Below are 852,227 nucleotides of genomic sequence, written 5' to 3' on the forward strand. Positions count from 1 at the left end.
TGTCTTGCAATTTCATATTGAATGCCAGACATCAGCTATTGAAGAACAGTGAAGACTCAGGTTGATAATATTTCTACTTAGACAAGGGTATGCCTCTTCCTTTTTAAGGAAGTTAGTCTAGGAAATTGAGTCACTCTACTCAGTAGCTGTCCTGGGCTTTGGTTTTGTTCTTGCTATCATCACAGATGATATGTACATTCTGTATACCACAGACTCTAAATTTCCCCAGTGGTGGGATATTGAGTCATATTTAGTATGGGGTCTGGTATGGTGGTGATTCTCATTATTCTTGTTCAAACCTCAACTTTCAAGATGCATTCTCCAGAGATATGGTCTCTATGTATATTTTTCTACCATCTGGGTAATTGTAAGTACTGTTGCTTGATACTCTGTACTAGGTTTGTGGTGGTGGTAGAATGTGGGCTGTCAGTTCTCCTGGCCCATCCTCAGTCCGAGGAAATCCTTAGTACCTGGGATTCATGTTTGGACCCTGCACTAAGTTCTTCCAAACCCGTTCCATGGTTTATTGCAATTGTTCTTATTTCTATTTTAGAGTGGCTGTGATAAAAACACTCACACAAACAAACAAACAAACAAACAAAAACTGTGGTGGGGAAGGTGAGACATAAAGTGAAGTTTACTGTATACATGGGGACATGAGAAAAATAGAAGCATTTAACAAGAGTCATAAGTGGACTCTTGTGAATGAATTTAAGTCATGCTTAAGAATCTCAAGTACTTTTGAAACATTAGTATTTTGTTGTCTCAAAATATATTAATAAAATTATCAAAAGAACAGGATGTTTCAGGGATAGCAGTACTGTACTTATGAAAGCAACAGAATCCCAAGATGAATCTCTTGGTTGGAGAGAATTTTTAAGATTGTGGGTGGCTATAACCCTCAGAAAGTCATGTGTGGGAAGTGTTTGTGAGCTATGACATTAGAAACAAACAACAGAAAGGAGGGATGGATAAATTAATCCAAATCTCAAAGACAGCTATTTTATTATATTAAAGTAAGATTGGCTGTTCCTTTAATTTGGCCCTCCCATTGTTTGTTGTATGCATATCTGGGCCTTGGCATGTGCATTTCAGTCTCTCAAATTCTTTTTCTTTGTCCATGAACTAAAAGCACACCTACCTTGAATCGAGGCATAAGGGGAAAACCTTGGAATATCATTATTATAAATATTGGCTTCTCTGCCATAAATATATGTTTAAGTTATTTATCACAATGTAAAAATATTACCCCAGAACTTACTGGCTTAAAAAAAAACTTACGTGTTATTTCTCAAGATTTTGTATTCTGGAATTCAGGGAGATTCTTCTATTCCATGTGGCACTGGCTCAGATCACTCAATCACCTACATTTACTGTGTACCGAAAAGTGTAAAAAAAGCTTTACTGACATGTTTGGCTGCTCATTTTCGCTCCACTTGGGCTTTCTTTTCATCTGTTTTCTTCTCATTTAGTAACACAGTACAATTTTCTTTATAGCATAATGGTTGGCTTCTCTAGAGAGAGACAGCAGAACTTGTCAAACCTCTTATGGGCTATGCCTGGAAGAGGCACAGCAACATTTTTGCTATAGTCTACTAATAAAGTTACAAGGACAATCCAGATGCAAGGGGAGGGGAAGTAGACTCTGCATCAGGCATTTGATGGGTATAACAGTATGTGTGTTGAGGAGAGAAAGAATTAATGGCAGCTATCTTTTAAGACCATACACTAGAAAGAGAAAGTAACTCTGACAAAAATAAAATTGGCTCACACCGCAGGTGAGCAGGTCCTTGGAAGAACCTCAGTCTTTACTCCCCAAATTGCTTCAGGGAACATTCTAGAGTTCTCCTTAATTGAGGAAGGGATGAGCAAAGGAATCAATGAGTTACAACTGTAGCAGAAGAATAGACACTGTTATATTCAGTAGTTTTGTGTAGAATATTATCATATAGGCCCATTTAGCAGTCTGAGAGTTCTCAGTAGCCTATTTGCATATAATTCATAACCTACTGTGATGGTTAATTTTATGTGTCAACTTGACTGGGCTAAGGGGTGCCCAGATAGCTGGTAAACCTTTATTACTTGATGTGTCTGTGAGGCTCTTTCCAGAAGAGATTAGCATTTGAATTGGTAGACTGCCCAAATCAGATGTCCCTCTCCAGTATGGATGGGAATCATCCAATCCACTGTAGGCCTGAACAGGAAAAAAAGAAAGGGTGAATTCACTCCTGCAGTTTAAGGGGGGACATCCATCTTCTCTTGCCATTGGACATTGGCAATCCTGGTTCTCATGTCTTCGGACTCAGACTGAATCACACTACTGGTTTTACTGGTTCTTCAGCTTGCAGACAGCACATCATGGGAATTCTGGGCCTCCATAATTGCATGAGCCAATACTTATGTCTCTATCATTGCCTCTGTGTCTGTCTCTTTCTCTCTCTCTGTCTGCATGTATACACACACACCACACACATCCTATTGATTCTGTTTCCCTGGAGAAACTTGACGAATACACCTGCTTACCAACCAATTCTTCTTTTATTAAGGACTGATTAAAAAGCTTTTACCATATTGTATGGGCTTTTAAATCTATTCTAGACATTAGATTGCAGTTTAACACTAAAGTTTAACACATAATTTCATGATTCACTCCTTAATTTTTATACATCTTCTGTATAGGCTGTCACCCTGGCATGCTAAGAAATATGAAGTGAAACAATACCCAGGTGCTGATTTATTCAGTGTCGCTTGTCCTATCTACATATGAGACAGAGTTCATCGTTATCAACATGTATCTTGTTTTGTGTGTTTGTTTCTCCACTGTGTCCAGAACAGTTGCTAATCATTTGTTCTCAGATGGATTTACACCAGTGTTGCTAGGTAATGTAGCAGATGTTTCAGGAATAGTCCTTGAAACTAGAGATTCACTTAAATTGGAGTATGTGGTGATGATGATAGAACATGTAATTTTACTTGCAATAGGACTAGAAAAATTAAAATGTAGAATAAAAAGTTTCTCTGTAAGAGAAACTTTTGAATTTAAGAGACTAAGTGTAATGTCTCTCAAAAGGCAATTATTCCTTCAATCTATTAATTGACTTTTAGTGATTGTTTAGGCTATGACAATAAATCCCCAGATTATACTGGGGATAACATAAAATTTCTTTTGTTTCATTTGATTTTGTTAGTATTTAAGCCTTGTACCACCTAAATTTGATCAAGTTGGTTCAAATTGTACCTTCAGTAGAAAAGATAATTGGGTGAAATGCTATGCTTGCTGGTGGATTTTGACACTTTAAAAGGACATAAAATGATGCCTGTCTGAGAATTGAGTACATGACCTAACAGATATCCCTTTTGATTATACATGTGTTTTTTTTTTCCTTTTGTTAAGCGCCTGTTTTGATATTTAACAGTGTCTTGAAAATAATACATATTCTTTAAATATCTATGGAGTGATTACTTAAGAAACAGAATATCAATTTCTTTGTATCGTGTGTTATATAAAAAAATGAGATGATAATACCTCTGGGGGAAGATTATAGAAATCCATTAGAAAATAACCATCTCATATCAGGGAATCTTTTTAGATTTACCATTACAGCAACCTCACAATAACTGTGAGAAAGAATTTTGAAAAACATTGCTGATGGTTTTGTAACCAAAGGTAACCTCTTTTGCTGACTGTGTTGCCCTTTAGCAGAGGTTGGAAAGGTGGGGTAAGGGAAGGGTGGTAAGAGAAAGGGCGCTGGAAATTACTGAGAAATTATAACTCTAAGATTCTACAATTCTAAAATATTTAAAACAAAACAAACAAAAAATTATTAACGGGTCTCTCAGATGAGTACTATTAATATCAACTAATTATATTTTATTTGTTTACATTTTAAAATAAAACATTTTAAGTTAATGTTCATCCCCCAAGTTTATGTTTTTAAAGTTACCATGCTGTATTATTTTGAAAGATTTGATGTTGGATTTAAATTTAAGAGAACCATACATGCTACTGTAGATTGCTTTAAAAACTGAAGCATAATTGAATTTGATATGGAAAAGAGATGAAGACTTTATTTTCTAGCTAACATCTAGTTGATTGCATATAGGTGTTTTCTAAAACAGTTTTTCTCCCCCTGAAATTGCAGGAGGTGAAAAGTAGGGTCTGTCATATTTTATCTAGAAATACTGGAAGAAGGAAATTGGCTGATCTATGAAAAAAATGTTTGTCACTAGATCATTTTATTGAAATGCCATTTCAGGGATCAGATACTTGATCTTTAGTCCTGTTTTTATCCACATATATATGCAAATGAAAAGAACATGAAACCTTTTCACTTACTGTTTTCCAACATCTAAATGCAAACTGTTTCTTTGAGTCCATCCGCTTTTCTTTTCCAGCTGCCTTAATCTTTCATGAAATTTAAATGGAAAAAGCTTCATCTTGAATAGCAGAGTGTGAGTTTGCACTATTCACAGTTAATTTATATTTCAAAAATTTCTATACATAAGTTGGTGCCTGAATTTTTCATAGAAAGTTAACTTTTAAAAAGTAAAGAGTAGGCTTAATTTGAATCGCCAGATATGGTTTGGAAACAAGTGTACATGCAGGAGATATACAGTAAAAAGGACTCCTATTATTCTATCTCATGCCTGAAAATCACAGTTTGCTATATAAGTCAGATGGCATTGAATTTATAAACAGCATTGAGGAAGATGCAGAGGGTAGGCTGGGATATTGCTGTGCATGTAATTAGGCCACCCTAACCTGGGGGCACAAAGGATATTATTACAACTAGACACAAATAAGCACATCTCTAATTTTGACTTGGCTATCCCCAAAACTGCCCTCTCAAAGCATATTTCCAATATGATTTGGAACTTTGTCATCTGGGAATTAACGTGGTGTCTATAATTTTCCTGCTTTCTTGACCTGGCTATCTACCTATGCACTCTGAAAAAGTTACCAGTGTTGGCTGCTGGAGACCACTGTTTTTGGTTTCTAATCATGGTTGCTAATACCTGATGCAGTGCCTGCTAATATATGGGCCAACAGGGCTACATGGTGGCTCTCACTGTTGAGAGGAACAACAGTACCCAGTGTTGAGAGATTTTTGTTTCATTGCTGAAGTGACAGATACTTAATACTGCTGTCAGCTTGGCTTTTCAAATTCCCAATTTATTTAATTTGGGCAAACTCTTTTATCATAGGTCCCTTGCCTGAGTACTCTTTCACATAGCCTCTGTTTCCTATGGTGATTCATTCTCCAGGACCTCTTCAAGTAATCTCACTCTGTAGTAGGATATTTGAGTTTTATTACAACATAGTAGCTGAGGTCCAAGGAAGGGGAAAGCTAAAGGTCCCTTAAAGGCTAGACCCAGAACTGCCACTGTGTCACTTCCATCCCATTCTATCGGTCAAAGTACATCACATGTTCAATTCATATTCAAGGGGAGGAGAAATAGACTCCATCTATTCATGGGAAGAGCAGAGTGTTCACCAAAGGGGGAGTGGTTGGGATCCATTTTTAGAGAATATCTACCTCAAATATTCTGTTTTATGTTTTCCTTTTTAACCTTGAAATTTCAGTATAGTAAATGGACGTTATGAAGATTTTTGTTGGCTGTGCTTTGATGAATTCTGGATGTAAGGAGAAAGAGGAAAATGGCCATAGTTATGGTTGCAGGCAGCAAGAGGGTACCTTCAGGAAATGGAAAGTCTACTTGAGGGAAAATATTTGGCAAAGGTCATAAGTGGAAAGCATGATAGGTTTATGGAGCATGATAGTATTTTGTAGGAACTCTTAGAAAAACTAAAGGAGAGCTCAATAAAAGACTTTCCTCAATAATTTGGAATTGAATTCCACACTAAGTGGGTGTATTAAATTGGAAGAATGACTCCTTAAGATGGGAGAATGTAAAATTATACATTACACAAGGACAGCAAACAAACTATTGAAACCTACTTCAGCTGGAGATAGGAGAAGTAAGCAACCACCAAAATAAAGAACTCTCCATGAGAATAATCATGATACCTCTCATCATTATTCAGAGGATGCTGTACATTGAATGAACAGCAGTTGTTTCTATGATTCCATTGACAAGATACAACAAAGGTTTTACTTTGAATGTTATGGTAGTAGAGCCAGAGTATCATGAGTGGGATATTTATTCTAGAGAGGCAATATAAATGGATGTTAGGGACTGGAAATTGAGAACAAAAATTATTTATTTGTGCTTTTATATTTCCTGGACACTCATCCTAATTAAGACAAAGGACAAATAGCAGTTATTCCTGATTTCTACCTTAATTCATATTGACCCATCACATGGACTGCATTCTTCTCTTTATTTCAGTTGTTAGAATCCTGCCTCTCCTGAAGAGCCCAGTTAAGATTTTACTTCCTGATACATTCTCCTTAAAGCATATAGCCCTCATACCATACTCACAAAGAACTTGTCCTTGAAGAACATTGAAATAAACTTCCCAAATATAAAACATAGTGATATTTTAAGAGGGAATTATGATCAAGAAGAAATTTTTAGGTTAACTATTTTTGGTCGTAATCATATTATTGTCCTTCATTCATAGCATTTTCATTATCACACAAGAAAATTCTTTTAATTACTTCTGATTATATGTTTCTAGATCAGTTACTACTTATAAAAATATTTTCACGTTTGCTCTGGTCTGCTTTTGTTATTGAAAAAAAAAGAGTGGCTATTATTGGAGCTAAGATAAATTAATACAATGATATTTTAGAGATATCTGAACCCAATATGCAAACAAAACAGTACATGAATGGTAAATTAATAATTTATGTAATATAATTTGGCTTTGTATGTAATCATTTAATTGTCACTAATGTCTGAGAGGCAGAGAAAGAAATTCCTGTCATTTGGTGTTAAAAGTAACACAGTGTCATCACCCATATATAATAAGCAAAATTACTATGCTTATAATGAAAAATAATATACATTTATGTATATATTAAAAGCTAGAAAAAGATATGAGCTGTTTATTAGAAATACAAATTTTTCTTATTAGGAAAGGATTATGTGGTAATTTTTTACTTTGAAAATAGAAATTCTGAAATGGCCTCTACAGAAGAGAAAACTATCTCCTGGATTCAAGTTACATAAAACATTCATCAGTGGTAAAATTCATCACTATGGGGTGAGCACAGCCCATCAGAACAGACAGTGGCCATAGGCTTGGACAAGGACCTGGTAATCCCTTTTTGTGTAGTATTACCCTTTTAATTGATGGATGAAGGGGAGATTTCCAGGATGGTGAGAGAGAACTTGGAAATTGGGGGTGGAATGTGGGGAAGTGATTATTTATCAACTAGAATGGAGATTTTTACATGTCTTAATGATCTGTGTGCTTATATATGACAGAGAAATATTTGAATTCCAGTTCTGACCTTGTTTTTTCTTCTATTTAATACTCTATTCTTTGAGCACTTAGATTGTAGTTTAGTAGGAAAGAATAATATCTAGTTTCTGGTTTCTAAAAAAAGCTAATATCTAGCTGGAGGAAATATTCTTAAAAAACATAGAGAGCCAAATAAATTTTATATTTAAATACAATTTGTTTGGAGCAGATTAAAAGCATTATGGAAATAAAAGAAGAGAGAGATCTCTGTGGCCTGGAGTAATCGGGGAATAGGGAAGTTACCGTGAAGGAACTGAAACTTGAGCTTCAATTTCAGAAGTGGGCAGGGTATAAAATCCTGGACACAGAAAAGGATGGAGATGGAGGTAGAACACTCTGGTAAGGAGAACAGATCAGTAATATAATAGGATGCTTATGCCTTCAGTGAGTACAGGGCAGTCTGTAGAATGCTCTGTGTAGGGTACTAGTGTCTCATTGTCTGCCATGTTAATTCATTATATTGATGTCAGGAACATTTTGACAATTATGGATGGCAAATAAATGCACTTTAACATTTATTCATTTTTATTATCAAGTAATATGTGACAGATTTGATCATTCTCACTCTAAATAGGAGCCACATTCCTTCCGGTTTCAAATTCCCTTATGAAAATACCTGCTTGGTTAAAACAACCTACTGAAAATGGCTACCAGAGCTCAAATCTTAAGAACAAAACAAAACAAACAAACAAACAAACAAAAACAAACCCCGTGGATTCTATAACTAGACAGATTTACTTGAAAGGCTGAAGTTAATGAGTTAGGCCTAGAGTTCATTTTTGAAATCCATTCCTGGGTCAAATGCAGTACCTCTTCAGAAAGGCAGCACCAGAAGAAGCTATCTATTTGTACTTTTCTTTCTATTCCTTTAGGGGAGATAGGAATACATGTAAAGCAAAATCAAGCAAGCAAACAGAGTAAACCAGTCTTAATTATTTTGTCCAAGCCTCTAACTTGCAATTACCAACTACTGAGGTGTGTTCCTCTGAACAAGCAATGTTATACCCTGTTTCCCTGAAAATAAAATCTAGCCAGACAATCAGCTCTAATATATCTTTTGGAGCAAAAATTAATATAAGACCCGGTCTTATTTTACTATAATTATAGTAAATATACTTATATTTACTATAATTATAGTAAAATAAGACTGGGTATAATATAATATAATATAATATAATATAATATAATATAATATAATACAATATAATATAAAACACCGGGTCTTATATTAATTTTTGCTCCAAAAGACGCATTAGAGCTGATTGTCCAGCTAGGTCTTATTTTTTGGGAAACACAGTAATGTATTTTTGAGATAAAAAAAATATACTAATTATAAAAGGTAGATAAAAATAGGTGAAAATATACAGATTTTCCTTCAGCTTTTAACAACATCATACCTATGATAATCTAAATTAAAATAGAGGTAATATGCTCTTAAGAATTTTATGTTTATCCTTTCCATATTTTTAATGTTTATGCAGTAGATGAGTCAATCTTATGACTTACGGCTACATTGACCCTTAGGTGTATAATTTTTTTAGTACAGGCAGATACTATCAGAGATGTTAAAATATACAGAAGACAAGTTCAAGTTATTCCTAACTCATTGTACCTATACTGCTGACCCTTATTGCTAGCCGTATATAAGTTTCAAGGATGATAAGAAAATTGTTTAACAAATCATGGGTACCTAACCAATCAGAAGAAATCCAGTATAAAAAAGAGTGTAACTACACTGGTACAAAATACCTGACTATCAGTCTTTTTAAATTTTTTCTCAAAATAATATGTGAAAATAATCACACAGAATAAACTATTCATGGTGCGATGTCTTTATCAGATTAATATCATGTACAATTCTTGAGAAAACATTTATTATCATTGAAGATTAATTTATAAAAATCAAGGAAATACCAGAATTTTCCTATTTCTGTTTTTCTTCCTTCTTTCTTTCCTCCCTTACCTCCCTTCCTTTCTTTCTTTTAGTTTTAAGGTCTGGAAATCATCTTTATAATCATTCAGTGCTGTCATTTTCACACTTTTTTTTTTCATTCTCAGAAATTTTGTTCAAGTGAAATCTTCTACCAAAGTCCAGTATATAAAAGAAAGGAGTCAAAGTTGTTCTGATTAAAGAAGGTAAGCCTTGGAGTTCCTGAGGCTTCATTCATTATACCTCCCACTCCTATGTTGTGGGTGAATGAGAGCCTCAAAACTCCTTTGGAATATTACACAATCTCCTCATTTTATATATGAGGAAATGGAGGCCCAGAGAAATGGAATGACTTTCTCAAGTATAACATTAAATATTACTGTTTTGTGTAATGTATTGAATTGTGCTGTAGGAAAAAAGGAATTAAGTTTATCAGTAAATATTTGATGTGTTTTAGTTAGAGATTTTATCAGTTTATATAGGTTTGTATATTTGGAAATCTTATGTGTATTAAAATAGTAAAAATAGAAGCATTAAGTCAGTGTGAGAACAATACTTTTTAAGATATATAAAGATACAGATGAGATAAGGAGAAAATTATAAAACATTCAGGTTCTGACAACCACAATAGTGGTATGAGCCATACATTGAGCTAGAGTTTGATCTAATGGAGCAGAGTCCAGGTTTCCCAACCATAATGGCCTTCTTGGTAATGACAACTGTAGTAAACTTGAATGTAATGCAATGCAATGCAAATGAAAGAAATACTAATAACTGAGAAAATAAACATGGTCTTCTGAAATTCAATTTGATCTTCTGACAGTTGGGGTGAAGTTTAGGAAGTGCTTGAGTGGCAGGCAAAAGTTAAGACCTGGAGAAAACGGTGTGTAGAGGAAATAAAACCAATGTGTTGAGCTTGGGTGCTTGACAGTTTCTTGGACAAAGAAACAGTTAGTGCTCTCTCTCACTGCTGTGGTCCTGAATATTTAACTACCTACTTCTGTTTACTTTCCTGGGAATAAATGAGCATTTGGACCTCAACATTATTTCTGGAAAAATTCCTGAAATTAGTGAAAATTTGAACCTACATCTTCTTCCTGGGAAAATTGTTCCAGGATAGTCAGCACTAAAACTTAGTCTAGTAAAAGTTTGGGGCTGTAAAGGAAATGGAGGGAAAAAGGCTTTTAGGCATAGAATAGGAAATATCAAGTCACATTCAAAGGAGAAGAAAAATACTGAAGTCAGGCTTTTTGACAACAATTTTATGGTATAAGACAAAGAACTAATATTGTATTGTTAACTGCAGGCCCTATGCGAGTATGTAGGGTACTCAAAGAAAGAAAATGTGAGCTAAGTATTTTATATTCAGATAAAATAACCTGCAATATTAAAGACATACGCTAATGATCACGAACATACAAGAACCCAGGTGATATTATTCCCAGGGAATCGATAAAAAACTGTGTTTTATGAGTAGATAACCAAAGTCACTGAAGAGTGATTGCTATTATTACTGGTGGTGAGCACTGAATATATACTTGACTAGACGCAGCACAGAGGGGTACATATAAGAGAGACAGTAGAGTATATGATAGTTATATCCTCTGAAGATTTAGAATTGGGGGTGGGGAGAGAAATCTTCCTAACTACAGAAAAAAAAAACCAAAAATGGGAAAGACAAACCAAACAGATGATATTGTGAAATGGTTGAAGAGAAAACTATTTCGTATGACAGAGGCCTAACTTATCAATCATGCCCAAGGCCCAAATAGCGTAATTTGTCAAAGTAAAGCAAATAACTTTCAGATTTGCTAATAAAACAAAATCTAGTAGCCTGAGTTATAATAGACCAACTAAACACAAAGTGACTCAGAGAAATGGAAAAAAAAAAATGTGGATCCAGTTATATTAGACAGAAGAAAGTAAGGCATGAGATATAGACTCTAGATGACTTACAAGGTTTGAGTCAAATAAAAAGCAGTAAGGGAAGCAATGGATAACAATCACATTGCTAAAGCCTTAAATTCATAATGACGATAAAACATAGAGACAACTTTTATAAAATAAAAACCGTAGGTACTGCAAGGAGAAATATGAACTGTCTCAGATTGGGTTGAAGAAGAAACAAACTCTTAGGCAATAATTTGAGTCAATTAGTTGGGAGATGACCCCGAAAAAGCACCCACAGAACAGTGTGTAAGTGATATAGAAAAAGTAAGGAAAGCCATATGTATGTAGTCAGTGATTGTTATGTGGATGACTGGAGCTTATCCCTGCTGAGATTCTGGAAGACTGTGAAACAACTCAGGCCACAATGAGGGTAGGATACCTGAGGCAGTTTTCCTCCAACTCACATTTGGCACTGCCCTGAGGGCTGCCCTTGTGATATTAAGTCTCTGCTCAAGGCTGAAATGCTTTGGGTAGAAAGTCATAAGAATGCCATAACTAGAAGAGTGCTTGTTCAAAGGACGTGGTCAGAATAACAATACTAATAATAGAACACCTATCTCTGTCCAAGATATATCAAATGGACAAAAGAGTATATAGAATATGATTTAAATGTGTCATAAAATATATCTGTATATATAAATATGTACAGATTATCATCTGTCTTTAAATATAAAACTGGAGGCTGAAACTAATATACAGTAATATTGAATGTCAACTGTAACTGAAAAAAAATAATTTTTTAAAAAAGAAAAATAAATTGGTCACATTTGAAGGAGAGAGATAATGATGTGTATATTTTGAAATTTAATTTCTGAATGGGGGCATCATCAATTACAGAAAAACAAAACAAAGAAAAGATGGTAGGGAGATTTAAGGTATCCTTAAGTATGTGACTATTCATGACCTGTTGACTCTCAAACACATGCACTCAAAAGGGGTTTCAATATTGGTATGACAAAAAAAATAAAAATAAAAAAATTAGAACTTCTATCACATTTATTTTGTCTCGTTCTATTATTTTTTCCATTATTATCCACATGTAATATGTATATCAATTATTAACATAGTACAGGTATAGAATTTATAAATAAACAACTAAACATATATTTAAATGTAAGTTAATTTTTAGCCATTAAAGTTATAAAGTTAGGAGATCACTGCCCTAGAAAATCCCCTTTACATACCACCCAGGGCACAGAAAATTCAAGGGAATTCTAAAAATATGTTAGTTGTGCAGGAATTAAACTAAATTTAATCAATAAAAATGAAAGCTAGATCATCTACCTTTGTAGAGAAAAAAGGGGAGATGCACATTTCTTTAATTTTATTTTTTTAAATGAAATCATAAGTATGATTTCATAATATATGATTTCATAAATTATCTATCATAAACAGGATTTCATGATATATAAAAGCACATCCTGATAGCCATGAAAAGGTTGAATAAATATATAATAAGATTAAATATATATAGATTAGAAGCTAAGGTAACTGGCCATATGATATTTAGGCCACAAAGAGACCTTCAATAAATCTAAATCCAAAAATTAATATAAATAAATTTGAAAACCAAGGACTCTATTAATTTCACTGTATCAAAGAGCATAAAACAATATTTGGACAAATGAAAAACATGGTTATAAATTGAAAGATTTAATATCATAACAAATTTAGTTATTCTCTAAACTTAATGTAATACCAGAACAATCCCAATGGAACTTTTTTTTACTTGTTCAGAATCATTTTCAGTAGTACATGGTATATGGTTATATTAAAAATCTTTTAATAGCAAGAACATATAAAAAGTGTGTCAGTCTGAAAATGTATGGAAATGTCTCTGCTATCAAAGAGAGTACCCCACTAATTTAGAATATACACAAGTGTCAGTGATATAGAATAGATAGCACAGAAATAGATTCCAATAAATTTGAGAATTTAGAATTTAATATATTCATATATTTACATTTAAGAATACATGTAATGATTTAAAATTTAACATATGAGAAAAGTAGCATTTCAATTCAATGGATATTAATTTATTTAATAAGTGTTTCTGGCACAACTTCATCTAAAAGAAAATACAACTTCCATCTAATTACACATATTAGTTTGTTAGGGATACCATAACCAAGTACCACGAACTAGATAGCTTAAACAAAATAAATGTATTGTTATAATTTTGAAGGCTAGAAGTCTGAGATAAGTGCTAGCAGGAATGATTTCTTCTGAGGGCTATGAGGAAGAATCTGTTCCATACCACACTCCTAGCTTCTGGTGGTTTGCTGCCAATCTTGGATGTTCCTTGGCTTGTAGATGTGTCACCCTGATCTCTGTATGTTCACATGGCATTCTCACTGCGTGCATGTCTGTCTTTTCACATAGCATTCTTTTATAAGGACACAAGTCCTACTGGATTAGAGATCTACTCTACTCAAAGATGACCTCATATTAACCTAACTAATTACAACTGCAATGAATCTATTTCCAAACAGGGTTTCTAGGGGTTAAGACTAGAAGGTATGCGTTTTGTGGGGATATAATTCAACCCATAACATTGCATATCTGAAATAAATTTTAAATGTATTAAATGGAACTAACCCAATGGAAAATAAACACACATTTTGAAAAGAAAACTCTTAAAAGAGCAAATCCAAATTGCCAATAAATATATGAATAAGGCCTATCCTTTTTAGTAATCAGAAAAAGGGTCGTTAATGTAACATTTTTGACATTTGTGTTACACTTATTTAACTGATAAAATGAAAAAAAAAATGTTGCCAACTTTGGCAAGGATGTAGGAAAAGGGGTATTCTCAAATACAATTAAGGAAAAATTGGTGATTATAACATTAAAAACATCACCTAATGACTTTCACCATAATTTTAAGTGCACATCTTTCTGACTATGTCATCCTTGGGAATCTGCTTCTAGGAAGAAAACACTAACATATATCAACATATGCAGTTGGATATTGATGTTTTAGTACTGTTTGTAGTGACCCAAAAAAAGAGAAAAAAAGCAAAGTAGCTATTTTGTAATAAGAGTGTTATTGAATATTTTGTAGTCTATTCATGCCATGGTATATTGAGGTCAATGATATAGATCAATAGTAGCTGGCTTGGAGTTAAGGAAAAAAAGCAAGATGCACGGAACTACAATATAAACTAATTACAATTATATGAAACAAATAAAAATATAACTTTTACATTTATATGCACATTTATATTTTACATGTTGGTACTATATATCATATTTAAATCTGTAATTTCTTTATAAGAATACAGAGAAACATATAAACTAAAGCATGCCAACTTGTGAATATTTTATACGTAAGGTGGATAGGGATAGAAGAGTCACAGGTAAAAGTGGGAGAGAGAGCTAAGAAGAGCTAAGAGATAAAGGTGAAGAGGGGAAAAAATGAGATCTAATGTTATAGATGAGTTTTATAACCAAATAACTTAAAAGCTATGAATTCAACAGTAAAGATTTTGAAGTTAGAAACAGACACCCAAGTAGAATGGGATCTAAAACTCTACAAAAATATTTCCCTTAGTTACACTTCCTAAGAATTTTTTTACCCAATACCTTAGAGAAGAATAACTGAAAACAGATATAATGATAGCTTTCATATAATTTATTTTAAATGACTGTCTTGGACCTTGCTGTCAGCCAGGCACCACCCCACTATGCTGAACTAAGGCTGTGAACTGTCTTTCCTACTTGATGATACAAATTTATCAACAAGAGGAATTGCATGGGAGTTGAAGCCAAAAGAAGTGGAGTCATTGCTCTCAGCAGGCTATGTGCATCAAGCACAGTGGCTTCATCAGTCACTGTGGCCTCCCTGAGAGATCGATCACTCCATCAGCTCTTTGTAATCATATGTGTCTTTTCAGACTCTCCTCCGAGCTCGATTCCTCCACCCCCATTCTGGTATTCTGGCAGTGATCTTCACACTTGAAGCCCTTCGAGCCGGCTTTCCTAACCTTTGTTGCTGGTAACTTTCCTCACTCTCTCAATTCTTCCTATAGTTGTGTAAGCCCCTAATTCTGTGTTAAACCCAAGTTCATAAAGTGACTTCTCTTTTCCTGATAGAGCCCTGGATGACAGAATTACATATGAATACTATGGAAAAATATGGAGAATTCTCATTAAAAAAAGAGACTGAAATTAAAACTGTAATCATAATAGAAGAATTAGCCAGTGGTGTACTTAAGGTCAGAGTGATGGGGACAGCCATCGCACAGTGAGGCAATAAGAGTGTATTGCACTGTCAGTAAAGAATTGAAAAACAATGATAAAACCAGCTAGATTTCATTCTGTTTTTTATTATCATGAGCCCCATGATTCTAAACTGTGTCAGTGATAACCCTCCCCCCCAAAAAAACCCTCCTCTCTATATGGTGGGTCTTTCCCAAACCTCTCTTCCCTCTTGCTCTTCACTGGAATAATATATATATATCTCAAAGCACATATATATATATACAAATTACCCCCAAAATATAGAAGCTCCTTGTCAAATAGAACTTGACTGTAAATTGTTTAAATGAATTATGATGTCTACATAAAACACGCATCGACTGAAAGTGGTTATTAGGGATTGTCAGGCAGGAAACTTGGAAAAACACTACATATAAAATTAAACAATATTTATGTTCAGAGGAATCCTAGTCATTGAATTTATTATTTTTATAAGAAGTTCAAACTTAGTGAGAGAGTAGATTCATAGGATTTTAGTAGATGAAGTTAAGTACTTCATCTTGAGTGACAAAATTATCCAGATTGTGAGAGGAATAATGAAGTCATTTTAGCATAATGTCAATATATGTTCCATTTATATTGCTCCTTACCTTATTTCCCTGAAAATAAGACCTAGCAGGACCATCAGCTCTAATGCGTCTTTTGGAGCAAAAATTAATATAAGACCCAGTCTTATTTTAATATAATATAAGACCAAGTCTTATTTATATAACATAATATAAGACTGGGTCTTTAATATAATATAATATAATATAATATAATATAATATAATATAATATAATATAATATAATGTAATACCAGGGGTCATATTAATTTTTGCTCCAAAAGATGCATTAGAGCTGATGGTTTGGCTAGGTCTTATTTTCAGGGAAACACGGTATTTCATGCTCAGTAAGAAATCTACTGATTATAATTTACCTAACCAAATATATTTGCCTAACTGTTGAAAAATCACTAATCATACAGACTTAGAATATTATGGATTTGAGTAAATAATTTCTCATTGTAAATATAAAATTTGCACTCTTTGTTTTATGTTATTTAGTAATCATTCACATAAACTGAATATCCCTGGAAATTTGAGAGTAACGGTATGGACATTTACAATATAGCCTTACTTTTAAAACTGTTTCTGCTAGTTTTTGCAGAATACTATCCAAGCTAGAACTTGGGTTTGCCAGGTACTAATTCTATACACTTTCTAGTACACTGTGTTGCTATATATCATCCTGACACGTTCTGTGGAACAAAAGTGTTATTGCTAATTTATATCTTAAAATGCACGTTTGCCAAATAATATAAAAAAATGACCAGGTATGTATTTTAAGGAGAGAAAAAAGCAGTCATTATGTAAGTTCAATCATTATTTTAGATTATTTTAAATGAAAAGTCATATCTGATTTATTTAGCAAATTTAGCCATCTTTTGAGCCAAGCACTACACTAGCTTCTGTTTCCAGTGAAGGAGGAAATATAAGTGCATAGGAAAATACCTTTTCTTATCTTTGATCACCTTTGAATGCTGAAGACTTCCTTTAGGGACACCAAATTTTAAGATCTAAATAGAGTCTGTTTTGTTCAAGGAATGCTTTTTATCAGGCTTCTCTTGTATAGATTTTTGAATACTACATATCCTTGAATCTTAAAACGGTCGCTCTCCTTTTTTTATTTTTATTTTTCCTAATATCTTTGCTCTGGCACATAATATATGCTACACTTAATGGCTGGTATTCTGGAAAACAGCCCTGATACCTATTTCAACACTGCTTATGAAATATCCTATTTATTTTATTTAGTTAGGATTCTACCTGTGGCAATAAAAATAAGACCATCCAAATGAGCTAGTCAGGTGGTGTTTATCCGAAGAATACAGGAGGGATCCTCAGGACTCCTCAAATGCGAAGTTCAGTGAGACAGGACTCACTGGAAATGGAACTTCCTTAGTGTTTCCTCTATTCCTCCGATCTCTGTTCTCTAATGACTGGCTTCCTTTCTCTGACTTTAGGAGATACTAAGTTGGTACAAAAGTAATTGCGGTTTTTGCAATTATTTTTAACCTGTTGAACCGCAATTACTTTTGCACCAACCTAATAGCATGGGCTCTAAAGCTATTAGATGAAATCATATAAAACACTCCTTTAATGTAAAAATGAAAAAAAGTGAAGTGAAGTCACTGACCATCATTTGTACCATTCGCCAGTAAGGGTCAAGGTGAAATAAAAGAGGTGACATGAGTCATACAATACCCAGGATTATCACCTAGGTAGGTTATATGGGTGGGCAGTTTCACTATATTCAGTAAAAATATATTTCAAAAACAATCAAGCACTATCAATAACAAATAAGATATCAGATATAATAGAGGACATCAAACAATGATAAGAGACCGCTAACAGAGAAAAACCAAACACTATAATTCAGGTTTGTATATGAGTATACAGGAAAAATATAGTTCAAAAGTAAAGGCAAAGCCAATATATTTACAAATAATTCAAAGATAAATTTTGTTGACAAAATTTGTGTTTGGACCTGAATTAATAATAAAAAAAAATTCACTAGATGTATTTACTCATAAATTCTATTGAACATTTGATGATGAAATAATACCAAAATTGCACAAATCTTTCAGGAAACAAAGGAGGAAACATTCCTTAGCAGGTTGCATTATGCTACTATAACCCTAATATCAAAACTGACATCGTAATTCTGATATACAAAACTTGGTGACCAAAAACCATTTAAAAAATACAGACACATAAGGGCAAAAATCCACAACAAATAGCAAATTGATTTCAGTAACATATAGAAGGATAATATATCACGTTCAAGTAGAGTCTATTTCAGAAATCCAAGGTTAATTAATAACTAGAAAACCTTCAATGCAGTTGAACACATTGACAGAATAAAGAGATAAACTTTGGACGTTACAATAGAGGGAGAAAATAAATACTCAATATCAATTTATGATATACATTTCAGCAAAATAGGAATAGAAGGGAATTTTCTCAACCTGATATGAACATTCATTCAAACAGAAAGAAATGTGAGTTATAAAACATGAAAATATCTTCACCTTCTTCCATAATCAAAACAATGGCAGTGTAAAGCATAGCGAACTACTGATTTTCAACTCTCAGAAGTCAACATTGAGCATGTATCTTTTAACTGTACATTAAACATAATGTTTTATGTCACATAATGTTAAACATACAAAAATTGTTGCCACCTGAAACCATTTTACACTTAAAGTAATTTAAATGTTTCCTCTGTCTCTCTTATCTGAAGACTATTGATTTTGTGAAATCACATGGTGTTGTTTTACTATGGTGCTAATTTATTTTAATGAAAATGAATGGTAGTGTTCACTTTTCAATCTTCCCGCATCACATATGTGTGTGTGTGTGTGTGTGTGTATGTGTGTGTGTATATATATATACATATATATATATATATATATTTTTTTTTTTTTCTCATACAGATATTTCGAGACATAAGTAATTTGGAGTGCAAAATAAGCATTGATGCATCGAGGTACAATCGTGGCTGTCCAGAAAATCATAGTAAATGAAAACTCTGTCTGGCATGAGACTTCTAGGGTTAGTGCTGCTCTTTTTTATAAGCAACAAATCAAGCCAAACATAATCTTGAGAGACAAAGTGAAAATAGTGCCTTCAGAGAGCAGCTGCATCTGTCAAGAATTATGTTTGGTTTCTTCACCTGTGATCTTTATTTCTCAAAATATCTATGAATTACAGAGATTAATATCCCATTTCACAAATAATGGAATTGAACATTAGAGAAGAAAAATGACTTACTCAAAGTTGTTTAGTTACTGAAGGGCAGAATCTCAAATCAGTTCAGGTCTTAATCATTCTCCTACTACGAAATACGTTATTCTGTATGTCCAAATATATCTTTAGCAAGAACTAAATACAAAAATACAATTACTGGGGCTTGCAGCATCTTATAAAATGGACAACTATATTATACATGTCCATGAAATACATATGTTAAACTTCCCAAGCCTTAACGGTGGGAATGGGAAACGTTCAAGGATCTATCATCAAACTGTCCTTAGGATCTCATGATTTGTTCAACTTTCCATGAACAACTTCTTTCTACCAGTTTCTTTCTTCTTATTGAGGTATTTCCCTAAAGGCCTGAAAACTGATGTTCATTGGGGTTCTCTCAGCCTGTGAGAGTAGATTAGAGTTACCTGAACAGGAAATGTAGACAGAGTTCAGCTTTGTATCCAATACCAGCCAAGGGGCTTTTTAGCTGCGATGTAAGTCAGCTGATTAATATACAAATTCTGGAAAAGCCTGGTTCTTTTTCTAGTGCCTCCACTAGCTGATTTCTATTGTATATGCATAATGAAAAGTTACAACATATTGTTATAAATGTAAAAATTTTGCATTCTTGGTTAGGAATGTCAAAATGGACAAATTTTTGTTTTATTTTGGGCATTGTGTTTGTAAATTGAAGGACAGTGATATTAAGGAAATTGAATAGCTTTAACATTATTAGTGCATTTAAATTATTGGAGGAATAAAGATGTCAGTTGATACACAGTGGTCATTATATAACCACTGTTTAATTGGATCGTGACTTTTGTGTGGAACACTTGCTTGTCAGCCTAAGCAGGCAAAGTCAGCCCTTGAATAGTTTCTCTTTTTTTTAACTATACTTTTGAGTTTTACAATCTATGGTTAGGACCTATTAAATATAGGGAATAAAACCTCTTAATGACAAATTAGGAGACCTATATTAATTTATTTTATGTCTAGCTAATTTGATTTTAGACAGGTCACTTGATGATTGGCCTTCAGTTTTCTTAATTACAATGGTCTGTATAACCTGCACACTCCTTACCTTTCAAATATCTCCAGCCCGTCTCTCTGTGACTCTCCAATCCCATAGAAATATTTACAGCTTCAAGAACATCCCAAACTTCTTCCTGTCTAAAGCTTTTACACACCTTGTTTATGTGTATGTTTAAAATGTTTTTGTCCTGACTTCTTTACGTTACTAGTCCCTCCTTTTAATAATTTCTGCTAAATGTAATCTCTTCAGATAGGTCTGTGACAACTCATCTATGCAGGTCTCTCCCTTCTACCCTGTCCCAAGAATTCTCTATCACAAAACTTTGCAAGCTGTTTCTCTATTTTTAAATTATATATATATAATATATAATATAATATAATACACACACACACACACGTACACACACAGAGGGTGCCAAAATATGTATACACATATTAAGAAAGGAAAAGTCTGTATTAAAATTGTAGTACTCAATTTGGTAGTAGTACAACAGAAGATGAGTACAAGTCACGTTTGACTTCTGCAATTATAAGAGGTGCTCAAAGTGGTTACCATCAGTGTAACTTTAATTCAGTTTTTTTTCCTTTCTTAAAATGTGTATACATCTCTCTCTCTCTCTCTCTCTCCATATATATATATATATATCTGCATATCTATATGTCTCTATATAGATAGATGTGTATATATATATATATTCTATTAATCACTTTCTCCTCCAACAAAACTAATTTCCACAAGGACAGAATCTAGGGTCTCATGTGTGTTGACTCACCTACTCTGCTCCATCTAGAATTTCTTTTTCTGGAGCATTGGCTTCAGACAGGGCTATTCAGGCAATGTGAATGTAGAACTCAAATCCAACCCTCTTAGGATCACATTGTTGTCTACCATTTAATATTTGTACTAAAATTGCATGACCCTGAATTCTAATTAATTTATTTGTGTATGGTATATTTTTTACTACAGTTTATTGTAATTGTAGAAGGAAGTCTGGGGTCAGAGAAAACAAGAAAAGTATTTGGACATTTGAATATTTTTTGTTCCATTTGTTTGAACGTCTTTTGTTCCATTTGTTTGAAGTAATTTATTCTGTAGCTATGATAATAAGAAGCGAAATGTGCTTTGATTTCCTTGTAGTTTATTTATTAATTTCTTTACTTGTTTATACATTTATTTATTTTGTCTTTCCCACAATATTTTGCCAACTTAAGCAGTTTTCCCTGAATTCATTGAGTTCACTAGTTTTACTGCTATGAATAAACCCTGATCCTCATTTGTCTTCAATACAATACTTTGCCCTGTGAGCAATGATATCTAAAATACTACTCATCACTAGAAAGTATTTGTTGAATGAGTACCTAAGTGAAAGAATGTGAGGAGATTCTTCCTGTCATCCAATTTAACTTCTAATTCTGTTTTTTGTTTGTTTATTCTTTTTTATTTATCAATTAATAGTTATAAAAGAAGAGAAATGAGAAATACTTAATAATCTCTTTGTTTATTACTACTCACACCAGGAATACTTATCTCCTTAGTTGTCTGTCTTTTACATCAATGAAACTGGTACATTTAACCTGCCAGGTTTATTAGTATCCATCAACTCACCTATTCCCATTTGGCTAAAGGATATTTACTTTTTAATCAGTTTGGAACTATAAGACCTGCTATGACTTGATAGTCTGCCCTTCAGTAACTAAAACACATTGAATAAGTTGTTTTTCTTCTCAAAGCTTCAATTCCATTATCTATAACATATGATATTAAACTCTTCACATCATGGCTATTTTGAGGTTTGAATAACAGAGCACAAGTAAGAAATCTGACACTGCTTAACACATAGTGTCATAATCACTATTTTAGTTTTCTGTATTCTAAATTTCTTCTTTTTCATAAACAATGCTTTTTCATCTCTTTAGGCTTCCCCTCTGAGGTTTTATTTTCATTCCTATGTACACCATCTTTAAATATAACTTTTATTTTCTCCATCTTTTTTTCCCTTTATGTTGTTATCCTAGTAGAGACCAGATTATATAGCATAGCTTATAAAATAGAGCTTTTCTTTTAATTCAAGTTTATTGGGGTGATAATTGTTAGTAAAGTTACATAGATTTCAGGTGTACATTTCTGTAATGCATCATCTATATATCATATTGTGTGTTCATCACCCAGTCAGTTCTCTTTCCATCACTATGTATTTGATCCCCTTTACCCTCATCTGCCATCCCCTCCCCCCTTGCTAAAGTAGAGCTTTAAAACCATTTGTATTTTATATTTCTTTTTTTCTGGATAACTTCATCATCCTAGTGATACTAAAATGGAAGATCTTATTTACCTCTAGCCGATTCGGTGTTTGTTCTTTTGTTCATAGATTTTGGTGAAAAATAAGCAGGATGGAAATAGACAAACAACAGAACAAGTGCCGACAACAGAACTATTTTGAGGGTGCTAGTGAATCAGAAAAAAATTATGTACTTTCAAATAAACTCTCCCTGTGTTCTCATTCCTTAGTGAACCACTTCTTGATAAGCCAACCCACTCTGTGACAATCTTCATATTAATCTAATTATACTTCATTTAAAACATTTGATCTGTAAAATTGGTGAATCATAAGCAAGGATTCTTCTGTATCAGAATGTATTTTTTGGTATTCCTAATATTAATCCAGTTGTTTATAAAATCGATTCTTCTACTATCCATCAAAATACCACTCTGTACTTTCTAAGGTGTGAAACAATAATTTTATACTTTGAAACAAAGCATGATTTTATCCTCCAAACTGATGAAATGGATCACGGAAGAGTTCTTTTTAACAACCTGCTGCATTTTTTCATGTTTATGTAGGTAGCTATTTTTACCATTCAGAAAAAAAGTGCAAGCTCAAAGATCAGCTGCTTAAGAAGTAACACCTATTGCGTGTAAACTAAAATCAAATGAGGATTGGAAATGGAGGAATTATTTATTTTTTTATTCTGACAAATGCCAATTTTTAAAAAATATAATCATCAGTAGTAGATTCTGTTACAAATCTTTTCCTCTCAAATAGTTTGGAAAACAGAAGCTAATTTTCACAATTACAAGGATGTTGTTTTTTAGCAAAGCTATGCCGTTCCTACTAATGTTAATAGAAGCTATAACTAGGACATCAGAACTTTACATTTACATATGATAATAATCACACATGAGTTTTTAGCCTAATTTTGGGGAAAACAGGTGAAATTCAATTGTGATCCACAATGTGATCTTTATATAAAATGATTTATCTGTTTATATCCCATCTAATGTTCAGACTCTGCAATACTTGATTTACAAATTAAAACTCTTTAAAAAATTTATTCTGCAGCTACATTTAAGAAACAATAATGATTTTATTTCTTTCTGGGATGATTAAATGTAATTTCTTTAAAAACTGTTGACATTTTCACCATAGACACTTACATAATGTATTATAATTTATTTTCATTTTTTTTCAACAGTTGTGCATGTCTAAGAAATAGGGAATTTGTAAAGCTGGCTCAGACAAAAGTAGTGTGTACTTGTTACAAATAATGAGGATTTTTTTTATATTAATAGGGGGTTATGTTGAATTTATTGTTTAGTTAACATTTTAAGTTTGTGAAGATTGACCACATTCTGTCAACAGAAATAAAGTTATTTGGTTGAAAATTAATTTACTCAGATATACTGTAGGGTAAGATCAAGTTCCACTAGTATTTAATTTTTAAAACACATTTGAGGAAATAATTCTATTAGATCATTTGCACTTATTTTTTAAAAAATGTTTATTATAAATTGGTTATGGTAAAGCAAATGCTCTTAAGACATTTGGAAAAGGGAGAAGGGTTACAATTTTAATTAAAGAATAATCTTTAGTATTGTAGGCAAAACAATTTTTGGAGAGACATTAAGGTTGGGAATAAAGCTGTTGAATGTGAGTCAGTGATTGAGTTGTCAAGGTAACACTCCAGATTGAAAAAGAGCCCACTAATGTGACATACAAGTAGAAACACAACGATTGCTCTGTACATCCTAGAAATATGGTTTAGAGTTTGCAAGTTGAATTTGCAGGTGATGAAACTCTTAACTTCTAATTAGGATTTATAATTTAGAATGAAAAGGCTTATCTTTAAGTTTAAGGCATATGTTTACTTTATTTAATCCTGAAGTATCAGCTTTTATTATTTAAATCAAGGGCAAAATAATTCATTTATGTGCATAAGGGTATTTTTTGGCGGGGAGGTGGGGGGTAGGTTGGACATAAGCATAAATGAAAAAAAACAGTTTTCCTTAAGGACGATAATTCTTGCACTCCATCAATCCATGAAGCAGTAAAGGACAAATGTTGAAATTTAGTGTGTGTGTATGTGTGGGCATACATACATGTATGTATTTATTTATGTGTATATACATGTATATATATTTCATTATGTGTATGTGGTCTGACAATTAAGTTTGAGAACTTGTTGCAGCAATGTTGCTAACTTTTTTTGATATCAGAGGGATTATTCATTATGAATTTGTACCAACCACACATACAGTTAACCAAGTTTACTATCTGGAAGTGCTGAAAAGGCTGCGTGAAAAAGTTAGACAAAACGACCTGAACTTTTCGCCAACAATTCATGTCTCTTGCATCATGACAATGCACCAGATCACACGGCACTGTCTGTGAGGGAGTTTTTAACTACTCTCAAATAACTGTTCCAAATAACTGTATTGTAACACCTTCCCTACTCATTTGATCTGGCCCCCAATGACTTCTTTCTTTACCTGAAGATAAAGGAAATTTTGAAAGACAGACATTTTGATGACATTTAGGACATCAAGGAAATACGATGACAGCTTTGATGGCCATTCCAGAAAAAGAGTTCCAAAATTGCTTTGAAGGGTGGACTAGGTGCTGGCATCGGTGTATAGCTTCCCAAGGGGAGTACTTTGAAGGTGACTGTAGTGATATTCAGCAATGAGGTATGTCGCACTTTTTTCTAGGATGAGTTCACGAACTTAATTGTCAGAACTTGTATACACATATATACATATATATTTAACAATAAGTCCTTTATTTTCAATATTAGAGTAATTTATCAGAGTAATGAAGAAATATACAATGAACACTTAAGTTCCTTTCATTGCTCTGAAGAAGTAGGTCATTACTAGGGTCACTGCAACTGCTTCTGTGCCGTTTCTTTTTCCCTCATGGAGATGACTAATATTGAAACTTTTCTTTGTTTTTATTCCCTTTATTTTTCTAATGTTTTCCTTCATATGTTTAATTTAATATATGTACTGTGCGTAATATGCTCTATGATTTACTTTTATGCTTTTAAACTTTATCTAAATGGTATTATCCAAAAATTACTTTTTTGCTCAATATTATATTTCTGAGATACATCTAAGTTGATTCTATAATTGTAAATTCAGTGCATGCATTTATTTCTGAATAATAGGAGAGTCTTTTAATATTTTTATTTTGAGACTATGGTGGTGTAAAATAATATTCTTTGTTTTATTATACTGTTTTCTGAATTCTGCTGTTTGAATATCTGTTCATTTGTTTATTGATCGTTCCTCTTTCTTCTATGAAAAGCCTGTTCTTATTTTTAACCCATTTGTCTAATGGATTGCTTTTTTATTTTGACTTCAATAGTTTTTATATATTCTAGAATCTCAATCACAATTTGCTTATATTACTCTTTTTACATTTTTTCTTTTACGTCGTGTGTTTATATGTTAGTTTTCAAGTGTTTAATCAACCTTACAGTGTCAGTTTATGCCATGTTTGGCCATGATTTACCTATCTTTATATTCAATTTGATTTGCTAAAATTTTTTTGAGAATTTTTATATCCTGTTTTATGAGGGATATTATCCTGTACTCTTTTTCCTTATAATATTTTTACCTGTTTTTGCCATCAGGGTAATAATCCTAACTTCATAGAATGACTTGGAAGTATTTCTTTGCTTTTAAATTTTCTGGAAGCATTTGTATTATTTCTTCCATAACTTTTGAGTAGAATTCTCCACTAAAGCCTTCTGAGATTACAATTTTCTTTGTGGGAAGAATGCGATATATTTAATAGATATTGGGCTAGTCAGTTTATCTTTTTCTTCTCGAATGATCTTTGATAGTTTGTAGCTCTCAAAGTATTTGCCCATTTCATATAAGCTGCCAAACTTATTGGCGTAAATTTATTTATAACATTTCCATATTATCCTTTTAATAATCTATAGAACCTATAGTGATATCATTTTTCTCATTCCTGCATGTATGCTCTGTTCCATCTGAATGAGGAAATTATTCCATTAGTATCTCTTAATTTGCAATGCCATCAGAATGAAATTGGATAGTACACATTGCTCAAGATTTGGCGGCTGGAACCATGGCTGAGAAGAGTGAAGCCTGCACAAAGAATATTATAGATTGGAGAAAAGATCCAGTCAAATTTTTTCCCCCTAGAAATTTTGTTTACCAGTGAAATCTGTCCCAAGCAAATCCAAAGCTTATGTAGGTAGGAAACAAACAAGAAGGACCATAATCTTGTGTGTGTATATATATATACATATATATATATATATATATATATATATATATATATATATATGTATATATATATACACACTTTTCTTAAGAATCTTTAATCAAGACACATTAATGGACTATGATCAGGTGTGTGTGGGGGAGGGAGGTGTTTAATAACTTACTGACTGAAACTATAACATCAACTAAAATAAATTCTTTGGATTCTAGCATTTGGTGTCTGTACTCATTTGGGACCACAGATCTGTGTCACCATTAGTGTGTCTGCCTACTTTTATATAGGAGTAGGGCTGATATTTCTGTAGAGAAACAGAATTGCACATCAACAATTATTCTCAGTTCAGGAGGGAGATGCACACTAGACTGCAGCATACTCGAAGTAAAATAAATAGCTCAACTCACTTTGGCTGAAATGAGTGATAAGCATTTAGCCTCAGAGCATTTGATGGAGTGATGAAACATACTGAGTCTCAAGCCTACAGTGAACTGCAATATTTTGTCCCCTTGTCATTGGTGGATAGCTGAAGGAAAAAGACAGCAAAATTATCATGTGTGTATTGTCAACATAGAGCACATTATACTATAATCACGTAGTTTAACTAGAATGTTGGCACTGAGTAACCCTTTTTCTCCTGCCCTTGTGTTGTCAGATTCTGCTCAGTATTTTATTTTATTGAAGTATTGTTAGAAAAGGGCTTTATAAAAACCAAGTCCTTTGGAGTGTGCAGAAATGATCAATCTTGATTTCTGTTTAACCCTACAGCCTATTGTCTATTGTCTGTAATTAGTTAGTATAACATTTTATTTTCCTGCTTAGTAGATTTGTTATTAACTTTCTTCTAGTTTCCCCTTCCTTCCTTCCTTCCTTCCTTCCTTCCTTCCTTCCTTCCTTCCTTCCTTCCTTCCTTCCTTCCTTCCTTCCTTCCTTCCTTTTAGCAAAGTTAATAGCTACCATTGCCTAATACATAGACAGGAAGAGAGACATGATAAAATGGCTAGTAGGTTTTAGAACTTACGTCCTATTTGACACATCAATACAGTATTAGGGTACATACTTTGATGTAAGTAATGCCTGGCTGTATACCTGTAATATCTGACATTATCACCCATTTTATACATAACTTAGATATTGCTGTCCTGTCTGTATCCATTTGCTTCTTGATCACCTCTGATATTTACCTCATATCTCCCCCTGTATTTTCTCCACTGTTTCCATCTCATGAACTGTTAGCAATATTCTCCTTACTCATCTTATATCTTCCAATGTATCCCTCCTTCTAAAACAGCCTGTAATTTATCAAAATTTACGGATGTAATCATATCACTTTCCGTCTCCAATCATCTTCAACTATTCCTTTTCCTATAGATCAAATTCCTCTTGGTCTGTAATGATCTCTATAGCACTGTGCAGGTCTCCCTTTCCAGTTTCATCTCCAGACTTTTAGCTTTCTGTACCTTTAGTCATGTCATTTCTCTACCTTCCCTGTCATTTTCATTTTTAACTTCTGAAAATCTTCTTTTATAACCATATTTATACACTATGTTACTTAAGACTTTTATATTTCATTTTTATATTTTATTTAATTTTGCCATTTCGGTCACTTATGAGTATTCAATTCAGTGGCATTAATTACATTCACAATGTTGTACAGCTGACCAAACTTTTCATCATTCCAAACAGAAACTCTGTCACTACTAAGTGATAACTCCCCACTCCCACATCTCCCATGGCCAACTCTAATCTATTTTCTGTCTTTATAAATGTGTATATTCTAGATTTTTCACATAAGTGGAACCATACGATATTTATCCTTTTTGTCTGGTTTATTTCATTTATCATGATATTTTCAAGGCTCATCTATGGTGTGGCATGTGTCATAAATTCATTTGTTTTTGTAGCATACTGACATTCCATTGTATATACATATCAGATTTTATTTCTGCATTGTTGATGACTCTTGGGTCTCCACAGTTTGGCTCTTTTGAATAATTTTGCAATGAATATTAGTGTACAAGTATCTATTTAGTCCCAGCTTTCAATCCTTTTTAGTATGTAACTAGAAGTAAAATTGATGGGTGATAGGACAGTTTTATGTTTAGCTTTCTGAGGAATTGCCAAACTGTTTTCCACAGCATTTGTACCATTTTACATTTCCACCAGCTTTAAGATGGCTGCCACACCAGGGGAGGGGTTGAGGAAAGGATAAGTGCAATCCAAAACTCTCCTAGCATTTTCAAATGGTCCTTTTTCACTGCACGCTTGGTTTCCATAAGCCTTTGACTGTTTTACAGAGTCTGCCAAACTTGGTGCTAACAGTTTCTGCTTGCTTTTCAATTTTTCAATGTGGAAACAAGAGCTTGGAGTTGCCTACTCCACCATTGTGCTGGTGTCACTCTCAACTTCCTTCTTTAACTTGAGACATTTAAGACTCCCTTTCTCCATTTAGGATGACTTACTCTGCTTTCTCTGTTCCCTTGCTATATCTTTTATACATGTACACGTTATGTATTGAGACTTCATCATGCATTGAATTTCCCTATAAGATTATGAGCTCTGTGGGGCCAAGGATTGTAGTTTACTCTTATGCTTGTTTGAAATTTGTTTAATTGAATATATCAAGCTTTCATTTAATTTCTCAATAAATGAATTGGAGGAAAATATTTGGGTCCTAATAGGAACCATCTTAGACTTAAGTAATTATCTTTGGCTAGTTTCTGAAGTATAGTTCAAGGGGAAGAAAATTACTGCCAATTAGAAAAGTCATGTTTTAGGTGTGACTTTAGAACATTAACAAATAATTGCTAAGGAGAGACAGTTCAGTCATTACGGAAAGGGAACTGAGTTTGTTGTTTAGAAACCTGGTTCTACTTTTATCTCTAAGAGCCCTTGACCTCTGGTCCTCTGTGTTTGTGTTTGTTTTGTTTTGTTTGTTTATTTGTTTTTACCTCAACATTAAGAGAGATTGTGGTAGAAATTTCTGTGATATATAGATGATGTATTACAGAACGGTACACCTGAAATCTATGTAACTTTACTAACCATTGTCACCCCAATAAACTTCAATTAAAAAAATCAAATGAAATGATAGTAATTAACCTAATAGTTAATTACAACTCTTGTTAAAGTAAATGGCATTATTTCATGAATGTGTCCTCATATATATATATTTAATTTTGAATTAAAATTTAACTACAGAAATGTTTTAAAAAAAAGCTGTTTGGAAAAAAAGAACTATTTCAAAAGTTCTGTTGTAAGGTGAAAATTTTAGTTTTTGCAGCATAGTATTTTTTTTTTAAACATAAACAACATATCCATCTTATAGAAGACTTTCTAAAGATCACAGTCAAACTTGTACTTAAGCGACACTTGCATAGCTGTGTCTTAAGTACATTGAAAATTGTGTTTTTTGATTATCAAGGATCTTTTCCTTTTTCTAAGAAAGTAAATTTTATTTTCACTTGCAGTTCATTTCCCCCAAATTTCCCTTTATCACAGACATAATCAATGATGATTTCCACAATTTGCTGTGATATTAGCCCTGAAAGCGTGCATACGTTCCAGGAAACGATAAATCAGTGGTTTGATTCTTCTAGGTGATATAGTTTTCCTGCAGCAGTGCCAAAGACAGAGTCTTCAAAATTGATCTGACAAACAAACAAATAAGCAAACATACTTTGAACTATGCCTTTAGAGTGGATTCCCTAGCAGCTCTGAGGAAAAACTGCAATAATTTTTTTCAAAAGATTCTGTCAGTTACCATTGCTTCCACATTACTTACTCAGTGTATAAAATATGCTTTATTATTCCATTATTAAAACTTGATGATATGTCCCTGTCTTGGGCTAGAATTCCCTCTTACTAATTAGGGGGTTGGTTATGTCATTACCATGATCCTATTTAATGTACTATAATTATTTTGTTACTTTTCTCATTTTATTTTATTATTTATAATACCTCATAATTTACAGAAGACTTTTAATAAGACAGTTTATCCAAAATCACTGGTTAGCAATACTAATAAGGCAAAGTTTATAAAACTTTTTATCTTAAGAGGCTTGGAGTACAGCAAACCCAAGATCAAGAGACTGAATTTGAAGCAGACATACCCACTGCTTGATTCCCTTTAAAGCAGAGTAGTGAACTTGGGTCAGGTGGGCCACATCTATGTATTATTTGGTCTTCCGTGTTTAAACATTTGGAGATTTTGCATAAATATCTACATTAAAAATGCAACTTGGAGCTCATATTCTTGCGTGGCAAAAATTAGCTGGAGCTAGGGATCAAGTGCATTTTGGTGAAACTCTCACTAATTCTGCACAGTTTGCATCATTCTCTACTGGGGCTTTTTCACAGCCACTCTACCTACTAGTATCCTGTCCTCCACAATTCTAGGCTTGCAAGCCTCTTTTAAAGGCATGCAACTGGATTGGAGAAATCAAATGAGCAGTTTGCAGTATCCCATTCCTTTTATCTATGTGAGATAGAGAAGATCAATGTATTTCAAAACTACCTTTTTAATGTATTTTCTGCTGCTTAGAAAAAAATTGTTGCCCTGTATTACTATTGAAGAATTAATAACTAAATACAGACATATTTTCTATTGTCCTATGTGTGTGCACGCATAGCCCTGGTAAAAGTCAAAAGATGAAAACAAATAAAATCCTAATATTATAGGAAGTTATCAGTTCAAATCTCATGATGAATTTTTCAAGACAGGATTTCAGTATTTGCTTACAAATTCATGTTACAAATACAGTATACAAAGAACTATATTGCAGAAAATACTCCACTTTGGAAAGATGATGAGCCTTACTGAGTGGCTGAAATTAATTTTTTGTTCAATTTATCTGCTTAAAGCAGTTATGAAATTGCTTACAGCAATCAAGATCCTGGTGGTTTGCCAGTTTTCAACAAATAAGCTGTTTTTGAAATAATTATTTTCTAATGTCATTGAAATTGAACACATTTTGGTTCCCCTATTTTTTTAACATAGCTTTTAATTAAAGATGTATCTTTTTTCCTTTTAAAAATTTGTATTGAATAGGCAAGGGATATGGAATCTGAATATTAACTCTGATTCTTTTGAAATGTTCACTTGAGGGATCAGAAATAGACAAAATTTGTCAAAGGTCTCATTTTAGACAGAATAATTTTAAATAGGTCCAAATCATGTAATCCGTTATTAAAGAGCTTATATTTCATTTAAGACATGCATATTCATATTGATATTTCAGGACACCATTGATAAAAATATATGTAATTTACATATTAGATAATTTATTATTTTTACCTATTTAAATACATTCTAAATATGAATAATTTATTCATAGCTTAAGGACATATAAGGTCTGCAAAGTGCCAAGCTTAAGTGCAGAACATAAAATGTTTTCTAAAAAATATGGATTGAACCTACAAATGTTCTCTTTTTCTTTTCTTTTCTTTTTATTAGGAGGCAAGCTCCATAAGAAATATATCTCTCTTCTTTGCCAGTTTTTCCCCCCACTGCCTAACACATAGTACTTGCTTAATAAATATTTATAAATACCTATTCATATGAAATAAATCAATATTTTAAAAGATATGCTTTTTTTCCTAGTTAGTTGTCTTTTTAATTTGTTTTTCATGTATTTAACTTTTAAAAAAAATTTAATTACAGTTGACATACAATATTACATTAGTTTCAGGTACAATATAGTGCTTAGATATTTATACAACTTTACAAAGTGATTATGCCAATAAATCCAGTATGCAGCAGACACCATACGTAATTATTATAATACTGCTGACTATATTCCCCATGATATACTCTACATCCCCATGACTATTTTGTAACTACCAATTTGTACCTCTTAATCCCCTTTCCCCTATTCACTCATGCACCCAACACCCTCCATCAAGCAACCATCAAAATGTTCCCTGTATCTATGAGTTTGTTTCTGTTTTGTTTGTTCATTTATTCTGTTCTCTAGATTCCACCTATAAGTGAAATCATATGACATTTGATTTTTTCTGTCTGACTTATCTACTCAGCACATGCCCTCTAGGTCCATCCATGTTGTTGCAGATGACGAGATTTAATTTTTAATGGTTGAATAATATTCCATTGTATGTATGTACCACTTCTTATTCCATTCATCCATTGTTGGACGCCCAGGTTGCCTCCATATATTGGCTATTGTAAATAATGCTGCAATGAACATATGGATACACATGTCCCATTGAAGTAGTGTTTTGGGTTTCTTCCAAAAATATCCAGAAGGGGGATTACTGGGTCCATCTTTGTCTCTTGTTATAGCTTTTATTTTATAGTCATTTCTTTTGGTATAAGTTTTGCTACTTCAACTTTTTGTTTTTATTTCCATATTCATGAAGAAATCTTTTTCTATCCCATTACTTTCAGTCTCTGTGTGTCTTTCAATCTGAAGTGAATACTATTTTGTAGGCAGCATATTGTAAGGGTTTTGTTTTCTTATCCATGCAGCCAACATATGTCTTTTGATTGGAGTATTTAATCCATTTACATTTAAACTAATTATTGATAGATACAAAGTTATTGCCATTTTATTATACATATTTTTGTCTTCTCCTTCTCCTTCTCCTCCTCCTCCTCCTCTTTCTCCTCTTCCTCCTCCTCCTCTTCCTCTTCCTCCTCCTCCTCCTCCTCTTCCTCTTCCTCCTCCTCCTCCTCCTCCTCTTCCTCCTCTTTCTCCTCCTCCTTCTTGTTCTTCTTCTTTCTTGTCCCTGTTACATTTCTTGTATTACTGGTTTGGTGGTCATGAACTCCTTTAGCTTTTTCTTGTCTGGGAAGCGCCTTATCTGTCCTTCGATTCTAAAAGATAGCTCTGCTGGATAGAGTAACCTTGGTTGTAGGTCCTTGCTTTTTATCACTTTGAGTATTTTGTGCTAGTCCCTTCTGGCTTGCAAAATTTCTGTTGAGAAATCAACTGATGTTCTTATGGGCATTCCTTTGTAGGTAACTAACTGCTTTTTCCCTGCTATTTTTAAGATTCTCTCTTTGCCTTTAAACTTTGGCATTTTAATTATGATTTTTCTTGGTGCGAGCCTCTTTGGGTTCACCTTATTTGGGACTCTGCAGTTCCTGGGCTTGCATATCTAATTCCTTCTCCAGGTTAAGGAAGTTCTCTGTCATTATTTCTTCAACTAAGTTTTCAATTCCTTGGTCTCTCTCATCTCCTTCACATTCTCCTATGATACAAATGTTGTTATGCTTGATGTTGTCCCCAAGTCCCCTTAAATTATCCTCATATTTTGGACTTTTTTTTTTTGTTTTTCTAATTGGATGTTTTTTGTTTCCTTATCTTACAAATCATGGAGTCAATCCTATGCCTCATCTAATCTACTATTGATTTGCTCTAATGGATTCTTTATTTCAGTTATTGTATTCTTCATTTCTGACCGTTAATTATTTTATGTTTCTATTTCTATTTTTATGTTTCTTATCTCTTTGTTGAAGTTCTCTCTGAGATCATTGAATATCCCTATAACCAGTGTTTAGAACTCTGCATCTGGTAGATTACTTGTCTCCATTTTTTAAAGATCTTTTTCTGGAGCTTTGTTCTGTTCTTTCATTTGGGACATTTTTCTTTGTCTCCCCATTTTGACTTCCTTCCTCTGTTCGTGTAAACATATTAGGTAGCGATGCATAGTCTCTCAGTCTTAGTAGTATGGCTCATGTAGTAGGTGTCCTTTGGTGCCCAGTGGTGCAGTCTCTCTGGTCACCTGAACCAGGTGCTCCAGGTGTGTCCCTGGTGTGGGTGGTGTGTGCCCTCCTATAGTAGTTGAGCCTGTTGGTGTTTGCACATCAGCGTGAGAGATCAACCCTGTGGCTGACTTGTGAGGACTGGCTGTGATTACAGTGGAGGAGCTGTTGTGTAGGGGCTGACCCTATGGAATAGAATTTGCTTTAACAGGGCTCAGGTGACTGCCCAGTCTGCCCTTTGGGTATGTCATTTGAGGAGGTGTTTGAGTGGTTCTCTGGTGTGGTCTGAAGCTGCCCACCAGATGTGTTGTTTCTGCTTCCTTTTGGGAAGGGATCTGTTGCAAGCCAAGGTCAGCCGCTGCCTGCTCCCTGCCTGGGACCACTAGGTATGAGCTCCAAAGTGAACTGCAGATGGTTGCCACTTGTACTGTACTTGCTGGTGCCTGAGAAAAACTAAGCTGCAATCTAAGGCTGGCTGCCACTAGTGCTGAGCTTGGTGCTTCTTAGCAAGGGGGACAGCACAAGTCAAAGCCAGATACTGTTTGGGGTTTATGAACCTTTGAGAGATATTAGGAAAGTCTGCAGCATGTGCCAAGATAGGCCATTTGTTTAAAAAAGCAACTGGAATTGGCTTGGGTGTCCACACAAGGTGGGTGGGATGTTGTCTCCAGGAATCACCAGAGTAGGGCAAATGGTGTTAGGCAGATTGGTGGAGACTCAAATATGACAGCCACCTAAGTCTGCACACTGGGAGAAGGGAGGGCTCAACAAAGGAACAGTGACATCTGTCAGCACTTCTGTCTGGAAGTAAGTGCCCCTGCTGCCCTCGCCCTGCAGCCAGGCAATTCATTTACTCCCTGTATGTCCCTGGAGACTTTCAAGCTGCTGCCCCAGAGCTGGAGTTTACAGCAAGTGAGTCTGTCAGTGAGTAAGTCCATGCGTGGACTCTTTAAGAGAAATGCCTAGGTCTCTAGCACCCTTCAGTCTCACTCAGCCTCCATTGATTTTCACAGCCAACAGTTCTGGGGACTTCTTTCCCCAGGACTGGAAACCTGGCCTGGCAGGCTTGGTGTGGGGCTGGAACCCCTCACTCCTCCAGGGGATTTCAATAGCCAAGATATCCATTCCAATTTTTAACTGCCACAAGAAGATATGGGATCAGCCTGTTTCATGTTTCTTTCCCTGCTACCAGTTTTGACGTGGCTTCTTCTGTATGTCCTGAGTTATAGGACTTCTGTTGATCTAGACATCAGGTGATTCTCAATGATGGTTGTTCTGTAGTTTATTTGTAATTTTGATGTTGTTGTGAGTGGATGGAAGTATAGCACTTACATACCCCACTATCTTGACCAGAATTTGTCTTTTGTGTTTATAGGTGATTTTTTCAGAGCCAATTTAATATATTTTCATTTCAAATAGCAAACTGAGAAAATATAACTAATTTATATATCAAAGAGTAAATGTACCAAATATATTGCAAGAATTCTTATGAGTCAGTTAAATAAAAAAATACAGAAGTATGAAATAGACATGACAAGATAGGCCAAAAAAGAAAAAAAAAAGAAAAGAAAAAGAATCATAAATATATCATGCCTCACTAGGTGACCTTCTAGTTAGGCATGTATAAAGCTCTTTATCAGTTATAAGATTTTATTAATGTTGCCCCTGGGAGCATAGTTTGCTAAAACATGTCTGAACTGAAATGACAAAATAAAATAACTACTCTTCTGGAAATTCTCAGAGAATGTAACCCCCATCTCCCTGCTAGGTAATATGTATCAAAATTTGGTTTGACAGAAATAATATATGGGGGATTTCCTGAATCATAAGCACTTTTGTCTATACGACTCTCTTTTTCTTCCATTAAATATTAAATTCATACCATCCATTCAACAAATATTTATTAAATATTAAACATCTATTAAATGCCATATAAGTAAAACAGATTAGTCAACCTTAAATATTTTAGGGACATTCAGACAAAGCACTATAATTGAGCAAGTTTAGGGTTTTATGGAAAAATATATGCTCAATTAAACTAAAATATATGCTCAACTACCCACAAACTGGGGTTTCAGATAAAACACCTCTGGAAATGTGTTGTCTGAAAGAATAAATCACCAAGCAAGGATAGTAAAAAGGCTCTAGGAAAGAGAATAACCTCAACAGACCCTGGATGTGAGGATGGGAATAAATGCATTGCATGTGCGATAAACAGAAAGTGCTTCAGTAATGCTATCTTTTTATTTTCTCTATAATTAGAAATCACTTATTTCATGAGCATTACATTTTCCATGTTCCACCAATATTAAATAATATATACAGACAAAAATCAAATAAGCCACTAAGTCAAGTATGTAAGTGTTAATGTTTTGGTGAATAAATATGTAATAACAGGATTATACATAGGCTGGGAAATATTTTTTACATCCAGATAATATTTTTCACATAAATTCATTCATCTACACAAATAGTAAATGTTAAGTGCATACATTTTCTTTTATTCCTCTTTTATTATATATTTAATCAATCCCTTATTGTACATATATTATGTAATTTTAAGAAAATATTATTAACTATCACTTCTGGCTATGATGGAATACCTTGTATAAGATTGACATCTGTGTGTATAACAACTGGAAAGTGGATATACAATTAACAAACAAAGCAGAGAACACCATTTTTGATGGCATCAGAGAACTGCTGAGGTTTCTGTGTCTTGAGGGGCCAGATTCCGGAGAGAAAGGATGTACACTAAGATTAAGGTCGCCAGATTTAGCAAATAAAATTATTCGATGCCTCATTAAATTTGATTTTCAAGTAAACAATGAACAATTCCTAAGGATAAGTATGTCCCAAATGTTGCAGGGATTCTGAGTTTTATCTGACAATCCCAACTGTGATAGATCTAATGTTCTGAATGGGGTTGTTCTCTCAGGGCATTTGCCAATTCATGGCAAAAGTCAAAAGGCTGAGAACATGATCAGAGGCAAGAACTTAAGGATCAGAAAAGCCAGAAGAGCTTTCAATAATATCATAGCCCAAGAGAATAAAATATGCATATTTGGGATTGCTGAAGGATCCAAGACTTAAGGGGCCAATATCTTGGAGGGAAAGCAGGTACAGAGAGAACTCAACACTTTTCCTTCTACATATTTGTTGATATAGAAAGGCAGAGCAAGGGACCATAACGTCAAACAGAAAGACAATGAAAAGCCGAACATAATTGTATACACTCTCAGAGAGTTTGGAAGACAAGTATTGAAGGGCAGGAATGCCAAAGTCTAGGATATACTCAGTTGGGAATCTGGAGAGTTACATACAAGAAGTGGGGCAATCAGAGTGCTACCAAGAGTAACACTCCAAACCCAGCCTCAAATTTGCTCAGTCATTCATAGAATTGAAAGGATCCATCCCTCTTCTGCTTCTTAGAGGGTAAGGCAAACCTTTTATGGAAAAACATTTCATTCCCTCAGATCTTTACAATTTTTCAAGCAAACATTTAGAGTTTGGCAAAAATCTACGACATACCAAAAAAAAAAAAAAAAAAAAAAAGGCACCAATAGAAAATAAAACAGAAGATAGAAATAGATCTGCAAAAGATTTAGACATTAAAGTTTTTAGATACACATTTTAAAATAATTATGACCAATATATTCAAGAAAATAGATAATGTGATTGGCAAGTATTCTTTGCAATGGCTACACAGGTATGTATAATTGAAAGGATTCACAAAACTCCATTAAGCTCACTCATCGAAGGCAAAAATACAATAGGGTCAGAGAAAAATGTGCAGGTAAATATGAGGGCCTCACGAGACTTCGAGATATAGTTTCCCAGGGTCATTTGTTAGTTACAAAGCATGCATTTTTCCTTCAGATTATGAACCTCCAAGATGTGTGTAAATAATCTTGGTTGCAGGATTGCTAAGGCCAAGTCAGGCTGTTTCAGCAGTTACACCAGGTGTAATTCATCAATAAACAAGCTGGTCCTGAGTGTAGACTGGGTAGTTTCAAACTTTAAATAATCATCATTAATCATTAGCCCATACATTCTCGGCCAAGCATCACTACCAAACTTCCCGTGTCCCTGGAGGTAAGCATAAAGCTTTCTTAGTCTTCTGTCACACATGTTGTCTTATACTTCTCACAACTAAAACCAAGGTCAAGAAATTGCACTTTTACAAAGCAGCATGGCAGGTCCTCAGAAAAATTAGACATTGAATTACCATGTGATACAGGAATTGCACTTCTGGGTATGTATCCTCAAGAATTAAAAAGAGGGGCTTGAACAGATATTTAGACCCAATGTTCATAGCAGCATTATTCACAATAGCTAAAAGGTGGAAGCAACCCAAATGTCCATCAACAGATTACTAAACCAACAAAATGTGGTCTATACATACAATGGAATATTGTTTAGTCTTTAAAAGAATGTGTTATGATACACACTACAACATGGATGAACTTTGAAGACATTATGCTTAACGAAATGCCAGACACAAAAGGGCAAATAATGTATGATTCCACTTCTATGAGGTGCTTATATGAAGTATAAAGTCAAATTCATAGAGATATAGAAAGTACAATCATGGTTATCTGGGGCTGAGAGAAGGAAGCATGGAAAGTTACTGTTTAATGGGTACAGAGTTTCTTTGGAATGATAAGTTCTAAAGATGGATAGTGATGAATATATTTGGTGTGAAGTTTCAATAGTGTGAATATACTTGATGCTACTGAACTATATGCTTAAAAGTAGTTTACGTGATACATTTTATGTTATATATGTATTTACCAAAAAAAAATAGCACTTTTTCAGTCACTCTAGAAGTCCTTTTATATACTATAACCCACTTGCAAACCCTGTCCCCTCTAAAATTAACCATAAGTCTGACATTTATAGTAACCAATAACAGCATTTCTTGATAGCTTTATCAATAAAGTATGCATTCCCCAGACTCTACTTTAGTCTTGACCATTTTTTCAAAATCAATGTCTATTAATTATTTTTCAATATATAACTCTTTATTTTCCTTATGATGTGTTTGTTGAAGAACCAAGGGTATTTGACCTATGGAGTTTCCTTCAGTCTGAAATTTTCTGTTTGAAAATTACGATTTGTCACTTTTTTTCCCTAGGAACTTGATAAACATAGAATAATTGTATATTAGCAACATTATTTATGTTCAAAATGACCACAGATTAGCAAATAGCATTTGTATTAAGAGAATCTATTAATGAACCATAAATTACTGATAAGGGCATTCTACTTTTGGGCTTCCCTACGAGTGGTGATTCTTGTAACTGGACATGTGCTTCCAGAGTCTCTATAACTTTTGCCTATAAGTTGTTACAGGAGATTTTGTTTCCTGTGGGGAGTGAGACTTTTAAGTCAGGCTGCCTCTTGCTCTTGACTGTGTTGAGCCTTTCCTCCCACATCTTACTGTCACCTGTGGGGGCTGTGGGGGCTGCAGTGTGGATTGCTGTGAGGAATATTGTCATTGGTGTAGAATGTTTGACATTGCCCTGCTGACATGCTGTGTTTCCTGTGCCGCATCTTTTTAAGTGAACCTGATGCCAAGTGTGACTGACTGTTAAATTGGACATAAAGATATTCCCTGGTCTGAATTGCACCCAGACTGTTTTGAAATTGATTGAAAATTCTTGTGTGTAGCTATATATAACATTTGAAATTGTAAAAATCAGAGCCTGATATTATCACATTTTTAATTTCTAGGCTATATATTTTTTTACTTTTGTTTTTAGTACACATACAATTACTAAATCAACAAAATGCTGTCTATATGTACAATGGAATATTGTTTAGTCTTTAAAAGAATGTATTATGATACACACTAACAACATGGATGAACTTTGAAGACATTATGCTTAATGAAATGGCCAGACACAAAAGGACAAATAATGTATGATTCTACTTCTATGAGGTGCTCATGTGAGGTATAAAGTCAAATTCACAGAGATATAGAAAGTACAATCATGGTTATCTGGGTTATCTGATATTAATAGAGGGCTTTTTAGAATAATATCTAATAAAACAGTATTATTCAAAATATAGTGACATACTGAATATAGCTTATAATATCAAGGTAATTGGTATTTATATGGATATGATCCTAAGGTGGCGTCTAAAGATTTTTAGGGAAAAATCTCTTATTCTTAGCATGTACAGTAATATACTTAAAATATTTCTTTGAATAATTAGAAAGGGTTCAGATTTTCTCTAGAAAATGAGTTTATTGAAAGGTGATCACATTATTCATTAAACAGAATATATGTGGCTTTTAGAAAGTAAATATGAATATGCCTTTTATACATTAATAAACATTTATGGAACCTTCATCTCCAACGTCAGTTGTGGCATATACTATAAGTATGAAGTGGCTTCAGTCTAAAGTACATTTTTATCTACAGTATAAAATATTATTAAATATGAAGTACAGGGCATGTAGAAGATTAATTACAGTGACTTTGTTTCAGATTTGTGACAATACAAGAATGTGTAGATATTAAATTCAATTAAAATTGTAAGTAGAGTTTACTTTGTTTTCATAATTTATTAAGATAGTACGAGTTTTATTTAACTCTCCCCTTCAGTGTTTTTCTTGATATGAAACTGTTTGGATGTTGCTATGTCTTTCGACAAGTGTCATCTTCTGGGGCCTACTGGAAAATAAACTTGTTTGTTAGAATAGCAGGATGGCAGACGTAAGGGAAGTCATAGCAGTTTCTATTGGTTCAGTAATGCTAACCAGATTATTTTTATTACCTACATTGGTTAGGGGGTAATTGGAGCAGGAAACCCTTATAAAAAGACAGCAAATACAGTAAGTGACAACTGCTATTTTACAAATTGTGCTGTGAAAGTGATCTAACAGCATCGATCATCCCGGTGTAGAAATGGCTATACAGTGGACCCTAAAGAAAAGTGGGGCATATTAAAGCACTAGGCTTTCAGGTTTGGGCAGCGCTGATATTGTGCAGAGGTCTGTATTAAATACTTGAAAAGAAAGGACAATGTTTTTATCAGAAGGGAGTTTGCATCTTGTGATGTTTAGAGTTACTACTCATTCAGTGTAATTTTTTAGGCACTGATACTACATGCAGAGTTAGGTACTGAGGCTACTATGGAGATGAATTATTTTCCAGAATGGCTGTACCAATGTACATTCCCATCAGCAGTGTACTGTACTGAATTCTGGAAATTTGCTAAGTGGGTAGATTTCAGGTGCTCTCATTACATACATACACACACACACACACACACACACACACACACACTCACACTCACACACATGCACACGGTAGCTATGTGGGGAGAAGATATGTCAATTAGCTCCACTGTGGTAATCATTTCACTGTGCATATGTATATACAATTATCATATTGTACCCCTTAAATACATACAATTTTTATTTTAAAAACAGAAGATCTCATTGGAGAAATAAAGATGAATTGGACATAAACCTTACCACTGAGAGGTTTACTATTGAAGGAGACACAAATGAACACAGCTCAGGAATCTGTTAATTCAGTTTAATATGAAGTCTTCTGAGAGGAGGTACCATTTGGACTCATTAATGAAGGCTCAGGTAAAGAATGCACATTGATTCTATGCATTATTTTCAAACATCTCTGAAAAACTAATACAGATGTATGTAGAGATTTTTGTAAACGAAGGAGCTCCTTTAGGTATTAGGTATTCATTTTTCAACAAATGCTTCATTGAACACCAAATATGTGCCAGGCACGATTATAGTACTGGAGATACAACTGGGAACATTATAAACACTGATCTCATGAAACTTATATTCTAGTGGGAGAGACAAATAATCAACCAAAAGGAAAATGCATCATAATATAATTCAGATTCTGATAAATACTACAAGTAAAGGGCTGTGGTCTACTTTAGCTAGAATGATCAGGGAAGAAAAACCTAAATGGTAAGGAAACAGATAAGTGAGGATGTGGGAGAGAGTATTCCACACAGTGCATACCACACATTAGAGGGCGCAGCTACATTGTCTTACTTTATACTTTTGTGCTGATTTTGTTGAACTTTTCACTTTGGAAGTCAATTAACCTTAAAACTTTAGCTCCTAGCTCCTTCAAAAAAGTTTTCTCCTATGTCTTCTTTTTCTGAACTGGCAGCTCTTATACAAAGGCAATTCTCTTTTAGACTAATTACTCTCTGTCTCTTAATCACTGACTAATTACCTCTATTTGAAACAGAATTTTTCAGTGTTCGAGTAGAAGTCAGTAGGAGTGCTGTATGAATTATAGCTGCTGTTTTTTAGTGCATAATATGCAACAGAAGAACTCAAGAAATGTCTGCCTTTCTTTTGTCCAAACTCAAGTATTTTGACAATTTTGCATTTTATTATTCATTTTGACTGATTCTATACTGAAACCATTAGAATAATTACATAATTCACCTTAATTTAGAGCATGGGAGTCTAACATTGTATTTAAAGTTAATGGTGACTATTTGTAATTTTCACAAGTTAAAAACAAAAACAAAAACAGCTGCCTGGGGAATGGAAAAATCTGATCCACTGTATAAAACAATTTTTTTTTTTAAAAGGGACTTTGTGAGGGTTTTATTTTTTTTCCTTCAATTGTAGAGGGAGGACGTATTGGAAGTTGAAAGCAGTTTTTTTGTTTAAATATTGTTTATGTTTAATCATAACTTTTTCATTTCCAAAGTAAAGATATGAATGTTCTGGATAAACAGATACCTTGCCTATAAATAGAATATTAAGTGCAGTGAGATATAAGCAAACACATGGCCATCATCCAAATCATAAAATTATGAAATAATGGAAATCCATTAATGGAAAATGTGTGAAATCATATCATAAAAACATGTTTCGAATAATGAGTTTATTGGCCTTTCCACCATCTCACTTGTCCTAGAAGACTTTTTGATGCAATAACATTAGGCAAGATAAACACTGAAATTCTGATAGGCTAATCTGTGGGAGTTATTTTAAACCATCTCTAACTCATTTTTGTTTTCTATGAGACGGGCCAAAAATGCTACCTTAGAAACTTAGAAAATTGCATACAGTAGATAAGATGGAAGGTTCAGGAGTCCTTAAAACATCTATCCTGTTACATTCCCAAGAATCTAATATGTTTCTTGTATGTTGTTCATATTTGTGATTCATTTATAAAAATCTATTTTTGATGGAAGGGAGATGCCAGAAGAGAACGTTTGTTAGAGGGACGACTGGGATTTAAAAGCAAATTGCCTCAAGTAAGGAAACTAGTGTGGCAGATGGGGTCAGGCTCAGCTCATGGCCTGCAGTGTTCCCTGGAAATAAACTGGTAAGCGGTGCTTAACTATACCTTGGCCACTCTTGTGACCATATGATTTAATTAGCTCCTGACCACACGTAGTCCACTTCTATTTTGGGGAAAGGAGAGGTTTCTGGTATAAAGGCACACATGCTGTCGTTAAATTCTCTGCCTTTAGAAATGTTCTTGGCAGTGAAGAATAGAAAAATCTGACAAACAAAAAAGGGGTTATTGGCCCCACGCATTGACTAGTCTAGGGTTATATAGTCCAAGACTGCAACAGTGGCTTATTGATGTATTTAGGGACCCAGGATCTTTCCATCTTTCTGCTCCTCCATTCTAGGGAGTAAAACATGCTAACATTGGATTGAGAGACTGTGGAAATTTGCCATGAGCATTCTTGGGATTTTTGAGAATATTGTTAGAAGATAACAGGCGGAGATTCTGGAGAAACAATTGTTTTCCTGCTAGTTGAGTTCAAGATGGCTTGTTGCTTTGGTATCTGAGGTATTACTTGAAATGTGGCTTATTTGTACTCATAGGTAGGTAGATCCTGGGGCATTATATTTCATGTGTGCGTTTTATTTCTTTTTAAAATTAGTGCTATTTTATACCTAACAAAAGGGGAAAATTAAAAAGAGGGTAAGAAACAATTTCAGTGGGTAGATTTTAACATGCAAAATGTCCCTAGGGTTTCTTCTTTGCTTGCTTTCTTCCTCCATACCCCATCCCCTCCCCTCCGCTTTGTGTAAAATTTGAAAATAGAAAGCAAAAAACTCTCACCTGTTGTAAATCATGCAATTAAAATTGATTGCTTATAAATATGAACTTTAGACCACTGTGTAGACTGTTAAATTTGATTTCTTATTACCTATTATTAAACTGTGTGAGACAGAAAACATATGAGGTTTTTTACTTAACCTGTCTATTTTTTTACTTAACCTGTCTATTTTTTTACTTAACCTGTCTATTCTTTATTTAACACTAATTATTCCTTCATATCAAAGATATTGGCATTTTTCATATGTAATGGTTATGTTCCTAGAGAAGTAGAGAAGTGCTTTAATATCATTTCAAAAGAGGTAAAGACTAAGTACGGTGCTGTTAATATTAGCTAATATCCATTGAGCAATTATTATATTCCACATATTATAGTAAACACATGACATGTGTTTGCTTTCCTGTGATCCTAGCAGCAATAATAAAGTAGATATTATCTTTAACTTTAACGTTGCTTTACAGATAAGGAAAGATAGGGGTTGAGAAACAATGTAATGTGCCTTAATTATCAAATAGTCAAGATATCGACCTATGTTTGAAACCAAACGTTTGGCCACAGAGTTCTGCTTCCTGATGTGGGTGGTTAGCTGTGTGATTGTAGTAGATTGTTTCCCCGCCTGCTAATACCAGTGCCTCATCTCCAGCAATTTGTTAACATGGGTTGTTTTATTCTAATTCTTTGCAGTTCTCTAAGCTAGAGTAACTATTAGAGTATCCATTTCCATAGTATCTTATTTCTCCTCAACAGCTTATTAGTTATTTAAAATTTTTATTAACTTGGTTAATACAACATTGAGTCATCTCAGTTCTTGTGTTTTATAGCTAGAATGGTGGATCAGAAGAGCTATGCCTAGGTTAAAAATATTTGCTGAGATTTAAGGTCAGTGATATACTGCAACAGTACAATACACATACACACATACACAGACACTGTTATGGGCTTCCATTGCAATTGCGTTTTCAGGGTTTTCTTCATTTTCTTTTTTTAGGAATATAATCAGAACAAACATAGAGGGCTTTTAAGTGCTGTCCCAATGTAACTTTGTTATTGGCATGTTAGTTGTATTAGTTCCTGCTGCTATAACAAATTACCATAAACTGGTTGGGTTAATCGACAAATATTTATTTCTTATGGTTCTGGAAGCTGGGTAGTCCAATATCAAGGAACCAGCAGATTGGGTGTCAACTAAGAGCCTGCTTCTTGGTTCAGAGATGGAGTATGTCCTCACATGGCACAAAGAAGGCTAGAGAGCTCTCTGGAGTACCTTTTTATAAGGCACTAAGCTCATTTATTAAGATGGAGCCTTCATGACTTAATTACCTCTCAAAGACCTTATCTTCTATATCTTCACATTGTGGGTTACGATTTCAACATATGAAAGGGGGGATGGTCACAAACATTTAGTTTATAACCTTAATCTTAGGATTTCTTTAGATGATATGGGTATTTTTTTTCTTTTTCTAAAATATTTTTGTTATTTTTCAATTACCTTTGATATACAATATTATATTATCTCAGGTGTACAACAACAGCAATTAGACATCCATAAAATTAGCAAAAGTGATCACCCAAATAAATCTTTTACCCATCTGACACCATACATAGCAATCACAATATTATTGGCTATATTCCTTATGCTATACTTTATATTCCCATGACTATTCTGTAACTGTCAATTTGTACTTCTTAATCCTTTCTCCTTTTTCACACCTCCCCTGAACCACCCTCCCATCTGGCAACCATCAAAATGTTCTCTATATCTATGAGTTTGTTTCTGTTTTGTTTGTTTGTTTTGTTCTTTAAATTCCATATATAACTGTAATCATATGGCATTTGTCTTTCTCTGTCTGACTGATTCCACTCAGCACAATGCACTCTAGGTCCTTCCATGTCGTTGCAGATGGCAATATTTCATTCTTTCTTATGGCTGAGTAATATTCCATTGTATGTATATGTACCACCTTTTTATCTATTCATCTACTGATGGACACCCAGTTTGCTTCCATATATTGGCTATTGTAAGTAATGATACAATGAATGCATGTATGCACATATCCCTTCAAAGTATTGTGTAGGGTTTCTACAAATAAATACCCAGAAGTGGGAACGCTCTCTCTTATACTCTCATGATGTCTTCTTTCTGCACATCTATGTCTGGTTCATTCTTCTTCCCTAGCAGACTGGCTTTCTCTGTCTGGAGTCCCATGATGGAGGGTAGGTGAGTAAGCATGGTTCTTAAGTTTACATGATTTACTGAGGACCATGGTGTAATAGTAATTCTATCTCTTGCCTTAATACCAGACTCCCAGAGGAGGCACTCTATTTGGCACAACTTGGTCAGGAGCCCAATCAGCTCGGTCAGGAGTCAGACTCACACTGCAGAAAAAGATGCTTAAAAACTATGCTTATAGAATTCTGAGGGAGGGTAAAGTTAAGGTAAAGTTTGAGCTTAGCTGATAACATAGAAGTGTGCTACTACATATGTACAATAAAGTATAAAAGATTTATCACCACAATCTGATAGAAATAGCGAATAGAGCTTATTATGAAGTGGTGGGAAAGCATAAATAGGTTAAAAACATATAAAATAGTCTGAGTCAGTCTGAATTTTTTTTTTAGATTTCCTCAGTTTTGCTTATCTCAGTTACCTTAAGTTCTTTTTATATTGTTCTATGTCATTAAGAAAAAAAGAAAGAAAAAAGAAAAAAAAAAAAACGAGCCCATGGTACTATTTGCAGAAAATTCCTATGTTTTTGTATACGTGATTGTTCAAAGTTTATTTTCCCTGGAATGATCCTATAACTTCAGGAGGTATGCAGTTGGCAGAGGAGAGATACCCCACACTGTGTGCTCTTCCCCAGCCACATAACTCTGTCACTGTCTTTCTAATCTGAAGGCTCTATGACTGTGCTCTCTCTGCTGTCGCACTAACTTCGCTCAGTCACCATCCTTTGCTGAGGTAATAGAAGGGTTATTGGAAATTCTCTTGTTTCTCCTTGGTGGGAAGATTCAGTTTCTTTTTGGAGTTTAAGCTGGAAACAGATCTGCATTCTGCAACACTGTGGCACTTTCTGAGTAATGCAGAGGGGTAGGGCCATTGCTATTTAATCAGTTCAAGCCCATAGTGTTTGTATGTGACACTATTAAACATGCATTTCCTGCTCTTTCCACCTTATCTATTAAGCAGCTCAGGGGAAGCCCTCTTTAATCATTGTTATGCTGAATATTGGGAGAGCTATGTAAGCATGTTCAGCAGAGCTTTTCCCTGCTACATTCAGATTGATCAAGTGATATACTTCTAGATGTGTCCTTGTGTTCATTGCTTTAGTTTATAATTGGAATGTGACCTTCAGTTATGGACATATGATCACTTTAAGAATCATTTCAGGGGGTCTCATTTGAGGGTGGATGGTTGGAAATTTGTAGGAATTATGAATTGCATATTCTACTCTATAGTCTTTTGTTCTTTTGTTATTGATTAGTGGCAACTGACTTTCTATTGTTTGGAGAAATTCATGCTGCTTGCTGGCTTTGTTTTCTTTAGAAGAAAGTGAGCACTCTTCATGAGTCTGCAGCTCAATTTTTCATGGGCTATTCGTCATGTAAATTGTTTCAGGTTATTTCCTATGACAGGCACATTTAGTGAATTAATCACGTACAAAGGAAAGAAGTGACCTGCAATATTTTTCATGAATATATATATATATATATATATATATATATATATATATATATATGATAAAACAGAGAGAATCAGGCTGGTAAATATGAGTTAAATCAGTAGTATTAAAATCCTACGTTGGTACATTCCCAGTAATAAGAAGGTCCATTATTTTTAAACATACCACACAGTTTTTAAAAACTTTAACACTTAGTTATATTTGCATCATGTGTTTTTCCTTAAAATTCGTTGTAGTTATCTGTGCGCTCTTCTCAATCCCATTCTTCTTCCTGCTTACGAGTGATTATGAACCCACAACATGCACACATTTTCATGCATGGTATCTTTTATACTTTTACAGTTTGGGAAAGTGATGTCATACTCAATGTATTCCCTACAGGTTGTCTTTCTTCCCTCCCTCCCTCCCTCCCTCCCTCCCTCCCTCCCTTCCTTTTTTCCTTCATTTCTTCCTTCTTTCCTACCTACCTTCCTTCCTTCCTTCCTTTGCTTCCCTCTCTTTTTCTCTTTCCCTCCCTCCTTCCCTCCTTCTTTCCCTCCCTTCCTTCCCTTCTGTTTTCCTTCTTAGATCAATAGTATACTTTTGAGATCAATCTATGTTCATACATTTAGCTCTAGTTCAAGCATTTTGATTGCTGTATAGTTTTCAGTTGTATCATTGTATCACAATTTATCCATTCTCTAATTAAAGACATTAGGGTTGTTTTTGGTCAGTTTATATCTTCTTTTTAAAAACTGAGTATTAAAATAAGCTTCGACAATTGTGTAACAAACAACCCATGTAATTATCACCCAGGTCAAGAATTAGAACATTTCTAATGTCCCAGAGGATCCCCACATGTGTTTTCCTGGTCAATACTCCCCTCCCCTTTACACCGTACCCCTGCCTGCAGACCAACCACTTTCTGATTTCTATCACTATGTGTGCGTGTGTGCGTGTGTGTGTGTGTGTGTGTGTGCATTTTTTTCTATTGTAGGAATTTGTATAAGTGAATTATACAGTGCATATACTCTGGTGCCTGCTCCTTTTACTGTGGATGTTTTGGAGATTCATCTGTGTCATCATGTGGTATCAGTCTACTGGTAAACTTCATGGCTGAAAGCTTTACTAAAATAAGGGGTTTATTGAGCCATACACTTCCCAGTGAAAGAACCAGGTCCTGAGTCATACAGTCTAAACCACCAACAGCTGGACTAGATGGAAAAGACAGTATGTCCACTGTCCTGGAGCTGACAGGCTCTTTTATACATTAAGTTTGGGGAAAAAAGATCTAAGTTGTTTTGAGAGAGTACATTGGTTATAGATAAAGAGCGTGGGAGAAGATGTGGCAGGCCTAATTCTTGGATACGTGCATAATCTGTAAGGAAGCCATGTTTGCTCTTCTGGATTGGTTGTGGGCAACAGTCCAGAAAGTTCCTGTGTAAGCAAGTGCAGTGGCAGATCTGGTGGTCAGCTATTTGGCTATTATCTCTAGATGATTGCAGAAATAGTCACATAAAAGTTTATTCAAAGTCTCAACATAAATTCAGAACTGTAAGCAGTCTTCTGTTGTTTTTGGCCCACAATTGATACCTGATTAACCTCTCTTGTCCCTTCCTTCCACCCCTGCCTGGCTATAATTGAATTTGGGATATCTCAGAATATTTTTCTTGTCACTAGCACACTTTCATTATCCCCACTCACCTACTGATGGATATTTGGACTGTTGCCAATTCAGAGCTAGTGAGTCCATATTTATTTTATTATTAGTATGCTTGTTCTTGGTTTTTAATAGTTATGAATATATTCTGAATACAACTGCTTTCTCACATGTGTGAGAGCAATATTTTTCCACTATGTAGTTTCCACATATTTTCTAATGTGGTTTCTTGATAAGCAGATTTTTTATAAAGTTCTCTCTCTCTCTCTTTCTCTCTAAATATATATATATTCTGATTAATGCTTTCTGCGTTTGTTCTAAGAAATCTTTGTTAATATCAGAGTACTTTATTGTCCTCATAAAGTCTGTAGAATTCATAGTCAGTTGCAGTATTTTATTCCTGATAGCTGGAGTTTTTTTCTTTTTTTAGCTTGTTATATCTAGATAGAGCTTTATAAATGTTATAATTTTTATCAAAACACTACCATTGGTTTAATTGACTTATATCCATTGTTTGTCTGTTTTGTTGATTAACAAATTAATTCATTTCCTCTTTCACTATTTCCTTTATCCTATTTCCTTTGGTTTGGTTTGTTTTTCTCTAGTTTCTTAGAGTAGAGCTCAGACAGTAAGTTTTTACCTCTTTAGTCTTTTATAAATTTTTAAAATATAGGTGTTTTTTAAATTATGCATTTTGCTTTAAGAACTTCTTTAGCTGCATTCTGCAGTTTATGTTGCAGTTTGCTGTTATTTAATTTAAAATATTTAAAAAAATTTCTATATGTGTTCTTTTATCCGTGACTTACTTAGAACACTGTGGTTTAATTTCTAAATATTTTGGTTTGTTTGAATATCTTATTGTTAGTATTTTCTAAGTTAATACAGTTGGGAACAGAACATATACATTTTATGATGTCAACTTCTTGAAATTATTGACACTTTTTATAGTTGAATGTATGTTTTACCTTGGTGAATGTTCATCTGCACTTTGAAGAAGTATGCATTCTGCAGTGGGTCGTTTATAGTGATCTATAAAAGACAATTAGCTTTAGTTACTGATAATATTGTTTGACTCTTATTCTTACGGACTTTTTGTAGTTGCTTGTATATTTAAGTTAAAACAAACTATCATTAAGTAGTTAAGAAAAAAACCTACTGAATGCAGTTTAGAACCTTATATTAGCATAATTTCATTCTCTTTCCCTTATTGCTTCTTACATAAATGGGTTTCCATCTTGTATTATTTATCTCCAGGCTTAAGTTCTATTTTTTTTTTTTTTTAGCATTTCTTTATAATATGTCTAACCAACGTGAATTCTCTTGAGTTTTTAAAATTCTGAGATTTTCATTATTTTGCTATAATTTTTGAACAATATATTCAATGGGTATAAAATTTGAGATTGACATTTTCTTTCTTGTCCACTTTGAAAATTTATTTCCATTGCTTTATGTTCTTGCCTCCATTATTTTGGATAAATAAGTTACCATTTATACTATTTTCCCCTGTAGATAATGTGACGATTTCTTCTGAGTGCTTTTTTTGTCTACATTTTATCTTTGTTTTTTGGCATTTTCATTATGATGCGCTTAAGTGTAGTTTTCTTTTTATTTGCTCTGATTGGGGTTTGCTGAGATTCTTGTATTTGAGAGTTGATATTATTAATCAGCTTATTAAAGTTGATGGACATGTAGTTCGTCAAATATTTCTTCTACTACATTCTCTCTTTTCCTATGGTATTTTAATTAAAAATATGTCATTAAATTCCTTGACTTTATACTATAGGCCTCAAATCTGCATTTGATACCACAAAAATAAGATGACAATAGAGACTGAAATGAATTTTATTTACTTCTAGAAAGAAATGCATTCTTTTTATGTCAGATTGCTAAACTGAAGGATAAAAAAAGATTTGTAGCTTAGCAGGTTGTTTTCAAGTTTTAGTTTGATTTATTTCAACATTGGCTTCAATGTTTTGAGAGTGGGATCAGCACTTTCCCAAACAGAAGCTTTAGGTTCTAAACACTGCTAAGATTCCAGAAACCTTCTAGTGCTTCACAGAGAAGCTACTGATTTTGGGAACTATGAAAGATCTCTCCGTGTATTCTAACCCAGCTGCCAGGTTGTTCATTTGCTAGGGCATATTCTCTGCTCCCCTTTCATTTCCCCTACTTTCTGTATTCAGGTGTCTGTTTCTTTAGCACTAATGCTACTCCCTTTACATTAAGCAGGGGTTGCTCCTGTAGTTTACAAAAACCTCAAATGCCTAACAAATGTTTTTCTTGGCTCACTTGCCTAGAGCTCAGTCTTTTATGGCTGAAACCCTGGAATTTTCAGAGTTTCTCTCATATGTTTTACCTTCTCTGGGCCTCTCAAAATGGAATGTTCAGGATGAATTTCTTTAACTCTACTATGTCTTCCTGCTTCTGAGGGACACTTGTACTTGGCAGAGGCTTCACATACATCAGGGGGAATGTCTCTCAATTTCCCGTATCTGCCCCACTTTTTTTTTTCTAGTTTATTTATTTTTTCCAGTCACAGTTGACATTCAGTACTATTTTATATTAGCATAGTGGTTAGACATTTATTTGATTTATGCCGTGATCCCCCTGATTAGTCTGGTGCCAACCTGGCACTATACATAGTTATTGCAACATTATTGACTAGTCTGTATGCTGTACTTTACCTCCCTGTGGCTATCTTGTAACTACTAATTTGTATTTGCTAATCTCTTCACCTTTTCCACCCAGTGCATCAATCCCCTTCACCTCTGGCAACCATCAGTTTGTTGTCTGTATCTATGAGTCTATTTCTGTTTTGTTTGTTCATTTAATTCTGTTCTGTAGATTCCATATATAAGTGAGATCATATGGTATTTGTCTTTCTCAGTCTAACTTATTTCATTTAGCATAATTCTCTCTAGGTCCATCCATGTTGTTGCAAATGGTAAGATTTCATTCTTTTTTATGGCCAAGTAATATTCCACTGTATACATACCACATCTTGTTTATCCAATTGTCTATTGATGGGCACTTGTGTTGTTTCCCTATCTTGCCTATTGTAAATATTGCTGTAACAAATACAGGGCTGCATATATCCTTTTGAATTAGTGTTTTGGATTTCTTTGGATAATTACCCAGAAATGGAAATGCTGGGTCATTAGGTAGTTCTATTTTTAATTTTTTGAGGAAACTCCCAACCATTTCCCACGGTGGCTGCACCAATTTGCAATAGTGCACAGTGTTCCCTTTTCTCCACATCCTTGCCAACATATTGTTTGTTGATGGCTGTTCCGACAGTGGTGAAGTGATATCTCATTGCAGTTTTAATTTTCATTTCTCTGATGATTAGTGATGTTGAGCATCTTTTCTTATGTCTAATGGCCGTCTGTGTGTCCTCTTTGGAAAAAGTATATTCAGGCCTTCTGCCCACTTTTTAATTGGATTTTTTTTTTTTTTTTTTTTGGTGTTGGGTTATATGAGTTCTTTATAAATTCTGGATATTAACCCCTTACCAGATGTATCATTGGTGAATATCTTCTTGCATTCAGTAGGTTGTCTTTTTTTATTGTGCATAGTTTCTTTTGCTGTGAAAATTTTTTTAGTTTGATGTAGTGGTGGTGGGAATGGACAGAATGGGATACTCTCAGCAAAGTTAAAAAAAGATATTAATAGTACTTGATAGCTAATTTGATGTTTGCCTATGTGCTGAGAGGAGGAGGTGACAGAAGAGAAGCAAAATTCCTCAAGCTACCACTTTGGTGCAGTTCAGGTTAGACAACATAGGACTGAATGGTGAGGATTTGGGGTTTGGAAATCAGGGTTGTGGCAAGACTGAAATGTAAATTGCTTTTTGTTGTAGAAACAGTAAATTAACCTATTGGATTTGATTTTACTTTAATTAGAGCTTATTTGGGGGAAGATTGATCTTTAAAATGCTAAATCTGTTTCCAGTGTGTGTGTGTGTGTGTGTGTGTGTGTGTGTGTTTGCATTGCCCCTAATAAATATCCAAATTATTCACGCAATATTTTCTCAGTCTTAATTTTAGAGTTGGAACTCACACTATAAATATTGATTAACTGAAAAAATCTTAATATGACTGGAATTATATATGGCATTAGTGATCATTTTCACTCTAATTGAGTTGTTTAAAAGAAGTATCTTAGCTTAAGGCCAAAAATTCTGACTACTATCTTAAATAGATGGATTCCTAATGGTAAAGTCTGTCTTTGCTTTCTTCAGTTAGGTAACTGGGAGAATAAATGGGAAACTTGTGAGTTAAATTGAAGATACTCATCTGACATATTAATGGATTATGTGTTATTTTATGAATTAACTAAATTTCAGTATAACACATTCTGCATTTTAATGTAAATTTCTAAATGATACCCTACAACTTTAAGGAAAAACTTCTTTATTCTATATAACTCCACCCTGACTAACGGAGAAAGATATTTTGTAATTCTAGACCTGGCTGGCTATCCTCCACTGGGCTTTGATCTACATTCTGCACCCCAGGAAGCTGATCCAAACAGAGAGCTGCTCTTGCTTCCAAATGAGATGTGTGTCCCAGATGTTTATGCCACATTTACAGTCTCTATATAAGGAGCAAAAAGAAGAAAGAAGAGAAAAGCTTTCACATGTGCAATCTACTAGAGAAAGTACTTCTGAACCAGGTAAGAGGTTGTGAGGGCCACTAGCCTGGTGCGGGAGATTCGATCTACATGTTAATAAGGCTCCTGTTGGTGTCAGTAAGTTAAGGGATGTGGAAAAGCCTTGCTACTTTAAAATGCAAATGCAGATTGTTGCAGAGGAGGACCCCTAATTCAATTACTGTATCACTGATATAAACATCTGTGGTTTTTTAAAATCTGTTATAATGTTAATGGCCTCTGTGAAGAGCTGTGTGGGGATTGGAATTGACAATAGTAAATTGATATAGCTTAACAGTCACACAGGCAAACACAAAGCAGGACTCGCTATATTTAATACTGAGGATATCCTATCAACCATTATTCTGCGAATCGCTAAGATTACTTGGTTATTTTTGTGATAATATATTTTTTACTGAATTCTTCAACATTGTGTCAAAATCTGTGTTTTTTTTTTTTTTTTTTAGTCCTTTCCTCAGCCCCTTATTAAAGCCGCCTCATGTTTTGTCATTTTTAAATATAAATCATTCTCCCTAGCCTTGGCTACCATTATTCTTTACCTAGACTACACTAGTAACTTCCAACACATCCACTCTTGACTGCCTTCTATCAGTTTCCATACTATAGAGTATCCCCTTTAAAGAAAAAATTAGAGCATGTTACCGTTCTTATCTTTATTTCATAGATTCCCATTGCTCTTTGGATGAAAACAAAAAAATATTATATTTTCCTACAAGGAACTTCGTGAATTTCCTCTGAATACTGTTGCGTATTATACCAAACTTGCGCTCACTGTCCATTCCTGGGCAAGGTCAGCAGTGCTTGATGGAAGCCTAATGCTTTCTCTGCCCCATGATCTATGTACATGCAATATGGCCTGGAATCCTGCAGTTTTCTTTCAGACTTCAACCCACTTTCATCCCCTAAAACATACACATGCACGCGTGCGCGCGCGCACACACACACACACATACACACACATACACACACCTCTAGTTCAACACCGTCCATACATGTCTTATGGATCAGGTAGAAAGCCCCTATCACAAGTTACCTTCACCAATTCTTCTGTACTAGTTTCCATGTTTTTATAGTACCCTGTCTTCTGAGTGTTATCATAGTTTTTAATTACATATTTTCTTGCCTCATTATTTGATTTTGTCTACTCTGCTATTAGACGGTATATTGCCGAAGATGGAGAATATGCCTGCTTTTCTTAATAGTTTATTAGTAGCATGTAACACAGGATCTGACATAATTAATAGTTAACAGATGAATAGATAATAATTAATTTTGGAAATGGATTACTTTTCAGTGATACAAATAAGACTTGTCTCAATAAAACAAAATGTATACTATTTTCAATCAATGATAGATATATACATTATAAATATAGATAGTATAATGTCCTACATTTTAGTTCTTAGTATATCTTTACCTATCTATGAATTAATTAATTCTTTGTGTACTTTATTCCAAAATGAGATGAAATAGCTACATTTCTTTTTCCAAAGTTTCTTATTTGTATCACAGTACACTAGATTTATTCAACTTTCTATAAGAAATGTGAGAGCATGAATTTTTCATCTTTTGCTGTAGCCCTAATACTCTTGGGAGTAGCTGTTCTGCAAAAAGATAAAGAAGAAAATATAATTGTGGAAACAGAAAAAAAAAAAAAAAGAGAAAGTAGGTGAGAAATAGTAGTCTCCATTGCATTTCCTAGGAATAAGGTGGTAGCAGCATTTAGGGAAACTCAGAATTAGTCTATAGCAACCGCCTCATTTTACAGATGAAATTTTGAAGTAGAAATATTAAGTGACAAATTGGCAAAGTGATCTAGTGCAGAAACTAACTTCCAGGTTTAATGCTTTTTCCAGGTTACCAATTTAACAAGCTGAAAAAATTGGTAACAACATAAAAGTAACAAAGATCTAATCCATTTATGAAGTCCTTTATGGGAACAAAACAATAATGAATTCCTGAGGAACTGGGAACTGCCAGCTTCACATCTCTGGAACCAGTCTGGTTTACTGGGCTAAGTAAAAACATTATTTAATGAGTTAATAATAAATAAAAAAGAGAGGTAATAAAAATGTTAATATCAAAGAGTTAATCATAGGATTTAATTTCTCACATGCTTTTAAATAAGCCATTATAAGTTCATTATACTTCACCCTTTTTTCCAAACATTTGGGGTTAATGAATGAACATCAACTAATATTCTGTTCACTACTGGTCTTGTTTAAGGAAAACTCCTGAGACCTTCTCCCTACATTATCAATGAGTGTTGGGTTAGAAGTTAGCAGAGCCCGTCATTCTTTACTTTAAAATAAAGATTAAGGAAGAAAATGGCACGCACAATTTTTTTTTTACCAAGACTTATAATTAGCACTAGGAGAAAAGTTATGTCCATGAGATACAGGGGGAATGCCAGGCCACCTCTCATTTTGGTAGGAGCCTTGATTTCTGCATTATTATTGATCCTAGAAGGATGCTCTTATATGTGATTCAGAGCCATAACTACAGACGCATGTTAGATATAAAGTATTTTCAGTTATTTACATACACTCCTGTTATGCCTAAGACACAGCCAGTTTCATCCAACATTCATTAAGTAAAATGTCCCCTGTAACCACAATTGTAAATAAGACTTGTGGAAAGAAAACTGTGAAAGACTTGTAAAAACAGAACCTTGTCTATGATACATTAAGTTTTACATGTTTTCAGCTATTAACATCGTTACCTGGTTACACCAGAAATCAGTCTCCGAAGTTATAACTAGAATGGGGTGCAGATTGTGCATGAATTATTGCAAACCTATTTTTTATGTTTGGAAAAAATTCAATTATCGAAAGTGCACAGCTTCATATAAAGGAAACCACGTGATGCACCATCACATTATGGATAAGGATAATTGGTTATAATACTTAAGTTAGATTACGATAAGAGGAAACCTTTAAAAACAGCAGAGTAAAGAAACTGATCACCGTAGAATTCATCTAGGGGTTAGCTGCCCAAGTCAGCTTTAATTATTTTATTCCTCTGGTCAAATGTAGGCTTATATAATTAACTTCATTGAGACAGTGTTTCACTCTTAATTGTCTATGTACCCATGTACTGAGACAATTATTTCTGGTGATCTGACATCTTGACTTGGCATTTTCTTTACTAAGGCCTTATTTGAATTAAATCTGTCCAGACAGATTGTTCTCCTGTGGATTATTTCTCTAGAATTTTTTTTTTCTTTCAAATGGGCTATTTGGATATACCCTGTGTTATCCTTAAGTATAAGACGAGACAGTGGCACCACATTTACTACACCAGGAGTTGCCCATACTACAGGTTTTGTTGACTGTCCAGAAACAGATGGATAAGCACCAGGTACTTTTAATCAAGTGCATGTGTATTTAATATGGAAAATAATGAAAACCATTAAGAACCTCTAATTAACTTTCAGGTAAAGACTGCTTTAGTTCTCTTTAGAAAACATACTCTGATAATGTCAAGTGACAACATACTAGTTTGAATTGAGAAATCACTCTTTATATTGATTTCAGGAGTTACTGTTGACAGGCTGCACAGCTCTCACTTCCTTCTAATTTACTGCCATCTTTGAGTAGAATATTTTGCCCTGTGCTGAAAGGTATGATTTCCATATCATTTCAGCTATTGGCATAAAATATATTTACATTGGAGGCATTAGGGTATTAAGTTATGTAATGAAAAGTGTTCTGATTCTATAAGCAAACTTCTGCTTTCTGAAGACCTTTTGAAATACCACCTTGATTACCTCAGGAGGGAAAAGCTTTTCCTGTTGTATCTCACCAGTAGGACAGTATTATTTGTCCAAAATGTCTCATGTTTGGGCAAATGTGAGCCATGCTCTTCAGGGTTTCTAGCTTAAGAACAAATACCAGGAAGCAAAGACAAATAAACAAATGAAAACAAATACGTAATTTCTATAAACAAAGCTGCCTCAACTTCATTAACACAGCTGAATATAAAATGGAATACAGGAAAGGCAGCTAAGGCACCTGTCAACATAGATTTAGCATCTGATCTCAACTGTTTAGTTGTTTGTACTTCAGAGAGTAAATAAACCATTCTCTTATATACTCTACTTTGAGCTCTTATGCTAGGGACTTCACTGAATTATTAAAGACAGACTCTAAAGTACATACCATGAACACACAAAGACTTAGGTTCATACTTTTCAGGTTAATGATGTTTATATAAAATTGTCTTTGAGAAAGCAAGAGAAACTTTCCTAAGTATTGATGGATTAATTTACCATCCTTGATGTGTTTACAAATAAAAATAATAACTGTTATTGAATGCATATTACCAGGCACTGCAGAAAGCACCCCTTTAATACTTACCATAAGATTACATGGTGATAAATGCTGTGATTTTTCCACTTTATAATGAAGAAACTGTATAGATAGCAGAATTCTTGGGTGGATCCAACTGTACCTGCCCCATGCCATAAACAGCCTGTGTATTTTTGGGGACTGTGGATGCAATGAATTTTACTTCTGCGATTAGGTTACATTACATGGCATTATTGACTTTAAGAAAAGGAGATCATCTAAGTTCCGTCAACGATTGCTTTTATGAAAAAGTTTCTGTTATTACCATTACTTTGTAAGCATTTAGATTCTTTTACTTCCATTTATTGAGAACCTACTATGTGTCAGGACATATACACAATAAAATGATCACAGAAGGGTGCTCAGGGCAGAGCCATAGTATTGCACTATGACACTTAATGCAAACAAATAATCTAATGCGTTGAGACTCTTCAGGAAGCCTGCATCATTTTACTAGTATCTCAACATTTTCTTTCTGAACTTTGTTCTTCCCTGCCTAGAAATGTAATCATTATAGTAGAGATATTTTTAATGATTAAGTCCTCTAGTGTGATTGCTGCTTTCTACATTTTTGATCAGAGAGAAATGTCTCTTAAGGGGCAAGTAGATCAATGGTGTTGCCTTGGATTATTGGTGAAATTACTTGAGAAGAAATAATTATGAATATTACCACATGGATGTGAGAAACCTAAGGAAGACAAAACAAAATATTTGTATATCGAAGAATGGTCTCTATCAAAAGATAAGGAGAACAAAGCACAATAAAAATAGATGATTATAATTAACAACTTTGAAATTTTTACTCTGCAGAAGAGAGAGAGTCTGGTTTCTAAATGAGGAGATTCACAAAGACAATATTAAAATGAAGGATTCTTAACTTTTTATATCTTCTTAGGAAAACAACATGACCAAGAGTAATCTGTATAATTAAAATATAATAAAAAACATTGCCAGCTGTCTATTATAACAAATAGGCTAAAGAATACTTGGAAGATTTATGTATACACAAACTCAAAAGTTAGAGTATTCATAGGAGGAAAACTGCAGTGAATTGATTTAATCATTTGTAATTGCCTTTGAAAGGTCATAGGAGACTAAAGAGCTAGTACAACCTTGAGAGAAAGTATATCACTGATTCCCATGAAAGGTGCAAAATAAGCAAAATTATCCTGTTTTTCTGCTAGCAAAATGATAATTAAATAAACTTTATGAAAAAGTACTATTTGAAATTATAGTAGAAAACTTTGTAAACATTGTATAGGATTGTTTAAAGTATATATACATTTTATAAATTAATTATCTCACATTTGATTTTTAACTTCTTACTCCATTCGGAGGACATAATTTGGCTCATGATGCAATTGATAAATTAATTAAATAAAATTGCAATGTGATTATCATCATGTCAATAACTTAATGACTATTTGAATCACCTTTTAAATTTTCTCATTACTTAAATCTTAGCTAAATTATTTAAAATACTTTAATTTCTTATATTTGTTCAATAATTGTTTTCATCATTAAAAGATTACTATCGGAAATTAAAATAAATATTTTCTTTGATGTTAGCTATCTGGGACTCAGGCCTTAAATAGTGACTCATCATATATTTGAGTTTGGCTAGTGTTTGAGCAGAGTAAAATATACTTATTCAAATATTTTAACAATTACTGATCATGAAAAGCAAATCTAGTAATGTTTTTAAATTCTGGTTTCCCAGTATCTTGGATTTTCCTTAGGATTGTGGAGGATGCCTCCAGGAAAAAAAGAAAAAAAATCTGCATAGGTTCTTGGTACTAGGTAACATGCCTCCCTCCCTCCTTCCCTCCCTTCCTTTCTTCTTTCCTTCCTTCTTTCCCTCCCTCCCTTCAAGTGATACTAGATCACTTGGAGTTGTCCCATATCTTACTGATACACTTTTCATTTTTTTAAATTCTTTTTTTCTCTGTGTGTTTCATTGTGGATAATCTTTATTGCTATGTCTTCAAATTTGCTAGCCTTTATTCTGCAATGTCTAATATGTTGTTAATCTTATACAGCATATTGTTCATCTTACATACTAGATATTTCATTCCTAAAAATCTGATTGGGTCTTTTCTTTAAATATTTTCCATGTCTACACTTAAATTTTTAAACATATGAAATATAGTTATAATAACTGTTCAATGTTTTTATCTGCTAACTCTAACGCCTAATTTCAGATCTGGAATGGTTTCAGTTGATATGTCTCAGAATTATGATACCTGGGCATCTTTGATTGGATGCTAGATGTGAATTTGACCTTGTTAGGTGCTAAATATTCTTATATTCCTCCAAATGATTTTGATCTTTCTTTTTAGATGGAACTAAGTTCCTTAGCAACTGTTTGATCCTTTTGGATCTTACTTTTTAGATTTCTTGGGCAGGACTTGAGCAGCATTTAGTCTAGAATGAAATATTCCCCACTGCTAAGGCAAGATCCCTATGGGTGTTTTTCTAATGCTCCATAAATCATGTGGTCTTGTAGTCTGGCTGGGAGAAAAGACACTAGTCCTAGCCCTGTGTGAGTGCTGAGAACTCTTTAATCTTCTCAGCTCGTTCTTTTTCTGGACTTGAGTAGTTTCCTCACAAGTATGTATGATAAGTACTCTGCTACACGCTCAAGCAAAACCTTTTGTATATTTCTGGGGTTCTCTCTGTGTACTTCTCTCCATTGTACTCTGTCCTAAGAATTTTTAACTTGCTTTGTCTCCAGAGACACTCAGCTTCATTTTCTCAGCACAATAATCTTAAAGATTCTCCTCCTGAGAATCTTATTGTGCTGTGGCCTGGAAACAATCTCTGGAGAGTAAGCTGGGACAATCACCTCATTTCTTTATCACAAATGGGGGTGTCATTCTTTGTTGACTGACCTCTAGGTATCTTCTAAATCATTGTTTTAGGCATTCTCCCTCTTTTCCCCCCTTCCTCCCTCCTTTCCTCCCTGCCTTCTCATTTTTGGGGAGCAGGCAGGTAGGTAAATCCAATTCTGTTCCTCTATCTTTGCCTACAAGTAGTACTAGTCATATACGTATATATATGTATATATATATATATATATATATATATATATATATACATATATATACACACATATGTGTATATATATGTATATTTGTATATATGTACATATATACGTATATATTCATATATATGTACATATATACATATATATGCGTATATACATATATATGTATATATATATGTGTGTGTGTGTGTGTGTGTGTGTGTGTGAGTGTGTGTAAAATGATGATCTTATAGAGGGGGTGGTCATTGGGATTTTTCTAGTCTTTTTAAAAATTAAAGTATCACATGCTGAAAGTTTCCAAAAAGGACATTATGATTATTTTGCTGTGACAATGGGATTAAAAATGGCAAGGTATGGCAAAGATGATATAATGCAGAGAAAGGTAAGCTTCAGGGAAATTCAGCTTAAGACATATAATAAGTTTTTATCCTTTTTGGTGATGAGCACCATCAGGTCAATAGAATACCTTAAAGTTTTGTGAGTCACACTAGCCTTAACTTTCTTCCTATCATATCCCAACCCCATAAGGTATTAGAGGCACACAAAGTAAGGTACCCAATCTAGCTTGCAAGTATAGAAGGCAAGATAGATGGGCAGGTACCATTATACCTGTATAGTCACCATCCCACTCTTTCTGTAGGGTATTTATATTACACAAGCTGCAAAGGATTATGCAGATGCTTTGCAATTTATTCCCTAGAAGTTTGAATATACACTCCCTCTTCTACTCACTAGAACTTTTGAGGGAACTTGTGTAAAGCAAAACTTGGGTAATATATTTTGGGTGCAGAATAAGTGCCAAGAATAGAGGTAGAAAGAAGGAGGGAAATACAAAACTTGTTTTGCTACACCTCAGTCTCAGTACTTCTGCAACAGTATCAGTATAAGTAATAAAGTATAGAAATGCAAAGTAACCAATTTTTGTTTATGCTTCTCTGTAAGAGCAGAAGGAGCTCCCATTAAAAATACATGAAGCTTTTGAATTAATGAATTATCATGAGAAAATAGAAGGACGCTTCGTAATATGGGAAGGCTGTTTACTATGTGACTTAGAGTAAAAATCGAAGGTATCTTAGGCCAATGCCTTGATATGGGCGCTAAAGCCACGTGTAAAAGCCCAATGGGTTTATGTATATTTTTGACTGAGTTTGGGCTCAGTTTACTTATCTATGAGTTAAGTGGACCAAATCAAGTCAAACAGTCTCCCTTCCTTCTTCCTTTCCCTTCCCTCCCTTGCTTCCTTCCATTTTTAATAGCTATGCACATTTAACACTTCTAACTAGATTAAAGAATAATCACAGAACTCTGCGGATGGTGAGAAAGAACATGTTCTATGACACAAAAATGAGCGTTATCCATAATTTTTATAACTAAAGCAAATGAATGGATTCCTCCTCCTACTTTGTGTATTTCTAGAAGGCACTGTTAGTTTCCATTCATATATTTCCTTTCTTGGCAAGAGAACTTAAGGGACTTCTGCTCCAACATTTCTAAAAGGGATGATAAAAAAAAAAAAAAAACCAAAAAACAAACACAAATGCAAAGGAAACATTTTTGAGAGTAGTTCCCAGATATGATCAGGGCATAATAAAAACTACCTTAGTCAAACTTTTCAGTGACTATACTCTTTAACATTTTTTTTCTTTTTTTCTTTTTTCTTTTCCTTTTTTCTCTTTTAAATTTTGAACCACAATATGGACTCCTAGATGCAATTGTTTTACTGTGTTTGTTATCTTTTCTTGTCTCTCTAAAAAAATCTTTTAGTGTAATAGCTATATAATAATCAACTAAAATTTGACAAACAATTATAAAAACTTCAGCATCATAAGAGTGAAAAAATAAAACAACTATATATCCAACAAAAGAGGAACTTAAAAAGCTATGTTGTAATCAATTAAAAGAACACACAATCATTAAAAATCATTTTGTGGAACACTTGAAACTATATTAACAGTTTATTGCTGTAAGAAAAGTATATCACAAAACAAATATACTATTATATATGCATATGTAACTATAATGAAAAGTATATGTTGCTAAAAGATGATTCAAACAAAATCTAAGAAAGGCATGTATAAAAAAAATAAAAATTCACAAGTCCAAAAAATTATACATAGCAAAAGAAAATGTGGAAAAATTGAGATAGAAATTTTGGCCTTCATTTTAAGTCGATTATCTCTAACTTAATTTTCTTACTTTTGTGTTTCCAAATTTTCTAAGGTCCGTAAGCAAATAATTATTCATATTGAAAGAAAAAATAAGAGATAAAAAATTAAGGAATTATTTATTAATTTAGTAAGTAAATCAAAGTGTCCAATTTATTAAAAGGAAGAGCATAAAATAATTATCATTTAGTAACTCATAGCTCAATCAAAATACAGATTAGTACTGTTTTCCTTCCTGACTCTAAATATTTACCAATGTTTCATAAGTTTGACTTAACTTTTGAGCAGTTGACTCAAGGTATCATTTATACAGAACTTTTTAAAAATTACCAAACGTCCTAATATTTTTTCTCATAATACATTTTTATAATTACAATTTTTCCTATTTTATTAACATAATTTGCATGTAATAAAATTTCTCCTTTTTAGTATACAGTCCTGTGAGTTTGATAACTGTATACTGCCATGTAACCAGCACCATGATTAAGATACAGAACAATTTCATCACTTCCCTAAATTCCTCCATATCTCTTTGAAGTGAGCCCCTTCCCCCATGCCCAATCCCTGTCAATCACTGATCTGATTTATGTTTCTATAGTTTTGCCTTTTCCAGAATTTCATATAAATGCAGTTATAGAGTATGTAGCATTTTGGTCTTCTTTCATTAAATATAATTTTGGAGTCAGTCTATGTTGTTGCCTATATTAGTACTCCATTCCATTTTATTTCAGTGCAGTGCTCCACCGTATGAATTTCCTGTTTGTTTATGTATTCCCAGACTGTAGGACATTTAGTTTATAGTCTTTTGTGATTATGAATAAGGTCAGTATATATATTTGTGTACAGATTTGTGTGTGAACTTTGGCTTTCATTTCACTTGAGTAAATATCCAGGATTGAGAGTGTAAATCATTGGGTAAATGTATGCTAAACTTTATAAGAAAATTACAAACTGTTTTCTAAAATTGCTATACCATCTTTGTGTGTGTGTGTGTGTGTGCCAAAAAATGTGTGAGAGTTCCAATTGCTCTACTTCCTTGCCAGCTCTTCGTATTATCAGTTAATTATTTGTCTTAATATAAGCCATTCTAATAGGCATACAGAATATCTTATTGTGGTTTTAATTTACTCCCCTAATAACTAACAATATTGATCATGACACTGATGTTTAAAGCCTAAATGAAAATATTTTGAAGGTGGTATTGATTTTCACTTTAGGTATTAATTTCTTTCTGCATCTTCCCTTCCATTTCTTCCCACTCAAGAAGATGGTTTTTGCAACAGCTACGTATAGTACCAGTTGGGTACTAGACTAATTGGGGAATAACTGCATAAATTATGTAACTGTCTAAACACTGTGCTATACACTTGAAACTAATATGACGTAATATTGAATGTTAACTGTAACTGAAAAAAAATTTAAAAAATGACAAATATAATCTCACTTATATGTGGAATCTAAAGAATAAAATATATGAACAAACAAATCTAAAACAGACTCATAGATGCAGGGAACATGCTGATCATTGCCAGATGGGAGATGGGTTGTGGGCGGGGTAAAAAGGTGAAGGGATTAAGAAGTACAAATTGGTAGTTATGAAATAGTCATAGGGATTTAAAGTAAAGCATAGAAAATATAGCCATTAATGTTGTATTGACTATGTATGGTGCCAGGTGGGTACTAGACTAGTAGGGGCGGAGGGGGTCACTGTAAATTCCGTAAATGTCTAACCACTATGCTGTATACCTGAAACAAATGTAATGTTGAATCTCAACTATAATTGAAAAATAAAAATGTATAAACCCAAATAAATATATAATAAAAATCAAACAATAAAGGAAGTAAATTCTGAAAAAAAAAGGCCAAAATAAAATATAAAATAATAGTATAGAAACAAGCCTAAATATGTTTATAATTAATGTATACATGTAAAGTAACCATCGGTGTTTATTAAAATAAACTCCTATTGAATATAAAAACAAAATCTAGGTGTATGCTGTTTACAACAGAAACACCTAAAACATAATCATACAAAAAACCTAACAATAATGAGGTAGAAAAAATACAGTAGGCAATTATATGGTGATATTAGTATCAGACAAAGAGAATTCATGGTGAAAATTATTTATATAAGTTAAAAGGAAATGATTTCATAATCTTTTACCAGCCACCACAAAGGTATAACAATCATGAACTTGTATGTACCTCATAATATCAACTTAATATAATACATATAAAACAATAATTGACCAAATTACAAGGAGAAATCAACAAATTCACATCCATAGTGAGACATTTTAACACTGATAGAACAAAGCACACAAATAAGTAGTAAAGGTGTAAAAAATTTGGACAAGTTAAAAAATTTTTATATCCTCTATAGGGTACCGATTATTTTGGGTTGACCCTCTACTTAGCAACCTTGATTAACTCTCTTATATTTTTATTTTATTTTATTAGTTTATCTATAGATTATCTTTGTTATCTGGAAAAGGATATAATACACAAATTACTACTATTTTCTCTCTTTCACTCCTTTTACCTTTGGTTTCTATTTTTTTATTTTACTGTATTGACCATTATTTGCATCCAATACAATGTCAAATTGTAGTCGGTTAAGTGGGCATCCTTGGCATATTCCCATCCATAAAGAGAACACTACTAAAAGTGTTATCATTCAGTAAAATGCTTAAAACAAATTTTTTTATTTTTTTTTTAATGGTGGGAGAGATACCTCTCCTCAATTTAGAGAAGATCCTTTCTACACTACTTAACTAAGTGTTAAAATCTGGAATGAGTGCTAAATTTTATTGACTATCTTTTCTGAATTATATATATATTTTTTCTATATGACATTTATTTTTTAATTTTTTCTATCCTATGGACAATCAGCAAACTTAATGTAAGGGACATATAGGTAAACTACTCCCAACAGCTATAGAATACACATTAGTATATGAATATATATTCATCCGTCCAAACTCCACCAAAGTAACATAAAGGAATAAAACAAGGATAAACCTGTTTTAAGGAAAAAGAGATAAGGATTAGAGATGCGTAGCATGGGGTCGTCACTAAATTATTACTTTTAAGCTCTAAAGCAAATATAAAATGTTTAGATATGACTATGCTGGGTTGCAAGTACATGGGTGTCCGTTATCTTTTCCTTCATAATTTTTAGTTAGGATGAAATATTTCTTAATGTTAAAATGCACAGAAATAAAGAAGTTAGTTTCAGAAAGTGATATGTGTTCTAAAACCACTTCTCAGTTTTAATAACCTGAGGGATTCTTACGGCAAGGCAGATTCTGAATCATTAGGTCCAGAGTGGGGCCTGAGAGCATACATTTCTTCCTTTTTTTTTTTTTATAATTTATTTTTTTAAATTTATAGGGGTGACAATTGTTAGTAAAATTACATAGATTTCAGGTGTACAATTCTGTATTACATCATCTATAAATCCCATTGTGTGTTCACCACCGAGTCAGTTCTCCTTCCGTCACCATATATTTGATCTCCTTTACCCTCATCTCCCACCCCCCACCCTCCTTACCCTCTGGTAACCACTAAACTATACATTTCTTATAAGCGTCCAGGTGATGCCAATGCTGATGATCCCTGGACCACACTTTAAGGAGCAAGATTTTAAGGGAAATAAAACAAGGCCATTTCATAGAGAATGACAGGAATAGGGGTGACTTCTTTAGATAAGGTGTACTGGAAAAGCTTCTCCAAGCAAGTGATAGCTGAGTCATTAAAAAATCTTCAGGAAAGATGTTCCAGGCAGAGGGGAAAGCACATGCAAAGGTGCAGGGAGGAATGAGTTCTGGTATTTTCTAGAACAGATAAGAGGACTGTGGTCTCCTTGAAGTACTCAAGTGTTTCTTCCACATTTCAGGTGTAATTAAATGAAAAAAGCACTGTGTTTGGAGTCATAAAATCTAGGTTTGGTTTTCATCCATTTGCTCTGTGACGTCTGTCAAGTCACAACTTGCCTCAGCCTTTTTCCTCATAAATATGGGAATATTAACAAATAATGTGCAATCTCCGCGGTTTAAGTATTAAATGATGTATGAAAAAGCACTTTGTAAATTACAAAATACTATAGACATATATAGGTATAATTATTGTTTAAATAAAATGCTGTCATGTGATCTGTATCTGGAGAAAATAAAAAAAAGAAAAGATGGGTTTTGCGCTTTATTATTATTTCAAGAAAGTTATTTGAGCTTAAGGACAAATACACTTTCAAAACTTACTGGCTTTCTTGCCCCAAACTTAAGCCTCTTGAGAAGAACAGGTTTTGAGAAGAAAAATGTTGCTTTCTTTCACTTTAGAGGATATCCCCAGGATAGAGAGAACAGAGTTATGTGATATCCTGAACAATGAGAACTGTACCACTTTCCTAGAAGATGCTTGGCTTGAAAGAGGATTGTTTCTGTGATGATAAGAGGTGGTTCTGTAATCACCAGGCTTTTCAGTCTTGTTACAGATCCCAGTTTCCCCAGTGTGGCATAAAGCTTCTGAACTGCTGGATTTGAAGGCACTGATATTAAGTTGGACCAGTATTTTTTAGCAGTACCGTGGTAACATGTATGCGTGGATGACTAGGGACAAAAAGAGGCTTCTTATCAATATTCTATGAGATTCCAGAATTTTGACAAGACCCAGTGGATATAGGTGTGGGTGTGCTCCATGAAAGAAATCTAGTTGAATTTTCCACTGACCTGGAGATAAAAAAAAATAAGTTTATTTATAGAAAATAAAACATGTTATATTTTTTCTATCTTAAGTTTTATATTGCAATTATGAACTCGAAACGTGTATCAATGACTAAGTTATTCTTAGTGTAGCCAATCATCTTAATTTCTTTCTCAAACAGAAATTTGAGGATAAATTAATTATATTTTATACTTTGATGAAGTGGCAACTATAATCACAACAATATAATCTGCTCATGCGTGAATTTTTTGAGCACTATGCTTAGCATTTGTTTATTTACCATCATCTTAACTATGCTTTCCTCTCCCTGTGTCAGATTTGAAGCAGTCAGAAATATTCATAAGAAGTGAGGGCCAAAAGCTTAAAGTACAGTCATGCCCCACTTAAACGACGTGGATACGTTTGGAGAAATGTGTCATTAGGAGGTTTTGTCATTGTGTAGACATCACAGCGTGCACTTACATAAACCTAGCTGGTACAGCCTACTATAACCTAGGCTACATGGTATAGCCTAGTGCTCCTAGGCTGCAAACCTGCACAGCGTGTTTCTGTGCAAAACAACACAAGGTTAAAACAAGAACAAGAAAAAAATGATGCAATTAAGGCATGCCATCCTCAAGCTAGGAAGAGAATACTCACCAGAAACAAATGAGCCAGACCTTGGTCTTGGACTTTCCAGCCTTCAGAACTGTAAGAAAAGAAATTCCTTGTGTTTAAGCCACCCAGCCTTTGTCTTTTGTTATGGCAGCTGGAGCTGAGTAATACAACCCCCATAAATCAAGTGTTACTCCTTTCATACACTCTTCATATATTAACCCTTAGCAGTAATTCCTTCCAAAGAATGCAATAAAATTACTCTGGCCAGTCAACAAATAATTATATTACATTAGTGCAAAAATAATTGCAGTTTAAAAGGTTAAAAAAAAAAAAAAAAAAAAAATTGCGAAAACCGCAATTACTTTTGCACCAACCTAATAGTTTCTGAGAAGCATAACATTTATGTTTGGTTGACTCCCTTTGTCTTCTTCATTATGTTTTTTCCAATTAACCCTCACTTTGTTTCTTTCTTTTGCTGTGTCAGAAGATCTAAGGGTGATGAGGCCTGTAGGAATTGCCTCAAAGTCATACAGAAGGAAATTGAGACATTCGGGAAATTTTTTATTGGTGAAGGAATTGACAGATTCTGAGGTGATATAAATGACACATAATGTCATCTTATACCCAAATAATTAACTATTTGAACCAAAAATTTGATTTCAGCAAATCTCTTGGGAAAATGATAATGTAAATATGGGATCAAATTCTATTGTGTGAAGAACTGGAAAGAAAATAACAGAGAGTGATTTACCATAAATAGAATTAAAACAAATCCAAAGTCCTGCTACAAGACTAAAAATGAACCTTTAAAATGCTGTGCTTATTTTTATGTTAGTAATTCATTAGCAATGTACAATATTTTTTTGTATTTTTATAATATTTTAATAGAACAATAATTGATCTCCTTAATCTGTTAACACACAATCAAACAATTGCTTAATTCATATTTGTAAACTTATTTTTTTAAAAATGATAATAACAAATCACAGAATGATTAAAAAACTCACAATAATATGCTTTATGAAAATTAAAAACATGATATCTTGGAGGGAAAATTTAAAGAGAATAAATCCTGGTGCTTTTATCTTATTTCAGATATATATATATTGCAGAAGTCATACAGATTATTTTAGTGATGGTTTTAGAGTATTTATTTGCCTCCAGAGAACTTCAATTGTGAATCTGCTATTCTTCAAACAGTGCTGCATTGAAAAATATTTTATTTTTGAAGAAAATTTGGAAGTATTGATTGAAAACTTATTATCTGCTTCAGGAGAATCTACGAGACTGAAATAATACCACTGACTAATGGTGAAAGAAAAATAAGACAATTGAATATTTTCCCTTTTTTTCTAGATCAAACATCAAATCTCTCAAAGGCAAAACATTATTCATTCAAAGATGTTACTTGACAAACCATTAAAATGTGTCTTTGATGGTATTTAGTTTTTTTAAGCTATTTTTATATGTTGAAACAAATGTATGCTCATGAATCTTAATGTTGCAGATTTATTTCTGTAACAGAAAGGCTTATGATTGAAAGATAATAGTTTTCAGAAACAAGGGCTTTGGATTAGAGCTGAGATCAAATTTTGTCTGACCACTCATTAGCTTGAATCTAATGGTAACTCCTATAATCTTCCCTCACCTTACATTATCCTTAAATCACAGTGTTGTAAAAATGGTATTGAGTAATGCATTAAAGCGTTTAGCATAATATTTTATGAATAATAAACATTAGTTGCTATTAGAATAGTTAGTACTAGTTATTTTCATTAGACAATTTTGTTTTTCATGTCAGAAGAAAATTGTATTTCCATACAACAACAACAAAAACTTTGATGGGCAGAAACCACATTTGATATATACCAGGGGTGCCAAAAAAAATGCATACACATTTTAAGCGATGTTAACATTTTGGTCAATGTTGCTCAAACAGCAGTTCGCTGTAATCAGAAGTGTCTGGACACTGATGGTAACCACTTTGAGCAATTTTTGTAATTGTAGAAGTCAAACATGACTTGTATTCATCTTTTGTTATAAGTATATATTGAGTATTGCAGTTAATAGTTTTTTCTTTTATTAAAATGTGTATACATTTTGTTGGTACCCTCTGTATAGTGCTTTAAGAGTTTCCCTTAAAAGAGGTAGGGCCCTATGGAAAGTGGAGGTGGGAAGAGAAAACTTTGGGGAGGATCCTCAGTGCAGATCTTCCTTCTGTCACTGACCTCCCCTAGTCATCCCACCTTCTTTCCTGTGCCATTACCATGGATGCCTTCTCAAATCAATATGTCAAAAGCAGAAATATGGGAGTTTGAACACATACCTGGTATATTTTTAAATTTGTCAACTTAACATGGACGTAACAGTCTCTGCCCTCTTATAAAAATAAATTCAAAAACCTGTCCTAAGTCAGTGGCTATTCGCTTATTTTCCAGGGGCTGTGGGAGATATTTTAAGAACTTCACAAAAGAAAATGAATAACAAAATGCTCATGTTTACATGACATGCATTGATAACCTCTTTACTAAGATAATTGAGACAGTTACGTGTTTGTAGGTCTGATATATTCATTGTATTTTAGTTCACAGCAATTTATTATCATTTGTTCTCTGGTATTTTTCACTCATGAGCTAATGTTTTGACTAGTGAGGTTTAAAACATTTTATGTAGATATCAATAAATTGAAAATTTATTTCTGATATTAGTTATAGACTTGGTGCATTTTATTGCTCTTGCAATCATTTTTACTATTACTCTAAGTAACCATAACATTTTTGTCTGTAATTTTTCCTGCAGTAGTTGTATGATCCATGCTGTAAGCAGTTTGCTTCAATAGGTTGGTGATTCTTCTACTTCAGGAACTTATTTTCACACAGACACAAACTTGGTGACATAATAATGAATTTGCTAGTTAGCCGTCAACATTTCTAATGATGGATTTAATAGAGCATGAAGTGCCCGTCTGAAATTTTCTTTTCAAATACATAATTTTGTTTCTGTATAATGTGTATACTTACATGCTAGGTCCTAATTTCTTCTTATATATTGGAATTAGGTGATTTACTTAACCTCTCTAAATTTCAGATTTTCTACTTGTAATAAAGGCCAATAATAGTGCCTATCATCTAGGGTTTTTATGGGATTCAATGAGATAATGAATAGTACTTATAACATTTTGCACAATGCTAAGCATATAGAAAACTCAGTAAGCACACAGATGATTAATTATTACTACCATTATTTTAGTGTTAAGCAACAATATCTGGATGGCACTGACACAATGTTCAAATAGGTTAAGTTCTTAGGATCCTTGTCTGTCAATTCCAACATTTGAGTCATCTTAGAGTCTAGTTTTGTTGACCACTTTCTCCGTGAACATGAATCACATTTTCCTATTTATTTTCATGTCCAGCAATTTTTTACTGTACACTGGACATTGTGTGGTCTGTTGTAGGGAGTCTGGATTAGGTTATTGTTCCACCAATAGTATTGAGTTATATTCTGGCAGATAGTTAGTTTATTGACAAATCCTTTTGGTCTTGTTAGGCTTAGTTTTATTTATTTATTTATTTATTTATTTATTTATTTATTTATTTATTTATTGTTAAAGTGGGTCTGTTTTGGTTTTGAATTTGTTCTTAGAGTGCATCCATACCCTAGCATACTCCAGAATTCTAAAATAGTTACGTCAGGCAGATTTTGTCAGTATACTTGTTGTCTAGGTGCAAACAGATTCCTAGTGCTTCCTACTCTGCCATCTTCTCAGACTCCTCTCTTTTTTGTCGCTTTAATAATTAATAATTAAAAGCAAACACCATGCTTTCAAGCCATTGAAATGAGTAAATCTGAGTTTGATGTTTTGTTTTCCTTTTGAAACATTTTTGTCTGATGATCTATTTAATTATCCCAAATTTACATTGATTGTGGTATGTCTTTCCTAAACAATGCTTTGACGTCCAAAATAATTCAATTGCTTTACTGATTATAAAGGAGATTTGTAATCCTTCAGAGTTTGAAGAATTCATATGTATGTAAATCTCTCAGGGGTGATTCTAAAAAGGCTATTTTTAAGAAAGTGGACATGCATTATTTTATTTCACTAAAAATTAAGTTAGTGATTTTGGAGTTGTAATTTCATTTATAATAGGCTTCAATATATGAACAACGTTAAATGTAACATGTAAGAGTGGCACTGATTTCCAATAAAATGTTTTAGTGCCTCATATTTTTATTTTCTTTTGCATCTTTTAGAATTTCAGCTGTATTGAAGTATAATTGGCACATAAAATTGAAAGTTATTTATGTTATTCATCATGGTGATTTGAAGTATATATACATTGTGAAAGGATTCCTCCCATCTAGTTAATTAATGCATTCATGTCCTCACATATTTACCTTTTGTTGGTGGGAACATTTAAGTTCTGCTTCCTTAGAAAATTTCATTATACAATACAGTGTTATTAACTATAATCACCATGTTACACATTAGATCCTAAGACCTTATTCGTCTCATAGCTGAATGTTTGTATCCTTTGACCAATCTCTCTCTATGTCCCTCTATTTTCTTACTTTTTGATGCCTTTTGACAACCACTGGCCACATTTTATGGTGTTTGAAGTAGTCAGAAAATGCTCCATGGAGTTGGATACTCATTTACACTTTTTGCATAAAGATAAGTATTTTATGTATATAGATAAGTTTTTTTTTTTCTAGCAGTAATTCTGAACATAAACTTGGACATGAATTTACTTAACATTTGTTTGACATCCTTATTATTATCCCTAAGTTGGATAGCAATCCCCCAAATTCATGTGAATTTTCTGTCTTATTACCAAAATAGGTTATGTTCTCCTAATCTTGAGCGTGGCAATTTTTAAAAGTATTCTATTGTTAACATTTGGAATTGGCCTAAAAGAATTGGTAGGCTCTAATATTTATTTCAGGAAATATTTCCCAATGACAAAATACTATTATGAAACTAATTTAAAAAGAAAGAAAAAAACCCAACAACAACAAAAAAACATTGCTGCTCCTTCTGTTGAATTACTACTATTTATAAAGTTAATACTGATTTATGATTTTCTAACATAGTCAAGCCTGAGTTTTCTGGTACTTAAATGTAGGGATTTTTGTTACCTGGAATCACAAATAGAAAGAAATACTAGTAGGAGAAATTTATAGCAGGGAAATAAACTGGACTATCTAACGAAAATTACATATGGCACATATAATCACATCCATGCACAATCTACTATTTGATATTAGTGTTTTTCTTTTTCTTTTTTTTTTTTTCAGTTTTGTCAACAATTACTACAAAGTTGTGTTTGCCATTGTTATTGATTAAATAATATTTCAAACATTTTTTAAACAATAAGAAAATGATATTTTGATAGAGCGAAAGATAGTAAAGGTATGCTTCTTTTCTAAACTCTGCCAGTTAGACAAGTTTATGTATAGGACTTAATCTTAAAATTATTCTATTTACTAGAAAAGTGCAATACACTTTCATATATTTGGTATGGGTTAGAGATAAATTCATGAAACTGAGGTTGGGGTTTATGTAACGTAAGCTCATGGAATTTTAGAACTTTAGAATTTTAAAGAAAACATTCTGAGGTTTAGAGAGCTGCAAAGAATTCTTCATTTATATTCAAGGTTAGACAGTTTAAGGGTAAAGCTGGGTCTCAGAGAAGAACAGGATTTAATGAGATTGGGTAAAAAAAGGACATTTCAGAGACCTGAGCCTCTGAAGCCTGTGAGCAAACGCCAGTGAGTATAATGTTTCCATTGGTGCCAATGTGTAAAGTTTATAAGTAAGAAGAGACTTGGAATGTAAGCCAGAGAATTTATATAATTGCAGAACACACAACAAACATTATAAATTGATGAAGTGTTGACAAACATCATTTGGTTCCCCTTCCCCTTGAGATCTAGATAAAATTGCCTACAAATGCTCCCCTCTCCACTTTAGTGTCATGGGGAAACCAAGAGTCAACCTTAAGATTTCTGCACATTCCTTGAAGGCTGAATTTCACATAATTATCCTTGACTCTGTACTCTGGATTCCCATTGAATTAGTGTGGGTTGTGGGTGGCCTTGCCATCTCAGTGTACTGTCTCTGTGTATTGTTGTTTCCTCAATTTCCACATATCCACAGATACACACTCACACATACATGCATATTGGTAACCTCAATTCCCTGCACCCCTAGTCTTTCCCCAAAGGAAACTGTTTCTTCAAGAGCAAAATTTTTCACATGTATGTCAATTTAGGTAGTATTTTATTTTTATTTACTCAAAAGGGATCAGGCTTTCTACAAAATTCTGCATCTTGCGACTTTCCCTCAATAACATACAGGGAAGTATTTTGTTGTCAGTATACACCAAGCAACTTTAAAATAAATATTTTGCATATTACTTTATCTTGTGTATATAGGTCAAATTTCTTTACTGGGATTATGTTGTTGGGCAAGAGCTTTTCTGTGTGTTTGTGGATATGAATCCAAATACACCTTGAATATTTTTCTTAGCAAATTTTTGTTATTATAGTTTTAGGGTCAATTCTTAGCATGTTCAAAGAGACGCGTATATTTTTGCATGTATTGTCATTAATTCTTGAAAATTTGCATTGGTTTTTGACTCTACTAAATGTATACGAGTGCAAGATTACATACTTCATTGATGGAATAATTTATCTAATCTCTTAGGTGATAAATAATATCAACTGTTTGGCCGTTTGTATTTCTTTTTCTATACACTATGCCTTGTTCCTATTTTTTGCCTTTTCCTAATTTGTTTATATTTTTCTAATTCATCTGGTTAAGCATTTTGTAAATTAAGGATGTAATTGTATTTCTGACATATCTTTAAAAAAATATTTCCCAGTCTAGCTCTTACATTTAGATCTTTGATCTATTTTAAGTTAATTTTTGTATATGGTGTGATCCTTATTTATTTTTAACATGCTTATTTCTCATGAGCTGACAGTTATAATGTACATTTCCTATTTTATTGTTATATTCAGTTTGTCTTGCATTTCTGTCATTTATGCTTTATGAATTTTATTGATTAAATATTATGAGTTTATGCATTTATGACAGTTATGCACAGTCAGGATTGAATCCTTTACTGCTTTAAAGTGAATCTTTGTGTCTTTTAACATTTTACATAAGTTAAAATTTGATATTAATATCATAATTTTTTCTAAAATCTGTTAATATTTACATATTTGCCTGGCAAGTCTGTTTCCCTTATATTCTTTTTATTTTTTCTCAGTCATCTGCTTTATACATATCTCTTTTATGAAATAAGTTCAGTTTTTTTTTCCTGTCTTTGTTTCTTGTTTTTATTTTTGTGACTCTCTGTGACTTTCTTTAAGTAGGTGAGAACACTTAATAATTGTTTATTGTTGCCATAGTCAAGCAGGAAAACAGAATCAATAGGAAATAGATATAAATGTAGATATATAGATATCACAGATATAGATATCACACACATTTATTATGGAAATTGACTCACATGATTAGGGAGGTCGAGAAGTCTCACAGTCTGCTTTCTGCAAGCTGGAGAACCAGGAAAGCTGGTAATATAATTCAGTCTGAGTCCAAAGGCCTGAGAACCAGGAGTGCTGATGTCCAAGGGCAGAACATGGATGTCTCAGTTCAAGCAGAGAGGAAACTTGCTCTTCCTCTGTCTTTTATTCTATTCAGGCCCTCAATGGATTGGATGATGCCCATCTAAATTGGTGAGGATGATCTTTTTTACTCAGTCTACTGATTTGCATGCTAATTTCTTCTGGAGACATTTTCACAGACATACCCAGGAATAATGTTTTATCGGCTATCTGGGCATCCCCTAATCCAGTGAAGTTGGCATATAAAATTAACCATCACATTGGGTGTTAATTCTGACACCATATACATATTTATTCTTTTAAAATTTCTTTTTTTAAAAAAATTAATTTTGATTATACTTTTGATTCCTTGAATTGTTTATGTGTTTACATTCTGGTAATATAGATTGGTCTCTTTTAATTATTTTAATTTTTATCTTTTTAAATTTTATAAAAATTAACCTTATATTTCACTTAACCCAGTTGAGCATCTTTAGTTGATACCAATTTATTTGCAACTTTGAAAAATAAAAAATGTTAAAGCACTAGTAGTTCTTATTACTTCCATTTCTTCCTCAACCTTCTATTTTTGTTAGTTATTTTCTTCCTACTTGGTTAGTATGCTTATGACTTTAAATCATATATACTTAAATCTGTTTCTTGGTTTACTGCCTTATTCATCCTTATCTCTTGAAACTGTTTATTTCCTTTTTGGTATCCATTACACATTCTCTATTACCTTTCCTCTTCTGCTTTCTTGACAAATGTCTGTTTTGTACAAGTGTATATCCTTGCCCCTTACAGCAATATGGCAGAGGGGATGCTGTAAGGTATTAAACATTCTTAATCTGTATATGCCAATTAGCAAATGCGTTTCCCTTTGATGGCAGTTATTAGTCCAATAGTGAGCAGATGAGTTATATCATCCAATCTCATGGGGGGAAAAAAAGAATTCATATTCCATGATTGTGGGAAAGATTTGCTGACTCTACTATCAAATGTGGTTATGGGGGGCATGAGGAAGCATAGACTTAGATGACTCCTACAAGGTTACTTATGATGATAAACTGAAGTAGACTTAGAATTAAGCCAATGCTGAAGACTGTAAAATAAACAGACAAAAAGATCCTGGGTCTTCGATGACATTTTTGAGGTGTGGATGGTACCATGTTTGGAGGTTTCACTAACTCTAGAATTCTAGGTATGTGAGATAACTAATATCCTCATTTTTTAACACAATTTAGATAAGACTTTGTGAAAGTCATTACAAGTATATTAGAATCAATATTTATTCATATTCTTCACCTTTGCTTCTTAATTTATATTATATATTTTCATTATTTACATTATCAATATTTCAAACTTCAAATCTATCATTATATTTCTCACTTTTTGAATTTTTGCCACCTTTATATTTGAATAAAATAATTGTTGGAAATATGTTTTTTCCTTAACACTATAGTCATTGCTTCATATCATTGGGCTCCAAATGGCTTTTCAAATACAGTGATGCCCCTCAAGGAGATGCCACTTAATTTGAGTTCTCATCCTCCTTCTTCTGTTCCAGGGGGAGCTTGTACTTTCTAAAAGAAGAAGAAGGAAATGTGCATGACTGTGCACAAGTCATGTTGGTACCTATGTAAAGAGCTGACTGGGAAGGGATGTTCCTCGGGAACGCCGAGCATACCTCTTTGTTCACCTCCTGCTTGCTTCAGTCATTTTCTCATTTGTTTTCTGTGACTATATTTCTATTTAATATTGGAGATAATGAGCTCCCAGCATTAACGGTCCTTCTGCTTTTCATCTCTTGCTTTCCTCTAAGGAGGGGATTCCCAATATGTCAAATACCACCATTTTATTATTATTATTTTTCACAGTGGGGCTTCTTCCATTAAAATTTCAGTGTGTTTTCCTAGGGTTGCTCTTTGTATGATGCTTTGAGAAAAAACTTATTGGTCAATTTTTCAGGATTTGTTTATTTTACTTTTTAGTGTCCTTGTCAAGAATGTATATAATAGTGCTGTATGGAGCTATGTGAAGTAGAATCTGCCAAGCCACACAAAGTCTCAGAAAATTATTTTATTCGTTTATTGCCAGTTACCTTTTACTTTTGATCTTGGTGTTTATGTCTTAATCATGTCAGTTATTAGGCTCCGAAGAGTGTTATTGGGACCTGGTTCCACTCTGCCATCTCAAATAACATCAGGATTTTGTAGGGACAAAAATGTTTTGTTGAAATGATTATTTCAAATCTGTGGAAAGAGAAAAGTACGTATAATGTGTGCCATTGTGCTAAAGGGTGTGAAATGAATTCTAATGTAAATGTTTTGCTCATTTTCTCTAAGAAATTTGTGAAAATTCTGAGCTGAAATGGCTGAGGAAATAGTAATTATTCTTAGCTTGTCTGCATTTTATTTCTTTTTATGTTGTTTTAGAAAGGAGAAATCTTAAATATATAGTATGTTCTTTTTTCTTTGCTGGCTTTTTAGGGTTATCTACCTCTTTCCCTTTATTTTTTTGTCATTAATGTCACAGTAAATTTGAAAAGAATCAAAATAATGAAGCACTATGTGTAAAGTATCTAGATTGTTTAGATAATCACAGCCATAACAGCTAAATTTTTAGTGCTTAATATTTGCTAGATAGTATGTTTACTGATTTGCCTATATTGTATCATTTAGTCTTCACAAAAACTATAATTTACAAATATTGATGTTTCTATACTATTATGCAGACCAAAGATTAGGAGGTTGAGACCTTGTCTAAGGCAAACAAATATAATTTAATGGGAGAGTCATGATTTGACATTAAGACTGTATGGTTGACCTCAAACAAACAAAAATCAAAATACCTGGGTTTATCTTGTTTGGGACTCTCGGTGCTTTCTGGGCTTGTATGTCTATTTCCTCCACCAGGTTAGGGAAGTTTTCTGTCATTATTTCTTCAAATCTGAAACAAACAAACAAACAAACAAAAACTAAAACAATGTAATAAAATATTAAAATTCGACAAACCTGGGGGGAAAGAAGACCTGGGGAGTACTTTAGGGGAGAATATGAAAAAATAGCTATTGTCAACAAAAGAATTAAATTCTCTTTTCCCATTAACGTTTCATAGGTCTGAATACTGTGTTTGCCTCAGCTAGAGAGTAAGTTATGAAATCCAAAAGCTCATCTGGGAAACTTGGAGTGGCCCATGGGACTTTAGGAAGAGGGATGGGATATGACTGAATATGACTGGGTGGGGCTGAGAGGATTTTTCTCCCCCATCACCAAGACCAAGTTCAAGTTTTTCTTAGCATCAACCTAGGGGAAGGTACAAGCTTGTGACACTAATGAAATTTTGTGTGGGTATAGGGCCAGATGGGCATTAGCTGGTGCGATGGGGTTCTGAGAAACCTTGGTGATTGTATAAACAAATGAGAACATCCAAAAGACTCAAAAGCAAGCTCCCAAAGGAATGAAGCATCTGTGTTTGGGTGATGCTAAAGGGTTATGTGGCTCAAGCTTCCACCTCACTATGCATTCTATACACTCAACATTTAATATTTGTGTTACTAATTTTTTTAGGTTCATTAAATTTCTAAATGTAATTTTATAGAAAATTTTCCGTAAATCAGATATTTAATTTGTAAGTGCTATGGTGGAAATATACCATACATTATTAATTCACAAAACCAATTACCTGGACAAATTCTTATAAACGAATTCATTCAGCTAAGTGTTCTGTAAGTATTAGTAAAAAAGCATTTAGTTTTTGCCTCTTCAAATGCCACTGCTCCCCACTTGAAATACAGAAATAACCAACACATTTTAAAGGACTCTGCCTCTTTCTAATATGTTTGACGTGTGCTAGTTGCTTGTATTACTTATGTTTCCAGGAAAGCTTATGCCTTACACTTAGATATTGCATTAACCATATTTCAAGCTTCTGTAAATTTGATGTTTTAACATCTGCCCTACATGTATATGCTGGACAGTCTTGGTTCTGGACAACCTGATAGTTTAACTGAGTCACCTTGCCTGGGCCTCTTGCCTCCCTCATCACCCTCCTGATGTGTGCTCTTTAAATACAAAGCAGTTCAAAGCTCACACACCAACCATTTCCTTTATTGGGCTCTCATTGGACCACTACCCACCTGCCCTAATGACCCTAGAGCCAGGTACCAGACAGCTAGGGACAGCTGCTTTGTCCCAGAGCGCACTGGAATTATTCAACCAAGCCAGTCAATAACCTACTTAACCTGCCTTGCCTGTTTCTTCCCAAGGAAGCTACAGTGAAGTTTCTTGTCAAAGTCTCCTCCCACCCCCAAATTTCCCTCTCCTTCTGATGGATCTTGATGCTTCTTAGTGTGTCTCTACACCCCCACCCATACCCTGGTTCTCCTTCTTTTGGGGAACTGTAACAAACTATCTTTCACTGGAAGTGATTCCTGATCTGTTGTCCTTACTATTACATTTTCTATTAATATACTATATTTTAAGACAGCCATGTAAGTAGCTTTTTCCTCTAGACTCTCAGACTTTTTTTCTTTTTTTAACCTTTATTTGTTTTCAGTGTGTTTTTCCAGGATCCATCAGCTTCAAGTCAAGTAATTGTTTCAATCTAGTTGTGGAGGGCGCAGCTCACAATGGCCTATATGGAGATCCAACCTGTAACGTTGTTGTTAAGAGCACCGCGCTCTAACCAACTGAGCTAACTGGCATTTTTTTGATGTATCTCTGACTTCTCTGTCTCATCAGCATTTTCTCTGATACATTGTGGTAAAAGGTAGGGCATGTGGACTTCATTTTGGGGCATAACTCACATTTTTAATTGAAGCTTTTATTCATTGTAAGTTTACGTGAAGTTATGAAGAATAATACAGAGAGATTCCTGATATTTACTGAAGTAGAAGAAAACTCCATTTAATATCCAAACTATACTCAGACTTCAATGCTAAAAACAAATTCCCCCTTCCTTAGGGGGTTTCCAGTCTTGTACCATTTGTTTTCAGTCTTGTACCCTTAGGCTTTGTTCTTCTTTTCCTTCTGACTACTCACTCACACTGTGTTGGCATATTTGCTATTAAAAAAATTAGAAAAATAGAACAACCTCCATTTTACATTGTTTTACCTTTGGTTTGATGTAAGATGTAACAGTATAACTAAAATGGAAAAAGTTGACATTTCCTCATGTTATCGGTGTTTGAACATTATTTATTTAAATGTGTTTTCTTTGCTTTATATGACACTAACACAGGATAATTAACACTAGCAATACTTTACTTCCAAAAGCTGTTATAATTGTCTGTTTTTGCTATACTAAATGACAAATGACAAGCTATATAATGTGTTTTTTTTCCCCTTATGGATTTCTGAGCATCTGCTCTTAAATGTACTAAAAACATAAATTGAATATATATGATTTTGCTGAGCTGAAAATATATTTTGGTCGTCTGATATACTTATAATTCTGCTCAATAGCAAGATCAAAGGTTTCCTTTTTTACATATTACTTTTGAACAGAATTGGTTATTAGCATTGTTTGATGTAAAAGAAATAGTATCTTTGAGAGAAACAAGTCAAGACAAGTAGCTTACATTATTCGTTTTTCAAAGTAAATAAGAAAAAAAAAGAATCTTGGGAAACATTCTCTTCCTAGAAAGCTTTAAAATCAGAAAGGGTCAGGTTTTAGGTGGCTGCTTCCTCTGAGTCCGACCTATGGTCACATTACAGTTTCCTAGTTTTGTTATTTGTGTCTTAACTTCTTTTGGGGATTGATAGAAACAACATCTATAGAACCTACACATCCAAAGCCATGCCTACTGGTAACATGCCTTATGGAAATTACTCCTTACTCACCTGCATTCCCCTACAAAGTACAAACCTGACAAGGGTATGTTGAATTTAGCACCTCATAGCAATTCAATGAAAATGTTTTCTTAGATACATTAAGTTTTTGCGAAATTTTACATTACATCTATGTTTCAACTTTTTACAGTTCATTTCTGATGTATGTACTTTCCTTTTGCTGATAAAATTATTTCTCAGTTAGATGTTTAGAGTAATGTGTTCTATTCATTTTTATAAAAATTAAAAAAAAAAAAAAAAAAAAAGAATATCTACTGACTACTCAGGAACTTCCTAACTGCTATTCTAGACTTCTATATGATGGGCATGTCTTTGGAAGTTAATGAACTCCTATGTAATAGTAGTTAGCTAAATTTTTTTCCATGTTTAGAGTATTTTGTGTAGCACTGAAAATGCTATTAAGCTACTTAGTATTTTAAATGGAGTCATCTTAATGGATGTCTTTCAAAATATTAAAACAATTTTCCTGCTTTTATAAAAGCCTGTGTGGGGGAGCAAAATTGAATTGAGTTGTTGAGTCATTTTAAAAGTCATTGAACATGTATCATTTTAGCAGAAAGGACAGTTTGAACTGATGCAAAATAAATCCGTTACTTGAAAACAAGATGTTTAGTAAGTATGAGAGAAATCATTTGTCCTAGATAAAAAGAAAGCTATATCCACCATTGAAAGTGTGCTTTCCATTTAGTTCCTTTCAAAAAGGGCTAAATGGATTTAAATAGCCCAAAGTATTGACTACTTTTAGAGAAGACTGTAGAGATCATGCTGATCTAATTAGCAAATTGCATGCTTTTTATATGCCATTTTCCTTTTTATTCGTCAATTGGAAATAATATATTATCAAAGGGAAACTCACTTTTCTTTTTTAATGTGGTACTCTTGCCTCATGTTCAGTAGCTCTGCTGCCACAGTTCTATAATAAGCTTTTTGAATATGAACAAGTCCCTTAATTCTTTGCTCCAGTTCACTTCCCTGGGTAAGGGAGATAGCACCCCACCATACTATTTAGTAAATTACTACTCTAACAAACTGAATGCCACCCTGGAGCATTAAACATCAAAGACTTAATGCACTTTCAAAGAACTAACAGTTATTTGCACACTAGATACTTTAGGCAAGCTTAGAAAAAACCAACTGATGAAAGTGTTCCTATAGTGCTTACCTTATAAAGTACCAGGATTCTTTCATGCAATATTGAATGATACCACACTCAGAGTGTTTTGGGTAATTTTACTTAAATAGGAAATTTTAAACAGTTATTCAAATGTGTTTAATTTGACCCTTGCTCTGGGACACTGCTTAGCACTATTGATGAGCCATCGTGTAATAAGCTCGGTAGAACCACTGCAAGTCATGCTGATCAGACTCAAGTGCTCCCTGGTGCCCTCCGGCTTTGCCTTTTTCGTCTCATGAACAAGTCCATTTTCAAAATTTTCATATTGACTGTGCTACAACTCCTCTTATTCTTATTCTGTTCCCAAGTCACATTTATCAGATAACAAGCTTACTACCAGCTCTACCTAACTTAGAAGCATCAGTGATAACCTATTTCATGTATCCCCTCCTTTCTTATAAAAGTTTCTGTAGGTTCTCACACATCCTTTCTTACTTTTTTCGTCTCTTAAAAAAAAAGGTGTCCTGCCTTCTTTTGAAGACTAAACCCCCTCCCCCACCTTCTCTTGGCAATGTCCCCTCTGGTCTTCACTAGGCTCTTACTCTAGCCAATATCCACTTTAAACAATACGTCTCCTATGGATTTTTCTCTTGTATATACTAGGGGTGCCAAAAAAATGTGTACAAGTGGACAGTTTGGTCAACGTTGCTCAAGCAATAGATTGCCGTAATCAGAATTGTCTGGACGCTGACGGTAACCACTGTGAGCACCTCTTATAATTGCAGAAGTCAAACGTGACTTGTATTCATCTTTTATTATTGGTATATATTGAGTATTACAATTTTAATACAGTTTTCCTTTCTTAAAATGTGTATACATTTTTTTTTTTGCATCCTCTGTATAATACTCTCACTAAATCATTCCTGAAAATCACTTCTTCATTCTGACTGTCCTCCTTACTGCTCAGTCAGAGTTACTGCTTTCATTATGTCACTAGTTAACTGACAAATGACATAATCAATATGGAAGTTCAGTAGCAGGTTTCCGGTACATGTACAATCTTAATAGTGACTTAGCCTGATCCATAAATGTCATCCTTCTCATTTAGATGACATGGAGCTAGGGAAATTTCCCATGGCTAAATCTTATGAGCCAGGTGTTATTGAATAGATGAATAAATTAACAAAAATAAACAGGATATAGTTTCATAAGATTAGGTCTCTCAAAAGTAGGGAGAAACTTTTAGCATATGTGCTAAGCCAGAAGAAGCTAGATGCAGGGAGGTATTTTTATTTATCACATTTTGCTATACAACTTGCTCATAATGATGTAGAAAAGAAATTTGGTGGATTTATTACTCAATCATTGCAAAAGTTTCCAGGTATCACTGTAGAGTTTTCCTAACAGAGCTTATCTTATCACTAGCTCATTAACACACACACGCACACACACAGAATTATTTTAAATAAATAAATTGAATGTGCCATTTTAAAGTCTTGAAACATAAATAGGAATTATTTCTAATGGAATGCGTTTTTTGTTTGAACTATTACAAAGCAGAAATATTTTCATAATTTTGGAATTATTTTATGAGTGTATTCCTCCATGAATAAAGGAGACCTAGGAATGAGGGAGATGTGAAACATGCTATGTGCCTCTCAAAAATACTTGAGATCCTATATCTGGGAGGCTATATTTTAAATCAGCTTTGCCCCATGTACTATTTTTAGAACACCTTTGCCTCAAATGCAGTCATCCTCTGAATTCTGTCCTCTAGTTCTGCTAATTGTAGGCTTGTAGAACTACATGGCCAGGAAGGAGAACTTTAAAATTCACTCATTTTGGTATATTGATTCCAAAAATGTCCCCAGATCTTCACCTCTTCCTCTGTCAGGACCCTTTCCAAATTTCAGATGCTCCCATCAAGAGGACTTGTTTGACCAAAGGAAATAACATCTGGTTGAAGTGGCAATATGCTAGTTCTGGAATTGCCTCAAAAATCCTTACTTTTTTGCTCATTTTCTCAGAACCATACCATTGTCATGTGAACAATTCCAGCTTGCCAGGGCCATTCTAGATGAGACTATAGACTATGGATTCTGTGGATGATTCTTCCTTTCAATAAATCCTTATGCTGCTTAGTTTTTATCATCTCTAAAATTGTTGTAATAATCTTAAAAGATTTCTCTGATGATTAAAAAAATATATAACACATATAAGCACCAGCTACCTAGTAAGCATTCAACAATACTTTGTGTTATGTTATTTTCCATTCCTCTCTGAATATTTGACTATTGTTAAACATTGTTAAACAATATTGTTTAATATTGTTCCTAGTCCATTATTCAGTTCTGCTAAATTCAGCAGAACATAGATATCATTGAATGTCATTGTCTAGCTCTGGGCTGAGTTCTGAGATTCCAAAGATAAATAATACACAAAACTCATGCTCAAGAATATTACAATCTTTATCACAGACTATTAATTAAGCTATTAAACAGACAACTTCATCAGAAGTCTATCAGTTTCCTTTCATTACCAACTCTCCAGTTTTTTTTTATATTGTTATGAAACTATTTTATCAAAAGACAAAACTGACCCAATCACTCCTCTATTTAATAACGATAAAATAACAAAGAAAATACTAATCTCTGATTTGTTTCGTGTTTCTAAAGATTAGTCTCCAAAGTTCTTATAGAACAGAGTCTTTATTTTTGTTTTTTTACTTTTTATTTAATTAAAATTTATTGGGATGACAATAAAGTTAAATAGATTTCAAGTGTAAAATTCTGTAGTACATCATCTAGATATCACATTGTGTGTTCACCACTCAGAGTCAGTTCTCCTTCCATCACCATATATTTGATCCTGTTTACTCTCATCTACCATCCCCCTTCCCGCTTACTCTCTGGTAACCACTAAACTGTTGTCTATGTCTATCAGTTTTTATTTCTCTGTCTGTCTTGTTCCTTTGCTGCTTTCAATTTTATATCCCACATATCAGTGAAATCATATGGTTCTCGACTTTTTCTGGTATATACATACAATGGAATAATATTCTACTGTAAGAAAAGATGGAATAGTGCTATTTGCAATGACATGGATGGATTCTTGAGATTATTATGCTAAGCGAAATAAGTCAGACAGAACAGTCTTTCGTAGTCTTAAATTATCCTATATCATTTCTAAAACTTGGGTTCCTTATCAGTAAAACAGACATAAAATCTATTTCATACATTTGATTATTAAATGTGATAAAGCATTGAAATAACTTAGAATGCCTTATATAAGTGCTCAATGAAAGGTAGCTATTTCTGTTGTTTCTATTCTATAAAAATATTATTCTATTTGTACTGTTTTTGCTCTGTTCACCACTGCTTCAGCTGACTCTATCTCTGTTATTTGTTATCAAGGTCTTCCTTCTTCTATAAAAGAGAACTCTCCATAATCTTGTCAAATTATGATCTTTAATTCTATTTAAAATTTTTTCACATACTATTTCGTCTGAAAATGCTTTACAACTCTCTTCCCATCAGTGTTTTCTTTTCGTCTTCATGAATCAGTTCAAATATTACTTCCTTGGTGAAGTGTTACCTTATTCCTTGAGGCAGAGATAGTCTATTCTTTTATGAACCCACAGTTATTTTATCTCTAAAATGTCACTTACCAGGCTATACTGCGATTTGTGTGTTTTCATGTATTGGTTTGTGTATATTTTAAGGACATGTACCTTTTCTTAAAAATTTTATTTCCCTAAGGACTAGGGCATAATATTTGTTCAACAGACATAACGATAATTAATGAATATGCACACTTGAAGATTATGCTAAAAAACAGTGATGTTCTTATACTAGTACTTTAATTTAGTCTTAATATTTTAAAATTTACACAGCATTTTTCACATTTCTTCCATTCTTAAGTCTCCTCTATTTGAAGGAGGAACATACTCATAAAAGAATTCCAAAATTGTACAAATATTTCTGCTTTGTAATAGTTCAAAAAACAAGACACATTCCATTAAAAATAATTCCTATTTATGTTTTAAGACTGCAAAGTGGCACATTCAATTTATTTCTTTAAAATATTTTTTGTTGTTGTTGTTAATGGACTGGTATTCATTTATTACCATGACTCTAAAACTTCTAGATTTTTAATGTGGGGATAAACAAATATGATTAATATATGTGACAAATTCTACTGAGATAAATATAAGGTTTGATTTTGACTAAGAGTTTTTTACAAGTATTGACCAAGATGGCTGGAATGTTCCTCTCAGCTTGACTAAATTTCAGATGGCTTCTTTCTGATTGTAGGTCACTGACCTCTTTATTCTGAGAGCATTTACTTTAGAACTCTAGCAATTTTAAATTCTTTCTCTGCCCCTTTGAGATTTAAATCTTCCTCTAGCCTCTTACCAAGATTACAACCAAGGAATGTCTTTCTCAGGTGTCACTCGGCCATCATTTTGAAATGTAATCAACAAGAAAGATAGAGCTGTTACCTCTCAGTGTCTCTCAGTAAACACAGGTGACCAGCTCCCCATAATACTTTTCCACTAGCTCATCCCAGTGCTTAAAAACTCTCCACCCTTTTGTTTTCGTGTAATTGAGTGTAATTTAGTGTATTTCTTTGCCTATTATAATAGCTTGGACTACTATTGCAATAGTCTTTAATTAATTCGTGCTTAATTATTTAATTTGTCTGGTGCAGTTTTTCTTTGGTAGCATTTTCCATACATTATAAACATGGAAACTTTAGATTTTTATTTCACAATGTAGATGTACTGGTTTCCTATTGTTGCTGTAATAAATTGCCACAAACTTAATTGGCTTAAAACAACACAAATTTATTCTCTTATAGTTCTGGAGGTCAGCAGTCTGAAATCCGTTTCACTGGGCTAAAATCAAGGTGTTGGCAAGGATCATTTCTTCTGGAGGATCCGTGAAGAGTATTCTTTTCATTTCCTTTTCCAGCTTCTAGAGCTGCTTTCCCTACATTTCTTGGTTTATGGCCCATTCCTCCATCTTCAAAACCAGCAGCATAGTATCTGCAAATCTCATTCCATCATTACATTGCCTCTTCTCTAATCTCTTTCCTGGATCCACCTGCAAAATGCAGCATAATCTTCCATTCTCAAGATTTTTAACTCAGTCACACCTCTACAGTTCCTTCTATCACATAAACTAAGAGGATTTTTTTTTTTTTAAGTTTAGCATAGTGGGCTAAAAAGTCCTTTAGCCTATAAACAAAAACTATTTTTTTGTGTGTTTTTTTTTTGTTTTGTTTTTTGGCCTGGGAACTATTTCATGCCTACTTTTACCAAAATAATAAAATTTTAGTTATATGTATTCTGAGTATTCCTGGAAAACCTCATTATATAAGTGAGAAGACCAATGGGTGATATTAAGAATTCAAACTTTCCTTTGCTTTAGATATTGGACAAACACTTGCACCTCTACCTAGAAGACACATGTACAGATGTAAATCTCTTTCATATTACTTAGGATTTTGTAATTTAGAAAATTTTCTATGCTGTTTACCATCTGGACTTGTGAGGGTTTTAGGAAAAGATTACTTTTTTTATATGACATTGTTTAGAAATATTGATAAAAATGGTTGCAGAAATGCAGAACTACATAATAGTTTTAATTGTTCCCATTGCAATACTGGCTGAGTGTCTGACTGTTACTGTAATGGAGGTTGCACCTGATAGAGCTCAGAGTTTGAATTATAACCACATTTATGAGGTCAGATGATTAAGTTCATGAACTCATCTTAGAAAAAATGCTACATACCTCGTTGCTGAATATCACTATGGTCACCTTCAAAATACTCCTCGTGGGAAGCTATGCACCAATGCCAGCCCCTAGTCCGCCTTTCAAAGCAATTTTGGAACTCTTCTTCTGGAGTGGCCATTATAGCTGTCATCGTATTACTCTTGATGTCCTGAATGTCATCAAAATGTCTTCCTTTCAATATATATTTTTTAAAGCTTTATTTATTTTAAGTGTGTTTTTCCAGGATCCATCAGCTCCAAGTCAAGTAGTTGTTTCAATCTAGTTGTGGAGGGTGCAGCTCACAGTGGCCATGTGGGGATTGAACCAGCAACCTTGTTAAGAGCATTGCACTCTAACCAACTGAGCTAACTGGCCACCCCTCTTCCTTTCAGTATTTCCTTTTTCACTGGGTAAAGAAAGAAGTCATTGGGGGCCAGATCAGGTGAGTAAGGAAGATGTTCCTTACTCTTCCAAATTGTTATTTGTTTACCGGCTAAAAGCTCCCTCACAGACAGTGCCGTGTTTTGTCCTGATGCAAGAGCCATGAATTGTTAGCAAAAAGTTCAGGTCATCTAACTTCCAAATAGTAAACTTGGTTAACTGCTTGTCCAGTTGGTACAAATTCATAATGGATAATCCCTCTGATATCAAAAAAGGTTAGCAACATCGTTGCAAAAAGTTCGCGAACTTAATTGTCAGACCTCGTGTAACTTCTTGCTAAAATAAAAGCAGTCTTTCTAAAGGCAAAGGGACTTTATAAAGCAATCTGTCATAATGTAAGTGCAGGAATATATGAGTCTTATACTAAAACACTACAGGAGCTCCTCATAAAACTCAGGATAAAAGGCAGAAGTCCGAAAAATAGCCTATAAGTGCTTATGTGACCTACGCACTGGCTGTGCCCAGCCACACCTGTCTTCTTGCTGTTCCTCTCACATGCCAATCACACTCCTGCCTTGGGATTTTTGTTCTTGCTTTTTTTACCAGAACACTTTTCCCACATAGCCTCCTGGCTATGTCTTTTGCAAAAGTTGTTTTTTAAGTGAGGTCTCCCCAACCAGACCACATTATTTAAAATTTCACCAACTCCTATGTTATTTATTTGTTTATTTACTTACATATTTACTTACATACATCTTTATTTGTTTATTTAAATGAAGTAAAGGTTCACATTGTGAAATGCACGCATTTTAAATATTCTTCAGTGAAAGTACAGAATATTTCCATCACCTGGAAATGCCCTTGTTCCTTCTACCAATCAATGGCTCCACCTCTGTACACAAACAGTGTTCTCATTTCAATCACCACAGATTAATTTCCCCTGTTCTTGAACTTCGTAAAATAGGATCTACAGAATGTATTCTTTTGGGTTTGGATTTTTTAATTCAGTGTAATAATTTTGTAATTCATCCATGTCATCTCACATATCATTAGTTAGTTCATTAGAAGTATTGTATTGCTTAATTATATCACAGTTTAGTTATCCATTCTCTTGTTGATGGAGTTATGGATTGTTTCTTATTTGGGACTATTTTTAATAAAGCTGCTAAAAACAGTTCTGTGTAGTCTTTTTGTTTACATCGGTTTTCATTTTTCTTGGGCAAATATCTGTATTAGTCACAGTTCTCCAGAGAAATAGAACCAACAAGATGTGTGCACATGTGTATAAATATATATGGAGAGAGAGAGAGAGAGAGAGAGAGAGAGAGAGAGAGAGAGAGAGAGAGAGAGAGAGAGAGAACAGCAGGCTGGAGACTGAAAAATTGAAGTTCAAGTCCAAAATTATTTTGCTGGCAGAATTCCTTCTTGCTCAGGAGAGATCGGTCTTTGTTCTGTTAAGGGCTTACACTGATTAGATGAGGCTTCCAGTTACATTATAAAAGGTAACTGGCTTTACTCAGAGTCTACCAATTTAAATGTTTATCACATCCGAAAAAACACTTTCACAGAAATATTTAGTATATTATTTGACTAAACATCTGGGCACTGTGGCACATCCAAATTGACAGAATTATCCATCACAAGTAGTTTTATTTTTTTTCCAATCTTTATAATTTTTATTTTATTTTTTGTTTCCTAACTGCATTAAATAGGGCCATCAGGCTAATATTGAATGAAAGAAGTGAAATCAGACATCCATGCTCCATTCTCTATCTTAGGGAAAGTTGTCAATATTTTGCCATTATTTATTATATTAACAATATTCTTTTAGTAGATACCCTTTATCATATTGCACATATATTCCTAATTTGCTGAGAATACTTTTGAAAATAAAAAAAAAATGAGTATTAAATTTTGCCAAATGCTTTTTCCCACCATCTATTGAGATGGTTGTATAATTTTCTTCTACATTCTGTTAATGTTACGAATTACACTGATTGATTCCAAATGTTAAAACATTTTTACATTCCTGAGGTAAACCTGGAATATTTTATCTTATCTTTTGTTGATGCTTTGTTTTGCTATTTATTTTAAAATTAAAGACATTACTCTGCAATTTTGTTTTTTGTTTCTTTGAGTTAGATAGTATTTTCCCCTCCTTTATTTTTTCAGAAATGAGTCCTTTGTGATCCTGTGTACCCCTCAGAATCCTCCACTCTAGGTTAAGGAATTGAGTCGATATAGGAAAATTGTATCTGCTCCCTAGAAATATGAAATTGGGCCTCAGAGAACAGAGAATACTGTAAGGTTCCTCAATAAGTGTGGGGGAACATAAGGAATCTGGATTAGGACAATTGGGGGACCCAGCAATCAGAAATGCAGACAGAAGTAGAGATAAATGACCCTGAAGCGGGGAGAGAGAGAGATTGTGATACTTTCCAGTTCCAAAGTACAGTTCCTCCTGAGAAATAGTACTTTCTGTCCTTGGATTTTATAAAATTCCCCTAAAAATTAGGATAATCTCTCTTTTATGGGAAGTAGGGGTGGGGGAACATTACCAAATGATCTTTGGTTGATATTTACATATTTCTTTATATAGCTTTTTAAAAATTGGGCTTGATATTGGAAAATAGAATTTGAAGAGTGATAATTTCTGAGAGGAGAGTTTGGAACTAGAAATAGTGAGGCTGATAACCATTTTGGCAGCTTATAGTAATTTATTAATATTCCATTTTTATATCAAATAACTGACTGATTTGAAATTATTAGGAAAGTTTGGTTAAATTTTATTTACATCACTATATTATGTGCAGAGTTTGCTTGATTATGTAATATATACAAATTAAATATGTAACCTTTGTGTTTCATAAGTATATTTTTGTCCCTAATAGAATATTGTAACAAAATGCTTTAAGGAGCTCTGGGACTTCTGGTTACTCAAACAGCTTTAAATTTAAATTAACTTAGTAATTGATTTCCTCTTCAAGCAGTGTTTTACTAAATGCAAAAGTATAGATTGGACCACTTTTTCAAGAGAGAATCTTCAAATTGATGGGTCTAAATTTTGTCCTTGAACATCATATCAATTTACACTGTTTCTCCATGTAAAGCTCCACAGCACCTAATTTAGTGGCAAATATAATTACCTACATCCCTAGGGGAATTTTTTTCTCCAACTGCAGGCAAGTTGTGAAAACTGCCTCTTCCTCTGGTAGTTGTTTTCCAGCCCCATCATCTGGAATGGCCAAGGATTTGGTAAAAGAATAAAGATTGTTTCTTTTATATCACAAGAGAGAACCCTGAGAGAAGAATTTGGAAAAAAAAAAACAACTAAATTTGGGCTCTTTATATCTTTGAATCATAGTGCGTCTGTTCATCATTCATTTGTGATTTCATAAATAATGACATCTCAGGTTTGGGTTGATTCAGCAGAAACCTTATTCCAGGTCTACTCCCTTTATTGTTCTATACAATGTTTCTAGATAGTTTTATATTCTTCCATAGCTTTAGTGGCCTCTATCATCAGGACTATTGGACTGATTAGTTTTGGAATTTTATATGTATATTAGATTTTCTTTTAAAATCTCTTTGGAAGCTAGTACTTTTTATACTTAACTATTTTCAAACTTTTCACATATTGGTGTAAAAGTATGTAGAAAATGATTTTCAACTATCTTTTTAGGATGTACTTTCTAGAAAAAATATGGATTTATAAAATAGTTGCCAATGAATGTTCCCTAAAGGAATAATCATTCAATCCATTTTCACTATTTAGATGTACACTGGATATTATTTTTTAAAAATCTTTTGTTTTTCCTTAAAATATTTTCTACTCCACATTTGGAAGAGGGGCTTGTTAGCAGGAGTTTGAATGGAAGGGCAGATTGGTTTCAGGACTGCAATTTCTTCTCTCATTTCAAACTCAAGCAAGAAGTCCTCTGTCTTATTCTCTCTTTTCAGAATGAGAATGGGAAGTGGGAGGTGGCATGTACTTTTTACCGGAGCCTCTGACACCAGAGTGTGTGTCATATCTAATAAAAGGAAAAATCTACACCCTCTTGTCAATTTATGGGTAGGCCAATTAGGCTGAGCTTGGGAATGTTTTTGGCTATGGTGTCTGGTAAGCTTAGACACTGATGAGGTGTAGCTTATGCAGGGATCTTTGGTAGTAGGGAAGCACAGCAGAACAGTAGGAAAACATGTAACTGTTCTTTATTTGAACTATGGTCCATTTCTTCCCCAGAAGGAATTTAAATTCTGCCCAGGTTTCTACTTCATCATGAGATGAAAAAATGTGAGCCCTATAAGGGGTTAGAAAACAGAGATACCATATATAGAAATTTTTAATTCTTTCATCAGATAATTTTATCTTTAAAACAAGTCCCAGTGAAATATATCAGTTAAAAAGTATAGATTTCAGTTCTCCAAGACCACACAAATCTTCCATACCAATTTGTCCATTTTTTTGAAAATCTTTTTTTGAACTAATTTTAAACTCACGGAAAAGTAGCGAACATTATACAGAGAGTTGCCATTTACTGCTCTCCCAGAATCCATTAATGTTAACATATCTTACATAACAGACTATTGACAAGCCAGGAAATTAGCATTCCATATTTAAATTTTACCAGTTTTGCTACTGTTTTTTTTTCTGTTTCTGGAACCTATGTAAGATACTGTATTATATTTAGTGTTTTTTACCCCCCGCCCCATTAACAAACTTTGTTTTTTAGAACTGTTTTATGTTCACAGCCAAATTGTATAGAAACTACAGAGTTCTCCTATATCCCTAGTCCCTACATGTACATGTAGTTGATTGTTTGGCTAGGTCTTATTTTCTGGGAAACATGGTACATTATACAACTTTTTCACGTTGGCTTCTTTCACTTAGTAATATACATTTAAGTTTCTTCCATGCCTTTTCATAATACAATAGCTCATTTCTTTTTAGTGCTGAATAACATTCCATGTTTTGGATGTACCACAGTTTATTAATTTATTCACCCACTGAAGTTTGTCTTTGTTACTTCCATGTTTTGGCAATTATGAATGAAGCGGATATAAACATCTGCATTTATGTTTTTATGTAGCCATAAGTTTTCAATTCAATTGGATAAATACCAAGGAGTGTGATTGCTGGATCTTATCATAAGAGTATGTTCAGTTTTGTAAGAAATTGCAAAACTGACTTCCAAAGTGGCCGAACCATTTTGCATTCTCACTAACAATGAATGAGAGTTCTTGTTGCTCCACATCGTTGTCAGCATTTGTTATTGTCTTTGTTCAGGATTTTGGCCACTTTAATACATATGTAGTGTTAATTTAGTTTTTATTTCTTCTTAGAGTTCTCCAGTTGTCAACAGTGCCTCATTTTTTCCTTTTCTGTCATAATCTTGAAACTATTGGAGAATTATCAGTTATTTTGTTGAATGTCCCTCAGTTTGGATTTCTCTGATGTTTACTCATGACTGGAATGAGATGAATTTATGTCATTTTGACAAGAATACCACAAAAACAAATGTGCATCCATTTTAGTGAATTTCATCAAAGAGTTCATAAGGTTGATATAGTAATCTTTTTACTTGGGATATTAAACTTGATCAATTGGTTATGATGGTGATTGTTGAGTTTCTTGAATATAAATTACTAAAATAATTTTTGTAGTAAAGAAATGTATCTTAAGGAAATACTTTGAGGCTATTCAAATCATGTTTTTCTTCAAACTTCTACCTAATTGACTTGTATGGGTGGATCTATATGTTAAAACCCAGTATTATCAGTATTTATTTTGTTGATCAAATTCTTTAAGCTTTGACCCATGGTGAACTCCTTCAGATTAGTTCCTGTGTTATTTTAGCACCCGACTCAATATCCCAACCCCCCTTTATAAATCACATTTATTTTTTGGTTGCACAGCTTGTTATGGGTTTATCTTATTTTAATCATCCATCTTCCCTTATTGGTAAGGATATGGAAGATAATTTGTACTCAGAGATGACAACTCTGTTTTTGTCCTGAGCAATTGTGTGAATCTGTAGGTCTTTTTATTTTTTACCTTACTCCTTTCATTGTTTTTTTTTGCCTCCCATGGGGGAGATGTGAGTGTAAAAAAGATTGAAAATTGGGAATTCATGTTTGGACATTGGGTACGCTTAATTTTAGTTTACATTGAATAGTCAAGTGGAATAGTTCAGCAGGGAGTACATTATTAATCAAAATTTCAAGATGTCAGGGCTGCAGATAAACCTTGGCGTTGTTAGCATATAAAGGACTAGGTGACATTCCATACGGAGGGAGTATTCTAAGAAAAAATAAATGAATTGTGGATTAGGCAAATGAAATATATAGGAACTAGGTAGAGGAAGAGAAGGAGATAGCAAACGATGATGAGAAGGAGTTACAAGTGAAGTGGGACTAAAATGAAGTGTTTTTGATGTACCAGAGCAAAAGGAAGAAAGGATTTCAATAGAGATTGATTAGGCTATTTTGTCAAATTCAGTGGAAATGCCCAGCAAAATGAAAATCAAGAACAGACCACTGGATTTAGCAAGGTGGTATTCATATAACTAAGGTAATATACTGCAGAGCTGATTCCAATTTAGTTTTTCCTCTTTATGCTATTACTCTAATGTCCTGTACTTGCAAAGAAAGCACATCATTGTGTTTTCACTTTTAGCTCACTTTCTCTGCCATTTCTTAGTTTCAAATAGACTCAGGGATATGGTGATAAGAAATTGACATCCATACCTCATGCAATGGTAGACTTTGCCCTTGTGGAAAGTACCCTCTACTTTTGGCAAATATGTGTTTCCTGAAACCTTGCAAAGCATAGATCTTCTCTTGAATATCTACATAAACTAGGTCCAATTTTCCTATATTGGACAGCCTTTTTTCATAGATTGTTCTATATGCTTGTTTCTATATCCTAGTTTCATTGAAGATTCAGTTTGCTTTTCTGTTTATTTTTCTTTACTTTTTTTTTTCTTTCTTAATAGGTCTCAAAGAAAATACAGTGGCTGAGTTTTTATAATGTACCTAAGGAAAGATAAAGGAACCAAGAAAATTGCTTATAGAAACTTATCATCCTCAACTGAATAGTTTTTAAAAGTTCTACACTATCTATAGCCACCTGACATACCACTGATGTGACAGGTCAGATCATTTAGTGGTTACATAACACATTTTATTTATAAGAACATTATGATATATTTTAATATCTGTGAAGAGCACCCATTTCTCCTTTCTATTTTGTTTTTCTCAAATTAGTTGATATTTATTTTTCCAGAAAAATGTTAAAGCAAACTTTTCAGCATCAAAGTAAAAGATATTAGGAGGTGTTGGGATTTAATGAAGCACCATAAATATCAGCACCGATGGGGAAAACACATTAAGCAAATAAAGTTAAAAATACCATCTTTATAGGTAAAGATTAGATACAAAGATATGGCTTAGCTGTTAAAAATAACTAAATGCAGGTCCCAGAAATAGACTTGGCCTCGTCAGTCATTGATGGTGCTGAAAAACTACAGGTATCCCAAACAAAATATGCTGTTTAGCTTATTGCAAATAACATATCAGTTAGCATACTAATTTTTTTATTTAAAGTTTATTGGGGTGACAATTGTTAGCAAAATTACATAGATTTAAGGTGTACAATTCTGTAATGCATCAACTATATATCACATTGTGTGTTCATGACCCAGAGTCAGTTGTCCTTCCATCACAGTATTTGATCCCTTTTACCCTCATCTACCACCCCTTTACCCTCTGGTAACCACTAAACTATTGTCTGTGTCTATGAGTTTTGTTTCTTCATTTGTTTTTGTTGTTTTCAGTTTTACATACCACATATCAGTGAAATCATATGGTTCTCGACTTTTTCTGTCGGACTTATTTCGCTTAGCATTATAATCTCAACATCCCTCCATGTTGTCCCTAATGGCACTATTTCATCTTTTCTTATGGCAGCATAGTATTCCATTCTGTATATATACCACAACTTCTTTATCCAATCATCTATTGAAGGACACTTTGGTTGTTTCCGTTTTGGCCACTGTAAATAAAACTGCAATGAACATCGGAGATCATATATCTTTACGGATAAATGTTTTCAGATTTTTTGGGTAGATACCCAAGAGACAGATCATATGGTAATTCCATTTTTAATTTTTTGAGGAATCTCCACACTGCTATCATAGCGTCTGCACCAATCTGCCTTCCCACCAACAGTGTATCATGGTTCCTTTTTCTCCATAGCCTCTCTAACACTTGTTATTATTTGTCTTGTTAATGATAGCCATTCTAACTGGTGTGTGGTGGTATCTCATTGTGGTTTTTATTTGCATTTCTCTGATGATTAGTGATGTTGAGCATTTTTTCATATGTCTATTGGCCATTTGTATGTCCTCTTTGGAGAAATGTCTCTTCAGGTCCTCTGACCTTTTAAAAATTGGATTGTTTGTTTTTTTGTTGTTGAGTTGTATGAGTTCCTTATATATTTTGGATATTAGCCCCTTATTGGAGACATTATTTGCAAAAATCTTCTCCCATTTGGTTGGTTGCCTCTTTATTTTGTCGATGGTTTCTTTTTCTGTGTAGCATCTTTTGGTTTTATATAGTCCCATTCATTTATTTTAGATTTTACTTCCCTTGTCTTTGAAGTCAAATTCATAAAATGCTCTTTGAACCCAAGGTCCATTAGTTTAGTACCTACATTTTCTTCTATGCAGTTTATTGTTTCAAGTCTTATGTTTAGGTCTTTGATCCATTTGGAATTAATTTGGTACATAGTGACAGATAGCAGTCCAGTTTCATTCTTTTATGCATGGCTTTTCAATTCTCCCAGCACCATTTATTGAAAAGGCTGTCTTTTCTCCATTATATGTTTTTGGCTTCTTTGTAGAAAATTATCTGTTCATATTTATTTATGTGTGTTTATTTGTGGATTCTTGATTCTATTCCATTGGTCTGTGTGTCTGTTTTTCTGCCAATACCACACTGTTTTGATTATTGTTGCCCTGTAGTACTAGCTGAAGTCAGGGAGTGTGATACCTCCAGCATTGTTCTTTTTTCTTAGGATTGCTTTGGCTATTCGGGGTCTTTTGTGGTTCCATACAAATCTGATGATTTTTGTTTGTTTGTTTTATTTCTTTTAAAAATGCCATTGGGATTTTCATGGGGATTGCATTAAATCTGTATATTGCTTTGGGTAATATGACCATTTTAACTATGTTGATTCTTCCACTCAATAAATATGGAATGTCTTTCCATTTCATTGTGTCTTCTTCAATTTCTTTTAAAAATGTCTTACAGTTGTCAGTGTATAGGTCTTTCACATCCTTGGTTAAGCTTATTCCTAGGTATTTTATTCTTTTTGTTGCAATTGCAAAAGGAATTATTTTTATTTCTTTTTCTGAGGTTTCATTGTTAGTATATAGGAATGCAATGGATTTCTTATGTTGATTTTGTATTTGGCAATTTTACTGTATTCATTTATTGTTTCTAATAGCTTTTTGATGGAGTCTGTAGTGTTTTCTATATATAGCATCATGTCATCTGCAAAGAGTGACAATTTAACTTCTTCCTTCCCTATTTGGATGCCTTGTATTCCTTTCTCTTGCCTGATTGCTCTGGCTAGGGCTTCTTATACTATGTTGAAAAGCAGAGGTGAAAGGGGATAGCCTTGTCGTGTTCCTGAATATAGAGCAAAGGGTTTCAGTTTTTCAGTGTTAATTATGATATTAGCTGAGGGTTTGTCATATATGGCCTTTAATATGTTAAGATATTTTCCTTCTATACCCATTTTATTAAGTGTTTCAATCATAAATGGATGTTGTATCTTGTCAAACGCTTTTTCTGAATCTATTAATATAATCAGATGATTTTCATCCTTTATTTTGTTTATGTGGTGTATTACATTGATCCATTTGCATTTGTTGAGCCATCCTTGTGCCTCTGGGATGAACCCCGCTTGGTTGTGGTATATCATTTTTTTAATGCATTGTTGCATTCGATTTGCTAGAATTTTGTTTAGGAGTTTTGCATCTGTATTCATCAGAGATATTGGTCTGTAATTTTCCTTTTTGTGTTATCCTTACCAGGTTTTGGTATCAAGGTAATGCTGGCCTGATAAAATGATTTAGGGAGTATTGTCTCTGTTTCAATTTTTTGGAAGAGTTTGAGTAGGACAGGTATCAGATCTCCTTTTTGGTAGAATTCTCTAGTGAAGCCATCTGGTCCTGGACTGTCACTGTTGAGAAGGTTTCAGATGACTGATACAATTTCCTTACTGTTGGATTGGTCTATATAGATTTTCTAATTCTTTGTGATTCAGTCTAGGAAGGGTATATGTTTCTAAGAACATGTCCATTTCTTCTAGGTTATTGAATTTGGTGGCATATAGCCCTTCATAGTATTCTTGGATAATCCTTTGTATTTCTGTGGCATCCGTGGTAACTTCCCCTCTTTCATGGTGATTTTCTTTGTGTCTGTTTTCTTTTTAACTTAGTGAGTCTAACTAAGGGTTTGTACATTTATTAATCTTTTCAAAGAACTAGTTCTTTGTTGCATTGTTTTTTCCTATTGTCTTTTGTTCTCTATTACATTTAGTTCTGCTCTGATTTTTATTATTTCCTCCCGTCTGCTGTTTTTAGATTTCATTTGTTCTTCTTTTTGTAGTTCTTTAAGGTGTAATGTGAGGTTATTTATTTGGGATTTTTCTTGTTTCTTGAGATAGGCCTGTAATGATATAAATTTCCCTCTTAAAACTGCTTTCCCGACATCCCAAAAATTTTGGTAGGATGTATTTTCATTCTCATCTGTTTCTACCGTGTTTCCCTGAAAATAAGACATAGCCAAGCAGTCAGCTTTAATGTGTCTTTTGGAGCAAAAATTAATATAAGACCCAGTCTCATATCATATATCGTATCATATCATATATCATATCATATCATATCATATCATATCATATCATATCATATCAGACCCAGTCTTACATTATAGTAAAATAAGACTGGATCTTATATTAATTTTTTCTCCAAAAGATGCATTAGAGCTGATTGTCTGGCTAGGTCTTATTTTTGAGGAAGCATGGTATGTATTTTTGATCTCTCCTCTTATTTCTTCTTTGACCCAGTAATTCTTTAAAAGTAAGTTGTTTAATCTCCACATTTTTGTGGTTTTTATTCCTGTTTTCTTTTTGCAGTTGATATCCAGTTTCAAAGCCTTGTTATTAGAGAATATACTTGGTATGATTTCAATCTTCTTAAATTTGCTGAGTCTAATTTTGTGTCCCAATATATGGTCTATTCTTGAGAATGTTCCATGTACACTAGGAAAGAATGTAGTCTGATGTTCTAGGATGAAGTGGTCTGTAAGTGTCAATTATGACCATTTCATATATTGTGTCATTTAGGGCTGATATTTCTTTCTTTTCTGTTTGGATGATCTATCCATAGCTGTCAATGATGTATTTAGGTCCCCTAGTATAATTGTGTTTTGGTGAATTTCTCCCTTTGTTCTATTAGTAGTTGCTTTGTATATTCTGGTCCTCCCTGATTGGGGGCATAAATATTGATGACTGCTATGTCTTCTTATTTTATAGACCCTTTATCATTAAGAATTGTCCATCTTTGTCTCTTGTTACCTTTTTTATCTTGAAGTCTGTTTCATCTGATATCAGTATGACTACACCTGCTTTTCTCTGAATACCATTTTCTTGGAGTGTCATTTTCCACCCTTTCAGTTTGACTCTATATTTGTTCTTGTAGCTGAAATGTATCTCTTGGAGGCAGCATATGGCTGGGTTTAGTTTTTGATCCAATGTGCTACTCTGCTTTTTATTGATGAGTTCAGTTCATTTACATTTAGGGTCATTATTGATATATGAGGATTTTCTATCATTCTATATTTGGTTTTCTGGTAAGACTGTGTCTCCATTGTTTCTTTGCCTTTTTGTTTTCTATTATTTCTGTGTGGTGGTATTCTATGATTTTTCTCTCTGCTCCTTCTTTTAATACGTTATATATTTCAATTCTGGATTTTTTCTGAGTGATTACCATTAAGTTTATGTGAAAGAAAGTTTCATATTTAGCGTATTCCTTTTTTTTTTCAGCATGCTTTTTTCTCCATTCCGTTGTGCAGGTTCAGACCTTTACTTTCTCCCCTTTTATGTTTTTGTTGTCACAAATTATCAGTATTTATACTGTGAGTTGATTTCTTCACTGCAGTAGCAAGTTCTCTTTTTCCTCTTTTTTTCCCCCTTCTTTACCCTGTATGTTATGTTTAAGTGTATGGTGTCTTATTTGGTGTAGGGGTTGCCATTTCCTGCTTCTGTCTGTCTGTTTATAATACTATTCATGATTTTGTGCTTTTTCTGCTTTTTTATTTCAGGTTGAATAGCCTCCTTCAGCATTTCTTGTAGTGCAGGTTGTGTTTTAGAAAATTCCCTCAGCTTCTGTATGTCTGGAAACGTCTTTATTCCTCCTTCATATATAAAGGATATCTTTGCTAGATATACCATATTTCCCTGAAAATAAGAAGTAGCCAGACCGTCAGCTCTAATGCGTCTTTTGGAGCAAAAATTAATATAAGACACAGTCTTATATTATATTTTATAAGACCGGGTCTTACATTATATAAGACATAGTTTTATATTATATTATATTTTATAAGACTAGGCATTATATTATATTATATTATATTATATTATATTATATTAATTATTATATTATATTATATTATATTATATTATATTATATTATATTATATTATATTATATCAGATTATATAAGACCCGGTCTTATATTAAAATAAGACCGGGTCTTATATTAATTTTTGCTACAAAAGATGCATTAGAGCTGATGGTCTGGCTAGGTCTTATTTTTGGAGAAACACTGTATTATTCTTGGCTCATAATTTCTCTCTTTCAATAGTTTGAATATTTGATTCCACTCCCTTCTGGCTTGTAGAGTTTCTGCTGAAAAATATGATGATAAGCAAATGGGCTTTCCTTTGTAGGTAACTGGCCTCTTTTCCCTGGCTGCCTTGAGGATTCTCTTTGTTGTTAATTTTTGACAACTTTAATATAATGTGCCATGGAGAAGGCCTGTTGGGATTGATGTAATTAGGTGTTCTATTTGCTTCTTGGATTTGAGGATCCAGTTATTTCCACAAGTTTGGGAAGTTCTCCTTGACTGTTTGTTTGAATATACTCTTTGTTTCCCTTCTTCTCCTTCTGATATGCCCATTGTTCTTATGTAGCTTTTTCTGATGGATTCAGAAAGTTCTTGTAGAGTTCTTTTATTTTTATTAACTCTCAAGTCTCTCTCTTCTTCCATCTGTGTCATTTCCAAATTTCTATCTTCAATGTCACTGATTCTTTCCTTTATCTGGTCAGTTCTATTATCTAAGCTGGCTATTTCATTCTTAATTTCTTTTATTGAGTTCTTAATCTACAGAAATTCTATTTGGTTCTTTGTTAAAATTTCAATCTCTTTGATAAAATGTTCAATTTTGTTCTTTGATTGTGTTTCTGAGTTCTTTAAGCTGCTTCTCTGTGTTTTCTTGCATCTTGTTGAGTTTTTTCAGAACTACAGTCTTGAATTCTTTGTCATTTAAGTCACATATTTCCATGTTTTAAGTTCATTTTCTGGAGACTTTTCATTTTCTTTCTGAGCTGCCTTGTTACCTTGGTTATTCATGGCAATTAATGAATTATTATTTCTCTTCCTAGGCATCTACAGAAATGTGTTCTTCAACAGGTTGGTAGGATGAGGTCTTTCTTTTGCTTTCCAGTAGGTGTTGGCAGAATGCTTTATTTTCTCTCTGACTGCAGCCTCTTATTCTCTCTCACGTTGTAGTGTTATATTTTTCTCTGCACTGCTCCAGCTTCTCACACGAGGGGGGGATTCCCTGGAAGGTAGGCTTCTCTGTGAGCAGGTCACCTTGGTATCAGGGCACCTCCTCTATTGGGGGATGTGGAGAGCTCCTACAGTTCCGAAATTCTTCCTGCACCAGATTCAGGGCCTGTGTATTTCCGCAGCTCTGTTTACCCCTGCAGGGATCCGCCCAGATAGGTGGGGACAAGGACTGGGTGAGTTGTGAAAGATGGTTCTGAGCAGTGGCGGCTACCACCACAATAGCCAATCCTACACCCAAGGATCCCTCCCCTTCGTGGGAACAGGTTGGGCTGTGAGTTCGTAGCTACGGACTGCGGGCTGCAGTTCTCAGAATTGCAAATATTCTGTCCTTTTGATCTGACACTGCTACTGTTCAGCTTCTAGCACTGGGAGGGTGGGAGGGGTTGGCTCTGCTCCTTGCGTAAGCCTTCAGTTCTCTGCTCTGCATTGAGGGCTTAAACTGCAATTTTCACCCTTCTTCCTTCAGACTTTGCACCGAGGTCTCTGCTGTGAGCGTTGGGTTCAGCCGTGTTATATGCTGATCTCTCAGGCCAGACTGTGCCATAAGCAGAACCCTAGCAGTCCTAATTCTTCCCTCTCCTATGACTACGGTTGCTCCAGAATGCAGGGAGCTCAGAGCTCTGAGCTCTGGTGCACGCCTGTGTCTCCACATTTCCCCTTTCCCAGCACCCCCACTCCCAATTTGCCCACCTTTAGATGATTTCAGTTGCGCGCCTCTTAGTCTTGCCTTTCTGCTGTCAGGAAGTCCTTTGTGGAATTATAGTTGTTCAATTTGTTGTAAATGCCAGGTAAGATTTTGAAGAGGCTCACCTCACACTGCCATTTCTATCTGCATACTCTTTAGAAAATTAGGTTCCTAAGAAAGAGAAGGAGAATATGAGGGGGCTATTCATACCTATTTGCTTAGCCTAAATTCACTCAACAGAAAATGTACTCCTTGTTCCATGGGCAAGTGAAGTGGCAAATTTAGTAAGCATGTTAAACTAGCATATTCCCTTTACATTGGAAGGCAAAGGAGCAGGAACTATGGTTTCTCTTCCAATATTGAAATAAAAAAGAGATATATGTTGTATTTATGTTAATTGGGGATGACTTTACATTTTTCTATCTTGTTTTCTTGTCTGAAAAAAAAATTATCTCTTAATCAAGTTCTGTGACCTTAAAAATGAACTAGAACATTTTTAACCATTTGGGCCTGCCACCTATTTTGTTTCACTTTTTGACAAATTGTAATTTTTCTTTTTATGATTAGTAATATTTTTTCTCTAAATTATTTATAATTTATGTTTTTCTAGATATTTCTATTCCATCTTGATGTTAAAATTTGTTGGCATAGAGTTGTACATAATATTTTCCATAAATCCTTTAAACTCTTCCATATCTAGATGCCATTTACTTTATTCAATTTGATTTCCCAGTGCTTAGACACTGGAACATGGTAGGAAATTAATAAGTATATATTGAATATATTTGCTTTCACAGCTGTATCCCTGCATCATTTAAAGGGAATGACACAAATTTGATCTATATGCTTTGGCATTGGCATAGTTCTCTTAAGGAAACATAAGGTTTCACACTGGTTATTTATCCTACAATGTATACCTGCCAAGTACTATTGTTAAAGGCAAAACTAATTTTAATAACAGGGATAGTATATGAGAAAATGGAGTTTAATAATAAAGTATTTATGAAACCAATACAATTGTGACAATACGAATAATTTGTTTTGCTGTCTGCTTTATGTATTGGAGAAAAGTATTGAAGATAGAGCCTGGATACATGTGGCACATTTTTCTACCTTCCTTTAAGAATGTTAAAATTCACCTAATGTTTAATCTCAAATACACAAGTTTTGTGGAATTATAAAGTCTGAACTTATTAGGTGGAAAATATTTTTTCACATTTCCTCTTTTTTCTTTTTTCTTTTTGTTTTATTATCCACTCCTTATAAACCATAAATTTGTATGCTGGGTGGTAAAAAAAATCAAGATAGGAAAGAATGTAGTTACGGTATTAGAGGAATAAAAAGTAGTGATAGAGAAAGAAAGTGGAAAAGAAAAATTTAGTTTAAAAAAAATCCCAGGTCTGGGTGGCTGGTTAGTTCTGTTGGTTAGAGCACAGTACTCTTAACAACAAGGTTGCCGGTTCAATCCCCACATGGGCCACTGTGAGCTGTACCCTCCACAACTAGATTGAAACAACTACTTGACTTAGAGCTAATGGGTCCTGGAAAAACACACTTAAATAAATAAAAGTTTAAGAAAAAGAAAATGAAGAAAGTAAAAAATTCCATATCACTCATATTTAAGCACAAAGTTTCTCCTGTAGACATCTGGGTGTGTGAAGGGCCCATCATAAAATACTATAGACCTGGGAATGCAGATGATTCCCATAATTAATTTTCACATGGTGCCAGTTATTAAAGTTTTATTTCACCTCCAGACTCACCTTCTAGTCTCTGCTTTCTGAGGTTGAAGCTGGGGCTCTTCAGTATACTTTTCTTCATTACTTAGTGGCTCTAGGTACGGCTAAACTAATGACAGTCAGACCACTGCAAGGCTGAAAGAGGACATGGGATTTGCTTCTTCCTGTTTGTTTCCTATGGGATTCCTGTTTGTAATTCTAGTGAATGTCACACATAAGAAGTGTTTGTTCATTGCAGCAACAATAGATCCTTCCCGTAGCAGTAGGTGAATCCAGTTTGCAGTTTTCCTAACATTCTCAAAACCAGCCTCATTGTTCTCCACTCCATAGAAACCAGCACCAACCAAATAATACCTTCTCTTCAGAGGTCTGAGTTTCAGCTGTATGAGATCCCCTTTCTACATTATGATAATTCCAGTCTCTTCTCTTTGTTCCCTCCCTGTGTGCCCTGGACCGTAGGATTTGTTACTGCTTCCTGCAGTTGCTGCCTCCTTGATAGCTTGCATTTCTCTTTTTACCCTTTCAGTTACATAAGCAACATTATATGCAGTTAATATATTTTTATTATAAGTTCTCCACGTTCATATGACTACTATGATTTCTATTTTCTTACTAGAAGATAATAGAAACACTGATCCAGTTGTCAAGAGAATTTCTCACTTTATTTGCCTTAATCATACAATGAGCCATCTCATGTGGAGAGTATGTGAATTTCAGAGTCATATAAACAATGGTCCCAACCAGGCCCTACCACCTTGTGACTTATTGGGGATTCGAGACTTGTGGAATTTTGGGAGAGTTACCATATTTTACCATGTATAATGTACTCTTGTACATTATACAATGTACAAGATTGTGGATATAATGTGCATCCACATTTTTGGCCCAAACTTTCAGGGGAAAAAAACCAAACTTTCATTTTAATTCAATTTTTTATTTGTTTATATTTAGGTACTTGTTTTTTGTGTTATAAAAAAATTTTAGCATTTTTAACATATTATGGTACGAGAAATTTTATGTAACAAATAATTACAAAACACAAGAACAGATACAAGGTACAAGAAATTTTATGTACCAGTAACAAATTTACGATATTTATGCATCATAGAAGGCCAAGAACTCTTTGTCGTTACAAGTTCATTGTAAATTCAACAAAACCGATTATCATATTCCAGGGTATTATTTTGCATACAGATATCGTTATTGATTTCTAGAGTTACACTTTTAACTCATAAGCATAAAAGAATGAAAACATTTACATAGATATGGAATTAGTATGACCCATGTATAATGAACATCCTTATTTTTCCCTCACAAATTTGGGCAAAATAGTACACATTATACATGGGTAAAATATGGGTTTTTAACCTTTCTGAACTTCAGTCTCCTAAACTGAAAATACCTACTCATAGGTTTGAAGGATTAAAGAAGATAAGGTTTGCAAATCATGTTAGATATGCCCAATAAATGATACAGATAATGATTATGAAGAAAATTGTGATAAAGGCACAATATAAGTTTCAATTAGTAAGAAGTAAAACATTTATACTTAGTTTACCTGCCTTATTTCGGTACCTAAAATTCTAAAATCTAGACTTAGCAAGTGATATGTCAAACTTATAAAAGTAGTAACAAATCCTGGACTTCTGTTCATACCTAGAGACTTTGAACATGCACATCCACTATAGATTGTCCAAAACAATATGTCATTTCATTTAAGTTTATTCTGTGGTGGAATCCTGACAGATGACACTGAGTTAAATATTGACTGACTTAAAATTAGCCAAGGGGAGATTTGCATTCATCTATAGTGTGCAGATCATTCCTTCTTCAGAGGAGCAGCAGGGTGTGTTGTTTAGATCATGGACTTGACATCAGATGGCCTGGGCTCAAATCTAGACAATACCTTGCTAGCTCTGTGAACTTGGACAATTTAGCTGACTGCATTGTGTCTCAGTTTACTTATAAAATGAGGATAATAATTCCTCACAATAGGTTTAAATAAACTATTACTAATAAAGCACCTCGAGCATTGCTTTTCACGTTGAAAAAAAAAAGTTTGCACTATATCAGATATAACATTCATATAACAGTGAGTCAGTAGAAAAAATTCAAGTTCTTGCCCTTTTTGTGTGTGTCATAAAAAATGTACCTTTAGTTTACAAGGAACTTCAAATAGTTACTTTGACTACATGCAATTTATAAAACACAAAACTACCACTTGAAAGGCAATTGCCACATTCCTACCATCTCCTCGCATCAAACTGTAATAATTGTGAATTATATGGGATTGTAATTTTATGTGAAGTTTTCATCAGTAGCTAAATTTGTGCTGTAATTAAAACAGATATTCAGGCTGAATTAGAGTGTCAGGAATTGGCTGGTCCATTAACTTGGCCCGGTGCAAATTATGTCTTATCCCTTTTCCTTGTAATTTTCTATGTGATGATCTTTGACTGTCATCATCCTTCATAAAGAAGATATTGATTACAAATATATTCCAAATGTGAAGAAAAAATTATGAATGAAAACTTAGTAAATAGTGCACTACATCATATGGAAAATGCATCCAATTGCCTTGCTCACCAAAAATGAATTTGAACTGAATACTGACTTTTCTTTGGAAAGATGGTTGGTCTTTGCTTAATCACAAAAAGGAAGACAGTGATAAAAGAGGGGGGATAAAAAGAGCTGACATGAATTTTCCCAAAGCGCAGAAGTCGGTTGACTTGATTGATAGCTTGTGTTACTCTCAGTGTAAGGCTCCATCAATATAATTAAATTAAAAGTGAAGAGTTGGTTTGGAATTTTCTCATCACTCTTCAAAATTACAAGGGAGTCTGCTTTCTAACACAAAACGAAGTTCAAGGGAATTGAAACAAATAAGGCCAGAATCATGAGACTATCTGGCTCTTTTGTCTTCGTTGTATTTCATCAAGTCTCTGATAGAAAGCATGTGAGTAACAATCAAAAGGCCACATTTCACATAAGTAAGAACTCTCAGAATTTTTATTTGATAACAAAATAAATTTACATATCAGTTAGAAATTAAACTCCCTGTATTCAGTCAAAAAATATCCATTGAGCACTTACTATGTTCTAGCCTAGGAGCTATGGGGAGAGAATAAAACAAGACCTTTAGAAAACCTATACATTTTTAAATGAGACATCCAGTTGGAATTTCTTAGAAATATGTGAGTTTCTGCCCCTGAGCACAATAAAATTATCTGTAGAAGAACAGAATAAGAGAACAAAGCAAAAATAACAATATATGAAAAAAACATAGGTATTCACTGATTATCACTAGTGTTAGTCAATGGTGGGGTGAAAGTTTCAAAAAAGTCATGTGATTTTAGGATAAGTAAAATGTCAAATGTCAAGAGCATATGGATAATTGTCATTTCACTGTACACTATGCACCAGGAGCATAATCATGTTATCTATTCAATTCCATGATTCATCCTTTAAGGGGGACACCATCAATATACAATGTATATTATTGCAACCATCATAAATGAGCAAAAGTTAAGAGTCTAGTGAATGATAAAAATGTGTGCTCTAATATTCTTGACCTGTATGGAAGGAGGGATTGAACTGTTTAATTGGATCTTGAAGGCAGACAAGGAACAATGGGGGGATGTTATAAGTAGTAGTAAATGTTAATCTTAGGTACCCTCTTCAGAATTGAGACAATACTGCAGCTGCTGGGAGTAATGATGGCTCCTGGATAATTGCCCTGAACTGAAGAGAGCCTTCTCATGCATGGGCAGGTGCCCTACTTCAGGACAACGCGAATCTAATCAAGGCAGGGCAACTTCAACGGGCCAGCTCCGACCTCCACAAGGAATCAACTGAGGCCTTATGCAACCACAGTTAAACTCCCCTCTCTGCCCAGTCTTACTTCTTTCACTTTCCCAGAGGTGTTGATTTAGGGGGCATCATGCTATAAATCTGTAAACAAATTTCCATCTCATAGTGTATTTCTGGGAATCCAGCTTAAGGCACAGAGAAATTTATGTTAAACATTACGGAAAGCTTTCTCATGAGTAGAATTACCTTAAAATAGTATATGATTTTTAAAAACTGCCTTTAACACTTATTGCATAATATGATTCTAAAATTAAAGAGCCACTCTGTTAATATAATAAATCTATGTCAATGGTATTTCTTTCACCTATTAGGAAAGATGACTTTTTACATATCTAGGGTTCCTACTTGATTCCTGGAAAATATATGTTTATAGGTCAACCCAAGTTTCCCTAAACCCACAATACTACAGAAAGATTAATTAAAAGTATAAGGGAAAAACTCAACAATATGAAAACAACCTGATTAAAAATGGACCAAAGACCTTAACTGACTCCTCACCAAAGAAGATATACAGATGGCAATTAAGCATATGAAAAGGTGCTCCCCATTAAATATCATCAGAGTAATGCAAATTAAAACAACAGTGAGATACCACTGCACACCTGTTTAGAATGAACAAAATTCAGAACACTGACACATGCTGGTGAGGATGTGAAACCACAGGGACTCTCATTCATTGCTAGTGGGCATGCCAAATCGTACAAAATACATGGAGGCACTGTAAATTCATATTACTCAGTGAAATCAGTCAATCTAAAATGGCTACATACTGTATAACTCCAATTATGTGACATTCTGGAAAGGGCAAAACTATGGAGACAGTAAAACGATCAGTGATTGCCAGGGGAAGGATGGATAGGCGAAGCACAGAGATTTTTAAGGGCAGGATGTAACATATACTGTATGTTATTATAATAGTGGATACATGTCATTATATAATTGTCATAGCTCATAGAATGTACAATACCAAAAGTGAACTCTAACGTAAAGTATGGGCTTTGGATGGTAATAATATATCCATGTAGGTTTATCAAATCGAACAAGTGTACCACTCTGGTGAGAGATGTTGATAACGGAGGGGGAGGGGGTAATATTTATATGTCTGGGCAGGGGATGTATGGGAATTGTCTGTATGTTCTGCTCAACATTGCTGTGACTGTAAAATAGCTCTGAAAAATAAATGTCTATTAAAAACAAATATATATGACGAATATTTGGTTATCCTAATACTTTGAATTATATTCAAGGTTGTAAATAATCAACAACATTAGAAGGCCCATAAAGAACTCTTGTATTTGACTCTAGACCAAGTTTACTGCTTCAAGCTCACCTTTCATGGGGGATTCTCTAATGGACATTTTACTTTCCTTTTGCTGCCCAGAATCTAATCCCCTTCTCATGTACAGTCTTGCTTACTTACAAAACAGAGCTTGACTCCCATCTTTGAAAAAGAAAATGCCATATACTTGCTTTCTCAACCTCCCTTGAAGTGAGAGTACAATCACTTGGCCCAGACACCACCAGTCAGATTCATCAACCCCAGATTTTGATCCAAACTGTGATCTAAAACACCAGGAATAGCCAGTCAACATGCCTATGGAAAACAGCCCCATGGAAAATCTAATTGTCCCCAGCTCTACCTTAATCCCTCTTGCTGTCTCCTGACCTGGAAGTGGAAACCAATCTAAGATCCAAGTATATCCCAAGAATGTACTTATATAAGCAAATCTAGGAAGAATAGATCTCCCTCATTCCCAGTAAAAGATCTTGCTAATTTAAAACATGGAAAAACCTGGAGAATACTTGTATGAATGGATTTTAGGCTAGACCAAAGAAGTAGCAAAGTGAAAAGAGAGTGCATTTATCAGAAATTTTGCATTCGGTATGCTAGCTCACATATCTACAAATGGTTCTTATATTCTCAGTTGTTTTTTCAAAAATATGGACACAATGGTGCCCATGAAAAATAAATTAAAAATTTTTAAGAAAAATCCTAACATCGTGTTGAAGGCCCATCCTTCACTGATCATATTAATTAGCTGGTGTTTCCAGTTGAAGCTTCTCATCAAAGTGGGGATTTAGATACCTGATAACATACATACATTCCATGAAATCAGAAGTAAATTTTCAGAGATTCTATTACCTTAATGAGAATTCTGGAGTTCAGATGAATGTTAATATGTCTCATCCAAAGCAAAGTTTACGTTGTAGTACGTTATATCTGCTAATGATATATAGCCATCTTCCTTAGTACATTCCTTGGATTTCAGAAGCACCACATATCACATTAGTAGCTTTGACCCCATCAATTGACCTGAATGCCTGAACAGGGCCTAGCAAAAGAATATTCTACAGGCGGTCTAGTATATAGGCCAAGTTTCTCTGCTGCTTGTCTTTTTGGATACAATTCAATGGCAGTCACAATATCTGTGGTAGATCTGGATTCTGTACGGTGTCCTGTTGCAGAATCATAGCAGTGGCCTCCAGAAATGTAGAGATGTCATAATCACATTCTTATCACACACTGTTTTTTTATTTTATTTTTTTATTAATTGTTGTTGCTATTGCTCCTGTTAGACTTAAGATTTGATTATGTGATGCAGTTCCATAGATAACATTGATATATTCTATTTGCCCCACTAATCCCTACAGATGAGCATTCCCAGACAGATCCATCATCAAGTGCCAGAGGTCTTTAGGCCACGAAGCCCCTGTATTGTCCTGAAGGCACAAGAACAGGTGCAAAAACAGGTGGTTCATACTCCTGACACATTTATGTCTGACCTACACTGGAAGTCCCAGGAGTTCCCTCTGACTCATTGTCTGAAGTGTTGAAACCTCATTTCACACATCTCTCTATAACATTTTGGCACCCGCCCAGGAAGACAGGAGAGAAACATTTCAGCCCCACACAGTGGTGATCCTACATTTCTCCTTTCCTAATTGTAATCATACCTTATTTTTAAAATTTTCTGTCTATATCTATGAGAATGCCTACTACATGAGGACAGGAATCTTATTTGTGGTTTTTTTCAGAGGCTAAAGCAAGGTCTTGAACAGAATAGGTATGAAATAAATTGCTGTCGAGTAAATGAAGAAATGAGTGCATATTAGAATTAATGCATCTCTGTTAAAGTAAAATACATCAAATAGGATGAGGATGGAAATAATGATGTGATGAGTTAAAAAAATAAATGATGAGAAAAATATAGTAGAGAAAAATATAGCAGGGTATAAAAAACACTCTTGAAATATATACCAGATGTTATAGGGGCTAGTGCTATGGACTATATATTCTCTATTCCAGCGTCTGTCTGCCCTTGAAATAACTTCTAGTCTAGCACTGAGTGGATAGAAAAAGTAGCTGTACCGGTTTCTGTAGGATATAAATTGTTTTCATATATAACTCCGATAATGAAAAAATGTATAATGATTTATGCAAAAATAGATTTAGTTGGTTATGAAATGACATGCTATCTTGTCTTTACTCCATACTGTAGATGGACTGCATTTAAGAAATGTAATTACCAGAGAGTGATGTTACTTCCTTTTTGTTTAGCGTTGCCTGTGAAGATATGTATGAGTTGCTAATAAATGACTGACTCTAGACCTGAACAGTGAAAGCCAGAGAATGAACGACATACCCAAGCAAGTCACACTGATCAGGTACAGTGATTCCATTCTGTCTTGATCACGCTATGTATAATTAATGAATAGGGTTCTTGAAGCATGGAGCACAATAATGGAAGATATTTTACATGTATTCTAGCTTTACATAGTTTGTCCCTTGTCATTAAAATCAAGATAAAAAAATGCCCCCATGTATATTCCTTAATTTATTTAAAGCAATAGAATTGATGTGTGTTTTTTTTTCAGAAAAATCTCATTTTATTCTATAATAGACTATGATTTATCAAATGGCTAAAGCTTTCACATTTCTCAGGTGATTATTAAAAATGGGTGTGTGGCTGCCATACTAATTACTATATAAAGGAAAGGACAAAGCAAAGAATAGTGATGGGAACAATAATATCCAGCAATTTCTTCCACCTCTTCATCCAGAGTGCTTCCTGTGGCTAGATACTCAAATCCAAGGAGGGTATTTACAGAGCACTTTTTATGCATCCAGCTGTATGTGATATTTTAAAGCTTTGAAAATTATATCTGCCACCCACTCAATGACCCTAATATTGTTGATAAATGCAGAAGGCTGATCTTCTAGCTCTAATAAGTCTTTGTCACATTTCTGCATTCAGTGCCATATTTGAAATACCAAACTTCAAAATAATTATAGAGATAATTGGAGAAACATGTACTGATTTTTAGGATCACCAGTAGACAAATATATTTATATATTTTCCAATTTAGAGAAAAATGAGATAACATTTGAATTTATCAGAACAAAGTCTTTAAATTATTTCTGTAGGTATTTTTAGTTCTTAAATAAGCAAAAGACACTGTGCTTTTTACTTGAGTAGACCAACTCGATGAGGAAGACTTGACATGCCCTCTCTTTTCTTAGAGGCAATGTTTACAGTACTATTTATGAAGATGAAGTCATGCATGTTAATTTCTATTTGAAAATCTGCTTGAATTGAAAGTACAGAGAAGTAAAAGCTTTTTTCAGTGTTTCTCAATGATAGGATATCAAAGTTTTCTTATTTTAGTTTCTGAGATTGAGATATGTCTTTCAATCAGTGTATACACTGAATGTGGTAGAGGTGGCTTGTCTCTAAAAATTATTATTAAATCAATAGTGTATTTTATAATTGAAGGTGTTTTAGAATCAAAGAAATGTGGTATCAAGATAGAAACCAAAAAGGTACTTTATATAATTGAATGATTAACCTAAAATGTCCTTTCATTCATTTAACTACTTTTAGTTCTGTGTTAAAGATCGATATTAAATATGAAAGGCATATAGGGCAGTCAGAAAAATCTCTGAGAATTTCATTGACTGTCCTGATGGGGGACAAGGCTGGCCCATTAATGTTTGTGCCAGTATTCCAAAAAATGACTCCGTCTGCATTAATTCCGACTTTATTATTGATCTTTATTATGACCTTGCCCTCCTTCATGTTGCATAAATTCATGACTTTGTAATATGAATATTAAGTGCCTCTGACTTCAGAATTACTGATATATATATATATATATATATATATATATATATATATATATATATATCCCTGGCATATATAATCTCCCTGGCATATATAATCTCCCTGGCATATATAATCTCCCTGGCATATATAATCTCCCTGGCATATATAATCTCCCTGGCATATGGACACCAGCTTTTCCAAAGAACCATTAGTTTCGACATATCTGTAAATTTTCAAAATCTGCAATTGGGCTGGGTAGGAATGGCTCGTTCCTAGCTTCAGTCTCTTACGGTGCAATCATTAGCCTGTTATCTTAAGGCAAGCCCCAGTCTTTCTCGGGCTTAGTGTGATATAAACAAGTGTTTAAATAAGAGTTTGATAATAAATATTGAATGCCCACTATTGTATTTTCCTACTAGAATCCGAAAGGCTAGCAGCCAAATACCTACCTCTCTCTACCCTTCCTCAAGCAGAAGTTTAGATATATCTCCTTTTGAGAATCTGACCAATCCTCTAAAAAATACACAGGGATAGTGACATTGGGGATTTCTTAATGAGATAGACCAGTCAGGTCCTGTTAGAATGATGGTCACAGCTATAAAAGAAAACTATTCAAACTTAAATATGAATAGATAGCCAATGATTGCTGATTTGAGGAAAACATCTAAAATAAATATCAAAAGATCTAAGCATGTAAAGAGAAAAAATCAGTTGAAAGAAAAAGAGACTATAGAGAAAGAAGAAAATTTAAAATACACCATCACTAATATCATCAGAAAAATTAAGGATTTTATCAGATCCATGAAATTATAACAAAATGCTAGGAAAAAAGGAGCATCCTGGAAACAAACAAATAAAAAAGCTGTTGGAAATTAAATACACAAGGACAGAAAATAAAAGCTCAATATTAAAAAGAAAGGTGAAGATATAGCCTCAGATAAAAAATAAGGAATAGGAAACAGAAGAGGGAAAATGGGAAAATTAGAGGACCTGTAGGGGAGATTCAACTTCAAAATAATAATTCTAAAAAGGGTAATGGAATAAAGATATTATCCAACTATTAATTAAAAGAAATTTACCAAGAACAATTTCCAAATTGAGAAAGTTCATTTCAGTGCCCTGCAAAATGGGTTAACATAGATCTACAACATGCATTTATTCATGAAATTTCAAAGACTGAAAAAAGAACTGCCTAAAATTTCTGAAAAAAGAAAGTGAAATGTTTAAAACTGGAAACCAGAAATCAATAAAAAATGTTTTCAAAATTTTAAGAGAACCTCATTTCTAATTGAAATGTTTACCCAGTCACTTTTTAAAAAGTAAATTAAACATGAGATAGAAGGAAGATCATTTTTAGACATGCAAGATCTGAAGAAATTTACCTCTTACATACCATCCTCAGGAAGCAAATGAGGAATATTCCTTATCAAATGTTGCAATGACCCAGACAGAGAGACTCAAGCAGTTCAGGAGCTAGTGGTCAGCACTAGAAAGAAGTGAGGTGACATATATGCAGCCCAAGGTACAATGTCATTAGCCTGCCTCCAGAGAATCTTGGCCAGATTGGAACGAGTGAAGAAGCTCCACTGGAGATTTCATCAATAAATATGGAATATTTTGAAGAGAATGAATTTGACAACATTGAGAAATATCATAGCACTGAAGGGACATCGGTGTGGAATTGATACTACGTTCATGGAAAACAAAACAAACGTATGAGAAAGGAAAGTTACTACTTTTAGGGAAAACAAAATGTGAAAGGAAGGAAAAGCAATCATAATATAATGCGTTACTACATGGCTTGGACGTGGCTAGCACTGACATAGCCATATTAATGCGCCATTGACTACTGATCTAACCTCTTAACATATTTTGAAGTGTACACTACTATATTGTTAACTATACACACTATGTTGTACAACAGATCTCTAGAACTTGTTCATCTAGCATAATTGGGATTTTATATAATTGAACAACTCCTCACTTCCTCCACTCCCAAGCCTCTGGACCACTATTAGATTCTCGGCTTCTCTGAGTTTGACTGTTTTAAATACCTCACATAAATGAAGTTACGTAGTATTTGTGTTTCTGTGATTGATTTAGTTTACTTAGCATGATGTTTTCCAGGTCCATGCGTGTTGTCACAAGTGGCAAAATTTACTTGTTTTTAAAGGTTAACTGATATTTCATTGTTGGTATATACCGCATTTTTAAAATAAGTATCTGTTGTTTACATATCTGGGCAATTGTGACTAATACTGCAGTGAACATGGCCACACAGATATCTTGTCAAGATCCTGATTTCAGTAATTTTGGTTATATGCCCAGAAGTGGCATTGATGGATCATATGGTAGTTTTATTTTTAATTTTTTTAGGAGTCATCATATTATTTTCAGTAACACTTGCATCATTTTACACCCCCATCAACAATGTACAGTGGTTCCAAATTCTCCACATCTTCACTAACACTTGTTATTAGTTTTATTTATAATTGCCATCTTAACATGTGTGAGATGACATCTCATTGTTTTGATTTGCATTTCCCTTAAAATTAATAATGAGCATATTTTCATATACCTATTGTGGCCTTTTTATTTTTATTTTTTTGCTATTGAGTTGTGGAAGTTCCTTGTGTATTTTGGAAACTAACCCCTTATCAGATATATGGTTTTCAAATGTTTTCTCCCATTCCACAGGTTGCCTTTTAATTCTGTTGATTGTTTCCTTTGCTGTACAGAGTTCTTTAGTTTGATGTAGTCCCTCTTAGCTACTTTTGCCTTTGTTTCCTATGCTTTGGTATACTATCTAAGACATCATTGCCAAGACCAATGTCTTTTCCCTTACGTTCATACATAGAAAAAAGCCTGTTAGAACTAATAAGCAAATTCAGTAAAGTTGTTGAATACAGAATAAGCAAAGAAAAATCAGTTGTGTCTCTATATACTAACAACAAACCATCTGAAAAGGAAATTAAGAAAAAAATCCCAATTACAACAGCATCAAAAATAATAAAATAGTCAGGAATAAACTTAACTAGTGAAGTAGTAGACTTATATACTAAAAACTACAGAACATTGAAGAAGAAAATTTAAAAAGACACAAGTAAATGAAAAGACATCCAGTGTTCATGGATTGGAAGGTTTAATATTATTAAGATAGCAATAATATTTAAAGCAGTCTGATTTTGAGAGCTATTACCATCAAAATCCTGATGGCATTTTTTTTTTTTTTTTTACTGAAATAGGTAAAAACCCAAAACAATGCCAAAGTTCATATTGAACTACAAAATGTCCAGAATAGCCCAAATAATCTTGAGAAAGAAAAATAAAGCTGGAAGCTGATTTTAAACTATACTACAAGGCTATATCAATTGAAACAGTATGGTGTTGGCATAAAGATAACCGTATAGACCAGTGGAACTGAATAGACTGCCAGAAATAACCCACACATATATAGACAAATGATGTTTGACAAAACCAATGTTTGATGTGCCAAGAATATACAATGGGAAAGATAATCTCTTCAACAAACGGTGCTGGAAAAAACTAGATATCCATATGCAAAAAATTAAAACTGAACCCTTACCATATACCATACACAAAAATTTACTCAAAATGAATTGATGTTGTTCAATGATAGAAAATCGTTTTTAAAAATCTAATGTTCAGTTGAGGCACTATCACCTCACTTATCCTCTGATAACTAGATAATGAAATAAATTGTGATAAAAGCATATTTCAAAAGTCAAATATTAAAATAATCCCTCTAGAACACTTCCAAAGTCAAAGTACAAAGCCAGCATTTCCCTGATACCAAAATCAGGTAAGAATACCTATCCCAAGGGGGAAAAAGAAACAAACTGTAGACTAATATCCCTGATGAATAAATGATGCAAAAATTCTCAACAAAATATTAGCAAACCAAATTCAAGAACACATTAAAAGGATTATAAACACTGACTATATGGGATTTATCCTTCGGATGCCACATACATAAATCAATAAATGTAATTTATTGTATCAATGAAATGATCATCTCAATAGACTTAGAAAAACACTTGATAAAATACAACATCCTTTCATGATAACAAATCTTAACAGATTGGGTAAAGAAGAGACATACCTCAATATAATAAAGGCCATATATACAACAAACTCACAGCTAACATACTCAATGGAGAAAAACTGGAAGGGTTTCCAATTGTTCCTCTCAGAACAAGACAAGGTGCCCACTCTCACCACTCCAATTCAATATAGTGTTCAAGTTCCTTGATAGAAAAATTAGGTAGTATAAATAATTAAAATGCATCCACATTGGGAAGAAAGACGTCAAATTGTTGCTAGTTGCTAAGGAAAAGATTGTAGATATATCATATATATATAATTTCATAAAGTCATTCAAAAAACTGTTGGAATTCATCAATGATTTTAGTACAGTGACCAGTTACAAAATCAACTTAAAGAAATCAGTTCTTTTATGCTATGATGAAGGATCAGAAAAAGAAATAAAGAAAACTATTCCAATCACAATAGCATCAGAAACAATAAAATATTTAGAAATAAATTTAACTGAAGAACTGAAAGATCCATACAATGAAAACTACAAGACTTTGCTAAAAGAAATCAAAGAAGATACAAATAAAAAGACATTTCATGTTCATGGATCAGAAAAATGAATATTGTTAAACACTTTAACAATATGCATTCTCCCAAAGCCATCTATAGATTCAATACAATCCTTATCAAAATACCAAAGCATTCGTCAAAGAAATAGAAGAAACAATCTTAAAAGTTGTGTGGAACCACAGAAGACCCTGATTATCCAAAGCAATTCTGAGAAAAAAAAAGAACAAAGCCAGAGATAGTAGACTTTTCTTATTTCAAACTATAATATAAAGCCAAAGAAATAAAACCACATGGCACTGGCACAAAAATAGAAACAGACCAGTGGAACAGACTTAAATCCTGGCCTATCTGATCAACAAATATTTGACAAGGGAGTCAAGAACTCTCAATGAGGAAAGAATAGTCTCTTCAACAAATGGTGCAGGAAAGCTGGAAAAACGTCTGCAGAACAATGAAATTGGACCCTTATACCACTCACAAAATTAACTTGAAATGGATTAAGGAGTAAACATAAAGACTGACAACATTAAACACCTAGAAGCAAACATAAGGAAGAAGCTCATTGATATTGGTCTTGGCAATGATTTTTTAGACATGATGCCAAAAGCGCAAACAACAAAAACAAAAATCAAAACATGGGAGTATATCAAGCTCAAGATCTTCTGTAAAGCCAAAGAAACAATGAAATAAAACAAAAGCATTCAGAATGGGAGAAAATACTTACAAACCATATATTGGATAAGGGATTAATATCCAAAATATATAAAGAAATAACTTAGTACCAACAACAGCAACAACAAAACCCCGATCAATCTGATTTAAAAATTGGGCTGAACAACTACACTAATGCAAGTGCTGTTCAACTTGCCCGGTGAGTTACATGGGACATTAACTGCATTTTAGCCCTGCACAGTAGGAGCAGGAGACATGTGATGTGAGGTTAGTTTGCCAAGAATAATTCAACAAAAATTAGAAAAAAAGATGTGGCTATTTATTTTAAAAATCACTCAAACATTTTTCATCATTTTAAATTTAGTTTACTATTATTGGATATTAAGGAAACAAATTTTAATCCCAATTTGCAGATTTACAAGAATTCTTTGTCAAGAAATGACACATCTTTTTTTTCTATAGTAGCATATCAAACGGTAAGAATGGAAGTTATTTCAAGGAATAAAGAAGAAATTTTAACCCTAATTTACACATGGTAAGAGAAGATTCAGAGGATGTTTTTAGTCAAGAAATGACACACTTTTTCTTTCAGTAGTATATTAAATAGTGATAATGGAAGTTGCTTCATAGAAATGAAAACCAAAAGAGGTCAAACTAGTTTTACTCAGAACTATTATCCGTTGTATATTAAATTTATTTTGTAATTCTAATTAGTGATGAAATGATAAAAAAGTGTATTATTTGCTGAGATGAATTAGCTACTGAAGCAATTAACCCATCAAAACCTAAGATGCATTTACACACACAGTATAAAAAATACAACTCAAACCACAAGAAGTCTTTGAAAGAAAGGGTATTGAAATAAAAATCTGACAGTAGCGGATGGATGTTCAATATTTTACATATAAACATTACTGCTTTGCAGGCTTTGTATAACGTGGCACTTTGGTTTCCTAAGAATAAAAACACCATATACAATTACTGCGAAACTAGTATCAAAGATAGTAAAAAAGAACAAATATATTAAAGAAAATATTTCTATGCAAAACAGGTGACCCAAATAGCCCTTTCCAGCACAACTGTATATTGTATATTGACATATTCAAGAGCTGAGTGATATAGCCAACCTATAGAAAAAACATAAAGCTAGCAAACAATGGGGTTATTACAACTTGATGAATTCATAGCATAACATGGTAATTCTTTTATAATTTATGCAATTTAAACATTATGGTGATATGATTGAAGGACTATTTTCAGATTATTTGCTAAGAAACATAACTAGCCCCAAATTGTGTAAAACTATGAAAGACAACACTGTTGACAAATATGGTTTGGAATTTAAGTTTTGCATAGGTGTATGTTCTGTGGGTTACACAGAACGAGAAGCTTGTGACAGAATGTAAATTGATGCACCAGCTTTTCACGGAGAAAATATTGTCAAGAGGACAACAGCAACAAAAACAAGTCAACCGTCAACTATAGAGTCTATACAGTTTGTTAGATGTGAATTTTGCAAAAGCTATGCATTATATTTTAAAATATTTTCCAATTATGTGATAATATGGAATATGATCATAAATGACTGGTATTGCATGTGGAAATATGCTGGTTAACTGAGGAAAATGTTTAGTTGAGAGTACTTGAAATATGGAACAAACTAAATTCTCAAGATAAACTGGTTTTGTCACAGCTTTTTAAGGAAGTGAACTGGACAGCCAGACTTGCTAATCAGTCTGATATATTTGGTGCTTTTCATTATTTATTACCTTGTGCAATTAAAAAACAAATTAATATATTCCCAACGACCTAAAATCAAGAACACATACAAAAGCTTAAAGTTTAGAATAATGTTTATAGATTGTCATAACACATGCCATAATCTAACAACAGTTATAAATGAGGTAGGTGATGATCTTGACATTGGACATTTGCAAAAAGGTTGTCAGTGAACACCTTGATCATGTGATATGTTATTTTGATTTTATTTTCCATCTAAAGGAAATCCATACATAGGAAACTCATGGATCCAGATTTCATTTCTTTCATTGGAAGGTGATTTAAATTTAACTATAAGTTTTATAAGACAAATTGGTGAAACTGACTACTGATGAGAATTGAAGATGATTATGAAAATACAATATCACTTGCATCATTTTGGGTGAAAGTTAAAGGAGAACATACTGAACTTGCTGAAAGTTTTTTGTTTTTTAAGTCTTCTATTTCTATTAACGTACTTCGGTGACACTGGTTACTAAGAGCATCATTGAAATAAAATATAGATATATTTAAATATATATTATCCTATGCAAACAATGTCATCATCAATCCAACCTAAATTAAGTAAATTAACATTTAGAAATCCAGATCCTTTGTTACATTAAAAACTTTAAATGTTAGCATACACATTGTTTATTCAAAATGGAATATTGTTTATGCAGAATATATATATATATATTAAGTATGAGAAATTACTCTTAATTCAAAACTTTTTGTTTACTTATGATAGAAGAACAACAAAAATTGTGTATGTAATAGTAACTATTCATCACCTATATACACACCGTCAATAAACATTATATGCAATATTTATAATTATTTTCTTTGTTTTGGTGGTATTGGCTACATTTAATATAACTAATTTTATTATTACTGAATCTAATAAAAGCAATATTAGATATAATATTGTTATATATGCATTAACATGTATTTATTAATCTAATAAAAACAATATTAGATATAATAAAAACAATCTAATAAAACAATCTAATAAAAACAATATTTTAATATCTAATAAAAACATGAGCATATATTTTGTAAGATTTTATTTCTATTCAGTTTTTATGGTAATCTCTATTTTATAAATGTATTGGTACCTATTGAATTGGAAGTAAAAATAACTGACCAATAATTTGAGAAGCACTGGGCTACATTAATAAACTTTTCTCAGCTTCCATTTTCTCATTTATATAGGGACTATAACAATGCCTGATTTTCAAGATGATAATTCTGACTAATAAGAGGAGACATAGAATAAACTAAAGAATTTTAAGGCTGCTTGTTTTTTTCATTTGTTGGTTTTTCTTTTCACATTCCAGTCCCTCTAATGCAGACAATCCTTTTCTCTCACAAATCTTTACAGTTGGGTCACGCAGATTCTATTATCAATGGCTTTCCCTTGACCAGCTTCCCATATACATGCAAAATAACTGAGTTGCTTTTTCATTGATATTCTACACATATTTTTTTCATATTCAATGAAAGTAATAATTACTATTTCCAACATATTCTAAATACTGTGTTAAATTTTTCGTGTATAATCTCATTTAATTCTTACCATATTTCAATGAAATGCACATATTGTAAAATCATTTTGTAGACAAAGAACTGAGAATAAGAGAGATTAAGCAGCTTGTCCAAAGTTGTACAACTAGAGGGAAAAAAAAGAAGAAAAAAATTAAAATTGGATCCACTTTGATCTGAATCTAAAATTTTTATGTTGTTTCAATATATTCTTCAGCTTATCTTTAACATGTGACATAGTGACCGGTACATTTTAAAGGGGTTCTTATGGAATGAATCGCTCAATAAATGCGGGGATTAATACATATGATTTGAAATAGTAGGAATTTTTGCGTTGTTTACGCATAACCATTTCAGTTAAAATTGATGTTTTCAATGTTTTCTCAAAATTAGTTTTGTTTTCTTCAGGTATTATGAACACAGAAAACTATTTTATCAACTTGAGATGAAGACTCAGTCAGTTGAGCAGTCAGTCTTGTTTAAGTTCATTACTACATGCTAAGATATTTGGATAAAGAAAAATGAGTTTTGTGGGGTGAAAATAAAGTTTTCACAATCTTTTTTAGGAGACTTTGATCTTATAAGTTGGAGATAGATAGTGAACATGATAATTCTGGTCCCAATTCAGATACCTTGTCTATAAATGTCTTGACGACATACACTTTATCTTTTTCATTGCACTATCTTAGACAGTGTCTTGTTTAAGGATAAAATACAAGTTAAAAGTAAGAGGCTTTATTTTCTGTGTTGAAAATAAGAGAAGAGACTGCTCCTCTCTCCCTTTTCTTGAAGCACACTGGCTCTGTGCCCCAAAATCAAAGAACTGACCTAGAACCACACAATCAAAAACAAATATAATACACATGCAAACAAAATACTCTTTCTTCTTACAACCTAAAATCTTTGTTCTAATGCTGCTTTTAATAATTTAACTTTTCAAACCATTGCTGATTTCCTAAGCTTCCAACCCTTCACCTTATTTTCTAATATATGGCCTCAGAATAGACACCCAATTCTGTCCCTATAGTGTTGGCTTTTGCATCTCCCAGAATAGTAGTCACACTAGCTCTTTGGGTTATTTCTGTTTTCACTGTAATGCCACGTACCCTCTGCAGTGAAGATCTTTTTAAAGCTCCAGAATGTCGGATTCCAAACTAGAAGCCAAAGAGTATTTTCAATTTTTATAATTATTTATTAAGAAGTAAGAAAATTGAGACTTAAATTTAAAGTCTCCCTGTTCTTGAGCAGCAAAACCATAGGTAGAGAGCAGACTTTTCACAAGCACACTCAATTCTTTAATTCATTTGCTTTTCAGTTTTTAACTGGAAGCCATATGTGGTTTGCAGAAGCAGATAAATATTTAGATTAAATATATATATGCCCTTATAAATAGAACCAGGGCCAACAATCCCCTAATGTATAGGCTTATTTTCACTTAAAAATCCTGTCAAGTTCTTAATAACAAAATTGAACAAAATAAAATAAAATCACCTCTAGGCACAAGTAGAAAATCAAAACATTAGTTAAAGAGAAAACAACAAAATAAACATTAATTGAAAATAGTCTTTTATGGCTTTTTCCCTCCCTCAAAGGATTTATTGTTAGCTTTGGAATATTTTGTTTCTACTGTTCATAGAAAACAGGCCTCAGCTTATCAATGGACCTTAACTACTATTATCCCCAAGGTTTAGATTTCCTGGAGAAGAAATTTTTTAAAAAAAGGTAATTGACATAGAAAGAGCCTATTAATTGATTTTTGCTAAATGAAGGTGTTCAAAATAGATATTAAAAAACATGTCTTCTATCGTATTTTTGAGACACTTCTACCAAACCAAAAAGAAACAAACAAACCCCCCAAAAACAAAAGAAACATAGTTTTAAGATGTAGCAGTTATGTTGAATTTAGTTAAATTTAACTACATTAAAATTAATTATATTGTCCTTGTTTTTGATTTTTAAATTCATGTTTTTTCAGGTGAATGAGAAATTCAACATGGACTCTAAACCACCAAAACAGGTAACTGTCACTTCTTTCCTAATCCACTCGAGTTCCTTTTCAATGATTTCCTTGTTGTCACTCTTCATCCCTGCTCTAAGTTGTCCATTGAGATAGCTTTAAAAAATAAATAAGCGAGATTATCTATTTTCAATTTATAATATTAAGAAAAAGACACTAATGAAATGTTTTAGGGACATGTTAAGGAAAAAAGGTAAATCATCCCATTTCCGCAGACTGTATGAACATAAAATGAGTAGTGAGAAATATAGCTACGAAGAGCCTGGATCAGAATTTGTCTAGAGTCAACAGGAAATAATACAAGTTTTGGAACATAACATACAGAAAGAGCTGGAACAACAAACAAGATATACAACAGAACATAGGAAGTAGGAGGGCTATGGTAAACATTTGTCATTTCTGACTGTCCAAAATCTAAACCCCTTCTGCTCACTTTGGAAGTATATCCTTCTGTGGGGACAGAGTCAGGAGTGCAGTTTCCAGGCTCTCAGCCTCACGTGGAAAGGCGCTCACTCGGGTAGTAAATGGCCATCAACTGTGATTGGATGGCCATCAGCTGTGGCTAGTCGGCTGTCAGCTGTAACCAGTGAGCCACTGGCCACTAATATAACTGCTGTGGTTACGCTAGCAGCAAATGAGGGCTAGCAAGAAGATGGTGGCTGAGCTAGCAAGCGCGGATTGCAAGCCACACGGCGGACTGCAGCTAGCAAGTGGGGTTGGTTGGTTGGCAGAAAAGCAGACGGCAGGTTGCAGATCCTGTAGCTCCTGCTTCCTGTGTCTCCAACGCAGCTGCCAGCGTGAGTATAGTGGTATGACTCCTTTATCTATGGCTCCGTGGGTGTTCCTTTTTGGCCTCACCGTATCCTGCGTTCTTATGTGGGGAACGGGAGCTGAGACCCCGCATGACACCCTGCATGATACCATCCTTCTTTTATTTTGAAGAGGCCAGCTTCTCTTTGGTCTTCCTGCTCTGCCAGTTATTTCTTGGCTACATAACATAACTTTGTCATATCCCAGACCAAACTTCCACTCCTGAACAAGCTCTCAAAGACAAAAGGATTATTATCATTACTCAGTAGAATAACTTTACAGGTTCTAACCACAATATCGGATGGAGTTATGCAAAATTATATCAATGTGAAAGTTCCTTAGAGATAAGAAGACAGTCAAATGTATACAAATACAACTGGAGTAGTGAATGAAATTAGGGAAAACTTGACTATAGTTTGAAAATTTATGTGACTTTAACCCAAGGATATAGATTCAATGCTTATCCCCTTTAAAGAGGTGGTATTTCTTTTTTTATGATGTTTATAATAGGATTTAGTGTAGTCCTTTTTGAAGAGGGCAATATCTAAAATAGTGTCATAGCTGGGTTTTTCTAATTGTTATTAAACCAATGCAATGGATGGAAATATTAATTTGTTTAACATGAGAAGACAAAGTTTTATTTTTCCTTAGTAGTAAATATATGTTAACCATAAGGAATACAAAATCATTGTTAAAATGATGAGCTGAATCCAAATTATAGCATTATTTATTGTATTAAGGTATAATCTGTATATATTTGATATTTTAAATACTTATAATGATGAAGAAAATTTATCATGTCGTGTCTAGAAAACATCTCTGATTTTAACTTAAAATCAATAACCGAATGATTTAAACTTGCTGTTTTACACATAAATTGTTCTAAATTTATAAAGTGTTGAAACATTTTAAGAAAACCTAATCAGCATATTTATAAGTTTAATGTAATCAAATTATAAGATTTACTTTAGTGCTTTAGAAGATTTAGTTTGGTAGTCAAATAACTGAAATAATTTTTAAAAATCTAATATATTAAATTTATAAAAACATTTAAAAATGTTAATTGGGTTTACTTTATTAAGTTTCACAATGAGACCAGACATACATTAATCAAAATCTCTTTAAAATTGTATATTAAAATTCCCTTGATTTTTAAGTAGAATTATTCAATTTTTAAGCTAAACTTGTTATACAGAAAAAAACTAGATTCAAATTTTAACTTAAAATGGAATTATGTTTTAACATAGGTCTAACTGTTTTTTCTGTGCACAAAACCCAACTTTGAGTACATCAGACAGCACACATTGTGGACGTCATTCACAGCAGCTGTGGTAGCTGTCTTTGTCCCATGTTGTCTCAAACCAAGGCACATCATTTTGCCTTCAATCTTTTCCAGAAGAAATCCAGTCAAATTTAACAGCTAGTGATTTTTTAAAAACAGAAATGGAGAGGTCATATTGTTCACTGTACTACCTTCTATCTTTCTGGCTCTACTCGTCTTGGTTTTATGGTCTTTATTTTATACTCTGGCTTTTGCTATAGCCCACACTCTGCCATAGCACCTTTTTGCCGTATATATGAATGTTGACATTAGCTCTGTGGTGTTAAAATGATTGCTTACTTGTATCCTACAGTGAATATTATTGCACTGGTATTGCTTGTGGTGGCTCACTGCATGAATCACTAAAGATGCTAGTAATTTGATGACTCAGAATATTTCATTTTATTTTGGGAGCACAGGATCAGACATTTGAGTTAATTATACTTTTTACTTCAAGGCAAATTATCATCACTGGCCCATGCGTTGTCCTTTCTTGGTTTGGTTTGTTGGTGTTAACAAAAAAAACATACAGCCTAAGAAAAAAAGCTTGTAAGAGTTTATTTGAGTCAAACTGACAATTGCCGGGAAGCAAAGTATCAATGAATTGAGCGAATGCTCCAGAAAATGGTGGCTTTGAAATTTATTTTATACATTAGAATCAAAAGAGGAGGGTTACATGAAATCCACTGGTTGTAAATTAAGGGAGGGAGCAAGAAAAGCAGGGAAATCTCTGGGATTGGATAAAAAGTAAAATGGAGAGACACACACTTCTTTTACATTGGTGGGTACAGGATAGTTAATAGCATTTTACAGCACATAGAGATAATAGCATTTGGGGAACAAGATTAAACAGTGAGGGATTTTGCAGTTTCCTGCTCTGGTTTGGTGGGTTGTGCCCCCTGAGGGGTCTGGAAAAAGAGATTACTCTGACATTCCAAGGGTATGTTATCTTAGATGCAAAAAGACCCCAGATAGGCTCACTTAAGGTAAAGATTGACCTTTGTCAGGGAAGCTACAGGCCAAGGATGTAACTACCTTCCATGACTCACTTTTAGTTAGAGATTTTTATGTTCAGACCATCTTATGTGGTTATTTTCAGTCTCCTGAGCTTGTCAGGTTTAACCTGTGGCTCCTTTTCCATCCTCATTGGTTTGGTTTTCTTTTATTCATTCATTCTGTTTTATAGCTATATTCTACTCTCTTTTCCCCATCCTAGTTACAGACAAATATTATATATTCTAAGGTGTCTTGTATTGTTTGTTAATGCTATTGTAAAATTTATATTGCTATTATGAATGCCTACTATATATATATATATATATATATATATATATACATACACATATATATACATATATATGTATATATATATATATACACTCGCACACATCACATTTTTACTATTATACTCTCACTATACACAGTGAAACATTGTGACAGATATATGCATGTGTATGTACACATATATAGTGATGTATCATTATATTTCTTACTTCTTTACTAAGCTTTACATTTTGAAGTCCAGACATATTATTATTTGTTATGTGTATAATTGATGCTTCTCATTATTACATAATATTTCAACATGTGCATGCAGCCCGTTTTGTTTGTCTCTTCTTTTAGTGATAGAAACAAATTGCCTCCAACTTTCATTTGGACAAATACTTCAATAAGAACCATCTTCACATATGTCCTCTATGAATTTTACTGAGCATTTATTTAGGCTATATACCTTGGAGCAGAATTGCTCAGCCATAGAAGTGCATATAATTAACTTGACCAAGTATGTCAAATTGCTATCCAGAATGGCTCAACCAGTCCACATTCCCAAAAAAGTGCCAGAGCATGAGGGTTCCTATACTAGTAAATATCCACTAACATCCTGAAGTATCCAGTTTTCTTTTTAATTTCTGGACAGATAGGCACAAATAGGTATAAAGTGATATCTCAGTAATTTAATTTGAATTTTACCGTTTACTACTTATTTTGAGCATTTCTTCATGTAATCAAAATTTTTTTGTTTCTTCTTTTGGAAATTAATAGTTCATGAAAGTTTTAATACTTTCTCATTCAATCATTTATCTTTTAAGGGCACCTTTCCTTTAACTGATGACATTATTTTTCTTAATTAAATTTATTGGGGTGACACCGGTGTATAAAATGATATAGATTTCAAGTGTACAATTCTATAATACATCATATGTATATTGCATTGTGTGTTCACCACCCAAAGTCAAATCTCCTTCCATCATCATATATATGACCCCCCCTTACCCTCTTCCCCTTTTTCCTCTGGTAAGCGCTCAACTATTGTTTGTGTCCATGAGTTTTTGTCTGTTTGTTTTGTTCATTTGTCCCTTTCTGTTTTACATCCTACATATGAGTGAAATCACATAGTTCTCAACTTTTTCTGTCTGACGTTTTTCATTTAGCATGGTAATCTCAAGATCCATCCATGTTGTCGCAAATGGCAGTGTTTCATCTTTTCTCATGGTTGAGTAATATTCCATTGTATATACGTATCACATCTTCTTTTTCCCATCTATTAAATGACACTTCAATTATTTCTATTTCTTGGCTACTGTGAATAATGCTTCTATGAACATAGAGGTACATATATCTTTACAGATAAATATTTTCAAATTTGGAGGTTAGATTCCCAGAAAGGGGATTGCTGCGTTGTATGCTAATTCTGTTTTTAATTTTTTGAGGAACCTCCATACTGTTATCCATAGTGGCTGTGCAAGTTCACATTCCTACCAAGAGTGTATGAGAGTTCCTTTTTCTCCACAACCTCTCCAACATTTGTTTTTACCTGTTTTGTAGATCATAACCATTCTAACAGGTGTGAGGTGGTAGCTCATTATGGTTTTGATTTGTATCTCCCTAATAGCTAGTGAAGTTGAACATTTTTTCATATATTTGTTGGCTGTATGTATGTCTTCTTGGGGATCGTGTCTTTGATGTCATATGTTGTCAGACTGATGTGGCTTTTTCCTTTCTAAGTAATCTGTCACTGTAGTGATTACATACTGACTTAGCAATGTGGCCTTGGAATGCTAAGCAAAATATGGATGTACTGGCTGTAAATTTATATATATTGTACAGTATGTTTATATATACACTTGAGGCTCCAATTAGAGAAAGAGATCTGTAAATTGCTTGTTCTATATAGATATTAAAAATAAAAAAAATAGATTATTTTACATGATCTGATTCATCAAAATTACTTAGAATTCATGCTTTTAATGTTTTGTTTAAGAATCTCTTTTCTTCATCTGGATTAAAAAGTTCTGTTATTTTTGCTATTAACTATTCATCTTTCATATTTTTTCATTAACTAGATTTTAACATTTTTATATAAAAATATCTACCTTATTTTATTTATTAAATTAAGCAAGTTTTTCAACACTATTTATACAAAATATATCATTTCCATTGATACCTGATACAGATTTTTTTCATATATTAAATCCTGTGTATAGTTGATTCTGTTTCTGATCTCTCAACTTTGTTGGCCTAATTTTTTAAATTTTCTTGTGGCAATTCCCAATTATTTCTTATTGCTACAGTTTTGTTGTAGAGTGTCATAGTATTCAAAAGAGCTATACTCCCTCATTACTATTCTTTTCTAAGCTTGACTTAGCTGCTTGTGAAATTTTTCTGCACATAAATTTAGAGTATGTTAGAGTTCTTCAAAAAATCAAACTAACGTGTTTTTGGTTTTTATTTAGTGTTTTTAGATGTGTTGCTAATGTGAATGATATCTTATTTTAAAATATATATTCTAGATGGATTATTGCTGGTATAAGGAAATGAAATAGAGTTTTTAATTCTCTCGTGAAACTAGCAAAATTGTAAATCTTTTATTTCATTATGTCTATCTGGTGATTCTGTTGGCTTTTCTATTAAATTTTTAGATTTAATGATGTGTAAATAATGATGTATTTATCTTTTTTCCCTTGCTTCACTTTTTTTCTTATTGTGTTGGCCTGGGTGAACTACATTTATAGATATACAGACAGTAAAGAACTATATTAAACTATAGCAACCTTATCTAGCTCCAGTCTTAAAAAGAATGCATATAATGTTTCCAGTGTGAGATTATGAACAAGGTTTCCAGTGAAAGAATATGGGAAACTCGAACAGATACTAGGTGATGCCCATGAAGAGAAAGCTGGGGCTGAAGGTGGGAAGTATTGTTAAATTTCAAAGAATAGAGTAGTTTGCATTCATTTGTAAAAGTACGTTGTTCTCTTAAAACATTGATGGGACAAAAGAATGCCACTGATACTAGATGCTCCTTGACATGTAGGGTTAAAGTGATAGTCTTGTTTTAGTGCTCAGGTAGATCTTTTCTGGACTTGTACTACTTTGTTGAGTATTAACTCAGAATTTTAAAGTATTGATTTAATGACATCTTAGACTATTTAGCTAGCTGATTTTTAACAACATGTGTGATGTTAATTTGATTATAAAAACTTAAATGTGCTATAGAACAATTAGAAAATAAAGAAATATACATATATATTTCAAATCTCCATAATCTTGTCACTTAAAGAGATTCATGTCACTCAGAAATTTTCTAGTTACAGATGACAAAAACCTATCCTCAAAAAGTTGAAAATAAAAATATATATTTTATAAATTTAATATATATTTAATTTAATATGATATATATTTTATATGTTTCATAAATTTAATGTATATTTGAATTTAATGTAATATGTTTTTATGTAATTGTTTGTGTGTGTGTGTTTGTGTGTGTGTATAAAACTTGACGCATTGTTTATAATCTAAGTCTTTAAGTCTCTTTTTCTCCATTTCTAACCTCTGATTCCCTCAGTGTGTGTTTCTTTCTTGCATGCTCTTTATGTGTCGTGAGCCATAAGTATATTGTAGCTCTCAGTTTGCATACCCACAGAATGCGTCATTGGCGAATATCTTTTCCCATTCAGTAGGTTGTCTTATTGTTTTGTTGATGGTTTTCTTTGCTGTGCAAAAAATTTTAGTTTGATGTAGTCCCATTTGTTTTTTGTTTTTTGTTTTTGTCTTTCTTTTGTTTCCCTTGTCTGAGGAGGAATGTCAGAAAAAAAATATTACTAAGAGCAATGTCAGAGAGTTTACTGCCTGCTTTCTTCTGGGAGTCTTAGGGTTTCAAATCTTACCTTTAAGTCCCTAATCTATTTTGAGTTTATACTTATATATGATGTAAGAATTTCTTTTTTATTTTTTTGCATGTATCTGTCCAGTTTCACAAGAATTTTTCTGTTTTATTTTATTTTTTTTTGCATGTATCTGTCCAGTTTCACAACACCATTTATTGAATAGATTGTCTTTACCCATTATATAATCTTGCCTCTTTTGTCATAGATTAAATGACCATAGATTATTGTGGGTTTGTTTTTGGGCTTTCTATTCTGTTCCAATGATCTACTCATATGTGTCTGTTTTTATGCCAGTACTGTGCTGTTTTGATTACTATCCTTGTAGTATAGTTTGAAATCAGGTAGCATGATACCCCCAATTTTGTTCTTCTTTCTCAAGATTGTTGTTGTTATTTGCAGTCTGTTGTGGTTCTACATAAATTTTAAGATTATTTTTTCTAGTTCTGTGAAAAATATCATTGGTATTTTGACAGGGATTGCATTGAATCTGTAGATTGCTTTGGGTAGTATGGACATTTTAACTATGTTAATTCTTCTATCCATAAGCACAGTATATGCTTTCCGTTATTTGTGTCTTCTTCAAATTTTTTTTTTTCAGTGTTTTATAGTTTTCCAAATACAGGTCTTCTACCTCCTTGGTTAAATTTATTCCTAGATTTGTTGGTTTTTTTTTTTTTTTGGTTTTTTTTTTAATGCAATTGTAAATGGGATTGTTTTCCTAATTTCTTTTTCTGATTGTTACTGGTATATAAAAGTACAACCAATTTCTCAATATTAATGTTGTGTTCTGCTCTTTTACTAAATTCATTTATCAGTTCTAATAGTTTTGTAGTGGAATCTTTGGGTTTCTCTCTATATAGTATCATATCATCTGCAAATAATGACAATTTTACTTCCTCCTTTCCAATTTGGAAGCCTTTTATTTATTCTTCTTGTGTGATTGCTGTGATTAGTACTTCCAGTACAATGTTAAATAAAAGTGATGAAAGTGGCATCCTTGTCTTGTTCTTGATCTTAAGAAGAACACATAGCTTTCTCTCATAGACTATGATGTTAGCTGAGGATTTGTCTTATGTGTCCTTTATTATGTTGAGGTATGTTCCCTCTATTCCCATTTTGCTGAGAGTTTTTATCATACATGGATGCTGGATTTTGTCCAACACTTTTTCTGAATCTATTAATGTAATCATATGACTTTTATCTTTTGTTTTGTATATGTGGGGTATCACGTTAGTTGATTTGCAGATATTGAACCACCTTGCATCCCAGGAATAAACCCCAGTTGATTGTGGTGTATGATCTTGTTAATTTGGCTTGATAATATTTTGGTGAGGATTGTTTCATCTATGTTCATCAGGGATATCAGCCTATAATATACCTGTTATGTAGTATCTTTGTCTGGTTTTGGAATCAGAATAATAGTGGCCTTGTGAAATGAGCTTGGGAGCTTTCCCTTCTCTTGAATTTTTTTGAATAGTCTGAAAAGGATAGGTGTTAATTCTTTTTTGAATGTTTGGTAGAGTTTACCTGAGAAGCCATCTGGTCTAAGACTTGTTTGTTGGGAGTTTTTTGATTACCGATTTGATTGTTTTTGGTAGTAATTTCTGTTCAGAGATTCTATTTCTTCTTGATTCAGTCTTGGAAGATTGTATGTTTCTGGGAATTTATTCATTTCTTTCAGATAGTCCAATTTGTTGACATATAAATTGTTCATAATATTTCCTTATAATCCTTTATTTTTCTATGATGACAGTTGTCACTTCTCCTTCATTTCTGATTTTATTTGGGTCCCCTCTCTATTTTTCTTGATGAGTCTGGTTAAAGCTTTGTCACTTTTGTTTATCTTTTCAAAGAACCAACTCTTGGTTTCAATAATCTCGTGTTTTTTTGTTTTGTTTTTTAAGACTATTTTGTTCATTTCTGCTCTGATCTTCATTTCTTTCCTTCTACTCACTTTGGGCTTTGTTTGTGATTGCTTTTCTACTTCCTTTAAGTGTAAGTTTAGCTTATTTGAGATATTTCTTGATTCTTGAGGTAGGCCTCTATTGATTGCTTTAAGTTTTCCTCTTAGGACTGCTTTTGCTGTGTCCCATCAATTTTGGGTTGTCCTGTTTTCATTTTTATTTGTCTTAAGATATCTTTTGATTTCCTCTTTGATCTCGTTGTTGACCCATTTATTATTTAGTAGCATGTTATTTAGCTTCCATGTGTTTGTATGTTCTTCAGTTTCTTTCTTTTAATTGTAATTGATTTCTAGTTTCATATCATTGTGGTCAGAGAAGATGCTTCATATGATTTTAATCTTGAACTTATTGAGACTTGTTTTGTGGGCTAACGTGTGGTCTATCTTGGAAGATATTATATATATATATATATATATATATATTTGGAAAAAACTGTATATTTTGCTGCTTCAGAGTGAAATGCTCTAAAAATATTAAATCTATCTAGTCTAGTGTGTCATTTAAGGCTGCTCTTTCCTTCTTGATTTTTTTGTCTGGAAGATTGGTCAAAAGGTGTTAATGACATGTTAAATTACCCTATTACGCTTGTGTTACTGTTGTTTGCTCCCTTTATTTCCATCAATATTTGCTTTATATATTTATGTGCTCCTATGTAAGGTGCATACATGTTTACAAGGTTTATATCCTCTTATTTGATTGATCCCTTTATCATTATGTAATGTCCCTCTTTCTCTCTTATGACAGCCTGTTTTTTAGTCTATCTTGTGTGATATCGTACTGCTACTCCAGTACCCCTTTGCCCCCATTCCCATGAAGTATATTTTTCCATTCCTTTACTTTCATTCTTTGTGTGTCTTTTGATCTGAAGTGGGTCTCTTGTATGCAGCATATGCATAGGTCTTATTTTCTTACACATTTTCTACCCTATGTCTTTTGATTGGAGCATTTAATCCATTTAGATTTAAAGTGATTTTTGATAAGTACATAGTTATTGTCATTTTATTATTCATATTAATGTTCCCCCTCCCCCCGCCCCCCTTCTTCTTAAAGACTCATTAGCATTTCTTGTAATACTGGTTTGGTGGTGATAAACTCTTAGCATTTTCTTTTCTGAGAAGCTCTTAATTTCTCCTTCAATTTTAAATGATTGCCTTGTTGTGTAGAGTAGTCTTGGTTGTAGGTCTTTGCTTTTAATCACTTTAATTATTTTATACCAATCGCTTCTTGCCTGCAAAGTTTCTGTTGAGAAATCGGCTGACATACTTATGGAAGCTCCTTTGTAAATAACTAGTTGCCTTTCTCTTGCTGCTTTTAGGATTTTCTCTTTGCATTTAACCTTTACCATTTTAATTATGATGTGTCTTGGTGTGGGCCTGTTTGGGTTCATCTTGTTTGGCACTCTGCACTTCCTGGGGTTGTATATCCATTTCCTTCACCAGGTTAGACAAGTTTTCAGTGATCATTTCTTCAAATAGGTTCTCAATCCCTTCTTCTCTCTCTTCTCTTTCTGGTATCCCTATGATATGAATGTTTTTAAACTTGATGTTGTCCCAGAAGTCTCTTAAACTATCCTCATTTCATTTTTTAATTCTTTTGCTCTTCTGATTGGGTGTCTTCTACTACCTTATTTTCCAAATCACTATTTCAATTCTCTGCTTCATCTACTCCACTGGTGATTCCATCTACTGTATTCTTCTTTCAGTTATTGTATTCTTTATCTCTGACTGGTTCTTTTTAAATATTTTCTGTCTCTATTTTTATGTTTCCTATCTTTTTGTTGAAGTTCTTCCTGAGATCACTGAGCATCCTTATAACCAGTGTTTTGAACTCTGTGTCTTATAAATTGCATGTCTCAATTTTGTTTAATTCCTTTTCTGAAGTTATATTCTTTCATTTGGGATGTATTTCTTTGTCTCCTCATTTTGACTGCCTTTCTGGTTTGTTTCTATATATTAGGTAGATTTGCTAGGTCTCCCAATTTGGCTAGGTGGCCTTATGTAGTAGCTGCCAGTGGGGCCCAGTAGCACGTTCTCCCTGGTCAACTGCACTGGGTGCTTCAATAGTGTCCCTTGTGTGTGTTGTGTGTGCCCTGCTGTTGTAGTTGAGCCTTGATTGCTGTTGGTATGTCGATAGGTGGAATTGAGTCTCAGGCTGACTGGCTATGGATTTGGCCATGTCCAGTGTTTATGGGCTGCTATACAGGGGTGCTTATCTTGAAGAGTAGGATTTTCCTCAGTGGACTCTGGTGCCTACTGAGACCACCCTTTGGGTGTGCTACTATGGGGATAATTGGGTGGTACTCTGTAGTGGTCTGAAGCCAACTTTTGGGTATGTTGTTTCTGGAGCCTCTTTGGAGGGTCCAGTGCAGGCCCAGGTCAGCTGCTGCTTGTGACTGGTACAGTACTACCTGGTAGGGGCTACATGGTTGGTTTCTGCCTTTGCTGGAACTGGAGGTACATGGGAGAGGCCACTCAGTGAACTGAGGATAGCTGTCATCAGTACTAGAACTAGGTTAGCTCTGCAAAAAGTCTAGAGTACCCTGAGGCCTGCTGCCACCTCTCAGCTGACAGTAAGTCTCAGTGGCTAATAGAGCATTGTTCATTATACGAGTTGGTTGGGGCCGGCTCTCAGGGAGCCACCATTTTGGGGTGAGTGTTCACCAAGTTAACGTGAACTTGGTTTGGTTCCCATGATGAGCATGCAGTTCCTCAGCAAAAGACTCAGAGTACACCGAGGTCAGATGCCTCTGTCTGGGACCCACTGAACCCCAAGAGTTGTCAAAAAAAGATTGTAGTGTGGGCTGGGGCTGGCTGTAGTCTGTGAAGGTGCCTCTGGTGGCATGCAAGTTAAGGCCAGTTGTTTGCTGCTCTTATAGCCTCCTGGGGTGTGTGAGGTAAGGCTGGCTTCCCATTGCAGAAAGTGCCTCCACTGGCGTGTGAGTTGGGTGGAGCAGTGTCCCTGAATGTCACCTGGTTGGAGCAAGTGGAGTTCACCAGGCCAGTGTGGATTCAGATTTGGCTGTATGGGGTAGGGATCAACAAAAGAAAAATGGTGCCCACCCACTGGCTGCTCTGTAGAAGGATTCTACACAGGGAAAATGGTGACTGTGTTTCCAGTTCTCACCCTGGAGCCACACAACTCAGTATCTGCTTATATGTCTTGGCAGTTCCTGAGTCACTTTTCCTCCATCAGAGCCCAGGGTTCATGCCCACTAGCAAGTGAGTCTGTGTGTTCAGTCTTTAATAGGACACCTGGTTGTTCAACAACTTTCTGTCTCACCAGATGGTTGGAGTCCCCATTTTTCACAGCCAGTTGTTGTGGGGGCTCCTCTTCCTGCACCGATACTCCAACTGGAGAGCCCAGTGTGGGTCTGGGATCCCTCATTCCTCTGGGGGAAGCCTCCACTGCTGAGATATTCCCCACATACACAGGTCTGGGCTGGCCTGTTTCACATTTATGCCACTCCTACCACTCTCACTGTGGCTTCTTTATATCCTAGTCATAGGATTTATGTTCAGCTAGTCTTTGGGTAGTTTTCCAGGTTGATTTTTGTATAATTTACTGGTAATTTTAATGTGGTCATGGTAGGAAGCAACACAGAGTTTACCCCATCATCTTGCCCCCTGTGCCATATTAGTGCATGTTTCACTGCATTTTTCCATCATTAAATGTCAACATCAAGTGTGTGCTATTTGATAGTCAAAAGCATTTAAATTATTTGAATTTAAATATTTACATTTTGATACTTCTGTTTTTGATTTCTTTATACTTTCTATATATTTCTGAATATTTTAATTCTCTATTCATTGACTTACATGCATACTTTCTAAGATTTGTCCTGTTAAATCTTACTCAGATATCTGAAAGGGTGCTTAAAAATGGGTTTATTCATGTCTTTCTTTCAAAAACCACCTTTTATTATAAACTTCACAGGCAAAAGAGATTGCACATGCTGATGATCTTGAAATACAGATTCAAGGATCAATATTCACCAAATACTTTATATTATCTTGATTTATGCTTGGTGAACATGCTTTGACTCTACCATAGTCCTCACAAAGTCTTAAAAATATCTTTCTAAATATCCCTAATGCAATCTCCTTGTCTTTTTTTTTTTTTTTTGAGGTTTTTGTTGTTGTTGTTGTTTGTTTGTGGGTTTTTTTTTTTTTTTTTTTGGCTTTTTAAAGAGGGCACAGCTCACAGCACTCCATGCGGGAATTGAGCTGGCAACCTTGGTGTTATCAGCACCACGCTCTAACCAACTGAGCTAACCGGTCACCCCTAATCTCTTTGTCTTTGTAGTGCAAAATTTAAACTTGATTATTGCTCAGGATTATGATTATTTGCTGATTAAATCTATATTTAAGGTTGATGCTGTAACTGCCTGGCTATACAAATCTTATCGTAGCCTGAATAGATTCCAAGTATTCGTAATAGATTGAAAGAGCATTTATAAAATTTAGAAAATATTAGGCAATTTAAATGTCATTAATTTTCAATGAGAATTTTTATGTTATAATAAAACTCAATCTCATTGAAATAACTTGGCTACTCTCTACAGTCTTAGAGCTCAAATTTCAACCAGGTTATTAAATAATTAAAATACATACATAGATAGGAATAATATTCCCAAAGGTACGTAGAATATTATATTTGTGCTAATATTTAATAAGACCTTTTGTTTCTATTTGCTGTGTCATGTAATTACATTTATGATTCTGAGGGTAAAATACAGGTGTAGAAATGGAAAATAGTAGAGTCATATGCCATCTTTGAAAACTATGAGTGCATTTTAAAGCTGAGATGGAAATTTCAAAAATGTGAAATCCTCTTGTAATTTTGCTTTTAGTTCTGATTTCACCTTAAATTGCTATCATTAAGTTACTTGAATCACCAAACCACTGACCCTGGTTGAAATAAGGATGTAGTACATTTAAAGAGCTTATATTATTATTTCATCAGAAATATGCATAGATAAAGAAAATTATAAAGTATATTTTGACTTTTTCTTCTCCAGGTTACAGACTTTCATGTGTTACCAATATTTGCAATCACTGATATATTGAGTACTGATTAGGTGTATTCTGTAAATATGTTATTGGCCATGCAGTTAATTGGAGGGCTTTATTTTGGGGGAATTCACTACTCTTTTCTTTTCTTTTTTTTTTTTAAAGTAAATTGATGGCTTAAGTATTCATTTTATCATCTAGACCACCTGTTAGGTTTTAGCTTCATATTTCTCACAAAAATCTTAGGATTCTAACCAGTAATAATTAGATCCTACAATATCAATGAAAGTTGCCTATGTCTTCATTTCCATTCTATACTGAATGATTAATTGGAATGTTTTAGAAAGCTGAATGTACTGTGAACAAATAGTCCTATATTTATCTCTTAAAAATGTATAGGTCCAATCCCAAGTAATTTAAATCCATGTAAATACTTGCTTAGTGATTTTATTGTTCTTACTGAGGTGTGTTCACATATTTCATTGTTCTCTGTTTTCTACTGTACTCTAAAAATGGGACACATTTATTTTTTTTCACTATAAAGTTTTATAGAGAAGCATTGATAATAACTTGTGATTTTTCAAAAGGAAGCTATAAAATACACAGTAGTAGTATAGTTAGTTTTTGAAATATTAATAAAGAAAAGAGAATTATGACGCAATAATGAGTAGCATTTGTAAATTACAGTTTTCAAAACATTTTACATATATCAATAAATACTTTAAAGGAGCATTGTGGTCACACAGCAGCGTAGCTGTTTGTCCCCTCCAATCTTTCCTTAGGGAAAGAAAACTTTACGGGACTGTCCCTCTTTGGGGTTGAGTTCATTTATCCTGTCTCTCTATTTGGTCCTTGTAAGCTGGGTCTGCAGTCAAAGACGAGTAATGATTCCTCATGGGAGGAACGACTTAAGCCAGACGGGACCCCATTGGGACCCCCATGAGTTAACATAATAAAAGTCAGGAGGTAGCCATACCCCTCATCCTCACCATTATGGGAAGCTGCTAATGCATGCCCCAATTGTCCTGCACTCTGCTATGCAAAGGACTTCTTAGAGTGATAAGATATCGCTCTTCCTGCTTAGCTCTTGGGATGGTTTTACCTTGTGCGACTTGCTCCCCCAGGGGGTTGAACACACCCACCTTAGTTGCCTGGGGACAATGAGCATCGGTTGCTTTGGGACAGATATCTGGGAATTGGAAGAATTTTTATGGTGTGGTGTGAGAATTTCGGACCCTGCCTTTAATCTTGTGATGCTTATTGTAAGAAATCAGTAAATACCCACGACGACCGGATTCGGGGCTCCAGTCCCTTGAGGCTGCGAGTCCCTAGGTCCTCTGATTTAACTGTATTTGAGTCTCTGTCTCTTTATGATAGTTTAACCCTCGCCGCCTCCCTCGCCTTCCCACGGCTTGTGTTGTGCAGCTCGCAACAGAGCATATATATTATAAATGTGAAATAAAATTATTTCAAATGTAAGTAAAAAAATCCAAATCATATAGGCATGAATAAGAAAGGGGAATTATTGCAAGGATACTGGATTAGCTCTCAGGAGAGAAGGAAAACTTCAGAAACTAAGGCATTTCTGGGGATTACAGCACCAAGAAACAGATACTTAATTATTGTTAGAACTATCTTTCTGTGACATGTCCTGCCTGTGGTTAATTTATATCTTCCTATGATTATTGTCTCTCAGATTTCTTTATTTGCTACATCTTCCCCTCTTCACATTAGTTGACAGAGTCTCTGTGATCATTGATGGAAAATGCAACGATTTGAATCTATAGTTGAGTGAACTAATTTAGAACTTACCTTATATAATCTTTAATTTTGATTTTCCTATTATGCAAGGCACAATAATAGCATAAAAAGCCTCAAAATGTAGCTTAAGAATTTTATAATTTTAGTATTAGTAACTCCAAACCTGCAAATTAATTAATTGGTTGCCAAAAACATAACAATAAAAATAAAAGATCAGGTCAAGCTGTAGTAAGTTAAAAGTCGTCTTTATTGTTATTTGTAACTATGTGCAGAACTAGCATGTGAGGCCAAGCATTTCTCTCTCTGAACACATCATACTATCCTTTGTACAATCTAAGACCCTCTTTCTTTGTTGTCTCAATACTTGTTCTTAGATATGTTCTTAAAAGAAAATGTGTTAATGAAACCCAATTTGGTTTATAGTTATATTCATTGAGTTCTACTGAATATTATATTTGCTAAATTAAATTCTTTTCTTACCTCATATTCAATTTATCACAATTTCTTTTCACAATTGAATTAAAGTTTACGATGGTGATAAATATGAATATTGGTGGTACAAAGGATGATGAGCTTTGTTTAGACTGAAGAAGTTTCCAGAAGGTGAAGAGATCTCATAAGTTATATTAAGATAAGCTGGAGAAAATGTATATTTTGTTTCTTTTTCTTTTGGTTTTCCTTGATTTGGGGGGGAGTTCTGAAACCTTATCCTATATCACTGTGCTAAGAGGATAAAAATGAAAAAAGACATTAAGACATCATCTTTAAATTAAAAGAAAAAAAAAGGACCCAAGTTTTGGGAGGGGTTATACACAGTGTTGTGGTAGACATGGAAATCAATGTAAGAGAAATCCAAGGAGAAAGGGGAAACTAGAGGGATTTGAAACCATAAATAAACCTGCTTCCCTCTCACCAGTCTTTCTGAGGAAAGTTCTTGTCTTGTCTAGAATCTCCTTATTATTTATTTTCCTATCTGATTTATGCTTCTACTTGGTAGGTATTAGTAACTCTTAAATACTCCATAATAGTGATTTATTTTGTTTACTTAAGATCATTTGCTATCTTTCTCTGCCATATTCAACATTGGTTAGCCATGGGTCCTTCAGGTCTTACAACTGGGTGATCCTTTGACTTTTAAAGGCTTTTATTCCTCTTTTCAATTTTCTGTGGATTATTATGATGTTTACTGGTTGGGGAGCGAGGGATGCATGAGGGTCAAGGACATGGTTTACAATCACAAACACAGTACTCTACAATGATTCATTTTACTTCATTATTTATTACTAAATCTTCTTTGAAGTATTATAAAGGAGAGATGGGGTTTTTGAAGAAAAATATATATAATAGTTGAGGGGAACTTTAGTGACCAGCTAAAGTCCATCCAGGCTACATTATGGATGACAAGTATGAGGCTCAGGGAGGCTCAATCCGTTTGTCAAAGATCATAAAATAAAGTAGGACAAGAGCCGGATTATTCACAATTAATTAATTCTCAGATCTCCTAATTCCTCATTCAGGATTCTTATTCTCTCTCTCTCTCTCTCTCTCTCTCTCTTCCTTCCCCTCCCTCCCTCCCTCCTTGTTAGTGTTACAAGTAAAATCAGAATTGAGGGATGGGGATTTACTTCCTAGAGTGAGCAATAAACTTGAGCAAAGTTGTGCAGGAGAGGACAGGAATTTTGAGACAGATTTTCTTGTCTAAAATTACCCATAGCTTTTATTTAGATTCTTGGTAGCATTTTTCCCAAAGGCACATTACTTAAAAGGAGCAGGGCTATTGTTCAAATGACCTTTGCTCATTGCAGGTGAGGCAATGACTTTACCACAAATTTGATTTTTACATCCTTTTAGGTATTTAGGAATGAGAAGAAACATTTGAAAATTATTGGAAAGAGTGAATAGGGTTCATTATATTATTATTTTTCTGTAAATTGTCAAACACAGTACACCTTTGCCTATCCTAGCAGCCTTATTTTGAGAATAGTCCATACCATTTTGAGTGCACTGGAAGAAAAGGCAAGCAAAAGATCCTGCAAAAATCAATAGTTTCTTTTTTGTGTCATCTTATTTATGAGTGAGATGCACATGGGAGGTCACCAAAGCAGAAGTAAGATCAATAAGTTTGCAAATTTTAATTGGTTCTTCTTTGGCTACTGCCAAAGAATTCTGTGTGTTCAATTCTCCTGAAGTTAAATGAATAAGCTGAACACTTTTAGGAAAGTAGTAACTTGCCTTTCCTTATAATTGCTTTTCCCTGTTGCGTCCAGAACGACACGAGCTGTGGAAAGCGAAAAGGGCGGTGCAGGGCTAAGAAAAGACAGTAGTCAAGAATAGGGTGCAAGCGGGCCAAGGGACTCAAGCCTCAAGGACTGAGCCCCGAATCGGGCCAACGCATAGCTTTTATTGGTTAACTTCTAAGGAGGTAAAAGATTGTTAATCTCAAAATCTGTGTGTTACATAGCCTGCTAGCTGTCTTTCTGAATGTTCCCATTGTGTTCCATCTTGTACTTTGCCTTCACTCACATGCACAACTCCAAGGAATCCATCGAAGGGGAGGGACCAATATGATTCCATTGGGTCTCAGTTTGCTGAGACTTCCCTTCAAAGGAGCTTTTCCGATATCTCTCCATCGGGCCTCAGTTTGCTGAGGCACTCCTTTGTGAAACCCTGGGGAGAGCGTGGGGGAACAAACGGTTTGGCAGCTGTAAGGCAACATTTCCCCAAGTATTTTTTAACCTATTGAGTTTAATAGTGTAATAATGTAGAATTATCTCTAACTGGAGTAACTATTTATGCTTTTGGTTAGCTCTCATTTCTCTTTAGAAGGAAAAGAAATGAGCAGATTCTTTCATTAAAGATGGCTAACCCAATCTCACCAATATTTTCTTTCTTTTTTTCTACTAAGGATGCCAAAAATATGTACAAATTTTAAGAGCTTTTATCTATGTATTACTTTTCAAAGTTGAATTGAATTATAGTAGCAATGTGTAGTATGGCATCGGAAGATGGCATTGATTAAATAAATGCTAGCATCATTCATTGTATTACAATTTTAATATAGTTCTTTCCTTTCTTAAAATGTGCATACATTTTTTTGTCACCCTCTGTATATTTTTTGCTATTTCATATCACTTCTACTCTGTGATTATAAATATATTTATCTCATTTATTGGCATCCTGCCCTTTTGATCTTTATCCAAGTTCAAAATATTGACTTAGACAGAATTTTGGAGGTTCGAGTTGGGCAATTATGAAGACATTATTTTTTTGAAGCAACTAGATCGACTACGAATTCCCACAGTCTTTATATTATTTAATTATATTTACATTATTTAATTATTTCAACTGATTTTCAAAAACAAAAAAAACAAACAAAAAGCCAACTCACTTGAAACGTAGTTTTACTAACCAATGCCACCCCAATAAATGTAATAAAGATTAAAAAATACTGAAAAAAAATTGCGTCTCTGAGAGGTACCTAGCTTTATTTGTTGGTATTTTATAAATGATGGCACATGGGGAATAAGAGACTGTGCTGGCATTTGAATACACACATGTGTGATAATGAGGCCTATCATCTTTGTATTTTAGTAGAATTATCTGAAGTGTATTACCTAATATGTTAATAATTTGACATGAAAAATGGGTTTCCATGTTCCCATAAGATTTGGAATAACCAAAGATACAGCAGTATTTTTACTGCCGGCCTTCTCAGAGCATTTACTATATTTTTGGTCAAAGCAAGTGTATTGTCAGGGTCCAGGTGTGCACTATTTCCCAAATTTACTTGACCCCCGGAACTCTAGAAGAGAATTTCTTATGTGTTGTCATTCCTACTATACTTTGAAAACTACACAAGAGGAAGTGTACAAGGGAGCCTGTGGCACCGTGATTATGCTCCTCCAGTCATGATAAGTGTCCTCAATAGACATTGAACAATGAGAGTTTTCTGAGTGATTTTTTAGTACTCACCAGCAAATTGCATGTATTGTGCATATATAAATATAATATTTGTCATGGAATACTCCTCCTAAAGGACTTGTTTACTGGCTATTAGGAAAAGTTGTGCTAATCCCACTAGTTTGCTTCTTAGATATCCTCTGAGATATTATGAGCTGTATTTGACAGAATTGGCCCAAAAGGAAGTAAAAATCCTGAAATCATTGGCCAGGGTCACGATATTATGCTTTAACTTAAACTAGGGTAATAAACTTGTACCAAATGTCATAACTCTTGCTAATATGTTGCTGCAAACGAACCCATAATTTCAAAATCTAAATTATGAAAGTGTCAACCTTGACAAGAAATAATCATTAGAAAAAATATCTCCACTCAGTGTGCTCCATGGTGTCACCTTGTATGAATTCAGAAATAGATCCTCCATGTTCTTCCACTAAAAGTGGCTTATCGCGCAACCAAACTGCTGCCTCTGCTGCCGATTTCTCATGACGCTGCTTCTCTGATGGGCAGGCCCTCTTCTCCTCCGGCAGGTGCTGATGCTCCAATACTTCCTCAGAATCCTTTCCAGGCTAAGTCTCTGGATAACTCAGACTAGCTCAATGGGAGAAGACAGCTGACCAACAGGTTGCTTGAATTCTTTCCACATTTAAAAATCAGGACAAATCAAGTCTCAGAGAGGGATAGGTATCCCATTTTTGCCCGCAGCCCTCATTTTCTACCTTCATTATGCTCTTCCCAGGATGACTGACTGTGAAAACCTATCTTCATTTAAAATTGGGGTATGGTCTCACTCTATGAACCCACCAAGGCAATCAAATTAGACCAGTTTCTGTACCTCTTCTACAGTCAGGTCACTTAGGCTTACCATCATATGTAGGACATTTGCAATGTGGTTCAGATAAGAAAACACCAACACCACTACAAAGTGATTTTGCTTTTTTAATGGTTTCTCTTCCATTACGAACAGAAGTAATCCCTTGTATATCACTTTCCTCCCCTTTTAATTGTGTCCATAAACTCCTGTGTGGAAAAGTGTAAATAAACTGCTAAAATAATGGCATGCAAATATAGAAAAAGTTTCTTACAACTCCTCAAGAAGTAGCTGTAACATAGCACAGAGATATCTTAAACTATACATAGAAGAAAAAAAGTCCCAAAAACTGAGTTGATTGAATGCACACTCATGTCCTTATGAACCACCTATCCGTTTTATTGGAAAAAAAAAAAAAGTAAGTTCCCGGGTTCTACATACAGAGATTCTGATTTAGTATGCATGAAGTGGGCTTAGGAATCTGAATTTTCAAGTATAGCTAAGCGACTTTGAAACTGGAAATCTAGAAATTAAGTTTTAGAAAATGTAATCTGTAAAAATAAAGTCAATTTCTGGAATGCTGAAATAAGTACTCAAATAGAAGTAACATTATTAAGGACATCATAAAACTTTTTAATTTGAAGCATCTCTATTCAGATTACTTCACTACCTTTAGAAGTTCTCCACAATGTATTGGTACTTGTTTTGCATAGGCATAATCTGAAGTGCCTCTTTTGCTGCTTCTAGAAATTTTCCAGTTTCAAAAATTAATGAAAAAAATGCTCTCCTATCAAGCAAAAACAAAGCATTCTTAGAAAAATAAATATGGTGTTATAATTAGACCACTGTAATAGTGTCTTAGTTGCTATGCCAACCTCCGTTCTCTTTCTCATATAGTCTATACTAAACTCATTGGTGCCAGTTCCCCATTTCAGTACTTAGTCTCTTTGTTGGCATTCTCTACCTCTCAAATATTCTTAATAAAGCTGTGCTCCAGCATTAAAAGCTCTCTTTATTGTACCCAACATTATTTTTTTACTTCTCTTTTGTAAGCAATTCACTTTAGCCAGACTATTCTATTAATTTCTCTTTAATGTTTCATACGCATTTCTAACTATGACTTTTCTCTTGTAATTTTCTGCCTGAAAGGGACTCCTTCCTTTATCTAAGTCCAGCTCATCATTCAGAAGCCATTAAAAGTCCAATATATGTATAAACACTCCATCTTTCACTGTTCATTCTCTCATGAATTCCTAGTAGAATTTTTTATATCAGATATTTAGGATGTAGCTGATACCACTTATTATATAAAAACATAAGTATATGCATTCTAAGTATACGTAGTCTCTTCTTATTCATATTCAGTCTATTTATTTGAGGATAGTCATGATGACAAACTTTTTATCGCGTTTTCTTACTCAATTTTGTACCCCAAGTACCTTTTGCAGAGTAGACAAACACTATGTGTATTGAAAACAAAATAAATAAATTAGTTATAATGATTAAATTAAGGGGTATATTTTCTTTTAAATTTAATACTTTGATAATATAACTTTCTTTATGGAAAAATAACAGTTTTACTTGGATGAGCCACAAATGATGATCATTCCTAAAATCAACAGAATTGTCAGTGTTTTCACAGCCCAGTTGGAGATTTATAAAGGAACTATTTGTTTCAACAGCAAATGTTTTGCATTTGAGAAGTGTTAGCAGATCCTGAGGCATAAACATACACATTGGAGCATGAAAGAAGTTTTGTCTGCAGTTTGTGTGTTACAGTTGTGGGAGTTGTTATGGCAGATGAAATTTTGCTTAACAAAAGCTGTTAAATTTGCTTGGATTTACTGCAAAATTTGAATATGTATGAAATTCATTTTTATTCATATGGGGCTATTTGGTACATTTGAGAGAAATCTTGAACCACTGTAGCTCACATTCAACCAGATCTATGAACTTTTAAAATATTTTGGAATATACCGAATTGGTTTCCAAAAAGATCTGATTGACGTTCATTGAGCTATAGCCATCGAAGGAGTTCTAGAGTTTGGAATTCTATTAGGAAGAATACCAACATGGTTATTCACACAGAAATTACAGTATGGTGAGATGAACACTGGTAGAAATATAAGAAAACATTTGTTTTCTATCTATCTGATAGATCGATCAAGAATTTGTTATATGCTACTAGAGGCACAGAGAACAGAAGAATTATTCTTTAAATCACCTTGGGACAATTTATTAGCAATGTTGAGGAGAAATATATTTTAAAGTACAAGCTACATTTTAAATGGTTAGTGTGTATGTATGTATGTGTGTGTAAAACTATTGAAAAATTCTGATATGGAAATGACTTTTTGTGAAAATTCGAAAGGATAACTTCTTCCTAAATTCCAAAGAGGTGAAAAACCAAAAAATAAGATATTTGACTAAGTTAAAATAATTTTTGAAGGTTAAAAAATAATAAATGCAAGTTACAAATATGTGCAGCAAATATTTACTCTTTTTGTGTAAGAGTTTTATTTAAGTCTTTAAGCACTTAAGACCTACATATTTAAATGAATATAAAAACCATACTATGGCTTCTCTTTAAGAAAATTTCAAAAATCCCATATTTGATTCTTCCTCAGGAAAAGGAATTGCATTAGATTCAAAGAAAAGTGTGAAGCAAATCTCTTGGACTCAAAGTTTATGTCTTACACTAGTTTGTAAATTATTTATTTTTGCTACTAAAGGAATATTAGGGGAATATATAGCGTCCAGCATACTAAACAAAGAAACTGTTTTTTTAAAAAACGCGTTAAATAGGTCCTTAAATAAAACCATACATAAATATTTAAATATGATGGTATATAGCTTTCTAAACACTTAATACAAGATGTATATATAAACAAGGTATGTGTTTGCATTGAAGAGAAAACACAATTCTTAAATATAAAATTTACCGTTTGTTCCATTATAACCTTCATATTTTCTCTCTAATATTTTTCTCAACTTTAGTGTTAACACTGTAAGGATTGACATGCTGTGAAATTCTACATCTAAAATGTAAACCTTTACTATTTCAGATTCAGGAAATATGTTTAGATGATCATGTGATGCCATAAAGCATGGCTAATATAGAAGTTTATGTTATAAAAATCTTTTTTATTCAAATGTTTTAGTTTACTGTCTACCTCAACTATAAAACCGAGATTATAATTCTCAGTATTTGAAATAATAGCTGTCTGTGGTTAACTTGCATAGAAATTTAAAAATAATCTCAATTATTTCGGACAGTTTCTAAAATCTAAATATTACTTAGATTTTCATTTACATATTAACATGAACAAAGGTTATAAACCTAGGTTTCAGGAAAGAGGAATTACACCTAGCACAAGCATGTGGAAAATGTTGAACTATATTTGTTACTGGAAAAGTCCAAATTATATAAATTGCAAAATAGTAAACTTTTTAAAAACTAATAATTAACATAGAAAGAGTTCAATTAAGTAGAATTGAGCATTTTCTATATTTTTATTAAATAATGCTGTTTTAGAAAATTTAGAAACATGCCCAAGAAATGCCCATCATTAATGGCAATAAATACATTTCACATGCTGATGTATAGGTTTCTAACACAATGCATTGTTATATGACTAGTGTGTGTGTGTGTGTGGTATGTGAGGTGAATTGGTTTACAACAACAGCAAACAAAACAGTATTAAAGCATAGGAAAAGCATAATGTTTATTTAACCAGGAGTCTGTAGATAGAGAGTTCCAGTTTGGGATAAGCAGGTTTATGAAGTCAGTGTTTATGATTTTCCTGAACTTTCTGTGATTTCAAATGGTTTGGTTCAACTTCAATATCATATCCTTGGGGTTCAACTAAAGGTGAGAAGCCAGCAGATAGCCAATATTGTGAGTGAGCTTTCTTCCTTTACTCTTAAGAGACCATAAAATGATTTCTCAGAGGCTCCAATTATCCTTCTCTTCAAGTCTATATTCCAGAACTAGGTCATAAAGACACACTGTTTTATAGGAAAGCCAGGGAGGCTAAATCTCTGAACTTTTTAACCTTTATAAGGTGGGAAGGCAAGGAAATAAAGGAAGATCTTGGGAATGGCTTTGGGGGAGCCATATGGCACTATCTGCCACAGTGGGTGTTTATGTGCAAACCTAGATCCTTTTCTTCATATTTGAGTATTAACCTGCATGTTTTACCTAAAACTAAGTGAAGATCATTCTAGTAATTCATATTTCAATATGAATATTAATGTTCACTAATATTTATTTTAAGTATGCACTATTATTTATTTAAAACATTCCCTATGGGATTATTTTCTTTTTCTTTATTACAAACATTTTGGAAGTAAATATTTTTTTTTGTTAGTTTCAGGTAGACAAAGCAATGTAATAGATGTTTATACCCCTCAAAAAGTGATAGCCCCCGTCCCCCAATCTACTACCCCTCTGACATTGTATATAGCTGTTACAGTTCCACTGACTCTACTCCTTATGCTGTACTCCACATTCTGTGACTATATGTGTGTGTGTGTGTGTGTGTGTGTGTGTGTATACAATTTTAGTTGCTTCAACTTCAGGTGTACACTGCAGTGATCAGGCTCCTATACCATCCATTATGTGGTCTCCCCAGTAAGACAAATGTCCATTAAATACCCTACAAAATCTTTACAACATTATTGATTATATTCCCCAAATTGTCTTTCATATCCCCTTGGCCATTTTGTGGTTACTGCTTGTGCTTTCTAATCTCCTCACCTCCTCCCTCATCCCCACCCCACTCCCATCTCACAACCCTCAGTTTTTCCTCTCCTTTCCTCTGAGACTTTCTGATTAGTTTGTTCATTTATTCTATTCTTTAGATTCCACATATAAGTAAGATCATATGGTATTTGTCTTTCTCCATCTGACTTATTTCACTTAGCATAATGTTCTATAGGTTCATCCATATCATTGCAAATGGTAAGATTTCATTCTTCTTTATGGCCGAGTAATACTCCATTTTATAAATGTACCAGAGTTTCTTAATCCAGTCATCTACCAATGGGTATTTTTGTTGTTTCCATGTCTTGGCTATTGTGAATAATGCTGAAATAAACATAGAGGTGCATACATTTTTTTTTGAGTTGGTGTTTTGGATTTCTCTGGCTAGATATCTAAGAGTGAAATTTCTGGGACATACGGTAGCTCCATTTCCAGTTTTTTTGATACCTCCATACTAATTTCCATAGTGGCTGCAATCACACGAGCAGTGCATGAGGGAGCCCTTTTCTCCACATCCTTGCCAGCACTTGTTGTATGTTGTTTTATTGGTGATAGGCATTCTGACTGGGGTGAGGTGGTATCTCATTGTGGTTTTTATTTGCATTTCTCTAATGATTAGTGAGGTTGAGCATTTTTTCTTATGTCTGTTTGCCATCTGTATGTCCTCTTTAGAAAAATATCTCTTCATGTCTTCTGTGGAAGTAAATCTTGATCCATAGCTATAGACATCCTTAATTCCTCAAGGATGAATTTCTACAAATTACATTCAATTTCAATACGAACAGGTGAAAAGTAACATAATAATAATAAAAAAAGCATCTACCATGTAATAAGTAAGCATAAAAGTCTGGAGGAGCTATAATAATATTAAACAAAATACACTGAAAGACAGTAAGTATTTCCAGAAAAAAAATGATGCACAGTAAAAATACGACTCAATTCTTCAAGAAGAATTAACAGTCATTCATGTGTATATATCTAATAACAGAAGTTCAAAATACGTAAAGTGAAACTCAGAAAACCCTGCAACCAAAGTAAACACCTAAATCAAGCTGTGACAATCCTATTCTCTCTCCCAACAATTCAAAGTTAGTGCTCAACAATGCAATTTAGAACAGGGGGCAATGTTTTCCATTATGTACATCATGAAGAGAAAGAAAATAAGTTTGTACAGAAAAATTGATAAGGCAAAGGTAAAAGAGATGCAGAGACTAGTAGTCCAAGGCAAATGAAGGAATCAGCTTGGTTGTAAGGTCTGTGTAGCCACCAGAAATTAAGCTTAGATCAAGTCAAATGTGTCCTAATAGGAGCTTATATTGATGAGTCTTCATAGTCAGATTTCAAGCTATGCTAGTTTAGCAATAGCCTGGAGCTCCCAGAAGCTAGTTATATGACCATGCCGCATTTCTACAGTCTGGCAATTCACCTGCACATACTAATTGGTTCTATAATTAGTTTTGCCAATTCTCCCTAGAGAGAAATTGTTCTACTATTATATCTATTTCAAATTATCCAGTTTCACTGAATTTCCAATTAGCATTAGTTAAAGGAGTCTTTTTTTGAAGAACAAATTTGATTGACATTTTTATACTCAACCACTTTTAAAAATGTGTAGACTATAAAAATAAGTGCTTTTGTTTGAGCCCAAATGAAAAAATAATGAAAGTTATACTGTTTAGATCATGAGTATTTCTTTTAAAGAAGAAATAGTATGACTTGGTACCTAATTATTGAAGGTGATTATTTCCACAAAGAGCTTTTACTTGAGTTACTTATAATTTCCTATAGTGCGTGTATACATGTGTGTGCTTTTACATCACAAAATGACATATGGCACTAAATAAGTCACTTAGATCAACTTGTTGTCTTATAACAAGTCAATATTTCTGTAAGTCATAGTGAATATATAATTATATAAATAACAAATATGTGTCTAGAATTAATTTCCCCAAGTTTTTGTAAACAAATTCTTGTTTAAGTAATTTAGAAGGGAAATATATATTTCCATATTTACAATGTGTATTTTTCCATATTGGGGTTTTAAAAGAAAACATTAGATACAGGAGTCATGTAGAAAATCTAAACATTCATTAGTTTTAGTGTGATAAATCTGAATTGGAGAATCTGGCTTAGAATCGTAGCCAGAAGCATTCTTTCTATGCTGCCATATATATTCAACCAAGTCTATAGCCTGGGATCTGCCCATGAGGAAGATTGTATTTACAGAGCTGACAACACCTACCTGACTTTATCAAATGGGATATATTGTGTTTCTCCTATGATAACACAGAGATAAGACAAAGAAATGAGTCTTACAGATGCATTCTAAGAAGGCATATCTGCAGTTCAGCATAGGGGTGTTTATTTCTTTGAATTGGGCTTGTTAAGGTATCCAATTTTCAGCTACCCAAAAAAAGGAAGAAAAGGGCCGGGCACCTGGGAATAGTAATACTGTAACACTTTAACTCTTAAAGAGGGCAACACTAACCAATGCATTTTAGATTATTATCATTCCACTAAGAATTAATTTATACATGGGGAAAAGCGTGTAAGGGATGAAAAGAAAGATTGGAGGTATTTCTCATTCAGGAAACAGGGAGACAGTTGAACAGGTAATCCTCAAATAAAAATGAACTGAATTATCAAAACTGTTTCCTCTTCCTTAATAACTTAATTTAAATCCAAGGAAAGCTAATGTCAAATAATGACTCACTAGGTGGAGCTGTTGTTAATTGTAACCGAAGTTAAACCATGGCTTTCTTAGTACAATTATTAGGATCAGCAAATGACATATAATGTTATTAACAAGGCCACTAACATAATATTGCCTTTTAAAGGAGATGTCTTATTAAATGAACCTAATTACTAAGGGTGAGATGAAAATCCTGGAAAGTCTATTGGATGAACAAAAATAGTTTTAGCATTCATCTGAACCAAATTTGTGTGCATAGGCACATGGGTGTGTCTGTTATGTGTGCATAAACTAAGACCCAGAAACTGTATCACTGAATTAGTGTCAGAATCAGGTTGGAAACCAGTGCCTATAGGCTGGAGTTCACTTTCAATATACTACACTATATCAAGAGTATGTTCCTAATTCAAATTGTTATTGTTTCAACACATTCAGAGCTTGGACAGTTTGAAAAAGTTAATGCCTGTTCTAAAGTTGTCTGTTAAAATTGCCTAGATGATATGAGAAACTGGATCCTCATAATAAAATACGTGACTTACTTAGGTGCTGTTATAGGGAATTTATTCCTTGTTAGAAATATGCAGGGATCTTGAGCCTTTTTGTCACCAATTCATCTGAAAACAATATGAGTACTTTTGGAGAAGTTTGATTTCACTATAAATTCAATGAAGACTGAAGTCAGTCTGTGGGACTGACATGTTAAAATACGTACTTTTATTTCATATACTGAACTTTGTTATTATAACATACTACATCCAATAACAGAATATGAATGTGGGATTGAGGTTACAAGTTATGTTTTAGAATTATTTCTTTGGTTTTGCCACACTTCAAGAAAAAAATAAAAGAAAAAAAATATCCATACTTACATGGGAGGAAAAAAGTTAAAATGAATGGAATTTGTTGGGTACCTTTTTATGTTTAATTCTTGGGGAGTTCTTTCTTCATCACCATTTAGAAATGGGTTGGGCTTTTGTTTTTGTGTGAAAATTTTATTTCAAGACTTATCATTAAGTTTATTACAATGCTTACAGTGATTGTCAGAAAATGGTAAGGGTCTCTGTAGAACAAATAAACAAAAAATATTCTCTATTTCACTCATTCTGTTCCCAGATTGGCCTTCATAAACTCTCTGTTGGTGATGACAGTAGATTTTGGTGTGGTGGATATCATCTCGGTAAACATATAACCTCCAGCAGGTTGTTTTAGCCTATAGCATAGGTATCGGTAGTTAAAATAATTATTGTCATTGCTTATGTCACAAAGACTCCAAGTAGAAAACTGATTTTAAAGAAAATTAGCATGACATTTTTTATTGGACAGATGAGGACTGAATTTCTTGTTCTCATTTTATACATTTGTTTATTATTAATTAATCCTTTATCCAGGTAATAATTTTATCAGACTTCTACTACGAACAAATGAAAGAAAAAGTGCAAACAGAGGAAAGATAAAAAAGAAAGTGCAGGACATAGACCTAGAGGAATTTATTTAGGTTCCTTGAGAGTGTATGTATTATGCTCCACATGTGAAAGAGAACCCACAATAATGGAAAATTCATTGGACATATTCCAGTGCCAGAGAAGCAGAGCCAGAGGGAAAATTAAAGAATATATTAACTTATTTAATGAAAACATTAATAGAAAGAGGTCCACTCGTTTCAGCTCCATATGGAAATAACTTAGAGTTGGCATATCTATCCTTACAATATGGAAAATCTAAACAAATTGAAAATCAACAACTTTTCTTGTATTTAACAGAGATGAAATTTCAGGGCAAACTGCCATTCTGAAATCGGAGCAGAAGTCACTGGGAACATAAATTGGTTGGAATATTTAAATGGTAATTTTGACCACTTCTTAGAGGCTGAGTGTAGACAAGCATGAGAGTGAGAAACTCACGGGAGTTTCAGTCTTATGGGGGACTCATACTTTTTGGGGTTTTACTCACAGAAGCCCCACCAAATTCTCATGGGAAAGATTCCAGAAAAATCTTTTTAGGGCTTTGACAGGAAAAGAAGAAGAGTAATCATTGTGAACTATGGCCACAGAGTTCTCTGAAACAATGGCCTACTCCCCCAGGAAAACATGTTAGTAGACTACAAACTATATGATTCCAATTATAAGACATTTTGGAAGGACAAAACTATAGCAGTGATATAGTTGCATATATATATATATATAGCAATGATCAGTAGTTGCTAGGTTTTGGAGGGTGATATAAGAGTTGAATAGGTGAAGCATAGGGCAATTTCCAGGGTGGTGAAACTATTCTGTATGATAGTGTAAATGTGGTTTCATGACATTATGTATTTGTTAAAACTCATAGAACTTTGCAGCACTAAGGGTCAATCTCACTTATGAAAATTTAAACAAAAGATTTAGGAAATCAGAGGATCCAGGAATGTAGACTGTAAGAGAATATAACTATTATGAATGTATAAAATAACCCCACTGAAGGAGAATGGAAGACAAATGTAGACCTAAGTAACTTTAGAAATGAGCAGAATTTATAAGACTAAAGGCAAGAGACACTGTACATAAGTAATGTATTCTGTTTGATAATGTTATTTCCCTAGGGTGTACAGAATAATAATTTTGATACCATTATACATGTTAATGGGAACTGAAAAGTAAATATATGGCAAATTGTGAGAGCTAGATTTCTCACTGTTAGAGTGGAAAGATACAGATAGGGAAACTGCATACAGATAGGGAGGAGGCTACAATTGTCCATGCAGTAATGGATGAATTGGAGACATTCGTATGAAATCATATTTTAGCTGTATATTGATACAGATATTTACATATATAAATATAAATGTGTGTGTATACACTCACACACATTAATAGGTGAACATATATTTTCTTGCTTTGTCTGCTAAGACGACCTAAAAGCAGGGACCCTCTACCTAGTAAAAAGATTCCACCAAATGCCAGATCTTAGTTTCTAATTTCATTCAGAAATAAAAGTATCAAGGGATTCTTGTATAAATGGCTGATTCTAGGACTGGAGTGGGAAATACACAAAATGAGTATGAAGCATAGTGTGGTACTTGAAAGTCCAGAAATGTTTAAAAAATCATAATGATGGGGTATGTCAAAGAAATCAAGGAAAAAAGCATCTAATGCCTGGAGATGGAACAATTTAAGCAACAACATAAAGTAGTATTGGATTATGACCCAATGTATAAAATAAATATTTACAAATCCATACAAATATAAACAAATTAATAAATAAAGAAGTGGGGAGAAAAGACAAATCTCCTGTGTAGAACAACTCCAAATAATTTATGCAGACGCTCCTCCTTCAAAGAGGTAGAGCATAACACTTCACTCTGTATCAGTAGACTGTACATGGTTACTTTCTTCCAAAGAGTACAGAGTGGAAAGCAGGGAGGAAAGTCATATTACCATGCAGAAACCTAAATAAACATTAGCACAGCCAGGTGATCAAGGTCAACATCAACAGTGATGTCATGTTGGCATCATGTGATGAAAATGGCACTTTACCTTTATGATCTTTCTCTCAACACTATGTACTCCTAGTCTAGTCATGAGAAAAACATCAGAAAAATCTGTTGATAGACATTTTATAAAGGAGCTGACCAGTACTCCTCAAAACTGTCAGGTCTTCAAAATCAAGGAAAGTCCAAGAAACTATCATAGTCAAGATGAGACATGACAATAAATATGATGTGGTTACCCGACTGAGATGCTGGACCAAAAAAATGGATTTTTGGGAAAAAGGAAGGAAATCTGAATAAACTATGGGTTTAGTTAATAACAATGTATTACTTTGGTTCATTAATTGTAGCATATATACCATATTAATATAAGGTGTTAATAATAGGAAAAATGAAGTATAGTCTGTATGGGAACACTCTGTACTATCTTCTTAAGTTTTCAGTAAATCTAAAACTGTTCTAAGATAAAAAGTATATTTAAAAATTTAAGTGCAACATAAGGATGATTCCAAAAGTGCAGAGATTTGGAATACTATAGACAAGCCAAATAGCTGATGGAGGGTTTCCCACGTTGTTTATTTTTGTCCCAGATATTCATTTCAGTTTTTATCGTATAGAGGCAGCCTTTGTTATTTTTACAGTGGTGTAGCAAGGTGAATTTATTCTCCTAATACTGTATCTCTTTTCACAAATCATTACCAGGTTTTCCAATGTTTCAATTTGTTATTTCAAACATAATCAACATTACCATGAAGTTATTCCCTGTCTATTGTTCTGTCTTATACTATCTCTATTTCCACTACATTCTAGTAGTGTTGAATTCTTTATCTAAAACATGCCAAGGTTATTTGTTTCTTGGGGCAGTTCCATTTGCTGTTCCTTTTGTTCTGAATGCTTTTCCACAGATTTTGCTTGTTTGGCACTTTCTTACAAGCCAGGTCTCAGCTCAAGTGTTTTCTTTGCAGAAAGGCTTTTAATCTAATCAACTACTCAAAATAGCAACCTTCTTTAGTCACTTGCTGAATTCTATCAGTCTGTTTAATTTTTTCATAACATTTGCCAGTGTCTGCAATTAATTTATCTGTTCCTTCATGCATATTTTGTTTACCAGTAAAATGTTTGCTCCATGAATATAAGAATTGTGTTATCTAGTTTATGTATGTGCTCAATGGATATTGTGTCAACTGCATAAAGGAATGTCATTGTCCTGGGGGATAAGGACATATCTGTAAACTTCAGTCTCATCTTCAGAGAGAATATAACTGAAAAAAAAATGCATGCAAACCACAAAGGGGAATCTGGCCTGCTGTCCATTTAGAAATTGTATGAACCTCAGAATGACTTTTTGAGACAGATGAGATAGCTGATATTGTCTCCATTAGAATCTCATATTTGAATATAAGGATAACATAGGAAAGATGGAGAGACTCTCTTTTCTCATGAGCAAAAACAGCAGAGTGATGGAGAGAAACAATTCAATAAGTTTAAGACCAATAGACCAGTTCCCTAGGAAGGATATCTATAACTTTCATGCTTAGGTGATTTCAATAGTTTTGGTGAAAGCTCTACCATTCCTCCCTGAACTGGGCTCACACCCTAATTATCACACTATTTTGGGAGCCCATAGATCGTCCACTAGCTTCTAAAGTCTGTTCACACCTTTCCATGTGCCCTAAGGCACTACATTTGGAGAGCAGATCTCTACACAGTCAAGGAGGAGAGGGAGCCATGGGTGCTAAGAGACAAAATGGTAGCGTTTACCATTTCTTGAGCAGATAGGCAATTTCTGTGAGAATTTGCAGATGTTGAGTCTCCAAAGTGAAAGTGCTCAGAATTCCTGTTTTCTTGGCACTACACACAAATAGAATTATATGCCGTCATTTTAGTATGTCTGGAAAATGGGTTTTGTAAAGCAAGATTGCTCAGATTTCTGTGTTTATGTTCTGGGCATGTATTTAATTGTTGATATATTTGTGAAATATAATTCTTGGTTAATTAAAGCTCTTAACATACTTTTACAGCAAGAATCTTTCCCGTAATTTTAAGATATTCCCAGGAGGGAAATAAAGAGGGAGTTGGCAATGGGATTTTTTTTTTCTCCCTAATGGCATTCTATTTAAGTACAGGAAATCAAAATGATTACACAGATTATGATGCTGCTGATAAAAAGAGTTCTGCATCTTAGGAATTTCCCTCATCCCCGGGGCTCAGTTTTTAGCTGCTTTAGACCAAATCAATAAAACACGTTTATTTTCCTGATTACCTGTGGATGTAGCGTTGCTTGAAAAGCAAAACTGCTGTTTAAATTGTGAAAAATAGCCCATGATTATACCACTTTGAAACACAAGAAAGAAATAAAGAAAACGTTTTACTCCACATTCATGTTCTGATTATTTCTTTTCTCACCATGTACATATAAATTTCTCAAAAGAGTCTGATACATACACTTTCTGCATTTTCCTTCCATTTTTCTTTAATCCACTGTAATCAGGATTTTGTCCCAGATACTCCTCTGAAATAGCATTGGCAAAATAACCACATGGTTTCAAACTACCAAATCCAGTGTTGGATCATCCTGCTACTGTCAAATTAATGCTGCATAACACACAATCTCAGACTCTCAGTGGCTGACAAAACAAAACTTACTCTCATGCTTGTGTGCTACAGGTTGACCACAGTTGGACTAATCTAGGATGGGCATGGATGGGTAGCTCTGCTTTACGTTGATCATTATTTGGGTTACATAGAAACTTGCCACTACATTTCTCTCACTCTTCCTGGCCTAGTTGTTATCCAGAGCATATTTCTCTCATGGTAAATGTTGAGAAGTTATTGTCAGGTTAGGTAGCAGGAACAAGAGCAATAGAGTTACATTGTGCATTCTTTATGACAGTTTGAATTTGCTATTTTATTTCTCTAATCTGTCCAACAACTATTAGTTTCAGCCCTATCAGTCCACAGCTTTGATATTTTCCATGTCCTACATATTTTCTTATATTAGTGGCAATTCCCTCGCATCTATCCTCAGAGCTTGATCTTCATAGTTCATTATAGATACTTTTATTAACTGTTTCCTCTTACAAGTCATAGGATGCCAAATCATTTTCTTAATACTACCTAGACTTTGCTTTTCATTCTCACGTAGGCCAGTTTCCAATCCTAGGTTTCAAGTCTGTTGCCTACAATCCACTCTGACTTAATGTTTTTGGGTTCATGGTTTTTGAGGCAAAGGAGAATAACCAACTCTCATTTATTTAAACAGATAAGGAGTGTATTTCAAAAATGTTAGATTTCTCAAAGTGAGGGAGCTGGGTGAAAAAGATTAAGGGATTAAGAAATACAAATTGGTATTTACAAAATAGTCACACGATATAAAGTACAGCATAGAGAATATAGTCAGTGATGTTGCAACAACTACTAGTATGTATAGAGCCAGGTATACACAAGACTAATTGGGGGAATCACTGCATAAATTATATAAATGTCTAACCACTACACTGTGCTTCTGAAACTAATATAAAATAATATTGAATGTCAACTGTTATTGAAAAATAATGATTGAAAAATTTGGGGGGGGATGAGTGAGGTTCGTTAAAAAAGGAGATAATGGAGACTAAGTGGTCAGGACTATAATTAAAATCATGCTTTGAATCCAAATAATGGAAGGTTTCCCAAACATGTGAGTTTCAGATTCAGGGCATGCAAAAATTGTGAATTGTTTATTGTTCCAATTGTTTTTTCTCTCCTCCCCTCTTCCTAATCAATTATGTATCCATATTATAAAACTGACATGAGTGTCACTTTTTTGTTTGTTTATGGAAAGCAAAGCTGAATGCGTTGTTATTTAAATTCTCTGAATTTTTCACAAGTTAGTACAATATCAGGAACCTTGAAACATCAACATTCTGGGAATTATAATGGCAAGTCTAATTTTTTGGTGTTTAGCGATTTCTCACAGACTACAGAAATGTTAGGAAATCAGCTTCTGAAAATTATACCACAGCTTAGTAACTTTCCTAACCATTTTGCTCACTTTCAATTGCATTTCTCATTTTGAGACATATGTACATACCGTCCTAAAGGATATTCACAATTTTTAAAATAAAATTGTTAATTAACATTATTCTTTCCTAAATATTCCAATGTTTTTGTTTTCATCAGTGTTTCCTTTCTATTAAAAAATAAATACATAAATAAATAAATAAATAAATAAATAAATAAATAAATAAATAAATACAACTCTCTCCTGAAATACATATCTTAAACTTCATAAATGGCACTGACATTTTGCAGTAAGAAAAGCATTGTGTTTCTGCTCAGAGTTAATAGTACTAACATTTCTCTTACTTATGGAGGAAAGAAAAGACAGCCCTGCCATATGCTTTAATCATTTACTGAGTTAACACAAATTTGAAAGGCCTTCAGGCTCAGTAAGTATTTGTTGTTGAGCATTCAACTTCAATTGCATCCTTCCTAACTGAGCTGTAAACAGTCTACCTGGAAATTTCCATTTCAATTTCTGAAACTTGATAACTTAAGAGTTACATTTTGAGTAATTCTCTAGCAGGGCAAAGGAGATGGGTATTCTAGAAATACTAGTGATTTAGTTTGAAAGTCAAGTTGACATTTACTTAATGATATTTGAGAAACATTTCACCTAGAAATAGCATGCCTAATATAACTAAAGCATTGGGTATATTTTTTTTCTCAGACTGTGTGTACATGGAAAAGTAAACCAATAAATTAATCATCCTGGTTATTTATATTGAATAAGCATTTTTGTTTGATTTGGACCATTGGAACAGTTTTTTTAAGTTTTAAATATAATGCTTTGTTTTCTACCTTATTTTTTGAATAACTTTTTACCAAGAGATCCCATAAACCTTAATAGATTGACCAATGTGCTATATAATCTGTTAATGCAGAGGCTGAAGTCAATGACATTGAATTGAAACAATTGGTAGTCAAGGTATAAAACTGGTTTCATATATCCTGCTGTTATTTTAGATGGTTTTTGTGAATTTGGTTAAATAATCAGATATTGTTGTTTTAAGGGGTGTTATTATTGTATGTCAAATTTAACACATAAAGATATAAATACTTTCTTTTTAAAAATAATGCTGCATGAAGTCACCACTCTAACTCTGAGTGTATGTCTTTTTTACATACATGCATCTCTAATTGTGTGTACATAAAACACAGTGACAATAATATATACTAGCATTTTCCCTCTACATTACTTATATATTAAATATTTTCTCTTTGAACAATATGTTTATAGTTACTATTTTAATGTCACCTAATAATCCTGATGATAAATTATCACTTAAACCATTTCTCCAAAATTGCTTTTAGTTAGACAAAATAGTTTATTATTAATGTAGGGCATTGTGTTGAATGATTTCCTTATGGTGATTTCTTAGGTGTGGAATCATTAGTATATCGTGACATTTTCCTCACCCTTTCTGTGCATCATCACTGCATTTCGTACATGCTTTACCATTTCACCTAAGCAGGATGTAATGCAGCATTGGGTTCTATCATTTAAAAATGATATTAGTTATGAGGTTATTTGTCGAGTGGACGTTTTCATCTCTTCCTCAAACCTAGCCCCACTTTGATTATCTTCTTCTATGTGAAGAGAATTTTCTAATTGAATAGTGGCATAGCTAATAGGGAACAGGGTTATTGTGTATTAAAGTTAAGACGATATCTTCTGTCCTACTATTCTTTTCTCTATGTTTCATCATGGCTTTCTCTATTCTAAATGCATACAGATGGAGTGTGTGGACTCAGAGTGCCACTTGAGAACCAGCTACCTTTTTATTTTCTCTCTGCTGCATACATAAGCATTCCATTCCAAATATTTAAATTGTACTGGAGAAGGAAAGAAAAGAAAGCTTGTCTTAGGACTTGATTCAAAGTCGTGTGTTTCAATTCTACCTTTCACCATGAATTTAGTGAATCAGTATTTGACTATATGAATGAATGAATAGATAAAGAAAAATGCATGTGTTAACTAATGCATTAATTTAGTTCAACCCATGGCAATATAAAGATCTCATTTGCTTGTATTTTATTAGGAAACCATAATCCCAGGTTTATGGATTGTAATAGTAATAGCCATGGGCTATTAACAACTGTCCATATCCATGTTCTTGGAAAGAGGTCTTTTTACATTTGGCATGACCATGTGACTTGCTTTGGACGATAGGACAACAGCTTTTGCGTCACAAGGAGGGACTTGAAACGTGCTTATGCTTTGGCACTTGCCTTACTTTATGGTTCCTGGGAAAACTGTGACCACCACCATGGGAACAAGCCCAGGCTAGCCTACTGGGTCATAACCCCAGGTGATGGCTGTCACTAACTCCAGACCTGTGACTTAGTTTACTCTAGACAAATCAGCCCCTAGCTGACTGTTGGTGAATGTGTAAGCCCAAACAATATCAAGAAAAAAACCACCCAACTGCTTCAGCCCTATACTTAAAACCCACACAATTGTGAGCTAATAAATATTTTCAGCCATTGACTTTTGGCATGGTTTGTTACATAGCTAAAGCTAACAGTAGCATCTAGCTGTAAGTCGTTTGTTACCATAATACTACAGTATCAGACGAGTGTTAGGATTACCAGCTATTATAAAATATTTATTCAATAGTGGCTAGTGGTACTAAAGTTCAGCCTCCTTATATTTCTTTTTTATAGCCCTGCTTTTACGGAACTCTTGGAAAAAAAATCCCCAAATCACTGGCAGGAGTAAGATACTTTTATATAAGAAATATATTTGCTATGGTCTCATGGTTCTGTTGTCTCTAGTGAACCAATGTGTTAGCTAACATAAAACATTGAAAACTATACTAGAATAAGTGAGTGCTCTACAAATTATATATAGTATCAGCAGGATGTTATTCTGTGCAGGTGTTTCTGTGATTGTGATAAATTAGGAACCTTACAGTATTTAATGGAGCTGAAGCTTGGACTCGCTATTTTATATTTATGTAGATTTTACATGTCAGAATGCAGAAATGATCAGTATTTGATCTAAAGTATATCAAATTTCTCCTAGATTTTTTAAACCTTTTTTTTAAAATAATTTCAGTTAAAAATTTAAAGTCAATCAATAACCTTTTTTTCTTTTTTTTTTTTTTTTTTGGAATTTATTCTGTAAGTTAAATCAGTTATAGAAGCATCTCTTAGGTATTCACAAGTGCATAAAATAGTCATCCACAGAAGAACTCCCTCATAGTCTATAACTCTCTACCACAATAAAATAAGGCCATGTAAAAATTCACTCGTGTGAAGAAATATTTCCTTAGGGAATTGTTGCAACTATGATTTTTTTGAATAGTTGAATATAGCATTCAATCTTAACTAGAAACAAATGTAGTATTTATAGATAAATTCTCAATTTGACATGCTAAATGGATTCTGAAGTTTTGAAGTTTGTTTCCAGTCTGTCAACATGCCTGCTGTGCATGGAACACCACGCTGGGAATGGTGAATGGGAGTATCTATCACCCCGTTTCATGATAAGAATGTTAGAATATAACTGTTTCCCATGTGCTTTTACATTTCTTTTAATCACTTCATATGCTTCTGGTTCTAACTTATCCTTCTAGACTTTTCCTTGTTTGTTTCTAAATACCCCAAGGTGTCACTAAACATTTCTTCTAATGAATGGTAGCTCAATTACAGATGTATCTAGCCCATTGACTCTATGTCCTGCTTTAGCAATCTGTTAAATCAGTTAAAATGATGCAAGATAGATTGTGCTTATAAAGATGAAAGCAATCCAGAAGATACCAGATGGCTGAAATTCTTCAAAATACATGGTATAGAAGTGAAATCAGGAGTACCCCACATCACACAGAAAACAATTTCCCCATTATTTTATTTACCATATATCTTAGGGGCGTTCATTAATTTCCCCATGAATTACATATATGATATGGCAAGATCACTCTTTGATACACCCTTACCTCTGTATGGTGGTCCCACCTCCTTTACACAGGGACTCAGGAAGGTTTGCTACTCAGTCCAGGTTTTACAATCCTACTGAGACAAGAGTCATTGCCATAGCGTAATCTTAAGAGGAAATGCTTTGTATCTCTACAATCCCATTCATACTTTTCTTCATGAAATTGAAAGGTTGATGTTACCATTAACATTCCTTTCATAACAACTTGCATGGCTTTATAAAAATGATATTTATCAGGTATTTTACTAATTTTTTTAAAAACCATCAATAATTTAAAATATGTATTTTACAAAAAGAAACCAATAGAATTATTAAACTTTTTCCATATTCAAAGTGGCTGCTGTCTGGCCCCTGCGTCAATTATGCCTTGTTTGAAGATCAAGGGCGTGTTTATCGAAAGAAAACATTAATAATTTCTACTGCTTCAAAGAGTCACAATGTTTTCCTAAATTTAGCTTCAATTTTCATGTGTATTCAATGATTAGAAATCCTCTTAATTTGTTTTGGATAATATTGTGTTATTAAATTTGTTGTCAAATATTCTCATATTGTGACAAATTCACATTTCTAATTCAGATGTTTTCAGGGTTTAAATAATGTAATTAAAATTCTGGATCTAAAAAATATCAAGGTACTTTTTCTTAGTCTCCTTACATTAAAAGTATATTAGCAATCATTTCAATAATTTATTCGCACCTACTATATTTAGTATAATAGAACCTATTCCTGGATTTAAAATATTTATACATCAAGATATTGGAAATAACTGAAAAATAAATTTATTTCTTTATTTCTTTATTTATTTAATAAATATTTGTTCAGAGTCTACTACAAATCCAATACTATTCACCCTCCCCTGCAATGCTATTGCTTTCCCTTCTCCTTCTCCTCCTCCTCCTCCTCCTCCTCCTCCTCCTCCTCCTCCTCCTCCTCCTCCTCCTCCTCTTCCTCCTTCTTCTTCTTAATCAGGAATACATATGACTAACACTGATAATTCAAAACCACATGGAACTGCATTTTTCAAAGTAGGCTATTTATGGAACAAAAATTCAGGAAACTTTTTCTAGAATGAGCAGTCTCACACTTTTATAAAACTGTGTTTACAAGGTATAGGCATTTTATTAAAAAACTGTGTTTACAAGGTATAGGCATTTTATTAAAAAATAGAAATGAGTACTTTCACCTTTTTCGGGTCAATACATTGAAGTGAGGATAAAGATATTATATATAGCCTTAGAGTTTCACTTGGTTTGGCTATGGATGATACATAAGCATAATAGTGTAAGTGTAGCTAATGGGTTTCAGTTTTATAATCTATAGAAGAATCAATATTTGAAACACTTAGTTATGGTTGCAATAAAGAAAGTAAATGTGAAATGCCTTAGTGATTTAAAATGTGAATGACATAAATGAGAAGAGGGGAGGAAGACATAAAGAGCAGAAATAACTCATACAGAAGTATTAAAACCCTAATTTTCCAATATCAGGATGTGGTTAGTTAAGAGATACTATCATAAGTTAATGGGACAATTAATGTAATAAAATGCTTATATTATTATATTTATTATATTTTTCTCAAGATTCAAAAGTAACCTACATAAAACTAAACTAAACATAGTATAACTATTGACTATGAGCAGATGTCAGGGGAAATTAGGGGTCAACTTGGGGTCAGGTGTTTCTTTCTCTTTAATTGTTGTTATAGTTGAAAAATTTAGAAATAGAGATGTTAACATAGGATGTAGAGTTAAGGGAACACCAGAAATATTAAAGTTACAAATATTGAAGGAGTTTCCACTGGGGAGTGGAATTGGAGGTGCTTTGAGATAGACCGTGATATTTGATTTGATACCATCTGTATTTATTACTTTTCATATCACATCTATTTAAAGCAAAAAATCCTCCAAAACAATAAATATTAGTATTTAAGTATATTTTCATACTTTTACTTTTCTTAAATCCTTTCTTTTCTCAAATTTATCCAGACTTTTCTCCCCAGCAACATAAACATGGAATACAAATCTGTCAAATGATTGTTAAAAATATTATTGACAAACTTTGAAGCATCATTCAAATTTTCACTTATTCTAACTAAAGTAAATAGTTAAATTTATTTGAACTGGTTATAATAGTTTTTCTAGGAAAGAAAAGAATGATCTACCTTAATTATAGGGCAGCATTTTATTTAAGTGTTTGCTAACACTCTCTCCTGAATAATTATCCTTTCCGCAAGCACACTCTAACTCAAGCAGTTTCAAAATAAGATTTGACTGTCCAAAAAAGTATTAGGAGATATCTCCAAAAGACTAAGAGTCAAGTGATTTGCACTACATTTGTATATGACAAGCTCACTAATAAAACTTTCTTTATTGGAACTAATTCATAATCAATTATAAGGTGTACTAGGCAAGAAAAAAAAAACACTAAGAAAGATAAAAGGTCCCTCCAAAAAACTATGATTGCTACTAATTGTGAGATATCACTACTTAAGAATATAAAAGTTAAAAATGTGGATCTTAGCATATAGTACTACAAAATACCATATGTTTTTCACAGACATTTTAATAGAGCTTTACTCAATAGAAATAGAAAACAGCCCAAAATGGTACCACTATGGAATTTTAAATTTCCTAGTAGCCACTTTTTAAAAAAATAGGAAGAAATGGGTGAAATTAATTTTAATAATATATTTTATTTAACCCAATGTATCCAAAATATTATCATCTCAACATGCATTCCATGTAAAAACAATAATGAGCTATTTTACATCTTAATTTTTGCACTAACTTTTGAAACATGACGTGTAGTTTAATTACAGTGTATCCAATTGGGAGTAGCCATATTTCAAGTGTTTTATAGCCATGTTCGACTAGTAGCTAACCTATTGGCCAGCACAAATATAGGCAATTTCTATCATCAAAGAATGTTCTACTGAACAGTGCTGGTAAAGATGATAAAATGCAAATAAGTTAGACATTTGTAATAAAATATGATAAATGGTGCGCAAAGTAGAGGCGACAAAGGCAGCCTTGGGTGTTTGAGAATATTTCTAGACGTGACATACCCCTATTCTCCATACATAGGATATCACTGATTAATTTGGGATTTTACTATTTATGTTCATTGCTATAGAAATTATTTCTTCAACTGATTTACAATGACAATGAATATTTATGAATTTAATTAATTTCCTCATATAAATCAGTTTTGCCAAATCAAGCACTAAGTAAGGCACCAGAAAAGCAAGTAATATATGAGCAAAACTTATGTCAATGCTTCAAACATCATTTCATTCAAAATGTGTAAATTCAGTTCTGATATGATTGTAATTACTATCAGTCTGACATATTATGTGAAAATTAATATAATATTTATGACATCTCATAAGTTTGTGAATGTGTGTGCATGCATGCGTATGTATATGTGAGTGTGTGTGTGTGTGTGTGTGTGTGTGTGTGTGTGTGTGTGTGTTTAAGCTCTAACAAATTGATTCAAGAAACCAGTTTTAGCAGAAAAGATAAAATGTGGACTTGGCAATAAATGATCTGGTTATTGTGATTCATACAGACCACCAAATGGAACAATGTTGGCAAAACCAGTTTCTGTGGGGTCTGTTTAGTGCCTATTAAAAGTGTACTTGTCTAGATGACTTAGATGATTGATAATCTATTTTCTTGTTCTTTGTTAAATCAATATGATTAAATAGAGGCTGACATATCTCTCTTATTTTCCTTCTCCAAGAAAATTACCATTATAACACAAGACAATGAAAAAAAAATTACTGATTTTTATCTTCTCTTTCAAATTATATCTGTCTCTGAATTTCAGAAACAAAATAGATAATTTTACTTTCACAATTCATATGGTATTTTGAGATAACAGGAGCAGAATTGCAAAGTAACTATCAAGTAATACTTCCCTCTGGCTGGAGAGTTCTCCCCTTCCCCTGCTCCCAACAGTATGAATGAAAAAAGGAAGGAATGGATAAAGAAGATTAGGAGAGAAGGTGAGGTGAGAAGAAAGAAAAGTGTGTGTGTGTGTGTGTGTGTGTGTGTGTGTGTTGGAGAGAGAGAGAGAGAGAGAGAGAGAGAGAGAGAGAGAGAGAGAGAGAGAGAGAGAGTTGTATATCGATACTTATTTTGAATTTAGTGGCCTTGCGATTGTAGTTTAAGTGCATCTTGGTTTCCTTAATTACTCCCGTCCTCAAAGCCTTTGCAGTTCCAGCAGTATGACTGGCCTCTTATAATTAGGATATACCCGAAAAACACATTCAAGGAAGGATTTTATGGCTTTAGACTGTGAGTAAAAGGAATGCTGCTGTCAGTTTTCTTTTCAGCACTGTTTTTAACCTTTTACTCAATAATTCGTTACCTTAGTCATTAATCTCTCATGTGTAACATAGCTATTTGCCTGGAGAAAAATACAGAGGTAATACATCATTGAAGTTCTATCATATATTATAGATGTAATATTTTCAAATAATTTCAGAAGGCTAGTTAAACACGACCTCCCTTAACTGAACCAGCAGTGAGTATTTATCATGACATTTCTCTTCCCATGTAGAGTTTCTACACGTCCCTTTATTACCTTCCAGTTGATTCCCTACTCCTCTAATAAAATTTACTCACGTTTTAAAATAAAATTAATTAGCAGAGGTTGATGAAGGAAAACATGCAAATATGAAGGAAATGAGACGTTGACAGTATTTTTAAACCCCTTTTATACTGAATTAAAAATGTAGTAAATTATAGAAAATCTAAATTCACAGCTACAAAAAAATATTTTATAGTGAGGATCCCTAAAACCACGTTCAGCATCAAGATATAAAATTTGATATGTACCCTGAAAATCCTATCTCAATCACAAACGGCTTCTTTTTTTTCTTCCTAAAAGCAGCCATTATCCTCAACTTAAAGGTAATCAACCCCTTATTTTCCTTGTAGTGTCACTACTTAAGAATATATATATCTACCTAAATGAAATAGTTTGGTTTTGTCTATTTTTGAGCATTATGTGAATGGAACTACACATTATATATCATTTAGGTCTGGCGTCTCTTGCTTAATATTATACTTAAGAGATTAATTCACATTATTTTGTGTAGCCGTAGTTCCAATTTTTTGTGATTGTTGTAAAGTATTTCAGTATGTGAGTATACTACAATTTATACACCAGTTTTCCTTCTAGTGGGCATATGGATAGCTTCCACTTTAAGGCATTCATGATCAGTGCTGCTAGGAACATTCTTGCACATATCTCTGAGTTCATATATGAATACATTCTCACACACACACACACACACACACACACACACACACACACACACACACCTAGGAGGAGAATTGTTGAGTTTTGTATATTTTTAAATTACTAGATAATATTAAACTGCTTACCAAAGCAATTTCATGAATTTATAATCCCTCAGAGTAATGGTATGAGTTTCTTTGCATTTACACAAACACCCGGAGTTTAATTTTATGCCTTCTTTTGAGTGCAATTCGTTGGTCTTTTGAGTTGCTTTTTCTTGATGACTAATGAAACAGAACAAGTTTTCAATTATTGATTAGACATTGAATTTCCTCTTTATTTAAATCTCTTGCCTTTTGGGAGTATTTGTTTATATTTTTCTTATTGCTTTGTAGTTCTTTATATTTTCTGGTTATAAGTCTTTTGTTTGTTATAACTTTCAAATGTGATTTCTGACTTTATATAATTGTTTTATGACCAACTATTAATTTTGATGACTTTATGATTAATGCTTTTTTGTGTTCTGTTTAAATTATTTATATACCTTGAATTTATAAATATATAAATCCATATTAACTTTGGGATCTCTTAATTTTTTCATATTTTTTTCTATATCTACATGGACATATTTTTGAGTCTTCTAGTTTGGGTTCAATTTTCCTTTTTTGTGTTTTTTTTCAGGTAAGGTTACTCAACTTTCTCATTGCAATTTACTAAAAAGATTATACTTTCCACTTCTTGGTAATGCTCCTATTATCTTACAGTAGATGTCTATGTATGCATGGTCTCTTTTGGGTATCTGAATTTAATTCTATTGGATTGTTTTTCTGTCTTTGCAACAATACAATACTGTGCTAAATAAATACAGCTCTATATTAATTGTATCTGTAGAACAAGTCTTGTCACATTGTTCTTCCTTAAGGGAATCTTGGCTAATTTTAGCTTCAGTTTTTATAAATTAAATAATCTTGTCAAAAGATTAAAAAAAATAAATCTTGATTTGAAAATATATATTATAATTTTGAACTACATATTAATTTGGGTGAATTTGATATCTTCTACAAATGAGACTTCCAAACCTGACCACAACATAGCTCTCATTAATTTATATATTTTAAATTTCTCTAAATAATATTTCATAGTTTGTCCGAATTGGTGGTATGTTAATTTTGTTTTATTACTAGATATATTATAACCAATGACATTTTAAATAGTATTTTTAGTATGTAATTTTCAACTGTTTGTTATTGTAATAGACTAATGGTGATCTCAGTCATATTCATTTGAAAATTATTATGTACAAAGTCAATCATATTATTTTGCAAAAGTAAAATTTTGTTTCTTCCATTTTTAATATCTATAGCTCTTCCACATTACTTACTCCATATCTAGGACCCCCAACAATATATGGAAAATATGAAACTGAAATATTAGCACAGTATTGAAGACTCCATTCTATAAGTACAGGCTCAGGATTCAAAATTTGCATTAGTCTCAATTTATGTGTTGTTACTTTTCTCTAATTCACTTGAAATTCCCCTGCAATACGAGCAAGTGGAAATATGTGACTGATCACATGTTGAGGATTTATAGAAAAGGGCTAATGAATTAAAGACACTGTCAGTGGAGTACTTTGGATGGTCATTCGTGGAATGCTGGCTCCACAGGAAAGCAAGAGTTCTTATTCTGGAGAACACTAGCTGGTTAAGAGGAAGGGAAGATGCAGGTGAGGTCTTGGTGGTGATGAATAGGCTGATGTTAGTTCTACATTGAAAAAATTTGAAGGACATGTGTTGTGTTCAGAAAGCGATATTATTGAATATGAATTAAGAAGTAGAGTACTTCTGAATTATTTATGACTAAGATTCAAATATAAATCAAATATGAATCAAATTCTAGTTCCCTATGTAAAATAAAATAATTGAGTCAATAAACAATTTAAGAATTCAATTCTTATTACTTAGAGTAAAGAATATTTTTGCTTTTTGTGAAGAGTAGCTTTCTGTAGACCAATGTTCCACCAGGAATAACTAGAAAGCCAGGTAATATTTTAAACAACACAAATTTATTTAAATGCAACAAATAAGTAATATGGGAAACAGGGCTTGAAAAATCATGATACCGGAGTAGGACACTTTTGAAAATATGAAACAGCTTTCAGGTATATTTTTTTCTCAGGGTACTTGCCAATGCTTGTTACAGGTAAAGGACTGAGATTCTAGGTAATTAGCATAGATGGAAGGTCACAGATGTAGGTAGGAGATAGAATAATTTTAAAAAAACAAAAAATACAAAAAGTGGTAGGATCAGAAGACAGTACCGACACTGTTCTGGTTGCTATTTTTGCATAATGAATATCTCCCAAGCTTAAAACCTTCAAGTAAGGAATCATTATATTTTTCTCCTAATATTACATATTTGGATTTCAAGATAGCTTCAACTGGGCAGCTCCTGCTTAGAATAACTAACGTGCTTGCAGTCAGTTTTTACCTGAGCTGCAGTCATCTGCTATTTGGAGTAGACTAGGCATCTAGTATGGCTCATTCTAATATGGTTATTAATGCTGCCTGTCACCTGTGAACTTAGTTGGATCTAATCTCCAAAGAATTTACACAAGTCCTCTCTAGCATTGTAGCCTTGGAGTAGTCAGATTTCTTCCCAGAAGAACCAGAGTTGCAAGGTGCTGCATGACCTACCATCAGTCATGTAGTATCACTTCTGCTATACACACTATTGGTTGAAGCTGCCACCAAGATTCAAAAGGATAATGGAATGAGTGCCTTATCTTACTTCTCAACAGAATAATTATCAAAACATTGCAGACATGTCATTAACAACCATAAACACTATATCTTATTTATGTTTAAGATATTTGCTGAATTGCGAAGTTGTGCCAGGTAGCAAGCTCACAAGATATGCATCTGCAAAACATAAGATTGGACATCTCTTTAAGTTGAGGAGAGGCGCCTCAGTGAGCAATCTGAGATCTTCTTAGGAATTACTGCAGAGCTAACCTGCTAAATTCAGGGGGAAAAATAAAAATAAAACAAAAGCAGACCGTTATCAAAGAATATACCATGATAACGTGGCATTCATCTTTGGGATGTAAGGATGGTTCAACACATGTAAATTAATAAGTGTGATATACCACATTGCCAGAATGAAGAATAATAAATAAATTATTATCTCAATAGATGTAGAAAAAGCATTTAACAGCATTCAACATCATTTTACGATAAAAAAATCTCAAAAAACATTGTTATAGAAGGAATGTATCTCAACATAATAAAGGCCATGTATGACAAGCCCACAGCTAACATCATATTCAACAGAGAAATGGTGAAATTTTTTCTTTTAAGATCATCAAAAAATAAGTTTGTCCTAGCTTGTCACTTTTATTCAACTGGAATTCCTAGCCACAGCAATTAGGCAAGAAAAAGAAATCAATGGCATCTATATTAGAAAGGAAGAAATGAAATTATTTCAGATTGCATATGACATAATCCTATATAGAGAAAAAACTTGAAGACTCTGCAAAAAAACTGTTAGAACTAATTAAGTGAATTTAGTGATGTTGCAGGATACCAAATCAATGAACAAAAATCAGTTACATTTCTATACACTAACAACAAACTATCCAACAAAATTAAGAAAAACATCCCATTTATAATAGCAACAACAAAAAAATAAAATACTTAGGGTTAAATTTAATTGAAAGGGATCTGTTCACTGAAAAGTATAAGATATTGATGAAAGAAATTAAAGAAGACACAAATAAATGGGAAGATATCCTATGTTCATGAACTGGAAGGATTAATATTGTTAAAATGTACATACTACCCAAGCCATCTATAGATTCAGTGCTATCTCTATCAAAATTTGAATTGAATTTTTCACAGAATTAGAAAAACAATGCTAAAATTCACGGGGAACCACTAAGGACCCCAAATAGCCAAAGCTATCCTGTGTACGAAGAATAAAGCTGGAGACATTACACATTGTGATTTCACAACATATTAAAAAGCTAAGGTAATCAAAACAGGCAATGGTACAGGCATTAAAACAGACATATAGAGTGACAGAGTGATAGAACAGAATAGAGAGCCCAGAAATAAATTCACATGTTATGGTCAACTGATCTTCAACAAGAGTATCAAGGACACACAATGTGGAAAGTATAACATCTTCTTCAATAAATGGTGTTAGGAAAACTGGATATCCACATACAAAAAAATGAAATCGGGCCCTTATCAACTCAAAATGGGTTAAAGACTTGAATGCAAGACCTGGAACTGTAAAACTACTGGAAAAATGCATAGGAAAAAGGCTTTTTGACATTGGTTTGGGCAATGATTTTATTTTCTATGATCCCAAAAACCAATGATTTTTTTTTCCTATGATCCCAAAAGCACAGGCAACTAAAGCAAAAGTAGACAAGTAGCTTGTCACCAAACTGAAAACTTCTGCCCTGCAAAGGAAATAATGAACAGAATAAAGATACAACCTATGGAATGGTAGAAAATATTCACAAACCATCCAGTTAATAAATAGTTAATATCCAAAACATATAAAGAATTCAAACAATTCAATAGAAAAGAACAAATAACCCAATTAAAAAATGTGCAAAGGAATTTAATAGAAATGTCCAGCAGTTATATGAAAAGGTTCCCAACATCATTAATCTCCAAGGAAATGCAAATGAAAACCACTTTGAGATATTACCTGATACCTGTTAGAGTGGCTATTATAAAAAAGATGAGATAAGAAGTGATGAGGAGGATGTAGAGAAAGGGGAATCATTGTTTACTGTTGATGAGAATGTAAATTGGTTTGACCATTATAGAAAAAAAGATGGAACTTCCTGAAAATTAAAAATAACTGTCATATGAGCCAGGATTTCACTTCTGGGTATATATCCAAAGGAAATGAAATCAATATCTATAAGAGATATCTACAGTCTCATGTTTATTGTAGCATTATTCACAATAGCCAAGAAATGGACACAACCTAAGTGTTTATCAATGCATGAATGTATAAAGAAAATGTGATATATCTATATCTCATCTATCTATCTATCTATCATCTATCTATCAATCTATTTAAACACATGTATATTTATATATGTATGTATGTATGTATCTATCTATCATCTATATATGTATATGTAATGGAGCATTATTCAGTCATGAGAAAAAAATGAATTCCTGCCATTTATGACAACATAGATAATCAAGGAACACATGCCTAGTGAAATAAGCCAGATATAGAAAGACAAATACTGCCATCATCTAACTTATATGGGAAATCTAAAAAAGTCAAACACTTAGAAGCAGAGTGCCAAAGGCTGATTGCCAGTGGTGATTGCCAAAGGCTGTTTGCCAAAGGGGAGATGTTGGTCAAAGGTTACAAAGTTTCATTTATACAAGATGAGTAAGTTCTGGAGATGTGATGTAAAGCATGGTGATTATAGTGCATAGTATTGTAATGCATGCTTGAAATTTGCTAAGACAATTGATGTGTTCTCACACCCACAAAAATGGTAACTATGTAAAATGATGGATAGGTTAATTAGCTTGCTTGTGGTAATCATTTCACAATGTATACATGTATGTAAACATCATATGTATACCTTAAATACACACAATTTTTATTTGTCAATTATATCTCAATAAAGCTGGTGGGGGAGGGGGGTAAATCCCAGCAATCCAAATAAATAGACATAGGAAAATAACTTGATTGTACTAAACCCTCTTATTCTATCTGCTTAACCGAGGACAGAGTGGACTCTCTTTGTAAGGGAAAATAACATTATCTTAAACTTTTATAATTTTCCATACACCATGTCCAGAATTCCATAAAAGTTAACAACAGTGACGTGAAAACATCCTTTTAAAATGAAGGTGAAATAAATTTTCAGATAAACAAAAACAGATTTGTAACCAAGAACGGCACATAAGAAGAAATAAAAGAATATTATTCAGGCCAAGGGACATAATCTCATATAGAAAAAACTGGAAATTCAGGGAGAATAAAGTATAATGGAAAAGTAAATAACTAGAAAAATAATAAATACATGCTAAATATTCACTATTGAAATGATAATAATGTGTTTAAGATTTAAAGTATGAACAGAAGGGAATGTATATCAACAATAACATAAAAGGTGAGATGTAAACTATTTTAGAGTTGATATTGAAATTAAATAGTAAAGATTCTATATTAAACTGTAAAAATATAAGGGTTATTCTGTAATCTCTAGGAGAGATACTGAAAGAATAATAAAATATATGCCACCTAAAATTTAATAAAGCAACAAAGGGAGGATAATAAAATATGTTTGGGTAATCCACAAGATGGATTTCACAGTTGAAGAAACTGAGTTACAAATTAACAAAACTCATTAATTGCAAAGCTGTATTTGAATCCAGGCAGTCTGCCCTTAGACTTCAAAACTTTAGCATTATGTTATACTGCTGTATGTACACTTTGGACTAATTAGGACAGGTTGGAAACCAGATACTTATAGTCATTGAGGTTTAGAGAAAGTGGATAATATTTTGCCCAATTTACAGATAAGGAAACTGAAGACCAGACTGTTTCAATGACTTTAAGAGATCGTACAAAAAATAAAGAATGAGATCAGGACAAGAATCCAGGTTTTCAGATGGGTCCATAGCTCTCTATATGATCCATAACATAAATCTAGAGAAATTATTTCAAACTACTGAAAAAAGTTAGGTGAAGTTTGAAGCATTCCACAAAGATCTGATCTTGGGGACATAGAAGCATTCTGGACCTGACTTCATTCCCTTGTTTTCACTACCCCACCTCTGAAAATGGTTGGGACCCCTGAAAGCTATTTAGTAAGTGTAACATCTGCTTATTTCTCTTCCTATCTATCACCATCCCAAATTGACTTTCTTTTTCTGCTTTATACTTGTGATTTAAGATGTAAAGGCATTTCTTATACTTGTAAGAAAGATTAACTGACTTATGAGGAAGACAGTGGAAGTAAGGACTCTGCCCGTTTGCCCCTGCCCATGAGTAAGAAGATGTCCCCTGGAGCAGCCCATGCATCCTTGCCACACCACTCTCCTCTTGCCATCGCTAAGGTCAGGGTGGTAAGTCTGAACTTCATCTTCTGTGCTGAGGTAAACACATACTTGCTTATTACAGCAGTGAGAGGAGCCCTGTGGGTGCTGTAAATGTCTTCATACATTTTTCTTGAGTATAGAACGTTATTCAGAATGGATGCTCTTGGTGCATGTAGCATGACTGACATTTTTATGCTCATCTCTTTATGGGTCCATAAAATCATATATATAAATAATCCTATTAACTACCAGGAATTCCTTGGTGACTACCGGGTATGGTTCTATGGGTCTTTGCAAGTTCCTCCACAACTATATAAGACAGCTATTTATTTTGGAATCATTTAGACAGAGGGCAGAGTAACCCTAATATGCTCTTTTTAAACACTTCATTTGTTTTCTGTTCCTTTATCTTCTTTCTTTCCTCCCTGTATTTCTTTCTTTCTGTAGTTTACTGCTATTGAAACATTATGCATGAAGCTAAAACATACCTTTATTAATTTATGTTTTTTAGTTTTTATTAAATTTACTGGGGTGACAATGGTTAGTAAAATTATAAAAGTTTCAAGTGTACTATTCTATAATACATCATATATATATATATATATATATATATATATATATATATATATATATATATATATATATCACATTGTGTGCTCACTGCCCAGAGTCAGTTCTCCTCTCATCACCTTATATTTGACCCCCTTTACCCTCTTCGTCCACCTTCCCACCCTCTTAACCTCTGGTAACCACTAAACTGTTGTCTGTGTCTATGAGTTTTTGTTTGTTTGCTTGTCTTGTTCGTTTGTTGCTTTAAGTTTTATATCCCGTGTATAAGTGAATTCATATGGTTCTTGACTTTTTCTGTATGACTTATTTTGCTTAGCATGATAATCTTAAAATCCATCCATATATCATGCTAAAACATGGATGGATCTTAAAACACATCTTTTAAATATGAAGTACGGATGTGAAGATTCTTTTACCTACCAAAAAAGCAACTATAATGAAAATGCTCAAGAAATAAAACTAAAGACACAAACTTAACCAACAAAGTCTTAAAATAGAAACAAAAATAAGCTAATTTTTTAGACTTAAACATTTTATAGTTTTTACATAACTTACAGGTGAAATTTTTCTGGAATATGTCTCATTAACATTTTTACTGGTTGCCATATTTTAAAATAATATTTGTATGTACCATTGGATCATCCTAAGTCAGGGACAGTTTGCTGTAACTAGGATTTTCAATTCTTTAATGACTTTTTCTCTGCTATGAAAAGAAAAAGCTTCTATATTAAAATGATATATGGGAGCAAAAGGAAATTTATGATCTAAACTTGCTGCAAATCATTTGTATTGATCTGTTTTGTTTCCATTCTGCTGAAGCTAATGGGAATCATTTGTCACCTGACTTGTCTCAGCTGATTTGAAAAAAGCACTGTACCATTTATCAGACCAACTGAAAGTCTGGTACAAGTGTACTTATGTTTGTAATCACTGAGACACATTTAATTTTTTGGGAAGTTGTGAATATTAGGTTATATTGCTCATACCTTAAACAAATAAATGAAATATTGATATGATCATATACATAATACATTATTCCAATAAAACAGTAAACATGGAATATGTTCGGCCAGTAGAATACTTATAAATAATATTTTCATAATTTTTACATTTCAAAAACTAAAATTAAAATATAACTATGTGATATCAATTATGATAACATTATATATGTGGAAATAAATGTTAAAGTACCACTAAAGAAATGCATTTAAGGAAATAAGCTTCTTTTCCTGACTCATAAATTTTGAGTTTGACTCTTCCATTTGAAAAACGTTTTTGGTGACCCAAACCTTAACCTTTAATTCTTACAATTTTGTAAATACAATTTATTTCAAATTTATTTACATAAAACTTACAATATGCATTTGTTTGTTTTTAAAACAAGAGATAGATAAAAGTTGGACTTGAGGAGCTGTTGTATTTATATATTTTTCAAATTCTCATAGGATGTGCTATTCCTTCACCCCAGCCCATACAATTTAGCTCAAGGTGGGAGGAGAATTAGTCTCACAAATCTTTTTTGACATCCTTACAAGCTGTTGAAGAGCAGACATCATGATATAAAAGGTTATTTAAATTTTATCATTATGGTATTTTCTGGTACCAAATTATTTTACATTAGGGCAAATTTACCTATGAGATAAATTCACATATAGAACAGCATCATAATGCCCAGGCAAAGAGTGAGCAAGTTTCCAGAGTTTCACTGTCTCTTTAATACATGTAATACACATTCCTATTTATTTTTGATGCACTACTTCTTTCTATATCTCCTCCATTCCTTCCCTCCTTGTTGAGTGGTATAATTTGAGCACAGAGTTACGGAATAGGCATTTATGTCCTAAAATGTTTGATGAGAGTATGATTCATTCACTCATTCATTCTTTATTCTTTCAATAAATGTTTATCAGCTACTTCTAGGAACCAGGAACTCTGACAGGTTTGGGGATTCAATACTGTAGAAAAAGGAGACACTGCCAACATTCCTTAATAATTTAAATTTGAGTAGGGTAAGTGGATATAATTCATTCTAGAGATTTTTCTTGTCTAATGACAAGTTCATGACATAAGGCAATTTGATAAGAAATAGGAACAATGAGCTAGCTCAGGCTGATCTTGAAATTTGACCCTTTTAATCATCTAATTATTTAATAACACATTAGGGTAAAAATTGTTGTACAGGCCGATTATATTTTTCTGAGCATCTAGACAATTGTGAGCCCTTGATGTCAAATGTTTTAAGTTTTTCATCTTTTTTATCTGTTAGAGTTTTAATTCATATTCATTGAACACATAAATGAATGAATTAGGGAATGCTGTCATTTCCCCCCCTCATGGTGTAGCATTTTCTTTGCATTTTAAAATTATAGGGAACTAAACTCTACTAGTGATATTTACAAAATTGTCCAGTTGTGCTAAATAAAATTTTAAAATTCATATTCATTATTCATGCCATATTTCAGTACTAACTCTTTATTTCTCATCGCTGTAGTCCAACCTGTAGACTTCAGATTAAAATTACTAGTGTCCTGGTCTGATCTAATGCATTCATTTATTTACTTGTTTAACATTCATTGACCATTTACTAGCAGTTGAGTATGAGTACACAGATGCTGATACAGAGAAGAGTTATAGAAGGACCTGACCCAGTACTTAGTGTACTGGAAGACACAGTCATGCATGGGAAACATATGTAGATGATAGATCGATAGATCGATCGATCGATCGATCGATAGATAGATAGATAGATAGATAGATAGATAGATGATAGATAGATGAGACAGATAATATGTGATCTAATAAAGATATAAACAAAATTCTGTGAGTATAGAAAAGAGGAAGCACATAAGTGTTTGTAAAACCCCAGAAAAACTTCTCAGAGAGAAAAGAGATAAACTCTTAGAAAAAAAGACATAGAAGTTTACAGAGACATAGACAGCTTGGTGAGAGATTCAGGTCAATGTGAAAAATGCAATGTGGGTGAAGAAGTATTTTGTGGTTACATGGTGAAGGACATTTTAAAAATTCTATGCTAAAAAAAAAGGCTCGCATTTTTTACTCAAGGAAATAGGAGATCAATAGAAGGTTTGAGGATGAAGAGAAGAAAAAGCCATTTTTTAATTTGAAAAATGAAGTCATATGCTTAATTTATAAGTTTAGAAAATGGAGGAAAACACAAAAGAAAATGAAAGAAAACACGAAAATATAAAATGTACACATTCTAACAGCCTATATAACCTAGAGATTTCTCTGTGCTAACATTTAGGGTATACGAGTATGTTACTGAAGAATGTATTTTTAACATTCAATTCCAATATGTCACTCTTGGTGTTGCATTACGAAATATAAATGCTCTTGTATTCTGTGTCAGCAATTGATGATGTTTTCTGTATTTATTGACTTGGAAAGATGCCCTTAATGCCAATAAATATTAAATGTGAAAAGTGGGTTTTACATGTAAAATTTTAAATGATTAGGAGATATAACCCCAATATAATAAAGTCATAGTAAATAAGTCTGTGGAATTAAACCAAGTTGACAGATCAATTATATAAAACTGAGAATCAATAAATGAACCCAAATATAAATACATGGCATTGAATGGAGAGTTGGGAGTAGATTATTCAGAAATGTTTCTGAGACAACAGGGTACTGATTAGAAAAATAGGAAAAGTTTATATATACCTTACTCTTTACACAAAAATACCTCCAGATGGATCAGAATTGTAAACAGTGAAACAAAAGCAGCTCTACGGGTTTTAGATAAATACACAGGAGCTTTTAATTCTGTATATCATGATTTTAGATGGAAAAGTCTTTCCAAGTATGACAAAAAACTGGGAAATCAGAAAATAAAACACTGATTAATTTCTTGCATCGTAAAAAAAATATATACTTGGAGAATGCATTAAAACCAAACATACAACCAAACAAAAATCCTGAAAGTGCTGTAAGACAATGCACAAATGTATAACTAATGTCCTCAATATGATGCATTCATCAAATAATTTATATATTTTTATATATTTAAATATTTAATAATTATTTTATTAGAACACACTATGCATAGAAACCAGGAAGCCTAGTTTTAAAGATGATATCTATGAAAACTGATTTACTCAGTTGATTGTTCTCATGATTGTATTTCTTGGAAATGAATGGGATATACGAGTCAAAAAAAAATAACAAATGTTTTTTCATGAATTGCAGAATTGTACACCTGAAACCTATGTAACTTTACTAACAATTGTCACCCCAATAAAGTTTAATTAAAAAAAAAGAATTCAGAGAGTAAGGGGGGTGGGGGGTGGGAGATGAGGGTAAGGTGGATCAAATATATGGTGATGAAAGGAGAACTGACTCTGGGTGGTGAATACACATTGAGATTTATAGATGATGTAATACAGAATTGTACACCTGAAATCTACGTAATTTTACTAACAATTGTCACCCCAATAAATTTAAAAGAAAAAGAAAAAAATGAACAATAATTTCTCAATAAACGTTACTTGTTACTATTAAACAAACAAAACAAAAAAATCATATCTGAGAACATGTTTATTTAGGGTTGTTGAAACACTGTAAACTATGTTATTTTGGGAATATTAACCACTTAACAGACATTGAAAAAGCAGTCAATTTAATTTTCTGATTTACCTGACAGTTACTAAAATATCTAGACCTCTATTTAATTCCACACTTAGATGTCTTCTTTACTTCCTAAAGTCCTAGAGGAAATGCAGGTATGGAAGTTGTCAATAGAATCACTTTGTCTTTTTAGTAGCTTCTCCATTATGCTTCTGATATGAATTACTTAAATTTCTTTAGTGTGGTCACAGTCACATCATTCAACTCCAGAAATAGTTCTGGAAACGATTTCAATTTGGGGATAACTTTATTTCTGATGGTGTCAGGGTTTTCCTTATGTATGTATGCATGTATATATGTATGTATGTATGTATGTATGTATGTATTTATTTATTTATTGTTTTCTTGTTTGTTTTATGTGTAAAACTAGAAACATCATTTTAAAACCACTGAATTTATAATTTATTATATATTAACAACTTTCTCACTTTTTCCTTAGAAGAAAATTGATGTGTTATCTTTTGACTATTTAATGATTTTCCCCACTTAAAAGCAATAATATATATTTTTTTATTTTCTATTACTAAGGAGATTTTTTTCTAACACTAGAACTGGGTGCCTTTTTTTTCACTTGCTATAACTATATATGAATGACAGGTTTGTTTTTTGTTTTTGCTTTTGTTTTGAATGACAGATTTGCTACAATTTTACTTTACATAAAATGAGATATCCTCATCTTGAAAAGATTGCTTTTTTTAAAATATGATTTTGCAACACATGAACCTTATGCAATGATTTTTTTTCTAAAAATAGCAATAACTGAGCTTTGAGGCTGAGTGCTTGACTATGAGACAGCATCAGCTTGGGGTAAAGGTTCCTAAATACATTAGCTTCAGCTTCCCTACCTGCCATGTAATAGGATCTTACTCTATGCCTCTCTATGAGACTCTAATAGCCTTTTCTTGCTTTTTCTCTCTGTGAAACTCTAAGAGCCTTTTCTTATAACACATTTTCAAGCTTACAAAAAATTTCTTATTAAAGTGTATCATGCCTATAAAAAGTCTATACATCATAGATGTATGGTTCAATAAATTTTCTCAAATGTAACCCCTTGAATAATCAGCACACAGGTGATATGTAACATTATCAGTATTCTAGAAGTTTCCTTTATGCCCCCTTCCTGACACTACATTTCCCAATAGTAACTACTATTCTAATTTGTTCAGTATAAGTTAATACTGTTTTTTCTTTATATAAGAAGAATCATACATATGTACAATTTTTGTCTGACTTCTGCTTTATAAATGTGATATTCATCCATATTGTTGTGAGTAGTTGTAAATTATTCATTGTAATTTTTGAATAGTATTTCACTGTGTGATGACCACAGAATTAATATATTCATTCTCTTGTTAATATTTAATGCTCTACCACTCCTATTTACTCCTTTAATGTCATTTTTTTGCTGTCCATCAAGCAGCATTACTTTTCAGATGCATTAAGGTAATTCCCATCAAAGCTTCATTGTTTAGAATTCCTTATCTTTTGCCTGATGATCTCCTAACATCACTTCTTCTGCAGAGAGAATATACTTTCTTATTCTAGTATTTCTTTCTGGCAGCTGGATCACGAGTACAATAGCTGAGGCTCCCGGAAATATCAGCCTTTCAAATTTAACACACTCTTTCTTAGTCATCAGGTGCTCAAAAATAGAGTGTTAAAGCTATGTTGAGGTGGGTTCAAGCAGAACTTACGTATCCGGAAAAGCCACTCCCTTGCAACATTCAGATTCTACTACTCAGTCCATGCTATCTTTCTAGACCTAGTACATTTTTTAGATTATGTAAAACCTCCATGCAGCATATTCTCCTCCATCCCACCCCAAAACACTTGATTACTTTTTATCCAGGACAGAATAAGAAAGAAAGTTTGTTGGGGCGCAAGCATTTTCAGAGCTATTATAAAGCTGATATATCCTCACTGGACCCCTGGTTGAAGGATGAAGGAACTCTGTTTCCTAGGAGCTGTGAACGAAAAAGATTCTGCCATAGGGGTGTTCTAGAAATTGTTTGAGATTTGCACCAGGACAGAGACAGAGATGTCCATTGTCTCTAGAGTCTTAGAAGTTCCCCTATACTCTTTCTAGTTATAAAAAACTATTATAATCATTCTGCTTCAAAAGTTGTAGTGCTCCCAATTTTGTACAAATTCTCTAAGGAGGCCCCTTATTTCATTTTGAAATTCATCAATACGTTTAATCATTTTGATGACTCTAAATAAATTATATGTTCTTGTAGTAACATTCTGGCTCATTTGTTTTGTCAATTGTATTTTTTCAGTTTAGAATGGAAACTCAATTGTGAAAAAATAAGCCAGTTCAGATTACTTATGTGGAAATGGACAGAACTGCCATGAAAAGGTGCTGTTCATGAGAGATATGCTAGGTAGTAATTACTCTTAGCGTATTTGAGACATACATTTGTTTTGGATAAGAAAATACTGACTTTTTTTCTACCTAGTACTTTGTGCAAAACATTGCTTAAAATGTTTGTCTTTCTGCATAGAGTCCTCATAAGAAATTAACTTTGAGTGTCTTTGAAAATAATATTAAATCCAGTATTTCTTCCTATGAGTATATTTTTACCCTTAAGAGTCTTGTGATCATAATGTCTTCAATGCTTAGTGGACAACCACATTCAAGGTACTGCCTTTCAATGACTTTGTTTATATCAGTAAGCAGGTAACATTGTCAGTGGATACTAATTATGGCATACTGTCTTTTAAGTCCTACAGCTCTGCTTGGCTATGTGAAATCATTTCAGTATCATATGCCCCTGAAAGAATGTCAGAGATATAACAGTGATGATCTCTCAGTTCTTTGGTTCTAACAGTGAAGCACAACATTTGATGTGCCACTTTTATCTTTGTGTCAGCTTTTTTTTTTTTTTTTTTTGATGCTCTTTCAAAGGCCTCATTCAATAATATTTAAATTTCATCAGATGAGTTTAAAAGGGTGTTTTGAGAAACTATTTCAAAATGTTAATTTCATTTTATACCATTCAAGTTTACTAGTGATCTCTGAATATCTAGTATCAGTATTGATATTTGTCTGGACGTAGTTCATGTTTTAATTCCAGTACACTTGCTGTTTCTATTATTCTATGTGGTGCTATACTTTGAAGACAGGAAAAAATGTGCTCTTCAAACAGTAATCACAAATTCACTGTGCTTCATTTTCTAGGGATAGCCAGAAAGATTTCTTGGAGAGTCCATTTTAATTAACTTATTAATGAGCTTGATGTTGATATAATACTTAGCAATTTTATTCAACTACACTCTAACTCAGTATTGGTGGATAATTACAAATATATCTATCCTCTGGCAGAAAATAACTGAATTAATTGATCATTAAATAATTTCCTTAGTAAACCAAATTTTGTGAAGCAATTCATTGTTAACTAGATATACAGCAATGTTCGTCACATCTGTGATAATGTTGTGTTTGGAAAGAATTTCTTGTCCTTACTTTAAGGTTCAGTAATGCATGGCAATCTTCTTGGGGATAAAAATTCTTCTTCCTCCTACTCCCCCTTTTTCCTTTTCTTCTTCGATATTTCTGTCAAGTCATCATTCTCCTCTGGAAGATGCATTTGAATGATGACTGCGACATCCCCTCTTCTAGGGCAATCCCTCATCTAAATGATGTCTATGTCCTCTGAGTCATTTCTCAAATCATATGTTGAAACTAGTCACTCGCACAGAATTGTGGCATGCAATTATGAAGGCAGTTCCCCGAACAAATTCAAGGAGAATTTTCACATAGGCTAAGATGGCGTTTGACAATGTTATGGCTCCACAGTAATTTCTCGGGCTCTGCTATAAAAATACTTTACAATAATTGGTTGATAGTTTTGTGAAATGCTAAATCTGATGTTCCTTCTTGGCATCTCACAGATCACATTACAAACTACAAGATCTGAGAAAGCCTACTTAGTGATTGAGCTTTTTAGATCCTTTATTTGGTTAAAATAAACCTATTTAACACAGGTTTTATTCAAAAATTTTTTGGGGGGAACAACTTTGAATATATCATGGAAGGCAATTTGGAAAATGCTAGCTTCAGGTTATAATGATACACATATCAGAAATTGCTAAAAAGAAATTGAATACCTCTTTTGGGATAGCCATTATGTTAAGTGTTTCATATTGATTATGAAATTTAATTTTCTTATGGAACTATAAAATCAGTTCTGTTATTATCACCATCTTACAGATGAGGAAACTGACAATTAAATATATTGCCCAGGATCATTCAGCTAGCTAAAAGGCAGTGCCTGTATATGAAACTGAGAAAGTTTTAGATGATAGCATGCTTTTTAAATATATATATATATATATATATATATATATATATATATATATATATATATATATATATAATTTGCTACTTGAAGTGTGGTTCATGGACCATATCTGTGAGCTTGTTAGATATGTGCTATAAGTGGTGAGTTGTCATAGTTTGTGTCAATATTGTGGAGGCAAAGGTCCTTAAGAGATGGCTTCCTTTACAGCACACAGAAAGATGTGTCTGGGGAAAGTCCTTTACCTGCTGTATTTCTCCTTTTACTTTTTTCTCTTTACCCTGTCTGGAGCATATACTTGAAGTCTGATGGTTTTGCAGCCATCCTGAAATCATAAGGCAGCAATCAGAAGGAAAAAAGCCAATAAATTAAGGATTGTGGAAAGAAAAGACTGAAGGATCGTAAGATACTGATGCCATTAATACATAATTCCTATCCTGAGTTGTTGACCTATAGCACTGTTATAATGTAAGGAAAAGAAACCCCTATCTCATTAATTTACTATTCTCAAGTTTACACTGCCGAATTCATTTCTCAGTGTTAAGAATAACGTGAATTTGGCTCTCAAGTGATTTATATCGTAGCTCAGGAGATTAGACAAACACTAATGAGTAACTTTGAAACAAAGTTGAACATGTAAAATGAATTAATTAATTGTATAATATGGAGTATATTTGTCCATATCAGAATATTATCAGTAATTCTTAGAATAGTCAGAAAGGTCTTCAGAGAAAAGATGGATATCTGGCTAAACTTTGCATGATGGGTTTACTGTGGGCAGGTTATGGAGAGAAGAAGTGGCCTTCTGTGATTTGGGAACACCATCAATAAAGGATGGCATGTGGGAATGGGAGTGACTTTTTGTGTGTGTGCGAAACTGATCCTAGTATTATACTGCAGAATAGGTTGAAATAAAGTTTTGAGGTGATGGGAGGTGAGATGGAACCACACAATGGATAACTTTGAGATCCAGCTATAGGAATTTAACATCATAATCTTACTGGACATTTTAGTGCTGCCATAAATGAAATGAAGTAATCTGCTATAATGTTCATTTAAATTTTTGTGTTAAAGCAATTTTCCCCAATAAAATTTTATTGTGTGAAACTTGATGGCAAACAGTATAATAATCATTCTTATTTAGATAGAGCGTCATTATTGATTCTAGTAAACTTGATAGTAGTTTATAGTGGTAACCATTTTACCAAAAATTGCTAATGTTGTCTTTTTGTCATTTTGGACCATTTGTTAAATACCTGGTCCATTCACTGCCTTAGCCTAAGCGATTAAAGAATACACAAGAAAAGAAAAAAGTTATATATGGTATGTAACGATAAATATAACTGTTTTTAGTCAATACATGATGTGTTCTTTTTTTTAATTAAAGTTTATTGGGGTGACAATGGTTCGTAAAGTTACATAGGTTGCAGGTGTGTAATTCTGTATTACATCATATATAAATCACACTGTGTATTCACCCCCTAGTGTCAGTTCTCCTTCCCTCACTATATATTTGATCCCATTTGCCCTCTTCTACCACCCACCACCCCTTAACCTCTGGTAACCACTGAACTATTGACTGCGTCCATGACTTTTTTTTTGTTTGTTTGTTTGTCTTGCTCCTTTGTTGTTTTCAGTTTTATATCCCACATATCAGTGAAATCATATAGTTCTCAACTTTTTCTATCTGACTTATTTCACTTAGCATAATTATCTCAAGATCTATCCATGAAATAAACCCACATAAATATGGACAGAAAACTTTGACAAAGGAGCCAAAAATATAAAATGAAGAAAAGACAGCCTGTTCAATAAGTGGTGCTAGAAGAACTGGAAAGCCACGAGCAAAACAATGAAACTAAAGTGCTATCTGTCACAGTGTACCAAAATTAACTCAAAATGGGTCAAAGACTTAAACATAAGACCTGAAACAATAAACTACATTGAAGAAAACATAGGTAGTAAACTTAAGGACCTTGGTTTCAAAGAGGATTTTATGAATTTGACCGTAAAGGCAAGGGAAATAAAAGCTAAAATAAATGAATGGGCCTATATCAAACTAAAAAGCTTCTGCATGACAAAAGAAACCAAAATAAAGTGGCAACCAACTCAACGGGAGAAGATTTTTGCAAACAATGCCTCTGATAAGGGGTTAATATCCAAAATACATGAGGAACTCATAATGTGTTCTAATTGTTCAAGAAAGATAAGGGATGTAAGAGACCAAAAAAAATATCTGTCTAGGGGTCTTGACACATATTTAAAGAAACTGAGAGCAGTTAAATTGGCTTAGTTGAATAAATAGAAGTTGAGCCAGTGTTGATTGAGTCTATAAAAACAAAAATTAACACACACTATGTCTTAGGCACTCACTCAGTGCTAGGGAATAAAAGCTAAATAAAATGTACACCTGTGGCTTTAACTATTACATTCATTGCTTTGCACACCTGAAACTGAAAAAAAAAAAAAAAAAAAAAAAAAAAAAAAAAAAAAAAAAACAGAAACAATAATAATAAAATGAAACGTATACCTTGCTTTCAAAAATGTGTATTGTATTAGAGTCAATCAGACAGTAAACAAATACCCAGAGATGATGATAAATATTATGAACAAAATTAAAGGAGTAACATATGATACAGACTAATGCATCTCGAATGGTGTTGTTTTGTGTGTGTGTGTGTGAAGAGAAGGTAGTATATGGACAGTGATCTGAAAGATAAAAGGAGAGAGCCATTTAGATACTTGGGGAAAAACATTATTAGGAACAGCATAAATAAATCAAGCATGAGGAGGATTGTAAGAAGTGAGGTCGGAGAGTTAGCCACGTGTGGAACTTGTACAGTCAGTGGTACAGAACTTGCTCAGATAATGGTATGAATTTGGATGGAGCAAAGTGCAGATAAATTGGGTGGTTTTCAATCAAGAAGTGACATAAATTGATTTGTGTTTTAAGATGTTCACTGTGTGAAGACTAGGGCATGTAAGGGGGGGTAAGAATGGAATTTGGGGTCTGTTATGATGCAATAACGTGGATAGCTCTGGTGGTTGGTTTGGACTTGAATGTTAGGGTGGTGAAAAGTAATCATATTTTGGATATCTTTCCCAGGCAAAGCTTATAGGAGTGTTAATGGATTTTATGTAGATGGAGATAGAAACAAGATATCAAATATAAATATTGTGACACCAGGGGATATGTTGAATAGGCAACTTAGATATATGTCTGGTATGCAAAGGTAAAGTAAGGATTGGGGATATAAAATGAGGTATCTCCAGCATTGAACTGGTATTAAAATCTATGAGACTACATGAACTCATTTAGGGAGTGAAGTAGATACTGAAAACAAGGCTAAGAACTAAGCCTTGAGACTTACTCATAATTTGAGGTTGGTCAAATTCAGAAGAAGCCTAAAATACTAAGGAAAACTGTATGTAAAATATGAGAACGAGGCACAATGTTTGCTAAGAGGTACTAATAGAGGCTAAAAGGGAACTAATGATCAACTGGATCAAATAATGCTAATTGTTCAAGTAAGATAAGACTGAGAATGAACAACTGTGGTGTGGTGACGTGGAGATAAAAATGACCTTGATAAGGTGGTCCATGCTGTTCAGATGCCACCTTATCGGACAGTGCTTCTTCACCTTTCAGGTCGCCCTCATCCAACCTCCATCTGTGAAAGTCTTATAATGTGAAGTTACTGCTTACGAAGTGTTATCACCACCAGTCATGCTACCCATGTCGTTGTGTGCTGTTAAGTGATTCACTTCCAGTGTCTCATCTGAAGAATTGCTTTTATAAGTTACACTAGCACCAACTGTCTTAGTCTGTGCTTTACCCCAGAAATTAGAGACTGAGATAAAGGGTTTACAGTGGGAAAGTGATTCCAGGGAACAGGAGGGAATGATCAGTGAGAAAACCGATACATAGATTTGTGTATCTGTTCACTGCTTTGGGAACAAGCCTTTTTCCCCTCCCCACCAGGAGCAAGCCCTCACAATTATCTGTTTCTGAATAATTGGAGGAGAACTGGCTGATGATTTTCTTATGAAGCATGAACTCTCTCACATTCTAGGTTATACTTATGTGGTTGCAGAGTGTCTCCAGTAGCATCCCACATTATGTTTCCAGGGAAGTGAAACTTTTAGCATAAATATGTATGGTCTAAATCTGGTTGGAGGTAAGGCCAAGAAGGTGTGAGTGGGTTGCCAAGAAGTCTCTGGTATCTTCCCTGAGGAACTGATGATTTAGATATGATATGAAGAACATCAAAGACAATTTTCAGGAGTGCACTGGTGGGCACATAAGTGTGTGTGTCTGTGTGTGTGTGTGTCCGTGTGTGTTTGGATTCAGGAATAGAGAATTAGAATGCTAAGAAGATGGAAGCATATGTGAAGACCATAAAGGAGAAGGGGATGCATACTCTTGAGGACTTGAAAGAAAGCCAGGGTGGTTAAGATGCATAGTCCCCGGGAAAAAAATAAAACTAAAAGAGGCCAGAAATATAGGAAGAAGATAAATTCCACAGAATCTTCTAGGCCATGTTAATGATTTGGGTCTTTGTTCTAACAGCAGTGGAAATGCAACAGTAGGTGTTACAAAGGAAGAATATATAATTAGATTTTCTTTTGAAAGATAGCTATAGCTGCAATGTGGAAATACATTAAAGAAGGCTAATACCAAATGCAGTAAAACACATATGGAGATATTTCAGTAATCTCAGCTAAAAATGATGGTGGTTTGTACTGACATTTTGTAGCTAAGAAATGAAGGAAAATAAATGGATTCAAGAGATATTTTAGAGCTAAAGAGAACTTGGTCATAGATGGGATATATGGAGGGAAAAAGAGAGACATGAAAGATATCTCCTGAAAACATTTAGTGTCATTTACTGAGATATGGAACAATGGAGGCCGCCTCAGTTTAGGTTGGGATATGTAGTTCATTAGTTTAGCTTTCAACATGTTGAATTTGTTGAACCTGTGGCATTTGAGTAGAAATGTATAAACATTGCTGTGTACGAGAAACTGAAAATGACCTATGAGGCACCGGAGATGATCTAGTTTTAGATAATTGCTTTATAAATCATTTCCTGAGCTTTATATTGTTTTTTAACTGTCAATAGCATTACTTATAAACAAAACAACACACACACACACACCTAAACAAAACAAAACAAGACTACTAAACTTGAAAATTTAACAGGCCACAATCACTTGTAGTAGATGCTGTTTGCTGTTTGTGCCTCTCATATTCCTTTCCCACCTTTAACAGGTAGTGAGTATTGGCCCTTTATTATTTCCAGCTCCACCGTTCTCCAGAGAATTGCCTAGACGACATTCATAGAGAGGCCTGAAAGGGCCACATGCCCCATTTTCTCTCCACCACAAATTATAGATCCCTTTGCAGGATCAGGCTGAGTCTACACTTCTTCATTTTCAAAGGGCATCTTTATTTAACTTTTTGCCCCACTCTGTCCTGTTGCCCTTACTTCTTTATAGAGCACTTGGACAAGAATCCCCATATCAGGTTCAGATTCTAGGAAATCCAACCTAAGATACATTCAATCAATTCTCCCGCCCAGTCCTGCCTCACAAATTTAAGCAATTCAAAGCCTCATTTTGATTTTTTAAAAAACATTCTTTTTAACAGAACTTTGTGGTTCCACTCTAGGTAAATACAAATTGGCCTTACATTTGAGTTAAAATCCAGTTCTTAATTTCCCTGATAATGTGATGTATCTCATATATATGTTGTACAAAGCTTTTTAATCACTTTGAAAAACAACCAACTGATGGACATCCATCAAACGACTATGAAATGACAGCCAGTCATATGGTCAGATGTTTTACCGACTTTATTTGGGCACATACTCGTTATCAATCCTGCCACATCAGGAAATTATAAAATATGTTCTCTGAAATATTATTTAAACACTAAATCACTTGTTCAGTACATGTTATTTAAAAAGTGAGTTCTAAGATTACAGAACTTTAACAAATGCAAAGTTCACAAATATAATGAGATTTTTTTTGTAGCCAGATTCTTAATGTACTAATATGAATTATGAAAATTTAGATAATCAGATAGCATGTGATGATTCCCAACAGTATTGAAGTAAAAAACACTTTTATCACAGAGCATCTTTGTGATTTAATGCCCCGAGAAATAACTTTTGGAAACAATTTAGAGCGCCCTTCATAGTACTCTCTAATGTTCTGTTTACTAGCATCACCAGAGTTTTATATACCCAGTGTAACCACTCACTATGCCCAGTGCCTTGAAGGTTTATAATTAAATGCCATTTTATTAGTGTTTATGGGTGTTCATATGAGATATTGTTTTGAAAGTGCTTTTTTTATTTCCACTGAAAACTCAGTTGAAAATGTCTATCACATTTACTTACATCTTCTTATATCAAAACGCATACAGCAATTACTTCTCAAAATTGATATTAGAAAAATGTTTATGCTCATAAGATGTGCTCCTTTTTGACTTAGCTATGAGTAAATTCAGTGCTAAGTGCTAGGTTAAATTGTAGTTACAAGCTCATTTGAGGTGTGTCATAACATAGGAATATTTAATTAGTTTTGCCCTTTTTAAATATTTACTTGTTCTGATTTATACTGTATTTGAGAAACTACTTCTTTACTTTAAAAAAAAGATACAGTCTTTATTAATTTTTAAGGGATGGTAATAAAAAAGTGTAAACTTTAAATAAATATCTTTAAATACATAAGGTGAACAATAAAATGGCACAACCAAGGGCTTCTTGTGATTTTATTGGATTCTGCAGACTATTAAATAAACAAAACTATTTTTTTATTTTTTAAGTTTAGCAGTATAAAGAGCCTTTATTTTTTTTTTAAGTGAAATCCAACTGCCCTGTAGCTTCCTTACCTTTGAGGGGAAACAAATCTGAGATGAATTTTCATTAGACAAATGTTATGATGCAAAATATGTTTTGCTGTGACTGCAGGGATGTGATTCATTGTGTTTTCCTATTTTGAAATCACAGGGGAATGTTGAACATCTTTGAATATAAACATGGAAAACTTCCATAACATCTGCTGCTAATTTCTGCCAGCTGAAAAGTGATAATGATGATGAATATTTTTGTTGATGATGCGGATACATTGGTCTAACTAAATTAACTTGCAAACTATGGGTATCTAATTGAAAACACATGATTTGTAATATCACCTGGTTGGCTTTATGTTTAGTTACATTTTAAATTGTCCCAATATGTTTAATTTTTATGACATATTTTTAAAGTTAATAAAACACTACAAGTAGGAAATATGTTAAAGTATGTCATGCTGATGGTTACATTCATTTATTCAGTCACCAGCATATATTGTAAAAGCAAAATTTGACTCAGCTGCACAGTTAGGGCTTAACGCAACAGCTATTGAAGGTGGGGAAAAAGTTAAAAGTCATTCAAACGAAAGACCCCTCAAAATGCTATTTAATAAGTCACTATTTTATTCAGATCAAATGAACATATCTTGAGAGTAGGTCTGTATAAGTAACATCTTAAAGGGGCTAAAATTAAAAGCCTTTGTACAATAAATTGAATATATCTAAATGTATACTTTTTATATATAGGATTTCTATGACCCAATAAACTCATAGTAGTTTAGTGTGTCTAGGCTGATAATTGATCCCTTAATCTTTGGAATTTACTGCAACAATCACTGTAACATTTTATGCTTAGTTTTGTACCAACAAACTAGAAAAAAAAAGGGCTACCTTTGCAAGTACCTTTTTAATTTGAGAAACCTGGCAAAAAATTTATATTTTTTTAACTAGAATAAATTGGATGATGATATGTTTGTCTAATAGGTTTTTGCAAATCCTCAGGACTGGAATATTAATCCATTTTAAGGGGTCATAATGGACTTGCTTCATAAAAGGCTTTGGTCAAAGTCCTTGTGATTTATTATTTAACCAACATGCAATTCTTATTAAATCTCAATTAACTGCATATTTGGGCTTATTTTGCAGTTTTTGCCTAACAAATTGAGACAGACATTAGTATCCACAACAAATGTTTTATGTCTAATTTTGCAAAATTAATATAAATGAAGAGGTACTTATGGCAAAGTAACAGATGGCAAATGGTAAACTTTGAAAGGTGATGTTTCTGTTTTTTAACAAAAAATTTTAAATGGCTTTATTAAACCTCCAGATAATTTCCTTAGGTAATTATTCAAGTGGAAGCAGTAACAATTTTCTATTCTCCCTGATCTATTTTGAACATGAAACCTGACTAGTTCTTTTTACTATTCACCAATAGAAAAGTAAAGTTACAAGATGTCAATATTGTGTACACCTGAAGAGAGTCGTTCTGCCAGTGATCCTTTAAAAAATTCTTAATTAGTCTGTGGCCTGCTGTTCTGCAAGTTCCTAGGTCATGAGAGCTACTTCTGAGTCATCTCACATTATTTTCCAGCATACGCCCTTTTGTGATGATGGAGGGAATCTTTGGGCATTTCCAAACCCAAATTGCTGGATCCCACCTTGATGACTTTTCTCAGGCCCCGTTTCACTCCATCAGCGTTCTTTTTCTTCAATGTTGCATGCTCACTGCTTTCTTCCTGACATACTCTGGAACTCAGTAATTTCTCAAATATATACATGTTGATTAGCCTCACTCATTTTTCACTGTTTTTTTTCTGCTTATCCTTCTTTAGTCTCTTTAGTGCTTATGTGTTCAGCCTATACTTTTATTATTTTATCCTTATTCATAGAGTGTTAAGTAGTCTATCATCCCTTTTCACATGCTCTAGGTATTCAAGTGAGGCTTCTCAAAAGAGCTTGCTATATTTTCTTCAGGCTCAGTCAGATTAGATTTAAATCTTCGTTCAAAAGTTTATTTGCTGTGGGAACTTGTTTAACTTATTTATCTTCTATGAGATTAGGAATTTCATCAGTAATAAAGGTTTTGATTACTATCTCTCAATTTTTCTCTATTCCTTGCCCATACATTTGCAGATAACGCCTATACTAAAACCTCCCCAAATAAACCTAATTTCGTCGCGCCCTCTATTTTCTCCTGAGACCCTGATCTTCATGCTCTCCTATGTAATTAAGAGCATCAATACTCAAAAGTGTGGTCAAAAGGCCTATATATTCAAATTACTCATTGCTGTCTGTAAAGATATACGTGTCCGAAGGGAAAGTATTTAGAAACTGTTATAACAAGTTGCCATTGTCATGACACTCGTACGTGTCATTATTCTTCAAGTAATTGTTTTTCATTGTGTCAATCCATGACAGTTAAGAAATTATAAAAATAAATAAATAAATAAACCAAAACTAGTTCTTTTAAAGGTAATTTGTGAAGGCTGAACAGAGTGAGTCCACAGTTATTGAAGTGACCAGGTGATTCTTCACCATCCTGTGTTTCGGTGGGTTTGCTCAATCACTAGGGACAATTGTGAAAATATCCTGAGGAAGTAACTTGGTGCTATATCCTAACTATGGGATGAGCACATTTAGTGAAAGCACAGTTTTAGGTATTATTGATAGACACAGAAATCCAGGATCTGGTCATATGTGCATCACTTTTAAAGAAATAAAGAAGACCAAGAACGTAGAAAGCCTTGAATAGAAATCCAAGCTCACTAAAATAAGTACTAATTTTATAACCTCAGCTTTGCAAACTTTTCCACGTTTATTCATAGTTACTAATTTAAAAATGCTTTTGAACAACAAATGTTTATTAAGTTGTTAAAACATGCAAGATACTTTGCTAAGCCATAGTGATATAGCAGTAAATAAGTATGATGGTGTATTTTGTATGTCTACTTGACTGGCCACAGGGTACCCAGATTAAACATTTTTACTGGCTCTGTGGATTTAGTAAAGTAAATTGCCGTCTCCAATGTGAGTGGGTATCGTTGAGCACACTGAGAGCCTGAGTAGAGCAAAAGGCAGCGGAAGGAGAAATTTCCCCATTTGCTTCCCACCTGTCTGGTTGAGTTGGGACATTTTACCTCTTTTCTGGCCCTTGGACCAGGATTTAAACCATCTGCTCCCAGGATTATCAGGCCTATTGACTCAGACTGGGTTATACCATTGGTTTTCTGAGTCTCCAGCTTGCAGAAGGCAGACTGTGGAAATACTTAGCCTCCTCAATCATGGGAGACCACTGCTGGATACAATAAGAAAGATAAAATCATATACTTCTCCATTAGTTTTAATGACTGACCGTAAACTAAATGATAGATAAACAAGGCTTTATTTTGGAGAATGTGTGTGTGCATGTAAGAGGAAAGAGGGAGGGATGGGGAAAGAGAGATAACCAATGCTTTGGCAGTAAAGTCCTAGAGAGATGTTTATCTGTATGCTGTCGTCTAACAGAGGATAGCTCAAAATGTTCAAGTAACATTTTCCTTCTCACCAGTATTTTCTCCATTTAATATTTGGTTATAGAAAAGGAATGCAATAATAAAATATTAGCAAGAAGACAACTGTGAACATGTTGTGTATATTTCTGTATCTTTCCATGTAGGAAAGATACATTTCTGTATCTTTCCATGTAGTGTGTATTAAGGATGGAATTGCTGGGTCATAGATTTTGAGAACATTTGTATTTAAGAGATATTATCTGCAGCGTATGAGAGTTTTACTTGCTACACATCTTTGCCCAAACCTTGAGTTTTCTCTTTTCTTTTATTCAATCTGGTAAGAGTTATAGAGGTGTATCAGTGAAGTTTAAATTTTTCTCTGATAACTAATGATGGTGAACACCTTATACCTCATTGATCATTTACGCATCTTAGTTTGTTAAATGTCTTTCCAAGATTTAACCCATTTTTACTAGGTTATCTTATTGATTTGTAACATTTCTTGGAGTCCAGATGTACTTCTTCTGTCTAATGTCAGTATTACAAAGAACTTGTCCTGGATTTTGGCTTGCGTTCTAACTCGGTTAATCATGTCTTTTGATGAAAGGTTTTTCTGTTTGTTTGTTTGTTTTTTCATCATTATTATTAAGACTACTTTATCAATATTTCTTTTATAGTTACTACATTTTAGTCTTTTTTAAATAAGAATTGCCTATTCAAGAGTCAAATATATTTTCTTATATTTTCACTGGGAGGCTTTATTGTTTTATATTTCACACATTATCCACAACCCCTCCTGTGTTGGTTTTTGTGTGAGGTTTGAGGCAGGTGATTGACTTAATTTGGACAGTATTGATATTTATTCTATCATTAACCTGTTTGGCATTACAAACTTTTTTCTTTAAGCATTGTTCAATTTGTCTGATTTGGTACCTCTCATTATTTTTATTCTATTATTTTATAATTCTTGGTTATCTGCATACTGTTTTAAAGTGATAATTATAATTTACATATCAGTTCAATCTGTAGTGAAGTAAAAACAGCAGTAAGATATGCTACATGATTTAAATTTCAGTTTTTAGATGATTGTCTTTTCAGGGTGGTTGTTACCTACTTAGCAGGTATTGGAGACACTCTCTTGATTCTATTGTTCCAATTTCCACACTAATTGCTTAACCTCTGGGTTAATAACATTTTTACTCATTGCTTAGCACAAATCCAGGAGAGGGTAAGGTCAACCGGTTTGTTCTTCCAAATGGGCCCTCTGCCACTTCTTTTATGAATTGGGCCAGACTTCCATCTTGCTTAAGCACTTAGAAGCTTATCCTCAATGCATTTAATTCTCAATACATTTATCCTTAATGCATGTGTGCCCTTATATCTTTCACTATTTGAATATCTGAATATCTGATCCAATTCCCTTTCTATTTTCTTTTTATTTTTGCAATGATACTATTTATGTTTTCCTGTGCCTGTTTTAAATGTATTTTTCTCTTTTACATTTGTTCTCTTTTACACGTATTCTGTTATGGAATGGAATTTTAGGTGAAAGTTACCATGGCACTGTTTCTTGGTCTCTACTTAACCCAAACTTTTGTGATCATTTATGCTTATATTTTTGATTTTCTATTTGAACAAACATATACACAAACACAAACACACACACACACATACACACAAACACACACACACCACAGAAAATATACTTACTAGTCCGCCTTTATTCAGTTTTGCTATCCAAATTTCAATTACCTGCAGTCAACTGCAGTCTGAAAATATTAAATGGAAAATTTCAAAACTAAGCAATTCATCTTTTAAGTTGTGTGCTGTTCTGAGTACTGTGATGAAATCTCCCACTCTCCCTCTCCATCCCACCCAGGACGTAAATCATTCCTTTGTCCAGCATATCCATGTTTTATATGTTATCCATGTTCTAGTAGCTATCCGGTTGTAAGATTGACTCTCAGGTATCACAGTGATTATGTTCAAGTAGCCCTTCTAGTAGCTTCCTGCTATGTGACAATGCCTATGCCATTCACCTCACTTCACCTCATCACGTAGGAATGGTGTCATCTCACATCACAAGAAAAGCGTCAATTCAGTACAATAAGATATTTTGATAGAGACCACTTCACATACATTTGTTACAGTATATTGTAACTATTCTATTTATTTTTAGTTACTGCTGTTCATCTTTTAATTTGCCTAATTTTGTAAGTTAAACTTTATCATAAGTATGTACATATAGGAAAAAATATAGTATATATATGGTTCAATACTATCCTCTGTTTCAGACATCCACTGGAGGTCTTGGAATGCATTTCCCATGGATAAGGGGGAAATAATATATTTGAATATATATGAACTATAGATGTACACTCCCATATATTGTATTTATGTACATGTACGTGTGTATATACACTTATGCACACATATATACATTTGTACACACAGGCATACATATGGGTATAAATAGATATGTTTAAATTTACATTTTAGAAAACAATGTATAGTAAGTTAATTCATTTTGTCAACTAGATTTTTAAAATGTTGTCTTCAAATAAACTACGTAGTTCTTTATTCCCTCAGTTTTTAAAAATAGTACTATCTGACTGAATATTTGACATTCTGTCACTAATTGGTTGAGTAAATTCTTAACACAAATCTAAAATTGATTTTAGAGTCAAAAGAAAAGTGAAAAGTAGCACATTGGCTAGTCTGTCTTTCCATATAGATACACCCATTCTGCAGTACTTTGCTATTTCTAATAATTGACATAGTTGATATGAGTATGCTATTAATGAGAACAATGTTAGATTAGATTTAATTACTAATATGTAACACATATCATAGGTGTAGGATGACTTTGCTGCTTTTGATGATTAATTTTTAAATTGTGTGGGAATGAGTAGCTGTTATTAGGACAGCTGCAGCTAATTCATCAGTGTTAGATATAATCATTCAAAACCTCTCTGAGGTCAATAGAATCATTCACCTAACCAGTTCTTTATAGGATAGTTCACACCAATATAAGAGTAACAATTTTTAAAAATGTCTTTTCAAATACTGTAATTCAAAGTAATGATGTGCTGCATGTTAAAATCTTCAACATTTTTTTAAAATCTAGTGATGTGCAACTGAAAATCAGCAGATTCATTAAAATTAATTTATCTAATTTCTTATTAGTGCTATTATCAGGAAAGCAACTTATTAAATATTGAATATGCAGTGTTATTAAAAACAAATTTAAGTCTTTATTAACAAATAGAATCTTTTCTACTTCTCTTTTTTATTTACCATTGATCAACTTTCTCATAATGTGATGAATTTTTAAACTGACTATGGAGAACATAATATTACCATTCAATGTCTATATTTATTATCAATATCTAATGACTTACTGTTTTTGATTGATATAAATAAGTAGACTTGAAGGTAGTATTCTAATATGATAAATACAATATGGTGATGAAAAAGCAGTAGTGATATAAAATTAATATATAATATTCTGATCATCTTTTTAGAACACTATGTTTTATGATACAAAGGACAGTTTGAATGAGGCATACGAGTATAGCTAATACAAAGAAATAAACTGTGTGTCATCTGTGAATTAAATGAATTCTGAGCACCTGGCAAATTTCATTAACAAATCAAATCATTTAAATCACCTGGTAACATACTCATGAAGGTCTGTAATTCTTGAAGGGAAAGCAAAGAGATCATATGTATTGAATTAAGGTACCGACCTAAATGATCAATGGAATGATCTTCCAATATTTTTATAGAATAAAATAGACATATTAAAGTAATTTAGAAAATATCTATGTGGTAGAGACTAGTAGAAACTATTGAACTCACTTCCTGCTGTACTGCACACCAACAAATCAAATGTCTCACCCCACTTGCCATATTGATTAGTTCTTTTCAATGGAAAGTGGGCAAAAGCGATTTATCATTTCCTGAGTTAAAAGGCTAAAAAGCCACTATTCTCATTCTCTCTCTCTCTCCTCTATCTCTCTCCCTCCCTCCCTCCTTTCCTTCTTTCTTCCCTCCCTCCCCCCTCTCACTCTCTCTCTCTCTCTTTGGTTACTGGCTGGACACAGTTGATCCAAAGAGGCCATTAAACAGAAAGGGTCTGTGTTACTGACTGAGTACAGCAAAGCTCCTCAACCACGACTGAGTTTAGGCTCGTTGTTGTCAGCTGATGACCTACTTTGATGAAGCAGGGAAGTTACATCATTCAATTTATAATTTCAAATGGCAATAATCTTCTAACTAGTCTTTTTTTTTTCTCTCTTGACTTTTTTAGACAATAGAGAGAGTGACCTTTTTAAAAGTAGAAATCAAATCATGTAACTTCCCTGCTTAAGAATCCTCAGGTGATTCTCACTGTGTTCTCATAAAATCTAAATTCATACCATGAATATATCTTCACATTATAACACTGACATACAAACTGGTGCAAAGCTGTGAAAGATTGTCATAACCATTAGATGAAATAATTAAACTTTAATATGCTTTCAGAAGTCTAGAATAATGGCTCATAGTTTATCAACTATATGGAATTTAATAAAAAATTTTGAGTTAAATAATAAACCAATTAATACTTCTGTTTTCTAGATTTGTGTAACCTGTAAATTTGAAATACATTCTTTCTGTATGCACACTAATGTATAACCTATAAATTTGAAATATATTCTTTCTATATTTACATTGATTACTTACATATTAGTTCTTATCTTTATGTTTTTTGATAGACTTACTATTTCTCCATGGAATATAACAATTATCTTCTATGTGAATTCCCTGCTTCCACTCTTGTCTTATAAGGCTTTTTCTGCACAGAAGCTAGAGTGTCCTCTCAAAATTATAAATCAGATCATGTCACTTCCCTGCTTAGAACTTTTAAAAGGCTTCTCATTGTCCTTGAGGAAAAACAAAACAAAACAAACAAACCATCTTTACTGTGGCCTAAAAGGCACTATTTGATTTGATTTCTGCTTACTTCTCTGACTTCTTTTCACCTCTTTCTCTCTCTCTCTCTCTCTCTCTCTCTCTCTCTCTCTCTCTCTCTCTCTCTCTCTCTCTCTCTCTCTCTCTCTCTCTCTCTCTCTCTCTCTCTCTCTCTCATTCTTGTTCAATAGGCTCCATCCACACTGTCATCATGGTTTGTGGGCTATGTCAGACTCTTTTTTGGATTTTATTTTATGAGATTCTTCCTACCACTAAGAAATAATTCCCCTTACATACACAGCTTACTTCTCATTCTGGTTTCTGTTCAGAGAGGACCTTGAAAAATAGCTTTTCCTCAGCATTCTATGAAAAGTAACCCTCTATCCCATCAGTTTCTATAACATTTCCTATATAACTTAGAATCTGAAATCACTGTGTTCTCACTTATTTGTGCTCTCGTTTTATGCATTTGGATTAAATCCACTGAAATTTAAGCTCATGTTCATTGTGGTACCTCCTAGCTCCTGCAAGAAGTTCCCACATATAGCAATTAATAATAATAATAATAATAATAATAATTATTATTATTATTATATATATATATATTCAATAGCGTTATCTAGGTAGAGCATACATATAGCAAATATTTTGTTATACTGTACACAGGATTTTATGAAAAGTTAACTTTAGAAAATGATGGGGTTTATTTATTTATTTATTTATTTATTTTAAAGCCCAGCCTTTATTGATTAATCCAAAAACCAAACAAACAATGCCTTGGCTTAATTTGGGATTAAAATGTCCATTTCCATTCCTATGTCATTGCAGAATATTTTTAAAACTATATGTAGTAGGAGATGATTATTGGAACCATTTTTATAAAGAGGAAGCTGTTTTAGAGAGGTGAATTGACTCTGTCAATGGAAGCACTAAGACCACTGGGACACAAATTCAGTTTATCTGAATACGAATTCCATAGTTTTAAACTACAGCAAGCTTTCTTATATTTATTTTGCCCTAGGTAATAATTCCAATCCTTCTGAATTCCAATTCCACAATTTAGATTATTTTATAATTGTGTCTATAGCTAATAAACAATATTAATCACTAACAATTAGGGTAGTTTTCATGATGGAGAAATGTTTACAAACAAGTATCCCCTTCATAACAGATCTAATTCCAATTGTATAGTAGAGATGTGTAAGTCCTCAAGCAGTGGATTCTACATTTAGAACCACATTATCTGTGGAAGGTATTTGATATTATTTGATATTCTATCTGATGGAAGGGTTGAATTTCCCATTTTTCAAAGAAAATATTTCAAAATAAATTGCCTGAAAATTATAATAAATAAATAAATGTGAGATGACAGTAAATATTTTGAGGAGTCTGTTTGTGTGGAGAACATGGTGGTGCCTGATTTTAACAAATAGAAGCAGCTTATTCCTTGGAAAGGCATAAACATGGTGCACTTGAAACACAAGAAACTTAGTTTGGCAGCATCTATAGTCACATTGCAGATGGCACTCCAAAGAAGAGACTGGACCTTAAGAGAAAACACTCTATGCTTTTAGTTCTCATGAAATTAAATCTTGAAGATATCACCAATTACCAATACCCTTTTTAGCCCTTCTCTTTAAAAAGTAGAATAAATTTTTGTAATATTCCAAAAATGCTAACCAAATTAATGGAGACAGAAAAATGAGATTTCTTATAATTATAGCTTGCCCTTTATATTTCTAGGTCAAGTATTGATGAAACAATAGGCATATATGTTGCAAAAGCTTTTCATTAATGTTTAATACTGAATATTATGACAATATTAAAATACATATGGAACTGTAACCAAATAAATGTAACATCTAGAATGAGAGTGATTTGAGTTAGTCTCAATGCAAATTCTCATTGACACATTAAATATAGAAGTTATTGAAATTAAGTTTATGGCAAACATATTGTTTGTTTTTAAAAGTTTTACTTCCATGTCTAATCTCCCTGTGTTTTATTTTTGTTTCCAAGTTGTACTGTAGTTATATTTGTTGTCAAGGCTAAAAAGGAACCACTTGTTCAATTTTTTCAATGAGACTATCCAAAATTCTCTTGGGCAGATAACTTGTGATAATTAGAGTTAGTCTACTATTTTTATCTCCGTTTTCAAAAATGGATAATATTTTAAATAATCAGAATCTTTTCAAGTACCATCTGGAAGTTATTTGTGGATGTTGAGTGGGGATTTGAAAAATATTACTCTGCCATTTACTGAATACTTCACTGTTTCTCCCTTTCTGATCAAAATATATTAAATTATACCAGGAATTAGCAAAATCTATCCCACCACCTGTTTTTTCAAATGAAGTTTTATTGGAATACAGCCATGCTTATTTGTTTATATATCGTGTATGGCTGTTTTTATGCTACAAAGTGGCATTGAGTAGTTGTGACAAAAACTGAATGTCTGTAAAGACTAAAATACTTATTATTTAGCCCTTTTTCTGACCCCTGAATAATATACATGGGGAGAGAGAAAGGAAGTAAGGCTGAAAGGGAGAGACAGTTATGATATTGATGTCAGACATACACAAAACCACATTTATATGGATTATTTCTTACCATCTATTCTATTTATTTAGAATATGTTTGGAAATATGTAGGTCAAATCTTATTTGCTTATTTTTAGCTTCTCCTCAACATGATTATATTATGAAGTGTTAATTTATATACTTTCTAAATTATTCTTCTCCTTTGTTCTCTCATTAGTTCTTCCATTAGTGCTAATTTTACTTCACAACACAACACAAAGTGAAATAAAAGGCTAAAGAAAACACCAGCTTTAGCATGAGTTAGAAATATTTGGATTCATGCCTTCAGCTAGTTTGTCTATTTTCCAAAGTAGAGAACAGAGGCTTGAAGTGAAGAAGATAGAGAGGAAATAATCCTTAGTTAGGAAAGGGAAGAAAGACAGGTCACAGAGTCTCAGCTTCTAGCTCTTCTAATATATGAACATAAACACACACACACAAACACTAATTATTCTCTGAGTACAACTCAACTAATAGTCCTGGATTCTTGGATGTAGGGAAGGCTGCTGATTCTACAGGGAGTGTGAAACCTGGACACCGTTAGTGAAGATATAGACTTTGGGGGAAAATCTCTCCCCAGATCAAGATAATGCTGAACAAAACCTGAAAAGTATTTCCCAACATGCTTGGATACCTCTGGGCACATGAACAGAATAACAAATATCTTCAGTTTTATTATGTAATTTAAAATAAAATTTAATTGTGTTATTTTACACATTAATAAAATGATAATAAGTTATACAAAATTATTATTTTAAAGTAATTATTTAAAAAATTCCTTCCCCATACCTTATGAAAACTATATGAAACCTTCAAATTTAAAACTTTGAATATATGCTTCTCTCCAGAAAAGTATATTATATGCTTCTATGTCATTGTCTCTCAGGATTCTCAAAATTCTGTGTGTCCCAGAATCATTTGTGGAGCATGTCAACATCCCAAGAGATTCTTAGTCAATATTTTGTGATTTTAGGGGTCCGGTGAGTAACATTCCTTTCTTACCTCCCAAGTTCAAACATGCCTGAGATACATGTAGGAGTTAAGCCAACGGGGATAAAAATCTCATTTTTAACTGACAATAGTATTAAGAATGCAGCTTTTGGTTTACAGCTAAGTAGATTTACTCAGACGCCACTCCTGAACTGGACACTCAGCCCACATCAGTCACTCAGTTACCTGAAATGCGGACAGTCCCAGGGATCTGCTGGATAGGAAGCTTCTCACCAGATTCATTCATCTTATAAACAGGCTGACTCCAAATGAAAAGGCAGTGAGCTCATCAGTACCAGTTCCTTGTGCCAAAATAAAAATTAAATAAATTTCTCCTCCCCACAAGAAGAGGAATAAATAAGGAGAGACCAGTAATGCTACTTTATCTTAAACACTTCATGTGCAAGGATTGGGAGGTAGGAAAAGAAAACACCTCCATTGCCACAGTATTGCTTAGTGGGTTTTATACCTACTCTGAAATTTGAGTGAGTAGTAATCGCTGATATAAAAAGAGCTTGCACATATTCATATTTTCCTGTGAAAATGTTGCACTACATACTTGTGATTATAAAAGTCTTGACCTTGACTAACTATTGTGCTAAAGCAGAATGCATGTTTGTCTAAACTAAATCAGGGAGACTATACTGGGTTGTTTTTAATTGGGGTATTTTGTTTGTTTATTATATCTTAATTCCTTTGAAAAGAAATCAACATTAGGCATACAATTTTTCAGCAATCAGAAGAGAAAGCCGGAGAAAAATCGGCGAAAAATGTTATTTTTTAGAAAGCAATTTATTATCAAATAAACAGAACTTCAAAAGTTATATGAATTTCTTTGGATTTCCCTAGATGCAGACTGAGACAAGGATTCTAGAGTAAATAGTTTATTAGGGGAATAAAAAAAAGAAGGAAAGGGAAGACAGACAATACAGGATTCCAGCATCTGTTGTGGGCTGCTACAACTTTTTCACTGGAGAGAAAGTAGGAACTAGTATAGGTCATGCACCTCACAATTATCCCACCCCAGTCAGGGTGTATTTGGTGGGATATGTGTGTCTGAACTCCTGTCAGCAGTGTGAATTACTCCTAGGGTCATTCATTCATTGGCACATCTACCTGCCACAGAGGCATCAAAGCTAGTTCCAGCAGTAGGAGAAAGCCCTCAGGCAACAGAATGAAGATTCCGAGAGCAGAAAATCAACCTGGTTTTACCTGACCTGGTAAAATACCAGAGCTTAGAAAACTTTCTATTCCACCAGAGAGTGTTTGCTCTATAGTTTGTGAAAACATGCTTTATTAGATCAAGAAAATGTCTTTCTGTTCCTTGTTTTGTGTCATTGCAAGTGGATCTTGGGTTTTATCAACCATTTTATTTGCATCTAATACAAATTTTATATGATTTTTCTTCTTTAATCTATTGATGGGGCAAAATATAATGAGTGATTTTTATGGAAATATAGCTAACATAAAATACTGTGTTAGTTTCAGGTGTACACCATAGTTGTTCAACATTTATATAGCTAAAGAAGCGATCATCCTGTGTCCAGCAGCCAGCTGACACTGTGCTACGCTATCACAAAACAATCAACTATATTCCTTATGCTGTATATTATATCTGCATGACTTACGTGTAGCAGCCCACGACAGTTCTGTTTATTTGATAATAGCCTGGATATTTGGACTCCTTCATAAACTTTTTATCCCTCTTTTGAACTTTTCAATTACAGTTGACATTCAATATTATTTTATATTAACTTCAGGTGTACTGCATAGCAGTTAGAAATGTAATTTAAGAAGTGATCCCCCTGACTCGTCTAGTATCACCTGGCATTATACAGTTATTACCATATTATTGACTATATTCCATATGCTTTACTTTACATCCCTGTAACTGTTCTGTAATTACCAATTTGTACTTCTTAATACCTTCACCTTTTTCATCCTGCCCCCCATCATCCACTGTCATCTATTACCCCAATAAATCAAGTATACCTCTGACATCATACATAGTTATTCCAATATTTTTTTACTATATTCCTTATGCTATGCCCTACATCCTCATGACTACTTTGTAACAACCAGTTTGTACTTCTTAATCCCTTTCCCCTTTTCACCCACTACCAACCCCCCTGGCATATGGTAACCATCAAAATGGTTTCAGTATCCCTGAGTGTGTTTCTGTTGTGTTGTGTGTTTATTTTTTTGCTTTAGATTCCACATACAAGTGAAATCACATTGCACTGTCTTTCCCTGTCTGACATATCTCATTCAGCATAGTGCCCTCCAGTTCCATCCATGATGCCACAGATGGCAAGAGCCCATCCCCTTTCATGGCTGAGTAATATTCTATTGTATACATGTACCACCTATTCTTTATCCATCGACAGACACACAGGCTTCCTCCAAATGTTGGGCATTGGAAACAAGGCTGTAATGAACATGTGGATGCACATGTCTGCTCAAAATAGCATTTTGGGTTTCTTCAGATAATTACCCAGAAATAGCATTACTGGGTCCTTCTTTGTTTCTTGTGATAGGTTTTGTTTTAAAGTCTGTTTTGTCTGTTATAAGTATTGCTATCCCAGCTTTATTTGCTTTTTTTCGTTTCCATTTTCATAAAATAACTTTTTCCACCCCTTTACTTTCATTTAGTATGTCTTTTGACCTGAAGCGAGTCTCTTGTAGGCAACATAAGTAAGGGTCTTGTTTTCTTATCCATTCGGCCAATCTATCGTTTGATTGGAGCATTTTATCTATTTACATTTAAAATAATTGTTGATAGGTGTGTAATTATTGTATTTTATTATTCATGTTATATTTTTTAATTTATTTTTTTGTCTTAAATAAGTCCCTTTAACATTCCTTGTAATACTGGTTTTGTGGTGATGGACTCCTTTACCTTTCTTTTGTCTGGGATACTCTTTATTTGTCCTTCGATTCTAAATGATGGCTTTGCTGGGTAGAGTAATCAGGTTGTAGGTCCTGGCTTTTCATCACTATGAATATTTCCTGCCAATCCCTCTGGACTGCAAAATTTCTGTTGGGAAATCAGCTGACAATCTTATGGGAGCTACCTTGTAGGTAACTAATTGCTTTTGTCTTGCTGTTTTTAAGATTCTCTCTTTGTCTTTAAGCTTTGACATTTTAACTATAATGTGTCTTGGTGTGAGCCTATTTGGGTTCATCTTGTTTGGGACTCTGCACTTCCTGAGCTTGTATATCTATTTCCTTCACCGGGCTAGGGAAGTTTTAAGTCATTATTTCTTCAAATAGGTTTTCAATTCCTTGCTCTCTCTCTTCTCTTTTTGGTACCCCTATGATGTGAATGTGGTACGCTCGATGTTGCCCCAGAGACCACTTAAATTTTCCTCATTATTTGGATTCTTTTCTCTCTTTGCTGTTCTGATTGGTTTTTTTTCTGCCATCTTATCTTCTAAATCTCTGATTTGATCCTCTGCTTCATTTAATCTACTGTTGATTCTCTCTAATGTATTCTTCATTTTAGTTATTGTAGTTTCTATTTCTGACTAATTCTTGTTTATGTTTTCTATCTCCATTTTATGTTTCCTATTTCAGTGTTGAAATTCTCCTGAGATCATTGAGAATCCTTATAAGCAGTGTTTTGAACTCTGTGTCTTGTAGATTGCTTGTTTCCATTTTGTTTAGTTCTTTTCCTGGGCCTTTATTTAGTTCTTTTATCTGGAAAATGGTTCTTTGATTCCCCATTTTGGCTGCCTCCCTGTGTTTATTTCTATATATATAGGGCTGCTATATCTCCTGGTCTTAGTAGAGTGGCCTTTTAAGGTGGGTGTCCTGTGGGACCCAGAGCAGGGTGCTTGAGGTGTGTCCCTTGTGTGTGTTGTATATGCTCTCCTATAGTAGTTGAGATTTGATTGCTGTTTACACGTCAATCAGAGGGATTGACCCTCAGGCTGATTTGTTATGAGGCCTGGCTGTGACTACAGTGGAAGAGCTGTTGTACAGGGGCTGACACTATAGAGCCGGATTCACTTTAGTGAGGCTCTGGTGCCTGCCCAGCCTGACCTTTGGTTGTGTTATCTTTGGAGGTGGCTGGGTGAGCTCCAACTCAGTCCAAAGCAGGCTACTGGGCCTGCTAGCCCTAGGGCCTGCTGGAAGGGGCCGTGCTGCAGGCCTGGTTCAGCCACAATCTGTCCTGCCTGGGGCCACCTGACATGAGCCACAAAGCAATCCAGAGTTGGCTGCCATTCGTGTTATTCTTGGAGGTGCCTTGAGAGGGCAAACCTCGAACTAAAGCCGGCTGTCCCTAGTGCCAGGCTTAGGGCTGCTCAGCTAGAGGTATGAGACGTGCCGAAACCCTATGCTGCTTGTTTGGGTTTTGTGAACCTTTGAGAGATTTTTAGGAAAGTCCACATCATGAGCCAAGGCTGCCCATTTATATGGAAAAGCCACTGGAAGTAGCTTAGGTGTGCCAGAAAGTTGTGTGGGCGTGGTCCCCGGAAATTACTAGAGCGGGGCAGATGAAAAGTGTTAGCCAGTTTGATTAGACTCAGGTTGGTGATTGCCTGCATCTGCACGTAGGGAAGGGGAGGGCCCAACAAAAAGTGATGGCTTCTGCCAATCCTCACTCAGAAAGCTGCCTCTCTAGCCCTAACCCTGCAGCTAGCCAACTCAGTTCCTCTCCATATGTCCCGGGTGCCTTTTGAGCAGCTGCCCCAGCCCTGGAGCTCAGAACAAGAGTCAGTGAGTCTGTCAGCGAGTCTGTCAGCAAGTAAGTTTGTGTGTGGTCCCTTTCAGAGGAGCACCTGGGAGTGTAGCTGCCCTCTCTCTCACACTGCCATAATCTCTGCTGTTTGTCACAGCTAGAAGCTATAAGGACTTCTCTTCTGGCACTGAAACCCTGGGCTGAGAAGGGGCTGGGATTCCTCGCTTCTCAGGGAAAGCTGAGATATCCCTCAATTTTTAATGGAACCCCCAAGCTGACATATCCCTCAGTTTTTAATGGTCACCCGTGGGTGTGGGACCACCCAGTTCTGCATCTCTGCCCATTCTACTAGTCTGGAGTTGGCTTCTTCTTGAGGTACCGTACGTAGTTGCAGGGCTTTTGTTCAGCTAGACTTCAGGTAATTCTCAGTTATGGTTGTTCTGTGGTTTAGTTGTAATTGATGTGATCCTAACGGGAGGTTAGCACAGTGTTTACGTACTCTGCCATCTTCCATAACGATTGATTTTTGAAAGTTAAAAAAATCCCATATTCCTAGAATAAATCAAACATGTTGTTCATTTATTATTTAATATCCTATTGAATTTAAGAATTTTGCTTCAATATTCATTATGAGAAAGATGAGTAATTTCCCATTGTCTTACTACTCGAACTATTTTGCATAATGTTTATGCAGAAATCATAATATGAGTTGGTCTCTCTTGCCAAATTTTCAATTCTCTGGAAAATATCTTGTAAGATAGAATGTAAGTCTTTCCTAAATAACTGATATTATTTCTCAGTAAAGCATTTGGAGAACTTTGACATTATGTATTCAACATTTAAAATACCGTGTTTCCCCGAAAGTAAGATCTAGCCTGACAATCAGCTCTAACGCATCTTTTGGAGTGAAAATTAACATAAACCAGGTCTTATATAATATAAAGTAAAATAAGACCGGGTCTAGTAAATAAGACCTATTATAGTAAAATAAGACCGGGTCTTATATTAATCTTTTCTCCAAAAGACATAGTAGAGCTGATTGTCTGGCTAGGTCTTATTTTCGGGGAAACACAGTGAGATACTGTGCTCAGGAGTTTCTGCTTCATGTGTTATATTTTCTAGGTTGCATTTTATTAGGAAATCATCCATTTAATCCAAGTTATCTAAATTTGTTGGCATTTTAAATAATTTTATTTTTTGTAATATGTGCAGAATCTGTTACATTGCCACTATTTATTCTTGACATTGATTTTAACAATTTGCAGCTTTTTTACATTTGATTCATCAATCTCACTAGAAACATCAATTTGATTAGATTTCTCAAAAGTAAATTTTATTTTTTATTCTTTTTGTTGTATGCTTCTATTTTATTTTATTAATTTCTAATCTACAGAGGGTGTCAAAAAATATATACACATTTTAAGAAAGGAAAAAACTGTATTAAAGTTGTAATACTCAATATATACTGATAGCAAAGGTTGAATACAAGTCATGTGTATACATATTTTTTTGGCACCCCCAGTATATCCCTTTAATTCTTTTTATTTTCTTTGGAGTTTGTTTGGTATTCTTTTTCTAATCTTTAATACAGTTGTTAACTCTTTGATTTATATATTTTCCTTTCTTATATATGAACTTTGTGCTATATTATTTCTTCTGGCACTGCTTTAGCTGTTTCAGACACATTTTTTAAGATTTATATACATAAGTTTCAATACATACAAAGTAAAGAAAATACTAAAATTATACCCTTCCCCCCAGGTAAACAAACTGCAGCATAAATCACTGTCAATTTATGACTAATCTTATATCTATCCTCCTTCTTTCCTCATTTAACATTTTAGGGAATTTTCATATATCATATAATTTTATCCATAGAAATATACAGTATTTATCACTGAAACGGCATTTCTCAAAGTACGATAATAAATTATTACCATCTAATATTTTTAATAATAAATTTTTAATATCCTCAAATCTCTAGTCCGTGTTCAAACATTAAATGTTCATTTTTCTTTTTATAGATAATTTGGTCAAATCAGAGCGTAAAGAAAATGTCTACACTTTGCATTGGATTTTTATGTATTTCAATGTCTTTTAAGCTCCAATATTTACTTCTCAGTTTACCCTCTTATATAATCTATTTGTTGAATATATTATGTCATTGATTCTTTAATTTTGAAATGTGCTCACCTCTGCAAACCAGGAAGAGGGGTCTCCCTAGAGCCAGACAATTCTGACCCTTGATCTCAAAATTCTCAGTCTCCAGAACTGTTGAAAATTATTTTCTGTGGTTTAGGCTACCTACTCGGTGATAACAGTGGAATAAAATTAGTTACATATTACATTGTGTGTCAAGTTAACTCCTCCTGTTCTTCCAAAGAGTCTTCTACATTCATCTGTGTCATATAAGAACGATGTGATCATTGGAAAGTTACTTTACAAGTGTCACTTTTTAAATTTATATGCGCAAGATGAGAGCAGTATCTATTTTATATACAGTTGTGAGGATTAAAGGGAACAAAGTATCTAAAATGTGAACTGATATAATTTATTGAAAAAGACTAGCATAGTACCTGCTAAATAGAAGTATTCAGTAAATGAAATGGTGGGAGCTTTTTATGTTACTCCTTTTGTTATAATTTTTTTTTTCTGTGTATAGGGAGTTTGAAAGAACTTTAAAAAAATTATTTCTCTGTGATGAAAAATTGTTCAGTAAATGCCACCTAGAGCAACATAAAACCATGTTTTGTACTATTAAATCAGAATTCACATTATCATTCCTGACATGTATATAATACGAACATTTCTGAAGAAATTTCTAAAATGATTGACATAACCTCTGTCCTACATTTTACATAGTGTTAGCTAATGCATTTACTCGCAGCATCAACTTACAAACAGAGCCAACAGTGATCCATTTTCAACAAGGAGAATGTAGATACTATGAAGGAGATTGACTACTCCAATTTATCTTTCTAAGGGAACTTGATCTGTAAAGTCTAAACTATTTTTTCTGCTGGTTGTTTCTTTGTATGTTTTAATCATGAGCAATATCTGTGTTTTGAGTAAAGGCTATTTTGAATGAATAGCATATGATGTAAAGAAAAGTAAGATAAAAGTCAATTAAAAAAACAAATGGTTACATTATATGAGAATTTAAGTACCTCTGAAAGAAAAGAAATACTTTAGATGAACTAAATTGCTTATTTTTGAGTGATTAAAAGTATAATTTATTTGAAATTTATTTATTTGAAATATTTCTGAGTTCATCAGAGTTTATTCCTAAGGTACACTGTCAATGATAGCATTATATCTCATTCTCTTTTGCATTCAATTGAAAATTTTGATTATGATGATATTTTAAACAATGAATCATGGATGATTCTGTACTTAAAGTCGCTTACACATTGAAGCAAATCAAAAGTAATGTAGAAAGTAAAGAAAATGAGCAAACACTAAATAATTCCTCTCTTCTGCTTCTTTATCAATATGTTTTTTCAGCGAGTTCCTCTATTACTGATGATGATTCATCCAACTTTCTCCAGTCTGTTTTGTTGCTCTTTTATTACCACATCCTCTTTCTATTACCAAATGTTAAATAGAGAAAAATATGTATTAGGAAAAAGTCACTTGAATTTTGGGGATTTTCAGTTATCTTACTTCTAGAATGTCACTATATAATTGGCTCCCTTTCTATGAAACAATGGTTAGAAAGAACTCTAAAATTCTGCACCAAATACCAATATGTGTATGTTGGGTGGGGGTTGGTTTCCACACCATGAACAACTCAAATTGATTCAGTTCTGCCACTATTCTGACTTGGAGATAGGTTCAGATTGTACAGGTTAAGGGCTCAGTTTTACAAGATAACCACCCCCCCCCCTCGTAACCTGTTCCATTGCCCTGGCCCACCTCAGATACCAGTTGCAAGTCCGTGTTGTCATTTGTGCTTCTGGCAGACTGGCTATAGATTACAGATTCCAACAAATTTCTCCCATTTTGTATTTGATAAATTTGCCAGGGCAGCTCGCAGAACTCTGATAAACATTTGATAAACATTTTACTTATTAGATTACAGGTTTATTACAAAAGGCTATAACTCAGGAACTGCCAGATGGCAGAGATGCTTAGGGCAAGGTTTGGGGAAAGGGCGCAGGGCTTCCATGCTCCATCCTGGATCTCCACTCTCCCCATGAGTCTCTAAGTGTTGATCAACATGGAAGTTCTCCAAACCCTGTATTTTTGGGTTTTATGGAGGCTTAATACGTAGGCATCATTGATTAAATCATTGGCCATTGGCCACTGAACTGAATCTCCAAACCGTCTCCCCAACCTGGAGGTTTAGGATTAGACTGAAAGTTCCAATCTTCTAATCACATGATTGGCTCTCCTGGCAATCAGCCCCCATCCTTTTGTGCATTCTAAAAGCTACTTCATTAACATAACAAAAGACACCTTATCACTCTCATCACTTAGGAAAGTCTAATGATTTTAGGAGCACTGTGTCAGGAAACCATGGAGATCAAATATATATTTCTTATAAATCACAGTATCATAAGCTCTCTATTTGTGTATCTATCTACTCTTATAGGCACATCCAGTTCAAAATAATGGCTTGTTAACATATATATCTTTTTTTCCCTAATCATACAGAATGGTAGAGAATTATATGAATTTTTTGTCTTAGTCACTGCTTATCATGATGGCTTGGCACAGTACCTTTTATTCATGAATAAAAATATGGATGAATAAATGAAAACGGACAGATGAGAAAATTTGTACATCAGATATTATAAAATGAATACTCTACTCAGCTTCGCTTGGGTTGCTGAGTAGAGTTTCTCTTTCCCTTATGGTCACACTGCTCTGCAGTGGGGTTTCTCAGTTTTGGCACTATTGAAAACTTGAGCTGGATGATTCTTTGCTGGGGGATTGATGAGGAAGCTTTCCTGTGCATTGTAGGATGGTTAGAAGCATCCTTGGCTTCTTACCCACAAGCTGCCAGTAGCCCCATTCCAGTATCACAATAAAAAATATCTCCAAATATTGGCAAATGTTTCCTGGAATGCAAAATCACCCTTGGTTGAGAACCATGGCTCAAAGAGCAAGCCACAAATGATCTAATTAGGGTCTGAGTTTCTGCAGTTTACCAGTAATACCTAGAAGCCTGCTAAAATAAGTTTCATCCTTGCATTTCTGAGGTAGTATGCCCCAACTAAGGTGAACAAATATACTGAAAGATAAGATGTGGAAATATCAAATGTCACTTTGAGAACTGTGGACTGACTCATTATATTAGTGCTTCTCAAACTCTCTGTGGTGAAAGACCTTTTTGGTTTATCCAATTCATAGTGGGATGACACTCAAAACATACTAAAATAAATAAATGAATTACCAAAAAAAAGAAAAAAAGAAAAAAGAGCACATGGTCATGGGTTTTACTTGCCTATTGCAACAAGGTCAAATTCCTATAAAAAATGAATAATTTGGTCCAAGTCAATTTGGATAAAATGTTTTTAACTTTGGGTAAAGATTTCTTATTGTTGGGCTGTTTTTGTATTATTAAGTAAGAAAGAGAATAGAATCAGTGTTTCTTTTGTTCTATAAGAAAACATAAGCAAGAATCTTTTCTTCTATTCTTCAGTCTCATTGAGGTATAATTAACAACAAAGATACATGTAAAGTGTATAAGGTGATGATTTGATCTATGTATACATTATGAAATATTTACTACAATCAAGTTAACACATTCATCACCTCATATCTTTGACAACTCACATTCTAAGTTTCTGAGTTAAACTTAAAATTTAAAAAATTCCACATACAAATGTTTTCCTTTTCTGGTGCAGAAGCTTCTTAGTTTGATGCAGTCCCAGTTATTAATTTCTGTTTTGTTTCCTGAGGTTTGGATGTCACATTAAAAAAAAAAAAAAAAAAAATCATTGCCAAAACTAATGTCACAGAATTTTCCCTGTTTTTATTTTCTACACATTTTACAGTTTCAGGTCTTACACTTAAGTCTTAAATTGATTTCGACTTAATTTCTGTGAGTGGTGTAAGATAAGAATTCAATTTTATTCATCTAGTCTACATGTGGATATCTAGTTTTTCCAACATCATTTATTAACAGATTACCTTTCCCCACTGTGTGCTATTGGTACCCTGTTGAAAATTCGTTGACTGTAAATGTGTGGTTCATTTTGGGGCTCTGTATTTGATTCATTGGTCTATATGTCTGTGTTTATGCCAGGACCATACTGTTTTGATTGTTATAGCTTTGTAATATATTAATAGTTTGAAAAATCAGGAAGTGTGATTATTCAGCTTTGTTTTTCTTTCTCAAGATTGTTTTGGCTACTTGAGTTCTTTTGTGGTTGCAGACAAAGTTTAGGATTTTTTTTTCTATTTTTATGAAAAAGGACATTGGAATTGAAAGGAATTGCATTGACATGTAGATCACTTTGAGTAGTATGGATACTTCAACTATTTTAATTTTTTCAATCCATGACAGGGAATATCTTTCCATTTATTTGCGTCTTTTTCAATTTCTTTTATTAATGTCTTATAGTTTCAGTGTAAACATCTTTCACCTCCTTGGTTAAATTTATTCCTAATTATTTTTGTTTTTAGTCTATTATAAATGAGATTATTTTCTTTTATTCCAGATCGCTTATTGTTAATGCCTAGAAATGCAATTGATTTTTGTATATTGATTGTGTACCCTGCAACTTTAGTGAATATGCGTAGTCTAAATTTCTTTGGTGGAGACTTTAGGGGTTTCTTTATATAAAATCATGTCATCTGCAAACAGAGAAGACTTTACTTCTTCCTTTCCATTTCAGATGTATTTTATATCTTTTTGTTGACTGATTTTTCAAACTGGATTTTCAATGCTATGTAGAATAGAAGCATCATGAATGGGCATCTTATCTTGTTCTTGACTTTAGAAAAAAAGTGTTTGGCTTTTCATTGTTGACTATGATGTTAGCTGTGTGCTTGCCATCTATACCCTTCATTATGTTGAGGTGCATTCCTTCTATACCTAAATTTTTGGCAGTTTTTATCATGAAAAGTTGTTGAATTTTTCCAAATGCTTTTATGGCATTTTTTGAGATGATCATATTTTTATCCTTCACTCTTTTGATGTAGTATGTCACACTTATTGGTTTGCGTATGCTGAATTATCCTTGCATCCCAAAGGTAAGCTCCACTTGATCATGGTGTGTGGCCCTCTAATGTGTTGTTGAATCATTTTGCTAATATTTTATTGAGAATTTTTGCATCTGTGTTCATAGGATATTGGTTTGTAATTTTCTTGTGTCTTTGTTTTACTTTGGTGTCAGTGTAATGCTGGGCTTGTAAAATGATTTTGGAAATAGTCCCTCCTCTTACATTTTTTTGGAAGAATTTAAGAAGGATTCCTGTTAATTATTTGGTAGAATTCACCAGTGAAGCCACCTTGTCTGGGCCTTTTTGGGGGGACATTTTTGATTACTGATTCAATCTCCTTAATATAACTAGGTCTATTCAGACCTTTTATTTCTTTATGACTTAGTCTTTGTAGGTTTTATACTCCTAGGAATTTATTTATTTCTTCTAGGTTACCAATTTGTTGATGTATAAATTTTCATAGAAGTCTCTATTATCCTTTGTAATTCCACAGTATAAGTTTTAATGTCTCCTCCTTAATTTCTAGTTTTATTTGAGTCTTCATTCTTTTTTTATTAATTTGTCTAAAATTTTTTATTAGTTTGTCCTCCTTAATTTCTAGTTTTATTTGAATCTTCATTCTTTTTTTTTATTAATTTGTCTAAAATGGTTTGTCAATTTTGTTTATCTTTTCAAAAAGACAGCTCTTAGATTCATTGATTATTTCTATTGTTTTTCTAATCTCTATCCCATTTATTTTTCTGCTCTGATCTTTGTTCTTTCTTCTACTAAATTTGACCTTAATTTTTTTTTTCTAGTTCCTTGTAAAGTTTAGGTTATTTAAAATCTTTCTTTATTCTTAATCTTGGCATTTATCTCTATAAAGTTCCATCTTAGAATTCCTTTAGCTGCGTACCGTAAGTTTTGGTCTATTGTGTTTCCGTTTTCCTTCACCTCTAGATATTTTTACATTTTTCTTCTGGTTTCTTCTTTGATTATTTTAGTAGTCTGTTGTTTAATTTCCACATATTGTGAAGATTTCACCTTTCCTCTGGTTAACCATTTCTAGTTTTATGCCATCGTGATTGGAAACGATATGTGATAAGATTTCAGTCTTTTTAATGATCAAAATTTTACACCCTGCCTTCCTTTCAGACAGGGACTGAGAGAAGGATATGCTGTCAAATTAGTAGAGTGATGTCAGCAAAATGCCAGACTAGGAATTCTTTAGTATCATCCCTTCACAGAACATCAGTTTGGGCAGTCACCCATGGATGAAAGTACTCATGTGGGACTCTGGGAGCCTAGTGAAGAAATCCCAGTGCTCTATTGGAACAAACAAATGAACAAAAATAATCAAAGAATAGACACATTGAATAGGGTAAGAGTAAGAGTTTTACTTTACTCATATCACCTCTCTCCATAGAGGAGCCACGGGAAACCCTTATGGCTTATGACTTATCCTATAGGAGAAGTGAGGTAGTGGGAGTGACCATGCAGATTCCCCAGCCATGAAGTATGCTGTCAAGGGGTGCACATCTTTTTTGTCTCCCCCAGATTACCTAGGTGACTTGTAAATTTTAGCGATTGTAAGTGGCTGGGAGAACTGCAGCCAGGGCTCAGACTTCATCAAAAGGATACTACTAACACCTTCTCAGTTCTTCCTACTAATCAATTTATAGTTAGATTCCATCAGGAAGCCTTCCCCTAACTGGCTCATGGCCACCCCTAAACCTCTGCATGCCTCATCAAAACTCTGCTACCTCTCTCGTAACCAGCTCGTTGTGCCCTCCCACAGCTCCTTGTGAGAGTAAAGCTTTGCAGGTGGCTATTGAGCAAGTGAGAAAGCTAATCTGGCTGTGTGGGTTTGGATGAAGGTTTACAAACTTGAGCCTTTCAAGGCAGGAGCCAAAACAGACAGGAGGCTCTCAGCACCTGAAATGACTTTGCAGGTTTGAGTGTAGGCATACAATCTTAAGAATCTTCCCCCATCCCCGGGAGGGAACAAGAAGTATACAATGGCTGAATCCATAGAAAAAAATATGAGAAAGCCTCTGAATCCCTAGCCAGATTGACAGGTAAAAGTATCTCTCTTCCAAAGCCAGCCAGTAAAGAATGGAGGACGTAAATGTTTCTTCAAATGCAGAGACAGTGGTGCAAGTATTCAAGGCACATGAAAAATCAAAGATACATGACACCACCAAATAAATACAATATTTTTTCAGTAATTGACTTGAAACAAATACAGATCTTTGACTGTTTGACAAATAATTCAAAAATAATTGTTTTAAGGAAGCTTACCAAGCTACAAGAGAATACACATAAAAAAGTAAATGAAATGAGGAAATCTACACATGAACAAAATGAGAGTTGATAGAGTCCTAAAATTCACAAAAGAAAACCAAACAGAAATTCAAATGCAAGGAAAAAAAATGCAATAAACAGCATCAGCGCATACTGATCAAGCAGAAGAAAGAATCTTTGAACTCTAAAACAAGTCATTTGAAATTAGTCAAAAGAGAACAAAAGAAAAAAACAAAGAGTAAAGAAAGCTCACATGAACTGCAAGACATCATCAACTGAAACAAAATTCACATTTTAGAAGGAGGAGAAAAGAAATAGACATGGGCAGAAATCTTATTTACAGAAACAGTGGCTGAAAACTTCCCAAATCTGAGAAAAGATAGGGACATCTACTTACATAAAGCTTAGAAGTCCCCATGCAGATTCAACTCAGAGAAGACTTCACGGAGACACATTATAATAAAATTGTCAAAAATCAAGCACAAAGAAATAATTTTGAAAGCAGCAAGAAAATTGAAAAAACAACAACAACAACAACAACAACAAAAAACAGAAAAAAAACTCATTTCATACCAGGGAAACCCCATAAGGCTATAAGCAGATTTCTCAGCAGAAACCTTAGTTTGCTTGAGTAGCTACTTTGGATCTTTTATTTCACAAACTGTTATAGTCCTAAAAAAATTCATAAGCTATTTCCATAAGAAAGAAATAAACACGTGATATGTATATTTATCTGTCCATTTGTTCTTAAGTTGGAGACTTTTTTTTTTGGTAATTTTTAATTAAATTTATTGGGGTAACATTGGTTTATAAAATTATGTAAGTTTCAAGTATACAATTCTATAGCACATCATCTGTATATCACATTGTATGTTGACCACCGAAAGTCAAATCCCCTTCTGTCACCATGTATTTGACCCCCTTCACCCTTTTTTACAATCCCTCCTCCCACCTTACTTACCCTTTGGTAACCACTGAACTGTTGTCTGTGTCTATGAGTTTTTGTTTGTCTGTCTTGTTCATTTGTTGCTTTCAGTTTTATACCTCAACATCAAGAACAAATGGACAAATATGCATATTATATATAACCTTTAAAATTATTAATTTGTAATTTTGTTATAAAATTCCTGAGAATTGTCTATCAGACATTGATTTGGTTGTTGTCTGCCTTATTTTCCCCATTGTGTGTATTCATTTTTCTTTGAAGGAAAAGTTGTTTTATATTAATGAGAGGTATAGCTTTTTTAATGATTGTACAATACATAGTTATGTGAGTATAAAATATAAAACATTCTAAAATTGGAGGAAATTTTAAAAAAGTATATAATTGATAAATTATATGATATTCTACTATAATAGTTTTGAAATGTTTTATTAACTATCTAGTTTAAATTTAAATGTAAAATATATTTAGTTGCATATTTATTAACACCTAGTTTGGTATTATAAAGTAATTCTCAAAATAAATGATAAGTCTCATTTTTTAAATTACCAAGTATAATATTTTATAAATTTCTTAACATTTGTGAAGGGAGATGATTAATTTTTCTGCTATTTACACATATGAGCTTTGAAGTTTGTAATTATTACTGAATTATAGCGTACAGTTGGTACTTTAGAGTTACATAAATTTGGGAATAACCAAATTCCAACTCTACTCTCCAAATGTTCATTAAATCACAATTTTGCCATTAGGTAATTTGGTCAGGCATATGTGCCATCTGTTGTGCTGACTACAAGCTACATAATCTTCTTGAACCATCTTTTTGTTGTTTATAGTTTACCTCAGTTATTTAATTACTACATGCTTCCAGATTTTGTGGTTTGCAATATGTTCTGTCAATGAAGTTCTGTCCATATTGCATTCCTAGTCACTGAGTAACAACTAACATTTCTTGTTGATTAACAGTCGGTTTAGCTTATCATTAGATACACAATAAAAGCACTGAATTATTTTTTTGCAAACTTTATTGTGTTTATTGTCCATTAGAAATATATGTATTTCACTAAATTGTACAAAGTTTTCCTTCTTTCTTTGTTCAGAAAATTGGCACATTCTATGAATATTACCATAGTTTTTATTTATTTTCTTGTTAATTTTCTGGGAATTTTTAAAATTGGAAATGTTAGACAAAACGGAATTCTCTCTCTTATTAGAAGTTATGTCTACTCTGATATTTGACAATTATTACAAATTGTACCTGATTTTCATCTTTATCATTTTTTTACAGAGTGTTGGCAAGTATTTTATATTCATTATCAGGGACACATTTCAGATAATCTCTCTGATATATATTGATTCCTATTTGCTAGTTTTCCATGAAGAGTTGGGATTATATGTCCTTGCCTTTTTCAATTGAATAGATTTATGTAATGTGGAAAATGAACCAGCATAATTTCTGTTATATGGTATCAGTATATTTTTTTCCTAAAAGTTCTATAAATTAAAGTATTTCACATTTCATGACTTAAATAAATTTTAAAAATTGTTCAGTTATTGTTTAGTTGTCCCAATTTATATAATACAATAAACTATTCTTATGTTTTTAATTTCTTCTGAAACCATCAAAATCTCTGTATGGCATTGCATGTACAGGAGCACTTCTCAATCATAGAATTTCTTTGATTTAGTGTACCATACTGCTTAAATTTGAATATGTGTTTAAATAATTAGGTGGGTGCAAAAGTAACTGTGGTTTTTAGGATTATTTTTAACCTTTTAAACTGTAATTACTTTTGCACCCACTTGTAACTGGACTGGGCATTTAACATTTTGCCCATGGCAAACCAAACTACCGATTAATTTTATAATTTTTGTTTGCTTCTATATAATTAATTGGCATAATTGTAGCATGTCAGGAATTCATTTAATATTCAGTGTTAAATTTGAATCAATCATCTTCACTTTCAATTCTTAAAACATCAATAAGGCACCTTTACTGCTGCAGAGCAGTACTTCCACCAACAAAAATTATAGTTGCTGAACAAAAAAGTAGTTTAACAAAACAGCTGGTTGTGAGGTGATATCTCATTTTGTTTTTTATTTGCATTTCTTTGATGATTAGTGATGTTGAGCATTTTTTCATATGTCTATTTGCCATTTGTATGTCCTCTTTGGAAAAATGTCTTTTCAGGTCCCCTGCCCATTTTACAATTGGGTTCTTTGTTTTTTTGTTATTGAGTTGTACGAGTTCCTTGTGTATTTTGGATAGTAGCCCCTTATCCAAGGCACTGTTTGCAAAAATCTTCTCTCATTCAGTTGGTTGCCTCTTTATTTTGTCAATAGTTTCTTTTGCTGTGCAGAAGCTTTTAAGTTTGATATAGTCCCATTCATTTTAGCTTTTGCTTCCCTTGACTTTGGAGTCAAATTCATAAAATCCTCTTTGAACCCAAGATCCATAAGTTTAGTACCTATGTTTTCTTCTATGCAGTTTATTGTTTCAAGTCTTATGCTTAAGTCTTTGATCCATTTTGAATTAATTTTGGTACATGGTGACAGATAGTGGTCCAGTATCACTCTTTTGCACGTGGCTTTCCAATTCTGCCAGCACTATTTATTGAAGAGGCTGTCTTTTCTCCATTGCATGTTTTTTGCTTCTTTGTCAAAAATTATCTGTCCATATTTATGTGGTTTTATTTCTGAGTTCTCAATTCTATTCCATTGGTCTATGTGTGTTTTTCTGCCAATACCATGCTGTTTTGATTATTGATGCCCTGTATTACAAGCTGAAGTCAGGGAGTGTGATACCTCCAGCATTGTTCTTTTTTCTTAAGATTGCTTTGGCTATTCGGGGTCTTTTGTGGTTCCAAACAAATTTGATGATTTTTTTGTTCTATTTCCTTAAAAAATGCCATTGGGATTTTGATGGGGATTGCATTAATTCTGTATATTGCTTTGGGTAACATGGCCATTTTAACTATGTTGATTCTTCCAATCCATGAGCAAGGAATATCTTTCCATTTCTTTGTGTCTTCCTCAATTTCTTTTAAAAATGTCTCACAGTTTTCAGCATATAGGTCTTTCACATCCTTGGTTAACTTTGTTCCTAGGTATTTTATTTTTTTGCTGCGATTGCAAAAGGAATTGCTTTTTTAAAATTTCTGTTTCTGAGATTTCATTGTTAGTATGTAGGAATACAGTGGACTTTTGTACATTGATTTTGTAGCCAGCAACTTTGCTGTATTCGTTTATTGTTTCTAATAGCTTTTTGCTGGAGTCTTTAGGGTTTTCTATGTGTAGCATCATGTCATCTGCAAAGAGTGACAATTTAACTTCTTCATTCCCAATTTGGATGCCTTTTATTTCTTTCTCTTGCCTGATTGCTCTGGCGAAGACTTCCAACACTATGTTGAAAAGCAGAGACGATAAGGAACAGCCCTGTCGTGTTTCTGAATGTAGAGCAAAGGGCTTCAGTTCTGCACCGTTAATTATGAAATTAGCTGAGTGTTTGTCATATATATGTTCATGTGATATATCACATATATCGATTTTCCATCTATATCTATTTTATTAAGTGTTTTAATAAAAAATGGATGTTGTATCTTGTCAAATGCTTTTTCTGCATCAATTGATATAATTATATGAGTTTTGTCTTTTATTTCGTTCATGTGGTCTATCACATTCATGGATTTGAGTATGTTGAACCAGTCTTGTGCCAATGGTACAAACCCCACTTGGTCATGATGAATAATCTTTTTAATGTATTGCTGTGTTCTATTTGCTAGAATTTTGTTTAGGATTTTTGCATCTGTATTTATCAGAGATATGGGTCTGTAGTTTTCTTTGCTTGTGTTATCCTTACCAGGTTTTGGTATCAGGATAATGTTGGCCTCATAAAATGAGTTGGGGAGTACAGTCTCTCTTCAATTTTTTGGAAAAGTTTGAGCAGGACTGGTATTAGATACTCTTTGAATGTTTGGGCGAATTCACTAGGGAAGCCATCTGGTCCCAGACTTTTGCTTTTGGGAAGGTTTTGAATGACTGATTCAATTTTGTTATTGGTGATCGGTCTGTTTAGATTTTCCAATTCTTCATTGTTCAGCCTAGGAAGACTATATGTTTCTAAGAACATGTTCATTTCTTCTAGGCTATTGAATTTGGTGGCATATAGTCCTTCATACTATTCTTGGATGATTCTTTGTATTTCTGTGACATCCGTGATAACTTCCCCTTTTTTATTTCTGAGTTTGTTTATTAGTGTCTCTTCTCTTTTTATCCTAGTGAGTCTAGCCAAGGGTTTGTCAATTTTATTAATCTTTTCAAAGAACCAGCTCTTTGTCACATTAATTTTTTCTATTGTCTTTTTGTTCTCTATTTCATTTAGTTCTGCTCTCATTTTTATTATTTCCTTTCTTCTACTGACCTTGGGTTTCATTTGTTCTTCTTTTTCTAGTTCTTTAAGGTATAACATGAGGTTATTTATTTGGGATTTTTCTTGTTTCTTGAGATAGGCCTGTAATGACATAAATGTTCCTCTTAAAACTGCTTTTGTTGCATCCAAAAATTTTGGTAGGATGTATTTTTATTCTCATTTGTTACTATGTATCTTTTGATCTCTCCTCTAATTTCTTCTTTGACCCAGTTGTTCTTTAAAAGTATGTTGTTGAATCTCCATTGATTTGTGGTTTTCCTGCTTTCTTTTGCAGTTGATATCCAATTTCAAAGCCTTGTGATCAGAGAATACGCTTGGTATGATTTCAATCTTCTTAAATTTTCTGAGGCTAGTTTTATGTCCCTATATATGGTCTACCCTTGAGAATGTTCCATGTACACTAGAAAAGAATGTATAGTGTGATGTTTAGGAGTTTATGCTTGTCCTTGTAGCTGAGATGCATCTCTTGGAGACAGCATATGGTTGGGTTTAGTTTTTTGATCCAGTCTGCTACTCTGTGCCTTTTTATTGGTGATTTCAGTCCATTTACTTTTAGGGTGATTATTGATATGTGAGGACTACCTATCATTCTATCTTTAGTTTTCTGGTAAGACTGTGTTTCCATTGTTTCTTTGCCTTTTTATTGTTGTCTATTATTTCTGTGTGGTTGTAGTCTCTGATTTTTCCCTCTGTTTCTTCTTTTATGACAGTATATATTTCAGTTCTGGATTTTTTTTTTTTTGAGGGTTACCATTAAGTTTATGTAAAAGAAAGTTTGATGTTTAGAGTGTTCCATTTTCCTCAGCATGCTTACTTTGTCTATTCCCATATTCCGGTTCAGGCCTTTACTCTCCCCCTTTTTATGTTTTGGTTGCCACAAATTGTCCCTATTGATGGTGGTCAAATAGCCTGCCTTAGTTTTTCTTGTAGTGCATGTCGTGTATTAGAAAATTCCTTCAGCTTCTGTATGTCTGGAAAGGTCTTTATTCCTCCTTCATATCTAAAGGATATCTTTGCTGGGTATATTATTCTTGGCCCATAATTTCTCTCTTTCAATAGTATGAATATTTGGTTCCACTCCCTCCTGGCTTGTAGAGTTTCTGCTGAAAAATCTGATGATAATCTAATGGGCTTTCCTTTGTAGGTTACTGTCTTCTTTTCCCTGGCTTCCTTGAGGATTCTTTCTTTGTTGTTGATATTTGAAGCTTTAATACAATGTGCCTTGGAGAAGGCCTGTTGTGGTTGAGGTAATTAGGTGTTCTATTTGCTTCTTGGATTCAAGGATCCAGTTATTTCCACAGGTTTGGGAAGTTCTCATTGACTATTTGTTTGAATATATTCTCTGTTCCCTTCTCTCTTTCTTCTCCTTCTGGAATGTCCATTATTCTTGTATTGCTCTTTCTGATAGAGTCACAAAGTTCTTGTAGAGTTCTTTCATTTATTTTAAAACTCAAGTCTCTTTCTTCTTCCATTTGTGTCATTTCCAGGTTTCTATCTTCGATGTCACTGATTCTTTTCCTGCAGCTTGTCTACTCTACTACCTAAGCTGGCTAAGTCATATATTTCCATAACTTTAAGTTCATTTTCTGGAGACTTTTCACTTTCTTTCTGAGCTGTCTTGTTGCCTTGGCTGTTCATGGCAATTAATGATTTATTATTTCTCTTCCTAGACATCTACAGGAGTGGGTTCTGTAAACAAGTTGCTAGGAAGAGGTCTTTCTTTTGTTTTCCAGTACGTGTTGGTTGAATGTTTTATTTTCTCTCTGACTGCAGCTATTTTTTCTCTCTGACACTGTAGTTTTATGTTTTTTCTGCACTATTCCTGCTTCTCACACAGAGGGAGGATTCCCTGGAAGGTGGGCTTCTCCTCTGTTAATAGTTTGCCTGGGTCATGGGGCGCCGTGTCTGTGTGGGGATGTGGAGAGCTTTTGAAGTTCTGAAGCTCTTCCTGCATCAGATTCAGAGCCCATGTGTTTCAGCAGTTCTGTTTACTCCTTCAGGAATCTGCTCAGATAGGAGGGGACAGGGGGAGGTGTGGGTTGTGAGAGGTGGCCCAGAGCAATGGCGGTGACCACCATCATAGCCAGTCCTGCTTCCACAGCTCCCTCCCCTTTGCTGGAACCTGTTGGGTTGTGAATTTGTGTCTGCGGACAACAGTTTTCAGAACTGCAAATATTCTGTTCTTTTGATCTGACACTGCTACTGTTCCGCTTCTAGCACTGGGCAGGTGGGGGTGGGGCGAGCTCTGGGAGGGTGTGGAGGGGGTGGCTAGTCTCAGTGCCTAAGGCTTCCATTCTCTGTGGCAGTGAGGGCTTAAACCACCATTTTCAGCCTTCTTCTCTCAGTGTTTGCCATGAGGTCTCTGCCATGAGTGTTGGGTTCAGCCGTGTTACATGCTGCCCCCTCAGCCCTGTGGGTCATAAGCGGAGCCCTAGCAGTCCGAGTTTTTCCCTCTCCTTCAACTGTGGTAGTTTCGGGATGCAGCGAGCTTGGAGCACTGAGTTAGGTCTGTGTCCTGTGCCCATGTGGCCCTGTCTCAGCACTTCTCCTTTCCCTCCTCTCCCGCTCACGCAATTTGCCCCCTTAGGTTATTTCTGTAGTGTGCCTCTTAGTCTTGCCTGTCTGCTGCTCAGGGAGTCCTTTGTGGAGTTATAGTTGTTCAATTTGTCGTAAGTTCCAGGGGAGATTTCAAGAGGCTCACCTCATGCTGCCATTTTTATGACTCTTGGCCATTTTACAGCTTTAAGAAATAACTGTTAATGAAAATGAAACTACTTTCTTAAAGGAGCATTTTTTTTTTTGGCCTGACAGTGTATCTAGACACAAAGTAGATATGATGTAGCATAAATCCCACAAACCTGTATAAAAAAGATGTTGCAATATGCACATCCATCTGTAATTATTAATAAATTGACTTGAGTTTATGTTTGTCTTTTATGGATTATGTAGTTATGTAGTCTTGGTCAAATTATCCAACTTGAATCATTATGAAATGAGGTTGATAATAACATCCTACTAACATCCTCTGTCTGATAAATATAAAGTATTCAATAAATATTAATACTTTGTATCACAAAAATTATATTTTTCTTAATCAGTTATTTTAGACACTATATTAGAAGTATGGAAAATTAATAAGTTTAAAATAGTGTAGTCTTTAAGCATTAAGTGAGTATTTTTAAAAAATAATTGACCTTTTTTCAACATTCAACTAATATTTCATATGGGAAACATATATTTTAGATTTATAAACAATTTACACCCTAGAAAGGAATATAGATACCTTACAATCCCTCTCATTTTAAAGAAAACGTAAGTGAGATGCATAGACATTAAGTGTATTTTCCAGAATTACCAAGACTATTACTGATGAGTCTAACATTAAACATCACATTACCTTGTTTCTGCTCTGCTTTGTTTTGGCTTTATAGATGGCTGTCTCTTAATTTATTCTGACCACTAGGAAAGGAATTGAGGTAAAACTTTGAGACTAATATTGCTGTAATATTCACTCTAAATAAGTTTCTGTTATGCTATAAACTCTCTACCTTCATTCTAGTTTTAAATCTTTTTTTAAACATCATTTTTAGGTTTTATTGACAATGTCCAATATATCTGTTTATTAATTCATGTTGTATCTGCTTAAGATTTATTTAAACTGGGAGATATATATATCTATATATATATATATCTATATATATATATATAGATATATATATATAGATATATATATATATTTCTTTTAAAGAACTGGTCAATATTGAGGTATTTAGAGATGAGCACTCAAAGACTGAAATGCTGTTGCACATTGGCTGTTTCATCAAAACATCCAACAATTGATCATTCATAAAAGAAAAAGGGTAGCCTCATATTAATAGCAATTAAAATGACCATCATTAAAAACTTATTGTATAATCACTGTTGCCCAATCAGCTACTTCAGTTTGGATTGATCATGTCCACAGACAATCTTGATCTATCCCCTAACTCAGGATGAATAATGGTCAGATATGAGAACTGAGTTTGTGCATATGCTTTTGGTCCAGAGAAGTCTTGACTAAGAAGGCAAGAATAATTCTATAAACCTTCACTGCACTGCACTGTTTTAATAAAGTGATTTACCCAAATCGTTTGCTTATCTGAACAATTAGATATTAAGCACAAAACTTACTTCCAAGAGTTACTTTCAAGGCCTATGTCTTGCTGTGTCCAACAATCCTAAATTATTCCATCATACCCTTTACCCAATCTCAACAAGTCCCTTAAAAGATAACTTGTGCTCATACTCCAAAACCATATGAACATTCATCCATAATTTCCCCCTCCCCTCATAAACCTCTGTCAAAGTAGTGTTCTCCTTTACTGTAACATTTTTAATAAACTTTGCATTGTCAGGAGATTAGTACACTGGTATTTTGGGAGAGTTGGCTTTCAACAGAGATTTCTTTTACCAAATCTCTCAGCTGCTTATAAAGTCAGAGTCCAAACATATCCGAGATGCAATCCAGACGTTTAGTTTCTCTTGATAATAATTTGTTTTTTATTAGTTTCAGGTGTACAAAACAATGTAATAGTTAGACATGTCACCCCTCACAAAGTGATACCTCACCTTGATAATAATTTTTAATTCGCAGGAAACCTTAGTACAGAAATGGTGTTAGTCATCTTTGATTATAGGTACAATTTATTTGATTTGTTTACACTGGGTCTCAGTTTCAGTTCCTCATTTTAGTGTTCTTCAAGGTTCTTTCTTCATGAAAAGAATGTGGGTGTGACTATTTAGCCTTTGGCCAATAATTCTCATGATTTTCTGGAAATGTTATGTATTAGCAACTCTGGATCTGATATCAAAAAGACGTTTGTTTTATTCATGTCTATGGAAAGCCTGAACAGTGCCTAGTATGTTGTTGGACTCCATACTATTTGTCGAATTAATGAAAATATTCACTGATTAATGGCTTTTAGCTTTCCCTTCTCTTCTGGCACCCGTGGATTTAATTAAATTTCTTCCAGGTAAATATCCCGTCAATATAAACTATATTTTATGTATTATATTTTATCCACTATGTCTAGATTTTTACAGGATTTATATTCTTATCTTTATGGGTTTTCTCAAATTCGCAAACACTAGCTCACCGAATGAATCCAGTCAAAATCTGGAAACGAATCAGGTCAGAAGAGAGAACAATCTAAAGGAATGATTTAAACCTAAAAAAAACCAAAAAAACAAAAAACGATTTCAGTTTCTAAATGGTACTAAACTTTAGCCCTGGTTTTATTAAATTTAGATCTTCTATTTGTTTTCAAGCAGAAGGTGAAGCTTAAGAAGATAAAATCAGCTATAGAGAAATAAAGGAGTTACATTTCCTTTATACACCCCAATAAATTAATTACTACCACTATAGGTCTTACTCAGACTTTCCCAGACTGGTTTTTGTGCATTAGAAATCTTGATATGAGATAAATACTTATTTATAGTATTTATTCATTTTATATGTTCTGTGATTAGGGATTCTTTATAAACTTCTTAGAAATGAATCTGGCCTAGAATAATGGTCGAAGAGTTTTCAAGTTTTCCCTAAGATATGAGAATGGAACTGAGATGAATATGATGAACAGGGGTTGATCTGTGTGTGTAAAGAGCAAGTATATATGCAAGATATACACAGGGAGCACCTTAACATACATATGTGATAAAAATGCACATACATATTAGCTGCTGTTATTATTAGGTATTTTATACCAGTTATAGGTAAAATATGTTTGTTTTATATGCTTACAGTCTTTTGTAAATATTTTTTAAATTGTGGAAGAATCATCTTATGAGGCAGGGAGTGAAATGAATTCTCTGAATTAATAATCACGTAGCAATGTGGCAATATACTGAATTCCAGTTTCATAAAAAACACACACACAACTAAGGCTTATATTTAATAACTGTGCTCAAGCCTTGGTCAAATATAAAATGAAATACATTATTGGTGCAGTGTGTTAACCACTATGGGTTTTTAAATTGATTTCAATAATCCATACTTTGATTTTTAGTAAAAATTATTTCTTGCTCTCAATGAAATATCATTAATAAATATTTCAGAAAAGCTTATTTTTATGTGAAAAATTATACTTCAACTTTCATTTATAGTTTTTATTTAATTTTATTTTTGCTATGTATGTCATTGTATGAGGAACTGATCAAGTTAAACTACAGCGGGCACCAAAAAAAAGTATATATATATTTTAAGAAAGGAAAACACTGTATTAAAATTGTAATACTTAATATATACTGACAACAAAAGATGAATACAAGTCATGTGTATACATTTTTTTTGGCACCCCCAGTATTTAAGAGAAATTTCTTTTTTTAGATTCGATTTTGAAAGTTCCCACCAAAGCACAGACAAATATTCCAGGAAAGGAAAGTTAGTTATAAAGTAAAAAACAAAACAAAACTGGAAATTGTTGGTGTGACTTTGAGTGAGCTTAAGAAAAATGGAGGAATATTGTTAGAAGACAAATTACTTCATAATTGCATCTAGAAGTAATTTTTTTAATGTAGTACACAAATGCCATTTTGGCTAGACATCAGAAAACAGTTTTAAACAGAATAAATAAAATAAAAGGAAAGAGTTGATATGCTTAAGAAAACTAAGAGATGACTGAGCCTTCCTCTAAAACCATTTTTAAAAATAAGTGAAAATAAGGCAACTGGAATTTCCCAGTTTAGGAGGAATGTCTTAGTGCTGCTTGAATACCACCATGGAACAGCCCATTCTGTCTCTAAATAGATCCTTCCAGACATTATCTCAGAGTTAGGATTTATAAAATGATGTTACACATGATCTGTATGATAACTGAAGCTGGTTGTCTAATTTTAAATAGAGCCTCATTTTGTTTTACTCAAACAGAGTAATTTGATCACCCAGTGTTACAATCTACCACTTCCCATATGAGTTGCAAACTGGTCAATTGCATATACTCATGGAATATACTGTTCCTAGTAAGTCCCTGTTTTCTTCTTTTATTTGCTTACACTGAATCTCACTTGGATTTTTCTCTTTCCTTCTGTCTTCCCAGTTTATCCTATGGGTCCCTTGACTCTAAGCTCAAATCCTATCTCATTTATGATTCCTTCCTAAAACTGCAGGTTACACACAGCTTTTTTCCATCTCTAAGACCAAAGAACGTATTATGTATACTCTTCATTGGACAGAAAACTTTGTATGTTTGACATTGCTTGTGTTTTTTAAAATTATTTAACTCATTTCAGATTATCTTTTGTCTAACTTGACTGTAGGCATTTCGAGGACAGAAACCATGATTTTGTTATACAGATGATGGAATTAGCAAAGGGCCATCCCCATAGTAGATACTTGTTCAAAAGTCATACTGTGAGTACTTAATATGTGCCAGGCTTTATGCTAAATACTGTTGTTAAAACAAGAGTTTGGATCTAAAGAAGTCTGTAGATTTTCCTGGCAGAAAGAAAAGGTTTGTATAAATAATACCAAGTGATACCTTACAGAAGAGCTCACAAAGTAGGTCTCGTGAGGTTGATGTTGTGGGGAAGGAGATTAATTACATAAATTTAGGTCTAAATTGATACTTTAGCAGGCATTAGCAAAAGAAAGTGTAAAAAGATGGATATTCTAGCAGAGGGATTCCTTGAGAAAAAAATTTCTGGTTAGGGTGAAATTAATTAGTTTACAGGACTTAACGCTGTGTTGAGAAAAACATGTTAAGCTGGGGGTAAGTGAAGAGTGATGAGTTGATTTGCTTTCAGGATGTTAATCTATTAATCAAGACCCAGGACTGACTTCTAATTGTTTGTCATAAAGCCTAAAGTCTGACATCTGATATTCAAGTCCTCCCATAGATTGAATTTAAATTGTTGTTCTATCCACCATAATCCACAATGGCCTCTTCTGTTTTTAGAGCAATACATACACCATCTCCAGATTTGATACATTTTTAATCCTCTCTTCCTTTCTATAATGTTCTTCTCAGAAATTTGCTTATTTAGATACTATTTGTTTTCAAAACTAAAATATTCTCAAAGAAATTTTGAATGTCAGCGCACACTGTTTTGTACCGTTTTATTCAATAACTATTTAATCATTCACTGCTGTTTATTGATCACCAGTTATGTGCAGATAAGTATGTTGGGCATTACAGAGCAAACAATTAAATAGGACATAGACCCTGCTAATCAAAATACGTATTTATTCTTCAGAATACAAGTATCACATGGTCATAAATAAGCACAAAGGAAGGTAGATCATGATAAATGTATAAAAGTAGTATAGATGCTTTGAGAGCTCTGAGGAGGCAGGCATTTTTGCAGACTTAAAAGTACAGGAAGACTTTACAGGAATTACAGTGTTTGATAAACCCATTTGTGATTGAAGAATAACATGAATTTTCAATCCCTTGGGAAACATTACAACAGGAAGACTGATCAAGTGAAAACTACCCAATAAACTGTTCATGGACTTAAAAATCAGTCTTGGGGCATGAATTTTCTGAATAAATATTAAAAGTGTGTATATACATGCATTTAATTAGTTTGGGCCATAAATATTAAAGCTGGTTGGTCTTTCCTTTTTAATGTTAGTATTTTCTACCTCATCTTCTAAAGAGGGATATTTCTCATTCCTTTTATCTTGATTTATGACAGTGTAGAGTCTAGGGCTGGTCATAAAGTAGCAGATTAATAAATATTTTCTGACTGGTTTATCTGTGAATCAGATTTAGATAAATAAATATTAAAAAGAAGAAAGCATAACTGTGATAATACCACATGGTCTTGGAAATTTGCATTATTCTTCAGTTTAGTGGGCTATTGAGATAAATTGTACTGTCTCTTTCCCCATGTTAAATATTACCAACTTAATAACTTGATAAAGAGTGATGCCATTGGGGAAGTGCAGGATTTAAAAACAGTAATATTGCAAAAGAAAAAACAGTGGACAGTTTGTACAAATTTTTGATTTTGTTTCTTCCTGATGTAGAATAAAGAAAAATAATAGAAAATATTCCCAGCAGTTTTTTGTTTAATGGAGCATACACTATACATTCTTACTTTATTTACAACAGCTTTTTTTCACTGGAGTTTCTGCTAGAATAGCAGAGAAACAACAATTTAATAACAAGTCTGTGAAAGTAAGAGAAACAACAATTTAATAACAAGTCTGTGAAAGTAGCTATAAAGGGTAATCGTCAGTTCCCAACTATTATAATGCAAGTAGACCTATTTGGGATTGAAATAACAACATGAAGTTTGAATCCCCTGGGAAAAAATTACACCAGGCAGACTGATTGAGTGGAAACTATCCAATAAACTGTTCATGGACTTTACAATCAGTGAACTGTATAAAAGAGACTCAATTTCCTGAATTGCATGTCAAGAAATAAATTTACGTGACCTATCCACTTGAAGTAAACATAACTAAGCATGCTGGTACATGATCTCCTTGGGGACAAATAGTATCACTGAGCTACTGCCTGACCTCCCAGCCAGAGTATTTTATGTGACTGTGAAAGAATATTATTGCTTGGTGAAAAAAATGCATAATGTTAGTTACACAATTATTGTCTTTCATTAACAAAAATGTAATAGTTTCACTGTTGCTAGCTGTACCATCTGTACAATAAAACTTCTGGGAAACAGAAATAACAGTTCTCCAATAATGGAAGTCTAAGTAAATCAGATCAGCTGCACCTCAGAAGATAACTAGAAAAGCTAGATAAGACATCAACTTAAAAGCAATGGAGTACTTATAAATTAATAAAGAATGACCAGGTGTGGTAGATTAATTGTAATATCTGTACACTTTACAAGATGATTCTTTGGTTCCTTCCAACAGAAGGTAGAATCTTCTCTGCTCCTTAAATCTGTGCTGGCCTTGACACTTGGCTTTAGCCAAAGTAATTTGATAGAAGTGGCAGTTTGCCAGTTCTGAGCCTAGGTTTAGAAAGAGATTTCAAGCTTCCGTTCTCTCTCTCTTTCTCTCTCTCTTGCTCTCACTCTTTCTCTCTCTCTCTCTCAGCCCTGCTAGCATGATTAGAACAAGCCCAGGATATCCTCCTTGAGGATGAGATAACACATGGGGCAGAACTGAGCCATCTTAGGCAAAGATATCCTAGACCAGCCATTCCCCAGTCAACCCACCACCCATCCATAAACCATGGGCATGCCCAGCCAAGAACAGCCACACTTGGCCCAGATAAGAACCGCTCAGGTAATCCATTCATTTGTGAGAAATAATACATAAGAATTGTTTTAACCACAAAATGACTTAAAATGCCACTATAGTTACCTTATACACCAGGTCGGAAACCAGGTTCATGATGTTCAGAGAAGTGAGTCTAATGTTTGGGGCCAATTTTCCTTTAACTTTGTTTACTGATTCCTAATTTGAAAGCTTGAAACAAGAGCAATGACACAAAACTGTTGACTTGCAATTCCACAGAAAGAGTCTCCATACACGAAGAAAAAAAAAAAAAAAGCCATTTTCAGACAAAAACTAAAAAAAAAAAAAAAAAATTACAAAAGGAGGTACTAAAGGATATTCTCTTGGCAGAATGAAAATGCATGAATTGAATGTTGGAAATGGAGGAGAAATATGAGGAGGACATAAATGGACCTTGATCTTTCTAAAGTCCTTACATTTTTTTTTTCTTTTTTCGTAGAGGAGTAAAAACGTGGTTTGATATTTAGAGGTCAATACGTTGGGAATCATTGTGAAATCTCTATGGGAATCACTAATGATAGTAGTAGAGTATGTAAATTTCAACCTAACAGAGCATAAAATACAGAAGGATAAAATAATAATCAAAGGCAAGGTAAGAAATGAAGGAAATAAGAGTCATCAAAATAAAGCATTCCAAAAGAAGTTTAATTATCATCAAATATATTTGATTTAAAAATTAATGTAAATGGACCAGAATCCAATCATAAGTCAAAGATTATCCCATTAAAAAAGACACAAAACTTTACTTTTCATAAGAAGCGTTTCTAAAATATAAGAATACAGGAAGTTTATATATATATACGTATACATATGTGTGTATATATATACACACACATATATACATATATACATATATATGTGTGTATATATATATATATATATATATACACACATATATATATCTCCAAAAAATATATACACATTTTAAGAATTGAAAAAAGCTGTATTAAATTTGTAATACTCAATATGTACCAATAACAAAAGATGAATACAAGTCATGTGTATATATTTGTTTGGCATCCCCGAATGTGTGTATATATACACACACACACACACACACACACACACATATATATATAATGAAAATGCCAATCTATAGAAAGTTGATGTAGTTATATTTATACTGCTAAATCAGACTTTAAGGCAAAAAGCATTAATAAAGTTAAAAGGGTATATTTTATAATGATAAAATTTTAATTCACCTGGAAAATATATGTGTATGCACCTCATAATAGCGTCAAAGTATATACAGCAAACAGTGCAGATCTGTGAGGAAAATGGATATGTCTGAAATTCAGGTGGATGATATTTTTACAAACCCGTCCCAGTACCTGCTAAAATTAGCCTAAAAATAACGTGGTATGGGTAAGACTGGTTTTAATATGGTTAATTACCCTGACTTATGGAATGTAAATCACTATATCCCCAAACTGCATAATATATACTCTTAAACAAACAGGCAATATATCCAACAACTGACCATAAAACATAAAAACAAGCAGAGATAAAATAGATGAAACTCGTCTGTAATATCATATGAACATACTTCACCCTTCCCATAGAACTCCACACCCATGCATCAAAATCTAGGTACCTATTATGTGCCCAAGTAATTGAATGTTACTGAATGTACAGGATTTATATATTTTACAAATAAATTTCTTTTATACTTTCATTCATTAATGAAGTTATTGTAGATAATTTAGAGTGTGCAGCCTCATTCTTTCTCTAGTTCTTACGTCAGATAACAAATAACCATGAAAGGTACTCTGATTCACCCAAGTTTGGGCCCGTGCTCAGCCTAAGTCCAATTTACCATGAGGAAGGAAACAGGGTTATTTTTTACAAAATATCTACTCAATTGCAGTTTCTGTGGGGGTGGTGAGGTGAATGAAGGACAGCTATACACGCAGAGCATCCAGTGACTTTGTGGTGCTGCTATAAAAATTAAGTGTATTTAAATGTGGTAATCACTGGTAATTATTATGATGATTAGAAGCATTCAGATTCAACTACTGATTCTATTTTGGTATGTTTACTTAAATCATTTCACTTCTTCTATAAATGTGCATATATAACTAAATCATATACATATGTGTGTATATATATGTATATATACTTAAATATGTATACATGCCATTTAAATAAGATTATGCAATAAGTAAAAGCATACAAATTTAAACGATTCATTTTCACTATGTTCTAAACTTGTATGGGCTATATTAAGTTCTGTATAAAGTGTTTTTCATTGGCTGTGGTCTTATTCTTAATACACTAGTGCTATAATTGTTTGTTTTACCTAAATTAACCTTCATCTTCAAGATGAATTGGCAAGTTGGCCTGAACAGATTGAAAAGAGTGGCAGTAATATTCTAAAATGGGTTTGTGCAATTTATTCCATTTTCAGGCAATGATAATACGTTTTTGATGTCAGATAAAATGCACAGAAGAGAATTAACAGATATGCATATGAGCATATCCTTCATAAACACAATATACCAAATTTCAAATTCTGTTACCACTAATTGTTAGTAACATCATTTGACAACTGATCAAGCCTTGTGACATTTATGTTCTGTGATATTTCTTGCACTGTATAATTTTTGTGTTTCTTTTTTTTTTTTTTTTTTTTTTTGAGGAATCTCAATAAAGAGAAAATAAACAAATTTTCAAAAGGTTTTTCTTCTTCATTATAGGGCTTTGGAGTGAAATTGGCTCTGGTAAATATATCTTGCTTATAGGCCAGATATACTATTGGAAGCAAGAAATGATTGATTACTATTTGATATTAGTTGTATAATTATTTTTCTTAAAATTATTTCACTGAGCTATTCATTTTTCAATATTTTAATGGTTTTGTCCTTTAAACGTAGTACACAGTTGGTTTGAAAGGAGGTAATTGAGTTTGCTTTGCTAGTTTTGGGGTAACATATATTGGGTTCTTACTTTAGGTTCTTCTTTTTATAGTTCATTCTGAGAAATCCTGTTCTCTCCTTATCTATGAAATCAGTGCCTGCACTTGCTATATTGTCTCAGTATGGTCAAGCCAACTCAGTCTCCCCATAACTTATCATCACACTTTGTAATGTTGGTGGCTGGGAATTAGTTTATGATTCTGTACCCTAATAGCTCTGATATTTGGAAGGGGAAGGAGGAGAAGCGAAAAACGTGATGCCTCTCTATGGTGGTTTCTATAGCAACAGTGCAATTTTCCTTGTTAAATTATGACTTGGCTCAAGCTGATTGCTTGAGATTATCTTTTCCTTGAGAAATGTGGAGTAAGCTATATTAGATGGAGCTACATGAACGCGATTATCTCATTCTTGATAGATAACTTTTGTATTGGTTGACAAGATCTGTATTTAACTGGAAACTCATTTGTGGATGACAAGGTAAAATCCATGTGGTGTCTTGTCTTGGAATAAATTCCATGCTCCATTGTCTAGTCTTGGAATAAATGATTGGGGATATATTATTAGCAATCACACAGAGACCTGGCAGTAATTAAAAGGAGATCTCAGAAGGTAGCCAAGTCTGATTTGTTTCCTACTAAATAGCATTTTTTTAACACATCATTTGAAATTCCGGACATATATCGGTTTTTTGTTTTGTTTTTTTCAAAATTATTTTAATACCACATTAACTAAATTATAATCATTTTAAGGTCAAGGATCTATTTACTTAGGGGTAATTTTTGCCCCTGTTTAATAAACATAGTTTAGATTTTTTTAATATACAACTTGGATTGCCTAACGATTCTTTATTTAATGTATCCTACGTTTATTATATGATTATAAAGTGTGCTTATTCATTTTTTAAGAGCTGATTAGACTCACAGCAAACTGAGAGGAAAGTACAGAAATTCCCTATATGGCCCTATCCCCACAGATGCAAAACTCCTCCATTGTTAACATCCCCACCATAGTGGTACATTTGTAACAATGGATAACTACCTTAACACATCATAATCAGTAAAGTCCATAACTTACCTTCTTTTCAAGAACTATTTTGTGTAGAAAAGAAGACAGAAAATAAATGGGGAAGATGGAAATAAAAATATCTAATATTGTTCCTAGAAGATGATGAACAAGGATATGACAGGGAAAATACGGAGATTCATAGAGCTCTGGACAAGATGGAAAAACGTAGGAGTGGTGAGTCAAGACCAAGAAAATTGATGTTATAAAATCTTTGTGAAAAAATGATTCTGTGTTGAGAAAAGTGGGGCATCTGCTTGATGCCTATATTATAGGCGAGGGACATCTATTAACATATATCATCTCCAAAGATTTTGTCTGATTTATGTTATGTCAAGATACTAAAAGAGTCATGAGATGGAAGTGGGTTTTGTAATGCTAAAAGTTGGGTTCCAAAAAAAGTGAATGACTCTATGTCTATGTCTAATAAATGTCGCTGCATCTTTTTGTTTTTAATTTATGGGGGTGACAATTGTTAGTAAAATTACATAGATTTCAGGTGTACAATTCTGTATTACATCATCTATAAATCCCATTGTGTGTTCACCACCCAGAGTCAGTTCTCCTTCCATCACCATATATTTGATCCCCCTTACCCTCATCTCCCACCCCCCACCCCACTTACCCTCTGGTAACCACTGAACTATTGTCTGTGTCTATGGGTTTTTGTTTCTCATTTGTTTGTCTTGTTTTGTTTATTTTGGTTTATATACCACATATCAGTGAAATAATGTGGTTCTCTGCTTTTTCTGTCTGACTTATTTCACTTAGCATTATACTTTCAAGATCCATCCATGTTGTCACAAATGTTCCTATATTATCTTTTCTTACCGCCGAATAGTATTCCATTGTGTATAAATACCACAACTTCTTGATCCATTCCTCTATCGAAGAACATTTTGGTTGTTTCCATGTGTTGGCCACCATAAACAAAGCGGCAATGAACATTGGAGCACACGTGTCTTTATGGACAAATGCTTTCAGATTTTTGGGGTGGATACCCAGGAGAGGGATTGTTGGGTCATACGGTAATTCTATTCGTAATTTTTTGAGGAACCTCCACACTGCCTTCCATAACGGCTGCACCAGTCTGCATTCCCACCAACAGTGCATGAGGGTTCCTTTTTCTCCACAGCCTCTCCAACACTTGTTACTCTTTGTCTTGATGATAGCCATTCTGACTGGGGTGAGGTTATATCTCATTGTGGTTTTTATTTGCATTTCTCTGATGATTGGTGATGTTGAGCATTTTTTCATATGTCTATTTGCCATTTGTATGTCCTCTTTGGAGAAATGTCTCTTCAGGTCCTCTGCCCATTTTTCAATTGGGTTGTTTGTTTTTCTGTTGTTGAGTTGCATGAGTTCCTTGTATATTCTGGATATTAGCCCCTTATCGGAGGCAATGTTTACAGAAATCTTCTCCCATTGATTTGGTTGCCTCTTTATTTTATCGATGGTTTCTTTTGCTGTGCAGAAGCTTTTAAGTTTCATATAGTCCCATTCGTTTATTTTAGCTTTTACTTCCATTGTCTTTGGAGTCAAATTCATAAAATGCTCTTTGAACCCAAAGTCCATAAGTTTAGTACCTATGTTTTCTTCTATGCAGTTTATTGTGTCAGGTCTTATGCTTAAGTCTTTGATCCATTTTGAATGAATTTTGGTACATGGTGACAGATAGCATTCCAGTTTCATTCTTTTGCACGTGGCTATCCAATTCTCCCAGCACCATTTATTGAAGAGGCTGTGTTTTCTTCATTGCATGTTTTTAGCTTCTTTGTCAAAAATTATCTGTCCATATTTATGTGGTTTTATTTCTGCGTTCTCAATTCTATTCCATTGGTCTATGTGTCTGTTTTTCTGTCAATATCATGCTGTTTTGATTATTGTTGCTCTGTAGTACAAGCTAAAGCCAGGGAGTGTGATACCTCCAGTATTTTTTTTTTTAGTTAAGATTGTTTGGCTATTCGGGGTCTTTTGTGGTTCCAAACAAATCTGATGATTTTTTGTTCTATTTGTTTAAAAAATGGCATTAGGATTTTGATGGGGATTGCATTAAATCTGTATATTGCTTTGGGTAATACGGCCATTTTAACTATGTTGATTCTTCCAATCCATGGGCACAGAATGTCTTTCCATTTCTTTGTGTCTTCTTCAATTTCTTTTAAAAATATCTTATAGTTTTCAGCATATAGGTCTTTCACATCCTTGGTTAAGTTTATTCCTAGATATTTTATTCTTTTTGCAACAATTGCAAAAGGAATTGTTTTTTGTATTTCTTTTTCTGAGATTTCATTGTTAGTATATAGGAATGCAATGGACTTTTGTACGTTGCTTTTGTAGCCGGCAGCTTTACTGTATTCGTTGATTGTTTCTAATAGCTTTTTGCTGGAGTCTTTAGGGTTTTCTACATATAGCATCATGTCATCTGCAAAGAGTGACAGTTTAACTTCTTCATTCCCAATTTGGATGCCTTTTATTTCTTTCTCTTGCATGAATGCTCTGGCGAGGACTTCCAACACGATGTTGAAAAGCAGAGGTGATAGGGGACAGCCCTGTCATGTTCCTGAATGTAGAACAAAGGGCTTCAGTTTTTCACCATTAATTATGAGATTAGCTGAGGGTTTATCATCTATGGCCTTTATTATGTTAAGGTATTTTCCTTCTATACCTATTTTATTAAGTGTTTTAATCATAAATGGATGTTGTATCTTGTCAAATGCTTTTTCTGCATCAATTGATATAATCATATGATTTTTGTCCTTTATTTTCTACATTTTATTCTTTAATCTATCTTTCACCTATCTTTAGAACTAAATATTTTTTATCACAGCTACATGATGATGTAAGAGAATTCCAGCCACTAAATGTTTATTAAACACCTTTGTGTTAGTGCGACAAGGAATGCAAAGGTGACGAACAGAAATATTCTCCCTCAGAAAGCACTTAACTTAGCAGTCCAAATAAGTAAAATGTCAAACTGTGGGCTAGAGGAGACTATCAGAAAAGCTATTTTAACTTCTACTAAGTATAATTTTAAATATTGGTTTAATTTTTCTTTCACATAAATCTCACATTATAATTTAATTAAACATAAAATTATTTTTAAAAACCTTTTGAAAGATCTATTTTTTTCTGTAATTAAGTAAGGTCCACGTATATTATTAGTGATAGTTAACATTAGGTGGCACTGTTTTCCTTTTGCAAAGAAAAACAAACTGCACTTGTGTTGTAAGTCAGCCCATAATAAAATCTTAAAGTATTTACACAGAGGTAATTTAATTAAAACATGACAGATGTTTCAGAAATGTATTGCCCACCAAAAATTTTACACACTAGGTGTTCTATTCACAGTAATGTAATATGTTACAAAGGGAAGAGTAAGAATACATGTAATCGGTTATGAGTCAATATCCAATGGGTATACTTTAAATTATGTTTCCATCTGCTTATTCTGACTTGTGTTTACAAGGTTTTACATAGTTCACAGTACCTTGCAATCTAAAGTTCTAGTGGTCGGGGGCGGGGGGAAATTTACATATCAACAGATATAAAATTTAAGTTAGGATGACATTGTTTATATTCTTATCTTTGTTAGTAATTATTGTGTTTGCTTCAGCATCTAAAATAAGAATTTTTGTCCACTTTATATTGCTCTATGAAAGTTTTTAAGTTTCTTCAAATTTAATTTAAGATAATAACCTATACATGACATCTAAATATTTGCATTTTGATATGCACAAATCCTTTTCTAAGATCTTAAATGCATACCAGCAACAAATGATTGGGGAAACACACACACACACACACACACACACACACACACACACACACAAATCACACAATCTCATTAACCACATATTTAAAGACAAATCTAAGTTTTTGCTACACTTTCAATGTTTACTACCTCTTACCAGTACTATTGTAATTACTTTTTAAACGATCTTACTTCCGTGTTTTCAAATCAGCCTCTACCCTAATGCCATGGTATTTCTTCTAAAACACAAATCTTCAAAGACTTCTTTTCACTATGAATATAATATATAATTACTTCTTTTGTCACTTGACCTATCTGTCGCTAAGTGTTTTTCCAAATGTATTTCCATCATTTTCTGTGTAACATGGTATTTACAGTTCCTGAGCAAGTGTCTAACTAACTCTTCCTCATTCCTACCTTTGCACATACCAAGCATCCTCTACTCCAAATAGTTTATCCCTCTTTTTCATTCTGTCAAATTCATGTTTGTGCATCAAAAACATCAACTAAGCTGTCAATCATGCACTGAAAGTACTTTCCTTTCTTTCCTATTTTTGTATTTAATGGTGCTCATACCACATTGTTCTGGAATTGTGCATGTATCTTCTCCCCACTGGATTTCAAGGACCTTGAAGCCAGGGGCCATGTGCCCGTGAGGCTCAGCACATAAAGAGGCAGCACAGTGTAATTATGAAGAGTCCAGTCTGGCATCAGATGCCTGCTTTTAGCTCAGAACTTATTAACTGTGGGATCTCAAACGAATCATTTAACTTTTCGAGCACACGTTTCTCATCTGTAAAATGGGAATAATAATAAGACTTCACTAATAGAATTGGTATAAAATGAGCTAATAGTCAGGCCTGGAACATTATAATTATTCAATAAGTATTTATGGTTATTATTATAATAGATAGCCTCAAGAATAGTGATTGCACGAATAAGTTAATTTTGATGTTGTACTCCCCTGAAATCACAAGCATTCTGAGGAATGTTAATACAGCAGAAATGTGTGTAACAGTTTGCAAAATGGCTACCTATAATACGTTATATTCAAAGAGTTTGCATGAGCATCAGGATTTTCCATTTTTGTTTAAACTCAGAAAATCTGGCCACTTTTGACCTTCTTCCTAGTTGACAAAAATAAGCTTGAACAGAAAGAATTACAGCATCTCCCTTAACATAGGAAACATACCCCCAACTTTCCTGTGGTGTCCACCCTTCCCAGCACTGTGTCTATCATGTGTCATTAGCACTTGGATGTTATTTTTAAAGAGGTTTACCAATATATACTTCGCCCATTTAAAGTCTACAATTAAATGGCTCTTAGTGTCTTCATAGAGCAGTGCACTCATCATCACAATCGATTTTAGAACATGTCCTTTACCCTCAAAAAACACACACACATATATCTTGCTTCTCAACCCCAGTTTTGCTGTCCCTAGTCCTAGACAACTACTAATTTACTTTCTTTCCTTATAGATTTTCTTATTCTGGATATCTCATATAATGGACTTCTACAAAAGTGGTCTTTCATAAGAGGCTTCTTTCACTTACCATCATATTTTCAAGGTTAACCCAAGTTATAGCGTGTGTCAGTACTTAATTTACCTGTATTGAAGAATAACATTCCACTGCTTGTATGTAACAACTTTTGTTTATCCCTTTTTCAGTTGATGGCCATTTGGAATGTTTTCATTTTTTGGCTGTTATGGATGAGGCTGCTATGAACGTGAGTGTAAAAGTTTTTGCGTGTACATATGTTTTCATGCCTGTTAGATATATTAGTATGCTTAGGAGTAGAATTTCTGGATCATATGGTAACACTATGTTTAACCCTTAAGGAACCACTAGTCTATATTTCCAAGCATCTACATCATTTTACATTCCAACCATTTGTATAAGGGTTCCAATTTGTCCATATCTTTGCCAACACTGTTATTACCTGTCTTTTTTGTTCCATCCAAATAGTGGGTATGAAGTGGTATCTCATTGTGGTTTTGATTTGCATGTCCCTAATGACTAATGTAATGAGCATTGCTTCGTATGCTTATTAGCCATTTGCTTGTCTTCTTTGGAGAAATGTCTATTCAGATCCTTTATACATTTTTAATTGGTTTATTTGTCTCTTTATTATTGAGTTGCAATGGTTCTTTATAGATGCTAGATAGGCTATATGATTTACAAAAATATTCACCCATTCTGTGGATTATCTTTTGACTTTTTTGATGGTTTTATTAGAAGCTCAAAAGTTTTTAATGTTGATAATGTGTATTTTATCTCATTTTTCTTTTTCTTATTTATGCTTTTGGTATCATATTTAGGAAACCATTACCTAGTCTGAGATCATAGAGATTTACACCCTCTGTGTTTTCTTCTAACGGTGTTATTGTTAGCCTCCTACATTAAAGTCTTTGATACATTTTTTAGTTAAGTTTTTTATGTGGTATGAGATAGGGGTTCAACGTCCTTCTGGTCATGTGGTTTTCTTATTGTCCCAGAAACATGGTTGAAGAGAACATTCTTTCCCTATTGAACTGTCATGGAACCTTTGTTGAAAATCAGTTGACAAAAAAATGAGGGTTTAATTCTAGATACTCAATCTTATCCATTGACCTATATGTTTATCCTATGCCAGCTTTACACTGTCTTGATTAGTACATCTTTGTAGTAAGTTTTGAAATTGGGAAGTGTTCGTTGTTCTTCTTTTTCCTTCTTTTGGCTATTTTGAATCCCTTGAATTTCCATATGGATTTTAGTATTAGCTTGTTAATTTCTGCAAAGAAATCAGCTGGGGTTTTGATGAGGTTTTCACTGAATCTGTATTATCAGTGTGTAGAGTATTGCTGTCTTCATAAAATTGCCTTCTAATCCATGAATATGAAGTAACCTTCATTTATTTAGATATCCTTTAATTCCTTTCCACAGTATTATGCAGTTTTCAAAGTGTACATTTTACATGTTTTTTGTTAAACTTATTCCTAAGCATTTTATTTTTAGGATTCTATTGTGAATGGAATTGCTTTCTTAATTTTGTTTTCAGTTTGCTCGTTGCTAATATATAGAAACACAATTGATTGCTGTATATTGAAAATGTGTTCTGCAGCCTTGCTTAACTCTTGATTAGTTCTAATAATTTTTGTGGATTATCTATATACAAGATTATGTCATCTGCAAATGCAGTTTTATTTCTTCTTTTCCAAATACACCTTTTATTTCATTTTCTTACCTAATCACTTGACTAGAACCTTAAGAACAATATTGAATAGAAAAATAGGGAGGTGATAACTTTATCTTATGCCTGATTTTAGAGGAAAAGGATTCAGTCTTTCATTATTAAAAATTATATTAGCTGTAGGGTTTTTTAATTAATTATTTATTTATTTTTTAGTTACAGTTGACATTCAATATTATTTTGTATTAGTTTCAGATGTATAGCATAGTGGGTAGAGATTTATATAATTTATGCAGTGATCACCTCGATTAGCATAATACTCAGCTGGCACTATACATAGTTATTGCAACATTGTTGACTATATTCTCTATGCTGTGCTTTACATGCCCATAACTAGGTTTTATTTATAGATGTTCTTTATGAAATTGAGGAAGTTCCCATATATTCCTAGCTTATGGAGTGTTTTTACCATTAAGAAGTGTTAAATTCTGTCAAATTCTTTCCTTATGTCTGTTGAGATATTCATGTAACTCTTGTCGTTTATTCTATTGATGTGGTATATTACATCAATTGATTTTGAATATCATTTTTATAGAAAGTTCAGAGGGAAGTGAAATATTTATTAGATCCATATTTCAATCAAAGTAGAAAAAATTGTTTCCCACGTTAGTACATATTTATTAGGAAATGAGAATAAATTGTAAAATGAGACATCTGTCTAATTCGAAAGTCAATTATCTTAATCCTTTGAAGAAAAGCTAGTGAGAGTTCACAATGGACCCTTCATTTCACACTACATTGATTTCTTTTAGTATCATGATTGGAATTCATAGACAGTATTAAAAGTATGAATGGTATGTCTGGATTTTAGCAATAAATATGTCATAGTATTATACTATACTTTTAAACAAAGGAGAGATATAGACCAGAGGCTTCATGAGGATTATCAGCAATACAACTGGCCATGTCAAAAGATTTCCAATAAAATGAACACATCTTAAAAGATTCACTAAGATTATGTCTTCAGCTCATCTTTCCCAAGTTTTGAACAATGACTTAGATTACTATGTATCTTTCTGCATTTTTGATAGTTGTGGCAGCATATTAGTGCCCAGTGGGATATAATTTTGCTATGATAAAGATGTAAATCCTGCCATTTGCAACAACATGAGTGAAATTGGAGGACACTACGCTAAGTGAAATTAGCCAGAAAGAGAAAGACCAATACTGTATTAATCACTTATATGTGTAATCTAAACAAAAAAACGTCAAATCGAGAGTAAAATATTGGGTACCAGGAGCTAGGAGGTGGGGAAGATGGGGAGATGCTGGACAAAAGTACAAATTGTCCTGTATAAGATGCATGAGTTCTGATGATTTAAGGTACAGCATGGTGACTTTTGTTAATAACACTGTATTGAATACTTGAAATTTGCTAAATCTTAAATGTTCTCACCACCAAAATAAGAGAGGTAACTATAATAAGCGAGGTAATGGTTGTGTTAATTAACCTCATGGGGGAATCACTGCACAAAGTATGCGTATATCAAATCATCATGTTGTACACTTTAAATATATACAGTTTTGTCAGTTATGCTTAAATAAATCTCAGAAAAAAAGAAATCTACCCTTGAGAGTTAATTAGTTAGCACAAATAGATTTTACAAGTAAATGTGTCACTGGTGAAATGAGTTTTCAGAAACTGAGCCTTTTGAACCACTACTGCCCTAGATGGGTACAGTATCAGATGAGATTAGGTTCCAGAGCCTCACATTTTACAAGCAATGCTGCATGTCTGCTGATCTGTAGGCTTCAGGCCCATCTTTCATGGGGGTCTCTGTTTCCTGATACTATGTAGGGCTGGCTGGTTCTGCAGTCATAGTAGTGTTTTATATGCCTCAAGTACACCATTCATATAAGAAACCATTGGTGTCACCTGAGGACAGAGAGAACTACCCCAGGTTTATTAGAATAGGCTGTGTGATATTTTTATTCCTATTTGCTAATAAATGTAGTTTGTCAGAAAAAAGAAATGACAAAAGTTTTATGTTTTTATTTTTTACCATTTTATTGGACTTTAATTTTTAATCATGTAATATTGGTTTTGTTATCATATTGACTTTAGTTATCATGTACTTTGCTCTGTGATTTTATTGCCTGTGTTTTGGAGAGATTCCTGTTGGGGGATCCATTCATTCAAGGTAAATAGTTCATCACTGAAAATTTTCTCATTCATTTATATTTTATAATACTAGATTTACACAAAGTTACAAAACTAATATGTAGATTTCAAATATGCCCTTTATTAGCTTCCCTAATGTTAGCATCTTGCATAACCTTACTGCAGATCTTAAAACTAAGAAATTAATGTTATTATAGTAGACCTCTCAGAAGATAAGCTTTTCTATAGTATCCTTTGTCTTTCATATTATGTTATCTATTTAAAATATTGTTTTTCAATGAAACGGGTTAAATTTTTACATCCTCACTGCCTTCAGTGTGGTTAGAATTGAAATATTATAAAATAGTTATTTTTATAGTTTGTGTTCCATTTAAATACCCTCCAATATCCTGGATGTTTATTTTTTTAAAATTGCATATAGTAAAACTCTATCTTTAGGGTTTACAAACTTATAACTTTTGACATGTACAGAGAGTCATAAATCTACATGCCATCAGGATACAGAACAGTTTCATCACCACCAGAATTCTCTTGTGCATCTTTTTTGTAGTCAACAATTCCTTCCATGCTCAGTCTATGAAAACCACTAATTTCTTTGCCATCTCTATAATACTGTCTTTTTCAGAATGTCTCATAGATGTAAACATACAATATGCTACCTCTTGTGTTTGGCCTCTTTCATTTAGCAAAATTAATTTATGTTTTTTTTATTTTAAGCATTTTAATAAGTATGTAGAAACATCTCATTTGATTTTAATTTGTATTTGTCGAATAATTAATCATGTCAGCATCTTTTCTTATGTTTCCTTGCCATCCATATGTCTTATTTGGTAATATGTTTACTTAGCTCTTTTGACCAACTTATTATTTTTTCTACTGTTTAGTTTTGAAGGTTCTTTATATCTTGGATATAATTTTTCAGAAATGTGATTTTATAATATTTTTATCCCTGTGTCTTTTTTTTTTCATTATCTTAACAATATTTTTCACAGAGCAAAATATTTAAATATTTATAAAGTACAATGTGTCATTTATTTTCTTTTATGGGTTAGGCTTTAGTGTCATATTTCAAAAATCCTTGCCTAACTCAAGGTCACACATATTTTCCCTGTGTTTTCTTTTAGAAGATTTATAGTTTTATATTTTGTACTTACGATTTTTTTTGAGAGATACTTCTCTCTCTCTCATATTTCTACCCATCTTATCCATTGAGCAAAGGTACTAACTGCCACTAAGGATGTAACAACTTAAAAATGTGGATGACATAGTGAGTAAAATTGAAGGACCATGTGAATAGCCATGTCTTTTTTTGTCCCACATCCCATGCTTCAGAGGAAAAAAGATATAGGGCACTGAAAAAAACACCTTAGTCAGAAGCAAGAAAGGGAGAATTATGGAAGAGAAAATATAGTGGAAACAATGAAGAAAAGTTTCCCTCAGATTGCAAAATGAGAATGAAATATCTTATGCTCAGCATTGCAGTGAAACTTCCTGTTGGGACAATCAGGAAATTGGCAAAAACTGAAGAGAAAAGGGTTGTGTGGTATGGTAATAACCTCTCAGGACAATCTGTGGTCCCTCAAAAATGCTAATGACCCTAGTATGGGTGATACAGAAAAACTAGAGTGCTAGGCATGCTAAAGTGCCCAACTGAATGGAAAGACGAACACCACACCATGCCTCCCATTGGTGCCCAGGAAAATATAAGATTCTGGAATGATGGCATAATTTTATACTGTGGATTTGTGGTGTCTAGAACAATGACTTAAACATTCCCAAACATAGTAGAAGTGAACTGAAGTATAAAAAGTACAGGAAAATTAATATCTTGACATGGAGTTTATGATTGAGCTTCATACCTGCTCTAATTGCTCAATGAACTTAGTACATTGCATTATAAAGTGGTGCATTCTCTGTGTCTCCCTTTCTCTACAGTCTCCCCCAAAGTTGTCTTTTCTTGAAGAATGAGCTATGTCTTACTGCTTCTTATTTAACACCCGAGGCTTTACCTTACTCATATTAGACCCTGAAATAATGTTAGTGAATGAATGAATAAACAATGTTTATGAAAGTGTTTCTAAACTAAAATAGCTAAAAGTCATTATTTTAACATTTGAGGAAAAAGCTGTTGTCTCATAATTATATTCTGGTCAATAGCTTAGGCTAATCTACTATTAATTTCAAATGGATGATTAGAGATCGGTTTTTGAAAATACACAACTTTTACAGAAATATTTTCTTAAAACAAGTTTTAATGTTCAAGAGAATTTGGGAGCCATTCAAATGTGAAAAAAAAATATTTATCCTTCCCATAGTTATCCAAAGGAAAGTTGCTAATATATTCAATTGTTATGCAAAAATATTTTGCCATTACTCTATTTTCCACAATAGGAAATGAAATTTGTTCTACCTATTGTATGGACTATTCATTTAATGAATTTTCTTTTCCTTTACCACTTAGCACATGAATTGGGGTTTATGCGGCTTCTTCTTTTCCTGAGAAGGACAGCAACTGAAATAGTATAATACCTCATATTATGCAACAGAGAATGTCTGATAAACTGCATGTAAATTAATCTTGATGAACAAATTATATTTCCCCTTTGAAAAGTATTCATCATAAATTGATAAAAGACTACTGTACTGGATTTATCCCGTTGGTTTTACCTTTTCCACATAGCCACTAACTTTAAATCATCTCTCCCTATTTTGTGAGTCTGGGCTGATACTCAGATTATATCTGTAGGCACCCTTGCAGGCCCCAAACTAGAGTTTGGCAAAGACCCAGTGGATGCTTTGTTTCACTTGAAAATGTTGCTGTTTACATATGAATATTTTCCTTCCTAGGGGATTTCATGATGTTGTATACAATATGTTGCTTCTTCTCTCTTTAATGCATCCTTTTAATTCCTTTATGATTTCCTTAAGATTTCCTTAAAAGCTATTAGTACCAGCTTCAGGTTTAAATTTAATTATAGGAGAACTGACTCTGGGTGGTGAATACACAATGGGATTTATAGATGATGTAATACAGAATTGTACACGTGAAATCTATGTAATTTTACTAACAATTGTCACCCCAATAAATTAAAAAACAAATAACAGCAACATTATTCATTATAATGATTTTAATTTACATAAACATATATGACCATCCATGGACTAGGGACGCCTTCAGCGTATAGTCAGAAGACCTGAACTCACGAAGCTTCCTTCAACCCAGAGCTGCAGCTTCTTCATTTTGTAAAATGTGGTGATATTCCCCACCCCAGCGAACTCGGTCTGAGGTTGGTTGAAGAAATAAAGTATGTGCCAGTTCTAAACTATAAAGGGCCACCTGAATATAAAGCTATTCCTATAATCTGTACATCAGGGATAACTACTTTTCTAATTAAATTCAGTCATCTAGGATTTATCTATTAGTTAAACAAATGTCAACTGAAGTTCTACTATGAGCCAGTTACTGTGCCACATCCTGGTGATGCAAGAAGTGACACAGACGTTATCTCTACCTCCAAGGTCCATTATGGAGCCATTTCTGAAACACCAAGACGTGATGTTGGAAACTAACAGAACTAATTCTAATTAGAGCCCGTAAAGGTGTTAGAACTCAATCCAGGTACTTAACCTATCTAAACTACCATTTCTTTATGTGTCAAATGGGGTGATAACTCCCATTTCAAAAACCTGTTCTAAAGATTAAGCCATGATGCAAAAGTGTTTGGCATGGGACCTGGCACATAGTAGGACCTCAATAAACCTCGCTATCACCATTTCCATTATGAATCCCATTGTTTGCTGATTTAATCACCAATATATCCTCAGTAAATTTTTCTTCAAGTCATTTGATAGCATTTTTTTTTTCACCAGGCACATTTCAATTTCAATCAACACCACATCTTTCACTATGTAGGAAATACATTAAAAAAAAAAAAAAGTGGAAAAAAAAAAGATGTTTCTCTATAGATTGAAATTCTATTTCCATAAGAAGCTAATTAATATGAACTATTTTAAAAAAGTATTTCCTAAAATCTATAATATTTGTACATATGCATATATATATATATATAGTAGCACATATACAGTATGATGCATGTATAATGTTTATATATATTTAACAAAGTAAATAACTTGGCCTTTTAATAAAAATGAATGTAGAGTATAAGCTTGTTAAAACATTAGGAACGTATTTTTTTTTCCAAAAGCGTCTCCCATTTAACAACGGGCTCGATTATTTCCTTTGAGTTTTGTTTTGAAGATTTCATGCAGAATTAGAAATTAAATGTCATGATGAAATAGTGGTATTTCCCAACTGTTACTCTGTACAGTCACAGCTTTTTAAATACTGCTTTGAAAAAATTAGCTATATGATACCTGGACCTGAATTCAGATCCTTACCAGAGTTTTTGTTTGTTTGTTTGTTTTCCTTAGATATTGTATGTTTCTTTTTGTGTGTATTTGTTTCAGTTCATTTTCTTTTTAAGTTTATTGGGGTGACAATTGTTGATAAAGTTGCATAGATTTCAGATGTACAATTCTGTAATATATCATCTGTATATATCCCATTGTGTGTTTGCCACCCAGAGTTTTAATATGGTAGGGACTGATAAAATCCTGATGCTCACTGTAGCACTGTGGAGGAAGGTACTCAGCTGGAAGGATTTAAATTAGTGATGGCCAATCTAAGCCTATAAAATATTTCTTGGAAGATGTGACCTCCTGTTCTGAACACAGCCAAGCTAAATGAAAGCACATTCTATGGATAGCCTCTGGTTCTGAAGTATGTCAAGCTCAACTTAATAAATAAACCTGATTTATGGGCATTAAATATAAAGTTTATTCACAGCTGTATAATGGATGTTTTGCAGAGACCATTTTTACATAAGCAATATTTCATTTTCCAGAGTGAAAAGAGTGAGCGCTTCATGGAAAGGAGGGTGCTCTATTTTATATGTGCTTTTTTGCACTTTCAATTTTGAGTTTGAAATACTATTTTTCTTCATTAATCTTGATGCTTTAAGTGAAGAGAAAGATGCTGAAATAAAATGGAGAAGGGCATATTTGTCAGCTCCACAAATTTTCCAGAGTGAGCTTAAGAATAATTATATTAATACATACTATTTGTGGATTATAATTATATAATTACATTATATATATAAAGATCATGTACATAAACATACAGAGATGAGTATATTACACACGCACATGCACACACACACACAGACACACACACATACACACACAGAACACATTCAAAAAGTGTTTTGTTTTTCAGTTAGCATCTCGAACTTTAGCACTTTTCTGTATTTTATTATTAAATATTTGATGCATACAAAATAGTATATGTAAAATATACACAAAGTATAAACATACAGCATAATAATCTCCAATATACCTACTACCCAAATTAAGAAATAGAATATTATTAATATCTGCATGTGTCTCTCTATGAAGATTTTCTTTATTATTTGTGTGTGTGTGTGTTAGTACATATGCATCTAAATACAATATGATGACAATTGTTTTTTATTATCTATTTGCTTTTAATTATGTATGCATATGTAAGCGTGTTCATATATTTAATTAGACATTTTATTAGTAATTCTTTTTATAATCATTATTATGTTTTTAAGACGCATGTTTGATGCAGCTCTTGTCCTTTCGTTTCCACTGCTATATAACATTTCATTTTGTGAATATACCACGAAAATTAAACTATTTTTGGATTGCTTTGCACAATAATGAAGACTGCTGATATTAAAATTATTGAACACGTATCGAGCATTAGTTTCTGGGTCTTTGAGTGAAAGCATGTTTATTCTTACTAGATAATGTCAAATATTTTTCAACATTTGTTTACAAATATATACTCTTAATAGCCCTGTAGGATAGAAATGTTTCCCTTGGTTATATCTCAACTACTTGATATTGTCAAACTTTTACATTTTGCCATTTTTTAATGGAGAAAACATTAATTTGCATTTCTCTATATTATGAGGTTGATCTTCTATTTGCTAATCTTCTGTTCTGGACCATTGTACTTCCTTCTCTATGAAATGCCTGTTTATACTTTGCCCATTTTCTTGTTTGTAAATTTGTCTTTTCCTCATTGAATTTTAGAAATTGTTGCTTATTTTTTATAATAGTATACTGTCCATTTTACATGCTGCAAATATTTTCTCCCAGTTTATGGCCTGTATTTATCACTTAGTTTATGGTGTTTTTGGACCCTTTAGCTGCACCTCTCATTGGCTCCTGGCAAGACAAGAGAGTATAAGGACTTATTTATACTTCCAAAGTTGTAGAATAGACAGGGCCTGAGCATGGAAATAAATATTCTAACATTTGTATGCCTTCCAGTCTCCTCTTGGCACCTCTCATTTGTTGCATCCAATGGGATAACAGAAGGCCAAAAAGTGGGTCATGGCACTCATAGGGATTAGACCCTGACAGTGGAGAACAGAGAATGAATCGGGGGATCACATATGGGAGTAACAACACAGCTTATTATAATTTATTTCTGCCAAGTAAATTGTAATAGTTTTAGGTTTAATTTTTCCCTCTTTGTGAAGTCAATTTTATTTCCGAGGAAATAAAATTATAAGAACAGATTGACAGCTATGGATAGATCATCCAAACAGAAAATAAATAAAGAAATAGCAGCCCTAAATGACACATTAGATGAAATAGACATAATTGACATTTATAGAGCACTTCATCCTAGAACATCAGACTATACATTCTTTTTAGTACACATGAAACATTCTCAAGAATATATCACATATTGGGACATAAAACTAGCCTCAGCAAATTTAAGAAAATTGAAATCATACCAAGCATATTGTTTGATCGCAAGGCTTTAAAATTGGATATCAACTGCATAAAGAAAGCAGGAAATCCCAGAAATATGTGGAAATTAAAGAACATACTTTTAAGAACAACTGGGTCGAAGAAGAAATAAGAGGAGGGATCAAAAGATCCATAGAAACAAACGAGAATGAAAATACATCCTACCAAAATTTTTGGGATGCAGCAAAAGCAGTTTTAAGAGGGAAATTGATATCATTACAGGTCTATCTCAGGAAACAGATAAAATTCCAGATAAATAACCTCACGTTACACCTTAAAGAACTTGAAAAAGAAGAACAAATGAAACACAAGGTCAGCAGAAGAAAGGAAATAATAAAAATGAGAGCAGAACTAAATGAAATAGAGAACAAAAAGGTAATAGAAAAAAATTAATGTGACAAAGAGCTGGTTCTTTGGAAAGATTAACAAAACTGACAAGCCTTTGGCTAGACTCACTAAGATAAAAAGAGAAAAGACACTAATAAACAAAATCAGAAATGAAAGGGGGAAGTTACCACAGAAATACAAAGGATTATCCAAGAATACTATGAAGGACTATATGCCACCAAATTCAGTAACCTAGAAGAAATGGACAAGGTCTTAGAAACATATAACCTTCCTAGGCTGAATCAGGAAGAATTGGAAAATCTAAATAGACCGATCAACAGTAAGGAAATTGAATCAGTCATGTGACACCTTCCCAAAAGCAAAAGTCCAGGACTAGATGGCTTCACTAGTGAATTCTACCAAACAATCAAAGAGGGTCTAATACCAGTCCTGCTCAAACTCTTTTAAAAAATTGAAGAAGAGACAATACTCCCTAACTCACTTTATGAAGCCAACATTACCCTGATACCAAAACCTGGTAAGAATAACACAAGAAAAGAAAATTACAGACCAATATCTCTGATGAATACAGATGCAAAAATCCTAAACATAATTCTAGCAAATCCAGTGCAACAATGCATTAAAAAAAATTATACACCACGACCAAGTGGGGTTCATCCCAACAGTACAAAGATGGTGCAACATATGCAAATTGACCAATGTGATATACCACATAAACAAAATAAAAGATGAAAATCATCTGATTATATCAGTAGATGCAGAAAAAGCAAGGCTTTAAAATTGGATATCAACTGCATAAAGAAAGCAACTGCATAAAGAAAGATACAACATCCATTTACGATTAAAACAATAAAATGGGTATAGAAGGAAAATATCTTAACATAATAAAGGCCATATATAACAAACTCTCAGCTAACATAACATAATTATCAGTGAAAAACTGAAGCCCTTTGATCTATGTTCAGAAACAAAACAGGGCTATCCCCTATCACCTATGCTTTTCAGCATCATATTGGAAGTCCTAGCCGAGCAATCAGGCAAGAGAAAGAAATAAAAGGCATCCAAATTGGGAATGAAGAAGTTAAATTGTCACTTTTTGCAGATGACATGATGCTATACATAGAAAACCCTAAAGACTCCACCAAAAAGCTATTAGAAACAATAAACAAATACAGTAAATTTGCTGGCTATAAAATCAATGTACAAAAGGTCCTTGCATTCTTATATACTAACAATGAAATCTCAGAAAAAGAAATAAAAAAATAATTCCTTTTGCAATTGCAACAGAAAGAATAAAATACCTAGGAATAAACTTAACGAAGGATGTGAAAGACCTATATGCTGAAAACTATAAGACATTTTAAAAATAAATTGAAAAGGACACAAAGAAATGGAAAGACATTTCATGTTCATTGATTAGAAGAATCAACATAGTTAAAATGGCCATTTACCCAAAGCAATATACAGATTTAATGCGATCCCCATCAAAATCCCAATGGCGTTTTTTAAAAGAAATAGTACAAAACAATCATCAGATTTGTATGGAACCATTAAAGACCCTGAATAGCCAAAGCAATCCTAAGAAAAAAAGAACAATGCTGAAGGTATCACACTCCCTGACTTCAGCTTGTACTACAGGATAACTATAATCAAAACAATATGGTATTGGCAGAAAAACAGACACACAGACCAATCGTATAGAATAGAGAATCAAGAAGTAAACACACATAAATAAATATGAACAGATAATTTTCTACAAAGAAGCCAAAAATATATAATGGAGAAAAGACAGCCTTTTCAATAAATGTTGCTAGGAGAATTGGAAAGCCACATGCAAAAGAATGATCTGTCACCGTGTACCAAAATTAATTCAAAATGGATCACAGATCGAAACATAAGACCTGAAACAATAAACTGCATAGAAGAAAATATAGGTAATAAACTTATGGACCTTGGGTTCAAAGAGGATTTTATGAATTTGACTGCAAAGACAAGGAAAGTAAAAGCTAAAATAAATGAATGGGACTATATCAAACTAAAAAGCTTCTGCATAGCAAAAGAAACCATCGACAAAATAAAGAGGCAACCAATAGAATGGGAGAAGATTTTTGCAAACAACACCTCCAATAAGAGATTAATATCCAAAATATATAAGGAACTCATACAACTCAAAAACAAAAAAGCATACAATCAAATTTACAAAAGGGCACAGGACCTGAAGAAACATTTCTCCCAAGAGGACATACAAATGGCCAATAGACATATGAAAAAATGCTCAACATCACTAATCATTAGAGAAATACAAATAAACATCACAATGAGATGTCACCTCACACAAGTTAGAATGGCTATCATCAACAAGACAAATAACAAGTTTTGGAGAGGCTGTGGAGAAAAAGGAACCCTCATACAGTGTTGGTGGGAATGCAGATTGGTGCAGCCATTATGGAAGGCAGTGTGGAGGTTTCTCAAAAAATTAAGAATAGAATTACCATATGACTCAGCAATCCCTCTCCTGGGTATCTACCCAAAAAATCTGAAAACATTTATCCATAAAGACGTATGTGCTCCCATGTTCATTGCAGCTTTATTTACGGTGACCAAGACATGGAAACAACCAAAGTTTCCTTCGATAGATGAATGGATAAAGAAATTATGGTATATATACACAATGGAATACTATTTTGCCATAAGAAAATATTAGATAGTCCCATTTGCAACAACATGGATAGATCTTGAGATATAATGCTAAGCGAAATAATGCAGACAGAAAAAGTCAAGAACCATATGATTTCACTGATATGTGGTATATAAAACTGAAAACCGCAAAAGAACAAGACAAGCTTATGAAGAAACAAAAACTCATAGACACAGACAACAGTTTAGTGGTTACCAAATGGTAAGGGAGATGGGGGGTGGTAGATGAGGGTAAAGGGGATCAAATATATGGTGATGGAAAGAGAACTGACTCTGGGTGATGAACACACAATGTGATATCTAGATGATGTATTACAGAATTGTACACCTGAATTCTATGTAACTTCACTAACAATTGTCACCCTAATAAACTTTAATTAAAAAAAAAACAGAAGTGATATAGTCATTGATTAAATCTATAGCTATTTTAAATAGTAAAAAGAGTAGAAAAATATTAGATCAGAAACTAATGGATATAAATATGAAACACTGAATTTGTAGTTAATTTGATTATAAGTTTTCGCTGCAGTATTTTTAGAAAATCTATAAACATTTTTTTGAAGAATACAAAATGAAAAATGAAGGACAGATATATAATAAAATAATACATTGGAAAAAGATATATGTATGTATATAGATATAGATATACATAGACATATACGTTTCAAAGCCCAATACTGGGCACCAATCTTGAGTCTTCTCTTGCACTGCCTCCACTGTGATCAATCACCACAGTCTCTGAATTGAACCTTTCGGTTTTCCTTTTTTACTATCTCCATATTATTCCATCCCATTTCAAAATTCTACCAACCTTCCTAGATTACTTACAATAAGCTCATGATTTGTCTCTTGCCTTTACTAACACCTCTTTCAATTCTTTCTTCAGCTGAAGATAGAATAATCTCTCTTAGAATCAAATACTGTCTTTTTTGTGGTTGAAGTGCATTCTTTACTATAAATGTATGTTTGGAAAGCCAATATTTATAACTTTTTATTATTATTAATTACCTTTCTTTCTGTAGTGTAAAACTGTACTCCAGTTTTACAGATTTCTCTCTTGTTCATCACTTTATATCCAGTATTTTGTACATGTGCAAGATATATGGTACACAGTAGTATATAGTAATAATATATATGGTCTATAGCATATGGCCAGTAAATATTCATTGCCTTGATTCCAGGCTGGAGTGGCCTTATCATAGGCTCATTCCATCCCTATAGTCTTAATGGCTGCATGTTCCTATTGTTCCACTGCTGCCCCTGCTGCCATCTCATGCAGATGCCACCTGGCAAGGAGAGACTATTGCACTTGTACTTTGGCTAGCATGAATACACAGATGTCCTGGTTGTCCAACAAGGTGCCAGTAAAGGCTAAATTAGCAACACGGAATCACAGGAAAGTTGGCACCTACGAGAAGGATTTGGATTTGACCAACGTAAGAAAAGCAATAGGAGAAATCCGGCAGATAAATTGTTTGACCTTCCTCCCCACAGGGGATCATTTCAAGATACACTACTTTCATATATGCCTTCTCTGAAGATATTGACCATGACTGAACAAGCTGCTGTGTTGGTTGTGAAGATTTGGCGAGCTCAGTATTATTTCCTTTGAATTGGCGACCCCTTCATCCATTCTTGTCTCCTCCCCATCCTTGCAAAATGTTAACATGTAATTTTTTCTTGAGGCCTTTTTATTTCTTCCTCTAGGAAAATACAGACTAGAACTCTAGTTACAGCCTTGGAAAAAACTGTATTGAAATTGGAATACTCAATATATACCAATAAAAGCTGAATACAAGTCATGTGTATACATTTTTTGGCACCCCTGGTATATAGACAGGCATCTTGATCATCTTAACAATTGGGAGAATATCATACTGGTCCTTTAGATTGGTGATATTATGCAAATGGAACTAGCTGAGCAAAAACTCAAGTAACCTAAATGTGCTAATAAGATAATTGCATGCCAGAAGGTGAAAAATAAACCTTATGAAATTTAGATTCCTGCCAAGCCAAAGTGTTTGGGTTTCAGTGGTCCCAGGCATTTTGTTATCTCCTCTAAAGCGAAGATAAAAATGGTATCACACATAACATCTTAGGGAGATGCACAGCACTCCGTTGTCCTTTTTGGATTTGAGAGGCACATGCAGTGATCTTAGGAATGCTACTCTGACTCATTTGTCAGGTTACTTGCAAGGCTGCTACCTTCGAGTAGGGCCTGGAACAAGAAAGGGCTTTGCAAAAACTCCAGGCTCAAGGGCAAGCTTTCCTGCAACTTGGGCCATAGGACCCACCATGGTTCTGGAGGTATCTTAGGCAGATAAATATGCCTTGTGGGCATGTCTGGTTTACCTCAGTAGGGGAGTCTCAGCACAGACGCATACATTTTTGGAGCAAATCTATGGTATGGAACTACTTTATTTTTGAAAAATAGCTCCTGGTACTGTTTTGGAATGAAAAAAAATACTGCTTCTACTAATAAGAACCTGACTACGAACACTAATTGTCTGTGACCTGATCATCTCATGACCAGAGCGCTAATAAATACAGTACATCAAAAAGCTACACAAGCACAGCAACAATCCATTTCAGATTGAAAGTGACACATTCAGGATTAGGCTTGAGTGGCATGTCTAAAAGGTATAAGGAAATTACACGAACAAGTCACCCACTTCCAGACCTCTGGTGCCTCTCCTTCAACAGACCCATCAAGGCTTGGCAAATTCCCTTTGAGAACAGAGGAATAAAAGTCTCAAACCTTGTCCATGGATGAGCCAGTACAATGTATTGATGCTAGATGTAGCATTAAAGATCCATTATGGATAGCCCTGAACGACACTGGTGAAAGAACATCTTCCCATTGTTGTAAACAGTATATTTGTTCTTCTCCTTTGCATGGAAGGAGAAATATTCTGAAGGATGAATTTACTCTGATTCCCTTTAGAGGCCAGCAAGAAACAAGAGTAGAATTTCTGTGTCAAGGTAGTCCTAGGATGAGGTATGTGAATTCATTTAAGGGAGTGAGTAAAAGGATGTGCATTTTTGTATCTCATGTTAAAGTCCATCAGAAAACACCTACTTAAGAAGAGGTTCTCAGTAATCATATAGACAGGTTGATACCACACATGCACTTCAACCAGCTTCACTTTCTCAACTACCCTCAGTATAAGAGCAGTGCACTCACGATAGATGGCAGGGATGATGACCATGGCTAACTCTTTCTTATCAAGGCTGGTCCAGTGAAGGCCATCATGGACCCAATCTTCCAGAGCAGAAACTGATGCTAATCCCTCGATGAGCAACATTTTTCTGGCTCATCAATTAATTTCTTGGATCCCTTTGATCCTATTGGGGTATCAATACATCTGTAAGGGACTATATATAAATACACACACACGTTCATATATGATATTGTCTTCTCTGCCTTTAGTACCTCGACCAGCACCTCCACTTAAGACAACTTACAGAATGCTTAATATGTTGAAATGCCGTCACATAACATTGACTTGGCCCAAAGGACAGACAAGTCTTTTGACAAAGCAATTATAGTAATGACCACAAGATTCACTGTTTTTGTTTGTTTGCTTGGTTGATGTGCTTTAGTTTTTAATGATTTACTCCTCCAAATGTGAGACAGCCACTGTAGTATAAAGTTGAATAGCCCATGGATTTGTTAACTAAGGTGCCAGCTCATTGCACATGTTCTGAGAAATTGGTGCACTATATTCCAACAAAAGCATATGAACATAACCAATGCCTGATATCTGAGCTGTACCCCAAAGAGCTGGAATATACTTGTCTGGGAAACTGTATTCAAGCAGAATTTGCCCTTTTCACCATCACTTCTGGTATCCACATGTAATTTATGCACAGTTGAATTGCTTTGGCCCATGTTATGTTTTTGTTACTTCAAAAAATTGTGTACAAATTTGACTGTTTTAACTAGCAATTTGGATATTTCAATCTTTTTATTACATTTTCTTGATTTCATTAAAATTACCACATTTAAATCATTCATATATGTATAGAATAAGGGACATATTTTTATTATGCCAGTTATTAAATAAATGTACTTGGACACGTAACCTCTAATAGAAGAAATTATTAAAGTGCTTGTTAATTATGGATGATTGATACTGAAAGAAAAATAAGGTTCTAATTGAAGATAAAGTAGACTTGACATAAATTCAATTGAAGGTGAAAGAAAAAAATGGAACAGTTGGGAAGGTAGGAAAAATAAAGGCTATTTCTGATGGATAAAAAGACAAGTTAAAAAGTGTTTTTTCCTGTTGCTTATGTATAGATGATGAATTTTACAAATAGAATTCCAGTTTTTCTGCATTAATCAACTTTTCTACACAAATTCTTTGCAATATTCCACCTTGATATAAAATGACTATCAAATAGAATATCATTTATGGAGCAACAATGGATCCAATAGATTTTTTTCTTCTCTAAATAGCCTGAGAGCTCAAGCAGCTCTATTGTAATGCAAATTCTAGTATTACAGTAATTTTGGATGAATATTTTCAAAATCAGTTATTGCCTGTCAATAATGTTTATGATTACCCCAGATGCTTTAATGGCTCTCTTGAGATGCCAAATGCAAGGACAAGTAAACAGTTTTCTGAATAGACATTAATGGAGGCAAATAAAATCCTGTTAGTAGCTTGCTTTTTATAAGTTCTTTAACTTTTTTAAAAATTCCTCTGGATCAAGAAAAGTAGTATATATTACTGATGTTATTTTCAAAAATCCTTCCGTACTTTTCTTTGATCCTGACTTATTTGGGGAAGAGAATTATTAAATCTTTTTTAAGGCAACACCTTGAGTAGGAAGTAGAAAACATGTTAGTAGTTACTATTGATGATATTGGGTGACAATATCATTACCATTATAAATGAGAAAATCTACATAATATACTTGCATAATTTAACATGGATGCCCAAAATATTTGTCAGAATTAAACAGAGGTGAAATTTAGTGGCTATTGGCAATTCAAATAAAACATATAAACTTTTTATAATTAGCTTAAATATAACAAAGAGACACAAAAATGGTTTATGTTTAATGGTTTTGTAAAACACATTTATAAAGTAATTTATTGCAACACATCTTCATTTATAAACTCGCTGAAAAATAAGTAGCCTTCATGAATTAGTAAACTATTTTAAGAACGTATTATTCAACTCATCAAACAAACTGTAGCAATTAAACAATAATAATATATATGCATAGTGCTTTATATATTTAAAAGTATTTTACATACTGCATGTAACTTCACTGTTATAATAAGCCTATACTTTATTTTATTTTCATTTAACATACGCAAAATATTTTAATATGATTATTTAAATCACTATTGAATTCCCTAATATATGTGTGATCTTATTTCTAGCATGCTATTTTATACTTTCTCTTTTTAAACATTTCTTCATGTGCTTTTTGGGGGTGGGGAGGAGTGGACATTTTCTGTAGTGAATTCTCAAATTTATGTATTACTATAAACTACCTAGACTTTTGCTTTTTTATAGGTTACATTTTTACTAGGTATTGTAAATAAAGACATTAAATTGATAATTGAGTAATTCATGCATAAAATAAGCAGATCTTAAAATAATTGCATTGTAAATTCCTTTGTTAAAAAAGTATTATAAATCAAGTAGCAATATCTTACTAATGAAAATTTATAAGATACATACCTAAAATAAAGATGTGGCAAATAAATATGAAAAACTGAAACCAAGAATCATGCCTATAAACTGACATTTTAAAATGAGAAACAGTAAAATTTACACTTATAATTTTTAAAATGTATTGCAGTAATTATCTTTGCATTAAGAAGAATATAGTAAAAGTTCTTAATATATAAACTTGGGAAAATGCTTTATTTAGTTTTATTAGTTATATTTTAATAGCTCAATTAAGTAAAATAATATGAGCGGATATTAAAATATAAATTTTAAAATCACTGTAGATTCTTAAACAATGTCAATCAGATTTATTAACCTTTCATAAATATATATGTTAAACTAACAGATGCTGTTTACAAAACTAATTTCATACAAGGTCACAAAGAAAAAAATCTGTTTCTAAAAGGGAAATTGTACATGAATCAATCTATGACAACAATAAAACTTAGGAAGTAGTTATGAAAATTAATAAAAATAAAAATTAAAACTGAAGAGACAAAAATATACAAAAAAGGAACATATGTCTGTATCTTATTTTTGTTGGCTAAAGAGGAGATCAAATTAGATATGTGCTTCCATCACTGGGAAGAATTATATAAGGTCAGGGGACCTGATTTAATCAAGTAGATAGAGCATTTGTTGAGATATTGCTATTATTGCACACACACAAATAAAGGGGCACAGAGAGAGACAAAGTGTTAATGTTTCAAGGATGTATGTCCATAAAGAAGAATTTCTGTTTATTTAGTTGTTTACTTACAGTCAGAAATTTTTAGGGTTCTTACTGATGGGATCATTGGAAGGCACACTTATGTATGTCCTGAAGTGATTCAATAGGTTTAAGATGGAACACTTATATGCACACCTGAACAGTAAAATGCATATTTATTTTGAGAAAAAGGAATAAAAATAAATTTTATATAAATGTGTTATGATATATATGTATATATATGATGTATAAATCTATAGCTATCTTATCAAAATATCCATCTATATGTAACGTCTGATTTATGCATTTGTATACATATATGTATAGATTTTCCTTCCTTCTTCTCTCTTTTCTTTCCTTCCTTTCTTTTTTCTACACACACACACACACACACACACACACACATACACACTCAAAAACTCTTAAGAGTCTCTTATTAGAGTTAAATGATAATATGAGGAAATAACAGTTGTAGAATATTGACAATCTCAGGTAATTTTTAAAAACAACTTAGCAAAATGTATATCTTATGTCTCAAAAAGCTTTAAAAAATGGTGAAATTAAAAACAAACAAAGAAAAAGCAGGGGTTTTACTATATGTTTCTTACTGCCATTCTTTTCCATCGTCCTATTCCACATCCTAGGGGAGAGGACAAAAGTGGTTAGGAACCAGCTGCACCGTGCAGCATAATTGACTTAGGTGAATTCTCGAAGGAAATCTATCCTGTGGAAAAATTGGACTGAGACAGAGCATTGACACAACAGTCTTTTGTCGTTTCATCACCTGGTGGCTTGTTGCTCTGTGGTATTGCATGAGTAGAACTTATATTTAGTTTTAAATGGAAATTTCTCCTTCTGCTTATAGCCATGGGAGATGTGCTCAGGATGTTTTTATACTACCAGAATATTATTAGTTCTCTCTCTTAGCCAGGACATAGTTTCAAAATAGGGACATTTTCTTTTTCAGCCATCACTCTTCTTAGTAGTATTTGTCCTGTACCTCCCTTCCTTTTCTCAATATTTCCACAACCTCAATAGAAACAAAACAAAACAATAAGCAGATAAGAGTGAATTAGAAAAACATTTTATTTTAGGTTTACCTGAATTTTCTCTCTATGTGTATGTATTTGTGTGTTCTGTGCAAATATTATGTAAGGCAAGCATATGGCTTCATATTGCACTTAGAATAAAATATAAACAATGCCTAAAAATTAAAGAATGTTGTTGACTACCATGGCTTGATCATATGGTTCCTGCCCACCTTTCCAAATGTGTCATCTCATGCAATTCTCATCCTTACTTCTGTTATGTTTGTGTTCTATGAACTTTGTACGAATTCCTAGTAAATAATAAGGTCTGTTCCCTCCCCCCATTTTGATTGATGGCCCCTTATTATTTATCAGATCTTCTTCTAAATATCACCAGTAAGGCCAATTTCAACCACCAAATCTAAAGTTCTTCTTGCTAGTCTCAATACCAGTGTCCTGCATTTCTTTACTTCTTTGTCTTCCTTAAGAAAATTCTATATACCCTGTAATATTTTTGTCTATTTGTTTTTACTTGTCTTCCTTCACTATAATGCAAGTGCTATGACAACAGAGATTTGTTCATTTTGGACACAATTTTAAGTTAGCACATAACATTATGCCTAATGCTTAGTAGGCCCTAATGAAGCTTTATTGAATAATAAATGAAAACTTAAAATATGGAATTTTCAGGAATTATGGTAAAAACACTATTGAGTTGCATATTCATTTATCCTAACTCTTTTCAAGTTACACTAAAAAAAATAGTGTACTCAAAAAATGTGCACTGTCTACTCAAAATGTCAGCTCTTTATAATTAAAATTGTTTTAGTACAGGGGGATAACAAAGGAAAAAACTGGAAAGGAGTAAAATCATTCCTATTCACAAGACCCCCAAAATGGAAATGCTGTTGCCACCATTTAAGCATTTGCAAAGTTTTATACATAATTCCTGAACAAAATAATCTCTTAAGACCTAAATAAATTTATTAATCCAAAATAAATTTCAATGTAGATAAATATTATTAAAAGTATCACAGTTATTTCTAAAAATAAAAAAATAAGTTAAAATTTCCTAATGTGGATGATAATGCCTTAGTTTTTAATTACAGAATCATATTTCCCAAATTTGGGCCTGCTCCAATTTGCTATTTATCTAGAAACAAATGATTAATAGCTTCAGAATGAATTCTGCAACAAACACTCCAAGCAAATAAAGTGCTACCTTTATGTACTTTTGTCAAGAAGGTGTACAAAATGATTGTACACATAGACTAGAATAATAGTTTTAGGTAGTCATCTGGAGAATTTATGCCATAATTTTAAAGTTTTCCTTCCTTCCATAAATTAAAAAAAAAAAAAAAAGGAATCAACATTCCCATAAAGGGAGAATTATTCAATTGACTTGGTATAGTATTCAGACTAACTAAAAATTTCAGAAGAAAAAAATCATTTTAGAATATTACTGAATGTGCAAGCCATCCCATTCATGTCTGAAAATATATTCAACCTCTTGCTACTAACTCTAACCATATAGGTCAGAGACGAACATAGATATTTGTCACCTAGTATATACAACATTAGCTAACTAAACCAATGAGTGTGTAAATACAGAAAATTGAAGCTTTAATTACATTGTTGTGGTACTTGAACAGAATTTAGCTGTAACCTAAAAAACAACTGACGTTTAGATAAGAGCAATAATAAACTCTACAATGTAAGAAATAACTGGTGTAAAATTCACTTTAAGAAGAAGAAAAAGAGCAAAAACATATAGACAGAAATTATAAATTGAACACAAAATAAACAACCTCTGATTTCATGTGTGGGAGAGAGAGGATGGATGTTAAAAATTAAATTTTCAAAGAAATCTATATGTATTAAGGATTTTTAAACAATAGTTTACATTTTGTCCAAACTATTCCTTCTTGGTTAGGAAAGAAAATAAACTATGGTACATGTCTTATACAGGGAATTGTTTTTCATTCTCAACTCAAGCTGTTACTAGCCTTTTTACTTTGTAGTTATTAAATATATTTTTTAAAATATCAGTTTTCTCCTATATAAAATATGAAAAATAATATATACTTGGAAATGTTTCTGGGAAGATTATATGGGAACGTGTTTAAAAATTTTTGCACACTTTTTTCAAAGTATAAAAGTTATTAAAATATTTTAGCACAATTACAGTGTTAAAATATTTTATTAATGTTTTCAACTTTCTTCCTGAAATATCATTAACATGTGCATATATATTTGTCGTATCTAGGAAAAGTTAGATTCTGGGATTGCATATATTAAGGACCTGTGGAGAAACTCTTGTTGATTTCTTCATCTTAGTTCCAAGGATTTGACTTTTTCATTCTACTCATGCCCTTTCTTATATGACCCCTGGTATCTTAAAGGGCATTCTTACTGTGATTTTAGTTAAATTTTCTACATTGACATTGCAAAGATAAACTTTCTTTTTTTAATTTCCAATATATCAATTTTGTCTATGACTTTCTTTGGAAGGAATAAACATATAACACAATATAAGATGAAATGATGGATATATAGTGGGTATCTGGATATGTAGCTAGAAACCAGTATGGTAAAATGTTAATTATGAAATATACGTGGTGGGTATATGGATTTTCATGCTAAAAGTTTCTCAATTTTTCTGTATATTTGAACATTTTCATAATAAAATGTTAAGTGAAAAATTTACCTTTTAATGCTTCCTACAATTTATGAATTTACCCCATGTGTTTGTCCAACCTGACTATTTTCCAGTCACTTTATTTGTTTTTTTCCCTTGAAATTGAATAGGAAAGTAAATGGTAATAAATATTGTAAGAAATAGAACCAGTATAATTCCTGTCACTGTGCACTACCCTGTCCCTATATTAAACTATATTTAATCCCAGCAATAACCTAGATTCTTGCTCTAGGAAAAATCTGCCCTGAAAGGTAAGATTGCAAACAATCTAAATATATTACTTATCAACATTAAAGCTTACTAATAAAAACTTGCTTAAAGACCTTTCACTTTCTCTGCCTACCAATTCAAAGCAAATATTGTCATAAACTCTGTCCAATCTCATCCAGTTTACTACCTTCTAAAAACTGCTTTAAAATTACCTCACCCATATCCTAAATTTCTATAAATCCTTTCTTAATTTCCCCACATTTGAGACACCACCTAACATTCTGTTAAAGTGGATTCCTCCCTTGTTTCCATAACTCTTATAAACTAAGATTTACATGATCAATAGTTTTCTTATCTTAGTTGTCTTCTGATGTGTCAATACTGGAAAATAGAATTTTAAATGATGAGTTCAGTGAGAGAATTATTAAATTTATCCTATTTTAAGCATTTACTCAGCAATGTACCTGAAACTCTTTCAAGTTCAAGGAGCTGATAGAAACTCTAGAAAATCTGATTCTTTGATATTTTCTTTGTAAACACTAGAATCAGGCATATATTTTGAGTTTTAGAAATAATCATACCATTGTGTAAGTCTAGGCTTTAATAAACATTAGTAATAATCTTCAACAATTCTCTAATCTCTCTAGGAGATAGAAATAATAATGTCTACTGCACTAAGGCTGGTATAGGTAGGGATATATATATATATATATATATATATTCTGATATGTATTATATATATATAACTTCATTCATTGTAGATGCTCAAATAATAACTTTTATGACAAATATTTTTTTCATGTGTTGATATTAGTAAAATAGATATATATGAGGTCTGACAATTACGTTCATGAACTTGCCCCCATACACTTACAGTGGCAACACTGTACAAACAGCTCGGTAAGGTTTCATAAGCTTGGTATATCAGTTTCTCACAGCTGTGTTCATGTTGATGTGTAGCTGAGTGGCGTTCATTAGTGTTGTGTGTTTTTGTGTGCCTTCGTGAGAATGTCTGAGCTTGAATTAGAGCAACAAACCAACATTACATTTCTTGTTAAACTTGGCAAGAGTGGAAGTAAAATCAGGGACATGTTAGTCCAAGTTTATGGAGATAATGCCATGAAGAAAACGGCAGTGTACAAATGGATTAAATGTTTTCTGAGGGGAGAGAATGTGTCACTGATGAAGAGAGATCAGGGTGGCCAGTAACGAACAGAACTGATGAAAACATTGCAAAAATTCTTCAGTTGTGCATTAAAATCATTAGTTGACTATGAGAAGCATAGCAGACTGAGTAAACATCAATAGAGAAACAGTTAGGAAAATCTTAACTGAAAATCTTGGCATGAGAAAGGTGTATGCAAAAATAGTCCTGAAGGAGCTCACCGATGAACAAAAGCAAAGGAAGTTTGCCAAGACCTTTTGGAGAGGCAAGACGATGTTTTGGGCCATGTTATCACTGGTGATGAAACATGGGTGCACCCATATGACCTTGAAACAAAGCGTCAAAGTGCACAATGAAAGTCAGCTAATTTTCCAAGACCAAAACGTTCTGTCAGTCCAAATCAAGAGTCAAAACGATGTTGCTAAACTTTTTCGTTATCAAAGGGATTATTCATTATGAATTTGTACCAACTGGACAAACAGTTAACCAACTTTACTATTTGGAAGGGCTGAAAAGGCTGTGTGAAAAAGTTAGACAAAAACGACATGATCTTTTCGCCAACAATTCATGGCTCTTGCATCATGACTATGCACCAGCTCACACAGCACTGTCTGTGAAGGAGTTTTTAGCCAGTAAACAAATAACTGTATTGGAACACCATCCCTATGCACCTGATCTGGCCCCCAGTGACTTCTTTCTTTACCCAAACACAAAGGAAATATTGAAAGGAAGACATTTTGATGATATTCAGGGTAATAGGATGGGAGCTCTGGTGGCCATTCCATAAAGAGTTCCACAGTTGCTTTGAAGGGTGGACTAGGCACTGGCGTGGGTGCATATCTTCCCAAGGGGAGTACTTCGAAGGTGACCAGAATAATATTCAGCAATGAGGATTCAGCATTAATATTCAGCAATTCAGCAATCCTTTTTCTAGGATGAGTTCGTGAACTTAATTGATGGACCTTGTATTTACTGGCGATAAAACTAGTATGAGTTCACTGAAAGCTTTCTTCATCATTATCTAACTTTGTTACAGTCAGATGAATAATCCATATTATGATGATCACTATAGAGAACACATTTTTGGATGAATATTAATTCTCAAGGTCATATTTTATTTAAGCAATTAGTAACATACTGTTTTTCCCTGAAAATAAGACCTAGCCGGACAATCAGCTCTAATGCATCTTTTGGAACAAAATTTAGTATAAGACCTGGTCTTATATAAGACCTGGTATTCTATTCTATTCTATTCTATTCTATTCTATTCTATTCTATTCTATTCTATTCTATTCTATTCTATTCTATTCTACCCGGTCTTATAGTAAAATTAAACCAGGACTTATATTAATTTTTGCTCCAAAAGATGTATTAGAGCTGATTGTCAGGCTAGGTCTTATTTTGGGGGAACTACGGTAGTGTCATTAACTTAAAAAAAATCTAAAGTCCTTCATTTATTTAGATTTCCTTTTTTTTTTTTTCAACCTAAATTTTCTTTTGTGCCCGTCAGAGCACTCCACATTTTCATCCAGTAGAGAGCTTCACATTTAGTTGTCAGGTTTCCTTAGGCTCCTTTTGGGTGTGACAGTTTCTCAAACTTTTCTTGTTTTTGATGACCTTGATATTTATAGGTTTTCTGGTCACTTACTTTGTAGGATGCCACCCTATTTAAATATGTCTGTTCTTTTCCTCATTATTAGACTAGGTTTATACGTTTTCAGGAGGAAGACCACACAGTTAAGATGCCATTTATATCACTTCATATCAGGTGTACCAACCATCAACATGTTTGTCACTAATGATATTGACCTTGGTCACCTGATGGTGCAATACTAGTCAGATTTCTACACTTTAAAATTATTATTGTTTTCCCTTTCCATACTGTACTGTTTAGAAGGAAGTAATTAGGTACAGCTTATATTTAAATAGTAGTAAGTTAGGTTACTCCTCTTTGAGGGTGGAGCATGAATTCAAATTTTTTGTGCATACTAACCTGTATATATCCATATCTACAGATATTTCAATATGTAACCATCTTTATCTATATTAAGCTAAACATGAGTTCATATTGATGTCACCAACTCTAATCTGTTACCATATGGATCATCCCAGACTCATGCCCTCGCTTAACTGGAAACTCCCACTCTAACAATGAGAAAATCAACATTCACTATCCAATTATCGATTTACTTAATTGTATAATTCTAGTACACATGTATAGTAGTATCAGAATTGTTAACTTATACTTCCATGGGAAATAAAATATTTTATCAACTAGACTACAAGTTTATGTACAGTGTTTTTACCTTTAGTCTTAAAGATCCCACTAATTATGGAAGTTACTTGGTGAGCAACCTTTATCCCCACCTCCTTCACTAAGGATGTTACATGCATTTGTAATACAGTTAGATTATCTTGTCATACTCTGCATTTCTTCCAGGGGTTTCTCAAACTTCTAAATGATTTTTTAAAATTTGCATACAGTAAGGTTGACTCTTTGTGCTGCAGAGTTCTGAGCTTTGCCAAAAGTATAACATTATGTATCCACCATTACAGTATGTATTCAGAATAGTTTCATGGCCGTTGACCATTCATTCCTGTGATTCACCTATTAAGAATTCCTATACTCCCTCCAAACCCCTAGCAACCACTGGTCTCTTTTACTGTCTTTATAGTTTTGCCTTTTCCACAATGTCATATGATTGGAAACATATAGCCTTTTCAGACTGGCTTTTTCATGTAGCAATATGCTTTTAAGTTTCACTCCTGTCTTTTCTTGATAGCTCATTTCATTTTATCATTGAGCAATATTCCATAGTATCTGTGTACCACCGTTTGATAATGCATTACCTATTGAGGGCATTGTGGTTTCTCCTCAATTTGGGCATTTATAAATAAAGTTGCTGTAAACATTTGTGTTCAGGTGTTTTAACTCCTTTGGGTAAATACCAAGGAACATTATTGCTGAATCATATGGAAAGACTATTTGTCCCTGTAAGAAATTGCCAAAGTATCTTCCAAAGTGGCTGTGTAATTTTATATTTCCAACAGCAATGAATAAGAGTTTCTGTTGCATCAGCAGTTGCTTTTGTCAGTTTTTTGTTTGTTTGTTTGTTTAGCCATTTTAATAAGTGTATAATGATATCTCAATTTTGTTTGTATGTCTAATGTCAAATGATTTTGAGGAACTTTCCACGTGCTTATTTACAGTCTGTATATATTCTTTGGTAAGGTCGCTATTTTGATCTTTTGTCTGTTTTTTAAAATTGGGTCTTTTGTTTTCTTATTATTGAGTTATATAAGTTATTTTATATTTTAGATATGAATCCTTATCAGATATATGATTGAAAATATATTTCCCTAGATTTGTTTTTTCATTCTCTTACCAAGGTCTACTATAAAGTAATAAAATAAATGAAATTTTAATAAAACCAACTTGTCATTTTTTTCTTCCAAGGACTGTGCTTTAGTTGTTGTGGTTAAAAACCCCAATTCCAAACAATAAGGTCACTTAAATCTTAAGTTTTATTCTAGAAGTTTTATACTTTGGTGTTTTACAGTTGTTAAATCTGTGTTCTATTTTGAGGCTTTTTGTTGTTGTTGTTTTTGTTATAATGTAAAGCCTGTGTTTAGGTTTTCGTTTTTTTTGCCCCCCATGGGTGTTCAATTACTACAGCACCATTTGTTGAAAAAGACTATCCTTTCTCCATTTACTTTTTGTGAGTTGATTTCTGAGCTCCCTATTAGGTTCTATTGATTTATATGTCTTTTTGTTTGTTTGTTTTTCATTCTATGTTGCTTCATTACTGTAGCTACAGCAAGACTTAAAACCTGGTAATGTAAGTCCTCAAATTTTGTGTGTTTTTCAGTATTGTGTTGGCGACTCTTGGTCTTCTTCCTTTTTGTATAAACTTTAGGATCATTTCATTGATAACTATGAAAGAGCTGTTGGAATTTTAATTGGGATTGAATTGAATTGATAGAACGAGTTTGGAAGAATTCACATCTTAACAATATTGAATCTTTATATCCATACACATGGATTAAGCCATCTACTTACTTAGATCTTCTTTTATGTCTTTTATCAGAGTGTCAAAGTTTGTCACATATAGGCCCTGCATTTTGTTAAAATTATATCTAAATATTTATTTATTTTTATTTGGTGCTATTATAAATGGTATTGTGTTTTTAATTGCAAATGCCAATTGTTCATTGCTGTTACATAGGAAAGCATTTCACTTTTGTATATTAACTTTGTATCCTGAAAATTTTTGTCTGTTCTCTGAGATTTTCTAGGTAAACAATCATGTCATCTTCAAGCAAAGAAAATTTTCTTCCTTCCTTTCCAATCTGTGCACATTTTATTTCTTTGTATTGCCTTAGTAGCTAGGATTCTTTCATTACAATATTGAATAGGAATGATGAAAGGTGACATCCATGACTTGTTTTCTATTACAGACAAAAAGTATCCTGTTTCTCATCATTATTATAGTAGATACAGAGTTTTTTGTAGATGTTCTTTATTTTGCAGTTGTCTTTATCAAGTTGAGTAAGTTTTCCAGTATTCGTAGTTGGCTGAGAGTTTTTATCATAAATTGGTGTTGCATATTTTTCCAAAAACTTTTTTTGTGCAATTGATATGATGGTATGATTTTTCTTTGTTGGCCTGGTTATGTGGAGTGTTACTTTATTTGATTTTCAAATATTGTACCAGCTTTACATACCTGGAACAAATCTCAGATGGCTATAGAGTATATTTACTTTTATACATTGTTGTGCTTTGTTAATATTTTGTGACAATATTTACATTATTTTCCTGAAAGATAGTGATCTGCAGTTTTCTTTTATGTAATAGCTTTATCTGGTTTTGGTAATAGAGTCATTCTGGCCTCATAAAATGAGCTATGAGATGTTTACTCTGCTTCTGTTCTTTGGAAGAAATTTTAGAAAATTAATATTATTTCTTCTCGATCTGATGATTTCTAATTTGGAAGTTATTAATTACTGATTCAATTTTTTGACAGATATAGGCCTATTCAGATTATTTATTTTCCTTGTGTGAGTTTTGGTAGTTTGTTTCTTTCAGTTGTTCCACAGATGATAGGTAGGTAGGTAGGTAGGTAGGTAGATAGAATGATAGATAGATAGATGATAGATAGATAGATAGATAGATAGATAGATAGATATAGATGTAACATTAAAATACTCTAGCAAAGCTGTTTTGCATGTAAAATATATTAATTTAGAACTAGTTACAATGATCTGTAAATCTTATAAAGTTTGGAATATAAATAGAGTTGATAACCTTCCAGGGAATTTAATAATTGTATAATTATTGAGAGATTTAATACTAATAAGATAATAATAAGCTCTTGGTTTAAATATCACAATTATCAAATAGCTTTGCATGAAAAATAAAAAAAAAGAAAGAAAAGAATCCCATAGGTATAAAATACCCTTCAAATCTTTTCAGCTGAAAGCTGCATTGTTTAGATCACAAATTACTGATTATCTGATTCTGATTCTGTGGAGGTTCTGTACTTTTCCTGTGTTTTAACCTTCTTGGACTGATGGGGTGTCTTAGCAGAAATATATTTTCTCACAGTCCTGGAGCCTAGACTTAAGACCAAGTTTCCAGCTGATTTAGTTTCTTATGAGAACTTTCTGGCTTGCAGATGACCTCCTTCTTGTTTTATCTTTGCATGGTCTTTTCTCTGTACATGTACATGGACAGAGAGAGAGAGAGAGAGAGAGAGAGAGAGAGAGAGAGAGAGAGAGAGAGAGAGAGAGAGAGAGAGACACTGGGACCCACACATATGGCCTCATTTAACCTTAACTAGTTATCTTTATTGGCTCTTGATATCTTGGTGTATTTATTTTCTTATACTGACTAAATGTAATTAAAATATTTTTCTATGACTTTACCAATTTGAGCAGGTATGAATATTTGACTCTTTGGTTATTTGAAATTTGAGGACAGACATTGACAAGTCTCAACCTATGGTATCACAGAACACTTTCCAACTAAGTAAAATTTATCTGTATGAGAAACATTAGCTTATTAAGGCATATTAAATAGCCTCAGGGTGCATGTATCTGAAGTTAAAGCATAAGGCATTGTTCATCCCTCGTGTTTTAGCAGCAGTTTAATGAAAAGTGCCAGCTTAGTGTGTAGTTAATCTATCTGATAATTAATACAATAGCAGCCTGGAACCAATGTGGATATAACTCCAAAGTCCTTGTTCATTTGCAAATTAATGCAGAGACTTGCTTTTATAGCCAGTTTGTTACTTGGGAAGAAGACAGGGGTATTTAAAATTCTTAATTTCAAAGCTTCTATTTGATCACATTTCATTTGTACACACTACATAAAACAGAATTTCAAGGGATAATGCTTAACAGCCTAGTATAGAAAATTAATCTCGTTATGGTTATAGAAGTACACATGTACCTCTCAAGGCTAAATGGAGGCCAATGTGTTTTTCACGCACAAAAGAGGCTAATTTGAGAGCAAATCCCTTTCTAATGCCCCTAATAATATGAACTTCCTTAATTTACCTCTCTATAATTTAGCCAAATGTGATCAAATATAAGAAAAAAAAGAAAAAAAAAACTTATGTCAAATTGACTGCTGGAAATTTTTAGAATTCTAATTTAAAGATGTTTGTAATCAATTAACTTCATGGATATAAGCAGTGTAAGATTCTGAGATACCTTTTTGGAAGTCAATTATTAGAAGGAAACATTACCCTCAAAAGCATAAAATAATGAAAATTGTGAAGGGTAAGTTGGTTTGAGTCAAGGAATATTTTAAGATTATAGTTGCAATTATGATTAATAAACAAGTGTTGCTGGGAATAAGTATGAATAAGTCCTAGTCCCTGTATTCAAGGACACCATTTTAAATCATTGATTAATTATATAATTATAGATTATGATCACTCTTGTGAAAATATATTGTACCTATGAGAAGAGTTTGCTCCTAAAAATGTCAAAAGGATACCATATGATGCAGAAATTCCATTCCCAAAAGAAATGGAAATATGTGTTCACATAAAATCTTGTACACAAATGTTCATAGCCAAATTATTCATAATAGCCCCAAAGTGGAGACAACTCAAATGTCCATTGATTGATATGTGGATGATGGACTACAATATTATTCAGCAATAAAAAGAAATGAAGTACTGAAACATGCTACAACATAGATAAAACTAGAAAATATGCTAAGTGAAATTGGATTAGTGGTTGCCTAGGGCTATGGAGAGAGTTTGGAGGGGGAGGAATAGAAATAGGAAGTTAATGTTAATGGTATGAGTTCTTTTTAGGATGATGACAATATCCTAAAATTAGATTGTAATGATGGTTGCACAACTCTGGAGTATATTAAAAACCACTGAATTGTATACTTTTAATGGTTGATTTGTTTGGTATGTAAATTTATCTCAATAAAGCTGTCAAAAACGGACATAGAGCTAACCTGAATAATTCCATTTATATAATGCTTATATATACAAATCTTAAGTGCTCTCCAATGTAAAAACACATTCTAATTCGGGAGAGTATTGTTGTTTTAGACAATAATAATTTCCTAGAAAAATATTTATTCTAAAAATAAATTCCAAATAGACTTAAGATTTTAAAAAATATTTTTATAAGAAATCAGATTTTCTTTTCATTTTTAGATTTGAAAAAAGTGATTTCAATAAAAACAAAAAAACAAACAAACAAAAAAAAAACATAACATGGGAACATAACCAGAAATGAAACTATACACACACAAGTTAGACAATGGACAGTAAAGACAGAAAATGTGTTCTGAGGTCAGCCAATCACCTCTTGCAAATGGCTTGAGGAAAGAGCTGTCTATATTCAGCTATAGATGGTAATGATTGAGGTGAAAACCTACCTAAAATGGTATGGATTGTTAAAGAAATGTAAGGAACATAAATGACATAAATGACATATGTGACATAAATGACAGGAGATTATGGTAAACATTTTCATGAATATACACACAAATAAACCATTTGAATAAACCTTATATTGCTTTGCTTTGGGTATATATAAAATATTTTCATTAAAGAAATGAACTAAAATTAAATCTCGTAGTATTTTTAGTTATTTATTTTTATTTCTCCCAATTCTTATTTTTAAAATTTCCAAATTTACATTAAATCTGTAAAAATAATACAATAAACACCCATATTTTGCTAATATTTTACCATAATGGTTTCAAATATATTTATTTTTCCTGAACTATTTCAGTTAGTTATTTTAAGAACAAAGGCATTCTTCCACATAAGTATAATAAATTAGAAAACTCTAGAAAACTTAACATTCACTAACTATTATCAAATATGTAGTCCTAATTCAAATTTCCACAATTGCTCCTATAATATGATACTTAAGCATATAATAGTATGTATTTTATTGAAAAACCATCAGCTTGGATCTTCAATTTATCTCTGGTTCAAAATTAATTTTCTAGTAATTTTTTGTTGTAATAGTCAATCATCTATTATGTATCATTAAGCAGAATGAAATATGTTAGTCTTGAAATATACTCATTAAACCTCAGATGAAATATTTTTGTTGTCTTTTGGTTTAATATTTATAAACTGAGAGACATTAATGGTGAAATAACTGAGAGAATAAAAAGATATCTGTAAATTAAAAATGTCCATTGTGTATTAAAACAAAAGCTAAACTACAACCATAACTCTAAATGGCAGTCAAATAATTCTTTCACTCTATATTATTTTGGGGATAAAATACGTGAGGAAAAGGAAGAAATGAAGTGTGATAAAAGTTAATAGGCTGACCAACAAAAATATACCTTTAATAATATGACTTCTGTTTTCTTTATACTCTTTGTTATGCAAATTATATTCAAGTAGGTGGACTTATTGATGTTTAAAAAAATATATTAAACAATGTTTTGCCTCCATGATTTGATACATGCCCCCTTTCCCTATAGTTGTATTCTTATGAGAATAATCAGTGAGAAAACAAAAACTGATAATGTGGGAGAGAAGTAGAAATTCTAGAATAATAACTTGAGTAGATGAGAAGTTTTAAGTTCCACTCCACAGACAAGAAGAGTAAGATCAGTTTATCTACAGCAATGGGAGGGAAAGTGCAGTATAAATGTAGAGATACAGTTAGATAAGTAAAAATGTCTATTAGATTGTGAGGACATTCTTTAGATTGTGTCTATTTTCTAGGAGAAATAGGAACTCAAGTTATCAGCTAAGAATGAGGAGGATGGAAGTTGCATTAAAGTCTGAGAAGTGATTAGAAATTTTGACGTAGGAATACATCCGAAATCCCAGTATAAGAAAGTTATCAGAATGCAGGAAAACGGGAAGATTGAGAGATAGCACTGTGGGTCTACCTGAAATTAGAGATGATTAATTAAGGCCAATTGGATAAGTTGAGTTTTTCTTCAATTATGTTCAACTGAAGGAGCACAACTGTGAAGCAGAAAAGTGTTGGATTTAACTGGACTTCAGGTTTTTTCACTTCTATGTATTTATAATATCTTCTTCTCATTGTGACTTGTGTCTTCACCTGCATAGTTTAAGATGAGTTGTCACTTACAGAAATTTGCTTTAATTTTAAATTATAATACAGTCTTATTTACATTGAAGAACCATCATAGTGAGGTTGATAAGAATTGAACTCTGGACCCAAAGTGTTAGGTTTGATCCACTCTACTTTCTAGCTGTAAAACTTTTTTTGTATATCTTAACCTCTCTATGCCCGTTTCCTCATTTGTACAAAATATGATAATAATAAGACCTCATAGAGTTGGTAGTTATCAAAAGTAATATATTTAACCTAATAGCAGTGGATACAATGTCAATTTAGCTGTAATTATATTTGCCATTTTCCTCATCATTTGTGCTTTTTATGACATTTTTGCCTTTGCTGGACAACCAGAAGACCAGCTTTTTTTTTTTTTTTTTTTTCTGTCAATCTCTTGGTTTATCATTTGGATGTTGCTGCACCTTTGTGAAGTGCAAGATTTGCGTTGATTATATTAATCTTTAAAAAAAAATCTAAAATGTGGGGTAGACAAAATTCATGATGGCTTCCGTGGCAGGTAGGTAGAGTTCAGGATGTGCTGTTCACTGAAGGGATGCACCAGGTTGCACCCTTTGTGCAGCAGCCTCATTTCCCACCCTTATCTGCAGGGACCCAAAACTGTATCTCCAGTATTAAGACACCAGCCTGTAACCTATGGGGCATGCTGCACTCCTCCAAGTTACCTTTATTTCTGGCGCCTGGAGAATTTCCTTTCATTCTTTATAGTCCCTGTATATATTTAATCTTCTCCAATAATTTGATTTTATTTAGAGTTTTAGTGTCAGAAATGGAGGGCGGAGGAATAAAAGGAATTCTATCACCTTAGTCTGCCATGTTGTGGAAAACAGACATCTCTTCTTTATTCCGTTTGCCTCTTCTCACTTTCTCCATTATACTCAAAAGTATTTTTCTTTTAAAATAACAGCTAGTTGTATTTTGTTGGAAACATAAAAATCAGAAACCTTGATAAATGAATTGATTTTTTAGTGCCAAAGTCATCATGGGTCAGACTCAACTGAACTTCATGAAATTGTCATTTTTGTAAGTAAAACAAAACAAAACAAAAAACACTTAAAATGCGACAATTTCGTAGGGTTCATCATAATATTATTATAACAGTATAATAATCATTAAGAATTTTGGGGGTGATTATTTTTTCACCAAAATAAATTTATTTGACAGGTATCATTTAGCCAATTATGAGAAGTTGGTAATTAATATAACTGATTGCACTTTCCTGGTATTCTGCTCAGTTAAGGGATCTTTATTCTGCAAGTCATCCAGACTCCACATGCTGCACAAATGAATTTTCCTACAGAAAACTCTGACCCATTCACCCACTCATCAGTAATTTCTAATGGCTATCTATTGCTCACAATTTAGTCTAAACTCCTCATAATGTTACTCCAATCTCTCTGTGACTTTTGTCAAATCAAGTCTATTCTTAAATCTCATTCCTTATTAATCATATTTCAAGTCTCAAAAAAGCACTTGGAGTGCCTTGAGTAACAGTGGTCGTTTCCTACCTTCTGAGATTTGTTCAATACAGCCCTTCTCCGTTATATGCTTCTTCATCTTTCCCTGTATCCCTATGAAACTCCTCCCCAAATTTTGAGGCCCAGCTCAATTGCATTTATTCTAGAAAGTTTTGTTTATTTCCTTGAGCATCAGTGACTTTTTTCTTCTGTGTTCCTACAGCTCATTTATTTACCATTTCACACTATGTTCTTGCATATTTATCTGTGATAATGAGTATCTTAGCTTCTTGAATGCAAGGATCATGTTTTCCTTCATGCCTTTGCACACAGTAGGCACTTAATAAATGTTGCAAAATTGGTTGGGCTATGAAGCACAATTTAAACATTGCATATCTTTGAGGAAATATTAAAATATTTTCCAATTATGAAATTTAAAAGGCAGTTAACTTGTTAAAATATAACTTAGGTTATTTTTTGAAAAATAATCAGATTATAATGATGGAGTGATCTAATCCAAATAACGTGTTTCCCCGAAAATAAGACCTAGCCAAACTATAATCTCTAATGCGTCTTTTGGAGCAAAAATTAATATAAGACTTGATATGATATGATATGATATGATATGATATGATATGATATGATATGATATGATAAGATATGACATTATACCTGGTCTTATATTATATTAAAATAAGACTGGGTCTTATATTAATTTTTGCTCCAAAAGATGCATTAGAGCTGATGGTCCAGCTAGGTCTTATTTTCCGTGAAACACGGTAATGTGTTATTTTTCTTTTTTTAATTGCATCTTCTCCATTTTAATTTTTTAAGAAAGTTTGAAGTACTTTAGAAAGTTGATTTGTTTAACCCAGGTAAGATTCACAGAAAACAACTGTTTTTTTTTTTTTTAACAAAGCCGTGCATTGCTTTTTGACCACCTATCCAATCTCATATATTGTAAATAATTAATTACTTGCTCCCCTTTGTTCTTGAATTTCGTAGAGCAGTGCATTGAAAACAGTTTGTTTCAAATGAATAGCCACAAATTATCAAAATCACTAGGTCTCTACAAGCTTTTTTTTTTTTTTTTTTAATATCCTTGAATTTATATTGCACTTTTAGAAACCACACAGTGGTTTCTTGACATTTCTAAACTAATCCCTAATTATAGAATTATAAGCACATTGAGAGCTCAGGCAAAGTACATTCTTCTTTTCTAACAATGGGAATTAAATTGTATCCTTATATCGCCTCTGTAAACTGGGCCATAGCTGTTGTTACTGACTCCAGCCTTTAAACACACACCTCGATGTCACAGGTCTTTTCACTGCATATTTGCACCTCTGGTTTTAGAAGTCAACTTCATGGTTTGGCCTTTCTTTGTAATGAAATTCTGAATATGTTCACTGCAGATTAATCCACTATTTTTTATACTCAGGGAGAAAATGCAAATGTCAGCCTGTTAGTTCTCTCTGTAATGTTTGAAAAACTGTATGTGTGGAAAGCACTTCACTCTGCTGGCTCCAAGTTTTATGCTAATATTTCTTTTGTGAATTATGCTCTGTAGGCTGTGAACTCTTGGATTAGTTTTGGTTTCTAGCATTTTTTTCCCCTTCTTTTCTGTAAAGTAGATGTTGTCAACATAAAAACCTGAATGCTTTATTATAAAATTCACTTTGGTGAGAGCAGTTTTTTGACAATAGGGTGTATTTTCTCTCATGGTAAGTTTGTTTTTCCATTAGCTATTACTGTTTTGCTCTTTCTTCTTGCTACTGCCAACCCTTCAATGTCATTCATTAATCTTGACAGTATAATTTTTGCATAGCCTACAGAATAATTCAGACCAAAAATATATGATAAATTCATAACTATGTTTCTAGCGTTGAATTTCTAGCATCCTAAGACTTAAAAAATCCTCCTCATGCTAAACCATGCTGGCTTATTTTTTTGGTGGTTGTGAGCATGCTTGGAATAGTTTTTCCTATTCTCTACTCCATTCTCACCTACCCATCTGACTCAACCAGGTGGCAACACCTCCTGAAAACTTTGTGGCAAATCCTGCTTCTAAGATAGACTACGTAGCTTTTCCCTTTTCTGGGTTCTCATAATACCTTATCTACAGATCTATAATTGCAATGTCTAAGTGTTTTATTGAACTCTAAACTCCTTTAAGATTCTGATATTGTCTTAATTATCTTAGCTCCCTAGATTGTGGCCCAGTATTGGGTGATAGCAGAATAAATAAATTTCTACAAAACATTGCATTCTGTACAACCATGAATTATAAAAAAGAAAAATAGAGTTAATGGGGGAATGAGGTTTGGGTAGGCCACTCAACATCAATGTGGATTTGTAATCAAAGCACTAACAGAAAACAAAATTGTATGGGTTTGTAAAGGTCTGGTGATTAAGTTTTGCTTCTAAAACATTGAAAAATATTAAATTCATACACATACAATAGGCCATTGTAAAGAATGCACTTTAAAAATAAATGCTAAAATTAGCTTGATAGAGTGAGTAAAAAGTGGATTTGAGGCATGAAGGTAAGAGAGGTCACAAAGAGCATGGAGAACAGAACAGGCCAATAAATATTTCCAAGACTGAGCACATGGCGAAATATTGCAAAGATGAAAAATGTGGGATGAATTGTCATTGAGTGCAAGATTGTATTGCTTCATTCAATGCTCAGCTGTGTTGGTATTCATACGGACTCTCAATAATATCAGAAGTGAACCAATCTGATGTCTGCTTAATACTGATATATTTTTATTCATTAATTATGTGTAAAGCAACTTGTATTACATAAATATGCTTCAGAATATATTTGACAAAGAGAATTCAGTACATGGAGTATTTTCATTAAAAATCCTCAAACTTCTTAATTATGAAGTTTCCAATAATTTAATAAAAAATTTTTTAAGAACCATGGAAAATGTACTTCCTGTACTTTTGAGTATTTACCTTAGCTGCTATGCACTCTTCCTGAGATTAACAAAAATTTGGAACCCTTCTTTAGGAAATGGTATACAGTCCCCCTTAGGAAAATCAGATACAAGTATTTCAGAAGTAATTCCCGAATAATTTAGTACAGTGTTTGATAGTATTTGGTCCACTATTCTAGTTGTAATACATATTGGTATATTGGAAATCTTTAATTTGATTTGGTGGCAACCTTTTACATGGTGAACCCAAGATCAGAATTATTAGCATACTGTATATCCCAGTTTATTTGAGTTTGGTAGAATTTTTCTTCTAGTGCTTTTGGGTCTATTTCATTTTTCATTGGCTCAGAAGTAAGTTCAGTAGATAGGAAAGACATCTGTCAAAGGGTGAGAAAACCTGCACAGCTGTCAGAAAATATGACAAAATCCTGAATCTGACAACTGGTAAGTACCCTAGCAATTCAAATTTAGGCAATTTCATTCAACAAGCATTTTTTGCATACTTACCGTATGCGAGGTACTATGAAATACTGAGCAGAAAGATGATGAGTTGAGATTCTCTCCTCACAGATCTCACAAGGAAAGTGCCTAGCCCAATCTTTTCATTCATTGTGTACATGGACACGGTTCTCATTCTCTTAAAAAAGGACTTTTTACTTTTGCACTATGCTGAGTGAAAGTAAATGCCCACATGGTTTTAGTATAAATATAACTATGCTTATTTGCTTTTCTTGTGTCTTTGGGAATGCAGCCAGGCAGAGTTGATGTCGTTTGAGCAAAGGGACTCTTGTCATAGTCTCTGATTGAAGTATGCCTGTACCTGTGATCTCAGGCAATTAGCTTCCATTTCAAATCTCTCATTTTCTCACTTTATAAAATGAGGACTTGAACCAGGTTGCCACTATGCTTCCTTTCAGTATAAGAAGGTAGGCCTCTGTTAAGTTCATTAAAGAAACAACTTGAATCAGTGTCTGGAAATTAAATGCCACAAGATCATAGGTCTTCAATTGGTATTGTTTTGAAAATGAACAGTTTAGTCAAATGCTTGAGATTGAAGAATGAGGGATTATAATGTCAGCAAGGGGATATAGTTTTATAATATGAATATAATGATGCAGTGTACAGGAGGCTGTGTGCATGGTTACCGCCCAGCTGGATTTCACATTGGCTAATTTTGTTACAAGGACCGTATTATAGGTACATAATTTCAATACTTAAATTCATACCATGGAGCTTTTTCCAGTTTCTGAGCCAGCATCGTACCTATTTAAGGACTCTAATTATATTATTTGAAAGAGTCACAACTATTAACCTTTGTTCTCAAAGTTCAGAAAAAAAACAAAAAAAAAACCCCCAAAAATGATAAAGCAATTGTTCACCAAACTGAATGAGAACTTTAAATTGCTTCTAATACCAACGTACTACACTGATTCATTTTTAACAAAATCAGCTGTCACTAACTTAAATAGATCCCATAATGGTCACACTAACTCATTTTTTGGTCACTTTTTCTTTTAATCTGAAAATAATAAAATTTAGGCTGTGTTAACTCTAGATTAATACAATTAATATACACAATTGCTATATGCATAGATACGAGTATGTAAGGCTGAGCTTGGCTGTGGAGCCATACGTAAGTTGAATTCCAACGATTCCAGTTTGTGAAACACGGTTTAAAAAAAAAAAAATGTTTCAATGATATCACCATTTTCATGTGTATTTAAGTTATTTACCAACATGCAAGTCCACATATGTAGTTATAAACATATATACACAAAATACAAGTCTGTGCTTACCTTCTTCCACACATTAAAATACTTCAGTGAATGAGCTTATTTTATATTCACAACCAATCTAAGATAACTGTTATTATTACTACCTTTATACCATTTTGTAGATGAGGACACTGACAATTAAAAATTTAAAGTAATATGCCTAAATTCACAGTGCTTGGATTTGCACCCAGGCAATCTAAATCTACGGCCTGTGCACTCACTAACATCTATAATATGTCTGACACAGAGTAGGTAATCACATGAAGGCTATTACTTATTAGTATTATTCTAGTCTTCCATAAATGTTGCTGATACTAAAACAATGTGCAATTATACCTATGATGAAGTGAGGTGCAATACCTGTGCAAACACACTTTATGTATCTACTAATTAGGTTAAGTCACAAGTCAGATGGGGCATCTTCAGGCTGTAGATGGTTTTGCACCGAGTACTAGAAGCAGGAAGACCATGATGCATTGCTTATGCATATGTATGGAAGCCTGACAGGAATCAGTAGACCTAGGTGATGCTGTGTTCAGCTTTGATCAATGGCAGATGTTCTCAAGCAATCTTAACTGACTGCCCTTGTATATATAAAGCTGACTTGGGATGCCCTAGGTACCCAAAGAGCAAAATCCTTAGCTTCAAGCTAAGAGTAAAAACAAATATCAATGTGGGAAAACAACACAATTGTTGGAAAATACAGATATGCAAAAAATATTTAAAATTTAAATAAAAGTTTCAGGTAATAATACAGGTTGTTTTACAGTCCAGTTCACAAGTAACTGCTCGATTTGTCCAGTTAGAGAATCTCAAAGTACGGAGAGATTACCTTAGTGAGGTGTTCAGGCAAAATTTATATAGGTGGTAAAAATGAAGTCTAGGTTAGATTTCTATAGGGAATAAGTAAGATTTGTACACTAAAAGCAATTGCATTTCATTTTTAATGTTTTAAATCATTATTGTAAATACCACACTCATTATTTCAAAATAATGTACATAATGACATAATTAGTGGTTCTGTTGAAATGAAGGCACAGACTAATTTTATGGTACAATTATATACCGTGTATTTTATACATATTTATTTTGTTTCTGATCTCGGCTATGCTGGCTACGCATGTGCAAAAACAAAACTAATCATCTTTGATGTATTACTAATTTTGATTCACTTTTTGTGATTATTACTAAGATATATTTTTATATAAGGAAAGAAAATATAAATTTTATTTAAAACTTTCTTATTTGATTTATAATTTTAAGAATTAACATATGGTATGTGTTCACCATCTGTTCTCTTGCTTTGGGCCCTTCAAACATTAGGAGTAGATCTGGACAATTATCCATTACAATTGTATCACCATGTTCCTATGGTTACTGATGTGTCTGGAGACCTTATGCTTTATGACAATAAAAAACTATTATAAGGGTAAACTTTATGGTAATTTGTCAGGACAGTAAGTGAATAGTCTGGGGAATGACTGTCTTTCACAAGTTCTTTTTAAGTCTTACAGATCTCTGTTAACTGTGTTTTTAACTGAGATTTGACCTAAAATTTCACAATATAGTAGACCATGATTGTTTGTCTTCAAATGTCTCACAATTGGGGGTATTAGAGTATTTTTCATTCTCTCTTGGATGATACTATTTTTTTACTGTCTAAATATGAGGATGTGCAAAAGCCACAAAGTAAGGGCCTCCTCAGTTAATCAAAAGCTGTATGCCATAAAGCTGAAGTACGCCATACATTTTTGCCTTTTTATTTTTAGATCCACTTCCACTCTTCCTGTGCTCTATCCATTTCTCAGGGAGAAGTCTCATTCAAACTACATTTTGAAAGTATCTTAGTTCACGGTCTCCCTTGCCCACTTGTTTCCTTAACTACCGTACTGGATTGGATTTGTCCTATATGGGATATGGCACAAATAGATAGGGTAGGAGGATTGAAGAAGCCATTATTAATCTCTCCTTGTGCTTCTGGAAAGTCTATGTAATTATAGGACCTGCTAGGAGGCCCAGCCACCATGTTGCCAGTCCTCATCTGGCAGTTTTTATCTTAATTCTTGCTCCAGGACTCAAATAAGACCACTGTTTCTTCCTTCCAACTGTATAAGCATTTGCTGTTTCCATTTGTGCTAATTCCTCAAGTGTTGGGATTATTAAATTCCTTTATTGAACCACCTATCTTAGGCTTTCTTTTTCAGCTAGATTCTACTAGAGGTACCCCAATCTAGTTCTTTAATGACTTCTGGTTCAGGAAGTACAGTCAACCATAGGAATTGCTACAATTCTGCAGGTGTCATATCTAATAAAAATTAAAAGAGATGACATACTTTTGGGGCATCTCATAGACTAGAGTGCTGAACAATTAAAGTTGTTCAGAAAATCATTTTAAATTAATTAATTTAGATTATGAGTGGCTCTTTTTCTGAGACTTGCTGTGATACATTTTATAGGATCATTGGATCTATTTAACTCAAGATCTTTGCTGAATAATAAGATAAAAACACAATAGTAAGATAACCAATTGAGTGAAGATCTACTAAAATTAATTTTCTCTATAAAAGGTAACCATTCTGCTTGGAATGCTATCCAAAACTAACTGCTTATTTGTAATTGTTGAAAGAAAACTATTATAAATTCAAAAATTCAAGTAAAATTACAGATTAGTTCTCTCTCTCTCTCTCTCTCTCTCTCTCTCTCTCTCTCTCTCTCTCTCAAGCTCTGAAATAATTACAATTATAGGATTCAATAAAAATCCCTAGAAATAGAAGGTAAACTATAGCAAAGATGATGATTGGACTTTTCCCTTTCTCGTGAGATATCTATAACCTTTAGCATGACTTATATATTCAATGTGGAACCTAAGAAATTTCCAAGAAAAACCAGTCAATGCAATGTCCTTTCCCTGCACATACATTACTTCCATTTTCAAATTAGTGATATTAGTGACACAGAATGTACCTGAATTAGTTTTATAATTGGATCTGTTGTTTCATGAGAAAGTCAGCTCCTAAGTCTTGTGATAGATTTCATTATTGTTCTGAATATTTACTGCCCCTCATTTGAAGATGAATATAAACTCCCACCCTGTTAGTCTCTGGAGTTGCCATGTAACTTGTTTGGCTACTAAATGTGACTGGAAATGACATGTGTCATTTTGAGCAGAAACTTTGCAAACCACCTTCATTGTTAATTGCCACTGAGAATTTAGGTTTGTTTGTTCATGCAGCACATTCTACTCTATCCTTATTGATATAGTAATTCACACAAAACTGTGTTGTATGAGTCAGAAAACTATCTTTAGATTTAGATCAGACCCTAAGTTTACTCAGTGCAGTTGGGCAATTTACTTGGGCTTCCTACCTCAAATGCAATAGAGCTGGTTTTTAGAACTGGAAGTTCTTTTATTTCTGAAGTGATGTAATTTTATTTCTACAGAGAGTCTGTGAAGAGGCTTATGAATAAAACTAGAGAATAATTTTACAAACAGCTGGGATTAAGAAATTGTCTCTTTTAAAAAATGATTTTAGTAAGATTGTTCTATTATAATTGACATTACTTAGAATTTAGGTTTGTCTTTATGAGCAGCACCAAATCGTTGTAATAGCCATTAAAAAATTGTCTTTTTGGCTGACGTATATTTCAGAGGGCCTGTTTTGACATCTAACTGGTAAGAAATATACCACTTGTTTAGAACATGTGCATTGAATAAGAACTGACTCCAGATATATATGCCTATGAATATACCTCATTCAGCAGTATTGCTTCTAAAATTCATATGAATTCTACATTTTAACAGATTATATCTATTTAAATAAAACAAGTACTAAGTTTTATACATAATTAATATGTAACGAGATTATATTTTCTATAGAGCTGGCCTGCTTTTTACAATTCTGATATAGAGTAGGTACTCATTAAAAATATGATGATGAATAACTTTATGAGGCCATATTCTGAAATTAAAAATAACCTTTTTTTTGTGCACAATTATGTTCCTTTGAGCCCAGAAAAATCCAAAACTGACTGTTATGTCAGGCATGATGAGTTAAAATATCATCTTTGTGCTTCTAGCATTAATTCATAAATTAAATTAATTCATTTATTTATCCACATATTTATTTATTCACTTGACAATTATATATTGAACCTCCTATTGCTAATCAATGCATTAAGTACTTTGGATACAAAAAATGAAAATCGGAAAAAAATTACATTTGGAAAGGATTATTGGAAATTTTGAAGTGTTATGTTATTTAGCTAATAAATATAACTTGTGGAAAGCATTATACAACCAAAGTACTAATAGTTACATACATATAATAGAGCATGTTTTGACATGCTCTTATTAATGGTTGCTTCACATGATATAATTAAGTGGCCTCAAACTCTGTACACGAATTGCTTAATTAAAACATGTTAATGCCTAAAGAATAAGAAATCAATTATTTCATTACTAACATACTTTCCATAATAACCATAACGTGAGCTCTTACAATGGCTTTCTCCTTGTATCCCAAGACTCAAGCTCATGTGATATATGGAATTCCATTTTTCTTAATGATGGAGAAGAAATGTAGATCTTAGGTTAAAAATAATCATTTATAAAAATAGCAATCAAATAACAGGAGCTGATACAAAATAAAGGTAAATGGTAGTTTGAAGAAGTATTTGAGATTAGATTTATAATTATTGATCCATCTGTACAGTTACTGATCTATGTATCTAACACATGAATACACTGACTTGATATTACTATAATTCTTTAAATTAATATATTCATTACAATAATTTCATTACAAATTAAATAAAACATGATAAACAACTCAGACTGTGCACTTTCATATCTTTTTCTATTCTTCATGGTTTTCTTTTCTCTATCTTCAACAATACTCTACAAACCCTTTTCTCTCGTGAATGCCATCTAAATCATTCACAACACAGTTGATTAGTTATCTCCTTTGTGTGACCTCCTTGACTCTTCTTCCTCCATTTTCACACAGGCAAGTAGAGGTATTTCTTCCTTTTTACTTAAAATTGCTGATTTCCCCCCCAAATTCTAGGTATAGCATATCACATTTGGTTGTACATATTTGTGACTTCTTTATCTTTTCTACTCTATCAATCTTTTATAACAAGAAATACTTCCTGGTATGCTTATGGACCCAGAAGACAAAACAAGACAGATGGTACACACTCAAATATTAGTCGTATAAAAAAATTCAACAACATTTTAGGTGAAATACCATGTTTTGATAATAATTCTTAAAAAGATAAGTTCCATTTACATACCTCTAGTCAGCAATCTGCATTTCCTAATGTCTCCTGAAAATTTGCATTGTATTACCTCAAAACAAATATGAAAAAAATTACAAGTCCCTCCTACTTTCTCATCTTTTCTCCTGAGCTTGAGAACTTTTATTATGTGGATATTTATTAGTTTTGTTCATGATACTATTAACATTTTTGTTTTTCAATTAAGCTATGTGGGTTTTCCTCAGCTTCTCACTTCATTTCTCTCAGGTTAAATTCAATATATCTACTAAATAATGGGTTTCTCAATTCCATCATGTCTAGAATTTCTAAAATATATGTCCTACATATAGCTGCCGGCTTAAAGAACTTACCTCTAAACTAAAACTTCGATTTTTGGAGTAGTCTTCAAAGTGGTTTTCCTATTGTCATTTCACATTTCTTTGTTTTTTTCCCCCAATACAATAAAATGACTTTCATCTAAAACACAAAGTAATAATATTAATATTTTGCATTAATCCTGTCATTTATTCTTTATTTATTTCTTTATTGTTTCTTATTATTTACTACTTATAAAATAGAGTAAAATTGACTGTGCCTGATATATATGACTTTAGCAATAGCTCCAGTGCCATCCATCATCCAGGCCTTCACCAAATGTTCCACACATATCTTGACAAATCAAGTTTCCTGAAAGGTTTATGCTATGTCATGCCTAGACATTGTGAATTTCTTCTGCATTTGTGCCATTTGTTCACTATTAAAGTGGATGTTTACTTTTATTATAATATGCATCACAAATATTTGTTTCTACTTCTGTCTTCCAAAAAAGACAGTGAGCTTGCTAAATATAAGGATTATATTTTATTAATTTTTGTATCCCCAGTACCTAAAGCAGGGTCTGGTATATGAGAGGCACAATATTATTGAATAACTGAATAGACAGGTATGTGTGTGTGTTTGTGTCTGTGTGTATGTACACATATCCATTTACACATATGTTTACGTACATATAGTTTATATGTATACATATCTAATATGCTTAATAACTGATTGAATAAATGCATGGATTATCATGTTTTGTATATTTATGAGTATCTACCTTAACTTTTAAAATCATAAGTAAAAATTAATTTTTCCTCAAAAAGGAGAAAAGTTTTCAAATGTAGTCTTCTAGAACATTAACTAACTATATTGTTTCAAAAGACTATAACCAAGTTGCAAAGTATAGATAGCTAGTCATTTTTCCTGACATTTAAACTTACTCTTGTAGATGGAAACTGCTTAAAGAAAGTTAGCAATATAATTACGGCACATTTCTTTTCTCTACTTCTGACACTTTGTGAGTTTTCTCATCTGTAATAAAATCTTCAATTACAGATTTCACTTAATGCCATATATTTGCATGTTGATTAGAAATGACATTATCAAATACACCAAACCTTTATAGAATACATACTTGAATAACTGTCAACAATAAAAGAGGTCATCAAAATGTAACCTTATTAAGGTGCTTTTGATTTCATTAATAACTGATTAAATTCCATCAACCTTTCACACAAGATTATCTAATATAGCATGCAGTATGGTAAATTATTCCCATGAATTTTTATTTATCTTCGTTATTACTGTTATAGAAGGAAGTGAAAAGATACACAGTGTAAAGGCTGACTAATGAATTCCATTTGCCCTTTCTCCTGATTAATCATACTTGAAATATTTCAAAGTAAAAAGTTCCATGCAGTCAGTATCAACTTGTCTTGTAAGGAAAGTTATTCTTGTATATTTTCCTTTTCCTTTTTAAATATTAAAGTTTTAAAGTGGTTTTCAAAAAATAGCAATGTAAACCAAAGGTTCCTATGGTAATCGTGGATCATAAGGATTTCTTGAGCCCAATGAAATTATGTGAACAATTTTATGTACATTTGAGAAGACATATACATAGTTTTTAAATATTCAAAGGAACCTATGACTTGAAGTTTAACAATCACAGATTTATGTTAACAAATGTTATACGTTTAACTGTTTCCTTGACTATATAGAGTTTCCACTTTTAAATTTAGTAGAACTCGGTAGCTGGGCAGTTGCTCTAGGGGGCTTTGAGTATCCTATTTAAATGTGCTTTACTTCACTTAAGGCATTTTTGTATTTTTCTACTGACTTGAGAGGAAGTCATTCCCAAGAAAACTTGGAAGTGAGATTTTAAGAGGAAAAAAAAAATGAGAGAAATTTCTATTGAAAAACATCTTCTATTGGTGAAGCATTGTTTTAAGTGCTTTATCATTTTATTCTGTCAAAGATAAACAAAGCTGACACTAACGTTGGTAAGGACAGGTTATATTCAGCAATAATATCACAATAGGGAAGAGAATCTAGAGTGATCAGAAATTAATTTTAAAACAGAAATCTGGAGACTGTTTGAAGCTGGGGTATACTAAGGGAGAGGCAGTGAGGGGTTTGAAGTCCACTTGAATATGTTAATTGAGAGGAGAAATAAACTTCTATTTTTATAACAGAAGGCGATGGTGGAAGTTGAAGCAAGGCATCCCTGGAAGTTGGCACTTATCCCCTGGTGGAGGGACTGGTAGAGAGAGGGAGTGTTGTCTCCCTGAACAGTGTCATTTCAAAGAAAGAGCTCTTAGGTCCCTTAGAAAAGATTTTGGGGTGGTAGTTTTACATCTAAGGACAGAGAAAGGATTTTTAATTTCAAGCTTTCTAAAGTAACTGCTGAGAGGGGGTTCTGGGACTATCTGACTATCACCAGATTTTGGCAGAACAAACAGTACATGTTCCTGGCAGCCCTGAGATTTGTCAGTCAAACATTTTAAGGAGGGGCGAGGGTCATCCTACAGACATGGACTTAAGCTTCTAGAAGCCATGAAATTACTTGGTCATTTCTTAGTGAGCAAGTTTGGAGTTGTTATGTCCTGACAGTTCTGAAGTCCTCAATTCCCATAACATTTTGGAGAACTAAGGCCAAGGGACTATTTATTTTTCTGAGACTTTGCTGTTAGAAATGCTGAAAATTGTCAAGTGGATTTTCAAACCTAGGTATGTCTAGTTACAAAACCTGTGCATTCTTTCTGCTATACCACATCACCTCCATTTAAAGTTAAAATCAATATTTTCCTCCAATTCCAGCATTGAAACTGAGATCTTTAGAGTAGTTTCACTGTAAAATACAGATCTAATGAATTGAACACAAGTGTTCATCATATACTCTAAGAAACAGATGTTTAGCACTTTAGAAGCTCAGTCGGTTCCGTCTTCTACCACAGCCTTGTCCCTGTACCCCAAAGGGAACTACATCATAGTACTGTATTATTCATTTTCTAAGCTTTCTTATATATTTTGTCATTTTTATTCTTATATAGGTATACTTTGTTTTATTGTGCTTCACAGATGTGATTTTTAGAAACTGAAGACAAGACCCTCCACCAACAAAAAGATTCTGACTCCCTTTACCTGTGCTACTTGCTTTATTGCAGTGGTCTGGAACCAAACCCGCGATATTTCCGAGGTAGGCCTGTATACTATATCCCTAACCCATATACTGATGCTTTTAAACTTACAATGGTGTTATGTGCAGATAAACCTATCGTAAGTTGAAAAGATCATGTCAAAATGCATTTAATACACCTAAATTACTAAACATCAAAGCTAAGTATAGCCTATCTCAAAGGTGCTAAGAAAACTTACATTAGCCTATACTTGGGCAAAAGCATCTAACACAAAGTCTATTTTATAATAAAGTGTTGAATAGCTCAGGTAATTTATTATGTATATCAGTTACTCACCATCCTAAAGTTGAAAAATCTCAGTTGGACCATCCTAAGTCGAGGACTATCTATATGTCTAATATTTTTTATATATTTACATAAAGTGTCTTATATACATAGACTTCTGTTATTTTATTGTTCAATATCAGGCTTTTTCTAGTCATATGTATGTTGATACCTTTAATTAAATATCATTCATTATCATTGTACACAATATACGTGTATATCTATTGTCTTGGCTGTGTATATTTGTGGTGTTTTCAGGTGATTCCCATTACAGAACTGCTACAATGTTTCCTGATATACATGTGTAAGAGTGTATCTTGAGCATATAGCTATGGGTATAATTTCTGGATTTTAAGGAGTGTATACCTTCAATCTCAGTAAGTAAATGAAAACTAGATTTCATAAATATAAGTGATGCCTAAGTTGAGAATTTCCAAAGCTCTAGCTCCTCTAAGAAATTTCATGGTATCTTTATTTTTTCTTTTAGCCGCTTGGCATGATGATACTTCAGTGCAATTTTTAGATCGCATATCCCTGATTGCTAATGAACCTGAAGCATATTTCCATGTGTATATGTTATTTTATGAAATATCTGCCCATGTCTTCAGCACTTTTCTTCTGAATAAATTATTTATCTTTTTCCTAACTAAATTTTAGGATTTCTTTTCTATATTCTGAATTGGATTAATATGTGTTGCAAACAAATTCTCTCTGTGCCTTATTTTTTCATTTTTATACTGTCTTTTGATTAACATAAACTCTAACTTCAACATAATTGAGTCTATTAATCTTTCTCTTATGGTTTGCATGTATCAAATCTTGTTTAAGAAATCTCCCTCATTCTTCAAATCACAGAGCTTTTCTTAAAAAAAATATTTTTGCCCTTCCAATTTAAATTTAAAGTCTATGTGAAGGTAATATCTTATAATTTGAGGTTAACTTTTCTTTTCTCTATGTAGAAGTAGTTATTTCAGTACCATTATTAAGTAGCCCATCCTTTTCAAATTATTTTGCAATTCTTAAATAAAATAAACAATAGTTAGCCATTATAGACATAGATAAAATTTCCATACTTGTGTTAGCCTGTCAACTCTCTATACTGTTGCACCTGTCCACTTGTATATTTGTGTATCATGTGATAAGTAGTGTAGTCATCTACTCAAATTGTTGTTTAGGAATTATGGACTATTCTTGGACTTTGTAGTCCCAAATAAGTTTTAGAGTCAGTTTGTCAAACAGGATCTTTTTGCCTTTACTGCCAACAAATGATTTTATAGCTATTTTGCTTCTAGTTGTATCATTCAACTTCTCACCCTATCTGCTTCCTTTTCTGTGAAATTGCATATGGGCTTTATTTACTTCACAAGTCTATTGTGAGAATCAAGCAGAGTAATATACGTATGTGAAAACTCCAATGTATAGAATACATAAAGCATCATGCAACGCTGTTGATGAAAGAATAGCATATTTTTAATTTGAGGGGAATGTACCGCTCATCTTCCCACTCTTTCCTTACCTGACCAACCTATACACAGCTATCACTATTTTAATATCAATGGAAAGCCTGACAGAGCTTATTTGTAGCTTTACAAATTTACATAACTTTCCCCATTTGTTTAATAAGAAACTACCTTTTCAGTTCATAGATTTAAACTAATCTTCAAATTTAAAAAGTAGTCTGAAGAACTCTTAGTTATTGGTTCAAGGGTCAAGAGAACAATTGGTTTATTTAAGAATGAGGCCTTTAATTAACATAGCGGTTTGGTGATGACACAAGCTCAGACTTCAGGATGAATTAATTGCTTAGCTTTGGCAAATTTATTTAATTTTTTGAGTGTCATTTTCCTAATATATTAAAACAAGAATTGGAATAATATTGACCTCATGATGTCGTTCTGAGAGGTGCATGGGAGGTGAAAAAAGTGCTTGTATTCTATAGTGTGCTATTTAAATCATACTGTGATTATTAAATTGTAGATGTAAACTTGCCATATTGTATGAGTCAAAACAAATTTTAAGTGTCTTAATGGCAATTTGCTTTTGAAAGATATCTGGCAAATCTCTTTATAGAACAAATAATCATTTTGTAATCCAGATAAACCCACACAATTTGAATATATAAACTGAAATTGTTGAATAACTATTTCCTTCAGTTATTTACTCATTCTGAAACAGTTTTAATCTACATAAATGGGAAACATTTCTGTTACTGCATATAGCAGGAAAAATAAATGAAGAATCAATTGAAGCATTAAAAGAATATCCTGAGACCATGAGGCAAACATATTATTGGGTACTCATCTGTAAAACCACTCATGTGCTATGTGTATTAAGATTTGTTATACTTTGAATTAGAAATTAAATTTTCTACTTTAATTTGAGGTTGACTGATCACTATAAAATTTTTTCACTTTAAGAGGCAAAAGAGGTCAGTGCTTAATGTACAAATTGATAAATGTTTTCTATTTAATATAAGAATAGTGGAGGAGAGATATAAGAAAGTGTAAAATTATTAATTTTCCTGTCTTCCAAAAGAGCACATCAATCAATATTGTCTAAAAAATTGAAAAATTGATTTTTAAAAGAATTTCAACTTTTTAATGTTTTTCATAATCATTTTTACTTATACTAGAGGAACAGGTTAGGGTACTATATTTTTGTGATAAAGAATCATTATTTGAAAGTATATGAATTTTTTGGGATTCTTTTGTTTCTTTTAGACATTACTTTAAAGTTTAATGAAATCTATACATTAAAAGAGAGCACAGATTTACTTTTTTGACATTAATAATATCTAATCATACGGGATCAAGTCACACATGTTTAGCAACAACAATAGAAACATACATTTTCCTTAAAGTCATAGAATTCTGCTACAGAGAGAATAAGATAAAAAATATTAATTTTGTATATTTCTATTTTTTTGTTTTGAAAACTAAGTGCTCTAGTGAAGCTGAACTACATTGTGACAATAATACTTCTAATTACTTTGGCTGCCAAATGATTAATGCCTTGAAACATGTAGAACAGTACTTAGGATTGAGTAAGGGCTACATAAATATTAGCCACTATTATTACACATTATATTACACTGTAACTTCTAGGTGAAGTACAATCTTTTGTGAAATATATAGAACAACTTGAACAAAAATAAGGTTAGTTCATGAAAAATTAACACTATTGTTTTTCTAACTTAGTGACTTAATAACCTAGTAAGCAAAGAGTGTTCAAGAGTGGGAATCCTCAGGAGAAATTAAATTTGAAGGTATGGACTTTGGATTTGTTCCTTGGAATAACTGGAATAAAAATTAGGCATTTCAGAAATGGAGAGTAAAATAGTGAACTTGTAAGAAATATTGTTGGAGGTAGGACATTTAACCTGTATAAACCAGAAAACTTATTTTTCTTTTAATGATATTATTTTCTGCCTTTTTCTCTAATGTTTACTTTTCGTGAAATAAATTGAAGGTGTGTCTTACCACAAGTACAACTGATAAAGCATCTGTAGGTCCCACGTTGCTCATTGCCTATTTTAATAAATTTTATTAAGGTATAATTTACCTATAAGAACCATTAGATTATTTTCATGAATTTTGACAAATACACATTTTAGTAACAACAATCATAATCAAAGTAAAAAATATTGCTATCATCCCTTTCCCAGTCAAATCCCCTCTACCCACATCACCATTGATCTGTTTTCTATAACTATAGATTTAATCTGACTTTTCTAAGATTTCATGTAAATTGAATCAGTTTGTACTCTTAAGACTAATACATTTTAGTCTACATATAGAAAAATATATGTATATATATATTTTTTTTTTTGATTCATCCATGTTGTTGCACATATTGGTTTGTCTTTTGTGCTATTGATGCCTTTGCATAGAATTACACCACATATACCACATACCATCCTATAAACCAAACTTATATTATCTAATGACACGGTAACAGATATTTGTCTCATTTTTAGCTTTGGGCTATTATATATAAAGCTGTTCTGAACTTTTGTGTGTACATCTCTGTGAGGACATGCACTTTGTTGATTTTAAAATTTTATTGTTTTCTTAGTATATACGATATCGTTTCATTGTCTTCTAGACTATATAGGTTCTGGTAAATCTTTTGTCATCATTACCTTTGTTCTCCTGAAAATAATGTGCTTTGGAAATGTGCTCAATTAAGATTTTAAAAAATCACTGGTTTTCAGAAATTTGATTTTGATGTGCCTATGTTAATTTCTTTCGTTCTCATGTTGAGTTTGTTTATTTTTATATATTTAGTTTTTTGAGCTTCTTGGATTATGAGTTTATACTTTATTATATCTGGAAATTTTTATCTATTGTTTTCTCAAATATTTTTTTCGTGCATCTTTTTTTCCCCCTCCAATTGCTTGTATGTTACATTGACTGATATTATACCATACATCTTGTGTTTCTGTTCCTTTTATTTCAGTCTTTTATATTTCTTCACTTAAAAAATATATATATTTTGCTGTTTTATCAAGGTCACTGATATTTTATCCTCCAGTCTCCAGTGCATTATTAATCTAATTCATGAAAATATTTATTCCAAATATTACATATATTTATATATTTTTAAGTTTGTTCTTATTTTATTTCCTTTCCACCTACTTTCAAAAGGCTTTGAGACAACTTACAATAGAAGCACAAGAACAATAAGACCAACTATCAACAACACAGGATAAAAGGCAAAATTTTAGTAGGAAGGGGGGGAATGGAGGAGTGAATAGAGTGGGGCAAACTATATTAAGAAGCCCTATTTGAGAAAAGCCACAGCAATTAAGCATGAGTATTTAGCTCCATGTTCACTAGGAATCAAAGTAAAGAGTAAAATGGAATGAATGAAACAGTCCCACTGTCTGGAAGTAAATAGACTACCTTTTTAGAAGGCATACTGATTCTTGGGGACCTGAACTCTGGAGACACTTAATGTAATCTAGCATGAGACTCTTCATGTTAGAATATGATGAGGCGAATGATGAGGAGAATAAAAGCAATAGTAACCCTGATGAAGGAGTTTCACAAGTTATCTTATTTTACATTTGCGAAAATGGAGGCTACCAGAGGATAAATAGATTGCCCAAGATTATGTATTTGTAAATCTCTCTGACTTCAAAGTATGTGTCTTAATACTTTGCTAATCTGTCAAGGTCTTCACATTAAATCACATTTTTTTAACAAAATTCTTCAGGGGTCAGCATGCAAGTGTGCAAAGAGGCAACTCTAATATACAGTCGATTAGACCACCACTTAGAGCAGTGGTTCTCCACTCTAGCACACCCAATGCCCCCTTTTTATAATAACTATTTTGTATTTCCCCGCTTTCCTGAAATTAAACTCATAAGTAATATCACCTCCCTCTAAAGATCAAATATTATATTTTTTACATTTAAGAGTTGTAGTTAGAATTTCTTTTTATATCTATGTCTTCCTTCGCTATATTTATTATATTTATGTTGAGCTAAATACTTAGGCATTGAGCATATTTATACTAGCTTTTATAATACCTTTGCTTACTAATTTTATTTCCGTTTTTAATTTCTTTCATTTCTGTTTATGCTTTTATTGACCAATTTTTTCCTGGTTATGGGTAATATTTTCATACTTTTTCACAGATCTGTTAAATTTTTATTCGAGGCTGGCAATTAGAAATTTCACACTTTTTGCTATTTTTCTCTACTCCTATTTTTCTCTACTCCTTTTCTCTACTCCAAAAGTGTTAAGTTTTGTCTGTGAAGACAGTTAAGTCATTTTTGGATCACTGTTTCTTTAATTGTTTCTTCTTCTTCTTTTTCCTCTTCCTCTTCCTCTTCCTGTTCCCCTTCTCCTTCCCCTTTCCCTTCCCCTTCCCCTTCCCCATCTCCTCCTCCTCCTCCTCCTCTTCCTCCTCCTCCTCCTCCCTCCTCCTTTTCTTCCTCCTCCGCCTTCTTCTTTTTCTTCTTCTTTTTTAAATATATCATTTGAGGCACTGATTTTCTGGTGCTTTCTGAGAGAAGAGGGGACAGGTATAGAGGACTTTTTATTCCAGGACTAGTTTAGGTCCATTAGTAAGCTATAATGCTTCTGGGATTGCTCTTTAAATACCCATGTATTTATCATGGTCTCTCCACTCTGTCTGGTGGGAATTTAAATGATTTCCTCTCATTTATGTGCTTTGGGAATGTTTTAGATTGCAACTACCCAGTGATGTTTTTTCTTTCCTAAAATTCTTCTTTGCTAGGACTTGTAGATTTTTACCATACCCATGCATAAACTGATACTCAGCCAAAGATTTATGATACCCCCTACATCAGTTTCTGGAGTTTTCTTTTTTTTTTCTCTGTATAGTTCCACAACTCTGTTATTTTGCCCTGCATATTCTAGCCATCTTGTCCTCCCCAAACTCAAATTCTATTTGGCTTCCTTATTCTTAAGAAGTAGTATGGAAATTGCCTCATACAGAGGCTGGTGAAGGCAGGGATCACCTTGTTTGTTTTTTTATACCTATAATTGTAGTCCTATACTATATGTTGTTCAAAATATAAAAACAGTATTTCATATTTCTTCTTTCCAAATTGGTTCCTGTTATTCACTCATAGTTAGGGGAAGTGTACCTCTGCATTGTAGAATTCATCAGGCTGAGATGTAGACACCGGGAAAGGACCCAAACCATTGGCAACTGAGCTTTTAAATTGCATAATTTGGGAAGTACCAGGCCTCCCTTTCCTCCTTGCCTTCTTGCCTTTATCAGAGTCCAGAATGCAAAACATGGCAAAGCCTGGGTTCTCTTTGTATCCTATCAGCTGAGTTATAAGGAATAACTCTCTTTCAGAGTCAGAGGGAAGCCAAAGCTGTATAAATTCAGTTTATAATGTGGCAAGTCAGTGTCAGAATTGACCATGTCAGCATTTATTCTGGTAAAACAACAGCTCTTCCCAGGTATGATCAAGGGCTAGAGTTTAAGGATAGTGAATGACTGAGAATCGATCGCATTAATCACTGGGTTTTAGCTGTTTTCCCTGAGGCTTTTCAAGAGACCCACTTCTCATCAAAAGTCAAGCTTGTAGGAGATTAGCTATGGACAAATGACCTTGTCCTACATAAACTTTTTAACTTCTTTAGAACTAGATTGAGAGAATTTTAAGAACCCTAACATAGACTGTTATCTATAAGGGAGTATAAAAATATCCTGGTATTTGAGAATTAAACTATTGCTGAATTATACTTTAAGAATTATGCTACTTAAGAATTACACTAGAGTTCCATTTAAGAATTAAAATTTTTTGTTTGTTTCTCAATAACCATTTTATTTTCTGTTACTGCATAACATTTAAACCCAAAATTAATAGCCTAAAACACTTATTATCTGTTTCTAAGGGTCCCAAAACACTTTAGCTCAGTGGTTTTTGGCTCAGGGTTTCTCATGAGGTTTAAGTCAAGTATGTTGGTGAGGTTTTGGTCATTTGAAAGCTGGACTTGTGGCTGTTAGCAACAAATTTTAGTTCCTCATCAAATGGGTTTGATCACAAGATGGTAGACACCTATCTTCTCACTGTTCTAACATGGTACAAGGATGCTTTTGGGGTCTCTTTTATAAAAGCACTAAACTGATTTATGAAGGCTCCAACTTCATGACCTAATCGCCTCCCAATGGCCCCATCTCCAAATGCCATCCCATTGCAAATTAGGTTTCAACACAGGAATTTTTGGGAGGGGGGGAAGAAGCTCAATGTTTAACATTCCACCTCAGGCCCCACCAAATTCATTCCTTTTTACATGAAAATACATTCATTCCATCCCTGTAATAACCTCCAAAGTCTTAACTCATTCCAGCATTAACTTAAAAGTCTTATACAAACATCATCTAAATCAAATATGGGTGAGACCCAAGGTCTGAGTCATGCTGAGGCAAACTCCTGTCTAGCTGTGAACCTGTAAAACCTAGCATGTCATGTGCTTGTCAGACACTGAGACAATCATAGGATAGAGATTCCCATTCCAAAGGGGAGATGCAGGAATGATATGTATTAAATAAGTTCAAAACCTAATGGGACAAATTCCATTAGACCTTAAGGTTTGAGAATAATTTTCTTTGACTTACTGCTTTGTCTTCTAGGCCCAATGGGGTAGTAACTCAACCCCATGGCTCAGTGGGACAATCCTAATATTGCTCTTTGCTGGAGCCCTGCTCCTGCTGCAGTTCTCTGCCGGCCTGTGGCTCTCCCAGGCTGTGGTACCACTCCTGCAGCTCTGCCAAGCATCCCTGTCCTTTGATACCCAGGTGAAGACTGCCATGCCCCCCAGGCCCATTCACACTGGACCTGTGTTTGCAGTGGCAACTCTAATGATCTTTGAATCACCTTTGGGGTCATTCTTCCATTGTCTTGAACTGTAGCTTCTGATTTCTGTTTGGATGTGGCTGATTCATACTGATTTTCTTATCAGATGGTCACTTGGCCATACCCTTAGTGTCATTTTTTTGCAATATGGATAGGCTGAAGATTTTCCAAGTCTTTAAGTTCTGCTTCTTTTTCACTTAACAAGTCCTTCTTAAAGTAATGTCTTTCTTCCACATTTTAATATAAGCAGTCAGGAGAAGCCAGGCTACACCTTCAGCACTCAGCCTAGAAATATCATGCAAATACAGCATACTTCCATGTATATGAATTATCTAAAGTAATCAAACTCATAGAAACAAAAAGTAGAATGGGGAGATGAAAGAGGGGAAAAAGGGGTTGCTGTTCAATGAGTATAGTTTGTCAAGCAAGATGAGAAAGTTCCTGAAATTTGATATATCATGCTTATTTTTAACAATGTATTATGTGTTTTTTTCCACAGTTAAAAAAATATCTAGTACATTGAATTTACTAATATAGGATAGGACTCGGATTCAACTATGTGGTTTTTGATTGCAAGAACACTGCTCTTTCAATGTAATCATTGCTACTTCAAATGACATTTTGTCTAATCCTAATTATTTATTACTATAATATAGTAAGTTTTCAAAATAAACATTATTACCATTTCACAAGAATATCAATTAACATATTAAATTAAGACTAAAGAAAATAGGGAGAGTCACATATTGTTTTACAATAGTAGAGATGTTAAAATGAAAACTAGCAATTAGAATCAATTTTAGTAGTTTTAATATTTTATCTTAAAATAATCACCAAATGCACATATTTGCTTAGGTACAGTTTGGAAACTAAATATGCCTACCACGAAGAAAATTATGTTAGGCAAATTAAGAAGGCAAATGTTGTTTGCCTGTTCCTTAAATACACTATAACGTTAGATAATTATACCAGACATGCAAACATTGAAAAGATTGAACTGAGTTTTGGTGAAGGTTTAAGAATATATTTTGCTAATAGAACAATGTAAGTTTAATTAGATTATGTGCTTCTTTTATAGCAACACAGAATATAACCAATAAGAAAATTATTTAAGACTTGGTTTTATGCCATAAAAGGCAAAAAAAAATTGTTATGGGATGTAAAAATCCAAAATCAATGACTTAATTTTTGTACTAATTTACAAAAGATTTATTATTTATTTTATATGTAGTTAGCCTTGTGTGTGGCTGCCATATATGTAAATCTCCCTCTATATGTAGATATATAGATATATAGATATATAGATATAGATATAAATCTATTTCTAGATCTAGATATGTTGCTACTTCACATGACATATCTAGATATATATCTAGATATAAATCTTAATAATATTGCCTTTTCTACCTAATATTGCTATTATTACCTAATTTTACCTAATTTCTTAAGTACATATATTTAAGATGATATTCTGGGTATTAACTAGTATGGAAAATTTGATACTTAACTCTCTGCATTCTCTCTCAGAATTTTATTCATTAAAGACAAAACATTGAAAATATACCTTTTTTTTTTTTTACTTTTGTATCCTGAATGTCTGTAATAGTCTTTGGAATATAATAGGTTCTCAGTAAATATCATTTGAATAAATAAATGAGTCCTCTGTTAGTCAGCTCTGGTTGCCATAACAAATACTACAGACTGGATTACAATGTGTTTCTCACCATTCTAGAGGCTGGAAATCCAAGATCAAACTGGTTGGGTTTTGGAGAGGACTTTGTTCTTGTCTTGCAGCACCACCTTTTCTCTCACTGTTGTTCTGTCATGGTGGAGTGAGAAAGAACTCATCTCTTCCTTTCCTTCTAAGAACATTAATCTCATATAAATTCTAGGAAGAGTTTACTAAATTCAATGACAAGTTCCTGTTGGGATTTGGATTGGAATTACATTAAATCTATAGAACAATTTTTGTCTCAATAATATTGGGTTTAGTGTAGTGTACATATGGTATATCCTTTTGTTTATTTAGATCTTCTTTAACTTCTCTCAGTAAAATTTTATAGTTTTTATTGTAGATGTCTTGCATAACTGTCATTAGTTCTAATTCTAGATAATGGTTGTTGTGTGTTATTATATAGTGCAAGATATTTTAAAATTTCACATCTCAATTATTTTCTGCCTACATATAGGAATATGATTTATTTTTGTATATTGGTCTTATAAACAACACGCTTGCTAAACTCATATGTTAATTTTAGTTTTTGCCTAGATTTTCTAGTTGTATAATCATGTCAGAAATGAATATTGTTAGTTTTAATTCTTTCTTTCAACTCCTTATGCCCTAATTTTATGTTATATGCCTTATTGCACTGACTAGAACCTTCAGTATGAAGGAGTTCAGAATATGTCTCCCCAAAGTCTACATATTATTTTAGCAGATTAATTATTTTGAATTAAAAGTACTTAAGAAACAGCCCATACAAGAAGGACATTCTGACCTTCTTTTGCCCTCTTGAAAGCAGAAGATAAAATCTCCTATGTGAAAAAAAGGTATTTTCCCTCTACCAGGAGGATGAAAGACTTTCTTAGTACCCATGATAGAAAATTTAAGGCTGAGAAGGCTGCATAAACAAACCTTGTTAAACTAACCTTTGTCTTCCTAGTTACTTCTTCACTATTTATTACTCATAGGACAAATCCTTTTGTCTTATCCATTTTTCATCAAGATCTGTTGTTTCTTTGTTCAAAATATATAAACGTTTCCTGTTCTGGTCACATCTTTGGGTTTTCATTCCCTTGTGATAGCTCCCACATACATTTAAAAATTTAATAAAACGTTTATGCTTTTTTTCTGTGACCTGTCTTATGTCAGTTGAATTCTTAGAATCAGCCAGAGATCCAAAGAGGATAGAGAAATATTCTTCCCCTACAAGTACAATGTTAACTTGAAGTGAGTGATAGTAGAACTCCTGTTTTATTCCTGACCTCAGAGGGAAAGTGTTTAAAACGTTACAATTATATTTGATGTTAACTGGAGGGTTTTTTGGTGATCTTAAATCAAGAAACTTAAGAAATTTTATTTATTGTTACAATTTTCTCAGAATTTTAAAAGTAAACAACTGCTCAAATTTTCAAAATTTAGTTTTACATGTACTGAGATGATCATGAATTTTCTACTTCATTCTGTTAATGTTGTGGGATTAAATATTTCTTTTGTATTCTATTCTATTTCTTCCATTTTTTTTTTCTTCTTTATGCTTCACTCTGGATATTTCTTAGTGCCCTATCTTTGAGTTTGCTCAAGCTATCATTTTGTGTGTATCCTCTCGGCTGTTAAACTCATTCAATGAGTTTTCAATATCAAAAACTTTATAAATTTCTGTTGAAATTCTTCACATTTTATCCACTTTTATATTTTTCTCCATCCTCTTTAACGTATATTATATTTTAATACTCACATTTTCCTCTTTCCATTTTTATTAACATTTAATTGCATCTCAGATATACTTTTTGTACATAGAAATTATAAAACAGGATAATTTAATCTTCTAGTCAATAGAGGTGGGTTTTTGTTTGTTTGTTTGTTTTTCTTGATAAGCAGATGTCTAGATAGAGTAAGACTCCAATCTTCTAAATTCTAGGAGCAAATAGGTCAGTTGAGGGCTATGCGACAGGTTTGATGAGATTCTGCCTGCCTCTATTTTTTGTTTTGTGAGTATGTGTACGTATGTATGTAACGTAGGCTTTCCATTGAGAGCCTGGCAGCTCCCCATGTATCTTTAGCCCAGTCAGCCCTTCAGAGATTTGGATCTTTACTCATTGGTCTCCCACTTCACTGTGCTTCTAAATTCAGTAATGGCTTGAGGGAGAGGTCATGGTACATTTGTTACAGAAGATTTCAAAAGAATAAATGCAGCATGGGGAAATAGGCCTTATATATCAAACTTTTTTATGTTTCCAAGTTGTGCCAACTCGCATGGTCAGAGCCCAATATGCAGTCCGTATCTAGAATTAGCAAGTGACCCCAGGAAAGAGAGTAGCTATTGACATATTGTTCATTTAAGAAAGGCTATTCTTTCTATAAAATTTGGTTCATGTAACCCTGTTTTCCTCCATAGTTCTATTCAATGTCTTTAAAAATATGACTTGCAATATCTGTGGAATTTTGTAGTTGATTCAGTAGGAGAATGGTCTGTTATTACTTTTTACATCATAATTAGAATCAGATTCTTTTTTGGTGATTTATTCTAATACATTGGTTTTGCTTAAATATGTATAACCATAGACATTAATTTGGCATTGAGATGAACCCCAAATTAAGCAGTCTTGAGTAATTATTTCCAATTCATTTTATTGTTGTTTTAAAATAACATTTTCTCACCATGATAATGTGTGAGCACACAGATATAAAAATGTAGACTGGCTGATTCTGAAATTGTCAACTCCTACAGCCACAGCAGCTATTTTGAACATGATATGTATTTATATTTTAGTGTAAAATTTCAGTTAATATCTTACCAGAAGTATAGGAAATATTTTTACCCATTTTTAAATAATTTACAGAAAAATTTGTCTAGCAACAGCACAAAAACTAGCATCCTCCAAAATTATAAAAATCCCCAAGTTTAAAGGACCCCAACATATTCTAAGGTTAAAGGAGAGTAACTTCAACATATGTAATAGAGGTATTGTCTACTTAAGCATGTGGTAGTTAAATTTTTAAAAGGTATAACTTAGTAAAGTAAACATAAAATATTGAAGCAAATGAAAATAGTAGTAGGTCAGGTAACCACCAAGTAAAGAAAAACATTTTGATATATTTTATGTGGAATGTGCACAATTTAGTGAGATGCAACATGAAAATGTTAAGTAATACAGCAGTTCTCTTTAAGTTTTCTTTTTCTAAGATAAGGAAAATAGGTTTTTTTAAAAGACATGTGATTTAAACAAATTTTATATGGGATTGACTAAGGTGAACAGAGATAAAGGCAAATCCTTGTCTGTGGGCTTAAGGTCAAAAAAGCAATGCTATTCTTCCAAATCAAACCTTTTGACATCTCTTCAGGTAATATATTTATTAGTATTAATTGGATTAGTAATTATTTCTGCTGGTTGGGGTAAATTTACTTCTTCTTAGCCCAAGAATTTTGCTCATCCTGGGAAACAGACAGTAAAAATTGGACATTAAAAGGCAAATTATTTTCTTTTTTCTTCTTACCATGTTTCATTTTTCTAATCAATTTATCTATGTATTTCATCTTTCCTTGGATGCTATAGATTCCTTCACCATTTTAGGTAATGGTTTGATAGAAATGAAACTTTCTGTGATCTTTTTGTATTAGCAGTGGCTTCTAGAATTCAATCATTCATAAAAGACAAACAAATAAAGTATCTTTAAACCCACATATTATCAAGACATGAAAATACTTGGTAAAATAGAAAGTAAACTCAAACTAAATAAAAAGCATTATTTTCAGGTAATTCAACATTTGTGAGGTGTTTAGATTTACCAATGAGTTTATCAAGTGCCAAAGGCTCATCTTTACCCTTTATAAAGGTACTTCTGATGAAATTAGCTAAGTAAATTTTAGGTTATTCCTTCCTTATAAGGTTCATCCATTCCTGAAAAACTGGAAGTCATAATGGGAAAACATTTTCAGCATTTCTGATCTCAAATATTCATATAGCAACTACTATATGCCAGGTCTTTTTCTAGGCACCTAGCATTTATTGGTGAAATAAAGAAAATAATTATTTTTGCTATTCTAATAGCTGTGTAGTGGTATCTCATTATTTCAATTTGCATTTCTATTATGACATATGAAGTCAGACACTTAAGTTCGCGAACTCATCCTAGAAAAAAGTCCTACATACCTCATTGTTGAATATTACTAAGGTCTCCTTTGAAGTACTCCCCTTGGGAAGCTATGCACTGATGCCAGTGCCTACTCCACCCTTCAGAGCAATTTTGGAACTCTTTTTCTGGAATGGCCATCGGAGCTGTCGTTGTATTACACTTGATGCCCTGAATGTCATAAAAATGTCTTCCTTTCAATATTTTCTTTATCTTCAGGTAAAGAAAGAAGTCATTGGGGGCCAGATCAGGTGAGTAGGGAGGGTGTTCCAATACAGTTATTTGTCTACTGGCTAAAAACTCCCTCACAGACAGTGCCGTGTGAGCTGGTGCATTGTTGTGAAGCAACAGCCATGAATTGTTGGCAAAAAAGTTCAGGTCATTTTCGTCTAACTTTTGCAGCATTTCAGCACTTCCAAATAGTAAACTTGTTTAACTGTTTGTCCAGTTAGTACAAATTCTTAATGAATAATCCCACTGACATCAAAAAAGGTTAGCAACATCGTTACAAGTTCTTAAACTTAATTGGCAGACCTTCGTGTATGTATTTTCCCCTTTGCATTTAGTTTTATTAAAGTCAGCTCATTATTCTAGCTGATAAAGACAGGTTAGTTCCTACTTCAGGCCTTTAACTGATTACTTCTGGTTTTGTATATTTTGAAGATTTGATGAGCATTGCAGCAATGCCATTGATATCTATGTTGAATTATGTAAGAACAAGGACAGCACATCACTAGAGATTTGCCTCCAGTCAATACTGTGATATGTTCACTTAAAACCGTTTAACTAAATGTTGTTCTACTATTCTGATTGAATGTCTTTCTAAGTATTTTTGCAATGAAAGTTCGAGGATTTGAAAAGGAAGGGATACAAGTCTTATTTAAAACTATTTGTCCTTCTTCTAGATAAACTATTTCCAGACCAACTTATTTAAGTCAATGTTCATACAGCACTGTTCATGCTGAAAGCCGCTTAGAGGTATGCAGAGGAGGTGAACGGAGATGTAATTTCAATTCCTTATTTTTTTTTCTTTTTATAAGTACAGAGCATCTAATATCCCTAGGGTTATTCTGTCTAATTTAAAGGAAGGATCTAACATTTGACTTGCTCATTTTACCTCAGCAATCTTAAATGAGAAATTGGTTCTCATTTCATATAAATAAAGGACGTCATCACAAATGCGAATACTGGGGACATTTGTACCTGTCCAGTGCTGAGAAACTTTGACTACAGCCAAGGCCAACAAGAAACAAGTTCAGGAACAACACTACTGGGGATTTCTGTTCAGCAATTTGTTGTCAAACGCATAGATGTGAGGCCCCAAAAGACTCCCAAACTGTTTGCTCCAATGACAAGAGCAACAAAATGCTCATTTCCAATTATCAAGGGGTTTTAAAGTGTAAACTCTATTCCTCTTCTGTCAGCTGCTCAGAACCCTGAAAACAGAAATCAGCAACATTTCAACACTAAATTGCTCAAACTGTTGCATATGTTTATGAAGCATTCTGGCCAGTGTACATTTGGTGAATAAAATGTTAATGTAGCGTGTTTGAGATATTGTTTCCTGTGGGATAGATTTTGTTTAGAACAATAAAATTGTCTTTTTCTCAAATCAGACATTTCATTTAGAGAAAGTGTTCAAGTGTTATATAAGCAATACTCTCCTCACTTTTAAAATTGTGATAAAGGCACTTTTAATATAATCTTGTTGGTAAAAAGGAAACGACTTCTTACAATTATAAATCACATATAGAAAAATAACAAACATAAACACTTTAATTTGGTGACCTGAGAGTTAATTTTGGTCTCAGACTTTTATTTTTTAGTAGTAGTTTTTATTTTATTTTACGTTATTTTTTTTTTTTTTTTTTTTTTTTTTTTACTTTAAGGTGTAGTGCAAGCTTGATTAGAAATAGTTGACAGGATTGAAAAAAATGTTTAAGTTTTATGTGAAGACACTTGGTAACCCACTTTCTCTGGATAATTTTCCATATATACTCTCATCTGCTATCCAGATTTCTATGGCTCACCATTTCCTATTGATTTCCTCTCCTTCAGACAGTACCTCATTTAAATTATTGGCCCAATCTCTAAAGCATTTGAATCAGTAACCCTAATACCATCTTCTTTAGTTCTTCAAACTAAATTTTGAATTTCTATTCATCCTATCTAACGGATGTCAAAGTATAAAGAATAACTAATATCATGACTCGTACTAACAGAAAAATTCACATGGGAAAGATTTTCTTTATTTCACTAATTAATGAATAAAGCAGTAAGGTGTAATGACTGAATAACATTTTAGAAGCTTAGGGGTGTGTGTGTCGTGTGTGTGTGTGTGTGTGTGTGTGTAATGATTGCTAGATTTTATATAGAGCAGGTTAATGTTCATTTGGGACATAAAATTATATATCCACTTAACAGCAATTATTTTTATCTCCAACAGGCAAAATCAACCAGCATGCAATTTACTAAACGTGGGATCTTTAGTCAAGAGTTAGCAGTTTTCACTTGTTTTGAGTTATTTTTTTTAATTTTCATTTTGATTTCTTCTTTGACTCATTGCTCATAACAGGAGATTGGGGGTGGAAGACTTGGGGAGATGTTGGTAAAAGGATACAAACTTCCTGTTAGAAGATGAATAAATTCCAGCGATCTAATGTATAGCATTGTGACTATAGTTATTACTGTATTGTATACTGTATTGTATACTTGAAAACTGCTAAGAGAATAGATTTTAAATGTTCTCACCTCAAAAAAGAAAAGGTAATTATGAGATGATGGAATTGTTAGCTAAGGCTACAGTGGTAATCACATTGTAATATATAAGTATATCAAATTAACATGTTGTATACTGTAAATGTACACAGTGTTATGTGCCAATTATATTGCTGTGAGGTTGAAAAAGATAAAGTTAATAGTGAACTTCACAAAAAATATACACCTAGAATCATATACAATCTTGAGTGCTGTATTTCTCATATGATATTGAAGGGACAGAGCAAGGAAATATGTGAGCCCACCTTTTGCCTCAATTCTAAGATCTGCATTTTGTAAAATTTGACACAGGTGAGGAACTGAATGTAAGAGAAGACAGTATCCAGCAAGAGGGAAAGCACTCTAATTAAAATTTACATTTTCTGGCTTGAATTTTTGTGACCTTCCCAGTACATAACTGAATACTAAGCTACTTCTCCATGAAAAATAAATATTTGAGTAGTTTTTCTAAATTGAGGAGAAATGTTTGTAAATTAATTTCTTAAAAATTTAGCCCTTACTATTATGACTATTTTTCCTTTATGAAATGACGTATTTCTTATCCAGTTCCAGGATCTCCTCAAGGATACTACATTCCTACCATTTAGTAGTCATGTCTCCTTGAGCTCCTCTTGGCTGTGAGATTTACTGACTTTCTTGATTTGCATAACTTTGGCAGTTTTAAAATTACTGGTCAAGTACTTTGTAGACTGTCCTATTGAGATGTATCTGATGTTTTTCTCATGATTAATTTGGGGTTATGGTTGTGGGGAGGAAGATCACAAAGATGAAGTGTCATTCTCATGAAATCATAGCAAAGGTATAGAGGGGGTGCCAAAAAATGTATACACATTTTAAGAAAGGAAAAAAAAAAACTGTATTAAAATGGTAATACTCAATACATACCCATAACAAAAGATGAATACAAGTCAAGCATATACATTTTTTTGGCACCCCTGGTATACTAGCTATATGACTCATCACCACTCCTGTTGACCTTGGCTGAGGTAGTGCATATCAGGCTACTCTTTAAAGTTACTCTTTTGTTCCCTTTTTCTATACTGTATTGTTTGGAAGGGAAGTCACTATTCTCAGCCAACACTTAAGGAGTGGGGAGTGATGCTCCACCTCATTGAGCAGACTATCGCTATAATTTATTTGAAATTATTTTGCATGGGAGATTTGTCTACTGTGTCACATTTACCTATTCAGTAGTTTATTTATATCAGAATGGACTTGTGGATACTTATTTTGTACTTTGGGTTATAGCCTAATACTGATGTATATATTTTGTCACTCAAATTGTTCTAGCTTTGGCCATTGCGAGCTCTTTGAATTGACTTCTCTGTCCCTTTGACATATTCTCACCTGTTGATTGTTTGTATGAACATGTAGTTACTTCTTAGCACTACAGGATGTTCTACACTCATCTTGTATATTTCTTGCCCCACACCCTGGATTCAGCCATTTCTCCAAGGAGCTCTGGCTACTTTTCTTAGAGAATACTCTTAGAAGCCATGATCATGGTGCTGGGTGTACTTGTTGCTACACGGGTGCTATTTCCTTTAGACCTTCTTAGCTAACAAAGCAAGGCAATCCATTTGTGCATATGAATAATTTATATAGGCACATCTACAAATATTTCATATGTAGCCACTTGTATCTATAGCAAGCTAAATATGAGTTTATTTGTATTAATATCTCCAACACTAATCTATTACCTGAAGGATCATTCTACCTTCCTCCTTGTGTTTATTGATAAATTCCCATGGCAACAAGGATAATGAATCTGACCACCACTATTTGTCATACGTTCATTTATTTGTTGTATCCAGTGTGCATGAAGGGCAGTATCAGAATTGCTCACCCCTTATCTTCTTGGGACAAAACTTTATCTCTTACAGTGCAATGCTTGTGTGCAGCTATGCTTTTATGTCTTTAATCTTATAAATTCTACTCATTTCCAGTTACTTTTTTAAAGTTTTCTTTGGTGTCCTACACTTTCAATATAATATTCGTTGGTGTGCTATCTTTTTGTTGTTATTTATCCTGCTTGGTGTTTGTTCTCTTAACTCTTGGCTCGGAGATTTGTTGTGTGCCATTATTTTAGAAAAGTGCTCAATGATTATTATACTAAATATTCATTCTATTCTATTCTTTCTCTTTTCTCCTTCTTGTTTTCCAGTTTTGCATATTATACCATGTCACATTGTCCCACAATTTTTGAATGTTCTGTGTTGTTGTTTTCTTTCTTTTTTTGCTTTGCCTTTTAATTTGGGAAGATTGTTTACCGATCTTCAACCTCACTGTGTTTTTTTCCTTGTCTGTGTTGAATTTACAGATAAGACAATAGAAGGCATCCTTCATTTCTGTATTGGTGTTTTGTTTTGTTTCATTTCTAGCATTTCCTTTTGATTTTTTCTTAGGTTCCGTCTTTCTGCTCACATTCCCATCTGTTCTTGAATATTTTTACATTATTATTACAGCAATTTACATATATATATATTCACACACATATATGTATATATATACACATATATATGTATATATATGTACATATATATATATACACATTATGTACATATATATATATACATATATATGTGTGTGTGTGTATATATATATATATATATGTAACATTTGAATCCTTTTCTGACTCCCGCATTTGTGTTTTACCTCATTCTGGTTCTAATGTTTGTTTTCTCCCTTCAGAATATGGGGATAGTGTGCGTGTGTTTGTGTATTTGTGTGTTTGTGTGTGTGTGTGTGTCTGTGTGTGTGGAGGGGGTTCCTTATGACTTTTTTGTTGAAAGCCAGAGATGTTTGTATTGGGTAATAAGAACTCAAGTAAATAGTGTAAGAATTTATGTTAATGTACTTAGAAGTTAGGCTGTCTTTAATGTTATCTAATGCTACCAAAGTCTTCCAATTCTTCTAGTGTCTTTTTCTTTTTTTTTTTTTTAATTATCGGGGTGACAATTGTTAGTAAAATTACATAGATTTCAGGTGTACAATTCTGTATTACATCATCTATAAATCCCATTGTGTGTTCACCACCCAGAGTCAGTTCTCCTTCCATCACCACATATTTGATCCCCCTTACCCTCATCTCCCACCCCCCACCCACCCTTACCCTCTGGTAACCACTAAACTATTGTCTGTGTCTATGAGTTTCTGTTTCTCATTTGTTTGTCTTGTTCTTTTGTTGTTTTTGGTTTATATACTACATATCAGTGAAATCATATGGTTCTCTGCTTTTTCTGTCTGACTTATTTCGCTCAGCATTACACTCTCAAGATCCATCCATGTTGTCACAAATGTTCCTATATCATCTTTTCTTACCGCCGAATAGTATTCCATTGTGTATATATACCACAACTTCTTCATCCATTCATCTATCGAAGGACATTTTGGTTGTTTCCATGTCTTGGCCACCGTAAACAAAGCTGCAATGAACATTGGAGCACACGTGTCTTTATCTCTAAATGTTTTCAGATTTTATGGGTAGATACCCAGGAGAGGGATTGCTGGGTCATATGGCAATTCTATTCGTAATTTTTTGAGGAACCTCCACACTGCCTTCCATAATGGCTGCACCAGTCTGCATTCCCACCAACAGTGTATGAGGGTTCCTTTTTCTCCATAGACTCTCCAACACTTGTTACTATTTGTCTTGTTGATGATAGCCATTCTGACTGGGGTGAGGTGATATCGCATTGTGGTTTTTATTTGCATTTCTCTGATGATTAGTGACGTTGAACATTTTTTCATATGTCTATTTGCCATTTGTATGTCCTCTTTGGAGAAATGGCTCTTCAGGTTGTCTGCCCATTTTTCAATTGGGTTATTTGTTTTTTTGTTGTTGAGTTGCATGAGTTCCTTGTATATTTTGGATATTAGCCCCTTATCAGAGGCACTATTTGCAAAAATCTTCTCCCATTCAGTTGATTGCCTCTTTGTTTTGTCGATGGTTTCTTTTGCTGTGCAGAGCCTTTTAAGTTTCATATATTCCCATTTGTTTATTTTAGCTTTTACTTAGCTTGCCATTGGAGTCAAATTCATAAAATGCTCTTTGAACCCAAGATTCGTAATGTTGTACCTATGTTTTCTTCTATGCAGTTTATTGTGTCAGGTCTTATGCTTAAGTCTTTGATCCATTTTGAATAAATTTTGGTACATGGTGACAGATAGCAGTCTAGTTTCATTCTTTTGCAAGTGGCTTTCCAATTCTGCCAGCACCATTTATTGAAGAGACTGTCTTTTCTCCATTGCATGTTTTTTGCTTCTTTGTCAAAAGTTATCTGTCCATATTTATGTGGTTTTATTTCTGGGTTCTGAACTCTATTCCATTGGTCTATGTACCTGTTTTTCTACCAATACCATGCTGTTTTGATTATTATTGCCCTGTAGTACAAGCTGAAGTCAGGAATGTGATACCTCCAGCATTGTTCTTTTTTCTTAGGATTGCTTTGGCTATTCGGGGTCTTTTGTGGTTCCATACAAATCTGATGATTTTTTTTGGTTTTATTTCTTTTAAAAAATGCCATTGGGATTTTGATGGGGATTGCATTAAACCTGTATATTGCTTTGGTAATATGGCCATTTTAACTATGTTGATTCTTCCAATCCATGAGCGCAGAATGTCTTTCCATTTCTTTGTGTCTTCCTCAATTTCTTTTAAAAATGTCTTATAGTTTTCAGCATATAGGTCTTTCATATCCTTGGTTAAGATTATTCCTGGGTATTTTATTCTTTTTGCTGCAATTGCAAAAGGAATTGTTTTTTTGCATTTATTTTTCTGAGATTTCATTGTTAGTATATAGGAATGCAATGGACTTTTGTACGTTCATTTTGTAGCCAGCAACTTTACTGTATTCGTTGATTGTTTCTAATAGCTTTTTGGTAGAGTCTTTAGGCTTTTCTATGTATAGCATCATGTCATCTGCAAAGAGTGACAGTTTAACTTCTTCATTTCCAATTTGTATGCCTTTTATTTCTTTCTCTTGCCTGATTGCTCTGGCAAGGAATTCCAACACTATGTTGAAAAGCAGAGGTGAAATGGGACAGACCTGTCGTGTTCCTGAATGTAGAGCAAAGGGCTTCAGTTTTTCACCATTAATTATGAGATTAGCTGAGGGTTTATCATCTATGGCCTTTATTATGTTAAGGTATTTTCCTTCTATACCTATTTTATCAAGTGTTTTAATCATAAATGGATGTTGTATCTTGTCAAATGCTTTTTCTGCATCAATTGATATAATCATATGATTTTTGTCCTTTATTTATTTTTTTACGTGATGTATCACATTGATGGATTTGCAGATGTTGAACCATCCTCGTGCCCCGGGGATGAAACACACTTGGTTGTAATGAATAATCTTTTTAATGCATTGTTGTATTTGATTTGCTAGAATTTTGTTTAGAATTTTTGCATCTGTATTCATCAGAGATATTGGTCTGTAGTTTTCTTTTTTTGTGTGTTGTCCTTACCAGGTTTTGGTATCAAGGCCTCATAAAATGATTTAGGGAGTACTGTCTCTTCTTCAATTTTTGGAAGAGTTTGAGCAGGATTGGTATTAGATCCTCTTTGAAGGTTTGGTAGAATTTACTAGTGAAGCCATCTGGTCCAGGACTTTTGCTTTTGGGAAGGTTTTGGATGACTGATTCAATTTTGATACTGGTGATCGGTCTGTTTAGATTTTCCAGTACTTCATGGTTCAGCCTTGGAAGGCTATATGTTTCTAAGAACTTGTCCATTTCTTCTAGGTTATTGAATTTGGTGGCATATAGTCCTTCATAGGATTCTTGGACGATCCTTTGTATTTCTCGGTGTCTGTGATAACTTCCCCTTTTTCGTTTCTGATTTTGTTAATTAGTGTCTTCTCACTTTTTATCTTAGTGAGTTTAGGCAAGGTTTTGTCAATTTTGTAAATCTTTTCAAAGAACCAGCTCTTTGTCACATTAATTTTTTCTATTGTCTTTTTGTTCTCCATTTCATTTAGTTCTTCTCTGATTTTTATTATTTCCTTTCTTCTGCTGACCTTGGGTTTCATTTGTTCTTCTTTTTCTAGTTCTTAAAGGTGTAACATGAGGCTATTTATTTTGGATTTTTCTTGTTTCTTCAAATAGGCATGTAATGATATAAATTTCCCTCTTAAAACTGCTTTCACTGCATCCCAAAAATTTTGGTAGAATTTATTTTCATTGTCATTTGTTTCTATGTATCTTGTTCTCTCTTCTAATTTCTTCTTTGACTCGCTCAATCTTTAATAGTATGTTGTTTAATCTCCATTTATTTGTGTTTTTTCTGGCTTCCTTTTTGCAGTTGATATCCAATTTCAAAGCCTTGTGTTCAGAGAATATGCTTGGTATGATTTCAATCTTCTTAAATTTGCTGACGCTGATTTTATGTCCCAACATATGGTCTATCCTTGAGAATGTTCTATGTACACTAGAAAAAAATACATAGTCTGATGTTTTAGGATGAAGTGCTCTATATATGCCAATTATGTCCATTTCATCTAATGTGTCATTTAGGGCTGCTATTTCATTATTTATTTTCTGTTTGGATGATCTATCTGTAGCTGTCAATTATGTATTTAAATCCCCTAGTATAATTGTGCTTTCGTCAATTTCTCCCTTTAGTTCTGTTAGTAGTTGCTTGGTTGGTATATTTCGGTGCTCCCTAACTGGAGGCATAAATATTGATGACTGTTATGTCTTTGTCCATCTTTGTCTCTTGTTACCTTTTTCACCCTGATGTCTGTTTCATCTGACATCTGTATGGCTACACATGATTTTTTCTGGATAGCATTTGCTTGGAGTGTCAATTTCCACCCTTTCACTTTGAGTCTATGCTTGTCCTTGTAGCTGAGATGTGTCTCTTGGAGACAGCATATGGTTGGGTTTAGTTTATCGATCCAATCTGCTACTCTGTGCCTTTTTATTGGTGAGTTCAGTCCATTTGCATTTAGGGTGATTATTGATATGTGAGGATTTCCTATCATTCTATCTTTAGTTTTCTGCTAAGACTGTGTCTCCATTGTTTCTTTGCCTTTTTGTTGTTGTCTATTATTTCTGTGTGGTGGTATTCTATGCTGTTTCCCTCTGTTTCTTCTTTTATTACAGTATATATTTCAGTTCTGGATTTTTGTGTGTGTGTGGTTACCCTTAAGTTTATGTAAAAGAAAGTTTGATATTTAGAGTATTCCATTTTATTCAGCGTGCTTACTTTCTCCATTCCCATATTCTGGTTCAGGCCTTTACTCTCCTTTTTATGTTTTGATTGTCACAAATTGTCTCTGTTGATGGTGGTCGAATAGCCTCCTTTAGTATTTCTCGTAGTACAGGTCGTGTATTAGAAAATTCCCTCAGCTTCTGTATGTCTGGAAAGGTCTTTATTCCTCCTTTATATAAAGGGTATCTTTGCTGGGTATATTATTCTTGGCTCATAATTTCTCTCTTTCAATAGTTTGAATATTTGGTTCTACTCCCTCCTGGGTTGTAGAGTTTCTGCTGAAAAATCTGATGATAATCTAATGGGATTTCCTATGGAGGTTACCGTCTTCTTTTCCCTAGCTGCCTTGAGGATTTTTTCTTTTTCGTTGATTTTAGACAGCTTCAATACAATGTGCCTTGGAGAAGACCTGTTGGGATTGAGGCAATTAGGTGTACTATTTGCTTCTTGGATTCGACGGTCCAGTTCTGTCCACAAGTTTGGGAAGTTCTCACCGATGATTTGTTTGAATATATTCTCTGTTCCCTTCTCTCTTTCTTCTCCTTCTGGTATGCCCATTATTCTTATATTGCTCTTTCTGATGGAGTAACAAAGTTCTTGTAGAGTTCTTTCATTTCTTTGAAGTCTCAAGTCTCTTTCTTCTTCCATCTGTGTAATATCCAGGTTTCTATCTTCGATGTCACTGATTCTTTCCTCCATCTGGTCAACTCTACTACCTAAGGTGGTTATTTCGTTCTTAATTTCTTCTATTGAGTTCTTAATCTCCAGAAATCCTATTTGGTTCTTTTTTTAAAATTTTCATCTCTTTTGTAAAATGCTCATGTTGTTCTTTGATTGTGTTTCTGAGTTCATTAAATTGCCTTTCTGTGTTTTCTTGCATCTCATTGAGTTTTTTCAGAACTGCAATCTTGAATTCTCTGTCATTTAAGTCACATATTTCCATATCTTTAAGTTCCTTTTTTGGAGACTTTTCACTTTCTTTCTGAGCTGTCTTGTTGCCTTGGTTATTCATGGCAATTATTGATTTATTATTTCTCTTCCTAGACATCTACAGAAGTGGCTTCTGCAACAGGTTGATAGGAAGAGGTCTTTCTTTTGTTTTCCAGTCCTTGTTGGTGGAATGTTTTATTTTCTCTCCAACTGCAGCCTTTTTTATTTCTCTCACATGGTAGTGCTATGTTTTCTCTGCACTATTCCAGCTTCTCACACAATGGGGGGATTCCCGGGGAGATGGGTTTCTCCTCTATTAATAGTTTGCCTGGGTCACAGGGCGCAGTGTCCATGTGGGTATGCGGAGAGCTTTGGACGTTTCAAAGCTCTTCCTGCACCAGATTCAGAGCCCGTATGTTTCAGCAGTTCTGTTTACTCCTGCAGGGATCCTCCCAGATAGGTGGGGCCAGGGGCAGGGTGAGTTGTGAGAGGTGGCCCAGAGCAATGGCAGCAACCACCATCACAGCTGGTCCTGCTTCCACAGCTCCCTACCCTTTGCAGGAAATAGTTGGGCTGCAAATCTGTGTCTGCGATCCACAGTTCTCAGAACACCAAATATTCTTTTCTTTTGATCTGACACTGCTACTGTTCCCCTTCTAGCACCAAGCAGGTGGGTGTGGGGCGAGCTCTGGGAGGGTAGGGAGGGGGTACTAGGCTCATTGCCTAAGGCTTCTGTTCTCTGCTCGGCAGTGAGGGCTTAAACCACTGTTTTCAGCCTTATTCCCTCAGTCTTTTCTACGAGGTCTCTGCCGTGAGTGTTGGTTCAGCTGTGTTATATGCTGTCGCCTCAGCCCTGTGGGCCACAAACAGATCCCTAGCAGTCCGAGTTCTTCCCTCTCCCACAGCTGTGGTAGTTCCGGAATGCAGCGAGCTCGGAGCACTGAGCTAGGTCTGCATCCTGCCCCCGAGCAGCGCTGTCTCCACACTTCTCCCTTCCCTCCTCCCCTGCTCGCGCAATTCACCACTTTTAGGTAAATTCAATAGTGAGCCTCTTTGTCTTGCCTGTCTGCTGTGCAGGGAGTCCTTTGTGGAGTTAGAGTTGTTCGATTAGTTGTAAATTCCAGGAAAGATTTATAGAGGCTCACCTCATGCTGCCATTTTGATGACGTCTCGTCTAGTGTCTTTTTCTTTTTCTCTCCTTCTACTTTGGGGTTCCCTTAGAAATTCTCCTCACAAAGACTATGTGTCTTACATCTCTTTCAGCTGTACTCTCTTCTAGTTATGATACTATAGTCTTGTTGATGTGGTGGTGAGGTGTGTGACATACAGGGAGAGTTCTTTAATTTTTCAGTTTAATTTCAGTCTTTTCTGTGGCCTTGTGTGTTTGGGCTCATGACCTTCATAAGTGTTCCTTGAGTGGTATAACTTTTTCCTTTTACCCTTACACCCATCCCTGGCTGTAGTATGCCTCATTTATTTTCTTGATGTCCTGACTTCTGGTGACAATGCCGACAGGAAGATGAAATGAGCAGGAATTAGTAGAACGCCCTTCCCACAAGGATATGGCTCTGGCAACATCTTTTCCTCTGGAGAAGAGGTCTTCATTACGGGGAAGTCTCTGGGGGTATTTCACATGATTAGTCTTCTCTTCCTTCTACTAGAGTCACAAGGACATAAGGACATCATTCTCAGATGTTCACTGTGAGACCATGGTCAGTTTACTGAAGATAAAGCCCACAAATGTGTTGGTTCCCCTAAGACTGCAGACCCATAAGAATTTCTCACTCTCCTGCTGGTTCACACTCAGCCGCCAGCAATTCATCAAAATTACCATTTGATTTTAGCTCTTTCTCTGTATTCATCTGTCTTTCTGAATTTTGGAGTTATGCTTCGGCAAAGTACACACCACAATGTATGCAGATTTTTTTCACATCTTGTTGCTTTGCCATTTCTAACAAACTGCCATTTTCATCAACCTTATTTCCTTGAGGTTATTAAGTTGATCTCCAGTTCACCTTACATCCTTATACTTTATTATTAAAACAAACTTAAAAATTTAAAAACAGCTTTTCTTTTTACTTCTTTTAGAAATGAAGAAAGCATTCCCCAAAGCCTCCCTTCCTCAGAATTCTTCCTTTCTTGGTTTATTGACCAGAATTACTTCATATTCTCCTCTTTACACCCTCCATAAGGAAATTACTATCTTTGATCCACAGTGGAATTCAGGAAACTACTACCCATGGGCCAAATGTAACCTACTGCCATTTTTACATAGCCTGAAAGTTAAAAATAGTCTTAACAATTTAAATGGTTGAAAAAAAAATCACTATAGTATTTCATGACATAGGAAAATTATGGAAATTCAAATTTGAATATCTGTTATGGCTTGAATTGTATCCTCCAAGAGATACGTTAAGTCCAAGCCCCTATACTATGAATGTAACCTTATTTGGAACTAGTGTCTTGACAGATGTAATTAGTTAAAAAGAGACATAACAAATTAGTGTGGGTCTTAAATTCAGTAACTCATGTCCTTGTAAAGAGAATGACATTTGGAGACACAGGCACACACAGACAGAAGAGAGCAATGTGAAGATGAAGATAGAAATTGGAGTGATGCAGTTACAAATGAAAGAACACCAAGGATTGCAAGACACCACAAAAAGCTGGAAGATAGTCAAGGAACGATTCTTACCTAGAGCTTTCTGAAGAAGCATGGAATTTCTGGCACTTGGAACTCAAACTTATAGCCTCAATAACTGTAGAATACATTTCTGTTGTTTTAGTCCACTCGGTTTGTGGTAGCTATTGAGGCATCCTCAGAAAATACAGTATCCATAAATAAAGTCTTATTGGACTTACTCATTTACACATTGCACATGGATATTTTCACACCTTAGTGGCGATTTTACTAATCATGACAGAGACAGTCTGGCCTGTAAAGCCAAAAATATTTACTTTCTGATCCTTCCAGAAAGATTCTGCCAACCTCTGGTTTAGAGTTTAGCATAATGATTCATCCCATGAATCTGGGGTCTACCTTTCCTGAAGCACATGACACATTGTGTGTGTTGTATTAGGTATAGAAGGCTGGTCGAGATATTAGTGTACGTGTATATACAAATAGCAGAGTGCTTCATAAAGAACAAGTATGATATGTGTTTCTACTGCTACGAAATTACCTCTTGACCAAAAAATTATATGTTTCTCAGAGTTCTTCCTACTTTTACAGCTATAAATTATTATTTATAGTATCATATTATATATATATATATATATATATATATATATATATATATATATATATATATGTGTGTGTGTGTGTGTTTCCCTTTGGCCCATATTGGAAATTGTGAAAAAGTGGAAATTTGAATAAGCTTGATTCTAGTTATACACGAGGTCCAAGATCCTGATTCTTGAGTCATGTCATTTCCAATCATTTCACAGAGGCCTGGTAGCCATAGCACAGATTCTGAAATATAATATCAATTACCTGGAGAATGAAATACCACTGGTATTTGCCTCAGGCACTTACTCCAGAACTGACCAATAATTGGGAATATAATAGAGATAGGCAGACTGCCAAGCCCAGGGATCACCTCAAGCTAGTTCCAAATAGTTCAGTGCTCAGAGTGATTATCCACTCTCAATTATAGGCAATGTGACATGGAGCACAGCTCCTAGGGGCTCTTTCAACCATTAGTGCCCTTCAATTAAAACAACTAGCAAATGCAGTAAAATTGTACTGATAAATTTATCCACCAATTTTGAAAGAAATCATGTTCTTGAAAGGCAGTAATATGGAAAGACAAATAGGCCTCTAAAAATGGACTATTATTGTGAGTCAGTTCCATGATTCTTTGGCATTTCTACATGTCCAGGTATTAAGAAACACTGTGCTCTAGAAGGATCTTTTCAGGAACATTTATAGTGACATATGGCTCTGGCAATATAGGTGTAGTGTATTCTGAACAAAATTGTGTACATTGCTGGATAAATAAAGGTAAACTCAGTGGCTTTCTCTAGATAGATTTCAAGGCATCCCTCCCTTAGAGACATATGCTTATATTCCAGGGCAATAAAAATAATCTCTTTTTCTCTGGAGAAGAGAATGGTTAGGTGTGGACAGGTTTGTCAGTAGTCCCTATTTAAGGTCAGAGTCTACAAAACTTGGGGTCCTCTCCTATAACTCCCTGTCCCTGTGTGTGCCGTTACAACCAGATTCTCACCATGACACACTATGGAAACGGGTTCAGGAAATGAACACTACAATGCTACCGTGGCTGCCTTTTCCACTGCAAGTAATAAACTCTTTGTCTCTGGCTCAAAGGCCTCCGATTTTATATATAAGCACACAACTTGTGGTAGGCTGACTTATTAGATTACAAATAGTGTACGATTGTGGACCTTTCACAGTACCTGACTTTATATTAAAAATCATATTTTCTGATTAAAAATATAATATATGTCCACTCAAAATTTAAAAAATTAAAAATGTACAAATGTAAAATTTAAAAAAATAATTCAAAACCTTTTTTCTTCTTTTCTACTATGCGTTTTTGTTGTAGAGTTTTTTATTCACCATGGTTTATAAAATTTACAATTTTTATAACTGTAATTTCCACAGCAGCTTAACGTGAAACTCTTATTTAAATAGATTCATTAGTTGTCAGGCATATGGATGCTTATTTTTTCTGTTCATTTCTTAGTCATCTGGATACAATTTTTAGAATAGTGTTTGTTAATTTGAAAATATTATCTTTATATTCCAATGTCATATTTGCAGATTATAATATCCTGGATCACAAATTTTTCCCTGAAGCCTTACAGGAATAATTTTACTGTCTCCTGGAAAAAAATGGTGTGCAAGATCCTATAGTCAGCCTGATTTTTTATCTTTTGCTTAGATGACAATTGATTATTTCTTTTCCTTTGTCCTCCAGGATTTTAACTAGGATGGATCTCATTGTTAATAATTCTGTAAACTTATCCATAGACACCATGCAATGTTTCAATATTTGTGTTCATTATTTTTCTGAAGTTTTTTTTTTAACATATGTATAATTTTCTTTTTTTATTTTCCCATTTCTCTTCATCAGAAACACTAATCAAGAAGTGTTGATTCTCAAACATCACATGTAATAGCCTGGTTTTCTCTATAAGCCTCTCTAACAATATGATCATTTCCAAAACATTTTGCTCACTTTATAAAATCTATCTTTCCACTTTTGTTATTGTTTTTCAGCATTATTTAGTCTCTTTAAGTTGCTTCCTGTGTGGAACATGTCTGTGATAATTGATCTAACTTCTTTTCCTGAACACTGCCAGTTCTTGTTCCACCTCTGTAGTTGCCTAAGCTCTTCTCCTCAGTACTGAAATATATGTCTCTTCATTGAGCTACTTCATGCATAGTGACATGTTTAGTCCCACTTTTCATTTGCTTTATTTAGTTGCAATTTTTTTTTGGGGGGTGGAGTGGGGGTGGGGGCAATTGATCATTTGATTTATTTATTTTTTCCTGATTCTTTCACCTTTGTTCTTTTCGCATGTTATTCCATGATGCCAAGTGAGGTTCAGGGAAGTACCATCACCAACTAGAATTGCTGGCCCTATTGTGCCAACAAGGAGTGGTTTGATTTATCTTTTAGGCTGCACCACCTTTTTTTGTAAAACTGATCTGCCAATGCTCTTTCAGTTCAGTAGTCATCAATCTTTATTCTTCATGCTTTGCTATATCAAGACTCGATGTAAATTGCATTTAATAATACTTGTAATTAAGGATTAGAGATTATATTTACATTCTGATTTTATATTGTTTTTGTTGTTTGGAGGTAATTTTAAGGGAACAAGAAAAGTAAGTCTTTTTCTGTCATCTAAGAACCATTTATATTTTAATTGGCTCCCTAGAAGAGTTCTTTTTCTTAGCCTAATGATTTTTCCATTTATTATCTTTACTTTTCCTAGTAGGCAATTATCTGAAAATAATGAAGCATTTGGTATCCCTTTTACAAAGTTATACTACATAGTATCTCTAAAATGCATACAAAAAATGATTAATATTTTATCTTCAATTTATGATGCAGTTTCCAGGAATTTTTAGACTCTAAATTCATGGTCTGCCTAAGTATTTTTGTACATCAAAGCTTCTATATTATTAATCCAGTGGGACTTTCAACTTGTGTTTATGTTTATTCTTGTCTAGAAAATATATGCTTCCGACAAAGAGTTCATTTTATATATGTTCAATCATAATAATTAGACGTTCACCATTAATAATTCATGCATGTGCAAATTAGTATGATACGATTCTGACATTTACTATCTAAACTTACTGTGTTTGGAAATGTTTCGCATTACGTTGAGCACTATGACCCAATGATTTCACTAGAAGAGAAAAAAGGATAAAAGCTTTTAGTTTTTTAAACTCTTGTTACATATGGATAGTTAGATAACTTAGAAAATATGACATGGCAATGTTTTTTAATGCTAGGGATTCTAATATCCTTCACAAATTAAAAATGTTATGTCTGGCTTACAGTGCTGACATTTGTATTGCAGGACACACTAGCCCACTTAACATGATATAGTAGAGTTATATTTTCTATAAAAGTCACTCCATTATCAGCCTGTTAAAAACATCCATTGGCAGTCGTAATTTAGTTGTTTGAATAAAGTGAATTTGTTCAATCAATCACTTTTTCCCTTAATGACATCTGAGTTTCAGTTTACTTTTTATTTATATGTCTCTCAATGTTTTTATACTATCTATTGCATACAGTATATCCAGCTAATGTTTGCTGTAAATGCATCTCACTTTTTTCTAATAAATTTTCTTATCATAAAGGAATTTAATTATAAATCAGCCAATCTAAATTTTTTTTCTTTTTTATTTCTTAGAATAATTCTGGCTATAAATCTACAACTACTTTGAATCTACGTCTTTCTACTTTGAATCTACAGCATTCAAGTAAGAAAATCTAGTATTTATCCTCTTAAAATGTCCCATTTTAGAAATGTTTGCATTAATTGTTTGCATTTTCTGATGATGCATCATTTTATATTTTGTGAATTGAAATAATTGTGTGTAGTCAAACAACCATCAGAATTTCATTTACTTTGAGAAGCCATAATGTTACTTAAGTGTTTGGTAAACCTCAGCAGCTGCAATTTAGACCATTTAGGAAATATACTCTTTATACTATATATTCTGTCATACATGCAACTAAAGACTCATAGAAGGTATTATTTGGGTGGGCGGGGAAGAGTCCTTAGAAAAACATTAATTGAAAAATTATTTTACACATTGAAAGACCCTTTTGGTTGTGGAGTGATAGGAAATGTAAAATTGTGAAATATAATTATGAGAAAAATATGCATAATTTATATGTATATATATCACTTGGGCTTGATGTTTGGCATTTAATTATGGAAAATTTTAAATATTCATAAAAATTGAAATAATTTTATACTGAACATCCATATACCTACACATAGATTCTATAATTAATGTTTTTTAATACTTGCTTTATCATATCTATGTATTATCTATCTTTTTTCATTTATCAATCCATTTTTATATGGTTTTAAACAAACTATTGGTAATAGTAAACTTCCACCAAAATACGTCTACACCCATATCATTAACTAGTGTTCTATATTTGTTTAAGATTTCTTTTCTGTTTCTTTTTAGATAAAGTTTACATACAATGAAATATCTAAATCTTAAGTGTATAATTTGATTTCTGGAAAATCACATACCCTGTATAACTCCAAAATCTATCAAGTTAGAAACTTACCCTCACCTGACAGAGTTCCTTCATACCTTTTTCCATTAAATTCCTGCCTCCAACTTCCAAAGGCAAACTGTTTTGGTTTTTTCAACTATATTAATTTTGTTTATTCTAGAAATCCATATAATCATATAGAATATAAAGTGTTCTGTAAGCTTTCTTTGACTTAGCATATTTCATATTTTTTTCTTTAAGATTCATCTGTATTTTTCTCCATACTTTGAACTTGATAAGAAGTATTCTTTTGTATAAATATACCAACATCATTTAGCCATTTACTATTTGATAGGCATTTGCATTCTTTCCAGTTTGGATTATTATGTATACAGTTGAAAGTATTTTTGTTCAAGTCCTTTTGGTCATATTCTAAAATTACAAGTGTATTGATGCTGTTAATATCTAGGAGTATTTTATAAGAACGTATCCAAAGTTTACCACAGTGATTGTACAACTACACACTCTTGTATACAATGTGTAAGAATTCTAGATCTTCACTACATATGGCTATCTAAATTTAAATTGAATGAAATTAAATAATATCAAGTTTTGTCCTGCAGTTATACTAGACGTATTTCAAGCCCCGAATGACCACATGTGGCTAATGGCTACTCTACTAGACAGCATATATATAGACATTTTTATCATTGTAGAAAATACTATTGAGCAGGACTATTCCACATATTTGTCAATGTTTTGTATTGTAACTTTTTAGTATAAGTCATTCCATTATTCTCGTATGTGTAATGGCATTTCATTGTAGTTTTAATTGGCATTTTCCTCATGAGAAATGGTATTTAACACTTTTTCATTGCTTATTGGCAATTTATATAACTTCCTCTGTGAAGCTCTTGTTCAGTTATTTAATCTCTTTGTTTTTGGAGGGGGATGTTGTCTTTTTATTATTGAATTGAGTTATTTTTAGATCCCAGATACAATTTCTTGGTAGGAATATATATTGCCAACATTTCCTCTTATATATGGCTCTCTGCTAATTTTATTGTTACATCTTAATGAACATACTTTTAAAATTTTCATTAAGTATAATTAAGCATTTAAAAACTTTATAGTTATTGCTTTCTGTGACATATTGAAGAAAACATTGCCAACCCTCATGTCCCAAAAACATTTATCAATATTTTTCTAGAGGCTTTATAGTTTCAACTTTTATAATTTAGGCCACCAATGCATCTCTAATTATCTTTTGTGTATGGCGTGAGATACATAGCATGTTTCATTTTTGGTCCATATAAACATCTAGGTTTTCCAGCACCATTTGTTGAAAGTACTTTCCTTTACCCGTAGGGTTGATTTGGATCTATTTAAAATATCAAAAACTCTAAATGTGTAAACCTACATTTGGGGTCTCTATTCTCTTTAATTCTTCTAAGTATCTGTAATTGTGCCATTACACAAAAAAATTTCAAAACTGTAGTTCTATAATAACTCTTTAAGTCATGGGATATAAGTTTTTCATAGTTGTTGAATTTTCTAAAATGATTTTTAGGTATCTATTTTGATGAACATATTTTCTCTCCATTCATTAATACAGTGATTTTTATTGTTTGTCAAATGATAAACCAATCTCACATTACTGTTATAAACACCACTTGGTTACAATGCATTATCATGTATTTATTAATAGATTTGATTTGCTTATACTTGATTAAAATACCTGTTTTCAATGAGGATATTCATCCTTAATATTCTATTCTTTTTTGTTTGTTTGTTTTCGATTTTGTCAGTTTTTGGTATTATGATTATGCTAGATGCATAAAACAAGTTAGGAAATATTCCCGATACTATACTCTATTTTCTTGAAGAGTTTATATCAGATTGGTGTTAGTTTTGTTTTAATTGTATGACAAATTGTATAAGAAAAACCATCTCCATCTGAAATTTCATTGTGGGGAGGTTTTTAAAAATAATACTAAATTCAATTTTTTAGATACATATAAGAGTGTTGCATCTTGGGTTCTCTGGAAAGCAAATTCTTAGACTTATTGTACAGAGTGTTTACGTGTATTTGTGAGAGTCCTTAGCAGCAATGCCTGTAGAAGGGAGCAGTAAAAAAAACAGTTTTGAGTAGAGAAGAAGTCAAGAACAGACCTCAACCCAAGCTCACACACAGAGAGTTCTGTAGTTAAAATAACTTATTAGAATTGCCCAACATTGGACCAATATGGCAGTCGTTATACACCTCTTCCCTCACCAATATTTAATCACTGGATGAAGGTCTTTGAGGAAAGGCCTCAACCTTGAGTGAAATGACTCTCTGAAGCTGAAACAACTCTTAGAGATCTGACAGACAAAGTTACCTGATGACAGCATTTTTAGCAGCTGCAAAAAAAAAATAATAAAAAAAATCAACCTTTGGAAAAAATCAGTCTGGGGAATGCATTTCTGTTTATATCACAAAGCCTATTTATAGTTTCTATTTCTTCTTGCTTCTTAGTAAGTAATGTTTTCAGGGCCCTTGTTTTACCAAGTATTTGTAAGGGTATGGAGGAAAATGAACACTTTTACAGTTTTGGTGATATTGTAAATCTGTCAAGCTTCCGTGGTGGGGAATTTGACTATATCTACAAATTTTTCTGTGTGCATGTGATATGATGCTTTTTTGGAAGAGGAGAAAACTGAAAGGAGTCATAAGGTTCAGTTAATTGCCTCTAACAATTATTGTGGGTTTTTTCCTTTCTTATATTATAGTGAATCTTAACTCTTTGAAATTTCTTATATATTTAGCTTGTTCTGAACTAAATTGGTAAACTATTCAATCAGTGCTGTAATTTGTTCTTCACTCCACTTTCATTTTGTGGTTCCCTTTATAGAGTAAATAAAATATGGGATGTCCCCACTAAATATTGATTAGAAAGCCAGTCTTATGCTTCATAATTCTTTTAAATAAATAATTAATACTGTTCTTATCCATCAGTACCAAATTGTTATCGCTTACTATTTATTCTGGCAAGTAAAAAATGCCAAATGTTGGTATTTATTCAAAATTGTTCACATACAAATTCCTTCCCTCACTAACATCTCCTCCCTTTCCAAGACTGTTGCCAAGTTTGCGTTATTTAGGATCATTAATAACATAATACTCATACAGAATGTGTGTGTTTTCATTTGGGCTGCCAGAGGTATTATCTAGTAACTAATAAAATTTCACAGTAGCAGAAGAGCCATCAGATACCTTTCTGAAATATAAGGCCTGATTTATGATTTATTAGCTTCTAAGCTTAAAATATTTGCTCAATGGTCCTTCTTTGGGTTCCAGTATCCAAGGCTGCTGAGGTAATTCATCCATGTCCTGTTAGTAAACATTTCTAAGTGACAATAAAGTATATAATTAATATATTACATGCTGGGGCTTCAACTGGTGATATCTGAAATTGTTACTAAAATAATTTCCAATATTTCATCCAATTTATTTTAGGCTTTTCACTGTGGGCCAGAAGAAGAATCAAGGGACCCATTAAATATTGTCTTGTAAATCTGTATCTTGTGTTTAGACTTTCTGCAAGGAAAATTTTTTTCCCCTTCTTCCTGGATTGCTCATGGTTTAAGATGTGGGAATTGAATTTTTTTTTTTTTTTCTGTTCTTGTTCTGAAGGTAGATTTTAGGATCTAATTTACCAAAATGCCAATTCTGTGTTATTTCTGAATAGTTGGTTTAAACAATATTCTTATCAATAGTAACTTTTAATACAGAATAACCTATTCTATCAGTTTCTTGCTTTTAGGCCAACATAGCACTTTCAGAGGGACTCTGGAAAGCATTATAAATGGGCAATATAATAAGAAATGGAAAATTCCAGAAATGTTAGCAGATGAATATATCAAAGATCAAGGTCTATTATTGACCATTTGGATTGCAGGGCAGGGGGGAGGTGGCGGGGGAAGGGGGTGTGGGGAACAATAACATCGAAAAGTAGCTTCAATATCTTGGGAGGTGTCTGATCATTGGAACCTGGCAACAGTGGAAAGGTCATAACGTTTTCAGGAATAGAGGCAGAAACAAGTAACCCATAGAAGTTTTCCTCATATGGATTTCTAAGGTGAAATTCAATCATGTTTCTTATTTTTATGTATGAAAATGCATCTGAATTTAATAACCATTCATAAAGAGCAGTGTTGCATGGTTGTTCAAATGTGAAACAAATTTTGATATAAGCCCCACTGTGCCATTCATCTGGCTATTAACTTCAGTTTTTATAAGCTACTTTGTCTAAACTTCAGTTTTCTCATCTTTAAAATTGCAAAGAAAAAAATACCCAAAAACAAAACAAACAAACAAAAACAAAGAAAAAAAACATATACCTCATGAGTTGATGAAATAATTGTGCAATAGAAATAATAATATTTTGGAAACTTAAGTCAAATGACCAAAGTAAGTAAAGTGTACTACAGTTGGACATTTGTTTGTTGAAACAGACCATGCTGCACAGGTGGGTTCTAATCAGACAAGACAGTAAACTGTGACTGTCACCATCTCGGACAAAAATGTAGCCTCTGAAATTATAACATTAAATTTTGATGAAGCATTTTACAAAGTAAACTACTTAATTAAGACCTCTTTCTGGATTTTCTCCACATTATCTTGTAGCTGAAATGATTTTTGCTTCCTATGCTGTGTATCTATTACAGAGCTAGGAACAGCACGTCTAGATATACATTAGAAAAACAGTCTCTCAAAATTGCATTGAACTCTGCTTAACCTATTTTATTTATGCCTATTGATTACATCCTGATTTATTAATGTAATAGTGTGAGAAAATAAAAATAGGATGTTCTTTGGTAAGGCCAAGATAAACTTGATTTATGTCAAACAACCCTACATTATTATAGGGCCATGTATCGTATTCAGATAAGTGAAATAGAGATTTTGTCCACATTTCAACAGTGGTTAAAAAATTCATTTGCCAGATAATTTTATAGTCCAGTTAAGTTCATTTTCACTGACTAGGATTGTGTAATCAACTACCCCATCCAAGAGTTTCGTGACAACTCAACTTTCTCAGTTTCCATTAATTAAAGCATATCATTACCTAATTCCATATACAAGAGAAGAAGTGAAATTGTACCTTCATTTTTGTTTTCTGTGCTCAGTTTAATTTTTCAGAAATGTTAATGTTTAACATTTGATATTCAGCTAGATCTACTAATCATTCTCTAAACATTTACAAAGCATCAACAGTTCTATTCAAATATACTTGGATATCACCTGGCAAACCAGAACTGACCTGTAATCACAAAATTTTATTGAGAAGTTTTATAGTTTTAGCTTGAATTTAGATTATGATCTATTTTTAGTAATTTTTGCACATATTTTAAGGTAAGGAGCTAAGTTTATTTTTTTCTGCACATGGTTATTCAGTTACCCCAGAACCATTTTATGTAAAATTTATCCTTTCACCATTTAATTTCCTTGACATTTTTTAAAAAATCGATTGAAGAAAAAAATAGTAAGGATTAATGTATGGAGGTTTTATTCTGCTCCATTGATTTAAATATGTCTTTCCCTACACTAAGACCACAGTCTCTAGATTGTGGTCTCTTTATACTGAGTTTCAAAGTATATCTGAAGTTAGGTAGTGAGTCATTCAACTTGGTTTTTCCTTTTCTAAATTGCTTTGTTTAATCTTGGTCATTTTCATTTCCATATTAATTTTATGATCAGCTTTTCATTTTCAATAAGAAAAACCCTGACCGTTTGAATTTAGTTAAGAATTTTATTGACTTTATGGATCATTTTGGGAATAATTGCCATCTTAATTTATTGAATTTTTCTATACATTAACAAAAACAAGTCTTCTTTTTAATCTAGACATTCTTTAATTTTTCTCCGCAATATTTTGGAGATTTTAGTTAACAAGTTTTACATTTCTTGTGTCCAGTTTACTTATTAGTATTTTATTTTTTTAATGTTATTTTAATTTAATTATTTTCTTAATTTTATTTTTGGATTGATCATAAAAATACAACTGTTTCTAAATGTTGAATATTTAAAGCCTGCTAAGTTTATTAGTTCTAAATGTTATTATCTAGACTCCTTAGGACTTTGTACATAAAGATTCATGTGGTCTATAGTTCAAGGGAAATTTTATTCTTTTTAATTATTTTTATTTTTTTTATTTTGTTTGCTTTTTTATTTTGTTTTTGTTTTGTGTTTTTTGTTTTTTTGTTGTTGTTGTTGTTTTTGGATTCTTTATTTCTATCCAGATTCCTTCAATTAATTTTCTGGTGTTATTGCATTGACCAAGCAAAATGGAAAAATAACTGATGAGTATGGAAATATTTGTTATGTTCTAAGCTCAAAGTAAAATATTCCAGTTTTTTACCAATAAGCATGATGTGAGCTATAGGGTTTGCATATCTGTCATTTATCATGGTAAGAAATTTTCCCTCACTTCCTAATTAATTAATTAATTATTTTTTTCATCTGCTGAGATGATTGTGTTGTTTTGTCCTTAATTCTGTTAATATGGTGTATTATATAAATTGTTTTTAGTCTGTTCAACCTATCTGGTATTCCTGCAATGTATCCCACTTGGTCATGGTTGTGTGATCCTTCTGCTTTTTTCCCCCCAAAATTGGATTTGCCAATTATTAAGGATTATGCATCTGTGTTCATGAAGTTGTTGGCCTATATTTACTGGCTTTGTTACCAGGGTAATGTTGGCTTCGTAGTATCAGTTGGGAAATGTTCCCTAGTTCTTTATTTTTTGAACGTATGTAGAATTGGTGCTGCTTGTTCTTCAAATATTTGATAGAGCTGACCGCTAACATCATCTGGGTCTGGTTTTTCAACGTTGGAATTTTGTTTTAATTACAAACTCAGCAAATTTAGTTTTTATACATCTATTAATATTCCTTAATTCTTTTTGAGTCATTTATATTAATTTTTGTCCTTACTGGACTTTGTTCATTTTATTGTAGTTGTACTATTTGTTGGCAAAATGTTTTTCATAGTATTATCTCATAATATCTTTAATTTCTGTATGTGTCCCATCCATTTAACTCCTGATTTTTTTAATTTGCATGTTTTAAACATAAAATTTATTTTTAACTGTTGGTTACTACTTTATAGAAATACATTTATATATATATATATATATATATATATATATATATGCTTAGACCCTCAAGTACAATGTTACATAGAAGTGCAAAAGCACATTTTTAATTTTTTTCTGATCTCAAGAGGGAAGTGTTCATTATCTCATCTTTATATATAATATTAACTATAATTTTTGTTGTTTGTTTTAAGTGCCTTTTATCATACTAAGATTATGTGCTTTATTCTCAGTTTGCTGAAACATTTTAACATAGTTTTATGTTCCATTTTGGCAAGTAATGAGCTGATCAGATGTTGCAGTGTTTCTCATTTAGTCTGTTAACACAATGTTGAGTTTTCCAGTGTTGGGTCAAATTAAGATGTAGGCTTCACTCCTGGTGGTACCCTTCCATCAGTGTCTTTAGGTTTCAGTTTTTCAAGGATATTCACAGAACCCAAAGGCTGATTTCCCAGAAGCTACCAGGAGAGTCATGGAAATCATGCCACTGCATTGCCAGTTGCCAGTGTTTATGGTTGGAACTACTACTGTATCTGATAGTTTCAGAATGCTAACTTTCATTCTTGATTAATCAAAGCAATCTTGGCAACAGCTCTTGCTCCGTTCTGGTTTATGCTGGTGTAAGATTTTTACCTCCAGCACCACAATTTGAATGCCCCCACCTCCTTCCGGCAATCCCTCTTAATCACAGACTCTGTTCCAAAAACCAACAAAATAGAACTGCATACCTATTCCATTAGTCCTAACTGTGGTATTAGCTGTCTCTGGCTTGCTTACATTGATTGACTTTCACATGTTGAGCCAACCATAGATGCCTGAGTTAAGCCACACATTTATTTTTTTACTATGCTTATTTATATAGTAATGTAATGTGTTGGTCACTCCCCAGAACCTTCAAACTGTTGTATTTTATATATTCTTACCTGCAGTTTATCATTGCTATCAGGTAAGAGGGTTAGTTTACCCAAGCTACTCAGTAACTAGATGCTGTACCACTAGTAGGCTTAATTTTACCAAAACTTCAGTGAAAAACTATTGATGCACATTCAGTAGTGACATGATTTGTTACCATAGTGCAATTTAAAAATCATTGAGGTTTGATAAACAAGTCCTTAATCTTCTTAAAGTTTATGTTTTAAGAAAAATTTAAATAATATTTAGTATTTAGAAATAGTAAATTTTTAAACCTTAATGACATAAATAAAGCACTTTGCAAAAAAATACATTTCATGTCCTCAATTTTATATAATTATTCAAGTTACAAGTATGTATAAATGAAAATGTATTATCTTAATAACTTCAACTAAGTGGAAAACTGAACTCTTGCTATTTGGATTCTCATGTTCTATTTTGGGTTTTTAAGATATTCATTCTATTCTACTTACGGAAGATATTCTATACTAATAGTATTTTTATTGATTTGAATTTTCATATACATAAATTAACAGAAAGTACCCATTTTAGTTACTGTCTATAAAGAAGCAGAAAAAATCCTCTAACTGTAGCCTTATAATTTCACAAAAAATGCCATTTATCTTAAATCAATTTTTATTGTTTACAGAAGATATTCTAATATGCTTCCATAAGTTTTGATGTTATTTTATTGCTCTCAGACTTTTGGGATTTAGTAGTTAAAGTAATCTACATTTTGAAGAGACTATTACTTTAAAGTATATAAAGTAGGCTTAAGAATATGATATAACATAAAAAAATGAAATGCATTTGGTTATAAATATAATAAGATTCTCCACAAACATAACTCTATTCTCATTATCAGCAATCACACAATCTTCCCTATTCAAAATATACCATAAAGAAGAAAGCATTTCAAATGAGAGTAGTATAGTATGATCATTTCTTGTAATATCAATTTTAAATTCATTGTAAATCCATGTAGAAGAAAGGACAGTCTTTTCAAAAAATGATGCTTGGAAAACTCACTATCTACATGAAAAATAATGTAGTTGGACTTGTACGCCATATACAAGAATATGTTTTACTCAAAAATAAATTAACTCTAAATAAATCACACCTAAATATAATACCTAAAATTTTAAATTTTAGAAGAAAACCTAGAGGGTAAATCTTCATGATATTGGATTTGGCAATTATTTCTTAGATGTGACTCCAAAAGCACAGATATCAAAAATGAAAAAGAAAAAAAAAAAAGATAAATTACACTAATTAAAATTAGAAACTGTTGTGCATGAAAGCATAATGGCAACTGAGTGGGAAAAAACACACACCCATATAACCTTGAACATCTTTAAAACCATTGTTTTGAACTCTATATCTGGTAGGTTGCTTGTCTCCATTTTGTTTAGTGCTGATTCTGGAGTTTTCTCCTGTTCTTTCATTTGGGATGTATTGCTTTGATTCCTCATTTTGGCTGTCTCTCTGTCTGTTTCTATGTATTAGGTAGATCTATGTCTCCCAGTTTTGGCTGGGTGGCGTTATATAGGTGCCCTGTGGGGCCCTGGCACAGTCTACCTGATGACCTGCTCCGGGTGCTCCAGGAGTGTCCCTTGTGTGGGTTGTCTCTGCCCTCCTGTTATAGTTGAGTCTTAATTGACATTATTATATCAGTGGGTGGGATTGACCATCAAGCTGACTGGCTGTGGGGTTTGGCCACATCCACAACTTACAGGCTGCTCTGTGGGGGACTTACTCCACTGAGTAGGATTTGCCCCAACAGTCTCTGGTGTCTGTCAAGACCATCCTCTGGGTGTGACACTTGTGGGGCAAATTGGGCAGTGCATTGCTGTGGTCTGAAGTCAACCTCCAAGTGTATTGGTTCTTGGGCTTGTTGTAAGGGGCTCTGGGGCAGACCCAGCTCACTACTGCCTGTGACCAGCTGGAGACTACCTGGTAGGAGCTACAAAGTAATTCACAGTTGCTTGCTGCCTGTGCTAACCCTGGAGGTGCTTGGGAGAGTCCATACTGCAAATGGAGGATATCTGCCACCAGTATTGGGCCTGGGGTAGCTCCACAAAAAGCCAGGACACCCCAAGGCCTGCTGCCACCTGCCAGATCCCTTACGGTTCAGCCACTGATAAAGCCTCATGTGGTACATAAATTGAGTGACGAAGGGTCTTGGGGAGTCACTAAAGTGAGACTAATTGTGGTCAGCAGGTTCAGGTAGACACTGGTTTGGTGCCAGTGCTGAGCCTGGAACTACTCAGCAAAAGTCTCAGAACACATCACGGCCAGCTGCTGCCTGCCTGGGTCCTGCAGACTCTGATAGTTTTTCAAGAAAGAGTGCCAACGAGCAGGCTTGGCTGCTCTTGGGGAAAGTGCCTCTGGTGTTAGGCAAGTTGGGTGGAGTGGGGTCTCAAGGAGTCAGCAGGGTTCAGCAGCAGAGCTAACCAGACCAATCAGATTCAGATTTGGCCTGAGGTGGAGGGCTCAACACAGAAAAGATGGCGCCTGCCTGCTGGATGAATGAGAGAAAGATACCACACAGGGAAAATGGTGACTGTCTTCCAAACCTCACTTCGAAGCCACACACCTCAGCCTGTGCCTTTTATGCCTTCAGTGCCGCTCATTACTGTCCCTCTGCTGGACCCCAAAGTGAGTGCCTGGGAGTGGGTGAGTCTGTGCATGGGCTGTTTAATAGGATGTGTGGGTTTCCTGCAGCCTTCTAACCCACTCAGATTGTTAGAATTCCCACTGTTTCTCACAGCCAGATGTTGTGGGGACTCCTCTTTCATCACCAGTACTCTAGGTTGGGGAGGCTGGTGTGGGGTTGAGGTCTCGGGTCTCTTACTCCTCCAGGAGGAAGAGCTATCTCCATGGTCAAGTTATCCCTCCCATTCTCAATTGCCTCACGGAGGTTTAGGGCCAGCCTGTTTCACATCTCCACCCCTCCTACAAGTCTCAACATGGCTTCTTCTTTATATCCTTAGTTATAAAACTTCTGCTCAGCCAGACTTCAGGTGGTTCTCTTGGTTAATTGTTCTATAATTTTGTTGTAATTTTAATGTGTTTACTGAAGGAAGCAGTTTACTGATGAAGCAGTTTATCAAATCCGTCATCTTGGATCTCTCTCTATGGTGCAACTCTTTATGTTGTACATTCTGTGGCTGTGGATAGATAATATACCAATGTGTATTCATTATTATGGTATAATATAGAGTATTTTCTCTGCTTATTCTTCTATCCCAATCATCCACCTCACCTGACAATCACTGATCTTTTTGCTATCTCCATAGTTTTGAATTGTCCAGAATACCATATATTTGGAATCATAAAGTATGCTTTCTTCTCAGATTGACTTTTTATCATTTACTAACATGCCTTTAATGTTTCTCCATGTCATTTCATGTCTTGATGCTGATTAATTTTTAGTGCTGAGTAATATTCCATTGTCTGGATAGACCAAAATGTAGTTGTTCATTTACCAACTGAAGGATATCTTAGTTGCTTCCAACTTGTCTGTTAAAAGTCTTTGGCTTGTTTTTTTTTTTTTGTTTTTGTTTTTTTTTAATTGAGTTATTTGTTTTCCTATTGCCTAGTTTTAAGAATTATTTATATAATTTGAATAACAGTGCTTTATCAGATGTGTTTATGCTAATATTTTCTTCTAGTTTGTGACTTATATTCTCATTCTCTTGACAATGTCTTTTACACAGCAGACACTTTTAATTTTAGTAAAGTTTATTTTATCAGTTATTCCTTTCTTGAATCTAATCTTTGTTGTTGTATCTAAAAAGGCATCACCATACTCAAAGTCATCTAGGTTTCCTCCTGTGTTATCTTCTTAACATTTTATAGCTTTGCATGTTACATTTAAATCTGTGATTCATTTTGAGTTAGTGTGGGTGAAGGGTATAAGGTCTGTCTCTAGTTTCATTGTTTTGTATTTGGATGTCCAGTTATTCCAGAGCTATTTTTTGAAGAGACCATCTTAGCTCCAGTGAGTTTCCTTTGCTCCTTTGTCAAATCACAGTTGACTATATTAATGAAAATCTATCTCTGGGCTGTCTATTCTGTTCCATTGATCTATTTGTCTCTTTTGCAAATACCACACTGTTTTGATTACTACTACTTTACAGTAAGTCTTGAAGTTGGGGGGTATCCATCTTCTAAATTTGTTCTTTCCTTTCAATATTGTGTTGTCTATGCTGGGTCTTTTGCCTCGTCATATAAACTTTGAATCAATTTATAGTTATGCACAAAATAACTTGCTTGGTTTTGTTTGGAGTTGCATAGACAAGTTGGGAAAAACTGACATCTTGACAATGTTGAGTCTTCTTATCACTGAACATAGAATATTTCCTAATTTATTTAGTTCTTTGATTTTTTTCATCAGAACTTTGTAGATGTTCTATATACTAATTATATATAATCTGTTAGCTTTATATGTTCATTTTTTGATGCTAATGCAAATAGTATTATGTTTTTAATTTCAAATTTCGTTTGTTCATTGTTGGTATATAAGAAATAAGTTAATTCTGTTTATTAAACTTTTAGCCTGCAGCCTTGCTATAATTGATTATTAGTTCCAGGAGGTTCTTTTTTTTTTTTTTTTCCTTTTCTTTTGTTTTCCTTCTTCTTTTATGTCCTTAAACTCCCATGGAACTTTATCCAGTTACGTTACATATTTCATCATGATAAGTACATTCTAATGAAGACAGGATTAGCATTATCACATGCATTATGTAATGAAATATATTAAGGTCTAATTAAAAGTCACAAAGCTAGTTCGTGTCAGATTTTGTAAGCGAAATCATATATTATGACTTCTGGTTCTATGTTGTACTATTATTCTCAAGAAAAGTATGTTAAATAAATAATTTGCTCACTAAAGTTCCAGGATCTCTACCACCCACCAGAATTAGTCAATAGTATCAAAGACTACTTGGGTTAAGGATGAAACATGGGTCATAGAGTGAATCACAGCTGGAGTACATTATGAGCTGAAGGAACATATTGAGGATCAAGGATGGGCTGAGATTCAAGGATGAATTGGAGGTGTGGATTACTTGAAAATTAATACTGAGATGGCCAAAAGAGTCAGAGATAAAGTAAAGAGATGATTGCATGCATTAATATGTATAGTGTCGGAATATTCCTGTGGCCAAGTCAAAAAGGCTACTTGTTTGTCAATTCAACAAACCCTACTGAATACCTACTATGTGCCATAGCACTTGTAATATAGGTATAAATAAGAAAAATTTGTATCTTCCTAGAATTTCTCATAAATATTATATTTAAAGTTTTTATGCTGAGAATGACATATTGATTCATTTCTAGTATACATATTATACTATAGTTTGATTTTCTCACATAAGATTACCAAAGAATGATAGTGATAGAAAAGGACTTACTCCTGGAAATGATGCAAAATCCAGATAGATATGGAGTGATGGTGAGCCTAGTGAATCTTTATAAATGTAAAGAATATGGAAGAGAAAATGAACTTGTAAACTGTCTGCCACAGATAAACATTTAGAAATAAATCATACAAAAGAAAAGTCTGCAAAAGATCAATTACTTATGTTTTTCAAACCACATATATGTAGAGACACTGCTGGGTTTATTTCTTATATTTGGTTGTCCAGGTCTACCTTTACTCTCCAATCATAAAATGATTTATATGAGGCTAAATTTGAAGCAGTAATGAAATTTCTCAACCATGACAATCATGACTGTTGATTTTCACTTATTAAAGTGTTCACATTAAATAAATTTTGTAAGGGACATTTTATCCCCTCTCACTAGAAAAACAAAATTGATAAGATAATTAGTAAAAGTATATTACCCAAAAGCCTTTTAATTTTTCTCTAATCCAGACTCATAACTTTCCCAGGAGTGAACTAATATATTTTAAACCAATAAGCTAAATAAGCTAGAATATGCATCCCTCAGGAAGTTCTTGCGAGTTGAACTTAATTAGACCTGGATTAATCAGTACAATCATTCATTCCCCAACTTTGTTTTTAAAGCATTGTGCCTATGCTGGGTATTATGCTAGATCCTGATGAAGATAAAGTGAATAGGACTAGTTTTCTTTTTCTTTTTTTAATTGTCCAAGGCTTACAATCTAGTGGCACATATTAGCAAATAAAAGCAAAAAGTATTTGCAATGTAGGATATTTAACACTATGCACATAATACAGAACATTCATCACTATGTAAACACAGAATAGGATACCTTACACATATTAGGCAAGAATGAAAATATTCACCATAGAATGATACAGCACTGCTCAATTTTGGAATAGAAATCAGAATAAGCCAGGAAAAAAAGTACAACATATACATGGGACATTTTAAGCATAGGAAAAGCATGAAAATAATGAGTTTAAAGTTGTTCAGTTTCCTAAAAAGTGTACTGTGGCTGTTTCATAGAATTTATAAAACAAAACATTGGCTGGAGAGGAAAGCGAGGACTGTGCTATAGAGGAAAATATACACGAGGCTGTAGAGATATGAGTTTGTCCTGGTAGCTAATGTAAGGAGTTTTAAGAAAGTTCACAGTATGATGAGATGCATGTTTTTACTAAGAAATTTTTAAAAATTTAAATAGTGTTCATTGCATGCTTCTAGTGGCACAGTATAGGTTTCAACATAACATTTTGGGTTGCCTTCTCCACTGTTAGATTTTTCAATAAGCTTGTTAAGTTTATCTTAAAAAAAAGTTAAAATTGAAAAAAAATCTTGATATTAGATATTAGATACTAGGCCAGAATGGCTTGCAACTCTGAGTTTTACCCAGTATTGCAATAGTGGTTCTTCATACAACAACATTCAATGTAATGCACTATATCAACAGATGATGAAGTATCATAGGTGATAAACCAAGTAATTTTCCCCTAAGGTCAGGAACATGACAAGTAAATCACTTTCATTGATCTTATAAACCATGTCCATGGAAGTCTTAGTGACTGCACTAATTCAAAACAAAGTGATGTAATTGCATTCATAGACTACATGGTGGTCTATATATATAAAAAAACACACAAAATAAAACAAAACAAAAAAAAATGCACCAAAAAAACCACAAGAATCCAAAAAACATGCTACAGTAACTAATAAGTACTTTTAGGATGTTTTAGGATATAATGTCAACATACAAAAAATATTGTCAATATACACTTGGAAACTGAAGCTAAAACAAAACAACAACAACAAAATCACAACAAAATCCATAAGCAATGAAAAGCCTACAATCCCAATATATAAATTTAACAAGTTATGTAGATGCCTTTTATGGTTAGAATTATGAAAAAAATAAAAAAGAAAGAAAAGAAAGAAAGATATTAAAGATGATCTAAATAAATGGAAGGATATTCCATGTTCATGTATTGGAAGGCTGATATTGTTAAGACACTAATTGTCCCCAAAATGATCTATAGGTTAAATAGAATCCAAATTAAAATATTTATTAGAAATCAACAAAATTAGTCTACATTTTAAATAAAAAGGCAAAATAATTAGAAAATGCAAAACTAATTTTTAAAAAAGGAAAGTCAAAGAACTTAAACTGGTTTTGAGATTTATAAGTTATAGTAATTAGGACTTGTGGTAACAATATAAAGACAAGACATATAAATCACACAAAAGAATAGAAAGTTCAGGAATAGACTCCTGCATATATATATATATATATATATATATAGTGAATTGTTTTTCAATCAAAATACAAAGGCAATTCAACATATGAAGAACAATATTTTTAACAAATGATGCTGACACAGTTGAATAATTATGCCAAAAAATCTCAACTAATATAGCACATCATATACAAAATGAATTCAAATTATATCTTAGAGTGAAATGTAAAATCTAAAACTGTAAAATATCTATAGGAAAATAAAACCAACAACATAAGAGGCAATCTTAGTGAACTTGTGTTATTCAAGATTTCTTAGCCATGACACCAAAATAGGATCCATAAAAGAAACAATTAATAAATTGAACTTCAAGTAAATTAAAATTTTTGCTTTTCCAAAGACAATGTTAATAATAGGAAAATAAAAGAAAGACACTGGAAGAAAATATTTTCAATATAAATTTGGTATATAGGATGTATAAAGAACCCTCAGACCTCAATAAGAAAAAAAAAAGAAAACCCTATAAAAATGTTAATTATAGTTGAATAGACTTTTCACCTAAGTAGACATATAGGTGGCAAGTAAACATATGAAAATTTGCTGAACATAATAATTAGGAAAATACAAATTCAAATAACAATGAAATGCCACTATATACCTGTTAGAATGGCTAAAATTAAAAAATAATAATAATAATAATAACAGCTAACAATATCAAGTGCTGGTGACAATGTGGAAATACTGGAACTCATGCAATGATGGTGGGAATAAAAATAGCGCATCACTTTGGAAAACAGTTTGGAAGTTTATCATAAAAAAATGAACATATTTTAAGATTATCTGACAAAGATTTTAAAAAGAATCATCATAAAAATGATTTCAACTATGAACATGCTTTAACCAAATAAGCAAGTGCAAATCCTCAGCAATAAATAAATAAATAAATAAATAAATAAATAAATAAATAAATGATATAAAGGAACAAATGGAAGTTTTGGAATTGAAAGATATTTTGAAAAATATAAACATGATACACAACATTAATAGAGTAAAAGTTAAAAATCATATGATCATCTCAATCAATTAGAAAAACATTTGTTAAAATTCAACATGCTTTCGTGATAAAAATACTAAAAACTTAGGTGTAAAAGGAACACATCTCAAAATAATGAAGGCCATATATGATAAACTCACAGCTAACATCATATTTAATAATGAAAAGCTGACATGTTTTCCTCTAAATTCAGAAAGAAGACAAAGGTGCCCACTCTTACCACTCTCATTCAACACAGTACTGGAAGTCCTAGCTAGAACAGACAAGAAAAATAAAATGCATCCACATAGGAAACGAAGAGTTAAAATTGTCTGTTTGCAGATGATATATTATACATAGAAGACCCTAAAGACTCCACTAACACTGTTAGAAATAATAAATCAATTCAATGAAGTTGCAGGATGCAAACACCAACATATGACATTTTCTTTTGTATTTTTATACACTAACAATGATATACTTAAAAAATAAGAAAACTAATCCCTTTTATAATACTGTCTAATGCAATACAGTACTTAATAATACATATAACTAAGGAGGTGAAAGATCTGTACACTAAAACTATAAGACATTGATGAAAGAAATAGAAGATACAAATAAATGGAAAGATATGTTCATAGATCTGTTTACACAATTTACATAGACATGTAAAATACTTTAAAAAGCCAAAATAACTTCATAAAGGAAACAGAATTGTAGTCTTTACTCTATCTGATTTCAAAACTTAAAATGGATTTTAGCATAAGAGTAGACAAGTTGATCTCTAAACAGAATAGAATCTAAATATAGATCTAAGACATCCAAGCATTCCAATGAAGAAAAGTAAGCCTTTTGAACAAATTATACTAAAGAGCTAGATATCTGTAGCCAATGAATATAAAACTTTGATTCCTATATCACATTATGCACAAAAAATAATTTGAGATTAATCATGGCCCTATATGTAAAAGTTTAAAATATGAGATTTCTAGAATTAAACTAAGGGAAATAGTTTTTGATGTTAGGTTGGGTAAGTAGATTTCAGGACACAAAATAAAAAAAAAAGTGGTAAAATTACAGTTTAGGACATATATGTGTATTTGAAAAAGGACTTGCCCATACTCAATAAAAATCTCCTACAACATAATAATGGGAAGATAGTCCAATAAAAGTGGGCAAAATATTTGCACAGATATTTCATTTTACAAAATATGTGAAGAGCCACTAAACACATGAAAACATGTTCAGCATAATTAATCATCAGGATATACAAAGTGAAAGCATAATCAGAAACCATTACGTATATAACAGAATGCCTAAAATTTAAAAATCTGATGGCATCAAACAATGGTTATGTTATAGATCAACCAGAAGTCTCATGCATTACTGGTGGTAATGTAAAACAATAAAACCACTTTGGAATATTTTTTATTGGTTTCTTATAAAATTTAACATATATTCACCATATGACTCAGATATCCCCATCTAGATACTTAACCAAAAGAAAAAAAAAAATGTCTGTACACACACACACACACACACACACACACACACACCTTTTACAAGCAAGACCACAGCAGCATTATTTATAATAGACCCAAATGGAAAATAATCCATGTGTTTTTTGACAGGTGAATGGGTAAAGAAATCATAGCATAATTAGCGAATGGAAATCTATTCAGCATTAGAAAACAAACGACTGAAATTTGAAACATGGATCAATCTCCAAAAGATTATGCTAGGTGAAAAAGCCAGACACATGAAAAAAATAACACCAAGTTATTCAATACATATGAAGTTCCAGTAGGCAATACTGAACTAATTTAACAGAAATCAGAACAGTGGTCACGGGGTCCAGGGTTGGTAGTGGTGGGAGTGGGATGAGTGCATAGGAGAGGGCGGCTTGAATACAAAAAGGCAAAGGAACTTTGTGGGGTAATGGGAATATCCCATATGTTTTATTGTGATGGTGGTTAAACAAATATATATACATATATATATATATATATATATATATATATATATGTTAAATTTTTCATTCCACTTATAATCTGTGCATTTCATTGTATGTAAATAATTTCTCAATTTTTAAAAAAATGCATTGAGATTTAATATCTTTGGATATAACATACATTCTATATACCTTTAATATTTGCCCTTAAATTTTTCCATGGATGAAAACTGTGGAGTAAACTAATCACTTAACAATGGTATATTATAGTAATAGCTTTCAAAAATTATACTTTTTCCTCCCTGTTGATAAATTTAAATACTATATAAGATAGTGATTATTTATAATCAATGGCATTCTTTCCATCTCTAAGCCTATGATATTTGCACTGATTAATGTTCAAAAATATTTGGATGACTTTGGATCGACCCTAGTCTATCAGTGGTGATATCCAGTGATCAGCATCATTTCTCAACCTATAATCCATCACCTTGAAATACATAGTATATGATGCAAAGCTGATTTACTGTAGCAGCCTCTTCAGCACTTCCTATTATCACCTAAGGGAACATTCTTAAAGATTGATGGAATAAAGAAGGTTGGAGCACAATCTCACTAAATAATTATTTTTAAAAAGAGAAGTTAACCACATTTTCCGTTTTAAATGAAAAGGCCTAATGGACTTTTCTTGGCCATCATCGCAATTTGTTTATATATTTCTCATAGACATTACTCATTTTTTTCTTCTGCATCTACATATTCATGAAAAATATATATACATACGTATATATGTATATATATACGTATGTATATATATATATATATACACACATATATACGTATATGTATATACGTATATATGTATATATACATATGTATATATGTGTAAGTGTGTATATATATAGCATATATTTATATATGCTATATATATATATATACACACATATATACAGCTAAACTGGCCTGAGTGGAAACTAATAAAAATGTTTAAATGCTTTCTTCTGCAAAACTTACATGCAGAGACAGTATAGCATAATGTTTAAGTGTATAGGATTTAGCATAGGATTGCTCAGCCATACCACTTTGTGATATGTATGTTATTCGTTAACTTACAGTTCTGAACTAATTTCCACCCATTTAAAAGATTATAAGTGACTACTCCATAAGCTCGTTGGGAGAAATAAATGAGGAAATACGTGCCTGTCAACTCCAGTTTCTGACAGATTTTAAGCACATAATAAATGCTAATGTTTATTCTTTTCTGTATCTTTTGTTTATTTGTTTTCAGGTTTTCAAGAGGCCCCTCTGTCACTTTAGAACCCCAGTCAGAATCACAGACTTACTGAGAATGTTGATAAATTAGAGTCTTCGCACAAAAAGTAGATAAAATAGTTTTGCTAAGGCAGGCAAAGACTTAAATGAAACTCAGTGGAATGAGTATTTGCCATAAATTGCCTGGACCACACCAATCACTTTTGTTTTGTTTGAAAATCCAGAATCTATATTTTATTTTATTTTTCATCTTTTTATTTTGAAATAATTTTAGATTTACAGAAAAGTTGTAAAGATAGTCCAGAGAGTTCCCATTTCACCTGTCTTCACCCAATGTTAAAAATATATATAACCACGATACATATATCAACACTAAGAATGAACATTGCTAAAGTACTATTAACTAAACTGTGTACTTTATTTATATTTCATCAGTTTTTCCACTAAGGTCCTTTTTCTGTCCAAGGATCCAATCCAGGATATTATGTTGCATTTAAGTCTTCAAGTATCTTTAATCTCCTGTTATCTGTGACAGTTACTTGGTTTTTCCTTGCCTTTCATGACCTTGACAGTATTGAAAAGAACTGGGGAGATGTTTTGTAGAATTGGACTTGTCTAATATTTTCTCATGATTAGACTGGGATTATAGGTTTTGGACAAAATACCAGACTTGAAGTGTCTTTCTCATCACATATCATATCAGAGAGTACAGGATATCAACATGATATTCACTTGTATTACTTGTTGAATGTGTCTATTTGTTAAAACGAGTCACTAAGTCTAAGGAAAAGGGAATTATGTTCCACCCATTGGTGTAAGAAACATCAAAGTACCTGTAGACATGTTAAAACCACCACAGAAATTAAGAAGTTTTTAAGGAAAGGTACTTTGATGGTATGCAACTAGACTGCTCATTAAAGTTTTGTCCACTGATTTTAGCATTCATCAGTGGATCCTGCAACACATATTTCTGTGGTGTTGTAATGATGTTTTTCAATATTCCTCTTTTGCATTTATGTTTGGAATTCTTTTGTAAAGAAGATTTATCCCTTCATCATTTATTATATCAGTCACTCATCTATAGCAGTGTAGATTCATCAATATTTATTTCAGTCTTGAGGTCACAATATAATCCATGTTATTTATTTTGTAAAAATTTTTCTTACTTGTGCCATTGGGATCTTTTCCAGATTGGCTCATGTGTCTTTTCAACATGCTCCTGTCCTTTCGTTTTTTGAGCACTTTGTAAAGACCTTCCTTCTAGCACTGTAATATGACCCAGATATATATACGTGTATACACACACACACACATACACTCACATATATTTCCTCTTGCCCCCTTTGCCTAAAACCAGCCATTCTTCCAATGAGCTCTGACTCTTTCCTGAAAAAATAGTATTTAGAAACCAAAATGACGAGTTCATACTAACATCTCCTCCTCTAACCTAGTGCCCGTGGGTTTATTATAGCATTCCTTCATGGATTATTTGCAGCTTCTTTCTCTGACAATGATTAACCGGTACTGGTTGTCTACACAGTTTACTTTTTCTTTCATTCCTGGTATACATGTAAAGTAGTAGAATTCACACTCTGTAAATGTGTGAGAAATACATTTACTATCTAGAGTAGTCTTTGTCTAGAGTTCTTTTTATAGTTAGCCTTAGAGTATCAAGTCAAACATTTTCCAAAGTCACTTAGTCCCATTCCTTTCACTGAGGTTATGTCATACATTTACAATACAGCTAGCTAGATAAATTTGTCACAGTTCACATTCCATCCTGGGTTTCTCAAACTTTCTGGTTGAGTTTCTGTAAAAAAAAATGTATATGGTGAGGTATGATCTTTATTGGGTACACATCTATGGATTTTGGTAAATGTATAAAGCTATGTAAATACGTGGTATCCACTAGAGTACTTTACAGTACAGTTCTATTACCCGAAAATTTTCTATATGTCATCTTTGTAAGTAAAATCTTTCCCTTGTCCAATGCCTGGCAACTACTGATCTTTTTTGCTATCTCTATAGTTTTGGTTTTTCCAGAATGCCATATAAATAGAATTTTTAAATATATGGCTTTTTCAGTCCAGTTTCTTTTATATACCAAAATGCATTTAAGTGTTATCCATTTTGTGCTTGAATCATTAATTTGTTCCCTTTTATTGCTAACTATATGCCATTCCATTTTACGGATGTGCTCCAGTTTGCTTATCTACACACCTGTTCAAAGATATTTGGACCACTTTTAGTTTTTAATGAGTGTGAACAAAGTTGTGAAAACATTCATGGAGATCTTTTTAAAAGAGCTATATTAAGATGTAATTCACAAATTAAAAATTCAGTCAAAGTATATAATTTAATAGTTTTTAAAATTTATTCAGAGCTGTGCAACATTTACCACAGTCCATTTTAGAACATTTCTGTCATGACAAAAAGAAGCACCATACCCATTAACAGTCACTCCTATTCACTCTCCATACTCCTGCCCAAGGCAACCACTAATTTGCATTTCTGTAGATTTTTCAATTCTGGAAATTTTATGTAATGTATGGTCTTGTAACTGGCTTATTTCCCTTAGTATAATATTTTCAAGGATTATCCATTTGTCACGTTTATCAGTACTTCATTCCTTTTTATTGCAATAGACTATTCCATTTTATAGTTATATAACATTTTATTTATCTATTACCAGCTGATGAGCATTGTGTTCTTTCCACTTTGGGGCTATTATGCTGTGATAAACATCCTTGTACAAATTTTTATATGGACATGTGTTTTTATTTCTTTTTTAATGGATTATAGTATATTTTGTAAACTCATTTGTATTTGGACAAAAAAAAGATTTCCTAGTGTGCTGGAAGCTATTATGCAGCCTTAATTCTAGTTGCTGTTTATTTCTCTTTTACCAACATTAGGTAGGCTTTTGTTTTGTTATCAATAAAAATAGAGACATCTGAATTAACTATTAATTAGATAAACTTTTTTGATTTATGTCATGGATATACTCATAATTTAAACAATATCAGACTATCACAAAATCAGGTAAGATTTTACATTTTAAATAATTAAATAAAATAAATCATATAACATGTTGTTTTATTGTCATACAAATTGTTTCAGTTATTTTTGTTGTTGTTTATATTTACCACGTAGAATAACTTTATTTCTGGAAGTGGACCATAGTCCTGATATTATCTCCGCTGGAATTGTTTTAAAGAAATGGCAGACATACATTTTAGCTTTTGATAGATTCACCTATCAAAGATAGAAAGTCTGGGAATGTCCAGCAAGACATTTCTGAGTAACAGATGCTCTGTAACACAGTGCAGAAATATTCCTAGACAAGAAATAGGCACAAAAGAAACCCATTGCTGTTGTTGAGACTTAAAAAGTCATTTTGTTCATTTAGTATATTTTCTGCATGATTTTATGTAGTAAATATTTTACTAAGAAATGATACCATGTAAACAAAGTTTTACAGCTTATTTTATTCATATAAAAGTTATTTCAAACTATAAATTTACAAATTAAATTTATTAAAAAAAATTAGGATGGTCTCTTGTCTTAGAAGTCAGATACTCCTAATCAATTCGGAAATCAAAATCTCCTGCAAGTTTAAAATTACTTTTTTTATAAAACATAAATGTATATATTGATATATACTTACATATATAATGTATATGAAACAGGCACACATATATACATTTATTCAGTAGAGTAAAGATAACATTTTTGGCAATAATTTATACATTTCCCAGTACCTGAGTCTGTGTGTGTGTGTATTTGTACGTACACACACATGTGTTGCCCACATATATGTTCAATTGGGTTTGTGTTGGGAAATATAATTACTTAGATTGATGTTTTTCAGTTACTGAATTAATGGAATAAGTTTTAAGAAAATTTGTAATTTTTCCTCTAATGACATAGTCAGAGTTGTGCCTGATATGATGTGCTAAATACACACGTGGAAACAAAATTCAGGCAATAATTTCGATGAACTGTTCTCTCTACAAATTTTCAAACATTTAGATAATGTCGTACCAGATAGGGTAGTATTACATATATTAAAAAAAAAAAAAAAAATCATTATCCAAGTTTACCCTAAGGTAAAAATTTACCCTTTTTCCATTTGATGAATGGGGAGATATATACCTATAATCTTTCTCATAAAAACATATTTGTTTTTATGAGAAAAAGTGTGCTGCATTTATTGGGTGCTTTGTTTTTCTCTGTCTGGTTTCCTTAAACTCTCTCAGCTTACCAGATAAATATTTTACTTATAGATAAACTAGTGCTATATTAATTACTTCACATTAATGAAAAATAACTTGGTTACTGAAAACGTTTTAGCTAACACATGTGAATTTATTTTGTCACATCTATAATCTTTTGACACTTACCTTTTATGTTACTGTTCAATAGTTGACAATCTTTAACCATATATTACTTAAAGAAGAACATCTTTGCTCTCTCTAACTATACTGTAATATCCTTGAGGACAGAATCTGCCAACTCTCTATCTCTGGAAGGCTCAACAAGGTTAAAGATGTGTGACATTGTTTGTTAATGTCCCTACTGCATGGGGCAGCTACTGTCTGCCATATTGTTAAAAAAAAAAAAAAATCATGTGCATACACAAGAAAAATATAGTATGATGTAACTTCAAAACCTGTATCGCTTACATTGATTATATAATATGAGTGTCAACAGGTTTTCTCAGCCTTATCTGTCACCCAGACACGTGACTACTTAGCCCACCTCAGCCATTGCTCTGCACCCCTGGTGTCCAGCATTGTTCCTCCAGAGGTCAACCAGGGAGCTGGGGTCTCTCCTGCTACTACCACTTTCGTGAAGTGGTGTCTGCCCAGTAACCACCAAAGAGGATGGGTGAGACAAACTGAAAGATGAATAGATATCCATGTGGCAAATTTTGACTAACAGGAAGTAGGAGACAGGGTACGGGGTTACTGGAATATACTCTCTCTATTCTTCCAGGGTCACCTTGCTGCTTGTCTTGAAGTAGTGGCTACAACGACAATTAGTCACCTTCTTTGGCTTCAATAATTTCCACATTCTCACTTTCTTGAAAAATTATTCCATCTGGTAAAACATCAGCACTTAACACCTTTTTAAAGAATGTTTCTTATGGAAGGTGGACTAAGATATCTTAAAGTCTGTTGTAAGGGCTGTCCACAGTCCTATATTTGCATATGTTTTTTTTTCTTCTATTGAGTTATCAGCTCAGGCTCTGTCTGCAGAGGTAAACGATGTACTGTTTTGACTAGTTGTTTAATTATTAAGGCACATAAATATTTTAATACACTAATTTTCATTCAATATATTCACTCGAATAGGCAAATAATAATAATTGACCTATTATTTTTCCTCCACTGATGATATTACCCAATTATAAAGAAACAAGTGCTCACTTCTGATTTATCAGGTGCTCATAGACATATTTTGTAATAGCAATAGGAAGCCTTGACTCTAAATTTAGAATGTAATAATAGTTGCCACAGGAAAAAATATATGTATGTTTTTCTAATTCCCCATGAGTTTTGGAAGAGAGTTTGTATTTTGTGACTACAGGAGTCTTGCTTCTGTGTTTGAGATGTGAGTAATGGTGACATTTTTTAAATTTTAGCAGTTTTTTTTTGTAATCTTAGAAGTCAACCTCAGTAAAGTAATGACAAAAGGCAGAATAGTAAATAAAAGTCTCCAATTCATTTTAAGACTTTGTAGGTCTTACACGTTTAAAATTTTTCCTTTTACATCATAGAAAATATATTAAAATATACCCTCCTAGATATGTTTTTTGCTGGAGAAAATGCAATTAATTTTACAACTTGGTCTTTAAGATTATTTTAATTTGTGTGTAGCTAATTTTTTCAATTATTTATAAGCCAATAAATTATTTTTTTACTAAATGCTTTAAAAAATGTATTGGGGCGAACATGGTCAACAAAACTACATAGGTTTCAAGTGTACACTTCTATAATACATCATCTGTATATTTCATCATGTGTTCACAGCAAAGAAATTCTTGATAAGCAAAGAAAATCTAACAAACATTTTGGCAGTCATGGTAACACATTTATGAACATTAATCATTAATGATGTTGCCATAATATGAAAATCATTAAAATTAATGTAGATTGTTAAATGTTCTTTTAGTATTCTGGAATAAACATATGTTTTATGTCAATTATTTAGTTAAGACCCTGGAATGCTCACTGGTTTTAGGCAGTATTCTTATAGTGCCAAGTAGATACAAATCATTGCCTCATTTTTATCGTGGATAAAAGTCTAAAACCAGAGAGTAAATAGATTTTAATATTTAGATTACAATTTGAACAGCATTTACTTAGTGTTTTGTCTATTTGTACATTTGAGGATTCACAAAGGGATAAGAAAGACCAGGTTCATACACTCTAGAAAGTTATAATTAAGGATAGGAACTTAAATACTATATTATCTTTGTAAAGTAAAAATAAAATATTGTATACATTAAATAAAACTAAAAGAGAATATATAGAATTTTATTGCCTAAGTATTTTCCTGCTAAAGCCAAGAATTCATTTGTAGTTAATTCTGTATTATAATAGTTAGCAAGAAAGGTAAATAGAACACGTTTTCATTAATTTCATAGAATATTATAATTTCACATGTTCTGGGAATGAGTTCATGAAAATATGACTTTGGTTGATTAAAGCATAACTATTATATATGACTTGTCATTTGAAAATATTTAAGGCTGATAGCCATTGAGAGTCTATAATGATATATTCTAAGTTTTACGTTTTTTGATAGAAAATCTTTACAAACCTTGTAAGGTTTTTTTGTTTTTGTTTTTGTTTTTTAAAGTTGAAAAATGGGAATAGCCTTATTACTGGTTTTTGTTTGTTTGTTTGTTTTGTTTTGTTTTTAACTTTTATTTATTTTAAGTGTGTTTTTCCAGAATCCATCAGCTCCAAGTCAAGTAGTTGTTTCAATCTAGTTATGCAGGGCACAGCTCACCGTGGCCCATGTAGGGATTTAACTGGCAACCTTGTTGTTAAGAGCACACGCTCTAACCAACTAAGCTAACCGGCTACCCCAAATCTTGTAAGGTTTGAAAACCAACCAAATCCAATGAATTCACTGCTAATTGTTCTCACTTTATCTCTTAGTACTAGTATGTCCTTCACTCAGGTCCTCCAAAGTAGAGTCACATAGGCTGCGTATGCTGCATAAGCCTGGCTTCATGTGCTGAGGCCATTCTTATGATGACTCAGCCCCACGTTCAGCAGGTAAAGTTCAAAGTATGACTTACTTGTGGGGCAAGAGTGTGTGAATTGAATGGGATCAACCCAAGATTTCTGGTCCTCAACACTAGTAACACTGTCAGCCAAATAATTCTGTGTGTGTGTGTGTGGGGGGGGGGGCTGTTCTGTGCATTGCAGGTTATTATAATAGCCTCTATGCAGTACATGCCAGTAGCACCTTCCCTTCAAGCTGTATCAACCAAAAATATCTCCAAACACTGTCAAATGTTCCCAGGAGTGAAGATAAAATTGGAACTGGATGAGAAGCACTGAATTTGCCCTGTCATGTAGCGCATGGCTATCAGCCACTCTGTTGTTCCAGAGAGTCTGCCCTCCCCCTTGAATTATACTAGCACTTCAGCTTCCCACTGAGACTGGAGTTGCCTAAGAACCCCTGTCTGTGATCCTGGAAAGCAATGTGTTGGAGCAGTTAAGGATATGAGTTCTAGAATCAAAGAGACTTAAACTTTATTTCTAGCAACTGCACTTACTATTTTATGACTGCTGTGGACTGAATTGTGCACTCCACTCCCACACACACACACTCCCCACCCCGCCAATTCATATACTGATTAACTATTATAATACAGAATTAACACTAATTCCCAATGTGACTGTATTTGGAGAAAGGGTCTTTGGGAGTTAATTAGATTAAATGGGGTTATAAAGCCTTGATCCAATAGGATTAGAAATAGGGACTAGAATGTGCATTCTCTTTCTCTCTATGAACCATAAAGAGAGCTCTCACCAGAAATCAACCATGTTGCCATCTTGATTACAGAATTCTAGCCTCCCTAACTGGGAGAAAACTGTTTTTGTTGCTTAAGCCATGGTCTGTGGCATTTTGTTATGGCACCCCAAACAGACCGAGACAGTAACTTTGGACAAACTTCTTATCTCTCGATTTCAGAGCCCTAACTAGTTACATAAAGGAAAATAATAAAAATGTTCCTCATGTGATTATTATAGTGATAAAACGAGATAATACAGATAAGGAGCATAATATAGTATCTGCATAGAATTTGCACTCACTAAATATTATCTTGGCCCCCTTCTTAGAATAAGAATTATATTTTAAAGTTTTTATTCAGGGTCTAGTTCAGAGAAATCAATTTTTGTTTTTTTTTTCCCTGTTCAGTGTCAGAGTGACTGGATCTTGCCACATATCCCATAGGCATCAGCTGAAATCATTTCTTTGAGTGGGATCTAGAACTAAGATGATTTCAAAGACTTCCCAATAATTTCCTGCTGCATTTTTTCCTATGTTTGTAACTCACTCATTGATTTAAGACATTCTCACATAACTCATGAACCACATTCAAGTTTGCTGAATAAATGTGTACACTGTGCCAGACATACATTTGTGCCCTCATGAGTACGCCAGCAACAGTGTCTGCTTCTGCAATCCAGCTTCATCCACATTACTGAAACCTAGCATGTCTCATGAAAGTGCTTAACTGACATATCTAGTTTTGAAATGTAATGCCCCAAACTGCGTGTTTGTGTTTGACCATTATAACAGTGTCCCACTACTCCCTTCCTCAGGTTCATAATAATGTTTTAAAGTGCATAAAACATAATACATAGATCAGAAAAAAACACAATCTTAAAGTTATTATATTTTAATATGTAATATGATAATATGCTTGCTACTTTATTAACTCATTAAATAACAAGATCTAATTGAGTGTGTAATCACTGATATAGTTGCCTAGTAATATTTCAAAATACTTTCCACAAAATTTGGAAATATCTGTGATTTTGGCTGGTGAAAACTAACACATATTAACACTACAGCAGTTTGTTGTCAACATTCATAATGGAAAGAAATGCTAAACTTACCCAAAGATTAGTGAAAACATAAACTATTTTTTAAAAAATACAAGTTCACCCAGAACTTTAAATTGTTGTGATTCTGTCCATAGATTTTTGGGCTCCAGGATATGATCCATAGCGCTAAAAGTACTTGACGTTGCTCACATGGCACTTAAATCACAGGTATATGCTTTAAATGTAGTCATCTCTCTACTCACTGGTCACTTAGAGCTTGTTCTCAAACATTTCAGTCAGTCTTACTCAATCCTCACAGCTGAGATGCAAGTTTCATTTATTCCCATTTCAACTCTCAAATAGATAAATAAAACTAATGTAGATAGGGGTGTTCAGATTCAGACCGACTTATTCTCTGAACACTCCTGAGAGGAACAATTTCCTTTCTCAGTGGAGTGAGTCTGTGTCCTCTGGTTGATTGAAAGCTCTATGGACAGACTCCTTTTGATGTATTGCCTGTTCTGTAACCAGTACTTAAAAGCTGGAAATGAAGTCCCGCAGCAGTTATTCCAGTTTGTTTGTAGTAAAACCATAGTAAAAGAAAGAACATCAAAAGTGAAAATGGGAACAAAGAAAAAGGGGTGAAACGGTAGTCCACTGTCTTTTATCTATTGATGGGAATGGCCATTGTGTATTGGAGGTTTGACTCCAAATGTTTGAAACCACAAAATTGAATACTTTCCAAATTCAATACTTGAAGTCCTACCTTTTGTACCTTTGGAACTATATTCTTGTCAGTCTTCCCTGCACTTGCAAGTAAATTTGGAGGCTTTCCAGAAGTCTGAGATGAGACTTAAAAGTACTTAGTCTTTCTTTTGCTTTAAAAATGTAGGACTTTGAAAAAGTTGCTTAGTATTTCTGGGCCTCTGATGCTGCCTGCATAACATGAGGGATGGAGAGAGGTGAACCTTGGATTTCTTGTTAGTGCTGAGACTCAGTTTGTTACTGATTTACTTGCCTGCATCCTAAAAACAGAAGCAGAACTTAAAGACCCTTGAACAATGAAAGGGAAAACACTGAAGGTGTTAGAGACACGAGAAGGAGAAAGGTCCAAAATGACAGGTAACAAACATGAAAATTTGGTAGACTAGGTATGTTTTAAGAGGTGTAATTGTTAGGCTTGAGTGAAAACCTGTGCTCTCCAGACACAGAAGAAATACTTGCATATCGATCAGGTCAGGACTCTGGTTAGTTTTCCCTCTTACAGGGAGTCCCCATGTTCTCCTTATCATTGAATCCATTCTTAGGTTCCTCTGTCCTAGATCCTTAAGGAGGGTAACTATGTCTTATTATTTTTGCCTCCCTACCTTATACATCATCTGGCATGTAATAGGAGTTCAGCTAAATATTTGTTGAATTAAACTGACAAACTTTTTTTATCTCCTATTATGTAGTAATACACTACGTGCTGCAAATTATTGATTCCAATTCTCAAAAATGCTTAATATTCTTTCTGTATCACTTTGGCATTCCTTTCAAAATATATATGATTTAATAGATATAAAATTGGGTCCTAAAAATGTGCTAAAAAAATAATGGAAAAATAATGTTCCTTGTGTAATGTAGACATTGTACGCATTGCTTAGCATATGGCTTGTGGGTTTTGGAATGCCCATAATACAAACAATTACAGAGAAGTTTCTTCAGCACAAAAGTTAACTTATTTATTAATTGTTTCAAGAGTCATAATTTAAAATTCATGTCTGTTTTTTGGGACGTAAATTTTACTTAGACAGAAAGTGCAGAGAGAGCACACAGGTACTGAGTACAAGATAGAAAGCTGATTTACCGTTGTAGCTTCATTCTCTAGAATTTCTTCTATGCTGTATGACAGTGCAAGTATTTAATTAAAAATGAATTCCTTAATTGCTAAGGAGCATGTTTAAGAGTTGTCAATCTGGATAGAGCAGGGTTGCCCAATATAATCCCAGGAGTATCTGCTTATTTTTACTCTGATTTTTGGGCCCAAATTTCTTTGAATTGAAAAGTATTTCTGCCCTGTTTCCATATGTCCCCAGCTTATATCTACTATGTATGTAAGCTGCTATGTTTCAATAAATAAATAAACTTTATTGGGATACACTTTTAGGAACCCAAAATCTTATTACTGATCTTACCATGTGGTACTCTCTGTATTAAAATATATATATATATATATATATATATATATATATATATATATATATATATATAGAGAGAGAGAGAGAGAGAGAGAGAGAGAGAGAGAAAGAGAGAGATCTATATATATTGAGATATCTAGATAGATAGATAGATAGATACATAGATAGATAGATACATAGATAGATAGATAGTAGATATCTGGTTTAAATGAAACATTACAATTTACCATTTGCTAAAGTATACAATACTTTTCACCAATCAGATACTTGGCAGACATTCTTAGAGTCTTCATTTCCCCACAGATAGCCCCTTTGACACTCCACTTGACAGTAGTTGTTTGAATTACCTGGACTGCCATATAGTATCTTCTAGTAACAAGAAATTCCAGTTGCAGCTCTGACTCCCCATGTTGTCAGCTGTGGTCCCTCTGTTCAGCCCTGTTTAGTTGCTGCGCTATGTAATCAGGTGGTTCTTCCTACCAGCCACATGCATAGTGCTGGTTGTTAGCATGACTCATTGACCTAACTTTCATCTGAACTGGGCTTTATTTAGTTATTTTGGAGAAATGAACCTATTCCATTCTTTAGAGTATTAGTTTTTTTTGCCAGGGAAGGGACAGGTTCACATGGGGATCAAGTAACCAATGTGTATTGAATTAAAAAAAAGGCTGGTAAATTAAATACATCATATATTTACATTATATATATATATATATATATATATATATATATATATATATATGTATGTGTATATATATATATATATATGTATGTATATATATTTATATTTAAATTTACATATGTATTTGCATTTAAACATATATATTCTTGTTAATTCATTTTGAATTTGTAAATAGACTGCATTTGCTGTTAAGTAAGTCATCATAAAGTGCAGACATGCATAAATCAAACAGACATAGTCAAGCAAAGAACCTTTGTATGTTTTAAATATCTAAGTGTATTTTTCATTCCTTGAGAGCCTCTATTGAAGTGGGATTTAGTGGATATAGTAAAAAAGAACACAATATCAGGAAAACAATTCTAGTCTTAAAATAAATTACAGACATAGGAAATCTATTGATATGAAAGGGAAAATTGATTAATATGGGGTTTGTGTATGTCAAAATAATTTCAGATTATATATGTGAATAATTACCGTGTTTCCCCCAAAAATAGACCTAGCCAGACAATCAGCTCTAATGTGTCTTTTGGAGCAAAAATTAGTATAAGACCTGATATTATATTGTTATATGATATTGTATTGTATTATATTATACTATATTATATTAAAGACCTGGTCTTATTAATTTTTGCTGCAAAAGACGCATTAGAGCTGATTGTCCGGCTAGGTCTTATTTTTGGGGAAATATAGTATATACAATAGAATGTTATTCAGCCACAAAAAAACAAAACAAAAAACAAACAAACAAACAAAAAACACGTGTAATCTTGCCATTTGCAACAACATACATAGACTTAGAGGGTATTGTGCTGAGTGGAGTAAGTCAGAAAAAGAAAAATGCCATACAATTTCACTTATATGTGGAATTTAGACAACAAAATAAAGGAACAAACAAAACAGAAAGAAACTCATAGATACAAAGAACATTTTAATGGTTGCCAGATGGGAGGGGTGTTTGGGTGAAAAGGGGAAGAGATGAAGTACAAATTAGTAGTTACAAAATAGTCACGGGGATGTAACATATAACGTATGTAATATAGTCAACAATATTGTAATAACTATGGTGTCTGATGGGTAGTAGATTTGTCGGGGTGCTCACTTTGAAAGTTATATAAATGTCTAATTACTATGTTGTACACCTGAACCTAATATAATATTGTATGTCAACTGTAATTGAAAAATAACAGATATTTGAAAGAAAGCAAGAAGGGAAGAAAAGAAGGAAGGAAAGAAGCAAGGAAGGAAGGAAAGAAAGGAGGGAGGGAAGGAAAGAAGGAAAGCAGAAAGGGGGAAGTAGAGAGAGAGAGGGAAGGAATATGATAATTATGTGAGATTATGGATATGAGGTTGGACAATTAAGATCACAAACTTATTGCAACGATGTTGCTGATCTTGTTTGATATCAGAGGATTCATTATGAATTTGTACCAACTAGACAAACAGTTAACCAAGTTTACTCTTTGGAAGTGCTGCAAAGGCTGTGTGAAAAAAGTTAGACGACCTGAGCTTTTCGCCAACAATTCATGGCTCTTGCATCATGACAATGCACCAGCTCACATGGCACTGTCTGTGAGGGAGGTTTTAGCCAGTAAACAAATTATTGTATTGGAGCACCCTCCGTACTTACCTGATCTGGCCCCAATAATTTTTTTTTATTTACCCAAAACATAAATGAAATATTGAAAGGAAGACATTTTGATGACATTTAGGACATCAAGGGTAATATGATGACAGCTCTTATGACCATTCCAGAAAAAGAGTTCTAAAATTGCTTTGATGGGTAGACTAGGTGCTGGTGTCGATGCATAGCTTCCCAAGGGGTGTATTTCAGAGGTGACCATAGTGCTTATTTAGCAATGAGGTCTGTAGCACTTTTCTAGGATGAAATCACAAACTTAATTGTCAGACCTTGTATATCGAATAATGTGTATGTGTTAATGAAACTACAGTGAATGAACTATCTTATATCCCCCAAACTTTTGTGGCAGGTAAGGTCAGGAATTAGAATATATTTAGACAGTTGATTTCTGTAGTGAAGCATCCCTGGCCACAGTTTCAAGGCAGGAGTCAGACATTTTACATCAAAGGAAGTAAGTAAGTGTTCCTAGCAGTGAAGTGAAGCAACAGAGACCCAGAGAAATGCTGCCCTGGGGCCTTTAATTCTATTAGACCACCAACCCTTAAGTATGTCACAGTCTAGGCCTTCACACTGAGTGTGAGGTTTCAGGAGGAACACCATACCTGGTAGTATTAATCTTTACTACTCTCCCAGTACTGAGGTCCTCAATCCCGGACTACTCCTTCAAACCCACCTGTCTATTAACCTGCTATTGATCTTATAGTGAAACTACATAACACATTACAATTCTGTATGATTCGGAGCACTGGATTTTAGCCCATACAACTATGACTGTAGACCACGCTACTCTACTTTCAGCCATGTAAGTTTCATAAATTAAATTAAATTACATTGAAAACTTAAATTCCCGAGTTGCAATTATTTCAGATTCCTAAAGAATGGTAGTGTAATTATTTAATAATTATTCACTATCTACCAGACATATATTAATTGCTTTCCATCATGTATCTCACAGCCGTATTATCTCACTTATTAAACAGAAGAATAGAAGATCAGAAAGGTAGTGACTTATCAGGAAGGTAAGCAGAATATCGACTTTATGAATAGTTTTGCAATCAGAATGCCTAGGTGCAAAATCAGCTCAACAAATAAAGACCAAGTGAATTAGAGAAAGTTCATAATATCTCTGTGTCTCATTTTCCTTATTAAAAAAATGGTTTGAAAATAATAATGCCGACTTCACTGATTTGGAATTAAGTGAGTAAGTACATATGTAGGATTTACAAAAGTACCAGCCATTTATTAAACAGTCAAGAAATATTAGTCATTATTATTACCTAAGATCATATAGCTAGGTGATGACAGAGTAGGGACTTAAACCTCAGTCTGAGAACAAGGAAAAGAGAGGTGTCAGGTCACCTAGGGATACATAAATGTCACTGTCTCCTCTAACTCCCATATAATCAGAAGGATAACATATGTCAAGATTTTGTAAATTGTAAAGCCATGTGCACATATAACATGATACTCCTAATTGTGTACAAACGTGGAAGATCATCTATATAATTAAATTATACTTAAATTATTTATTTATTCTTATTATCTTTAAATCTTTTCTAACTGCTTTTAATGAACTGCTGGCAGGACGTAAACTGTCACCTGTTTTGAAATGAACAATTTAACTTGTTCTCATTTTCCGCTGCTCATTTTGTGAGTGAGAGACTTTCCCCAGCATAGAGTTCAAGTATTACCATCTATGCCAGATCACTGCTTCATAAACTGCCCTGCTGAGAATATGTAGGTTTCAGCCATGGTGGTTTAGGCTCTGTCACATTAAGTTCTATATGGTACTTTCTCGAAGAGCCAAGAAGGTTCTTTGGGATCTGTGGAATGAAAGGACTGTGATGAGGGAGGGTAAAGGAGGTAGAGAAAAAACCTGGGGAACCTGAGAAACAAAAAAGAAGGGGGAACTTAGCCCAGATGCCAAAAGCACTGAGCAGCCAACCCCTCACACAACCAAATGCATCTTCAGAAAATTTATGCTGTTTGGAAAGCTATCTTTTCTTCTTCTGCCCTAGAAGAGCCCTTCCCAGATAAGTGCTAAGGGACTCGTAGCAGCACCAGCCCACTTCCAGTTTCCCACGTCCAGTTTCCATCAGTGTTCTCATCACTGTGCCCTCTGCAGGCAAGTGAGAAAATAAGTCAACATAATTATTCAATTTCAGGACATTGACAAAATGTGCATTTCATTCACTTTTTCTCATTTCAAATAAAGTCATCTTATTTCTTCATCTAAAGAATCAGAAACTACGTTGAGAACTAAACATATTTTTAAAGAAAACCCTGAATTAATTATTTATTGTCTTTAATTTATATACTCTTGTTCATTTTCTTCACCAAAACTAAAATTCAATGCCAGACTACTCTTTTAAATTCTTATTTTCTTCATTATAAATAACAGTTAAAAATAGGGTCCACTAATGATCATTATAAGCTTTAGATAACATACAGGGTATGTTGTAGATTTTTTATTTTTTGTTAGTTTTCCTTGTATAATTTATCCATATTTTCCCGTTTACAAATAATTCCTCCCAGCTGAGCATTTTCCTCATTTAAAATCGTCTTTGAAATGAATGTATTTCTAATGCATTAAACTCATTTTTGCCTCTTTTCAAATTCTTTGTAATTACACCTGCCTTCCCCACAAAAAATACTATTTATTTTCTGCTTTGCTCATCATTACATTTTCATGTCTGTGAAAGGATCTTGATATCCTTTTCTCTTATAACTGTTTACCTGTGTCTTCATGCTATTGAACATTGCAATTTTGTCTGTAATATTGTTATGCCATTGTTTAGTGTAACATATTTACTGCTGCACCTATGACTCTAGCCTTTTCTACTGATGGGTATTATTTTATAATGACTTTGAAAAACTAATATGAGATATCTTTACTTCCTTTCAAACTTGTGATCTCCTTTTATTTTCCAAAATATTTGAAATTATTGTCCTCTAAATCTCTTTCTTCATTGTGTTCTTATGTTATTCGTGTATCACTTTATGCTTTGTGTTCATCTTCATATTAGAAATCTGCCATTTTTCACCATTTTAGCATCCTTTTTATAATGAGATCTTTGTCAATAGTCCCAGTTAAATTACTTTTACAGTCCCTTTATCAAGAAACCTGATTTTTAGTAATCTTTATCTTGTGTTGACTCAGTCTCGTTGTTTTTATTTAAAATCCTTGTTTATCTTCTCTTTATGTTATAACTATCTTATATGGTTCACATTCATTTGTGTTTATAGTGCTTTTATTGATACAATATTACTTTATAAATCTCTGCATTCAACTTCATTTCATTTTGAAGTGTGCATATGTTTGTGTAGATTGGATATATATGAATATAAAATCATACTAAATTTAAAGTGTGTTTAGAATACACATCATATATATATAATTTCTATTTGGGGATTACCTCTTTGAAAAGACACTTTCTGTTCAGCTATCTTTGGAAGCAACCTGATAATCTCAGCAGGCACCGTTGTATCCAGATTTTACATATCAAAATAAATTCAGTGACAAAATTTATTATAGAAGACATTTGGCTAGCAATTTACCATTCATCAAAGACATATCTACTATTACATATATGTATATATAGATATGTATTGTATAAGATATATAGCCATAAAATATATCTAATATTTTATAAGTGTCTTTAAAAGATCCCGCCAAAAGTTGGGATCTCCAGATATATAGGATGGATTAACCGAGGTCACCATTCATTGGGAATCCACAGGTAAGTGTTATTGAGAGAGCCCCATTCTTTCACAGTAACGGAAAGGACAGAATTCTCTGCTCAGGAGGTTTTCGAGACAAATTTCATTGCTGCTCTGAAAAATTAAAAGATGTAGAAAAACTAGAGCAAAGTTCACAAGCTCAAAGAATTTTAGAAATCAGATATGCAATATGAATGCATGGGACACACAAGGTAAGAGAAAACTAGTGTTGAGCTGTTTGTATTTGTATCAAGCCCCAAAACATGACATTCCATATCATTGTTCTAATTTTTTTTATTGTAACACGAATCCCAGACCCAGAAAGCCATGCAAAAAGAGGCTATAGTTTAAGAATTATTAACCACAAGGATGTCAAAAAATATATAACATTGTCAGTCACTCCAGAAGCCCCTCCATGTGCCCCCATCATAATCAAAGCCCCTCCTTTTCTCCACAAGTAACTACCGTATTGGTTTTCAGAAAAGCAACTTTCTTAGTGTATTTATAGTTTTATCATCCAAACATGGATTCCTGGACACCGTACTTTAGTCTCACCCATTGTTTTTGAACTTCATATCTCTTACATTTCTTTAACCTATAGGTTCTCCCTCCAACTCTTTCTTATATCTATAATTTATCTGTTGAAGATCCAAGGCTTTGTGACCTGTAGGTTTTTCCCACAGTCTAAATTTTGCTGATTACATATTCATGAAATAATTTGCCATGTTTCTCTGTCTTCTGTGTTTCCTATAAACAGACAGCTGGGTCAAGATAGTTGATCAGAATCAGATTTAATCATGGTGGCAAGATTATAGCTGATGTTGCATCTTTTATCACAGGCACACGATGTCTGGTTCACACTACTGAAACATTTATTTGAAACCATTGATGCTTAAAGTCTAAATCCATTAATTCATTTGGGAATAGCAAAATGATGATATTTAACTCTATCACTAAATCTAAATTATTAGTTGGACTAATTTCACAAGGAGTTATTTTTCTTCCTGTAATACTGAATAACCCAGTAGTAGTACTTACAGAGGAAGTTCAGGATAAATGCTCTTTTGCTTTGCTTATCCAATTTTCAAGATAATTTGTTGTTTCCATCATACTCAGAAGATGACCAATTAGTTTAATTTGTCTTCTTAATGTCATTATGACTTCATGGATTTAAAAATATTTAGTAGTTTCAATAAATCACAATTGTTAACCTCATTGAAGCTTAAATTTTGCTATCATGTTAAATGGGACCTTCTTCAGTTTGGCTCTGTCTTTTCTGGCCTATATCAACAACCTCATATTACACATAAACAGTCTTATCTAATGATACTGTGACCACTAATTATGATTACTAAAAACAGTTAAGTTTTGTACTTTAAATATGCTATCTTCATTTCCCCCGTTTTATATGTCCCTATACAACATTATATATAAACTTTCCCTTTTAACCCTCATTTAGTGTTAAGTTCTACATGTAACTGTGTATTCTCATTACCAATGCTTATGCTGAGGTCTTTGTAGTTATTTTATTGTCTGCAGCTCATTATTTAGTAGATTTCTTAAGAAGGGCTCATGGGAACAAAATTATCTGAGATTGTGCATGCTTGTACCCTTTATACTTAAATGCCAATTTTTCTGGATACAAAATTGTTTTCTTACTTTTTTTTTTTTTAGTGTTTTAAATATTTTTTTCCATAACTTTTCTGGCATAAACCATTTCTGTGGAAAATCTGATCAGACTCTATTGTCCTCCTGCACAAATTTTAAATTCTGTATTCTTTTTGTGAGATGACCAAGGGATTTTAAAAAATTCTTTCTTTAAAGTCCAACAGTTTTACTAGAGTATGTCTTGGTCCTAGTCATTTGGGAATGATATGTTTAGATTTATGTAGTGTTCTTTAACACCTAACTTAAATATTAATTAGTATTACTATTACTTAAGGAAAGTTTTCTTAATTTATGTGTTTTATTACTTGTTCTAATCACTGGTTTTCGTTTCCTACTTTAGGGATTTCCGTTATCTGTGTGTTGTTGCATGTTTGTTGCTTATCTTCATTATTTGTGAGACTCTTGAATTTCTTTTTTAAGATCTCTTCTTATATTTTATTTTGATTTTTAAAAAAATTACTTTGTCTCATCCCATTTATTTTCCCATAGAATTTATACAAACCTACATTTTTCTTTTATTAATGTATTTTCCTTTAAAATGTAATATCTTCCATATCCCCACTTACTGAAACACTTAACACTCATTTATTAAGTGAATGAATAAATAAATGAGTTTGAATCAATGACCTTTTTGTTCATACATGTAAACCTTATCATAAAGTTTGAATATATTTTTTATTACAATTGGAAATACCCTTAAGTTAATCTTGCTAATTTATTATGATAGACCAGTATTACTTTAAAATAGGAAATCTTTGTTTTTATTTCTATATTTTTATTACATAACATACCAGTACATATCTATATATCTATAATATATCTATATTTATATCTATATCTATATCATCTGTATCTCTATGTGTGTGTATATATACAGTGGGGGGAGAATGTGTAAGAATGTATTTGAAAATTCAATAAGACGAGAATCTGTGGAGGTTTTGGCTCGAATAAGTTGTTTTCCCTTTTACCACTTTTCTGCTTTGGTCTTTCTCCCACAGATCAGTCACTGATGTCTGTAGAAGCCTATTGGCAGGTGAGTTAAATGTAGCCAAAGCCTTCGTGTCAGTTTGAGTCCTGGCAAAAGATGCTAGTGCAGGTTTCTCTCCCTGTTGGGTTGTTGAATGAGAATCATAGGCATCTGGTGGTGTAAATGTGTGAAACACACACACTCACATGCATATATGTGTGTGTGTGTGTTATTTTATGTCAGAATATTATAATTATAATATGTCTGTGCAAACAGGTTCTGGCAAAATCATGTTTGATGTTTAGCACACTCCTTAAAGCCAGGTGCTAGATTTTATAACCCAGATCAGCTGATGACCATGTGCATGACTTTAAACAAGTGACCGATTTAATAAAGTCTCAGTTTCTGTATTCGTTTCTTGCTGTTGTAACAAATCGTCACACGTTTAGTTGCCTAAAGCAGCACACATTTAGCATACTTTAATTCTGAGGTCAGAGGTCCTGAAGTCAAGATCTCAGCAGGGCTGAGTTTCTTCTGGAGGCTTTAGGGGAGAATCCATTTACTTGCTGTTTCCGGCTTCCATCTTGTAGAGTTCACCTGCATACTTTGCTCCCCCTATTTTCAAGGCATGCTGTGTAGCCTCTTCACTCTCTCTCTGACTTCTGCCTCTGTCTTTACATTCACTTCTCTGACTCAGATCCTCCTTCTTCTCACATAAAGGATTCCTGTGATTGCATCAGGACCACTTGGGTGATCCAAAATAATTTCCCTGTATCCAGATCCCTAACATTCACAAAGTCTCTTTTGCTATTTGGGCATCATAGCCACAGTTCCAGATTTGGAGGAAGACATCTTTGGGAGGCCATTATTTTGACTACAACAGCCTTTTATTCATTAAATTGGGATAGTGATTGTATTTTTTTTCATACAATGGTTGTGAGATCCCAGTGATACTACATGTAAAACACTTAGAATAATATCTGACTCATAGTAATGGTATTAGTGATAATTTGTGAAATGTTTGGGTTTGTGAGTGTTGCATATGCGTGTAACTGTACAACTATATACATCACATATAGGATTGAGGCATTGCATGTAGATTCAGTATGAGCATTTGTGTGTAGAAGTGTGTGGTGTGTGTGTGTGTGTGTGTGTGTGTGTGTGTGTATGTAGGTGTGTGCATGGATGTTTCCATTTGAAGATGTAGGTTTTAATTTGTCAGGAGGCATTCTATTCAAGTGAGCTGGTTGGCCCCTGCTTTTGCTTTTGTGTGAGGAGGCCAGGGAATAAGGAATTTTCAAAATTTGCCTCAGGAGTATATGGGCAGCTGTAACTTCCACACGACAATCTCAGATTAAGAGTAACCACTTTGCTTTCCATCTTTGGTAAGAGGTAGGGTATTCCAGCAACCTGACCTGACCTCCAAACAGCAGAGACCCATTAAATATTATTTCTGAATACTGAAAGAAAAACTTACATGATCATGAATTTTTTTTTTAATTTTATTTTATTAAATTTAGTGATCACGAATTTTTAAAAATCAGTTGTTTATTAATCCAAGATGCACTTACTAATGGAATGAAGTTTATAATAATGTGATGATCTAAGAGTCTATGAGTGACTGGCTGGTGGTGTCACTGTGACCTGATCTAATGGAAAGGGTGGTACCCATTCTAAGGGACACTCACAGTGATCTGATGACAGTAATTATAAGTTTCTGTTCTTTACACGTTTGGGTGAGTAACAAGTTGTTCATTAAATTCAATTGTGGAAATATAAAACATGCCTCATTAATTATGACAGATAATGGGAATAAAATAACCAAAATAATGCATCTCAAAAAAGATGAGGTTAAATTGTTCTTTTTGCAATCATTAAACTTTTTTAGAATTAGGATAGCGAAACTAGAACTACTGTTAACCTGGAACAGCTCACACCCCAGAGAAGAGATCTCCTCTATTTCTTGGAGTCAATTAGGCTGCAATAGAAGTTAACATTCCATTTAAATCCCTGGACAGTAAATTTGTCAGTTTCCATATGCTAAACACCATCCTAGAATGTGATTCATTTGGATTCTACTATTGTAAATTGTTACAAAAATCCAGAAAGCTTAGGCTATAATTTCCCATTGCTCTTGCCATAGAAATCCCACTTTTTTTCTTAAGCAAACAAAATAAACAAGTTTACATATAGAGATGTTTAACCCACTTAAGCTGAAATAAAAACTGTGCAAATACTTTTTTTATAAAGAAGATTCTCTACAGAATTCTCTTAACAGTAATTTATTAGCTTAGTACAAGTTTCTGAATACACTTGAAAGAAAAAAGATTGATTTATATTGTTAATTTATGCTTTTCATTCTTTCAGATTGGTTTTCTTCCAATCATCATAAATTAAATATATTTTTAAATTATTGGAGAATCTTTGTGATTAGTATTGCTGAACAAATATTACATTTAGGAAAACAATTTAAAAGATATGTAAATGTATCCCTTAGCACATATTTTTATATAGAAATGATCCACACACTACAATTTTTCTGTCTCTTCTAAAATAATTTGTATATATTATTTAGTAATAACAATTTGCATAGTTTCCTTTCACAATTCTTTTTTAAAAAAGCAATTCAATCAGAATATTCTGGTTAATAATATAAGAAAGTTTTTTGACTGTTATATACAAATGGTTACTTTAAAAAATAAACCTTTAACAAGAGTATTGCCCAAATTAGATCTTATTTTTGTTTGTCTGCTTTCTGAGTCTCAGTTTTCTTGGTAGGACTGAGAGACAAGGTTGCTGTGAGGATCAAAAGAGATAGTACATGTGAAAACCCTCTGTGCAAATCATTATAGCAGCCTAATGTGTCATGTTGTCTAGGAATTTTGTGACAATGGATTTTGGATGACTGTAAAACAGCCAAATAAATGGGAAAAAAAAAATGCTTATACTATAATCTTTTAAAATCTCATGTTGAAAATTGCACCAAATTTTTCTGGAGTCCAGGATGTTTCCCTGTTGATTGCTTTGTCATAACAACTGCAACCAATGGGAACAGGATCACATGATAACTCAGACTACAAATACTTAGCAACAGTAGAACTATCTGACTCAAAATTCAGCCTATGATGATTCTAGACCTGAAGGACCAATTCAAGAAGGAAACCAAGTTTTAATTATGATGTGATCTCAAGTCTCTTCCCATGTTGAGGGTGGTAGAGCTGCCGTCCAGCCTCTGTCGTCCAGTTTCATTCTATTATTATTCCTTAAGCTTTTATGGTTAATTGCATTGACCTCCCTAAAATATCACCAATGTGCGAATAAAACAAAAGAATGGTTATCCTCACTCATTGCAATGAGGAAAGATAGCAATTTTAGATTGCCACAGTTTCTTTAAAGAGGGAAATCACAGGTTGGGTCATTAGTGAATATCTTATTTTTATTTTTTTTTTTATTTTTTTTTTTTTTTTTATTCCTGCTTCTTTTTTTTTTTTTTTTTTTTTTTTTTTTTTTTTTTATTAATTAGTTTCAGGTGCACAAGACAAAGCAAAACTTAGACATTCTTATTTTTAAATTATGGTTTAGTTGTTAAAATTAAAAACATAATTTTGGAGATTTAAAAGTACATATATGGTGTAATTCAATTGGTATATAGTTTTACTTTTTATATTTTCTTTGTCAATTAAAATTTTTAATTCTAATTTTGAAATTTAACTCTTCAGCATAAATAGCATATTTAATTAAGTTTTTACAGTTATTACAAAATTCTATATACTAATAATTAATATAAGATTTATGAAAGCTTATTGGTGTCTGTACCTCTTCTCAATTTTATTAAAGCTAAGAATTCTCTCCCCAGAGAAATGCATATGCATGAAAAATACTAGAAAAAATTCCATGGAATCAAGGTGTTCCTGAAGGTCATTCATGAAAATTTGGGGGATGATTTTATATAAGGATAAAACACTAGAGAAAGAATAATTAAAAACAGAGAGAGAATTATGTCACTTAACACTATTATTACTTTTTTTTTTCAAAAGTTTCCAATAGTAAGAAGTTAAGCAAGCAGAAAAGGCATAATAATTAGAGGGAGATAAAATTATAACTTTTCAGGCATTGTTTTTATGAACTCAATCCCAAGAGAATCTTGAATTCTGAAAAAAACTACAATTGCAATTAATGAATTCAGCTAAGCATCTAGGTACAAGTAATATATGCAAAAATTAATAGCTTTCTTATTTCTCAGTAATAATTAGGTCAAATATAAAATAGCAAATAGATAATATTCCATTCAAAATATTAATGAAAAAATTTGTGAATACCCAGGAGTATGCAATAAGAAATGTGCAAGAATTATATAAAGAAAGCTACAAAGTTTACTAAGAGATGGAAAAGTAGATTTTAATAAATAAAGTGGCATAGTATACTTCTGTAAAAGAAAACAAAATAGTATAAAGATAGCAATCGAATCAAAGCTTAATACAATTTAAACTAAAACACTGATGACTTCTTGTTGGAACTCAAAAGCATGTTTTTAAATTAATATGAAATTAAAAACAAACTGGAAAAGCTATGAACAAGTTGAAACATTACATTAAAGATTGCAGATAACCTGTCTAACATAATGCAATATTTTATACACCTGTAACAATTAAAACAGAATGAATAAAGTGATACAAAATAATGCATAGACAAATCAATGAAATTGAATATTGACTCATGAAATAAAACATACAACATTATTAATATGTTCTTTGAGAGTTTATTAGGTAAACCTTTTCTTTTATTGTATTTTTGAAGGTGGGTTGAATTGGGGAAGAGTCTAAATCTAAGTGAGTTTGGAATACTCTGGATAAACATAATTGAAATGCTTTATGTTTTCAAATATAGAACTATAGAATTATGTAATATAAATCTCTAAGAGGGAACTACAATGAACACTTTTTAGCTAATGGATATATTATTTATAAGGAATATTCCAAGATGTCCACTTCAAGACTTAAAATAATGAATACCCATAAAAGTCACAAATATCATTTAAAAGCTCAGGGATAAAAATCAGAATAAATATTAAAAACACAGGGTTAACATCCATAATTAAAAAATCCAACTAGTAATAGTGCATATAAATCCATCCTTATGTACTTATTTAAATAAAGCAATAATCCCAAATGGGAAAAATTAAAAAATAATAAAATTTAAAAATTTTTATTTAACCATCTTAAAAGCCAAATTAAAAATAACTGGTAAAAAAAGCAAAACAACAACAATGCAGCTAGAAAGGTAGAACAGCTTACGTTGGTGGTCAAATAGTGTCAAATGCTAACCCTAATATTGCATTGGTTGTCTAGGGACATTGTCAAATTTTGAGATTGTCAGTGTCCTTTAAAAACCCAATATCAGTTTAAATTTTAGAAAGAATAATACTTGGTAAATCTTTTGGTCCTAGGAAATTTGGGGGACAAAATAGCAAACTAGCATATAATACTGACTTTTTATGCCCAGATAGTATGCTAAACAATTTTAATATTATATTCTGTCTTCATTAAGGACAATTTGCAGTTTTTTTTTAAAGCTTTCTCTCCCTACCTGTAAATATCAACAAAAAATTTAATACTAACCGTATGGAAACATGGCCTTTATGATCTTAAACATCTCACTATGTTATGCTCTTTTGCATGTTCTTCATAACACATGTTCTTGTGGAATTTACTGGAGTTTTTGAGGTTTCATCTTACACATTCCCCTACTTTTTAATATCTGGGAAAAATATCATTTGAAACCTGGTAAAGATTCTAGAGGTAATATCTCAAACACATACAAATTTGAAATGTAAGCAATCTAGGTTATCAAACTTTTAATGACAGTCACAGGAAGTTCATAAATTCTCGATAAGACTATGTCTGCAAACAACAACAGAATTTTTATAATATAGAAATTGGTCCTAGATAAATGACCCAAAACCCTTATTAAGTTTAAGTGGCATAGCAATGGTAATTAAAAATGTATGATTTTATTAAACTATAATCACTGTGATAAAAAAAGAAAATCATTGTAAGACCAAAGTAGCCCTGGTAATTGAACAGGAAACTGATTGTCAAGAATTGGTGGGGTCATGTTTGCTAGCACCATAGTATTACAGGAAAAATGTTAGTATTGGAAATGTAACACTAACAACTCTCTTTAATACATGTAATTTCCAATAAAAAGTTGTAGTTTCTTTGATACTTCTGAATTTTCAGAGCACTGAGAATACCTAACATATAAGTGACTTTTTTATTACTTTTTAAAATTAATTTCAGGTGAACAAAACAATGTAATAGTTAGACATTTATCATTTATATCTCTCACACAGTGATAAACCCCCTTCCCCCATCAACGATCCCTCTGACATTGCACACAGCCATTACATTTCCACTGTCTCTATTTCTAATGCTGTACTCTGCTTCTTGTAATATATATATATATATATATATATATATATATATATATATATATATATATATATATATTTGTAGTTGACATTCATTATTGTTCAGCTTCAGCTTCAGGTGTACAGTGCAGTGATCAGGCATCTACATCATCCCTGAGGTGGTCTCTTTAATGAGACAAGTGTCCATCGGATACCCTACAAAATCTTTACAACATTATTGATTACATTCCCCAAATTGACTTTTGTATCCCCGTGGCAATCTTGTGGTTACCAACTGTCCTTTCTAATCCCCTCACCTTCCCCCTTATCCTAATCCCCCCTCCCAATCTAGCAACCCTCAGTTTTTCCTCTATGTGGTTCATTTTCAAGCTCTCCTTGCCTAAGAGTTGCTATAGTGGGGAGTTGTCTCTTCACTCTTCTCTGAGAAGGGCTCTTCAGCTTTACTCAAATTGTTCCTTATACATGCACTCAGCTGTTGATCTGTGTAGAAAAATGTCCATGTCCATGCTTCAATGATGCCAGAATGATTAATGAAAATAAAAGTAGGAATAGATGAAACATGAGATAACTTTTATATTGAAAGTTATTAGTAGCTATATAGGGAGTTCTGAAGAGCCCATTAAAACAGATTATTCTAACAAGGCAAACTAATGGTTTCTTCACAGTTTAGAAAATAAACTTGATTACTTATATGAGAAATGCATTACCAAAAATCATTTTTCATATCTAAGTAATAAATTATAGGCTATGTACAACTAATTTAGATCTATTTTTGCTTGACATATTTGACCTGCCTTTGTGTATGGAATAAATGCAGCTGCTAAATGTGTTTATATAATAACTAATTAATGTTTGGGGGTCCATCAACTTGATCTATGAACATTGTTGTAAAGAAAGCAAATAAAAACTACTAAATTGCACGCCATTCCCTGACATAGCCAAGGTTCTTCTGGGGAAAAAAAAAAACTTTGAAATAATTTTTTAGCAGCGTATATTTTATTTTCTTGCACAATAATATGCAGATTAACTACATCACTTCAGAAGTGTTGTTTTTCCCATAAGTAAATTTATTATCAATAGAATCCTTACACATCTTTTTCTGTTTTAAAGTAATACATATTTATTTCAAAACATCACTTTAAAAATAATATATTTGACAAATATATATTTAGGGGCATGTGAAGTTAATAAAAACTTTGTTTGTAATATTGGAATATTTTATACATCTATTAGATTTATGCTTGTTGACTTTTTTCAATTCAAAATGAAAAATATAAAAACTAACTTTAAATTTTCTATTTAAAGTAAGGCCAGAGAGTAGGCATTTGTTTTTTCTCTCCATTTTCATTCAGTGAAAATAAAAAAGCATAATCCTATAAAACTAAACATAAGGTATATGATGTGGTTTTTGGCATATGAGAATTCTAAATAAATATCTGAAAAACAGAATATGTAAATTGATGTATGAAATGAGAAAAGTAGGCCACTGCCCAGGACACACACACACACACACACACACACACACACACACACACACACAGCTTAAGTGAACATGCTTGGAGACTTCAGGTCCAAAAAAATGGGAGGACAGAGGGGGCTAAAAAAATGAAAGGCTGAACCTCTGTTTAACTATGGAACAACTAGGCAATTCAATAATCCTACATACCTTCCTTAATATGAGAGCAGAACAGCTAGTTTTTCACTCTCTGGTAAAATAGATAAATAAATAAAAGGATTTTCTCCAAAGAAGTTCAGTGAATTGTTTGGTTCCTAGTAGTGGAGATAACATACTGAGATGCGTGCTCTTCACTCTGGCATCGCCTGCATAATGGGAGAGGAAACCAAAATTAGTTAGTATGAAACACATCAACTGGATCCTCCATTTTAGCTATGAACACTCAAATCAATTAAAACCAGCAGCATGAGAGTGAAAATTAAAAAACAAACAAAACAAAAAACTAAAAAATGTTAATTTTATAATGGAGAAAAATAATATGAAATACAGAACAATATCAACAAAATAAAATAAAATTTAAAAGTAAAAAAATAGCAAGATTTAATTAGATTTAAAATATAATAGGAAACTAGAAGACGATATTTTTTTGGGGCGGGGGGATTTCTTCTTGAGAACAAAGGAGAAAAATAAAACAGAAAATAATTTGGGATGCAAGAAGGAAATTGTAAATTGAAGATAGGAGTACGATTAAATATAATCTTAGGATGACAGCTGTGCTCCAGGCCCAGAATGAAAACAGATCTCAGTAGAGAAGGGGTTTGAAAAGTCTGGGAGGGCATGTCTCTGGGAAAAGGAGTGGAAGACTGCATTAAATTCTAAATAAGGTAGACATATTGTGGATATCATGAGCTTTCATTATTCTTTTGTCAATAGAAAAGAAAGGCAATGAAATGCCCAAGAAACAAAATGTGCACAAGAACATTATCTTCTACATATAATACACAAATTAAATGTGATTAGAATTTAAACAAATGGTGGCGAGTAAGACAAATATTGATTTTGCTCTGATACAAGAAACGTTTTCTTTAAGTGGACAAGAGTCATGACATCGGGTCTAAAGAGAAGGAAAATAATTTTAATACACTAGTTAGTTCTGCTGTCTAAAAATTCAAATAATAATTTATAAATAAATTAATATTATATAATTATAATATAATTACATGACATAATTAATATATTATGTTTAACGTCATATATATTTTGTATTATAATATTTATAATATATTATAATATAATTTATAGTATACAGTATATCATATATAGTATGTAGTATATTATATATAGTACATAGTATACATATATGTATAATTTTTTAGATTTGATAATATAAACTATAGAGAAAACCAAAAGACAGACATTTCATCACAGAACAGAATGTAAACAGTAACAAGTAAAGGTACAGACAACAAATGCATCAAGGATAAATAGTGGAAGGAATTTGTAGGAAAGGTAGGTGCTCTTTAATTTTCATCTTAAATAGTGGAACATTTACAGAAAAATGTCTAAAATAGGTTGGGTAAGGAACAGAGGTTTAAGCATTTCTTTATATTTGTGGTATCTCAGAAAAGCATAAAATAAAAAATGCACTGCACAGTCATCACCACTAGTGCAGGATAATATTCCATCATGTGGATGCACCACAGTTTATTTATCTATTTACCTACTGAAGATATCTTGGTTGCTCCCAAGTTTGCCAATTATGAATAAAGCTGCTATAAACATCTGCGTGCAGGCATCTGTGTAGACTTAAGTTTTCATATCATTCTTGTAAATACCAAGGAGTGCAATTGCTGGATTGTATGGTAAGCCTCTGTTTTGTTTTGTAAAAAACTGCCAAACTATCTTCCAAAGTGGCTTTACAATGTTACATTCCCATCAGCAATCAATAAGTCGGCCTGTTGCTCCACATCTTTGTCAGCATTTGATGTTGTCAGTGTTTTGGATTTGGTCTATTTTAATTGTTGAGGCGTAGTAGTTCTTTGTTGTTTTTAATTTTCATTTCCCTGATGATGCATGACCTTGATCATCTTTTCATGTTTATTTGCAATCTGTATATATTCTTGGTGAGGTATCTTCAGATATTTTGCCCATTTTTTAAGTCAAGTTGTTTTGAGTTCTTTGTTGGTTTTTGATAATAGTATTTTATCAGATATGCATTTTGCAAATATTGTCTCCTAGTCAGTGGCTTGACTTTTCATTCCATTTACAGAGCAGAAGTGTTAAATTTTAATGAAGTCCAGCTTATCAATTATTTCTTTCATGGATTGTGTCTTTGTTGTTGTATTTAAAAATAAACATATATTTTTTTTATCCTATGTTATCTTCTAAAAGTTTTATAATTTTTCATTTTATAATTAGGTCTATCATCTATTTTGAGTTAATTTTTGTAAAAGGCGTAAGGTCTGTATCTAGATTCACTAAATGTCCAGTTGTTCCATCACTGTTTTATGGGACAGCCTGTCTTAAAATATAATCAAAATTATGCATGTAATATTCCTTTTAAGCCTTTCAGGGCACTTTAGGAAACAGGTTGTTACTCTCCAGGGCGACAGAAACTAGGGATAATGAGAAGCCCATGTGATGCAGATCAGGAGAAATTCTGTGACTTCTGACATTGTAAAGAGTGGTTTCAGATTGAAATCCAAATCCTAAGTAAAAAAGGTAGACAAAACATTGAAGGTATTGATTGGCTGAGGGGATGCTTGTCTTTTGAGTAATGCCACTACAGGGAAAGTGGCATCAGAGCTTTATTTGTTTATTGAAGCATGAGGATTCTCAGAGTTCTTTGAGATAGGCCAGGTTGGTATTCTGAATATATGGAAGCACGTGGCTTTAGCACATTAACAGTGTCTTGAATAGATCACTGCATCATAAACATCCATTTTTGTCCCGTTTCTAGGCTCCTATTCTAAATAATTTTGTTTGAGTATCAATAAGATTTTACAACCTAAGTTTAATGATTTATAAGCCACTGTATTTCTAGTCAACCATATGGAATACCAGCACTAACCCTCACAACCCCCACAAAGTCACAATCCCCACTGCTTTGGTCAATTAATCAATTAGCGGCATTTATATTTACATTTATTATGAGATTTGTGTTAATATGTTCAGAATCCCAATTTCTAAAATGTTGTTGATAATGCTTTTTAGAAGAGTTTAATTATGGTGAGAAAAGTCATTTCTATGTTGAATTATTTACTTCTTTTTTGCAAATATATTCTCAACATTTTTGTAATTTAAATCCTTCTATACAAATTTGAAGGAGCATTTTAACTTTTTACTATAAATTCCCCATAATTTCTAAGGATCATATTTTCAAATAAATATTTTAAAGTATTTCTAGAAAGTTAATGATTCTAACGCACAGATGGATAAATATTTAAATAAAAAATAGAAGGATATCTATATTTACTTATTTAGTTCATTCAATGTTAAAAACAATGATATCATGGGAAGTTACAAGAATGAGTCTTTTATTTTCATGTAAACATTTGGTGAATAAAAAAAATCTTTAGAAAACTACAGTTATAGTTTATAAGAATTAACTTTAAATATGTTATTGAAAATTTCAACCTGTGATACATTATGGATAAATTCGAAAATAGCAATAAACAATGCATACAAATATTCAATCAATTAATACCTAAATAAAGATCTGTTTCCAAATATATGTTTCTCAGTAATGGAAACTTTCAACTTGTATTACAACTTAAGGAAAGAAAACTTAGATATATTCAGTATGACTTCACAGTATAGACTTGTGCCCAAATAATTGAGTGTTTACCAAAATTTTTAAATTGAATTTGGTAATAATTATTATGTGCCCACAAAATCAAATGGATTATTTATGTGCAAAGCTAGAAAATCATCTGTATCCCAGAAAAATGCATCTCATTTTGCATATTTCTTCATTAAGTGAGGTTTGGAGACTTATGACTATTAAGATCCTTTCTGACATCTGAGATGCTCTGATTGTATTTCCCCTCCTCATTCACACAAACCTCCTGTAAAAGTACAACTTTGCTAACTATGGGTTTATAAAGTAAAGACATCTTTTGGATTTATTCTGTGGATTTTATGTACCAAGAGGAATTTTTCCTGATATTGAGTCACAGTTCCGTGTGTGTAGTCTATCATAGCTCAGTTACATTTTGTTGCTCAGCTTAATATTTATTTGGCAAACTAAATATTTATTTGGTTTTCAGGATTCTATATCGATTATGACCATCTCTCTGCAACTTTTCTTGACACCCTTCCATTTCAACCAAGTCCAATCAGCCTTTGTTTGTTTGTACTTTTATTGCATCTTCAACAATTTTTTTGTTTTAGTCATAAATCTATAGTCCATGATTTTTTACAAATCGCTTTTCTTTTGATAAATATAAGCTATACAAGGACAATATCTTCTTTAAAGTTTAGCATAAAATCTGGGACCTAGTATATCTTCATAAATTATTTTGAAAAACTTGATCAAATTAATGTGTGTATGAGTAATTCAGAGATGGCTGCCATAAATTTTCTTTGTTTACCAGATTCTTTAAATCTGTGAGATTAAAATTAGAAAATATATGTTTTCCTCTTTTAAAAAAAAAAAAATGATCTCCACGATAAAATAATTCAATGGCATACTATTTGGATAGCATGCTGTTTATATTAAATGTCAACAAGGAAAGCTTATCTATAACTAAGCTTTTCAATTATTTTATTCAATCATTGAATATCAATCATCTTTAAAAGCTGCTATTTATAAACCTATACAAAATCCACTTCAAATTTTAAATAACCTAGTAAAAGAAGAGCAAATGAAATCACTGACCAGGAGTTGGATGACAATAATATCATCAGAGAGGTGTGCTCGGTACCTGCTTCCATTTACTACCATATTTAAGACAGTTCATCTCACTTGATAGGTCGCTTCTGAGAGACTGAAAATAAAAGCTTTTTGTAGCCTGCTTTTTTCTACCTGTTTTTGCAAAAGTATATCCTAGGAAATACACAGGGTATTCTTTAAAATCCAATGTAAAATGTTTTGATGTCCATTATCAATAATAATGTGAAATATAAATCATATGTCATTCTACATGTTTTTGGTAGTTATTGTATGTATCATTCATTTTGATATTTTAAAATGGTGACTTTTTTTTCCTGTGGAAACCATCTATTAGACTTCTTAAATTGCTTCAGATGTTTCTTAATCATAAAAAATTTAATGACATATATATTTTTAAAGTGCATCCTCTGTTTCCATATCTGACTGCTCTGAAATGTGCCAGTTAATTTGGGCAGTGGGAATCAGAAGCAAGTTTATATATAAGGTTCACTGCACATAAGTAGAGGTGAGAGACCATAGTGAGCATCACAGTGGCTTTGACTGACTATCCACCTCATTTTAGCAGAGAACTTTCAAATGCTCTGTTACGTAATTTCCTCATTCCCAAAATGGCAATGATAATAATGCTTACTTGATGGATTTTTTAAGGATTACATTCATTCATACATATAAAATATTTAGACTCCAATACGAGGCACATAGTGCTTAATGAATGTAAACTATTATTTCATAAAGTTAGTGAATCATCCCTTCGATAGATATAAAATGATTTATATGCTGATTTTTATCCTGTCACAATTAATTCGATCCTACTGTTTAGTTCAACAGATTCCCAGTATTTCCTTATTGTTACATTCAGAATTCCTTGCAGTCAGTTCTTAGTCTGCAAAACATGAATGCCTGGAAATACCCTTTCCTGGTCAATCCAGACCTTCATTTACCAGCTGGCCCTACATCTACATCAATCCTGGATCTATCCTGCACTCTTCGTGTGTTTGTGCCAGCAAAACTCATGGCACAGGCTGCCCCTTTTGTACACAACAGCAAGTCCTATTTGCTTTAGATCCTCACAATGCTTTAGGGAGAAGCTTCTACAGGAAAACATCATTCAGCATGCCCCACTGGTGAGAAGAAAGCAGAGAGTCTGTTACAAGAGACAGAGAAGCACTACTGGGAAGTTGGAATTATTGGTGGCACTGGAAGAAGTGGTCAGAATCAGGAAAATATGTATGTGTTTTTTTCTGCAATATACGCATTTTGGGGTCTGTAGAAAATGAATGCTATTTAAAGTTACAGGACTCAATGAGATCTTCGGGGGTCAAGGTAGTGGGAAGCTCTTCATTTCATCCATCTATCTATTCATCTATCCATCCATACATACATACATACATACATCTGTTCATGTATTGACCTATCTGTTTCTATATACACAGATACATCTAGAAAAACTTTCTGCCATTTAGTTAGATTTTAAATATTTTTTTGTTTTGTTTTTGCACCTCTTCAGTCTTATTTGATGAAAAAAAATATGTGTGTGTGTTTGTGTGTGTGTGTGTGTGTGTGTGAGTCATTTTTATGGAAACACAGACCTCAGTTATGAAAAAAAAAAAAAGAGTGAGCAACAAGAAAGCATACTGACCATTAAAAATTGATGAATTAGTGTGTCCTGGAATAATGTAGGTAATTTCATCTAAATGCTTTTAGTGACAAAACCGAAGACTTAAGTACTGTCTCATAAAATGAAACTACTGAATGCAAACATATGTCACTATCTGGACATCTGTGTTTAGTGTTTGCCATTCAGCATCTACAGAAAGAACAAGAAGAAATAGGAAATAGCAACCAATATATGGTGGAAATTAGAGGAGTAAATTATCAGTTTGAGAAATGTAATTGTTAACAGTTAAATTTTATTTTATAGGAGTATTGCCAAATAGTAGATTGAGTAGGGGCTTATTCAAAATTTCTTGAATAAAACTTTTGTTTGTTTTAAAAACAACACGTTGCTAATTAAATATGCAAATGAACTATGCTGCATATTTAGAGGGGAAATGTTGATGAACAGTTTTGTCAGATTTTGACAGATTTAGGTTGAGAAATTTGGAATTTAATTCTAACATGAAATAAATTCACAACACCAAGTTAATTAGACCTGGGTTTTGTCACAGCTCTGTAAATACCTAAACTAGGGAACAGATCAAATGACATATTTAAAAAAATAAATAAACAAATAATACAACCAGCTTGAAATGTGTCACAGGGATCTGTGGAATTAAAATGAAAAAAAATGTACATGACAACATTTTGAAAATAATTAGTCCTATAACTATGACAGTTATTATATAAATAATAAGTTACATTTCTTTCTCCTGTTTTCATTCTAAAAATAAAAGTACCTCACAACTTCTCTGATCCTGTTCTCTATGTTCAATGAAGTACTCTATTTGTCATCAAGCCAAGTTACTCTAAATATCATCATATGTATATGAAAATAGATGTTTGCACTTTTTAAATTATATTGCCTTCTCTTTTTCTACTCCCTTTATCAATATTTTATATATAACTGTTACTGAAAGTACAACTAATTAGTCCTCATTATAAAGAATCTGGGTCTCCATATAAGGTAATTAGCTATTTAAACTCAAGGGGGTATTGGAAGCATAGTTAAATATTCCAATTAAGTGTCCTAGTTAAAGTTGCTACTGCTGAACACTACGGAAGTAACACTTCACAGTGAGAGAAAATATCATTTAATTAGAAGAGCTAAATTGACCAAAATATGCCAACAGAGACAGGGACTTTTATTTCTAAAACTGGGCTAAAATCATTATGTTCAAGTGTATTTTCAGTTCCAAAATTTATGTTGTAATATTCCCCAAACATTATAAACCAAATTCAAATCCATTTTCATCTTTGAACCTTTGCAAAAAGTATTAGATACTGGGACAAAGATTGTCATGTTCATTAAAAATAGTAACAGCTAATATTTGTTTGTTTGTTTATTTATTTATTTATTTATTTATTTATTTATTTATTTATATTTCTTTTTTTCAGATTTCATTGTTAGTATATAGGAATGCATTCGACGTTTGTATGTTGATTTTGTAGCCGGGAACTTTACTATAGTCCTTTATGGTTTCTAATAGCTTTGTGGTGGAGTCTTTAGGGTTTTCTACATATAGCATCATATTATATGCAAAAAGCAACAATTTAACTTCTTCATTCCCTATCTGGATGTCTTTTATTTCTTTCTCTTGCCTGATTGCTCTGGCGAGGACTTCCAACAGTGTGCTTAAAAGCGGAGGTGATAGAGGACAGCCCTGTCCTGTTCCTGATCATAGAGCAAAGGGCTTCAGTTTTTCACTGTATATTGTGATATTAGCTGAGGGTTTGTCATATATGGCCTTTATTATGTTAAGGTATTTTCCTTCTATACCCACTTAATTAAGTGTTTTAATCATAAATGGATGTTGTATCTTGTCAAACACTTTTTCTGCATCTACTGATATAATCATATGATTTTTGTCCTTTATTTTGTTTATGTGGTATATCACATTGATCGATTTGCATATGTTGAACCATCCTTGTACCTCTGGGATGAGCCCCACTTAGTCGTGATGTATAATTTTTTTAATGCGTTGTTGCATTCGATTTGCTAGAATTTTGTTTAGGATTTTTGTATCTGTATTCATCAGAGATATTGATCTGTGCTTTTCTTTTTTTGTGTGTTATCCTTACCAGGTTTTGGTATTAGGGTAATGTTGGCCTCATAAAATGAGTTAGGGAGCATTGTCTCTTCTTCAATTTTTTGGTATTAGATCCTCTTTGAATGTTTGGTAGAATTCACTAGTGAAGCTGTCTGGACCTGGACTTTTGCTTTGGGGACGGTTTCAGATGACTGATTCAATTTCCTTACTGTTGATCGATCTATTTAGATTTTACAATTCTTCGTGATTCGGCCTAGGAAGGCTATATGTTTCTAAGAACATGTTCATTTCTTCTAGGTTATTGAATTTGATGGCATATAGTCCTTCATACTATTCTTGGATGATCCTTTGTATTTCTGTGGCATCCATGATTACTTCCCTTCTTTCATTTCTGATTTTGTTTATTTGTGTCTTTTCTCTTTGTAGCTTAGTGAGCCTAGCCAAGGGTTTGTCAATTTTATTAATCTTTTCAAATAACCAGCTCTTTGTCACATTAATTTTTTCTATTGTCTTTTTGTTCTCTATTTCATTTAGCTCTACTACATAGCTAATATTTATTGAGTGCAACTTACAAGGCACCAGACTGGGTACCTCCAACACATCATTTCATTTAATTCTCAGACCCATCCACAAGAAAGAAACTATTGCTTACTATTTAAGAAATACAGTTATGAAGGATTAAATATAAATTGCCGAACAGCTACTAAGACTCAGGACCACTGAAATGGTCTTAATTACTACATGAGAATGCCTTCCAAATGAGGACACTGGAAATCCAAGAGCTAATAGCAGGTAGCAAAGCCAGATACAGAATCCAAATTTCTAATTGCTAATCAAACAAAATTTTAGCCCCACTTCCCAAACCATATTTTTCTTGTTTGTATGTAATAGATTCTCCAGCACTTGCACAGACTGCTACCATCAGCCCTCTCATTTCAGAGGGTACATAATATGTTTGTTCAGGCATAAATACCACATTGCTGATGGCTGCGTGCCATATAAGCTGCTTATCATCCTCATTCCGTCATAAATAGGAGCATACTTTGTTTTATTGTGCTTCACTTTATTGTGCTCTGCAGATATCACATTTTTTACCAATTGTAGGTTTGTGGCAACCCTGCGTTGAGCAAGTCTATTTTTCCAATGATATCTGCTCACTTTTTGTCTCTGTGTCACATTTTGGTAATTTTTAGAATGTTTCCAGTGTTTTATATATTTGCTATGGTGATCTGTGATCAGTAATTTGTTGTTGTTGTTGTTGTTACTATTTTAATTGTTTTGGGGTTCCATGAACCATACCCATATAAGACAGCAAACGTAATCTATAAATTTTATATGTCTTTTGACCGCTCCATTAAATGATTGTTCCCCCATCTCTTTCTCTGTCCTCAGGCCTCCTTATTTCCTGAGACACCATAATATTGAAATTAGGCCAATTAAAATGTACAAGTGAAAGGAAGAATCACATATCTCTCACTTTAAGTCAAAAGAGTAATTAAGCTTAGTGAGAAGTGCATGTTGAAAGTCCAGATAGTCCAAAGCTAGGCCTCTTGCATCGGTTAGCCAAGTTGCGAATGCAATGGAAAAGGAAGGAAATTAAAAGTGCTATTCTCGTGGACACATGAATAAGAAAGCAAAACAGGCTTATTACTTAGATGGAGAAAGTTTTAGTCTTTTAGATCTGGATAGAAGATCAAACTAACCACAACATTTCATTAAGTCAAACCCTAATCCAGAGAAAGGACCTAATTCTCCTCAATTCTATAAAAGCTGAGAGATGTGAGGATACTGCAGAAGGAAAGTTTGAATCTAGCAGAGGTTGGTTCTCAAGGTTTAAGGAAAGAAGTCATCTCCATAACATAAAAGTGCAGGGTGAAACAGCAAGTGCGGATATAGAAGCTGCAGCAAGTTATCCAGAAGATCTAGTTAAGACCATTAATGATGATGGCTACACTATACAACAGATTTTCAAAGTAGACAAAGCCTTATGTTAGAACGAGATGACATCTAGGACTTACATAGTTAGAAAGAAGGCAATGCCTGGCTTCAAAGCTTCAAAGGACAGGCTGACTCTCTTGTTAGACGCTAATTCAGCTGGTTACTTTCAATTGAGGCCAATTCTCATTTACATTCCAAAATTCCTAGGGCCTGTAAGAATTATGCTAGCTCTATTCTGCCTATGCTCTATAAATGGAACAACAAAGCTTGGGTGAAAGCACATCTATTTACAACATGGTTTACTGATACTTTAAGCCCAACGTTGAGACCTGCTACTGAGGGGAAAAAAAAAAACAAAAAAAAAAAACCCAAAACATTTCACAGTATGACTGCTCATTGACAATGCTCCTGGTCATCCAAGAGCTCTGATGGAGTTGTTCAATGAGATTAATGTTGGTTTTATGCCTGCTAATATAGTGGCCATTCTGCAGCCCACAGATCAAGTAGTAATTCTGACTTTATAGTCTTATTGTTTAAGAAATACATTCTGTTAAGCTACATTTAGTATAGATAGCAATTCCTCTGACGGACCTGGGCAAAGTAAATTGAAAACCTTCTGTAGAGGCTTCATCATTATGGATGTCATTAAGAACATTTGTGATTTGTGAGGAGAAGTCAAAATATCAACATTAACATGAGTTTAGAAGAAGTTGATTTCAACCCTCATGGATGAATTTGAGTGGTCAAAAACATCAGGGGAGGAAGTAACTACAGATGTGGTGGCAATAGCAAGAGGACTAGAATTAGAAGTGGAGCCTGAAGATGTGACTGAATTGCTGCGATCTCATTACAAAACTTTAACATGTGAGGAATTACTTCTCATTGATGAGCAAAGAAAGTGGTTTATCAAGATGCAATCTATTCCTGGTGAAGATGCCACGAAGATGGTTGAAATGACAACAGGGATTCAGAATATTACTTAAATTTAGTTGGCAAATAAGTGAGAAGGTTTGAGAGGATTGACTCCAATTTTGAAAGAAGTTCTACAGTAACTAAAATACTATCAAATGGAATTGCATACTACCGAGAAATCCTTCATGAAAGGAAGAGTCAATCAATGCAGGAAACTTCATTGTCTTATTTTAAGAAATTGCCACCACCCTGATTAATCAACAGTCATCAAAATCTAGGGAGACCCTTCACTAGCAAAACGATTATAACTCACTGAAGGCTCAGATGATGGTTAGCCTGTTTTAGCAATAAAGTAATTTTAATTAAGTTATCTACATAGTTTTTTTTTAGACATAATGATATTGCACACTTAATAGACTACAATATAGTAAGTATAACATAACTTTTACATGCACTGGGAAACCAAAATATTCACATGATTTGCTTTATTGAAATATTCACTTTATTGTGGTAGTATGGAACCGAACCCATAATATCTTTGAAGTATGCCTATAACTCCAAAATAGTTACTTTGCTGAATATTGGTTTATCAAACAACTCTTGAGTATTCCTTAATACCTAATAATCTCTAAGAAGTTACTCTGTATTTACCCACAGACCTTTCCAATGTGTCTGTATCGATCAACAAGAGAACAAATATTTACAATTCTGCAATTTAGAGAGCCAGGACTTGTTTTGTTTGTGGAAAAAAGACTCGTGGTTCTGAAGTAATTTTAAACACAGTTTTGGACTTGATACCGGTAAAAGAAAGGAATATCAATAGCAGTTGTGAGTCTTACTTGAACTATGTCTATAGCATTAGCATAAAAAGTTAGATTATCTGGGTTATATGCTAATTGCACCACCATCCTGCATATCTTCCTGAAGTGATCTAAATGTTAGTGTTTTAAAATTAAGATTTATGATTTTCATTTACATCAAATAAGATAAGGTCCTACTGCCCACTTTTAATAAAGCAGTGACATTCAAGTGTAATTTTCAATTTGTCCTCAATTTTCTTATTCATTAAGTAAAAAGTAGAATTTAATTATTTTTAAAAGTTATAAAGGTAAACATCAGACTGTCCTTTGAGACAAATAATGCATTCAGAATTTAAAAAGCATGGCTTAATTTAATTCACAGAATTTAGATGTGTTTTGTCATTAGGCTAAGGTATATGTTTAAAATATCAATGGGGAAATCGGTTGTTACCGAAGAAAGAAGTTGGAGTCTGGAGCCAGGGTATCGTATAATAAAAAGTACTGACAAACAGAAAAAAACAAAACAAAACAAAAACAACGTTACTGACAAAGAGTGAAATAATTCTTTGTACTACATTTGTATCATTGGACAACTTTTAATTTTTCATCTGTAAATCTGGGATAATATTTATTATAACAATTGACACACTGCTGGTATACCTTTATTGTAGCAATGTACCATAGAAAGTACTTAAAATGTGATAACTGCCTTTAACAGTATTTCCTAATGTCAAATACCCAAATAAATTTCCCCAGATATTATGTGACCAAATTAAATGTAAATTTTATATATATTGTTTATAACTACAAATTATTTATCAGAATACGGTGAGTACTTACCCAGTTTTTATTTAAGTTCACAAGAGAAATTGTAATATTACACATTTTGTACTATTGTAAACCTATAGTTAATACTATACTGACTATAAGTGAATAATATACTCAACATCTCAAAGCTTGTACAAACCTTAAAATTTTCCATATTTTCTTTACACTTTTAATTGAAGGTTGAAAATAAAGATGAAGTCCCTAGAGAATCCTTCTTCAATCCCACAACCAAGAAGGCCTCAATGTTCCCTGTAACATGACAATATTTTAAACAGGCATCTTCCTGACTCTTGGCCCCTAATCTTCCTTTTCTTAGAGCATTCACTTTAGAAAACTTTTACAATCTGGGAATGTCTTTCTCAAGGAACTAGAAACTATCTTTTTGAAATATAATTACCAAAGGAGATAGCACCCCTATCTCCTAGTTTCTGTGGAAGAGCAGGAGTCTAACTTGTATGTATGTCTTGTTCCAAGTTACAATACTACTTCCTATTATAAAGATAAAACCAATTAGCAAATTAGCTTCCTCCACCTCTTAAAACCCTACAGCTGCTTCAGTGGAGTTACATCCAGATTTAGTTCTGGCCTTTCTCACCTATTGCAATAGTCTTGAATAAAGTCTCTCTTACCAGTTTAACATTGTCAGTGAAATTTTGCTTTGTGCCTTATCTTCTGTCTCCAATTCTATTGACAAAATCTGGTAGTATTTACACAAAACCAGAAATGAAAACCAAAAAAAAAAAAAAATTACCATACATACTTAAAAACAAAACAAGCAAAGACTCACAAAAAATACACTAAATGAATTGGTAGTTTCCTCAGACACAAGTGTAATCCCCTGTTTTTTAAAGCAGGGTTCAAATTTTCAGTTATCATTTCTAACATATTTCTAAGAGTGTAAGATTTTTTCCAACATATTTACCATATTTTATTTGCCTAGTATCTACTATGATTAGGGACATTGTGGGGACAGAGCCAGGAGTGCAATTTCCAGGCTCTCGGCCTCACATGGAAAGGTGCTGGCTCAGGTAGTAAATGGCCATCAACTGTTATTGTATGGCCATCAGCTATGGCTAGTTGGCCTTCAGGTGTAACCAGTGAGCCACTGGCCCCTAATATAACTGCCGTGGCTATGCTAGCAAAAAATGGGGGTTACCAAGAAGATGGTGGCTGAGTTAGCAAGAGCGGATTGCAGTTAGCACGTGAGGTTGGTTGACAGAGAAGAAGGCAGGTTGCGGATAGTGTGGTTCCTGCCTCCTGTGTCTCCAACCCAGCTGCCAGCGAGAATATAGTGGTATGACTCCCCTATCTATGGTTCCGTGGGTGTTCCTGTTTGGCCTCACCATATCCTGTGTTCTTGTATGGGGAGCGGGAGCTGAGACCCCGCATGACACCCAGCACGACATACGTATTTACAAATTTGGCACATATATGTTTTAATCTCCAAGCTTTTTTGTTCTATTGTTATAGGTTTTAAGATGGAGCAAGGAAAGACATAAAAACTCCAATTAACAGGCCTTGAGATTTGGCTTTGAAAATCTGGGACCCAAACAAAACAAGATCATGTTTTGACAAGTTGTCCTGCTGAACCTTACTTACCACCTAGTGTGTCTTCCCTATAAATGAGCTTTTTTTAAAAAGACTACATGATGGAACATCTATTCATTCAGCATCTTTAAATGACTCACTAGGACTGCTTCATTTACAATGAGAAGAGCTTAGAGAGCTAATTACCAAACTAAGCAAGAAACAGCAGGAAACAGTAATTATTAGTCACACCTTTTACCACACCTGGTCGAATACATTTAGAAAAAAACAGCTTTTGCTTTCTATTATTATTCGGTAAGAAGTTAGGTGAAATTCTTGACACAAATTATTGGTGAACTAATGTTCTCTCTAATTAAAGACAAGGTAATTTCAACAGAAATTTTATGAAAAGGAAATAAAGAAGCTAAAGGAGATGATTAGTGCAAGTGTTGATGGACTAAGCAGGAAAAGTCAATGCTTTCTTTCCTTTTCAGTCTCTGTCTTGGCTATGTTTTGAATAAATGAAGGAATATTAGCACAAATGGCTTTTCTAATGAATAAAAAATTGCATATTTTGCCTATCTTTGTGACATAACAACTAAATTTATATTCATTATCGGTCATTTACAAGATACCACTTTTTTTTTAACTCTGCAAAATGCTTTTAGGATTAATCCTAAAATATAATAAGATTGTTTTTCTTCATAATTTTAAGTGTAAAATTTAAATTTTAAATATAACTTATGAATGATTGATTTAAAAAAAAAAAGCTCACCATTTTTACAAAGGGACAGAGATCTCCATCAGACAGCTCAACAAGAAATACCATGTTTCGCCAAAAATAAGACCAGGTCTTCTATGAAGTTTTGCTCCAAGAGACGCATTAGGACTTATGTTCAGGGAATGTGATCCTGAAAAATCATGCTAGGGCTTATTTTCCAGTTAGGTTTTATTTTCGGGGAAACGCGGTAGGGATAGCTATTTGATATTGCTGCCTCTGCCAGCCATTTGCTGTACCACTCAATGTGCCGTTGTCTTTGTTAGAAACTGTAAGACAGGGAGCTGCTCATTGCTACCTGGTAGCCTCAATGGGAAATGTAAAAAATTATGTTATATTCTTATGAAACATGGAATGAGCAAGTTCAACTTAAATTTTATTTATCTTGTTGGGTAATTGTTGTTTTTAATTTTTGTGATAAAATCTTTTGCTAGGAATAAGTTCAAAAAAATGAAACTAACTACATGCTTAATGAAAACGTAAGTAATTTTCCTCTTTCACTATTTAGGTTTTTCATTTAGATCAAATGGCTGTTGTTCCAACTTAATTTTATTCATTTTTAATTTCAGGTTTGTTCATGCACTTATAAAACATGAAGCAATAATTACTATAGTTTTGTACCATTGGCAAAAGTTTTGCAGATACTTAAATAATACCATTCTTGTATCAGTGTTGTATTTGTCTGGGTTCTCCAGAAAAAAACAGAACCAACAGGAGATACACATGTGCGCGCGCGCGCGCACACACACACACACACACACACACACACACACACACACACAGATTTTTTTTTATGAGGAATTGATTAGGGAGGCTGAGAAATTCAAGATCTGCAGTCAGCAACCTGGCGTCCCAGGAGATTCAATCATATAAATTACAATCTGAGTCTGAGTCTGAAGGTAGGGGAAGTCAACTGCCCCAACCTGAAGACAGTCAAGCTGGGAGAAAGAATTTCTTCCTACTTGACTTTTTATTCTAGTTACAGACTACAAAGATTTGGAAGAGAGCAAAGTGCTTTCACAAATTATTTTCTAGCTATTAGATTATACTAGACTTTAATTTTGTTCTTTATATATTTATGTATGTTTTAAAATTTAACAAGAAAGTTGTATATTTTTCTCATCAAAAAAATGATTTGGCATAAAGTAGAATTACTTAAGGATAGAATTTAAAATCATGAAGTATTTTTATTTCATATTTTAGATAATTTGAATTTTACTTAGCTTTTGGTTTGGCTGAGGTAATATAAGGACACAATGATGAGTTAATTTCATAGTATTTGTTCTCTTAATTTGATTATATAAAATACTCAGCCATCAATGAACACATTGCTGAATTCTGATTAATATCATGTCATTGAAAATTCATCTAAGATGTTTTACTCAAAAAAATCTCAAAAACTGATGAGTTTAACCAGATCCCAACTGTACCTCTTATTATTTGAGGGTTTATTAGTTATCTATTTTATTATCTAACAGTTTCTGAGGGTTAAGAATCCAGAAGTATCTTAGCAAGTTGTTTCTTGTTCAAGGTGCCCCATGAGGGTCATTTAAACTATAGGCAGATGCTATGGTCTCTTGAAAACTTGACTGGGGCTGGAGGATCTGATTCCAAGTACACATATGTGTTTATTGGCTGGAAGCTTCAGTTTCTTGTCACATGAGCCCTCCATAAGGTTGCTCGTGATATGATGTAACAGAATGGTCTCCCAAAGATGCCCGTACCTTAATCACTAGAATCTATTGATTAAGGTATGGGGATCTTTGGGAGACTATTCTGTTACATCACATCACGAGCAACATTGTAGATTCTAGTATAGATTATTTTATAAACTAATTTTGGAGGGGATATACCATCACTTCTGCTATACAGTAACCTCCTCTTATCTGCAGAGGATATATTGCAAGACCCCATGGCACCAAGCCCTATATATATGCCATGTTTTTTTCCTATGCATATGTACCTGTTCACTTAAGCATGTTGTGGCTTCTCATTGGCATATCCCATTTGCTTGCATCACTACTCTTATATGTTGGGGCCATTATTAAGTAAAATAAGGGTTACTTGAACACTCATGGCAGTAGATCTAATAAACACAATCTCCACTAAGTGACTAATGGGCAGGTGGCATATAGAGCAGGGATACACTCGTCAAAGGGATGATTCACGTCCCAGGTGGTGCAGAGTGGAACAATGGAAGATCTTATTCTGCTACCCAGAATGGTAGAAAATTTTAAATTTGTTAATTGTTTATTTCTGGAATTTTTCATTTAATATTTTCTGACTGCTGTTGACTGAGTGTAACTGAAGTCAAGGAAAGTGAAACTGTGCATAAGGGGCCTACTATATTCTGTTGTTAACACAGACTAATTAACACCAATGCAATGTGGGATTACACCAAGGAGCAGGGATGTGGGGTGGGGAGTTTTAAGCCTGTCTACACCATGAGATATCCCTAAAGTTACAAAGTCATTTAAAATCATTGTTTACTATGGCAATTACAGAAATATGCTTCCAAAATATATTTGCACAATCATGATGTCAGTGTTTTAGGAACAGAGGCTTCTACACATGCCTAATGTAGAGTCTTTTCAATATTAAATAAGAGTTTGATTCTGGGGCTTTTTAAAAATTATTATTTCCCAATCTGAAAAAAGTACTTATGTCACACATGGTACATAATGAGATAATTCATGCACAGTTTCTCCAGCCTTGAAACCGTAACACAAAATACTTTTCCAAATAAAAGTCTGTTTAGCATTATTCCAGAAATTTGAGTCTACTATCACATGGCTTCCTGCTAACTTGTATTAGATATGGAAAATAGATACTATATGTTTTTATTTGTTTATAAGAATAAGACTGAAAATATAATATGTATATTCAAACCAAACTCTGTCAATGATATTATGGAGATTAATCAATGCTTACCCTCTGGTGGAGATAACAAAATACTCAAAATTATAAATAAAATATTAGATATGCCATTGATTGCTTAACAGTTTGTTAAAAAACCTATAACTGCTACAGGGGTTAACCAACAGGGTATCAATGACCTATTTTTCCCAAGGGAAAAATATGAGTTCATAAAACTAGAACTAAAAAAATTTCAAAAATTTTGAGGATTGCATTTGCATAATGAAGCCAGAGGACAATTATGGACAAACTTGAAAGCTTAGCACATATATTTAAATTGATTTAGTATAAATAGAGAGTAATCATTGAGGTTGACCAATACAGTAAGATAGTAAAATCACCATAGTTTACAGTAGGACTAAGTATTTTTGTAAACACTTATATTCAGACCAAAAATTCAAGTAAGTAACAACAGCTTACTATGGAATGATTCTCGAAACTGTGTTGGAAGAAACAAGCTGATAAGACTCTGTCATTATTCTATGCATGCATTTATTTTTAATTCAATATAAATGAATGACTATTGTGCTAAAAATGTGGGAAGCATCAGTAAAGACTCGCTGCCTCTGTTCCCAGAGCATATAAAGTGCAGTGAGAAATACAGAGAAAAAGATTTGCCATTCTGTAAATTAAGTGCTATATTAGATCAAGTCACAGATTGTTATTGAGGAATATAAGTAAAAGATAATCTAGAGTGAAGGGTGAGTTACCACAGGGAATGTATTGAAAGTTGGGACATATGGATTGAGCCCTCAAGAGTGAATAGAAATAGGCCTAGTAAAAAGGCGTGTGTGTGGTGGGGGGATGGGGACAGATTAATGATGTGTTATTGGCTTAAAACAACACAAAATTATTATCTGACAGTTTTGAAGGCCAGATGTATAATACAGATCTCCCTGGGTTAAATCAAGGATTCTGCAGGGCTGTGTTTCTTTCATGATGCTCTGGGGAAGAATGGATTTCCTTTTTATCTGGGTTATTAGCAAAATCCATCCCTCGCAGATAGATAAATGACCATAACTTCATTTTCCTGCTAGCTGTCAGTGAGGGTTGTGCCCATCTTCTGGCATATTCCTTCTTCCATCTTCAAAGCCTAAATATTAGTTTTCTATTGATGCTGTAATACATTATCATAAACTTGGTGGCTTAAAACAATACCAATTTATTCTCTAAAATCAGAAATGTTGGCAGGGTGGCATTCCTTCTAGAAGCTTAATGGGGGAATCTCTTTCCTTGCTTTGTCAGCTTCTGAGGCTGCCTGCATTTCTCTGCTTCTAGCTCTACTTCCACCTTCAAAGTACATCCATCTTACAAGAACCGTTGATATCACTTTGGGTTTACCTGTATAATCCAGGATAATCTCCCCATCTCAAGATGCTTAATTTAATCATAACTGCCAAGTACGTTTTCTTTTTTCCATTTAAGTAACATTCACAAGTTCCAGGGATCAGAAAGAAATCATATTTAGAGGGGGCCATTATCTATCTTACCACCTCCAGCAATGATGGGTCAAGTGCCTCTTACTTTGTAGTTGTTTCTTCTATTCTTCTGTCTTTTGAGGATTTGAAATTAGACCAGGCTCACCTGGACAATCCAATATATGCTCAAAGTCTGTACCCTTAACTATAGTTGGAGTGGGCAGGCCGCTCTAAAATATGCTACTGTGGCATATTGATTATTTTGAATTAAAGTGACTTAAATAGCCAGTGCAACAAGGACACTCTGACCCTCTTCTCTGTCACCCTAAAATCAGGAAATAAATCTCCCATGTGAAAGGTGCCTCCCTGCACCAGGAGATAATGAGACACCCGATGGTCAGAGATAGAGAATTCAGGGCCCAGAAGGCTGTATAAACAAACTCTGCTTAATTTTTTCACTAATCAGTACCCAATCTAACTTCCTTTGTCTTGTCAGTTATTCACAAAATTATTGTTTCTCTGTTTAACGGTTATAAAAGATGATTGCTTCAGTTATTTCTTTGAGTCTCATAACTCTATAAACTCCAAAAGTACAAAATTAAAACTTGATTTTCTCCTGTTAATTTCTATTATGTCAATTAATTATTAGACCAGCCAGAAAACCTAGAAAGTTAGAGGGGAACAAAAAATTTCCTCCCCAACAAATACACCTGCAAGATACCATTTGCCATTCCAGGAATTAAAACATAGATATATTTGGTGGCGAGGTGGGGAGGGGGAGTAGGTATTAGTCTGCCTACCACAGATAACTATTAAGCTTTCCATAGAAAAAGAAAGCATGGTAACTGGAAAAAATAAAGTGCATGCTGCTAAAATGTACATGTAGTCCCAGAGGGCTGAAATGTACAGTGCAAGGCAAAGAAAATGTATAAGAAATGATATAAAATGTTAGCAATGTTAAAGAATCTGCTCTTTTTATTCCTTAAAGAATAGGAGCTACTGAAAAACAAAATGAAGAGAAGTGACTCTTCTAAATCTACAATTGTAAATAGATTATTTTGGCAGCATAATTGTGGGACACAATATAGCAAGCACATCAGCAGCATAATGTAAAGTTCATTATGGAAATAATTTTTCTCTTTTTTTAACTGCTGTATCCCAGCATCTAGACTAACGACTGGTGTGTAGTTGATGTTTAATAAACATTTCACCAATTGCTGAATGAATAGTTTGACAGTTGAGACACCAAGTTGTGACAGAGATATAGACATAAAGTGTGAGTATAATAATTAAATTATGGAATATAGAAGGATACAAAAAGACAAACTAACTGAATTGACCAAACTGAGCCTTTGATTTTGGATGGGGGGAATAAGAGAGATACATAATTTAGGTTGGCTACTTATTTTCCTGTTTAGAAGCATTATGGTAAATTTATAGAGATAAGAATCACAGGAGGAAAAAAGTAACTTTATAGTGAAGCAGAACTCTGGTTTGCATATGAGTATATCCAGAGGACATATCAGACAAATGGACATCCAGGTGTAGAACTCAGTCAGGAGAGAAACAATGTTGATGCAAAAGTATTTATGTCCATTAAAGTATATATTTTACTGGCTTTTCTTGGAAAAACTAAGTCTGTAGAAAATATAATTTCATTCAAACTGTAGCAGTTTTTTAATTAGATATGAATTTAATATTTTATGGAATGAGCTTAATGTGTTATAGTCAGTAACTTATTTGTTTACATTTAAAGTATGGATTTTTCCTAATACTTTTGAAATCAGAGAAAGAACAACTAAAGTATTTGATAATATAACAGACATGAAAGGTAAGTGTAAAGAGTTTAAACAATTCTGCAATTACTCTTTAGGAACACAGGTTTATGAAGTGTGTAATGTTAACTTTTTCCAGAAAGAATAAACCAGAAAATGGAAAGTATTTTATGGAAGATAAATAAACCTTATTTATTTGATTCTGAACAAATGTTTCTTTTATTTAGCACTGGAAACTGAACAGTTGTCTATATTGATTGAATTTTAAAATAATTTTCCATACTGTACTAGACAAAGTTTTACCTTTATTTGGAATCAATAAGAGTCTAGGTTATGGACAGATTTCCTAGATTTATGAGTAAAAAGTCATTGTTTCTTGTGGTTTTGCAATTCCCATTACCTGCTATAAAAAGAGAAAGTTATTACTTATGTACCTATTCTTATGGATACAATATCTTTAGGGATTAAAATATTGTATCAATAAACCATATTAAATTGATATTTTTGTGCAACTTTCAAACTTAAAACATTGTAAAAGATACCTACTCTATTACTCTATTATTTTGTTATACTACAGTGGTTTTAAGTACATAGGAGTTTAGCTAAAAGTGAAGTGCCCTAAAAAAAAAAAAAAAAAAAAAAAAAATCTCTTGCTTCCTTAAAATCAGAGTTAAATATGAAAAAGAAAGAATTTCTTATAAGCATGAATGATAGTTCATGAATGATAGTTTTGCCCATTCTGTAGTTTGTCGTCTTATTCTCAGCATTGCCTTTGTAGAACACAGAAAAGGTGATGGACATATCCAATACCTCCCAGAGTTTCCTTGTACTCTTCTGGGTGTTTTGGTGTTTTGTTTGTTTGTTTGTTGTTTTTATGGAACACTTGACATGATATTCATCCTCTTAATAAGTTTTGAAATGCACAATACCATATTGATAAAGTTTCATTTACAATAGATGAATGAGTATTAGAGATCATTATCATATTTGATACTCTAATTGCCTCATTTTTTTCCTGGTGGGAGACTTTTCAAATTGCTTACTTGTCCCTGAAGATATGACGTCATTAGTGCTCTGACTTTCAAGCCAAACAGAATGTTTTTGCTTCATATTGTGCATGTCTTGCTCAAACAAAAACAGCTCATTCTTCAAAGGGTGTTCGTTTCTTTTAGTGAGAATCGGTGTTTAGAGACTACAGTCTGATGTAGGGTTGCTCATTACTGTTGTTTTTGTCCACTGAGAAAGGAACTATGATGTTTTAGAAACAGAGAAATCACATGTTCATGCTGATATTTTCAGTTCACTGTTTATAGATTTTAAAATATTTTTGGTTTAATATTTATCTCTACGTTATGCTGAAAATCTTTATATATAAAAACAGAAACATGATATATAGAGATATTACATACCAGCATTACTAACAACATGTTTTATGAAAGTAATAATGTAGTTTTAAATTTCCATTGTTATTACCATTATTATGTCACTATTTGTAAATTATATGGAAAAGCAAACTGCTGTTGCAGTTACTTGACAGCTTTTTTCTGCATGACTTTACCACTAACTTGACATAGTTAAACTCATTATTTTATTTTTTTTAAAAAATTACTAATTTTTAAAATGTCAAATTTGAACTTTCATTATGTAAAATACTTACATAGCTACAAATTACAACACCACATTATATGTATTGTGATAGGCCTCATTCTCTCTCTTTGACATAGCCATTGTTATTCAATTTTTGTTATTATCTTTTTAAAAATATAAAAACAATAATACGTATTCCACCCGTTTCCCTATACGTTTTCTACTGTTATCTGACAAAACTAATATAACTTAGTAATGAGTTTCGTGTCCTTTATTCAAGGGAAAGCAGTCCATGTGTTGGGGGAGTACAGGACCACGCAAGCAGTGGAGAGCTCTTTCCTGAGATTTTGGGCAGCGCGGAGTTTTATAGAACATTAGAAGAGGCAACCTGGAAATAGGGCACTAGTGGCTAGGAGAATGGGGATTTTCTTATAAGGCTAACAGGTCCTATTCTCTAGGATAAGCTAAGTTAGTTAAAGCTGAGTTGAGGGGGCTGTGATTGGTGTGTGTTAGGATTCTATGTGTATAGGTTGACTTAGATTTAAATTTGTGACATGGGCTCGGCCATTATGGTGGCCTCCATTTTGTAGGTCCTGAAATCACTATGAAGTGAAACAGAATTTACCACTTCAAAATATGTTACCCAGGCATGAGTGTTATTTTAAGGTGAAGGCAATCAAAATCCAACAGAATTAGCAAAGCTCTTTACCACTTCCTCAGCTGCCTAAATTTACATTGGAAATGGGGCTTGTACCAGAAAAAGAGCTGTTACCAAAGATACCCTTTTACCTATGAAACTCATATGCATACCTGGCAACTTTGGTTTTTTAAACATCTCTCAGTATGAATGGCTTTACTTCCCTTTGTATCCCCCAACTCCCACCTCTTTCTTTATCTCAGGGTGTTATATAAACCTCAATTACCTGCTTGCCTTTTCAGTCTCATGTTTTGTATGAAGTTAAATTTGTTTTCCTCTTGTTAATTTGTTGTATGTCAACTTCATTAGACCAGCGAAAAGAACCTAGAAGTGTAGAAGAAAACACTTTCTGCCTCTTCAACTAAAAAATTGTAGAATTCTGTGTTTCTCTTCTGTGTCTCCCTTTTCTTATTTAAGAATATATACAAAGTAGAATGTAGAGGTGATCTCTTTTTATAGCTGTGAACTGCCTCATTATACGCAATGCGTGCACCATAGTTTTTCAACCGGTAATCTGTTGAAAGATGTGTGAGGTACATTCTGCTTTTGCCTCTTATTAACATGCTGCAATGGTAAAAATGACTTTGCGCCAAAATCATTTTTTGTTTTTGCCATTGTATCTTTTGGGATAGATATCAGTCTGTTACTGACAAGAAGAAAATTCTGAGATGTCCTAAATTAAATTACAGCAGGCCAGAGGGTGGAATGATGAGAAAAAAGGGGTTCATCAATTAACAACTGCAGTGCAGAACCGACAAAAGACTGCTCACACTCCTTAGTGTATGTTGGAATTATTAAATTACCTTCCAGATGACTATTTCCAATATTACCTAAAAAGAGAGAATAGCCAAGAGTGTCTCTGCTTCTTGTTTATACATGTGCTTTACAGACTCTGCTGTGACCTTTGCTGGAATCTCTGCTGCATCTATGCCAGAATTACCTATTTCAGTTTCTCCCATCCCCTTTGTCTATAGTTAATGTAAATTCTTTCAGAATGACTTGTATCTTTCTCTTCCTACTTGATATATAAAAATGCTTGCATAACTCTGGGACTACAGACGTGTTTTGCCAATCTAACCATGCTGCTCTGGTTTAGACTGCATGCCCTGAGGTGGTCTTTTTTTTGCTAACAATGGCCTAATAAACTCTTTCTTTTAAAAAGACTTTCAGCCACCTCGAGTTGTCTGAGCAATGGTGTGTGCTGTTTGCCATTAAAGAAATAGTTCACTTAGAGAGATAATTTGCTTTTTGTTCTGTTCCCAGTACTACAAATTGAGGAAACTCATGGCACTAACTGGCCAAGAAAGAGATTGCTATTTTATGTTCTTGCCTTATTGGGCTTTTCAGGATTCAGGCTTTCTATGATGTCCCTCCCTCTGCCAGAAGAGGTCAGGTGATGGAACACAAAAGGGTAGGAAATTTAATGAAAAATTGGAGATGAAAGGAACTTATAAGTAAATTATTTCCTTTCTCTTCTTCCAGATGGAATATTTCCAAGTGCAGTATTTCATTTGTTTTCTCTAAACCATACTTTGAGACTGAATCAGTTTGAAGATGTGGTTTATCAGTAAAAAAAAATCCTCAAATAGGAACTTTCATCTTTGCTGCCTCACTTACCTTTTCCTTCACTTGTCTCCTTAAGTTTACATTTGCAAATAAATCCTTAGCTGTAAGCTTTTGCCTTTTTAGTTGGCAACTGAGCTGAAAAAATATTGCAATCACAAACTATTTTAATTATAAAAGCTCTATATTATTTAATATTTATCAAAAATGGACTAATAATGTTCCCCTCGGTTTGACTAAACGTTAGACAGGCTTTTTCCTTACTGTAGGCTACTGATCTCCCTTTCCTTAGGGCCCTTACTTTAGAATACTATTTGTAATTATAATTTCTGTTTCCGCCCCTTTGAGATTTAAATGTTTTATAAAGCTTCTTGCCAGTTTTACAACCCAGGAATGTATTTCTCAAGGGTCTGGGAACCATCTCTTTGAAATATAATCATCAAGGAAGGCAGAGGCCTTGTCTCCCAGTTTCTGTTGGAGAGTATGGACTTTATTCCAAGTTGTAGGACTTCCTCTGGTAGTGAAGATACAGGAAAGTTTAATTGTCCTGTGAAGATACAGGGAAGTTTGCTAATTGTCCAATTAGCAAACACAGATCGCCATGATTCCCCTACCCTAACTCTTCAAAACTCACCAGCCCTTTGATTCAGTGGAGTTTAGCGGACTGAGTTCTGGCCTCTTTCCTCTCTTGTGATATCCTCGAATAAATCCTTTACATTTTGTTCATGAAATTTTTGCTTTGGTAATATCCAAGAAGGACAGGACCATCCATATATTTTTAAGGTTTTTCTTAGATATTCTATGTGCATATTCTTCCTGATAATGTTATAGTCAGCCTATCTCACGCCAGGGGGAAAAAAGATTCTTCTATTAAAATTACTCTAAATTTATAAGTCAATTTAGGGAGAACAATTTATTATGTTGAGTCTTCAAAAATACAGTTCTTTTTCACATTTCTTGTTAAATTTTTGTATACAACTTTGCATGAGTAATATTTTTATAATGAAAACTATAAATTTTGTTACGCTACATTATTATCTTGATATATTACTGAAGTAGTACTTTGTCAATAATCATTCTAGCTTTTAAAGATATAGCTATAATATCTTCTTTAGATCTCATTTTTCTGTGCATAGAAGTTGCTTCTTTTTGAAGTAAAACTACATGTGATTGTACTGTTCCACTGAAATGTGTTTGTATTAACCAAAGAGTAAAATAATATATGATTAGCTAAAGGACAAAATTAACCTTAAACAATTGAAAGGAGGTCAAATTTTCACCTAAAATGCCTCAGATACAGTGCTAGCATTTTGATAAAACACAATGTTACATAGTCAGTAAAGCAACCTTTTACTGTAGTAAGCATGAGAAAACTAAACTCAAGTAAATAATCTAAAATATATATGGTCGTACATCCAATGAATGGTGCAATTGCATTTTACACCTAGATCCATTCAATTTCAAATCACAATTTGCTTCTACCACAGTGAATTATGTTCCTTTTCATACATGTCTGACTTAGATACGAGAAGATGTATATTTTGAAATCACTGGCATTTTGGTCACAAGAAGTCTTTAAATCCAGAGGACATTAGAATCTGGAAAATACTAATTTCAGGCATATTTCCTAGAAACCAGTTGTGACCAAAATAGAAAGTGAAGAGGTGCACTTTACCTCATAGGCCATAGGCCTCTGCCCTTCAGTTTGATTTTAATAATGAGGTTTATAAATCATCAACCTATTAAACCCAATCATGATCCAAATCATTGCCATTGTATCAGTGAAGACTAATTGGTTGCAAATGACTGGAAGCCCAACTTCCTATGGCTTAAGTAAAATTACAATTTATTAATTAGTAAATCGATCAGAGTCAATTTGAATTGTTATAACAAATTACCATAGACTGGGTGATGTAGGGTTTCAGAACTAGTCACCCTAACATATGCCTCAGTAGTAAGGGGATTATTTTGCTCTAAAGGCAATCAAGATCCTGCAGGCTGATGAAAAACTTTTACCTCTCTCTTAAATAATTTAAATAAGAGGACTTGCCCATAATAAGAGTTATTACCAGAAATCACTTTGTATGACCTATCTATAGGGCAGGGAAAACTTCTAATTTCTGTACACCTGCTTCTCTTATCCTGCAATTGCCATCCCACCCTCTGGAGAACCAAGGTGCTTTACCTCATCCTTAGCTCAGAATGTCATATATACTTCATTTTCTCTTTCTGTCATGTATGTGAGGTCTCTGACTCCCTCATGTATGTGGGGTTTCTATATAAATATGTGCAATTAAGTTTGGTTATTTTCTATTGTTTAATCTATTTTATGTAGATTTAATTATTAGACCAGCCAGAAACACCTTGAAGGGTATAGTTCTTACTCCTTGACAATGGCTTAAACAACAAACATTTGTTTCTTACAGTCCTGGAGGCTAGATGTCAGAGATCAGGTTGGCAGCCTAGTTGGATTCATGTTGTGTGCCCTTCTTCTGAATTACAGAGGGCTGGCTTCTCACTATGACCTCCTATGGCAGAAAGAGCTAGCTAGCTCTGTGGTCTCTTCTTATAAGGGCCTTTACCCTATTCATTAGAACTCCACTCTTATGACCTCATTACCTCCCAAAGGCCTCATGTCCAAACACTATCACATCGGGATTAAAGTTTCAACAAATGAATTGGAAAGAGGAGGAAACAAATACTCAGTCTATTGCAATACTTGAATAGCTCAGAAATGAGTCTAACTTTAGTCATGGCTTGATTCAATGGCTTCAAAAATGTCACTAAGGCTTATTCTATCTCCTTTTATTTCATCTCTATATCTCCTGTATTCACTTATTCACTTTCTTTGAACTGGCTTTAGTAAAAAAAAAAACAAAAAAAAAAAATCTCCCTGAGGAGGCAAGATGTCTACAGCAACCCTTAACTCCACATTCCTTAGATTCAACTCCAGTTGGGAATATCTCTGATTCTAGCACTCAGAGTAAATGTCCCGTGGCTTCTGTTTAGGGCATTGGTCCATCCCAGGACTATTCACTATAATCAGGGCAGCATAGTAATCGAATTGACTTTGGCACACTTTGACTTTGACACAGTTAGCTAAAGATAAAGCTTTACCTAATTGAAGTACATGTGCTGATATTGGGCAAGGAGGTAGGTATCTACAAATTTGGTGAGCGTTACTGTAAGACAGAGAGTAGTTCTTAAGGGAGAAAACAAATGCTATTTGCAATTCTTATTTTGCTTCCCTGAATCTCAAGACTTTCTCACAGTGATAAAATCCTTTCTTCAGTCATACCAACTACACTGCATGATAGGACATCCAAGTGCTGATAGACTCATACTTACCCATCCACTCCCCTTTGCGGTCAGTGGCATTATCTGGCAAAAACCTTAGTAGGGAGCCTTTAATGAACATAACAGAGTTTAAAACTAGATTATTTGAATAAAGAATGAAATCCTTGACATTTGTCTCATATCCCAAAACCAATCATGCCACAAGGCATATTATTACTAGCATGCAAATATAATTTCACCCAGATTTCAGTATGTAGGACAACTTCCACTTGTTTGTAGCAGAATCAAAGATGATTAATTCACACCATGCACAGAGGAACTGAAGAGTTGGGCAAGATCACCTTTACCCATCGCAGATGACAGAGAGAAATGCATTTGAAAAAAAGGGGGGGATCAAAGACATGTTTATATGCTATGTTAGAATGTCAAAATGATGAAATATTGTATAGTGTTAGTAAGGTACATGGTGCTTGAAAGAAAAGTGAAATTATGCTCTGCCATAGTCGATAATTTCTCAGAAAAAAAAAAAAAATGTCTGTGGTGGGTATCTGCAATGGAAAAAAAAATCTCAAGAACCATAGAAAAATCTAAAGGCCATGTACTAATGCAGACTCTTCAAGGACACATTGTGTGATAGCACCATCTGCAAAACAGTAATTGTTATAACCATGTATTGAAATCAAGAACTATATTATAAAGGGGTGATGACAGTAACTTCGCAGAACAGTATGAGGGACATAACTAAGGAAGTTTAAATAGGCTATACTGATGACTTTCTGTAGAATGAATTTTGAGTCAATTTCACATTGGCTGATTTTTTTCTTTAATAACGTTTTTCAATAGGTTTGAGTTTGAAACAGTTTTTTTTTTTTAAATAAATAAACAAATAAATAAATATATATATATATATATATATATATATATATATTAAATAAATAAATAAAAGTATTCAGTGTCCTGGAGCTCTTTGACGAGGATTGGGGAAGGGAGTGCTGTTGTAGTCATCATCATCATAATTAAAGGAATGGCTAACATATATTGATTTGCTTACTGAAAACTAGACTTTGCCAAGTGCTTTGTAAATATTATCTCTTTAAGTCTCAGAGCACCCCTAAATGTTAGATATTGTTGCCTCACCCATATCTGAGATGAATAAACTGAGAGCCAATTAACATATAGTCCGACTCCAGGTAACAAGCTTTTAGAAACATTTACTTTTGTATTATCAACTGGTAGATAAAACTAGTGGGAAGGAATAGAAAACACACACACACACACACACACACACACACATACATTTTTTCATAAACTGCCATTGTACTTTCTGGAATAAGATTGAAACCAGAGTTTTCGAAAGATTGGTGTAATAATTAAGATCTACACATTCTTAATTTGAAAACTGTTTGAGGCCACAAATGTGTAGTCAGGTTTCCAACCTCTGGTTTTCATTGTGCCAGAGTAATTAATTGTATTGGTTTAATCCATTGTTTATATAATCTAGGATCCATAGGATATTTGTCTTTAACAAGGTAATATCTCCACCCCCTACTCCCACCACCATTGCCAAGTTGTGCTTTCTGAGACATTCTTTCTCAAGCTTGACTAAACCGAACTATCACTTTTTAAAAATTGATTTCATTTTTGGTTTGAAGATCTGTCACTTTAACAAAGAATTCATTATCAACACATGTAAATACATCTAAAATATTATGAAACATTCCCACAAAAATTCATTGTTTGAAGGAAATCTCCAATCACTGGAAAAAGGAAGACTATGCAGAGGCTCACATATTTACCACAGTTGCTTTAATTGGGCTCCTTTGTGATATAAAATTTATATCATGTGCTAGTTTTATTACTTTTGAAATGCATGTATATTGATTTAAATTTTGATTAGGCTTCTCTTCATGATTTTTAAATATTTCCTCACCAGTTACCAAATTTAATTTATGTCTACCTGGCTTTCAAATTGAAAAGTAAACTGACAAAGATGAATAGTAAGTAATAGTTTAAAACTAGTGTTTTATGCTAATTTTGAATGAGATTCATTACGTGTAATTTCCAGAATCACAATAATGAGAATGTTAAGTTCCACAGTTTGCAGTAAAAATGCTATGCTAACCATCAATGAAATATTTATTTGCGTTAATCCCTATTTCTCTTTAAAGTGACTTCAAACTAGCTCTTTTGAAAGACTTAAATGGCAAACAAAGTAGTTAACATTTCCTAAAATTTCTGTGAGATTTTATATACTCCAGCTTCACTCACAAAATATAATAGGTTATTTTCAGTATAGTTTATAATATTTATGGAATATATCACAAAACTCCTAACATTTATGATAAGTCTCCAGTTCTTAAATATGTATTTTGCATTAGGCTACCTAAGACTTCTCTTAATCATACCTGATTAATCTTTTCGGGGGGATGGTGGTTATAAACCCTTACTTTCAAAGCTGTGTTTGCAGATTTTTCAGTAGAATGTAGTGTAGAAAGGGAAGAACTGAATATGTTCAAGCAAATATTGTCTATGCAGTTGCTACTGAGAGCTAAATTAAGAGAGTAAGGAAACACAAATCAAAGTTGCTCTCCTGTGTTAATCAATTCAGTGAGGTTCTGTCTTGAAACTGACACGTTACTTTCTTCATTAACCCTCTGTACAGAGTATCTAAAAGGTAAAGAACGAAGTACAATAAAGAATTATTTTAGCAAAATAAAGGCCAGTGAAGTTAAAGTGGTGATGGTTCTTCCACATATTCAATATATATATGTGTATATATATATATATATATATATATATATATATATATGGCATGCATTTTATGTCAAACGCTATTTTAAGAATTTATATCAATCTATGAGTGAGAAAATCACCAGCCCTCATGGAGCTTTCCTTTTAGTAGGAAAACAGAATTTAATAGCAACAAAAATAAAGAAATTGTAGTGTATTAGATATTTGTAAAATATATTTCATAATTAAGATGTTTTTAATGGAGAATTTTAATGAAGAATTATTTAGGTGTAGCATATGTACATACATATTTGCCTCAAATATTTTTCTATTTTATAATATTTACAGGTTTATTTAGGTCGATCTTGAGAAACAAACAATAATATTAGATCAGCTGTAAAAAGTAGTTATTTTATCTGTAACTATTTCATTGTATCCCCATCACGAAATTTAAAATTTTATATCATATTATGTATTACAGAATATTTACTTCCAGAATATCCCTTACTCATTTAACAGTTTTTTATCAAATACTTATAGAGTACTGAAGGTTATTACATAAAGACAGAAGTCCTATCATTATATATTAATACACACTAGCAGAGAAAATAACATTCACACAGACTCATTATGCCAAGCAAAATAGAAGAGTTACACCAGAGGAGACAGCTCCATAGACTAAATTCTTATAGAAATTTTAAGGACAGAAAGGGTCCTTCTGACTGGGATATTCAACAGTGCTTCATAAAAGTAGAATTTAGTTCTGGGGGAAGAACAGAGGTGTAAAATTAACTGAAGGAATGCAGGAGTGTAAAGATTAAAAGTGTCCAGAGTCCAGTTTGAGTGGAGCGTCTGATGGGTAAGGAGAGTAAGATGTAATAGTTAAGCTAGATCTGGGGGGCCAAGGGCCAGATCGTGCTGTGCTAAGCATTCCAGGCTGCACTTGAAAGCTGATGTATAGGCGTGGATAGACACATGCAATCTGTCTGGATAGCGTATAACAGAGAATTATAGTAAGTTTATTTCCTATAACAGATTTAAAGCCTTTATATCTTCTAAGTTTACTCCCCTAACTGGCTAAGACACAACTCCCGCATGAGGTCAAAAATGGCTGTGGTATAATTGCAACAGTCACTATGCAATGAGAAGAACCTTGACCTCACCCCCGCAAAAAAATGGACACTATTCCTCATTTCAATTTATTACCCAAAGGTATGTTCAATTCCTGGTGCTCCAGTTTCTTTAGCTGTAAAAGAAATAGTGACGATTTCTGCTAACATAGGTCAGGGGTCTGAAGTCCAAGGAATTCACTAAACATGTACTGATGAAACCGAGGAATGAAATCATTCTCTGTCACAAATGTTATTTTAAATATAGCAAAGAATTTCTAGCAAGTCACCTTAACTCATTCTAATCCAAATTAGTAAATCTTGCCTGAGAATATGAATAAAGTATTACTCATGTAAACCAGATAAAATGTTAAGTGTGTTTAAACATGAGATCTATAATCTGTGCCCCCCAACCCCCGTTTTTTCTTTTTGCTGCACTGATATTCAGGTGAATCTCCACTGCATTTATGAAGTATTTACTATAACACTACTAAATTCTCCAACTACTTCCACTCCCAACTCATGCAACCTTAAGTGAATACCCCTTGAGGCTGCACAGTCTTCAAAAGTCTTCCTTTTTTTAAACCCCTTTTGATCTTTCCTAAGCCTCTTGTAAGAGGGGGAACGAGGCTCACCTTTTATTGTGTATTTTGATGTGACAGACTCACCCTCTAGAAATAAAACGACAGTGACTCCCTCTGAAGCTCTCCTAGTCTCTTTCATTTAGTTCTCGCAAAAAATTATGTCTGCTGGGATGTTGTAATACTAATATCCTGTTTTTTTGTTTGTGTGTGTGTGTGTGTGTGTGTGTGTGTGTGTGTGTGTGTGTGATTGTTCTGTTTTGATTGTTTTGCTTGCGTATTTGTCTCAGGTCTTTTCCAGCTTCTTGGCCTGAATAGAGACTCCACAAAATGTGTGATATTGAATGACATCTGGGACTCAGATTGTAACAATAACTCCCACAAAAGTCAATTTATTATATTTGCAATGCTGTGATACAGAACTTGAATGGTCACTCTGACACAGACCTTACGCTAGTGACTAGGTATGGCCAGAGCAGTAAACTCCTTTGTTCAAGTTAGAAATTAACATTAGGCAATGTGGGAGTAAGGGGGTGAGGGTCCCTGGGGCTCTATGAGAAAACTTTTAACTCAGCTTTAGATTACTGTGGAAGACAGAAAAGTCTGATAGAATTGAAGAAATGATTTTAGATTTAAAAAATGAAGGCATAAACTGATATTTGACTTTTACTTTTGCTTCTTACTATTACAATATCTTTTTTTTTTTCTCACTTTTGCACAACGCTTCTGGGAAATAGCTTTTATATTTAGTGATTTTTCCAAAGAAGGGCAAACCAAGCCAGAGCCAAAACTTCACAGCTCGGACAATTGTAACTGACAAATATTCTACTTCTGAAATTTTCATTAAGAGCATTAATTTTACACATCACCTACAGATATTGGTATGCCAAGATTTTTATGTAAAATTTTGTTACTATTGCTCATGGAGTGAATAATTTTGGGCAGAAAACACCTGTAAGTATTCTGGAGGCCTGCCAGAGAGGAGTTGAGCTTCAGTACAAATATCATCTCCTGCGACTTTCTTCAAATCACTGCAAAGGATCATTTGACTGAAGCTGTACTTCACCCAGTCAGTCATCAGTCATTCACCCTATTGATATTAACATGGTCTCTCTGGATGTTAAACTAATATTTATTCAGTATAAATATTGAATGAAATATAGAATATTGAATAAAATGTTTCTTACAAAAGGGAATTATAAATCTGCACTGGATGTAGGTGGAAATGCTAAATGTGAACAAAGAAAAGAGGAGAAAAGACTATTCAAGACATCATCATTGAATTAGGAGAAAACCAACTGCTTTGACAGGGTTGATTCTCAAGTAATTTGAAGGGCACTGCAAAGTATGTGCAACTTTCTACAGGAGTATAGCAAAAAGCTTTCCTTCGTCCATGGATAAGTAAATAAATAATGTTATAATTGTTATATACAGAATACATCAAAACAGATTTATTAGAACCATGAGTGAATGTCGAACACTCAAAAATGTAGTAAGAATACAGCAATTCCAAAGCTGGTAAAAATGTTTGAGGCGCATGTTCACATTAGTTACCTAATATGTTCTGCCTAGAGAAAAATGAGGAAGGGCTCTCTGCTCTTAGAAATGACACCAGCATAAAAAAGGCCACGACTGGGAAACTACACAGCAGAGTCAGATGAAACCTCAACTAGCTGTTAATCATCTTATATCTCAGATATGTCTCCCTGTCCCACTGGCATTTTAATTCTATTGTTATTCATTTAGAAATAAAAAATGCAAAAGAATAAAAAATAACAATTACACATCAAAATACAACCATTAATAACCTATTGCTATGATATTATTAAGCATATTTTAGGAGCATTTGTGTTTCATATTCATCGTAAATATATATAATTTTAAATAGTTCAAAATTTAAAATACTTATTTGTAATAGTTTTTTGTAACTATCATTATTAATTGCTAAAAATTACTTAATCTAATAGATTTGATATAAGTCTATGCAGTAATAATATACTTAAATACATTCATTTACCCAAAAGTTCATAGAATATACTGCACAGGGAAGCAGCTTTCATTAAAAAAACACCATGTAAGCATTTTGGGGAGTAATTATATTTACAGAGACCCAGTCTGATTTTCCTGAACTTATTGGTCTTCCCTAATTTCTAATAATTCAGTCCATTTCATTTCATTTGATGAAATAATTTTGCAATTTATACCCATATGTAATGTTATTTTCCAAAATTTAAATATTTCTTATAATACATAGGTCATAGGTTTACTAGGTCATCAAGTATAAAATATTTAAGGCTTTTGAGTTACTATCATTCTACAAAGCGTTGTATCAATTGCATTGATACTCTTTCAGATAACAATATGGCTCTTTCTTTATGAATTGCTGTGAATATCAGCAATTCACAGATATTCACCTTGTTCTTGCCCATATTAATGTTTTAAAATAATCATCGTCAAGTACATTATATTTCAGTGTATTTATTATTAATTATAAGTTTTCCAAATTTACAAAATTTTGTATTTCTTGATTTATGGATTTTCTGTTCACAACATTCTTTTTTTTATCTTCATCTATATATTTTTTCAATATTTTAGTGTAATTCCCTTGAAGACGGCTATATTATCTCCATATTAAAGAATACACTATGACAAAAAAGAAAAAAAGAAACCTATACCTTAAAATATACTCTACAAAATCTAGTGATTTAGAAAGGCTATAATCTCTTTCATAAATGAAAAAGTATATTTATCATAGAGTAGAATTATTTAACATTAAAGCAAATGGCAATTTTCAAAGAGAGTAGAATACACTAATAAGCATACAGCTGGACTGTAATCCTTCTAGATATAGTAAATATTTAGAATATTATGAACCTACCATTTGTATATGGCACCATTCTGTAAACTAAACTGTATCTGTTACAAATAAAATGAAAAGTCCCAAATATATTGAATAATGGGAAAGGGTGAAGTGGTCAGTAATATTAATTCATAATCATTTTGTAGTATTTGACAATTTGATCATTTAATTTAAAAAAATTGTAAACCCATGATAGAGTTAGGCATCCAGAAACCCATGAGCTACTTTTTCCTTCCTTCAAGAAGCTCAGAGTAAGTTCTGGGTAAAAACAGAGCCACAGACAAATTATTCTGGGCAGCTGTTAGTTTTCATACAAAAATGATAGCAGAGGCAACAGGGAATATGTAATTATGAGAGGAAATTATATGTGTAAACAAATATAAGCAATAATTAAAAAATAACCTTTTCTCGGTGAAATATTTTTTTAAAATCACCACAAATGCTATTTATTATTAAAGAAACTCATAGTAATTTTTTAATTAAAAATGAATTGAAGATATATTTCTTGACTCTTTAGTTTTCTGGAAAAAAATTGAAGATAAATGAGACTTTCTTAGATAAATATCTGGAGAAAATAACCTACTTCCGAACAAATGGTGAGTAAGTAAAACTAATAAATAATGACTTAACTACTTAAACAAAAGAATTCTAGCAAAATTCTATTATATATATTTAATAATATACATTGAATAGAATTTTGTTTGTGGTCTTCTGTATGTTTATTTGTATGTTTAGAAATTCATTGAGAGGAAAAACAAGGTGACATGAAGTCTGTCAATTTAAAGGAATTATGAAAATTCTAAGAGATTGTGACAAGATTACACTAAGAGGTCTATAAATAGCTCAAGGAAGCACTTCATCCATAACACAGGACCCACAGTTCTATATTGTAATAACCTGCCAATATTGTTAATATGTCACTCTCACCCACTATACTGTGAACTTCTTGATGGCAGGATCTAAGTCTTGACCTGATCTGCCTGTACTTTCCTAGTAATGGGCACTCAAACAGATGTGTGGGTGATAGGAAGGCAGGTAGACAGGAAAGATTAATTATAGGACATGAATAGATCAGATATGTGCAAAAACACAAATCTTTTTAATTTTCTGCTGTAATTTATTTACTTTTGCAAGCCCCCACTTGGCTGTGGCACTTCATTATTTCTCTGTCATTCTTCTTCCGTGATGCAACAATACCAAACGTATCTGCAGTCTTTGCTTATTAGAAACCTCCAGCTAAGGTTAGCTCGATTACTTATTGCAAGGCTCTTCTACATACATGCCTTCCCTTTGATATTTGATTCCTTGTAGCCATTTATCCATATAAGTCTGATCATGTCACTTCTCATCTTAAAAAACTCCCACAACTCCCCATTCAGAGTAAAAGCCAGAAACATACTATGTCCTGTACTAACTTTCTGTTCTCCTTTCCTATCCCTCCTTCCCCGCATCTTCTGCCACTCCCTGTGGTATCTCTGGTTGCTCTAGCCCAGTCTCCTCACCATTCATGGAACTTGATCCAACAGCAGGGACACTGCCCTTGCTCTTCTCTTTGCCCAAAATACTCTCTCAAATAACAATATGGCTCTTTCCTCATTTGTATTTAGGGCTCTGCTCAAAAATAAACTACTTTATGGGTTGCCTGATGATTATAAACTAGAAGCCCACTCGATCACTAGCTCACTGTGTCCACTATACCTTGCTTTATTTTTTTCCATGTACCTAATATTTCTCATCTCCTGATAGGGTCTGAATTTTTTTATTTTTTTATTATTTGTTTATTGTTGGTACCCTTCTGGTAGTGTAAGCTCGATGAAATCAAGAATTTTATTTTAACTGCTGTATCCTTGCTGTTTAGAATAGTATCTCTCATACAGTAGGTAAATTTGAATGAATGAATGAATGAACAAGAAAAGAAGACTTGCTTTTTATGTTGAGAATCAGTCACAAATTTCAAAGTAGCTTTGCTTGGATTCCTTTTGTCCCTAGTACATATGCTTTAAAAACAACAACAACAACACTCGTTATAATTTCAAGCTTCTTTAAAATCTTGTTTTAGTCCATTCTAGCTGCTTTATTAGAAATATCATAAATTGGGTGGCTTAATTAACAAACATTTCTCACAGTGTGGAGTCTCTGAAGTCCAAGATCAAGGCCCCAGTAGATTCGGGATATGGTGAGGACTTGCTTCATGGTTTATAGACTGCCATCTTCTCACCATGTCTTCACACAGCAGAAGGGTTGAGAGAGTTCTCTGGGGGCTCTTTTATAAGGGCACTAATCCCATTCATGAAGGCTATACCCACATGATCTAATTATCTCCTAAAGACCCTAACCATTGCATTGGTGGGGGAGGGGGGGAGGCAGTTTAGGATTTCAACATATAAATTTGGGAGGGGACAAAAACATTCAGTTCATAACACATATGCTTCCATTGTAAAAGCTGAAAACTCATTCCTGCTTCATCGATGTTGATTTGGATCAGGAGTATTTGTTACCTGTGAGAAAATACCATCAACAGCTTCATAACTACCACAGCCAACCGCAGCTAACACTTGAATAGTGCTATATAGCTGGCACTGTTCCAATTGCTCTTCATATATTAACTCATCTTGTCTTCATGAGAATGTGTTAATTAGGTACTGTTATCAGCTCTGTATTACAGATGAAGAAACAGGAACACAATATAGGACACATTTCTTATGGTCACACAACTATTAAGCGGTAGAGAGGGTTTGGGGCACAAGCAGAGCTCATTAGAGTGCCTGTGCACCTAACAATATGTCACACTCCCTCAGGGTAGAGTCCCCGTAAAATTTAGTCCTTTGGGATTTTGTAAGCTTTGTTCTCAGCTTTGAGTTGATAATTCCACAAAAAATCATACACTACCAGCGGAGGAGCAAATGATGGGAAATATTCTTGCTGTTAGCAAGAAAAAACATTTTATTTATATTTCTTATCACTATGTGATGGAAGGAAGAAAAGTTGTTACAAAAATCATCTTTAACTGTAGTCATAGCCTCTGAATGAACATTGGCTTTGTTTGTTTAGACTTTGCATGAAAGCCTAAATTGTTGATACACTTAAAATAATTTTGTTGAATAAAATTATACTGAGTAAACTGTTGCTATGCATACAACTATTGATACCTGCAAAATAATTATGTTGAATAAACGAAGCCAGACAAAGAGATGAACAAGTGTTTGATTTAATTTATGCAAATCAAATACATAGAAAATTTTGGAAAAGTAAAATTAATCTATAGTGACAGGAAGCAAATCAGTGGCTGCCTGGTTACAGAGGGACTGGGGAATAGGGAGGGAATGTGGGAAAATAATTACAACACAAAGAAACGTTTTGTCATGATATATATATGTTAATTATCTTGAGTAGATATGAACATGCCAAACTTATAAAGTGGTACACTTTAAATATGTGAAATTTGTTGTATATAAATTATATACATCAATAAATATGTTTTAAAAATAATTTATTTTCAGTGTCTTCCAGGTTCCCTTTCCCGTGGTTAAAATATGCCTGTCCATAATATCATTCCATATGGATTCTCATCTAAACTAGAGAAATGACAAACTGATTTTATCTTGGCCAGGGGAATTACTTAGCATTATATTGTCAGGGTTTATTTAGGTAGATGGTCATTTCACGTTAAAGTAGATTGATATTTTTTTCTTGTCCTCAAATTAACATACATAATTTGTGAACATTTAAGAGATTCATACTGCATTGACCAACTGGAAAATTAGAAAGTCATTGCAGTCATAATATTTTAAGATCAAAATTTTTAAAATTATGTGAATTATAAAAAATAATTACCAAGTTTGTAATTGATATCTTTATAATAAAACAACTAAAGTCTAATATTATGTATTATGCACAATAATTGATTTGGGACTTTTCTGATATTTGAATTTCATAAGAGATTCTGGACTACCACTCCCATTTAGGAGTCTTAAAATACTACTATCTCACTGCTTGAAAAATCACATTTTTTTCTGAGCATTTATTGGCCCTCCATTGTTTTTCAAGATTTACTTAAAGACCCAGAGTTTTATCATTAAAGTGTAAATCAAAAAATTCACAAAAATTTTCTTATCTCTTGTATTTATGTGTGTGTGTGTGTGAATAGCCCAATTAGAAACATTTTTCTATTTCTAACATTTTCATTTTTCTAACGAGGACTTCTCTAATAATTCTGGTTTCTTCATCTCTTCTGAAAAAATGGCACTGTAAGGGGAGATTTGCCTATGTACCGGGTAATAAACGTAGTATGAGGTAATAAACGTAGTATGAGGTAATAAACGTAGTGAAACTTCCCCACTTCCTCCTGGAGACGTTTAACTACATTCCATTATGAAAGGATAATGTCTGCCTCTGAGACTGGGCAGATTTGCTAGCAGCTTCCTTATATGATTAGGAGAATCCTTGGCTCAGTGTTCCTTGGTTGTGACACTAACTAACTTATGTGTCAAGCATCCACCTAGGCAGGCACTGCATCATTCTCCATGGAACAGGGTGAAGGACAGGGAGAACCAATGTAATTAACTTTTTGAATAACAAATTGTCTAAATCAACTTGGGTTTGATCACCTGACTTGACTGTGGTGGGCCATATTTGGTCCAGAGACTATGGTTCATTGACTCCTTCTCTAGATGATTATGATTCTTTACAATATCTACCTGTTTCCAGTTCCAAGTGTCTAATTCTGGGGCTTTTCTCCCATGTGATAAACAAATGACTATACTAGGAACAGAAAACTGGATAAGCAGCCACGTGATTTAATATTTGATACTGATTCAGTTTTAATCGTTGAGAAGAGAACACAACAGTATGTCATTATCATCTCTATCCTTACTCAAGTTAAATATTTTATAGTTTATTGTGGTTAGAGAATTGTGCTAAGTTCTTAATTACTTCATAATGTACTATGACACAGGGAAAGATGACATTTGCTAAATGTTTTAATTGGATTACTTGTTTTTTATTTCACTTTTTAAAATTTATTTTTAATTATAGTTGACATACAATATTATATTAGTTTCAGGTGTTCAGCATAGTGATTCAACATTTAGGTACCTTACAAAATTATCACCATGATAAGTCTAAAATAAGTTCAGTAATGATCTGTCACCATACATCATTATTACAATATTAGTAATTATAGCCACCTTCACCTTTTTCACCCATTCCCCTGACCTTTTCCCTCTGGCAACCATCAGTTTAAACTCTGTTTCTATGAGTCTGTTTTTGTTTTGTTTTGTTTGTGTCACCAAACCAGGGATAGATAATTAGGATGAATTGAAATCTCTGAGTTTCTACCTATTTGGCTCTTCCGATTTGATTCTTTCTTCCTGCTTAGGTCTGTAGAGCTCATGGAAATGTTTTTCTATTTTTGACAAAAGGTTGGTAAAGATTTCTGTGATGCTGTTTTAATGCTAAGCTTATTTTGATTTCCCTTCACAATTATGTTAATGTGGAAAGAGTACTCTAACTCATCTTGTGCTCTAAAGTTCAATTAAATTTATATATAAATAAATATATAATATATAAATATGTACATAAATAAATATAAATATAAATTTATATAAATTCCTATATATACACATATGTATATGTGTGTATATATGTATTATGCGTATATATACATGTGTGTGCATGTGTGTGTGTTTGTGTATATATACATACTGGGGGTGCCAAAAATGTATATATTATATATATGATATATATGATATATATGACATATGTGATATATATCATATATATCATATATATGTATATATGTAGTTTCTTGTTATAATGTTTGTGCAACCCATATGTTAAAATTTAGAATGAATGAATACAAAAGTAAAATCCATTTTGGGACAGATTAGGAACTTGGGTTTGCAAATTGTACCTGGATTGCAAATTGTAACTAAAATTATAAACTAAATTTAAAATAAAAACCTAAAACCAAAATATAAAAGGTATAGAAATTCATTTGAAGGACAACATGTAATTAAATCCATTGATGAAATATAAATATCTACTCTAGAAATGGCATGTCATATCAGTGGGTTCTTAAGTGGTAACAAAAGGCACCTGGATCTCCACCATATATTTCCAAAAGTATAAAGCATGTCTGGAGATGTTTGCAGGGAAGAGCTAATGGATTTTGATAGATTCAACTCACAGAGTAAGAAATGCTAATTTAAAAGATCTTTTCTTTTTTTAGGAGAAATAATAAATAAATTAACCAATTCCAAGAGTGTAGATATACTCACAGCCTTCAAAAAAATTCAGTCTATATATCTGCAAATAGTTTGTCCATGGAAAGTAAAGAAATACTATCTAAAAGTTTAGAGTTAAGTGTGACATTTGGAAAGCTTTGAATCTCAATGAAGAGTCCGTCTATTAAACTAATGACTCCTTGCTCATTTTAATAGAAGATTGGAAGAGCTATTAGGTGAGTTTTCCCTTTCTTTGGCAAATTGAAAGCCATCTATCCATATTGCTATGTTCTAGTCCATACAAAACAAAAATAAGAAATACTTGTACTACAACGTGTACTATGTACTCTGTGTATTTAAATGTGGCTTATCTGGGTTTATTTGATTAAGGGTGTTTTAATGTGCGTGTTTCTAATTATACTCAGAAATAATGCTGGATGTGATTCTTAACACAGTTATTTCTTGTAAGGGAACATACTCTTTACGTGGGCATCTGGATATATATGTATCCCCACACATATATGAAGAGTTTCAGATACCTATGTCATAAGAAACTCAAACATTTATATGCATATTTAAATATATATGTATATGTATACAACTACGTGAATTTAAATAAATACATACATGTGCATACATACATGTAGTCTTAAGTTTATATATATGTGTATGTATATAAAATGTCAATGCATTTTTGTGTATTCTATCTAATTTACAGTAGATCAATCTGTTCTTAGAAAATCATTTAGCCAAGTTCTACCAGGTGCTACTTGGAAAATTTTGAATGTGATCAAGTTTCCAGTTCATCAATCTTTACAGAGTTATGTATTATCTGAATCAAAAAGTCTTGCTATGTTTACTTAAGGAAAAAACCTAGTAGTACTAGATTTTATCATGAGAGATAAACCTGAGTAAATCATATTCACATTTTACTTTGAGTGAACACATTCTACTTAGTTTATTCTCTTATAACAACTTCAGGAATATATTCTGGACAGGCTAATCACCCACCAATCCTGCTCTACTTGCATTGTCGGTTTCATATTTCTTTGCACTCACAGTAAGCCTGGGGTACTTATTAGAAGATAAAGGAGGGGAAATATTCAATCTTGGTAGGTCTTCTATAGATTTCTAAGGATCTCTTTTCATTGGCATCAGTATCAGAAAGAGGCCTGTTTCTTCTGCAAATCTAGCTTATCATTCATTAGCTTGTGAACAAAGTAAAGCCACAGATACTCATGATTTTTCTCTGTATATCAACTGTGGGGATAATCAAGAAGTTAATTTATGAAACCTATCTAGCAATGTTTAAAAACATGAATTCTGAGTTCTGATGCTACTTTTGGCTTTATCTTGTTTTTCCTATCTGTAGCTTGATTCTGCCTCAATTTATTACCTTCTTTTGGAAAGTTAGCTTATTCTTGCTGGAATATGATGTGAAAGTTAACTATATAACTACATAAATTAAGTGTAGGTGGGATATTATCAAGTTGTCTGGGACAATTTTGACCAAATTATTAGTATCTTTCTTTTTTTTTAATTTTATGGCAATATTAAAAACTGTTAACTTTTATGTTCATACACTTACTCTTGTATTCTCATGAGAGTTGGTCATTTTCATTCCTTTACTTCTGATTTTAAATTGCATTTATTGGCAAACAAATCATTCCCCAACTTATTTTTTATTATAGACTGTGAAATCAACTCATAGCTATTATAGCCATCTTTATACTGTTGCCATTATCTAAGTAATAAAAAACCCATAGTATCATTACAATAACTACATGCCATCTCATATTCTTATCAAAAATGAAGAGTTATTACTCTGCTGAGGCAGCCATATTCTTTGATTAAAAGCTCTAGAAATTGTTAGCTTGTATCTCTCCCTTTTTCAGGAGGAAATTTTCTTAGCACTCTTTCCAATAATATAGTAGCTTCAACAAATAATTAAAAGATAACCACCTAACTCTAAAGAACCATAGCAATTTCAAAAAGGAAAATGAGTTCCCTCTGTAAATCAATAGTCCATGGTTAAGATGGCCATGCATCCAAGTTGCCAGAACAATCCTGATTTATACCTGATGTCTAGACATTGAGTCTGGTTAAAGCTCTGTTACATTCATTTTTAAATAAAATATCTGTTTTTTAATAATAGTTCATTAAACTAAGCCAGATCTCCATTTGTACTTTTAGCTTCTGCTATTTTCTCGTTGAATAGTTTTTGAAATGCATGTGCAGTAAACAGATTTCCCATGTTAAATGTGGTGAAATCTGAAAGATAACCAGCAACAATCTGATGCTTTCTAGAAGCAGCACTACCAATACTTCCTTTCAAGGACAGTAAGAAGGGCTTTTGCTGATAAAATGAAATGCTCTGGGACACCAACGGTTACGGACAGCTAACTCTGCTCTCAGTGGTAATGAATATATGATGATGCTACCCCTGCTGACTACTCAGGATACCAGCCAGTGAGCTCATATGATCTGTGTGTGACCTGGAGAATGTACTATCTTCCAGGCGGCGGATAGGTTAGGTTGGTGGGAAAGTGGGGAATTTAGCTTAGGTTCAGAGAAATCAGCATGGAAAATAGATATTGAACTGTCTGGCTTTGAGCTACAGAGAGGGATACTGCATGGAGATTTTATTGTATTGTAATGCTTTCTTCGTTTAGAAATAAAACCGTGTAAAGGAATAAAATATTGAAAGTGCATTTTAATTAAAAACTAGAGACAAATTGATGTTTCTCAAAAAGTTGATAAACATGTAACTTAAACAAAATGGTGTTGACATTTATCATCCACCATGGGGACAATATTGATTTCACTAATGCATGAAAAGCAGAAGACACAAATTTGCTGAAGAAATCTCTGCATCTATTTCACATGTAAGTACGTTTTCAAAGAAGACTGAAACTGAAAATTATAATTTAACACTTGTAGTTGTAGAAGATGAGTGTATGTTTCATTCCAAGAAGCATGACCTTTTATACTTTAAAAAATAATTCACCTAATTTTCTTTCTTGTTTGAATCCAAGGGTATTTTTGTACACAAATAAAAAGTGATTTAATAGCTCTTCAAGTGTTAACCTCAGCAACAGATGTATATCAGAGTCATCAGAAACTTTAAAAATTATTTACTTCTAACAAATGATGGCTTTTTAAAAAATTCAATTTAAAATATCAATTTTTTTTTTTTTTTGCAAATTCCTTTTATCAAACCTGAAACATCTTACATTATTGTCAATACTGTTGTAAATTCAGATAAAATGTCCAACATTAGAAATGAAATGATTTGCCTATGTGGTGATAACACATATATACAAATTTTTATGGAGCATTGTGTTGAGTTAAAAACAATGTTCTTAGGAAATTAAAAAAACCTAGGACACAGAACTGTGTTTGGACTTGTTTGAACTGCACACATAACATAAAATTGATTATAGTCAAGTAATAAAATTATACCAATCCAAGTAGAAATTTAAGTTTTCAAAATACGTAAGTGTTTTTATAAATACATAGAGTAACTGGACTATAAAATATTTCTGGCAAAGCTGATGTTGAACAGAAAAAATGTTTCAGCAAGACAGCAAACTCTTACGCTGCTGCCTGTTATTAATTGCATTTTAGAAATGTGGGATCCTTTGAAATACTCTTGTAAATCAAACTAAATGATTTGCAATCCCATTAAACTTTTGTTAATGGGTTTTCAAATATTTGCTTGCATTTTGTTCTCAATCTTTGGAAATATTTGAACTTATTTTCCCCCTCAATGAATAAAGAACGAAAGCCTTCAGCTTTTGAAGCTTTAACAAGTTCCAATTAAAAATAATATATGTGTTTCCCTTGCCCTTGAAGCCAAATTCATAAAATCCTCTTGAATCCAAGATCCATAAGTTTAGTGCTTATGTTTTCTTCTATGCAGTTTATTGTTTCAGGTCTTATGTTTAGGTCTTTGATCCATTTTGAGTTAAATGATTGGATAAAGAAGTTGTGGTATATATACACAATGGAATATTATTCTGCCATAAGAAAAGATGAAATAGTGCCATTTGCAACAACATGGATGGATCTTGAGATTATAATGCTAAGCGAAATAAATCAGACTTTTCTGAAAGTTGAGAACTTTCAGAAGTTTTAGAACTTTTTCTAAAGTTGAGAGCCATATGACTTCACTGATATGTGGCATATAAAACTGAAAACAACAAAGGAACAAGACAAACAAATGCAGAAACAAAAGCTCATAGACACAGACAATAGCTTAGTGGTTCCCAAAGGGTAGCAGGGGAGAGAGGGGGTAGATGAGGGTAAAATGGATCAAATATATGGTCATGGAAGGAGAACTGACTCTGTGGTGAAGAGCCAATGTGATGTGTAGATGATGTGTTGCAGAATTGTGCATCTGAAACCTATGTAACTTTACTAACAACTGTCATCCCAATAAAATTTAATTAAAAAAAATATGCTTGTAACCAAGAAGGCATTGAAATGTATTTCTATAAAAGCAAGAGAGAAATGTCACAAATGGCATGATGCACATGTTATACATTTAAAATTCTATATTTGTTTTGCAATATTTCAGCCTATGAAAGACTTTTTTGATAAAGCTCCAATTTTTTATTGCATAAATTTATATTCTGTAGCAGAATGGAAATAAATTTCAAAGACAATACAATTTTGTAGCATCTAAATCAGTTAAAATTTCAAAAATTCTAAACACTCGAGAAGTTTTAATTCTTGTATGAATAAATGCCAAGGTAGGTGCTGAGAATTAAAGGAGAAAGAATTACCTATGTAAACATTTCAGATGTGAGCTTAACTATTCGTAGATTTTAATATAAAGACATAGAACCCATTTAGCAGAATTTTCTCCGAACTTTCCAGATATTTCAGCACTGATATTTTCTCATTTGAAAGTATTATGATTGACAGAGAACAGTCAATTGAGGTTGTAAACAATTTTAGAGTTACTAATCCTAAATAAAAGTTTAAAGAAGATTGCAGCCAATTAGGTGGAAAAATTAAAATGAATCCATATTGAAATATATTCTTCAATAAATAAAGTAAAATAAAACCGGTGGCATTAAACTTGAGGGAAATATGACTAGAAAAGAGACTACTGTGTGTAAATGTTACTTTTAATATTCAGATATTTAATAGTCAATGCAAAGTAGAAACTCTAATGTACAGGACAAAATAATGTTGAAATTATTTATAGACCTATCAATACAATTAAAGCAAATTTTCTCTTAATAAATATTTGAAAGTGCATAATTTTAACTGTTTTAGCACTTTCTTTTACTCTCAAAAATTTCAGTTTAGTTGATAAATTATATGGTTATTCTATTCATTGCATGTTACATTAGAAAACAACTATATTGATATCCTAGTTAAAATCTCTCACGTTAGAAATGGGAACATATACTGGAAAATGATTATATAACAGATTCAATGCCTCTCAAACAGTTTAAAAGCCAGTACAAAACATTTTCTCCCTTCATTTCAAGTTCAGTATTTTTTTAATTTGTTTGCTTCTTTCTTTTTTTAAATTTATTTATTTGTTTATTTTATTAGTTTCAGGTGTACAAAACAATGTAATAGACATTTATCATTTATATCCCTCACACAGTGATAAACCCCCTTCCCCCATCCAGCGACCCCTCTGACATCTCATACAGCCATTACATTTCCACTGTCTCTATTCCTAATGCTGTACTCCACTTCTTGTAACCATATATATATATATAATTATAGTTGACATTCATTATTGTTCAGTTTCCGCTTCAGGTGTACAGCGTAGTGATCAGGCATCTACACCATCCCTGAAGTGGTCTCCCTAATAAGACAAGTGTCCATCAGATACCCCACAAAATCTTTACAACATTGTTGATTATATTCCCCAAATTGACTTTTGTATCCCTGTGGCAATCTTGTGGTTATCGATTATGCTTTCTAATCTCCTCACCTTCTCCCTTATCTCCACCCCCCCTCCCATCTAGCAACTCTCAGTTTTTCCTCTATATCTTTGAGACTGTTTCTGATTAGTTCATTCATTTATTCTTTTCTTTAGATTCCACACATAAATGAGATCATATGGTCTTTCTCTGTCTGATTTATTTCACTTAGCATAATGTTCTCTAGGTCCATCCATATTGTTGCAAATGGTAAGATTTCATTCTTCTTTAAGGCTGCATAATACTCCATTGTATAACTGTACCACAGTTTCTTAATCCAGTTGTCTACCGATGGGCATTTTGTTTGTTTCCATGTCTTGGCTATTGTGTATAGCACTGCAATAAACCTAGGGGTTCATACATTTTTTTGAATTAGAGTTTTGGATTTCTCTGGATAGATACCTAGGAGTAGAATTGCTGGATCATAAGGTAGTTTCATTTTCAGTTTTTTGAGTGATGTCCATACTGTTTTCCACAGTGGCTGCACCAATTTGCAATCTCACAAACAGTGCATGAGGGTTCCCTTTTCTCCACATCCTCACCAGCACTTGTTGTTTGTTGATTTATTGATGATAGCCATTTTGACTGGGGTGAGGTGGTATTTCATTGTGGATTTTATTTGCATTTCTGTCATGATTAGTGAGGTTGAGCATTTTTTCATATGTCTGTTTGCCATCTGTGTGTCCTTTTTAGAAAAATGTCTCTTAATGTTCTCTGCCCATTTTTTAATTGGGTTGTTTGCTTTTTTGGAGTTGAGTTGAGTGAGTTTTTTTTTAATAAATTTTGGATATTAACCCCTTATCAGATATGTCATTGGCAAATATGTTGTCCCACTTGGTAGGATCACTTTTTGTTTTATTGATGGTTTTCTTTGCTGTGAAAAAATGTTTTAGTTTGATGTAATCCCACATGTTTATTTTTTCTCTTACTTCCCTTGCCCAAGGGGATATATCAGTAAAAATCTTACTCCAGGTAATGTCTGTAAACTCGCGTCCTATATTTTCTTCTAGGAGTTTTATGGTTTCAGATCTTACTTTTAAGTCTTTAATCCATTTTTAATTTATTCTTGTATATGGTGTAAGGAAGTTGTCCAGCTTCATTTTTTTGCATGTGTCTGTCCAGGTTTCCCAGCACCATTTATTGAATAGACTGTCTTTAACCCACCATAAATTCTTGCTTCTATTGTTGTACATTAAGTGACAATAAAGGCATGGATTTTTTTCTGGCTCTCTATTCTGTTTCATTGATCTATGTGTCTGTTTTTATGCCAGTACCATGCTGTTTTGATTACTGTAGCCTTGTAGTATAATTTGATGTCAGGTATTGTTATACCTCCCACTTTGTTCTTATTTCTCAGATTGCCAAGGCAATCTGGGTTCTTTTATGGTTCTGGATAAATTTTAGGATTATGTGTTCTATTTCTATGAAAATGTCCTTGGTAGATTGATAGGAATTGCATTGAATCTAATTTGTTTGTTTCTGATTATTATTATTATTATTATTATTATTATTATTATTATTATACAGCCTAGGATATAGATAGTTTGTTTTCAACCTAGGTAAAACAATGTGATTTTCATTCCACAAAAGGAGGTATGAAGGAGTATCATTTATGAAAGTTTTTCAGTAAAATAAAATTGAATGTTGAGTCCTCATCACAACAGACTGGCAGAAAACTAAATATCAGTCATTATTGGAGTTTCCTGTCTATTCATATTTCTGAGCCTCATCAAAGCATTTCATTTCATTTGTGAAAGCACACCCCTGTTCCACATCATTCCATATGGGCTACTATTGAGATGCTCTTGAACCAAGTCCACATGATTTTTTTTTCCAAGTTCCAATGGTTCTGTGGCTTTTACATTACCCAGAGAATATTTTCAAATTGCTCTATGCCTCTAAGCTACATTCTTGAACATAGGTCCCACATCTTGAAGAATATGTGTATTTCAAATCCCTCTTGAGACTTGGAGAAAATTCTCTCACTTTCTCTATCCCTATCTATATATTTTCAAAGACCCTCAGTTTCCCCACCTTTTCTTCACTAAGTGTCATTCATTCAGCTTGTATAGTCATAATGACAGAAAGGGGGGTTGCCCTCAGTTCTCTGTGGTAGCTTTACGATTTACCTAGAGGCTAAAGAACAAATATGCCCTGACAATCTCATTCACTTTATTAGTAGGAATAGCAGAGCAACAGTGATGTCGATGCATTTTCCTACCACAATTGTGTATGGCTTCCTCTACCATTTACTGAGGGCTGACGTGGTTTTCTTTATCTATTGCTCCCTGAGGAGAATCTGCTTCTCCTGCTGATTGGGATCACATAATAGAATTGTTAGGTAGGGAGCAAGGTGTAGAGGAAAACAACACAAGGTGTTAAATTATATGCACTATATGTTTGAATGTTCAGCTTTTGCATCTGTTAGCTGTGTGATCCTTGATAAAATACTTCAGTGAGTCTTAGTTCTCTCTCGTAGAACAATGACGACAATTCTAGAAATATAGCTTTTGGTGAGAACCTTATTAGCCATTCAGTATTTTCTGTCTGCTCTATTTTTATCCCATATACCTGAAATTTGAGGTAGTTTGATAGCATTGGATAAAGGATAATAGATTAGGACAAAATGCATTTGTAATTTATTACTATTGTTGTTGCTTTATTGTTATTTTGCTCCAAATATCTTTGGTGTTAAATCTCCTGCTTAAAAACAACAATGAGATTAACAGCAACAAAATGATGAAATCTGGGATCTTGCTTAGTTAACAAAAAATTAAAGGTCACAGTGTCCTAGGTGCTAATGCCCCAGGTGTTGCTTAAGCCAAGTTTGAGAGATGTCAATCTTATCTTTTAAGTTACAATAAAGGTATTTCAGTTTGATAGCAAGCAAGCTTCTTCAGGCTTAGGCCAGAATTTCACTGAAATAAAATGCAAACATAACTGTATTTTCCCACTCTTCTCAGTAAACCATTATAGCTGTGTTTTGGCTATTTTGTAGAATTTATGTGTTTCTTACAATTCCCTACACATTTATTTTAAGACTACAAGGTCAAGGATGCCCGTTTACAGTGGGCCTTCCTCGATCTATATTACCAACCCAAGGGATAGGAAAAAAATCTTCCCATTATTTTCTTAATTGGGCTTTATCCAAATTTCCCAAAAACATATTTCTTTGCATCAGTTTCTACAAAGAAAGCAGTTCTACCTCATTCAATTTTCTCTGCTCAAAGTGTAGGCTCATCCTCGTACATTTCATAGTCTCATTTGGAGTATTACAACAGTGCGTCCATCTTTCTGAAATGTCTGCACTCATTTAACTCATTGATGATATTTCAACAACATCATTACTTAGAAATGCTAAGGCATTGGGAAAAATAGAACAGATGCTGTGTGTATTATCACCGGAAAGCAGAGAGGAGAACTGATAGCAGATAGTAACCCTCAATGGGGTAATTGAGCTGTCTATGGTGGATCTGCTGGAATGTATTATTTTCCTAACTACAGATAGATGGTATTTACTCTGGGCCTTCAGTGCTTGAATGGTTGCATTGTTATCCTGAGATTAAGTCCAGTGTTACTAATGATTGGACCTTTGATTATAGACCTCCCTTTAAAACACAGGCCTGAGACAAAGATTTAATTTGAGATGACTCAGAGGGTGATGTTCCTTTTTCTGAAAAATATTTCAGTAGCAGCTGTGTTTGCTGGCAGTAATCCTACCCAAATTCTGACCTAGGTTGACTTGGTGGTCCTTTTCTGAAAAGTTATTTTGGAGAAAGTTTTCTTATTAGCAAATGAACTTTATTAAGATCCAGTAAGATATTTCCATATATTAGTAAAATTTTACTGTTTTACAACACTCTATTTTTTTAACTTTCATTCATTTAATCACAAAAGTGAGATTATCTATATTGTAATAGGTAAACAATTAATAAATGAAAGTGTGATTATAGCCAAGATTGATGTTTAGTTTTTATATATATTAATGGTCGTATTTATTGATTTTGAAAATATTAAAGTATTTCATATTTTTTGTCAAATCCTCAAATGTTCCAAGTGCCCTCCACTCTACCTACTATCCCCAACTCTATCTACTACTGCCCCACCTACCTTCACAATTTCCCTAGAATCCCTGGACCTGCACACAGAGGCCTATAGGATGCCAGTCCAACTACGTCTACTGTTGTTTTAGCTCTTTCTCACCATTTTTCCATGCCTGTGAGTCAATCAAGTCACCATGGCTCTTAAACACCTGTTTTCATTTATATCCATGCTCCCTATACAAGTAAAGAAGGTGTCTTCTATAATGGTGATGGCAACACCTCAGAGAACAAATTTTTAATCCCCTTTTGCATGCTCCACAGATTATAGCTATGAGCCATTAGATAGCTTTTCTTCACAGTTATTCTTTTATTACCTTTAATACAAACTGCAACCTATATAGGACTTGCCTAAGCAGAGCCAGGAAGACTAAGAATTAAAACCATAGTCAGTAATGAAAGAAAAATCAAGCTTTGGCTGGGTACAAGGGATCTTGCAAAGAGAGCTTGTAATCAACAGAAAAGAAGTGTGAGTCGCAGACAAAAGATTTTGAGTAGTTGTGAGCTGGGGAACATGCAAGTGTGAATACCTCTTTTTACCATGAAAGTTAAATTTTATTACCATTTAATAGGATAGCTTAATAAAATCAACTGAATCCCCATACATACTAGATGTTGCAACATAATTATTAAAAAAATAATAAAAATAAAAGATAATGATTATGTAGTGTTCAATCCATGCTGCACACAATTCTAAACATGTCTTTAACCACATTAATAGTAGAATTATCACTATTCTCTTCATTGTACTGATGAGAAACTAATGCCTAAGGGGTTATTTAAAATTTAAGTGAGCAGTATTGTTTAAATCATCTCCTAACCACTCTGTTGGAGAGGAAGGAATTCCCACCCTAGGATTATGGCAGTGAAGAAACATAATATTTGATATTGAACAGATGGGATTGGTAGAAGTTTATTTGTAACATACTCGTATACTCAAAGTCCAGTGAAGAAGGACACCATACAGTACCCAGGGACAGAAAAGGGTTGTAATCAGAAGCAGAGTGAAAAAACAGAGCTTTGGGAGGGAAGTTTTATAGTATCAAGAGGACGAGGTGCCCCCTAGTTCACGCACAAGGATGTGATTGAATGCTATGTAAAATTCTTCTGGCTGGCAGGGAACTGAAACTACTGTTCAGCGATAAATGGGAACTGCCTTGTTTCTCTAGAGGGCCTTATCATGAAAACTGAGTGGGGAACTTGTCGTTGGGCCATCAAGGCCCTCTGGGTATCAGCAGTTGTTGAGGAAGCAGATAATATTGGACCTTTAATTTTAGACCTTACACTTGAAGTATCATGGTTCACGTTTCAGGAAGCCCAGTAAATTTTTGTGATGTAATGTGAAGTTGAAAGTAGAGATTTTGAACTTAGGAAATCACATGCAATATATAAGGGCAAGACAAGTTTAATGCAGTTCCTGTTAGACCTGCTGAAACTGAGAATAGATAGAGTAGTAGAATGACGTCAGCAAGATGGCCAAATGAGGGGTTCCAGCCTTTACATCCTCACAATAATTTAGCAACCATCCATAGATGAAAACACCTTCATGAGAGTTCAGAATCCAGGTGATAGGTTACAGTACCCCAATGGAGCACAGAAGAAAGAAAGATGCATTGGAAAAGGCTTAAGAACAGTTCCTCTTCATCTGCATCACCCCACCCCAAGCTGGTGCAGCTCCTTGGCATGTGAGTTCTCTTCTGGAAGAATAAGAGAATGAAGTGAGTGTTCAACTTCCACAGTCTTTTAAGGCACCAACAAGATGACTGCTTTTATTGTTCCTCCCTCAAAACACTGAGGAAATTGGTATAGCTATATTGCTTGGAGGCAGTTAAAAAAGAAACAAACAAAAAAAAGGGGCAACGGCTTTCAATAAGCAGCATGGAGATCTCAACAGCTGTCTCATTGCCCTTGAAAGATAGCTTTCTCATGGACCCAGGCAGTTCACAGACCCCACCAACCAGCCCAACTAGAATCTCTGACCAGGCTTACTGATGAAGAACTTTCATTGCCAAAACCAGTCTGTAAATACTGGCAGAGGTGTTTGTTTTTTCAAATGCATAGACCCCAACACAAGGCTACAAGGATCATGAAGACTCAAGGAAATATGACACCACCAAAGTAAGGAAATAATGCTCCAGCAATTTATCCTAAAGAAATGGAGATCTACAATAGCCAAGATATGTAATCAACCTAAATATAAAAATATTATATATATATATATATATATATATACACACACACACACACACACACACACACACACACACACACATAGAGATATATGGGTATATATATATATATACATATATAACATACATACATATGTTATATATGTATATATGTGTGTGTATATATATATACCCATGTATGTATGTGTGTGTATATATGTATATAATATTTTTATACTTAGGTTGATATATACATATATGTATACATGTATATATGTGTGTATGTACATATATATATGTATGAGTGTGTGTGGGGATATATATATACGTGTGTGTGTATATATATATATATATATACACATATATATATGTATATATATATATATATGTATATATATATATATATATCAGTCCTAAAAAGAAGGAAGTCTTGTTTGCTACAACATGAATGAAACTAGAAGGCCTTCTATTAAGTGAAATAAACCAGGCACAGAAAGACACATATTGTATAATCTCATTTGTATATGTAATCTAAAAGAGTTGAACTTATAGAAGCAGAGAGTGGAATGGTGGGGCTGGGGGTGGGGTGGCATGGGAAATGGGGAGATATTCAAAGGGGGAAAATTGCAGTTATGTAAGATGGATAAATCCAGGGATATAATGTATAGCATGATGACTATAGTTAATAGTACTGTATTGAATACTGGAAATATACTAACAGAGTAGATTTCAGGGTCTTTCATCACACAAAAATATAGTAACTATGAGAAAATGATAGTTAATTAGCTTGATTGTAGGAATCATTTTACTATGTACAGTGGATCTTTAAACAATATGGGGTTTAAGGGTGCCAACCTCCTGTGAAGTTAAAAATCTGCATATAACTTCTGCCTTCCTCAAAATTTAACCACAGTCATCTCTTGGTATCCACTAGGGATTGGTTCTAGGACCTCCATTACCAAAATCTGTAATGCTCAACTGCCTCCTATAAAATGGCATAGAACAATACACACAGTTGGTCATCTGCATTCGTATATTCCCAACCACAGATGCAAAACTTGGGGATAGAAAGGCACAACTGTGTATTTATTGAAAAAAATCTGCATGTATTTGGATGCATACAGCTGAACGTGTGCTGTTTAAGGGTCAACTGTATGTGTATATCAAATCATCATGGTTACACTTTAAATGTATACAGTAGTTATTGAAAAAAAAGAAAAATTGAGATCTAGGAACTTTTTGACAAAGAACCAAAGATTATCTTGAAATTTAGTTAGCTACAAGAGAACAAAGGTAGACAAATAAAACAAATAAGGAAAACAATGAACAAAATGAGAAGTTCAACAAAAAGAAACTAAAAAAGAACCCAACAGAAATTTCAGAGCTAAAGAATATAATAATTGAATGAAAATTTTAATAGAGAGCTCAACGTCACTCAGTTAAGCAGCAGAAAGAATGGGTGAACTCACTAGGTCATTTGAGATTATACAGCCAGAGAAACAACAACTAAAAAGATATTGTATAATAAACAATATTGTCATTATTAAGATGATATTCTATATTTTGTAAATGTAAGTTGTACAATGATTGTCAGTTTAATGGAGAAGTCTTTTAAAAACCTTAATGTAGTTCCATATATTAAAACATGGTTCAAACAGAGTATTATTTGGATATTGATAGCTGTGTCCACAAATATCACACAATTGATGAAAATTAACAAGTTATAGACATAACTTATAAAGCATGCAGTCTGTGTAGAGGTTATAAAGAGCTTAGGCCAAAAACAAAGAGGGAAGACTGCCCAGAATTGCCCTCATATGACCACGGCAAATTCAGATGGTTTCCAAAACCACTCTAAATTATGATAATTCATCAGAGACTTATAGAACTCATTGAGAGTTTTTATAGTCACTGCTAAAGTTTATTACAGGCAAAGGATATGGATTAAGATCAGCCAAAGTAAGAGATCCATATATCAGAATGTAGGAGTGTTCAAACATGGACCTGTTATTCTCTCACCCTGGAGTCAGGATGCACTACTCTTCCAGGATTGATGTGTAATATGTGGATTATAGACAATCAGAGAAGCTTAGAGAAGCTCAGCCAAGCTTCAGGGTCCAGAGTTTTTATTAAGGTTCCATTATGTAGGCATCATTGATTGATGGTCTGCGTGGCTTTCAGTCTCCAGGTTCATTCATACTACATGAACTAAAGCCCTTACCTATAGTAAAATGAAGACTATCTAGTATAACCCAAAGCTCTCAAGTAAACCAAGACATGCCTATCATCCATAACATTTTAGGGTCCCAGAGAGTGGAAGGTGAGGGCAAAGACTAGAACTCTCTTTGGACAGTGTCAAACTCTTCATTATGCAAATAATACACAATTTTAAATATTTGAATTATATTAACTCACTAGTTATTAATATATTTGATACCACTTCTGTTTACATCCATGTAAAATAAAAGATTATGGGTTTTAATTTTATCCTGTGTAGTATTCTCCTAAGTTTCTAGTGTGTCATATTTATCATTTATAATTAAAAGTAAAATATGTATACATAATATTGTCAGAATATTTTATTCTTCCTACTAAAGCAAAATATATCACGGATAATCTAAATCCTCTACCTCTTTATAATAGTTACTCCTTTGATAGATTTTTTTTTGTATGACAAGTATGATATATTTTGGTAAAAATATAGCTGTATTTTATTTAAAATTCTTTATTATTAATCCTATGGTGTTAGAAATTGAATTTCCTTTTATTATAAATTGCTGAGATTTAATTATAGCATTATAGTTTTTCTTTTGTTCTCTTTTGTTTTGCTTTGTTTTGGTTATAGATTAAAAATTGTTTTCAATAAGATGTAAAGGCATCTTCTGTTTTTGTTTTTGTTTTCATGATTCAGAATTCTGGAATATTCTTTTATTAAACTACTAAATTATAAATTACAGTTTTTATTCTTTATGAAATAAGTTCTTCTTACATTTGTCTTTTTCTTTGTATAGCACCTCTGACATGACACAAATTTTAGAGGTGGAGGTTGAAATAGTCAACCATAAAATCTTGTTTTTCTTTTTTGCAGTTCTGAGAAGAAAATAATGGATGGTGTTCTGTGACATTTGCTATCAATTAAAATGGTTAGGTTTAAAAATCTTGACTGCTTGGGCATTTGTTCAGTTTTTCCAAGTTAATTTTTCCTAAAATCAGTTTATTTTGTTACCAGCTAAGAGAGTCTTCCTTATAAAAAAAATTCTCATAATGAAAAGAGCAAAACTGCTGCTCTGATGTAGCTATGAAAGTGAAATTATTATGATATCTCCATTGAAATTTTCTTTTTTTAAATTAAAGTTTATTGTGGTGACAATTATTAGTCATCTATAACATTTTTCTAGTTTCACTAGCATGCAAATTACTTAAGCAAGTCAGATATAAATTCATATTTCTGTTTTTAAATCAGAAAATTCCTATGGCCCCTTGCATGGTAAGACTCTTCTGCAGTCCTACCACAGAAGCAGCATTACATAAGGTTGGGTGCTGGGTTTTCCTCCCTTTGTGTTTTTCAAGGTAAAACTATGGCTGTTACTGAAATATCCTTGCATAGGTCTTCATTTCCTGAGGATTTAAATGCTATGATCTTCTAGTTTTCATTAATAGAGTCTTATAAAGCAACTGAGACTTGATGGATTCTAATGAGGGCAAGATATTATTACTGTCCTTATTAATGCTTTGTAACTGATTTGAACTAAACTGCAATGTACACTTCCTAAATTAATTATTTCAATCTAGTAAGAAATGACTCTTCTAAGGTCAGTCATTAAAGTCAGCGATTCATTAAAATGATGCCTATTATTAGGACAGACGAGTTTGTAGAAGGCAAAAGAGAATGGATGTCAGTGGCTTGCTGCCAAGTGACAGGGCCCACATTCAATTATTTATGCTTTTTAATATTAAAAAATAAAATTTAAGGTAAAGGTAACATCAGAAATTTTATTGAATTTATTTTGAAACACCTGAAAAATTTAAGAAGTTAATCCATATAGTGAGTTGATGAGTTTTTTTCTAAAGAAAAAGCAATTTATTCACAGCAAGGTGATGATCATTTTAGTTTAGCTTGCAGATACAGTTCTTCATCAAGTCCCTATTTTACTCCTCAGCAAAAAATGGTGCTTGATCAGTTTGATTGCGATTTCATACTTCCTACCCTGAAGTACATTCACCTGTCGGCAAAACCCATTTCATAATTGGTTGTATGTTCACTAGCACTTCTGACATGCACAAGTCTCCACTAATTGTTTGGTCTCTGACTGGTTCACTTTAGGCACTGAAAATACAAGGTCTCCACCTGTTAGTCTTCTATGTACCCTGACAATTCCACCTTTGGCAAACAGAACATGGAAATGTAAGCATGAGTGTCTACATTTAAACATATTCATAAAACTTCATTAAGTCCTTCTGCAAAAGCAGAGGCAGACATCAAAATTATAAAGATTAGAGTCAATTATGGAAAATCAACCATTCTGCTGTTGATGCTGTGTGACAATTTCCAGAGCAGATGTTCTAGTATCTGGTGACCAGCAGAACGTGAAGACAGGAAGAATGTAAACTTTCCAACTTGACCATTTTAATGACTGTCTTAGAGATCTTCTTTTAAAGAGGTCTCTCTAAAGTGATAATAATGCCTGCACTATATGGTATAAAACACTTAACTTTAATTTTTTTTTTTAATTTTATTTTATTAAATTTATTGGGGTGACAATTGTTAGTAAAATTACATAGATTTCAGGTGTACAATTCTGTATTACATCATCTATAAATCCCATTGTGTGTTCATCACCCAGAGTCAGTTCTCCTTCCATCACCATATATGCGATCCTCCTTACCCTCATCTCCCACCCCCCACCCACCACCCCCCTTACCCTCAGGCAACCACTAAACTATTGTCTGTGTCTATGAGTTTCTGTTTCTCATTTGTTTGTCTTGTTCTTTTGTTGTTTTTGGTTTATATACCACACATCAGTGAAATCACATGGTTCTCTGCTTTTTCTCTCTGACTTATTTCACTCAGCATTACTCTCTCAAGATCCATCCATGTTGTCACAAATGTTCCTGTATCATCTTTTCTTACCGCCGAATAGTATTCCATTGTGTATATATACCACAACTTCTTTATCCATTCATCTATCGAAGGACATTTTGGTTGTTTCCATGTCTTGGCCACCATAAACAAAGCTGCAATGAACATTGGAGCACACGTGTCTTTATCTCTAAATGTTTTCAGATTTTTTGGGTAGATACCCAGGAGAGGGATTGCTGGGTCATATGGCAATTCTATTTGTAATTTTTTGAGGAACCTCCACACTGCCCTCCACAACGGCTGCACCAGTCTGCATTCCCACCAACAGTGTATGAGGGTTCCTTTTTCTCCACAGCCTCTCCAACATTTGTTACTATTTGTCTTGTTGATGATAGCCATTCTGACTGGGGTGAGGTGATATCTCATTGTGGTTTTGATTTGCATTTCTCTGATGTATAGTGATGTTATGATGACTACAAAATCGAGAAGCACAAGGAAAAATTCACAATAAGAACAAAATCAAGACTATATTATTTTTTACATTCAGCTTACATTGAATTATTTTGTTATTCCAAACTGAATCTGAAAGCTTTTGGAAATAATTTACCTGTTGATCGGGAATGGCGATATTGCTTTCAAACACAGGGATAAGGGGAGCGACTCTAATTATAGCAAATATATCCTAGAGGTTAAATATTTAATGAAATCATTATCTATAATTATCAGGCATCCATGGGAACAAGGGACTAGGGGCATGAAGAAATTCCAACATCATGTAACATCATTTAAATTGACTACCTAGAACTCTTATGAGTTGACACCTGTCATATTTAGTGCCAGACACTACTGAGTATTTTATGAACAGAATCTTGATTTAATAAGTACAGAGACTGGATCAATTTCTCAAAGATAAAGTCTAAATAACACAGTTTACAAATACATAGGAGTAAATTAGAAATCCAATTAATTACCCAAATTAACTGACAAAAATATGCAAAGATAAATCATGAGTATGTGTATATGCATATGCTAATACATGTATGCATACATTAATAAATTGGTGTATATATGCACTATGTATATGTATAAAGCATGTATATATAAAATCACTTTCCCATATATGTATGTATGTACACATATGTGCATATATCTTCTTTTGCTACAAAATGGCTACATGTGATATAAACTTATAATTAGTTGGCTTCTTAGTGAGTTTTAGAGTAAACTGTTCAGTTTGTGTAACAAGGGGTCCTGGGCTAGACGGTGAATAAATTATAGTTAGCATGTACTATTAAACACATGCTTTGAAAGATTTTGCTCTTCCTATATTAGTAAAATATAAGGAAAACAAGCAAGTAGGAAGAAATGTCATAACATTTTCTACAGATATCATAATAATTTTACAAACTCTCTTCAACTATCTTTCCCATGAAAAATAAACAAGAGTAACCAGGGCAGAGATCAGGATTACTGTGCCTACAGGTCTTACTTGACCTGTCTTCCTTGAGGACATATTCAGGCAAGTAGCCTTCACAGCAAAGAACTCAATGGGTGTATATTGAGACTGAATAAAGAAGCTCTGTCATTTGGAACCATTTGTTTTTTCCCTAAGATAGTGGCTTCCATTGCATTCTAATAAAGTCTTTATTTTATTTTTCAAAATTAAAGCATCCTGGATCTCATTTCACTGAATCCAAGCTGTGAGCGCCTCAGCTGGGCTTGATCGGTCAGCTGCTGAGTACTGCCCTAGAGCAGCAGTTAATGCCACAGCAGCAATTGTCTCACAAGCTACTGTACTGATTATCTATTGCTACATGGCAAACTACTCTAAAACTTAGAGCTGTAAACAATAACCGTTTTATTGTACTTATGAATTCTGAGGGTCAGGACTTAGGACAGATCCCAGCAGGAATGACTTCTGTCCCAGATTGTATTTTCCAGAAATAACTGGACTGTACCTCCCATTTACATGCTTTTCTGCAAGGTGACCTTGCTATATTTCCATCAAGTATGGAGCTTAATTCTCATCACATGCATCTGGGCTGATCTTAGGACTCAAAAGTAGAAGTGATGCTGTGTACCTTCGAAGCTAGATCAATGAAGGCCATACCTCTTCTGTCTGGTGGTCATGGAGGCTTTGTTGTGTGAACATTCTCTCTTGGAAGGCTTCCTCTCAGGACCTGTTTTCTATGCTGTGGGAAGTCCAAACCACGTGGAGAAGCCACATGTCACATTTCTGTTTGATAGTCACCTTTTGACACCTACCATTTCTTCTTCTGTCTTATATTTCTGGTTAAAGGCAAATTTAGTTATAGGAGAAAAGCTGTATGAGCACAGCACCATTTGTTACCATAGTGAAGATTTTGTAATGTAATTCAAACAAGGATCAGGAGAAATGCTCTTTTTATCAAATGAAGTCAGGGTCACTCTTTTGTCAGCAGTGGGATCAGCATTATGTTAATAGGAGAGATTTCTCACCTAGATCAATAAGAAAGGTGTTTGAAAGGAAAATTAATCCTCAGAGAATGAGGTCTGTTTTAAAATTGCAGTTACTGTAAGATTAACCCAACCACACATCAAAGAAGAGACCCTAGCCTTCCCACCATGTCTGGCCTTGACCCTTGTTCTTCTGTTGGATAAAGTTCCAGGAAAGCCAACACTGGATGGAGACACTAGCCTTCATCACATCAAAGCTGAAAATAGAAGCAGACTCAAGAGACATGTGTAAGAATAGGAAGGGCCTAAAGGAAACACAGATACAATTTTTCTACAGAAGGGATTAGAGGAATCCAGGACAGGTGGCAGTTGGTGTGGGGGTGGAGCATGGGACAAAGATGGAAGGCTGTAGTAGGAAAGAGCCATGAGAAGTGAGCAGGGACTGAGTTGGGAAAGAAGACAATAAGCACAAGTGAGCACTTTTCAGGCCTGAAAATGGGGTGTAGTTCCTAGGAAAGTAGATAAACCAGAGCACAGGGCTAATTCCTCAGACCACAACAATCCCAGCAATTGTCACTTCCAACTTTTTATAGAATTGGGAATATTAATTTCATAAACAAACAATAAATACAAACAATAAATACAACTGTTTTACATTCTTCAGGTTTTTGTTTGTTTGTTTATTTATTTATTTTATAAAGGAATGTTAAGTAAACCATTATCTGAAATAGGTATAGATCAAACTCCGCCCCAACAGACATGGAGATTTCACTAGCACCTCTTTGCTTACTAGAATAGAAAAATCTATCACCAGATAACAATCTACCTGTAGAAGCAGCTAGATGGATTGCAGGTATGACTGCCCTAGTCCCAGAGTATAACTATAAGCAAATATGTTACCTATGTTAGAAATTTTTCATGGTATGATGACAACAATAAAGACTAAGAATGTCATTATAACTATGTGCTTTACAGATAAAAAAGGGATAGGAATTGAAAACTGGGTAGAAGTGGACTGATAAAATGTTTCTAATTATACCTTTTTCCCCCTATATCCCATCACTAATGAAATTAATTGAAGCTGTTCTGTGTCTTTAAGTCGACTCTGTATCTCTGAGTTTATCTACATGTTGATTTTACAGGTTAATCTGATATAGATTTTATGTTTAAATTCCATCTTGGTTTGCTGGAGTGGAAGTAATGGAATTTCAAATTCACATTTACAAATCAAATCTTTTTGTGTGATAGAGGGAAGAAGTATGTAATTGTGTAACAGTCAGAACAAGGAAAAGGTAAAGAGATCAAGCAGATAATGGAGGCAGGTCAGACCATAGACTAGGATCATGTGTTTAATCTGAAATCTTATACAAAAAACAAATAGTAGGGCAAGGAGTTGGTCAGAAGCCAGAGAGTAAGAAAAAAAAGAAAGAGGACTCAGAGACAGAGAAATAGTATGGCATTCTAGTCATACACGTATATAAAATGGAAAGGATACAGTCATAGCAGGTCCAAGGTCCCAGGGACAAAGAAACCAACATTGTTTATATGCCTCCTGGGGGAGCTGAGCTGACCTCCATGAATACATGAGAACACCTCCTGCTACAGGTCGTGAATGTAGCTGCCAAGTATCAAAAGTATCTAATTTATCAGCATTTTCATTGCTATTTCTATCTACTCTATAACCAGAAAAAACAGGCCTCCCAATGGGTACTTAAAAATAAATTCTGATGAACAGTATTCAGTCTCTAATGCTCATTTTCAGTCTGTGTGTGTCTTTTGATCATTCAAACCACAGATGAATGCAACAAGTATTCATCTATGTGACTTGGTGAATGACAAATGCCTTGTAAACCTCAGACCCAAATATCGTCAAGGTCTTGGGCCAGTGGGACAGCACGGATTTGCAATTCCTCTGTAATGTATTAAAACATATACCATTATGTTTTTAAAATATTTAAGATTATATTAAATCATAAATACGAGTATGATATTTCATTAAGGAAGATCGACATAATTTTTCATTTACTGTTTATGCTCTGATGATTTCTGAAAGGTTATCTATCTTAAAGCATTTTATGTTTTTTTGTGTGTTTTTTTTAAATAACATCTACAAGTGAAAGTTGAGCTAGACTTTAAAACTACAAGAATTAGTGGTATGTCTTTTATGATCCCAATAACTTTTTTGGCAATAAAGAAATTGTTAATCATATTAAGCATTCTTTTATTTATAGATTTTTAATGCAATCATATATTATAAATTTAGTTGATTTCATAAACCCATGTTGAATTGAGTTGTTTATTTTTATTATTTACACTGCTATTTTTATAATTCACATTTGTACTCTGTTTTGAACATTCTTCTGTTTTATCTGAATGTTTAATTATGATGTTAAACATCCAATATTTAATTCTCATGCACACTCTATCTTCAAGTAGTAAGTACACTTTATTTTCTGTAGTGATTGAAATTGTAAACTCTTATGCATGGGTTAAACTCAATGACACATAAATTACCAGCTACGAGATTTATGGCAAGTTATCCTTGCTGAGTCATATTTTTTTTTTTTTAATTTTTGACATTCAATATTATTTTATATTAATTTCAGGTGTACAGAATAGTGGTTAGACATTTATGTAATTTAGGAAGTGATCTCCTGACTCTACTCGCCTGGCACTATACATAGTTATTATCATACTATTGACTATATTTCTTATGCTTTACTTTACATCCCCATGACTATTTTAAAACTACCAATTTGAATTTCTTAATCCCTTCACTTTTTCATCCTGCTCCTAACCATCTTCTATCAATCACCCTGAAAGATGTAGTGTCCTTCTGACACCATACATAGTTATTATAATATTATTGACTATATTCCTTAGGCTATACCCTACATCCCCATGACTATTACTATGTAAGAACAAATTTGTACTTCTTAATCCCTTCCCTATTTCACCCACACCAAACCCCTCCCATCTGGAAACCATCAAATTGTTCTTTGTATCTATGAGTCTCTTTCTGTTTTTTTGTTTTGTTTTTTACATTCCACAATTAAGTGAAATCATATGACATTTGTATTTTGCTGTCTGACATACTCCACTCAGCACAATACTCTCTAGGTTCATCTATGTTGTTGCAGATGGCAAGATTTCATTCTTTATTTATGGCTGAGTAATATTCCACTGTATATATGTACCACCTCTTCTTTATCCACACATCCATTCAGAGACACCCAGGTTGCCTTCATATCTTGGCTATTATAAATAATGCTGCAATGAACGTATGAATGCACATGTCTCCTTGAAGTAGCATTTTGGGTTTCTTCAGATAAATACCCAGAATTGGGATTACTAGATCCTTCTTTGTCTGAAGTTGTAGCATTTGTTTTAAGGTGTATGTTGTCTAGTATAAGTATTTCTCCCCCAGATTTTGTTTGTTTGCTTGTTTGCATTTTCATGAAATATCGTTTTTCCATCCCTTTATTTTCAGTCTTTGTGTATCTTTTGATCTGAAGTGGATCTCTTGTAGGTAGCATATGTAAGGGTTCTGTTTTCGTATCCCTTCAGGAAGTCCATCTTTGATTGAACTGTTTAATCCATTTACATTTAAAGTAATTGTTGGTAGATATGTAGTTATTGCGATTTTATTATTCATATATATCATTTTATTAACTTCATCTTAAAGAAGTTCCTCTCAGATTCCTTGTAATACTGGTTTGGTTGTTTTGAACTCCTTTAGCTTTTTCTTGTCAGGGAAGCTCTTTATCTGTCCTTTAGCTTTAAATGATAGCTTTGCTGGGGAATCTTGGTTGAAGGTCCTTGCTTTTCATCACATTATTAAATGTTTTGTGCCAATCCCTTTTGGCCTACAAAGTTTCTGTTGAAAAATCAGCTGACAGTCTTATGGGAATTCCCCTGTAGGTAACTAACTGCTTTTCTCTTGCTACTTTTAAGATTCTCTCTTTGTGTTTAACATTGGCATTTTCATTATGATGTATCTTGGTGTGGGCCTCTTTGGGTTCATCTTGTTTGGGACTCTCTGCACTTGCTGGGCTTGTATATCTATTTCTTTCACCAGGTTAGGGAAGTTTTCTGTCATTATTTCTTCAAATAGGTTTTCAATCTCTTGCTCTCTTTTCTTTTCATACCCCTATGATGCTGAGAATGTTGGTATGATTGATGCTGTTCCAAAGGCCCCTTAAACTCTCCTCATATTTTTTGTTTGTTTGTTTTTGTTTTTGTTTTGCTGTTCTGATTTGATGTTTTCTGCTACCTTAATTTCTAAATCGCTGATTCAATCCTCTGTTTTGTCTAATCTACTGCTGATTTCCCATAATGTAATCTTCATTTTCCTTATTGTATTCTTTATTTCTGACTGGTTCTTTTTACGTTTTCTACATCCATTTTTAAGTTTTCTATTTATTTGTTGAACTTCTACCTGAGATCATTGAGCATCCTTATAACCAGTGTTTGGAACTGTGTGTCTGGTAGATTTCTTGTCTCCATTTTGTTTAGTTATTTTCCTGGATCTTTCTTCTTTTCTTTTATTTGGGACATGTTTCATGGTCTCACCATTTTGACTGCTTTCCTGTGTTTGCTTTGCTGCATTAGGTACGGCTGCTATGCCTCCCAGTCTTAGTAGAGTGGGTTTATGTAGGAGGTGTGCTGTGGGGCTCAGTTGCACAGTCTTCCTGATTACCAGAGCCATGCACTCCAGGTGTGTCCCTTGTGTGGATTGGGTGTGCCCTCCTGTTGTAGCTGAGCCTCGGTTGCTGTTCGCACATCAATGGGAGGGATTGATCCTCGGGCTCATTTGTTGTGAGGACTGGCCATGGCTGCAGTGGAGAAATTGTGTTGCAGGGGCTGACCTTAAGAGCAGAATCTGCCTCAGCAGGGCTCTGGTGCCTGCCCAATCCTCCCAGAGGGTGTATCATCCATGGAGGAAACTGAATGTTGTCCCAACTTGTTTTGAAGCTAGACACTGGGCGTGCCAGACACTGGTAGCTGGGACGGGACCTACTGCAAGCCAAGTTCTGCCGCAACCCATGCTCCACCCAGGGCTGCTTGGCAGGAGCCGCAAAGTAATTTGCAGATGGCTGCCATCCATGCTGTCCTTGGAAGTGTCTGGAGAGGCCAAGCTTCAAACCAAGGCTGGCTGCCACTGCTATCAGGCTTAGGGCTGCTTCAGCAAGAGGGTATAGAGCATGGTGAAGCCAGATGATACTTCTCTGGGATCTGTGAACCTTTGAGAGACCCTAGGAAAGCCTATAGCATGAGCCAAGGTAAATAGTGATAGGAAAAAGCCACTGTAAGTGGCTTATGTGCCTGAAAGTTGGGTGGAGTGGGATCTCAGAATCACCAGGGTGCAACAAACAAATGGCTGTGTTAGCCACCTTGATGGAGACTCAGATATGGTGGTTTCCTATGCCTGCATGCTGGGAAGGAGGCAGTCTCAACAAAGAAACAATGGCTTCTGCCAGTCGTCTGTCCAGAAGAAAGCTGCCCCTCCAGCCCTCGCCCTGAGTCCAGACAACTCAGTTCCCCTATGTATTTCCCTGCTACCTCTCTAGCCACTGCCCCAGTGCTGGAGGTCAGAGCCACTGATTCTGTCAGTGAGTGAGTACATGTGCGGTCTTTTTAAAAGGAGTGCCTGGTACTCCAGCCACCCTCGACCTCACTCAGTCACAATCTATGCTTGTTTTCATAACCTGAAATTATGGGAACTTCTCTCCTTGGCACTGGAACCCTGGTCTTGGGAGCCTCTTGTGGTGCTGGGACCCCTTATTCCTTCTGGGGAGACCTCTGCAGTCGAGATATCCCTTTTGATAGTTATGGTCACATGTAGGGGTGGGACCAGCCCGTTACATGTCTCTGGCCCTCCTACCAGTCTCAAGCAGCTTCTTCTGTATGTCCTTATTCATAGGGCTTCGGTTCAGCAATATTTCAGGTGATTCTCAATGATTGTTTTATAATTTAGTTGTAATTTTGATGTGGCCATGAGAGAAGATAAGCACAGCATTTACCTACTGTGCCATCTTGACCAGAACTCTCCCTTGGACTCAATTTCTTAATCTGTAAAATGAGAATAATAATCACAAAAACTCTCAGTGTTATTTGTGAATGAAATTTAATAAACCATGTAAAACTCTTAACATAGTACATGACAAATTGCAGGCACTCATGAAATATATTTGACAATTAATAGTTGATTTTTGTAAAAGTGGAAACCACTGTGGTAGGGAAGATGTGGATATACAAAGTTTGGAGTTGTCAAAGAAAATGTGGAAGGAGAAAGTAGAATGCTTGGGTAAAAGGAGAATGGTAACATTATCACAGATAGGAGAGACCTAAGGGAAATACATGCCAACTTAAATACCTAGTACATGGTGCAGCACGAAGCCCTTTGAGAGCTTAAGCAAGAATATGTCAAGATCAGATTTTATTTGAGGTGGCTAAATATTATAACATAATGGAAGCCAGTTTACCTTCAGACTACAGAAAATGAGATAAGCTAGGATCTTAATATTAGAATCCAAGTAGAAGATGATGAAACATATAAGGTAATGGTAAAGGGGATAGGCAAGTAAGTAGTTAAGAAGAAAGAAATAGAGTTTGAGACTTAAAAGGTAAAAGTAATGAGATAAAATGGGCAGTTGTGAATCATTTTAAAGGATCCAGTTTAAGTGATGATGTCAGAAAGAATGGTGACCTAAAATAATAAAAGAATGGGCTTAAAATGTTACTCTATGATTTAGAAGACAATTTCCTTGGGCAATCTTCTTAACTTATCAGAATTTCCACAGACACATCACAGAGTGGATGACATTAATGAGAAAAGTTTTTTGTTGTTGTTGTTGTTGTTTTGTTTGTTTGTTTGTTTTTAAATTTTATTTTATTAAATTTATTGGGGTGACAATTGTTAGTAAAATTACATAGATTTCAGGTGCACAATTCTGTATTACATCATCTATAAATCCTATTGTGTGTTCATCACCCAGAGTCAGTTCTCCTTCCATCACCATATATTCGATCCCCCTTACCCTCATCTCCCACCCCCGACCCCCACCCCCCTTACCCTCTGGCAATCACTAAACTATTGTCTGTGTCTATGAGTTTCTGTTTCTCATTTGTTTGTCTTGTTCTTTTGTTGTTTTTGGTTTATATACCACATATCAGTGAAATCACATGGTTCTCTGCTTTTTCTGTCTGACTTATTTCGCTCAGCATTACTCTCTCAAGATCCATCCATGTTGTCACAAATGTTCCTATATCATCTTTTCTTACCGCCGAATAGTATTCCATTGTGTATATATACCACAACTTCTTTATCCATTCATCTATCGAAGGACATTTTGGTTGTTTCCATGTCTTGGCCACCATAAACAAAGCTGCAATGAACATTGGAGCACACGTGTCTTTATCTCTAAATGTTTTCAGATTTTTTGGGTAGATACCCAGGAGAGGGATTGCTGGGTCATATGGCAATTCTATTTGTAATTTTTTGAGGAACCTCCACACTGCTTTCCATAATGGCTGCACCAGTCTGCATTCCCACCAACAGTGTATGAGGGTTCCTTTTTCTCCACAGCCTCTCCAACATTTGTTACTATTTGTCTTGTTGATGATAGCCATTCTGACCGGGGTGAGGTGATATCTCATTGTGGTTTTGATTTGCATTTCTCTGATGATTAGTGATGTTGAGCATTTTTTCATATGTCTATTTGCCATTTGTATGTTCTCTTTGGAGAAATGTCTCTTCAAGTCCTCTGCCCATTTTTCAATTGGGTTGTTTGTTTTTTTGTTGTTGAGTTGCATGAGTTCCTTGTATATTCTGGATACTAGCCCCTTATCCGAGGCACTGTTTGCAAAAATCTTCTCCCATTCAGTTGGTGGCCTCTTTATTTTGTCAATGGTTTCTTTCGCTGTGCAGAAGCTTTTAAGTTTCATATAGTCCCATTCGTTTATTTTAGCTTTTACTTCCATTGCCTTTGGAGTCAAGTTCATAAAATGCTCTTTGAACCCAAGGTCCATAAGTTTAGTACCTATGTTTTCTTCTATGCAGTTTATTGTATCAGGTCTTATACGAGAAAAGTTAAAGGCGAAACAACACATTGCCATAAACAGCAATTAATGAAAATTTTAATATACCTTTTCATTGACTGAGGGAAATAATGCATTATAATATATAAGGGAATAAAAAAGAAGAAATAACATTTTGGGGAAAAAATGAACAGTACAGTTCTGGGTATTTTAAATTTGAATAATTTGTCTAAAAACTGCACAGACAGGAGGGTTGTGTTGGAAATTTCATGACATGAAACTCAGAACAGGATTCGTTCTGAACTTATATTCTGAAGTATATTCATTTGGGACTCATAGAAGCTGGAAATAGAATCATGGGTTTGCATTCATTTAAACAATTGAAAAACAATGCAACATTCTGGATATTCAAAAAGAGCTTGAAAAACAATGCAATATCAAGGATCTTAAAGTTAGTCAAATTTTACCTTAGAACTAAATAATAAACCAATATATAAATTATATAATCAAGACACTGCAAAAATTACCCTGAAAAGATTCCAAGTCTCCCAGCTCTTCCTAAAGAAAAAGAGAGGTGGTGTATTTGTGAACAACTGGAAATACAGATAAAAGGGAGTGGGACTAAGCAGCTCTCAACGAATCATTATCCAGAAAAGATACATCTTGGTCCAAATACTTGTTTCTGGCTGGTGTATCTCTATTGCATAGACAAATGTAACAGGCTATCCTTAGCTGGTGGCATTAAACATTAAAATGAAAATGAATTCTTCTGCATGTTGGCTCACTAAGAAGTTTGCCTATTAAATTTTTATCTCCCATCTATCTATCTACAGGGAGAGAATACACTGCTTAGAGAACGCCAGCATCCACCCCCTCTTTGGAATTTATAATTCTCAATGTAAATTAACATATTCATATTCTAGCCTTTGTACTTTAGTTACTGTGAGAGAAGTTAATATGTCTGCTATTCAGCAAATTTAGGTCCTTCTGGAGTGATGACAAATCAGATTACTTAACCTGCAGACTGCATGGCATGAGGTTGAACTATAGTAAATTCACCTGGGAACTGCTACCCTATGGAATTTTCTTTGGGAGCCAGTCAGTCTTATCTAGGCATCACCGGAATATGATCCACATCTTTTATGATCAATCTTGTATGGGGTTCTTATGACATTTTTAAGATTTTTTAAAGTTTGATGAAATATGTTAATTTCCTATGCGTATGACTGTAGGTTAGTTCGAACATCTGGTGTTTATACCTGTAATTATATCAATGGTAACACTGTTTAGTTCATACTGGAAGGAAACTAATATAATTATTGTTGATATCACAGGATGATTGACAAGTATTTGACAACCTAGGCATGAACACAAACCCGCTGATTAAATATTACCTAAATAAGGTTGTGTTGTATATGAACAATCATAGACATAAATTCAGAATGACACAGAGTGAAAATATCATGTAGCACTTAAGCATATTGTAATTCTGGCCATACTACTAACTTATGTGTTTCCATTATAGTTTTACTATTACATGCATGTTTATGTCCATGGAGAAAATTCGGAAATTCAACAAGAAAAATGGAAGCGCCAAATTCTTTGATGATTTAATGAATAAGTTTGCAAATTCAGCATATTCACAAATAATCTTTCCTCTATGAAACAGGTTGAGAACCACTGAAACATCTTAGAATGGGGAGATCTCTGTTTAATTTCCCTGTGGAAGGAGAAGAGCTTGAAAATGCTGCTATTTAATAAAAAGGGGAAACCAGCACAGAGTATAAGTGAATAGAGAGTTTTAAGAACAAGGATATGTTCAACAGAGTCAAAATAAGATGAGAATTTAAATACTAAAGTGTAGCACATTTGGAAAGTTGTATGGCACTGCTGATATTAATTATGATGTTGTTGTAAACATATTTCAGAAAGTGGGAATAATTAATAAATATTGAAAAAAAAGCATGGTTCTTGCTCTCAAGGAATTCCAACCATCTAGTAAAAATCCTCTTCTCTTTGTAAGAGTTAATCAAAGCTGATGTATGTTTAATCATGTCTAATAAAAGAATTAGTGCCTTTAGAAGTAGGGGAAACTTGTGCTCACTTATCTATAAACAGTAAAAACACAATTGGATGAAAACAGCTTGGAGAAAAATAGTACAATATATTTGGAAACCTTATCTGATGTAGACAAAAATTGTGTCTATTGCTATGGGGGAGGATTAAAAGAAAACACTTGGCCAAGTTTCTTATCTTTTGCTAAGAGTGAGTTGTACTGACAAAAGTTCACTACACTCCCAGTAGATTCAGAGCTAGCAAAACATTTCAGTATTTACTTAAAAAATGCTTTTTATTATATGAATATAATATAAGCCTGATGAAGATTGTTCTAAAATGGAAGAAGCTGTGAGCTTTCGTGTCAAGAATAAAAAGATTATATTTTATTCCAGAAATTGATCTTAAATCAGTGTTTGGCTCTTTCACAATGACCAGAAAAGTTTCCGTATGGGAATTCCACTTTGATGGTGTTTATATCCTAAAACTTAATAATTATTTTAAGATTATTACATTTTGTCACTCTCACCAATTTACATAATTTTATTATTATTGGATTACCTATTCTGAGCCTACCTTTCTTTTTGAGCCTACCTTTAATAAGTAGTATCTGATAACAAATCAAGTGGGTTAGACTTTTTATATCTCTGTGTGGTTCTGTGTATGTAGATTTGCTTAGACTTATTCAGCTGTTCTCCATAGTTAACACAAATACTTTATGTTTATTTTTACAATGGGATATATTATAGATTGCCTGAATATTGAAGACTTTTATGACCCAGTTGCCTAAATTGGTGGCTACCTGTACTAATAATTACATTGCATAGTTTTACTTATTTAGCTCTGATGTAGGTTTAGAAAAAATAAGACCACCGCCACCACCTTTAGTCATTCAGAAGACATTTACGTAAAAATGATTTACATAGTGTATTAGTTACGGTCTCCAGAACAGAACCAATAGGATGTATAGATATATAGAAAGATATTTGTGTTAAGGAATTGGCTCACATGGTTATGGAGGCTGGCAAGTCCCAAGATATTCAGAGTGAGTTGACAAGTTGAAGATCCAGGAGAGCTGATGGTGTAGTTCTAGTCTAAATGTTGGAAGGCTCAAAACCCCGAAAAAGCCAATGTTTCCATTTGAGACCCGAGGCAGGAAAACAAACAAACAATAAACAAACAAAACTGATGTCCCAGTTCAAGGCAGTCAAGCAGGAGGAATTTCTTCTTACCCATGAGAGGATCATCCTCTTTTGTTCAATTGAGGCCCAAGTGTTGGAGGAACTCCAACACTTTAGGGATGGTGACCTACTTTATTTAATCTACCAACTCAAATGTTAATCTCATTTTTAAACATCCTCACAGGCATATCCAGAAAAATGTTTGATCAAATATCTGTATACCCAACAACCCAGTCATAAAACTAACCATCATAGATCATCTCTTCGTTATTTCTGAAGTAGCATATGTCAGTTTAGAAATGAAAAAGACTATGAATGATTTTTTTTTAAAGCTGACTGGTATTAGATTACCAAACCATGTGCTGCCTTTGACTTGTGATAATTGAATGACATCCTGCTAAAAAGTCATCATAATGACATCATAATTTCAAATTATTTTCATGAAAATGACAGCAATGCTTTTTTTTTTTTCCTTCAAAATTACAATGGTTTATGAAGTGTTTACATGTATCAAAGAAATAGGTTTGTTTTATAGTATTTGTTCCAGAAGGAAGACATACAACTTTACAGACAGAATTTATTAGGGGGATGATTTTAGCTCAGTGTAAACAACTACTATTTAAAAACTAGATGTGAGAAACAATGGGATACCTTACTCAAGAAAACAAGAACCCTGGTCATGGTCCTTAATTGTACACTTGGTATCACACCCCAATGTCTGTATATGGAATAGATTCTAGGGCCAGGGAGGATGTTTTAGAGCACGGGATCACTTTATAGTCCTCTAATAACTGTAAGATTGAATTATTCAAAGAGATTTCTAGTATCTGACCTCAAATTAAAAAAAAAAAAAAATCCTAGATTATGAACAGGAGAGCAAATCAAATATTAAGTAAATTATTTTTAAGATGACAAACTGGAATTTGGTGTGCCATTACAACAGCAACAATGGCAATGGGCATTTCCCTGAGTGTCCTCGTGTGGCAGTGTCTCTCTGAAGCATTTTATGTACTCCTCCTCAGCTAAACTTTGCAATATTTCTTTGAAATGTGGATTACTAACCCCATTTTGAAATGGGTAAACCAATGTTCACAGAAATTATGTGACTTATCCAAAGTCACAAATTAATAAAGGTAAAACTTCTCATTAGTGATGTGGTATTGTCTTTATAAAATTAGACAAACCTCTTACCAATTTGGGGAGAAAATTATTTTATAATGAGTTATTAACTTTAGAGTTATAAAGGACTTCAGGCATTATTTGTGCAGATCCTTACAGAAATAGCTTTAGATTTTTATCAATAAACTAGAGTTTTGTTAACCTCTCTGAAATCTTTTGAACAATATTTTTTTATGTGTGCGTTTGTGCTTCTATGACGAGAGATTACGTATATTTTAGTAGATTTATCCTAAAGGCCTATGAACTAATCAAGATTGAAGACCACTGAATTTTATTGGAATATGTTCATTTAACAGAGGAGGTAATGAAGATATAAAGTGGTTAAATGATTGAACAATATTTAAAAAACAGAGCTGGATCTAGGAGAAATGGCTGATACTAGGATTGGAGTTGGATAAATACAAGGTGAGCCAGAAAGTAAGAAGTAGTAAGAAGTCTTAAAAAATAGGGGTTATGTGAAGGGACATAGGAACCAACCGGAAAGAGCTCCCAATGGCCCAAACTAGAACAACCCAGAATAAATACCACAATGTTGCTTTATAGTGTAAAGTATGGAATACCTATTTGTGGGTCCATATTGATATAAATGTATAATTCAATCAGTTAGTGAGTGAGGGAGAACAGGCAAATCTTCCTTAAAGAAGAATTTCAAATAATATATAGAGAAACTCCCTCCTTCTGAGGTGGTATATAATTCCTTTCCCCTTGAGTACAGGCTAAATTTAATTACCCACTTTGAAAGAATACAGTAGAGGAAGGGAAAATAGTGACTTTGGAATAGAGAAACCAGGCAACACTATCTTAATCACATAATCAAGGTTAAAATCACCATGTATAATTTATAGTGATATCATGTACCTTCTATCCTGTTTCCCTGAAAATAAGACCTAGCCGGACAATCAGTTCTAATGCGTCTTTTGGAGCAAAAATTAATATAAGACCCGGTATTATGTTATGCTATGTTATGTTATGTTATGTTATGTTATGTTATGTTATGTTATGTTATGTTATATTATATTATATTAAAGACCCAGTTTTGAATTATAGTAAAATAAGACTGGGTCTTATGTTAATATTTGCTCCGAAAGACACATTAGAGCTGATTATCCGGCTAGGTCTTATTTTTTGGGAAACATGGTAGTACAACGGGATGAGATGGGCATATTGTCTCTCTAGTAATTTTTCCCCAAAATCTATAACCCCAGTGTAATTAGACAAAAAATATTAGACACACATAAATTGAAGAACATTCTACAAAATACCTAGTCAGTACTCTGCAAACTCACCAGCTTGTGAGAAACAAAAAAAGACTGAGAAACTGTAATAGGTCCAAGGAGACTAGGATACTAAATGCAATGTGAATCCTATCCTGGATGTTGGAAAAGAAACAAAAAGACATTAGTGGAAGCATTGGAGAAATCTGTATCAGGTCAGTAGAATAGTTAATAATAATATGCCCATGTTAATTTCTTAATTTTGACAAGTATGCTGTAATTATTTAAGACATTATATAATGGGATATTGAGTTAAGGTTATATGAGAATTATCTTTGCCACTATCTTTGCCACTTTTCCATTAATCTGAAAATTTTCTAAAGAGAAAACAAAAAAATATAAAGCCAGAAGTTGAACCCATATTTATTGTCTTGTACTTCTATATTCCACCTGCCAAAGAAAATTGAATTTATTAAAGTACATAACATGAATAAACGTACTTAAAAATGCGTGCCTATTTTCAGCTTGTCTCTGAGTTCATAAAGCAACCTCAGAAGTACTATTGGCAGAAATGATCACGGGTATAATAAAATACATTCTTTGTTTACCACCTAAATCTCCTGACGTTTTCAAACCAAATTTAAAGCTTTTCACCAACACTACTAAGTAATAGTAAAAGGATATCTGCAGAAAAATCTCTTTGATAAATTCTGTTTCAGTTCTTTTTTCCTTTTATATCATAGATTTTTTATGATGATAGCTTATTTATGTCATAAAAAAACATTGTTTGCATTACCTAAATAATAATGACATAAATAAATGAAGTTTACTTCTTAAGATTTTCATTTGGTAGATATTAGAATTGGCATATCCAGAGAATATCATCTGGTGGTAATTGAGGGCATGAGTAGGAGAATAGTTGGCTTTTACTTGGAGCCCACAGATAAAACTGGCTACTCTGAGTAAGTCACCAGTAACATTTTTGAAGCACGGAGAGGTGGTAAAATGAGTTATGGTTCATTAAACATTGGAAGATAAATAAATTGAAAAGTACACATAAGAAAATTGCAGAGTTAGTATAAAAGGTTTCAAAACATGATTAATATTGTGTATTAATTAACTCAAACTCCATAAACTTTACGTGATATCATGAAAATTTGAAATTTATCCATGTATTGTTTTTAATTATTTAAAACTTTACAGATAAGAGCTAAAACAATTTCAGATATAGAAATTTTAGCACTTATCATACATGCAGAAGTAAAGCAGTGTTTCTATCCAATACTTTTTGTGCACAGAAAGGACAGGAAAATCCTATTACCTTTTTGGTTAAATACAGTTTTGTTTTTGTTTTTTCGTTTTGTCCCTGAATTTAGGATGACCATTGAGAAGTTAGGTTATATAAACCTGTTAAGAGAGCAATATTTTTTGGTATACATCGTTATCTTTTGCTATAAGATTTACAGCTGTTCTTTCAAATTGTATTCGGCAATAGTCTCAGACCATTTTTCAAATGGAGAAAGAAGCCATTAAATAAGGATACTATCTACAAGTACATCAGTAATCTAGAAATGTAAAGAAATTATGAATTTTTTCATATTAATTAAAGAAAACAGGTATAATAATTGTATTGGCACATTACTAAAAATAAAAATATTGAACGTTTTTCCATTGAAGAAGAGAAAACATTATTAATATTTTAATTATATTAATTTTTATATTAGAGCTTTGTTAGTATTTGCCTGGGATACTTGATTTTATGTGTTTCTGTTGGTTTCTTCTGTTCCATTCTTCCATTCTGTCTCTGCCATCCTATAAAACTAGTTCAGCTGTACCTTTCTCCTAACATTGTTAACCTTTATCTTACCATACATATTTTAAAAGCTATCCTATAAAAGGTTTGGGGGAACTAGTTTTATAGGTATTTGCATAATTGGTTTAGATATCTAACAATTAATGGGCAGCCTAGATTATGAAAAGAGATCTGGCCTAGCTTCAAATTTCTAGGCAAAATAGTACCTAAATGTTTTAGGACAGATGGTTGTTTTCCTATGTCTTAGGTAATCTTCATTTTCACATATTTGATTACTTAACACATATTGTGAACTGCCAAGAATAGTCATCTTTCATGACCAGAATACTTTATAGCATAACAAAATTAAAAATTTAAGAACCATTCTGGTCTGTATCAATAGCATTTGTAAAGAGCTATTTCCCATTACTTCCACTGTTGGAATTGCAATTTTGAATCAGAACTTTTTGTCATGAGAAAACTATTTACCTAATTCAAGTTATCCACAGTCCAAGTTACTATATATGAAGTAATTCATATTTCAAGGTACTCTAATAGCTAACTAATTAGGGCATGCAATAAAGCTTAATAATCAGCAAAAGGGAAAACTGGGAATCTTGGTTTCTACTGTATAATGTGATCATATAAAATCCATAAAGAACTATGAGATCAATTTTTATGGGCTTAGGAATTCCATTTTTTTAAAAATAAATGTTCAGAATACAGAATTCCCATTCCCCCCTTGATAACTAGTTAAGTGGTCCTCTTTTCAAAGTGTTTTAGATGTCAATAATGACTTTAAAAGATAATTGATGTTCTCAATTAGGGAGCTACATTAGGACCAGTTATATTTTGTCTATATGGAAAATGAATAAAACATTTCTGTCAGTGTTTATTGGTAAATATTTCTGAATGCCTTTGAAATGTAAAGCATCTATAATATGCTCTACTGGTAAAAATAGTGGATAAAGCCCAAACCATGGGCTTTATGCTTGAAGCCTTTACAATGTAATGAAAAGGATTCATGAAACATGCATAAATAACTAATATAAGTAAATGGTACAAAATATGCAGTGTTTTTAAAAAACTCTATAGAGGCTCAAATAAAGTAGAAGTTGTTTGTGGGAAATATAATCAGAAAGAGATAAAATGAAAACATTCTTTAGAATTGGATCTTGTAAGGTGGATATAAATTTTTCAAATAATGGTTAAAAGAAGAGCCTTTTAGGCAAGCTGAAAAACAAGCATAAAGAAGTGTGACAGCAGTATTTAGGTTGTGATAACTTAAGACAAGTAGGCCAGTTAGAAAGTTATTATGGTTCTATATGTTGGAAATAATCAAAGTCTTGAAAAAGATAAGTGCAACTAGAAATGGATAGGCGGGTACAGATAGTACAGATATTACAAAAGAAGACTATTTCTAATTTCAAGAAAAAATATAGAAAAGGAAGTACATTTTGTTCAAATTTTGTTAGCAGAATAGGACAGAAAATTACATTATCTTCAATATATACTTATGACTTCCAAGTCTATATAGATAACCTTAATCTAGACATTTTTCTTGGCCTTGGAAACAATTTTGCTTGAATGTTCATAGATACTTCAAACTAAATATGATTAAAGCTTAACTCTATCACCTTATTTCTACACCTCCACCCTATGTCTCTGTTTATTATTTTTATTTATTTATTTTCTTATTTATTTATTTATTTATTTATAAGCTGTACTATCTATCCAGTTTTTGAAGCTAAAACCCTGGAAATCTTTTAGTAACACACATGTTTCCAAACTTGACATTCAATCATTCTCTAATTTCTAGAGAAATTTAGAACAGCCTGCTAAATCTGTTTGAAACTTGTGCCCACTACTCCATCCGTCCTATACAAACTTAACTCGGGTCTCATTCCTCACCTGAACTGCAGTAGCAGCCTTCTAAATGGACCCCCTATCTCCAGTCTCACATTTCTCCAATCAGTTCTCCCCACTGCCTCTAGAACGTTTGGAAATGTGAATTGTATCAATAATCTTGCTTATCAAAGATCCAATTTCCTTCATTGCCTTCAAGTAAAGTAAAAACTTTGAGAATGTCACTTAAGATTCTTTCTGATAGGACTTTATTTCTCACCCCTTGCCTATCTACACAGAGTACTTTATCCGTTCTAAACAAACTGTGGGTCACAAAATGCCAAACATTTTGGTAAAACTGAAGTGGCAGACAGCAGATCAGTGTTTGCTAGAGAACAGAACTGAGGAGGAGATTTTTTCAAAAGTGCATGAGGAAACTTTTTGAGGTGACAGCTATGTTCATTCATGATTTTGTCGGTTGTTACATGACTATACATTTATAAAACTCACCAAAAAATATGTTTAATGTTGCTGAATTTCATTGTACTTATTTATGCTTCCAGAAAGCTGATAATAAAATGACAATAGAATGTATAACTGAAATTCCAAAATGAGTATAAAGAAAGTAATCAATGTTAAAATAATATGCATTGCTATACGTAAATTCTCAGGCATATATCTCTATCAGAAGACTTAAATGTTTCTACAAATATTTAAAATTACCCCTAGGGGACAATATCACCCCCTCTAAGATCTAATGGAATAAATCATTTACTGTATGGATAAATTTGAGGAAAGAATCCAGTTTTGAATGTCAGTGAGAAGGCAGAGAGGGCAATGATAATGGTCTGAACTGTATTATATTTTTGGAGATGGAGAAAAGAGCTTATACAGAACATAAAGCTCATAACCATAACATCTTTGGTATTAAGTATACATCACAAAATCAGTTCTCTATAAAGCAATGATAACATGTTTCTAAATGCATTTACCATTGTAATATAGTGACTAAGCATACGTAAAATGCAGGCAGATATCAATACATTGTGAGCTGTAAAATTGCTCCTTATCTCTCTAATGATATGTTATTTCACTCACTACATTCATAAATTCATGTTTATATGTCACTAAAATACTTTTATATAAATATATATAAATTATATATATAACCAAAAGGCATAAATTAATGTTTTATATCTATATATCTATCTATCTCTATATATCCATATATGTATATTTATCACCAAATGTCAAGAATCATCTGCTGCAACATAGATAACATGTATATTTTTTATTAAAATGACATACTTATCAGATTAAAAGATATTAGTCTGTCTTCACTATCAGCTTCATATATTTGCCTCATATATGATCTCCAAGATACTATATTTTACAAATTCATGTTAGAATACATTTACCAAAAATATAGAAAAGTTTTGGGAAATTTACATCAATAAGAGTTAAAACCAGATATTTACATTTTAATGTTTTTAAAATTACTACTGTTTACTAAACTGTAAAAGTATAGTAAATAGTGTTTATATAAACTGTTTTTGCAAATATCATCATGATTCCAGTAAATGTCTAACCTCCAAATTAATTTTAGAAGTTTAACAAATAGATCGAACAACGTATCACAGTGCTAAAGAGATACTCACAGGTTCAAATGGTATCACTTGTGCTAAAACTTAGATTAAATACCTGACCTAACTGCTGTTTCAAACTCTTCCAGAAATATAATCCAAATCAACCACTTTGACATTTTTTTTGTCAACATCAATTAGGTAATGTCACATGGGCCTTCTCCATCTTCCACAGCAAAAAGAGGCAATCTGCATGACAAAAACTTTGCCATTCCCCCCACCCCCACCACCAAAATAAGGTATTCTGGTCTGAAAAAAAGAGGGGGGGATTATATATATATATATAACCTTTTATTAATAGTTCCTTTGCCCACCTTTCTTTCTATAAAAATCCTTCCATTTTGTACAACACTTCGGAGTATACTTTTACCTGCTAGATGTGATACTGCCCGATTCATGAATTGCTCAATAATGCCAATTAGATCTTCAAACTCAGTTGAATTTTGTTCTTGAACAAGAGATAATATTTGAGTTGATATTCTCAATTGATTGTTAGTAAAGATGACTACAGCAATTCCTCCTACCCTGCAATCACTTCTGCAATGTGTGCAATGTGAGTGTAATTCTTCTTCCATCTAGAAATAGAGTCTATTTCCTTAACCTTGAATCTAGGCTGGCTGTTTAACTTGCTTCAGAAAGTAGAATGCAGGGGAGTTGTGCTGTGGGGTTTAAAGACTAGAATGAGAACTTGCAGCTTCCAGTTTTTCCCTGTAAGAATCATGAGCCTACCACATAGAGAAAGTCTGTCTAAACTCTTGGAGAATGAAGGGCCATGTGAAGAAAAATCAACATGCTCTAGCAGAGAGCAAACACATAAAGCCAGACAGGTACATGAGACCTTTAACCTTTCAGTCCAGACCACCCTCCAACTGAATGCAGCCACATGAGGGAGTCCAGGAAAAATCAGCAAAGAAACCATCAGAGCATCTGCAGAATTACGAAAAATCATTAACTCTTGTTGTTCTAAGCAGATTTTGAATGGTTTATCACATTGAAATAGACAACTGGAACATTCTAAATCGGGCTTAGGTTACTGCCATTACAAAACCCTAAAATATGCGGCATTGGGCAGGAATGCAGACAGCAGGGTGGCAAGAAGATGGTTACTGGAGGCTGGAAGGAGAGTGAGAAAGATGCTATTGGAGGCAATAGAAAAGAAGACCCAAACCATGTAGAGGCAGAAAAATGGTAAACATGTCACCAGTGGTAAGTAGAATTATAAAATGTATATTAGGAACTTGTATATTTAATTAAAGGGAATTTCAGGTAGACTGTTGATAGTGTCAACTCTTTGTGGTTTTGTTTTCCTTTTAAAGCTGCATATTACAAGTTATGGAAAAAGAGTGATGAACTAACAAAGAAAATGTTTAGTTTACAAGTTTAAAAAGATATATGGAAGGTATGAGTCCAAGGCAGAATTGTGAGAAGTAAGAAATTGTTATTTAAACCAGTATGTTTTGGAGTGTTACACAAAAAAGAAAACTGCCACAGCATCTATCACTGGTTATAACAACAGAAGACAAAATGCATTTGTCCTTAAATTAAATCATAAACTTAAGATTTTTTGCAAAATTGAGTAAAATGTTTTATTTGCATGAGCTGGAACCATATGAACTTCCATATAATCAACCATTTTGTCCCACAAAATGGCAAATTCATCTGGTTTAACCTGAAAGTATTCCTTACTTTCTTCAGCAATCTATATTATGCTACTCTTCCTTCTTTCTTCCTTTCACTCACATAACAAATATTTAGTCAGCACCTAAAGTGAAAAGTACTGTGATAATATAAAAATGCATTACCTCGAAGTTCCCCTAACGATATTTGCAATACAGTAAGATATAATAGTTTAATGATAGTATCTGTTAAAACTGCATATTGCATAGTATACAAAGCATTTATTAATTGTTTTCCAGTGATGATTTTACATTTCACTATGAAGTAGATGAGGAAAACAAAGCACAATGTTTCACAGCACTTCTGATCAAAGTTACATTAGAAAATATAAGTAAATGCACAATTCATTGAGTTCTTTTTCCTCCTCTGAAATTTATATTTTCTCCACGTAAAAATGGAAATAACATTTCCTTTTCAAACATTGTAAGGATTTATGAAAATAATGCATATAAAAACTTACCTTAGAGCCTAGCCCATGTTAATTCCTCAAAATGTTAGACAGACCAAAATTTCTGCCAATTATTATTATTAGCATATTAGTATTATTATTTCATTTTTATCACCATTTCACTGACAAGGAAAGCAGAATCCAGTGTTTACTTGAAAGTCAGATAGTAGCAAATCCAGCTTCAAAAACCAAATCTTTTGACTACCAACCCAGTCTTTCCTTCTTTCATGAGAAACACCCTGGCCTTTGACAACTTTAGTTAAATATTGTGCTTAGGTGTATTTCTAAAAGGCAGTCTTTAAATGTGCCTGTATGTGTCAGAATCTCTACTATTTACCTCCCTCATTTTAAAATATAATACATTTAGCGCAAGAAAAACCTGAAGATGAGTTTATCTTTGATGGACTTTTAAATTAGTGGAAAATCACTAATTCTGATTTTATAGGGTTTTTGAACACTATTTGAGAATAAGAGATGAATAATGAGTTTAGACATAGCATTTTTTCCATAATCATTTTATGTGAGAGTAGTTGTCTTATAGTATCTGGCTTCTGTCAAGTACAAGACATATCCTCGAAGACTGATCTGATATTATGAGATCACATTCATATTATTGTGCATCTGACTTGAGACAAGTTGAGAACATAATTGGTCTCATAACAGATAACAGCTCTGATTTTATAGATTATCCTACTAAAACATTTACAAATAAATGCTTAGCATACATTTACTGAGATAAATCTGATATTTTAGCATATGAGTACTAGAGGCACCACAGCATTTTTTTTTTTTCTGGTTTATTATAAAGCACTAAACCCAACAAAAAATATATGGCAATAATCTATCAAAATTCTAGATAACGCATTGGTTTGCCATAATTCTGCTCCAAAGCATAAAAACCAGACAAGGAGAGTCTGTCTCTTTTACAGTATCTTCCTCACAGCTGTTTTCTCTCTTTGCAATTTCACTTCTATCCAATTTACACTAATACTTCAATCTTCCTGTATGTTGGATTAATTACCTTTGAATTATTCTTTACCCTAAAATTTGGTAAATTCTCTGACATTATGACTTTTTTCCTCTCCCTTACTCCAAAACACTTTAGTGGTTTCCTAATCTTAACTGCTTTAAATTTAATCTTCTCTCACTGACTTTCAAAGCCACCCATGTGTATTCCACTTTTACCTAATTGATTTTATTTTTAACTCCTCCAAAGTGTACCATATGCTTGGATATTGTCAGTGTCATTCTGTTGCATAATAGCTTACCATTTTCATCTTAGTCCTGGATGGTGAGCCTTCAGTCACATTTCCTTCCCCTCAAATCCCTTCTACTAAGAGACACATTCCAAATAGTGTTCTACATCCTCCTTACTGATATTTGTCTTATTAATTATTATTTAATGTTTCCTAAGACTTTGATTTCACAATCTCTCTACATATACGTTTTCTTCAGTGGGAATAGTGGTGAAATGGAATGCAATGTCTGACCATAAAGCAAGAGTCATTGCAAATACAATCTTGGGAATCCATCCAGTTAATTGAACTGTATTATTGACTATATTCCCCATGCTGTATGTTACGTCCCATGATTTGTCTTATACCTAGAAATGTGAACCTCATTCCCCCCTTTTTAATTTTCCATAACAATTAATATTTATATTATTTTATATTAATTTCAGGTGTACAGAATAGTGGTTAGACATTTATTAATAGATAATTTAGGAAGTGATCCCCCTGACTAGTCTAGTACCCACCTGGCCCTATACATAGTTACTACCATATTATTGACTATATTCCCTGTGCTTTATTTTACAACCCCATGACTATTTTGTAACTACCAATTTGTACTTCTTAAGGCCTTCACCTTTTTCACCCTATCCTCCAATCACACTCCCATCTGTCACCCCGATATATCTAGTACCCATCAGACACCGTATGTAATTATTAGAAGATTATTGACTATATTCCTGTGCTATACCCTAGATCACCATAAGTACTTTGTAACAACAATTCAGCCACCCGATGTTTTTGATCGGAGCTTTCATCTATTTACATTGAAAGTAATTGTTGATAACACATATCAGTGAAATCACATGGTTCTCTATACTTTTTGTGTCTGATTTACTTTGCTTAGTATAATAATCTCAAGATCCATCCATGTTGTCACAAATGGTATTATTTCGTCTTCTGTCACCCCAATAAACTTTAATTTAAAAATAAAAAAAGAGAGTAATTGTTGATAAATATGTAGTTATTTCACTTTTATTATTCAGATTTTTTTTTCTTTTTTTTTTTTTTTTTGTCTTAATGAAGTCCCTCAAGGAATGAAGTCCATACATTCCTTATAATACTGGTTTTGTGTTGGCAAACTCCTTTAGCTTTTTCTTGTTTGGGAAGCTCTTTATCTGTACTTCAATTTTAAATTATACTCTTGCTGGGTAGAGTAGTTGTGGTTGTAGATCCTTGATTTTCATCTCTTTGAATATTTCCTGCCAATCCCTTCTGGCCTGCAAAGTTTCTGTTGAGAAATCAACCAGCAATCTTATGGAAGCTCCCTTATAAGTTACTAGTTGCCTTTCTCTTGCTGCTTTTAGGATTCTCTCTTTGTCTTTAAACTTTGTCATTCTAATTATAATGTGTCTTGGTGTGGGCCTGTTTGGGTTCATCTTATTTGGGACTCTCTGCATTTCCTGGATTTGCATGGCTATTTTCTTCACCAGGTTAGGAAAGTTTTCAGTCGTTATTTCTTCAAATAAGTTTTCAATCTCTTGCTTTCTCTCTTCTCCTGGTACCCTCTATGATGCAAATGTTCTTATGCGTGATATTGTCCCAGAGGTCTCTTAAACTATCATCATTTTTATTTATTTTTTTCTTTTGTTGTTCTCATAGCATGTCTTCTTCTACCTTATCTTCCAAGGTTGCTGATTTGATCTTCTGCTTCATCTAGTAAGCTAGTGATTGCTTCAAGTGCATTTTATTTCAGTTATTGTATTCTTCACTTCTGACTGGTTCTCTTTTATGGTTTCTATGTCCTTTTTTTATGCTTGCTATATCTTTGTTGAAGTTCTAACTAAGTTCCTTGAGCTTCCTTATAACCAGTGCTTTAAACTCTGTTTCTGGTAGGTTGCTCACCTCCATTTCATTTAGCTCTGTTTCTGGAGTTTTTTCCTGTTCTTTCATTTGGGATGCATTTCTTTGTTTCCTCATTTTGGCTGCCTCTGTGTGTTTGTTTCTATGTATTAGGAAGAATTGCTATGTCTCTAGGTCTTGCCACGTGGCCTTATATAGTTGGTACCCTGTGGGTCCCTGGTATAGTCTCCCTGGTCACCTGCACTGGGTGCTCCAGAAGTGTCCTTTCTGTGGATTGTGTTTGTACTTCTGTTATATTTTAGCCTTGATTGCTGTAGGCCTGTCAGTGGGTGGGATTGACCCTCAGGCTGACTGGCTGTTGGGTTTGGCCACATCCACGACTTATGGGTTGCTGCCCAGGGGGGCTTACCACACAGAGTGGGATTTGCCCCACTGGGCTCTGGTGCCTGTTGAGAATTCCCTTTGTTTGTGCCACTTGTGGATCTAATTGTGTAGTGGTCTGTTGTGGTCTGAAGTCGCCCTACAAGAATGTTGTTTCTGGGGCCTCTTAGGAGGGGCTCTAATGCAGGCCCAGGTCAGCCACAACCTGTGATCAGCTGGGGACTATTTGGTAGTAGCTACAAAATGATCCCTGATTAGTTGCTGCCTCTGCTGAACCTGGAGGGATGTGGGAGAGGTCATACAGTGAACCGAGGATGGCTGCTACTAGTGCAAGGTCTGGTGTATCTCCACAAAAAGCCAGAACACTCTGAGTCCTGCTGCTGGTTGCCAGCTGCCATAGCTTCTGTGGCCCATAAAGCCTCCTGCAGGATGGTGTTGGATACGGCGGCATCTCAATGAGCTGGCAGATTGGCGCTCACCAGACCAATCAGATTTAGATTTGGCCGTAAGAGTAGGGGGAGGGCTCAAGACAGGAAAGATGGTGCCTGCCTGCCTGCCGGCTACAGGAAAGGAGAACCAACTCTTGGAAAATGGTGATTGTCTGCCAGCCTTCACATCAAGTCACACAACTCAGTCTGTTCCCCGTATGCCTCCAATGCCCCCCAAGTCACTGTCCCTCCGCTGGAGCCCAAGGTGAGTGCATGTGAGCGTGGGCCGTTTAAGAGGACACCTGTGTTTCCCACTGCCTTCCATCTCATCAAGGTGTTCAGAATTCCCACTGTTTTTCACAGCCAAATATTGCGGGGGCTCCTGTGACCAGCACCAGTACACTGGGCTGGGACACCTGGTGTGGATCCGGGGTCCTTTGCTCCCCCATGGGGAACCTCCTTGGCTGAGATATCCCTCCCAGTTTTCATCTGCCGCAGGGAAGTTTTGGAGTAGCTTATTTTGTATCTCCACCCCTCCTGCCAGTCTTGACGAGGCTTCTCTTTTATATCCTTAGCTGTAAAACCTGTTCAGCTAGACTTCACATGGTTCTCCAGGTTGATTATTCTATAATATATTTGTAACTTTGATGTGTTCATGGGATGAGGCAAGCACAGCGTTTATCTACTCCGCCATCTTGGATCGTTATCTCTGTTGCCAGAAATTTTACATTTGACTTTGGACTTCTTAATTTGAGATGCACCTTTGTGAATAACTAATGTTTCCATTTCTAAAATAGTGCCTAAGAACATTCAATTAAGTATGTTATCAGAAACCGTATCTACCCACCCACACATGTGCATTTTAGGGATTACAATAGGCTTGGGTGGAAATCAAGTTTAAAAACAATCTTACTCATCTCACACCACCTTTTTATCATAGTGATGTTGCATGCATTTACTTTTTTATCACATTCCCTAGGGCTTTTATTCCTTACTGTTTTTATTCTTCTCACATATCCCACTTGTCTCCATCTGTTTCATATGACTTTTCTTCTAATTTCATGAAGACAATAGAGCCTTTCAGTTATTAACACTCTTATGTTATACATGTTTGCCTTCCATTTTGTCTTTATCTTCAACCACCCTAACATCTATCCAAGTCAGAAAGTGATATTAAGTCTTATATCAAATACTTATTCTTTGATTTTCATGTTATTCTTTCCCCCAATATTCAGTGTTCTTATTTTATTAAATATCCTCTAATATCTTTCTCTACATTTGTTTCTTCCTCTCTTCATATAAATATATTTAAAATTCTTCCTTCCACAAAACATGGCATTTTGATATTAAATTCCTTCTAATGCCATCACATATTTCTCCAAAAAAATTTTAAAATTGTGAATGAAAAACCTACATTGTGAGTCCCCAAATCAGTATCTTGCTATTCACTTAGAGATTTATTTTAATCCAAATTTTTGTATATTTCTTTTTCTTTTTTTTCAGTGATAATTTTTTTTTATTAGTTTCAGGTGTACAAAACAATGTGGACTCTAAAGAATAGAATAAATGAGCAAACTAATCAGAAACAGTCTCAGAGATATAGAGCAAAAACTGAGGGTTGCTAGATGGGAGGGGCTGGGGATGAGGGAGAAGATAAAGGGATTAGAAAGCACAAGTTGGTAACCACTAGATTACCATGGGAATAGAAAAGACGGTTTGGGGAATATAATCAATAATGTGTAAAGATTTTGTAGGGTATCCGATGCACACTTATTTTATTAGGGAGTCCACTTCATGGATGGCGTAGATGCCTGACCACTGCAGTGTATACCTGAAGCTGAAACTGAATAATAATGAATATCTGTCAACTATAATTTAATATATGTGTATATATATACATATATATACACATATATATACACACATATGTATATATGTATATGTCAACTATAATTTAATATTTATATATGTATACATATATATTAAATTATAGTTGATTTAAAACTGCTACACATCCTGTGACTGTGTATAGTTTAATCTGAATTTTGACCTCATCACCTCACTGAAAATATTCTTGGCTAAATATCTGCTATAGATATCCAACGAGCATTTTTCAGATTTCTGTTTTCCTAATTCCATGGCTAAACTTGTTGCTGCCAACCAGTTTCTCCTACTTCAAACATTTTTTCCCTCCCTTGATTTTTGGGATAACTTTTCATTTCAATGTGCTTTATGTACCTCTGGTTACGTCGTCGCGTTCTGCTCTGTGAATTCCTTGTTTGCTATGCATCACATAAGCGTTAACATCCTGAAGGATTCTATATTTTACATCCTTATCACCCTATATTCTACCTGGAAATTAATCAATGTACAATTATCAACTGCATTCTATATTTATAATAGGCAAATAAATTTCATTGCAAACACTAATTGTTCTGATAGATTTTAATTCAGTTACCTTACAAATCAATATATGACCGAAATCTTTAATCTCTGTTCAATGTCAGGTCCTATTTAGTATTGACTGCAGCAGTTTAGATGTACAACTATATCATTGGAAACTTTTTAGTAGTCTTTTCATCATGCTCTTTACTTCTCTAGTATCATCTCCCTTCTATCTACTCTACTCTGCCATGAGTGTCGGGTGCTTTTTGCACCCAAAAATGGTCTTGTTTTCTCCTCGGAGTGCTTCAGTTTCTCCCCTTTCCCTTCAGGTGAAAATCTAAATTATTGTGTTTGGCATTGAAAGCTTTTCAAATTCTGATCCCTGTGTCTCACCAGCTCAATCTTTTATGGCTTCCCAACGTCACATTTTATACATTGTATACCCCAACTATACTTTGCTCTCTTATGTTTCTGTGCTTTTCCTGAAATGCTCTCCATTCTCTTTGGTGAAGCTGTCCCTGAGACTCCCTAACTGTTCCTTCTCCTCTATCACCCTACTCTTCACTCTTAGCCCTTAAAGCCACACTATATTGTAATGTTATAAGATTATAATATTTTTATATACTTATGTTCATATATCTTTATCATAAAATGTACTCTTTGTATTCAAGTCTTGACCCTTAGTTCCTAAGTGTGAAATAATATTATAAAGGATATTGTATATACTGACAGTTTTAATCAGCAAATACTAAAAGTACAATTATTATTATGAAGAGTGGTCTCTATATTCTTTAATTCTAAAAATTAATCCCATGAAATGCTCAAAATGTTTGAGATGCAAGCATGTTAGAAGAAATAAGTCATAGTTGAGAAACAGAAAACTTGGGTTAGTCTTGTCTTGCCCTATTAATTTACCACCCGACTTTTAGAAAATCAGTTATTCTCTCTTAACCTCCATTTCCTCCTCTGAGAAATGATGGATATGTACTAAATGGCCAAGAATAACTTTTTTCATTTAAAATGAGAGCACATTTGTGCATAATTATCATTTTTAACCAAAAATGTTCATTTATAAAGAACCTTAATACATATTCTCAACAGTTCTCAATTTTCATTTTTCTAATATTTTTCATTTTGTGAGAATTATGGATATTTTTAATGAAAGAGAACAATCTCTCTTTGGTTGTACATATGATTCTATCCACAATGTTTTTTTTTTATATATATATAGAAATATAAAGGCATGAGATAACAGATTCCTTGGATGACATATATTCCATTTTAGATCAAATAAAACATTCCGGACTGACTTTATTTTCTGTGGTTGTACAAAGGTCAAAATATTCAGAATCATCTTTAATATTTTTCTAACCCGATATCATCTATTTTCATATGTCATGCAGCTGTGTACCCATGAAGTGATATAATCGATCCAAGGTAGTATGATAAAGGACTCACATTTTATTAATCATCGAGATTCCATTTGATTGCTGTTTTGTGATTTCTGTGTTCCTCACATTTCAACAAATGTGAATCATGAGTCTAATGACAGAATTAAAAGTATGATAGAATAACAAAAGTCATATGGACTAAGTGTATTCGGTTTAAGTAATAATTATTTTGTGACTTATATTTTTGTTACAATATTTTTCTAGTAGTTACTGGGATACCTCTTGTTATATACATATACTCAATCTAATATCAGATAGAAACGTGCAGTATTTTTTTTTAAACTAACACCTAATGCAATTGAAAACTATATTTTGCTTCAAATACTTAAAAATATATCAATCAGATATGTCTTCTATCTGGCTGTGCTCTGTGTCACCCAACACTGCTAGTTTGCCTTCTTTAAGGGGTAGTCAAGATAAATATTTGTCTCAATTATTAATAAAAACAGCAAACAACAGAGAGTAGTACTGATACAAAATAATAATTTGCAGGAGATGTAATGAGACAGGAGTTTTAGTTGTCAAGAACAGACATTTATTATATTAAGGATTCTTCAGTAAGGAGTCTAGACCAAGCTCTGAGTACAGATGTTTAGAAGAAATAATCCTGAGTTGAAAAAAAAACACAGTGTAAATGTCTGTTATATTGTTTTTTATACCTGAAACTAATAATATAAAAGAAAAAAAAAAAAGGAAAAAAAGGGGACTTGGGTTAATCATATCTTTCCATGACTGTGCAACTTCTAGAAAACCATGTATCCTTTCTCAACCTTGGTTCGCACCTCCAAGAAATTGTAGTCCAAGGTGGCAGTCAATAGATAGAGGTATAGGGAAAGAAAAGAAATACAAAATGAAACATTCAACTGAAACATTCATAGTGTTTATATAATATTTATGTTATATCTTTCAGAAACAAGGAGACATATGTCAATGAGGTAGGAACAAGGAAAACAGCAATGATCCTCAGATCCAAATAGGAGAACATATTAAGTCTTTCTAGATAAATTTAGGCTGCATTCATGGTAGAAATGATACATAGGAAATTTTTAACTATAGAGAAGGTAATAGTAATGTTCCAGATACCTGGGACACATTGTGAAGCACCCAGTAAAGAAAAAGGATTTATAGAATGACGTGTTGACTGACTGAAATGAGTGAAATAGATTTCATGATTATGATATTGTTTCATAGGTATTTTAACAATTTCACTTTCAAAACTCATAGTCTTAAAATTTAGTATAGTTACTAAGTAAGTTAAACCATCTTCCTGTGGAGAGGTCTGAATCACAATAGAGGCAGGTAAGAGTAGAAACTGAAATGAGATCCAGAGACGGTGAAGACGGAGTCTGTTCTTGTGTCTGTATTCAAGTTTCCATAGAGAAAGATTGTATGTCCAATGCCTGGTATAATGCTTGCTCACTCTTGGCTGTTAATGTAAACATTTTTGCTCCAGAGTACTATAAGGACTAAATAACCTCAATATTTCATGGACTCTGACTAATTGTGTAGGGCTCTTTAAAACTGAGACTGTACAAGTGGAATTTATGTATGTTTCGTTTTGCAGCCAGTACTGGTTGCGGTAAACTGAATGTATTTGGGTGAGAGTAGAAGGACAATTTGTGAGATATTAATCATGACTGCCTCGCAGAATCAACGACTTTTAATGTTTTTAATTGTTTTACTTTATGGTACTCATCATTTTGTTTCTTAAGGAGCTCCTTATATATGTTGCTTTATTTGTTAGTACTAGTTTCTAGATAGTGAACATTTTCACCATGAAAGATCAAAATTGTGTTCTTTTATAATTATTATTTTTATTATACCTTTAGATCTATTTTTAATGATTACATTTTATTGACATAGTACAGACAAGTTCTATAGTACTATATGCACACCACTTCTTGGAGTTAATAATGCTCATTTTTGATTTGATAATTTTTTATTCTCCAAAAATATAAATTTCCTCTCAATTATATATATATATATATATATATATAATTTGTTTTCCTCAACAACATTTCTCCTGGGGCTTCTTCCTTAAATGATTTTTCTCTAAGCCTGCTACACAGTTGCTGCTCTGTAGTCTGTTTTCATTAGCCTGTAACATCCTTTAGGTATTTTTGTTGGTGCTGGGTTCCATTTCCAGATTCCTTTGACTCCTTCTTTCTCGATAACTTCTCTTGCTTGGTAGCGCATCCTTTCAGCAGTTTCTGAGGAATGAGTGCATGCTTGGTGAAATTTTTGAAAGCTTGAATCTATGAGAATGTCTTTGGCTACCCTTAGTTTTGATTGTTTGGTCAAGTATGGAATTCTACATGAAAAGTTATTTCCATTAAATTTGCAGGCATTGCTTCATGGTCCTAGAGCTACCATCTTGTTTGTTTGAGAAAATCGATGATATTTTAAAGCCTGATTTTGTCTTTATAATACATTATTTTTACCTCTCCTCTCTGGAAATATTTAGGATCTCCCCTTACACATAAGAGTTCTGAAATTTCATAATAATTTACCCTGGTATAGCTCTTTTTCATCCGTTTTACTACGCAGTATATGGACACTTTCAGTGTGGATGCTCAACACAGTTTATTTTCATATAGTATATCCGAATTGTTTTGTTAACTATTATTTGCCTTCATTCCCTCTGTTCTCTCTTCCTGGTAATTTAATTATTTGGTTATTAGGTTTCCTAGATAGTCCTTTAATTTTTTCTGTTCTCTCTCATTCTATCTTTTTGTTTTTATGTTCTCTTTCTAACAGATTTCCTTCCTCCATTTTACCTTTTATTGAGGTTTTTATTTCTTCAATTGCATTTTAATTTTAAAGATATAAATTTATTATCTAAATGACATTTTAAAGACTTGTTTTCATTTCATGGTTGCAGTATTTTACCTAAGCTATTTGATGCCATTGATTTCCATTTTTAAAGTTTTCTTTCATTCAAACCATTGCCATTATTTTAAATTCTTTATGCCACATTCACATTTTTTTTCTTCTATCTTCTTTCATATGACTATCTTTTTTATTTTTCAAAAATAAGACACTTAAAAACTTGCTGGACATATTCACTATTTGCATGGATTCCTGAACTTCAGTAAAGAGTTGAGTGGCTTGGCAATTGTGGGCAGGAGGTCCCACCTCTCAGTTTTAGAAGGTCTTTGTCTTTGATGACTCAGTTTCCCCAGAGAAGATAAAGCAATCTCCTGCCTGGCAGTGAAGGCAATAAGTAAATCTGGCTGCCAACTTTCTTAACACCAAATGGAAAAAGGCAGTTGAATTTTTGCCAGTTAGTACATATATAGATGTCTAAAAATTAGCAAATTAAGCAATTTAAAATAAATCATTCGTGTTATTTATGCAGATTTTCATGATTTTCCTCCTTATTTGTTGTTTTGTTAAAATAAACAACCAATTGATGGTGCCAATCACAAGGATAAGAAAAATGCTGCAGAATTTGTGTGTGTATGTATGTACCGTGTTTCCCTGAAAATAAGACCGGGTCTTATATTAATTTTTACTCCAAAAGATGCATTAGGGCATATTTTCAGGGGATGTCTTTTTTTTCATGTACAACAATTTACATTTATTCAAATACGTCATGTCATCTTCTTCTGGAACATCGTCATAACGTACTAAATTCATCCATCTGGCTGATGATCTTAATTGGGGCTTATTTTCAGGATAGGTCTTAATTTTGGAGAAGTACCGTATGTATGCATGTGTATATGTGTGTATGTATGTATGTATGTATAATATATCCAAGGACATATTTAACATTGATAATATTTACAGAGTTTCACATTGAAAACATAACAAAATTTCTCGTAGGGACCATCTGCAAGATCCACCTGCAAGTAGAATATGATTTACACAAACAAAACCAAGGATGGTTATTCCAGAGATAGGCAAAGTAGAGTTTTAACTGACTAAGTAGGGTATGTGACCTCTGTAACCTTACAGAACAATACCTCTCTATAAGGGCAAAGTTTTTAGTATGTTGTTTATAGAATTTGGATAATATTAGCAATGATATTCAAATATATTTGACTATGCTTCCTCTTTCATCTGTGTGTGTGTGTGTGTGTGTGTGAGAGAGAGAGAGAGAGAGAGAGATTTGGATGTGATAATTGTGATAATTATAAAACATACAAATAAACAAGAAAAGATGGATGTATTAGTCAAGGTCCTTGCTGGAAAGAGATGATATTGGAGCTTTGAAAACAATAAAGATATTGTTTACAGAGCTGTCAGTAAGGTTAAAGGAATCAGCAAGGATTGTTAATGTAAACATGGACTTGTCACACCAGAAAATGGTACCACCCCTATCCCTGAAGGGACCATGGAATGAATTAATATTACTAACACCAGGAGGGAGCAGGGACGTTGGAAGAGTAGCTGCCCAGTAGCATCTATGACTGTAGAGGAGAGCAGCCACTTCTGTGATCCTGGCACCCAAGCAGAGAAGAAATAGGAGCCAGGAGAGAAATGCCTTAACCTCATCTTCTGATGTCCATTTAGTCCCTTCTGTTGGCTACACTCAATCAGAATCCATTGGGCAATGAGTTCAGATGATTGTGCCCTTGGGGAAAGCTGACAGCTTACCTGCATCACAGAGCAGAGCGTAAAATGGTGGATTATGGATCTTGTGGAACAAAGAGAGAATGACCATTTTAGTAGCATTTTTAAAATAATATATAAATGAAGTTCTGGTATTTTATTCTAATAGCAAGGAAGACTGGTTACTCTAAGCATCCTACATTGTAAACATTGTTTTAGAACCCAAGAAGCAAAGTTCAATATGAAAGTGAGCAGAGGTCATTGTGGAAAATCTCCTTCCCCCCCAAACTTTCTTAATGAGAAGTGTTTGTTACATTTTAATGTGAATCATGAGGGAGTAACTAAATTTAAGGAATAGGTAGGTATTTTACTAAACTGTACATTGTGATTCAGTAAATCTGAAGTGGTGACTCAAATTCTGCCTCTCTAACCAGCTTCCAAGTGATACCAATGTTTCTGGTCATAGGATTACACTTTGAATAGCAACTTCCAATAGGATTAGGAACAGAGGCCATCCATGACTGCCTTATCTATTACTTAAAAAAAAAAAAAAAAAAAAAAAAAATTATGCCCTGGGCAAGAAATTTATGCCTCAAAGTCTGCAGCTTTTCCTGTGAAATAAGAAGTTGAACTGATAATTTCCTATAGTTTCTAAGAATAAGATATGTGATTCTGTGAAGTATACAAGTATTTTTTATACTTTATGATGTAAATCACAAATTATTAGTGAGATTCCCATGTTGTGTATTCTTTTTAAATAATTCAAGGCACAAGTTAACAGAGATGGAACAATTTTAGTGAAATCATTTGGAAGATAGACCTTGTAGCTAAGAATAAATACAATATGAAGGGTGGGAAAGAAATACGTTATTTTCCTTCATATATTTGCCATGTTAAGGTTATGTATAGTTAACGATTCCATTGCTCTTTTGCATATTGATATGCAGTTTAGAGCAATGAAGTTATTAATACAGTATATACATAATGAAAATACTGTTTGTCTAAAGTATGATTGCCATAGTAATATCAACATGACCATAATTATGGTTATGGCTAAAACTCTATGAGCTTTCATTCTCTAGATTCCAAATCTGTCCGTAGACCAATTCACACCTCTTATGAAACATGTAATTTGAAAATGAAATCTCTCTATTGTTACTGATTTAGGAAGATTCAGATATTACTTATTTCATTAAGTGCAAAGTTAAAATATCTGGCCCATGATAAAAATTTTTACAAATAAATAAATGGGTGTTTCTCTAATGGAAATTGAGACTTAGGTGTAATAGTTACTCTTAATGCTGTGTTAGACTATTGACTGTAGTAGAAACAAAAAAGCAAAAACAAAACAAAGACCCTTGCTAAGTAAGCACTTTAGAGTTGAGCATTATATCATTTGATATCATCCACAGGATCAACTCAAGGAGATCTTATTCTATTTATGATTTATTTAACTGTTTTCTTCAGAATATTATGTGTGATATTGATTTGGGAAGAAATCATAAAATGCATTTATTATATTATCCTACATAGATTTGTACTTGGATAAATCTATAATCTCCTTCTTTACTGATGTTTCCCTCCCTCTTCTAACATGGTGAGCCTTTAGCGTCCTGGAATAGCATAAATCACAAGTTCACATCTGTCTAACTCGAGATATATTTGGATATTTTAATATCTTATATGACCTTGTGAAGAATTCAGGAAAGAGGAGTAATTATGGGAACTTTAATTATATCATCTCCATTGTCCCCTTTGTTCCATAACCATAAGAATTCACACCCCATACCACATGACAAGGCCTTTTTAAGCAAAGATGGTTTATGTCAGACAATGTGAACTTTGTCTCCAACTTTGTCTTATAGACTAATATTATCTTCTTGGGCTTTTGTGACTTTTTAAAACCCATAGTATTTGCCTTTGACCACATAAGGTTAATTTTGAATTAAGTGTTTTCACTTCATCGTTCATCAAAGGTTTTACATGGGTCTTCTCCATATACATCATCATCAATAGATAGTAAACAGAATGAAAGCTTGATATAGATCCTACTCATGAATTTGGGGAAATGTAAAAATTTAAATTAAGCAAAATGATAGTGTTGATTTTCTAGAGTGAACTTTTTTATTGCTAAGGAATCCCAAGTTGATTAACAAAATCATACCAATTTTCTGGAAAAAGAGATAATAGACACCTTTAATTTCAGCACAGTTCAGAAGAGCATTTCTGATTCTGATCAAAGCCCATTCATACCCATTGTATCCCTAACTTTGCACCTTAATGTCCTCGTTTGTAATATTAGAGAATCAAATAAGAAACTAAGCATCTTTCCTTCTCTGAAACGTATATAAGCTTTTCATAAATCTCTAAATGTGTGCTTCTCTTACTTATCAGTTAAAAATGAAACATTAGCATATTCAAAAGGAACAAAGACATTTAAAAATAGTCACTCTTTGATCTGACCTGATCTCCTTAATCACCCTTTTCACTCATCCAAAAATCTACTGACTTGCAGTTTTAGCTTCCTTTGTTTTTCTTAGGACCATTATACACACACGTATTTTTTCCCTCCAGCAGTAAGGATTTTTTTTAATGCAGGTGTAAATTAATCCACTACTTAAGCACATTTGGAATTTCTCATTATAGTGTTTCGAATCACTGTTAATTTGCATAGGGAATAGTCTGCATTTCAGAATATCGTTTTGCTATTAGCAATAAAGAAAGGTGCATACTACATATTCTGAATTCAAATAAAATTTTCCTGAGCCAAATTGAATCTTAAAATTCTCATGTGCCTTTTATAGATAAACCATTGCTAGGAGAAGAAATGACTTGCCTAAAGTCACAGAGTTTGTTAGTAATCATTTCTAGATTAGGACTCAGGTGTCTTGACTCACTATCTGGTGCACTTGTAATTGCCCAATATGTCTACTCAATTTTAGATTGCCATCTGTAAGCATACAGTAGGCATGCATACACATGGAATTTGTGGCAAAAATAAAACCAGTAAATTTTGAACATCTGTTCTCAAGCTAGTGTGGGGGAAAATTACTACTTAAATTGTAGTGTTAATACTTAACATATGCTTCTGTTTGCCACTTAGTGAAAATATTCCTTATCCTTTGAATTCTAGTTCCTGGACTTAATATATCAGTGCCCTAGTTATGAACTGGCATCTGTGATTTGACTGAAATGATAGAATATAGAATTTGGTTCAGAATGTATAAAATACTTTGGATGGCCAGCTTAGATTCTTATTATTTGGTTAAGCACCTAGTTCCCAGCTGTTGCAATGCTATATTCCTCAGAGGCTTCAGGATAGCTGATGAAAACTCCCAATGGGAGATGCCTGAGATGTGCCCTCCCCCCACTGGGTGTCCTTTAGCCAATCACAGACTTGGGTCGGGGTATAATCACTTGGCAGCCTTGTCTCCGGGTGAGACAACACTTATCTTTCAACTAACTCCAGATTCTCCCATAGGACCATACTTAGGCTAATTTTTCTTGCAACCATGCCTTATTTACCTCTTCTCTAACATTAGTCTGCTTTACTCACTTTCTTCGAGAGAACTCTTCAGTAAATCATCTGTTTAAGAATCCCTAAGATGTGTCATCTCTAGTTTTAAGTAGCCTGCGTCTCAGATGGTAACATGTGACATCAACCCACTGTTGGAGGAACATAGCTTTGATGCATTAAAAATGACTCTAGAAACCACAAAACCTAAATTGCAAGTCTGAATCAACTAATCCATATTAATAGCCTGGCAGAAGTAGGTGTATATCCATTTCTAGCTGTAAACTATCTACTTTATTTTCTACTGTTCTATATGCGATAACTGGCATTCAATTAAATAAATAAATAAATAAATAAATAAATAAATAAATAAATAAACAAACAAAACAAACAACAAAAAAAATGAGAAACCCAAAAAGCAAGGGGAAGAAAACAAAAACAAAAACAAAAAACGGAATCAGACTCAGAGATAACAGATATTGGAGCTATCAGACAGGAATAGTAAAATAACTATTACTAATATGTTAAAGGGTTTACTGAAAAACCCTTGAACAGTTAGGGCATTTGATTAAAGAGATGGAAATTATTAATTAGGGTCACATAAAAATTGTAGGGGGAAAAAACACTGTCAGAGATAAATAATAACTAATAATCATGAACCACAGAGGGAAGGAAAAAGTGAACTTGAAATAGGTAAACAGGAATCATCTAACTGTAATACAAAGAGGAAAAAGAGGAAAATAAAATAAAAAATAAAAAAGTAAAAAGAAAGAATAGTGCATCCAAGAGCTATGGGACAATATCAAACAGTATAGCATTTGTGCAGGTTAAGTTCCAGAAAGACAGAAAAGGAGAGAAAGAGAGAGAGACGGGAGAGAGAGAGAGAGAGAGAGAGAGAGAGAGAGAGAGAGAGAGAAGGAAGGAGGGAAAGAAAGAAACAGAAGCTCTAAGAAGAAAGAATTTCAGGCAAGATTAAAGAAAAAAAGGCAAACTCTGTGCACTGAGTCGTAGTGTTGAGATGTTCTACTCTCCACTTTGTGTCTGTGGTGGTCCTGAGTGGGAGATGTTTTTCCACCCATGCCCAGGTGGTAGCAGACCTCCTCAGTCTAACAGGTTTTCTTACCCCTTGCCTACCTTCTCCTCAGAAGCAATGGCTCTTTTCTTAGACCCTCAGAACCATGCTGTTTCCTGCTTTTACCCCCAAAGTTGAAGACTTTCATCTGAAAGGAGGGTCTCTAGATGTTGGTAGTATTTTTTTCTGGTTTCCAAGAACAATCAATAACCTCTTACATACCTGTGCCACTCTCTCTAGCTTCCTGTTCCCCCACATCCCAACTCTATTGTGAGCATGTAGGGGAAGCCCTTGGTAAGGAGTTTGCGAGTGACTGAAGTTCCCTTGTGTCTGAGGTTCACAGTTTCTTGTCTAAACTGATGTGCTAGTCCAATTTTAGCATTTAATGATTTATGGTCATTTTAGCTGAATTCTTCTTACCTGCTTATATGGTAACCACTTCTTCCATACTTTGGCAAATGTGAAACCATTTGATGGTCTCATCTTCTCTTGAAGAAGTTTGTCACTATTCATAATTCAGTTAACCTGGATGACTTGGATCCTTGGCTCTCTAATGGACTCACAAAAAGTCAGGATTTGGGGTTTTTTTTTCCCAAGTTTTATTTCTTGTAGGGTACATGTGACATTTTATTATGGCTTTCTACATCTTAGGTGAAAACAGAATTCACAATATGCACTCTGAATAATAAAATAGGCTTATTTCCTAGGATACTGGCGTGCTGAATGCTCAACTACTTGATCTTCTAACACTTTGGGAAGAGAGCTTCTCTTACACATTCCTATGCAGGTCCCCTCTGCTCTGTACGGTCTATAGGGAAGTGATTGAGGACAATGGGTATTAGGCATATCTTGTATTTATTGATACTTGTCTTCCCCTGGAATATAAGAAATTGAAATTGTATGAGTGTGTATGTGTGTGAATAGGACAAATGCATGTTGGAGAAAGATGGAGTGTACTTTTGGGGTGAGATTGGTAAATTGAACGATTGTCATATTAAATAGGACAAAAGATAAATAACACTTTAAAATAGTGTGTAAAATTGGAAGGAGAACTATGAAGATATTCTGGAGATTTGAATCTTTAAATTCCTGCTTTGGAATCTGGGAAGCTCACAAAATTTCTATGTCATATCTACATCTACATATTTTTCAGGGTCATATACTAATCATGTCGGCTAACGTTTGTCATACCGTGTTTCCCTGAAAATAAGACCTAGCTGGACAATCAGCTCTAATGTGTCTTTTAGAGCAAAAATTAATATAAGACCCAGTCTTATTGTACTATAATATAAGACCAGGTCTATAATATAATATAATATAATATAATATAATATAATATAATATAATATAAATATAATAATATAATATAATAGCAGGTCTTATATTAATTTTTGCTCTGAAAGTTGCATTAGAGCTGATTGTTCAGCTAGGTCTTCTTTTTTGGGAAACACGGTAATTATTGTTTTCTTCCCTATGCTTAGAGCATGGCTAGTGACATTAACAAGGAGTAAACATGCTGTTTTTAAAAATGGGTTTTATGTTTAGGTGTGAATAATTTTTAAATTGCTGAATATTTAAAACTATTTATTGTAATAAAATCCACTATGTCTGTAGGAAAACTCATTGATGACTTCATTTGCAGTTAGGATCAAATAGGAAATATAAAGTGAAATAAAAATAGTTATTTATGCTATGCAATTAAAAGTTTATAATCTGTACAATGATTCAATTTTTTGCTCAGCTTGTCTTCCATTCTGCATAATAGGATTTTAATAGGTGCTTTCGGCCAAGTATCTAAATGGCAAGGAAAATAAAGATATCAGTTAACACTGAATCATTCGTTATCAAAAATATCAAACAAAGAATGGCACATAAATAAGATGCAGTTTAAACTAACATGTTACAATTATATTTAATTGATTAACCACCTATTTGATTCTTCAGTGAGGTGAGGGGTTTTATGTAGTGGCAGGCAGGGAAAACATTATCTTCTCTTGGAAATAAACTTGAAAGGTATGAGAAACCCTGAAATGCTAGATTTCTATAAACTTCACAATGGCTTTCACTAAGTACCCCCGGAAGAATTCTGGGAACCTACTCTAGAAAAGGGGTAGCCAACACCCATCTGATTCAGGGGAAAGCTGGGGATCTCCTCAGCTTCCAGCCCAGGGTTCTGGCCCCACGCCTGCCCCTCTGTCCCTCAATGCTCTGATGGGAGGATAAGTTAAAACTCTCTGTCTCTCAAAAAACAGGTCCAGAATTTTTTCCAACACAGAGAAGACCTGAGGTATAATACAATAGACCTATTTGAGGAGATAGACGAATCCACCAGATATAAAGAAGTGTTTGTTGGCAAACAAGGAGAATGGCAGGGTGAATGTCTCTGACCCAGGGTCTGGGCTCTCAAGGGCTACCTCAGACTGAGATTCCATCACTATCTGGTACCCAGCAGGAAGCTATAGCTCAGGGAGGGGCAAGAGTGTAGGAAGAAACCTCTCTGTGACTAGCATAGGCTCGCAGGGACTCCTGAAAGCTAAGAGTAGAATAGAAACATCATAACCTTTCATATAGCAGGCACCATCTTAAGTGCAACGGAAGAACAGCCCAGTCCACAGACATTAGTGGAATAGTACAGCAATCCAAGAAGTAGAACCACAGAAATATGTAAACTGATTTGTGATGTAGATGCATAGGGACCATTTTCTTTTTAGTTTATTAAACAAAAGACAGTTTTTTCAACAAATGGTACGGAAACAATTGGATGTCCTTATGAAAAATAAAAACTTTGATACATGCTTCACAGGTACAAATTTTAGCATAAGCTGGGCCATGAGCCTAAATATAAAAGGCAAAACCACAAAATGTCTTTGGGAACATACAATGGGAAATTTACATGACATTGGCTTCAACACAGGTTTTTTTTAGATAAAACACCAAAAGCACAATCCATAAATGAAAAGTATTAATAAATAAATTGGACTTTATAAAAACTAAATACTTTTTCTCTGCAAAAGATACTTCAAAAAAAACAACAGGCTACAAGTGAGAGAAAAACTTCCAAATACAACTCAAAAGAAAACTCATAAGAAAACAACCCAATAAAACATAGACAAAATACCTATACAGACATTATCTATACCAAAGAAGATATACAAATTACATATCAGGCATTCAAAATTGTTAGTCTTTAGACAAATACAAATTGAACCACTACACAAATATTAGAATGCCAAAATGTTTTTTAAAAATGGAAAAATATAAAATTCTGGCAGAAATGAGGGGCACAAAAAAATTATCGGTGGGGATGGAAAGTGGTACAGTCAGTTTGAAATACAGTATAGTAACTTCTTATAAATTTAAACATACATTTACCACACATCACTTACCATACAGCATAGCAATTTCACTCCTAGGTATTAATGAAATGAATGGGAAACTTAGGTTTACATAAAAAGTTCTAAATGAATGTTTATGATGGCTCTATTCATTGGTACTTAATCTGGAAACTTCCAGGTTGTCCCTCAATATGTGAATGAATAAATAAACTGTGGTTCATCAATACAGTGAACTACTACTCAATAATTTTTAAAAAACAAAGAAAAAACCCAAACTGCCACAACAACAAATCTTGAAGTATTAATTCACTCAACTATGTGGATTAATTTTGAATGCATTTTGCTTAGTGAAAGAAATCAGACTCAAAAGTCTACGTGTCATTAATTTCCACTGTGAAGAAAACAAAATAATGGTTACCAGAGTTTGGAAGAGATTGGAAATGTTGATTATTAAGGAGTCACAAAAGGGATTTTTAAGGTGACGAAACTGCTCAGTGTAGTATTGTTTTGGTGGATACCATACTTTATGCATTTCTCAACATCCGTAAAGTTGACTAACACAAAGAGTGAACCTTACTGTGTATAATAATAAAAAAAAATCAACCAATATGCAAAGTGAACACAGGATGAAATGCAGACTGTAACAAATCTAATTGTATTAGATTCAATCTTCTTATTTGTTATTGGTTTGTTCAGGCTTTCTAGTTCATCATGATTAAGTCTTGGTATGTTGTATGTTTCTAGAAATTCCAGGTCATCCAGTTTGTTGGTATATAATTTTTATAATAGTCCCTTATGATCCTATTTACTTCTGAGGTATCCATTGTAACATCTCCTCTTTCACTTTTTAAAAATTTGTTTATCTGTATCTTTTTTCTCAGTCTAGCTAAGTGTTGGAAATTTTGTCTTTGCAAAAAAAAAAAGGAAACCTTGTTGATTTCTCTCGTGTTTCTGTACTCTATTTAATTTATTTTTACTGTAATTATTATTTCCTTCCTTCTGTGAACTTTGGCTTTGTTTGTTCTTTTTTCTAATGTCTTGAGATATAAAATTAAGTTGTTTATTTGAGATTTTTCTTCTTTTTTAAATGTAGGCATTTATCACTATAAACTTTCCTCTTATGAATTGCTTTTTTTGTTCCACTGCTTTAGTTTTGATGTGTTGTGAGGTTTTTTTCTCAATATATATTTTTTAAAAATTCCCTTTTGATTTCCTTTTTGACCCAATGTCTTGTTTAATTTCCACATTTCCTTCCTTCCTTCCTTCCTTCCTTCCTTCCTTCCTTCCTTCCTTCCTTCCTTCCTTCCTTTCATTTTACTGTTAATAATTTATAGTGTCATTCTATTATGGTCAGAAAAGGTAGTTGGGGTTATTTTGATCTTCTTAAATTAGTTAAGATTTGTCTTGTGACCTAACATATCATCTGTCCTAGAGAATGTTCCATGTGTACTTGAGAAGAATGTGTATTCTGCTATTGGGTGGAATGTTCTGTATATACATGCCTGTTAGGGCCATTTGGTCTCAATGTAGTAAATCAATTATTGATAGATCTGAAGGAAGAAACTGACAGCTATGCAAAGGGTTAGAGTCTTCAATACCCAACGTTCAATAATGGATAGAACATCTAGATAGAAAATCAATTAAAAACAACTGATTTGAACAGCATCGTGTGTCTTTTCATAAGGACATCAATCCCATTCATGAGGGCTGTACCCTCATGGCCAAATTACCTTCCAAAAGCCTCACATCCTAATTCTGTCATATCGAGGGTTAGGATTTCAACATATGAATTTTGAGGATACACAAGCACTCAGGCATAATTCTTATTTTAATCATGAAAATATGGCTCGATTATATTATAAAATCTAAAAGATTTAGTAAATATTTAATGGTTTTAAAAAGATGGATTCTCTCTTAAAAGGTACTAATAAAGACTTTCTTGTTTCCTAAAAATTAAATCAAGGCTGATTAAAAATGCATTAATTCAGAAATAGACGGATCCATTATAAGACTATTTGATAAAGAGTAATTTGAGAATGCTGTTACTCATTGGCCAAGCCATAAAGCTCAGTTTACCTGAATGAGAATAAAATCAAGCAGGGATTTTGTTCTTTACATATAGTTGTGGTAACTGAGGAATAATTTAGAAAAAAAGAATTAACTTTTAATTAAAAGAATGTAGAGAACATTTTCATCAAGTATTTATCCTAAATTCTGCCCTATACCAAATACAGTATGCTAATTCTAAGTAATATATGATTATAAATCATAAGAATCATAATATCATGTAAACTGACTTTGATGAGATATAACACTATAATGAAATTTAGGGATGTGGAAATTTAGAAAGAATATAATTCTTCTCTTTTAATGCTTGTGTGTGTGTGTGTGTGTGTGTGTGTGTGCGCGCGCGCGCGCGCGCGCAGAGGGGGAGTAAGAGATATACCCAATGGGCAAGTTGTTTCGTCTTAATTACTTCACCTTTAAAATGAACTGGTTGGAGCTGGTACTCTCTAAGATGTGTTCTAGTTATAGAACTGAGAGATTCTATGCTGCTCTTGTGATACCTCAGTAAATTTCACTAAGTGAACATTGAAAAGCTCTAATTAAAAGAGAGATCATTAGGATCAAATTAGGTTCATTTCCTTTTAAATTCCCCAGGGTTTTATTTGACAATAGTAAAACTGTCAATGATATTGACTTCTTTGGAAACAACATTATCTTAATAGAAGGCATTTTATATGTAAAGTCAGGTCATTTTCTCCTTCACGTCTCTCAAATTTGTGTAGATTCTAAGGTAGTATTTTGGAGCCAAAAGGAGTCACAGACTGTTATGTACATGACTACTACCTCTTGTAAAGGGACAGGATACAGGCAAAGGAAAAACAGTGGTTTCTGAAAACATAAATTGTATAAAAGAAGAATCTAACCTGACTTTAGCTCTGCATAGACTCTCATCATAGTCTATATTTTGGTAATACCACACATGAATTTATGACCAGACCGATTTCAGAGAAGGGTGAATTTATAAAATATAGTGTTCCCTCCCACACTAATATCCCTGATTATGAGGGATGGCCTTAACTTTCCCTCAGCTTGACTAAACTTTAGACAGATTTATTCCTGACTATAAGACCCTAATCTCCCTTCTCATAAAGAATTTGCTTTCAAAAATTAGTAATTGTAAATACTTTCTCTCCCCTTTTGAGATATAAATTGTTACCAAGTCTCTTGCCAGTTTTAAACCCAGGGACAACTTTCTCAGTAACCTAGGAACCGTCCTTTAGAAATACAAAGGGTGCCCAAAAAAATGTATGCACATTTTAAGACAGGAAAGAAAAACTATATTAAAGTTGTAATACTCAATATATACCAGTAACAAAAGATGAATACAAGTCATATATATATATATATATATATATATATATATATATATATATATATATATATACATACATTTTTTGGCACCCCTGGTATAATCATCAAAAAGATACTCCCCATCCCCTAGTCTCTGTGGTAGAGTCGGAGCCTAACCTCTATAAGTACCAATTAACAAATGCAGAAGGCCTAATCCCATTGACTAACCTCCCTTCTACTGTTCTTTAGTAGTTTTCCACCAACTCACTCTAGTGATTAAAATGTCTCCTACCTTTTGTTTCAGTAAAAATGAGTTCATTTTCTTTTTCCTATGGTGATAGCTTTGACCCATATTACAGTAGTCTTGAATGAAGTCTTCCTTGCCTGTTTAACTTGTCCAGTGTAATTTTTCTTTTACAACTACAAAGTAGAAGAAAGTATAATATATGTTAAATTCCAACTTCACGTTGAAAGATATAACGCAATTAATAAAAAGTGGTATTTGTTTCAGTTTTTATATAGTGATTATATTAGGTTGGTGCAAAAGTAATTGAGGTTTTGGCAATTAATTTTAACCTTTTAAACCACAATTACTTTTGCAACAACCTAATATTTGTGATATGATTCCAAACTTAAAACATTTTTAACTATATGTATTATCACAATTTCTTTAAAAAATAATGCTATGATATAGATGTACACACACATAGTTGCAATTTATGTTAGAAAATATATAATATAAATTTATTCATATTAGAGATTCTATTCTCTCTCTATATATACATATATTAATTTCCTTTTAAGTTTCCCAAGTACTTACTTTCTTACTTCATGAGACAATAATATAATTATCCAAGCATATAACTATTTTTAAGCAACATTAGCACAGTAAGGATACACACATATGTATATGTGTACATAAGTGTGTGTATATATTAATTTGCACATTAATCTTATGATATGATCTCTGCTGTTGGAGGCAAATGGATAAGTTATTGGCTTTGAATTCTTGATGGGTTCTTTGTAAAGATTAGGGAGACATTTTAAAAGAGATGGGAAGAAAACAATAAAATAATGGAAAATAAAATAGAATAAAATAAAATATAATATAACATAATGAATAGATATCAGTAAAAGTGTGTTTTGCAAAGAAGTATTGAAGGAGTGAAGTGCTGAAGAAAGTTGCTCTGATGTATATAGCTTTGGTTGGGAGGCAGGGGCTTTGCAATTTAAATAAAGGGTTAATCTAGGCACCTTAGAGCTGATACTTTAAGGGTTACTCTGGCATAACATCATGTGGATCAGGCCAAGTCTACTTTGATTATTTTATTATTTATTTACTATCATAATTACAGCCCCTCTCCCAGAGCCCACCAATGAGTGGAGACAGTGATAGTTAACAGTATCTAAGAGCCTGCATCTGAGACAGTTACGCAAGGTTGGATTGGAAGAGAAACTACAAGAAAAAGTGCTCCTTACATGTCTTCCTCTAGATTGAGTCTATAACTGTGGATCATAAATAAATTGACTTCTGGGGCAAGTAATATATGTGACTGAGGTTTAATGAACACCATTTTCTTATCTGACTAAAAAACTGTTTGATTTTTTTGTTTGGTTTTCTTTTTTACTCTAATTTATTCCACAGTTCAGGTAACATGGATAAAATTATGTATTTTATCCCTGGTAAAATGAAGTATTTTCTTCACATATCCCACAGCCTCCTTGAAGGAATGAATCATGTAGCGATCACATTTGTTGCAACAAATGGCTTTTTGTCTAGTACCTATTACACTTTTGGGGGGAAAGAACAGACTAATTTTCCACCACAGGAGAGCTGGATATACTATGTATTACTCACTGACAAATATATAAACTCTGTTTTCAGCTTTTCTTTGAAGAATTGCACTTAGGAACTCCTAATTATACAATATATCAGCTAAGAGATATGGAATGACAACTTAAAGGCTTTCTTTCAAATTATGACTGCCATTTATTTTTAAGTGATATTATTTATTATAGAAGAGCAGACATTCATAGCACTTTGCAAGGAAGGTTCCAAAGACCTTACATCTGAGAACTTCTACTAAAAATTATGCACCATCAAGCAAATGAAAGTTGTAGTAGGTTGAAAAGGAATGTAAGAAATAGCAAAATTAGTGAACGGTGACTATACAGGGGGAAATGGGCTACAAGTACAATTTGAAGGATGTAAAAGCTGGTATTTAATGTGTGCTAAGAAATTGGCATGTATCTATTTTTCTTAGCAAAAGAAGTAGATGGCAAATGGAACAGGTAGAGATTAGATTGCAAAAAGCTCATGGTACTGTATCAAGGGAATAAGAAAGGTAAATTTTGAGGGCTGTAAGCTTCTGATTACAGAATTCACTATTTTGTTCTGCCTTTTAGTACTGATTATTTTGCTTACCAACATGATACTTTATAATACCCTTTATTTGGAAACGATTAATAGTTTTACTTCAGTATTACCAGAACATTTATTTTCTCTTTAGGTTGCTAATGTTACAAATGTGTTAATTGACAAAAGCATAATGTGTGATTTATTATAAAGGTGCAATAAAATGTTGAAGTCTCTGAAGTATATTTCTATGTGTCATATATCCATTCCACTAAGTGAAGATAGAGTGAAAACACCATTGCCTTTAGAATCAAATCTACCTGGGTTATGCTACTATAAGAATTCTAGCCTCACTAATATGGTTGAGTTAATCTCTTTGAATTTCATTCTTCCAATTTTTAAATACAGATACTAATGCCAATACATGACTTAATTAAGATGGTATTTATTCTTATAGCAATAAAGATAAGCAATACATTGAAGATTCTGCTGCCCTTTTTCTGTCAGGTGACAAGGCTGTCAGGTGATTGTGATACCTTACACTCACATGGGGCTCGTAAGACTCCACAGAAACTCTTGATAGCTTTATATAAATTCATCTCCAACAGAAAGTCAAGCAAATACCATATATCTATGTACTAGGATTCCCATGCAAGGAGTTTTTGTTGTTTTAATTGTGCTCAAAACAGTATATAGTAAGTTGTCTTATTTCCTTAAAGGAAGGGATAATGTGTATTTTCACTACCTTCCTTAAGAAAATCACACACGTGAATTCTTATTCCTCATCCTTTATATTTTATCCCAACTTTCTGATGTTCTGTTTGCCCATGCTAATAGCTTTAACATTAACTTGTAGAGAAAAACATTGATGTAGTGGTACTATCAGTTCAATCATGGTCATTACATCATTAGAGAGAAACAATTGAGCTTTATTTTGTATTTTTGCAGGAAAAAAAAAGTTACATGCTTAAGTTATAGCAGGCACAGCTGGTTAGCTGCTCTGATACCTGTTCCCAAATCTGTCCCCCCTTGTTATATTTTAGCTACTTGTAGGTACTGTCTGCAAAAGAATGGTAAGTAGAAGTCTGCTTCTGTCTTCCTAGAAAACCTTCATTTTCTTGACATAGGTGTTACTCCACCTTCACATTCCTTCTTCTTGCTGGACATGGTTGTGCTAACAGAAGGAATGAGTCATCAGCTCTGATGACTCAGAGCCCTTGATTCAATCCAACAGCTAACTTACTTTACAGTTCTTGTTATGTGAGCAAAAATAATCTACTTGCTTAAGTTTGTGTAAATGGTATTCTGGTACCAGCAGCTAAAAATATTCCTCTCAGATTTATTTCAGTATGTCATTTTTCCTTTCTGGCCTTGAATCTCCTCACAAATAAAAGTAAGTGTGGTAGTTAATAGTATGAGTCAACTTGAATGAGCCAAGGATTGCCCACATAGCCCACAAAACATTATTTCTGAGGTGTATCTGCGAGGATGCTTCTGGATGAGGTAAACATTTCAGTCAGTGGAGTGGGTAGACTGTCCTCCAGTCTATTAAGGGACTACATGAAACAAAAAGCAGTGAAATAAGAAATTCACCCCATTTTCTTTTTGCATCTGTGCTTGAGCTGAGGCATTGATTTTTCTCCTGCCTTTGGACATGGATTTACACCATCAGGTCCTCTGCTTCTCAGAGTTTAGAACATGACCTGAAATTATACCATTGGCTTTCCTGAGTCAGCAGCTTGAAAATGGCAGATCATGAGACTCCTCAGCCTCTATAATTGGATGAGCCAGTTCCTCATTATATAGCCTATTTACCTTGTTTTTCTTGAGAACCCTAACTAATAGAGTAGGGATCAGATAACAGAATGCATATAGGTGTTCCAATCCCAGATATCTTCTTTCATACTCTCTGTCACGTTTGCCATGATCAGGTTATGAGAACCAACTAGGGATTGAGCGAACACAGCTAACAGGAAAACAAATTTCAGTTTCAGTTGTGCCAATTGCATCCCTCTTTAATCCATTATTGACCAATTAAAAAATGTTGCTTTTGAATCAATTTGCTAAAAATTGAATGGGGATAATTATTTTAACTGTTCTGACATGTGTCCCTTGGTACCCGTACTCCATCTCATGAATTCATCTTGTGTGAGTTAAGGAAATCATTTTGCCACTGAGCTCTAGGTAATTTCAAACAATACATATATAAATTTAATAGAAAATGATCTATTGAATATATTTTTCATATTTTCCATGTTTCCATCTTTAAATGACATATCTTTTCTAGTTAATCAGTACAACAGAGGTTAAAAAATGTGTTGCGATTACCTTGCTTTTGCAGATTGTAGAATTTATGGCAGAGATGTTTCTATGTGATACTTCTGCTGTAGTAATTACATGTCTTGCATGCAACTCTGCTATCTTTATTACCAAGAGAATATGATTATGAATTTACAAGAGTGAGAAATTAGACCCAAATGAAGGAAGAAGAAATTATATTGAATTTGTGGCATTGAGCTCATTGAGGTGAAGGGGAAAAAAGAAGAATTCTTAATTGGATTCTTCTGGCTAAATGCCAGAAAAGGCTGTGAAAGGTGAAAAAATTTAAGAGAAATTATGGAGGAGATATAATGCCTTAATTAGGAAAAGCATATGTCTAAGGTGAAAGTATAATCTGAGCCATGTTCCAAACAGATTAAATATGAACCTAAATGATTGACACAGTTGCTGTGAAATATACAACCTATTAAAGATAAAGGGTGAATCAGTCAAGATACTTAAAACAACATAGTAACTCAATAACTTGTTAATCTAGACTCATTGTATTTGGACTAAATTTGTCTGAGGCTTAACTCTCAGGTGAACTCTATCCTCTCCTCTCACATCCAGCCTCCTTACTGAAGTCTGCATATACCTGAGGGAAGCATGTACTATAGATGCCTTCTCCTGAGGCAAAAGTCAAGTCTAAAGCACTCTTATGAAAGACTTTAGAAAAATAACTAGTTTTGAATTCTTTATTTGAACTATATTTCATCATAGTTTGAACCTTATCACTCTGTCTCACTTGGCATGTCTCTTTGGACCTAAAGTAGGAATCTAGATTTTTTTTTTTGTAGTTATGAAATGGTTTGTTCAAAACCTCTGCTATAAGAAACTATACATACACACACACATCACATATATGCATATATATATATAATCTTTGGTGGGAGTTGGAAAGTGAGAACACAGAAAAACTCAGCAGACAGTGAGTAGTGTGATGTAGAACAGTGAGAAAGTGAAATGGTAGCAAGCAGAACCCATGATTAAATAGAAACTGTGGCTTAGGGAGGGTGAAGTGGTATAAGTAGAACAGAAAGTGACTGAGTCACCATAATGGTGACTCAACACATTTAGGTTTTATCTAAAATGGCATTTCAATTTCTATGTGGTGTGACTATACAATCATTGATAGAGTTTGTCTTCTTTTTTTCCCCATGCATCCTTATAATGTTTCCCCAAATATATTAGCTTGAATATGTTTCTGCAACTTAAAAAAAATAATAATTGTAAGCAATGAGTGCCCAAGCACAAATCCTCATATTCTTATGTGTTTATAAAGTTTTACGAACTGATGAATTGTATTGAGGTCAAACTCTAGGGCAAAATTTGAGCTTTGCCAAGGTAGAAAATAGAGTTGCCTGTTTCTGTTGTTTGTTCTCTTAGCTTGTTTGTTTGAAAGTACTACTTGTTTTTCTATCTTTTAACAAATGCTCCATTTGAAACTCTAAGCAAAACCACAATATTTTTTCTCTATTTAAAACAGAAAATATAATCAAACCTTGATCAGTAATACTAGTTTCTCTCTCTTGGTTGACATAGCTACCATTACATGAGAATTGAAATTCATAGTTTAGAGCAAACCAAATAATATTCATCAGGTCTGTCATCCTCTATAATCTTTTAAATGCAAGTCACTCCTGTCATCTGTCTCTACCCCTATGCTGCTCTGTACTTCTTCCCTCTCTGATTTAATCTCTCATTGCAGACTTCTTTGCCAACCCATTCCACTGTGCCATCTGGAACACTAGTGCACCGTTGAAAACAAAGCAAAGCAAGACAAAATCATATGGCATCAGCATATTCACTAAATATTCTATACTCCTTGCCTTAAATGAAACCCTTCTCTCTTGTACCTAACAAACATATTGAGCGATTGGAAAAGGTCCATTCTTTCATTGTGTTTGTCCTGAAAGATCAGGGATGATGGGGGAGAGAAAGGGGATGGCATCTTCAACTTTTTTCTAATTACTCTTATCCTTAGAAAGTATTCCCTTTCACATTCATGTAAAGATACTTTTTTTATAGACCGATCAACTGTCTCTGTTTGCCGGAACTGGTCGTATTTTGACACTGAAAGTCCTGTATCCTGGGAAATCCCTCAGTCACAAACCTGGTAGTTGATCATCCTAGATCTTCAAGTAATAACACCTCACATCCCTCTAAACATAGTTTCAGCTCTCATGGGACTACACAGTCAAATATGGCTTCTATTTCTCCTCCTTGAATGAAATTACTGAAAATTTGAAAGTCTTAATAGTTGATGACGTGTTCTCCTTTCTAGGTTTATGAAACAAAATTCAATTCTGTGTTCTCTTCTGTCTTTCTGGAACCTTGTCAAGCTTCTCAAAACTTCTCTGACTTCATTTATATTTAAACATTGGTATTTCCCACAGCTTTGTCCTTTACCCCTTAATCCCTTCAGTCTATATGTTATCCATGCATGGACTCAATACCATTGGATTTACTTATCAGTTGTATACAAATGATGTACAAATCTGTCTCACATTTGATTGCCCCCATTTACCTATAACCTGTTGGACAGCTCTACTACGTAGAAGTTTCACATTCACATCAATATGTCCCAAATTGAATCCTAATCTTTCTCCTGCTCTTCTATTGCTTACTTTAGTGGAAAGCACAAGCATATACTCAAAAGTTTAAGAAATAAAATCTGATTCATTCCATTCATCTCCTTTACAGCCACCATCCTCACCCTCTCACTCCAAACACAGTGTCCAGTCTGAAATATTTTACCTCATAAGTACATTTCTTATATACTACCTTTATTCATATAACTTGTCAACCAAAGTAAGATATATTTGAGAGTAAAAGAGAAATGAGATCAGTCAAACCACTGGAACATGAGTGTATCAACGAGGCCCTTTATGGTCTTTGTGTTAGTTGGGATTTACCAAAGAAACAGAGCCAATAGGATTTTTTTTTTTTTTTTTTTTGTGGTGTGTGTGTAGATAGATAGATAGATAGATAGATAGATAGATAGATAGATAGATAGATAGATAGATAGATAGATATTTTAAAGAATCAGCTCACATGATTTTGAGGTCAGCAAGTCCAAAACTTTCAGTACAGGTTTGCAGGCTGGCGACTCGCAGAAGGGTTGATATTATAGTCTCAAGGAAGATAGTCTGGAAGCAGAATTTATTCCTCTTTGGAGAACCTGTCATTTTTTTAAGACTTTTAACTGATTAAGTGAGAACCATCCACAGTTTATATAGTGAACAATGTTCTTTACTCAAGGTCTACTGATTTGAATGTTCATCACATTGAAAAAATAAAAATACTCTTACAGCAATATATGGACTGGTGTTATTAGCAACTGCCATTCAATCCCTGACCTCAACTCTCAAGTAAAACTACTATATGCTGACTTCAGCTTATTGACATAGTATTGTTCCAATAGTCTTAATTAAATTAATTGATTAAATAAATAAATAAATCCTTTCCTAGCTGTGAATTTTCAGTGAAATTGATATAAACTTAAACAACACTTTTAATCATGCCATTTTCCCATTCAAACATCTTCAGTTAGTCTCCTTGACTTTCAATTTCTTCTTCCCAATAACCTTACACTTTTCTAATTGTGCTCTGCAAAGCCTAAAATCAAGTTGTACATCTTCTATTTGATTTTATTTTTATTCCATTTAACTGGAGAAAAAAGTTAATATGCTTTTGATAGAGAGATATTTTCAAATTGTGCAGCTAGCTAAAACTAACTTGGAATGTCTATTTCATCATCTCAGTTTTAATTCTGATTCCACTACTAAGTATGTCTTGTAGAAAATCAAAGAATACTCATAATTTTTATATCATGATAATTAAGATTTTAGAAGTATTTCTTTTGTTTTTTAAATAAAGGAGCTTTGAACACTTACTATTGCTCTTAGCATTTTACCATTCATTCACGGAGAGGAAAAGCTCTGGCTCTATTTTTTCCTTTGATTCTATTTCTTACTTATATAAAAAAAATATGCTAACAATTTCTCCATTGGAAAAAAAACTAACCAAACAATACACAGAATATTGGCTATTTTTAAAATAATGTTTACAGAAACTTTACAGATGAAAATCTGTAGGAGAAATTGAAGATGATTACAGTTTGAAATACAATAGACACATTTAAATTCCAGAGAGCACATTCTATTTTATTAAAAGCTTTGAAAATTGATAGTGCAAGTACAGTAAAAACTCAATTAACTGATACCTGCCTTGCCTTGAATTTTAATTAGCCATGTTCCCCACAGATTTGATTTTTCGAAGATAATGATAAATGAGTGGAGGTAAAGCCCACATGGATATAAACTTAAACAACACTTTTAATCATGCCATTTTCCCATTCAAACATATTCAGTTAGTCTCCTTGACTTTCAATTTCTTTTTCCCAATAACCTTGCACTTTTCTAATTTCCACATGGCAAGTAGAGTTATCTTGTGAAATGCAAATCTCTTCTATCCCCACTCTAGTTTAAAGGTTTGAAGATGGCTCTGTTCTCTTAGATTTACGACAAAATTTCTTGGAATGATCTTCGGCCCCTAATGGTCAGCATTCCACCTTCCACTCCATCGTTACATTATACAAGGTCAGACAATTAATTTTGTGAACTTGTTGCAATGATGTTGCTAAACTTTTTTGATATCAGACGGATTATTTATTATGAATTTGTACCAACTGGACAAACAGTTAACCAAGTTTACTATTTGGAAGTGCTGAAAAGCCTGCGTGGGAAAGTTAGATGACCTGAACTTTTCTCCAACAATTCATAGCTCTTGCATCACAAGAATGCACCAGCTGACGTGGCATTGTCTGTGAGGGAGTTTTTAGCCAGGAAATAAATAACTGTTTTGGAACATCCTCCCTACTCACCTGAACTGGCCCCCAATGACTTCTTTCTTTACCCGAAAATAAAGGACATATTGAAAGAAACACATTTTGATAACATTCAGGACCTCAAGGGTAATACGATGACAGCTCTGATGGACATTCCAGAAAAAGAGTTCCAAAATTGCTTTGAAGTGTGGACTAGGTACTGGCGTCAGTGCATAGCTTCCCAAGGGGAGTACTTCAAAGGTGACCGTAGTGATATTCAGCAATTAGGTATGTGGCACTTTTTCTAGGATGAGTTCATGAACTTAACAGTGAGACCTCATATACCACAGTGCACCTTGTCTCCTTCTCTAACTATGCTGGCCTTCTGACATCCCTACACTATTCTCACCTCATGCTCACTCCTGCCAAAAGAGTGTTTTATCTCTAGAAATCTCTTTCTTCTCTTCTAGTCAAGACAATATTTGGACATTGTACACCAGGAGGAGTGAACCTACTGATTGAGTAAATTTCAGCTTAATCTGTAGTTCAAAAAGGGAACCCCTTTTTGGAATCCTTCACTCAGTCGAATGCCACATTATCTGTTCTCTTAGCACATCTCTGTCTTCATAATAATTACAGTAGTTCCAATTCAACAAACATTTTGTGTCTTTTATTAATATATTAATTTATTATTTATGATTCCCCTCAAAGGGCATCCAAATGCATTTTTGTCCATGATATTGTCTCCATGAATTGTATTAGGTAACAGTATCTAGTACCAAGTAAGCATTCAATAAAAATTAGTTGAATAAATATATGCATAGATTTCTTATATATAGAAATAGTCCCCAGAAACAAATTAACTCCTGTCATGAGGTATTTTGAGTTCCTGACTTTAAACAAATACTAAAAGATGTAAAGCTGACCATATGTTCAATTAAAGGAAATATATGAAATTCTAGAATGTAATTTAAAAGTAAACGTCAAAGTAAGGTGAAATGATAGAAAAATGAAGAAATACATAAAGTATGTGAAAAATGATCATCACACAAATTAAAATTTCAGTTCTTCAAATGCAAAGAGATGTACTCAGGTATACAGAATGACAGTTCAAGATAGATTTATATAGATTCCTCTGAAAAAAAAAATTAGTTTTAGTGTTTTTCTTGACATTTTTTCTCAACTGTAAATAAGAGATTCTGTCAAATCTCTTTTCAAAGTACTCCTGAATATGTTAGTCCCACTAATAATGATCAGAATGTTTGTCTATAAATATTAAATCCATTATTTTGTTTTGTGAAATATTACTTCAAGCAAGCAAAAAGAACTAAATTTTGAAAAAAAATTTAGAAAACAAAATAAACATTTGAATATCTTATCTAATTATATATACATTGCAATCTTGGCTCAGACCCACTTACACCCCCCCCACACACACAAATATGCACACTTGAACATGAATTTGTACTTACATCCATACTTATAGGTGTTTCTGCCAATTTTTTATAATTTCAATATTTACACACATGTCCAATAAATATTTAGGTATGAAAATAGAAAATTGCCTCCTTTATGTCTCTAATATCATTAATATGGACTAATTGAATTTTCCTACAGCATGTTATTATGACAAATGTTCTAATTGAGCTAGAAAAGGAATATATTTCAGCATCCTATTCTATTTATTGAATTGGGACCCCCAGAGGATAATTCCATGAAGACAAGTTGAGTAATTTTCCATTCTGAAAAATAATTTATTTTAAACATTTGTTGATTCGTGCTTTTAGTCAGATGCTATGCTGCCTGAGGAGACAGATTACTAAAGTTTCTGGAATATACATAGGATTAGTTTTACCTTCAGCAAGGCTGAACAAATCTTGTAAAGTGTAATGACTTTAGTCAATCTTTTACCTGTTACTTATATGAAATATAATCATTTCTTGGTGAAGGTACAGCTGAGGAAGAATATTTCTTCAATATTACATCTTTACACTTGATGGAAAAAAGATGGAAACAACTCAAAACAAAGCAAAACTCTAGCCTGGGACTCAGAAATCCCTGATGACAGCCTGATAGTGTGTCTTAACTTTTCTTCGTCTCAGTTTATCTTTCATTACAAGGATATGAAGAACTGCCCATCTCTAGTTTAGGGAATTAACATTAGAATCATTGACGTTAGAATGTGGGGACATTTTGAAGAGTATAAAGTACCATACACATACACGTGCACTTAATATCTCTAAGTAAAAGATGATAGTCTTAGTCTATTCAGTATGCAATAAGCTACTCGAAGAGCATTGCTTTCTGTTCCAAGAGATATGTAGAAGAGCGTATTCTGAGGTTAAAAACCAGAAATTCTGATAGAGGCAATCTGCTAACCAAGTATTAAAATAAAGGAGATGTGATGTGGTTTGTGAAGGGGGTGGAAGGGTTTGTGATCATTGACTATAAAAATAGAGCTAGAACTAGTGAGTGGTAAGTATAGGAAAGACATATTTGCAAGTAAAAATAAGTGTATAAGAATAGAATGATCCAAAAGTTGTTTCAACTATTTTTACAATAAATTTGTAAAATTTGCTATATTTGGATATGAAGCAGAGGCTAAATTGCTACTTAATAGGAAAGCAATAAAGAGAATTGAAAACTCAGATAGGTAATAAGATTGTATGTCTCCTATGTTTCTTGCCATTCTGATTTTGAAAAGTTGTATGGAAGACCATTATTATCATTACATTTTTCACTAATTTGGTTATTTATTACTGTATAAACACACCACTACGAAACTTAGTGGCCTAATATTATAACTTATTTTCACAATTCTGTGGATTGACTGGGAGGATCTCTAGCTTACTGTGTTGTCTTTCAAGGTGCTGGGTAGGTTGAAAGGTGCACAAGAGCCTCACTACATAGCTGGCAGTTGGTGGGAGTCAGAGCTGTGTGGTCAACTGGGGATTAGTTTACTTTCATGGGTGCCTTCCCACGTGATTGTTTGTGCTTCCTTACACACTACGGTGACTGAGTTTCAAGAAGTCATGTTCTAACAGGCCAAAGTGGAGCTTCAGATTTCTTAAAACTGAGACACCAGTGTTACATAGCATGATTGTCAGAATATTCTGTGTCAAAGTGAATCACAGGGCCAGCCCAGATACAGTGTGTCAGGAAAATGCACAAGAGCTTAAATGCCTGGATCATTGGGGACCAGCTGGGAGAGTGGCTACCACAGTCATAGTATTAGTTGTTAGTGGAAAAAGAACTTAGTAACAGACACAGTTTTAAACAGAAAATTTAGAAGGCAAGGAAGGAGCCTAGAACTTATTGAATTTAATTACAAGATTAAAAACTAAGTTGAAAGATAGAATATCAGCATTTTAATATGTTGACTTCTAAATTTTAGTCAAAATAGGATGTGAGTGAAAGCAATTTAGTCCAATTTAACAAATAATGAGCATTTATTAGGTAACAAATATAGGACTAGTTACTGAGGTAACGAGATGTTCCTTATATAATGTCTCTGCACTTGAGAAACTCCCTGAATAATTGGGAGGCAGATGAGAAAGTAGATAACAATTGCAATATTAAATAAAATATTTATAAAGCTCTACGGAGAATACATTTGTAGTAGCCACAGAGATGAGAAATTATCTCTTTTTTGAAAGCTTAGTATAATTTATTCTAGCAGTCCAAAAGAGGTGTAAAAGAGGGAACTAACATTTATTATGTGCCCGCTTTGTTCCAGATGCTGTGCTAGGGGGCACTTATCAATTACCTGCTCTGCTTTTCAAAGCATTAACTTGAAGCACATATTATAACACCCATTTTATAAAAAGAAGTAATTGAGGCTCAGAAAGTTTAAATAGCTCATCCAAGGTTAAATTTGTCAAGGGACTCTGATTCCAAAATCCATATTCTGTTTATTACCCCACACAACTAGACAGTAATAAAAGCAGATCCAAATACGTATTGACTTGGGGTCCACTGAATTGGAAACACTCTCAGAATGTTTAGTACTCCTGATATAAACCTGGCTGGGCTGATATCATATTAAAAGCCACAGTGGCATCTCTAGATGCCACACATCATCTCTAGAATTCCTCAGTAACAAGTCCCTGTGGAAGGTTAAGCTAGGCCTGCCCCTCCCTGGGCTGTTCCCTCCATGTGGAAATGTTCACTAAATAGAAAGTTAGCAGTGCTGATCTCTGGGTCAAGATTAAAATATAGATTAGAAATCATAAATGTATGGCTAGTAGTAGTACTACAGGTAGAAGTAGCAGTAGTAGCAAAATAACAATAAGAATAATAAAATTATAGTGTACCCTAATGTTGCAGTGGTATTACACATGCTATTCTACTTCTCGATATCCTTCTGTACTCCTCTAAACTTTAGTCTAAGTAAATTCTATACTACCGTGTTTCCCTGAAAATAAGACCTCGCCAGACCATCAGCTCTAATGTGTCTTTTGGAGCAAAAAATAATATAAGACCTGTCATTTTACTATAATGTAAGACCGGGTCTAATATAACATAACATAACATAACATAACATAACATAACATAACATAACATAACATAACATAACATAACATAACATAACATAACATAATATAAATCGGATCTTATACTAATTTTTGTTTCAAAAGACGTGTTAGAGATGATGGTATGACTAGGTCTTATTTTCAGGGAAACACGGTACATTGTTATTTTACTTAAATACTGAGATTACTACTGGTAATTATGCAATAGTTTTGTTTGCTTGTGTGTGTGTGTGTGAGAGAGAGAGAGAGAGAGAGAGAGAGAGAGAGAGAGAGAGAGAGAGAGAAGGAGGGAGAGATTAATATCAATTTAGTGAATTTATAGGCATGCAAATATGGACATATTAAAACTGACATGTTTGTGGAGAAAGGCTTCTAACTATAGGGAACAATAGCATTTTCTTTCACTTCATTCAAGGGTACATCTTTCTCAATTCACTCATTAAAAGTTGGTATTGCTCAGCATTCTGTTCACACTGCATATGACCAGAATTTAGTTGACCCTTCATTCATTCAGAAATGTCTAGGTATCTACCACAGCCTGGGTACTGAGTACAAGTTGGGCATACGATGAAAAAGAAAACAAAAACAAAAACATTATCTGCCTTAATAGAGCTTTTGCACTAGAAAGTGTTACAGGAATAAATCAAATATTTGCACAAATAAATTATGGTTATTTCTATAAATGATAATAACATGGTTTTTAACAAAATATAAGATAATTGTAAGTAGGCTGGAGAAATTAGGGAATAATCAAACCTTTCAGGGATTACTGAATACTGGCTCTGTACTGATACTAATTCCTAAAGAATCAAAACATCACTATGGTCCACCATTCAGGGTAGGGGCTTATGGAAGTCAGGAAATCAATAGTAGTTTTAGATCATGTTCATCTGACAATGGGTTCAGTCAATCCCTGAATCCATCCTATGGTTATTTCTCTAGTTCCAGAATACATAATTGAAGTAGATACACTCAACAGCTGATGGAATCGTCATGTTGATTCCCTACACGTTGAATGAGGGTTATTACGGTGGGAAAAGTCAAGTAAAAGCCACCAGAATTGTCTCAGTAGAGAAATGCTAAATTAAAAGCAGTAGCACATTTCTGGAGGGATTGCAGAAATTGTTGGCCCTATGAAGGACTTAAAGGACCCACAGGTGCTGATTCCCGCCAAATTCCCATTCAGCTCCCCCATTTGGCCTGTGCAGAAGGTAGATGGATTTTGGAGAATGATAAAGGATTCTAGTAAGTTTATCCAAGTGGTGACCCCAATTGCAGCCACTGTACAAGATATGGTTTCATTGCTTGAGCAAGCAATATATTTCCTGGTGCCTGGTATGCAGCTATTTACCTGGCAAATGCTTCCTTTCTCAATAACTGTTAATAAACAGAACAATAAGTAGTTTTCTTTCAGCTAGCAAGTCCACTAATACCCCTCTGTTGCCCAACCAGAGGGGAATATCAACTCTACAGATCTATGTCATAATTAGATTCCCAGGGATCTCGATTACCATTTCCTCTATAAGATATCATGCTGGTCCATTACATTGATGGCAACATGCTGATAGGCCCAGTGAGTAATAAGTAGCAAATATTCTAGACTTATTGGCAAGATACTTGGGTGTCAGAGGGTGAGAAATGAATTCATATTCATAAGCCTCTATCTTATTGAAATGTCTAGGGGTATAGTTGTGTGGGCATGTTGAGATATTCCTTCTAAGGTGAAGGATACATTATTGCTTCTGGTCCCTCCTACAACCAGAAAGAGGCACAATACCTAGTGGGCTTCTATGGATTTTGGAGGAAACATATTCCTCATTTGGGGGTGTTACTCCTGCCCATTTACCAAGTGACCTAAAGAGCTGCTAATTTTGAATGGGGTGCAGAACACGAGGAGGCTCTGAAACAGGTCCAGACTGCTGTGCAAGCTTCTCTGCCACTTGTGCGGTGTGAACGGCAGGTCCAATGGCGCTTGAAGTGGCAGTGACAGAGAGGGAAGCTTTCTGAAGTCTTTGGCAGGTTCATGTAAGTGAATCACAGTGCACGCACTTAGGAATGTGGACCAAAGCCTTTCCATCATATGTGGATGATAATTCTTTTGATAAACAGTTTTTGGCCTGCTTCTGGGCCTTAGTAGAGACTCAGAGCTTAACCATGCACGGGCCACCAAGTTATCACGCAACCTGAGCAGTCCATCATGCAATCTGAATCACCAAGCCATGAAGTTGGGCGTGCACAGCAAAATTCCATCCTCATATGGAAGTGATATATACAAGGTCAGGCTCAAGGAGGGACTGAAGTCAATAAGTAAATTACGTGAAGAAATGGCCCAAATGTCCATTGTCCCCACTGCTGCCACATTATCTTCTGTCTTCTCGCCTAAACCTGTAGCCTCTTAGGAAGTTCCTCACACTCCATTGATAGAGGAAGAGAAAACTCTGGCCTAGTTTGTAGATGATTCTACATGATATTCAGGCAACACCTGAAAGTGGACAGCTGCAGCACCCCAGCCCCAGGCTGGGACATCCTTGAAAGACAATGATGAAGGGCCATCCTCCCAGTGGGAAGGATGTCAAGCAGTGCACCAGATTGTTCACTTTGTTTTGAAGGAGAAATAGCCATGCATGTGATTACTGATTCATGGGCTATCTCCAGTAGTTTGGCTGGATAGTCAGAGACTTGGAAGGAACAGTAGTGGAAAACTGGTAATAAGGCAATTTGGGGAAGAGGTATGTGTCTTCCCCTTCCATGATGCAGGGATCCAAAGTAATCAACCTGTCACCAGGTAGCTGATGATCACCCTGAAGAATGGTCATATATGGGGCCTCAGTTTTTGTCTCTGCTGTTGGCAGACAGGACATGCAGCAGTGGGTATAGACAGGTTGGCATAACACCCATCCCTGCCACTCTTGCCACTTTTTTCATGAGCCCATAGGGTGATGATAAGGGTGGCTGGGGAAAGAATCTGCCTGGAATAAACTGAACAGGTCTTCTTATCTACTTGATTATTAAAATATCCCTCTGCTAAGATCATGCTTTGGTGAACATTCACAGGGAAAACAAATATCTTCATGTTTCTTGCCCATATGAAGAAGTCTATAGTTTTGTTCTTATTGTAATAAATAGTTACTGTGCATAAGGAATTGCCTCCCATTTATTCAGTGCCTCTGACAAAACTACCATCCCATAGAAAACATAAAAAAATATTTTCTACCATCATAGTATAGTATTAGTATTGGTATAGCAATATAGTATTCCACACTGTATTGCTTCTGATCAAGGAACTCTCTTCACACCAAAAAAAAAAAAAAAAAAAAAAAAAAAAGCGTAACAGTGGCTCCATGTTCATAGAATTAATTGGTTTTACCATGTTTCCCAACACCCTGAAACAGCTAGCTTGGTAGAATAGTGGAATGGCTTTTCAAAGGCTAAGTCACAGCATCTTGCAAGGTAGGGGCAAGATTCACCAGGATGATGTGTAGACTTTGAATAAACATCCAGTATAAGGTGCAGTTTGTCTCCTAACCAGAATGCAAGGTTCCAGAAATGAGGGAGTAGGGATGAGAGTAGCACTCCTCACTATTACCCCGTGACCCACCAGCAAAATTTTTGCTTTCTATGCTCTGTTGGTTTAGAGGTCTTAGTTTAAAGGGAGGAATACTTAAATCAATGATTTATTAAACATATCAGTGATTTGTTGAACCGTAATTTAAGATTGTTGTTGCCTGGCCAATTTGAACTCCTCATGCATCTGAATCAACAGACTGAAAAGGGAGTTACTGTGTTGTCTGGAGTGATTGATCCTGACTGCGAAGGGGAAATTAGACTGTTGCTCTACGATAGTGATAAGGAATCTATATCTGGAATACTGGAGACCTCTTTGGTCCTGTCTTAGTATTACCATAACCTGTAACTATAGCCAATGAAAATATACAATAACCCAATTCAAACGGGGCTAATGATGGCTGAGATCCCTCAGGAATGAAGGTTTAGTTTACTCCATTAAGTAAAGAACTACAATCAGCTTTGGTTTTTCCTGAGTGGAAGAAGGTAATTATAAATACCAACAATGCCCACATGATTAGTTACACAAATAAGGACTGTAATTGTGATAAGTATGTCCTTTTTATTTTGTTGCGAATATGTTTGTAGGTGGAGATTTTATATCTATCTATAGTTATATATTTAATATCTATATCATCTGTATCATCTATAGCTCTCTCTCTCTCTCTCTCTCTCTCTCTCTCTCTATATATATATATATATATATATATATATATATATATATATATCTTTGTTTTCTTCCCTCTCATATTTCCTTATCATATACAATAAAATATATTGACTTCATATCATAGTATTTAAGTATTTTAAATTTTACATCATAGTATTTAAGTTACCAGTTATCAAGAAGAATATATATCAACCAAGGACTTTGCATAGTCTTCTGGGGAAAGTGTTAGTACATTTTCAATTGTACATATCACAATTGTATTAGGTGAGGTGGAAGTATGACCTTGCTATTATCTTTATTTGAAGATTAAGTATAATTTAAAGAGCTGTGTATGGGTGCCATTTTGACAAGCAGTGGACTTGTGACGGTTAATTTTATGTCAGATTAGAGGGTGTTTTTGGATGAGATTAATATTTAAATCAATAAACTTTGAATGAAGCAGATTGTTCCCCATATGTGGGTGAGCCTCATCTAATTAGCTGAAGGCTTGAATAGAACAAAAAGACTGACCTCCCGTAGCAAGAGAGAATTCTCCAGAAGACTGTTTAGACTTCATCTGCACTATTAGCAACCTGGGCTTTTAGGCTGTTGGTCTTCGAACTGGAACTGCACTATCAGCTTTCCTGGGTCTTGTGCTTGGCAGGATATACTGCAGATTGTGAAGTTGCCATGATTCTTCCACAATTATGTAAGACAATTCCTTACAATATATCTTTTTCTATATATGTATATCCTATTGGTTCCGTATATGTGGAGAACCCTGAGTAATACAGAAGTATAGGTTTTTATTTTTTAGTTTATGCATCACATAGGAAAGACAAAAAAGAGATTCTGAAGGAAGTGCCAGGCTTGAATCATAACTGCATGTTTGCTTACAATTCCTGCAAACCCTATGCTAATGCTATTTGCAGTATCACTGCCTTACTCACCAAAGCCCAAGAATACATTTCACATCCTGAAATGCAAGAAATCTGGCTCTTTTCTTCAAATTCTCAAGGTGATTTTTGAAAACTGTAGATAAAAATGGAAGTTCAAAGGATAAGAAACCTCACTGGAACTTTATTCTGATGGATTGTTCCAGAAAGTATAAGGAGCAAGAATTTGATTGCATATTTCTAGAGAAGATGTTTCTACATATTGAGGTGCTTCTTGCCAAATGTTGGCCTAATTAAGCCCGAGAAAGCCCATTTCTCTGCAGGCCTGGAGCTGTTGGCTGAAGACAAGCAATGATGCAACATCATGAGACTTCATTATCATGTTGGCAAGACTCCTGTATTATCAGTAGTTGGGAGGACATCTGGCTACGTGGGGCTTATGGGGTGTATGATTTTCCACCACATTACAGTGGGAATGTTGAAGCGCATAGTAGAATTTCTGGAGGAAGATGTTCTGTGGTTGCCACGAGTCTTAGTATTTCATAAGGATACTCACACCACATGGACCCTCTCTGCTTCCTGTTTAGAGTGTTCTGCAAAGCAAATGAAACATTTGAGGTGGTGCAGATGGACTGATTCCTCAAGCTAGCAACAGCTGTTAATGGGATCAGACCATCGCACAAACTTCCCAGCTGGATCTCCATGAATTTCCAAACAAACAAACAAACAAAAACAAACAACAAAAGACCAGAGTATATAAAGCATGACCACATTCTATAAGTAACCCAGGCCAACAAAAATCCTTCCTCTCTACTCCTATTCTCAAATGAAATTTGGGCTAGTTTCAGTTTGAGACTTGACACTAGCTTTGTTTGTCTCTCTTTGTAAAACACAGTAATACTTTTGTTTTACAATATTCTATTCGAGAGAATATCATTAGCCTGGCTGCTGGATTATTTGCTTATTTACAAAGTGTTTCATATGTTCTGTGTAGATTATCGGGGTTAAGTTATTTTATTTATTTATTTTTTAAAAAGCAAATTTAAACCGTTTACTAAAAAAAAAAAAAAACTGAAATTTAATTATATGATTGTTATCATCTAGAATAAATGTTATCCTACTTATAGTAAATCTTATCTTTGCAATTTTATGCAGGTAACAAACATATGCCTCTAAGATTTCTGACAGCAAACCAGGGAGGGGACTTACATTTTCTCAGGTCTTCTACGATTTTTCTCTCTATTACTTCTAGTATGTTCATTTACAGTTATAAAGTGTATATTTTTGAAATGATCATATTTTATAGGTTAGATAGGTTGTTTGGCACTATATGTAGCCCATCAAAGTTATAAAGGATTGGTACTTGAATTTTCATGTAAAAGATAATTTTTATCTACATTTCACACATCTATTTTATTCCTTATATGTGTTTCCTGTTCCATTGTATCCAGAGGTCACTATTTTTGTCTCAATTCAATGCAGCTTTTCAATTAAAACCCAAGATGAGCATATTATTGTCCCACTTATAATATGAAAATATTTTTAATGGGAACCTAGCTCCTCATAAAATATATCAAGATACTGTACAGTTATTAAAATAGTATTTTGTTCAATGCAATATATGCAGTATATGCAATATACTAAATATAGTTATATGTACTACATAAGAATTCACATGTAATAAATAGAATCTCTTACTATGATAAAGATTGTTTTTTTTAATCTCTGCTAGCTCTTTAGTTACTTCTGAACTGACCTTACGACATTTTATCTTTCTCCTTCAATATTTTTTCTTGCTCATCTATCATTGTCTTCTTTCTGTTCAATGCCAGTGAAAAACGTAGTGATGCAGCCACAAATAATGAATCATGAACAAGCTTTTGCCATTTATATCATCAATTTGACAGTGCAGTGCCTGCAGACATTGTTATTTCCGGTCTGCATTCCTGGACACTGAGGTCAATAAAATTGCTACTAGTCATAAACCTTGGACATGAGACATACTTGTGTTCAGTGAATCTTCTGATGGAGAATGAATTACTCTTTCAGGATGACAAAATCAAGGCATCCAGGGTCTTTTAGTAGAAATCTGATTCTACTATATTTTGGGCTTGTTTCTTACACATCCTCTTCATGATTTCCTATAACCCATTAAAATTTTGTCTTTTTAAGTCTTTCATCATTGTTAAAGAAGGCTTTTCCTGGGTTTCTCTACTTCCTTTGATATGCATGCATAACAGTTCTCTGAGTCAATTTCACCTCTTTGACCACTCTCAGAAGCAAGCACGACCCATCACATATTTTAATTTTGTCTTCTATGTTGTACTGCTATGTATTATAAGAAACATCCAGTGGTTAGGATTGACAAAGATGCACCCCTTGACCAAACTCTACTCAAACTCCTCTGAATTCCCTTCTCAACTAGGCGACTTTTCTTTTTTTTTTTTTCTATTTATTTTTAAAATTTATTGGGGTGACAATTGTTAGTAAAATTACATAGATTTCAGGTGTACAATTCTGTATTACATCATCTATAAATCTATGACTATTCAATTTCCATGTTTGTCTCTGCATTGTCTGATTTTACCAAAAATCCTGTGAAGTTTGTTCAGCCACTATCCCCCATCATCGATACCCGATCCCCATCAGTATCTGATCAGGTTACTCATCCTTCAACATCCCTTAGGTAATGTCTGATGACCCTGGCCTGCCTTCCACAAAAATTGTTAGGCAGATTCCTCCCAACCCCACCACTGATTTTTCCTTTAGTAATTTTCCAACTGCTTATCCATCCCCATCCTATTCCTTGAATAGAAATTCTCACTATTCCTTGTGTTCGGAATTGAGTCCAATCTCTGTCTCCCACTGCAAAATTCTACTGCAATGGTTCCCTAAACCTATTCCATCTGTGCCCTTGAATAAATAAATATTGTAATACCATCTTTAAGCATCATGAATAACTGCAATAAAATCATTTTATTATTTAATATAATCAGTTAACACTGAAAAACGTTATACAATTTTTGAGTCTCAAATCTTGGCTTCCCCAAATTTTCACATAGCCCTTTCTTTCATTCCCTTACTAAAGCTTCATCAATATCCATATTGACTCCACAAGCATAAAAATACATCACACACACACACACACACATACACACACACGCACACACACATTTTCTCTCTCAGAAACACAGGGCACAAAAAATATATGCCCATTTTAAGAAAGAAAAAAATGGTATTAAAATTTAATAATACATACCAATAATAAAAGATGAATACAAGTCATGTGTATACTGTTCCATTTGACTGATGTTCTGGTTATCCGTCCTTTGCCTCCATCCTTATTGACTAGCAGAGTATTGTAGGGATGTAAGGAAAACTTCACCCCTTCTCCTCTACCATGCCAGTTTTTGAGCCTGTTTCTTCAGTTATAGCTTCTGTTTTGGGCTCCTCCTGTTGGTTCTAGACTCACTGGGTTTGAATACCTTCATGCTACTATGTCAAGACAAAAAATCCTAAGGGCTTCATGCTGTTTCTACTTCTTCTGTGCATCGTCATTGCCCTCTTGATGACTTTAACCCTATCCAAACTTCTGTAAATTGTTCCTGCCCAAAATTATTTTCAGTTAATATTATTATTATTATTATTATTTTTCCAAATAGAACCTACACTGAAGAATCTGGAATACTCATCCTTTTGCCTACTCTGCTCCCTTTCATATAATTAAGTCTTCTGTTTTGTTCAATTTTAGCCCAATCGTTACTTTTTCAAGAAAGTTTTGTCCCACTTCTCATACTAAATAGGTTTACTACTAATGCTCCCAAGAAGCAATCTGACTTTCCTTAGAAAGCTAAACTTTATATTCCTTTACATAATGATGTTACTCTCTACCTCATTTAACTGCATCATTTATGAAAGATGGGTCCAGGTCTCCCTTTCTCATCATTATATTTCCAGTACTGAGACCTGCTTTCTGACATATTGTGGGCACTCAATAAATAAGTGGAAAGAAAAATTGAATAAATAAATGAATACCTATTGCGATTCAGGTCAATATGCATTTTTTTTCTCATATCAGCATCTCCTTAAGAATATTTGTTTGTTTGTTTGTTTCTATTTATTTATTCTGAATTAGTCAAGTTGGGCCATTTGCCCACCTTTCTCAGATTACATTTCATTAAAAGGTATTTCTCAAAATAAAATCAAATTCTTTTGAGGAAAAGAAACTAGGTTGTACAGGCTAGCAAAGAAATCTTTAAAAAGATAGATATACTCATTTGAGTGTGGTAGTTTACTTGCTCAAAATATTTCTTTGTCAATATAGGCATCATTATGTAAAATGGCTAAAGGCAATTCTGGTTAAGCCTCAAGAAATTTCTGCCACAGGAGACTGCTCTGGCTTCCAGATCCTTTGACCTTTCCAGATACCTGTAAAGGTTAGGATACAATTCCCTTGCAGCTAAGATTTAGCTCAGTTCTGCACAAAGCTTTATCTATGATTTTGAATTTAGGTAAAATCGTTCCTTTATTTTTCTTTCATTAGTCTTTTCCCTGGTCATTAGATCGTCCTAGTGATCTCGCTATATTTTTAATTTAATTCCAAGTAATTATAATGTAGTTCTACCTGTTTAATACAAACATGTTTATACTTATTTTCCATCTCCACACTCAGTTTCTTATTATTCTGAGTACAATAAGAATGTAATCCCACTTTTCAAATTTCTATCATCTTGTTTATCTAGTGACTCAGCTTCTGGTGGCCAGAAGATTCTGGTTTTTATGGTCACTCAGTTTGATAACATTTTAAAATTCAGTTAATATTTCTATTCACAGCAAACATAAGAAATTCCTAGTGGGAGAAGTAATTGGAAAAATCAACAAGTTGCAAATGATTATATAACATTATTAGTGTAGCCAAAAATCACAGTTCTTATCTTGTATTTTATTTCCTATTCAGTTTCCAAAATACCATTCCTAAATTATTTTTTAAACCAAAATTATAATAATAGAGTGATGGTACAGCTTTATATATACCGGGGGAGCCAAGAAAAGTACACAAGTGGGCACTTTGGTCAACGTTGCTCAAGCAGTATTTCACCATAATCAGAAGTGTCTGGATGCTGATGATAATGATTTTCAGAACCTCTTGTAATTGTAGAAGTCAAACGTGACTTGTATTCATCTTTTGCTATTGGTATATTTTGAGTATTACAATTTTAATAGTTTTTTTTTTCCTTTCTTAAAATGTGTGTACATTTTTTTTGGCACCCTCTCTATAGATAATGATATATTTTTTGGCACCCTCTCTATAGACAGATGGTGCCAAAAAAATGTATACACATTTTAAGAAAGGAAAAAACTATTAAAATTGTAATACTCAACATATACCGATAGCAAAAGATGAATACAGGTGAGGTTTGACATCTGCAATTACAAAAGGTGCTCAAAATGGCTGCCATCAGCATTCAGACACTTCTGATTATAGAGAACTATTTTTTGAGCAACATTGACCAAAGTGTCCACTTGTGTACATTTTTTGGCACTCCTGATACACAGACACAGACACACACACACACAATTAATAATTCCCTCATGGGTTATACCATCAGTACAATTAAAATTTTGCAATCTGGAGCAAAAGTATGAAAAAGCTAATTACCAAAGATATACATTGAAAATATCAATAAGGATTTATTTTTGCTCCCAATTATTATAATTATTAGAATTCCATAATATTTTATCTTATTTTAAGTGAAATTAAACTCTAAAGAAAAATCTAGGAGCAGTTCTTTGTAAGTACTTGTTTCTCTGACAATATTCTCCCCTGGTATGTGTAGAGATATTATGGTTTAAGTGATTCCATAAATCTCAAAGACTGGTTTTTAGTTCAAATAATGCAGATCATAGCATTAGAAATAATCTGTTGATGGTCTTATAATTGATTTATTTAAAAAAGATACTATTTTAATTCATTTATTGACTTTGGAATTCATCAGGTTAATATAATTCATAACCATTTTCAGTTCCCGTTGATTTCTGTTTTTGTTAACTGACTTCAGTGTGTGTGGAAATATTGGAGTGTACAACTGCTCTATAAAGGAATACCTTATTGTTTCTAAGCCATCAAAAGAAAATATCATTGTTATAATTATTATAAAATGTGCTTGTTTTCTACTATTGCTATGTTATAGACCTTGGTCTAAACAGTTTAGAAATTTTATTTCAGTGAATCCATACGAAAGGAAGTAACCGTTAGTATTTTCCCCAGTTTACATAAGATAAAACAGAGGCACAGTGAAGTTAATTTAATTGCTCAGTATAACACAGGTAGTACATGGTGAAGCCAAGATTTTGACCTAAGTATCTGCAATCCAGAGTTCATGATCTTATCTGCTACACCAGAATGACTTAGGACAAGTCTGAGAGGAAGTCCAGTGCAGTTAAAATGCATTTTCTCTGTCACTAACATCAGTGTGATATCAGACATATTAAGTGACCACCCTCAGCAAAGTTTCATTTTCTATAAAATGTAAGGTTGAACTGGGGCACGATTGATTACTTTTACACTCATTCATTTTACTTCCATATGATTCTATTTACTTTAACTGGATTGATAGCTTTATATGAGTAGGTCATGTTGTACAGAAGTTGCAAGCAACTTATTAAACACTTAATAAATCTTCCTTTCTTTTTAAATTAAAGTTTATTTATTTATATTTCTCATATATATATATTTCTTTTCTCAAAACCAGAAGGATGAGGTATATGGGAAGTACACAGGAATCTGGATGATCTTCACGATCCAAGATTGAAATTATGCAGTTGATTTGGTGGAATAAGAAAATAAATATGAGCTCTCCTAAAACACTCTCCTCTCCACCATCCTATCAACTATGATTGGAGAAATTCTTATTATACTTTGCAATACATATGTACGAGGTTGAACAATTAAGTTTGTGAACTCATCCTAGCAAAAGTGCTATTAATACATACCTCATTGCTGACTATCACTATGGTCACCTTTGAAATACTCCCCTTGGGAAGCTATGCACTGAAGCCAGCACCTAGTCCACTCTTCAAAACAATTTTGGAACTCTCTTTCTGGAATGGCCATCACAGCTGTCATCGTATTACCCTGATGTCTTGAATGCCATCAAAATGTCTTCCTTTCAATATTTCCTTTATCTTTGGGTAAAGAATAAAATTATTGGGGGCCAGATCAAGTGAGTGGTGGTGGGGGTGTTCCAATATATTTATTTGTTTAATGGCTAAAAAGTCGCTCAAACACAGTGCCCTGTGAGCTGGTGCATTGTTGTGATGCAAGAGCCATGAATTGTTGGTGAAAAGTGTTCAAGGTGTCTAACTTTTTCACGCAGCCTTTTCAGCATTTCAAATAGTAAGTTTGGTTAACTGCTTGTCCAGTTGGTACAAATTCATAATGAATAATCCCTCTGATATCAAAAACAGGTTGGCAACATCATGGCAAAAAGTTCGCGAACTTAATTGTCATGCACACTGAAAAACCATATGCATACAAATATAAACATAGAAAACTAGGTAAAAGACAAACAAAATTCAATCAATTTATAAAAATATATCTAAGTTAAGAGAATGATATAAAAGAAACATTTAATTTTCTGATGGTGCCACGTTAGGAGTCTTTTCAGTGACAGATCAGCTGCCAGATGAAAATGTGTTTAGTATAAGTGAAATTGAAACATATGACTCAAAAATTCCATCTAATGTAGAGAGTATAGTTCATTAGTCACATAAGTCATGTCTATTGTGTAAGAATTAATAAATACAATCAATCTCACCTTTGTACAAATTGGAAATAGTTTCTCCTTTGGTAAAATGACTTCGGACCATGGCAAATGGAGTGGCAAACAGAAGGTGGCTGGCATGTTGTTTCCTTATGTCACCTAGTGTAAGCACGTTTCTGAAGCGTAAATACTATACAACCATATTTGATAGTCCTAATCAAGATTAAAGAGCAGGTAGTTACCTACTGCTCAATATGAAGAGTTTGTTTGTTTATAATTTCAAAAGTGAATGGAGTAGAAGAAAATGGAGATCCATCTGTGACTTCAATTGATAGAGACCAATTCCTGTGACTCACAGGTGGCATGCGAAGGTCCATTAGGTCTTGTTAATGAATTTCCTGAAAGAAACCAGAATCAAGCAGGGTCAGGACCTTAGCCATGTTCTCCCCCTTGAGGAGACTTATACAATGTTAGAGCAGGAAACGTTCTTAGAGATGATCTTATACCTGCTTTCATTAAATGGATAAAGGAAATTGAACCTAAATGTGTTTGGAGACATTCTGAAGATCAAGAATGCCACAAAAACCTTGCAAGTGATTGACCCAATTCTCAGTGTATTAAAAAGATGAAAGATAGAAACTATGGATACATGAATATGTTTATTTAGCATCTTAAATCTCCTTTTGTGGCAGCAGAAGTCTTTTTTTTTTTCCCCTGCAAATCAGAGATAATATAAATGTGGCTGATGGACTCATTGTTGATAGATTCACTAATAAACATTTCATAAGTGCTTACCAGCCCATTCATCTTGCTTCTAATGGTGTGGACGTCACTTTAGGATACAGGTATCACCACCTGAAGACTGGTCATGTTGATTATACAATGTAAGTCTATGTCAACACAATGAAGTTTATCAACTGAGTACAGTCCAATGTGTTAATATATAGCCTTATTAATCTTATGTTCCCATCCTTATTTCTCTTTCTTCACAGTATAGCATAGCAATCTAGACAATCTTGTCCTTCATATATCTCATGTCACACTTATTTTCTGTTCCTCCCTCAGAATCAAAATTGACCACAATTTTCTATATCTAGACCCAGGGAATTCTAACTATAGGTGTTCTTTCTACAATGCAGTGCTCTCTTGAGAGTCAGATCAGTGTTATTATAACAATTAGCTTTTCCGACTATGCTTTAGGTTACCTGCCAAGCATACTTGAAGAGAGACTGTAAGCGGAAAAGGTTCTTTATCCGTGACATTTCCCTTCATTCAGGCTTGATCAGGAGGTGCCTTTCTCTCAGAATACTTTTCATTTTCTATCCTACTTTTAAGTTCCTAAAAATAAAATGATTATTTTTGATCTGTGGGAGGAAAAACTAATTTTCAGCATATGGTCTCATCACAGATTGTGAGAGTGTTATTTCTCAGAATCAACCAAGGCTCAGTAATTACTCCTTCCATAAGTTTGATTATATCTAAGGAACTAGAACAGAAAAAAAAAAAAAAAAAGAAAGAAAAAAAAATATATATGGAGATTTGTATTGGCATTAAGCAATTGTGCTAGGGTGATCAGAAGCTTTAGCTTTCTCAAACTTCAATCCTTAGTCTAATTATAATCTCTGATTGAGTAACATATTATGCTGTTCTTTTTAACAGGGTCAGGAAGCTTTGCTGATTAAATGCTAGGCTGACACTCCTGCAGACAGCAAGGTTTCCTATTTCCTCTTGCCTCTGGCATCTTCACACACCTCTCTGTACAACATGAGGATATGTAGTAATCAATTGCTGAGGAACTACTTACAAGTGCCTAGTATACCGTTTTTAAAGAATATGCCATTTCAAATAAATTTATTCAGAACACAAAGCTACTGCTCAACCACATTGTTGACAAATACTAATTGAATTGCAAACTTAAAAGGAATGCTAGACACACTCCATGGTGAAATCAAATAGGATTTATCTGAAATACATAGAAACAAGTCAGTTCAGGACCAGAGGGATCAGCAAGATTTCCAAGTAATGTGAAGAATCCTGAGTTTCATCAGAAGCCGCAGTGGTGGATGATAATGTTGGAATGAGTGAGGAGCATATATATAAACTTCTCTAATCATGAGAGTCTCTGTTAAGTTCCAGAATTAAGTCATTTTTTATGTACCAGAGACCATCTTATCTGGGCCTCATATAGCTTGTCAATCTTAGACATAATGTGGATTACAGATATATCTATATCTATATATCTATATCTATCTATCATATGTATACACACATACATATGTCATACACACACACACACACACACACACACATATCAGAATTAAAAGGTACAGTATACAAACATAGTCAAATTCCTGAATTTCTAATATTCACGCCAGTTTCCCTGTTGTCTCTATTGAACTCATCAGAAATGTTTTATTCTGTATTTTCCAACATTTTGATAGAAAAATCTGACTCTGTTCCAGGTAACTTGGTAAGGGTTAGAATATAATTTGTTATTTTCAGCAACAAACTAAATGTTTATTGGACTTCTAGGAAATTTGTAGTTGTGCCAGTATTTGGCATTATGTTGACCTTAAACTCCAACCAGATTTTCCCCATCATGCCTCATACTAAATGGTTTGCTCATCTCCATGCATGCCTTAGATATTTTCCAGCTTTATTGTCTTCTTCATTCTTCCTCTGGACTAAATGAAGTTGCTTCTCACATCCATGAACATACTGCACACTTATCTTCTTCAGATGTATCCTTCTCCAAGTCTCACCAAGTAGATATGATCTTTGTTGTCTATGAAATGTCAGATAACTTTTTGCTTCTCATTTGAACTTTATGTTCTCTATCTTGATATATAGTATTTTGTGTATTTATCTTCATGACACTCTATGGCCATCATTGTATCCTACCCATCATGTGTGATGTATGTAACACACTTATTTGTATTTATTTTTTTGTTCATTCATTCATAGATAAGTATAATTTCCTTGTGATTGAATGTTTAACAAACTTGAGCCTGACTCCTCACATAATTTCATCATTTTTGCCACAATAAAACAAAACTTTATAAAAACCAAGAGAGCCCTTCAAAGTCTCTTTATGTTTATTTCTTATCAAATGCAGTGTCCAAACAATAACAACCTTATTTGTATACCATTCTCATTCTTGTGCCTGAAGATGATAATCAATAACCTGATGAAGAATCTTGGGCCTCCAGACTAGCTTTGTTTTCTTGTAATGTGTGTGGATGATGAAAGAGAAGCAAATGTGTTCTTTAATTCTCCGCATGCTCCACTAGGAAACTTTCCATCCAAGAAAGGTCCACCCACCCCCCACATTTCTTAGTCTTCCTGGAATAAAAAATATGATTTTATAGAGAAATTCAACTACATTTTCCCTTTCATGAAAAACAATGGGCAAACAATGTATATACATATACGAGATATACAGGTACATATAGAAAACAGTTTTCATAAACAACAAATACTTTAATTAGAGGGGTTAATGGATATTATCCACTTTGTCTCAGTGCAGTCATAGAGAGGACACAATGGGCTTGGTTAAATTCAATAGTTGTTACTAGTATCTTAGTTTATAAGGACTTGTGGTTAAATGGCATTGCTAGGAATTCTCAAAGTCCCTTTGTGGATGTTCCTGGTGATCCTCAGTAAGAAGTTATAACACATAAAACTCTAATATTCACCAGTTCAGCTAGGAACTTAATGGCTCTAGCTAAATTTGTCAAAGACATTGGTGTTTTTCAGAATGTTTTCGGGCACTTTATCAATAATCATCTGAGGTATCTATGGAAAATGCAGCTTTCTAGAACCCATCACAGATATTGATTCAGCATTTTGAAGTCAAGATCTAGAATCCCAATTTTTTTACCAGGCCACCTTCTGATGATTTGAGGACCACTACTCTAATACCAGTTTAATTAAAACACACAATTGTATGCTTAATTAAATGATCATTTCACCTCAAATTTGATCACCATAATTAAATTATTTTCTATAAGTTAGTGTCTTAATAATTTTACAACTTTTGTCGTATAAGCATTTTCTCTACCTCTACATTTTTTAGAGCTGTTTTAGGTTTACAACATATTTGAGAGGAAGACACAGAGATTTCCCATATAATTCCTGCTTTGACGCATGTATAGACTCCCCCATATCAATATCACTCACCAGAATGGTATATTTTTCACCAAGGAAAAACTTGAATTGACACATCGTATTTCCCAACATCCACAGTTTACGTTAGGTTTCACTCTTGGTGTTCTACACTCTCTGGGTTTGGACAAATGTATAATGCCATGTGTCCACTATTATGGTATCATAAAAAGTATTTTCACTCTACTCAAAATTGTAGGTATTCCACTAATTAGTCTCTTCCTACCACTACCCCTAACAATCCTTGGCCTTTTTATTATCGCCATAGTTTTGCCATTTCCAGGATGTTATATAGTTTGAGTCATACAAAGTATAGCCTTCTCAGGTTGGCTTCTTTCACTTAGTAATATGTGTTTACAGTTCCTACAAGTGTTTTCATGACTTGATAGCTCATTTCTTTTTAGCACTGAATAATATTGCATTGCATGAATGTACCACAGTTTATTTATCTATTCAACTACTTCAGGACATCTTAGTAGCTTCCAAAATTCGATAATTATGGATAAAGCTGCTTTAAACATCCACGTGTAGATTTTTGTGTAGACATAAGTTTTCAGCTCCTTTGGATAAATACCAAGGAGCGTGATTGCTGCATCATATAGTAAGAGTATGCTTAGCTTTGTAAAACAACATCAAACTGACTATCAAAGTGGCTGTACCATTTGGCATTCACACCATCAGTGTTTGAGAGTTCCTATTGTTCCCCATCCTTGTCAGCATTTGGTGTTGTCAGTGTTCCAGATGTTGGCCATTCTCATAGGTGAGTAGTAGTTATCTATTTGTTGTTTTAATTTGAATTTCCCTGATGACATATTATGTGGAGTGTTTTTCCATATGCATATTTTCCAACTGAATATCTTCTTTGGTGAGGTGTCTGTTAAGGTCTTTGGCTCATATTTTAATTGGGTTGTGTGTTTTATTATCACTGAGTGTTAATGGTTTTGCATAACAGTCCTTTACCAGCTATGTCTTTTGCAAATCATTTATCGCAGTTTGTGGTTTGTCTTCTCATTCTCTTGATACTGTCTTTTATTTGCAGAGAGAAGTTTTTAATTTCAATGAAGTCTGGCTTATTAGTTATTTATTTTATATGTCATGTCTGCGGTCATTTTAGCTAATAAAACAGTGCCATACACAAGGTCATCAAGGTTTTCTCCTATGTTATTCTCTAAAGTTTTATACTTTTGCATTTTACGTTAGCTGCGTGATCCGTTTTGAGTTAATTTTTGTGAAGGGTGTGTGGTCTGTGTGTAGGCTTGCTTTTTTGCATAAGGATATCCATTTGTTCCAGTCTATTTGTTGAATAGATAATCTATGCTCCATTGTATTGCTTCTGCCCCGTTTTCAAAGACCATATGCTTATGTGGGTCTATTTCTGGACTCTCTGTTCTGTTCCATGGATTCATGTTTCTATTCTTTCCCCAGTATCACACTGTTTTGATTACAGTCCTCCAAATTTGTTCTTCTCCTTCAATATTGTGTTGGTTATTCTGAATCTTTTGCTTCTCCAAATGAACTTTAGAATCACTTTGTTGATATCCATAAAATAGCTTGCTGTGATTTTGACTGAAATTGTATTGAATCTATAGATGAAGTTGGGAAGAACCGACATCTTGACAATGTTGAATATTTCTTCCTGTGCATAAACATAAAATTACTCTCAGTTTATTTAGTTCTTCTTTGATTTCATTCGTTAGAAATTTGTAGTTTTCCTCTTGTAGGTCTTGTACATATTTTGTTAGATGTATACCTAAGTATTTCATTTTAGGGGATGCTAATGTAAATGGTATTGTGTTTTTAATTTCAAATTCCACTTGTTTGTTATTGCTATATAGAAAATCAGGTGACCATTGTATATTAACCTTTTGTCCTGCATCCTTGCCGTAACTGCTTACTAATTCCAGGAGTAAATTTTTGTCAATTCTTTCAGAGTTTTTATGCAGTCACTCATATCATCTGTGAACATAGACAGTTATATGTCTTCCTTCCAAAATTGTATTTTTTTTAATGTCTTTTTCTTGACTTTTTGCATTACCAAGGACTTCCAGTCAGATGTTGAAAAGCAGTAGTGAGAGGAGACATCCTTGCCTTATACCTGATCTTAGAGGGAAAGTTTCAAGTTTTTCGCAAATAACTATAATACTAGGTATAGGATTTTTGGAAATAGTCTTGATCAAATTTAGAAAGTTCCCTTCTATTTTTAGTTTACTGAGTTTTTATCATAAATAGATGTTAGATTTTATCAAATACTTTTTCTGCATCTGCTGATATGATTTTTTTTCCCTTTGGCCTGTTTGTTGATGCAATGGATTGCATTAATTGATTTTCAAATGTTGAACCAGTTTTGTATACCCAGGATAAATGTCTCTTGGTTATGGTATATAATCATTTCAATTATGTTTTGGATTTAATTTGCTAATATTTTGTTGAAGATTTTTGCATCTATGTTCATGAGAGATATAACTTTATAGTTTTTTTTGTGTGATATTGTTCTCTGGTTTTTATTAGGTTTATGCTAGCCTTATAGAACTAGTTAGGACATATTCCTCCTGCTTCTAGTCTCTGAAAAAATTTACAGAATAAGTATAATTTCTTTCATCAGTGAACCCGTTAGGGCCTTACACTTCCTATTTTCAAGGCTGTTAATTATTGATTATATGTCTTTAATAGACATAGGCCAATTAAGATGGTCTATTTCTTTTTATGTGAGTTTTGGCAGGTTGTGTCTGTCAAGGAGTTGGTTCATCTGTGTTATCAAATTTTGGGGCATAGATTTGGTCATAGTATTCCTTTATTATTCTTTGAATTTCCATGGACCTGTAGAGATGTCCCTTCTTTCATTTCTGATACTAGTAGTTTGTATCCTCTCTCTTTTATTCTTAGTTAGCTTAGCTTGTAGTTTATCAATTTCATTGATCTTTTTAAAGAATCAGCTTTGTTTTCATTGATTTTCTTTATTAATGTCCTGTTTTCAATTACATTGATTTCTGTTCTAATTTTCTTAAGCCTCTGTTTCCTTTCCTCATTTCTAAAAGAAAATAATTAATGAAAAGCACTTAGCAGTGCTTGGGATGTAATAAACAACAATAAACATTACTGATTATTGTTATTATCAGGCTTATTAAGAATAGAGTGTTCTGGGTTATTTCAAAACAGTTCTGTTTCTCTTCCCCCTGTGAGAAGCAGGACAGGATTTTTCTCTGAAGTTTACTGTGAGAATCTGGTCGATGTATTGGAGTTAAATCTCACAATATTATTGTCCCCTTCCCCCCATTATGACTGGGTCCCCTGGGGTTTTGAGCACTAAGATTTGTCAACACTGAGACTCCAGCAGTTTGTTAAGTACAGGTCAGATTTTTGAACCCTTGCACTGGCTTACAAGGGTTTCATTTCTGAAGTCTCTGCTCTGGTAAACCACGTCTCTGTATTTGCCTGCCTTTTGCTCCAGCCTGTGAGCTAAATTGTGTTTTCTCCTCTTGTAGATCTGGGTGGAGTTGTTGATTTTTCATTCTGTTCAGGGTTTTACTTGTTGCTAGGATGAAGTGGCAACTTTCAAGCATCTTATAGGTATACAGAATCATAAACCAGAACACATTACAAGAATTTTAAATTTATTTTTGAGTGCATCCCTTAAAATAAACAAAATAGATTTCTTTCAAAGTCTAATTTATTTCTACTAAATTATGTTACAAGCAATACAATTTAATCAAATTTATGACATTCCGTATAGATTTTAACAGCTTCCTATTTTACTATTGTTACTTTGTTCCTGGTGGTAAGGATCCCTTTATCTGGCTATTAATCTAATTAATAAATATGATAGCTTTGTTTCTTTTCTGTGAAGAATTGGTATTTTGATAATTGGAATGATGGCTGAGATGAATTGCTCAGAATTCTTCTTAAACCTACTGCATTTAGCTTTGTAACATCTATAATTAGGTAATAGTGAATTTGTAAATGCAAGATGATAAAATTATGCTATAGTATTATCAGATGCTATGGGAACAAAATATAAGCAGTAGCAAACATTATCCTTTGGTGTCCCACCCATAGTTATACTTCATATTTTTCTAAGGATTTTTTTTCTTCTTTTTTTAAAATTAAAGTTTATTGGGATGACAATAGTTAGTAAAGTTACATCTGTTTCAAGTGCACAATTCCTTAGGATTTTCCTATTTTTGCTGCAGCAGAAGATGCTGCTGTCCTTTCTGGTTACTCCATTCACACGTCATTCTGCATTTTCTTTGCTGGCTGTGACTGTCACTGAGTGCATCACAGCTGTATGGAACTGACATTGTTAAACCAAAGGCCAGGGCAACACAGTGGCCTTCAGTGTGAAACTGTCATCTCTATAATGACAAATTGACTAAAAGGTCCATAGAGTTCAAAGTAGATTTTTAAAAAAATAAGAAAATGGAAAGACAACCACAATATTATAAAATAATTTAATTATTCCCAAAATCTGCACATGTATATACATTTCTTAAAATCATAATAATGATGATATAGTCATAATGAGAAGAACTAGTGGAAAGCTGGCCTCCTCAATGAACTGGTTACACAGTGATCAAAAGGAGCACAATTATTCAATGATAATTGATTTATAACAGAATTGATCAAGAGGTAAAATCAGCACTCAAAAAACAATGTGAGAACGTAGATGGTATAGACAGAGCAAACTGTTAAACCAGATAATAACATTGGCTTTGAATTCTTACCCCAGTTCATGTTACTAGTCCAGGTTAAGAGAGTTTGTAACTATATATAATGATTAAAGTTTACAAAGCATTTAAAATTTTTATAAGATTATATTCTTCTTTTACATATAAAAAAAAGAGAAAGATGTATATTATATTTTGGCCTAAGATTTATAACTAATGATGTATAATCTTTTAATGTATTGTATTTGATTTGCTAGCATTTTGTTTAGGATTTTGCAGAGATGTTGATCTGTAATTTTCTCTTTTTGTGTGATCTTTACCGAACTTTTGTAGCAGGATAAGGTTGGCCTCATAAAATGAGTTAGGAAGCATTGCCTCTTCTTCAATTTTTTGGAAGAGTTTGAGGAGGACAGGTATTAAATCACCTTGGAATGTTTGGTAGAATTCACTAGTGAAGCCATCTAGTCCTGGACTTTTGCTTTTGGGGAGGTTTTCGGTGATTGTTTCAATTTCCTTACTGTTGATTGATCTATTTAGATTTTCCAGTTCTTTGTGATTCAGTCTAGGAAGGTTACATATTTCTAAGAACTTGTCCATTTCTTCTAGGTTATTCAATGTGGTAACCGACAGATCTTCACAGTATTCTTGTGTGATCCTTGGTCTTTCTATGGTATCCATCATAACTTCTCTTTCATTTCTTATTTTGTTCGTTTATGTCTTTTCTTTTTTTTGTTTCTTAGTGAGTCTAGTAAGGGGTTTGTCAATTTTATTCATCTTTTTAAAGAACAAGCTCTTTGTTGCATTAATTCCTCCTATTGTCTTTTTCTTCTCTATTTTATTTAATTCTTCTCTGATTTTTATTATTTCCTTCCTCCTGCTGACTTTGGGTTTAATTTGTTGTTTATTTGGGATTTTTCTTGTTTCTTGAGATAGGCCTGTAATGATATAAATGTTCCTCTTAATACTGCTTTTGCTGCATACCAATAATTTTGATATGATGTATTATCATTCCCATTTGTTGCTATGTATCTTTCGATCTCTCCTTTTATTCCTTCCTTGACCAAGTCATTCTTCAGTAGCAAGTTCTTTAATCTCCACATATTTGGGTTTTTTCCCGCTTTCTTTTTCCAGTTGATCTCTAATTTCAAAGCATTGTGGTATGAGAATATGCTTGGTATGATTGCAATCTTCTTAAATTTGCTTAGGCTAGTTTTGTGTCTTAACATATGGTCTATCTTTGAGAATGTTCCATGTGCACTAGAAAAAATGGGGTACTCTGGTGTTCTAGGATGAAAAGATTATACATCACGATCAAGTTGGAATAATTTCAGAGATACAAGGATTGTTCAACATATGTAAATAATCAATGTAATACACCACATAAACAAGATAAAGGATACAAATTATATGATCATATTAATAGATGCAGTAGAAACATTTCACAAGACACAATACCCATTTATGATTAAAACACTTAATAAAATGGGTATAGAAGAAAAGTACTTCGACATAATAAAGACCATATATGACAAACTCTCAGCTAATATCATGCTTAATGGTGACAGACTGAAAGCTTTTCCTGTAAGATCAGGAAGAAGACAGGGATGACCCCTGTCACCATTGTTATTCAACATAGTATTGGAAGTCTTAGCCAGAGCAGTTACACAAGATATAGAAATAAAAGGCATCCAAATTGGGAATGAAGATGTCAAATTGTAACTTTTTGCAGACTATATATATGGTTCTTTATGTAGAAAACCCTAAACTCCACCAAAAAACTGTAAGAAAGAAAAAACAAGTACAGTAACGATGAAGAATACAAAATCAACGTACAAAAATCTATTGCACTTCTATATATTAACAATGAAATTTCAGGAAAACGAAATTTTAAAAAAATTCCTTTTATGATTGCAACTAAAAGGATAAAATACCTAGGAATAAACTTAACAAAGGATGCGAAGAACCTGTACACTGAATACTATAAGAAATTATTAAGAGAAATTGAAGAATACACAAAGAAATGGAAAGATATTCTGTTCATGGATTGCAAGAATCAACATAGTTAAAATGGCCATATTTCTCAAAGCAATATACAGATTTAATGCAATCCTCATTAAAATCCTAATGCATTTCTTAAGGAAATCAAACAAAAAAATCATCAAATTTGTATGGAATCACAAAAGGTCCTGAATTGCCAAACAATACTAAGAAAAAAGAACAAGGCTGGAGGTATTGCACTCCCTGACATCAATTTATACTACAAAGTGATAAGACACAAAACAGCATGGTATTGGCAGAAAACTGTTTTTGCCAATGGAATAGAATTTAGAACCAAGAAATAAACCCACATATATATTGGCAGGTAATTTTGACAAAGGAACCAAAAACATACAATGGAGAAAAGAAATCCTGTTCAATAAATGGTGCTTGGAAAATTGGAAATCCATGTGCAAAATAATGAAACTAGATTGCTACCATGACCATATGCTAGAATTAACTCAAAATGGATCAAAGACCTAAACATAAACCTGAAACAATAAATTGCATAAAAGAAAGCATAGGTACAAACTTATGGACCTAGGTTTCAGAGAAGATTTTATGAATTTGTCCTCAAAGTCAAGGGAAGTAAAAGCAAAAATAAAAGAATGGGCCCATGTCAAACCAAAAAGAGCTTCTGCATAGGAAAAGAAACCATTAACAAAGCAAAGAGGGAACCAACCGAATGGAAGAAGATATTTGCAAACAACATCTCCTTTAGGGGCTAATATCCAAAATATATACAGAACTCATACCACTCAACAACAAAAAAACAAGCAATCCAATTAAAAAATGGCCAGAGAACATGAAAAAATAACTTCTCCCAAGAAGACAGACAAATGGCCAACAGATATATGAAAAAAAAAAAAAAAAATGCTCATCTTCACTAGCTATTGGGGAAATGCAAACAAAACCACAATGAGCTATTGCCTCACACTTGTTAGTACGGCTATCATCAACAAGACAAATAATAACAAGTGCTGGAGAGGCTGTGGAGAAAAAGGAATCTTCATACACTGCTGATGCGAATGTAAACTGGTACAGTCACTATGGAAAGCAGTATGGAGGTTTCTCAAAAACTTAAGAGTAGAATTACCATATGACCCAGAAATCCTTGTCCTGAGTATCTACCTCCAAAAATCTGAAAGCATTTATTCATAATGATATATGTATCCTTATGTTCATTGCAGAATTATTCAGAGTGGCCAAGATATGGAAACAAGCAAAGTGTCCTCCGATAGATGATTGGAAGAAGAAGATGTGGTATATTTGCACAACGGAATATTACTCAGTCATTAGAAAAGATGAAATACTGCTATTTGGGGTAACATGGATGGATCTTGAGATTATCATGCTAAGGGAAATAAGTCAGACAGAAAAACTCGAGAACCATATGACTTCACTCATATGTGGGATATAAAACTGAAAGAAACAAACAAAGAAGACAAGTAAATAAACAAAAACTCATAGATACAGACAACAGTTAAGTGCTTACCAGAATGTAAAGGGGGGGCGGGTGAGAGGTGGTAGAAGAGAAGAAGGGGGCTAAAAATATGGTGATGGAAGGAGAATTGAATCTGGGTGGTGAACCCACAATGTAAGTATATAGAGGATGTATTATAAAAATGTACACTTGAAACCTATATAAATTTACTAACCAATATGACCCCAATAAATTTAATAATGGTAAGAAAAAAGATTTATAGCTAGTGACAGAGGTGGACTCAGAATTCAGGATTTCTGACTCTTAGCCTAATGTCTGGTATAGGACACCCCATAATTGTTATGCCTAATTCTCTTCTTCATTTCCACATATCATGATTAAGCCTTCACTAAACTCGTCACCTACAAAGGCAGCTGCTTAGAAAGGGTCTGGATACTTGCAAAGCAATCTGGACACACTTCTCCTTCCTCATCCTGCTTTTAAGGAATTCCAATGCCATGCAATCAATGCTTGAGGGTGAGAATGTTAAAAGTTTTATTTCTGAGCAGGAAAATATATGTGAAATTGAATATCTTGAATAATTTTTACGTTAGTAAATTTTTTATGTCTGATAGCTAGAAATGTGGAAAAAACATATTTTTCCTATTTTTAACAGATTTTAGGTAGATATAAATTTACATTGCAATTCAGAGACAAGAATTTATTTGTATATGCGTAATTGTTTTGTGTAGAATGTACACATAAATTCAGCTAAACATTAAGGAAAGTATTAAATGATAAACTATTAAAGAACTTTTCAACTGTTCCTCACATATCTTTCTTTAATGAGCTAATAAAATAATGTCACCATAACAATTTCTTATTCATCAAGGACAAAAATGAATAGAACACTTTGTATACACCTGTCCCTGATTTGCATACTAAGCTCACAAAAAAGTCCAGTTTGGAATTAGTGAAATTTTTCCAGTAATTATTTTTAATTACTACATATGTCTAGCATTTAAATGTTCATGTTTTCTTTTAAAACCTTTTTACCTAGCTATAGTTTTCAATAAACCACATTTTTAAAAATGCAATTCCTAGTCTCATGAGTCACGTAGGCCCACCAAACTGTAATTTATTACCAGATAGTTTTCTGAAAACACAAAAGAGATTCAAATTAAATATAGCAATGAGAGGGCTCTAAAGTTAGAGAAAGCATAACACACTGAGAGCAGCCACCAACACTTCGTCCATATGTACTATAATCAAAGCTGAGATAAGGTAGGGGAAAAAACTCAATGGGATAGGATTGTAGTTATGTTATGAGTTTTAGTAAACAGAAGCATAACTTACAAACATAAATCACTTTAGAAGAGAAACGGCTTTAAGTTTGTCATTTATATGTGGTACTTTTTCAAGTATTTAATGTGTATTGCATTAAGAGAATCAAGAAAGAAATAGGCATATGAAATTCATCAGTAAATAAAAGTGAAATCAGATTTTTTTTTCTTCTAGCTTTACTACGTTTACAATCTCATAGAAAGTGTTTACAAATGTTGTAAGATTAGAGATGGCTGAAATGGAAGATGAAATATCACTATTATACTGTAGAAGGAGTAACTCAATAACATATAATAAAATGCTAATTTCTCTGGGTCTTCAAAAGATTTCCAAATTTCCCCAAAGACTTTTTTTTTTAAATAACACTATAACTCATCTTTGTATTTAAAGGACTAACTTCAAATAATACGTTATGACGGTAAATTTGAGATCCAGGAACGTGAGAGATAATGAGGCAAATTTATCATGACATCTAAGATCTAATTCCCAAGAAATAGGAGGACATGTTTTTAACATCCGTATCAGCTGTCTTTTGAGCCTCTCAACTTTGGAGACCCACTTTTCAGTGAAATGCATCTCTGGTTATTCATTTATTTATGGTTATATAAAAGTGTTTGCTGAAAGGCAGCTTACTGGGTCGTAAATGAATATCTAGAAATTTATGTGTATGATTATATGATGGTATAGCCTGACTGTTCAGGAGAAATAACTGAATTTTTTAGAAGAAAAGAGAAAATGCAGTAATAATACAACAAGCAAAATATCTCTTCACAGGAAAAAATGTTAATTTTATAAGATAACAAACAAAAATATAATGAAAAGTTATATGAATAACCACAAAAATATAACATACATAAAAATAAACTTTAAAGGGTATGTGAAGTTCTTCCATAGGAAATATTACAAAATTTGACTGGAAACCTAAATCCAGATGAATGTAGTTATGTAGTCATGTATTTCCCACTACTGTTTAAATGATTATTTACATGCTAAAGTCCTTGTGGTGTATTTGTGGATGTAGAACGTCTTACCTGTACTTTCAGAAAAAGTTCTTTCCCACTGTAGGTTAAAGCTTTAGAAGCACATTTAAGGGTAAAGAGAACAAATTCCCAACCAAAAACAACATTTACTGCTACAAAATAGTCTAGCTATTGGGGAAATTATACTCATTCAAAATTTCTTTATGAGGGCTCACTTTTGACAAAGAATGTTTCTCCCCAAATTCTTACTCATGTAGATCTGTTCATTAAGAGGAAAATGGATTAGTTTGCATATGGTGACAAACTCTGAGGGAGGAAATACTTAAAACCTTGGTACCTTCTCTTTGGTGTTTAAAAATAAGTTGCAACTCCTCAGGTTGATTAGGATAATTCTAATTGAGGTTCCTTGGCGCCTCTCACTATGAGAAGACGGGCTCTGATCTGTTGATCCAGACACAAGAACAGGGTGTTGGGGGGTTGAGGGAAGACAGTTAACTCCAGGAATATTCCATACTGAAAGTGAAAGTTGCTATGGATCAGGATACCTGAAATGGTCTTATGCTCTTGGGAAAATGCACGAGCATTTACCTGTGAATTAAAATAGCTGAAACTTTGGGAAATTGCTCAGAAGACAAGGTTTATAACATTTTAAAGCCAATTTGGCACCAAAGATCATCTCTTATCGACATCTGTGGAATTATCTATATTCTATATTGAAATTTCTTTCTATGAAAGTAATTAAGATATTTATTTAAAGGATACTTTCAGGATATTATTTTATTTATGTCAATAGCTTCTTCAGAAGTTTCCTGGGAGAAACTGTATCCAAGAATTGGTATCTCTAATAGTTGTACTTCTTCTTGACTGTTTTTCTCTTGTGCGGCCTTGTAGATTTCCTGCATGATCAACCTACTCTTTCACACTTTGGACCTTGGAAAACTTATTGCTAAATTTGTAGTCACAAAGACAAGTGTTTAGAAGATTGGGATATGTGTTCTTACTTTTCTTTTTTTACCTTTTCTACCTTTGGCAGAGTTTGATATACCTATAAGTTACCTTAAATCCTTCCGTATTTCTGGTTCAATGTTATAGACCAGACACTGACACTGATCACCATTCACTACTAATAGTCTACGAAAATGAAGGTAAAAGAATAAAAAGGCAACCTCTTTTCCATTATTCTTTGCTATTGCCATCATTTTAATGTGATTTTGAAAGGAGAGATAAATGCATGCTTTCAATTTGACTTGTTTATACAGAAGAGAGCACAAACTTTTAAAAATACTAACCTATAAGTTATTGATCAAAGCTTAATTCTGATAAAAATTATAATATAAAATTGGAAATAAATAATAGTAATAATTTTAACCCTTTGTCTTCTAAGTAACAAGTATTCTGCTTTGTGTTTTAACATATATTGTCTCCAATCCTCGTAGCAATACTGTATATAAGTAGTCAATTGTTTTACTTATTCCTGTTTAATTCTTAAGTCACTTATGAAGACATATTTGATATGGCAAATTACATTAAGATACTCATATATAGGACAAAACTCAAAGGTCACTTCAATTTCTCCAATTCTACCCTCCTCCCTGGATGGAGATGCTGCCACCCTACAGAGTCCCATTAAAGAACCAACCTTTTACTAACTACAATGGTCCAGATGTATGTGCTGACAATCCAGCTTGGTGCTGTTCAAATAATCTCTACTGAAGTGTCCCTCATCCCCAAAAGTGATCCTTTAAATACACATCAATTGAATAAAACCAGAGTTCTCCTAGGGAGTAAAGAATGCTCAAATAGGATGCATTAGCAAATTTTTCTTAGGTGGAATCTCTGTTATTTACTGTAGTTCCTTTAATCTTTTGCAACTTTGCTGTGGTTAATTTCCCTTTTAATTATACAGAAGTTCCACATAAAATGTACATAACATTTTCTATAGATTAAACAAAGAGCCATATTACAAGAGAGGAAGGAACTGGGCGGGGAGGAAAAGAATGAGGGGGGCGGGGGAGAGGGAGAGAGAGAGAGAGAAACAGAAATTGCACCTACCAAATATTTATACATGATTAAGTATTGCACTTTGGGATAGATGATTTCACATGAAAATTGGTGTTTCCCTATCCTGGAGGCTGTTTGAGAACATAATTACCCATTTGACACTCAGGATTGTACTTTCCCAACTGAGACATTAGTAAATGCGTATTTTCCATTTCACAAGTCTATTTAAAGTTCCTATTTCAACACCTGCATTTGAAAACATCTCTCCTTATGTAAACTGTCATTTGTAATAACTTTTCTTTTAATGCTTAAAATTATAAGGAATTATTTGAGTAATTTCCTTATAAAACATTATTCAAAAAAACCCACAAAAACTAAGAAACCTACTCTTTTCTCCACAAATTACTGCATTCAATTTTTAAAAGTACACTAGACACTTTTGACACTAGAAGCAAGTATTTCAAGGAAGATGGTGCAAATCCCACCACCCCTCTGATTTCATTCAGATCCTTAGCAGAAATTATATGTGCTCTGTCAGTACACTGAGGAAAGCAGCATTTGAAATTTGATAAAAGTATTCTTTGGCAACAGTACAAACATAAATAAATATGCTAGGTGTTATGTGCTGAATTGTTTCCCTTCCAAATTCTGATGTTGACATCCTAACCCCTGGTACCTCAGAATGTGACTTTATTTGGAGATAGGGGCTTTACGGAGATAATTAAGGTAAAATGAGGTGATATGGGTGGGACCTAATATGACTGGTGCTCTTATAAGAAGAGAGAGTTTAGGACACAGATACAATAGCTACAGAGGAAGACCATATGAAAACAGAGGGAGAAGGTAGCTATGTACAAACCAAAGAGAGAGAACCACAGAATAAAACACCCTGTTGACACCTTGATGTTGGACTTCTAGCCTTCACAACTGTCAGGAAATAAATGTATGTTGCTTAAGCTACCCAGTTTGTGGTACTTTGATGTGGCTGCCCTAGCAAACAAATACACTAGACATTAAAGAAAACATGAGTATGGATTACCAGAGAGAAAGAAACTATAAAAATAATGTAAAAGACACTGGTCAATAACTGGGTTTATGTTATGAATGCACTAGCTTTATTGAATTACTTATGAGATGTACAACATAATAAGGGACTTCTTGGATAACTAAATCTTATTTGTATAATGATAGGGTTAGAAGAGATCTTGAGTTAACTTACAGCTTTTTTTTTTTTTTTTTTTGACTGAAACTAAATGGAATATACTTTACAATCCACTCATGTGAAATGGTTGTCTCTAACTTGTCATGGACGTGATTATCTGTCTTTCCAGAAGTAAGCCTTCTAAGTTTTCCTTGATTGTATAACACTGATTTCTATCAAATTATGTCAAATTGTCAACTATAGTTATCAAATAGGCAACATTTGGGGGTACGTATCTTCTTCTATCTGGTTAGTTCTCTGAGTTTGAAACCTAAAGTGAACACAAAATAAATGAAAAGCAGTTTTCTTTAAAAATGCTGATTATTTTATAGAGTCAATATGCAGATTGCAGAATGATCAGTGGGTTGTTTAACACATGATTTTAGTTGGATGACCTTGGGAAATATACCTAATCCATAACCTATAATGAGTATTTTTCAAAAACACAAAATGGAGATACTAATGTTTATCTTGTAGTGTCTTTGTGAAGATTCCACTAGGTAATGCTTGTAAAGTAGTTATATGATGATATTTACATCACTTGTTAGAATTAATTGTACGTTTATTTTGAGAATGCAGTAAGGTGACAAATGCCCATCCAATACATACACAGTGGGCACTTGACTTATTTAAGTTTACCCCACTTCCTCAGAAAATGAACAAACAAACCAGTAATTCTGAGTTTGTGGTGAGACAGGGCGAGAGAGAGAGAGAGAGAGAGAGAGAGAGAGAGAGAGAGAGAGAGAGAGAGAGAGAGGAGGAAGATTGGTGTGGTTGGCAGATAGGAAAGATTTTTGGATCTTCATATTCAAACCATCTTTCTTACATAAGCATAGCTACATCCCCTTTCTTTATTAACATTTCAATTAATTTTTCATCTTATTATTTTTTGTATTTTAGTGTCTTGTATTTCAGTAATGTGAGTAAACCATTCATAGTTGATTATTATTATTATTTTTATTCAAGGGAAGTTTACCAAATATTTAAAGATCAGTTAAAGAAGAGATAAATTTATAATTGCTTTTTATAGTTAATTGTAGTCATTTATGATTTACATACTAACTTAAGTATTTGGATATATATGTGCACATGTAAGCCACAAATATTGAACATTTTCCCCACGTAGTTGTCATTTACTTGTGTAGTCTACATGTGTTCTCTCATATCTTTTTGCCCTTGGGAATATTTTCTGTTATTTTCTAATTCAAGAGGTTTTTTTCTTTGTTTATCTGTTTGTAAATAAGACAAAATAATGTCTCTGCTCATGACCTAGAGATCTCTTTAATTATAAAAGGTAGCAGAAATATAAAATACATATGATTGTAGTGTTAGAAGATATGACTAAGATTTACTAGATGAAAATACGCATGTCTCAACTCAGCAGGAGTCTTTCAAAGTTAGTTGCTCTGATTTTTGATTACTCTTGTCACTAAAATTAAAGAGCTGAAGGTAACTTTTCCCATGTGTCTAAGGCAGGATGTGGAGGGGCTGGGAAGGAATCCACATTGGAACTAAGAAACCTGCAGGTATGTCAACTGTAATTGAAAAATTTTTAAATTATTTAAAAACCTGCAGGTAATGGCAGATTTCATTGATTTCAGGGATCACCGTTCAAACCGTTGTCACCAATAAAGCAGCTTTTTCCATTTTAAACTTTCAATCAGCTGAGCAGCAAGCAGCAAACGAGAAATTTCTCATCTAGCTGCTGCTGCTTTTTCTGCCTCACCCTGTACTTTACTTAGATTACTAATCAGGTAGTTTTGTGACTGTAAGTTCAAAATAATTTGTGAAAATGAGAGGTATTCATCACATCTAAAGCAGGGTTAAAATAGCTTCTACACAGTCTATACACTGCAAAATAGAATTCTCTACTAAGAAAAGAGAAGAGGCAATTTGTGGCTTTTAAGATGTAAAATTAATTGAGAGTTCCCAATTGCCTTAAGAGGCAGCCTGTAGTTACTGAGTGCTAGTTGTGGTTGCAACTCTGCAACTCTAATAGCAGGGCGAATAATGTAAATGTATAATATACTGCAAAAAGTGCCTTGGGAAAGTGCTTACCTGCATTTGGCATAATCGTTATTATGTTATATAATACACTTAAATGTAATTGAATACAAAACAAGCATGCAATGGATACCCCATAGTGAATCCCGACAATTACTGTTAACTTTATTTTAAAATATATGTTTATATTTTGAGAAGATAAAATTTACCTGAGGGGCACTAAAATAGTCTTCCTACATTTTTTTTTTTTTTTCTCATTACACTGAGAAGTAGAATTGTCTGTTTTGCCTAAGTAAAGTTGAAATCTATCCAGGGTTTAAAAACAAATAGGAATCACCACAAACCAGTGAAAACTGTGTTTCTGGCTCTATTTCTGAAAATCCTTACCTGGAAAATCTATTACTATAAATAACCTTTGCATAGGCTCTTTCAAATGTGATATTATCTGTATAAAAAAATTACAGCTACACTCAAGGATAGAAAGTGTTGCTTCTCTGGGTGAGATAGTATATATTTTGAGTATATTTTCTGGGTGCCCCATGCATTGGAGTGCTGTGTGTTGAATGAATTCTTAATGTTACAGAAGCTGTGGCTGCAATAGCCTCACCTCCTTCCAGCATCTGCATTAGCTTCCTTGGTTTTACTAAAATCTAGGACACGTAATGGTCCTATGGAACACATTCTTTCTAGACCTAGATAAGAGATAGTCCTTGTCCAAGAGTTGTAATGATGTTTAATTTTAAGGAAATAAGGAAAAATAGGTGATGACTTCTTAATTGCAAATTGTAGGCCAATATCATTAAACTGAAATCCTTCATTATGGCATCTAGAAAATGAGTGATTAACTAGTCTTGTTTTTAATCATTTTAATAAGTGGCTCTTTTAGATAAACCTATCCGTTTATGACTTCATTTAATTTGAAATTTCAAAAATTGTCAACTAGGATATCTAAGACTTAATTGGAAAATGAAGTAATAAATACTATATACTTAATTGTCGAACTATGATACATCCTACCCCAAGACATTCTGATACGTGCATCCAACAACTCTAGCTGAGTGCACTGATTAAAAGTGAAGAGAAAATCTATATCTGATATATACCCACCTTGTGTATTTTTAAAATATATTTCATAAAACATTTGCCATTTTTATTAAATGTACTATTTAATTTATGCCTTGATTTGTTTTAAGTATAACATAAATATGTTAAACACAAAGAACAAATTCCAAGATGTAAAACTACCACATTCTACCTTTGTAATAGGTACAAGTAGATTTTAATTAAATAACAAAAAAAAAATGATGAGAACCAAATTGTTAGTAGTGGGATATTTCTTTAGATATCAAGGGAAATGAAGAGAAAATAAATGACACACTTAGAAGATAGGTAATTCACAAAGATTATATTATAAAAACATAATATGAGTAACAGAAGGGACAATGAAAGTATTGAATTTTGTAGTAAGCCCATCCACAACAGTGATCTATATCAGACCACAGACTCACAAGTCCCCACACATACTACCTTCTTTTAGAGCACAGAATGTAGTTCATCTGAGGAAACCAATCATGTCTTCCCATTCAGTCTTCATGTACATTAAATAATGCAAAAAACATGACATTCTGTAAAATCACATTCCCACAGGCTCATATATATTTTCACTGGCTTGACACTATCATCTGCAAGGTTTCAGTTGTACGATATACTATTCAGATAGAACTTGAATTATAAAGATACTTAAACCAAAATGATGCAGGATTTAAATGTCGGCTCAGAAGAGAATTATTAATTAGTGCTCCTGTCCCTAAAGCCAGAGAAGATTTTTTAGTAAAACCTATGAATAACATAGTAACATTTTAGACTATGTAGCACTGCAAAGCACATCAAGGGCTCTATTACTTAGAAACCCTCGTTCTCTTCCTGAATGAGACCACACAGTCGCATTGATTTCATATAGTCTTGTCAGCAAATCAGGTGCTTTAGATCACTTTTCTCTCCTAACTGGGAATGCAAATACAGTATTCCTATTGCATCACACCTTAACACTCCTTTGCATTCTCACATGAACAGAGGCTGGAAGGCACCACTCTATCTCTTTTCTTCTCACTTAACCATCTTCTAACACAAGATTGAGTAGTGAGTGTTCCCTCTTAAACCATCCTCTTGTTCATAAATAATTAACTAAGTTCCGAAACGGTTAGTTCACATTCATCTAGCTAAGGCCAAGGTCAAGATTAAAGCCCAGTTCAGTTAATAATTTCATTTCCATGCCAAGTTGCTTCAAGCAAGCAAGTAATCAGGGAATGCATTTTGCATAGAACTCGGAAATAGCCATTTTGTGTATTGTCTGAAGACCGTCACACTATTAGGAGGATATCTTCCCAACAGCTATTTGGGATTTTATAAGATTAAGAAAGTTGCTCTGTGATTGAAGTCATAAAAATATGCATTTATGACTTTAACAGGTCACTAAAATATATGTAATTATCACTCTTTGGAAAATGCTGAGTCTTAGAGAGACTTTTCTGGGAGTCATGTATTTTTATAAACCATTTTCAAAAATTTGCACTTGCTCTGCCAATCTTTACTGCACACTTCACTGCAAAAGCAGGAGGCATTTTTTTCACTGTCAGATCCCTTAAAAAAGTTATTTGCTTTATTCATTCCATGACATTTGCTCCTATCTGAAATCATCTTGTCTCTCTGTTACGTCCTGCAAGAATGGAAACTCCATAAGTGCAGTAATATTATTTTTTTTCAAAGTAGTAGCTGTTATAAATGAATGAACCAATGAATGAATGCATGACCACATGTAAAGAAAGTGGGATACGAGCATCTAATTTCCTAATAAATTTCTCATAAAACTGTTACCAGATTTTGAATTGTTTTCATAGGAAGAGTAGAGCAATGAGTAATAACTAGTGTCTGTGGATCTTTCCCTGGAAGAAAACCTCAGAAAATTAATCACAGATTTGCTGCCTTATTATATGGATTTGGAAAATCCTTTTAAGTTAATTTACCCTCACTTCAGAACTGAAAAAAAAAAAAAAAAGCCACATTTTCTGAATTAATGGCAAGAGTATTACATGGATGTCTGGTTTCCTTGCATTCAATTATATTATTCTCTCCTTCTTTCTCTAGGGATTCTTACCATGGCCAATTTTGACTTGGCTGCCACCATTTTGCATCTGGTCCATACCAGTTGCCTAGGAAACACACTGTAATTTCAAATCATCTCAGTAAAAGATTGAATTGTAAATGTATAAGGTCTGTGCCCTGCCAGCTTGTCCTGCTCCTAAACTACAAGAAATTTTGAAATTTCATAGAAATTAATCTGTGGTTAGTCATTTCTAGTTTAGAAGTAGCAAGAAATCTCTTTATTATGTACAGATGTACAAATTAAAATCTGAGAAGGTTTTGTTTACAATGAATTTGCATTAAAACCAAACCAACAAGGAGTCCTTCTAAAGAGAAAAGTGCGTTCCCAATAGACTTGGCATTCACTTTGATATTACATGATTTATCTCTAATTTGATTGTTATTGGAATCAACATTAATTTCTTGACAGTTGAAATACTTCAAGTCACCTCTCACTTTTCTGTACTCTTTAAAGATGGTTCAATATACCTCTTGAATTGAGAAAGAGGGAGGCAAAAAGTTCTCCAAAATGAATATTAACTTACATTTGCTTTTCTTCATAATTAAATATTTATATAACTTTGTCTCTGAATAGATTATAATTATGGAGGCTAGGGACAAGTTTCCTTCCCCCCCTTAATATTTCCCAAACTTCAACATTAGTGGTATTAATTTAAAAAAATATGAAAATTATAACAACAATTATTAATGTTTTAAGATGGGTTTCATTAGCAATAAGACAATAAAACCCTCTAAAACCCAAAATTTCTAACAATTTTGGGTTGCCAAAAAGAGAGTCGGAGATAATAGTGCTTCCCAAGCAAATAAATCCTATTTTGTTTAAACTTGATTCCTAGTTGATCCATAGCAGGTGCTCAGGAGATCAGTTCTGAAATTTAAATTAAAAAATTGTTGAATTTAAAAATAAATTATAAAGAATTATGTATTTTAGGTTGGCAACTTTGGACTCCGTTAATACTGATCTTAATTTTTTTAATATGTATGATTATTTATAACATCAGCCATCTGTAATAGTAGATACTTTTTTTCAAGAAAAGTCAAATAAAATATGAAGGAAGCTCTTATCCATGTAAATATTAATTTCTAAGTGGATAAAACATATACTAAATCTTTTTGTAAGTCAGAATAAACAGAGAAGTCAGTGGGAAAAGAAAGCAAATAAAATTTCAGAAATCTATTTTGGGAACACTTCTTTCTGGTTTAAAAAAAAAACAGGTTGATGAAATTCAGGAAAAAAAAATTTTTTAAAGTGTATTTTTAGACCTCAAACACCCACCCACACAGATCACCCTCAGAAAACTTAGTTCCAATAGAATTAAAGTGACCTGTATGTCTGGACTTAAAATTAAAACACTCTGTTATATTTGTAGAAATAGCAATAAAATCAGTACTGTGAATAATTTAATTTAAATGATTATTTTACTGTTTTATGACCTGAGACAATGATGCGTCAATATGTATGTGATCACTAAAGTATGTTTTATTGTGTCTACAGCAACAATACGCATTTCAGGAGAGTATGATCATTTTTAAACATGCAGAGCTTGTGCAATTGTCAACACTGATGAAGTTGTATCTCTGTATTTACAGTTAGTTATTCCTAATTGAACATTGAAATAGATTCTTTGTGCTTTCTTCTGCCAATAACAATTAGGGAAATTCTGGTTTATATTTTAGCAGAATGAGTAGCTGATACATTTATAAATGAATACAGCTTTTCAAATGCCAGCGTAACAGAGAAGGAAAGAAAAAAAAATAATTGTGTTTATGATTCTTCTCAAACTATTAAAACATTTTAAAAGGTATGACATTTTGCCTTCCTTTGATGATCTTTTTCCTATATACTCTTAAATACTTCTCCAAGATAAGTATGGTCAGAATATTTAGTAAAGAACATCTTAAGTGTTACAAAATGTTGACTCTACAGATGGTTAAATGCTATTTTTATATAAGTGATCCCAGTCCAAGTGCAGGAAGAAAAAATGAATATCATATTTTAAAATTATTATTAATATTTTAAATTAGATTCTTTGCATTATTTTTCCAACTTTATGCAGATGCAAGTGACATATAATGATGTGTAACTTTACTGTGTATATGTTGATTTGATATACATGTATTTCAGTATGATTACCATCTTAGTATTAGCTAACACCTCTCTCATGTCACATATTATAATTACCATTTCTCTTTTGTGTTAAGAACATTTAAGATCTACTCTATTAGCAACTTTCAAGTATATAGTAACTTCCTACTGTCTAGAATCACAATGCTATATATTAGATCCTCAAAACTTATTTATCGACTATCTGGAAGTCAGTACTCTTTGACCAAGATTCTCATTTTACCCAACCCCTAGCCTCTGGTAACCGCCATTCTACTCTCTTCTATAAGTTTGGCATTTTTAGATTTCACATATAAGTGGTATCAAACAGGATTTGTCTTTCTCTGTTTGACTTATTTCACTTAGCATAATCTCAAGAACCATCCATGTTGTTTCAAATGGCAAGATTTTATTCTTTCTCATGGCTGAATAATATCCCATTGTATATACACACCAAATCTTTATCCATTCATCCAGTGATGATGCACATCTAGGTTGTTTTCAGATCTTGGCTGTTGTGGCTCAAGGCTGCAATATATATGGGAGTGCAGGTATCTCATTGATATTCTGTTTTCATTTCCATTGGATGCATACCTAGAAGTGAGATTGCTGAATCAAATGGTACTTCTACTTTCAATTTTTTGAGGAACTTGCATACTGTCTTCCTGTTAATTGACTGCACCAATTAACATTCCCACCAGAAGTGCACAGTGTTCTCTTTACTTCACATCATTGCCAACACTTGTTACCTATTTATTTATTTATGTATTTATTTATTATTTATTTGTTGATAGCCTATCTAACAGGTATCATGTGATATCTCATTAAGGTTTTGATTTGCATTTTCCTGATGATTAGTGATTTTAAGTATATTAATGGTTTTAAAATTAGATCAATACCATTTCTTAGCAACACAGTAGTAAAATTTGGGACAAGATTAATGGATAGGGATTAATTTATAACTAGGGAATAAAAGCACGTTTCGCTTTTCTTAAACTTTCATTTAAAAATACTGAACTTAAGTATTTTGGGCCTCTTTTTTTCCATAAATAATGACAAGAAAACATGAAATGTAACATTCACTTAACTAATAACCAAATATATTAAAATGAAAAGAGCCTCTTCTTGATTATTTAATTGGCAAGCTGATGAAACCATTTGTAGGAATAAAATTTTACTATATTTTTGTAGAGCAATTTGATAATGCCCATCAAACTAATAAGATATCACTTCATACTTGTCAGAATGGCTATTATTAACAAGACAAAGGAGAACAAGTGTTGTTGAGGATGTAGAGAAAAGAGAACTCTTGCATGCCTTTGATGCAAATGTAAAATGGTGCAGCCACTATGGAAAATAGTATGGAGGTTCTTTAAAAAATTAAAAATAGAACTACTGTGTGAGATATATTCACTCCTATGTTCATTGCAACATTGTCTACAATATCCAAGATATGGAAGCAACCTAGTAGGTATCCATCGACAGTAAACACACACAAACAATGGAATATTGCTCAGCCATAAAAAAGAATAAAATCTTGCCATTTGTGACAATATGGGTGGACTTACAGGGTATTATACTAAGTGAAATAAGTCAGCCAGAGAAAGACAACTACCATATGATCTCACCTATATGTGGACTCTGAAAAACAAAACAGAAACAGACTCATAGATAAAGGAAACAATGGTGGTTACCAGAGAGGATTAGGAGGTAGGCAAAGTGGTACCAACTTCCGTTTATAAAATAAATGAGTCAGGGGAATGTAATGTACAGCATAGTGAATATAGTGAATAATATTGTAATAACTTTATATGGTGACAGATAGTAACTAGAGTTATCATGGGGATCATTTAATAAAGTATATAAATATCAAATCACTGTGATATATGCCTGAAACTAATGGAATCTTGTCTGTCAATTATATGTCAATAAAAAAATCAAGCAAACCTTTTATTTAGAAAGCCTAATACTAGTTAATAAATCCATAATGGATATTAAGATAAGTGGAAAAATGTCTGAGGAAAATTTCCATTATGGTGCTGATATAATGAAAAATAAGAACCAAACTAATTTTTTATTGCATAGTAATTTGGTAAAATAAACAATGTTTTATTTACTTATAGTAGTTATATTTTAGCTGTGGTACTATTATATACTATATATGTATATGTGCCTGCATAATATGCATATTTAATATGCTTAATTAAATTGTTAAATTTAATTTATATGTTTACACTAAATAAAATTAATAACTATCCAATTAAAAATTAAATAAATTTATCAAATTTAAACAAATATATTTAGTCATCAAATAAGTTTAATAAATATGTTTAAATTTAAGACATGTTAATTAAGTAAATTGTTTACATAACATGTATTGAACTATATAGGTGCATATGTAGTCCTATGTGTATAAATTGAAGTAGAATGTTATGAAAAGCATTATTCAAAGTTTGATAAGAATTGTTTCATTTGACATAATTAGAAAAACATTTTGCCTTTTTTAATAATGTTTCTATGTTGTTAAATTTTCAACAGTGGGTTTGTAGTTCTTTGTAAACAGAATATACAAATAAATGAAATAGAAAAATACATTCTAAATATATTTTGATCTTTTGTATGCATATTTAGTTTTTCCCTACATTTTGATATTGGTATTATGAATCTATTAGGACATGAAATGACAGTTTCCCATAAAACAATAATGGAATTGTGTTTTCATGTATTTTTCAGTTCATAAATGTATCATTAAGAAACTTATCATTAGTAATATATGTTTTTAATTTATTGTAATTGAATTCATAATTTAAAGGCTGGAACGTGTTCAAATTTGTAGGTTCTTTTGCCTACAGAAGGACTGTGTCTGTAGCTACTCTGAATTCTCAGCATTTATTTATACTTTTAAATTTTGATTAAATTTATTTGGGTGCTATTGGTTAGTAAAATTATATCAGTTTTGTGCATACAATTCTATAATACATCATCTATACATTGCATTGTGCACCATCCAAAGTCAGTTCTCTTTCCATCACCATATATTTGAACCGCTTTACCTTCTTCCCTTTACCTTCTTCTACCACACCCCTCTTTCACTCTAGTAACCAGTAAACTATTGTCTGTGTCTATGAGTTTTTGTTTGTTTGTCTTGTTCATTTGTTGCTTTCAGTTTTATATCCCACATGTAAGTGAAATCATGTGGTGCTCGAATTGTCCTGCCTGACTTATTTCACTTAGCATGATAATCTTAAGATCTATCCATATTTTTTCACATGGCAGTATTCCGTCTATTTTTATAGCCAAGTATTATTCCATTATATGTATGTACCACATCTTCCTTATCCAATCATCTGTCAAAGGACACTTGGGTTGCTTTCATGTCTTGGCCACCGTGAATAATGCTGTAATGAACATAAGGGTACATATATCTTTATGGATAAATGTATTCAGATTTTGGGGGTAGCTACCCAAAAGAGGGGTTGCTGGGTTGTATGTTTCAGCCTTTTATTCCAACAAATGTTTATCCATTAATTCTCTGTATCTCACCATGTTAGAGAGTTTTAAAGAAAAGTCGGAAAGCATTTTCATGCATTCTTACGTGCTAAGTCATCTTGCACTTTGTAAATGAGATATGATTATTGTAACTTTATCTTACATGTTGACATGGTATTAGTCAAAAATTCTTTAATGTTAGCAATTCTCATATTGACTTCTTACACTTATAAATTTGCTAAATTATTTAACCTTTTTTGCTAAATGCTGTTATCTTTTATTTTCACAAGTAGTTTGACCTTTTGTTCGACAAAATCAGTAATAACATTTATTGAGTATCTAATTTGTTTTGAGTGCATAGATTCTGGATGCTACCTAAGGATGCTGTGTGGGCACCATTAATGTACCAAAGAGCAAAATGTGGGAGATTCTGGGTTTCACTTCTATTCATACCATTCTCTAACTACCTAACCTTAAATACAAATTTTCCCATATAATATATCCTGTTTCTTCAACCATGAACTAAATTGAACCAGAATTCTTCCATCTCCCTGATTTCTAAAGAAGTGAGGCACACAACAAAGGGAAAGAAAGAATTTCAGATATGATTTCTAGGCTCAGCCTTTTAAACAGTAGGTTGTGTTTAAAACACTTATCAGATTACAGTAGAAATTATGGCACTGTTTCATTCTTATGTCCAGTGAATATTTGAATACCTAGAGATGATGTGGTGTGGAAATGGTCTCTGTGCTACCTATTTAAGGAGCTAACTAGGTCAGCATAGTGCAACTTTAGTATAGAAGGAAAACGATATATTCTCAGTTTGAATCTCCTTTTTAATTGCTTTTATACCCCCATGCTGTGGCTGAATAAACTATTTATTTTTATTGTGTCCCTAACATTAGTTTAAAACATTTTACAATTATTCTCTAAAACCAGAGCAACATAAAAGTCTGCCTTGCAAGTCCCATTGAGGCACTTGTTCAAGTGTTTGAAAAAATAAATAGTTTTATGTGGCTAGAGTTCTTTATATAAATCCCTCCTGCATTTTTTGTTTTCTTTTTTTATACATAAGACCTGCTTCTCAAGAAAAGAAAAGTTTTGTCTTGACTGTACATGTATGTATTTTAATAATTTTGTGTTTACAGGACTAATTATTGAAACTGGGGTATAAGAACATTCTTTCTTTCCTTATATTTTATTTATAATTTCAAATAAACTAGTTGTTAGTTTTAAGAAATGATGATTATACATCATGCCTTTATATTATCAGAAATATTCCATTGAGACGACTTAAGAGACCAGCGATACCTTTCTTGTCTATGTGATCGGCTTTTTAAGAAAGATCAAGTAACATCGTGGCTTCAGCATAATTTGTCCTGATAAACTGTAGCATTACATCTGTAGTTTATTGTACCTGCAACATTCTGAGTCAACATTGAGATGATTAAAAAAAAAAAAAGAAGCACTGGAGTTATATAGGGTACTTAATAGCATATTTTATTGGAGTTAAAACAGCACTTGAATTCTTACTCTGCGCTTTTTGGAAGATATTTAACCTGACATCTATAAATGGGAGGCAATAATATAAAAAAAATACCAACTGTAATAAGGAGGTAATAAGATAGAAGTTCCTCAAAGAGTTCTTGCAAGTATGAAACTAAATGAGATAATGTCTGTACAGCGTATATAATTGTCTAGCATCCAGCTAACATTAAAAAATTGGCACCTACAATTAGAAGGTACAGGAAGGAGAGAAGGAGGAGAAATTAAAACTGGATAAAGAAGTAGTTTTAGAACTTATTAGCAATGTCATCTCGGGCAAAGTGCTTAAATGCTCTGTACCTTAATTTTCATACTATAACATACAGATGAAGATGACTATATGCCACCATATTAGTTTTCTGTTACTACATATCTAATTAGCACAAAGTTAGTGGCTTCATCATCAATTCATTTAATTCCTCATCTATTTTTTTCCAATTCTTTAAGTCAGAAGTCAGACATGTTTAGGCAGAGTCCTCACCTCCGGGTTTCACCATGCTGCAATAAAGTTGTCTATTGGTCTGCAGTCTCATCTGGAAGCATCTGGGCAAAAATCTGCTTCCATGCTTACTCAGATTGTTAGAAAAAATAATTTCCTTGTGGTTGTATGCCTGAGGCCCTGGGTTCCTCCTGACTGTGATATAGAGGGTACTCGCAGCTCCCAGGGGCTGCCCACAGTCCCTTGTCATCTGGCCCACTTCAGTGACCCTCTCACAACATTACTTTAAGGGATGCAGCAGAATCTCTCACTCCAGTGTGCAGAGATGGAGTCTATATAACATAATGTAATCAGGGGTGTGACATCCCATCATATTTGCCTTACTTTGGAACCTAAACAAGGGAGTGACATCCCATCTCTTTCGCCATATTCTATTGGCTAATAGCAAGTTCTAAATTCCCTCTGTACTGAAGGGTAAGGGATTGTACAAATGCTTGCTGCATTGGTTGTTACCTTAAGCTATGCCTGACACATTATATCATAGGTTTGGGGTAATATAAAATGATTAAAATACACGTTTATATATGAAATCACCAACAGTCTTTCTAAATTTCAAAATGTTATGCAAATCTAAAGAGGCATGAGATTTTTCTTGTTTTTTAGTATTTTTTTTAGTTTTTCAATTACAGTTGACATGCAATATTATATTAGTTTCAGATGTACAACATAGTGATTAGACATATAGCTTATGAAGCGATCACTGATAGATCTATTACCCATCTGAAACCATACACACTTATTACAATATTATTGACTATATTCCTTATGCTATACTTTTCATCCCCATAAGTATTTGTAACTACAATTTGTACTTCTTAATCCCCTCCCTCTTCCACTCATCCCTCAATGCCCCTGCCATCTGGCACCTATCAAAATGTTTTCTGAATTTATGAGTTTCTGTTTTGTTTGGTCATTTATCTTGTCCTTTTTTTTTTTCAGTTAACATTTTTTAATTAGTTTCAGGTGTACAAAGCAATGTAATAGTTAGACATTTAAACCCTTTATAAAGTGATAACCCACCCCCCAAGCTACTGCCCCTCTGACACCTTATATAGCTCTTACAATTCCATTAACTATCTTCCTTTTGTTGTCCTTCACATCCTGCGATTATATATACCTATATATTTAGTTATAGTTGACATTCGATATTATTCTACTTCAGCTTCAGGTGTATAGCATATTGGACACAGTTCCATGACAAGTCCAGTATCCATCTGGCACTTTACATGATCTTTATAACATTATTGGTTTTATTCCCCATACTGTATTAGCTACCAATTTGTATTTCTTAATACCTTCACCTTTTTCACTCTGCACCCAAACCCATTCCCACCTATCTTCCTGATAGATCTAATACCTGTCTAACACCATACCGAGTTATTACAATATTATTGAGTACATTCCTTATTGTATACCCCACATCCCCATGACTACTGTGTAACAACCAATTTGTACTTCTAATCCCTTCCCTTTTCACCCATCCTTAACCCCCACCCTCCTCCCATCTTAAAGAAGTCCATCTAAGATTCCTTGTAATACTGGTTTGGTGGTGATGAACTCCTTTAGCTTTTTCTTGTCTTGGAAACTCTTTATCTGTCCTTCAATTCTAAATGATACCTTTGCTGGGTAGAGCAACCTTGGTTGTAAGTCACTGTTTTTCAACACTTGGAATATTTCCTTCCACTCCCTTCTTGCCTGCAAAGTTTCTTTTGAGAAATCAGCTGCCAGTCTTATGGGGGCTCCCTTGTAGGTAACTGACTGCTTTTCTCTTGCTGCTATTAAGATTCTCTCTCTGTCTTGAACTTTTTTTCATTTTAATTTTGATGTGTGTAGGTGTTGGCTGGCCCCTTTGGGTTTATCTTGTTTGGGACTCTCTGTGCTTACTGATCTTGTAATGTCTATTTCCTTCACCAGGTTAGGGAAGTTTTCTATCATTATTTCTTCAAATATGTTTTCAATTACTTGCTTTTTCTCTTCTCCTTCTGGTACCCCTATAATGCAAATGTTGGTACACTTGATATTGTAGGAGGCATTAGCTTTTGATAAACTGTTCTAAGCAGAATTTATTTTAATAATACTGAACCAAAAGCCTACAAAGTTCATTTAATCATCAAATAACTTTTCTGATATATGTATGGATAAATGGATTTATAGGGAGAGAGAGAGAGAGAGAGAGAGAGAGAGAGAGAGAGAGAGAGAGAGAGAGACTATGAATAATGCATATATTTTTGGAAAGATCACCACTTATACTAGGTAATTAACATTCTAAGAGGGTATAAAAAAAGGATGCTGAGGTAGTTAAACTTTGCACTTTTAACATCTCACACAACATAATTATATTACACACAATTGTATTACATGCAAAATCAGTTAATTACATACTTACCTGATTTTGAATGAATTTAAAACATTACAATGCTTGATTTTGAAGGCTTTAAATTGAGTTTTATTAACACAGAGGTAATAACATTAAAAGTGAAAGAATGGGATATAGATAGGTGTATTATATTGGCTTTTGAAGATTTGTGATTTTTTGCATTAGCTACTGTGTATATTATTTGATTGTGATGATTATCATATAAAAAATTTCTCCATTTGGCAATGATTTTATACTATACCTTCATTAAATATGCTTCTAAATATCATTACGAGATTAGTTAAAACTTGGCTTTTCCTTCATATAATATACAAAGTTAATGAGAGAATTTCCAGAAGCGTTTTAAACGTTGATGTTAAATATTAATATTTGTTGGTATAGGTTCTTTGTATAAATGCTAGAAATCCCCCACTAAGCAATTAGGATTTAAATACTAACTGGAAATGGTAACACAAAAATACTTTGTAACCCTGAATTCATCTGAGCAACCATTGTGATCTCCATTATTAAAGGTTAATGTAAATAGAGAATGATTTCTCTGGGAAACAATATATGGACTGGTCCCTTCTTTATAAGGGTATCACATGTACGAGTCTTTTCAATTATTTTGTGTGTCACACATATGTCTTTTAAATTAAGTTATTTTGTGTGGTATAAAACTGTCTGTTTTATTTCTCATGAAATTTAGTTAAATTATATTACTTTCTTTTCATATAGAGGGAACAGAACCTGAAAATTTTAAGCTCCTTTAAGAAAGAGATTCTATTATGAAATTTAATAAAGTTTATCATATTGTAATAGCATTTAACATTTATTAAATTCTTTATGCCAGAAATTAATGTAAGACTTTTCATATATTAACTCATTGTTTCCGTCTAACAATTCTCAGAGGCATATACAGACAAGGAAACTAAGGTGCAGGCATTTGAATAATTTGTCCAAGTCACACAGCTATTTAATGGCAGAGTCAGGAGATGAGCCCAAGCAGTTTGACTTGAAAGCACTTGTGCTTATCAAACCTGCTCCATTGCCTTCAGGTCATAGTTTTGCTTCTGGTAGGAATTCATAATCTACTTATCAAACTTAATGTTGATATGATAGCATTATATTGGCAGACACTCAGAGAAATAAGATTTCTCCCAATTAAATCTAAGTACATATGGGTTTATTTTGTTTGATGGCAGCAATTTTAAAAGAAGGAAACAAATATATTTCAAGATGCTTTCAAGCCCACTAAAGTGGTTACTAGGCGAAACATTTTTAAAAAAGTATAAGTGATCAGGAAAAGAACAAATTCTGCTCATAAACTAGAATTACAATAAGATTCAGGAAACTCAAGAATAAATGAGGAAATTATTCCCATTTTTTAAATCTCCAAAATCTGTCTGTATTTTTTAATTATATTTTTATTATTTTTATTCAAGATTATTGGGGTGACTAAACTTATGGACCTTGGGTTCCAAGAGGATTTTATGAATTTGACCTCAAAGGCAAGGGAAGTAAACGCTAAAATAAATGAATGGGATTGTGTGTTATTTTTAATGAAGGAGTCTAGAAAATGTGCTTTACTGTGTGTGCACATGTGTTTTCACCATGTAGTTTAATAATATCAGTACAACGAATAGAATTACCATATGACCCAGCAATCCCTCTCCTGTGTATCTACTCAAAATATCTGAAAACATTTATACATAAAGACACGTGTGCTCCAATTTTCATTGCAGCTTTGTTTATGGTGGCCAAGACATGGAAACAACCAAAATGTCCTTCGATAGATGAATGGATAAAGAAGTTGTGGTATATATACACAATGGAATACTATTCGGCGGTAAGAATAGATGATATAGGAACATTTGTGACAACATGGATGGATCTTGAGAGTATAATGCTAAGCGAAATAAGTCAGACAGAAAAAGCAGAGAACCATATGATTTCACTGATATGTGGTATATAAACCAAAAACAAGAGAACAAGACAAACAAATGAGAAACAAAAACTCATAGACACAGACAATAGTTCAGTGGTTACCAGAGGGTAAGGGGGATGGGGGGTGGGAGATGAGGGTAAAGGGGATCAAATATGTGGTGATGGAAGGAGAACTGACTCTGGGTAGTGAACACACAATGGGATTTATAGATGATGTAATACAGAATTGTACACCTGAAATCTATGTAATTTTACTAACAATTGTCACCCCAATAAATTAAAAAAAAATAATAATAATAATGTCAGTGCAGAGTTAGAAGATATTCCAGGATTCCTATTCTGGTTCTGTCAGTCTTTTTTGGATAATGCTACCTTAAATAAACTAGTCTAAATAATAAAACAAATGAATATAAAACAATTAACCAAGCAGGCAAACCAATCAAACATTTGATTAATGTGGCATCTTAACTTGGATGAATTACATTTTAGATTTAATTTATATATCAGTGTAGTTGGCTAACTATCAGATCCTCACACATTTGAGATGTTAAGGCAAAAAAGAAGAGATTGTGAAAAGTGTAGAGAAGTTTTTAGCTAGAGAAATAACAAAAAAACCTTTGTTAATCATAATACTCACTTTCCTAAACATTATGGTCTTGGTTTGCTTTTTTTTAATTACCTTTTTGTGATGTACTATTCAAAATTAATTTTCTCCAGAGTGGAATGTTCAAAATATTTCAATGAGGTATGGGAAGAAAATTCCAAAACACAATATTTCTATTGTTATTTTATCTAAATAAAGAGAAATAATTTTGATGTATGCAATAAAATTAACTGAATTCATGTGTCAGGTGATCACATGTCACAGTGTGTAGGAAACAAGGGAATAAGGGATGTTCCAAAAGAGTGGGGAGTGCTGCCTTTACCTCCCTTTGTTTCCAGCATATCGCTGCTTACTTTGGCCATTTAAATAAACTCATGTATTAACTTATCTAGTTTTTAACTATACTAATCATAAGAAAAAGGGCCGCTTAGAAGTGTTCTCTGTAGAGAAATGGTAAATCTGAAAAAGCATTAATAAAACAAGCTCAGTAATTAAACAAGAAGGTGGCCAGTAGATGCTTTGACTCCTAGTCCTGAATGAGCATTTTATCAGCACATTACATCCTATACAATGACACTACATCAAAAATTACATTTTTGATATATAAATGTAAATCATCATTATTAATGAGCCTTTCCCAAAGTGGATATTGCATACTGTATTTATTAATTCTTTGGGGACTATATTTTTAGCTATGATAGAGATAACAATTAAGTATTATAATAAACTGGAATAAGAATCTAATCTTACAACATTGCTTTCCCTAAAACTATTAAATACATTATTAAAAATACATTTTGAAATGCTTTTTACAGTTCAGAAATCAAATAATCTTTATAATAAGTTGCTTAATTTACCTTTTAGAATTTTTACCCTTATGTATGTTTTACCAAGAGCACAGTGAATTTTAATAGTACATATAAAATGTATAAAACCATATAAATGAACACAGTTTTGTTTGCTAATTTGGATTTGTGGTCTTTTTTTTTTTTTCCTGAAAGATGATTTATGTGATCTAAAGATTTGGAAACCTTTCTTCTGAATAACATATAAGGAAGTATCTTATTTCTATACGTTGTACATTTAAAAATAGCCAAATTAAACAAAACTATATAATATAAAATATAAATTATGTATTAAACCCACAAATCCCTTAAGAACTTTTAATCCTTTAATATATTTTGGACATTGCTTTGTCATTCAATATTGTTTTGTTTTCCTCTTTCTGGACTTTCTTGTTCTTTTTTGTGTTTGATGCTACAAATGAGTATCTGCAGCCTTCCCTTTCCAGGCTTTGCTCACCAAACTATTGCTCAGTGACGTCACTAAATCCAACAATACTTTTTTCCACCCTTTTTTTTCCCTCTAGACATGTCTTCTTTTTTTTCTTGAAGAAAAAATATTTTTGTTGGCTTTCTGATACAATGATCTCCAGTTTTCTGCTTCCCTGACTTGTTTTTGCCATCACTCTAGGATCATTCTCCTCTACCTTGACATCAAATTTTGGAATTCCTTTGAGAGTTGCACTGTACTGTCTATCATCACACTCTCTACCTTACATACTCCCTGAAGATTATCTAACTCACACCTAGTAGTTCATTACCTACCAACAAAAATAAGAAATTGTATCTCCAACACTGATCTTTTTTCTGAAGTCATAATGTATATATCCCACTGCCTCCCTTATATATCATTTTTAATGTTTCATAGACTCCAGAAATCTTGTTTTCAACAGCAAACTTATGACGTCCAACCAGTTCTCCCTGGAAACTCTCAGGAGAAGTCTGTTCATAAGCCGTAAACTTAGGAATCACCCTGGACACTTTTGTTTCTTTATTCCCATGTGATTTTTCCCCGCTTGATATATATATAGAAATCTATTAATTGGCCTCTCTCTCTATCTCTATTCTAGTCAAAACCACCATAATCCTGATCTGTTTAAATACAACAGTTTCTTATTGGGCTTGTAACAATGTGCTATGCACCTCTCCCTTCTGAACACAACTCCACAGCCAGAGGAATATTTTGAAATTATAAATTGAATTATATGACTGCCCATCACTGTCTTCCCATCTTTCAAATCTAACTCTCGTTAAGTGCTAAAAGGCTCAGTCCCCACCTACAATTCAAGACTCCTCCTTTACCATACCTTTGTGTCACCTTTTTTATTCTGGTTTCACTGAACTTCTTTCAGTTACTTGTACAATTTACACTCCCTCCCTCAGCAGCTGTTGTACCTCTGGTTGCATTTCTTCCAGATGGTCCTTGCTTATAACCTTATTATCCTGCTTCTGATATCAGATTAAGGTTTATGTACAGGTTAGTTCTTTTTTGGTCGGCATAACTAGGTCAGTTTTACTATCATGGGCACACCTGGCCCATCTTCATGGGATTAACCACAGTTGGAATTGTACGTTTGTATGATTGTTATAATAAGTTCTTGTCTTTGCCCTTATCTTCGTAACAACACTCTGTGCCTATCCCTGATTATTTTCTTAAGATAAATTTTCAGAAGTGAAGTTGCTGGCTCAAGGGGTCACATATATTATTAGAACTCTGAATAGGTGTGTTCAAATCAATCTTGAGAGGGAAATATTAATTTGCATTTGAGCAGAAGCATGTGATTTATCTTCTTTACTGCAATAGAAATTTCATATTGTTCCTCACATTATTAAAATGATGAGGATTATGAATGCCAATGTAAAAATTGTTTTGGATAAGTGATATACTTGCCACCATTGATGTCAAAATGCCATCTCCATGGGAAGAAGGGTTTTTATGATATTAATTAATAATGCTTTCACAAATATGGCTTCTTCAGGAAAAAAAAATCATTTCCATCACGTACATGATAAGTAACTGGTATGATTTAATATGGCAGTGGTTGAGAATCATAAGGTTGGATTATAGTTTAGTTTAGAATGAATATTATTATCTAAGGACACTTGAAAAAACTATACTTGAACTGATTTCACCAACATATTTAAATTATAAATGACCTCTCATACTAGTTAGTTTCTGTAAACACAAATGCATGATTCAGAATCAGTCTAAATTTTCTTACAGACAATTATTTTAATAAAGCCATCACGCCATTTCATTTTTCTTGCCATTATTTTATGTCCTTGCTTTCAGTCTTTTCTTTATTTTTCATTGTTTTTAATTTATTGTGGTGACAATTGTTAGCAAAATTACATAGATTTCAGGTGTACAATTCTGTATTACATCATTTGCAAATCCCATTGTGTGTTCACCACCCAGAGTCAGTTCTCCTTCCATCACCATATATTTGATTCCCCTTACCCTCATCTCCCACCCCCCAAACCCCTTACCCTCTGGTAACCACTAAACTATTGTCTGTGTCTATGAGTTTTTGTTTCTCATTTGTTTGTCTCATTCTCTTGTCGGTTTTGGTTTATATACCACATATTAGTGAAATCATTTGGTTCTCTGCTTTTTCTGTCTGACTTATTTCGTTTAGCATCATACTCTCAAGATCCATCCATGTTGTCACAAATGTTCCTATATCATCTTTTCTTACCTCCGAATAATATTCCATTGTGTATATATACCACAACTTCTTTATCCATTCATCTATCGAAGGACATTTTGGTTGTTCTTGCCATTTTATGTGCACTTGAATTAATGTGAAAATAGATAGCCAACAACTTCCTTTACACTTGAAGAAAACAGGATAAATGATCTATAACTCCATAGCTCTTGAGCAATGTCTTAAGAAGGCTTTTTTTTTTTTTGAGTCTTTTAATCCTGAAAGATATATTAATTGGAAAGAGATTAATTTATGAAATTATAGTATTAATTCAAGTAAGGTTAGTTACTGAGTACAGGAGCAACGTTTGAATCTCCATCCCAGACTGTTTTTATTCAGTTGATCTATATTTACATTTTAAATGACATTTATATTCAGGAGGAAGAGGCATATAAACTGTCACTTGTTTCTCAATAGGCTGATGGTTTTAGTTAAATTAATTTCTAGGTAAGTCACTCTAAAACCATTGAAAGTGTTGATTTGCTTCTGTATGGTGGAACAGACTTCTGCTTTTTGAACACTGATTATAATAAAAAAATCTATAAATGTTAATGACATAAGGCACTCACATAGTGTTTAGCATAATGGAATGTGTCAAACTTTCCCTGGTGATGATGACAGGTTTTGAACAATTTGCACCATTTTAATGGAATGATCAAATCTATATGTTTATTTGGGTATGAAAAAGCAGAGGGGAAAAAGTGTACCAAATGTAAAAAGCAATAAAATACATCGCTTTTTTATAAAGCAGTATATAAAATTTGTTACTCACGGTGGATTTATAGTAAATTAATTTGTGGAATAAATGAACTGTAGAGATTGAAATGTGCCTGAAGTATTAAAACTTACCTTGCATTACCTGTTGTGATTACTGATAACTTTAGGTGCTTATAGAGGATTGAAAATGCCTTTGATATGTAAGCATTGTGCTTGTGAACTTTATTATATTTTGACAGCTTCGTCTGTTGAGTCAACATTTTTATTTATTACGCAATTATAACTCTCTTAATAAAGAAACCCCTTCCTTGAAACAAACAGACTTTTGAGACATTTCCTATTTAGAGGAAGAATAAACCTGTATCTGCAGAGGCATATTCTAGAGTTTTATAAAGAGAGGGCTATAGTTTTAAAAATCTCAATGGAAATATTGATAAATATGTTAGAATTAATATGTTTCTGAGATTTTTGAATTCATCTGTAGAGAAAATCATATTTTGAGGTTTCATTAGGGTTATTTAGAGATTCATAGAAATTAGGCTCTGATAAGAAAGAAAATTCTGATGCAATACCTGGCAACAGAACTGCCAAACAGAGACATAGATTCCACAACCTACCATGAAAGACAGTGATGAAGTGACACAGACTCTTGCATGGTTAAAATCTACTGAGACTTTATTTTATACAGCTCCTGCTACACCACAACTGTTTCCACACTTCCTCTGAAAATCTGGGAGCTGTTTGTGAAGAATACATTTTACATTGTCTGATCACCTCCACCTTTCCTTGAATTACCCTCTAGACCTGCACTGTGCAGTATAAATTCTAGTCAATATGGTACCATATGTAGCAATTGAACAATTAAACTGTAACTAGCATGAGTTGAGATGTGCCTTATGTATAAAATGCACACTAGATCTCAAAGACTACATACAATATAAGAATGCACAATATCTCATTAGTAAATTTTACATTGATTATTTAAATGATAATGTTTTAGATACATTTAGTTAAATAAAATACATTATTAAAATTAGTTTTGCCTTTTATTTTTTAGTGTGGCTACTAGAGTATGTAAAATTACCTATTAGGCTCTCATTATGTTTCTATTGGACAAGTACCATAATAGAGAATGAGTGCTGCAGAGTTGTCCTCTCTGCTAACTCAGGTCTCCTTAGCTGATGTCTGAAATTTCACTGGGTTTGGAATAGTGAGAGGAAAGGAGCAAAGCAGTTATAATATAGAACGCGTGAATGGAGATTGCCAAGGTAGAGTCACTTATGTCAAGGGAACTAAAATAGAGCCTGGAGGCTATGAAGAAGTTTGTCTTACACATGAGCCACCCAGCGCATTTCTCCATGAACTTTTGAACTTTTCAGCTGTGTCTAAACGTAATATCCGCCTCACCATTACAACCAGACCATCTGAGTTCCTTTGAAAGGAGCCAACCCATTTTGTCAACCAGTGTCCTCTATTTGCAAATAGAACTCAAACGATCCCTACTAATTTAGCCAGAATTCTTTATTTATGTAAAAAGGATTGGATTAAGGACAGTACATGCTACCTGGGCCTTTATAATCACTGCCTTTCTTTGTTTACTTTGGCGCAGAATTTAGGTTGCTACCACATTTACACATACACTCATACACATATAATAAATGAACGTACAAAAAGCAGTAGAGATTTGGAAAATGCTGTGCAGTTTTGTTTTCCAGGAATCTGATAACTAATAGCCTTGTGAGAAAGACTCAGTAAAATTTCATCTGAGATGTATACCTGTTTATCTAAACCTCAAAATTAGATGTTGTTGGCTCTTTCTTTATGAAATACATACAAGTTGGGTTTTTTTAAATATTTTTACTTTTGTTTATTTTTTAACTGTTCAGTTTTTACAACCTTAATTTGTCTGTAGTTAGGCCAATAATATAACTCTTGTTGACTCATCTCTGGTTTGTCTAATCTCTTTAATTATATTTGCATTTCATGTTCATATAAGCATCTAATCATTTTTAGTGGCTGTATTCTCTCCAATTGTACAAATGTGTTTTTAAAATTTACTTTGAAATCATTTGTATATATTTAACTTTTTTAGTGTGTGTGTGTGTGTGTGTGTATTTGCTTTTGTGGGTTTTTTTTTAAATTGGTTTTGTTATTGCAATGCTACTACACATATGAGTATATGCAAAAAGATTACAAGAAATACTAAGAGGTATTGAGAAGAAATTCCAAGGGATACATTCCTAAAACTGAACTGTACATTTTAAAGGTTGAATATCAGTAGATATGGTAGGCACATACCATGGACAGATATGGTAGATGGTCTCTCAAGTGTGATGTCACTTTATACTTTCCCAAATGCATTTAATGTTGTGAAAATTCTCTCTCTCCCCATCTCTCCATAAATGTTTAATATACATATGCACATACATATATATACACACACAAATCCATATATATGTATATATATGTGTATATATATATATGCTGCATATATAATTATGTATTTGCAACATATAAGTATGCATAATTTATATATTCCTCATATGTAATTGATTAAAAAACATGAATGTGATTATAACATACATACCTAGTTGATGTACTTTTAAAGACCATCCTCATCCTCATTTACCTTTTTGCTTATTTTCTCAACTCTTTTCTTTTTTCTCATAGATTAATCTTAAACACCTAAGTATCTCATATTGCTAAGGCGATATTTATTTTTTCATAGTTTCTATATATACACAGCATTATTACAACACAAAATATGGAATATGCATATATGAAAATAAATATATACATATTGTCATTACTTTTCACAAACAATGTCAAATTATACACATTTTTATAGCATCTTGTTCTTCCTACTAACACATGAGAATCTATTTAAGTCACCTGATAAGGTCTAATTAATTTTACTTAATGACTCCTAATATTTCTCAATGTGTGTGCAGCAAAAGACATTCAACTATTTAACTTTCATGAATATAGCAAACTATATTCAACTATTTACTTATCAGTAGGAATTTGCATTGTTTTGATTACTTTTGGCCAATATTAGTAATACTGTAATAAATACCCAGATACTTATGTAGTGATATTTTCTTTCTATGGAACAGGATATCAGGAATGGAATTGCTTTATATATTTTGTATTTGAATAAGCATTTCCATATTATTTTAATCTGTTATGTCAATTATCATGCATTTTATTAAATTTAGTCAAATATATTCATTTGTTATTTAAAACTGCTGAGCTTTTTGTTTTAGTGAATAACTTCTTTTTCTACCGTGTTTTCCCGAAAATAAGACCTATCTGGACCATCAGCTCTAATGCATCTTTTGGAGCAAAAGTTAATATAAGACCCAGTATTATATTATATTATATTATATTATATTATATTATATTATATTATATTATATTATAAATTATATTATAATTTTATGAGACCCAGTCTTATATTATAGTAAAATAAGACTGTGTCTTATATTAATTTTTGCTCCAAAAGACGAGTTAGAGCTGATGGTCTGGCTAGGTCTTACTTTCAGGGAAACACGGTAGTCATACAAAGAGCCTTCTAAAATTTCTTCTGGAAATTCCATTGATTTATTTTTTACACTGAAGTTTTAACAATCTTGATTTTAACATATTAGTTTTAAGGGTGTAAATTTAGTTTCTTCCAAATAGATACCGGCATCATTTATTTAATAATTAATAATTTTTTCCATTATTAAAATCTTTTTTTTTTTTTTTTTTTTTATTATTAAATTTATTGGGGTGACAATTGTTAGTAAAATTACATAGATTTCAGGTGTACAATTCTGTATTACATCATCTATAAATCCCATTGTGTGTTCATCACCCAGAGTCAGTTCTCCTTCCATCACCATATATTCGATCCCCCTTACCCTCATCTCCCACCCCCCACCCCCCACCCCCCTTACCCTCTGGCAACCACTAAACTATTGTCTGTGTCTATGAGTTTCTGTTTCTCATTTGTTTGTCTTGTTCTTTTGTTGTTTTTGGTTTATATACCACATATCAGTGAAATCACATGGTTCTTTGCTTTTTCTGTCTGACTTGTTTCGCTCAGCATTAGTCTCTTAAGATCCATCCATGTTGTCACAAATGTTCCTATATCATCTTTTCTTACTGCCGAATAGTATTCCATTGTGTATATATACCACAACTTCTTTATCCATTCATCTATCGAAGGACATTTTGGTTGTTTCCATGTCTTGGCCACCGTAAACAAAGCTGCAATGAACATTGGAGCACACGTGTCTTTATCTCTAAATGTTTTCAGATTTTTTGGGTAGATACCCAGAAGAGGGATTGCTGGGTCATATGGCAATTCTATTCGTAATTCTTTGAGAAACCTCCACACTGCCTTCCATAACGGCTGTACCAGTCTGCATTCCCACCAACAGTGTATGAGGGTTCCTTTTTCTCCACAGCCTCTCCAACATTTGTTATTATTTGTCTTGTTGATGATAGCCATTTTGACTGGGGTGAGGTGATATCTCATTGTGGTTTTGATTTGCATTTCTCTGATGATTAGTGATGTTGAGCATTTTTTCATATGTCTATTTGCCATTTGTATGTCCTCTTTGGAGAAATGTCTCTTCAAGTCCTCTGCCCATTTTTCAATTGGGTTGTTTGTTTTTTTGTTGTTGAGTTGCATGAGTTCCTTGTATATTCTGGATACTAGCCCCTTATCGGAGGCACTGTTTGCAAAAATCTTCTCCCATTCAGTTGGTGGCCTCTTTATTTTGTCAATGGTTTCTTTTGCTGTGCAGAAGCTTTTAAGTTTCATATAGTCCCATTTGTTTATTTTAGCTTTTACTTCCATTGCCTTTGGAGTCAAGTTCATAAAATGCTCTTTGAACCCAAGGTCCATAAGTTTAGTACCTATGTTTTCTTCTATGCAGTTTATTGTGTCAGGTCTTATGTTTAAGTCTTTGATCCATTTTGAATTAACTTTGGTACATGGTGACAAATAGCAGTCCAGTTTCATTCTTTTGCACGTGGCTATCCAATTCTCCCAGCACCATTTATTGAAGAGGCTGTCTTTGCTCCATTGTATGTTTTTAGCTTCTTTGTCAAAAATTATCTGTCCATATTTATGTGGTTTTATTTCTGGGTTCTCAATTCTATTCCATTGGTCTATGTGTCTGTTTTTCTGCCAATACCATGCTGTTTTGATTATTGTAGCCCTGTAGTACAAGCCAAAGTCAGGAAGTGTGATACCTCCATTATTGTTCTTTTTCCTTAAGATTGCTTTGGCTATTCAGGGTCTTTTGTGGTTCCAAACAAATCTGATGATTTTTTGTTCTATTTCTTTAAAATATGCCATTGGGATTTTGATGGGGATTGCATTGAATCTGTATATTGCTTTGGGTAATATGGCCATTTTAACTATGTTGATTCTTCCAATCCATGAGCACGGAATGTCTTTCCATTTCTTTGTGTCTTCTTCAATTTCTTTCAAAAATGTCTTATAGTTTTCAGCATATAGGTCTTTCACATCCTTGGTTAAGTTTATTCCTAGGTATTTTATTCTTTTTGCTGCAATTGCAAAAGGAATTGTTTTTTGTATTTCTTTTTCTGAGATTTCATTGTTAGTATATAGGAATGCAATGGACTTTTGTGCGTTGATTTTGTAGCCGGCAACTTTACTGTATTCGTTGATTGTTTCTAATAGCTTTTTGGTGGAGTCTTTAGGGTTTTCTATATATAGCATCATGTCATCTGCAAAGAGTGACAATTTAACTTCTTCATTCCCAATTTGGATGCCTTTTATTTCTTTCTCTTGCCTGATTGCTCTGGCAAGGACTTCCAACACTATGTTGAAAAGCAGAGGTGATAGGGGACATCCCTGTCGTGTTCCTGAACGTAGAGCAAAGGGCTTCAGTTTTTCTCCATTAATTATGAGATTAGCAGAGGGTTTGTCATATATGGCCTTTATTATGTTAAGGTATTTTCCTTCTATACCCATTTTGTTAATTGTTTTAATCATAAATGGATGTTGTATCTTGTCAAATGCTTTTTCTGCATCAATTGATATAATCATATGATTTTTGTCCTTTATTTTGTTTCTGTGATGTATCACATTGATGGATTTGCATATGTTGAACCATCCTTGTGCCCCGGGGATGAACCCCACTTGGTCGTGATGAATAATCTTTTTAATGCATTGTTGTATTCGATTTGCTAGAATTTTATTTAGGATTTTTGCATCGGTATTCATTAGAGATATTGGTCTGTAGTTTTCTTTTTTTGTGCTGTCCTTACCAGGTTTTGGTATCAGGGTAATGTTGGCCTCATAAAATGAGTTAGGGAGTACTGTCTCTTCTTCAATTTTTTGGAAGAGTTTGTGCAGAATTGGTATTAGATCCTCTTTGAAGGTTTGGTAGAATTCACTAGTGAAGCCATCTGGTCCCGGACTTTTGCTTTTGGGAAGGTTTTGGATGACTGATTCAATTTCGTTACTGGTGATCGGTCTGTTTAGATTTTCCAGTTCTTCATGGTTCAGCCTTGGAAGGCTATATGTTTCTAAGAACTTGTCCATTTCTTCTAGGTTGTTGAATTTGGTGGCATATAGTCCTTCATAGTATTCTTGGATGATCCTTTGTATTTCTGTGGTGTCCGTGATAACTTCCCCTTTTACGTTTCTGATTTTGTTAATCAGTGTCTTCTCTCTTTTTATCTTAGTAAGTCTAGCCAAGGGTTTGTCAATTTTGTTAATCTTTTCAAAGAACCAGCTCTTTGTCATATTAATTTTTTCTATTATCTTTTTGTTCTCTATTTCATTTAGTTCTGCTCTAATTTTTGTTATTTCCTTTCTTCTGCTGACCTTGGGTTTTACTTGTTCTTCTTTTTCTAGTTCTTTAAGGTGTAACATGAGGTTATTTATTTGGGAGTTTTCTTGTTTCTTGAGGTAGGCCTGTAATGAGATAAATTTCCCTCTTAAAACTGCTTTCGCTGCATCCCAAAAATTTTGGTAGGATGTATTTTCATTGTCATTAGTTTCTATGTATCTTTTGATCTCGCCTCTAATTTCTTCTTTGACCCAGTCCTTCTTTAAAAATATGTTGTCTAGTCTCCATGTATTTGTGTTTTTTCCCGCTTTCTTTTTACAGTTGATATCCAATTTCAAAGCCTTGTGATCAGAGAATATGCATGGTATGATTTCAATCTTCTTAAATTTGTTGAGACTGATTTTATGTCCCAATATATGGTCTATCCTTGAGAATGTTCCGTGCACACTAGAAAAGAATGTATAGTCTGATGTTTTAGGATGAAGTGCTCTATAAATGTCAATTATGTCCATTTCATCTAAAGTGTCATTTAGGGCTACTATTTCGTTTTTTATTTTCTGTTTGGATGATCTATCCATAGCTGTCAATGATGTATTTAAGTCCCCTAGTATAATTGTGTTTTGGTCAATTTCTCCCTTTAGTTCTGTTAGTAGTTGCTTGGTGTATTTCGGTGCTCCCTGATTGGGGGCATAAATATTGATGACTGTTATGTCTTCTTGTTGTACAGTCCCCTTCACCATTATGAAATGTCCATCTTTGTCTCTTGTTATCTTTTTCACCTTGAAGTCTGTTTCATCTGATATCATTATGGCTACACCTGATTTTCTCTGGGTACCATTTGCTTGGAGTGTCAATTTCCACCCTTTCACTTTGAGTCTATGCTTGGCCTTGTAGTTGAGATGTGTCTCTTGGAGACAGCATATGGTTGGGTTTAGTTTTTTGATCCAATCTGCTACTCTGTGCCTTTTTATTGGTGAGTTCAGTCCATTTACATTTAGGGTGATTATTGATATGTGAGGATTTCCTGTCATTCTATCCTTTGTTTTCTGGTAAGGTTGTGTCTCCATTGTTTCTTTGCCTTTTTGTTGTTGTCTATTATTTCTGTGTGGTGGTATTCTATGATGATTCCCTCTGTTTCTTTTTTTATTTCAGTATATATTTCAATTCTGGATTTATTTTGAGTGGTTACCCTTAAGTTTATGTAAAAGAGAGTTTGATATTTAGAGTATTCCATTTTCTTCAGCACGTTTACTTTCTCCATTCCCATATTCCGGTTCAGGCCTTTACTCTCCCCCTTTTTGAGTTTTGGTTGCCACAAATTGTCCCTGTTGATGGTGGTCGAATAGCCTCCTTTAGTATTTCTTGTAGTGCAGGTCATGTATTAGAAAATTCCCTCAGCTTCTGTATGTCTGGAAAGGTCTTTATTCCTCCTTCATATCTAAAGGATATCTTTGCTGGATATATTATTCTTGGCTCATGGTTTCTCTCTTTCAATAGTTTGAATATTTGGTTCCACTCCCTCCTGGCTTGTAGAGTTTCTGTTGAAAAATCTGATGATAATCTAATGGGCTTTCCTTTGTAAGTTACCGTCTTCTTTTCCCTGGCTGCCTTGAGGATTCTTTCTTTGTCGTTGATTTTAGACAGCTTCAATACAATGTGCCTTGGAGAAGGTCTGTTGGGATTGAGGTAACTAGGTGTTCTATTTGCTTCTTGGATTCGAGGATCCAGTTCTGTCCACAAATTTGGGAAGTTCTCATCGACAATTTGTTTGAATATATTCTCTGTTCCCTTCTCTCTTTCTTCTCCTTCTGGTATGCCCATTATTCTTATATTGCTCTTTCTGATGGAGTCAGAAAGTTCTTGTAGAGTTCTTTCATTTCTTTTAAGTCTCAAGTCTCTTTCTTCTTCTATTTGTGTCATTTCCAGGTTTCTATCTTCGATGTCACTGATTCTTTGCTCCATCTGGTCAACTCTACTACCTAAGCTGGTTATTTCATTCTTAATTTCTTCTATTGAGTTCTTAATCTCCAGAAATTCTATTTGGTTCTTTTTTAAGATTTCAATCTCTTTCGTAAAATGCTCATGCTGTTCTTTGATTGAGTTTCTGAGTTCCTTTAACTGCCTATCTGTGTTTTCTTGTATCTTGTTGAGTTTTTTCAGAACTGCAATCTTGAATTCTCTGTCATTCAAGTCACATATCTCTGTATCTTCAAGTGCTTTCTCTGGAGATTTTTCACTTTCTTTCTGAGCTATCTTGTTGCCTTGGTTATTCATGGCGATTACTGGTTTACTATTTCTCTTCCTAGACATCTACAGGAGTGACTTCTGCAACAGGTTGATAGAAAGCAGTCTTTCTTTTGTTTGCCAGTACTTGTTGGTAGAATGTTTTATTATTTCTCCAACTGCAACTTATTTTTCTTCTCCCACACAGTAGTGCTATGTTTTCTCTGCACTATTCCAACTTCTCACGCAATGGGGGGATTCCCTGGGAGACGGGCTTCTCCTCTGTTAATAGTTCGTCTAGGTCACAGGGCGCAGTGTCCCGGTGGGTATGCGGAGAGCTTTTGGTGTTCGAAAGCTCTTCCAGCTGTTGATTCAGAGCCCGTATATTTCAGCAGTTCTGTTTACTCCTGCAGGGATCCGCCCAGATAGGTGGGGTCAGGGGCGGGGTGAGTTGTGAGAGGTGGCCCAGAGCAATGGCGGCGACCACCACCACAGCCGGTCCTGCTTCTACAGCTCTCTCCCCTTTGCTGGAACTAGTTGGGCTGTGAATTTGTGTTTGCGGTCCACAGATCTCAAAACAGCAAATTTTCTGTTGTTTTGATCTGACACTGCTACTGTTTCGCTTCTAGCACCGGGCAGGTGGGGGCGGGGCGAGCTCTGGGAGGGGAGGGAGGGGGTGGCTAGTCTCAGTGCCTAAGGCTCCGTTCTCTGCTCGGCAGTGCGGGCTTAAACCACCGTTTTCAGCCTTTTTCCCTCAGTCTTTTCTCCGAGGTCTCTGCCGTGCGCGTTGGGTTCAGCCGTGTTATATGCTGTCCCCTCAGCCCTGTGGAGCCCTGGTGGAGCCCTAGCAGTCCGATCTCCCGCAGCTGCGGTAGTTCCGGGAAGCAGCGAGCTCCGCGCACTGAGCTAGGTCTGCATCCTGCGCCCCCGCGGTTCCGTCTCCGCGCGCTTCTCCCTTTCCTCCTCCTCCCTCCACTCGCGCGAATCTCCCACCTGTAGGTGATTTCAGTCGGTAGTGGGCCTCTTTGTGTTGCTTGTCTGCTGTGCAGGGAGTCCTTTGTGGAGTTTTTGTTGTTCGATTCTTTGTAAATTCCAGGGGAGCTTTACAGAGGCTCACCTCACTCCGCCATTTTTCCGGAAGTCCATTATTAAAATCTTATCATTACTCTTTATTAAAATCTTATATATAAACAGGGATTCATATCTTATTATTTTGACTTTGTTCCATTTAACTATTTTTATTTATTTAGTTCCACTTAACTATTTTTCTCTTCATGTGACAATCCCAAATGATGTGAATGCAGTGACTTTGTTTTTATCTGGAATATGATAAGGGAATTTACTTATATTTTATTACTTTTCTTCTTCTTGAGCATTTATTCATTCTTGAAAATTTAAAGCTTATAGAAAAATTCAGAGAAAAAACAACTGCTAAGGATTCTAAATAGAATCACACTATATTAATATATTAATTTCAAGTAATCACACTTTTCTAATATAACATAAAACATTGGTATTGTCCAGAATTACATCACTAAACCAACTGCTCTGAGAATTTAATAAATGTAAAGCACTGGACTCTAAGAATACAATATGAATGTGGAGGAGGTAAATATAATCATGAAAAGCTTAACTGACATTATAAAGTCACACATAAGAAGCTGATTGTTTGACTAATGGCAAGCAAAGTAGAGGCAATTTAAATCTATGTTCTAAGGGAACAGACAAGAAAGTGGTAACTTTCAATTAGGTATTTTACAAAAAATTCAGATAAGCAATGCTTCTAAACTGGATTTTGAAAAAGGATAAACTTTCAATTGAAATGGAAAACACTTGCACAATTGGATGAATTAGATAGAGTATTAACACTGGAAATAAAAAGCCTTCAAATGTGTTTACATCATTGGGATCCCGGTTAAACTAGATTGGAGATTATGTGAAAGTGACAAGAAAATATTGAGATTAAAATGATATATAGGTGCCTGATTGTAGAAGTTTTTTAATCCAAGTTTGCCCTGAGTTATTAATGGTCTATTTCAAATATATATATACCAGGAGTGCCAAAATAATGTATACAAGTAGACACTTTGGTCAATGTTGCTCAAGTAGTAGTTTTCCATAATCAGAAATGTCTGGACGCTGATGGTAACCACTTTGGGTACCTCTTGTAATTGCAGAAGTCAAATGTGACTTGTATTCATCTTTTGTTATCAGTATATATTGAGTATTACAATTTTAATACAGTTTTCTTTTCTTAAAATGTGTATACATTGTTTGGCACCGTGTGTGTGTGTGTATTTACATATGTGTGTGTGTGTGTGTGTGTGTGTGTATATATATATATATATATATATATATATATATATATATACACACATATATATATATATGGAGAGAAAGACAGAGACAGAGAGCAAACTGGACAAAATCATTATTTTGCAGAGAATATTCTCAAGGCAATATGAGGAGTGAAATGGATAGAACTTAAACTTGAGGTGTGGAGATAAGTATAATTCGTTCAAACTACAGTTGATAAGAGAATGAATAAGAGTGTTAGAAATGGTAACTGAAAGGAACTGATGTGATAGTTTCCAAAAGAAAAATTGGGTTTTAGTACTTTTATTGGAAATGTTTTCCTTTATCAGATATTCAGACCTCTGAAAAGTTTATGACTATGTCTGTCTGATGCCAAAACTTTATATTTAAAACTGGCCAAACATCCAGATAGCATAATATTTATATTTTTATATTATAGGTGTTAGGAATTATAACACTGACCAGATTTTAGATTTTCTACAGTTATCCTATCTGGTCAGCACAGTTTGCTCCAGCCCATGCCTTTGTCCGCTGAAATTTCCATTGCATGTATGTATATCCATGACTAACAAATGATTCATTCTTTGCTGAGAAACAAGAAAATCACTCTTCAATGAAAACTTCATTTACTCAGAATAATAGTTTTTGCATGAATATTAACAATATGATATACTTTCTTGATGGTTTAGGGGAAGATAAAATCTGTTGCACCATTGATTTCTCACCTACTTGACCAATAGCAATCTCAGACGTACTTATTCCTTGATGCATCAGTGCAGTTCAAACCTGTTTCAGAGTAAATTTATATCGGCTCTTATTCCTTCATGCTGCCAGTTTCCCTACATTTCAATTTTTTTTTTTCAAGTTCAAGAGCTGTGACTTCCACAAGTCAAATTGGGGATAGGGGAATTAGGTCAGGTTCTGTTACTTATCTAAATTCTTTTAATATTATGCTACTCAGAAAGTAAGTAGGAAAGAGAAAAGAAGGAAGGAAAGAAGGGAGGCAAGAAACTGGTATAACTTTAAGTCAAGGTTCTTATTTTATTAAACACCAAAATTAGGCCATACACAAAACTTGTCTATAAAGAGCACAATTTGCAATGAGAGAGTGGTAGTGGTTCTTCTGTTTTAGATTAGCTGATTAACATTTCCTAAAGACTATAGTTCTACCAAAAGGAAAATATTTTTGATTTATAGAATTGCTATGTCCTTTGGAACTTTCCTGATATCTGAGATTTATGAAACTTCCAAAACCTTCAGTTGGCAACCCTCTTTAATTCTGTGACATGTCCAAGTTTAGAAGACATTTCTGCTGCATGAATTACATGGAAGTTATCCATGCGAGTCCAACCACAAACCTAGCCAGTACACTGATTTCTCAGAAGTCCTTGTATTGACATGTTGGCAATAGTCAACCAAAACATCCAGAACTTAAACAGAAGAGAATTTAAAATTGTCGAGGGCAGCAGATTTCATCAGCTATTCCCCTTTCAAAGGATACCGTTTCCCCGAAAATAAGACCTAAGGACAATCAGCTATAATGCATCTTTTTGAGCAAAAATTAATATAAGACCCAGCCTTATTTTGCTATAATATAAGACCCGGCTTTATATACTATAACGTAATATAATATAACATAAGACCAGGCCTTATACTAATTTTTGCTCCAAAAGACACATTAGAGCTAATGGACTGGCTAGATCTTATTTTCTGGAAAACACGGTATATACTACTTATATGATGCAATGTAGAATTGAAAATTAGAATGTATTCCCATTTCATACAAAGCGGTGACATCTCACTAGATGTTGAATATATTTCCCAAAAAGAATGTAGGATTTGAGGCATCCAATGTAACTTGTTCATTCCAATGTGAGGAGAAAGTTATAACTATTTCTAAAGCATAGGAAATTTTTTCATTTCTTTTAAGTACATTACATATATGAAACTTTTATTTTTCTGTCATGCCTTCTTATTTTAATAGGACACTTGAAAGCATAGTAATTTTACAAGAAATATGCCTTGAAATATTCCACTTCAAAAACATATATTTTTTATTTTAATGAGACAAATCTATTTTCAGAAAATTCTGAATGTGTAACAGAACTTTTTATGCCTCAGGTAAATAATAGATGTCTTAGTTATCATAAACCCTATTTCTAAGGGGTATTTCTTTCACTGAAACCAATAAACTTTAATTAAAAAAAAGAAAGTAATGAAAGAAATGACTGCATGTTTAATAAGTAAAATTACATAAACAAAATTTAGAAAATAAATTTTCATAAAATATATACCCAAGGGATATTCGTATCATGGACTATTGTGAATTGTATTCCTAAAAAGATGGAGTATTTGACATTAAAATTACACACAATAACTAAAACAGTGATCATCTCATTTTAGAGAAAGAAGAATGAGTACAATCATAATTGGATGGGTAAATTTATAGAAGACTAAATTAAATGTCATTATATGTTTTTCTAGCTCAAGGTCATATACATTGATTATCTTAAGTAAAACATTTATTAAACATGGAATGATAATAGCAGGACAAAACAGGTATTCTGGAAGAAGGAAAAACTTACAATGTCCAATAAACATGGGTTGTAGCCTGGAATGGGCCCACTGACCTCTTTCATAGCACCCACAGTTAGATATCCATCACCAGACAAGCCAGCACCCAGGGAGTCTCTGTATTTGTTACAGATGGTTCACATTCACTGAGCTTCTGAGGCTAATGAATAACATCAGATTGCCAACTTATTAATGTACAATTTAGAATCTCTCTGTCACAGAGGTTATGTTTTCTCTCCTTGTAGGCACACTAACATGGGAAACCACATTTTATTCAGAATGATTAGAACAGAAGATGAGAACAAGAGAATTTAGTTACGTGATTCAAATGTTTAATATCATTAATTGTTTGTTCCAAAATAAGGTAACCTGCCAAATTCCTTGCATTATGAATTCATTGGCAAGTACTTGCTCTCGTAGGTAGCACATCAGATTTCCAATGCAAGTGATCATCCTTGTGACTTGTGACTTTCGTTTTGTTGGGTGAAAGAAAGCTCTTTCTGAGTAGCACTTTATTTGTAAAATGTTTAATATCTTCAGGATACAGTCTATGGTGTGTATTTGGTTTCAAATCTCTGAGGGATAATTTGTTTCCAACTTACTAAGGAAAATGTAAATGTGGTACAAATATGCTAGCAATAATAAAAATGATGAGAAATTCATATGGAAAACAGCACCAGAAAATAGATATATAGCAACTAGAATAATGATTTAGCTATTTTATGACAGATAATCATTTGGAATCATATATGAATGTAAATTTGTTAATTTAATAAAATATGCTTTTTTCAAAGTGACAAACTTTTAAAATTTTACTTAGAAAACATGAAGAAAAAAATCACAAAATAGCAAACATGTTAAATTAAAATACCAATATCACAGCTCCTAATATCTTCTTCTTTGGTTCCCTCCCTGCCTGTCTAGTCTTAAACCAAGCCTTACAACAGAATGTAGAGATCAATCCCTCCCTCTCTCTAGAGTTGTTGCCTAAAGACTCTTTCAAAGCCATAAGATCCATCCATCTCATCTTCCCATCACCTATTTCCAAAAATAAATTTATTTTGTTTAGGAACTAAGAACCTGTCAATGTTTTTTTTTGTTGTTGTTGGTTTTTTGTTTGTTTGTTTGTTTTTGCTTTTCGTAGCAATGATCCGTCCCTTTTTAGTATTTTTCATTTACTATTGACACTCAATATTATTTTACATTAATTTCAGGTGTACAGCATTGTGGTTAGGCATTTATATAATTTAAGAAGTGATCTACCTGACTAGTACCCACCTGGCACTATACATAGTTATTACCATATTATTGTCTTTATTCCCTATGCTTTACTTTACATTCCCATGACTATTTTGTAACTATCAATTTGTACTTCTTAATACCTTCCCCTATTTCATCCACACCCACCCCACCAACACCCCTCCCATCTGGCAACCATCAAAATATTCTCTGTATCTATGAGTTTGTTTCTGTTTTGTTTGTTTATTTTGTTCTTTAGATTTCACTTATAAGTGAAATTGTATTGCATCTATCTTTCACTGTCTGACACTCCACTCAACACAATACCCTCCAGGTCCATCCATGCCACCGCAGATAGAGAGAACCCATTTCCTTCCATGGTCAAGCAATATTCCATTTATATATGTACCATTTCTTCTTTATTCATTCATTCATCAGAGAACACCCAGGCTGTCTCCCCATCTTGGCCATTGTAAACAATACTGCAATGAATATATGGATGCACATGTCCCCTCAAATTAGAGTTTTGGGTTTCTTTGGATAAATATCCAGAAGTGGAATTACTGGGTCCTTCGTGGTTTCTTGTTATAGCCTTTGTGTTAAAGACTATTTTGTCTGGTATAAGTATTTCAATCACAGATTTTTTTTTTTTTTTTTTCGATTTCCATTTCATGTAATATATTTTTTTTCCCATTTACATTCTGTCTGTGTGTGCCTTTCAATCTGAAGTGAGTCTCTTGTAGGCAGCATATGTAAGGGCCTTGTGTTCTTATTCATTCAGCTACCTTATCTTTTGATTGGAACATTTGATCTACTTGCATTTAAAGTAATTATTGATAGATATGTAGTTATTGCCATTTTATCATTCATATTTTGGACCTTTATTTTTTTCATCTTAAAAAAGTCCCTCTAACATTTCATGTTATATACTGACAGTGACAATGAACTCCTTTAGGTTTTTCTTGTTGGGGAGCTCTTTATATCTCTTTAGATTCTGAAAAACAGTTTTGCTGTGTAGAACAATCTTAGTTGTAGGTGCTTGCTGTTCATCGCTTTGAATATTTTGTGCCAGTCCCTTCTGGCCTGCAAAGTTTCTGTTGAGAGATTAGCTAATACTCTTATTGGAGATCCCTTATAAGTAACTAACTGCTTTTCTCTTGCTGCTTTTAAAGTTCTTTCTTTGTTTTTAACCTTTGGCATTTTAATTATGATATGTTATCTTGTGGGCTTCTTTGGGTCGATCTTGCTTGGGACTCTGCACTTCCTGGGCTTGTATGTCTATTTCCTTCACCAGGTGAGGGAAGTTTTCTGCCATTATTATTATTATTATTATTATTATTATTTTAATAAGTTTTCAATTCCTCTCTCTCTCTGTCTTCTGGGATCCCTGTGATATAAATGTTGGTATGATCGATGTTGTCCCAGAGGCTCTTTAAACTATCCTCATTTTTTTTTTCAATTATTATTTTCTTTTTGCTCTTCTGATTGAGTGTTTTTTGTTACCTTATCTTCTAAATCGTTTATTTGATCCTATGCTTCATCTAATCTACTGTTGATTCCCTCTAATGTTTTCTTCATTTCTGTTTTTTTTTTTTTTTTTTTCATTTCTGAGTGGTTCTTTGTCATGTTTTCTATCTCCATTCTTGTGTCCCAACTTTTTTGAAGTTCTATCTGAGAATATTGAGTGGCCTTATAACTAATGTTTTGAAGTCTTCCTCTGGTAGATTGCTTGTGTCCATTTTGTTTACTTTTTTTGTGGAGCTTTGTTCTGTTCTTTCATTTGGTACATGTTTCTTTGTCTCCCCCTTTTGGCTGCTTCTCTATATTTGTTTCTATGTATTAGGCAGACTCGCTATGCCTCCCAGTCTCAGTAGCATTGCCTTATAAAGGAGGTGTCCTGTGGGCCCCAGTGATGCATTCTCCTTGGTCACCTGAGCATGGTATTCCAGGTGTGTACCTCATGTGGATTGTGTGTACACTTCTGTTGTAGTTGAGCCTTGGTTGCTGTTTGCGCATCAACAGGCGGGATTGACTCTTGTGCTGATTGATTATGAGGACTGGCCATGACTGCAGTAGAGGAATTATGGTGCAGGGGCTGACTCTACAGAGCAAAATCTGATTTAGCAGTATTCTGGTACCTGCCCAATTTGTGCTTTGGGTGTGTCATTTGCAGAGGTGGCTTGGTGGTACTCCATCTAGGTCTGAGGCTGGCAACCAAGGCTGACGGACCTTCTGAGAGGGTCACTGTCATAAGCCAAGTTTAGCTGCAGCCTGTGCCTTGCCTGGGGCCACTTGGCATGAGCAACAAAGCAACCTGCAGATGGCTGCCACATGTGCTGGGCTTGGAGGTGCCTCAAGGGGCCATGCTTTGAACAGAGTTCCAGGCTTGGGGATGATCAGAAAAAGCTTTGGAGAACACTGAGGCCAGATGCTGCTTGTTTGGGGTTTGTGAATTTTGAGAGATTTTAGGAAAGTCTGCAGAATGAGCTAAGATAAGCCATTTGTGTGGAAAAGTCACTGGAGCAGCTTGGGTGTGCCTGGAAGTTGAATGAGGCAGGTATACAGGAAATCTCCAGGGTGAGGAGGACAGTGTTAACCAGATTGATAGAGCCTCAGATATGATGGCCACCTGCATCTGCTCACTGGGAGTGGGGAGGGCTTAATAAAGGAACAATGGATTCTGCCAGTACTTCTGTCTGGGACAAAGCTGGCCCTCCGGTCCTTGTCCTGAAGCCAGACAATTCATTTCCTCCCTGTATGTCCCTGGCACCTTTCAAGCTGCTGCCCCTGCGATATAGCTCAGAGTGCGTGAGTCGGTCAGCGAGTAAGTCCATGCATGAGCCATTTAAGAGGAACCCTTGGGACTCCAACATCCCTCTGTGTCACTCAGCCACAATCTCTGATGGTTTTCACAGTCACAAGTTGTGGAGAAGACTTCTCTTCCTGGCTATGGAACCCTGGGCTGGGATGCAAACCTCCAGAGCTGAGGTACCACTACTTATTTTCAAAGGTCACTTGTGAGACCAGCCCATTTCACTTCTCTGCTCCTCCTACCAGTCTCAAGGTGGCTTCTTCTGTATGTCCTTAGTTGTAGGACTTTCATTTAGCTTCAGGCAAATCTCAGTGATGGTTGTTTTGCAGTTTAGTTATAATTTTGATGTGGTCATGAGAGTAGTTATACACAGCATTTACATACTCTGCCATTTTGACCTAATATCCCTTCTTTCCTTCCTTCTTTCTTTCTTTCCTTCCTTCCTTCCTTCCTTCCTTCCTTCCTTCCTTCCTTCCTTCCTTCTTTCCTTCCTTCCTTTCATATTTTTTCTTCTTTCTTATTTTTAATAGGTTACAAAAATACATAATACCTGTAATTAACAAAGAAAGATGAAAATTCTAGATGTAAGACACATTTTGTTTTAAAAACACATTTTTTACATGATAATAAAACTAACTTCTTTACCTATTATATAAATAAATAATAAAGTATAGAAGTGAGGAGAATTCATTGCATTGCATATTTAAATTAATTGCAGGGAAAAGCTCTTAAGTTTTATACATATAATATAATTTATACATTTATGTATTTTTATTTTTATAATATTTTATATATAAAATAAAAACAGAAGCAATTTGTAAAATATTAAAAAGTTTAAAATAAATACATATATTATTACTATGAAACAGATATTATTATATCTTGCTTTCTAATGAATACAGTAAAAATATTTCTTCATATTTAAATATTCTTTGAAAACATTATTACATTATAATCCATATAAAAGTATGTTTATTTTTTCATCTATTATAATGTATGAAAAATATTTTTATTATATGTATATGTTCTTAGAAGTTGTAGATTTTTATAGTCATTGAAAACTAATTCAATGAAATTCTTAAGAATGAGTTTTTGTGCAAAATGTAAAAAGGATTATATATATTTATTTATAGTTATCATATCAAGAGGCTAAAAAATATATGATCATCTTTACTGATGCAAATGAAGCATATGACAAACTTTCATGATAAAAAGTTTCATTCGAATATTAAAAGTAGATTTAATTAACCTGATTAACCTGATTAAATAGATTTCATTTACCTGATCAAGCTTATATCATACTTATGCTGAAAACCTGTATTTTTCCCTTTAAGATTGTGATATCTATATCTATATCTATACCTCTATCTATATCTATCGATATATATGTATATATTTATCCATTACTCAGCCATTAAAAAAATGAAATATTGCTGTTTGTGACAACATGGATAAATCTTGAGAGTGTTGTGCTAAGTGAAATAAGTCAGATGGAAAAGGACGAAAACCGTATGATTTTACTCATATGGGGAATATAAAACAAAAAGTAACAAACTAACAAAACAAACAAATCAAAGTCATAAATACAGACAACCAGAGGGAAAATGGGGAGGAGGAGTTCAGATTTGGTAAAGACGGTCTAATATATCATAATGGAAGGAAACTAGACTTTGTGTGGTAAGCATGCAATCAATTACAGATGTTGAATTATGTCATACAACTGAAAATTATATAATGTTATATAATGTTATTAACCAATGTTACCCCAATAAGTGTAATTTAGAAATTTAAGAAAATAACATTATCTTTTTATAACTCATTGAAAAATTGATACACTAAAAACATTAGAAAACACCTCAGTTAATGTTATATCACAGCTTTGGATTTACTCCAGTAAGTTAAAACTTTACCCAAGGGAAACTTAAACTAAATACAAGCCATGCCTCCATTGAGTTATTAAAATATGTCAGCAGCATAAGTATTTGAATCCTTAAGAAATAAAGTTGAAATAGCTTCATTGCTTGTATTTCATATAAAATGTGAATACATTTTTTAAAGAAAGTATGTTTGCTACTCTGTGGGATTTAAACTAAAAGACATGACAAAGTCAATAAAAGAATCATTAGATGTAGCTCTACATTGAGACATGCAGTGGTTTAAATTTTACTGCTACATTATGTTTACCACCATGTTAAATTAAACCTTCATGTTTAATATTATTATGAAGTAGCTCAAGAGTAATCCCTAGGGGGATCATGGCATGGAGAAGAGCAGTCCAATTAGTTTTAATGCTACATTAGATAGCATGTCTTATTTTCTCCAAAATAAAAGAAATTTGAAGTACTGTTGCAAAGGTAATGTTACTGAGCTCCTATGACTTAGTTGTTGTTGTTTTTATATTTTAAAACATGGATAGTGCTAAAAAATATTCTGTAATAGATTATAAAATTCTAGAACACTGTCATATCTGCTTTTAAATTAAACAGAAATTATAGAATTGAACAAAACTAATTGTTATAAATTCACCTTAGAAATACCTGAAAGCTCAAATATCAGTAACCATATTCTAACTAAAGCTAATAAATGTATATGTTTTCCCTAAGCTGCATCCTACATGATTATAGAGATTTTCAAGGCAGTTCTCAGGGACTCAGGGTGATAGCAGGTGATCTCCACTTGATCTTAATTTCTCTGAGCAACCCATGTAAGTCTTCTATGCAGAAAATGCTATAAGAAAGAGCAGCAGGTACTAGCAGGGATATCACCAGAATGAGATTTGGAAGCCTGGAAGATTTTATCTCTATGACCTTCTTTCCTTGTCTGCAGAGGCAATCCTACTCAATGCTGGGAGTGCTGGGAATTATAGGCACTGCATTTCTAAAGCACTGCTTATCTCTGGATCAACTGAGCACTTTTAAATGGAGTAATGTCTTGAAGACCCAGAGTACCATAGAGTTTCTGACATTAAAACAACAGGATTAAGGTGTCACGTAAATACTAAACATTTCAGTGAAGGAAGTCCCTTCCCATGACTCCAAGTAACTTTTGATCTAATTCTCATGTAACTTCACAACTTACTGTGTTTTAAGGTAACTATGTACATGCCATTTCTTGACAAATACATTATTCCTTTCTCCACCAAAATAGTGCCTTATTGATAGCTGGCATCCAACAGAAGTTCATTGTATGGATGAATAAAAAAGCAGAACTTAAGTTTGGCAAAAGCAGAACTTTTGAGATAAAAATATGACGTAAAAAATTAAATACTCTTATAATAAGTATGAGGTGCTCGCTAGATTATAATAGCTCATTTTAATTTTAAGAGAATAGATTACATTGTATGTTGGTCTCAAAAAAGGCAGTCACTTTTTTATTGAGTGAATGAGAGTGAATGAGTGAATATGATTCATTTACTTGATCTATATATAGAAAGCTGAGACTTTGATTATTTTTATAATGAGAGCGGCGACAATTAATTGCTGTATCCCACAATCAGTTCATAAATATTACTTTAATAAGCTGTATAACATTTGGCTCAGATATTTGCTTTAATTAAATTTTAAGTCCCGTATAATTTCCCTAATTTAACAATGTAAGATTGTACACAAATTATTGAGGAAATAAGTGTGTGTTTAAAAATCAAATATAGAATGATCGGAAAAGGCAGTTTCACACATGTACTCTTGTGGGAAAATGTCAAAAGCACACCTTTTACAAAATTGTATACAGAAAAATATTATACTGTGTTTCCCCGAAAATAAGACCTAGCTGGACAATCAGCTCTAATGCATCTTTTGGAGCAAAAATTAATATAAAACCAGGTATTATTTTATATGGTATGATATGATATTAAACACCCAGTCTTATGTTACTATTTTACTACAGTAAAATAAGATGGGGTCTTATATTAATTTTTGCTCCAAAGGATGCATTAGAGCTGATGGTCCGGCGAGGTCTTATTTTCGGGGAAGCAAGGTGATAATAAATGAGCTCAAATATATGCCCACTATTCAGTATCCAAGATCATTTATATTTACATGTTGTTAATGGGAGGTTGCTAGTAAAACTTTTGGCCCCTAAAATTCCATCTGTTGAATTTAGGTAAATACCAACATGGGAGATAAGATATTTGGACAAAAAATATTGAAATGATGGATAATTGAAGCTATTTTATCTAACATCTAAATATTAATGCATCTGTATTAACTATATTTCTTTGCTAGGATAGTTGTTATGGCTATTCAAAATAAAGCATAGGATCTGAAAAATCACACACAAAAATGTTTAAATTATATTCATTGTGTTACTGATAAAGTATTGTATGTATTGTGCAGCTTTGAAAATGGATGGTATTCACATTACATATGTATAATAAATCCTGATAAACATAAAAGCTTGACTGCCAAAGCATATAATTTACTAAATATGCTTGAAAATTTAATTTTTCTTAAACTCAAGTAACCCTTTCATTGGCTTATTCCTGACAGAAACTCTATTTAAAGAGATGAGATTCAAACTCATATATTTAAGATCACAAATGAAGTTCTATGAAATAAATCTTCAAAATATAACCATGTCAGGTTGTGCTTCAATATTATTTAAACTAATAATATATTCAAAATTTTACTTTTGCATTGCCAATATTATAAATAAAACTAATTTCTTATCTTCACACCAAAGGAAGCAAATTCTATGTGTGGAATATCCTGTACTCAGTAGAAAGATGTACTTTAATACAAGACAGTTTTTATTTTTAAGTTTAAATAACTGCACTCTAACCACACTTGTAACATTCAAATTAAGTTGTGTAACTTGCTATAGAGTGTAAATGTTAATAAGTACCAGATACTTCCAAATGTTGATCAAATTGACACTCACTGAAAACTATAGTCAGTCGAATGAATAATTTGGCTATTTCTTAATTTGGAAGGAAAACTAATGTTTCTGGTAAGTGTATTTTATTGGGACTTTGATAGACACAAGCAGACTGGTGGTTTTCAAAATATGGTTCCCAGACCAGCTATGATAGCGTCATCTGCAACCTTAGAAATACAAGATATTGGGACTCACATGAAGGTGGAAGACAGAAATCCATGTGTTATGAATGCCGTCCAACTGATTCTAATGCAGTCTAAAGTTTGAGAACCACTGGAATAGACAGACACACAATTAATATTCTTTAGCCTCCTCTAATAAAGGGAAGTGATGGCTGTCAGAAAGCAGTCTGTATCTCTCAGTCCCAAGAGCTCAGGGTAGTCCTGGCAAAGGAGGGATAGATAGGTACAAGACTATCAAAATCTAGATAGAGTATGAGGATGAAAACGGGCCCACATTGTAGAGGGCCTTTGAGGTAAGAGCTGGAAAAGGAAATCTAAACAAAATCACCAATCAAGATAATCAGAATAAGGCCAGGGAAACTGAAGCCTGAATCCAGGTGCAGCAAATGACATCAAAGGGCAACAAATTCCAAGAGAAAGTAAACTATTATAATCGGATAAGATTATGGGCTTTGAGTAGAGATTCAGCATATGTGAAACCTTAAGAAAATCACTTAAGCTCTCTAAAACTCTTCATCTTTGAAATTACAAATACAATACTATTGTAGAACCATCATAAGATTTAATAGCAATGTTAACATGAAATGAGCACCTACTATGTGCCAGAAATTCAGCGAGAATTTTAATGCATTACCTCGGTTGATCTCACAGATCCTTTGAGATTGTCATAAATATCATCCCCAGTTTACAGAGCATGAAACTAATTCAGGCAGATTGAGTAGCTTGCCTAATTTCTCATAGCTAGTAAATCATGGAAATGAGATATGAACATAGGAAAAAATACTGGTGTCTATGCTCTGCAGATAAGTGTCTTAGTACATTTCCTAGCTCAGAGTAAATAATCTAAAAAATGGAGCAGGGGAATTTAGAATGTAAGGCTGCCCGAAGGGATCAACTAATAAGACCAGAAACATTCTTTTCCCATCAAAATGCAATTTGTTTCAAGGATCCATGTCTATTTTGAAAGACCAGATGAAATGGGAAATTAATCTGGATGCTAATGTATCTGTTATCTTCAATATTATTATTTTAAATTAATTTCACTGCATTTGGAAGATTATAACACAATCTGTAATTAAATTGTTAAAGAAATACTATCCTTTTGTGACAACATACCAGTATGTTGGAATTGGATATCCATATCTGAGAAAATGATTGACAGAGCTTTTATTTTTGCTTACTCAAATTAAAAACGTGGAAACCAGGGAGGAGAGATAGAAAGGGAATACCACAGAAATTACAACTGACTTAGAGGTCAGCAATGGAATTGCTGTAACTTACTTTTATCCTCATTTTGATTGGCAATTTATACAGACACTGTACCTCTCTATGTTATGTAACTTTTTTCTGATGAGAAAAATGATGCTACCATGTTCAATCAACAATATGATATGATTAGCTCCCGTGGATTAGAGTATTGTTAAGGTTGGGAATTATTTACTGGGATGAGGAAAATAATTTCCAACAGCGTCTGAGCTGTAAAATGAAGATCAGCTTGGTGATGTACCTCACAGAGTATGAGAACAGCTGGAATATACTAAAGAAGTGTTACAGGTAGGAAGAGAGCTTGAAATCTTCACAGAGGGAATGTGTTCCTGGGAAGTCTGTACAGAAGAGGGCACTGCAGCTCTGTGACACAGCAGAAATGACCTCAGGGCTTTTCAATAAAGTTGCCAGTGGAAATTGGGCCAAAGGATAATGCTACAATTCTGAGGTATACTTGGCAGGAACACTTCTTGCTATGCCTACTGCCATTGTTGTATTCAAGGAGCAAAACCAGAATTTTGATGACAAGTTGGCAATGCTTGGCACAAAAACAAAGCCAACAAACAAAAAACACCTCCCTAATTTGCAAGCCTCCTCCTCTGCCCCTGCTTTTACTGATGGAGAGTCCAACAGAGAGAGGATCTGAAATTCACAAATCCCAACCTAGACTTAATGCTTCTTCTTTAGCAAGTTAATCTCTTTCTGTCTTGCTTTTTTTATTTGAAAAATGAGAATAATACTTTCTTCTTTCCCAGAGCAGTGGTGAAGAAAGATTAAGGCATTTTAAAAAAACTTTGAAAGCAAAACAAACAAAAACAGCAAGGTGTTCATGTACAGGACAATATTGTTTTCCTTGTCGTTCAAAATAATACAAAAACTTTTTTGTCTGGTGACACCATAAAAAAAAGATGTTCCTAGCCTCTGCTCTTCCAAATATTTGGTTTAGTGTCCAGTGGTCTACACTTAAAGGTTAGGAGATGTTTGCTACTTTTTGCTACCAAGCAGGTATGTCCTCTCATTTTCTACAGTAGAGATTTCTTTTGGGGAACTATCTCTTTCCCACTGTTGCACTCTTGGTGGTGCTACAATTCAACGTGTCCTGTGTTCTTTTTCACAAAAGAGTGTACCAAGGTAAGCCAATCTGATAACTGTCTCTTCAGGTGTTTTGAATCTTATTAAAAATTAATAAAAAAGATAATTAAAGAAAATAAAACCATGCAGAGCATACATTACAATTACTTTCTAAATTTATTTTTCCAGCAGATTCTGTGATTAACAAAATATCATTTCAGTCAAAAACTGGCTTAAGTTATCCAGAGTCAATTTATCAACTTGTGTTATTTGAAAATTAAAGATCCATAGGAATTTAAAAAAAAAAAAAAAATTCTGGCTGTGGCTAATAAGCAGGAGACTTCCAGGAACAAAACATGAGCATCTATAAAAGTCGAGTTAATGACCTGTAGTGCCAAAAAATAAAAAATAAAAATAAAAATCCAGATTTGATTAAAGAGGAATTTATTGAATTGACACAATAGATCTGTAAACCTTTAACCAATTCATACCCTGCCTGAGTCAGTTCTGCAAACTCACCCCACTAAATAAAGAGGAAACTAAGTATTCCTGAGGAAGGACACTCCCAAAATAACACAGTGGATACTGCCAGTATTCTAATCTTCTCCTCAGAACCTGTGGCCATTCCTGTATGTACATATACGCTGAGCAAGGAGAAAAGCCAAGTCTTTTAGGAATTGGTGGATTTCTATCTGAACTAACACTAATCTCAGGGTAGTCTGAGTGCCACCAGGGTCTCCGCTGTCATAGAGGAACTTATGGAAGTCAAGCGATTTTAACCCTCATTTATATCTTAGAAGATTCATGGGACTTGAAACTCATCCTAAGATTATTATCCCACTTACTGATTAGAGAATTGAAATAGATAACTTTAGTAACTGAGAATATTCTGTCAATGAATTCCTGACTTGTGGAACTGCCATTAAGGATAAGATATATACCGAACCATTGCTCTGACAATAGTTTCAAAACTACTTGTTTGAAACTTGAGAGCAGATCAGAATCACCCGAAGGGCTTCTTAAGGCTGAGCCCACCACTGGGGTCTCTAATTTAGTATGTCTGGGATGATGCCTCACCAGGTATAGTTCTAACAAGTCCCCTGTTTGATGCTGATAAGGCCGGTTCTGGAGACCACAGTTTCATCATCTCTCCCATTTATTTCCACAATAGCATATTATCATAATCTTACTTATTTACTTCTTGTTATCTTGTTATCCCTAACTGGAATTCAAGCTTCTTCAGGGCAGTGAACTCATCTCTCTTCTTCATTTCATTTCTATGGTTTAGAAATCACTGGCTCATAGTAGGTGACAAAAATATTTGTAGAATACATAAACACATCTTAAAAAGTAAACAAGTGAGCAGTTAAATTTTTCTGAGTAAAGTGTATATAGTATAGATGTATATAGACACACATATTATATATAAGATCAGCTTGGTGATGTACCTCATAGAGCCCGAGAACAACTGGAATATACTAAAGAAGAAGTGTTACAGATAGGAAGAGAGCTTGAAATCTTCACAGAGGGAATGTGTTCAGTACATGCTATACATATATATATATATATAGTCTTATTTAATTAACTACTTGCAAAATTGTAGTCCATTTGATCCACGAGTACTGAGAAAAATGTTCTTAAATACTATTGAGGACACTGCCTGGTGTAGATGATGTTGAACAAATAACTATACACGATTACTACTCCATTCTATAGATGTATTTACTTTAATTGTGCTTTAGTGTTTTTGTTATTGTTTTTGTTTGTTTGTTTTTAATGAACTTCCAACAATACTCTGTTATCCATCAATGTGAAATAGCAAAAAGAGGAAGTCATCTAATATTTGTCAGTAGCACCTTGGGGTCTAATCTGGTGAAAAAAGTAAGCCCCCTTTAGTGTGCCTTTTTATCGTTAATGGGTCCACCTACACCTGTTTCTCCAGCACAACATTTAATCACAGAACTTCTATCCTCTCATTAGCTGAGGACAAACCTGACATGACTATTTGAGAGACGGTGCCACATAATAAAGAGCTGATATGTTTGAACACAGTACATGCTGTCCATCCTGAAAGAACTTCACTTGTCAAGTTAAAGATCTGATACTTTGATTATATTTGGCATCCTGTGTGAACATTTTAGTCACTTTTTTTGAAAGTCAGCTCAACCAAGTGTATTGTGTTTTGCATGAGACTTTTTTCTTAAATTATTAAATGTTATTATTCAAATGAAGAGCATACAGAATGAGAAAAATTCAAGTCATTCGGAGATATAGAACGTGAAAAATGGTTTTAGATAAAAGAAAAACTTTATTTTATAATATTTTCCACCTTTTATATCCTCATTTTATAATAGAATTTTGTCAAAGAATGTTCCCTTTACATTAGTTTTGTGAGAAAAAAAGAAAAAAACAAAGCCAGAAACATTTTGTTGAGAGAGGTGATTTTGAGTTAAAAACAGGAGCTAAATTCATTGTTTTCTGGAATGAGCAGTCTTGTATAGTATGGTGAGGATTATTGTTTGCTTTCAGCAATTTAATTAAAAGCTCAAACAAGTAAAGCCCACAGCGGATTTCTACCAGGGGCTAATTTATTGTTAAAGGCTATTTTGAGTAGTATAGCACAGAAAGTAGAATGTCTGGTATAAGTAGCCTAATTTATGAAGGGAATTAATAAATCTCACAATTCTTAGAATGTATACCTTTGTATGTCCCACATTCTCTCAAATATTCATGGCAGGTTTGTCCTCAGCTAATGAGAGGATAGAAATTCTTGTGATTGAGGGTTGTGCTTTGGGAACAAAGTGTACGCGGACCCATTAACAACTTTAACAGAGTCTTCAAAAGGCCATTCCACCATTCTGTCGAGCTAGAATGGTGGGGGACCATGGTAAGATCAGTAAATTCCATGACCATGGATCTGTTGCCACACTTCCTTTGGTGTGAATTCTTTGAGTAGAAGTAGTGCTTTGTGGAGTATCATGACATGGATATAGCATTCTGTAAGTCTGTATGTGGCAGTTTGGGCAGAAGCACTGCCTATAGGCAGGGCATGGCTAAAAACAGAGTAGGTGTCTCTTCCAGTCAGAACGAAATGCTGCCCCTTCCATGGTGGAGGTGGTCCAGTATAATCAGTCTGCCTGCCACTGGAGAGTTTGCTGATCCCCCTAGGGAAAAATGCCATATTGGGAATTCAGTGTTGGCCTCTCCTGCTGACAGATCAGGACTGAGCAGTGGGCATAGCCGGGTCAGACTTGGTAATTGGAAGTCCATATTTTTGAGCCCAGACATAACCTCCAGCCCTGCCACTTTGCTCATGAGCCCATGGGTGGTGACAGGAGTAGCAGGGGAAATATTTTGACTAGTGTCCACAGAATGTGTCATCCTATTCACTTGGTTATTGAAATCTTACTCAGCTGAGGTCACCCTTTGGTGAGCCTTCCCATGGGATACAAATATACTTATGTTTTTTGCCCTTTCACAAAGGCCTATCTACTTTTGGTGGATTTATTGAGAGGGATGGAGAGAAAGACATATGCCAGATCAATAACAGCAAACCAGGTACCAGGGGATGTGTGAATTTTGCTCAAGCAATGAAACCACATCTAGTATAGCAGCTGTAATTGAAATCACTACCTGGTAAAGTTTACTGTAATCTGCTGTCGTTTACTGAGACTCACTTCTTCACAGGCTGAATAGGCGAGTTGAATGGGCATGAAATGGGAATCATCAATCCTGAATCTTTTGAGTCCTTGATGGGGGCACTGATTTCTAAAATCCCTCCAGGATTGCAATATGGCTTTTGATTTACCTTTTTGCTATGTTGAGGCAATTCTAGTCTTCATATGGCCTTTCCATCCATAATAACCTTCACTCCACCAGTCAGGGAACCAATGTGCATCTTTTGCCAGTGGCCAAGTAAGACTATTTTAATTGTGCATTCCAGAACTGGGGAAATAACTGTTGCCAATGGAATTCAGGGGCCCAGTGGGCCCACTGTAAGATGGACTGGAGTTAAAACTCCATCGATCATCTGATTGCCATAAGCCCCTTCTCTGAGTGGTAGAACGTAGTGACATTTCAGTCACTTAGAATTAGTATCAGTTCAGAGCCAGTGTCCAGAAGTCCCCCCAAAAGTTCTGATTATTTCCTTTTCTCCAATGCACAGTTGCACTGCTAAAAAGCCATAGGTCCCTTTGGAGAAGAATGGGAGGAAGATTAACAGTATACATTTTTGGTAGTGTACTGGTGTCCTTCTTCAAGAAGACCTGGACTTGTCTTCATTCAAGAGCTTCTGGGTCTGTCAACTGGCCCAAGTATAGAATTGAATGAGGTACCATGGCTCTGTTTTTATTTTTCAGATTAGACTTTTGTTCATTTGACCTAGAACTATTCTGCTTATATACATCGAGTAAGAATTGAGTAGGCTTTTTATCTGTTTCATTGCTAGGGACACCATGATCAACTTGCCAGCGCTATATGTCTGTCTGAGTCAAACAATTATTACTGCAGCCTTGAGTCTGCTGTCCATTACACTAACCATGCTCACCTTGCCTTTGACAGTTGACTGCTGCTATTATTCCCTGTCACCTGTGGAACCAATTATTTCTATTGTGTTTTTCTCTATTCAGTGACAGCAGTTCCAAATCTGGGGTCTGGTCTACTGAGAAGAGTGATCACAGAACTTTTAAAAAATGTTGGAGCTCCCTTCACAACTTTATTTCTCACACTAGAGGTGAAAGGTATGTTTCTTGATTCTCCCAGCAGAGGTGAGCAGTTTTAAATGACAAATCCAGTCTAACATTCTTATTCCCCTAAGCTTTGAATTCCTTCCTCTACATTAAACCAGGACAGATCACACATTTTTAATTTGCTTACTATGGGTCATCTTTTAATCACATTTCAGTTAACCAACCAAATTCACTGTTAGAGTTCTTTTGAACATTCTGAACTGCACCACTAAATGTAGAATCTCTGCTTAATAAGTCCATATAGCTAAATTCAGCCTAATCCACCTTTATGATCTACCATCACCCCATACCCTCAAAATGTATTCTCTGGACTTTTGTCTGGTTAAATTAAAAAACTCAACTAGTTATTTTGTAATGTAGCATACCTCCTCATGGGTCACGCTTTGTACCTCATCATTAGGGGACTGCTGGGACTTCAATCTAGTAATAGGTAAGGTGGGTCCTGAAAATCTACATTGTCTTACATAGCAACTATCTCAACGGAGGCCGTTACATCTTCCTCAGGCAATGTATGGTTAATCCTCTGAGGGTGATAGGTAGAGAGGCTGTTACCACTGGGGAGTGGGTAAGCCACTTCTGCTGGGTGTGGGGAGATTGCTCCCAATGGGAGTAGGGAGGCTGCTTCCACTGTGAGTGAGGAGGCCTCTTCCATTGGCAGAGAAGACTCATGAGGATTTAGGGGCTCAATATCCTCAATATCCTCAAAGTCTTCCCACATGTCTGCATTCTAACTTATGAGATCTGATTCTTTCCTAATTAATGTCCTCACTTTAAAAGTAGGTACCCTGTGAGGTTGGGAATCCAACTTGCATTGTAATTCAGTTGTGGAATGAGATTCTGAGTTTGATATTCAGCAATCTAAGTTCTGTAGCTACAGAAATTAAAGGTTTCCTTCAGGGCACACATGGAAGCATTCACATGATGGCAGGGGAAGAGAGAGAGAGAGAGAGAGAGAGAGAGAGAGAGAGAGAGAGAGAGAGAGAGAGAGAGAGACTGAGAGACTTATTATAAGGAATAGACTCATACAATTACGGAGGTTGACAAGTCCCAAGATCTGAAATCTGAAGACTTAAGAAGCAGGAGAGCTGATGTAAGTTCCAGTCTGAGTCTAGAGGCATGAGAAGACCAATGTCATGGCTTGAAGACCAGGCAGAGAGAATGAATTCTCCCTTCATCCATCCACCCCCCCCCACACACACTTTTTTTTTCGATTCAAACCCTCAGTGAATTTGATAATGGCCACCTACATTGGAGAGGGCAATTTCCTTTACTCAATCTATCAATTTGAATGCTAGTCTCATCAGCAAATAGCACTCACAGACATACCCAGAAATAATCTTTAACTAAATATCAGGGGACTCCTGGCCCAGTCAAGCTGACACAGAAAATTAGCAATTATAAGACCTAAGCTATGAGTTTATATTGCAGGCTCTAACGCCAACCAAAATACTCATGACTAGAGAAGGAGAACTTACTACCAGAACTGCTTCAATGTGAATACTGTTGCCATAAAACGTGTTCTTGGTATTCATAACAGGAAAGAATTCAAGGATGCCTAGAATAAGCCAAGCAAGTGATAGATTAATTAAAAGGATAGTACCCTTTCAAGATGGCAGGCAGGTCATCTTGCAGAAGAGGAACTGTCCCAAAGAACAATGAGAAATGGTAATTTATTTCACTGAAAATGAATGCGCAAAATATTTAAGACTTAGTGGTGGCATTACAGGCATTCCTAGGCGGGTCCTTGCTGACCACTCCTTCCCATTGGGAGGAGAGATTTTTATCCCTAGTTGGCTCAGTTAGAACTGTCATGGAGACACATGGGGTGAAGCTTTTCCCTAACCACAATGCTAATGATATTATAATCAATTATAATTAGCTAAAGTTCACCTTGAGGGCAAGATGAAATCCTGAATCTGCTCTCAGCCACCTAAATCTATTTCTGGTAGCTGTACCTTTTTTTAAGGATGATCTCATCTCCTCCCTCCTTTGTCTCTTTTATCTCCTCCTTCCATTCCTCGCCTTCTCCTAGTGGCCCTATTCTTTCTGCCTATGGTAACAATACTATAACGGTTTGTCAATTTTAGATTGGTATCTATGATAAAATTTTTGAACATGTTTTCTGTCTAAAAAAATAATTCGATGCACTAACACGATAGTATTATTTAGAGCGTTAAATGGAACAAGTGTGCAATATATTCAACATTGCACCTGTCATGTCTCAAGAATGTCTGAGGTACAGATAAATAAAACCTTAGATTAATATAGGTACTATATATATATATATATATATATATATATATATATATATATATGTATGTATATATATAATATTATCTCACTGATTAGTCCAAATAATTTTTCCTATCACATTAAAATGCTTTGTGGACATAATTCTGAAGTTTGGACAATATTTCATTGTATGGATTAAACATGATTGCTTTAATTAATCTTCTGTTGTTGAAGATTTAATTTGATCCCCCCCCCCTTTTTTTGCTATGCAAATCACACACCATCAAAAATCTTTGCCTTGTTTTTGGATTGTTTTCCCTAGGAGAAATTTATTCAACTGTAATTACTGGCTTAAAAAACAAGCATTTTAGAGGCCCTTGGCACACATTTTTAAATTGCTTCATGAAAAGATTGAATAAACTTACATTCCAACAGAATAGATGATAGCCTCACCTACACTTGCCAACACTGAATGTTATCATGTTTTGTTTTTGCTAATTTTATAGTAAGATTTAATTTATTACTGGTGAACTTGAATATATTTATATATTATCAGATTTTGTATTTTGTGTGTATGTGTGTGTGTGTGTGTGTGTGTTGTTGTTTTCCAGATTTTTATTGACATCTGCATGTCTGATGGTCTTGTGGTCTTGAATGACCAAGTTAGGGGTTTCCCGTGCTTGGTTCAACAAGATGGGTAATGAGAAATTTATTCTGGCCTACTATGTTAGCAATTAATTCAGAGACATGGTCACTGAGATGATCTGGGAGAAAGAAGTAGGATTTAAATGTAAATATTTTCTTGAGCTTCTAGGAATGTTGAGGATCCTATTCCTTAGATCTTCCCCTATCTGAGGATTAACACACTTTTCCAAGGGAAATCTTATCAATAGCTTCTCAACAAAGTAGGGAGGAAAGACATTTTAATCTAATATTGGAAGAAAAATTGAGTGGTTATATATGAACAAGGAAGATACTATCTTCACAGGAATTCATATAATAAATATTTACAATTATGTTACTGGATAGATTTCAAGCACTTTTATAGTCGTTGTCTCATTCATTATTTATAATAATCACAGAAGGCAGAAAAAGAGATAGACAGATAAAGAATATATAAAACAGGGTGGACCCATCCAGCTTCTGAAATTATGCAACATTCTATCTCTAATGTGGTGAGACAATGGATAGTTCTGGAAGATAATGGCACACTGAAGAGAGACAAATAAAAGGCTGAATATGTAAACATGACAATGTTTATCTCTAAACTCATTGCTGTACCCTCTTCCTAAGGGAGAAAACAAGATACAGTGAAAATTCTTTCATTTCCCAAGACCATTAGTAGGCAGGATGAATAAGCAGGTATCTGTGCATTGGAGAGAGGGAAATGCCTTGGTCTCGTTCAGAATATCACCTCTGCAGTGGACCTAGGGCCAACAGCTGTCATATCCTTGCTTTTAGTGCTAACATCAAAAACAGTGGGGCAACTCCAGCTTGATGAGGAGTAAGGTTGTGCAAGTGATGGAGGCTTGGAAGTAGAGAACAGCTGAAGCAAAGCCCTTTGTTGTGTTTGGCACCTCTAAGTGGTTATGAAAGCCAGTGGCCGCAGAGTCCCTATTTGGCTGACTCCAACGGAAAACAGGAACCATAATTTTTTTCATGGATGTGGTTGGGTACTCCTGGAGGGCTTTTGAAATTATCTTGGACAGAGGAACTTTGTAAGGAGACGAAGTACCATGTAGCCAGGGCATCAAGAGCCATTATAATTTCAGCATTGTAATTCCTTCATAGGAGATCTGTCCAGCTCAAAATAATGCCCTTAAATTCTCCCTGCACACAATGGTTGATATTAATTAGCCATGTTTTTCCTAACTGACTCCACTTCTTGGACATTGTTGAGTGGAACAGAGTAGACATCTAACACAAATTATACAGGTTCTTGGAATATAGGTAATGGAAGCCAGGAAACTGTGGGGTGTCAACTTTTCATTCATTGTGTGGATTTTGGCTGACTTGATTCCTAGGATGCTCATAGCGATTTAGGCGCTTGTTCTGGCCTAAATAGGTCAGCTGCGTACCTCTGCTCTTAAAATCTACAATTGTTTGGTGACTTCATCATTTTGGTTGGTTCATGGGCTTTCAGAAAGAAAGAAAAAAAAAAAAAAAAAAAAAAAAAAAAATATATATATATATATATATATATATATATATATATATAGTCCTAACTAATTACATATTAATGTTATAACATCCTGATGAAACCTAGAGCATTTAGATCATGTCATATCATATTATTGGCACTTGGTATTTTCCATACCAGTATGTGTCTTTTATATTATAAGTTGCTCAATACGATAGCTGTTCATAATTATGCAGTATATTAGTACACATAAAATTTTTATTAAATTCTCCTCTTGTAAAATAAGAATAACCTCTTAGACTTAAGTCCATGTTTTGGAATCTGGAGACAGTTCTCATTTTTGAGAACCTAGGTGGTGGGAAACTGTCTGGAGTGCTGTAGAGGTCGTCAGCCATTAGCTGACGGTGGTTGACTGTATGAAATTTAAGATCTACATGCTCCCTAACATTTTGCATCTAAATGAGTTACCATACATCAAATATTTAGCTTTGAATTTTATTGCACACAAAAATATATTTATTGTTAGTAGCATTCTGACACAGGTCAACTTGAGGAAAAATATAAACTCCTGTGGAAAAGATTCAGTATTTAGTATCAGCATTCTTGGTGGGTAGAAACCAAATGAAGGGAAAAAACAATGTCTCTTCAAGATGGGAACAAACATAGACAAGCTACCAGGCTTGAATGAATTTTGATCTGCAGCAGAAGCTTCCTGCAGTTACTGACTTCACAGAGGCGGAGGGGTAATGAGGTTCCTGCAGAGGAACACAGCAAATTCAAGGTAGATTCATTGAGCCCAAAGTAGTTGCTGTGCATTAATTATCAGATAATGGGGCATAACTGAAATAGGTGCAGGCTGAGAGTTGCAATCTAGACCAAGTTTTAAGAAATCAGTGAGACACGAAGAAGAGTAGACAGTCCGCGCATCCAGAGAATTAAAAAAAAAAAAAAAAAAATCCTGTGCAGATGTTTTAGAATTGGATATGTTATAATAGCAAGTTTATTAACTGCATTTTAGAAAGATAAAATTATATAATGACTTTTTGCAAATATATTAATACAAACATAAACTCAACTTTGGTGTAGAGTCTTAAATGTTCACTAATGGAAACTTTATAGGATATTTGTTCCTTTATTCAGTGAACATAAATACAATTACATATTTGCTATGTGTTAGGGCCCAGGCAAAGGAAGATAAAAAACAGGGTTCTTATCCTCTTGAAGCTCAGAGTCTAGTTGGTGAAATAAAACACCAGTCATTACAGAAGAATGTGGAGAGTGCTGGGATAGTGTGCACAGGTGTTAAGGTACAAAGCAAATGACCTTATTGGGCTCTGAGTGGGGAAAGATTTTCTAGAAAAGATTTAGGGAATGATCCTTGGCCTCAATGTTACCATAGCAGGTAGACAGCTGCTTTTTTTTTTTTTTTTAATTACACAGAATCTGAGATCTGAGGGGCAAATAGATTTCTAATTTGGTTTCTATATTCTTCCTTCGGTGCAATATTCTTGAATTCTCTGGTAGACTCAAAATTATTTTTGAGCGAAGCAGGCACTTCACAAAGGATTTATAGTTTTTTCACTATGGCAATTTTAAGGATTAATAACAATGATTCTAACTGGATTATGTCAATTATCCCATACACTAATTTCCCCAAATTTCAGCACACACATAGAGGTACACAATTGTGTATGTATGTGTGTGTATTATAATATATAATATATATTATATACGTAATATATTTGTAATATATCTATTACATGTAATAGATATACTATATACAATATGCATATTACAAAAATGTAAAATATTTATTATATATAATTATCATATATATAAATATCACATACAAATTGTCATATATATCATATATATATGATATATATATATATGTATATATGTGTGTGAAATTGAGGTGGATCTCAATATTATTTTCTAGGCCAGATACAGTGTAAACTTTCTAGAAATAAGTGTTGAAGGGTAACAGGTTTGATCTTCCTCCCTCTTGGAGGTGAATTAAACTTAAGGCATGATTCCAAAGAATTTAGTTTAGAAATTGAAAAATAGTAACTTTATTGAGGAGAAAACTGGCAAACATTTCTCTTAACCAGTGATGTCATGTGGACATCATGTATACCCTGATATGTGATGAGAAAGGTGCTTCATCTCTTTGATACTCTTTTCAAAAAGCCATAACTCTGATATAATCATGAGATAAATGTTAGACAAATTTAGATTAGCAGACATTCTACTGGGTACCTGGATAGCACTCCTCAGGAATACCAAGTTCTTGATAAACAAGAAAAGTGAGGAACTTTACAGACCAGAGGAGACTGGGGAGACACAATTAGATTAATAAATGAAATGTGGTACTTGGAGTGGACCCTGTGGCAGAAACAGGACATTGGTTGGAAGATCAGTAAGATCTAAATAGTCTGGAGTTTAGTTTATAGTTATTACCAAAGTTGGTTTATTAGTTTTGACAAAACTTAGTTTGTACCACAATAATGTAAGATGCAAGTAATGGGGGAAAACTGAATGAGGTGTACACGCCAACTTTGTAATATCTTTGCAAGTTTTCTGTAAATCTAGAATTTTTCCTAAATAATTTTAAAATTCTTTGTAGGGAGATATATAAGATAATAGTAGATAATGCTTTATTTCTAATATATCATTTAAAAAATTTTACTTCAAACCAAACCAAGAAATGAACCTGAATGTGTTATAATTTCATTAGATGTTTTGTAGCTGTAAGTGAAAAGAACCAATGATAATAAGTGACAGATAATATTAATACCCACAACTGAACAGATGTAAGGCATCTCATTGAAGCAAAATGTACCTTCAAAGTTTAAGGTTTTTTTTCCATTTGTTTTTCCTGTAATTAGCTACAATTAGCAAGCAGTGTGACAGAGGTAAGCGATGCAATATACAGAAGCCATTTAATATATTTAAATCTTTGAAATACCCTTCAAATGCTGTCAACCAAAATTTTAAACAAATATATAATTAGCCCACATTTATATCTCTATATGTGCTATATTGCCTTAGAAAAGAATATAGTGATTTATAATTACTTTTTCCTGTTAGTGTGTATACACACACGCACACAAAATAAGTTACAATGAAATTAACACATATTAGAAAGTTTGGATGGTACAGCTATATATAGTTGTAATATATAACTTTGAGGAATGTTTTTATATATTTGGGGAAAACATATGGAATGCATTAGAATAACAGAGTAAAAGTAGTGTCTCAGTAGAAGGAGACACCATTTCTCTATCTCTCTCACAGACACACACACACACACACACACACACACACACAACTATCTTCCCAGTCCAACATCTCTTTTCTTACTACTGCTTCTGAGATGGTTAATTTTCCTAAAGAAAGTCATAATATGTGACAGATTGTTTTAACTATGGTGTATTCTATTTGAAGCTTACTGCTATTTATGAGGCTTAAGATACAGTCCAGATAATAATAAAGAAGTTTTTTGGCAACTTCTTAAATATTCTTTCTTATTCAAACAATATGGGTTGGCAAGCTGGATTACTTCATCCAAGTTCCTTAATTCTGAAAGGTTATTTTGAAGAAAGGGCTTGACAGCTGTTTCTCAAAGAAAAAGAGGAGTAGAGTGCAGCAGAAAAGCTGGTATAGGTCAAAAAAGGAGATTCAACATCTGCCAGAGGGAGAGTTAGAGATAGTGAGACTACTCCTAAAACAAGCTTTTTTCGTTTTTTTCCCCAGTCTTCAATTGATTTCTGTTTTCTAAACATTACATAACCCCCAATCATCCCCCACCCCCTCACCCCACCACCTCTATTTTGCTTATTTCACCTTGGTGTTTGCTTCGTGGTCCTAAGGAAACAATCTTTTGAAAGCTTGCTTACCATTCATTTCCAGCAGCTTAATTTTTCCTTTAGTTTGGTCCCTCCCATAAACTCCCTATCTTCTCTGAATTCACATATTTATTTTTCAGTGTCTCATGTTCCTTAAAACTTTCAACTCTGAGCTCATTACTCAGGTGTATGTGCCACTTCCTCTGTAACATTTTACCTCTTTGCGATCAGTGATCATAGTTGATGTGTCCATAGCCCACAAGGCATCTGTCACGTTGCCTTGCACAAGATAGATTTTAAAAAAAGATTCACAAGAATAAATGTGATGCAGTAAATGTTTATCCACAGCCTTTACTTTCTGATCATGAGTAAAGGACAATATTTCTACAGCTGCAATCAGTGTTGTCTATATAAAAAATCATTACCTTTTCCTAATAAAGATGCTTTGTTCAGGTTGCGGCTTCAAGTTGGACTAAATAACTTTAAAGATCTCAAATATGGCTACTTTGAAGTAAATACAATTTCTAACAAAGTTAAGGTTCAATTGGAACAAAGGATCCCTTTACTGAAAGAATGCTAAAAATGCGTAAGATTCTTGAATTGATAAGATTAAACTATTTCTGACTGGGAACTACTCCTCAGGTTTTCTCTAGTTAACTGGCACCTGAATTAATCCATATGTACCTGTCCAAACAGTGGTCCTCTGAGTACTTATTATAGAGAAACAGAAGTGTATCACTTCCTCCAAAGTACCTATGAAGTCTGACAATTAAGTTTATGAACTCACCCTAGAAAAAGTGCTACATAACTCACTGCTGAATATCACTATGGTCACCTTCGAAGTACTCCCCTTGGGAAGCTATGCACCAACGCCAGCACCTAGTCCACCCTTCAAAGCAATTTTGGAACTCTTTTTCTGGAACAGCCATCAGAGCTGTCGTCGTATTACCCTTGATGTCCTGAATGTCATCAAAATGTCTTCCTTTCAATACTTCCTTTATCTTTGGGTAAAGAAATAAGTCATTGGGGGCCAGTTCAGGTGAGTAGGGAGGGTGTTCCAAAACAGTTATTTGTTTGCTGGCTAAAAACTCCCTCACAGACAGTGCCCAGAGCCGTGTGAGCTGGTGCATTGTCATGATGCAAGAGCCACGGATTGTTGGCGAAAAGTTCAGGTCGTCTTACTTTTTCTCGCAGCCTTTTCAGCACTTCCAAATGTCCAGTTGGTACAAATTCATAATGAATAATCCCTCTGATATCAAAAAACATTAGCAACATCATTACAACAAATTTGCAAACGTAATTGTCCGACCTTGTATCTCTTTTCTCCTTCCTTACTTTTTGACCCACTTTTTGGCTTCCTGTCTCTTTTATCCTTTCATAAGTCTCAAATTTGTCATTGGCATGCATGAGGGAGACATTGCTATGTAGGAGTACATTGATTATGGATCTTATTCTAGGTGTTATAATTTGAGTATGTGCTTGATAGTATATTCCCAATCCACAGAGGAAAAGAATAAAAAAATAAAGCTCATTTATTTGCTCTGATCTCTTCTGAAAAGTGCTGAGACAATTTTTTTTTTAAACACCTTTGCTGTCTTCATGGCTAGTACCCAATATACTTCCAAACATGGCTAAAGATAGGCATCATTTATCCATCTGTCATCACTTTCTTTCAAGGTAGTATTATTCTAGTTACAGCTGTGGAAATTTTCTGGTCAGTGACTCTGGATAAATAACTCTCCCAATTTATCCTAGTGGAAAAAAATTGGCAAATAAGTGATGCTCTACCTTTTTCTTTTTCCAAATTGACATGAGGCTGCTAATAGAAACATTTATGTAAATTATACATATTAGCAGCTGACCTTGAAGAATAATAGCATTCTTCACATATAAACAAGTCTCCACTCGGCACTTCACTAGTGATAATGATCACGAACAGGTGTTAATTCTCAATTTGCAGGTTCATTATGGATCCCTTTAAGTTTAGAAGTCGAGCATTTCTCTCATGCAAGTCCAAATTTTGCCATTTTCATCTATATAGTGGATTTATGTTCTCTTACTTCTTAAGAACATATGCTCTGCCATGGTAATATGGTCCATAACATATTCAATATTACATAAACATTGTTACTCTTGAAACATTTACCTACAAATGTGATATAGTCTTGGCTCCCCTCTTCAATTCCAAAGTTCATTTAGATGACAAACCTTGGATTTCTTTTAAATGTTTTTACTTTCCCATGCACTTTTATAAAAGTTTGCACATATTTCTTGTGCTACATCCTCAAGAGCATTTATTTCCAACAACGTGGATAAATAGATCACTGCCTGTCTGAGTCTTTTGTTTTCTGTGAGGAAGGAAGTAATCTGAAACCAACTGACTTAGTCATAAAAACTTTACCAAAAATGAAAGTAAATCATAAATGATCAGCAGTAGACACTCATCTTATTTAAATACAATGATTTAAAAAAATAGATAAATAGGCTATTTCTCAAGATAAGTCATGGAAAGCATAATAAAGTTACCTGGTGAATCTTCAAAATGTTGGAAACTAGAAATCCTACTGGTGTTAGTGAGAGACATATTTGACCCAATATGAGATGCACTGAAATGTAAGGATGTAAGTGTGTTGGAAATACAACATACTGGAAATATCATAGTCAACTGGAATAGAAATAGAAGTGGGTAGGACATATGACAAAGCCAAGAATATTAACATAAATATCAAGTTTACAATGCATATAAATTAAAAAAATTAAAAAAATTAAATTATTTGATGCAGAAGTGAACAATTTATGATTATTTTAGTTAACAATAAAGTATTTCAGTACTTGAAATACTCTCATATATTTTGCTATTTTAAATTCATTGTAAATATTTTTGGATGAGAATTTATGATTCAACTAAATGTATATGTGAAATAATTTCAGAAATGCAAGAGAAGTGAAACAAGAAATAAAGATAACATTTATTGTGCCTACTGTGTGCCACTCCTTTAGAAATTTTCACATGAATTTTCCTAGTTAATTCATCAAAACTAGACTGATAGGGTAAAATACTATAATTTTGCAGATAAAGCAATTGAAAATTTGAAAATATTGATCAACATACCTGAAGGAACATAAATGAGGTGTAGTGGAGTCAGGATTGGATCTCATCTCTTCCTCTGTCATTTCCCATTCTTCTCAGAGAAAGCTTAGTGACATCTAAATATACAGCAATACATGCGCTCACTTGTAGGAAGGATCTGAACCTGCGTTAAGGAGTAATATAAAGTTATGTCAGTTGGAACAGCCATGAGAGAGAGATACTAGATTTTTCACAGTTATTAATACAGTGGGAGGAAGAGCTGTTACGTTAGAGGAGATTTAGTTCAGTAAAAGTTGTTCATGGCAGAGAAAGCAGCAATGGTGTAGTAAAGTCCGCAGAGACACCATGAGGTACTTTTTTTTTTTTTTGGGTGGGGGGGCATATTGACTCCCACATAAGGACACTCACTGAAACGATAAAGTATGAAGACCAGGTAAAGTTTAGTGCCTGAGGAACAGGGAGGAGAGGCAAAAACAGTTTTCATATCCTCTTACAATTAAAATTTTTTGGGAAAAAGCATATTTTGGAAATGTTTGCTTCCTTGTTTTAACTGAAGTTAGCAAGTACGGAAATACCTTGAATTCCAATATCTTAAGAGAACCAAAATATTTTGAGGCCTTTTTCTAACAGAAAAGCTAATGATACTTACAAAAAATAGGCCAGAACCTCAAACTTATTACAGTATGCGAGTTGTGAAGTTAGTTGAGAAAAAAAATGTCAGTGATAAGTGGTGAATATAAAAATAAAAAAAGATTATAAAACAATCAAAATCTTCCATAGGTGGCCTTCAAATGTCCTACCTCAGGGACCTAGATGAAGGTACTGATTTAATAAGGCTCATGCCACAAATTCATCTTCCAGCCACTGTGCATTTAGCATCTAGATTAATATAAGATGGTTTTCCCATCCAACTGCCCATCTAATGGATGGACAAGGAATTGTTTGGAGAACATGCTTTAAATGTGCACAATTGTGAAATCTTGGTTTTAAGAAATTTGGAATTCTCTAGTAATCCACCATGAATATTTCCATGCTTTTCATAGTCTGTGCTTATCATCTAATCAAAATTTGTGTTTCTATGTTAATAAAATGCTAATTTTGCTTTTTTATTTTAGAAAAATAAAACATTTTGCTTTTTGTATTAAACAGCTCAGATTTGAGAATATCTTAATCATTTTACATGGCCCAAACAAAGGTACCTTTGCCATTTAATGACAACTTCCTGGAAAGAGAAGCATACGGTAACAGGACATTATTGCCATTGAGAAATGACCTAGCAAATTCAGCTAAATATTAGCAGTTACAGAAAGTCATAGTATAAAAATGTTAGAAAGTAAACAACTTTTATAAGGAATCTATAATGAAAATTACTGGGTAACAAACCTTTGCAATCTTTGAAAATATAGCAACACGAGTGCTTCAAAACATTTTGAACTCATATTGAGTATAATGATTTCTTCTCTGAAAATGAGCAATGCATACAGAAGAGTTTGGGGACTTGGTTTGCATTGCAGGGAATGTGCTGATCCTCTGCCATGAAAAGCATTTGGGCATGTATTCTAGACATTAAATTATGGTAATTGAAATGGGAAAATGTCTGTAGCCTTTCTCAATGTGTTTGGGTTAGTTGCACATGAACATCTGCTTTCCCTTTATAACCCGAATTGGAGAATAGCATCAATTTGCAGGCATTAACAACTTCTGCTCACAAAACAGCAGACAACTCTCTGTTGGAACACCACACCATCCAGTGAGCTCAGGGAACAGTCTCTAAGAGCTTGTACCAACATCAAGCCAAATAATGCACTTGCTGCAAAGGAACGGGATCTGTATACAACCATTTTGTGTGAATTTTTTTTTTCTTCCTTTTTCCTTCTTTCCCCATCCTTGAGTACATGCAAGATTCAATATTTTTTTTGCCATTTAAAATCATAAATGGCAAGTTATTAAAGTATTTATGATATATTGATATGGCTAAAAGGTATCCCACCCTACTCATCCCATCCTACTCCCTACAGAAAACCGTGGTATTTTTTCATATATTTTTTCTGTATATGATATATAGTATTATTTCTGTAACTAGTTTTTCCATTCATATATATATATATATAGATCTAGTTTTTCCATTTATATATATATACACATCTATATATATATATATATAAACATACTTGTATGTGTGAATGTGTGATAAGTATACACATAGCCTATTAGCCTATTATTTCAAAGGACACATATTATTCCATTTAGGGACAAAAAATATCTCACTAGCTTTCTATAAGAAACGTGCTAATGTAAACAATATTGCAATTTCACAAATTTTTATCCATTTACAAATGGTATCTGCATGAGAAATAAAAAAACAAAAAAACAAAAACAAAAACAAAACAGAAATTTTGAGCAAGGGTATATACTGGGGTGCCAAAAAAATGTATACACATTTTAAGACATGTTATCTATGTATTACTTTTTGAAGTTGAATTGAATTATGGTAGCAATGTGTATTGCAGATGTCAAACGTGACTTGTATTCATCTTTTGTTATTGTTATATATTGAGTAGTACAATTTCAATGCGGTTTTTTTTCTTTCTTAAAATGTGTATACCTTTTTCGGCACTCTGTATATTTAATTCCCATCGATATGGCAAATTATTTATATATATCATGGAAAAATACATATATATTCACTGTGGCTAGTTTATTCATTCATAAAGTGTGAATAATAATATCACTTAATATAAATTTTAGAAAATGTTGATGATATAGTTTCATTTACCTTCCTTACTGTGAGACTAGTTGTTAGCATAAATTTCTTTTTTTTTTTCTTTTTTTTCAATTTATTTTTTAAGTTTTTGGGGGTGACAATTGTTAGTAAAATTACATAGATTTCAGGTGTACAAGTCTGTATTACATCATCTATAAATCCCATTGTGTGTTCACCACCCAGAGTCAGTTCTCCTTCCATCACCATATATTTGATCATAAATTTCTTAATAATGCAAGTTTCTCCCATATATTTAAATTTTCTCTTCTGTTATATAGAAAGTTTATGTATCACCTTTTATTTATCTGCACTTTCAATTCTGTTTCATTGACTTATCTTTTTTTATATATTGTTTTGTATATTGCCTTAATAATGAAATTCCTTGTCTGATAAGGCAACTCTCTTCCACTGTAAATCATTTTAGTTTTAAAGTAGACAAATAAGTTGTCCTTACCTCTAACTTATGCATAGCAATCTATGTCAGTACACGTAAATTCTATCTTTTATCTTGTTTTATTATATTCCCTTTCAAACCTCATATTCATTCACTTGAGTATTTACTGTTTGTTCTTATAGTTCTCTTACAACCATTTATTTAGAATGTATTTAGTATGGTTACACATACATTTACTTAACTTACATAAATTGTATTTATATACAGATCTCATTCAATTTCTGATATTTTACCAAATGTTATGCATTTGAAGTATATCAATGTTGCTTTATGTGAATCTACATCATTATTCCTGGCCTCTGTCTAAGAATCCATCCTGGCCATATTGCACATTATTTCTGATTTTATTTCTGTTGCCTCTGCTAATTTACACAAAAGTTGCCCTTAAATCTTTGTCATGGAAAATAATTGCGTAAAAGCCATTAACATGCCTCCTTGTGAAAAGGTGTAAGAGTTTCTCTGATATGCTAGATAAATTGCCAAATCATGAACTTGCTAAGTCATGGATTCTATGAACATATAGAATGTACACTTTTAAGAGCCCTGCTGGGCTGGTTTTAAAAATGCCATCAGTAGTAGTAGTAGGTGAGTGTTACAATTGCCAGGATTTGTATTTTGGATCAACATCTAAGGCACTTTGTTAAAAAAATAAATAAATAAATAAATAAATATATATATATATATATATATATATATATATATATATATATAATTTGTATATATTACATATGTAATATAAATATATATATATATATATATATTTGTATTCTCATTTTTAAAATAGGTGTAAAAATAATACTTATTTTATGGATTATTCCAAGTATTTAAAGACAAAACAATTTCAATTATACACAAAATATTTGGAGAGTAGAACGAGAGGAAATGCTCCCTTACCTAATATTAGGAAGTCAGAATAAACATGACAAAGACATTAAAAGGAAGGAAAATTAAAGACTAATCTCTTTCATAAACACCTAAGCAAAAATCCAAACATCATCACCTATGTTCAGTATGCCACTAATGTGGTCAATGAAATACAATAAGGCAAGGAAAAATAAAAATAAAAGAATTAGAATTGGAAATGTTTACGTTTGTTCTAATGCCCAAATAAATCCTCAAGTAAACTCTTAAAATTAACATATGAATTTAGTGAGTTCACTGGAAAATGGTCATTATACGAAAATATCAATTTTTTAAATCAATTCTATTTTTATATACCAGGAACAACAACAAATGTAAAGAAGCATTTCCAGTTTCATCAAAACTGCCAAAGACTTAGGAATAAATCTAATGGATCATGTGAAAAGTAGAAAATACTATTGAAAGGAATTTAAAAATCCCACATAAATGTAAGGATACACCATGCCAATGAAAGAGGAGATTTAATATTTTAAATATGGCAATTCTCCCTAGATTTGTCTTTACATTCAATACAAACCCACCAAAATTCCAGCATATATTTATTATTATATTATTATTATTATTATTATTATTATTAATTGAGACGCCGGTTCTAAAACATGTGACAACACAAAGGACAAAAATTAGCAATGGCTGTTTTTTACCATTCATCTTCATATCCAAAGTGCACTGTCTTGCCTCTGACCGTCCACTTGGTTGGTGCCTCTCTTGCTGTCCTAAGGTCTGGGAAGCGGAAATGTGGCGGCAGCCTCATCCCAGCCTCTTCATGCTCTCAGTGTCTAATATCTCCATGCTCCTTTTGTACCTAAAGGGGTACCTACCTTGTCTCACTGCCTTCTCTGGAAATATTTTGTGCTGCGGTTTCTTCTTCAATCAGATCTTGTGGCCTGATAGCTTTCAAAAACTACTTGTATTTATTCTACTTTTAGGTATTCACCAATTATAAATTCATTAATTTAAACATGACTTTTCTGCCTTTCTGTAGATTCAGGATGGTAAAGGTCAATTGTAATGCATACTCCGTTTCCCCGAAAATAAGACCTAGCTGGATAATCAGCTCTAATGCGTCTTTTGAAATAAAACCTAATGTATGACCTGATATTATTATATTATGTTATGTCATGTCATGTCATATCATGTCATATTATATTATATTATTATATTATATATTATATTATATTATATTATATTATATTATATTATATTATATTATATTATATTATATTATATTATATTATATTATATTATATTATATTATATTATATTCCCGATCTTATAGTAAAATAAGACCAAGTCATATTAATTTTTGCTCCAAAAGACGCATTAGAGTTGATTTTCCGGTTTTCCGGCTAGGTCTTGTTTTCAGGGAAACATGGTAGTTTGAATTTTGATCTAATTTTCCTAAGACTTTTTCCATAGAAACCCTTGCAATGCAAATTGCATGTTGAATACAGTATATGTAAAATCTTAACACAACAGTGTCCTAAAACCACAAGGTTGTTGAATATTCAAATCAGTAAAATCGTATACCCTCTTTTTTGTCAAAATAAACCTAAGGATGTAAATAATAAGTTATTGTGGATGTTTGCAGTAATACATATCAACAATTTGCATGAGTTACCTTCAGTTTCAGTCCTACATTTATTATTGATGACTTTCTTGAGGAGTCCCTCTAGACTCACCAAGAATCTGCAGTTAATTTGAAATAGAAATGTGATTTCCATGATGAATTCACTTAGATATTTAGTTTCTAAAATGAGGACTCTGGGTTCAGTTGAAAAATCTTTTTTCCTGAGTCCTGTAAACCAACATCTACTTGGAAGGAAATGACTTATGGTTCCCATTACTAGTTTCATGGAGGAACCAAAACTGATATGCAGTTTTTGCTTTATCCGTTTATTAACTATTTTTGTGCATACATCCTTTTACACATGTATTACTTATGAATCCAATAGTTTTCTTTTTCTTTAAAATACTTGACTCATAAGAGATATAACATTATAAAGCACTTACTAGCAATAGGGTATTGTATCTAGAGAAACAGATGTTCTTAGAGGCTCAGATTTAGCTTAACTTAAATAATGTTACCTCTGTGAAAGATAGCTCAGATTCACGTGTCAAAGAAAACAGGCAAAGAAAAGCACAACAAAGGTAAAAGTAGTGTTCTGTGAAGAAACTGAACATTTTGAAAGGAAAAGACGAAAGGAAACATAAAAATCAATGTTTCAATTTGTAAATGCATGAAAGAATTAATGAAAATATTGTTCTACATGATTAAGTATAAATCACTTTCATGACAGAATTTATGGTCACTTCTCTAAAAAATTGTTTCATTTAATATGTGATTGGCAAGCATTTTCCCTTTTGCTAAATTAAAATAAACATTCATTTTAGCTTCACTTAATTATACATTTGGGGCAAAAAGAAAGACACCCTTTTTTTTTTTTAATCACAAGAGTGTTAGGATTGAAGCAAAACTGAATATTTCATTTGATGTTATCTTATCTCAAAGAGGCATGAAACCATTCACAATGATTTTCATGATAATAATTTTGCTGGTATGTTATGACCCAGAATTTTAAGTTTCTCTTCTGTTTTCAAATTTAATGTTTTTAAAATACACCAACATGATTATCAATAAGTTTTATGTATGATTAATGAGATGAAAATGGAAAATATTTTGGTCTTATAATGCAAATATTATTCATCCTATGTCATTGTGTTTACTCTTGAGCAAAGAAAGATGTGACCTCAATTTTTAAAGTAATAGTTCCGTTGTTTACCTAACAGTGAGTAAGCCTACATATCAAAGTTAACTTTAATTTCTTAGATATATCTTTAAAAGTTACTAACATTTTTTGTTTTGTTTTAGAAAATTTCCAATTATTTCTTTTAACTCTGAACAGTTTCTAACAGATTTTGCTAGAAAAACAGAGTTTACACCAGAGAGGTAATATGATAAATCCTAGAACTGTAGATATTACGTATCAAGTCTAAATTTATGTCACACTATATGCTGAAAATCTGTGTCAACAAATGTATTCTTCATTTCTGACTGGTTCTTTTTTTATGTTTTCTATCTCCTTTTTAATGTTTCCTGTCTTTCTGTTGAAATTCTCACTGAGCTAATCTATTCTACAACTAAGTTCATTGAATATCCTTATAACCAGTGTGTTAAACTTGGCATCTGGTAGCTTGCTTGCCTCATTTTGTTTAGTTCTTTTACAGAAATTTTTCCTGTTCTTTCATTTGGGACGTGTTTCTGTATCTCCTCATTTTGGCTGCCTCTCTGAGTTTGTTTCTATGTATTAGGTAGATCTGCTTAGTCCACCAGGCTTGGCAGAGTAGCTTTTTGTAGTTGCTGGCAATAGTATTGGAATAAAATTAACTTCTGTCTTCTCATCATGTCTGGTGATTTTTTTTCCTTAACAGTCTCAGCCAGGAGAGAGTAACACATACAAGTGGTCACTTAAAGATTTTGCCAGGAGCAAAAGCAGTGACAAAGCATCGGAAGCAGCTCCAGACATGGGGACATATAGCAGAGAGATACAAACTGTTAGAACTGGGAGAAAAAGACATCCAGGCAAATAGGGTTTTTCAATAGAAACATGTATGGGATAAAAAGGACCAGGTCACACAGTGCACATACATATACATTTACAAAGTCATGAGATAATTGAAGCTGGCTATATAGAAGAGACTCTGCTTCTGTCTGTAAGTGCTCCAAACTGCAGAGTAATTTGGAACTCTTTATGGAAGGTATATTGGGTGGACTTCTATTCACACTGTTAACTTGCCTTTAACTAAAGAAGACATCTCCACTTTTAATGCTATTTATTAAACCTCTGTGCTAGAGCACAACAGAGTCTAGTGGGATCTTCGTGACCTGGCTCCCTCACCCTCTCTTTACATCTAGGCCCTGTCACTTTTGTCTCCTGTTCTGAGACTACATTGCAGAATGTTATTTTCTTCGTCTGTCATTCACCTCACAATCCCACTTCTCAGTCTTCAGTTATTTCTTTTTCCAATAACAACAGTCTCTGCAGGATTTTCTGTTGTGACTATAATTTCTGTGACAGCCATAGAATTAACTAACTTAGAAAAGAAAAAGAAGAGCAAGGAGTGACAGGAGAGGAGAAAGGATAGAAAGGAAGAGTAGGTGTGAGGCTAACGTATAAATTGACAGAAGCTTCAGATTATGACAGAAAGGGGTGAGGCAAGTGGGGAGGGGCATACACAGACTAACACAGGTGAGCAAGGGCATAGGCATACACAAGGATGGAGAGTTTTATGACAGAGGCATATCTCAGTGACAGCCATCATCAACTGGCCTCGTGAGGTATATAAATATTTAAACAAATTTATTCAAATGATACCTTTTATGTAAGGCCTTGGTTTTGTTTGGGACTAATCGAGTCTTTGCCTCATGCTTTCACCAGATGACTAAAGGGAGTAGAGGTTCAATTGTCAGAACTATCATGTTCAAAATCGGTCATTTAAATAGTTTATTTTGTGTAATATTTGGTCACAAATAAGAAAAAGCTCTTAGTTTTGCAGGGATTCAATTTCCGAATGCCTTCCTGGCTTCTTTCCAGGATGGCATCTGGATATGTGGAAGATGAGAAGAGTATTTTTGCTTTTAAAGTGGATGCTAAGACTCTGAGTATTTCTGGTTGGCAAAACTGCTTTGCAAAGCTGGACTGAGGTGACAATCCTTGTCTACCCAGATGTCTCCTGCCTAGTAGCATTTGTAGTTGAGGCATGAGGCTTTATAACCTCAAGTCAGAAATCTGGTGGGTAGCTCAGAGCTCAGAATCACTTTCCAACGAAATAGTGCCCACCTCTGGTCCTCCTCACTGAGTCATTCAGTTTTCATGTGATACATGGTATCTCCCAACAAGGCATCCAAGTGGATATGAAAAATATTGCCAAATGTGTTGTTCTTTGTTCAGGACTTTACTGCGTACCACAGAGACTGTGAGATTAATGAAAATATGTTTCTAGAGTATATAATATTATATATTGTATACACAATATATTATATATTGTATATAATATATAGCATATATTATATATGCTATGGCATATATAATTATATATGTGTTTATATTGCATATATAATATTATGTATAATATAGGTAATATCATATAAGTAATATAAGCTTCAGGAAGCATAGTTGTTTCTAAGTCCTGAAACAAATTCACTTTACATATGTACCTGAGGTTGTAAAAGAGACAATGTTACAAAAACATAACTAGAGGCTTTAGGCATAGACACTTTTTGTAGCCAGATTGCATGGCTCCTCCATTTTCTAGCTGCCTATCTTTAGGTAGGTGACGTATCTCTGGTCTTCATTGTCCTCATCCATAAAATGGGTATAATTCTAGTGCCAATCTCATAAAATTATGGTGAGGATTGAGTAAATTGAGATATTACAACACCTAGACAGTGCATGTCAAATTGGATGTGATCGTTGTTAGCTACCAAAATCATCATTATCATCACTGTTATTGCTATTATCTTTATTATTATGTGTCAGCTATCTGTTGTTGTAGGACAAAGATATTAGGAGGATTTTACTGGTATGTCTTTCCATGTATGCAGAGAAATCACATATGAACAGGATAGTGCACTTCATGTGACCCAAATAATAAACTGAGATTTTGAAGACAAGTTAGGCATCTGTTCAGAATAGTCCATTTGAAAATCAGACCTCTTTGCTCTTCTTCAGATAAAGTACCAATATTAAACCTGTCTTATGAAGGGCTAGAGAATTAAGGGCAACAAGTACTGGACTTGGAGTAGAAGTTGTAAATCAGACTGATTCTGCTTCCTAGTCATTGAACAATTACTGGAACTTTCATGAACCTAAGTTTCTTTCTTAGTAAAATGACTGCCTTGCCTGCCACATGATTTTGAAGGATCAGTTGAGATAGTATATGCTTATGTCTTGTAAATAATAAATCCTTTAAAGATTGTCAGTATGCATTTAAAAATCATTCATAAAATACTCTATTAAACATTGAGAATTATTTTTATGATTTTCTTTTCTTCACTACAATTCTAAATTGTTAATCTTTACAATTTACTGCTGATGAGAGTGGACAGTAAAGCGTTTGAGAAAAAGACTGTATTCTTAAAGGCCCTGGGCACATTTTTATTAAGCAAAGGAAGACATTTATTGTGGGAATTTATAAGCAAGCCTCATGAAGCACAGAAAACCACTTTTAAATCAGTTTTTCATCCTCAGTTCCAAATCAAGAATGCATAGGAACACAGACAGACAAAATAGGTTATTCACATTTGTTCTGGTTTGTTTGTACTTTATCGGAAACCTGCATATAGTAAATGTTTTAAAAGCACCAAAGGATTCCAAGAACCTGTTTTAATAGCAATCCCAGTAAACTAAAGTTCACTTGTTTCTCTTTTGATGTATGTGATTTGTTTGGAATCCTACTCTTTTTAAAGCATGGATTTTCCTTTATATTGTATCTGTAAGTCTCTAACATAAAGTAAACAGTAACATATATTTACTGTGTACTGCACAGTCATGGTCCTGTTACAGATTGCAGACTCTAACACTATGCATTTTAAGGTTGCACACAGACCTTCACTGTGTGGCTTTGGAGATAGATAGCTCACTGGTTTTAAAGCTCAGAAATTTTCAGGACTGCATGCTTCCCATATATTATACAATTTTGCCATCAGCAGTATCCTGGTCAGAACCTCTATCACTGTGTACTGTAGCAAGATTAGAATTTATAATAGCATACACAGATGCTACATACTTTTTTTATACAGAAACTAAACATACATTATGAAGATTTTTAATTTTCTAGATGTCAATAAAATATTTTATAATGTAACACTATTATCAAATAATACAAGGAAGTAATGTTAAAAATTAGTTTCACAGAGTTTATTAAAAATAGAACCAACAAACAATGAAAAATAGCAGTTCCCAGATCTCCACTCTCTCCCCATCCAGTCCTTGACTCCCACTTCACAGAAGTAACCAACCTCAGCCAATTGAATTCTAATTTAGTTCTTCTATTTGTCTATATTTTTATATAACATGCTGTACTGTTTGGTGGAGTTTTATTCAAATGTAGATATTATCTACTAACTTTGCATTACATTCAAATTCCAATGTCATCTAATTCCTTCACATTTTATGTTTTAGATACAGTAACTATTTTCTATTTAGATTTTCATGTTTAAAATATCTAAATATTCTTTCAAGGATATATCATTTATCATAGGATATCTCTTATGATTTTTGTCATTACTAAGTTTGTTTTTTTATTTTGAATTGGCCTATTTATTTTTAATTCCTTTTTTTTTTTTTTTTCTGTTTCGGTATCTATAGGTCATCACATAGCTTTTCTCAAGTCTCTGGCAATCAATCCTTGATTGTCTAATAAGAATGAAACACTGAAAAGCTGATTGGAAACTCTCGGTACATAGAGTATCAGTAGCAAGTAATACGTTAATTTGAAAAAGCTCTCATGAAATTGTTGTATGACATCTGATTTTTTAAATCAAGATTCTTTTTCCCTTGGGATGGTAAATTCCTATGAGAGAATTCCCTAATCTCATGCTTGAGGGAGAGATTCTTGCCAACCTCCTAAGAGCAAAATCAAGAAAAGGCTGTGAGTCTTGTGGGTTGGAATATATAGTCTTTAAATTAATCCCCGCTTCAATAATGCTTCCAGTCCCTGGCAGTACCTGGTGTTCCTGGATTCCGTTTCTTGGGTTCAGTATCTCCATAGAGTAAGCTGCCAGTCTTCTGCTGGAATGATGTTAGGTTATTTCTTTTCTGCATGGGTTTACGGGAAAGAATCTGCTAGACTAAGTGTTTTCCATTCCATTCTATTGACACTTCCAGAGCTATTGGACCTCTGTTGAGCCATCATGTGACTGGGGTTTTCATGACTATCAGCTTCGGTGTCATATTTCTTTATTTTGCTAAGTCGGGTGATACCTTTCTGTCTGCTTTACAGCCTAAATAATGCTACTGTTATTGTTCTTGGTATCTATAGGTCATCACATAGCTTTTTTTTTTTTTTTTTTTTTCACATAGCTTTTTATTTGGAGTATAATCCCTTGGAAAATCTCCTCATCATCAATTTAAAGGAGTTTGAAAAGCAACAGAGTAAACAAGTGCTTAATATATCATGTTTAAACAAACGTTCACAATGTCCTTTTTAGATGGGATCGAAGCATGATCATTCACAAGTACTATGAGGATGGGAGAAAACAAGTCTTCAAAAATGTAATATTTTACGTGGCAGAACTTTTAATAGTTATGTCCCATTTAAAATAAACATGTCAGTATTCAATTTACCTTAATTGGGTTTCCAAGGGTTAAGATGTTGGAGAAAACTTTAACCGTATAATCAATAGGCAATGATTCGTTACTTTTTACTGTTTTCACTTAAAAAGAGTATTCTGTTCCTCCAATTCACACCACTACATTCTTCAATCTAATTGAAGGCATGATACTAATTATCAAATTATTTTCAGTGCACTGAGTGTCCTTTGGCTGCATTGCAGTTTCGTTTCAGGGGTTTCCATTGCCCCTCAGTAAACCCCTTCCCTTGTGCTGTGTCTTCTTCAGACTGTGAAACTATTATAGCAATCCACTGTTGAACCAGAAAATGAAGACTGTGAATACTTTATTAATTTTAAAAACCAGTGGTTAATTCAACAGATTCATAAAAATTTGCAGGGATAATTTTTCTACTCCCAGAGTAGATGAAAGGTCCTAAAGTTGAAGGAAGAGGTGGAAGGCAGAGAAAGAAGAAGAGTGATTTAGAGAGGAAAGCTTGAAAGCAGCAAGCAGAGAGTCTCTGGGGTCCTTGCTGCTGCTGCCTGGGGGTACCCACCATGAGGGGCAGCTAGAGAGCCACCGACTTGTAGCAACACTGACCTGTGGAGCATGAACAGCCCTACTTGAGTGGCTCAGGACACTCCTGAGACTCCTGAAATGGAGAATGGGACATGGACCAAAGCACTGTAAGTGGGCCATCCTAGCCAAGCTTCTATTAAGAATTGAATTATTCTTTTCTCTTTTCTAAGGATGGGGGGGGGGTGGGGTGTATCTTGACTACTTTCTTACAGTGAAAGTCCCAAAATATAGCTTGTGGAGTTTTACATCAGAATCATCAGGTGTGATTGTTAAACTATATGGCCCTCAGCCTCACGTCTGCAGAATCCCTGGAGGTGAGGCCTATGGACCTTCCTTTAAAAAAAAAAAAAATGCCCTACATTGGTGTTACGCACACTACAGTTTTAAATCCTCTGCTATTATCTCTATTTTGAATGATCTTTCAGGATGGAGGATATTACCTGTATGAACTAATAAAGAAATTAAAATGCTTCTGTTTGCGGTTTGGTAGATTTTGACCTACATTTTTGTTAAACATCTTTATTCTCGGGTCTAAACTTTAATTGCTTACACAGGGCGTTTAGTATATGATTACTTCTAACTATAAATCTACTATCTATTCATCAATTCACCCATCTTTCTCATTAATTTGTTTATTCATGAATTTAACAAACATTGATTGACCAAAACAATGTATTAAACACTTGGTAGATGGCAGCCATGAGACAATGACTAGCAGAAAGTGCAGTCTAGCAGGATCTAAGGACTATACACCTGGGTATGAATCCTAGAAACGTAACTCATACGCTATGCAAACTTAGTCAAGTTGATTTATCTCTATATGTTTATATCCTCAAATGTAATAGGGAAATAATGATTTCTACGTTGCCAGGTAACTGAATAGTGAGTCACAAGTTAACATAACCTACACAGTGCAATGATGTATACAATGCTTACTGAGGGGCTTTGGTCCATGTCCCACTCTCCATAACATATTATGCTAAATCTTGTTAGTTGCTGTATTTTTTATAATCATTATGAGTAGTTTTCTTGTATACATTGTCCAATTTCCCTGTGCAGAACTACACTATGGCTGAGGATTTAACCCTGACATGTCTTGAAGGCTTTGGTCTGATAGGAATTTGATCCAGGGGCAGAGAGTAGACCTTGGGAAAGGACATGCTATTATATTTTTACCTCGGTAACAAAGTGAACATTCTAAGTTTATAGAATCTAAACAGAGACGGGCAAGGTAATGTGTGAAGCTAAAGGCTCCAGAAAATGAGACACCAATTGGATGAAGAAATGCAGAAAGATAAAGACTGAAGAAATTCAATTAGTCTGAATTTCAGCATTGGTCATAATTTTTATGTGGTGCCACCATAATATAGACAGAGAAGGGAGTAGCAATGAAAAGAACACTTTCTCCAGTGCAACTCATAGTCCAGTGAAGGAAAGACCCATGAAGATGACTGACTAATACACCCCATGAAAATGTAATAGTAGAAGAACATACAAAGTACTATGAAACCACAGAGAAGAAAATATTTAAATTTAGAGATTGCAGATAAAATACCTATTGTAGCAAATGCAGTCCCACTCCTAATATTTGCAAGGCTCAGGCAAGAACACTAATAGAGACTGAACACCGTTTGTCTAAATATTTAAAAGTTATAAATCAAGCTAACAAAATTTTATACTAAACATGGTTTAAACCCTTGCTATCAAAAACACATATCTTCATCACAATATTGAAAGCCACTGTGAATGTAAATATTTTTAACTCCAGTGAGTTTACTGTGGAAACTTCTTGGTATAGGGATAAGACGTTTTGAGCCCCTAATCCCAGAAGCTCCCCTTTTATTTCTACCCCAGGCTCAATCTACCACAACAAGGATCTATGGACATTCCAGCCACCTGTATTGTTCAATCTTCACCCATCACCATCCCTAAAAAGCACCCCCCCCCCGCCCCTGCCACCCCTCCATGCCTTGTATTGTACAAACCATTAGGTCAAGAAATTTGAGCAATGACTTCTGGAATTCTGGATACATTGGACATTCTCTAGAAGCACGGAAGATGTGGGTTTTCGTTATAGGATGGCTATATCCAGAGCAGGACTCTCTAAAACATGCGGTCTAGGGCAGGACACCCTCTCTCAGGCCTCGGGTCAGTTTTAAACAAATGTTCCACCCTCTCTCAGGCCTCGGGTCAGTTTTAAAAAATGATTTAAATATAAATGAGATAAATGTGGGCCAAAATAATGCATAAGAGTTCATCTGAAGGAGAAGATAAAGGTTTTTCTGGGGAAATGGAACAGCATGAGAAAAGGCAAAGGGACAGAGATAAAAAAGGAAATTCAATTTGCTGTCTCTGGAGGCAGACCCAATGCATGTCTCGATTCCTAGCCTAGCACTCCAGTTAAAGGCCTCCTCATGGTGGGCCTCTGCTAAGATCTCCTTAGTGGGAGGAGGGCAAGGGGAGCTTGAAAACACTTTTTTCTACTCTAGCTCAGTTCTCAGTAGTTTTCCACTCCTAGCATTTTCCCCTCTACCTTCTCCAACCCGTGGGTCCATAAAATGGCAGGAGCCTTCCATTGGGGACTTCCTGGCTTCCTGGGCTCTTTCCTCAGTGAGATAAATTCAGCTGTATACCACCCCCCATACCCCCATCCCTCTCCAGTTTGTACTGATACTTCTTTCCTCTGTCTTTCAGCCTATATGTTGCCTGGGGGGGTGGGGGGGGAATGATATTGTGGGAATTCCTCTGTCTTATAGGGCTAACAAATACCCTCTTTACCTCCACTTAGCCTTTGTCTATCTTTCTCTGGTATGTAAGAAAAGAGTTTTATATTAGAGCATTATTAGAGAGATTATCTTCTATGTGTTGAGAAATGTTGTAGTTAAGAAGCAGCAGAACCTAAATAAACTTCAGGGAGTCCTGAGTCAAAACTTCCAGCAATGGCGGCTTGTGTTTCACCCCTACTTTATAAAAAAGGCTTTGGAGAAAACTCATACAAATGTCAGATAGTAGATATTCAAAAGGAAATTCAGTAACCACAAGGTAGTTTCACTGAAGTGTTAATGTAAAAGTAAGCATTACTGAAACTACAAATTAAGCGATCATTATCTTCGTAAAAAGAAAAAAAAAGAGAGTTGTTCAAATGTTGCAAAGATTAAAAATTTCATTTTAAGATAATCTTGTATTGTTCATGAATAAATCTGTTCTTGTCTCTTTTTTCTGGGTATCAACTATAATGGAAAGTAAAAGCCCTGATTTAAATACATAACTTTCCCTCTGCCAGAATAAGTTTAGTGCGTATTAAAAGTTTCTGATTATAAATAAGTCCCTTTTTTTTTTTCTTATTCTTATTTAGACTTGTTACTCGGGCTTTCCATCTGCTCTGGCCTCTCCAGTTTGGCAGTATGATCAGTTTTTTTGACTCACAACCCTGCTGTTCTGACTCTGCCTTCGGACCAGCCATATATATTACAATGTAACTAAGTGTGGCTTGAGCTCAATCAAGTCTAGACAGGAGGCGGAGATATCCATAGGTCTATCTAGAAAACGAAGGCATCATAGCCTTCATCATTGGACATTCTAGTTCTATGGGTTCCAACTAAGCCGATTCAGAGATTTAAACACAAGTTATACACACGAGATCTAGGGGCCTGAGCGTATGGTCTATGGGCATAACTGAGTTTTTAAGGCGAATCTTAGAGTGAAAATCAGGAAAGAGGAAGGCTACAAAATAAATAGACCAGGCACGTGGGATGGGGACAAGAAATGTTTGTGGATAGAAACCGGAGGCTCAGGGTCTTCTGGGTTTACAATCCCAGAACTGTTCTAGATGTTACCTACAGATAAGATAGGAGTGCTAAAATATGACTCAACTTGGTTCTCTTTAGAGCAGTGACAACATATCCAAATGCCTCCAGAGGACAGACACATAAATGAATGTGTAAGAGCATGATGATAACATTGAGTAATTGGTGAAAACTGGCAAAAAGAAGAGTATTCACATCGTTTAGTGAGAACAGCTGTTATTCAGGTGCAGGAGATTGTTGCCATTTGGAAATAAGACCCAATGTTGCTATCTATAGATTTAAGAGAAGCTGCATATCTACAATGTAGGTGAATTTCTCATTAAAAATGTTGGCAGAAATTAAGAAAGAGAACACAATGCTTTATGCAGAATAACAAAACAAAGTTTGCCCATGGTTGCAGACTACCAGTTTGAGAGATCTTTTTAGACAGTAAGAAAAGCTGAGTTGGGAAGTCAAAGTCTGATCCTGACCATCTTGGAAAATCTCTGTGGGCATTGGCCTAATAAAGGCTCAGTAATGGTGAAAGTTATTAAACTCTGTTATTAGAGTAGAATGGCTTTCCCCCACTCCACTAGTTTTCATATGGACAGAATTTGCTTAAGCACACCCCTGGCCTCTATCTGTACCATTACTCAATTTGTCCCAAAGGGTTGTAAAGAGAGGCTTCGTTAGTGAGTTTGGGAACAAGAACTTGATATGTATGGCCCTGCTCTTCTTTTCTTCCTCTTGAGGATAAACTGCTCATAAGGCAAAGTTGGTTAGCACTGTTCCTCCAGGTACTTTTCCATTACTGAGAAAATTGCTGCCACTGACCTGCAAAGCTTGGCCCAAGCTATCGAATAATTTGCTCAGTTTGGGGATATTCCTTGAGCAAATCCATGTACTCAGAATAATATCTTGCAACATGAACATTCTACAAGTTATATTTGTGTTCCCTTTGCTACTCCTTCATTTTATTTCTCCAGGGAAGTCATGTGGGAAAGCGGGATGCTATTTATCAGTGGCCTTTTGAGAGACCTCAATGAACATGTGCCAATTTTGTTTTACCATCAAATAGTGTTCTGTTTGAGTATCTGTTTAAAAAATAGAAAACTATTTTGAAAATAATGATATTGTTCAATATTCAGTTATATACGTTTACTTGGAAATTATTGTCAAGTCGATGGTAAGAAGTAAGATACACTTTTGGTTTCCCGTCTGACACGTAAAGAGCTTGGAGTCATCAGTCCTGTCTTTACAAGGAAAAAGCTGAACAATTTGTGAAAGGTAATAATTGAGTTCACAGAGTAAGCTGCCCCCCTAAAAAATGGAGAAAAAGATAAATATGAGAATCTTACCTTACCAGGAGCAGGAGCTCACCTCTGAGGATAGTACCAATAGAAACACATATTTAAACTCTGACTGATGGATTGCTGGAGTCTCAGTATGGAAAAGCTCAAGTTAAGATTCCAGGGCGCCCAGTTTTAAAGGGGCACCCACACCTCCAGGAACTGAAGCAGGTTCTCAAGGTGAAGACTGGGAAAAAAATCCTCCTATGTGCCCAGCACAAGAAGGGAAAAAGTAACCATTTTAAAATGTACTCAGGGCATTCTGTTGTTCTTAACAAAAACCTGACCTCAAAGGAAACTCTTTTGCCAGATTCTAATTGCGTTGGGTTTTATCAGAGCAAAGGCCATTCCATAAATATAGGATAGTCTCTCGACAAATGGTACTGGAACAACTGACTATCCAAAGAGGAAAAAGTAATAATCTAGACACTTTTTATAGAAATTAACACAAAATGGGTCATAGACCTAAATGTAAAATGAAAAACTATGAAATTCTGGAAGATAACCTAGGAGAAAACCTTGAGTTTGGTGAAGAGTTTTTAGATGCACCACCAAAAGCACCATGAAGCAGGATATCCATAAGTTCGACTCCATTAAAATAAAACAAACAAACAAAAAACAACAAAATAAACAACTTCTGCTCTTTAAAATACACTATTAAGAGAAAGAAAAGACAAGCCATGGACAGAAAGAAAATATTTACAAAACACATATCTGTTAAAGGACTTGTATCCAAAATACACAAAGAACACTTGAAGCTCATCAACAAAACAAATAACCCTATTTTAAAAATTGGTAAAATATTTAATCAAAAACCTCACCAAAAGAAATATACAGGTGATAAATAAATATATGAAAAGGTGCTTAACAACATATATAGCATTAGGGAATTTCAAATTCCCTAATTTCAACTATTTGGTTTATTAACTTTGAGTTGCTCTCATACCGCACCCATGAAGCAGTCAAAATTATGGGATTTATTTTCCTCTTTTGGGGGTAAAGAAGCATACAATCATAGCTGTTTTAATTAATTGGGCTACTCCATTTCTTCAAGACTTGGTTATTGTAGAATGCTCCAAAAGGTAGCATTGCCCAACAATGTGTTTCTGTTCTCCATAGGCTAGAAATCTAAACTGTAATTAACAAATGATTAATGTAATAACTAATGTAGTTATCTCATTCTGTATATCTAGAATATATGAATAAACAAATCAGTGTTAGACTTGAGATATAATAGCAGATATGATGCAACAATATATGTCCTCTAAAAAACAAAGAAGTAAATAATGAAATATTATCACAACACAAAAACAAAACCTTTGCAAATGAGTGTTTGAAAACGTTCAAAAATATTTACCAATACATACCTTAAAACAGAATTTACATTTTTATGTGAATACTAAATTCAGGTAAACAATATCTGAATTTCAAATTATAATAATCTAGCCATCTCAACTGCTTGTCTCACAGAATGAATAGTATATTTTTGCAGGTATCTGTTATTGAAGGAGCCTGTTGTGCAAAGAGATGTAGATTTGGGAAATTACTGGACTTTTTTAGTATTCTCCCTTTTATCATTTCTTCTTTTTCATGAATCCAATCATGAACATAAAAGAGTACTGGTATTTTATTCGCAGGTATGAGGAAGTAGCGAAGTGAAATTCTACTTAGAGAATTTTCTACTAATAATTAATTTATAACTGAAGCATGTCAGACAATAAGAATTCTCAGAATCTTTTGTTTATATGTGGAAAACCTCTTTTTTTGTACTTCTGTGTGCATGTGTGTGTGTGTATATGAACATATGGAATTACTTACTAAAACTTCAGTGAAATAATCAAATATTAACATGACAGCAAATGTATAGTTTGGGTGTGTTTCAATATCCAACAAAACAAAATTGACATGTAGATGCTTGACGTTTGTTTAAACTACTAAAGTATTTTAGGGGAGAGTTTTACAGTGTCAATAGTGTACCTTAAATTTTTCTCATAATTTTAGCCTGATAATTCTATCTCTAGGAATGATTTAAGGGAAATATTCAGAGTTACCCAAAAAGTAATATCTACTGAGAAATTTACTATGGTATTATTTGTTAGAGTGATAGAAAATAAACCAAAATCCTAAAACAGTGGTACATATATTAGATGAGATATTATAAATGAATAAAAATATGTTTGGGAAGAAGGTTAATTATGATGTAAGAAACTGTCCTTGTCATAATATTATGTCAGGGAACACAAAGCACAAAACTTTACGCACAGTATGATCATGATTTTGTTTTAAAACACACACACTTAAATAGTGGAAGGACATTTTGCGTATTAAAGTATAAATAACGGACATGCTTTTATTGTGGGATAAGAGATACATTATAGCTTAATTTTGTACCCAATTTCTAAATAAAATGGAATGGACAAATTAATTTTTAAATTAGTTTATACTTTATATAGGACATTGTTCAATAAAAGGCACAAAATGAAGAGAAGTTTCAAATTCTTTGGGTTCCATAAGTGAATAGTTAAAAACCATGGAACTTACTGAATAACATTTAACCTGATAGATTCTGATGAACAGACATGAAAAATCAAGAAGGGCCATTTCGTGGATACCCTGAAAGCCAAATGCTGGAGAATGTCCCATTTCATAACTCACCAATGTCCTCCATTGTTAACTAGGATATATTCTTAAGGGCCTGTGTCTGGTATTTCAAAAAAAAAAAAAAAAAAAAGAAAGAAAACCTAGGGAAATTGAATGAAATGATTTGAAAGGTATATAAACTATGTATTTTTGCCATTTGAAAAATTAGAGGCTATTTCGTATTTCTCAAAGCCACTTAATTAATATAAAGTTACCCAGAATATCTGATTAAATTCAGCAAATCATAGTTGAGCATACTATGGTGACTTGAGGGAAGAGATGAAATCAAATGGATCTTGCCTTTGACAATTTTGTACTGCAATGAAGGATTCATTTTTCTTTTTTTTTCTTTTTTTGGATACAATAACAAAATCATACTACATATTAATCACTGATAAACGGAATAAATACATACAATAGTTATAGACATGTTCAGAAGCATACATTGTGTGGTTAACTAGAGATTATTCTGAAACAAAAGATGGAATTATCATTGGATTAGTAAAGCAGATATTTGGAACTGACAGTAAAACCATATTGTGGGAATTTGGGATAAATGCATAGGAAATGGAAAGGATGGTTCATGAGTTTTGTAAGTTTACTATCTTCATGAAGAGATAAAGTATGTATGAGAAATGTCATGAACCCAATTAAAAAATAATGCACCCTCAAGAACACAATGAGAGTGCAATTGATTGTGTAAGTATTCAAAAAGGTTGAGAAAGATTTTCATTTGAGTATTACGGATAGAAAATAAGGATGGCATTTTTTTTCTCAATGCTTTTCTGAATAACAATGAAACAACAATAAAATAATGTCTAGATCAGTAATATATTATGCAGATATGAACAGTACATTCTCAAATAATTTTCTTGAATTTATGCACAAAAGCGGTTTTTAAAAATTGTTATGTAAAAACTAATGATTTTTCTGTGCAATTTCCTTTACAAAAGAATATACTTTATCAATTAAAAAAGTGTGTGAAGTTGCAGATAAGATGAGTTACCTACAAAATAGTTCCTGCTACCTGGTAACTGAGAAAACAGGCTTCATAAGATTTTGAACTTGAATCTATCTCAGGAATCATTTTAAAAACCCAAGTATAATTGTCTCTCCCTTTCTGCTTCCTTTGGATTTTTAATCTACTTGTGCAGCTTTACCTCAGGCAGTCAGAATTCCCCTCTATTTCACCTTTTGAAAAAAACCTCCTCTTTACCTAACCTTTACACATCTTTGTAATTTCAAAAAAAAAAGTCTTAGCAGTACATTAATTGAGCATATTGGTTGTATAAGTACTTTTGCTTACTCTGAACATAATGGAGGTGTTAATACATTTCCTGACTGAAAAATTTGTAAAGATCTGAACTTTTTTTTGAATAGTTAAATGCTCCCAAATAATTCAGTTAGTTGCTTATTTTAACTTGAACACTATATTCCTGAAAAGCATATGTGGTCACTTTCAAAGGAGTATTTTAGTCTCAGAAGATTAGATAATTCACAGTATACTTAGAAGCTAATCAATTGTTCATGTCTCCCCTTCATTTTAATGATATATATACACACACACACATATATATATACATATATATGTGTGTATATGTATATATGTATATGTATATATACATATATATACACATATCATGAACAAGATATATATATACACACACACACATATATGTAAAATCTTGTTTCAAAAAATAATATAGTCAAAGCAATCATATTAGAAACCCCTATCTTAATACCTCAGACATAAAATATGATTGAAATGTTAAAATCAGGAGAAATTGGTGGAATTATAGAGACTACAGTTTGGAAGTTACCTCAGAGGGTATCTAATTTAACTGGCTGCCTTGTAGATTGATGCTTTTTGAAAGGCTCAGAAGTAGTGGTTGTGCGGTTTCTGCTTGAATACCTCCAGGGAAAGGAAACTCACTCCTCTAATATATAATTAGGTTTTTCAATTTCTAGAAAGAATAATTATAAAACTCTTAATACTTTTAAGATCTATTTTATAACTCAAAAACAAGAAGTCCCATATTCTTTAAAAATGTAACTTTCCTCTTCATAGCTTTAAAATTGGAATCAAAATGTGCATCACAGGGCCTCACTGAGAGGGAGTAATATTCAGTCCCAAACGTAAATGGTATTTGACATTACCTGCTTTTGAGAGTTATTTATCTATTTTTTTCAGCTGGCAATATGGAGAGCTAGTGACCTGAGAATGTCTATTCATCTTAGAAAGTTAAGAAAAATCATATTACTTGAGGAATGAGTGACTATGTTAATGTGTGTGAGTGAGTGTGTGTTTGTGTGTGTGTGTGTGTTTATATACATGTCTCCATCTGTGTGGGTGTGTCTATATAAGTGTTTATGGTGTGTGTGTAGAAGTGTCTCTGTATGAGTTATGAAAGAGTGAAAATAGATTTATTGTTAGTTCTGACTTCTTCCTTGAATGTCATGTAAACTTAACCCGAAGTAACTTTTAGCAATAGTTATATCTGCATCTTTGAGTCAACTGTGTTATTACTGGAAATGCACAATGATGTGGATGAATCTCAACATTATCATGAGTAAAAGAAACCACTTTCTAATGTTGCTGGCTACTAATTTTAAAAGGACATTTCTATCATATTCTGCAATGTTCTAAATGTACGAGGTCAGACAATTACATTTGCAATCTCATCCTAGAAAGAGTATACATAACTCACTGCGGAATATCACTATGGTCCCCTTCAGAGTGCTCCCCTTGGGAAGCTATGCACTGATGCCAGCACTAGTCCACCTTTCAAATAAATTTTGGAACTCTTGTTCTGGAATGGCCATCAGAGCTGCTGTCATATTACTCTTGATGTCCTGAATGTCATCAAAAGGTATTCCTTTCAATATTTCCTTTATCTTCCAGTAAAGAAAGAAGTCACTGGGGGCCAGATCAGGTGAGTAGGGAGGGTGTTCCAATACAGTTATTTGTTGACTGACTAAAAACTCCCTCACAGACAGTGCCAGTGTGAGCTGGTACATTGTTGTGATGCAAAAGCCATGAATTGTTGGCAAAAAGTTCAGGTCATCTAACTTTTTCACGGATCCTTTTCAGCACTTTCAAATAGTAAACTTGGTTAACTGTTTGTCCAGTTAGTACAAATTCATAATGACTAATCCCTCTGATATTAAAACAGGTTAGCAACATCTTTACAACAAGTTCGTGAACTTAATTGTCAGACCGGTTCTGCTTTTCAATAGCTCCATGTTTGTGGCACTATTAAGAACTGGAAATGTGGTTAATGTGATTAAAGAAATAAACTGTAAATTGTATTTAACTTTAATTAATTAAAATTGAATGTTAAATAGCCACATGTAGCCACAAAATTGCATTTCCTGTTTTGGGTGGTAGTTAAATGGTTGTGTACAATTGTTAAAACTCATCAATCTTAAACCCTAATAGTTTATTAAATTTACATTATATCAGAAAAAAGGCAAAGAAGTTTCAGAGTTTTTTTTGTGAAAGTTTCCAGTAAATAACAAACAAAAAATAAAACTTAAAACATATAATGCTATAGTTTTCAGGGTATACTTAGGAAGGTAAGAGGAATAAAACTCTATCTAGCCTTAAAATTTAAATAGACCTCAACAAATTAAACTAGAGCTTCCAGACACTGCTTGGTTTCTGTTTGCCCCAGCCTTTCTTAATTTTTTTTAATTTATTTATAAGTTGAACCACACCGTATGTCTCTATTACTACCAGTGAGTGACCTATGTGATCAATTGCATTGCCTTAAGTAACCAGCAGATATCTTGGGTGTAATTGTCCACAATGGCCAACCTATAATCAGAGTAGTTTTATGAGCTCCAGCTCTCTTACTCCACTCTTTCCATAGGAGCCCCAGAAAATCCTAAAATGACTAGTGACAAGATATGAAAGGGTTTGAGATTTTACCTTAGTTGCAAGCTAACTGTTTAGCCTGTCACAATTTTATGGTTGCTGGCAGAAAACATGAAGCTCCTAGGCCAGAGACATAGGACTTTATTACTTACAGCAAAGCAGGAAGATTGAACTTCACGTTCACATGGGTACTTTTTTCTTTCCCGCTCCCCTGGTGTTGGTGTAGGCCAATGTTTATAATGGCCTACAAGAAAACCTGCCCAACTTTTGTGCTGGAGAGAGACTTGATCTCCATCTTCCAAGGCTGTTCACTATAGAAATATCTTTGAAAAGATGGTCTGGAACAAAAGCTGTCATTGTGTATTTTTATGAATGTGCAGTAAAGAGTCTACTTTGCAGATCTGAGTTAGCTATCCTTAGAAAGTCCTGCTTGCTTGCAAGGTGGACCCTTGGCTGGCATCTAGGGACATGAACGGTAAGCAGTTCTCTACACTGACATAAAATTATCTGTACATTATAAGAGTAGCTCACTGAAACTAGATTGTAAAAACTGAGCACCCGTTTTCTTTCTGGGAGTCTGGGATTTTGGTACGTGTGTGGCAGAAGCTGCCACCTGACCAGCTCTCAATAAAAACCCAGGACAATGTGTCTCTAATGAGCTGCCCTGTTTCACAGTCACATTTCACACATTTTGTCACTACTAGTTTCTGGAGTAATTGACTCCTGTGTGACTCTTCTGGGAGAGGATTCTTGGAAGCGTGTGTCTGGTTTCCTCTGGACTTTGTCCTATGTTTCACTTTCCTTTGCTGATTTGCCTTCTATCCTTTCACTGTAATTTGCCTTCTATCCTTTCACTGTAATAATATATATATAATATATATATATAATATATATGATATATAATATAATATATTATGATATAATATAATATATTATATTATACTAATATAATGCAAGATTATGTTAATATAATATAAGATTATATTAATCTTATATTAAAGATTAATATAAGACCCAACCTTATTTTACTATAAGACCTGGTCTTATAATTAATATAATATGATATGATATGATATAATATAATATAATACTGGGTTCTATATTAATGTTTGCTCCAAAAGACACATTAGAGCTGATTATTTGGCTAGGTCTTATTTTCGGGGAAACAGGGTATGTTATAGCTGTGAATACAACCATTTGCTGTGTCCTGTGAGTCGTCCTAGTGAATCACTGAATCTGAGGGTGGTCTGGGTGATCCCAACACAACAAGAAATGAAGAAATGCAAGAGAGCTATGAAGAATTATGTTGCAACTGCATTTTCTTGAGAATCGTGGTGCTCATGCATTGCCTGACATGCTTGTGTACTATCCTGCTGTAGCAACTCTTCCTGACCTCCACTCTCCTAAGCCTCTAATTCAGGCACCACAGGTGTAGGCAAAGATGACTTTGGTGAAGTTCACCCTAAGTGAGTCTCCGTGACACTTCACTGCTCTTCTCAGGTACCCCAAACCTTAAACTACACCCTCATCCTCTCTCCATGCAATAGGACCTTCCATGTTTCCGAAGATTGGGATTTTCCTATATATCTCTTATTATTATAATGTATTTGTCTCATATCAGGTAAATAAAACTCTACTACCTGCAGGGGTCAGCCAGATATTTGATAAATGAATCTGAATTAATGCATTTATACATTCTGAGATGCATCACTTTACAAGTAACTAGATCAGTTCAACTCAACAAACATGGATTGTGTATCATTTATGAGCCTGTCGTTATTGACGAAATGAACAATGCTTTTTAGTCTAAGTTTAAAAGAAATGGCATCACATGCTAAAAAGGCCACATGACTTAGTAATATGGTTGTTTGCCTGGAAATTAGACAAACTGGGTTCTAGGTCCTGAGTGACTTTGGGCAAATTACTTCAAATTTCCCAGTTTCAATAGTCACCTTCGTAAAATGAGAAAAATTGGGCTAGAAGTTTCCTAAAGTCCATTTCAGATACAAAATCTTATTCAACAGTAGAGTTTTTTTCTCACTCGTTACAATAATAATAATATAATAATAATAAATACCTATTCTTTAGCATGTATTATGTGTCAGGCATTATCATGAATACAATATTAACAATACCAGCTATAGCAAATATTTAATCACTGCTTACTATGAGTTCGACACTACAGTGTGTGCTTTACATTGTTTCACAGACTTCTCATAAAAGCCTGCGGAATAGCTTATTAATCTAATACAAAAATTAGAAAATTAAGACTCAGAATTAATTTGTCAAAGTCACAGAGGTACCGAGTGGATATGATATAAAGCACAGTCTTTTTAATCCCAAATTATTTCTTCTGATGGTGTACCTACCTCCAAGTAGAGAATTGAGACTCTAAAACATGTGTTATCACTACCACAAAATAATACAGGAAATGATGACCCCAAATGTTCCTCAGCTTGCCAGTATTATTCTCTACTGATATGCATCCATTTACTCATTCATCCATTTATACATGTTTATTAGATACCAAATTTTTGAAGTCACTGTGTTAGGTGAATATATGGAGTAACTTACATGTAATTCAGTTTGTTTGGTGGTACAAATAAGGTCAGATGGAATGTCACAAATATAGTAGCTGTATTTGTTTGAGCTGCCATAAAAAAGTAACACAGACTAGGTGACTTAAACCCAGAAATATATTTTCTCACAGTTCTGGAGGCTGGAAGTCCAAGATCAATGTGTTGGCAGGTTTGGTTTCTTCTGAAGGCCTCTCTCCTTGGTTTGTTGATGGCCTTATTCTCCATGTATCTGCTCATTGTTTTCCCTCTGTACATTTATGTGTCCTAATTTCCTCTTCTTATAAGAATACCAGTCATACTGCAGTAAGGCCTACCCTAATGACCTCATTTTACCTGTTTAAGGACACTATCTCCAATATAATCACATTCTGAGGTATTGGGGTTAGGATTTGAGAGTTGTATCTCTGAAGACTTAGCTTAATCATTGTTCACCCTACTCCAAGCTAGAGTTTTTTTTTTTATATTTGTTAATTGTTTAACACTAGGTTCTAATAAATTGTTGTTCCTTCCCTTATAATAAACCTTTCTCAATTACTTTAAAAAAACATTTGCATTGTGTTAGGATATTTACATAAAAATACTTATAACTTAAGAGATGGAAGACAGAAGGGGACCATTATAAAATCAGATTGAAACTATAATTTGGAAACTTATTGTTTTAGAAAATAGAAGAGTTTCACTATTAAGAGAGTATTTTTTAATCACATTAGCAAAGAGTGGAATATTTCCCAATAGCAATCACATTATACTAGAGAATGTGTTTTACCATTGTTATTAGTAAAATAACTGCATTAAATCATAGGGCCATTGTGTCTCTAAAAGAGTAATGTACTTTGTAGAATTTTTTCTTCATTATTTTAGAAGCTATATTAAACATTCAATTTCTATTCCAATGGTCTGTTGTGCTCTTTCCTTGAATTAATTCACTTCCAGTGTAACGATTTTTATTTATTTATTTATTTTTGTAAAGAAATCGTTTAGCTCCTAAAAGTCACAGGTGAGAAGCAGGATATCCCACACTAAAACACACAATTTTGTGATATTTTAGCAATTATGTAGAATTATGTCAGCACATTAAGAATACAAATATCCTGGATATTCTATATAAAGGTAAAATTTCAAACTATTACTTTTCTCATTCAATGTTATTATTAAATCCCTAATTATTTTCCTGTCATAATTTAGGTTAAATTATTTTATAGTCTCCAGCGCCCTCAAAATATGAATACAGTAATTTACCAATAAATATTATTCATTTTATTATTTAAGTATTTTGATTCACTAGTGTTAGTAAACTAAGGATTATCATTGAAACATAGAATTTAGTTTATAGGCCTAACAAAGTTAAAACATTCAGTATGAAAAATTGACTACCGAAACTCATTTTGATTTACTCTCTAGGAATCACAGGATGAAATTAGTGACAGTTTTGGAAGAGCTGTTTGTTCATGTTTCAGGCTATCCAGACTTAGTTTTGTATACTTTGAGAAACTACATAAAACAATAATGTGAAAAACTACATGTAAATAAACATACACATATTAATTAGATGCATAATTACTTAGGCAATAAATCACTAAACTTTGATCCCAAACAATTGAACTCCAAATATCAACAGACCTGTATAGTGAGCTGACAAATATGACTTCATATGTATAAGAATTTAAAATATGAGAAAGATTGATTATTCAATCTTTCCGTGAATAAAATGTAAATGCTTTTAATATGAAAGTATCATACATGATGATTATTTAGGAAAAAATGGATTTTAAATTCATACCACATACCTCAATAAATTCTGCAGAGTTTATAGAAAAAAATGTAAAAAAATAAAAGTATAATAGAATTAAAAACAGTTTTAGAAAGTATGAGTATCTTCTGGGATTTGGGAAGGCCTAAGTAGCAGATATAAAAACCATAAAGGTAAAAAAATTGATGTATACAATCATACAAAATTTAAGTTTTTAAAAGCAGTATTGCGTTCAATAAAATAAGGAGATAAGGCAAAATTTTGAAAACGTTATTTCTATCTACATATAATACGTATAGAAAATAGTAATTTTAATATAAATATATAAGCTCAAAGACTACCAACTTAATCTAAGTACACAGCATATATGAATGAGGTATTTAAAAAAGAAAATATACAAGTCACAATTAATAGTTTTTTCTATCTATTGAAAAAATACAAATAAATTACTGCTTTCTTTAAGAAAACTGTATGTAGAGTAAAATTTGTCTCCACCTAAATACATACTTCTTGTATATCTAGTCTTGGACAGTTTGAAAATCATGCTTTCATTAATAGAAATAAGAAATTTAAGAAGAGAAGAGTTGTGGAAAAAAGATTTATTATGTTTTGTTTATGCTAAGATTAAGAAAGAAAGGAATATATAGTGGATATTGTCAGATTGGTGGTTAGAGATTTAAGGCTGGAAATAAGGAGGTATTTGAAGGCTTCTGATATATACGAGTGAGTTAAAAAGATGTATATACAGCTGGAATAGGGTAATTGAGGAAAAACATATGAGCCACTGGTAGTATACTGGAGACTTTAGTACATGGGTATTTAGAGAAGTAAAGAGTGAGGAAGTTGTCAAGATGTTGAGAAAGAACCAAGAAGCTAAGGCTGGGATGGTGTTACTAAGAAATATGGAGTAGCCCTCAGCTTCAAATATTAACATAGTACAAGAGGATATTGGTTATTAATCCATTTCTTTGATAAATTTGGTAAAAGCTATAGTAGAAGGTGTTTTAGAAGAATTGCTGTCACAGAGACTGGCTTTTATTTTCCTAGAAGCACAAAGTCCATTTCCCAACCTCCTTGCAATCTTCATAGTATCATATGCCTAGTTCTTCATAATAGAGCAAAAGTTACGGGGCGAACACAGTTAACAGCTGGTATATCTAGTCCACATACTGCCTGTTTTTCCCCCTCTGCCCCTTCTACCAAAACTCAGCTGGGTAATAATAAGATATCTGAAGGTGGAGAAATCGCAACATAGAATGAGCTTGTACCCTTGAATCAATGCTTGGAGAACTATCAAGAGAGCAACAGGACCAGGAATATCAATCTGCATTTGTTTTTCCATACATGACACAAAAAAATTGTTTTGCATCCCTGAGATTCGGGGATTTATTTGTTAACAATAGCATAGCATAGCATAACCTAGATAGATTTTAATATCGAGAAAAACTCACTGGATCTTGAAAGTATGGCATCGAAAACCAGTGAGAGAACAGTTACTATACAGGTAGCACAGTTCAGATTACAAAGGACTAAGTCACGTGTGCTTTATGAAGGTGGATTAAGGAAACAGAAGTGATTAAAGTAGAAACGTATTATTTTAAAATCTGGATTTGAAAGAAGAGAGATAATTTGAAAACTTGGTAGGGAGCAAGGGAATTCAAAAGGAATGGCAGCAGCCTGGATATAGTGAATGTAATATGCTAGTCTTTATAATTGAGAGTAATGCAGTACCATAAACCTAGGGGTTCTATGGCTGTTTGACGAATACATGAAAATAAATAAAATAACTAAAAGGAAATTTGTTTAATTTTTTTTTTGGATAACTGTTATCCAAATGGTAAAACAATTAAGAAAAAAGAAGAGTGAACTGAAATTCAAAAGAGTGATAAAGATGAGGAATGCCACTGAATTTGAAAAACAAAAAAAAGAAGTTGTTAGTACATGTTTTCACAATAAGGATCTAGACCAGGAGCAGTATGGGGAGCAAAGAGCATGTTGGTCCTCTCTGTCAGTTCCGTAAACAGAAAAAAAATAGGAGAACAGTAAATTGTTTCAGAGTTGGTTCCAAGGATAAATAATGTTATCAGGATATGGCAGGTTTTGACACGTGAAAAGATGAAAAGAGTTTTTTATGTAAAAGATCAAATATCCTGGAAGGATTGGTTTACAATGGACTTTCAAACAGCAAGTAGAAGCTGTCAAATTTCAGGCTGAGTTGAATAGGGATGATAATACAGGGGAACATAATGTGCGATTTATAAAAAGGATGTCTTACTGTGAGCTTTCCCTTACTCTTCCGTCTTTCCTGTTGCCATTCACTTTTGTCACCTTGTTCTGTCTGAATAACTATGGGGGAAAGGAAAACAAGAAAAGACTGGTGTTAACCTTGTTTTTTAAACATTATACAGCATTATCTTTGAGAAGATGACTTGATCTCTTTTCCTTAGTTTCTTCTTTTGAAAAACTTATCACTTTACTGATTGACACCTAGCACTACTGTAATTTAAATATCTTACTGAATTATTTGAACTAAATGTCCAGTATCAAAACATATACTGTAAAATTTATTTTGAAAAGTAGAACATCTTCTCAACCATGTGGGATTAAGCAATATAAGTGTCATGATCTATAAACCTGGTGAGGAAAAAAACAATTTAACTTTCCTTCTAGGAAAGATTTGCGAATATATAGAGGCATAACTGTGACTACACCATAGGAAAGAGTCAATGCCAGTAGTGTGGGGAGAAAGCCAAATACCCATGTCTATTGAATTCACTACCCTTTAATTCTTACCAATATAACTTTTCCAAGGAATAATAAATGAAATGTATTCATGAAAGGATTAAGTAGACTTCCTTATAAATAATCTGAGGAAAGTGAAGCCCAGTATTTCTGGCCCCATGTATAGGGACAACAGGAAAACTAAACCTGATAATGGAGAACTAAGACTAAATTGACAAGCTTGAACTTATTCTATAAGGCCAAAATCAGTGCTCTTCTCAGAAAACCTCATGAATGAATAATTGTTAGTCTTCTAAGTTATTGCTGTTCTATAGGTAGAAAAAATGTTGAGTAGTTTCAAACTTATATTTCTAGGGCTTCAAAGCGGGATAGAAGAAACTACTAGGATGTGACACTGAGCAAATAGGCATAAAATGCAGAATGATTAAGATTACCACCAATAGTGATACATTGTTATTAGCATGTACTCTTGATATGATGTGATGAAAACAACACCTTCAATGTTTCTTTCCTCCCTGAAACACATAACCCCAATCTAATCATGATATATGTGGCAAATGAATCCCAACTGAGGAACTGAGGCACATTCTACAAAATACCTGATATATATATATATATATATATATATATATATATATATATATATACACATATATATATATATATGTGTATATATATATATATATATATATATATATACACACACACACACACACACAATATCAAGGTCATCAAAAATAAGGACAGTCTGAAAAATTGTCACAGCAAGCATTAACCTACTGAGAATGACTACTAAATTTAATGTAGTAATCTGAATAGGATCTTGGAAAGCATCCTGGAACAGAAAACGGACACTACGTAAAAACTAAGAGAATTTGAATGAAGTAGGATGTTAGTTCATCTTAATATATCAATATTAGTCCATTAATTGCAACAAATGTACCATTCTAAAGAAAGATATTAACAGGAGAAACTAGGTGCAGGGCATATCGACTTTCTGTATAACCTTCTCAATTTTTTTGTAAATCTAAAATATAACACTTAAATCCAGTTCTTAAAATACAGTGCTTTAGAAAAGGTACACAAGATCTGACAACTAAGTTCATGAATTGTAGCGACGATGTGGCTAACCTTTTTTGATATCAGAGGGATTAGTCATTATGAATTTGTACCAACTGGACAAACAGTTAACCAAGTTTACTATTTGGAAGTGCTGAAAAGGCTGCTAGAAAAAGACGAAAATGACCTGAACTTTTCACCAACAATTCATGGCTCTTGCATCACAACAATGCATCAGCTCACACGGCACTGACTGTGAGGGAGTTTTTAGCCAGTAAACAAATAACTGTATTGGAATACCCTCCCTACTCACCTGATCTGGCCCCCAGTGACTTCTTTCTTTACCCGAAGATAAAGGGAATATTGAAAGGAAGACATTTTGATGACTTTCAGGACATCAAGGGTTATACGACAGCACTGATGGTCATTCCAGAAAAAGAGTTCCAACATTGCTTTGAAAGTTGGACTAGGCACTGGCATCAGTGCATAGCTTCCCAAGGTGACCGTAGTGATATTCAGCAATGAGATATGTAGCACTTTTTCTAGAATGAGTTCACCAACTTAATTGTCACATGTTTGTATGTATAGGCGAACCAAGTGTCCTCAGCTGACCTGAGGAGGAAAAGAAGAGATAAAACTTCATCTGCACATGACCTAACTTTCTTGATTCTGCTCTGGCGTCCCTTTCACTGTTTTCTTGAGGTCTTGTTTCTTCTCATACAGGCCATGTCTTTCAAGTCTATGTTTGGGTTCTTTTTTCTTTGAGTAATGTAAGGAATCATAAATCATGCCAAAGCTAGTTGTCTTACCCCAACCAAAATGGGTCTGAATCCAAATGCAAAGATGACATCTGGGGTGGTCTTGTATATTTTGGCTAGTTTTTCCTGAATTTCTGTCTTAGATACTGTTGCTTTCCCAGGGCGAAGGGCATCGATGACCATTTATTTCTGTTGAAGTAGTCTATTGGTCATGAATTTCCTGAGCCAGATAGTTACTGGGTTGGTCATTATGGCAGCTGATCCTCAAGCAGCCAGGGAGGAAGTAAATGTAAGGCATTCTCATGAATGCAAAAAACCCAAGAAAGGAATTGGGATTGAAAAATTTTAGAGCTGGAGGAGACATTAAAAGGCAAGTCTGATCCATGAATGCTTTCTGTGATTTTGACAAACTGTGTAATTACTCCAGAGAAAATGACTGGGGGGAGGGGAGGACACTTTTTTGAGTCAGTTACTTGCTCCTCCTCTAGTTTTCCCATAGTTCCCTCATTCAGTATCATAATTCCCACTTAAGACTGCCACCTTACTGCTCCCTGGGTATTGTGTGCCCTCAGGATATCTGTTACACACATCCACTTCTCCTGCCTTCTTGGCCTGCTTTTCTCTCCCTAAGCAATTTGTCTTCTATAAGTGTCATTAAATATGTTCATTTTATTTCCTATTCCCTAGAATTTTGTTCTGGAGTTAAAGTAGTATTTTGCAAAGATGTTAATTAACACTGGTTTATTATGTCTATAACCACAATTACATATACCACATTTACATTTTGTATTAATACTTGCAAGTCATAAATCCTAGAAAATGCCTTTCCCCAAGATTATGGGGTATGAGGCTAGAATTTGAGGAATGACAGACAGTTTGGGAAAAAAAAGTAAAAAAAAGCAACTATGCAGTGTGAACATGAAGCAAAGACTGAAATCAGCAAAGACTGAACTAAGCATTCCCTGAGAGACAATGAAGATTCCCTTCCTAGTGATTAGGAAACCATAACTAAAAAGTTGCAGTAAAATACGGCATTCAGACTCACAGGTGCCATAATAGGCACCTAATTAAATATTTTAAGTTTCTTGTACTCATGGTGGCTTTTGCTCTAGGATATCTTAAAGGCACAATTAAGTCAATGATAGAAAAACCTAATTCTGAAAAAAATTCTGGTTGGGAGAAGTTTAGAATTATTCATGTCAAGCACAATTATTCACATAAATTAATTATAATTATTTATTAATTTATACAATATAAACATAATTTATCATATTTATAATAATTATTTACTCATTCACTATCAAGAGCTTTACATCCATCATTCTCTACTTTCTATTCTTCAAAAATAACTCATCCATCCCTGCCTCAGGGCTTTTGTACTTGCTATTTTCTCTCTCAAGTGTTTCTCACTAGGTTTTTGCATGGTTAATTAATCTTCTCATGGATGCCTCTCCCTACGATCATTCTGTCCAACTATCTTTGGTGCAGGTAATCTATAAGAAGTTATCTCAAGATGCAAGAGTGATGGAGCATGGAGAGTGAGAGACGAAAGGTAGGGGAGCCAATTAAAAGTATGTTATGTGTTGATTATGACTATTGGAAACAGATTTAAACCTGCTCTGACACTCCTCTCCAAGGAAATATCTAGATTGTGCTTTGGAATCGTCCCATCAAAGGAAAGAAACTGGACTGTGGCACTGATCCATCAATCCTGTCTCTTGTCTTAGGAATGTTAACTTCTCTCTTTTTCCTGCACTTCTAGCTTCTCTGCACATGGGCCCAATGAAGTTCAATGGCTTCTAAGGCAGCTCTCAGGAGAACATACAGAGAGATAGATAGGCAATTAGATTCAATGGGATGCTAACAAGGGCTCAGTCTACTGGAGCTGCAGCAGAGGGGACTGGTGCAGGCCATAAAAGCACAAGCTACATGAATATAGTCAAACCATTCAATGAATCAATTGCTTTTCACTTATGGTGTTTTATTTCTTTTACTGCCTTACCACTTTCTGAAATTATTTATTTACTGTTAACAATCCAGCTTCTCCAACTCAAAGGCAAGCTTGGTGAAAACCAGGACATCATTCTGTCTTGCTGATTACTCTCTGCCCACAACCTAGAACACTGCTTAACACATAAGAGACACTCACTATGCATTAGTTGACACATTTAATGAATGACTATTCATAAAAGAAAAGAAATGGGAAAAGCTCCAGGCAAAATTCTAACAAATTTAATGCCATGAGTATTGCCTAAATCATAATCTAAATACCTTAGCCTGACAACCAAGCCTCCACAACAGCACATCAAAATGTATTTCCAATCTAATGAAGACCTTCTACACTTTAGCCTTTCAAACTAATCACTGTTATTTAATAATTTTCTCCTTCTGAGAATTTGCTGATGCTATCGCTTCTCTCTAGTATTATTTCACGCTGATTTTTTCTCTTTAAAAATTCACCAATTCTTAAAAGTCCATCTCAAGTGCACTCCCTGTGGAAAGGCCACCTCACTACCTAGTGTTACTTTATCAGTCCCTTGGGTTTCCATAACATATTCATCTGCTTTCCTTTCCTTTCCTTTCCTTTCCTTTCCTTTCCTTTCCTTTCCTTTCCTTTCCTTTCCTTTCTTTTCCTTTATTTTCCTTTCCTTTCCTTTCCTTTCTCATTCTGCCTTGCTTATAAATCTGTGTCTATGCCAGATAGACTCTTAAAGGCAGGAACATGGCCATACCACTTAAATCCTTTCTGAAAGAAGATGGGTAATAAGTAATTATTATTCACCTTTGTATCTCACTTCCATTTGCCTAGTCTAATGAAGGGCCTCTGTAAATGTTAATTGTTCTAATGATTTAAGTCTAGATACTTGAAAGAAAGTCCAAAAGAGCAACAGAGGGTGCATAGCCGAAAGTTACAAGTAATAACCAAGTGCCAGCAGCTTTTCAGAGTAAATTATCTGTCAATCTCTATTTCTGTTGAGCATATCTCATTTCTATTTTTCCCTGGTGTTTACTTTTCAAACCATATCAAATGCCACAGTCTTGGGATGGGGTTGAATGTTCTCTATTCGAATAATTTAATGGGTACCTTAAAGAGTAGAATGCCATTTCTTCCATTGGAATTGAAATCTTTTGAGTAAGCAAATAGCTAATGGCGTGTCTAAATGACCATTGTTATTTTGTGGCCTTTTTCTTTTCCAAAATTGAGATAGCTGTCTCACTAAGTTTTAGCTCTACAGTTTGCAATTTGCAGTTAACTTATTAGTGAGGGATTTAGTTGTAAGGAAATTAAATATTGAATGTTCAGTTTGGGGGTGATCTAATAGAGCTGGTGTATTGTGGTGGTTCTTAATAAAGACATTAGATTTGATAGAGTTTTCTCCAGCTATTGGTGTTACGTATCAGAATAGTACTGACTTGTCTTACTCCACAATTATGTTTTTATCCACTTTCAAATAATCTTTTTTTAAAAATTATTAAGTTTATTAATTCCTTTCCCTTAATGAAGTTTGACTTTTAAGCATTCAAATATGCACTCTTATCATATAATGAATTCCTGATAGCTGAAGACAATGATGAGTGCCTAGGTCCCTGACTCTAATTATTTTCTCCAAAAATAGAGAACAACAAGGAGAGGGAGAAAGAAAAAAAATAACACTACAGAAAAAACTCCCCATAACTTCAAGACAAAAAATGCCTGAACACCAAATTACCTGAGAATAAAAACAGAAAAAACGCCAAGTGGCATATGATCTGTAATGCTCCCTCCCATGGGAGTCCGAGGTGAGCAAAGGCAGATTGAGAAAAATGTGGGGGGTGGAGAAGAAAAGAGTAATCAATAGGGCCTATGTCTGATCCAAAACCATAATCACAAAGACTAATTCATCCTTAGTATAAAAATACTACAAAAAGTGTTAAGGAAGACAAGAGAATCGATAACAGCGAGATAATTAATAGTATATGCCAACTGAATGAAATATTGTAGCTTCTGGAGGAAAAAAGAAGATGGAAAAGGATAATTAAAGGCACCTTTTGCAACTAAGTGGTTAAGAGAAAAGAGATAACACGTGAAAATGTATGGTCATGAAACACAAAAGACAACCAAAATTTTAAAAGATACAACTTGTCCACTTGTTCATCCATCATAATAACTGAAAACAACAAAAAATCCACTAAAGGACCTTGATTTTGCTATCTCTACAGAGGAGAGTTATGATATAGGAATTTTAAAAGTCCCACCCATAAGAGAAAATTTATCAAGAGATACTAAATAAATTAATCAGAAAACAAAAATTTAAATTGCATCAACTGAGGAAAGTTCCTGCTAGAAAAACAAATAAACAGATAAACAAAAAACAACCATAAAGCAGAAGAAACTTGTAAGAAAATTTCCAGAGAGAAATAAATATACAAAAAAAAAAAAAAAAAGTTAGCATATAAAAAATATTTGAAATCAGAAATTAAAATACTAAGGAAAAAATGGTAAAAAGGTAGGAAAACATTAAACTAGCACTGATTAAACACAAGAAAGAATGGGGAAAAAAAATAACAGAATTTTCTCAGAAATGAAAATGAAATAAAGAAGGAAAAAGGGTCAGAAAGCAAGTAATGAAAATGGAAAGCAGTCAAAGAAAACACAACATTTGTTTTGTTGTCAACTCTGAAGAAAAAAAATAATAGGGAAAAAACTGAGTATTTAAAACTTGACTTCAAGAAAACTTTCCAAAATTAACAAAATGTTTTTTAAAATGTGTTTGAAAGGTCCATCATCTTCTTGAAAAAATAAACCCCAAACTACTCAGAGACATATCTTATAAAATTATTAGGTTAAAAAACATAAAATCCATAGTATTTCAAGCAAACAATGAAATGATTTTAAAAAGCAAAAGAAAAATAATTTAAAATCTCTAGGATTGATGAAAAACAGCATGAACCAATTGGCAGCAATTTGGCAGTGTTTTCTTTAACTCAATGAAATAATATCTGAACCAAGTATTTTATACATAACCAAATTGTTTTTCAAATGCCAAGGCTATTGAGAAAAAATTCAGGTTTCAAAATACATAGGAAATTCTGCATCCCCACACTCAGCTAAAAGTATCCACTAAAGGATAAGCTCATCCAATCAAAGAATGATTGACAAAAATCCGAAAGTGGGAAATATTATATATATATATATATATATATATATATATATATATAGAGAGAGAGAGAGAGAGAGAGAGAGAGAGACAGAGAGAGACAGAGAGACAGAGAGAGAGAGAGAGAGACAGAGAGAGAGAGACAGAGAGAGAGAGAGAGACAGAGAGAGAGAGAGACAGAGAGAGAGACAGAGAGAGACAGAGAGAGAGAGAGAGACAGAGAGAGAGACAGAGAGAGACAGAGACAGAGAGACAGAGAGACAGAGACAGAGAAAGAGACAGAGAGAGAGAGCCCAAAGGAGGGATGAAGGTGGAATTTATCTTGGAGAATTTTAGCAACAAAATAAATATGAGATAATGACTTATAACTCATAAAATAAACAAATCCATTATTCCAAACTGATGTCACTAATAGAATAAGTACATGAATGTATAGATATAAGAATAAATAAATAATTAGTAGGAACAATTATTCCTTATAGTAGACTTCCAATTAATAAATGTAGAAAAGTTGATGGACATAGAAAACCACCATTAGAAAGTCACTCCAGTAATAATTTTCTAGGCAAAAATCATAGATAAAACCTATGATTAGTGAGTAAGATAGGATGAAAACAGGATATTTAGATAGTCTTTGAAGTATCTCCAATAACATATGTATTAAACACAAAGGAAAATAGTAACTTTATAGTGGAGAATCCTGGTAGATACCACCTAAAACAAGATATCAAAGTTAACCTCCCCTATTATAGGATGCAACATCATCAAGTATCTCTTGAAAGAATGACTGGAGAAAAAAAAGCCATATACCTTCTTTGATATTTGTTCTAACAATGCGTAATTTCAACCTAATCATTTGGTAATGTAATTATGGAATTTTGCTTAGTACCCTCAAAAAATTATTAACCTAAATGAATAAAGTTTTAAGTTCTATCAAATGGTTTATAGGCATTTACCTAATTTGGTTATCAATATGCTAGTAATTGAGAAAATAAAATATGTCAAGAAAACTGTTATATCGATAAACAGAGAAATGTTTTTGCCTAATACTTTAGAAATAGAGAAAAAAAAATGTTGGTTATTGAAACCACGCTATGGGGTGAGAACTATATATAATTTGTTATCCTTAGGCTTAAGTATACTGAAGTCTACACACGTGATATATTAACATATACTTAACATCAAAGTGATATTAATTTTCAATTATAATTCACAGAAAACTTCCCATACCAAACTTATGGGTGGGCATGAATAGCCTCTATTGAATTTCCAGGCAGCTTTATTTATCACATTCTCCAAGTTCAAATGATCTTTTCTTGTGTACCTATCTCTTTTTTCTTGTTCAGATTGAGAATGAGTACTTATTATCAAAGTCTACATTTACAGTCTTATATATAGCAAGAGTTTAACCTATTTTTGGTGTATGAGAATTAATCAGAGGAAGTCAGGAAAGACTGGAAACATAATTCTATACATATGCATAGGAAAGAAAACAAATGAGGACCTTTAAAAATGAAGTATTTCTAACCTGTAATAATTTAATTTTTTTTAGCCTTGAGGTTTTGTTTCATAAACAACTTAAAATTTGAAGTCTTTCTTTTGTATGTAAACAGTATATCTTATTCTGTTTTCTTTCTTTCTAACACAAGCAAAATGCTACACAGATTGTGAGTGATGCAAAAAACAAAGCCTAGAAGCATATTTACTTCCCTCTAAGCTATGGTTAATCACTAATTTCCTACCAATAGTGAGCAGAATATAAAAAAGTGCAACAGAGCAGATTGGCTTTCTGAGTGGCAGTGTGAGGACCTGAGTGAAGTGTTCTCCCCAAAAAATAATCAAAATACTGGCAAAAAACAAACCCCTAAAATTAACAATTTCAGACTTCTGGAAATTAACCAATGAAGTAAAATAAACTGAAAAACCAAAACTGTCTATTTAAGAAAAACCTATTGAACCTGTAAGAGAGCATTGTTTGTGGCATTTCAACTTGTGTCTATTCCCATACCCTTTCAATTTCCCCTCCTACTCCATCTCCATGGTACAGTAGCTCTAAAAAAAAAAAAAAAAAAATAGTCTCATAGCCAGTAGAGAGTACTAACCTCTTTTGGACCTCAATTATAAGACCTATCTTCTAATAACAGTGACTATTTCCACCAAACTCCATTTCCAAGGTATTTGACAGAACTCAGAGCTTGTCTCAGTAGGAGGAGGAAAAGGTCTATGCCTGGGGCATTACTAAAAACTGGCAATCACAGCAACATCACAGCCACCCAAGGCTGTGACTTCAGTTGTAAACAAGAACCCAGCACTATACCAAAAATACTAAAAGAAAGTAGTAACGAAGTAGTTGATCACAGGGGACTTTAAAAAGTTTTGACATGTTCCTGGAGATCTAAAAGGCTGCATACATGTGGAAGGCTGTATACATTTCCAGGATAGAACTGGGTTAGGAAAAGACCACAGTCATTCACCTCTAACTGACCTTAAAGCCATACCAAGGCAGGAAGTTAAAGCTAAGCCTTTCTTTATAAACTGCCTAAAGTTCAAAGATGTACCTTCTTACAGAGATCTCCTTTGCAAAAGATGGAAGGCAAGGCTTTTAAGACAATTTCCTGACCCATCAATGCCTGACTCACTAAATTATAGTGACTCAGGTGAGCTCTATAAAGCCTGGCTTAAATATATATGTATATGTATCTATAAGCTAGCAAAGAACTACTGTGTTTCCCTGAAAATAAGACCTAACTGGAAAATAAGTCCTAGCATGATTTTTCAAGATGTTATCCTCTGAACATAAGCCCTAATGCGTCTTTTGAAGCAAAAATTAATATAAGATCCAGTCTTATTTTTGGGGAAACACGGTATGAACTGCATTCAGAGAATGCAGAATATATAGAATTCATTCAGAAGAGTGGTTAAACATATAGAAGCAACAAAAAAAATACAACAAAGGTAAATATTGAGTGAAGATTTATCTAAAAACAAATCTTGGAGGAAAATTCCAATCCTGAATTCCTCTTCAGGATTCTACTCTGATACTAGAGTAGTTAAAACATATTACCAAACATGTAAAATTTTCCACAAAAATGAGATATCCTGTGTTTCATACACAGAAAAAAAAAAAAAAAAAAAGCCAACAGAAATTGTCTCCCAAATAGTCCCAAATATAAAACTCTATCAACTATATTTTTAAAATGGGAAAATTTTAAGATATATAAATTATACTTCAATAAAACTATTATGATTATAGTATAACATATACATTCAGGCGTTGATATGAAACATACTTTACACCACCACCATTGCCTGGAATCACAACAATGCCTAAACTGAGGATAATGAATTATATATAATTTTCAAAGGCCCATGTCATAAAGAACATAGTAATTTAGGAAGTTTTATGTATGTTTTAGAAATTATAAATGGATGTACACCAATCATTTTTCTGCTACCATATAGGTGAGCATTTCCATTGATGCCACCTTTAACCTTGGTGATTTTATTGATTTTCTTAGAAAAGTGTAAATTAGAACCCTTAAACATTGAATATACACTTATAGTCTATAACACATAGATTAATCATCATTTTATATCTTTGGTTTCATTGTACATAATTGTTTATGTACATGAATGTGGAAAATTAATACACAGTTTTGATCCAGGTGTGCATTTTAAATCATGGTAGAAGGTGGACTTTTTGTAATGTAACATATCGGTGTTAAAATGTGCCAATCTATAAAATACTCTGAGTGAAACTGTGTCTCAACAGGATTACCAAACTTAAAGTTTGTGGACTTATATTTTCCTCTGATAAAAAATGCCATTCATTTTTTCAGTAAAATTTAAGAGTAGAACAATAAGAGAGAATGTAATGTGTTATAACCATATTGTGAGAAAATTCACGTTCTTTTTTTCACCTCTATCATGTAATCTGTGATTAGGGTATCTATTTATACTAATCAGAGAATTTGTTTAAAAGGCAATGCTGTTTACTGGGGTAAACATATGCCAACCTGTAAAGATATAATCATACTATATCCAACTAGTGTGTGAGATAATGTACTCATATAGTTGTTATTCATGAGTCACTTGGAGAAAGACATAAGTTCTATAAAGGAAATAAAGTCGTAAAGTTTCTTCTAAATTGTAAAATAAAAATTGAAGGCTGACCCTTGCATTTGAAAATATCAAAAATTATATAAGCCATCTTGGAATGAGATAAAATACCATAAATCTCCAGGAATACTGAGTAAGTATTTGGAAAATAGAGGCAGCAGCTTGCAAGATAACATTTTAATGGGTTTATAAAATCTCGTGTCCCTAAGGGACTTTTCTTTGCTCAAGAAAATGTCATGGAGATGTATGTCTCAGACAGTGTTGATGAACAGTAGAGTTATTCATAGTTTTCTTTATGCAGTTACTGTGGTCTGTATGTCAAACAGCCTGCATGTGTTTATGATGGTTTCCTGCCAATGAAGTCAGGCTGACTTAATATATAAGAACTTGTCTTACTTCTACAGTTTTCACACACCAACTCAGAAGGATGCTTAATGTAAAAGAATATTTATGCAGTTATTCAATTAAACTTTGTAAGAAAAAATTGTAGTCAAGGATTGAAGGTTAAATGTATAGGTATAATTCACTCATTAAGCTCCTCTCTTTCTGCTTGTCCTCTTGACAGAGTCAAGAAATTGAATTATGGGAACTAAAAGAAATAACGAATATGTTTATTTGAGTGGAAATGTGTTGATAATTCACCTTAAATTAGGTAAAATAGAAAATAAGAGAAGGGTACAGAGAAGTACACAATATAATTTAGTAGCTTTATGGCTTGAAATGTTTCCACAGAATATTATTTAAAAGACTTAGCTCCCTGATGTTTATAAGGAAAAAAATTAACCCAGTAACTTCATTGTTAAGACCTCTGGAATCTTAGACAAATTCAATTTTGAAACTTCTTTCTAACATTTATTAAGTGTATAAAAATTTAACATTTACTAAATTTATTTAAATTTCTCATTCTTATTTTTGCAATTAATAACATGATGGTGATAATGTCCTACCTGACATCATAGTTGGGTGGGTTAATAGAGACGTATGAAGTCATTGTAACAACACCTGACACATAGTGAGTTTTCCATAAATGGTTGCTATGATTATTATTAAGATAGTTAATAAGTGAAGCATTAAAATAAATGAGTTTTGCCTTAGTGACCTTCATTTCCCTTTTTATGACTTTTCCTGTCAGTTCCCTGCCCCTCAGTCCTTTCCTCTTGATTACTTCATATTCCTTTCAAGGATACTGATCTCATTACCCTGTAACCAATAAAACATTTCCAATATCCAAAAAATAAATTAAGAAAACAATCCCATTTACAATAGCAACAAAAAGTAATAACCACAACAACAACAAAAAGGAATAAATTTCCATGAAATATCTGATGTGAAAGATATGTACACTGAAACCTATAAAACTTTGATGAAAGAAATTAAGAAGACACAAATAAGTGAAAATATATGAGTGTTCATGGATTATAAGAGTTAATGTTGTTAAAATGTCCCTAATACTGAAAGTGACCTATAGATTCAATGCAATCTCTGTCAAAATTACAATGCCATTTTTTAAAGAAGTAGAAAAAAAAATCCTAAAATTCATATGGGATCACAAAAGACCCTAAATAGTCAAAACAATTCTGAGAAAGAAGAGCAAAGCTGGAGGCATCACATTTCCTGATTTCAAATTATTTCACAAAGCTATAGTAAACCAAACAGTATGGTATCATTATAAAAACATACATATTGACCAAAGGAACAAAATAAATAGCCCAGAAATAATCTCATGTGTATACAGTCAACTAATTTTTGACAAGGGTGCCAAGAATACAAAATCAGGAAAGGATAGCTACTTCAATACATAATGTTGGGAAAACTGTATATCCACATGTAAAAGAATGAAATTGGACCCATATCTTACACACTACACAAAAATCAACTCAAAATGGATAAATGACTTAAAGTTATGATTTGAAACCATAAAACATCCAGAAGAAAACAGCGAAAAAGCTCCTGGACGTTGGTCAACTATAAAACAACATGGATGAACCTAGCAGGCATTATTCTAAATAAAATAAGTGAATCAATGAAGGACAAATACTCCATGATTCCACCTACATGAGGAACCTAAAATAGTCAAACTCAAAAAAGCCAATAATAGAATGGTGGTTGCCAGGGATTGGGGCTGGGGGAAATGGGAGTTGCTAATCAACATGAATAAAATTTCATTTACACAAGTGAGATTTGTTATACAACATTGAGCTATGCATAACAATACTATATATATTATGCACTTAAAAATCCTTTAAGAAGATAAATCTCATTAAAAAATAATTAAATAAATACAATGCCAAAAAACATTTAAAATGTTTGGAAAAAATTACTGATGGCAATAAATAATTGCATACGGACAAGATAGAAGAGTGATTTGGAGACTTTAATCTAGGCATGCCACTAAAGTGCTAGCATTAACTAATTCTTAATCTTTAGCAAGTCATTTAACTATCTAATTCCCATTTCTTCATCTATAAATAGGATAGCAAAGGTGGATTATCTGAGACCTACTTTGTCATAAACTTGAGAGTTTATCACTATAGTTTTTTGTTTTTTTTTGTAAATATATGTACAACATAAGAATCAGAACAATTCATATAGTGAATATGTTTCTTTTATGATAAACGTTGACATTTTTAATAGTGTTACAAAATACTTTTTCTTTCTAGAAGGATATTTGTAGACCAAGATAGCTATCAATCTATGGCACAGTTTTAAAGCCAAGTGAGACACATCTTCTAAGATAGAGACACTGTAAAATACTGGTAGGTAAAAAAAATGTGACTTTTCAGTCAGCATAGGAAATACTGAGTGTTTAGTGATATGGGAGTCCTCTATCTGATCCCAGGAAAATCCTAGGATAAACAAATATAGATAGATAATACGTAGATACGTAGATAATAAGTGGCAATTATTAACTAATACTGTTAAAAACTGACTTCTCTTTAATTTATATAAATTTCAGTGATTTATGACATTGTAATATCTTACGTATAAAATTGATGTTGAGCCAGTAAGTTTTTTGTATTATGCTTCTGTAACAAATAACCTCATATTTTCAGTATCTTAATAAATAGCAAAGCCTATTTCTCACCTATATTGTATGTCTGATTCTATAGATTGGTTGTAGATCTGATTTGCAAATCAAGCAGTATGGATACTGTACATGCTGATTTTGTAGCACAGGAAAAGTACAAGGCAGATGGTAGAAACACAGTGACTCTTACTGCTTCTACTTGGAGGTTGTGTTTATACATCACACTGCTCATGGACTATGGGCCAAAGTAAATCATGTGGCTAAGCTTAACATCATTGAGTAAAAGAGGCATACTACTTCCTTAAGGGTAACTACAAAGGACATGGCGATATGTGGGTATGATCTTTTCAAATGAAAGGGGATTAATATTCAACAAATAATAACAATCTACCATGATTACTTTTTCCCAACTTGATATTCTTAAGGAGGCACAATTTCAATGGTATCCCATGTATTATTTCAGAGGGATAGATTTTTGTTTATTCACTTAAAAGATTTACATGTATAATACCTATTTACTTTGGAATTGTGCTAATGATGCTGATTTGATAATTGATTCAGATATTTGATGAAAAATTATAGTTCTATATTTAAACTACCGTGTTTCCCCGAAAATAAGACCGGGTCTTATATTAAGTTGTTCTCCAAAAGACACATTAGGGCTTATGTTCAGGGAATGTCATTCTGAAATATCTTCTAGGGCTTATTTTCCAGTTAGGTCTTATTTTAGGGGAAACATGGTATTTATATTTCAGGATATTTCTGACACACATTTGTTGTAATTAAAGAAATTTATTTATCCAGAATCTGAGGGTGCCTTGAATTTTGTACTCTTCAAGTTTTTTAAATGAAAGAAGTAGTGTTTCTTCTTGAGGGGGAGGAGTGGGGATTAGAAACAAAGGAGAATTTGACTCAATCTTTGTCTCATTGACTTAAAGAATAAAGTCTAAATAAGAGAAACTATGTTCTGAAAACATATGCTATGAGTAAGAAAGCAATACATCAAATTTTCATGAAAATTATTTTAATACAAATCAGAGTTAGTAATTTAGTTGATGTCTGTTCCCCCCCACCCCCACCCCAGGCAAGCTGACAGCATACACCAAGAATTGTAAATATAAGCCTTAATGTGTAAATTTCTAAGCAGAGCATGGCAAGGTAAATGAATAGACACCATTAATGTCAGTGGACGCCATGGAGTTAAATCCTTTTGTCATTTGCCTGAAAAATGAAGCCCTAAGCAAGTTTAGCAAATGGCATATTTTTCAAATGGCAAGTGATATAACAGTTTAGTCACGAACCTACTGCTCTTAGTGTTAATGTACTAATTAATTATACAAACTCTTTCCTGCCTAAAGTCATTTTCTAAACAGTTTCTAAGCCACAGCGTCTGGCATAATGAAAATCTAGGTTTTGGTTGGTCTCTTTACCCTGCTCTTTTGATAATGCTTAAAAATTGCATCCTGTATCAAATGATTTTCAAAATAACTCTTCAAAATTTATAACAGTTTTATTATTTGATAGTTCGTATTTTATGATAAAACAAAAATAAGCTGACTGAATGTGAAGAAAATTTACAACTGAGTGTTTTGGAAAGCCTAAGAAAATGTTGATTAAATTGAGTTATTTATTAGCTCTAGATCAGGGATCAGCAAACTCTGGCCTGCAGTCTATTTTTAATATAATGCTTCATTTGTTTATCTATTAGATAATATGCCTGCTACTTTCACGCTACAATAACAGAGTTGAAAGAAAATGAAAGGGGAAAAAAAAGAAAGAAGAGAAAAATAAGAAAGAAAAGAAAGGAAAGGAAAGTTTCCTTTTTTCTGTAGGGCAAAGATACCTGGACAAGTTGCTGGAGCTGAATCAAACAGCAATTCTGCATTTAGGAGTCATTTTTATTTCTCCCTAGATTCCTACCATCCCACAATATTGGAAATTCAGCCTTTTTAATGGGAAAAAGCGTCTACTCTTCCATTCATTATACATTGGCTTATCTCAATAAGAGACACATGGTTTGTCATCCATCCCTCTGTCCACATTTATCTTTGTTATAATCACAATATTTTGGTTTCTTTGACTTTGGGGTGACACAGAGTCTGAGATAAGATAGGATCTTCCATATGACTGGTTTGATAAATGTCTGCTATGAAGAACCAGATCTTCCCATATGCAAGTCCAAAGGTGAATTTGGAAGAAAAATAGTATTAAACTTGATTTTGGCGATCAGTCAAAACCAAGTTCTTCAATTCAGATCTACTAGTAATATTAAAAATAACTGATGTTTGATTTCTATTGAGTCTCAATCAAATTACTCAGTTGATGAAAATTTGGGGAGAACAAGGGTGGGAATAATCATCATTCTCTGACTCTTATACCAGCACTTTAACTCCAGCGCTCCTGGAGTTAACCAGAAATCTCCTGTGTCCCACCCTTGGCAAGGAAGAATTTTACTACCAAATGACCAATGCTTAGAAAACCCAATGTGTAAGGGAACAAAAATTTGTAAATGCAGAAAAGAGATATTTCTTTCCCTATAGCACACACTGCCCAACCCAGAAAACAGAATTTTATTTTATTTTATTTTATTTTATTTTATTTTATTTTATTTTATTTTATTTGTTTATTTATTTTTTAAATGGAAGCACTGAGAAGACAGCTACATCTCTCTAGTCTATCACTCTTATCCAGGTCAGAGGACTACTTTGTTTGGTCAGAAAGGGAAAATGACCATTATGAATGTACAGCCTAAGCCTTTCTTGTTTTTCTATTATTTGCTTTTCTGCAAATAGAAAAGGTTCTCTTACTCTCGCTTCCACAAGTTATACAAACCTGTATCAGGACCCAGAACAGGCCTAGATCCCTTCAGACTCTTTGGGGATCAAGAGCACACTGTGACTGACAAATGAAAAGAAGGTCAGGATTCTCTATGTGGCTGCATTAGAAACCCAATCTTCCGACTAATGAATTCCATACTGTAAATGCAAAGGATGGGAAGACAGGCCCAGTTTCATGCATCAGTGACTTATGCAGTTGTAAAGGGTTCCGTGATTAGGAGGACCCAGTGCTTGGTTTAATGTTCTGCTGCTATCAACGTGAATTTCTTATTTTTTTAAGCAAGAAATCCTGCATTTTCAACTTGCACAGGGCCCCACAAATTATGTCGCAAGTTATCCTGGGGAGGGGTATTAGAATTCATATTCTTTTGTCAAGTTCAACCAGAAATAAAGGTCATTTTGATTTGTTTGTTTTTCCCATGTGTGTATTCTGGTGGCTCTGTTAGTCAGTTGAAAAAGACTAATGTTTTGTTTGTTTGTTTGTTTGTTTTTGTATTTTTTTTAACCCTTACAGGAGGAGTTATCCATAAATCTCAAGTTAAGCAGTTCGCTCAAGCAGATCATCAAATGTCTATCCATGAATAGCTTTCCATAGACTCAAACTTGCATAATCACATGTCTTTAGACGTAAAACCTCAGCTCTGCTGTATAAGGTCATTCAAGGACTGTACTTCTTTTATTTTGTTACTGTGTCATTTCATGGGTTGTCCTTGACCCAATGCTTGAAACTGACATACTGCCATACATACATTTTTATCCATGGAATAGGATAAGAGAATGTCTAAGGCAAAAGGGTTCATTTTAAAAGAGATAACCTACAAATTGCACATGTAACTTTGGCCCAAGATACCATTTTCCCAACCTAATCATGACGTCATCACTAACTACTAGAAGGGAAAGCAGCCATGTTTCATGTGCCAAGTAAAATTAAGAGAAAGAGAGAGAGAGGAGGGGGGAAAAGAAAAGAGGAGAGGAGACGAGAGGGGAGGGGAGGGGAGGGGACGGGAGGGGAGGGGAGGGGAGGGGAGGGGAGGGGAGAGGAGAGGAGAAACCACAATGGAGTTACAAATAGTGCTATAATACCTAAGTGTTGAAGTACTTATTGTCGTTACCACATACATCTAAGAAGGTCCAAAATACATAAAGGATTTCTTATGTAAACTACCATAGTTAATTTTTGGCCAAATGAAACTGAAGTCCTTATCGTGACTTTTGGTCAAACTTGTTCAGCTGTGATGAGTTCATAAAACAACCTAATCAGACCAATCTCTTGTTTCTGTTCAGAACATAGCATATGCAGAAGATTCATGGCCAGTTTGATAGTAAGTTGTGATAATGTGACACTGGCCAAAAAGGATAAGAGAGATTTTAAACTCTCTAGAAATGTTCAGATCAATCCCATAGGTTTTATAGATACAAAGCAAAGCAGGGATACCTATTACAATATAGAACTTCAAGAAGTATATATTGTTTTTCTCTATTATCCGTAATATTGAGAACACATCATTCATATTATTGAATACAGCATAAACTAAGACATACTCTTGGCCCAGTGATTAACATTTATATTGGAGAATTATAATGAACTGGTTCAGAAAGTGTTTAAATTTTAAGGGTATCAGGCAACAAGCCTTCATTGGGTATAAGAAGAAAACAGTAACTTAAAGATGTAAAAGGCCTTTTATTAAGACATAAAAATAAAAGCAATGCAAGTAATCGAAAATAATGGGCTATAAACTAAATGCAGCGATTGACATCAGTGCTATCAATAGCTGTAATACAGTGTGAAATAAAAATAAAAATCACAACTTGGAAACATAAGACCACATTTCTCAGAAGTTACAAAATGAGAATAAACTCTCTTTAAAAGAGAAACCCCAGGTTCAGATGTTAGCTGACCTATATTTTCAACACACCTAATTTCTTTCTAACGATGGAAAATTTGATCTGTATCTGTGTCTATATGTAATAATATTCATCGAAAGTCAATGGTGCCAATTTCTCTATTGTGATACATATTGCTTTTTATTTTATTCTTATGTTTTCTATTTTTCTATATTGTTTGAATTTTGTATAATGAACATGTATTACTTTTACTGAAAAAATATCAATGATAACACTCAGCAAATACACCAAGATTTAAGTGTTTTATTCTAAACAATAGGAATTCAAAGAATATTCTTTTAACTTTTATTTTTAATAATTAAAATTAAATGTATTAAAATCATTAATCATGCTGTTATTAAAAACAAAAATATATTTAATGCATATAGGTGTTTAGGTACACCATATACTTTATACTTATCTCATTAAATAGTCATAATGACCCTCTACATTAGAATATTCTTATCCCCATTTTAGCAGTTAGAAAACTGAAGTTGAGAGAGATAAATATCTCCTCCAAAGTTGCATACAGATCAGATTAGAACATAGATATGCTTTATTTTGCCCTTGAGATTTTCACTTTGCATTTTCTGCTGAGTAAAGGGACCAATTAATTCAGTCAAACTGCAAATCCAGTTGTCTTCTCTGTACATAGCCTTAGGGTGGTGAAAGCTATTTTGATTTGTATCTCATTTCCAGTAAACAGAATTTCCTTTCTCTTTTATTCATGCTTAATGAGAATGTAGAATTAAAGGTGTTTGGGAGAAATACTGAGAAAGGATTTAAATGTTAGCATTAACTGACGTAGGTGAATAGATCATAAAAAACATCTAAGTGTGTTTTCATTTATAATGCCTAGAAAAATCAGCACTAGTAAGATTTCTGTGTAAAAGTTAAATATTGTCTTGTCTCATGTGGCATGTGTGGGGAATGATTATAGTTGAGGAATAAGAAATAATTTTAGTTCAAACCCTGTTTTCCAGATGGTTCCTATGCCTGATGAGATCAATTTTTCTGCAAAAGTTTCTTTATTTTTTCCCTCAGTATTTTCTTTCCTCTTCTACTTTATGAGTGACTTTTCTTTGTATTTGGTCATTTTTGCTCCTGAAAAGGAAACCGCTATGTTCAGACCTTCTAAATAAAATCAAGTTTGCACTATTTTGGTTTCAATGAGAGTTAAACCTAAATAGGTTTCCTGTCTATGATTTATAGTCTGTTGAAAAGAACATAATGTGGAAATAATAATTAACTTCTATACAACATGCTCTGGTCAAGGTTTTCTTGATGTTGTAAAGGAACCAGAGAAAGATAGTAACTGTTTGCAAATTTCCTTTATGTGTCCTAACAGTTCACCCCACCTCTCATCAACAGGAGTTTGTGTGTTTTTGTTTGTTTGTTTTAATTTTCTTTTATTCAACCTGTTCAAAATTGCAATTGTTTTTAAATTCTGCATTTGAAATGTCATGCATCATTCAAAAATTATCTCTAAATCATCTTTTTTAAATTCTGCAGCATGCGATTTGACCTTTTATAATTTTCGTTTCATCACAAGTTAGGAAACGGAAAGGGGAAATAGTAAATGCAGGGTAAAAAAGGAAATGACAGGGAAATGAACATAAAGAGAAGAAAAAGGAAGAAAGGAGGGAGAAGATAGAGAACTAACCTTTACTCATCATTGAGTATATGACTAGGTATGTGCTAAATCACTTCATGTACATTTTTTTAATGGTTGGAGGCATTTTTACTTTGTGAAATGTTAATATAAATGATTTATATTCAATCTTAAGATATGTATTTTGAAAAAATTTCAGATATCTAAGCATATAGTTTTCATTATCTTTTAGTTAAATGTATGATATAGTTATGCATATTGTATATTACATTAAATTATCTAAATGAGCTACTTTATCCACTTTTTATTTCTAAAATATAATTCCCTTCTTATTTTTGACATAGTTTTATTTTTAAAGACCTTGTTATTAGATCTTTTTAGTCATTAATGATTTATCTTTTAAATTATCACAATTTTTCATGCATTATATTTATTCTATCACTTCTTCAAATTTTGTTTTATATTTACATTGCTTTTTTAAAATAAACTTAAATAAAATACTTTTTTTCTGATAATTAAAATGTTCGAAGATATGAGTTATTTTTATTTAAATAGAAATTACCTACATTATCTAGATCAGTGTTTCTCAAACTTCCATATGCCCATAAAATATCTGGGAATCATATTAAACACAATCATTTACCTGTCTGGATGGGACCTATGTTTCTGCATATGTAACAAACTTTAATGTGATGGAGATTCTGCTGTCCATGGAGTGTACTTTGTGTAGCAAAGATTCTAGACCATCAAGTGTGTGTGTGTGTGTGTGTGTGTGTGTGTGTGTGTGTGTGTGTGTGTATAGTAGCTTCAGGTATACATAACAATGTAATAGACATTTACACCCCTCACAAAGTGATAACTCCCCTCGCCCAATCTATTACCCCTCTGACATCGTATATAGCTGTTACATTTCCATTGATTCTATTCTCTATGCTGTACTCCACATGCTATGACCATATATATATATTTAATTGCAGTTGACATTCCATATTATTTAGCTTCAGCTTCAAGTGTACAGTCCAGTAGTCAGACATCTACACAGTCCATGTAGTGGTCTCCCCTATAAGACAAGTGTCCATCTTTGACATATTTTTTTAAATTGTCATTTAAAAGTAATCACTTGTGATTTTTTTTTTCTTTTTTGACTTTGTATTTTTCCTTTAGTCAATTGATTTTTAGTAGAGAATTTCTTAATTTTCAATTGATATTGGATTTGATTTGTCTGGCTATATTTTTCATTAGCAATTTCTCTTTTTTATTTTATGTTACATTATTAGTCATAAAATTCTGTTTTTGTGTAGCAAGTTAGATTTCCTTACAGCCAGGTTACTATATATTTTGCAAATAGAGATACAGACACCCAGTAATATATGAATTTCAGACATACAACACAATTTTTGGTATCTTATGTCTCAAATATGTATGTAGCCACAATGTGAAATATAGATGATACATTACAGAATTGTATACTTGAAACTTATGTAATTTTACTAACTGTTGTCACACCAATACATTTTAATAAAACAAAATGAAATATGCGTGTAGCAAAATCTTATTCATAGTTTATCTAAAATTTATTCTTAGCTGTTGTCCTATATTTTATCTAGCAAACATACTTTAAGGTTTAACGTAGATCTAAAATGGTGAGTTATGGACAGCTGAAAATATAAATGTCTTTGTTTTGAAAACATAAAATCCAATCCAAACCTATATATTCTGATTTTAAAATATTTTTGTGTTCTGTATATCTTTCTTAGTTTCTTTTTCACATTACGTAACAAAGGTAATGAAGAATTATAATCTTTTAAAATCATATATCTGCCAATTTGTAATTATAACCCTATTTGATTCAAGAGTTTCACACTTCTACGTTTTTGTTCTTTTTTTTTTCTTTTTTTTCCATAATATGGGTATGTTTTCAATTTTTAAATACTGAGTTCTATTTCATATCATATTGTACTTATGGTTCTCTTTTTCTTTAGTGTTGTGTATGCTATTGATCTGTCTAATGATCTATGATATAACATTCTGAGAGATTTCAAAGTTACATTGCTTCATATGCAGTATAATCATCATTTTAAGTGTATATAGGCCTTTTGACTTTTAATGTTGGAATTTTGACAATTTATACATAGAGTTACATTGAACTTATGACCTATAGTTTATATTTTTTGTCATCTTGTTTTATTTTTTTTTCTTAATGTTAAAGCTTTGCTGTAATTTCATTTCATTAGGGCTTAGATAAGTATCATATTTGATATCTTTTTACGTTTAAATTGATTGCTAAGGTAAAAACATGTTTTAAACTTAATAATTATCTATACTTCTTTTTGTGTTTGCCTAATCTCACATAATCAAAAATAATAACTTTGTATTTTACTTTATTCAATATAAGCAAATAGTTGTATCCTTCTTGGCTTCAATTAGTACCTCCTTTCCCCGTCTCTATCAGTTTATGCTAAATTGAAGACCTCTCTCATATATACATATATAGTTTTGAGATGTGATATTTTCTAATATTGTAACAAATAATATTAAATATTAACAATAGCAGTTATTTTTTCTCTATTGAATAAATATGATGCATAAAAATATATTTAAATTATGCACCATATTTATTCATAGAGAAAAAATAACTGCCATTGTTAATATTTAATATTATTTGTTACAATATTAGAAAATATCACATCTCAAAACTAAACAGCTACATATACTTCCAATTGATTAATGAAAAGAAAATATCCACCTCGTATATACTCAAATACTTCAGCAGTCACAATGGCTTTTCAATTTTGGTTTGCCAAAGTAAGTCTCCTTGGTTCCTTCTCTGAGAGCTTTTAAAAGTACTGCAGCATTGCATTTCATCTTGTTACATAGAAAACTTGAAGCTACTCTAATTTGTACTGTAGTGTTATGCATGCTTTTATCTACTTAGAGGTATAAAATCATAGTTTAACATATTATGACAAAACAAACGATCTATTGACACTGCTCTTCCAATGATCATTTTAATTGGAATTCAATGACAGTTTAATATCTAAATTAAAAACACATTCTACTGCGTGAATATTTATGCTGTAATATATTTTCATATAAATTCCATGATTTTTTTTGTTCTGTCTTCTACAATATCTTTTATGTTTCCGTATTGAAGTTCCCTGTTTTACTTATAAGTAATATATAATGTGATAGTACTTTTATGTCTATTTTGTATTGATTGAATTTTATTCATTGTCAGTTCTGCATTTCACTGTCTCCAACAGTTAGTCTACTGGTTTCTTATTCCATTAACATGTTATTTTTTTGGCGTAAAATATGTCTCTATATGTTCAAATTTAAGCAACTGTTTTCCTCTGATACTCATTGAGAACAGAATTAATTCTAGAAATCACTTTGTTCTATTTTTTAGGAGCTGCCTTTAAGAGATAAGTTTATCTCCAAAGACTGATACTTAAAAAAAAAAAAAAAGAAAATCTTATTTAGGCTATAAAGCATTTATATTGGCCTTTCATTTAAAAATTTTTTTGTCAGTAATATGTCTTTAGTTTTAGCTAATTATACTGCAGTAGCTGAAAAATTCCTTTATCTGGTTAATATATTTGCATGCTTATTAAATCAAAAGAGAATTTGAGGAAAATGTTGGTTAACATGTTGCAATACTGGATATTTGTTATTTACTTCATGTTAAAATAAATACCAAAAAGTAATTAGCAGAGAAGTTCCACCAAGCAGTTCAGTCAGACATTTCATCCTTTCAAAGCACTATGGAGTTACAGTAATGATAGCATGAAAGAAGGGAAGACCTAGAATATGAGCCTGACCATTTTTATTTCACTTTTACCGGGGCTTTTTTATTCCAGAGATTTCTAACAATTATAAAAGTAATGGCTAGGAGACTGGGATGTTAAGCAGAGTTTTCGCTAGGTTTATCGGATTAAAGGACCAAAACAGAAGTTAGGGTGATTTAAGGAGGCAAGATTCTATTCAACATCCCAGGCTTCTGATTGAATTACCAAAGATGGCTTCTCTGGAAGCAAGAAGAAACTAGTAAAATAGACCAGCACTGAGACTCTGGCCCAGCTTGTTATCATCTATACTTCTGATTAGATTACAATGATCCTAGATTAATAGAACTTCTCTGCTAGCTTAATACCAGAAACAAAATCATACATTCTCTGGAGAAAATGGTATCACTAAGTAATCAAATTGTTTTTAAAATTTGTTATGCTCAATGCTTGAGAACTAATATTAAAAAAAAAAAGTAGTCATAAAAGAAAACAATAATGACAGAAGAGAGAGGGAAGAAGAGGATGACTAGGAACAGATTTTCAGAAGATGCAAATAATGAAATTATCATAGAAGCTATAAAATCAATATGATTAATATGTGGAAGAGCTTAAAAGACAGGGTGGATAATTTTTCCATACAACATAGAATTGTAAAAAGAGAAGCAACTTGAAAATCTAAAAAAACAACAATATCTAAAATTAAGAACTCTGTTGATCAGTTTAATAGCAAATTTGACAGAGCTGACATAAGAGTTGGAGAGTTGTAAGATAAGTCAGTAGAATGTACCTAGGCCTAGAGAAATAACAGGAAGAGAAACAGAAAAGAATAAAAGAAAACTAGAAGATTAAGTGCAAAGGTCAAAAATAGGTATAATTGAAGTGCTAGTGAGGGGAGGGTGAATAGGACTAAAGATATATTTGAAGAGGTAATGACTAATAATTTCCGAAATGATGAAATCTACCAGCCACCATTTAAGAAGTGTGTGCACACACACACATATACACATGCATACACACACCCCGGCCAATTAAGAGAAGCATAAAGAATATTGCCCCTAGTTTGTTTTCTCAAGACATCACAGAACAACAGCTTAAAACAAAAATTCAAGCCAGAATAACTGAAACTCTCATTGAGCCCAGACCTTAATAGAATAGTTCGTCTCAGAATGTTTTTGAAAAATTGTATTTTTCTAATAGTCTCATCAGTAGTGGACATGAGGGGAAATGAAATTTACTTTTCCCATATAAATTACTTTCAAAGAACACACAATTATTTCGCTCATTCACAATAATGATTCTATTACCCCGTGATCACAATGTTTCTTAATTGTTTTTGAAAATTTAATTTTTAATATATTAAAAGAAAGAAGTTTTGTTCACTTTCAATTAAGAAGATACATTTAATTTGGAAATAACTTCATTTGAAAACTTCTATAATATTGTTTTTCATCATCCACATCTTTTAAAGAGTTTTAGTCTCACCTTCTAAAAACAATTATTTGTAAATATCCACACAGTTTATTTTTTTAATCTTGGAAAGCAATCGTTCATGCAGCCAACCTTTCTGCAACGATATTTACCTGTTTTACAAAAGGCTATCTTAATTACTATGTATGATACAGTTGAACAGCATTTCTCATCTAGGTTAGGAATTTCAACTGTCACATGAACAGATACAAACTTTTGATTGAATCACAGCTAACGTAGTTTTTTTTGTTACTTTCTTTATTTTAGAAACTCTAATAAACTGGCAACGTTCAGAAATTCAGAAGTTATTGAAAAAAAAACAATAAAATTCTTTTGCTCACCCAAGTCTTCTGGAAATTCAGTCAACTCTCCAGACACAACCAATGTTATAAGATTTTTTAATATCATTTCAGAGACATTGCATGTGTGTATGTTTGTGTGTGTAATATATATAAAATTTTCCTACTTTTTGACAAATGATATTCTTTAATACATATTCTTCTGTTTCAGTAATGTATTTTTCAAGCATCTCGCTGGCTTCTAAGCAACTTGTTATAGTATAATCAAACTGATTAAAATTAATTAAATGAAAAGTATACATCATTTCAAGTATCCCTAACATTATAGTCACAATTTATAAAATTCTGTGTCCTTTCTTTGTTCATATTCCAAAAGGATCATTTTGTTCCACCATTCACTTTTACTTTCACCAGTTGAGTTTTATAGTAAACTAAATCAGAAAACAAGGCGGATGTACATGTCAAACAGAGATAAGATGGCAGGAATTTGCAATTCTCTTTAATGTTTCTCACGTAAAATTAAATTTGAGTATTAAAGTCAAGATCTGTTGAGAAACATGTACACTGTCTACCATGAAGTTTTGTACATATTTTTTCCTTTTTACTTGATGATGGTTTACTAACATCAATTTGAATGCATATGTTACTCCTTCGCATACATGTTCTTTATAATCTGAAACTACATACATGTTCTTTATAAACCCATGAATGAAAAATGAGGATGAATTTAGTGACCTCATAGTCAAAAAAAAATAACTGTAGCTTGATCAACTATGAGGATTTTTAAAGTGGCGTGGGAATATATAAGGCCATTTTAAAATATTTTTAAATATATGTAGTCTGGTAACCTTTTAAATACTTATTATTCCCAAGACTAACTATCCTGGGCATCACACGTGCAAATATTATTAAGGGCCCAGTGGGAAAGAATGAAGCCAGCATGTGGCTAGTAATGTGACATAATGCAAAATATATGCTAACATGTTGAACCAGCTACTCATCTTCGGTATACTTTGCCATGCAGGAAAAAGGAAAGACAAAGTCTCCTGATACCCTAAATGTTTTAAATATATCAGAAATTCAGGTTGTTATTTGAAATCTTCTGATTTCTGTATGTCTGCCAAAGGACAGCTGATGTTTTGTGACTAGTAATTTAGGGTATGTAGCTTTATATTCTCGTGTCTTGGTGAATTCTCATAACACTCTGCCAAGTCAGGCAAAGAAAGAAATAGAAGATTAGAACCCAAGGCCTAATAAAAGATAAAAGTTCAGCAGTAATTCTCAATGCCTTAATTCTGATTAGTTCTCCCATTTGATTCATTAATTCATATTATTTAATAAAGAGTCCTTTTGATTTCCTCTACTTTGTCTGGAAAATTCAACAGGAATTTTTTTGTTATTGTTTATTTCCCTTTGTAACAGGTGTTTTTCCTTCATGCTCAGTAGCTATTTCAATTAAACTGTCAGGATATGTTTCACACTTCTCTGAAACTGGCATCTTACAGCTGAGTGTGTACAACACTTTATAAGGGAGTTTGGAGAGCCTGCAATGCATATGGAAACATTCTTTTTATCTAAATGCTTCCTAATCTCTAAATAGATAGCACTAAATAAATCCCTAATCAGGTTATAATTTTAAGAAAAGTGAAATAGCTGGTTCTAATTATACCTAGATTTAAAACTCAGTTTCAATGAGGAAAGTAAAGGACGTTAAGTTTTGCTTTGTAAGCTCTTCCAGGAATGAATTGCATTGCCCTCTTGAAACAGCTCCCAGTCATCACTTTCAAAGGCACTTAATGGCTGTACTAGATCTAAATCATAACTTACATGTGCATTGATACTTGCTAGCTGTATTAAGGCCTGAGTCAGCACTGACCATGCCTGAACAAGATCAGTTTATTTGGTGGCTTCCACCCAGCTGGAAAAGGGTTGCAGCTTTCACTGTGACTATGAAAAACCACCCTGATAGAGGAGATTCTTCTAATTTACTAGATTGTTGAGTTCTTAGTTAGAGTTTTAGATGAATCCTTAAGAGATTTAAGTCGGGAATTTAAATATGGCTTGTAACAATTAAAAAATAATTGTAGAATTTTTCGGTTTGAAGACACTTGAGAGATAATATCGTCCAATCCCTTACTTTGAAGATAGGACAACCAGACACAGAGCAAGATGATTATTCCAGGTTGTATATCTTGTTAGCAGCCAAGCTGGAATGAGAACACAGGGCTCCAGGATCTAAGGCATATTTGAGGTCCTATACTGTGTTGCTAAGTGCCAGAATGTGTTCTTTAGCTATGCTAACATAAAGAGAAAGACCAAAAAAGGTGAGAAGTCAGACTTGCAAATAACATTGATATTCTTTGTTAGTTTAAGATTTCCTACAAAGTGCTTCACTGAGACTATAATGTTTTCTCTTTTACTAAAAAGCATCAGAAACAACTAATGATTCCATAAGAGACAACCAAGACAGTTTACAAACTACTACAATAACCTTCCATAAGCAAGGATTCCTTCGTAAAAGATTCTTATTTTAATGATTCTTTTGATCCTCTTCTGCAGTCAAGCTTCTCTTTTAGGTGATGTAGGTATAAATAGTTCCCGTAATATGAAACTTAAATGTTAATAAGGGAAACGACATAGGTGCAAATTATGGTTTTTCATTAGGTGTTGTTTAGGTTCAGGATGAAGTGATAATATACTTCTGATTACTATATCAAAATAGGCTCAAGGAGATGATGATATTTTATTTGTCCTTAAACAAAGACTTTTTTTTTTTCCCAGTGGGTGTAAATGAGGAGATTATTCCCAAAACAATTGTCAATGTATTTTTCAGACACAGGCAGTGACAAAATAAAGGCATGGAGGTGGAGTGGTGGCTATATATCAGGAACATAGATAATAAAAGCAGAATTTGGTTCAAAGGTAGTGTGTTTTAAAGGTAAGAGTTAAAGCTTGTCTTTGTAAATAAAGAAACTTGAGTGGCATAATATGACTCTTGGGTATTATAATATAGGAATGAAGAACCATAGGAGATGTTTAAACGGAGAAGTGATACTGATAGAAACAGTGGTCTGTTCAAAGTAACATTTTGGGTTTCTTCAGATAATTACCCAGAAGTGGTATTACTGGGTCCTTTTTTGTCACTTGTTATGGCCTTTGGTTTAAAATCTATTTTGTCTGGTATAAGTATTGCTACCCCAGCATTTTTTTTTTTTCATTTCCATTTTCATGAAATAAGTTTTTCCATCCCTTTACTTTCAGTCTGTGTGTGTTTACTTTCAGTCTGTTTCAATTGCCAGTGAGTCTCTAGGCAACGTATGTAAGGGTCTTATTTTCTTATCCATTCAGACACCCTATGTCTTTTGATTGGAGCATTTAATTCATTTACATTTAAAGTAACTGTTGATAGATATATAGTTAGTGCCATTTTATTGTTCATATTTTATATTATTACTACTATTACTATTATTATTATTATTATTATTTTGTCTTAAAGAAGTCCCTCTAAAATTCCTTGTAATACTAGTTTGGTGGTGAGGAACTCCTTTAGCTTTTTCTACTCTGGGAAGCTCTTTATCTGTCCTTCAATTCTAAATGATAGCTTTGCTGGGTAGAATAATCTTGCTTGTAGTTCACTGCTTTTCATCACTTTGAATATTTCCTGCCAGTCCCTTTTGGCCTGTGAAGTTTCTGTTGAGAAATCAGCTGACAGTCTTACGGGAGTTCTCTTGTAGGTAACTAACTGCTTTTCTCTGGCTATGTTTAAGATTCTCCCTTTGTGCTTAAACTTTGGCATTTTAATTATATTGTGTCTCCATGTGGGCCTCTTTGGGTTCATCTTGTTTGGGATTCTGCACTTCGTAGGCTTGTATATCTATGTCCTTCCCAAGGTTAGGGAAGTTTTCTATCATTATATCTACAAATAGGTTCTCAATTCCTTGCTCTCTCTCTTCTCCTTCTGGTACCTGTGATGATAGTGTCAGTATAATGATATGGTCCCAGAGGCCCCTTAAACTGTCCTCAGTTTTTTGGATATTTTCTGTTCTGTTTGGGTGTTTTCTACTATCTTATCTTCTAAATCACTGATTTGATCCTCTGCTTCACCTAATCTACTCTTGATTCCCTGTAATGTATTCTTCATTTCAGTTACTGTGTGCTTTATTTCTGATTGGTTCTTTTTTATGTTTTCTATCTCCATTTTTTTGTTTCCTATCTCTTTGTTGAAATTCTCCCTGAGATCATTGAGCATCCTTGTAACCAGTGTTTTAAGCTCTGCTTTTGATTGGATGCTTCTTTCCATTTTGTTTAGTTCTTTTCCTGGAGCTTTGTTCTATTCTTTTATTTGGGACATGTTCTTAGTCTCCCCATTTTGGCTGCCTCCCTTTGTTTGTTTCTATACATTATTCTGCTATGTCACCTGGTCTTACTAGAGTGGGCTTTATGTAGTAGGTGTGATGTGGGGCTGAGTGGCACAGATTTCCTTGTCAACAGAGCTGTGTGCTCCAGGTGTGTCCCTTGTGTGGACTGTGTGTGTCCTCCTGTTGTCAATGGGAGGGATTGACTCTTGGGCTCATTAGTTGTGATGACTGGTCATTGCTATAGTGAAGGAACTGTTGTGGAGGGGCTGAGTCTATGGAGCACGGTTTGCTTTGGCAGGGTTCTGGTGCCTACCAGTATGCCTTTGGGTATATCATTATTTACGGCTGTTGGGTGATGTTCCAGTTCAGTTTGAAGCTGGCTACTGGGCATGCCAGCCCCAGGGCCACTTGGGATGGGACCTGCTGCAGGCCAAGTTCAGCCATAGCCTGTGCCTTGCTTTGGGCCACCTGGCATAAGACATAAAGCAATCCATGCTGTGCTTGGAGGTGGCTTGAGTGGCCAAGCCACAAACTAAGGCCAGCTTTGCTAGTGCCGGGCTTAGGGATGCTCAGCCAGATGAATGGGACATAGTGATCCAGATGCTGCTTGTTTAGGTGTTGTGAACTTTTCAGAGACTTTAGGAATGTCTGCAGCATAAGCAAGGCAGGCAGTTTGTACAAAAAAGTGACTGGAAGCAGCCTGGGAGTCCCCAAAAGTTAGGTGGGGCTGGGCCTCAGAATGACCAGAGCAGAGCAAATGTATGGTATGAGCCAGGTTTATTGAGGCTCAGATATGGCGGCTGCTTTCCTTTGCATGCCGGGAAGGGGGAGGGCCCAAAATAGAAACAATGGCTTCTGCCAGCTCCTCCCTTCTGGGAGCAAGTTGCCCTCCCAGCCTTATAAGCCTTCATCCTGAAGCTAGACAACTCGGTTCCTCCCCATATGTCCCTGGTGCCTTTCGAGCTGCTGCCCCAGCCCTGGAGCTCAGAGCGACAGTGAGTAATTCTGTCAGTAAGTCCATTTGAGGGCCCTCCAAGAGGAGCACCTGGGAGTACAGCTGCCCTCTGTATCACTCAGCCACAGTCTGTTGATTTTCACAGCCAGAAGTTGTGGAGACTTCTCTCCCCAGCACTGGAACCATGGGCTGGGGAGACTGGCTAGCATTGGGACCCCTCACTTTTGTGGGGGGTATCCCTCCCAATTTTTAATGGTCACAGCAGTTGTGGGACCAGCCCATTCCACACCTTGTCCCTCCTACCAGTGTTAATGTGGTTTCTTCTGTTTGTCCACAGTTGTAGGGCTTTGGTATTCAGCAAGACTTCAGATGATTCCCAATGATGGTTGTTTTGTAGTTTAGTTGTAATTTTGATGTGGTTTTGAGAGGAGGTAAGCATAGCATTTACCTACTCTGCCATCTTAAACAGATTTTTTCTCTATTTTCTTAAGGCTTAAACTATTGACTTGAGACATTTCTTCTTTTGTAATACCTGCATTTGAGGCTAAACGTTTTCCCTATAATCAATGTTTTAGCTAAGTTCTACACATTTATCTATGTTTCATTTTCATTCACTTCAAAATATTTTAAAAATTATTTTAAGAATTCCTCTTTGACCCATGAGTTATACAGAAATGTTTTGTTTAAATTTAAAATAATTAAGATTTTTTAAAATTAAAGTTTATTGGGGTGATAATTGTTATTAATGTTACATAGGTTTCACATGTACAATTCTGTAGTACATCATCTATATATCACATTTTGTGTTCACCACCCAGAGTCAGTTCTTCTCCCATACCATATATTTAGTTATTGTTTTGTTATTGATTTTTAAACTGAAATCCCTTAACTATTATGTAGAACATACACTTCATGATTTCTATTCTTTTAAAGTTTGTGTTCCAGAATACCTTTTATGTTTGTTATTGTTACATATACACTTCAGAGGAATGTGGGTTTGCCTATTGCTGTGGTGTGTTCTATAAATATTAGTGAATAACAAATAGAATAAATTCAAAGAAAATTGCTCCTAAACATATCACAAAAAAAGTGACAGAAACATAAAGAAAAAAAAATAAAAGCAGCTAGAAAAAAATGACAGAATGCATGACACATGGGAACAGTGATTCAAAGGATTGTAGGTTTCTTATCAGAAACACTGAATGCCAGAAACAACATTTTAAAATAAACAAATAAAAACAGAATTTTATATATAATGAAAATATTATTCATGTATGAATGCAAAATAAAGACATTTTCATATTAAAAAAAAAAAAAAAAACTAAGAAAAGCAATTGTAAGCATCTGGCTATATCCAAAAATGCTAATGAATGCCTAAGGCTGAAAGCAAATAATGTTAGTGGGCAATCTAGAGCTTTAAAGATGAGGGAAGGTCAACAGTAATAATTAGATAAATATAAATTTTTTTCTCTTAAGTTCTTAAAATTAATATATATCTTTATAAACATGCAATATTGGCTGGTAATTTTTAATATGTATACACTAACTATAACAGGTATAAGTTGGTGGTGGGAAAAAAGAACCTATTATCTCCAAGTTTTCTTCATTTTATATGAAGTGATACAATATTAACTCTAAACAGTTTGAGAAAGGTTAGTTATGAATGTTCAACTTCTAGAGCTACCTCTAATGGAAAAAAAAATATATATATATACACATATATATGTATATATGTATATATGTGTATATATTTTATACATATATACATATATAATATATATGTGTGTATATATTTATACACACACCTATTTATATGTCTATAAAGCGAAATGAAAAACAGGTAAATTAAAAGGGATAAATAGAAAAAAAATAAAATAAAACACTAAAAGGAGCCAGGAAAATGGAAAAAGGGGGACAACAATTATAATTCTAACAAAAAAACAAAAAATGGGACAAACAGAGCACAAAAAATCAAATGCTATGCTCAAATCCAATCACATCAGTTATTATACATCAAAGGTTAATGACCTAAAAACTCCAATTAAGAGGAAGAGATTGGCAGAGTGGATTTAAAAAAAAATAACAGGAAAAAAAAATTCAGCACCCATCCATTGAAAAACAAACAAAACACTCTGATCAATTAGGAGTAGTAGCAACTATAATTATATATAATTATGTAGATAGATAGATAGATAGATAGATAGATAGATAGATAGATAGATAGATAGAGATAGAGAAGAGTACCTCATAGGGAATGTAGTCAGTGGAATTGTAACAGATTCACATGATGTCAGAGGGGTAGTAGATTGGGGTGGGTATCACTTTGTGAGGGGTGTAAATGTATAACTATTGTATTGTTTTGCACACTTGAAACTAATTTAAAAACGAAAGTTTTCTCTAACTGATAAAGAACATATGCAAAAACAACTCTTTAATCTGCATCATTCTTATGGTGAAAGTCTGAATCATTCCCCCCTTGCTTTCTGGAACAAGGCAGGAATTCCTGTTTTCACCACTTTTATTCATACTCTCCTCATACAGTACATAGTTACTTGCTGTTGGCCAGCAAAGAGAAATTAAAGCATTCAAGAGCAAAAAGGAAAAAAAAAAAATTGTCTCTACTTACAGATGGCATAATTATTTACCTAAAAAGTCCCAGAAAATCTATGAAATGACGACAAGAACCAATACCGTATTTCCCCGAAACAAGACCTAGCCAGACCATCAGCCCTAATGTGTCTTTTGAAGCAAAAATTAATATAAGACCGGGTCTTATTTTACTATAAAACTTGGTCTATGATATGATATAATATAATATAATATTAATTTTTGCTCCAAAAGACACATTAGAGCTGATGGTCTGGCTAGGTCTTATTTTTGGGGAAACACGGTAGGTGAATTTAGCAAGATCAGAGGGTACAGAGTTACTATACAAAATCAGCTATAGCATTTTACAGTAAGAGCAATCAATTAGAAAATAAAAAGAGAAAAGTTTAATTTGTAGTAATTCCTAGAAACATAAAATCTGAGAAATAAATTTTAGAAAAGTCATCAATGATCTGTACACAGATATTGTTGGAGTTTTTTGTTTGTTTGTTTTGCTTTTAAGACCTAAATAAGTGGAGGGATATACCGTGCTCGTGGACTGGAATGCTCAAATTTCCTTACTTATTCACTCCTCATCAATCTATAGTTTCAAATGTCAATCAAAATTGCAGCAGTCTTTTTTGATAGAAATTTCAAGCTTTTTCTAAAATGTGTATAAAAATGAAAAGACCTGGAGAATACACAAAACAGTTTTTTAAATAAAGAAAAAGTGGAAGGTCTTACCGTATCTGATTTGAAAACTTACTGTAAAGACACATGATTAAAACACTGATATTGCTTGAAAAGACAGATGTAAAGATCAATATAACAGAATAGGGAATTCGCTAATAGTTGGCAAGGGAATTCAATGGGAGAAAGAAAGTTGTTTTTTATGTTTGTTTATTTGTTCTTTTAACTTATTGGGGTGATATTGGTTAGTAAAATTGTATAAGTTTCTACCGTACAATTCTATAATACATCATCTATTTATTGCATTGTGTGTTCAACTCCCAAAGTCAGTTCTCCTTCCATCACCATATATTAACCTCTTTTTCCCTCTTCTTCCACCCACTTCTTCCCTTACCCTCTGGTAAACACTAAACTATTGTGTTTGTCTATGAGTTTTTGTTTCTTTGTTTCTTTGTCTTGTTCCTTTGTTGCTTTCAGTTTTGTATCCCACATATGAGTGAAGTCATATGGTTCTCAAATGTTTCTATCTGACTTATTTTGCTTAGCATCATAATTTCAAGATGCATCTGTGTTGTCACAAATGGCAATGTTTCATCTTTTCTTATGGCCAAGTAATATTCCATTGTATATATGTACATCTTCTTCTTCCATGGTAATTCTAGTCTTAATTATTTTAGGAACCTCCACACTGTTTTCCACTAGTGTCTGTATGAATTTACATTCCCACCAACAGGGAATGAGGCTTCCTTTTTGTCCACAACCTATCCAACACTTGTGATTGCTTGTTTTATTGATAATAGCCATTCTAACAGGTGTGAAGTGGTATCTCATTGTGGTTTTGATTTTCATTTCCCTAACAGCTAATGAAGTTCAATGTTTTTTCATATACCTGTTGACAACTTCTTCGAGGAAGTGTCTGTTCAAGTTCTCTGCCTGTTTTATAGTTGTATTATTTGTGGGTTTTTTCTGTTGAGTTGTATGAGTTCTTTATATATTTTGGATATTAGCCCCTTATCAGAAGGAAGTCTGCTAACAAATGGTGCTGGGTTTACTGGGTATATTTATGGAAATAATTGTGTATTTACTCAACCATACATATAGTGTGATCAAACAATACTGTGAATTTTAAAAAAAACATGTATTGCAGTAAAAGACACACTGTCATTAATCCCCCTCACAATACTCCCTTTCGCTTCGAACACACTTATCCCATCATTCTTTCCACTTTCTGAAGCAGTTCTGAAAGTCCTCTTTCGTGAACATCTAATGTGTGTGTGTGTGTGTGTGTGTGTGTGTGTGTATGTATAATAACTTTAGCTAGATCACAATGAACTAGAACTAAAGGAAAACAAAACTATAAAATCATTTTTTTATTTTTTTTTTGTATATTGGTTCTTTCTTTTTTTTTTTTTTTAAGATTTTTTTTTTATTGGGGAAGGGGAAAAGGACTTTATTGGGGAACAGTGTGTACTTCCAGGACTTTTTTCCAAGTCAAGTTGTTGTCCTTTCGATCTTAGTTGTGGAGGGTGCCGTTCAGCTTCAAGTTGTTGTCCTTTCAGTCTTAGTTGTGGAGGGCGCAGCTCAGCTCAAGGTCCCGTTGCCATTTCTAGTTGCAGGGGGCGCAGCCCACCATCCCTTGCAGGAGTCAAACCAGCAACCTTGTGGTTGAGAGGACGCATTCCCATCCAGGAGCTCACCGGCACATCAGCTCAAGGTGCCATGTTCAATCTTAGCTGCAGGGGGCGCTGCCCACCATCCCTTGAGGGACTCAAGGACCTGAACTGTCAACCTTGTGGTTGGGAGCCCACTGGCCCTTGTGGGGATCGAACCGGCAGCCTTCGGGGTTAGGGGAATGGAGCTCTAACCGCCTGAGCCACTGGGCCAGCCCTGTATGTTGGTTATTTCTGAAACAAATGGATGTTATTGTTTTTGTGTATCAATCATGTGTTCTGCAACCTTGCTAACTCTGTTAGTACAAACTATGTCTGTTTATTATCCTATATTTTCAGCTACAAATATATATTAGCTACAAATGACAACACCTATGTCTTTTTCCTTCCAAGCTCTCATCGTACCTTTGTTTTCATGCTATTATGGTTGACAAAGGTTTCCAACATGGTGTTATGTAAGAGAAGAGCTTAAATTTTAGGAACTTTGTTTTATTCTCAAATTTATAGGAACGTCTTTCACATTTTAGCATTAACTGTCATCTTCATTATAGATTTAGGGAAAAAATGAAAATGAAAAACCTGTGTTGTGTTGTAGAAATTCATTTACATCCCTTTATTTTCTAATATGTTTATATAAATATTTATTCACCAATAAGAAATAGTTTTGTGTGCATCTATTGAGATGATAAACAGTTTTTTACTTTAGATTTCAATGTAATTAACTATATTAATGGATTATCTATTATGAATCTTATTTATTTCTGATTAGTCCATTCACTATCTAATAATTTTCTGGAATATTTTTGCATTAATGTTTCTGTATGGCTTTATGGTCTTTGCTGGTACTGTGTTTATCGGTGTTTGGTGCTGAGATTACAGATAAATTATATATTCTTGTAATCTGAGTTGATCCCCTCCCTCCACACTTTTTTTAAATTTATTTTTAACGGAGTTACTGCAGTATTTAAAGTGAGGGGGTAGCATTATCAGATTGGCGTTTTGTAAAGGTCATTAAGATATCAGAGTGGAGACTGAATTTTAAGGCAATAATGTAGTTAGAGTCCAGAAGAGCAGTTAAGAGAGTAAGGCTTCTTCTTCTTTTTTTTATGTTTTTTTTTTTTGTTTTTTTTTTCCCAGAGTATGAATTTAAATGATGAAGTAGCAGAAATAGAGATAAGGATTTAAGAGTGGTCAGTGAGACAAGGTGAGATCCATAGAACATAGGAGCCATTAGATATGTGGGGTAAGTTTACAAGTTTCTGATTTGAGACACTCTGTATAAAGCCATTGTTTAGATAGCAAGTGTAGGGAGAAACCATTGGGCATGAAAATGGTCATGATCGCATTGATGTGCTTGTGATAACTGGCAGTCATTTAGAATTTACAGACATAGTAGAATGTAATTTTCAATATTCCTATTTGAAAGAGACCTGAGATCATGGTTGTAGCTATAGAGATGATAGACAAAAATAGTTGACTTTTCCTTTTGGTAGAAAACAAGAGTTCCATGAATTGAAAGTATAGCAGGAGAGCTGTGAAAAGTATGATTTAGGCTTCATTTTTATTTGTTGTACTAGGAGCTTGTTGCATTTCTTCTTACCAAGGCTATTTCAATCATTGTACAATTGGTTCCAAATCTGAGACCTCAAAATAATGGCGTCTAAGGAATCATACAAATTCCTTGCAGCGGAGGGATAACAGCTGGTAACTGGACGGCAGTTTGCCCTCTGTACTGACATTCATGGCTATCAAACAAAAGAGATTATCTTAATAGACTAACTAGCACAAATGTGATAGGCTTTCCTTTTGCAGACCTGATGTGTAATTCAGGTTAGAAGTAGTTTTGGAAAATATAAAGGACTCCAGTGTAAAAGGTAAATATAAATGCATGATCTAGTTTAGGATTCTCTGTACCTTTGTAGACTAGTAGCTATCCCCCCAGGATTGTAATGTCGGCATGGAGATAGAGCTGAGCCTAAGAAAAGGCTGATAAAAGCCTTTGTTAAATGGTTTTACCGTTTTATATAAAAAGAACCCAGTTCCTGTCTTTACAGAAAATGTAGCCAAGCAATCCTTGTTCTTGTGCAAGTGAACATTAATGCTTTATTCTTCAGATTTCACCTGCAGGAGTATCATGTAAGTCCCTTTCATTCCCCAAAGTGGCTGCTATGGAAACGAGTCCTGATGCTTGACAGAGGAGGAAAGCTAGCTGCACTGCGCTTAAACAGAGGGGAAATTTTTACAAGACTTCCAATTGTATGTGGAGCCAAAAAAGAAGGGACTGGGAATTACACTTCACAGCAAATCTAAGGAGGAGATTGCTAATTCAGCTTTGCTAGCTACACTTTTTCAAGGCCCTTAATTAAAAGTGAGCTTTAGGGTACTAGCAGAGAAGTCAGATTTGCTGGGAGCCTGAGGGGCTTGTAAATGGGCTGCTTTTTGCAAACTGCTTTCAGTCTTTTAGGTCAAGAGGGGAAGAATTAATGACTGTGTGGTGGAATAAATGCTCCCCTAGTGGCTTGAAGGAAGAGATTTGCCTTACGGAAGCTCTAAGATTACATATAAAGGGAGTATTGCCTTCGGAAAAAGTTAGGTTTGCTGTGAAAAGTTATATAGATTATAGCGCTGTGCCTTGTTTTGTAGTCACATGACTAGTTTTGTCTGCCACATGCCCTTTACTGTACCTGCATAGTTTGGAGCTTACCAGACACATTTACCAGGTCTATGTTTAAAAGTCTATGTCAAAATATACTGTAGGCAGCAGAAGTTATCTAAATGTCCTAAGAAACAGGGGGTTTTCTTGAAATTCCAAGTCTTAGAATCCATTTCCCTAGGATAGCACAGCCTTGGTTTAAGATCTAGTCATATTAATATTTATATACCATGCTTCCAAGGCTCCCACCCCTTTTTTGATATAATGGATCTCTAACCTCTTTTGACGAAAGAAAGTCTGAACCTAAAGGAGTTTTTTTTGAACCAAGGGCTGAGTATCAGGCCCAGAAACAAAATCTCAAAGGATTGAGAAAATGCTGCAGGTAATCACAGTTTGCAGTTCATTTCATACATTTAGAATCAAAGGAAGAGATATAGGGAGGTTAAATGAAATTCATTGGTGGTAGAATAAGGAGGTGGGGGAAAGTGAATGAGGAAATCTCTAGGATTGGGTCAAAAGTAAAATGGAGAGTTCATACACATTGGCGGGTGCAGGATAGTTAACATGCAATACAACAGGTAGAAATGGTGTGCAGGCAACGAGATAAGAATGAGGACTTTCAGTATCATGGTGCTCTGGTGTCAATAGGTCTGTTTTTGAGGGTCTGGAAAAGAACATTACTCTGATGTTTTCAGGGTATGTTATCCTAGATGCACAAGAACAATAGACAGGGGTCCCTTGAGGCAAAGATTAACCTTTTTATTAAAGAATCAATACGCCTGGCATGTGACTCCCCTGCCCAGTTAGTAATTAATGATCAGAGCATCCTGTGCGGTTACTTCTGGTCATTGAGCTTCTCAGGCCTGCCATGTAGCCCACGGAGCTTGTCGGGTCTTCTATGCAGCCCTCTTTGCATTCACACTTCAAGCAACGTCTTACATGTGCTAATAAACAATGGCTGTATACTCTCATAACAGTGCACTCCTACTCTGGCCTGCTTTCACAATGTCCTTGAAAACCACTTATGGCAGGTTACCTTTTGGCTAACTTTGGTGCCTAGAATCTGGGTACTTTGCACCTGGTTTTGTCTTTGCTGACAGGTACCAGTGCCCTTCAGAGTCCCAAAGAGTCAAAGTAAAATTGAGAAGCCTAAGAGAAGCTGGCGTGGCAAAACCTCTTCCTTCATTATCCACGCAAAAGTGAGGAGAATGATTCTTCTCTCTTGAGTTCCGTTTATATACAAATACATAATAAACTTGACGGGAAGCACTTATACTGCTTGGTGTTTATCCAGCCTTCTTCTGTGTTCTCTCATACATAATCTTATTTAGTGTTTACAACAGCCCTGTGAGGCAGGGTTTTAGGCACTGTGAGCATGTGTTCAGAGAGAAGAGATGTGTTCCTTACTCTCACAACTCTCCTTTATCTTCTCTCTCCAGAATGTCCTGGGTGTAAAGAGTTCTCTCTACTCTGACTGCAATGGAAATTTAGTATCTGCCAGCATTGCTCAACTTGAATATCTCTGCTTTGTTCTAACCCCATAGTACCTGCTCTGGATTTCCTCTTGCATGCTTCTTCCTTGAGCACGCATAGCTCAATTTTTAGCATAGGATTCTTAGGGGAACCCCCATACGTTCTTCTGGAACCCAGTGTCTGCACAATTCTCTCCATACTTGTCCTCACGTTGCAGCCCCTTCATCAGTCCTGACCTCTGATATTTGCTGCCTCAGCTCAGCAGGATTGCAGCAGTTGGTTAGGAAATTTTCCCTAAGCAGATAACCTCACTAATAATCGGGCTCATCTTGAGAGTTTCCCTTTTACCCAGGATTGCAGCCTAGGTAAGCCTGTTTTTCAATGCCTCAAAGCAATTACCTCATATATTTTGTCTATTTTATAATTGATTTGTTGCTGTTGTTGTTAGTCCAGTACCAGTTAGTCTTTCTTGTCTGGAGCTATAGTTTTTTAATTCCAGAGTAAGAAATTATTGTATTAGAATATTTTTCCACGAAATTATGGAAAGAATGAAAGGTACCAGTTGGGTAATATTCTACAATGCTTCTTCATTTTATTATGTTAAAATATCTGTACTAGATGCAAATGTCACTTGGATGTTTTTAAAAGCATATTTTTGTATACTGTGTTTAATCACTCAAAGGACAGGGTCTGAATATATACCTTGTACATTGCTTGAATTCCATATCTTGGTACAGGATCCAAGCACAAAAGACACTTAATAATATTTAGTGACTAATTAATTGAATGTATAAGTAAATTATCCTCAAAATGTTTCAATGTAAAATTAATGTTAATATTATAAATTCTGTAGCTATTCTTTGGAGAAAATATTTTCTTTCTCTGAATGGTGGGATTGTCTACTAAGATTATAGACTGAGAAATGCAGAAATTTAAGCTTAGTGTCAGAAAAACATTTGGAACTTTTTCCATAGTAAAGAATTACATGGTAAAGAAGGCTGAGGGCACTATGGTAGCTAGAACAATTTAAAATAAGACAAATAGAGGCTTTAAATCATATTTCCATATTGATACGGTATTTTGAATAACACTAAAGGCATATTTTTATTGATATGGCTTCCACTCACAATGTCTAAGTGTAGAGCCCAATTCTAAATATTCCTGGGTTTGCTTAATCCCCGACTTAGATTTCCTTAAAACCTATGTGACTTGCTCAAGGACATAGGGTAAGAAAGATAGGGCTGGGACTGGAAATAATTATGTGGAGGTATTGAAAATGTATATGCATATCAAAATTATTCTGCAAAATTAGAGGTATTAAACTTGCAAAAGAAATAACACTGGCTGTGTAGTCAAATTTAACAAGGCAAATATCACTCGTACAGTACCTAAGAATTAAGAATCTTTGGAAAGATTTATGCATTGAACATTATATTTTTGAACTGTATTATCTGATTCAATTGCATTTATAATAGACTTTTTTAAGAGTCTTTGAAATAAAGGAAAAAATACTGAAATTAGAGTTGGAGAAACAGGTTTGAAACTTTGTTGTTTCATGATTTTTGTATGACGTTATTTTTTTGTGACGTTAAGCAAACTTAAGAACATTGCTTTAGTGTTTCTTCATGTTTAATGTGAGAATTAAATCAAATAATCTACATGAGAAAACCTAATAGATTTGTTCAATATGTGTTTATAGAATGCATGAGTTAAAATATATGATATATACATGAAAAGCAATTCAAAAGTTAAATTCTTAATATTACTTATGTTGAAAGTCTCTAAAAGAAATCTTGATATGTCTTAGAACAAATGTTTCAAATTTATGAACAAAATAGAAGAGAGAGTATTATATCAACCAGTGAATTATCTTTGTCTTAAATATTTATAAGGTATAATCATCTAATCTAAATTTAAGCATTTTCCTGGGCAAGTCTCCATTTTCCTTTTTATATCCATAATCACAAAAATTCATTCTGCTAAAGTGTAGTTAGTATCTGTTATCCCAGAGTTCATCTTCAAATGGTCTTCTAGTGGTAGTGATATCAGGATGTTAGGGCTTTTGTTCCAGATGATTTCAACAAAAGTAAAGCAGCAGTACCAATAAATCTATTCAAATGTTACTATCACGTAAATAGTGAGAAAATACCTCAAATGTAGTATCTTGATTATATGAAAGATTTAAACAGAAATTTTAAAATGCTGAAGTGATTTCTAAAAAAATAATGTTAGCCAATATGAAAATGAAAGGACAAAATATAGTTTACAGAGAAGTAAACTTAAAAAAATGAGAAGGGTGATAGCAAGAAAAACTCACTAAAATATTTCAATTACTTTCTTAACTTGCATTTAATCATTTTGCTTACAAAGGCTCTTTAAAAGGCTACATACAACCAGAGCTTTAATTAACATTTTTATGAAGTGTTTGCTTTTGTTATCTTTATACATTCCCGACAAATTTATTTTTCCAACACAAAGCAAGTTTTAATCACATAAACTAGCAGGAGGGAACATCATGATATTTCATTCAATATGCTGATTATATTAACCCTCAATTAAATTAAATGAAGTTACTCCTCTGATCCAGACATTGCAGTGGTTTTCCATATCACTGATAGGAAAAGGCAAAATCCTCACAGTAGCTTGCTCTATACACACATTTTCCCATTGGGCATGAGAGAACTTTTTGCAATAAAGGTTATCTTCATGAAGTACTTGTATGGTCACATAAGTAAAATTCAGCAAAAAATTTCAAAACACATTTATTTTATACTTTAAATGGAAGTGTTTTATTATATAAATTATATAATATCTTAATAAAGTTGAGTAGACAGCATAGAGGAGAAGGAGGAAAACAAGTAGCAGTAGGAGGAGGAACCCATCAAACTCAAAAACAATGTATTTGGTCTTCCTCATGAAAAGTAAAACCCTATTTTTCATTCAGAGATTTTTGAATGACAAGGAAGGAGGTGTAGATCAACTTATAATTAACATTGGAGATAGTTTAGAAATTATAAAGAAAATTAAGTCACATAGTAACAAACTAAATTTAGTGTGTATTACTTTAGTTTTTTTCAGTGCTTTTATTTTCTGTGGTTGCAATGATACTAAATCTATCCTATGTTCTGCTCTTTTCTCCTTAATTTTAGGATTTTTATATCAATCAAAACGAACAGAGGAGCACAGCTCTGAAGGACTCTTAACACCCAGCCCTGGGTGTCAGCTCTACAAAATAAAATACAGTTTGCAATCTGACCACTCAGTAATTATTGAGATCCACTTAATAATCATGAGTAGGTCTTCTCCCGTTAAAACCACTGGCTTATATCTCACATTACTGTGATATAAGCACTGGAGGCATATTTCAATCAACAGTAATATGCACTTCTGACTTGGGTCTAATGCAAAATTTCTGTTATAGTCTCTTTGGAGGGTCAGTCTCATCCTTAGATTTTTCTCAAGAATTTATCCTTAAAAGTCTGAGTTGTTACCTGAGTCTAAGAGGAAATCCTACTTACTAGCAGGTATAATAGTGGAGAAAGAACTTAGGAAAAATATACGCTCACTCTTCTCTCTATACTATATTGCCAGGACAGCACATCTGTAACATTTTCAGCTATGATATGTCCCATTGGATTCATGCACATACTGGAAAAAAATTTCCTCATAATCTAGTGATTATCATGATAGAGTTCAACTTTTTTTTTCTAAAATTTCTAAAGTAAATCTTTAAATTCTTAATGTATTTTTCTTAAGAATAATTTCTGACATGATGTAAACACATAATTAAACTTTTATTTTTCAAAAAAAAGCTGAGTGCATTTTATGCTATATTCTGGTGATGAATTTTACTAGAAAAGTCCATCTTATTTAGGATGTAAATGAGAGAAACAATAGGAGTTACTGCTAAATTGACTTATTTAAGAGATCTTATCTAATTGTCATTGATTGCTCCCTTGCGTTTCTAGTGATTAAGTATGTCTAATTATTTATTGATTATTTGGAAAATCACAGTTAAGTTAAGTTTCCTTTGAGAAGAGAATAATAGAGAAAGAAAGGAAGTTCCTCAGAATAATAAATAAACAAATAAGAGGGAGAGAGTTTTGAAATGCTTAATCTCATAAAAATTGAATAAAAATTTCATCCACATTGAAAAAAATATATATATAAAAAATATATATATATATTGCTGTCCAAGTACAATGGAACAAAAGGAGTCACTTTTCTAAGGTGATAGTACCTCTGTTAATAGTGTATCAAAAGACTTCTGCAAAATTGGGAGACCTGTCATTGTAAATTTTTATTGCCTATGACATTGATGTTTCAGGTATATCTACCCTGTATCAGAAACCATTTTAAGAAGAGGTAGAACTATAGTAAGAAAAATAAGTCTGTGCCATCAAGTAGCTTACATTCTTCCTCAGGAGATTTCTGTAAAATCTAATTTAAATAGTAGCAAGTAGCAGAGCTGGAATGCGAACCTAGATCTTCCAATTCCTAATCTCTTTTTCTCTATATTTTAGAGTTATATAGTCAACCCATTGACTATATGCACATGAAGGCATTTCCAAAGGGTAGGGATACAGACAGGTCATGAATTCAGGCAATAAAGCAGTCCATTGACTACCCCAGTTCCCTTCCCCCGTTTGTTAAACAAGGAGTTCTCTGTTCAGTCATTTAAGGTCTATCCCATCATATGAAAAAACTAGTACATCTCTTAAAACAATCTAGTATGAATAGCTGGAATTGAATCATAAACATCTTAGTAAACTATTTCTTTATAATTTTTGGTACTGCTTGGAATAACATTTCTACCTACAGCCCACACTTAATAAATATTTGTTGGGTTAACTTTCTGATTGTGTTATATTGTTAGAAGGCCATGGGGTATATAAAAAGAGAATTAACTGGATATTTAGGAAATTGAGTGATTTCCTTGCTTCTAGTTTTATGGACATAGGTAAATCTCTTAAATTTTCTGAATTTCAATTCATTTATATTTAAATGAAAAGTTGTGTCACATCAGTGGTTATCAAAGTATACTATGCACATGAATCAAGCTGGGAAACTTATTAAAATGCATATTCTGAGGCTCTTTTTTCTTGGAAACTGATTCTCTAGGATTTAGATGCAGCCTAGGTATCTGCAAATGAAATAATCACCTGAAGTGATAGTATCTCAGAATGTCTGTGGCAATAGTTAGAAAAACTGAATTAGATGTTCCCTGAAAGTCTTTCCTAATTCTAAAATGCTATGATTTAAAATTCACAAAGGAAAAAGCATTGTGAAGTCATCACTAATCTAGATGTAATTAAAGCTTCATTGCAATTTCATTAGTAAAGTATTTTTAATTAACAAGCTTTATATCTTAAGAGCAATTTTGGTTCACAGAAGAATTGAGGAGAAAATACACAGATTTCTCATACACTCCCTGTTTCTACACAAGCACTGATCCACTGTGGTACATTTGTTACAACTGATGAACCTACAATGGCATATTATCACTTAAAGTTCCGTAGTTTAAGTTACATGCTATGGTTTTTGACAAATGTATAATTACATGTATCTACCACTTTACCCTATAGTTTCACTGTCCTAAAACAATCCTTTCTGCTCTGAATCAATAATCTAGATGTAATTAAAGCTTCATTGCAGTTCCATTAGTAAACTTTAAAAAATGAATCACACGTTAAGTGTATCTTAAGTTTCTCTTACACGTTGGCATCACGTGAACTCTATAATGTTTTAGTCTGTGTGTTTTAAAAGTTATGCAAGAGCTTGATACTTCTAATTAACCCACACTATATCTTATCATGTAATAAGTGCTATGTAGAATTTGAAATCAGATGATGAAGTCAATTCACTAAGACTTAATACATCACTCACTCACCATTTTAAGTTTTTACCGTGTTTCCCTGAAAATAAGACTAGGTCTTATATTAAGTTTTACTCCAAAAGACTCATTAGGGCTTATGTTCAGGGGATGTTCTCCTGGAATATCATGCTAGGCCTTATTTTCCAGTTAGGTCTTATTTTGGGGAAACACGGTAGCTATAGAAATTTAAATAACACCAAAAAAGAACAACTGCCATTTATTTATTTTTATTTTTTTCACATAAAAAATATATTTTTAGTCCTCACTTTTTTCTCAGGTGTTCTATAAATTTTTTTTTCAAGTTTTCTAAGAAATGACATCCAGTGTGTTCTGATTGATAATTGATAACTTTAGCTTAGAGTTTGCTAATTTTGAAGGTCACAGAGGTCCAGTAGCTTGCCCACAGCTCCTAACCCATTTTATCCAGCTCTGGCTATCAGCTGGACACATCACATCTCATTTGAAAAACAATTTTAAGTCATCTTTGATTCTTCTTTTGATAATATTAGCAAATACATAAGCCATCAGAAAACAGGGGATATCTATCTATAAGTAAAATAAGTCTCCAGTGTTCTCTCATCACTTTCTTTCACTTACATATGCTGTTCTTTTCCCCATTTTACTTCTCATTGCCATACTGTAAGGAAGTTTATATAATATCAAATTTAACCTAAGGATATTAAAGATACTTAAGATTTGCTTAGGATTCTTAGAAAATATAGTACTTTTGACAGCTTTCTCATTATAGCAAGATTATTGGCTGATATTCTGTAATTGTGGCCTAAGTATACTCACATGAATAATGAGAATTTGGAGTCTGCTATCTTTTATAGTGGAAGCACACTGTTTTGAACAGCTGGTTCTAGAATCAGACTGCCTTGCGTTCATTTCTTAGTTCCATCGCTTGATTGCTTTTTTACACTTGGGTAAATTATTTTCCTCCTCTTTGATTCAGTTTCCTCATCAGTATAAAGGACATGATCATTATAGTACATATCTCATAAGGTTCTCTGGACATTAAGTTAGTTAGAATACACAAAACTTTGCCTGTCATATCATTTTATAAATTGTAGCTGTTATTATTAATTTATTTAAAAGTTAAGCAAACACATAGTTTGTTGTTTTGTAAGTTGCAATAATGCACTATGTAATTTGAGGTAAATTTATCATGCTTTAGTTGAATATAGGGTTTTGGATATCTTCTGAAGTACAGGTTACAATTAAATTGCTAATTATAAAAGGTTACTAAAGGTGTTTGTTTTATGTGAAGTGTTCTATTGTCAGTCTATCCTGGTTTTCAATGTTAGCTGCATCCCTCTAGAAAAGTTTAAGTCAGCCTTTATTTTAAAAGTGCTTTAAACATTTCACGGAAATAATTTAATATATTGGTATTAATGGAATTCTCATGATACAGAAGAATAAATGGGCTGCTAAGAATATTGAAAGAATTAGGGAGCTGTGAATTTAAAGTGCCCTCTTCAACTTTTCTCAGACATTATAAATGTTACCATTAATATGCAGTTTGCTACTAAAGTACAGCATACTTGAAAGATATTTTTTTCTTTTATGATTTAGAAATGGTGGTTACAATATGCTGAAAGAACAGCCACATATATATATATATATATATACATATATATATATATATATATATATACATATAATGTATGTATGTATATATATATATATATGTGTGTGTGTGTGTGTGTGTATGTGTGTGTGTGTGTGTGTGTATGTTATGAAAGCACTCCAAAATTATAACAGATTATTTTTCCTATAGCTCTAAATTACATTTTTAACATAACAGCAAAGGAAATTGGCATACAGAGCTGGTGTAGAAGGGTCAGTAAATATTAGAATGGATTTTGGAAGTCTTTCCAGTATACAATTGATAAGTATCTATTAGGTGGCTTGTGGAGAATATAATACATTAAGACATTACCTTAATAATAATCACTACTTATTAAATATGTACTGTATGTGAAACTACAGGTGTGTTACAGTATAATCTTATCTAATATCTCAAAAAACAGTGCTTAGTTGTCTTCTAGAGTTAACATCAGCACTACTCCCATCTAAATTTTTCTCAGCTTCAAAAAATACCAGGGACTGAGTGTCACCGAATTCACTTACACGTATGTTCTGACCTAAAATCCTAAATGAGAAATCCTGTCTGAGATGTTAACAGCAGGAAAGAGACCATTATTCTCCAGAGACAGTTGCCCGCGGAAAGATTCAAGGTTCCATGCAGCATTCAGGTGAGCTTCTTGAGAAGAGCCTGCCTCAGAGCTGCAGGCTGGGACCCTGTAGAGAAGCTTTCCCAGAGATGCTGAAATGTACCATGGCTCTGGGCTGAGTGCCTCATAGTCAATATCTGTGCTATTGACTGACCCTGGTGATGGCGGCTTCCCTGACTTTCACGTCCTCAGACTTTACAATAGTTGCTTAAGCATGTAAACCCTTCCTACTAGTGACACATAAGGTGGCTTCTCTTTTATTGATTGAGACTTGAGTGATACAGCCTGAGGAAGATCATCAGATCATTATTCCCTTTTTTACATATCAGGGGTGTTAAGCATCAAGAGTTTAGGTAACATGTCTCCAAATCATACAACTAACACATGACTATGCTGAGATGTGTTCCCGATTTATTCAAAGATGATTTTGCCCAGTGAAGAACAGTTTAGCCATTAAATTTTGGGGTTGTTTCTAATATCAGTGTGTCTTATACTATATTCATCTATATTGCATCTATTGTTGAGCACAAAGAGAAAAACAAGACTATATGTGGCAGCCACAAATACTAACATAAATTTTGTTCAGTATAAATTGGTTCTATATCTAATAGATGGGCAGCTTTAAAAAATAATTGTATTATACAAACTTAATATATGCTCAGTTTTGTCATCTCAATTTCCCTAAGTTGACCCAGTTTACCTGCCTGGTGGGCCCTGAGCCTGTTAGGACATGAAGACCCTTAAATCAGACAGCAGCCAGGGCAGGGGCCCTGGGACCAGACACATGAATATTAAGAATTTTGCATAAAAGAATTTAAAGACCAGCAGCTTAATTCCTCAAGAAGGGTAACAGAATGAATAAGATTGTGCTTAAGGAAGTTAAGAGGCAAAGAACACAATTCTATGGAAGAGGGCAAGTGGGACTCAATCAACTCTCAAATTATGTTTTGAGACACCTTATTTTTCCAAGACTTAATTAAATTCTTGGAAGTCTCTTTGAGTGAAGGCCTCACCTCTCTCAGGCAAAAATCAATAATCCCTTCTCTACAACATTATTGATTATATTCCCCAAGCTGTCTTTCATATCCCCATAGCAATATTGTGACTACCGATGTGTGCTTTCTAATCCCCTCACCTTCTCTCCCATCCTCACTCCCTCTCATCTAGCAACCATCTGTTTTTTTCCTCTAAATATCTGAGATTATTTCTGCTTAATTTGCTCATTTATTCTGTCCCTTAGATTCTACATATAAGTGAGATCATATGGCATTTGTCTTTCCCCATCTGATATTTCACTTAGCATAATATTCTCTAGGTCCATCCATATCGTTGTGAACAGTAAGATTTTGTTCTTTATGGCCGAGTAATACTCCATTTTATAAATGTACCACAGTTTTTTAATCCACTTGTTTACCAATGGGCATTTGAGTTGTTTCCATGTCTTGTAAAGATTTTGTAGGGTGTCAGATGGACACTTATCTTATTAGGGAGACCACTTCATGGACTGTGTTGATGTCTGACCACTGTGCAGTACACCTGAAGCTAAAGCTGAATAATATTGAATGTCAACTATAATTATATATATATATATATATATATATATATATATATATATATATATTCACAGGATGTGGAGTACAGCATAGGGAATAGAGTCAATGGTATTATAACAGCTATATATGATGTCAGAGGAGTAGTAGATTGGGGAAAGGGGTTATCACTTTGTGAGGGGGTGAGGGGTATAAATATCTATTACATTGTTTTGTACACCTGAAACTAATAAATATAAAATAAAATTGAAATGAGGGAAAACAAAAACAAAAAAAATAGTATGAATAATAATCCCTTCTCTAACTCCATTATCACCTTGTGCATGTCTTCATCACAAAGATTTCAAACATTTTTTTTTTTCCTTGAGGCAGGTGGAAAGATACAATATATTTAGCTTTGGAATGTTGAGACTCTACATAGCACATGAAACATTGTAGATACTTACTAAACAATCATGATAATGATGACATTATTTCTCACTCAATATTTTGAAGAATGATACCAGGATCAACAAAGAAAACTGTATCTGTGATAGATGTAATTATTCAGAGATGAAGAATTGAGCCATCTAGAAAAGGCTGCCTTGTAATTTCTGGATGAGCTCTTGCTGGAGAAGTTCTAAGGCACATAAACCAGAGGCTCCAAATGTCCTTTGATACAGCTAGCCAGGGGTGTCCAAACTGCGGCCCGCGATCCATTGTTAACTGGCCCGCAGCAAATTCCAAAATATATATTTAGTTTCCTTAAATAAACCAGGTGAGGAAATATGTACTTTACCTCAAGTGAGTGGCCCGGCTGTTTGTGTATTTTACCGCATATAGCCCTTGGTGTAAACCATTGACAAAAGTTTGGACACCCCTGAGCTAGACCAAAGGAAGCAGTCTGAGCATCCAAAAAACAAAGGGGAGTATCAACAAAACAAAACAAACAGAAATGCCAATGAGAGACACTGAGTGGACTTTCCCAGCCAACTTAGTTTTGCATGAGTTACCCCACTGCTCAGGAGGGGACTGTGAATGAGCTGGAGATTAGTGTAAAACAAATCCATCAGTGGAATATGAGAGATTTGAAATACAAGAAATTCCAAGTTGGGATTCAAGTCAGAGAGATTTGATTTCCTAAGGCAAATGAAGGATGGGAAACAAAGATCAGTCTAGTCTCTGAAAGAATTTATTTAAGATTTGAATTATGTTCTTTTTAAATACTTGGTAGATTTTCCTAGTGAAATCCTCTGACTGGAGTTTTCACTGTGGTAAAATACTAACTTGATATCTGTACTAAGTATAAGATTATATGTTACTGGTTTGTTTCTATATGTTCACTTTTGGAATATGTTTACACACAATATCTTATTTTCTTCTTGTCTATTGGGTCTAAAGTGAATCAATGAATGTTCTTATTCCTGATGTCAGTAATATGATCTCTCTCTATTTTATTAGTCTTTCCAAAGTTTTATCAATTTTATTGGTCTTTGCAAAAAGCTAATATTTAACCTTGTTAGTCCTCTTTCATATATTTATTTTTTATTTTATTTATTTCTGTTCTACCCTTTATTATTTATATTTTGATTGCTGTGTGTTTATTTTACTGTACCTAATTTTTTAATATTTTATTTTTCTTCAATAACTAAAATACACTGTTCAGTAACTGTTAAATTCTGCCACTGTGATTCTTAATTTGTCTACTCTTTTGTAGTTTTAGCAATTCTTGCTATGTATACTTTGAAGCCATGTATTTGGAGATAGATGATAGATAGATAGATAGATAGATAGATAGATAGATAGATAGATCGATATAAATTTGTTGTATTTTCCTGATAAATTAAACATTTCCTATTGTTTGTGAAATACAATTTTTGTGAAATAGCCTTTATTTTTGTGAAATAGCCTAGTTTTGTGAAATAGCCTTTATTATTTCTTGCAATGCTTTTTAACCTTTATTTCTGAAAGGAAGAAATATATATATATCAAAATTGATCTCCATGGACAAAACCGGGTCATAGCATCTCTCTCTTTAGACAACTTTCCTTCTTTATTTTATATCCAATGTAATTGAAAGTGACATTTCCGACATCCAATTATATTTGTTGTTGTTATTGTTCCTTCTCATTTGTGACACTGAGTGGTAAGCTTTCTATGTTCTCCAACAAAACTATTATGAAACAGGAAGCATGCATGGCATAAAGAACATAGAAGCTCATAATTTTATTCTCTCCTATGATTACAATTTATATAAGCTAATAAGCAATACATCTTTGGGGTATGAACAGTCTAAATCCTATATTGTGCTAGCTGTTCTTGTGATTGTTAACATAAAAAATAATAAAAATCCACTGTTCACAGATAAAGAAAATGTTGCTACCTGGAATGGATTCTATCTTAGCTCATCAGAAATAAATAACACTGACTGAAGTCCTAACATTATCTTGGATCTCACGAAACGTGTATCTATATGTAGCCATAATAATGGTTGTGTTGATTAAATTATACAGCCTCAATTTTTTCACCTGATGAAAAAACCTATTTTTAGAATGTTATTAGAAGTCATATTTTAAAGATTCCAGCAAGGGAAGTACCCCCAAATGGAAAATTCATCTGTATCATTTTTGTTGGGAAAAAAAAAAGTTAAGTTAAAAAATATAAAATGAGGAGACTTTGACAAACTTTGTGAGTCCTCATGGGACAGAGTGTATCTCTAGCTTCTCCCACAACTTAATTATTCTATGAATTAGAACAACTTTATTTTTTGCCCTAACTCTATCAACCTTTTTTTTTCTTAAAGATATAAAATGAAAAGAGTTAGTAGGAATAATACTGAGTTTCTATGACTTCTCATTTGGCAATCATGACTGCTTGGCTCACTGATTTTTAGCAATTTAAATGCATATAAATCAGAATGTACAGCTGACATGAATCTCAGTATTTGTTAGGGAATCTGCAGAGGGCTCCTTATTGAATTTAAGAATTCATGGAGAATGGGAAAGTGCTATAAGTATTGTGACCTGAAAACAGAAAATAGCCTATGCAGGTTGAATTAATCATGTCACTACCTTATTAGACCAGTTTCTTTAAACTACGTAATCTGAAATGTGAAATAATAAATCTGGGTAATGTACAGGTTATATATGTACAATTCTAACAATTAAGTTTGTGAACTTGTAACAATGTTGCTAACCTTTTTTGATATCAGAGGGATTACTCATTATGAATTTGTACCAACTGGACACACAGTTAACCACATTTACTGTTTGGAAGTGCTGAAAAGGTTCAGTGAAAAAGTAAGACGAAAACGACCTGAACTTGTCACCAGCAATTCATGGCTCTTGCATCACAACAATGCACCAGCTCACAGGACACTGTCTGTGAGGGAGTTTTTAGCCAGTAAACAAATAATTGTATTGGAACACCCTCCCTACTCACCTGATCTGGCCCCCAATGACTTCTTTCTTTTCCTGAAGATAAAGAAAATATTGAAAGCAAGACATTTTGATGACATTCAGGACATTAAGCGTAATATGACAACAGCTCTGATGGCCATTCCAGAAAAAAAGTTCCAAAATTGGTTTGAGGGGTGGACTAGGCACTGGCATCAGTGTATAGCTTCCCAAGGGGGATACTTCAAAGGTGAGTGAAGGGACAGAGTCCCAGAGAGCAGTTTCCAGGCTCTCGGCCTCACATGGAAGGTACTGGCTCTATTACTAGATGGCCATCAGCTGTAACCAGTTGGCCATTAGTCACTATTGTTTTGTATATAACTGCTGTCACTACACTAGCAAGTGTGTTATTGTGGTTACCAAGTGCAGGTTGCAGATGGTGTGGATCCTGTGGATCCCACTTCCTGCCCGGCCTGGTGCAGGAAGACCCCTTGTTGGGGTATTATTGGTGGATGTTTGCTTCTTGTGTCTTCACTAGCCGCCATCAAGAATATAATGATATGAACCACCTACCTGTGGCTCCATTGGTTTTCCTTTTTGGCCTCATCATGTCTTGCGCTCACCTGCCGGAGCAGGAGCTGAGACCCTGCATTACAATGACCATAGTGATAATCAGCAATGAGGTATGTAGCACTTTTTCTAGGATGAGGTCACAAGCTTAATTGTTCGAGCTCGTATTTGAGGAGCACATGTAGACACTTTCACTCCTAATGAGCCCTGCTTATCCAGTACTGAGAACCAAACCATCAACTTGTGTTTCAGCTGGAATCCATGTGATTCTTCCTGTAGCTAATGTACCTCTGACTTAGTCAAAAATTGCCCCATGTTTTGCATAGGATGAAAATCCAACCCCAATGTGCACCAGGGTAATCCTAAACTAATAATGACCTCACACAAGGGTAGCAAAAGGCAGCCTCCTTGTCTAATGGTCTGACCAACTCTCTGGGGCAATTTGTTCTCTCGAGTCCTCACTGGATCAGACCGAGGCTGGTCTTAAGTATGTTGCCCTGCCCTATCCTGTTACCTCCCTGTCATGCAGGGCGGCCTGCGGGGTCTCTGCTCCCGTTCCCCACATAAGAATGCAGGACATGGTGAGGCCAAAAAGGAACACCCACGGAGCCATAGATAGGGGAGTCATTTCACTGCAGTCTCATTGGCGGCTGGGTTGGAGACACAGGAAGCAGGAGCCACAGAATCCGCAATCCACACTCCACCACACTCCACGCTTGCTAGCTGCAATCCATGCTTGCTAGCTCAGCCATCATCTTCTCGCTAGCCCTCATTTTATGCTAGCATAGCCACGGCAGTTATATTAGTAGCCAATGGCTCACTGGTTACAGCTGACAGCCAGTTAGCCACAGCTGATGGCCATCCAATCACAGTTGATGGCCATTTACTACCTGAGCCAGCACCTTTCCACGTGAGGCCGAGAGCCTGGAAACTGCACTCCTGGCTCTGTCCCCACACTCCCCTACCCTTCTCCAGCTCTCCCTCAGTTAATCATGTAAATAAGAATCTGCATCTCAGCTCAGCTTCTAGGTGATGCTGGTTCCCTGCCTTTCCCCCTCATACAAGAGTCTCTCCCTTGGGAACATGCCAAGCTCTCTAATCCCCTGAGAACTGTAACCACTACTTGCACTTACCATTTTCTCTTCAGAGGCCTGGAGTTCAGATCCTGGTAATTTATCGCCCATCAACATGCTTTCCTATGTGTTTCTCTGAAACACTTTGCTTCTGGATTCTAAGTTATGACTTGGTATTTGTTTTACATCATGAGTTTGGGAAAAGGGGTGATAACTAAGAGAGCCTTAGTCCAGAGGAGGAGATTTAAAAAAAAAAAACAACAAAAAAAAACATTTCAAATTCTAGTATGTTCTCTCGGAAAATTTCTATGGCTATAATATTGAAATGATTATTGATGTAGAAATAACAATATAAATTTAGTCATAGAGATTGCTATGTCTCTACTTATTTTCCATCTATGGTAGATATCACACACTGTGAAGGGTGCTTTCCTTTTACTTAGCTTCCTGTGGACTATATGCTACAATCACATACTAAATGTCTTCTTTCCTTACTGGCACCATTTGTCTTTGTTTTTAATTAGAAAGCCTCTTCTTAGAGTTGAACTTAGAAAGGACTCAGAGAAATTACCCCTCTGGAATTATTATTATGTTTTTTTTCTCACTGTGTGTGGTCCTTTCTGCACATGACAGAAGGGTTGTGGGGGCAGAGCCCCAGAAAGTATTTTACAGGCTCTCGGCCTCACGTGGAGGAGTGCTGGCTCGGGTAGTAGATGGCCGTCAGCTGTGGCTGATTGGCCGTCAGCTGTAGCCAGTTAGCCAATTAGCCGCTAATATAACTGCTGCGGCTACGGAGGAGAAGAGAGAAGGATGGGGGCTAGCAAGGAGATGGCGGCTGGGCTGGCAAGCGTGGATGGTGGTTTGCGGACAGTGTGGATCCAGCCTCCAGTGAGAGTATAGTGCCGCCAGAGAGAATATAGTGGTATGACTCCCCTACCTATGGCTCCATGGGTGTTCCTTTTCGGCCTCACCATATCCTGCGTTCTTGTATGGGGAGCGGGACCAGAGACCCCCGCAGGCACCCTGCACGACAAATGGCGCAACGAGCAGGGTCTCCCGCCTGACAAATGGCGCAGCGAGCAGGGTATGGTGCCGGCCAAAGCTCTCCCAAGAGCGGTGGAGCAGTTTGTGTGTATGAACACTCAGTCTCTGGAAGACCAGGAGGAGCAGCTGCCGGAAAGCTGGACCCCCGTGGAGGGGTGGGAGGATGTGGATGGTTCTCCCACCAGCACAGGAAAAGCCATGCAGCTGCTGGAGAGATGGAGCCCCGTGGAGAGGTGGAAAGATGTGGACGGTTCCCCAACCAGCACAGGCCAGAGAAAGCGAAGGTCGTTGCGACCCTGTGGGCCAGGGAAGTTCCTGCTCAGGCAGCCCGGATGCAGGACTTATAGTCCCAGGAGGTAACGCTTGCTGAGTCCTCCGTGGGAGATGCGGGTGAGGTCAAGGTTGTCCCTCACCCCCAGGACAGCCCTGGTGAATGACTATGGACTATGGGGAATTGCCTTCCATCCCTAATTTAATGGACCGCTTGACTGTTTGTTTGGGAACTGTTGTTAGTGGAACTGGGGGATATTTGCTTTTGTCTCTTGACTGGCCGCCATTGAGAATATGTAAGCACCTTGATTGTGAGTCGCTGTTGTTCCAGCAGGGTACCCTGAGAGGCACAGAGAGAGTGGCAGTGCCCTGAGAGCCCTGGCTGAGTCCAGGAAGTGTGGCTGTGCCCACAGAGAGTGGCAGTGCCCTGAGAAACCCTAGCTGTGCCCGGGGAAACTAGTGGTACCCTAAGAAGCCCAGGAAGTCTGGCTGTGCCCAGAAGCACTGGTGGTGCCCTGAGAAACCCTGGCTGTGCCCAGAGAGCCTGGCTGTGTCCAGGATATTGCATTCACCCCCAGGCTCCTCGCACAGGGCCCCTTGCGGAAGACGCTTGTCGCATAGATTGTGAGGCGAGAGCCTGTAAGGGTGGAGTGTGGGGGCAGAGCCCCAGAAAGTAGTTTACAGGCTCTCGGCCTCACGTGGAGGAGTGCTGGCTCGGGTAGTAGATGGCCGTCAGCTGTGGCTGATTGGCCGTCAGCTGTAGCCAGTTAGCCAATTAGCCGCTAATATAACTGCTGTGGCTACGGAGGAGAAGAGAGAAGGATGGGGGCTAGCAAGGAGATGGCGGCTGGGCTGGCAAGCGTGGATGGCGGTTTGCGGACAGTGTGGATCCAGCTTCCAGTGAGAGTATAGTGCCGCCAGCGAGAATATAGTGGTATGACTCCCCTACCTATGGCTCCGTGGGTGTTCCTTTTCGGCCTCACCATATCCTGCGTTCTTGTATGGGGAGCGGGACCAGAGACCCCTGCAGGCACCCTGCACGACAAGGGTACTTATCCACCATATAACATTGTGTTGTGTAGCTGCAGTTGTGCTTTCTTCTGTTCTTGCTTTATTTAAGTCCAGGATGCAAAACATTTATAGGAAGGTAATTTGTGTCAATATAGGCAATAGCTAGCCAGTAGTGTTTTGTGTTTTTTTGTTTGTTTGTTTTTTCCCCAAATTGATATAATTTGTGTGAAGAAGTAGATAGGAGAATAAGCCAACATTTGAGTAAAATAAAGAGTTCTAAGACATTGGAGGCAGCACTAGAATGGGTGACCCTAATGCCCCTTCCAACTCTGAGATTCTGTTTTTCTCTAAATTGATAGGGAATAAAATAGTAAAGATTCAAAGTAGTACAGAATTGTTATTTTTGAGTTAAATAAAATCTGAACAGTTTCATCTTTTATGGTCCTGAAAAATAGGAGAAGATTTGGTGACATTTAAGTTTGACCAAAATCTCTTAAATCTTTTTATATTTCTCTTGTGTTAATTTTTTCAGCTTACCTCAATTTCCAGAAGAACCCAGAATGTTTCTGATTACTTGCCATTTAAGAAATGGTGTGCTTTTAAAGAGCTAGTTGGTGTCCTCAAAGCTCTGATAGAGTTTACTAATCATGTTGGTTTTTTTGAATTCACATTTCATCAGTTTTCCCTGTAATGAAATTATCATTCTTGCTTATATAACTTGGTTATCTCATGGTTGGTTATCCATGAGAAATTTTAAAATCCATGTAGTTAGACACCTCCCCTTTTTTGTTAAGCCACAGTTACTTCAACACTTATTTTCCTTTTTAAAATTAACAAAACTGAGATATAAGCAGGTAAAGTGACTTTGTAAAAAGACATAATGAAATGGTAATGAATAAAAACATCCAATTAATTACTTCCAGTCATACATCAAGGTACTTTCTAGAATTAAAATGTAAAAGACAAAATTCATGTAGGTTTTTAAATTAGGCAAAATGCATATAAAATATATTTTAGGTATATAAAATGGGAATAATTAATTCTTTTGCATTGTGAAACTTCTAAAGTTTAATTTCCAGTTCTCATAGAGTATTTTGTTCTATAAATAAATGTGTAGCACATAAGGAAAAAAGACACTTAAGATATAGCAAACTAAATAACTTTTTATGTAAAATCTTATAAGCATAACATTGCCTACAACCAACATATTATATCAAGAGTAAAAATGTTAAAAATATTAAACAATTTTATAGTTTAGAAAATCATTTTTCATTTTACTTGTTCAATGAAATGTTTGTGATGTAGGTACTACTTTTCTTTTTTTTTTCTATAAAGTTGATTGGGGCGCTAATTGTTAGTAAAGTTACATAGATTTCAGGTGTACAATTCTGTAGTACATTATCTATATCTCACATTGTGTGTTCACCACCCAGAGTCAGTTCTCTTTCCATCACCATATATTAGACCCTGTTTACCCTCTTCTAGAGCCCTGTTCTCCCCTCCCTCCTTACCCTCTGGTAACCCCTAAACTATTGTCTATGTCTATGAGTTTTTGTACTTTCAGTTGTTTGTCTTGTTCTTTTGTTGTTTTCAGTTTATATACCACATATCAGTGAAATCATATGGTTCTCTACTTTCTCTGTCTGACTTATTTCGCTCAGCATTACACTCTCAAGATCCATCCATGTTGTCACAAATGTTCCTATATCATTTTTTCTTACTGCCGAATAGTATTCCATTGTGTATATATACCACAACTTCTTTATCCATTCATCTATCGAAGGACATTTTGGTTGTTTCCATGTCTTGGCCACTGTAATTAAAGCTGCAAGGAACATTGGAGAACTCTTGTCTTTATGGATAAATGGTTTCAGATTTTTTGGGTAGATACCCAGGAGAGGGATTGCTGGGTCATATGGTAATTCTATTTGTAATTTTTTGAGGAACCTCCACACTGCCTTTCATAGCGGTGCACCAGTCTGCATTCCCACCAACAGTGTATGAGGGTTCCTTTTTCTCCACAGTCTCTCTAACACTTGTTACTATTTGTCTTGTTGATGATAGCCATTCTAACTTGGGGAGGTGATATCTCATTGTGGTTTTATTTGCATTTCTCTGATGATTAGTGATGTTGAGTATTTTTTCACATGTCTATTTGCCATTTGTATGTCCTGTTCAGAGAAATGTCTCTTCAGGTCCTCCCAATTTTTCAATTGCATTGTTTTTTTTTGAATGGTATGAGCCCCTTGTATATTTTGGATATTAGCCCCTTATCGGAGGCACTGTTTGCAAAAATTTCCTCCCATTCAGTTGGTTGCCTCTTTGTTTTGTCGATGGTTTCTTTTGCTGTGCAGAAGCTTTTAAGTTTCATATAGTCCCATTCATTTATTTTAGATTTTAATTCCCTGACTTTAGAGTCAAATTCATAAAATGTTCTTTGAACCCAAGGTCCATAAGTTTAGTATCTATGTTTTCTTCTATGCAGTTTATTGTTTCAGGTCTTATGCTTAAGTCTTTGATCCGTTTTGAATTAATTTTGGTACATGGTGACAGATAGCAATCCAATTTCATTCTTTTGCATGTGGCTTTGGCTTTCCGATTCTGCCAGCACCATTTATTAAAGAGGCTGTCTTTTCTCCATTGTATGTTTTTTGCTTCTTCATCAAAAATTATCTTTCCATATTTATGTGGGTTTATTTCTGGGTTCTCAATTCTATTCCATTGGTCTGTGAGTCTGTTTTTCTGCCAATACCATGCTGTTTTGATTATTGTTGCCCTGTAGTACAAGGTAAAGTCAGGGAGTGTTCTTTTTTCTTAGGATTGCTCTGGCTGTTTGGGATCTTTTGTGGTTCCATACAAATCTGATGATTTTTTGTTCTGTTTCTTTAAAAAATGCCATTGGGATTTTGATGGGGATTGCATTAATTCTGTATATTGCTTTGGGTAATACGAGCACTTTTACTATGTTGATTCTTCCAATCCATGGGCACGGAATGTCTTTCTATTTATTTGTGTCTTCTTCAATTTCTTTTTAAAATGTCTTATAGTTTTTAGCATATAGGTCTTTCACATCCTTGGTTAAGTTTATTCCTAGGTATTTTATTCTTTTTGTTGCAGTTGCAAAAGGATTTTTTTTTCTTTCTCTGAGATTTCATTGTTACTATATAGGAATGCAATGTACTTTTGTACGTTGATTTTTGTAGCTGGCAACTTTACTGTATTCATTTATTGTTTCTAATTGTTGTTTGGTGGAGTTTTTAGGGTTTTCTACATATAGCATCATGTCATCTGCAAAGAGTGACGGTTTAACTTCTTCATTCCTATTTGGATGCCTTTTATTTCTTTCTCTTGCATGAATGCTCTGGCGAGGACTTCCAACACTATGTTGAAAAGCAGAGGTGATAGGGGACAGCTCTGTCGTGTTCCTGAACATAGAGAAAAGGGCTTCAGTTTTCCACCATTAATTATGGTATTAGATGAGGGTTTATCATATATGGCCTTTATTATGTTAAGGTGTTTTCCTTTTATACCTATTTTATTAAGTGGTTTAATCATAAATGAATGTTGTTCCTTTCCTCTTCTATAGATTAGAAATTAAAATCTCAGAATAGTTAAGAGACTGGCATGAAGTTACATGATGTCACAGTAACATTCAGGTTTTCTCATTTATCCATGAATTTATTCATTAAAAATTGTATTTATTGAGCACCAATAATGTCTCAGGCAATGAACTAAGTATTTGAGGTTACAAGAACACTATGTCTTATCTTTTTGAAATATACCAAACTGTTTAGATGTTACAGAACTTGAAAATTTGATTTTTTCTTCGCACAATTACGTTTCAGAAAAGTCATGAAGTAAATATTTGCAAAAATGAAATAATATGAGAATTAATCTATTACTCTTCCTCATGGTCAGGGCCACTGCCTAATCCATGACTTCATTATCATCAACACATGACCTATTGAACAGACTCCTAATTTGTTTTCTTGCTTCATTTCTATCTCCTATACAATTCAGTTTTCACTGACAACTCAGTTATATTAATTTTTGAGCTATTAATACAATTATGGCACTTCCCTATCCTTGATATCATACATTATATAAAAAATAAGTCTCAAATTCATTATCACAGAATGATTTAAACTCATCGCCCAATAATCCCAATCAACCCTCCAATACTTTCCTGAAAGACCTGAAGTTGACTTATCGTGATACATATTTTGAGTTCAATGGCAGAAACTGAACCCTGATATTCTCTTTTCGGAATCTCAGACAAGACAAAAATATGTTAGATTAGAATGTTGTGTTAAATAAAGCCTTTCAAATGTTCTCCAATTAAGTGATGTTTACTCTCTTTGTCTTGTCTTATAAAATAAATAGCAAAGTCTTGATGCCAACGGAGGATACTGGATTTCTATCTAGCTTTTATTTGAGACAGATTGTAATTTGTGATTTATATTGATTTTATATGTTTATGTTTTTCTAATATTTGTATTCACTTGCATCAATAATAATTGGCAGGTAAACAGAATAGAATTTTCTATTAATAGGCATTTTTAAATTATGATATACTCTACAAAATCAATAATAAGTAAAAGTAACTCATTAGTTGTCTACATGTAGGCTAAAACCAGGTTTATTGGCATCAGATCTTTCTTTTTTTCAGTAAATAATTAGCTAAAGAAGAACCTCTCCTCTTGCTTATATGAGTTTTGTACTAATTTGTTTAATAAGAAGTAACGTCATTCTTTTTTTTTGTCATAAAAACAGTAATGAATTTATGCTCATTCTAGCAATATTAGCATAAGGAATGGTTGAGGTTTCCTGCACAGAGGATTCTGAAAGAGACCTAAAAGTATTTCCAATAAGGAATACAATTGCCTCCTAATCAAAGCAATAGGGTCTTGGCAGCACTGGGAAATCATACGTGGATTGTTTTCGGAAGACCAGGTCACTTTTTTTGCAACCTGAGCCTGAGACTTTGCCTAAAATTGATTGCTTGCTTAGCTTTCTGACTTTCTTTATCTTACCTTCTCCACCTCTTACCAGTCTTCCCTTTTCACGTTGGATACTGAAGAAATGCATGCAACTTTTGTGCTATCACTCACATCTTCCAATCATATTTGAGGCGTGAGTTTTTCGATATGGATACAAGTTTCTAAATGGTATTTACTGACTCATATATATGGAGACACACTCAGAAATTGCAAGGCCATCAGAGAAACATACATTACCTATCTATGTGTGGGTATGTAACAACTTACAAATTAATTTTCAGAGCTACATCTTTCATGGTAATTGAACATATACCATGGATATTGAGTTTACAACTAAAACAGTGTCCGGTACTTAATAACACAAAATTAATGTTTTTATTACTATTATTGGAAAAGTTCATCACGAGGGCATGACCACCACTTGACCAATGAGCTGGACCTGGGCAACAGGCGGCTCCTCACCCCTCCCTTGTCCTTGGAATACATATTCTTCCCACTGTTCCCACTGATCCCAAGATTCTGGCAGGCAGGTACAGAGATCTAATCTCTTGCAGCCACCCAAGACAAGCTTCCTATGTAAGTTTCCTTGCTTTCTAAAATTTTCACCTACCAATCTGGAGAGGTCTGCATCTTTATTTGGTCTCTCCTTGCCCTCTGTGTAACTGGGCCAGTTTCAGATTTCACCCAGGGAATTCCTGAGTTTTTGAACCAAAAATTCTCTTTATCTGTATCATTATCATCATCAGTTATATTAATATTCTTAAAAAACATCAAATAAAATTGACTATATATGTGGATGAACTATTCAAACAAGTGGTAACCTGTGCTTTTTCTCCCCCTGAAAAATTTTCCCCCTGAAAGATTTTACTGCACAAATCTTTCAGCATATAAATTTCATTATTACCTACAAATTGTGATTAATTGGTATGTTATTTGGTTTAGGCAAAGCTACAAGTGACTGGACACTTGCAGTGCATTGAACCAGTGGCTGGTTGGAAAAATCTCAAGATGATTTTCTGCAGGAGAGAGCTTCTGGTCAATACCAGGTAAGCTTCCACAAAATAATCATATGTAAAATGAAGTCAGTTTCCACTGGGAAATTTCTGGGGTTATTTTTTTGTGTTGGTTTCCACAGGGAAGATAAAAATATTTACAATGATCTTGAACACTACAATTTTTTATTCTAAACTTATTACTACATGATCAAAATTTTGAACAGATTCATTTAAAAAGTTTTTCATATTTAGGCATTCAAGCATCTAGTTTATTTCTTAAAGAGTTTCTTATAAGACTGCCAGGGTGTCTTCCACTTCGCTCAACATACAAGTGTTCTGTAGAATCACTAGAAGTACAAATTCCTCATTTCAACGCCAACTATATCTATGGCAGCTGCACATTCCATTGTCATTGATCAAAATCCAAAGCAAAGAATAACCCCTGGTAATTGCTTACTTATTCAATTTGCTTTCTGACTCAATGTTCTAGTGAGATTCTTTTTGAAAGGTCAGCAACTTGTCTCCAATTCATTTCATTAAATATGAGAAAAGAAAGGAATTTTATATTATTTAATAAGGACAAGGTACATAATCACAAAGTGAAAAGTGTTAATATCCATTCTTACTCAAAATGAATTGCAGCATTTTTCATCTTTTATCAGAACTATAATTGGCATTTTAATAAGAGTATCTTATAAAGCAACTGCATGATAAAGGAGACAATAGCTAGCAAGAATCCCCATTGTTAAAGAATCATTTTTATCATATGAAAAGGAAAAAGGATTAAAATAGGTTATTAAATGATAATTTTATACATTTGAAATCAGTTGTAAGAGAAGCTTTTTGTAGTTGCAGCAGACCAAGAAGTCACCGAGGATGTGGACTCTTATTAGCAAGCCGTACATAAATTTGAATGAGTTAATAGGATTTTATTCATGTGCCAGTTTATTCCTTTTCCTGCACAATCTCATTTCTATTTTCATCTCAAAATCAACCTTTTGCTCCAGTTAGTACTGGTTAGTCACTGTGTAATGATTAAGGTTTACATCACGGCTCAGCCACTTAGCTACACAATTATTATCAAGTTACTTATCCTGACTGAGCATCAGTTTTCTTATAGGTAAAATGGAATAATGAAATGCACTCTAGTACCTATTTCATAAAGTTGTAGTGATCACTAAGTAATTCATGCACAATGCTTTGCATAGGACTGGTTATGTAATCAGTGATCATAAAGCTAAAAGCATTGTTATTCCATAACTGCATCCTTCTTCAAAATTTTCCTCTGTGCTCATGATGAAATAGAAATGGTGTCCTTGAATCTTCTCTACTCTTTTCCATTTATGCACATGTGTCCAGCTCCTCTCTGATCAGTCCTGTGAGTTTGTAATATCAATATTATACACTTTACATTTTTAAACTCTTTCCTCTTTATGGGGATGATTTCTTTTCACAGAAACATTTACCTGTTCCTTTATATAATAATTTTTGAAATGTTTATTTTTCTTTTGAGTCTCAGTTCTTGTTGGTAATCTGAGTATAGCTATGAAATATTTTCTGGAAAAAAATATGTATATGTAATATATATATATATGTGTGTGTATATATATATATATGTATATATATATATATATATACACACATATATAATGTGACACATATATATTTCATATACAGAAGGTGCCAAAAATGTATATACATTTTAAGAAAGGGAAACTATTAAAATTATAATACTCAATATATACTGATAACAAAAGATAGATACAAGTCACGTTTGACATCTGCAATTGCAAGAGGTGCTCAAAGTGGTTACCATCAGCATCCAGACACTTCTGATTATGGCAAACTACTGCTTGAGCAAAGTTGACCAAAATGTCCACTTGTGTACATTTTCTGGCACCCTATATATGTATATTTTTACATATTTGTACATATATATATATATATATATATATATATATATATATATATATATATATTTCACATCCAATTTCATGGGAGTTCATAAGCTATATCCCATCTTTAGTCCATCTAGAAGTCATCTAGGAGGTCCGTGAGCCCAGCCTTAAATATCTCTGGATTTCTAGAAATTTCAAACTGACACACACCTGATTCTCCATTGGAAGACTCCACTTTCTCTTTGCACAAAATTACAGAAATATTTATATATTGTATTAAATACTTGGAAACTCAATATGAAGCTAAATTGAGACAAGAAAAGTGGAACTGATATTAGCATGGAAGGCGGGGAGGCTGGAATCCTGTAAACGGACTATGGTATATATCAGGATATGAAAACATAGCAAGTGCAGGTATTATAATAGTGTGGAAAAGTTTAAGGTAAGTGAAAAAAGAAGATATATCAGCACCTTGTTTGGGATAGAAGTACAAAGAGGGGTCCACCATGTGTGCCCACCAGAGGAGACGGACTGGTTTGGGGGATGCCTGTGTATATGATGCATGAGAGAAGCGTGACTTAGGGCAGTGAGAGGTGAGCATATGTAATTAACTCTCTGTTTCTGTATATTGGGCCAAGTCAGCAGATTGCAACTTTGTGTTCAACATTTGGTGGGCTAATTTAAAAGGGAGCTATCAGGGGAACTTTCCAGGACTATTAATCCTTTGGCATATCAGAACAGGTCTATTGTTGAAGATGTTCGCTGTAAGAGATTAATGAAGCAAATGTCATCTCTGATTGTTTCTTTTGTCTGGCATAGAAACCAGCACATAATAAATGGTCGGCAATTATTTGTTGAGCAGTTTTACTAACTGGACCTGTGTCTATGCAAAAGCCTGGACCATTCCACTATACACTAGCAAAAGTTGTTCAGCGTACTTCAGCTTTACAAGGACTTTTCTCATCAAAGAGAGGTACAAGCTTTTTGGAAATCAGTGTAGGAAAGACAGTGAGGAGCCAGAGGGAGTGATGGAGTCAAGTGTCCCTATGTCTAATGCACTCATGTGGAAAATTAACTGTTCACCATCTAGGTCATTAGAATGACTTGGGAAGACTCAGGTAGGCTTACTGATTAGCCTGCTCTGGTAGGAATTCAGAAGCTTCAATTTTGTTACTATCTTTCTGCCTTTTGACCTTTAAAAAAAGTAATTTCAGATCTCATTTTCTCTGGCTCTTAAATAGAATCATACTTGTCCATAAGTCAATTTTAAGGTACTTGGATGAATGATGTTATACATCTTTAAATGCAATTCTCTACTGATTTACTGGAAGATATATATTTCTTTATTTGGAGAGTGTCTTATATATTTCATTAGCCCTTACTATATAAAAACTCTAAAATAGGCTACTAGTAGAATCTCCCCTTCGCCAATATGTAAACTGAAGAATAGAAGTACAAATAAAAGGCTCAGAAATCAGAATCTCAAAAATTATATACCCAAAATTATATATCCAAATTTTATCCCCAAAGTGACAGTGGATAAAGAACTTGGATAAATCACAAAACTGAACCATAGATAAAGTATAATAATGTCTACCACCACATTTGGGCTTACAATAACAATTGTTAACACAAAACAATGATTATTTGCAGGCACTGTTCTAAGTGTTTTACATATATTAATATTAATTCAGGGATGCTCACAGCAACGCTGTAATGTATATACTTTTATTGTCTTCATTGTGCACTTGAGGAATCTGAGACGCAAAAGAATTATCTAATACACTTGAGATGGATAAGTGGCAGAGCTAGATTTGAATCTACGGAAATGGATTCAGAATCTGGGCTCATACCACTTTAGTACACACTATGTATCTAGTTGGATAACTTTTCATAACCATTGTTAGGTCACAAACCCAAAATTTATCTCTTTTCAAACATTACCTACCAACTTACTTCAACTATTTTTAAAATTGGTTAAAAATCTTTTGTTTTTTAATACACAAAGTAACATTTAAGTTCTGCAATGTGTAAGGAGCTAAGTTTTACATTGGTTGGATGAAAAGATGAGTAAGATATTGGGTTCTTGCTATTTTCTACATTCTAACCAGTCACAGAAGACTCCAGTATCAATATAAAAGGAACAAAATAGTACAGACAGATATATCCTATTTAAAATGCCCCAAGTTATCCCGTTGCACAAGGCTTATTGACTGATATGACTGTACGGGCTATGACCTGAACACTATGAAATAAATAACAGTTTCATAAAGATTTGTTTTGTTTTGTTCTTGTGTAAGAGTACGTGTTTCAGCTATTTTCCTGAGCTCCACTTAACCCTCGCATACACCTTAACCAAAATACTGGGAGAGTACGTAATACTTTGCATTTTAGAAATAATCAATGACAAACAAACTATTTTATTGCTGGTGTGTTAACAGGTGATTCAAACAACACTTGACACAAAACACTTGTAAACAATCAGTGTAGAGTCGAACCATTTAGAAAGAGAACGTGTATTCAGACTCACAATTACCACCCAGTGGCTGATCACAATCACAGGTCATTCCCGCTAGTCAAAGTTTGGTCTCATACTCTGAGGCAACTTGCTGATAGACTTAAAGGAGTCTTTATTCATGTGAACACATCTCAACAAGTTCTTGTAAATTTGTTTCTTAAATGAGCCCATGAATATCCTTTATTAAAATGCTTGTAGATTTAAAATAATATATATTCTAACCATAATGCATGGCTCAGAGTGCATCATAAACCATATTTTCTAAATCATTTTAGCAGATGAGAAGTCCTGCTTCTATGTAAAACAATACATTATTTCTCTTCTAGTTACTTTTGTATAGAATCAAAAATATTTTGAGGAAATAACTTCACCATTTTTTAAAAAATCCATACATTATTCTGTATTACAAATTGTGCGAAACTACATTGGTTGGCTTTCCATCTTGAAATCTTGAGGGTGGAGAAAAAAAATCTTCTCATCTTGTTTTTGTTTTTTTCCCCTGCAAATTGTTGTGGGGGCAGAGCCCCAGAAAGTAGTTTCCAGGCTCTCGGCCTCACATAGACAGGTGCCTGGCTCAGGTAGTAAATGGCCATCAACTGTGATTGCATGGCCATCAGCTGTGGCTAGTTGGCCGTCAGCTGTAACCAGTGAGCCAATGGCCACTAATATAACTGCTGTGGCTACGCTAGCAGAAAGAGAGAAAGAATGGGGGCTAGCAAGAAGATGGTGGCTGGGCTGGCAAGTGTGGATGGCGGTTTGCGGACAGTGTGAATCCAGCCTCCATTGAGAGTATAGTGCCGCCAGAGAGAATATAGTGGTATGACTCCCCTACCTATGGCTCCATGGGTGTTCCTTTTTGGCCTCACCATATCCTGCGTTCTTGTATGGGGAGCGGGAGCCGGACGCCCTGCACGACAAATGGCGCAGCGAGCAGGGTCTCCCGCATGACAATTGTATATCGCTATTTCTTTGAAATTATGTTCAACTAGCTAGAAATGAGGTATGACCAATAAATTAACTAAAATTACATGCATATTTGCCTGTCAGTAGGTACAATTTGTGTTTAGGATGCTACCTATGTAGTTTGGATGTATTTATGTTTGGCTTCTAGAGGAAAATGACAGACTGAGCATCACAATTTTTAAGCAACTTAAATTGCAATGTGAGACAGGCACTGGTTTTTCTAGGATAAAATGCCATATGGTAGATGGCCAGTTAATCTGTTGCTTAAATTATAGATTAATCCATACAGCATAATGCAATGGAAATGGAAAACTTTGATTCACAATGTGGTTCATTTATGATGTGAGAGTACAGGTTGCAGGGGTTGAACTTAGTAATATAAAGGTAAAAATCAGCAAGAAGCACCTCATATCTGTTTTCCTTTAATAATTTCATATTTAGTGAAACACAAAGTGCCATTTAAAAATACTCAGTGCCTATGAATAGGCTAACCTAATAAGACACTTAGGAGTAGTAGATATAGGAATGTAATTAAAATAAATAGGAAAAGCTCTCTGGGTACCTATCATGGAAGACAGGCTTAATTTTACAAAGAATAAATGGGATAAAACCTATGTTACAGTACAAAACAAAAGAGCCATATGGTCTAAATTCTCTAAACTGGCTTGCATAAGTTGAAGTAAATGTTTATTTCCACTCTGTGAATAAGGACATGTCAGAATTTTCAATGCTGCATCGGGGAAAGTGACATACCTTTTTCCTTCTATTTGATGTTAAAACTTCATGTCAGTGGAATAGAGAGATGTGCCTTTTGTGGGTTTCCTCTGATAGAATGAACACTATAAAAAATACTAATACAGAAATTCAAGCTGATTCTTTATATTTCTTAGCTATTTCCACCATTGCAACTTAACAGATATTGTTTGTTTGTTTTTCAGATTGGATATTACTAGCCTCTCAAAGATAATATATCAGTGTTCCCAATTTGTTCTTTGAATGGGTATATTGAGCAATGTTCCATCAACTACCCTTATTCATAAAGGAAAAAAAAAAAAAAAAAAAAAAAGCTACCACTTCATACAATACACAATATTTTTCTTTAGGAAAGAGCCAATGTGTAGGGCTTCTGACAGACCTCATGCTTCTTTGCTATACGTGCCAGTTGTGTTTTCTTTTATAAGATGGTTCAGCAAAAATCCCTTCAAGAGTGCTTCTTTGCTGTGCTACAAATGTAAAGAGTGATTCTGCACCCAGAATGGGCATGCTCGATATAGCTTTGTTAAATGTATTCTGTTAGCAGTTACGAAAACTTACATGAGCTTAATACATCTGTGTTCAAGTCCAGTTCTTCCACTTAAAGCTATATAACATAGGCTCATATTTCTCATCTGCATAAAATGGACAATGATACTTAAATATGTCATGACGATAGGATGATCAAATGTGGTAATATACAAGAACATAGTCTTGTGTATTCTAAAGTGCTGTAGAAATATATAATATTATTCAGAATATGAATTTAGCTACGTAAGTGCCCATTTTAAATTCTACATTTAATTATATTTTATAAAATGTTTTGTATTATACAAATTAATTCTTCTTTGAGCTGTTTTTATTCATGTACATCTTAAAGGTTAAAGTTTTCTAATAGTTAAGCATCACTCAAGTCTCCCTATTTTTTTACTAAGTCAGGAACTAGTAAATTATATGTATTCATTTTCGCCACAAATTTTGTATGTGCAAAAACAACATCAACAATGACATTTACCAAGATTGTTTGTGATTGTGAAGGGCCCAAATATTTGTTGAATTGTTTTTCAAAACTATAAATTTATTCTAAAAAAGTGTTAGTAAGTTTCTCACTCATACAATAAAACAAGCATGAATAGAGAGGTACAATATCTTGAAACATCATCTCAAATAATTATTTTTTCACCACCTAAAAACTATTAATAAAATAAGACAAGTCAATGGTTATTCCAAGTCAGAAAATAGGGCATTCTGAAAAATAGGCATAGTCATTTACTTTACTTCTTTATGTGTTTCAGGTAAATTTAAAAATGGCCATTCGGTGTCTTTTCTTGACACTACACAAGAAAGTAGTTGGAATCTCTTATTCTACTCAATGGGGTATTAACTTTAGAGCTACCTATCTTTGAGAACAGTACTTGAATTGAACCATTCAATTAGCTGGGGTTTAACTTTGGGTTTCAATTGAGTACTGAAGGAATGCATTCAGGCAGAAAGCCAATTTAGGTCTTACAGGTATCTTGTTCTTAGAACTAGTAAACCTTCATCCATATGCAAAGTTCTGTTTTTTCACTGTATTAAAAAGCACAGTATAAAGAAAATGAATAAAAATGTGTTCTGTTACATTTTATTACTATTTCCCTGATATCAGACACACACACATACACATACAATTAAATTATCAATGGCAAATGATTACTGGGCAAGCCATTTTTCTTCCCACACTTTATCCTACCTCAATAGTTAGGACTCCTCACTATAGTAACAGCTTTGGTGTATCTTCCCAAAGACATAACACCTGAGTCAGGTCCATCCCATCTTATCATTACCTGTCTATCCAAGTATGTCTCCTATTCTATGTGTGAAAAGGAAAAAAAAAAAGGTATTATTTTTTAAGACTGGACTCAAACATTATAATTTCCTAAAGATCATCAACATGAATTCTGATAATATGACAGACAAATCAATGCAATGTCCTTGGGCAGGAGGATGTATGTCCTTCAAATCTTAATTCATATGTTGACACATATATAAACAGCCATTATCTTATCTCCTCCTCTACACATTGTCCTATTTGCCCCGCCAGACCCGTTTTTTCATTTTGATTGTGCCTCTGCAAGTTACTCTTTATGCACTGCATCAAGCAGTTTCTTTGATGTCTGCCTTCTGGTTAGATTTGCTCAATGGAAGGTAACTGCAGGAAATTAGATAAAGAAACAGATTAAGATCAGAATATTTATTATCTATTTCCTCGCTGCTGGGCTACAGGCATGTCCCTCAACCAAAGATCACAACTCCTACTGGACAGTCAGAGGACAGTTCTTCTGAATTCTGGTGACATTGCCTATTGCCTATGGGAAGCAACAGCTCTTCTGCTAGTTCTGAGGTATTTCACTGTCCCTTGTTGGTTTCCAATAATCTTTCACGCACGTTTGAGTATCTCTTCGTTGAAGTTTACCACCTGTTGTAATGACACTAACTAACATAATAGGGTGTTGAAAAACCAAAATTCAGAGACTACCTCTTGGAATAATGAGAAAAAAATAAGTTTTAATCTACTTAGGTTGTGTTTTTATAGATCTTTACCTAAATGTTTTCTTACTTTCTTAATCTTTGTTTTTCAGTTTAAAAAAAATAAGAAATTAAGAAATGGCATGTACAAAATTAGTGTCAAAGATGCAAAATATGAATAAAAAGTGAAAGTACCATTTAACTACCTGAATTCTCTCTAATGACATCCCACTTTGCCCTGGCACTTTTACCCAGAAAAGCTACTGTTATTGTGGAGATATATATAATTCATTTTTCATTTTGCCGTTAAGAAATTATTGCAAGCTTTATGGCTTAAAACACCAATTTATTATCTCAAAGTTAGTTTAGCGCAGAAGTACAGACACAAGTTTCTATTCAAGATCTCAAAATAGTGAAATCAAGATGTCAGCCAAACTGTATTCTCATCTGGATGCTCAACTAGAGCAGGATCTGAATCCTACCCTCCTCTGGTTGTTGGCAGAATCCATGCCCTTGCTTCTTGAAAACCAGTAATGAAGAGAGAGAGAGAGGGAGAGAGTCTTTCTACGGCTTTGAGTCTCTGACCTCTAGAACCTCTTTAAAAGTGTTCCCCTGATTTTGTCAGGCCCACCACATATAATCTGTTTTTTTATTATATTAAAGTCACAGTTGAGCATTTAAAACATTTTTATGAGTCATATATAATTTATTATTTGTTACTCAAGTAATTCACGTTAATTTCAGGTAAAATGCTCATAAAGAAACAAACATATTTTTAAATTGTCCTAATTTTTTTTCATTGAAAATAAACATGGTTAACATAAAAATGTCTGCCAGACATTTTTCTAAGCATACATAAAATCTATTCAATTTTTAAAATATAAATGGTATCATAAGACACATACCTAAACAGTAATATACAGTTTTATGTCAATACAGATCTGTACCCTCATTTTTAGTGTTTATATAGTATTACATGAATGTGCCAACATTTTATATCTAATTTCCTTAGGTGTGGAAATATTGAGGTTTTCAACACTTACTTTTCTACTCAGTGCTGATGTGTGTATGTGTGTGTGTGTGTTTGTGTGTGTGTGTGCTTCCATGGGATAAAGTCCTAAAAGTATTCACACTTTTTAAGGCATTGTATCTATATTGTCAATTTTCCATTTGGAAAGGTTGTACCAATTTGAACTCATAAGCCATATGCAATAATTTCGTTATTCAAAATTCTCCAATTTTTGCCAATCTAGGGATGAAAAATCATATCTCATTTCTTTAATTTGCATCTCTTTGACTACTCTTGTGTTTGAGCACTTTTCCTAAGTTAGGTATTTGTTTGTCTTCTTTGCTTAATATCTATTCCTGCTCCAATTTGACTTTTGTATAAGAAAAAATAAATATTTATTCCATTGATGTAGAGGGAAGCTCTAACAATATAACTGTCTAAAAATACTGTCATATTTTTGCAAATATGTTTCCCTGTTTGAGTATGTCATTTAACTTGTTTATCAATTTTTTTTCTTGTTTTGTTTGTTTGGTTTTTCCATGGATGATTTTGACCACAGTTAAATTGTATAATAGATATTTTATGTTTTTTGCCATTTATCTTGTAATTTCTTTTCCCTGCCAAGATTATGTATTTACATATATTTTTGCATATATATATATATATATATATATATATATACACTTTCTTTTTCATGTGTGTGCATATATTCCCCTTTTACTCATAATTTCAAGGTTCTAATCACTCACTTAATTTTGTTTATGTCATATATGATTTTTTTATTGATTTTGTATGGATATAATTCATTTATCAATATAAACACACACTCATTATAATGTGTTCTAAATATGCATGTGCAACTTACTTTTCTTTCCCTAGTACTTTTAGTCATTTTTCTATGTCAATGCATATAGAACTATTTTTAATCACTATATACTATTTTATATAATGCATTCATCATAGTTTATTTATCCATTTGCCTGTTAACATTTAAATAGCTCCCAGTTCTTTGTTACTATGTATTTATATGTGTTGATGGTTTCAATTTGGTAGAATCAATTTCTAGAGTGATTTTTTTTTTGGAAAACATCTACAAATATATATTGCACACTATTAATAGTTGGTATTTAGAGTGCGGTTTTGATGGCAGTTTTCTCACACATTATGAATTCTTTATATTTTTTCCATTTCCAAATAAATTTTTATGTAACAAAAATAAAATTTTAAAAAAATTATGGAGAGACTCCAAATAAAGATAGTGATTAAATACATCTCTATTTAATACACCTCTGACTCAGAATCATGTTAAAGCAAAAAAAGAGATTTGTCTTAAACTCATGAACATGCAACGATAGAACAGGAGAGAAGACAAGAACAACAACAAAATGATAACTGAGAAAGATGGAAAGGATATTGAAGTGTAACTGATTCAGCAGATCTGATAAAGCCAAATCACATATCAATACGGGGGAAAACTAAAGAGATACAAAATTTAGTAGGGTATGCCGCGAAAGGCTCAAAAATTGGTGATAGCTCCTTCTACAAGGAATATGCATGAGTGTGTGTGTGTGTGTGTGTGTGTGTGTGTGTGTGTGTGTAAAGGTAGAGAACTGGTTTAAGAAGTCCAACTTCCAATGCCCACAGTCTGAGGTTGATCTTCCCCTGCCCTGCCTCAGGGGATTAATTACTAGTTTTAATAAAAATACTGTCTGAAGTGATGGCTAGTATAAATAATTTAGAATAGTGATACTGTACTGAAACCAGGTGGTTCTTTCACTTTTGCAATATAAAACACTTCCAAATTTTACTTTACATTCAATTTGTTGAAGGAAGATTTATAGTTAAAATAAAATAATTGAATATGCTATGAACCAGGTACAGGAACATCGCTAAATTCATATTTTATGGCATATTTGCATAGAAATAAGTTCACTCCAAAAGATAATTTTACTCAAAAATATTACATTTCTAGTCATAATTCACCAATCATTATAACTGAACTGAGTTAAAGGAAAATATTTGTTTTTTAATGTAATATTTAAAGTAATATGTATTGAAAGGTATAATTCTGATATAGCATTTATTTTTATTAACATTGTATTTTGAAATAATTTTAGATTAAAGAAAAGTTGCAAAAATAGAGCACAGATGTGCCATTTACCTTTTACTAAGCTTTCTCTAATGTTAACTTAAATAACCTTAGTCCAATTACTAAGAGTAGGAAATTAACATTGCGACAAAGTTAAATAGTAGTTAATGTAGTTAACTAAACGACAGACCTGATGTGAATTTCACCAGTTTCCATCTCTCTCTGTTCCAGGAACCATTCCTACATTGTACATGTATCTCCTTAGTGTCTTCCAACCTGTGACGGTTTCTCATTGTTTATTTGTATTTTAGTATCTTAACCTTTTTGAAGACTAATGGTTTGTGCCTTTTGTAGTCTTGTCTTTCAGTTTGGATTTGGCTGGTATGTTCTCATAATAAGAAATTAGTTATACAGTTTGGCAAGTATGCCACCAAAACAACGCTTTGCCTTCTCGTGCATCAGGAGGTACATATCTGTGTGTTTTCTGACTAGTGATGTTAATGAACCTTGATTACTTGGTTAGGTGGTGTCTGCCTGGTTTTCCCACGGCAAAGTTAATGTTGTTGTTGTTGTTTTCTTTTATAACTAATAAATATCTTAGGGACATATTTTAGAATATGTAAAAATCCCATTTCTTCTCAAACATTCATCCACTGATTTTAGCATCAATCAGTAGATCTTGTCTGCAACAATTATTTCTGTGTTGTTTGCCTAATGGTGAATTTCCTGTTTTCCTTTCTCCTCTATATTTATTCATTGAAATTATTCTGTAAGGAGGATTTTCCCTTCTCATTTATTTATTTGTTGAATTATTTATTTTATCACGTCCATGGATATTTATTTTATTCTATAGATTAGAATACATTATTATCAGCATTTATTTATTTATTTATTTATTTATTTATTTATTTATTTATTCAGAATGCTCTAATTCTAACCATGAGGAGCTCTTTCAGGTTCACTTAGGTGTTCTTTCAACCTGCCCCTCTCCTTTTGGTGGCACCTCCTTATAATCTATCTGAACCATAAGATGTTCCAGGCTGATGTTGTATTTTTTCTGCCTCAGCCTTGGATTCAACCACTTCTCCAAAGAGACAGTGTTGGTCAGGGTTCTCTAGATAAACAAAGCCAATGGAGTATGTTGGGGGAGTGGGGGTGGGAGGGGGTAGAGAATGATAAAAACTTATTTCAAGGAATTAACTCATACAATCATGGGGCTGGCAGATCTGAAATCTGCCTGACAAGCACACCGTCTGGAGTCCAAAGGCAGACTCCTTGCAGAATATCCTCTTTTTCAGGAGACCTCAGTCTTTTTTTCTTAAGGTCTTCAATTTATTGGATAAGGGCCACCCACTTTATGGAGAGTTACCTGCTTTACTTAAAGTCCACTATTTTAAATGTTAATCTCATATTTAAAAAAAGACCTTCATAAGAACATCTAGACTGGTGTTTGATCAAGCATCTAGGTACTTCTCACACATAAAATTTTCCATCACAGGGCCCCAATTCCTTTTATTGGAGAATACTTCAAAACCAAGATCTGGGTGCTAAGTGTACTCATTGCTACTGGGAAATCATTGCCTCTCAGTTGGCAGAGCTCAAAACTATATGCATGTATATATACTAAGCCCAGGTACACACACAACTTTCTCTCTGTCCCTATCATTTACCAACTATCATTTATCTACTTGAATGAATTCATACTTTACACTTCTCATTTCAATCCAATGCCGTTTGGTTTATTTTAACCGTCCCCTTTCCTTATTTGTAACTTTTTTTCTCCAAAATTGATTAACCTGGTCCTCATACATACAATACACGTACTTACTTGTTCAACTCCAGTATAAACATAAAGTCATTTCAGAATTACTCACTCATACCCTATGAAAAACAACTTTATTAATTATATTATAGTACATGTATACAGTTTCTTATGTCTTCAGCTTTACAGTATATCATCATTATTTTTCAATGCTACTTAGGTTAGTTTTGTTTTTTTTTCTTACCACTTGCAATGTGGTTGTTACTCATTGGCAATACAGTTATCTTTCTTCGTTCTTGTTTTTATTATATTTTTGGTGGTATGTTATTTTTAAGTCATTATTAAAAATAGTTATGTAATAAAAATATATTTTTAGATTTAAATTTCTTTATTAAAAACTTTCAAAAATCTGTATTAACCTCTAAGTATCAAATATGAGTTTCATTTTGAATTTTTGATAAGCTCTGTCCCTTATGAGGGGGGAGAGATATTTAAGGGGAATAAGTCACTGACCTTGATTGGCACATAGATTTTGTTATCTCCTTTTCCAGAAGGTGCCAATTCTCAGGACACTCAACTCAGAATCAATAAAACTCATTTTTGTGATTAAAAAAAATTAGGAAAATTGCTAGCTAGTTGCTTGAAACTTTGATGATAGCTCTCAACTCTCTGAGACATCTGGTTTGTTAAACTGACTTTGCATTAGTTTTTTTGTTGTTGTTGCTTTAATCTGGTGAGAGTTTTCCACAGACACTGAAACTATATAAAAATGCTTCCTAAAGTTTACTTTGATTCAACAATGATCCTTGATCATATTTATTAAAATAGGTTTGACTTCAAATTACAAGCAGTTCTTCTATAGAAATCACATTTAATCAGTAAATATTAACATTTTTAAAACTTTAATACCTGTAACATAAGGTAAATCTACTGTGTGGTTTCATTTATGATATTCTAGAAAAGACAAAATTATAGGGTCAGAAACAGATTCCTGTTTATAGGACCAGGATCGACTTTAAATGGGCACAAGGGAATTTTTGCTGGAATGGAAATATTCTATATCATGATATCAGTGACAGTTACATGAATGTGTACATTGTCAAAGCCCATCAAACAAAACATTTTAAAAGGGTAAATCTTTTTTAATGTAATTATATTTTAATTAAGAAAGGATGCATAGTTCACAGAGTACAAAGGCTAAAGTATGGTATTGAAAAGGAAGGTTTAATGTTATCATTTATAAAAAAGATAATGGAATTGTACATGACTCCACAGTATGTAGTGTCTGAGCAAAAAGACTAATTTGATCTTAGGCTATTTCAAAAGAGGATACTGTTCAGATCAAGGGGAAGTTACTCCTAATTTGTGGGTGCTGATCTAATGATAACTAAATTATTCAGTTTAATTCTGAGTGCTACTGTTTAAAAGGACTTTAAATAAATATCACCAAATATGGCCCAGAGATTGTATATCCTTATTACTCAAAATATGGTCTGAGGACCAACAGCATTAGCATCAGTTGGGAGCTTGTTAAAAATTCAGAAGCTCGGGCCCTAATTTATAATATTTAAAGATTCTTTTGACTGCAGGAAGGACACAACTTGAAGATACTGGGGTAGATGGTAGGCAGAACCTTGTGGCTTACAGCTTCAAAGAAGGAAAGGCAGATGGGGGCGCAGTTTATGGAAGGCAAGCAGGGTAGAGTTAGCTAGGTTCCCTGCAGATTGGCTTATTTGCATAATTTTAACAGGCTCCAGGGCTGTCCATACTAACTTAAGCAGCCCAGTGTGATTAGGGCAGACGCATAATGGCCCAGAATGAGAAAAATCCATTAATAGAAATGGTTGGGATGTGGACTTAACTAGCTGCTCAAGAAGGGGAACCCACCTTCAAGTCAGGGCCACAAAATTAGATTAACCTAGCATTTTAAAAAGCCAAAACTACATTACAGTTGATACCTTGATGTTGTGAAAAATAATGTAAATGGAGCCACTTCAAAATGGAGTCAGAGCTGTGATGCCAGAGTAACTGCTTAGCATGTCTTACTCCTCCAACCTTTGGAATGGTAAAACTGGGCAAAATACCCTTTGAACTGGGCCCACAGCAGCCTTGTATTCCAAATAACTGTTTGCAAAGATAATAAGAAGGCAGATATTATAACTAGGGACTGAACATTAAAGACATTCTTTAGAATTAGCATCACTATGTTAACATATCTGCACCTATGGAAATTCCTTCCTTCTATTCATGTAATTGTTCCCCTTCCTTTTCTCATAAACACCCCTTGCTTTCACCTCCTAATGGGAACACTGTGTGGGTTTCTGCCTGAATCAGTGCAATCAGGGCCACGTGCAGTTAGCTGCTGGCAGAAGTAAAGGATATAGTAGCACAGGAGACAAGTGGGCTCTGGCTACCGCCACCTGAGCAACATCAACAATGAAACCGGAGCGTCAGTTCTCTGCTGTGGGGGTGTCCAACCAACACCTTCTTCAATAGGAGTCACCTGAAACATGGACAAACCACAGGTCTGTCCCAAATAATAATTTAAATATACTGACGCTGAAGAAGCGATGAGTCCCTGAAATCGGCCTCTGCAGAAACATAGGCTGGGACCAGAAACTTACCGGAAAACTGACCCCAGAAAGTACAGTTCAAGTGACCTATCATTCCTGTTGTCCTAAGGTAGGCACCTACTTGGCTGGTTTCTAGCTGCCTCCATCCTGAATGTAGCCAATTGGTTCTGCTCATTTTGACTGTTTGGACACTAAGAAAATTTGGGTAAGGAAAGACATAGAAACCACCAACTGACACAGAGCAAGTTTTGTAACATTTAAAGATTTGTTTGATATCAGGACACAGCACACTGACATTAGGATAGATAAAAGGCAGAACTCTTTGTTACTTAACAGCTCCAAATGAGAAAAGGCTGCTAGCTGGCTCACAGAGGAGGTTACCTCTGGGGACAGGGTAGCAGGAAGTTAGAGCCATATGGGACAACTGTCTTTTGGTTGGGATTGGTGAGGTTTCTTGGCTTCCCTGTGAATTGGTATATTTGAATAATTTCCTAGATTCTGGGTAATGGGGTTGTCCCTAATTGTATGACACCTGGACCCAGGACCATTAGGGCAGATACATAATGACCTGAGGTGTAAATCCTATAATGAAATGGTTGGGTGTGGACTTAATTAGTTGCTCAAGAAGGGGAACTGACTGACCTCTAGCTAGGACCTCAAAGCTAGATCATCGTTAAAACAAATAACTGTATTGCATGCCTCATCCAGTCCTATTGAATCAAATTCTTTATTTTGATATCTCCAGATGTCAACACACATTCAAGTTTGAGAAGCACTGCCTTAAGCAATGCCTTTTCAAGAATAGTTGAACATGGGAAATGTTTAATTTGGCAAAGAAGAAATTTGAGATGGATAATGTAAAATTAGTCAAAAATATATTTTTAAAATCTAAATATATGAGGGCTCTCATGATACGGTTGGCCCCCTAGGAAAGAAAAAGAAATAGTTATTAGAAATTGAAGAATATAGATTTTGTTGAAATAAGATCATGATCAACTTACTGTATTATTTGGTGACCTGCTTTATGGGAGACTCGTACATCTTCATACTGTTTAATTTAGAGATGGCCATATTGCTCTGGCCACAGAAGCATGGAAGAAAAAGACATTTGTTATCTCCTTGTGTAAACTTTAAGTAGTGAATATTTCACCATGTTTTCTTTCCTTTTTTCTGGGATCACAGAAATATATGTCAACAACACAGAGCTTTCAACAGTCTATGTGCAATAAGGACTATATAATAAATAGTGTCTTGCTGGCCATGGATATATAGTGTGGACAAGAAACATTTTTAAGAATATTGTTTTGTTGGTGGTATTTGCTTCTTTCTTTCTTTTAAGCCTCCGAAATTTAGAGGGTATTTGCTACTGCTGTAGCATAACCAAGGGTGACCTGACTGATACAATGAGGAACTTTCTGAAATAAGAAATATATAAATATGTAATGCACTTTCTTTTGAGAATGGGAACAAGGCTTTGTATTCAATTACACATGAATTTAAATCCCAACACCATTGGAACCAACCAATTACATGTATATTATTTGCCATCTCATGGGTATTTGATAAATGTTACTTTTCTTCCATTAATACAGTGGTTTTCCAATAGTCCCATGGTGCCTCAGGGATCATGGTATACCTCTGAAAAGATGCTAAGGTAGAGATCCAGATCAGACCAGTGCCACCCTAATTGAATATTTTTGCATATTGTAGCACCATTAATACTTAGCTGAATAAAAAACCTTCAATGGGACATAGAATGTAAAAAAAACAAAAACAAAAAAACAATGCTGTAGCGAATTCCTTGTGAATGGAAATGTTCTAAACACTTCAGTTGAGTATAGTTGATTATTGCGAGGGAGGCAAGAGGTCCTAGTTTTCCCAGAAGAGTCCTGATTACTTAATTATAATTGTTCCATCTTTCACTCTCAAAAGTTCACCAGTTTAGACAATAAATTATATTATCACCCTAATAAAAGTTGAGTATAATAACATTATGAATAAATGATAATAATATTAATAATAAAATAGTTGACATTTACTTAAGAGTTCACAATGTAATACAGATTTCTTTCCTCTTTTAAAAGTGACTCTTTTTCATCTGATGAGTAAATGGATGACATTTACTTTAAAATACATTTAAACTTTGATATTCTATTATAATATAAACACTAGAAATAACCTAGGGTAATCCAACATCTTTAGAGGATTAAGAAACTAGCACTGCTAAAAGTAATAACTTTTGATAGCACCAAATAAACAGAAGCCATGAGAAACAGAAAGATGTTGAATTGTACATCATTTTCATACTTGAAAGCATTATGTGGTTCTAATAGAGAAGATGTATATTGTAAGAACGTGGATTTCTATCAAGTTCAAAGATCTTTAGAGTTTCAAGGAAAAGTCAGTTACATAACTTAAGAACAACATAAAAACCTGAAACCAAAAAAAGTCCTGGAAGAAAACATAAGCAATAAACTCTCTGACATTGCTCTTAGTGACATTTTTTTTCTTTCTGCTATATCTTCTTGAGCAAGGGAAACAAAAGAAGAAATAAACAAGAGGGACTACATCAAATTAAAAGGTTTTGTACAGCAAAGGAAACCAACAATAAAACGAAAATACAGCCTACTAAATGGGAGAAGATATTCGCCAATGATACATCTGATAAAGGGTTAATATCCAATATCCAAAATTTATAAAAAAGTCATACAACTCAAAAACAAAGCAACCAAAACAAAACAAAAACAACAACAACAACAAAGAAAACAATCCAATTAAAAAAATGGGCGGAGAACCTGAATAGACATTTCTCCAAAGAAGACATACAGTTGGCCAATAGACATATGAAAAGGGGCTCGACATCACTAATCAGAAAAGTGCAAAGTAAAACCACAATGAGATATCACCTCACACCTGTCAGGATGGCCATCATCAATAAATCAACAAACCACAAGTGTTGGCGAGGATGTGGAGAAAAGGAAACCCTCGTACACTGTTGGTGGGATTGCAAGTTTGTACAGCTACTACGGGAAACAGTTTGGAGTTTCCACAAAAAACTGAAAATAGAACTACCTTATGACCCAGCAATTTCAATTCTCACTATTTACCCAAAGAAATACAAAACACTAATTAAAAAAGATATGTGCACCCCTGTGTTCATTGTAGCATTATTTACAATAGTCAAGATAAGGAATCCACCCAAGTGCCATATATATATATATATATATATATATATATATATATATATATAAAACCAAAAAATGTATACACGTTTTAAGGAAGGAAAAAACTGTATTAAAATTGTAATAATATATACTGATAACAAAAGATGAATACAAGCCATGTGTATACATTTTTTTGGCACCCCTAGTATAAACAATGAAATATTACTCTGCCAAAGAAAGGATGAATCTTAACCATTTGCAAAAACATGGATGGTATTATGCTAAGTGAAATAAGTCAGGCAGAGAAAGACAAATACCATATGATCTCATTTATATGTGGAACCTAAAGAACAAAATAAATGAGCAAGGAAAACAGAAACAGACTCAGAGATACAGAGAACAAACTGATGGTTTCCAGAGGGGAGGGTGGTTGGGGAGCTGGGTGAAAAACGTAAAGGGATTAAGAAATACAAATTAGTTGCAAAATAGTCATGGGGATGCAAATACAGCATAGAGAATATAGTCAATAATGTTGTAACAACTGTGTATAGTGCCAAGGGTGTACTATACTAATCGGGGGGATCACTGCATAAATTATATAAATGTCAAACCACTATGCTCTACATGTGAAACTAATATAAAATAATACTGAATGTCAACTATAACTGAAATAAATCAATCAACCAACCAACCAACCAACCAATCAATCAATCAATCAATCAATCATTTTAAAAGAGAACAACAAAAATATCACAGCCAAGAGCCAGATCCATCAGGCACCAGTTAGATATTCTAATATGACTTAACATAGGCCCTAAATCTCAGCGACGTGTTCGAAATCACCACTTCCATCTTTTTATAGTAGAGTAACTGACAACTATAAATAGGGTTCGCATGTATCATCCATGTTACAATCAAGGGTTCAGTTGCATCCTAGCCAATAGTTCCAGTTCTAGAGTACTCAGAAAATCAAAATAGCAGCTCCAAAAATGTTGCTTTAAGGCAGCAGCCCTTCAAGTTATGTAGGCTTATATAATTGTGGTATAAGTGGTAAGCATTTTAAAACTTACGACATTTAGAATCATTTACAGAAAATAAAATTGACTTCAAATTAATATTTTATATTAGTAAATCTAAGCATAAATATTTATATTTTAACTATATAGGACAATTTTACCTTTGGGAAAATGATTTCAATATGCAACTCAATTTCAAACATATAATTGGGAGTTTAGATCTTAAATTGAAATCTTCCTAAATTTATAAACAGTATTACAGTGTTTAAGATAATTTAGAATCACCCTACTAAAGGTTTATGGGTTACAATTTTAAGAATCATCTAAGTGCTACAAAGGTTTATCAACTAAATAATTGAGGAACCTTAAAAGGAAATCAAGTACTAACATCTCAAAGTCTCTGATTAGTCTAGATTCACAATCTAGCATAGTTTAAGTACCTCACATTGCCATTTAAATTATGTTAGCCAGTAAAACCAAATTTAGAAAATTCACCCTTTTGTAAGCATCTTTGCTTCGGGGGGAAAGACAATAATCAAAAGTAGCCCCAAAGATATCAGTGTGCATTTTTCTAAGTAGCTACACATTAATCCTGTTTCCTGATAACTTCTAATCTTACTTTTCAAGTGTGAAAATAATGGCATGTGGCCACATAATGAAGTTTAAGTATTTAAATATAATCACAAGTGAGACAGAATACTAGCCTCTTATGAACAATAGGGATTTGGGAGTAAATTTAATCTTCTTCATGTAGAACATTATCACTATATTTTATGAACAGAAATAGAGAATTTTCAAGGATTTTCAAACCCTAAATGCAACCCAGTAGGAAGTGTCTAAAGCTCAGCCACTGAATTCTTATCTGATGGAAAGTTAAATCATAAAATCAGTGTTTTATGAACAAAAATGCTAGTGAGCCGTGTGTTCCTGGGGAGAATATTTTCATGGCTCAGTGATGATACTTAGTAAGTGAAAAATCACTGAGGCATAAACTAAGAAGAAAGTTTGTGAAATAAAACATTCAGCTGTTTTTACAAGATATTGGGCAATGCAAATTATTTTGTCTCACCACTGTGATTTTTTTTTAAAGCTTGCTGATGCCTATGTAATGGCCCAGGAGAGTAATATAACTTGTATTTGTGTGTGCTTTTCATCCCCTGGGTTTCGTTATACTTATTTCCATACTTTAAGTCACTGTGCATCAGTATTGCATATGGCTTTTAGAAAAAGAAGAGTCTGAGGGTGGAGAAAATTATGGCACATCCTTTTTTGTTTGTTTGTTTTCTTTTTTCTTTCTTTTAAGAAGAGGACAAAGTGTAAAAGTCCTAGCTCTGTGTGAGGTATTATAAACATCCACAGAGCACTGGGGCAGGAATATTGACATTTAAACTTTCCCATACTTTCTGCATGAGATTTCTGTAATTCACCATAACCACAACCTCCCCACCTGCCACAGAGTTCTATAGGGATAAGTTATTTTGGTTGTGCACAGTGTTCTTGGATGGTGACTTCCCTGATTCTAGAAAACATAACAGAACAATCAAAAGAAATACATTTTTTGCCTTGGAAGAGTGAAAGTAGTGAGGTTAAAAAAATAAAGAATGAATGTGAATATGAATATGAATATGGGGTAGTCTGGTCAGACAAGATGCCACTTACTCAGGGGAAAAATCAAATAATTCAAGAATCGGTTGCCTCTTTCTAAATAGATCAATGGCTGTGTTAACCCAATACTAGTGGAATGTACCACTGAATCTCCTTTTGGTTTAGGGCTTTCTCTCTTTTATCTTGTTATCCTAATTTTGCCTATTCTATGAATTCTGGGATTTAGGCTTCCCTAGTGGGTAAGGAGCACCACATGTGATCTGACAACAAAAGCCGAATCTGTGTCAAGTTCCTCAGCAAAATGTGTCTGTCATTGTCGCCTTGAATCTAAGCCAGTTCACTTCATTTCAAAACAGTTAATCGAAGTGTGATAGACACAGATATGTGCCAGCCAGGTCTCCTTCAAAAAAAGGACTGCTCTGCTGCAGGAATGTAGTCAGCAGAGAGCCTCCACAGTCAGCACTTTTATGATCAGCCTCAGCTGCAGACAACGGCCTCACCAGAGGTCGTGACTTTCCCTGGGTAGCCCATATTGGCAGAATGAGAAGGCTGTGGTATAAATGTGCAGTCATTTCAGCTCAAAATAGGGCAACTCTGATAAACAATACTTGCTCCAGACCTCTCCTGCAGGTGACCAATTCTTTGTAGAACCTACATCAGAGTTACATTGCTTCCTCTGCCCCATCCTGCTTCCTCACTTTTTCTTTCACAGGTGTTGATCCCTAAAAAGTACCTTGCATCCAAAACTTCATCTTAGCGTACGCTACCTGAGCACTCTAACTTATGATACCAACTAGTTCTTGTTAAAGTATTGTTAGCAAATAATGGCTTAATATGCTATTGCTTGTGGGTATATCGTAGTTAAAGAAGAGATGTCAGAAAACGCAAAGACTTAACCCAAAAACAGTCATTGTAAAACCCTAGAATTTTCATAACTTGGTAGGCTATAAGTTTCTGCAAGTTTTTGGGGGACAGGTAAGTCTTCCTATGGTCATTTTAATGAATCTCCTTAGGACACTACTCACTCTTCATCAACCATTTTATCAGTACAGGTAGAATGAGAAAACACTAAATTAATTCTGTATGAAAAGACAAATGATTTCAGTTTTGATAGCATATATAATTATTTTAAAATCAACAATGTGTCAGAACTGTATTAATAAATGAATAAATAAATGAATAAGTGAAGAGAGGAAGAAAGAGAGAGAGAGAGAGAGAGAGAGAGAGAGAGAGAGAGAGAGAGAGAGAGAGAGGAAGAAAGAAAGAAAGGAAGGAAGGAAGGAAGGAAGGAAGGAAGGAAGGAAGGAAGGAAGGAAGGAAAGAAAGAAAGAAAGAAAGAAAGAAAGAAAGAAAGAAAGAAAGAAAGAAAGAAAGAAAGAAAGAAAGAAAGAAAAGCAAAGGCATAAGTCCAAATATTTCTGAACTTTAAAACCTGTGATTCTGGGGTGGAGGAATGGGGAATGGATGAAATTTGGAAAGAGGAAATGATGCTGATGTCATCACTACGTATACATTAGTTGGGAGCAGAGACACAATAGAAAGAAAGAGAAAGCTGAGTGGCCTAAGAGAATTTCATGACTAGATTCACTTCCTTTGAAAATGCCCTAACCAATGTCAAATGCTCCATAAAATTGTTGTTGCATGAAGTTTGAAATAAAATAACACAAATCAAATATTTTAACTTGGGTTCTCTATTTATAAACTAAAACCTCTACGAAGGTAGTAAAGATCAATATATCCCTATCAAGACCTTTGGTAATAACTGACTAAAAATGTGAACAGAAGCTTACTTAGCATTATCACATATTTATTGAGTCTCGAAAATACCATGTGAAACACAAAGACACGTTACCTTGATAGCTTTCATTATTTGTATGCAGTCAAGGTTTTCAGGTATCTAGTGATAAACTCCTAAAGGCAACACACATCTTGATGGTTGCCTTGGCAACTGAGCATAACCAACCACGGAAACATTTTTAGTATGACAGCAGCACTGTCAGTGATGAACAGTTCCAGTTTGACACAGGAATAAAATTGGCACACTGAACCTGTGCCTGTATAAGATAGGCACAAACAAATGCTGCAGTGGGATGTGCCCTAAAATTTTACTTGTAACAAAAATCATTACCATTTAAAAAATGACACCAGTTGCCAGGGAATGTTTAATATCCCATTGCACACTGAGTTCTCATAGGGTTAAAGCCTTAGTTGATCTCCCATAACCTTTAAAATAATATTGGATGGTCTCACTCAATTGAGTCTAGAAACACAGGTGATATTTCTAATGGGGCTTGCAGGGCACTATAAAACTCTTAGTAAAGTGCTCTATGAATGCCTTTGAAATAAATGGACATGGAGATGTGGTAAAAGGCTGAAGCTTGATTCATTGATCATATATATTAAGTAGGTGTGGAGAACTAAGAAAGTGAGAACACTTCCATCTTCCTCATGCCCCTTCAACTATATCACATAGCTGTTTCCAACTTCCTTGATTTGTGAGGCTGAGTTTAAGTTGATGGATTTCTGGGCAAATGAATTGGAATGTTGTTTTATACAGGCCAGACAATATCCTACATACTGGGTTTCGCACACAGGATAAGATAATTCAGTGCATAGATAATATCTTGAACCAGATTCCTATGCTATTAGATTATTTCAGTACACACAGGTGGCTGGATTGCAACCACACTATATTAGCGTATTTGCTCAAAAATAGTCCATTTGCTTAGGCTGAAGAAATATGGGCATAATATACTCTAAAAAAATTATACTGTATATTTATTGCATTGAATCACTGGGCACTGTATGAGATAGTGATACTGTGTGGCCTCAGGCCTGACTTCCAAGGCTGGGCTGGGTATCCCTTTTCTGTCTGCTTCAAGAACCCTGTTATTTATCACATTATTTTGTCAATTTTGTATACTTATTCCTTCTTTTAACTGAAAACTCTTGAGAATAGTCATCCTATTTGTATAAATGTAGTATATTCCCAGGTCTATCCAGTAGCTGTCTTACAGTGAGTATAAAGTAAATATTTTTGACAGATCATTAAAACGGTAGAGAGCATGTGTGAATTATAATGGGTCGGGCCTTTGAGAGGTGCTTAGATTATGAGGATAGAGCCCTTGTAATGGGATCAGTGCCTTAAGAAAGAAGCCTCACAGAGATCCATAGCCCCTCCCATTTTACGTAAAGATAAAATGAGAAGTTTACAACCTGGTAAGGGCCCTCCATGCTGACACCCTAATCTTGGAATTCCAGGTTTTAGAACTGTGAGAAATAAATGTTTGTTGTTTCTAAGCCCTCTAGTCTGTGATATTTTGCAATAGCAGCCAGAACAGACTAAGACATACCCAGGAGTGGGATTGCTGATCATATGGTAGTTCTATATTTCATTTTCTGAGGAAACCCTATACTGTTTTCCATAATGACTGTAACAATTTATATTCCCACCAAAAGTGGGTTTTCTTTCCTCCACATCCTCACCAACACTTGTTACCTTCTGTCTTTTTGATAATGGCCATTCTAACAGGTGTGAGGTGATATCTCGGTGTGGTTTTGATTTGCATTTTCCAATAACTACTGATATTGAGCATCCTTTCATATACCTATTGGCCACGTTTATGTCTTCTTTGAGAAATGTCTATTTAGGTCCTTAGCTCACTCATAGAAGCAGAGAGTAGAATAATGCTTGCTGGGGGTTGGAGGTGGGGAAAATAGGGACATGTTGGTCAAAGGGTACAAAGTTTCAGAATGAAGGATGAGTAAGTTTGGGAGAGCTAATGCACAGCGTGGTGACTATACTTAAGGATACTTTATTGTAAACTTGAAATTTGCAGCATAAGAGAGTAAATCTTAATTGTTTTCACCAAAACATAAATGAATAAAATTATATGAAATGATGGACGTGTTCATTAGCTTGATTGTTGTGATCATTTCACATTACATACATATAGCAAGACTTCACGTTGCATACATTGAATATATGCATTTTTTAATGTATCAATTATACCTCAGTAAAGAAGGGGTAAAATTCTACCAATAACGTGATCATCTGTTTGAAAAGAAAATGGATAGCTACATTACTTGAACTTTTCTCTTTTTTACATAGAATAATATTGACTTGAAAGGTATCACTTGATCTTCATTTTAAAAATCCCATTGCACTGAAGATAAATATTATATTTCTCTTTTAAATGAGTAAACTGAGACTCCAGAAGGTATATGTGAAGTACTAGCACTACATAAAGTCTGGACAAAAATCCATGTTTCCTTTCTCTTTGAGATTCCTCAAAGACTCCACCAATAACATTTCATCTCAGAAAAGGAATTTAACACTTTTATAAATTCCACTTGAGTTGCAAGACAATGCTATATTATTCATATTATTTTTAAATGAAAGGAGAGTGTAATGATTTGAGATGATTCCTATATAGTAGCAACAACAGGATAGGTGCATGATAAAAAGAGGCTTTTGTTTATATCAAGCTATTGTGCTGTGAAAAAGTGTAAAAGGCTTTTGGAAATGTTTATTAAAAAAGAAACAAAAAATTCTGACATGTACTTTATCCCTGTTGTAGGTGACATTATTTGTATGTGTAATGGGCTTTCTATTTGAAGACACTTCATAGTTCATCTTAGATCACTCTTGTATCTTTATATTTATATAAAGATAGCTTATCTTTATACTCCTAGAAATCTGTGCTCTTTCTTTCGTGGGGAAATATTTTCTAAGCTGTATACTAGGTCTCTCTATAAACAGGCATGATAAACATTTATTTAAACTTATGTCAAAAAGAAAACAAATGTCATACGTTTAAAAAGAAATTATAAGGTGACCTTTTGAAACAAGGCTAACAATCTCATGCCAAGATGCATAAATGATATAGCTAACATCCTTTCTCATTTGTCATTATCTACAGCCACACAAATGACATTTGTATTTGAAAAGGTCAGGGTGGATGATGTAATTTCTTACTAAAATTAACACACACTATAATTTAAATTAGATATTTTAAAATTGCATTATTGAAATTTTTTAATGGCCATTGGGGATAGCTGATAATACTTGCATCTGAAATTTTCCCATTATAAAATTCTACTGGTCTTGTGTAATTGTCTATGATTGAGAGTGGTGAAGATTTTAGGTCTCAGAACTTTTCTTCGAGTTATATTTTGGGCCTGCATAAAATTATTTCTGGGTTCACCTCCGAAGAAACTACTTTGAAAATATCCTGACAAACGCATATCCTGGTCAGTTGATTGTTAAAAATATATGGATCTGCAGTGTGCAAATCTCCTTCTGTAACACACCAGTTAGCACATATTGTATGTTTTGTGTGTTACTCATCTCTACAGTTGTAGCATGAAAGTAGCTATAAAAAAATAAACAAATGTGTGTTTCTGTGTTCCAATGTGACTTTACTTACAAAACTGATGGCTAGATGGACTGTAGTTTGACTCCTGATAGAAGATCAGAGCTATACAATTTGCATAAAAATTACTTTGAAATCGTAATGTGAAAATTACCAAATAATCTTTTATAAACAACATTATCCATGGGACTTTCATAGAAGGAAAGGCAGCACATTTCACCAGCTTTCTATTTAACTAAGCCTTTTCTGAAGAAAATAGTATTTTCATGCAATATTATTAGGTAGTTTTGTAGTTAAAATGAATTTGGGAAATATTGGATTAAAATATCATACTAGGTTTTTCTGGAGCAGGACTTAAAGTAAATTTTAGGATAACAAAGTACATCATGAATCTTCAAAGTGTGAAAGGTGAGTTTTTCGAAACTTATTTAGTGTGTGAGCTTCTTTCTTTACTTTTTTTCTTTTTAAACAAAATGTTTTTCAATGTCCCAGTATTGTCTTTGGGACACAGTTTGTGAGAAAATTAACTTTGGTTTAATTTGTGAGGGAGGAAGTAATGATTTTTTTAAATTATTTAAAGCATTATTTTAGCACTTTTTATTGTTTCCTTATAGAATTGGCAACTATCCATGTTAGTTTTTAAGAAAACTGTGAATTACCTCAATATATGTTATATAAATCTTTATTGCCTTTAAGGAATGTTTGGACTTAAGATAAAACAGAAAAAAGGTAAGAAAAAACGTTGTCATCAGACTGCTCATGAAAAATTCACAAGTAGAGATATAACTGTCCTCACCTGCCAAAGACCTCACAATTAACACTTCTACATTATGATGCTCTTGGGCATTTAAGTAATAGAATTTTCACACACCTTTTTCACTGCAGCCTGTGAGTGAAAACAATTTTGTTGATATATAAAAGTAACATGAATTAATGAAACTATACCAAATATTTAAATAAGTGTTCCTTATGTTAACTCAGTCCTCAAACTTTTAATTGCTTTAATACATAATTTCAGACAGTTTTATCTCAATAATAACACTTCTCTGAACAATTTTTCATCATTACGACTCTTTTATAGGTATTCTATACCTATACGTATACTTTTGGAAAACAACTTTGAAAAATATACATAATGGCATTTTATACAAAAGACACTAAATGACCTGTAAAATATGATACTTCAACATTAAAAATTCAGGTAAAGACACAGACACAATTTTTTTACACACAATACTCTTCATTCAGCGACTATCATATGGAATAAATTTGAATCACATGTCATATTTGAATAAATCCACAACAGTTTGCTTTGAATACTTAATCCAGGATACGGAATAAATAGGAACTATCTTCTATAACTTTAGTCTTTGGCACATGTGAGCCATTTCCACATATTTTGCAATTCTTCTACTTTTATTTTCCCTTTTTTGCTCAACTTATATTTAAGTGCATTTTAAATTCAATATACCCAAAATTTCCTGAATTGTTGACAAATGCAATGAAGAAAATAGAACAAAATAAAACTGCACTTTTTTATGAATGATTTTTTTCATATCCCTATCCAGCATCCACCACCCACTGTCAGCTTGTCTCTTCCTCTTTGGTGATTATAAGACAGCATTATTATATTATATATTATACACAAACTGCATGTTTATGTTTAAATTCTTCTTTATAATTTCCTTGATTAGGATGGAATGTGTCATATTTTCCCATAAAATTAATTAAAAATTTTCTATTTTTAGAAATTTCTGTTTTTTTATTGATTGGCAGAATAAATTATTAAAATCATTAAATTGAGGGATAAATGTGACATGTTTTATTTTTATTAATATCTGTCAACTATTCCCAGTTAAATTTACATTCTTAGAATGCAGAAACCATGTTTCATAGTTCTTATATGTTCCGAAGGACACAGTATTATACTGGATATCTGGTAGACTGATGGGATGATTAAACTTCCTCAAGTCACACAGCTTATGAAGCTTTCTTATGGCTCATATGTTTATTTTCATATAGGGAAAATAATATCTCTAAAAGGCCTCCTTTATTAAAGAGTTGTTGGAAATTACAATAACAGAAATAACATGCAGTAAGCACAAGAGGTATGTCCAGGACACTTAAGTGTACATTTCTACCTTTGTGGTTACTAATAATATTATCTTTAACAATTTAGTGAACTTTCCTGAACCTCACTTTTCTAATTTTTTAAATGATAAAAGTAGAACCAATTTTTCAATATCACTGTGAAGATTATGTGAGATAATGAAAGTCACAGGTAGAGGGAAAATTTAGCATGTTTCCATGTTCAAAATGGACATCTCAAGCAGAAGTTAACCAATGAGTACACACACACACACACACACACACACACTTAGCAAGTGAAGAAACAGCAAATAAAATATCAGAATATACAAGAGGGAAAATTATCTTTAACTAAGGGTGTCCAAGGAAAAGGAGGTGGTATAAAAGTGAGCATTGCCTTTGTCACCGCTGACTCCAAGGGGTCTGCTTGCCTGCAGACATCCAAGAAAAAAGAAAACAGGAATAGAAATTTGTAGCAAAGAAAGCAAAGGTTTATTTGAGGATTTGGTACCACGCCAGGAGACACAGGTGAGCTAGATCTCTCAAAAACTTGGCACCCCATGGCCTCTAATGGTTACATTATACAAGGGAAAAAATCATTAGTTATGGTTGCTACAGAAGCTGGGGCTGCAGATGCTACTGATTGGTTGGGGCTAAAGCAGGGGAGCAATTGATCATGGCTTTAGGTCCTGGTGTCATTCATTGCATTGTTTGGTCAGGTCTCCAGGGGGTGCCATCTGCGGTACTGTTTTATTCTCACCAGTCCAGAGCTGAAACCTAACTGAGGTTAAGGTGTTAACTTTGTTATATCGAATGCTAACTCATTGTCTGAGGTTTAGTTATTATATCCTAGTCATGGTTGATAGACCTGAGACTTTCTTCTTTCATGAAGCTTTATTCTTAAGTGTATTTGGTGTTGACCAGAGCCCAATACTTTAAGGGCTTAATGATTAAAAGAAGTGGACATACAGTGCAAGCACAGGTAGGAGAGTCTGGGAAAAGAATGCAAGTGAGTTATAGTTCTGTCAGGATAAGCAAAGCAAACTTGGATTAAAGCAGTATGCATGCTAAAGAAATGAAGCTCATGTATGTTTACACCTTGTGGACTGTTTTAAGTAGAAATCAATGAAACATATATCCAGTTAAGGGAATATGTGTATAAAGGCAGACATGTTATAAGTACAGAGAAAGACACATTAGGGAAGATAAATTAAGTGTGTTTGGCAAATGACAGGAACTTGTTTTTAAGAATTTATAAAGGGAAGTTTACATAGATCTGAGCTGATATTAGTACTATCATAAATTTTAGATTTTTATTTGATAATGTAGAAAATGGATGGTACCTGCTTCCAGGCAGCAGAATTTCTAGCACGTAATGATTAACTGGATGGATATGCATTAATGGAAAGTAAAATTGAAGTGAAGTTTTCTTGAAGGTTGCCTGGGTTATATGTGATGCTAATAACAGAAATAGAGAACAGTAATGAGGGCAGATTTCAATTGCAGAACTGGAAAAACAAAGATCAATATAGAACATCACAAATAGATCTGGGAAATAAAATAATTTAAATCAAACATATAAATTGAGTAAAATCACACATTAAGACTTGCCTGTGTTTTAATTGACTGAGGTCCTTTAATTACGAACACATTTTGTGATATCAAGTTTATTTACGAAGTGATATAGGAATAAAAAAAAGCAGAATGAAGCCTTGATTAGATGTTGATCTCAGGAGCTATATGACCATCTACTGTTTCCATCTTATTCTATTTTGCTAATTATAATAGAATAAGAGCAGCTTTTAAAATTCTAGTTCTGGAAGAAGTTTAAAAAACATAAAAATTGTACAGATGAACTCCCATATTATTTAATTAATTTTTTCCCTATCATTTATAAAGGTCCAGATTACTTACTGAAGGATTCAGGGTATGCTCTCCAACCCCTGGGTTGCTAATCTTATCAAAAAGTGATTTAAAAACTATCTTATTTTCTTGTAGAAAACATCACAGTATGTGGTGATAAGGTACAGAAAATCTTTAGCTTTAAGAGAATTCAGAAATCCTATCTACCCTCTCAGGATCCCTTAGGCAGTTTTTCAATCCTTTTCCCAGGTTTTATAACGTTGATGCATTTACTAAAAGACCCAGGTTAAAAATGGATCAATCTCTTTAGAGATTGAAAACCCAAAAAAGAAAACTTGGAAGAACCTAAATCATAAACAAAAGCAACAGTATATGAAGTTACTTTATTTAAATACTTTTTAAGATAATATTTGCAAAATGCACTAGTAAGCCAAATCAAAGTGTTCAATCTATAAAATTTGTAAGCTATAAAGAAGTCTTATGATGTGCATGATAGCATCAAGAAAATGTCTTTCCCAAAATTGTTGGGCTTTTGCATGTACCTATGCAAAAATGAAAAACAAAATATAAAAAAAAAGCTATGAATTATCAAATATACAACTCAACAGTAAAAATAAAACCCAAAAAACAAAAACAAAAACAAAACGTAATAACCCTATTTAAAAATGGACAAGAGACTTAAACAGACATTTGTCCAAGGAAGACCAACAGGTACATGAAAAGGTGCTCAATATCACTAATCATCAGAAAAATGCAAATCAAAACCATAAAGAACTATCACGTCATATCTATTAAGTTATTATCAAAAAACAAGAGACGAATGTTAGCCAGGATGTGGAGAAACTGGAAGATTTGTACACTGTTGATGGGAATGCAAACTGGTGTAGCCACTATGGAGAACAATATGGGGATTCCTAAAAAAATTAAAATAGAACTACCTTATGCTCAAGGAATCAATCCTACTTCTGGGTGTATATCCAAAAGAATTAAAATCAGGATCTTGAAGAAATATTAGCATTCTCATGTTTATTGCAGCACTATTGACAATAGCCAAGATGTGGAAAGAACCTAAAGGTTCATCAGTGGATGAATGGATAAAAATAATGTGGTATACATGTAATTGAATATTATTGATCCTGAAAGAGAAGGAAATCCTACCATTTGCTACAACATGGATGAAACTTAAAAGCATTATGCCAAGTGAAATAAGCCCGTGACAGAAGGACAGATACTGCATGATTCCTCTTATATGAGGTATCTAAAATAGGCAAATTCATTGAATCTAAGAGTGGGATGATAATTCCCAGGAGCTGGGTAACCAGCAGGGGGAAGTGAGGAGTTGCAAATTAAAGGGCATAAAATCTTAGTACGCAAGATAAGTTCCAGAGATCTGCTTTATAACATTGTACCTATAGTCAACAGTACGATATTGTACACTTAAAACTGTGTTAAAAGGGAAGATTTCATGTTAAGTGTTCTAACCAAATAAAATCATTTTTAAAAAAGGAGTTACCAAATAAATATCCCTGCTTCACCATAAGTAACATGCATGGTGTACACTCTTTTAAAGTGGTTAGATTTTTGAGCTATTTAAATATTTTAAAAAATACGTTAGACTAGGCCAAAATATGCAGTAATACTAACACTGATAACTGAAATATATACAGCGGGTAAATAGTATAAAACATTTTTTTTAGCTCTATGCTTATCAACATTTTTTTCAATTCATGCCCTCCTTAGTAAAATATAGAAACCTTGTTACTTACCTGAATTTTTTATTCTAAAACAATTGTTTCTTTAGAATTCCCTAAATATTGTTTTTCTTTGAATCAAACATTCCTTTCTGAATCTTTTTCCCTCTTGAGAGATTAGGATATAACTCTGTAGGAGATGGTCTTCTCACAGAGGAACTTCACCAATTTAATTGATGGAATAGTAAGTTAATTAAGGAAAGGCTATAAGGTTAATACGCAAAATTCAATGGTATTTCTATGTGCCAGCAATAACAAATGAAAATGAAATATAATTATTTAAAAAACAATTACAAACATAAAATACTTAGGAAACATTTAATAAAGGATATGCAATATACCTACAAAAGAAATATAAAATATTAGTGAGATAATTTGAAAAAGATCCAATATGCTCATTGATTAGAGGATTCAATATGTTTGAGATGTGCATCTCCATCAAATTCATTTAAGGATACAAACAAAATGCCATCAATATGCCAGCAGCTTTATGTGGGTATTTGTGAACATGTGTGTATCTGTGTGCATGTGCTTGTACACATCTGAAAATTCACATGCTAATTAAAAATGTATTTGAAAATGCAAAGGACATACAATAGCCACGCCATATTTTTGGGGGTGGGGAAAGACAAAGATGGAGAATTTAAACTACTGACTTCAAGACAGAGAATAATTAAAATAAGATTAAAAGTTCAGAATATAGAGTCAAGAAACATACCCACGCATACATAGTCATTTGATCTTGAACAAGACAACGATGTAATTAAATCTTTAAATCTATTATCTATATATCTATCTGTGGATAGATAAATAATGCTGTATCAATAAATAATGCTTAACAAGTAGGTATATTTCTATCTTGACCCTTGCCTAACACCATATTGAAAAACAAAACTAAACAAAAAAAACAACTTGTAATAAATTATAGACCTAAAGGCAAAAACTAAAAACACTAAACTTGTATAAGAAAACAGAGAAAAAAAAAGCAAAAAACAAAATCTTGGTAACCTTTGGATTGACAAAGTTTTCTTAAATAACACACATACATGCACACCCCATAAAAAGAAAGTGGATAAATTTGATTACAGTGAAATTTAATTATCCTACTCATGTAACACTATAAAGCCAAAACACTGGAAGCCACAGAGTGAGAGAATATATTCACAATTCATATATAGAACAAAAGAGTTTCAAACGTAACATATAAAGAGCTCTAATAACTCAATAATAAAATCAACAAGCCCTCAGATGTGTAAAAAAGACTTGAAACGACATTTCATAAAAGATTTATGAATATCCAATAAGTTCATTGAATGAAGCTTCACTTAATTAGTAATAAGAGAAGTGCAAATTAAAAATATTTTGAAATATCACTAAACACCTGCCTCAATTTACAACTGACAATATCAAGTACTGGTGAGGAAGTGGAACAAATAAGACTCTCACATATGCAGCTCAGAGTGTAAAATTGTACAAGCACATTGGAAATTAAGTCAGGTAGATGCTGCAAAGTCAAAACACACTTAACTATGAACCAGCAATTCCACTTTTAGTTATTTTCCCAAGAGAAATGAAACATTGTCCACACAGATATTTTACATGAATTTCACTGAAGCTGTATCTGTAATAACCCTTAGCTAGGGATAGAAATGTCCATTATCAGCAAGGTATTGAAAGAACACCAGAATCTCTCATCACTTATCAAAATATCAAAAACATCATTCTAGATAAAATGTGGTTAGATGGTTTCCTAAGGCAGAGAGTGGTGGGGAAAACAAATGCAAAGTGGTACAATGGAGCTTTCTGGAATGATGGAATTGTTATAAATCTCAAGTGGAGTGGTTATGCAAACATTTACATTTGTCAAAACTCATCGTATTATACTTGTATGATTAAAAAGTGTGCTTTTGGTAGGTGTGAAACATATTGATACAAACACTAGAGAAATATGAATTAAGTGCTGTATAAGTTTGGAATGAGGACATCTTGTAACTATGAGTTAAACTCTAGATACAAAAAGAAAAGAATTGGTAATTTTGACTTCATGAAACTGAAAAAAAATACATGGCAGACTAGAGCATCATGAGCAAAGTAAATAAGAACTGGAGAAAAATAAATTACTAATGGCCAATACCTTTCTGTCTACTATCATCTACCTATCTGTCTATTATCTATCTATCATCTATCTATCTATCTATCTATCTATCTATCTATCTATCTATCTATCTATCTATCTATCTATCTATCTATCTTTCCATGCTTCACCCCCTGTCTCTCATCTGCTTACATAAAGATAAAAATGTTATGTAAATGTTATCAGTGTGTTCAGAAGTAAATATAAGTGAAATGCACCTTGATTACATGAAAGATGCTCAACTTTATTTAAAAAGAAAATAATTTCGAATTGAACTATGCAGAGATACAACTTCTCATCTATCATGTTGGCAGAAGTCCCAGACTATGAAAACATATCCATGTTGCTATGGGGAGTAGACACCCTAACAGATTTCTGTGAGGAATGCAAGATTGGCAACACCTATGGAATTGAATTTGGGAATATCTAGCAAAGTTACCTATACATTTATGCTTTGATACAGTGACATACAGGAACCTTGTCCCATAGACATACTCACAAAGACATGGAGAGACTTGCACAGAGCTCTTTACTGTAGATTTTCTGTGCTAGCAACAGACTAATAATAACCTAAATTCACCAATAAGGAACAGTGTGAATACAGCGGTATCCAAACGCTATGAGATAATCTCAAGGATCTATTTTAGGATGGAAAAAGAAAAGAAGGAAGGAAGGAAGGAAGGGAGGAAGGGAGGAAGGGAGGAAGGAAGGAAGGAAGGAAGGAAGGAAGGAAGGAAGGAAGGAAGGAAGGAAGGAAGGAAAGAAGGTAGGAAGGAAGGAAGGAAAGAAGGAGAAAAGCAGAAAAATTCTGTATCATGAATTATTATTGCTTATATTTCAAAATGTAAGAGACAATGAAAAAACATTTTAAAAATGGTTACTTACATGAGGAAGGGGAAAATAGGGTGCAGAAGCCAGAGAGGGGCTATATGTTTCTAAATAAATCTTCACTGTGAATTTGACTTTATTACCTGTAAATAAATATATATGAATACATAAAATTGCATAGACTATTATAAGATTCTAAAGTCAAATATAGACGTAAAAATTAAGATGTATGTATCCAAAGTTATTTTTTTTAATTAAAAGCAAAGCGAAATAAATCATCATGTGTATCAATATGGTAGATTAGTCTCAGAAAATAATATTTCAAATATTTTAAGATACAATAATTTGTACATTTCCTAATAAGAAATATTTTAAGGACAAATAACTGAAAAAAAGCATTATTTTCTTCTTCTTTTGCAAACGTCTGCTCAGCTATTTTATACCTTTTGCATTTCCAAGTATATTTTTGAATTATCGCATGTGCACATGCACACACACACAAACATGGGATCTTGATGGCATTTCATTTTATCTTCACCTTTCACTGTATCAATGCCTTCTTCCATAAGTAATTTCAAAATGTTTAATTATTTAAAAATTATAAACTGTTTTCATAATCTTAAATTTGTCATAAAATTAATATGTTTAATGTACCATTTTCATAATTAGAGAAATAGATACAAATAAAATCAAACAAATTAAATATAAAACCCTGTATTCCTAAATACAATTTAGAAACATAAGTATGAATTCAGGGTATATTTTCTCTAAAATCAACAAAAAATAGCAGCAAAGACCACCCATAAACCAGATTGTGGTATCTGAATACTCTTTCCAATAACAGATACAAATATCTATGGAAAAATGGCTGATTCCAGGAATGTAGAAAAACATGCAAGATGAGCCTGTGACACGGTGAATCAGAATGCAAGACAGCTATCAGAAACTACTGGGGTTGTATCCTTTGGACCCAGGAATCAATGTAAAGAAACTACTACTGGCCAAAATGGTAATATTGGGTAAACAATGGAAATAATAGTCTTGGACTTAAGTCCGATCAAAAACATTTAAATCTAAATAGATTGCAGACCAACACTAAACAAAAACAAAAACAAAACTAATTTGTGGCTTTCCTGAAAATTAGTAAATATACAATAATAATCATTTATTTACCCTACTTATATTGAATAAATTTACCTCAGGGCATTAAAACAATTAAGAAAGAAATGTTTCTTTTTAAGCAAAAAATTTCTATAAGAAATAATTTAAGTAATACATCACAATTTTACACGTCCCAGCAAAATAATAAAAAGACAAACAACATGGTTTATTTACCAGCAACCAAAAAAAAAAAAGTACAAGGAATACAAAAACGTTGGGAGTAAAAAATGACATCAGAAGATAATTAAATGTATAGCAATCATATAAAATGATAGTTCTTGTTTAGGTCCTTATTCAAACAATCCACTTTTTGACAGCCAGGAAAGCTTGAATTCTTGCTGATATTTGCAGATAGTAAGTAATTATTTTTAGTTTTCTTTAAAGATATGATTATAGAATCACCTTTATGTTAAAAAAAAAATAATCTTTTAGAGATAAATACTGAACTATTCACAGTTGAAATGAAATTGAACACTGGGCTCTACTTAAACATAATACCATGCCAGGGAGGACTAGGAATGGGAAAGGAACAGTGACATAATTACTGAAACTAGATGATGTGTGTATTGGAATGGGGAACTCTACTGTATCCTCTCTATATTTGTATGTATTTGAAATTTTCCATAATATTCCTTAAAGCATTCTCTCTCCTGTAGAATACAATAAACTGTCCTCCGTAATTCCCCACTGTACATACAGATAGGGATGTAGGTCAAATATTCTAGTTTTCTATAACATGTAAATAGGTTTCTCATGAATGATTTTATAAAATCTAATTTTAGCATTATTTATATTTTGAGGCAGTATTGAAGTTTTTACAAAGAATGTAGTGAGTGTACTAGAAGAAACAAGTGCTTCTTTTTTGGCTGGGTACAGTGAACTTTATTGATGGTGCATGACAAGGTATTGCTCCTTCAGCCCCTCTCCTTCTTCATGGAGTCTGGAATGGAAACTGGAGTTCAGAAGATTCTCAGTGTGTTGGGGAATCATTCGGGAAAAGGACTCCCCAGTAGCTGAGGACCTTTCTTCCCCTTGCTGGGGCTGGTGGTCCAGCAGGCTCTTACTCCTTGGAGGTCATATGGACCATGAGGTCCACCACCCTGTTGTAGCCAAACACATTGTCATACCATAAATGAGTTTGACAAAGTGGTCATTGAAGGCAATGCCAGCCCCAGCATCAAAGGTGGAAGAGTAGGTGTCACTGTTAAAGTCACAGGAAATGACCTGGTCCTCAGTATAGCCCAGGATGCCATTGAGGGGGCCCTCTGATGCCTGCTTCACCACTTTCTTGATGTCATTGTATTTGACAGCTTTCTTCAGACAGCAGGTCAGATCCACAACCGACATGCTGAGGGTAGGGATATGGAGGGCCATACCAGTGAGCTTCCCATTCAGCTCAGGGATGACCTTGCCCACAGCCTTAGCAGGGCCAATAGAAGCAGGGATGATGTTCTGGGAAGCCCCTCAGCCATCACTCCTACGCCAAAGCTTCCCAGAAGGACCACCCATGGTCTTCTGGGTAGCAGTGATGGCATGGACTGTGGTCATGAGTCCCTCCACAATAAAAAAATTGTCATGGATGACCTTGGCAGGGGGCAAGCAGTTGGTGGTACAGGAGGCATTGCAGACAATCTTGAGGGACTTGTCATACTTCTCATACTTCTCATGGTTCACACCCATCACAAACATGGGGGCATCCACAGAAGGGGCAGAAATGATGACCCTCTTGGCTCCACTCTCTTGGCTTCAAGTGAGCCCCTGCCTTCTCCAAAGTAGTAAAGACACCAGTGGACTCCACAACTTACTCAGTACCAGCATCACCCCATTTGATGTTGGCAGGGTCTCACTCCTGCAAGATGGTAGTGGGCTTTCCATTGATGACAAGCTTCTCATTCTCAGCCTTGACTGTGCCTTTGAACTTGCCATGGGTGGAATCACAGTGGAACATATAGGCCATGTAGTTCAGGTCAATGAAGTGGTCATTGATGATGGCAACATCCACTTTGCCAGAGTTAAAAGCAGCCCTGGTGACCAGGTATCCAATACAGCCAAATGTGCTCACTCTGACCTTTACCGTCATGTGTCAGGGTCATGCTGGCACTTTACAGGAAGACACAGCTATCTGTCGAATGGAAGGAGCAGAGAGCCAGGGACAAGTTCTTTGAATTCAGACAGATCTGGATTTGAATTATGGCTCTAATACTTACTCTCTAGGTGATTGATTTTGTATAATTTACATAATCCCCAAGCATCTGTGTGTCATCTGTATAACAAAGGTATAATAAGTGAAATGCTGTATTTATTTTAGCAAGATTTCCTATCCTGACTTTACATCTGGTTTCAGAAAAATCTGAGAACATGTTTGCCTTGGTTTGGGTTGCTCTACCAAAATATCATAAACTGAGTGGCTTGAGCAAGATGTTTATTTCTCACAGTTCTGGGAAGTCCATTATCAAGGTGTTGATTTTGTTCTTGGTGAATGTCCTCTTACTAGATTGCAGATGGTCACCTTCTCCTGTATCTTCACAGGGTAGAGAATGGAAGCTCTGATATATCCCCCTTCATTACTTCATCTAAACCTAATTACTTCGCAAAAGCACTGCATCCTATATCATCACACGGGGGGAAAGGGCTTCAACATATTAATGTTAGAGGAGCACAGACATTTAGTCCATAACAATATGGAAGATGGGATGGTAGTGCATCAAACAGCAATTTATTTACAATGAAGAATTTGGAACTTCTGATGACAGAACATATCCTTTGGGGAGAAAAAATCCAACATGTCAGTATGATTGATTAGGAAGACTGGTTATTATGAAGGAGATGGGATTTGTGGTTCAGAGGACAGTGAGAGTATGTTGAGATGTCTACACCTCCACAATTCACTGGGCAAATGTCTAAGTAATAGCATGATCACAGAAAGAGCTGTTTTAACTTGAAATACTCTCTGACTTTGAAGCACAAGAAGTACTCTTTTGGGACCCACTTTATGAAACTATAACACTAAATAAGCAGAGAGGAAATTCTTTCCACTTCAAAATAAGATAGCTGGCAATTTGATACCTTGAGGATATTGATGCAACTATAAAGGGTGAAAGGGGCTGCTAAATTGATCTCATGGTTTAGTAATTTATTTCACTAAAAATTTTATTTTTTGCATCTGTTATATGTGTTATATTTCCAGGCACAGTGGTGATTTAGGCAGGAAAGAAATATGAAGATAAAACCAGACTTCAAACCTCAGAAGCTTACTACTAAATTTGTTATTTTAAAATATCATATCAAAACTTGAGAAGCATTCCTTTTAATGTCAAGAATAGACAAGGATAATATTGTACTGAAGTTACTGGCCAATGCAATTAGGAAAATAAATTAATATAATGAATAAACATTGAAAAAAAGATAGCTATTTTCAATAAGTTTGTATGCCTAATATTCTGAAAATATGTGCAAAAATATCAGTAAAATAAGTAAGATAATTTTGTGAGGTGGCTAGCTATAAAATTAACGAAGATAGCAGCTTTTGTGCTTAGAAACAATAATGAGAAGTTGTGGTGGATGGAAGAAAAGACAATTTAAAGTACCTAGGGATAAATTTAAGAAGAAAAGTGAAAAATCTCTATGAAGAAAACTGTAAAATAGTAATGAGGAACACGAAAAAATAATCATAGAAACAGGATGGTTTGGAAAGGGAGAAAAAGCTTCATGCATATGACTATACATTTGACTATTGTATTACTTAGGATTCTCCAGAGAAAGAAAAGCAATAGAATGTATACATATATAGGAGGAGATTTATTATAAGGAACTGGATCATGTGATTATGAAGACTGGAGAGTCCAAAATATGCAGTGTGAGCCAGCAGCCTGGAGAGCCAGAACAAAGGATGGTGTGCGTGAAGCCCAAACAGTCTTCTGGAGAATTCCCTCTGTCTTCAGGAGGTTTGTTTTTTGTTCCATCTACTGTGATGTTTCCCCAAAAATAAGATGGGCCTTATACCATATTTCCCCAAAAATAAGTGGGTCTTATGTTAATTTTTGCTCCAAATGATGCATTAGGGCATATTTTCAGGGGGTGTCTTATTTTTTCATGTACAACAATCTGCATTTATTCAAATACGGTCATGTCGTCTTCTTCTGGAACATTGTCAAAACATACTAAATTCGTCTGTCTGGCTGACGATCCTAACTGGGGCTTATTTTTTGGGAAACACAGTAAGACTGGATGAGGCCCATTCACCCTAGGGAGGGCAGTCTGGTTTACTCAAAATTTGCTGATTAAAATGCAAATGTCATCAATAATGCAAATGTCATCAACCCTTCAAGTTTACAGATAAAATTAACCATCATAAATAGTCTCTCTTTTTTGTGAATAGTTATTTTTTCCAGCTTATTTGAGATATAATCAACATTAACATTATGTAAGCGTACGTGTAAAATGTGTTGGTTTAACACATTTATTCATTGTAAAGTGATTATGACTGTAGCATTATCCAACATCTCCATCAACTCATACAATTGCCATTTCTTTTGTTGTGGTGAGAACATTTGGAATCTTCTCTCTTAGCGACTTTCAAGTAGATAATACAGTATTGTTAACTATAATCACCATGCTGTAGATTAGATCCCTTGAATGTATTGAGCTTGTAACAGGAAGTTTAGACCCTTGACCAACATCTCCCCTTTTCCCCAGCCCTCACCCCCCTGGCAACTAACATTTTAGTCTCTGCTTCTGGAGTTCAGGTTTAATTCTTAAAAAAGCTTGTTTACCAACATACCTTATATAGCAAACATCAGTAAATCTTGTTTAATAACTGTTACATTAGTTCTTTAAAAGATGGAAACAAGAGTATATGATGTGATATAATCTTTTGAAAAATAAGATGAAAGTGGAACTTATTGGACAAGTATCGTAGGAAAGTTATTTATAAAAGAAGAGGCTTTCACTGCCTTATCCCTTCACTTATTCTTACCTGAAATGCAGATGAGACGCTGGTAGTAAAGCAGCTATTGTGTAACCATGAGGTAACAAGATGGAGGAAATAAGCCCCATTTCCAAGATAACAGAGCAGAAATTTTGACACTACCATGTCACTGACCACATTCTCAAGCCACCATATCAGCCCCAGATTTAATATTTTTCAGTTCTCCTTACATGAACATTAAAATTGATTTAGACAAGTTCATTTGTTAGATTTTCTGTTACACTCAGTTTTATTCATAATTAATATAGAAAAATTTGTTCTTATTTTATTTAGTAAGCACAATTGTCATCAGTTTCCCCTCTACCTTCTCATCCAGGTTGTCCCTTGGGATACTGTAGTTCAATCTAAGTCATTCATCACGTTTCTTTGGTAAATCAGGAAAAGACTTCACAGAGTTTGTTCCCCTGAATGTTCAAGGCATACCTAGACTTATTTCAGTAGTATCCCTTTGAGAAAAGATTCATAAAATCATATAAACATTTTTACATTTTATAACACAAATATTTCTCTATCTCTTTTTCAGAGTCTGAAATGATATCTATCATTTTCATCTGTTCTCCTGTAGAAATGTATTCTTGGCTATAATTCACGTAAACTATAGATATTTGTACTTGGAGATGAATGTGACTTTATGTGATTTTTTTTTTTTTCTACAATGAACACATATTCAAAGAAAGTAATCTTTTTTTTTTTTTTTAAGGGGGGTTCATAAATATATTTCCTGCAGCTTAAGGAATACATGGGAGCCATACAGAGAAGCAGAGAAATTAAAGTATTGCACATTTCCCAACAAAAGAAATAATAAAAATTAGTTATGAACAGACACATTGTCTCTTTCCTGTTAATTTTCCATGTTCAAATCCAGTTAGAAATGCGTTGCCCACTTTTTTTTTATTCCTTACTTTCATCCAGACAATAACTAATGTCCTAATATGCCATAAAGAAAGACTGCTGTCCTGTATATTTTTTTGAAGGATAAAAGCTGAAAAAAGGGTGTAAAAATGATTTGTTTACTTTGGTCCGAGGTAAAATTGCTTTAATTTTTCCAGCTGCATCGCAGCAGTAACTTAAAAGCCTGAGCATGTCTCCCAGTATCATTAAAACTAAACTGGAATTAAGACACAGCCCACTCAATCCATATCATAAAGCAGTCAAGGGAATGCTGATGGTGGTTGAACTACTGATGGTTGGGTTTTATGAACTAATGTCAGATATATCATCAACAATTATGCTGAAAATGAATTGCTGATGCTATGCTTAAACAAAGAAAAGGGCTTCCTTAAAATATTTGCTATTTAAGAAATCACCTTTTCTTTTACTTCATGCCTAAAGCATGGATATTAGTGAGAAAAAATACCCATGAGGGGAGATAGTGTCACATCAGTAGTCTAAATTGTGACATGTGTCAGCCAGATAGAATATTTGGGTTCTACAAAAAATATAGTTAGAACATACCATTTTTCTGGTGGTGATAACATGTTAATGGGAAGTACTTAGCTCTACAAAGGGAACTCCAGCCCTTCAAAAGTGTCTTGAATATTGTAAGTAACCTAGTATTGTCTTGAACCTCTACTTTAAGGGGTGTGTGTGTGTGTGTGTGTGTGTGTGTGTGTGTGTGTGTGTGTGTGTGAATAAATAAGTGGTTATTGAGGGCTAGTCAGTCCAGCATGGCTCTCTGCAGTATCAACAGAATTGATATTAAAATCAAGGGAATCAGTGGTATCCAAAGTCAAAGGAGAAGCTGAGTCAGTGAAATGAACAGGCGCCTTACTTACAACCTAGCAATTTCAATTCTAGGTAGAAAACTTGGGGTACTCGTGCGTAGGAGACATGTACAAGAATGTTCTTGGGAGTATTTTCGTAATAACAAAAGAAAAATGAAAACAACCTCAATGTCATCAATATTAGACTCAATAAATTATCATATATTTATTCACTGAATTGTACGCACAGTGAATATGAATCTGCAATCCATATATGTCAACTGTGAGGACTCCTAAAAATATAATACTAAGAAAAGGAAGCAGTTAGGTTTGAAACCTTATTACATGCTTGTTCACAAATATATAAAGTTTAAAAGCAGACAGTACTAAACAGTATAATTCAAAAGGATGATTAACATGAATTTAAGGAAAATAGGTGCTTCTGGGGAGCGACTGTAAGTGTATAACGAAAGAGAGGTAGAGAAAGCTTCCAAAGTACAGTAAATATTCAATTGGTTAACTTGGTTGGTGGAAACAAGAATGTTTATGTACAAAATTTAAATTATGTACAAAATGTAAAACCCTGTTATTGACTCTCATTTCTTGAGCATTTTCTCATGGAATTTTCACAGTTCATTTCACAAAATATCATATATTATTATTACCTCATTTTATATAGAGGCAAGTTTACACATATTGACCTGGCCAAAGCCACACAGAGCGAATCATTAAAGATAATACAGCTAGCAAATTTAAGAACTGGGATCCAAACCTTGATAATTTGATAGCAAAGCAAATGTTTTAACCATACGATTATAGATCCTCTGAGCCCATTGCCTTATCTAAGCATGATTTTAATGAGGTTGCAATCATATTATATGTTGCATTTGTATGTAACATTGCATTCAGGGAAATACTCTGTGTCATTATTACCTTTAGAAAATATACATATTAATGGTTACATAATATTTTATCCTGTCATACCATACTTTGCTTTAACAATTCAAATGTGGTTTCCAATGGTTTAATATAATAATGTTTCATAAGCATCCTTGAAGTTGTTCTTTATTTTCATAAACTAAATTTGTAGAACTGTGATCTCAGTAAAAAATAGAAACATAATTTTAAAACATTCTGTCTAATTGCTCTCTAGCCTTTATTCACTGATATTCCTACTAGCAGTTTAAGGAGAGAGAAAGCATTTTGAAAGTTTGACGCGTTGTGATCATCACATAATTTGCTGTTTTAATCTGCATACATTTAATAAACAATGGTGTTGGATTTTTATAGTCTTACTAACAAACAATTTTCCCTTTGATGATCTTTGATTAATTTTCTGTAGGTATATTCGCATTTATCTTAGTGTTTGGAGAGATAATTTTACAAAAAGACACTGACTTTTTTGGTCATAGTTTTCTAAATGTTTTCTTATTCTATAGACATCTTTTCATTTATTTTTGACCTAATATGTTTTGAAATTTTTTCATAGTCTATATGGTTTTAATTATTTAAGTATGTTTAGAAAACATTTTCTACCACAAAACGCCGTATATAGACACCTTTTCCTCTTGTCTCTATATTTTTAAAATCATAAGTTCTTATTATACTCAAAGTATATTTTATTGATAGATTTAAAATGAAGAATGTCATTTATTTTTCAAAATTATTTTTTAAATTTCCAGTAGTATTTGAATATGAGGGCTGACAATTAGGTTCATGAACACACCCTACAAAAAGTGCTAAATACCTAACTGCTGAATATCACCATGGTCACCTTTGAAGTACTCCCCTTGGGAAGCTATGCACCAACACCAGTGCCTAGTCCACCCTTCAAAGCAATTTTGGAACTTTTTTTTTGGAATGGCCATCAGAGCTGTCACTGTCATCGTATTATGTTTGATGTTCTGAATATCATCAAAATTTCTTCCTTTCTTCTTATCCGTTCATCTATTGAAGGACATTTTGGTTGTTTCCATGTCATATGATTTCACTGATATGTGGTATATAAACCAAAAACAACAAAAGAACAAGACAAACAAATGAGAAACAAAAATTCATAGACACAGACAATAGTTTAGTGGTTACCAGAGGGTAAGGGGGGTGGGGGGTGGGAGATGAGGGTAAGGGGGATCAAATATATGGTGATGGAAGGAGAACTGACTCTGGGTGGTGAACACACAATGGGATTTATAGATGATGTAATACAGAATTGTACACCTGAAATCTATGTAATTTTACTAACAATTTTCACCACGATAAACTTTAAAAAAAAGTCTTCCTTTCAATATTTTCTTTATCTTCAGATAAAGAAAGAAGTCATTGAGGGCCATATCAGGTGAGTAGGGAGAGTGTTCCAATACAGTTATTTGTTTACAGTTATTTGTTTAACTCCCTCATTGTGTGAGCTGGTGCATTGTTGTGATGCAAGAGCCATGAATTGTTGGCAAAAAGTTCAAGTCGTCTAACTTTTTCGCTCAACCTTTTCAGCACTTCCAAATAGTAAACTTGGTTAACTGTTTGTCCAGTTGGTACAAATTCATAATGAATAATCCCTCTGATATCAAAAAAGTTTCGCAATATTGTTTTGACTCTTGATTTGGACTGACGGGACTTTTTAGATCATAGAGATTTGGCTGACTTCCATTGTGCACTTTGATGCTTTGTTTCAGGGTCCTATCGGTACACCCATGTTTTTGTCAGCAGTGATAACACGACCCAAAACATCATCTTGCCTCTCCAAAAGGTCATGGCAAACTTCAACTCTCCTTTGCTTTTGTTCATTGGTGAGCTACTTTGGGACCATTTTTGCACACACCTTCCTCATACCAAGATTTTCAGTTAAGATTTTCCTAACTGTTTCTCTATCAATGTTTACTTGGTCTGCTATGCTTCTCACAGTCAGCCTATGATTTTGACCCCTAATTCGATGAATTCTTGCAATGTTTTTGTCATTTCTGCCTGTTACTGGCCACCCTGACCTCTCTTCATCAGTGTTGCATTCTCTCCCTTCAGAAAAATGTTTAATCCATTTGTACACTGACGTTTTCCTCATGGCACTATCCCCATAAATTTGGAGTAACACGCCCTGATTTCACTTCCACTCTTGCCAATTTTAACAAGAAATTGAATGCTTATTCATTGCTCTAATTCAAGCTCTGATATTTTTGCGAGAGCACACAAAACACGCAACAATAATGAACGCCACTCAGGAAGACACTGCCACACGTTGACATGAACACAGCTGTGAGACACTGATATACCAAGGTTATGAAACCTTACAGAGCTGTTTGTACAGTGCTGCCACTGCAAGCGCATGGTGGCAAGTTTGCAAACCTAATTGTAAGAACTCATATAAAAGTGTTCACAGCATTACTGTGCAAAATGGCAACAATTGTATCAAATTAAATTGTTTTGTGTATTATTTCTTCTCCTCCATTCTCTGTGTTTTCTCTTTCTGAATTAATAGTTTGACCATTAGACATCCTAAATTAATGCTCTATATTCTATTTTTTCTTCTAATTTCCATCTCTTTGTCTCTTGTTCTATTTTTCAAGGAAATTTCCTTCACTTTGATTTTCAGTGTTTCATTTCTACTGTCATATTTTAATTTCCCTCTATTATCAAATAAATTTCTCAATTTTGTGGTTATCACTGTTCTGCTCTTCCAAATAGCTTTACTGCAAATGAATGCATTTTTAAATATTATACCATTATACTTGGTATGTTTCAATTTTATATAAATATTGCACTAAATTGATTATTGCCATTTGCTGTTTTCATTTAACATAGTTTTTTGACATATATCCATATTATTTTACATAAATCTACTTGTTATTTTTCAAAGCTGTAAGTATTCCATTGGATGGATATTCTACAATGTTTAATTCCATTTTAATATATTCTACATGGCACCATTTTTGGAACATTTTTTGAGATATGCTGTTTTTATAATGCAAAATTAGTTTTCCTTTTTTTGTTCATGAGCAAGGATATACTTGGGAAAAGATGGTTGTGTTTGACTATCACAGATTAATCATTCATTTTTCTGAGATTTTCATTAAAATATAACTAACATACAATATTATATCAGTTTCAGGTGTACACCATAGTTTTTCAACATTTATATACCTAAAGAAGTGATCACCATGATAAGTCCAGCAACCATCTCACACTTTGCTATGCTATCACAATATTATTGATGATATTTTCTATGCTGTATGTTACATCACCTTGATTGTTTTATACCTGGAAATTTGAAATTTTTATTCCCCTTCACCTCCCCCCTTTTAAATTTTGCAATTATACTTGACATTCAATATTATTTTGTATTAACTTAGGTGTACAGCATAGTGGTTAGACATTAATGTAATTTAAAAAGTGATTCTCCTGACTAATCTAGTACCCACCTGGCACTATACATAGTTATTACATATATTATAGACTATATTTCCTATGTTTTACTTTACATCCCCATGACTATTTTGTAACAACCAATGTGTTAATCCCTTCACCTTTTTTACTCCGATCCCCAACTCCCCTTCCATTTATTACCCCCCCAAAAATCTAGTACCCATCTGACGCCATACATAGTTAGTTATTGCAATATTATTGACAATATTCCTTTTGCTATACCCTACATCCCCATGATTACTATGTACTCCACTCAGCACAATATCCTCCAGTTCCATCCATGCCGCTGGAGATGGCAAGAAACCAATCCGTCCCAAGGCCAAGCAATATTCCATTATATATGTGTACTGTCTACTTTTTATCCATTCATCCACTGATGAACACCCAGGCTGACTCCATATCTTGGCCATTGTAGAAAATACTGCAATGAACACATGGATGTACACATCCCCCTGAAGTAGCATTTTGAGTTTGTTTGGATAAATACTCAGAAGGATTACTGGGTCATTCTGTGTCTCTTGTTATAGACTTTGTTTTAAAGTGTAGATGCCTGACTACTGCACTGTATACCTGAAACTGAAGCTGAGTAATATTGAATGCTAAGTATAATTTTATATATATATATATATATATATACAGTCACAGGATGTGGAGTACAGCATAGGGAATAGAGTCAATGGAATTGTAACAGATGGAATTGTAACAGTTATACACAATGTCAGAGGGGGTAGTAAAGTTGGGGAGGGGAGTTATTACTTTGTGAGAGGTGTAAATGTCTAATTATTGCATTGTTTGGTACACCTGAAACTAATAAAAAATAAAATAAAATAAATAAAGTGTATTTGTCTGGCATAAGCATTGCTACCCCAGCATTTTTTTTTTTTTCCATTTTCATGAAATGTATATTTTTTCTGTCCATTTACTTTCTGTCTGTGTGTGTCTTTTGATCTAAAATGAGTCTTTTGTGGACAACATATGTAAGAGTTTTGTTTTCTTATCCATTCATCCACTCTGTGTTTTGATTGGAGCATTTAATCCATTTACATTCAAATTAATCATTGATAGATAAGTAGTTATTGACATTTTCTTCTTCTTTCTTTCTTTCTTCTTTCTTTCTTTTTTTCTTTCTTTCTTTTTTTTTTTTCTTTCTTCTTTTTCTTAACAAAGCCCCCCCAAGATTCCTTGTAATACTGGTTTGGTTGTGATGAACTTCTTCAGCTGTTTGTTGTCTGGGAAGCTCTTTATCTGTCCTTTGATTCTAAATGATAGCTTTGCTGGGTAGAGTAATTTGCTTGTAGGTCCTTGCTTTTCATCACATTAAATATCTTGTGCCAATTCCTTTTGGCCTGCAAAGTTTCTGTTGGGTAATCAGCTGACAGTCTTATGGGAACTCCCCTGTAGGTAATCAATGTTTTTCTCTTGGTTTTTCTAAGATTCTCTCTTTGTCTTTAACCTTTAGTGTTTTGATTATAATGTATCTTGGTGTAGAACTGCTTGGGTTCACCATGTTTGGACTCTCTACACTTCCTAGGCTTGTCTATCTATTTCCTTCACCAGGTCAAGGAAGTTTTCTGTCTTTATTTCTTTAAATATGGTTTCAATTTCTTGCTCTCTCTCTTCTTCTTCTGGTACTTCTATGATGCAGATATTGGTATGTTTGATGTTGTCCCAAAGGCCTCTTAAACCATCCTCATTTTTTAAAATCTTTTTTTGTTTGTTTGTTTTGTTTTTGCTGTTCTGTTTGTGTGTTTTCTGCTACCTTATCTTCTAAATTGCTCATTTGATTCTCTGCATCATCTAATCTGTTGATTGCCTCTAATGTATTCTTCATTTCAGTTATTGTATTCTTTATTTCTGACTGGTTCTGTTTTATGTTTTCTATCTCTTTATTGAAATTTCCTTTGAGATCATTAAGCATCCTTATAAACAGTGTTTTGAAGGCTGCGTCTGATAGATTGCTTATCTCCATTTTATTTAGTTCGTTTTCTGGAGCGTTGTTCTTTTATTTGGGACGTGTTTATTTGTCTCTCCATTTTGCTAGTTTCCTGTGGGTTTTTTTTTATATATATTAGGTAGGGCTGCTATGTCTCCCAGGCTTAGTAGATCAGCCTTATATATTAGGTGTCCTGTTGGGCCCAGTGTTGCAATCTCCCTTGTCACCGAGCTGGGTGTTTCAGGTATTTCCCTTGTGTGGATTGTGTGTGCCCTCCTCTTGTAGTTGAGCCTTGGTTGCTCTTTACACATAAATGGGAGGGATTTGTCACAGGCTGGTTGTGAGGACAGGCCATGACAACAGCGGAGGAGCTGTTGTACAGGGACTGACCCTCTGAAGCAGGATTCACTTAAGAAGGGTTCTGGTACCTGCCCAGTCTGCCCTTTGGGTGAGTCATCCTTGAAGGCAGGCTGGTCCTGTTCTAGCTTGGTCTGTACCTGGCTACCAGGTCCCAGGGCCTCCTGGGGGGGACCTGTCACAGGGCAAGTTCAACTGCAGACTATGCCCTGCCTGGAGCTACATGGCCTGAGCCACAGAGTAAGTCACAGATAGCTGTTCTAGTCTTGGAGTTTCCTCAATAGTACAAGCTGGGAACCAAGGCTAGGGTGTTGCTAGTGCCAGGCTTAGGGCAACTCATCCAGAGATACAGGATACACCCAAGCCAGATAATGCTTATTTGGGGCTTGTAAACTTTTTTCAGATTTTAGGAAATTCCACAGCATGAGCCAAGATAGGCCGTTTGTATGGAAAAGCCATTGGAAGAGGCTTGGGTGGGCCAGCAAGTTGGGTGGGGCAGGGTCTCAGGGAATCACTAGGACAAGGAGAACAGTGTTAGACAGGTTGATGGAGACTCAGATGTGGCGGCCGCCTGCATCTGCATGCTGGGAAGGGGAAGGGCTCAACATGGCTGTTTCCAGCTCCTCTGGGAGAAAACTGCCCCTCCATCCTTTGTCCTGAAGTCAGACAATTCATTTGCATCTGTATGTCCCTGCAACTTTCATGCTATTGCCCTAGGGCTAGAGCTCAGAGAGAGTGAGTCATCAGTGAGTAAGTTTGTGTGTGGGTCCTTAAAGAGGAGCGCCTGGGACTGCAGCAGTACTTGTTTCACTTTGCCACAATTTCTGCTGGCTTTCACAATTAGAATTTGTTGGGACTTCTGCTCCTGACACTGGAACCCTGTTTTGAGCAGCCTAGTGTGGGCTGGGACCCCTTGCTCTTTGGGGTAGAACCTCTGCAGCTTAGATGTCCTTCTCTATTTTCAATGGTCACTTTCAGGAGTGGGTCTAGCCCATTCCACATCTCTGCTTCCCCACTATCATTCTCAAGATGGCTTCTTCTGTATGTCATTAATAGGATTTCAGTTTAGCTAGACTTCAGGTGATTCTCAATGATGGTTCTTTTGTATTTTAGTTGTAATTTTGATGTGGTCATGAGAAGAGGTAAGCACAGAATTTACCTACTTCACCATCTTGACGGAAATCCACAGATCAATGATTCTAATATGAAATATAACCTACCCATCTCTCTTCTCTGATTTCATTCTCTAAAAGCAACCTTAGGCATTTTCTTCCTTGGTAAATGTGACTGTGGGGAGACATCAGTCCTGCTGCCATGAGTATTCCAACCTGTTTGGCAGTATTGCTTTTCTTCTTGTAAACAACAAATCGAACTTGTAGTTTATATGTCAGTCTCTTGTGAATCTTATGATTTTGGGCCAATACAAGTTTGCCCCAGAGAAATCAAAACATTTTCTGGAATGGCAAACCTGAGGATCAAAACCCTGAGTTTGAAGCAATTTTGTTTCCCTAGAAGACCTTTCATCTTTCTTGTTAGTGTGCCACACAAGTGGTTAGGGAATTCCTTCTCTGAGAACAACAAGAACAGTGATGCTAGCCCTGTGAACAGTCACTAAATTTCATGTCTCAGGAAAAATGTATAATCAATGAACTTGTATGTTGACACAGACAAATAAATAAAAGTCTTCATGATGTAATGCGCCATGGCACAACCTTTTTTCTTAGATTAGTTGCATTAAAGATTAACACAAGATGAAAAAATATTTCTCTAATTTCTGTGTTGCTTTTTTTTTTTTTACTTTTGTTTGTTGTTCCTTATTTTTCTCATTGATTTATTCTTATTTTAATTTTCTTTCCTTGTTAATAATTGAGAAAAGTTAATAAGGTTTAAGTTTGGGTTATGAAGGGAAAGCAGTAGAAAATAATCATATGCTATTTAAAAATTAAAATGTATTCTGCTAATTAATCAGATAAAGAATAGCAGAAATCTATTGAAACCTGAGAAATAATGTTTTTCAAAGTTAATTGGTGGGAGGGAGCCACAATAATTTCTAATTAATAAATGACAATTAAATAGAAGCAGGTAAAGTAAAAAGTATGAACTAACTTTGAACTAAGATTTTATTTAAAAAAAAAAAGTATGTTTGATTTCCAAACCTAAATTCTGTCAGAATTTTTTATCTTTGTGTGAATGAACAATGGAATTTCCTTGTGGATTTAAGGAAAATAATTTCATACCTTTGACACTAGTACTTGATGAATCTACTTTTCAAAAGCTTTGCTTTACACTAATTGTCTTATGTTTGCCTAAGGATTATATTTAGATTTTATCACAGTAGTCTTGCTTATTCTGATGTTCATACACTATTTCTTCATATATATTAATGCTATGAATCAGATAAACTGTGCCATTGCCATAGGCAAAATTGTATAGAAATGGAAATCTCCAAGGAGGCTATCTCAAATCACATTAATATTATTCTGTGTCTGCCTCATCCTCCAATTGTCTGTAGGTAGATATTAAAAATGTAACTTTGAAGGTGATTTCTCTCCTCACAGAATTATGTTCCCAACAATTCTAAAATCATATTTACATTATTTATATTTGCTAATTTCTCCTTTATTGCTTATTTCTCCATGTTTGCTTATTTTCCTTCGTGAAATACTGCATTGCATAAAACGTGTTTATCATATTGAGTGCCCCTAATAAATGTTTGGTGGTTTTTCAAAGTCATTTCATATTCATTAACTATTATATAGTCTAGTCTTGTAGATGAAAAAGTCAATATCATTTAAGTGTTATGAGTGTCCAATTATACCTTTTTATATATTTCTTATATTCATCATTTCATGTTCACCTAAACATAATGTTAATAAATCATATGCAGGTGATGTTTAAATTTAGAACACTAATTTTGCTTATCATGTTATCTAAGCATGTAGCCCACGACATCATTAACTAAGATGAAGTAACCATAACGTGTGTAAATTCAAGTATTTAAACATGTTGTCATTCTCTAGTACTAATACTGTCAGATTCACTATTGATATTACCATACATATGTCAAACTCATATAATTTACATACATATGTACAGATACATAGATATAGATATAGATGGATATCCTCATTACTTGCCAATCCCATAGTAATAAATTCTACTAAGTAATAGTTATTTGTGTGGCCAAAATCGATACTTGCAGTATGTTTGTGGTCATTCATGGACATGTGGCAAGTGACAAGCTATTTGTCACCCAAGGTACATATTATCATCTGAGGTCAAGCAAGATGATGCTCTGTCTTAGTTTCACAGCTCTCATTGTAAACAAGTGTCTCTTTCACATTCTGCTTAGTGGTACACTTTTCAGATTTTTGTGCTTTTTGTTAGTGGATGATATCACTGTTTAAAATGTCCCAGAAGTGTAATGCTGAAGTATGTTCCAGTGCTCTCCACACAAGAAACTTTAATGTGCCTTATGGAGAAAAATGTGTCTTAGGTAGCGTAGTTCAGGCATGAGGTATAGAGCCAGTTGGCCATGAGTACAATGTTAATATATTGAAATATATAAAGTGTCTTTAAACATAAACACACATAAAGCAAGGCTACTTACAGATCAGTTAATGCAAATGTGGCTAAAGGCTCATGGGACGTGAACCTTGTGTTTCTTCTGGGATGATGGTTCAGTGTTTGCTAATTCAGAGTTTGCAGAGACTATAGATTTTAATTACCATTAACAATTTGAATGATTGTAAATAGATGATAGATACCATATTTCCCGAAAATAAGACCTAGCCAGACCATCAGCTCTAATGCATCTTTTGGAACAAAAATTAATATAAGACCCAGTCTTATTTTAATATAATATAATATATAACATAACATAACATAACATAATATAATATAATATAGTACCAGGTATTATATTAATTTTTGCTCCAAAAGATGCATTACAGTCGATGGTCCTGCTAGGTTTTATTTTCGGGGAAACGCAGTAGATAGATAGATAAATAGATAGATAGATATCTACATATATACATACATAAAAATATTAAAAACATAGATTTTGATATTTTTGTATCTTCTAACTTTTCTACAATGATATTTAATATATTCCCAACTGACACTCAACATTTAGCCTAAATAATAAAATAAAAATATTTTTGATTGGGTACATTCTGCAAGCACATGGATGTGTTTGAATGTGTGTTTTTTAACTGCTTCACTTACCAAAAAAAAAATACTTTGTAAGTTTATCTGTGTTTTTGAATTTCTGCTTTAGCACAACTAGGTGATAATTTCTGTTTTAGTATAGATCTTTTGTTTCCAATGTTCCCTGAACTAGCAACACCAAAATCGTCTGAGAAATTGTAAGAAAATTCTCAAGCCTCACCTCAGATTTAGTAATTCAGAGTCTCTGGAGGTGGGGCCCAGAAATCTGTGTTTTAACAAGACTCCAAGTGATTGTGACACACACTAAAGTTTGAGAACCACTGGTATAGACAATTGACATGAACATGCAGAGATTTGGCAATATTCTATTACCACAATTCAATAAGACAATGTTTTTAAATTAAATTTATTCAGGTGACATTGATTAGTAAAATTATATAGGTTTAAAATGTACAATTCTATAATACAGCATCTACGTGCATATATTGCATTGTGTGTTCACCACCCAAAGTCAAATCTTCCGTCACCATATGTTTGATCCCCTTTACCCTCTTCTACCTCCCCACCTTACCCCCTTACCCTTTGGTAACCACTAAACTGTTGTCTGTGTTCATGAGTTTTTGCTTGTTTGTCTTGTTCCTTTGTTACTTTCAGTTTTATATCCCACATATGAGTGATATCATATGATCCTCGAGTTGTTCTGTCTGACTTATTTAGCTTAGCATGATAACTCAAGATCCATCCATGTTGTTTCACATGGCAGTATTTCCTCTTGTCTTATGGCTAAGTAATATTCCATTTTATGTACCACATCTTATTTATCCAATCATCTATTGAAGGGCACGTCAGTATTTTCCATGTCTTGCCCACTGTTAATAATGCTGCAGTGAACATAGGGGTACATAAAATTTTGTGCATAAATGTTTTCAGATTTTTGTTTGTTTGTTTGTTTTGTTTGTTTGTTTGTTTGAGGTGGATACCCAGAAGAGGGATTGCTGGGTTGTATGGTAATTCTATTCTTTATTTTTTGAGGAACGTCCATACTGTTTTTCATAGTAGATGTACTAATTTGCATTCCCACCAGCAGTATATGAGGGTTCCTTTTTCTCCACAGCCTCTCCAACACTTGTTATCCTTTGTCTTGTTGATGATAGCCATTCTAACCGATGTGTGTTGATACCTCACTGTGGCTTTGATTTGCATTTCCCAAATAGCCAGTGAAGTTGAGCATTTTTTTTTCATATATTTGTTGGCCATTTGTATGTCTTCTTGGGAGAAGTGTATGTTCAGATCCTCTGCCCATTAAAAAATAAATAATTTTTTTGTTTTTGTTTTTGTTGTTGTGGAGTTGTTTGTGTTCTTTATATGTTTTGGATATTAGCCTCTTATTGGAGATGTTGTTTGCAAATATCTTCTCCCATTCAGTTGACTGCCTCTTTGTTTTGTCGATGGCTTCTTTTGCTGTGTGGAAGCTTTTTTTTGATATAGTTTAATTCATTTATTTTTGCTTTTACTTCCCTTACCTTTCATAAAATCCTCTCTAAGACCAAGGTCCATAAGTTTAGTACCTATGTTGTTGTTTTTTTGCAATTTATTCTTTCAGATATTATCTTTAGCCATAAACAATGCCTGCCATCAAATAGCCTGAATAAGGACTTAATGCTTGGGGATAGGTGTGTGTTTGTATGTGTGGATGTAACACGTTACGTTATTGTACATGTGGTATAATCTTAATTTGAATAAAATGGTAGATATTTGTTAACTTCATATTGACTTCTCTATTTGAATACACTATAAATAAATTATAAATATAAATATACACATACATATAAATATGATGATAACTTCAGAAAAATTCTGTTAATAATATTTCAACTATATAATTCTAGTACCAATGTCTTTCATTGCAGTTAGAATGTTCAGGAGATAATATTTTATAAATAGTCATAGATACCTTTAGTCAATCATTCATAATGACATACCACATGTACAATAATGCAACATGTCACATGCACATATACAAACACACACATATCCCAAAGCATTAAGTCTTTATTCAAGTGATTTGATGGCAGGCATTGTCTATGACAAGAAATTTCAAAAATATTTATTTGTTCTATGCTGAAATAAAAATATAAGAGATATTTTGCAAACTACTTATATTAAATAAAAACAAACATTAATATAGCATTCTTCATTTCCTGACAGTTTTTATATATGATATAAATTGCAGTTCATTTATATTCTGCAAACATTATTAATATGGAATTTAGAACAAGAAAATTTAAAAAAAAGTATAAATACCCGGAAAAGAAATTCAGACTTTCAGAGATAATAACTACAATATCTTCAGATATAGAAAACAAACCTCCATATGAGAGATTTTAATAATAAAACATTTTTAATGTCTTGGTAATTTCATAAAAGAGCACTGATTTCAGAATGAAACACAACAAAATCTGTTTTAGATATCATCCACAAACGCCAGTAACTTTTTTTTCCAGATGTTTTATTTGTTTTTCATAGTTTCCATCATGCCAGTGGCAAGTTATATCGTGAAGCCAGACCTTAGCAACTTCTGAGATAAAATCAATAATCCAGGGATCTCTTGTGATTTTATCCAGATTTTAAAAATGTCTTGCACAAGATCATCAGCCTCGAGTCTAAACATCTCTAAATGCCTTCTCAAAATGCCTTCACACGGACCAAAATTTAGAAAGAAGATCTGAAGTAAACAAGAGATCCTGGAGTTAAACCAGTAATGTCTGAGGTTGCAGCAAGCATGATGATAACTTCATCTATTTTTTTGCAAGATAATTTGCCTTTCTCTCACCGACCTATTTCATAGAAAGGAAAATAAAAATTACTTTGCAGGTGATAAATATCTCTTAAAGGATTTAACACAGCCAAAATTTAAGAATTGGTGAAAGCAGAACTATATGCTGCGTTTACAGAACAAAGAGTTGTAGTTTTAACCAAGTTTGAATATTTCCAATTTGGAAAAATAAATAATTGAAAATTTGCTGTTCACAAAAGTAATGTGAGTTCCACTCTATTGTTTATATGTCTCAGCTTTTTGATTCTTAGATGGACCACTTATAGTCAGTTTAAGGAACAATCTTTTAGGATTTTGCTGGTTTTGATTCTTTGTCATCTGGATTTGTCCAGAGCTCAAGACCTGCCTAGAACATTTCTGGGCTTGTATTCCAACTAATAATACTTCATATATTTTTTTTAACCTATGAAACTCCCAAGAACTGTTCTACCAACTAAATCTATTCTGAACCTTGTTATGTATATGAAGAATGGATTCATGTTACGAGTAGAAATAATTATCTTCAGATGAGCACAGACACGTTTTAATTTATTTGAAGGAAACTCCATTAGATCGGAACTAAGAAAAAATGGAATGAGCAAAATTACCTACTTGCTTAAGTACATGTATTAGCTATTTCAGGCCACCAGGAGACCTCTAAGTAAACCACTGTTCTGCAAAAGTCCAATGAACAGAGAATACAGCTATGCTAATTAGAATGATCCAATAAATATAATACGCCTAATAAGCAAGGAGTCTATCAGGAAGTGCTGACCATTTAATGAGACATGAAGTGATACTGCTTTCTAAGGTATTACTAACATAAGATTTTTCACATATTTCAGGGCAATGTGTAAGAGCACGTAAGAATTAAGGAGGGGGGACAAGGTATGATAATATCTTCAATAATGAAAATGTTTTATTTAAATTCCTTTCTAAAGCTCCTATTATATTAGAAAATACCTCAAGGAGATGACTAAGCCCATTAAGGGTATTATTAGAAATGGCAGATAAGACGGCTTATTCTACTTCCTATACTTTTCTGATGCTATAAAATGCCCTTCATGTTTGTATACATATTTTTTTTTTCTTCTCTGAGAGCATGTATTATTCTGGCCCAATGCCTGTGTTTTTTATTTTTTTGTTTGTTTTTTTGTTTTGTTTTGTTTTGTTTTGTTTTTTACTATTAGTTATATTTAGTACACTCAGTGCTGTGCAACAATCACCACTATTGAGTTTGAGAATATTTTCATCACCCCAAAAGGAAATCTCATGCTCATTTTACAGTCACTAGCTCCTGGAAACCACTAATTTGTTTTCTGTCTCTATGGATTAATCTATTTTGTACACTTGATGTAAATCATATAACATGCGACCTTTGTGTACGGTTATTTTACTTAGCATATTTTCAAGGTTCATCCATGTATTAACATATGTGATACTTCATTTCTTTGTATTGCCAAATAATATGCTATTGTATTTATGAATTCATCAGTTGATGAATATTTACATTGTGTTTCACTTTTGGCTATTGGGAATATTGCTGCCAGGAACATCTGTGTATAAATTTTTGTTTGAGGTATCTGTTTACAATTCTTTTAGGTATATACTCAGGAGTGGAATCACATAGTTATATGATAGTTCTATGTTTAAATTTTGAGGAACTGCCAAACTAGTTTCCACAGTGGTTGTACCATTTTACATTCATATCAGCAATGTCCAAGTGTTCCAATTTCTTTACAATTTGGTCAACACTTTATTTAATTTTATTATAACAATCTTAATGGGTGTAAATTGATATCCCATTGTGGTTTGCTTTGCATTTCCCTAATAAATAATGATGTTGACCATGTTTTCATGAGCTTCTTTGTAAATCGTCTTTGGAGAAATGTTTATTCATATCTTTCGCCCATTTTTAATTGGGTTACTTTTATTCTTGTTAAGCTGTAGTATTTCTTTTTATATCCTAGATACTAATCCCTTGTCAGATATTTGATTTGCAGATACATTCTCCCATTCTGTAGGTTGTCTTTTCACTTTGTTTACAGTATCCTCTGATGTACAAAACATGTTAATTTTAATAAAAGCCCAATATGTTTCTTTTTCTTTTCTGCTTATACTTTTACATCATGTATAATTAACCATTGCCAATTCTAAGGTTATGAATACCTATGCTATGTTTTCTTTTAAAAGCCTGGTGATTTTAGCTATTATATTTATGTATTTGATCCACTTTGAGTTAGTTTTATGTATAATTTGAAGTAAGAATCCAGCTTCATTCTCTTGTGTATGGATATCAATTTGTCCCAGCACCATTTGTTGAAAAGACAATTTTTTCCCCATTGAATGGTCCTGGCACCTTTGCCAGGATTACTAGATCATAAATGTATGGGTTCATTTCTGGATACTCAGTTCTAGTCCATAGATCTATACGTAATGTATATCCTTATGCAAATATCAAATTGTTATGATTATTGTAACTTTATAGGAACTTGTTTTAATCTTTATTAAATTTATTGGTGTGACATTGGATAGCAAAATTACATAGGTTTCAAGTGTACAATTCTATAATACATCATCTATACATTGCATTGTGTGTTCACCTCCCAGTATGAGTCCCCTAATGTTGTTCTTCTTTTTAAAGAGTGTATTTGCTATTTGAGGACCCTCGCAATTCCATATGGATTTTAGATTAGGCTTTTCAATTTCAGAAAAAAAAAAGCTGTTAGAATTTTGATGAAGAATGCATTGAAAGCATGGAGAGATTTCAGTGTTAGCACCATTTTAACACTATCATGTCTTCCACTCCAAAAGCATAGATATATTACCATTTAATTATTTTTATTTCTTTCAATAATATTTTACAGTTTTCACCATACATATCTTAAACTTCCATAGATGAATTTATTCTAATTATTTTATTCTGTTTGATGCTATTTTAAATGGAATTGTTTTCTTTCACTATGTACTAAATTTAGCATAATAATCTTATACTCAGCAACTTTGCTGAATTCTTCTAATAACTCTAATAGTTTTTGTGTTTATGTGTGTGGATTCTTTAGGATTTTCTATAGACAAGGTCATGTGTTCTACAAATAGGAACATTTTACTTCTTCCTTTCCAACATTGATGTTGTTTATTTCTTTTTGTTGCCTAATTTCTCTTGCCAGAACTTTCAGCAGAACATTGAAATAACAGTGATGAAAATGGGATGCTTGTCTTGTTTCTGATCTTAGGGTTATAACTTTCAGTCTTTCGCCATTTAGTATTATGTTAGCTGTGGGTTACTAATGTTCTTTTACATGTTGAAGAAATTCCTGTATATTCCTTCTTTGCTGTTTTTATCATGAAAGTATGTTGGATTTTGTCAGATGTTTTCTCTATGTCAATTGAGACAATTATGCTAGTTTTCCCTTTATTCTGTTAATGTGGTATATTATATTGTCTGATTTTCATATGTTGAATCACCCTTGCATTATTGAGATAAATTCCATTTGGCCATTGGGGATAATCCTTTTAATAGTTTATAGATTTAGTTTGCTACCATTTTGTTGAGGATTTTTGTGTCTGCCTTGATAAGGTCTATTGTTTTCATTTATTGTGATATATTTGTGTGGCCTGGTGTCAGGGTAACATTGATCTTTTTTATTTTTATTTTTTTTTATTTTTTTAATTAAATTTATTGGGGTGACAATTGTTAGTAAAATTACATAGATTTCAGGTGTACAATTCTGTATTACATCATCTATAAATCCCATTGTGTGTTCATCACCCAGAGTCAGTTCTCCTTCCATCACCATATATTCGATCCCCTTTACCCTCATCTCCCACCCCCCACCCCCCACCCCTCTTATAGAATGAAATAATAAATGCTTTTTTTGTCTGTTAGAGAATTTGAGAAGCATTTGATGTTGGCTTTTTAAATTTTCTGGTAGAATTAACCAGTGAAGTAATCTGGCTCTTTTTGTTGGGAAGTTTTTGATTAATGAATCAACCTCTTTCTAAATCTGTTATGATTTTCTATTTATTTTTGAGTTAGTTTTAATAATTTGTATGCCTCTAGGAATTTGTCCATTTTTCTAGGCTTTCTAAGTTTTTAGCATTCAATGGTTGATGGTATTCTCTTAAAATTATTTTTATCTTTTATTTTATTCTTATTTGGGGGGCCAGTAGTAATATTCACTTTTATTTCAATTTCAGTTATTTTTTTATAGTCCGTTTCCCTAAATATTAGTCAATTTGTTGCTCTTTCCAAAAATACAACTTTGATTTTATTTATTCCATTGTTTTTTTTATTCTCTATTTCATTTATCTCCACTATAATCTTTCTTATAGTCTTTTTTCTGCTACCTTTGGGTTTACTTTGTTCTTTTTCTGGTTCTTTAAGATATAAAGCTAGGACATTGATATGACATCTTTCTCTCTTTTAATATAGCCATTTATACCTATAAATTTATCTCTGAACACTTCTCAGAGGTGTTAAAGAGTGGTATAGGGAAAGTGTTCTATAGTCTTATGATTAAATCTCAGTTTTTAGTGGGCCTCTTTCCAAGGGCTCTGACCTTTACAAGCTTTTCCTACCCTCCTTTTTTTTTTCTTCTTCTCCTCACCCTAGGTGAGACAGGAATGTTAGAGCTAGATAAATTTGATACCTGTCATCTCTATGAGCTTGAATCCATATGGTGTTTCTGCGGGTTCTCACAGACTTGCTAATGGTTTTCAGGAAACTGACTTCGGCCTACTCCTTGTTTAATAGTGAGTGCCCTGACTCTCAGTTGATGTATTTCAGGCAGGCAGAAAAATATCCAGAGAAGAGTAAACTTCAATACATTTGGGAAAAAATAATTTTGGAAAGTAGGAAATATCAGTGTTGCCAAATGTAACGGAAATATAAAGAAAGTCATGTTTAAGAGTCTTGGCCACACACACACAGACACACACACACACACACACACACACACACACGGAATGGAGAGAGCATAGTGCTGTATGCACAGATGGTGTAGTTGCCATTTAGTTTGATTTAATAGATCTGTCCAATTGTTTTTTAAATATTTTTAGACTTAAAGAAATTAGTTTCTCGCCTTTTAAATGTGTATATATATAGTGTGTGTGTATATATATATATATATATATATATATATATATATGTATATATGTGTATATATATGTATATATATATATATATATCCATCATATTCACTCATTTAGCTCTAATTTCTTCAAAATTAAAAATAATTAAGAGGAAAACTTCTCAACAAAGCAAATTAAATACGGAGTAGACAAATATTCTATCATCATTCAAAGTAAATGACTACTATTGCTTTCATTTAAAAAAAAAATACATTAAAAAGCTTGTGAATTATGGTGTCCTTACATTGAAAAGTGATTTTGTCTATTTTTTTTCCCCAAAAGCACTATCAGTTCAATTAATAAAATGTATTGGAAACCTGTATACACACAGTTATAGTGCATTTTGTAGAAATGTTGTTCAAATACCAACATTTGAAAAGCATTGGTACACTTCCCATCAAACTTGGCAGATTTCTAAACATTTATTTCTGCCCATAAATATGATCTCATACATATGTTTTTCAATATCACAAATTGAACAGTTAGTGGTAAAATAATTTTTAGAAAACACAACAATATTATAAGTCTTTATTTGTACAGCCCTCATTTAACCTTTATATTCATATAATGACTGGGTTCAAACTCAGATTGCAATAAAATCACTCATTGCAGGACATAAAAAGAAGCAAAGTTCTGTAGCAACTCTCATAAGGTTGCTAGGGTGACAGGTAAGACAAGTTATAATTGACACTAATTGGTACTCCAATTACTATGGCACTTCTTCTTTATAAAAATGTGTGCAGGAGAGCTTGGTAGTTTTCAAAGCATTAAAAACATGTCTTGTATGATGTAAACCCACTGATATCTGTAACTGAATAACAAACATTTTAGCAGCAATCAGAGGTGACATTCTGAAAAATACATTATTGCTTTAGAAAAATATTTAGAGGTAATATAAAAATGCTACATATTACATACAATTTGTTCTTTTTTAAAGTGAATTTTTATTATAATATTCATTAAATGATGAACATAAATGTTAAAAATTATTCTAGCTGAAATATAAGTATTCAGTCGTAACTACTCTCTATGATATGTGTAGGTCCTTCAAGTTTTCTCTTAATAGTGATAAAGAATTGAAATATTAGGAATGATTTTAGTCCTGCTTTTTTGACCTAATATCTTTAACTAATAAGCATTTTCCCAGTGTACTCCAACATTACTTATTTATAGTAAACATTTTCAGTGGCTGCATACAATTCTATTAGGTGGATTTATCACCATATATCTAGCCATTTCCCTATGTTAGGAAATGTAGGCTATTTCCAAACTTTGCTATTATAAAACAACAAACATACATACAAACAAACAAACAAACAAAAAACACTACATTTAAAATCTTTGTGCATATCAGTATTCCCAATTAATAATTATTTCAAGAATAAACAGCTATAATTTTGGAGGGATAAAAACAGACACATTTTGAAGTATGTTCATACATAGGTACATGTTGCCAAACTGCTTTATAAAAGAATAAATTCACTTACAACTCTCAGAATAAGGTCTTATAAATACTTAATAGCCTAGGTAATTTTTTTTTTTTTATAATTTTGTTTTAAACTGTATTTCTCTTATTACTGGTGAGGCACGCAGTTTTCATATATTTGTTTGCTACCTGTGAGCCTAAGGAATTATCAGTTCATTGCCTTTACTCATTTTTTAATTGAAGTCAGAGTGTTTGCATTTTATTGCTGTGTACTCGTGCCTTATTTAATAAAATATAATTGTATGTCAAATGGCAATGAATGTATCCCCCATTTCTGATCTGTGGAGTTTGGTTACTATTTTACGTATGCAAGTTTTAAATATTTATTGTTAAAATCTATCCATCTTCTGCTTTATAATGTCTTCTTTTATTTGAATAAAAGTTAATCTATCCAAAATGATCACATTTTTATTTATTTAGAATACTTTAGTATGTCTTGTAAGATAAGACTCTAACTGTATCTTTTTTCCAAGTAGTTAACCACTTGTCTAGACACTATTTAATATAAGTTTTCTTCCTTCTTAATTTGTACTTTTTCTTTTATCATATAACAAGCTGATATGTAATAGGTCCTATTTCCTGACTGTCAATTCGGATTTATAGCTGTTTCCCTCCAATTTTATGTCAGTTCATACTATTAAGTCTGGAATGGCTAGTGCCCTTTCATCGCCCTTCTATATTATAATTCTTTTTGTTAGTCTCATCTGCTTATTTTTCCTGATAAGCTTCATATTCATTTGGTCAAAGTTCCAAAATAAATTCTACTTTTTCTTTTTTTTTTTAGTAGAATTGAATTGAATCCATTAATAAACAGGAGTTAAAATTTGTCTAAGAGTGGCTTTAACCCAAATTAAGGAAGCTAATCTGGACTCATCACTGAAATCACAGGAATTAGTACACAAAACCAGTTCAGTCAATATTTCTTCATTGTGGTCCAAGATTTATAAATATTACTGTTATGGAATTCAACTATTCTTATTTATTAAATGGTACCCTTCAGTGTCTGAGAATAGTTCAGTATTTAGGAATTATGGAAACGTCACTGGTCATCCCATGATGTCATTAGTCATAATGCTGAACAAGAAGAGCAATTAGACTCTGAGATATAGTAGTGAGTGTTAATGCAGAGTGAGAACCCTGCAAAAATGTTAATAAGTAAAATGCAAGATTCATAATCCTAGGCTTACTCCTCCTCTCACAAAAGTGTTACATATTCTCCCATATTTTTGGCAATCACGGTAGTGCTTGGACTGTGAAAGTTTTCAAGGGGAGGAAAGATTGATTCTTCTTTCTGCATAAACATTGTTAAGAAAGTCAGTTTCTAAGCTAGCTGGAAGAAGCTGTTCCCCTAGATACATGAGTAAACTATATTTCAAGATCCTTCTCTACAAAGTAATATTGGAATTCTACACAATTCTCAGGTCCCTCAAAAGTAGCCTTAGTACTAGAAACATTATCTACATGATATTTATTTCTACTTTTTCCCATGAGAAATATTATTCACACATTCTCCTGTATGCCAAAATAAAATAAAAAGCCTAGTTGTAATAGTTTTCTGTTTTATTTATTTTAATGTGGTCCCTTGATTTCACATAAGGTATAAAAAGTCTTAAATGAATTAAAGTTCTTTAGGGGGAGAAAAAACAGATAAAAATCAGGATCAGGAAAAATACAAAAAGAAGAAACAATCAAAAGTCAGGAGCAAAAAAAAAATTGTAGATACTAAGCCAGAGTCCTACAGAATTAGAGTTGAATTGAAAATCTGGCTTAAACAAAATAGATGCATGTTCAGCAATGTGATTGCTTTGTTCACCAGGCCTACACATACGGATAAATCAAAAGAAAAGGATCATTTCCCAGGCTTTTGTTAAGGAAGAAATTTCAGACATGGTCTCATAGTGGAAGCAAAATTGATGATGTGAAAAGTGTTGGCAGCTATATTCCTTCAATAAAGAGAACGCGAGTTTGTATTTATTAGATTGTTGCTTGTTAAATGTTTCCTTTTTACAGCAGTCTTCAATATTGGTCAATGTAATAGTGCTAAAGCATAGGTCTATTGTCACCTGGGGGTTGGAAGCAAATCAAAGTAACCAAAGTACCTAGCTTTCTGTCATTTACCGTCATTCCAGAAAATAGCAGGGAGATATGAAGTAGTTCAATAGTGAATTACAAGCTGCCTTATAAATACATCAATTCTTTGAACCAGGCCATCAGCAAATTTTGAACATCAAACCTTTTGAAATCATAATCTTTGGCCTGGTTCTATGTGGTATATTAAAGAGTATTTATATACTTAGCAAATTATCTGCATGAGTAGCATGGTCTGTGTCCACCTGTGCAAGTAAAGAAGCTGATTCCAGCTGCTGTGTGGTTGCATAGTTATTTCACCCCTGAAGAGAATAGCTGAGGAATTTTTCATGTCTAAAGAATGAGCTTATTCCTCCATTTATTCTAATTGTAGTTGATCTTGTGTATTAAAACTCCACTCTCACTACATTTTCTAATTGTTTATCAACATATTTTAACATTTTTCTGGTTTAAATATTGTTTCATCGGGCAGAGATTTTATCCTAATATTAAATTGCCAGTGGGCATTTTGTTGACCTATTATTTATTTATTCGTAGAAAATGTTCTGTGAACTGTCCCTCGCCTACCCCAAAATCTCATCTATAATCACTCTTCAGCGTCTTCTTACCTGGGTCTTTGCTTAAATGGCATTTCCTGAGACAGAAGTTCATGGACCTTTTGGTCCAATATATCTGCCCACACACTCTCTATCCCATCATTGACTTTTATATTTTTCACAGCACTTATTATATTTTAGGATCTAAAACAGACTTTAACACACAGAGGTGTATCAAAGAGTATTCGTAGGATCAATGAATTACAGAAGGATGAATAAAAACATAAATAAAAATGTCAATGTAAATAACATGTGCTGAGCTTTTAATTAGAATACTTAATGGTAGTTGAAAGTAAACATATTTTAGCACACTAAAATGTTGACCTCTGGTTTCTCTAATCATTGTAATAATATGAATATTGGATTTCATCAAAAATTTAAGAACAATATTAGTGCATTACTTATTTTATCAGACCTTTCAAAATCATACATTTTACTAATATATATGTCCCAGTGTTCCTTGCATGTTTCGATAAACTCTATTTGTAGGATCATCTTTAAATACCCTAGGTTCTATAATACTATTATTTCATCAAGAATTTTTTCACCTACACTTCACAATTTTTACTTAGTTTATATTAAAAATAAACAGATTAATCTTTATTTGTAGGTCTTTAAAAATATTCAGATTTCTTTCTTGACCACTTTTACTTTTTCTTTGATTCGGTTAAGTGTGAGCTGAAAAAATGGCCCATGCAAAGAATGATTTTACTATATTTAAGCAGTTAAGCTTTTATTCCTTACATTAGCCAATTTGATTGACCTCATAGCTAATATTAGATGAAATATAAAAAAATGTTTTTCTAAATATCTGTTTTAAATGGATATTTGGATTTTTAGAGAGCAATTTTAATTCAAATAAAAATTAATTTTTAACCAAAGAAATATTTATTGTGTGTTTAGGTGGCTTGTAGAGGTTATTTATGTGTGTGTAAGTATGAGCATGTGTGTGTGTGTGTGTGAGTGTGTGTGTGTCACTTACCTGTCAATGTGTCCAAGTGAAATTTGGGATATCTGTAACTTAAGGACAATTAAAATAATATAGACTTAGACACAACTGGTACAACTATATAATTTCTATAAGATTACACCGAGTTCTGTCAACCTCAGATGCATTTTTTTTGTACTAGATGCAATGTTACTTCTTCATGTATTTGTTTTAGTATTAAGGGGGTCTTAAAGACAAATACATTTGAGTTATCAACTAAAAGAAATCAGCCATTCTGCTTTTGTACTAGAGGATGAATTGGCCCTTAGGTTTTAGTCTAAATAATTTATTTTGGTCTATTCCATAGGGTCTATTTTGTTTTTCTGCTATACGAATCTTTTATACTGTGCTAATGCTAATTAATTGTACCAAATATTATGACAAAATGTCTCGTATACTCAACTTAGGTAATAAAAAGTTTCTTGCTTTTTTCTGCCTGAGGTAATAATGTTCAGTGAATTTTTTTTCTTCTCACTTGGGTTCAACAGAGAATCAGTGATTTCTAAAACCCTAATAAGTCATAGCATTGTATATATATATATATATATATATATATATATATATATATATATTAATACAATGCCTGTTGATGGACTGTACAGGGAAAGAAAATTAAAGCCTTTTCTTTGAACACTGCAATTTGGAAATGATCTTTCATTACACACTGACTTTACATATCAGTAAAAAGTATAATTGAGAAAGTTTTATTATTTTAACATTTTAGTATTTTTCAATTATAGTTATACAGTATTATATTACTTTGAGGTGCACAGAAAAGTGATCAGATATTTATATAACTTACAAAGTGATCACTGATAAAATCAGTACCCATCTAATGCCATGCATAGTTGTATGACACTACTGAATAGATTTCCCATGCTATATTCTACATCTTTTGTAGCTACCAATTTATACATGTTAATCCGCTCACCCACTTCATGCATCCCCCACACCCCACATCTGGCAACCATCAAAATGCTCTCTGTATCTATGAGGTTATTTCTGTATTGTTTGTTTGTTTATCTCATTCTCTATATCCCACATATAAATGAAATCATACAGCATTTGTCTTTCTCTGTCTGACTTACTCCACTCAGCATAATACCTTGTAGATCTGTTCATGTTGTTGCAGATGGCAAAATTTCATTCTTTTTTGTGGCTGAGTAGTATTCCATTGTATATATGTACCATCTCTTTATCCATTCATGTATCGATGGGCAACCAGGTTTCCTCCATATCTTGGCTATGGTAAATAATGCTGCAATGAACATATGGATGTACATATCCCTTTGAAATAGTATTTTGGGGTTCTTTGGATAAATACACAGAGTGGGATGACTGGGTCCTTCTTTGTCTCTTGTTATGTAGCCTTTGTTTTAAAGTCCATTTTGTCTGGTATGTCTGGTATAAGTATTGATACCTTGCTACCCCAGGTTTTTTCTTTTTTTTTTTTTGGTTTTTTTTTTTCTGTTCTCATGGAATATCTTTACATCTTTTTACTTTCAATATGTGTATGTCTTTCGATCTGAAGTGAGTTTCTTATAAACAGCATATGTAAGGGTCTTGTTTTCTTATCCATTGAGCCACCCTATGTCTCTTGATTGGAGCACTTAATCCATTTACATTTAAAATAATTGTTGATAGATATGAAGTAATTGCTGTTTTATTATTCATATTTTTGATCTTTTCTTTCTTTCTTTTTTATTGTTCTTAAAGAAGTCCCTTTAACATTTCTTGTAATACTGGTTTGGTGGCTGTGAACTCTTTTAGATATTCCTTGTCTGGGAAGCTCTATATCTGTCCTTCAATTCTAAATGATACCTCTGCTGGGTAGAGTCATCATGGTTCTTGCTTTTCATAACTTTGAATAATTTGTATCAATCCCTTCAGGCTTGCAAAATTTCTGTTGAGTAATCAGCTGACAGTCTTGTGGAAGCTCCCTTGTAGGTAACTAACTGCTATTCTCTTCCTGCTTTTACGATTCTTTCTTTGTCTTTAACCCTTGGCAATTTAATTGTGATGTGTCTTGACCTCTTTGGGTTCATGTTATCTGAGACTCTCTAAACTTCCTGGGCTTTGATGTCTATTTCCTTCGCCAGGTTAGGAAAGTTTTCCATCATTATTTCTTCAAATAAGTTTTTAATTGTTTCCTCTCTATCTCTTCCATCTGGTAACCTTATGATGCAAATATTGGTACACTTGATGTTGTCACAGAAGTTCCTTAAACTATCCTCATTTTTTGTTTTTTGATTCTTTTTTATCTTTTTGCTGTTCTGTTGGGTGTTTCTGCTACCTTATCTTCTAAATCTCTGATTCATGATTCAGTCCTCTGCTTCATCTAATCTACTGTTGATTCCCTCTAACATATTCTTCATTTCAGTTATTGTAGTCTTTATTTCTGACTGGATTTTTTTTTTTTTTACGTTTTCTATTTCTACTTTTATGTTTCCTGTCTCTTTGATGAAGTTCTCCCTGAGATCACTGAGCATCCTATAATTAGTGTTTTCATGTCTGCATATGGTAGGGTGCTTTTCTCCATTTTGTTTACTTCTTTTTCTGGGACTTTGTTCTGTTCTTTTATGTGGGACATGTTTCTTTCTCTCCATTTTGGCTGCCTCCTTGTATTTGTTTCTATGTATAAGATAGGGCTGCTATGTCTCCCAGTCTTAGTAGACTGGCCTTATGTAGTAGGTGTGCTGTGGAGCCCAGTAGCATAGTCTCTCTGACCACCTGACCTGGATGCTCAAGGTGTTTCCTTTGTGTGAGTTCTGTGTGTCCTCCTGTTGTAGTTGAGCCTTGGTTGCTCTTTGCATTTCAGTGGGAGGGACGATCATCCAGCTGATTGGTTGTGAGGACTGGCAATGAATACAATGGAAGAGCTGTTGTAAACAGGCTGACTCTACAGAGCATGATTCACTTTAGCAAGTCTCTGGTGCCTTCCTAGTCTGTCCTTTGGGTGTGTCTTTTGTGGAGGTTTTTGGGTGTTTGATTTTGTCTAAAGTTGACCATCAGGTGTGTTAGTTATGGGCCTCTTGGGAGGGGTTCTGTTGCAGGCCAATGTCAACCTCTGCCTGTGTCTTATCGAGGGCTACCAGGTATGAGCTACAAAGTAATCTGCAGATGGTTGTCACTTGTGCTAGGATCAGATGTGCCTGGGAGAGGCTAAGTTGTGAACCAAGGCTCGCTGCCACTAGTGCCAAAGCTTGGAACTGCTTTGCGAGAAGTATGGGACAGATACTGTTTGTTTAGAGTTTGTGAACCTTGGAGAGATTTTAAGAAAGTCCTCATCATGAGCGAAGACAGCCTGTTTATATGGAAAAGCCACCAGAATCAGCTTGGATGGGCTCCCAAGTTGGGTCAGGCAGGGTCTAAGGAATTACTAGGGCAGGGTAAATAGTGTCACCCAAGTTGATGGAGACTCAGATATGGTGCTTGCCTGCATATGGAGCTGGGTTTAGGGAGGGTTCAACAAAGGAACAGTGTCTTCTGCCAGCACTTCTGTCTGGGAGAAAATTTCCCCTCCAGCCCTTGCCCTGAAACCACACAATTAAGTTCTTCCATGTATACCTAGTGCCTTTGAAGCTGCTGCCCCAGAGCTGGAGCTCAGAGCCAGTGAGTGCATTAGACAGTGAGTCAGTGTATGATCCTTTTAAGAAGAGTGCCTGGGACTCCAGCAGCTCTGTCTCACTCAGCCACAATCTGTGGTGGTTTTCACAGAAGTATGGGGACTTCTCTTCTTGGCACTAAGCCAGAGAGCCTGGTGTGGGGTTCAGGCCTCTCACTCCTCAGGGTAGATTCCCAAAGATATAGTAGCCCTCCTGATTTTTCACCATCACCCATGGGTGTGAAACCAGCCCGTTCCACTTCTCTGCTCCTCCTACCAGTTTTGACATGGTTTCTTTTCTATATGCTTAGTTATAGGACTTCTGTTCAGCTGTACTTCAGGTGATTCTCAATGATGGTTGTTCTGTAGTTGTAATTTTGATGTGGTTGTAGAGGAGGCAAGCACAGTGTTTACCTACTCCACCAACTTGACAATTGAGAAAGTTTTAAATGGCAGTTATTTCTCTTACCATCTATTGAACATTATAATACACGTATGGAAGCACAGGGAATTAAAACAATGCAGAAAATACTGGAAATTTGTGTGGCTGCTGGTAACTTCTCTCTACATCATTGGAAAAGCAAGTTAACCTCTTTCCTTCCATTTTGCCTTTGACTTGTGATGTGATAGAAGGAGTTAGCTCCTATTTGTAAAGATCATTGAAGTTGAAAACTAGTGTGTACCCAGAGAAAGTACTTTAATTAGATTTTAAATGATTCAAACATAGCCCGATGTAAAACATCTCCCCAAACACTTGCTCTCTCTTTTCAAATGAGTGTGTTTTTCTACAGAACATGAATTCATTTGGATTACTTTTTAAAACATATGCTTCCTATACTTATTTTTAGAGTTCTGTTCTATCGAAGAAATCCATTCAAGGCTAGTATATCTATGTTATGAAGTGACTAAAATTCCCTCTCTTTAATTTGTCTCCTCACTGAAAGAATAACTAAATAAAAATACAGATTTAATAAAACAAACAACAAAGCTAAGAAAGAGCTAAAAAATGCATATATTGGTTAGTCCTATTGGTTATAAATAAATAACAATAACTTATGTAGTTAAATTTTTGAACTGTGCAATAGCTATCTAAAGGTGAACAGAAATATATTGTAATATTTACTAATTAAATTTTTCAGAAATTATCATTTCACTGTCTTCTTTATGAAGTACATTAGCTCTTCAGCATTTTTAAGTTTTCATTTTTAAAGTTTCAAAAGTAATTTCAAGTCTGTGGGATACTTGCAGTATTCTAAGATAATTTTATCCTGCCTACTATGAGACATGTGAGCAAATGGGAAAATATTTATTCTGCATGTTGGAAAATAATACATATTTAATAGAGTTTTATTGGATTCATAACTGTTTCTCTATTTAATGGAAAAAGTTTGCTCTACTCATATCTACTCAACATGTCAATACTCATTCCTATTATATTAGCAAAACACATAGTTCTAGTTTGTACCATAATATTTACTAAAACATTTTTTTCTTTTTAAAAACATTTGCACTTGAACCATCATGTCAGACTCACCTTTCAAAATTTTTTCTGGGATTTTTTCCCCCATTAGTGGGTTCTTCATCTAAGTTTCCCAAAAGAAGATCTTCTGATTCTTGACAATATTGACCCTATAACACAGAATTCTTGAGATATTATCACCTTGCTGCCCAGAGCTGTCCTTCATTAGTGACTACCACTATCCTTCACACTATGTTGATTGTTTCAGGAGTTACAATAGTTTGTTTTTGTAGTGAGATAGTGCACTGATCTGGCCCATCACCTAAACAAGTGACATAGACCTAACTTCCTACAAAACAGGTAAGGCTGTGCAATTAAAAGACTTTACAAGGAATGGAGGATAAAGAGGAACATACCACATACACTCATAAACATCAAAGAATATGTGTATAACCTAAAGCTGCTGCATAATCCCGTACCATTTAAGAGGTTTTAATCTTATTTCTCTACACTGCTCTTTGTGTCTTAGACAAGGAAAAGTACTCCAAGCTTTGGAAAGTAGGATACATTTACCTCAGGTACCAGGAAGGGAATAAGGTTTTTATTTTAATCACACTTCTAAGACTTATTTCCAGAAGCTCTTATTTCTTGCCCATATATTTTTTCCAAGATGGTTGGCATCAGAATAATACATTCCATAAAGGCAAATCTTCACCTTTCCATGTTTGCACTATGTCCCTGCCAAAATAATCATAACATAGTTCAAAGTTGATTTATTTCCTAAGGTCTGGATTATTTACTAGTTTATAGCTACCATTGTATAGCATTTTGAAAATTAGGATATAGTGTATTATATTTGCAAAACAAAAATTGCAAACAGCAGATTGCATCATTTACATTATGTAAATCTGTGAAAAGTTACAAAGCATAAAATATAAAGGAGATGCCAAAAAAAAAAAAAAAAAAATATATATATATATATATATATATATATATATATATATATATATACACGTGACTTGTATTCATCTTTTGTTATGTAGATATTGGGTATTACAATTTTCATACAGTCTTTTCCTTTCTTAAAATGTGTATACATTTTTTAGGCACCCTCTGTATAATATAGACCCAACCACATGATCATTGTTATTTATTTTATTTTTTTTTTGGAACACTAATTTATCTATTCCCATTGTCTATAGCAATCAGATCATTGATAACTTGCTAATATTTGCCAGATAGATACAACACTGGTTTAACACATTTAGAAAATCTTGATAATACAAGTATACAGATATTTAGCATAAATAATAAAAGAATATTTTTAAGGCTTAATAAGAGTTTTAAGACATTGCTATTAGTGATTTTATGTATAAAATCTAGAAGGATATAAGTATGTGTGCATGCATTTCAAAATGTGAGTGTTTTGAAAGCTAAACAAGTGTATTCTGGAAATGGAAAGCTTTAAACACCATAATTTTTAAGGAAAGTTTTGTGTTTCTTTGTGTAATTAACACTAATTTTATTTTACATAACAGAATATGTCAGAAAGAAATATCTAGGAATAGTCCTATCTAAAAATATTTGCAAGATACTTGTTTTTACAGACACTCTGATGGTTGCCACAGCTCATGGAAAAATGTAATATTTTTAAACAAAATGTCAAGTTGCAGGTGTAAGAGATCAGGATGTAGATCATAGAGTAAAAAAAGTGTGATTGAAAATTATTTTTTCTTTTAATTCTTAAGGTGCTGTTGCAAAACTGTTTTGTGCAAGGCAGTCACTCTGTGTTGAATAAGCTCTTGAAAGATCTAAAACCACAGCTTCTGCTTTGAAAAAAAATTAAATATGGTAGGGAGTTTGGTGAGAAAATAGTGCTGGGATTAGTCAAGAACATGAATAATTATATGTAAAATATTTAAAACGTTCCAAAATATTAGAAGTTTATTTTGCATGAAGAAATTACTGCTTCTTGTTGGGCAACTCAGGGAAAAATTGAGGGAATATTTGGATTGTGAGGACAGGCCATTATTTGAGGGGAGTTGCATTTAAGTAAGGTTAATTAGATTTAAAAGGTGCAATTGAAAATGGAGTTTAATTTTTATCTTTTACTCTAAAGATAATTATAACAAAAATAATTACAGTTTTACTCATGGGGCTGAATTAAGTGCTATGGGCTGAGTTAAACACTGGGGAGACATTATTTCATATGGTTATAACTAATTCCTTAGAGGAAGGCATGGCTTATTATCATCCCCATTTTATAGGTGAGGAACTTGTAATTTAGAGATACTGGATACAGTACTCAAGGACCACAACTAGTAAAAGGTGGAGTCAAGTTAAAAAAGCAAAACAAAATCTTTGTAATTTTAGAGACTGTGCTCTAAATTAAAAATATATGATTTCCTCAGATGATCAGTGCTAGAACACAGCTTTGGCCTTTGAAACAGCGGAGGCCTGCTTGGCCCCAAACAGCAGATTCAGAGAAAGAAAATAGAAAGATAGAGTTGTACACTTGAAACTTACGTAATTTTACTAACCAATGTCATCCCAATAAATTTAATAAAAGTTTTAAAAACTGTTCATAAGCAGTATGTACTGTATCTGAATGTCATGGCGATATTTTTAGCCCTGATGAGCTCAAATATGTATCACAAACAAAAACGAAAACTATAAAATAGACTGTTTGAAATGTATATTTCCATGCAACAACATTAATTAGCTAGCTGTGTTTGTATATAATGCTTTAAGATTTTATCTATTTATATTATAATACTAAAAAATTAACAAGATATTTAAAATCACTATATCTCAAAATTTTAATTTTACATTTTCAAATGCTTCATAATACACATGAAAGAGTACTTTAGAAAGTAGTAGTTTACAGAGTGAGTACTCTAACACATTTTACCAACAGACATAATGATCAAAGTAATTTGAAGACCACTGACTCAGGAGGCAGAGACCACAATGGTCTACATATAAAAGTTAAAATTAAAATATGACCATAACAATTAACTTTAAATACTTTTAAAATTAATTAAAAACCCTTTTCAACAGAATAATATGTTAGTATCTGGTTTCACTTCTATCTCTATGAGTAGATTTTTGCAGTAGTCTACCAGGAGTATGATTTCTCATATTTAGATTTTCAGTAATTTAGCTTTCTTCTCCATGACAGATTAAAGAAAGATGTATTTCTGCCAAACTCATGCAAGACATTTATATTCCCTTCTCTTATTAATTTCTCCCATTATTTTTCAAACTAACTGATTCTTGAGTTTCAATCATGTATACTATAGCATTATTTTAAATGTTAATTTTAAAAAGTGATACAAAACAAATATTTAAAATGATACAATACTAAACTGATTGTAAGTTTATCATATCAATGTCACCTGGCTAAGAGGAAGCAAAAACTACATATGTCATGTGTTTAGAAAATAGGGAACAATGTTATTAGCCAAGCAAAAACTGAAATCCACACTTTATATAAACAATTTAATGTAGTCTTGTTCTTTGTACACTGAGCAATGTAAGCTGCGTTAACATTTCCGATCTGAAATGTCCTTATTTGCTTATTTAATTTAAAATATAAAAAACAATTTCTTCCCAAAAAAAGGCTAAAATTACATTACCCTAAGACTCCCAAATATAGCCTATTTAATTTAGAATATATGATGTCCTAAGAGACCTGTAAGGAAGACTAAGTAATAAATCATAACTAAGTGCCTAGTTCATTTAGTGATATTTTCAACAGCATCATGAAAATGAAAGTAGTGGATTATTTAATGGTGTACAAATCCATTAACAATCTATATCCATTAATAATCCCAGAAAATAAAAAAGGAAACAAATGATTTTCTTTCTTCAGAAATTTATTTTGTTTTCTTTTACTTTTTTTTTATTTTTAACAGCTTTATTGAGATATAATTCACATCCCATACAATTTACCCATTCAGTGTTCAAATCGATAATTTTTATTATGTTTAGAGAATTGTGCATCAATCATCAAAGTCAATTTTATAACGTTTGTATCCCTCCCCAGAAAAAAAAGCATTTCACGCAACATCATCACACTCCCATTGCTCTAGGCACACAGAGAAATACCTAGTGTGTCTACAGATTTATATACCCTGGAATTTATAACAATGAAATCACACAATAGGTAGTTTTTTTGTGATTGACCCCCTTTACATAGCATAATGTTTTAAAGGTTCATCCAGTTTTGACAAATATTGGTACTTGCATTTTATGGTTCTATAATATTCAATTGTATAGATACACAACATTTAAAAAAATATTATCAGTTGAACGACATTTGGGTTGTTTCTACTTTGGCTATTATGAATAATGCTGCAATGAACATTCATGTATAAATTATTGTGTAGACATGTGTTTATTTCTCTTAGGTAAATACCTAGGAATAGATTGCTGGTAAGTCCATGTTTAACCATTTGGGACCCTGACAAAGATTTTCTGAAGTGGCTAGACAATTTTGTATTCCCACCAGAAGTGTATGAGTGTTCCAATTCCTCTTCATCTTCATCATTACTTGTTATATAGTCTGTCTTTTTTTAGTAACCATCATGGGAGGGTGTGAAGTGGTATAGCACTATGGTTTTGATTTGCATTTCCCAAATGAGTAAGGATGTTAAGCTGCTTTTGGTCATTTGTAAATTTTTAAAAGATTTTTATTGAAATATAGCTAATGTAAAATATTGTTTTAGTTTCATGTGTTCATCATAGTTATTCAACAGTACCCACCTAGCACTATACAGAGTTATTACCATATTACTGATTATATCCTCTATGCTAAATAAGTTATCACCATGATAAGTCCGGCAACCATCTGAAATTGTACTAAGATAGCACAATATTATTGATCTTTGCCCTGCTTTTTAAAATTTTCAATTAAGAGTTTATATTCAATATTATTTTATATTAGTTTCAAGTATGCAGCATGGTGGTTAGACATTTATATAATTTAGGAAATGATCCCACTGACTAGTACCACCTGGCGCTATATATAGTTATTATCATATTGTTGATGATATTTCCTATACTTTACATCCCCATGACTATTTTGTAACTACAAATTTGTATTTCTTAATCCCTTTACTTTTTTTCACCCTGTTTCCAAACCCCCTCTCATCTATCACCCCAATTGATTTAGTACCCACCTGATACCATACGTAGTTATTGCAGTATTATTGACTATATTCTTTATACTATACCCTACATCCCCATGACTACTGTGTAACAACCAATTTGTACTTCTTAATCTCTTCCCCTTTTCACCCACTCCCAATCCTTCTCCCATCCTGCAACCATCAAAGTGTTCTCTGTATCTATGAGTTTGTTTCTGTTTCATTTGTTTGTTTATTTTGTGTTTCAGATTACACTTATAAGTGAAATCATATGACATTTGTCTTTCGCTGTCTGACTAATTACACTCAGCACTGTACCCGCTAGGTCTATGCATGTTGTCACAGATGGCAAGATTTCATTCTATCTTTATGGCTGAGTAATATTCCATTATATATATGTACCACCTCTTCTTTATATATTCATCCATTCAGGGACACCCAGGTTGCCTTCATATCTTGGCTTATGTAAATAATGCTGCAGTGAACATATGGATGAGCACATCCCCTCAAAGTAGCATGTTGGGATTGTTTGGATAAATACCCAGAAGTGGAATTGCTATGTTCTTCTTTGTCTCTTGTTATAGCCTTTGTTTTAAAGTCTATTTTTGTCTGGTATAAGTACTATTACCCCACTTTTTGTTTGTTTCCATTTTCATGAAATATCTTTTTTTTATGAAAATCCTTTACTTTCAGTTTGTCTGTGAGTCTTTTGATCTGAAGTGCATCTTTTGTAGGCAGCATATGTAAGGGTCTTGTTTTCTTACCCAATCAGCTTCCCTATTTGTTGATTAGAGTATTTAATCCATTTCCATCAAAATTAATTGTTGATTGGCATGTAGTTATTGCCATTTTATATAGATAGATAAATAGATAGATAGATAGATAGATAGATAGATAGATAGATAGATAGATAGTTTTTTGTTTGTTTTGTTTTGTTTTTGTTTGTGTGTTTGTTTTTTGTCTTAAAGAAGTCCCTCTAAGATTCCTTGTAATATTGGTTTGGTGGTGATGAAATACTTTAGCTTTTTCTTGTCTCAGAAGTTCTTTATCTGTTCTTCAAGTCTAAATGATAGCTTCACTGGATATAGTAATCTTGGTCATTGTTTTCATCACTTGGAATATTTCCTGCCAATCCCTTCTGGCCTGCAAAGTTTCTATTGAGAAATCAGCTGACAGTCTTATTGGGGATTCCTTATAAGTAACTCACTGTTTCCACAACTCCTCCACTGTAGTCATGGCTTGTCCTCACAACCAGTGAGCCTGAAGGTGAGTCCCTCCCATTGATGTGCGAATAGCAACCAAGGCTCAGCTACAAGAGGAAGGCACACACAACCCACACATATCTGAAGTGCATGGCTCAAGTGAACAGGAAGACTGTGCCCCTGAGCTCCACAGCACACCAACTACATAAGGCCATTCTACTAAGACTAGAAGACATAGCATCCCTACCTATATATAGCAACAAACATAGCAGGCAGCCAAAATTGGGAGACAAGGAAACATGTCCCAAATAAAAGAACAGAAGAAAGCTCCAGAAAAAGAACTAAACAAAATGGAGACAAGTAACCTACCAGATGCAGAGCTCCAAACTCTGGTTATAAGGATGCTCGATGATCTCAGGGAGTACTTCAACAAAGACATAGGAAACATAAAAATGGATTTATACAACATAAAAAGGAACCAATCAGAAATAAGAATACAATAACAGAAATGAAGACTATATTTCAGGGAATCAATAGTAGATTAGATGAAGCAGAGGATCAAACCAGCGATGTAGAGGGTAAGGTATCAAAAACACCCAATCAGAACAGGAAAAAAAAGTCCAAATAAATGAGGATAGTTTAAGGGGCCTCTGGGACAACATCAAGTGTATCAACATTTACATTATAGGGGTACTAGGAGGAGAAGAGAGAGAGCAAGGAATTGTAAACCTACTTGAAGAAATGATGACAGAAAACTTCCCTAACCTGGTGAAGGAAATAGATATACAAGCCTAGGAAATGTAGAGTCCCAAATAAGGTGAACCCAAAGAGGGCAACACCAAGACATGTAATTAAAATGTCAGAGCTTAAAGACAAAGAGAGTACCTTAAAAGCAGCAAGATAAAAGCAGTTAGTTACCTACAAGAGAGCCCCCATTTATAAATCTTATTTGGAGATCCTTTGCATTTTTCTATTAGGATTACTATCTTTTAATTACTGAGTTTTAAATTTTACTTATATTGTATAGTTACTAGTCCTTTATCAGATATTTTCTGCAGACATTTTCTCCATTCTTTGAGTTACTTTTAACTTTATTGATCTTTTAAATCAAAAGCATAGTTTAAGTAAAACCTTTAAAGTATTTTTTTTTATTTTGATGTTCAACTTATTTATTTATTTATGTATTTATGTATGTATGTATTTATTTATTTATTTATTTTATTTTATTTTGTTGTATATTCATTTGTATTGTATTTAAGAATCCATTTTCCAAGTCATGGTCATGAATATTTACTACTAGGCATTCTTTGATGAGTTTTATAGTTTTACAACTTATATTCATATCTTTGGTTTATTTTAAATTGATGTCTGTATATGATGTGATACAGAAGTACAAATTAATTATTTTGCATATGGACATCCAATTGTCTCAGACCATTTGCTGAAAAGGCTCTTCTTTCTCCCATCAAATGGTCTTGGCACTGTTGTTGCAAATCAAATGACCATAAAAAAATAGAGATTTATTTCTGATGCATATGTCTATATGTACATGTGGATATCACACTGTTTAGATTTAAATAGCTTTGCCATAAGTTTTAAAACCAGGAAATATGAGTCCTCCAACTTTGTTCTTGTTTTTCAATATTGCTTTGATTATTTAGGGTCCTTTTCATTTTCATATGAATTTTACTATCAACTTGTCAATTTCTGAAAAAGAAGGAAAGATTTTGATAAGGATTATGTTGAACCTATGGATCAACTTGGGGAGAATTGTCATCTTAGCAATATTAAATATTCTAATCCATAAATGTGAGAGGTCTTTCCACATAGTTTGATCTTTAATTTCTTTCAACAATATTTTGTAGTTTTAACAGTACAAATTTTATATTTCTTTTGTTATATTTACCCCTAATATTTTATTCTTTTTTATACAATTGCAAATGGAATTCTTTTCTTAATTTCATTTTCAGATATTTCTTGTCTAGTGTATAGAAATATAATTAATTTTTGTCTACTGATCTTGTACCCTGAAACTTTGTTGAGGTCATTTTTTTCTAATAGTTTTTAGTGGACTTTTCTATGTGCAACATGGTCTCATCTGCAAGAAGACGTTTTACTTCTTCCTATCAAATCTATATCTCTTATATTTGCTTTTCTTGGCAAATTGCACTGGTGGAACCTCCAGTATAAGATTGAATAGAAGTGAACAGAAGTGATAAAAACAGGCATCCTTGTCTTATTCCTGATTGCAGAGGGAAATTATTTGGTCTTTCACCATTAAGCATAACGTTAGCTGTTGTATTTTTATAAATGCCCTTTCTCATGTTGATGGCTCCTACCAGATTTATAAATATGACTTTTATTCCTAATTTGTTCAATATTTTTATCATGAAAACGTGTTAGATATTTTCAACTGTTTCTCTGCATCTATTGAGATGATCAAGTGGTTTTTATACTGTAATCTATTGACATATTACATTCATTAGCTTTATATGTTAAAATAACCTTGCATTCTTGGGATAAATCCCACTTACTCATGGTGTATAATCCTTTTAATATAATTGTTATGTTCTATATTTACCTGAGAATTTTGTATCTATATTCATAAGAGATATTGATTTTTTTTCCTTGTGATGTGTTTGTTTGCTTTAATATAAGGATAATACAGGCCTTAGAGAATGAATTAGTATTTCCTCCTCTTCTATTTTTTGGAAGAGTTCATAAAAAAATTATATAAATTTTTACTTAAATATTTTGTAAAATTCACCAGTGAAGCCATTTGTTTCTTTCATTTTGGAACTTTACTTTGCGAGAAGTTTTTTCATCACTAATCAATCTCTTACCTTGTTGTAGATCCAATCAGATTTTACTTCCCTTTTGGGTCAGTTTCAGTAGCTTGTAATCTTTGTAATTTGTCCATTTATCTAAATTATCTATTTTGTTTTGGTATACACTTGTTAATAGTCACCTTACAATTTTTCTGTTTCTCGAGTGTTGGTATCAATCTCCTGTCTTTCATTCACAATTGTAGTAAATTGAGCTCTCTCTCTCTCTCTCTCTCTCTCTCTCTCTCTCTCTCTCTCTCTCTCTCTCTCTCTCTCTCTCTCTCTTCCCCCACCCCCCACCCCCAGGTCAGTCTAGCTAACAGTTTAATTTGTGGACCTTTTCAAAGATCTAATTTTTGGTTTCATTGAGTTTCTCTAATGTTTTTCCACTCTAATTAATTTCCACTCAAATCTTTATTATTTCCTTCCTTCCTCTTGCTTTATATTTACTTTCTCCAATGTATTAAGGTAGAAGGTTAGTTGATTGATTTGGGATCTTCTTTTGATTTTGGTCATTTATACTTATAAATTCCTCTCTTAGCACTGCTTTGTCTATGTGTGATACATTTATTTTGTTTATTTTCGTTTTTATTCATATCTCAAAGTATTTTCTAATGTGTTTTGTGATTTCTTCCTTGACTCATTTGTTATTTGGGAATACGTTGTTTGCTTTCAACATGTTTGCAAATTTACCAAAGTTCTTTCTGTTATTGATCTCTAGAGTCTTTCCATGGTGGTTAGAGAACAAACTTTATATGATTTTAATCCTTTTAATTCTTTTCCTTTTTCTTTCTTTTTTTGTTTTTTTTGTGTTTTTTTTTGTTTTTTACAGCCTAGCATTCAGTCTATCCTGGAGAATGTTCCATGTGCACTTGAGAATAATTTATATTATGCTGTTGCTGTGTTGAGTGTTGTATAACAATCTGTTAGGTCTAGTTGTTTTACAATTCTATTCAAGTATCCTATTTCCTTTCTATGTAGTTGTTTTATCCATTATTGAAAGTGTGGCATTAAAATCTTGAACTATTATTATTCAATTATATATGTGTGTCCTAGATTCTGTCACCCTGTGCTCCATTTATTTTAGGACTTTGTTAGTAGGTACTTGCTTATAATTGTTTCTTATTTAGTAATTGTTAATTTTTTATTATAAATATCATTACATAATGTTTATGTTTGTTAAATATTCCTAAGTATTATCCTATTTATTATTATGAAATGTCCTTCTTGATCTCTAGTAACATTTGTTTCTATTAAAGTCTATTGTGTCTGATATTAACATAGACACTCCACCTCACTTAATGGTTGCCGTTTGCATGGTGTATCTTTAGTCATCCTTTTGTTTTTAACCTACTTGTATCTTTCAATAGCAATCATATAAACAGAATATATTTGGACCTTGTGTTTGTGAATTTTGGTTTTCAATCTATCTCTATTCTTGGATTGGCTTGTTTAATCTGTTCACATTTAATACTACTATTGATAAAGCTGAATTTGCATCTGCCATTTTGTTTCTATAATTAAATTTTATTTACTTTTGTTCCTTTGTTCTTTTATGTTGTTTGGGTTTTTACATATATATATATATACACATGCATATATATATATATATATATATACATATATATACATATATACACACACACATACATATGGGATATTTTATAATGTAATATTTTAATTCCTTAATGTTTTTTACACTATATTTCTAAAGCTATTTCTTAGTGATTGCTCTGAGGCTAGCAATATACATCTTAATTTATAAGAGTCTATGTCAGATTTGTACTATCTTTATACCATTGAGATATAGAAATGTTAATCCTATATAGGAATGTTATTCCATTGTGTTATTCCATTGTGGCAACTATGACATCTATTTATATTACAACCCAACAATATATAGTTATAATTATTATTTTATCTGATTGTACATCTTTAAATAAGTTGACAAAAAAAAGTATAGCAAATATACATTTACACAATTTTTTCTATTAACCTTCGCAGTTACAATTTTTGATTCTCTTCATCTATTTCTCTTTCAGTTTAAGGTACAGTCTTTGGCTAGCATACAACTGAAATGTTGATTGTGATCTCTTCTTGATATCTTTCTCATGTTTCATGCTCCAGTGAAGAATAACAACATATGCCTTTTTTTTATTGCTAATGAAAATAAGTATTAAGGAGAATGTATAATTTAGAGCACAATACATATTTTGTAATACATTGATTTGTCCTTGACCAGAAACACCATGTTTTATCAAGGTTCATACAACAATGAGTTCATGTTACTCTTCAATAATGTCTCTGACGAAATGTATTAATGTTTACATTAATACATCCAGACACAAACTTGAAAGAGATTATAGTATCCTGACATGTTTACATTAAGATGACTTGTTACTAAAATGCATTAGAAACTCCAGAAAATCAAAGAAACATGAAATTGTTGAATAGCGAGTGATTGGGCCATTTTGATGCCAGTGAGATCCAGATGATTTGCTTACTGTTCTAAACACATTTCTTCTGCAAAGAGGAAACAGCGGGATGCTGATTGCCTATCTTATCCTTGCTGGCCTTATGCCACTCTTTCAAAAGAAAAATGTCTTTTTAACTATAATTTATAATGCATTATGTAATTTACTGCTACAGTGAACATGCAGAAAGTATTTAATTGGGAATTTGGAGACTGCTGAGCTTGGACCAATGAATGTGGCAAAGCAGAATTCTTTTACTTTTGTCAAAACTCCACATTCCATACTCCATACCTGAGCAACCCTTTTTTGATATGTCGTTTTAAGCATATGTCATTTCTTTTGTAAATTGAATTCTATTAATCACAGTTTAGATTCCCATTTATGAAAACAGTTTTTTTATAATGACTCATGTATATCTCAACTTGTGTTGCTGGTATCCCGTAATAGTAAGCCATTCCGCTTTTTTTTTCTTACAGAAGATTAACAATTTATTGACATTGATTAGTGATTTTAGTCTTCCTATATTCTTAGCTAATAAGTAATGATGGGGATGCTATGTGTTCGTGTGTAAATATACAGATATAATTTGCAAGTAATCATTAGTCCTATTTTAAGCTGCCCTACTATGTTTCCCTGAAAATAAGACTGGGTCTTATATTATTTTTTGCTCCAAAAGACACATTAGGGCTTATGTTCAGGGGATGTTATCCTGAAAAATCTTGCTAGGGCTTATTTTCCAGTTAGGTCTGATTTTTGGGGAAATACAGTATTGTTTAATATATGTAGCCAAATACCTAAGGAATGTTTCTTAGGATTTATCTAAATTGTTTCTACCAGATTAATCTGCAAAGCCTCAGAATTTAAGTCACCAGTAATTGGCAGAGGAGTGGAAAAAATCAGTATTTGGGCACCAGTAATAACCTGAATGCTAGGCATCAATATCTAGCCAAACAATACTGGATGCCTTCAAGATCTCAAATCATTAGCAGCAAATTAAGATTGACAATAAGAACTATTGTTTTCCAGTTATTCTCCAGGAAGTCAGGGCCCTTGCATATATGTCCAGAAGTTGTACATTCATTACCCAATATTAGGGACTTCAAATATATCATAATTTGTGAACACCAACCACCTTCAGTTTAATTCCATTGTGACTCTTTGCCGTCAGGAGAGCCAGTGGACCAGCTTCAGGCAGGGTTAATTCCATTTCTCTGAGTGAATCTGTTGTTCACAGAATAGAGATATTTAGGCTCCTCCCCTTTCCTGCTTCCATCTTCTCTGCTGATGCTTTACTGCTCTACCTCCATAGGCATTATTTCCCAGTCACCAGATCCTGCACCTGAGTTAAACCTTTATTTCAATAATCTTTGTCATCATTATATAATTGGTATGGATATCAGGAGATTCTTATCCATGAAGCAAGGGTTTCTGAGTCTATTTTCAGCATTTTTCTTTGAGACATTTGAGTAATTTAACATTGGGCTCTGTTCCCATTGGTTAGTGACAATAAGCCTTTTCTATTCCTGGGAAAGTTTCCACTATTTAACCATTGTTATCTGCCTTGCTTTCAGTTCTCTGAATAACTTTTCATTTTTTACTCAGATTGAGCAAGATGTAGATATACATAATTTAAATAAAATCCCCAACAATACTAGGAGATAGATATTATTATACCAATTTTATAAATATAGAAACTGAGTTTAATAATTTATTCCAAGTGAGGCTACTGATAAATGATAGAATTATAGCCCCATTCTAGCTTATTCTAATATTTAAACTCTTTCTACTGATCATTAGTTCCTCAAGATTTGAGTTAGTATCAGCAGTCCCTTTTCCATCTCCTTGATGCTTATACTTTTGATCTTGTTTGGCAAGTTTACCAAATAACAATACCTGGATTTAATCTCTCTCTTTTTTTTTTTTTTTTTTTTGAGGGATATGTATTGTGTTATCATTTTTCTTCTGAATTTTACATAAATATCACATTTTGTCTGAGAAGAGGATTATAAACACACTAGAGTTAGAAATATTTAATTTTTTTTTAAAATTAGTAAATTTAGGACAGTACAACAATCAGTGAGCACAGAGTAAGTTACTTTGTGACACTGATTTTCATCAGCAGACATCATTCCATGTAACCAATCTGACTGATTCATTGAAGCTTTCTGCTTGCTTATCAGTGTTGTCCCACTTTAACTCCAAGTCCCTGAATGCTAGATTACAGCCCATTACTTATGGTTTAAACAGTTTTCAGGTAAGAACATTTGGTATTTTACATAAATGAAAACTTTGAAATTTTACAAATAAAATATACCCCAGATGACAAATTCACTTACATGAGGATTTGGAAGCACCTTTGCTTTGACAGTTAATTTTACTCTGATTAGTAGAAGAGATGTTCCTGTAAAATCAGAATCTTTGGAGAAATAGCTGAGTTCGAATCTCATATAGAGTATGTATTATCACTTCCATGTTCATTGCAGCATTATTCACAAGAACTAAAATATGGAAATTACCTAAATGTCCTTTGATAGATGAATGGATAACAGATATGATATATATATGAATATTATTCAGCCATACAAAAGAAGAAAATCATTCAATTCATGACAATATGTATGAACCTGGAGGGCATTATGCTGAGTGGAATAAGCCAGGCAGAGAAAGGCAAATGCTGTATAATCTCACTCATATGTGCGATATATATATATATATATATATATATATATATATATATATATGTATATATATATATATATATATATATATATATATACATATATATATATATATATATATTTATATATATATATCCACATATATAAAATAGAAACAGAATAAAATGGTGGTTTCTAAGTGCTGATGGGAAAGAGAAAAAGATGGAGGGAAAAATCAGGAGCTTTAAGTCTCAAATGGTATACATTTTTAGTTAAAGAATAAGTTCTGAGGATCCAACGTACACCATGGTGACTATAATTAGTGATATGGTATTGTATACTTGAAAGTTGCTGAGAGCAGATCTTAAAAATTCTCATCACACAAAAAAATTAAGAGTTAACATGTGAGATGATGGATGTGTTAATATCTAGATCTTGGTAATTATTCCATAATGTAAATGTACACCAAATCATCAAACTGTACACTTTAAATGTATATAATTATACTTGTCAATTTTTCCTCAATGAAGTTGGGAATAAAGGAAAGGAAAAATAACAGAGAACACAGACATACTGTTGGTATAATTGAAAAAACAAGGAAAATAGCCCACACAACTTATGCCAATTAATTTGAATATCACTGTGACATAAATGTTTCTGGGAAAGTAATTATTGCTGTTATTGACTCAAGAAATGTAAAAAAAAGTCATCAAATTAATTGAAAAGTCAATTAAAGATCTCTAATATTGAAGGAACATGTAGTTAATGTATTCTTTAATTTTTTCCTTATTTCAGAAAAAAATTGGAAAAACCAAATTCACTTCATGATACTAAATTATGTTGCTAATGTAATGACTAATGTCAGCCCCCAGATGAAAAGTTTGTACCAATTTCATTTACTAAATTGAATGACACAGATCACAAATATTAGCAAATAATATTCAATAGTTCTTTAATACTTTATCCTGTTTTAGAAGGCATTATTCCTATCAAAAGTTGCAAATGGTACAAATTAAGCACTATCAATATAATTTACCACATTGTCAAATGCAGTTATTTGAATAGGGAGTGGCTATGAGAAAGTATGAGGTTAGGATGCAATGAGGTATTCATGAATAGCAACAAATGTCCCAGAACTTGGTGACCATGCATGCAAAATAAATATCTGTCAGTGTCATTTTATCAACCAACACCCTTGTGGATAGGGGTAGTCTTTACCATGGTTTCAGCCATCTATCACTGCATAAGAAACTACCCCCAAATTTAAGACCTTAACACAAAAGTAATTTGTTATTTCTCATGATTCTTCTATCTTTACATGGCTCAGCTGGGTAATTTATCTGCTCTATGTGGAATCTCTTGAGGATAGAACTTTCAAGGTAGATATATTAGTCCACTAGGGCTCCCATAAAAAAAAAAAAAAAAAAAAAAAAAAAAAACAAAAAAACAACAACATACACTGGATTTATTTATTTTCTCACTGTTCTGAAGGCTAGAAGCCAAGATCAAAATGCTGGCAAGTTTGGCATCAACTAAGACATCTCTTTTGGGTTTGTAGACAGTTATCTTTTCATAGTGTCCTCACATGGCCTTTCTTTGTGCTTATGCTTCTCTGGTATCTTCCTGTACTTACAAGGACACTAGTCCTATTGGATTATGTCTCTACCATTATGACCTCATTTAACCTTGATTGCTACTTTAAAGGCCAGATCTCTAAATATAGTCACCCTGGGTGTTACGTAGACGTTCAACATATGAATTCTGGGGATGGGGGAGGAAACAGTTTAGTCCATAACAGTGACTTTATCACTCACCTCTCTAATTTCTCACTTGGGATGGCTGGAACCTTTGGAGGCTGGCATCAAGGTCTCTTTCTTGAAGAATAGGCAGGAACTGATAGGATATTTTTGCCATGTTTTCCTAATCAAGGTAAGTCACAGGCCAGCCCTGCTTCAGAGTGTAACGAGTGGAAAATTGGACCATTCTCTATAGGTGCACAACTAAGGAAGGGAGAAATTTATTTTTTAAAATGCATTTATTTATGACAAATAATCTCCCTTATCTATGGGGGATTCATTGCAATATCCCCAGTTGATGCCTGAAACCATGATAGTATAGACATACTATGTTGCCATAGCAATTGCGGTTTTTGCAATTATTTTTAACCTTTTAAACAGCAATTACTTTTGCACCAACCTAATAGTGTGTATATGTATACGTTTTCTGTTCATCTCTTTCATCGAAAAATATAATGCCTTTCCCACCTTAACTAAGCACTTATCCACTGTGGCTGTAACTTTTGCAATTTGAGGTGTGACAATAAAACTAGCACACATTTATTTTTCCTTCTTCACAATTTCACAGATAGAAAACTTGTTCTTACTATAGATCTTAGCAACCTCAGCATATGATTTATTTTCTTTGTTTCTTTATTAAGAACTTTCACTTTGTCACTTAAAGAAAGTACAAGATGGCTTGTTTCTGGCATATCTGAATTGCCAGCATCACTACTCTTGCACTTTGGGGCCATTATTAAGTAAAATAAGGGTTGCTTGAACAGAAGCACTGTGATACTGCCACAGTCAACCTGATAACCTTGATGGCTACTAAGTGACTAACGGGCAGGGAGTGTCTACAGTGTGCAAAAGCTGGTCAAAGGGATGATTTATGTCCTGGGTGGGGGGGATGAAGCAGGCAGTGTAAGACTTCATTACGCTACTCAGAAGGGCATATGATTTAAAACCTAGGAATTATTTACCTCTGGATTCTTTTCTGTAATATTTTCAGATTGCAGTTGAGTGCTGGTAACTGAAAATAAAGGGAACAAAACTGTAGATAAAGGGGGTCTACTATATTTAAGGTATACAATGTTTTGATATATGTATGCATTGTCAAATGATAACCACTATCAAACTAATTAACATATCCATCACATCCTGTAGTTACCATGTGTGTGTCTGTGTGTGTGTGTGGTGTGTGTGTGTGGGGGGGGGGGTGATAACAGTTGAGATCTAATCTCTTAGCAAAAATCAAGTATACAATACAATATTTACTATAGTCACCATGATGTACAATATGTCTCCAGAACTTATTTGTCTTATAATTGAAAGTATTAATATTAATACTCTTTTATTAATATTTCCCTACACCCACGCAGACATTGATTATTTCTTTCTTTGGAGGCTGTCTATCACACACCTAAAAAGAATTAGTGTCCCAGATGTCAGTCAACCTATAAATGTTAATCCTGGGATGGGGAATACATTTCATGAAAGGGACATTATTCAAACTCAAGAGAAAAATTTTGTATGTTTTCTTTTTTTTCACCTGGCAATAGAATAAATGTAGCCTAGATTCTAAGCCCTCTAGATGACTGAAACAGTTCTGGAGTTGTTAGGAAGAGATTGGCTGACTCTGGTTAAGAGACTCAAGGCTGGACAAAAAGTTTTACCTTATTCTCTATGCTATCATTTCAATTCATTGTCCTTATCCTTTTACTAAACTCTGATTAAAATTATAGCCTGGTATTGTCTCTACCCTCAGAAAAGAACAATGTGTCTATGTCCATATTTGAGATGAAATAACACAAAGAAAAAAGCAGTACCCTTTGCCCAAAGGCCAGAGAGGAAGTACTGGAGTGACTAATAGAAGGTAGCCCAATCAAGGAATTGCATTAAGGCAAATGTTATCTATAACATAGACAGTAACAAGGAAGAATCAAGTAACAATACCTAATCTCACAAGAAGCAGTAACCTAGGAAATAATGTTGGTGAATTCTTGTGCCACTGTAACTGGATGCATGATAGCATAATACAAGCCCCTGATCACCTATAAACCACTCATGTCTTCTAGTGTATCTGATCCCAATCATACATCTGGTCCCATTTAAATCACTCATATGTCCTAGTGCATTTAGAGTAAAAAATAAACATTGTAGCATAACATAAGACACCCTATGTGATCTTGAGTCCATGGAGAGACATAATATTAACAAAATTTATTGACAAAATAAAGTCTGTGTATTTTCTGGGTGAGGCGATTTTCCTCAGTTTACTAGTGGAATTCAATATTCAACAAAATTTTTAAACCACTGCCTTACTGCCTTATTTCTCACTGTTGCTTCCACTACACTTTATCCTCAGTCATATCACTTATAATTCCCTGAAACTGTTGTGTTCTTTCACTTTCCATCCCCTTGTTTATGTTTTTGTGCCTGGAATCTCTTGTCTTTGTGTGTGTGTGTGTGTGTGTTTTCCTTCAGAAACTATGCACTAACCTTCAGTGAAAGCCTATCTCTTCAATAAAACATTTCCTGGTAATTCTTAGCTCCTAACAATTCTGTCCTACTATATTGTGTACTTTTTGATTGTATGGACCACATCTCACATTCATCTCCAAGGAAAAATATCAGTAAATATTTTTAAATGATCAAAATAATTATATAACATCACACTAAGATTGTAAATGTAGACCTCTTTATTGGCTCTTTAAACTGTGAAATTTTGATATTGAAGAAACTTAGCAAAACCACAAATTAATCTCCAGATGTTCTTCTTGGGATGTATATGCATACTGAATGCCGGGAAAGAACCTCAGCCTTATATAGGTTCTTAAAATAAATGCACAAAGTAATCCTAATAATAATCTTTACTGGCATATATATTTGGTCAATTAAAGGAAACTCTAGCAAATATGTTGTAAAAATGTTTCAGTTCAGTATGCTTTATATCGTCTTTTTCCAGGAAAAGATAAATGTGATTCTAGTGTTTGGCCTACAAACATATTTGTATTGATGGTGATTATTTTTTTCTTTTATAAACTAAAAATAATTTGAAGGATTGAAGAGACATGAAAATGATATATCTAAGGAGAGACATATAATATCATCTAAAAGAGTAGAGTTTTCATAATATCTTTTCTTCTTGTTATGTAGCCATGAAAATTATGTTTAATACTCATAGTGTAACAAGCTATTGTTTTCTTCTTTTGTATTAAGGAAAAATAATAGAAGATTTAACTCTCCTTTCAGATGTTATCTCTGGTACAAGCAATCAAGTAGTTACCAATTTATCTCTATATAATCACATTGCTTTATTGCAATCATCAGAAATTGACTTCACTTGACTTAAGCATAAGATAAATTATTTGGAAGAATATCATGTCTTACAGTATCATCTGGAAGGCTTGCTAGTTGGGTCTAGAAAATAAATAGACTCCCTCACCATTCTATGTTATTGTCAGTGATACATTTCAGACACTGATGTGAATAACTTCTCAACTTTTCTATATCTCTGATTCAATTCTGAAGACTTCAAGTCCCCAGTTAACTCTGCCCCATCGAGGGCAGGGATTGGAAATATCATACCTCCTTTACACTTGTTGTACAAAGTCGGACCTAAGTAAGGAAGATTTCTTAAAACAGAAAGAATTTTGAGAAATGGGTGGCCTTCATATATACAAACATTCAGTACACATTTTTTAATACATGAGGGGATGGAAGGCGTTGCACATTTTGCCTCTTTTCAATGCTCAGTATTTAGCATTCTCTGTGTTAATCTAATATAAAAATCAATTTTCATGAGAGAGCTCATTCTTTTATGTTTACACTTAATTTGCATAATACACATCAATGTATCATGGAATAAAAAAGATAAAAATAATATGTTGCTATAGAATATGGAATCTTCACTTATACTAATCAGACTGTTTCTACAGGAAAAGAATTGACAATTATAGAGTTAAGATGAAAAAAAAATCACCAGAAGTAATTTGTCTTAGTGTCCCCAAATTGAGTCACTTGCAGAATAGGCAGGAACTCCAGAGGAGATTACGTAATTTGTTTGATGAGAGTAAAACCCTGCACTCCATGAGACTGTGTTGGCTCTTCTTTTTTTTTATCTTTTTTTTTTTTTTTTTAACTCTTATTCTTAATGCAATAATAACAAAGTAAATGCTAATAGTTATAATTGAGGATGTAAAAACATTTTTAACAAAACTGCTGAAGGCCAATCAAATCACTAAGAACACTGTCAAATGGGGTCAATAGGATAGAGACTATTAAAGAGCATGAAAATACTAGCAAAGTATCTTTAATGAAGTTGTAGTGGCATGATATTTCTTGAAATGGTGAACAAGAGTCATAGGTAATATGTATCACTACTGCTATTAAAAAGCAATTAGTCTAGATTGGGAAGAACTATTTAAACTTAAAAGTAATAGAAATAAATTATAAACAGAGGTATCGGCATATTTGAAGATACAACACTTGAAGTGGATACATTTCAAAATAAACATATCAAAATTAAAGGTAAATAATATGTTGCTTAAAATATTTTCAATAAATATGACAAAGTATTAATATTCTTAATTCATAGAAAAATCTTACAAATTGATAGCCTTATAAGATCTCAATATATAGACAGGCAAAGTACATTATTAGAGTCAAGAAAAAAGATACACAAAGAGTTACTACAAAAAGAAGCACATTCCACAATAGTTTTGTAATAAAATGAATGCATTTAAAAACAGCATATATCACATGAAAAAACTGTCAGTTGTTTACATGATAATATCCCTTGTTCTAAAAGTACATTAATAAAAGAACAGTTTTATTCACTCTTATAGGACTCCACAGTATAATCAGGTTTCTGAAGGGCAATGTGGTTTTCGGTATCAAAACAATAACATGTATAAACCTGGACACAAAAATTTGAGTTATAAGGGTTTAAAATAAATTAAATTATAATATAAAAGATACTGTTATCTCTACGTTATCTCTCAATAAAAGAACTAAATGCTTAACGATAAATAAGTGAAGCAAACTATAATTCAACAAAATATGTTGACCATTAAATATATTTATGTTTGGAGTTTTAGCTCCAAGGAAAACAGTCACTCTCATCATTGCAATTTTCTTTCTTTTTTTTTAAAGCAAACAAACTGAAATCAATGACTTTTTTGGACCCATCTGAGATTGAAAAACTGAGATTGCAGATACATTATCTCTCTGAAATCTAGAGGGACAGGTGAATCCAGAAAGTTACAGCAGAGATTTGATTACTGGGAGCTAAAGTCATTGTAACCATAAAATGGTAGGAAAACTGAAATGGTAATTTTGATGAATTCTATTAGATTTAATGTAGATTACCATAAAAGAAAGAAACTCCTGGAAGACAGTCTTGGTGAGGTACGGGTAGCAAAATGTTCATGAGCTTTCCGTCCAGGATTTACTTCCACAACCTCCACCAGGTTTTAATGGTTGAAGATCTGAGGAGACCTTTTCACTCAATTAAGGAAAAAGGAAAAAAAAAAAAAGAAAAATCACGACGTACTACCAGAGCATTCTCCACAACAAAGGCCTACTCTCCAGGGTAAAGACCAGAGCCTTGTCCACAGCCATGAGGAAGGGCATTCCTCTCACCACAACCCCTTACATCCTTCTTATCTCACATAAGCACAGCAGTAGGGTGGGAAACTACACAAGAATAAACACTTCTGAAGGTCACACATCACAGACATGAACACACTGAAAGACAGGTTTAGCTAGAAGGTTACAGAATACTCCCAATCCTCACACTTTTACCATCATACCAAGAGGGTTCTAGTATAACAGTACAGTATAGCTGAAGATGCTGAAAGACACAGACTATCTCTGAGGAAGAGCATTTAAGAAAGACCAAAGTTATGACAGGAAAGTAAAGCAAGAACACTAGAGGATTTTGAAGTCCTTAAGAACTACAGCAACTACAAACATGGCACAAATCCTAGCCAGATTAGACACAAGCACAGAGGGAAGATAAAAAGCGAGTATCCGAACCAGGTATGACACAGATATATTAGCACACAGGGATTTTAAAATACTATCATTAAAATGTTAAGGACTGTAATGGAAAGGGAGACAACATGTAGGAATAGGATGTGTAATGTTATCAGAGAGATGAAAAGTCTAAGAAAGAATGAAAAGGGTATGCTAAAAGTAAAAGGGTGCACTAGAAAGAGAAGAGAGAACAGTAAAAGAAACAGTGGAAGCTATGTTGGCCAATAACTACGCAAAATTAATGGCAGATGCCAAAACACAGATCTAGGATGCTTTGAAAACATCGAACAAGATCATTGCTAAAAATGTAAACATGTTTATTTATTTATGCTGTAGAAAATCAAAGACAAAGAAAAAGTCTTGAAAGAAACAAGATGATAAGAATAAGAATAGGAATGAAAGTGGATTATTTTCATCACAAACCTTAACAGCAAGAAGAGTTGAATGAAATACTTAAGTATCGAAAGACAAACACCTTACCAAAGTAGAATTCTATATCCAAAACAGTTATTCTTCAAAAATAAAAAGTAGAAATATTCTCAGACAAACTCAAACCAAAGGAATAGTTCACCAGCTTATCTGCCTTACAAGAATTGTTAAAAGATACTCAGAGAAAAAAAAAAAAATTGTATAGGCCCCAAACTCAAAACTACATAAAGAAAGGGAGAGCAATGGAAAAAGAACAAATGAAAATAAAATAAACTCTTTTTTTTTTCTTGTAGTTAATTGATATAAAAGAGAACTGTTTAAATTAATAATAGAAATATTGCATTCAGTGATTTTAGCATATGATAAGTAAAATAAATGATAGTAATATCATAAAGAAGAGAAGAGAAAAATTTTGACTACATGTAAAATGGTATAATGTCATTTTAAGATTGATTAGATTAGTTAAAAATATGTATGGAAATACTAGGGTAATTATGAAAACATTCTTTTAAAGTGTAATTGATATACTAGAAGAGGAGACAAAATGGAAGAAAATGCTAAAACAATGCTCAATTAAAAGTAGAGAAAGCAGGAAAAGAGAAAAAAGAGAACAGAACAAATGCAACGAATTAAAAAAAAACACAGTTCCAAATGTGATATTTATTAGTCCAACTATGTCAATAATTACTTTAAATGTGAATGATCTAAATATACCAAATAAAAGACAGAAATTTTTAGAGTGGATACATAGACAAGGCCCACCTATATGTTACATACAATCACAAATCATAGATGATAGATAGATAGATAGATAGATAGATAGATAGATAGATAGATAGATAGATGATAAATAGATAGATAAAAATTAAGAGAACTGATAATGGTATACCAAACTAACACTATTTAAAGAAAGCTGGAATACCTATGTTAATTTCAGATAAAGCATATCTCAGATCAATGAAAATTATGAGGGATAAAGTGAGGAAATACACAATGATAAAGTAATCACTTATCCAAGAAGACAACTGTCTTAACATGTATGCATCTTACAAGAAAGCGTCAAAATACATGAGGCAAAAATTGCTTGAAATAAAAGGAGAAATCAACAAATCCACTATTATAGTTGAAGACTTCAACACTCCTTTTTCAGTAATTGATGCATCAAGCAGACAGAAAATCAGTAAGTATATAGTTGACCTGAACAGTGCTATAAATCAAATTGATCTAATTGACATTTATAAAATACTTAATTCAACAGCAAAATACACATTCTTCTTAAGAAACTTGGACATTCACTGTGATATACTACTCATGGGCTATACAACACAGTTTATCAAATTTAAAAAACAGAAATCATATAAAATTACAGTATGTGCTCAGACCACAATGGAAATATATAAGAAATCAATGACAGAAAGACAGGTGGAAAATCACTCTAATTACTTAAAAATGAAACTACACACTTCTAAATAACACAAGGGGAAAAAAAGAAATTTCGAAAGAAACAAAAAGTATTTTGAAGTAAATGAAAATAAAACTATAACTTACAAAATATGTGGGCTGCAGTGAGAGCAGTGCTGAAAAAGAAATTTAGAGCATTAAATGAATTTATCAGAAAAGAAGAATAATCTAAAAACAATCTTAAACTTCCACCTTAGAAAACCTTTTAAGAAACTAGAGAAATAAGAATAATTTAAGTCTAAATCAGGCAAAATAATATAAGTAACAATAATAGAGCAAAAATCTATAAAATTAAAAACAAAATCAATGAGATCAAAAGCTAGTTCTTGGAAAAGATAAATAAAATTGATAAACATCTAGGCAGGATAACCAAGAAAAAGAGAGAGGACACAACTTACCAATATCAGAAATGCAAGAAAGGTCATCACTGCTGATCCCACTGTCATTAAAATGATAAGAAGAATATTATGAAAAGCTCTGCCTATCAGTTTGATAAATTAGACATAAAGTGTCAATTCCTTCAAAGATGTAAACCACCAAAACTCACATAAGGAGAATTACATGTATAACCTGAGTTTCTCTGTATCTATTAAAGAAATGGAATCAATAATTAATAACCCTACAAAATAGAAAGTACCAGGACCAAATGGTTTCACTGCTGGATTCTATCAAACATTTAAGGGGGAAATGATACCACTTTCCACAATTTCTTACAGAAAATAGTAGCAGAGAAAACACTGTCTAACTCATATGAGGAAGAAAAAATAGAAGCAGAGAAATAGAAGCAGAGAAAACACTGTCTAACTCATGCTACCCTAGTAACATTAAATACCATTAAAACCAGATAAAAACATTACAAGAAAGGAAAACCACAAATACCTCTTTTGGATATAGATATAAAAATCCTCAACAGTATATTAGCAAATAGAATCCAACAATATATAGAAAGAATTATACACCAAAATCAACCACATCAACAATTTTAAGGAGAAAAATCATATGATCACATACACTATTGCCTCAAAGAGATGAAAGAAATATCCACCATTAAATGGTGGCTGCATACCACGACTTCCAAAAAGTACCCTTTGGAAAGGGGGGATAGAGGAGTAATTTTACAGTGGAAAAACTTGTCAAAAACTACCTCAGTCAGGTGATCAAGTTTAACATCAATAGTGTTAAAGAGAAACAACAGGCTTAAAATGGTGTCACTTGTTCTAAAGCCCCATGATACCACACATAGATTAAATACCTTGCCTAATTACTGTTTCAACCTCTCTCAGAAATATGATCTTAATCAACCAGCCTGGAATTTTCAGGTCAAGCACCAGTAAGGTAATCTGTTGCCTGGGCCCTCACCATCCCCCATAGAAAGAAAATGCAATCAGCATGATAAAAACCCTTGCCATTCCCTTCCCCAAAAAAGAAGATATCCTGGTCTAAAAATAATCCTTTGTTTTATTTCCTTAATAGCTCCCTTGCCTCATCTTTCTTCCTACAAAATTTTCCACTTAGTACAACCCTTTGAAGTATCCTTCTAATTGCTAGATGGGATGCTGCCTGAGGCATGGATTGCTTAATAAAGCCAATTAGATCTTCAAATTTACTTGATTGAATCTTGTCCTTTAAAAACAATTATAAGTCACGTTGACAGTATATACCATTGATATGATGAAAATGGCATCTTCTGTGGTCTCCTTCCTAAATTACATTACTCCAGTCTAATAATGAAACATCAGATAGTTTTCAATTTACAGCCATTCTATAAATTCCTTACCAGAATTCCTCATAACTATGAAAGTCATCAAAAACAAGGAAGTCTGAGAAATTGTCATAACTAAGGGTCCTGAGGAGAGGTGATGACTAAATATAATGTGCTATCCAGGATGGGATATTGAAATAAAAAACATATATCAGGAGAAAATTAAGTAAGCCTGAATAAAGTATGGACTTCAGTTAATACTAATATATCAATATCATTTCATTAATTGTAACATATACCATTCTGACATCAGATGTTTATAACAGGAGAAATTGGTTGTGAGTTATTTGTGAATTCTCTGTATTATTTTGCAATAACCCTGCAAATCTAAAACTGTGCTTAAATATAAGCATTATTTAAAAATATCTATGAGGTTTTTTGTTTTTTTGTTTTTGATGAGGAGACAAACTTATAATACAAGGTAAAGTGAAAAACACACAATTGAATATATAGTAAAATCTCCACTCAGTGAAACAATGCTCATGCAAAATAATCTGAAAGGAATCTACTATATTAACAGTTTTGTTTTGGAAAGGCTGATGCATAATATGTAATGTTTATTATCCTTTACACTTGATAAAATTTCACATGATGGTAAGAAAGCATGTTATATTAAAATACATAAATAAAGGTTGATACCTCAGCTTCGAATGTTTGAAATCACAAAATATCACACCCCCCCGATATATTTCCTCAGTTTCCATAATGGGAATGTTAATGTTAGTCAAAAAAGAAAACAAACAAACAAAAAACTCTGAAATACTCATGCCAAGTGTTACTATGACAATTTTCTAAATGAGTAATTAAAATACATTTTAAATTTTGTAAACATTGGATAGTTTAGAAATGTTTCCACAGTTTCTGTGGAATTAATTATTGTGCATGTTTGAACAAATATGTCTCTTGATAAATTAAATGAAATAGTTTATTTTCAAAATTGAAACTAAGGCTCTTTTAATCTTCTTAACGCAAAATAGAATTAAACAAGTGAAGTACTCTAAGAATTGCTAAAGACTAGAAATCCACAGTCAAAATTTCTGCACTATGCTTTAAGATAGGAATGTGCTGGAACATTTATTGCAAGGAAATAGGTACTTTCTTTATTCATTAAGTTTTCCCTCGGAATGGGTTTTCAAAGACTATAGAATCAAAGACTAACAGTTGTCATTTTGCCAAAATTTAGTGCTGGATTAGAAGTTTTATTATGAATAGAAACAAAATTAAGTTTGAGCAATAATATATGTTTAATGGTCATTATAAAGCAGATTTGTTTGATTAATACATTTCAAGCTTTTTGTCTTCACCTTTGGAAGGCAGTAGTGAGAATGCTTTCTGTCTGAACTGGCCAGTGGAAGGTTAGAAAGAGTGCTCCCAAGTCCAATATGATGACTCCTAAGGTGATAAGTAGCCTGGCCATTAACTCATTTAGCTCTTTACAAACTTACAATATGCCAAAGATATGAAAAAAATAAATATGATATTATATAAATAAGAGGCAGTTAGGATTGTCTGCAATTTCTAAATAAAGGACCCAAGCCTCTTTGGACTGCGTATGATTTTCCTATGATAGATTTGGTGGGACAATGTTGATTTTGATTTGTCCATTCTAAGAGCCAGAGAATTTAGATATTCTTAGAAACAATATCCATGCATGCATTAAATGAATGAAGAAATAAGTGATAATAATATGAACTGTATTTTCTTTGAGGTTAAATTAAGTAAAAGTAGTATTTGATATTTTGTAAGAAACATGCTCAAAAGGAGGATAACTGTTATAGATGATTGAACATATCATTTAGAGGCAAAGAAGAAAAAAATCATTTTTACAAAAACTATGAGAAATGTTTTAAGGAAGAAGAAATTGTAATGATTTTGAGAGTCTGTCTCTGGGCCAGCTATGGATCTCGCAGAGAGTGATGAAAGTGGGGTTTAGCTACTCCATGGTGTTGACCTTCTCAATATGCCCTGTTTTCCCCAACCTGACCTGGTCTCCTATGCCTTTTGTCTCTTATATTATTTCTTTTTTTTCTTATATTATTTATCACTTTTTTGTTCCCTTAATGACTTTTTTTTTAATTTATTTTTTTTTTTTAATTTCAAATTGTTAGTAAAATTTTTAATTTCAAATTGTTAGTAAAATTACATAGATTTCAGGTGTACAATTCTGTATTACATCATCTATAAATCCCATTGTGTGTTCATCACCCAGAGTCAGTTCTCCATCCATCACCATATATTCGATCCCCCTTACCCTCATCTCCCACCCCCCACCCCCCGTACCCTTTGGTAACCACTAAACTATTGTCTGTGTCTATGAGTTTCTGTTTCTCATTTGTTTGTCTTGTTCTTTTGTTGTTTTTGGTTTATATACCACATATCACTGAAATCACATGGTTCTCTGCTTTTTCTGTCTGACTTATTTCGCTCAGCATTACACTCTCAAGATCCATCCATGTTGTCACAAATGTTCCTATATCATCTTTTCTTACCGCCGAATAGTATTCCATTGTGTATATATACCACAACTTCTTTATCCATTCATCTATCGAAGGACATTTTGGTTGTTTCCATGTCTTGGCCACTGTAAACAAAGCTGCAATGAACATTGGAGCACACGTGTCTTTATGTATAAATGTTTTCAGATTTTTTGGGTAGATACCCAGGAGAGGGATTGCTGGTTCATATGGTAATTCTGTTCGTAATTTTTTGAGGAACCTCCACACTGCCTTCCATAATGACTTTTAAGCTTCAAATTTAAGTTTGAAACTATAGAAATTCAGTTAAATATTTAATGTTTAATCAAATACTTTGCCTCTAAGACCATTTTTTTTAAAATTTTCAACATGAAAGTAAACATACCTGTATTTTTAATTTCAATAGAAAGTCAATGGAAACTTTTATAGTTAAGGCCATTTTAGAATCCAGAAATATAAATGTCCTCTTTCTCACTATTTTTCAATTTTATATCCTAGTATTTTAATGTGAATTACTCTTGGAATTTTCTTAAACCATTGGGTGACTTTCTGGTTCTGAGTTGATTTTTAAATTTCAAAATCAATTTCATTGAGGTATAATTCGTATATACTAAAATATAACTATTTTAAGCATATAAGTTTTAACAAATATATACTCCTGACCATCTCAGTCAAGACAGAATATTTTCATCTCCTCCAAAAATTTGCTTGTGTCCATTCCCAGGCAATCACCTCCTCCCAACAATGGTCCTAGGCAACCACTGACCATCCTTCTGTTATTATTTATTACATTTGTATTTTCTAGAGTTCCATGTGAATGGAATTATACAATAGATACTTTTTGGAGTCTGGTTTCTTTCTCTCAGAGTATTTGTATTATAATATTTACAATCTTCTTCTGTTCTTTGGTGGTTTGTTCCATGTTATTTCATGAAGTCATTTATCCTTTGAGTATAGCACAATTTGTCTATTGATTTAACTCTTGGTGGATCTTGACTGGTTTATAGTTTGGGACTATAACAAATAAAACTGCTAGAAAGATCTTGTAAAGTCTGTGTTCATGTATAACTTCATTTCTCCTGGAATTATATCAAGGAGTGAAATTGCTGGGTAATATGGTAAGTGTAGGTTTAAATTAATAAGAGATGTCAAATCATTTTCCAAAGTGCTTGTACCATTTTGTGTTTTTTAATTGGGTTTTCAGTCTTATTATTGAATTGCATTCTTTAAAATGTTCCTTCTACAAGTTCTTTATCAAGTATGAGGGCTGACAATTAAGTTCGTGAACTTGATGCAACAATGTTGCTAACCTTTCTTTGGTACCATTATGAATTTGTACCAACTGGACAAACAGTTAACCACATTTACTATTTGGAAGTGCTAAAAAGGCTGCGTGAAAACATTAGATGACCTTAGCTTTTCACCAATAATTCATGGCTCTTGCATCAGGACAACGCACCAGTTCACACGGCACTGTAAGGGAGTTTTTAGCCAGTAAACAAATAACTGTATGGGAATACCCTCCCTAGGAACCTGATCTGGCCCCTAATGACTTCTTTCTTTACCCAAAGATAAAGGAAATATCGAAAGGAAGATATTGTGATAACATTCAGGACATCAAGTGTAATACGATGGCAGCTCTGATGGTCATTCCAGAAAGAGTTCCAAACTTGCTTTGAAAGGTGGACTAGGCGCTGGCGTCAGTGCATAGTTTCCCAAGGGGAGTACTTTGAAGGTGACTGTAGTGATATTCAGCAATGAGGTATGCAGCACTTTTTCTAGGATGAGTTCATGAACTTAATTGTCCGTTCTTGAATATAAATTCTGGGTTGGAAATCCTCCATTTGCCCCACCAGTTCCAACGTGCTCCATTCTTCACTGTACTCTCTGCCCTAAGAAGCTAACTAGTATGGAATGACATCATCAATAGATTTCTTTGACTTCAAGTTTCTTTTTAGGTTTGGACATTGAGAGGAACTAGCAAGAGATCAGAAGACAAGAAGAAAATTTAAAGTAATTAATCTTCTTGATCTCTTCTTGCCAAGCGTCAAATCCTGCCAACGTGTCCTTTCTATAGAGCTCCTGTCTACAGATTCTAATATCACTTCCTTAATTCATTCCTTCAGAAATAGGGTAGTAGTAGCTTTAGATGCTATGTTACTCATTGTTAGTTTCTCCAAATCCTGCTCACACCTTTGTAAATCATTGCTGTATTAACTTTACACCACACTTCCCAATTGGAGTGTACCATCCATTTTCAGTGTGACCCAAACTAACACACATGCACACATCTGCACAATAATGCCATATATGATGTCAAGTTCACTTCTGGTATTGACAGTTGTCATTGAAGATTAGTATTTCTCTTTCATTTGTTATACAAATGCACAGAAACATAAATGGAAAATATGGCCACTAAAGTGCTATGTGCTTCAGTGGACAATCAAATTGTGTGACCTTTATGTCCAACTAATTTTGGTGTCTAAAATCATATCATTGCCCACTCTAAAACAAGGTAATAAATTTAAAAAAAAATGCCACAAATATTTATTTAAATGTTTAGCAGATACCTGGCACTGAGACAATGAAATACACATAAGACCCAGCATGTTTTACATGTACTAGGACAAAGTGATTTTTTGAATTGTCTCCTTTTAGTCTCACAACAATTCTGTGAAACACAACCTATTTCAGATGAGTAAACTTAGGAAATTTGAGGTTAGTAATTTTCATAAGATTACACAAAGCTATCTCATGAGAAATCTGGATTTGACTCAGAAAGTTTTATTACAAAAAGTCTGCATTATTAACATATTCACTATATTATTACATCTCTACCTTCTTAGAAATTACAGTTTAGAAAGATAGTAGATACTATTATGGTGATAATTATATCAGTTACACCAATAATTGATTTAATAATGAAGATACAAATTATGTATAGGTGTTCAGCAATTTTTTAGCAGGAAGAATTAGCATGTATGCAATAATAATAGTTAAGCTAAAAACTGAGGACTATGTAGGAGTTGAAGAGGTGAGAAGGGAGTGGAAGAGTATTTCTGAAAGGAGAACAAAATGGATGAAAGCCTTAGAGTAGGAAAGAGCTTGGGAATTTGAAGAAAAGATATAATGACACTGTGGACAAACTATAGTTTATCTAAACACCAAGAAATAAGTGGGAAAAAAATGTGCCTCAGAATATATCCATTTAGATAGAAATAGCTGTGTGAGGGGTTTCAACCTTATAAATAGTGGAATACTTTAGCAATTTCGGACAGCATAAGACACCAAGATGTGTGTAGAATTAAGACTCCTCAGATAGAAAGTTTCATCAATAACATTAAGTAGTGAATAGATTTCTTCACAGTTTGCTAAAGCTACTATGATATATTATCACAAACTGGGTAACTCATACAACAGAAGTGTATTATCTCACAGTTCTGCAGATTAGAGGTCTAACATCCAGGTGTTGCTGGATTGGTTCCTTCTGGGGCTGAGAGAAAAAATCTCTTCTATGTCTGTTCATGCCTCTCCCCTTGTTTCTGGTGATTTGTGGGCAATATTTGACTTGTAGGTGAATCACTCCAATTTCTAACTTTATCTTCACATGGCACTATCCTTGTGTGCAAATCTGTGCCCAGATTTCTTCTAGTCATATTGGATTAGGAACCCATCCTACTTCAGTATGCCTCATCTTCACTGGTTACATCTGCAATGATCCTATTTCCAAATAAGGTCACATTCTGAGGTAATGGATGTTAGGACTTTAACATATGAATTTTGGAGGAACACAATTCAACTCTTTATATGAAGAATTTTCTTTCTTTGTGTGTTTTCTTTTTTTTTTTTTTCCCTTCCATGATGGATCAAAAGAACTACAAATGGCTCCAGATGGGTGATGGGGAGTTAAGCTTCATTGGTCAACTCAAGCTACAGTTCAACAGGTGATTTTCTTTTACTATTAGTGTAATCCATGTAAATTGAAAAGTCCTACATAACCCTGTTTTGGTCAGCATTACATACAAAGGACTATTGCTAGCCAGCAATAAAAATTAATATTTAAAAGGAATTTTAAACCTACATGTCTACAAAAATATTAAAGATCTTTAACTGATAATTCACACACACACACATTATTTTTTTGTCTTAAACTACACAGCTACACCGAAGCAGCTAGCTCTCCAAACCCTCAATATTTTCTTCCCTTTTACCCAAATTTTTGTAGCATTTCTCCACGTCTTCACTCTTCATATCCTACTCTCTTGGCTCTCTCAACTTTCTTGAATATATTAACTTCTCTTGTTATTTTTTCTCTGCTTTCCTCAATATCAAAATTTTTTTACCACAAATGACTCATGAAAGACCTCTCTACCCCAGCCTCTCCAGTACTGTATTGTTCTATTACTCCCTCTTCTACATTACAATAAATAAAAGTTTACAAAAAAGTCCTCAAACTAATTTTTTAATTGTCACCAGAAGAACTAAATGAGGCTCATAAGTTTTAAGAATTGCTTTCTTTTTGTGGATAAAAGGTATATTAGTTGAGTGTATGTTTAAGAGAAGAGGTACTCTAGATATTTCAAACAGGAAGATTTTTATTTGTTTGGGGTATGTATGGCCTACCTATCATCTATCTATCTATCTATCTATCTATCTATCTATCTATCTATCTATCTATCTATCTATCATTTATCTATCTATTATCTATCTATCATCTACCATGTATCTATTTATTTGGCAATAGGAAATTAAGAACTTATAAAACCATTGGGAGGGCTAAAATAAAAAAAAAAATGTTAGGAAGACCATCGGTAGCTCTCAGTTCTTGCCTTTAGTTCTTCAAGAGCTAGGATCTTGCAATGACTACATGGGCGCATGTTCTATAATCTCTGCGGTCTTCTGCACAGCAGTAAATTGTTTGTAGAGAAACAACCAGAAACCGATGAGGAAAATTCTGTTTGCTGAAGCCTACCCCCCAGCCTCCTCTATGGGAGAAGCGCTAATATGGCCTTTTTGTCCTTTCTCTCTCCCACTTCTCTTGAGAGTGTCTATCGTTAACGAAATCTAGCTCAGATCCATACAGGCAGGAATCCTAGGGAATACATTTTGAGGCTTCCAATGTCTGTATTACAGAGCAGAATAAAGAGGATATAAGTTGTGAAGTGTTGCTTTACAATCTTGCAGAACCCACAATGTAACCATTATTACTTTGCCTTTTTTCTTTAAAAACAATTTTTCCAGTTAAATGCCCAAAGAGAGAAATGGTCCCAAACCACTAGATATGTCTAAGGATATAATTCAAATCATTTTATACTTGCATAGTCTCAAAAAATGTACTTCCCATGGGCAGTTTCTAAGAAAATACAGAAGGAAGGTCTCACCAAAGAGATAATAAACAAAGAGGAAGAAGAAGATGTAGATATATATATATGACAGATATGAGAAGAAGGGAATTCTTAGGATGGTGATACAGTGAAGTCCCACAAGATAGCCATATACCTGGCTTTAGAGAATAAGCAGTCAAGATTGAAGTGGATGATACGGTCTAGAAAAACTGTTTCCATGAAAACTTTACCCCTGATAAATCTCATGAAGTGTCTGACCATGTAACAAGGTGTTTCAGAGTCCTTTTTGATTTTGGTTCATTTATTTAGAAAGATCGCTAGGTAAGCATTAAATGAAGCAATTATTAAACTGGGGTGGATGGTGGGGAGATGAACAAGACAGGAAATGTAATCACAACATGATATGTATCTCAGTTGTAAATAATACTATGAATTATCATGTACTTAATAATAAAGAAAATGTGTACGCCAATTTATCCCCAATTTTGATATAAATAGATTGGGAGAATACCTAATATGTGAGTTTAATGTGGAAAGAGTTAATAAGAGTGCTAAACCTTTTTTTTTTTTTTATTTGTTAGGAAGTCAATAGGTAACATGTATAACTGAAAATGAATACAGTAGTCCCTCCTTATCCTTGGGAGATATGTTCCAAGACTCCCAGTGGATGCTTGAAAGCATAAATAGTACAAAACCCTATATATACTAGGTTTTCTCTTATATGTAAATAATTATGATAAAGGTTATAAATTAGCAGTAAGAGATTAAGAACCACAACTAATAATAAAATAGAACAATTATAATATATTGTAATAAAAGTTACGTGAATATGGTTTCCTTTCTCTCTCTCTCTTGGAAAATATCTTATTGTATTGTACTCACCTTTTCACTTAAAGGAAGCGCCTTTCACTAAATGGCTCATCTTTGGCATATCCAAATTGTCAGCATCACTACACTTGCACTGTGGGTCCATATTAACTAAAAAAGGGTTACTTGAACACAAGCACTGTGATACCATGAGGGTTGATCTGACAACCTAGAACGACAACTAAAAGACTAATGAGCAGGTAGCTTATAGAGCATGAAATCACTGGACAAAGGGCTTATTCATGTCCCTGGCAGGACAGAGTGGGACAGTGTGAGAATTCATCATGCTACTTAGAATAGTGCACAATTTAAAACATATGAATTGTATATTTTTGGAGTTTTCCATGTAATGTTTTCACAGCCCAGTTGACCGTGGGCAACTATAGCTATGGAAAGCAAAACTGTGGATAATAGAAGACTAGTGTACCTTGCATTATAAACATGCAACTTATAAATATAGTGGCACATACCTCCTAAAATAGTTACAAATGTGCTTTTCTCTATACGTGAGAATAGGGGGTTGGTGGGTAGTAGATAGGGACTGCTGACTTTTATTATGTCTTATAGTACAATAGGTCTAAACAATTAAAACATATTTTTAAATTAAAGAAGAAAGAAAGGATAGATATTATTTTTAAAATTTGTCTAGGATTTTACCATAAACTTCGAATAATGTTTGGACATGGCATGTTACTAAATAATTAAAAATAAATTACATAACAGATAGTATCTCTCTTTGTCTGTATCTTAAATAAGACAGTGGAAAAAAAGATAAAGAATGTGAAAGAATAAAGACTAAGTTGTATTTGTGCATGTGAATGTGATACCTCTGCACTTACTTCTGACAGCACATATGTAGCTAAAAATATACGCATACATCTAAAGATGCTAAGCATTTCTACTGCCATATGCATATGGAACATATTCACATCAAAGTTAATTGATGTGTTAGCATTCTAAAAATAAGTAACCAGAGTTTGCAAAATTCATCTACCTTATGTATTTCCCACTTCTCTTCTCCAAGGCCTTATTGTACCATTTATCTCTTTAAGCAGTTCCTACTAAGAGGAATATACTGTTTGATTTGGCGATTAACAACTTAAATACAATTTACTCAGAACTTTCCAGGCTTGTACACAGACCTTCTCATAGAACAATGTTTCTTAGAATTTATTCTTTGGAAAATAATACCACAAGGTGCTCCTTAAAAAGAGTAGCTTTATGACAAGTAATTTTGGGAAACAACATATATTACACTCTCATCTTGTATATTGAGCAAGATGGCCTTAATGTTTTCCTCAGTTTAATTAAACTTTAGATAAGTTTCTTCCTAATTATAACTCCTCACCTCCTTTAGAGCATTTACTTTAGAAAATTTGCAATTGTCAGTTCTTTCTATGTTCCTTTGAGATAAATCTTCTCTCACTCTCTTGCTAGTTTTGCTGCCCAGGAATGTCTTTCTCAAGGCCTGGGAGCCATCCCTATGAAATTGAATCATCCAGAAAGAGTCCCTAGCTCTCGGTTTCTATGGAGAGTAACAGGCTAACTTAAGTAAGTACCACTAGCATACACAGAACGGCCTGATCACATTTACCAGCCTCCATACTGAAATACTTTTCCACTAGATCACCCTAGTGTGTAAAAACTCATCTTAGTTTCGACAGAGTTGAATTCAATCTCTGTCCCCTATTTCAATAGTCTTGAGTAAAGTCTCCCTTTCCTGTTTGACTTCATCTGGTGCAATATTTCTTTGGCAATATTTACAAAGTACTTTTTACATTAAATGTTTTGAAAAATACTACTTGATGTTCTTTAACCCAGTGTTCCCAATTCATATCACAATGAAAACTTTTATTATATGTTAATGTACATGCCACTAAACAAGTAGAGTCATGCATTGCTTCATGACACAGGGATACATTCTGAGAAATGCATCATTAGGTGATTTGTCATTGTGCGAACATCCCAGAGTGCACTTACACAAACCTAGATGGTATAGCCTACTGCACAGCTAGGCTGTATGGTATAGTCTATTGCTCCTAGGCTGCAAACCTGCACAGCGTGTTACTGTGCTGAATACTGTGGGCAATTGTAACACTGTGGTAAGTATTTGTGTATCTAAACATGTCTAAACATAGGAAAGGTACAGTAAAAATACAGTATAAAAGATGAAAAGAAAATGGAGCACCTGTACAGGGTGCTTACCATGAATGGAGCCTGCAGGACTGGAAGGTGCTCTGGGTGAGTCAGTGAGTGAGTGAGTGTGAGTGAATGTGAAGGCTGAGGACATGACTGTACAATGTCGTAGACGTTATAAGCTGTCCACTGAGGCTACACTAAATTTATTTTAAAGATTCCTTTTCTTCAATAATAAACTTAGCTTACTGTAACTTTTTTACTCCATAAATTTTTAAAACTTTTTGACTCTTAAACACAAACATATTGTACAGCTGTACAAAAATATGTTCTTACTTTATATTATTATTCTGTACATTTTTTAAGTTATTTTTGTTTGAATTTTTATTTTGTTTTTGTTGTTGTTGTTGTTGCTAGAAACTAAGGCACAGGCATACACATTAGCGTAGGCCTATGTTCCGCCTGCACATCTTCTCCCAATGGAAGGTCATCATGTGCAATACATGCATGGAGTTGTCATCTCCTATAATAATGTTGTCTTCTTCTGAGATATCCCCTGAAGGACCTACCTGAGGCTTTTTTGAGGAGGTGTCACTCTTTTCAAAATTATATCTATGGTGGTTTCCTTGGTTTGTTTATTTTTTCATCATAGATTGGCTTGTAAGCAGATTATGCATCATGAACATTCCTCTCTATTCATGAAAACATTCTGGTGTTGGGGTATATGTTTTCAGACTTATTAAGGAACTTGTGGAGGTCTGCAAAGCTTTTGATAAACCCTCACTGTGAATTTTATTGGGAATTCTTTCTCTTCTCTTATAGTTTTCTGTTTTTGTTTTTTCCTTTATTGGGGAACAGTGTGTACTTCCAGGACTTTTTTCCAAGTCAATTTGTTGTCCTTTCAATCTTAGTTGTAGAGGGTGCCGTTCAGCTTCAAGTTGTTGTTCTTTCAGTCTTAGTTGTGGAGGGCACAGCTCAGCTCCAGGTCCAGTTGCCATTGCTAGTTGCAGGGGGCGCAGCCCTCCATCCCTTGCGGGAGTCAAACAGACAAATTTGTGGTTGAGGGGACACATTCCAACCAACTGAGCCATCCGGGAGCTCAGAGGCAGCTCAGCTCAAGGTGCTGTGTTCAATCTTAGTTGCAGGGGGCGCAGCACACCATCCCTTGCGGGAGTCGAGGAATCGAACTGGCAACCTTGTGGTTGAGAGCCCACTGGCCCATGTGGGAATTGAACCGGCAGCCTTCGGAGTTAGGAGCACAGAGCTCCAACCTCCTAAGCCACAGGCCCAGCCCTGTTTCCTGTTTTCTTGCCTCTTCTTCAGCTATGCATTCCTATTCTGGTTCTAACTCCTCATTAGTCAGTTTCTCAGGAACCCCTTCTAGGATTTCCTCCATGTCACTCTCATTCACACCCAGGTTCAAGTTGTTTGTCATCTCAATCAGAGCTTTGTTGATTTTGTAAATTTTCCTCTACAATGTTAAGATGGCTATGGCATTTACGAGGTGATAGCAATTTTTCAACTCCATTATAATCTTATGGGACCACCATCATATATGCTGCCTGTCATTGACCTAACCGTTGTTACATGGCTTATGACTATCATTCTCAAAGTGTGGCTCAGAGACCAGCGGCATCAGCATCCTCTGGGAACATGTTAGAAATAAAGTTTTCAGGCCCAACCAGATGTTTTGAATCAGAAACTTGGGGAATGGGGTCCAGCAACCTGCGGGTTAACAAGTCTACCAAGCGGTTCTGATGCATGCGTACTACACTCTCCATTACATATTTTGGGAAATTCCATTCTAGGTAATAGCAAGAAATAAAGACCAGCTAAGAAAGAGCATTACTCAATATATTTATTTAATGTGTTTTAATAGTTGAAATTAAGACTCATACAATTCTTTTCTCCTAAAATTTGTATTTCAGAGCCAACAGATCTATCTATATTTTATTGCGACTACAGGCTTACTCTGGGTTTCCTCTCTAGGTGTCTTCGTTGCCATGCACTCTTCTATTCTGCTCTACACATTATAAAGTTAGTTTTTATACATCATTATACTAGAACTAATATGGAAGTTTTATGATCAAGAATCTGGAGGTTTATTTGCACTGATTATTATCAGTGCTGGGAACTCTTTCTCTTGTCATCTTTTTTGAAGTCCTACGAAAATACAAAACATTTCTCTAGCACTCATGACGTCTTTCTTCTTTAAACTGCCATAGAAAGTGCTATTTGAACACACATATTTTACATTTCTAGGCTCGCTTATATCATTACTTACCTTTGTATCTCTATATGTACATTTCACTGTCAGTTTTAATTTAATCGATTTTTATGAATTCTGAATTACCTCTATTTTGCAATCCCCTTCACCAATCACTGAAGACTCATGGAATTTGACCAGTTGTTTTTTCGTTTGTTTGTTTTTTCAGTATGTTATTAAAGATACTCATGTTGTTAACATTCATATTTCTAATTGTCTTTGACGAACCAAATATTGTTGCTTGTGGTTAATGCATTTCTTTTTAAACGCATACATAAATTGTCAACATGTTACATTCAGAGGTAGCATGAGGTCTGCAGAGAAAGCAGAACCCCGAACTAAATGTAATGTCCCTTATACAGGGCATAACTTGCTTATTTTGATTTTGATTTAGCTGTGCAGAATGACACTAACTAACCATAATACGTAAGGATAATTTTTGTCTCCTTTACAAATACGATCCATTCCCCACCCACATTTTTATCTTATATTTTTAGACTTAATATTTTTAACATTGAGGCTGGAAGAGCAAGAAATGTGGAAGTGGAAAACTATAATGCTTACTAATGTATACTTAATGATCACAGTCAAGAAGACATAAAGCCCCTTTTATAATGGCATTTATGAATTTTTACATGTGCATAAATATAATAAGCCTGGTAAATTCCCCTAGATATGCATAGTCAATCTTCAAAGACATGTATCTATTTCCTTTCATTTGCATTTATTATTATTATTATTATTATTTTGTATTGTCCCATGATGTATCTGCTGGAATCCACATACTTTATTGTTGTTTTTGTTGGTTTTCTTTGGTCACCAATTAGCACAGTATAGATGAGTACCATACCTAATGTACCTATCACTGAATGAAATTTGAAATTTTTATCCCATTGGAGAGGATTATCAGCTGAAAAAGACTACTCATTCTCATTTTTCCAGAAAAATAAATGAAAGAAAATGGATATCAAGTGCTCATGTTTTTTTCTGGATTCTTCTAGAAAATATTTAGTAAACAAGTAAGCCATTTGTCAGCGATTGCTTGGGGTAAAATTTGCCCTGAGAGGCAATGGCTACATGAGAGCCATTAAAATTCCTGCTGTACATGGACTCTGTTTGGGGAAACAAGTTAGAGATTGAAAATCCTGTTTATAAACATTAGTTTATATTTGGGTAAAAATATCTTATTGGCTTTTCTACTTTCCCTTGTGTTTCGAAGGTCCTCTGTGCACCAATTTAAAAACTATCAGGGACCCCAGTTAGGATAATGAATAGGTGGAACCAAATATGTTGATGCCGCTGAGACTCTGATTGGCAGTGACTGCTGGCAAACACTTTTCTGTCTTCTCTAAATTCTGAAAAAAAAACATTTGCTGTCCTATTTATTAGACACATAACTGTATGGAGGAAGAGCCTTCTCAGTTTCTAATTGCACTTGTTGTTTACTATAAATTACTCTTATGAAAATATTCCCATGGATTTGCCTGTGCAACTGTGCATGTAATTGCGTTTTGGCAAGAGTGCAAACATCACATTTGTTTGGAAAATGAAGTCTAAGAGGTGCTTTTACAAAAGATGACATTTTCAGCTTGACTCTTAGTTGAAATTTCTTTTGTACTCATGAGACTGACAAGTTGACAGTCTTGTCTTCTGAGCTTCTTGAGCCACAAGATAGGTACAAAACAGTTGCTTCTAGGTGTCTTCTGACATTGAACCTTTTTTCAGACATGCCACATTTAAGGATAAAGAGTTATGTCCTGTAAACTTTTCAGACCCTGCAGTGGGCATGCTCATGTACCTCTCAAAGCCAATCAACCAAGTCATATGCAAATACATTCCAAAAGACACTGTTGCTGTTGGAAGGAGGTGAATTGGAGGTTATTCCAGAATAGTAGACAGCTAGCAGAAGGATTGCTGTCTGCATCTACTTATCAATAACTTATCAAAAGGTGGAAACCTAGGCAGTCAGTCAGCTCCCTCATGAGCAGATGACAGCTGTCTAGAGTTTCAAGTCATAATTACTAAAAAGGAAAATTTCGGAATTTTGTATATATTTTGATAAATATATAGTCATAACAAGAGTACAGAAACATTCTTTTTTAAAAAAGTAGTCACTGCAAAAGTACAAAAACATGATCTTTTAATTAATTAATTAATTAATTTATTTATTTGCACTTTTTAATAAAATTTTATTGGGGTGACAATGGTTCGTAAAATTACATAGGTTTCAAGTGTACGATTCCATAATACATCATGTATATATCACATTGCGTGTTCACCACCCAGAGTCAGTTCTCCTTCTATCACCATATATTTGACCCCGTTTTCCCTCATCTACCAGCCCCCATCCCCCCTTACCCTTTGGTAATCACTAAACTATTGTCTGTGTCTATGAGTTTTCGTTTCTTTGTTTGTCTTGTTCCTTTGTTGCTTTCAGGTTTATATCTCACATACCAGTGAAATAATATGGTTCTCAACACGATCTCAACATAAATATGTTATACAAGTTATTTCTCAGAATAATAAGTACTTTTTAATATTGGTGCTGGGGTTTTTATGGTCTTTGTTTTCCCATATAGAGATCATTAAGGATTTTGCAAGTTTAGGAAAAGTGATCTGGCATAATAAATGGAAATAATAGTGAAAGGAGAAAACTGGAAAAATTCATGGTGTTTCTATTTTCTGCCTTATCCGTGATTCTGTTTTTGACACTATTGATCTCCCCTGCTACAATCCAATCCCAAATTACCTGGCCATTTTTTTTTTTCCTGCTACAATGTTCGGATCTAGTCAAATATATTATAAATATAACCTTATTCTAAAGTGTTTCTCTCTTTCTGTCCTCTGGGCGTTTATTTATTGTGCACTCCCATTTTAGAAGCCCTACTCATTGCATGAAAATTGATTATAATTGTCCAGATAGAAATGCTCAATGACTCTTCCTGCATTCTTAGATTCCATTTGTACTTGATTGAATGGATATCTTTTACTCTTACCTAACGTTCAGGGCTTTCAAGAGGTGGTTGCCTGACTTAAGCTTCTATACATCCTCTGTTATGCTTTACACAAAGAGTAGGCATCCATACTCCTTAGCAGAGTGTATTATAATAGGTTTACTGGCAGTGAGATTTAATAGCTGCCTATTAGAAGGGGTTCGTCTATCTGATTAAAACTCAGGACCACCAATTATCACTATCAAAGACAGATTAAAACAAAGGGCTATACATGCTTATGTTTAAAAAAACAAGGCAGTGGGAGAAAAACATAGTACAACTGGTTTATCATATAGAACACTGGCATCATGGGTGGGTTTATGGGGTTCCGGGAACTAGGGCAGTAGTTATCAAATGACAGGATCAGTTTTAGAATCAAAATAGGTATCATTTTAAAGCACATTTCTTTTCCTCCTTGAAAGTATATTTGTATATTGGGAAGAACACTGAATGTGGAAGGAATAGGCATGTGTGTTTTGACGAATACCCCCCAGATATTTTAGAAATACCCATTACATATTTTTCTTCACAGGTTGAAAAACAATAGCATAAGGATAGAGAAACATAAAAAGAAAAGATATAAGACTCATTTATCCCCCAAGACTATAAATACGATAATGGCAGTATCACTTACAGAAAAAAAAAAAAAAAGAAAAGAAAAACCTTCACAGATAATTGATTGATGTGTATGGGTATGGGTCTGGGTCTGGGAAGGGAAAAAATAGTTAAATGTGCTTAACCAATTTTATACTAAACTAATAATAGAAATAAAAATAATAAAAAGGAGAATATCAGTATATTGTCTAATTCAATTTTTGGACTAATAAAATAAGTATTATATGATATTTCTTTAAAATGTTAAAGTTTTCTCTCTACTATCCTAGAATTTTCTTCTTTTCTAGAATAAATCTACCTAGGTATTTGAGATGTACATTTTTAAATCAGTAATTACAAAAGAAATTCATGCACCAAAGTGATTGCTGATATATTTGAGTAAAAAATAATCGTATGAATCATACCATATTAATAACAATTGAAATATATGGAAGAGAAAATACCCAAGAATATAGTATATGTTTTCAAATTGGGACCACTGTAAAAGATTGATTACACCCAGGTCAAGAAGGGAGTGAAATTTAAATAGCTGCAATAAATGAAGCCAGTCTGGTCCAAAATGAGAGCCAGATGTCCCATCTCCCATGAACCTAAAAACATTAGCAAGTGTTCCAGGAGTTTTGCTTAAGGTTGAAATATGTTGCCTGTATGGCAAAGGCAGATGTACAGGAGGCATAAAGATTTTACAAAGCAATTAGTTAAGATGGAATATTTGATTTTTACATTCTACAGAAGTTTTTCCCACCTGGTTTACAGTCTTTTCAAGTGTTGATGAATTCTTTGAAATGATAAATAAGACAATATTTATCTCTACTTCTTAAATTAGTCATCAAAGAAATCCATCCCTTTTGAAATTTAAATATGAAATGAAAAATAGTGCCAGAAATGTACTCTCCCTGGGCTCCACTTACCTCCTGTAGTCAGATTTCTCCTTTCTTGTTTCTGGCGCTCCCACTGCACTTGAAGTCATTGCACTCACCATATTACATATAACATTAGTTCCCATTCACATCAGATTTACATCACTTATAGGTAAATATCAAACACTTGTACATAATAAGTACCTAACAAACATTATCTCATAGGCATTTTGATTCTGCTTCTAAGTGTGTACAATTTTATGAATCCAAGTAACCACTGTATCTATCTATCCCCTTCCTCTCATCTTCTGAAAGGCAGCTATCCTCACAAGCAGACTGCTTTGCCATTCTGGAATTAGGAGTTCTCAGTGACATTATAAAAAGCTCTCTCATGGTCATGTCTCAGTTATGCCATTTTGTTTCAACCAGTAGATATTGTGTCATCTGCTAATTCATTTAAAAATTTGATCTATCATTGAGATAACATAAAAACTCCCTCCATGTGAAAGATAAATAGTAGATATAAATAAATACTAGATAAATACTGTCTATCTGAGGAATTAACTCATACTGTACAATTTTTAGTTTATATTACATCTGATGTTTTTCTACTAGATATTCATTGTCGTAGACAATTTTATGGGACATTTGAAGAAAACTGGGTATATGTTATTCAGAGAAGTTCGTGTCCACCTTTGACACTTGTGCAGTATTTTAAGCCTAGAATTCTTTGTTGCTTTCTTAAAATGTGTAGAAAATAACTTTCCAGAAGTCAAAAGTAACCTTGGTAGGTAAATGTAATATGCTTTAAATTTATTTTTTTAGTATTGTGAACAAGACGGTACCTAGGAATAATAGTTTAATTACACACAGGCAATGCAGGTGTAATAGTTTAATTGCACCCTGGTGATCTGCTTTGCCTGTGTCAGATTACAGCTTCAGAGATAAGCTAGCCACATGCCAATTGTTGAGAGTCAGCCCTTTTGACACTATGAGATTTGTTTCTGCACTTAGTGTCTGTTGTGAGCTACACATATTTTTGGATCGACGTTATGTTCATCTTTATATTTTAAATATGGAAAGGTTACATGACAATGCTCTGGCTGGAATATTTTAAATGATACAAATATCTCAGTGCATTCATGTGCCATCTTCAAAATCATCATCATCATCATCATCATCTTTATCATCAAAAACAACAAAATGGCATATGTTTCTTTTGGTTTTGTGTCCCAAATATATACTCTTTCTTTGAAGTTATAAAAGGAAGAGATGAAGGAAGGGTGTGATATAGAAATTCTATCTCTTTAAGCTTTCAAGAGATAATGGTAGAAATAGTTTTCTGGTACATTAAATTCTGTTTCACAAAGAAAGTATAAATGCTTTAATAAAAACAATCAAACAGCAAGACTTATTACAAATGTCAAACAATTTCACAAGTAACAAATTCCATTTGCTTTTGCAGAAATTGTGGAATTTAGGTATTTGAGGACATTTCTGTTATTTCTGGTCTTTTTCTAGCATGTATCAGAAATAAAGTGGAATTTGCTAAATAACTTCTTGCAAAAGTACTCAACATCTATATAAACACAAGAAAGAAATGTATTAAATATTTTAGTCACCAGTTTTATGAGATGCCAGTCTCCCTTTCCCAATGAGATATCTTCCCACATATAACCTTTATGTAATTACTTTGAAATGGATAGTTTACAATCTGGACATTTTCAAATTCTTTCCTGGTAATGCATATGCTTTTCTCTTTCAGTGATTTTTTTCAGTTAATGAATTATGCACAAAAAAATAAAACCAAAAGTATTATCTGAATTCCTTTGTTATTGCAGTAAATATCAGACCAGGTAGTTGACTTCCTTTTTCTAAAGTGATGAAATACTGGGGAAGCTATCAAAGTGATTTTTTTTTTTCAATTTTATAAACATCTTTTATACTAGCATGGTACTTAACTGACATTATTATTCATCATTATATCTATTTTTTTATTTAACTGGTTTATTAAAGTAGAACCATCATATTTTACTACAGTGCAGGCGTTTTTATTGATTAAGTTATCATGAAGATGCTATTTAAATTTTATTAAACTCTAAGAAAAGTAGACTATGTTCATGGAGGTAGGAGTACAGCATTAATGCAGCAAATGCTCATTTAAATAGGGTTTATGTGGGATTCAATACAACAGGATCAAAATTCCTGACTTCTCAGCCTTCATAATCCAGTTAAAGTAAATGAATACTTGTATGCGTAATTTAATAACAGGGTAGAGCATGATACATGTTCAGTAGCAGTGCATCTTCATACTACAAAAGTTGGAAGTGGTAGAGATGTTTCTGAGTGAAGAGACCTAGAAAGGCTTCTCAGGGGAACTATCGTTTGAACTTAACTTGAACTATAGATAAGATCTTTACACGTAGATAGGGCAATGGAATGGGTTTGAAGGGCATTCTAAGCAGAGTGAACTAACATATATAAGCAAAGTAATAAATTTGAAGTTAATGATATTTTTAAAATAAAACATAATTATCTTTTCTATCACTGCCCAGCTGTGTTTTTAAGGTTTGTTGCTTGACTCTATGAGCTCCTCTAGTTTCTTCCTAATATTATTTTGACAATAAAAGGGTTATTTCATGTAAATCAGTTAGCACAGTGACTGAAACATAATCAGAGCTCAGTAAATACCTAGTCATACTTAACATGGTTATTATTTTGTTAAATTCAAAAATAAAAATAAAAATATAAAAACTTCATTTTTAGTTAAAGTTTATTGGGGTGACAGTCATTAGTAAAGTTACATAGATTTCAGGTGTACGATTCTGTAATACATCATCTATATATCCCATTGTGTGTTCACCATCCAGAGTAAGTTCTCTTTCCATCACCATATATTGGATCCCCTTTACCCTCATCAACCACCCCCCTCCCCCCTTACCCTCTGGTAACCACTAAACTAGTGTCTGTGTCTATGAGTTTTTGTTTCTTCATTTGTTTGTCTTGTTCTTTTGTTGTTTTCAGTTTTATATACCACATATCAGTGAAATCATATGTTTCTCAACTTGTTCTGTCTGACTTATTTCTCTCAGCATAGTAATCTCAAGATTCATCCATGTTGTTACAAATGACACTATTTCATCTTTTTTATGGCAGAATAGTATTCCATTGTGTATATACACCACAACTTCTTTATCCAATCATCTATCGAAGGACACTTTCCTTGTTTCCATGTCTTGGCGACCGTAAATAAAGCTGCAAAGAACACTGGAGCACATATGTCTTTATGGATAAATGTTTTCATATTTTTTGGGTAGATACCCAGGAGAGGGTTTGCTGGGTCATATTGTAATTCTATTCTTAATTTTTTGAGGAACCTCCACACTGCCTTCCATAGCATATAAAAACTTTTGTCAAAGTAAAATCTACAAGTATTTTAATATTTCCAAGGCAAATTGTCAGTGAAATGTATATTAACATTATGTACATTATTTACATTTTTTTCTTTACACAATTGGTTGAATGGCGGTAGGTGACATATTTTTCCCTTATTGAATTTTTTCTTTCTCGGTATTGAATTGCCAACATGCCTCCATAATTTTAATTTTTGTACTAACTTGCTAATGATATATGTTGAATCAGTGGCCTAAATAAGGAAATTAATACAAGCCAAAAATATAGTGGTTGGGAAACTAGTCATGATCATGTTGTTATCAGCATAGAAAAAAAAAATTGTTTTAATCAATTCTTAACAGGAGACCATGTATTTAAACATTTTTACATTGCATTAGCAGGAACTTCATTATAAAATCAAATGGGATAAAAATGCCTAAGAATATTTCATCGGATAATTGAAGTTACTGGGCTATCTTGGTTATTTCTACACTACTAGCAAAGTGAGTTATCATCTTCAAATCCTGTTGTGTAAATCAGCCATTCCAGACTGGAAGGGAAATAATAAATTTCCTATGTTTTTGTTGAAACAACTTCTAAGTTGTTTCTACTAAGTTTTCTCTCTAGAGAAGGATGAGGAAAGAGACAGTATTTATCACATCATTATCATCTTCAGCCAAGTGTGATTTGTTATAATTTGGCCTGCTAGTTTGTAAATTGTCTCCTGAACTAGTGGTGTCTTTATGCCCTGTCTCTGCAAAGGAAAACTCCCTTTACATTAAAATCCTCTAGAAACTGACATTGAATGAAAATTGACAAAATCAACCTAGCTTTTAGAGATTTATTTACACATACTCTGAAGTGGTAGCATTTATGACTTGCCACTCATTTGGCAATTAAGGCAGCATTATGTTTATTGTGCTTTTGCTCTGTATAGTTAATTAACATTTCCTGGATAGAATTCCTTTTCCCCCAATCAAAAATAAATACAATAAACAACAAGAATAAGAATAACAGTGGTAACAACACCTCTTGAGGGAAAAGCTATCAATTATTCTTCAGATTTTCCCCACAGCATATAGAATAAGCCTCATTAGTGTCTTCATACATAGATGTCAATTAAACGAAATTAAAGAGCCACTCATTGTTAGTGTTTATAAAAGCTCAGATTTCAGCCCCTCCCCCACTTTTGTTTCTTTTTATTTCAAAATAGCTTGACACAATGTATGGAATATGATTTGATTTCTATGACAATCTTATAATTCTTATTTGATAACCATTGCAGATATATACTGTATTTTTTATTTTCAAAAAGAAGTTGTATTTAGGGATATTATAGAGAACCTCACAAGAACACCAAAATTGTTTTCCTCAACCACCTCGAAAGCTCAAGATTGGGTTACTTGCATGTAACTGCCAGGCTCTCTAATGAGAATGTTTTAAGCCGTTGATTCTTTTTTAGTATATGGGTAATTGATGTAACAAACTATACTTGCTCCAATTATATAAATACATGTTTGGGGACCTTTTAGAATGCATATTTTTGATACAATTCACTATAACAGCTCTTTAAAAGCTGTTAGACTCTATTGTTTCACACCTTAGAGGGAGCTCCCTAATACATAAATTTTCAACTAATTCATATTAATGACAAAAATGTATCATAAAACCTTCTTTTTGTTGTTGTAGTAATAGCTTACAATGAAAATAATTTATGTCCTACTTGCACATTACTAATTTGTGGTTTCTCTACTATAGTTCTTAAATGTGTGTGTGTATGTATGCAAAGATGGAAATGCCAGCAAACAACACTAGGTGCTTAATCATAATTCTAAAGTAAGTACCAAGCACATTTTTATATGCTATCATTTAGTAATCTGATTTATGTATAGTTTAATCAAAAGCATATGGCTTTTTAAATTTCAGCTAAATTAAAGTACAGTTATTTTTAAATATTTGTACAGTATCTGGCAGTGTTGTTATGAAAGATAATTACATAATTTACATTACTTATGTAAAATACAAGCCATGATATAAAAAGCATAAGTGAAACAAAAATTGTGTTTGGGTAATAGTATAAGAACTGTACCTACATAGCAATAAAATTCCAGATTCACTTAAGATGTTGTCATTGGAGTGACCTCATCTAGTGATTAAATAACTTTGTTACTTTAGTTCAACTCTACAGATGTCTGAGATATGAATTCATATTACACGTGGATCTTATTTTTAACATTTCTAAATTTTTGGTTCATGTTCAGAAATTCACATTGCCTAAAACATAGACCATCCATCAATTGCCTGGACATTTCATTTATTAGCACGCCAGTGCAGTGTGATGTTCTCCTTCCAGGCATAGGGTTTGCATTTATGTACATTCTAAATGTTTTTAAATTGTTTTCTTAATTCCTCAGCTGTATTCCAAGCCCTCACTCTCCACCACCCCTACCATGCCTCACCACTGGAAACTGAAATATAGCTATTATAGTCTAAATAGCACATGCAATTTATTTAATAGTAGTTTTGTTTGGTCGGAAAGTCAAAATTGGTCTCAGCGATATTTAAAGTGAGATTTTTTATTTATTCAGCTAGAAACCTCAGAGTTTCCCATGACTATAGTTCCAAAGAAAGGTTTTAAAAATTGACAGACTTGGATTTTAAGCCCAGTTCTGCCCCAAAGAAGTTTTCAACATACAACAATCCTTAAACGCAGTGTTTGAATCTGTAAAACAGAGATAATAATAACTATTAAATTGTTAAGTTGTGAGAATTCACTGAAATCCCATATGTAAAACAACTAGCTCTATTTCTCCATGTCTGGGGAAACAACCCTCAATTCCTTTTATATGTCATTAAATTTCAATATTTAGATATATCATTTCAAACATTGCTACTAAATTTATCTATACAAATCTTGTATTTGTTTGCTTGTTTGTTTGTTAAGGGATACCAAAGTATATTACTTACATGACCTCTCTTTCCATGAGAGGCAAGCTTAGAAGCAGCAGATTTTTCAGTTCCTCCCAGAAGAAGCTCAGACATTTTTCCTTCCATTGAACAACAGATAGTTGATAATTGGATTTTGTCCCAAGATAAGGCCTTCTTATTAAAAATCTCTCATTTAGATGTTAATTTGTGCTATATACAATTTTGGCTCCATGGTTTCAAAAATCACAACACAATAATCTCTTATCCTACCACTGTTCTTTTGTTTTGTAGTTTAAAATCAGAGTAAGAAGAGCTCTTACATATATGTCCCTAGGATTGTATTTTGCCTGTGAGAAAAACTCAGAAATTGGGAAGGGACATCGTTTAGGTCAGTGAGGCACAAGCAGATGTGAACTAGGTGATGGCTCAGTTAAAGCCTTTTATTCACCATATAATTTGGCTTCACTGAAAATGTTTTCTATTTTATGAGTAAATACCCTCAAGCCCATCTACACACATGCACTACCCCTCCCCCTTTACAAATAAAACAATCTCTAAAACATCATAGTCAGATGTAATAGAAAAAGACAAAAACAGCAACAAATACGGAACAAGAAACAAACAAATGAAAGATGCAGTAGACACCGTCATTCCTGTTTACTGCAGATTTGTTGGCATTTCTTTGGCTAAGGTAGCCCAAAGCTAGGGATGAGGCCAATAACCACAGCTACTACAATAACCTTACTAGCATTTTATGGGCGAGGTATTTGAAAGTCAACATAGCTGAAAACCACTGCCATTGTCCAGGCTTACAGTTAACCATAGGAAAAAAACATGAGGGACTGCTCTACACTTCCAGACTGACAGCATGGGAATCTTTCTCCCAAATAGAAACTTTAGTAAGGATATTTGTTTCATATTTTTGTGAAAGACAAACACGACTTAGGACTGTTACAGTGACTTACTTATAATAAGCCTATTTTTTTCTGAATGTATGACTTCATTTCTATGTAACGAATATTCACATGAATTCAAGACAGTGAAAAATCAAGAAAAGAAAAGTTCTGTATCTTCCCCCAAATCATAAAGTTTTGGGGAAAACTAGGACTCAAACTTGGGTCATATAAGTATAAGAAATGTACTCTTTCTACATACCATTTTACATACTTTAATTTTCCATAAAATACATTAATTTTGCCCAAGCCTATTTTTTATTCCCAGTTGGAATAGTGATGTTGAGTGGTAGTGACATCAGAACTGGATAATATCCCTCAAACACCTCATCTTTATTTACAGCTTAGACCAGGGGTTGATAACCTTTTTTTTGGTTAAAGGCCAGATAATAAATATTTTAGACTTATGAACCACATAGTCTCTTGTCATAACTACTGAACTTGGCTGTTGTAACACACAAAAAAACAGCAATAGACAATAACTAATGAATGGAAATTTTTGTGTTCCAAAGTCTTTATTTGTGGACACTGAAATTTAAATGTCACATAATTTAAGCATGTAATGAAATACTCATTTTTAGAATTTTTTTTATCATTTAGAAATGTAAAAATGATTCTTAACTCATAGATTGCACAAAAGAGGTGGTGGGCAATATTTGGCTTATAGGCTGTGTTAGCCCATTCCTAATTTAGATCTGCTTAAGGATAATTTATTGACTAACAGAGCATTTCTCTAAAGTTATACTTTACAATAGTGCATGGTCAGCTCTTATTATATGTTCTTGAAAAGAGTTTTCTGGTTAAATTATTTGAAGAATTTCCAATAATTTTATTCTTTAACAGAGGTTTAGCATACTGGATACTCAAAGAAATATTCCAATATAGAAAATACTATTTTCTAAACATTTTAAACTGTAAGTAATCCCTCAACATTTATTTATTTAATAAAGATTTTTTCAGTACTTAATAAGTGCCAGACCAATGCTGGGATAAGCAACTAACAAGAGAGAAATGATAATTGCTGTTACAGATATTCTATCCTAGTGATAGATATAGACCTTAAATAACTGCTTAATTGATTATAATCTCAATAATTATAATAGAGGTAGAAATAAGAAAGTCCTATGATTGTAAATAACAGGGTGATCTAGGTTAGATTGGAGAATCAGGGAAGCTGCCTGATAGTTAAGGGAAAGAAATTTAAGCTGAAAGTTGAAGTATGAATGCTACACCAGGATAAGAGGACGCAGGGAGTGCACAAGTGGAAATAGTTCATCAAGTGGAAGAATCTGAATACAAAGAGATTTATGATATTTGAAGATGAATAGTATTCCTGCAGAACAAGGGGAAGTTTGGGCAATTTATTAAGTCATTATAGTATATGAATAAGTGAAAAAAATGACAGCAATGTCACAAAGTACAGTGAGAGGAATTTTGAACATTCTGTTATAAGGTATCTATACTATTCATGCAGTGGGATAGTATTTTTTGAAAGTGGAATCAGATTACCTTAAAATGTATATGGTAAACTCTACGGCAACCATTATTTTTTGAAGGACTATAATTAATATGCTAAGAGAAAAGATAAAATGGAATCATGTAAAATATTCAATTAAACCAGAGACATTAGAGAAAGAAGACTCTGGCAACAAATAGAAAACAGTTACAGATGTGGTTTATATTGATTCAGATATATTAATAATATCAATTTAAATGTGAATGTTCTAAATGCATCAATTAAAAGATAAACTGTCAGACTACATAAAAAAGGTCACTTTGAGCAGCTCTTGTAATTGCAGAAGTCAAACGTGAACATTACTTGTATTCATCTTTTGTTATCAGTATACATGAATTATTACAATTTTAGTATTTTTTTCCTTTCTTAAAATGTGTATACATTTTTGATGCCCTCTGTATATGTACCTACAATAAAGTGTAAAAATACATGAGGCAAAAACTGATAGATATCCAAGAATAAACAGGACAAATCCACTATTATTAATTGATAAAGCATGCAGGCAGAAATTCAATAAGCATAAATATGACCTGGCCAGCAATAACAATCAAACCGATATAATTGTCATGTATAGGTATTTCATCCAACTAAAGCAGAACACACATTCTTCTGTGGCTTGAAGGAAACTCACCAGAGTAGACCAAATTCTGGGCCATAAAACACACATTCACTTGCACTTCTCTGATGATTAGTGATGTTGAGAATCTTTTCATATGTCTATTGGCCATCTGTATGTCCTCTTTGGAGAAATGTCTATTCAAGTCCTCTGCCCACTTTTTAATTGGATTATTTGTTTTGTTGTCGTTGTTGTTGAGCTGTAAGAGTTCCTTATATATTTGGGATATTAGCCCCTTATCAGAGATGTTGTTTGCAAAAATCTCCCATTCAGTTAGTTGCCCCTTTTTAGTCTATGGTTTCTTTTTCTGTGTAGACGTTTTTTATTTTGATGTAGTCTCATTCATTTATTTTAGCTTTTACTTCCCTTGCCTTTGAGTTAAAATTCATAAAATTCCCTTTAGCCCTAGGTCTATAAGTTTAGTACCTATGTTTTCTTCTTTGCAGTTTATTGTATGAGATATCACCTCACACCAGTTAGAACGGCTGTCATCAACAAGACAAATAATAACAAATGTTGGAGAGGCTGTGGAGAAAAAAGTACTCTCATACACTCTTGGTGGGAATGCAGATTGGTGCAGCCACTGTGGAAGGCAGTGTGGAGATTCCTCAAAAAATTAAGAATGGAATTACCATATGACCCAGTAATCTTTCTCATGGGTATCTACCAAAAAAATCTGGAAACATTTATCCATAAAGATGTATGTGCTCTGATGTTCATTGCAGCTTTATTTATGGTGACCAAGACACGGAAAGAACCAAAGTATCCTTTGATAGATGATTGAATAAACAAGATGTGGTACATATACACAATGGAATACTACTCTGCCATAAAAAGATGAAATAATGCTATTTGTGACAACACAGATGGATCTTCAGATTATTATGCTAAGCGAAATAAGTCAGACAGAAAAAATTGAGACCCATATGAAAATAATGAACTAAAAAAAACATATTAAACAAATATTTAGTCTTTCAGAAGGTAATCAACTTCATCTATGACACTGACCTCTCAATATCTAAAGATAGTGCTTCAGTATATATTTTCTATCAGCTGAGAAGTCAACTCCAGTATTTATCCCTATATGACAATTTGTATTAGTAATTATTAAAAGCCTAGAGTGAGCAAAACATTATATAGGAACTTGGAAAGGGATTTCTAATTCTACCTTGTACTTTCTCTTTAAGAAATGTCTTGAGTAATTCACACCATTTGCCTGAAGACAAGCGTATCTCATTCCCAGGGAAGAGAGCTTTGAATGAATTAACCCAATTCCATTATGTTAAGCCTAGGAAATGTTGCCTTTAACCATTGAAAGATTTATAATTTATTAAAGCCTCATGGTGATGCAATTCAGCCCCTTGAAATTGTGCTCAGCTTGATTAATTAAATGGGGAAAACATACCTTTTTTATAGTTAGAGAAACATTCATTAGAGTGCCTAAATAGCTAGTATACGTGCATTTGTGGATGGAAAGAGATACACTATTGAATATTCCAGTGACTGTTAATTTCTCAAAACAATTTGTATAGTCAACTGTACATGGAGAAAATATTAATCATGATAGTATTACCTGAAAATATAATACGAACATGTACAAAAGAATGAAACTTTGAGAAGAATTGTAACCATAAAATAACAGTCCCTATGAATCGTCAACTTGAATCCTTGGTGAATGTTGTTCTCCTTGTGACTCAAATATTCCAGGTTTATATTAGTCAAATTCTCTAAGAAGGAGAAGGTAGAAACCAAAGGAAGATGAAAATGAGAAAATGAGGAATCTTCATAATCTTTATAAGGGTTACGAGGGTTTGGGTACTCCTGCCCTCATTATGTGGAGTTTTACTGGGCTCAGGGCCTGCCTGCTTGTTCCAGAACTAACTTTGAACAAAGTTCAAACCTTGTAGCTTCAGAAGATTACATCATTTTTATTTTATTTTTTATTGTTATTTCTGTTGATAATTTTTTTTATTAGTTTCAGGTGTACAAAACATATAATAGTTAGACATTTACACCCCTCACAAAGTGATAATCCCCCCAATCTACTACCCCTATAACATCATGTATAACTGCTACAATACCACTGTTACAATACCATTCACTGTCTTCACTATGCTGTACTCCACATCCCATGAATGAATATATTATATATATTTATAATTGACATTCAATATTATTCTACTTCAGCTTCAGATGTATAGCATACTGGAAGTCACAATTACCTGGGTGCTCTTGAAATCCATAAGAACCTGTAAAATGGCCCTAGAGTTGAAGTAGTTACATGTTCAAGGCAATTAAACTCTGAGGCAATTTGAGGGTCGATAAATGTTTCTGAGAGCCTAGACCTTTGCTCTTTACGTTTAGTGTGGGAGCTCTCTCTCTGTTACATTTCTAGTGTTATTGGGAGCCAATATTTTACATTGCTGAGTGTGGATAGAGGAAAACAAGAAGCTAAATTATAAAAACAAACAATAACCTTCTTTTAAAACGTCAAACTCAGATCATCTTATCTATCCACCGGTTTATTCTCTGTGCTGTCTGCACCTAATATTTCCACTGCATAATACTCACTTCCTCCCCACCCATACACATGAAAAACACTCGTGTGTAGAAAAGCACAAGGGCATGGTCTCCTTTGTGGCTCTATGGGTCAGTGTGGCTCTATGGGTCACACAAAATCCTTTCAGAAACAAACAGCAGAAGAGAAATAGTCATAAACAAACAAACAAACAAACAAACAAACAAATAAATAAATAAAATGACATGAACTTGCTATGACTGTCATTTCCTTGCTATGACCTCACTTTTCTCAATTTACAATGAGCTCAAACATCATGCTTTATCAGTATGGTAAAACGCAATAAGGTTACAGCCAAGTTGGAGGTTACTCCGCATTGTTTCAGAATTACTGTACTCAGATCCTGTCCCTAGAAGACCCAAATACTTGCCAAAAGTGAATTTTCATAAGTTCTGTGCTCATTTACTCTAAATTCATGTGATGACTTTAAAATAATGAAATAAATGAAGCATTTAATTTCAATGATACTTCATCTGTTAATGGTGTTTGTGCCAGTTTTCAATAGCTTTTGGTAGTGTTAATGCAATTTCATTTCTGAGCAATTAAGCAGTGCATTTAGTACTAGCAAAATGATTAATTAGAAACTTTGGACCATGTGCCAAAAAAGTTAACTTTTCCTTCTTATGTAATTTCTTTCAAAGCATTACAGGATCGTAGATTTATAAAGTTTCAGGCATGGAGTGATTTTAAAGGTTATAAAATTCAACTGTCAATCTTATGCATAATCCAGGAAAAGTAGTTTCCTAAAATTTACTGCAACATGCATTATTTTCCAAGTAAAACTAGTCCATAGTTGAAGGGCCTGAACTTTTTGAAAAACTACTTACATTTATCTATCACCCAAAATGTTGCAGAAACTCTACCTGATGATGGAAATGCAAAGCTGATTCGGTCAAAGTTCCCCCCCCCCCCCCCCCCGAGAACTTTCAGTCCAGCAGGAGATTAACAGGTAGAACAGATAACCATGACTCATTACAGGAAATATTGAAAAAGATGTCCATAAGACATAATAGGAGTACAGTAGAGGGCAGTTAATAAAATTTCAGGGTTGAATAAAGGCTTCTCCTCAAAGCTGAGGCCTGATCAGAATCTTGATGAAGGATGAATGCCTAAACAATCCAGTTGAATATTTGCAACAGACAATTGGATATATAAGCTGAAATTAAAAGGGCTGGAGATACAGATCTGAGAGTCATTAGCACACACATAGAATTCAAAATCGTAAAAGGGACTGAAATTGCCCAATTACTATGTGCAGAATGAAGAGGAGTAGACTAAGAATGGAAGACAGAGAAGGGGCCTATCAAGGAGAAGAAATGGTCAGTGGTCTCTTATCCAAAGCTATGCAACCTAGAGACCGGGAAATAGATATCTAGAGTAGCAAAAATCAGGGTCTCTGAGGGCTATTAGGAAATTTTCCAAAAGCAGACCATCAATTCCATGGTATTAATTGAAAAGCCAATCCAGGTAAGAATCCTTATCAAAAAACTTGATTGTTTAATTCAGGTTAGGAATTTAAACCCCAAAAACAAAATCAAGGGGAAAAAATTACAAAGTAAATGGGATTGTCAATGGAAAAATACAGTGACTCAGCAAGTGGATAGGGGGGGAGGAACCTGAGGAAGGCCCTGAGTCCAAAATCACATCACTAAATCTAATGTAGGGCATGGTGACTATACTTAATAATATTGTATTTTCCACAAGAGTAAATCTTAAGTGTTCTCAGCAAAAAAGAAAAAAAGAAAAGTAACTATGTGAAGTGACGGATGAATTAATTAATTGATTGTGAGGTAATCATTTCACAATGTATGCATATATCAAATTATCACAATGTACACCTTTAAAAATCTGTTTTTATATAATTTAATGGCCATATTAGGGGCATGGCCTGAGTCTCTAAAGACATAACTGAAAAGAGAACTAGATGGTAGTTATAGCTAATGGCAGAGTTCCAGAGCTAGTGAGGCCTTTCCTAAAAATACCCTTTCCTAAAGAAAGTACTTTTGACCTTTTGTATTTCATTATAATTTGCATCTAAACGTTTTACTCTGAGTGGGTTAAAACTTTTATGAATTGGTTAAATCATTGGATAGTTTACCTTTTTCTATTAATCTGTGTTTTGAGCACTACAATGTAAACAATATTGGTAACTGGATTCCAGAGTTCATCTTGGGGAGTGAACTCTCTTTGTTTACAGAAGTTCTTTAATGAGTAATTAAGAGAAACTGATACCTGAATGCCTGAGAGGTGGCTGCCAGTAAAGCATCAGGGAAACTGATTGATAAGGAAATAAAGAGATACAATTTTTTTGTTGTTTTTTTTGCCCTGGAGGAAAGGGAAGAATTGAAGAAATTTTAAAAGGGATGATAGAAGAAGAGAGATGACAGAGGGTGGTCAAAACTTAACAAGTTATTAATTTATCTGTGTCTATTACATTATCTGTAAATAGGAATTCTAGTATGGTTTGTGTGGTGATGATTACATGAAATAATTTAAGTAATATGTTCCCAGAACATAGCAAATGCTGAGTAAATATTATTATTAACCAAAAGCATTAAACTGTATTGTTCTTAGAAATACATGGATGCATAATAGTTTGTATGATGAAAATATTGTTTCCCCCACAAAAATTATGATAAATATAATGTTAAACTATTTCTTAACCTCTTTTACTTTAAAATCAGATGTGGAAGATTGGTATTTTATTGGGTACTAGGCGCAATTTCCTCAGGTAGGTGATAGATTAAAAAAGGAATACAACACTAAAGAATGTCATCTCTACCATCCCTGTGGGATGTGCCCCCAGAAAAGGTGTATAGATAATTCTTGAGAGAAATAAGCCTATGGGAATATGAAAACATGAATCTAAGTGGAAGACAGTAACATCTAGAGCATGAAAAACAAAGAGAGAAAAAGAAAGAGTAAATAATCGGTACGGGGAGATAGTATGTTTCTCTTTCCCTGTTAAAATACAACTATAAAATTAACTCATTACCTTAATCAAATTGTTAAAATGTGGCCAACATATTTTATTCTTCCATTGAAGGCATTTTTATTCACAGGTTTTTGGACAAAACTTTCATACCAATAAAGCTTATATAAACATGTGAGACTCAATCTTGAGAAACACCTGAAGGCCATTTTATTTTTTTGCTTCAGAAATGTGTTTTTATACTTGTTCAAATCCAAACTTTCTTCCAGATGATGAAGAAATGCATTGCAGGTAATGCCAGAAAGCTGAAGCCATCTCACTTGTTAACTTCAACTTCAAAAATAGAAAAATGCTTCACAAAATTTTCATGCTGTCCAATAGAGCAAACATCATTATTCCATAATTGCATTAGTGAATTTATTACCTAATGAGCCATAAAACAAACAAACAAAAAATTGTAGATGACCTTGGTTTTCTATTTAAAATTTTTATTTTGAGTCACATGGGAAATTTTTAAGTGCTATAAAACAAGTTATCTAAGTTTTCAACTTAAACTGAATTTATATCTTTAATGAGACATGTGCATTTTCTGGAGCTCTGACTTCTACCATTTTATGAATCCCATTTTTTTAATTGCCTACGGTTTGGATGGTGTCTTCACTGACATCATAGACATAGCCACAGGGGCTGACTTTTCCATTCTTTAATTTATTTAAAACAGACAAATGAAATACCTTCGGAGGTGAGAAGTTAAAACTCATCAATTACTTAGTCATCTCCCTCTTCTTCTACCTTCTCCTCATCCACCTCATTCTTTATTATTCTTTATTATTATTAATTGTTTCATTTCCATCATCAATACAAGTAGCTGTCTTCTTGGGGCCACATTTTGAAAAGAAACCAAAGACCTTTCTTATTTCACAAGAGTTTTATAAGATGATATATAAAGTATATGAAGATTAAAGCACACTGAAATTTCTGTTTTTGCATAATCAGTTAATTACACTCATTAAGCCAGTGTTTATCAAACTCTGAGTCAAGAAGTCAATGTACCCAGCATTAAATAAATATTAATTAAATAAAATATAATAAGCAAATGTATCATGCATAATAACTAACGAATTTTTACCTAATTATCATAGTCAGCTCTCACCTACATCAATGAGGAGAATCATAGAACTCAATTTTATAGAATCCCCTCTCATGCCTTGTTGCTGATTTAGAGCCTTTAATTAAGAAAAATTCAAGTGACATTTGTAAGACCAAAGAAAAGAAGTCATTGTTTCCTGGTGACACTTCAGACAGACTCACTCATTGGCAGAAGTCAAATTCTTGAGCATAATCTCCTTCAAGGATACAGACAATTAAAATCTGTAGCAGTAGTGCCCCTCTTGTGTGCCCAGAGCTTCACATTGCCTCCAGACCGGTGAAGCTAAATTTCCCAGCTTCATTCTCTCAGAAGGTTAGGATTGTCTCCAGCATTTTCCTCTACAATTCTGTGATTCGTGGTGGCTTTCAGGTAAGCACCACTGAGGCATAATTTCTAGAAGCTGTTGTTTGTGAACTTTTATTTCTCTAGCACTCCCAAAGGTGTGTGTAAATCTAATATTATGATTCCTCTGCTGAAAACCTTCCAATAGCTTTTTAGTCTTTTTGTATAAAAAGGGATAAATCTTTACATGGCCTGCACTATCTTGAATGATCAGTCTTTACTTCTTCCTATCATTTTCTACTCTGCATATACTGGCCTTCCCTCAGTTTCTCTAATACTCCATTTTCTTTCCCCACCTCAAAGCATTCTTAAATTGTTACTTTTTTTTGTCTACAAAGCTCCTCTCTTTCTCACTTTGCCTCATAAATTGCTATTATCATTCATAACCCAGGTAGTGCTTTTTTTTTTTTTTTTTTCAGATAAGCCTCTTATGATTCTCCAGTTCAAATCAAGTTCCCAAAGTTATAGTCTATCAGGGAACCCTAAAACTGACTTTCACAGCACCTTTCACAATTATATTTAAATAATCAATTTCATAATTATGCAGAAGATATGCTCTCTTCTCTGTCCCCAGTATCTGTTACAGTGCTGACCCAAAGCAGATTCTCAATAAATACTTGAATTCAAGGCAGGAGTAAAGACCTACCTAGCAGCTTTAGAGTATGTAATGACTCAAATTTATCTCTTAGCAAAATTATGATTTTTATGTATCGAAAAACTTTCAAGCTGATAATGAATGGTTTACACAATCTTCAAATTTCTAGAGTAGACTCAGTGGTGGTAGAAATAGGATTTTAACAGATCTTATTGAGTTTGCCTCTGGGAAATAGCTTTAGTGTATCCATTGAACAAATCCATAGGATATCCAAAGCCACTCCCCTTACTCTTTCCTTCTTCTATTGTAGACTGTCTTGGAGTTAAAGGTGAAAATCTTTGGGAAGGATACTCCCTCTAAAATACAAAGACAAAATCTTAAGAGCAAAGAGAGAAATCTTCTGTTTTTGCCCTTTTCTTATATTCTCTTTCTCCTGACTGGAGTGCATATTCAATGCTTACAGGTACAAACAGGTTTTTTGCCACCTGATGATAAAATTCACATACAAAAGATGTGGACAGGAAGAATCTATTTCTCATTATTAGCCACAATATGAACCTCATACTGCGTACTTCTGAACTTCTTTTTTGCATGATTCAGATAAAACCCATAACTGTGTTAGTCACTCGTACAGGGTTTTCTATTACTTGCAGCAAAAGACAATCCTGAAGGATAAAGTTATATATGTTAACCTGACAGTGTTCTATGTAAAACCAGAAGATATGAATAAAAAATACATTGACACAGATGATAAGTTGAAATGAATAAATATAAGTATGCCTCTGTTTTAATGGAGACAGGAATACAATTGCCATTATGCCATAAACAGTATATAAATTAAATAGGTATTATTAAATCTGGCCATAAGTCATCTTCAAAAGAGTTAGCATGTGAAGTAAGTTCGCCTTTAAGAAGTTGTATATTGAATGCATGTAATTTGCACTTGACACAAAATTCTTAACATTATTCATATAAAAAATAAGTGATTTTTTTCTACTATCAGTTGTATCACAGGAAAATTTATTAGAAATTTACTATGAAAACAATAGCCAAGTTATCATGAGAGCATGAAACAAGCCCCAAAGATACTTGGGCAAAGTCGAAAGGAATTGGAAAACTAACTTTTTAATGCTTACATCAAACATGGCTCAGTGTGAACCAGGTCAACTAAGGAAAACATTTATTATGTTTAGATTTATAATTTCTTCTGATAAGTGTCTTATGTTAATGGTAGGGGTAGAACAGTTGATGATATTTCTGTAAGACCCAATTATTTTTCGGCTAATTTTGCCAGATGTATGGATTCATAAATTCCCCAGCCTCATGCAAAACATCTAAAGGCTTGATAAGAGTTAGTGATAAGAGGTTTCAACAGTGCATACAAACTATTTCTTTTATTTTCTAAAATCAAATTTTAATTAAACAGAGTTTATAACACTTCAATTGGACTTACCACAGACTCACAGGTTTAGGACACCTGATGGCAAATTAATGTTTAGAATAAAATTACACTGAAAGAGAAGTACTCTTAACTAGAGAATATAAATATAAATATACTTTCATGTGAAAATAAATATAAATTTGCAAGTATTTTCAATCACTATGTTGAAAAATCTCTGATCTCTGATATCAAACTTCTGTCATCTTTTCTTTTTGGTTTCTTTTTTCTTTTTTTTTAATTTAATTTTATTAAATTTTTGGGGTGACTTAAATGGATTCTGGATGCATTGATAGTCCAAAAAGATACCTATTAATTTTATATTTGTATTTTTAACATTAATTTCAGACTTCAAAATGTTGCAAAAAATTGTATGAAGAATCCTTGTATTCTTGTCATTTGACTTCCTTAAATGTTAACATCTTATATAACAACAGAGCAATTATCTAAACAAAGACATAAAATTAATATAATTGAATTAACTAAACTACAGAATTTTTTCAAATTTTACTGTTTTGCAAATGTTCTTTGCTGGTCCTGAATCTAATCCAGGATCCCACATTGTATTTAGTTATCCTCGCATTGAAGCATTTCCTCAGTCTTTCTCCATCTTTCATGGCATTGACACTTTTAAAGAATACTGTACAATTATTTTGTAGAATGTCCCACAATTTGAGTTGGGCTAATTTTTCCTCATGACTAAATTCCAGTCATGTGTTTTTAACAAGAATGCCAAAGAGTAATGATATGAGTTGTGACGTCCCCACATCTCATCAGGTGGCACATCATATTAATATGCATTATTATTAGTGATGCTGACTTTAATAATTTGGTGAAGGTGATGTGTGTCTGGTTCTCTACTGTAAAGTTACTATTTTTCCTTCTGTTATTAATATTAATACTTGTTATTAATAAGTACATTGTGAGATGATATTTTGAGACTATGAAATGTCCTATTTATCATAATATTTTTGCTCACTAATTTTAGAATACAGTGATGATTCTTGTTTGAAACAAAGATTACTATATGGTTTGCCAGAAGACCCTTTTCTGTTTCTGACATTCTATATTAAATCGAAATTCTATTATGAAGAAGTTTTCTCCTCTCAAGTCAATTATTTATAATAGTATTATAGGTATTTATTTTATTCTATTCATATTAGAATGATGTCATGGATAGTTATTGTTTACATTGTCTCAGATTTGGCCATTGGTAGCCCTTTCAAATTGTTGCCTGTTTACATACCACCATCATTTTTTAAGCATTTCTTACATCTGTTACCACAAGATGTTCCATTGTGATGCATTTTTCACAGACAAAATATCCTGCTCTTCCTCATGCCTAGAGTGATTGTAATATATTTTATTCAGTGACTTATCTCCATACTTGCAGTTTCTGTTTCCTGTTCTTTAATGTTTTTTTGTTTGTTTTGTTGTTGTTGTTGTTGTTTTTGTTTTTTAATGAATGGGTTATTTCTTCCCCCATTGGAAACTGCTGAATTGAAACAACTGGTGATGCTGCCTTAATGTATGCCATTAGAAGACAAGTCATCTGTGACATGTCATCATCCCTCAAATTTTGGTCTACCTTAATTATTGAATTTTTTACCCAAAACATACCGTGTTTCCCCAAAAATAAGACCTAACTGGACAATCAGCTCTAATGAGTCTTTTGGAGCAAAAAATTATTATAAGACCCAGTATTATATTATTTTATATTATATTATATTATATTATATTATATTATATTATATTATATTATATTATATTAATTATAGATCTGGTCTTATTTTATAGTAAAATAAGACCGGGTCTTATATTAATTTTTGCTTCAAAAGACTCATTAGAGCTGATTGCCCAGCTAGGTCTCATTTTCAGGGAAACACAGTGCTCTCTTTGTACATCTTTTCCTCAAATAATTAACTATAATCGTAATGATTCACTTCCTTCCCCCTCCCCCCCATTGTAAATAACTCCAGCTTTCTGTTTATGATTTTAAACTACTTAGTTTGGTCCTTTCCTTCTCAACTCCACTCTCATTTTTCACTGGACCTGGAGGCACTCCTTCCTCTTGCTTTCAGGTTCAAACTTTATGTTCTGTTTTGTTTTCAGGTTCTGTCTTTCAGAGTCTCCTATAATGAGACATAAATACAATGAGTCTTAAATCTTTCAAAAGCATTGCATCATTCAAGTAAATTCTGGTCACCTTCTCTCCTATGAATACTTGATTTGTATTTATTTTTCCATCTCTCTATGCTTTTATTTAGAACATATTTAAATTTCCCAGGTTAACCTCTCAGAACAACTCTATTACTTTAAAACATATTTAATAATTATAAAAGTATTACACATTGATTTTCAAGGTCTATTTAATTCAAATTTATCCAAATGTTGAGCCATCTTGTAGTTAATTTAATCATTAAGTAGCTGTTTCTTACTTGCTTTTATAATTAATTTCCGATTAATAGCTTAAAGAGGACTCCACTTTATACCTTTTGTAGTCTCAGCTCTTCTGAAGGCATTAATCAACTTGGCATCAGAGATCTTCTCTTTATGTTTTTTTTAGTTTTTTATTTGTTTGTTTGTTTGTTTTTAGCTTTTGTGACACTCCTAATCAATAACAGTTCAATTAACTCCTTTTCTTCTTAATTTCATCTATAAAGTAGACCTCATTTCCCCGTTCTATACATAGGTGATAGATTAATCAATTGATTGATCAATCAATAGATAGGTAGATAGACAGATAGAAAACCTGGTCTCTAAGATCTCAGTCTTTCTCAAGATAAAATCACCTCCTTCCATCATGCAAAATATGTGTCTTATTTCACTTTTCTTTCTCTTTTCCACGTGCCTCTTTCGATGGCAAGACCGTTTTTGGACTGCACCTGATAACATTCATTCTTTACTGAATAAACTTGCCACCTAGTAGATCTTGATTTAAATATTTTTAGTTTTCTTCCTAGACTTTATTTTTGTAGATTACATTGAATTTGATCTCTACTTCAATCTAAGAAATTGACATATTTCCATATAATAAGAATCCTCATTCATTTTCATCTGCTAATTAACAGGATTTACTATTTTAGCATAACCAGTCTACAGTCTAGATCTCTGAATTAACTCTGAATTAAACAACTATAATCAGAGCATATAAAATAAACAGAACAAAATGTAAACCATGTACACGTGATTGAGAATAATTGTCTACGTCCTTGTGAAGACATAATAAAAGGGGAGAATACAAAACAAACTAAACAAATCTCTAGCCAACTATTCCTAAAAAGTCTACATAGGAACATTCTGCTTGCTTTGAGGTAAGACTTACCTAGAAATTAACGAAAACATTTCCTGAAAATATAGCATCCAGAACATCCAGGCCTATACTTAACATCTGTGGTCACAGTATAAGCTACTAAAATGTACAGTTTATTTCTTGCTGGGCCTAGGACTGCTAAAGCTGATTATAGCTATTGCACCCAAAGCCTGATTCCCTATACAGTACTTTGATTAAACCCAAATCAGTGTCTGAATTTATTCATAAAGATTTCTTGTCAATCCCTCAGTATTGTGTAGTGGTAGAGGGAGATATAGAAGTCAGCCAGATGCTCATTTCTCCCTGCTTTGGATTATAACCAATAAAAAATAGACCCAATGAACTAGGACTGGATTGGATATAAATTGGGGATCGATGTGTTAGTTTTGCTAACTGGTCAGACAAGTACCCAATAGCTCATTACTCTGGAAGAATAAGGCTATCTGATCAAGTTAAATTGGAGAATGCAGCTTGGATCAACAATCAAAGTAGGGAGATTCTTACTATCTCCCGATATTTAGAGCTTGATGATGATTGGTGAAAAAAACTGAGTGCAGAGATATTGATGACTTTGAAGATTATAGACCTACTTCATCATGTAACTGCTGGCAGTAGGCGGAGCACGAAGGAGGAAGAGATGAGCATGCACTGTTTTCTCAATGTGGCAATCTGCCACTCCTAGAACAAATGTCAGATGCTCAATAATAAAAGTAAACTCTTATCTGCCTGTGAATAGACCGAATTAATTAGATGGAAAGAGAGACTAAAAATGTTTATTCCTATAATCTACCCTTGTGGAAAAGAAAGGGAAATTATATTCCAATGGAAACATAAGTATGACATAGAAGGATTCTAGTGCACTCCAATATTTATATGCAAGTGTTGATGGACGAAAAGCTTTCTTTTTAATGAACACCCACAATTAGTAAAACTGTTAAGAAACAACAGAAATAGGTTGTAGAAGTTAAAAAAAAATTTCAAAAGTTTTCAAAAAAGATGTCAAGGAAAAGTCATGATTAAAATATACTAATGTAATAAAGAATGAACAGGAAGAGAAAATATGGAGGCAATGCAACAACATATGTTTGAATAAGAAAAATTATTGGAAATAAAATTAGAAAGGGAAATCAAGGATTAAAGAAAGTGACTAAATGGAGACAGAGAAAGCACATACCTCTCAAAAGTTTGGTAGAGCAAGGGAACAAAGATTTTTACATGATGGGACAGAATTGCACAAGCTTACAAAAACAGAAGATTCAGTAAAGAATAAGGTAGTAACACCACCTTCGACCTGCAGAAAGGAAGAAAAGGGTACTCAGTGGAAAGAGACTTCTTGATTCTGTCCTGTGGAATTACCTGTCAAAAATCTGTGATTCTCCAACATTTGGTGCTGAAATTTAAGGCAGTTTGTTTTGAAAATAAAGAGGCTGAGAAGGGATGATGCCTGGGTGCAGGAGACACAGTAAAGTTTAGAAGGTTTTTTGCTTTTTCTTTCTTTTTTTTTTTTTTTCCCTGAATCTGAAGGGAAAAATGAGAAAATAGATTTTGAGATGTAGTTCTGTCTTTAACGCACAGGAGAATGATTAGCAAAGATTTTAAAAATTCTGATACTCAATCACACTTCTTCCCAACTACATCAGAACTTGTGGGAGTGGGAACAGGATCAGTGATTTTAAAATTGCTAAAGTGATTCCAATCAGCAGCTAAGATTGAGAACCACTGACATAAAGCACTATTTCAAAACATCTTCTATGGAACCCTAGTCCTAAAATATGCTACTCGAAACAGTTTAGACATTCAAATGATTTGGGGGAAATTACTCCTCTATACTCCCTTTCTGATTCAAAATGTAGCGTGCATTATTAAAGGGTCTGAGAAAACCCAAAGTTTCTTTTTTTTCTGTCTTTTTTTAAGAGCCTTTTTCACAGTGTTAATACAGCGTTTCCCCCCAGTTACGCTCTACAGAACTTGAGTTTAGTAGATCTCACTTTAAAACATAGTGGTCTAGAGAAAAATGGCTAGAGATGAGATTTGCATGAACATTTGCAGGTGACATTAATCCCTTTCCTAAAGTAGGAGGCAGGGAAAAAAGGATGCATCATGTGCTAAACTACCATGTGGTAAATGACAACAAGGATATGAAGTCTAGGGAGAAAGTTCTCAAAGAATAGATATGGAGAGAGTGATAAGAAATCAGCATAATGCGGGAGTCTTGCTCTTATCTTTGCAACAAGGATAGCATTATTTTTTATGAAACAAGACTATACGGTGACAGTATGTCTTCATATACCAAATGAGTTTGTAAGTGAACAAGTAACTTAGTCAATGTCACACAATTAATTAAATAATTTACATTAAAGTAAGGACCAGAAACAAATCAGGATATAAACAAATTAAAGTTTTACTTAAAATTTCCAGGATTAGAACAAGAGTCTCCGTTAATTAGATACACATTTGAGATGTAAAAATTACAATAACACAAAATTGTGAGGTGTGATTATTATTCAGTTGTTATGTAATAAATATGGGAATGGTGTTTGCTGTATTTTTTAACTTTGGCCTTTAGAAAATTTTAGGGGTATAGAGTCAATGATTTGTAAAATGATACAGGATTCTGCTGCATTTATTTTATGTGGTAAGATATGACACAGGAACATTTCAAAGAAGTTTCCCTAGCTTCATCGATAGTGCTTTCCTGCTACTCTGTATTTATATCCTGTTCCAGAACTGAGGTCCAGAGAAGCAATTCCATGATTATATTTCTTGAATTTCAAAACTAAAAACAAAATTGAACTGAGCACATGCATTTGTGATTTATTCACTAGGCTTTTGCCAATAAGATACTAAAGTTATTTCTTTGGTCATGAAATTTTATACACCCCCCTCCAAACAAATTTATCAAGCTCAGAAATAGACTAAATAACCTCAATAGTATAATTTTCATGGATTCTTCATCCAAAGATTGTCCATTAACAGCAATTCTTAAAGCATTTGTCAAAAGGTATTTTCAATAATGCAATCAGCACTCTTAACTGTTTTATTTGGAGAAGCGGAGGCAGGGACAGGGAAGTTAGAATTTTCTGCGTATTCAAATATTGGATTTTCATCATGTATTGAGTGCCCATTTTTACAGACTTAAGGGAAAATAAAATGTGTTGACATCACCTTAAACACTGTTTGCTCTCTGGCATGTTGATAACTAACTCACTTGTATCAGTTGCTTCAGGGTTTCTTGAATGTGTCAATTTTTGTGATTCTGTAGAGGCCAGGTAAGAATCACTGCGCCTGATACAATGCTAGAGAAACTTTTTTTTCTCAATAGAAGATAAGGGCTTCTATTGAGGATAAGGGCTCATCAATAGAAGGGTAAGGGCTCATTTAACTTCCTTACCTGTAAAGTGTAAATTATAGTATGCATCACTTTACTGGATGATTTTGTAATAATGAATCAAGCTATGTATATAAAAATGATTTATAATCTATTGTGTACTATTCAAATGTAAGGCATTTTTGAAAGCATTATATGGATGTATTTTTGATATCTCCTAGTTGGTATGAACCTTAATATTGAAAAATAAAACTATGAGACAAATTTGATGAAGTCTACCATGGAGTTAATGTATCATTGTTCCCAAATGTCCTGGAGCCCCCAACAGTAATGTAAGTAAAATATGTTTTTGTGAAACACGCCTAGAAAATGGTAGATGGTAGCAGGATCCTCTGACCAATGATCAGGGCCATGACCTCACTCTGTTTTCTTTTTATTCATCCTTGGGGCTCATTTCAGATCCATGTTACCAAATCTCATAAAAGGGAGCAAAACATTTATCTACAAATCATTCTTAAAAAGTCAATTTGGAAGCTATTCACATAAAAACCACAATTTTCTGAAATTCCAACATAAGAATAAACACAAGGTCCCTTCTGCATTTTTTCATACCAAACTTCATGTTTCTAACAAATAGCAAATTTGTAAATTTTTCTAACAGGCAGGATCGGAAGAAGTTTTAACTTTAGATTATTTTTAACAAAACTGTAGAATTTTGCAGTTGAAAATACTCTTTACATGTGATAGTTCTTTCACACTCTAAATGAGTGTCATTTTTTAAAGCATGTGAGTTCACGAAATTTGGTATCATCCTCAACATTTCTTCCACAAAATGTGTCCTCATAAAGGAACACTGACAAAAATTGAAAATCATTAAATATGTTCAGTTTTTTTTTCTTTTCTAGGCAGTAATTTTGAAAGCTTATGTTAGAATGATGACAAAGGGAAACAGATGACATTCGTGCTGACAGCCTCTCGAGGATAGAGAGCCCTCTGACTTCACAAAATACAGCAGTGGTCTGGAAAAGAGACTAAGCAGTTGTGGCATGGAACCACATTTTTTTTTTTTTTATTCTTCATGATCTGTGAACATTGGTTATATAGAGGGAGAAATTTATAGCCATTCACGTGATATGCTGAGGTTGCTAATTGCAAGAACAAAGCACCATGGGAGAAGGATGCTTCTGAGGTCAGTATTTCCCTATTACATCAGGACAGGGCTCTGCCTAGAGTCTGTGTTTTATGATGATCAGTTCTTAATCTATCAAGAGTTAGCACGGAAATGGAGGCAATAGTAGTGATTGACATGGCTTGATAACTTGTTTTGTCCAATCACATTAACTTTTTTCTTAAGTCATTGATCAATTTTTATTTTAGATAATATTGCATTTACGGAAAAGTTGCAAGAATATTGAGGAGAGTTCCCAAATACCTGAATTTAGTTCTCATTATTGTTAATATTGCTATGGTGCATTTGTCACACTAATAAACCAGCATTCAAACATTATTATAATCCGAAGTCAATACTTTATTGAGATTTCTTTAATTTTTACCTAATATTCTTTTTGTGTTCCAGAATCCCATCCAAATACTACATGTAGTTGGCATGTCTCCTCAGCCTTCTCCAGACTGTGACAATTTCTCAGATCTTCATTATTTTTTATGTGCTTGACAGTTTTGAGGAATGTTTGTCAGCCATTTTGCAAAATATCCCTCAATTTGGTTTGTCTGATATTTTTCTCATGGTTAGACTGGGGTTATATGGTTAGGGGAAGGAGCACACAGAGCAAAAGTATAATTTGCTTTACATCATATCAAAACCACCATTTTCTATTTTTTTAGGATTTCTAACTTATACTGAGTAATAACTTAAAGAGGACTCCACTGTATAAATTTTGCTGTCTGAGCTCCTCTGAAGACATTAACCAATTTGGCATCAGAGAGCCTCTCTTTACGTTTTGTTAGTTTTTGGTTATTTTTTTTTTTTGGTTCTTTTTTTTTTTAGCTCTAGTGACACTCCTGATCAATAACAGCTCAATTAACTCCTATTCTTCCATGACCTTTAGTCATCCTAGTATCTGTGACAGTAAAGTAGAACTAAGTGATATATACTTGTTTTTTTATTGAACAAATGAAGACATAGATAAAGCAGGTGATTTACCTAGGTTCATACAACCAGAATGTGGCCAAAGTAAGTCATTCTTATACAAGACTGAAATCTCATCCTTTCAGAAGTGGGAGAAAAATAATTCATTATCCAAATCTTCCAAATTCATTATGTTATGGCATATAAATTCTAATTATTACTTTTAAAAGAAACACAAACTGCAGTAACATTTCTCAAAAGTCTTACAATGAACAAGTGCCATAATTACAATTACTTTATAGTCAAAACCCATACCTAATCATTTGGCTTTTCACTAAGTTTATTCTGTGGCTACAGCACCAAATGAAACATAATCGAGTAGGTTAAATATTTAGGAGGCCAACGGAGATAACACTGTTGGTGTAGATTGACAAAAATCCATTCATTATTTAAACTGTTTTCTCTTTCCTGACTTTGAATTGCTGTGGATTATTCTCTGGTGTTTAGATGTAGATTGCTGGCTGAAATATTGAGGTTTAAATGCAGATCTTGGCATTGTTTGTAAAGAAAATTGGATTCATATTACATTAGAAAGTTCAAGCCACAAGTGCCTAGATAGTATAGCTTGTGTATGAAACTGGGGAATAAGTAAACTTGTTTATGGTCCTAATTCATCATGACATTGCTTTGGCCCAGTTGTAGCAGCTCCTTCCAATTAACACTTTACCCAGAATAGTAAAAACTTCTACACTTTGAAATAAATTGTAGCGTTGGACCATTTATTTTAATGTTTTCGTTCTAGCTCATTATATACATCAGTGCACCAGTGTAATATAATTCCAAACTTATGAAGGAGCCACCTATGACTTTTCAAAAACACCTTATACCTGAGCATAGAGTTCAAAGTGTAAGCTGCAGGTCTGGTTACCATTGTATCATATTGCCCATGCTGGCACATACCGTGTTTCCCCGAAAATAAGACTGGGTTTTATATTAATTTTGACTCCAAAAGAAGCATTAGGGAATATTTTCAGGGATGTCTTATTTTTTAATATGCAACAATCTACATTTATTCAAATATAGTCATGTCATCTTCTTCTGGAACATTGTCATAACATACGAAATGTGTCCATCTGGCTGACAATCTTAACTGGGGCTTATTTTCGGGGTAGGTCTTATTTTGGGGAAAACACGGTGGTTAGTACCTGATAAATGTTTTCCAAAAATGATTTGTTATAGTATACATAGTTTAAAATTCCAGTGTCTCTAAATTCTAGCAAGAAGTTGATGAATAGTTTTTAAAGATCAGTAAGTAGAGTCTGTGTTTTCATGGAAGATTCTATGTAAACTCTGGTCTTCCAGATATTTACACCCAGGTTACTAATATAAGATTCAGGATTGAAGAAAAATTTAAAAATATAGGAAACAAATTAAACACTGAACTAGTGATGCAAAAAAATTTTGGAGAATGTAGTATTGTAATATATAGACATGTAGTTTAAATTGTTGATAGACATAGGGTAAAGTTTAAAAAAATGTAAGATTTGCCTGAGTGTTCATTAATAGTGTATGAAACTATTATTTTAAGTATATTAATAAGCCATTTTTCAAACTTTCTTGTCTGCTACCCTTTTCTCTCATTCCTCCCTGAACATCAAGGGCTCAGAGATAATTATTGTCATAGGAGGAAGACAAAGACAAAGAATCAATATTCAGCATTAGACTTTAAAAGTAAGCTCCAAGGGCCCGTTTTAGAGACTAAAATTGTGAAAGTCATAGTTTACTTTGAGGAAGTTTTGCTATTATGTTTTGCTTTTGTGTTTTTGGTTTGTTGTTATTTTATGTATCAAAAGCTCCAAAGGAAACACGTTTATTGGTAAGTGATGATTTGATTGAGTAGATGTAGAGACATGAGGAACAACAGCATTACAGAAGTATCCATTAAAGCTAGGTACACCTCCTCTGTCATTCCCTAACTCAGAGAAGGTGGTGAAATAAGCTAAAGGAATAAAGAAAATCTACAGACAGCCTAATAAAACGTTTGCTGAGAAAGAGAAAGAGCAGGAGTCAAAAAAGGCTTCCTTACTTAACACAATTTGCCTGCTGACAGTGCAACCAATCCCTTCATTTGGGCCTTCATCTATGCACTGACCCCTGGGCCAAACAGACTGGGCTGTCAAACATTAACTATGAGAGCAGATGAAACAAATGAATTTTGTGAACCATGATCCTCACATGCAACTAGGCATCAGCTGCTCTTCCAGAGAACAACCCATCACCAAATGAATAATGTGACATTTTAAGTAGAATTCATCTAAGAAGTACCATCTCCCTGATGTGAAATCATAAACAGGTGGCACTCATTTTCATTACCCTTCAGAAGTCACCAAAAACATCCTAACATTTCAATTGAGCTGCAGTTGAGAATAAATGTCCATTTTATTACCTCCTGAAGCATTAGTGGATGAGAAAAGAGAGGAGAATTTAACTGTCTGCTATTTTCTTTTTATAGCCTTTGATAGATGTAGAACCCCAACCAACTGATGAACAGTGGCACAAAGGGGCACTAAAGTTATACCAAGAATGTTTGCATCTATTATTGAAGCTCCATCTTGCACAGATGTCTCAGCATCTTGAAAGGGGATTTAGAGCATTACATAGTAGGATGGCGATGCAGCAACACAGGTAAAGAAAGATCTATAAGAAGTCGAAGTCATGGAAAGGTCTGTATGAAATACGAGTCAACCCAATGTGTTGGCTAAAGTCATATCTTTATCATCAGGATTGTTCTAGAAAGTCACAGATAACATATAATTTACAAGAAACTTGAATTATGTAACAATCTTTAGCCTACTGCATGAGTAACACATGACTAACAAATCCAATGATGGGACAGAGTGGGTGGGAGCGGCATGGAGGGTAGATAAAAGAAAACCTGGCAATCATTTTTTTTTTTTTTTACCACCACACCCCAATAACCACTTTATGTTCATTATAGAAAGAAAATAAATACATAAATAAAACTTGACATCTGGCCAGCCTTCTCATTCTGAAGAATTATGCTCTGTTTCTGGGCCTTTGACATAAGCACACTGGCTGATTAAATTTGGAAAAGGCTGGGTCCCTGCTTAAAGCATTTGGGGTTCACCCTGGAGGAAGGCCTGTTAAAAAATTATAATCCTGAACATTGACTGTGTCCTATTGCTTCTGAGGCTTTTTACCTCTGTGGGCTCTACTTCAGACCTTATTAGTTAGGATCATTAATCTAGATGAGTTTCAGTGTTTTTCATCTACATAGTAGAGATTAAAAATAGTAAACACCCATATTGTGATTGTTATTATTAATAACTTTATTTATATACAACTGCTTAGCACAATGGCAGGCATATAAAAGTGCTATTGTCATTATTATTACTAGGTATTGTAAAAAATTTATGCTTCTACAAAACATGACTTTTGAACAGCCAGGAATATTATTTCTGATGTCAGTCAGGGTCCTACCTAAACCAACCCCATCTGAATGTGATATTATCCCTATGGTTAATTTTAAATGAATATGCTGATTCAATTATTTTGTAAAGATTCTTAAGATTCTATGGTTTTTCCAATGTGGTTAGAATTATATAGTGCAATATTGCAGTTGTAGTCTGTTGCTTATTAAATCTCCAAGTTTATCTAAGGTATCTGTATGTGTACTAGCAGTGTTAGTAATAGTAGTAGTAGTAGCAGCAATAGCAGCAGTAACAGTAGTAGTAATTGTAGTAGTTGTAGTCATAGTTTTTCTATTTATGCCCAGAATAGGACAGAAAAGATGTCTCTTCCATTCAAGGTGAGGGGTGGGGGGAGAAGGGGAAGAAAAGAATGAAAAAGAAAATGTCACCCTAGTCAGTAGAGTGGGCCAAGGAGGATATGACAGAAAAGGAGTTTTGTGAGCTACTCCTTTTAATACAGCCCATCATGTACTATTAAGGACAATTTTAGTCCATTGACAAAGCTCAGAACCAAATTTGTAAAAGATGCCACTATAAATCCCACATATAAGGTGAAACAAAGCAAAACCTTCAGAATCTCCTAACTGCCTTCCCTCTCTCTTCCATCTCAAACGATCACATGTGCTTTCTCCACAAAGTCAAGAGTAATAGTGAGAAGAGATGCAGAGAGGGGAGAAGGAGTCCTCAGAGCAAAGAAGACAAAAAGTGAATGAAGAAATAAATCAGTCATGTGAATCTAGCCTTATATAGCTAAGAAAACACTGTTAAGAAGTCCTGAGAGGTAGCTAGAAAAATTCATTCACTTTGCTTTGATGGCAATATTATTACTATTATTATTACTATTATTATTACTATTACTATTTTTTGCTAACATTTCCAATTTGAATATATGAAAAATATACCAATTTCCATTATAAAGTGTTAATAGTGTTTTGAGACATATGCAGACTTGTGCAATAGTGAAATAGAGTGTTTCCTTTTCATCTCATTTTGTTCTTTTTCTTTTCTCCCCATTCACACATTTCATTTGTTTTCCAACTCTGCAAATCCAATTGAATTTTTTTTAAATTTATTTTTGTTGTGGTAATACAAGTTAGCTTGAGATCTACACACTTAACAAAATTTAAGTGTCCAACACAGGATTGTTAACTATAGGTGCTATGCTATACAGCGGATCTCTAGAACTTAATCATTTTGCATAACTGAAACTTTATACTCTTTAAACAACAACTCCCATTTTTCCTCCCTCCAGCCTCTCCTAACCACCATCTTACTCTCTACTTCTTTGACTTTGACTATTTTAGATACCTCATATAAGTGGAATCATGCAGTATTTGTTCTTCTGTGACTGACTTATTTTATTTTGAACAATGTCCTTCTGGTTCATCCATGTTATTGTATATGGCAGAATTTCCTTGTTTTTTTAAGTTTGAATAATTTTCTATTCTGTCTTTATAACATTATCTTAATTCATTGAACTGAATGCATATTTAGATTGTTTTCATAGCTTGACTATTGTGAATATACTACAATGAACATGAAAATGGAAATATTTCTTTGAGATCGTGACTTCAATGCTTTTGGATATACTCGTATACCCAGAAGTGGGATTATTAGATCATAGACTAGTTCTATTCTTAATTTTTTGAGGGACCTCTATAATGTTTTCCATAGTGGCTGCTTCATTTTACAATCTCATCAACAATGTAAAGCCAGGGTCCAATTTCTCTACATCCTTGCCAACACTTACTTTTTTTTTTTTTTTTTTTTAACAATCATTCTAACAGGTGTGAGATCAGGTGCTTTGATTTTCGTTTCCCTCATGATTAATTATGTTATGCATCTTTAATTCTTGGCTATTTGCATGACTTCTTTGGAGAACTATCTATTCAAGTTATTTGCTAATTTAATTTTTTTTAATTTTTATTATGTTTTAAATTATTTTTATTGAATAAATTTGATGTATAACATTGTGTAAGTTTAAGGTGTTCAGCTTGTTACTTTGATACATTTATATATTGCACTGTGATTGCTTATGTATGTATATTTATGACATTACATAATTATAGCACAATATTACTGTGCATATTCATTATACTGTGCATTAGATTTCCATGGCTTATTTACAAGTTACAAGTTTGTACTTTTCTGTGGGCTCTACTTCAGACCTTATACCATCACTCATTCCTCCTTCCATTCCTGGTACCCACCATTTTACTCTCTGTTTTTTACAGTTTTAACCTTTTAAAATTTCATGTATTAAGTGATACTGTAATGTACTTGTCTTTTTCTGTCTGACTTATCTCTCTTAGCATAATGTGCTCAAGGTCCAAATGGGAGAGTATCTTCCTTTCTCATGGCTGAATAATATGCCATGTGTATATGTACCACATTTTTTAATACTTGCATCAGCTGATGGACTTTTGGGTTTTTTTCCATGTCTTGGCTATTGTGAATAATGCTCAGATAAACATGGGAGTGTATACACCCTGTAGAGATTTACTTCAGGTATATACCCAGAAGTAGAATTGCTGGATTACATAGTAGATCTATTTTTTATTTGTTTTTAGGATCCTAATTTAATTTTTTGAGCCATTTTATGTACTCACAAACAATGTATAAGTGTTCCCTTTTCACTGCATCATCACCAGCAACTATTGTCTCTTGTCTTCTAGATGATACCCATTCTAACAGGCATAATGTGATATCTCATTATGGTTTTGATTTGCATTTTACTGATGATTAGTGTTGTTGAGCATCTTTTCATGTGCCTCGTGGCCATTTTGATGTCCTTTGTGAAGAAATGTCTATTTAGTTCTTCTGCTCATTTTTAAACCAGATTATTTGCTTTGTTATTGAGTTGACTGAGTTCTTTATATGTTGTGCCCGTTTTTAATTGTTTTTATTGTTGTTGTTTCTTGTTATCGAGTTGTATCAGTTTCGTATATATTTTAGATATTAATCTCTTATCAGATATGTGGCTTTCAAATATTTTCTCTATTTCCATAGGTTTCCTTTTCATTTTTTTTTTATTATTTCCTTTGTGGTGCAAAAGCTTAGAAGTTTATTGTAGTCTCACTTTTCTATTTTGCTTTTGTTTCCTGTATTTTTAGGTGTCATATCTAAGAAATTATTGTCAATACCAATGTCAAGAAGATTTTCCTCTATGTTTTCTTCTAGGAGTATTACAATTTAAGGTCTTGAGTTTAAATCTTTAATCCACCTTGCGGTCATTTTTGTGTATGGTATAAGATAAGACTCTAATTCCATTTTTTTGCAAGTCAATTTCTCCAACACAAGTTGTTGAAGAGACTGTTGTTTACCTATTTTGTATTTTTGGAATCCTTGTTGAAGATCTGTTGACAATATATATATATATACATGGGTTTATTTCTGGGCTCCCTAGTCTATTCTATTGGTTTATATGTCTATTTTTATGTGAATACCATACTGTTTTAATTAATTTAGATTTGTAATATATTTTGAAATCAGGAAGTGTGATAACTACATTTTATTCTTCTTTCTCAAGATTTGTTTGACTATTTGTGGCTCTATACGAATTTCAAAATTGTTCTTTCTATTAAAAAAATGTTACTGGGATTTTGATGGGAATAGCATTGAATTCGTAGATTGCTTTGGTAGTATGGGTATTTTAATGTATATATTTTTTGATTAATGAACATGGGTTATCTTTCCATTTATTTGTGTCATCATCAACTTCTTTCATCAATTTCTTATAGTTTTTAGTGTACAGATATTTTACCTTCTTGGTTAAATTTATTCCTCTTTTTTTTTTTTTTTTTTTTTAAGTGCTATTTTAAATGGGAATGGTTTTCAATTTCTTTTTTGGATAATTACTTGTGAGTATATAGAAATCCAGTTGATTTTTGTATCTTGATTATCTATCCTTTGCTGAATTCACTGATTAGATCTAATAGTTTTTGTGGACTCTTTAGAATTTTCTACTTATAGAAGATTATGTCATCTGTAAACAGATAATTTAACTTTTTTTCCCAGATTGGGTGTCTTTTATTTATTTATGTAGCCCAATTGCTCTAAGACTCTCAATACTATGTTGAAGATAATTAGACTGAGTCTTATTCCTGATCTTATAGGAAAAGCTTTCAATGTTTCACCACTGAGTATGCTGTTAACCATGGGGTTGTTATATAAAGCCTTTATTATATTGAGGTACATTCCTTCTAAATCTAATTTTTTGAAGGTTTTTGTCATGAAAAAGTATTTAATTTTGTCAAATGCTTTGTCTGCATCGATTGAGATGCTCATGTGATTTTTATTCTTTACTCTGTTAATGTGATTTATTACATTAATTGTACATATTGAACCATCATTGCATCCCAGATATAAATTCGACTTGACCATGTATTGTCTTCTTGATTCCATTTAGTTGTCTCTCTGTGTTCTCTTGTAACTCACTAAGCTTAAGGCAATTATTTTGAATTATTTGTCAGGCAACTTATAATTTCCATTTTTTTCTAGGGTCATTTACGGGAGATTTATTCTGTTCCCTTGTTTATGTCATACTTCTCAATTCTTCATGGCCCTTGAAGCTTTGTGTTGGTGCTTGAATATTTGCAGAAAAAGTCACCTCTCTGAATCTTTATAGACTGGCTTCAACAAGGAAAGACCTTCACCAATTAGCCCTGCTAGAGAGTTTGGTAGTTTCTTGAGACTTTTTTATGGATGTGCATGTTTCATTCCTCTCCTTTCCTCCTGGGAGAGAAGTCTTAAAGTTGTGTGTGTTTTCCTAATTGCAAAGAGTTGTATTGGCCACAATAAGCCACCTGCCCACCCCGCTGTTTGTATAGGATAGTGCACTGAAAAACAGGAACTTTAGATGCACACACAACTCCTCTCCCTCCCTCCTGATGGACACATCTCAGAGTCAAATGTTTTCTCCCAATATCACAGAGCTATGCTGCTGCTGAGAGCCACCCTCTCTTTTCCTTTGGACAGCACACTGAAATTTTTGAATTTGGGGTTGAAAATCCACATTTCCTAAACAAGAATTCTTAAGATTATGCACTTTCTCCCAATTTTGCAAAGCCATGTCAGCTGCTGAAAGCTCCCTACTCTTTTGTTTTGGTCTTAGTTGTTTCGAATATTAGAACTATGCCAGTTTCCTTAGCATTCCGTGTGTGATGAGACAGTAGGAGGGCTCTCTGACAGTGCACTGAGATTGGGTGTACACTCCACTCTCTCACAGGGAGAAATTGCAGGCTGAGGGGATCTCACTTGGTGCTGAGCTATCCCTGGCTAAGGAGAAGGGATGACAGGTAAAATGAAACTATTCTTCTTAGCCATTTCAACGCGGCTACAGTTGGGGACTGCAACTTCTTAACTTGATTCTAGATTTTTTATAAATGTATTTGGGTTCTTAATATTATTATAAAATTAGTACTTTTGTGAGAGAATGAGGGCTGGAAATCCCTATTCTGTCATCTTGCTAGTGTGATTACCTCTACTCTAACTCCGTTTCTGCTCTTTAAGTCAGGACAGAGTCAGGGGAATTTCTGTGGTGAGATATTTATCATATAAATAAGATAAAATGATGTGTTATTAATTTAATGATATGATGTCATCAAAGGTAAGTTTAATAGATATTCATTTTAATCTACTTTGAACCTGTTGATAGATGCTATTCCAGGCCTATGATGAACCCTAACTGTAAGTCACCCTACTCATTAATAAAAACACTATTCTCTACCCCAAAGCTTAATTTTGAGGTAGGATAACAGCTCTGAAAACGTAATAACCAAATATCCCTAGTGAGTGAAAAAGCTCATTGACTCCTTTGTTCTCTAAGCCATCTCAATTGCATGTTTTTCTCACATATTTCTAAAGTGAGTTTATACATTTTTGAAACTTCCTTAGAACATACCATAACTTCAAACCTGGAAAATCATATTGTTACTCCATAAATAAAGTATCAGAACAGGATAGTATAAGTGCTCTTGTACAGTGACAATGATTGTACAATTACAATAAAGGCTGAACCCACACATCTTTGAAAATATGTAGGTGGAAATCCAAGTATGGTAAATATCAATATGGAAGAAAAGTTCATGAGGTCATATGGACCCTGTTACATTTTCTGGTCTTCAATATATGTGTTCAGTCTTGAGTTTCTGGATACGACAACTCACAGATCATACAGATGAAATACTGATAGCCACTGTTATAAACCAATGGTTCCCTGAATACCTGAGATGCTTCAGGCCATCACATTGAGGGGAAACTAGATTTAAGCTGGAAAATTGATTATGCTGGACCCAACAGACAAATCAATTCTATCTTTTTGTACAGAAGCCAACTATATCTATTATTGACTAGGGTACTCAATAATTCCACTTCAGATGGCATTAAAAAAAGAAAAAAGAACAAGTGATATCAAGGCAAAGCTATGTTTTTGGAAGTAGACTCTCCTTTTTGTTGTTAATTTGAATTTCTTATCACCAAATTTTATGACCTCAACTTCATTATGAAAATCTACTTTGAACAGATTCAGTAATTCGAAAATTAAAGTTCAACTATAACCAGATTTAATAATTTATTTGGTTCAGGTCTTACATATTTCAATTATTCAATATGTTTAAAAAAATCTTGGCAAAAAAATTTCTCATGAGATACAAATTCAAGAACTCTCTGCCCAAACTTTGTTTAAAAGGCTATATCTTTCACTCACTTAAGTAGGCACACCACAACTCCACATCCACATGCTACCTAACCCTGCCCCACATCCATTCCATTCTCCACTCTGCCAAATTTATAAATCAGACTGTCTTTTGAATTGATAAATGTCAGGATTATAGTTTATTCCATAAAGAGCAGTTTGTTCTTAAATACACAACAAAGAACTTTGCATGTCAATTTTTCTACAAGTTAAGCCTTCTAGGAAAGTCTCCAAAGAATCTCCCTGACACTTTTTTGTGTCCCAAATGGTATCTTTGTGGTTTCACCTTTCTCAAAATTGTGGAAGTCAAGTTGCATGTTTGTTTTGGGAAAGAAAGATACCCTAAAAATTAAACTGAGAGAACATTGACAGCCAATTCTCATCCTGGCTGAGCGTCCCCATCCTCAACCTCGGTGTTTCACCAGAGTCGGCTTGAGAATAGCTGAGTCATGCTGGCTTTCTTGGCTTTTCCCATCACCGTATTTGCTGGTATCTCCTCCCCATGATTTAATGTAAAGATGCTCATACTTAGTGTCATGCGGGATGTCATGCGGGGTCTCAGCTCCCACTCCCCACATAAAAATGCAGGATATGGTGAGGCCAAAAAGGAATACCCATGGAGCCATAGATAGGGGAGTCATACTACTATATTCTCGCTGGCGGCTGGGTTAGAGACACAGGAAGCAGCAGCCACACTATCCGCAACCTGCCGTCCACTTCTCTCTGCCAACCAACCTCAATTGCTAACTGCAACCCGCTCTTGCTAGCTCAAGCGCCATCTTCTTGCTAGCCCCCATTTGCTGCTAGCGTAACCACGGCAGTTATATTAGTGGCCAATGGCTCACGGGTTACAGCTGACGGCCAACTAGCCACAGCTGATGGCCATCCAATCACAGTTGATGGCCATTTACTACCTGAGCCAGCACCTTTCCACGTGAGGCCGAGAGCCTGGAAACTGCACTCCTGGCTTTGATTCCACACTTGGTCAATACATTTTTGAGAAATCTAAATTTGCCACTTTATATTGGAATAGTTGCCACGAGTGAAAGTGTTAGTTTAGGTGAAAGACAGACATATAAACACGTATTTTCAACCTACGAGAAGTAAGTTTGAGATGCTAAGGGTCAGAAAAGGAGTAGTTTTGTTGGCTGTTTTAGTCTTAAGAGTAACCAAGAGGGCCTAATGTTTCCCTCAGTTTGACTAAACTTTAGACAGCTTTCTTTCTGACTATAAGCCCTTGATTTTCTTTCTCTTAGTGCATTTACTTAAGAAAACATGTGATTGTAAATATTTTCTCTGTCCTTACAAAATGCAAACATTCTCACAGTCCTTTCACAACCCGCATAAGCCTTTGTCAAGGAACTGGGAGCCTTCCCTTTGAAATGCAATCAAGAGATAGGACCCCTGTCTTCCAGTCCATACAGCGGAGCAGGAGCCTAACTTAGATCAGCACCAATTAGCCAACACAGATGGACTAAGCGCATTGACCATACTCCCCTGTGACATCTTCCAGTAATTTTTCATTAGCTTACCCCAGCATTTAAAAATTCTTCCCTTTTTGTTTCAGAAGAGGTGAGTTTAATCTTTTCTCATTATTCCAGTAGTCTTGAATACAGTCTCCCTTGTCTGTTTAACTTGTCCAGTACTTAACTTGTCCAGTAACTTGACTCTTTAATAAGTCACCAAATATAAGATCCCAAAACAAAGTTTAGAAACTATTTGAAGCAAGATAATTAAGCACTATCAGGGTTATAGGGATTTGGCAATTTCTAGACACTGGGTCATTGCTTTCTGCTTTTCTGGAGAGGGGACAGAACACTGTTGATTACTGCTAGGACCTTTTTATCCTTCCTAGCAGGTGTTATAGCATGAAGGAAATCTCTAGTGTGACAAGGAGAGAGCATGCTTCAGCCCGCACCCTGGATTTACTTTTAATTGTTCTTCTCTGTACACACATATCCACTCCCCTTTATAATGCAATTGTAAAACTCTCTCTCACTATATTTCAAGCCTGTTTGGTCTTTTCCTTCAGTAAATTCCTTCTGTATTTGTTTATTTTGTTTGTTTGTTTGTTTGTTTTATTTGAGTAATCCTTTAAGAGATTTTGCATTTTATTATATGGCTTTATTTTTTTTTAAATGTATTTATTCAGCGCCCACCCTTCAACTCATAATGCATCCCTTTGCTCTGGTCCTTTTTAAACAGAACGTAATATAAACATTCCCAAGCCTTGCTCATAATGGTCTTTTCTGGGGGACAAATTCTAGGGTAAGATTGCTAAAAGCAGTCTTAATTTTCTCCTTAGATTTGGACTCTCTCAGCCAAAGAGAGTCTCCATTTTGATTCCTCCTTCCAATACCACACTAGCCCTAGGAAAAGATTGTTGTCCTTTCTCTTTTTCTCCAAATGGGCAAAAACTGCTCCTTGTTTTTTCCTCATCAAATGAAAGACATTATCTATTACATCTGTTGAATGGGAAACCAAAAGGGAAATTAACGACAACAGAAAGTTGTAAAGGATGCTGCATTGTTTGTAGTTTTCAAATTTGAATTTCATCAAAATTTATAAAACATATGGAAACTGATTGTTTTCATTGAAGCCGAATCAATTAGAGCTCTTCCTCCTTCTTGGTTTCCCTCGTCCCTTGAAATAACACTGAGAATCTTTTATGAAACTTTAGGTCTTTGAGAAACTCAAATTGAAAACTATTGATCAAAAGGTCAGAGTCACAGTGGTTATCAAACACTAGGATGCATGCATCATTGGAAATCTCTGAGGGGAAATGTTTTAATGTTAAAGCTGAATAGCTGAGGGGGAAAGTAGATAGCTGCAAAAATCACTAATTAGCTAAATTAGATTCTTCAAATGGTTAGCAAGTTCGTCTTCAATTTTGCCAAGCAGTGCTTTTTTTCCCTCTCCTTTGGAGTTCCAGGGGTCTTACAGTATCTTTTCAACATCAAAAGAATTACTTTGTAAATATAATTAAAACATATAACAAAGAATAAGCATCCTTTGTTTTTCTTCCTGTTCCTTTTCTAAGATTTGAGAAAAAAAAAAAAAGAAAAAAAAATGTTGGCAGTTGGCTTGCCATCTGTTCCAGCAGGGCAAAAGTGTAAAAGTTTGTGATATTTTTCAATGGAAGCAGTTGATTATAGATAACATATTATTTTCAGAAAATATGTCTGTCACTGTCTCATTAAAACATTAACCAGCAAAGCAGTTGGTCTGAAAAGAAACTTCAAGATTAGAGCTGGCACACTCGTCCCCAAGGTATGCACAATTTTGTTTGTCATGTTAAAGCTACTTCAACTTTAAAACATATAATTGGGTAGAAGAGAGGGATCATGTAGTGGAATGCATCTCTAACTTTTCAGTCCTACATTGACGACCACATAGGCTAAGGTCTAACTGGCTATTATTATTATTATTATTATTATTCCAAATAGTAGTATAATGGTGGAAAAGTGACAATAGTAAACTGTTGTAGGATAAGTTCTTTGGTTACTAAATGATAAAATGGAAAATGTATTGTAATGTCTTCCAACATCTTTCTATGATTAGTAGCAATCACTGTTTATTTTGAGCCATCTGGAAAACTTGTGTAGTGGGTCCACAGTAGTCCACTTACTACATCTCAGTTTTCTCATCTATAAAATAGTAATAATGGTGAAAGCTCTGATGGTCATTCCAGAGAAAGAGTTCCAAAATTGCTTTGAAGGAAGTTGGTGCATAGCTTCCTAAGGGGAATACTTTGAAAGTGACCTTCGTGATATTCAGGAATGAGGTATGCAGCACTTTTTCTAGGATGAGTTTGCAAACTTAAATGTCAAACCTCATATGCACCATACCATTCTTGGCATATAGTATCTTCATTCTTCTATCAGGAGAAAACCCAGTGAATTAGCTTTACTGAGTCTTGCAGTAAACTCTGAGGAAGGCACCTCTCATTTGCAGTTCAGGTATATGGTGCCAGGAGGTCCACAGTTAAAGTTATGCAGTGGGACTCTGGTCAGCAGGCAAACCACATCAGAGTGAAGCTTATTTAAATGCATCACAATGGAACAGACTTGGGAACACTGTCAACAGATGTTAGTACTCAGCCTGCCCCACCCCTTTTCTTCCCATTATTGACTCTTAGTTCTCCATTTTCAGTTGTTTAAGATAATATTAGAATTAAGTCATTAGCATGGTAGACTTTGAGAAAAAAGTCAATTTTCATTACCAAACCATCTGAGACGGATGCAATCATCCAATTTTCCATGTCTTTGTAAAACTTCACCAGTAACAACTTTCTCTCTCTTACTCAGATAAATTTTAAAAACGTGGTCTATAACTAGAAATTTTCAGATTGGGGTGAAAATGTGTTTCCTCATCTTCTGTTATCAGTGCTGACAGCTGAGAATTTGCAGGACTTGGAGCAAGATTTCAAAGTGGTTCCTTTGACCTTAGCTAATTATAACATAAGTACTCTTCTGCCTTGAAGTGTCCCCCTTGCTAGCAGGAATTGTGCTGGAGGAAACCACACTCCCAATCGTCACTGCTCTCTTTCTGGGAAGTCTCCACTTGTGTGAAGAACATCATTACTTTGCCCTCCAAGTTGCTTCTCTCTAGAATGAATAAACTCAATACCTTTCATCTTTCCTCTCAAACTCTTTTTCCCATGCCTTTGTCATTTTTTTCATTGTACAAGATATCCAGAAATAGGCTGAATAAGTCAAAATGTTATAAATGTAAAATTAATATATCCAATCTAGTCCTCAATTCTGTATAGGAAAAATAGTTTTAAAATGTTATTTTCCTTTACTTTGAGAATATTCAAACTCAGAAAATATTGAATTTTTTTTGTTTATACATTATTATTAATCTCTTTCTTCAATCAGAAATAACATCTGTTATATTGTTAATCTCTTGCGATAGATACTGTTCAAGGCAGAGCAAGACTGTGTAACTTCTGTACCTGTTGACCTTCTGTGTGTAATCTAATAGTTTATTTATTGAAAGATACGAATCAGAGACACTTAATCTTCGTTAAAGCCTGTTGGCTCACCAAAAGTGTAATAACAATTAAAAAGAAACCTAATAACAATGGAACCAAGGAAAAGAAATCAAAATGTATTACTCCACTCCACTAATGTGCTGTCACTCCCTAATGAAGACAAAGTAAACTCTTCCTGGCCAACAAAAGGTCAATGTTAACTCACATCTCCTGTATTTATATATGTGCCTGGCACCTATAAAGACCTTGAGAGACTCGAAGGGATGGCTTGTGCGTTTCTTTATAAAGTCTAACAACACTCTAAGTTTACTTCCAACCCTATGTAATGAAGACGAAGTGAGAGTAAACTTGATATTTTTTTCCTGCCCACTCTCTCTCTACCAGTACAGACCAGCTGCCTTTACACTGCTGTAACTCTATTACAAGCTAATATTTTAACCTACCTTCAAATGTCTTCAATAATAACGTTAAATTTTATAGAAACATATACAAATATATATGAAAAGATCCTAAAGGACATACACAAACTTTTAATAATGGGCTTCTCTAAAAAGAAAAAAAAGAAGATGTAGAGTATATGAGTGGGAAGAGAATAGTGGTTGTATCTGATTAAAGGGTAACTTACTTTTTGGTTTAAATACTTTAATATGTTTGAATTATTTTATATCGATACAATATCAATGCATTATTTTGTGTAATTCTAAAATACTGTAAAGTTATAGCTTTTGAAAAACATTAATATTCTCTAATAGTTCAAAATAATTTCCATGAGTTGATTAAAATTTTTACATGACACTTCATATCCATTCATCCTAGATGTTTACATTTTTCTTCTTTTCTAGTACAGTTTATGTAAGTTTAAAACTAATAGAAAACAACCATTTTGGATACAAGAGTCATGAATTATTGGTGAAAAGTTCAGGTCATCTAACTTTTCCACGCAGCCTTTTCAGCACTTCCAAATAGTAAACTCGGTTAATTCTTTGTCCAGTTGGTACAAATTCATAATGAATAATCCCTCTGATGTCAAAAAGGCTAGCAACATTGTTGCAACAAGTTTGCAAACTTAATTGTCAGACCTTGTAATTGAAGACTACATTTTACCATTCCCAAAGCACTTCCATATATATTCTTTCATATGGCTCTCTCAAGAACCTAGTGGGGAAGGTGTACGTACCACTATAGTATATGTGATCAAGGATATGGCTACTTATAATCTTGATTTAATAGATAGAACTTTATTCTTTTTTGAAAGCTAAAAAGGGAGACTAGTTTTTCTTCATAGTCAGTAGTTTTTACAAAGTCTGTAATGAGTCCATTCTTCCTCAGAAAGATTGGATGTGGGTTTGGGAAAATGAAACATAAAGTCAAAATGCATTGGACTCATGCGCCCTCATTAAGGCCTCAGCAGTCACCATATTCCTGATTAGTAAAACCTGTTGGAATTCTTCTGTCACTGTAATGTTATAATCCAAAACTTAAACATGTTCTAATAAATAGAAGTGTTTCCATTCCTCTTCTGTTTCCTATCCTTCTTATCAGATCTCCGAGAACATCTGAGAATTATGGGATCTGATATTAAAAGATCTAATGGTACTTGAATTGTGTTTTCTCCTTATGTCTTGTAAGAAAAAAAAAACTTTTCTAGAATTGGCTATTTCATTCTCAATTGCACCAATTATTTGAAAGTGTCATTTATATACAGACCCTGCAGCTACAACTTAATATCATATATAGATCACTGCAGCTGGATATTAATATAATATAATCCATTTGTGCATTTGTTCAATTAACACTTAGTGAACATTTAAAAGAGCCCCACAGGGCACCTAGTACATAAGGCCACCTGACCAAGACTGGGAGACATAGCAGATCTACCTAAAACACAGAGAAGGCAACCAAACACAGAAAGAAACAAATACAGGAAGGCAGCCAAAATGAGGAAGCAAAGAAATATGTCCCAACTCAAAGAACAAGAGAAAACTCTAGAAAAAGAACTAAATGGAATAATGTTGAGCAACCCTTCAGATACAGAGTTCAAAATACTGTTTATTAGGATGCTTAAGGAATTTAGTGAGAACTTCAAAAGATAGCAAGCATAACAAAGGACATAGAAACCATAAAAAGAGCCAGTGAGAGACAAAGAATATAATAACTGAAATGAAGAATTCACTAGAAGGAATCACCAGCAGACTCGATGAAACAGAGGCTCAAATAGACAATATGGAAGACGAGGTAGCAGAAAACACCCAATCAGAACCAAAAAAAAGTTGAAAATTAAAAAAGATAGGATAGTTTAAGAGACCTCTAGGACAACATGAAGCGTAACAATATTCACATCACAGAGGTACCAGAAGGAGAAGAGAAAAAGCCAGGGTTTGAGAACGTATTTGAAAAAATAATGACTGAAAAATTTCCTAACTTTGTGAAGGGACTAGACATACAAGTCTAGCAAGAACAGAAAGTCCCAAACCCAAACAAGCCCACACCAAGACACATTATAATTAAAGTGGAAAAGGTTATAGTCAAAAAGAGAATCCTAAAAGCAGCAAGAGAGAGCCACATAGTAACTTATAAGGGAGCTCCCATAAGATTGTCAGCTGACTTCTCAGCAGAAACTTTGCAGGCCAGAAGGGATTGGCACAAAATATTCAAAGTGAGGAAAAGCAAAGACCTACAACCAAAGGGTACTCTATACAGCAAGGCTATAATTTAAAAATCAAAGGACAGATAAAGAGCTTCCCAGACAGGAAAAAGCTAAAGGAGTTCATCTCCACCGAGCCAGTATTAATAAGGAATGTTAGAGGGACTACTTTAGGATGGAAAAAAAAAAAAAGAATCAAAATAATGAATAACAAAATGGCAATAGCTGCAAATCTATCAACAATTACTTAATGAAAATGGATTAAATGGTTCAATCAAAAGATATAGGAGGGCTAAATGGATAAGAAAACATGACCCCTACGTATGCTGCCTACAAGAGACCCACTTCAGATCAAAAGACACAGTGAGAGACAGAGAGCCCTTATGAGGGATGAACAGGGGAGTGGTATGGGCAGGACAAAGCACTAAGCAGAGAAAGGAATTCCCAGCAGAAGCTATGAGAACCTATCTCACACAGACAACCTGTAGTCCAGGATTTGTGCTTCCTCTTTGGTTTGAAGTATTTCTGTCATATTACACAAAATGAATGGCAGAAATAGAAGCCCAGGCACATTATCAGTTGCAAAAATTCAACTTAGGGTCATCCCCCCCTCCCCCCCAAGAGATGAATGTGTCCGGCTGGCATGAGGGAGGAGAGGCATAGGATGGAAGAAGGGCTCTGAGCACTGCTGGAGTTTCCTTGAGGACACAGTGGCAGGGGGCTGTCTCTTGCCTTGCCTGAACTTGGGGAATTACAAGGGCAGGATTTGTCTTGTTTTTTCATTGTATTCCTCACCATGGCCAACGGTTACCTGGCTACTCCTCTGACTTCCTCTCCCCTCAGGCTGACTTCCAGGTTCTCCACCAGCCAGCCTGATTTCAGAGCAGTGTGTGTGCCGGGCTCCCCCTCCTGTGGGAGCTTTGTGCTCTGCTTATAACGCGCTGTCCATTTCAGTTCACCCAGGAAATTGCTCATTCTTCTGATTTCAGATTGTCTCACTTCCTCAGACCAGACTTTCTGTATTTCTCTAGTTAACCCAAAGCCCCTAATTTTAGGCGCATGGCACCTGCATGCCTCTTCTTTGTGGGAATTATCAAAGATACAAATTGGCAATTTTGGACACATTATTTAATTTACTTCAATCTCTGCTAGACTCTTAGTCCTTTAAGAGGAAAGATTGTTTTTACTGTTGCATCCATCATGCCCAGAAGAATATACAAACCATAGGTCTTACTTATCTGCTGACTGAATTAATATAAACTGTCTCTCTTCTGCCATTCCCTGGCCTGCTCATACTCTCCTGCTCCAGAAAGTTCTTTCTCCCTGTTCCTCCCATAAAAGGGACTTTCAGAAGTCTGTTTCTGTGTGTTTAATCTTGAAGCTTGGAAGTTGTATATAAACAATGGAGGTTACATTTTATAATGTGTTTACATTGTGCCAGGTAGCATTCAAAGAACTTTATATACCTTAATTCATTCAACTCTCATAACAATCCTACGTGATAGGTTCTATCATAGTTCATTGAATCTGAGACATTGGTTGAAAAACTCATCATTAGTTTTGTTAATTAAACTCTAAAATATCATCTCTATTGTAAGAATGAGAATATTGAGATAATGAGAGGTTTAGCAACTTGCTAAATAACAGTTGTTGCTAAGAAAGGTTGAGCCAAGATGCAAATTAGGCAGGGCGATGCCAGAGCACATGCTCTTGACCATGGTGTCATCTTACAAACAGAGTCACATGTGGGTTGTCTCTGCATTTCTCAAATCAGATACAGCCATTCCAGTAGATCTCAGAGGGTATGTGAGGGTACAGGATAAACATAGTGCCACTTACTTGATACCACCATTGTATAGGAAAAAATGAAATTGTCTTTATAGTAAAATGAACTACATTTTATTAAAATAAGCATGTATATAGTAAATTGTACAATGAAAAATGAATTCAAAATTTCATAGAACTTAAGACTTATGATTGCTCTTCATTTACCATGTCTTATATTTTCTGAGTGCCTTATTTTGTGGTCAAGGACACATTAAAGGAAAATTTAGAGAACCACTGAGTGTTGTGGGTGTCTCTTGTTTTTACATTCACCAAAGGGTAGGGCAAAATCAATGGTAGTCTTTCTCATTCTTCTGGATATTTGAAAATTGAGCCAAGTAACTTAGGGTTAGAAGTAACTGCTTTCTGTACCTCTTGTAATATGACTCTTCAGATTTTGAGTGGGTCAAAGTTTATCCAGACTAAGGAAATAGATTAATATTCAAACAAACAGACATAGGCCTGTTCATATCTGGTTATCTCGTAGATGGAACTGAAAATGTTCAGGTGTTTGTTGAAAAGGCTTCCATATGAATGGATGGTGAAAAATAAAAATAATTCCACTCTTGCAGAATAGTTAATGCTAAAGAGGGTGGAGAATAAACTCAGATCTGGGCTCAAATCCCAGATCTGCCACTCACTAGCATGGTGCCCATTGTTAAGTTATTTAAAATGGCCTTCTCTTCCTTGTCTATAAAGTGGGAGTAGGATAGAATAACCACTGAGCAGCAGTGAAGAATAATGTAGCTAGCATGTTTAGGCACAATGCAAGGCACTTAGAAAATGCTCAATAAATATTATTTGTATTCAAGCATTCATCATCCATAAGAAAATATACATTTTTTAAATCGTTGGTTAGTCTTTTTAATTTTTTTATTATTTTTTTATTAGTTTCAGATGTACAAAGCAATGCGATAGTCATTTACACCCCTCAGAAAGTGGTGACTCCCCCCTCCCAATCTACTACCCCTCTGACATCGTGTAACAGCTTATTAGTCTTAATATGATCAAGTATACTGGACACTTAATCCCTTTTATATAACTATTACTGTGAGTTTGTCCATTTGATGTTTGCTGGTTTATTTTGAAAATACTTTTAATCTCTAATCCTATAATTTTACACAGGCCTTTGTTTATGTCATACAAGATAATTGACTGATTTCCCTCAATGGTTTCTCTCATTCTGATTACTCTGTCAGTCCTGCATTTTACTGTCTAACCAATCATCTTATAACTCTGCTTGTGGCAGAAAACTTGCTTACTAGATGACATCAATATTGATTCCATTTACAAATTAAAGCCTTAACACCTTAGCCTAACATTGAGATCCTCATAGTATAACCCACTCTTGTCTTTCTGAGCTCCTATCCTACTGTCACCACTCAGTACACCTCCCTCCGGCCAGTCAATCCCTGCATGTGACATGCTCACCCCTATCTTTGGGCCTTGGCTCATGTCTTTGCCCCAAGAATGTTATCTTTCTCCAATCTGCTAGACCATACTAGAATCTCTACGAAGACCCCACTGAATCCTGAAACATGCATTGCTTTTTTACACCCTGGGTGAGATTGTCATGAGCTGCATTTTACTTTCCCTTCTTCTGCTGTTTACTTTAATTAACTTGATAAGCCCAATTCTTAATTCCGAAACATTCACCTTTCTTTGTATCACCCATAGCAGGAGTAAGGAGATTCTTTCCACCATTTTGGGAACTCATAGCAACAGATCTGTACTTCTAGGCTCTCTCCATGATGCTCAGGTACAAAGGGTGATTTGGTATAAACTTGGGTACGATCCACTCTACCAACACCCCTCCCCTTGCCATCTCCCTTGGGTTTGATGGCCCTCATTACATTCAAGAGAACTCCCTTTGCTGACCACTTACCTCAAAGGAAACACTCCTCTTCAAAAACAAGGGATTCAGACAAGAGTTACGTGTCAACCAAGGGCAGCTTTGCCCTCGCAAGCCACAGGATATCGGACATATGGTGACTGGAAGTTACATCCCTGAGTTACTTCTCCTGGATGGAATGTTTAATGGTGTTGCCTGGGAAATGTCAGGGCATCAACTCAGACTCCAGGCAGGAACAGACTCTTCTTGCCAAGAACGCTTTTAGTTCCACTTCTGCCCTCAGAATTAGCACAAAGAACAGATCAAGGAGGTGAGCATGCTGCTGCCAGAGCAAATATGGGCTCCCAGGGCTAGGGGAGCCTGACACAGAAAGGCAACCCCATGCTAGCATTTTCATCAACAAAGATGCGGCTGGCATCTGGCAGAACTGAATGAGGCGAAGTGTGGTCTTTCATAAGAATTAAGTGATAAGCCTCTATACTTACAGGCTGCGTTTTGAGACAGTACTGAAACAGATTGAGATTTAGCAATAAGTGTTCTGAAGCAGTAAGAGCCTTGAAGGGAGGAATGATGTCTCAGAACAGACAACAACAGTGTGTAAGCCCTGGAGACTTTCCCTATGGGATTCACACTGGAAAAGGATTTTCGCCAAGGTAGAGATGAGGAATCCAATATGGATGTTCAGAACTTACCAATACGGGGCGCTGGCCCTGTGGCTCAGGTGGTTAGAGCTCCATGCTCCTAACACCAAAGGCTGCCGGTTCGATTCCCACATGGGCCAGTGGGCTCTCAACCACAACGTTGCTTGTTCAACTCCTCGAGTCCTGCAAGGAATGGTGGGCTGCAAGCCCTGCAACTAACCACGGCAACTGGACCTGAGCTGTGCCCTCCACAACTAAGAGTGAAGGGACAACAACTTGACTTGGAAAAGTCCCAGAGAACACACTGTTCCCCAATAAAGTCCTGTTCCCCTTCCCCAATAAAAATATTTACCAAAAAAAAAAAAAAAGAAAGAAAAAAAGAACTTACCAATACGTATTCAGATGTAAGAACATTGGTGAAGCCAGTGATACTCCATGTCCACTATGGAATGTGTATTCAGACGTTCTCAGATGCCTCATTATTTTCAATAATTATTGTGAATAATTCCCATTAAGGGTCATTTTCATGAAGTTCTATGCTAAAGAACAATTCTTCTACTACATAGAATTGAATATT

General features: G+C 33.6%; 1 long non-coding RNA gene and 2 pseudogenes across 1 annotated transcript; 1 reads left to right on the top strand and 2 right to left on the bottom strand.

Moving 5' to 3' along the window:
• Nucleotides 1-54,548: 54,548 nt before the first annotated feature.
• LOC141572800 (uncharacterized) lies at nt 54,549-686,271 on the top strand. Its single transcript, XR_012498295.2, has 8 exons — nt 54,549-54,742; nt 114,129-114,235; nt 126,251-126,292; nt 245,900-245,958; nt 295,425-295,542; nt 327,827-327,896; nt 579,644-579,754; nt 686,168-686,271. It is a non-coding gene; the product is annotated as an uncharacterized LOC141572800 (long non-coding RNA).
• On the bottom strand, nt 624,561-624,913 carry LOC148755184 (small ribosomal subunit protein eS24 pseudogene; annotated as a pseudogene).
• A 38,067-nt stretch (nt 686,272-724,338) lies between the features above and the next one.
• LOC109447396 (glyceraldehyde-3-phosphate dehydrogenase pseudogene) lies at nt 724,339-725,250 on the bottom strand (annotated as a pseudogene).
• Nucleotides 725,251-852,227: the final 126,977 nt, after the last annotated feature.

The sequence above is a fragment of the Rhinolophus sinicus genome, chromosome 15, assembly GCF_057876585.1.
Source record: "Rhinolophus sinicus isolate RSI-liver-muscle chromosome 15, RSI-T2T, whole genome shotgun sequence".
Classification (NCBI taxonomy): Eukaryota; Metazoa; Chordata; class Mammalia; order Chiroptera; family Rhinolophidae; genus Rhinolophus; species Rhinolophus sinicus.